Source organism: Polypterus senegalus, chromosome 10, assembly GCF_016835505.1.
Source record: "Polypterus senegalus isolate Bchr_013 chromosome 10, ASM1683550v1, whole genome shotgun sequence".
NCBI lineage: Eukaryota > Metazoa > Chordata > Cladistia > Polypteriformes > Polypteridae > Polypterus > Polypterus senegalus.
In genome coordinates, this window is record NC_053163.1 from 39,115,547 (window position 1) to 40,068,046 (window position 952,500).

Genomic DNA, 952,500 nt, shown 5'->3' on the forward strand with positions numbered 1-952,500 from the left:
ATGCTGTGATCTTTGTGGAGTCAATGGAGACTCTGATAGTGGTGCTCGAGAGACTGAGCGAGGAGTCTGAGTGTCTGGGCTTGCGAGTGTCCTGGATAAATCCAGGCCTTTAATGACCTCTTGGGCACAGCCATCAGCAGTGTGTCTGTTTGTGGAGAGAGTGTTGACCTTGTTGAGAAGTTTACTTACCTTGGCAATTACATTCATGTCTCTCGTGACTGTTCCTATGAAGTCAGTAGATGGATTGGGAGAGCATGGGGGTCATGAGGTCGATGGAAAGGGGTGTGGTGCTCCTGATATCTCTGCAAAAGGACAAAGGTCCAAGTCTTTACAGTCCTGTTGCTTCCTGTCTTGCTATATGGTTGCGAGATTTGGATGCTATTTTGTGACCTGAGATGAAGACTGGACTCCTTTGGTACTGTGTCTCTCCAGAAAATCCTTGGGTACCATTGGTTTGACTTTGTGTCGAAAGAGAGGTTGCTCATAGAGTCCCGAATGAGGCACATTACCTGCATTGTTAGGGAGCATCAGTTACTGCAGTACGGCCGCAGTACGGCCATGTGGTGTGTTTCCCCGAGGGTGTTCCAGCTCACAAGATCCTCATATGTTGGGGACCCGAGTGGCTGGAACAGGCCAAGGGGTCGCCCATGTAACACCTGGCTGTGGCAGATAGAGGGTCATTTCCAGAGTTAGTGGGACTGGACCGCGTGTCTGCCTTGGGGGGGCTGGCAACCGGGATCCTGAGTTGTTTCGTCATGTAGTGTGTGCGGCAACACACTGAACCAGTGCTTGCTCCCCAACTTGAATTGATGCTCTGTGTGGACCTCTTCTACCCATTCCAATGTAATAATTTTTGCCACCATCACTTAGGTAAATACTAACAAGTTATTGGTCAGTGTTTTCCTGCTTTGAAACATGAGAACATACACTGAAGCCCCTGTATGACCAGTCAAAGTCTTTTGAACCATCTGTTTCAATTTGTAAGCGTCAAAAATATTGCATTTACACATATTGACTAATGATTTGCACAAGTTAATTACATTCTGCTTTTTCTTTCATTTTCCTACTGGATACTCAAATCCACCGTAGGTAGGCAAAAAAAAAATGAAATCTATGAAAATCTTCTCCAATATTGGCAGTATAAGTAAAAATGGAGGAGATACCTATGTATTTGCCCAGAGCAAATGGCAGTGGCCTGTAGGATTAATGTGAGGGGACACAACAGCAAACATCCAGTAACAGTGATACTAGAAGACTTTTGGAAACACCACTGTAATAAGTAATTTTGCATTAAAATTTGCAGAAATGTCATATTTGAGTTCCTCATAGAGGTACTGTCAACTTATTTTCAGATGGAAAATCAACAAAACGTTTAATTTTGATATTGGGTGTCTAGAATTGTGTACATGACTATACCTACAATACAAGGTTCATGTATGATATAAAACATATTTACAGTTCAGTAAATTTGTTTTAGTTTTCATTACGGTTGGAGTTCACTATGTTTTTACATTTGTAATGGTTAAAGAAGTATTATTTTGGATATGCATGGTTTGTAATAGTGTTTCCCTTTTCTCTTTTAGGAAAAGCACAATTGTAAGGTTGCTTTTTCGGTTTTATGAACCCCAGAATGGAAATATCTACATAGCTGGTCAGAATATAAAAGATGTCAGTCTGGAAAGCCTAAGAAAAATAATTGGAGTTGTTCCACAGGTAAGTAAGATAAGAGAAGTATATTAGTTAAGATTTTCACCACCTAGGATAGATTAAAGAGCATATTTTGTATATATTGTATTTATAAAGTCCCAACAGTTCTGCATCTCTTTAAAGTGTATGAAAAGTGAAATAGGGGTAATAATGAAGTATTATTATTTTATTACCTTTCTCGTGAAGCATACACACTTTTTTGTGTAATTATTTCTTGACACCTAATTTTGTAGCACACCAGTTGCATTTACCTTTTTGCAGCATGAGTACACATAATTCCTGTTAAGTATGAGATAATTAAAACAAACATACTGCTGGTTGTAAAACAAGTCATTGAGAAGCTTGAAACAACAATGCAAGTAATTTGAGACATATTTTAAGCATTAATCATTTTGTAGGTTATACTACAGTTTAATTTGACTATCAAAAATAATAATACAAATGTGTCTTAATTGAAACATTTAGTACATGGTAATGGTGTGAGTGTATTATATTTTATCATTTTAGTTACATGTACCAGTTAAAAGATTTTAAAGAGATGACCAGTTAAGTTCTGGGCGAGTGGTTTAGTACAGTTTTTCTGTTTTGGGATATATTATGTTGTCTATTTATTTTGTCATGCTAATTTCTTAATCAAAATGTTCAACTATATCAGCAGTGACTGATGTACAGTCTAATACTAGCTCAACAATTCCATTTAATTGATCTCTTTGTTCCTGAATTGCAGGATTCTGTTCTGTTCCACAACACAATCTTTTACAACCTTCAATATGGAAACATTCATGCCTCCCCAGAAGAAGTGTATCAAGTGGCAAAATTAGCAGGAATTCATGATGCCATTTTAAGAATGCCTCATGGATATAATACACAAGTGGGAGAGAGAGGTCTGAAGTTATCAGGTTTGTAGAATGTAATTAAATTTTTTGGTTCATCAGCTGCAGTTGAAGCTGTACCTTAACTGAATATGATTGCAAGTAAGAAAACATTTTTTAACATATGCCGATTAATACTCTTTATTGTATATGATAATGCTACTGACAAGTGCAGATAATGATATACAGTGACATGCAAAAGTTTGGGTAACCTTGCTTAAAATATCCGTTATTGTAAATGGTTAAGTGAGCAGAAGATGAACTGATGAGCAAAAGACATAACATTAAAGATGTCACATTTCAAGATTAGTGTAAGATTAGTGTATTGTTTTTGTTTTGTACAATTGTACAGTGAGAAAAGGAAAGGGGCACCATGTAAATGTTTGTGCACCCCAAGATATTTGAGGTCTCTGAGAACTTTTACCAAGGTCTCAGACCTTAATTAGCTTCTTAGGACTATGGCTTATTCACAGTCATTGTAAGAAAACCCCAAGTAATGCAAATTGCAAAGCTGTATAAATTCCCTGACTCCTCAAACCTTGTCCCAACAATCAGCAGCCATGGGCTCCTCTAAGCAGCTGGCTAGCACTCTGAAAGTAAAATAATTGATGCTCACAAAGCAGGACAGGGCTGTAAGAAAATAGCAAAGCGTTTTCAGGTAGCTTCCTCAGTTTGTAATATTATTAAGAAATGACAGGTAACAGGTATGGTGGAGGTCAAGTTGAAGTCTGGAACACCAAGAAAACTTCTTGAAAGAACTGTTTGTTTGATTGCTAGAAATGCAAATAAAACCCCTGTTTGACTGCAATAAACCTTCAGAAAGATTTAACAGATACTGGAGTGGTTGTGCACCGTTTTATTGCAGCAACACCTGTACAAATATGACCTTCATGGTAGAGTCAGCAGAAAAAAAACCTTTCCTACATTCTAGCCATAAATGCTGGAAGCAAATATGATGCCATCTGTGAAGAAATTGAAGTTAAAAAGGGAATGGGTCCTACAACAAAGTAATGATCTGAAATATACCACAAAATCTACAACGGAATACCTCAAGAGGTGCAAACAGATGATTTTACCATGGAGGTCAGGGCCCCCCAACCTAAACATCATTGAACCTGTGGATAGATCTCAAAATGGCAGTGTATGCGAGACAGCCCAAGAATCTTGCAGAAGCCTTTGGCAAGGGTAAAAGGGCAAAAATACCCCAAGTTAGAATTTGAAAGACTCTTAGGTGGCATAACAAACGCTGCATAATTATTTATTGATGGTTGAACACTTCTGGAAAGACACAGGGACACCCCTTGCAAACTGTTCTACACGCCGCATACAGCGATTCACATCTGCGACAAACAAACTGTTTTACACACTGCATACAATGAATCACATCCGCAACATGATTTTTCCTAGATGGTCCTGTCGGCCCACCCTCGACTCGAAGCATACACACTGCCTGCTCATGTGCCCGGTCGCAGCCGCGTCCAGCCTCGTTCTCGAAGCATACACACCGCCTGGTCATGTGTCCGCTCGCAAGAGAAACTCACGCAGAGTTGCCTGTGTGTGTGCCTCTGTCTGTCTCTGGCGCGGCTTTCTCTTGCGCTACCTCTGTGTGAACCGGTCAGGCACAGAGAAGGTCAGCTGCGGACAGAGCGTCTCGACTGTTGCAGGGCCTGCATTGGTGAAGCAGGTGAGACGGTAATGAAACAGAGGCACAGGGCTTATTGGTTTTTAAAGACTGATTCCTTCATTGTGCTTTAACCTCAGTTTTAAAGGATTGTTTTAAGGATCCCATGGGATACCCCTCGCAAACCGTTTCATACGCTGCATATGGCGATTCACCTCCGCGAGAAACATGCCTCTATGAACAGTCAACGTAGCTCGGAGGTACATGACATTAACTTGACCTGCACTGCATGTGGCCTCTAAGACAGACGAACATAAATGACGCCATTTTTTCTGTGTCGTCACGTCCGAGTTCGATCCAGCACCACTCCGTTTTGAGAAGTAAACTGCTCTTAGTCTTACTATTTTAGAATAAAAACATACATTTGATTTCAGTCTGTAACAGCCGGTGTAATTTATACTTGTAAAGGTTAGCTTTGTTTTTTTTTTTTTATTATCTCAGCCGCGTTCACGAGCCCAAACACACCCCACACCCGCATCTGATACTGCTGCTTTCACATAGACACGCTGTAACAGAGGTAAACTCGGCTCCCATCTACTTCGGAGCAAGAATGCACATACCATTGCTTGCATACTAAAGTGTCAGCAGGCACTTTTCGTGGCATTACACACAGTTTTGAGCATGCCCTCTGCACACTACTTGTGATTTTAGGCTTTAGGAAGTAAGTAAATAAATAAAGGTAAATCGTGTCATAAAATGATTTCTTCAAAACATCGAATGTTATTTATTATATCTATAAATAAATGTATCTATCATTAGTAAACACCTCTAGGGTTCTGCAGTCATTAGGAAAAGGCCATTCAAAATCAGATAAGAGATACGTTTTAGGTACAACACTGAGGACCAATGTTGAAGTGCAGTAGAAAAAACTTTATTTTGATTAGCAAGGATTCAAAAACAGTGCTGCTGCAAATTTTTCTCAAGGAAACGATGTTTAATTCTTATACTTATGATTTATACTGGGCCAAATAATGGCCCATAATAGCTTGACTAAGCTGAGTTATCTATACTAATAAAAGGCAAGGCCCTCACTGACTCACTCACTCACTCACTCACCAACCACTAATTCACCAACTTCCCGTGTAGGTAGAAGGCTAAAATTTGGCAGGCTTATTCCTTACAGCCTACTTACAAAAGTTAAGCAGGTTTCATTTTGAAATTCTACGTGTAACGGTCGACCACGTCCGCCATGTTGAACTTTCTTATTTATGGCCCCATCTTCACAAAATTTTGTAGGCTTCTTCCCTGCACTAACCAAAACCAATGTATGTACTTATTTCGGTGGTATGATGCCACTGTCGGCCGCCATATTGAACTTTTCAACGGTCTTTGTTACTTATGGGCCTATCTTCAAGAAATTTGGTACGCGGGTTCCCAACGCTAACTGAATCCTACTTACGTACATATATACGTCCATAGCCTGCAGCTCGGTCACCGAGTGAGGTGGCTTTGGGTCCCGCATCCAAACACCTGCCACGTTGTTGGCTGCCTGCCTATATAAGGTCAGTCCGCTGCTCGGTCTCTACATTCCCTTAATTGCTTCGCCACGGGATTCACGTCTCCCTGCTGATAACTACAGCCTTTTTATTTAATCCACGGCTTCTCCGCTGTTTTATTGTTCGTTTATTATGATTATAGTTATTGTTTAGGTATTTTAGACTTTACATTGTTCAGGTACCCATTTCCTTTATCATTCCAACCGTACCCCCATTAACATGTCTATCGAGGTGATCACCATTGATCAAAGAACTGTCACTTACCGAGTGGTTTCCATGCCCGGAGATGGCACCTACCTTTTCCATTCTCTGTGTTACATATTGCAGGGCCATATCAGGCTCACTCTTGATATCCTGAGGAACATTGTGTCTTATGTATTGAATGACTGGGACAGGTTCAAGGTGTGGACTAATGATGGTACAGGAGATAATTATACTACACAGGAGCACTATAAGAGTGAAATGCTTAAGCCCTTCACCTATGGATCTGCATGCGAGTTGATGACTGCAGCTGAATTGTTCAGTTGTCACTTTCAAGTGTACCGAAATGGCCAAATATTTTACACCTTTCGACAACTGCCAGTGCCTCTTAAACATCTTAGACTCACAGGTGACGATTTCAGTAGTGGACACTTTGATGTTTATGAATGTTTAAACTCTCAAAAGCTGGATGTGAAGTTATCAATGAAACCGGTTGTATGCTTACAACGCTTGACAGATGCCGAATGTCACTTCAACACAAGTCCTGCAAATACTGTCGTAATTGAAACAAACCATGAAACTCAAACCGATTATGACAGCAGCAATCCAAGGTGTGAGATTTGAAACAAGATTACTGTTCACATGGCCAACTGTACGTTGCATGCTCAAGCGTAAGCTCAGCACACAGCCTGGTCATATTACTGTACAACCGGAGGGCCGAACTCAAAATGTGGTATACAAAGAGATCCTTAACAAATAATTATTGGTATATTTTCCCTAAGTTTAAAAAGGTTTAATTTTCTTCTTAATAAAAATTTTAAGGCAGTACTTTGCCGCTGCGAAGCGCGGGTGTTTTGCTAGTTACACATATAATCATGTTTTTATTTCCCCTTTTTATTAATGAAATTTGTGAAATGACCTATATCTTTTTTCAATAATTCAATTTAATTTTCAATAAAAGTTATTAAAATACTGATTATTTTTGTTTATTTATGTTCAAATTCACAATATAATTGGAACAAAAATATGTGTCCAGGATAGTGGGTTTCTGATGCTAGTTTCTAAAATCTGCTGTGTAAACATGGTATGACAACAAAAATATTGACTTCACCTTTATTAAAGTAAAGCATATTTATTCTCTTCCTCCATTTTCTTTTAAATGCTGGAACACTGACACACCGGAATCTTTGTCCTCATTGTCATTTCAGCTTTCATAACTCCTATGATATCTACATCATTACTGTCTCTGTCATTAGTGGCAATAGAATGTTGACTTCTCTGTATAAAAATACATATATTTGAATTTAGGAGTTTATTGTTTATTTTGCTAATTGATAGAAATAAAAAATTGTCATAATAGCCTGCTTTTCTCGGAAAGCTAAATTTTATCAAATACCGAGAACTTTACAGAGTTTTTCATCCTACATTTTCCAATTCTGTTTCACATTTCCTATTCTCATAAAAAGCTTTGAAGAAACAAATTTTAGGACACATTTTAATGTATTTGTATAGTGACTCTATATTGTGCTTCCTAATACAGTATCTTTCTTTACTTCAGGAGGAGAAAAACAGAGAGTTGCTATAGCCAGAGCTATTTTGAAAAATCCACCAATACTTCTGTATGATGAGGCCACATCTTCTCTCGATTCCATCACAGAAGAGGTATGTTTTTCATGTTTCCACCCAAATAGAAGCCACATCTACTTAAATGCGGCATGTCTTATGCGACAGTTAATAATTAATTTAACACTAGAATTACCACAGCCTACAAAAAACTCGTAGATCCGTCTCACCTTAAATCGCTTTGCACCTCTCCATCAGCGTCTTTTATCCTTTAAATGTGTTGATAAGCAGCAAGCAGCCTGCTATCACATCCCCCACCGGCGCACAGTTTTGTTAGCTCAAGTCTGTTTACCTACGTGTCAGTTGCTTGGAGTTGTATTGAGTAAGAAGTCAAGCAAAATCACACCTTTTATAAATTCTAGATCGTTATTTGGAACACATACATTTCATATGTGTTCCGTTTCTACAACAATCTATGTACAGCAAACAAATCTTCAAAACAGAAACTTTTTTCATGTTTTAGTAATAATTGACAAAATGTAGACATGAAGTGTATAATGTGTTATGCCTGATTTCCAAATATCAAATAAACACTTTCACAAAAGGTACAAATATAACAGAACAAGTGCACTTCTATTCAAGAATATAACTGCAGAAAAAGAACCTGCGTTAGGGTGTGACATTGACATGCATTTGCTACGACCGCTTCGGTGGCGCAACGGTATCAACTATTGGTTGGTAATCAAAACTTCACAGATTCGATCCCAGATGAGTCAGTTTTGAGAAGTGAACTGCTCTTATTCTTACTATTTTAGAATAAAAACATACATTTGATTTCAGTCTGTAACAGCCGATGTAAACGTATGATACTCGTTAAGGTTAGCTTTGTTTTTTATTTTTTTATTCAGTTTTATTCTCTCAGTCGCGTTCACGATCCCACTTACCCCCCTCACATTTGACACTGCTGTTTTCACATAAAGACGCGCTATAACAGAGGTGAACTCAGATCATGACAACTGTTCTACATCGGAGCAAGAATGCACTTTTGCCATCGCTGTACTTTGTATATGTACATGGGAAGCTCTGCACTCTACTTGTCACTTTACGCTGTAGGAAGTAAGTAAATAAACCAAGGTAAATAAGTAAATAACATTCGATCTGGCTCTTATATATCCACCTGCAGCTATAGACTCTTCAGTACGCAAGCGACTCTACACGCTAGTGTTTAGATCTGGACGGTGTATGTGCCCCCAAAAAAAGTCTAACTGCATTCTCGTACCATTGCTTGTGTACTAAAGTGTCAGCAGGTACTTTTCGTGACATTACACATTTTTTGAGTATGCCCTCTGCACTCTACTTCTCAATTTACGTTGTAGGAAGTAAGTAAATAACTCAAGGTAAATAAGATTCAATCTGGCTCTTACATACAAAGGACGGTGTATGTAAGGACGGTGCGTATGCCCAAAACATTAACATTTATATGTTACTTACATAAGAGCCAGATCGAATGTTATTTACCTATTTACCTTTATTTATTTACTTACTTCCTACAGCGTAAAGTCACAAGTAGTGTGCAGAGCTTCCCATGTACATATATAAAGTACAGCGATGGCAAAAGTGTATTCTTGCTCCGATGTAGAACAGTTGTCATAATCTGATTTCAGCTCTGTTATAATGCGTCATTATGTAAAAACAGCAGTGTCAAATGTGGGGGGGATAAGTGGGATCGTGAACGCGACTGAGAGAATAAAACTGAATTAAAAAAAACAAAGCTAAATTTTACGAGTATCATACATTTACACCGCCTGTTACAGACTGAAATCAAATGTATATTTTTATTCTAAAATAGTAAGAATAAGAGCAGTTCACTTCTCAAAACGGACTCGTCTAGGATCGAACCCATGAAGTTTTGACAATTGATACCGTTGCATCACCGAAGCAGTCATAGCAAATGCATGTCAATGTCGCACCCTAACGCAGGTTCTTTTTCTGCAGTTATATTCTTGAATAGCGCGCACTTGTTCTGTTATATTTGTACCTTTTGTGAAAGTGTTTATTTGATATTTGGAAATCAGGCTTAACACATTATACACTTCATGTCTACATTTTGTCAATTATTACTAAAACATGAAAAACGTTTCTGTTTTAACGATGTGTTTACTGTACATAGATTGTTGCAGACACGGAACACACATGAAATGCATGTGTTCCAAATAACGATATAGTATTTATAAAAGGTGTGATTTTGCTTGACTTCTCACTCTATACAACTCTAAGCAACTGACACGCAGGTAAACAGACTTGAGCTGAGAAAACTGTGCGTCGGTGGGGGATGTGATAGCAGGCTGCTTGCTGCTTATCAAAACATTTAAAGGACAAAAGATGCTGATGGAGAGGTGCGAAGCAAGTTAAGGTGGGACAGATCTACGAGTTTTTTCGTAGGCTCTGTTAATTCTAGTGTTAATAAAAAGTCAATTTCAATGTAAACTAATTAATTTCTTGTATTTTAAATTTCTGGTGATTTTTTTTTTTTTAATGGAGATCTCTTCCAGTTTTCCATTTTTATTTTCATGTACTGGTAAATTGTGATAAAGCATTTCAAGCCATGTGCTGTTGATTGCTAAATAAATCTCAATGGCTGATTTACATATTTATATGTAATCAGTACAGAAAGTACACCCCTTTTCAATTCTAAGGTTGTAAGTATCAGGACATAACAAAAAATAATCTGGTACTTAGCAGTTGTTAAAATTAGGTAAATACAGCCTCAGATGAACAGCAAAACGTGACAATATTGCACTGTCATTATTTATTTAGCAAAGACTAAGTCAGAATGCAGAAGCAGTGTGTGAAACATTAAGCATATCCTTACTGCTTCCAGGAATTAAGAGGGTAAGTAGCAGCAAGGTGCTGTTAATCAAATGCACCTGATTATATGGTCATCAGGAAGTGTGACCACCTCTATAAAAGCAGAAATGTTGGCAGTTTGCTGGTCTGGAGAATTCAGGTATGTGTTAATGTAGTGCCAAGGAGGAAAGGCATCAGCAATGATCACAGAGAAGTAATTGTGGTGTTCAATAATCTGGGAAGGGTTATAATGTCATTTCCGAACAATTTGAAGTTCATCATTCTACAGAGAAAAAGATCATTTACAAGTGGAAAGTATTCAAGACAGTTTTCTTCTAGAAAGTTGATTCTGTTTATCTGGACACAGATTTTTTTTTTCGATACGTTTCATCACTCATCCAAGTAACTTCCTCAGTCTCATTTGACTGCAGGTTTCTCCAACCTTATAAACAGTACCTTGGCCTAATGACTGAACTAGCACCATTGACTAACAATGGGCCGTTTGATCAATGATATGCAAATTATCCACTGATCAATGGCCAGGAGTACCATTCACAGAGAGTTGGGGAATGGCTGCAATCACCACATTGTAAGATGGTGAAAGATGTACTCTTAGGCCCCCTCCTCAGTTCAGTGATGGTCGTTCCTTTTTCACGTAAATGGCCTCCTTGACTCCTCGCTCAAACCAGCGTTCCTCCCTGTCCAGGATGTGCACATCTTCATCACTGAAAGAGTGACCACTGTCCTGTAGATGTAAATAGACAGCGGAGTCCTGGCCTGACGAGGTGGCTCCTCTGTGATGTGCCATCCACTTCGCCAGTGCTTGTTTGGTTTCCCCGCTGTATAATTCACAGCAATCCTCTTGGCACTTAACCGCGTAAACTATATTACTCTGTCTGTGCCAGGGCACCCGATCCTTGGGGTGAACCAATTTGTGCCGTATCGTGTTTTGGGGTTTGAAAGTCACCGGGACCTGGCATTTTGAAAAAATGTGTCTCTGTTCCGGTACTCCTGACACATAAGGGTTTACTAAAGGTTTTCGCTTAGGCAGCAGTTGTCCTTCCTCTCTCCTGGATTGTTTAGAGCATTTGCTTTGACAAATGTCCAGCTGGGATAGCCACATTTACTCAGGGCCTTTTTGATATGATGTTCTTCTGCTTCCCTGGCCGCTGTGTTTGTGGGTATGGTGTTTGCTCTGTGTTGTAGAGTCCTGATGACACCTATTTTGTGCTCTAGCGGATGTTGATTGTCAAACCTTAAATACTGGTCCGTATGCGTTGGTTTACGGTAAACATCAGCTTTCAAATGTCCCCCATTGCTGATGGAAATTTCACAATCTAAGAAAGCTAGCCTGTCACATTTCATGTCCTCCCTGATGAACTGGATGTGTTTGTCCTCTGAGTTGATGTGGTCAGTGAATTGTGGTACCTCCTGAGATTTGATTTTCACCCAGGTGTCGTCCACATACCTGAACTAATGGCTCGGTGGTGTTCCAGGATAGGATAATAGCGCCCTCTTTTCCACTTCTTCCATATACAGATTGGCCACAATAGGTGAAACTGAGGAACCCATGGCTCACCCATGTTTCTGCCTGTAGTACTGGCCTTTGTATATGAAATATGTGGATTGAAGACACAATTCCAAGAGCAGACACACTTGGTCGTTTCTGAGAGTGGTCCTTTTTCTGAGTGTGGGGTCATCCTGTAATCTCTTATGGACCACCTCCACTGCTTCCGTAACTGGAATGCAAGTGAATACAGATTTAACATCATACGAGACCATAGTGTCATCTTCCTCCATAATGACATTTCTCACCTTCTCCACAAAATCCAAAGTGTTCTGAATATGGTGCTTTGAGCTGCCTACCAACGCTTTGAGGACAGCGGCCAGGAACTTTGAGATGTTATATGTAACCGAATTGATCATGCAGACAATGGGTCTTAAAGGTGCATCCTGTTTATGTATCTTCGGTAAACCTTACAGACTTGGTGTAGCTTCCCCTGGCTATAATCTATCACCTTTTGCCAATCTTCCCAGGAGTGGATGTGCAGCAAATTTAAACCTAGGTCAGACCATATAATGCTCAGAGAAATTGCAAAAAAACCCGAGAGGCCTTCTCTACAGGCCTTATATTGACCGTTCAATTGGAAAAAGACTGAGCAAGTATGACTTGTTTGTAAGGGTTTCAGGAGAAAGCCTGTTTTCTCTTTAAAGAACATCACAGCATAGCTTAGGTTTGCAAAGTTGCATCTGAACATAACAAGATGTCTGGAACAATGTCCTTTGGACAGATGAGACCAAAGTAGAGATGTTTGGCCATAATTCACAGGACCACATTTGGCAAAAACCAAACCTGGCATATCAGCACAAACACTAAATACCAACTGTCAAGCATGGACGTAGAAGGGTGATGATTTGGGCTTGTTTTGCAGCAATAGGACCTGGGCACCTTGCAGTCATTGAGTTGACCATGCACTCCTTTGTAAACCAAAGTATTCTAGAGTCAAATGTGAGGCCATCTGTCCAACACCTAAAGATTAGCCAAAATTGGGTCATGGAATAGGACAATGGTCCCAAAGCATACCAGCAAATCTAAAAAAGGAATGGCTGAAAAAGAAAAATGCAGTGGCCCAGTTTAAGTCCAGACCTCTACCCGATTGAAATGCTGTGGCAGGACCCTAAGAGAGCTCTGTATTAATGAATGACCCCAAACATCAATGAATTAAAGCAACATTGTAAAGAAGAGTTGGCAAAATTCCTCCACAACAATGTGAGAGACTGATAAAGTCATATAGAAAACAATTAATTCAGGTTACTGCTGCAAAAGGAGGTTTTACAATCTATTGAATCATGGGGTTTACATAGTTTTTTACACAGGGATTCTCCATTTTGGCTTCAATTTTTGTTAAATAAATAATGACATGATGGAATCTGTAGTGTGGTGTTTTACACATGAGGTTAAATTCATATTTTTTCTATTATGTCCTGATGCATAAAACCATAGGACTATAAAAAGGTCTACTTTCTTTTCCACATGACTGTATGTTAAAATATTTAGAAGCTAGTTTAAATCTTACTGCCTGTGGAGTGAAATTATAAGCTAGTGCACCTTCTTCCTAATATTTTGAACTTTGCCTTAAGTTAGTAAGCACATTTACTCATGCCTAAGTATGTAATAATTTTTTCCACATTTATATAATTGCATGTAATATTGACAAAATAAATCAAATAAACACAGAGCCAGCCTGGATTTCTACTGGCTCATATTAATGCTACAGGTTTTAGAAGCTCCAATAAACTTCTGTATTAACTTAGTATTGCTTCTGTGCAGCACAAACGTTCCTAGCCACTTGTAGAATTAGCCATTTTTAATACAGAGGCAATTTAGTGAGAGAAAAAAAATATTTGTACACCCTTTTCCAAAAAAAAAAAACACAGAAAAGGCTCGCTTCAACATGTTAATTGATCTGCTAAAGGAAGTGTAGATTCACTTACAATCAGATGGAGCAAACTAACACATATAGACGTTTTGAGGATTGAATCCCCTGCATTACCTGTGTTCAGACCTCGTAATCTTAAACCACAAAAGTGATGCAAAAAGGTTGTCGTTTTCTCAATGCAGTCACTCTTAGAGCATAATGTGGACACTGTTGGCATATTAACTTTGATACTATGAAGTAGATGTTAATTAAATATTCCAAAGTGAAAAAATATTTGCTGTGCTATAGGCATTAGACATGATTTGAGAAACCAAATAGAGTTGACATTAGGCTACTGGAAAATATGGCAGTGTCCACATGGACGTTTCAACTGATCGTTTTTCTGTCGACTGTATTGTCAGGTTAGCGTGGATTGAACGGCAAGTATTTTTCTGCTCATTGCAGTGAATTAGACAGTCCATATGGGCTTTCGACACTTGTGTTCGGTCAGATGTACGTTCACATGGCATCAAATAAAATGTTGCATGCAGCTTTTTCTTGGCACCAGTTTGTGCCATAATTCCGATGAGTACAAAGAAAATGTCTGTGTTGTGTTTACATGTCGTTCATTTTCCTGTTAGGGATTGCCACAGCGGATTATCTTTTTCCATATCTTCCTGTCTTTTGCATCTTGCTCTGTTACACCCATCACCTGCATGTCCTCTCTCACCACATCCATAAACCTTCTCTTAGGCCTTCCTCTTTTCCTCTTGCCTGGCAGCTCTATCTTTAACCTTCTTTTCCCAATATACCCAGGATCTCTCCTCTGCACATGTCCATACCAGCATAATCTTGCCTCTCTGACTTTGTCTCCCAACCTTCCAGCCTGAGCTGACCGTCTTAATTTACTTGTTTCTAATCCTGTCCATCCTGGTCACACCCATTGCAAATCTTAGCATCTTTAACTCTGCCGCCTCCAGCTCTGTTTCCTGCTTTCTGGTCAGTGCCTCCACCTCCAACCCATATACAGTGCATCCGGAAAGTATTCACAGCGCATCACTTTTTCTACATTTTGTTATGTTACAGCCTTATTCCAAAATGGATTAAATTAATTTTTTTCCTCAGAATTCTACACACAACACCCCATTATGACAACGTGAAAAATGTTTACTTGAGGTTTTTGCAAATTTATTAAAAATAAAAAAATTGAGAAATCACATGTACATAAGTATTCACAGCCTTTGCTCAATGCTTTGTCGATGCACCTTTGGCTGCAATTACAGGCTCAAGTCTTTTTGAATATGATGCCACAAGCTTGGCACACCTATCCTTGGCCAGTTTTGCCCATTCCTCTTTGCAGCATCTCTCAAGCTCCATCACGTTGGATGGGAAGCGTCTGTGCACAGCCATTTTAAGATCTCTCCAGAGATGTTCAATCAGATTCAAGTCTGAGCCACTCAAGGACATTCACAGAGTTGTCCTGAAGCCACTCCTTTGATATCTTGGCTGTGTGCTTAGGGTCGTTGTCCTGCTGAAAGATGAACCGTCGCCCCAGTCTGAGGTCAAGAGCGCTCTGGAGCAGGTTTTCATCCAGGATGTCTCTGTACATTGCTGCAGTCATCTTTCCCTTTATCCTGACTAGTCTCCCAGTTCCTTCCGCTGAAAAGCATTCCCACAGCATGATGCTGCCACCACCATGCTTCACTGTAGGGATAGTATTGGCCTGGTGATGAGCGGTGCCTGGTTTCCTCCAAACTTGACGCCTGGCATTCACAGCAAAGAGTTCAATCTTTGTCTCATTAGACCAGAGAATTTTGTTTCTCATTGTCTGAGAGTCCTTCAGGTGCCTTTTGGCAAACTCCAGGCGGCCTGCCATGTGCCTTTTACTAAGGAGTGACTTCTGTCTGGCCACTCTACCATACAGGCCTGATTGTTGGATTGCTGCAGAGATGGTTGTCCTTCTGGAAGGTTCTCCTCTCTCCACAGAGGACCTTTGGAGCTCTGACAGAGTGACCATCGGGTTTTTGGTCACCTCCCTGACTAAGGCCCTTCTCCCCCGATTGCTCAGTTTAGATGGCCGACCAGCTCTAGGAAGAGTCATGGTGGTTTCGAACTTCTTCCACTTTTCGAACTTCTTCCACTTACGGATGATGGAGGCCACTGTCCTCATTGGGACCTTCAAAGCAGCAGAGATTTTTCTGTATCCTTCCCCAGATTTGTGCCTTGAGACAATCCTGTCTCGGAGGTCTACAGACAATTCCTTTGACTTCATGCTTGGTTTGTGCTCTGACATGAACTGTCAACTGTGGAACCTTATATAGACAGGTGTGTGCCTTTCCAAATCATGTCCAATCAACTGAATTTACCACAGGTGGACTAAAATTAAGCTGCAGAAACATCTCAAGGATGATCAGAGGAAACGGGATGCACGTGAGCTCAATTTTGAGCTTCATGGCAAAGGCTGTGAATACTTATGTACATGTGCTTTCTCAATTTTTTAATTTTTAATAAATTTGCAAAAACCTCAAGTAAACATTTTTCACGTTGTCATTATGGGGTGTTGTGTGTAGAATTATGAGGAAAAAAATGAATTTAATCCATTTTGGAATAAGGCTGTAACATAACAAAATGTGGAAAAAGTGATGCGTTGTGAATACTTTCCAGATGCACTGTATATATATATATATATATATAGATAGATATATATATATATATATATATATATATATAGATATATATATATATATATATATATATATATAGATAGATATATATATATATATATATATATATATATATATATATATATATATAGATATATATATATATAGATATATATATATAGATATATATATAGATATATATATATATATATATATATATATATATATATATATATATATATATATATATATATAGATATATATATATATATATAGATATATATATATATATATTTTATATATATATATATAGATATATATAATTATTTTTTCCAAACTTAGTTTTCTAATTTCTATATTGTTCCCAAATCATAGAACTTGGGAAATAACACATCACTTAATTAGCCCAGGAGTCCAATTAAAAACAGAAGCTGGTTGGAACAAAAACCTGCAGGCCACAGGACCGAGGTTGGAAAACCCTGGGATAGAGGAACATTTAGTAACAGTGACTGCTGCAGGCACCATCTTTTCCTTTGTTTCTGCTGTAACTCCATCATCAAAATGGGATACACCTGTCAAATGTTCAGACATAAACTAGAGGTGCCTTGAAAATGCTGCATATACTGTACATTACTGGCAACAGCCTAGTTTAGGTAATCTTGAGAACTGATAAAAATGTGCTCATTCCACTGTCTGACATAAGACTGAAAGCAAAATCTTTGATAATCTTGGGTTCATGTTAAGCAACCAATTCTCTGTATCAGATCTTAAACTAGGTGAAGCTATATTAGTTTAAAACTACTGTATTAAAGTAACACACTGTTACTTTAAAAAATGTTATGTGTAAAGACTTATCGGTTGTGAAGTTTTTGACACTTTATATAGGCAATGGTCATTACCAAACACTTCTATAGATTTCTGTGTAGACTGCGAATAAACTAAAAATAAAATAGTAATTCCTATGTACTACTAGAATGTTCTGGAAACTTCTACTTATTACTAGAATTTTTTGGGAATTCCACCTTAGTACTACAATGTTCTTTGTTGAAATTTTTTTCATTATTTACTAATAACTTAGCCAGTTAGGAACTCTGTACAAAGGTACATAAGAAGTATTATGAATACAAAAAAATGTTCAGAATAATGTTTCACAATCAGCTTGAAATTTCACATTTGTGGACCACACCATTACAGATACAGCAAGTATAGATTACTGCTAGAATCCATAATATTGTAGATTTTATGCAGTAGCAAAGAGTTCCAGTTTGTATAAGGAAATTATTCAGGTTATTCTGTCTTTGTTCTGAGACTGAACAATTAACACTAGAATTACCAGAGCCTACGAAAAAACTTGTAAGTCCGTCCCACCTTAAACTGCTTCTTAAATCCCTTCACACCTCTCCGCCAGCGCCCTTTGTCTTCTAAATGTGCTGATAAAGAGAAGCTTGGAGCAGCCGGCTATTCCATCCCCCCACCAATTTAGAACGTGCACGAACTTCTCCCAGCTCATGCCTTGATTGAGTATCTGGGAGTGAAGTGGAGTTTTAGAGTGGAAATAATAGATCGTTATTTGGAACACACGCATTTCATGTCTGTTCCGTTTCTACAGTAATCTGTGTCAACACGTTGTTAAAACAGAAACTTTTTTTATATTCTAGTAGTAGAAGACAAAATGTAGGCATAAACTATATAATGTATGAAGCCTGAAGTCCAAATAGCAAAGAAACATTTTCACAAGAATAACACAATTGCGCTTTTATTCAAAAATATAACTGCAGAAACAAAAAGCCGCCTTAACATGCGACATTGACTGCAGCGTATCGTAACTGCCTCCGTGGTTCAATAGAATCACTTCCCGCTTGGGAATCAAAAGGTCACGAAGTTCGATCCTGCGCCACTCCGTTTTGAGAAGTAAACTGCTCTTAGTCTTACTGTTTTAGAATAAAAGCATACATTTGATTTCAGTCTGTAACAGCCGGTGCAATTTATGATCCTTGTAAAGGTTAGCTTTTTTTTTTTTTTAAATTAACTTTTCATTCTCTCAGTCGCGTTCAGAATCAATCCATACAACCCCATCTGACACGGCTGTTTTCACTAAAGACGCTATAGCTCTGCAGTGTACCACGATGCATACTAACGCCCCCCCCCCCTACCCACCTACCGGGTTCTGACACACAAATGCTGGCGAAGCTGCCTTCTTCGTATCTCACCGTCACTTGCTTTTCTTTTTATTCAGTTTTATTGAGTGTTCCTGCCAGTCCCCGCATGTTGCTGTATGCTGTTTCTTTTGTACTCCAGGACATGCAGAGGAAAGAATGGTAAAGAGCAGTAACTTTGGCACTATATGCAATAATCAGACACTCCTCATCTGCCCGTGTCGTTCAAACACAGTAACATATATTGGTGTAAAAGTATAACAAAAGTGCACTTTTTCCATCGCCTTTTCCTGTAAGAAGCAATGTACACACTTTTCTCTATGCTGTGGTTTCTATTACACACCTGAAAGAAAGAGACAATACATGTGAAAATATCCAGCATACAGCAACATGCGGGGACTGGCAGGAACACTCAATAAAACTGAATAAAAAGAAAATCAAGTGACGATGAGATACGAAGAAGGCAGCTTCGCCAACGTTTGTGTGTCAGAACCCTTTTGGGTGGGTGCTTTAGTATGCATCGTGGTACACTGCAGAGCTATAGCGCGTCTGTATTCTGTTTCTTTTGTACTCCAGGGCATGCAGAGGAGAGAATGGTAAAGAGCAGTAACTTCGGTGCTATATGCAATAATCAGACACTCCTCATCTGCCCGTGTCGTTCAAACACAGGAACATATATTGGTGTAAAAGTATAACAAAAGTGCACTTTTTCCATCGCCTTTTCCTGTAAGAAGCAATGTACACACTTCTCTCTATGCTGTGGTTTCTATTACACACCTGACAGTTCCCACACACCCAAGGACCGTCCTTCCTACATTTACGACACGTGTACTTGTTGCAGTGTACACACCTCTCTGTGCTATGGTTTCTATTACACTGAATGAGCACCTGACACTGTACTTTCTTCCCTGGGGGAAGGTCCTGCATCAGAGAATTTCCAGTTCCTGCATAAATTCACACCCGATCTGACGCTATTCGTTTTCAAATAATATTGCATTAGTGCGATTATATTTTCACATGTATTGTCTCTTTCTTTCAGGTGTGTAATAGAAACCACAGCATAGAGAGAAGTGTGTACATTGCTTCTTACAGGAAAAGGCGATGGAAAAAGTGCACTTTTGTTATACTTTTACACCAAGATATGTTCCTGTGTTTGAAACGACACGGGCAGATGGGGAGTGTCTGATTATTGCATATAGTGCCGAAGTTACTACTCTTTACCATTCTTTCCTCTGCATGTCCTGCAGTACAAAAAGAAACAGCATACAGCAACATGCGGGACTGGCAGGAACACTCAATAAAACTGAATAAAAAGAAAAGCAAGTGACGGTGAGATACGAAGAAGGCAGCTTCGCCAGCGTTTGTGTGTCAGAACCCGGTAGGTGGGTAGGGGGGGTGGCGTTAGTATGCATCGTTTTTACACTGCAGAGCTATAGCGCGTCTTTAGTGAAAACAGCCTTGTCAGATGGGGTTGTATGGATTGATTCTGAACGCGACTGAGAGAATGAAAAGTCAATTAAAAAAAAAAGCTAACCTTTACAAGGATCATAAATTGCACCGGCTGTTACAGACTGAAATCAAATGTATGCTTTTATTCTAAAACAGTAAGACTAAGAGCAGTTTACTTCTCAAAACGGAGTGGCGCAGGATCGAACTCGTGACCTTTTGATTCCCAAGCGGGAAGTGATTCTATTGAACCACGGAGACAGTTACGATAAGCTGCAGTCAATGTCGCATGTTAAGGCGCTTTTTGTTTCTGCAGTTATATTTTTGAATAAAAACGCAATTGTGTTATTCTTGTGAAAATGTTTCTTTGCTATTTGGACTTCAGGCTTCATACATTATATAGTTTATGCCTACATTTTGTCATCTACTACTAGAATATAAAAAACATTTCTGTTTTAACAATGTGTTGACACAGATTACTGTAGAAACGGAACAGACATTAAATGCGTGTGTTCCAAATAACGATCTATTATTTCCACTCTAAAACTCCACTTCACTCCCAGATACTCAATCAAGGCATGAGCTGGGAGAAGTTCGTGCACGTTCTAAATTGGTGGGGGGGATGGAATAGCCGGCTGCTCCAAGCTTCTCTTTATCAGCACATTTAGAAGACAAAGGGCGCTGGCGGAGAGGTGTGAAGGGATTTAAGAAGCAGTTTAAGGTGGGACAGAATTACAAGTTTTTTCGTAGGCTCTGGTAATTCTAGTGTTAAACAATGCAGAATGACCATGTCACACGAGCAAATCAACAACAGAAGTAGTTTAATATGAAGAAGATCTGCATTTCTTCTGGCTATGTCATAGTCCTCACCTTAGCCTGAAATGGTGTGGCATGATCTAAAAATATATGTTCATTCTAGACAGACCAACTGAAGGATTTATTTTGTTTACGTTATTGCTGCTAAAGCAGGTTGCAGTAGAAACTGAATCTACAGGTTCCACTAGTTACTAAATCAAAGGGGTGCATGTTTTGTCTATCCTTGATCTTAATATTTTGGACTCTGTGTTAGAAAATATAAGAAAACATGCAACTTTGTGTTTTAAATATGTTTAATTAGTTGGTTCATCTATTACCATGATTTTTAAGTTGTATAATGTGTATCGATATTTTATTTTCTCTAAAATACTTCCATATAAGTTTCATTTATAATCAGGACTATGTCAGAATGGACAATGGTTTTATTTGTCACATCAATATTTCTTTCTTTGAGCAGAGCACACACATACAGCATGCACAATATACCATTGACATATAAATTGCATAGCATATAAACATTTTGGTGTTTACGGTATTAGTAAACACTGAACTCTTCACTATTTTTAACGCATACACACCTAAATATCATAGTTCTCTATAATTTTAAAGTATATTTTTGGTATTATGTTATAGCTGTCAATTTATAGCCTCTCTCCTCCACACTTACAAAAGCATTATGTAAATGGTAATCAGTTAATCAAGTCTTGTATATTGTTACACATACTGTACCATCAAGTAAAATTCAGTCTTCAACTTTAACTAAGTAAAACACAATATGGCCTACTAACAAATGACGAGGTGATGCCTGTGCATGTCCAAAACACAGTCTGTCCATTAATTTAACCTTACTGATTTGATTACTTACTTTACTGCCATTATCTGTGGTAAGGCATACTTTTCAGTTTTCTTTTAAATTTCAAGATGTAAATGTATTTTGAAGGCCTTGTACAATTATCTTGTTGGTGTGATCTTCTGGAATATAGCTTGTTTGTATACACACATTTTTAATTCCCAGTTTTCTATTTAGTATACAGTGAAGCTCAGGCAGGGCTCACATGTTTTTTGCTAGACCTCATATTTGTGGTGGTTGTAAAGTATGCAACATGGAAGAGTTTGTTTTTTTGTAATTTTCTCTTAGGCTACAAGGTATAAAATTTGTAATGCAAAATTTACCCCTGGCCAACTCGTATTGAGGAGCCATCATTTTAAAAACCCTCTTATAACCTGCCTTTTCGACTATATTGATGGAGGGTCCGTGCCTTTGCCCTACTTTTCACTGTTTTTTTTTTTTTTATTGTAAAGTTCACAACGAGAAAATTAAGCTACTAATGTAGCTTATTTTAAGACGATGGGATGGTGTTCAGAAGCATGAGAGGAAAAATGTGCAGTTTCTCTCAACCAATGGGTCACAACATAGTCATAGTTTTCAGTCATGGGTTGCCATCTGTAGGTCACAACTCCCCCAACATCAAATCCCTCACTGTCTGGCAAAATGATCTACACCATTGTGTGATACTTTTTCTCTTTTCTAATCACCAAACACTTCTAATCAAGCTTGATTTACCAAAGGGACCCCAAATGCTATTCTAATTGTGCTTGTTTCACTCAGGGGGCAATTTTAAACTGTGGAGCAAATGGGTAAATCAATGAAATATGTGTATTTACCCCAAACGGTATTGAGGGCACTGTATATTGCATTTACTATTAAAAAGGCACTGAATGTTTTGAAAATGTGCACTGACTATACAGTTAAAAAGGAAGTAAGACTCTTAAGAGCTGTTTCCCCAATTCCTTTGGTTTCCCCATTGAACAAAAACTGACAAGTCTAACTGAAAAACATCTTTATAAACATTAAGACACATTATTTAAAGATAAACCAAAAAAGTTTAGATCTTGATTGAATACTGCCTCAACAGTTGATGTTGTTCGAGATTTTTTTTAAAAAGTCAAATTTGTATGAAACAAAACATCTCCTATTCTACTGCTTTCAAACTTTGAAGTTATGCAGCATTTCAGCATACATGGATGTAAAAATAATGTTTATTGATGCCTACTTCTATCTTTTTTTATACTAAGTGTTTTCTCCAACATTTTTTTTTTTTAAGTCTGTGCTGCTCCGTTTCTCTTCCTTGGTGACCCTAAGCAAGTGCTTATTTTACTTAATGGTTAATCCAGGGCTACTTTATCATCATGAACCGCTCTGTATTCTCCAAAGATGTGCCTGTAGCGGCTCGCTAAAGAGCACTGCAGTGTCCACCTTCTCTATGTTCTGTCTGTTTAGGACCCCTTTACTGAGCTGAGGAGGCATTTAAACTTACCAAGGCATGCCATCACCCCTGACTTGTGTGAAGTGAGCCGGTAAGCTATGCCACATTGCGAGGAGTATGAAAAAGCCGACAGAACAGGGAATACTGTGTGTGCCTAAAGACGTAACTTACTAAGCATGACATCTTTGAACTTTGGAGAACTATTCATATATCTCTTCACTACTGGTTGCAGCTTTTGTTTGAATACAACAACAGCCATACTTCTTCCTTCTCCAAACCCAGCAGAAGAAAGGATGCAGTCCCAAAGAATAGCCTACTTTTCACAGCATTATAATTGCCAAATTAAAAATGTCAGTTAATTTTCTTTTTTCTATGACATCACCAAGTTTCAGTCAGATCATTCAAAGCATTTTTGAGATTTTGGAATACTTAGTTTTTCTGTCATAAGGAGGGGAGTTTAACCCAAAATGCTGATATATTGAAATGTCCTTTCTTAGTTGATACCTAGTGCTCTAGATGTACCATCCTGCCAAATTTTGCCTTTTTAAATTTGAATAATTCTTTTATATTTCTATAATTTCAAATGTTAATTCTTCATTATAAATGGACATTTTTGTTTCTTATCAATAGTCCTTTAGACTCTTTAGCTTTATATAACATATAAAGCATATTAAAGAAAGAAACATCCTCTAACAGGACAAGTCGTTAATGTGGCATAAGAAAAGCTGTTCATTGTATCTTTTAATTACTCCTCGGCAAAATGTCTTAGAGCATTCTTCAAAAGCAGTCTGTTACAGCATGGTCAGAATAATTAGAGAAACAAAGAATAGGGGTTTACATACAGTGTCAATCAATGCATACAGTTTACTCTGGTTGGTTCGTTGGTTTACACTCAAATGACTTGTATAAAGTTAAAGTCTATTATATTCTGGTGGTTCTTATAACTTTGAGTTTACCCACTACCCTTGGAATTTCTGTGCATATAACAACTGTCTATTCTGGTTGTTCTACAGGACATCAGCTTATATCTTAGTCACCTTTCAGCACATTTTGTTGTTCACTTGACCTTTATCTGATTTCTTGATATGCCTGAAAAGGTTTCCAACATGTATTAACCCTTTATGCTATTTCTTTAAGATTATTGCTAAGTTACCCTAAAATTATTCTTCCACACTGGTCAAGTAATCTTTTTAAGAAGGAAAGTAATACATGTGCAGTTTCTGATAACACAATAACATGAAAATATTTTATTCATTCCTTTGCAGAATATTCTTACTGCAATGAAAGAGATGGTTAAAGATCGTACATCTATTTTCATCGCTCACAGACTCTCAACCATTGTAGATGCTGATGAAATTATTGTTTTGGATCAGGTAAATAATATATGTTTCTCTTGTTTACGTAGAGACCTTTAACTTAAAAACTGTGTTTTTTATTTTAATTTTATTTAATGGTTAATTTAGATGTTTGGACTTGCATGTATTCACTTCAGCATAAGTTTGTTATTTCTTCATTTTTTTATCCAAAATATGACTGTGATTACCTGCAAATATTGTTTTCAAGCTACAACTAAATTGTTCAATATTATTAAATAATGGCAATCAAACCTATAAACTTAAGAATAATTTTAATGGTAACAGACTATTTATCCCAATATAGCAGATCAGTCCCTAACTTTTGCAGAATAAAATTCCATCAGGTTTTAAAGGTCCTCAAAAAACTACTATGTACAACACTGCTTGGTTGTTTATTCTCCATGTCTGTGGTTCACTGTTTGAAAAAATATTTTCCAACATTTGTGTGAAGTTTTTCATTAACAGTTTTCCAGCTGTGTTCTTGTTGATGAACTCATTAGAAATTGATGTCCATTGCACAAACTCCCTTAATAATTTTAAAACTTTCTGTATATTCTCCTATTAATCTTAATTCACTTAAACTCAAGCTCATATCTTTCGATCTTTCCTCATAGTTCATACTGTGTAGTCCTGAAACAAATCTAGTTGCTCTTCAATGGAGTTCCTTTGAATCCTTCCTTGTAATACAAACACCAGATCTGCACACAATATAGCAGATTGGCCATTAGCTGTAGTATCCTTAAGAATGCTCCCCCTTGAGATAGATGTTGCAAAAATGTCCTTCAACTGTGGGAAGGGGTGAAGCTATGCTGAGAAGGCAATTTTTAAAGGAGACCATGCAGAGTGTGTGAGAGAGACAGAGAGAGCGAAATACTGACACACTTAAAGAATAACACTTACAAGACCCACTATTTAGCTTAAATCCATTGGCCTAGATGCATCGCTGGTGGCAAGTCTCTGGAAGTATTTCTAGATCAGCTGGTGAGTATAAGTGGTGTGAAGCGGAGCTGGCTGCATGAATATGCAGGCAGTGGATACAGCACAGTAAAGATCATTGGAGCCTGGAATATCACAGTGGTGGTGGTAGCATTACAGGGCAGTCAAGGAACGAAGCCTCCATTAAACCTCATGTACAGGAGAGACCTCTGTTCCACAATATATTAGTGTTGAAACAATACCAAAATTTCAAACTTGGATACCAAGAAAAGTACTGAAATTTAATACCATTTTCGATACTTAACACAGTATAATGTTACTCAAAAATATTTTTATTCCAAATTAAATATACAACCTTTTGTAAGTTTTGATGAGGTAGAAAATCTACACAATAAATACACAAACCCACACTAAGTAGACATTTAAATAAAATGAATAGTAATGCAAAACAGTCTATTGAGCAGGAGGTAACTTTAAGCAATAAATAAGTACATTAACAGTAGTGCAATTCTTTTGAAATACAACTAAAAACAGGCAAATCAATAGCACACTTTAATGCTATACATTGCAATGCAAACTGTGCAAGTTACAATCTTGTTGATCCTTCCAAATTTTTTGCAAGGAAGGCTAGAATGTGAACGTACTCAACCATGAAGCATGCCCTTTTTGGGCAGCAAGTTAGCCCAGACATACTAAAAACACACAGTGTACAAATACTTTCTTGCAAATTGAACAAGATGAGGTAAGTTTTTCTTGTTTGTTTTCTACTATGTCAGTGGATCTTCTTCTGCAGTAAGTGCAGGCATCTTCTCCGTTCAGATGATGCAGTGTGCTGAGATTGCTGAATTGTGCTCTTCTTTTCCCCCTGTATGTTTAACAGGCCTTTCAGGTCAGTTTTGCTTTTTTCTGATGGTTGTTTGGTGCTAGAAGAGGGTGTTTGCTCAAACTGAGTTTCCACTTCAAGCAAATTAACACTGTTATTTAGCATGTGTTTGACTTCCTGTTTTAAACCAACAAAACTGCCTTTAAACCTGGGGCAAGAAATGTGGACGTGTTGAGAAAAACTGACACCGTGCATTTCCTGAATGGTTATGTAGCATTGTTTGCATAAATTAACGAAGATACTACAAACTTGAACCATGGGTGGGGGTAATCATTACACTTCTGTTTCCTAGAATTTTGTCATTATACAGTATTAGCACGGTGAGCACTGTTAGCTGATGGCAGACTGTTGAGTTAAATACAGAGGTACTAGAGTCTTATTTTGGTATTGGTATTTAGCACTTTTGTGATTTTTATATTGATTTGATTTTCTTACAGAAACATGAAATAAAAAAGAGCATAATTTTTACCTTTGCAGCTTTTCACTATCATTGCACTAGGACTCCTATAAACCCCCTCTCCCTACTTTCTTTCCTCCCACTCCCCTGCACCTATGGCAGTATACATAAATTAAGAAAATGAACACCAGTGCTACGTATTGACATGTGGCGTATTGTTGTGAACCACTTAATACAAAATGTTGAATCTTTATATTATATTTTTTTTGATAACATTTTTAAAGGAAATCTATACTAATAAAAGGCAAAGCCCTCACTGACTGACTCACTCACTGACTCATCACTAATTCTCCAACTTCCCGTATAGGTAGAAGGCTGTGATTTGGCAGGCTCATTCCTTACAGCTACCTTACAAAAGTTGGGCAGGTTTCATTTCGAAATTCTACGCATAATGGTCATAACTAGAAGTTATTTTTCTCCATTTACTGTAATGGAGTTGAGCGCGAAAGCCGCGGGGCGGAGTTTCGTGTGACATCATCACACCTCCCACGTAATCACGCAGTACGTAGAAAACCAGGAAGAGCTCCAAAAAGCACTGAAGAAAACATGCATTATATAATTAAGAAGGCAGCGAAACAATTAGAAGCGAGCGAGTGACATATAAAACCATATTCAGCGGCTCACGTGAACTGACGCATTGCGCAGACAAGAAGCAACAGTTCCAAAGAGTGCTGAACAAAAACCGAATTACACTGCTACGCTCATATAGATAAACCACAGTGGCGCAATAGTAGAGGCTTCGCCTCTAGCGCCGACGTCCGAGGTTCGATTCCCGAGAGGGGATGCACTGAGTATGAACGCGCTTCCCGATTCATTTTGCCTCGCATCCCCTTGGTTTGAGACGTATGAAAAAAATATGCGGTTAACGAGAAAGACAGATCACCAATTGAAGCTTTATGAATAATGGATACTTTATTCGCGATCAATGATTGTTTTGGTAAAGCCATACTCAGTGTATTCATTAGATGAACGGTAAAAAAGTAAGAGCGAGGGGAGGGTAACTTATTGAGGCACGCAGGCAAAACCACAATAACACGCGGGCTCGATGTACTGTAGTGCGTGTCAATCTGAATTGCGCGATCACATTTGAAAAAATATATCTTTTCAAGTTCTATTTAGTCCATATGTGTCAAACTCAAGGCCCACGGGCCACATCCGCCCGCGTAATTATATCCGCCCGAGATCATTTTATATACTGTATTATTGTTATTAATGGCCCGGGATATGAAGCGCTGGTAACACAATAAACTACAGATCCCATAATGCAGCGCTTCAGCTGCCTTGCGACACTTACGCGTTAATCAAGTCTAGCTTATGATGCTGCAAGTTATTGTGAAGCTAGCCCACACGATGCCGAAGAGAAAAGGTGATTCTGAACATAGAGCCTTTAAAAACCGTTGGGAGGCTGAGTATATGTTTACTGACATTGCCGGTAAACCCGTGTGTCTCATTTGTGGAGCTAATGTGGCTGTAATTACAGAATTTAATCTAAGACGGCACTATGAGACAAAACATCAAGATAACCTGAAAGACCTGAATGCAATGCACAAGATACAGAAAGCAGAAGAGTTAAAGAAGAATCTGACACTTCAGCAGACGTTTTACCCGTGCAAAATCACAAAGTGATTTCAAGTGAAGCTACTTTTATGGGAGACACAAATGCACCAGTGCAACTTGCCCCACTTTCCCTGTTGCCAAGTAATGTTGAACCAAGTCGGCATTACGGTGTTCCCAAATACACATTTTGCTGATAAACTGAGCGTACTTAGTTCGCACGGCGCTTTGGTGACTTTGAAGAACAAAAAAAGAATTTTGAGTTGTTTCAATCCATTTGCCGTCGATGTGGAAACTGCACCTGTGCAGATTCAGATGGAGGTGATTGAGCTGCAGTGTAATGGCACACTGAAGGCAAAGTACGATACTGCACGGCCCGCACAGTTTATTCACTCCATTCTCGCACAAATGCTCCAGCTCCGTCTACATGTGGCTCAAACCTTGTGCATGTTTGGTAGCACACATCTGTGTGAGAAGCTCTTCTCAGTCATGAAGACTAACAAAACAGCACACAGGAGTCGCCCCACTGATGAGCACCTGCAGTCCATCCTGAGAATCTCCACAACACATAACCTCTCACCAAACATAAATGAACTTGTTGCCAAAAAAAGATGCCGTCCAGCTCTGATAAAATGACATATGAGCAAAGACAACTGAATGATTTGATTTGTTATTGCTGAAAAGAACAAATTTTATTTATATTTCCAGGTTTTGTTATGCACCATGTTCATATTTGAATTTGTATAATTTTGACAGGATATATTTTTATGGAGAGCAAAATCTTTTGGGATATTTAAAATTTAAGTTTATTTTTTATATAAAATTACATAAGAGTAAAGAAATTTGAATGTTTGTTCTTTTAACGTTTACTTTATTTCTAACTTGTATAATTTAGACAGGATATATTTTTATGGAGAGCAAAATATTATAAGTTATTTAAGGTTTGAGTTGATTTATTCCGGAATAATATTCTGTCGACTAAATAAAAATTCCTTCTATTTAAAATTTAAATACATCCTGAACAGAAACGATAGTTCATAATATCCACGCAGACTTGCATGTAAGAGCAGGAGTCATCTGTTTTAACAAGCAGCGTATTGCACTGATACGAAATAGCCTGCCCATTTAATTATTTAGGAATGGATAAATAAATTAAGATTTTGTACAAATAATGTTTTTCATTTTTCTTCCTTCATGGATTCTGGCACCCCCAGCAACAGTTGCTCGCACCCCAAATACTGTATATATGTGTGGATATGTATATATATATATATATATATATATATATATATGTATATGTATATGTATATGTATGTATATGTATATGTATGTATATGTGTTTATATGTGTGTGATATATATATGTATATATATGTATGTGTGTATATATATATATATATATGTATGTATATATATATATATATGTATGTATATATGACAGCAACACTCATCATTCACAACAGTGACAAAACAATTACATTGACAATCATGTTACGTTATTTTCAAAATGTTTCCTTTTCTTTTTCATTACTACTTTAACACACTACTTCTCCACTGCGAAGCGCGGGTATTTTGCTAGTATATTAATATGACATTAGACGTGTTTGTAATTCTTTATTTGTTTTATTGTTTTGTAATATTAAAAAAAATACATGAAAATGCCACCCTGAACAAAGCATTGCTTGAAACATTTGCCTCCTTGCTGGCCCTGGATGCAACAATATTTTTTAATGCATTAAACAGGCCATTGCTTTTTTTGCAAATTGGTAAGTGGATATTAATCAAAATTAATTGAAATGACAGTTTTTAATTAGTGTATCTGCAGACCGTTATGAAGCACATTGCACAGTATGTTCATCATCCTGATTATCAAAAATTGTTTAAAACATTCCTAAATTTTGCAGGAATGAGGTCCAAGGCTGTCACAATTGTGATTCTCTTTTTGTTTGTTTACAATTTAAAATATTAAGACAAATTAACATTTACAGGTGTCTGGAAGTAATTTTCAAGATATCTTCAACTCAATTATAATTACACTATATGAAGATACATCTGTTTCATATGGCAATCCAAATAAATTTCCGATATATTTTGTACTTTTAGACAAATATTATTCATTCATTCATTACTTCATATCTTAAAATGCATTTTTAGAATTTTAAAATGCAGTATCTCAAATATATTTCTATAGATAGCTTAAAACCGGAGATTAACAAAATATATATTCACAAAAACGTTTGTAAATTAGTAATTCAGCATGTCTCAAAAGTAACTTCCTGCAGATCATCTGTGTTTTCTATAGGACTTCTGTCATTTTGAGACAGCTTGGAATAGATATGAGATATTGAATGGTAGAGAAAGGTGTTTTAAGATATTTGGAAATGTAGTCAAGATATATTCATATTGATGTTTGCTGATATCCTAACTTCCTGATGTCTTAAAGTTAGTTTCTGCTCCATTTAAGGCAGGGGTTCTCAATGTCAGTCCTGGGGGACCCCCTGTCGCGGCAGGTTTTTGTTACAACCAGCTTCTGTTTTTAATTGAATTTAGGGAACAATATATTAATCAGAAAACTAAGTTTGCTAATATATATATATATATATATATATATATATATATATATATATATATATATATATATATATATATTAAAATGTACCAAGCAGTTCTATAGGAACAATGTGTTTTTTTTTTTCTTTTTAACAGTATTTTCATTTTAATTTTCATTCTACTTTTCAAGGTGTTCTAATTGTTTAATTAATCCATTATTTACTAATTAGTGGGTCTGACACTAAAGTAGTTGCAGCCTTTGACTATTCAGTTTTGTTTGCCAGCGAGTCTGATCTGTTTGTTTTAAGTTGTCATTATTAAGATACAATGAAGGGAGGATAAACTGCTCAGAGAAAGGGCAAAGTTGATGAAATCGACAAAAGAAAGTTAAGCATTTAAATCTATAGTAAAAGCAGAAATATTTATAAATGTCTTATAAATGTAAAAATCATGCTGCTATGCTTTTCTGAATGTCGAATAAAAGAAAAAAAAAAATACCAGCTAATTAACACTAGAATTACCAGAGCCTACGAAAAAACTCGTAATTCCGTCCCACCTTAAATCGCTTCTTAAATCCCTTCACACCTCTCCACCAGCGCCCTTTGTCTTCTAAATGTGCTGATAAAGAGAAGCTTGGAGCAGCCGGCTATTCCATCCCCCCACCAATTTAGAACGTGCACGAACTTCTCCCAGCTCATGCCTTGATTGAGTATCTGGGAGTGAAGTGGAGTTTTAGAGTGGAAATAATAGATCGTTATTTGGAACACACGCATTTCATGTCTGTTCCGTTTCTACAGTAATCTGTGTCAACACATTGTTAAAACAGAAACGTTTTTTTATATTCTAGTAGTAGATGACAAAATGTAGGCATAAACTATATAATGTATGAAGCTTGAAGTCCAAATAGCAAAGAAACATTTTCACAAGAATAACACAATTGCGCTTTTATTCAAAAATATAACTGCAGAAACAAAAAGCCGCCTTAACATGCGACATTGACAGTAGTTTATTGTAACTGCCTCCGTGGTTCAATAGAATCAGCCCCCGCTTGGGAATCAAGAGGTCACGAGTTCGATCCTGCGCCCCTCCGTTTTGAGAAGTAAACTGCTCTAAGTCTACTATTTTAGAATAAAAGCATATCTATCTATAGAAGAAGGCAGCACAGCATAAACCACAGCATAGAGAGAAGTGTGTACATTGCTTCTTACAGGAAAAGGCGATGGAAAAAGTGCACTTGAATAAAAGTGCACTTTTGTTATACTTTTACACCAATATATGTTCCTGTGTTTGAACGACACGGGCAGATGGGGAGTCTTTACCATTCTTTCCTCTGCATGTCCTGGAGTACAAAAGAAACAGCATACAGCAACATGCGGGGACTGGCAGGAACACTCAATAAAACTGAATAAAAAGAAAAGCAAGTGACGGTGAGATACGAAGAAGGCAGCTGCGCCAGCGTTTGTGTGTCAGAACCCGGGGATGGTTTGGCGTTAGTATGCATCGTGGTACACTGCAGAGCTATAGCGCGTCTTTAGTGAAAACAGCCGTGTCAGATGGGGTTGTATGGATTGATTTTGAACGCGACTGAGAGAATGAAAAGTGAATTAAAAAAAAAAGCTAACCTTTACAAGGATCATAAATTGCACCGGCTGTTACAGACTGAAATCAAATGTATGCTTTTATTCTAAAACAGTAAGACTAAGAGCAGTTTACTTCTCAAAACGGAGTGGCGCAGGATCGAACTCGTGACCTCTTGATTCCCAAGCGGGTTTTGAGTCTATTGAACCACAGAGGTAGTTACAATAAACTGCTGTCATTGTCGTATGTTAAGGCGGCTTTTTTTGTTTCTGCAGTTATATTTTTGAATAAAAGCGCAATTGTGTTATTCTTGTGAAAATGTTTCTTTGCTATTTGAACTTCAGGCTTCATACATTATATAGTTTATGCCTACATTTTGTCATCTACTACTGGAATATAAAAAAGTTTCTGTTTTAACAATGTGTTGACACAGATTACTGTAGAAACAGAACAGACATGAAATGCATGTGTTCCAAATAACAATCCATTATTTCCACTCTAAAACTCCACTTCACTCCCAGATACTCAATCAAACTGAAGTTCGTGCACGTTCTAAATTGGTGGGGGGATGGAATAGCCGGCTACTCCAAGCTTCTCTTTATCAGCACATTTAGAAGACAAAGGACGCTGGCGGAGAGGTGTGAAGGGGTTTAAGAAGCAGTTTAAGGTGGGACGGAATTACGAGTTTTTTCGTAGGCTCTGGTAATTCTAGTGTTAAATGAGCTCAGTGTTATCAGGTGTTGTCACTGATGAGGAATCTGGTTGGAACAAAAACCTGCAGCCACATGGGGGTCCCCAGGACCGTGTTTGGGAAACACTGATTAAAGGTATCATAAAATATATCTCATGATATCTAGATAAAATTCATTTTAAGATAAATTCCTGTCTCCTTAAAGATACTTCAAATACCTAGATATAATTCTCTGTTATTGGAAATTAAAATGAATTAAACAGAATTAATATGTATCAAATGCATTTCAGGATATTTTAAAATAACTTAATGACCAGTTTAAGATTTCAAATCCATTTTAAAATATTGTTAAATGAATTTCAGATGTCATAAAATGTATTCAAGTTCAGTTTGAGTTTCATCAAAATCACATTTTTCAGGGCATCATAGATCTTTCAAAATGTATTTCAGAGAAAATGATAAGCAACTTATCTTGAGATATCTTGAAATGCGATTGAACAATCTGAAAAGGTCAACTGCATATATGCTGTATCTGAAATTGAAATTGATTTTTCCGTATCAGTAAATGTTAATTAGGTTTGTTCTAGTGTATTGTATATTGGCTGAGTTATCATTTGGTTACATGGGCTATGTCTTAAGAATGCATTGAAAACTAAAGAAAAATCTTTATTTACAAAAAAACACATTCTGGTCCTAAAAATGTGTAAAGTTCTGAAAAATTCCTATCTTTGAAAATATAAATTTTTTCAATAAATGTCAGCAGACAAAAACTATGAAACATGAACAAAATATTAAATACCTTTAATATTAAGGTGTTCTCAATAACATTTTTTTGCAATAATTGATTAAATATATGAGTCATATCAATTTACCTGTCAACTTCAACGTATTCTTTAAAAATCATAAATCCTTTTGTCTGAGCATAATACACAGAAAACATGTTGAGGTCTCTGCAGATCTTTTGTATCTATAAAGAAGTACTAATTCATCAACATACTCAAAGTTCAATTTAATGGTCAATATGAATGTATCTTATAATTATAGGGGAGAGGTGAAATACGCTATACATCATTAAGATATTTTAATGTCACTTTTAGTAAACCTCCTTGTTTTTCAAACTGTGGCAGATTAATCTTTACTGGGGGCAGCCACACAGTGTGAAAACTGGTGAGAACAACACTCCCCATTGAAGACAAAGAGGATGAGCGGCAGACTAACACATTAACATAAGCATTTGTTTAATGGCCCTTGAAAGGACAGTTTATTGACTCTTTAAAAAAAGACACTGATCAGCTTTTCACATCGTGAAACACTGCTTGTCGTCTTTGCCAAGCTGTTCATTGCACTACTTTTTAAGCTTAAGATGTTTACGGGCCATGTTGAACTTGCTTTTACAAAAATACAGGAGCTACAAAATACAAAACAGAAGCATTAAGCTAGTGCCTGATACTGAGACTGGAAGCAAAATGTTATGCAGTACAGTGTTATTTTTTCTTAGTAAATAGAGAAATTACACATAATATATAATAATAGAGTACATACATACATACATACCGTAGCTGCGCTTGTCCAAAATTACCAAAGTTCTGCAGCTGTTAGCTTTCTTCATAGCACAGTTCAGGCAATAGTGTGATGCATGTTCTAATAAGTTTGCAAACCAAATACCATCATTTTAAAGTTTTAGTAAAGTTTAAAGCAGAATAGTTCACACAAGAGTAGAAAAAATTAATATTACAAAGAAAAAAGTTCTTGTTTAAAGAATGTTCTGTTTAAGGTTTATTTATCTTATTTCATTTCTCTCTAACTTTGATCATAGTCATATTGCGTGTAGATCTTTAAGCACGGTCAGAAAGCTGTATGCCGTTCTCCTGTTTGCAAACCTATCTAACACTCTATGCTAGAAGTAAGACTATTTCCTAACTGGCTTAATTAAAACTCAGTTTTATAGATATAGCAAAGAAAGTTTTATTTTGTGTTAACTTACAGGGTGTATAAGACTACCCTATTCTAAGTAACTATGAGAAACTGATATGCAGACCATTCCTACATCTCCTTAACTCCTATTAAAACATATTTGTACTGTAAAGTACCCAAGAAAGTGTGTAAATCTTAAGTGTACAAATGTTAATATTTGTATTTTTTCTTATAGATTTCTAGTGCTTTTTAACAATAAACTACTGAAAGTTATTTTTTATTCCCGTTGCTTTCTATCAGCTGATCCCGGTACAGTAGACTCACTTACCGCTAGCAAATGAACGTACATGACTGTCTTCAAATCCAATTTCGGCCACCAAACATAAAGTGAACAATTGGATGGCATCATCACTCAACACCTACTGACCCTCATTTAATATTGATGCCTGGTAAGTGTTCGCTATGAAGATTAATGAATGGTTTGAGTGTATCAAAATAAAAGACCTCGCTAAGCCCGTGGTACTCCTGGTGGAATGGTCATATTTGAAGATCATACATTAGAGTTGATTAAGTCAAGTCAACAAGAACAAGCTGTTCACAAGATCCGACCAAAGGTCACTATTTTACCTCACTCCACCCTATTACTTGGTTTCGTGTTGCATGTTAATGTGGCTCGCTGAGTGAAGAAGTTGTTACCCTTAAGAGTTCCTAGCTGTGTTCCCTGTGTTCTTGTTGAACATGCTTAATTCCAGACATCTTAGGGTTGAAATAAAACGTTAACTCAATGTAAACAGAGATCCAGCCAAAAGCACAACCGCTTGTAGAGGATGCACACACATGACTCAGAATGTAAACAATAATAGTGTGGATTTTGCGCTCCGCCTAGCACAAAACACTGTAACTAAATTACCTGCTGCTGCAAAACTTGATGTTACACTACAGTTTTTAATTTTTCACTGATTTAAAAAAAATGTATTTATTGGACATGCACATTAACTCTTTTAGGGCACTTTTTTTGTTTCTTTTCTTCCAGGACTGAATATTTTTCCAAAAATGTTAAAAATGAACACATTGATTAACTTATCAAATCAGCAAAAATATTTACTTTTGACAAATGTTACTGTCTTGCATGTTGTATGAGCCTGTATACTATATGATTTCACATATTATGATTTCACATACATGTTATACAGCAGAGTCCTGCAAAGTATGATATCGCTTAAAGCAGCCAACTGCATACATTGCCAAATTGCACTGCTTACAATATGTGTTACATTGTCTGTTGCTGCACTTTCTCACATATATCGTTAGTGTGTACTGTAGAGAGACAAATCACCCATTTGACATCGTGCCATGCCGATGCCACCAAGTTTTCCGCCTGCATGAAAACTGGATTGTCACCTCTTTTCATCTTCAGCGTGTCTGGCTTCAACTGTGAAGCCATGTGTCTCCTGTTCACCCTCACTGTGCCAAAAGCTCCAATTACCCTGCTCTGTAGCTACATGAACAATTCTGGGCATGTATAAAAATTGTCCATGTACACAACATGACCCAAATGTTCATAACCCTGAAGCAGCTCCAGCACAACCCGACTTGTCAAGGGACAGTTTTCTCTTTGAGAGAAATACTTTCCTGTATATGTGATTACCTTTCAGGCAGAAACCAGTGTTTGCTTCTGCCAGTACAAAATCCTTTATGCCATACTTTGTGGGCTTGTCTGGCATATACTGGCAGAAAAAAAAGTGTCCCTTTTATTTTATCATAGATTCATGCCCAGACAAATCATGGCCAGGCTGATAAAATTGTTTATGTTGGTTCCACAATGTCAAGCAGGGGCTGAACTTTATACATTGGGTTATAGCCTGGCTCACCCCTTGGGATTTGCTTCTAGTTATCACAGGAGTGAATAAAACTTTGCAGCAGCACATACCTATCACGCGGCATAACCTGTTCAAAGCCACCAAGGGACAAAGCACGTTTGGACCAATGCTCCCTGAAGTTATATCACCAGTCTAGTACCATCTCTATTTGTAATACCACAAAGCCCTTCATCTCGTCTTCTGTTGTGGGTTTCCATATTGAAAAATGAGAATGCGGTGCAAGCGCAGCCTGCGATTCAAAAAAATTCCTCTGCATACCTGTCTGTCTCGTCTGACAGTAGCTGAAAGGCAGCCTCAGGAGAGAGCAGCCTGAAGTAGTCCAGCGGCTGATAATCTGTCGTGTCTTGTGAAGTCCAGTAGCCAGTTTGGTTCCCACAGATCAATGTCTGGGTATTCCTCCCACACGGACCTTGCCGTAGGTGCATCGGCTGCACAATGTGCCCAGCTGGCACCCGATCAGCTGGTGGCATCGGCTGGTGTCAGATCAGCTGGTGCCAGTTCCTTACTCTCTTGCTTGATTTCCTGATCACTCTCAACAAAATCAGATTCTGAAAAATCAGAGTCTGAGTCAGCGATAATGCTCAAAACATCATCTGCTGAGTATTTTAATTTCTGCACTCGCTTCGCTCCCTCGTGAAATGTCAATGCCACCTTGCTGTTGTTTACATTTTGTAATTCACGCAAGGATTAGATGCCAAGTCAATGAGTTTAACATTCCTCCGAGCAGAGAGGGAATGCCTGTGACGTAACAGTGACTTATGTCGCTATTAACCGCTGAATGTCGCCCTCTACCACGGATGTCGACTTTTGTTGACATGCGCCCTCCACCCCTCCTGTTGACAAAAGTCGACATCTGCCCTAAAAGAGTTAACATCTTTGAAAGTTTGTAATTTGAAGGTTCATATGTAGGGGACTTTATTATATGTTAGATATGTACTATAACCATATCCGGCTGGCAGTGCAGTTGATTTTGTTTATAACACTGCCTTCAGGTAGATCTAAAATAAATAACCATTATGGAACTCGGACATAAGTACAATTGAATATTTAGATGGAACTTATGTTGATAGATGCCTGTACTACCACTGAATATGTTACACCAATTCCTATGCGCTCCACATGTCTTAATTTGTAAATACAGTAATCCCTTGCTATATCGCGCTTCAACTTTCGCGGCTTCACTCCATCGCGGATTTTAAATGTAAGCATGTCTAAATATATATCACGGATTTTTCGCTGGTTCGCGGATTTCTGCGGACAATGGGTCTTTTAATTTATGGTACACGCTTTCTCAGTTAGTTTGCCCAGTTGATTTCATACAAGGGACACTATTGTCGAATCGCTGAGAAGCTACCCAATCAGAGCATGCAGTTAAGTTCCTGTGTGCTGATTGGCTCAGCGACGGAGCGCCGAATTCGATTCCACTGAATTAACCAGGAAGTCTTGTCTCACTCATTCAGCATTAACATGTTTTGCTGTGTAAAGAGTTAACTTTTGTGCTCTTTTGTGTTTATCTTTGTGCATAGTCAAGCCCTTCGTTATGTCTCCAAAATGATCTGCTCCTGCTACTGCTTCAGGGGCCGTACCCAAGCACCATAGAAGATGCTAACGATTCCCCGAAAAGGTAAAAGTTTTGGATATGTTGAAGGAAGGGAACAGCTACACCGCTGCAGGGACGCCATTACGGCATCAATGAGTCCACGATTCTTTTTATTTAAAAAGGAGGAAAAGAATATAAGATCTACGGCTGCAGTGTTCTTTAACCAGGGCGCAAAACGAATTGTAAATGGATGTAATAAGGCGGTAGTCCGGATAGAATCAGCTTTAGGGATTTAGATTGAAAACTGCCGGAAAAAGAACAAGGGCGGTGCTACACAATCACCTGAAGAGGCTCCTTTAGAAGAGCTGTAACGCTGTCCTTTGTTGTGCAATAAAATTAAACTCATTGTTATGTGAGTAACCATAATTAATTTTCTACGTACAGTACTTATTACATGTACATACGTTTAGTGTCACTGTACACACATTTTACTATATACAATTTTTCTTGCATTGTACGTATTTATTGCTGGCGGCCTGTCTGTCATAATGGCTGTAGCATATGTGATATCAGAGACGCTCGGTATCTTTAAAATAATATTTAGGTTTTACTGTCTATAAACAGTATGTTTACATACATAATTTAAACAAATCTTACCTAATATCTAAGAGAATACAAAGGGTTTATGCTGTATAACTGTGCAGGAAATGTTTATAAGAGTGTGGGAGAGTTTATAAGGGCTTAAAATATATAAAAATAACCATATGAACATATGGTTTTTACTTTGCGGATTTTCACCTTTTTCAGGGGGTTCTGGAACGCAACCCCCGTGATCGAGGAAGGATTACTGTATTATTAGCCATGTGCTACAGCCACAATCCAAAACAAGCCTTAAAAGATTCCTCCTTCTCCTCAAGAAAGAAAACACATGTGGCTCTGTAAAATAATAATTACAAAGAAAGATATTTTCATTTTTACAAAGTGTTCCTATCTTCTGTGCAAAGCATCTGCACAGTAATCGGAAACAAAAAAGACCTTTCAGCTGCGCCTGGAGCCATGACTTCAAAAAGAGGAATGTCCAAAAATTAGAACTCTGTGAGTCCATTAAAATATATATATGGTAACAGATGTCCGGGGACATTGCCCCACCGGGATAACGGGAGACGGGAAGGACCAGGAAAGGGGCAGTATTTTCTCCAGAACATGAAAGGGCAGCCTTCCTGGGTAGCATGAGGGCCACGGAGCCGGGATGCTTAACCCTGTGGGAGGATGTGGCCACTGCCAGGGGGTGCCTGGACAGTTTCAGAACGGTAGTCAACAGCACTTCTGCCACAACAGGAAGTGCTGTCAGAAGAGGAGCTGAATCGACATGCAGCACTTACGCCACACCCGGAAGTGCTGCCGGATGTTAATCAAGAAACACCTGGAGCATTTCTGGGTGCTGTATAAAGGAGGCCACCACACTCCACTCGGGGCTAGAGTCGGGAGGGAGAAGACAGGAGCCTGAGCTAGAAGGAGGAGGAGGTGGCTGGAGAAAGGAAAAGAGAGAGAGATAGAAAAGGGACTGATAGCATTATTGTGGTTAATTGTGCACTGTGTTGTTGTGCTGAAATAAAGAGTGTGTATAATCGGGACATTCAGTGTTTGTCTGTCTGTGGCCTGGCTGGTTTCTCACAGTATATATTTGGAAGCGAAGGTCTGTGATACAGTTTGCATATTCGTAGCTAGAGATCCACAAAGGGAGAAAATGAGTCGCATATCTTAAAATACTTTTTTTTATTCCTAAGCCTTCGACAACCTACCAGGTGTCATTATTACAGGAAAATGATTAGACATACAGTACAGGAATCAAAGGCAATATATAGCAGGTGAGGCTGGAGTGGGAGGTTTTAAGGGGAGTCCTCCTTAACTTTAATCACAAAGATGCCTCTGATATGAACTTCTTATGCTCCTTGGAACACATCATACAAACTGAAAAGATACTGGCAGATAATGCACAGAAAACAAGGTGTGCCGCGGCTAGCCAGTTATACACAAGATATCTGACTGTCCGTATTTCAAAAAAACAAAAAAACAGAAGGCTTTAAGATCTCTATGGATTTACGACAGTGTTATTATACCAGCTGACAAAGAAGGAGCAACAGTTGTAGTGGACAAAGAGCAACACATCACGTGGCTGAAGTGTGCTTTGTGCTGACATGTGCTAGGCAAACGCTAGAGTCTGTTGAGAGTTGTTGGTTTGTTCAGTGGTGTGAGATTTAAATAAAAAAAAGTATACATTTTGCTCTAAGGCCGCAGCTGAATTCAAAGCAGTAAAAGTGGAAGGCTCAGCAGTGCGCAGGTAAGCGGCCAGCGTTAAGACGCCGATCAGGCACAAGAAGCTGTAAGAGCAAATAAGGTAGTAAAGTTTTAGTTATTGGTTTATTTTAGATTAAACTGCCCTTAGCGGTCCAGAGGTAGAACAGTTAAGTGGGCAACAGCGTATTGGTTCATTAATACGGGGGAATACAAACAGTGCGAGTGAAGAGCTTATAAGTAAGAGGAGCGCAAAGTTAGGTGAAGAGACAGAGAAAAGTAAAGTTAACCTCATAGAAAGACAAATAGCAGGCAGCTGAGAGGGAGAACAGTACAGGAGCTTAAGGGGAAAAGGTGTAAAATATCTGTATCAGATCTTAGTGTTACCATTTACAGTAAGTTAAGGAGCAGCTGAAAGAAGAAGAAATGTAACTTAATTTTAAGGCAAAAAAAAGTTAAGGCAGTTTAGTAATCCCAAATCAAATTTTAATAATGAGGCCAGTGCAATGCAAGTCCTTTTGGATGTTGGACTTTTTAGATGATGGTTTGGAAGAGCCAGTTGTCTATGAGGGCTACATCTGCAAGAGATGCCAGCTAATCCAGCACCTCGACCTCAGGTTCGCTGAACTGGAGGAGGAGTTGGCTGACCTGCGCTGTAATAGAGAATTGTTGGAATTGTCCTTTAGAGAGAGAGTGTGCAGCCCCAAGGTGGCGTGGGAGGAGATTCCAGACCAGACAGGTAGGAATAGGTGGGTCACGGTCACAAGACGTAAGGTAAAGGGTGGACACTGTCCGGGGGCATTAACCCCAGAATTAGAAGTGTCTAACCATTATCATGTCCTTGCGGAGTTGAACGGTGACTCTGATAATTCTGGGGTGGTAGGCAAGGTTGAGGAGCCCCATCGGGCCACCTCAAAACCAGTTCCCAAAAAGAGAGAGGTAGTGATAGTTACTCAATAATGATAGGGACTCAATCATTAGGGGGATTGAAGCGCAGGTGTGCTCTAGAGAGAGACAGTCTTGCATGGTGTGTTGCCTTCCGGGAGCACAGGTGGGAGACCTCCCTGGAAGGGTGGATAGGCTCTTGGCCAGAGCGGGGGGTGGATCCAGTTGTTATTGTCCATGTTGGGAAAAATGACATACATAAGGGTAGTCTGTCAGTTCTGCAATCCAAATTCAAAGAGTTAGGTGCCAAGCTGAGGAGCAGAACTAACAAGGTAGTCTTCTCCAAAGTTCTGCCTGTGCCACGCGCCAGTCCAGGTAAGACTGAGGAGATTAGAAGGCTTAACACGTGGCTCAAATCTTTGTGCAGGGTAGAAGGGTATAGGTTTATGGGGCATTGGGAATTCTTTTGGAGCAGATGGGACTTGTTCCGCCATGACGGGTTACATCTGAACTGGAGGGGCACCAATATATTGGGGAGGCATATGTGTAGGCTAGTCGAGGATTGTTTAAACTAGGGAATGGGGGTGCAGGGAGTTTAGGACAGGCCAGATTTAGATCTATACATGGAAGAACAAACAATGGTGTAGAAATAAAAATGCATAGTAATGTAAGTTTTAAGCAAACACGTAAATGTAGAAGGAGTAACATATTAAAAATAGCTTGCCTTAATGCTAGAAGTATCAAAAATAAGGTAAGTGAGTTGGAGTTGTATGTAGCAGAGCATAGTTATGATATTATAGCAATAACGGAAACCTGGCTAAATAACAAAGATGGGGATGAGTGTAACATAGAGGGATACAGTGATCCCTCGCTATATCACGCTTCGACTTTCGCGGTTTCACTCTATCGCGATTTTTTTCTCATACATGCTTACGCGCACGCGCATGCTTTCTGAGAACTTTTATCCAAGCCCTACAATGGCTCCTAAACGTGCTGCTTTTTCTAAGCCTTCTGACAATAAAACTAAGCGCCGGAGGAAGATGCTTGCTATCCTGGAGAAGGTGAAACTCTTGGATATGATCAAAGATGGCAATACCCTACAAAAGCCTCCTCACGCATATGAAAAGACAGCGCCAGCAACTGCCTATCAGTATTCTGCTTATCACCGACTTACTACTTGTGGCTTGAGGTACGAAGCGACGCGATGTGAGCAGAGTTCTGGTGCTCCCATCATCCCCTTGCTTTTGTGCGCGATGCGCTGGAAAAATAGACAAAATTATGTCTCTGGAAATAATTAATGTTGATGGAGTACAAATGCCTCACCGCGTAGTAAATATCAGGGGAGATGGTGCTTGCTTATTCTCATCTATAGCTTATTTAGTGCATGAAACTCCGTCTTTAGCGGTACAGATTGATGACTGACATTGTACGACTTTGGACAGGCACTTGAGGGGATAAAAACGTAGGTTTTCGGGAGATGTTATGAATGGGCACTTTGATGTTCTCATTCTCCACACTTACATGCCTGATGTACACATGGAGCGCACAAAAATTGAGGATAAAAGTCGGTCGCCTTAAAAGGCAAGTGCCTAGTAATATGATATTTGTAGCGTCTAATATGACTTTTTTTCTCTTATTTTGTCTAATATATTGGGTAATACGAGTGTAATGGTGACTAAAGGGTGTTATTTCATGTCTAGAGGCCTCTAATAATCCCTAAAACCCTAAAAAACGTATTTAGAAGGTTTTGAACAGGTTTTCTAAACTCTAACTGCGAAAATATTCGATTTATAAATAAAGAATCCTACTTCGCGAAAATTCATTTATTACGGTAGAGTCTGGAACGGATTAACCGTGATAAACGAGGGTTCATTATACACATTTTTAGGAAGGATAGACAGAACAGAAAAGGAGGTGGGGTTGCTGTTTATGCCAAACAGGGTTTAAATGTAAGACTTCTTCAGTTGGATGATGAGCCCCATCTTAGTGAGGACATGTGGCTTCGCCTGGAAAATATTAGGGAAAGAGGTCTTATTTTAGGAGTGTGTTATAGACCACCCAATTCAGACAGTAATTTCAACACACATCTTTTTAGTAATATCAAAAAGGCAAGTTTACAGGGGATATTATAGTCATGGGGACTTTAATTATCCAAATATTAACTGGGATAACCTTGCAGATGGAGGAGCACAAGAGCAGGAGTTTTTAGAAGTAATCAGTGACTGTTTTTTAACACAGCATGTTAAAGCACCAACAGGGGTGAAGCCTCTGCAGATTTAGCATTCTGTAATAATCAGGATAGAATTGAGGGTGTAGAGGTGATTGAACCACTAGGGTCAAGTGACCATAATGTAATACAATTCTCAGTATTTTGTAAGAGTACAGATGCAAAGACTAAAATTGTTAAGTTGAACTTTGGTAGGGCTAATTTTGAGCAGATGTGACAAAGTCTAAGTAGGATAGACTGGGATAAGCTTTTAAATGTGGAGACAGTCGAGGAGCAGTGGAACAGGTTTAAAATGTTTTACATGTAATGCAGGACAGATACATACCTAAATTTGGAATTAATAGGAAACTAAAAAAAACTCCACGGTGGATTAATAAAGATTTAAAAAAGAAGTTGCAAAGGAAAAAACTGCTGTATAAGGCATATAAGACTAATGACTGCAAAGTGAATCGTAGAGCGTATAAGAACATGAGGGCAACCATTAAGAAGGATATCAGGGAGGCTAAAAGACAGAGAGAAAAATAGCAGATAAGGCGAAAGAAGACCCCAAGAGATTCTTTCAGTATTTTAGTAGTAAAAGAACAGTTAAGGAGGAGGTCAAGTTCATCAGGAATAGTAAAGGGGAATTAAAAGATATACAGTGAAATAGCAGATGCCCTAAACTTACATTTTTCTGAGGTGTTTACAAGTGAGCAAGTGGACAACCTTCCAGAGGTAAATGCAACTACTAAGGAGGTACTGAGGGATTTAGAAATTGTAGAGGGAGAAGTGCTGCTCAGATTAAATAAGATGAAATCAAACAAATCACCAGGACCAGATAATATTTATCCTCGTGTTCTTAAGGAGGCTAGTGAGTACATATATAAACCCTTGACACATATTTTTAGGAAGTCACTGCAAACTGGAGAGATTCCGAAGGACTGGAAAATGGCAAATATCATCCCATTATATAAAAAGGGTGACAGGGCAGATCCAAGCAACTATAGGCCAGTAAGCTTAACATGCATCACAGGAAAATTAATGGAAGGAATTATTAAGGATAAGATTGAGCAACACATGGCAAGGACAGGAGTTATTCTGAACAGTCAGCATGGGTTCAGAAGAGGGAGGTCGTGTTTTACTAACATGTTGGAATTCTATGAGGAGGCAACAAAAGGATACGATCAAAGTGGAGCTTATGATATTATTTATCTGGACTTTCAGAAAGCATTTGATAAGGTGCCACATGAGAGGTTGGGCATCAAGTTAAAAGAAGTGGGAGTTCAGGGTGATGTTTTTAGATGGGTGCAGAATTGGCTCAGACACAGGAAGCAGAGGGTGATGGTACAAGGAACCTCATCAGAACTGGCCGATGTTAAGAGTGGTGTTCCACAGGGGTCAGTGCTAGGGCCACTGCTATTTTTAATATATATAAATGATTTAGATAGGAATATAAGTAACAAGCTGGTTAAGTTTGCAGATGATACCAAGATAGGTGGATTAGCAGATAATTTGGAATCTGTTATATCATTACAGAAGGACTTGGATAGCATACAGGCTTGGGCAGATTTGTGGCAGATGAAATTTAATGTCAGTAAATGTAAAGTATTACACATAGGAAGTAAAAATATTAGGTTTGAATACACAATGGGTGGTCGGAAAATCGAGAGTACACCTTATGAGAAGGATTTAGGAGTCATAGTGGACTCCAAGCTATCAACTTCCGACAGTGTTCAGAAGCCATTAAGAAGGCTAACAGAATGTTAGGTTATATAGCACGATCTGTGGAGTACAAGTCCAAGGAGGTTATGCTCAACCTTTATAATGCACTGGTGAGGCCTCATCTTGAGTACTGTGTGCAGTTTTGGTCTCCAGGCTACAAAAAGGACATAGCAGCACTAGAAAAGGTCCAGAGAAGAGCGACTAGGCTGATTCCAGGGCTACAGGGGTTGAATTATGAGGAAAGATTAAAAGAGCTGAGCCTTTACAGTTTAAGCAAAAGAAGATTAAGAGGTGATATGAAGGGAATTAGTACGGTGGATCGAGACTTGTATTTTAAAATGAGTTCATCAAGAACACGGGGACACAGTTGGAAACTTGTTAAGGGTAAATTTCTCACAAACATTAGAAAGTTTTTCTTTACACAAAGAACGATAGACACTTGGAATAAGCTACCAAGTAGTGTGGTAGACAGTAAGACGTTAGGGACTTTTAAAACTCGACTTGATGTTTTCTTGGAGGAAATAACTGGATTGGACTGGTGAGCTTTGTTGGGCTGAATGGCCTGTTCTCGTCTAGAGTGTTCAAATATGTCACCGCAATAGAGGAAATGGTCTCTAACACCATTACCTAATCAACCTGCGACCCTACAAAAACCAGCCTTTATAAAATCAACACCACCCTGCATAAACTCAAAAAAAACAACTGTTTAAACTTACAAGATTACAGTGATCCCTTGCTATATCACGCTTCGACTTTTGCGGCTTCACTCTATCGCGATTTTTTCTCATACACGCTTATGTCACTACGCATGCGCTTTCTGAGAACTTTTATCCAAGCCCTACAATGGCTCCTAAACGTGCTGCTTTTTCTAAGCCTTCTGACAATAAAACTAAGTGCCGGAAGAAGATGCTTGCTATCCAGGAGAAGGTGAAACTCTTGGATATGATCAAAGATGGCAATACCCTACAAAAGCCTCCTCACGCATATGAAAAGACAGCGCCAGCAACTGCCTATCAAAATGTTCTTCAGCCGCGCACCCAGATACCCACTGCCTACTCTTAGTACTCCTTCAGCGGAAGAAGACAACGATGCACCTGCTAAATATACTGCACCACCTGAAGACTCTCCTACTGAACTTGTGCCTTCATAGGTTAGTGGTTGTGTGTAAGAACTGTGTGTGTGTAATTAAATGTACAGTATAATAATCTACTATATAAAAGCGGTCGGGATTGTCTTTCTAGCCCGTGAGTGCAAAGCGTAGTGGTATTCTGCTAATCACAGACTTACTACTTGCGGCTTGCAGTACGAAACGACGCAATGTGAGCAGAGTTCTGCTGCTCCTATCATCCCCTTGCTTTTGTGCGCGATGCGCTGGAAAAATAGACAAAATTATGTCTCTGGAAATAATTAATGTTGATGGAGTACAAATGCCTCACCGCGTAGTAAATATCAGGGGAGATGGTGCTTGCTTATTCTCATCTATAGCTTATTTAGTGCATGAAACGTCTTTAGCGGTACAGATTCGGACTGACATTGTACGACTTTGGACAGGCACTCGAGGGGATAAAAAAACTTTTTTATGAGAGATGGGCACTTTAATGTTCTCATTCCCTACACTTACATGCCTGATGTACACATGGAGCGCACACAAACTGAGGATAAAAGTCAGTCGCCTTAAAAGACGGATGAGCCTAGTAATAATATATTTGTAACGTCTAATATGTCTTATTTTCTCTTATTTTGTCTAATATATTGGGTAATACGAGTGTAATGGTGACTAAAGTGTGTTATTTCATGTCTAGAGGGCTCTAATAATGTTAAAAAACGTATTTAGAAGGTCGTAAACAGGTTTTCTATACTCTAACTGCAAAAATATTCGATTTATAAATAAAGAATCCTACTTCGCGAAAATTCATTTATCACGGTAGAGTCTGGAACGGATTAACCGTGATAAACGAGGGTTCACTGTACTATTAAATGTAATCGAATGATGTTATCTGCGCAGAATTTTACAGCCTCCCAAAAATCCACAAAACCCCTTTAAAATTCAGACCTGTGGACCACAGGTGGGTCAGCTTACAACGTATCTAAAAGACATTTTCATATGCTGAAACAATTAACATATGACTCAGATTATTCTGTTAATAGAGCTGAGATGGCTTTACAGTACCTAAAGAATATATCCTTTGCTGTTGATGAGATCATGGTCTTTGCTTATTACATTTTTGGCCAAAATAATTGGTCCTGCATATTTGGCTGATCCCTAGCCCTTATGGACAATTAAAACAGCATTGCACCATTATAACCAACTCAAACCTAGTTCAGTTCCTTCTTCCCTATTGTATTTCCTGGAGCTCAGTAAAGTTTCTAACTATTTCCATAGCCAAACTTCCAGCGAAGCAAGCTCCATAGCTCATCACTATTCACTATGTGTGATGAAGAAAAAAAAAACCTCAAAGCTGTTGGCCCCCAGGCATTGCAGTTTTTTACACATTCTGTAGAATACAAAGTACACAGAAAGCATGACTTTGACGTGAAGAAGGGAGAACATTTGAAGTGGCACATAGTGGACAGAGTGGTTGAGCCAAGAGTGAAGATCTCAGTGGTGGACAGTGGTTCACTTAAAGACTTTTTTTTACAGACATGGTACACAGTGAATGCAAATTTGAGAATAATTTGTGAAAATGGAAGGACCTATGCAACATGTTAGGTGACTCTATATGATTTGATGGGAGACTTGTACACACGCAAAGAAAATCAACTGTTAATTCTCGTGTTTACATACATTGTCATGTCTGCCATATCTTTGAAAACATTACAAGTTCCTCCTATTGAACCAGCAGAGGTCATTTTGTTTTTTAATGTTATTAACATTGGTGAAGATTTAATTTCTCATTTGTTATTTTTATATGATTGCAATAAAAATGTAATAAAAAACTAGAGCAGTACATAGGAGGGAGAGGACAGGGAAACATAAAGTAAAAAAAATTATACTGGGGAGCATGTTCATTTTAATAATTCCCAGTATAGATTGAAACAGGGAATGCAGATTTTGTACCAAGTGGAAATAACTCTTTGAAATCCTTCAGAATGTGTCAAAACATGACAGCTGTAACATCCTGGACCAAGATAACTTCAGGTGTATGAAAGACGTCGTCTGAGGAATTAAACAGGGACATTAAACAAATGTCAAGAGGAATTCAATGGGAAAATACCATGTATAGACCAATTAGTCTTGTTGCGAGACAAACCTTTATAGGAATTAAACAGGTTGAAGACCTTGGGGTCAGGGTTATAAGTCATTGTTTGATATAATAGTTTCAAAATATTGTGGGTACCCTCCTACTTAATTCTAAATGCTAGTAGTATGAGTGTCATAAATATGTGTAGTACAGGCTGTACTGCCTGTATATCTCAGTTCCAAGAGGTACTCCATTACAGTCCTGGAGGTCAGTAGTGCCTGCAAGATTTTGCTTTAACCAGTTTCTTAATTAGAACCTGTTTATTTACTAAAAAAAGTATTGTTTTGGACTTTGTTTTAGTAAACTTACATGTTACAATTTAGATACAATTTAATTGCATATTTTAGTCTGCAATTTTAGTCTTGAACTGCTGCGTTTTGGGTTTAATTGTTGCCTGTTTTCTTAACCAGCTATCAGTTAGTAATGAAGTGCAAATGACAAAGACACCACCAGCAGCTCAGCTATCATGCTTCCATTTAAACCTGTGTATATACATCATGAAGTATCTGTATTTAAAAAAAAATTTAAATAAATGAGAAAGAAGGGAAAGACCACAAAACACAAGACTGACATTTTCAGAATAACAACAGTTGTTTATATAGCACATTTTCATACAAAAATGAAGCTGAAGGTGCTTTACAAGGTGTGAAAGGGAAAGTTACAAGAAAAGAAAAGCAATTAAGATTAGGCAATAATATTAAAGAATAAATAGCAGCAAAACAAGATAAGGTCAGATGGCTGGGAGGACAGAAATAAACAAAAAAAACAAAATATGCATGGGTTCCATGGCCAAAAGGCCACCCAACCCCCACTGGGCATTCTGCCTAACATAAAAGTTCCTAAATTGGTCTTTGTTTTCAGGCTTCCGATGATAAGATTTGATGAAGTTGGTCTTGTGGACAGCTGAGCACCTGCCTTCATTCCATCATCTCAAGGGGTGCTTTGATCAGGTAGTGGTGGTGCAGATCGCCAACACATAAGAACCGGAAAAGAGAGCAGAGAATAGTGGGGATTAGTCCAGATTGCGGATCCCTAAAGAATATGATGATTATATGTCCATAAAGTCTATTAGGAATGCAATTGAAATGTAGCTACAAAAAAGCCATATTAAAATATTGTGCTTTAAATTTTTTTTTAAATGTTCCACAGTATTAGCCTGGCAAATTTCTATAGGTAAAGTATTCCAGATTTTAGGTGTATAACAGTACCTACTCCTTTTAAGCTTGACTCTTGGAATTATAAGCAAACCTCCATTTGAAGATCTAAGGTTACGACTTGGAGTGTAGGGGAACAGGCATTACAAAATATAGAATGGAGCACGGTTATTTAACACTAGAATTCCTGAAGCCTATGAAAAAACTTGCAATCCTGGGCCACCTTAAATTCCTTCCTCTCCATCAGCATCTTTTGTTTTGCAAATGTGTCGATCAGCACAAGCAGCAAGAAGCCTGCTATCCTTTCCCTCCCAACGACGTAGCTGAGTCTGTCGCAAAATTCTCAGAGCGCATGTGTGTTTATCTTGGTGTGTGGTACCTGGAGTTGTATAGGGTAAATAATGTATCGTTATTTGGAATACATACATTTGATGTGTGTTCTTTGTCTACAACAATCTGTGTAAGTATAGGATGAAAGGAATTGCGAGGCAAGAAATGCTGAACACATACCTAAAAGTGAAACTTTTTCCATGTTAAACAAATAATGACGTGAAGTGTATAATGTGTGAAGACTTTGGTCCAAATAACAAATAAACACATGCACTTTTATTCAAGAATATAACCAAAGTAGAAAAAAAAATTTTATTTACCTGTTGCTGTCAATGAGTTAAAAACACAAGCTCACCTGCTACTAAAGCTAAAGTACAGTCAGCATGGCACTGCCTGATATAAACAGTAGCATGGCAAATTGCTCGTGTAATGAAGTGACTTTAGCTGTAGGTGATAGTCCCATTTTACTTACATTGCCAAGCAGAGTCGTGTTGCGGTGCAGCAGTCTGTTAGCCAATGAAAGCATTGTAAAGAAGTTGTCTGTTGTTACCGTTCTGCCTTTGTCCCGAAAAGGCTCCATAAGCTTTATGACCTGGGTTGAATCTCAAAACACAGCACTCCACAAAATGTTGGCAAATGTCCTAAATCGTAACAAACCTGTTGTTTTTTACACTTTCTGCACGGGTGTCATTGTTGTCAAAGTACAATGCCTCATGATAGTCTGATAATGGTCATGGGACATCGTATGTTTGATTTCTGGTGCAACAAATAGTTCTGAGCAGGTATCAATTTTCGGCGCCGCATCCGAGTGGCAGCCTTTCCAGCAGCTCCGTATATGACTTTATCTTTTTACCTTTTTATCTCTATTTTTCTCTATTTCACTGATCACTTCTACCACTTTCTTTTATGTGGAATTGCTCCCTGGACACTTTTTACTACATGACATGGATTTTTACACTCCGAGAATCGCCTATTCAAGTAGTCAGCTTAAAGCACTGAGAAGAAATGCTTATGCCGGTGTGGTTCCTTATTTACCTGACGAGGTAAGAGACGATATCGGGGTAGCTGAGCCAGCGCAAAGATAAAAGATAAGATTAAATTGAGACAACTTGAGAGAAAATGGCGTTATAAACCGTCGGTGCCTTCTGTGATCCTGGGAAATGTGAACTCACTACCAAATAAGATCGACGAACTAGCTATGCTGGTGAAAAATGTCAGAACCTACAGAGAATGCAGCTTGCTGTGTTTTAGTGAAACGTGGCTAACGGCTGCCATCCCAGATGCTAACGTGGAGCTACCTGGGTTTAGCACAGTTAGAGCGGACAGAGACGCAAGTACCTGTGGAAAGAAGAAAGGAGGAGGACTCGCTCTCTATGTCAATACAAAGTGGTGCAACTCAGGACATGTAAACGTTAAAATCTCCAATTGCTGCAGGGACATGAACTGTTGGCCGTAAGTCTGCCCTATTACTTGCCCAGAGAGTTTGGACACGTGATTGTTGTTATTGTTTACATCCCCCTCAAGCGAGCGAGATGGCGAGTGACATCATCCATTCCGCAGTTGCTAAGTTACAAACGCAGCACCCTGAGGCACTTGTGCTAATCGCTGGAGACTTTAACCATGTAACGCTGGACAAAACATTACCTGCCTTCTCCCAGTATGTGGATTGTAACACTCGGGGAAACAGGACTATTGACCTACTGTAAAAGTTAAAGACGCATACAGCACCACCCCGCTGCCTGCACTTGGGAAAGCAGATCATAACCTGGTTCTGCTTCAGCCTCAATACAAACCAAGAGTGAGGGCGCTACCTACAACTATACGCTCATTCAGGAAGTGGTCCCCTGTGGCAGAGCAGGCTCTGAGAGACTGCTTTGGAACTACAGACTGGAATATATTGCTTGGGTCACATAGTGAGAACATTGAAGAGGCTGTTGAATGCATAACTGATTACATCATCTTCTGTATCGACATTGTAGTTCCAGTAAGAACAGTACGCTGCTATGCTAACAACAAGCCATGGGCTACAAGTGACATCAAGGGCCTTTTAAACCAGAAGAAAAGGGCTTTTAAAGGTGGTGATCAGCATGAGCTCAAGCGTGTGCAGAAGGAACTCCGAGTCCAACTTAAGGTGGCGAAAGAGCAGTACAAGAGAAAGCTGGAGCAGAAGTTGCAGAACAACAGCATGAAGGAAGTGTGGGATGGGATGAAGATTATCACTGGCTGCAGCTCGGCGGGTGCCGCCATCGAGACAGGCGTGGAGAGAGCAAACCAAATGAACAACTTCTTTAATAGGTTTGATCACAGTAACCCACTCTCACCTCGGAGTACTGCATCCTCCAACCATTCTTCTACTGATACCAGCATAGGTGAGACATCCCCACCCACAATTACAGCAGCCCAGGTGAGCAGAGAGCTGAAAAGACTTCGTGCCAGCAAAGCAGCGGGTCCAGATGGAGTATCGCCACGACTGCTGAAGACCTGTGCGTTGGAACTGGGGAGTCCTCTACAGCGCATCTTCAACCTGAGCCTGGAACAGGGGAGAGTCCAAAGGCTTTGGAAAACATCTTGTATCACCCCTGTCCCAAAGGTATCACGTCCTAGTGAGCTGAATGACTTCCGGCCTGTTGCTCTGACGTCACATCTGATGAAGACCATGGATCGGCTGCTGCTTCACCACCTGAGGCCACAGGTCCGCCATGCCCTCGACCCTCTGCAGTTCGCATACCAGGAGAAGGTGGGAGCGGAGGATGCCATCATCTATATGCTACACCGATCCCTCTCCCACTTGGACAGAGGCAGTGGTACTGTAAGAATTATGTTTCTGGACTTCTCTAATGGGTTAAAGGGTGTTATTTCATGTCTAGAGGGCTCTAATAATGTTAAAAAAACGTATTTAGTAAGTCGTAAACAGGTTTTCTATGCTCTAACTGCGAAAATATTTATAAATAAAGATTTATAAATAAAGAATCCTACTTTGTGGAAATTCATTTATCTGTCTGGAGCCGATTAACCGCGATAAACAAGGGTTTACTGTATAACTGTGCGGAGAAAATTTATTAACAGAGTGGGAGAGTTTCTAAGGGCTTAAAATATATAAAAATAACCATACAAACATGGTTTCTACTTTCGCGGATTTTCACCTAGGAGGATTACTGTATTCCTTAAGTAAAAACCACAATCCTCGTAATCTGGTTAGTATAGGGTTTAAAGTTTAGGTCAGAATCGATGATTACCGCTAAATTTTTTTTACCTCCACCTTAACTTTTAAACCTAAGTGATCAAGTTTATTTCTAATACTCTCAATATTTTTATGTTGGCCAATCAGTAAGATTTCTGTTTTTTCTTTATTTAGTTTGAGGAAGTTACTATTCATCCTTTCGGAAATACTGCTAAGACATTGGATCAGAGAGCCAAGAGCATTAAGGTCATCAAGCACTATAGATTAACAAATCTTTGTGTCGTCTACATAGCTGTGGTAGCTCACCATGTGCTTTGAGATAATCTAACCTAATGGAAGCATGTAGATTGAAAAGAGCAGTGGACCCAGAATAGATCTGTTTGGTACAACATATACAATGTCATGTATATTTGAAGTACAATTACCACAATTAACAAATAACTTTCTATCTGTTAAGTGAGGTTGAAAACAATTTAAGTCATTGCCAGGGATGCCCACCCATTGTCTAAGGTGATTTATAAGAATACTGTGGTCTATGGTGTCAAATACTGCATTCAAATCTAAGAGAACAAGAACAGATATACAGCCTCTGTCCGCATTAACCAGCAAATCATTTACTTCTTTAACCAGCACAGTTTTTGTACTATGATTTGTTCTAAAACCTGACTGAAATTTCTCAAGAATATAATCCTTACTCAAGTAATTATTAAGCTGCTTAATTACTGCCTTCTCTGGAATTTTACTTAAGAAATGCAGGTTAGAAATTGGTGTAAAGTTTTCAATGAGCTAGAGGTCAAGATTCTTTTTCTTGAGCAGGGTTTTAACAGCTGCAGTCTTTAGACCGTCAGGGAAGACCCCTGCATCAAATGATGAGTTCACTATGCCAAGTACACTAACAATGAGCACATCAGAAACTTCTTTAAAAAAAAGCCTATTGGTATTGTGTCAAGGATGCAGATGGCTGGTTTCAGCTGAGAAATTATTCAATGTAGTTTGGGTTTATCTATTACAGTGAAAGGATTTAACTCACTTAAAAGTGCATACTGGGATTCAATTGCATTAACTTTGGGGGGGTAGTACTATGTTATTTCTAATATTTATTTTCTGTTTACAAAATATAGCAAAAGCCTCACAAGTTTCACTAGTAGTGTTTAGGAGGCATTCCTTTGAGTTACCTGGGTTTAAAAATACAAAATTAATAATTGAAAATAGAACTCTTGGGTTACTAGCTTTATCATTGTGGACTATCATTTTAATTTTTCTTCATTTACACTTAGCTCTCAGGCATGTTATCTTTAAAATCAGACACTATTTGGGTTATCCATGGTATTATCGTGCTGGAGAATTTAACTAACTCTCTTTTTAGGGGCCACTGTGTCAACTGCTGCTCTCAACTTAGCATTTAAATGTTCTACCTTACTTTTTACACTGTTAGCACTATTCAGTTAAGCACTACAATCGGACTGATTGTTTAGAATATTATCAAACATAAAAATACAGATTTTTTTGACTTCGAGGAATGAAAGCACTAACAAGGCATATAATTAAATTCCAAGGTTCATCATCTGTTAGGCCTTACTTCTCATTACAAAATTGGCTAGAATGAAAACCTGCAGCCACTGCAGACCTCCAGGACCAAAACTGAGTACCATGCCCAAGAACCTTACTATATTGTCTCAGAGTTTACATTCTAATTCCAGAGCTTTTAATTTTAGTGTAGATCTATAAGAATCACCCCTTTAACACCATTACCAAAGCTTACAAAAAAACTCATAAATCCAGCCCACCTTAAATCCGCTTGCACATCTCCATCAGTGTGTTTTGTCTTGTAAATGTGTCGATAAGCAAAAGCAGCAAGCAGCCTGCCATCCCATCCTCCCACCTCTAAAAAAGGACAAAAATCACTCTCTCAGCTCAAGCCTTGTTTATCAGGGAGTAAAGTAGTACCTAGAGCTGTATAGGCTAACAAAATATATTGTTATTTTGAACACATGCATTTCACATGTGTTCTGTGTCTACAAAGAGCTATGCAAGTGTAGGATGAAAGGAAATATTGAACACATACCTAAAAGACAAATTTTTTCTATGTTTTAGTACTAACGACAAAATGTAGACATGAAGTGTATAATGTGTGAAGACTGAAATCCAAATATCAAATAAGCACTTAAACAAACGGTACAAATATAACAGAACAAGTGCTCTTTTATTCGAGACTATAACCAAAGTAAAAGAAATTGGGTTAGTGAGGTGCATTGTAGTGACTTTTTTAGTAGTACAGCGGTAAGAACTGCTGACTCCTATTCAAAGGGTTGCCAGTTCGAGCCTCCCCACGTCTCAAAATAAACATTTTGAGTAGTGAGCTCATTATTGTTGCTATTATACAATAAAAACATAAATTTGATTTAAGTCTGTAACAGCCGCTGTAAATGTATGGTACTTGTAAAGGTTAACTGATGACACAGTACATGTGTACTGAAGTGACTTTAGCTGCAGGTGGAAGCTCCTGTCAAACCCTACGCAACTGTGTTTGATCTTATTCAGGAAAAGATCCCAGTCGCCCCACAAGAGAAAGACTTGCCGAGACTAAGGTCATAAAGCTTATAAACCGTTTTTGAACAAAGTCAGAAGCATAAAGACAGTTGCGTGGAGCTTCCACCTGCAGCTAAAGTCACTTCAGTACACATGTAATTTGTGAGCATGCCCATGTCAATCAAACACAGGAAGCTCTGCAGTCTACTTGTGACTTTACACTGTAGGAAGATAAGTAAATAAATTGAGGTAAATAACATTCGATCTGGCTTTTATACAAATAACATATAAATGTTTCTTATGTAAAGACCATCACAAAATATAATCACAAACAGGACTTTGCACGATATGTTGGCGAGCTCTGTAAGCCGTGCTGCTTTATTGGAGGACAGGTATGGGGCAGCCTGACTGCCAGGATGACGCCCAACCTCTTGGTGCATCCGAACGGTGCCATGTTTCGTTTTTAAGCCTGGTGCAACTGCATTGTTCTTATATGTGAGTGGATGTTTCTTGTGGGGGGTGCTTCTGTTCTCTTTCTCCGATGTAGAACCCTCTTCCTCATCCGAGTTCACCTCTATTATAGCACGTCTTTATTTGAAAACTAACAGTGTCAGATCGGGGCGAGCGTGAATGCGACTGAGAGAATAAAACTGAATAAAAAAAAAACACTAACCTTTACAAGTACCGTATATTTACACCAGCTGTTAAAGACATCAAATGTTTTTTATTGTATAATAGCAACAATAAGAGCAGCTCACTACTCAAAACGTTTATTTTGAAATGCGGGGAGGCTCAAATCGGCGACCCTTTGAATAGGAGTCAGCAATTCTTACTGCTGTACTACTAAAGAAGTCACTACAACGAACCACACTAACCCGATTTATTTTTCTTCGGTTATGGTCTTGAATAAAAGCGTACTTGTTCTGTTATATTTGTACCTTTTGTGAAAGTGCTTCTTTTATATTTGGACTTCAGTCTTCATACATTATACACTTCATGTCTACATTTTGTCGTTAGTACTAAAACATGGAAAAAGTTTGCCTTTTAAGTATGTGTTCAACATTTCTTACATTTCCTGTCATCCTGCACTTACATGGCTCTTTGTAGACATGGAACACACGTGAAATACATGTGTTCCAAGTAACGATATATATTTTTTTAGTCTATACAGTTCTAGTTACTACTTCACTCCCTGATGAACAAGGCTTGAGCTGGGAAAGCGATTTTTGCCCTTCCTGCAGCGGTGGGAGGATGGGATAGCAGGCTACTTGCTACTTTTGCTTATTGACACATTTACAAGACAAAAGATGCTGATGGAAAGGTGCAAGCAGATTTAAGGTGGGCCGGATTTACAAGTTTTTTCATAAGCTTTGGTAATTCTAGTGTTAATTTAGAAACTACTGTACAGTTTAATATCATGGAAAAATCTACTGCCCTTACAAGGATCATTTTACATATGCTTATGCTAAATGGTGCATTCGTATAAATCAAAGCTGTAAAAAGTACTCTGAAATGATAAGAAGTAGTAGTAGTTTGTTAAATTTGTACTTTCACTGAAGTAACAAGTATTTCAATTAAAAAAATATTTGAGTAAAAGTAAAAAAAGTACTCAAACAAGAAGTAAAGTACATTTTATAACATTAATAAAAAAAAAACATGTCTTCAATAAATACATAACAGCAGTCAGAGGAGATTTCAGTTTTACTCCAAAACATTTTATGCAGTTTCTAAACTGTAAAACTTTCTGTTTAGCTTAAGCAGTAGCTAATTTTCACAGTTGCAGCTGCCCAGCCATGTTTGTCTAAGACTTAAGTAAAATTCCTGCAGTGCTGAACATACTGTAAATTTTCAAACAGCCGTAGCCACTGGGCATAGCAAAAGGGTCTGCTCCCTTGCATCCTAACCAGTTTACCCCACATTCCACTCTATATATACTTAGTGTACAGACACCTGGTACTCACGGTTGTGGTGAGTGCCCTCTTCGACGCTGTGGTGTGCTGGGGTGGCAGCATAAAGATGAAAGACGCCTCACGCCTGGACAAACTTGTTATGATGGCAGGCTCTATTGTAGGATTAAAGTTGGACAGTTTAACATCTGTGGCAGAGCGACGGGCACTAAGCAAACTCCTGTCAATCATAAATAATCCACTGCATCCACTTAACAGTGTCATCTACAGGCAGAGGAGTAGCTTCAGTGACAGACTTTTGTCACTGTCCTGCTCCACTGAAAGACTGAGGAGATCGTTCCTCCCCCACACTATGCGACTCTTCAATTCCACCGGGGGAGTAAATGCTAACATTAATTTTATTTTTTTATTTATTTATTTATTTTATTTTTTTTCATTTTTTCATTTTTATTACTATTTAATTTAATATTGTTTCTTTGTATCAGTATACTGCTGCTGGATTATGTGAATTTCCCCTTGGGATTAATAAAGTATCTATCTACTCCAGGATTTGGTTAGTTTCACAGTGATGACCTAAAGTGTGGTACAAGTGATTGTGGACCTTACACTGTGCCTACTCTACTGGCATACTCAGTAACAGCAGATGAGTCACCCCTGCTCCAGAGAGAAGAAGAAAATAAAATACAAAAAAAGAAGAAAAATTGTATTGAATATCTCTCAACCTCATAGGGTTATTTATGTAAATGTTTTAAATTTCTCATAATCATAGAATATAGCATTTATGAGGCATTTTAGCCCAGATAGATGGATGGAAATATTAGCATGATCAGTTTGCACTATTATCTAGTTTTGTTGGTTAAATTGTAACATTGGCTAATGTAGGTTATAATGTAGGCTACAGTACGTAACATACAAAACTACAAGAAATAATAATGTCAGTGTTGGGGGAAGTGTGAGTGAAGTATATGGAATCAAGCGATTCCAATTTGTGTCATCTGCTTTTTAGCTGCTCAGACATGAGTAGCACCTACACTGTGCTCTTTCAGGTCAGATATCTCATCATGGACAACTGAAAAAGCTCCATGGCAAACGTATTTGTCACCAGGAACAGGGCTGACCCACTGACATTCTTTCTCCTACTCAGACCTATACTTTGCCACCTCTTATGTTTAAAGATCTTGTTCTGAAAATTTTTCTGTACTGTGCAAAGTAACCTTTTTTCCTTCAGTACCATTGATATGTGAATATCAGATTATGGCAAGGATGACACTGATGTGCAGTCTCACTCAGCATGCAGTGCTAGTCCATCTGCAGTTGTAGCGCAACATGAAAATTAAATTCATTCACTCCACTTGTATAACTGGTTTCATTTTAATGTTCTAAGGTATTCTCTGCACTTTGAAGAGCTATTGTATACATGAAATGATGTGTATGAAAATGAAGGTAAAATTGTTTCCCTTATTGATTCAGTACAGTACACTGTGTTTTATGTTCCAATACAAGATAATACCATATTACAAGGGATAAGTGGTATTAGTACTGGTGTGTGTGGATGAAAACCATTATCAAGAAACGATACAGGAAACGATCAAATGCTATTAATAGCAATCAGTATGGCGTTGCAATTTCATTGGTGCTGACTTTGATGGATGCTGTGCTGGATTAAGGTTTACTATGTAATCATGGACAATTTTTATATTAAGCCAGAGCTATTTGACATCTTGCTGCAAAGAAAGACCGACACATATGGAACAATGCATCCCAACCATCATGGCATGCCTGAAGACTTAGGCAGAGCTGAATTACAGCGAAGGTGCACTAGTAGCTTGGCAAAAGGGTAAATTGCTTAGCACTGTACGTAATGCAGCTAAGGTCACTGTACAGGCAAAAGGCAACAAGCAGGTTATGAAACTTTGTGCTTTGGTCGACTACAATAGCACGATGGGTGGCATAGATCGTGCGGATCAAGAATTGACTTTCTATCCTGTTATGCAGAGGCAACAAAAGAAATACTATAAAAAATATATTTCGTCATCTGGTGAAACAGTGCATTTGGAATGCATTTGTCTTATGCAAACAAAAAGCTGGCGAAACTGTATCTCATGCACAGTTTACATGCCTGCTTGTAGAACAAATGATTGCTGCACATCCACCGGCCACACTAATCCAGAGCATCTTATTGGTAGACATTTTATTGATTGTATATCTCTAGAAAAAAAAAAAAAGGAATCCAACTAGTACCTGTGCAGTGTGCTGTTCAAAAACTGATAAATCTAGAAAGAAAATTAAAAAAACACGCTATTATTGTCCAGACTGTGACGTTAGATTATGTCTTTCATCATGCTTTAAGATTTACCACACAAAGGACTCATTTTGAGATTATGTACTCTTTTGGCATCATTAGTAGTATTATTATTACTTTGTTGTTCATTTCATATTATTATTTCTAATCATCATTACTATTATTATTATTTGTATCATTATTTTACTTTTGAGATTTATTAAAAATGTAATTTTTCATGCCAAAAAAAATGCAACACTTTTAATGTGGTTTTTTTTTTTGGACTAAAATGGCAACACTGATGATGTTAAAGCATTTAGGGATTATAATAAAAAAATTTATATAAAAAGGGTGATCAGGCAGATTCCAATAACTATAGGCCGGTAAGCTTACCATGCATCACACATTTGTTTATGAAAGAATTTATTAAAGACAAGATTGAGCATTACTTGAGAATTATGGGAGAGTTAGTGCCTAGCAAACATTGGTTCAGACAGATTAAGTAGTTTTACTAATATCCTTTTATGAGGATATAATCAAGAAAGTGCACAGACATTATTCATCTTGATTCCTCAGAAAGCTTTTGATAAGGTCCCACATGAGAGACTAGGCAACAGATTAAAATATATAGGGATTCAGGGCACTCTGTGTAGATGGGTGCAGAATATATGTCAAGCACAGCAAGCAAAATGTTATGGTGTGGAACCTCATCAGATTTAAGTGATGTTAAAAGTTGTTTCAGTCAGGGTCAGTGGTGTGGCTACTACTGTTAATCCCTTGGGATTAATAAAGTACCTACCTACCTACCTACCTTCCTACCTACCTACCGTTTCTAATATATCTAAAATCTGGATAGGAGTATAAGTAGCAGACTGGTTATGTTTTCAGACGCTACCAAACTAGGTAGAAATAACTGACACACTATGATTCTGCCAAATCATTACACATGGACGTGGAAAAAATACAGACCTGGGCAAACTTGTGGCAAATGAAATTTAATGTAAGTAGATGTAATATACTGTATTACATGTAGTTATTGATGTCATATGAACCAACACTTTGGTACCAAGTTAATAACAAACTGAAAATGTAAAGGTACTATCTTTTCGATAGTATGAAAGTCTGTACTGCACTCATGCATGATTGTAAGTAGGTGAATTACTCTGGAAAGGCACAATAATAAGTGAGAAAAATCGTAGTAAAAAGTACATATAGTATGTAAATGGCTCATAGTGTCGAGAGGGATGATACAGCACCTTATCACATGTCGAAATAAAAAACAGCAGAAACCATGTCTACAAATGCTTTGTGCTTGAGGCAGGAGAATTATAGCTCGCAATTTTTGGAACTGTGCTATTTTTAAAAAACATCAAAACACCAGTTTTTGTTATTGACACTTTTACCCCGTTACAGAGTTAGTTCAGAAATCAATTCATGTTTGCTTTTAGAGTAAGATGTGACCAATCAGATGTGTGTTTTAACACTAGAATTACCAGAGCCGCCGAAAAAACTTGGCCCACCTTAAATCCCTTTGCACCTCTCTGTCAGCGTCTTTTGTCTTGTAAATCTATACTAATAAAAGGCAAAGCCCTCACTGACTCACTCATCACTAATTCTCCAACTTCCCGTGTAGGTAGAAGGCTGAAATTTGGCAGGCTTATTCCTTACAGCTTACTTACAAAATTTGTGCAGGTTTCATTTCGAAATTCTACGCGTAATGGTCATAACTGGAACCTATTTTTTCGTCCATATACTATAATAGACTTCTGCTCGATGCCCGTGGGAGGCGTAACTTAGTAACTAATTTAGTGCCTGCCCATATAAGGTCGTCTGTCAGCGGAAATCCAATAGAAACACTGGCGCTAAATATTCACGGGTGAAGGACTGTGCTTATGCAGAGGAAGATGAGATGGTCAGTGTGGTGTTTGGCACAAACTCAGCGAAACTGCGAGAGAAACTTTTAGCTAACATTAAATACAGCCGTGAACATCGCATGAGATGGCACCAGCACAGCTGGGAACCTTCGATGCATGTACACCGAGCGGCTCACATGAAATGACGCAATGCACAGACAAAAAGCAACAGTTCCAAAGAGAGCTGAACAAAAACCGAATTACACAATTGAGAAGGCAGCAAAAAAATATGAAGCGTGTGATACATACAAGCATATTCATAAGTGCAGCTACTGCGGAAACAAAGCACACGGTGGAAAAAGTCAGTGTCCCGCTAAAGGAAGACGGTGTAAAAAAACCCGTGCATGCAGTGTGTCACGTCTCAGATAAAGAGGAAGATGAGCTGTTTATTGATGCAGTAAGAAACGAATCGATGAATGAAACCTGTTATCTTTACAACGATAGACAAACACGGAATGTAACTTGAACACAACACATCCTACAAATACGAACCTGATTGAAAAAAATAATGATAATCAAATCCTTGATGACAGCAACACTCATAACACTCACAAAACAATTACTGTATATTGACAATCATGTTACGTTATTATTAAAATGTTCCCTTTTCTTTTTCATAACTTCTATAACACACTACTTCTCCGGTATATATGTATATATATATATCCCGATCTACATACTCTCAAATAGACAAACCACACGGTGTGGCGCAATGGTAGAGGCTTCGCCTCTAGCGCCGACGTCCGAGGTTCGATTCCCGAGAGGGTTGCATTGAGTATGTACGCTCGCTTCCCGATTCATTTTACCCTTGCATCCCTTTGGTTTGAGACGTATGAAAAAATATGCGGTTAACGCAGAAAGACAGATCACCAATTGAAGCTTTATGAATAATGGATACAAAGCGCGTTCCTAAGACTGATCGGAGGCAAATTTCATTTCAAAAGACTACCCGACAGAAGCCTTGATAAAAGCGTGGTTTTGTGCAAACTGTCCAAATACGAACCTGATTGAAAGAAATTCTAATCAAATCCTTGATGACAGCAACACTCATAACGGTCACAAAACTATTACATTCACAATCATGTTACGTTATTTTTAAAATGTTTCATTTTCTTAGCACAAGCTACTCCATATTGCGTTAAAAAAAATAACACATTTAATCACACTTTCAATTCCAAGCAAAGGGGAACTTTTGTCAATGCATGATTTCCTGGTACATCGATTACATTGATGCACACATCAGAGCTACAAAAATGTTAGAGTCGGAATAAAGCGCGTTCCTACGGCTGATCGGAGGAAAATTTCATTTCAAAAGACTACCCGGCGGAAGCCTTGATAAAAGCATGGTTTTGTGCACACTGAAAAGCAAGCAAAATTAGATGCATTACAGAAAGCGGACTTTTGTGGCTCTTACTGGGGATCATTGGACTTCTGTGACCGTTAGTAATTCTAATTACATCTAATTACAAAATGTTCAGTGATCACACTGTTTTAGCCTAATGTACAAAATATTTTTGGCTAAGGTTACTCAGAGTTTAATGGTGAAGCTGGTCAAATTACCTTTTATGTTTCTGCCTTATTTTTTTAAGAAGAAAAACTGCACTTCATGTTGAAATTTTTGTTATTATTATTTAAAGACAATACCATTCTGAAAATGTACTTAAAATACCACTTTATTTTTAAGTCTGCCCAATTTTAGCCAGGGATGATATTTTTGTTTCTGTTTTGAATTGAAATGCATTTTAAAAGCATTTTTTTTTTCAGAAATTAAGAGCTTGAGTTTACAATATTCATGTCCATGTCTATTATTTGATTCTGTCGCCCACTAAAACCCTTTTAAATTAAAAAAAACATTTGCGATTTGGGGCAAATTTTCATGTGTGATTACATACGATTAATCAAGATTAATTATTACACAGCCTCTAATTAATTAGATAAATTTTTTAAACAAGTCCCACCCCTAATATATATATGTAGATATATATATGTAGATTTGTGTGTATATATATATATGTATATACAGTATATGTGTAGATATGTATATATTTGTGTGTGTGTGTTTATATACATGTATATATGTATATGTATGTGTATATATATGTATGTATATGTATATATATATATATATATATGTATATGTATATGTATGTGTATTGTCACAAGAACGAGACATGAACAGATAAAGAGTTGGGGCAGCCACCCGTATATTATGGTATCCTGGCTGCAAAATCGTTTTTTCTTATAGAAATACAGCACTGAAGTGCTTACAACAGAGTCCAAAACAAGACTGACACAGAAGGGAAAAGGGAAGGCTTTTAAAGGGGAGACAGGAAGTGAGGTCATAAGGGTCGGGCACGTGTTCATGTTCATTGGTTTAGTCCCGGATGTGACATCAGGGGCGGAGCTGGCAAGGTCTGTCTCCATTGGCTCGGTCCCAGAAGTGACGTCCAGAGAGACAGGTGGAACCTCCCGGGTTAGGTCTACAGGGAAGTGAGAAAGAGAGTTAGTGCGCTCTGCCACATCCCGGCATGGCTCAGAACTGCCTTCACTCGAGCCCTTTAGCTGCCTCCCATGCGCGCGTGTGTGACAAGGCCCCCCCCTCAGCCCAGACCCGTCGGGTCGGGCGACCTAACCGAGAGGTCGTAAACCCGAGAGAGCATCGGCGTTGGCATGGAGAGCACCCGGCGATGAGCGGCGAAAACTTGTACGGCTGCAGGTCAAGAAACCACCGGGTGACCCGCGGATTCGACTCCTTGTGCAGGGCCATCCACTGTAGAGGTGCATGGTCCGTGACAAGGGTGAACTCACAGCCCAACAGGTAGTACCTCAGCTGAGTGATCGCCCATTTAATCGCCAGAGCCTCCCTCTCCACCGCCGCATACCTGGTCTCCTGGTCCAACAGTTTCCGGCTCAGGAACATGACGGGTGTTGACACCATCGACACTTTGGCTCAGCACGGCTCCCAGGCCTGTGTCCGGCGTCCGTCTGGAGGATGAAAGGCAAAGAAAAGTTAGGTGCCATCAAAATAGGTGCGGGCGTAAGGGCCTTCTTCAAGTCACCAAATGCAGTGTCTGTTTTGCAGTCCATACCACAATGTTGGGGCCCTCTTCTTTGTTAAATCAGTCAAGGCGCGCTTTCTCCGAAACCGGGTACAAACCGGCGGTAGTACCCGGCTAACCGAAAGGCTTGGACCTGCCGCTTGGTTGGGACGGGCCATTTCAGAATGGCATCAATTTTGGAGCACTGTGGCCTTACGGTACCCGACCCACCAGGTAGCCTAAATATTTGGCCTCGCTTAATCCAAAGAAACATTTCTTGGGATTAATCCGAGCCGGCCTCACCAAGTGTCCGTAATACCGCTTGGACATGCTGTAGGTGTTCCTTCCATGTGCTGGAATAGATGACCACGTCATCTAGGTAGGCAGCACTGTATGAGTTATGAGGCGAAGCACTTTGTCCACCAGGCGCTGAAAGGTTGCTGGAGCCCGTGTAACCCAAATGGAAGGACACGATACTGCCAGTGTCCGCTAGGGGTACTAAACGCGTTTTTCCTTCGGAGTCCGTTAAAGGAACCTGCCAGTACCCTTTGTCATGTCAAGTGTGGTCAGGTATTGAGCCTGTCCAAGCCTCTCGAGGAGGTCGTCCACGCGGCATTGGATAGGCATCAAATTGGGAGACTTGGTTAAGCCGGCGGAAGTCATTGCAGAACCTCCAACTCCGTCAGGCTTACCGACGAGCACAATGGGGCTGGACCAGGGACTATAACTCTCCTCAATTACACCTAGTTCCAGCATGCGCTTGATCTCAAGCTCCACTTCAGCCTTTTTTGCCTCGGGAAGGCGGTGCAGGCGTTCTCGGACAACAACCCGGGCTCTGTCACAATGTTGTGCTCAATCAGAGAGGTCCTTCCGGGTGTTCACTGACTACCTCTCGAGCGGTCCGGATAACTGTTTCCAGCTCCTGCCGTTGCCTGGGTCTCAAGTCTGCGCCAAAGTTAAGGTCGTGTGTGTGGCGAAGAGTGGCGGGGCTGGCGGAGGAGGGATCGGGTCCCTGTCCTTCCACGGTTTCAGCAGGTTCACATGATATACCGCTCCTTTGGCCGCGATTGGGTTGACTCACCAAATAGTCGACCAGTCCCTTCCTCTCCTTAACCGTAGGGGCCCTGCCAGTGGGCAAGCAACTTAGAGTGGGAGGTAGGCACTAGGACCATGACCCGATCTCCGGGTGGAACTCCCGAGAGAGCGTGCAGCGGTTGTAGTAGCGAACCTGTGCTGCTTGAGCCTCCTCCATGTGACTTTTAAGGACAGGCGAATCTTTCCAAATCTATCGCGTAACTGCGCGATATACTCCAGTATGTTAGTGGTGGGAAGAGCCTCTTCTTCCCAGCCTTCTTTCAAAATATCCAATATGCCCGAGGTTGTCGCCCATACAGTAGTTCAAAGGGGAGAACCCGTGGAGGCTTGTGGGACTTCCGATAGGCAAAAGGACGAGGGGAGGAGCTGATCCCAGTTCCTTCCATCCTCGCTGACCACCTTACGTAGCATTTGCTTGAGAGTTTGATTAAACCTCTCTACTAATCCGTCGGTTTGAGGATGATACACGAGGTTTTAAATGCTTTATTTTCAGTAATCTGGCAGTCTCCTTGAACGTCTCCGAGGTGAAGGGGTCCCCTGGTCTGTCAAGACTTCTTTGGGGATCCCCACGCGAATACCCTAGTAATTCCCGTGCGATGGCTTTAGAGGTAGCTGAGCCAACGGAACAGCTTCGGGTATCGTGTAGCATAATCCACGAGGACTAAAATGTACTTGTGTCCTCGGGCTGAGGGCTCTAGAGGTCCCACCAGGTCGACCCCGATTCTGTGGAAGGGAACGTCAATCAAGGGAATAGGAACAAGAGGAGCACGGTCCCTCCTAGGAATCTGTCGCAGTTGACACTCCGGGCAGGAAGCGCAAAGCGGCGAACCTCCTCATTAATTCCTGGCCAGTAAAACGGAGCTTGATCCGCTCCAGAGTTTTTCGGTGCCCAGGTGGCCACCTAGGAGGTGGGCGTGTGCTAGCTCGCAGACCTGCGCGGAAGGTACGCGGCACTAGCAGCAGCCTCGTCTCCTGCCCGTCATGCATTGCTACACGGTAAAGGAGGTCATTATCTAACACAAAGTAGGGGCCCTGTGGCATCGACTGACTAGGTCGCTGGCCATTGACAAGGACCACTGCATTTTTTACAAACTTCAGGGAGTCGTCATTCCATTGCTCCCTTTTGAAAGAAGCCGGCGTCTTTTTAAATTGAAACCGCAACACGGAGAGAGGGTCAGCGCCGACCTCAATGGGCGTGGTTTCCTCCCGCTCCGCCGGGCGTTGGTGGATGGCGTGTCAGCCTGCGGCGGCCGGGAGTTGCCACGTCAGCCAGGACGGCTGCTTCACCTCTCTGCCGGCTGATTACACGGCGTGGAGGCAGCTTGAGACGGTTCATCTCCGTCCATAACGAGGCCCAACTTAACCCGGGAGTGGTATGTGTCTCACCGCTTTTAATGTCAGACCAGTCCCGCCCTAGTATCACCGGGTGTGGAGGATCAGGAAGGATTGCCACGGTTACTTTCTGGACTGATCCTCCGTAGCTAATGACACAAGCGGCGGTGCTGTACCAGCGGTTTCCCGTGGACACAGGTTATACTGGTCTTGAATTTTAGCCATTGTCGCGGTAGCACAAAGCGGCGGGCAACAATGGAAATGTTGCTGCGGAATCGAGCAGAGCGGAAGTTTTAAACCGTTAACGATCACCACGTCTGTATGCGGGACCGTCAACGGGTTTGTCAGAGCACACCAAGCCCTCCTCCCCCTCCACCTGCATTCCTCCTCGCCTCCAAGCGGTTTGCGTGCCCGCGGCGCCGACGCCGATGCAAGCTCCGGGTTATACAGGGAGGGGCTAGGTCTTGGGACATACCCGGCTGAGTTTGGCAGAAGGGCGGTTCTGCTCTCCCAGAGTGTGAGGCCGCCCTCTGTGTTTCCAGAAGCTCTATGAGCCCTGACATGTTCAAACTGCACGCCCCAGACCGGCTGGGTGAAGCCCTGGGGAAGTGCTTTCAGGAGCAGATAGCACGCTACCTGCTCAATGACCTGGTAGGGCTTGTTTTCCAAGGGCCGTAGCCACTGCCATACTTTTGCCCATAAGGACCAGGCTTGTTTACTGGTCGGCCTCTCAGGGTCCAACCTCCACTTCGTTATTTTACTCACCTGCCAGTCTGGGGCACCCCAAGGTGGTAAAAGGGGCTGTGGTTTCACTGGGGGGCAGGCACTCTCCCCCAAGAGAGCATACTGAGTCCCTCTTGTCTCCCTCCAGGGCAGCCCAATTCGGTGAGCCCCACCCGCACACTCCCTGGCCTCTCTAGATGGCCTAGTTCTGCGTGCTGGGAGCGGAGCCCGCACCGGGTCTCGCCGAACCACGGGCACCCTCCCGCCTGAATACTCGGCCCGCATGCGCTCCCACCTGGGTGTTTTGCAGGTCCTGTCCCCTTCTCTTCTGGGACTTCTCCATCCTGCCGACTACGCCACTGTCACAAGAACGAGACATGACAGAAAAGGTTTGGGGCAGCCACCCGTATATTTGGTATCCTGGCTGCAAAATCGTTTTTCTTTAAAATACAGCACTGAAGTGCTTACAACAGAGTCCAAAACAAGACTGACACAGAAGGGAAAAGGGAAGGCTTTTAAAGGGGGAGACAGGAAGTGAGGTCATAAGGGTCGGGCACGTGTTCATCGTTCATTGGTTTAGTCCCGGATGTGACATCAGGGGGGCCGGAGCTGGCAAGGTCTGTCTCCATTGGCTCGGTCCCAGAAGTGACGTCCAGAGAGACAGGTGGAACCTCCCGGGTTAGGTCTACAGGGAAGTGAGAAAGAGAGTTAGTGCGCTCTGCCACATCCCGGCATGGCTCAGAACTGCCTTCACTCGAGCCCTTTAGCTGCCTCCCATGCGCGCGTGTGTGACAGTATATATATATATATATATATATATATATATATATATATATGTTTATATGTGTGTGTGTGTATATATATATATATATATATATATATATATTTTATATGTGTGTGTGTATGTATATATATATATATATATATATATATATATATATATATATATATATATATGCCAGCAACACAATTACATTGTCAATCATGTTATTATTAAAATGTTTCCTTTTCTTTTTCATTACTTCTTTAACACACTACTTCTCCGCTGCGAAGCGCGGGTATTTTGCTAGTGTGTCAATAAGCCCAAGCAGCCTGCTATACCATCCCCCCCACCGCCGCAGAACGGGCAAGAAGTTCTCCCAGTTCAAGCCTTGATTTTCTGGGAGTGAGCTACCTAGAATTGTGTAGAGTAAATAATTTCATGTATGTTCCATGTCTACAACAATTTATGTGTAAACATATCAAAACAGAAAAGTTTTTCATGTTTTAGTAATAAATGACAAAATGTAGGCATGAATTGTGTAATGTGTGACATCTGATGGCCAAATATCACATAAACCCTTTCACAGAAGGTACAAGTGCAATATGACAGCTTCTGTGGTGCAGTGGAGTTGCATATTTTACTGAGTTATAATCCAGAGGTCGTGAGTTTGAAACCAGTTTCCCCGCAAATTTACCATTTTTTTACTTTTATTCTCTAAATCATGCTACAACACCCACCCGCACCACCCCAGATCTGACGCTGTTAGTTTTTATCTGAAACTGGGAGTAACTGTTGATTTAAGTGGTGTCTTGAGACTATGGAACTAGAAATTCTCTGATTTGGAGGGATAAAAGCTGACACACAAACTCTGGTGAATCTGCCTTCTTCGTATCTTATTGTCACTGGAATTTTTTTATTCAGTTTTATTGAGCTGTATAGTACATTTCGGATAACATTGTGGCACTGGTGCAACATTATTCATATTATTTATATTCATTTGCATGCCTTCTTGCGGTTGTAATCTGTGACCACCGTTTTTTTTTTTATTCTCCCCGATCTTGCCCAATCTCCACATTTTGATGCATGGTGGTGTTTCTATTGTACTCTAGGACATGCAGAGGAAAGAATAGTACAGAGAGAGTGGTCAGCTCCGCATATATGCATTCATATACAAAGTACTGCAACTCCAGTTAAAAGGATGGTTGAAAAATATTTTTCATTTATTTCATTACTGAATATGAATATGCAAAGTCTAAATTTGTGTAATTCATTTGGTTTAATTCATTCATTCATTTGTTGACATTTTAAAATGTAATCAATTTAACTAATCAATTAAATATTACTCTACAGTAAGTTTTTTTATCCAGCTTATGCAATTATAAATATTAAAATATCAAATCTTATAAACATAATAGTGTAATTCTCTGACAAACTAGATTTTAAAGGTTTTATTACAAAAACAGCTTTAGAGAATTTTTTAAATTAAAATATTTTAACTGTCTTGGAATGCACTAATTCAACATTACAAATAATAATAATGTAATTTTTAATGTTATGCTACAAGGATAATAGTGTAATTCTCTGACAAACCAGATTTTAAAAGTGTTATTACAAAAACAGCTTTAAAGAGTTTTTTTTTATTAAAATATTATATAATAATAATTTAATTTGTGTCTTTAGTATTGCTTTTAAGCAGTGTTTTTCTGTTAAAGGGGAAAAGACTTCAAAGAATTAATTTTGAATGTGCACATAATAAGATAAAGGAGGTAGTTTTTGAAGGTATCATTTAAAAACTCTATGCTGACATCCCCCCAAAATTATAAAATTCTCCCCAATTTTTGTTAGACTGGACAAAGCCCCATGTCTATTGCAAATTAAAATTTAAGTCCTGCATTGTTATTTTGATATTCATGAATGCCAATACTAGTTTATTTAAATGATAGCTGGATAACTATTTGATGGACATACCACTGGTTTAAAGCTGCTGTTACAGTTAATATTTATATGCTGTATATTCTACTAGCAGTGTTCCCTGTCTTTGCCTGGGCCTTGGTTGTAGTGCCATTGGTTAATCTGATGTATCAGAAGTTCTATGTAACTGAGCTGAGCTGTATACAATATTTGTATATTTTTTTTTACAAGGGGCTAATGTTATTAGTTCACTTGTGCACGTTACTGTTGAATACACTATATACAATTGCCCATGAGTAAAACATTCCTGTTGTGGATCAGTTCTTGCTTTTTCTAGTGACTGACTTTTGTTGGTGAATCGTGACTTACTTCAACTTATTACATACTGTTGTAAAGTGTTGTCATTTACAGGCTTCAAATTTATGTGGCCCTTGCAATGAATGGAACATTTTAAGCATTGTGCAGAAAACAGGTGAAAGTAACAATATAGTGAATTATGTACAATGTCTAACTCATGTACTGTATGTTCTGGCCATTGGGTGACCCTTTATTGAATTGTACAAGCATTTAAACTGACCAAAGCATTCTACCTTGATATAGCAGGTCCATGGCTCAGAATAAAAGGCCAAGTTTTAAATAAATAATCACCACACTCGTGGCTTAATGAGGGGACATGGTAGTGTGGCTGGAGCGGTTCTCGTACGTGATGTGCTGAAGGCGTTTCCTCACTTATGTGCACAGGTGAGGAATCGTCCACATCCGTAATTGATGCTGGGATCTGCTAATCACCACACCTGTGCCACGTTCCCATTTTATATATATGTGTATATATATATATATATATATATATATATATATATATATATATATATATATATATATAGTAGGAGCGTGAGTGCAGTGGGAGAAGAGAAAAAAAGATCGAAAGAAAAGAATGTAGGTTAAAGGAGGGAGAAAAGGAGGCTGAAAGTGAAGAAGCCAGTGCGTGAGTGAGTGAGTTCGCTATAAGAAGGACAGGAAGCTGGGAGAAGTGAGTCCTAGCGGGGTGTTTGACCAGCAGCCGGGACAGTTTGATTGGGTCGTTCCTGCTGTGAGCGCTGGAGAGGAGCAGGAGTGACCAGAAGGTGGTTGGCTCACCGCAGAAAGGCAGTGGGAGTCAGAGATTTGGGATCAGAACCTCAGCATGAGTGCCCTGGCTGTTGGTGAAACTCATGCATCGATCTGGGTAGTGGTCCCATACGGAGCCAGAGGACGGAAGGCAACTAGACGTAGAGAAGGTCGGTTGCAGGTGGGGCAACTCCCCTGGTACGTAGCCCGGATGGGAGAAGCTGGGGAGCTGCCAGTTGAAGAAGGCACTAGGTTTTGTTTTCAAAGGACTGCTTCAAGCAATTGTTTTACCCTTGTTTTTATTGGAATTATTTTAACCTCTACACTTCACTTGCTTTTTATGGATTATTTATTTAATGAAGTTTGGAGCACAGCACTTTATTTGAACACTTTGTTTTGTTTTTTTTTGTTTTTTTTTAAATAAAAGCACTTTTGCACCTTTCCCCTTGCTTTGTTTGTTGTCCTCATTGACCAGCTGATCCGGTTACATTATCAACAGTTTTGGGTTCGAGAGGCTCCCTAAAGAGAAGCAGAACCAACATCGTCACATCTGTCACTTCTGGCTTGTGCTGTACCCTAGGCTAGAAATGGACCAGTACACACCAGTGTGCCATACCTGTAGTTCTCCGTTTCTGCTTTGTGAACCGTAGTGTAATGGCACATTGTGGTATGCCAACAGAACACCCCAGTTCTCGGCAGTATTACATGTATTTTACTATAAATGGAAGACCCAATTCTCCAAATAGGTTATATAGCGCAAAAATTGTATATATATATATAGAGTACTGGAGAGGCTTCACCTGGAGTACTGCATGTAGTTTTGGTCTCCAGCCTATAAAAAAAAAAAGGCAGTGCAACAAAAAAAAAAATTGCAAGTAGAGCAAGTTGTCTAATTCCGGGACTGCAAGGTATGAGTATTGAAGAACGATTGAAGGAATTTAAGCTTTTCAGTTTAAGTAAACAGGGATATATGTATATATGTATATGTGTGTATATATATATATATAAATATATACAGTGGGATGCAAAAGTTTGGGCAACCTTGTTAATAGTCATTGTTTTCCTGTATAAATTGTTGGTTGTTACGATAAAAAATGTCAGTTAAATATATCATATAGGAGACGCACACAGTGATATTTGAGAAGTGAAATGAAGTTTATTGGATTTGTAGAAAGTGTGGAATAATTGTTTAAACAAAATCAGGCAGGTGCATAAATTTGGGCACCACAAAAAAGAAATGAAATCAATATTTAGTAGATCCGCCTTTTGCAGAAATTACCGCCTCCAAACGCTTCCTGTAGGTTCCAATGAGAGTCTGGGTTGTGGTTGAAGGTATTTTGGACCATTCCTCTTTACAAAACATCTCTAGTTCATTCAGGTTTGATGGCTTCCGAGCATGGACAGCTCTCTTTAACTCACACCACAGATTTTCAATTATATTCAGGTCTGGGGACTGAGATGGCCATTCCAGAACGTTGTACTTGTTCCTCTGCATGAATGCCTTAGTGGATTTTTAGCAGTGTTTCGGGTTGTTGTCTCATTGAAAGATCCAGCCCCAGCACAGCTTCAGCTTTGTCACTGATTCTTGGACATTGGTCTCCAGAATCTGCTGATATTGAGTGGAATCCATGCATCCCTCAACTTTGACATGATTCCCAGTCCCTGCACTGACCACACAGCCCCACAGCATGATGGAACCACCACCATATTTTACTGTAGGTAGCAGGTGTTTTTCTTGGAATGCTGTGTTCTTTTTCCTCCATGCATAATGCCCCTTGTTATGCCCAAATAACTCAATTTTAGTTTCATCAGTCCACAACACCTTATTCCAAAATGAAGCTGGCTTGTCCAAATGTGCTTGAGCATACCTCAAGCGGCTCTGTTTGTGCTGTGGGCGGAGAAAAGGCTTCTTCTGCATCACTCTTGCATACAGCATCTCCTTGTGTAAAGTGCGCCGAATCGTTGAACGATGCACAGTGACTCCATCTGCTGCAAGATGATGTTGTAGGTCTTTGGTGCTGGTCTGTGGGTTGACTCTGACTGTTCTCACCATTCGTCGCTTCTGTCTATCCGAAATCATTCTTGGTCTGCCACTTTGAGCCTTAACTTGAACTGAGCCTGTGGTCTTCCATTTCCTCGATATGTTCCTAACTGTGGAAACAGACCGCTTAAATCTCTGAGACAGCTTTCTGTATCCTTCCCCTAAACCATGATGGTGAACAATCTTTGTCTTCAGGTCATTTGAGAGTTGTTTTGTGACCCCCATGTTGCTACTCTTCAGAGAAAATTAAAGGAGGAGGGAAACTTACAATTGACCCCCTTAAATACTCTCTCATTATAGGATTCACCTGTGTATGTAGGTCAGAGGTCACTGAGCTTACCAAGCCAATTTGAGTTCCAATAATTAGTTATAAAAGTTTTGGAATCAATAAAATGACAACGGTGCCCAAATTTATGCACCTGCCTGATTTTGTTTGAACAATTATTGGACACTTTCTGTAAATCCAATAAACTTCATTTCACTTCTCAAATATCACTGTGTGTGTCTCCTATATGATATATTTAACTGACACAACCAACGATTTATACAGGAAAATAATGACTATTAACAAGGTTGCCCAAACATTTGCATCCCACTGTATATACAGATGAAGTAAATATGATAGAGTCCAAAAAATTTAAAAGTGAGGAGTCATTTAATCATCACATCCAGTAAGAAATCCTTGTCTTGCTACCATAGATCTGTAAAAAATTAAAGCACTTGACACAGCAACACACGTAAGATGTTGGATCACCCAAGAAAGAAACATTGAAATAATTGTGATATCTTTCTTACTTATACTTGTGCTATCCAGAACACTCTAAATGTCACTTTCTTTTGACTATAGTGATGACCAGAGTTTAATGCAAAAAAGGATGCCTGAAGTACAGTATATGGGACTCTGTTCATCTCATTGTCTTTGCTACTCTCTATTGGATAAAGTCAAACCATACAAATTAAACACAGTTATTGATGCTTAGCAATGATTATAGCCTTCTAACCCTTGATACTGACTTTTGCCCACAACCATCTTAGAAGTTTCAGTAGTAGCATCAGCAGTTTTTGCTATTCAGTTTTTTTGGTAAATGTAATTTTAGAGCATGTACTGTTACAAAGGAGAGCGCTGTGCAGTGAAAAAAACTTTTTTTTTAGACTGAAATTCTGAGCTGTTACTATTATATCTTTCATTTGACTGTTATATTACATTGAGTAATACAGCTGGAGAAATATTTTTTGTGTGTGTCTTCATTTCAGGCTTCAAAGAAACAAAATGTGAAAATTTTGAAGGGGTGATTCTTTTCTATATACACTGTCCATGGCCCTTCACGGATAGGATCCTGCCCTTTACAATATTTCAATATATTAGTGATTGGTCACCCTTCACTGAAGAAAATCATATTCCAATGTAGCAGACATGGTGCTCATTGTGTTACTTACCTGTATGCATCTAAGTTTCATTCTGCACAGTTTGAATGCTGCATACATGCACTAAATACAAATAATTTACTGGTCACTGCAGTATTCCAATAAACTCCATGGCCTGTGCTGTAATCATTTCTTCACAGAAGACACTTCCCCTTCCTGTTTCTGCTGATGCGCACATGCCCAGTTTAGGCAAATGGCTACATCATATGCATTTTCAGTGGTTTTATTGTGGGCAGAGATAATTTTATTTAAAAAAGCCATCTGTATATCTAAAATTCTTTTCGCGTTTGAAACGGACATTATTTATGACCACACGATATGGAAATTACGTATGACCACAGAACATATAATACAGGAACTAATCACTTTGTTTGTTTTTATATCGTCTTTATGCATTGTTATTATTTGTGTGATAGTTATTTTACTGATATTGAAAAGAAGTAAACACAAACACACCGATCTATCCCATAGAAGTGCGCCCCGCGTCGCCCTCTCCCAGTCCTTCTCTCTGTGGACTACAGAGCTGGGCCATCCGCTGCCAGGCTCGTTCTGACAGCGAAGTTTTATTTATTCGTCCATGTGACTGTCACAGAAACTGCCACATTGTAACTTTTTTTTAGTTTACAGTACTTGATAGTAGAAGAGATGAGGAAAACAGCTTTGCGTCTTTCTACTTTTTAACTGAGCTGTAAACATTGTGAAGATGAGACCGCCTTCAGCGGCAATGGCTTATGAGAATAAAGTGGACGCTGGGAGGCGCGGAATGTTGGCCTGCTCCGCCGGGTCGAGAGCTTCGCAGTTTCGGGCAGCGTTCTGTCTTCTCGCATTGTTTGTGACACTTCAAGTGCCCCTTCGGCTCCTGGGAGAGTGGAAATCTTTGCGAATGAGTGTAATCGGCGCCATTGAAGCAAGACTTTGTTTGTAAATTGCCCTGCACGACTACTTACTTACTGTCCCTTAAGGTGAATTCAGGTCACAAAAACCCTGCAACATTCAAGGTTGCTTTTGTGATGAATTATTATAAGAAGTAAATTACAGGCACATAGTGCAAGGTTGTCAGGCAGAAATTTGGACAATCACATTGAAAATGTAATTTCTATACCACAGCGGTCGTGTAGCGCCTTTCACAAGGGATCTGCTACCGAGAGATGGTCCAAATACATTTTAGCTACAGTTAGTACTACTTATCTGTTGTGTTAGAGCACCTTGAAAATGCAGTTTACCCGAAACCACTCCACTGGTGCTCAATGTATCTTTACTTCTTAAATGGTAATGTTTTACTGTTTCATAACTTATAGACTAAATTTAATTTTTTTCCCTTGCACTCAGTGAGCAAAGCCACTGGGTAATCAGCTAGTTTTTAAATGAAGATGAAATAGTTTGGAAGTGGCCTCTGAGTTTTCACATGTTCAGACAGAGGCTTAATAACTATAGGGGTATAAATTACGTGAGAATGGTACAGGACATGTGTGAGGACAGTGTGACTGCGGTAGAAATGAAGGTGAAAGTGGGATTATATCAAGGATCAGCTCTGAGCCCTTTCTTTTTTACAGTTGTGATGGACAAATTGACAGATGAGGTCAGATGGACTATGATGTTTGCGGATGACATTGTAAGACCAGCTTTGTTGTATAGTTTGGAAATGGTGGCACTGTTGAAAAAATAGGAGGAAGAGCTGGAAGTGTCAGAGTTCAAAATTCTTCGATTTTCTCTCAGAGTAATGAGGGTAAACAGGATTAGAAATGAGTATATTAGAGGGACAACACAGGTATGACATTTTGGTGACCAAGTGAGAGAGGCTAGATCGAGATGGTGTGGGCATGTGCAGAGGAGGAATGTGGGGTACTTTGGGGAAAAAATGTGAATATGGAACTGCCAGGCAAGAGGAAAAGAGGAAGGCCAAAGAGGATGTTTGTGGATGTGGTTTTATGTAAAAGACGGGGATAAAATGGAGACTGAGGATCTGCTGTGGTGACCCCAAAATGGGAGCAGCTGAAAGAAGATGATCTGTAAGGAGAAATGGGGGAACAATACCTCCTAAATGCTATGTTGGTCTTATTTAACAACTTCAGGATTCATTTGGTTAAGTTATTTGCTTTTGAACAAGGTTCTTTCAGTCACTATATACAAACAATATGTTCAGTAAATATTTGACTTTGGTATTTGTTATATCAAACTGTATTTTTTTATGATTTAGATCAAGAGCATATTATTATATTGCATTCCTACAAGGAGACCAGGGCCAAAATAATTTCTTACAAGTGTGTAACCTATATTTAAAATAGTATGATCAGTTTAGCAATGCTCTACTCAAGCATTCAAATTTAATGTTTATATAGTTAAAAAAATTTGTAAGCATATCAGTCATTACTTGATAGTATTAAGACCTGTGCTGTTAAAAGAAACAACAAGCAAAAGCTGACAGATCCCTGGGTATTATATAAACTTCAAACAGAAGTCAACCAAAGTGTGATTACCTGGAAAACCTGCAGCAGTGTTTTATAGTATGTGTATTTGGTTACACATTGTGAAATGTAGTGGGAGAGCGGAGTGGTAGTATGGTATCGCCATTTGAAGGATTCAATAGAACAATTGCTATGGACCTGGCCCTGCTCAGGCCAAGAGGCTGGAAAATTACAAACTGAAGCTTTGTTTCACCCACAAAATCCAAACTTCCCTTAAGAATATTTTACTCTACATACACCATGTGACAAGTTAAAAAATATCAGTAACAAATCCCACTGGTACTGATTCTAAACAAGAGACTGATGAGTCTTTTTTTCTGAATGAAATGCATGATTCTTTTAAACTGTACAACCTGAAACGAGTCTGCAGACGAAGTAAATGCCACTTTCAGAAAAAGATCAACTACTGAGCCTGATGAAAGGTATTTTTTCAGATTTTTGCATAGAAAAATGTGTGAGCAGTAAAAGCACTTATAAAACAACACAATCACATTTTATATAGCCCTGCTACACATTTTAAATAATGAAGCAGAAGAAGGAGATGCAGTCTATGAAAAAAGATGATGTAACCTGCATGACCTTGCTCAATGCTGATTACAGTTTTCCTCATTGAACTGCACATGTTAACTTAATGGCAAAATAATAAGAAATAATATGCGTCTGGGTTTAATTTAGGAATTTTCTTAGTATGATGCGTGTCTGTTTATTGCCTTTGGTTGTTGAGATTCCAAATGAACTTATACTCAACACTTTTGGTATATGTTTTATTTTAGTGTTGTTTGTATCTCAAATGTAGTATACTTACTAGTATTTGCTTAACAATGTATAGGATTTATATTTGAAATTCATAAAATTAAATGATTAATTGAGTTTGCCTGTTATTTTTTAGTTGACAATCAAAAATTAAAAATTTTATTTAGAAGGAAGACCATTAAATGTGTTCTATGAAAATTCTCTGGTCAGATCCTCCTACTCACAATCTGCATTTTATGTTGTGTTTATCATTAATATGAAATATGTATGTGTGTTGGGGGATGGGGCTTGAGAACTAATTTGTTTTCGATCTACATTTTATCAGTATGACTGGCTTCATTGCAAGATCATATCTAATGTACATTCAATCATATTGGGTATTTTTTATTATTTTTATTCAATGGACAAGCATAATCAGTGCTAAATGTCTGTTTTCAACTCCACAAAAATATGAGGAATGGCATGACAAATATTTTGTGAAATTTAGTGCAATATGTAACTTGCTCTGCTGGTTATGTTTGTGATACTCTTTCGTTATATATATAGGGCTTTGTTTTGTCACTACAGGGTGTTAGCATTCGTCACATTCATAAATGAGAGTAAAGAGCTAAGTCAAAAATAACAATGAGGATATGATGAAGCAGTACTAGTCGTCATGCTGCTTTAGGGATTTCAAAAGCCATAGTTTAAAAGCATTATGTTCATCAAGCAATAAAAATACATATTGCTTACATAGTAGCATGACATTACAAATTTTGCAGTAGAAAAATAACTAAGAATCATATAAGAAGAAGTTTTCAAATATACAGTGCACTGTGAAAGTATTGAAACCCTGCTATTGTTTCAAAATGTTTCTGGGTTATGGTATTACTTGTGTTATTAAAATTTGCACTTTTATTACAAAGTAAACCCTCATCTTCTTCAGTAAGATCTTCAATTAAGTTAATTAATAGGTACTTGTGGATCACATGTTTTAATGATAATTCATATTCCTATTAAATACATATTTTTGAGATATATATTATTTGTTTTTTTTTTTTCCTACTAATATTTTCTGTCTTTAACTCCAGGGCAAAGTTGCAGAGCGAGGCACTCACTGGTCTCTATTGAGTAATCCCAATAGTCTGTACACTGAACTGTGGAACACACAGAACAGCAAGATACTTAAAAACAACAATCAGCCAAATGAGAACTTCGAGCGAATGTCAGTAAAGGAAGAAGAACGAAAAAAGTTGCAAGAAGAAATTTTGAACAGTGTAAAAGGCTGTGGAAACTGCTCTTGTTAAGCACTGGCATGAGAAAATTGGGACTCACAAAATTAAGAAAAATATTTGTTAGTTAAGTTCCAGTGTTTCCAGCTCCTTTGAAAATCTGTAAGAAAGTACTCGTATCATGAAAGATGTGATGATCATTGTATAATTATTTTGTCAAACAGCCCATTTTTCAGATGTGTATTTTGTTAAGTAACAAAATTATTTGGGTGTATTTTATTATATTGGTATAGAATCTATACAATAACATTTTTACATAATGAAATGATACATTGTTGAATATTCTTACCAAAAATTATGAAATTATATTCAGTAAATTAAGCAGCTTTTCTTTATTCATTATTTTACAGTTGACTAAAATACAAAGACAAGTTGTTTTGTTAGCCAATGTTAATTTAAATGTGTAGCAGTGCAAAATCAGTAACAGAAAACAGAGGAATCTTCCATTTTTATAAAGGCAAAGTTTGTAAGGTTTGTCTTATGATTGGTTATCTTTTGAAGGTGAGAAATGTTTAGTCATTTGAGAGTAAGCATCAAAATATCTTCTTAATGCTTACTGCAGTTACCCTGATGAGGGTCTCTGTGGTGACATAATGAACTTCACAAACCAGGCAACTCTGTCCTCAGTAACTTTGTCCATCTCCTATTTTGGCATTCCTTGATATTCCCTGATGAGTTGAGAGATAGACTCTGTCCAACATGACAAGGTTCTGCGTGTGGGTATAACTCTCAATGGACCAAGCATCTTAATTATCTGCTCAAACTTCCCCAACTGATTTCTGTCTTTCTGAAAAGGCAGTTCTGTGTGTAGGGACTCCTTATTTGATGATCTCTTCAACCTGTCATATACTGTAGAACAAGCCTAGCAACCAAAAAGATACCTCATTTTAGCCACTGTTCTGGCAATCTTGTTCTTTTGGTCAAGACCCCGATCTTGCGACTCTCACAAGATGAGGTTAATGATGAAGACACAGACTGGTAACTTGAAAGTTTTGTCCAAAGTTATATCTCCCTTTTCAACGTTATATTTTAGTACAGAATCAACAAAGCTGCCACTGCACCAATTTTTTGGTCAGTCATTTGATCATGTGTGCCTCCACTTTAAAACAATAACTTTGGTTACTTGAACTGCTCCAAATGGGGTAGCTACTCAATGCTTTGTCTTAAAAGGAATGGACACTCTTTTCTATGAGAGGGTAGTGACGACAGATATTAAGGTGCTAATTCTCATCACACGTAACTGCTAACTGTTTTCACTGTACTCTCAATATCGGTTTCATGAAACCAAAGGGAAGCATCTGCAAATAGCAGACATACAGCCTTTAGTGTCCCAAACTTGACAATCTGCTATCCTTGTCTGTGTATCGATGACCTGTTTGTGAAAAGATGAGCAGAAATGGAAATAAGACATTAATTTGGGGAAGTCCAGTGCCAATACTGAATGGACTTTGCTTAACTCAAAGTATGCAAACGTAACTTTCTCTTTATAAATACAAGGACTAAATGGCACACAACTGTGATACCACGACTACATACTTGCAAACTATGCTCTACAAGATACTAAGGTGTATATGTCATTATATCCTCAACGTGCATGAAGAAAAGATTGTTGTATTGCCAGGTCTCCTCAAGTACATGTGTAAGGATAAAGAATTAGTACAGTTTTACTTAGTTGGTATGAAATATGTTTTGCTTCTCCTGGATCTGAGATTCATCCAAAAATTAAGTCTCTTTCCAGTCTCCAATCAAGTGTAGAGTTTCCAGGAGTGGCAGAGTATAAATACTCGATATATGACACACCTCTTGTTCCTGGCCTCTTCTAAGATGTAGGAGAAGCTGCTCTGGAAGTGAAAAATGAATTCATTATAAACAGTGACATCAACTCCTTATTACCAGCACACTCTCACTACCTGTTATGGTCTTTCATGCCTGTCCAACAAGTGCTACATCTCTTTTTACGTAAGTGTCCTGAACATTCAGCATCAGATCTAAGGATACATTGTCCAAGTTGATCATTAATCTTTGTGCCAGCTACTCTGGTAACAGAAACCTTGTGAGAATTTCGTGTATTTGAACACGGTGATTCTTGTGGACAATCCCAGCATGACTATAAAGTCAACAGAGAGTACCATTCCAGCACTGAATTAAATATCTGTAAAAAGGCAGAATCCTCTGGGCAGTTATTTGATACATTCAAAATTTTGTTCTCTAACTGAATACATTGAAACAACCATCTTGTCAACTGGAACAAACTTTATGCACCCAGTCACCCACACACTCTGCAAATCCCTGCACCCATTGTTGGTGAATACCAGAGTAGAAAAGTAATTTCCCTCATTTGAAATGTCTGATTCCAGAGACAATTGTGCAAGTCCAGCTACAAATTTTTTAATCATCTGAATGACTTTGGATTTCTGCCCTACCAGAGATGATGTTTCATATCTTAAGAGCCAGTTTCCATTACTAAGGTCTACTGTGTCAGGATCAGTCCCATTCTTCCTGCCTCCCACTCTTCCATGCCATGCAATTGACATTTCAAAAGAAGTTCATCATTAACCTGATGAGTTGTATGTCCATATAGTGAATCCATGCTGCATTTTGGACTGAGGTTGACTGTAAACAGCATTCCCAGGCCTGACTTTGGATATGTTTGATTTAATTGGAATTGTCATGAGGATCCTTTATTGGTTGTTCTTTATCTGGCCCTTTCCATTGGAGAAATTTTAAAAAGCAGACATCTTTAGGCAGTGTAGAACACATGTCCCCCAACAACACCAAGGTCACAATCCTAGGAAGAGATTAGCTTAATGGTTTGGTGTTGGGGTACATTTTAGGTATAAGTGGAATTTTTCTATTGTGACGTTCCTCTGGTTTAAAACAAAGAGATGATGCTCTGATGGTGTGAGACACACAAAAATAATTACAACTGGGAATATTAAATGCAGTCTCTAGAGCAAAACAAATAATGCACATAAATATCTACTTCACACAAGCAGTATTTAAAATATGTTTTAACTTTTTATGAATATTGGTTTTCTCTTACACGGAATTCAAATGAAATTTTGTCACATACAAATTATAAATACAGTGCAATATATGGTAAAATGCTTAATTGCTCAACTCATATGATGGTGCCTTGAGACAAATATAAAGGGACAATAGCAATATATAACTATAAATTCAAAAGTCATTAATAAAATTATATATATTTAGTAATACTAAGTAATACTAATAAGTAAATTGATGACTTTAACAATATGAGCGAGTCAACAATAGGGCATTGTGTTTTTCTAGACCCGCTCCTTATTAGACTTGCAGGTGGACTGTGGGGGGGAAAAAAGCTCCTTCTCCGTCTCTCTGAACTGGGCTTTAGGCAGCAGTAGCACTTACCTGACTGCAGCGAAGAAAAGACCCCGTGGCTGGGTGGCTGGTGTTACGGATCATTTTCTTTGCTCTGGTTTGACATCAATTGGTGTAGACGTCCCGGAGGTTGGTGAGTGCACATTTTATTATTTGGTAAATTGTCTGTATGTAAAAAAAAAAAGTGCCTCGCTATTGCTCTGAATATATTAAAAGTTCAAAACTCCTTTAATCACATTAAAATACCATTACGTCCAGTTCTGACAGACCTTAAAGTCCTACTGTCTACTACACTACTTGGTAATCGATTTCATGTGTCTTTGGTTGTGTGCATGAAGAAAAACATCCTAATGTTTATATAACCAGAAAAATTAATAAAACATTATTTTGGCATATTAGTTGTCATATTTAATTATTCATATTCTCAAAGTGTGAACTTACAATGAAAAAAAAATAAGTTTCATTGTATTGTAGTGGCAAGGGTGCAAGTGTTGAAATCTATAATAATCTGACCCTCATGAGGTTTTCAGAAGAAGGTGATGCTGTGGATGGCTGGTGTTAGCGCAGCTGCCATGTGGCGACATCCAAAAAGTAAATAAAAAAAAGCTTTAACCATAAAAACGGGCAGTCTGTAGCACTGGGGGTAAGTATACTGTATATGTTTTTAGCTGCTGCTTGTCTTTGTCTCAAGTTTTTAAAGAAAATGAGTTTGTGCATGGCTGAATTTATTAGCTTTGGATTTGGTCAGGGACAGTTTGCTACTCTCCGTCATGAATTTCAGGGTTGATTTCAGAAGTTTGCAATTATTTTTTTATCTTTTTTTCTTTTAATGGGGAAAATGTTCTTGTATCTGAAAGTAACTGAACTCCACAACAACAGTGAACTTAACTTCCTTTGCTTACGTTTTACTTGCTGTACAGTGGAACCTTGGTTCACGACCATAATTCGTTCCAGAACTTTGGTCGTAAACCGAGTTGGTTGTGAACCGAAGCAGTTTCCCCCATAGGATTGTATGTAAATACAATTAATCCGTTCCAGACAGTACGAACTGTATGTAAATATGTAAAGATTAAGCACAAATATAGTTAATTACACCATAGAATGCACAGTGTAATAGTAAACTAATGTAAAAACATTGAATAACACTGACACAAAACACCCAGCAGGCTCCCTGCTCAGCTACAGGAGCTGGCTCGCTCTCTCTCTCTCTCTGTAGCACACACACACACACCACCCACCCCCTCCCCTCCCCTCTGTCAGCAGCACGTGGAGCACTTTTTTTAAAATGAGTTTTAAGCACATTGGAAAAAAAGGAACATTAGAACAAATCCGAAGTGTATTTAAAAACCAACCACAAGCAACCAAAAAAGTAACAAGATCACGCTATTTTAGCCTTACAGCCCGATCGCTGTAAACACTTTTTTTAAAATGAGTTTTAAGCATAGCGTAAAAAAAGGAACATTTGGAAAAAAGAGAAAAGTAACATTGCAACAATTCATGCTATGAACTGAAAAATTAACTTTTGAAAAATCCATAATACAAAAACCACCAAGAAAACTAACCTTGTATGAGTCGAGTTCTGGCATGAAGTGTTTTCCTTCAGGGGTTTTCTCTCTTGTGATTTCTTGGGTTTCTGGTGTTTTTAGCTGTTTAGCTGGTGGGAGTGAAAGCCTCATGCAGCCATTCCAAAAACAAAGTCCTTGTGACCCAACCCTTCGTGTTTGCCCTCCACATTACTGGCAGTCTGGCTTTGTTTACATTGTGCTGCTTGAAAGCATGAGGGTTCTCAAACTGGTAAATGAGTAAACTGGTAAACAGTTTTTCCACCTCGTCCAGCACTTGAAGCCTCTGCCTGGTTAACGCTGTAACTCCTTTTGCAATATCACCTGCTTTAATAGATTCTTTCTGCTTTAGAATAGTCGAAATCGTTGATTTTGACTTCTTGTACTCAGCGGCAAGATCAGTAACACGAACGCCACACTCAAAACTTTTCAATAATTTCTTTCTTTACTTCGATTTCACTTTTCTTCAAAACTTTCTTCTCACCACTCTTCACTTGCTTAGAAGCCATAGTTAACTGCAAAAGCACACAAAATACAGTAGAACACAAAGAGAGCTCAAGTAAAGCATGCACATCTGACTGAGAACAATGAACCAGCCAGGCAGGCACGCGGCTCTCTCTCTCTGCTGTACCCCCCTCCCCCCTGTCAGTAGCAGGCAGGCAGGCATGTGGCTAGCTCTATTTCTCTCTCTCTCTCTCTCTCTCTTAGCAGCAGGAAGGCACGTCTGACTGAGAACAATGCAACACGTGCAAAAATCATAGGCGCTCACAAACCAAAAGGGAAACTGACTTTGTTCGTATACCGAGTGTGTGGTCGTGAACCGAGGCAAAAGTTTGGCCAACTTTTTGGTCATGAACCGAGTTGTACGTGAATGGAGACGTTCGTGAACCGAAGTTCCACTGTACATTACTCGGCATTTGCTGTGCACACATGGTATCATTATGTGGTAGCACATACGGCTGTGAGCCGGTCTTTTCACAAACGAAAATTATTAAAAACAAGTGTAAAAGCATTTTACCAAATGTAAATTCTTGCCGTGATTTAACAGTTGAGACGTCCAGCATCTCAATTGATGTTAGTGTTTTGTGCAGAAGTTAGTAGCTTCATGATTGTGACTAGATCAGGGTTATGGCAAAATCAGGCTTCTATGGCAAGCTGTATGAACATATAAAGATACCTTAAAATGCATTTAAAATATCTCCAAAAATTATAAATGCCTAAAAATACTTTTTTTATTTCAAGATTTCCAAAATGCAATTCATGATATTGTTTCCTGAAATAAGTTCCTGTGCATTTTAAGATATCTTAAATTATGTCGGTGTTTTCAGATGTCTCCAAATCACTAACTGCACCTTTCATGATATCAATATACTGTACAACCTGCTGTGTGTATCAAAATCTCAAATGTTGTTTGAGATTTCTTGAAATCACTTCCTGTAAAATTTCCTACTCTTTCAATTGAACTTCTTGTTTATTTTAAGATATCTCAAAATGCACAGATGTTATTCAAAGATATCTCTAAATGCATTTCTGATATCTGAAAATTAATTTGAGAAATACCTTAACATGAGCAGGAAGTTATTTTCAGATATTGTGAAATAAAATTAAGATATCTTAAAAAAGCATTTAAAGCATTTTGAAATTCTTTTTTGCTTGAGATATCTAAAATACATTTTAGACTCATGATATCTTAAAATGGGTTTCTGCTCCATGTCATGTGTCTCAAATACATTTTAAGATTACTTTTAAAATTGCTTCAAGATCTTTGAATACTATTTTCAGACTCTGTTGTGTTGAATTGGCTCACGCAGAAGCTCTATGTATTGGCGTATCGCTACTTTTTTGTTGTCTGCAAGACCCCACTGAAACAATGGAGAACAGCAGTTGTGATCTTCTAAACAAAGATGAAGAACTGAAAGTTTTGGAAGAACAAATACTAAAGCTTCACACTCGCTGCAGGCATCTGAAAGCCCTGAAGCTCCAGCATGATGGAGCAGGGTGTTCTGAGCTGCTTCCTCCTTCTAGCAATTGTCCGGCTCTGCCTGAAGTCGGTGAGTATTGGTTTTACCCTTGCAGCCACTCAGGACGGAGTGTGGGAGCCCCAACAAAAAAGGGACCTCCACCTCAAGCACCCAGAGAAGCACCCATGTTGCAGTTTTGAAACTCTAAACTGTGGCCAGTTGCCCACAAAAGTGCTATTGTTATCTTGGGGAACTGCATCATACCAATCCTGGATTGTGCCCCTTCTGGTCAGAAAACTTCTGTGTTTCGCTTTTCTTGGGATGTTGATGCTGTGGTTTTTCACATGAGAAGAAACAATATTCACAGTTGCTGGTCAGAAGTGCTGAAAGAGGACCTCGATTCATTGCTGCACATCGCTCGCAATGGGACCCTGGAATTGGGTGCACAGATTGTCACTTCTTGACCACTTTATATGCTCAAACATTCAGGTGAGGTCTTTAGCCAGTGTTTTTCTCCTCCTCATCTGGTTGGTGACCTTCTGTGCTGAGTACGACCTTGCATTCGCCAATAATTTTGATTTTGTTCACTGAGTAGCAGTAGTTTTATCAGAAAAGAAGGGCTACATCCAAACTGGCAAGACCCCTAGGGCCTATCAAACAATACAGCTAACATCATCAGTTTTGACTATTTGAAATCAATATTATTACTAATGTGCATTATATTTAGAATCTAGCCAAGTCGGTTACTAAATTGTCTGAACATGTGTTTTATATTAAGCCACATGTTGTAGTGGTCTGGTACCACTAAGATTCACACCGTCAATATGACAGCGATTTATTTATTTTTGTAAAGGAGATCCCAGGGACGCCCCCAGCCTTGGCCCGACCCGCGCACACTCAAAAACAGAGACAAAATAAAGCACTCTGGGAACTAATGACAATTAAGAATATAATGAAATTAAATAATATAAATGAAGGCAACAAGTACAGTACCACCCCTGTACCCCTATGGCGATATTACATTAAACACAAAAGCGCAAACAACTCCACACAGCAAAGTCCATAGAAAACCACACCGGATGTAATGAGAGATGACGCGAGTAAGTCCAGAGATCTGTATGTTGTAAGGGAATGAAAAAACAGTCCTACCAGTAGGCACTGTAAAGGTGAAGACAGATGGATGGTTCAGGAGTGCTCCATGAATCCACAATCAGTCCTCGGCACACAGGTAGACAGACGATCCAGACCCCAACAACGAATACAATCCAGGACACAGCAACTAAATATGGCTTAATTGACATTAGACAGTCCAACAGGTAAACAAAACACAAAATACAACAACAACAAAAAAAAAACACTTTTTCCCTTGGACACCTGCCCTCCTTTTAAACCTCCCTAACCACCTTTGACCCCAACAGCCCCTGCAGGGACTGCTGGGAGATGCAGTTTTAACTCATAGTAGCACTGCTACAATGTAACCAGAAGTAAACATATTAAGAGCATGATGTGGAAAGGGATTAATGTCCACAATTTAATAAATATCTCTGTCATTAACTGTTTGATGAAATATTGACGAACTTCCTGACTTATAAAACAACCTTATGTAGCGTCAGTGCGCTAACTAGTAAGTCATTCTGTGTAAAGAATAATGATTTAAACTGTCTACATAGTCTAGTCCTGTAAACCAATGTTAGGATATGATCACACACACATGAATCGCTATAATGAAATAAAAAAAAATAAATAAAAAAGTCCAAGTCCCAGTGAGGCATTATGCAGGCATGTTGCTGTTGGTATAAAGGAGCCCCCACACTGTTTCTTGACACACTTCTGCTGAATGATTCATTGAGTTGAAGTCCTCAGTGTCAGTGTGTCACATAGTGTTCATATTGGCACTCAGGGGGAAGAGAAAAAAAGACAGGGCTGTTCCTTGTGGTGCTCCATTGTTGCTCACATCCATATCAGAAACACAGTCCTTGAGTCTCACAAACTGATCCAGGACACCCTACGCTCACCCACCTGCGTATCTCAGACTTTACCCCTTAACAGAGATGGCTGGATGGTACTGAAGTCGCTGGAGAAATCAAAAAGCATAATCCTCACCGTGCTGCCAGCTTTGTCCAGGTGAGAATAAGCCTTGTAGAGCAGATAGATAATCGCATCTTCCACTCCAGTCTTTGTCCAATAGGCAAACTACAGGGGATCTAGATGGTCAACCACAAGAGGGATCATATAGTTAAGGACTAGTCTCTCAAAGGTCTTCATGGTATGAGATCTAAGTACTACTGGTCTGTTGTCATTAAGTGAAGAAGCGCCTGCCTTCCTTACAACAGGAACAATGCAGGATGTTTTCCACAGCAGTGGTACTTTCTGAAGCCTTAGGGGCAGACTGAAGTGCTGACGGAGGACACCACAAAGATGGTTAGCACAATCCCTAAGAACTCGAGTGCTGACTCCATCAGGTCAAGTAGCTTTTCCTGTTTGTGGCATCCTCAGTTGTCTCCTTACTTGGTCTTCAGTTATAAACAGTCCACATTGGTGGTCAGAGGTGGATTGTCGCTGGCCGTTCCAGTTGAAGTGGTAGGAGTTGTTGATGTAGTGGGGATGAACTGGGAAGGCTGGTCATTGGAAGAGGTTTGAAGTGGGAAGGCAAATCTATTAAAGAATTGATTCAGGATATTACGTTTGTCCACATTCCCTTCTAGCACCTGAGCCCTGGACAACTTGAGTCTTGTAATTATGCCAAGTCCATTCCCAATATCCTTCATGTTATTCTGAGGGAATTTGTTTTCAGCACCAGCACCACCTGATCACAGTCCAGTGCAGCTGCCTGTGATGATTGAATGTTTAAATGAAATGAGACACCCAACCTGCCCTGAGACCCACTGAGTCGAATCTTCTAAGATGAAGCATTAAAATAACAATAAAGAACTTTCTAAGAACATTTATGTTTTGCAGAATGCTCACTGGGGTTTGGGGGTCTTTTGGCCTGAAATCCGTAAGATTTATTTTTTTTTTCCCCAGCTTAACTGGAGTTTTTGTTTTGTTTTTTTTTTTTTTCATGTCCACCTTGGCCATCTAACCAGGCATTTAGGGACCTAAAAATCAATTCTCTATTTAAGGGCTCTACTTCTCATAATTATATCTCTCTTATGTAAGTGTGCATTATTTGTTTTTGCATACTATTTATTCCTTTTTTTTTTATCTAATTTTAATTTGTTTGCTTTTCATAAAGTACTTGAGCTTCATCCTTTGTATGGAAATGTGCTCTAGAAATAAATGTTATTCAACTAAATGGTACTGAAATAATCTGATTCACATTGGGCAATCTATCATTAAGATCCTATCAATATCTCTGATGTACTTTATTAGTTGTGGACGCTGGCCCAGACACACACAGACGGACATCGTTGTTTCACCCAACACACGTTTATTTACAAATATTTACAATTTTACGTGCACGACACACCCAAGTGCCTCCTGCACCGATTCCCCCAATGTCCAGGCCTCACAGTCTCTGTGCCTCTCTCCTGGCCGCCTCCAGTCCTTTCTCCAGCTCTGTTTGCTTCCACCCGACATCCACCGATGACTGGAGGGAGTCGGCCCCTTAAATAGGAACCCGGATGGGCTCCAGCTGCTTCCCGGCATTCCTCCGTAGCCACGCCCAGTGTGGCGGAAGTGCCGGCTGCGCACCCGGAAGCTGTCCGGGTGTCCCCTGTCGTCTTCCCCCCAGCACTTCCTGGTGTGGCGGAAGTGCTGGGCTCCCGGGATATTCAGGCACTGGGGCGCCACCTGGCGGTGGCCACGGGTCCCTACAGGGCTGGGCTTCCAAGCCCTTTACCCGAGGCCCCCAACATAACCAGGCAGACGCCCCCTCGCGGTCTGGAGGAGGCACAAGCCCTCCTCCGGTCCTCCTGGGTATCCCGGCCGGGGTACCACATAGTTTTTTCCATATTAACCCCTACTTTCTCTTCTGTTCTTTTTCCGGTTTTCTGGGGTGGTGATCTGCGCCACCACCACCTGATCAAAGCACCGTGATGTCTCCTTACATTGATGGATTAAATGCCAGAAGTCCACGTGACCATCATCATCAAATTCCTCCATGAGAACCCTGAATACAATGAGGGCTGATTGAGATCATTTATTTTAGGTAGAATGCCCAGAGGTGGCTGGACAGTCTCGTGGCCTGGAATCCCTGCAGATTTTTATTTTCTCCAGCCATCTGGAATTTTTTTTTTGTTCTTTCTGTCCTCCCTGGCCATCGGACCTTACTTTTATTCTATGTTAATCAGTGTTCTCTTATTCTAATTTTTATTTGTTTTGTCTTTTTTCTCTTTCTTCATCATGTAAAGCACTTTGAGCTGCATAATATGTATGAAAATGTGCTATATAAATACATGTTGTTGTTGTTTTTTACATTTTGTGACATTTTAACTGGGTATCTTATAACAGGTATTGTTACTTATAAGACTGCATCAGGAATACAGAGCACCATTAATGTTTAAATATTGTAAGAATCAGAGAAAGGGCAGAGAAGAGGGGCTACACAGCATCTGAGCAATGTGGGAAAGATTGAAAGGATCAGGTATTTTCATCTAAGCAGATAAGATTTGAAATCTGACTAGCATATGTATAATGGATGTCAGCAGTTACTTTTAAATATGCACTTTAACAAGGGCGTGAAGGCCTAAGTGGAAGCTGATTTTGTCCAAATATTGGAAAATATTTCCTAAAGAACAATATGCACAATCAACCTACTGCTTGGTGTAAAGGACTCTTAAAGTCTCAGTGTGGTATTTTCATTCTAGTTTTTTTTCTTCTATATAATTATCATTTCTCTCAGTAAAAATAAAACAAAGTATGTTATGCAGATAATGTAGTACTAGGGTGTTGTACTTTGTTAGCCATTATGAATGTAGAGAAAAGCCAAGCAAAATGACACGTTTTATTAGCTAACTAAAAAGATTAAGATTAGCTAACTAAAAAGATCAAGATTACATCTCGCCTGAGAAGGGTCCTGAGTTGCCTCGAAAGCTTGCATAATGTAATCTTTTTAGTTAGCTAATAAAACGTGTCATTTTGCTTGGCTTTTATGCAGATAATGAAACACTAATGTAATATACAGAAATATACCAAAAAAGTATAATGTACAATGTAGTGCAAAAATGATGATATTTGACAGATGTAGTGTTAGACAAAAGCAAATGTAAAATTAGGTCGCAGGTACAGTTTGGTAATAAAAAGTGTTTTTTGAATCTCCTGTTAAAGGGTTCAGACCCAGAAAAGTCTGGACTTCTTCTTTTGGCTGCTCCTATTAGGGGTCGCCACAGTGGATCATCTTCTTCCATATCTTTCTGTCCTCTGCATCTTGTTCTGTTACACCCATCACCTGCATGTCCTCTCTCACCACATCCATAAACCTTCTCTTAGGCCTTCTTCTTTTTCTCTTCCCTAGCAGCTCTATCCTTAGCATCCTTCTCCCAATATACTCAGCATCTCTCCTTTGCACATGTCCAAACCAATGTAATCTCACCTCTCTGTCTTTGTCTCCCAAACAGCTAACCTAAGCCGACCCTCTAATGTCCTCATTTCTAACCCTGTCCATCCTCGTCATGCCCAATGCAAATCTTAACATCTTTAACTCTGCCACCTCCAGTTCTGTCTCCTGCTTTCTGGTCAGTGCCACCGTCTCCAACCCATACTGTATAACATAGCTGGTCTCACTACCGTCCTGTAGACCTTCCCTTTCACTCTTGCTGATAGCGTCTGTCACAAATCACTCCTGACACTCTTCTTCACCCATTTCACCCTATCAGCACTCTCTTCTTCACCTCTCTTCCACAATCCCCATTACTCTGTACTGTTGATCCCAAGTATTTAAACTCTTCCACCTTCGCCAACTCTACTCCTTGCATCCTCACCATTCGACTGACCTCCCTCTCATTTACACACACGTATTCTGTCTTGTTCCTACTGACCTTCATTCCTCTCCTCTCTAGATCATATCTCCACCTCTCAAGGGTCTCCTCAACCTGCTCCCTACTCTCGCTACAGATCACAATTTCATCAGCAAACATCATAGTCCATGGGGACTCCTGTCTAATCTCGTCTGTCAACCTGTCCATCACCATTGACAATAAGAAAAGGCTCAGAGCCGATCCCTGATGTAATCCCACCTCCACCTTCAATGTATCCATCACTCCTACCGCAGACCTTGCCACGGTCATACTGGACAAAGCTCTCTATTAAATAAAGGTTCTCTCTGTTCAGCTGCCATCTCTGCTCCCTCTTAATCCAGTCTCAAAATATGAAGGTCTGGAGCCTGTCCAAGCAGCATTATGCATAAGACTGGACCTCAGTCTGTACAGGACCCCAATCATTCACACATCCACACTCACACAGGACAAAGTTTGAATCGCCATTGATGCTAAAGCAGGGGTGTGGGAGGACAGACTATTCAGTTAAGAACTCATGCAGACACCACACACACCCACACATCGAGCAGGCATGGAAGTCAAACCCAGGATGCTGGCAAAGCAGGGGCAGCAGAGCATCTCCATGTCTAAGGCTTGACTTTGTTTTATTGCAGTGAGGTGTGCAGTCGTTACTGCCAGGTCCATTGTCCACTGTAGAATGCAGGTGTCCAGTTTTGAAGGTTAAAGCCGATGTGGCTGTTCATTTAGAGTTGTATTTTATCTGTGCCTTCCTCGCACTGTACAGAGTGTGATGTTCTTAATGGTGCCCTCTTCATAAAATGGATTGGGTCAGACTTAGAAAATGAGGCCGTGCCATGAAATGATACACCATTTAAAAAATGAGACACATGAGATTTCCTCTGGAAGATAACAAGATAGTTTACAGGATATGTTTTTTTTATTGGTTTTCATTTCTTTTCCATTGTGATGGGTAAGCTTTGGCGTTGATGAAGACAAAAATTTAGATGTGTGTTTTCATATTTACAAATGGCGATATAAAGAATATTTAAAGACTGCTTAGTGTCTGTGTGAACAGAGCTGCCATACTGAAGAAAATTCCTTTGGTGGCTACAATTAACCATGAGCTACTCAAGGTCAGTTTTGAATTATTTGGAAAGCAATACGAAGTCCCCGTGTCGCAGGTATTGAGCAGAAAGCAAAAGCCTTATTCTCCTTTGCAATGAAGGCAGTGCGCTGTGAACGCTGCCGACGAACATTTCATACCAAGGTCTGCGAAGTAGAGCACAGAGCCGTCTCTCATACGCCATTGCCAGAGCTTACATGCACAGTTGTTGTGATCGGAGTCATCAGAGTTCTTCTGGACACCAGGCAGATGACAGCTCTCTCTCTCTCTCTCTGTTCTTTTTTTTTTTTAAGATTAACCAACTTATTTAATAATTTTTACTGATAATGTTAAGATGTGGACTCTAGCTTGATACTGTTAATCTTAAATGAATTGTCAAATTGAAGATATGCTGCTGTCTTCGCAGACGCAGACCCGAGCGGTCAGCCCGTATCAACTACTCTTTGGATGTTTTGGGATCTTGAAAGTTACCACAGCGTACGCAAAGAGGTTCGAAAGAATCTGATAGCTCGGTAATAAATTTCTCTCATTATGATATTTTTAATAGTTAAAAAGCTTTAATTTTATATCTTAAAGTAATTAAGCATACTGTATTTAGCAAAATGTACTATCTAATGTGAGGGTGCTGTCAAGTAACCTAGGGCAGCTGAGACAGAACGCAAGCAGATTACCTGAAGCTCCTAGGCCAGGAAACCATATGTTTTATGTATGGAATGAGAAAGGAAGCTGCCTTCAGCTTCTATGCTGATAAAGAAAGGAGCTGAAAATGGCAAAGCTCACACGCAGTGCTGGAATTGAATGATCTTTCTATACCAGGTGTTGCCAGCTGCAGTCCTGGAGGACCACCGTAGCTGCAGGTTTTCATTCTAACCCTTTTCTCAATGAGTGACCTGTTTTTGCTGATAATTAACTTCTTTTTAATTAACTTATTCTTGAAGACTCCATCCATTCATCCATCCACTATCCAACCCGCTATATCCTAACTACAGGGTCACGGGGGTCTGCTGGAGCCAATCCCAGCCAACACAGGGCGCAAGGCAGGAAACAAACCCTGGGCAGGACGCCAGCCCACCACACTCTTGAAGACTCAGACCCCTTAATTGTTTATTTTTCCTTAATTCACACAATATCTGAAAATAAAGAACGATGAAGGTCTCAGGAATGCTGATCTGCTCAGGTCCACAAAACATTTTAACAGAAAAGAGAAAATCAACAATTGCAGAAATGTCTGCTAATGCACCACTAGAGCAGCAACAAGCCAAGGAATTAAAGAACGGGTTTAATTAACGGCAAGAATCGGCACCTACGACAATTATATGTGCTTGCTTATGATTTAGCATGGTTCATTTTGCCCTGTGCCCAGCTAGCAATTGGAAGCAGCCAGTGATGATAAGTTCTTATGATGGAAGTAATCTAATTTTGTACCTTTTATTTGTGTATAAAAAGACCTCAACTCAACTCTTCAAAGAGAGTAGAATGGTATATGATTTAAACTTACTCCTGCCTGTTTTCTCTTTTATGTTTTGGGTCAGCCAGGGGGTGATAGTCATTACTATCGCAATTGGCAGCTCTGCAATCACCGGACTGTTGCACCTTATGGCAGAAGCAGCTCGTTCAAAGATGGAAAGAATACAGAAAAAGGATAAAGCACAGCCATCTTAACATATGAGCACAATGGGCACTGGCCGGGAGCATATGTGCCCATGAAGTTTCTGATGCCTACGTGTGTTTCACTTTTGCTATCAAAACACGGGCCCCAGCACATTACTTTTCCTGGAGGCCTATGATGCTGGTAAGATGGCTCGGGGTAAAGGTAAGGTGGAAACGACCCAGAACTGGCCATCCATCCATCCATCCATCCATCCATCCTCTTCTGCTTATCCGAGGTCAGGTCGCGGGGGCAGCAGCTTGAGCAGAGAGGCCCAGACTTGCCTCTCCCCGGCCACTTCTTCTAGCTCTTCCAGGAGAATCCCAAGGCGTTCCCAGGCCAGCCAGGAGACATAGTCACTTCCCCGGAGCCTTCCCCCTGTTGGACGTGTGCGGAACACCTCACCAGGGAGGTGTCCAGGAGGCATCCTGATCAGATGCCCGAGCCACCTCATCTGACTCCTCTCGGTGCAGAACTAGCCTGTCTCCATAAATGTGGAATGTTTGATCGCCTTTAAATAAGCTGGATGAGCTTTTGTGTGTTCTGGTGAGTCACAGTCTTCATCTGATATGATCGGACAGAGTGGTAAAAGGAGGAGAGGCTCTGGACACTTAAGAAGGAGATGTGAACACATTTAAAGCCGATTGTGTGACCCTGACTTTGAAAGAGTGACTGAATTTGTCCACATTGCTGCCTAGGAGTGGTTGCATCATCTTGTTGATGTTTATTTTAAACTCTGACACAAAACGATGAGTAATTCTGAACCAACGCTCAGCGGCATATTCCATTTTTGGACACAACAAGCTACACCTGCTTTATTCAAATATTAACGCCTTCAAACAAACAACTGGACAGGTGTGACCTTCTTGCTGCCACCATGAGCTCTGTCATTGAATGCAGCAGTTCTCCAGTATCCAAGCCAGCAGTTCTTATGGGTGTTTGAGGAGTTGTTGTTTGTTTTATTATTTATATATTATTTACATATTTCTCTCTCTCTCTCTCAAGCTTCTGTAAAATTCTAACTTCCTCTAAGAGAAGGTTTATGGATGTGGTGAGCGAGGACATGCAGGTGATGAGTGTAACAGAACAAGATGCAGAGGACAGAAAGATATGAAAAAAGATGATCTGCTGTGGCAACCCCTAACGGGAGCAGTCGAAAGAAGAAGAAGTTTTACAGTGTTAACAAAATACGACCTGATAAGTTTTGCATTTGGGTTGAAATGTTACATGCACATTGATAATGTTTTGCATTTCTTTTTTCATGTTATAAAATAAACATTGATAATGATCTGTTAGTAAAGGTGTTGTTAAATAGCTAATATGCTGTGAGGCCAAGGAGGGACTCTTTAGTACATGTTATTTATGTGTATTTTATGTTGTTTTTGTTCAATCTGAACCATTATTTTCCATATGTTTTTGTGATTACTGTTGCTTTTGTTTATTTTTCTGTAATTACATACTGTCATTTTAAATACGTGTTGCGAAAAAGGCGCTATATAGGTGCCCAACCCAGCACAGATTCACACTGAGGCACGTGTGCAAATACAAGACTTTTATTTTTTCCTTCAGCTGTGGGGCACGTCTTCCCCGTGTCCCACCGGCCCAACACAGTCCCAAAGCACCTCAATATCAACACAGCAATCGTTTATCTGCCACCACCTCTCCTCTCAGGCAACGTCGTCCTCTTCCTCCTGATTCTAGCTCCCGTGTGGTGGATGCTGGCCTTTTTTATAGCCCACCCGGAAGTGTTCCAGGTGATTGATCACATTGCACTTATGGGCGAGGCTGTAGAGATGTCCATACAGGCTCCGGGATCCATGCAGCACCCTCTGGCAGCCACCCCAGATCCATCTCCCATGGAGCCCTGCGGGAAACAGGCACCAACGTCACCCAGGGAGGCTGCCACCAAGCGTCTAGGAATGAATCTCTTTCTTATTTATTTATTTATACTTATTTTTACGACAGAGTTTGGGGGAATTGCCTCAAACCAGTTTGGCTAATATTTCTCTGCTTAAGTCTTAGTCAACCCCCACAGGAAAGCCAGGCTGCCTATCTGCCAAGCTTCACCTTAACAAATGGTTTGGAGGGCAGGTGTGAAGGTATTCTGTCCCCCTATTGGTCTGAGGTATTGCTGTTTGGAATAGGCTTGTATCAGAAGCCTTTAAGTACCACGATGTCCTATTGGCTGTAGGAGTTTGACAGAAAACCTATAAATTTGCTTGCTTTACTCCTCTCTCTCTCTCTCTTACCAAACTGATGAAAGACCATCACACACCATGAACTGAAAAGGACAACACAATGAAGAGCACAGCTCGGCAGCCATATTGAGACAGGCATGCAGCCTGTTCTGAAGAAAGCTGACCACAAATGATGCCTCAACTAGAGACATTTTAAGTAACTTACAAGTCTGTGTGCCGCCTGAAACTACACATCACCATTTAATCAGGTTGTATGATTGCCAATATTCAAATGTACTTTGTATATTGTTATTATTTATGAATATTATCAATAATACATTATTTAAAGTGTCACTTAACTCCTGCTTGTCTTTTACTACACCTAACTACCTGAGATTATAAATGTAGACGGGAAGGAGAGGAGAAGTTATAAAGTACAATACCTTATAAACAGTGGTAAGTCTGTGAGACTTGAGGCATTCTGGCAGAGACTACATATTAATAATACAAAAGGGGACAGTGGAGTAAAATATTACTCTACCAAGACAGAACAGTTGATTTCTGCCTTTGTCTTTGGATTCGGAGTATTGGATTATGGATTGCACTTGTGGGTCTTTGTTGCTTTTTTTCAGAGTTTTTTCTCTTTTTATGTTTCCTTTCATGTATGTCCGTGATTCCTGATTATGTCAGGTTTTAATGTGTGCAAAACTAAACTCATGAAGACGGTTTTAATTGTGAATAGTTATTTTTATTTGCATTCATGAACACATTAGAAAAAATATATAATTAGAATGTTTTCATCCTGCAACATTTAAGTATAACATTGAAAAGATTACTTAAACTTTAAGAAATTATATAATTTATTCATGTATATAATGCTTTTATAAATCAATTTAATTTATTCATGTATACAATACTATTCTAAATCAATTTAACAAGAACGTATTTATTCAATCTAATTTGTTTAAACATGTATATAAAGAAACAATCATACATATTCATTGACTTACTGTATATAACTTCTTTAGTTTTTGTCACTTCTTCATTTTCTTAACTTCATTTGGTGGTCTGTTGTCTGGTGTGTCCCTATGAATCGTCCAGCAGTAGTCTGCCATCACACTGACATCAAATCGTCCCCAGTATTTTCGTTCCACGTCCTTGATATCCTGATAGAATCTTTAACCCTGCTCTTCACTCCCCACTCCAAGATTTTAAGGGAAAATTTCCAAATGCAAATCCATGAACTGTGTGACTCATATTGCAACTCTGAAACTTAACCAATATTTTTTTCACAATTTCTTTATAGTGTGCATATTTACTTCTGCCTAAAAACTTGAATGATACCCAAGCCTCTCTTTTGTGGTTATTCATAATGCCATCACATTCTGCATCAGAAACCAGTTTCCTAATGTCAGGTCTGGCACAAAGGCTCCTGTTCAATTTACCCCCAGACAAACCTGGAAATTCTTGGCACAAATTGTGACTGATGCTGCAGGGGGATGTGGCCGCCCTTCTGAAACCACCTCTTAAACAGTTTTGCAATGGGAAATAAACACACTGTTCTGCTCCTCTTTGTGGGATCAACTGCAGGCATGCTGGCTTGCCGCGTGATTTCCTCCTTACGTGGGGCTTTGAAAAATTTAAAAGACAGAGCCACAGTCATCCTGAGGTGTCACTCTCCTGTCTTACTTCCCCCAGACTCCCTCTGCTCTGGCAGATGCTTCCAAGCCACTGTACACCTTGATAAAGAAGACATTGTGTTCTCTTGAGTAGGAATTGTTGCCAATGCGTCAAGTTCGACAGCTGTTCCTTGCGAGAACAGATTGTCTCTGAACAGCAATAAAATATCTACTTCTTGGAAAACCTTCTGTACTCTCCAGCACAAATTTGTGACCCTTGCTTGACAAGTGGTACCAGGTGGGTGTTGCAGATATGGATCCTCAGTATGTTCCCCTATCTCCACACCTGGAGGATCTGCTGCCTCTTGCTGCTGTTCACCCCAGAGACTTGCTTGAGAAGATGGGCCCTACGGATAACCCAGAGGGTTTCCTCCTCGGCTTTGAGTACACGGCAATGTTGATGCGTTGGGACAGATGAAACTGTGTTGCCATCATCATCCCGTATTTATCTGGGGATGCCCAGTTGGTCTTGCAAAACCTCCTTCTTGAGAAAATTGGAGATTATGAGTTCTTGAAGAAGCAAATTCTTCTCTGTACAGCTATAAGCTCCCTTGCCAAGACGCATTCGGTCTGTCTTTGGCAGCTTGACCCTGATTGCCCTATCCATGCTCAGCTGCAGTTCGGCTTGGCTGAGGTGTGTTACTCCCAGGTCCCCTCTACGTCTCTGAAGAAAGACGGTTTCATGGTGTCTGTTGTGTTGGCTGGCTGCGATATCCCTGCTTTGTTGGACTCGGGTAGTGACCTCTGTGTGATCAGACATGACTGGCTGTGGGAGACTATGCTGCGTTCATGGTGATGTTAAGGACTATGAGACTGTGTTGCTTCCACTGAATTATAATGAATGAAACTTTAAAGTCTGGACTGCCAAATATGATTCCTTCCCTTGTGCCTTTCTGCTAGGGAAGAAAAACGCCTCATTTGCTAGGGTCTTGGCCAATTTCAAAGCACTAGTGCCGACTCTCCCAGAAGCTTTGGAGGGATGGGTAGAGACTGGTGGCTAATAGAATTGGCCAGGGTTTTGCCCTGGAAACTGAAAGTGGGGGAAACTCCTCAGATTTTCTCAAGTGGCTGCCTTGTCCTTCATCCTCTTCATCCTCCTCAGAGACGGTCGCTGCGCTGGCCCTCCTTGAGGCACCAGAACAAACAAACAGATTTTGTGCGCTTGCAGCAAGATGACAGCTCCTTGGATTTTGCATTTAAGGAGGCTTACGTCGCCGGTGACTCCAATTTTAAGGACCGTGAGACCTTTCATTAGAAGCGGCTTTCTTTATCGGGTGATCTCCAATCGTGTAGGTGGCAGCTGGTCATCCTGGATGAGCGAAGAGAGATAGTATCAACAATGGCCCACGTGCACATCTTGAGTGGTCACCTAGGCGCTGAGAAAAGTAGGGTGCGCATCTCTAAGCAGTTTTATTGGCTGAATATGGCCAGGGATGTCGAACAGTTCTTTAAGTCTTGCCCTGACTGTCAGGTGGCTTCTGCTCACAGATATCCTAGGGATCCTCTTTCCCCAATGCCTATTTTAGATGTTCCATTTCAACTGGTTTGGTTGGATATTATTGGCCCCCTCCCTAAGAGTAAAAATGGGTATCAGTGCTGGTTGATTACGCGACGTGGTATCCTGAAGTGGCCGCTCTGCAGAAAGCCAACTCCTCCTCTATAGCTAAGGCTGTGTGTGAGATCTTTGCTCGCATTGGGATTCTGCGTGAAATTTTAACTGACCAGGGAACACCCTTTACTTCCCACGTCATGAAACAGTTGTGTGACAGCCTTGCCATTAAAAATCTGAACGCCACTTTTTACCATCCACAGGCGAATGGCCTGATGGAGCGGTTTAACAAGACTTTAAAGGAGATGATCAGGCAGGTCGCTCATGATGACCCAACGTTCTGGGACTCTGTATTGCCTTTTCTGATGTTTGCGATTTAGGAATCCCCACAGGCTTCCACGGGCTTAAGTCTCTTTGATTTGCTGTTTGGCAGGCATCAGCGAGGCATCTTAGATGTTATTCGTGAGGAATGGACAGGAGTAGGTACTTATGCTCACAGCCCTAGCTTTGCAGTCCAAGTCGTTTTGCTGCGGGATCACATTTCTAAACTTTCTTCTATCTCTGTGGAGCACCAACAGCATGAACAGGACACCCAAAAATGCCATTATGATAAGCGGAGCAAACTCCTAGAATTCAAACCTGGCAATTGCGTACTGGTTTTGATTCCTTCTGATCCGCTTACGTTCCTTGTGAAATGGGGCCGGTGAATTACAAAGTCAGGATACCAGGCAGACGGAAGCCCGTTCAGGTGTTCAGTGTTAATCTCTTGAAAGAGTGGCATGAATCCCAGGAGGTTTTGACATCTGTGGCTGCTATGTCTCAGATGGATGTTGCTATTGGTGACAATCTGACTGACTCGCAAAAAGCGGAGTTGCTGTCTTTGATACATTGGAACACTGTTGTCTTTTCTGCCATGCTAGGCCTGACTGGGCTTACTGAACATAAGATTGTTATCAAGTTTGGTGTTAAGGGGCAGATGCAGCCTTTTCAGATACCGGAGATGAGAGGGAATGTAGTACGCACTTAAATCAGACAGACTTGCAGATGTTTGAATTGGGTGTTATTCACAAAGTAAAAGCAATTGGTGTAGCCCGATCATTTTAGTCCCAATACCTGATGGTTCGATTTGACTCTATATTGATTTTAGACGCTTAAATAAGGTTTCTAAATTTGATGCTTATCCTATGCCCTATGGTAATGAGTTATTGGAGAAGTTGGGTCAGATATAGTATATTTCACACATTATGTTACGAAAGGGTACTGGCAAGTTCCTTTTTGAAGCTTCCAGTTGTGAAAAAACAGCGTTTGCCACCCCTGACAAGTTGTATGAGCTTACTAGGCTCCCGTTTCGTCTGCATTGTGCCCCATTGCTTTCCAGTGTATGACAGATTGAATTTTGTGCCCCCAATCTGAATATTCCGAGGTGTGTCTTGATGATGTTGTCATTTTCAGTAATGATTTTAATGATTGGCACTCACATTTGGAGCGACTTCAGGCTGTACTTGACAGCTAACCCAAAGAAATGTAAGTTAGGTATATCTGAAACTTACTATTTGGGTTATTCTATGGGCAGGGGGTTGGTTAGGCCTCAGTTAAAGAAGGTGGATGAGGTGCTCACTTCCCCCCATCCAGAAACGCAGAAACAGGTTTGTGCCTTCCTTGGACTTGCCAATTATTATAGGAAATCCTAAATTTTGTGAATAGAGCTGCTCCTCTTACTTCTACCTCTTATGAATGGTAGAAAGTGCCGCTGCATTGTCTGGTCGGATGATTGTGAATGGTCCTTCAGTGATTTAAAATCTGCTTTGTCAATGTACCAGGTTTTGAGAATTATTTCATTGAACCAGGCTTCATATGAAGCAGTTGTAGCAGCACTTATTGTGGATCCACTAAGCTACAGCTAATTGGGCTGTAGGTTTGGGCACCAAGCTATAGCCTTTTTCTAGCTGGCCATTGGATCCATGCCAATCACAGAGAAAGCAGGGGCATTTAATGGCTTCATGTGTTGCTATAGCTCACCACCATTTGTAATTCTAGCTATATTCTGACCTTATTATTGAATAAAATCATTGTTTTGCCATAGATGTTAATATTATAAAATATTAAATTCAAACAAATTCTGAGTTAAAAAGTTGATATTTAATTAATTGTATAGTGTGTGGTGGATGGCTGGGCTCTTACCCGGCCAGGACCTTTGACAGTGGAAGGACCATGGGAGTGTTCCGGGCATCACCTCCCACCAAGTGTTAGGTGGCAGTGGTGCTTCAGACTCCCACAGTGCTTTGGATTTCCCACTCCCACACCTGGAAGTGCTTCCCGAAGAAGTTTGTTGGACACATGGAGTGCTTCCAGTTGTCCAATAAGAGGAGTCAGCCTCCTCTAGTCAGAGCCAGAGTTAGGAGGAAGAAAAACAAAGCTTGCCAGAAGAGGAGTAGAGGCAGAAGGACTGGAAAAAGGAAGGAAAGAAAGGACTGTGTTTGCATACTTTGGTGCTGTACTGTGCTGTGTTTCTGCGGATTAAGGAAAAAGCGATTTCCCAGCTCCGAATAAAGGATGTGCTGCACTTGTGTCTCTGCTTGTCTGTGTCAGGTTAGGGCAGCTATATACGCCCCTGGTTTCCAGAAGTGAAAACAATTAAAGGTATAACTGACATTTCATTTTTTTGTGAAAAAGATGTTACATGATGAAGCAAAATAGTTTTAATTTTAAAATGCTGAGGCATCACCAGATGGACACTCGGTGAGATTCTGGTCAAGGAGGAGGCCTTGGAATAATTAATTGTAACAAAACGCAATCACTTCTAAAAATGTAGGCAACTTCACATCCTTTAAAGCATTCACTTTAAATATTAAAACAGATTCCAGCACAATTATAGTGCTAGTCTACAGACCACCAGGGCCATATTCATTGTTCATGACTTAATTTAGCAGCCTTTTATCTGATTTGGCTATAAATTATGATCACGTAATACTAACGGTGGATTCTAATGTACACATTGATGTGAAAACTCTTAGCAAATGTTTTAATTATTTGTTAAATTCAGTAGGATTTTGTCAGATTCTCAAAGGTCCAACTCATAATCATAACCACACATTAGATTTAATTCTAACTTACAAAGTTGATATTCAGAATTTAGATATTACTCCATTAAATGAAGTTATTTCCGATCACTACTTAATTATGTTTGATTTAGTCCTTACCAATACACTCACAGATTAAAACAAAGACAGTGCAACATCTAGATTGTAATTCTGCTTCAAAATGTATAGATACTTTGAGTAAGTCAAGTGTAATTGTTGAAAACAATTTAGATCATCTAACATCACATTATAATGTGACCTTGACAGATGGTCTGGACACAGTGGCTCCCCTTAAAACAAAAGTGATCAAAGCTCATAGAAACTCTCCCTGGTTTAATGAAAACACTCAAGCTCTTAAATTAGAGTGTCGAAAAACTGGAGCTCAGATGGAGAACAACAAAGCTGCATGTCTTTCAAATTACATGAACAGAGAGAGTTAAAAAATATTAAAAAGCTCTCTTTAAAGCTCACTCGGACTACTATTCTACAATAATAGATAGCAATAATAAAAATCCTCGGGCACTGTTTAGAACAGTGGCTAAATTAACAAATGGGAATTCACATCTACAGTGCAAAATACCAACAGATATTAACAGTACAGACTTTATGAACTTCTTTAATGAGAGAATCTATACTAAAAAAAGGCAAAGCCCTCACTCACTCACTCACTCACTCACTGACTGACTCACTGACTCATCATTAATTCTCCAACTTCCCATGTGGGTGGAAGGCTGAAATTTGGCAGGCTCATTCCTTACAGCTTACTTACAAAAGTTGGGCAGGTTTCATTTCGAAATTCTACGTGTAATGGTCATAACTGGAACCTATTTTTTCGTCCATATACTATAATAGACTTCTGCTCGATGCCCGTGGGAGGCGGAGTTACGCCTCACGAGCTCTCACGTGCAAGTCTGCATGGATATTATGAACATCTGTTCCAAGTTCTATTTAAATTTTAAATAGAAGGAATTTTTATTTAGTCGATAGAAATGTCTTTGGTAGGAATGTAAGTTAAATGTAGGCATCTTTGCATAAAGTTTTGACTATCCAGCGCTTACATTATATATTCCGATATATTCCAAGACCGTCTTTATATACAGTACTCAGGTTTTGGGAAGCGCTGATCAATGTAATCGGTGTACCAGGAAATCATGCATTGACACAAGTTCCCCTTTGCTTGGAATTGAAACTGTGATTAAATGCATAATTTTTTTTAATGCGTTATGGAGCACATGCATCAAAGCTTCTCATCTGTGCGATTGTCAATGTAACCCTTTGTAAGTAGTGCCTGGAGGATTCAGTGTGGAGAAACTGTAGAGACAGCTTGTGTATTAACTTGTGGATTTTATTCCAGCACTTGCTCCTTACATTCTCACTTGCGCTATAACGCGTAATGCAAACCTCGCGCGATACTCCACTAACTTAAAAGCCTTGTGCAGCGCCTGTCAGTTGAAAATTGATGGTTTGCTTGCTTTTATCTGTCTCTCTCTGCTCCTAGCGGAACTGTCATCTCCGACTTGTCATGGAGCACGTTTAAGCTGATGTGTTTGCAGTCTGTGAATAAAAATCCTTCTTGTTTCTACGATCTCCTGTGTCTCTGTGCAAATCTGTGACCCAAGCGTGACAATATATTCCGACGCTGACTTTATATATTTAAGTTTTGACTATCCAGCGCTTATATTGTATATTCCGAAATATTCCAACACCGTCTTTATATACTCAGGTTTTGGGAAGCACTGATCAATGTAATCGGTGTACCAGGAAATCATGCATTGACACAAGTTCCCCTTTGCTTGGAATTGAAACTGTGATTAAATGCATTATTTTTTTTAATGCGTCATGGAGCACATGCATCAAAGCTTCTCATCTGTGCGATTGTCGAGGCGTGCTGAGTTGCGCAGCAGCCTTACTTATGAATATGCTAAGCACATTCCTTCAGCCGCCACACCTCCCACGGCGAACGAGCTGCCCGCTATGGCCGTATACAGTACTGTATAGGAAAGAAGGTTCTAGTTATGACTGTCAGGTTTTGGGAAGCGCTGATCAATGTAATCGGTGTACCAGGAAATCATGCATTGACACAAGTTCCCCAATGTAACCTTTTTTAATGCGTTATGGAGCACATGCATCGAAGCTTCTCATCTGTGCGATTGTCAATGTAACCTTTTGTAAGTAGAGCCTGGAGGATTCAGTGTATATGTCACTCGCTCGCTTCTTATTGTTTCGCTGCCTTCTCAATTATATACTGCATGTTTTCTTCAGCGCGTTTTGGAGCTCTTCCTGGTTTTCTACGTAGTGCGTTGACAGTCAGTTCACGTGATTACGTGGGAGGCGTGATGATGTCAGAAGAAACTCCGCCCCCCACGGCTTTCCAGCTGAACTCCATTACAGCGTATGCAGAAAAATAGCTTCCAGTTATGACCATTACGCGTAGAATTTCGAAATGAAACCTGCCCAACTTTTGTAAGTAAGCTGTAAGGAATGAGCCTGCCAAATTTCAGCCTTCTACCTACACGGGAAGTTGGAGAATTAGTGATGAGTCAGTGAGTCAGTCAGTGAGTCAGTGAGTCAGTCAGTCAGTGAGGGCTTTGCCTTTTATTAGTATAGATCATGTTACGTTATTTTTAAAATGTTCCCTTTTCTTTTTCATAACTTCTTTAACACACTACTTCTCCGCTGTGAAGCGCGGGTGTATATATATATATATATATATATATATATATATATATATATATATATGTATATGTATATATAATTATATATATGTGTATGTATATATATATATATATATATATATATATACCCCGATCCACATACTCTCAAATAGACAAGCCACACGCCGAGGTGCAATGGTAGAGGCTTCGCCTCTAGCACTGACATCTGAGGTTCGATTCCCGAGAGGGGATGCACTGAGTTTGTACGTGTGCTTCCTGATTCATTTTACCCTCGCATCCTCTTGGTTTGAGACGGATGAAAAAATATGCGGTTAACGCAGAATCATGTTACGTTATTTTTAAAATGTTTCCTTTTCTTAGCACAAGCACAGCTGAGAAGCTTCGATGCATGTACTCCATAACGCATTTAAAAAATAACGCATTTAATCACACTTTCAATTCCAAGCAAAGGGGAACTTTTGTCAATGCATGATTTCCTGGTACATCGACAGTACCACCACTCCCTATACGCAGAGTACGCAGTTTTTATATAAACTGCTCAAAAAAATTAAAGGAACACTTTGAAAACACATCAGATCTCAATGGGAAAAAGAAATCCTCCTGGATATCTATACTGATATAGACTGGGTAATGTGTTAGGAACGAAAGGATGCCACATCGTTTGATGGAAATGAAAATGATCAACCTACAGAGCCATGAATTCAAAGACGCCCCAAAAATCAGAGTGAAAAATTATGTGGCAGGCTAGTCCATTTTGCCAAAATTTAATTGCAGCAACTCAAAATTGTACGCAGCACTTTGTATGGCCCCTGTGTTCTTGTATACATGCCTGACAACATCGGTGCATGCTTCTAAGTAGATGACAGATGGTGTTGTGGGAGATCTCCTCCCAGATCTGGACCAGGGCATCACTGAGCTCCTGAACAGTCTGAGTTGCAACCTGGTGGCATTGGATGGACCAAAACATAATGTCCCAGAAGTGTTCTATTGGATTTAGGTCAAGAAAGTGTGGTGGCCAGTCAATGGTATCAATTCCTTCATCCTCCAGGAACTGCCTGCATACTCTCACCACATGAGGCCAGGAATTGTCGTGCACCAGGAGCCACTGTACCAGCATAGGGTCTGACAATGGGTCCAAGGATTTCATCCTGATACCTAATGGCAGCCAAGGTGCCTTTGTCAAGCCTGTAGCGGTCTGTGTGACCCTCCATGGATATGCCTCCCCAGACAATCATTAACCCACCACCAATCTGCTCATGCTGAATGATGTTACAGGCAGCATAATGTTCTCCATGGCTTCTCCAGACCCTTTCACTTCTGTCACGTGCTCAGGGTGAACCTGCTCTCATCTGTAAAAGCACAGGGCACCAGTGGTGCATCTGCCAATTCTGGTATTCTATGGCGAATGCCAATCGAGCTGCATGCTGCTGGGCAGTGAGCTCAGGGCCCATTAGAGGACATGGGGCCCTTGGGTCACCCTCATGAAGTCTTTCTGGTTGTTTGGTCAGACACATTCACACCAGTGGCCTGCTGGAGGTCATTTTGTAGGGCCCTGGCAGTGCTCATCCTGTTCCTCCTTGCCCAAAGGAGCAGATACTGGTCCTGCTGATGGGTTATGGACCTTCTATGGCCCTCTTCAGCTCTCCTAGAGTAACTGCTTGTCTCCTAGAATCTCCTCTATGCCCTTGAGACTGTGCAGGGAGACACAGCAAACCTTCTGGCAATGACACGTATTGATGTGCCATCCTGGAGAAGTTGGACTACCTGTGCAACCTCTGTAGGGTCCAGGTATCGTCTCATTCTACCAGTAGTAACACTGACTGTAGCCAAATGCAAAACTAGTGAAGAAACAGTCAGAAAAGATGAGGAGGGAAAAATGTCAGTGGCCTCCACCTGTTAAACCATTCCTGTTTTGGGGGTCATCTCATTGTTGCCCCTCTAGTGCATCTGTTGTTAATTTCATTAACACCACAGCAGCTGAAACTGATTAACAACCCCCTCTGCTACTTAACTGACCAGATTAATATCCCATAAGTTTCATTGACTTTATGCTATACTCTGATTAAAAAGTGTTCCTTTAATTCTTTTGAGCAGTATATTATAATAATAAATTAATATTAATAATATACATTGTGGTCATTGTGGGACGCCCAGGAGGACCAGAGGAGGGCTTGTGCCTCCTCCAGACCGCGAGAGGGCGTCCGTCCTGGTTATGTTGGGGGCCTCGGGTACAGGGCTTGGAAGCCCAGCCCTGTAGGGACCTGTGGCCACTGCCAGGCGGCACCCCGGTGCCGGAATATCCTGTGTGGTCCCCGGCCGCGGCTGGAGGCCGGCCGGGACGCCCAGGAGGACCGGAGGAGGGCTTGTGCCTCCTCCAGACCACGAGGGTGCGATCGCCCTGGTTGTATTGGGGGCCACGGGTAGATGGCTTGGAAGCCCAACCCTGTAGGGGCCCGTGACCACAGCCAGGCGGCGCCCAGGTGCCTGAGGAACCCTGAAGCCCAGCACTTCCGTAGTGCGTTAAAGAAGTAATGAAAAAGAAAAGGAAACATTTTAATAATAACATGATTGTATACCTGTAGTATACAAAGCATATAAAATGGTTCAAAACTGCACCCATCACAGACTGTCCCTCTCTAATTGATCTTCTCGGTGGATGCTACTTTATTTGTTTAGCTGAGAGTTTAATGTCATGCGGCCGCCTTTTGAACACAGACACATTATTTGCTCATTATACTGTATGAAATGGCTTTATTGTATCATACCACTAATGTGTTTAATGTTAAATTGCTAAGATTTTTACCAATTTATCTTTTAAAGATGCTTTTGTGCTTCTCAGTAAGAGTTTGTGACAATGTGGGTTTGACTCCATGCTCCCAGTGGCTGTTCGGGAGCCCTTGAACCCAACACCGTCGATAATGTCACCGAGATGAGCTAGACAGTGGAGGCAATAACAATTGAGCAAGGGGATGGTTCAAAAAGTGCAAAGTGCTTTTATTAAAATATTCAACAAAAACGGTGTTCAATAAAGCAGTGCAGTGATTTCAAAAAGAGTCATTAAATAAATAACCCATTAAAAGAAAAACGTGGAGGTTAAAAACACTACAAAAAAAACAATCCTTTTAAAACGAGGTTAAAACGTTCATATGGAAGCAGTCTTTAAAAACAAATGACAAGCCCGGTGCTCTTCTACGCTAGCGTCTCACCTGCTTATCCCGGTTGGCTTTACAGCAGGCGAGACGCTCTCTCAGCAGCTGACCTTCTTTGTTCCTGCTTCTGCCACTGCTGCTACTCTCAGTCGCCTTCCCGATCCTTGGCTCTGGTCGGCTCCCCCTGACAGTGACTTGGGAATCTCCTAACGGCCAAGGCTCTCACGTTGGGAACACCACGTCCCAAGTCCCGACTCCCGCTACCTTCCGCGGAGAGTACTGCACCTTCTGATCACTCCCGCCCTTCAAATCAAACTCTGCGGGAGCGACCACAACCACTACTTCTCCCAGGTGTTAGACAAACACCCAGGCTGCCTTTAGCTGCCTGTGAGCGTTCGCTCGCTCGCTCGTTTGCCCGCCCGCTTCCTGCTGCACCGACTTGCTCTCTCTCCTCACTGCTTCCTGCTACAACCTCCGTTTCCTTCTTTTCTTTTTCTGTCGCGATTTGTTCTTTCTCTGATCTTTCTGTTCTTTTCTCCCAACCGAGTCGCGCTTCTTTTATATTGCAAGGGGCCATAGCAACTGCAGCACATTAGCCACAGGAACAATCACGGATGTGGCAGTCCCTCATCTGTGCACTCGGTGAGAAACGCCCACACCGCAGATCGCCCCGTGGCTTGCTATGGCCACCACGCCCCTTCACTAAGCTGCGAGCGCAGTGATTAATTTAATGTAAAACTGAAACGGCCTTTGCTGAGCGAGCTGTGGACCCATAACACCACAGGGTTGTTGTGCAAAACAGTATAAAAAGAAAAACATCAACCTACCTGCTACTGTATTCATCTCTTCACTAGAGGTTATGTCAGCAACGATACTTGCAAGAACAGAGTTCTATTAAGATGGGATAGCAGTCCTTAAGAGCCCACTATCACTCTCACACACGCACACAAATCATTTTAAGAGTCAGCTGGACAGAACTCAATGAATGCTTTTAAACCTCAGGCACAAACAGAAGTCCTAACAAAAACACTCAAATAGCAGGGGAATATGCAATTGAGGATGTGTGTACTTCTGTAAAGAAATATAAAAAGCCAGTAATGGTGGACTGCATGATAACACGCAGTGAATACGCTTGGCTTGAGCATTCCTAGTTTTCATCCTCTTTCTCTGTACGTTTAGCATTTGTTTGCTCAGCGGTTGCTCTTTTCTCCACTCTACCGGGCCGCTTCTTCTATTCAGTCGTCAGCATCTTTTCACGTTAAAACTGATTAAGTTGTGTTGCAATTACTTAGTACGTTTTCTTTAATTTTTCACGTCATCCTGCACTTAAATATTCAATCTGCCTCAAGAATGATTTAAGATATGAAGAGGTAGGGGAAGTGACGGCAAAGGTGATAGGGATGAGAATGTCGCCCGTACGAATGTGCCGCATGGCCACCCTGCTGGCCGCTGCCGAGAGTTGTCTCGACAATAACATAAAATAAAAATATAAAGAGGAATAACCTTGGAGGTCAATCATCATCCCGAAAGCGGATAGTAGACGTCACGTAGTATATGTGTACCAGATTAAAGGTCAACAGGTCAAACAGTTTGCGAGCTACAGGTGATTTAAAATCCTGGACAGACAAACAGCCATGGTAGCATATTATATTAGAATATCTGTACCAATTTGAAAACATTTGGTTTAAACATGCAGCATCGTTCTTACCTAAAAGCAGCTTTCATGTACAACAGCACTCGAGTGAGTGTTTGAGTGTATGACTGACATCATTCTTTGACATTAGAAACCCTCACTGTCGTGCAGGTTAGCACAGTACACTGTAACGCTCTCAGATCCGGCACGATTATAAGACGTGCTGCCCTATTTGAGAGGCAGCAAAAAGAAAAAGAAAACAAATAATCCGGGGCGCGAGTGACCAACACTACTTTTCTACTTCACCACTTCAATTATAGAGACAAACCAGTGAAAGCAGGGTCAAGCAAAAATGATTATTGGAAGACAATATATAGGATCACTGTAACAACAACTAAAAACCTTATATACATAATATCGCGCTGCAGCTCTTCCCCTTCCTACACAAATCATGATACAAACACTTGAAAACATACATTACTAATAAAGACTTGAGTAAATGGAAACACAACAAAAAAAAAAAACAATGGATTTATAGTCTTTTAAATCTTATCTGTACGGAGCGTTGAGCTCAGTCTGTAGTGGGGAATGAGACGCCGACCATATCTCTTGTTCTGGGGAACGTACTGATTAACTGTTCCTTGTGTTGGCCCGTCAAGTCCTCTCCCATATTCCTTCCTCCTGGGGAAAAACAATTTAATTGGAAATGAACCCGGGTTCACCTGATGATATCCAAGAGGTGTTAATCCTTTCCCTCGTGCCTTTTTCTGTTATGGCCTCCTTCTCTCTCTCAGTTGACCGTTACACACTATGAATGCTTCTTTTTTTCTATCCCAGCAGTCCATGGATTATGTTTATGGTGCTCAGACAACACTCGGCGGAGTGGTGCCTCTGAGGCTAGGGATCTGCACTGGCAATCGGAAGGTCGCCGGTTTGAATCCCGTAAATGCCAGTAGGGACCCTGCACTGTTGGGCCCTTAACCTGTAATTGCTGAGTAGTGAGAAAAGCGCCATATAAATGCAAAGAATTATTAGCAATTCTGTTCAATTCTGCTGACTTGTCATTGGTGAGCTGTTCACCACGGAGGACAAAGTGCAAGACGCTAACAGCCTCAACACATAACAATGTGCTATGAAAAATGCAACTCTTGTCAGAAATTGGCTGTCATTGGTTCTACAATAAGTACATTTGTGTTTAGTTCACTCTGCTGTCAAGATCTGATTCTTGCCTTTCCATAGGGAGGATACAACATCTTTTAGGACTCGTTTTCGTGCCCTGGTGGAGTTGTATGCCTGGTACTGCCACACAAGAATAACAAAGGAAGCTAAAAAGATATTAATCCAGTAAAGATTTTTCAAAAGACGTCCAATTATAATCCCACACTTTAATTAAAAACACATCAATTTGCCTTATGTTCTTAGCTTTGACTGAACGTCCAACATTTGACTTTAAAATGGTGTCACCCTGAGAAAAATAATCCAACTAAATTTAAAGAATTGTGCTGTGTCACACAAACAGTATAGCTGGATAACTTTAACCTCAGCTATCAAAGGCTTTAATGCTGTGTTCCATTTGAAGTGGAAAGTTGGAAATTGATTTCCTAGTCAAAATTTTCAGCCAGGAGTCAGATTTTGAACTCGGAAACTTGGGCCTCCTCTGTCAAGTCCAAGTTTGTCCAACTTTAGATCATGATGTCAGTCCATAATGGTGATGTACACTGTGAACCTTAGTGAAAGCTGTCGTATTTTACTGTTTACTAACACTTCTGTTTCTTTGTGTCTCATTAGATCAGTCGTACGCACAGAACTGTCCAACTTCTGTCTGTGGACTAAATACTGCATAATGCATTGTTATCAAATGCTATTTACAGTATTCCGATGCAGCAAGCACAACAAAGGTTTTCCTGGACATGCCCATATTGGTTCTCCAAATGTTTTACTGGAATACAGTTGACTGGGGTGTGATGTCATTCCCAGCTCTGACACCCGACGTAAATGGAAGGCAGCATAAGCTGCAGTGTTGGCCGTATTCAGCATATCTGACTGGCAGCTTTTGGCTTTAACTATCTTCTTGATTAATAGAAAAAATTAAGTTTAGGCTGCTTTTTCACATCACGTTTCTGCATGTTATACGTTTATCGAGGCAAGTAACTTATCAATAGTAATACCTGATGAAAACTGAATAGCAGTCAATAATGTATTTACCGTATATACTCGCAGATAAGTTCTCCTGCGGATAAGTTGGGACTTGATTTTAATTGTAATGTAATTTTTGGTCTGTGGTGGGCTGGCGCCCTGTCTCGGGGTTTGTCTCCTGCCTTGTGCCCTGTGCTGGCTGGGATTGGCTCCAGCAGACCCCTGTGACCCTGTAGTTAGGATATAGTGGGTTGGGTAATGGATGGATTGATGGATGTAATTTCTGGTATTTTATAATGTTGGTCGTAGAAGTCGAATACGGAAAACTCGCGCTATTGGTACAAGAGATTATGACATGCTAACGCCCGCCACAGGGTAATACTTGAACTATTCCGAAGCAACGTTTGTGCTGTTTTGTGTTTTTTGTATCTCACACCCTCATACATCTTTATCGTAAGAGCATCCCTTTTCTAAGATGGAGCATTCAAACAAAAGAAAATATGAAGCTGGTTTTAAATTAAACATCATTGAAGTAGTGAAAGAAATTGGTAACTGCACTGCTGCAACAAAATTCGATGCGTCTGAGAAGATGTAAAAAAAAATTAAGTGTTGCATTTTTGAACAGGTGTATAAGTCGGGGTTTGATTTTATGATCGATTTTTCAGGTTTCAAAACTCGACTTATACATGAGTATATACGGTATTTTCCATTGATAAAGGGTAAACTCATTTTTAAAGACACTGTACATACCACATGTAAGTTTAATTGAGCAAGGGAGTCGGTCTTGTTGCAAAACTGTGAAAATTCAGGAGTCTCAGCATGATATCACCCTTTACAGTGCCCATTAAACGTCACAGTTAACGCAATTCAGTACACAACTGAGTGGGAATACTTTGCCAGTTTACTATCCCAGGAACTCAGGAACACAAGTACTTGTGTTGGCCGGGCAAAACTCAGCTACTTCTTAATAAAGGCATTTGTCTTTTCACAAAACTGTAAAAATTAAGGTAGCCCAATGTGATATAACTGAGTTATCCCCATGCGTTCAAAAATATTGAATATGTGTATTTTCAAATACTAGATTAATTTGTAATGATGCCAGCTGATATACATGTTCTAGAGTAATCTGCCTTATGTTAACATAGAATAAGGAATTGGTTTGCAAAAGCCGTGAGTGTAAGTAGCTGTCTCCAAATAAATATACAGCTAGGAGTGAATAAGGAACCAACCAGATATATCCCTCACTTCAGCCTTGTGTTTATTTCAGACTTAAGGGCAATTACCTTTAAATAGTAGTAATTAACACAAATTTATATTACAAAAAAGAAAATATTTAGCTGCAATGTTTTAACTCATATCTCCTACTTAGTGCCAGTGCTAGGGTTATTTTGCATCCTAGGCCAAACTTATTAGTGCTCCAACTGACTGTTCGGTAGCTAACCTGCACGGCTGGGTTTTTGCCTAATTCACCTTAATGGTGGTGCTGGTCCTGCTCCTACCTAATTTCTCTTCAAGCTCCTGAAATGACCAGCCCTTGAGTTCCCTTTTTTATCTCTCCCATTGCTGCTGAAGATCACGTGAACAACCAACGTGGTTTGTATTCAGACAGTTCACACACAAAGCTACGACAGGATGCGTATGTTAGCTATGTAGATAGACAGATAGATAGATACATTTTGTTAGATCCATCTGTCTCCAGGGGGAAATTTGGCATTTTACAGAAGCTCTTTAAATGAATAGTGTCAAAAAAAGCACGATGAGAAGGTTTGGGGCAGCCACCCTTATATTATATCCTGGCTGCAAAAAGGTAAATTGGTCAGAATTCTTTACTCATGCGAGTCCACAACAGAACTGAATTGCTGTCTTAAAATGGCGGCTTTTAAATACAAAGCGGAGGAAGTGATGTTATCAGGGCCTGAACCGGAAGTGGCGCCGTCAGTGGCGCAGGAACTGGGCAGGATTTCCCGAGAATGGTCTGTAAGGGATTGAGAGAGACAATTAGTGCACCTCGCCGCTCCCTGGTCAGGCATGGAATTACTGTTATTCAGGCCCTTTAGTTGTCGCCTAATCGCACGTGTGTGATAACAGATACATTAATAAGCAAATAAATATACATACATGTTTTGGTCTGAACACACACCAGAATGACAATAAAGCAAGGAAATTAAAAAGAAAGAAAAGTTCTGATTTGGCTGTCACAGTCACAGTGAGGCGTTCTGCAGATGTATTGCTGTTAGTGTAAAGGAGCCCCAGTAGAGTTTCTAGACACACTTCTGCTGAACAATTCATTGGCTGAAAGTATTCAGTGTTGGAGCGTCAGAGAGAGGATGTGTGCGTTGTTCATAATGGCACTCTGGTTAGTTTGAATTCTCTCCTTTGCTCCAGGGGGTCCAGAATGTGTCCCATAACTGAGCCTGCTCTTTTAATTAGCTTATTGATTCGGTGGGCCCCTCTTGAAGTGAAGTTACTAGCCCAGCACACCACAGTGTAGAATATTGCACTGGCCATCACAGAGTTATAGAAGATGTGAAGGATGTCACTTCCCACATTAAAGGAACACTTTCCTCTAAGGAAAGAGTCTGCTGTGCCCTTCTTATATAGTTCCTCTGAGTTCTGAGACCAGTGCCCCCTGCCATAGATTAGATTAGAAAAACTTTATTATTCCCAAGGATAAATTCATACGCATACAGCAGCAGAAACATAAAAAGCAAGGATACAGACTCACAGCACAAATAATACAGCCAATCCATCAATAAATAAATATTTGTCAGATATTTCAAAATACACTTAACAAGTACCCCAGGAGGAAGCAGTGGGCAGAAAAGACCCTCAGAGGCACTTCTTAGCACACTGTGGTGGGATGAGCTGTGGCTAAAATTACTCGAAGACAGCGCCTCCTTTAGGTGATGGAGGGAAATTTTCATGATGGAATCCAAGTTTGCCACCATCCTCTTTTCTACAACAGTTTCCAGTGAGTCCAGGGTTTGCCCTGTGATGGAGCAGGCTTTCCTGATAACATATTGTGTTTCTTTTGAGCTCAGGTTGCTTCCCCAGAAGACTGCAGCACAGAACACCACAGTGGCTACGATGGACTGATAGAACATTCCAGCAGCTTGCTGCACACATCAAAAGACCCGAGTCTCCTTAGTGAGTCCAGTCTGCTCTGGCCCTTCTTATACAGAGTACTGTGTTGTCAGACCAGTCCAGTTTGTTCTTTATATGGACCCCTAAGCACGTGTATCTCTGCACCACTGCCACGTCCTCCTCCTGGATGGTGACATGTCTCAGAGGCTCATTGGCACACCTAAAGTCCACCACAAGCTCTTTTGTCTTGCCGATGTTGAGTTCAGGTTTTTGCCCAAGCACCACAAGATGAAGTCCTCCACAACCTTCCTGTACTCCAACACATCTCCATTATTAATGCAGCCTATGATGGTTTAGTCATCTGAACATTTCTGTAGATGGAAAGCGCTGTTATTGTGTGTTTGGACCCCCAAGTACTTGCAGGAGTGCACCACCTCTACATACTGACCAGACATAGAGGCTCCTTGATGCTGTGAAACCCGATAACTAGTTCCCTGGGTTTACTGATGTTAAGATGCAGACAATTCTCTTTGCACCAAGAAACAAAGTTCTCCACCTGACTCCTCTCCTCTGTCTCATCATCTTTATCAATACACCCCATAAGTGGAGAATCATCTGAGAATTTCTGCAAGTGACATGACTTGGTGTTATATCTACAGTCTGAGGTGAACACAGTGAAGAGAAAATAAGACATGACTGTTCCTTGTGGCGCTCCAGTGTTGTTCACATCCATGTCAGAAACACAGTCCTTGAGCCTCGCAAACTGCACTCCATTATCCAGGACATCGTAGGCTCACCCACCTGCATATCTCTGAGTTTACCTCATAACAGGAATGACTGGATGGCACTGAAGGCTCTGGAGAAATCAAAAAACATAATCCTCACAGTACTGCCACCTTTGTCCAGTAAGCAAAAGTGTGTGGGCACAAACCTCCTCCCAGGTCCATTACAGACCTACAGTATATGTACTTACTACCTGCTGTAGCGTGAGGTCTGGGAAAACAAAACAAAAAACTGCAGGCCAGAGGAGCTTTGACTTTACAAAAGTATTTCTGACAAAGGCTTCTTAACGCATGCCAAGCTGGCAGCAGGCACTTTGGTTACAAACCCTTCCTCTAAATTTTCTCAAATCCACTCCCTAATTATAAGTTTCACATTAGAAATGTAACATTAGTTGCCAGTTTTTCTTTTTTATCACTTCATTTTTAAGTCTTGTCTTCTCTACTACTGTATGTCAGCTGCGACATAACAGATAACAGTTAAAATGAATAAACTGAAGAGGCAAACCACCCGTGAACATCTTGGGATAACTTAATGGAGGATTATATTATTTTACACGTTTCTAAAAAAGGTGATAGGATTTTGTTTAATATTCTAATCAAGAACTGAATTAGTAGGATATGTGATCTTTCAGCGTCCCTAGGGACATTGACATATTAAAATGTGTCACTCTGTAATATGAACCATGGGTTAAAGACAACATGGAACCTTCTTCTTTTTACTCACAACTGTTCTCTTGAGCTGTGCTCCACAGACTCTACACAAGCACCGTAACGTTTTGTGATTTCATGCTGTCTTAGATTAAAACAACTGCATTAAATATGGACGAGCGTTTCTTTTGCGCATCCTAAAAGATTACATATCAGGGTAAATGCGAGGCTGCGTCACTAAAAAGCAACTGATGTTTGTGTTAGTTCATGTGCAAAGCTGCATTTGTGTGTCTGTAGAAACGACACGGAGACCAGCATTGTAACCACTTCTCAGCCAACAATTATTAAGGTGCTAGCCAAGCTGAACTTTGTAGACACCAGGAACATAAACGTTAATGTGAATAAAGCTGCTTTCACTATTGGTACACGTATGTTGTGCTTGTTTAAATCAGTGAGTGCATTTACAAGGGCTTCAATAACCTGGTGATTCACAGAAACCCAATCTCCAAATTGCCATGTAAACCCTTAATCCAGTTAAAGAAATCGAGTTATTGGCCTGTGAGCAGCCTGATTAACTGAGGTACATTTCTTTGTGAACAACCAGATTACCTGGCCATGTAAACCCTTAATCCAGTGACTGTTAAGGATCATGTAGTCTACACATGTCCGTTGCACATATATTTACTTCACTCACGCTTTCAGAGGCAAATGTTCAGGCAATCACTTTATTCCTTCTCGTGGCTGAAATAATCTCAATATTTCAGAAATGGCTAAATTTATGTTAATGAGCAGCACAATCTCAAGTGCAGTAGGGTACTGTGTAAAAAATAACACCCGCTCCAGAGTCCATAGTTCTTTTAAAAGTAACTTAACGTATGATTTGTCCTTTTGCAGTGAAAATATCTGTGTTATTATCATTCCAGCAGGGATGAACACATACTGGTAAGACGGTGGTCCTTTGCAGTAGAAGTAAAAAAGAGTATGCAATCCAGTAACAGAAACCTAGAAAGAAAGCATCAGTTTCACTAAACATATTTGAAAAACACAAGAATATTATCACAGTCATCCTGATTTTTTTTCCGATCCTGGTGGCCGGTAATAACGTTTAACTCTTTTTTGCACAATTTATTTTAATGTTTTTCATTTTATTGAATTTTTAAAAATCAAATAACACTCCATACACATAACTCGAGTTTTACAAAAAGAAAAAAAAAGGAAAAGGTTTAACACAAATCAACCCCCCGAGAAAGAGAGTTAGGCCAGCAGAATAAAACTTTATGTTAGTAAAGATAAATGAATAAATAAAATAATAAATTAATAGAGATAAATGGAGTAAAAGAGGGGAGAGATTCTGCTTCCTCAATTTAAATGCTTATTCTAAAATGTTATTCATTAGATCCTGCTAGGTTTTGAAAAAGTTTTGTATAGATCCTCTTAATGGCAATTTGATTTTTTCCAGTTTCAGATAGTATATAACATCAGTTACCCACTGACTTAAAAGGGGAGAGTTAGGATTCTTCCAGTTGAGCAGAATAAGTTTGCGTGCCAATAGTGTAGTAAAGGCAATCACAGTTTGTTTGTCCGTCTCCACTTTAAGCCATTATGGTAGTACACAGCTGTTAGTGTGTTAGGAGGGATTGTGACTCCAAGGCTGTCTGAAAGGCATTTAAACATTTTGGTCCAGAATGATGTTAATTTGGTGCAGGCCCAGAACATGTGACCCAGTGAGGCTGGGACTTGATTGCAGTGTTCGCAGGTTGGATCTTGACCTGGAAACATTCTGGACAATTTTAAAACGAGACAGATGTGCTCGATATATAATTTTAAGTTGTATAATTCTATGCTTTGTGCATATGGAGCTCGAGTGAATTCTGTGCATTGCTACCTTCCACTCCTTTTCTAAAAAATGGAGTAATAGATAATTTTCCCATTTTTCTCTTGGATCTTTGAAAGGGAGAGACTGTAAAATGGTTTTATATATCGCAGAAATGCTGTTTGAGTCCTCGAGACTGAGAAATATTTTTTCCTGTATAGAGGAAGGTGGGAGGTGAGGAAAACTGGGCAGGTTCTGTTTAACAAACTTTCAAATTTGAAGATAGTGAAAGAAATGTGTTGCTGGAAAGTTAAATTTGGAATGTAATTGTTCATAGGATGCAAAAACGTTGTCTAAGTATCGACCTCTAAGTGATTTAATCCCAAATGTTTTCCAGGTATTAAAACCTGCGTATGTTTGAGAGGGTGGAAAAAAGTGGTTCTCCTGCAAAGGTGCCACAGATAAAAACTTCTCTGTCTTGAAGTACTTTCTACATTGGTTCCATATTCTTAGTGAGTGAAGCACAATTGGGATATTAGTATATTGGTGATAACTTTTATTTATAAGTGTACAAAGCAAGGAATATAAAGAAGTACTGCAGGATTTTATTTCTGTTGCGGACCAAGCCTGTGTATGTTCGTCTATTTCTGTCGATGTCCAGGTTTTTATAGTTTGTATTTTAGCTGCCCAGTAATAAAATTTAAAGTTAGGTAGAGCCATGCCGCCTTCCGCCTTAAGTCTTTGTAGGGTCACCCTTTCAATACGTGGATGTTCCAAATAAATGAGGTTATGATTGAATCTAACTTCTTAAAAATGATTTATTGATGTATATTAAAATGTTTTGAAATAAGAGAAGCTTAAGAAGGATATTCATCTTAACAACATTAATTCTTCCAGCTAAAGTGAGATGAAGGGTTGACTTTGTAAACCTGGAATGGAATATTTGGCCAGTCCAGTCTTTGTGCAGCCAAAACTGATCCTTGCTTAATAAGTGGGTCTCCTGTAAAAATACATTTTAGCGTTTAGACCAGTTAGGTGAGAGAATACTTTCTTTCTCTTTAATTCATGATTCAGGCCTTTAACAATCCAGCTCACAAAGTTAACTATCCTGTTTTTGAGACATTGCTTCTGAGCTTTATTGTCATTTTTTAGTCTTAACTGAAAATAAGACAGCTTTGACCTTATTTTTCAATTTTCCCAGGAGTTACTGCCCTGAAGGCTGTTGTTACGTTGGCACTTATAATTATAAGGATTAAAAAGATAGATTAGAGATAGCTTGCTCTCTTTCTTTCTCCCCCTAGTCCCCCCACTACGCAACTCCCTATTTTGCCTCCTTACATGAGGCTGGACCACACACAAAGACCCAGACCTCTGACAATACCTAGAGACAGAGCACGCCCAAAACGAACCAAGACCCCAGCAGCGGCGTATGAGGAATAAAATTGACATATCTATTGCCAATACAGCCCAGTTACTATAAGTATAAAATCTAATCTTCAGCAATTGTGAGGTAGTAAAATAGTAAGTCCAGGGAATGGTGTAAAAAGTGGCCCTGGATAAGCATAGTAAACCCTAATACGATAATAACAATAACAATAACAATAAACTATGGCTATGATGTTAAGCAGTCTCCTTTAGAAGAGTTAAAAAAAGAACAAGAAAAAAAAATAATTTCTTCCACATATACATTCATATACGCATATAATATGCTTATAACTGTAATTAAAGCATAAACAAAAAGTGTCAGAGAAGGGGAAAGGATGTATAGTTACAGCACCAGTATCATTGCAAGCGGATGAATCAACTGGCAAGATCTTCTTTGCCATACCATGACAGGATGTGACTCATGATCGTATTTCAAAAAAGTGCCGGAATCAGCTTTCTTAACTCTTTTTCTGCTTCCTCCTTAGTGGTAAAGGTATAATGCTTGTCTTGAATGTCCAGTTTCAGCTTGGCAGGATACAAGAGGCTGTATGTGATCTTGGCTTTCCGTAAGCGCTGTTTAATATTGTAAAAAGTTGCACACTTAGCAGCTGTTGAGGGTGAGAAATCCAGGAAAATGCCAATGCGGTTATTTTCAAATATAATCTCTTGTTTCTGTCTGAGAAGTGACCTTACATGTACTTTAAATTGTAATATCTCGAAGCGCACAATGAGACTCCTAGGTTTAGAGGTGTCAGATTTACAGTTCTTCTCTAATTATTTTAGAAAATAGCTCAGCTACGAATTTTACTGGGTTTGGATTTTCACAATTGTCTGGGAGACCTTCGATTCTAATATTATTCCTTCTGCATCCATCTTCCAGTGCAGCAAGTCTGTCTCCGAGTTTTTTGCATTCGAAATTTGTAGCCGTTGAATTTCCCATCCGCAGTAGATGCCAGATGTTCGGCTGTTTCAATTTGAGTCGTGAATGATTGCTTAACATCTTCCAACTAATCGCCAAGTGCTCTCAGTTTTTCTTTAAACTTAGATGCATTTTCTTGAATGTGTTTCTCAATTTTTTCCAGCATATTTTTAAAGGCTGCCTCAAAGTGATTATATACACGTTTCTCCAGGTCTTTAATTTCCTGCCGCAGCTTCTCATTTGTCTTGAGCATACCATTTCTTTCTTTCTTTCTTTCTTTCTTGAGCTCCTTTATGTCTTGAGCGGTGGCTGTGGTAGCCGTGGCTATTTAGGAATACAAAGGTAGTTTTTTATTGCTCATGATTTGATTCTATAATTGTTTTGAAATTCTTCACAAAATATGCAAAAAATTTCTCAGTTATTAAATTAACTCAAGATATTGAAGGAGAATGAAAATTAATAAAAACAAACAAATGATAGGAAAAGGTAGAACCAAGGAAAAGACACAAATGGAATTCTATTAAGGTTGTTCTATAATTCACTTTTTTAGTATCATTACATTTACTGGCTATACTTTAAGATATGACAGCCAGAAATCTATATGAGTTCTACTTCTGTCAGTAGAAAACAAGAAAGTCTGGTTGCAATGGACTAAGGGACATACAGTGCATCCAGAAAGTATTCACAGCACATCACTTTTTCCACATTTTGTTATGTTACAGCCTTATTCCAAAATGGATTAAATTCATTTTTTTCCTCAGAATTCTACACACAACACCCCATAATGACAACGTGAAAAAGTTTACTTGAGGTTTTTGCAAATTTATTAAAAATAAAAAAACTGAGAAATCACATGTACCTTTGGCAGCAATTACAGCCTCGTCTTTTTGAATATGATGACACAAGCTTGGCACACCTATCCTTGGCCAGTTTTGCCCATTCCTCTTTGCAGCACCTCTCAAGCTCCATCAGGTTGAATGGGAAGCGTCGGTGCACAGCCATTTTAAGATCTCTCCAGAGATGTTCAATCAGATTCAAGTCTGGGCTCTGGCTGAGCCACTCAAGGACATTCACAGAGTTGTGCTTTGATATCTTGGCTGTGTGCTTAGGGTTGTTGTCCTGCTGAAAGGTGAACCGTCGCCCCAGTCTGAGGTCAAGAGCGCTCTGGAGCAGGTTTATATCCAGGATGTCTCTGTACATTGCTGCAGTCATCTTTCCTTTTATCCTGACTAGTTTCCCAGTTCCTGCCGCTGAAAAACATCCCCACAGCATGATGCTGCCACCACCATGCTTCACTGTAGGAATGGTATTGGCTTGGTGATGAGCAGTGCCTGGTTTCCTCCAAACGTGACGCCTGGCATTCACACCAAAGAGTTCAATCTTTGTCTCATCAGACCAGAGAATTTTGTTTCTCATGGTCTGAGAGTCCTTCAGGTACCTTTTGGCAAACTCCAGGCAGGCTGCCATGTGCCTTTTACTAAGGAGTGGCTTCCATCTGGCCACTCTACCATACAGGCCTGATTGGTGGATTGCTGCAGAGATGGTTGTCCTTCTGGAAGGTTCTCCTCTCTTCACAGAGTGCCTCTGGAGCTCTGACAGAGTGACCATCGGGTTCTTGATCACCTCCCTGACTAAGGCCCTTCTCCCCCAATTGCTCAGTTTAGATGGCCGGCCAGCTCTAGGAAGAGTCCTGGTGATTTTGAACTTCTTCCACTCACGTGTGATGGAGGCCATTGTGCTCATTGGGACCTTCAAAGTATCAGAAATTTTTCTGTAACCTTCCCCAGATTTGTGCCTCGAGACAATCCTGTCTCGGAGGTCTACAGACAATTCCTTTGACTTCATGCCTGGTTTGTGCTCTGACATGAACTGTCGACTGTGGGACCTTATATAGACAGGTGTATGCCTTTCCAAATCATGTCCAATCAACTGAATTTACCACAGGTGGACTCCAATTAAGCTGCAGAAACATCTCAAGGATGATCAGGGGAAACAGGATGTACCTGAGATCAATTTTGAGCTTCATGGCAAAGGCTGTGAATACTTATGTACACGTGATTTCTCAATTTTTAATAAATTTGCAAAAACCTCAAGTAAACGTTTTTCACGTTGTCATTATGGGGTGTTGTGTGTAGAATTCTGAGGAAAAAAATGAATTTAATCCATTTTGGAATAAGACTGTAACATAAAAAACGTGGAAAAAGTGATGCGCTGTGAATACTTTCCGGATGCACTGTAAGTGGCATACATAAGAGGACTGTAAAAACATCAGTTGGTGTGACAAATCTAACAAGAAGTTCATAATTTGGTGAAAACCCAACAATGCCAACTGTAAGATGTGGGGCGTTTTTGTTTTGGCATACATTGGATCCCACAAATACAGTAATGTTTAAATGCCACTTAACATCAGGAATATCTCTTTATAGCAGCAGTGAATCTAGCCACAAATTGGCTGCTTCTAGAAAATAACTTTTTCAGTGTTACAAAGCTAGGAAAGGTCTGTAATAATTCCAGAAACATGATGTTTGTAAGAAGAGAAGGAACAAGTTAGTTTTACATACACATGGCTATTTTAGAACATTAGAACAATCTAGGCGAGAACAGGCCATTCAGCCCAACAAAGCCTGCCAGTCCTATCCACTTAATTCCTTTTAAAAAACATCAGGTCTAGTTTTGAAAGTCCCTAAAGTCTTATTGTCTACCACGCTACTTGGTAGCTTATTCCATGTGTCCCCAGCAGCCCTGGAATCAGCCTAGTCACTGTTTCCTGGACTTTTTCCAGTGCTGCTATGTCCTTTGTGTAGCCTGGAGACAAAAGCTGTACGCAGCACTTCAGATCATCACTAACCGGTGTGTTATAAAGCTTGAGGATAACCTCCTTGGACTTCTACTCCATACATTCTGCTATATAACTTAACATTCTGGTAGTCTTCTTAATGGCTTCTAAACATTGTCTGGTAGATGATAATGTTGAGTACACTACCTCTCTCAAATCCCTCTCATGTGGTGTACTTTCGATTTTCAGACACCAAATTGTGTATTCAAACGTAACATTTTTACTTCCTGCGCATAATTTACTTACATTAAATTTCTGCCTACCACAAATATGCCCAAGCCTGTGTGCTGTTCAAGTCCCTCTGTAATGATTCAACACAATCCAAATTACATGTCAATCCACCTAGCTTGGTATCAGACTTAACCAAACTTAACCAGCTTATCTATACTAATAAAAGGCAAAGCCCTCACTGACTGACTGACTGACTCACTGACTGACTGACTGACTCACTGACTGACTCACTACTAATTCTCCAACTTCCCGTATAGGTAGAAGGCTGTAATTTGGCAGGCTCATTCCTTACAAAAGTTGGGCAGGTTTCATTTCGAAATTCTACGCATAATGGTCATAACTAGAAGCTATTTTTCTCCATTTACTGTAATGGAGTTGAGCTCGAAAGCCGTGGGGGCGGAGTTTCATGCGACATCATCACGCCTCTCACGTAATCACACATTACGTAGAAAACCAGGAAGAGCTACAAAAAGCGCTGAACAAAACATGCATTATATAATTAAGAAGGCAGCGAAACAATTAGAAGCGAGCGAGTGACATATAAAACCATATTCAGCGGCTCATGTGAACTGATGCAGTGCGCAGACAAAAAGCAACAGTTCCAAAGAGTGCTGAACAAAAACCGAATTACACTGCTACGCTCATATAGACAAACCACACGCCGTGGCGCAATAGTAGAGGCTTAGCCTCTAGCGCTGATGTCCGAGGTTCGATTCCCGAGAGGGGATGCACTGAGTATGTAAGCGCACTTCCCGATTCATTTTAGCCTCGCATCCCCTTGGTTTGAGACGTATGAAAAAATATGCGGTTAACGCAGAAAGACAGATCACCAATTGAAGCTTTATGAATAATGGATACTTTATTCGCGATCAATGATTGTTTTGGTAAAGCCATACTCAGTGTATTCAGTAGATGAACGGTAAAAAAGTAAGAGCGAGGGGAGGGTAACTTATTGAGGCACGCAGGCAAAACCACAATAGCACGCGGGCTCGATGTACTGTAGTGGCGTCAACTCGATCTGAATTGCGATCACATTTGAAAAATATATCTTTTGAAGTTCTATTTAGTCCATATGTGTCAAACTCAAGTCCCGCAGGCCACATCCGGCCCGGCGTGTAATTGTATTCAGCCCGAGATCATTTTATATACTGTATTATTGTTATTAATGGCCCGGGATATGAAGCGCTGGTAACACAATAAACTACAGATCCCATAATGCAGCGCTTCAGCTGCCTTGCCAACACTTACTGCGTTAATCAAGTCTAGCTTATGATGCTGCAAGTTATTGCGAAGCTAGCCCACACGATGCCAAGAGAAAAGGTGATTCTGAACATAGAGCCTTTAAAACCGATGGGAGGCTGAGTATATGTTTACTGACATTGCGGTAAACCTGTGTGTCTCATTTGTGGAGCTAATGTGGCTGTAATTACAGAATTTAATTTAAGACGGCACTATGAGACAGAACATCAAGATAACCTGAAAGACCTGAATGCAATGCACAAGATACAGAAAGCAGAAGAGTTAAAGAAGAATCTGACACTTCAGCAGACGTTTTACCGTGCAAAATCACAAAGTGATTTCAAGTGAAGCTACTTTTATGGGAGACACAAATGCACCAGTGCAACTTGCCCCACTTTCCCTGTTGCCAAGTAATGTTGAACCAAGTCGGCACTACGGTGTTCCCAAATCGCACTTTGCTGATAAACTGAGCACACTGCGCACTGAGTTCACACGGCGCTTTGGTTTATTTGAAGAACAAAAAAGAATTTTGAGTTGTTTCACAACCCATTTGCAGTCGATGTGGAAACTGCACCTGTGCAGATTCAGATGGAGGTGATTGAGCTGCAGTGTAATGGCACACTGAAGGCAAAGTACGATACTGCGCGGCCCGCACAGTTTATTCACTCCATTCTCGCAGAAATGCTCCAGCTCCGTCTACATGCGGCTCGAACCTTGTGCATGTTTGGTAGCACATATCTGTGTGAGAAGCTCTTCTCAGTGATGAAGACTAACAAAACAGCACACAGGAGTCGCCTCACTGATGAGCTCCTGCAGTACATCCTGAGAATCTCCACAACACATAACCTCTCACCAAACATAAATGAACTTGTTGCCAAAAAAAGATGCCAGATGTCCAGCTCTGATAAAATGACATAAGAGCAAAGACAACTGAATGATTTGATTTGTTATTGCTGAAAAGAACACATTTTATTTATATTTCCAGGTTTTGTTATGCACCATGTTCATATTTGAATTTGTATAATTTTGACAGGATATATTTTTATGGAGAGCAAAATCTTTTGGGATATTTAAAATTTAAGTTTATTTTTATATAAAATTACATAAGAGTAAAGAAATTTGAATGTTTGTTCTTTTAACGTTTACTTTATTTCTAACTTGTATAATTTAGACAGGATATATTTTTATGGAGAGCAAAATATAGTTATATAGTTATTTAAGGTTTGAGTTGATTTATTCCGGAATAATATTCTGTCGACTAAATAAAAATTCCTTCTATTTAAAATTTAAATAGAACTTGAACAGAAACAATAGTTCATAATATCCAGGCAGACTTGCACGTAAAAGCAGGAGTCATCCGTTTTAACAAGCAGCGTATTGCACTGATACGAAATAGCCTGCCCATTTAATTATTTAGGAATGGATAAATAAATTAAGATTTTGTACAAATAATGTTTTTCATTTTTCTTCCTTCATGGATTCTGGCACCCCCAGCAACAGTTGCTCGCACCCCAAAGACTGTATATATGTATATATATATATATATATATATATATATATATGTGTGTGTGTGTGTGTGTATATATATATATATATATATATATATATATATATATATATATATATATATATATATATATATATATATGACAGCAACACTCATCACTCACAACAGTGACAAAACAATTACATTGACAATCAGGTTACGTTATTTTCAAAATGTTTCCTTTTCTTTTTCATTACTTCTTTAACACACTACTTCTCCGCTGCGAAGAGCAGGTATTTTGCTAGTTACTTATATTCCAAACCAAATCTCTCTATTATAAAAAAAAAAAAAATCTTGGCAGGGAGACCATGATCTTCTCGTGAGAGACACTTTAACGTCACGCGAGACAAGGCAGTGAGACAGAAGGACAGCTGCTGTACAGGATTTTAAATGATCAACACGCAGTGTGACAAGCAGAACACGCACCTCGGCAACAGGAGAACAAAGCCAGCAGCTGGTCCATCCATATCTCCTTTGCGTGTGTTCAGCTCCCCCACTTCACAACACGAGCGGGAGAGACGTTGAGCGAAGCAAACGAGACATGATCATCTTGGAGAGACTTTGACGACACACAATACTTGACATTACCACCAGCATCCGAGCGCATCTCCTTAGTGTGTGCTCAGCTAAATCCCCACTTCACAACGTGAGCAGCAGAGATGTGAAGTGGCAAAAGGACAGCTGCTGTACAGGCTTTTAAATGATCAATGCAAAGCACAACAAACAGAACACACAGCTCGCCAGCTGCAGCAGAAAGCCAGCAGTTGATCCGTCTGCATCTCCTTAGCGTTTGTTTACAGCCACCTCCCCTTCACAATGCGAGCAGTGTTATACGTCCCATGAGAAAGAGATTTAACCATGCCCGGGGCAGGAAATAAGGGACAAATATTGTTTTTGCAAACGTTTTAAAGTCAAAGTAAAAATAATGCATATGTAACAATTTCCATGAAAATAACAATCTCTTTAAATTGTATATCCGGTAAACCAAACCCAGGGGTGGGCGAGCGAAACAAGTCCCCTAGTCATTTATATTTACCAAAAATAGAAGCAGCCGTAGCACTGACCCCTGTGAAGCACCACTCTTAACGTTAGCCAGTTCTGATAGTTACCTGTCATATAGCAGGTCCGTGGCTCTGAAAAAGAGGGCTGTTTTAATAAATAAATAATTAATTGGCCAATTCGCTCTCCATGGGTGTGCGTGCTCTCACAGCTTCAGGGGGTTGGTTGAGTAATTGGGCCGAAATGCATCTGCATGTGAAGGTGCAGTCGATCTCAGTTCCTTCATCTGCTTCCTGCTGTGCGTGATTGAGGCACGTGCACCCACAGAGGCATATAAGAAAGAGCTAGCATGTGGAAAGGGGAGAAACAGATTGAGGGGAAAAAAAATAGAATCGAACAGAGAAGAATCAGGGAAAAAAGAAAGAAATGAGGAAAGGAGGTTAAAAGATGGAGAGAGAAGTCAAGAGCGAGACAGAAACAGTGAATGAGAGAGAGAGAAGGCAGACAGGAAGTCCTTCGAGAGAGTGTGCGGGTGACGCTAAGGGGCTGAAGGAGGTCAATCTGGCTGAGGGTCCTGGGAGTTGGAATGACTGATGGGGTGCTCAGATGTAGCAACTCCATGTAAAGCTGGGAGAGAGGCAACGCGGCTGCAGGGGAATTGAAAGGCTCAGTGAGGTGTTCTGCAGGGGAGCCATGGACTGCAGGGATGTGAACCTGGCAGTGGAGGTTGGTGGCTCAGAGATGGTGCCCTGCTACAGATATCTGCTATTTGTGGGGTGGCCACCCAGAAGAAAAGAAACAGTGAGGGGAATCCCCGAGAAGATGTATGGGTTTAATTATATGGGCAGATGGTTCTCCAGGTGCTCCCATTGGTCAGTCAAATAGCAAGAAAGCAGCCGTATCCACTTGTTGTGCTTTTTTTCACATCATTCAGCGAGAACTGTAAGACGGGATTCATCGTCATTTTAAACCAACTGTGCTTAATTATTCTCTTTCTTATTTTATTTTTATCCTTTGTACCATTTTTTGTGTGTGTATATCGGACCGGGGATTAAATGTTTGGCTCGGGGCAGGGTGCCCGTGGGAAATGGGATCACAAAAGGAGCACCCTTTTCTGTACATGTGTGAACACTGGATTCTTAATTGCAATACACCTTCATATTTAATCAGTTTGACCTATCATCAGGGTTTCTTTAGAGTATTGCCGGGTGCAGAGAAGGGGGGAGAGGGGTCAAGGACCAAATATTTTTAATGCTGGTATATCATCGCCTACTTCCCAAACTGGCGATGAAGAGTAACGATTGCACCTCTTATAAGGCGCAGTTTGTTACAGTTTGATTTCAGCCTATTAATCTGAGCAGTACTTTGTCTAGAATTTCCTTAGTAGTCCCTTTTACCAGAGGGAAGTTATCCACTTCCTACCCTTCTACCCTGAACCAAGATCTCCTCAGTCTTACCTGTATTGGTACATGGCACAGGCAGAACTTCAGAGAAGACCACCTTGTCAGTTCTGCTCCTCAGCCTGACACCAATTTGGATTGCAGAACTGAAAGATTACCCTTATGAATGTCATTTGTTCATGACATGTACAATGACCACACGATCCACACACCAAGAGCCTATCAACCATTCCAGGGAGGTCTCCCACCTGTGCACCTGGAAGGCAGTACACTGTGTAAGACTCTCCCTTAAAGTGCAAAACCAATCCCAGCTCATTGGAACACTGTATTAATCCCCAAGGGGAAATGATTTTTTGTGTGACATTTGGGGGGTCAGCACCCATGGAGCAATTTTCATATTAAGGGCCTAACAGAGTAGGATCTCTTCTTGTAGTAACAGGATTTGAACCAGCAACCTTCCGGATACTAGTGCAGATCCTTAGCCTCAGAGCGGCCACTGGTGGACAACCTTGGCTCAACATAAATAATATTTCTGTGCAGTACTTTTGACAAAATATTGAGCCAATGTACACTGTGTGCACAATTATTAGGCAAGTGAGTATTTTGACCATATCATCATTTTTAATGCGTATATTCCAACTCCAAGCTGTATTAACTTGAATGCTAATTGGATTTAAGCACGTCAGGTGATGTGTATTTGTGTAATGAGGGAGGGTGTGGCCTAAGGAGATCAACACCCTATATCAAGGTGTGCAGAATTATTAGGCAGCTAGTTTTCCTCAGGCAAAATGGGCCAAAAAGAGATTCAACTGACTCTGAAAAGTCAAAAATTGTAAAAGTCTTTCAGAGGGATGCAGCACTTTTGGAATTGCTAAGATATTGGTGTGTGATCACAGAACCATCAAACATTTTGTTGCAAATAGTCAACAGGGTTGCAAGAAACGTGTTGAGAACAAAAGACGCAAATTAGCTGCCAAAGATTTGAGAAGAATCAAACGTGAAGCTACCAGGAACCCATTATCCTCCAGTACTTTCATATTCCAGAGCTGCAACCTACCTGGAGTGCCCAGAAGTACAAGGTGTTCAGTGCTCAAAGACATGGCCAAGGTAAGGAGGACTGAAACCCAACCACCACTGAACAAGAAACATAAGTTGAAACGTCAAAACTGGGCCAAGAAATATCTGAAGACAGATTTTTTCAAAGGTTTTATGGACCGATGAGATGAGAGTGACTCTTGATGGACCAGATGGATGGACCTGTGGATCAGTAATGGGCACAGAGCTCCACTCCAACATGGAGGTGGGGTACTGGTATGAGCTGGTATTTTTAAAGATGAGCTAGTTGGACCTTTTTGCATTGAAGATGAACTCAAAATCAACTCCCAAACCTACTGCCAGTTTTTCGAAGACACTTTCTTCAAACAGTGATACAGGAAAAGACCATGATTTTTATGCAGGCCAATGCTCCATCACTTGCATCGAAGTTCTCCACTGCGTGGCCAGCCAGTAAAGGCCTTAAAGATGAAGGAATAATGACATGGCCCCCCTTCCTCATCTGACCTAAACCCTATCGAGAACTTGTGGGCACTTCTTAAACGCTAGATTTACGGGGGAGAAAAACAATACACCTCTCTGAAGAGTGTCTGGGAGGCTGTAGTCACTGCTCCACAAAAAGCTGATCGTCAACAGATCAAGAAACTGACAGACTCCATGAATGGACAGGCTTATGACTGTTATTGGAAAGAAGGGTGGCTATATTGGTCATTGATTGATTGATTTATTTTTTGAAATGTCAGAGATGTTTATTTGTAAATTTTGAGGTGTTTGTTTATTATTCTCACTATAACAGATGAAAATAAACAAGTGAGATGGGAAAAGTTTCATTTTTCCTTTAGTTGCATAATAAATCTGCACACTAATAGTTGCCTAATAATTGTGCGCACATATGTATTCCCCTGATGATGTTCACACTCACATTTCCGTTGTGAAACATTCAGGTTTCAGGTTTATTAACATTTTGGATTGACTGATAGCACTGTGTTTGTTCCATATTAAAATTAATCCTCAAAAATACAACTTGCCTAATAATTGTGCACACAGTGTATGAACAAATGCAGACTTCTGTGAGGGAGAAGGCCGGCTGTCATACTTGTAATTACATCAGTGTACCTACTAAAGTGATCATGAGTTGTAGTACGTTTACTAATTTAGAATTTGTACATTGTATATGTTAAGTGTTCAGAACAATTCACTTTTTTCACATTTTGTTTTTTTCCCCACATCTGGCAACACAAACAATTTCAAAGCAAAAACAGGATTTTAGAAACTTTTGCATATTTTCTTGAATCTAAAAATACTGAAATACAGTACAGAAATTAGTATTCAGTCCCTGCACTCAGCACTTATTTGAAGCACCTTTTTGCAACGATTACAGTCTGGAGTCTTCTTGGGTTTGACAAACACCACACACCTGGATTTGAGATTTTCTGCCATTCCACTCTGCAGATCCTCTCAAGCTCTGTCAGTTTACATGAAGAGCATCAGTGGACAGCTATTTTCACGTCTCAGGTCTCTATGTGTTGCTTGATATCCTTTATTAATGACAAACTTGAAAAACACTCTTGAACTCAACAGTGGCTCACAAACGACTGACAGTATCAAAGAAGTTGAAACTTGTCAAAAACTCAGCTCTAGGATCGACCCATCAGAACCTGCATTGAATTGTTTGTCGTTGCTCTTGGATGGTGCTCTGCATCAACATTCACCGTACTTTTTGATCACACCTCGTATTACAATTATGGAGCAGAATTTAACAGTCGATGATATCACATAATATGATTTGGATTTGTTAGAGTCCTCGAGACCTCATCCATCAAGCTGCCTTCCCCATTTGGCCATTCTACAGCTGAAACAGTGCTAATCCAATGAAAGGACCCCTCTACCCGACGATTCCTGTGCTCCTCCATCAGAGATGCCTTTACCTTAGGCAGGCAGAACAGCTTGGCAGGTTGTCAGTGGCACCGAGTGCCACATTTGAGCACCGAGAAGAGAAACAGAATAGGTGAGGGTTAGTATCAAATTATAACTATCATGATGTTACTTATGTTTCAGTGCTAATGACTAACAACAGCGATCCAGTCTGTACAGTTAATCAGCAGCTCTAGTCAGGGTGTGCTAAATTGAAGTAGTGAGTCTTCAGCAGGGATTTAAAAGCTGAGACCGAAGTGGCATCTCTTATAGAAGCAGGCAGACCATTCCACAGTTTAGGGGCCTTGTAACTAAAACCTCGACCTCCCACTGTTAGTTTATTAATCCTTAGAATCCTAAACAGACCAGCATCTTGAGATCTGAATGTGCGCTCTGGTTTGTAAGTCATGATAAGTTCAGACAAGTAAGCCGGACCTTGGCCATTTAATGCTTTATATGTTAAAAGGAGGATTTTGAAATCTGCCCTAAACTTAACCGGGAGCCAGTGTAAGGATTTAAGAAGTGGAGTTCATATTTTCTGGTTCTTTTAATAATTCTTGCAGCAGCATTTTAGATTAACTGGAAGCTGTATAAAGAACAGTTTGAACATCCAGTGATTGTAGTAGTCAAATCCTACTAGAAATAAATGCATGAATTAATTTCTTAAAATCCTGCTTATTTAGAAAACGCCTTAATTTCCAACATTTTTAAGATGGAACAAACATGATTTGGACAACTTTGTAATGTGTGCTTTAAATAACATGCCAGAGTCAAAGATAACTCCGAGATTGCAGGCTGATTCAGTAAAATTAATGGGGATTCGAACTGAGTTAAATGACGACAGAATATTGTGATCAGCATCATTCTCTCCAATTTGTGATTAGACATGTAAGTAAGATTTCTCTGTACTCTATTCATGTGATTTTAATCATAAACTTAATTATGTGATGATACTGCTTTATTTTCAGGTTTGTTACTAGAGCAGGGCTATTCAATTACAATTACAATCACACCAAGAAATTTAGCTGGGCCAGACATTTTCAGCAGGCGGTAAGCCAGCAGGTAATGAGAAATTTTAAATGTTTACAGAAATGAATGTATTTAAAAACAAGTCATGTTTATTCATTGCTTCCCTTTTAAATATCTGACACAGGCACATCAAAAATGTATTAAAAAAACAACAAAAAGCTATAACTGAACAGAATCTGAAGTAGTAGCAATACTTTTTTCCACACTTTTGAAATAAAAAAAACAAACATTTTGCTCACATCTCAAAGTGCATAAAATAAAAATAAAAGAATGCACAGTATTAGCAATTACATTTGTTTCCCTTTTGAAATATGAGACCCTCCCACAATTTAAAGGGGTGGTCATGACAGGCAAAGGACTTTTTTTGTCATGAAACTTAACTATTTTATTCACACGTTTCTAATCACTGATATGACAGAAGTTAAATTTGAGTTCCACAACGCCTTTCCTGTTGGATTTTTTTCCCCCAGAGGCTGAACGTATGGAGTGAAAATGGATTAGTAGATTTATTTTAAAATGTCCTTGTACAGAGTTGTTGGATGTCAAGTAATTAATCATTAATTATAATTATTACTATTATTTTTACTAAATCATTTTCCAGGTTTCTTTGTTGACGAGTTCCCGTTGAAGAATTTATTAGTAACAGAACATACAGTATTGTGCGCACACCAAAACGACTGAAGTAATAACTAACGAAGTGCAATTTTTCAATACCATTTTAACGTTTACTGTCTGCTGTCAATCACTGAGCACCCTAGTAAAATTACAATAATACACTTTCAACCTTAAAACGCAGACTTCATCACATCGCTGTGTATGATGAAACAGTGGGCAGGCGACTGCTCGCACATGTTTACTGACGGACAGGTCGGTATTTTGCATGGAGTATGCGTTAAATCAAAAGACAAACAGCATGCAAAGATGCACAAACACAAGGAGATCGGTGACAATCACACCTTAGGGCCGATTTATACTTCACGCTCAGAACGCGTACGCGCCCGCATCATGGCTGCCACGCGTTCCCAGCATTCATTTCACGCGTCCTCTGAGCAGGTCCTCAGAAATTAACGCGACGCGTGTGCGAGTTGCAGTACCAGCAAAAAGTCGGGGGGCGCAGTGTGCTAAAAGTCGGAACGTGACGTCAGAGTCTCTGTTTACTATCTACATGTGACAGCAAGTCTCTATGGAGATCCTTCAGGGATCGATGTGCGCGCTTTGCTGTTTTATGAATGGTTCAAAGTGGTGAAGCAAAATGCCGACATACAGATGCATTCGTGGTGCTTTTATATTCAAGCGTCGCATATTCCCGATCATAATGACACGATACATTTTAAAAGTCTCACATACCATCTTTTGTGCCGTCTATTTTTTATTTTTTTACTTTACCTGCTGTCAGGTCCAAGAAGCTCGTAGCGATTAAAAACTGGGATGACGTTTACGATGGTCTGCTTTAATAATAAAGTAAACTTAAAGTGAACATTTAAAGCCAAGATTAAAGCCAAAATTTCCACTTTAATCAAAAAATACACGTTTTCACCGTGTCTTTTATTTTTTTTTTCTCAGTGGCTCAAATACAGCGCTATACATTATGTTGCCGATGTGAAGTTGCAAAAAAAAAAAAAAATAGACGACACAAAAGATGGTATGTCAGACTTTTAAAATGTATCGTGTCATTATGATTGGGAATATGCAACGCTTTAAGTGTGTCTGCATGAAGTCAGAAGGAACAACTGAATTCCACGGAGCAAAGATATCTTCGTAACAGAGGACCTATATGATGAGCAGAGGAATTTAAAATGTTTTACATGCTTACGTTTTGTTTTGATGACCGGTTGCATAATATCCAGCCTCGCGTTGAAATTCAGCTGTCCCCTCAGCAGCGGCGTGTACTTAGAAATATTTTTCCGCACACATCTCCAACTCTGATGTCATTTTCACCGCGACTCCCTCACACCAAGCGCGGGATATAAAACAACCTTCCTGCAGCTCAGGGATATGCTAGGGGTGCCCGAACCGACACATATGTCAATGACAATTCGCCACTGGCAAACTAAGTAGAAATGATATTAGTCATACCTATTCTTATCGCATTTGTGATCATTTTAGTTGAAGTCTGGAGCCCTGGCGGGACCACGGGCTGGGCCACTCAGAGGTTGCTCCTGGGCCACATGTGGCCCATGGGCCGCCATTTGAGTAGGCCTGTACTAGAGAATATCTTCTTGTTATAGCTTTAAAATTCAATTAAAGTTTGTCTCAGTTGTTAAGTCTGGGTTCTCAGCAGGTTTTACAGAGACACCTCAACATAACATTAAAAACACATCAGAAAGAACATAAACTTATTACAAATAAATATAATGTAGCAGCAAGCACTTACTGTAAAATATTTGATCAGACATATCACACATACAAATTAAATCAATTTAGATTTGACTAATGATTGATTAAAATGATAACAGTTCACCCCCGAAATGTAAGTATATGGATGTTAATAGCAGTTGGAATGAAGGAGGATTTGAACGAGTGGCCTTTTATTCTTGACTCCTTCAGCCTGTGACCTGATTGAACAACTGGAACTGGGAACGGATTAAAAAACCTTAACAAGTGGGCAGTTACACTTTACACTGACATAGGAGACAGTCATTGCTATGTCCTGTAAACCGATATTACGTTGTTCTCCTTTCCTGAAAATCGTTAGTTGGTGGGTTACATTAGGTCTTGTAACCCAGATGCCTTTAAATAAACGACAATTTTACTAATAATAGTATAGACATAATAATAATAGTATAATAATTTTTTTCATTGTGTATTTGTCAGCTCCTTTTAGTTAGATCTTTTCCTAGACGTGAAGAATATAATTGGCAGAGATACCCCTTGAAAGTTGCTACATACTGTAGCATATCTGTTCTGATAATGTCTCCTTTAGCTCAGATGAACACTAGATTATTCAATTATTATAACAGCTAAATGTTATATACACAAGATGAGACTCTCCAGAAAGATGCCATCATTCATGTCTTTTGTACACACCAATTTATTTAATTATTCTACCACATTAATAGGTTTGGCTATTACTTTTGAATATGTAAACCATTTAATAAAAAAAAGCTACTTTCAAACAAACACAATTTGTCCATAGAGGGAGTTACAAGAATAGTTCAAAATGGAAAGGGGACATTATATAATTCATTACGTGTCTGGAAAAAATAAAAAAAGACTACAGAATTATATATGTATAATACCCATTTTATTTTTTTCAGCAATTCTTCTGTGTAAATTCTGCAGAACAACAAACTATCCATCCATTTTCCAACCCGCTGAATCCGAACACAGGGTCACGGGGGTCTGCTGGAGCCAATTCCAGTCAACACAGGGCACAGGGCAGGAACCAATCCTGGGCAGGGTGCCAACCCACCGCAGGACACACACACAAACACACCAAGCACAATTTAGAATCTCCAATCCACGTAACCTGCATGTCTTTGGACTGTGGGAGGAATCCGGAGCGCCCGGAGGAAACCCACGCAGACACGGAGAGAACATGCAAACTCCATGCAGGGAGGACCCGGGAAGCGAACCCAGGTCCCCTAACTGCGAGGCAGCAACGCTACCACTGCGCCACCGTGCCGCCCTACAACAAGCTATTTCCATAATATTCTCATTATGGTCAACTAATGTGGAACAGAAATTAAAATACAGTACTGCGAGTTGTAAATCGGCATGCGCACTTCAGATCGGGCCGTAAAGTGGAATGTTTACTTGTTTGTTTTCTTGATTAAGTGCATGCAGAGAGTGTCACGTTGGCTCAGTAATGACCTCATCACATATGCCACAAATCTGCCCGGTCTGTTTTACCAATGTGTGAACAATTTATGGCACTTAGGCTTTCAATGCTCATGTGTGCTGTGGTAAAAAAATAGGCAGAAGGCAGAAAAAGGTTTGGGAATGACCAACACATATACTGAAAATAAAGAAAACAGATCTTTACAAGGCAGAGTCCAAAACAGAACTAACTAACAGGATGAGTCTGGGCTATAACGATAGTAGATTAGAGGAAGAGGCGGAGTCAGGGAGGCCAGAACAGGAGCTGGTGTGGTAGGTAGATGGGTTCTGGGTATCTGAAGAGACGTCATCAATGGGTGGACCGGTGGTGATGACACTGACAGGCATGGTCTTCGGCTGGTCTGCAGAGGGAAAAAAGAAGCGAGGATCAGATGACAGCGCCAACCCCTGGTGGTCTGGCTGAGAAATAGCATTATTTAAGCCTGTAAACCGTCTCCCATGTACAAGTGTGTGACCACTGCCTTGCGGCTCACAGTTCTGCCCTAAGAAAAGCAGCAATGAGCAGCATACAAAAGACAGACAATACACAAAACAAAGCACACAGGTATAATATAAATATACTACAACACAATTTATGTTGTAGTGCTACATAATAACCTAGGCCCACTGTTAAAAAAAGATTTAACTGACATTGTAGGGTGGCAAGGTGGCGCAGTGGTAGTGTTGCTGCCTCGCAGTTAGGAGACCCGGGTGCTCCCTGCGTGGACTTTGCATGTTCTCCCTGTGTCTGTGTGGGTTTCCTCCTACAGTCCAAAGACATGCAGGTTAGGTGCAGTGACGATCCTAAATTGTCCCTAGTGTGTGCTTGGTGGATGGATGTGTGTGTGTGTTTGCTCTGCGGTGGGCTGGCACCCTGCCCAGGGTTTGTTTCCAGCCTTGCACCCTGTGCTGACTGGGATTGGCTCCAGCTGACCTCCGTGACCCTGTGTTTGGATAATGACTGACTGACACTGTATAGCATATCTCACATTGAGTTTATGAGGATCGTTAGAAGATCTCTGAAGATCTGGGTTGTTCGGTTGCTTTTCTTTCTCTCTTTAATTGCTTTTGTATTTTCAGTATATTTTAAAAGATGTCAGTACAATCAGAGTAGGACAATGTCTGTCTGAGTAATATGCCATGTGATGATAGGGTAACCAGTAGGCCACCACGTGACAATCAGAGCCAGTCCAGCTGTCCAAGGAGTGTCAAGTATGCTGCAGTCATTGTATTTTGATGAGCCACATGAACAGGAAGAGGAGTTCAGTGCAGTTTGCCTATTTGGACAGAGATGACAGAACAATACGTGGATCTCAGAGGGGGTGGAGAGCACAGCCTCATGTGAAGAATGGCTCCAGACATATATACAGTTGTGTGAAAAACTATTTGCCCCCTTCCTGATTTCTTATTCTTTTGCATGTTTGTCACACAAAATGTTTCTGATCATCAAACACATTTAACCATTAGTCAAATATAACACAATTAAACACAAAATGCAGTTTTTAAATGATGGTTTTATTATTTAGGGAGAAAAAATCCAAACCTACATGGCCCTGTGTGAAAAAGTAATTGCCCCTTGTTAAAAATAACCTAACTGTGGTGTATCACACCTGAGTTCAATTTCCGTAGCCACCCCCAGGCCTGATTACTGCCACACCTGTTTCAATCAAGAAATCACTTAAATAGGAGCTGCCTGACACAGAGAAGTAGACCAAAAGCACCTCAAAAGCTAGACATCATGCCAAGATCCAAAGAAATTCAGGAACAAATGAGAACAGAAGTAATTGAGATCTATCAGTCTGGTAAAGGTTATAAAGCCATTTCTAAAGCTTTGGGACTCCAGCAAACCACAGTGAGAGCCATTATCCACAAATGGCAAAAACATGGAACAGTGGTGAACCTTCCCAGGAGTGGCCGGCCGACCAAAATTACCCCAAGAGCGCAGAGACGACTCATCCGAGAGGTCACAAAAGACCCCAGGACAACGTCTAAAGAACTGCAGGCCTCACTTGCCTCAATTAAGGTCAGTGTTCACGACTTCACCATAAGAAAGAGACTAGGCAAAAACGGCCTGCATGGCAGATTTCCAAGACGCAAACCACTGTTAAGCAAAAGAACATTAGGGCTTGTCTCAATTTTGCTAAGAAACATCTCAATGATTGCCAAGACTTTTGGGAAAATACCTTGTGGACTGATGAGACAAAAGTTGAACTTTTGGAAGGCAAATGTCCCGTTACATCTGGCGTAAAGGAACACAGCATTTCAGAAAAAGAACATCATACCAACAGTAAAATATGGTGGTGGTAGTGTAATGGTCTGGGGTTGTTTTGCTGCTTCAGGACCTGGAAGGCTTGCTGTGATAGATGGAACCATGAATTCTACTGTCTACCAAAAAATCCTGAAGGAGAATGTACAGCCATCTGTTCGTCAACTCAAGCTGAAGCGATCTTGGGTGCTGCAACAGGACAATGACCCAAAACACACCAGCAAATCCACCTCTGAATGGCTGAAGAAAAACAAAATGAAGACTTTGGAGTGGCCTAGTCAAAGTCCTGACCTGAATCCAATTGAGATGCTATGGCATGACCTTAAAAAGGCGGTTCATGCTAGAAAACCCTCAAATAAAGCTGATTTACAACAATTCTGCAAAGATGAGTGGGCCAAAATTCCTCCAGAGCGCTGTAAAAGACTCATTGCAAGTTATCGCAAACGCTTGATTGCAGTTATTGCTGCTAAGGGTGGCCCAACCAGTTATTAGGTTCAGGGGGCAATTACTCTTTCACACAGGGCCATGTAGGTTTGGATTTTTTTTCTCCCTAAATAATAAAAAACCATCATTTAAAAACTGCATTTTGTGTTTACTTGTGTTATATTTGACTAATGGTTAAATGTGTTTGATGATCAGAAACATTTTGTGTGACAAACATGCAAAAGAATAAGAAATCAGGAAGGGGGCAAATAGTTTTTCACACCACTGTAGATACACCCAAAGAAGGAATAAAGGACTATTTGGACACCCAGATTGCCCTCCTGGGGTCACGATAGTACAGTATTTTCAGAAAGGAGACCATTTGTGACAGGAAGTGGTTTGTCGTGAGGAAAGAAGAAGTCTGCAGGGGATTAAGCCATCACTTGAGCATTTCACACCCTGTGAGGGGGAGTTGCTCCCATCATTCTTTTCCTCCACCATCCACACCAGTTGTTAGTGTCAGTTTCCCCAAATTAGGGGCACAGTATACATCTTTCACTCACTCCAGTGGGGCATGAGGAGCTCATGGGTGTTACAAATGCTTCTCTGGAAGGGTCTACAAAGAGCCGGTGGCAGGTTTGTTGGCAATCCATAAAGAATGGGACAAGTTTTCAGAAACTTTCCTAGAAGCTTGAAGTGGAGAAAAACTCCTGTCCATGGTCCAGCACCATCCCAGTCAATAATGGATTTAGCCTATGACGTTAGTGACGACCAGGGATGAAAGGAGAGGAAATAGTCTGCCATGTTTTAAATGCCTTGGCTTAGGGCCTTTGATTTGTGGTTAATTTGGAAGGCTAAGTTAACCATTAAGCAATGTTACTTCCTTTCAATCTATTTCCTCTTCCCAGCTAGCTGATATAATCCTGCATATGAAACCTTCCAATTATGTGCGAGATATCTAACCCTTATGCCTATTTAAAGATACTTTCAGAGCTATTAGTCAAATTATTTTGGCTGTTATTGAGAGCTTTCTAAAATCTGGTAGAATGCCAGAAAGCTTTAAACATGTCTCTGCTGAAGAAACCCACACTTGATCCCACAGCTCCTTCAAACTATAGGCCTATTTCTAAGCTCCCATTTCTGTCCAAAATTATGGAGAAATGGCTTCTTTGCAGTCACAGTAGAGTCTCGCTTATCCTACCTTCGCTTATCCAACATTCTGTATTATCCGACGTCCCACCACAAAAAAAAAACAAACCAAAAAAAAAAATACGCAGCAATCGGCAACAAGAACTGCTAGTTGCAAGCGTGAGCACAGTCTATTTTTTGTCGCTCCCGACTCTACCACAGCTAATTACAGTGGAACCTTGGTTTGCGAGCATAATTCATTTTGGAAATGTACTTGCAGTCCAAAGCACTTGTACAGTATATAAATGCTAATTTCCCCATAAGAAACAAAACTATCAATATCAAAATGATTAATAAAAATATAAAGTAAAAATACATAAAGCAAATTAACCTGCACTTTACATTTGAAAAGAATCATGGCTGGTGTGAGTGAGTTTCTAAACTCTTGTGGGTTTCCACCCAACGGGACGACACATGGAAGAGCGTCCCAAAGCAATCGCAGTCTCTCAGCGCTGTAACAGTTCACCATAAAAGCAAATCCAAAAAGATCGCGGACATGCTATAAGCGCCTGCAGTCAATGGGTAAGACTAGGAACAAGGAACATTATAAATGCGCAGGGCACAGTATTACTTTCCCCCCGACCCTGCCTGACTGCTGTGTCTGTGTATAGGAGAAAGGCAGATCCCACTACAATAAAAAAACACGCTGTTGCTGTTTCAAGCTGAATAAAGCTGGAGTTGCTAAAGTACTGAGACTCAGCTTCGTGTTTTCGGGTGCAAGACGGGGACTCGCGCGTCACCCCCCACACACACACACACACACACACACACACACACACACACACACACACACACACACACACACACACACACACACACACACACACACACACACACACACACACACACAATGCTGTAGTAAGCAGTATACGCTCGTACGAATGTTGACTATATAAGTGACAGAGTTAAGGCTCTAGAAACTGCAATTAATTACATTGAGCAACAAGAAGAAGCTACAGGAATTGACATAATGATGCTGCAAAGATGGCGAGACTTGACAGCGAAGAAACGGCACTCATCAGGAAAGCAGACTACGATCAAAAATGTCTTTAAATCATCACAGGACTGAACTTTTTAAGTACAGTACATACTGTATTTAACGTCAGACAATTCTGTAACTGTAAGTTCATTTTTTCAGTTAATTTATTCTGTTTTGTTGTGAAACATGATTATTAGGTTCGTAATGTATAAAATTATAACAGTTTGACATTTAATAGGTTTTTTCTTAACACCTGCCATTATCCAACATTAATACTGTACTTTCATATCTGGCGGATAACAAGGTATGTGATGTGTTTTAATCAGGTTTTAAAAAACTTCATATTACTGAATCTGCATTGCTGAAGGTGGCAAATGATATTCTATTAACTTTGGACTTGGGCTTTTCTGAAATCTTCGCTTTGGATCTCAGTGTGGTGGACCATGGGGTTCTGGATGGAGTAGGTGTTCAAGGCTGTGCATTGAAATGGTTTGAGTCCTACCTGAAAGGCAGAGCTACAGTATGTCTGTCTCTCAGCCAGCTCCTCTCGTGTTAGGCATCTTGCAAGGTTCTGTTGTGGCTCCTCTTCTATTTTTCCCTTTATCTGCTCCCCCTGAGGATCATCTTTCAAAAACATGATGTTGCATAAAATTGTTATGCTGATGATACACAGCTATACGTCCAAGTTAATCCTGACATCACTTCATCTGTAAAAAAGCTGTTGAAATACTTTGAGAGGATATAAAATATTGGATGACACACAAGTTCTTACAATTAAACAAAAATAAAACAGAGGTCGTTATCGTTGGCCCTACTACATCTGCAGTTGAAATCGACACTCAGTTAGGCTCCTTGGCAGCAATGATTCATAATGATGTCAGAAACCCCTTTGAATCTTCACTAAGTTTCAGTAAAGTCCAGTTTTTACCAAATTAATCAGATTTCTAAACTTATATCCTTTCTTTCACAAAAGGACTTGGAAACAGTTATTCATGCCTTTATTACATCTTGGCTAGATTATTATAATTCTTTTTATGTGGGACTGCCCAAATCTGCTCTGTCACGCCTTCAGCTGGTTCAAAATGTAGCAGCTAGATGTTTAATTGAGTCGATAAAAAGGGATCATATCTTCCCCATTTTAGCCCCTCTCTCCCCTGACTACCGGTGAGGTGTCACATTGCTTTTAAAATCTTGTTGTTTGTTTTTAAAGCCTTGCATTGTCTTTCTCTAAAATACATCTGCCATTTCCTTCACCCCTATGTGGCACCAAGAGCATTAAGGTCATCTGGACAACCTCCTTGTAGTTCCAAGATCTCAGCTGAAGTCTTTCTCAGTTATTGTTCGCAGGCTTTGGAATGACCTCCCTTTCCACATCAAGTCTTCATCCTCTATCGAGGATTTTAAAAGACGGCTTAAGACCTTCTTGTTTTCTTCTGTCTTTCACTGTGTATGATGGGGTTGTCGGGCATGATTGAATTGGTTGTTTTATAATCCGCTTCTGTATGAATGTTTGTATTGTGTCTTTATTTTAATGCTTCTTTGTGCTGCACTTTGGCACAAATTCTGTTATTTCAAATGTGCTTTTATAAATAAATAATCTAATTTAATCTAACCTTGGTTCCCAATTAAAGAGGGACAGAACAGCATCAAAGGGGTATTGCAACAAAGTCCAATACAGAAACAAAGAAAGTCAAGCTTAGAAGCCTTCCAAGGAGAAAAGCAACCAGGCCGAAGCTGATCTTTCTTTGATACTGGTGAAAACTGCACTGTTGGTTGTACCAGTCCAAGTGAGAGGGCGGGAAGTGGATGCAGTTGTGGACACTGGGAGTCACCATACGCTTAAGAAGAAGAGCTTATAGAAAAGTTGGCCCATACGGGAGAAGGTTTGATTTCAACTTCATCTGTCAAGTTTGTCTTGGTAGATGGGAGCGGACATCTTGCTTTAGCCAGGGTTCCTATTGAATACCAATTGCACTCCACTCCCTGGAAGATGGAAACTTATGTCATAGAAGAGCAACACCAGACCATGTCACTGCGTCTTGGGTTTGATTCTATTACTTCCTTCAAAATGAATACACGTCTACACCCACAGAAGTATTTCCTGTCTGGAGGTATAATACAATACTTTTTATCAAACGTCCATGAGGATCTCCATTGGGCCCACTTAGGCTTTTATGCTGCTGAACTTTTAACATCTGATGGCTCCATTATGAACAGCAATTGGAATCAGCCCCCTGCGGTGAGGTCTTTGTTGTGTCGATGGCCAGAGGTGTGAATGGAAAGCTTCATCATTTCATTACCCATGACATTCATACCAATGATGAGGTCTCTATCCGCCAACGTGCGTACAGAGTTCCTCCTACAGGAGAACATATGCACAAGATGCTAGCTGAGGAGATCACAGAACCTTCAGCATCACCATGGGCTGCTCCATTCGTGCTCACCAAAAAGCCAGGCTGCACCTACAGCTTTTGTGTGGACTTTTGAGGGCCGAATTCTAAAATCCACTTAAATGCATATCCCATGCCCCTTGTGCATTAAATACTGGAGTTACTACATGGGGCTGCCATTTTTAGTACATTGAACTTGTGTAGAGGGTATTGGCAGGTGCTTATGGGAGAAGGGAATAAAAAGTCATAACCTTGGAAGGGCTATATCATTTTAAGGTCATGGCTTTTGGTTTAAAGAATGTGGGCACAAGCTTTAAGTGCCTCGTGGAACAGGTCCTGAAGGGGTTAGTTGGTAAAATGTGTTTCGCCTAAATAGACAATATCATTATCTTCTCCCAATGTATAGAACAACATCTTAAGGACCTGAACGACATCTTCAGAAGGATGCAGCATGTTTAACTAACACTAAATGTAAAAAAGTGTCACTTCAGTCAGTCCCACATCTCCTCCCTTGGTGTCGGCTAAAGGGGTGGAAGGTGCTGCTATTCGGGACAACCCCACACCCATCAACCTTAAGAGTCTTCAGAGGTTTTGGGGACTTGTACGATGGTACTTTAAATTCATAACCCGCTTGGAAAACATTGCAGCATGTTTGAACCAGCTGAGAAAGAAGGACACTCCATAGGAATGGTCCACTGATTGCCAGGATCCATTTGAGCAGCTCAAGTCCATCTTACTATTTCCTACTATCCTGGCCCAACTGGATCCTCAGCTCAGCTTCCAAGTGCAGATCAATACCAAGAATGTAGGGCTTGGTGCTGTATTTACCCAAAGGAAAGATGGGGAAGAGTATGTAATTGTGTATGCCTCTCAGGCCTTGCATGGTGCTGAAAGCAACTACTCCACATCAGAAAAGGAGGGTCTGGATATTGTATGGGCTGTTAAAACATGCCCCTCCTTGAACCGTCACCTTATCGTGGTGGAGGGGTTTGCATACCTTCTGGGGATTCCCTCGTTTTGCTGGGAGACTTCAATGCTCACGTGGGCAATGACAGTGAGACCTGGAAGGGCGTGATTGGGAGGAATGCCCCCCCGATCTGAACCCGAGCGGTGTTTTGTTATTGGACTTCTGTGCTCGTCACGGATTGTCCATAACGAACACCATGTTCAAGCATAAGGGTGTTCATATGTGCACTTGGCACCAGGACACCCTAGGCCTCAGGTCGATGATCGACTTTGTGGTCGTGTCGCCGGACTTGCGGCCATATGTCTTGGACACTCGGGTGAAGAGAGGGGCTGAGCTGCAAACTGATCACCACCTGGTGGTGAGTTGGCTTCGATGGTGGGGGAAGATGCCGGTCAGACCTGGTAGGCCCAAACATGTTGTGAGGGTCTGCTGGGAACGGCTGGCAGAGCCCCTGTCAGAAGTAGCTTCAACTCCCACCTCCAGCAGAACTTCAACCACGTCCCGAGGGAGGTGGGGGACATTGAGTCTGAATGGGCCATGTTCCGTGCCTCTATTGTTGAGGCGGCTGACCGGAGCTGTGGACTTTTTTGTCCTGTGGGTCTCTGGAGGCAGGCCAAGCGGAACGCGGCTTCGGTTGTTGCTGAGGCAAAAACTCGGGCATGGGAGGAGTTTGGAGAGGCCATGGAGAACGACTTTCGGACGGCTTTGAGGAGATTCTGGTCCACCGTCCGGCGTCTCAGGAGGGAGAAGCAGTGCAGTGTCAACACCGTATATGGTGGGGATGGTGCGCTGCTGACCTCGACTTCGGGGCGTTTGGGTCGGTGGGAGGAGTACTTCGAAGACCTCCTCAATCCCACTAACATGCCTTCCAATGAGGAAGCAGAGCCTGGGGACTCTGAGGTGGGTTCTCCCATCACTGGGACTGAAGTCACCGAGGTGGTGAAAAAACTCCTTGGTGGCAGGGCCCCTGGGGGGTGGATGAGATACGCCCGGAGTTCCTTAAGGCTCTGGATGTTGTAGGACTGTCTTGGTTGACACGTCTCTGCAACATCGCATGGACATCGGGAACAGTGCCTCTGGATGGGCAGACTGGGGTGGTGGGCAGACTGGGGTGGTGGTCCCCCTCTTTAAAAAGGGGGAACAGAGGGTGTGTTCCAACTATAGGGGGATCACACTCCTCAGCCTCCCTGGAAAAGTCTATTCGGGGGCTCTGGAGAGGAGGGTCCGTCGGATAGTCGAACCTCGGATTCAGGAGGAACAGTGTGGTTTTCGTCCTGGTCGCGGAACAGTGGACCAGCTCTTCACCCTTAGCAGAGTCCTGGAGGGTGCATGGGAGTTTGCCCGACCGGTCTACATGTGTTTTGTGGACTTGGAAAAGGCGTTCGACTGTGTCCCTCGGGGAATCCTGTGGGGGGTGCTCCGGGAGTATGGGGTACGGACCCCCTGATAAGAGCTGTTCGGTCTCTGTACAACCGGTGTCAGAGCTTGGTCCGCATTGCCGGCAGTAAGTCGAGCCCGTTTCCAGTGAGAGTTGGACTCCGCCAGGGCTGCCCTTTGTCACCGATTCTGTTCATAACTTTTATGGACAGAATTTCTAGGCGCAGCCAGGGTGTTGAAGGGGTCCGGTTTGTTGGACTCAGAATTGGGTCACTGCTTTTTGCAGATGATGTTGTCCTGTTTGCTTCATCAGGCCGTGATCTTCAGCTCTCTCTGGATCGGTTCGCAGCTGAGTGTGAAGCGGCTGGGATGAGAATCAGCACCTCCAAATCCGAGAGCATGGTCCTCAGCCGGAAAAGGGTGGAGTGCCCTCTCAGGGTTGGGGGAGAGATCCTGCCCCAAGTGGAGGAGTTCAAGTATCTCGGGGTCTTGTTCACGAGTGAGGGAAGAATGGAGCGCGAGATCGACAAGCGGATCGGTGCGGCATCCGCAGTGATGCAGGCTCTGCATCGGTCTGTCGTGGTGAAAAAGGAGCTGAGCCATAAGGCAAAGCTCTCAATTTACCAGTCGATCTACGCTCCTACCCTCACCTATGGTCATGAGCTATGGGTAGTGACCGAAAGAACGAGATCGCGAATACAAGCGGCTGAAATGAGTTTCCTCCGCAGGGTGTCTGGGCTTTCCCTTAAAGATAGGGTGAGAAGCTCAGTCATCTGGGAGGGGCTCAGAGTAGAGCCGCTGCTCCTCCGCATCGAGAGGAGTCAGATGAGGTGGTTCGGGCATCTGATCAGGATGCCTCCTGGAGGATATCTACAATCTGCTATTGTAAAAGAAACTGGGGAAATGTTAGGTGTAAACTATTTCTCAAAATGGGTGTAGTTATTTGCTTTGAATGATGTCAGAACCACTGGAATATGTTAAAGAATGAGATTTTCACTCACTGGGGTATTCCTAAATTCATTGCATCTGAAGCAGACTGTGTGCTGTTGTGCTTAAGGTTTTGGACTTCAAACCCCGAGGTCGTGGGTTCAAATTCTATTACTGATACTGTGTGACTCTGAGCAAATCACTTCAACTGCGTGTGTTCCATTTGAAAAACCAAAAGAAATGTAACCGATTTAATCATAAATGTTGTAAGTTGCCTTGGATAAAGCCCATGTAAATAATCAGGGACCCTAATTCACCAGTTCTGTGTTGGAAGAATTATACATTACATGGGGAGTCAATCGGAAATTGACAACCACTTACCATCCACAGACAAACATAACTGAGAAAGTAAACAGAACACTGAAGTCTATAATGCCATCCTACGTTGGAGAGCGTCACCGGGATTGGGACAAGTGGCTTCTAGAGCTCCAGTTTTCTTTGAACATGGAGGTGCATTAAAGCTACTGGGGAGACCCTTCTCTGATTGCAGGTTGTGCAGCGCAGATTGTGCTGGGTAGGCAATTTAAGGGTCCACCAGATAGACTGATAGGCGCAGCTTCTTCCCCAGACTCCAGATCCTATAATACCATACATGTACTGGTGAGATCCCGAGATTCCACATATTATAATCCCCTTCACAAGGATGTGCACTTTGTGGCAGGAGTCCTGATCTGGGAGGGAGCTCGATATCTCTTTGATGCTACATGAGAATTCTCTGTCAAACGTTCGCCTAAGTGGACGTGAGAAGTAAAAGTTGTTAAGAAGCTCGGACTTGTAAAATATCAGATAGAGAAGGGATTAGCAACAAACTCTAAATTACATAGAGTCTGTTAAAAAAAAAAATACATGTGGCTATCATTAAACCCTATTTTATAGCCCCCTCCCCTCGTAGCTACATAGGGATTGTGTAGCACTCCCACATAAAAGGGAGAAGGAAGTAATCTAAGGAAGGAATGGCTGATCTTTGTCTGGAAATTATTTGCAGTTAAGGTCGCAGGGGGTGCTGGAGCCTCATTTCACATAGATAGACAGATAATACTTTATTTGTCCCTAGGGGAAATTTATCTTTTGTTGCATAAACTGAAATACTAGCACCTTGGCGCACGATGCTGCGCGTTGGATGACCACAGTTGAAGGACTCAATTGTAAAGACCTCTCATCGGGTGTCTCAATGGCACACTTTTGCCTCTCTCTTTCACGATCACGGCGTAATCTGTCTTCTCTCTCTGTAGGGGTTTCAGTTGCCTTTCGTTGTGCGGCAGAGACGCGTCATTGAAGCTAATCTGTGTGAATGCTGAGTGTCCGTTTCTTGCGAGCGACTACTACGCCTTTGCCTCTTTTACTTCGTGATCACGCTGTAATGTGTCCTCTCTCGCAGCAGCAGGTTTAGTTGCGTTTCGTTTCGGCATTGTTCCGTAAGGTCTCCTCCGTACAAGTGCACATGGGTAGCTGAAGACGGAAAGGCATAGTGGGCATAGTGAAACACACGAATTGGTGACCAGGGGAACCATCCGACTCAAGTGCACATGTTAGTTATAATTGAATTTATTTTTTTTTGTTATGAACTTCCCCAAAAGAGTTGATCCCTGTAAATAGTTAATAGTATATGAACAATATAATGTGTTGTAGTACGGGTGTTAATTAGCGTCACACCTCATAACCTGCATACACCACGTGTTTGGCTGTAACGCCAGAAGCGCGGTGGACGCTGTAAGGGTAGGTTGTGGTTTCTGTTTCTTTCGTGATTTTTTTATTTCATTTTATTGATTATTTAATAGGCAGAGGGGAGAAGACGTTAATGTGACGCTCTGTCTATTTCTTTACTTTTGTTTTGAAAAGATTTTCGGGAACAGGAAAAATAAAAGCAAAGGGGAAAGAACAGAGTGGGGTAAGCAGGAATTCTGAGAGGGGACGGACTGGGGCTTTTCTACAGGGCGGCTATACAGCCAAAAGGAACGCGGACCCGGACACGGACACCGCGCTGGGCTTTTATTATATAGAATACAACAAACAACAAGAAATTAACTAAAATACAAACTAAAATTAACACAACGAAGAAATCATTTTGGCCTGGCTAATGTTAGAGAGCAGTCACAGTGAGGCAACATCTGTCTATGTCAGGGGTGTCAAACTCTTTGGTTCAGGGGCCACATTCTGCCTAATTAGACGTCAGGCGGGTGGAGCAGTACAATCATAACATAATTACCTAGAAATAATAATAACTCCATGTTTTTTCCCTTTGTTTTCATGCAAAAAAGTACAAGTACATTAGAAAATCTTCATATTTAATGAAATATCCTTTACAAAACATATCAACATATCTAAACATATGAACAACCTCAGATTTCTTAAGACGAGTGTTTGCACAAATAGAAACAAAACTTTAAGTCAAAGGTATTTGGAACTGAAAAATATAGCATTGCACTTTAAAATTTATGGCATTGCATGAACAATAGGATTCCACCAAACCAAACTCTTTTGTAGTGAAGCTGTTGACTTACATTGAATTGAATATTTTTTAACTATTTCTACAGCAAGAATTCATTTTCACAGAACAGTATTCTTTAAGTGCAATCGGTGTCTGGAGCAACATTTTAAAGGAGTTAGTCACGTCTAGACTACTTTGTTTTGCTCATGAAACTTGGCATCCTTTGGTCCGCACAAGTGCATCAATATCAGGTGTCATGTCCTGACTAGCAGCCAATCTCAGAATGTCACCTAAGTGCTTGTGTGTGAGCCTTGAGCTGAGAAAACTTGTTCATAAAGGTAGGTTGTCCCAAACATGTACACAATTTTTGCAGCCAGGGCTGTTAATTTGGAGTACCCTGACAAGAGATACTGATAAAATGTGTCCAAGCCCACTGAGGCTAACTCGTCTTTCAAATCTGCATCACATTGCAAATCAATTATCTCTAGTTGGACGTCGACAGGCACATCAGAAGCTTTGACTGTGAAAGGTGAGAGAAAAACTGCAAATTCTGTCTCGAGTTCACCAAAGATCTGAAACCGTTTCTCAAACTCACACGGCAATCCTGCAATCTTGTCTTTATACTGTTTCATGTCAGAGTTAATGCCTGTTGCACATAACTCTCTTAGGCAAGGCAAATGTGCAGGGTCACCACTTGACAGCTGTGTCTCCCACAAAGTCAGCTTCAACTTGAATGCACGTATGCTGTCATAAAACTGTGTGACAACTATTTTGCGGCCTTGCAGCATTTTGTTCATAATATTCAAGTGCTCTGTAATATCCACCAGAAATGCAAGGTCCTGCAGCCATTCCTGACATTGTAATTCCATCACTGGATTTCCTTTTTTCTCCATGAATTGTCCGATTTCCTCACGTAGATCAAAGAAACACCTCAGCACAGCACCTCTGCCTAACCATCTTACTTCAGTGTGGTATGGCAGGGTATTATTAATGTGATTTGCACTGAGATGGCAGTCAAACGGACAATGATTCAAGCCTCTGGTTCAGGTGAAATTAACAGTTCGGACAACCACCTCCATGACGTGATCCATTTTTAACGACTTGCAACACAATGCCTCCTGGTGCAAAATACAGTGAAATGTCCAGAAACCATCTCCTCCATTAGCCGGCTTGTACTTCCTCTCTGAATTTTGTCACAACACCTGCTTTTCTTCCGATCATTGATGGCGCGCCATCTGTAGCCAGGCTGACAGCGCAGGACCAGTCCACCCTGACTCTGTCCAGCACGCCAACCACAGAGCCGAAAATGTCCTCAGCTGTTGTGATCTCACTCATAGGCACCAACTCAAGGAACTCCTCAGTGACGGTCAATGTCTCATCAACTCCACAAATAAATATGGCCAGTTTAGCAACGTCTGTAATGTCAGTACTCTCATCAATTGCAACAGAAAATGACTTGACCTTGTGTTTCAACTGCCTGTCTAAATCAGCTGATAGTTCCGATATCCTGTCTGCCATAGTATTTCTCGTCAGTATTTCTCTCGCTAATGTTGGCAAATGCTTGTCGCTTCTCAGGACACACGAGTTCTGCAGCCTTCATCGTGCATCTTTTAACAAACTCACCATCGGAATACGGCTTTGATGCTAATGCTATTTCATTAACAATTACGTAGGTGGCTTTTACTGCTACTTCACTGACCTCTCGGCTCCGGGTGAAAATTGACTGCTGTTTCCTCAGACCCACCAGCAATTCATTTACAGTATCTTCTCTCTCCTCAGTCGTCCTTGCAAGATGTCAAATTTTCCACCATGATGAGTCTCAAAGTGGCGCCGAATATTATATTCCTTGAGCACCGACACTTGTTGTTTACACACCAAGCACACAGGTTTCTCATTTATCTCTGTGAATAAATAGGAAGCGGTCCATTTCTCTTGGAAAACCCTACACTTGGTATCCACTTTTCTCCTTTTCGACAAAGACATTTTGGCTAATGAGGGTGTCAAGGTGAGTAGAAAATAAGGTAGCCTACACCATAATTAGCAGAGGGCGCATTGCTACCATCTGCTGTTCAGACTGCGTGGCAGAGATGCCGCTTCTTTTACTTTAATTAAAACAGTGCACCCCTCTCCTCTGAGTAACACCCTACAGGACGATTTAGGAATTGCATTTTATTACGAATTTCAAGTTTGTGTCTTTCAAAATTTCAAAATTCATCCATCGGGCCAGTTTGAACCCCCTAGCGGGCCGGTTTTGGCCCACGGGCCGTACGCTTGACACCCCTGATCTATGTATACTGTAAAAGTGTATTGCCATAGGTATGAAGAAGCCCCAGTAGCATTCCTTGACAAACGTCTATTGAATAATTTGTTGGTCAAAAGTAATCAATGTGAGGGTGTTCTTAAAGGCCATTAGTTTTGTCTTTATTCGCTCTTCCAGTGCACCCCATAATTCCGCCTGCTTTCTGAGTCAGCTTGTGGATTTAAATGAAGAGTTTTCAAACTCAGCAGCATGGCAAAGTATGCTGCTGCCTAATACTGCAGCTTCAGGAACCTGAGCATGAATCCCATCTTTATGGAGTTTGCATGTTCTCCTCATGTCTGCTTCAGGTCTTTCTCACTGCACCTTAGATATTAATAAGTAATATTAATTAGTAATATTGACTAGTGAATCCACCCTGGAGCTGCATGAATGACTGTCGTTGGTGCATGTGAATGTAATTGTCCATTGCAAGTGCTTGTCTTTCAACTGATGTTTCAAGGATGGGTTATGAAAATGGTGGATTATTTAAAATGGGGCTTTGCTCTCTTTGCCAGGTGGGATTTGAGTGCTGAGTTTCTTTGGATCTTTTTACTGCATATGTTATTTGGATTTGTTTGATTAGGTTGGGGTTTGCTACAGTAGCGTTCCTGCTGATGTGTACTGTATATTATGTAAATTAAAATCTGCTGCACCATTCTTCATATTCTGTTTGATTGTTACCTTTGTAGCTGTTACGGCTAGCACAATTTCTGCTTTTTCTGTATTTTTCATTCTCATTATGACATGGTAGTTATTTTTAGTACTGCAATTGAAACTCTTTTGTTAGATTACATTTTTTCTTCCTTTTTATCTGTTTTCAAAGTGGTAATTAGGGTCTTTTTGCTTCACATATTGATTTGTCTCTTGGCCAGCATTAATTAGTTTTGTGTTAATTAGCTTAGAAAGCTCCCTAATCAATGTTCAATTCTGATTTGCTAGGAGATTGTAAATGAATTGCGATTGTGTAAATTTATTAAGCAAATGTATAAAAATGGCTTTCTTGCATTCATAAGACATACATGTATAATATGAGGTCCCAATTGTGTTCTATTCCTCTGTAAAAACATTTGTGACTCTCACTTCTTTTATGTATCATGGAATCCAAAAGCACTAAAACCTTTGATTCAAGACAAGCCAATAATGACTTTCTGGCTTTCCTGCCTTATGCAAGTTTAAAAATGCTCCTAAAATTTGTCAGCAGTTTTAAAATGTTCTTGAAATGCAACAAAAACAGGGTATTCTGACATATGTCTTTCTTCTTGGAAAATGGATGCATTTTATTTGTGAGACATTAAGTGTTAGCTCTTTTAAACAATTTTATTTGTAATGATTAAACTACAGTAATACAAGATGAGTTACAACTTTTCAGGCAGTTTTCCAGCATTTAAAATAAATCTCCGTGCTTGGCTTCAGTTTTCTTAACAGATGGAATTCTAAGCGATTCATTCAGAGCCAGCCAAAAACAAACTCCATTTAGAAATTTGAGAAACATAGCTTTCTAAACAGCACCATGTATTATTTCATATCTGGGAGGCCATGATCAATGAATGCTGTTTTAGGACATAGGATATCTTTTCCGTTAATAGTTTTTAAAAAACTAAAATGAATCAGTATTTTGCTATTTTAATTTTGCAACCGTACCTGAAGAGTGAGGCTAGGGAATGTGAACAAGAACAACTGCTGCAGTTTCTTGGTTTCTCAAATCATCTTCCATCTCACACACTTATTTATCATTTTTAACAAACCTAATGAGAACTCTTCCTGTTCTTTTTACCCAAAACAATCAGATCACAGTGCCATCCAATATTTTATATCCTTTCAAAGTATTTCAACAGCTTTTTTTTACAGATGAAGTGATCGACTTGGACGTATAGCTGTGTATCATCAGCATAACAATTTTATGCAACATCATGTTTTTGAAAGATGGTCCTCAGGGGGAGCAGATGAAGGGAAAATAGAAGAGGAGCCACAGCAGAACCTTGTGGGACGCCTTGCGCGAGACAGACATACTGTAGCTCTGCCTTTCAGGTAGGACTCAAACCATTTCAATGCACAGCCTACAACACCTACTCCATCCAGAACCCCATGGTCCACCACACTGAGATCCAAAGCAAAGATTTCAGAAAAGCCCAAGTCCAAAGTTAATAGAATATCATTTTCCACCTTCAGCAATGCAGATTCAGTAATACGAAGTTTTTTAAAACCTGATTAATACACATCACACACATTGTTATCCGCCAGATATGAAAGTAACTGCAAAGATCACAAGCAGAAAGACGCTGGCTGGTTAATCTGTCAGAGGATTCACACTGAAGAAAGAGAGAAGGATTCATAAGAGAGAATGCTCCAGTATCAGCATGGCCAAAGCAAACTGAATCTCATTTATATTGCTCCTTTAGTGGTATGAAAGAAGTCACCCTCAGACACACAAAAAGATTTGGGGCAGCCATCCATATATAGGGTGGTCCAGATCTAATTATGCAATTTTCATTACGCTATAACTTGTTCAGTTTATTACATAGAAAATCACCTGAAAAATCCCGGACGATCGAGAAGTGTGTGAACTGACGACATGAAGAATTGTCTTCGCGCCGAACTGGAATCATCCCCGCATAAATGGTTGTGGCGAGTGCCCTCTTCTACGTGGTGGTGTGCTGGGGTGGCAACATAAAGATGAAAGACGCCTCACGCCTGGACAAACTTGTTAAGAAGGCAGGCTCTATTGTAGGAGTAAAGTTGGACAGTTTAACATCTGTGGCAGAGCGACGGGCACTAAACAAACTCCTGTCAATCATGAAGAATCCACTGCATCCACTGAACAGTGTCATCTCCAGGCAGAGTAGTAGCTTCAGTGACAGACTTTTGTCACTGTCCTGCTCCACTGACAGACTGAGGAGATCGTTCCTCCCCCACATTATGCGACTCTTCAATTCCACCCAGGGGAGTAAATGTTAGCATTATTCAAAGTTATTGTCTGCTTTTACATGCATTTTTATTACTATTTAATTTAATATTGTTATTTGTATCAGTATACTTCTGCTGGATTATGTGAATTTCCCCTTGGGATTAATAAAGTATCTATCTATCTAAATCAAAGTCATCCAGACTATCTAGATCTGCATAATTAGATCTGGACCACCCTGTATTGTACCTAGCTCCAAAGGTTAACTGAAATTACACAGATGTGCTCAGGACGAGTTCTCAACATGAACTGATGAGTAATGGCAAAGATGGCGGCTTTATAGGCCATTAAAGGAAGTGATATCATCTACGAGTATGTCAGAAGCTCTATGTCACTCTTGAGGCCGGAACCGGATATGATGTCTTGTATGAAAATCAGGCAGGAGAATAGAGAAAGGTTTAGTGCACCCCGCCACCCCCTGGCCTGGCGTGGAATTACCTTCTTTCGGTCCATTCAGCTCCCTCCTATTCGCACGTGTGTGACAATGGTAAAAGCTCTCCTAGCATCATTCATTTCATGGCGAGGCAGCAGATGGAAATCTTATTGATGACAACTTTTGACTACACTTCACTATGGTGGGGTACCATAGGAAGTCATCAGTAGTGTGCATAACTGATGTCCCACTCTCAATGAGGAAAGCCATACCCAACTCTCATGTCATCATAGGTTTGCGCTATTTCTTCTGTCTGTGCCTTGCCAACCTTTGCTTCGTGCACGGACAACTTTGGCTGAGAAATGTCTGCCCTGTAAGCCCTGGCTGCACTTGCACTATAGTCAGTGACATGCTGTCTACTCATTTTATATGGATTCCTGTGTGTCTATCCACTCTTAACTCTTTGCTGTTTATTACACATTAGGGCAGACTAACTCAGTTTTTGGTGGTGCATAACACTCCCCTTCATCTAAGGATATAGCATCTATCTTTGCCCTGTTGCCTTGGGAGCAACTGAATCTTTCTGTGGATGAATCTTACGGACATTTCCTTGCACCGTGGCGACTTAGTAGCTGGGGATGGTCTGTCTTCTTGATTATAATGGATATATTGGATTGCTCTCCATTCCTTCTATATGTGCTTAATAACTGTTATAAGTACAGTATGTGGCTGAATATTGGAACCTCCGAACTCGGGTATTTTCATGAGCATCTTGCAATATCTCCTACTATGCTTCTTCTGATGCTTGTTGTTGCTGCTCATCTGAACCACCCCACCCCACCCCACCTGTCTCACCTTCTCCGCTGTGCCTTGCTGTTTCTCTGCTATAACCAGATAAGCATTGCTATGTATTATGCTAAAATAATCTCATGACAAACTCCTTCATTTTAAACAGTTGGTCCAGAGCAAATGGTCAGATGTGTGTGTGTGATGCCCAAAATATTTGCATCATGGGTCAGGTAACTGCCACCACTGGGCTGAAAATGAAAAGTTCAACAGCAGCATTTGCCACGTATTTGTACATGAATACGTCATCCTATTCACAGCTTTGGAAATACTGTAGGAGTGTCATTGTGCCTAATATGCAATTTGCTAAAATAAACTCTGGTCATGGATCTGCGCACATTGAAACCATATCAGCTAATATTGCATTGTTTACATCAAGATATTTTAATGGCAAAGTGCTGGTGCTATCAAAATTCATTATAAGATAAGGTGGTGAAGTCGCAGTCATTGTTAGAACAGAACTAAACATCAAAGAATCCCAATTGACTGCCCATTGTCTTTCGAGTGTCTGGTTCTTAAGCTAATAACGAAAACAGGTCCTATCATATTCATTGTTCTCTACTGTCCCCCAAAATACAATGCATCTTTTTTATCTGATCTGACTGAATTATTAACCCACTTAAGTTCCCTTTTGAAGAGAGTCATTCTCTTTGGTGATTTCAACATCCATATTGACATTACTACATGCAAGTTGAGAAATGAATTCCTGTTCTTACTGGACTGTTTTGACGTGGTGTGACATATTGATTTTCCTACTCACTCTGGTGGTCATATATTGGACTTGATCTGTACATCAGGATTATCTGTCAGCAAAACTTACAACACTGGTTTGGGACTCTGATCATAAGGCAGTACTTTTTACTGTATCATTACCTCTCCCTCCTCTTACCTGTAAATGTCAAACATCTGTGCCTTTATTCTTGCTAGTTCCATTTCTGATCTTTTTCTGTCTTCACCTATTCCATCTACACTAGATAATCTTGTTGATCACTGTAACACAGTCCTTCTTTCAGCCCTAGACAAAACAGCTTGTTTAAAGTATACGGAGGTTTCCTTTAAGCGTTCATCTCCATGGTAAAATTCAGAGTTACGGTCTATGAAAGCAGCTGGCCGACGCCTTGAGAGAATGCCACGTAAGACTGGCCTCACTGTGCCCATCCAGGCTTTCTCTGAGCATCAAAGGGCTGCAGATGCACCAACTGCAGCAAGAACACACATTATGGGAGAATAATAGAAATCAGCCATGATAACCCAAGGGGTTCTTCTCTGTAGTCAATAAACTACTTCAACCTGTATCTAGCCCAATTACCTCCTTCACTAAAATCTGTAAAAAAAAATTCCTCCAATTTTTCTACAATAAAATTAAAGATCTAAATAATTCAACATAAATCCATCATCCATTTATATCTTTCCTTGACTTCCAAATCCATCCAGCTTTTTCTCTACATTTTCACCAGTCACATCTGCCTTTGTTAGTGACGTGCTTTGTAAGATGAAGCCCACTACCTGTGTAATGGATTCCATCCCCACCACATTGCTTAAATCCTGCCTTCATTCCATAATCTTGACTGTTACAACAATAATACCTCCCTTGACACTGGCTTTGTGCCAACCAACCACTTTTAAAATTACTTCTGTAACCCCAAAGTTAAAAACGTCTGGTCTTGATGTTGACAATCTTAACAATTTTCGGCCTATTTCTCAGTGTTTTGTAGCTTCCCAACTCACCAATTACTGAACTTTTTATAATCCAATAGAACCCTTTCTGTCTGGTTTCAGGGAGCAGCACAGCTGTGAAACTGCTCTGCTTCAGGTAACCAATGATTTGCTTATGGCAGAAGACTCTCGACAAACCAGCAAATTAGCTGTTAGATTTTAGTGCAGCATTTGACACTCAGGTCAGACAAAACATTCTACTGTTCAGAATGGAGAAAATGCTGGGTATCTCTGGCACTGCCCTCCAGTGGTTCAAGTCCTATCTGACCGACAGGCAAGAGTTTGTTAGTCTTGGCAACAGCAGATCCAGCTCAGTGCTGGTCACACAAGAGGTTCCTCAGGACTTCGTCCTCGGCTTTTTGCTCTTCTGTGTCAATAGGTTTCCCCTTGTCCTTATCATTTGTAGCTATGGACTGGGTTATAATTTTTATGCAGATGATACTCAACTCTATTTCAATGTTAAAAGTGAAACTTCATCAGGGCTTTCTCAGCTCACAACTTGCCTCAGTGAAATTAAAACATCTTTGTCACTACACTCCTGTTCGCCCACTAAGGTTCTCTGATTCTGTAAATCTTGTTGTGCCCCTCACTAACCTGCACTCTGTGGGTGACTGGGCCTTTAGCTGTAAAGCACCCAGACTTTGGAATGACCTCCCTAAATTAATTAGATCAGCTGACTCTATTCATTCTTTTAAAAAACAACTTAAAACTCTTTTGTTTAGGTTTAGGTTTAGGGTTAGGGCTTTTAACTTAACCTGACATTCTGCCTCTTCTTCAGTCTTCCTCTCTGTCCAGATGCTCGGTATAAATTGTGTGTGTGTTTTATATCACAAATGATGTTATTTGCTAGGCTTTTCATTTAGTATTGAATTTAGTATTTTACTCTGTTTTTTATCTATTATTCTAATTATTCTAATTCTAAATAATGCTTTGTCTATCCTGTTTCTGTTTTTGTGTTCTATTCAGGAAACACTTGAATCTAATGTTACATACACCTGCTATTTCTTTCTGAGACTCTGTGAAATGCCTCGAGCATGGGAAAGACGCTATATAAATGAAATGTAATATTAATTGAGTCCAAAAGCCTTTGGGTTTCAGTTTAGATTTTTATTAAAGATAATAAAAAGCTGTGTTCTGTCTTCAAACAGAGATGCTGTTACTGAGCAAAAGGACATTTTTATACAGTTTAACATAATAATTCTATACATTTATATAGCGTTTTTCTCGCTACTCAAAGCAGTTTCCATAGTGAGTGGGCAGCCACTTCAACCACAGCAAGCACCAGGATGATGTGATGGCATCCATCTTTGCACGAGTATGCTGACCATACATTAGCTATTAGGTGATGAAGAGGATGAGAGACAGTTAGCTTATAAGAGACAGGGGATTATTTAGTGGCCAGAATAACTAGGCCGTGATAGGCAATTTAGCCAGGACATCAGGATACACTCCACTCTTTATGAAGGATGCCCAGGAATCTCTAATGACCAGAGGGAGACAGGACCTTGGTTTTAAATCTCATCTGAAGGATGGTACCATTTTTACAGCACAGTGTCCCTGTCACTGCATTGGGTTATCTGCTTAGCTTCAGATGGATTAGCTGTTCTACAGTGCATGTGCTATGACTGCAGAGATAAGATACTAGACAGACAGATATACTTTGACTCGCTTGCTATGCTAATGGACAACACCTCATGGCATTTTGCCATCTTTGTGCGATCACTCTTCAGTTATGCACACTTCTCATTAATTTCTGTCCATCCCTGCCCTTTATTCATTATGCTAATGATTAGCACCCTTTGGCATTTAGTCAGCTTTGTCCAGTATGTTTTTCAACCATGTTTCCTAATTGCTAATCCTGGTATCAGCTGTCCTTTTACATTGGTGGAGTAGTTCCTTGTAATACTCGGTGCATATCAGTGCATTCTACTGTTTAAACCATATTGGTGAGATTACAATATACGTCAAAAATAACATCTTATAAGGTAGAGAATCACATAGTAAAATAAGTGCTTAATCATATTATACATTCTAATTTCTGTGCATACTGTATTCTAATTATGCAGTGTGATTGTATATAAAAATATCCTGTAAACATTCATGTTGATAAAGTTAAATAGTATTATTATTGCTTTGTGGTAGTAGTTCCGAAACTAATTATGTTTCAGGTTCATACAGCAGAAGAAACACTCGCAGGACACACAATACAGCCAATCAATTAATCACTCAATCAGTTAATTAATTATTGTATAATGTACAGATATTTCATAAGGAACTTAATGAGTATATTGGATGGAAGCTTAGCAGTGGGCAGAAAAGACTTCCAGAGACTCTTCATAGCACACCATGGTGGAATGAGCCTGTGGCTAAAAGTGCTCCAAGAGAGCGCCTCCTGGTGGCAAAGGAGGGGAGTTTCATGATGGCATACAATTTTGCCACCCTGCTCTTTTCCACAACAGCTCCATTGTGTCCAAGGTTCACCCTGTGATGGAGTAGGCTAAATATTATTGATATTACTTTGCTATAAAGAAAAGTTAGTTGTGTGACAAAAATAAAAAGGGTCAAATCAAAGTGGAGTTGCAGAGCTTTAACAGAAGTGTTTCAGTTTAACTGTACTGCTATACATGTTAACTAATTTAATAGAAACCTAACATTATATTCTAAGTAATCTAATGCATATCATAGGATCTCCTTATTGACTCTGTCGAGGTATGTAATGACCATCCGAGACAAGAGGGGGCGTTATCGTTAACATTGTCTTCTCCTTCTCTCCTCGCAATGTAGAAAAACTGACCGGTGAGGGCACCTGACCCATCACTTCTAGTTCCCCATTCATAAAAATCCATTTGTTACAAGGACAAACTGCTAGACGAAGCTTCTGTCACAAAGTGAACTTGTGTTATTCTGTTGTTTTTTTTGCCTAGAAATCACGGACTCACGCCAAAACAAGCACTTCGTTTGTTTATTTTCTTTAATATTAAAACAGGAGGACTCGGCTGATGCCCCCAAATTTTGATCCAGTAGTCGGTCATTTCTGCATCTGCCCACAATGCACAGTATCTTCCTTGATGTTAAATGGATCTAAAATACTGTACGATTCTTTAATAAAGATTTAAATGTTGTGCATTATTCTCTGTGTGCTTTTAATTGTAAATGTTGCGCAAAACATAGTTATTAAATCTTTATTATCTAGTTTGCCACTTAGGTCATTTCCATTTTTATTTCAACATCTGACTCTTCAGGGATGGAAAGGGTGAGGATTACTCATCTATCCAAACTAGGAGTCTCTTGATGAATAAAAATGCTTAAGACTTGTGACGGCTTCTTATGTTTCTCATCACAGGTGACTTGACAGCAGTTGCAACTTCTCCACTTATTCATGATGGACATACAGTGAGCCAAATTGGTTAAGTCTAAGTAAGTTAGACTAATTATTTCTAAACTTGGTCCTGGGGACCCCCTGTGGCTACAGGTTTTTGTTCCAGCCAGCTTCTGTGTTTAACTGGACACCTTGAATAATTAAGTGAACTGTTATTTCCCAGTTTCTTTGTTTTAGTTTTGTAATTTCTGTATTGAACCCAAATTTGGTAAATGTTTATAAAGCATTATGTTAATGTTATTTTTTTTTTTTTACTTTTTAACAATACTTTCATCCTAATTTTATTTTACTTTTCCAGGTGTTCTGGTTATTTAATCCATTATTTACTAATTAGTGCATCTGACACTGATGGAGTTGCAGCCTTTCATCATTCAGTGTTTGCCTGGTTGTCTGTGGTGCTTGTTTTTAAATGTCATTATTAGGATACAATAACAGGAGCAATCTACACAGAAAATGCTGAGTAAAGGAAAGGAAGCTCTCAAAGCTAAAATGGAAAATAAACTCACTCAGAATAGCATGAAAGATGTCTAGAAAGGACTGGGCATAATTACTGGACTCATGGAAACCAAGCTTCAGGTGCTAGAAAGGGATAAAGGACAAAGATAACCAATGAACCAATATTTTTTTTTGAAATTTTATTAATTTTATTACAATCATTCCATACAAAATCAATTTTTGCAAAAAGTAGGATTGAGGAAGTAGAAGTGAGATAGAGCAGATGAACCAATATTTTAAAGTTTTTCCCTCCCAGTGTCATCGTCTTCCAATGACCAATCTAACCTCAAAATCCCTAATATATTAACAACCCCTACCACATCAACTGAAATGGCCAGTGACAAGTCCACCTCTGACCATCGGTATGGACTGCCCATACTCTCCATTCAGACCGTATTGTGTGTGTGTGTGTATATATACTATATATATGTATTTATTTATTTAAAGAGCTTCTATAAAAAGCCATATTCCCCCCAGGGGACAAATAAAGTTCTATCTATCGATCTATCTATCTACCTCTATATGCTGACATTGACAATACTCTTCAGTTATAAAGTCCCATACAAGGTTTGTTTTTGTGTGTTTTTTTGGAGCACCAACTTACTCTTTCTGCATTCTCCTTGTATCTTACATTGGCTTCACAGAGTAGAATGGGGGCATAGAGATGGCTGGCTCTTTAATCAACATTCATACACAGAGAGTGGCCTAAATAATGCCATGCACAAGTCTTGGCGCCAGTACTGGAACTATTGGGTGTTAATGCAGATGCTAGCGCAACTCTAGGTGCACAGACACACACACACACACACACACGCACACACACACACGCACACACACACACACTCATATGGGCCCGTTTACAGTCGTCCATTTACTTAATACATGTCTTTTTCATGTGGGAGAAAAATCTGGTTGGTGCTGCTACATCAATGCTCCAGACGACCGAGTCCCAGCCAGTGTAGATTTTGCATCTCAAGCCCGTGTCAGCACAGATTTTAGTGCAGATAGGACTTAAATGAGTTTGTGCCACTGTATACGGCAATACTTGACTTAAATGGTCTGGCACAACTCTTTGCACTATCCAAGCTCATTGACCAGCTTTCTGACTAAAGACAATTTCTAACTTCAGATGCTATCATGGGAGGCATTTGGGAAAAACAAAAAACATTTTCGTTTCTGGGGAAGCCCAGTGGTTGCAGGTTATAGACTATGAAGTGTATAAGAATATACTTTTGTTGTGTAAACAGGGCCAAACACACAATACCAATTCACAGAAATGCAACACCTCGACCAGGGTATTAACACCCAACTTATCTGGTATTTCAGATCTTCATTTTCTCTAATTCTTAATATCTTTACTTTCAAACTGAAATAAGAGGTTCAATATCATTGATCAAATTTGGCCCTACAAATCCATCTGACGTATTTAGTCCCGTTTTCCTTGTCGGCTGTGCGTGCCAGTATTGTACTATTTTAGGTATGCTTCACATTATCAGTTGGATTGAATACTAAATCCTGCTTTACCTTTGCTATTTAATGACTTCTTTTAAATTGCTTTTTTTTTTGAGAAGTTGGTTTAATCCATATTTCAAACATGATCCTTAAAGTAATCATATAGAAATTATTGCAGCTGTTATGTATGTTTCTCTTCTTTTTGGTGTTTTCTTAGTAATATACACTATGCTGCCACCATAATACAGTGTGTATACACAGATACCATGTACCTCTGCCTTCTGTTTTATATGCAGTATAGAATACTAAAACATAATAACTATTTTGACGAGAATAGGCCATTCAGCCCAACAAACCTCATCCATCCTATTTAGCAAATTTCTTTAAAATAACATCAATTCGAGTTTTCAACGCTCCCAAAATAATATTATCTACCACACTACCTGGTAACTTGTTCCAAGTGTCTAAGATTACCTGCATGAAGAAAAACTTTGTTTGAAAAATTCTCTCTCTGCACTTGTGTTCTTGTTAAAGGGCACATTCTGAAGTAAAAGCCTGTATCCACCAATCAGCCGATAAGCATGAATACTTCAATCATGTCGCCTCTAAAACTTAAAGTATGAACTCTCAGTCCTTCTTCATTGCTCCTACTTCATGCCTAGTTGCTCTTCTCTGGTGCCAAAATAAAAATAATATAGTAAATAACAGCCAATATGGGTGTATGTGAGGAAGATCTTGTCAAACAAATCTTTTAGAGTTTTTTGAACTGGCAGCTAAAATTGTTGACAAAAGCAAAACATACAACATAATTTACTTAGACTTTCAAAACTGTGACTTCCAAAGGTCATGAGATAAGACAATTCCCCTTCAGGGATTAATAAAGTATATTAAATCAAATCAAAAGGCCTTTGATACATCTCCACACTGAAAAATAATTTGATAACTCGAAGCTGTAGGCATCATAGGTAGCCTACAAGACTGGATCTCAAGTTGGTTAACGAGCAGAAGACAAAGAGTGCAGACAAGAGGAAAAGTTCAACATGGAGTGAGGACAACAGTGGAGTCATTCAGGGCTCTGTTTGGGGACCTTTACTTTTTCTGTTTTATGTGAATGACATAGATTTCGATATAGTTAGTAAACTTGTTTTAAAATGCATTCCAAAGTAAAAGCCCGTGTCCACCAATCAATTCTTCATTTGCTAATTAATGCTAAAATTGTAGAAATGACAGAAACCAAGGAGGCAGTAAAAACAATTCAGAAAGACGCAACCAAGATTCAGAACTGGGCAAATACTTGGAAATGCAGTTTAATGAAGAAAAGTGCAAAGTGCTACATGTGGGGAAAAGGAACATCAATCATAAACACAAGATGGGAGACCTGAAGGAAGCAACCTGTGAAAAGTATTTAATGGTTTATGCTGACATTTTCATTATCTAAGCAATATGTCTAAGTGATTTAAAGGCAAATAAAATGCAGTTATATTGTACTAGATATAAACCAAGCAATGTTATGCTCAGACTATATAATGCATAACGCCGTGCGTAGAACTCGCACTATAACATGACGTAACCACAAAAGCCAAAATGTGCTTACGCACAGAAAAATCCAGATGCAGGAATCTGTGTGTTTGCCAAATTCCGCGATCTTCCGCTACATAAATCCCAGTCAGCGTGAAAAAGTAACACTCGTGCACGCGCCTGCTGTCCCGCCCCAACTCCTCCCAGAATTGCGCTCTTTGAATATGCAAATTAATATAAATAGCCCTTTAGCTCAGCATTCTGTGAAAAGACAATGGAAAAAGCAAGAAGGAAAAATGGAAGAATTTCAGCGAATACCAAGTGGAGGAAGGAAAAACTTACTGTTTGATGGTTTAAACAGTAGTATAAACAACAAAAAGAAGTTGATTGAGTGACATGGAGTGTCGGAGAAACTCAAAAGCTCAAGTTCACAAAGTCGCACACAGTGCACGAAATAAAAAAGAAGTTGTCAGATATCAAAGTTGCAGTGAAAAGGCGAGTTGTAGCCAACCGTCCGAGTGTCATATGAAAGCTTATTAGGGTACAGAGAAAGAAAAAATAGGCACATAGTGGGGAAAAGGCCCGAAATGTCAACTTCAATCACGTAGTTTATTTTGTCATTAAAGTAGAACATCATAAACTTCATCTTAAAATCGTTTAACTAGTTTCTCAAATCACATCGTAAGTAAAGTAGCACATTAAAAGCTTTGTTTTGTATGTGTTCTTCTTTGTGCGAATCACTAGTGCTTCTTAAACCGGATTTTTCCACCTCTGACAGGACACAGAATCCATTACATTTGTGATATTACAGCTCTCTGAATAACTAAAATACTGAGATATATAAGTGATATCATTTTCATGATGATAGGAGTTAAAGCATGTTATAGTTATGAGCATGAGGCAGTCCTGGGCAGAGAAAGAATCGGTGGCCCCTTCGCCCGCCAATGTCAATATGGTGTCTTATGCACGGCGGATGGCCACATCCGTTGCGGACACTGCATAGCTGCCTCATGCTCATGACACAAGCGTTTAACTTTTTTCGAAATTTGCCGCCTTGTTTTTAGCTGTGTCGTTATTTTCTTTTTCTGTTTTATATTCTACTAGCAAAATACCTGCGCTTCGCAGTGGAGAAGTAGTGTGTTAAGGAAGTAATGAAAAATTAAAGGAAACATTTTGAAAATAACGTAACATGATTGTCAATGTAATTGTTTTGTCACTGTTATGAGTGTTGCTGTCATATATATATATTATATACACATACATACACACACATTATATATACAGTATATATATAATATCCATATATATATCTCTCTCTCTCTCTCTCTCTATATATATATCTCTATATATATCTATACCTGGATATCTATATATATCTATATATATCTATATATATCTATCTATATATCTATATATCTATATATCTATATATATATATATATATATATATATATATATAATACATACATACATAACACACACACATTATATCTATATCTATATATATATAGCAAAATACCCGCGCTTTGCATCGGCGAAGTACTGCCTTAAAAGTTTTATTAAGAAGAAAATGAAACCTTTTTAAACTGAGGGAAAATATACCAATTATTATTTGTTAAGGATCTCTTTGTATACCACATTGTGAGTTCGGCACTCCGGTTGTAATATGACCAAGCTGTGCGCTAAGCTTACTCTTAAGCATGCAACGTACATTTGGCCTTGTGAACAGTAATCTTGTTTCAAATCTCACAGCTTGGATTGCTGCTGTGATAATCGGTTTGAGTTTCATGGTTTGTTTCAATTACGACAGCATTTGTAGGACTTGTGTTGAAGTGACATTCGGCATCTGTCAAGCGTTGTAAGTATACAACCAGTTTCATCGATAACTTCACATCCAGCTTTTGAGAGTTTAAACATTCATAAACTTCAAAGTGTCCACTACTGAAATCATCACCTGTGAATCTAAGATGTTTAAGAGGCATTGGCAGTTGTCCAAAGGTGTAAAATATTTGGCCATTTCGGTACACTTGAAAGTGACAACCGAACAATTCAGCGGCAGCCATTAACTCACATGCAGAACCTTAGGTGAAGGGCTTAAGCATTTCATTCTTCTAGTGCTCCTTTGTAGTATAATTATATCCTGTACCGTCATCAGTCCACACCTTGAACCTGTCCCAGTCATTCAATACATAAGACACAATGTTTCTCCAGATATCCAGAGTGACCCTGATATAGCCGTGCAATATGTAACACAGAGAATGGAAAAGATAGGTGCCATCTCCGGGCATGGAAACCACTCGGTAAGTGACAGTTCTTTGATCGATGGTGATCACCTCGATAGACATGTTAATGCAGGTACGGTTGGAATGATAAAGGAAATGGGTACCTGAACAATGTAAAGTAAGTCTAAAATACCTACACAATAACTATAATCGTAATAAATGAACAATAAAACAGCGGAGAAGCCGTGGATTAAATAAAAAGGCTGTAGTTATCAGCAGGGAGACGTGAATACCGTGGCGAAGCAAGGAAGGGAATGAAGAGACTGGAGCGACGGACGGCCTTATATAGGCAGGCAGCAAACAACGTGGGAGGCGTTGGGATGGGGGACCCAACGGCGCCTCACAAGGTGACTGAGCTGCAGGCTATGGACGTATATATGTATGTAAGTAGGATTCAGTTAGCGTTGGGAACCCGCGTACCAAATTTCTTGAAGATGGGCCCATAAGTAACAAAGACTGTTGAAAAGTTCAATATGGCGGCCGACAGTGGCATCATACCACTGAAATAAGTACCAAATTTCAGCCTTCTACCTACATGGGAAATTGGAAAATTAGTGACGTTGGAAAGTTCAATATGGCGGCCGACAGTGGCGTCATACCATCAAAATAAGTATGTACATCGGTTTCGGTTAGCGCAGGGAAGCCGCCTACCAAATTTCGTCAAGATGGGGCCATAAATAAGAAAGTTCAATATGGCGGATGTGGTCGACCGTTATGACCGTTACGCGTAGAATTTAAGTAAGCTGTAAGGAATAAGCCTGCCAAATTTCAGCCTTCTACCTACACGGGAAGTTGGAGAATTAGTGATGAGTCAGTGAGTGAGTGAGTGAGTGAGTCAGTGAGGGCTTTGCCTTTTGTTAGTATAGATATATATTGGTATGGCGGCCCCTGGGATTTGGTGGTCCTGTGCAGGTGCACAGTTTGCACATGCCTAAGGCTGACCCTGCAGTACTGTCTCTTTCAAACGTACTAACCCCCAATTCCTGTCCTTCCTTTTCTTTCTCCAAGTAACTGATCGCCGCACAATCAGCACTGTAATGGACGTTAAGCCATCTGTAAGCTTAGAACGCTGATTCTTCAAAACTTTTAAGGAACATTGAAATATCTTCGTAGTTTAATTATTCTATCCTTTACCCCAGTCCCAGTGAAGCATACAGTGCGAGGCAGGAACAATCGTGAGCACAGCGCCAGATCCTTGCTAGCGTAGCGACACCGTGTCCTTTAATTATTAATAATATAGATTATTTAAATAAAGTTAAAGTTTTATCTGTATAATATAATAAACATATTTTGCTGCATTTCATCTTAAAAATGATATCATCATCATATGTAAATACACTCTTTATAAAGTAGTGCAAGTTTACAGTGAGGTAACTGTACTAATAAGTACTAACAGTTCTACAAGGAGCACTTGATGGACTGATTGAGTGCATTTAGAGTTCTTGGGATGAAACTCTTTCTGTACCGTAAAGGTTTTGAAGCGTTTGCCATGTGAGAAGCAGTTCAAATAGGAAGCATGGCTGAGGCAGCGTGTGTTTGATGCTGTATGTCAGCATGAAGTGTCCTGAACATGAATAGAACATTGAGTGAAGATCATGAACAGTTCTTCTGAACATGGCATCTTTTGCCTACTCCTTGCTGCCAGAGACTTGACAGCGCTTCTTCTCACAAATCTGAACCACATTTGGCTTTAGAGAGGAAGCAGTTGAGACCCTCAGTATGGCTTGAAGATGATCATCATTAAGTCTAGACCTGTACTTTGACTTATTGAAGGTCAAGGTGGAGAATAACTTTTCACACAAATATGTGCTCCCAAAAAGGCACATGGTGCGCTTGAACATTCGGGAAAGCTCAGGGAAGCTGGGGGGCAATTCTCTCAAAAATTGCACATGCATGTCTGCTTTTCCACTTATCTCCCTGAACTTGGCTTTGATATCAGAGTTGAATTGCAGGTCAATGAGCTCCATTTGAAGCACAGGAGGGGCATCTTGCACATCAAAGGAAAAGGGGTCCACAAAAATTTGGAAAGTAGCTCTGTGCGTTTTGAAGTCTGCAAATCTGTGATCAAATTCCTTCTCTAGCTTAAAAATAGCATCAACATATTTCTCACCACTGAAGGGTATGCCTGCATCCCCAAGTTCCTTGCATGCTGGGAAATGGCAAAGGTTTGTCTGAGAGAGCTGGGATTTCCATAACACAAGTTTTGTGGAGAATGCTCTCACATTGTCATAGGCAGCGCTGACGAGCTGCCCTGGCCTTGTAACATCTTGTTTAGTACATTCAGCTTTTGTGTGATGTCAACAAGAAAAGCTAAGTCCATGAGCCATTTGTGATCACTCAACTCAGAAACAGCCTTCCCATCCTTCTCCATGAAGGCTTTCACTTCTTCTCTCAACTCAAAAAATCTTTTCAGGACATTTCCCCTGCTGAGCCAACGTACTTCGGTGAAATAGAGCACATCTCCATATTCTGACCCCATTTCCTCTAAAAAAGCACAGAACCTCCTGTGCGTTAAGCCCCTGGATCTGATTTGGTTGACGCATTACACAACAACAGACATCACATTATCACACGGCAGGCATTTGCTGCAAAGGGCCTGCTGATGGATAATGCAGTGAAGAGCAATGGCCTCCTCTACACCCTCCTCTTCAAGTTTTTTTTGAACAACTGCCACCAGTCCATTTTTCCTCCCTGTCATCAATGGCGCTCCGTCGGTTATTATTCCAACAAACCTCTTCCATGGCAAACCTGCATTCTCAATGGCATCACACAGATGATGAAATATCTCATTAGCGGTGGTCTGGCCATGCATTGGAATTATTGTGAGCAGCTCCTCCGTCAATTCAAAATTGCACTCAACACCACGGACATAAATTGTGAGCTGAGCAGTGCCTGTTATGTCTGTGCTCTCGTCAAGAGCAACTGAGTATGCATCAAAACATTTGGCTTTCTCACACAGTTGATGATAAATGTCACTTGACATGTCAGAAATGCGCTCTGCCACAGTGTTGGCAGAAAGGCTGATTTTGCTAAACTGACCGGACAGATAATACTTGCAGCCTGTAACATGCATTTTTTAACAAACTCTCCTTCTGTGAATGGTTTCCCTGCCTTAGCAATCATCTCACTAACCATGTAACTAGCTTGGACTGATGCAACATTCTCTTTGGTTGCTTTCTTGAAGAAATCTTGTTGCCTCATTAGACATGCTTTAAGACTGGCAACCCGCTTGGCTCTCTCATCCCCTTGATATTTTGCACATTCCTCAGCATGTTTAGCGGAATAATGGCATTTCAAGTTGTATTCCTTGTGCACTGCAACGGTCTCTGTGCAAATAAGACATGTGGGGATGTCCCTGTGCTCAACAAAGAAATACTGCGTCTCCCACTTTTCCTGAAATTGTCTGTGCTCGTCATCAATCTTTCTCTTCACTGCAGGCTTTGATGAAGTCATGATGAAGGTATGACAAAATCTAATTCTGTACTAAACTTCTCTCCCTTGTGTCTGTTCTAATTCTAATTGGCTTAGCAGCTAATTGTGCACACAGAACGTCTTCCCATAATAACTGTTATGATGGCATAACGTCATTTCCGCAATCAGCAGCTCCCGCCCGCCGTCCCTTGCATTATCCCTTGAATCGCAATAAAAATCGCGATCCATTCATTGCTTTTGCGAAGGCCGGCGTTGGTGCAGGCCACAAAATATTGTACCAAGGGCCGCGAGTTTGAGACCCCTGCTGTATGTCAAAGGAGGCTTTACAAGTGCTTTGTATAGTTTAAATATAACCTCCCTTGATTTGTATTCCACACATGAGGCTATATAACCTACTGTAACATCCTAGTAATCATCTTAATGCCCTCTGTACACTGCCTACCTTTAGCTGGTTAAATACTCTTGTTATAAAATTTACTAGTAACACTGAAATTGTGCTCCCACTAATAATTTAATTTTCAGTAACTTTCATTGTGTCTGTGCGCTTACTAAACTGTATTTAGGCTTATAATATATTATTATCAACACCCTTTCAATCGCCCTCTGCACTTATGTATTTACTCCCCATAACACACTTACCAGACTTCCATATGCAACAAAGTATTATAGGGTGACAAACATAACGCAGAAGAGGTTGGACGTCTTTTGTTCTTTTAGAGGATTATCCCAGCTTTTTTCATTAGCCTTTCACTTTTGGAATTTTTTGCGTGTTGTCACAGAGGTGGGTGAGACACAACTAATCTGCTTTGCTGCAACTCAAGACTTCTCTCCAAAATAGTTAAAGGTTTGTAACAGCTAGACTCAAGACTCACTAGAGGTTTTCATGACAGCTTCATATGCTTATTACACAGTGACAAACATAAGAAAAGATATCTGTAGTTGGCTGTTTGCTAGCCATTTGGAGTTCTAATTTATGTTTGCACAGATACAGTTTTATGATAGAGACTTTAATGAAATGTCTGATGCTGTATGAAGTTGTATGTCATGGCTGCAGGTTCAAGTGATGAACTTTGCTTGCAGTGGACTGAACTCATTGCCTTTTCCACATGGTCCTTTGTCACAGTCTGTGGTGTTGTGTTATATTCTTCATGTCACTTATAAGCATATTAACATTTCTTCTGCTAGGTCATTGGCAAAAATGGGTGTCTTTCTAGCAAAAAACTGCATGTGCTGAAATTCTCTTTAACCCCAACCCCGTGTATGGTTTCTTCTCAGTCTTTCGTCTCAATCACTGGCCTAGACCTTAAACCTGAAATAGTGCATCTCAGAATAAATGAATATCCCAAAGTGTTCAGAGGGATGCCAGAGTGCCCTGCTGCAAAGGGAAAGGGGCAGCCTCCTACTTTTTTTTTCATTTTGGATATAAGGTGCTAGGAAAGGAACTAATATTTTGCCCAATGTTTTGTTTGATAATTGCTGATAAATTCTGCCCATCAAGAGCAGCATAGGTTGAATTATGATCATCAGCATCTCTGACTTAGACTCATTTTGTCTGCAGGAGTTTCTGTATACATGTCAACTCTTCACTGCGTAATGCCTCTTATTATCAGATGAAAGTCAAACTAAACTGACCAAATATTGGTAGATATGCAATATCATTTATTCTGGAATGCAGGTCAGGACACTGCTACTGATTTTCTGTAAATCAGTTTTCACAGAGAAGGCCACTGTAAGCCTGACAAAATAGTCCAATGCCAACTTTGTCCTTTAATATATTCCCACCATTCTTAAATCAGACCATTTTTAATATTTGGAATGCAGTTTGCATTAGGACTTTTAGTCATTGATCTACTGTATTTGCATCCTTTGAAAAATTAATGAAATAGCACATTTATCTTTTCACTAATTAAATTAAATTAAATAAAGAATTTATTCAAAGTAGTGTTTTAGTTGTTGATTTTATTAATAAAATTTATAATAAATTAATCGGGAAGTTTAAAATAAAAATTTTTGTTTTGATTTACGACCAACATCTTGCGCGATTGTAAACAAACAACCGAGAGCGTTAGTAAGCGTCAGTAGGAGCCCAGATACATGTGTTTGTGGATGTAATTTCGGTCATTGCAGTGATTTATCTATATATATATATAAAATTCACTAAGACCATGCAAGCAAGACACATAATTGCTAAGGAAGGAAGAAAAGGTAAAGAAAGCGATCACAATCGAAACGAAGATGGAAATTGTGTGGAAATATGAGAGTGCTGTTCGTGTGACCGATCTCGCCAATATGTACAGCATGTCGAAATCCACCATCTCGACAATTTTACAAAGAAAAGATTTGCATAAGGAGGCTCCTTCTAAACAATAACCACCTTCCGTTTCATTCTCCTCCTTCTCCCTTCCTGCAGCCCAAAGATGTCAAATTATATGGCAAGTACAATATGAAATAGTTGTTTCTAGAATAGAATACCTTTTGTCACTATACACATCTACAATGAGATTAAAAGCAGCTCCTTCAGTACAGAACAAAAGTTCTGTATAGGGCTTGTATGGTTGTTGTTTTTAGCCTTAGCATAACGCCGGATCTGCGGCCCGCTTCTGCTTTCTTTCCCTCCTCCATCTGCATCGTCTCCTAGACCCGACAACAATCCATGGAGAACCCGCTGGTCTTGCTATGTTGTCTGAAATGTTGTGCATGTGATGAAAAGCACTCGAAACAAATGTCTGGCTCTGGACTCTGATGTCTATAAGGTTCTGTCGGGTGTAGCGGATGTTCGCCAAACCAATCGTGCACAAACAAGCAAAAAAAAAAAAAAGTGCACAGAAAAGGAGAGCCCCAGGCTGCTGCGACCACGTGCGCTGCCATGCTCCTAGCTTAATCTAGCCTACTTCTGGTAGGCTAGGCACTTTTTATAACTTTTTGGCTAGTACATTAGAAAAATTATTGGTGTTTTGGTAAATTATGCACATTATACAACCCTTTTTATTATGAAAAGGTTAAGTAAGTGTTTCGGTGGGAGGTTCGGAACGCATTAGGGTTAGCCTTCGCGAATGAATTAAAGGTCCACTGTATTGCGTATTTAAGTTAATCAAATTTGAAACGAGTCTCCGGAAATCCACCCACCGATGTACCGTATTTGTGTATATAGTTTCAACACAAAGCTTTTGATTTTACCAAACTTCTCCGCAATCACTTTTTGGTTTCCATTAAAAATGCCGGCAGTCTCAAATTCTCGCCAATAAACATGATAAATATACCTGAAGAGACACTTTTAAGGAATTTTAGAAAATTTTGCTTGGAGAAGACGGTCGGCTTAAATACCGGTCATCGGCAAATACATGTAATTTAGTAGGCAGAGAAGGGGGTCGGCTAATATACCGAGTCAGCTTATATTCCGGGATATACGGTATCTGAGCCCAAAAGACAAATCTACTACAGCTACCGCCAGGCACCTGTCAGTCACATGCTTTAAAAATATCACATACTAAAACTTGATTGGAGTAAAATTTCAATTTATTCTTCAGACAATCAGTAATGCTGGACCCTATTAACAGTACTCTTCACAGTAATTCCCAATAACTAATCTACTATAGTAACTTCCACTGCCTTGCTAGCATTTCTCCTTATCTTGCCGACCTGGCAGAATCCTACTTCTACTACTCTAGCAGAATGGGGAAAAAATGTACTATTTCATTGAATGCATTATATGTCTGATTGATATGTAATTATTTCACTGCATAAAAATCAAGCTCTTAAGAATTATTTAAAAATATATACTTTTTTGTAATTCTGAAGTCTGCCTGGGTTCTATTTCACTTTTAGTAATTTATGTCACTTAAAGCAGACTCTTCATTGTTTGCCTTTATCATCTCTGTCTGAGCTTTCTCACAAGACTCTTTCCCATTGTGGTATCTCATCTCATAAATACTGTGAGGCAGGAGACAATTTCCTTACCTGCCTTACACACTGTGTTCTGTTATCGAAGGTCTTGTTACTTATTGGTCATGTAGCTCTGACTTTTAGGTTCAACTAGGAAATGTAAAATTCTCATAGTCATTGTGGAAATCTGAATTTACAAGTAAACTAGTGTGCAGCAGTCCTGTAAGGCCTCTCAACATACAATATATTTACCTTTACAATGTACGGTGTCTCTTCATTATTTAAAAATAAGAAATTCTAATTTTCAGGCAACTCTTTATAAAAGTTACTCTCTACCCACTTCTCGTCTTACCAACTCCTTCTCAAAACCTCCAGTCCTTTATACAGGTGATTCAGAAAGTACTCAGAACTCATCATGTTCTCAACAATTTATGTTTCAGTCTTGTGTTAAAATCATTTAAATCCATTTTCCCCAAAATCAAGCAACAATTAAGACCCCAGAATGACAAAGTGAAAACGGGTTTTTAGAAATTTTGCAAATATATTAATAATAAAATCTGACGTCACATTGACACAAGTATTCGGACCTTTTACTATGACAACTGAAATTTGGCATCCCATTCTACTCATCATCGAGAGGTTTTTGCACCTTGTTTGGAGTCTTCCTGAACATGACTGGGACGGTCCCACAGTTGACAATGTGTATCAGATGTGGCATGCAGCTGGTGGTGGTACCTAGCCAGGACGCCCAGGAGAACCAGAGGAGGGCTTGTGCCTTCTCCAGACCATGAGGGGGTGACTGCCCTGGTTGCTTTGGGGGCCACGGGTGCAGAGCTTTGAAGCTCAACCTTGTAGGGGCCTGTGGTCACCACCAGGGGGTGCCCCAATGCCTGGAGAGCCCTGGACCTCAGCACTTCCGCAACACCAGGAAAAGAGGAGCAGGGACACCCAGAGTGCTTCTGAGGATACAGCCGGCACTTCCGCCACACTGGGGCATGTCGGTGGAAGATTGCTGGAGCACACCTGGGTGATTGGTGCTGCGGCACTGGGTTTGTGCTCTACTTTATTGTGTAAATAAATGTGTGTTGGACTTGAAATGATGTCCGTCTGTATGTATCCGGGCTGCATCCCACATAGAACAAACAAGTCGTGATATTGAAAGAATCACCTGCTTAGAACTGCTTGCTGGTGCTTAGAGATGGGACTGTGCTGATGCAGAGATACATCAATCAGAGAAAGTTTCCTGAAACATTCATGCAGCATTTAAGGTTCCCAAGAGCACAGTTGATTTCATAATTCATAAATATGAGAAGTTTGAAACAACCTTGTGGGAGAAAATTCATGGTAAGACAGCTGATCAATAACCTATTGGTCAATCCGATTATGCTCCAGAAAACGTGTGGAGATGGGAGAAACTTCTTGAAGGTCAACCATCACTACAACCTCCACAGATTTGCATTTTATAACAGAATTGCCAGATAGAAGCCTTTCCGCAGTAAAAGACATGTGGATGTCCACTTAAGAGTTTGCAATAAGACACCTAAAGGACCCTCAGACTGTAAGAAACAAGATTCCCTGATCTGATGAAACCAAACTGAGATTAGCGTCATGTCTAGAAGAAACCTGGCACAGCTCATCACCTGTGTAATTGCAATCCAATGGTGAAGCACGGTGATGGCAGCATGATGCTGTGGGGTTGTTTTCCATATCAGGTGTATGCCATCCTAATCATGTCCAATCAATTGAATTGATCACAGGTGGACTCCAAACAAGGTGTGGAAACATCTCAATGATGATCAATAGAATGGGATGTACCCGAGACAAATTTCAATTATCATACCAAAAGGGCTCAATACTTGTGTCACTGTGATATCAGTGTTTAATAGACTTGCAAAAGTCTCTAAAATCCTGTTTTTGTGTATTTATTCTGGGGTATTAAGTGTTGCCTAATGTTGGGAAAATACATCTAAATGGTTTTAGCACAAGGTAGCAACAGCAAAATGTGAAAACAATGAAGGGGTCTGAATACTTTCTGAATGCACTGTATATTCGTTTAAGCAATGCCATCTACTGTCTAGCATGAATTACTGTACAACACAATGCACAATGACAAATATTAATCGACTGATTGATTTATAAATTGATGGCTTAGAAGGAACCACAAATTAGAATATAATTCTTAGCAAATGCCTTATATAATTAGTCATCCACCAACTAGTTGTATTTACTCATTATTTGTATAAAAAAACCTATAATGATTTAACCCTTAATTGAAAGTAGTTGTAAAAATAATAGGGTGCTTTCAAGTATACATTTGAGCAGCTTATAATTAATTAAAACTAGGAAAAGAAAGAGACACCTAGTAAAAAGGGTGGGTAATTATTGCAGTCATAACAAAATAGAATTATATTTTTAAGAAAGTAATATTTTGAAGCATCCCAAAAGAAAAGGAAATTTCTCAATGTTCCTTTTAGTTTGCTAATAAGAAAAGTTATATTGTAAAAAAATATTAAGTCAAATGAGTTTCATCGAATAATTCACCACTTTGGTCTTAATTTAGATCATAGAATGGTTCAGAATATCTTAAGTCACCTGCAGCAATTGCACTTGGATCTTTCTGGCTACACACACGATGCACAGGCTTGCTTTCTTTTTGACGGCTGATTTGAATTTAGTCCAAAAATTATATGCACATGTCCATCTGTCTAAGGTTATGGCACAAGCTGTTTAAATGCAGTATGTCTCTACTTCTAAAAATCAAATAAGCAAATAAACCGTTTCTTGTCTCAGCAGCAGTTCTCTCATTAACCCTCTCATTTCAGTTGGCTTTGTATTTTTACTATTCTTGAAACTAAGTGTAGGTCTTACTTTCTGGCATAAATTCAAAATATTTCTAATTAAATTCTACAAGCAGTACAGAAAGTGAGTATTTTGTTACCTTTATTCATATCTGGCATTCTGATGTTTCCATAATTCCAAAGACATAATAGTAACAATATTCTGTAAAATTATATACTTTATGGATTACTTTGAAATTCCAAAAATAATGATGTACAGTGTACAATATACTGTACATCTAAGAAGTTCTAACCACAAATGGAGACTATTGAAAACTTAAATGATTTAATGAAAGTAAAAGGGAGAACTCTAACCAAAGCCACTTTCCTGAAAAAGAGGGCAGTGCTGCTAGGAGACATGTACTGTTTATGATCCTTAAATTATAGACCGTGTAGTAATGGTTCACAGTAATTGTCAAAAAAGGGTGAAATACAAAGATGAAGATGAAAAATGCAGCCTATGAATGCAGAAAATGTATGAAGCTTATGAAATGTTCATAAAAAACACCTTTATGTTAAGATAATTGAACACTAAGTGCTCCAATTTCAGCTAAATACTTCCATTAATAACTAATGAATCAGACAGAGTTTTATCTAGCTTCATCTAACATGACATTTTCTAACCTGCTTTATCCAATTTTAGGTCCTGGAGGGCCAGAGCCTGTCTTGGTAGTACTGGGAGCAAATCAGGACAATCCATCTTAGGACCAGTCATGCATACTCCCACATGAAGTCGACAAATTCAAATCCAAATCATATTACCTGATATCATCTACTGTTAAATTCTGCTGCATACTTCTAAATTTTTTATTTGTATACTGTATTGAGGATTTGTTCTGTGTATTGTATTGTAACTCAGGCCTCTTCTTCAGGCAAGATGTAGTACAGAAACTGGAGTTCCCTGTGTTTATATACACACACTAGGACAAGAAACAACATTGGTAAATCTTTAAATGAGAAATCTTCAGTGTAAAAAATTAATAGATTCATTCAGGCTAAAGTTAATTTAACAAGAGAGAGAAGAACAATGTATGGCCAAGATCTTTGGATAAGATAACTGTCCAGCAAAGTCTTTTGAAGTTTGTAATGAGTTTTTCAAAACAATATGGATCTGCAGACAGGTTGTCTGTGTCAGTCTGAGAGATGCAAACAGTCTTCATATCTGGCCATAAAACTTGTCTTTATTCAAGCCATGTTGTAATGTATTAAAGTTACAACAACCCCACCAATAAATCCACATGGACACCAGCAGCTGGCAGAAACTCCACCCTGGATAATTATATAGACTGCTTCCAACAGAGAGTGAAAACAGGGATCTTAAACAGGCAGCAAAATTGGATAGAAAACATTACTGGGGATGAGCGGAGAGCCATGCATTCACTAAGGGAAAATACAGAAATCATTATCAAACCAGCAGACAATGGGGGTGCTTCAGTCATCATGAACGCATCAGATTATATACAGGAGGCACAAAGACAATTGTCCAATACTATGCATTATTACAAACTGCAAGAAGACCCAACAGATCTCTACAAAAAGGAACTAAAAAGATAGCAAGTAGCTTTCCTCTTGACATCAGGGATCATGTAAACAGTTTAATTCCTGAGAACCCCAAAGTGGGTTACTTCTACATGCTTCCTAAAATCCACAAAGAAGCGAACCCAGGAAGGCATATAATCTCAGGAATTGGCTCCCTTACAGAAAATGTTTCAGGTTGGGTGGAGCACATCCTTAAACCCCTCGCCCGCAACACAACCAGCTACATTGAGGACAACACTGACTTCTTAAAAAAACTGTCTGCTTTAGGCCTCTTATCTGAGGGAACCTTACTGGCCACAATGGATGTTGAGACACTTTACACAAACATCCCCCATGATGATGGCATATTGGCATGTGAAACGTACCTCAGACAACATGACTTACCCACAAAGTCAGTAATAGAAATAATAAAATTCACTCTGACACATAATCTATTCTCTTTTGGACAAGATTGCTACTTGCAACAAATGGGGACTGCAATGGGCTGTTGGTTTGCACCTCACTATGCAAACATATTTGTGGCAAAATTGGAGGAAGATTTCATGTCAATGTGCATCATAAAACCAATGCTGCATCTCCGTTACATAGATGACATCTTCATAATCTGGACTGCCAGTGAGAAGGACCTCCTCCATTTTCATAATGAATATAATTCTTTTCACCCCAACATAAAGCTGAAGCTGAATTACTCAAAAACAGAAGTCAACTTCCTTGACACCACCGTTCACCTGAAAGACAACACCCTTGTAACTTCTGTTTTTCACAAACCAACAGACAGACGGACCTACCTAAGAAGTGATAGCTTCCACTTCAAGCATATAAGGTGCTCCATTATTTTCAGCCAAGCAATATGGTACAATCGTATCTGCTCAGACCTGACAGACCTTGATAAACAACTGCAGGAGCTCAGACAAGATTTCATCAGACAAGGTTATACCCCCAAAACAACAGACACTGAAATAAGAAGAGCTACTGGCATACCCAGAGACAACCTTCTGGAATATAAAAACAAAGACAACAAGAACCGCATTTGCCTTGTTGTCACCTACTGTACAACCCACATCTTGAAACACTTCGAAAAATTATAAAAGAACTTCAGCCAATGCTAAACAATGACCAAACACTGAAAAATGTATTTCCTGAACCTCCCCTCCTGGCATACAGAGTCCGAAGCTCCCTAAGTAAACCCTGCCTACAGAAAAGATGTAAAACGTGTGCCTACATCTACAATACAGACCTTATAGTTAACCACACTGCCAACCTGAACATCACATAAAGCGATCATTTTCCTGCAGATCATCTAATGTGGTCTACCTAATTCTCTGCATGAAATGTCCTGACACTGTACTCTGTGGGAGAAACTGGACAAACACTCCGCCAGAGAAGGAATTTACACAGATTCCACATTAAATGTGGCAACACAGATGTTCCTGTAGCGGGCCACTTCAACAGCCATGGGCACTGTGAGAGGGACTTTAAAGTCACAGTGCTTATGGGCAACTTCAAAATATAGCAAGAGAGAAAAGAATGGAAAGTTAAACTCATGCTAAAATTTAATACATTACAACATGGCTTGAATATAGAAAAGAGTTTTATGGCCAGGTATGAGGACTGTTTGCATCTCTCAGACTGACACAGACAACCTGACTACAGACCCACATTGTTTTGAAAACCTCATTACAAACTTCAAAGGACTCTGTTGGACACTTATCTTATCCAAAAGATGTTGACCATACGTTGTTCTTCTATCTCTTTTTAAATTAACCCTAGCCTGAATGAATCTATTAAATTTTTTACATACAAGATTTCTCATTTAAAGATTTACCAATGTTGTTTCTTGTCCTAATGTGTATATAAACACAGGGAACTTCAGTTTCTGTATTACATCTCGCCTGAAGGGGCCTGAGTTGACTCAAAAGTTTGCACATTGTAATCTTTTTAGTCAGCCAATAAAAGGTGTAATTTTTCTTGGCTTTTCTCTATATTCATAATGGCTAACATGGTACAACACCCTAGTAATAGGAGGTTTCAAGAAAGAGAGGGAAAAAAAAAAAAAAAAGATTTGCAGAGGCGACCAGATGCTTCTTTACTGGGGTTTGTTTAAAGGTTAAATTATGGTCTCATTCTTGATAACAGATTTTTTTTTAACTTTACTTTTTATTTAAGTTTGATTCTGCAGTAGATATAGACTATGAACATTATCATTGAATAATGACTAGTTGATAACAGATGAGAAGAGAACAAAGCTCTCGTCAGCAGAATTCCAGGAAAAAAAACATTTTGGGAGCCTCAGACAAAATCAGACACAGTCACAGTTCTGAAAAGCTATGCCAATCAGATCGTCAGTGGCCCGACTCATAGCCATAACCACACGTTGAATCTAATTACTACTTATGGAGTCGAGATTCAATATTTAAATATTACACCATTAAATTAAGTTATTTATGATCAACAAATAAATTATAATAAGACCTTGAAAGATGCTTTGGATACAGTAGCTCGCATTAAAACAAAAGTGATTAAAGCACATAGAAACTCACCCTGGTTTAATGAGAGCACTCAAGATCTGAAATTAGAATGTAGAAAACTGGAGAGTAGAAAGAGAGCAACAAAGCTGCAGGTCTTCCAAATTGCAGGGTCAGAGACTGTTACAAATATAAAAAGCAGTCTTTATAGCCCACTCAGAGTACTATTCTAGATTAACATATAATAGTAATAATCCATGTGTACTGTTTAGAACAGTGGCTAATCTCTCTATTATAAAAGAAAATCTTTTATAAGACTTTTTCCAAGAGATTTTGTTAAGTTCTGCCCTCCTCTCAACCATTTACAACCACGCCCATGGTCCACTCACCTCTCATTTGTAAGAATGCTTTTGTCAGACACAGTCCTGTGCTCTCAGCTTTTATACATTTTTACGTTTTCCTCACTTTAAGTTCCCAATAAAATAAGACTTATGTCCAAATATTGAAGAATTTCATCCCGAAGGGTTATCAACAGAAAAAATGAGTACACTGGCAATCTTAGCACCAAGAAACGATGAAGTCAAACCAATTAACACGAAAATTGTCAATCGGTTACATGGCAATGACATGTAACATTTTAACAGAAGACAAGAAAGGAAATGTAGTACATCTTCCGTGGATAACAGACATCAAAGGAGATCTTGATATGCCATTCGTATTAAAATGTTTACAGTTTCCTCGTTACAATAGCTTTTGCTGTGACAATTAACAAATCACAGAGACAAACATTCGAAAAAGTTGTTTAATTTATTAGAGACAAAGAAACAATATTTACTCATGGTCAGTTATACGTTGTGTTGTCACGATGGAAGTCCAAACACAGAATCAAAATTTTGTGAGATATTGCCGAAAAGTTAATTAAAAAATTGTTTTTACTCAGGTTTTACAGTAAAAGTGTAAGTTTAAAAAGTATTTGCTTGTTAATTTCAAAGCCAAACAGAGGTATTCATTGCATTATACTTTTTTGTTCTAACGTAACATGAAACACAATTTTCTTTCGATTTATTATGTTTTACTATTTTTTACTATGGTTAATTACTCACTGTAATGTAAAATAGTTAGGTATATTATGCATATGTAACAATTCCCATGAAAATAATCTGTTTAAATTGTACATCCACTTCCCCATACATGAGAGGAAGATCTGTGAAGTGGCTAGCATGTAGTGTGTAGCGCCCAAATGGGGGTTGGCGAGCGAAGCGAGCAGGGCAGAGCCCCTTAGTCTAACAAAAGGGAATTCTAAACTACAATGCAAATTACCTAGAGACATTAGCACTGTAGACTTTATGAACTTCTTTAAGGAGAAAACTGACAATACAAGGTTTCAGGTTTTAGTGTCACCTCGTTTAATACTATATTAGCAAACCCTGTCTCAACTTTCATGCACCACTTTAGCAATTTTAATTTGGTAAAAGAACAGGAAGTCATAACTTAATTCTAAATTTAAACCTACTACTACTTGTTACTTAGATATAGTACAACTAGACCAAAATAAAGCTTAAACAATGTTCTGGCAGCATACATTTTGCCACCAGTACTGTTAGCCAATATAGCTGGCGGAAATTGGGCTACTGTTGGAGAAGGAGAAGAAGAAGGGGGAACGGGGGATGTGTCTGGATGCAGGAGGAGAGGAAGAAAGTAAAAGAGAGTGGAACTGAGGGTAAGAATTTTGAATGTTGGCAGTATGACTGGTAAGGGGAGAGAAGGAAGGCGGATATATTGTGCGTGCCAGAGACTAAATGGAAGGGATTAAGGCCAGATGGATCTGAGGTGGATTCAAATTGTTCTATCATGGGGTGGATAGGAGGAGAAATGGAGTAGGAGTTATTCTGAAGGAACAGTATGTCAAGAGTGTTTCAGAGGTGAAGAGTGTCAGGCAGAGTTGATTATGAAGCTGGAAATTGGAGGTGTGATGACGAATGTTGTTAGTGCATATGCACTGCAGGTTGGGTGTGCAATGGGTGAGAAAGAAGATTTTTGGAGTGAGTTGTATGAAGTGATGGACAGTGTACCCAAGGGACAGAAAGTGGTGATTGGAGCGGATTTCAATGGGCATATTGGTGAAGGGAACAGTGGAGACGAGGAGGTGATGGGTAAGTATGGAGAGGAATGAAGAAGGTCAGAGGATAGTGCATTTTGCCAAAAGGATGGGCATGGCTGTGGTGAATACGTATTTTAAGAAGAGGGAGGAACATAGGTTTACGTACAAGATTGGAGGAAGATGCAAACAAGTAGATTACATCCTATGCAGATGAGTCGATCTGAAGGAGATTGAAGACTGCAAAGTTGTGACAGGGGAAAGTGTAGCTAAGCAGCATAGGATGGTGGTCTGTAGGATGACAATGGAGAACAAGAAGAGGAAGAGAGTAAAGGCAGAGCCAAGGATCAAATGGTGGAAGTTGAAAAAGGAAGACTGCAAGGTTGAGTTTAGGGAGGGGGTGAGGTTTGCTCTGAGGATGTTGATGGAGAAGTTTAGAGAAGGCCAAAAGGAGTTGCATTGCGTCTTTGTGGACCTGGAGAAAGCATTTGACATAGTGCCTCGAGAGGAGCTGTGGTATTGTATGAGGAAGTCAGGAGTGGCAGAGAAGTACATAAGAGTTGTACAGGATATGTACGAGGGAAGTGTGACAGTGGTGAGGTCTGCAGTAGGAGTGACGGATGCATTCAACGTGGAGGTGGGATTACATCAGGGATCAGCTCTGAGCCCTTTCTTATTTGCAATGGTGATGGACAGGTTGACAGACGAGATTAGACAGGACTCCCCATTGACTATGATGTTTGCTGATGACATTGTGATCTGTAGCGATAGTAGGGAGCAGGTTTAGGAGACCATGGAGAGGTGGAGATATGCTCTAGAGAGGAGAGGAATGAAGGTCAGTAGGAACAAGACAGAATACATGTGTGTAAAAGGGAGGTCAGTGGAATGGTGAGGATGCAGGGAGTAGAGTTGGCGAAGGTGGATGAGTTTAAATACTTGGGATCAACAGTACAGAGTAATGAGGATTTTGGAAGAGAGATGAAGAAGAGCGTGCTGGTAGGGTGGAATGGGTGGAGAAGAGTGTCAGGAGTGATTTGTGACAGACGGGTATCAGCAAGAGTGAAAGGGAAGGTCTACAGGACAGTAGTGAGACCAGCTATGTTATACAGTATGGGTTGGAGACTGTGGCACTGACCAGAAAGCAGGGAGACAGAGCTGGAGGTAGCACAGTTAAAGATGCTAAGATTTGCACTGAGTTGTGACAAGGATGGATAGGATTGGAAATGAGTACATTAGAGGGTCGGCTCAAGTTGGACAGTTGGGAGACAAAGTCAGAGAGGCGAGATTGCATTGGTTTGGACATGTGCAGAGGAGAGATGCTGAGTATATTGGGAGAAGGATGCTAAGGATGGAGCTGCCAGGCAAGAGAAAAAAAAGAAGGCCTAAGCGAAAGTGTATGCATGTGGTGAGGACATGCAGGGGACAGAAAGATATGGAAGATGATGATCCACTGTGACAACCCCTAATGGAAGCAGCCAAAAGAAGAAGATCCATAGATCATTTCTAAATGGTACAGCTTCTGATGAACTAAAATTGTCAATTATCTGACCATTACTTAAACAGCCAGAGCTACACCTAAAATGCTCATAGTACAAAAACAATTTGACACAACATTCTGATATCATCTGATGAAGGAAATTCTGCTGTAATTATGTTGTTAGACATAAGCACAGCATTTGACACCATTGACCATTCTATTTTACTACAGAATCTGGAAAATGATGCTGGCTCACTGGCACTGGGTTTGTCTGGTTTAGTTCACATTTTATCAAATTACTACCAGTACATACAGAAATGTGCTGACAGTACTCCATCATTATACTCAGAAGTTAAATATTGTTTTCAGTAGTGCTTAGTACTGTGACCTTTACTGTTTCACTTTACGTGTTTCTACTGGGAACAATCCTTAGAAAACATAATGTTAATTTTCACTCATATGCAGATGACACCCAATTATATCTTTCTTTGAGACCAGACTCCAGTTCTCAAGTCCTTACACTGGCTCCCATTTAATCTTGGGACCGATTTCAAAATCATCCTTTTAATTTATAAAGCGTTAAATGGCAAAAGCCCTGCTTACTTATCTGAGCTGATCATTACTTACAAATCAGAGCAAACACCGAGATTTCAAGATGCCTGTGTACATAAGATTCGAAGAATTAATAAAATAATTATGGGAGGTCAAACATTTAGTTAAAGGGCCCCGTAACTGTGAAATGATCTGCCTGTCAATATAAGTGACGCCCCTTCAATCTCAGGTTTTAAATCCAGAAAACTCACTTCTTTAGTCTAGCATATCCTGACAGGAGATGCCGATTAGTTGTGCATACTGCATTTCTGTTTGATAGTCATTTGTACATACAGTAAATACTTGAATAAGTATCGCAATTTTTTAAACCGTTAATAACGCCCCTTTGTTCGGTTTCTCTTCTCTGTATCTGGATGTGACACTTTGTACCACTGCCGTACTTACTGTTAGGCTGCTCTCCTGCATGTGAAAAAGTCATCGCAGAGAAGACATTGGAATAACTAGGTGGAAAGACTTTCTCATTATTATTGGATGGCCATCACAGACTCCACTACTGTATAGAAAACCAAGGAGGGGGGAGGTGGCCATTTCCCTGAGATCTCCAGAACTGTGACTTTATCTTTTACAATTTTAATTTCCACCATTGCCAACTGGCCATAGTTTTAATTAACTAATTATTTAATTATTGGAGAGATATTGTTGGCTTCAATTTATGTTGAATCAGTTTCTACCTTATTCTGTGAGTGTTTTAACAACTCTGCATTTTTATATATACCAGTTCTGTATTTAGTAATTAGTACAATCTAAACCTGCATTTGTACTAAAAATGGTTCACAGCGCCCTATGCCTGAACTCACTGAAGAACTCTTTACAAAAAAAAAGTAGTATAGCTGTAACTAATCAGCAGCTCTAATCAGAGTATGAGGGGCTAAAGTGCTGGACTTAAAGCACAGAACAAAAGGTCATCCTGGGAGCCCTATAGCTAAAAGCTTAGTCTCCTACTGTTATTTTATTAATACTTGGAATATTTAGTAGCTGGCATATTGAGATCCTAATGCACACTCTGGTTTGCAAGTAATGAGTCTGCTCTGTACTTGTAATATTTCTATTGCACTATTATATTGCATTGAGGATTACTTATGTTCTCTTCTGTGTATTGTATTTACCCCCTTTTTTTGACACTCACTGCACACCCAACATACCTGGAAAGGGGTCTCTCTTTGGACTGCCTTTCCCAAGGTTTCTTCCATTTTTTCCCTAAATGGGTATTTTTGGGAGTTTTTCCTTGTCTTCTTAGAGAGTCAAGGCTGGGGGGCTTTCCAAAGGCAGGGCCTGTTAAAGCCCTTTGTGGTACTCCTTGTGCGATTTTGAGATATACAAAAATAAATTGCATTGTATTGTATTGCAATGAGCAATGATACAGTACATTTAGAAAGGTGAACAGGGCCTTGGCCACTTAAAGAAGAAGGATTTTTAAATCAGCCTTGAACAGAGGGCAATAGGTGCACAAGCAAGTTGCACCACTTGCGGACTTAATAGGACATGGATTTATTTTTTTGTACATCTATGGTATGGCCTGGTTGGGTGTGAGAATTTGAATCCCAGTCTGGCCCTGCAATAAATCATAAGAAAAAATATTGTGTGTATTGTCATACATGCATGCTTGGGCATCTCATGAAGGGCTCGGGTAAGTTGAGTCCAACTACCATCAGCCTGGAGGTGGCGCTGCCACTAACTGTGTCTCTGGCTTCTCCTACCATGTGGAACTGTCACATGGATATGGCGTCTAGCCCCGTCCCTGCCAGGTGTCTGAAGTGCCACCACTTATGGGAATGGGCCGATATTGTCAAGCTTGGGTCACAAAGTTGCACAGGAGAGTTCAGCAGGTTTTCCAAAGAGCAGAAACCGTATTGCTGTTCTTCCAGTTACAAACACAAATCTTTTACAGACGTGATCCGTCCTCATAAGGAACAGCTGTCAAACTTGACGCATTGGCCCCGACTCCTGCTCATAAGAACACAGAGTCTTCATCATCAAGGGGATCCAGAGGGCCGGTATCAGTGGCTGGAGCAGAGGGAGTCTAGAGGAAGAGAGACAGGAGAGTGAGAGACCTTAGGATGGTCACAGCTTGATCTTTTAAATGTTTGTAGCCCCAAACCAGTAAGCCAACAGCTGCTCCTGCAAAGAGGTACTGAAAGAATGAGTTTCTCTTCCATTGAAAAACTGTTTAAGAGGGAGTTTCTGAAGGGCAGCAGTCACAACCCCTCCCTCAATTTTGTTCAATCAACTTCATGAACTAAGCAATCCACAAAACCAGGCTCTGCCAGGCGAGAGAGAACATCAGAATTAACTTGCACAGAGCCGGGACAATAATGGACAGTAAAATTAAACGGCTGCAAGCTTAAGAACCACCTCATAAGACAAAAGTTTGTATCCTTCTGTCTGTAGAGCCATTAAAGGGGAGTGTGATCAGTCACCAAGGTAAAGTTACACCCTCACAAATAATAACAGAGTGCTCCCATGGCCCATTTGATCGCCAAACACTTTACTATAGTGGAGTAATTATGTTCTTTGGATAGCAGCTTTCTGTTCAAAAACGTGATGGGGTGCTCTTTAGCTTCAAAAACATGAGACAGGACAGCTCCTAACCCGAACATACTAGATTCCGTCTGCAGGACGAATTCCTGAGAGAAGTCTGGGTTTCTCAAAACCAGGTACATAGACAAAGCAGACTTTAAATCATTGAAGGATCTTTCTCAATCGTCCAACCAGACCGGTTGTTTCTGTTCTTCGTAAGATCAGTAAGAGGAGCAGCTCTATTTGCAAAATTTGGGATGAATCGCCTATAATAACCAGCAAGACCAAGGAAGGCATGAACCTGTCTGTGCGTTTCCGGACATGGGCAAGCGAGCACCTCATCCACCTTCTTTAACTGAAGCCTAACCAAACCCCTGCCCATAGAATAACCTAAATAGTGCAGTTCAGACATACCCAACTTATATATCTTGGGGTTAACTATCAATCCAGCCTGTCTCAAGCGGTCTAATACAGTCTGAAACCACTCCAAATGTGAGTACCAATCATTACTGAAAATGACGACATCGAGATAATGCCCCAGAATATTTGGAATGGGGATGCAAAATCTGATCCATCATATGTTGAAAAGTAAGAGGGGCGCCATGCAGAAAAAAACGGGAACCTAGTAAACTCGTATAACCGTCAGGGATGGAAAATGCTATTTTTTCACAACTGGAAGCTTCAAGAGGCACCTGCCAGTACCCTTTTGTAAGACTGAGTGTAGAGATCTACAAAATCCCAGGACATCAGGTCATCATAAGTGATCCGCCTGATCACCTACTTTAAAGTCTTGTTAAACCGCTCCGTCAGGCCATTTGGCTGTGGATGGTAAACAGAGGTGCTCAGCCTTTTAATAGCAAGGCCATCACACAATTGTTTCATGACATGTGAAGTAAAGGCCCTGGTCAGTCAGAATCTCATGGTAAATTCCAATATGGGTAAAGATCTCACACAGAGCCTTTGCAACAGACGCAGAGTTGGCTTTCCGGAGAGTAGCCACATCAGCATACTGCGCCGCATATTCAATTAGCACAAAAATATATTGATACCCATTCTTACTCTTAGGGAGGGGCCAACGATATCCAACACAACCCACAGAAAGGGAATGTCTAAAATAGGCATCGGGAAAAGAGGAGCCCAATGGGGGTCTGTGAGCAGAGACCACCTGATAGTTGGGGCAAGACCTACAGAACTGTTTAACATCCCTGCCCATATTCAGCCAATAGAACCACCTTAAAATGTGCTCCCTAGTCTTTTCAGCACCCAGAAGACATGTGTGAGCGATCGACAATACTATTTCCCTACGTTCAGCCCGGACAACCAGCTGTTCAATCAGACAGCCCCCAATGCGATTGGAGATCAACCAATAAAGGAAGTCGCTTTTAACAAGAAAGTTTGGAGTTTTGAAGCCAGGGGGTCGCATGGTCCGCATAATAGGAGTCACTGGCAGCATAAGCCTGCTTGAATGCAAACTCCAAGGAGCGGATGGCTTGCCACTGGGGAGGACGGGGGAGTGGACTGCAGTGGAGAGAGTCTGGGGGCAGAGGGACAGAATAGTAAGAGACCTCAGGATGGCCATGGCTCGATCTTTTAAATGTTCATAGCCCTGCAAGAGAAGCACGTCTTGCAGCAAGCTGGCAGCTGCTCCCGCAATGAGGTACGGAAAGTGCGTTTCTTTTCTATTGAAAAACTGTTTAAGAGGGGGTTGCTGAAGGGCTACTGTGTCCCCCTACGGCAGCAGTCACAATATAAACAGGGAGCTCAGAGAAGGAGGTTGTCTTTTGGCCAACTGAAGACACTGAGGCAGAGATCTCAAACATTTGATTTGGCTGTTAAAGAAATGTAACAAACACAATGTACTTTGGCTTTGTCTGTGTCCTACTGCTATTAAGTGGGGCCTGGCTGGTTGACACCCCAATGATAACAACACTTCTATGATTCTTTGGTTCAGACTTGGCATACTTAGCATGATTGTCTGGAGAGGAATGGACAACCAGACAGACCTGTTTGACTCTGGGAGCAACATTTTCATTGTCACTTTGCAACAATATCATAAAAGATTATTAATCCCAAGGGGAAATTCACATAAAGTATCTATCTATTGTCACACACGTGCGCATGGGAGGCAGCTAAAGGGCTTGAGTGAAGGCAGTTCGGAGGCATGCCGGGGTGTGGCAGAGTGCACTGACTCTTTTTCTCCCTTGCCTGTAGACCATCCCCGGGGGATTTCACCTGGCTCTCCTGACATCACTTCCGGGAATGAGCCAATGGAAGTCAGCCACACCAGCTCCAGTCCCTCTGATGTCACCTCCGGCTACGAACCAATGGTGGAAGACCACGTGCCAGATCCATATGACCTCACTTCCTGTCTCCCCCTTTAAAACCTGCCCCTTTTCCTTTGTTTCCTCAGTCTTGTACTGGACTCGGTTGAATGCACTTCAGTGCTGATTATTTTGAGAAAACGACCTTTTGCAGCCAGGATACTATATTATACGGGTGGCTGCCCCAACTCTTTATCTGTCCATGTCTCGTTCTTGTGACACTATCTATGAAAGGCTAGTTTTACCTGCATACATGGGGAGATACATTAGTATCCTACACCTATCTGCAGGACGAACAAACAGGGAGTCACCCACAACTTCTGGGTGGTAGTCCTGATTTGACCACCATATACAGTGAGCCTGTGCAGGGATTGGCCACAAAGCACAAGAAACAAGGACCAGCCACTGCCTATCCATGTGGTGCACCAGAACCTCTCTATGGATGAATCACCATTGTCCTTGGGAAATTTCACCTTCATCACTGTGCTGCACTGCTTCTCTGCTATTGTCAGATAATTATTGCTCTAAACTATGCTAAAATACCCTCGTACTGAACTCCTTCACATTAAACAGTTTGTTTAGACCAAGTGGTCAGACTGGAATGTCCTAAAAGACACTGGCATTGTGCAGCACCCGAAATATTTACATTGCGGGTCAGGTCGTCTCTACCTCTGTTCTGTGAATGAAAAGTTCACTGGCAGAATACACCATCCTACTCATGGCTCTGGAAATAAGAATTTGGCACACTGACACTCTTAATATGCTCATCTGCTCATATTGCATTGTTTAACTCAAGATGGTAAAGCACTGGCGATATCAGAATTCATTACAGATTCCAACCTAGATGTAATATGCTTAACAGAAACCTGGCAAAAACCGAATGAATTTATGTCTCTCACATGAGCAACACCACCAACACGTTTACATCTTAGAGGTTTATAGCTCATCAAAAGAATTCAAATTGACTGCCCATTGTGTTTCGAGTGTCTGGCTCTTAAACTAATTACAAAATCTGGTCCTATCTTACTTACCGTTGTCTATCGTCCCCAAAAATACAATGGGTCTTTCTTAACTGATCTAAGTGAAATTTTATTTAAATTAAGATAAACTCCCCAAAGTGTCATTCTTCTTGGTGATTTTAACATTCATACTTTTCAAACTGACACTCTGACATGTAAACTGAGGAATTAATTCCTGTCCTTACTGGACTGTTTTGACACATATTGGATCTGATCTGTACAACTTATCTGCTATATATATTGTGACAGGTGGCCGGGTCCCATGCCCGGTTGGGAAGCCCCTTCAACACTAGATCCGGGGAAGCAGCCATGGGATGCACTCTATGTCCCCCGGGAATGCTTGGTGGCAGCCCTCCTGGGTTACATCGGGGCCACAGGTGTGGGACTTCAGGACTCAGACCTGTTGGGCTCCATGGCCACCACCTGGAGATGGAAAGCTTAACGAGCCTCTGTGGGCTGGAATGCAGCCACACCCGGAAGTGCAGCCTAATTAGGCTAATTACCACCTTGGAGCACTTCCGGGAGGGCTACAAAAAGAGCCGGCAGACACTACTCAGCAGCCAGAATCGGGAGGAAGAGGTTGCCTGGGAGGAGTGGTGCCACCAGAAGGGCGTATTTGTGGTGATTAGTTGTGCTTTATTTCAAGTGCTTTTGGGACCGTGTTGTGGCTGGAGGGATTACGGGGAAGACGTGCCCTCCAGCTGAAGAAAATAAAGTCTGTGTTATTTGTACATGTGCCTCTGGGTCAGTCTGTGCCGGGTCCATCCATCCATCCTTTATTTATTTATTATTAACTTGTAATCTATTATTGACTGCTGATCTGAGGAAACATGCAAGTAAGAACCTGTTCCTTTACACAAGAGTTTTAGTGGGTTGCCCAGGACCTCCATATCAATCAGATACTATATATGTTCTAGGCACTATCTTACTATTGCTTGATCTGCATTATTCACATTGCATCTTACATCACACCTCAATATACGTATTCATATAGAATGAGCACCATTCAAGCAAATGCCTTATATATGTCCATGCACTAAAGTGAACATCCTGGGTATGACGTTAAACTGCAGCCGGCTCCGAAAGCGGTCCTAAAACTTGCAGGGAAATCATGGGGGTTGGTGGCAGGATTGGCACACCAGCCACTGTTAAATAACTTCTCACAGTGGTGAGATGACAGAAAGGACTCCTTTTTGCTCCCTGTGGGAGTAGCTCTGCTGCAGCTACTCATAGGAAGGTTGCTCGCATTACGAAGGAGATGGGGGAAAGCCCTTGGGAGTCCCATCCCTGGAAGAGTCAAAACAGTCAAAGAGCTTGAGGATAAGAACTGGTGTAGTCCTTAGGCATCGTCCGCTGCACGGCAGCACTCAGAACCCAATTTGAGGCAGCCCATCCGGGTAGGCGCATGGAATGTTTTGTCTGAGGTGTGGAGACCGGGGACTGGCCAGATCGCTGTAGGCGGATACACCTTTTATTGGTCTGGTCGCTCTGATGGCTGTCATACTCAGGGAGTAGCTTTTGCTGTAGCGGATTGGCTTCTTCCGATGGTGTCAGTTGTCTCTCCTTTCAATGAGTGTATTAGGAGTGTATGCTCCGATCAAATTGAGTGATGTCTTGGTGAGAGACATTTTATTTGCAACTTCGCTCAGTGGTTGATGGAAGCCACACAATGTGACACTCCTCTGGTCATGGATGACTTCAGTGCAACCACTGGCACTGACAGGGCTGGCTATGAGGATTGTCTCAGGCTCCATAGGTCTGGTCACCGTGGTGAAAGTGGCTCCATGTTCCTTGACTTTGCAAAAGGTCAGGGGCTGCGAATCGCTGGTTTCAGCACCCTGAGCCGCATCGTTGGACTTGGTACTCTAATACTGGTGGTGCGGTGAAGGAGATCGATCACATCCTCTTGGGCAGATGCTGGAGGCTCTTACAAAACTGCAGGGTCTACAGAAGTGCCCAGTTTGTGAATTCTGACCACTGACTTTGTTGCTACTCTGAAGATCCAGTTTAGGTCCAGTAGGATACCACCTACTAGGAAAATGAGCCTGGGACTTGGGCAGACACCAAGACCAGGCTGTTTCCAATGAGTCTGCACGCAGTTTGTGTGAGGAACTTGCAGATTTGGGTGCGACTGTCAATCCTAATGTGATGTGGGAGACCTTCTGTGACAAGACCCTGAAGGTTGCTGAGGGTTGTGTTGGTGTTACCAGTGTTGCTAGAAGGAGGTGTTTCATCTCACAGGGCACCCTCGATATCAGTTGCAGCGCACTGCTCAATACCGCAAACTGAGGATGGCTGCGAGGGCAGATAAAGAGGTGTTTGTTAGAGGAATCTGTGAGCAAATGACACACCATCTGTGGTCTAGCGACCCACATCCTGCTTACTGAGGAACTGAAGCATTACACCACATCCAAATCTGTTCCTCAGAGAGTTGCATGCAGGGCGGCTGATGGAACGGTCCTTATGGATTGCACTGCAGTTGTGACCTGCTGGGCTGGCTACTTTAAGCAGTTGTTCAAAGCTGATCCTCCAGCTAGGATGTTGGATATCTCCGAGTGCATAGTCCTTGAGGTTGATCCTCCAATTAGCTGTGAACCACCCACCCAGGCTGGAGGTAAGGCTGTCCTCCTGCTTTTGCAAGTAATCTTTGCTTCTATTTGGGAGACTGGCATCATCCCAACTGACTGGAAAACAGGACTTGTCATTCATATTTGGAAAGAGAAGGATGATCTGCTTGGGATTGCAGCAACTACAGGGGGATAACACTGCTCTTGGTGCCAGTTAAGGTCTTTGCTGGGTTGTCCTCAATAGGTTCCTTGATCATTTGCTCACCTACAGTACCAGTAACCAGAGCAGTCTGGTTTTACACCTAGAACGACTACCATCGACCCCATCCTGGCACTGAGGGATTGCAAATGGGAATATCGACAGAGTTTCTTTGCAGCCTTTGTAGATTTTCATAAAGCATTAAACTCAGTTGATTCAGCTGCCTTGTCAGACATCCTGAAGGTTTATCGGATCCCCTCGAGGTTGCTGGATATCATGGCCGGCCTGTACACTGGTACTGTGAGAGCTGTGCAGAGTGGAGGCAGAACCTCTGTGTTTTTCCCAGTTGATTCTGGGGTTTGTCAGGAGTGTGTTCTTGCTCCTACTCTGTTCAATGCTTGTATGGACTGGGTGTTGGGCAAGGTCTTGGGGTCCAGCGGCTGTAGGGCACCTGTTGGTGAAGAAAGATTCACGGATCTTGACAATGCTGTGATCTTCAGAGTCAATGGAGGCTCTGATCGGTGCTCTTTAGGGACTGAGTGAGGAGTCCGAGTGTCTGGGCTTGCGAGTGTTCTGGATAAAACCAAGATCCAGGCCTTTAATGACCTCTTAGGCACAGCCATCAGCAGTGTGTCTGTCTGCGGAGAGAGTGTTGACCTTGCCGAGAGGTTTACTTACCTTGGCAGTGACATTCATGTCTTTGGTGACTCTTCCTATGAAGTCAAAGGTGTGTGTGGTGCTCCAGATATCTATGCAAAAAGGACAAAGGTCCAAGTCTTTAGAGTCCTGGTGCTTGCTGTTTTGCTATATGGCTGTGAGACATGGACGTTATCCAGTGACCAGAGACGAAGACTGAAGTTCTTTGGTACTGTTACTCTCTGAAAAATCCTTGGGTACTGTTGATTTGACTTTGTGTCGAATGAGTGGTTGCTCTGTGGAAGATGAATGTTCTCTTCGTTCCCTTGTACTAATTCATGTCTGAGAAGTAAGCTGTACGAAACCATACATTATGTAAAAGCATGCTTTGCTGAGCAAACAGAAAAATATTTGTCCAAAGGACTCAAGTTCTAAGCATTCCACACGAGTCTGCCTTATCACTTTTCCCTTAGTTTACATCTGAACGCCATAACAAAGGGGCCAAGAAATCAGGTTGCACAAGGGGCGGTGAAGGGGCTCAAGGATTGTGTATAATAAAAGTGTTGACTGTTGCATTTCATAATGATATTAAATCACGCATTCTAGGGGTATAAAAACTTTGCCCCACCCAACAGATGGGGTTCAGAAGAGCCCTGACACTGTCATGTATATTGATTGTCTGCTTTTCTGAAACTCTTCTCACTGTGACGCTGCAAAGTAAAACTGCTATATAACCACACCTGCTGTCTTGTCTGAAGTCTTCGTCCAGTTTTCTGGCGCCCAACGTGGAGCAGGAGACGGGCAGACGACTCCTCGAGCAGGATTGTCCAGAGGACCGTAGTGATGGACCGATTCCAGCCAGATCGGGGAGGACCAGCTCCGGTAAAAGTTAGGACTGGCCTGCCTTAGGCGTTTCCTACGTGGGGAGTCCCTGACCTCCTCCTAGCTGATACGAGGCACGACTTGACAGGCATTTCCAGGCAGGAGGACGGAGTCACGGGGAGTAGATCGGGGGAATTCCGCTGGTTTGACTGGTGTGCCGGAAATAGAAGTTTAAAAAGAGTAAAAGAGCATGCTGTATCATTACTGTAGGGGTGTTCTCGGGACTCACGGAACACAGTTCTTGGGACCCTCCGAAAATAGGCACAAGTTTGAATTTCAGCGAGTCATCCCTTGTGAAGTGGAGTAGAAAGGGGCAAGTGGCACGCCCCTATAAATAAAAAAAAGGAAATGTGTGTCTGAATATAAAGGGGGAGGTCGTGTTTCTCATTTGGCGTCTACTCATAATCTTGTTCGGACGGGTTGCTCAGGTGACGGAGACTATACCCAAGCAGTTTGACGCATACGAGGCGTTTGATGAAGGGATCGGGGTAAAAACCTCCATATCCCAGACTCCACGCCAAGTATGGAGGTAGGATTCTGCTGAACCCAATAAACGGACACAAAGTCACCTGAGCTGAAATCCGGGAGCAGGAGTGGACGACAAATGGGACGAGGAGAAAAAAAAAATAATTAAAAAAAAAATTAAAAAAAGGGGGCTGAGCTGTTTTCTGGGACATCCTGCCACCCACTATGGGGACACAAGTCAGCAAACCGGTCAAACCTATCCCCTTACGACACCAAAAGCCTCTGTTGGAGGGATTATTTTCAGAGAATCACCAGGCTCCCAGTACACAGTCGGGATCGAAAGGCAGGTCGCCTAGAAAGTTAGAGAAGAAGACTGGGTTAGATTTTAAAAAGGCATGTAGGAAGTGGAATAAGCACAGTGGGGGTAGATGGCCAGTGGAAGGAACCGGAGATATGAGCGAGATACAGGAAGTTAGAAAAATACTGTGCAGAAATACACAGGGTTGTTGTAATGTAGATCCTTATCAGATGGATATGTATGACAGATGGGATTTGGTTATTAAAGACCGTACGTTGTAAACAGCACAGAAACGGAATGAGCTTTTAGCTGCCGAAGTTAAGACTAGAGAGGAAAAGGAAGAGCTGCTTATAGCTTTACAGAAAGTGCAGGCTGATTCGGGACCCCAGTCTGAAGGAAGGAGGAAGAGGAGTGACAAAAAAAAGACCCTTTATATCCCGTGCTCTCTTCCCCAACACTTTACCCGCAACCCCTACCACTGCCTTTTTCACCCCCTGCTCCAACGGCTCCTGTGGTAACTGATGCCCCAGCTACTGAGGATTTCTTTTATGAACAATATCAGTGCGACCCCTTCTCACTTACGGATCCGGATGATGCTACTGATGGCCACTTGTTAGGGGCTATGGGAGGCTCTTCTAACTCACACAAAAAGCCCTCCATTTCACAATGTACTAGAAGCATGACCCTCCGAGATAAGTCCCCTGAAAACTTTACCCCATTTAAGTCCCCCAAACCTTTAGCACCCACATTTTCATGCCCTTTAATTGAGGTCCCTAACCCCCGACACGATCCCACACAACCCCCAAGAAATGATAACCCCACTACTGTAATGATACATCGTAACTGGGATATTCAAGAGCTGAAAGACGTAGTGTTCAAATTGCCTGATCCTAAGGTAAATCGGTGGGTTGAAGTTTGTGGAACAATTGCAGCAACTGGACGACATGTACAAACCCAGTGCGGCCGAGTGGACCCAGGTGCTACGCAGAAAGTTGGGCACCACTTGGGCTACTGTCAACCCTGGGCAGCATAATGGAGTATAGTGGCAGTGGAATGAGGCATTGCCTCGTGGACAAAATAATGAGGGTCCTTTCCTTGCCCAATGAAAACTGCAATAGCCACAAAATATAAAAAGGGCACCGACAGGTCCCTTATTTTGGCTGCCAAACAAAAGAAAGATGAGACGGTAGATGAATGGGCACACCGAATTCAGGACTTGATGACAAACCATTCTGACTTCGACAACCCAGACGACCGTGCCAAGGCAGCAGTTCCTCCTTGTGTGTCAGGACTCAGAAGTGATATCCAAAATAAGGTACGGACGTCCTGTATTGGATGGGAAAGTTCCACTTTTGAAGTTAAACGACATGCGGAACATACTGAACGACAGACTAAGCAAAATGAGTCAGATACTCAAACCAAGTTAATCACGGCACAAACAAATTATTATGCAGGTGGAGCCACCTCAGGCAGGGGTCGAGGACGTGGAGGATGTGGATTTTTCCCAAGGACAGGGGCGAGGCCAGGGAAGAGGTCGCGGATTTTTGCTTCCTAATCTGAATTCTTCATCTGCTCAGCCACCACTCCCCTCAGATCAAGCACCTACATCTTATGCCTGTTACGGGTGCGGCGAGACGGGACACTTCCGCCACAATTGCCCACATAAGCTTCCCCCCCCGCCGCCCTTGCCTGAACCTGAAGATATTTCTTGGTCCTAGGAATTCGCAGGGGCCCCCAGCCAATCTCTTCAGTTGCCTTTGCTCACTCGCCATACGGACACAGATCCTTTATTGACTTTGCTGGTGAATAGCACTGAAACTGCTTTTCTCGTTGACACTGGAGCTACTTGTTCCACCCTTTCGCTGAAGGAGGTCCCTGCCTCGAAAGATACAGTGACTGTGCTTACTGCTTCTGAACAACCACACGTTTTGCCTGTGTCTAAACCTCTTCGGGTTCAGCTTCATTCCAGTGGTTCCACTTTGACGCATCAGTTTTTGTTAAATCAGCTCTGCCCTGTTAATCTGTTAGGAAGGGATCTGATGACTAAACTCTCCCTCTCTATTTCTCTAACCGAAAAAGGGTTTTACTGTTCTATTCCTGAACTCCTGTGCCAAACCTCCCCCCACACTAAGCCCTCTTTTGCAGCCTGGACCCTGAACATCTCCTCACACACCATTCTCCTTAAAGCCCTACACTCTTTTCCTTCATGTCTTTTTCCCCACTTGCAAGTCCCCAACACCCTATACTGTACTGCCCAGTACTTCCCTGCTGAAGTGGACACACCGTGGTTAGAATCTTTTCTCTCTTCAGGTACTTGCCCAGAGACCCTTCATATCCCTTGCATTTTTTTTCTCATCCACCAAAGCCGCTGCTTCACTTCACCTCACATATTCACAAAGCGTATTCTATTTAGTAGGTTCGGTTCCCCATGTTTTTTTAGCCAAATCTAGCACCGTTCGCTGGGTCGAAATTGGGTAATGGGTGGAACAATGTCTCAATAGGAAGGACTGGCCGCACGTTGCTCCAGGTATTTTTGATACTTCAGATCATTTGATAACTAAGGTTTTACTTCGAGATGACCTTCCAGTAATCCGTTCGTTATGCCATCCCACCCTCTCCACATTTTCATTACAGACTTCATATCCCTCTTGGCTTTCCTCACTTCCCAATGCACTGTGGTCCCAGGGGAAAAATGATTATTTAAGGATAGCACACTGTGAGCCACTGGTGATTTACCCAAAATCCTCCTTCCGCCCGTATCGTGCCCAGTATCCTCTGTCTCCTGAGGCAGAGGCTGGGATCTCCACCGTACATTCAGATCTCGTAAAACAGGGAGCAATTATCCCAATTAAATACTCTCCAGTGAACTCTCCCATTTTACCTGTTCAAAAGGCTGACGGTTCATGGCAATTTGTCCAAGATCTTCGATAAGTTAATTCTGCAATTTTTCCTAGGGCACCCATTGTTCCTAATCCTTCCACTATTTTCTACAATACCCCTGTCCGCCCGTTATTTCTCTGTTATTGACCTTGCCAACGCTTTCTTTTCTATTCCTGTGCACCCCGACTCTCAATTCTGGTTTGCCTTTACTTTCCAAAGCCGCCATTGGACATGGACCGTTGTGCCTCAGGGATATACAGAGGCTCCTTGCGTGTATGGTCAAGCACTTGCTCAAAATTTAGAAGGATTCTGGCCAGATCAAGATAGTATATTGATACAGTATGTGGATGATATAATGGTGTGTAGTACTACTGAAGAAGCTTCTGCACATGATACTCATAAATTGTTATTGTTTTTAGCGGAAAATGGCCATAAAGTGTCGAAAACAAAACTGCAGTTAGTCCCAACTACCGTTAAATATTTAGATCATGACATTTCTTGCGGAACAAGAGCTCTCTCTAGCGACTGTATAAACACCATTCAAAATCTTCCTAGACCAGTTACAAAGCAACAGGTTATGTCTGTATTAGGCATTCTAGGATACTGCCGGCAATGGATTTTAAACTTCGCTAAAGTTTGCAAAGGCTGTGCTCTTTCAGTGAACACCCCTGATCTTCCCCTTTCTGGTCAGGTGGAATGGAATGAACAAGCTGAGAAGGCTCTGTGTGACTTAAAGTGCACTACTTTCTGCGCCAGCTTTAGGACTCCCTGACTATTCTCGTCCATTCACTCTGTTCGTGGATGAAAAGGGGGGGGAAATATAGGAATGCAGTTCTTACACAATTCCGTGGAGAAGGCCAGTAGCCTATTTTTCGAAAAAAATTGGATCCAGTGGCTGCGGGACTTCCAACCTGTCTCAGAGCTGTAGCAGCCACAACAGAGGCCGTGCTAGCCAGTACAGATATAGTACTCATGAGCCCCCTAGTGGTAAAAGTGCCTCATGCTGTACACTCCATTTTAGTACAGGCTAAAACCTCACATCTCACTACTGCTAGGGCAATACACTATCAAAATGTACTCTGTACATTGTCAAACGTTACCATAGAAATTGCTCCACCTTAAATCCAGCTACTCTTCTTCCAACTGAAGAGGAAGGGGAGCCCCACAACTGACATGATGAAATAACTAAGGTTATAAAACCTAGACCAGACCTACAGGAATCACCCTTAGGAACAGGGGAGATCATTTTTGTGGGTGGATGTTCTTTACGACTGGAAAATGGAACACCTTCAACCAGCTATGCAGTGGTCAAAAGGTGACCACCTGCTGAAAGCAAACTGAATTTCTTCAAGTTTGAGCATGCAGGCAGCTGAGTTGATAGCTCTCACCCAAGCTTGTCAGTTGTCAGAGGGAAAAATTGTAACTATCTATACTGATTCTAGATATGTTTTTGGAGTCTGACATAATCATGGGGTATTATAGAAACTAAGGGGATTCAAGACCAGTACTGGCAAGCCCATTCAGCATCAAAAACTAATAGAATCCCTCTTAGAAGCTATAACCAAGCCATCAAAATTGGCTATAGTTAAATGCCAAGCCCATACTGAAAAGCAAGATCCCATTAGTAAAGGAAATAAAACTGGCCAATCACTTCGTGAAACAAGCTGCTTATGAGAATACCCCAATTTCTTTATTCCAAACAGACAGATGACAGAGATTCCGGTAATTTAGTCATTTCTTTACAGAGTTCAACTTCAGAAAAAGAAAAAAAAACTGGTCTAAGGAAGGATCATTGGTCGATGAGATCTGGACCCATAAGCAAACTAATAAACCTTTCCTTCCTAAAGCTTCTTTTCCAGGTATGGCAAAACTTGCACATGGCCTGGATCATGCTGGAAAGGATGCAGTGGTTTAAGAGGTTTAGAGACATTGGGAAGCAGTAGGCTTCTCTAGATACGCAGAGCAATTCTGTAAACGCTGTGCAGTATGTCAGAAATTTAATGTAGGAAAGGGTATTCAGGCAAGTCCTGCCATTACACCTAACCCAATGGGTCCATTCGAACACCTTCAAATGGATTTCATTGAATTAACACCATCAAAGGGGTACCGATACTGTTTAGTAACTGTTGACATGTTATCCTGATGTGTGGAAGCTTTTCCTTCCAAACATGCAGATGCCAAAACTGTGGCAAAGCTTTGACAAAGGAAATCATTCCAAGATGAGGAATACCATACCATACCACAGAAATTGCAGACTGATAATGGTAGTCATTTTGTGAATTCTGTAATTAATTAATTGACTACTTGGCTCCAGATAAATGTACATCATTATTGCAAATACCATCCTCAAAATGGGGGTATAGTAGAGAGATGCAATGGTACCTTGAAATCTAAATTGGCTAAAATCTGTGAGCAAACAAATTTAACTTGGCCTGATGCTCTACCCCTGGCCTTGATGGGATTAAGGGGAAGAACACATCAGCAGTTAGGGTTGTCGCTATTCGAAATTCTAACCGGACAGCCCATGCCAGTCGGCATGGTCATAGGTAATCTTACACTGCATACTGTGGACAATGATTTTCTTTCCAGTCTTGCAGGTCTCCGAGCTTCTCTGAAGGAAGTCCATGAGCAGGTTAATCAGGCCTGGAGAACTAGTCCTCCATCAAAGGACTCCCCGATTCCTTTAGGAACCTGGATTCTGGTTAGAGATACTCGAAGGAAACATTGGCATCACCCTCGGTGGAGAGGACCATTCCAAGTTCTGCTGTCGACACCACACACTGTTAAAGTTTAGGGACTGCCTGCCTGGATTCAAGTCTCACATTGCAAAAGATGGCACCCTTGATTGTGGTACTACTAGGTCTTTCCTTTCCGTTGTCGACTGCCCTGGTCACCTTGACTTTCCCTTTCGGAATCACCACATCAGTTCAGGTTGATCTCTGTTCTATCATTGAATGTGGGACTGGTCGACAAATCCAGTGGACCTGGTCTGACAAATGTATGTGTAACTGTTACAAACTCTGGATTCGGAAGTAACTGTGATGAGTGGGAATGGGTTTTTGCTAACACTGTAACTGATGACTGGGGTTATCAACCCTAAGGCCCAGAAGTGTGGTCTGAAATATCGGTTTTCTATTATAAAAAGGACATGCCCCTCATGAATGTGCCGAAAACCATTGTAACCCCTTGATCATTACTCTGAAGAACCCCGCTTTACATGATTCAGGAACCTATATCTTAGGGGCGTATGTATCTGGAACAGATTCTTTAGGGATATTTCAAATTAAGGTTGAAAACCCTGTTACTAACACCTCCCATTTCCCCCCCACACACACACACACACACACACACACACCCCCATCTCCCCTACACCTGGTCCAGACCCGCCCCCTGTCAAGGTCATGAATATTTCCACCCTTTCTTCCACTTTTTCGATTGAAACTGGGTATGGCGATCAGAACCGTTGGCTGCAATGGGTATTATATTCGGCTAGACAAGTAAATCAAACTGATTGTTATGCATGTGCTACTGCTAGGTCACATTTGGCCACTGTCCCTTTTCCCCTTTCTAACATATCTGATCCTACTGGCCTTCCTTGCCTACTTGCCCTTTTTATCTCTTCCTCTATTCCAACCGACTCCAATTGCATTACACTTTCCCTTCTCTTGCCCCCCCACTCTTCATAGGACTCCCCCGATGTTAGCATCACGAAGGTAATTATACCGTTTTTTTAGAAACCTCACTTCCTCCCGTTGCACTAATGTTGGTAATATCCCATCATCGTTCCGTTTCCAAACTTTTCTGGTTAATTCTTCCTCTTTAGCTTCCAAATTATCAACTTTTCTGATTACTCCGAACACTCCACGAGCTGAGATTTGGTGGGTGTGCCGTAGGTCTAAATTGCTTGACATTCTTCCGCCTGACTGGACTGGCACTTGTGCTTTAATACAACTTATGCCTTTCCAACTTCTAACTGCCTCCTGTATGTCGACCACTTCTGGCCGACGTCGTCGACCTCGTTCTGTGGACCCTTCCCAGTTTTTCCCTACATTGTCCCTTGCCTTGAACTTATCAGGGACTCCACGAGGGACTCCAATGGAATCAAAATACACCCCAGGGCCAAGTTGCTGCTGGATTTGAGTCTAATTTTTCCTCAGGTTACTATAAACAAAAATGTAGATTGGATTAATTACCTCTATTGCAATCAACAACGATTCTTACATTTTACTAAAGAAGCTGTTGAAGGTATCCATGAGAAACTTGATAAAACATCCCTTACGATCTGGCAAAATCAACCGGCTTTAAATATGCTTCTGGCTGAGAAAGGAGGCGTTTGCGCCATGTTTGGTGATGCATGCTGTACCTATATCCCAAATGCAGCTCCCGATGAATCAGATCACTCGTGCTTTAGCCGATTTGACTGCTCTCTCTAATGAACTAGCTATTAATTCTGACATTTCTAATGCTTGGGACCAATGGTTATGTCCACTTTTGGGTCCTGGGGCCAATGGCTTAAGTCAGTTTTCATCTCTCTTGGTTGCTTTTATCGTTCTCCTGCTTGTAGTTTGGTGTATTGTTCCCTTGATAAGATACATTGTATCCAAGTATTTTACTGCCTCTATGGCAAAGGCTTACTTTTTACACAAAGAAAAAAATTCAGATCAGCACAGCCACCCCACACTCCTCCACCCACTCCACTCCATCCCCCTCTCCTACCCTTTCCCACTCAACTCTCCCCTGATCAAGTATCTTTTGTTTGCTCAAAAGGGGGGGGAAATGTGGAAGATGAATGTTCTCTTCGTTCCCTTTTACTAATTCATTTCGGAGAAGAAAGCTTTACAAAACCACACATTATGTAAAAGTAAGTTTTGCTGAGCAAACAGAAAAATATTTGTCCAAAGGACTCAAGGTCTAAGCATTCCACACATGAGTCTGCCTTATCACGTTTTCCCTTAGTTTACATCTGAACGCCATAACAAAGGGGCCAAGAAATCACGTTGCACATGGGGCATTGAAGGGGCTCAAGGATTGTGTATAATAAAAGTGTTGAGTATTGCATTTCATAATGATATTAAATCACGCATTCTAGTGGTATAAAAACTTTGCCCCACCAAACAGACGGGGTTCAGAAGAGCCCTGACACGTATATTGATTGTCTGCTTTTCTGAAACTCTTCACACAAGACAGCAGGTGTGGTTATATTTATTTTGCAGCGTCACAGTGAGAAGTCTTCATCCACAGCTCATGGAGTCCTGAAAGAGGCACATTACCTGCATTGTGAGGGAGCGTCAGTTACGGCACTTTGGACATATGGTGCGATTCCCAGAGGGTGATCCGGCTCACAGGATCCTCATTGTTGGAGGATCGCCCACGTAACACCTGACTGTGGCAGCAAGGGGTTCATTTCCGGAGGGTGGGACTGCCAACTGGGATCCCGAGCTGTTTCGTCATGTGGTGGGTGCAGCACCGCACTGTACCAGTGCATGCTGCCCAACTTGATTTGACTAAAGTGACCATCTGTGCGGAAAAATTTATTTGCATTAATTTAGCTTGGCTGCAGCTAGAAATGAGTATATTGTACAATATAAAATATATTTTGTGACACGTTATCTTAATTATATAGCCAATAACATGACTTCATAGTATTGGGCAGCAGTCTCTCTCATTTCACACTTACACACACCGGGCCAGTTTAAAATGAATAAACAGATTACAATTAACCTAATGCACATGTCATTGAAGATGTAACAGGGAGCAGCAGTACCTGAAGACATGATGAGAATGTACAAACTTCTGATTGGGCAAATCATTTGAACTAACACTGGATCTGTGAGACAATGCAACAACAGTAACTGCTGTGCCATTGTAACACTTTATTTCTTTGTCAGATTATTAATTCTGCTAATTAAGACTTTGCATCAAACAATCCACTCAACACTCTGAACTAGTATGTTATGAGTGCTAGTCTGCAATAAATAACTTGAAGTCACAAGAAAAAACACAAAAAAAAAAATATTCTGGTCAAAACTTAAGACTGATAAATAGCATGCGTTTGTCTCCTTTCCCTTTCACATAAGCTAGACACCACAGTAAGTTGTCTTTGAAGCCAATATTAAAACAGCGTCTCACTGTGATCACACAGCTATCCTAATTAAAACATGTCTCACCCCAGATTAAACTAAACTAATTAGTAACACCGTAAAGCAGAAAGGATGGTTTGTGCTTAACACACAGTTGTCTAGAAAAAATGATTTACATACACTTAGTCTCTCACATTTTCTTTTATTCAAAAACAATTAAGGCATAGTTATTTAATACTCTGTCATCATTAATCTATTAAAATTGCACAATTTGATAACAGACTGTGCATTAGCATAATTGCAGCTGCAAAACCATTTCAATATTCAATTAATTGCAAAATAAAATTCATAACTTATGAGTTGCATTCTATTCCAATAGATTTAAAAAAAAAAAAAACTGTGGTGCTTACTGATACAATCAAGAGGTGTAATTAATACTTCTTGATTAGACATCACGGGCTTTTCCCTTGACTGTTTGACTTTTACTCAAATGTTATTTTTGTGTAGCAAGGATCTGAAATTCTACATACACTACAGTAATGTAATTCTGTCAATGTTAATCTAAAATTCTGAGAATTGATCATAAAACGGAAATGCATTGCTCATTTCTTTTAGGAGGCGGCACAGTAGTAGTACTGCTGCCTTGCAGTAAGGACACCAGGGTTTGTATCCTGGGTCCTCCCTGCTTGGAGTTTGTATGTTCTTCCTGTGTCTGTGTAGGTGCTCTTTTTTCCTCCTAGACATGCAGTTTAGGTGGACTGACGATACTAAATTGGCCCTAGTGTGTTGCTGGTGTGTGTGTGTGTGTGTTCACCCTGCCATAAACTGGCACCCTGTTGTGGGTTTGTTCATGCCTTGTGCCCGATAATAGCTGGGATAGGCTCCAGCACTCCCTGCAACTGTTCAGGTCTAAGAAAATAACCGATTGACATTTATTTTGGTTCTTTCATTAGTGGTGAAAGTGTTTGAAAATTTCCTAATTTGCTTTAATGAATTTAATAATGGTCACAAACCAAAATAAGTCAGCCTTTTTGTTACAGTTTTTCTCCATGGTTTAAATGCAATGTTGCCAAATGTAGAGAGCTATTGCAAATGCAGCAATGCAGTTATGACCAACTATAAATACAATAACTTGAAATTTGTATGGATGTCTCATTTTCAGTTTTCATGGAACGCATGAAAACTACTACTTGCAAAATAATTTATACAAATGACAGCACAAAGTGCAGACTTCAGACAGTTGTGGTCACCTCATTATCTTCTGTCTAGATGAATCTGTTGCAGCTGTGCAAGCTCATTTACTCTGATCAAAGTGACCGACCTGTGTGGCCCTTTATGTGCGACTTCGTCAAATTGTGAATCAACAGCTGTGTGCCACAATTCTCAAACACAATGGAAGCGAGTAAGAAGTGTAGGTGGTACGCACAGACAGATGCGTGCAAATGGGAGGTGGGAGAGCTGAACAAAGTCTTCAAAGATGAGCTAGCTCTATATATTATAGATAGTAATTACATTATCATTAATTGTTGCCATAATATATATATATATATATATATATATATATATATATATATATATATATATATATATATATATATATATATATATATATATATATATATATATATATATATTATACATACATACACACTGCTCACAAGAATTAAAGGAACACTTTTTAATCAGAGTATAGCATAAAGTCAATGGGATATTAATCTGGTCAGTTAAGTAGCAGAGGGGGTTGTTAATCAGTTTCAGCTGCTGTGGTGTTAATGAAATTAACAACAGATGCACTAGAGGGGCAACAATGAGATGACCCCCAAAACAGGAATGGTTTAACAGGTGGAGGCCACTGACATTTTTCCCTCCTCATCTTTTCTGACTATTTCTTCACTAGTTTTGCATTTGGCTACAGTCAGTGTCACTACTGGTAGCATGAGGCGATACCTGGACCCTACAGAGGTTGCACAGGTAGTCCAACTTCTCCAGGATGGCACATCAATACGTGTCATTGCCAGAAGGTTTGCTGTGTCTCCCTGCACAGTCTTAAGGGCATGAAGGAGATTCTAGGAGACAAGCAGTTACTCTAGGAGAGCTGGAGAGGGCCATAGAAGGTCCATAACCCATCAGCAGGACCAGTATCTGCTCCTTTGGGCAAGGAGGAACAGGATGAGCACTGCCAGAACACTATGACCTCCAGCAGGCCACTGGTGTGAATGTCTCTGACCAAACAACCAGAAAGACTTCATGAGGGTGACCCAAGGGCCCCATGTCCTCTAATGGGCCCTGAGCACCTTGCCCAGCAGCATGCCGCTCGATTGGCATTCGCCATAGAATACCAGAATTGGCAGATGCACCACTGGTGCCCTGTGCTTTTTACAGATGAGAGCAGGTTCACCCTGAGCACGTGACAAAGTGAAAGGGTCTGGAGAAGCCATGGAGAACATTATGCTGCCTGTAACATCATTCAGCATGAGCAGTTTGGTGGTGGGTTAATGATTGTCTGGGGAGGCATATCCATGGAGCGTCACACAGACCGCTACAGGCTTGACAAAGGCACCTTGGCTGCCATTAGGTATCAGGATGAAATCCTTGGACCCATTGTCAGACCCTATGCTGGTACAGTGGCTCCTGGTGCACAACAATTCCTGGCCTCATGTGGTGAGAGTATGCAGGCAGTTCCTGGAGGATGAAGGAATTGATACCATTGACTGGCCACCACACTTTCCTGACCTAAATCCAATAGAACACCTCTGGGACATTATGTTTTGGTCCATCCAATGCCACCAGGTTGCACCTCAGACTGTCCAGGAGCTCAGTGATGCCCTGGTCCAGATCTGGGAGGAGATCCCCCACAACACCATCTGTCATCTCATTAGAAGCATGCACCGATGTTGTCAGGCATGTATACAAGAACACAGGGGCCATACAAAGTGCTGCATACAATTTTGAGTTGCTGCAATTAAATTATGGCAAAATGGACTAGCCTGCCACAATTTTTTCACTCTGATTTTTGGGGCGTCTTTGAATTCAGGGCTCTGTAGGTTGATCATTTTCATTTTCATCAAACGATGTGGCATCCTTTCGTTCCTAACACATTACCCAGTCTATATCAGTATTGATATCCAGGAGGATTTCTTTTTCCCCATTGAGATCTGATGTTTTTTCAAAGTGTTCCTTTAATTTTTTTTGAGCAGTGCGTGTGTGTATATATATATATATATATATATATATGCAACAATTTGATAATGTAATTACTGTAACCATTTGCTGTTCAGTTCTCAAAACATGCACAATTGTTTCTAAAATGTGTCACTGATGAACTACGTGCATGTGACCTTGTAATTTACCTCTATTTATATATAATTATAAATAATCAATACTTAAAAATGAGCAGTGCTACTGTTGAGAACTAATTGTGGTTTCTGCATTTAGAAAAGACCAATTAGTACATAGATTAAAATGTAAAAAAACTAGGGGGTTTCACCCCCTGCTCGCTTTGCTCACCAACCCCTTTCCCCCCGGCCAGCAGCCACTTCTCCAAAACCCCTCATAAATGGTGATACAATGGGAAATACATTTTTTGTTTAACTCCTCTTTGCTTGAACAGCTGTTGGCGTGCTGCTGCTGCCCTCAAGCATGATCTGCAAATCGCTTGCCTACCCCTCCGCCAATCCCAGCGGTATGTGCCATTGTGAAGAGGGAAGCTAAGTGTACCCCAAAGAGACATGGTCACTCCTCTGAAACCCCTCTTAAAAGGGAATACATTGGGGAAACAGGTTTTTTTTTAACCTCCACTTTGCTCGATCAACTGCTGGCTTGCTGCTGCTGCCATGCCATGTGATCTGCATTTTGTGTGCAGCTTCAAACGTTTAAAAGCCTGTACAGCACGTAAATATTCAAACTCTTTTCGCTGTTTTGTTATTTTGCCCTGAGTAATATTTTCAGTTTGTTTACGCTAATCCAATCTTTACTCTCATTTTTTGAGACTTTCGAATTTTGCTTCCATTATCTCTAACCTGCTCTGTATGTGTATCACAGGACTTGTGTCTGAAGGTTGTAAATATGATGCGACTTGTCCGTCTCACGGGAAGTGAAAGTGTCTCTCTCTCTTTCAAAAGATCACGTCTCTTCCCCAGGGAAAAAGTCGCATCTCATTGCGAGTTTTTTTTAAATAATCGAGAGATTAGAATTGCTGTTGACATTTTGTCTTTTGAATATTAATAAAGTGGGAAAGCCCTAGATGGGGATAAAGAGGCCACTTATGGTCATTACCCAAGTGACAAAAGTTAATTATATGATATGAAATAAACTTAATCACAAATGTTTAAGTGTGTATTGTAAGGCACATGAACATTATCAGCTTGGTAAAGTAATTATTTTTATTTCCATTATATTCACTACTGCTTTCTTCTGTAAACCAACATTTCTCAGTTAGATTGAGTTTTCTGTAACTGACACCTATTTTAAAAATGTGAAACAGGTGAATCGATTGTGTGAATTGTCTCTACTTAACTGGACAGATTAATGAAGGTCTTTCAAGGAGAACAAATATACTTCCTGAAGAGGTTGCACTGTGCAAACCTATAAACTAAGAAGATGACCTGCTGAAGTTCAAACCAAACATCAGAATAAGGAAGAAATGTGATTTAAGTGACTTTGAACTTGGCTAGGTTGTGGATGCCAGACAGCTGGTCGGAGTATTTCTGAAACTGCTTATCTACTGGAATTTTTATACACAACCATCCCTAGGCTTTACAGAAAATTGTCTGAAAAAGGGAAAATATACAGTGAGAAGCAGATCTCTAGGAAAAAATGCCTTGTTGATGCCAGAGGAGAACTGCCAGACTGGTTCAAGCTGATGGAAAGGCAATAGTAACTCAAATAACCACTCATTACAATCGAGTCAGAAGAGCAACTCTGAATGTACAACACATTGAACCTTGAAGCAGATGGGCTACAGGAGCAAGGAACCACACATGATGTTACTCCTGTCAGATAACAAACAAACAAGGTTACAATTCACACAGGCTTACCAAAATTGGACAACAACAGGAGACTGGTCTGAGGAGTCTCGATTGCTGCTGCAACATTCAGATAGTATGGTCAGAATTTGGTTTCAACAACATGAAAGCATGGATCCATCCTATGCTGCATCAACAGTTCAGGCTGGTGATAGTGGTGTAATGGTGAAGATTTTTTGACACACTTTGGGCTCTTTAGTACCAACTGAGCATTGACTAAATGCCAGAGCCTACCTGAGTATTGTTGCTGACCATCTCCATTCCTTTATGACAGCAGTGTACCCATCTTCTAATGACTACTTCCAGCAGGGTAAAGCACCATGTCACAAAGCTCAAATCATCTCACTCTGGTTTCTTGAACATGACAGTGAGTTCACTGTACTCAAAATGTCCTCCTTAGTTTAGTCAATCCAATAGAGCACATTTAGGAGGGGGTGGACTGGGAGTGGAAGTGCAGCTGACAAATATGAAGCAACTGTGTGATGCTGTCATGTCAATATGGACACTTATGTGATGGTGTCCCTGCCGGGATTGGCTCCAGGTTCCTTAACTGGCCAGGTGGAGGCTCAGCCTAAAAAAAAGCAGTATGCTCCCCTGACCCTGTCTGGTAGCACAACCTGCTGGGGTCTGTGGATGATGTTAGGCAGTGCTGCAGGGAGGTACACTCCCAACTGTTTGGGACTTCCATATGGCCTGGAAGTGCTTCCAATGGGCAGGGCCTTGTAACTGGAAGAACTCCCGGTCTTCAATGAAAAGGACCACACTACCTTTTCCAGGAAGAAGTAGCAGTGGAGAGGAGTGAATACTGATATATCACTACGTTAAAAAAAATACAATAGAAAAATGAAACAGTCTGGAGAACTTTGTTGGGCTGAGCTGCCTGTTCTCATCTAGATTGCTCTAAACACCCAAAAATCTCAAAAATAGTTTGACGGTTTAAATTGAAATTTGGTGATGTTAAAGAAAAAAGACAATTAGCCGATATGTTATTTTATTTGTTGATATTTAGCAATAATAATGCTATAGCAAGTGGGCGGTCATAAGGCACCCCGTCATTTTTCCACTAAGCACAGACTGGTCGCCGGTTGAATTTCACCAGCATCCCAGCTACACTCACCAATAGCGGATGAATGAATGAATGAGCGGAGGTGTTTTGGGAAGTGGGGGAAAAAAAAAACAAAAAAAAAAACACCCCAATATGTGTTGTAATTTCTGAAGCAGCAGCAGCAAGGATTACCAGCTGCATGGGATGGAGAGAGAAATACAGGAGGAACTGTATCCCTCGTGCCCAAAACAAGCCACAGTAGTGCAGATCAGAAGAGGGGATTCACAGTATGCAGAGGACATGCGTAACAGCAAAAAGGGCGCAGCCTCACTTTGATTTATTATACTCTAAACTGCAAATCCAGACAATAACACCTAACACCCCCCCCTCCTAAGTCTTGCATGCATGGAAAAATATCAATGTTTACACCTACACTTAGGGTACCAAAAATGCTAGAGCCTACAACTGTACATATACTTCAGGGGATTATGTCTTTCATAAGGCGCCATTTGAGACTTAATTCTTCAGAGTACATAAACCAAATACTGAAATGCTTACACTATCAATTGTGTTAATAAATAGCTATGTTAATTCACTTTGCCCATATTTTCATCCTCAGATTGCATCAACGCAAACACATTGATATTGTCTTGTACACTGTATAAAAACATTTTCTAACCTGACTGTAACAGACCTATAACAGTTAAAAAAAGAAAATCAAGAAGGTTGTAAATGTGTTTTATCCTGTCAACTTCCTGCCGAGAAGCATCAAGGTGTGAGCATTACTCTTAATATCACTGTGGTGAAATGTTGTGCTGAAAAATTTCAGGACAAAATATTCTCCTTGTAACACTGAAAAATCCATTCATTGGAAAATTCTGCTAAACAGATTTATTTTCCATTGTTTTTTATTTTATCAGTAATTGGTTTATCAAAATTGCCTGATCCAATTCCTGGCAAGTGTGCATGTTTTGGGGGGCATTTCAATATATAACAATTTTATTGCAGATGCTGCCTAAACGTGCAGCCCGAAAATATCATTGATTTCAGTAATAAGTTAAAATACTATAAAACAACTCAGAGTTACATTTTTGCCTGGCTAGAACTATGGCAAAAAAAAAAAAAAAAAAGGTTGAACATACACAGATGAAAAACATGTAAAATTAATGCTCGAGTATGAATTGTAAAATGAAAATGGTTAATAAAAACATCCATTTTATAAACCTGCTTTGTCATGAGCGGAGTTGCCGGGAAGCTGGAACCTATCCCAACAAGTGCGCAAGGCAGATGGATATAAATCCTCAAAATTCCCATTATTCAGGTTATTACCAGTTTAAATTCAAAAGAATAAAGTTTCCTGTAAAATTGCGTTTTGCATTGATTGAGGGCAGAAGTCCGTCACTAGAAAAAACATGACTTGATCTGCAGCAGGAATGATTTATTCTCGGCCAATTGTATGCATCATATTCAAGAGCAAGACCCTAATAATAAAATAAAAAAAAAAAAAAGTGTAATTGCCGCATCTGTGGAAAATAGCGTATTGGTTTCTGGTGCAACAGCAGACTCCCAGCGTTGCGACAGCTCGACACGAAAACAAATCCGTAAAGATGGTGGTCACACTTTGAGCACCTGCCATCAATGGGTGATGCAAGGAACATTATACCTGCAGGGAACAGGATTACTTGGCCATTAACCTGGGCACGATTCTGCCTGACTGCTGTCTGTGTACAGGGGAGCGATAGATCCCACTACAAATAACTGAGCTGTTCCCATTTCAAGCTGAATAAAGTTGGTTTTGCTAAAGCACCGAGACTCAGCCTTGTCTTTTGAGGTGCAAGACAGGGACTCGCACATTACAATATATTATACACATTAATTGATGTCTGTGATACAGTTTTCAAATTTGAAGCTAGAAATACACAAAGGGAGAAAATGAATCATGTATCTTAAAATTGCTTTTTATTCCTAAGCTTTTGACTCCTATCAGGAATCATAAGAGGAAAATGATTAGACGTAAAGGAATCCAAAGCAATATAGGCTATAGCAAATAAGGAGGCAAGACTAGGTGGATGGAGAAGAGGGGGGGATTGATGAGGGAGTTGGTCATAAAGTCTTAATTTATTACATGCCTGTTCTTTTCAAGCCTAGATATGTTGAGTTTATGTCCAAATGTCTGTTAATGGCATGTTCAGCCTTATGTGGTAAAATTTCTATCATGCACTCTTTGATAGTTCTTAACTATGGGAAATGGTGTATTCAACATCACTTGAACTGCACCCCCAAGTACCAAGACCATAGTCTTATAAAATACCCAGGTAAGTGATGGTACCGTCAGTCTGCAGAAAACACCAAAGTACAAGAAGGTTAAAGAAAAGTTAGTTGAAAAGGGAAAACATTAAAGGGTGGGGGTTTTAACATCAGGAGTTTTTGGCAATAAATGATTTGTGGCAGAAGCAGAATCCTAGTATTGTGACTTACTTGCATAAAGTTTTCAGTGTGTCAGTCCAATATATTAAATTAAAAGGGTCTTCCAACAAAGGAAAGTACTAGTTGAACAGGTATTTTCTCTTGTCAGATAATCTATAATCAGCCCTGTAAAAATGGTTCACATCACTCACGGCAGTAATGTGGCTGGCTATGGGAGACATGAAAGGCTTATTAATTGCAAAACGTTTTTATCCGCCAGTTGAGCAGTAGCACTATTTCAGTTGCATATCTTCAGCAATACCGGGAATATTACAAGGATTATGTGGAGTACAACAAGGTCCACAAGATGAACACATGCCAAAATTCATAATTAAGGACAGGCAGATCAAAACCTAAGGTAACCAAAACCAAAAGGGCAAAACGAAAATCAGAAGTCAATGCCAAAAACAGGATCAAAAGCAAATAGCAAAACTTTATGCTTACGGCCTACTTAAAGTAATGCTAGCTACGGCTAAAAGATTTGCATGATTAAAAGGTGTATGAAATGAGGGATAAAGAATAGACAATCCATATTTATATCATCACATCCTGTGACATAATAGGTTTGATGATCATGGTCATGAATAAATAACAAATGGGAAAACGCCTCTGTAGCATAGAGGGAAAAAAATCATCATCTTAATAATTAAAAAAAAAAGTGTTACAACTCCTTCCTGTAGGCCCATGCAAATCTTGCTGGGTTTTCACTGTATACAATTAACCCTAGGGTAGCGTTTTTTTTAAACTGCAAGGAATCTGTAAAATACTATGAAAACAAATTGTTAATGACATGGGGGAGTGCACAGCAATTTAAGACTCGGCAAGAAGAAAATAAATTGCAATAAATAAATCATGGGGGTCTGCTGGAGCCAATCCCAACCAACACAGGGCGCAAGGCAGGAAACAAACCCTGGGCAGGGCACCAGTCCACTTCAGAATTTTGTTTATTGAAATATAAAAATTACAAAAAAAAAATCTGCAGCAAAGATATTTTGATCATGGGTGGTTTCCAATTTAACACACGACTGTTGCAATGGCATAAGGAAAAACCGAAATGATAAATCTTTTCTAACTAAACCCAGTAAAAGGAAAAGGTAATTGACCCTCTGAACAACAACAATTTAGCCTCCTTAGCATTAGACTCAAGCATCACTCGGGCTGTGAAAACAGTGTTAAAACCATTAATCCAGTAATTACGGTCTGTAGGATGACATTGGAGAGAGTGAGAGCAGAGCAAAGCATCAAAGGGTGGAAACTGAAAAAGGAAGACTGAGCTGGAGTTCAGGGAGGAGGTAAGACCGGCACTGGTTGGCAGTGAAGAGTTACCAAATAGCTGGGCAACTACAGTAGAAGTGGTAAGGAAGACAGCTACAAGGGTGCTTGGTGTGACATCTGGACAGAAGGAGGGCAAAGAAACCTGGTGGTGGAATGGGGACGTACAAGAGAGTATACAGAGATAGAGGCTTGCAAAGTGTGATAGAGATGAAAATAATTCGACAGGAGTACAAGATGATGAGGTGTAAGGTGAAGATAGAGGTGGCAAAGGCTAAAGATAAAGCATATGAGGAGTTGAATAAAAGAGACAAATGGACCTGTACTGAATGGGTAGACAGAGGGACCAAACTGGGAAAGATAAGCAGCAGATTAGGGCAATAAAGTATAATGATGGAAACATACTCGAGAGGAAAGTATGTTGAGCAGATGGAAAAAGTACTTTGAGAGACTAATGAAAAGAATGAGAGAAAAGATTAGATGTGGAGACAATAAACCAGGCAAGGAGGAAGGACAGCTATGAAGAGGATAAAGAATGGCAGACCTGTTAGTCCAGATGACATACTGTACCTGTGGAAGTGTGGAGGTGTTTAGGAGAGATAGCAGGAAACTGACAGGATGCCTAAAGAGTGGAAAAGTAGTATATTGGTACCGATTTAAGAATAAGGGTGATGCTCTGGCTGCATCAATTTCATCCATCTGTAGTTATTGCAGTTCTGTGCATCAGTTATGGGAAACAGTAGGTTAAGTTAGGTTAAGAAGGGAGGTGTTGATTAGTGACCAGAAGTATAGTTTCGCGCTGGGAAAGAGTACTACAGATGGTTTTTACTCTGAGGATGAGAAGCATATGAGAAGGACAAAAGGAGTTACATTGCGTTTTTGTGGACTTAGAGAAAGCTTATGATGAGGTGCTAAATAGGAGCTGTGGCATTTTCTGAGGATGTTGGAGTGGCAGAGAAGTATGCAAGTGTGGTACAGGATATGTACAAGGGAAGTGTGACAGTGGAGAGGTCTGCGACAGAATGTGTGTGTGTGTGTGAGAGAGAGAGAATGAGATGGAAATCAAAAGGAATAGTGAGGATGCAGGGAGTAGAGTTGGAGAAGGTGGAGGTTTTTAGACACTTGGGTTCAACAGTACAGAGTAACAGAGTGTGGAACAGAGAGTGCAGGCAGGGTGGAGAAGAGTGGGAGTAATTGGGGACAGACAGGTACCAGCAAGAGTGAAAAGGAAGGTCTACAAAACAGTAGTGAGGACAGCTATGTTATATGGGTTGGAGATGGTGGCACTGGAAAAAAAAAAAAGACAAGGCAGACCTGGAGGTGGCATAGTTAAAGATGTTAAGAAATGCATTGGGTCTGACGATGATGGACAAGATTAGAAATGAGTAAAGGGTCAGCTCAGGCTGGACGGTTTGGAGACAAAGCCCGAGAGGCGAGATGGCGTTGGTTTGGACATGTGCAGAGCAGAGATGTTGGCTATATTGGGAGAAGAGTTTTAGAGAAGGGCTGCCATTCGTGAGGAAAAGAGAAAGTCCTAATAGGAGGTTTATAGATGTGGTGATAGGATATTCAGGTGATGGGTGTGACAGAGCAAGCTGACAAGGACAAGAAGTTATGGAAACAGATGATCTGCTGTGGCAACACCTGATGGGAGTTGCCGAAAGAAGTAGTATAATGCAGAGAAAAATCTAGTGGACAATGTATCTAGTGTAAAGTAAAATTCACAGGAAAGTTTTAAGTAACACAGAGGCAATATCTATTTGCACAAGTATAAATAATAAGTATCATTTTAATACAATTACACCAGGATTTTAAAAGGGTTTGGGAATGATTTTGTTTTATGGTTTCTAGCTTTTTGTACTATTTTTTTTTACTTTGGATTTTTTTTTAGAATATATACTTGTTTTATTAAAAAAAAAACTTTTGTAGCTCTTAATTTGTAAAAAGCATACTTGATATTGTGCTTAATGTGCTTCTGATTTGATTCCGAGGACAATTGTGTTTGTTTCTTTTTGTGTTTATGATTGCAAACGGTTTTACATTTATGACCAGCAGGTAGTCAAGTCCACTTCTTAGAAGTGTACTGCAGTATGATGGAGGAGCTATGGAAATATCTACATGAATATTTAATGGATATTTTTATGTATAGCCACACACTAGATAATTAGAATACAGAATGCACAGAAACGTATGATTAAAGCAGTTAGTAAAATAAGTACTTAATGTCTTATAAGGTGCTAAATAGCATATTCTAATTTTTTTTATTTTTTTATTTTTTTTTTTTTAAGTATATTGTAATCTCACCAATATAGTTTAAGCCCAGCCTATTCAATTGGTGACCCATGAACCACATGCGACCCAGAAGCAACCTCCAAGTGGCCCAGCCTGTAGTCCCACAAGAAACAGACAAAAACCAAGAAAAACACATTTCACAAGCCTTCATTAATTCCTACAGTAGTACAGACCATGAACAAACACTCCACATAGCCTAGCAAAATTCAATCCATAATCCACTCACGAGGTAAGCAGATTATGCTTTTGCATCCTGCGGTCTTCCCAGTGTAGAGAGTGCTTTGAGTAGAGGGAGTAGCGAGACATGTCACAATATTAAACATGTGTAACAATGCCATGCCTAATCATATGTGGCGATTTAAAACAAACCTATGTTCCTTCTGTGTGCAGTACACATTCATGTGTTACAGTTATCACTTTATGGGTTTATGAGCTTATAGCTTTGATAGCATTTAGTTTTTTTTTTTATTCTGTTAAATGCACTTTGTGCTATGACTGGGCCATATGACAAATATTTATATAAAATACAAAGGGCAAACAAGTGTTACTACTTATTGTGCAGTTTTCGATTTTATGCACTTTGAGATGGGCCTAGGTCGGATATAACCAAAGTGGTTTTTTTTTATTTCAAAAGTGGAAAAAAAGCATTGCTACTACCACAGATTCTGTTCAGTTACATTGTTTTTATGCACTTTTTGATGTGCCTTTGTCAGATGTGACCAGATTTACAAGAGAAACAATGAACAAACATTACTTGCTTTTCAATACATTCATTTGTGTTAGTTTAAAATTTCTCATTACCTGCTGCTTCTCAACTGCTGAAACTGTCTGGCCCAGCTAATTAGTTTGGTTTGAAAATTTGGCCCAATGAATTTGTAATTGAACAGCCCTGATTTAAGCATGGTGAAGCACTGAATTTCACTTAACCTTGGATAGTTAAACTGGAATGCACGGATATGCACAAAGTGTTACATGCAACCATCCCACCAATGTAAAAATAACCTGAAAGCTAACAAAATACTGGGCTGAGGATTAGCAATTAAGGAGGTGTAACTGACAGTTATTCTACGACAGAGCACAGCCATCATTAGGAGTATGTTGTCAGGGACATCCAATAAGACTTTGTGATGGTTTCCAGTAGATCCTAACAACGTGCAGAAATTACTCAGAGAAGCCAATTAAATGTGAAGGCATATATAGTTAAGATGAGTTAGACACTGCTGGGCATGTTCTGCGGGTCACTGCATTTCACTTTATAGGCAATATTTTCTATAAAGCCTGACCTTTCCCTCACATTAAGAACTTTGGCAGTGTGTGTTGTGGTTGGGCTCAGTTAGTTTCTTATATAGTAATGGTACCATTACCACAACACGTCAACTGGTTTCTGGTGACATTTCAGGAATCTTGTCGTGTGCCATCATTGATAAGCTACTTGTTAGTAATTGGTGCAAGCCAGGCACTGTCCAAGCTTAGATTCTTTCTTAATATTTACAGTATTTAATTATTGATCTAGGGAACAATCTGCCAACTGTTTCCGATTAGGATTTTGGTTTACTTGTGACCTACCATTTTTCACCTCTCAAGAGTACAATGGGGTCAGTTCCCAAATATGAACTGGGATATCTTAACAGCAGCGCACAAGAATAGGATTTCAAAGATGTAATCAGTAACATTTTAGCACAGTTCATACAAAGAAAAACAGGTAGTCTACCAGGCTACACTTTAGAGGGTACAACTGATTAAACCAGGAGTCGGCAGCCTATTTCACACACGTCAAGCGCGACACATGGAACGATTGATGGCACGCTGAGTGAATTGAAATACAGCAATTATGATCTCAAAAAGACTAACTTTTGGATTGGTCTCGTCCGATGCGAGAGATGGACGTCTTAAGTGGAGCTCCGCTAGCAGCGGTGTTATTTTTTTATATTATTTGCTTATTATCCTGAGATATCCTGTATTTATTCAACCCGAGAGGGACTGCTACAGTATATGTAAGCACATATAAAACATGGCCAACAAGAAAGGGGGTCTGGAAGAATCGAAAACTAAAGCTACACCCAAGCCAAGATCAGCAAGTCCTAGTTAAAGATACGGACTTTCAGAGACAGACCTGGATCAGATGGGCGAAAGTACAGAGTCCTCGGGACCACGGTCCACTACATCGTCGCCGGCTGAGAGCGAAAAAGGGAGCAAAGGTGCGATTGTGAGTGCAGATCTGGATAGCTCGCCGATCGGAGAAGATCACCTGAAACTGGAAAAGGCCTTGAAGTCCGCGGCTTCAATTACTTCACACGAGCCGGGAGAAGTGGGAACACCAGCTACAGTAGAGTCTACTGCTTCATCTACGGTGCAAGAAAGCACAATTGAACTGTCTGAACTGAAGGCGTTGCTCGCTGAGCTCATGCAAGATACAAAGAAAAGCAAGAAGGCTAATGAGAAAGCAAGAGCAAAGGCAAGTGAAAAAATGAGTCAGGAGGTGAGACAGGAGTTGAAACAGGCAAATGAATGGCTGTGACAGGAATTCCAACAGGCAAACGAAATGCAGCGGCTGGAATTGCAACAGGCAAATGAAAGGATGCTTCAAGAGATGCAACTTAAGCTGCGACAGGTGCTGGGTAAAATTGAAGAGTGCATTCAGGAAAACTCGGTTAAACTGAGCACACTTGCTGATCAACTGGAGGATCTCAAGGAGACATTCACAAATCGGATTGGAATAGCCGAAAATTTAGTTGCCAGTGCCGAGGAAAAAGCAGTAAAATGTCAGCTCCGAATGCAAAAAGCATTGGAGACAAACTGGCTACTTTGGAAGATGGAAGCAGAAGGTATAATGTCAGAATTGAAGGTCTGTCTGAGAATCGAGAAAGTTCAAACCCTGTGAAATTCGCAGCTTAACTTTTTTCTAAAATAATTGGGGACGACTTTAAAGCAGAATCTGAGATAGCAGCGGCTTACCGCGTATGCGGATCAAACACCGTTAGACCTTTTATAGTTCGTTTTGAACGATTATCATTTAAGCTAGAGGTGATGGCACTCCTCAGAAACAAGGAAGATTATATATGAAAATAACCACATTCGTATCTTCCCTGACTTCTCTCCAGCGACAGCTACTAAACGTGCAGCCTTCTACAACATTAAACAGCGGTTACAACAACAACTTTTATTTATATAGCACATTTTCATACAAGCAGTAGCTCAAAGTGCTTTACATAATAAAGAATAGAAAAATAAAAGACAATAAGAAAACAAAATAAATCAACATTAATTAACATCGAATAAGAGTAAGGTTCAATGGCCGGGGGGACAGAAAAACAAAAAACTCCAGGCGGCTGGAGAAAAATAAAATCTGTAGGGATTCCAGACCATGAGACCGCCCAGTCCCCTCTGGGCATTCTACCTAACATAAATGAAACAGTCCTCTTTGGATTTAGGGTTCTCATGGAAGGGCTTGATGAAGATGGTCACTTAGACTTCTGCCTTTTAATCCATCCATCATTGTTGGAGCATCATGAAGCTTTGAGTAGGTGGAGGTGGCGCAGGCCACCACCACAAAGAAACCGGAAAAAAACAGAAAAGAGAGTAGGGGTCAGTACCGATTTTAGAGCCACCATGAATAGTTATTATGATGAATTGAACATATAGAGTATCAGGATTAAATTAAATTGAAGTTATAGAAAGGCCATGTTAAAGATATGTTTTCAGCAGTGTTTTAAACTGCTCTACTGTACCAGCCTGGCGAAGCCAACGTCAAATACAGCCTCTTGTATCCGGCAAAACTAAAAATGGAATGGCAGGGTCAATTCTATGTCTTCACTAGCAAGGAAGAAGCAGAAAAGGAACTAAGAAAGCTGATACCGGAACTATTCTGATACATAGCGAGTCATGGCGGTTAATGATAAAGCAAGAATTAACAATCTACTGTCTGATTTGTTTTAAAATACAGGTTTTTAATCAGCATATATTCTCATTATTACTTAGTATTACTAGGGCGCTATCTGTTTATGTTTTATTGTGCTTAATTACATTTTCCTCCTTTTTTTTTTCTCTTATTATTTCATCTCTACCCTAAACGAGACTGTTCAATATCATACCCTTGGTTTATTGTTATTGCTATTACTGCATTAAGGACTTGTTATGCCAGGTTTATTAACTGGGTGTATCATCTTAATGCACTAAAATTGCTAAAGACTATATATATATATTTTAAGTGCAAAATTCTTTTTTTTTTTTTTGAAAAGACTATATTGGTAATAGATATCTATCTTTTAACCCTAAAATGCCACTGCATGGAGGCTTGTTGTGCTTTGGACATGCTCTGTCTCTGGGTATGTCAGAGGACTGGGACTGCGTGAAGTGGGCTTTAGCCTCACTTGGGAGGCAAAAAGGGAGGGTGGGGGTTAAGGGGGAGAGAGAAAGAGAGCAGGCTTGATCTATACCTAATCTATCCTCATAATCTTTATAATTATAACTACCAATGTAATAAGCTGCATGGCAACAACTCTAGGGGAAATACGAAATTAAGGTCGAAGCTGTCTAACTTCCAGTTAAGACTATAAAATGACATCAAAAACTCAGAATCAGTGTCTCCATGATGGGACAGTTAACTTCGTAAGCTGGAATGTTAAAGGCCTGAATCATGAATTAAAGAGAAAGTATTCTCTCACCTAACAGGTCTAAATGCTAAAATAGTATTTTTACAGGAACCCACTTACTAAGCAAGGATCAGTTCCGGCTGCAAAAGACTGGACTGGTCAAATGTTCCATTCTAGTTTTACGAAGAAAACTAGAGGTGTGGGAATTCTCATACATAGAACAGTACCATTTGTAGCATCAGATGTAGTATTGGATCCTGAAGGGAGATATGTAATGGTCATGGGAGACTTATCTAACTGTAAAATGATTTTGATAAATGTTTATGCACCTAATGTTGATGATAAGGAATTTATACAAAATTTATTTGCATCCATTCCCAATCTGAACACTCATAAAGTTATAATGGCTGGGGACTTTGTGTTCTAAATCCACTTTTAGATAGGACTTCCTCCACAGGGGGAACGGCATCTAACACCGCAAAGATAATTACAAAGTTTATAACTGATCACAACTTATCAGACCCTGGAGGTTTTAAACCCAAATTCAAGAACATATTCTTTCTACTCACCAGTACATCATTGCTACTCAAGGATTGATTACTTCTTTATAGACAATAACTTCTTGCCTATGATTAAATCTTGCAAATACGATGCTATTGTTATTTCTGACCATGCACCTATGATCTTGGAGCTAAAATTACTAAGCCCCATACACTCACCCAGAGATGGCCTCAACCGCTTCTATTAGCTGAGAGAATTGTATGGAATTTATATCCAAACAAATCAAATTCTTTCTAGAGACAAATACATCCCCCAAGATCTCTGCAGGAATACTCTGGGAAACTCTTAAGGCCTTCTTAAGAGGACAGATTATCTCATATCTTTCCCACAGAAATAAATCCGAAGCCAAGAAAGTAGCAGAGATAAAAGAAAATTACTAAAATAGATGAAGAACATGCCAGACTACCAAGCGAGACTCTACATAGGAGAGGCAGGCTCTACATTCGGAATTAAACCTCTTGACAACTAAAGAAACTGAACAACTAATCTACAAATCCAGACATCATTACTATGAACATGGAGAGAAAGCTAATAAGCTTTTAGCTCAACAAATTCACAAGCAAGAAGTGTGCAACGCAATCTCGGTAATCACCAACACGAACGGAGATAAAATCGAACACAAAATATAATGCACACTTTCAGAGACTACTATAAATCCCTATATACTACTGAGTTTAAAGAAGACAATACACAATCTAATGCATTTCTGGATACATTACAGATACCACAAATAGACACTTTTAGTGTGGAGGAACTTGATAAACCTCTGGCATTATCAGAATTACTAGATGCTATAAGGTCACTCCAAGGTGGGAAAGCAGCAGGCCCCGATGGCTACCCTGCAGAATTTTACAAGAAATTCTCCGCTCAGCTAGCTCCCCTCCTATTAGCAACATTTATAGAAGCCAGAGATAACCAATCTCTTCCTCAAACCTTTCGCCAAGCACTAATCACCGCTTTTCCAAAGCAAAATAAGGACTTATTACAATGTGCATCATACAGACCAATTTCACTTCTGAATAACGGCGTTAAAATACTCTCTAAAATCATAGCTAGAAGGATGGAGAAAGTGCTCCCCTCGGTAATATCACAAGACCAAACTGGATTTATTAGGGGCTTACACTTATCTTCAAATCTTCGATGCCTGTTTAATGTAATATACTCACCAACTAAATCAAACACCCCAGAAATATTATTATCATTGGATGCAGAAAAAGCATTCGACATGATTGAATGGAAATACCTTTTTAGTACATTGGAGAAGTTTGGGTTTGGCCCGAACATTTGTGCATGGATTAAATTACTGTATACTAACCCAGAAGCTTCAGTGAATTCTCAAGCATATAATATTAGGATTAGATACCCTACCTTTTATCATTGCAGAACAGTTTAAATACCTAGAGGTAAACATTACAAGTAAACAAAGCTCTTTATCAACAAAATTTCGCCGTCTGCATGGAAAAAATTAAAGACTTGCATAGTTGGTCAACCCTTCATCTTACACTAGCTGGAAGAATTAACACTGTTAAGATGAATATTCTTCCTAAGCTCCTTTTTTATTTCAAAACATTCCAATATACATTAATAAATCATTCTTTAGGCAAATAGATTCAACAATAACCTCATTTATTTGGAATTCAAAACATTTACGCATCAAAAGAGCGACCCTACAAAGACAAAAGGCAGAAGGTGGCATGGCTCTACCTAACTTCCAGTTTTATTACTGGACAGCAAATATACAGGCGATAAGAACCTGGACACAAATACAACATACACAGGCTTTGTCCGCAATAGAAGTAAAATCCTGCAGTACTTTGTATTCCTTGCTCTGTGCTCCAATAAACACACGTTATCGGCAATATACAAATAACCCAATTTTGCTCCACTCACTTAGAATCTGGAACCAATGTAGAAAGCATTTTAAGATGGAGAAACTTCTCTCTGTGGCACCTCTGCAAGAGAACCACCTCTTTCAACCTTCAAACATATGCAGTTTTTAATATCTGGAAAAAATGTGGAATTAACTTGCTTAGAGATCTTTATATAGACAACGTCTTTGCATCCTATGAACAATTACATTCCAAATTTAACATTCCAGCTACACATTTCTTTCACCATTTTCAAATCAGGAACTTTGTTAAACAGAACCTTCCAGATTTTCCTCATCTTGCACCCTCATCCATGCTGGAAAAAATATTGCTCAATCTCAAGGACTTAGACTCCATCTCTGCAATATATAAAATCATTTTACAATCCCTCCCTTCCAAAGATCCAAGAGGACACTGGGAAAAAGATCTCTCAATTAATATCAGAAACGGAGTGGAAAGTAGCAACAGAGAATTCACTCGAGCTCCATATGCGCAAAGCATACAATTATACAACTTAATTATATAATCGAGCACATCTGTCTCAGCGGCACGGTGGTGCAGTGGTAGCACTGCTGCCTCGCAGTTAGGAGACCCGGGTTCGCTTCCCGGGTCCTCCCTGCGTGGAGTTTGCACGTTCTCCCGTGTCTGCGTGGGTTTCCTCCGGGCACTCCGGTTTCCTCCCACAATCCAAAGACATGCAGGTTAGGTGGATTGGCTATTCTAAATTGGCCCTAGTGTGTGCTTGGTGTGTGGGTGCGTTTGTGTGTGTCCTGCGGTGGGTTGGCACCCTGCCCAGGGTTGGTTCCTGCCTTGTGTCCTGTGTTGGCTGGGATTGGCTCCAGCAGACCCCCCGTGACCCTGTATTCGGATTCAGTGGGTTAGAAAATGGATGGATCGACATCTGTCTCAACTAAAACTCTCCAAAATGTTTCCAGGGCATGATCCAACCAGCGAACGTTGCAATCAAGTCCCAGCCTCACTGGGTCACATGTTCTGGGCCTGCACCAAATTAACATCATTCTGGACCAAAATGTTTAATTACCTTTCAGATAGCCTTGGACTCACAGTCCCTCCTAACCCATTAACAGCGGTGTTTGGGGTTCTTCCAGAGGGGCTTAAAGTGGAGAAAGACAAACAAATTGTGATTGCATTCACTACACTTTTGGCACGCAGACTGATTGATAAACTGGAAGAACCCAAACTCTCCTTTTTTAAGTCAGTGGGAAAACGATGTGTTATACCATTTGAAATTGGAAAAAAATCAAATACTGAGACTTTTTTCAAAGCATAGCAGGATCTAACCAGTAATATTTTAAAATAAAGCTCATAAAGCACAGAGAATTTATTAATTTAGGTATGTTTACAAGCCTTAAATTTCACACCCTTTGGCTTGCTCTCTCTCTCTCTCTCTCTCTCTCTCTCTCTCAGGGGTGGGGATCGATCTGTTCTTAATTTTTCTTTTTGTAAAAACTTGGATTGCTTTGTATGGATTGCAATAAAATTAATAAAAAATAAAAATAAAAAAAAACTAACTTTTAATGAAATAAAACAGAAAAAAGAATATAAAATTAAGAGCATGTTTCTAACATCACTTCAAAATGAAAGTTGTTATGCACTGGAGTTAAGAATGTGTAATCTGGTCCAAACTGACCTAGTGAATGTGGAGCAACCATAATTAACCTTCACGGAGTTCTATTTCCATCCTATTCTTCCCCCCTCTTTTCCAATCATCCCCAGAGTTCTGAGTATTGCATACTCATGCCAGTGCAGTCTATGGTCCATAACACAAAAATGGGTGTTAAGTATTATGGTGCCCTTAAGACTGAAAAAGGCAAAAATCTGACACCCACTTGCTTCAAGACTTTTGGACAAATGAATACGCATTCATATACCAAAAGGATGGTGCGGTTTGTGGTTTATGGTGTGAAATCATTGTGTACCATACATTAAGCATACAAAGATACTATCAAACCAAACATCAGCCCACATTTAAAAACGGAGGTGAAAAGTGAAGTCAATAAAAAGGGCTGATCCTGGGTACAAATAATAAAACTAGTACATTTTTGTCAAGTAACTGGGACCAAAAATAAAGCTAATGTAGTTACAAAAGCAGTGCTGAAATTTTTTTATTAGTAGCTTACCAAATAAGGAAACAATACCATCTCAGATTTGAGAAATACTGACTTATGCAAGATCAGTCAAGAGACATAACTGATATGACTGAAAATGTAACAGTAAAACAGACAGCAGGTCACAACAAGCTTTTGTATTTAGTTTTGCTCTTGATGAAAGTGTCAATGTAAAGGACATTGTAACAATTCGTCCCGCGCACTAACACGAGCCGATTGCTACTGCTAATCTGTCCTAGGTAACGGCAGATAAAAGGCTAGGCCAATATCACGCCCCAAACAATTTCCAATAATGCCAATGCTTTATAGCCCCCAAAAAACCAAATAGTCAAGATCTATCATCAAATAACGAGTATATTATATACAATGAACAAAAGAATACAATCCCTTACATATGCATCACCCCCGCCACCATAAATAACCCTTATTCTGTAGCGCCACAAATATACATATATTTGCACAGTAACAATATTAAATTCCCCCAGTTCCCCTTTAAGAGATGATAAATAGCTCCACAAATGTCCAATGTTCTGTCCTGCAACTGCCGAGGTGTCCTGAAAATTCACCTCTTCGTCATAAGACATAGTCAGTCCTGCGCCATGATACAAATATAAGTCCTTTAAAATAGCTCACCCAAGTCCGAAGGAATTAGCAGAAACGTTTGATTCCCTTTTCAAAAGAATACCTTCCACCTTCTGCCAGGACTGTAGGAGCTGCTAGACTTGTATGGCCAGTGCAGTAACTGAACTGTTTTTTTTCTCTCCGATTCTCTTTTCTCCTCTTCTCTCTTAAAAACGGCGCGCTTTATCCAAATGACACCCGAAAGAAAACAGTCAAACCGGAAGTTCCACCTCTGGGGCACCACTGTCAATCTCCAGATGCAAGCATATTCCCTACAATACCCGATCGACAGCAGAACACATTACATTTATGTGGCAGCGCTACAACATGACAGGCCTATTGATAGCTGCATGATGTAATGACAATTACTGCATTCATGAAGAATTGTGCTGTTTGATACCTCTTAGTGGTACAGCCAAAGGGAAATGACATAACTGCATTTGTAAGCTATTTTGAAAATCAGAATATTAAACATAAATAAAATATTTTGTTACTACTTATGCTGCCCCTGCAATGGTTGGAAAGAACAAAGGATTTGTTAAACGTCTTCAGGATCATATTGGATGTCAAGTATTGAGCTTCCATTGCATTATACATACACCAGGAGAGTTTGTGTGTGAAGATGGTCACTGTGCTTGAACTCTGTAATGGAAACCGTTAGATTGTTAACTTCATTGTTTTTTACTGATCATTGATCCACTGGCAATTCAAGTCTCTTCTACGAGAAATGGAGAGAGCATATATGGACCTCCACTGTACAGCAAAGTTCATTGGCTTATTTGAGGTAATGATTTGAACAGATTTTGTATGAAGTCTAGAAGCAATCAATGTGTTTCTTGATGAAAAAGAATAATATTTCCTGGAATTGAATAATGATGATTGGCTGTGCAAGCGGAGGCTTCTGGCCAACATAATTAAACACCTGTAGGAATTAAACTTGTGTTTACAAGGACAGGGTCAAGCAGTACTTAATCTTTTTGAGCACTGGAATGAATTTGTGTCAAAATTAAATGCATTTTACCATGACATTACCAATAACAGCTACAAGTACTTTACATGCGTAAAGGCTCATTCAAATCGATTTGCTGTCAGAGATGAGCTTCAGAAGGTACATCGAAGCACAAAATGTATCCAGAACTTTAAAGTTTACAAAACAGTTTTTATATTTGCTCCTATTTACAATAAAAATGATCAAACAACAAATAGAATATTTGTTTAATGCATTGGTAATATGTTAATACAAGTTCACACGGATGCGTTAGCACACAGCCATTTTGCAACATTGTGACAACACTATTAAAAAGGTTGCCGACCCATGGATTAAACCTTTAGTCTTGTGTTACTGCACATTGGTAGATTTTTATGTTATCATAAACTTTTATTAATGGTCATTTCCCAGTTTAGTTTTTTGATGCACAATATGAGTTTTGCATTTATTTTTTAACATAGAATTATTAGTTATTATAAATTTTGCAGTATTTTCTCCATCATTTGGCTTTTTACAAGGTGCTGTCTTGTTGTGTTGCTGTTGTAATGATGGTTGGTATGGTATGTGGCCAAAAAAGGTTAAAGGTTATTCAGTTAATATCAATGCATCTCTACAAGAACGGGTGCACCATGTGTTACTGTTAGAGTCTGGGGATATTAAACAAAAACTTGTTATTTGTATGAAAATCTCATATATAAATAAAATGTTGTTGTTGGTTGTGCTGTTAGAATTTTCCAGTTCTGACATTTGGTTTGATATCTTACTACAACTATTGGGTTTAGACTTGAGTTTTGATGTAAGATAGGACTGATCTTTGGTTTCAGTTTTCCACTCGTTTATGCTTCATCTCTTGGTCAGCTCTTTAAACTTGGGAGTCTTTCCAGCACAAGACAATTAGGATTTAGTAACCATAATATACTGTAATACATGTCATTGTTTTGTTGCATATTCAAAAAAAGTTATTTTTAGTATGGACATTTTTGAGCAGATGTATCAAAGTCTGAAAAATAATAAACTGGGACAAACTTGTGTGGATATAGTGGAAGCGCAGTTTTTTTTAAAACAGTTTGGATAATGAAGCTTTTTCAAGTTCTTATACAAGGAATCTGTCCGATTTCAAACATAATGATGTAGAGTTCCTGGCTCTGTATTTGGACGGTGAACAGATTCCTGCCAAGTCTTTTCAACCAGACTTGGCGAATGGCAACAGTGCCAGAGAATACTGTAACCTGGTATTGGCCACTGGAAAGCATTTGAAGGATAAAGTTTGGGCTATCACCTGTTCACAGTTCTCACATGGATATATGCTTTATGCTTTTCAGCTATACCCTGATCAAGAATGAGGTGATAATTTTTCCATAGTTAAAACTGGAAACGTGCGATTTGAATTACACTCCCACAGACTGTCAATCTAATAGTATATGCGCCCATTGACAACATCATTAAAAATCAACCAGAGACATAATGTACCATATGGACTACTAATAAACATCATGAATACAAAACAAATTATCAGAAGTGCTGTACCAAGACCCGTACACCAAAAGATATTTCTGGAGGGTGCTGGTGTGTGATCAACTACCAGATAAAACTGCCAGTCGTGTTCGTAGTGAATACTCGCTATCAAATCCAACCTGAAGAACACTGGTTGGGGAGGAAAAGGATTATGTATGCCTCTGTAATAAAGAAATATACTGATGATGTAAACAATAATGCTGCTATGGTACCTAAATTTGTTTTTATCTGCACCCTTACATGCAAGAGCTGAGAACTATAAATATTTCAATAGATGGTTAAAGGACAACATGCACTTGATTTTAATAAAAACATTTTTACTAATAAGCAATCTATTCCAGTTTTTTTTTTTTCTTCGTTTCCATTGGTAGGGATTATCTTCAGGATGATGAGCAGGGAGGGGTGGTAGCGGGGGGCTTTAAACCTTCAATGAGTTCTCTAGTTTCATCATTAGGTACAACAGAAAATGGAATGTTCAAACCAGTCATGGCATTTACAAATTCCTTCCACTCATGTGACCTCCTTTGCTCAGGTATTGTATGAGAGGTGTCAGGATTACGTACTAAATCCATCATACTGGATCAGACCAAAGGTTTACCTGCTAACAGCAGCTGTCCATGGGTATTCCAAAATGTGATATTGGGGTTGATAAACAAATTCAGCATTTTTCTTGTTTTTGCACAAGTGCTTCTCAAAACCTCTTGCCAAACCCAGTCCTCAGACACGTTGACTGTTTTAACTTCCCCCCTCTACATTTCTTTTTTTGGTAACATGTCAGACTGTTAGTTTCTTTATTAGCTTTTTTTTTTTTTTTTTTAATAAAATGTTGGATAGCTCTGCAAAATATAGTAGTGTAAAGCTTCACCTTCTTGTCCACCCCATATCACAGCATTGCATGACGTTTCTCCTTTCCTTGTCTAGTTCAGTTTCAGCGGCGCTCAAGAGACATTTAATGCTGCAGTACCAAATACATTTTCTGAGTGTATTCCATGTTTATACTCTAGATGCTAATAAAACTAGTTATGAAGGGTAGTGTAGCCCCCAAAAAGCCCACGCTGGTGCAAAACAGCTTTCTTTAAACAATAGTTGTCTGTCACTTTTTTTAACAGACTTTTATGCTTCCAAGTTGCTTAAACTGCTTGGGTGAAAGTAGGATATTGCCATTTAAAAGTATTTGTAAATACTTTGAAAATATCTGAAACACATTTTCTGGTGACTTACCTGCTATTTCAGAGACAGGTGCAACAGAGTAAGGCCTTGAGAGGCTGTAGGTTTCGGCTTATTCTGGACCACATACCAACAGAATACAGAACTCTGAACCAGAATAGACTGCTTCTTAAGTTACAGGTCATCAGGAGTCTGAGCTTTCAGATCCAATAAGCTTCCAAAAGCTTTATGAATTATATAAGAATATTGACCAGATACCCAATCTGACACCTGATCATTACTTTTTGACCCGAAACCTCAAGAGCTCTTTTCAAGAGCTTTGCTCCAAACGCACCAGTATTTATAGGGTTATGAAACTTTGAGGTAACCCTCCATCGTGGACGGTGAAAGAAGGAGAGAAGAAAAAAAAAAAAAAAAAACGCATTTTAAAAATCGGTATTTTAACAATTTAAAAATGATTAAAATTCAGGGATGATATACAGGCCATTTCAAACATATTACAATGAAGCAGAAGGTTTAAAATAGACATAAATTTTATATCTCAGGAACATTCAGTTCAGACACTTCATCTGCTTTTTCCATATCATATTCCTTATAAAACCCCAAAGACGTATCAGACATCAGGTTCAGAGAAACGGTGTTTTGAGAAGGCATCAGCTGTATCACACATTGAGCAAGAGTTATCATCCATGTTATGCAAGGCATGTACAATAGCCTCACTGAGAATGTTAATTTTTGAAGAAATTAACAGCATTTTGTACAAACGCATGAAGAGGATGAAGCGAGGCATTGGACTAGGCCTGGACTAAAGGGCACTTGGTGCAGGGGCACTGGGTTGTGTGCGGTTTACTTTGGTTTCAAACCACACACACACACACACACACACATTTACAACAACAAAGATGTCTGCCTGTCTGTGTCCGGGCTGTTCCCCATCCATCTGTATTATAATAAAATTAAATTAAATTTATGACACAAGAGCATGGCCAGTGGTTTGCTTAATAAACTATAGGCCACAAATGAGGAACATTATCTGGCATATCGGTCAGAAATTTCATAATGAACTGTTAGGTTGACTTCCTAAGGTGGATTCTTTTCACACTTTGAAGCTCATAATTCTCATCCTGGAAGCAAAATGGAGGCAATACATGGTAGAGAAACAGATTACATAGTATTTATAGGCCAAGTTTATAAAAAAATTAAAAGGTCCATGCAAAATACTCAGGTGGAATTTTCACTTAGAATCCCTATCAAAAATAAACACACAGAATTTCATAACAGCTTATGCACTGCCTGTGTAATCCATTTTTTATGCTTTGCCATTTGCAATCTGTGCATCTAACAATCATACAAATATCCGCTAACACTGAACTCCTCCAGGTGTTGGCCCAGTCCAGTCTGCTGGAGAAAAGATTCAAACATCTGGTTTAGCAAACCCAACCAAGTCAGTGGCACCGACTGACACTTTACAACTGTGTGCAGCCCTAATACAATCATTAGCAAACATGTGCACAGACATCCCATGGTAAGTGTTTTTTTTTAATGCTAATATGTATTAGAAATACTACATGTGTTGTATAACTGCAACTATCACTCAAATAGAATCCCTGTCCTTCAATATCACTGTCATCATCATCCTCTATGGATAATTTGCAGGAACTTCTAGACTTCATGATAAAACCAAAAGGTTCTCATGCCACTGCAAACACCTCTATAAAAGTTAAAATGTGCCATATTAGTTTGTGCATAGGTCGACATGAAGGTCCACTTGAGCACTGGCAAAAATGCAACCATGTATCAAATGGTTATCACATTTGTACATACATTCAGCAAGTATATGTATTTGCTAGCAAGACTGGCGCTTGCAGACATGTTTAAAACGATTGAAGTTATAAGCAAAATAAAAGTTGTAATTATCCCAGCCCAACAGAACCAATCTTAAAATTAATGAAAATAAAAATAATTCTCTTTTGGATTCATACCAATCTTTCATTTACATAAGACCTTGAACTAACTCATTTAACTTTCCCCTACCTATTACAATGACACCAACTAAAGCAAGCACAAAAAAAAAAAGGGTTACCAGATACAGTACCTGCAAACCCAAAGGAGGACAACGCCAAGATAGAGGACAAAGGATATTGCGTCCCGTAACAGTGTGAACTGTGTGTTACAATGAAAACTTTAAACTAATTTGACAAGTCACAAAACCGGTCATCAAAATTATAGTAGAACTGTGCAGTTTCAGGTTTTTCAGATGAGGGGACTTTTTGCAGCAGTTCGTTCCAGCAACATAGGCATGGAATTCCAGACAAGAAACATTCTTAAAAATTGTACTCTAAGAAGAAATCCTCTGACAGAGTCAGTCTATTGCTCTTTTGTCCACAGTGCATGGATCAAGGAAAATGCTCTTAACACTGGCATTGTGCCCAGTAATACAAAAGAAAAAATTGTAGATTAAGTGCTCTGTGTAACTGGCTTTGTTTGCACAACTTTGAAAATATGAACAGTACTGTTCATGAAGGAGACTTTCAAAACTTGTAAATCATTCGCAGGAATGAAAGACAACAACAATGTTTCTTCTCTTTCAATAGCTGCAAGTTTCAGACAGACATCAGCAAATACAAAAACCACAAATATACTTCTGAAAAAACTGTTCAAAAAAAAAAAATTGCTAGAAATAGGCAGAGTAGCGTGTAGCCATGTTGTGTTTTATCAAACAGATTTATGTAAAACGGATAGCAGCGTGCAATTTCAGCTAACAGCGCTGTCAAGTCAGTGATTGATAAATGCTGGACATTCACCTTTTAGGCAATGCCTGTCGGACAGAGGACAACGCCGAAAAGACAGACATGTCCTCCTTTTGCTGGACATCTGGTAACCCTATACATTAAGCATAATATTCAAACTCCTGCAAAAAAACTTGCCAAATTTTTTTTACCCAGTCATTTTAGGAATTCACACTAAATCCTATTTTAGAGTTTTACAGTGCTAAACACTCCTAAACAGGTTTAAACTTGCCATTATTTCCAATGACATTATTCAAGTGTTTTAGCAGTGATCAGCTTAGAAAACCTTTGCATGCAGCGAGATCAACAGTAACGTTCATAAATCTCTGGTAAAGGAAAACAGAGCATTTTGGGAGCATTTGCAGAAAGTCAATGCCTCTTTTTGGATGCTGCAGCTGATTGAAACTGCTAAAAACACACACAGAATGATAGTTATTCAAATATCACCACTTGTGCGCTTGTCAACCACCATGTGTAATCCTGGATTTTTTTCAGGATGCTGCCTACTGTACAGAGTACATAATTGTCTTCTAGACCCCTTTACTGCAGAGCAGGGTGAGCCCAATATGTTAACTCATGTGGACAGTGGCAACACGGTACAGTGATCACCAGTATTAAAAGCACTAAAATCATAGACGACTCTGGAAACGTAATTACCTCACAACATCTCACAGCCTACAATAGCAAAAATCACATTTTCTCTGTAATGCATATTGAAAAACACTGCAAAAGGCTTGAAAAGCACTTCGTGCCAGAAAATGCCCAAAAAACTGAAAATGTTAGGGAGAGGAAAAAAGTGAAAAAATGCTAAACAAAACGTTGTGTTGCACATGAAAACACATTTTCTCCTTATTACAAAGACATTTGGTTATCAAGAAAACTTATTCCTTTTCTTCATACTGACAGTGCAGTGCATAACGTATACAATCGTAATAAATGGCAACATTCAAATTAAACTTTCCTCCTTTGGTCTCAATAAAAGAATGCATATACCAAGTGGCGTCAGCCAGCGACGGTAGGCAAACCAAGATCCTGCTCTCCCCACCATTACAATAGAACACTCATTACCGAAAATTACAAAACAAAATTATATGCAAACTGTTTAAAGCTGATCAAAAAAAAATTAAGTCTAGTTTTAGATGCAGTGCCACAGAGCCTCAATAATAATAAAACAATGATGAAAATAAGAAACTGGACATTCAAGTTATTGACAAGTCTTGTTTCACATTACTAGAGCTCTTGTTTGTAGCATGTTGCATTCTCCCTCTCAGCTTTAGTAATAAATATTTTTGCAGTTTTGATACCAAGGAGTAGAAAAGATCAGTGTGGTTTCAATCAGGATTTCTTCAGAGACTTTTGGGGTTAGTGTTTCACAGACAGTCACTGAGGTTTATTGCCAGACTATGTAATGTTAATACAGTACAAACAGCCAGATGTCGTCACTAGAGGGAGTCAAAGATTTAAAAACCTCAAAACAAGTTTAGCCCAGTTGCTGCTTGGCTTACAAAACTCAGACCACGGACCTCATGTACAAACAGTGCGTACACACAAAAATCTTGCACATGCCCATTTCTACGTTCACTTAGAGATGTATAAAAAAAAACCAAACATGGTGTAAAGCCACGCACCAGATCACACCAGCCTTGCGCATACAAAAGTTACCACTTTGTTTGCAAACTGGAAGCACCCAGTGTCAAAGCAGTGCAACTGTTCCTGTGAGGTTTGCCTCTTAGATTCACACCAATGACACAACTTTATCAAAGTTGCTGAAATCAACTACATATTGTTTATAGAATTTAAGGCATCTGATCGTAATTAAATTGTAAAAATGGTTCACTGAATGGCCAAATTATTCCAAATACCACAGCTGCTTTACTGTTACTCTTCATGCACCACTCAGTATTTTAACCCACTGTATCGGAGTGTGGAATCACAGCTGTAGAGCAGCCAATCGGAAAAGCTCAATGGCGGATTGGGTCGAGATCACAGAGGATCATCAAGATACAGCATCTTCTCAGGAGAACATTTATAGCACACAATGCCTCAGCCATGAACAGTCTATTTGAACTTCTGCCATTTGGCAAATGCTTCAGAGCCTTCCCTGCACAAACCTTGAGGCTCAGAAACTGTTTCATCCCAAGAGCTATAAATGCACTGTCAGTCAATCAAGTGTTCCTGGTAGAACTTTTTGCACTTCCAAGTACAATTACTTCACTGTAAACTTGCACTAGTTATATTACACAACCTTAGCTACTTTATGAACCATTTGCACTAACTGCATTATATGTACATGTATATTGTACATATGCTTTCATATTGTATATTTTCATTGTTTATTGTATTAGTTTATAGGAAAATAAGTTGAGGATTTGCTGTACCATACAACAAAGGAATTCAGTTCAATTGAACACAGCACATTTACAGATGGTGACTGGCTTTTAAGTCGATTTAGATTTCCAAGAGCTCTCTTCTTGGAGAGCTCTTGATATTTTAAGATGAAATACATTTAACTTCATTTAAATAACATACTCTTAAACATGTGGGCACAGTAGTAGCAATGAGCTGGTGCCCCATCAAGAGATTGGTCCTGCCTTGTGCTGTATGCTTGCTGGGATTGAATGGATAGATGGAACAAACAAACAAACAAACACGTACTAAGATATTTCAATGTTCCTTAAAAGTTTTGAAGAATCAGCATTCCAAGCTTACAGATTGTGTGACATTTATTAAAGAGCTTATTGTGTCACAAATGGTTATGTGGAGAAAGTAAAGGACAGGGCAAGAACTGGGGGTTGGTAAGTTGACAGTACTGCTGCAATAAATTTCATGGAGGGTCACGCACGTCCCAGCAAGCATCTTCCAGGAGGAATGCTTAATACATGCTTTAATTCATTTCATCATTAAAAACTGATCATCAAGTATACATCTTTGTATTTAAATTGTTCAGACAGCTGTAATATCATAAATGTAATGCAAGCAGTGTCCTGTTAGCATAAGAGAAAGCCTGTTTAAGAAGCACATCATGATTCAAACATACAATACAAACCATTTAATGTGCTACTTTAGTTACAATGGGATCTGAGAAACTAGTAAATTTAACATTGATAATTTTAATATTAAAGTTTACAACGTTCTGCTTTAATGACAAACTACGAGATTAAAGTTGACATTTCGACCAGTTTTCCCCCCGCTGTATCCTTATTACTCTCTGTACCTTAACACTTCTGTAAGAACGGTGGGCTACAACTCACCTTTTCAAGGAGACTGATATGACCACTTTATTTCGGCCACTGTGCAACTTTCTGAACTTGATCAAGGATACAGAGTGGTGGAGACACTCAAATTCCTTTTGTTGTTTATACCATTACTTAAGCCAACAAAATAGTACATTTTCCCTTACCTTCACTTCACATTTGCTGAAATTCTTTTCTCGTGCACTTGCCATTGTCTTTTAACCAAACACTGAACGAGGAAGGCGATTTATATTATTTGCATATTCAGTTATGCAAAATTCTGTAAGGAGCCAGGGAGAGGGCAGCAGGCACGTGCACCGGTTACTTTTCATGCTGACCAGGATTTATGGAGCTGAAATGCATGGAATTTGGCTAATGCACGTTTGTGTGTACTCACATTTCCACTTTTGTCTGTATGCCATGCTTTAGTGAGAGTTTTATGCACGAGGCCCCAGGTTTTGCCTAAAAAAAAAAAAAAGTTTCAGTGCTCTGATATGTCAAAGAAATTTGAATCAGTCTAGCCCAAAAATCATGGTCTTTACCATTTAGACAAAAAAAATTAAGCTGGTAAATCAAGATTAATCCATTAAAAACCTCTGGCAGACTTTTTTTTTTTTTTAAATCAAAGTATTTAAAAAGTTACCTAAAGGCAAACCAAAGAAAGTAAATCCAGTGCATGGCCTAGTTAAACTAATCCAAATAACGCCAAGGTTTAAAGATTAAAAATGAAAAAAGGATTCATACTCATGAAGGTCAAAATTCACAAAGTCAAGAGAGCCAAAACAGGAGCTTTTATAGGCCTGGTAGAAACAGCTGAAGTATCAGATAGCCCCACCCCTTAAGCTCAAGAAATAAATGACAAAGAGCAACTAACATGAGCCACATGATTAATAGGACAATATTACTTAATTACTACAAAACAGAAAAAGCAAAACCTATTCAATTACAAATTATATAAATTATTCAAAAGACTTAAAGGAAAACCCACTTGAAACAGGATGAAACACTGACTATAGCATCATACTAGCAAAGTTGCTTTGAATGTTTCCGCGTTCCCCTGGTCTCCATTATAAAAGCTGACATTTCATCTACTAGAACTCCTTGTTTAAACCCTCAGTGTCTGATGATAATGCTTGCGTTTGCTCTCTATATCACATGCAACTGCAACCCATTGTGGTGGCGCTCACACACACACACACGGCAACAGAGAACAAGTAATTCAATAAATGAAAAGTAATTGAAGCACTCAACTCCAGTAACACATTTTCATATTACATGTTTGGAAGGAGCAGCCTTGCTGCATGTACAGTATATACGGAGAGGGAGGTAGTTTTAAAATCACATTCTGAATCAAAAGGTAACATCTTAATGAGCTGGAAAGATTTGGCATGTTTTTTTAATACTAATTTGTTTCACATTAGATCTCTCAATTAATCTCTACCTCAGTAATTCAATAATTTAACTATGGCATTTCAGATTTTGCTATGAAACTTCATATTCGTTATCCATTTGTTAATAGTTTCTGTGAATTCTATTATCCTTTTAGTTTGTTATTTTTCTTTATGCACAGAGAACAGTTGTCAAAAACATACTTTAAGTTGATGCAGAAGCCTATGAAGTAGAATAGATTTCAATACAGAATCTAGTCTGTATAGAAGTGTTTAAGTAATAATCTGCTATTACAACTAAATAAGGTTATGTTATGATCTGGGCATGTAAGGAAATGAGCAATAAATAAAAATCTTTATGGCTTGCAGAATCATTAATGCCGTCTTCAGGTGCCAGATGTTATACATTCAAGTGCAACACAAAATTCTGTCAAAAACAAATGTGACATTTTCCAGAATCAGTTTGTGAGCACTCTGGAAGCAACTGAAACAAGAACCGAGCTACAGATGCCCCAGAGCCTTTTCCATCCTCTTTAGGAAAAGACCAGATGTACTTCACCGTGGACATGCTACAGAGGGGTAGTATGAAGGACCAGGGATAAAGTCTGGCCCAGGAATTTCAGAGATGCAAGTGAGGTGCCTGCTCATTTCAGTAACGTTTAGCAAAAAAAAAAAAAAAGGTATAGGTGAAGTTAGAACAGTTTGCTTACTGCAAAGAATAAAACTCCATCCCTGTTCTTGTGTTGTCTGCACAGACCACCCTGATGTAGTAGCTGCAGATTTAACTGTTCATCATTCAGGCAGAAGATGCAAGATTGTGGCTTTGAGTGACAGAGCCAAAAACAAACCACTTTCAGAAAGCATCTATCTTGGTTCCCAGACCTAGACTACCCTCCATGGACCAATCTACTACCTGCAAGACAATGCAAATAATTTCTGCAGGTCTTTTATCATCCATTAATCACTAGCCTTAATATGGAACAATGCTCAACCGCTTTCTGTACTTTTTCATCAAAGAGAGGTTATTGTGAAAATGCATAGTGAAGCTCTATGCCCAAAAAAGGCTGTTGATGTACAAGTGAGGAAATATAAGCAGACTGCCGATATCCCATTGTATAACATAAAAGCTAATAAGCCACCACTATTTTGGAGCAGTTCCATAAAAATAAGAAACTGGAAAGAGAAAGCCTGCCCACCAGAAAATACTGGAAGTTATGTTGCAAAAACATGCTGCAGTCTTTTCTACAGAACAATGAAGAGAAATGAGGGAAGAGTGTCACTTAAGTCTATGCAAAAACTCAAGTTCTGTCAGTCACAAGTTGTTTTATAGTACATGAGCTGCAGTCAAAAGCCAAGGCTGAATAAACCTCTCACCCCGATATTGAAGTGTTAGGACTTGTAAAATGGCAGGGCCACTCCAGTATTCCCAGAACTAAAGAAATGTAGGTCAGTGTGAATCTGTGGAGCACTATCCAGTATCATTCATTGAGGATTTGGAGTCCTTGGAAGGATGGCACGTCTTCCGCATATTTAACATACCCTATGCCTACATTCAAATGAAGGTTGATTGAAATTCTTTCAAAAGTTCCTGTCTCCCCACAGAAATGTGTGCTCTATTATAATTGCTTCCTGTTTGGGACTGCATCAATTTAAATATTTCAGAGGGTTTCCGTTTACTTTAATGACCTGCAGCCAGACTTGGTTGCCTTTGCAGCCTTAACCAAGCCAACACCCCTGTATTTGAACAAGAAATGGGCAGAGCAGAGTGGCATCAAGAACAGACCGGATTTGTCCAAGATGATTCACACCACTTTTCCTCCTATATCACCAAAGATGTGAATGTGAAGTTAATTGGCACCGTTTGTGTGTAGGTGGTGTTAGGTAATGTTCTTTTACATAACAGCTGATCACAACTGCAATGGTTCTAAAAGGACATCCTTTATTTCAGCAGATCTGATGGAGAATCAGACATATGAACCTCCTTAGTTCACAATGGCAAATGCTAACATATGGAACTGCATGAGCTTAAGGCAGCTAAAAATTTCATAACGTTGCTGTAAAATACACACTTTATAGCAATTAAAAAAAAAACAGAATATTACAGCTTATCTTTGTTTTGTCTAGATAGAAAGTCACCAGAATATCTGGGTAGATTAAAAGTCATTGGTAAAATGTCTTAAACAGGAAGGTCACATATATAAAATGTTAAAATTAATGAGAGTTACAGTATGATCTCATTATCTCCACAGTAGAAATGCAGGAAGTGAGGGGCACATGAAATCTTGGTTACTCAAAAAAAAAAAAAAAAAACAGAAAATTTACCTTACGTGTGCATTAGTTGGCCCTGCAATAAACCAAACTGAGGTTTAAGATTTCAGCTTTGCACCATATGTGGGCATGGTAGGCTGCATTATCCTGTGACCCAGAACTGGACCGAGCAGGTTTTAGAACATTAGAATTAGGCAGGGAGAGGGCAGCCGAGTGGCTTAATTCAGTAAGGACCAGGGCCTGCATGTCCTTTTGAGCACGAAGAGCATTCAAGTATTCAAATGGATCAGTGACATTTGTGGATTAAGAGCCGGGTGGGTGGCAGAACCCACACATATATCAAGGAAGCCTACATGTGCTCCTTCCAATTTGTAGAAAAGCGCGCGCGATAGAGCGAGCAATCAGCTACTTAGCAGAAAATAAAAGAAAATCTTATGGCTGAAGCTAGTTGTAACCCTGTTTTAGACATGCACCTTTGAACTGTGAATTGCAGAAGAATCCTGAGAGTCATTTCTGTTTTGTTTAAGTGAACATACTGAACAGTTAAAATTGTCAAAAATGGCAATTTTTTTTCCCCTTGCCTACATCAACTATCACACCGCAAGAGGTGTTTGATTATCATGCTTCCTACCTACAATTACAAGGTCACAGGGCTGGCTCTCCCATTTATTTATTGCAAAATACCCGTGCTTCACAGCAGAGAAGTAGTGTCTTAAAGAAGAAAGAGAAAACGTTTTAAAAATAACGTAACATGATTGTCAAAGTAATTGTTTTGTGTATTACATACAATGTGTCTATGTGTGTGTGTATAGCTTTGGTCACTGAGTGCAAGGGGAAAAAAATAAAATGTAGTCTGTAAGTTATTAAACAGTAAAACATTAACGTTTTAAGAAGTAAAGATACATTGAGCATCACTGGAGTGGTTTTGGGTAAGCTACATTTTAAAGCTGGTATAACAGGTAAGTAGTACTAACAGCAGCTAAAATGTATATGGATCATCTCTTGGTAGTTGATCCCTTTTGAAAAGGCGCTACACGACGGCTGTGGTATAGAAATAACATTTTCTATGTGAACGTCCAAATTTCTGCCTGTGGTAATGTGCCTTACCGGCATTACCAGCAATTAAAAGAATATCATTTTTGTGTCCTCTGCAGTGTTGAGAGAAAGGCTTTGGTTTGGGATAAAAGGTGTAAAGAAAGGAAACTTGCCTCTCATATCTATCTCTCTCTTATATTTATATCTCTCTCTCTCTCTCTCTCCAGTCTCGTGTAGACTGGAGAAACGGTCTCGGTCCTCCACTCCTGTGCGTGTCTTCATAATCCGACCAGACGACCCCATAATCGTATACTTGTAAAAGAAAGTGCGAAGAGCCTTAATATTAGTTTGCCACAGTCTAGAAATGGGATCCCGTGTTTACAGTTGTCTGGGCTATAGCTCATGGGAAGGTGTAAAAAAAATTAAGTGTTTACTTTCACTTAAGGCAGAAGCACAGTCAGCGTCTCAAAGGCCGGCACAGCTACGCTACGTAGTATTTTTGAAGTGCAGGAAACCGCGTTTTGCAGACACGTTCACGTGATCAAAAGTCTCCGCACTCTTTAGAGGTCTTGCTTGCTCTGCATACTGCATTCATAGTCCATTCACGTGAGCCGCTCGGAGTACATGCATAGAAGCTTCCGAGCTGTGCCTGAGCTATCTCGAGCGATCTTGCGATGTCCACGGCTTTATTTAATGTTAGCTAAGACCTGGCACTTAAAAGTTTCTCGCTACAGCAATTTTAACTCCGTTACAAAGTGATCCAAAGTCTTGTTTATACCTCGTGTCTTCTCATTAAACTTGTATCTCGCAAATAAAGTATTCAGCGTTTTTCTTCAGCGCTCTTTGGGAGCTCTTCCTTCTTTTCTACGTACTGCGGTCACAGTCAGTTCACGTGATTACATGGGAGGCGTGATGTCACACACAGCTCCGCCCCCCATGGCCATCGAGCTAACGCCCATTACAGTATATGGAGAAAAACAGTTTACAGTTATGACCATTACATGTAGAATTTCGAAATGTAAGCAATGAGCCTGCCAAATTTCAGCTTTCTACCTACATGGGATGTTGGAGAATTAGTGATGAGTGAGTGAGTACTTTGCCTTTTATTAGTATAGATTTATTTTAAATACTAGCCCCAACACTAATTCAATGCAATGGAGTGACTCCTATTAAACCAATTTTATTGTTTTAGGTTATTTTCATGCAATAGCGATGTTTGCTCTTAACATTCAATGCGCTATATATGCTCTTTGTGGGTAGTTTTCCAAATTTCAGGAAAGACAATAACTTTGCTTCACAGAGGCTCTATTTATGCCAAATTTATATAAAAAAAAAAGTGCAAATTTTACGTTTTTTTTAGTAAAACTACAGCAAGTTTTTTCTTATTTTCAATCCCTATTTTGACCGTGTTAATGCAGATTTGATACATACATAATTTAACATTTCAACCAAGTTGCCCTGCCCTACTGATAACTTGGTGTAGTACTAAAACTGCCTGCATGATGTATGCCAGCATTTAAACATTGACAGATGAAATATTTAGGGGGAGGCAACCTACAAAGCAGATGGTTTAAAAGGGGTGAAAGATGCGGAGCACATTCTGACTCTGTGGTAAGGAAGCCGTCTCCATGACAGCTGCAACAAGTGGTGCTTCTTTAAGAGTGGCAGAAAGTAGGAGGTAATTCTACACAAACCAAGGGTGTGCTCTGGGGCCAGAACACCAGAGCAAATTTTAAGGACAGAATTGGTTTGCTCCATGGCTGGGGACAACAAAACGGTTTATAAGGGTAGTCGTGGTGTGCTCCGAGGCCTTAAATCATGGAGGTGCTGCTCTGTGACTAAAGGATTTGGGGCTTCATTCACAACGCTGTGTGTAGCATTCACACTAAAACAGGGCATACAGACAAAATTAGAGAAGCAATCATGCTAGAGCGAGCCCTACAAGGTCAATACTTGCCGATTGTTTTAGGCGTACTTCCTTTTACTACCAAGTTTCAATTAACATGTTCCCTTTAACTGAATCATATACTTGTTTTTTCCTCTGCCTTGCATACTTGAGTGGTTTATGTTTTATCCATTTTTGATCTTAAATTCCGATTTTGTTTGATCATGATCTTTTGTATGCTTTTGCCATAATATTCATAAAGCCATGTTTTTGCTTCACAAGAAAACAAATGGTGCACAATCTAAAACCCTGGCAGTAGCTTTTATCTTGCATTACTGGTAAATGTCTTTACTGGATTACCACCACAATGCTCTACATAGGCGATTTCCAATGTGGGGCAATTTGAGAATTTAGGTACTTTAATTTACAAAATGAAAAAAAATTCACTGTTAAAAACAGAAAAAAAATTAGACATTCATATAAAACAGAAGGGATGGTGAAGAACCCTTTAACTTATGATTTTACAACCGGCTTGGGTTTTTCTACTTAGAAATCGATTTTACCATTAAAATAAATTGTAACAATGGATTATAAAATTTTGCAATGTAATATAAAATCAAAATATTCCAGAAAGAGCCGTCATTAAAGTCTATTTACATATATCACATTATAGGTTTTCAAAACTATTCTCATATATTATATACATATACATATACATTTTTTTTTTTTAATTTTAGCAATTTCTTTGTCAGTACTTCAACTATCCTTTCCTTTTGTTTGCATGTTCTTTGGAAGCTTGTTTAGACCAAATTAATGACATTATGGGCTTTCTCTATGTGAGTAGGAGTTCACTTTTTGAATAGGTAATAATAAGGTTAATGTTACAGTGGGGGACATCATGATTTTAGGGAGGCCTAGGTGGGGCAGGGCAAAAAAAAAAAATTAAAAAGTTGGTAACTACTGCTCTACATGAAGGACACAAACACTACCTCAGGTAAGGGGGGACTAGCCAAGATTCAAATGAAAGCAGCAACCAGATAGGCAAATATTTTCCCAGATGGGTAATACGTTGGCCCTGAGCCATAGTGGTGGTGTGTTCAATTTAAAATAGTATTTAACAAATCAAATGCAGAAGAATCCCAATCCGAGTAGTTTCTGTAGTGTATTTAGAAGTGCTTTAGTAATTATTTTCATTAAAATTGGAAGGAAAAAAAAAAAAAGGCCCACTGAATAAAAGATTTCCTATGACACAAGATCACATTTTACTGACTTAATTGTGGTTTATATACACAAGACTATCACTAACTGTATACAATCTGGCTCCGGTAACAAAGTTATTTTAAATATATTAACTATTTTGTAAGCCAGTTTGTTCACTTTACCATAACAGGATTTTCCAGAACTGAAAGAAATATTTCTGAAAATAACCAATCATGGAATACCGACATTCTCAGTTGGTTTGAGGACCAAATTATCAAATCGCTAACTTTTACAGCTTTAGAATTGTACATTTTTTTTTATTATAGGATCAATCTTATTGTTGATTATACCGACAGGTTGGCGTTTGTGTGAGTCATTCATCTCATTCCCATTAACTGCTTCATGAAGTTGTCAGATTTAACATTTAGTTACAATCAAAACAATCAATTAACCAATTAGAGTCAAGTACATAATAGGTATTTAATGGCAATTACATCTGATCCTATAAAATCTTTCAAACAAAACACAGAATTAAAAATACTAATTGATGTTAAAATGCACCCATCACCTCTGGAGCTGGCATCAGTGGCTAGACTGAAATTATAGTCTAGATGATTGAATGACTAAAAATTTAGTCAAGATTACACAAAGTCAGAACTGCAGTGAACAAAACTATTTGCTTTTAAGTGATATTACAGCCAAAAAGGACAGACTTGACATTAATAAAAAGTCACATCAAGTCAAACTTTATAGAGCACATTTAAGGCCACAGAAGTAGGTTCCAAAAATGGTGTACATCAAAGTCAAAGATTAAATAAAAGTTAAAGAAACTAAGTAAAATAAAAAGCAAAACAGTTGACAGACTGGACCTGATCTTATCTGAAATGGTAGGCTGTTCTAGAATCAAGGAGCAGTCACCACAAAAGGCTCATCACCCCATTTCTTTCATCTCGATTATGGCAAGGACAGTAAACACTGGTTAGATCTCAGGATCAAGAAGGAGGTCAAACCGGTAAGGCAAGTCCAGACCATTTAAATATTTAACAGTTTGCAAGAAAATTTTAAAATTCTACAACTGAACGGAAGCCAATGGAGTGAAGCCAAAACAGGAGATGTGATCACACTTGCGTGACCTCATTAAGAGCCTCGCAGCATAGCTTGGACCAACTACAGGCAAGACAGAAGAGTTTGACTGACACCAATGTACACTGAATTACAATAGTCAAGGCAGGATGAAAGAGCATGAACAACTTTTTCCAAAATCAGCAACACAAAAAAAGCTTTACCTTTTGAAATGATTCTTTACTGGAAAAAAACAGCATCCTACAATAGAGAGTCTGCTTATTCTGTTTAAGACTATTGAGGTTAAAATCCAACATTGCATACGTCTTGCAGAGTTCTGCTAGAGGGCCTAGGTTACACATCAGCACACTGGATGGACTAAACAGCACAATCTCAGTTTTACTTTGATTTAAGTTGAGAACATTTGACAACACCCAGGCAAGCCAAAAAGATCTCAGGGAGTTGTTTCTAAGAGATACATAAATTTGGATGTCATCTGCAAAACAGTGGAAAGATACATTATGCTTATGGAAAATGAAGCCAAGAGGAAGCACGTATAATGAAAACAGAACTGACCCGAATATGAAACCTTGTGGGATCCCATGCTGATTGAATGCAAGATACAGATACAAAGAAATTTAGAGCAGTACCTTGAATGCCAATAGCACTCCAAACAATATAGTTAAACGATCAATAGTTTCCAAAGCTGCAGTCAAATGTAAAGCACAAGTACAACAGGTGACCCAGAAACAGCTCATTAATTTATGAATTAAAAAAAAAAAAAAAAAAGATGTTCAAAACCATGTTGAAAAAAAAAACACACCATGCGATTATCCTCTAAAAATGCTTGCAATTGATCAAGTACAATCTTTTCCAGAATCTTTGACATAAAAAGGTAGCTGAAATATTGGTCTAAAATTTGACAGTACTGTCAGATCAAGTTTTTTTTTTTTTTTTGTTGAGAGAGCGCACTACAGCATGTTTAATAGGCCAGGACTGAGCCAGCTCTGAGGGAAGTATACATACTCATAATAAAAGGCCCAGGAGTTTCCAACACCTCCTTTAAAAACTGTACAGGAATTATATCAGGGACAGGTTGTGGACTTAAGATGGCTGATCAACTAAGACAAAGCAAATTCAATTTAAAAAAAAACCCTAATTGCCATAGCTTTTTTTCCCCCCATAGGAGATTGGTAAACTAGTTCTAATTGTATTGATTTTGTACACAAAGAAATTTAAATACTCCTTACACATGGACATTTATTGCAGCATGAAATTAAATAGTACTTAGGGTTTGATTTTTTGCTATTAATATTGATTTTGAATCTTTAACTGCCATCTGGTAATGGAAGTTGTCTTTCTTCCACTTATGTTCAGCCCTCTTACAGGCTGATCTAATGCACAAGTGGTGTAATTTAACCTAGGCTCCGTTAGGCTGGAGATGAGTTTAGTAGTACATAGACAGCAGCTGTCAAATGATTGATGACTTTAAGCCCCACCCCCAAATATGATTTATGAAAACAAAATATACCCCACCCCCTGGGGGGCTGGGCCACCATCATAATTGATCTCTAAACCCCGCCTTTTAGGGTGGGTCTTTCGTAAACCAGACACTTATCACTCCCCATTAACAATACTTACGCCCCCGAGGTACGCCTTTATCTCTCCATCAGCCTATAGGGTTAGGAAGAGGTGCATCACTCCACCCCTTCCCCAACCTCGACTGTGGGAGACAACGAAAGAGTTCTTGTATAAAATTCTAGGCACTTAGTGAAAACGCCACGACACACAAAAGCAAACAGAATGGACGGTCTTGTGAACGCTCCTAAGAAACTGAAAGCCAACAGGGCATCCAGTAGAACGTTACGGGAACCACACTTCACTCTGTCTGGTACGATTCTAACTGTGCTTTGTGCCGGGTAGAGGTAAAAAATGCCGAGGGACAGCTCACGATCGCCATTTCCAAGAAGCAGCCTATCCTTTCCCAATATAACGAGGCCGGGCACGAAGAGGAAGATAAAGAAAATGTGATAAAGGAGCGATGGGATCCGAGAGACTGTTTATGTGTTTGTGGAGGGATTGAGAGTCAAGGCGGGTGGGGGAGTCACATGATCATCTCCCCTCCCATTCACCCGATTTCATTTACTTCATTTCGCTCCGAGCTGAGCTCCACAGCTGACGCGGTCTTGCCGTTCTTTTTCCTTAGTGTTTAGTCCTTTCTCCTTTACTGATTTACTGTTTAGTAGACATGGTACTTACTGAATAGTATTTTTTTCCTTTAGTGTTTCTGCTTAGCGTTTCTTAGTGTTTAGTAGACGCGGTGTGACAGTGTACCCGGTGGTGTTGCGGTTTAGTGTTACTTTCTACTTCGTTTTTGTACTTTAGTGTTTAATAATAAATAATAATTCATTACATTTATATAGCGCTTTACTCAGTACTCAAAGTGCTAAAATAGTGAGTGATACTTAGCCGATAGCAGTGTAGAAGCAGCACAGCATAACGTAGCCGGTAGGACAGGTGGGTGTGGTAACGTAGGTGAGCGGCGAAAGAAAGCACAGGAGGAGGAAGCAGGATCTGGATGTTCCAATACACAGCCATAAACAGTAACGCTTGGTAATTTCAGGCGTGATCGCCCCAGAGCCATAAGCCAGGTTAGTATGAACATTAGATCAGTTCCCGTCATAGAGTACTGTAAGATGAAACGGGAGCAGATCAGCATAGTGAATATAATCACGGAGACAGATAATCCCGAGGTGCTAGATCGCCAGGTACAAAGAAATGTTCGTAGGTCTCGTCCCGTGATCCACAGACTCAGCTGTTCCCAGTAAAGTGGAGTCCATAAAATCTGCAATTAAGCCAAATCCATGCAATTCGAGTCAGCTGTATCCACGAACTATACGTACAATAAAGGAAATAAAACAAGTGTAAGAAAGTGCAGAATTAAGGCGAATTGTGCGAAAAGTGTTGCCAACAGGGAGGAGCGGCAACAGCAACAAGCGTGCACCAGCGTCCCCTCACCTGCTACAATAAAGCAGTTATAATAAAGTTTAGTAGACTTTTACTTTCTTATTTAGTGTTCTTCCTGGCGGTGCTGCAGTTTTTTAGTGTTAGTGTCTACTTAGTGTTTGTGTTATGGAAGGAGTGATCTTACCACTGTAAGATTTTGCAATGAATGAGTTGGTAAATAATGATTTATCAACAGATCACATGAGCAAATTCAACGAAATTTTAGCTGCGCATACAATTTTCCAACCTCAAGAGGTTTTGCTAATGTGGACTCCTGACATACCTATAATGCACATTCCACAAAATGCAAAAAACATATTCAAATGTTACCTTCTGCAGCTACTGAACGAGCGACTCACTGGTTGTGTACCTATTATGATGGTGCTGTAATTCATGTCTAGGACAGTTTAAACGCGGATTAAAAAAAATTCAACTTCACCGAAGAGCAGCTTCGTTTCCTTCATGCTTTGTTCCTTACAAACCTCCCACAGTTTATGAAGACACACAGCAACAATTAAATCATACAGATTCTGGTGTATTCTCAATTGCATTTGCTGTGTGTATTTCTTTAGGTATTGACCCAAGTGATCAAGTTTTTACTATTTCTTCAATGCGAAATCACTTACAAATAATTTGTGTTACTCGACAACTGCTTCCGTTTACTGTCAAAAGTAGCCAACGGGCGACATCAGTTACAAGTATTCAGTGCGTTCAAAGACCTGTACGAAGTACGGCCACTAACAGTCACTCAGAAAAGGGGAGATGACTCGGTGCAGGAAATGGGTATTGAAACTACCTTGGAAGACATGCAGTCAACGAGGCGATTAAAACGGATCTCAAGAGACGTCTTCTAGGTTGGAAAAAAGCGCTTGGCTGCCAAAACCTAAATAAATAAATAAATCTCTCTCTCTACACATATATATCTACACACATACATATACATCTATACTAATAAAAGGCAAAACACTCACTCACAATTCTCCAACTTCCTGTGTAGGTAGAAGGCTGAAATTTGGCATGCTCATTCCTTACAGCTTACTTACAAAAGTTAAGCAGGTTTCATTTCGAAATTCTACACGTTACGGTCGACAATGTCTGCCATTTTACTTTATTTATGGCCCCATCTTCACGAAATTTGGTAGGCGGCTTCCCTGCGCTAACCGAAACCGATGTATGTACTTATTTCGATGGTAAGACACCACTGTCGGCCGCCATATTGAACTTTCCAGCGGTCTGTTACTTAATGGGCCCATCTTCAAGAAATTTGGTACGCGAGTTCCCAATGTTAACTGAATCCTACTTACATACAGTACATATATACGTCCATAGCCTTCAGCTCAGTCCACACTCTGAATTCTCCAGGCACTCCTGACCATAATCTAATTTTGAAGGTTGGGGCACCAATAATGTTACTGAGAAACTTACAGCCACTGAAACTTTGTAATGGCACGAGGTCACATGCCTGCAAAAGAACCTATAATTGAGGCAACTATTTACTGGCGGTGGCTCAGGGGAGAGAGTTTTTATTCCTCGCATCCCCATTATACCCTTTGATCTCCCATTTCAATTCAAAACACCTTCAATTTCCAGTAAGGCTCTGCTTCGCGATGACAATTAATAAGTCTCAGGGACAGACCCTACAAAAGGTTGGCATTGATTTGAGGCAAGATTGCTTTTCACATGGCCAACTATACGTTGCATGCTCAAGAGTAAGCTCAGCGCACAGCTTGGTAATATTACAACCGGAGGGGCAAACTGACAATGTGGTATACAAAGAGATCCTTAAATTATTGGTACATTTTCCCTCAGTTTATTATTTAAAATTTTAGCGGCGCGGGTATTTTGCTAGTTTTCTATAAAAGACTGGAGTTTTTTTAAAGCTCTTATGCCAAATATTGATGAAGCTATTTATCAAGGAAAACTATCCGACCAGATGAAAAGAATTAAAAGAAAATTTGAGGAGGAGTTTAGCATGTTGAATAATTCATGCTCAGAAGAGGAGAAGGAAGAAAACTGGGAGTCAACCGCCTCCTAAGTGAGTGGAGATAAATAGAGGTCTTTTCCATAGTCTACATTAACCTAAAACCCTATCGAGATGTCTTCAACTAAACTACCCTTCCGAAGCTGGTGCTAGCTGGGCCGGTCGTCTCCCTGTTCCCAGCCTCTGAGGTGGCAGAAGTCTTCAACATTTTGATGCGCTCCGAAGAACCAAGCTCCAGGGGTATGGAACATAAGTCTGCCGCTGACTACCTGTTTTGGCCGGCTAACCTCCAAGCCAACACCGCCTACTCTACTCCCGACGATATGATCGACCCTAACCTACAGCCCGGCTACTCTGCGGTAGACCAGATGCTGACAGACAACGATGCGTTTTGGGCGGGTAACAACCAGCACCCCGCCGGCTACGTACCTGATCAGGCCCATTGGTCTATGGAACAGACAGCAGCAGTCAACGGACGACATCGTACCTAACTCCGGGTACTCTGCTCCGAACAACTCTCCTTCAGACCCACCGTCTTGGCCGAATCTTCCGATGCCCTCAAAATGACCAAATCTATTGGCCCGAACCTCAGTTACCCGACCCTGATCTGTATTGGTTGGACATTCTCCTGGAAAACTGTACAGTACCTGCCTTTTTTGTCCCTGCTGAGGATGCTCTGGGGAGCCTAACGGGCGCTGAGGAGATAGCCATGCAGACCATGCATCAAGAAGAGACTGTGGATGACTTGGTAGAGGCTCTGGCCACTTGGAAGCCATCGTCCCAGGATTCCGATTATGAGGGCATGGACATTGAACAAACTGATGGGCCCCTGGGTGAAACACTTCGAAAGACTCTGAAACTGATCCAGAGTTTGATTGTGGATCTGCTGGACATAGTCGATCGGAACCTAAAAAGCACCTGTCAAGGTTGTTTCATAGACCACCCCTGCCAGACGCAGCATAACTGTCTGAGCCGGACTCTTTATCGATCGGTTTGGCCAATTTCAAGAGGTTCTGACTGTTTTCCGCAAACCGTGGCTCAGGAGCCTGGTCATAAAGACTCTGGGATGCTTCAACATCTTTCTGCCTTTTCACAAGGTTCATTCATTTGTTTAAAATGCTGTAGATGAACTGGAAATTATAGCGAGGCTATTGTACAAGCCTTTCACAACATGGACGATCCATCTTATTCAAAAATACGTGAAATAGCCGAGGCTTTCTCTAAAAGGCATTTTTCTGTACCTGACATGACCGATGCACCTTTAGGGTTTTACGGGGAGTACGACATAGAAAAATCAGATGAAGTGTCTGAACTCAATGTGCCTGTGCTATGAAATGTTTTATTCATGTTTTTAATACTGCCGTTTTGAAATTTTAATAATGTTTTGAAAATCATCAATAAAGCCTCATTTGATTTTTAAATCATTGACATTTTTCTTTCACCGTCGGTGATGGAGGGTTACTTGAAAAAAGTTTTATAACCCAGCAAATCCTGCTAGCTTTTGGGGTTGGGGGGGAACTGAATAGAGCTCTTGAGGTTTCGGGTCAGAAAAGTAATGACCAACAGGTGTCGGATTGGTTATCTGGTCAATCTGCTTATACAATTCACAAACCCACTAGAAGGCATTTTAGGAGAAATAAGGTTTATGTATCCGATAGACTCGCAATGGCAGATGGATTTAGCGGACATGACAAGTGTGCGAGCATAATCTGGGTTATAAAATTTGTTAACATGTATCGACGTACTTTAAGTATGCGTGGGTACAACCCCTGAAGAACAAAATGGGTAAGGAAGTGACGAGTGCCTTTCAAGACATTCTGAGCGCCGGGCGTACTCCAAAGAAGCTCCAGACTGATAAGGGGAAAAGAGTTTTTCAACCGAGATTTTCAAAAGCTGTTTAAGATCGGAATAAAACATTTCACCACACGAAACGAATTAAAGGCCCCCGTGGTGGAGAGATTTAACCGGACACTAAAATCTAAAATGTGGAAATATTTCAGCGCTTATAACACGAGAACCTACATCGATAAATTGCCAGATCTAGTACACTCTTACAACAAAAGTTATCGAAGCATAAAAATGGCTCCTTCCGATGTAAACACGTTAAATTCCTGGAAAGTTTTCAAAAATTTATACGGCGTAGCCAACCCCCCAGGTCCGCCGTTGTTTAAATTCAAAGTAGGAGACACTGTTAGGGTGTCAAAACCAGACATCCTTTTGAGAAAGGTTATGAAACATTTTCAGATGAAATCTTTACCGTATCTGAACTTGTACCTAGGGAACCGGCAGCGTACAAACTGAAAGACTACGATGGTGAAGAGATTGTAGGATCCCTTTACGACCCTGAATTACAGAAAATTAAAGTCGGCTCCACAGACGTTTACAGGATTGAAAAATGGCTAGGAAAGTTAATAAAAACGACTCATTTTAGTCAAATGGCTCAGCTGGCCAGAAAAATTTAACAGCTGGATACCAAAGAGACAGGCCCTAGCTGTTCAATAAAATTAACAGTGCTCCTAATCGACTCTTCATTCTCTAGCGGTATACGATGGAGCGCTTCAGACATTTTTCCTAACAATTTCCAATTTCACGATGAAGCTTGCATAGAGAACCCATAGAATTAGAAGATTCTTGGGAAGTCGGTCTAGCTGAAATTCAGTACCCACATACGTGGAATACCATAGACAAACCGGATAACTAATTCTACGTTCCAGCTCCGGGGTAAAAAAAAAAACCATTACTACATTCCATGTGGATATTACGAAGGTATTCACGACCTACTGTCTTATGAATTTGACAACCTTAAGCCTGCCCACTTTGACAGATATTGCAGCTGGATTTGTCCCTTCTGAGAACCCTGCGAAATTCAGTTATAATGCTGTGGAAAGAAGTCTACCTGGTACAGGGTGAAAAGGATGAAACTATACACAAAAAAAAAAAATTTAGGAGCGCATCCTGATCAGACTCGGGGTGTAACTTAAGGCTCCATCAGGGCCGGCTTTTACACTGTACGTGTACAGGGATATGGTATCTCAGAGTCGGAGACAGCTACGTACCCCTTTTGAGTTGTGTTCATATAGAGGATCAGGCGAATAAAATTACAACCATCACATGACAAACCGCATTATGCGCCAGCCAGCATCATTTTGACACAGTGACAATTGAAATAAAGCCATTTCAGTTTGGTAAGGCGATAGTGAAGTTGCATTTTAGACCCGTCAGGCATTGTATGCACGACCAAAACAATGAGGTCTTACCAGGACCCGACACCTTACATTCATTATTATCAGACCCAAGCGGGTAACTGCTTACCGGGATGATTCTCTGGAGCCCCTGTAACGTATGGTGGGGGATTGGAGGTATATTTCGAGGACTGTTTAGAAGAGCTTTACCTCTCCTGAAAAAAGGCTTTGACATCACAGAGGAACAAGCAAAAAGGAGACATTTAAGAGAAAATGGCTTTCGTACACAGAATGTCTAAAGAGTGTCAAATCTGAACTGGATCGGTTTATGGTGCCTTTCACTCAAACGAGTGTAGATAAAAGCATATACGTTGAAGTCCCACCACTCTCAGCCCTGTCTGAAGTAGCTCCGCTAGAATTTCTCATAGCCGGAAATGAGAAAGATTACCTGGACTTGAATAACACTCTTCTACACCTAAGAGGAAAGATAGTGAATGCTGACGGGATTAACGTACCTGCCAGGGCAAAGGTCGTATTTGTCAGCTACCCTATAGCCAGTTTTCCCAAGTTGAGGTCACCCTGGGGGACCGTCTAATATTGCAGAGTTCAAATTATTATCCTTACCGAGCGGTCGTAGAAGGCCTACTAAATTACAGCCAAGAGACTCATTCTCAGTTTGCTACAGGACTTTTACAAAGATACACTTAAATTGGATGAGACAGACCGACGGAGAAAACATCGGTTTTAACAGAAGCGCCCATACAGCCGGTAGCAGGACTGTTGAACTTCTGGGGCACATGCATATCTTTTTCCAGGAAAAATATACTATTGAATGGCCTAGACGTGAAGATTAAAATGGTTCGGAACAAAGATGAATTCTGCTTAATGTCAGGTGATGCCGAACGTTAGAGTAATAACATCAGCCTCCCTGTTTTTATATAATATATATATAAAAAAAATGTGAAAGTTTCACTGGCCGTGAAATTAGGACACGCTCATGCCCTTACATCAGCCAATGCTAAATACCCTGTGGAAAGGGTGAATGTGAAAGTATTCAGTATGCCCGCAGGGATCCGAGTATGCAATCAAGAAAACCTGTTTCTGGGTCACTAGTATGTGGCAATTGGCATGGTGGATAATGAGGCCTTTTCGGGATCTTGTACACGGAACCCGTTCAATTTCAAACAACAATGTAGAGTTCCTGGCTCTGTACATGGATGGTGAACAGATTCCTGCCAAACCTTTTCAACCAGACTTTAAGCAGCAATAGTGCTAGAGAATATTATAACCTGGTATTGGCCACTGGTAAGCATTTGAAGGATCAAGCTCTGGCTATCAGCCGTTCAAAGTTCTCACAAGGATATACTCTTTTTGCTTTTGATCTAACCCCCGATCAAGAATGCGGCAATCATTTTTCATTAGTTAAAACTGGAAACAAGATTTGAATTACACTTCCGCATCCCTCTCCCTCAGACCGTCAATCTAATAGTATATGCGGTCTTTGACAACATCATTGAAATCAACCAGAGACGTAATGTTCTGTATGACTACTAATAAACACCATGAATACAAAACAATTAACAGAACTACTGTCCCAAGACCCCTACACCGAAAGATATTTCTGCAGTGTGTTGACATGTGATCAACTACCGGAGGGAAAAAAAAAAAACACACCACACACAACACCACAAAAACAGCTTGCCGGCCATGTTTGTAGTGAATACTCGCCGTCAAACCCAACCCGGAGAACACTGGCTGGGGATTTACCTCATAGAAGATGGAAATGGGGAGTTTGATTCCTATGGAAATCCTCCAGACTTTATCTGCTTCCCAAAAGACATTTACCATTTCTTAAGCAAAAACTGTAAACAAATCATTTACAATAACCGACAGCTTCAAAGTTGGTTCTCGGACAAATGCGGTCATCACTGCCTCTATCTGCATCAGAGAGGAAAAAGGTCTCCCGTACACCTCTAATAAAAAAGTATTCGAGGATGTGAACAGTAATGACTCTATGGTCTCTAGATTTGTTCGTTCCTGGCTTCTTTCACCGGGACTGTTTTTATCAGTACCTTTGCGTGCAAAATCAGAGACCTATAAATATTTCAATAGACTGTTAAAGGATGAACAATTTTACAAATTAATAAGCAATCCATTCCAGTCTATTTCTCGGTTTCAGTCGGTAGGGGCTAACTTCTGTTTGATGAGCAGGGAGGGGGGGGCGGCGTGTGGCTTAAAACTGGAGTTCTCTCATTTCATCATTAGGTACAACAGAAAATGGAATGTTCAAACTGGCCATGGCGTTTACAAATTCCTTCCAACCCTACGGTCTCCTATGTTCAGGTATTGTATGAGAAGCAGTCAGATTACCATGTTGGATCCGACCAAAGGTTTACCTTCTAACAGCTCTCCACGATTATTCCAAAAACGTGTGATGGGATTAACGGACATTTTATGTAAAACAAATTCAACACTTTGATTTTACAGACGTGCTTCTCAAGACCTCTTGCCAAACCTTGTCCTCAGACACCTTGACTGTTCCAGTGCTCCCCTCGCCATGTTCTTCTTTTGGCAATACAAGCGGTTCAGACTGCTAGTTTCTTTATTGGCCTTTTTAACTAGCATCAGATATCTCTGCAAGATAGAAGTGTAAAGCTTCACCTTCTCGTCTGCCGATATATAACAGCATTGCAGGACGTTTATTATTTTTTTGTCCAGTTCAGTTTCCGTGGCACTCGTGGAGATCGTTCGGGTTAGCACTCTTTTGCTGAAAGACATTTGTTGCTGCAGGACCAAATACATTTTTTGAGCGTATTTCATGTTTATGCTCTAGAAGCTAGTAAACTGGATATGAATGGCATGGCGACGCTTAAAAGAACTCCCAAAAAGCCTCCTTTCTGGTTCAGTATTACAGGCTATTTCGGACAAAGCATTAATGAAATCGCCAGAAGAGGCGTTTATAAGAATTTTACGGTGGCAACAAGAGCAACGGAGTAAGGCCTTGAGGTTTAGGTTTCTGCTTATTCTGGCCGACATGCTGACAGAATATGCAATTTTGACTCAGAACACCTTTTATCTTTTCACGGTGTACACAACCAGCCAGTTGGGCGGAAACAGACCTGTTCTTAAACGCAGTTAGTCGGGGTCTGTGCCTTTAAATCCACTAAGATAGCTGTATGGTAGTTTTGTAGCATCTTTGAAAGCCTCCAAAAAGAACTTAACACGCCTCGGATACATTTGGCGGGCCAAGGTAGTAATTTGCAATTTGTCCCTGGGGTTTTTAAAAAGAGTAATATAATTGGCGTTAATCGTTCGGCTTTTCTTTCCTTGAAATACATTTTGAACCAAGTAAATGATACAGATTCCGATGACGAGTATATTTTGTGAAAGCTTTTTCTATTTCCTGGCTTTCGCTAGCCGATTCCATCAGATCTATAAAGACCAAATTTTCTCAGGAGGGAGAAGTTCGTCATTGCATAAAGACTTTGGGAGCCCCTCAAATTTTAATTACTGAAATTTAGCCGACAGCTCATCGTACATTTTCAGCCAGCAACTATAAAACCAAATATTTTGAAAAGGGTGAGACAATGTGGTTTGAATGTTTCAATAATTTTTTCACATAAGGGGATTTACCGGAACAAGAGGGTCCCAAGAATTTTAGCGAAGGGGTGTTGAAGACAGGCGTCAAAATCTTAGTAACCATAAGGTCTTGTGTTGTAATCTTTTAGGAGAACCCTCTTGTTATACACCACTCTGAATTTCTTCCGAGTGGTCCGTTTTCTAAAGTGAAACGTTTATTTCGATGGATCTGCTTACCGTGAACCAGTAACTCTTGAGGAGGGGCTTCATGAGACGTCACTAACCAATCTAGTTCAGAATTTTGTGACTCAAGGTTTATAATTTTACCGGTTTTGTGATGGATGGCGATACCTTTTACCTTCATACACGTTCTGCCTTGTGCCGTTTTATACCTGTACGTCTTTGGACCGCATGAAGCAAATTCAGTAATATAAATCACCAGGGTTTAACTCACTGGTGAGCTCTCCTAAATAGTCACTTAGGAGGATTGTACTGACCAGGCTGAGAAGTAAAAAATGACCAAGTCGTGGTACAACACCCTTTCTCCCAGACTGTCCAGTAAATCGTACAACTCTAACCGGGCATAGGCACTGGTGAAAGCAGCAATGACAACATCAACGCTACCAGGTAGAGTATACGTTTCATCAGTGTACTTCCATTGTATTTGAGCAATCTCAACGCCGATAAATTCAAAAGAAACATACTGTTTGGAGAAAATATATTGCAAGAATTCCTCACCGTCCTTGACTAAGCTGGTACTGAGAGAGAGGTTTTTTGCCCAAATTTACCCCAAAGAGAATTTAAAAACAACTTTGAAATTTGTCTCTTAGCTGGATTTACGGTGATGTTATTGCGGTCCAATTGTACACCTTCCTTCGAATAATAAATCGAAAATATAACAGTCTCGGGAAGCATCATCCCTACACCAGGCAGGATAGCCCGATGCCTCCTGCTTGCCTTTTAGATGAAGCTTGATATAGTCTGAGAAAAACTAAGTACGTTCGGGGTAATGCCAAATCTCGTATACTTTTGAAACTTTATACCGTTTGTCAATGGCCTTTGCACTGCACCAAGTACCGGTTAAAGCTCTCTCATCCTCTGTGTGACAGTCCACAATCTGAGCTTCTGTCTCCGCACAGGTGCGACAGAGGGTGAACATTTTCCACAAAACCCGAGAGGCAGGACTGGAAAATTGAGACCACGTGGAGGCTGGACGGTGGCTTTAATTAATCCAAAATACTGCCCGAGATCGGCAAACTGCTGAAAAATGATAGAGTGACCGACTGGGTACATTTTTGTTTTATTCAAAACGGGTACAAGCTAGTGAAATCATAATAGTGAATCTGTTTGGGGCCCATGGTCTTGTGGTACAATTTTATGGCGTTGGTACGTCCGCTGAACAAAGAATCCCTTGGTTGTATACGTTGAAGGAAATCAGTGTTTTAAGAAAAAGTTTGTAGCCCGAGGTCTTGTTTTTTTCATCCTCTCCCAAGAATGCTCCTAGAGCACACGCACATCTAGATTAAATTTTGTCCTAAGTATTTCCAATTTTCTCAAACTTTTGATACATAACCGCACAAGTCATACCGGTTAAAGGATGGGTACTATTTAAATCATAACATTCTGGACAGCCGTGATAACAACCAGCAAATTCAAAGGCAGTCAGAATACCTTTAACTACGGCATAACCGTCAAGATAAAAGGAATCCTTTACTTCCAAGGTTTAGGGCGTGTCAAATGTTCTCTCTTTGTTACACAGAGATACAATAACCATTGAATAGATGCGTTCGAATAGTTTTTCTGACTACTACTGTAATGGTCAGAAGGAATTATACCGATAGACTTTAGGGGCATACAGTTTTTGCCTGTACATGGCCATACATAGAGATGCCAGGGTCATGCATTGAAATGGGTCAATATTGCCAATTTTGATGACATCGTCTGAATTTAATGCACGCTGTTCTAAGAATTGACATCATTTTTACAATAAAAATCCAGCTCCTCTTTAAAATTAAAAACGGCATGCTTGGCATGGTCGTACCAGGTAAAAAAAAAAATTTTCCTTTGGTCATCATGCTCTGAACACCGTAGCATTCAGGTTTAGGGTAGGGGCCAATATAATTCTGATTTTCAGCCGTATTGCAGAAATGGGGGAAATAACCTTTTGCGGCTTCAAACCCCATGGCTTCAGGCATGGCACTCAATTTCATTGTTAAAAAATTCAAAGAATTTATACAACGCAATTGATCAACCATCCTCTGTGAAACACATCAGCTTATTTTCTTGAGTAGTAACACTAGGGTTCACACCATTTTCAAGCAAATACATTAAAAAAAAAGTACCCATCATAACCTTTTGAATTGTGAGCTATGAAGGTATAGCCTTGATATTTGGGGCGACGGTATCTGGCAAAGAACTGCTGTACACAATCTTCACCCACCCAGAACCAGGATTTACCCAGCAAGTACTTACAGTATATGTAATTAGGAATGTGCACCCCCGTTTCTTGCAGACTTTCAAAATCATAAAAAAACGTATTTCTCACAACGATCCTCAGACTTCAAGGTTTCTATAAAGCACGGATGGTTTTCTGCATCATTTTCAATTTTTGCTTTACAAACACGGCATTCCTTGGGCCGACATTTATGGGGTTTTGAGGCAGCATTCACTGTGTAAGTTTTGTAACACAGGGGACACATTTTTGCAGTGTCACAGGCCGCTTCCATATCGTTGGTCTTGTAGTTCAATTTAGGAATCGTATGCTGAATAAAACAAAACTGGGACCGGCAGTAACTGTTGCAATCACCACACTTGACAAGTTCTTCAGAGATCGGACGGCAATCTGGGGAGAAACAGACGTTGCAGTGGCCTTCACAACGATGGCTAAGGATTGAGCGATAGCTTGTGTAACAGTATTTCACCCGCAGAAACCCCTTTAAATTCAAAATACCATTGTAATGGTTATCTTGTAAAAACAATGGGTTTTGAGGTTTCTACCTCGGGAGCTTTCAAATTTTAAAAATTTCTCATTTTAGACACCTGTACCAGACAACAATTTTAATACCCAGCAAGTTTTCAAATTTATGAACATCCGCAAAGGACACTTTCATGCTCAGATAATCCAGCCCTGCTCTGAAGGTTATACGCTTCACGCATGCATAACTGTGGATTTTGCATGTACCGATCCTCCATTAGGCTAAGCAGACAAAAGGCAAAACAGAGCCAATTCCCGTAATAAGAAATACTTAAATGCTTCATTTTCTTTCTAACTATTTCATGATTGAGTAGAGATACCTTGCGAGCGCCACCACTAGGTGACTGAACAATCTGAGTGACTAGCAATCTGAGAGACTCAGCCAGCACACTCGCATGACTCTGAAGATTCTCTATCTGCTGAAGAAAACCGTCTAAATTAATATTAGAGCCAGTCAACTGTATAAAAACGCTGATAGGTAATGAATCAGCACACAATTCTAGCTGTACAACATCTTGCGGATTTAAAGTTCCTGAAAAACTATCCAGAATTCTTTGCAACGTCTCATGAATACTGTTAAACACCTCCTCGTAAGACTGTAGTGCATAGGCATCGGCGAAATTTAAGGGGTGTCTTATTTCAGTGTGATTAAAAGCAGGTCTGTCAATCTGCTGAAAAACACCCTGACCATCATTACTAGAGACAGCAGAGGGCCCGGCAATGCCTAAAGTAGACGAGGGTGAAGGTTTAGATACCACAGAACATGACTGGCGCGATTGAAGAGGTTGAAGGGGTAGCTGCAAATGGCTGTGCAATAGGGGCCGACAAAGCCGTGACTGAAATAGGGGACAAGACTGAAGCAAGGGGAGTAGAAGTGGTAGCTATAGGGACTGGAACAGTGACTGGAACAGAGCGGGCACAGGGTCCTACTAAAGTAGACAGCTTGGCAACAGAAGGGATAGCTGAAAAAAAAGAGACTGAGGGGATAGAAACGGGGGGCAAGGCTGAAGGGGTGTTAGCAACTGATGCTGAAGCAGAGGGCCCAGAAGGGTTAGCTGAAGTAACAGAGACCGAGGAGACTTGAGCAGAAGGTACAGATGTAGCCAAGGGAGTAACCAAGACTGATGTGGCCATACTGTGAGAGGGGGCAGCATTTACAGAACCCGAAGTGTTTGTTAAACCATGGCTCGTTTGAGCATTCACATTTTCGTTCAAAGAACGCTGAACCCTTTCTAACAAGTTATTTAAATGTTTGCATTTCATTGGGGGTGGCTACTGGACGTAGGGCTTCTAAAAGGCAGTCAAGCTGGTTAAAGTCGATGGGAGTTGTAACAGGTGAAGGGACTCTCATGGCCGCTATTCATTTTGGATCATGTTTTGATTTTGCCAATTAATATATTCCAATTCGTTAAAATATCGGGGTGGTGGAGTAGGCATTTTTGGGGGCTGAATAGAATAACGAAGTTCATTTGCCATGTCATGCAATAAACCAGCATTTTGAGAACCGCTTCCAGCGTCCAAGTCTTCACTTGCACGCCTTTTGCCAGACATTTGGGGAACAAGTTTTCTAAAATTGCATACAATAAAATAACCTTTTTACGTATATCTGCAGACAGGGGTAAAAACGTCTGGTAATGCACTTTGAAAAATCAACAGCACTAGTTCAATTTTAGCCTTGAGCTCAGCAGCGGGATCAAATCTTTCAGGTTCACCGATTTGGGTGAGAAGTCTGGGTGATGATGCAAACGGCAGTGAACCCCCAGAGTATCTGAGTCAGTAAGCCTGGAGAGGCTGGTTCTGAAAAAAAGCAAGACTAAGTTTTCTTTTCGCACAAATAGTTCAACTTACCGGGCTGTGTGAAGGAGATGTTCAATAGTAGACTGTCCACGGGCCTTTGCGCCGATTCTAGATGCCGACTGGAAACTTTGGAACAACCACCGCTCTTTGGGGGCGTCAAGTATTCTGCTAAAAAGTACATATTTAACCTCAACGCCTTATTTTCCTCCCTCCACACACACTCACTCAGTTGAAAGGGATACTTTCTGGGGACTCTGAAGCAGGATTTTTATTCTCAAAAAGACAATCTGTGGCAGCTATTAAATCCTCCAATTGTGAACTAGTTAGATTTAAAGAATCAAAACAGTTCACCCTCCGATTCTAAAATATAAAAGACTAGGTTTGTATGTACTTAGACAATTGCATTAAAAAGTAATCAGCCGGAACGTTCTTATAAGGTTATGCATTTCCATTAAAAGTAATTAGTATGAGACGTACATTAAACATTAAAAAAATTTTGTACATACTTAGACATTAAAGTTTTAAATCGGCGCGGTCTTACAAACAATATTTCGATTTAAAAGTACAGCCGAAAGATCTGACTCACTTTTTGAACAGCCAACCGGCCAGAAACTACAGCCTTCTGAAATAAGAAAAATAATTCATTTATAAACTCTGGGCGTTACGACTAGATACAGTTTTTTCCATTTAAAAGCTGAAAATATACCTCTGATTGAGAGGCTGCTTTGAGATTGCTCTTCGTCGCTGGAACTATCCGATTTGAAAGCGGATTTATAAGAGAATATCATTTCAACAGTTTGATGAGACGGTCATTAACAACACATATTTCGATAATCTACACTTACCCTCAACCACAAGTATTTTTTGCCATGCCAGCCATTGCAGAAGAAAAAGCGAAAACGCCTACCTTATGGAAAGCTCTTGGAGACACTCGGAATGTTGAATAGTTATTGTAGTAACCGCGAAGCAGAACACTTTATGCATCGCATAGGGATCCGTACCGCCTTGGAAGGGCAGAGCGAAACACGTGGGACATTTGTGAGAAAGCTCATAGGTGCCGAGTTGTTGATGTTCCGCCTCTAAGGGGCGGTGACCCTTTCTAGCGGTAAAGAAGCCTCATTCAAAAACGCACACCGCTGTAAGGTTCACATCTAAGCAAATTGTTTTACCGAGAGATCGCCACATGTATTTTGAAGTTGATATACTGTAAATATGAAGTAGTCTATTTTGACATTTACATGATTAACACTGCTAAAATACAGTATCGGAAAGAGCCCTTTCTTAGATCGCCACGTGTATTTTTAGGTATATACAGTACTGTAAATGTGAAACGAGATCAATTTTGACATTTACCCAATTAACGCAGCTAAAATACCGGCGAAAGAGCTGGGTTTGTACTCGGTATATAGACCGTTAGACCCTTTAATAACTTTTCTTGCGAGCTTGTAAAGATCATTGTGAATATAAGAGAGTCGTTAGTGGAAAATTGAATAACTTTGTTCTTAAGCCATAGGAATGTAAAGTCTTGTGATTAAGTTCACAGAGCCAGTGCTGAAAAGCATGTTAAGAATTTTAGTAAAAATCAGGAGTGTATATATTCTTAATTGCTTTGATTCAGGGTGAGAATAAGTATTTTACTTTGATATAAAAAATAGAACACGTTTAAATTAGATTAAGACTTTTGTTAATTGATAACATGAAAGGCACCGACTCCCTGTGGGGACATAATTGTTGCAACGTCTGGCTGGGGCCTAAAACAGGTAAGCATTTTAGATTATCATCATGTAATCAGAAAGGCACTGCCTTGTTACGGCATGGTAATCAAATTAAAGAGACAGGCTGTGATAGAGCATATTTGGCACATTCCGATGCGGAAAGTAATTGAAAGTCTTTTAGCTTAATTGTTTTGAACCGGTGAAATTTACAAAGTGGCTATGTATTTTCTTCCTTTTGATTCTAGTGCAACAACATTTTTAGAAAATTGTATATTTATTTTCTTACTATTAGTTTATAACTTAGAGGGGAGAGTGAAAATCGGTTTTGAGTTATGGCTGTTGTGATCTTATAACTTAGTTTGGTTTGAGGGGGCTGGGGGTGAATATCATTTTAGTTATGGCTGTGCAGGAAAGATAAGTGTTTATCAGACAGACGTGTGCCGTGAACTTATACAATTTTCTAAAAACAATATGGACTCTCTGCTCCAAGTTATATTTATTTTCTTGCATGTGGGTTGGGTTTTTAGTAGGGTGCGTTTGTGGTTTTTCTTTGTCCCGACTACATTGTGGTTGTCAGCTTGTTGAAGTAAGGTGAATAAAAACCATTAATTAGTTTTTATTTGATAATTTACTACCACTTGCCCATCTGGGAAGGGATATTACAGTACAGTGGAACCTCGGTTTGCAAGCATAATTTGTTCCGGAAACATGCTCGCAATCCAAAGCACTCGTATATCAAAGTAAATTTCCCCATAAGAAATAATGGAAACTCAGGATTCGTTCCACAACCCAAAACTATTCATATAAAAATGATTAATACAAAATATAAAGTAAAATATAATACAAGTTAACCAGCACTTTACCTTTAAAAAGAATCATGGCTGGTGTGAGTTTCTAAACTCATGTGGGATTCCATCCAATGGGACGACACGCGGAAGAGCGTCCCAAAGCAAATCGCAGTCTCCCAGCACTGTAGCAGTTCACCGTATAAGTGCTTCCAAAACGTGCTATAAGCACCTGTCGTCAATGGGTCATACAAGGAACATTATAAAAGATCCCGCTACAATAAATAACGCTGTTGCTGTTTCAAGCTGGTGTTAAAGTACGGAGACTCAGCTTTGTGTTTTGGGGAGCAAGATGGGGACTCACTTCTCACACACACACACACACAATGCTGTAGGAAACAGTATACGCTCGTATGGATGTTGACTACGAGTGAGGCACACAGACTCAGGCGGAGACGATTGTCAGAGAGAAAAACTAACTATCAGCTCAGTTGTGATCACATGACGCTCAGCAGACAAAGTGTATCCATACTACTCGTATTGCAAGACATCACACGTTTATCAAGTCAAAATTTATTAAAAATGTTTGCTTGTCTTGTAAAACACTCGTAAACCAAGTTACTCATAAACCGAGGTTCCACTGTATATTTATTTTCTTACTATTAGTTTATAACTTAGAGCGGGTGTGTGAATATTTTATAGCGTTTATGTAGTCGAACATATGCGTGGCTTTGCATGCAGGATAAGTGTATATTTTATTAGTTTTGAATCTTGTTTATAAAATGAGGTTGTGAGTTTATAAGTGCAGGGGTGTGAATATTTTCAGAAAGTTACATAGGCATAGCTATGACTGCAAGATAAGTATATTTCTTATTAATTTTGAACCTAGTGTTTACAAAATAAACCCACGTGTCCCAAGTTTAACAAACACATTTTCACACTTTTATAGTTTCATATTTCCATAAATCATATTTGGGGCGGGCTTAAAGTCATCCATGATATTTGGGACGGGGCTTAAAGTCATCTATCATATTTGACAGTTGCTGTCTGTATGTACCACTGAGAGGAAAATCAGCAGGAGTGACTATGTAATATTTTAGTGCAAAAAGCATTAAAACAAGTAACTTATTGCACTATTGAGGGTGAATGAATTTTCTAATGTGGGTACAGCATCCCTAAATGCACTAGAAAATTGTTTGGCAGTAGTGTTTAATTATACGAGAACTGAGAAGTAATTCTACAAGTTTGACAAATAAGACATACCCATTTAACACTAGAATTACCAGAGCCTACGAAAACTCATAATTCCGTCCCACCTTAAATCGCTTCTTAAATCCCTTCACACCTCTCCGCCAGCGTCCTTTGTCCTCTAAATGTGCTGATAAAGAAGCTAGGAGCAGCCGGCTATTCAATCCCCCCACCAATTTAGAACGTGCACGAACTTCTTCCAGCTCATGCCTCGAGTATCTGGGAGTGAAGTGGAGTTTTAGAGTGGAAATAGATCGTTATTTGGAACACACACATTTCATGTCTGTTCCGTTTCTACAGTAATCTGTGTCAACACATTGTTAAAACAGAAACTTTTTTATATTCTAGTAGTAGATGACAAAATGTAGGCAGAATGAAACCTGAAGTCCAAATATCAAAGAAAAAGGTACAAACACCACAATTGCGCTTTTATTCAAAAATATAACTGCAGAAACAAAAAGCCGCCTTAACATGCGACATTGACAGCTGTTTATTATAAATTGCCTCTGTGGTTCAATAGAATCAGTTCCCGTTTGGGAATCAAAAGTTTGCGAGTTCAATCCTGCACCACTCCGTTTTGAGAAGTAAACTGCTTAGTCTTACTATTTTAGAATAAAAGCATACATTTGATTTTAGTCTGTAACAGCCGGTGCAATTTATGATCCTTGTAAAGGTTAGCCTTTTTTTTTTATTATTCACTTTTCATTCCCTCAGTCACGTTCAGAATCAATCCATAGAACCCCCATCTGACACGGCTGTTTTCACATAGATGCGCTATAGCTCTGCAGTGTACCACGATGCATACTAAAGCCTCCCCAGGTTGCTGACACACAAACGCTGGCGAAGCTGCCTTCTTCGTATCTCACCGTCACTTGATTCTTTTTTTTCAGTTTTATTGTGTTCCTGCCAGTCCCAGCATGTTGCTGTATGCTGTTTCTTTTGTACTCCAGGACATGCAGAGGAGAGAATGGTAAAGAGCAGTAATTTCAGCACTATATGCAATAATCAGACACTCCCCATCTGCCCGTTTTGTTATACTTTTACACCAACATATGTTCCAGTGTTTGAGCATGCTCAAAAAATTCCGGCAAAAAATTGCCGGAACGATGGACTCCAGACAAGAAACGTTCTTAAATGTACTCTAAGAAAATTTCTCCTTTGTCCACTGAGCGTCGATCAAGGAAAATACTCTTCAACTTTGGCATTGTGCCCAGGAATACAAAAGAAATGTGCAGATTAAGCAGCTCTGATTAACTGGCTTCATTTGCACAACTTTGTAAGTATGAACACCACTGTTCATGAAGGGGACTGTCAAACTTGTCAACTTTCTGTCCTGCGAATGATTTACGATTGCAGTACTCCGGCCCAATCCCCACCCGAGTACATGTGGGCCCCTCTGCCTTCCCCCGGGTCCCCACACGCCAAAACCTTCAAATACATATACAAAATGATCAAAATATAGTTTATCCGACAGGGACAATGCTGCATTTATGAATACCATACTTGAGTTAAGCCTTCTCGCACATCAAAGTTTGGCTGCGAGAAGGAAAGCCAGTGCTAACGGAAGCTAATAGCGGAATTCAAACAATACATTAATGATAGGCCCATGTATTATCTAACATGTAACGGTACAATTATACCAATGCAATGAATAGGAGGAACATCTGAACATTAATATATACACTAACGGTTAGGGTTATCTACATGGTGTAGAATCAGTATGGTAACTTGCTGTATCAAACTTTTCAAAAAATCCAGGTGATCCAGAATCTTTAGTGATGCACACAAAACCAACGCACACCTGTCACTGCTTTAAAAGCAACAACACACACCCAAGCGAATGAATTATCAAACTATGGAGACAGACTGCTACACCATACACGTCAACATCCACAACAGTATTGCTGTTGTCCGAGACAGAAGAGCATTTGTGTGTGAAACGGAAGTATTCAATTACAGCGGCGAAGTCAATCCATTATCCATGTACCCTGTACAACATACATACTATTCAACATTAAGCTCAAGAACGTCAGCATCAGCTCTCCTTTGTCTTTGAGAAGCATGGCGCTGCCGGCCCCCTTTGACAAGCGTGCTTCACACAACACGAGCACGATATCTACTTGCATGGAGCGTGCGGCTATTAAAACACTCACTTGTATTGTTGTAAGCTAAATGATTTAACTTTTCTATTACATGTAACTTGAATAATTGTCCAAATATATCTACGTGCACATCAGCATAAAAAAAAAAAAATCAAGCGTTAAGGGGCCCCCTTCCGTTGGGGCCCCGGACCGGAGTCCTGTTTGTCCCCCCCTGGCGGCGGGACTGCAGTACTGGTCAAACTGAACAGCGTCTACAACAAAACCCTTTTCACTCATATACTGTACCCATGGCAAGAGAGCGAACATACTCTTTCACTTTAAAATAATCCAACGCAAGCATTGAAATTCATCGAAGGGTGTCAACCACTTTTCCACATATGCAAAGCATCGTTGGGTCTTGCATTCTTCATGCTTTTTTCCAGAAGTTCACTCACTTTCAGGGAAATAAAGTTTCATTGTCTGCTATGCAAAGTTTGCGTTGTCGACTGTAAGATAATACAAAACTCCAAAGCCGAGGTTTCTTCCCTTTTAATAGCTGCATTTTTAGCCAGACAGACATCTGCGAATGCAAAAACCACAAATATACTTAAAAACTGTTCTTCTTGGAAATTATTGATCAGTACCGGTGGCGGATTTATGCTCTGAAAGTATGCTTTCAGCATGGGGAATAACTGCAATAGCCTTTCAATTGCCGGAAATAGGATGAGTAACGCGTAGCCTGGTTTTGTTTTTGATAAAAGAGGATTTATATGAAAGATGATAGCGTGAAATTTCAGCCAATAACCCTGTCAAGTCAGCGATTGCTTAAAAAGGTGAACATGTCCAGCTTTTATCAATGCCTGCCGGACGGAGGACATGTCCTCCTTTTGCCGGACGTCTAGTAACCCTGTGTAGCAAAAGTCCGGCATTTTAAACAAATGCTGATGCCCTTATCATAACTTATTACAAACAACAAGTAACTAGTTACAACACAACTCGTCAACGCTTCCATGACAAGAAATGAACTTCGTAACAGGAACTAAAACCCCCACAAACCAAAAAGCCACTAGTAAAATGAACAGAAAAAAAAAATCTATAAACAAACAGTGCGACAATAACACAAGGAAAGTCAATCTCTAACACTAAATTGTGAAAACAGTAAAGGAAAAACGTGACAAGCCCCCTGGAATCTAAAAACAAAACTTACAATTACAACATCTTGACTCTTAGAAAACACTTAAGCAGATTAAACACTTAAAAATCCCCATTCAAGTCCCTTTAATATAATATAACCCTATAGAAAAAAAAAAATAAAATGTTAAGGCACTGATTTCACTTCCTTACTGCAGAGCACCCGGTTCGCCGTTTCTCTCCTCACACACCTCCCTTACGACTGCGTCTGGGCCAATTTATACAGGTGGGTGAATTAGTCTCTTAAAGAGACCCTCGCCTATTCACAAACCAAACGTACTAGGTTAGGTTAGACCGTCCATCTTTATTAATCCTACACCTAGATTCGAACAGCTGTAGCTCAAAGCTTGAAAACACATCAAATGATACAGTCCGTGAAGAAAATGTATTTTTTTCTAAACAGTAGCAATACCTTCATCAAGGCCAGACAGCCTGGGAGAATTTAAAAGTAACCACCATGATGAAGAAGGTCAGTAAATGGGCTTAACCATTTTGCAGCCACATCTCCGTTAAAAATAAAAAGTCCAAACTTCTCTGTGTGAAGAAATCCCTTACAATAAAAGTCTTATTTTCCATCCTGATTGGTGCTGAAGTGCAAAGGCGTTGATCTGGGATGGCAGCGGTGCCCAGCGGACGGAGATGTAGCAAATTTACCCCTCTATGACGCAGGCTGGAGCGCAGGTAACAGGTAGCGCTGGCGGGCCGATCGTGTATGCCTGACAGAGAATACAGTAGCTGGGGCTTCATTGAGCCGGATCTTGCAGAGGTAGCGATGACAGGAGCGAATATCCTTCACTGGAATAAATGATAAAATATCCCTCAATTTCACAGCTGCGTCAGACCGTTTAACCGTCTCCGTCTTGGATGAGATTTCTTCACGATAAAAACAGAGTGAACACGGAGCCTACCCAAAGAAGTGTATACCAGAGGGGAATTATGAAAATCTCGGCTTCCAGTAATAATATTCGGGCTCAGAGGGGATAAGCGTAGTTTCAGTTGATTAAGTCGATCATAGAACAAAACAGAAGCTGTAATATGGACTAACAAAAGCCTCAACACAACAAAACCAGGGAAGACAGATAGCAGCTGATGGCTTGTCACCTACACCAGCGCCATTACAGAGCTATATATTATTACAGATACATCTAGTTGTGTTTATAAAATAAATGGGCACTTTATAATGACAGTTCTTGTAAATTCATATTTTTGTCTCTTCACAATATGTGCTATGATTATATATAAAATTAAAATCATTACAACTAAATGTACTTCATTTTTCAACGAGTTTCATTCAGAAGTGATTGCTCATGTGTCCAATGCTCTTGGCATATCTGGTGGCAACTTACATTAAACTAAGCAGGTTATTATTGTATTGATAAATAGATGAATGTATACTTGTATAATTATTTGTCTAATTTATGTTGTTATATTTACATTTTCAGCATAGTAGCACTGTGGGTAGCGATGCTGTTTCACAGTTTTTGGTTAGAATTCTGTCCGAGTTGCTACCTGTGTAAGGACTTCACAAAGATGTATGTGTATGCATGAGTGTGCTGCGAGAAAATATGGTTCCTGTGTTGCACCCAATTTTTATGTAATAGGATCTATCTGTCTGCAACCATCAGATGGATTGAATAATTTCAGAAAAGGATTGATGGATCACACCTGCATTTTAGGCATAGTCGCTGTCATGATAAGCACACATATGAAAATAATTTTCTGGTATTACAGTCTTGCTGAGTAGTCTGCACAGCAACAGTAACAATAAAAAAAAAACAAGTTGATAGGCCTTAACAACAGAAGCTTAAAACCAGAGATGTTACAATCAAATTTGCACATATGTAAATAAATGGGATTGCCGCTGTGACAAAAAAGTAATGCCCAACATGCCTGAATAGTAACATGATATTTAAAAAAAAAAACAAAGAAAGAGTTTCAACAAAGTGGACTCACGCATTCCAAACAAAATAAGAAGTGTTGCTTTTAAGCAGAAAGTGGCCAGCATGATACTATGTGCCAAGTTGAGTGTCCCGGCACCAATGATATCACAACATTGCACGTATCTTGGATTCTGAAAAAAATGAAATATCATCAGTCAAACAATACACAATGAAAAAGTACATAGAAAAGACAGGGAATGCACTTTATTCAACTGTAAAACTGACAATTTTAAAACAATAATGTTCTAATGTCCGTTTACATTAGTAGTTGTTATAACTTTTACAACGCTACAGGGTTTTTACTTTAACAAATAAGAAAAGGAAGTAAGACATAAACTGCAAAAATACTTGGAACCATACTGCACATTAATAATGAAGATAGTTTCATCATTTTAAAAAATAACAAGTAAGCACTTTTTATGTGTCTTGAAAAACAGAAAAAGTTATTAAGAGAGTAGCTAGTTGATTTTACCTTTATTCACTCCTTAAACTTTGAGGAGGATCTGATCAGTTTACAGACAACTACAGTTAACTAGCACATTCTAATGTTCTGTTAATGATTGCAGAATCTGTAATAATTTAGTTTTAAAGCTAAAATGAAAGGAAGCATATATAATATGTGACAGCCCTGTTACTTCATAACTGTTTTAACCTGTCAGGTCTGATGGCGATCCTGCTTTCCCTTTTAATACTCTTTTATTGTGTAGACCTTAATAGAATGTCTAAAATCTCTGTGAGCAGGTGTTTTAGCATTTCCTCTTCCCTCCCCTACTACATATGTAACCTCAGGCAATTAGACAGAGTAACACAGTCAGGAATTAACTTGCATACATTTAATTATGTATTATGACAAAACTACCAAAAATATTAAGGAAGCAGAATGCTGTTTGAATATTGGCAAAGCAAACCTTTTCAGCCTAAGTAGCAATGCATCCTGCGTCCATAAGAGCATCTTGGCTTATCTTCAGTCTACCTTGCTTTGCTAACACATGGCCCTTGAATGGAGTATTAAACCAGACCATATGCCTCTCTCAGTATGGTTGCCAAGATAGAGTTGTCTTCATCATGGTCTTCTCTCCATGGCCAGATGGTGAGAGAGAGAGCGGTAAAGGCAAGATGTCCAACTTTATACCATTCTTACCACAAAACACAAACCAACGGGGCATCATAGTACAGGATGGCATCTGATTCAAAACCAATCATAAACAGCCATACATTAGACCAACAGAATTAATTTTCCTGTCCCTTCCTGACCAGTTACCAATAAAAATGCTCATATATGACTCATCCCCTAGTTTCATTGTTTAGTCGTTTTTTTTGGCCTTCCTGCAGTGAATGGCTTATAGGATCATGCAAGTCCAAACACAGTCACCCTTTCTAAGATGGTCTGATAAAGACTTTGGGGTTGGTTAGGTAATCATCAAAGAAGTAAAACATGCCTCCTAAAACACTATCTAATGTTACATTTGCTTTGACTATCTTACAAATAAAGACATACAAGTATTTGTCAACTTATATGCTAGAAATCACTCCACGACAACAACAATACCAATGTATAATTTCCTGGATTATATACTGTATGTACATGAATTCCAGAAGATTAAAAGAAACCGTCATTTTTAGATGTGTTTTAAATTTCTGTGCAGATGTAATTTGGAGAAGAGAGGTGCATTATTTGCTGTACATTTATCCTGTTTGCCTTATTTAAGTTTTCTGTGCTAGGCCAGTGTCTTGTATCATATGCAAATGTCTTCTCCATGAGGTAATGAAGCTCTTAACTAGATAACATCTCTGATGTAGTGTTTACCAATTCTTATTTATATTCTGTTCATAGTATGGTTAAAAATTAATGAATGCATAAGTAATTCTGCATGTATTTTCTATTGTAACTATTTTGATCCTTCTTGCTGTGGCAGATTTATTATTATTCAAACTATTTTAACATATATTTTTAATCATGAAAAACTTTTAATAACTCTGAAAAAATATCTTTTAATGGTACTGCTTTGATTGGTTCCTTATACATTTCTGTATACTTAAAAAACACACTTCCGTCTATAAATATGCCTGCTCTTACTTTTATCTTGGTATGAGAGCTTCGGTAGCTTTTGACTGTTGTTAAAGTGCATTGTGTGTGCTACAGTAGCCTTCTTTAACCTGCTGTACACAATATTCAATCTATAAATATCAATAGGTATCTTAACATTAAAAGATGTCTATATTGATCCTTTGAACTATTATACTCTAAAATTAATCTCTGAGCAACACACTTTTTCTTCTAAACACATCTTTAATCAAAAGCAACCTTCCTAACCTGTAATCTTTCATCTATGGTATATTTACTCCTGGGTTGATACCAACTAGTTAGGGTGAAGATGCAGACAACACCTCAAAAGTACAGTATATCAAAATGGTTTGTGGAATTTATCTATTGATGACCTTAAGAAACAATGAGAAAGGGATGTTTCAATTAAAATTTCAACAAAGGAATGATACTCTGCATTGCATATATTACATTCTAGTTCAACATTAATAATATTGAATGCAAACCCATGAAAAGCTGCTAGACCAGACAACTTACCTGGTTGAGTGCTCAGGGAAACTGTATACCAGCTGACAGATATATTTAAAGACATCTTCATCATTTCACTGAGGCAGGCAATTGTTCCAAAATGCTTCAAATCCGTTACCATCATACCTGTTCTGAAGAAGTCTTCTGTCTCTTGTGTCAATGACTATCACCCTGTAGAACTCACATCAGTCAAGTGCTTGGACCACCTGAAAGATGGAGTTCACACATTACATGACCTTCTCCAATTTGCCTAAACCGTTTCATTGAAGATGCCATTTTATCTATTTTTCATCTGTCCCTGTCCCAAATGGACATACAGTAATAGACACTTATGCTAGCATCCTGTAAGTAGACTTCAGTTCAGAATTTAATACTATCATCCCTCAGAAGCTCACTGGGAAGATGAGTCTGCCAAGCTACAACACCCTCCTATGCAACTGGGGCCTAGACTTCCTGATAGAGAGACTCTAGAGAGTTCATGTTGGTTTAAGTGCAACAATTAGTCTTTTAATGTGGATAAATGAAGGAGGTGATTGTTGACTTCCATGCCCCATTGAATATTGAGGGCTTTATGGTAGAATTGGTCAAGAGTGTAAAATTCTTTGGCGTGCACCTAGTAGCTGATCTTACTAGATAAACTACCCCCACCTCCATAACCAAGAAAGCACAGCAGCATCTCTACTTCCTTCAGCAGCTGATAAATGCACGATGATATCCACCTTTTCTAACCACATTCTACATGGTTACCATCCATGATGTCCTGATCAGCTGCATCACCAACTGATTATGGGACTGCACTGACTTTGACTACAAGGTCTTTTAATGGATAGTATACACAGGAGAAAAAAACATCATTGGGATCTCTCTACCCCCCTTTAAAGATATCTTTATAAAGTGTTGCATCCAAAAAACCTACAGCATTGTGAAGGACTGCTCCCACCCCTCCCACAGTCTCTTTGCCTCACTTTCATCTATATATGTAGCATCTAAAGCAGTTTTGCCAGATTCTACTACAGCTTCCACCCTTCGGCTGTCTGGACTCTAAACTCTGAGCTGCCCTCCTGCCCTCAGATCTGTTGCTGGTAGTTTATTTACATGAAGTACATTTTTTACTTTTTCTACTATTGTTTTTTTTATTATTAGTTGTTGTCATCATTTATTTATTTTTACTGTGTATTTCAATTTATTACTGTCTATTAATTTGCCTGTTATGTATTTATTTATCTATCTATTATAGTATAGTACAGTTTGTTACTTGTCTCACATGTGTTCTGTGTTTATGTATATGTTACACTGCAGTGCTGTGGAGCAATATTTCATGCCACTCTGTGCTGCAAAACTATACATGGATGGTATGACAATAAAGCCAATTGACTTGAGCTGAAAATGTCCCAGGCATGCCATAATTCAATTAAAAATTGTTTGTCCTTCTCATGTATCTCATCTAAAATTGTCTAAAATGTACCCAGGGCAAGATCTAACCTGTGAGAAATATTATCAAGGGCATATAATTTAGGAATGTTCTGCATTCAAATAATTTTGGGCAAAATTGCTTAATATCTCTCATTTTACATTGTTTGATGTAAAAAGCACTCCTAATGCTTCAATGACATTTTTTTTTTGTTTGTTTGTTTTTTGATTTGAAATACACTGTGTCACACACACGTGTTTAGGAGACAACTAAAGGGCTTGAATGAATGTAACTCCATGCCAGATCAGGGGGTGACGAAGTGTACTAATTCTCTCTCTCAATCCCTTGCAGACAATTCTCTGGAAATCCCGCCTGTTTCTGGGGCAGCCAGCAACGTAACTTTCAGTTCCAGACCTGATGACATCACTTCCATTACTGCCATCTTGCCTTCAGTATATTAGTTCTGTTTTGGACTCAGTTGTGTCAACATGTTTATTCGTAATAAGCATTTTTGCAGCCAGGAAATATTATACGGGTGGCTGCCCCAAACCTTCGCAATGTCTTTTGTGTTCTTGTTATAACTGTTAATCCCAAGGGGATATTTGAAGTAATGTCTACATTTAGAGATGTTTCAAAATGCATATTAGGATCTTTTAAAATTGATTGTAGATATCTGAAAATACATCTATTTCAAGATTTTTTTAAATATCTCAAACAGATTTCTACTCAAGTTTCTGAAATCTACAGTGCTTCAACTTACACATTTGTTGAGTGTTAGATAGAATTTTAGGTACCATAATGCAATACATATGCCTGCTAAGCTGTATTTTGTAGTATGAACTCTATAAGTATCCAACAGCACCACTCCAGTAAAAATAGAGATATCTTTCTGGAAAGTGACTCAAGTGAATATAAAAACTACTCAAGTAGACACTTTAAATGTTTGCTATTAAGTGTACCTGAGTATCAAAAGTACAAGTAAATCTAGGATGTCAGCTTGTTTTTTATACAGTATAGTCAAAAAGAGTTCTTACAAGATTAAAATAAAACACACTACCATCTTTTTGCACGTGAGTCATATTACAATCACTAAAGCATGAACCAAATGACTGCAACTTGAAGCAGTGAGAGTCAGGTTGAGTGGACATCTTAATGATTATATCTTAGTTTAGTGCTGTGGGTGCTAATAGAAGATGCATGTAAGATCTCCTTGTTTTAAGAAGGAACTAATTAATTCCTGTGAACTGTTTTGTAAAGTGAGGTTTCATTATGTGAACACTCAAATACAATAAATTTATCCAGAAACAATTTTTCAGCATTTCCTGGCCCCTGAAATGATTCCATTTTTTTCCAATAACACCAAACTACATGAGGTCTGACAGAATTAGCTTACTAACAAGTCATTAGTCATCAACCTGAACCCTAATAATAACCCTTCATTTAATAATGTTTAATAAAGACCTTTATCTAGACTATCACTTCTAGTTTCACATATAATAGAATGGCCTTTCTAGGGCTTTTCCAACTTATTCAAAATATGTTTCAGAGCAGTGATGCCCAAGATAATGTGAGAAGACATGTGAGCAACACGTGATAAATTGAGTGAATGCATGAGTACACCTCACTGTAGCCTATTGATCAACCACAGCAGGCTGGCGTGAGAGCAGTGTTTGAATTCATTAGCATTAGTTGTGGAAAAAACAGGTAATGTGTATCAGCAATGTCCAGTCTTGGCCCTTGCTTGGGTTTGCAGCAAAGTGTAGTTGGAATTATGGGGTGCAAGGCAGTGTGTAAATGAGCAAATGTTAATGACACACTTTAGAAAATTATCCCAGTTTCTTTGCGCATGCAGATTTTCCTAAAGCAGAGGAAGCCTTTATTTTAGATAATTGACAGAGTAAGACATGGTGTATTTAAATAGCCATTTTGTTTTCTGGATTAATATTACAATAATGATTGTGTCTACAGTGGTGAATTATATCAGAGTAAAAGTAGCCATTTGCTTTTGAAAATGCAGTAAAAGTGAAAGCAGACAAAATTTTATACTTAAAGTAGAAATATTCTCAAAAAATACTCAGTACGTTGACAAAGTATTTTGAAGTTTTCATTGCCATACACCACAACATATACAACATGTTATAAGGCAATTACTGGCTATACTTACTTTCTAATCAATTCTGTTTAAACTGCAGTCAAAGATTGACAAAATAAAGGAAAAGAGTAATCTGTAAAGTTTAAGCTGCTTCCTTAATTTCAGATCATATTGTATGTTTGTACAGAATGGCACAATGTCCTGGATTCTAATTATATAGTTAAATGATCTCTGTGTGGAGTCTTCAAATTCCTCCATGTTTATAAGGGTTTTGCTAAACTTATTCTGATTTTCCTCCCACATCCACATCCAACAGATAAGCCTGTTAGGTTAACTGGTAACTCTAAATTGGCCCTGTGTGGATGTGTGTGAGTACAATCCCTCATTAGCATTCATGTAGAATAAACAGAGAAACGTTAAAGAAAAAAAAGTAACTGGAACAAGGTATCTGGAGATAATAGGCTGAAAAATAAATTCAGTGTGCAAAACCGCACAAGACTGTGCTCTACCTGCGAACTAAACCCATGTAATAATCATTTAAAATATTCATTTATCACAGAAGAGAAAAAAGAAACTCCCAAATGACGTCTCACATAAACTGTTGTAAAGATGTCCTTCACCCTTCCAGATAAGATGTATTGTGTATGGTTTATCAAGATGGACAGACAAGTAGTGCCTGTGTGAACCTTAGTTACCACTTCAACTTTCACATAAAAAGCACTAAGAATATCCTTAATACAATCGGTGAGATTGTAGAACATTATACAGTAACATTTTACAAAGCACAGGATATAAACGCTATAGTATCACCACAAATAAAAAGGCTCTGTTGATTTTGCTCAACCAGATGAACTGCCTACTGTGTTTTTATTTCTCCTGCATATAGTAAGCAGACTTTTGTCTGACTCTCCCTCTCCAAGATTTATATGCCTCTGTAAAACAGGTCACCCATTTGTGTGTGTTTTTTAATCTACATTTATGATTCTAAAACTGTTCTGCTAAAGAATGCTCTCCTGTTTCTCATATGCAGTTACCTTAAGTGCTATCTCCAAATTAAGAGTACTTTATGAGTGTAAGAGGCATTTGTTAGTTAGTTAGGTTATGTTAAAATGTTTGCCTATATATTAGTGCATAGTCTATGGGACCTCCTTTTTTAACCTGAACAAGCTAAATTGAAAATGGAATATTCTAATTATTTCTTATCATTCTTGCTACAGACTAGTTCAGTTAATGATCTGCATTGTAGTTGGGAAGGCATGGAGGGTAAACAGTTTCAAACCGTACGTACAGAACATACTGAATATATTAAGCAAAGCCTATGTAAGTTTTCCATTGATAAATAACACAAGCTTTAAGCACTGAAAGTAACTGACGTTTAACACGAGAAAGCTAAGATTGTCGAAGAAAACTTTTTTTCCTTTTTGCCCTTTATTCTGTGTGTGTAGTAACATTTTTCTGAATTTATATGATTTGTTCATTTTTAAATTTTCTTTTCTTTTTTTATTGAGTTGAAAAGCAAATGACATTCCATACAATCAAGTCAAACATAGAAACAAAAATTAACCCCCCTCCCAAAATAAAAGAGAATAGAGCTAAGCAACAAAGCAAATATTTAAAAGCAGCAAGGAAGGAAGAGTAATCTTTTCCCTGATATAGAAGCTTATTCTAACATGTTATCGATTAGATCATGTCACATTTTTAAAACAGTTTTAAACAGATCCTCTAAGTAAGAATTTGATTTCTTCAAATTTCAAATAGAATAGGACATCAGTTACTTTTAAGTCAGTTACCCACTGACTTAAAAGTGTTGTGGTGGGATTCCTCCAGTTAAACAAGATACATCTAGGTACATGCAGGTAGTGAGGTAAAGGTAATTATGATTTGTTTGTCCTTCTACACTTTAAACCCATGTGGGAGTCCACCAAACGCAGTTGTTAATGGGTTAGGAGTGATTGTGACACCAACGCTGTCTGATAAGCCTTCACCGATGTTCGTCCAAAATGTTAATTTGGTGCATGCACTAAACATGTGGCACAGTGAGGCTGGAGCTAGATTGCAATGTTCACAGGTTTAATCTTGCTCTGGAAACAGTTTGGATAATTTTAAATGAGATTAATGTGCTCAGTAGAAGATTTTAAGTTGAATGATTGAGTGCTTTGCACATATGGAGCAGGAGTGTATTCTGTGCATGGCTGCCTTTCACTCCTTTTCTGAAATAGTAAGTGAAAGATCCTTTCCCCATAGTACCCTGGGGTCTTTGAAAGGAGGGGACTTTAAAATGGTTTTATAATTTGTAGAGATACTATCTGAGTCTTCAAGACTAATCAATATTTCTAATGAAACAGAAATAGGTGGAAGGCGGGGAAAATTGGGCATGTTCCATTTAGCAAAGCTTCTAGCTTGATAGTAATGTAAAAAATGTGTTGATGAGAAGTTAAAGTTGATGCTTAATTGCTCATAGGATGCAAAGGCATTATTTATGTATAAGTCTCTAAATGTTTTAATCCCAGATATTTTCCAAACATTAAATACTGTGTATGTTTAAGAAGGTGGAAAAAAGTGGTTGTCGTGTAGAGGTACAACAGATAAGAGCTTTTCTGTCTTAAAGTGTTTCTTACATTGACTCCATATTCTGAGCGAATGAAGGGCAATTGGAATTTTAGTGTTTTGACGATAGTTTATTTTTATTGAAGCACAGAGCAGGGAATATAAAGAAGTAGTGCAAGATTTTAATTCTATTGCAGACCAGGCTTGTGTATATTCAGCAATCTATGTCAATATCCAGGTCTTTATGGTCTGTATATTTGCTGCCCAGTAATAAATGTGAAAGATAGGTAATGCCATGTCCCCTTCTGCTTTAGGTTGTTGTAGAATCACCCTTTGGGTGTTTGAATGTTTCAAAGTCCAAATAAATTAGGTTATGATTAAATCTAATTTCTTAAAAGCAGATTTGTTAATGATTATGGGGATGCTTTGAAATAGAAAAAGAGGCTTGGAAAGGATGTTCTTCTTAACAGTGCTGATTCTCCTTCTTAATGTGAGATGGACAGTAAACCATCTATTCATATCTTGTTTAATTTTTTTCATGTGGACATCAAAATTTTATTGAAAAATAGTGTTATATTTACTTGTAATATTTACCCCTAGATATTTAAACTGATCTGATGAGATAAATGGGAAGGTGTCCAATCGAATATTGTGTGCAAGAGAATTCACTGGAAAGAGCACACTTTTGTTCAAACTGATTTTGAGTCCAGATATCTTTTGAAAATCTGTTAGTGCTTTTAGGACTGCTGGCACAGAACTTTGTGGGTCAGATATATACAGTACCATGTGATCGGCATATATTGATATTTTCTGTTTCTGTCCTTTTCTGAAAATCCGATTTATCTCTGATGCATTTTGAAAGTATACAGCCAATGGCTCAATGGCAGTTGCAAAGAGCAATGGTGATAGGGGGTATCCTTGTTGAGCACCACATTAAAGTTTGAAGTAGTCTGAAATGGTGTTGTTATTACCAACTGAAGCTTCTGGACTAGTATGGAATAGTTTGATCCATGCATATATGTTGTTGGCCGAATACAAATTTGTGTGAAATGGTGAATAGATAGTCCTATTCAACCCTATTAAATGTTTTTTTCTGCATTCAAAGATAGCAAGATCTCTGGGGTGTTAGATTTAATGGATGAATATGTTATATTAAGCAGACGTCAAAGATTAGAAGTTAAGTGCCTGCCTTAAATAAATCTAGTTTGGTCTCGTGATATTACAGAAGGAAGCACTTTCTCAATTTTCTGGCTAGAACTTTGGAGAGTATCTTAACGTCACTATTCTGGAGTGAGATTAGTCTGTATGATGCACATTGTAGTAAGTCCTTATTTTTCTTATAAAAGATGGTTTTTAAAATTTCACTAAACCTTTAAAACAAACTTTATTGGATTGAGTAATTTGTTTTGTAAGGCATTTGACTCATGCTGGATCCTACCTTGCCAACTCAGTGGCTGCTCGAAATATGGGAACCTGGTAAAGGAATAGCTAAAATGAGTGTGCCCTATAATGGACCGTTGTCTGCCTTTGCTTTAACTCATTTATGCCTAAGTTTGTGCATGAAATTCACATATGTTGTGTAGAAAAATATAAGGACCAAGAATTTGAAGAAAAAAAAAATTACATTCCATTGTTGAGTTATGTGGCATTCCAAAATTGGAACACTAGGCAAATCCACTTCTTACATTATACATTACGTATAAAAATAACCTGACTGTCATTCCAATAATGGAACACAAGGCATTAATGGGTTAAACTCTAAATGATAGCAAATGCTTTCAGAATTATTGATGCCAAAAACAAAGTAAAGGGGTTCTTCAATAAATTAGTCAATAAACGTTCAATTAAACGGTTTTCTTGTGGAGGTTAAAGCAACAATAAATAATCCCATAAACAGTTAAAATCCATAGGTTAAAACATAGTCACAACCTGTCCGTAAAACTCAATATGACCCTTGGTGCATCAAACTGACAACTCCTCTGCTCACTCTGTAAGGTCTCCTCAGAAAGGGGAGATGTCCACCAGCAGCGCAGTCATCCTTCAGTCTAGCTCAAGTTCCTGCCATCATCCCTAGGAATTTAGTGAGGAAACCCACAAGACCTGATCCCTTCTCCTGCTGCCTTCCATTGGCATTCAACAATATTTGCTCTGAATGCCCCAGTTCTTTGGGCACTTTGCTGGAGTGACCTTGCTCTGTGAGCGCCATCTGCTTGCTCCATCCTTGGTTACTTGTTTTCTTCCTCACTACAGCATCCATTCTGCCATAATCCAGCCTCTTTCTTTCTTTCTTTCTTTCTTTCTTTCCCTCCTACCTATCCTCCTCTGGCACTTTTATGGAACTTTGGGCATAGGTGACTTGATTACAATCTCAGGATCACTAATGATTAAATCGGCTGAACCACACGCATCTATAACTAAATCTGTATTCTATCAAGTGCCCTATCAACACCCTGGGCCACTCATTCATGCTACCTTGTATGCCTACATCCAACCTCGAGCCTGAATACACTGTAAGTCCATCAACCCATTATCCAACCTACTATATCCTAACTACAGGATTACGGGGGTCTGCTGGAGCCAATCCCAGCCAACACAGGGCGCAAGGCAGGAAACATTTTAATAAAAACATGCAGACTGCCACTGATTCTTAAACATGCTTTACCACAGTCAGTTGAATTTATTCTTCATGTTTAATTAAACATGAGAAAGGACTGTGGGTATACTAAATGCTGATGCCTGAAATTAAGCCTCATCACACCCTTTTGTACCAGGCAGTATCCTAAATCAAAGAATTTGTACTGAAAACAATGTAAGAAGTGTTTTTTAATCATGAAATTTGGTGACATCACTGTAAGCATATGTTTTTATATTAAGCACAGGGGCTCACACAGAATTGCCAGGCAATCAGATGGATTAGGACTAATGGACAGCGTGCAGTCAGACTATGAGATGCTATAAGCTTGTGCTGTTTCTAACTGCTAAGTCAGCATGGAATTGTATCCTTGTTTAAGCATCGTTGCCTTGTTTGGAATTGCATGCTTTGTATTATCTGCAGTGTAAGCCAACATTAAAACAACGTTAAGTTATTGCTCCAATGTGATTTCTTACCGCCTTATCACTATGGAGGAGTATCGTCTTTTATGTTATATCTATATAGATTCGGGTTAAGTAACACACTACAATCTCAAAAAAGAACTTATTCCCAGGGAGCAAGTGCCCCCTGCTGGATGTAATCACTTTGAACCAAGTTTAAGCAGTAGTCAAAACAACGAAACATGATAAGGTTCCCATAATCAGTTAAAGTTCACAGCAATTTGCTTTAGCATTTGCAGTAGTCAGTCATGCAAAGCAGCAAGAAAAGTGTTTGACCATCACCCCTTCTGTATCAAAACAATGTCCCCTAGACTTTGCAAAGGCTTCTCTATTTTAAAGTTGCTTCAAGCCCATCCATTTATCCAGTCACTACCACCTGGGGCCTCATACATAACGCCGTGCATAGAATTCACACTATAACATGGCGCAAGCACAAAAGTGGAAATTTGCTTATGCACAAAAATCCAGATACATAAATCTGTGTGAAACCCAGCTTCCTCGTACTTCCGCTACATAAATCCCGGTCAGCATGAAAACTAACGCACGTGCACATACCTGCTGTCCTGCCTCGTCTCCTCCCAGAATTATGCCCCTTTGAATATGCAAATCAATATAAACAGCCCTTAAGCTCAACATCTGTGAAAAGGCAATGGCAAAAGCACGAGGGGAAATAGAAGAATTCCAGCGAATACCAAGTGGAGGCAAGGAAAGACGTACTATTTGTTGGTTTAAAAAGTGGTATAAACAACAAAAGGAAGTTGATCGAGTGACATAGTGTGTTCGGAAATATCAAAAGCTCAAGTTCACAAAGCCACACAGTGCCCGAAATAAAAAAGAAGTTGTCAGATATCAAAGTCGCCATGTAAAGACGAGTCATAGCCCACCATCTGAGTTTCATATGAAAACTTATTAGGGTACAGAGAAAAAAAAAATAGGCACACAGTGGGGAAAAAAGCACAAAATGTCAACTTTAGTCTTGAAATTTCCACTTCACATAGTTTATTTTGTCATTAAAGTAGAACATCGTAAACTTCATCTTAAAATCATTTAATTTACTAGTTTCTCAAATCCAATTGTAACTAAAGTAGCACGTTAAATGCTTTGTTTTGTATTTGATCTTCTATGTGCTCTATGTGTGTGAATCACTACGTGCTTCTGGGCTTTCTCTTTCTCCGACAGGACACAGAACCCATTACATTTGTAATATTATAGCTCTCTGAATAATTAAAATACTGAGATGTATACTTGATATAATTTTCATGATGATAGGAGTTAAAGCATGTTATTAAACATGGGAACACGGTGGCGCAGTGATTGTTCCTGCCTCAAGCAAGATGTTTGCTTTACCGTGCACGACCTTCAATGAAATAATTTATTGCAGCAGTACTGTCTCTTTCAAACGAACTAACCCCCAATTCCTGTCCTTACTTTTCTTTCTCCAAATACCCAATTGCCACACAATCAGCTCTGTAAGCTTAGAATGCTGATTCTTCAAAACATTTGAGGAATGTTGAAATATCTTCGTAGTACATGTTTAATTATTCAATTCTTCCAGTGTCATGCCAGTCTCAGCAAGCATAGAGTGTGAGCAGGAATAATCCAAGAACGGAGCGCCAGATCCTTGCTAGCACAGCAACACCGTGTCCTCACATGTTTAATTATTAACAATATAGATTATTTAAGTTATAGTTTTATCTGTATAATACAATAAACATATTTTGCTTCATTTCATCTTAAAAATAATATTGCCATCATATGTAAATACACGCTTTATAAAGTGGCTCAGGATGTGCAATATTATAACTATAGTGCAAGTTTACAGTGAGGTGATTGTACTAATAAGTACAAACAGTTCTACAAGGAGCACTTGATGGACTGATTGAGTGCATTTATAGTTCTTGGGATGAAACTGTTTCTGAACCGCGAGGTCCGTACAGGAAAGGTTTTGAAGCATTTGTCATGTGAGAGTAGTTCAAATAGGCAGCATGGCTTAGATAGATAGATAGATAGATAGATAGATAGATAGATAGATAGATAGATAGATAGATAGATAGATAGATAGATAGATAGATAGATAGATAGATAGATAGATAGAGAGGATACTTTATTAATCCCAAGGGGAAATTAAAATTAAATTAAAAGGTATGCTTGATGCTGTGATAATTCTCTTTCCGATCAGCTGCTCTGAGTGGTGCAGTGAGAGTAATATGTAAAAAGATGATCCGCTGTGGCAACCCCTAATGGGAGCAGCTGAAAGAAGAAGCAGTGAGAGTAACAACACTAAAGCAGCTATGGTATTTGGAATAGTTTGGTCATTCCGTGGGCCATTATATTGTTACAGGTTAATTACAATCAGATGCATTAAACTAATAAACAATATGTGCTGTGAACAGAACCCGGGCACAGACAGGCGGACATGTTGTTTTTCACCCACCACACGTTTATTCACAAATATATTTACAAGTTCAAAAGTGCTCACTCAACCCCCATAGTCTTGGCCACACACAATGCCTTTCTTAGGGCCGCCTCCACACTCGCTTCTCCTGCTTCGTCCTCTCCTCACCCGACTCCAGCCTCGAATGAAGGGAGGCGGCCCCTTTTAATATTCACCCGGATATGCTCCAGGTGCTCCCCGGCAATCAGCCACCGACACGCCCCCGTGTGGCGGAAGTGCTGGCTGTACTCCCGGAAGCACTCCGGGTGTCCCTGCTTCTCTTCCAAGGCATTGGGGCACCCCCTGGTGGTGACTACGGGCCCCTACAGGATTGGGCTTTCATGCCGTCATCCCGTGGCCCCCAAAGCAACCAGGGTGGTGGCCCCCACGTGATCCAAGGTGGGCGCACGCCCTCTTCCGGTCCCTCAAGGCGTACCAGCCGGGTCGTGGTTAATTTCAGTGTATTTATAAAACCGTGTCAGGGATGTGGATCTAAAAAAGAATTTAACCACACAGGAACAGTAACACTGCTTTGACGCTGGGTGCCGCCAGTCTACAAAACTGAGCACAGAACTTGCGTACGCCAGGGTATGAGCTACCGTGGAAATGTGAGTGGCTTTACGCCAAGTTTAGGTTTTATATATCGCAATTTGAACGTGGAAACAGGCTTACGCAACATTTTTGTGCGTACACACCGTTTATACATGAGGCTCCTCATCCTCAATTTAAAAGGCTACCGATGTTAGACATGCTATGCCAATAATCAAAACATCAATTCTGCTGTAGAAGAGTGGCTGCACAAGTAAGACAAAGTATTATATTTATAAAATGTATTAAAATGAAATTAATATTTGGTGTTAACACCCTCTGCCTTGCAAGAGCAGCAGATCTCTTAGATCCAGTTTGATGCAGTTTCTGAAGGTACTGACATGCTAGATTGTTTCAGGCCTCTAAACGCGACTGTTGCACTTTACATAACTGATCTTTTCCTAAATATGTAGTGGCATTGCACATGTACTTTGTCAGCATGGCCGTGTCGATCAAAAACAGGAAGCTCTGCAGTCTACTTCTGACTTTATGCTGTAGGAAGATAAGTAAATAAATATAGGTAAACAACATTTGATTTGTCTTTTATATAAGTAACATATAAATGTTTTTCATATAAAGACCATCACAAAATGTAATCACCAATGGAACTTTGCACGATTCCTTGACGAACTCCCTGCTGTTTTGTTGAAGGACATGCGTGTGGGGCAGATTCATAGGCAGGATGATGCCCAACTTGTTTCTGCATCCAAACGGTGCCATCTTTCGCCTTTACGCCTGGTGCAGCTGCGTTGTTCTTATGTGTGACTGGATGTTTCTGGCAGGGAGGGTTTCTGTTCTCTTTCTCTAAAGTAGAACACTTATTCTCATTTGAGTTCACCTCTGTTATAGCACATTTTTATTTGAAAACAGCAGTGTCAGATTGGGGGGGGAGTGTGAACGTGACTGAGAGAATAAAACTGAAATAAAAAAAATGCTAACATTTACAAGTACCATAAATTTACACCAGCTGTTACAGACTCAGATCAAGTGTATGTTTTGTGGTGTATGGCCGGCCGTTTATCCCGGCCAATACCCCCAAGCCACCAGGTGGAGCCCTCCCTGCAGTATGGAGGTTCCCCAAAGACCAGCAGGGCATCATGGACATTGCAGTTTTTATATGCAGCCCTGCTCGATGCCGTGGGGGCCACTAGGAGACGCTGCAGGGGGAAAAACGGGTATTTACCCTACGCCCCGGAAGTACGTCCAAGTCACATGGACAGGGGGAATGACGTGCTTCCGGGGTGAAGAAAAGGACTTTTTACCTGACCCAGAAGTGATACAAGATCATATGGACTGGGGAATGGGAACACTTCCGGGCCAGGGAATATAAAAGGACTGTGGGAGCTCCCAGACGGCGAGCTGAGCTGTGGTAGGAGGGCAACGCGTCTGGGAGTGGAGGAATTGTTTATTGTGATTGATTATTGTTTATTATATGAGTATAGTGAAGGAGAGGGTGCTTTGTGCACTGTGACGATTTAATAAAGTCAATCATTGGACTTTTACCTGGTGTCTGGAGTCGTGGACAGGGGTTCAAGGGAGCAATAGCATCCCCAATCTGTCACAGTTTTTATTCTATAACAGAAAACAATAACAGCAGTTCACTACTCAAAACGGTAAATCTAGAAAGAAGCTGGAATTGAACCCACAATCTCTTTGTTATGAGTCAGCAGTTTTTACTGCTGCACCAGCGAAGCAGTCATGTTACCATTGTACCCTTACACAATTTCTTTTTCTTTTGTTAAATTCTTGAATAAAAGCGCACTTGTTTTGTTATACTTACTTACTTCAGTCTTCACACATTATACACTTCATGTCAAAATTTTGTCATTAGTACTATAATATGAAAAAAGTTTCCATTTTAGTTATGTGTTCAACATTTCTTGCCTCACAGTTCCTGTCATGCTACATTTATATACATCGCTGTAGACACGGAACACACATGAAATGCATGTGTTACAAATAACGATATACTATTTACCCAATACAACTCAAGGCACCTCATGCCCAGATAAACTGACTTGAGCCGGGAGAACTTTTTGTCCAACTTGAGCAGGGTCGGTGGGGGGATGGGATAGCTTACTGCTTGTGCTGATCGACACTAGCAAAACAAAAGACACTAATGGAGAGGTACAAAGGAATTTAAGGTGGCCCGGGATTATGACTTTTTTCATAGGCTTCAGGGATTCAAGTGTTAAGACATTTTACACAGTGTATAAATATATAAACACTATCTATACACTGCATAAACATAAAAGTATGTACAAGGTTTGTCATGAAGGTGCTCAGTGACTTGAAAGTTTTTTTTAACACTTTAAAATAGGTGCTATAAGGGCTTACTATAGGTCATCTAATACTCGTATACGGCTAAGTAGCAACAACAAAGATTTTGTTACATTTTTTTATAAGGCGGTAAGTGAGTAATAGATGCTTCCATTGAAGTCCGCATTCTAAAGTGTTACAAAGATTCATTGTAGTTCTCTTTTCAAAAGGTGTAAATTTGTCTTCATCTAGTAATCACCCCTGACTTATATGCTGTTTAAATAACACCAACAATTTTTGATAGACACTTTGTTTTATTTTTCAGTGTGGTAAGAAGCCAGAGAATGCTTAATGCTCTCTTGATATACAGCTGACAATTAGCCAAATAACTCAATCACATCTCCATTAGGCTGTACCTATTGTGGAAAAAGAATTACATAAAAAATATGAGATTGATTGAAACATTCAAACAACATATTTATAAGATGAATTTGGAATCATTGAAAGGTTGCAACTTGATACATATTTAAAAAAAAAGTAGCCGTTATGAGACTTACTGTAAGTACTTCAAAATATATTGTGTGAAACTCTTGTAACGGTTTAAGACTATATTCCTCCTAAACAAAATAAACATATGTAATTGTTTCTACCCAGTTAATCTAATTCATGGTCACAGGGGCCAAAGTCTCTCCTAGGAGCACTGAGTGAAAGGCCATCACTAGGCTCACTCAAACACATACAAATACACAAGGCCAATTTGGAATCATCAGTCAGCAACACAGCACACTGAGAAAAACCCATGCAGAAAAGGAGGAAAACACACAAATTCCATTTGCACAATATTCATGCTTAGAACATTAACAGAGTATGTGAGACCCATAAAAAAGCAATACTAATCACAGTCCCACTAGTCCACACTGTTCTTATACTCTATGTCTAAGTCTTTTTCTCTCGATGTCTGCACTGGAAGTCTGAGTACTGAATGTGTTCTCTTTTTTTTAGAAGGAAAAGGTATCCATCCATCCATTATCCAACACACTATATCCTAACTACAGGGTCACGGGAGCCAATCACAGCCAACAAAGAGCGCAAGGCAGGAAACAAGCCCTGGGCACCAGCCCACCACAGGGCGCACGCACACACACACACACACACACACACACACACCAAGCATACACTAGGGACAATTTAGGATCGCCAATGCAACTAACCGGCAGGGAGGAAACCGGAGTACCCAGAGGAAGCCCACGCAAACATGGGGAGAAACTCCACACAGGGAGGACCCGGGAAGCGAACCCATACCGTCCCAGAAAAGGTATTCAATCTATATATAATTGGTCTCCTGTAACACTGTACACAAGACATCAGTCTGGGGTTTAAGGAACAAATGTGGAATTCCTCTGTATAATAAAAGTCAAAGACCTAAATAACCTAGAAACCTATAAAATATGAACATTAGAACTTTAGAGTAATGCTTATTAGACCCAACAAGTTTTGTAGCAGGGCCACATAAAATGTCAATTGCGTTTGTTAATTGTTTATAAGTGTTATGTTTGTCTGACCTTTTTTGTGTATACGATATATATACAGTATATATATATATATATATATATATATATATATATATATATATATATATATATATATATATATATATATATATATATATATATATAGTGACAGATAGCCAGGTGCCCCCCCCTCTCGAGTGGTAAATGGCAGCCCCTTTGGGTTGCAACTACACCTCGGATTCCTGCAGGGCTTCCATGGTACTTGTAATTTTTCACAGTCCTGTTGGTTTCAGTGGGGGCCGCCGGGAGGAGCTGCAGAGCCGAACTTTGGTCTTCTGCTACATCTTGGAGTGATTCCAGACATCTCTAACGAGCCACCTAAAATACTCCTGGGTGCGGATTAAAAGGAGATATCTCAGTTCACTTGGGGAACCAGAGTCTGGAGGAAGAGGTCGAAGCATGCCAGAGGAGGAGTGGTGGCAGAAAGAGAAAGAGAAAGAATGAAGAAAGAAGAAAAGAAAGTGCTGTTTGGCTTGTGGGAACGGTTTGGCAAGCGTTCCCACTGAAAATAAAGTGTGTTGTGCTTGAACTTGCGCCTTGTGTCTGCTTGTGTTGGGTTTGGGTGGCTGCAGCACCTCTGTGTGGTCACAATATTTACCCAAAGAACAGTTTCCCTTCTGCATCTGTAAAGATGTCACCAATCTCAGCACTTGACCTTTTTGAAGTGTGTGTTTCCTGTTCGCATCGCATATATTAAAAGATATATAATTTAGAGGGCTGTGCATTTGAAGAAGGAGAGGAGAAAAGGAGGCATTTAAAAAATTTAATTTTTTCATAATAAATGCTGCTATTATTCATCACTTTTCATTCAGTTACACACGGCAGTATGATGTTTTGGACTTCCATCATCCACTACCTCCGGCTGTCAAATTATTGTCGGGACTTGAGATTGTTTTGGTTCATATTTTGGAATATCCCCATTGATACTGTGTTTTGCTGTCATTTCATCATTTAGGACTTTGAAGGCTTCCATCCATTTCTCAGTCTCTCATTGTTTTCACATTAGACTTTATGTGTATATGGATGTTTGTTTTTCATTTTGTAAGTAATGTATGTTTCATAGATAAGGCAATGGAGGTCAGATACGTTTTGTGTTTTGTTCTACCACTGTAAATATTTACATCTGCTTCAGGATTGGAGAATGCAGGTTATGTGTGTTAAAGTTGAACCTTTTCATTTTACAGGTACTAATTTATCTGTCTGTGCCTGTCAATTGGGGAGCTTGAGTGTTGGGTGGGTAAGAAACTAAAGGGTAAGTACGGTTTGGCGTGGCCCAGTCCAGAATTTGCACCAGCACAGCCAGATTGTGTAATTTGGCGCTATCTAAGCGTGAGCCCAGTTGTTATAAGCTTATCAATCTTATTCACTTAAATTTTTCCAAAACGACATTAAATATAGTTTTGAAGATCCTCAACATACTACCACACAAATTATTAGAAAGTATATTTTCTGTACCTCTTAAAAAGTTTTCTGGATAATGTTGTATCATTATCTAACTATGCATACTGTACATTAGCAAGAAAGTCATTTGTTCTAATTGCAAAAAATATTGATTTAATACTGACTGATAATACACCTTATTATAGCGTTCAAGACAATAAAGAATTATAATATGTTGCTTGTAGTAGTATAATAAATATGTTTTGTTTTCAGGTATAGAAGACAGAAGCTTGAAGCTAAAGTAATTGTACTGACTAATCAAGGCCCTGGAGAGAGGTTTTGAGCTGTGCGTTGACTAGCACGTCCAAGTAAGAATTTCACTGTGCTCTGGACACAAGACATTAATGGTCCTATATATTATCTACCCCACTACTGCTAACTTATTCCATGTGCTTATGTTAGAATGGTACAATTAAAGGATAAAGGAAGCAGGAAGAAAAATAACAAGAAATGTATTAACTCCCAGGTAATAAAAGGGTAGAATGCATTAGCAATATTAGAACTGTTGTTAAAAATATTCACAGCTGTTATGGGAATGCTAATTCATACCACAGAGAAAAAATATGTAATTTTCCAAAAGACTACATTATTTTTCAGCTATAAAAACTATTTACATAATATAAAACCATTTGAATAATTGGCCAGTAATATTTATATTAATAAAGAGCAATATTGCAATTATTTTTCCAAGAGGGTTTTCTGATTTTCAGTCAGTTTGTGTGGTGCAAGAGGGACTATAATGTGATCAAGTGAATATATTTTATTCATTAGGTTATTATTTTATATTAGGTTATTTATTATGTTTCAGTTAATATTTTGTATTACACTTTAATTCAAAAGAAAAGGATCATGCTAGCAAAGACTTGATGAAAGTGTACAATAAACCAGGTATACTGTCTAGTAACAGGGTAATATCATTGCTAGACTAGTTAGGACATTTTTTGCAAACTCTTTGAAGTTTTCAGATATTAGCATACATTATTCTTAGCCTCCGTAAAATGTGCAGCTGTGCATAGTTCTAGTGAGGGTTTTCACCTTTTTTCCAATTGTATTTTTAATGTGCACAACAAATAAAATAGTAAACTTCTACAAGCTTCGATAATCTGCTTCATCGAGCAGTGAAGACACAACATACAATGAATCTAAACAGTGAATTATATTCATATTATTTTCATTCTGGTCAGCTAATTTCACCCTCAAATGAAAATGCAGCAGGGTGCAAATCCACCTGGAGTAGTGATCAGGCAGTGATATCACACATGTGCATGTCTTATATTATTTACACATGCATGAAACAGATCAGGTAGTGCCATATAACATGAGGTGAAATAAGCTTATAGTACCCATATGTGAAAGTTCTGCACGTGCACAATCAGATAGTGACATCCCCATCCTGCATGGCTGCTACAGCTCTGTGATGGCATGCAGGCCTCACAAAGTGTCATGGAGTGCTGGGAAAAAGGGTTCACCTAGGCTGACCACATATTGGATTTTTAGGAAATTAATTTGGTGAACAGGATTCCTGACAACCCAGCAAATTAGCTGTGAAAAATACCTTTGCTGATTAACCATAGTGACTCACAATTGTTTGAATTTTCAGAGATATCATTTAAAGGGTGTGTGAACTTGTGTATACTAATTATTAGTACATTTTCATTTCAATTCAGGAGGTTATGAGTATAGTGCTTTAAGTGAAATCAAAACTGGACCAGGTTATGGTCCTGCCTTCCAGTTCTTTATTTTCAAAAGAAAAAGCAAGGAATCTTCCTGGGAAATCTAGGAAACATTTATAGTCCCGACCAATGTTTCCATCCTTCTCCGTAGTTCCTCACACAATGGATACAAAATCTAATACCAATCACATATATTTTTTTACGGTGCTGCCCCATCAGTGTAAACTTTTATATTTTTGCAGCTGAACTGGCCATTACATACTATCCAAATGTATATGCTATACCTTAATTTGTTTGGTATATATATTTCTAAGTGAAAGGACAACACTTATGTTTTTGCTTTGCCATTTGATTTATTCACAACCAAAATTAGCAACCCAATTTACGCTTGTAAGTGGGTCTAATCAAGGTGCTTAATACACTTGTCTTATGTCTATGTTGGTCATCTCAAGGATGATCTTTTCTGTTTGAAAAATGCAAATGCACCTGAAGTCTTGCAGATAGAATATTTGGTAGGATCAACCATTTATGTTATATTTGCAGCACTGACCCTACCTTGAGACTCATAAGGAATTCTTTATTGGACATGAATGTTTCATCTTAGTGGCCAAAGTGATGTGGAAGTTTCATTTCCAAGGGAATGATTGACATCAGAGAAGGATGAAGCATAATCAGGATCTAAGACATCCTCCTCTGCGTCACTGTCAAAGAGATGTGAGAGAACCCCAGAGTCAATATATTTAGTGCTTATTTTGAAAGTATATACAGTTGAACCAGTCCACAAAAAGAAATGTTTCACTCATAATCTCCATGTCCCTTTTTACATATTTGCCTCTCCTTCAGTCGGTGGGAATCACATATCATGCTATTAAAGAAATATGTGCAAAGTCTGGTTAATAACCAAGCTGCAAGAACCTTTCATAGGCACAAAGGAATAAAAAAAGTCTTAAAGGTGTGTTACAGCCTACCGAAAGGCCTAGGGGTATTTAAATAGGCCACACACAAGTGAAAGAGAGAGCCTGAGACAAAACAAAAAAAGCTAAACCAGCTAAATACAAACAGACTATTTATTGTCAAATAGAAACTTGCAAAATATGGAGAAAATTACACAAACAGGAACAAGGCAGGAGGACAATACTAACTTAGCTATCAAGTTATACAAAGTTTACACAGCTAGATACCTACTATTCACATTTGTCACATACATGACTAGCTTACAACAATTACATTTCTTTAATAAGGAATCAGAAACAAAAACCCAACACCAGACCATCCAACCCTAACACTGTGTTTTTCTCAACTCACTCACTCACTCACTCACTCACTCACTCACTCACTCACTCACTCTCTAACCTAAAACCCAAAGAAACTTCTTTAATAATCTACACCCCATCCACAACCCAGGTGATTTATTAACAATGGGCATCTCAATAGGTGGGACTCAATTAAGTCATCAGCATGAAATTAGAGTAGAGTTTAACAAAAAGAGCAGAGTAGGTCATAACAGGTGGAAATTCGCATGAGAAACTGTCTTGAAGACCATTTAAAAAACAGCTAAAAGTTTTGTAAAAAATTATATATCTTAGCTTTTTATACTCCAAACATGCCTACATCAAAATATAGGATTTTGGAACACAGTGCTCTGTTTTTATAATATTTCATAAGGTTTTCTTAATAATTAAGTAACGTCATGCAGTATCAAGTCAAAAAATAGGTCAAATGAGTTTTTAGATACGGCAGACACAGAACAGCATTAAATTTACCCCAAGTATAGTGGGAGGGTTGCAATATATATTTTTAAATTAAAATTAGTGTTGCATAGTGGCTAGTGCTGTGGCAGGGTCTGCAATCCTCCTTTCCAGAATATGTGCAGGAAACTGATGGATGGACTTATAAATTAAGTAATCTTAGTAAGAAGAATTTTATAGAAACATTTCATTGAAATTAAAATACTCACAGAATTTAATAGTGAACTTGTGAGATTGGGTGGGTGTTGTCAGATGGAACATGCATAAGTATTAGCTTGTAGTCATGCAGTGTAAATAAGAGGGCAGTAATAGCTTGGACTCTGAAGTTTCAGATATTCTCTTTGTTGTAACCAGCTGAGGATGATAGACAAAATCTTTCATTAGCAGTATTTTAGTACTGTAATAGTATTATCACATTAACAGAACATACCAAACTTCCTACTTGCATGTATGCATTACAAATTTAGACCACAGAAAAGTAGAAGTATAATTGTACAGTTCTTGTTCAGCAGCTTGAACGAACCAGGGCTGTATTTCTTTGTACAAACTAAAAAGGTGCCTACACTTCTTTCATCTCTCAGTATTAGAAATTCCTTGTTCCTTTCATGATGAATGGGGCCCATCTGCTTAACGTCACCTGAAATCTATTTTGCACAAAATAACTCACCTACACAAATCTGCTGTGCTGTTGGTATGCATATAAATATATATATATAGTGGTAGATAGGGGGCGCTCTCGCTCCCTTGAACCCCTGTCCACGACTCCAAACACTAGGTAAAAGTCCAAGATTCGACTTTATTTAATCTCCACAGTGCACAAAGCACCCACTCCTCCACAATACTCATATACTAATCACTAATTACAATAATAAATCACAAATACAACCCTCCAGTTCCCAGACGCGTTGCCACCCTTCCACCCAGCTCAGCTCGCCGTCTAGGAGTTCCCATAGTCCTTTTATATCGCCTGACCTGGAAGTGTTCCTAATCCCCAGTCTATGTGACTCTTAATCACTTCCGGGTCAGGTACAAGTTCTTTTCTTCACCCCGGAAGCATGTCATTCCTCTTGTCCATGTGTGCTTCCGGGGCGTAGGGAAAATATCGATTGCTCCTCCCTGCAGCGTCCCCTAGTGGCCCCCATGGCATCCAGCAGGGCTGCGCATAAAAACTACATTGTCAATGATGCCCTGCTGGTCTTCTGGGGACCTCCATGCTGCAAGGAGGGCTCCACCTGGTGGCTTGGGGGCATTGGCCGGGATAAACGGCCGGCCATCCTCCACAATATATATATATACTAGCAAAATACCCGCGCTTCACAGCGGCAAAGTACTGCATTAAAATTTTTATTAAGAAGAAAATTAAACCTTTTTAAACTGAGGGAAAATATGCCAATAATTATTTGTTAAGGATCTCTTTGTATACCACATTGTGAGTTCGGCCCTCCGGTTGTAATATGACCAAGCTGTGCGCTGAGCTTACTCTTGAGCATGTAACTTACAGTTGGACATGTGAACCGTAATCTTGTCTCAAATCTCACAACTTGGATTGCTGCTGTCATAATTGGTTTGAGTTTCATGGTTTGTTTCAATTACGACAGTATTTGTAGGACTTGTGTTGAAGAGACATTCAGCATCTGTCAAGCGTTGTAAGCACACAACCGGTTTCATCGATAAAATCACATCCAGCTTTTGAAAGTTTAAACATTCATAAACATCAAAGTGTCCACTACTGAAATCTTCACCTGTCAATCTAAGATGTTTAAGAGGCATTGGCAGTTTCGAAAGGTGTAAAATATTTGGCCATTTCGGTACACTTGAAAGCGACAACCAAACAATTCAGCGGCAGCCATCAACTCACATGCAGAACCATAGGTGAAGGGCTTAAGCATTTCACTCTTATAGTGCTCCTGTGTAGTATAATTATCTCCTGTACCGTCATCAGTCCACACCTTGAACCTGTCCCAGTCATTCAATACATAAGACACAATGTTCCTCCGGATATCAAGAGTGATCCTGATATGGCCGTGCAATATGTAACAAAGAGAATGGAAAAGGTAGGTGCCATCTCCGGGCATGGAAACCACTCGGTAAGTGACAGTTCTTTGATCGATAGTGATCACCTCGATAGACATGGTAATGGGGGTTGGAACGATAAAGGAAATGGGTACCTGAGCAATGTAAAGTAAGTCTAAAATACCTACACAATAACTATAATTGTAATAAACAAACAATAAAACAGCGGAGAAGCCGTGGATTAAACAAAAAGGCCGTAGTTATCAGTAGGGAGACGTGAATCCCGTGGCGAAGCAAGGAAGGGAATGTAGAGACCAGAGCGACGGACGGCCTTATATAGGCAGGCAGCCAACAACGTGGGAGGCGTTGGGATGGGGGACCCAACGCCACCTCACACGGTGACTGAGGTACGGGCTATGGATGTATATATGTACGTAAGTAGGATTCAGTTAGCATTGGGAACCCGTGTACCAAGTTTCTTGAATATGGGCCCATAAGTAACAAAGACTGTTGAAAAGTTCAATATGGCGGCCGACAGTGGCAACATACCACCGAAACAAGTACATACATTGGTTTTGGTTAGTTAGGAAGCCGCCTACCAAATTTTGTGAAGATGGGGCCATAAATAAGAAAGTTCAACATGGCGGATGTTGTTGACCGTTATGACCATTACGCGTGGAATTTCAAAATGAAACCTGCTTAACTTTTGTAAGTAAGCTGTAAGGAATGAGCCTGCCAAATTTCAGCCTTCTACCTACACGGGAAGTTGGAGAATTAGTAACGTTGGAAAGTTCAATATGGCGGCTGACAGTGGCGTCATACCACCGAAATAAGTACGTACATTGGTTTCGGTTAGCTCAGGGAAGCCACCTACCAAATTTCGTGAAGATGGGGCCATAAATAAGAAAGTTCAACATGGCGGATGTTGTTGACCGTTATGACTGTTACGCATAGAATTTCGAAATGAAACCTGCTAAACATTTGTAAGTAAGCTGTAAGGAATGAGCCTACCAAATTTCAGCCTTCTACCTACACGGGAAGTTGGAGAATTAGTGACATTTGGAAAATTCAATATGGCGGCCGACAGTGGCGTCATACCAACGAAATAAGTACATACATCGGTTTCCATTAAAACTTCAATATGGCGGCCGACAGTGGCATCATACCACCAAAATAAGTACCAAATTTCAGCCTTCTAGCTACACGGAAAGTTGGAGAATTAGTGATGTTGAAAAGTTCAATATGGCGGCTGACAGTGGCGTCATACCACCGAAATAAGTATGTACATTGGTTTCGGTTAGTGCAGGGAAGCCACCTACCAAATTTCGTGAAGATGGGACCATGAATAAGAAAGTTCAATATGGCAGATGTTGTTGCCCGTTATGACCGTTACGCATAGAATTTCGAAATGAAACCTGCTTAACTTTTGTAAGTAAGCTGTAAGGAATGGGCCTGCCAAATTTCAGCCTTCTACCTACACGTGAAGTTGGAGAATTAGTGACGTTTGGAAAATTCAATATGGCAGCCGACAGTGGCGTCATACCACCGAAATAAGTACGAACATCAGTTTCGGTTAGCGCAGGGAAGCCACCTACCAAATTTCGTGAAGATGGGGCCATAAATAAGAAAGTTCAACATGGCAGACGTTGTCAACCGTTATCGACCGTTATGACCGTTACGTGTAGAATTTCAAAATGAAACATGCTTAACTTTTGTAAGTAAGCTGTAAGGAATAGGCCTGCCAAATTTCAGCCTTCTACCTACACGGGAAGCTGGAGAATTAGTGATGAGTCAGTGAGTCAGTCAGTCAGTCAGTCAGTGAGGGCTTTGCCTTTTATTATTATAGATATATATAAAACTCTTACTGTCATGTTAAAAATTAACATGTTAATTTTTTTACAGTGCTGTAGCAGTTTAACAGGAGAAAAACACTATATTCCAAACTGCATGGTGCCTACTGTAAAGTTTTGTGGAGAGGGGATAATGGTCTGCGGTGGGTTGGCACCCTGCCCAGGATTGGTTCCTGCCTTGTGCCCTGTGTTGGCTGGGATTGGCTCCAGCAGACCCCCGTGACCCTGTATTCGGATTCAGCGGGTTAGAAAATGGATGGATGGATGGATGGATGGGGATAATGGTGTGAGGGAGTTTTTCTGGGTTTGGTCTAGGCCCCCTGGTTTCAGTCAAGGGTACTGGTAATACTACAACATTAAAATACATTCTAGACTCCCAACTAGTAGCAACAGTTTAGGGAAGGCCTTTTTCTGTTCTAGCATGACTGTGTCCTTATGTGCAAAGCCAGGTTTATAAGAACATGGAGGGGCTCCAGACCTCTGACCTCAACTCCACTGAGTACCTTTGGGATGAACTGGCATGTCGAATGCCAGCTAGGTCTTCTTGCTCAATATCAGTACCTGACCTCACAAATGGTCTTTTAGCTGAATGGAAAATATTTGCACAGTCGCAACCCAAACTCTTGTGGAAAGCCTTCCTAGAATAGTGGATGCTCTTAGAGCTGCAAAGGTGGGTGGAAAGTAGTAGGAGTAACTCCATTACAATACCCTTGATTGTGGGTGGGATCTCCAACAAGTTTATATAAGTGTGATAGTCAGGTGTCCACAAACTTTTAGCCATAAGCTGTAGTATATATTAAAAAGAGCATTGGCCCCTAGCACTGTTCCATGAGGAAAACCACTTTTAACACATAATTCTGAAAAAGTTCCTCATATCATAACCTTTACTTCCTGTACTTAAGCCACTTTTGCACCCATCTACACACTAAGCCTTGAACTCATACTTCCTTTATCTTAATCTCAGGCCTTTCTTGTGGTACCTTATCAAAGGCATTCTGAAATTTAAAGTAAATGATAACACAAGCACCTCCCTGATCATACACTTTTATTACTCCCAGAATATTACTGAAACATGATCTTTTGTTTAAACGAATGCTTTCTGTTCCTTTATACACTTGTTTTTTTCCATGTGATGCGCAACAATTCCTAATAACAATTTCAATGAATCTACCCATTATACAGTATATGTTACTATAACTGGCCTATAGTTACATGTATCATCCCAAACACATTTTGTGTAATGCAGTGTTTCCCAACCTGAGTCTACTAGGCATGGCATAAAAAAATCAGTAATGATAGAATTTAAACCTTAATTCTAAAAATTATATGCTAGCATATGTCAATAGCTAAAGCACAAAATACACATTATTTAATCAGAAGAGAAAATTAATTATCTTAAAATAAAATTTTACAAAATGTATAAAATTCCAACACCATCTTTTGTTTTTGTTGTAGTTGTATAACCCATCTATAAGTTTTAGAACTTCTGAAGTTTGTTTACTTCATAGAAGTGATGCAGTTTTCTATGAAAACATATAATTAAACATAGAAACCTGGTTGAAAGCAAAGTAGATGTTGTGAAGAAAAGTCTGACAGAGTCACCTATTTGATTGTGGGGAGGCTAGAAACATCTTTATCGAAGTGAGCAGTGAAGAGGGATAGAATGGTGCATATGAGAAAGAAGCAAATGGAATGTTGGAGCATATACTGAGTTGGAGCAATGTGGACATGAAAAATCAGAAAATAGCAGCTGCCCTCTGCTAAAAATACAGAGAGAATTATAGTAACACATTTAAAGAAACAAATATGATAGCAGTTATGGATTGACAATATTGAAAGTCCAGTTCCTCAGAGAGTGATTTGTGGCAATGTTATAGCTACCAGCTGTCACAAAACCTTCTTACTTAAAGTAAATAATCTAAAAGATAGGCCTGTTAGTTTTTCCAGTAAACATTGAAATAAAATGAGAAGAAGCAAGCTATCTAATGCAGGACCGTTCAGGCATTAGATCTTGTAAAGTGTCACACACGTGCGCATGAGAGGCAGCTAAAGGACTTGAGTAAGGGCAGTTCCGAAGCATGCCGGGATGTGCCGGCACTGACTCTTTTTCTCCCTTTCCTGTAGGCCAGGCATGTCAAACTCACTACCATTGGTGAGCCGCTTCGACTGCCATACGTACGTCAGCAGGCCGCACTGTAACAAATACTATTATACTATTATACAAAGTTAATGTAGCTTTCTTTCCAATACTGAAAACTTTAAAAAATGTAACACTTAAAGTTTAAAGTTTAAAGAAAAGCAATTTATTTCCATACAATCTCCGTACAACAGCGTACAATTAGAGTCCTAGCCTCTTAGCTAGGTCCTTATATTATTATATTATATTCATTATATTATATTTATTGCTTATATAGAAGTCTTAAAGTGTGAGATCTATTTCTTTTGTCCTGACACTTGGCATCTCTTGTTAGTAACCAGTTTGTCAATATCAGGCTTGAAATCTTGTGCAGCTGCAACTTTTATGAGGGATGAAAGGTGCTCGACAGTAAGTCTTGAGCGATGTGGGGTTTTGGTAGCTTTCATTAGTGAAAACAATTGCTCACAAAGGTAAGTGCTTCCAAACATTGACAGTACTGTCGATGCCAACTTACGGATCTGCACATACGAGGGTGGGAGGTAAGCATACAAGTCTGGCACACCAACTTTGTTGTATTTTGCCTTCAGAACAGAATCTGACTGCAGTTTAATCAATCATTAATTCTCAGGCGCATTCACAACATTGTAAGAGTTCGGTGACGTAAACAGCACAAAATCCTGTTCGTGTGAACTGAAATCGTAAAAACGCTCACTCAATTCATTGCTCACTAAGTTTACTTAGGTTTATATTGTAAAACTAGCAAAATAACTGCGCTTCGCAGCGGCAAAGTACTGCCTTAAAATTTTTATTAAGAAGAAAATTAAACCTTTTTAAACTGAGGGAAAATATACCAATAATTATTTGTTAAGGATCGCTTTGTATACCACATTGTGAGTTTGGCACTCCGGTTGTAATATGACCAAGCTGTGTGCTGAGCTTACTCTTGAGCATGCAACGTACAGTTGGCCATGTGAACAGTAATCTTGTTTCAAATCTCACAGCTTGGATTTCTGCTGTCATAATCGGTTTGAGTTTCATGAGTATGACAGTGGCGTCATACCATCGAAATAAGTACGTACGTCGGTTTCGATTAGCGCAGGGAAGCCGCCTACCAAATTTCGTGAAGATGGGGCCATAGATAAGAGAGTTCAACATGGCGGATGTTGTCGACCGTTATCGACCGTTATGACCGTTACTTGTAGAATTTCGAAATGAAACCTGCTTAACTTTTGTAAGTGAGCTGTAAGGAATAAGCCTGCCAAATTTCAGCCTTCTACCTACACGGGAAGTTGAAGAATTAGTGATGAGTGAGTCAGTCAGTCAGTGAGTGAGTGAGTGAGTCAGTGAGGGCTTTGCCTTTTATTAGTATAGATAAGCCGATATGCACAAAAAACCCTGACCTACACTAATTATACAAACTCAAAATCACAAAAATCTGTTAATAAACAACTCACCAACCTCTCGCATCCACTGTTCGTTACAATATTAGCACAAAATTACATAAAACTAGAGCAAAAAAAATGTGAAAATATGCGAGCTATTACTACTCGTGGTGGTCAATTCTGCTCAGTGGCCAGTCTCAGCAGCCCAGCCAGTAGTGTAGCCCGTTTGACACCAAGGACCGCTTTACTAGAAGCTAATTTTTCCAGGGACCGGTGGGTTGTTGGAGGTTGGAGTTTGTGGGGTGATTATGGGCGGGTTCGTAGGGCAGTTTTACACACAATTTACATTACATTTCTATTAGTATTAAGTTATAATTTAGTAATAGAAATTATACAGCTTACCATAATGCAGAATCAGTGAGAGCCCTGAGCTTGTTTTCCTGCAAACAGATGATCCCACCTGGGGAGGATGGAAGACAGTGACACACGAAGTGTGTTGCTTATGTTCAGTATACTCCGTAATCTCGTTTTGGTTGCTGTCACTGCAGAAAACGTGCATCACAAAGATAGGATGTTGGAAATGGAAGCAGCTTCAATAGCTTCTTTCGCATTATTTTAATCTTCTCCTGTCTACAAGTTATGCTGACGAAAATTTTTCTCAGCATTTCCTTGCGATGATACATTTTCAGGGTGCGAATGATGCCCAAATCCAATGGCTGAAGCACTGCCGTGCAATTGGGTGAGAGGAATTCAACGTGAACATTATATAATTGCGGAAGCATGTTGTGGTAGGCACCATTATCAATCCGAAGCCAAATTATCCTTTTCTTCTTCTTCATATTGTGAGGTTTCTGAACTCTTTTGGGATTTGGGATCCCCCCCACCCAACGGGAATGACACGCTGAAGTGCGTCCCGAAGCGCTATTGCCACGTGTGAGATTGTTTGTCCGGGTCCCAAGAGAGTTTAAAAACCTCTATTATATATTTTTGAATGAGTGCCGCATTAATATGAATGTTTCTTGAACAAGCATCAATGCAACCACATAAAAACGGCTTTTTCGGCGTCTTCAAATGCAGCAGTTCGCATACGTTTGCAACCCAAGATTGTTCTGCTTTTTTGCATATAACAAGTATGCCGTTTCTATAGAAGGGTGATAATGAGTTAAATTCTAATGGATGTTTTTCAAATATTGACGAGCAGTAAGGAAAAGGTATCACTTAAAACCACACAAAACAAAAACAGCAAAAAAACAGTACGAGGGAAGTTCGAAGAAAGAACATTTTTTACAGTGTTTCTGCTTGGGGATCGTTGTGCAATTGCCCACAACTGAGCTGTGACCGCAGAACTAACTGCTCTGTGGATGATTCATTCAAGCATTTCAAGGTCACTTCGTAGTAACGAGATTTCTGTGGACTCGTGTCATATGGGGAAACTGTCAGAAACATAAAAATACTTTGTTGTAATACTCTCCCTTAGTGGTCTCCCTCCTCCTTCTGTGCCGCTGCAAAGTCCCGGCCGCCTAGCATTCTGAAAAGTGTCCTCAGTGAAGGGGCCAGCCTTTTTGCTGTAGCCCTTCACTGAGTGAGTCTCCGTTGCTGGCAGTTCTCTCGCGGCCCGGTAGTGCGCCGCGGACCGCAGCCTAGCACTTCAGTTGCAACTTCGCGGCTGCAACTATACTGGCAGATGACGTTTCCAGTACCGTAATGCCATGGGAAAACGTGCTTTTGTTCAGAAGGCAGAAGTAAGAAAAGTCACTAAGTAACGCTGAAGATGCAGAATGATTCAATCACAAACGATAGTAATAATTTTGTACAAGTTTAGTGCTAACTAGTATCTGTCATGCGGGCCGCGTGTTTGACATGCCTGCTGTAGATCATTCACGGGAGATCCCACCTGGCTCTTTTGACGTCACTTCCGGGACCGAGCCTATGAAAGAAGACCTTGCTGACCCCGGCCCCTGTGATGTCACGTCCGGACTTGAACCAATGTCTGAAGACCATGAGCCCGATCCATATGATCTCACTTCCTGTTTTCCCCTTTAAAAACCTGCACCTTTTCCCTAGTCCCTCAGTTCTGTTTTGGACTCAGTTTTGTGCACATCAGTGCTTTATTTACTAAAACATTACTTTTGCAGCCAGGATACCAGATTATATGGGTGGCTGCCCCAAAACTTTATATGACTCTGTCTCATATTTATGACAAAAGACATATGGATCATATCTAAAATTGCTGAAGTTGTGCTTGCCCATTGCAATGAGACAAGGTAAGCTTTACCCTTGGGAAAATGAAAATGGACACAATCCCTCATTGTAAAGTTACCCATAGCTTGACACAGAATATAAGAACACACATTCTGCCAGCTAGCTGATAGGAAATTTTACTCACTTTAAGTTGACGAGATGATAAATGTTACAAATCTGGCCAATCCTATGGTTTATGTTTGTTACCTATTTGAAGGTACAGTGGTATGGGATTTCATATTTTGCCGGTCCCTTGATACTCGTGCAAATGGGAAGGATATATTTATTTAAACAAATATATTTTTTAAACAGATAGAATTGACCAGGCTTCTTGAATGGGGTATGCAAGGATGAAATCAAATTAATGATAGGAAACATAAAGTTTGGGTGGCAATAAATAGATAAGTTGCATCAGTGTCATAGATGCACTGAAAAATGAGAGTTAACAATTTATATTTTTATTTGCTTATTTGTTTATGCACTTCAGATAAATATTATCTGGTCCAGTTGATTTATCTGCCATCAGTCTTTAGAATCTAAGTAGACATCTCATTTTATAATTTTCAAGTGACTGAATACCTCCTTAATAGGTCCAGTAAGTGCTGGGGGTTATTGATTTCTTCAGACATGGAAGCATTTCTGAAAAGTGTTTTACTAAGAGATATGTTTTATAAGAATACTAAACTGATGAATGCTTAATTATGTAATCTAAAGGTACCTCTGTTTCGAATAAAAACTAATTTGTAAAAATTCAAATATAACAGCTTTTACTGTTATCTATATTATCTACTAAATAACAAAACAGTACAGTACTTGGTCAACCTATAGTTTCCTGTTCACTTTTATGGACGATTATAAACTTACATCTTTCATCTCTTATCATTCCAGTTGACCAGCATTACTGGTATTTGGAGTACAGTATATTGCAGTTCCAAATTAGTGCATACCAATTCCAACCTAATGTATTCTTAGACAGGACAGTTAGGTCCATAAATATTGGACAGAGACAACTTTTTTCTAATTTTGGTTCTGTACATTACCACAATGAATTTTAAATGAAAAAACTCAGGTGTAGTTGAAGTGCAGACTTTCAGCTTTAATTCAGTGGGTTGAACAAAAAGATTGCATAAAAATGTGAGGCAACTACAACATTTTTTTAACACAATCCCTTCATTTCAGGGGCTCAAAAGTAATTGGACAAATTAAATAACTGGAAATAAAATGTTAATTTCTAATACTTGGTTGAAAACCCTTTGCTGGCAATGACAGCCTGAAGTCTTGAACTCATGGACATCACCAGATGCTGGGTTTCCTCCTTTTTAATGCTCTGCCAGGCCTTTACTGCAGCAGCTTTCAGTTGCTGTTTGTTTGTGGGCCTTTCTGTCCGAAGTTTAGTCTTCAACAAGTGAAATGCACACTCAATTGGGTTAAGATCAGGTGACTGACTTGGCCATTCAAGTATTTTCCACTTCTTTGCTTTAATAAACTCCTGGGTTGCTTTGGCTGTTTGTTTTGGGTCATTGTCCATCTGTATCATGAAACGCCGCCCAATCAATTTGACTGCATTTAGCTGGATTTGAGCAGACAGTATTCGACTGCTTCTGTCCTGTGTCACACCATCAATAAACACTAATGTCCCAGCGCCGCTGGCAGCCATGCACGCCCAAGCCATCACACTGCCTCCACCGTGTTTTACAGATGATGTGGTATGCTTTGGATAATAACCTGTTCCACGCCTTCTCCATACTTTTTTCTTGCCATCATTCTGGTAGAGGTTGATCTTGGTTTGATATGTCCAAAGAATGTTTTTCCAGAACTGTGCTGGCTTTTTTAGATGTTCTTTAGCAAAGTCCAATCTAGCCTTTCTATTCTTGTGGCTTATGAGTGGCTTGCACCTTGCAGTGCACCCTCTGTATTTACTTTCATGCTGTCATGCTTGGATATCGATACACCTCCCCACTGGAGAGTGTTGTTCACTTGGTTGACTGTTGTGAAAGGGTTTCTCTTCACCATTGAAATGTTTCTGCGATCATCCACCACTGTTGTCTTCCGTGGACGTCCAGGTCTTTTTGCGTTGCTGAGTTCACCAGTGCTTGCTTTCTTTCTCAGGATGTACCAAACTGTAGATTTTGCCACTCGTAATATTGTAGCAATTTCTCGGATGGGTTTTTTCTGTTTTCGCAACTTAAGGATGGCTTCTTTCACCTGCATGGAGAGCTCCTTTGACCGCATGTTGTCTGTTCACAACAAAATCTTCCACATGCAAGCACCACACCTCAAATCAACTCTAGGCCTTTTATCTGCTTAATTGATAATGACATAATGACGGACTTGCCCACACCTGCCCATGAAATAGCCTTTGAGTCAATTGTCCAATTACTTTTGAGCCGCTGAAATGAAGGGATTGTTTTAAAAAAATGCTTTAGTTGCCTCACATTTTTATGCAATCATTTTATTCAACCCACTGAATTAAAACTGAAAGTCTGCACTTCAACTACACCTGAGTTGTTTCATTTAAAATTCATTGTGGTAATGTACATAACCAAAATTAGAAAAAAGTTGTCTCTGTCCAAATATTTATGGACCTAACTGTAGCTGGATGTTCATAGAAGGATGGTTCACTGTTGCTGCATTTTTGCATCTTTGAAGTTGCTTATTTGCATGATGCCAGCTCATACTGTTAATGATGTGTATCCAACAGAGGGCGCTAGCTCCCTTCTTGGAATAAGTTATTTTCTAATTGCAGCATGTTACATAACCCAAATCAATATACTGTAAATATAATATAAAAAGGCTAAACCCCTCCCTTAGTGATACAGCGGTAAGAAATCACATAGGAGAAATAACTTAGCTTTCTTTAATGACAGATTACATGGCATAACAGATGAAGGAAGCCATGACAAGACCATCACTGAAGTGGGGGTCCGATGTATAGAGTCTGCCATTTTCCTTGCTGTGTTGGAAGGATTTTCTGGATCAGATGATGTTATCTCCCATCCGTCTATTGGCTTTAAAGGTGTGATGGGCAATGTTCCAAGGCTTTATACCCTTTCTTCGTGTGCAGGCCCCCACTTAGGTGAATAATACAATTCCAAACAAGGCACAGAGGATGCAATTTCATGCTGACTCTGACAGATGAAAAATAGTGCATGTTGCCCATTTCACAGTTGTTCCTGTCTTGTCTTCTAATTCTTGCCTAGCAGTTCTAAATGATGAGCCCCTGTGCTAAATCTGGCTTTGTATTTGCTGCGCATGTAAGTAGAAAGAAAAGTAGATTTATAAAATATTTGAACAGAACACAGTGACATATTAAACATATACACTTATTACAGACCACCCTTTGTTACTGTGTCTGGGACAAAAAAAATCCCTGAGGGTCTTGTCCACAAACCAAAAGGTAACTCGATCCCCCCTCACAGTGTAGACAGCTCCTTAAGAACTTTTGTAGAAATGTGGGGTGTAGTGCCGATGTAGCTCCTGTTTCATTCATCTAATATACAAGTGTAAATAAGTATTTACAATAGTAAAACTGATAACAATGATAAGTTACACTACAATTGGACGAACAATTACATTTAACACTGTGTTACTAAATAGTGATCATTAAATCCCACCGGTGGTATAGGTGGAAATCTACTTAATTTCTTCTGCAGAGGTGAATATATTCTTTCTCTGGTTGTGTCTTATATTACTTACATAGTCAGTGTTGCAATTGAATATCACTGGGCCCGTGCATTGGGTACCATAGCCTCAGATTACATTACGAATCTATAGTATATAGCACCTTGGTGGACTTTACTATCCTTTGGCACTTATAACATTTCTAAATTGTAAACTGAAAGGGAATAGAACATCCCATAGTGAAGTTGGGAAGGATAAAAGCTTGTGTACAAATTATGCAATAATACTGGTAAAGAACAATTGGAATTGTATTATTCACCTAAGTGGGGGCCTGCACATGAAGAAAGGGTATAAAACCTTGGAACATTGCCTGGCACACCTTTGAAGCAGACAGACGGATGGGAGATAATGTCATCCAATCCGGAAAATCCTTCCAATGCAGCAACAAAAATGGCAGACTCTATACATCAGGCCCCCATTCCCAAAGGTCTTGTCATGGCTTCCTTCATGTGTTATGCCACGTAATCCATCATTAAAGAAAGCTACGTTATTTCTCCTATATGATATCTTACCGCCATATCGCCTTTTTATATTATATCTACAGTACATAGTTTCAGGTTATTTAACATGCCGCAATTAAAAAAGAACCTATTCTAACAAGGGAGCTAGCACCCCCTGCTGGGTACATGATGTCAAGTCCAGGCAGATGAAAGTTATCAGCACTGTTACTACACACACATATATATTATAATGTATGTGTGTTAGGGGACCTCCTCACAGGCTCACTCAAGGTATGTAATTACCCGCTGAAATCAGAGAGGGTACTGCCACTAGCAATGTCATCTCCTTCTTTTTCCACGGTGCCAAGTAGCAGCCTAAGGAAAGCTCTTAAGCCTGGCACTTCTGGTTATTGCTGGCCTGGGCAACAACCTAGATAGAACTCCACTAGATGCGACAACCCTTTGTTCTCTTTTTCTGATGATGCTGTTGAAGGGACAAACTCTGATGAGCAACTTTTTTGCTTGTCTTTTGTTTGAATTGCTGTACATTAAATGCTTTTTATTAATACAGTACAATACATACAGCTCTTCGAGCTCCTCACAAGTATGAGGTTCTGTTGGGTCAAGCCTTCCTCAATAGTCATCCATTACAGTCCTTTGTGTCTGCTGGTGTGCTTACTTGAGGCAACATTCAGCCAAACAAATTCAACTGTGTTGTCAGTGTGTGCTCCAACAGTTCCCCACAGAGCCAAACTAAGTGCTGTAGATGCAGTTACAAGCAAACAAAGCTCTGATCATGGTGGTGGTGTCAAAAAGGCATTGTTTTCTTTTTGAAGCTCTTAATTAATGACTGGACTGTCCACTTAACTCTGTCTATCCTTCAACCTCCCACAAAATAAAAAATTGTCCTTATGATAGCCAAGTAGACTGTAGCAAGCAGGGGCTGTGCCACATACTGCAGAACTTGGACAATTTTGTTGCAAAGCCTCAGTGCTTTCTCCTTGACTGTTAGGTTCTGAGAATACATGGTCTACACCTCATATTACCCAGTCTCTCATCCCAGTACTTCAAACTGTTCCATAATGTCTTGTCTGACTCTGGAGAGGATGGTTTTCCATCCATTTCTCAGCCCTGTGCTAGAAATGTCAAAGTACAGTATGATGTAATTTACTGAATCCCTGATCAAAGTCAGACTGCCTCTGATCTCAGATCTTGTCTTGGTGGTAGATCCTTCTGATGACTGTCTTTGGCAGCCTGTGTTAGATGTTAGTGTTAGATCCTTGACAAGGATATTCTTTTTATGAGCACCAAATAAAATGACCTTCAAGAAGTGTTTTAATCTTCTGAGAGAAGACCAGGATGACCAGGAAATGGAGACACTTTAAGGAGAATGAAATAATGCAATCATTAAATGGGCTAGATCCATATTATTCCTTTCACAAACTGAATCAATTACTTCCTTTATTATATTTGAGACTTCTGACAAGGATATAGCTCCTATCAATCTTTCAATTGGAATAATTGTTTCTGGCTCCTGCAAACTTTTAAAGTCAGAATGGCATCTTCTTTTGTGTTCCAACCCAGTAAGACATTTCAAAACTAAGTCAGCTAAAAAATAATAGATTGCCTGGCAAGGATTAATTCTTTTAGTCATCTCTGCATAAATCAAATTTTAATGGTCAACAAATGTGAGGAATTGTTATTCAGTCCCTTATATCTAGTGGTGACAATCTTCAAGAAAGTTTTTATGGCTAATAAGTCTACACCCCCTACATCATAATTCTGCTCAGGAGCAGTCAGGTTTTTTCAGAAAAAAACACAGGAGTGTTTTTTCCCAACATTAGGAATATTTAGGACAGTATAATACCTTCCAATAATGGAAGCATCAATCTCTAATTAAAAATTGTCTAAATGATGTAGTATTAGAGTTATAACAAGTAATTCTTTAAATTGAGTTGTGCTTGAGCCTCAAAGGTCCAAATAAAATGCTTGTTTGATTTTTTTTCATAAGAGATATAATAAAGGTAATAGCAGAACTAAAATTATTTTTCTCATCATTAATAATAGGCAAACTCAAAGAATCTATGTACTTGTTTAACTGAAATGGGTGATTCAAAATCCTGAACTTTACAATCAAACTTTAGTTTGATCCTATTTTAACTCTAATTCTGAAATATCATATTCCCCAAAATTCACCAAAGATTTTTGATTTTTTTTTTAAATTTGGTAATGAAGATTTTCCTTTCAAAGACTGTTCAATATGAGGAAAAATATTTAAACATCAGTAAAATACACTAATGTTTATACTTTATGCTTAAAATGTCATTGTATCATTAACAAAGGCCCCACGTGCTGCCAGGATGTTGACTAATCCATAGGACATTATGAAGTATTTGTAATGTACAGTAGCAGTAAAGGTTGTCTTCCAGTATGCCCATCTCAGAGGTGAACCAGATTATAAGTAATGCATAGATCTAATTTAGGGAAAAGTGCAGATTCAGTAACTGGGTTAAGTAAAAATGAGATCAGGTGTGGTGGATACTTGTTTTTTACTGTAATTTTATTCAATTCTTGTAGTCAACACTGGGTTGCAATAATTTATCTCTTTTCTCTAAAAAAAAAAAACAGCTCCAATAGGACTATATGATGTTATAATGTAACTGTTAGTGTTATCTTCTTCAGTATAGCCACCGATTGCTTTGGCTTCAGGGTATGAGAAAGCATAAATCTTACCTTTGGGAATGTATACATTGGGCAATAATTCAGTCATAACAATCATATGTACAATGTGGGGGCAAAACTAGCAATCTTTGCTTATTAAACACATAGTGGCGTAGCTAGGGGCAGGCAGAGGGGGAGGACCGCCCGGGCAGCACATTTTTGGGGGCGGCATTATTGGCCAAAAGGCTCAGTACAATTCGTGTGTAAGCAGCAGGGTTCGGAGAAATATCACTCATGAATGAAAAAAGTAAAATTCTTTGATTTTTATCTACAAATGCTTCAAAAATAGTTTTCAGACTGTCCTTCTGTGACGGTATCAGACACAGTAGTTGAAATTTATGAGGCAATAACAAAAATAAACAAAAACATTACACAGATGATAATTTCTAGGAATATAAACAACTAATTTACATTTCATTTCGTTATCAATCCAATTGCGTTCTTGCCCTGCACAGAAAACATCCCCACCTATCACTTATACACTACACTGGTTCTGGTTTTTGCAGCATAATTATATTAAACTAATAATAAGAATATGGCTTATCAGTGTGTCTATACTATATTCTTGTCTAGTTGATGTTTATAAATATTTACAGTATATGTGAAATATTATTGCTGTTTCTCTATATATGAATAAATCTATGCCAAAATTATCTTAACTTTTCTCTTTATGTCATTTTAATTTTCTATTTAAATAGGTTAACATATCTAGATATGTTGGAGGGCAGCAAATTTAAACACTGCCTCGAACGGCATGAACTGTAAACACGTGGACAAATGACTGTACTTTTGTGGAAGCAAAACAGAAAACCAGCATTATATTGTTGAAGGTTGTACTGCATAAAGGAGTGAATTCCAACATTCCTTCCCTCATGATCCTAGTTCTTTAAAGGACAAATAGTAGTACTAGGGTGTTGTACCGTGTTAGCCATTATGAATGTAGAGAAAAGCCAAGCAAAATGACACCTTTTATTGGCTAACTAAAAAGATTACAATATGCAAGCTTTCGAGACAACTCAGGCCCCTTCTTCAGGCAACATGTTACATCTTGATTACAAGATGTTACATCTGGCCAGAAGAAGGGGCCTGAGTTGCCTCGAAAGCTTGCATATTATAATCTTTTTAGTTAGCCAATAAAAGGTATCATTTTGCTAGGACAAACAGATAATTGGGGAGTATTTCTGCATCCACAGGAATTTTAAAATAACCCTGGTGTTCCCATCTAAAAGAAATAATTTTTTTGTGGTGTAGGCACTCACTTTGCAAACAAATGACTAGAAAAATGATTAACCCCATTCCAATCAAACTCCTGTCTAGTAAAAAAATGCATAATTTTACTTTCAAGGGATACAAGAACTGCTGACTGCTGGAGAAATCATATACTATTAAAGCTTCCTGCAGAGCCTAAATTACTAAAGGGTTAACCGTTAATATAAAGATTGATTCTGACGAGTACTGTGAGACTGTGATTTAGGCACTGACTTTCTATTAGTGCCTGCTACTCCTCACACTCACACAGTTGTGTGGTGTACTTGTATGTGTGTATATTAACATCTCATAATACCTGTTCACTCAACCAGACCCTCTCTTACAAAGACTGAGAACACAGAGGAAACACCCAAGATGGCAACAAGTCAAAGCAACTAGAGAACACGCTGTCTCAGAAGGGAACATAGAGTACTACACTGCCCATCTAACAAAGCAGTAGTTTAGGAAGCTGCTTGGAGACCTGATTCTGGAAAATAGTAAAGACTAACATAAGGTTAGGAAAGAGTGCAACAGCATAATCCTTATTGCTGAGATTCTTTCCTGACTTTTGAGGTTTATATTTGTAGAAGTTTTTTTATTTATTTGTTCACTCAATCACTGAAAATCCTTTTCATAGTAGAAGACAAAAATAAATACCATTAAAATGAGATCAAACGATGAATGAAACCATTCCTTGGTTCTCTTGACAACTGTCATCAAATACTTATCTAGTTAGGAAACTAAGCTCACACAGACTTCAGTAAATGAACACAGATATTTTATCCAGTTAAACCCCATAAATTATGCAACATTTTATCACTGCTCAAGGTTATTACCTAAAAAAGTATCACAGTTAATGTTTAATAAGAAATGGCAAAATGTATGCATATTTTAATTCAACAGCACTACAATTTCTTTGGAAATCTTTTTATCTAGTTTTGCTTTAATCCAACTAATCTGGATTTTTTAAAGAACCATGACACAAATGAGGTGATACAAAGTGCATTATGATCAAAAGTTTACACTTGTAAATATATTTTATAATATTGCTATGTCATTATTCAGATTCAAGTTTAATAATGACTAATATGGAGCAATTAATATGTATAATTCAAAGCAAACCATGGAAGTGTGTTGTCATCCATATTAGTATATTAGAAAGATTTAGATGAGAACAGGGGCGGCACGGTGGTGCAGTGGTAGTGCTGCTGCCTTGCAGTTAGGAGACCTGGGTTTGCTTCCCGGGTCCTCCCTGCGTAGAGTTTGCATGTTCTCCCAGTGTTTGCGTGGGTTTCCTCCCAAAGACATGGAGGTTAGGTGGATTGGCGATTCTAAATTGGCCCTAGTGTGTGCTTGGTGTGTGTCCTGTGGTGGGTTGGCACCCTGCCCGGGATTGGTTCCTGCCTTGTTGGCTGGGATTGGCTCCAGCAGACCCCCGTGACCCTGTGTTTGGATTCAGCGGGTTGGAAAATGGATGGATGGATAGATGAGAACATTTAGCCCTTCAAAGCTATCTAAATTCCCCCAAAATAACATCAAGTTGACTTTTGAAGGTCCTTAAAGTCCTACTGTCTACCACATTACTTGATAACTTATTCCATGTGTTTATAGTTCTCTGTGTGAAGAAAAACGTCCTAATGTTTGTAAAAATGTACCCTTAACAAGTTTCCAATTGTACAACTGTTTCCCTTTGTACTTGTTGAACTCATTTTAAAATAACAGTTTCGATCCACTGTACTAATTCCCTTCATGATTTTAAACAATTCAGTCATGTCACCTCTTAATCTTCTTTTGCTTAAATGAAAAAGGCTCAGCTTTTCTACTCTCTCCTCATTGCTTATCCCCTGTAGTCCTGGTATCAGCTTAGTCGCTGTTCCCTGGACTTTTTCTAGTGCTGTCTTTTTGTATTATTTAGATAAAAAAAGCACACACTACTCCAGATTAGGCCTTACCAGTGTGTTATAGATTTTGAGAAAAACCTCCTTGGACTAGTACTGTATACAACGTGCTTCTGAACACGGCCTGGAAGATGAAAGTAATGAATCCACTATGATTTCTACATCCTTCTCATAAGGTGTACTTTCAATTTCATATTTTACCATTGTGTGTTTTCAGTTCTCATATTTTTTCTTCCTACATGTAATAATTCACATTTACTTATGTTAAATTTCAACTGTTGCAAATCTGCCCTGTATGCTGCCCAAGTCCCACTGTAATGATTCAAAAGATTCTACATTATTTGCCAATCCGCCTAGTTTTGGCATCTTCTACAAACTTAACCATCTTGTTATTTATATTCCTGTTCTAATCATCTATATCAGGGGTGTCCAACTCCGGTCCTAGTGGGCCGCAGTGGCTGCAGGTTTTCATTCTAACCCTTTTCCTAATCAGTGAGAAGTTTTTACTGCTAATTAACTCCTTTTCCCTTTATTTTAATAGCCCTGTTTTTAAGGATTCAGTCCTCTGAATTGATTCGCTTCTTCATAAAATGGCAGCCAAACAGAAATGAGATGTGAAACAAGCCAAAAGATGACCAGCTAAATTGGAATGTCAAACTCCAGCCAATTTCACTCTCATTCTACCACAGCAGACTGTTGATTTTCTGTTTTTTCTAAGACCACCATCAAGATGTTTTGGTGAACTGAGCAGACCAACATGACTGAGACCTTCACCTTTCTTTATTTTCAGGTTAGCTCGTCATGTGGTGGCTTGTTTTGTGTCTCATTATATGTTTGGCTGCTCATTAAGGAGAAAGAAATAACTAAGGGGTCTGAGTCACATCAATTAAAACTAAGGCAAAACAAGTTAATCAGCAGCAAAATGGTTCACTAATTAAGAAGATAGTTAGAATGAAAACCTGTAGCCACTGAGGCCCACCAAAGCTGAAGTTGGACACCCCTGATTTATATATATTAAAATTAGCAGAGGCCCTAATACTGTCCCCTGTAGGACACCACTCTTAACTTTACCAGATTCTGATTCTGATTCTAGCCCCTCACACTATCACCCTCTGTTTTCTGTGTTTTACCTAGTTCTTCACTCATTTACAGATTACACCCATAATTCCCACCTCATAGTTTCGTTCCCTGCCTCTCATATGGTACCATTTCAAATGCTTTCTGAAAGTCAAGATACATACTTTCATATACACCACTGTTATTGTATGGTTTTGTTTCTTCCTCACAGAATTTCCAGCATGTTACTAAAACATACAGGTATGTATGTAACACTGCCACTAATATTCAAGAGTATACAATGCCAATAATTTCTTTCCACAAACAACATAAAATAAAACACATGCAATACCATACATACCATCTCATACAGTAGCATAAATTGTCAGCACTTCCTGCTAGGGGAGGTCTTTCTGCTATTGCTTTGTAAAGATAAATGCCAAATTGTAATGTCTAAAGATGATGCTGCTTGATAAACTGATTAGTTGGTAAACAGCAGCATAATAATTCTGATAGACTGTAGTGACATTTTTGTCTTTGAGAAAATAAGAGTGTTTTCATTTTCTGCCTGTGACCGAGACTTAAGTGTTTATAACTAAGGCTACGTCCATAGAAAATACACAGCAGGTAACTCCTTCTTTTTGATAGATATAGGAAGTAAAATTACTCCAAATGATTTATTCAGTAATAAATTGACACAATTATATTTGATGAAAAACAAATACAGACAGAGTAGGATGGGATAGGATAGGATAGATATACTTTATTTATCTCCAAGTAGAAACTAACAGTTCACAGAATCTCAAGAGAAAACAAACAGACAAACAAACAAATAAATAACTTAATATAATATTGATTACAAACTACTACCTTCCTAAACATTAATAGGAAATCCAAGGTTATCCCTGGGAAGCATGACACAGGTGTAATGCAAAATATGAATCCATACAGGACATATTAAAAATATGCAATATTTATTGACTAAATGCATGCATGTGGCACCTTCTTTGCAAAATTATTAGTTAAAAATGCATAAAGGTTAGGAGGCTGTGTTATATATAAAAACAGAATGCAATCATTTAAATCCATATTTAATTGTGTATTATACAATATATTGTTGTATGTGTGATTGTGTATGTATATTGCTGTCCATTGTGGACAATCTCAGGGTCCTGTACAGATTTTTGAAAAAAAAAATAGCAACAGTAAAGCACAATGGAAAGCATAAATGTGTTTTTATAAACATAAAACTTTAACTTTATTTCTGGCGTAGGACTTGTGAAGGGTTAGGGATGTGTTGATATGTTCATGTTGGAATTCCCCAAGCCACTAGAGGGTCCTACTGTGACCTCACTAGGTTCCTAAGGAGAACAGCCAATCTAGTTCTCCCCAGTATATATCTGTTGTGAAGGGAACACACAGAATTGTTCGTGGTTACCAGCTGGCCTGAAAACACTTCTCACAGGTTGTCAGCAAGTGGTTCTGGGACTGGGTTTAAAGGACTTTCAGATTGCATGCATGTTGTAGTCAAAGCTGGAAGGTATTGTGCAATGGAACGAAAGAGCAGAGACAAAATAGCAATTATCAAAAGTCAATGTTCAGAATAACTGCAAGATAAGTTTTTAAGATTTATCATAATATAGGATATATACATAATAGCACCACCATGTTTATAGGTAGAACATGATGATATCACGTGTTATGTGGGGAAACAAACTAGACAGAGACAGTCTGAAAAGAGGGGGCTCAGCATTACAAACTTGTTTAAAAATTTAAAAAAGGAATGGAAATCAAAAAATAAAAGCACATAAGGGTACAAAACGATGGCTTAAGCTGTTTTGGTAATGAATGGAGTTTCCTCCAGAGTAAAATAGGAGTGAGGCTTCTAAAATAAGCTACAAATCAGGCCAGAAACCTACCTGGTGTATCTAGCAGCGGCAACCTGAACATCGACTGAGCCCCAAGGCAACCTGCTGGCTTCAGCTGCAGCATGTCCAAAAATGAAGAGCTGGAAAAACAATTCAAAATCTAAAATTAAAACCCCAGAAGGAGAAGGGGAACTGTGAATCTTTTGCTTGTATAAACAAAGCAAGCAAAGAATCTTTATAAAAATAAGATTTAATAATAAAAACATTTTCAAAAATACAAAGAGCAGCTTAAAAGAGCAAATGAAGTAGAAATGAGTTGCCTAAAAGGCAATCCACTACAAACAAAGTCTCGAATCATAGTCCAGTGATCAGAATCCATTAAAAGAAAGACAGAGATCAACAATAACAATAAATATCCAACCATAAACAGCAACATGTACAAAACTCCAACATTACACAACAATGAATAACTGCTTGAGCTCCAATTAGTTTGGCTTAAATAATCTGAGGGAGGACTTAGGATTTGTAATGTCAGGCTGGCCCTGCCTCTTGGGGAACCACCCACAACGTACATGGAATATATGCAGACATAAAGAGAAAGTATATAATTGACCAATATTAAACAAAATCAATAGAAATAATATACAAATAAGAAACCAATTCAAAATGAACAAAAACAACAATAAATCATAACATATGAATTGTTGTTGTAATGAAAATGTTTCAAAAATCAAAAAGAGTTTCCAAAGAAAAATATTGTTTCCAAGAGTTTTGTTGTCCTCCTCAGATGTGGGTTCTTTAATGAACAAAAACCTTCAGTTTGGTGATGAGTTTACATACTAATTCACAGAGGAGGGATTTATTGGGATGGAGAAGTCAGTCCACACCTGGTTGGTGTCCCCCTGAAATGTGGATGAGAAAGGAGACTGTGTTTATGGCAATGCCTCCTCTCAACTCAAAATAGTATTGCTAACCTTCTCTGAGCGCTGACAATGCTTTCTAAGTACAATGTCAGGGCTCTTGACACAGATCACATGGGCCACATGTTTAGTGAACAGCATTGCAACCTGAAAACGCAGAAGGGAAAATGGTGACACTAATAGCAGTTAAAATGGCACTGCAATAAAACAAAATTAAATAAAAAAATGAAAATATACAATATTACAAGGAATAAATATGTAAAAACAATCTGTAAATTCGTGACAAGAGGTCAGAGTTAGACAAGGGCTAAACTTAGAGGATAAATCCAGAATGAAGGGAATGTGAGCAGAAAGGAAGGATTACTGTTTAGGAACCTAGGCTTTTCTTATTTTCTCATTGTATGTACTATACATTGCATTCATTTTAGGAAACAACAGCTTTGTACTATACATGTTTTAATAAAACTTATTCATGTTGTTTTGGTGCCCTTTGTCTTTTTTGTCATCAATTTTTGTGATAATAAAAATTTTCCTTAGTCTAAAGATATCATAAGGTATCATTAGGTAACAAAAATTAAGGACAACTTTTAACAAAGGAATGAAAAAACAATCACTGCATGATACCATTTCACTAGAAACGACCTTCCTGAGAGACCTTGAAACAGGTAACAGTAAGAACATTGTCACTTTTATGGAATATCATGAATTTATTACTTGCATGCCAAACCAAAATGCAACACACTTCTAATTCACATTGCTGTAATAAACAAAAATATACCAAAATATCTCATTTGTACCATTGTAAACAGAAATGTTTTAAAATACGTAACTGTATTTTATTTAATACAAAAACACAAATCAGCTTAAGTGTTGTACTACTGTTTCCTGTTTCTGCAGGACACGCTTAGTTATGCTACCAATTCTGGAAACCTTGTGGTGAAAAAACTAAAAAAAAACAAAACACCAGTATAGTTAGCTAGTCCTACAGGTCAAGTCCCTGTGTAAAGTCTAAGTCTAGCTTTAGGTCAGGTCAGGTCAGGTTGGGGAGCATGTATTGGCACAGCGTGTTGCTGCACCCACCACACGATGAAACACCTCAGGATTCCGGTTGGCAACCCTCCAGAAATGAGTATTTATCTGCTGCAGCCAAGTGTTACGTGGAGGTCCCATTGGCCTGGTCCAGCTGCTGAGGTCCTCAGCAAAGAGGATCCCTTGAGCCAGATTAGCCTTGGGGAATCATGCCACACAGCCATAGTGCCGTAACTGATGCTCTCTGACAATGCAGTTAATACGGCTCATTTGGGACTCCATGAGTTGGCACTCGTTTAACACAAAGTCAAACTAACGGTACCCAAGATAGACTTCAGGAAGGTTATGAAAATAAATTGATGGATGAAGGAATGTCAATGCCAAAGATTAATCAATTTTTCATGTGCTGACTTTTCTTAACTGCTTTTTCTATTAAATTTTACATGAATCTGAACTTCTTTTTTCATTCATCATCATAAAGCACTTTACAAAGCAAGCAAGTTTACAAAATAATAACAAAATCCTGAAACCGATGAGTATAATTTTATAATTACCTAAAGTTTAATCAAGAATGAAAAAGTAACACTAAAAAGCAGTTGGAATAGATAACAATGCACTGTAGTAAGAGAATTAAATTGAAACAGGAGTTGATACAATATAATAATGTTAATGAAAACTGGAGTATGCTTTAAAAAGTTAGTGCAGGTAAAACATTTTTAAAAAGCAAAAGAGAAGAGGTGGTTCATTACCCTCTGTCTAACCCTAAGGATAGATGGAGTCTTGTCTTAAAAACTAACTTGATCAAAAAGTTTAATTAAGTTAAGAGTCAGAGAACTGCACAAGATGATTCTAAAGGGTTGTGCAGCAGGTCTTTGAGGAAGTAAATAGCCTATTTTCTGAAGATCAAGATTTATACAGGAAAACATATTAGCCAGTTATTCTGCAGCATTTATTGTGGCAGTTTTTATGTCTTTAGAAAAGGCTTATATTTGATTTTTGTATCTTATAAAATGCTAAAATAGTTTATCCAAGTGAGGTGTAAAGACATTTTTGTCTGGTCTGACTCATTATTCTAGCAGTTCCTTTTCTTAAGTTTTCATTTTTTCTGTGATCAATTTTTTATTGCAGGTTTGACCAAACATGTAAATGGAAGAAATCTAATTACCTAGACCAAATAGAAATAAAAAACAACATGGAGAAAAAAAGTAAAAATACATTAATATAATAGTCAAGATATACTAAAATAATTTGAGTACTATAGTCAGTTTGATAATTTGTATAGTTCTTTAGGCAAGTAGAAGGAAGTGATCTATGTTAGAATTATTTAATTCACTTTTTCTGGATTTTTCTTCAGCGTTCAAAGCTAATCAGTCACACATACATTGATATGAGTTAAAACTTATTTTTTGTATTGTACTCTTGAGAAAATACAGGTGCATACAGATACAAACACACGTAAATCCCATTATACAAACCTACTTATAACCTGTAAACTATTTGATGGGCAAACATTTGTATAACAAGCCTAACAGTGAATCTATTGCAACTAAACTGAGTTTATCTTGTTTTTATGTCTAACTGTACTTGAATTTTCATTGGTTTTTTTTTTACACAAGGTTTCAGGAACTGGGAGTATACTGTGTAACTGAACAAATTATTTGGAGATAGGAGAAAATTGAAAATAATATTAAGACCTTCATTGAACCCTATACATGTAACAGTACTACTACTACTACTAAATTGATTTTCTAGTTTTCTTGTGACCCGGGCCTGCATTGCAATAAGTAAACTAGTAAGTGTCTTCAGAATCAGGAGCTGAATCATGTCACTTAAGCAGAGACACAGATGACTTCTTAAAAAAAGTGTCAGTTTGGAGCAACTTGGGGACTAGGTAAATACAGTAAATGAGCCTGATGGACTGCATTGGTGTTCTCTCATTTGTAAAAGTGAGTTTAGCTTTTTTACTATTTGCTTTGCTTCTCAAATAATGTGCACTCCATGCCCATTTTCACCTGATCAAAAACACTCATTTAGGGTGATTGTTGACTTTTAATCTGAAGACTGTCAAATGTTACCACTGGCTGAATTTCTGTTTAATTGGTCTTTCCCTTTTGTGTGAGTTGCTGCTATTAGGGTGAAATAATAAAGTTTATTTAATCTAATCTAATTCTTAGTTTCCATGTGTCTTATAAACTATTTTAAGCTGTAACATACAAAATCACAGTAATAGTCTAGGCTTTGTAATAGAAATATTCTATTTTGCATTAAAGAACACCATTCAAACGGAATATGTTGGGTTCTGAACACTTCCTATTTGCTTTGAGAGAAAATACTTTAAGATTGCAAACTTTATTTTTCAAAAAAAGTTTTAAGGGGATTTGCACCAATTTTACTTTTGATAATCCAACAACAACAACAACATTTATTTATATAGCACATTTTCATACAAAAAGTAGCTCAAAGATGTGGCCAGTGTTAATGACTGGAAGCAGCAGTGACAAGGTCTTCCCTCCCTGGATGATAGGTATCACCACGGGACAGGCTACATAGACCCTATTTTTAATGGCTGAATTGGCCTCTTCCTCTCTGGAAATGTTAAGAACGTTATTTCTAGTTTGTACTTCTATGGAAAACCCTACGTACCTCAACTTTTTTGTGAAAATACTGGTAATGCAACTTTAAATCCAAAAACGCTCTTAACGCGTGCTGTACAAGCCCTTGTGGCACCTGTTATGGAAAGAGCGTGCGCGACCAAAAGCGCGTTTCCGTCACTAGTCCGTGGGCGCGCTCTTTATGACAGGTCGGAGCGCGCGTCTGAAAGGGGCCCAGCTGCAAAAAAAAAAAAAAAAAAAGAAAAAAGAAAAAAATCACTGTAACAATGGCAGCATCCAGCACCTTTAGGATGGCAGATTAGTGAAGGGATCGCAATATAAATAAGCACACTGGAGGCTAAAAAGGCATTACGGAAGCTAAACACAAAGAAATCGATCTCCGTACGGAAATGTTATAAGTCGTTGTTTCTTTCGTGGTACAAGAGGAAAGCAGTAAAATAAAATGGAGTTGCAGCAGAGGAGAAATGCGCTGGCTCCATCATCGTTAGGAGGCGCGTCCACCTGCTGATACTAGAGGTCCAGGCTGAAATAATCATGGAGAAGTGGCTGGACTGAGGAAAATATATTTTTGTCATTCTGCAAAGGAGGAGGGGGGTAATTCAGGGCGAAGGGGAAGACGAGCGAGGTTTGGGTGCTATCAGAGGTGAGTACATGCATTTTCGTTTGGAGCGTGTGTTTTATCCTTAGGGGGAATTGCACATACACCACCACACATGCACAGCAAGGCCTTTTCATTCATTTTTACAGGGAATGTGATGAAATACGTTATAGGCAACTTTCCTATTATTGCATCACTTGCTTCTAACCTGTCACTTTCACTAACATTCCGGTGTTGTTTATTGCATTTTCTAATGATTTTAAAGCTACACGTTCGGAAACGTAGCACGTAGAACGCTGAACGTGTGAAGACACGAAAAACACGTTATCTGGCTACAACGTTTTATTAAGAGCGTTATTAAAACAGTAATGACATTTTGTACTAAACCATTGGTAGAGGTATTATTCACTGAAGTGTATTGCTAATTTGACATTATGATGTACATGTGTTTAATTTATGTTCAGTGTCAGTTTTGTTTTGTGGCGTCTAAGCGAGTAAGAAATAGTCGATTTAAGTATTTTTGCTACAGTTAGATTTAAGTGAAAATATGCCATATTATCCACATTGTAGTAAACAGTCATTTTCTTGGCGTCCCTGGATTATCTAAGAGTGCAGTTGCATAGCATTGCATACGTCCATAAAGAGCTGTAGCCATTAAAATAGTAATATCTGTAATTAGATGCGGATCGAGAGAAAATATTTGCTTTGACAGCTGACAGGATGCAGCACAATGCAGTGTTATTAGTGCACGAGAATGCAAATTTCACAAAATAAAAAATGACTATATAAACGTGTAAATAAATGTAATAATTTATCAGAATATCAGAAAAATGTTTTCATGCAGATCGCACACACACACACACACACACACACACATATATATATATATATATATATATATTTGGACCCTCAACATAAAGCTAAATAGGCCACATGGAGACGGGGAAAAAAAAACTAATCCAAATATGAAGCAGTCTGTTTAGTTTTTAGGCTTGCCAGCTTGAATAAAGTCATTTTTTTCTGCTATAAACTGAGTTTTAGAATATATAAATCGTTTATATATATATATATATATATATATATATATATATATATATATATATAATTTGAATATGTTTAATATATATACTATTATAATATGTTGATTTATTGGCATTGTTTCAGAAATAATTGAGAAGGGTTTCTTGCATATTACTGCTTGATTTTTCTAAAGATATAGTTTTAAATAAAGGATATAAAATTGACCAGAAAAATTCAAAAACACATTTTCTGAAAACTTTACACAGCTCTCAAAGAGGAAAACACATGCTGGACTTCAGAACTTTTTACGTTCTTCAATGAGGCCTAGTCATTTTTGCACTCTTTGTAACTAGGCATTTGTTTTTGCTTTCAGGTGCAATGATGTTAAAATGTTATAAAGATTTGTATTTTAACACATTTTACAGTGATGCTTGGTAATGCATCATGGAGTTTCATCTTATATGTGGTACATTTATATGGTTTTAAGAGAGTTATTTTCTAATGATTCTTGTGTAGGTGACATGCAGTTATTGGTATTTATTCAAATAAATAACTGAAAATAACAGTTTAATTTGTCTAAAGTTACTGCATACTACAATACTGAACATGTGTGGATATGGAAATGAATCAATTACAAATCACTCTAATAACAAAAAAGTTATAGTTGAAAAGTTTTTGTGCTGATGTATGCAAAGGTGATCTCTGCTGTTGTAATCAATGCATATACAGTTAACAGTATAGGTTTAATCTTGTTGTTCCTTATTGTGCAATAGTTATTAAATGTTTAAAATGTATGGTATTATAAAATTAGATGTAACATTTTTGTAATTCTCATATTTCCTGCTGTCTTTCATGTCCAGACTGTACTGGAGTAATATCAGGAGGGTTATCACTGGCTGACATTTCAGCCTGGGCTGCCCTGGAAACTTTTGTTATTCTCCCAGTGCTTCTGAAGTCTGTTTTCCAGCATGGTGCTGTTAGGATGTATACAAGTATTTTAAATTTTTATCTATTTCATTGAAATGATTTTTAAAGTTGCATAATATCATTAGTTAAATGTTTGCATTTCAGTTTTGGTAAAGTTTTTTTTTTTTTAATCTTTGAAAATCCTAGAATCCAATACTTCAACTTATACATTTTTTGTTTTTCAGATTTAGTAAATTAGTTTAATTAAGCAGACAAGTTGTGGATCTCATGACTAATTTTTTCATATATGTTGAGGAAAATGTTTGCCTCATCAAAATTCATATTTTGTGACTTTTAAAGAAGCAGTTCATAAAAATAGCTGATGTGACTCACAGTTCCTAATAGTTTTTTTTATTTTTATAAAAGCAACAGCACCCATTTCAGCACCCTTTAGTCAATAGTAGAGAAGGTTTGGAAAAAAGCTGATTGTAAAGTAAAGTGGAGGAGAAATGGCACTGAACTGTTTGAGCAGTGTCACAGTTTGGGGGAGGGGATGCCTGAACTGGAAAAGCATGTATTGAAATAGGACAAAGGACTGCACTAGAATTACTTAACTGAATAACTTCTAACTGATCGACATTCTTAAAGCTGCAGTAGTGCAACCCTTTGTGGAACCAAAACCTCTGAGAATTTAGTAAAAACGATTTTGGTCTAACCAGGCATTGTAGTTAATTTTTAACTTGCTGGATGCTATTAAATTACGCAACACAATACATTAAAGCAAGCAGATTGAATATCCCCAAATACTCAGCTATGCAAGAAGAGCAGTTTTCTTTAATTTAAATACCTTTAAGTTTTACAACATTCTTTATCTCATTTTTAGGAAAATTTAATCTTAATCGATAAGTGTTATTCTTTCTTATAGTTATAATCCGAATCCTTAAGGCTTGCTGTATGGCATTTAACTGCAAAATGTATACTAAAAGTTATCCTGTAATAATTTATAGCACATACCTTTTGTACACAGTCATATGAAAAAGTTTGGGAACCCCTCTCAGCCTGCATAATAATTTACTCTACTTTCAACAAAAAACATACCAGTGGTATGTCTTTCATCTCCTAGGAACATCTGAGTACTAGGGTGTTTTCTGAACAAAGATTTTTAGTGAAGCAGTATTTAGTTATATGAAGTTAAATCAAATGTGAAAAACTGGCTGTGCAAAAATGTGGGTCCCCTTGTAATTTTACTGATTTGAATGCATGTAACTGCTCAATAGTGATTACTTGCAACACCAAATTGGTTGGATTAGCTCATTAAGCCTTGAACTTCATAGACAGGTGTGTCCAATCATGAGAAAAGGTATTTAAGGTGGCCAATTGCAAGTTGTGCTTCCCTTTGATTCTCCTCTGAAGAGTGACAGCATGAGATCCTCAAAGCAACACTCAAAAGATCTGAAAACAAAGATTGATCAGTGTCATGGTTTAGGGGAAGGCTACAAAAAGCTATCTCAGAGGTTTAAACTGTCAGTTACAACTGTAAGGAATGGGATCAAGAAATGGAAGGCCACAGGCACAGCAGCTGTTAAACCCAGCAGGTCTGGCAGGCCAAGAAAAATACAGGAGCGGCATACACGCAGGATTGTGAGAAAGGTTACAGACCACCCACAGATCACCTCCAAAGACCTGCAAGAACATCTTACTGCAGATGGTGTATCTTTACATTGTTCTACAATTCGGCGCAATTTGCACAAAGAATATCTGTATGGCAGGGTGATGGTAAAGAAGCCCTTTCTGCACTCACACCACAAACAGAGTCGCTTGTTGTATTCAAATGCTCATTTAGACAAGCCAAATTCATTTTGGAACAAAGTGCTTTGGACTGATGAGACAAAAATTGAGTTATTTAGTCTTAACAAAAAGCGCTTTGCATGGCGGAAGAAAAACACCGCATTCTAAGAAAAACTACTGTTACCTACTGTCAAATTTGGTGGAGGTTCCATCATGCTGTGTGTCTGTGTGGCTAGTTCAGGGACTGCGGCCCTTGTTAAATTCGAGGGTCGGATGAATTCAACCCAATATCAACCAATTCTTCAGGATAATGTTCAAGCATCAGTCACAAAGTTGAAGTTACGCAGCGGTTGGATATTCCAACAAGACAATGACCCAAAACGATAACCTACAAAGGCATTCATGCAGAGGGAGAAGTACAATGTTCTGGAACAGTCCCCTGACTTGAATATCATCGAAAAATCTATGAAATGATTTGAAGCAAACTGTCCATGCTCGGCAGCCATCAAATTAAACTGAACTGGAGAGATTTTGTATGGAAGAATGGTCAAGGATACCTCCATCCAGAATCCAGACACTCATCAAAGGCTATAGGAGGCGTCTAGAGGCTGTCATATTTGCAAAAGGGGGTGCAACTAAGTATCTACAGTCAGCAAAAAAGAAACGTCCTCTGACTTTCAACTGTTTTTACTTTCAGTAAACTTAATGTGTAAATATTTGTATGAACACTAAAAGAGTCAACACCATAAGACATAAACTAAAAATGTTTCACAATGTGTCCCTGAATGAAGGGAGGCTCAAAATCAAAAGTACCAGTCAGTATCTGGTGTGGCCACCAGCTGCTTGAAGTACTGCAGTGCATCTCCTCCTCATGGACTGGACCAGATTTGTCAGTTCTTGCTGTGAGATGTTACCCCACTCTTCCACCAAGGCACCTGCAAGTTCCTGGACATTTCTGGGGGGAATGGCCCTAGCCCTCACCCTGTGATCCAACAGGTCCCAGACGTGCTCAATTCCTTCGACGATAAACACGAATCCGTCCATCACCCCTGGTGAGACAAAACCGTGACTCATCAGTGAAGAGCACTTTTTGCCACTCCTGTCTGTTCCAGCGAAGGTGGGTTTGTGCCCATAGGCGGCGTTGTTGCTGGTGATGTCTGGTAAGGACCTGCCTTACAACAGGCCTACAAGCCCTCAGTCCAGCCTCTCTCAGCCTATTGCGGACAGTCTGAGCACTGATGGAGGGATTGTGTGTTCCTGGTGTGACTCGAGCAGTTGTTGTGGCCATCCTGTACCTGTCACCCAGGTGTGATATTCGGATGTACCGATCCTGTGCAGGTGGTGTTACACGTGGTCTTCCACTGCGAGGATGATCAGCTGTCCTTCCTGTCTCCCTGTAGCGCTGTCTTAGGCGTCTCACAGTGTGGACATGGCAATTTATTGCCCTAGCCACATCAGCAGTCCTCATGCCTCCCTGCAGCATGCCTAATGCACGCTCACGCAGATGAGCAGGGACCCTGGGCTTTCTGTAAGCTGTTAAGGTCTTAACAACCATTCCACAGGTGCATGTTAATTAATTGATTATGGTTAATTGAACATGCATGGAAAACATTGTTTAAACCCTTTACAATGAAGATCTGTAAAGTTATTTGGATTTTTAAAACATTATTGTTGAAATACACAGTCGTGACATTTCTTTTTTTGCTGAGTATATATATATGTATATATATATATATATATATATATATATATATATATATATATATTCACTAAGGCAAGACAACCATGGAAAGCACGCCGGAAGGGGTGTGGATTCACTAAGCCGCCGACAAGTGAGACACCTATGGCGCACACAGGGAGGAGCCACACCCACCAACTCCAAGACCATTGGATACGACGACAACTCGCAGGGCCACACCAACCAACTCAGACGCGATGACACAGAAAAAATGGCGTCATTTATATTCATCTGTCGTAGAGGCCACATGCAGTGCAGGTCAGGTTAATGTCATGTGCGTGTCATGCACCTCCGAGCTACGTTGACTTTTCATAGAGGCATGTTTCTCGCGGAGGTGAATCGCCATATGCAGCGTCTGAAACGGTTTGCGAGGGGTATCCCATGGGATCCTTAAAACAATCCTTTACAACTGAGGTTAAAGCACAATGAAGTAAGCAGTCTTTAAAAACCGACTTTTCGGTTACGATGCACGACCGCGTGCACCATAGCAAACTGTTTTACACGCTATATACGGCAATTCGCATCCGCGACAAGCATGCGTCTTCTTAGATGCTCCTGCACTTTGTTCACACCCCCCTCCCACCTCGCTACTACCGTGGTCGGGTGTCTTGGTGGATTATATATAGAAACACAGAGCACAGAGCAATGAAAAGTCTAGAGTTCCATCTTTTCATTCACTTTCTGTTGTATCCTCAAACCCTCCCATTTTAGACAACTGTGTCTTTCCAGAAGTGTTCAACCATCAATAAATAATTATGCGGCGTTTGTTATGCCGCGGGTTCACTATTGTGTTGTATTTTGCTCTCTCCAGAGTTCCATCTTTTCATTCGCTTACTGTTGTATTCTCACACCAACCTGTTTTAGACAACCGTGTCTTTCCAGAAGTGTTTAGCATTCAATAAATAATTATGCATGACATTGAGCGTGTGTCTACCCGGCGCAGAGAGGCGTGGGTAAGCCGCTGAACCCCATTTGGGCTGCAAACCGTGGAATTCCCACTAGTTGCGACTCATAAGCTCCCACTGTTTGCATCCTAACCTTTTGTACACACCCCTCTCCCACCTTGCTACTACCGTGGTCAGGTGGATTATATATAGAAAAGCAGCCAAAACAGCACAGAGCAATGAAAAGTCTATGTCAATCACAGGTACATCTGGACTGTGTAAAGACGACGACTCAAGTGACGAGTTGGAGGTGGGCACATGAGCGGGCAGTGTATACTGAACGAGAAATCGGCAGACTAGCATGACGGACGGAGCTGAATGGACGTCCTTCTCCTCTCCTCCCGTTCCAGACTCCGCGCCGTGCACCCCCATCCCTCTGTCTGGATGGAGAAGGTGTGAGGATGGTCCGCCAGTTTTCGGTCACGGACGATTGTGTGTTGGTTCGTTCCGGAAAAATTGTTACAATGTTGCTTTTCTTGCTGATTTATTACGTTACCGATTTTTCAAATGTTAATTTTCTCCCTGTACTTAAAAATCATTAAAAATCGGCCTGATTATGCGGTGTATGGTACGCCGCGGGTTGGCTAGTTGATGTCATATCTCTGTTGGGGTGCCCAAATTTATGCACCCGTCTAATTTTGTTATGATGAATATTGCATATTTTCTGTTGATCCAATAAATGTAATGTCACTGTTGAAATCCTACTGTTTCCATAAGTCATGTCATATATTAAAAGGAAGTTGCTACTTTGAAAGCTCAGCCAATGATAAACAAAAATCCAAAGAATTAAGAGGGGTTCCCAAACTTTTTTATATGACTGTATAATAATGTATACATTTTATACAGTATTTCAAAGCAGCAATGTGCTTGAACACTCAAAAATATGAAAACATTCTATCAAGTTATTCTAATTTTGATAAAGGAATCCATTCATCCTTTACCAAATCTTGTTTATTCTGTTCTTAAAACACCACTGTGTGTTTCAGCATTTTGATAACTCTCCAACCATTTCCTAAACCCACTTTTCCCTTTAGATTTTTAAGGCATCTGAATCCATCTTTGCATTAAAAGGCAGTAGGTAATAATCTCTCTGGATGGGATAGCTGGCCATATTTTACACTTGTGTAATTACTTTTTGTAGTAAACTCTGCATACATTGGACTGTGCATATTGTTGTACCCAATGCCTACCTGTAATAACTGATTGTATATTTTCATTTTCAAAACACGCAAGATCTGACTAATCAGATGCCTTGTGCTTGTGAAGCTCCAAGGATGGAAACAGCACTAGGCCTATGTTGGTGTGCTTCTAAACCATATAGCTTGCTTTAGCCATATATATATATATACCTTGAAAAAGATTATACAGTGGGATGTAAAAGTTTGGGCAACCTTGTTAATAGTCATTATTTTCCTGTATAAATCGTTGGTTGTTACGATAAAAAATGTCAGTTAAATATATCATATAGGAGACACACACAGTGATATTTAAGAAGTGAAATGATGTTTATTGGATTTAAAGAAAGTGTGCAATAATTGTTCAAACAAAATCAGGCAGGTGCATAAATTTGGGCACCACAAAAAAGAAATGAAATCAATATTTAGTAGATCCGCCTTTTGCAGAAATTACAGCCTCTAAACGCTTCCTGTAGGTTCCAATGAGAATCTGGATTGTGGTTGAAGGTATTTTGGACCATTCCTCTTTACAAAACATCTCTAGTTCATTCAGGTTTGATGGCTTCCGAGCATGGACAGCTCTCTTTAACTCACACCACAGATTTTCAATTATATTCAGGTCTGGGGACTGAGATGGCCATTCCAGAACGTTGTACTTGTTCCTCTGCATGAATGCCTTAGTGGATTTTGAGCAGTGTTTCGGGTCGTTGTCTTGTTGAAAGATCCAGCCCCGGCGCAGCTTCAGCTTTGTCACTGATTCCTGGACATTGGTCTCCAGAATCTGCTGATACTTAGTGGAATCCATGCATCCCTCAACTTTGACAAGATTCCCAGTCCCTGCACTGGCCACACAGCCCCACAGCATGATGGAACCACCACCATATTTTACTGTAGGTAGCAGTATACCCAAATAACTCAGTTTTAGTTTTATCAGTCCACAGCACCTTATTCGAAAATGAAGCTGGCTTGTCCAAATGTGCTTGAGCATACCTCAAGCGGCGAAAAGGCTTCCTCTGCATCACTCTCGCATAGAGCATCTCCTTGTGTAAAGTGCGCCGAATGGTTGAACGATGCACAGTGACTCCATCTGCTGCAAGATGATGTTGAAGGTCTTTGGTGCTGGTCTGTGGGTTGACTCTGACTGTTCTCACCATTCGTCGCTTCTGTCTATCTGAAATCTTTCTTAGTCTGCCACTTCGAGCCTTAACTTGAACTGAGCCTGTGGTCTTCCATTTCCTCAATATATTCCTAACTGTGGAAACAGACAGCTTAAATCTCTGGGACAGCTTTCTGTATCCTTCCCCTAAACCATGACGGTGAACAATCTTTGTCTTCAGGTCATTTGAGAGTTGTTTTGTGACCCCCATGTTGCTACTCTTCAGAGAAAATTAAAGGAGGAGGGAAACTTACAATTGACCCCCTTAAATACTCTTTCTCATTATAGGATTCACCTGTGTATGTAGGTCAGGGGTCACTGAGCTTACCAAGCCAATTTGAGTTCCAATAATTAGTTATAAAAGTTTTGGTATCAATAAATGACAACGGTGCCCAAATTTATGCACCTGCCTGATTTTGTTTGAACAATTATTGCACACTTTCTGTAAATCCAATAAACTTCATTTCACTTCTCAAATATCACTGTGTGTGTCTCCTATATGATATATTTAACTGTCATTTTTTATCGTAACAACCAACGATTTATACAGGAAAATAATGACTATTAACAAGGTTGCCCAAACTTTTGCATCCCACTGTAATTCCAAGTGAAAAACACCAGAGTCAGATTGCCAGTATTCTCTATGCCTGGTATTGCTGCCACCCAGTCCATGGATTTCACGGTGATGTAGTAGAACTTATGACTGTATCATACCACCTTCAAGTGTAGCATTTACCAGTTTTATCTTGTTTTTTTAGCTAGTGTAATTGAATTCATATAATAAACATAAAAGTTCATTAAAAGATTCAGTTCTCTCTTTAAATCGTTCATTCACACCTTCTTTAATTCTTACTTACAAACACTGTAATGGGACAATTTAGAGATGGTAGTCCACTTAACCTGTGCATCTTTGACTTGAGGAAGTAACCAGGGTGTCTGGAGGAAAACAGACCGTGTATGCACACTGAACCAAGACAGGGCTTTAGCCAAAAATGGAGCCAATATTCCATAGAGTGAAAATACTAATGCTAAAAAAAAAAGGCGCTACTATTCAGTTCTCCCGTACTAATAATGTAATAAATAACAAATTAATATAATCAATAAATATGTTTTTGCAATTTTTTTTATATTTTAATAAAGTTCTTTACAAATGCTTCAAATATGTGGAAAATGCTGAATATTCTGAAGGAATGATACTGTATCATTGTATAATAATGTATAGTTTTTAGTGTATATTATGATAAAATGTAGCTGTGCCAAGAGGTGCTTAGAACTTGTACAAAAAGAACACAGCTGTCGTTTGAAATGTGTGTCAATGTAGGTAGAGAAGAGGCTATATTAGTATTGACAATAATAGTTTTCTCATCATTTATTAGTGTGGTTGACTACCTTGTAAGGTCTGTTTAGCAACATGAGTTTCATTATTTTTGATCTTATCTAGTACTTCATATTTTGAATGCCGTGCTAAAAGCATTATCACCACACTGATGAGAAAATGTTAAAAATACAGGTAACTCTAGGTTTCCTTCCCCAAATAAGCTAAAACAGATTACGTAGACAGATTTTTTTTTGTTGATGATACATGTATGGTAAGATGGATCTTAATAAAAAAACACTCTGTAAAGTTAATTTTAATAATACAGTCATTCATTCTTAAAACAGGTAGTGAAAACATAATCCAAATGTAGAACTGATAGAGAAGAAAGCAAACTTTCAAAAGTAGTGTGGTAATGTTGCAAACTAACATTTAAATCGCTAGTAAATACAGATTTTTTTTTTTTTACATTCAGGGCTCAAGAGTGCACATAGTAAGAACTATAAACACATGCAGGCAGAAAACATAGTGCACATAAACATGAGAAGAATTCCCAAATTGTACACAAGAAACTTTACCATCCCAGATGTGATCTGGAACCAAGGCTAAAATAATTTATTTTAAGAGCATTTTAAGTTGTTTTTTTTTTTTTTTGTCCCGTTTATTATATCTGTTAAGTTTATATTTAAGGTTTGTCCATCCATCGACTTATTTATATTTGTAATTTTCTTTATCTTGTGAGGATAGTAAAAGAATACGTTAATTCATCCATCCAACCATTCATCATTTTACTGAACCATCTTTTTCCTTTTACAGAGCTTTGGGGAGGTGATATAGATTGTTGAATGTAGGGCAAAGTGTAAGACAGGAACATACACTAAATGAAACAACGTTCAGAAGCTTGCAGAAAGTTACCCAAACTTAAAATCAGTTTATTGTTTTTTTTAACCTTATGTTATATTTGTTTAAAAATACAGTAAATCTTCTTGTATACAGCAGCTTTTTTGTATTGAACCCTCTCTAAAAAGGTCTGACTCAGAGTATTAAAGTTAAAAAAAAAAATGATCATACAATACAGAAATGAAATTGAAAAGAGAGAACTGCAAAGCTCCAGCATAAGAATTCTATCAAAAAAGACCATTAAGGATTAGCATCTAGTAATTTTGGCCTGTGGATATTTTTAATGAAAGCTGTACTAGACAATACACAATAGGAGAAGATCCAGGGGCATACCCTCGCATTCTGGAGTTACTTAGTGTTTCAGCTGCCCTTAAAATTCCCGAGGACCAACAAAGAAACATTGGTGGGAATAAGTAACCTGGCTTGCTTTGCTTAGCCTTTTACCAGCACTGTTCTTGCCTGGGCAAAGGGATAAAGAAAATTACATATGAGAGAATGTTATTACACGTTATGGATTTTTTGTTATTATTTGATCCGTATATTTGTAGTGTAATCTTTGGGATTTGTTGGATAAAAGGTCTCCAGGTTTTTTTGTAAATAGCAAAATCTTTCATTTTTTTTACCCTGTTTGATTTTTATTTGCCTGTATTGTTTTCATCTCCCACTTTATGCTTGGTACATCATCTTTACAAACATTAATGTTTCGTTACTTGTACAGTATCTGCATTTCCTTGATTTCACTGTGTAGTTAGGTTTTGATTTTGTTTTTGGATTTAGTCTTGAAGTCGTGATATTTACATTGCTTTCTTTTCTTGATTGATCGAAGTGAAATTTCTTAGAATTTCAGAATATAATATGATATACAGAATTAACTTTTATAAATAAGTCTTTGACTAAAGAATTACTTGTGTGTCAAGATAAAAATGGCATAAAGGAAGCAGACATTGTAATTTTTTTTCCCTTGTACTCTTATAAATGATAAAACTCTTTTGCACATTTTCTTTCATAATGTACTTGACTCCTGATCAGTAGAGTATCCATGGTCTGTGGGTATGCATATTTGACATCAAAAGTTCGGAAAGCACTGAAACAAACAGACTGTAGCAGGACAGCATCCCCATATACAGTATAGGAAAGAAGCAAGCACTGTTGAAATTTTTCACAGTACTAGCACCATAAAAGTATGACGTTATGATTATAAATACAGGGAAAGGTTTAAATAATCTGGAATTCTGTGACAGACTAGCATCATTTGCAGTGTAGCTCCTCCTTTGCGCAGAATGCTTCTGAAATAGACTGGGTATTCTCCGCATAACCCTGATATTGTGTTAAGAAGTTTAATGAGATGAATAGATGAATGGACTGCTTATTTAAAGTTCATTACATGAGGTCCTGCAGTGGACTGACCACCTGTCCTGGATTGTTTTCAACTTTGCTGCTGGACATATTGCATCTCCTCAGCGATGCCCATTAATTGGATTAAGCAGGTTATAGGATATTTTGTTTGTTTATGTTTATATAAAGTGGCTAGCAACCCCCAGTTGTGGCCAGTCTGCAGGTCGTGTTGTGAAGAGGGGCTGAACGCACCCCAAGGAGACGCAGTCGCTCCTCGAAACACCCTCTTAAACGGTGATACAATGGCAAACAAATACAGTTTTTTCTTTTGTTTTTTTTTTACCTTGATCAACTGCTGGATTGCTGCTGCTGCCATCTTGCGTGGCACTTTGAACATTTAAAAGCTTGTACAACAGCTGTCCTACTCTTTGTCTTTTATTTCCAGCCCGGGTGTGGTTAAATCTCTTGGCACTCTTAGGTTTTAAAATAAGCCAGATTTAAAGTGTGGCAAAAAAGTTACATAAAAACGTCACATAAAATCGTTGCACAAAATCCTTGTACTTTTTGGCTTAGGAGTTTATATTAGAACATTAGAACACTCTAGACGAGAACAGGCCATTCAGCCCAACAAAGCTCGCCAGTCCTATCCACTTATTTCCTCCAAGAAAACATCAAGTCGAGTTTTGAAAGTCCCTAACGTCTTACTGTCTACCACACTACTTGGTAGCTTATTCCAAGTGTCTATCGTTCTTTGTGTAAAGAAAAACTTCCTAATGTTTGTGAAAAATTTACCCTTAACAAGTTTCCAACTGTGTCCCCGTGTTCTTGATGAGCTCATTTTAAAATACAAGTCTCGATCCACTGTACTAATTCCCTTCATAATTTTAAACACTTCAATCATGTCACCTCTTAATCTTCTTTTGCTTAAACTGTAAAGGCTCAGCTCTTTTAATCTTTCCTCATAATTCAACCCCTGTAGACCTGGAATCAGCCTAGTCGCTCTTCTCTGGACCTTTTCTAGTGCTGCTATGTCCTTTTGTAGCCTGGAGACCAAAACTGCACACAGATGACTCACCAGTGCATTATAAAGGTTGAGCATAACCTCCTTGGACTTGTACTCCACAGATCGTGCTATATAACCTAACATTCTGTTAGCCTTCTTAATGGCTTCTGAACACTGTTTGGAAGTTGATAGCTTAGAGTCCACTATGACTCCTAAATTCTTCTCATAAGGTGCACTCTCGATTTTTTTGACCGCCCATTGTGTATTCAAACCTAACATTTTTACTTCCTATGTGTAATACTTTACATTTACTGACATTAAATTTCATCTGCCACAAATCTGCCCAAGCCTGTATGCTATCCAAGTCCTTCTGTAATGATATAACGGATTCCAAATTATCTGCTAATCCACCTATCTTGGTATCATCTGCAAACTTAACCAGCTTGTTACTTATATTCCTATCTAAATCATTTATATATATTAAAAATAGCAGCCCCTAGCACTGACCCCTGTGGAACACCACTCTTAACATCGCCAGTTCTGATGAGGTTCCTCGCACCATCACCCTCTGCTTCCTGTGTCTGAGCCAATTCTGCACCCATCTAAAAACATCACCCTGAACTCCCACTTCTTTTAACTTGATGCCCAACCTCTCATGTGGCACCTTATCAAATGCTTTCTGAAAGTCCAGATAAATAATATCATAAGCTCCACTTTGATCGTATCCTTTTGTTGCCTCCTCATAGAATTCCAACATGTTAGTAAAACACGACCTCCCTCTTCTGAACCCATGCTGACTGTTCAGAATAACTCCTGTCCTTGTTTGTGCTCAATCTTATCCTTAATAATTCCTTCCATTAATTTTCCTGTGATGCTTGTTAAGCTTACTGGCCTATAGTTGCTTGGATCTGCCCTGTCACCCTTTTTATATAATGGGATGATATTTGCCATTTTCCAGTCCTTTGGAATCTCTCCAGTGCACAGTGACTTCCTAAAAATATGTGTCAAGGGTTTATATATGTACTCACTAGCCTCCTTAAGAACACGAGGATAAATATTATCTGGGCCTGGTGATTTGTTTGATTTCATCTTATTTAATCTGAGCAGCACTTCTCCCTCTACAATTTCCAAATCCCTCAGTACCTCCTTAGTAGTTGCGTTTACCTCTGGCAGGTTATCCACTTGCTCACTTGTAAACACCTCAGAAAAATGTAAGTTTAGGGCATCTGCTATTTCATTGTCTGTATCTTTTAATTCCCTTTACTATTCCTGATGAACTTGACCTCCTCCTTAACTGTTCTTTTACTACTAAAATACTGAAAGAATCTCTTGGGGTCTTCTTTGCCTTATCTGCTATATTCCTCTCCAACTGTCTTTTAGCCTCTCTGATATCCTTCTTAATGGTTGCCCTCATGTTCTCATATGCTCTATGTTCTCTTTGCAGTCATTAGTCTTATATGCCTTATACAGCAGTTTTTCCTTTGCAACTTCTTTTTAAATCTTTATTAATCCATCGTGGAGATTTTTTAGTTTCCTATTACTTCCAAATTTAGGTATGTATCTGTCCTGCATTACATGTAAAACATTTTAAACCTGTTCCACTGCTCCTCGACTGTCTCCACATTTAAAAGCTTATCCCAGTCTATCCTACTTAGACTTTGTGCATCTGCTCAAAATTAGCCCTACTAAAGTTCAACTTAACAATTTTAGTCTTTGCATCTGTACTCTTACAAAATACTGAGAATTGTATTACATTATGGTCACTTGACCCTAGTGGTTCAATCACCTCTACACCCTCAATTCTATCCTGATTATTACAGAATACTAAATCCAGATAGGCTTCACCCCTTGTTGGTGCTTTAACATGCTGTGTTAAAAAACAGTCACTGATTACTTCTAAAACTCCTGCTCTTGTGCTCCTCCATCTGTAAGGTTATCCCAGTTAATATTTGGATAATTAAAGTCCCCATGACTATAATATCCCCTGTAAACTTGCCTTTTGATATTACTAAAAAGATGTGTGTTGAAATTACTGTCTGAATTGGGTGGTCTATAACACACTCCTAAAATGAGACCTTTTTCCCTAATATTTTCCAGGCGAAGCCACATGTCCTCACTAAGATGGGGCTCATCATCCAACTGAAGATGACTTACATTTAATTCCTGTTTGGCATAAACAGCAACCCCACCTCCTTTTCTGTTCTGTCTATCCTTCCTAAAAATGTGTATCCCTCTATGTTACACTCATCCCCATCTTTGTTATTTAGCCAGGTTTCCGTTATTGCTATAATATCATAATTATGCTCTGCTACATACAACTCCAACTCACTTACCTTATTTTTGATACTTCTAGCATTAAGGCAAGCTATTTTTAATGTGTTAATCCTTCTATCTTTACGTGTTTGCTTAAAATTTACATTACTATGCATTTTTATTTCTACACCATTGTTTGTTCTTCCATGTATAGATCTAAATCTGGCCTGTCCTAAACTCCCTGCCCCCCCATTCCCTAGTTTAAACAATCCTCGACTAGCCTACACATACACCTCCCCAATACATTGGTGCCCCTCCGTTCAGATGTAACCCGTCACGGAACAGGTCCCATCTGTTCCAAAAGGAGTCCCAATGCCCCATAAACCTATACCCTTCTACCCTGCACCAAGATTTGAGCCACTGTTAAGCCTTCTAATCTCCTCAATCTTACCTGGACTGGCACATGGCACAGGCAGAACTTCGGAGAAGACTACCTTGTCAGTTCTGCTCCTCAGCTTGGTACCTAACTCTTTGAATTTGGATCGCAGAACTGACAGACTACCCTTATGTATGTCATTTGTTCCAACGTGGACAATGACAACTGGATCCACCCCGCTCTGGCCAAGAGCCTATCCACCCTTCCAGGAGGTCTCCCACCTGTGCTCCCGGAAGGCAACACACGTGCGAGACTCTCTCTCTCTGGAGCACACCTGCGCTTCAATCCCCCTAATGATTGAGTCCCCAACTATCACTACCTCTCTCTTTTTGGGAACTGGTTTTGAGGTGGCCCTTGGGCTCCTCAACCCTGCCTACCACCTCAGAATTATCAGAGTCACCGTCCAGCTCCGCTAGGACATGATAACGGTTAGACACTTCTAATTCTGGGGTTGATGCCCCCTGACAGTGTGCACCCTTTACCTTACGCCTTCTGACTGTGACCCACCTATTCCTACCTGTCTGGTCTGGAATCTCCTCCCGCGACACCTTGGGGGTGCACACTATCTCTCTAAAGGACCCCTGTGCCAAGTCTGCCAATTCTCTATTACAATGCAGGTCAGACAACTCCTCCTCCAGTTCAGTGACCCTGAGCTCGAGGTGCTGGATCAGCTGGCATCTCTTGCAGATGTAGCCCTCATAGACAACTGGCTCTTCCAAACCATCATCTAAAAGTCCAACATCCAACAGGACTTGCATTGCGCTGGCCTCATTATTAAAATTTGATTTGGGATTACTAAGCTGCCTTAACTTTTTTTTTTCTTAAAATTTCTTCTTCTTTCAGCTGCTCCTTAACTTAAATGGTAACACTAAGATCTGCTACAGATATTTTACACCTTTTCCCCTTAAGCTCCTGTACTGTTCTCCTTCTCTGCTGCCTGCTATTTGTCTTTCTATGATGATTTATATACAGGTATGTGTATATGTATATGTATATGTATATGTATATATATATATATATATATATATAATTGCACTTCTGACACACTGGACCTTCTTGTGTGGACTAAAACAGAAAAGTACGCTTTAATGTTGTCTGTACACCCTGTTTAATTTAATGCATGCATGAATTAGTGAATGAATTTGTGGCTCTGAGGCTAAGGATCTGCGCTGCTATCCTGAAGGCTGCCAGTTATATTAATATATATATATATATATATATATATATATATATATATATATATATATATATATATATATATATATATATATATATATATATATATATATATATATATATATTTTATAGATTATTAAATCTGAATGGCAGCAATGTGTACATAAAAATTAAGATTATATTTAGGTAAGAACTTATCAAATGTTCACAGTTGCAAAACTTCAAGACTCCATACTCAATCTAAATCATTATCTTCATTGAAAAAAGTAAATAATTTTTAACTAGATTAAATCTGTATGTCAATTTTCCCATAACATCGAAGTGGTGGACATGAACTTTTCAAACTTTACTTTTGACAGTATACAGTGTAAACCTGTCCCAGATAACCCTGGATGAGGTGCCAAGCGCAGGGCACAACAAAATGAGCACTCTTGGTAAAACTCAAAAGAAGAATAGAAAGATTCTATCCTGGAGGGAATCTCTAAAGATTATGCAGCAAAAATGTAACTGAATCATCAAGAGAAAACTCAGCTGGGGAGGTTGGGATTGCACAGCCTTGGCTATTAAGTGACCCTTTACTCTGGAGACTGTAAAGCATGAACATAACTTACTTCTCAAAGTGCTTTGCAAGTTAGATTTGGCATACTTATGTAGTTCAGAAGTTTTTATTCAATCATTTAGCAACTGTTTTTGTAATATTAAGTACAATAACTGGATTTGAAAATTCTCAAGTACTCTGCTAAATTGCAGTACTGTATTTTTTTTATAATGGGTCTAGTTCTAAGTACAATGGCTCTTGCAAATTTAATTATATGACACTAGATTAACATTCTGAAGTGTATTATTTTAAAGCTGTTATATTTAGTCTTTTGATATGTCAACATTTTACAAAATTACCATATTGCATGTAAATGTAGTATGGATAATGTTGAGCAATGCTGTATAAATGTGTAAACATGACTAAATAAAGAAACCTTAAACCTGTTTAAATTTATGAAGGGAATTAGTACAGTGGATCGAGACTGTTATTTTAAAATGAGTTCATCAAGAACACGGGGACACAGTTGGAAACTTGTTAAGGGTAAATTTTGCACAAACATTAGGAAGTTTTTCTTTACACAAAGAAGATAGACACTTGGAATAAGCTATCAAGTAGTGTGATAGACAGTAAGACGTTAGGGACTTTCAAAACTCGACTTGATGTTTTCTTGGAAGAAATAAGTGGATATGACTGGCGAGTTTTGTTGGGCTGAATGGCCTGTTCTCGTCTAGAGTGTTCTGATGTGTTAAAACCTTAAATTCTGATCGCTCATTTATTTACCTTATTGTAACTGACAACATAGGGGTGCATCTGCAAAGGCTGGTAAGTTATAGAATATGAAAAAATCTGAGCAGAAATTAATGTTTACATTTGAAGTGGAAAAAAATATGGATTTATTTTTCATCAGGACAAATCTGTATATGGCAAGTGCCCAGGTAAATAGTTAGGGGTTTGCAAAAGAAGCTTTACAAGTAAGAAGCACTCATCCTGAAAGTATGTGCTGTTTAAAACATGTGGCTTTTTCAAATTAATATGTAACTCATTAACTGCAATTCAACCTAATTTCTAAATTGTTTTTCTTACTCTGAAGTTTTTCTTCCTTTAAATTTAAAAGGAAGGGGGTATTTTGGAGACCAACTTACCAAGAATAACACCAAATAGGCTAAAATAAACAAAAATGTATGAAATAACTAAACAGAAGGGAATTAACGAAGGTGGAAGTAAATGTTGCAAATAAAGTGACCAAACAACATAACCTGCAACCTCTTTGGGCCTATTTATGTGGTCTGTTGATCTTGTCTACTTGTGTGAAGTTGCTTGACAAGAAAACACATCACTAAGCACTACCTTTCTGACATCCCATATCTCTTTCTCTCTTTCCCTCTCTCCCTATGCCCCCCACCATACCCCCCATCTTTTATGTAACTTGACCTTTACCTTTTTGTTACTAATGGAGTCTTTTACTCTGATTCATTTTTTGAATGTGGACCTAATATGCCCTTGGGCTCAAGCCAGCTTTTAACCATACTTTCATTCTCCTTTGGTCAGGCCCCAGAATCATATCTGAGTTCTGTGTCAGTCTTCCTTTTATAACAGGGACATCTGTTTGGAATTTCTTCCAGCCTCCTATGGTATCTCTGACCCTCTGAGCCATCATTTGATTTTAAAAAGCCATTTCTTATAGGTGAATTGCTTAATGTTTGCCCTATCAAAGGGGACCGCCTTAAATCATGTTCTGTTGTATGTTGGTATGGATGCCTTTTTATACTCACACAAGCTCTCCATGACCTCACTGCTATTTTGTAAAGTGGATCCCCCTACTTTTTTCTCAGGAAGTGTCAAGGCAAATGGTAACTTTTAATAATAGCAAACTAAAGTCACCCTTTCAATGTATTCTCAGTGGCATAAAGGACAGGGTCATGTGTTGAAATTTGAGGTTCTGTTTTGAAAATTAACATTTTTTAGGTCAATACTAGACTGTAGAAGTGAACTATGAACTACCAAATTTGTCACAAGAATTGAAAAAAAGAAAGAGGAGTCTGTGCCAGGCAGCATTTTGACTCCAGGCTATATAACGGTGATCATAGTATGGTTTTGGAGTGTAGTTGCTTGGCTTTAAGGATGAGATGGTGACGGGTGTTAACAGATGTGATTGCTTGTTGCAAGGTCTCTGACAGAAAACACTATAGTTAAACAACTCGCCAAAGTAACTCTTCACCTGCTTGTTTCAGTTGGTGGAGATAACAGTTAATCAAGGACCAAGGCTATCCTATAAGGTGTGTTGCTGTAAGTTTAGCCTATTTTGTAGAAATTCAGAGTTCTATTGCAATAAAATAAAATGTATATTGATAAAAAGTTCTTAGATGATAAGGCAACTACAGTGATACTTAGCAAAACTCTGACTCCACACAATGATATAATTTTACCCTTTGCCTAATGAGTTATATAATTGTTTGTGGGTGATTTTCATTTTGGGTGTCACTTTAGTTAAGGTACTGCAACAATGTATCTATTACTCATTTACTATTATGTAACAAGACCTTAAAATACATCAGTAAAGTGTTTATTCATTTCTGCAATGTGACCTACTGGTTGGCTTAGCTGAGACTTTGTCTTGATATTGCACATTTATTCTAAGACCTGTGAATCTTCCATACTAACAAGTACTTTTACCGTCGGTCAATATGCCACACTGCACAGAAAAGAACAATCCGTCTGCTGATTTTTTTTTTTTGTAAGTATTATGAAGACCAAAAGAAGGCTCAGTTAAGGTCTTGTTTCAAAAGAGTAAATGAGTAATAGATGCATTTTTTCAGTGCCTAAACTAAAGTGTTACCTCATTTATACCTTGCTGTTTATAGAAATTGTTTAATGTGAATATTCTGTGGTAACATGGTGCTTGAGAGTGTAATTTGTTTCACCCTTTTATTGAATTTTAAAAGTAATCCAGTAGAAATAATTATTCAACTTCTTCATTCTTTAGTCTTGAATTTAGAAACAAAACAAATGTCACAATACTTGCTTTACTACACGTCAACTGCTGTGGCCGTACACAAAGCCAGGTACATAATGATGGAGATTTTTATAAAGAAAAATTCACTTACTGTCTTCTTGGAGATAGCAAAGAAAATATAGTTTTTTAATTTTGGATGTTGAAAGTCTGTTAGTTTATCTGGAGGCCTTTCGGGCTCACTGAAAAAATATGCTTTGCTGTTTGGCAGTTTTTTACCAATTCAAATGAAATTTTGGATTTTTGTTTCATATCGTCTGGAGTATAAATAGTTACCTTCTTTTATTTTAACAGTTAGGGTTTGTGGTATGCAGTCCATACAATCCTGTTTCTGGACATTTATAATTAAGTTATGTTGATGCCAAAGACATTTAGAAAATTCACACACACAATGAGTAACAATATGGATACATGTATTGCAAAACCAAAATTACCAATAAATGGCATTATTGTACAGTTGTGACCAAATAATTTTGAGAATCACACAAGTATTAGTTTTCAGAAAGTTTGCTGCTTCAGTGTTTTAGATCTTTTTGCCAGAAGTTTCTATAGTATACTGAAGTATAATTATAAACATTTCATAAGTTTCAAAGGCTTTTATTGACAATTACATTAAGTTTATGCAAAGAGTCAATTTTTGCAGTGTTGGCCCTTCTTGCCCAAGACCTCTGCAGTTCGCCCTGGCATGCTGTCAATCAACTTCTAGGCAAGATTTTGACTGATGGCATCCCATTCTTGCATAACCAATGCTTGAAATTTTTCAGAATTTGTGCTTTTTTGTTTGTCCACTCGCATCTTGAGGATTGACAACAAGTTCTCAATTGGATTAAGGTCTGGGGAGTTTCCTGGCCTTGGACCCAAAATTTCAATGTTTTGTTCCCTGAATCATTTAGTTATCACTTTTGCATTATAGCACTGTACTCCAGCATCCTGGAAAGGGCAGCGTTCGTCATTAAACTGTTCTTGGATGGTTGGGAGAAGTTGTTCTCTGAGGATGTTTGGGTACCATTTTTTAAATCATGGCAAAACTGTGAGTGAGCCCACTCCCTCCCAGGAAGCTCCTCAGACCGTAATCCCTTTGAGAATGTGTGGCCAGTCTGAGATCTCTTTTCTTCAAACAAACTGGTCATCCTGCACGCACGATGAAACGCACGAGCTACTGCAAAACTCCGGCTATCTAAGTGATCTACAGTAGTTGGCCTTCAATTTTATATCGACTAAAGAAGGGATTTAAAATTGTTGTTTATGGACTGGATGTGGAATTGGAAGAGGATTTTTTTCTCTCACAATGTCACAATTGAAGTGCGTTTGTCTGATCTGTCAATCTATCATTGCTATTCCAAAGAATGGAAATGTGGAAAGGCAGTTTTGAACTGTTCATAAAAACTACGAAACTGACTTCCTTTCGAAAAGTGATTTGAGAAAGGAGAGGGAACTAAAATCACAGTTAATCGGACAGCCATCATTTTTAATTTGGCTGAATTCAAAAGCAAAGGCAGACACAACAAAGCATCGTTCTGGGTTAGTCACTCGATCATTAAGCATAAGAAGTCCTTCCAAGATGGAGAGATGATAAAAGATGCCTTCGTTGAGACAGATGGCTAGGGAGAAATTCCTGCTGAGATTTCAAGACCCCTGGCCATGGAAAAAGGAGTTTCACCTTGTCATTAAACATGCAGAATACAAGCAACTTAATAATGATCAATGGCCGCTAGACTAGGCATTTTTTTCCGATCTGACCAACATGTTGAATGAGCTTAATTTACAGCTGCAAGGAAAAGAGAAAACCATGGTCAAAGTGAAACGTAAGAGCCATTCTTTACAATTTGTGGAACCTTCTTTAACATTGTGAACATCCTGCTTTGGTTTTCTTGTAACTTCTCACTGTAGTTCATTCAGTTCCAAAAGAGTAGAGAGAAAATAATTTAAAATAGTTCTGTACATGATATACAGTTGTTAACATTGCAGAATATTAGACTGCCTGATCCTAATACATTTTGATTAATTGCCTTCTGTATTTTGTGATCAGTGAATTGTATTGAGAAGTGTATGGTCCAATCTTAGAAAGTTAATGTTTGATGTTAAATTCCTATGATGTTTGCCTAATTTCTATAGAATTTCAGTTTTCAGAATATGGTACAAACTTTACCCCCTGCAAGTTGACATGAGAGAGAACTTTCTTAGCTATATCTGTAAAACAGAGCATTATTTAAGTCAATTTGGAATTAGTCTCATTGCCAGTGTGGACTGATTAGACCCATTTTCTGTTTGTAAATGGATAGGCATTCAGCTTTCTGACCGTTTTAGAAATGGTTCAACTGTATGAGTAAACTTCAAGATTGAAACAAGATTTATACACTTTAGTCAGAAATGTTCTTTTCTTTGCTATATCAATTTTTCTCTAATTTTGTGTGAACTGTTTTACCTTGAATTTTTACTGAATCGTTTAAAAATAAAGATATGTTGTCTATGTAATCATTTCAACACGTCAAGCTATTGCCAGAATCCCATTAAGCAAACTAAAGCTGCAGGACTTTGGTCATTTTGGGTAAACACCGCTACAAGAGGGTTTGAGAAAATTGTTATTTGTTACCATTTTGTGGTTCAAAACCAGAGATTTAAACACAAAAGCATGAGAATATTTCTTTGGTTATCAGCTGCAAATCTTACAATACCTGCTATTGCAGAAAGATAACAAATGCTGGATAGTGTTATACAGAGCAAGTCATTGTCTCTCATATACAAAATATTTAAACCAATAGGGCTTCATTTCAGCACAATGAATCTTAAAAAGGATAGGATTGTATGTCATATAAACATTTGACTATGTTTAGGAATCTATATGTTCAAGTTAATAATTTATTTAAAAAAATTCATATAACTGGTTTGCTTAGTCTTTGAAAAACCGCTGGTACGAAATAAAACGTGATAGCAAATTGCTTGTTTAATCTCTTGTGAGAAGCAAATTTTACACTTGAAAACATCATAAAAATTAATATGAGGTTAATTTTTACTGTTTTTGCCTCAAATTTTTGATTTTGAATCTTCTTAAATAATAATGAAACGGTCAGCCTTTTGCACAAAATAAGACAGTGTACCTTTCCTGGTACATGTGCTTAAAGGATACATTTTATATTTTTTAGGTTGAAGTTATTGCTTCACAAGCATGGTATATGTTAATTTGCCACAGGAAATTGCATTCTAAAATAAAACATTTTGTATACATTTAAAAAAAATACCTATCTTGCTCTTGTGCTGTATATTGGAGATAAGTGAGGTACCAGTTAGCCAAATTTCAAAGGCTGCATATTAACCTAATTGTGTCATATGCCGTTCTGCTTATTTAATGGTTATGGCCTGCCGCAACAGATAAATGCCCTCTCAAATCATATGATTTTTTTTTCCTAAATGGAGCCTAATATTCCCTGTTACACTCCGTATTATTATTTTACATAGCCTAGTAAGAGTCATGCTAAATGGCAGGATTTCTAATAATAAACCCGAACTGAACTGATAACACTGCACTACATTTTGTTTAAAGCCTTAGATTTTTGAAAAAGCCAAGCCACCTCCATGTCGATACCATCTTGGGGTTCTCTGACACAATCAACACTTACTATTAGTTCCTGTGGTATTTTGTACACCTGCCCAATAGAAAATTAAGTGAGAAAATTAAAGGTCTGAGGTCGCAATAGACTTTAACCACAATGAAACAGATTGAGGCACTACAAACCAATTATTGAATTTTATACATCATGCTAAGTTGCTCTTTGTGAGGATATGGTAATAAAAGAACTGAGGAAAACCTTTCTGAGTGAATACTCTTACTGATACTAATCAATCTGCTAGGGGAGAATGTGGAAACTACATGTAGATCCAGGAGGGCTGAGGCAAGAATGATAGCTCTGTGCTACTACTCTGTCTATGTTATAGCATTTGTACTAAACTTACTAAACTTCAACCTGATCAAAACTAAATGTATGTTTATCAGTTCTTGTCACTTGAATGCATGCTATGTAGATGCGTAACCTTTCTCTCTCCAGAACACTCATGCACATGCTTGTATGATGACAGCAATAGCACTACGTAATATGTTTCTGAAGGAAAGCAATAAACATTTTTTCGAATGGGAGTAATAAGTGAAAGACTGTGTGTAAAGGTGTGACTATTTTCAGCGATTTATTGTCTAGTTCTCTGCAGATATGACACAGCTGACAACTTCTGAGCATCAACATCCAGTAATATAAATAACAGTGCTTGGAGATGACTTTTTACAGTGAAACCATACCCCTGGCCTTAATGAATCCCAAGATGAGCTGGGAGGTAGAGCACATAACCAATCTCCTTTTAAAATAGATGCTTCTCACAATAATGTTTTGCTTCTCACTTTTTTTCCTTTCTAAAATGACATGGATACACTGGTTTTGAAATACGTGTGCAATCACAAGACACAGACCATTATTCAATAACACTCTTGGCTTTGAAAAATGAACACATTATTTTCATGTCACCTTGGACATCTTTGGACACCTTGGAGTGTCTTTTACCTCTGTTTTAATCCACAAAAGTATACTAGGTATTTTTTAAAATTATAAAAATACTTCACTTTATAATACAATTTAATTTGGAAAATTAGCATATACCATATAAGACTTATACCAAACTTATCCTTAAAGAATAGTTTATTGACTAAAGGAATATTACTTTGGCAGAATATGCAAAATTGTATGCTTTTTCACTCCATTTCTAAGATGATCATTAGGTAGTTGCACTTACACTGGGGTTAGTTGCATTTTACCTTTGATTGAGAGAATACCTGCATTATTTATAGATCCTATTGCATTACATGATGTACAGACATACAGTAACAGCCTCCCACTATTTGGGAATTTCTATAGGATTGTAGAGTACAGAAATATATGAGTTCAATGGCTTATGTCAAGATTTTGACTTGCTTAAAGTTACAGCTTTCAGTCAATAAGACTAAAGCCAGTTTAGAGATTTTTTTTTGTCCAGAGATTGATGTTATGTATTTGAGATAAATCTTTTTTTTATAATGTATTTATTCATGTTGCCTGTTTGGAGGTCACACACACACACACACACACACAACTTACAAATGTAGCAGTTATTGCTCTTCTCAGTATATTCTTATACCATATTTAGTTAGCTCTCTTGGTAATGAGAGTGGGTTAGGTAATCACAAGACAATTGTATCAGGCAAAAAGTCCCAAAAAGAGAATATCACATGGGATATCCTCATAATCCACAGTGGTAATGTCAGCAGTTAGTGACAGGTAAAGACACTGCACTTAAAGTTGTGTACAGTTTTGGGTTAATTTTCAGCAGTGCTTAAACGTAACTGGAATAGCTTGGAACACAGTTCTGGTGTTGAAGAATGTGGTCAGTTTCTTATTGATGTAAATTAAGTAAACTTTTTAACATGAAACAATTAAATTTTTTGCAGAATAATTTGGGGCATGGTGCATTTACAGAATATTTAATCATTTGGTTCAAATTCTCTGCAAAGGAATGTCCATCGGCACCGTAAGTAATCGATCATCCATTGCCACTAATACCAGCTATTGGTACAAGACTACTAACAAAGAAACACTTAGAAGTCACCATTACGCTACCAAATTTCAACAAGGTCCTTTTTCTTCATCAACCATATCCTAGATATGCTACTTATTTTTTCTTTTTTTCTTGAGCCTGTGCATTTGCCAATCATCATCACAAAGCAAAAATACTATAAGACAGATTGATAAATGCATCCTCCACTCCAATCTTTGTCCGATAGGCCCCCAGGATCCACTGCAATTTGCCTATCACAAGAAGAGATAGTGCAGGACCTTTCCAGGACTGCTTAGTCTGTAGCTTATAGGTGAAGAAGTCATTTTGTGGGTCAAGGCTACAAATATCGCCATGAAAATATTGCCATATAGCCCCAGGTTAGAAGGCACCAGGCAGTTGATGACAGTTTTATTTTGACAGAAGATGTTTAAAAACAGCATTTCAGCATCAAAAAAGTATTCACTCCAAAGGTAGACCAAATGCTACCACAGATACTAAGACGGAATAAAACAGAAAAGACATAATAATAGCAAAAAAGAAAGAATTACTACAGTTAATGAAAAAGTAATGTAAGAGTGACACAACACAATTCTAGCATGAGTATGCTTTGACAAAATAGCTCCAGCAGAACCCCGTGACCCTGTAGTTAGGATATAGCGGATTGGATAATGGATGGATGGATGACTCTTCAACTTTGATTGAAATGCTGAGGCTGATGGGGTTTCCTGTAATATCGGTCGGTAAATAGATCATTGCAAAGTTTTACTGCCCTATAGTCGAATGCTACGTCTCGTACTTGAGTTTTATTTATTCTCATAATTTTAAGAGGCATGATGAGATTGTAATTCATGTCCTTGAGTATAGTCACAGAAAAGTTTTCTAAGGTAAAGGACGGGGTCAAACATTTTAAGACTTTATATAGCGTCTACTTAAATAGAAGACAGTAAGGTGTTTTAAGAACAGGGGTATGTGGTCATACGTCTTACTTGTAGTTCTCATCCTTGATGCAGTATTACAATACAATACAATACAGTTTATTTTTGTATAGCCCAAAATCACACAGGAAGTGCCGCAATGGGCTTTAACAGGCCCTGCCTTTTGACAGCCCCCCAGCCTTGACTCTCTGAGAAGACAAGGAAAAACTCCCAAAAAAACCTTTTAGGGAAAAATGGAAGAAACCTCGGGAAAGGCAGTTCAAAGAGAGACAGACCCCTTTCCAGGTAGGTTGGGCGTGCAGTGGGTGTCAAAAGTAGGGGGTCAATTCCTTAATACAGCATAATAATAAAAATTTTAGAAGTACGGTTTAACAGTAGATGATATGACATAATTAGGTTTGGATATTTTTAGAGTCCTGGAGACCTCATCCATCTAGCTGCCTCCCCATTTGGCCATGCCACGGCTGAAACATTGCTCCGATGAAAGGACCCCTCTTTCCCACGATTCCTGTGATCCTCCATCAGGGATGACTTTACCATAGGCAGGCAAACAACTTGGCAAGTGGGCCGTGGCACCAATTGCCACATTTGGGTACCGAGAAAAGAAACAGAATAGGTGAGGGTTAGTATTCAAATATAATTATCATGTTACTTATGTTATAGTGCTAATGACTAACAACAGAGATGCAGTATGTACAGTTAATCAGCAGCTCTAGTCAGGATATGCTAAACTGAAGTAGTGAGTCTTCAGCTGAGACTGAAGGGGCATCTCTTATGGAAGTAGGAAGACCATTCCACAGTTTAGGGGCCCTGTAACTAAAAGCTCGACCTCCCACTGTTATTTTATTAATCCTTGGAATCCTAAACAGGCCGGCATCTTGAGATCTTAATGTGCGCTCAGGTTTGTAAGTCATGATAAGTTCAGAAAAGTAAGCCGGACCTTGGCCATTTAATGCTTTATATGTTAAAAGGAGGATTTTGAAATCTGCCCTAAACTTAACTGGGAGCCAGTGTAAAGATTTAAGAACTGGGGTTATGTGTTCATATTTTCTTGTTCTTGTAATAATTCTTGCAGCGGCATTTTGGATTAACTGGAGGCTGTATAGAGAACAGTTTGAACAGCCAGTGAACACCGCATTGCAGTAGTTAATCCTACTAGAGATAAATGCATGAATTTATTAGGCATCGGTTACACCAAAATGATTAACATGAAGCTACTGTGACGGTGTGGTTCAGCTCCTTGCACCCTCTTCCATAATGGGAGCCTCTTGAACCCAACATCGTCAGTACCGTAACTGAGATGAGCATGACAGATGACAACAAAACGTGACTAGCAAGGGGATGATGAAAACTGCAGTACTCAAAAATTAACAATTAATCTGTAAAAACGTCCAAGTGTTCGTGGAGGTTAAAATGATCAAATAAATAAATCCATTATAAAAGGTTAAAATTCAGGCAGGAGTCTTCCTTAAAATTTTCAATCCCCGGTGCTTCCCTTTAAAAACCAATGCCTTCCAGCTTATCCTACTCAGGCCTCGCAGCATGGAGAGACATCCTCCAACAGATGCAGATATTCTTCAGCCCTGACTCGTTTCACCTGATGAGAGGATACTTGTAAGTGTAACGATCACTCCTGCTTCCTTCTTACTCAACAGGAGTGATCCACATCCCCCCTCCTGAACGCTGGCCACACGCTACTTCCTGGGCCACCATTCCTGGTGCTTCTCTCTATAAGCACCGGCTCACCACTGCTCCTGCCTTTCTCTCCATCTCACTAACCTCCAGTGTTCTTTCATTTTGTTTTGTTTCTCTTCTCTTTCTCTTATGCTGGCTCATTTTTAAGGCACTGTGGGTGCAGAATTTCAATCACATACCGCAAGAAGCTGATGAAGCATTTGAGAAAGACTGCCCCTTCACATGCAAGTGCATCTCTATCTATCTATCTATCTATCTATCTATCTATCTATCTATCTATCTATCTATCTCGCCCCAATTATTTGACCAACTTTCCGCAGATGCCTGAGCGCGACCATGGAGAATGAGCCAGCCAATGGATTATTTTATTAAAACGACCCCCTTTTCTTTCTTTTGAGCCACAGACTTGCTATACCACAGCTACTGAAAATGAGTAGTATGAAGGTAACAAGTTACCAAATATAGTTTTAAAGTTGAATACAAGAATTTTAGGACTGCAGTGTGTGTAGATGATTATTAGTCTAACAACACTACAGTGGTGTGAAAAACTATTTGCCCCCTTCCTGATTTCTTATTCTTTTGCATGTTTGTCACACAAAATGTTTCTGATCATCAAACACATTTAACCATTAGTCAAATATAACACAAGTAAACACAAAATGCAGTTTTTAAATGATGGTTTTATTATTTAGGGAGAAAAAAAATCCAAACCTACATGGCCCTGTGTGAAAAAGTAATTGCCCCCTGAACCTAATAACTGATTGGGCCACCCTTAGCGGCAATAACTGCAATCAAGCATTTGCGATAACTTGCAATAAGTCTTTTACAGTACTCTGGAGGAATTTTGGCCCACTCATCTGTGCAGAATTGTTGTAATTCAGCTTTATTTGAGAGTTTTCTAGCATGAACCGCCTTTTTAAGGTAATGCCATAGCATCTCAATTTGATTCAGGTCAGGACTTTGACTAGGCCACTCCAAAGTCTTCATTTTGTTTTTCTTCAGCCATTCAGAGGTGGATTTGCTGGTGTGTTTTGATTCATTGTCCTGTTGCAGCACCCAAGATGGCTTCAGCTTGAGTTGACGAACAGATGGCCGGACATTCTCCTTCAGGATTTTTTGATAGACAGTAGAATTCATGGTTCCATCTACCACAGCAAGCCTTCCTGGTCCTGAAGCAGCAAAACAACCCCAGACCTTCACACTACCACCACCATATTTTACTGTTGGTATGATGTTCTTTTTCTGAAATGCTGTGTTCCTTTTACGCCAGATGTAACGGACATTTGCCTTCCAAAAAGTTCAACTTTTGTCTCATCAGTCCACAAGGTATTTTCCCAAAAGTCTTGGCAATCATTGAGATATTTCTTAGCAAAATTGAGACAAGCCCTAATGTTCTTTTTGCTTAACAGTGGTTTGCGTCTTGGAAATCTGCCATGCAGGCCTTTTTTGCCCTGTCTCTTTCTTATGGTGGAGTCGTGAACACTGACCTTAATTGAGGCAAGTGAGGCCTGCAGTTCTTTAGACGTTGTCCTGGGGTCTTTTGTGACCTCTCGGATGAGTCGTCTCTGCGCTCTTGGGGTAATTTTGGTCGGCCGGCCACTCCTGGGAAGGTTCACCACTGTTCCATGTTTTTGGCATTCGTGGATAATCACTGTCACTGTGGTTCGCTGGAGTCCCAAAGCTTTAGAAATGGCTTTATAACCTTTACCATACTGATAGATCTCAATTACTTCTGTTCTCATTTATTCCTGAATTTCTTTGGATCTTGGCATGATGTCTAGCTTTTGAGGTGCTTTTGGTCTACTTCTCTGTGTCAGGCAGCTCCTATTTAAGTGATTTCTTGATTGAAACAGGTGAGGCAGTAATCAGGCCTGGGGGTGGCTACGGAAATTGAACTCAGGTGTGATACACCGCAGTTAGGTTATTTTTTAACAAGGGGGCAATTACTTTTTCACACAGGGCTATGTAGGTTTGGATTTTTTTTCCCCTAAATAATAAAAACCATCATTTAAAAACTGCATTTTGTGTTTACTTGTGTTATATTTGACTAATGGTTAAATGTGTTTGATGATCAGAAACATTTTGTGTGACAAACATGCAAAAGAATAAGAAATTAGGAAGGGGGCAAATAGTTTTTCACACCACTGTATAACTTATTCAGAGTTATAGGAAAAGAGGTTGAGTAGATCACTCAATTAATCATCAGTTTTGCCTTTGGCAGTGCTGGTAATTAATTAAAGTAATTAATAGGACATCCAACATGGGACACTCAATTATTGTAGGTTGAGTGAGGGATCTCTGTATCACTTTCCATCTGGGATATCAGTAATATGAAGAGATCTATACAATTTTTGAATGAGGTTCATAAATCGACCAAAGTCTACATTAAATAGTTTCACAGTTTTTTGTCCAGACATGACGATAGACTTACTTTACTGTAATTAACAAAATAATACATTTACTTGTAGACATTTACAGTGTATATATAGACAAATGAAGATAACAAACAACATAAAAAAATAAAATTATAGTTTAGTTGAACTTTGTCTCTCATAGAAAAAGGCACGTAACTTATTATTTCTATCTCTTGGCTTCGATGGATCTTTTCCTCTCCTATGGAAAAAGGCACATAAATGGAGTCCTGACTTTTCAATTCATGGGGTTAAGATGGATGAGTTCTTTATCTGGTTATTAAATTTGTAGTGCCTGCACTGTGGCATTGATTTTCTTACAACTGGCATACGCTGGCATACCTGTCCCCACACAGATTTTCTGTGAGTGTGTGTGAGATGCTGCTCTGCACTTTCTTATTGGATTTAGAAGGAAACTTATAACAGCTAGAACTTACTGTATCCTTCACAAGCTGGCTTTATCCTAACTTCTAAGTTATAATTAATAATTCTTGAAATCAAAGCAGGTGTACTTATGGTTTGATGTGACACTTTGTTGCTTTTTTTGGGCGGTTTAGCATCTTTTTCCTTGTATGTTCAGTAGCTCTTCTCCTTCATCGCCATGGTTTGACCTTCTGGTCGAGAGTGGAACTAGAGTTTCTTTTTGTGGTTAAGCGTGGTACTGTAGTTTCTTTTTCAAAATCACCGTGTTGGTCGTATTGTTTCTAGCAAAATCATGTCTGCTGGGAAACTGGTGGTCAATCAGTTATTGTTTTCAGCAATATGAACACATGGCTCTACATACGGTCTCACTTGTGCAACTGCTTACCATAGGAAGGTTTAGACTCAAGTCCCTCATCATCTAACTCTAGTACAGACATGTCTTCCACAGTTCTAGTCTTGCACTGGTTATTCTTCTGAGTAAAAGGTGATTTCTCTAAGCTTTGTTATGGCCATACCCAGTAGGCTATGGGGTTTTGCTTTAGAGAGCAGAAATTATGGCTAGGTTGAGAGCATTAAGTTTGATAGAATTAACCTAGATTTGGGGTTTGCAAGGGTTTTAATGGAAGGAATAAATAACTTGCCATTGGTTTCTTGGATTTATTTTGATATTAACTTATGCACTTGTGACATATGTTTATGTACTATGCACATCTTGATTTTATAACTTATCATTTGTGACTATATTAACTCTTTGAGGGCTGAATATTTTTTCCAAAGAACTCAGTTTTCTGAAAAGCACACAAAGCAATGGTTTCACACATAAATCAACATAAAAGTCTGTTGCTACGTCTCGTGACTACTTTTGGCGCATGTTTGGCATCTCTGGCAGCAGTGTCTGCATTGGGGACACCTCAGTGGTCAGCAGGAATGCATAGTGGGCCAGCTGCCTGGCTGTCTTCGCACTGCAGGTGGGTGGTAGTGGCAGTCGCAGTGTGACGCAATCTGGTTTGTACCTCTTGTCAACATAATTGGTGGTCCTCACAGGCAAACACTGCTGTAGGTGCATCAGCTACATGAAAGTGTTGAGCACCACGATCACCTAGGGCCCGATCAGATGATGCTGGCGCCTTACTTTGGTTTTTGATCTCTATCTCCAGATCACTTGCATCAAACTCGGACTCTGACGAGTCCTAATTCAATGAAACTACGTAATACATCCTGGAGTATTTTGCTTTGCACATTTGCTTTGGTCTCTCGCCAGATGTTGGTGCCATTTCAGAGGTTGCTCTTCACTACTCGTGCATGCGTAGGGAATCGAGGTTAAATCAACAAAGCTATGTAACTTTCCTTCTGGCAAAAAGAGTCAAACTAAAACGTAAAGGTTAGTTTTATTGCACTTTACAGCTGATTACCGTCCTCTACCCCTGAATTTTGACAAATGATGACATTAGCACTGAAAGAGTTAATAATGTACCTGATTGAGTAACTGGATATTAATATCTATGCAATCAGTTTAAAAGCATAATAACATAAAAAAAATCGCAAGTCAGAAGAAATTATTTTTCACTAATAGTTTCAAATTAAATGTGTTTTTATGTGTTTTAAGTTATGAATTATTTTCATTTTACTTACTTTGTCACAAAATCTTTTTGACTAACAAGTAAGCAATGAAATGGCAATAAAGATGAAAAGCATTGCATCACTATTTCATGTTTGTATGAATGCATGTATATATGCATATATTTATTTAACTACAAGAGCTGTGTAATTAGGACAAGCTTTTTTACAAGTTTTACATGTGGAATAGGCCAGTTCACTGGGTCCTAAACACAGTCCTGGGGACCCACTATGGCAGCGGGTTTTTGTTACAATCAGCTACTGTCTTTTAATTTGACTCCTAACTTAATTAAGTGAACTGTTATTTCTTAGTTTCTGTGTTTTGGGGTCAATTTAGTGATTACAAAACTAAGTTTGGTAAATTTTATAGGGATAGTTTAAGTATAGTTTGTTTTTCTTTTTTTTTAACCAGTATTTTCATCCTGATTTTCACTCTGGTTTTCCAGTTGTTCTGGTTTTTTAAATCATTATTTACTAATCAGTGGGTCTGATGCAGAAGTAGTTTCAGCTTTTCATCATTCAGTGTTGTTTGCCTGAGTGTCTGCTGTGCTTGTTTTTTATTGTAACTATTAGGATACAATGAAGAGTAGAAACTACACAGAAAAAGGGCAGATTGACAGAAAAACAACAAACGAGAATTAAGTATTAAAGCTGTAGCAAAAATAGAAATAATTCTAAATGTCTTATAAAAGTAAAAATCATACTACAGTACTTTTCTGAATATACGCAGAATAAGAGAAGAGGAAAAAAGACCAACTAATTAAATGAGAATAATTTTTCTAAAACATTATCACTGATTCTAAAGCTGGTGTGAACAAAATCTGCAACCACAGTGGGTCCCCAGGACTAAGTTTGGGAACCAATGGGCCTATGTTATTACCTGAATTTAAAATTAAAAATGCGGTATATTTTTATTTTATTTTCAGGCAGAGACTGAGTTATTTACAAGTGATAAACAAATAAGGATGACTTTTTAAACTCAACTGTGAATAAATAAAGGCAAACTATAGATTTGGGAGTGTGGGACACTGCTTTTTATTGACTTTTTTCATTTGATAATGGAGGAGATTTAAAATTGTTGAATATGATGATCAACAATGTTGTAGATAGGTGGGCCCCTGTGGCAGCCTGATTAGACAAAGAGCCTTATGGGGAGTGTGTCTGTTTGTGTTTAATATTGTATGACTTAGAAAATACTCAGATTTTTTTTTTTCATTTGTAGAAGCATGCTGGATTATGTAGGAGATGAATTCTGAATTTTTTAGGCTTAAATTTTTTTTTCTGTTCACTGTGATGTATCTCAGTGATGGCCCGTGTAGTTTTCTATGCTGTGGTGTGATGGCTGGTGGCATCACTTCAAGAGAGGCCCACTGAATTAACAAGCTAATTAAAAGGCCAAAATTAGTTATAGGATGCACTTTGGACATCCTGGAGGTTGTAGCAAAGGAGGCAGTTAAATCAAAACTGAATGCCATTATGACAAATGCTGAACATCCTCTCTCTCACACACTAACACTGAGTACTTTCTGCTAACAAATTATTCAGCAGAAGTGTATCAAGAAACACTACTGGGGATCCTTTATATCAACAGCAATATGTCTTTGTAATGCCTTACTGTGACTGTGTCAGCCAAGTTAAAACATTTTGTTTTAATTTTCTTCTTTTTTCTGACCAAAGTTTGTATGTGTGTGTTTATTTATTAGCATATGTATTTATTTATTTATTTATTTATTTAAAGAGCTCCTGTAAAAAGCCAAGTTTCCCCCTGGCAATAAATAATGTTTTATCTATTGTGATGGATACCGGGGACATCAGCGAGCCCAAAACCTCTAACATGAACACACAGTGAGTCCCAGGTTCAAATGATGAAAGGTTTATTAAATTCTCCTCCACAAAGTAACAAAAGCACAAAGACAGGTTATGCCTCTCCACAAAATACAATATCCAATGCCCTCCACCAGTCGAATGTTACTAACAGCCTCCCGGCTCTGACTTGTCTGGATAAGGGAGTGTGGTCCCTTTTATTAAGGACCTGGGAGTACTTCAGGTGTCAAGGCTCCTGCCCAATGGAGTACTTCCTGGTCATACAAAAGTCCCATATTTTGGGGATTATATCTCCCTGCAGCGCCCCCTTGCAGCATCCCTGGACTCCAGCAGGGCTGTGCTATCGAACTATAATTCCTGGCATTCCCTGCTGGATCCTGAATTGGCACCGATGTGGAGGGCTGCTGCCGTCTAGCGCCTGGGGGGATTGGATGTTCTCAAGGGACAGTCCTTCCTTGTCCTCTTCTTTCATGGTGAGGGAAGGTGTTAAATCCAACCGGGTTACCTCCCATCCAGGTAAGGAATGTTCCTCATTCCTGGTCGGGATGCCCATCCGTCCTGTGTGCGTCCTACTCTGTCTGTCTGTCTGTCTACAGGAAAAACATTACAGAATATAATAGCAGCACTGGTGAAATGTAAAACTGAAAAGGTGGGTCTCATGGATAATTTAAGCATTTAAAATGATGATACACGGCATATGGTTTTCTCAAATTTATGTCAAGAAAACAATGGCAGATAAAAAAAAAATTAGAACAATGTTGACAAGGAGAAGTCATTTACTTCATCCTATGTAACTAGTTTTTGTAGAATTGCATCAAGTTGTGTTTTGATTTATTCCTTGTCTCTTTTGTTCTCTGTGTGAAGTAAAACCTCCTTTTATTTTGGTGAAAGTTACTCTTCAAACAGTTAAATGATGCCACATCTTAGTCTCATTTTGATTATACTAAAAAAGTTCAAGCTCATATCTTGCTGTCCTGAAATCAGCCTAGTTTCTGCTGTGCACTTTCTCTAGCACTCCTGTTTGTAGAGATTGCATCTCCAGGGATTATTGTAAGAAAGAAATGTAAGACCAACAGATGCAATGCCCAGGAGAAATTGTTGTGTGGGACATGTTAAGTTTGGAACTGGTTTTAAAACAGGTACCAAAATTCAAGGGCAACCTGAGAGACAAAGTAAGGAGCAGAATTAGTTCTTTACCAATAATGAAACCTCAATCTTAACCTCCTTGGAAAAATAAGATAACTGCTTTAGAGTTTTTTTTTTTACAGGATTCATCCACTGTGGGATGAAGCTATGTGGTGGTGTTTACATGTTTATATTGGACTTCTGCTTTATGTCACTGAAGCACTGCTAACAGTCATATGAAACATTTTAGTGCATTGTGCAAACAAAACAGAGCAAAACAAAATAAAAATGAAACTTTGTTTCAAATAACTAAAATATTTCAAAACCCCTAAAATAGCTTCTTCCTAGTAAAAGTCTATAAACTAGTGCAAAAAATTACACTATTTTTTTGCAATATGGAGATCAAAACTGCATATAGTATGCTAGATGAGTCCTCAGAATTGCATTACTACATAAAACTTACAGTAGTTATGAACTCCTCTTGTATTTTACACCACACTTTGTGCTATATAACCCAGCCTCTTGTTACCCTCCTCATCACTTTTGTACTTTGTCTGGATCTAAACCGTGAAGAATCCATATGACTAATAGGTGCTTCTCATCAGCTGTACTTTCAATTTTCAAACTTTTCATTGTGTATCTAAATGTAACATTTTTACTTCCTACATTTAATATTTGACCTTTATATATATATAAAGGAGAGTTGAGATCCGAGAGACTGTGTTTGTGGAGGGATTGAGAGTTAAGGCGGGTGGGGGAGTCACGTGATAATCTCCCCTCCCATTCACGTCATTTCATTCACTTCATTTCGCTCCGAGCTGAGCTCCGCAGCTGACGTGGTCTTGCCGCTCTTTTTCCTTAGTGCTTAGTCATTTCTCCTTTACAGACTTGCTGTTTAGTACACGCAGTACTTACACAATCACTCATAAAAGGGGAGAAGACTCCATGCAAGAAATGGGTATTGAAACTACCTTGGAAGACATGCAATCAACGAGCCCATTAAACGGATCTCGAGAGGTCTTCTAGGTTGAAAAAAAAGCGCTTGGCTGCCAAAACCAGGTGATTAGACGAATCTCAACAAGAAACGACTTCTACGTTAGAAAAAAAAACGATTTGCTGCCAAAATCAGGCGGTTAAACGAATCTAAAAAAGACAGGATTTCTAGATTGGGAAAAGGGCGATTGACTGCCGAAACCAGGCGGTTAAAAGAATCTGAAAAAGACAGGACGTCTAGATCGGAAAAACCACGATCCGCTGCCGAAACTAGCCGGTTAAACGTGCAGCAAAGCGTGCCAGGTCTGCTAGTTTAAATTAAATTTCATCTGACACAAATTTGCCCAAGACTGTTTTCTCTCCAGATGGGGAGCCATCTCAGTATTAAGGTGAGATGGTGGTCCACAAAATTTTGGCCATGTAATGTATAATAGGATAACATTTGTTAACTTCCAGTTTTATGCATTTTCCTAGTGTGCAGTGAATTTTGAAAAATACACATCACTGAATTTTGAAAAATAATGCATCAAAGGTTTAAGAATATACTCATTAACCTCCTTAAGAACTCTAGGAAAAATGCTATCTGGCCCTAGCAACTCAATTATCTTCGGACTTTTCAATCTAGGCAGCACTTCTCAATTCCTAAATCCGTAAGTATGTCCTTGGTAGTCCTGCTGGGACGTTATTGACTTGTTCACATTTGAAAACCAGGGAAAAATTTGAGCATTCCTTGTTCAGAAAAATGGAAAATCATCATACAAGTTGCTTAATTTGACGTGTCCAGTGATATTTAGTTGTGCAAATTAATATGCTTCAGTGACGAACCAAGTCTGACATGCCCTCCGACTAGAAGTCACGTAATGTGGCATTAGCTTGAATATTTTGAAGTTGTCTTTTATATTTGATCTAGCTGTGCGGCCCGGCTTTACCTAGGACATTTCATAAGATGATGGAATTCAGTTAGAGTGCTGTTGGTTAATCGGGTGTATTATAAGTACTATGTAACTAAGTGCAGGTAGTTTAGGTTGTGGGTTCAAATCCTACTGCTGACACTTGAGTGAGTCACATCACTTGCCTGTGCTCCAATTGTAGAAACAAAAGAATTGTAACCTATTGAATCTCAAATGTTGTAAGTCGCTTTGGATAAAGGCATCAGTCAAGTAATGAGTAGTAATAATGTTATTCGGTCACTGGAGCTGCTTACTCTTTAACATGCTATACACAATTGTCCATGAGTAAAACATTCCTGCATTAGATGAATTCCTGCTTTTCCTAGTGACTTAGCTTTGTTGATGGCTATTGCAAAACACAATTTTACAGAAAATTATATCCTTTTGAATTAAAATATCTAATCGGTAGGAACAATGTTAAATTTTAGTATATATTATTATCATTATTAGATGCTTCCGATTTTCATTTGTGTCATTCACTAAGTACGGTATTTCTTTTCTTGTTTTTTATCAGTTTTTTTTTACTTTCCCCCCCTTTAAAGCCCATAGATGCAAATGCACATGCAAAACAGTACTTGAAGTGAATATACTTAAGTGTCAGTACCCTGTATGTTACAATGATGTATTAACATGAAGTGTGAGGAATGTGCAGCAGTAGGTTCAAGTGCTGAAACATAATTTCTGTGGCATCTCTATTAGAAATTCAAGTGCCACTATCTAAGACCAACGCCGAGATATTGCATGAATTAAGAGACGTGATCAAAGGGAGATTCGAGACCGAAGGTCTTCCTTGGAGTTTGCAGCACTGCAATCAAAGAGCAGGGGTTTGGCTTTGGGGTATGTTAGGCATTAGGGGCTGAAGGTTGACAGACCAGAAGGGATAACAAAAATAGGGTCTGGAATGCATCTGTGAGTAGTGGTGGTCAACAGCTGGAAAACACTTGCTAACCATTGAGCATTGCATCTGTCTTCCTTTCCATTACACAATGTGGTCACATCTCTTTTTTTCCTGTCTAGGACACTGCCCTGTCCTCAGTTATCCGTCCACCCTATTGGTTAGTGGTGCTGACTCATTCTGTCCTTTGCCCTGCCTCATATAACCCTAGTTTAAACAATCATAGACAAATCTAATCATATACTTCCCCAATACATTGATCACCCTTTGGATTAAATGATGACTGTCACCATGTTACAGATCTCACATTTACCAGAAGGCATCCTGGTGTTCCTTAAAGCCATGTCCCTCTATTATACACCAAGTTTTGGGCCATTCATTAAACCTACAGATAGAATTTAGGAAAAGACTATGTTGTAGTTCTGCTCCTCACTTTACTACCTAAGTCTGGACTACAGAATTTGTAGACTGTGCTTATCTATGTCTTTAGTTATAATATGGACAGTAACAAAAAGGTCAAACCCTGCTCTGGCCAGGAACTGTAAAAGTAGTGCCAATTAGTGAAAACAAAAAAACAACAGTTTAGGAGCCAGTGCTGTAATTTCATTAAATGTGCACCAGAAACCATACAAAAATGACGATGTCAACAGTCTGTGATATGTGCCATCCCGGAGAAGTTGGACTACCTGTGCAAACTCTGTAGGGTCCTGGTATCGCCTCATGCTATTAGTATTGGCACTGACCGTAGCCAAATACAAAACTAGTGAAAAAGTAAGAAAAGATGAGGAGTTAAGCCATTCCTGTTTTGGGGGTCATCTCATTGTTGCCCTTCTAGTGTACCTGTTGTTAATTTCATTTACACCAAAGCAGCTGAAAGTAATTGACAACCCCCACTGTTACTTAACCGACCAGATCAATAGCCCAGAAATTTCATTGTCTTGATACTAATGCTCTGATTCAAAAGTGTTCCTTTAATTTTTTTGAGCAGTATATAATACATACACACACAATATATCGCTCTGATGCAACCAGTAAAAAACCGTTAATTATGTACATGTTGTTATTTACTCATTCATACCTTTTCTTTCAAAGTTTATTTTTTATGCCTGTCCTTGAAACAGTTTCTGTTTACCACTAGACATACATTACATTTTGTACACTACATTGGAGTTTTTGTGTTACAGTTCATACATGTTCTGTAGACTGCTGTTGCAGTTGCCCCACAAAAGTTTACTATCAATTTATTAAGTTTTTTGTTGGTGTTGTTGCTTCCTCCTTTCACACTGGAATAAACTAAGTACATGCATATGTTTATTTTTGTACTACCTTCTTCCTGGTCTGGGTCATGAAGTGGAGGCAGTGCATTTCCCTTGGACACTGGGTACAAGTCAGGAAAAAGCTTGGAAAAGTCCTCAGAGCAGTGTAGTCATGCATACAAACACCTAAACAATTCACATGGGGGCCAATAAAGAGTCTCCAGCCAGTCTAAACAGCACTTTTTTGGCATACAAGTTGAAAACTGGCATACTTGGAACAGTGGAGTAGAACAGTAACAATCAATTGATTTGGGGAAAGAGGGGAGTTTCTACATGTAATCAGAGAGTGGAGTGATGTGGCATGGCGCAGTACAAGTACATTAATTTGAAGAGTGGTCCCCCATGAAAGTTTAAATGTGTGATTCAGTAACATTTGATGGGAGAGAAGGGAAAGAAGGAGTGTCCCCATGTGAAACTATAAGTTGGTACATTGCCTGTACTATATGTTTAAACTGGAAGAGCACTGCTCAGAAAAGTAGCAGAGGTAGTTGAACCCATGACGCTTGAACTGTTAAAAACTGCCCTCTGTGACACTTCACAGTTATGCTATAAGCAATATTTACAAATCAAGTGTATAATTGAGTTCTTCAGCAAATGCGTTGTTTCAGTACACCGAAAGTTGTGATCAGAATTTGACTCAAGGTCATATTCCTAATCACTAGAATTTGAGTGTCTTGACCAGGCCAAGGGGATGCCCATGTAACACCTGGCTGTGGTTGATTTTGCGACTTCTCTTATAGCGCTATGCATTGTAGTTATAGTATAGATTTATTTGCGCGAATCAGAGACAGAGGCTGCGGGCCAAGTGGAGGGGGAGGTGGGACCTCAGGAGTAGGGAGCTGTGTGGGGCCATCCTCACTAATGTGCCAGCCTCCGTTCGAGTCACTCTACCTCTTGCCACGTGTTGGAGCATACCTTGCCTCTGCTTAGCTAGCGATACCTGTTTGTTCTGCAGACATTATCATCTAGAGATTGTTAAAGAGTAACATTTGACATTTTTGAGAGACAGATCACAGCTACGTGTGTTTTAGAGGGTGCCTGCTCATCGGCAGAGATATTACGGCCGCGGGCTCTTCTCCTCACGTGGGGGACACTCTCCCATCAGAGCTGAACTCGATCAAATACAGTGGCGTTGGAGTGACCTATCTTCCGCTTGGCCAGAGATACCTTTTTAACTTTTTGAATTTTTAGCAAAGAGATCACAGCTACATTCTTCCCCTTGATAGCAAAACCATAAAATATTGTATATCAAGAGGCCTTCAGATATGAAAGCTATCAATATAAATTCTTCTCAATGCAAATTATTATATTTTTTATTTTTTTTATTGATTTTTAAAGTTTGTCTTGTTTCTCTACTACGTGGGTGGAGCCGCAGATAAGTTATTTTGTATAATGTTCAATTTTCCATGTTAAATATAAGTTGTGTGTATATACATACATTGGGAGTGACACAAATAACCAAGTATTTGAGTTTTGTTACTCATGATTTCTCCTCAAATGTTTACAATCGAAAGATACTTTTTGATGCGAGAAAGCACTGCATTATTACGGCAGCCAGTACATAACTACACAGCATGGACTTAAATATGTCTATAATCTAATTAAAATTAACATTAAAATGAGCTTGTGCTGCAGCCATTTTAGGTTGTTGTTTGCCATGTCAGTCTAACAGTTACAATAATTTTTTCCCTGATAAAGCTCTGTGCCTGCATTAGCATTTTGTTCTGAGTCAGTCTTGCTGCATGATGAAATCCTAACCAATAGGCCTAGAGCCATGTTCTTGTACTTAAGCAGAAATAATGCTTGCATGCATTTCTGATGCTACAGTTTACATTATCAGTAAAGCTAAGTAAGCCAGTTCAAGAGCTACCCAGACATGCTCCAGCCACAACACTGCATCTTTTTCTTCTTTTATATTTTCACCTACCCCTTTACCTTGGTAGAGTTTTAACATTGTCTTATCTAATCCTGATATTTTGCTCCAGAATTCTGCTGGGTAGATAATTGCAGTACTTTTTAGCAAATAATTATCTGGGCATTCTAACTACTTGAGGTTCAGTCCTTATAATTATGTTGCTCAGTCTTGTCAAAGCTGTAGATTGTTACACCACCAGCTATGAGCAGTCGATGTAAATTTGTAAGTTGTTTTAAATGCCTTGCTTGGTTTATGTTGATTGCTAAGTACATCAGTAGTTACTTTTGTTTGTATATATTTAGGTTTGTTCATTTTTATATCACCTATTTTCCTGCTGTGGTTCTGATGTAAATCTTATTTTTTTCTTCTTTCCATTTTTTTGCTTTTTTACTTCTCTATTTTGTAGTATTCATGTTGGTTTAAGAGCACTTTCTCAAGTGAAAAGAGCAAAGTCTAAATCTTACACTAAACATTGTAGGTCTTTTACATTTACACAGTGAGTGCAAGCAAAAATACATGGCAGCCAGTTATCTCAATAAAAATGCAAAAACTAGTGTTATTCTGTATGTAATTTTAAAACATAAGATAGATAGATAACTTTATTAATCCCAAGGGGAAACTGACAAGAAAATTTCCAAGGATCACAGAAGGCACCGACGGTTTATAACACCATTTTCTCGCAAGCTGCTTGGCTTTTATCTTATCTTTTATCTTTGTGCCGGCTCGGCTGCCCTGATATCGTCTTCTTACCTCGTCAGGTAAATAGGGAACCACACCGGCGTGGGCATTTCTTCTCAGTGCTTTAAGTTGACTACTTGAATAGGCGAGTCTCGGAGTGTAAAAATCCATGTCAAGTAGTAAAAATAGTAAAAAGTGTCCAGGGAGCGATTCCACATAAAAGAAAGTGGTAGAAGTGATCAGTGAAATAGAGAAAAATAAAGGAAAAAAAGGTAAAAAGATAAAGTCATATACGGAGCTGCTGGAAAGGCTGCCACTTGCACTGCGCCGGAAATGATATGGATAATTGCAAAAATATTGGGACATAAACATATAGAATGTGTTATTTTACCTAATACATAATTTTTCTTGTTGAACCTAAATTGTATGTAGACAGTGTGAATCGTACAAATAATCAAGCAGTTTAATGTTTTTTTCTTAAGCAGTACTTTAGTAAAAACATTAGAAGTCAAATATACATTTTTTGAAATAGAGCCAAAATTCGGAGTTTGTGGCAAAAGAGAGGTGAAACCTCAAACAGTGTGGTAAAAGTTATCATTCTTGTGAAACTAGTTGAGATATAAAAATAATGAAGGCTGTTGTCAGACATTATAGGCACATCACTTTCACTGTAACATTAAAAACATTTACATTCTAGGGAATCCACTACATCCCCAGTGAAGGTCTGGCATTGGCTCTGCTATTGATGATGACACATCCAATATAAGATTATACAGTTTTCCCATATACAGTGCATTTCAATTAGTTAATATTGAGGTCCCTTCATTTTCTGCAGACTTTGTTTTGTAGATTTAATTTTTAATGGACAAATTTGACATTTTTATCCACCAGTCTACACTCAATAACCCATAATGGCAAAGTAAAAATGTGTTTTCAGAAAGGTTTACAGATTTGTTAATAATATCTGATATCTCTTATTTATCTAAGTATTCAGGACATTAATTGAATACTTTATTAGAAGTCCCTTTGGCAGGAATTACAGCTTTGAGACTTGGACAGTTTATCCCATTCTTCCTGGCAGATCTCACAAGCTCTATTAAATTGGATGGGAAGTGTTTGTAAATTGCCATCTTTAGGTCTTTCCTAACATGTTCTATTAGGTTTAAGTCTGGGCTTTGGCTGGGCCACTAAAAGACAGTCAAGAGACTTGTCTCAAAGCCACTCCAGTTTATCCCATTCACAATAAAATGCAATAAAGTGTTCAGAACAGTGAAGTGGTAAGAATATTTCCTGGATCTACTGTATGTATAGCGTGTTGCATAGCATTTTGTGTCTCACTAATAGTGAATTGTATAGATAATTATTGTACTGGTGCTTCTCTTATTATTAGCTTATTATTCTTGGTATCCTTGAATTGAATATGTACAATGCTGTGAGCTGATCTACTAATAAATATGTTTCTTAATATTTTAACATTATACTGTGTAGGGATGCTCTGTTCAGGTTTTTTAAGGCCAATACTGATCACTGATTTCACATTACTTATTTTCATGATGCCTATTCCAATTTTGTTTTTCCTTTATCCCTATAAAAACATCTTTACACCAAATTCCTCCATAATTAGATGCATAGAAGCTGTGTATGTCCTATATTAAAGGGTATTTTTATAAGTAAACTATAGACTGCAAGAGTTAACTGTTCATTTTTATTAACAAAATGAAATTCTGTAGGCTTATTGTTCAGTGACCATAAAAATACTAAAATAAATAAACTTTCCTTAAAATGCATACTAATAAAATATGTACAAACATATGCATACAGCAAAAATGCTTCTCATTAATTCTTCAATTTTTTTCTGTAATATACCTATCTGAAGCAAAGCTTCATTTAAAAAAAAAAGTTATTTTCACCATTTCTCTCTTTCTTTCTATATATATATATTGTGGAAGTTGACCCGGACACAGACAGGCAGACACGTTCATGTCACCCACAAACACGTTTATTTACAATATATTTACAACAGTAAGTTCAATGGTCACACAGACCCAAATAATGGTCACTAAGACCCAGTTGTGCACAAACCCCAAAACACTCAGTCCTGACCTCACAATGCCTTTTCTTCGGGTCGCCTCCACAGCTCTCCTGAGCTTCGTCCTTCCCCCTCCCGACTCTAGCCTCGAATGAATGGAGACGGCCCCTTTTATTCAGTACCCGGATGAGCACCAGGTGTTCCCGGCAGTCCTCCCTTGGCCACGCCTCAGAGTGGCGGAAGTGCCGGCTGTCCTCCCGGCAGCTCTCCGGGTAACGTCCAAAGTCTTCCCCCCAGCACTTCCTGGTGTGGCAGAAGTGCTGGGGTAACAGGTCCCCAAGGCATTGGGGCGCCTCCTGGCGGTGACCACGGGCCCCTACAGGGTGGAGCTTCCATGCCCTGTACCCGTGGCCCCCAGAGCAACCCGGAAGGCAACCCCCACGTGATCCAGGGTGGGCACAGACCCACATCCGGTCCCTCATGACGTCCCATATATATATATTTTTTTTTTCACGCAGTCAATTAATTGACATTGGTAATTAAACACTGCTTAAATGTAAATATGCATGCACTTATAGGTTTTAATCACTTTAAACAAGTAGTTGCACTAAAGCTTTTTTTCTGTTAAAATATACATTTATTATATTTATCAGGTGTGTTTTTTTTCTTCTGTGTATCATCCAGACATTTGTAATTCTTGAGGTTTTATTATAAAAATGGATTACCATTTTAATTATGTAGTACTGGTTTCTTACCAAAATTTAAGAAATTTCAAATTCTTCTTTATCTAATTTGTTTTCCAATTTAAAATGTAAGCTGATACACTTAAAACAAGCACACAGTCCAAACTGAAACTAAAAAGGTCTGAATTCATTAAAGTGGCTTTTCTTGTCGTTTGTCTAACCGCACAGGAGGAGGTCTTCTCCGATTCCTTTTTCTCACTTAACTTTATTACTCCACTTTCTTTAACGTAAAGACTAATATTCCTATCGCCTCTCGCTCTCTGCTATATGGAAGAGTCTGTACTGATAAAACAAGCCTCAACTTGCTGCTCTTTGTTTATGCAGCAAGAAGTTTACTTTAAACAAAAAAACAAAAGACGGCACTGGCTGATCTACTGTAATACCTTACATAAAGGAAAACTACAATTAAATTACTTTAAAACTTAGGGCTGAAACGAATGGCTTTTGTGATGAGCCAATTTATAGATCACCAATCGAGTCTTTTTTTAGTGAAAATCAGCCCATTCAGATCAGTGGCAGATCGACTGGCTCATCCCTAAGCTGTGCTTCTTGACTTTTTTTGTCTTGCATACTTTCTTTTGTAGTTTTTTCCTTTCATTTCTTTTTTATTACACACATGAAATAGGGCCATTATATGAATATTAATATGACTGTGTAAGAAAGATATTAAGCAGATGTATGGCAGAAAAAAAGTGCTTATAATTCAGCAAAATAATTGGCCTTGTCGTTCTCTAATGATATTTTATAACTCTAGTCTGTTTCTTGTCTATTTCCCTGCTTTGTCTTAATCTGGGTCATTGTGAAAAATGATGCTTCATAATGTAAGTGGCTCCAGTGAGTAGTAGCTATTACAAAGCTGTATTTCCTTTTACACTGTTTGAAAATGCAGTACATCTTTTAAACTGTAGCTTCCAAAAGTGTTTCCCGAATATAGAAGGGAAGCTTGCATTGTTTCTGTCAGACAGGATAAATGGATTTCTTGTCCAATCCAGCTGTGCAGTTTTTTACTTAGCTTCATTTAAGGAAGGCTTAAAATCAGAATACAAATGCTAGCAACACCTATTTCCATTATTTAATTACCTAATGGTCACTCCACATTTTTAGAAGAAATGTATGCATCAAGCTAAGGAATAAATGTTACATCTCACCTTTCACACAGAAATTCAAAATACTAGTGTCATTACCTTGCTGAGCAAATTCAGTTCTCACACACACTTATAAATGCCACTATTTTACACATGTATCAAAACTGCTGTTTTAGCTCCTTTTCTTTCCTCTGTACCAAACCAAAATGTTTCACTTCCTTTCTACCTGGTGAGCCATTGCAACTCTCCGTATCCAACTTCAACCTATCAAGCCTATATTAGAACCTAGGAGAGACACTTACATGGTTGGCCCTGCCTCTGTTAAACTCCTGAGGCCATACTCTTGCAGCACTTCCTGGCAGCTCTGCATATTTCTGAAACCTTATTTGCCCTTTGGTCTCAAAAGAAGCAGGCACCCATGTGGGGCAAACATCTGGGACAAACAACATCTTGGTTTGGTACCAGAGGAAAGAAAAGAGACTTAAAAAGCAGTTTTGAAACGTATAAAATACTGGCATTGATAAGTGTGTGTGAGAGAGAGCCTGCCCCTAATTTATCTTAGTAGCCCACTATTAATGACAAGGCAATGGACCTCTTGTGCACTTATTCCTGTACAGTAAAAGGAACTTTTCATTGTTACCAAAGTATCAGTCTTCCAACATTCAGGGATCACTCATGAGTATTCCCATGAGTATAAGATCACACACCTTTTGTCCTCCCTGTTATTTATGCAGACTAGCACTAGAATCCCTGAAGCTTACTTTTTTTTTTGTTGTTGTCCCTGACCTCCTTAAATTTTACTGACATACGCAAAGAAACTCATAACTCCTTATCACTGCGCTAACAGCCTGCTTTTGTATTGCAAATGTGTGGAGTAGCAGAATGCAGCATGCTACACCCCCACCCCCATTTATTCAGATGAAGGCATTTCTCATAGTTCAAGTCTGTGTTGATGTGTTTATCTGGTGATGCATTTGTATGCAATTAAATAGGTAGTGAAATTTTGTGATTTGAAATACATACTTTTCATGTGTGTTCTGTGTCTACAACGATCTGTGTAAATATAGAATGACAGAAGAAATGCAAGGTAAGAAATACTGAACACACAGCTAAAACAGAAAATGTTTTCATATGTTATAGTAATAACGACATAATTTTGATATTAAGTGTAGGATGTGTGAAGACTGATGCCCAAATATCCAAGAAACACTTTCACAAAAGGTGTAACAAAACAATTATGCTTTAATTCAAGAGTTAAACTGAATAAAAAGAAATTGTTCAATTGACATGTTGCTGGAGCCCAACTATCAGTCGGTACAAAGTTAAAGATGTTCGCATATGTGTCTGTTTGCATGTTTCATTTTCAGACAGTTTTCTCAGTGGAAATGCTGGTTTGTACCTGATTTATGTAGATGGTGCAGTGGAAAAGCTACCGGTTCACAACCTCAAAGTCCTGGGATCGAATCTTGCGTCGTCCTTTCATTTAGGACTTTTGAGTGAAATCCCTTTACACCTCTCCATCAGTGTCTTTTGTTTTGTAAATGTGTCGAGCAGCACAAGCAGCAAGCTGCCTGCTGTCCCATCCCCCACCTTGATGGAGCTCTGCTCAGGCAAATAACTCTCCCAGCTCAAGCTAAGGCTTCTTATCTGCGTGTGAGGTGAGGTGCCTGGAGTTGTACAGGGTAAATAATACAGTATATCGCTATTTAGAATACATGCATTTCATGTGTGTTCCATGTCTACAAAGATCTGGGTAAGAACAGGATGAAAGGAAATGCGAGAAACGCAAGAAATAGTGAACACAGGTTGCTCCGTATTTTGAGTAATGAGTTGCAATTATTATTATTATTATTTCTACAGTACAGTGATCCCTCGCTACATCGCGCTTCGACTTTCACGGCTTCACTCCATCGCGGATTTTAAATGTAAGCATATCTAAAAATATATAACAGAGTTTTTCGCTGGTTCGCGGATTTCTGAGGACAGTGGGTGTTTTAATTTAAAGTACATGCTTCCTCAGTTTGTTTGCCCAGTTGATTTCATACAAGGGACGCTATTGGCGGATGGCTTAGAAGCTACCCAATCAGAGCATGTATTACATATTAACTAAAACTCCTTAATAAGATACGATGTGCTTCCCGAGCGGATTGTTTGCTTTTCTCGGTCTTTCTCTGACATTCTCTGCACCTGACGGAGGGGGAGTGAGCAGAGAGGCTGTTTGCCTAGACTGGATATGGACGCTCCTCTAAGAAATGCTGCTTTATCGCGTATTGATTTTTTGATTGTTTGCTTTAATCTCGCGCGCGTTCTCTCTCTCTCTCTCTGACGTTCTCTGCTCCTGACGGAGGGGGTGTGAGCAGAGGGGCTGTTTGTTTAGAAGATACGAAGGCTACTCTAAAAAAATGCTGAAAGACTACCTTCACATTGCTCCCTTCTTTGCGGCTGCTATATCGCGGCGCTCATACTTAAAAGCCCAACAGCACGCATTTATTTTTTGATTGTTTTTCTGTCACGCTCTCTCTATCTCTCTGACAATCTCTGCTCCTGACAGCGCTCGTTTGAAGAGAAGATATGTTTGCATTCTTTTAATTGTGAGAAAGAACTGTCATCTCTGTCTTGTCATGGAGCACAGTTTAAACTTTCGACTAAAGGGTGTTATTTCATGTCTAGAGGGCTCTAATAATGTTAACAATGTGGGAGAGTTTATAAGGGCTTAAAATATATAAAAATAACCATACAAACATATGGTTTCTACTTCGTGGATTTTCACCTATCGCAGGGGGGTCTGGAACGCAACCCCCGCGATCGAGGAGGGATTACTGTATAATAAATTCATGCATTTGATTTGAGTCTGTAACACGCGGTTTAAATTTTGCTACTTGTAAAAGTTAGTGCTTGTTTTTTTTATTATTCAGTTTTATTCTCTCAGTGACATTCATGTGGTACAACGAACTTGCCTCTCCCTCTTGAGTTGATGCCGTTTATCTCCATTCTTTTCACAAGAGCAGTGCTGTGGCTGATGTCTGCTTAGAACTATTTGTTGTACCGGCAATCAACGAAACAATGTCCCTGACCCGTATCAGACTGGACAAAGGCAGAACCGTAACAACAGACAACTTCTTCACAGCACTTTCGCCTGCTAATAGACAGCTACGCTCTGCTTGGCACCATAAAGTAAAATGTGAATTCGCCACTCTAGTGTTTAGATCTGACAGCGCTGTGCTGACGGTGTATGCCCCAAACTTTACACTGGCTGTTACATTTGGCTGTTACAGACTGAAATCAAAGGCTTCTTCTTTTTTTCTTTTTCATAGCATACACCATCAGCACGGCAACTTTGAAATGTAATACCTGATAGATAGGTAGTGGCAAGTGTTTACCAACTAAGAGAAGGTGGTATGATAAGATATAAAGCGCAAACACTTAGGATGACTGGGCTGGATTATTATCTATGTGTAGTTGCAAACTTTTAAATCTATTTGTTAGGTAATCCACATGAGGTTATTTCATTAGATAATGGAATATTCCACAAGCAGTGTGTCACTTCTATTAACAAATAAACAATGGGAAAGGCAAGGACTGTTTATAGTTGTTTCTCATTAATACTAGAATCCCTGAAGCTTACGAAAAAAGTTGTAATCCTGGGCCACGTTAAATTCCTTCGCACCTCTCCATTAGCGTCTTTTTTTTTTGCAGATATGTCGATCAGCACAGGCAGCAAGCAGCCTGCTATCCCATCCCACCCACTGCCGCACCTCAAGTCCAACATAAAGTTCTCCCAGCTCAAGTCTGTTTATCTGGGTGTGGGGTGCCTGGAGTTGTATAGGGTAAATAATATATCATTATTTGGAACACATACATTTCATGTGTGTTCTGTGTCTACAACGATCTGGGTAAATGTAGGATGGCAGGAAATGTGAGGCAAGAAATGTTGAACACATAGCTAAAACAGAAACTTTTTTCATGTTATAGTACTAATGACAAAAATTTGACATGAAGTGTATAATATGTGAAGAGTGAAGTCCAAATATCCAATAAACACTTTCACAAAAGTTATAACAAAACAAGTGTGCCTTTATTCAAGAATATAACTGAAGAAAAAGAAATTATTCAATTAACATGTTGCTGTCAATATGTAAAAATTGAACCCCAAATATCAATTGCATGGCTGTTGTAGAAGTAAGAATGGCTGCTGCGAACTTAAGAGGTTGCGGGTTTGATCCTCGGTCTTCGCTACTTTTACCGCTATGATTACTGAGCTGCTGTTATTACTATTATACTGTATATTACTAGACATTAAGCCCGTTACAATAACGGGCGATAGAACAGTAGTGCATAAACATTAGTAGGAACAGTTTATATTAAATGGCAAGGGACCTTGACCTCATTCCGTTTGTTGTCTTAATTTTTTTTTGTCAAAAATATTTTTGCAAGAAGCCTAAAGTAAAATAATAAAATAAAATAGAAACATATATGACAATACAGTAAGTATAATTAATATTGCCTTAGTGTAAAAATTTGTAACAATCTGTAATACACAATATCTGAAGAAGATATTTAGGAAAAAATTTCTATTTTTTTACCTCATGAAATGTTTCTATAAAATTTCATTATAGACAACATTTCTTGTAAATATTCTGTCTGAGTTTGGCAACAGTTTGCCTTGTTCAGGACCATCTACAACCTTGACAACAACATCTGGGAAATGTCTAACTCTTGATAATGCAACATATAACTGACCGTGGCTGGTTCTGTCAAGTAAATGCCAACTTTTTCTAAGGTTTGCTCTTCTGTGTCTTTCTCTTTTAGCGTTTTTGTGATGCCCATTTTCTTTTTCTTCAATCGATCTATTTGCTCGTATTTTTCTCTGTCTTTCAGCCTTTCTTTGGTTGATGTTTACTTGTTGAGCTGACCGTTCTTCCAGGAGATGTTGCTTCCAGTGTGTGTGCTTTATTTGCTTATCATGCGTGGCTGGAGCTACACCGTTCACTGTATGCCCAGCTTCCAGTGTGTGTGCGTCCATGGTGCCGTGCGCATGGGCGGGGCACAGTGCGATGCGCGGCGTGGCCCCGCGCATGTGCACTTCACCAGAAAACACACACACACGAACACCTGGACGCACACAGGGGTTTTATTAAAGAGGATATTATATAATAAAAACATACATTTGATTTGAGTCTGTAGCAGCCAGTGTAAAGTTTTGCTTCTTGTAAAAGATCGCTGAAGGGATATAAGCAGATATGCACATGCTGGTGAATCATATCTTCTTGGTATCTTGTTGTTACTTGAATTTTTTTATTCAGTTTGATTCTTGAATAAAAGCACACTTGTTTTGTTATACCTTTGTGAAAGTGTTTAGTTTATATTCCAGTAACCACTTGAATGATATCACATCTGTCTCTACCTCTCTCAATCATGAAAATGTAATTATTTGAAAATGCTATGTCATTTGAACATTTTTTTTGTTTTGATCATGCCCAATCTCCGCATCATGGTGCATGGTACTGGGAATGCAGACAGACTTCTTCTTTTTGGGCACATACACCGTCAGCATGGCAGTGCCAGATCTAAATACTAGTGTGGAGAATTACACACATACTGAAGTGACTTTCGCTGTAGGTGGAAGTTCCTATCCCCCTTTATAGTGCCAAGCAGAGTTGTATTGCAGTACAGCAGTGTATTAGCCAGTGAAATTGACGTGAAGATGTTGTCTGTTGTTATGGTTTTGCCTTTGCCCAGAAACGGCTTTATGACCACAGTCTCAGAAAGTCTTTCTCTCATGAAATGAGTGGAATCTTTTCCTAAATAAAGAGTAGCATTGTGCATGCATATGCAAATCTGTCATTTTTCACACGTTCTGCACGGGTGCCTTTGTTGTCAACACGCAAATGCCGCATGATAGTCTGATAGCAGTCACCGTATTTTTGATTGCTGGTACAACAAATAGTTCTGACCAGGCATCGGCCACAGCACCAATTGTAGTCATTGTTGATTTTGTGAAAAGAATGGAGATAAACACCATGAACTCAGAGAGGGAGAGGCAAGTTGACTGAGAGAACAAAACTGAAAAAAAAAAAATTTCAATGAGTGTTACAGACTCAAATCAAATGTATATTTGTATTATATAATAGTAATAATAATAACAGCTCACTACTAAAAACAGAAAATACAGGGAAAACCTGGGATCGAACCTGCAACCTCTTGATTTAGAAATGGCCATTCTTACTTCAAACCCACCCAGGCAGTTGATAAATGGGCTTCGGTTTTTACATATCGACAGCAACATGTGAATTGAATTATTTCTTTTTCTTCGGTTATATTCTTGATTAAAGGCACACTTGTTTTGTTACATCTTTTGTGAAAGTATTTGATATTTGAACTTAAGTCTTCACACATTATATGAGGGGGAGTCAAGCTAAAGTTAGAAAATGGGATTTATTAGAAAATGGAATGAACCTTAACAAAACTGATAATGTAATTTCTCAATGTAGTCTCCACCCTTCTCAATGTACTTGTGCCACCTGCCTGGAAGTGCCTGGATTCCAGCAGAATAAAAGGTTTTGTGTGAAGTTAGAAGGTAATTGAGCATATAGTTAGTGACATAAAGCAGTCCAAATATTACTGCATTTTTCTGGATTGCACGCCAGATGTTAGCCATGAGGAGCAACAAGATTAGGGAGCACTTTATGAGATTTCTTCCAGCATCAGAGAAAACAGAATAAATGTTTTTTTTCTCTTGCCTGGACAGACTTAAAGAAGTAAATATTCTTTTTGATGATTGGGCAATCATATGATAGTGGTGCCAACATGAAGTGGAAGGAGAAAAGTGTATAGGCCAGACTGCTGAAAAAAATTCTAGAGCCGCCTTTGTGTCATATGCTGCCCACACCATCAATTTAGTGGTAGCAAATGTAGCTAGGCACTCAAGAGATGCCATTGCCTTCTTTGGACATCTATAAAAGCTTTGTCTTCCTTCCTGGAGCATCTAAAATGAGTACTATCTTGATGAAATCCGTAAATGTCACAATGCATGTTTGCATTGTGCTAGTCAAGGACCCAAAATGGTTAGGATCAGCCCTGCCCCTTAGTTATAGTAGAGGAAAAAGGCTGGCTGGTGTGATCTGCAAGCTAAACTGTTTTTTTGAAGAAAAAAGAAAGAAGAAGAAAAGTAAGGTACCAAAGATATATAAGGGAGAGCAGTGAGGCTGTTGATCAGGCCTAAAATACTGGTGTCATCAGAAAACTTGATGGATTTGGAGCCCCATCATTAGAGTACAGTTCTAGGTGAACAAGAAGTACAGCAGTGGACTTCTCATTATCAGTTTTCCAGTGTTGAGAAATAGAGTGGAGGAAGTGATGCTGCTAGTCTGCACATGTTGGGGTCTGTCAGCTGAGAAATCCAAAATCCAGTTGCAGCACTAAGCCCCAGGTTTAGGATCTGGCTGATCAACTTTGTTGTTACAACAGTGTTAAATGCTAAGCTTTAGTCTATAAACAATATATTTTCATATAAGCTTTATGTGTACCATGATGACATTGGTTGCAAGAGATATTGGATATTCTGAGTATTAGTCTTAGAATATTATTATTACCATTTTTGCTCCAGTAGAGGCTCCTGGCATTTATTTGCAAAACTAGCTCTCGGCTCCCGCCGTTTAATAGAGACCGGCTGCTATTAGAGACCGGGCATTATTAACAAAAACCTTCAGAACGCAATATCTTTTTGCACGTGTCGGTACAGGTTGGTACACAAAAATATCGTCTAATATTACAAACAGCTACTTTATTTGAATTTCACATGCTGCTTAAGACTGTTAAAGATAAATGGCAATGTCTTGCTGTACCTTTTGCTGCTATTCATTGTCCGAATCTGCAATGACGGCTTTGTTGTTGTCCAGTTCATTAGCGTCTTCCTCTTCTTCCAGGTTTGTCACGACGCTTTGAATTCTTGCTTTCTCTCTTCCTTCAAAACACGGCTGATTTTCTTTGAGGCAATGAATTAATGAATCCTCACTGCCGTCAGTAGAATTGGTGATGCCTCAATTTTTGAAAGATTCACGAATCATTTCATTTGAGATTTCATCCCATGCAGACATGATCCATGTCACCATCAGATACCGTGAAGGTGCGCGCAAATTTCCACGTCGTGGTTAACCCGGCACGAAAATGAAGCAGTTTTAGAAACCGGTATATCCGTATTTCTTATATATGCAACGTGCTGACATGCACATGTATTACACACATCTATAAAGATACAGACGCTTACAATGTACGCTAGTAGGCAAATATCAAAGACCCGGCTACTGTTAGAGACTGGCTACTATTTGTTTGCGTCCCCTCTGGAGACCGGCGACAATAAGAGACTTGCCATTTATTGGAGCATATACAGTAATACAATACATTACAACTTATTATTTGTATAGTGGTCTTCACTGAGTAAAGGTGCAGAGTGATGTGAACAATTCTCAGTTAAAATACAAGAATAGATTATAGTAATTACTAAATACAAAACAGATTTGTTAAAACACACAGAGAACAAGGTAGAATTTGGTTAAACGTAAATACAAACCAGCAATATTTGTCCATCAATTAATTGATGCACTATGATTAGTTGAAAACTTTAAAACTGTAAAAAACAAAGTCGTAGTCCAGCAGACCTTGGCCAACTGGCCGTCTAACACCTCCTGGGTTTTCTTTAGTGGACTCTGTGCTGAGTGAGTCCATCACTCCTTTATCTGATATGAATTTTCCATAATCAGAAAAACAGCAGCCTGGCAGAAGTGCAGTGGAAAGGATGTTTACTAATGGTTTAAAAATATTGTATTGCTTAAATTTCTATGCAAACGACTAACCAACAGATGTTCAGAAAGTAAACATGTACAGCTAATCAGCAGCTCTAGTCAGGGTATACTAGACTAAAATAGTAAGTCTTCAGCGTGAATTTAAACTGTGAGAATAATAGACATCTCTTATATCAGCAGGCCGATCATTCAACAGCATTAGGGGCCTGTAACTAAAAGCTGAACCTCCCATTGTTATTTTATTAATCCTTGGGTTCTTAAGTAGGCTGTCATCTTGATTATCATGTGATGTCAGTCGTACTAGAAATAAATGCATGAATACTTTTCTCAGTATCTTGAATATTTAGAAAACATCTTAATCTTCCAACATTTTTAAAGTGGATAAAGCATGTTTTGGATAGTTTTGTAATATGTGTTTTAAATGACAAGTGATATCAACAGTGACAGAATGTTTTTGCAGTCAGAGTCATTCACTCAGGTAACATTATGTTACTAAAAATTTTACATTTTTCAATGCATCCCATTACTAATATCTCAAACCACATCACAATTAGTCTGTAATCATTTTGTTCCCTTTGGTGCAGGAATAATTAGTGTTTTTTAAAGTAGGTGGGGACCATGCGTTACCTCAGTGATTTGTTAAACATGTCGGTGAAATCACTATCTGATTGCTTAAGGATTTTAAAATGAATCCTGAAATTCCATCCAGATTGGATTCATTATGAAAGGCGATGTGTTTAAGAATTAAGAATAATTCTTGTGATATACACAAGGAACAGAAAATAATGATTCATACAGGATTGTAGGAATTTACATGGGAGGGACTTTGTTAATGTGATCCAAACAGGTGTTCTAGTCATTAAGTTCATCCAGGTGAGAAAATGTAGATATGATTGGATCCAGCTTTATTTTGTAATCTGTAAGCATTTCAGTACCTTGCCAAATAACATGTGCTGCTACACTTCGTTTACAGATTATCCCAGTTCTGACATTTAGTATCTAATTGCCTGCTTGAGCTCTACCTACATTTCTTGTTTTTTTTCAATTATCACCATCCTGAAATTCTTTATTGTGAGCTATCAGTATATTTTAAATGTCAACAAGTACACAGTTGTTCACATATGTCTTTACTCATGTCATGACTAACAGAATTGAAACAATTCAGCAGTTTTTTTTTTGTTTAATCCAGAAATAAACTACTTTTCTTAATCACTCCAAAACTTTCACTTTCTGTTTATAAGATGGAAGCAGGCATACTAAGATGTGGCTTGACTGTCCAAGGCGAGCTTGAGGTAGCAGATTTTTAATTTCTTTTGTTGGGATATAATCTAAAACCACTGAGTATTAGCTCCCCTGGAGGAGCATGAGACAGGCTGATGACATTTTGGGTAATTATTTAGCAGCAATAAATAATTATAATGTGATATAGGTACTGTGGGAAATTTGGGTGTTTTCTTGCAGTGGTGTGCATGCAGCAACAGAAAAACACTTGGAAAAACCATTGATAAGTAAAATGGATGGCACTTAATTATTAAATGTTTCAGCAGAGCACTTTTTGGGGACAATTTCATCAATCACATTACACATTGTTTAATTTTTTATGGTGATTTTTCTTTTTTGGTCATGGCTGTAGGCTGAATTTTTTTAGAAAGCTCCCTTGTGGTAAAAAATGTCAAAGCTCTTTTTATTATTCAAACTAGCAAAATACCCGCGCTTCGCAGCGGAGAAGTAGTGTGTTAAAGAAGTTATGAAAAAGAAAAGGAAACATTTTAAAAATAACGTAACTTGATTGTCAATGTAATTGTTTTGTGACTGTTATGAGTGTTGCTGTCATGAAGGATTTGATTATCATTATTTCTTTCAATCAGGTTCGTATTTGGAGGATGTGTTGTGTTCAAGTTACATTCCATGTTTGTCTAGTCTATCCCTGACCATCTCATCTTCGTTGTCAACTGTTGTAAAGATAACAGGTTTCATTCATCGAAGTGATCACTACCCAAATCAGTAGTCATGAATCTAAGATGTTTAACAGGCATTCCCGGTATTAAGTTGAGGATTTGCCTGCGAATATTTAGCGGCAGCGTGTCTATGAACGTAATTTAAACTTAATCTTTACACCTTGCTTTCCTATTGATATGTGTACAAAGGCTTGTTCAGCGTCAGAGGGTTGATCCTTTCCTACTGCATCAATAAGCAGCTTGTCTTCCTCTTTATCTGAGACATCACACACTGCATGTACGGGTTTACTTTTCCCAGTCCTGCAAAGTCAGTTCACGTGAGCTGCTCGGAGTACATGCATCGAAGGTTCTCAGCTGTGCTTGTGCTATCTCGTGCGATCTTGCGATGTCCACAGCTTTATTGAATGTTAGCTCAGACCCAGAACTTAAAAGTTTCTCTCGCACTTTTGCTGAGTTTGTGCCAAACACTATTCTATCCCTGACCATCTCATCTTCGTTTGCACAAGCACAGTCCTTCACCAGCAATTTTAACTCTGTTACAAAGTGATCAAAATTCTCGTTTATACCCTGCGTCTTCTCATTAAACTTGTATCTCGCGAATATAGTATTCGTCGTAGGCATGACAAACGCCAGTGGCAGCGTGTCTATGAACTTAATTTAAACTTAAGGTTTACACCGTGCTTTGTTTCCGCAGTAGTTGCATTTATAAATATGCTTGTATGCGTCACTTGCTTCATATTCTTTTTCTGCCTTCTCAATTGTGTAATGCGTTTTTTGTTCAGCGCTCTTTGGAGTTCTTGCTTTTTCTCTGCGTACTGCATTCACAGTCATTCCACTTGAGATGCTCGGAGTACATGCATCGAAGGTTCTGAGCTGTGCTTGTGCTATCTTGTGTGATCTTGCGATCTCCATGGCTTTATTTAATGTCAGCTAAGACCCGGCACTTAAAAGTTTCTCTCGCACTTTTGCTGAGTTTGTGCCAAACACTAGTCCATCCCTGACCATCTCATCTTCGTTTGCATAAGCACAGTCCTTCACCTGCGAATATTTAGCGGCAGGGTGTCTATTGGATTGCTGCTGACGGACGGCCTTATATAGGCAGGCATTCAATTACGTGGGAGGCGTGACAATGAGGGACGCAACCTCGCCTCACACAGCGACCGAGCTGCAGGCTATGGCCGTAAATATGTATGTAAGTAGGTTCCAGTTATGACCGTTACGCTTAGAATTTTGTAATGAAACCTGCCTAACTTTTGTAAGTAAGCTGTAAGGAATGAGCCTGCCAAATTTCAGTCTTCTACCTACCAGGGAAGTTGGAGAATTAGTGATGAGTGAGTGAGTGAGTCAGTCAGTGAGGGCTTTGCCTTTTATTAGTATAGAATATGGAAAGCGTTCAATACAATATACAAATATATGAGTCTGTGTATAGTAATTTTGAAACTTATGATACCCTGCAAAGCAACCAGTTGAATTAATTACTAAGTTACACTGCTTGCAATATGTTTTTCACCAATGGTGCTATTTTTCAGCAGCCCTTTCATTGTGACTTTGTGCTTACAGCTCAAAATCCCCATATGGTAGTGCACAGTCCGAGTCATCAGCTATACAAAAAACATCTTCTGAAGAGTATTTTTTGACAGGTGTGACTACTGTTGTTTGATGCACTTGTCTCTGTTTATTTCATGTTCTTTGCTTTCATCAAGTGAATTAAACTAAATAATAAAGTCTACGCAGCTCTTCTCAATTTCGGCTTTTATCACTTGATGTTGACATCATATTTCTACTTCAACCCACTTTCAACTCACTTTTCTACAAAGTGGGTTGTTGAAAATCACTTTGAAAGAGTTAATATAAAAACACTCCACTCATTGTGCTTTTACACAATGGTCCCTATGGTAGACACCAAAAATATCCAACTTTGTTGAAGCATCTGGTGTCTTCAGAGTCACCCATGTATCCGAGAAATTGAAAATGCAGCCTAGTTTCAAATTTTTTTTATGTAATTTGCTTTGTTACTGAACTTTGTCAAGAAACATGTTGTACAGAGGAGGTGTCTGGAGTGTTTTGTCCTCAGTTAGACGCCCCACCCTTCCATTCTAGTTTTCTAGTTCTCTTTATCTTGTTGGTTGTGTTGAGTGCATCAGCTCCATATTTAAATTCAGTGGCGTTTCAACTCTGTTGTAAAATTGTTTGGTGATCATAGTAACAACCATGGAAACAGAAACAGAAGGATTATATGCTGAAAGAACATAAGTCTCCAAGATCAACATGCAACATTTTGACACACTCCAGCGTTGTGAAGGAAGTATAATTTTGTATTAGAAACACAAAACATTTCTACTTAATGGATATGTTCAGCATTTCTCAAGTTGAGCACTTTTATCTTCACAAACTTGAACATATGCATTTATTACATGAAATTATGTTCTAAGCATTTTCTGTAAATTTAAAAAAATACATAGTACTGGCATATTTAATGTAATTTGTGGGGCATGGAACACCCCAGAAAATGGAAGCATAACACTTGCTAAATACGCGCGCTTTGAAGTGTTAGAAATTTCGATATGAGAAAACATACCTTCCAGGCATGTTTATGACAACAAAAGGGATCTGGAAATAATCATTTTATTGCATATTCCTGGTACTATTTTTCTTGTGGTAAGGATACATTTTCTATTCACTTTTGTGATATAAGTAGCCTTCCTGGGATGAGTTCTTCCATAAATACAGAATTAAATCAACATGACAACAAGCATGTGGCATGAACAGTTTATTGTAATTTTGTTGTTTGAGGGGTGAAGAAATAACTGACTTATTAATTTCTTCATTTAAAGATTTACCAGTGTTGTTTCTTGTCCTAGTATGTGGATATAAACTCATGGAACTTCAGTTTCTGTATTACATCTTGCCTGAAGAAGGGGCCTGAGTTGCCTCGAAAGCTTGCATATTGTAATCTTTTGAGTTAGCCAATAAAAGGTGTCATTTTGCTTGGCTTATCTCTACATTTATAATGGCTAACACGGTACAACACCCTAGTACTATATACTTTAATCACAAAATAGACCTTTTCACCATGTCCTTAATTTTTTTCTCTATGGCTCAAATACACTGCCGTACATTTTGATGTTGTTGTGCAGGTGCAAAAAAAAAAAAAAGACGTCACAGAAGATGGTATGTGATACTTTTAAAATGTTTTGTGTCATTACATTTTGGAATATGCAACGCTTGAATATAAAAGCACCATGAATGCATTTGTATGCTGGCATTTTGGCTCACCACATCAAACCATTCATGAAACATCGAAGCACACACATCAATCCCAGAGAGTCTGATGTCACATTCCGACTTTTATCACACTGCGTTTCCCCAAACCCACCTTTTTGCTGGTACTGCAACTCATGTTTGCATCGCGTTAATTTCTGAGGACGTGCTCAGAGGACATGATGCGTGTGCATACACGTTCTGAGCGTGAAGTTTAAATGAGCCCTTATGAGTACTGCCACCTGAAATGAGACCCTGTGAAATAATAATAATAATATAATAATAACAATAATGAAAGATGTATTACTATTTATTTCCAACTTCTTAGTGGAATTAAAAATGCCAATGTTTGTTCCAAGACTGGAATTCTGTGAGTGTAGTGATATCTTCTCTATATATAATCTTCATTTGGATCTTGATCTTTGTTTGTCCGCGAATGAATTAGAAGAAGTAGCACTAGGTGGCAGTAGAGAGACAGCTAAAACATAGCATTGCATTAAGAATCTCCTCCAGGCTTATACAATTGAAGACTGTAGTACTCTAGTCACACCTCAAAACACAGACATTCAAACTAAACAAATTGTTGTGCTTTAAATTAACTAAAGAGATCTTCATTTAGATCTTGATCTTTGTCCGCGAATTCCACGCATGCGTAGACCACCTTCCAGTTTAGTACGTTGTTGTTATTCACGGATGTCAACAATGTGCCGGACTAACGAAAGGGGTGGTGGACAGTGTTATGCTGGTTAGCTTCTAAAGCCTGGTTATTGAATGAGATTGCCGAAGATAAAAGGTACGTGCCTATGTAACATATGAATGAAACAAAGACAGTGGGTAAAATGAATGACAACGTAACATCACGTTCCGGAAATTATTATTGTTACATTGTAGGCGGCGAGTGCTACGCGTTTAACAGTTGTACTGTGGCTTATATATAAATAGTGATCCCTATTTATGCTTTAAAGAGCCTGGATACCTATGTGTCCCCCTTTTATAACCATTGCTCTGTGTATATTGCCTTACTCTTTGGATTGCTACAAAGCAACCTGCAAGATTGGAGAAAGGTTGAGAAGACATCGTGAGAGGAAATGATAGCGTTGTGAAAAAGAGACAGACTGTGAACGGACAGAAGCAGAAATGCTCCCACACCACCATATACAGTAATTACGAATTGGACAGTGATTCTGAGTAGGCCGTTCCTGTCGAATCAATGTCCAAGGGTTTTCTTTTGTAATTTTGTTTCCCTTATAAAAAATCATAATGCTGTGCAACGAAGGGCCCAGTTCACAACTGGCAGCCGCGTTTAAACAGGGAGCCCTTCACACACAACTTTAACACGTGCAACGTAGTTGGCCGCATATGGCTTGTGTGTGTGTGTGTATGTATGTGTATATATATATATATATATATATATAGTTTTTACCGTCAAATAATGCAAAGAGTACGCGACATGTGTTTCGCCCTAATTCTGTGCTCATCGGGCGTACACACTCACTGCACTCCCTCTCGGGAATCGAACATCAGGCGTCAGCATCAGAGGCAAAGCCTCTTACGTTGCACCATGCCATGTGGTTCGTTTATTTGATAGTATGTAGATCGGGGTTATTACATTCAAGGCATCGTTTGTATGGGTGGTTACCTACCAGGTAACGATTGTGGTTGGTCAGCAAGTCGGCCACGGTGCCCTCTTTCAGTTGTGAGAAGCAGATCATAGAATGGTTGAAATTGTTTTTAGGAGTGCAGTGAGTGTGTATGCCCGATGAGCCCAGAATTAGGGCAAAACACGTGTCGCGTACTCTTTGCATTATTTGACAGTAAAAACTATTTCAACTAATTTCATTGCGATTCAGACTATGAATGCCTTGAATATATATATATATATATCTTATTGCTAGTTTGTGGCCATTTATTGTACTTTGCTTGTGGTTATCTGTCTATCTGCGTCTTTTTCTTTGAGGCAGAGTGATTCAGTGATTAGCCACAATTATAGGTCCCGCATTGTTGGCAGACAATTCTCTTGGACTCTGGGACACTTCAAAGACCATTGCATCATGATAATCCACTCAAAACTAATTCAGTTCCTCCTTACACATTGAGTTCAGTGCATTTCAAAGAGTTCTTATGGAGATGAGAACTCTTAAGTGTTTACTGATCCCTACTGCTAGCACAATTATAACAAACAAAAACATTAATTCTGGAATCCCATCAGCATTAGTTTTTTTTTCTGAAAAAAAGTCAAGGGAGACCTCCACTCCTCTCTGTTCTTATTATAAATTTTCCATTAAAAAGTATTTTTGAACATTTTAAATATAACTTGTTAGCAGCATTGGCATATCCACACTAATGTGCATTCATGGTTTTTAAAGAGCCAATCAACAAAACCTGCACAACTTTCATAACTGGAATTTCCAAAGAAAAAAATACACAAGAAGAGGATCAACTTGAAAATTACCTACAGACAATGATAAGGCCAAATCCATTCTTCTGGAGATGCACTGACATGCTGCACATAACTCCACTTTGTCATATAGTTATTGGTGATTAACTGTTTGTGGATCAAGATACCAAATAGCTCATTCAGTTTCATTCAGATGTTTCTTTGGTACTGAGACTTCATTAAGTTGAATTCATTGTCTGTAGCATAAAGCATTTTCCTGCAGAAAAAATATAAAGCAGACGGATGTAGATTTTAGACGGTCAGTTCCTTCTCTAAAAATATATATAAATAATCAACATCAGAAATAATTGTTAGCAGTTGTTTATTGTTGACATTATTGATAATGTCAAATAATCATTTCAGTACTAGTATAAATTAATGGTGTTTTGTTTTTTGCAAAGATTTTCAAAATGATCTGGAATATATAAAAGAGGTACTATCTAGGCTGTGAGAAAATCAAGTAGAACTTTAGAAAGATTTAGACAAGGACGGGCCATTCAGCTCAAAAAGCTTTTCATCTACTCAATTCCTCCAAAGAAACGTCAAGTTTTGAAAGTCAACCACACTGCCTGGTATCTTATTCCACGTGTCTGTGGTTCTCTGTATGAAGAAAACCATCATATTGTTTGTGCGAAGTTTACTTTCCACAAGTTTCCACCTGTGTCTCCATGTTTCGGTTGAACTAATTTATATTTTAAAGAAACAGTCTTGATCCACTATATGAATTCCCCTTGTAATTGTGAACACTTCAGTCATGTCACCTCCTGATCTTCTTTTGTTTAAACAGAAATGGCTCAGCTGTTTTAATCTTTCCTCATAATTCATCCCCCGTAGTCCTGGAATCAGCCTACTTGCTCTTCTCTGATCTTTGTCTAGTGTTTCTGTGTCTTTTTTGTAGCCTTTAGTCCAAAACTGTACACATTATTTCAGATGAGGTCAAACCAGTGTGTAATAAAGCTTGAACATAATCTCATTGGACTTGTACTCCTCATATCGTGCTATATAACCTAACATTCTGTTATCCTTATTAATGGCTTCTCAGCACTGTCTGGAACATATAGTGATGTATCCACTTCTAAATCCTTCTCATAATGTGTTTTTTCAGTTTTCAAACCTCCCATTGTGTATTCAATCTAACATTTTTTATGTTCCACATGTAATACTTTACTTTTACTTTTATTAAATTTCATCTACCACAAACTACCCAAGCCTGTATGCTGTCTAAGTTCCCCTGTAATAATTAACAGATTTCAGAATATCAACCAGTTCTACTAGCTTAGTATCATTTGCAAAATTTAAACAGCTTTTTATTTAAATTCCAATCCAAATAATTTATATAAATTTGCAATAGTAGCGGCCTTAGCACTGACACCTGTGGGACACCGCTCAACTTCGCCCCATTCTGAAAAGGTTCTTTGCACCATAACCCTTTGTCTCCTGTGTTTTATCCAACTGCACCCATCTACGCAGTACACCCTGAACTCCCACCTCTTTTAGTTTGATACCCCACCTCTTCTGCAGCATCTTATGAAATGTTTTCTGAAAGTCAAGATATATAATATCATATGCACCATTCTGATCATGTACCTTTGTTACTTTCTCATAGAAGTCAGCCTGTTAGTAAAATGCGACCTCCCTCATTTGAACCCATGCTGACTGTTCATTAAAACTCTTGCTCTTGCCATGTGTTGCATAACCTTTTCCTTAATAATTCCTTCCATTAATTTACCTGTGATTTACATTATGTTTACTGGCCTGTAGTTGCTTGCTTTTCATATAAGAGAGTAATATTTGCCATTTTACAGTCCTTAGGAATCTCCCCAGTGCGCAGTGACTTTCTAAAAAATATGTTGCTTAGATCTGTCTGTATACCCTTTTTATAGAATTCAATAATGGTTGCCATTCTCAAGTCCTTCAGAATTTCTTTAGTGTGCAGTGACACCCTGAAAATAAACATCAAGAGTTTATATATGTACTCACTAAGTTCTTAAAGATAAATATCTGGTCCTTGTGATCTGTTTGATTTCAGCCTATTTACTTTGAGCAGTACCGTACTTCTTCCTCTGCAATTTCCCAATCACTCAGTACCTCCAACTGGGAGGTTATCCTCTTCCTTACATATGAAGATCTCAGAAAGATACAAGTTTAGAAAATCTGCTGTTTCACTGTTTGTATATTTTAATTTCTTTTTACTATTCCTGATACACTTCACCTCTTCCTTGACTGTTCTTTTTCTAATAAAATACTGAAATTATCGCTTTGGGTCATTTTTCACCTTATCTGCAATATTCCTTGCCCTACCTGCCTTTTAACTTTCCTAATATTGTAAAATTGCCCTCTTGCTCTCATATGTTATATGAGTTACTAGTGCTATATGCTTATAGAGCTGTTTTTGCAACTTCCTTTTTATTTCTGTACCTAGTCACTGCATAGTTTTTTTTTTATTCCTTACTAATTTGTCCTGAATTATGTGTAAAACATTTTAAACATGTTCCAATGCTCCTTAACTTTATTCTCATCAAAAAAGCTTATCCCAGTTTATTCATTTTAGACTTTGCTGCATCTATTCAAACTTTGCCCAACCAAAATAAAACTTAACAGATTTAGTCTTTGCATCCACGCTCTGCCAAAACACTGAGAATCATATCATGTTAAGGTCACTTGACCCTAGTGGTTTAATCACTTCTACACCCTTGCACTATCCTGGTTATTATAAAATACTAAATCTAGAGAGGCTACCAAAACAATTAAGCTTTAACATACTGTGTTTAAAAACAGTCACTGATTACATCTATAAAGTCGTGCTCCTGTACTCCATTATTTGCAAAGTTAGCCCAATTAATATTCAGGTAGTTAAAATCTGCCATGACTCTAATATAGCCCTGTAAAGTTTCCTTTTTAATATTATTAAAATGGTGTGTATTGCAGTTAATGTCTACGCTGGGGGTCTATAGCATACTCCAAAAGTAAGGCTTCTTTCTTTAATGCATTCCCGATGAATCCAGATGTCCTCATAAAGATATGGTTCATCATCTAACTAATGAAAATGTGCATTTAAATTCTACTTTATGTAAATAGCAATCCCTCCTCCTTTTCTGTTCTGTCTATGCTTCCTAATATTGTGTACTCATCTATATTATACCCTTCCCCTTTTTTGCTATTTAGCTAGGTTTCTGTTATTGCATTAATATAATTATTTTTAGCTATGTATAACACCAGCTTACTTGTTTTATTTTTGATACTATTAGCCTTAATGCAAATTATTTTTAACATGTTAATTTATTGTACTTTTGCACTTTAACTTTGGTTTAGAATTTGTTACCATACTTATTTGTTTAACACTACTGTTCATCTCGTCATGTACAGTTCTAAACCTGTCCAGTCCTAAACTGCGTAAAAAAAGACTCTGGTAAAAGTACAAGTACTCATTCAACTTTTTTACTTAAATAAAAGTAAAAAAGTACAGGCTCTGAAATATACTCAAAATATAAAAGTATAAAGTAGCCTCTTCAATAGCGATTGTACAAGCAATTTCTGTTCAGCGCTGACTGAAAACTCACAGTATATTAATACAGCTTGAAAAATATCAAATCACTGTAACTTCAAATTACCAACAAAACAAAAACAGTATACAGATAATGAACATTCACATTGCTCCAGTGCTCACTTTGAAATGTCAGCATGCCAATTTTGTTTACAAAACTACCAAAATCTTTTATTCAACTTCAGCAGAAGCTGGTTCTCAAAGTTCTCTGAATCAAGGTGTGCCCTTTTGGGTGTAAAAATCAGTCCTGCATGCTGAAAAGCCTCTCATAGGCAGCTGAGGCAGGTAATGGAGTGTTGAGCTTCAGAGACAACTTGCATATTGCTGGGAAAGACATCAAGATATCCATAGTATTAGCTGGACAGGCCAGATAGGACTGTAGCTGCTCAGTGTTTTCTTGAGCATTACACTGCTTGATGGAGGAAAAGAAGTCATCCTCCTCTGAAGAATGGGAATTGTTCCCTGGATACACCACAGGTTGCTCTTTCAGATGGCTTTTGATGTAGTTAAGGCCTAAGAAATATGAAAACAAAGAGTTTTCTACAGTAAATATAAAATTTATACTACAGATTTTAAAAATAGAGTACAACAGTAACACAAAAATTTTGATATTAAAATATTTTGTAAACTGTTTTTTGATACACAAAGTTTGCACAGGTGAACATGACTTTTACCTAGTGATAAATAAAATTGCTTAGTATTTTATAGATACTTCAAATGGAAATTTTTCTTTATTTAATTTTCTTATATTCATTAAATATAAATCATAAAGCAAAAGGTGCAACACTTACCAAGTTTTAGGGTTCCTTCATTACTTGTCCAGCCTATCTTGAACTTGGGAACAAGAATGGCAGCTCCAATTAGCTCTGGATCAGCAAGCGTGTGTGCAAAACGCTTTCAAGTCTTGCCTGAAGAGCATCCACCATAGGCCCACAGAACTTGGAGGAAATGCAAAGGTGCTGGAGTTTGGTCTTGAGTAGTGTCACTGTAGATATCAGCAGTCCCATCTACACATAGGCATCTCCCTGAAGAACATCGATTGCCTTTGCAAATGGACTCATGGTTTTCACATATTCTGCAAGGAATCCAAGGTCAGCTGAGGTAAACCTGTCAGAAAACTAAAACATTTTAAGCAAAACAATGGCTAGAAAAAGTCAAATATATTTACATTGGGTGCCAAAAGTCTGAATTCACTTGATGTTTTAATAACTAAATCAAAATACCTATTCCCTTCCTATTTAATTGTTTCTCACAATTATGTGTTAACTATAACAGATACAAAACCAACATTTGATCAATATATAGTATGTCCCGCACATGCTACTATCACTCAATCAAGAATTTTCACCTTTGTTAATGCAAGTGCAGAAGAAAAAAAACTGTTGATGTAATCAAATACATAATTAAGAGATTATGAACTTTGAAAAGAACAACTGGTATTTTGACACAGTTGTTTAATTAAGTGCATGTGTATTCATACTTTTGTTTTGTAATGTTAATTACCCCATGATAATCTATCCTTAACTGTGTCATGTATTAATAAACACTACCTCATACAGCAGTCAATACGTTTTAAAAAGAAAGTGGTAGGTACATAAATACAAGTTTTTAGTGTACTGCACACTGCAGCAATAACTCATTCTCCTTGCTCTCTTGTGATCCTTACAATCCTCTCCACAGCCAAAAAAAGAGAATTCCACCTTGTGTCATTTGTCCTTAGCAGTTGGAGTTTGCATTTCTGTTCAATAATTTCTTCAGCTGTAGTAGATCTACTGCTCTTGTTCCAGAGAGTCTAGCACTTTGAAAATGCTGAACGAGAGAGCCTTTTATAGACTCTGTTGGCATTTGCTTTCGAGACATCAACTGTTGTTACCAAGTTGAGAAGGTGGCAGGCACAGCGATTGTGCTTTGGCAGTTGATATTCAAGGCCATCATCTTCATCCAACATGGGTCCAGCTTGAATGAACTCAACGCTCATACTGCTTTCCTCCTCCTGTTCTTCCTCTGCTTCACTGTGCTCTCTTTCTCCTTTTTGCCTTGCCCCATCAAGCAGTTCTGCATTGTAGTTTTCATCCAGCTCACCATACACTCAAAATGCTTTTATAAAATTGGAGCCATTATCAGTTGTGCATCTGATCTTGTGACGAATGTTGAACTCTGAATGTATGCCATTCAGGGCACCAGCAAGAGCAGTAAAGGTATGTGGTCCTTTCAGTTGTTTACAAGCTGGAGCAGCACAGCACCTCTCCAGGGTTTTTCAGGCTCTATCCAGTGTGCTGTGACACCAAGGAAACTATACCTGTGTGCTGTCCAGCAATCAGTTGTGGTAGAGATGAACTCAATCTCACTCATAGCAGCCTTTAGATTTTCCTTCATTTCTGGTGTTGCTTTCTTCACTTTGTTTTTCACTATACCATGAGACATTACACCAACATCTGGTTGCAGATGATGCGCAAGAGTTTTAAAACCCTGCAGTTCAACAATACTGAAAGGATGCAGACCTTGAATGACAAAGTTAATTTTGGCATCATCAAGACTTTTCTGTGACACTTTCTTGGTTTGCCACAATTTCAGTTGCTTTGATGACGGGCCTCCTCTAATGTTGATCTCCTTTTTACAGAAGGTGAAGTGAGATTTGTGTACCTCTCCAGGTGATCTACGTGCTTTCTCTATGAATAAAAATATGCACATGAAAACATGCAAATACACTGAAATTGGAAAAGAATTCTGCTAACATAACTGTAATTATTTTATTTTGTAAAAGCATCTATATTGAGGTGTAATAGCTGTAGATGACAATCATCTGTAATGAAGGAAAACTTTTTTAACGGCAAAACAAAGCAAGAAAACGTTCCTTAATACTAATGCTATCGATGCTACGTTTACAAATTGACATAAATAAATAATAATAATATTATAATATAATAATAAAATAATTAATTAATTAGCTCAAGATAACATAAAAGTTTATTTACCTCGATGTGTTTTTTCAGATTTGATGGAGAATTCTTGAATGCCAGAAGCTTGTGACTTTTAGGTTTGCACATACAACACAACGCTTTCGCCAAGAATCATTTTTAGGGCCGACAATTTCAAACATTTCTCTTATAGTGTTATTTGGTTCACTTTCATCCATGTATCTACAACTTCACTGTGTCATGGAAATCACTTTCGATAGACACATACCCACCTTGTTTTCACAGTCGAGTCCCCACTCCGTTCTTGTTTCTTGTTACGTCATTTCCGTCTTGTTTCTTCCGTCATGTCTGCTTCGCTCTGATTGATATTCTATAGCAATTGTCTTTCCAATATACCACTGGCCCCTTCAATTAAGTTGAAATCTGTCTTTATGCTGAGAAAGTGAAAGCATTAAAAATAGAAAAATACTTAATTCCCCACAAATGCATTAACTCTTTTAGGGCGGATGTCGACTTTTGTCGACAGGAGGGGTTAAGGGCGCATGTTGACTAAAGTCGACATCCAGGGATAGAGGGCGATAATCAGCTGTTAATGGCGACAAATCTCAATGTCATGTCACAGGCATTCCCTCTGTGCTTGGAGGAATGCTAGACTCGTTGACTCAGCAACTAATCCTAGCGTGTGCATGAGTTGCGAAATGTAAACAATGGCAAGATGGCATCGACATGTGACAAGGGAGCGAAGTGAGTGCAGAAAAGTTTTGCGCATTATCGCGGAGTCTGACTCTGATTTTTCAGAATCGGATTTTATTGACAGTGATCAGGAGATCGAGCAAGAGAGTGAGAAGCCGGCATCAGCTGATCAAACATCAGCCGATGCCGCGGCAGCGGATCTGCTGCCAGTTGAGTGCCTTCAAGCAGCCGATGCATCTACGGCAAGGTTCGCGTGAGATAAATACACAGTCATTGATCCGTTGAGAGACGATCTGGCTGCTGGACTTCACAAGACGGCATGGCTTGCTGTAGGACACAACAGACCACCAGCTGCTGTACTTCAGGCTGCTCTCTCCTGATGCTGCTTTTCAGCTACCGTCAGACGAGATAAACAGGTAGGCAGAGAAATTTTTTGAATCGCGGGCTGCGTTTGCAATGCATTCTCATTTTTCAAAGTGAAAACCCACAACAAAAGACGAGATGAAGCATGCTGTGGTATTACAAATAGAGATGGGACAGAACTGGTGATATAACTTCAGGGAGCATTGGTCCAAACGTGCTTTGTCCCCTGGTGGCTTTGGACAGGTTATGCAGCATGGTGATAGGTACGTGCTGCTGCAAAGTTTTATTCACTTCTGTAATAAACAGAAGCAAATCCCGTGGGGTGAGCCAGGCTATAATGCCATGCATAAAGTTCATAAAGTTTCAGAAGATGAAAAGAGGTGACAATACAGTTTTCATGCGGGCAGAAAACTTGAGGGCAGTGGAATGGCACAATGGCAAAAGGGTGACTTGTCTCTCTACAGTACACACTAACAATATATGTGAGAACGTGCAGCAACAGACAGTTGAAAAGTAGGCACCAAAGCAACACGTATTGTAAGCAGTGCAATGTGGCAATGACTGAAATTGGCTGCTTTGAGCGAGATCAGACTTTGCAGGACTTTGCTGTGTAAAATGTATGTGATATCATAGAGTATGCAGGCTCATACAACATGCAAAACAGTAACATTTGTCAAAAGTAAATATTTTTTGTTGGTTTGATATGTTAAACAATTGCTTTGTGTTCTTTTTTAAAAAATGTTAGTTTTTGGAAAAATATTCAGCCCTGGGAGATAAGAAACAAAAAAAAAAATTAGCCCTAAAAGAGTTAAAACTAAAGTAACAGGCTTGTTTTTAAAATGTAAGGAGTAAAATTAAAAAGTTATCTGAAAAATAAATACTCAAGTAAAATACAGATACCTCAAAATTCTACAGTACTTAAATACAGTAACAAAGTACAGTAATCCTCCTCGATCGCGGGGGTTGCGTTCCAGAACCCCCCGCGATAGGTGAAAATCCGCGAAGTAGAAACCATATGTTTGTATGATTATTTTTATATATTTTAAGCCCTTAGAAACTCTACCACACTGTTTATAAATATTCTCCGCACAGTTGTACAGTAAACCCTTGTTTATCGCGGTTAATCCGCTCCAGACAGATAAATGAATTTCCACGAAGTAGGATTCTTTATTTATAAATCTAATATTTTCGCAGTTAGAGCATAGAAAACCTGTTTACGACCTTCTAAATACGTTTTTTTAACATTATTAGAGCCCTCTAGACATGAAATAACACCCTTTAGTCAAAAGTTTAAACTGTGCTCCATGACAAGACAGAGATGACAGTTCTTTCTCACAATTAAAAGAATGCAAACATATCTTCCTCTTCAAAGTGCGCGTAAGGAGCGGAGAATGTCAGAGAGAGAGTAAAGTAAACAATGAAAAATCAATAGGACTGTTGCGCTTTTAAGTATGCAAGCACCGCGATAAAGCAGCGGCAATGAAGGGATCAATGCGAAGGTAGCCTTTCAGCATTTTTTACAGGAGCGTCCCTATCTTCTAAGCAAACAGCCTCTGTGCAAAAAGCCCCTCTGCTCACATCTCCTCCGTCAGGCGCAGAGAACGTCAGAGAGAGAGTGAGAGAGCGCGAGATTAAAGCAAACAATCAAAAAATCAATAAGTGTGCTTTTGGACGCACCTCGATAAAGCGGCATTTCTTAGAGGAGCGTCCATATCCACTAGGCAAACAGCACCTCTGCTCACACCCCCTCCGTCAGGCGCAGAGAATGTCAGAGAGGGTGAGATAAAGGCAGAGACAAGCAAACAATCGAGCACCGCGCAGGAGGCATATCTTATAGCATTGAGGAGTTTTAGTTAATATGTAATACGTGCTCTGATTGGGTAGCTTCTAAGCCATCCGCCAATAGCGTCCCTTGTATGAAATCAACTGGTCAAACAAACTGAGGAAGCATGTACCATAAATTAAAAGACCCATTGTCCGCAGAAGTCCGCGAATCAGCGAAAAATCCGCAATATACATTTACATATGCTTACATATAAAATCCGCGATAGAGCAAAACCGCGAAAGTCAAAGCGCGATACAGCAAGGGATCACTGTATTTGTAATTCATTACTTCCAGCCTCTGCCTAGTTCAAGCAATCCCCAACTATTCTGTTCTTATTTCTCTTATTAATTATTGGTGCCCCACTATTTAAAATATAACCCATTGTGTGGAACAGGTCCCATTTGCTTCAAAAGGAGTCCCAGTGCCACATAAACCTATACCCTTTTACTCTCTGCCAAGATTTGAGCCACAGGTAACCCTTCTAATCTCCTCAATCTTACCTGGACCGGCATGTGGCACAGGCAGAACTTTGGAGAAGACTACATTGTCTTTTCTGCTCCTCAGCCTGGCCATTCACGGTGAACCCACCCCTCTCTGGCCAAGAGCCTATGTCATACTGTCCTTCTCGACTGCTGGCTGTGCGTCTTTCTTTGAAGTTATTGACTTTACTTTTTCTTTGTCTGTTTTCTTAACCTTGTTCCCCTCTTATTACTTACTTACTTTGTAGCTCACTTACACCATTTAATATTCCTTCCTATTAATTAACCCTTATGCTGTCGCCCTCACAATTGTGGCTTTTCCTGACCACTAAAAACTTATTTTACTTTCGGCTGCTCCCGTTAGGGGTTGCCACAGCCAATCATCTTTTTCAATCTTCTCTTGCTCTTTTACACCCATCACCTGCATGTCCTATCTCACCAAAAACCTTTTCTTAGGCATTCCTCTTTTTCTCCTGCCTGGCAGCTCCATCCTTAGCATCCTTTTCCCAATATACCCAGCATCTCTCCTCTGCACATGTCCAAACCAACGCAATCTTGCCTCTCTGACTTTGTCTCCCAACCGTCCAACTTGAGTTGACCCTCTAATGTACTAATTTCTAATCCTGTCCATCCTTATCACACCCAATGCAAATCTTAACATCTTTAACTCTGCCACCTCCCACTCTGTCTCCCGCTTTCTTGTCAGTGCCACTGTCTCCAGCCCATATACTGTAACATAGCTGGTCTCACTACTGTCCTGTAGACCTTCCCTTTCTCTCTTGCTGATACCCGTCTGTCACAAATCACTCCTGACACTCGTCTCCACCCATTCCACCCTGCCTGTACTCTTTTTTTCACTTCTCTTCCACAATCCCCGTTAGTCTGTACTGTTGATCTCAAGTATTTAAATTCCTCCATCTTCGTCAGCTCTACTCCCTGCATTCTCACCATTCCATTGACCTCCCTCTTGTTCTCACACATATTTTTTATTGTTCCTACTGACCTTCATTCCTCTCCTTTCTAGAGCATATCTCCACCTCTCAATGGTTTCCTCAACCTGCTCCCTACTCTCATTATACAGTATGCTTAGTTTTAATAGGTCATTAAGTACTGATGTTTCAACATGGGTAGGGCTGCAGAGCAAGTTCCTGTCACACAGCTCCTTGATTACTAGCCTAGCCAAGTTTACATATTCTTCCCATATGTGATTATATTTATAAATAACTGCAGAAGATTACCTGTTTTACAGGTAATTGTAAATGTGTTATTAAGAACTCTCAATTGCCAAATTATGTTTATCCCTACATGTATTGTGGAAGTTACATGTACATAGTTTATTGTCACAAGGAGCTGCCCAGGAAGATAGAATGCCAGTCCTTTGTAGGGCTAAATCACACACATATACCAAAGTAGAAAAGAGATTTAGCAAAGACACTGCCTTCAGTCCAGGAGTAGAAACCTATATACTGAGGACTTCCGGGTATGGCGGCAAGGTGAGCAGACGCGTTTTCCTCGTGCTTAATTGCTTTTCAATAAATCCTGCATAATATTCCAGAGAGAGGTCATATAAAGAGACAAAATTGTAAGCACAAGAGTAAACTACTTCAAACATGCCAAAAAAAGCGGCTAAGGAGAAGAAAACGATGGAGAGCTGCGAGGATGCAGGTCAGGAGCTAGCTGAAGGGGAGCCATGCTCAACGGAGCAGGCACACACTGACGTGTCCGTGGACGCTGAACAAGTCATAAACATGGAAAATCCATCAATAAAGGACCTCATGCTTGCCATAACCTCATTCAAACAAGACTTTAACACAAAAATTGACGGTGTACTGACGGAAATAAGAATTGTCCAAAAGGACGTGAAAGACTGTAGTGGGCGTATCATGGAGGCCGAAAGGCGAATATCTACGGCAGAAGACGAGTTACAAAACCTGAAAGTAACTATCGAAAAACTTGAAAACAAGACAGAAAACCTCAATAACAAAGTCGAAGACTTAGAAGGGAGGAGTAGACGTAATAACCTGCGTGTACTGGGCATACCCGAGAAAGTAGAAGGCAATGATACCTGTTCCTTTATGGAAAAATGGATAGCGGATACTCTGAAGATAACGCCGCCGGTTTTGGAGAGAGCGCACCGGATAACAGCGAACCAAAGTTCCACTACGTACCCGAGAACTATTATCATCAAGTGCTTAAACTACAAGGACAGAGAAAATATCTTGAAAGCTGCGCGGATACAGAAAGAGGTGATGTACCAAAACAACAAAATAAGATTTCTTCCTGACCTGCCAACGGAGGTGTATAAGCGACAGAGGAGTTACGACGGAGTGAGGAAGCGGTTACGGGAACTCGGTCTGGACAAGCACCGGGTAATATACCCCGCACGGCTCCTGCTGACCAACGATGACCGTACTGTCGTCTTTAATACGCCAACGGACGTGAATAAGTACATCAAGAAACTGGAGCCAGTGACTGAGGATGATTAAATTAAGTGTGACTTGATGAGAACTTTTGTTGAACTTATTTATTGAACTTAAAATCTTGTCAGATGAGGCTGCTGGAAACTAAGAGGTATGTAGGGCCTAAATTTGCTGGAAACATGACATCGTACTACTTACAGACTTGAGTCTCTTAGAATACTAATATAAAGCGTTAAATAAGTACTGTTTAAAGATATACTTTATTTAGTTTTCTCCTTTGTTTTCTTCCTAAAGTGCAATTAGGTGCTTCATATGTGAGAGCTGAAAAATACGTGCATGTAGTATAACATATTTTATTTTCAGCTGATAGATAAAATATCTTATCTGGATTTTTTTTTTTTTTTACCATAGACAAGTAATTGAGCTGAGTTTTGGCTTACAGGAGAATAGTTCCTCAGTATAGTGTGGACCTATTCCTGATAATGGAGGGAAGTTACTTAGGGTTTTGGGGAGCCTGTATGTTCTAGGAATCAGGCCTGGGTTCTGGGTGGGTTGCTCTCTTCCTTTTCGTTTTGGGTTTTATTTCAAATGGTACCCTTTATAGGTTCTTATTGTTATTCTTGCACTAAGGTAATTTACCTTTATTTATGTTAATTATGACATTATAAAAATGACAGACATTTTGGTTGAATGTGTATCTTGGAATTGTAGAGGCCTACGTAAACTAACTAAAATAAAACAAGTAATGGATAGAATAAAACAGATAAGAGCCAAAATTGTGTTCCTGCAGAAAACACACATGTTAGATCATGAGATAATCAAAATTAAGCGTAGATGGCCGGGTCATGTATTGTCTTCAGCGTACTGTTCGAATTCCAGAGGAGTTATAATTATGATTCATAAGTCTATTCCTTTGCATTGATAAAATAACTAAAGACCCCAAAGGTAGATTTTTGATTGTACAGGGAAACATTCTATCAACTCGGATTAATCTGATTAATGTATATGGACCTAATGATGATAACGCAGATTTTTATAATGATTTATTTTTGAGAATCTCCACAATGCCCGGAAAACACATTATGGCAGGTGATTTCAATTGTGTTTTGCAACCCAATAAGGACCGGTCAACTGGTAAGGATCATACCCATGTAAGGTCTAGAAAAGCTTTACAATATTTTATAAAGGAACTTAACTTGGTGGATATTTGGAGGGCTCAAAACCCAATAAAAAGGGAATATTCATGTTGGTCGAGTACTTCTAAAGGGTACTCAAGAATAGATTACTTTCTGATTTCAGCTGAACTAATTTCATGTATCAGAAATTGTCAATATAGTAGTATTCTTATTTCGGACCATGCTCTTGTATCTTTGACATACGTTGTACCAAAGTTTTTTTATAATCGTACTAAATGGAGATTTCAAATACAATGGATGCAAGACAAAAGATTTCTTGAATTCTTTGGGGATCAAATTGATTACTATTTTGAACATAACACTACCCAAACATCAGCTATAATCAGATGGGAAGCCTTTAAAGCCTTTATACGAGGACAAATTATAAGTTATACGAGTAGGAAGACAAAAGAGAAACAGGAGAAATATAAAACACTTGAAACAAAAATTCGCTTACTCGAGGAAAAAAGTTTACAAGCAGGCCAAAATACTGATGATGTTTTAAAAGAATTGCTATTGTTAAGAACCCAATATAATGAAAAAACACATGAAAAAGCAGCAGCTAATTTAGTAAGATTAAAGCAGCAATTTTATGATCATGGAGAAAAACCAGGCAGACTTCTTGCTTGGCGTATAAAACAACAGGAATTAGAGAGAGCAATTATCAGTATTGAAGATGAAAATGGAAATATGACTGTAGACCCGTTGGAAATTAATAAAGCGTTTAGAAATTTCTACGAAAAACTATATTGCTCTGAATGTAAGGCCACGACTGATGCTCACTCCGCGTTTCTTGATAACCTCAACATTCCTAAAATATCTGAGGAATTTAAAATTAAATTTGATGGTGAGATTACGACAGTTGAAATTACGGAGGCTATAAAGAGATTAAAAGGTGGTAAAACAGCAGGACCTGATGGCCTGCCCATCGACTTATATAAATATTTCAGTGATAAAATGGTTAAGCCACTCTATGATATGTATATAGAATGTTATAATAATGTCTGTCTTCCTAAGTCTATGAGAGAGGCTTTAATCATTCTTTTACCAAAACCAGGAAAACCGAATACAAAGTGTGGAAATATGCGTCCTATTAGTCTGATAAACACAGATACCAAAATAATATGTAAAATCTTGGCAAAAAGGCTAGAGACTGTACTCCCGGGCATTGTGGGTGATGATCAGAACGGGTTCATTAAGAATAGACAGGGATTTCACAACGTAAGACGTGTTTTAAATATTTTGCATAGCCAAAAAGAGGAAAAGGATACTGCTCTTCTATCGCTCGACGCGGAGAAGGCTTTTGATAGGATCGAATGGGCTTATCTCTTTGACGCTCTCGTAAAATTCGGATTTGGAAAATCATTTTTACATTGGATCAAATTATTACACTCCAACCCAATGGCTGAAGTTTTAACCAATGAGATGATTTCTGAGCCTTTTAATATTACAAGAGGTTGCCCTCAAGGCTCACCATTGTCCCCACTTTTATTCATTTTGGCTATAGAACCGCTAGCAATAGCCGTAAGAGCAAACAACCACATACAAGGGATTAAACTAGGTGGCAAGGAACATAAAAATAGCTTTATTTGCTGATGATGTAGTGTTATTCCTAAAACAATTAAACGCCTCTCTTCCAGCACTTTTAGATCTGATTGATCAATTCGGAAATATATCGGGTTATAAAGTGAACACATCAAAATCATCGTTAATGCTGCTGAATAAAGATAGCTGTCCAAATACATCGCATTTATTTACCTTGAAAATATCACCCAGCTTTACATATTTGGGTATCAAAATTGTTCCCCAATTAGAAAATATAATTTCTACAAATTATAATGTTATAATGGAATCAACATTTAAAGATCTGGAGAGATGGTTATCTTTACCAATTTCATTGATAGGAAGGATAAATATATTGAAGATGAACATTTTGCCTAAATTCATGTATTTATTCCAAAATATCCCCTTGGCGCCACCAGCTGGAATGTTCTCAAAGATTAATTCATTAATCAGGAAATTTATTTGGAACAAGAAATGCCCTCGAGTTCGCTCTCTCTCTCTATCTTCCATTTGACACTGGAGGGTTAAAATGTCCCAACCTGTACTGGTATTATTTAGCTGCACAATTAAGAACAATAATGTTTTATTTTTCCTCTGGAAATAAACCATCCTGGGTGGATATGGAGTCCTCTGGTTTTATGCGTTACCTTTAAACTTGTATATATATTCAGATAAGATTTAACAACTGAAAACAGTCACCAAGCATCCCATAGTTTGTAATATGATTGGAGTATGGTGTGAAGTTAGAGAATACATGAAAATAGATGACTCTTTATCCCAGTATAGTCCCATTTGGGGCAACACATTATTCAAACCAGGCACGAAGGACTCAGGATTCCGGTTGTGGGCTGAAAAGGGATTAAGCAAAATTAGTGATCTTTTTGAGGAGGGAACGTTGATGTCGTTTGAGCAGATATCTAATAAGTATAATATTCCAAGAAAACATTTCTTTAAATATTTACAGATAAGGAGCTTTGTTCTTTCTAGGCAGAATCAAGCACTAAACTTGCCAGTACTTTCTTCTTTGGAGGAATTAATTACTAAGAAATGCAACAATAAAGGATTAATATCAGTTTTTTACAACTGGCTTGTATCAGGGTCTACTGAATCAACAACACTGAAACTTGAATTATGGAAGACGGGATTGAACGAGGATATATCCGAGGATGAATGGAGACAAGTTTGTAAAAATTCTCAGAAACAGTTAGGGAGCGTTAGCTTAAAACTACTTCAATATAACTGGTTGATGCAGACTTATATAACTCCTGTCAAAATAAACAGGTTTAATAAAAATATTCCTGATACATGTTTCAAATGTAGAGAGGCACAGGGTTCATTTGTGCATTGTGCTTGGGAATGTAACATTATTAGAGACTTTTGGGTGGAAGTGATTAATATTACAAAGATAATTGTACCCTTGAATATTCCCTTAGATGCAAAAATGATTTTGCTACATTTATATCCAAAGAACCTTAAACTAAATCTTCAGCAGCGCAAATTCATAGACTATGCTATATTACAAGCTAAAAAAACGATAGCTCTTAACTGGAAAAGGCCTGATCCGCCATCTATTGGAACTTGGATTAATGCCATGGCACAGTGTATGGTCATGGAAAATCTAACATATTTTATTAAAAACAAAATGGATGTATATGAAGAAATATGGAAGCCGTTTAAGTACTACATTAACAACAATAATATTGGTCATTTATTACAAGAGGTGTAACTATGTATAATTTTTTATTATTTTTTTTTTTCGAAAAGGTAACTTTTATGTGTAAAGTACAGTAATGTATATTTGGTTTTTGGGTACCTTGCAATATTTGTTTTGCATTTAAATTGTCTCGTGTAAAAGAATTCTTTGTATATCTATAGGGGAGAAGAGAGTGATGTTCTCTTGTTGGGGTGGGAAATAATTGTGACGAAATGGAAATTTGTTTCTATGCTACCTGTTTTGTATAATTAAAAACAATAAACACATTGTTAAAAAAAAAAGAAACCTATATACTGTAAATAACCAGTTTCTTTTTAATTCTGTCATTTACTATATATAATATTTTGAAACATGGTGACCTAAGGGTGTAGTGCTTAGCATTCTCACCTCACAGCATCAGGTGATTAGGCTTATTTTGTTGCCTTCTGACAGTTGGATTGTTTGTGTGACTGCTCTGCATGAATGTGTCCAGTGAAATACTGAGTCTCCTGACAGGATTCATTCTATCCCCGAACCCCATGCTAAAGACATTGGCATTACATTTTTTCCAAAACATTTTTGTGAGCAAAGATGCTTGCATGCATGCCACCAGTAGAATAGCACATGAGAAGACAACATGTAGCAGTGACACACATGTAGCAGTGAGACACTAGCAACAAGAGACAATAAAAAATTAAAAGAAATGAAAAACTAAGATGAAGAAAATGTTAAATAACTAAAATTAAATAAAAAAAAAACTAGAATGACAAGCTATATGAAAACTAAAACAAGAAAACATCTTTAAACTAGAAAAACACTGGTTGGAAATCAACCATCCTGCCTGTTTTTGACATACTGTATGAGTCTCTCCCACAACCTGTTTTTGGAGGCTCCTCTATGTCTGATCTCATCCCCTGTCTTACTGTGCTTTACTAATCTAGGAATGTAGATATTTTAAGATTTTTACCTTTAAAAAGAATGAACATAACAAAGAGAGCTACAGTATATTACATTCAAGTAACAAACATATACAACAAGAAGAAATCTCAGTATTCTAAGAACACCCCAACATGCCTTAAACCACGATACCCTGACATGCAACAAGTTTATAAAATACTCTGCAATTACCACATTGTAAATTCCTTTGTTCCTATGATTTCTATTACAATTGCTGCAGCCTGACCATGAAGAGTACATCTCTATTACATATGAGCTAAATTAACTAATCTGCACAATAAAGTAATCAGTAAAATCTACAGAAAACTGTATTTAAGATTAAACAAATGGAGTAAAAACACAGCACATAATAAATGAAACAATAATAGTTTTTAGAATACAACATTGGAGTCATACTTCTTACTTAAGTTATAAACACTGTTGTTACTCTAATTAAACTATTTGATTATAATTATATTACTGTATACAATAATAACTTATTACAAGTAACTTTTAAAAATAGGTTGAAACACAATGTCTTAAAATGATCATAATTTGCTCATTCCTGAAAGCAAAGCCAGATTTTTTCTGCTCTGAGACCAACATTTTTATCCTAATCTAATCAATGCTATCTACAGTTTCACAGGTGAAGTGTGTTGTAAACATATTGATGGAACCCAGCTGGAATATCATTCTGTTAGTAAATAAACTAGGATGCATATAAACTTTTTCAGTTAGGTGACCCTAATATTTTTTAATCTAAGTAAAGAAATATAATACAGCATTTTTATTAATAAATGTAAATTACATGTTTCAAGATGATAAAAAATGTTTTTAATTACAAGAGTGTTGAATTTTATGTGGATAGAGCAGATTTCAACTTTATTAAACAATGGTTTGAAAACCTATGATAAAAAGCAATGACTCAAGGGTAGGCTGAAGACTCAGAAAACGCCTAGGGGGCTTTTATTAATTGCTTCCTTAAGTTAAATAATTTGTGTGCTTCTATTTTCAGCTGAGTTCAGCTTTCTCTTCTCAAACCTGATCCCATCAGTCTGCTTGTTTTTTTAAGTTATCTACACTGATGAAACAGCTTCTTCACATTAACCAGAGAAAACTGAAAACTTGCAACTATTACTATAACCCCAATGACTGGGTTTAAACAAAAATCTTGAAACACATCCAAAACTTAATCCAGCCTTGAATCCTTCTGAAAAACTACACAATTGGTCTGAGACCATCCTACTCCATTTTGCATATGAAGACAGAATTTAATTTTAACCATGACCTTCACCAGGAAAAGCTGATGGGAAGACGAGATGAGAATTTAATTTTATCACTTATCATTTATGAAACATTGTCAGACTGCAACTTAACCCCTGCTGGGTATCATTTTCAGGAACATAGGTATAAGAGCCATTAATGCCTAAGAATGATAAAACGTGCAATGCCATGATCATTTTTATTTGATTCAAAGGGCTAATACTGTATTGAAGGAGCTGATACAGATTTTTTTTAAACTAGGGAACCACAGGCACAGCAGGGAATTTAACATGGGCTATATTTACCAAATGTATCATTTAATAACACAAAAACAAAAGCATGAGGAATTACAGAAGAAATAGAAATTACTAAATAGCAGAGAACTAGAAAGGATTAAAATAAGAACATACTATAATTTGCTTCTTATAATCCAAAATGTATTAAATAATACATAAACAGACCAATGCAAAAAACGAATATCTATCTGTAAATACCATATTACAACAATTTTAGACACATGGCTAAAGATTAGAGATTGAGATGAATAAACATTCTGTAAATATCTTTCATTTTGAAAAAACTAACAAATTCCAAAGGGTGGAAAGATGGCAATATACATAAGAGAATTTTTAAAAACAAGGATACTTCCAACTAAAGATGTGACATATCTTTGTGAGAATCTATGAGTTACAAAAGGAAGAAAAAAACAAGTAATTTGTTAGAGAAATAAAGGACTTTAATTACCTAAATATAAAGTTGAAAATTTTGAAAAGGTTAAATCTGATATATGAAATTCAAAAAAGAAAGCCATAACACCATTAAGAAAAGCCACAGCATAGGATGGTAGATGGAGGGAGCAGAACTTTTTTTCTTATTAAGCAAGCATGCGTTAACTGATGACATGCAAAAATTTTAAATAAAAAAAGTGAATAGAGGCACAGAACTAAATTTTGTTAAGATGAAATTTCATACAAAATGTTAGGATATATTTCTTTAGACAGAGAAAAATAGATAAGCAAAATAAATTAAGTACTATAGTTCAATGGCATCATAATTTTATTATGGAAATATTATGGTACGAGAAAATTACATCCCTTGTTTGGCAAATGGCCTGTTGTTATCAAAACTGTCCTTTACAGGGTTAAGTTTATATAGTGGTGTTATATCACCTTTCAATTAGACTACAAAAAGTCTCTTAATAATGGTCTTGCAGCATCATGTAGTTATCAGTGACAAAAATATCAGAATTCTGAGCCCTTATTTTAAAAGTCAATGCTAATATATTATTGTTGCTGGCTGACGTATACTCATATCGGATATTGAATTATTTTCAAACCCTGAAATTGAATTATACAGCTTTTTTATCAAGAATAATCAAGAACAGTCAATACGGAGTAACAGTTTGAGCCCTCAATGTTTTATCTAGAAAATATTAACTACAGATTTGCATTGGTTGTGGACCTTTTGGGTCGACGAGGGGTCCCAATTAGAGTGTGTGGCACTGATTGAAAATTGAACCACCTTCATAAAAGGAATGCCATCAAAAAAGGCACACAAATTTTTTATTTCATCATAATTAAAATAGGTATACCATGAACGGACATCAATTAAATTACCTCTAATTGAGCTCAGATAAAGTTTTGGCTGTTCTTGTACGATTATTCTGATATTGTTTTGATTGCAACATACAAGCCATGGTCTGCAAAAAGCTTTTAAAACATGAGTGGAATCTCATCATTGAAAAGTATCAATCAGGATAGGCCAGGGAGCATGAACTGGTACAGCCAGTTGCCGTACTCCCCACACAACAAAACAACTCAGAATCCTGGTTGGCAACCCCTTAGGCAGAAATGCGATCCAGTACCACCCTCCAGCAATGACCCTCTATCTGCTGCAGCCAGGTGTTACATGGGCATCCCCTTGGCCTGGTCCAACCACTTCGGTCCTGAACAATGAGGATCCTGTGAGCCAGTTTACCCTCGGGGAATTGCACCACATGGCCGTCGTCAATTAACTGACGCTCCCTAACAATGCAGGTAATGTGCCTCATTTGGGATTCCATGAGCAACCACTCATTTGACACAAAGTCAAATAAGCGGTACCCAAGGATTCTCCGAAGAGACATAGTACCAACGGAGTCCAGTCTTCATCTCCAGTCACTCTGTAGCATCCATGTCTTGCAATCATATAGCATGATAGGAAGCACCAGGACTCTAAAGACTTGGTCTTTCGTCCTTTTGCATAGATATTGGTAGCGCCACACACCCCTTTCCAGCAACCTCATGACCCCTCACGCTCTCCCAATCCGTCTATTGACTTCATAGGAAGAGTCACCGGAGAAATGAATGTCACTGCCGAGGTAAACAAACCTCTCGACAAGGTCAACACTCTATCCACAAACAGACACACTACTGATGGCTGTGCCCAAGAGGTCATTAAAGGCCTGGATCTTGTTTTTCATCCAGGACACTCGCAAGCCCAAACACTCAGACTTCTCGCTCAGTCTCTCGAGGGCACCGATCAGAGCCTCCATTGACTCCATGAAGATCCTTGCATCGTGTGCAAAGTCAAGATCAGTGACTCTCTCTTAACCAACAGTTGTCCCATAGCCGATGGACACCACAACCTTGCCCAACATCCAGTCCATGCAAGCACTGAAAACAGTAAGAGCTAGAACACACCCCTGAAGAACCCTAGAATCATGTGGGGAATAACTCTAAGGTTCTGCCTCCACTCTGCACAGCACTCACAGTACCAGTGTACAGGCCGGCTAGGATATCCAGCATCCTTGAGGGGATCCTGCAAAGTCTTAGGATGTGCCACAGAGCAGCTTGATCAACTGAGTCGAACACTTTATGAAAATCGACAAAGTCTCCAAAGAAACTCTGCAGATATTCTCATTTGTGTTCCATGAGAGCCCTCAGTGCCAGGATGCGGTTGATGGCAGCCTTCTTAGGTGTAAAACCAGACTGCTCTGGCCACTAGTAGGTGAGCAAGTGATCAAGGATCCTATTGAGGACATCCCTAGCAAGGACCTTACCCGGCACCGATAGCAGTATTATCCCCCTGAAGGTGTCGCAATCACGCTTCCCTTTCCAGATAGGGACAGCAAGTCCCGTTTTCCAGTCAGTTGGGATGACGCCAGTCTCCCAAATGGAAGCAAGGATTGCTTGCAATGCCAGGAGGACACAGCCTTACCACCGGCCTGGAGAAGTTCAACCCGGATACCACAGATCCTGCAGACTTTCCTAACCTTTGCTGGTTCACCATCTGTGCAATTTCAGTGAGATTGGGTGGTTCATAGCTAATTGCAGGGTCAGCCTCATGAACCATGGACCCAGAGATATCCAACTTCCTAGCCAGAGGATCAGCTCAAAACAGCTGCTCAAACTAGTCAGCTCAGCGGGTCACAACTACAGAGTAATCCATAAGGACTGTTCCATCAGCCACCCTGACTGCGACTCACCAGAAACAAAGTCAAATAAACATTGAAAAACATTTCTAACTAACTAGTTTTATTTACCCTTAACTAATCTGAAAAAGTCAACAATTTGTCTTGTGTTGTGTTGTTGGGTAAAACTAGGACAAGATACTGTGCTTACTCATTTTACATAGGCCAAGTATAAGGACACAATATGACCTCTGTGTTACATGACTGGTAACAGGCATAGCAAGTATAAAACACTTAACACTTAAGTAGAAGTGAACATTCATAACACAAAATGGCACAGTTTGAACAACAATAACATTAACAATGAACAAGTTCAAATAAATATTACAAATTCCTGAACTGAAACAATAGGTCACAACCATGCCGCAGATTATAAATGGATACATCTCCATTATTTAATTATTTAATTATTAATTCAACAGTAAACAGTTTTCTTTTCTGCATAGCATAATTTTGCATTCTTAAAGAATCTATATCATCTTCTAAAAGTAGGGATAACAAAGAATGGGCACACAAGTTATAGGAAAGCTACTTTGCCATTAGATGTGCCCCGGATCCTAGTAATCAGTTATTTAGAGTAGTTATAGGTTATGGAAAGCATACCCCCGGACACAGACAGACCAACACCAGAATGTCCAAAACACACTTCTTTATTTATATAGCACCACAATGCCTTCATACACCAACTCTTCTTCTCTCTCTTCTTCTTTATCTTCTTCTCTCGAACTCCTCTCCCATCCTCACAAGCTTCGTCTCCTTTCTCCCAACTCTGGCTCGTGTACTGGAGGGAGACGGCTCCTTTTATTATGACCCGGATGAGCTCCAGGTGCTCCCCCTGACGTCACTTCCTGGATTCCCTAACTGTCCGGGTGCCCCCTGGCGGTGGCCATGTCCTCCCATAGTGGCGAGCGTCCCAGTTCCGTTTCATGGCCCCCAAATAGCCCCGGGTGGCTGCCCTCTCGTGGCCAAGGAGATGTATCGTCCAACTTGGGGACTGTCCAGGCATCCCGGCTGGGCAGAGTCCCCGTTCATCTGTGACAAGGTGCTATATCTGCAATAAAATTACTGTTAAATCATTTATGGTAGATTGCAAAAGCCATAAAACATTGTATCTGTTACAAATACAAATACCCAAGGAGCAGTATGGAGATTTATAAAATACACATTATTATTGTTTGCTGAACAGCAAGAGACTTAGACGTGTTGATGTGCAGACGTCATTTTTACAAGTTAAAGAAGCACTGATTGAGTTGTGTTACTACTGTGTGAAGGTTAATTAAAAAATATATGTTGCTCCTAAATACTTTGTTTTTTAAATACCACTAAAGGGCCATGTTCGAATTTAATACTTTTTCTTGGTAACACTTTAGTTTAGGTACTGACAAAATGCATGCATTACTCATTTACTCTTATGTAGCAAGACTTTAAGGGCTCATTTATACTTCACGCTCAGAACGCTGCAGCCCAAGATCATGGCTGCAACGCTGCTTCCCAGCGTTCATTTCACGCGTCCTCTGAGCAGGTCCTCAGAAATTAACACGACGCGGGCGCAAGTTGCAGTACCAGCAAAAAGTTGGGGGGCGCAGTGTAATAAAAGTCAGAACGTGACATCAGAGTCTCTGTTTACTATCTACATGTGACAGCAAGCCTCTATGGAGATCCTTCGGGGATCGATGTGCGCACTTTGCTGTTTGATGAATGGCACAAATACAGCACAAATGTAGTGTGTCATTTATATATGTCTTTTTTATTTTTACATTTTTGCAACTTAACAACAGCAACATAATGTATAGCGTTATATTTAAGCCACTGAGAAAAAAATAAAGGACAGGGTGAAAACGTGTATTTTGTGATTAAAGTGGAAATTTCGGCTTTAATCTCGAAATGTCCACTTTAACCTCGTAGTTTACTTTATAATTAAAGCAGACGGGCGTAAACGTCATCCCAGTTTTTAATCGCTACGAGCTTCTTGGACCTGACAGCAGGTAAAGTAAAATAATAAAAAATAGATGGCACAAAAGATCGTATGTGAGAATTTTAAAATGTATCGTGTCATTACGATGAGGAATATGCGACACTTGAATATAAAAGCACCACGAATGCATGTGTATGTCGGCATTTTGCTTCAGCAGCGGAAAGCAGCAATAGATCGCCAAACAGAACAAATTAAATGTATGATATTCCAACTCTCTGCACATTTAAAATCTTTAGATTTATACTTGATATCACTTTCATGATGAAATGCATTAAAATGTGTATGTTACATTTTACATATAATTTCGTTTAAATAATTAATAATGTTAATAAATACACACATGGGGGAATAATTACACACATGGGGGTGTCACGGTGGTGGAGCGATAGCACTGCTGTCTTGCAGGGAGTTATGTTGCTGGTATTCTACACTGTGCTCCGGTTTCCTTCCAAAGATATGCAGATTTGGGGATTTGGTGCTGCTAAAATGACACTAGTGTATGTGTGTGCATGTATTCACCTTGCGATGAGCTGAGGCCTCGTCAAGGGACTGTTTCTCACTCGTGCCCAATGCTTCCTGGAATGGACACATACATCCCATCAATTTATGGATTTAATCAATAAACATCCTTTTCAGAGATATTGCGGTATGGTGTTATCGGAATTTAATAGGTGTTTTAGGCAATTCACAACACAGAGAAGCCAAACATGTTCTCACCGCGATAATATCTCGCACTGCCACCTGGTGGATTCCTCCAGATTTACGTAAAGTACGCGCGCAAGTATAAACACTACAACGCTTGCGTAGCAGGAGCGTCCGCTGCAGCATGCGTCGCGTCGCGTGAAGTATAACTCCAGCCTAACAAAGGCTTCTTTTCATCTTATTTATGGTTATAAGGCATCAGTAGATAAACTATTTTTCTCTTTGCAGAGTGACTAATTGGTATGATGGTAAAATGACTTGTCAATATGAAGCATTCTCAAGTCTTATACTAAATATCTATATATATAATTCACTAAGGCAAGACACCCATGGAAAACACGCCAGAAGGGGCGTGGATTCACTAAGCCGCCGAAAAGTAAGACACCTATGGCGCACGCAGGGAGGAGCCACGCCCACCAACTCCAAGACCATTGGATACGACGACAACTCGCAGAGCCACGCCCACCAATTCGGATGCGACGACACAGAAAGAACCACCTTGACTGCTCATAGAGGCATGTTTCTCGTGAAGGTGAGTCGCCATATGCAGCGTGTAAAACGGTTTGCGAGGAATATCCCATGGGATCCTTAAAACAATCTTTTACAACTGAGGCTAAAACACAATGAAGTAAGCAGACTTTAAAAACCGAGTTTTCGGTTACGACGCACGACCTCGTGCACCATAGCAAACTGTTTTACACGCTACATACAGCAATTCGCATCTGAGACAAACATGTTCACTTACGGACAATTATATGTTGCTCTCTCCAGAGTTCCATCTTTTCATTCATTTTCTGTTCTATCCTCAAACCCTCCCTTTTTAGACAACTGTGTCTTTCCAGAAGTGTTCAACCATCAATAAATAATTATGCGGCGTTTGTTATGCTGCGGGTTCACTGTTGTGTTGTATTTTTCTCTCTCCAGAGTTCCATCTTTTCATTCGCTTACTGTTGTATTCTCACACCAACCCGTTTTAGACAACAGTGTCTTTCCAGAAGTGTTAAGCATTCAATAAATAATTATGCATGAGATTGAGCGTGTGTCTACCCGGCGCAGAGAGGCGTGGGTAAGCCGTTAAACCCCATTCGGGCTGCAAACCGTAGAATTCACACTTAAGTGCCTAATCTAAAAGGGCTTGTTTAGTTTTTTGGGGGTTTTTTTTGTACTTGAGTGTTTGGAATATGACTCATTACTTGTACTTCTTCTTACTTATGTTCAAAACAAGCTTCGGTTAGGCAAGGCAGGCCAGAAATTGATAGATGAAGCCGGCAAGTCAGTAAGCAAATGAATGAATGAATGAATGAATGAATGAATGAATGAATTAGTGACTTGTGCTTGTCTGATTTTCTTATATTTGTTGAAAGCAGGGGAAAGTGAAGAGAGTGCAGAGGGGAATATCTTTTTAGAATTTCAGTGCACATGCCTGTTACACAAGGCAAGACGAGCTGTTCCACAGCCGTGTGAGCTATCATAAATTTGTCATTTCATGCTTAACAAAACAATGCCTGGAGTAGCAGCTAGCTGGGTTGTCATACAGATATGCTAGAATGTGTTTTGTGAAGCCTCAAGATTGTAATTTGTTCTTTTAAAAAAGTTGAATAATTAACTTCTGTAAGTAGCATGCTTTGTTTTCACATGTCTTTATAGTTTGGAAATCTTTATGCTTTTGTTTGGTAGTGCCACATTGTGGATAATTGCATATTGCTCTCTATGCTCAAATCTAAAAATCTTTACCCCAATAAATCGGAGGTTGTGTTTTCTTTTAACATTCCCGTTTAGTTCAAGTTTTTGAGATTAATCTTGTGAGGCTGATATGGAATTGGAAGAATTTGGAATAAGTGATTCTGCAGTTCATTTGACAAACTTAATCATGTTCTTTGGCTTTCTTAATGACGCATGTGGTGCGGAGTATGTGAGTGGTTGTTAAATCATAACTAGACTTATGTTATTCGTTTCAGTTTCTCAGTACTTAGAAGCAAAATCTTTCTTTGACTGAGTACAGGACTGAAGCCTGCAATCAGGTGCTTCCTAAAACTTTAAAGCAATGGTTAATTTGATTTTTTTTAAACAAGCTGATGAGTAATGATCCATCTAGAGTGTCCCACATTTGGGGTGTAACTCGAGGGTTGAGAAACACTGACCTTGTATATGCCTTTGGAATAACGCTGTGTAATGAACTGCAAACTGCTTTTAAAAACGTAGGTGTATGTACGTTCTTTGAGGTACTCATGTTAGATATTAAAACAGAATACAGAACAATTGTAGTACTAATTTACAGATCACGTTTGCCATATTATTATTGAATTTGACAGCCTTTTATCTGACATACACTGGACTTAATCATTACTTATGGAATTGAGATTCAAAATATTAGTAATACTCCACTAAAAGTATTTGAGAAGTTCAGGTCTAGCTTTTGCACCAGTCATAGTACAGAAACGGCACTCACTTGTGTTGCAAATTGGATTTAATGTCTTCTGATTAAGGAATTAGCCAGTATTTATGTGTAGCAATTATGATGTTAGATTTAAGTGCAACATTCACACAATAAGCACTCCTATTCATTTACGCAGGCATAAATTGTTTGCTTTCAGACACTCCCTTGCGTGGTTTAGTTCTCATTTATGAAATCAATTTTAGTATGCAAAAAATGTGCTAACTACAGTACTTTGTCATTACCTTTATAAGTAAGCTATTGTGTCCTGGTGAGCTCAGTGGTCTTCTTCTAATGGGAAACATCATTACTGTTACAGTCCAAATTCAAGGCACGCAACAGTTAGAATCTGGGCTGGCAGTTTGCTAGGGGTGGCCTTTTCATACAACAGCATTTTTTTAACATTATAAAATAAAGTTACAGGTAACGTTAAATGGATCAATAAGCATTGAGTCCCTTGTTTATAATACTACTTTTAAAAACTGAAAAATATTTTGAAATTAAAGGTTTCAGATTTTGCATGGCACAGTTCACAATGGCTTGCCTCCCTGTGAGGATCTGAAAATCAAAATATCACATGGCATTTCAAAACTTCATGTCAGTACATGGTATTGGCATTCATTCTCCTGATTTTCCAATTTCATTTTATATATACTGCACATGTCATTTTGTAACATTTCTGGTATTATATTACAAATGACTGTTAAAAGTGTCTGAAAAGTAGAAAGGGCAGGTATTTTTTAAGCTTGCAGGACAGAGTTTGAAAATGTGAAGGTGTTTAGAGAAGCAGATAGGAGCAGAGTTTTTTTTCTTAATTTCTTAGAGTGTCAAGGCTGGGGGGCTGTCAAAAAAACAGGTCCTGTTAAAGCCCATTGAGACATTCCTTGTGTGATTTTGAGCTATACAAGAAATAAATTATTGTTGTTTTGCATTCAATTTCGTATTATATGCTTTTATTATTTTAATGCCTATTTTGTGCATTTTATTGTCTAGGAGCTTATCTTTTTCATTGTTTCCAATTTTTTCCAAATATATTGTTACGAAACAGTGGTTGGAAGGACTGCCACAGTGACACCAGCAATTGTTTACAGCTGTTTTATTGTATTTCTTACTTATTGAATATCCAACTGTAGATGCTAATGTACCTCCTCTTTTCTTCTGCTATATAGCCACAGAGACATGCTTAGTCCAGCAGTGACATAGATAGATAGATAGATAGATAGATAGATAGATAGATACTTTATTAATCCCAAGGGGAAATTCACATAATCCAGCAGCAGTATACTGATACAAAGAAACAATATTAAATTAAATAGTAATAAAAATGAAAAGAATTAAAATAAAATTAATGTTCGCATTTACTCCCCCGGGTGGAATTGAAGAGTCGCATAGTGTGGGGGTGGAACGATCTCTTTAGTCTGTCAGTGGAACAGGACAGTGACAAAAGTCTGTCACTGAAGCTACTCCTCTGTCTGGAGATGACACTGTTAAGTGGATGCAGTGGATTCTTCATGATTGACAGGAGTTTGCTTAGTGCCCGTCGCTCTGCCACAGATGTTAAACTGTCCAACTTTAATCCTACAATGGAGCCTGCCTTCTTAACAAGTTTGTCCAGGCGTGAGGCGTCTTTCATCTTTATGCTGCCACCCCAGCACACCACCGCGTAGAAGAGGGCACTCGCCACAACCGTCTGGTAGAACATCTGCAGCATCTTACTGCAGATGTTGAAGGATGCCAACCTTCTCAGAAAGTATATTCTGCTCTGAGCTTTCTTACATAGAGCATCAGTATTGGCAGTCCAGTCCAATTTGTCATCCAGCTGCACTCCCAGATATTTATAGGTCTGCACCCTCTGCACACAGTCACCTCTGATGATCACAGGGTCCATGAGGGGCCTGGGCCTCCTAAAATCCACCACCAGCTCCTTGGTCTTGCTGGTGTTAAGGTGTAAGTGGTTTGAGTCGCACCATTTAACAAAGTCTTTGATTAACTTTCTGTACTCCTCCTCCTGCCCACTCCTGATGCAGCCCACAATAGCAGTGTCATCAGCGAACTTTTGCACGTGGCAGGACTCGAGTCATATTGGAAGTCTGATGTATATAGACTGAACAGGACCGAGAAAGTACAGTCCCCTGCGGCGCCCTGTATTGCTGCACACAATGTCAGACCTGCAGTTCCCAAGACGCACATATTGAGGTCTGTCTGTAAGATAGTCCACAATCCATGCCACAAGGTGTGAATCTACTCCCATCTCAGTCAGCTTATCCCTAAGGAGCAGAGGTTGGATGGTGTTGAAGGCGCTAGAGAAGTCCAAAACATAATTCTTACAGCACCACTGCCTCTGTCCAGGTGGGAGAGGGATCGATGAAGCATATAGATGATGGCATCCTCCGCTCCCACCTTCTCCTGGTATGCGAACTGCAGAGGGTCTAGGGCGTGACGGACCTGTGGCCTCAGGTGGTGAAGCAGCAGCCGCTCCATGGTCTTCATCAGATGTGACGTCAGAGCAACAGGCCGGAAGTCATTCAGCTCACTAGGACGTGATACCTTTGGGACAGGAGTGATACAAGATGTTTTCCAAAGCCTGGGACTCTCCCTGTTCCAGGCTCAGGTTGAAGATGCGCTGTAGAGGACTCCCCAGTTCCAACGCACAGGCCTTCAGCAATCGTGGCGATACACCATCTGGACCCGCTGCTTTGCTGGCACAAAGTCTTTTCAGCTCTCTGCTCACCTGGGCTGCTGTAATTGTGGGTGGGGATGTCTCACCTATGCTGGTATCAGCAGAAGGATGGTTGGAGGATGCAGTACTCGAGGTGAGAGTGGGTTACTGTGATCAAACCTATTAAAGAAGTTGTTCATTTGGTTTGCTCTCTCCACGCCTGTCTCGATGCGGCACCCGCTTGAGCTGCAGCCAGTGATAATCTTCATCCCATCCCACACTTCCTTCATACTGTTTTTCTGCAACTTCTGCTCCAGCTTTCTCCTGTACTGCTCTTTCGCCCTGAGCTGGACTCGGAGTTCCTTCTGCACGCACTTCAGCTCATGCTTATCACCACCTTTAAAAGCCCTTTTCTTCTGGTTCAAAAGGCCCTTGATGTCACTTGTAATCCATGGCTTGTTGTTAGCATAGCAGCGTACTGTTCTTACTGGAACTACAATGTCCATACAGAAGTTGATGTAATCAGTTGTGCATTCAACAGCCTCTTCAATGTTCTCACTATGTGATCTCAGCAATATATCCCAGTCTGTAGTTCCAAAGCAGTCTCTCAGAGCCTGCTCTGCCTCAGGGGACCACTTCCTGAATGAGCGTGTGGTTGTAGGTAGCGCCCTCACTCTTGGTTTGTATTGAGGCTGAAGCAGAACCAGGTTATGATCTGCTTTCCCAAGCGCAGGCAGTGGGGTGGCGCTGTATGCGTCTTTAACGTTTGCATATAGTAGGTCAATAGTCCTGTTTCCCCGAGTTTTACAATCCACATACTGGAAGAAGGCAGGTAATGTTTTATCCAGCGTTACATGGTTAAAGTCTCCAGCGATTAGCACAAGTGCCTCAGGGTGCTGCGTTTGTAACTTAGCAACTGCGGAATGGATGATGTCACACGCTATCTCCGTGTTCGCTTGAGGGGGGATGTAAACAATAACAGCAATCACGTGTCCAAACTCTCTGGGCAAGTAATAGGGGCGCAGACTTACGGCCAACAGTTCAATGTCCCTGCAGCAAGTGGAGATTTTAACGTTTACATGTCCTGAGTTGCACCACTTTGTATTGACATAGAGAGCGAGTCCTCCTCCTTTTTTCTTTCCACAGGTACTTGCTTCTCTGTCCGCTCTAACTGTGCTAAACCCGGGTAGCTCCACGTTAGCATCTGGGATGATAGACGTTAGCCATGTTTCACTAAAACACAGCAAGCTGCATCTGTAGTTATTGGTCTTCTTGATAATCATTGTAGCCACAGTTCAAGGATATTCTGCTATCCTTACCCCTTTTTAAAATCACTCATTTGTCATGGCTTCTTTTCAGCTGCTGCATGGACCATTCATGTGTGGTTTTGTCCAGGATTGCTCTATATTTTTTGTTCTTAGAATGCATTGTATTTCAACATACATTATATGAGGATTTAGTGCTACATCTCATACTTAATATTTTGGACTTGGAGGGTGGCAGAAAAAATGTGACTTACTACATGTCATTTTTTTTATGTGCTGGCAATGATTAGAATACATGCATACCTGCATAGTTCTTTACTCAACAAAGTATCAAAAACGTTAAAAATAAAATTGCAGGCAGGCCCAAGGCAAGAAAGAAGAGCATGAAGGTTAGCTTTTTAAATAACAAGGTGGTATTGCTCCGATTATAAATCTTAAAAACCAATGACCTAATACCAGAGATTATCTTAAGTGACACTGAGCTCTAAACGATCTAGAAGTAGGTGCAGGCGAGTGCCCAGGATGGGAATCTAGCAAGGCCTTATGGGGTACTCAGACTTAAACAAGGCAGTCCGTGTCCACTGTAGTATCTCTTTCTGCACTGACTGTTGTGGCATTGTGATCTGTAACTTGCAGTCATGATGGTGGAAAATATCCATAACCCAGTCAAGAGCTTTGAGGTTTGTAACCCTCACCCAGTGCCACTTGAAGTCCATGTGGAGCCCTAGATGAGGTTCTTCCCTGAACCCCCTAAATATCATAGCAAAATAAAAACACAAACAATGATGCATTTATCTAATACAAAAGACCAAACTAATGGCAAAGTAAATATGTGCAAGTACACACATGGCAATTATAAATAAGTACTACTACTAATAATTAATACCTTAAAACAGTACAGCTTATTTTTGTGTAGCTTTCTTCCCTGATTGTAGGCGAAGAGCACTGTGGACAATTCTCAGTTAAATTAAAGTGTAACCATTACAAGTATAGTGTAACCAGTAAGCGGTGCTACCGAGACCCAAACCCCAGTTACAGTCACACCCAACCCAGTTATGTTTTTTTGTGAGTGAAAAGGGATTTTGAAATTAGCCCTAAACTTAAATGGGAGCTAGTGTAAGGACTTGAGATCTGGAATTGCTTTCTGGTTTGTGGATTATATCTTACAGCAACATGTTGAATTAACTGAAAGCTGCATAAAAATTGATTTAAGCAGCCATTGAATAAGACATTGCAGTAGTCAATCATACTAGAAATGAATGCATGAAATAATTTCTCAATATCTTGCATTTTTAAAAACTGTCTTAAACTTCCAGCATTTTTAAGATGAAAAAACCATGTTTTGGATTGTTTTAAATGAAATACTAGTGTTAAGAATAACACCTAAATCACATGCTTATTGAGTAAAAATATGGTGATTCCAACTGAGTTAAAGAGTGACAGAATGTTGTGGTCCACATCATTCCCTCCAATAACTTGCATTTCTGTTTTTTCTGTATTCACAAACAAATAGTTCTCATCCATCCTTTAACTCACTTCTTCTTCTTTCGGCTTCTCCCATTAGGGGTCGCCACAGCGGATCATCTTCTTCCATATCTTTCTGTCCTCTGTATCTTGTTCTGTTACACCCATCCATCCTTTAACTCACTGACACAATTAATTAAGGACAGCGCCGGAGAAACCTCGTTTGGTCTAAAAGAAAGGTATAACTGGGTGTCATCTGCATACGAGTGAAAATTAACATTTTGTTTCTTAATGATAGATCCCAGTAGAAGCATGTAAAGTGAAAATAGGAAAGATCCAAGTACTGAGCCCTGCGGGACACCATATCTCACTTCTGTGTATAATGATGGAGTACTGTCAGCAAATTTCTGTACATATTGGAATCGATTTGAATAATAAGAACTAAAGCAAGCGAGCACAGTGCCTGGAAGGCCAACATTATTTTCTAGCCTGTGCAGTAAAATAGAATGGTCTGTGGTGTCAAATGCTGCACTTAAGTCTAACAACATAATTACAGTGGAGTTTCCTTAATCAGAGGATATCAGAATGTCGTTTACAACCCGTGTTAGTGCCGTTTCTGTACTATGACCAGTGCGGAAACCAGACTGGAATTTCTCAAATAAATTGTAATGCATAGGGTGTTACTGAAGCTGATTGGCGTCTGCTTTTCCTAGTATTTTAGAGAGAAAGGCTAAATTTGAAATAGGCCTATAATTGTTTAGTATGTGTGGGTCTAGGTCTGACTTTTTAAGTAATGGTTTAATGACTGACACTTTTAGTGCATCAGGTATTGTGCTACATTGATGAACTATTAATAATGTTTAGAATAGGCACTGCAAGAACATCCATTGCACTTTTTGCTAGTTTTGTTGGCACTGGATCTAGGGAACAAGTAGTGGGCTTCATTTTAGAAATTAAAGTTAAGACTTCCTTCTCAGTTACGGGATTACAATTACTAAAGTGCTGAATGCAATGTGAGACAGGGTCTCCTAAGCTAGTAATTGGTTTGTACTGTGCTACTGAGATCTGGGATCTTATATTTTTAATTTTTGATTGGAAGTAATTTCATTTAATGGAGTAATATTTAAATTTTGAATTTCAACTTTGTAAGTTATAATTAAATCTCATGTGTGGTTATGATTACGAGTTGAAAATTTGACAATCTGACAAAATCCTACTGAATTTAACAAATAAGTAAAACATTTGCTAAAAGTGTCAGTTTCCACATCAATGTGTACATCAAAATCCCCCATCAGTACTACGTGATCATAATTTTTAGCCAAATCAGGTAAAAGGTTGCTAAATTCAGTCATGAACAATGAATATGGCCCTGGAAGTCTGTAGCACTATAATTGTGTTGGAATCTGTTTTAATATTAACAATGAATGCCTAAAAGGATGTAAAGTCGCCTACATTTTTAGACTTGATTTGCATTTTGTTACAATGAATTATTCCAAGGCCTCCTCCTCGACCAGAATCTCTAGACTTATGAAGGAACGAGTATCCATCTGGTGAAGCCTCGGCTAGGAGAACAGTGTCACATTTACTAAGCCAGGTTTCAGTGAGAAGACACAGATCAGATTTTGTACTTAATATGATATCATTTACCAAAACAGCTGTACTGCCAAGAGAGTGAATGTTCAATAAGCAGCATTTAAAACTGCATGCTTCTTTCTGAACTGGTGATATATTTTTTTTTAATTTAAAGTAAATTTCAGATGCCCCTGGTGGAGGGTCTGGTTTTATCCCTTGGTCTAATTATACACCTTATTTTTTGGTTATCAAGCAATTTAAGGTTTGCATCAAGACTAAATTTACTGGATGCCCCACAACAGGGATTATGGGTAACAGCTTCAGGATAGTAACAGGTGGGATAAACAACAGCCTCTGATTTAAGATCACATGACTGCAGCCTGGATGGTGCTCTAATCAGTCAACCAGGCAGTTTTGCTGCCATATTTTGGGATAATACAGAAGATCCCCTCCAGTTAGGATGAAGACCATCTCTCTTGAAAAATCCAGGCCTTTCTGAAAAATCATCCCAATTGTTCACAAATGCTATGCTTTTATTTGCACACTAGGTTTCTAGCCAGCACTGAAGGGAATGCAATCTGCTATAAATCACATCCCCTCTATATAATCTTGGTAAGGGGCCAGATACAACTAAATTCCGACATTTTCTTTTAGCTTTGGTGCATAGAGAGACGAAGTTCCTCTTTAATACCTCAGATTGCTGTAAATAAATATCATTAGTGCCGACATGCAGCAATAAGTTAGATACCTTATGGTTGGTGACATGGTCCAATGGTCCTCTTTGTCAGAAATCTTTGCCCCTGCGAGGCATTTAACTTTTACTGCTTGTTTAACATAGTTTGGAATTCTAACATTACCCACTATGGAATCAACAATTATGAGCACTTTCTTATTCTCAGTTTCCACAGGCACGCTGCGTAGTGCTGAGAATCTGTTCTGGGTCGAATTGGTGACCTGGGTGCCGAGGGACTAAATTTTGGCTTCTTAGACCCCCTTCTTACTGTTACCCACTCACCCTGTGGCTGAATTGGGGATACTGACTTCGGCCGCGCACTGACTACAGTGGGACTTGGAGAGACTGAAGCCGAATCAGCAGTAGCCGAATTGTCTAAACAAACCGAGTCGATACAATTTTCTTTTTGCCTAATTGCTATCAGGTTCCTAACGCGGTCCTCCAATTCGCGTATTTTCCTGACCAAGTCTAAATTAACTAAACACTTCTGGTAGGTGAAACTGTTTACAGTGTCGGCCAGAAAACCTGAACTGTACATGCTGTAGGACACACAACATATAAATGTGCCTTCAACGGGCAGGGAGTAGATAGAACTTAAGTTTAGTGTTGATATCATCTTCTCCATTTTTGTAGTAACTTCGGTGCTTCTGCACTTTCCGCATTCAGCTGAATCACTAAGAGACCAGCGGCTTTAAGTTTCCACCACCTGTTGAGCGATCAACTTTGATTTCTCACTGCTGGTTATTTCTCATGGTCAACAGTCAGCTTTACTTCAGGTGAACTTACTTGAGTGTTTGCGAAGGGCTATGTGCCTGCAGGAGATGCCGCTGCTCTTTGCTTCCTCTTGCTGCTATTCTGAACAGGTATTGATGATTTGATAAATAAGAAGTAAACTGTGCAAGCACGGTGCCTATAAGCCCAGTGTAATTTTGCAGCTTTTTTAATACTGTAGAATGGTGAATGATGTCAAACTCTGCACTTAAATCTAACAGCTTAGTTTCAGTGGAATTTTCTTCATCAGATATCAGAATGTCATTTACAACATGAGTTCATGCTGTTTCTGTATTATCAGCATTTTGGAATCCAGACTGGAATTTCTCCAATAAATTGTGATGTTTAGGTTGAGACTGAAACTGCATGGTGACTACTTTGTCATGTGTTTTGTAGAGAAATGGTAAATTTGAAATGGGTCTATAATTATAAAGTGTATGTGGGTCTATCTGTGGCTTTATAAGTAATGGTGTGATAACTAGTTCATCAGGAACTGTGACATTCAGTAAGGAACTTTTGATAATGCTTAGAATGCTGCCAGAACATCTTTTGAGTGTTTTATTAGTTTAGTTGGGTCTAAGGAACAAGTAATAGGTTTCATTTTAGAAACTGAAATTCTTACTTCTTGTTCTGTTATAATACATTATTTAAATTACTAAAGTGGTGCATGCAAGGTTAGACAGGGTTTGCTAATCTAGCACTAAGTTTACAGTGTGAAGCGGAAATCTGGGATCTTTTATTATCATTTTTATCATTAAAGAAGGTCATAAAATCTGCACAGCTAATGTCTGTAAGTATTTTGCATTGTAGTTCAAATTAGCCATTTGTTAAAATTAGTAGTGACTGTTCTAAATAGTGCACAGAAGTTATTATTGTTGATATCTATTGTGGAAAGCCAGCCCCCGGACACAGACAGACAGAAACCAGAATGTCCAAAACACACACTTTTATTTTCTTCACAGCACCACAATGCCTTGTCACCAACAACTGCCTCTCTTTCTTTCTTTTTCTTTCTTTGTCTTCCTCTGACCTCCTCTCCCCTCCTCACAAGCTCCGTCTCCTTCCTCCCAACTCCGGCTAGTCTACTGGAGGTAGGGCGGTCCCTTTTATAATGACTCTGACGAGACTTCCTGGTGTGGCGGAAGTGTCAGGAGAGCTCCTGGAAGCACTCCGGGTGCCTCTGGGATTCCTTCCAGCAGCACTTCCTGGTGTGGCGGAAGTGCCGCCATCCAGGGTTCCATAACGTCGGGGCACCCCCTGACAGTGGCCACGTCCTCCCATAGGGATGAGCTTCCCAACTCCGTTCCAGTGGACCCCAAGCAGACCCGGGTGACTGCCCTCTTGTGGCCCAAGGGAGGTTTCGTCCCTCTTGTGGACCATCCAGGCGTCCCATCTGGGTAGAGTCCCCAGCCGTCTGGTACACTATTAATCTAGAGAGCTTTTTCATACTTTTTAACACTGTTTTTTCAAACAGTTCAGAAGACCTACAGCTTTGTTGCTCCCCGTCTACTTTCCAGTTTTCTACATTTTAATTTAAGAGCTTGAGTATTCTCATTAAACCAGGGTGAGTTTCTCTGTGCTTTAATCACTTTTATTTTGATTGGAATTACTGTATCCAAAGCATCTTTCAAAGTATCAATATAATTTGTTATCAGCCAAATTGATCCAATTTTTTTTCAACAGTTATGCTTGAGTTTCTCAAAATATCTATGAATTTTGTTGCAGAGTTATAATCTAGACATCTCACTGTCCTTGTTTTAATGTGCAAGTATGCTGGTAAGGTCGTGACCAAGTCAAATGTAATTAAGTAGTGATCAGAACTAACTTCATTTAAAGGTGTAATATTTAAATTTTGAGTCTTAACTCCATAAGTAGTAATTAGATCTGATATGTGCTTATGACTATGTGTTGAGCCATTGACAATATGGCATAACACAAATCTGGAATTTAACAAATAAGTAAAACATTTACTGAAGCTGTCCGTTTCTACATCATTGTATACATTAAATTCCCTCATCAATAATAAACAATCATAATTTATAGCTAAATCAGATAAAAGGTTGCCAAATTCAGTCATGAACAATGAATGTAACCCTACGTGTCTGTAGAATACCACTGCAATTGTGCTGGAATCAGTTTTAAGATTTAAAATGAGTGCCTCAAAGGATGTGAATTTGCCTACATTTTTAGAAATGGTTTGCATTTTGTCACACTGAATTATCCCAAGGCCTCCTCCTCAACCAGTATGTCTAGATTTATGAAGGAATGTGCATCCATCTGGTGATGCCTTAGCTAGAGGAACAGTTCCAGATTTACTAAACCAGGTTTCAGTGAGAAGACACAAATCATGTTTTGTACAGTTCTTAATATGATATCATTTACCAAAACAGCTTTACTTCAAAGATAGTGAATATTTAGTAAGCAGCATTTAAAACTGCAAATTGGTTTCTGAACTTGTGATATGTGCTTTGTTTTAATTTGAATTAAGATACTATTCAGGTGCCCCTGATGGAGGATCTGGTTTTATCTTTTAATAATAATAACTCTATGTATATAGCACCATATCATACATTTACTTGCAATTCAAGGTGCTATCCAAACAGTCATCAACAAAAACAATAAAGATACACCATAGTTACTTGGATGTTATTAATGACTAATATTACAATAATTTCTAATAAATGTAAGTATACTAAGGAGAATATCAATCTGGGCATTGTTAAACAAAATTTAAACACTAAAGAGCAAAATAAACCTTCACTCCTATTGGAAACAGGTTCCTATTGTTTTCTAATTATAAGCCTTATACTGTACATAAAGATGGCAAAAGAACAACCAGAACGAATTTACATATATATGAAAATATGTACAGTATATATCTACATTTGACTTAGGCATGTGTACATGGCAACACATTAAGTGGAGACAGTTAGATGTTGTTAAATTCAGTGAACAGACACAAAAGCAAATAAAATAATCCATATAGCAGTTGAAATAATCCAATAGCAGTTTTTCAGTTGATTAATAATGTAGATGGAATTCTTGATTTCTGATTGTGATTAGTTGACCAGCTGACATGGAGGAGAGGAAAATAAAAAAAAAACTCCAAAGACTGGGGCAATAGATAAAACGTAAACCTTTAGAGGGCCCTGGAATCGAGCAATCAAATAGTTCAGTCTGGTGGTATTCAGTCTCGGCATCATAGAAATCAGAATGACCTATGCCAGCTGGGTACAGTTGATACAGTCTATAAAGGTTTCCAAGGTCTCCTCATTTCTTCTAGTACCCCAGGTGACTGCAGAGTAGAGTGATTTGAGCAAGTATAGGTGGTGCACAGCACCACCAAACAGGATGGGAGAAGATGGATTATTGCTCAGTACTTATTTATACTTTAAAGTGCTAAACTTGTTGTCAGATTGCTATGTTATGCTTTAATTACTAGAAATCCAGATTTTAAACAATGGGTTTTTAGAAGTTTTTTTTTTAAATATTCCACATATTTAACTATTGTGTATATCTGTTGGTAAATTATTCCAAATTTTAATTGCATAAGAACAGAAAGCTACCTCACTAGTTCTTTTATGCCTAGCTCTTGGAATAACGAACAAGCCAGTATTTGCAGATCTAAGATCTGTCTATTCGGTACGTAAGGTAATGGGCATTCTGAAATTTAGGGAGGGGCAAAATTAAGAGGCTTATATACAAGTAGAAATTTTAAAAAATTGATTCTAAAGGACACTGGTAGCCTATGTAAAGATTAATATTGGGGATAGATGCTCATAGTTTTTGTTTTTGGTTATAATTCTCTGATGCATTCTGGACAAGATGTAGCCAATTTATGTCCTTCTTGGGTAGTCCTGATAGGTGAGCACTGCAGTAATCTAGTCAGCTAAATACAAACACATGTATTCATTTTTCAGCATCAATGTTCCTTAAATGGAAGAAAGTAGTCTTGGTAATATTATTAACGTGATCTGAAATTAAGGTCAGAGTCAATATCACCTAAATTTGATTTGCAGGGCCAGATGATTATTTGTGTTTCAAAGAATCTCACTTTGTTTATTGATGCCAATAACTAACCATAATGTTTTCTACTTGTTTAATTTAAGGAATTTCATACTCATCTATTCTGTTATACCGGAAAAGCACTGGAGTAAAGGGTTTAGATCCACAGTGTCATCAGATGTAATGAATAAATACAACTGTGTGTCATTAGCATAGCTATGGCAGTTTACATTGTATTGTATTGTAGTAATCTGGCCTAACGGAAGCACGTAGAGTGAAAATAATAATGGTCTCAAAACTGATCCCTGCGATATACCTTATAGAATATCATGTATTTTTGTTTCACAACTGACATAACTGACAAAAAATTTCCTTCCTGTTATATAAGTCTTAAACCAGCCTAAGGCAGTACTCGAAAGCCAAACCCACTGGCTAAGGCGGTTAATAAGAATATTGTGATCTATAATATTGAATGCTACACTTAAGTCTAGTAAAACAAGTACAGATATTTTATTTGGATCAGCATTAATTCACCGATCATTTACTAATTTAACTAATACTGTTTCAGTACTGTGATTTGATCTAAAACCTGACTGATACTTATCTAGAATAACATTTTTATTCAAATAATCAGTTAACTGTCGAAAAAACTATGTTTTCTAGAATTTTACTGAGAAGGCAAATTGAAGATTGGCCAGTTGTCTAAGATAGAGCAATCAAGGTTATTTCTCTTGAGCAGAGGTTAATTACAGCTGTTTTGAAAGAATCAGGGAAAATGCCAGCATCCAATGAACAATTTACTATGTCAAGAACGTTGTTAAGTAGATCAGAAACTTCTTTAAAAAAACTTGTAGGAACTGGGTCTAATACACAAGTGGACTGTTTTAACTGAGTAATTATTATATGAAGCTCATATAAACTAACTAGCAAAATACCCGCGATTCACAGCGAAGAAGTAGTGTGTTAAAGAAGTAATGAAAAAGAAAAGAAAACATTTTGAAAATAACGTAACATGATTGACAATGTAATTGTTTTGTCATTGTCATGTCATATTGCTGGCACACACACATATATATATATATATATATATATATCTATATATATATATATATATATATTGGGGTTGGACTCAATTAAAAAAAATCTAATTAATTAGAGGCTTTGTAATTAATTAATCTTGATTAATCGCATGTAATCGCACAAGTAAATTTGCCCCAAAGCGCAAAGGTTTTTTTTTAATGTAAAAGGGTTTTAGTGGGCGACAGAATCAAATAATAGACATGGACATGAATATTGTAAACTCAAGCTCTTTTAAGTTCTGAAAAAAAAAATGCATTTAAACTGCGTTTCAATTCAAAACAGAAACAAAAATATCATCCCTGGCTAAAATTGGGCAGACTTAAAAATAAAGTGGTATTCTAAGTACTTTAAGTACGTGTTCAGAATGGTATTGTCTTTAAATAATGAGAAAAATTTCAACATAAAGTGCAGTTTTTCTTCTTAAAAAAATAAGGCAGAAACATAAAAGGTAATTTGACCATGTTCACCTTTAAACTCTGAGTAACCTTAGCCAAAATTATTTTGTACATTAGGCTAAATCATTGAACATTTTGTAATTAGATGTAAGTAAAATTACTAATGGTCACGGAAGTCCAGTGATTCTAAGTAAGAGCCACAAAGTCCGATTTCTGTAATGCATCTAAATTTGCTTGCTTTTCAGTGTCATAAAGCTGTTGAATTTTACTTGAAATAGTCTCTTGGCACGGTAGTTGGAAAGTTGGATCACCTGACGCTAATTGTAGCACATTTTCTAACCCCCTATCTTCCACCACTGTGAGTGGTCTACAGTCCAAAGCAATCCATTTTGCGAGAGAATTTGTATGTTTGACCGATGTTGACTTACTAATTTTGGTCCTGAAGCCAGTCATTTCATCAGGTTTGGGCTGCCGACACCTTTTGTTGGTACTCGAACTCGCACTGCTAGTGCTAACAGCATACACAGTTTCTGTGCTCGCTGTAACATGTTTTGCATTTAGATGGTACCGAAGTGCTTCGGTGGTCTGCAAACTGCTTTTTTCTCCGAGCTGAGAGTCACGTGTGCTTTGTGCTGACGTGTGCTTTGCAAACGCTAGAGTCTGTTGAGAGGTTGGTTTGTTCTGTGGTGTGAGATTTACATTAAAAAAATACATTTTGCTCTTAAAAACTTGGGTTTTGGTTGCCTCTAAGGAACCGTGTGGGAATTTTAAAGCTTTTTCCCTTTAGAAGGGTTTTTGCTTTTTTCGCCCGCACAAGAGCAAAAGTAGCTGGGTGTTTGGAAGTGCGCTTGGAAAAGTTATTTGTACTTGTTCTTTTTCTTGTTATCTGTATTTGAATTAGCATCGAGGCGGCAGGGTAGAAAGCAGCAGTAACTGATATCGGCATTTGTAAATAAATAACCGCGTCGTCGTAACAGCGATTCCTTAGTTTAAAGGAAAAGAAAAAAAGGCCGCGGCTGACTTCAAAGCAGTAAAAGGTGGAAACTCAGTAGTGCGCAGGTAAGCGGTCTGCGTTAAGACACCGTTCAGGCACAAGGAGCAGTAGGAGCAAATAAGGTAGTAAAGTTTTATTTATTTGTTTATTTTAGATTAAACAGTCCTTAGCGGTCCAGAGGCAGAACAGTTAAGTGGGCGACAGCGTATTGGTTCATTAATACGGGGGAATACAAACAGTGCGAGTGAAGAGCTTATAAGTAAGAAGAGCGCAAAGCTAGAAGAGACAGAGAAAAGTAAAGTTAACCTCATAGAAAGGCAAACAGCAGGCAGCTGAGAGGGAGAACAGTACAGGAGCTTAAGGGGAAAAGGTGTAAAATATCTGTAGCAGATCTTAGTGTTACCATTTAAGTTAAGGAGCAGCTGAAAGAAGAAGAAATTTAATTTTAAGAAAGAAAAAAATATATAGTTAAGGCAGCTTAGTAATCCCAAATCAAATTTTAATAATGAGGCCAGTGCAATGCAAGTCCTGTTGGATGTTGGACTTTTTAGATGATGGTTTGGAAGAGCCAGTTGTCTATGAGGGCTACATCTGCAAGAGATGCCAGCTGATCCAGCACCTCGAGCTCAGGGTCGCTGAACTGGAGGAGGAGTTGGCTGACCTGCGTTGTAATAGAGAATTGGCGGACTTGGCCCAGGTGTCCTTTAGAGATAGTGTGCACCCCTAAGGTGGCGCTGGAGGAGATTCCAGACCAGACAGGTAGGAATAGGTGGGTCACGGTCGCAAGGCGTAAGGTAAAGGGTGCACACTGTCCGGGGCATCAACCCCAGAATTAGAAGTGTCTAACCGTTATCATGTCCTGGCGGAGCTGGACGGTGACTCTGATAATTCTGAGGTGGTAGGCAGGGTTGAGGAGCCCCAACGGGCCACCTCAAAACCAGTTCCCAAAAAGAGAGAGGTAGTGATAGTTGGGGACTCAATCATTAGGGGGATTGAAGCGCAGGTGTGCTCCAGAGAGAGAGAGTCTCAACGGTGTGTTGCCTTCCGGGAGCACAGGTGGGAGACCTCCTGGAAGGGTGGATAGGCTCTTGGCCAGAGCGGGTGGATCCAGTTGTCATTGTCCACGTTGGAACAAATGACATACATAAGGGTAGTCTGTCAGTTCTGCGATCCAAATTCAAAGAGTTAGGTACCAAGCTGAGGAGCAGAACTGACAAGGTAGTCTTCTCCGAAGTTCTGCCTGTGCCACGCCCAGTCCAGGTAAGATTGAGGAGATTAGAAGGCTTAACGTGGCTCAAATCTTGGTGCAGGGTAGAAGGGTATAGGTTTATGGGGCATTGGGACTCCTTTTGGAACAGATGGGACCTGTTCCGCCGTGACGGGTTACATCTGAACCGGAGGGGCACCAATGTATTGGGGAGGCGTATGTGTAGGCTAGTCGAGGATTGTTTAAACTAGGGAATGGGGGGGGGGCAGGGAGTTTAGGACAGGCCAGATTTAGATCTATACATGGAAGAACAAACAATGGTGTAGAAATAAAAATGCATAGTAATGTAAATTTTAAGCAAACACGTAAAGATAGAAGGATTAACACATTAAAAATAGCTTGCCTTAATGCTAGAAGTATCAAAAATAAGGTAAGTGAGTTGGAGTTGTATGTAGCAGAGCACAATTATGATATTATAGCAATAACGGAAACCTGGCTAAATAACAAAGATGGGGATGAGTGTAACATAGAGGGATACACATTTTTAGGAAGGATAGACAGAACAGAAAAGGAGGTGGGGTTGCTGTTTATGCCAAACAGGAATTAAATGTAAGTCATCTTCAGTTGGATGATGAGCCCCATCTTAGTGAGGACATGTGGCTTCGCCTGGAAAATATTAGGGAAAAGGTCTCATTTTAGGAGTGTGTTATAGACCACCCAATTCAGACAGTAATTTCAACACACATCTTTTAGTAATATCAAAAGGCAAGTTTACAGGGAGATATTATAGTCATGGGGGACTTTAATTATCCAAATATTAACTGGGATAACCTTACAGATGGAGGAGCACAAGAGCAGGAGTTTTAGAAGTAATCGCGACTGTTTTTAACACAGCATGTTAAAGCACCAACAAGGGGTGAAGCCTATCTGGATTTAGTATTCTGTAATAATCAGGATAGAATTGAGGGTGTAGAGGTGATTGAACCACTAGGGTCAAGTGACCATAATGTAATACAATTCTCAGTATTTTGTAAGAGTACAGATGCAAAGACTAAAATTGTTAAGTTGAACTTTAGTAGGGCTAATTTTGAGCAGATGCGACAAAGTCTAAGTAGGATAGACTGGGATAAGCTTTTAAATGTGGAGACAGTCGAGGAGCAGTGGAACAGGTTTAAAATGTTTTACATGTAATGCAGGACAGATACATACCTAAATTTGGAAGTAATAGGAAACTAAAAAATCTCCACGATGGATTAATAAAGATTTAAAAAGAAGTTGCAAAGGAAAAACTGCTGTATAAGGCATATAAGACTAATGACTGCAAAGAGAACCGTAGCGTATGAGAAAATGAGGGCAACCATTAAGAAGGATATCAGAGAGGCTAAAAGACAGTTGGAGAGGAATATAGCAGATAAGGCGAAAGAAGACCCCAAGAGATTCTTTCAGTATTTTAGTAGTAAAAGAACAGTTAAGGAGGAGGTCAAGTTCATCAGGAATAGTAAAGGGAATTAAAAGATACAGACAATGAAATAGCAGATGCCCTAAACTTACATTTTTCTGAGGTGTTTACAAGTGAGCAAGTGGATAACCTGCCAGAGGTAAACACAACTACTAAGGAGGTACTGAGGGATTTGGAAATTGTAGAGGGAGAAGTGCTGCTCAGATTAAATAAGATGAAATCAAACAAATCACCAGGCCCAGATAATATTTATCCTCGTGTTCTTAAGGAGGCTAGTGAGTACATATATAAACCCTTGACACATATTTTTAGGAAGTCACTGTGCACTGGAGAGATTCCAAAGGACTGGAAAATGGCAAATATCATCCCATTATATAAAAAGGGTGACAGGGCAGATCCAAGCAACTATAGGCCAGTAAGCTTAACAAGCATCACAGGAAAATTAATGGAAGGAATTATTAAGGATAAGATTGAGCAACACATGACAAGGACAGGAGTTATTCTGAACAGTCAGCATGGGTTCAGAAGGGGGAGGTCGTGTTTTACTAACATGTTGGAATTCTATGAGGAGGCAACAAAAGGATACGATCAAAGTGGAGCTTATGATATTATTTATCTGGACTTTCAGAAAGCATTTGATAAGGTGCCACATGAGAGGTTGGGCATCAAGTTAAAAGAAGTGGGAATTCAGGGTGATGTTTTTAGATGGGTGCAGAATTGGCTCAGACACAGGAAGCAGAGGGTGATGGTGCGAGGAACCTCATCAGAACTGGCGATGTTAAGAGTGGTGTTCCACAGGGGTCAGTGCTAGGGCCGCTGCTATTTTTAATATATATAAATGATTTAGATAGGAATATAAGTAACAAGCTGGTTAAGTTTGCAGATGATACCAAGATAGGTGGATTAGCAGATAATTTGGAATCCGTTATATCATTACAGAAGGACTTGGATAGCATACAGGCTTGGGCAGATTTGTGGCAGATGAAATTTAATGTCAGTAAATGTAAAGTATTACACATAGGAAGTAAAAATATTAGGTTTGAATACACAATGGGCGGTCGAAAAATCGAGAGTACACCTTATGAGAAGGATTTAGGAGTCATAGTGGACTCCAAGCTATCAACTTCCAAACAGTGTTCAGAAGCCATTAAGAAGGCTAACAGAATGTTAGGTTATATAGCACGATCTGTGGAGTACAAGTCCAAGGAGGTTATGCTCAACCTTTATAATGCACTGGTGAGGCCTCATCTTGAGTACTGTGTGCAGTTTTGGTCTCCAGGCTACAAAAAGGACATAGCAGCACTAGAAAAGGTCTAGAGAAGAGCGACTAGGCTGATTCCAGGTCTACAGGGGTTGAATTATGAGGAAAGATTAAAAGAGCTGGGCCTTTACAGTTTAAGCAAAAGAAGATTAAGAGGTGACATGATTGAAGTGTTTAAAATTATGAAGGGAATTAGTACAGTGGATCGAGACTTGTATTTTAAAATGAGCTCATCAAGAACACGGGGACACAGTTGGAAACTTGTTAAGGGTAAATTTCGCACAAACATTAGGAAGTTTTTCTTTACACAAAGAACGATAGACACTTGGAATAAGTTACCAAGTAGTGTGGTAGACAGTAAGACGTTAGGGACTTTCAAAACTCGACTTGCACAGTTTGCACAAAACCACGCTTTTATCAAGGCTTCCGTCGTGTAGTCTTTTGAAATGAAATTTGCCTCCGATCAGTCCTAGCAACACGCTTTCTTCAGACTCTTCCATTTTTGTAGCTCTGATGTGTGCATCAATGTAATCGATGTACCAGGAAAACATGCATTGACAAAAATTCCCCTTTGCTTGGAATGCAAAGTGTGATTAAATGCGTTATTTTTTTAACGCGTTATGGAGCACATGCATCAAAGCTTCTCAGCTGTGTATGTGCTAAGAAAAGGAAACATTTTAAAAATAACGTAACATGATTGTCAATGTAACCTTTTTTAGGGTCTTAGACTTATTAATTGTCATCGCGAAGCAGAGCCTTACTGGAAATTGGAGGCATTTGAATTGAAATGGGAGATCAGAGAGTATAATGGGGATGCAAGGAATACAAACTTTCTCCCCTGAGCAACTGCCAGTAAAAATAGTTGCCTCAATTAGGTTATTTTGCAGATACGTGACCTGAAGTCTCGTGCCGTTACAAAGTCTCGGTGGCTGTAAGGTTTTCAGTAATATTAGGGGTGTCCCAACCCTCAAAATTAGATTATGCTCAGTAGTGCCTGGAGGATTCAGAGTGTGGAGAAACCCTAGAGACAGCGTGTGTATTAATTTGTGGATTTTTCTGTGAGTATTTGGTGGCAGCGTCACAAATTTGCTTCCGCAAGACCGCGTTAGCTGCGGAGCTCAGCTCAGAGCGAAATGAAGGTGAATGAGAGGGGAGATGATGACGTCAATCCCCCCACAAACACAGTCTCTCGGAATTTGCATAAGCACAGTCCTTCACCAGCAATTTTAACTTAGTTACAAAGTGATCAAAACTCTCGTTTATACTCTGCGTCCTCTCATTAAACTTGTATCCCGCAAATATTGTATTAGTAGCGTGCATGACAAACGCCAGTGGCAGCCTATCTATAAACTCAATTTAAACTTACGGTTTACACCGTGCTTTGTTTCCGCAGTAGCTGCACTTATGAATATGCTTGTATGCGTCACTCGCTCGCTTCTTATTGTTTCGCTTTCTTCTCAATTGTATAATGTCACCCAAATCATCTGTATGAAGATTAAAACTGCCCAGTATTGCAAACCTATCATAAGCCATTATTATAGATAATAGATTTGAAAATTCATCAATAAGGGATGCGTTATATTTTGGCAGACAATAAATGGTAAGTTGTAGAGAATATGAAACTCCTTGAATAACTAGAGATACTCAAAAGATGTGAAATTACCAACTGGCTATCAACTGGCTAAAAAAAAAATATTTGCAAGGCCAACCCCCCCTTTTATTGGCAAACAGAATGAAAGAAATTATAACATGGAGAAGCAGCTTCTAAAAGGACAATAGCAACATTTACAGTTAATTATGTTTCACATGAAATTAAACAATTGTGACAGATATGGAGCACTCTTGCACCCTTGAACCCTTGTCCAAGACGCCAGACACCAGATAAAAGTCCAAAAGTAGACTATATTTATTCTGCACAATGCACCCTTCTCTCCACAATACTCATTAAATTACACAAATACACAATAATAAACTCTCCACCACTCCCAGATGTGTTGCCACCCTTCCACCCAGCTCAGCTCGTCGTCTGGAGTTCCCAGAGTCCTTTTATATTCCCTGTCCCAGAAGTGTTCCCAATCCCCAGTCCATGTGATTCATTATCACTTCCAGGTCAGATGAAAAGTCTTCTTCACCCTGGAAGCACGTTACTAACACTGTCGCTTTGCCTATGATGCACTGTTGGGTTATAGGGCCCATGTGACTCTCTGGGCCTCCGTGCAGCGTCCTCTGTTGGCCCCTGGGATATCCAGCAGGTTTGTAGGGGAAAACCCCATAATCCATGATTCCCTGCTGGTATCCGGGGCACCTCCATGCTGCCGGGAGAGGTCCATCTGGTGGCCTGGGGGTATTGACTGGGATGACAAGCTGGCCATAGACCACACAATCTATTTTCCTATCTGTGATAAAGTCATTTATGTAAAATGTTTTACTAGTAAAGCCCTACTATTAAAGAAGGCCATATTAAAGGCTGTGTTAGCACAAGGCTTTACAGAAGCTTTGGGTTGACTAGGGATACACATTAAATTGTTTATATTTACACCAGGCCACCTATACTTCCTAGCAGATGTACTGTATATTCCGTTAGAATAGGTTTGATGCAATGTATTTCTTTACAAAAAGCTTCTATGCCTTCATGATATTTTAATACATATTCATGTTTATCATTAAACATATTATTCGATAATCAAGAGTGTGGTCAAGAGTACCTTAAATATGTTTTCGGAGAGGACCCGAGCTCCGAATCTACCTGGGCGTAGGCCATGTTGGTCTAATTATACACCTTATTTTTTGGTTATTTAGTGTTTAAATCAAGATTAAATTTATAAGATGCCTGAGAGCATGGATTACCAAAGAGAACCCCAATGAATAGAAGTAATCAAAATGGAGAACTCATCAAACCACCAGGTGTATTTAATGAATGTTAAGGGACTGCATTTCCTAGAGGCCTGGGAGAAGTCTCTCAATAGTGATGGACAGGTGACCTTGTCTCTTTGGTGGAACTGCCCTCAAAATACAAGGCACATCAGAGAGCAAATCTAAATGCATAGAAACTAAATAATAAACAAAACTGATATTAAATATATTATTTGACAAATAATAAAAGTAATAACAATATTAATATAAACAGTAATAAAGAATCATAAATGAACAAAAAGGACATAAAAAAGGAATTTATGTGTAAGCTAGGGGAATTACTCTAGCTTACACGTTAAATTGACTGTGTTCTTTGCTTTTCTTTTCTCTGTTGTCAACTGGTAACATTTCAATCATAAATATAATTGGCAAAGAGTATATTTTTAGAATCCTTCTAGGTTAATTACTTTAGCAAATTTTACTGTGTGCTTTAACTTGCCCATATTCTTATGCAAATGCATTATGCTGTTTATAAAGTTTGTAATTTGTTTTTTATCTGTTTACTTGTGTACAGTGCTCTGAGCCACTGTGACAGTGTAGTGCTCTATACAAATATAAATTGAATAGAATTGCATTGAATTTGTCAGTGATAATCCATGACAAAAAGGTTTCACCCTCAGAAAAGCTGAGCAGATGTTTCTTTGCACTTTTGTGATTAATAGTTAGGCTTCATTAAACCAAGCAGAATACACCTTTGAACAAAACTTCCTAAAACATTAGTTACATTTTATACATTTCCCTTGGATACTCAGAGCTCGGTTGCAAGCTTTCTAGTCATAGTCTGTCAGATCAATGACCTTTACATAGCCTTTCACATAAACGGCCATCTAAGAAGCTTAGTGACTAACAATACTTTTAGTTACAGCATTCATTCTACATAGTTTTTAAACTCCTTTGTTTATGAGTGATTTCTTTTCCACCACAAGAAAAGGACAGTTTCTTAAACTCCACATCACTTCAGTGAGCCATTTAAAGGGTCAAACATATACCTGTACAGTGTGTGTTAGGGAATTAGATCCAAAAGGCATTTTTCTGTACAGTATGTCTTGAAATGTTCTTAGGATACCTTATAGATTGACGATCAGCACCATTTAGACATATATATACTGTCCAAAACCTGTTACATTTTTTCACAATAATAATAAGCTGGTGTCTGTGCCTGTGAGTCAGTAAAACATTACTATTTCTCTTTGTTTTAAGAAAAGACTGTTTGTCATTCATTACTGCTCTAATACATGCACATTTGTATATTATACATATATTGTTTTACAATTTACTTAATTTGTAATGGTTTCAAAGTATTTATCTGCATGTACTGTATGTGCTTTTTCTTGTCTCTATCTGTCTATAGGATTCATGTATTATTTAATAATATCAACCAGCAAAGCAAGTACTATATTTGCAGTTGGGCAATTTGTATTTTAAATCCAGGATTTTCAACAGCTTCTTGAATCCCTTTTTCTCTGCAATACAGATAGGTACAAGTAGCAAGGAAGAATCTGTGAGAGGGCGGTGATATTTTGGTGGAAGCAGTGCTTTTTATAACTACCTAGTGAAACTTTAGTTTCCCTTTCAAATGTAATAAACAGTGAAGTAACATACCCCTTTAAAAATTTGGCATTATTGAATCACACAGATGTTTATTTCATTAATTGATATTTTCTTACCTTATTGCTAACCTCTTCTCCCAGTGTAATATGGTTGTATATCTGACATCTTCTAAAGATCACCAGGATAATGTATTTATAAATGTTAATGCAAGATGGATGGAATATATATTGAACATTCATTATTGTAATTAGGGAGCTCAGTTCACCTGTCAAGTTATAAATTCAAAAATAAAATGTCCAGTAATGCAGTTTACTTCATAATTTATACAAAAATAATGAGTAATTCACACAAATGAAACAACTAAGACTGAAGAAGTTTTTTCCCAACTTGTAGCATTTCAGTATAGAGTGGTGATGATGTGAATTGCATGGATGAGCACTTATGCTGTATGTCTGTCTTACTTTTGTTGTTGTGAATTAGTGGTTAGTGTGGTTATATGACCATTGACAAATAATGAGAATTGTTAGGGTGCCAGTTAAGTATGAAAAAGCGTATTTTACAATACAGTAAGTTAGTGCAGCTGTTACCTCTTTCCAGTGCAGCTTGTCCACTCATGGTAAGCAGTGTAACAGTGAACATTTTATTGAAGTTTGCCTAGCAGAGACATGAAGGCAGGTGAGCATGCTGCAGTCGCCGCATTTGCCTGGATGGATTCTTCATGTACAGTAATGTTTTATCTTTAGATATTGCAAACAGCAGAGCTAATTTAACCTGTTCTAAACCGTTCCTCCTGTGATCCTTCCACAATTCTTTTCATCAAAATCCTCTATGCCAGGTAACATGGAAAGAGTTGACACTGTCATGTCTACAAAGAGTGTATGAGAAGTAGGAATTACTGCTATTAAAGATAAATGATATATTCCAGTGACTGAAAAACTGAGAAGGTTTTCTCAGATATTTGTTGATCCTATGAGTGACACAATAGTTTCAGAAAAACTGTGAAGATTATTAGCTGCCTTTTGTCATATGACACTCCATTTTTTGTTTTGTTTTGAAGAGGAAATTTTACTTTCAGTTTTTCTTTTTTGAGAGGTTTTGTTGCATGCTAGCCCATAATTCCTTTCTTCATCTAAAGGAAGTGATCAATATAGTCAATAGGCTTCTCCCTGCCATAGCTAATTCTCAAGCATACTGCCTGCTTATAGCAACGTGGTTAGGCATATCAATGGCACAAAGTTTCTTGCCATGCTGTTACAGTAGTGCATAAATTATGTGTGTATAAATTGAACATTTAGAATATTTAATTTAATATTACCTTGAATACACTTCAAAGAGCTGATTCTGACATTGATATCTTTTTCTTCAGGAATTCCTTTTTACATTTGTATTTGCCATCTTCTGGCCATATTACAGCATGCACTCACATATTTTTTGATAGTTCATATGCTTTATTTCACATGTCATCCTGATGCTGCACCAGTAACTATAAATGTGGGTTCAGAAAAATGGATTACAAGAGGTTTGTTTTTGATCAACTTTTTAGAGGTTACTGTTACTGCTTCATAGTTCCAGGGACATAGGGATGAATCGTATTTCCTTGACTTTTTATGTGGACACACTCCTTTTGCCTGTATGGGTTTTGTACAATTAATTTCACTGGGTGAGAGGAGCAGATGGGAGGTGGGTGGGTGATACTGTTGTTATCACAATGCCATACTTCGAAAGTGCCATAAATTCCAGTAAAATTTTATGATATTTAGCATTTCTTCTTCTTCTCCAAACCTCTGATGATGAGCATTCTGATTGAAAATGATTAAAAAATTTAAAAATATCAGAAAAGGAAATATTAAGTTTTAATTTAAATTTATCCAAAAGATAATTTATACAAATAAAATTATTATAGAAAAATAATAATAATAATAATAATAATAATAATAATAATAATAGAAAACATAATAAATGGGTGGTGCTCTAAAATGTTAAGGTGGCATGTTTGTCTATTGTGTATGAGTAAATGAGCATGTCTGAAAATGGTTAACGTGGATAGGTGGTTCAGAATGCAGTATACTGTACATGTGGTAATTTTCATTAGGAAACTGATGTTTTCAGCTAAGTAGGCCCCTGCCTGGGTCTCATTTTTATGAATCACATCTAACTAACTGAAATGCCTTGGTGCATGGGACTAACCTTATTTCCTCTGATTTTAATCTTATATAAGAAAACATATGGTACACCAGTATAAATGTATTGCTTTTGTGAATGCTGCAATTTGATACATTTATTCATGTGTAGTATACGTCATTGAGTATAGGTGTGTCATACATAAACATTTTCATCACGGTAAACAATGAAACATGAATCAATCTAAACGGTTAAATATAAAAAGCTGTGATAATATAAATTTCTGTTAATATAAAGAAGAACAATTGACAACAAACGAGAGCTGCACAAAGCTTAAAGTAACAACATTAAAGGAAAAAATAAAACTGGGTGGGCCGCGGTTGTTTACAATAAACAGTGTTCATTTTGCTGACTTAGGCCAACTAGCCATTTTTACTCTTTCATGAAGTTTGAAATTTTATGAGCACATATGGCAGCACACCACTGTATAAAATTAAGGAAAAATAATCTTTTATGCTTTTAAGAATACAGCATACAGATACAGCTATGTTTCATGCAGAATGATAATTATCACTTTAGGTCGTGCTTTGTGGACACACAATTGTTTCAGTGAGCAGGGGGAGAAGGTCTCCCTTAGTGATTTTGGCGAATGGATATTCAAGCGTTTCAGTGAGGGAGGTTTGTGCAGAGTTTCAATCATTACATCAATCAGGAAGGCGGTGTTGTGTCTGATAAAAGTGCCCCATGCCGACAAGAGCCCCTGTTCATGCATCCAAAGAGCTTTGATGGTACATCAGCCTCTGCTGATTTGTAACATTTGAAGATTTTTTAAATGCAAACGAAGAAATAACTGTTCATTCGACAAGTCCAAGTAAATTCATTGCCAACAAAGCATTTTGGGAAGGCTTCTTATTTTCATATAAGAAAAGTCAGAGTACATGTACAACTCCTCAGAAACAACTGCCAGTTTTGAGTGTTTAGTTAACAGCAAACATTGTAGGTTGGTGTGCATTTATTGCCAAATATATTTCTTACCAAACAAATGCTACATTTTACTGAGGCAATTCTAAATTCTTCGGAAAGCCAAACCTCTGCCCTTTCCAAACCTGACAGACTGGGTGTTCCATATATCAGACTGAGCAACAACCTGCAAGTCACTTAGATAAGAAAACAGACAACAGGATTGTTCTGAATGCTTCTCTGCAGACTATCAAAGTGTAAATGGTCTGTCAACCAATTGCTGTTCAAATTCATTACCATTTGAAAGTGAAACTTTTGTTTTTTTTGTTTTTTTTTTTTTTTAACAAGATACACATTGAAAAACCTTGTGCAAAAATTCAGCAGGCTGTGCAGTGGCCATTTTGGCAGGGGTTAAGTCAGTGGGGAAACTTTGAAAAACATGCAATACCGCATTTTAACTGTGAACATCAAATATAACAGTAAGTAAACGAATGCCTTTATGCATCCTTTATAAAAATTTTCCTTAGCACTAGAATTCCTGAAGCTTACGATTTTTTTGTTGTTCCTCACCTAGTGGTGCTGAGGTGTCACCCACTGCACTTGGGTCCCAATCCAGGTGGTTCAGCATGTGGTGGGTGTGGCAATGCGCTATCAGTTCCTGAACTCCTTAAATTTTCCTGAAAGACGGCAAGAAGCTTATAGCACCTAATCACTGCACTAATAGCCCGCTTTTGTTTTGCAATTGTGTGGATTAGATGAACGGAGCCTGCTACACCCCCCCACACCCCATTCAGTCAGATAAAGGCATCACCCTTCTGTAGTCCTCCAACTGAAGTCTGTGTTTAAGTGTTTATTTGGCAAGGTTTTTTTAAGGAATATAGGTAATGAAATAATAAGCTTCTGAGATTCTAGTGTTAATGTCAGTCTTGGAGATGGTGAATGCAAAGTTTAACAATCTGAAACATGTTCAATTGTTTAGCATTTACATTGCTAACATTCAGTGTTTTGATATCATTGTGCATATTAGTCAAGGGGAGTGGTTTTTCATACTGAGGTCTTTTATATGAGAAAAATAACCTAACAAGCATGTTTGATTGGAAGAGTTTCAGCATTATAATGTCAGTCCGGGGTCAAGCAATACCAATGCACATATTGAAACCAAATATCGGCCTGATATATTGGTGCCTAATACTTATCTTTTGAGTAAATTAGCGAATATAAGGGTTTGGTAAGTGGAGAAGGGCAAAGAAACTGTAATTGCCTTTACTTCACTATTGGCAGATAGACTTATATTGCTCAACTGGAAGAATCCTAACTCGCCTCTTTTAAGTCAGTTGGTAAAAATTGAAATCGGAAAAAATCTAATTCTCACTTAGAGGATCCATGCAAAACTTTTTTAAAACATGGCAGGGTCTAATCAATAACATTTTAGAATAAGCATTTAAATTGGGGAAAAGGATTACACCCCACCCCCCCTTTTTCTGCTCTTAACGTTTTACTCTGTCTGTTGGCCTAGTTCTCTTTCTCATGGGGGGTTTGGGGGTGATTTGAACTTAGCTTTGTCAAGTTTGACATGCTTATATAGAATGTTACTTGCTTTTAATGAATTCAATACAATGCTTAAAAAAATAAGGGTATGATAATACATACTGTCAATGTTGTGTCAATGGGTGATAGGGCCTTTTCTTCGGTGGTGCCAAGGCTGTGGAATTCTCTCCCTGACTACCTGAGAGCCCCACAGTCGACTGATGCTTTCAAATGAAACCTAAAAACGTATCTTTTTAGAAAGGCATTTTGTTAAATTATTTCTATAGATTATCTTGTTTGTTAATTTATTCTTATTTTGTAGCACTTTGAGATTGTTAAATATAAAGCGCAATATGAATAAAATGTATTATTATTATATTATTATGTTAGTATGAATATTTATATAAAATTATTTTTAAGCCTGTTTTCTCATTATACTTGCATATAAGGAGAAGCCAGTAGAAAGCAAAAAATGAACTTAAAAGCATAAACTTTTCTTTTAAACATTGTAAAATAAGATGAAAGCAAACAAAAACAAATATGGCATTAATACTGTACAAATAAATACAAACTGACAACACTGTGGACTCCAATTTTTGGTTAGCTACATTTCCTTTTCTACCTTTTGCAAATAGTTCATTGTTATAAAAATGCTGAATAAGCTGTTTAGAAATTTGTTTTGGTTTTTGATTGTCATACTAGCAACCTAACAGGCTATTTTGCTTAACATTACAGACAAGCAAATGATACATTTTGGAATACTGGCATAGCACCTAAATCTATGTGCAAGTGTGTCAACTAATTGAAATGAATTAATTTGAGTGTAAATGCAGGTCACAGTATCTATGCCATCACTCATAGATAATCTCTCAAGGACATCATTCTCAACATGCCAATTCGAAAAAGTTTGTTATGTGTACTAATAAAATCCATTGCATTTTTAATTCCAACAGATGGTGTATGCAGTCAACACTGTAACATAATGGTGGAAATGTTAAATAAAAAAAATATTGGAAATAAAAAATACTGATCAAGAAAGTAATAATCCCACTGCAGCCCATTAACTGTCACACAGAGGGAAGTAGCTGATGCCTGGTGGTTTGACTGCAGGAGTCTTAGACTTAGGTCTTGGAAGGCCCAGGTAGCTGTTAATTAAATTTTTTATTTATTTAAACAATTTATTTTTGGTCTCATTTTACTACTTTAATGAGGTCAGGTCACTAGAATCTTTAATGGACTTCAGTGAGTTTCATACTGTATCATTCTTTTTAATTTCCTATATTTTCCTATTTAGGTTTTCCTTTATTAAGTTATAGTGTCAGTTTGTTTGTTGCTTCATCGATACAGCATTTTGTATAGCATTCTCAACAGCAATGCAGATGCTTTTGATGCACCATCTACTATAATAAAATATGCAACACATTTTATTACTAAATGCATTACCAAATACGCTCCAATAGATGGTGGTGCATCACAAACGTTAATGCTGAACATGCCCAACAGCATGTTACTGTTGGACAGATAGAAATCAATCTATGTTATATAAATGTCCTGCCTTCAAACTTTTTTATAGATGGTCATATTGCAAACAGTTATAGGAGGCAGTAACTTTCCAGTAACATTTAAAATGCACCTGTCTCTGTGAATCTTTGGCTCATTAACAATAATAGAGATGAGTTTCCACATATTTTTTTTCACAACAGTGGCTATCTGCTGCTCAGACAGTGGCTGTATGTTGCTAAATAGAGTCATCGATTAAACTAACATGAGTGTTGCTCGAATGGGTTTGGTGGAAATGTCAAAACACTGTGTAAAAAAAAAAAAAAAAGGAGGACATTTGGATTCCACACACACAGTTGACTGAGGATGTGATTTGAACCTAGGATGCTGCATCTATGAGGCAGGAGTGCTGTGTGCTTCTCACTTTGATTGTGTCCTTTCATCGATGTTTCAAGAGGTAGATTAAAAAAGCTTGGTTGGAGGTTCTTTTACTTGCGTAGTTTAAATTCACTGGAAAATAGTGAATGCTTGGAGAAGTGGGGAAATGGGGTACAATTTTGTTGAAGCAGATTGTTTATTCAGAATGCTTGTCAAGAAACATGAACAGTTGGAAAGCGGAACACATACTTTACGCAGATTGACTCAGCAGTCTGCTTCAGCCAATTTAGCTCTGTTTGAAGATGCAGTGCTTAAACTTGCACAGTTCCAAGAAACTTTGTTCTAAATCTATTTAGGCCATAAATGCAATATTCAGGGTCTTTTATCCTTCAGCTAAAAAAATCAAAAAAGTCAGTCAGCTTTAGGTTAAAATAGCAATTTCTATGGAATTAAAAGTTGTAATATAGGTGGTAATATAAGTTAGGTAGAATGCCTAGATGGGGCTGGGCAGTCTTGTGGCCTGGAACCCCTGCAGATTTTATTTTTTTTTTCTCCAGCCGTCTGGAGTTTTTTTCTGTCCTCCCTGGCCATCGGACCTTACTTTTACTCTATGTTAATTAGTGTTCCCAAATTTTAATTATTTATTTTGTCTTTTTTCTCCTTCTTCATCATGTAAAGCACTTTGAGCTACACTGTTTGTATGAAAATGTGCTATAGAAATAAATTTTGTTGTTGTAATATAAATCTTAATATGACAAAATATTCACCAGCTTCTCAGCTCTTATGAAATGTACTGTGTATTACGCTAAATCTGTGAGAATTGAGAGGGTTTTGGGGGGAGGTGAGGCGTGATGTTTGCAGGGTATATTGCAGCAGCCTTTTTCATTGTTAAAAGAAAGGTCAATTGGTTCATTGAATGTGGGAGTGGAGCACATACACTGTAACATTATATGGGGGGCAGGGATGCGCAATACAACATGTCTGTCTCAAGGCATCTAAAACTTCCAAATGTATAATAAATTCTTTTTTATACTTTATGAATTTTACAGAAAAAACTGTAGAAATGTAGCTATCTCTACCAAATATTATTTATATAAACCTTTTTATGCAATGGTTTGTAGATCAGGTGTTTTTTGAGCATATAGTGTACTCTTTATAAGTTTTGTGCAACTCTAGGTACGGTTGTGTCACAGTGGTTAGTACCCATCAATGTTCTCCTAAAGATTGACCTGGGGAGTGCAAACATTTTTTTGTGTGAGCAGTAAGTTCTGAAAGCCAACAATTTTTGAGCACTGCTAGTAGCAATGCTTTTCTCTATATAGCACAAAAAACAATCATACCTTTGATTATTTAGTTTACTTCATATTAATTTGAAATATTAAAAAAATAAGAGAAACTGATATAACAAACCTTTTTTAATTTATTTCTACTCAGAATTTCACTGAATATTCAAAAAGTTTCTCTTTGTATCTTTTCCGTCTTCCATAAATTATAAACATTATGAACATTTTGTCCAGAATCTAAAAAGTGTTTTATTGTGATAGTTTTCCATATTCTTGGCAAATAAATGATTTCTTGATTTTGTTTTTGTTGTTTATTAGACTAAATCCTCCCTCAGAGCACCACTTGAGGCCTGGAATTTGCCACAAATGTCCAAAAGTGAAAATAACTCCTTGAAGTTATCCTTGTGGTTTAGGAGTAATGTAACTTTATCTCAAAATGTATTTACAGTTCCAGTTTCTAATTTTTCCTTCATCAGTATCTTAGACATCATTCACTGGTTTAAATACAATGACATCTGCTTCTGTATCCTTGTCAAGTCCTTCAACTTGTGCCTACTTAAAAGGTTGTCTGCAGAAAATTGTATAAATAGTTGTTAGCAAAGTCTCAATATGTCTCATCAGGTGAATGGCATCCCAAGGATCTTTACCCCGGTCCTCACGATGTGCGACACAGTGTCGCTCTGATAAGTGTGGAGTGAATTGCCAGAAAAGTGAAGCTATACCTTTTTCATTTGTCGTGCATGACTGATGTGCTGTCTGAGATAAATATTACCATCTGGATTAAATTTAACATGTTTTCATATAAAACTGTTAAATAGCCCTAAGAATAGATAAACCGTTACATGCTATTAATGTTATTATACTATTGAACAAAGTTTTATGAATGGAATTGTTTTCATTTTTCACTTTAATGCATAAAATTAACATTTTTGAAACTGATATGTGAGTTGATTCATTGACTATCAAAAGCATGAAAGACAAATTTTCTTATTTCACACGTTGGATATGATTTTTGAATTTATGCACTCAAAGGAATAATTCTTACTTTGCCAACTATGTGATATTTTCACGTATTTGGCAATATGATCATGAATCTCCGGGTGCGTCAATATGGAAGAATTTATTTTCAAAGCCAACAAAGCAGATATGTACTGTATATACTGAATATCTGGGAATTGATTAACAAAATTAAGCAAGTAGTTACATAATTGTATAGAACTAATCGTGATTATTCTTATCTAACATTCAAACATGCAATAATAAAATAAATACATACATTTTTATTTATTTTTTTCTTATTTTCTCCTTTTGGCTGCTCCCGTTAGGGGTCGCCACAGCAGATCATCTTCTTCCATATCTTTCTGTCCTCTGTATCTTGTTCTGTTACACCCATCACCTGCATTTCCTCACCACCTCCATAAACCTTCTCTTAGGCCTTCCTCTTTTTCTCTTACCTGACAGCTCTATCCTTAGCATCATTATTCCAATATACTCGGCATCTCTTCTCTGCATATGTCCAAACCAACATAATCTCGCCTCTCTCACTTTGTCTCCCCACCGTCCAACTTGAGCTGATCCTCTAATGTACTCATTTCTAATCCTATCCATCCTCGTCACACCCAATGCAAATCTTATCACCTTTAACTCTGCTACCTCCAGCTCTGTCTCCTGCTTTCTGGTTAGTGCCACCGTCTCCAACCCATATAACATAGCTGGTCTCACTACCGTCCTGTAGACCTTCCCTTTCACTCTTGCTGATATCCGTCTGTCACAAATCACTCCTGACACTCTTCTTCACCCATTCCACCCTTCCTGCACTCTCTTTTTCACCTATCTTCCACAATCCCCATTACTCTGTACTGTTGAGCCCAAGTATTTAACACTAGAATTACCAGAGCCTACGAAAAAACTCGTAGATCCGTCCCACCTTAAAATGCTTCACACCTCTCCGTCCCTCCGTGGGTGGGTTTCGGGGTGGAATGTGCTGATTAACACATTTGCAAAACAAAGGTGCTTATGACAAAGTGGCTCGGCATTACAAATATTTTCGTAGGCTTCAGGAATTCTAGTGTTAATGTATAATAAAATTGACCAGAAGCCCAAAATTATTACTTTTTAAACAACTAACTCTATCTTAATGTGATGTTCTTGGCAACTGATCACACTATTTAGAGTGCTTACACTGAATTAAAAGCTTAAAGAAGTAAGACAAAAAATAATAATCTATGAATCATATAAATGCAGATGCCAATTTAGATAGAAAGTAATAATCTTATAAATAATGTATTCACTTTGTATCAACTGTTACTAAAAGAGAAATGTAGGAGATATTAATCTAGAAAACAGAAACAAATGTTGAAAAAATTAATCTAACAGAAGATATGAGTAGTTGGGAATGTACGAGCAGAAAACATCAGCCTAGTTGTGTTCCTGAAGAAAATTCTTTCAAGCTCATAGTTTTTTGGAAAAGGTAAAGTCAATGTCTAGTTGACTTAAGTCAACTGTATACCCAGTACTCGCTGAGGTGTCTTTAAAATTGTATTCTATTCTATTTAATAGTGACAATAATAGTGGAATGGTTATATGCTTGTCTGATACTGTGCCTTTCACTAGTAATTATCAATAAACACCAAAAAATTACATTTGATTTCTAGCAACAGGATTGCTTCCTAATTTTGAAAAATGTCCTTTCCCTTAAAGCTAAAGTACTATATTATCTGTTTATAGCTGCTTACAACTCTGTGCTCTGTAATGTCTCCAGTTAAAATGCTGGTTTATTTTAAAATTCATATGAAATCATTTGAAAGTACTTCTTGAACTGATATTCTGTCCTTGTTGCAGTGTTTTGACCTATTGCAGCTGGTTAATTTCCCACTCATATCAAAGGCATATTTTATATTTAGTTTGTGCTTTAGACCAGAATGTGGCAAACTTACTCAGCATTTTCAATCACAAGAACATTTTCTTTGATGCTTATTTTGCCCAGTGTCTGATTATATATAAAATAGCAAAATACCAGCGCTTCGCAGCGGAGAAGTAGTGTGTTAAAGAAGTAATGAAAAAGAAAAGGAAACATTTTGAAAATAGCGTAGAGTGATGAGTGTTGCTGTCATATATATATATATATATATATATATATATATATATATATATATATATACACACATACATATATATACATACATATGTATATATATACATACATATATACACATACATCCACATATATATACATATATACTGTATATATACATATCTACATATACACACATACATATACATACACACACATATACACACAAATACATATATATATATATATGGCCAGTTGAAGTCAGATAAAGTCATATTCAATTTCAGGCACTACCACAGTTGTGGTGGAATATGCTAAGAGGCTGTCCACCACATTCTGGACATTCTACAGAATTACACAAGTTTGTGCTTTGATATCTAATAAGATTGAATATTATCATCTGTGGATTCCAAGGCTTCCAACACTGGTGTCATTTCTGTGAGCAGGAGTAGCATGGCACCAAATGCCACAGCAGGATTTTGAGAAGAGAAACAGATCGAGAAGGGTCAGTAACAATTCATAGTTACTTTCATGCTTATTTTTTATCTATTTATTTTTGTGAAAGTGCCTAACTAAGATGTACAGTAATAAGAATATTTACTTGCATTTAACTGTTGAAGCTGATTTATAAGCATTTCTTATAGAAGTTTGAAGCCCTGTAGCTAAAAAGTGTGACCTCACACTGTTGATTTATTAGTTCTTGAATTCCTCAACTCTCTAAGCTCTGCACTATTTATTTGAATTTGCTGTCACACAATTGAGATAAGGTAGATTAAAAAATAAACCTCATTAAATTATTTGTTTAACTGTTATGTATTCCATGGTTTTCTATAACTCTCCATTATCTAAATAGCCTGTGAAAATGACTGCTGTTCAGCTGATTGTGTTCTTCTAGAAGATGGTAGTAGGCAGGCCATTAGGCTTTTATTAAACTTGGCAAAAATGTAAACCAGTAAACATTCAAGACTAAAAACCAGAAGGATGTTTCTCTTTTCTCTAAAAAAAGAAAACACTAACAGAATTATTTTCCAAAGTAATTGGTCTCTAAACACATAAAAAAAAAAGTTTTGTAACAAGTATCCACAATTGTGGATGGCAACAGATGTGCTGTGCCAGCTTAAAAAGTGTTATGCGTGTGTATTGTCACAAGCTCAAATTCTGGCAGCCCACACCTATTAGTAATGGACTGTAGAATCATGGTGGCAAAGCCACAAATTTGCAGTGCTGTTGAAAAACAAAATATTGATTTTGTAATTACAAAAGTTCACTGTATAGACGAGTGCCTATAAAAAGTATTCAACCCTTGGAAGGTTTCACATTTTACTGCTGTACAATGTTAAATCACATTATATTTAATTTGGCTGTATTGACACTAATAAATAATACTCTTTAATGTTAAAGTTAAAAAAAAAATCTCTAAAAAGTGATCTAAATTAATTACAAGTATCAGTGTCAAAAAAGCAAAATGAAATCCACTTTGATTCAATGCAGTATAACAATAAAATTTCCAAGGGGTTAATTACTTTTTAAAGGAACTGGTTTGAAGGAATTAATCATCCAATTTGATTCTCTGTGTTTCAAGGCTCCTAGTGAGTCATACAGTAAATATAGATAAGCAAATTTTTTTGTAAAAGCAGAAAATAATCTTAAAATATGCCAAATCACAACAGACTTGTTATTGATAGCAGGTTTGGGTGTATGAGTGTCAGTAAAAAGAATTTTAAATGTAGCAGTTTTTAAATGGATGTAAACTTATCTCTGATTGATTAAAAGGTCATTTGCTATGGGACCTTTGCAGATCTGCGTTCGTATATTTCTTATTTGAACACCTGTTTTCTTATCAAAGCTTGTGATTGCTTTTATGTTCAGACCCACAAGCACCCTGCCTTTCAGCTTTTGGAAAAGCCATTGCATATTATTCTAGTGTGAGCCAATTATTTATTATAGGTCACAAACTTCTTTGCGTTTTACTTGACTACCATTAACTACTTATTCATTATTGTGTAGACTCTCAAACCAAGTGATTTGTTCACATAAATATCCTGAATGTGTTTTGAACAGTGACTGAATACTTTCTCCCTTATGCAGTATGCTTTTTTTCCCTCGCTCTCTTTCTCCTTCTTTGTTCATGCATGTGTTCCCACACATACCATCATGTAACTACACAGGTTCCACAGGTTGACGATCTCTGATCTAAACAAAATGAGTCAATTCAGTTGTAAACGTGCCCTTAACAGGTATAGCATCGATAGAATTAATATTTAGTGTGAAGTTAAGTTAAGTTTATGGATACTGGTGGTGTGCTCCAAGACATTTAGTCAATTCAGGCTTTCTGGATTTTGCAGTGTGCAAATTTCTTAACACAGAGTTGGGTGTCAACTTACTGTGACTTTCTAATCTTACCAATTTCCCAGTATGCTTAGTCTAATAATCTGGTTTTAGTAAATTTTCTCTGATGTTCTGGTAAGTTAATTAAATGTTCACTGATTAGTCGCTAAGTGCTGACAATTAATTGCTCGATCAGTCAAGAGAATTTCCTTTGCTTTCACTCTGATTCTACAATGAATTGCAGAAATGCACAATTAATAGGACTGTTACATATATACTGTAATTAATTGCCTAAAAATAATTAGCAAAAACTAAATTTAGGACTCACATTTGATTTTATTCAGTCAGTGCAGAATTCCTTAGTGCATCATGTAAAAGCTGACAAACAACAGTGATAATATTTGAGTAAATGCTAGTATCACTGGGATGTAAGAGGTCTGTGCAGTACTGATTTTTCAGCCCCATTCTTGACCATTCCTGTCAAAGTTTCATTCTGATCCCAGCTGCTCCAGATAAAATTCCATCCCATTTCCAACTTTTTTTCCTGCTCCCGCCAATAGGTTCCATTCTGTTCTAGACTGCATTACCGCTTTCCCCTCTAAAAAGCACTTGAAATGGACACATAGCCTAAGTGGATTGTTTTAATAGAATTATAAAATACAATACAATACAATACAATACAGTTTATTTTTGTATAGCCCAAAATCACACAGGAAGTGCCGCAATGGGCTTTAACAGGCCCTGCCTTTTGACAGCCCCCCAGCCTTGACTCTCTGAGAAGACAAGGAAAAACTCCCAATAAAAACCTTGTAGGGAAAATGGAAGAAACCTCGGGAAAGGCAGTTCAAAGAGAGACCCCTTTCCAGGTAGGTTGGGCGTGCAGTGGGTGTCAAAAGTAGGGGGTCAATACAATACAATATACAGAACAGAACAATTCCTTAAGACAGCATAATAATAAAAATTTTAGAATTACGGTTTAACAGTAGATGATATGACATAATTAGGTTTGGATATTTTTAGAGTCCTGGAGACCTCATCACACAGATGTCAGTAAATCTATGATGACTGTTTTTCTTATCACAATACAATCTGAGCTCTATTCTTATCATTTTCTTAAAAGATAATAAGTAGATATATGCATGTATAGACTCAGGGTTGAGTAGACATCCTTCTTGTTAAAGATAAAAAAGAACACCAGTGTTTTCAACTAGGACATAATGTGTAGGAAGTCAAATGTGTAATCACTAGAGCTGACATGTGAGACTTAAACCTCATGTTCACTCTGAGAAACATAGAACTGCTTTCAAGGAAGAAAGCTCCTCAGCAGAAGTGACAGACTATTTGGTGAGGCTAGTTTCATTATGTTTCAAAATGTTCCATTAAAATGGATTATTTTTAAAGCAAAAGAGAACTTATCCTAAATTATTATGCATGTAGCTGTCTTCGTTTCTACTTTAGATGCTAAGACGTCTGTTGTGCTTAAAAAAATAATACTTGTTTTAAAATAGAATGTTTTTATGTTTTTGCTTCTTTGCAGTTATGGAAGAGAAATAGCAACCTTGCAAGTTCTTAAAATGATTACTAACAGTTAAATATAAACTATAAATTGATTGTATTATTTGATTAGAAAAATTAATAAAGATCCAGGGCAGCACGGTGGCGCAGTGGTAGCGCTGCTGCCTAGCTGTTAGGAGACCCGGGTTCGCTTCCCGGGTCCTCCCTGTGTGGAGTTTGCATGTTCTCCCGTGTCTGCGTGGGTTTCCTCCGGGCGCTCCGGTTTCCTTCCACAGTCCAAAGACATGCAGGTTAGGTGGATTGGCGATTCTAAATTGGCTCTAGTGTGTGCTTGGTGTGTAAGTGTGTTTGTGTGTGTCCTGCGGTGGGTTGGCACCCTGCCCAGGATTAGTTCCTGCCTTGTGCCCTGTGTTGGCTGGGATTGGCTCCAGCAGACCCCCGTGACCCTTTGTTCAGATTCAGCGGGTTGGATAATGGATGGATAAAGATCCATTTTACATAAAGACATGTTTTGATTATATCCTCCCTCAGCTGCTTCTTTGAAAAATAAAATCTGTTTGACCAACTAAATATAGGTAGATATGCCTGTTTGGTGTGCATACAGCTAAAGCATACATTAAAATATTTGTTACTCATACATGCAACAAGCACAATGTGAGCTAGCCTAGTAAGTGGCCTAGTAAGTTGATACATATCTCTATATTATAAAAGAAAATCCTGCGACGAGACATGATCTTGAAGAGAGACAGAGAGACACTTCAGAGAGGCAGAGACACTTTCACTTCCTGCGACACGGTCAAGTCATGGTCAAGGCACGTCATACTGGAAGTATTTTCCCGTGAGACAGTGACTTGTCAAACAAGACCACGGTCATGTAACCTCTCAGCTGTTGCCCTGCCCTGCTTACAACCATTTGCCCGACATAACAGCCATTTTCAAACAAGATTGCGGTCATCTAAAAAGCAGAGAAGAAAGAGCAGCTCTAAAACAATTGATAAGTTGAAGATGACACAACCACGACTAAGCGAAGAAGAAAGAGCAGCGCGTCGAAAAAAGACCCAAAAGTGCTGGAGACACGGTAGAACTTCATAAAGATGTTCAAAAACGGTGGCGCCATACACATGCAGAACAAGTTCAAAAATATGACAGTACTAAAATTCGAAAGTGTCAAAAATAAAAAACACAGTACAGATCGCATTCGTGCTAACAAACGGAAATTATTACTCAGTGAAATAATGGAACAGCAAACACTGATTGAATATATGGACATAGGTGATATGTCAGAAGTGTGTAGATATTGTAAGGCTTTAAAGTTTAAGTTGAGACTCGTACATCGGTGAATTTGTGTTGCCATCAGGGAAAAGTACTGCTGCTTCCCAATTAAGAGGTGTTTCTGTGACAATTAAAAGATTTGTTGTTTGGCAAACGGGAAATCCACAAACACTACAGGCAAAATATATGTGTTTACAATAATCTTTTTGCGTTAGCATCATTCAATGCACAAAACGTTGATTTACACAATAATGGACCATACGCTATGAGGGTCTGTGTTCCCACAACAATTAAAGCTACAACACATGGGCAAAGACATTTTCTTGGATTTCTATATTAATCTGAAAGATCACAGTCGCATCTATACTAATAAAAGGCAAAGCCCTCACTGACTCACTGACTGACTCATCACTAATTCTCCAACTTCCCGTGTAGGCAGAAGACTGAAATTTGGCAGGCTCATTCCTTACAGGTTACTTACTACTTACAAAAGTTAAGCAGGTTTCATTTTGAAATTCTACGCGTAATGGTCATAACGGTTGACAATGTCCGCCATGTTAAACTTTCTTATTTATGGCCCCATCTTCATGAAATTTGGTAGGCGTCTTCCCTGCGCTAACCAAAAACTGCTGTAGGTACTTATTTTGGTGGTATGACGCCACTGTTGGCTGCCATATTGAACTTTCCAATGGTCTTTGTTGCCCTCACTGATCACTAATTCTCCAACTTCCCGTGTAGGTAGAAGGCTGAAATATAGCAGGCTTATTCTTTACAGCTTACTTACAAAAGTTAAGCAAGTTTCATTTTGAAATTCTACGCGTAACGGTCGACAACGTCCGCCATGTTAAACTTTCTTATTTATGGCCCCATCTTCACGAAATTTGGTAGGCGGCTTCCCTGCGCTAACCGAAACCGATGTATGTACTTATTTTGATGGTATTACGCCAGTGTCGGCCGCCATATTGAACTTTCCAACGTCACTAACTCTCCAACTTCCCATGTATATAGAAGGCTGACATTTGGCAGGCTCATTCCTTACAGCTTACTTACAAAAGTTAAGCAGGTTTCATTTAGAAATTATACGCATAACGGTCGACAACGTCTGCCATGTTAAACTTTCTTATTTATGGCCCCATCTTCATTAAATTTGGTAGGCGGCTTCCCTGTGCTAACCGAAACTGATGCCACTGTCGGCCGCCATATTGAACGTTCCAAAGGTCTTTGTTACCTATGGGCCCATCTGTAAGAAATTTGGTGCGCAGGTTCCCAACGCTAACTGAATCCTAGTCACGTACATATATACGTCCAAAGCCTGCAGCTCGGTCGCCGTGTGAGGCGGCGTTGGGTCCCCCATCCCCACGCCTCCCATGTTGTTGGCTGCCTGCCTATATGAGGTTGTCCGCCGCTCCAGTCTCTTCATTCCCTTCCTAGCTTCGCCACGGTATTTATGTCTCCCTGCTGATAACTGCAGCCTTTTAATTTAATCCACGGCTTCTCCACTGTTTTATTGTTCGTTTATTACGAGTATAGGTATTGTATAGGTATTTTAGACTTAGTTTACATTGTTCAGGTACCCATTTCCTTTATCGTTCCAACCGTACCGAATGCCATACCGTATCATCAATCAAAGAATTGTCACTTACCAAGTGGTTTCCATGCGCCTGCCTTTTCCATTTTCTGTGTTACATATTGCACAGCCATATCAGGCTCACTCTTGATATCCGGAGGAACATTGTGTCTTATGTATTGAATGACTGGGACTGGTTCAAGGTTTGGGCTGATGACGGTACAGGAGATAATTATACTATACAGGAGCACTATAAGAGTGAGATGCTTAAGCCCTTCACCTATGGATCTGCATGTGGGTTAATGGCTGCCGCTGAATTGTTCAGTTGTCGCTTTCAAGTGTACAGAAATGGCCAAATATGTTACACCTTTGGACAACCGCCAATGCCTCTTAAACATCTTAGATTCACAGGTGATGATTTGAGTAGTGGACACTTTGATGTTTATGAATGTTTAAACTCTCAAAAGTTGGATGCGAAGTTATCGATGAAACCGGTTGTATGCTTACAACGCTTGACAGATGCCGAATGTCACTTCAACACAACAAGTCCTGCAAATACTAACATAATTGAAACAAACAATGAAACTCAAACCGATTATAACAGCAGCAATCCAAGCTGTGAGATTTGAGGTAAGATTGCTTTTTTTCATAGCCAACTGTATTTTGCATGCTCAAGAGTAAGCTCATCGCACAGCTTGGCCATAATTCAACTGGAGGGCCGAACTGAAAACGTGGCATACAAAGAGATCCTTAACAAATAATTATTGGTATATTTTCCCTCAGTTTACAAAAGTTTATTTTTCTTCTTAATTAAAATTTTAAGGCAGTGCTTTGCCGCTGTGAAGCGTGGGTATTTTGCTAGTTTATAATAAACCAACATGTGATGAATTGTCAGCGATTATAATTTCTAAAGATGGAGATATCAGAGACAGGGTAGATTTTCGTGTATATCCAGAGGCAAAGCATGATTTGCCATTTCTGTCAAATACATTGCCATATGCCGACCCTTTAGTCTTTCCTTTGCTTTTCCCAGATAGTGAAACAGGATGGTCATACAATTTGAAATAAACGCATTCAGAAAAACGTATAACACCCACACAATATTTTGGTTCCAAATTAACGATACGTTCCCATGTATTTAACCCACTTGGATCATCTCAACGTCTATCACAACATTACATTATTAATGTGTATGTAAAGGTCGAAGCTAATTGTCTCTTCATATGTAAGAACATATGTAAGGGCTCATTTTTCATGTTTAAAATTCAAATATCAATAGTTCAGACAAATTCAAAATAGGTAAAGCAGTAATATTACCTTCGTCATATCAAAGTAGTCCAAGAGCATTGCAGCAGTCGTATCTTGATACAGTGGCAATATCCTGAACTGTCGGTCGGCCAGATTTATTTCTTACAATGACATGCAATCCGCAATGGTCAGAAATCAGCAGATTCTTGACAAAAATGCTACTATCTACATCCGCTCTGGATATTCCCACTTTCGTAAGTAGATTGTTTTATCTGAAAGTCTTATTTTTATTGAATGAACTCGAAACGGTGTTCAGGCAAATCAGAGCATACATTTACACCATCGAATTTCAAAAATGGGGTTTGCCTCACATGCATTTATTGGTTACTTTCCATCCACCCATCCATTTTACAACCCGCTATATCCTAACACAGGGTCACGGGGGTCCAGGGTGCAAGGCAGGAGCAAATTCCAGGCAGGGCACCAGCCCCACCGCAGGGCACGCACACACACCCACACACAAAGCACACACTAGGGACAATGCACCGTTTACTTTGCAAAATAAATTATTAACTGCAGATGATGTAGATCGATTTGTCTGTGCTGAGATTCCAAACAAAGAAACCTTTCCTGAATTATGGTACAAAGTCATTAAGCGCATGTCTCACGGACCACATTTAAAAGATTCAGTATGTTGGAACTCAAAAGAACAAAAGTGTTTAAATGACATTTTACAGAAGTTTTAAAATGAAAAGTGCACATAATGCATATGCAACAATTCCCATGAAAACAAAATGGTGGTTGGCGAGCAAAGCAAGCAGTTGGTGGAGCCCCCTAGTGTGAAATAAGGAAAAAAACAGTAACAGCTGTGAAATGAATAGACCTTGACATCATACGGAGGTTTGGGGCAGCCACCCGTATACTTAAATAAGGCAGCAAATATGAAGATTAGGTAACACAGAAGTATACAGGTTGAGTCCAACAACAGAAATTAGTAAAAATGGAGGATGACTGGCTTTTAAAACAGGTTGGTGGAAGTGACATCATATGGGGGTTTGGAACTGGAAGTCATGTTCTTGGGGCCGTAACCGGAAGTGGTGTCATCGGGGCAGAACTGGAAGTGACATTGTTGAATTCAGACAGAATTTCCCATGTCTGATCTGCAGAGATGAAAAGGAAAGGTTTACTGCACCCCAGCCACCCCCTGGCCTGGTGTGGAATTACCTTCTTTTGGTCCTTCTAGCTGCCTCCCATGCGCACGTGTGTGACACTACTTATAGTGTATCTGCTTTACAAGCTGCTAAGATTGTGCACTACTATGCTGAAATCGTTTATTTGAAAACTCACTTAAAAAAACACTTTTACAATGAAAAAGTATTAACATTGATGATGAAGTATAATAGTAATATAATTATTCTACATATTAGGGATGCTTCGATTAGGTATTTTTTTAGGGCTGATACTGACCCTTTAAAAAATTTCATACACTAAACTCCTGCATAACCAAATGTCTAAAGCCTTATGTTTAATATTAAAGTGTGGCATTTTTATAGTTAGACTATAGATCATGTTTGTTACCGGTTCATTTTTTATTAAAAAAATGAAATTCTGTAATCTTTTTGTTCGTTGACCATAAAAATACTAAAATAAATAAAATTCCCTTAAAATACATACATACTTTATTTGACTAATGAAATATGTGCAGAAAATAATTATCGATAATACATATGGCATTCAAGAAAATTACATTTTTCACATAATTATAAGCTGTCATTGTTTAATTTCCACCTTAAAATAATAACCCCAAACACAACTTAATTTAAAAAAATAGTTTTCATTATCTAATACAACTGCAGAGGGCTGGTACCCTGCCCGTTGTTTCTTTCCTGCCTTGCGCCCTGTGTTAGCTGGGATTGGCTCCAGCAGACCATGTCCCTGTAGTTAGGATATAGTGGGTTGGATAATGGATGGATCTAATACAAATATATTTGTACACACATTAATTCAATTAATTGATATTGGTGGTTAAACACTACGTATACATACACTTACAGGTCTTAGTCATTTTTAGTCATTAATTACGCTATTGCTTTTTCCTGTTAAAATGTACATTTACTGTATTTATACAGATTTGTTCCAATGTATCATCTAGACATTACTAATTCTTGACGTATAATCATAAATATGGACTACCATTTTAATAATGTATCACTTGCTTACTACCATAACCTAGCTTGTTAACCATTCAAACTCAGACAAGCAATGTCCATTTTAATTAAGGATAAAATATGATGTCAAAAAAAAGGGTAAATATAATACAGTGCATAGAACAGAGCACAAGTAATCCTCTTCACAAATCTAGATGACCAGTCTATCATTGCCACCTGAGAAATACAATACAATAGTATATTAGTAATAGTTTAAGTACAGCGTAAAATGCAAGAGTAGATTATATCACATAAAAGGATTCTGAGACCTCGGCCAATAACCTTCCTCCCCCACTACTGGCCATTCCACAGCTGGGTCAGTGCTGAGCCGGGCAGTGTGATGAAAGGACCCTACTACCTGATGATTCCAGTGCTGCAGTTTTCAGTATGCACAGCTAATCAGCAGCTCTAGTCTGGGTATACTAAACTGAAGTAGTTAGTCTTCAGCCGGGATTTAAAAACAGAGACTGAAGGGTCATCTCTTGTATTAGCAGGCAGAACATTTTACAGCTTTGGGGCCCTTTAACTAACAGTTCAATCTCACATTTTTATTGTGTTAATCTTTGGAATTGTAAGCAAATCCGCATCTTGAGATCTTAATGTGTGCTATGATTTGTAAGGAATTTTATGTTCAGATAAGTATGCCGAACCTTTAAGCCTTTGGCCGTTTAAGGCTTTATTTGTTAAAGGGGGAATTTTGAAATATGCCCTCAACTTAACAAGGAGCCAGTGTAAGGATTTAAGAATTGGGGTTATGCGTTTGTATTTTCTTGTTCTTGTAATAATTCTTGCAAACGTATTTTGGATTAACTGAAAGCTGTATTAAGAACAGTTTGAACATCCAGTGAACATCACATTGCAGTAGTCAAGACAAGAAATTAATTAAGCTATTCAAAAAATGTGTTTGATTTTAAAATGTCCAAAGCACACTATCTTTTTCTTCTTTCGGCTGCTCCCGTCAGGGGTCGCCACAGCAGATCATCTTCTTCGATATCTTTCTGTCCTCTGCATCTTGTTCTGTTACACCCATCACCTGCATGTCCTCTTTCACCACATCCATAAATCTTCTCTTAGGCCTTCCTCTTTTCCTCTTCCCTGGCAGCTCTATCCTTAGCATCCTTCTCTCAATATACTCAGCATCTCTCCTCTCCACATGTCCAAACCAATGCAATCTTGCCTCTCTGACTTTGTCTCCCAAACGTCCAACTTGAGCCGACCCGCTAATGTAGTCATTTCTAATCCTGTCCATCCTTGTCACACCCAATGCATATCTTAGCATCTTTAACTCTGCTACCTCCAGCTCTGTCTCCAGCTTTCTGGTCAGTGCCACCGTCTTCAACCCATATAACATGGTCTGGTCTCACTACCATCCTGTAGACTTTCCCTTTCACTCTTGCTGATATTCGTCTGTCACAAATCACTCCTGACACTCTTCTTCACCCATTCCACCCTGCCTGTACTCTCTTCTTCACCTCTCTTCCACAATCCTCATTATTCTATATTGTTGATTCCAAATATTTAAACTCATCCACCTTCGCCAGCTCTACTCCCTGCATCCTTACCATTCCACTGACCTCCCTCTCATTTACACACATGTATTCTGTCTTGTTCCTACTGACCTTCATTCCTCTCCTCTCTAGAGCATATCTGCACCTCTCCTCCAGGGTCTCCTCAACTTGCTCCCTACTATCGCTACAGATCACAAAGTCATCAGCAAACATCATAGTCCACAGGGACTCCTGTCTAATCTTGTCTGTCGACCTGTCCATCTCCATTGCAAATAAGAAAGGGTTCAGAGCTAATCCCTGATGTAATCCCTACCGCAGACCTCGCCACAGTCACACTTCCCTCGTATATATCTTGTACAAATCTTACATACTTCTCTGCCACTCCCGAATTCTTCATACAATACCACAACTCCTCTCGAGGCATCCTGTCATTTGCTTTCTCCAGATCCACAAAGACGCAATGCAACTCCTTCTAGCCTTCTCTAAACTTCTCCATCAACATCCTCACAGCAAACATTGCATCTGTGGTGCTCTTTCTTGGCATGAAACCATACTGCTGCTCACTAATCATCACCTCACTTCTTAACCTAGCTTCCACTACTCTTTCCCATAACTTCATGCTGTGGCAAATCAATTTTGTCCCCCTGTAGTTACTACAGTCCTGCACATCCATCCCCCTTATTCTTATCGGCACCAGTACACTTCTTCTCCACTCAGGCATCCTCTCAGTTTACAAGATTCCATTAATCAATCTGGTTAAAAACGCCACAGCCATCTCTCCTAAACACCTACATGCTTCCATAGGTATGTCATCTGGACCAAAGGCATTTACATTCTTCATCCTCTTCATAGCTGTCCTTACTTCCTCCTTGGTAATCTTTTGCACTTCCTGATTCACTATCTCCACATCATCCAATCTCTTCTCTATCTCGTTCTCTTCATTCATCAGCCTCTCAAAGTACTCTTTCCATCTGCTCAACACACTCTCCTCGCTTGTGAGTATGTTTCTATCTTTATCCTTTATTATTCTAACCTGCTACACATCTTTCCCAGCTCGGCCCCTCTGTCTAGCCAATCGGTACAGGTCCTTTTCTCCCTCCTTAGTGTCCAACCTCTCATACAACTCATCATACATCTTTTCTTTAGCCTTCACCACCTCTTTCTTCTCTTTGTGCCTTATCTCCTTGTACTCTTGTCTACTTTCCACTTCTTCTTTGCCATCCTCTTCCTCTGTATACTCTTCTGTACTTCCCCATTCCACCACCAGATTTCCTTTTCCTCTTTCCTCTGTCCAGATGTCACGCCAAGTACCTTTCTTGCTGTCACCCTTACTACATCTGCTGTAATTTCCCAACTGTTTGGTAATTCTTCACTACCACCCAGTGCCTGTCTCACCTTCTTCCTAAACTCAACCTTGCAGTTTTCCTTTTTCAAATTCCACAATTTGATCATTGGCTCTGCCCTCACTCTCTTCCTCTTCTAGATCTCCAACATCATCCTACAGACCACCATCCTATACTGCTTAACTACACTTTCCTCTTCCCCCACTTTGCAGTCTTCAATCTCCTTCAGCTTGACTCTTCTGCATAGGATGTCATCTACCTGTGTGCATCTTCCTCCACTCTTGTACGTCACCCTATGTTCCTCCCTCTTCTTAAAATACGTATTTACCACAGCCATGTCCATCCTTTTGGCAAAATCTGCTATCCTCTGACCTTAATCATTCCTCTCCTTGACACCGTACCTACCCATCACCTCCTCGTCTCCTCTGTTCCCTTCACCAACATGTCCATTGCAATCCGCTCCAATTAGCACTTTCTGTCCCTTAAGTGCACTTCATCACTTCACCCAACTCACTCCAAAAATCTTCTTTCTCACCCACTGCACACCCAATTTGTGGTGCATATGCACTAACAACATTCATCATCACACCTCCAATTTCCAGCTTCATAATCAATACTCTGTCTGACATTCTTTTCACGTCCAAAACACTCTTGACATACTGTTCCTTCAGAATAACCCCTATTCCATTTCTCCTCCCATCCACACTATGATAGAACAATTTGAACCCACCTCCAATCCACCTGGCCTTACTCCCCTTCCATTTAGTCTCTTGCCCGCACAACATATCAACCTTCCTTCTCTCCATCATATCTAACTCTCTCCCCTTACCAGTCATACTGCCAACATTCAAAGTTCCTACACTCAGTTTCACTCTCTTTACTTTCCTTCTCTCCTCCTGCCTCTGCACACGTTTCCCCCCTCTTCTTCTCCTTTTTCTTCTTTGGCCAACATTAGCCCAATTTCCACCAGCACCCTGTTGACTAACAGTACTGTTGGTGGTTGTTGTTAACCCGGGGCTCAAACGATATTAATTTGGTAAAATTTTACACTGGATGCCCTTTCTGACGTAACCCTCCCCATTTATCCGGGCTTGGGACTGGCACAAAGAAACACACTGGTTTGTGCATCCCCTGTGACTGGGTTGTCCAAAGTACACTATAATTCAACAATGGTTTAGTATTCACATATATTGTCTAAGATTGTCTAAACCCTCTTTTGTGTCAGTTGCTGCCACTGGTGGGTTGTTAATTGCTGTTGTTTATATGGGTAGTGGATTAAAGTGGGTCAAGGGGATACCAACTGTAATATCCTATACCACACTACTTTCATTAAGACTTATTTTGTTCATCTAGAAGAATTGCAATCTAACTTTTATAACATAGTGGAAAATTGATGTTCTTTATTATCTGAAATTGCAAAAAAATGTTTGCAAGAATCTATTTAGAATGTGGAAATAACTAATTAATGAAATTGTAAAATTGTTTTGCTCTTTCATTCTATATTATAGTCTTGGAGGTTTCCTGGTGCCAGAGAGTGGTCACATGTTGTATATTAATTGGCACATGCAAGTAAGAATTTCACTGAACTTTGTACATGTGACAATATGGTTACTTTTGAATGATCAAAGTTACCGTTTCATTCTTGACTTTTGTTGTCAGCTAGTATTAGGCTGACACTTGTGTGGAATTTTTTTGACATAGTGTAATTTTTAACATTTTATCAATAGAATACCAGGGAACTCATGAATGTTAAAATATGGTTCAAGATCATTTATGTTGTTTATTTGTAGACATGATCAATCCTATTATTGTTGCTCCTGCTTCTCCTATTATTAAAATGGCTAATAATAATGCTTGAGTGAAGCCTTTTCCATTTATTTAGCATCAATAATAACACAACCTTTGGAACTTTGTAGAAATGGCTCACACTGAGTATGAAAATGAATGAAAATTTGTCAGTATTTTCTTTAATATGATCTTCTCGGAGTAACACCAACCATAATATTTTTGATATTGTTTAGTGTTGTATTGCATTACCTTTAATGGAATAAAAAAATATCCTTGATGCTGATTTGTGGCTTTTTATACACAATGAGGCATATTTTCTAAGCAAAATATTTCTGTCTTGGTAACTTATACCAAGATCATCTCTTGTTATTCACCTTAGCAGTGGACTGAGGGATTGTATCATTATCGCATTATACAAATTACACTTTACGTATAAGGTGAAAGAAACCCTTGAAGAAAGAATATTCGACACTTTTGCTGAATGTATTGAGTGATTCATCAGGGATTTTTTTCTAGTTTCATTTCTGTAACTGATAGAATTGTCCCAAAAACCAATTAAGCTGCAGTTGCCTTCTTTCTTTTTGATTACATAAGTTGCATGCACGTAGAATCTGAAATTCACTTTCTTTTTAGATGAACCTTCAAGCAATCCTTGTGCCTTGAGGTGCTCCTGAAGTTGAAAAGAAGGATAAAAGCAAGCCTGTTGATTCTCATCAAACTGAAAATAGTTTGTTTCATTTAATGTTAAGAGAAGAAATCCCACAAAAAAGTACAAATAGGCCTTTCCCAAAAGTGATGTGAGAAGACAGGATTGTGTTTAAAACATTTAGAAATTAATATTGCATCCAGTATATTCAAACTGTATACATACATTATGCCAGGTTGCTTGATTTTCATATAACATGTTTATTTTTTTTCTGGACAGAGTATTTCCACTTAAATTTCAGCAGCCATGTGAATGGTTTTCAGACTCTCTACCACAAATACAAAATATTAATTTTCATTGACAATTTCTGTTTTTACAAGAGATGAGAACAAATTTTAGCAGGTCATCAAAAAAAGAAAAAGAAAAGATCATAGTCTGTCATATACAGTAAGTACCATATCAGATAAAAAAATGAATGTTGTTATTGAAAAAAATTATGAAGTAAAATATTTATTGCCACAGTCTTTTAAAATAGATTTACTAAATTTTGCATTATTCAGTTTCAACTCTGTTAAATTCTAGCTACCTCTGTATCAAGGTTATTATAGTTTTGACTTTTTATATTAGTTTTTATTTCTATATGTTTTCTGACCTTGGAAATTCAGCTTAGTTTTAGTTTTCCTTCATTATATATTTTTAGTTTTAGTTTTGTTTTTATTTTACAAAGACATTTCTATTTTATTTTTTATATATATTAGTTTCAGTTTTAGTAATTATAGTATAGCTAAAGAGCTACTATGAAGTTTAGGTTTTGTGTCACAATGAGACAAAACTATACATTTAACGGGTTTGGATATAATATGAATTTAATGTTAGTGGAAGCTTGCAACACACACAACACACTTTACTATTTGTTTTTGTTTTTGTCTGATAAAAACAAGCATAATCAAAGCCAGGTTCTGAATATAAACAATTTGACACAATTCTATAATTTTAAAAATATTTTCTATGTCATTCGTGCTGAACAAATCTGCGCTGACTGTTGGCACTTTTTTCTTTTCCTTTTATTACCCAGAATGGGCCAATTTGTAATGAAAACTAGGTGAATTTTAAGGTGTGAGGGTTTTTTACTCTAAATGTCTACAACACACAACATAGCCTGCTCCAACGACAATGTGCTTATAATATTTCATTCAAAACTCGTTGTTTTCTACCAGCTGTACTGATTTCTGATTCAGTCTCATGCACAAACAATTTATAGATAGAATTTTGCACCTGCAGGCCTGGAAAGATATAAAAAAATAAGAAAAGAGATTCTGCTCTGTTCTGACAGGTGTGACCATGAGGATCGCAGGGGTTAAGGAAGAACAGGGCTCTTAGGCTTGAATAAGTGTGCTGACCCCACTTAGCTGTATTGAGGGAAACAATGAAAAACAAGCATGTAGTATGAAAGGTGAAGAGTATGGCCAGGCACAAAATGACAGAGACTGCATCTGAGATTAAGAGTAATTTATATATTATCTAAACCTGTTTATCCAGAGCAGGATCATAGGAACCTGGAGCCTACCCAGGCAGGTTTGGATGCAATGCAGGAAAATCCCTGGTATGCAATATGTATGATATGGCTGATGTTAAGAACAAAAAGAATATTATATTTCAACTATCTGATTTGAGAGAGAGAGAAAACATTGAAAAAATGGGGACAGATATTTTAAAGAATAATTCTACTACTGGATTATTTTCACAATATCAGGTATTTTGAGCTGTGAATATGAACTAAAAAAGATAAATTAATAAATATACAATAAATACAAAAACAAATTAGTTGTTTAGCTTATCACCACTTGGCAGACTCTCTTTCCCCACCTACCTTTAGTTCAGTAGAGACATTGCCAACTCAGGAATTTTACAAGGTTTGTATCACTTCGTTGTTAAAAGACATTTTTAAAGCAAAAGTGATTGGTCTGCAAGAATATGCTGATCTTGTATGATGACCTTGTCAGTTTCTCGATAGAGTGCTGTTTTATTTTCAAAAATCGGGAGTGGTCTCCCCTAGACTTTCTCATGTATTCAGATATGGGGATGGATATTTGAAGAGTAAAACACAAGACAATGATTATATAATGTACATTAAAGAACCATCAACAACATCCATCCATTATCCAACCCACTATATCCTAACTGCAGGGTCACGGGAGTCTGCTGGAGCCAATCCCAGCCAACACAGAGCGCAAGGAAAGGAAAAACTCCCGGGCAGGGCGCTTACCCACCACACGCGCGCGCACACACACGCGCACACACACACACACACACACACACACACACACACACTAGGGACAATTTAGAATCGCCAGTGCACCTAACCTGCATGTCTTTGGACTGCGGGAGGAAACCGGAGCACCCGGAGGAAACCCATGCAGACATGGGGGAACATGCAAACTCCACGCAGGGAGGACCCGGGAAGCAAACCCTATACTGTGAGGCAGCAGCGCTACCCACTACGCCACCCATCAACAACAAATCAAATCAAATTAATAATATATTGAACAATTATTATAAAAGTAAAGTTGAATAAATCGGACTCTGCAGCTGCATGGATGAAAAAAAATTGAGTATGTGTTCAGGTAAGTACCACTTATAGTTGATGGATCTGGCCCAAAAGTTAATACAGATCTACAGTTTTGGTGTAACAACCACATGCCAAATTTCATCCATCTATCTAGTCGCGTTTTTGAGATATTGTGTTTATATATACACACACACAAACACACAGACATACTGTAATTTCAAAAAAACGTATTTTCGGACTCGGGAAGTTATATTACGTCAAGATTCATCAAAATGTCGAGGTCAAATTTTTTTTCATGATTACTATACTTTCTCTATAATTTGTATACTTCGAGTGTGAAGTGGCAGGTGAATTACTGTCAACAAAAAGCATGCACCTGAGAAATAAACTGAATTACGTTACTCACTCGTGATTTTTCTTTTCATACGGTAAAGTTTTTGTTGAGCAGCACATTCCCGATTTCAGGCGTTTTGAATTACATCTTGATATACAGCAAGTGCAAAGAAAGGCGGCACGTAAATCACTTTGTTATTCCACACACTTTACATGCATATTTGGCTTGCTCTGTCACCGCAATTGCTGTGTAAACAGTTGCCCTCCATCATCGGCCACCGATCACTGGATGAATATGCGAGAGCGGCTTGTTGTGGATGGCTTTCAGTTTTAGAGTTAAATGTTATAAGGGTTAAAAACTAACAGCAAGATAATTAATTTAAAAAAAAACTAAAATTATATTTAGTAAATTATTATTTTACTAGACATTAAGCCCGTTACAATAACAGGCGCTAGAACAGTAGTGCATAAACATTAATAGAAACAGTCTATATTAAATGGCAAGGGACTTTGGCCTCATTCTGTTTCTTGTCTTAATTTTTTTTTTTTTTGTCAAAAATATTTTTGCAAGAAGCCTAAAGTAAAATAATAATGAAAATAAAATATAAACGTATATGACAACACAGCAAGTATAATTAATATTGTCTTAGTGTAAAACTTTGTAACAATCTGTAAGACACTATATCTGAAGAAGATATTTAGGTAAAATGTTCTATTTTTTTACCTCATGAAATTTTTCTATACAATTTCATTATAGACAACATTTCTTGTAAATATTCTGTCTGAGTTTGGCAACAGTTTGCCTTGTTCAGGACCATCTACAACCTTGACAACAACATCTGGAAAACTTCTAACTCTTGATAATGCAACATATAACTGACCGTGGCTGAATACTGGTTCTGTCAAGTAAATGCCAACTATTTCTAAGGTATGCTCTTGTGAGTCTTTCTCTTTTAGCATTTTCTGACGCTCATTTTCATTTTCTTCAATCGATCTATTTGCTCGTACTTTTTCTTTGTCTTTCAGTCTTTCTTTTGTTGATGTTTACTTGTTGAGATGACAGTTCTTCCAGGAGATATTGCTTATATAGGATTTGATTGTATGTGTCTTTTGTCCTATTTGATGTGTCCTTTTTTTTGGGTGGCATGTTGTTAGTAGATACGTCCGTAATATTTTCTCTTACAGTAATATTGGCTTGTGTGTGGCTATAATATGCGTCACTGTATTGTGTGTCTTTAATTTTCTCTCGCGGTAATACTGGTTTGTATTTCCGTAAACTGCCTGTAATTTTCTCTGACAGTAATACTGGCTTTGTTGACCGTAATATGACTTTAATTTTCTGTCACAACATTGGGCAATCAGCAGAGTGTCCCCAGCAACTGATTTAATGTGTGGCATGTAGCTGATAATTGTGCCCGTGGCGTCTCCCCAGCAAGTACTGTTTAGTTCCCTAGCAAGTATTTTAATCTGTGCTGGCATGCAGCTGATTATTGTATGTGCGGCGTCTCCCCAGCAACGGATTTTATGTGCGCGGCCGCGACTACCCAATCAGCACTCTCCCCAGCAATGTTGTCCTTTATTTCTTATCATGCACGGCCATGGCAAGGCCATTCACTGTGTGCCCAGCGTCCAGTGTGTGTGCGCCCACGGTGCCGTGCACATAGGAGGGGCATGGTGCGATGCGTGGCACGGCCCGCGCATACGCACTTCACCAGAAGACACACACACACGGACACCTGCACGCACACAGGGGTTTTATTAAAGAGGATTTCAGTTAGTCTTTCCAGGTATTTTAATAGTTTTGTTTAGTTTAGTTTTAGTTTTTCATTACAGTTTTGTTAATTATTTTATTTCAGTTTACGAAAATATTTTTTTAATAATAGTTTCAGTTTTGATTTTAGTTTTCGTCAATTATAATAACCTGGCTCTGTATATCGGAAAATCCCAAAGTACAAACAAGAGCTTTCAACACTGCCCGGCTCTGGATTTCTATTTTTCATGCTAATTTCATGCAGGTTAGCAATACAAAATTAAATGTACATTACTGCTGCAACTATTATAAATGAAATTAAGGACTGTTGAAGAAAAGTTAAAATTAAACTGAATATATCAATAGTGTATAATGCCAATGTTATTATCAATTATATCATAAACAACGGTATATTTTAAAATGTGAATTTAGCAGATTCCTTTCAGAATGTGTTTACTCTTGTCGGGAGACCTTCTCTGTTTATTTTTTCAGGCACCATTTCATATATTAAACATAGTGTTTACAAATTACTTAGTACTGATGAGCTGTTCTAAGCTAGGGCTGTGCCCTATCATATTGTCCACGATAACACAGGTATAAATATTTACTTGAAAAAATTGTCATCTTGCAAATTCTAAGATATACATTCTCTATTGCACACAACAACGTCACAAGTCCAATCATATCTGAAAGTGAGAGCAGCATGTGAACCTCTGATGACAATTTGGTACCTTATAAAGGTGACTACCTCGAATAGTATGGAAGTGATTTGGCTACAAGATTTCAGACCTCCAGCAAAGCACAATAGAGAAGACTGTTACTGCTAATGGTGGAGACACAAAGAAATTGTTTCACCACTTGATGCAAAAAGGCACATGATGAGATGCTAGCAGCTGGTGATGTGTGGCCAAAAAGTGAACAAATGACTTAACTGAGTATCGCTGGAGAATTAGCTAGTTGCACTTCATATGATAGGTAGAGCAAACGTTGGATGGAAATGACTAATGCAGTTACATATTGTTTGGCAAAGAATATGATGCAAATCTAAACGGTGGAAAAGGAGGGCTTTAAGCAGATGGTTAAAAACCTTGACCCAAGATACAACATCCCAGGTAGAAAATATATTTTTTTCAAAGACATCCTTGCCTGCGATGTATGAAGCATATCACAACAAAATTTAGCTTAATTTTAATAAACTGTAAAAAGAAAAAAAAAATTTTTAGAATCACTATTTGAGAAGTACCCGGTTAACATGCTGAGCACATCCCATCTTGATAGTATCTCTGTTGTAATTGGTTGAGTGAGGATCTCTATTTTGTTCATGCAAAGGGATGGCCAAAATGAGCAAATAGGGAAGAACCGAAAAATGAACAGAGAGACTAAAATTGTATGTGTGGGGTGGTCTTCTTCCCAAATCCAGCTCCTTTATTGCTTTGAAATGGGAAATGAGAGACAGAGGAAAAACACTCAAAACATAAAAACATTGAAAGGAAAAAAATTAATGATAAAGTACAAAAGCATGACCACTAGTATCATACATGGTAGTGCAGCAGCTACGACTGATGGCAGGAGGATTTTAGCGTGCCAGCAAGTTGCCATCTGGATGGTATTACAATCGCAAAGAATAAAAAAAAACAGTTTTTAATGCCTCTTGTGTAAGTGTGCATATCAAACTAGCCATCATACAAACATTTAACTCCATGAATTATGTAAAACATCTGTAAAAGTACTTCACAACAGTATTACCAAGAATATTATGTGCAAGCATACTGAAAGTTTCAAATGTATTCTCTACTTTTTATTTTCCAATTTAAAAGGGAGATAAATAGTTCACTTTGTTCCTCATCAGTATTTTTATGGTGATGGAGTAACACAGCTTGAACTTATCAGAGCACATAATAGCAGACATGGATGATCAATTGTATATCAAAGACAATGTAAGACTTTGTAAGCCAATAATAGACTTAGTGGTCTAGTAAAAGTATACCTTGCCTACAGATTATTAGCAACTGTTTTAACTAAGCACATTTTTGTGTTTTTAGAATAATGGCTGTTGTTCCAAACATGAAATGATTCTCAACTTTAAATATGATATTTGTGCTGTATCATAAATTATTTATAAAACTATATTTATCAGAACTAAATTACATACATTTCAACTCTGTCACACATATAGTGAATTAAACAAAGTATCTGCCTTAAATAAATCCAGCTTAATTTTGTGATATTTTAGAAGGGAACAGTTTTGCATTCATTTCTGCTAAAGCCTTCATCAAAACCTTGATATAATTGTTCATTAAATGAATAGACTAGTGTATAAAAGACACAAACTAAAAGCTTTCTGCTGTTCTTTAATTCTTTTGTAAATTTGCAGAGTTATAGCATAAAATTTTTTATTGAACGTTTGTTAAGCTTGTGGCTTTCCCATTTTGCAAAGAACAACTAGTATCTTGAATTTTGAAGTGCCTCAGTAACCTATGCAGCTTCCCTTTGTTGATGTTATGAATACCAAACGAAATGGGGATTGAGAAGAGATGTTTAATTGTTTGTGTACCCACCAAAAAAAACAGGATATGGATAAAACAGTAATGTACTCGAGAATCAGGCTAAGGTCAGGAAACCATAAGAACAACACCCGAATCTGAACATCAAGACATAATACGCAAAACAAAAGTCGAAGTCAAGCGAAAAGAGTAAAAAGGTCTTTAAACTAAGTTGTTTTGCTCATAACTATCACTAAAATTCTTTGAGGTTTTTCTTTTTAGTATTTATCCAATGTTTAGGTAGCATGCAATGTGCAGCACCAATTTAAATAGAGTAATGCAAGGATATACTATGACGATGATTGAAGTTGAGGTTAAAAATGATATTGAGGTCATCACAGGATCATTCATTTGCAAAAAGATATTTTTTTTTACTCTGGATTGATCTATCTAAAGAAGACCAAATAATGCCTTTTAAACTTAAAAAATAATAAAGCTTAAGGACAAACATAGTCGGACTGTTTTTGGATTTGCCTGTTGTTTCTAAGACAATTTGTAAATATCACAGTGTTGTGTTTTTTTTTATTTAACTTGCATATTTTTGTTTCTGCTACTTTGTTTATTTTGCTACTTATTTTAAGTGACCCAAAGTGCGTGTATTAATGTTTTGTTTTTGTTATTTATATTTGAATTAGCACAGACAAGGCAGGGCAGAAAGCTTTAGCTTTCCTGGTATCTATAAGTAAATAAGTAAAAAAAGTAACAAGTGTGGTTGCGTGAAGCATGACGGACAGAGGATCAGTGGCTGCCACATGCAGTAGAGAGTGTGGAGTCAACCTGTACCATCACACTGTCATCAAAGTAATAATGGGGAAGGTTCAGCGGTGTGTAGGTAGGCGGCCAGCATTAAGACGCCTGATCACGCACAATGGGCTGTTAAAGCAGATAAGAAAGGAATTTAACTAGCAGTAGATATTCACTAAGCAAAAATTTTTTTTGGATTGAACAGTTCTTAGCAGCCAGGAAGTAGAGAAGCTCAGGAGGGCGACATCATAGCGGTTCAGTAATATGAAGAAGTACAAATGGTACGAGTGGAGAATGTTTAACACTAGAATTACCAGAGCCTACGAAAAAACTTGTAAATCCGTCCCACCTTAAATCGCTTCTTAAAATTGTTCACAGCTTTCCACCAGCGTCTTTTGTCATCTAAATGTGCTGATAAAAATCAGGTTGCAAGCAGCCGTCTATTCCATCCCCCCACCAATTTAGAACGTGCACAAACTTCTCCCAGCTCATGCCTTGATTGAGTATCTGGGAGTGAAGTGGAGTTTTAGAGTGGAAATAATAGATCGTTTTTTGGAACATACGCATTTCATGTCTGTTCCGTTTCTACAGTAATCTGTGTAAACACATTGTTAAAACAGAAACGTTTTTTATATTCTAGTAGTAGATGACAAAATGTAGGCATAAACTATATAATATATGAAGCCTGAAGTCTAAATATCAAAGAAATATTTTCACAGAAGGTACAAATCTAACACAACAATTGCGCTTTTATTCAAAAATATAACTGCAGAAACAAAAAGCCGCCTTAATATGCGACATTGACACTTGTTTATTATGACTTCCTCCGTGGTGCAATAGAATCAGCTGCCGACTGGGAATCAAAAGGTCGTGAGTTCGATCCTGCACCACTCTGTTTTGAGAAGTAAACTGCTCTTAGTCTTACTATTTTAGAATAAAAACATACATTTGATTTCAGTCTGTAACAGCCGGTGTAATTTATGATACTTGTAAAGGTTAGCTTTTTTATTTTTATTTTTTATTAGTCAGTTTTATTATCTCGGCCGTGTTCACGAGCCCAAACACACCCACATAAGTGCAGCTACTGCGGAAACAAAGCACACGGTGGAAAAAGTGAATGTCCCGCTAAAGGAAGACAGTGTAAAAAAAAAAAAATCCGTGCATGCAGTTTGTCACATCTCAGATAAAGAGGAAGACGAGCTGTTTATTGATGCAGTAAGAAACTAATCGATGAATGAAACCTCTTATCTTTACAACGATTGACAAACACGGCATGTAACTTGAACACAACACATCGTACAAATACGACCCTGATTGAAACAAATAATGATAATCAAATCCTTGATGACAGCAACATTCAATAACACTCACAAAACAATTACTGTATATTGACAATCATGTTACGTTATTTTTAAAATGTTCCCTTTTTCATAACTTCTACTTCTCCACTGCGATACGCGGGTATATATATAAATGTATATATATACCCGATCTACAGTACATACTCTCGCATAGACAAGCCACACACTGTGGCGCAATTGTAGAGTCTTCGCCTCTAATGCCGACATTCGAGGTTCGATTCCCGAGAGGGGATGCACTGAGTATGTACGCGCGCTACCCGATTCATTTTACCTTCGCATCTCCTTGGTTTGGGACGTATGAAAAATATTCGGTTAACGCAGAATCATGTTACGTTATTTTTAAAATGTTTCCCTTTATTAGCACAAGCACAGCTGAGAAGCTTCGATGCATGTACTCCATAACGCGTTAAAAAAATAACGCATTTAATCACACTTTCAATTTCAAGCAAAGGGAACTTTTGTCAATGCATGATTTCCTGGTACATCCATTACACTGATGCACACATCACAGCTACAAAAATGTTAGAGTCGGAATAAAGCGCGTTCTTACGACTGATCATTTCGACTTCCGAAGCCCTTGATAAAAGCATGGTTTTGTGCACACTGAAAAGCAAGCAAAATTAGATGCATTACAGAAAGCGGACTTTGTGGCTCTTACTGGGGATCATTGGATTTCCGTGACCGTTAGTAATTCTGATTACATCTAATTACAAAATGTTCAATGAACACACTGTTTTAGCCTAATGTACAAAATAATTTTGGCTAATGTTACTCAGAGTTTAAAGAGTAAGCTGGTCAAATTACCTTTTATGTTTCTGACTTATTTTTTTAAGAAGAAAAACTGCACTTTATGTTGAAATTTTGGTTATTATTATTTAAAGACAATACTATTCTGAAAATCTACTTAAAGTACTTAAACTACCACTTTATTTTTAAGTCTGCCCAATTTTAACCAGGGATGATATTTTTGTTTCTGTTTTGAATTCAAATGCAGTTTAAAGGCTTTTTTTTTCAGAAATTAAAACAGCTTCAGTTTACAATATTCATGTACATGTCTATTATTTGATTCTGTCGCCCACTAAAACACTTTTAAATTAAAAAAAAACATTTGCGATTTGGGGCAAATTTACGTGTGCGATTACATACGATTAATCAAGATTAATTCTTACACAGCCTCTAATTAATTGGATTAATTTTTTAATCGAGTCCCACCCCTAATATATATATATGTGGATATATATATGTAGATTTGTATATATATGTGTATATACAGTATATATGTAGATATGTATATGTGTATATACAGTATGTGTGTATATATATATATGTGTATAGATGTGTGTATATATATATATATATATATATATATATATATATATATATATATATATATGTTTATATATGTGTCTGTGTGTGTGTATATATATATATATATATATATATGACAAAACAATTACATTGTCAATCATGTTACGTTATTATTAAAATGTTCCTTTTCTTTTTACTTCTCACTGCCAATCACAGGTATTTTGCTATATATATATATATATATATATATATATATATATATATATATATATATATATATAGATATATATATAAATAGATATATATATATATAGATATATATATAAATAGATATATAGATATATAGATATATATATAAATAGATAGATATGACAACAACACTCATATCAATAACAAAACAATTACATTAACAATCATCTTACGTTATTTTTAAAATGTTTGCTTTTCTTTTTCATAACTTCTTTAACACACTACTTCTCCGCTGCGAAGCGCGGGTATTCTGTTAGTACATTATATAGTGTATGCCTACATTTTGTCATCTACTACTAGAATATAAAAAACGTTTCTGTTTTAACAATGTGTTTACACAGATTACTGTAGAAACGGAACAGACATGAAATGCGTGTGTTCCAAACAACAATCTATTATTTCCACTCTAAAACTCTATTTCACTCCCAGAAAATCAATCAAGGCATGAGCTGGGAGAAGTTTGTGCACATTCTAAGTCAGTGGGAGGATGGAATAGACGGCTGCTTGCAGCTTTTCTTTTATCAGCTCAGACGCTGGCGGAGAGGTGAGAACGGTTTTAAGAAGCGATTTAAGGTGGGACGGATTTACGAGTTTTTTCATAGGCTCTGGTAATTCTAGTGTTAAGTAAGGAATAATAGGACCACTAAGTTAGGAGAACAGACAGACAAAAGTAAAGTAACCTCACAGAAAAATAAACAACAGGCAGCTAAGAGAGAGAGAGAGATTACAGGATTACAGGAGTTTAGGGGGCCAGAGGGTGTAAAATAACTATTGGCTTAATTTTTGTTAGTTTTACCATCTAAGTTAAATCATTTAATTTTAATTAAAAAAAAAAAGTTAAGGGAGTTTTAGTAATCCTAACTCAAATTTTAATAATGAGGTCAGTGCAATGCTGTTGGATGTTGAACTTTTCAGATGACGGCTTGGAGAAGCCAGACTTCTATGAGGACTACATCTGCAGGAGATGCCAGCTGATCCAGCATCTCTAGCTCAGGGTCGCTGAACTAGAGGAGGAGTTGGCTGGCCTGTGTTGTAGTGGATAATTGGCAGACCTGGCCAAGGTGTCCTCTAGAGAGATACTGTGCACCCCTAAGGTGATGCTGGAGGAGATTCCAGACCAGACAGGTAGAGATAGGTAGTTCACGGTCACAAGGCCTAAGGTAAAGGATCATCAACCCCAGAATTGAAAGTGTCAAACCGTTTTCAGGTGCTTGTGGAGCTGGATGGGATCTCTTAAGATTATGAGGTGCTAGGCGGGGATGAGGAGCCCCCAACGGGCCACCTCAAAACCAACTGCCAGAAAGTGGGAGGTAGTGATAACTGGGGACTCAATCATTAGGGGGATTGAAGCACAGGTTTGCTCCAGAGACAGAGAGTCTTGCACAGCATGCTACTTTCTGGGTGCACAGGTGGGAGACCTCACTGGATGTGTGGATAGGCTTTTGAAAAGAGTTCAGTGTTTAATGGACTGGGTGTTGGGCACAATCATGGTGTCTAGCAGCTGTGGGGCATTTTTTGGTAAAGAAAGATTTCGTGATGATGCTGTGATCTTTGCAGAATCAATGAGGCTCTGATTGGGGCTCTTGAAAGACTGAGCGAGTATTCTGAGTGTCTGGGCTTGCGAGTGTCCTGGATAAAAACCAAGATCCAGGCCTTTAATTACTTCTTGGGCATAGCCATCAGTAGTGGGTCTGTTTGCGGATAGAATGTCAACCTTGTCGAGAGCAGCTACATTCATGTCTCTTGTGACTATTCCTATGAAATCAATAGATGGATTGGGAGAGCATGGGAGTCATGAGGTAGCTGGAAAGGGGTGTGTAGCACTCTGGATATCTTTACAAATGGATAAAGGTCCAGGTCTGTAGAGTCCTGGTGCTTCTTGTTTTGCTATATGGTTGCGAGATATGGATGCTATCCATTGACCTGAGATGAAGGCTGGACTCCTTTGGTATTGTGTCTCTTCTGAGAATCCTTGGCATCGCTGGTTTGACTTATGAGGAACGAGTGGCAGCTCACGGAGTCCCGAATCAGATGTATTACCTGCATTGTGAGAGAGCGTTAGTTACTGCAATATGGCCATGTGGCTTGATACCCCAAAGGTGATACAGCTCACATTGCTCATTGTTGAGGACCAGGCCAAGGGGACACCCACGTAACACCTGGCTGTGTCTGCCTTGGGGGTTGCTAACCAGGATCCAAAGCTGTTTTGTCGTGTGGTGGGTGCAGCAACGTGCTGTACCAGTGCATGCTTCTCAACCTGACCTGACCTGAGGATAAAATTGGGTCAAGTAACCATAGTGTTTTATAAGAGTTTAATTGCAAAGACAAAAACTGTTAAGTGCAACTTTGGCAGGGCAAATTTTGAGGAAATGCTGTAATGTCTAAGGAGGATAGACTGGCATAAGCTTTTAAGTATAGAGAAGTAGAGGAGCAATGGAACATTTAGAATCAATAGGAAATTAAAAAAGAAACTCTGCAGTGGGTTAATTAAAAAGTTTAAAAAGAAGCTTGCAAAGGAAAAAAACAGCCGTATAAAGTATATGAGACTAATAACTCCAATGTGAATCGAAGGACATATGAGAACACGAGGGCAACCCATTAAGAAGAATATTAGGTAGGCTAAAGGACAGTTGGAGAGAAATATAGCAGATAAGGTGAAAAATGAACCAAAGAGATTTTTACGGTTTTTCAATGTTTAAAAGATCAGTCAAGGAGGAATAGTAAAGGGAATTAATAAATATAGACAGTGAAATAGCAGATGCTATAAACAAGCATTTTTCTGATGTCTTCACAAATGAGGAAGTAGATAACTTCCAAGTGGTAAATGGGACTATGAAAGAGATGCTGATTGATTTGGTCGAGGGAGAAGTATTACTCAGATTAAATATGCTGAAATCAAACAAATCTCCAGGACCAGATAATATTTATCCTCGAGTTCTTTAGGAGCTTAGCAAATACATATTGAAACCTTTGACACATACAGTAATTTTAGAAGTCACTGCAGACTAGGGAAATTTTGAAGGACTGGAAAGTCCAAATATTATTCTGTTATATAAAAAGGGTGACCGTTCCAAGCAACTATAGGCCAGTAAGCTTAATGTGTATTACAGAAAATTAATGGTAGAAACTATTAAGGATAAGATAAGATTGAGCAGCACATGGCACATACATGGGTTTTTCTGAACAGTCAGCATAGATTCAGAAGAAGGAGGTCATATTTTACTAACATGCTAGAATTCAAGAGTATGATGAAAGTGGAGCTTATGATATTATTTATCTAGACTTTCAGAAAGCATTTGATAAGGTGCCACATGTGAGTTGGGCATCAAACTAAAAGAAGTGGGAGTTTACGGTGATGTTTTTAGATGGGTGCAGAATTGGCTCAGACACAGGAAGCAGAGGATGATGGTTTGAAGAACCTTATCAGAATTGGCTAATGTTAAGAGTGGTGTTCCAGAGGGGTCAATGCTAAGGCCGCTGCTATGTTTAATATATGTAAATGATTTGGATAGGAATATAAGCTGGTTAAGTTTGCATCTGATACCAAGATAGGTGGATTGGCAGATAACCTGGAATCTGTTAAATCATTACAGAAGGACTTGTACAGCATTCAGACTTGGGCAGATTTGTGACAGATGAAATTTAATGTCAGTAAATTGTAAAGTATTACACATAGGAAGTAAAAATGTTACATTCAGTACACAATGGGAGGTCTGAAAATGAAGAGTACAGGCAGTCCCCAGGTTATGTATGATATAGGGACTGTAGGTTTGTACTTAAGTTGAATTTTTTATGTACATTAAGTCGGAACAGGTACATTATTTTAATAAATGCTATTGTTGACCGACTGTAACCAAGTGATCTGCCAATGAATGATGGAGTTTCATCCCTCTCTGACCTTTTTATTTTTTCTACTTTATTTTCAATGGTGATGGTTTTTCTCTTCTTTACTATATCACCAGCACTTGCATCAGATTTGTGTTTCAGAGACATTCTTAAAGGGTGAAGACAAAAGGTTAAGATGAGCTCTTCTGCACAGCACTGTCCACGTTATCACAGCAGGAAGGCACCCGTCAACACGTCTGATGTACTGACAAGAGACAACTTCCTGCTATGTGCGTAACAGTACAAGCAGGCTTGCTATTGATAATTACTTGAGGCGGTGAGGGGGGTTCATCACTCGTCCACCACACAGTCACCTCCACTACAGTATGCTGCCTGCAGCGTCCGCCCACCAAGAAAGAACACAGTGCGGCCAAAGGCGTGTAGTGCATCGCCCAACCCCAATTCAACAGGCAGCCATCCGAGGCACACTACAATGCTAAACCTTGCCTCCCCGTTCACCCTCAATGGCCTCCGTTCAGCTACAATCGGGTTAGCGCTTGCAGCATTACTAGCCGAGTGTGCTGAGTGTCCAGTCTTGAGCAGTAGCTGTGGTGGTGTAGTGGGTGGGCAGCGAACTATCGTCCTTCACACGAGCGTTAGCTGTGGCCCCAGTGACTATGGACCACGGATCACTGCTTGCTGCAAGGAGCCGCCCGAGGGACACTACACTGTACGAGCAGCTACCTGTATACATTATGAGAAGGATTTAGGAGTCGTAGTGGACATTACGCTATCAGCTTCCCGACAGTGTTCATAAGCCATTAAGAAGGCTAACAGAATGTTAGGTTAAATAGCACGGTTTATAGAGTACAAGTCCAAGGATGCTATGTTCAAGCTTTGTAATGCACTGGTGAGGCCTCATCTGGAGTACTGTCTTCAGTTTCAAAATCCTTATTAACATTATAATCCACTAACTAAATTGCAGATTTGTCTCTTTAAGAATCCAGAGTCATGGACAGTGTAAAATAGGACTCCATTGTCTTACATAGCCATAATCTGCTTACATCACACAATGCAACTTGTTGTTGTGAAATGATTAGCATCCATGGTGATCTCAAAGGTGAAAACATATTAGCACCAGAATGATGAAGTAAAATAATGATGCAACATTTTTACAGCTTCAATCAGCAAAATGAACTGAAAATTAATAAAACATTCATAACAGAGCTTAGCATGCTGTGCCCAAGCTTTTGGATTTAAATAGCTCTTCTATGAGTGATCAAGATGTTTAATTAGTTACTGTTAATCTACCATGACTTTTTTTACTTTGATTAGCTTCTTGATTTTGTTATCTGGCTTGTTTTAATTTTATGGTATAGACCCTTGTTTGCTTTAATGACTACTTTATAGTAATGCTCCGATTGATTGTTTGCTGATCTAAATAGGCTGATTTTCATTTAAAATACTCGATCGATGATCAGTAAAAAGGCTTCTAAGATTTACGGTCATTTAATTGAAGTGCTCCTTTACTCTGGTATTAAGGTAGTTGAGTTTTTCTCTTCCAGCAAACTTAATGCAGTATAAACAAAGATCAGCGAGTAGAGGCAACGACAAGAAAAGCTACTTTAAGGAATTCAAACCTTTTTATTTTGTCCTTTAAATTCAAACGTACACCTCTTGAATTTGGATAGAGGGCTTGTTTAAAATGCATTAGCTTACACTATTAATTAGGAAAAGGAAAGATAAAAGTGAATTTGAAATTGTTGCTCAGTAAGCAATAGGCATTTTACAAGATTTGTACTGTTTATTATTTGTTGTTGTGTGTCATACAGCATTTGTTTTGGTAAGAAACAGGTACTATGAAATTAAATCTGTAATCCAGATTTTTAACTACTCCTCAAGAATTACAAATGTCTCACTGATACAATGAAGAAAAAATCACACCTGTATAAATATAGTGACAAAAAGCTGTAGTGCAGTTAATGATTGAAAAAGATTAAAACCTATAAGTGCACGTATATTGACATTTAAGAAATGCTTAAATGCTAACATCAGTTGATTGTGTGAGAATATAGATCTTCCACTAACATATCTGAGTTTACTTAACAACATTTTAAACATTTTAAGCTTCTGTATGCCACTGTGATATATGTATGTATGTATGTATGTATGTATGTATGTATGTATGTATGTATGTGTACATGATGTAAGTGACATCATAAGTAGCGCCGGCACCTAGTGGGATTTCCTGTGAATAGTCTGCAGAGGATGACAAGGGAAAGTTAGTGCAACTTGCCACCCCCTGGTCTGGTATGGTACTACTATTATTTAGGCCCTCTAGCTGCCTCCCAATCACCTGTGAGTGACTATATACATATATATGTATGTGTGTGTGTGCGTGTACAGTATGTGTATATATAATGTTGTAACAATAGCGCCTTCTTGTGCCCGACCTGGCACAGACTCACATGGAGGCACATATAAAAATAACACAAAAGTTTATTTTTCTTCACGTGTGGTGCACGTTTTCCCCGTGAACCCCACAGGCACAAGACAGTCCCAAATAAAGCACAAAAGTAACACAAACATGGCCTTCTGGCACCACCACTCCTCACTTAAAGCTTCGTCCTCTCCTCCCAACTCTGGCCACTGAGTGGTGGTGGCTGGCCCCTTTTATAGCCCACCCGGGTGGGGCTGAAGATTTGTCCAGTGGGACTCCAGGACCCAGGCAATTCCCCCTGGCGGCCACCCCAGATCCCAACAGAGCTCTGGAGAACTCCCATGGAGCACTGCGGGAAAGTGAGGCATTATCGTCAGCCAGGGAGGCCACAACAAGCGTCCTGACGGGAGGTTTTGGGTGGTCCATGGTTGCTTCCCCGGAACATAAGTAGAAGGGGCATCCTGGCCGGTCATGGGACCCGGCCATCTACCCCAAAGTGTAAAGTGAGGTAATTGTAATAATACTGTAATAAGTACAAACAGTTCTACCTGGAGCACTTGATGGACTGTAGGTACAGACAGGAAAGGCTCTGAAGCATGTGCTGTATGGGAACAGATCAAATAGCCTCAGCCATATGCACAGTCTATGTGTGCTAGATGCTGTATCCCGATAACTATCTTTCCAATCAGCTGCTGTAGAGCTGTGATTCCACACTGAGATACAGTGAGTTTAAATATTCTGAGTGGTGCACCAAGATTAACGACGCAAAAGCAGCAATAGTATTTGCAATAGTTGGCAATTCCGTGCACCATTATATTGCTACAGGTTGATTACAATCAGATGCTTTAAACTAATAAATGATATGCTGTTAATTTCAGTGTATTTGATCAAGCCACGTCAGGGATGTGAATCTTAAAAAATAGAGGGAAACCACACAGGAACAGTAGCACTGCTTTAACGATGGATGCCGCTAGTTTGCAAAGCCAAGCCAAAAACTTGTGTATGCACAGGTTAAGGCTGGCGTGAGAATGTGCGTGGCTTTACTCCAAGTTTAATTTTTATACATCGTGATGTGAGCGTGGAAATGGGCATATGCAACATTTTTGTGCATACGCACAGTTTATTCAGTAAATGAGGCCTTGGTGTTATAGGTGTACAAGGTGAAGAGAAAAGGCGATAGGACTGTTTCTTGTGGTGCACCAGTGTCTAGTACCAGAAACACAGTCTTTGAGTCTCAAAACATATGGTCTGCCCAACAGATAGTACATTATCCAGGACACCATAGATTCATCCACCTGCATATCTTGGAGTTTACTGCTTAACAGGGCTGGCTGGATGGTATTGAAGGCACTGGAGAAATCAAAAACCATAATCCTCATAGTACTGCCAACGTTGTCTTAAGTGAGAAGAAGCCTTGTGGAGCACATAGAAAATTGCATCCTACACTATAATCTTTGTCGGATAGGCAGACTGCAGTGGGTCCATGTGGTCTACCACAAGACGACTCATATAATCCAGGAGCAATCTCTTTCAGGAGTTCATGATATGAGCTACTGGCACTTTTTAAAGCCTTAGAGACAAGCTGAACAGGTGACAGAGGGCACACAGAGTTGATCAGCACAGACCTTTAGAACTCAAGAACTGACCTCATCTGACAGCTTTTCCTATGTGTAACGTCTTCTGTTGTCTCTTTAGCTGATCAGTTATGAACAATCCACATTGGTGGTTAGAGGTGGTCTTGTCACTGGCCAGTCCAATTGAAATGGTAGGAGTTGTTAATGTGTTAGGGATGGTGGGGGAAAACTGGTCATTGGACAAAGGTGGTAGTGGGGAAAAAAATTATGAAAAAATCGCTTAATTAATTTGCTTTGCCCACATACTCTTCTAGTACCTGAGTTCTGGATTGCAGTCCATTCCAGACTTCATTCATGTTATTGTAAGTGAGTTTGTTTTCTGTTTTAGCTTTAAGTGTGTGATATGTTTTATGACCATGATGAATGTTGTTTTCAATAGCAACAATAATAATCAAAACGTGCAAATTGTTGCAGCACTGCAAGCCAACTTTTATGCATCCTTCTAAAATTCAACCAAACTGTTCCATTTGGAAAGTGCATAAAGTGCTGTTAGGTCTGCGACACAGATAATTATCTGTTTACACTATAATGTAGGTACATTTATAGCATGCAATCAAAAGCAAATTTCAATAAAAGAAGCCATCATATTTTATTTGTCAGAATATAAAGCTCTGATTAAAACCATGAGCAATGAAGGTTAGAAAAACACCTAGCTCAACAGATACATCATCACCTTCTGTAATTATTTTTCTGAAGTCACGTTGCCTTTACTTTATTTCAAATTGAAATGGATCTGACACAAGTGTTGCTTTATGCAGCACAACTAACTTTTGATTAAGTAGCACTATGGAAGCATGTGTGAGCATAATGTTTAATTATACTGATTAGTAATTTATGCTGAAAAGCAGATGCTTGCAATGCTGCTTTCTTTAAGTGAGTGTGCCTTTCCTTACAATGTTTACAATACAATGCAATTCTTTCCTCAAGAACGAAAACCCAGCTGCTCAAAGGCTAAGTCTGGACAAGACACCAGAGCTTTGGCAGCAAAAGCAATAGTGTCTTACTGTCTAAATACTTCTTTGCTATATATTAATGCATATACAGTTAGGTCCATAGGTATTTGTACAGTGACATAATTTTCAGTTTTCATTATTTTATACATACCTGTAATTAACTGGTTGTTTTTACGTCCACTTCTTAATTTTGTATTATTGCTATTTAAGATTTTATTTGGTACTTTCCTTTTTACATACATACACATGCAACATTTTTCCTTTAATACAGCAGAACCTCACTGCAACATTTCAATGTTTAATATTTATCCACATTTTTCATTTATGAGTGGTGGTGATGGCTGCTTTTATAGAAGTAATTCATGTTTTTGTAATACTTAATGTTTATTTTATAATTATTTGAATATGATTTACTGTATTACAAAAACAGTGACAGAAATGTATTTAATTATTGTGCTGTATCTTTCTAGTAAAAATAAAAAAATCAATATTAAACACATTTTTAATTTTTCAACTAGTTAACCACTTAAAAATTTCTTAATGTGAAATTGTTAAGTGACACCCTGCAAAATTAAGGTTCTGCTCTACTGTATGTATACAAAGTACAGTATATGCAGATGGTAAGACAAAGTACATATTTATTGTAGTGCTGTTCATTGAAATTAATAATCACAATTACAATATGAAAGGTAACAATCACCAATTGTTAATTTTGTCATGATTGTGCACCCCTAAAGGGGATTGAATAAATGATGGCATATAAACCATAACAAACACAAGAATGGCATGTTTGCTACCTTGATACCCATGTCTGATATATACAGTATATGTACAGTATATATACAGTATATCACTTAAGTGAGGTAGCTCCAAAAAACACAACAGATGCTGTTTTGTCAGAATTCTGAAATCGACAAGTTTGAATTCACAAAGGTAGCCTTAAAGTTTGGACAAACCGGAAAAAGAATGGAACAGTTTGGAAAATGAAAGCATCAGCTGTTGAAATCTGAATTAATTAGACTTTTCCATTAAATATTACTAATCATAAGTGTTGATAACTAATTTCTCCTCCATATAGTGATGTAAATGTAAACCTCATATTAGCAAATGTCACACACCTGACAAAGTCATTTTTATAACAAACTTGGTGTATAAAGTCTACTGTTACAGAAGGATTTATGCAAATAAAACCATCCTGAATTGTCTTGGTATTCAGTAATTCATGTGAAAGTGATATACATTCATAATTGAATTTAAGCAGTACTGTGTTTTGTTCAATTACTAGAGAAATATCAGTGAATAAATTTAGTACATTTAGTACCTTTAGCACATACTAAGATAAATTATGTAGCCCATTACCATTACATCATTCTTAATAAATCCAGTAAAAGCCAACAGACCCCCTTCTATATGTTGTTACACTGTAGAGAAGCCACTTTCTCTGTCACAAAATATTCAAGACTTACCTTTTGCTGTGTGTGAGCTTTCCACATAATAGGATCCCATCAATTTCCTCAACTTCAATTGCTGCAGAAAAGTTGTAAGATGTTAAGTCATTACCTGTTCCCTGAAAAATGCCTCTTTGTATAACCTTAAAAACTATTTTTCAGTTTCTGGTAACCTAAACTTTTTTTAAGCTCTGACAGTTTGCCACTTGCCATTGTACCATTTCAGGTTATACACTGGATCTGAACTGCTTCACTGCCAAGTGTACACTGTATATACTGTATACTTTGTGTGTCATTTCCTAAGTCAATTGGCCTTGGTAATAGTGCTAAGAGTTAATCTGCTATATCAGATGTACTATGTATGTAGAATTTCCCATGAGTAAAACATTCCTGCTGTAGATCAATTCCTACTTTTCTTAGTCGTTTGGCTTTTGTTGATGGTCATCGCAAAACACAATTTTAGAGAAAACAGTATTCTACTAAATTTAAACAAATAATTAGTAAGAATAGTTTGCATTTTCTGTATAAATATAATTTCACCTTGTAGCACATCCCATAAAAGTGGTCATTTCAATCATAATTGAAAGTAACTCTATAATGCAGTGGTCTCAAACTCCGATCCTGGAGGGCTGCAGTGGCTTCAGGTTTTCATTCTAACCCTTTTCTTAATTAGTGATTAGTTTTTGCTGTCTAACTTCTTTTGAATTAATTTTAATTGATTTGTTCTTGACAACTCTGACACCTCAATTGTTTCTTTTTCCTTAATTAGCAGTCAAACAATAATGAGATATAAAATGAGCCAAAACATGACCTGCCTTAAGCATCTGTCTGGTCGCTCCCGGTGGCTGCCTGGTGGGATCTGGTTCCCTGGGCTCTGTTGGATCCTCGGCGGGGTGGGTCGCCCTCGGGTCCCGGGCTGCTGGGTTCCGGGCCCGGCCGACTCGGGGGAGAGCGGCTGCGGGCGGGCCTGAGGGCTTGCCGTTGATATCTCCGGGACTCTGCCGGCTGCTGGTTGTGACCCCCAGGGTGATCCTCTGCGCCTCTCGGGTGGGGGTTGGGGCTTCTCTGGTGACGGCCTCCCTGGGGTCTCCGCTCTGGGGTGACCTCTGGATCTCTGGGCTTGGAACTTCCTCCATCTTCCGCACGTTTTGGGGGCAGGTCTGTGGCCCTTCACACTCACTATTGGATGCTCCTATAGAGAAACCTTACACATACAAGCGTGCGTACACACACAGGTGCTCACATGGTGATTTCATAAGTATGACTTGGACATCTTCAGCACATGATCTAAGGTTGTGGTGGCCTTAAATGCCTCAGTAATAATTACTGTATGATTGTCAGCAAACATTTTTATATATCTTCATGTAGCTGATGCAGCAATGTTTTTGTCTTGTGGTTTGTTTGTTTTCCACCCCTCTCTTTCTGCAGGTCTAGAAGCGGATTCTGGTTCATTTATTGTTTATTCTATACGAAACCCCCCCTCCCCTTTACCTCCATCTCTTCCTTCTCTCTCTTCTTTTTCTTTCACTTTTGTCTCCGTGTCCGGTTCGAATCTTAAAAACATCTAAAAATATTTTTTAATAAAGTTTTGGTATCAGGCGTGACGTCAGCAGAAGCTGTAACGCTCCACCTGAGAGAAAAACTGTAAGGCTAGTCGCCAGCATTCAGACATCAATTCTGATTGCTTCACAGCCGAACAGGACACGGTAAAAAAAAAAAAAAAAAACATGACCAGCAAACTTTGTCCATCACACAATATCTGAAAATAAAAAAGATGAAGGTCTCAGGAATGCTGATCTGCTCAGGTTCACAAAATATTTTAGTGGTGCTCTTAGAAAAGAGAAAATCAATAAGTTTGGAAATGTACTCCGTTGCACAATGAGTGCAGCAACAAGTCATGGAATTAAAGAATGGGTTTGGGTCCTAATTAAGCATCTGGTTAGAATTAAATTGGTTGGAGTTTGAGACCTTGACTTAGTTGGTCTTCTGTTGGCTCACTCACTTCACGTTTCATTTCTGTTTGGGTGCCATTTAAGGAAAGAAATGAAGCAATTCAAAAGAACGATGAAGACATTCAGGGGAACATATCTTAAAGAACAGGTCAATTAAAATGAAAGTAAAAGGAATTAATTAGCAGCAAAAACTGGTCACCAATTGAAAAAAGGGTTAGAATGAAAACCTGCAGCCACTATTGCTTATCAGGCCTGGATCTGAGACCACTGCTTTAATGTATTATCTCATGATGTTACAAAGGTTTGGAGGATTTACATCAAAATAAGTTTACATTGAATTGTGGTTCAATTAATTACATACAACATTTACTTTTACAGGCTCTATGTTTATGTGTCTCATGGGATGAGTTCAAAGTTTTAAGCATTGTACAGAAAAGATCAGGTGAAAAGAAGTAACATTATGAACTATATACAGTGTCCACCTCTTCTGTGTCCTGTCTGTGGGGGACCCCTTTACTCAACCATGCAAGTGTTTAAACTGAGTGAGTCATGCCGTCGCCCCTAGCTTGTGTTGTACATAGAGCTTCAAATGGTACACTACACCGGCATTTCTTCTACTGTTTCTACTTTGCAAACCAGAGCATAACAGCAAATCACAGTAAATGACAGTGTGACCTCCAAAAGGACACCCCAGTTCTCTGCAATATTGCACTTATTTCCTTCCAAGCACCCCCACCTATCCTGTTCTTTGAAGTATATAAATTTAAGGGTGCTTATATATACTCTCCGTCTTAAATTTATATGTATTTTATACTGCATCATAAGAAGTAACCAGAAGTCTTTGTTATGATGGGCGAGTTTAGTTTCTGTATGCTCTTATCATTTTTCTTTTATTTTGTAGAGTCTTTGGAAAACCCTGTTGAGTTTAACATATAAGTAACATTTTTGCTAAAATGATAAGTTTCCGTTTCATTGTATATGATAAAATCCCCCATTAGCACTACATGGTCAAATTTTATGGATACACCAGATAAATGGCTGCCATGTTTTGGGATGAAACAAAAGATCTCCTCCAGTTAGGATGAAGACCATCTCTCTGGAAAAATCCAAGTCATTTTCAAAAATCATTCTAAAGGGTGTGCTTTTATTTACATATTATTTGTCTAACCAGAATTAAAGGGAATACAATCTGCTATAAATAAAATCTCCTTTGTATAATCGTGGTAAGGGGCCAGAAACAGTTACATTTCATCTAGGAATTTGATTCAAACATAGGATGCTGAATCCATGATGGATCAGTTGTAACCACTGCCACATCATGCCACCAGTATTTACTTATGCTCAAAACAACTGCTTTTTAACTTTTCTTTTTCTCCTTCTTTTCTCTTCTGTTTTCTTCATTTCACCATTAATGGAGTTAACATTTGCCTATTTCCATAAAGTGGACACTTGTTGTAAATCTTAACGAAATGTCAAACATGGAGTGGAATATTGGAAAGAGTTGCTTTGCACAGGAGTGAAGCCGACATCTAATTACTGTATACTGTCAGGGCTTGAACTTTTTAAAATTTTACTTTGCTGAAGTACCTTTCCGACGTCATTCTGGTCAAAGAACGGCTTACTCCCGGCTCCAATCATGAGTCTGTTCTTTTGCTGACTATTTTTTATAAAAATTAGTTTTTCTGTTTCTTTAGTTGTAAAGAGTTTGAGTTCTGTATGCAGAGCCTGTCTTTTCCTATAAAGTGTCTTATTTGCAAACGTACTGATTAGCTCTGATAGCTTTTTGGTTTCTGGATTATTTTTGTGGGAAAGATATGTAATAATCTGTTATTTTAAGAAAGTCTTCAAAGTTTCCCAGAGTATTCCTGCAGAGACCTCTGAAGATAAGTTTGTCTTTTAATAAAAAATGTATTTGCTTGGCTATAAATTCTGTATAGTTCTTATCTGCTAATAAAAGTAGTTTAAGGTGGCAGTTGCGAGGTGAGTATATGGAGCATAGTGATTTAAGCTCCATGATCAAAGAGGCATGATTGGAGATAACAATAGCGTCATATTTACAAAATTTAATCGTAGGCAAGAAATTGTTATCTGTAAAGAAATAATGAATTCTTGAGTAACAGTGATACATTGGTGAGTAGAAGGAATATGCTCTTCAGTATGGGTTTAGAAATCTCCAGGGATCTGATAAGTTGTGCTTGGTTACAAATTGTGTAATTGTTTTTGCAGTGTTAGATATCATCGCCCCTGTGGCAGAAGTCCTATCAAGGTCTGGATTTAAAATACAATTAAAGTCACCAGCCATTATAATTTTATGAGTGTTGACATTGGGAATGTATGCAAATACGTTTTGGACAAAGTTCCTGTTATCCACATTGGGTGCATGGATATTTATCAGAATCACTTTACAATTAAATAAATTACCCATGACGATCATATATCGCCCATCAAGATCAGATACTACAAATGAGATTGTTCTACATATAAGAATTCCCACAGCTCTAGTTTTCTTTATAAAGCTGGAATGGAGTATTTTGCCAGTCCAATCTCTATGCAGTGGAAACTGATCTTTGCTTAATAAGTGGATCCCCTGTGAAAATGCTTTTTTAGCATTTAAACTTGTTAGGTGAGAGAATACTTTCTTTCTTTTTAATTCGTAATTGAGACCTTTAACATTCCAGCTCACAAAGTTAACTGTTTGGTCATGGAGACATTGTCTTCTGAAATTCTGTTGACATTTTGTAGTCTTAATTTAAGATAGTACATTATTACATAAGACAACTTTGACCTTGATTTCCAGTTTTTACAGGAGTTATTATCATGAAGCCTATTGTTACATTAGTTCTTACAGTTATATTGATTAAAAGGATAGATTAGAAATAGCTTGCTCTCTTTCTCTCCCAACCTAGGCCCCCCGCATCCCTCTTGTTTTGCCCCCTAACGTGAGCCTAGGCCGCTCTTCACAAAATCCCAGTCATCTGACATACCTAGAGACAGAGCACACCCTAAACAAACAAGCCCCCCAGCAGTGACATATGAGGATTAAAATAGAGGTATCTATTTACAGTCGCATTTTCCTTTATTTTTTTTACTCTGTTTTTTCTAGCATACCTTTAAGGGTTGCCTCAAAGCAATTACTTAAACATTTTTCCTGGTCTTTAAAATCTTGCAGCTGCTTCTTGTTTGTCTTGTGTGTCCTTTATTTCTTTTCTTATATCAGTTATATCACTTTTACTTATATAATTTATTTCTTTATATCATTTATATCCTTCTTTATATTATTCTTAAGCTTCTTTATGTCTGGCAGTAGCCATTGCTGCGATCGTTGCCTTCAGCTCAGACAGATCGTTTTGGTCTTCTCTGTGCTCTACGGGTGAAGTAGCAAGTCCAGTCGGAGTTGGTACTGCTGGCTTGCGGGGGATAGCTGACAGCGCAGAAGGTAAGGCCATTTTCAGTTTCACTGAACCTTCTGAAATCAGCGAGTACTTCTGGCCCGACTTGCTTGAACATTCACTCCAACTTTTGCTCTCAGCTAGAGACGATGCAGTGTCCCCGGAAATCTATACCTTCGCCTGTCTGTTCCAGGTCAGTCTCTGGCAGGCCGTACTTTGAACTTAAACATGATGCCTGTTTAGGCTTTCCATTTCTTTCTGAGCCTTTTTTCTGCCACTCATGGTTTTTGTGCTATATATACTATAATTGAACCCCCTTGGGTTGAGTAAATACAGGATACCTTGGGATGCTAAAAAAAAAAATAGAGAAAAAATAATCCCGCTGCTAACGGAGTTCTGCATCAGACATCCATCTCCCATAACAGACGAGACCAACAATTCTGATGAAGGTAATTTAGTTTACCAAGTAATCACTTTCTGTCTACATAAAAAGATGATACACAGCAGCTAATTATCCAAAACTGGATAAATTCTCCAGGAAAAAAAATCTGTAGCAATAGTTAAAGGGAAATAATTCTAGTTTTATGTTATTACCTTTTGCTTGTTTATTTGACTGAATTTTTTTTGGATTTGTTTTTTTCTGATCAGCTTTTGTTTGCTTCTTTTTGTTTCCTGACCATCTTTTACTTACACTACTTTTTACTTGCCAGCTCCTTGTGCAACCACCACTTCCCTTGTATCTTTTTATCAAATTACTACTCAAAAACACTTCTTTGCCAGGTGTTCACAGTGCACTTAAAGGTGGCTAAGAACTACCATCAATTCATATTTTTTAAAATGGTATGATGAGGGCCAAATATTTGTCATGAATACATAGTTTGAACAAATGACAAATATGACCATGTTTTGGATTGAAAATGTAGAGTTGAATCCTTGCATACTGTACCTGGAAAAATGGCCTTTAGCCAGAAGTATGTTTGGTGTATTTTTTTCTGATTTGCAGATATGTTTGTCATCCATCATTATTAATCCAGATGAATTCAGTCAGAATAGATTTTCATAATGATGTGTTTTGTTAAGTGTAATATTTTTTATCTTCTGATGCTACTAAAACATGTAGCTAATATTTGAAATTGTATTTATTATCTATATTATATTTATGTTTAACAAAATTGCTCATTGAGTACAGGTATTCATCTACTAAGAATAATTTGTCAGGTGTTATGATCTAGTAAATACAAACAGTGAGTTGACAAAGGCAGGAAGGAATACAACAACAACAATTTGAATCGTGAACGCGACTGATAGAATAAAACAATAAAAGACAAAGCTAACCTTTACAAGTATCATAAATTTACACCGGCTGTTACAGACCGGAATCAAATGTATGTTTTTATTCTAAAATAGTAAGAATAAGAGCAGCTCACTTCTTAAAACGGACTTGTCCGGGGTCAAACCCATGAAGTTTTGATTACCAGTCAACAGCTGATACCGTTGTGCCACCAAAGCGGTTGCAGCAAATGTGTGTCAATGTCGCACCCTAATGTGGGTTCTTTTTATATTCTTGAATAGAAGCACACTTGTTCTGTTATATTTGTACCTTTTGTGAAAGTGTTTCTTTGATATTTGGAATTCAGGCTTCACACATTATACACTTCATTTCTACATTTTGTCAATTATTACTAAAACATGAAAAACGTTTCTGTTTTAACTATGTGTTTACATAAAGTAGATCGTTGTAAACATGGAACACACATGAAATGCAAGTACTCCAAATAACGATACAGTATTTATAAAAGGTGTCATTTTGATTGACTTCTCACTCAATACAACTCTAAGCAATTGACATGCAGGTAAACAGACTTGAGCCGAGAAAACTGTGTGGGGTGGGGGGATGTGATAGCAAGCTGCTTGCTGTTTGCTGCTTATCGACACATTTACAGGACAAAAGATGCTGACGGAGAGGTGCGAAGCGATTTAAGGTGTGACAGATCTACGAGTTTTTTTCATTGGCTCTGGTAATTCCAGTGTTAATTCATTTTCCCACATAAAACCATTGTTGTGCGTATTGGACCATACCAATACATGATGAAACATTTTCTATGTAGGTGGGCATATTTGATAAAATCACCTTACAATAAAAAATGCTTTGCCAGTTACAGAAAATAATTGCAAATATTGTGTAAATATTTTTTCCTTTAAAATTCAAAGAATGAGTAAGTTCAGATGAGTACGTTTTGTTAAACTTTATATTTCTAAATCTTGAAGGCACTACTCCACATTTGACTGTCATTTTTGTGTTCTTGCCTGCCAAATTATGTAAATCCTATTCTATTGACTAGAAGAAAGCATTATTCTGCATAGCAATCCCAGAACCAGCCTCCAGGTTTCCTCTAGCAAATTAAGAGTTTCACGCATATTTTAAACCATGGGCACTGCTGGTTATTCCACGCGTCACTGCCAAAGCCTTTTTCCTACTATTGAACAAAGATTGAGTTTGGAGTGAATATTTTTCATCTTGTGGTTTCTATAACCTACTTGTTTATTAGCATATTTGCCTATTGTTTGATTGTGATAAATGAGCACAAGTGCTCTCTCAAAAGATAAAATTTTCTCTAACCTACCCCTGTCCCAGCAACATCAGCCACAAGGCAGGACAGGAAACAGCCTTGGACTAGGTTGCAGTTGATTGCAGGGCCTATTTATACATACTTCAAAACTCAAACTCTGCATTTTTCTTGGTTTAAGATATTTTTTAGTTTTTGATTTTAATCTTTAGTTTTTACTGTCAGTAAAATTTCAGTTTTACACCATTTTCTAATTTTAGTTTTATTTCATTTTTCATTCTTTATTTAGTTTAATATTTTTTTTGCCATTTTCCAATTTTAGTTTTTCATTCTTTTTTATTTTTATTTAGTTTTAGTTTTTCAGCAATTAACTTCTATTTTGTTGCATTTTATTTAGTTTAGTTTTGTATTGCTCACCAATACATTTCCATATGAACATACTGTAGTTTTACAAGTGTAAAAACAGTTTTCTTTATGTTTGTCAAATTGTATTTTATTTATGTTGTGCATATCAATTTAATAATTACAATTTTGCTGTCAATTTTCTTCTGATAATGTGACAAATAATCAAAAATGCAGAATCAAGTAATAAATTTGCTCTTATGTCATTTGTTACCTTAATGTGCAAGAAGTTAATTCAAAAACACTTTAATTTTTGAGATTTGCGGTGGGTTTGGCGCCCTGCTCAGGATTGATTCCTGCCTTGCACATTGTGTTGGCTGGGATTGGCTCTAGCAGACTCCTGTGGCCCTGTGTTAGAATTCAGTGGGTTGGAAAATGAATGGCTGGATGGATGGGAACAGTAAGACCACCACACACATATTTTATATTTATTTTTGATATTTTCTGATGCAGACCATCTACCCATTTTGAAACTTTAAAAATGTAATTTTTCAGGAAATTCTTATTTTGCTTATTTTATGAAATACCATTGAAGTCACTCCTTGAACTGTGTTAATAACATTAATAGCAGAAATAAAGATGTAAGTTTTTCCATGTATATACTGAATTTCTATAAACATACCATTTACATTAAATACTGAATATCTGTTATAGAAACATATAGATATTTCACTTAATAAGCATCATGCAACTCGTGGGTAGTTCCTTTTCAGCCCAAACTAAGAGGATATAATTTAACAACACATAAACGAATCAATATATTCTGCTGATTAAATGGTACTTTAATGTCACACTTCTAATATCCAGCTATTAAACGATATCTGACATTGCGCACACTCAGTCCACATACACATGGGCAGAACATGCAAACTACAAATAGCCACTGACCAGGTCAGCAATAGTGTCGTTTGAATGTTCAAAGCATCTCACAAATAGTTGAAGGAATACAATAGAAATTAAAGGACATTAACAGCACACAACACAAACTAATATAGCAATAATAAGTATTATACATGACATTTCAAAATTGCAGTCTGCAATGAATTAGATAGTTATAATGCTTTACCACTGAGAAGGTGTACAGTATGTTAAGAATGTCAATGTTAGATGCAGAAAGTTTGCAGCACACATAGTTATTATCATTATCAGTATACTGTAATTCAATACAAAACAGATTTGGTGCATTACTCAGTGTTAAAATAAACCAAGCAGGATGGCTTACTTCAAAAGTAACAGTGCTGATGAGCTCCTAAGCATACAGTAACATAGCATTCTCCTCTGTTAAAAACTTTGCAGTACTGCAGCATTCTAAATATACTATGACTGTTGCAGCCCATCCATCTGCAATTGATGGAGTATTTAACCTTGACATCCGAAAATCTGTGATTGGCAGTGAAATATGGAGAATGCAGTCCGCAGAGTAAGCCATTGAGAAGTAATGAGGCTTTGGTATTCACTTGCAGTACTGAATGATGGATGACATGACCAATGAAATTTACAGGTTCAGACACCAGCAGGAAGAAATATTTGCAGATGTGCATGAATCAATACTTATTCTAATGAACGTTTTGACTGTGTGGTTTTAAATAATATTTAACAAATATATCGGTAACTGCACACTCACCAAGTACATTATACATAAAGACTATTGTGGTGAAAATCAAAATTAAAATCACAAAATTACAAACTCCCTAACAATTACCAAAGTTCAGCAGCTCTAGTTTGCAAAATGGGATTCAGCAATAGCTTGACGCATTGAAATGATTCCACAGACAAAATATTGTTGTTTAAAAACTTCAATAACAATTCACGTTAAAGCAGTTCACACAAAATAGAGAAAAATTGATATAGCAAAGAAAAGAGAAGTTCTTGTTTAAGAAAATTTCGGTTTAAAGCTTAAAACTCTTGTTTCATTTCTAAGTTTGCTTATACAGTTGAACCATTTCTAAATAGTCAGAAAACTGTATGCCTATCCCATTTACAAACTGTAAATGGGTCTTTCAGTCCGTGTTAGCTGTATCCTAAAACACACTGTCTTAATTAACACACTGTATTACAGATATAGCTAAGAAGGTTCTATCTCGTGTTAATTTACACGGGGGTGAAAGGCTATATCATAATCTATAGCTATGAAAGAAAATTGTATTCTACTTAAGCAAAACACTAATATAAGTTTAACTTAAAGCTTTAACTTTCTAAGACTGGCTCTTACAGGGACAATTCAGAATTGCCAGATCGTCTAATACTCATATTTTGGGGAATGTGGATTTTGGTTTTAAACCAGAGTACCCAGAGGAAAGCCCACAGAGACATGGGTAGAATGTGCAAACTCGACATGGGAAAGACAATGGCTGACTCCTACCTAGAATGCTGGATCCCTGATTTTTTTTGTTTCAAATTCTCTTATACTCTTTTGTCGTTTTCCTCTATAGTAATTTAATTGATTTAATATATATCAAAAAGAAAGTTTCTCTTCTCAAAACCCTTGCTGAATTAAATGTTTTTACCTGCAAGTATACTTTTTATAAAGTTTTGGAGTAATGAATTATTGACTCATCATCCTAATTACTGTTAATTAAAAGGAAAACAGTTCTTGGTAAAACATCAAGTTATTATATCACTAAAACATCAAGTTATTAAATCACTAAAACCCAAATCCAGCCATCAATATGTATCTGTCAGTATTTGCTTATTTGTTTCTTTGTAGTCTACCTCAAATTTCAAGGAGTTTTATATGTGGAGACATTAATTTGGATGGTGACTTTACTGACTTTATCTGAGAATGCCTAAATAATTTCTCTCTGACTGTCATGATTGATTATAAAGGCCCCCATATTCTTCTCCCTATTTAATGTAAACACACTCATCATTAAAAAATCATAGTTTTACACATAACAAAAAGCCTAGGGTTATGGCTTTTGTATTTTCTTCATAGCAACTCATAAAATGAAACTTGACTTTTTTCATGGTTAGCACAGTAACAAAATGCTATAAAATGTTGCTTCTGTGTTTCTGTAGAAATTGTTTACTTATCTTTCTAATGTAAATTTTTTTGCCATTTGCCAGCTTTTTAATTATGAGATGTGGGAAGATAAAAAGCATAGAGCCATGTGAACATAATATAATTTTTGGTCATACATTTGATTACATGTCAGATGCCATTATGAGTAACTCAAACTAAGTATGCTTAATTGTCTGTAGTTAGCATGAAACTCATGCAAGTGAAGACTTGGCTAAAACTAGCACAGAACATCTTTAAAAACAATTAAGCAAAAACATAAAATCTTGAACACATTTGATTGCCTTAGCTGCTTAGATTCCAACTTAATTACCACATTAATATCCTTTAGTTTTTCTTTTGTGAAACTTGAATAATTAGATGAATGCATATGGTTTATTTTGTACAGTTTATATTAAAACTATGTCTTCTAGCCTGCACAATTTAATTTAATTTATTCTGATATTGTGTACTCCCCATTAGACATCCTCAGAGTGCTGTACACATTTACAGATATAATACATTTCAAGTAAATTACATAATAACATTCAATACATGCATATAAAAATCCATATTTACGAGAGACGGAGAGAGAGAGAGAACCAAAATTTTTTCTATATTGATGCAGACAAAAATAAACCTCTGGCAAATAAGCTGTTGTTACAGAAAATAAGTAAGTAAACCTGCAAAACATATTTAAGTGTAAGAGTTTTAGGAAAGTTGTGTGCATTTATTCAAGTCTTACATTTTCCCCCATTGGGATTAACTTTCTCTTTGAGTCAGGTACCCTAAGAGATTCCGTCCTCGTCCCCCCCTTTGAAGTTGCAGAGGCAACCAGCAAGAATTCATTTATGGGCAATAGAAATTTGAAGCACAGTTTTTATTCCTGGACCGGAAGATGCAAGAAACTTTTAAGAAAAAAAATACTTCATTTAGGAAATAGAAGACTTTTTTCATAAGCTACAAAACCCTTTCATTATAGGCTGTATAGCCAGATGATCACACTATATCACTTAGTAAGCAAAGTGCATTTATTTCTCTTAATATTTTAGAAACTGTGTAAACACATAGAAAGGGAGAGTGGGAGGGAAGCACAACTTGCCTGGATATGTTGTCCCATATGTCAGAAATGGCGCTGTGCTTTAAATCTGTCCCCTTTTGTTTACATGGTGTTGTAACCTTGACCCTGAAAGTTAGCTGGGATATGTTGCTTGGCAACACCAACTATACCATCGACCCAGAGTCACCTGATGGAAACAGTTCTTTGCCTTCTTATTTTTGTAAAAGCTGTAGTATTTTGGATTAAAATTATGTTTTGGATATATGGATTTTATGTATTTGTTGGATGTGCCTCTACCTAGTATTTTTGGATATTTTTTTCCTGTTTGTCTACATTCTCCTGTTTAACCTCCAGCCTAAGTTCAAGTGGAGTATCTCCCCCTTCCTCATACTTTGTAGGTCTTATTAATGCCTACAGTTCATCCAGAATATACACTGCAGTATCAGGCTTAAATATAAGGGATAAAATACAGTAAAACTAGTCCAAAACACACATGTATTATCTATGGGGTCCCAAAATCTGAAATGTTATAGCTAACTTAGAAATAGACAGGCTAACATTTTAATCAATCAACAGTGATGATTCCTATTTTAACATTGAATACAATTGTTGGAACTGCTGCTGAGGCTCTCTATATTGTTTGTTCATATTACTCCTTAGTAAATGTAAACATTTATTTTATATTCTTTTTTGGCAGATGTTAAGTCTCTTCAGTTTCTGTATATTTCTGCTGAAGTACTAGGTTCATCTTGGAGTGGATATGTCCCTACCATTGGATAACTCATTGTCGGACTGTGGTATTCTGTTGTTATCATTGTCATTTACATTTGCCAAAATCCATCTTAGAGTGTGGCTGACTCTGCACTGCTAAAATCTGAAAGTAAAAACCTTATGTTTCTATCAAAAACAGTTGTGATGAGTTGAAGGCTAGGGGCTGTTTTACGTAATTGGTTGATTTATCTTAATACAACCCGTTTAGCTTGTGCTAGTGCACAGCTCACATGTGAAAGTGTGTGAGGGTTAAATACAATGAATACTACCCAGTGTGCTAATCAACAGGCACCAGCTACAGGTTGACTTGAATAAAAGAGAGCAGGTTAGCACAGGGAAAGGAAGGAAGGAAGTACAGTAGTTTGAGAAATGGTGCTGTTTGGAGTAGAGAAAACAGTCACTATCTTTGGAGAAGTAATGGAAGAGGACGATTTAGGCAGCATCTGTTAGGCTGGGTGAGCTCCGCTAGATGGATGTACTTTTTTCAGCTGAACAGCTGAAATGTGGAGCTGGCGAGAGGAATAGAGGCCACAAGATCTGATGAAAGGAGGCAGGATCTATTGCAGAGATTATTTATTTATTGAACTATTTATTTATTTAGGGAATGCACTATTTTGGACATTGGCGCGTGTTTTCCTCTGTTTTAAAATAAACTGTCAATTTTCTTGCTTGTCTGCCTCATCATCCTTGGTCTGTCCCAGTCATGACTATTGATGTCCCAGAAAAATAGGAAAATGCCAAGGCTCTGGGTTTTTAGCATCACAACAATATATTATTATTTTGGGGCAGCATAATGGCACAGTGGAACATCCTGTGTACTGGGCTTAAATCTTGTGCTCAGCAGTTACGTGTTATTTTGCATTTTCTCCCTATGTCTGCACAGGTGTCCTCAATATAAACTGTATTTCTTTTCTACATCCCCAAAGACCTGCATTCCAGTTTGATTGGTAATTTTAGATTAGATGTAGAGTGTAGGTGTGTGCCTTAGTGATCCATGCGGCAGACTGGAACACCATTCACCCTTTATTCGTGTCTTGCACTTGATATTTCTGGGGTACAGTCGACCCTCCCACAGCTCTGAATTGGACTATTCAAGTCAGAGAGTGTTATATTTCTATGTACTTATTTAATGGTGTTATTCTGATGGTGTTGTATTTTGTTTTGTACTTGCCGTACTACATGTCTAAGACAGGTTGAAATCTAAGTAATCAAATGTAGACCTCATGTTTTTTTTTTGTCTGTTTGATCAAGTATAATACTACACCTAATCCATTTCCAATGTGGCAACCTTTTTCTCTTAAGATAGGTACCCCTGTTTTTGTTGCTTCCTCTAGGCATTGTTTGTCGAATTGACCACTCTTATAGTCAAAATGTTGTATGTGCTAATTTATCATTATTTTCATTCATTGCCCACCACATGTAATTATCAGTCATTAGTATTACAGTTATAAACCTTGTTCACGTGGCCTGAGCATGTGCAAGTGTCACTCACTACCATGCTACTGTTGCTGGAATATAACAGCAGAAAACACAATAGGCCGATAAGACCAATTTTCTTATTTTTAGACTCTATTTTTTATTATCCCTTTTGATTTGTTTGACCCTTCCACTTGTACATGTTTTGCCTGTTTATAAATTTTCCTTCCTGACCCTAGCAACCACATACATACACAGACACACAAACAGATAATTGTACATCTATTAAGGTTGATTTTTGTTGTATAACATGTTATTTTTTAATTTACTACCAAGGCTTGTAAAGTGAAGTGGTTAAAATTAAAAAAAATTATTACAAACATTAATTCATGTATTGGCTAGTTTTCCTAATATGTACATTCATTAAACAATTCATTTTATACAATGCATAACAGCACCTCAAATAAAATAAAAATGTAAACAGTAATAACTGGATGCCTTTCAAAAATACAAAAAAATTAAAAGCCACAATATGATAAATAAATCCTGCTGAGTATTATCATAAGTTTTAGAATTTATATTTTAATCTTACATTCATTTAGGCATAAAAGGTTTAACAGAAGTGTACATTTATTTTATTGTATCACCTGTAGCATATTGTTTGTAGAACAAGTAATAGTGAATAGTAAAAAAAACTTAAATGTGAGTCATCCTTTCCTCCTGTGTGAGGAACAAAAGCTACATTACTTAGCTTGTTAGAAGAAAGAAGTAATCAATGTTGTTATGTGTGCTCTCTCCATTGCTCATGTGCCAATAAGCATATCAATAAGAGTTCTGCATTCTCGCAAAAGCTGATGAAAAATAAAGTGTTCAGTATTGATTTATCTGGACATTTGTTAATGGTGTAAAGCAGGATTAACCTCGTTCATTACAGATAATAAATTACCGTAACGGCAGGTGAGAGTATAGGACAAAAGGCAAAGGAGTATATAATTGACAAATGTAATGTCCTCTTACAAAATTATGTACTGTATAGAAGGAATTAGTTTGTGCTGTTTATATTTGACAAAATGTTAACATATAATACTAGATATAATCCAGAGTTTTTGATTCACAAGTGATGGTGGGGGGAGGGATGCCTTAAAATGATTATGGGGGGAAGAAACAAAAAGTAACAAACACTCCAGTCTATTTATTTGCGCAAAGTTCACATTTTTTGGAAATCTTTGCAATGTATTTTTAGATGACTTTATATTTTTTTAAGCTAAATGAGCTAACCGGATCATTGACAAACTGTGGACAGTTTTACATACAATTTCATCATGCTGCTGGCACTGTACTGTGGGTGTAATTTTTTTTACTTACAATGCTTGCTTAAGTACTGTCTTTACTTAATACTTTATATTCCTTTTTACTTCATTTATTATTTATCATAAATGCTTCCTAGTAAGACCTTAGTTGCCACGGTTTGCAAATCTTTATTCCATGCTTGTAGCAAAAGATTTTCTTCTCTGCAAGGGACTGACATTCTATCCAAGGATTCCTGCCTTGTGCACAATTTATCTGGAATAGGCTCTGACTTTCTTTTGACCCTGTTCTGGATTTGCGTTTCAAGTGCCAGTGTGTGCAAGGTCTTTTACTTCTTAAACAGCACAGTGGGTGCTTCCTCATCCCTTGGTTAATCATTAAGCAAGCTGGTGCAAGAAGTACAGCATAAAAGTGTGAAAAGCCCTTTGTTTCTTCAGGTCTCTGTATGTTGTTGCATACATGGTGCAATAGTATACTGGACACTGATGCACAGATTTGGACACAGCAGCCTTGCTGAGAAATGAAGAATGAAAACCACACAGAAGCCACACAGTGGGACTAGGCAAAATTCCAAGTTTCTCTTTCCATTTTCTGCTACACTAGATCAAGGAGGATCATTATTTCACCTCTATACTATGTATACGAGAAAGTAAAAAAAAACAGGGAGGACCTCAAAATATAAGCTGAGGTAAAAGCATCAAAATCATTTAGCAAGATGTAATAAAGATTACTGTTTAATATTTTAATAATTGATTGTTATTTGCCATTTAAGAATGAACTGGATATTCCTAAGTAAGGAACAGCTTTTGGTTAAGTAAGCATATATTCTGAAGGGAAAATTATAAAAAAAAAGTATTAAAAAAGGCATTGTTTTCAGTAAGATAAGTTTTACTGATGAGAAAAGCTATACTATATCTTACAAAAGTTAAATGCAACTTCTCAAACAGTACTGGGTTCTGCCTATTGCTATAAGGTCAGATAATCATCATCTTCGCATAACCCTGGGCTTGCTAAAGCAAATTTGTAAAAAAAATAGATTAGTTTCTGAATGATCAGTAAGCACAGTGACAGGGTGACTTGCAAAATACAGTAGTCTGTAATTGGAAGTACCCAATTATAGGAAGCTATCAGAAAAGAGCAAAAGATTATTTAAGCAAAAAGATTAAGAGGAGACATGATTGAATGGTTTAAAATTATGAAGGGAATTAGTACAGTGAATTGAGACTGTTATTTTAAAATGAGTTCATCAAGTATACGGGGACAAAGTTGGAAATTTTGGGAAACATTTGGAATTTTTTCTTTACAGAGAGCACCATTGACACTTGGAATACAGTAAGTTACCAGGTAGTGTGGTAGACAGTAGGACTTTAGGGACTTTCAAAACCAGACTTTTTGAAAGAAGTAAGTGGATTGACCTGGTGAGTTTTGTTGGGCTGAATGGCCTATTCTCAGCTAGATTGTTATAATGTTCTAATAAATTTAACAATAAAAGGAAAAAGTTTATGTTGAGTATAGCACATCTTTACTTCTCTAACATTATATCTGTTTGACAAACTGTAAAACATTTTTCTTTTTTAAAATATCTGTTTGCCTTTAAATGCTGATAAATATGTTTTCTTGAGCAAATTAAATAAGGTTTTGAGCTGTTTATGTTTTGTTCGTAGGGCTCCAACTAAAAACTGATTATTTTGGTAGTTGACTAATCGTTCAATTTATTTTTCGATTAGTCACGATTATTTCATGCCTGACTATTTTGATGCCTGTGACCTGTGGTTTCACATCATGTTCTGGACTCCAGTGCATGTCTTACTTCATCTACTCACGTCTGTCAACCTGTGAATGTCACCCTGATGTCTCTGTATTAACACGATTAAAATTAATAATAATCAAATTAAAATAACCAGTGAAACATATGAATTTGAAAATAATCAGATGTTTTTATATTAGTGTGACCATCACAATAAAAAAGAAATACATTAAACAATACATACCAAAGTTACACGTAGTCTTTAAACAAAAAAGGTGCATTTAACTTAACCAAAAAATACATTGTTAAAACTGAAACATTTTTCATATTTTAGTAATAAATGACAAAATGTAGTTACGTATAATGTGTAAAGCCTGAAGTGCAAAGATTAAATAAACGACGATACAATAGCTTCCGTGGTGCAACGGTAGGAATTGCTGACTTATAATCAAGAGTCCCCCGGTTCGATCCTGACTGCCTCGTATATTTACTGTTTTGAGTAGTGAGTTGCTCTTATTGTTAATATAAACACATACATTTGATTTGTGTCTGTAACAGCCACTGTATTAAATGTGCAGTACTTGTAAAAGTTACCGTTTTTTTTTTTTTTACTTTTACTCTGTCAGTTATGATCACATACATATTTTTCCCTCGATCTTGCCCAGTCTGCACAGGACTCCAGGACATACAGAGGAAAGAATGTTTCTCTGCAAGGTGTGCCATGAACGCTCTTCTTTTCTCATTGGACCCCGTACATGCCTTGCACAGTACGTGTGCTTTGATCGCTGCTGCTAGCACTGAATAAGCTCACGCCTTTTGGTGTAAGTGCGCAGCACTGGGGGGAAAAAAAAAGAAAGAGACAAATATATGTGGCATTTTGAAGAAATCATTGCATGAACTGAATACTGTAGTACCAATCAGAAACCATCATCACACTAATGTAATATTATTTGAAAATCAACAGATTGGGTGTAAATTTGTTACTTGTAAAAGTTAGCTTTTTTTTTTACTTTTATTTTCTCAGTCTCCTTCATGCTGCCCCTCCCCTCCTGATCTGACCCTAACTAACTAACTAACAGTGCCAGCATAAATTCTCAAGAGACGGCGGCATCACATCTCCAGGATGCTTCCATTTCAGATGCTCATGCATTCTGATGGTCGCTTCTGTGAAAAGAAAGCTCCGCTTTGCATAATCTGCATTCAGATTCACCTTTTTCGGTGAAGTGCTCTCACACTTTAAAAAGTTTCTGTCTCCTCTTTCCGACATACCATTGCAACCACGTTTATTTTCCTTTACATTCTTCTTCTCCTCAGAAGTTCTTCTGTGTTGGTAGGACTGTGTGCAGTCTTGACAAACAATAAAAAACGATACTGCCCCCAGTCGTTTATGTAGTGCATTGCAGTTACAAAAACCAATGTGGTTCTTTGTGACAGGAGCCTCTATTGAAGGTTCTGTTTATGACGTGTTGACGATTTTTTGTTGTCGACGTCGTCGATTACGTCAAATAATCGTTGCAGCCCTATTTGTTAGTTGACTCTATCATTGTGAATGTGAAACTGATAAGTTTTGTGAGAGGATGGAAAATTAGAATGTTGCCATTCATGTAGTGATAAGGTAGCAATGTAGAGGACATTTCACATTAAAAAATTTAGAGAAAGTCCAAATATTAATGTGATTTAAATCGTTATAAGCAGAGGGCTATCTGCTGTTGAAGCATACTGTGCATTATCATGGAACACTGAAGTGTTTTTACATTTTAAGCAACTAACTTTATACTCGTGTGTTTGTGATAACAGCAGCATAACAAGTGACTTTTATATGATTACCTGAATCTATGTGTTTTAAAAAATGCAGTATGTGAAAAACAGACATGTTTAATCCTAAAGCTATATGCAAAATACTGATATAAGCTAATCTGTTGTAATGAAATTAGTTGTCCCATATTTAAATTTAATGCAACAATACTGGGACTAATTTTTTATTGTATGTTTTTATGTTTGTTGCTTAATGCTAAAGTGATACTGTGAATTATGAGTTTCAGCTGTTCTTGCATGTGCAGCTTAATTTTTGTTTGCATACTTTTTATACTTTCCAAATAAATACTAAGTCCCAACACATTTATGTATTTTTTGTTAGGTTTGGCACATTTTCGTTTTGCTTTAATTGTGAATTGGTCAAAGGACAGATACACTAGCAATCAAAATTAGTGAATAGTTTATGAAAAACTGCTTTGTGCAAATTTTGATGACTATCACTGCTCAAAAGTAGTACCGTACCTACAAAAGTAGCTGTAGGTATGATTAGTGTTCTGCTAGAATGTTTAAAAAAAAAAAAGACAAAAAAATAATTCAACAAAAACATTTAATTTTGGAAAACTAAAGTGATCAAAATTAGAGAACTGTACACTCACCTAAAGGATTATTAGGAACACCATACTAATACGGTGTTTGACCCCCTTTCGCCTTCAGAACTGCATTGATTCAACAAGGTGCTGAAAGCATTCTTTAGAAATGTTGGCCCATATTGATAGGATAGCATCTTGCAGTTGATGGAGATTTGTGGGATGCACATCCAGGGCACGAAGCGCCCGTTCCACCACATCCCAAATATGCTCTATTGGGTTGAGATCTGGTGACTGAGGGGGCCATTTTAGTACAGTGAACTCATTGTCATGTTCAAGAAACCAATTTGAAATGATTCGAGCTTTGTGACATGGTGCATTATCCTGCTGGAAGTAGCCATCAGAGGATGGGTACATGGTGATCATGAAGGGATGGACATGGTCAGAAACAATGCTCAGGTAGCCCGTGGCATTTAAACGATGCCCAATTGGCACTAAGGGGCCTAAAGTGTGCCAAGAAAACATCCCCCACACCATTACACCACCACCACCAGCCTGCACAGTGGTAACAAGGCATGATGGATCCATGTTCTCATTCTGTTTACGCCAAATTCTGACTCTACCATTTGAATGTCTCAACAGAAATCGAGACTCATCAGACCAGGCAACATTTTTCCAGTCTTCAACTGTCCAATTTTGGTGAGCTCATGCAAATTGTAGCCTCTTTTTCCTTTTTGTAGTGGTACCTGGTGGGGTCTTCTGCTGTTGTAGCCCATCGGCCTCAAGGTTGTGTGTGCTGTGGCTTCACAAATGCTTTGATGCATACCTCGGTTGTAACGAGTGGTTATTTCAGTCAAAGTTGCTCTTCTATCAGCTTGAATCAGTCGGCCCATTCTCCTCTGACCTCTAGCATCAACAAGGCATTTTCACCCACCGGACTGCCGCATACTGGATGTTTTTCCCTTTTCACACCATTCTTTGTAAACCCTAGAAATGGTTGTGTGTGAAAATCCCAGTAACTGAGCAGATTGTGAAATACTCAGACCGGCCCGTCTGGCACCAACAACCATGCCACGCTCAAAATTGCTTAAATCACCTTTATTTCCCATTCTGACATTCAGTTTGGAGTTCAGGAGATTGTCTTGACCAGGACCACACCCCTAAATGCATTGAAGCAACTGCCATGTGATTGGTTGATTAGATAATTGCATTAATGAGAAATTGAACAGGTGTTCCTAATAATCCTTTACGTGAGTGTATAAATACTGTAAGATAAGCCTTCAAATTAATTTTGTCAGTTGTTTTTGATGATTACAACTGTCAGTAAGGAGTACGTGTTAGTAAGGAAGTGTAGTAGCCCTTACATTCCATGAGTTCGGCTCATCTGCACCCACAGGACATGATGAATTTCTTACACTGCTCTGGCTTGAATTTTGTTCACTTGTCTACCAGCTTTTTCTACAATTTGTTAACTATAGCGGCTGTCTTTGCTATAAGTTTGTTGAATGTTATCTTCCAAAGATTCTCAGTCTGGTTCAGATCAGGACTCTGGGCCGGCCAATTCATCACTTCGATATTCTCTGTTTCCAACAATTGCTTCATCTATTTTACAGTGTAGGAAGGGGCATTGTCATGAATAAAAATGGCTGCATAATTTGGTGATGCTTACAGGGAATGAACCGCATGTTGCTGAAGGAGGTTCTAATACACATTAGCATTCACCTTGACATGTTGCTGTATTAGAGGAGCAACTCCAGCTGCAGAGAACATCCTTCACACCATGATGTTTCTTCTTTCAAACTTTAGGTTCAGCCTTCAATGTCGAACATAATGTTTCCTCTGAACCAACTAAATTAGACTTGCTTTTGTCACTGATATGAACTTTGCACCAGCTCTGAGTCCATACAATATGGTCCTCTGCAAAGTCTATTCTACCTTCTTTGTTTCTTGCCAATGAGAGGCTTGATAACTGCAGAGTGGGCTTTCAGTCCCTATTCTCTCAAATGATGAGACACTGTATGTCGAGACAAACCTTTGTTCTATTCAGTGTGGAATTGTTGAGCAATCCCACCTGCGTTGTTGAACTTATCCCTCACTGAGAGTCTCTGCATCATCCTGTTTTCTCTTGCACTTTTCTTATTTGGGCAACCAATCTTTTTTTGGGACTTGAATGACTTTGTTTGTTTGTACAGCTTCAGTTTTTGAGAAATTACACTCTTGGAAGGACCAACTTCTCCTGTGGCTGATAGGGTTATCCCATCAGCCTTCATCTGAACAACCAGATGTTGTAGCACTTCAGTTACCCTACAGGAGCTCACCATCTTCCAAAATGCCTACCAGTGTTGACTAATTGTTTGATGTTGCCTGGTATTTGAAGACATTTCCAGATTAGAACCAGCTGTTAACTAGTGTAAGAGGTGTAAGATGACAGTTGATTAGTTAGTCGTATATAACAGGTGGGAATAAATTTTTTAACACACTTTTTGTCACCACATGCTCCAACTGTAGTAGCAGTGATTCTTGCTCACTTGTAAGTGTGATTATTTACAACTGTTAGCTTTGGATTTCAAGTCCAAGAACAGACTGTGAGGTGGTCAGACTTTGGAATATAACAGAAAAGGAGAGGAGGTTGGCCAACTGGTTTTGAATGATCATTTTTAAGTGTCATGTTTTAAAAGATCTTGAATGACTTATTTCTGTGTTGAACATGTTAAATGGTGTTAGCTGTGTTGATTGATTGACTTTAAATACAGGTAGACCCCAGGTTACAGACACCCGACCTACAACATACGAACAAGGCCGCAGCTGCGACGCATGCGCCTCAGAAACTACCGCTCCGTCATCTTCGGCCCGAGGACACTGCAAGCGGTGGCTGGACGGAGGCTGGAGAGGGTTGATTTTGCTGCTCACGCAGTGTAGTGTCCGTCAGGCGGCTCCCGGTGGCAAGTGGTTTCACTGCCCGCCCCCCACTGCAAGTGGTGACCCTGTTGTGGCTGAACGGAGGCCACTGGAGGTGAATGGGGAGGCGGGGGGTAGCATTGTAGTGTGCCTAAGATGGCTGCGTGTTGAATGGGGGCGGTGGTGCGGCGGGACACTGCAGGCAGCATACTGTAGTGGAGGTGACTGTGATGTGGGCTGGTGATAAACCGCCCCTTGCTGCCCCCATTCATTCTCAATAGCAAGCTTGCTTGTACTGTTACGCACATAGCAGGAAGTTGTCTCTTGTCAGTGCAGAGTGGTCCAGATCTAATTCTGCAGATCCAGATCGTCTGGATGACTTTGATTTTTGCGGGGACGATTCCAGTTCGGCGTGAACACGATTCTTCGTGTCGTCAGTTCACACACTTCTCGATGGTCCGGGATTTTTCGGGAGATTTTCTATGTAATAAACTAAATAAGTAATAGCGTAATTAAAATTGCATAATTAGATCTGGATCACCCTATACATCAGACGTGTTGACAAATGGTGCCTAATCTGCTGTGATAGTGTGTACAGTGCTGTACAGAAGAGCTCATCTTAACCTTTTGTCTTCACCCTTCAAGAATGTCTCTGAAACACAAATCTGATGCAAGTGCTGGTGCTACAGTAAATAAGAGATAAACCATCACCATTGAAAATAAAGTAGAAATAATAAGATCAGAAAGAGGTGAAACTCCATCATTCATTGGCAGAGCACTTGGTTACAGTTGGTCAACACTAAAATTTACTAAAATAATGTACCTGTTCCGACTTATATACAAATTCAACTTAAGTACAAACCTACAGTCCCTATCTCGTACGTAACCCGGGGACTGCCTGTATTTAATTCATTATGGGTTAAGTTGAACTGGTTATGCTTGCATGCTGTTACAGTTTAGTGTTAGGACAACTCCCGATAAACACTGAATCAAAATTCAGTACAAGGATTTATTGATATTTCTTTTTACTAACTTAGTATAATAGAGTGTGATGGTTATTCTTTTGTATTGATGTGCTTGGTATCTGCCATTACACCTACTGTAGTTTAAGGTCTTCTCCACATTTAGTGAGGTTGAAAGTTACATTTGTATCTAAATGTGTGTATAAATTAAAAAGGGTAACAGCCCCTGCACTTATCCTAGAGTGACCACTTTTTAAACTCCTAATTCAGAAGAAGTCCCCACAACATAGTATGATGCAGTTTGACTTTGTGCCAGTTTTGTGCCTATTTGTAAATTGTACTGTGATCTCTTACTTCTTGTACTTAAATAATATATACATATATATTTTTTTTCTTTGTGCAGTTTGTGTTGTTCTGCCGGTGCTGCGTACCAGTGGATTCTTTGCAGTTTTTGATGCTCAATAACCTTAGAAAGACATCTCTGTTTATGTAGGCTCCCAATCAGCTGGCTCTGAAGCTGCTCATTTGCATGATGGGGTGCCAGCTCACACTGTTGGTGACTCATTCCCAGACTGGTGCAACTTGTCAGTGCTGTTACGTAGCCCTCTCTTTGAAATTGCTGTTTCCAGCAACCACTTCCAACTCCTTGAAACAGTGCATTAGCTCATTAAAACAGCCACATGGTCTTTGTTTATGTTGTGGTTATGTAGCTAGTGACAAAGAAACATCAACAGGGGCCTTGAACTTTTTTTCGGGTGGCATAGCAAAGATTTTAAGAGTGGTGTTATAAGATGGCACATCAGATATGTTAAATGCTGCACTGTTAATGCGTTACAGCATAGGTGTTAAACACTACACTTCTATGTGGTTATCTGTTCATTATATGTGAGCAGACAAAAATCCTTGTATGCTGCAGATTTAGTACTCTCTCTGTGGTGTTCTCATTAACTAAACCAACACAGCAAATGGTGTTCTAGGTCTGGATTTCAGCTTTGAGACTTTTTCTGCTCTGTAATGCCCCTATGATCTGCTTTATCCGTTGCAGTTTTTCCACCAGCCATACTTCACAGTGCTCTCCTGGGGTTAGTTGCAACTCAGTTAGGCCCATAGACCTTAGCAGATGCAAAAATAGTAGTGGAGCTACAGAGGTAGCAGTTTCTCTACTGTCTTCTTTCCTGTACTGATGCTGTGAACAGCATTCCAGATCACTGAACTCAGCATTTGGAGACTCCAGTAACTACTACTGAGTGTAGCTGTGGTTTTAGCTACACTCTGTGCTTTGCTAAATCAGACAGTAGATGTTATCCTTCTTACACCAATGTAGCACCAGCACAGAGTGCCAATGGATTCTTTATTCTTTACATTTCACTTTTAGGTAACTCACTAACTTTAGAAGGACAGCTCAGTATTGCCGCGCTAGCTGGAATTCTTATGCAAATTAACAGCAGGCTTGCCATTTATATAGACTCTGTTGCAGCTGGTTTTGAAGTGTGGAAGAACATTTTTAATAGACAACCCCCACTGGAATGCCCCGGTTTAAGCAATAAAATACAGGCAGGAGAACATGTCAATCATTTTTCTTTATCTATATCTTGCAAGAGGCAACAGCATATCTTATTAGCAAGTGTTGCAAAAAAAAGTGTCCTCTACGCCATATTTATACAATTCATTGATTAGATCACTACTCAAAAAAGGAATTCATTACGTAATCAGAAAATTTTTAACATGACTGGTTATACCAAGTTGCTAATAGGACATGACAAACATTAATACTTTAAATAACCTCAATTAACCCCGTCCACTAGGTTGATTTGAAAGTCCTGTTAGCTTAGGATGTATGTGACTTTTTTAATGTGTTAGTGCAGGGGTGTCAAACTCAAATACACTGTGTGCCAAAATTAAAAACTTGGACAAAGTCATGGGCCAACTGTGATATTTATTGAAAAAATGTCTACAATTGAGGAGGTTTTTCCTTCTCATCAGATATAATGATAAACCTTTTCATATGGAAACAAACATTGAATCTGGAACATTAATACTATAAACACATGTGAAATCAAATGTCAAATAAAAGACACATCTGTGGCATTCATTTGTTAAATAAAATTAAAAAAAAATCTTATGCCTCTATTTGCCTTCTGAGTAAATTTCAATGGTAACCTTTTTTTCACAGGCTAACCATAATAATAATAATTTCAATTAAAATCCAACCATTCAAGTCCACGACTTGGAGTAGCAAGGAAAAGTGCATAAAGATAACATTAATTCAAGCTCAGTTTGCTACACTCTGATCTACTCTGATGCACACTGGTCCAATCCAGATAACTAGCATCTCTTTTTGGATGTTTGGGGTCAGGCTCTAAGCTGAGGAAAACCTCAGGATTGAGTGAAGGTGTTCATCAGTGAGATGACTCCTGTGTGATGTTTTGTTCATCTTCATCGAGGAGAATAGTTGCTCACACAGATATGTGCTGCCAAACACAGAGAGCATTTGAGCAGCTTGGGTATGGAGCTGGGGCATTGTGTCAGGGATGTAACAGTGAAACTGTGCAGCGCCCCCAGTGTCATACTTTGACTTCAGTGTGTCACTACACTTAAGTTCAGTCAGCTCCATTTGGAGGTTAGGTGGTGTGCGTGCACGTCAACTGAAAATGGATTACTAACCTACATTTCTGGGCATCAGTTTCGGCAAATCGCTTTTCAGCAAACTGTGCACTTGGGGACATGGTGGTAGAGATCTGTGATTTTATGGTTTGGCAGCAAGGAAAATGGCCTAGGTTTCCTTGTAGCATCTGAGTCTCCCACAGGCACAATTTTGTTTTAAATGCCCTCACTGTGGCGTACATGTCTGTGATGACATGGCGCCACCCCTGAAGCTGCAGTTTCATCACATCAAGATGGCTCGTGATGTCACCGAGAAATGCCAGCTCAGACAGAAACTCTTTATCCCAGAGCTCTGCTGTCTCTTTCCATTTGCTTTCTAGAAACGGACAAATTTCCTCACGCAGCTCGAAACATCTGTTCAGTACTTTTCCTCTGCTTAACCATCTCACCTCTGTGTGATACGGCACATCTGTGTATTCCAAACAACACTCCTCCAGAAAAAACTTGAACTGGCAGTGATTCAAACCTTTAGCTCTTATAAAGTTAACTACTTGTGTTATGGTGGTCATAACGTGTTCCATCTTCAGGGCTTTGCCACACAATGATTCCTGATGTATGATGCAATGATAAACAGTTGGCTCACCTGCACAGTTCTATCCCCGAATCTTCTCCCAAATCCTGGCCACCAATCCACTCTTTTGACCCCACATCGCGGGCGCACCATCTGTCGTTAGTCCCACAAGTTTATCCCAGCCTAGCCTCATTTGAGTTATACATTTGGAAGCCTCTTCAGAGATTTCTTTTGCAGTGGTTGTGCCATGCATTGATTTTAATCCCAGAAGTTCCTCTGTAACGCACAGATTTAAGTCTACTCCAGAGATGAAGACTGACAGCTGGGCAGTATCAGATATGTCGCAGCTCTCATCCATAGCAAGGGAGAATGCAATGAAATCTTTTCCCTTTTCCATCAGCTGTTCCTGCAGATTTGTGGCAAGATCACATGCACGATCAGCTACTGTGTTTCTGCTAAGGCTCACATTTAAAAATGCTTACCTTTTATCTGGGCACACAGTGTCGCAAACTTTGATCATGCACTTTTAGACAAACTAGCCCTCATTGAAGGGCTGGGCTGATTTTGCAATCTCTGCTGTCACAATAAAACTAGCCTTTACAGCAGCCTCACTTTGTGATATGGCTTTTGTGAGCATAGTCTGTTGTGAAACCAACCTTCTTTTCATCTCCTCTATTTTTTGGCGCTTTTGCGCTACATCGAGGTCCTTGTACTTGTCGTGGTGTTTCATTTCTTCTTATGTTCTTTGGTTACAGCCACGTTGGCTCCAGGGTTCAAATTAGATATGTAAATGTGTATACATACACATAAATAAATAAATTAAATTGATATAATTAGATATGTGATGTGTTTACATACTTTCTGAAACGCACCTACTTCAGTCCATTAATATGAGCAGATTGAATATATTCTGGTAGCGTAAGAGGTTCACTTTTATTAAACTACTGTTACCTTGCAAAAATATTCTTAACAATTTAAACTCGACTGTATTCAAATGCAATATATTTACCAAAAACTGCTTTAGTACATTTTATATGTTGTAACAGAATATCAATACTTTATTTTATATTTATCTTATTTGGTTTTCTACTTAAATATGTTTTCTCGTGTTGTGTGCCTTTGTGCACTTGCAATTCAGTTTTTTACTCATCAGATAATTTAATGCTAAATCTTCATATATTTCTTCTAATAATTTACTGTGAAAAAGCTCTACATATAATAAAGAATTCTGAATGATAAAATGCACGCAAAGGGTAATAGTCTAGGAAACTTTAAAAGGACCTCCAAAGAAAGCCTTTCACTAGTGTAATCCTATAAATGACCAGACCATGTATGAATGCAACTCCATATGTGGTCCATAAATCAACAATGGAGCTCACATCCAGACAAACCTCATAGGATGGTGTTCTTCTAACAGACAAGATTTGAATCTATTTGGAAAACGGTGGTATTAACAATAACCAATTGCAAATTATATTTGCATTGATTGCCTATTAATATACTATTTGTAAATCTTTTATAACCACTAAGGGCCACCCCCCAGAGCTTCGAACAACTCTCCCAACTCCAGACACAATTCCAGGTTCAAACAAAGTACTTTTTTTTATTTACGATAGGCTTTACTCAGTCCAGCACAAAATACACTGGCTGTTTACTGGTTATTTAGAATTCTAATTTATCTTGCCACTGATAAATAGTTTTATGATACCAAGTCTTTAAAGATGATGTCCGACGTTATATGTTGTTGTAGCTGTTGTTACTGTTCAAGGTTCAAGTGGAGGATTCAACTTGTGTATGAGTGTACTCTTTCTCCTTGCTCCGTGATCCATTATCTATAGTCTTTTATGCCTTTCTTCATTAGGCTTTTTTTCTGTGTATCTGCAACTTCATAGGGAAAAGAATTACTGTCTCAGCCACAGGAGTTTAGATACTGAAGTTCCTTTCTTGAAGTAAGAACTGCTTCTCAATCTTCTGAGACCACTGGCACAGTGCTTGAATTGGCAGGCTGAATCTCAACTTTCTAGTCCACAAAGAGAAGAGACTATCAGAGCGTTCAGCTTCCCAAAGAAAGAATGGCTCATCAAATTTTTAAATTCATAGAGAAGTTTCTGAGATTTTCAATCATTTTGGAGGTTATGCTCAAGAGTGCCACAGGGAATCCCCTGAGTTGCCACAGAATTCTACAGAGAATCTTATGCGTGTGCTCAGGTGTGAGGGTGCAGCTAGTTTTTAAGAAGGAATTATAATTTCTCCTGACTGGATTAAAGTCACTTCCAGTTACAAAATATGGCCTGCTCATAGGTAAGTTGTTCTGTCCATCCCAGTTGCTATTCCTTGAATTATAGGTCTTTGTTTTAGCTTAAGTCCATTTTGTTCCTTCTGCCTCAAGAAGTTTGCAGAGGGACCCCTGCAAAGATGTCATTTTAACTCTGATTTGTACTCTTGTTATCAGATGAAGTACAGGCTGGTCCTGGTAAGAGTTCAGTCTCTGGAATTTAGGTGGGGGACGCCACAGTTAGATGTCTGTTAAATCAGCTGCCTGAACAGGCCAAGTGTGCTACTAAAGCCTGGCAAAATGGACAATTCCCACATTCTCCTACAATGTTTGGATTGTAATTTTACCTTATGTTTCTTATTGGAGATTAGATTCATATGTATTGATGCACCGACCAGACATCAGTATCATCCTTTTTTCCTTTTTAGATGCAATTTGCAGTTGGATTATAATGAGCAGTACTTTACCAATGTTATTGTTAAGCCACATGATGTATTGAGACAAACTTTTTGATCTGATGATGAGTACGTTTAAAAGAGCAAGGTATTGTGAGATGCACTTAAGTTTGAGTTTGTATGATTTGGTAACAGTCTTCTTTTCTTCTGTTCCTCTTATTAAATAGAATTATCATTTAGTAAGGTTTGTGAGAAAAATGCTTTTTTCTGAAAAGTCAACAACTGACATTCTTTTTAAAGACTTTTGAGCATTAGTGGAGTAGACAGCTCATCAATGTCCAGTAAATTGCTCCAGGAGTTTAAATTAAACTTATCACTAATAGAGAGCCATGAATAGTGGGAGTTTTTAGCTTAATTTCATTTAAGCAGTGTTGTTGTTTGTTCCTGAATGTTTAAAGTACATTTGTACATCACTAAAAAGTGCCTCATTTTTTAAATATTTTCTATTCAGGTCTGTATTACTTCATGACAGATGTATTTATTTTTGCTGTTCTAAATCCACTAAACATACTATACCTACTTTCTCTCAACTTCACTGGCTCCCTGTTAACTACAGAATACAATACTAAATACTGCTCTGAACATTTAAAGCTCTCCACAACCTCACTGATCTCCTATAGACTTGCACTCCTCTCGCTCACTCAGATCCTCATCTGCAACTCTACTTTCTGTACCATACATTAGACTCAGTGCTATGGAAGCTCGAGCGTCTCTCCTAGTGCTTCTCAACTCGGGAATTCTCTTCTCTCTCATATACATCAGCTTGATTCAATAACACATTTTAAAACTGCCCTCAAAACTTATCTTTTCAAACTGGCATACCAATTGTGAATTTTGCACTGTTACTGCCAGTTATCTTTGTTTGTTTGCTAATTATTGCTCTTTGATTTATCATTCTCTTGTTTTAATTTTACTAATGTTTAATTTTATTGTAAGGTGACCTTGAGTGATAAGATTATAAAATGGGATTTTTTAATGGCCAAATATAGCCAAAACAATTGATCAGCTTTACCTATAAAATGTAATCCCCCGGGATCTGGTTTAGAGCGTACAGCGGTTTGTACAATGCCAAGAAGCACATTCGTGAGGCATCTTTATCCATTACTTCACTCCACAGCAGTGCCAGTCGCAGTATGGCGGCGACGTTGATGTACGATGCTGCTGGTCATGCGGCGACTAGTAATTATATGTCTATGGGTGTGGGGGTGTATGGGAGGCCACAGGCAGCATTAGGAAAGGTTTGGAAGAGGACAAATAGGAATTGAGAAATGCCCTTTCGGCAGCGTGTGGGTGGGACTGGTTTTGAAGAGGAAGCAATACGAACCAGAAGAGAAATATATATAAGAGATAAAAAAAAGGCAATATGAAAAGTGCATATCCGGACTTAGAAGGTTTCGCTGGTCCCCTACCATTACCATTTGTTTTTGATAATCTAATCAGAATTTGGTAGAATTTGGATTGGGTCACCCAGACCACATTTGGAGGTGGTCAGAAAACAGCCACTATATTTAAAACAAGTATAAATGCGTACATTCCATGTATGCAGAAGTTAATTTGGATTTTGTATAAGGAATCAATCAATCAATCAATCAATCAACATTTATTTATATAGCACATATTCATACAAAAAAGTGTAGCTCAAAGTGCTTTACAAAATGAATAGAAAAATAGAAGACACAATAAAAAATAAACATAAGTCAACATTAATTAACATAGAATAAGTAAGGTCCGATGGCCAGGGTTGACAGAAAAACAAAAAAAACTCCAAGAGCTGGAGAAAAAATAAAATCTGTAGGGTTCCAGACCACGAGACCGCCCAGTCCCCTCTGGGCAATCTACCTAACATAAGTCAAACAGTCCTCTTTGTATTTAGGGTTTTCATGGAAGGACCTGATGATGATGGTCACCTAGACTTCTGGCTTTCAGTCCATCAATGTTGGTGCATCATGATGCTTTGAGTAGGTGGTGGTGGCGCAGGCCGCCACCACAAAGAAACCGGAAAAAGAAACAGATGAGAGAGTAGGGGTCAGTATGGATTTTAGAGCCACTATGAGTAGTTATTGTGATGAATTGAACATACAGAGTATCAGTATTAAGTTAAAGTGAAATTATGAGAAGGCCATGTTAAAGTAATGTGTTTTCAGCAGTTTTTTAAAGTGCTCTACTGTATCAGCCTGGCGAATTCCTATTGGCAGGCTATTCCAGATTTTAGGTGCATAACAGCAGAAGGCCGCCTCACCACTTCTTTTAAGTTTAGCTTTTGGAATTATAAGGAGACACTCATTTGAAGATCTAAGGTTACGATTTGGAATATAATGTGTCAGGCATTCCGATATATAAGATGGAGCGAGATTATTTAAGACTTTATAAACCATAAGCAGTATTTTAAAGTCAATCCTGAATGACACAGGCAACCAGTGTAGTGACATCAAAACTGGAGAAATGTGTTCGGATTTTCTTTTCCCAGTTAGGATTCTAGCAGCTGCATTCTGCACTCGTTGTAAGTGATTTATGTCTTTTTTGGGTAGTCCTGAGAGGAGTGCGTTACAGTAATCTAGTCTACTGAAAACAAAAGCGTGAATTAATTTCTCAGCATCTTTCAATGATATAAGAGGTCTGACTTTTGCTATGTTTCTTAAGTGAAAAAATGCTGTCCTTGGTCAATGTGTCATTGGTGTCTGTCACACGTGATGTTGACACTGGTGACCTATTCAAATACCAGATGTAAATGTAATCTGGTTAAATTATATCTCGATGCAATCTGGATAAAAAAAATCAAGTCAAAGTATATTTATAAAGCACATTTACAACAACCAAAACTGAACCAAAGTGCTGTATAAGAAAGGGTAAAAGAAGCAATTAAAACTGTATTTACACATCACAAAACTGCAAACATAACCAACCATTAAATAAAAGATAAAATATGCAAACCCATACATAAATATTTATAATCATTAATGTACATGAGCCAACATATATAATGTTAACCTCTTGTAGGGTCAAATGCCAGCGAGAAGAGGTAAGTCTTTAATGATGATTTAGAAATAGCCTGTGTTTGGGCAGACCTAATATAGTAAGGCAAGCCATTCCAGAGAAGAGGAGCAGCTACCACAAAAGCCTGATCCCCCCCTTGCTTCAGTTTTGACCTTGGAATAACTAAGAGCACCTGGCTAGTAGACTGCAGTGCTCTTGTTGTCATATACGGTACAAGTGAAGAAATTCTGAGAAGTAAGACAAACCTGTTCCATTCAAACATTTAAAAACAAGCAATAGAATTTTAAAAGTTATTCTGAAGCGGACTGGAAGCCAGTGGAGCGAGGTCAGTATTGATGAAATATGGTCATGCTTACAAGAGAGCCAGTCAATAAGCAAACAGCAGCATTCTGAACTAGTTGTAGGTATAGTAGCAAGGCTTGGTCAACACCTACTTGCAGTAGTCTAAATGAGATGTTATAAAAGCATGGATAGTCTATTCAAGGTTACTAAAAGAAAGAAAAGCCTTTACCATAGCTAAGAGTCTTAGCTGGAGAAATTTGCATTTAACCACAGAATTTATCTGTCAAGCTGTCAAAAATCAAATGCATGTTAGGAATAAAGAAGGCTATAGATGTACTAATCTCAACATTTGTGCCTATGAACCAATATTCCAGAAAACTATTGTTTTTTTTCTGTCTCTCTTGTAAAATTAAGTTATTAAGTTAATGACTAATAAACCGTCAAGGGACTAGCATGAATACACATGGAAAAAAACATAGATATAAACAGTGTGTTTGTACGGTAAGACATGAAATGCCATGATAAGCACTGTAAACAACTTGTGAGGCTCCACCACATTTTAATAAATTTAAAAAGCTTCACAATGTCTGTTTTCCAGGTTATAATAATCCTATAGCTTTAAGAAAGCATTGTTTACTTGTTGCATTTGTCTGCAGCTGATTAATGTTCAATTCTTTGAGGAAGGGGGATTTCAAATGTGTAAGTTGTGTTTTCTCCATTTTTCTCCATTCTGGTCCTGCTGATTTTTGTTTGTTTTCAGGTGAGTAGAAATCAGTCATCATTCTACATGTTCACAATGGTATTTCCATTACTTTATATGTGGTATGTTTTAATGAGAAGTAGTTAAATTGTTAAAGCTTTATAATGAAAAATAGAGTGTATGTAAAGAGATTTGCAGCACATTGCAAATTACGTGCCTACAAGGTCATTATTATCATGTGTACAGAGTGCAGTGGAATTCTTACCTGTTGTGTGAGGCAATTGATTTATGTATTTCTGTTGTTTTCAGTGTCCCTTTAGTTTCATTGAACCTTATAAATGAGAAAAAAGCAAATAAATTACATGGGGGCCTTTTCCTTAAATAGATCCATGTTTTGCACAGTATTGAATATACTCTTTGTTGGTTTGGATCCAGTTGTACATATTCCAGTCTAACACCGGGAGGATTTATGGCTTGCGTAAGTGATGGTTACACATCCATGAACAAAAAAGTATTGCGTTGGAAATGAGCAGTTTGAAACCAGAGAAGAAAAATCTACCTGACTGAGTGAGGGAAATGGTCCGTTGTGGCCATTTTAGCTTGATATTTGAAATGAAAATGCAAAGTTCCAATCAGGGCTGGAGGAAAATTCAGGAGAGTGAACCCATAAATTATAAATTAAATAAACAAGGTTTAAATAATGCATGATGACATGCATATTCTAAAATGAACAAAACATATGACACCGAATTAATGCAGGAGTTTTGCAAAGGTCGCTACCTTGCGTTGTATACTGCCTGGATTGGCTCTAGAACCCTGCAACTGTGAGTCGGGCTTATCAGGAAAGGAAATAGACAAAAAAAATTCCTGTTTACAGTTTGCCACTGCTGGACTACACACACTTTTCCATGTTTTAATCATAGTGTGAAATGCTAAATTTTAGTGCTGCTTTATTAATCTAAAGTTCCCATGTGAAGCTTGCAGAGAGCATTGCACCTTGAAAACGATAAGTTGATTCAGAATCTGAAACTAAAATCAGCCAAATCAGGATTGGTGCCATTTTTAAATGTATTATCATTTACTTAGGTAGCATACTAAACATTTTGAAATGTAAATGAGAAAAGTATGTTTTACTGCTTTAAAGTACAAATCTGAGCGGACATTTAATTAATTTAATTAAGTATAATGAATGTTCTTTTGTACTAACCATTATTTGTTAGATTTCCACCTCCTAAAACACAGGTAACTCAGCTCCTTAGTAACAAAAGCAAAAAAAAAATCAAAAACAATGTAGTAAAAACTGCACTATTTCGCAAGAAAAAAATAGTTTGAGTTCCATTACACATTCAAAATACTAATTGACATTAACAGGGGATGGAAAAGCCAGATCTCATTGGGATTATATCTACCACATTTCTGCTTGAAGGGAAATTGCCATTCCCCTCTCACAGATTATTTATGAAAATTTTAATTAAAATCTTTACGCAAGAAATGCTGATTAAAATTTAAAAAGTCACCTGACTATTGCCTTACTGCATGAATTCTTGATTACTGTTACTAAATGATCAATTTTTTTAAACTGCATTAAATTGGAAACTTAACTGTACTTTCTTTCAGTAGTTCGGTTTTTACAAGATAGGTGACAAACAGATAACAAGTCATTTAGATTTTAAACTGTTACCTTCAGAATATATCCATGATCTTTTATTTTAATATAATTCACCATTAGAGACATCATTTAACTCCTTCAAGTGTTTTGTGTTTATATTGGGAATAGACCCATCTTGCCTCCCATTTTTTCTTTAAAATCTTGGTAAAGCCTTACTATCAAAACTCCAGTTATTTATCAATTTCTATAATCAGCATTTAATTTTCAGTTTGTCCTTGTAACTTTATTTGCTATTATTAACAATACATTGATGTCTCCTGTTGTAGGAAATGCAGCTAGAGACAAGTCCCACTAACTATGCTATTCTGCTCACAGACAAGGAACTGATGAAGTCCTGTCAAGCCCCATTTCTGGTTGTAACTGCAGTATAGTTTGTAGATGCATTCACACCTATTGTGATAGGCCATGTCTGTCTGTCTGTCTGTTTGTTCGTTCAATTGTCTGTCCACATGAAAAAAATTGACCCCGCCCATGGAACAATTTTGTTCAAATGAGGCACGGCTATTCTTCAAGAAAATTTGCCAAGGTGGTACTTTTTTATTGAGATATATCAAACAGATCTTGCTGTGCAAAGTTTTTAAATTTCTAAATTTCCAATTGAAAAGCATTGGTGAATTTGCAAACTTGAAAGCATGAAATGTTCTGTGTAACTTAAACTACTAATTACTTTACTGTTTTAATTTTACCTTAAGAATGGTTCCTTGAACTTTTTGCACATTATATTTTGTACATTTTCCTCATTTACTTGTCTGCCTGGTGCTCAAATTTCCAGTGCAAGTGAATTAGATGCCAGGCAGGGTGAATGTGTGTGCAAGCAGTTCACACAGCAGCCCTCTTTTCCTGATGCTTTAAATAAAGTAATTTCTCTGGAAATAAATGGAAATGGAAAGGGAAAATTTAATGTAAACATACAGTGGGTACCTTCAATTTTTCACTCTTTGTTATATTGCAGCCATTTGCTAAAATCGTTTAAATTAATTTTTTCCTCATTAATGTACACACAGCACCCCATAATGACAGACAAAAACAAGATTTTTTGAAATTGTTATAGATTTATTAAAAAAGAAAAACTGAAATATCACATGGTCCTAAGTATTCAGACCCTTTGCTTAGTATTTGGTAGAAGCCCCCTTTTTAGCTAATACAGCCATGAGTCTTCTTGGGAAAGATGCAACAAGTTTTTCACATTCCTCCTTGCAGATCCTCTCCAGTTCTGTCATGTTGGATGGTAAACGTTGGTGGACAGCCATTTTTAGGTCTCTCCAGAGATGCTCAATTGGGTTTAAGTCAGGGCTCTGGCTGGGCCATTCAAGAACAGTCACAGAGTTGTTGTGAAGCCACTCCTTCGTTATTTTAGCTGTGTGCTTAGGGTCATTGTCTTGTTGGAAGGTAAACCTTCGGCCCAGTCTGAGGTCCTTAGCACTCTGGAGAAGGTTTTTGTCCAGGATATCCCTGTACTTGGCCGCATTCATCTTTCCCTCGATTGCAACCAGTCGTCCTGTCCCTGCAGCTGAAAAACATCCCAACAGCATGATGCTGCCAACGCCATGCTTCACTGTGGGGACTGTATTGGACAAGTGATGAGCAGTGCCTGGCTGTTTCCACATATACCGCTTAGAATTAAGGCCAAAAAGTTCTATCTTGGTCTCATCAGACCAGAGAATCTTATTTCTCACCATCTCAGAGTCCATCAGGTGTCTTTTAGCAAACTCCATGCTGGCTGTCATGTGTCTTGCCTCTCCTCAGTGTGTGGAGACGTCCAAAGCACTTTGTTCCAAAATGAATCTGGCTTGTCTAAATGAGCATTTGCATACAACAAGCGATTCTGTTTGTGGTGTGAGTGCAGAAAGGGCTTCTTTCTCATCACTCTGCCATATAGATGTTCTTTGTGCAAATTGTACTGAATTTTTGCACAGCCAGTTTTTCACATTTGATTTAATTTCATACAACTGAATACTGCTTCACTAAAAATCTTTGTTCAGAAAACACCCCAGTACTTAGATGTTCCTAGGAAATGAAAGACATACCACTGTTATCTTTTTTTGTTGAAAGTACAGTAGAGTAAATTATTATGCAGGCTGAGAGGGGTTCCTAAACTTTTTCATAAGACTGTAAAATCTTTTAAGGTAATTGTTCACCTTTTGTATTCCCATTATACAATAAATCAGTTCTTTTGTAAACTTCTTACTTATTAGTAAAATTCTAATGAATTACTGTGTTTTAACTAATATTAATAGCTGGATGGGGAACTGTTTTGTTTTTCTTCTTTTCAAATGGTAATATTGATAATGATTTTACACCAGTATCGGTCACTTGTTTATTAATAGTTATTTTCATTTAGTAATTATTGGGTACTAGTCTATTGGGTATAGTTTCAAAAATATTATACTTATAAAAACTGAACAAGAAATCACAGATCTTCCAACACTTCAAATCTTTCAACTCAATTGATGCTATTTTTACATCACTTGAATTACAATCTGCTGTCTATAAAAGCTATTGAACCACGAAAAGCCTGTTTGTGCTCCATTTTTAACTCCATTATAAAGTACTGTTAAAAAGAATGTATTTAGTGTACTCTAATAACACATGTAATTACATTCTGTTATCACTGTTATTTTTGAATATGACTCATTGCTACACAATATTTAATAAACTAAATTTTTTTTTTTTTAACCGTGTCCTGTTCGGCTGTGAAGCAATCAGAATTGATGTCTGAATGCTGGCGACTAGCCTTACAGTTTTTCTCTCAGGTGGAGCGTTACAGCTTCTGCTGACGTCACGCCTGATACCAAAACTTTATTAAAAATATTTTTAGATGTTTTTAAGATTCGAACCGGACACGGAGACAAAAGTGAAAGAAAAAGAAGAGAGAGAAGGAAGAGATGGAGGTAAAGGGGGAGAGGGGGTTTTTCGTATAGAATAAACAATAAATGAACCAGAATCCGCTTCTAGACCTGCAGAAAGAGGGGGGGCGGGGGAAACCACAAGACAAAAACATTGCTGCATCAGCTACATGAAGATATATAAAAGTAAAAATGTTTGCTGACAATCACACAGTAATTATTACTGAGGCATTTAAGGCCACCACAACCTTAGATCATGTGCTGAAGATGTCCAAGTCATACTTATGAAATCACCATGTGAGCACCTGTGTGCGTACGCACGCTTGTATGTGTAAGGTTTCTCTATAGGAGCATCCAATAGTGAGTGTGAAGGGCCACAAACCTGCTCCCAAAAACGTGCGGAAGATGGAGGGAGTTCCAAGCCCAGAGATCCAGAGGTCACCCCAGAGCGCGGAGGCCGTCACCAGAGAAGCCCCAACCCCCACCCGAGAGGCGCAGAGGATCACCCTGGGGGTCACAACCAGCAGCCGGCAGAGTCCCGGGAGACATCAACGGCAAGCCCTCAGGCCCGCCCGCAGCCGCTCTCCCCCGAGTCGGCCGGGCCCGGAACCCAGCAGCCCGGGACCCAAGGGCGACCCACCCCGCCGAGGATCCAACAGAGCCCAGGGAACCAGATCCCACCAGGCAGCCACCGTGAGCGACCAGACAGATGCTTAAGGCAGGGGGAGGGTAGGCAAAGATGTTGTAGAATTGCCAGATGTCCTAGGAGAGTGGAGGAGTCCAAAACCCCACCTGACCTATACAGTCACACACAAACACAGTCATACACTCCCTCCCTCATGCTCTCACATACACATACAACCCAAGACTTACAAGGATGTACGCCAGACACCCATTCACACTCCCCACACACACCCTACCTAACTCTGGTCCCGGTGCTGCCGTACCTGAGGTACAGCCATTCCTGGACGTCAGAGTTAGCCCCGTTCCGCAGGGGTAATAGTGAGCAGGCACCCCCGTCCAACATAGAGCAAAGCAACCCACCACTCCAGACCACAGGCAGACGGCCAGCTCCCACTCCTAGCCTCCAGCCCCGGGCAGCTAACTGAGAACAGAGGTGTAATAAGACCTCTAGTCTCCCTCCGCCTGCTCTAATGTAGTGTTGGTGTGTGTTGATAAACTAAAATTTAATAACTGACTCTCTGGTGAAGTAAACAAAAATGTGAAATGCTCCAAGTTTCATATTAGTTATTTTAGTTGCTGAACTCACCTGAATATTACGCCATGTGTATACAGTATTTTCTAACTTGTTTGTATGTGGTGTATACAGTAATCCCTCCTCGATCGCGGGGGTTTCATATCAGAACCCTCTGTGATAGGTGAAAATCCGCGAAGTAGAAACCATATGTTTATATGGTTATTTTTATATATTTTAAGCCCTTAGAAACTCTCCCTCACTGTTTAAACTTTGCTCCATGACAAGACAGAGATGACAGTTCTTTATCACAATTAAAAGAATGCAAACATATCTTCCTCTTCAAAGGAGTGCTGTCAGGAGCAGAGAATGTCAGAGAGAGAGAGAGTGAAAAGTAAACAATCATAAATCAATAGGGCTGTTGGGCTTTTAAGTATACGAAGCACCGCGATAAAGCGGCCGCATTGAAGGGATCAATGAGAAGGTAGTCTTTCAGCATTTTTTAGAGGAGCATCCGTATCTTCTAAGCAAACAGCCTCTGTGCAAACAGCCCCTCTGCTCACACCCCCTCCGTCAGGAGCAGAGAATGTCCGAGAGAGTGAGAGAGACAGAGAAAAGCAAACAATCAAAAATCAATACAGGCTGTTAGAGCTTTGAAGTGTGCGAAGCACCGCGCGGGAAGCATATCGTATATCATTGAGGAGTTTTATTTAATACATAATACGTGCTCTGATTGGGTAGCTTCTCAGCCATCCGCTAATAGTGTCCCTTGTATGAAATCAACTGGGCAAACAAACTGAGGAAGCAAGTACCATAAATTAAAAGACCCATTGTCCGCAGAAATCCGCGAACCAGCGAAAAATCTGTGATATATATTTAGATATGCTTACATTTAAAATCCGCGATGGAGTGAAGCCGCGAAAGTCGAAGCGCGATTTAGCGAGGGATCACTGTAGACCACTTTTCACCCTAGTGCTTCAATTCAAATTTTAACTTGCCATTCTTTAACCTAAGTTCTTTTGTTTAATTTAAAATTATATTTTATCCATGTGTTTATGCAGTAAGAATATATATTCAGGCACCATACAACTAGTAGGCTGTATTTAAGAAACAGTATTTAACTATATAGAAAATGGATTTCAAAATAAACGTTTGTTAGTTGTTGTTAATACATTTTCAGTCTTCATTCCATATGTAGGCAAAACATTTCACAAAAATACTGAATAATCAAGAAAACTAACCTATAAAGATGGAAGAAAATTAAATAATAATAAAAGACATATTTAAAACAGTGAAGCTAAATACATCTTTTTTTCTTTTTATTTAATTTTCCTCAATTTTTTTGGTTAATATTCTTGCTTATTCAATGTTTTTGTGAGTATTTCAGCAGTGAATTTTTTTTTTTTTTTAAGTAGTCTTCAGTAAAGTAGGAGTATTAGCAAAAGAAAATACTGCTGTTGAAAGCCTAGCTACATCCATGTATTTTTAAAATTTTAGAGAACTAGTACAGCAGGTGAGTCTCAGCAAACCACTACAGAATGTTAGATGATTTTGATATCTCATTAAAGGTAATAGTTGATTTGGGGATTTTTGTAAACTTTTATTAGTAAGTGCTTTTTGTTTTTATTTGCTGAAGTATAGTATACAGTATTATACTTCTTGCAGAGCCACTTCTTACTGTTATTTACTACTTTTTTATGGATAACATGGATAACTGAAAATGTAATGAAGGACTCGCACTCATATGCAACAGCAACTGCAGGACATGTGCCCTTTGGCTACTAGAGCATCGGATTTAATCGCCAAATTACAGCCTAAATATTGGGGGGAAAAAGAATCATTAATGAAAAGATTATCAATGGAAATGTAACATTGATGGTGAATAAAATGGATGAGCTGTTAATCACTGGTCAGCAGCCAAAGGGAATATAAACTCAGAAGTCTTGTGTGCTTCACTGAGATACTGCTTAGAGCTGAAACTTCAGGCTCCACAGTTGCACTAGATCGGTTAAAAACCGTGTCAGCGGGCAGAAGCAGGGGAAAAGCAGCAAGAAAAAAGGAGGCGGACTTGCCGTGTTTGCGAATGAAAAATGGTGCAACACTGTACACTGTCACATAAACCAGACACAGACTCATAAAATGGTTTGGGCCAGCCACCCGTATAATATTCTATGGCTGCAAACAAGGCACCCCCCTCAGCCCAAACCCATCGTGTTAGGTATTCCTGACCAAAAGGTCATGAATTCGAGAAAGAGGATCGGCGTTGGCTTGAAGAGAACCCTGACAAGGAACAAGCGAAAACTTGTAAAGCTGTAGGTCAAGAAACCACCTGGGGCTTCATGCATAATGCCTTGTGTAGAATTCACACTAAAACATGGCATATGGACAAAAGCGGAAATGTGCGTACGCACAAAAAATCCAGATGCATAAATCTGTGCGTATGGCAACTTCCACGTTCTTCCCCTACATAAATCCCGGTCTGCATGAAATGTAATGCTCATGCACGCAGCTGTTGCCCCTCCCAGACTCCTCCCAGAATTACGCCTCTTTGAATATGCAAATCAATTTAAATAGCCTCTTATGTTTTGCGTTCTGTGAAAACACAGTGTCAAAAGCACAGAGGAAAAAGTCCACCGTGTCCTCACACGTTTTATTGTTAACAAAATACATTATTTTAATGAAGTTTAAAACGTATCTGTATAATGTAATAAACATGCTTTACTGCATTTCATCTTAGAAATGATACCAAGAGCTCCAAGAAGATAGCGCTTGGTAATCTAAATCAACTTAGAAGCCAGTCGTCTTCATATGTAAATACATGCTTTATAAAGTAACTTAGGTTGTGCTATATTATAACTGTAGTGCAAGTTTACATTGAGGTGTAAATCCTTCCTCTCTTCTTTCATCGGCATCTTCATGTTAAAACTGATTAAATCAGTTTCTATTGCAATTACTTAGTATGTTTTCCTTAATTTTTCACTTAAGTTGGCACTTAAGTCTTCAATCTGCCTCAAGAATGATTTAAGATATAAAGAGGTAGGGGAAATAATGGCGAAGGTGGTAGGGATGAGAACAGCACCCGTACGCATGCGCCGCACGGCTACCCTGCTGGCTGCTGCCAAGAGTTGATTCTACAGTAAAATAAAAATAAAAAGAGGAATAACCTTGGAGGTCAATCATCACCCCGAAAACAGATAGTAAACATCATGTAGTATATGTGTACCAAATTTCAGGTCAATAGGTCAAATGGTTTGCAAGCTACAGGTGATTTAAAATTTTAGACAAACGAACATCCATGGTAGTGTATTATACAGGGTGGTCCAGATCTAATTATGCAGATCCAGATTGTCTGGATCACATTGATTTATGCAGGGACGATTCCAGTTCGGCACAAAGACGATTCTTCATGTCATCAGTTCGCACACTTCTCGATGGTCTGGGATTTTTCGGGTGATTTTCTATGTAATAAACTTAAGTTATAGCGTAATGAAAATTGCATAATTAGATCTGGACCAGCCTATATATAAAATGCCCCAGGGTTTTCATCAGTATAATAATTCAAAAGGTGAGAACCCCGTTGGAGCTTGTGGTCCATTCTCGATATGCAAAAAGAACGAGTGAGAGGAGCTGATCCCAGTTCCTTCCATCCTCAATGACCACCTTGCGTAGCATTTGCTTGAGAGTCTGATTAAACCTCTTTACGAGACCGCCGGTTTGAAGATGATCTTTAGATGCTTTATTTTAAGTAATTTGGCCATTTTTTTTTTTATCGTTCCTGAGGTGAATGGTGTACCTTGGTCCGTCAGCACTTCTTTTGGGATGCTGCCTCACGCAGTAACCACTACAAATTCCTGTGCGATGGCTTTGGAAGTAGCTGAATGCAAGGGAACAGCCTCCGGATATCGAGTAGCATAATCCATGAGGCCCAGAATATATTTGTGTCCTCGGGTTGAGGGCTCTAGGTGTCCTACTAAGTCGACACCAATTCTTTAAAATGGGACATTAGTCAGGGGAATGGGAACTAGAGGATGTGACGATGTGGGTTCTGGCTCCACGCTCCCTTTGATGTTTGGGAACCCTTGAACCCAACACCGTTGATAATGAAACCGAGTGAGCTAGTCAGTGGAGGCAAATAATTCCATCAAGGGGAAGGTAAAAAGTGCAAAACAGTGCTTTTATTAAAACAGTCAACAAAATAAACAGTGTTCATAAATAGTGCAGTCCATCAATAAATAAATAATCCATTAAAAGAACATGTGGAGGTTAAAACAATAAGAAAAACAATCCTTTAAAACCAGAGGTTAGAATCTTCTCATGGAAGCTGTCTTTAAAAACAACAACAAATCCGGTGCATCGTTTATTAGCGTTTCTGATAGCGTCTCACCTGCTTATCCCGTTTGGGCTTAGCAGCAGGCAAGACGCTCTCTGCAGCTGCCCTCCTCTACACTTTCGCGAGACTGGAGACCTCCCGATCCCTGGCTTCGGTATGGCACTCATCCCAGTCCCCGAGACTTGATGTCCACCAATGACCAGGACACACACATTGGGGACTCCACCACCAAGCCTCCCGACTTCCGCTGCCTTTCCGCGGCCTTCTTCGGCTCGTCGCTTTCCTCTAGGCACTCCCGCTACCTGGTCACTCAGCGGGAGCAACCTCAACTCAAACGCCTGGGTGTCGGCCTAACACCCAGCTTCCTCGCAGCTGCCCACGGCCGATCGCGCGCTCACCACACTCACGCACCGCCTGCTTCCTCGCTCCCTGTAACCTCCGTCCTCTTTCCTCATCTCCTTTTTTTTACCCCCCTTTTCATCCTCTCTCCATTTTTTCTCTCTGATCGTTTCTTTTCACACCTTTCTTTCCTTTTTCTTTTTAAAACGTGAGGGGCCATCACAGCTGTAGCATTAGCCACGGGAGCAATCACAAATGTGGGCAGTTCCTCACCTGTGCACACGGTGAGAAACGCCCACATCGACGACTGCCCCGCGGCTCGCTACAACAACGCCCCACGAAGCCGCCTCGGGTGCGGTGATTATTTATTTAAAATGAATGGCCTTTTCTCAACGAGCTGTGGACCCATAACACCACAGAGGAGCACGGTCCCTTCTAGGAATTTGTCACAATTTACGCTGCGGGCAAGAAGTGCAAAAGCGACGAACCTCCTCATTAATTCCCGGCCAGTTAAACCGGAGCTCAATCCTCTCCAAAATCTTTTCAGTGTCCAAATGGCCTCCTCTATCTTAAGGAAACTTTCTACTGAACATCACAGTGCTTTCTTCAAAATTTCTGGAGATTTTAATCATGTTTCACTTTCCTCCACCCAATGTTTACCTGTTTGTGGACTGCACAAGACCCTAGACCTGTTATATGCTAATGGTAAAAAGGCATTTAACTCTGCATTGCCACCTTTAGGCTGATTGAACCATAATTTGGTACAGCCCATACCTGCATATAAACCAATTGCCTAGAGGTTACCAGCCACCACTAGGACACTGAGAACATTGACTGGGATGTGCTTTGTGAGTCACACGGCCAGGACATTGAGGATCTCAGCCACGTTACCGCAGACTACATCAAGTTTTGTGTGGATAACACAGTCTCCAGAAAGACTGCGATATTTTATATTATATACAAAAAGCCATGGCATATAAAAGCATTGAAAGCCATATTGAATATGAAGAAGAGAACCTTCAGGTGTGGAGAAAGGGATAAAATCTGGTGGGTGCAGTCAGAATTTAAGAAGCAGTTCCATGCAGGGAAAGCCCACTACACAGATAGACTTGAGCAAAAGTTACAACAAAGCAACATGAAGGAAGTGTGGAATGGGACAAGGACTATCACTAGCTACAAGCAGGTTGTTAAATCAGTGGCGTAGCGTAGGTGTCAGCTGCCCGGGGCGGAGGATAATTTCGCTGCCCCCTTATTTAGGTATTTCAATTTAAAAGACTAAAATATACAGTAATTCTAAAGAATTTTTCGGCTAGAACAATCATCATTATTGTGTATTGTACAGGTTACAAATAAAAAAGTCATATATATGTTTATATATATATGTTTTACAATATAATAATCACATTTATTACAAAAAATCTTACACGGATGCCACTTACATTGATATAACAGGTATAGAACACTTATGATTGTACCTTGACGATCGACAAGATGAAGTTATTAGCGAATTGAATATAAAACACAAATCGACTTCCAATTAGAACTAGAACAATACTGTTACTATGTATATTTTTATTGAAAAATAATAGAATTGTTAAAATTAAAAACAAAACTTCTGTCTTTAACTACAACTTTATTCGTCTACTTTTTTTAAGAGCAAAGTCTTTTATTGCACTATCAATGTCTATAGCATCACATACCTCTTGCTCAATAGACAAGATAGCCAGATTGGTTAGCCTTAAAGTACTCATTGTTGATCTTCAATAATTTTTGATCAATTTCAATTTTGAAAAACTCCTCTCACTGCTGGCATTGCTTATGGCAATTGTGAGGAATATTCGGAGCATTATTATAATATTGGGCAGAGTATCTTTCAGCTTGGATTTCACAATAAATTTTAATAATTCAAGTGGGTCCGCATTAATTAATTTATTTTCGTTGCCTGTGGCAGTAATAAAAGTCCGCAGTCGTAGTCGTTCCAGCTTGAAGTCCTGTTCGTCAATTTCGGCAGATGCGTAGTCTAGATGACATTTAGTATCGTCTGAATCTATACTAATAAAAGGCAAATCACTCACTCACTCACTCATTCTCCAACTTCCCGTGTAGGTAGAAGGCTGAAATTTGGTAGGCTCATTCCTTACAGCTGACTTACAAAAGTTGTGCAGGTTTCATTTCAAAATTCTACACGTAACAGTCATAATGGTCGACAACGTCCGCCATGTTGAACTTTCTTATCTATAGCCCCATCTTCACGAAATTTGGTAGCTGGCTTCCCTGCACTAACCGAAACCGATGTACGTACTTATTTCGATGGTATGATGCCACTGTCAGCCTCCATATTAAACTTTCCAACGTCACTAATTCTCCAACTTCCCGTGTAGGTAGAAGGCTGAAATTTGGTACTTATTTCGGTGGTATGTTACCACTGTCGGCCGCCATATGACATGGTCAGAAACAGTGCTCAGGTAGCCCGTGGCATTTAAACGATGCCCAATTGGCACTAAAGGGCCTAAAGTGTGCCAAGAAAACATCCCCCACACTATTACACCACCACCACCACCAGCCTGCACAGTGATAACAAGGCATGATGGATCCATGTTCTCATTCTGTTTATGCCAAATTCTGGCTCAACCATTTGAATGTCTCAACAGAAAGCGAGACTTATTAGACCAGGCAACATTTTTCCAGTCTTCAACTGTCCAATTTTGGTGAGCTTGTGCAAATTGTAGCCTCTTTTTCCTATTTGTAGTGGAGATGAGTGGTACCAGGTGGGGTCTTCTGCTGTTGTAGCCCATCCGCCTCAAGGTTGTTCGTGTTGTGGCTTCACAAATGCTTTGCTGCATACCTCGGTTGTAATGAGTGGTTATTTCAGTCAAAGTTGCTCTTCTATCAGCTTGAATCAGTCGGCCCATTCTCCTCTGACCTCTAGCATCAACAAGGCATTTCCGCCCACAGGACTGCCGCATACTGGATGTTTTTCCCATTTCACATCATTCTTTGTAAACCCTAGAAATGGTTGTGCGTGAAAATCCCAGTAACTGAGCAGATTGTGAAATACTCAGACCGGCCCGTCTGGCACCAATAACCATGCCACGCTCAAAATTGCTTAAATCACCTTTCTTTCCCATTCTGACATTTAGTTTGGAGTTCAGGAGATTGTCTTGACCAGGACTACACCCCTAAATGCATTGAAGCAACTGCCATGTGATTGGTTGATTAGATAATTGCATTAATGAGAAATTAAACAGGTGTTCCTAATAATCCTTTAGGTGAGTGTATATACATCCATAGCCTGCAAATCGGTCATCGTGTGAGGCAGCGTTGGGTTCCCCATCCCAACGCCTCCCACGTTGTTGGCTGCCTACCTATATAAGGCCGTCCGTCGCTCCAGTCTCTACATTCCTTTCCATGCTTCGCCATGGGATTCACGTCTCCCTGCTGATAACAACAGCCTTTTTATTTAATCCACGGCTTCTCCGCTGTTTTATTGTTCATTTATTACAATTATAGTTATTGTGTAGGTATTTTAGACTTACTTTACGTTGTTCAGGTACCCATTTCCTTTATCATTCTAACCGTACCCCCATTAACATGTCTATCGAGGTGATCACCATCGATTAAAGAACTGTCACTTACCGAGTGGTTTCCATGCCCGGAGATGGCACCTACCTTTTCCATTCTCTTTGTTACATATTGCACGGCCATATCAGGCTCATGCGTGATATCCGGAGGAACATTGTGTCTTATGTATTGAATGACTGGGACAGGTTCAAGTTGTGGACTGATGACAGTACAGGAGATAATTATACTACACAGGAGCACTATAAGAGTGAAATGCTTAAGCCCTTCACCTATGCATCTGCATGTGAGTTGATGGCTGCCGGTGAATTGTTCGGTTGTCTCTTTCAAGTGTACCGAAATGGCCAAATATTTTACACCTTTTGACAAACGCCAATGCCTCTTAAACATCTTGGATTGACAGGTGACGATTTCAGTAGTGGACACTTTGATGTTTATGAATGTTTAAACTCTCAAAAGCTGGATGTGAAGTTATCGATGAAACCGGTTGTATACTTACAAGTCCTACAAATACCGTCGTAATTGAAACAAGCCATGAAACTCAAACTGATTATGACAGCAGCAATCCAAGCTGTGAGATTTGAAACAAGATTACTGTTCACATGGCCAACTGTACGTTGCATGCTCAAGAGTAAGCTCAGCGCACAGCTTGGTCATATTACAACCGGAGGGCCGAACTCACAATGTGGTATGCAAAGAGATCCTTAACAAATAATTATTGGTATATTTTCACTCAGTTTAAAAAGGTTTAATTTTCTTCTTAATAAAATTTCAAGGCAGTACTTCGCCGCTGCGAAGCACGGGTATTTTGCTAGTCTAGTAATATAGCTGGCGTTAGATAAGCAAACTTATCCGCCAAATTCTGTAGCTGCTGAAAACGCTCCAGAATTTCTACAATTATTCAATCTAACGGAGAAAACAGCTTCCGTCTTAACTCATTTTCACAAGACAAGTTGACATCTCTAGTTCCATCATCAAAAATGTGCGTTATTATACAATATTGAACACTATTCTTTATATGATAGAAGTCATTCTCGCTGAATATTAGTCATAAACAATCCAAGCACAAAATAAAATACGGGGAATCCCTACAAGTCAGTACAGACGGTGTTGCCAGTCGCTACAATGAGCAAGATGTCATTATTATACATTCATTTAAAGAAAGGGGATTCCCCAGTTTCGTCACAGAATAAGTAATGAAAAATTCCGTGCTCATTTCAATCCATCCGAATCGTAGGAGCGACAAAAGTCTGAAATGAAATGGTTCAAATTTTTACAAGATATTATTATTATTTATTGTGAAATTTTGCCACCCCCTAAAAGTTCCGCCCTGGGAGGGCCACCCCCACTACGCTATGCCACTGTGTTAAATATGCAGAGGATGGAAATAAGAACTAGGCTAATTAACTGAATCAGTTTTTCAACAGGTTTGACTCATTTTTGTCCGTCCAGCTCTCCATAACCCCAAACCACCCCTGTCTTAACCCCACAACCAACATTGCTAGTCTCTGTGTGCAAATGGAGGGAGTTCTGGAATCCCAGCTGCCAATTTTATGATTCAGTTACATTTTGTTCTTAGGATTAAGTAGTGTTAGGTTCAATAGGTGGTTGGGAGTATTATAGCACTGTTCTTAGTATGTAGATATCGCAGCCACACTTTTGTACAAAATAAAGCTCAGTGAAATGGGAAACTGTGAACTTTAGTAATCTGATTTAAAAAGACTGAAGTCTTATTAATGGCATTTTCTCTAGTTGCTGTGGTTAAACATTTTGCTTTTTGTTTCTTGTAGACATCATCTTTTTACACACCAATTATTTACAGGCACGTTAATTGTTGTTGTATTTCATTTTGCTCCTCTGTTATTTTTAGAATTCAGGAATTATTTTTGTGCTTAAGGGAAGTAGTAGTATTAAGGCAGGTGCTTGCTTATGATCACAAAGACACAAATGAGTTAAGGAAGTCTTTGCAGTATCCTCAGTAAGAACTGAAATAGAGGCATTATGCAGAATAAAAAAACAAGGCATTGATATTGTGATATAATGCTTGCATCTTGCCTGTAGTTTAACAAACTTTATCGCCCTGGACAATACTTTTCAGTAAGAATTCTATTAAAATGTGTAAAGGACTATAGATAACTATACTATAGTGTTACTGTATTTAGGGCAGTTCGCCAGACTACCCCAGAAATTAACATTGAAATACTAATTTGAAAATATATTTTATATTACATTGAAGTAAATATGAATTGGCTCGTGACACTTTTATTCATTTTTGGAATTCTGAATTTAAAAAACATATCAGTCTGTAGTGAGATTTCTCCAGCAAATTTCTGTTACTGCTATACTGTGCCTGTTGTAGGCATTTAGAAATTAATTTATTTATTATTTAATTTAATTCAAGATATTTTTCAGTTGTAAGTTTATGACTCAGTTTCTTTTTGTATTACTTAATATGTGTACTGTATATGCTATATGATATCTGAGGGAATACTTAAATTTAAGATTATTATATAGCGTTAGAAATGATCTGATGAGTGAATTTTAAATTAAGTTTTATGGGTAAATCCTGTTTGCTTCCTTAAGGAGTCAGATAAATCTACTTTACTGTATGTGTCTCAGACCCAAACTTATTACTAGGAGTGCACAAGTATATTTTTTGGCATCTGATATCAATAAAAAGTACAATGTTAACTGTATAGGCCTATACCAATTACTTATGCTAGTCATTGTCATTTAAATGAAAAGTAACATTAAATGAAAAATGATCTGTGACTCTTAACTTATTTCTGTGTACTGATCCAAAAGGGGCTTAACTGCAGTTACTGTGTGTGTCATCCTCAGTTAATTCACAGCTGTAGACTGCATCTTGGTCTTTACTGTTATCATCAAATATGTGCCATAAAGTGTTGGTTTTTTTTATTAAACTTTAGATGTTGTGCAGATGCACCCACTGTTGTCAAGAAACGCCCAACAAAATGCCACAAATGTAATGTCTCCTAGTTCATTTTTTGCGAATAAATAAAAATAGGCTATTTTTAGCGGACATATTAACTGTGCATCTTGGTAATTGCTCTACCACTTACACATTCCAAATAGTGTCTTTAGTGTAGCCTGCCTGGTGTTTCTCTTTCAAAGCAGCATCATAAACTGAAATGGCAACTTATGAATTTTTATATTGAAATTAACATAACATTAAGAGCAGCTGGTTTTGTCACCATTGCAGACCAGCCATGAATAGAGGGAGCCACTTGTTTTGTTTTTTTTCTTCATTTTTTCTAGTTTTTATTATATCATAGGTAACTAGCTAGTAGAGGAAATGTGTTGCCTTATGTTTATGATGTAGGTGCTTACTGAGTTGGAGTGTGATTGGAATGATGTGTTAGAGATTAAAACAACAGATAAGGTTAACCTACCTTACAATGAAAAATATGCCTTTGTATACTTCTGGACATGAATCTGATTTGTGTTATCTATTAAAGACCGTTAAATTCTCTGTTTTATTGCATTCTTGTTAATCGTGGCCCTGTATGCATGTTTTTTTTTTTTAACGCTAAGCTTATGTATAACCACACGCGTAGAAGCCATATGTTACAAATTAATGTGTTACCTTTGGTATTTTAATAATTGAACTATAGACCTCAGGTGTTAACTTTTCATTTTTTATTAACAAAACTACAGCAAGTAAATTTATTATTTAGTGGCTGAAAAAATACAAAAATAAATAAAAGATCTTTAAAATACATATTTTGTTAATTAAAAAAATATTTACTGAAAATATCCATAATACATCTATTTCTCTCTCTCTCTCTCTCTCTATATATATATATATATATATATATATATATATATATATATATATATATATATATATATATATATATATATATATATATATATATAATCCAACATCTGTCTGTCTGTATGTTTGTCTGCTTTTCATGAGAGAACTGCTTAACGGGTTTAGATCAGGTTTTTTTCTATAATTTGCTTGAACATTTCGGCTGATAGTTGATCATTCGCTTGCAGGAGTGATTTATTCACACTAATCCGAGACAGCGGGTCGAGGGGAGGGGGAAGCATGACGTCAGGAGTAGGGAGCCAGTTGGGTCCTTCCTTACTCATGCGCCAGTACCTGTTCAAGTCTGTCTCCCTCTTGCCACATTTTGGAATGTGTCTTGCCTCTGCTTAGCTAGCGATACCTGTTTGTTTATTGATTTTTAAAGTTTGTCCTGTTTCACTACTACGTGGCAGGAGCTGCAGGGGACAACTAGTATGGAATAAAAGATACTAAAATGCTTAACGTAATTACAAGCTGTCAGATTTTTTTGTTCAGTTTCTTCAGATTTAATCAAGAAATATAATGAATGCCCTAAAATGAAGAAAGGTAAACAGTAAACTGTCAGTTGTTTAATTTTAAGTTTAGGTTACCAAAAACTGAAAACAATGGAAATATCAAAATATTACAAATGGGCCTTCTTCAGGAAACAACTAATAGGTTACAACCCACAGATGTTAAGCAGTAATTAAAGTAAAAACCTAATCAGAAGACATTTCTGAGGATCACCAGCTTAAATGTCATATAGCTTACATGATAGGTGCCCCTCAGTACAGACGCTTTAAGCCCAGCTTAACAGTGGTCAGAAAAAGTTTGTCTTGTCTGTTGTTGGAGCAAACAAAAGGCTCAAAGGAAAAGGATAAGGCAGCAAAAACCCCATCAATGTCTAAACTAGGAGCGAAACTTGAGTGTGAGGCGGGCAAGGAGCATTCATCAACTCCAGGAGGATCATTGGAGACAAGCATGGCCTTTTCATCCCCACTGTCAGCTTCAGCCAATCCACCCTGAAACCCTGCAGCATCATCTCCTATTGAACTTGCAACTCCACCTACAGAAATGGGGAAGACTGAAAAGCACTTTTTTTTTTTTTTATTGATTTTAATGAAATCACACAACATTACATACAAATAGATAAATTTTACAAGAATAGGATTGAAAACAAATCAACCCCCACCCCTGAGAAAGAGAGCATGGGCAGCAGAATAAAACTTAAACCTAGTAAAAATAAGTAAATAGATCAATTAATAAGAGAATATAGATGAATGGAGACTATAAAGAAAAAAAAAGAATAGGGAGAGAATCTGCTTACTCAGTGCTTTAAAAGGTTATTCTAAAATGTTATTGATTAGATCTTGCCAGGTTTTTAAAAATTTCTGCACAGATCCTCTAAGTGAGAATTAGATTTTTTCCAATTTCAAATAGTATATAACATCAGTTACCCACTGACTTAAAAGTGGAGAGTTAGGATTCTTCCAGTTGAGCAAGATAAGTCTGCGTGCCAGTAGTGTAGTAAAGACAATTACAGTTTGTTTGTCCTTCTCCACTTTAAGCCCATCTGGAAGAACACCAAACGCAGCTGTTAATGGGTTAGGAGGGATTATGACACCAAGGCAGTCTGAAAAGCACTTAAAAATTTTGGTCCAGAATGATAATTTGGTGCAGGTCCAAAACATGTGACCCAGTGAGGCTGGAACTTGATTGCAGTGTTTGCAGGTTGGATCTTGCCTTGGAAACATTTTGGACAATTTCAAGTGAGACAGATGTGCTCAGTATATAATTATGAGTTGAATAATTGTATGCTTTGCACATATGGAGCTTGAGTAAATTCTCTGCATTGCTACCTTCCACTCCTTTTCTGATATGTTGAGGTAGAGATCCTTTTCTCATTGTCCTCTTGGATCTTTGAAAGGGAGGGAATGTAAAATGTTTTAATATATTGCAGAGGTGCTGTCTAAGTCCTTGAAACTGATCAATATATTTTCCAGCATAGAGAGAGGTGGGATGTGAGGAAAATTGGGCAGGTTCTGTTTAACAAAGTTTCTAATTTGAAGATAGTAAAAGAAATGTGTTGCTGGAACGTTAAATTTAGAGTGTAATTGTTTGTAGGATGCAAAGACGTTGTCTATATAAAGATCTCTTAGTGATGTAATCCGAAATGTTTTCCAGACATTAAAAACTGCATAAGGTGGTTCTCGTGCAGAGGTGCCACCGATAAAAGATTCTCTATCTTAAAATGCTTCCTACATTGCTTCCATGTTCTCAGTGAGTGAAACACTGCTGGGTTATTAGTGTACTGGTTATAATTTTTATTTATTGGGGCGCAAAGCAAGGAATATAAAGCGGAACTGCAGGATTTTATTTCTATTGCAGACCAAGCCGGTATATGTTCATCTATTTGTGTCAATGTCCAGGTTTTTATATGTTGATGTTTGCTGCCCAGTAGTAAAATTGAAAGTTAGGTAGAGCCATGCCTTCTACCTTTGGCCTTTGTAGGATCGCTCTTTTAAATGTGGTTATCGTTAAATCTACTTTTTTAAAGGACGATTTATTAATGTATATTGGAATATTTTGAAATAAAAAGAGACTGATCCTTGACTAAGAATTGTTTTTAAAAAAAGCACTAATCACTTTTACACCATCCCCTTGCTCCAAGTGTGGTTTGTCCTCACCTGCCAAGCTCGGTTACGGTACTGACAGTGTCAGGTTCAAGAGGCTCCCATTTTAGAAGAGAGAGCAAGGAGCCAACCCGCACTGTTGCAGCACTATAAATCGCTTAGTGAGGGTGTCAGGCTCTGTGTCTGTAAGCATAGATGATGTGTCACTAGAAGCAAAGAGGCAGTGAGAGAGAAGTAGACGCAAAAGTGGTGTTATCAGATCCTATACGCACCAAAACTGACTGTGTAAGTGTAAACATAGTGAGTTTAGTCACAAGGTAAAGTATGTGCACTGTTTTTGGGCATCAACCCCAGAATTGGAACTGTCAAACCATTTTCAGGTCCATGTGGAGCTAGATGGTGTCACCAAACATTCTGAAGTGGTTGACAGGCATGAGGATCCCCAAAGGGCCATCTCAAAACCAGTTTCCAGAAAGAACGATGTATTAGGAGGACTGAAGTGCAGGTTTGCTCTAGTGATAGAGAGACTTGCATGGTGTGTTGCCTCCTGGGTGAACAGGTGGAAGACCTCCCTAGAAAAGGGTTGATAGGCTCATGTCCAGAGAGACTGTGAATCCAGTTGTCATTGTTTATATTGGAACATATATCTAAGGGTAGTCTGTCAGTTCTGCATTCCAAATTTAAAGAGTTAGGTGCCAGGTTGAGGAGAAGAACTGACAAGGTTCTCCAAAATTCTGCCTGTGCCTTGCACCAGTCCACATAAGACTGAGGAGTTTAGTAAGCTAAACGCATGGCTCAAATAATGGTGTACAATAGAAGGGTATACTGTAGATTTATGTGGCGTTGGAACACGTTTTAAAACAGATGGGACCTGTTCCGCCGTGATGGGTTACATCTGAACCAGAGGGGCACCAATGCATTGGGGAGGTGTATGAGTTGGTTGTTTAAACTAGGGCATAGGAGAGACAGAGGATTTAGTACAGGTCTGGATTAGAAATGTACATGAGGGAATGAACAACAGTGTAAAAATAAAAATACATAATAATGTAAATTGTAACCCAAAATTTAAGTGCAAAAGTAAAATGAATAACCCATTACAAATAGCTTGTCTTAAGGCTAGAAGTATTATTTATAGTTATATGAAGTACAGTAATCCCTCGCTATATCGCGCTTTGACTTTCGCGTTTTCGCTCTATCGCGGATTTTATATGAAAGCATAACTAAATATAGAACGCGGATTTTTCGCTGCTTCGCGGTTCTCGGACAATGTGTCTTTTACTTCCTGTACATGCTTCCTCAGTTGGTTTGCCCAGTTGATTTCATACAAGGGACGCTATTGGCGGATGACTGAGAAGCTAACCAATCAGAGCACGCAGTTAAGTTCTCCTGACTGAGAAGCTAACCAATCAGTGCACGCAGTTAAGTTCCTGCGTGCTGAATGCAGTGTTAACCAGGAAGTCTCGTCTCGCTCATTCAGCATCAACGTGTTTCGCTGTGTAAAGAGTTGTGCTCTTTTTTGTTTATCTTTGTGCATAGTCAAGCCCTTCATTATGGCTCCAAAACGATCTGCTACTGCTTCAGGGGCCGTGTCCAAGCGCAAACGGAAGATGTTAACGATTGCCGAAAAGGTAAACGTTTTGGATTTGTTGAAGGCTACGATTCTTTTTATTTAAAAAGTAGGAAAGGAATATAAGATCTACGGCCTCAGTGTCCTTTTAACCAGGGTGCAAAACAAGTTGTAAGTGGATGTAATAAGGCAGTAGTCTGGATGGAATCTGCTTTAGGGATTTGGATTGAAGACTGCCAGAAGAAGAACAACGGCAGTGCTACACAATCACCTGAAGTGGCTCCTTTAAGGGTTGTGACACTCTCCTTTGTTGTGCAGTAAAATAAAACTCATTGTTATCGGACAAGTCATCGTGTCATTGTTGGTGAGTAACCATAATTAATTTTCTACTTACAGTACTTTTACAGTACGTTTAGTGTCACTGTACACACACATTTACTGTATACTATTTTTGTTGCATTGTACGTATTTATTGCTGGAGGCATGTCTATCGTAATGGCTGTAACATATGTGATATCGGAGACACTCAATATCTTTAAAATAATATTTAGGTTTTACTGTATATAAACAGTGTGTTTATATACATAATTTCAATGAATCTTACCTAATATCTAAGAGAATACAAAGGGATTATGCTGTATAACTCTGCGGGGAATATTTATAAACAGTGTGGGAGAGTTTATAAGGGCTTAAAATATATAAAAATAACCATAGAAACATATGGTTTCTACTTCGCGGATTTTCACCTATCGCGGCGGGGTCTGGAACGCAACCCCCGCGATCGAGGAGGGATTACTGTATTATGTATAGTTGTATGAAACTGAGCATAATTATGATACTAGAGCAATAATAAGAAACTGACTAAATAACAAAGATGGGGATAAATATATCAAAGAGGGATACACATTTTTATGAAGGATACACAGAACAGAAAAGGTGGTGGGGTTGCTGTTTGTCAAACAGAATTTAAATGCAAGTCCACTTCATCTGGACGTTAAGCCCAGTCTTAATGAGGACATCTGGCTTCATCTGGAAAACATTAGGGATAGAGGCCTTTCTTTAGGAGTGTGCAATGAAGTTGACCTTGGAATACAAGACCAATGAGGAAGAATTTATCCTTTCATGAAATAACATTTACAGTTGTTCCTGGGCTTAACCATATATTCTGTAAGCCCTGCTATAGTTTTACCTGCAATAAGAACCCTGTAAGGCTTCCAGGATATGGTCCAAGAAGAGTAACCTAGTGATAGGACATTGTTAAACAAAATAATACTAGTTCAGTGCCCACAATATTAACTATTTGACCCCAATGATTTATTAATATCAATAGTTGCTCATTAGATAAATAGTGTATAAATAAGCAGAAAATATATGTAGCAAACATATTATTTATGCTTTTCTGATTTTGCTAAAGGTCACATTTTTAGAGAGAGATGTACAAGTGTAATAGACTTATTTACTTGCATGGGTAGATTGTCACTCACATATACAGTACACAGGCAAACACATTCAGAAATATGTATGTTTATATGAGCAATTGTTTTATCACCCACACACACAAAACTGTAACATCTTACATCTTTGCAGTGGTTTGCCCTTTTTACCAACATATTTACAGTCTCTCAGAAATTTAAGCACCTCTAATCTGAGGCAGTGGCCAGGCCAACAATAAGCAAATCACCCACTCAGTAAGCTATTATATTATAGGAGAAAAACAGCACAGCAAGAAAAGAATTCCTGCAGGCAGCCTCCTGCTTAAAGATGAAGTTTTTTAAGGGCAACATGCATCTGTACAATGATTCCAAACCCTCTCTTAGTTCATACGTCGTGGGTGGCGATTATGAAATAAATCCAAAGAAGTGCATTGCTATGCATTTTTTTCATGGAGAATGTGTCAAGAGAAGCATCACTAATGAGTGACTAGTTTTGTATTTCATTTTTTCTCTTCCGTAGTAAACCTGGAACTGAATTTAAGAAATGCATTTTGCTACTATGTCATGTCTCATCTATAAATATAGAAAACTTAACAGTAACAATGCACATTGGAAAAGTATTCTCTGCCTCAAAGGTAGTGCAGTTTTACAGACGTTAATACATTTTTCAAATGTGAATAATTGGATTTTTAATGTAACAAATTGGAAATAATATTCTGTTTTTAAATAGGAAAAATATTAAAATAAGTTGTACAGTAATCCCTCCTCGATTGCGGGGGATGCGTTCCAGAACCCCCCGCGATAGATGAAAATCCGTACAGTAGAAACCATATGTTTGTATAGTTAATTTTTATATATTTTAAGCCCTTATAAACTCTCCCACACTGTTAACATAATTAGAGCCCTCTAGACATGACATAACACCCTTTAGTCAAAAGTTTAAACTGTGCTCCATGACAAGACAGAGATGACAGTTCTTTCTCACAATTAAAAGAATGCAAATATAAGTTTTCTTCAAAGGAGTGTCTGCATCAGGAGCAGAGAATTTAAGAGAGAGAGCGAGCGCTCGCAAAGAAAAGCAAACAATCAAAAAATCAATACGTGTGCTTTTAAGTTTGCCTGAAGCGCCGCAATAAAGCGGCATTTTTCAGAGGAGTGTCAGTATCTTCTAAGCAAACAGCCTCTGTGCAAACAGCCCCTCTGCTCACATCTCCTCTGTCAGGCGCAGAGAACGTCAGAGAGAGAGAGAGCGAGATTAAAGCAAACAATCAAAAAATCAATACGTGTGCTTTTGTGCTTTTAAATATGCCGAGCACCGCAATAAAGCGGCATTTTTTAGAGGAGTGTCAGTATCTTTTAAGCAAACAGCCTCTGTGCAAACAGCACCTCTGCTCACACCTCCTCCGTCAGGCGCAGAGAATGTCAGAGAGGGTGAGATAGAGGCAGAGACAAGCAAACAATCAAGCACCGCGAGGGAAGCATATCTTATAGCATTGAGGAGTTTTAGTTAATATGTAATACATGCTCTCATTGGGTAGCTTCTAAGCCATCCGCCAATAGTGTCCCTTGTATGAAATCAACTGGGCAAACAAACTGAGGAAGCATGTAACCTAAATTAAAAGACGCATTGTCCGCAGAAATCCGCGAACCAGCGAAAAATTCGTGATATGTATTTAGATATGTTTACATTTAAAATCCGCGATGTAGTGAAGCCGCGAAAGTCGAAGCGCGATATAGCGAGGGATTACTGTATTATCAAAAAATAAGTTAGTGTCTTTGAAAACTGGGTTTAAAAATATCCTCAATTATTACTTTAGCTTGATGATCTCTGGCCTATATCACCCATGTCCTTACGTATTTGGTGCAAATGTATATTCCTCCACATGAGAAAATCTACCATAATTCTTCAAACATGTAATATTTTAATAGTCTGTTTTTGTGCTATTTCTGTTTCTATTACTGTACAAGTAATCTTGTCTATAATTTAAAAGTTCCAAAAGATCAGTTAAGTCATTTGACAGATATTCTTTCCATTAGCAAATTATTTTTTAAAACTGTTCTTATTGGAAATGCAATGTTATCAGAAAAAATAATATTTCATTCAATAATGAACATTAAACATGATGCTTTGTGTGGTAAGTTTAATTTGTGCAGAACTTGTTTTACAAAATTCAAATTGTTATGTGGTATCCATTATTGGCAAAAATGCATCACTATGTTCTGTTGAAAAATCCAGTGTACTTTATCTTGAAGAAGGTTATTATTGCCCTCTTGAGCTTCAAAAGATTTAATCTACGAAAGTAGATTGGAATAGAGGTGTGCCAGTGTGTATTTGTTATACCTTAACTAAAATGGCAACATGCCTAAAGAATTAAAAAATTGTGTTTAATTTTACATACAACTAGGGGGCTCTGCCCCCTGCTCGCTTCTCCCGCCACCCCTGGCCCAGCCACTTCACGGCTCTGCCGCTCATGTATGGGGAAGCGGATGTACAATTTAAACAGATTGTTATTTTCATGGGAACTGTTGCATATGCATAATAGAACAAACTATTTTGCATTACATTGAGTAATTAACCATATTAAAAAATAGTAAAACATAATAAATTGAAAGAAAACGTATATGCTTTTGCATTTACGTCATTTTTATTAAGTTCAAAATAAGTCTTTTTTTTTTCTGCTACCAGTAAAGCTTGTGCTTCCTTGCTTTTTTAAAATTGAATCATATTCTGACCCGGTAAATGAATTGGTAATAATTCAACAGAATGACTTCGACCGTTCATTGGCAGTTTCATTAAATGCCACCGGCTTTCCACTACACTGATGTACCGAATACCTTGAACTTCATCCTGAGACTGTTCTCTGGATACATTCACGCGTGCTCTATCGTGCCCTTTATGAATGTACTTGTAGATGTACTTGATACTCATAACCGATGCACAATACTCGACATTAATGTAACCATCGAATCATTTGAGCAAATACAGTTTATACGGTACAATCTTTGAATTATCGATCATCACAATTTTAACAGCTTTCTTTCCGAGGTAACTTTGTTGTTCGTGATGATTATCTCGGCTTTGATAATCAGGAAAGCCAGCCTTAGTCATATCTGTTGAATTAACGAACGTTTTAAGAAATTTCTTTAAACACTTTTTTCTTTCGAGTCCCAATATACTGAATCTTTTAAATTAGGACCGTGAGACATTTGTTTAATGACTATGTACCATAATTCAAGATAGGTTTATCTGTTTGGAATTTCATCACAGACAAAACGATCTACATCATCAGGAGGTAATAATTTATTTTGCAAAGTAACCAATAAATGCATGTGAGGGTTTTGCAGATAAATTTTGTGTAAAATGTGATACTTTTGGACATATGGATTTGTATCCATTATTGGCTGTAGAATTTCTAATACATCGAATCGTTTAACTATTTCAATTCTATTTTGCATTGCTTCTCTGTGATCATAAAAATAAACCTGACCAAATGGTGGTTTCTTTGAAATTAAAGTTGTAGTAGCTTTAATTGTTATGGGACCACAGATTATCATAGTGTATGGTCCTGAATGGTGTAAATCTACATTTTGAGCATGGTATGATGCGCACGCAAACAGATTATTGTAGATTTGGATATTTTGCCTGTAGTGTTTGTGGATTTTCATTTCACCAAGTAACAAATGTTTTAATTCTCACAGATACACTTCCTCATTGGGAAGAATTAGTACTTTTCCCTGATGGCAACATGAATTAGACGATCTACAAGTCTCCGACTTAAACTTTAAAGCCAAGCAATATCTACATATTTCTGTCAGATCACCTATATTCGATCTCTTTTCGCTGTTCCGTTATTTTACAGAGTAATAATTTCTGAGTGTAGCAGTAATGTGATCTTTACTATCAGTTTTTTGAGACTTTCAATTTTTTTACTACTTTCATAATCTCTATCCTGCTCTGTATGTGTATTGCGCCAATGTTTTTTAATCTATTTACAATGTTCTACTTTGTGAGATTACTGTGTGTGTGGTTGAAAATGGTTGAAAGGAGGGCGTGACTTAAAAAAATCTCATGGCCAAGGTCTCAACTTGCGGGACTTGAAAAAATCTTCCAAAATGTCTTGTCTTCCAAAAAGTCTCATCTCGTCGCAGGATTTTTTTTATTATAATAGAGACATATACAACGGAGAACAGGGTTTTCAAAATAAAAAGTAACATAAGTGCTGCCCCAGGGCAGTCTCTTACAGCTGGGATAGCTTATTTCCTCACTTTTAGATGCCTGTCTTTTTCAACCCTTTCACAACCAGTCAAACCCTTACTGAGAGCCTAAGCTGTTTGCTTTGCTGGGTTTTTGTTTTCCTCTCTTTTCTTGCTATCTGACCTTGAGTTAGCTGAAATCCCCTTGGGCCTCAATTTACTTTTGTTATCTAAATTAATGTTTCTTAAACTGTACCTTTGGAAGTAGTTAACACAAAATATGTACAGATCTTTTATACTACTTTATTAATATATACAGTGGTACCTTGGTATACGTCTTTAATCCGTTCCAGATCCTTGGACTTAGACCAAACAGGACTTATACCAAACAAATTTTTCCCATAAGAAATAATGGGAAAATGATTAATTCGTTCCCATGAAAAAAAAATCCTATTGTTATTGACATATTATACATTTATGGGGTTGTATAAAATAATTTAAACACTGCTTAATACTAAAATACATAAATACAAAAGCAATTAGATGAAATAAATGAAAATGACTTGTCCGATAACAATGAGTTTAATTTTACTGCACAACAAAGGAGAGCGTTATAGCTCTTCCAAAGGAGCCTCTTCAGGCGATTGTGTAGCACCGCCGTTGTTCTTCTTCTGGCAGTCTTCAATCCAAATCCCTAAAGCAGATTCCATCCAGACTACTGCCTTATTACATCCACTTACAACTCGTTTTGCACCCTGGTTAAAAGAACACTGCGGCCGTAGATCTTATATTCCTTTCCTACTTTTTAAATAAAAAGAATCGTAGCCTTCAACAAATCCAAAACGTTTACCTTTTCGGCAATCATTAACATCTTCCGTTTGCACTTGGGCACGGCCCCTGAAGCAGTAGCAGATCATTTTGGAGCCATAATGAAGGGCTTCACTATGCACAAAGATAAACACAAAAGAGCACAGAAGTTAACTCTTTACACAGCGAAACATGTTGATGCTGAATGAGCGAGACGAGACTTCCTGGTTAACACTGCATTCAGCACGCAGGAACTTAACTGCGTGCACTGATTGGTTGGCTTCTCAGTCATCCGCCAATAGCGTCCCTTGTATGAAATCAACTGGGCAAACCAACTGAGGAAGCATGTACAGGAAGTAAAAAGACACATTGTCCACAGAACCTGCGAAGCAGCGAAAAATCCGTGTTATATATTTAGTTATGCTTTCTTATAAAATCCACAATAGAGTGAAGCTGCGAAAGTCGAAGTGCGATATAGCGAGGGATTACTGTACAGGTTAAAACTTCGCCCTTTTTTTTTTGAAGGACCGCGCCCGGTATACCACACGTGTTGTTTTAGCACACGAGTCGTATTCCAAACAAAGGTCGTATACCAAGCAAAATATTTCGCCTCTAAACAGGACATATACCAAGTTGGACTTATTCCAAAGCAGACGTATACCGAGGTACCACTGTATTTAAATTTGTATGTTTTTACCTGTGTAATTATTTCCTGATTTTACATTTTCCATCACTTTTCTACATTTCTTGTTTACAAGAAAATAATTTATATTACAGATTGCCTTTATTATTTAGAATTCCGGCATTAAATATTTTATTTGTGTTTATTTATTTTTACTTCTTTCATTTCATAGTGGTAATGTCATGAGCCTTTTTGTTTAAGAGTAGCTATGACATGAAATGCTGCTAGGCATGTAAGACATACATTGCTCAACATATGACATCATGGTGGCCAGCTTTTTATGGACAAACCATATATTTAAGGGCATCCTTATTTTGTTTATAATAAAGCAGAGACTGTTCAAAAATCCCTTTCAAAAGCATTACAAATGTTAACAAAATTTTCTTAAGATTCAACCATGCATTTGTCGATGACTGTGGGTTTGTCTAGACCCAAGAGCAACTTTGCCTTCCTCTGATCTTAGTGTATTGATTCTGTACTGGTTTGTGGTGGTGAAGCAGTAACCGAGTCTAGAGACAAAGCTCTTGGTTTACCAGTCGATGTACATCCCCTCACCAATTGTCATGAACTGTGTGTAATATCCAAAAGAATGACACCATGAGTACAAGAAATGAGGTTTCTTTTCAGAGTGGCTGGGCTGACACACTGTCAAAGGATGAGAAGTTCAGTGGTTTGAGAGAGCCTCAGAGTAGAGTCTCTGCTCCTCTGTATCAAGAATAGCCAGTTGAATTTGTTTGGAAATGTCGTAAAAATACCACTTGGGTGGCTCCTCTTAGAGATACTCCCGCCATTTCCCATTAGGCAGAGGCCCTACAGCAGCCCCATGACACGGTGGAGGGATTATACGTCTCTGTTGGCTTGGGATCATCAGGTAGAGTTGAAATTTGTATCTTGGAAAAGGGAAGCCTTAGTTGTCCTGTTTATCAGGCTGTTACCCTGACCCTTGCCAGGAAAAAGTGGATGAGAAGATAAAATGAGATTATGATCACAATTATTTTTTTTTGTTTGTTTTACATTCTCTGTACGAAAAGCATAATTTCTCAATGTGTAGTGTGAGTAAAGTGGGCTCTGTTCTCCTTAAAACGCATAAGACTGGGCTTTTTGTTGTTTATTTTAATTCAAGGAATCTAAAAATGAAGAGAATCCTTCTTTAGCAATTCCAGTTTTCAGCTTGGTGAACACAATTTAATAACAGAGTAAAAGAGAGATTTCATAGCAGCATTCCCTCTGGATGCAAAGTACAATCAGTAGTGCTCGTCTGCTGCTTCAGCCTTAGCTGTCTCTGGGATAAACCTCTAGCATATATTATAGAGATCTTCAGAGAAATGTGTACTAATTATGCATAGTGAAGAAACAGCTCAGGATGCAGTGGAGCATCTTTTAAAGATATTTCTAGCTTGACCCTGAGGGTGGTAAAGATCCACTTTTTGCACCTAAGTAAATCATACTTAGTAGAGTGTAGAGTAGATATAGACCTTAACTACAGATATGTGATCTAATTGTTGTGCCATATATCTGAAGCTGCTCATGTGACAACAACATTTATTTATATAGCACATTTTCATACAAAAAATATAGCCCAAAGTGCTTTATGTAATAAAATAAAATAATAATGCTAAAATAAAATGTGACCAGCATAACAGGCAGCAAATCCTCTGAGCATTTACCTTTGTTGACTAAAAACTATTCATACGACAGTTTTGCCACCTGCAACTAGTGAATATAGTACTACAGGGCTGTTTGAATATGGCAGTGTGTAGAATGCCTCATGAGACAAGGTTGGAGGGATCTTCTTATAAGACTTGTAGTGGATGGGAAGAAGGTAATAGTCTAGAAGTATACATTTCAAGTGTAGAATGACCATGATTGATTTGAAAGTTGAATCTAAAATGACCACAATGTAATTTAAAATTAAGGAAATTAGTGTACAGCTTGATGATATGAAATGTATGCAAATGCACTGAACTGAACACCTGAACCTATTGGCTGTCATAGTTATCCATTTTATTTATGTAGAAATCTTTTTTCAGAAAATTATTTAGCCTGAGTACTTTTAAATTATTAATAAAATTATTTTATTTACATTATTGTGATGACATTTTGTCACCATTTTTATAGCTGCAATTTTGTATTGTTTTCTTATGGCCACAGTTGTCTTGTATTCTGTTTTGTGTATTGTATTTACCACACATTTTGAGACACATTCCACGCCCAACCTTTCTGCAAGGAGTCCCTCTCTGAATTTACTTTCCCAAAATTTCCTTTTTTTTTTCTAGATTAATTTTTTCTTGTCTTCTTAGATTCCTAATCAGTGACAACACCTGATAGCACTGATCTCATTTAATTAGCTGGTATTATTTTTTATAATGTCACCGAGATGAGCTGACAAATAGGGACAAATTTCTCAAGGGCAGGGGATATATTCCATAAAGTGCTTTTATTTAAAACAATAATCAAATCAAAAAATGCAAAAGTGCACTGTCAAAGTTCAGTAAATAAATCCATAAAAACAGGTGCCCAGTGGGGTTAAAACCTTCAACAATAAATAAATCCTTTAAAATCCGAGTTTAAAAATGTAGAAGTTAAAAATGCAATCTCTCCGTCCTTTGTTGTTCTCTGGCCCACCTCCATCACACTCTCTCCGTCTCACCATTACTCGCAGCCGTGGAGACCCAACAGTCACGAGCTCCTTCTGTCAGCCTCCGACAAGGTTGGCTCTCCTCCCGTGATCTTTCGCGCACCCGTAGTCACTCCTCAGATCCGACGGGATGACGCCTCTCCTGCTCACCCCACTCGCTAATTGTCAGTGGGGCGAACTAGCCCCCAAGAGTGCCTCCATCTAACACTCCTTTGCGGGGCCCCCGCTCGTTCTGTGTCTCTCTTTTAAGGTAGCCAGATCATCCAGCCTAGACTGCCATTGCCGTCCTTTAACCTCCTTCCATTTCTCTCCCACAATCTCTTTTTTTTCCACGATTTCCCCCCTCTCTGGTGTACCTTCGTTTATATATTCACATATACCCTTCTGCCTCCGTGGGAACAGCATCTTAATTACACACCACAGGAAGCCAATGAGGTAAACAAGAACGACCGCACCCACACGTGCAGGTGCGACTCGCTTCAATCACCTCATTAACTCCCCGCGGTCGTGCAATCGCGCCCACGGAGAACAACATGGCTATAAGGATTTTAAAAAACCTGACTTTTTTTCCAAGCTGCGGACCTGCTATACCACATGTACAAGAAATAAATTGTTGTTGGGTTGTTGTCTTGTTTATTTTCTCTTTGGCCAATGCCAGTCATGTGATCAATGTCAAGCTGCCAATGATAGAACTAGATATTCATGTTTTTGAATTAAATAAACAAACCAAAAGTGACTTGATCCCTTTCAGTACCTTTTGATCCATGTCTGGTCTTTGGATTCCATTTCATATCCATTTCCTGGTCCCCAGTCCTTTAAAATTTTGGTACATTGTTTTGCATCATAACACAGGTAGTGCTGTCCTTTGTTCCCAGTTCTGTTTGCCATTAATATTGAAAATCTTGTGATCTCTTAATGCAGATGTCATACTACGTATTCTTCATTGCCAGGTATGTAATGTAGACTGGAATAATTTCATTGAGTTTTAGGGTTTTATCATTGAAATTAGAAAGGAAAAAGAAAATGTGCAGTGCAGTACCAAAGGTAAGAGATTGATGCTGTATGAGAACAATCTCTCTCTCTTTCTCTCTCTCATATATATATATATATATATATATATATATATATATATATATATATATATATAAAGATATATATATATATCTATACTAATAAAAGGCAAAGCCCTCACTGACTCACTGACTGACTGACTCACTCATCAATAATTTTCCAACTTCCCGTGTAGGTGGAAGACTGAAATTTGGCAGGCTCATTCCTTACAGCTTACTTACAAAAGTTGGGCAGGTTTCATTTCGAAATTCTACGCGTAATGGTCATAACTGGAACCTATTTTTCTCCATATAATATAATGGAGTTGAGTTCGATGGCCGTGGGGGGCGGAGTTTCATGTGACATCATCACGCCTCCCACGTAATCACGTGAACTGACTGTCAACGCAATACGTAGAAAACAAGGAAGAGCTCCAAAAAGCGCTGAAGAAAACATGCATTATACAATTGAGAAGGCAGCGAAACAATAAGAAGCGAGCGAGTCACACATAGAACCATATTCATGAGTGCAGCTACTTCGGAAACAAAGCACGGTGTAAACCTAAAGTTTAAATTAAGTTCATAGACAGGCTGCCGGTGGCGTTTCTCATGCCCACAGCTAATGCGGGATACAAGTTTAATGAGAGGACGCAGGATATAAACGAGAGTTTTGATCACTTTGTAACTAAGTTAAAATTACTGGTGAAGGGCTGTGCTTATGCAAATTCCGAGAGACTGTCTTTATGGGGGTCATTCCCGAATATATAAAGTCAAACCTTGATTATATAAAGTCACTGTCGGAATAAAGTCAAAACTTGAATATATAAAGACAGCGTTGAAATATATAAAGTCAAAACTTGAATGTATAAAGTCATTCCGAAATATATAAAGTCAAAACCTGAGTATATAAAGACGGCGTTGGAATATTTCTGAATATATAAAGTAAGCACTGGAATATATGAAGTCAAAACTTCAATACATAAAGTCAGCGTCGGAATATATAAAGTCAGCGCTGGAATATATAAAGTAAACGCTGCAATATATAATGTCAAAACTTCAATATATAAAGTCAGAGTCGGAATATACAAAGTCAACGCTGGAATATCCATCCATTTCCCAACCCATTGAATCCGACCACAGGGTCACGGAGGTCTGCTGGAGCCAATCCCAGCCAACACTGGGCGCAAGGCAGGAAACAATCCTGGGCAGGGCACATGCATCATTTTCAAAACATTAACCGAACAGTGTTTTTTTAATTTATTTTTCTGAATACGTTTTTGTTAACTTAGTTCAGTTCAGAGTCGTTTCAATCAATAGATTTTGACTTTCACTTTATATAATCAGGCATGACTTTATAAATTCCGACGCTGACTTTATATATTCCGACTCTGACTTTATATATTCCAGCAATGACTTTATATTTTCAACTTTTGACTTTATATATTCGGGAATGACTTTATATATTCAAGTTCTGACTTTATATATTCTGACGCCGACTTTATATATTCACAAAATCAATGTATTTGCCTGTTTGCCACCCCATAGTATATGTGTGTGTCTATATATGTACACATGTATGTCTATATATATATATATCTATATATAGATATATATATATCTATATATAGATATATATATATATATATATATATATATAGATATATATATAGATAGATAGATAGATATACAGGTAAAATTCCGTTACAACGAATTGCCATGGACCTAAAAAATATTTTGGTGTAACGAAAATTTTGTTGTAATGAGAATTTGTATTTGTTACTGTAGTGCTTTCTTTAACTTGCATCCAGGCGTTTGCAATCATTTCAGTAGCTTCTTTTGTGTTAATCTTAATCTCCTCCTGCCTTCAAGTTATGCTGGCGAGAATGTTTCTCAGCATTTCCTTGCTATAATACACTTTCAGTGTGCGAATGATGCCCAAATCCAATGGCTGCAGCACTGCTGTGCAATTGGGTGGGAGGAATTCAACGCGAACATTATCTAAATTTAGAAGCATGTTGTGGGTAGCACAGTTATCAATCAGGAGCTGAATCATCCTTTTATTCTTCATATTGTGAGGTCCCTGTCTTGCACCCCAAAACATGTTTAGTCTCAGTACTTTAGCAAAACCAGCTTTATTCAGCTTGGAACAGGAACGGCACACTTATTTATTGTAGCCTGATCTGCCACTCTGCTCTACACAGACACAACAGTCAGACAGGGTCGTGGCCAGATTAGCGACCAAGTAAACCTGTTATCTGCATTGACAATGTACCTTACATCACCCACCGATATCTTTTCTGATTGCTTCAGCGGAGATACGCAGCATAGCTGTGAGCCTGCTGTTGCCCCAGCAACAGATAAACAGTCTTCCATAGACGCAGAGATTGGACTTCGGGACGCTCTTCGGCATGCTGTCTAGTTGGGAGAGGTCCTAAGAGAGTTTACAAACCTCACATTTTCTTGAATGAGTGCCGCATTAATAGGAATGTTTCTTGAACGAGCATCACTGAACCACATAAAAACGGCTTTTTTGACGTCTTCAATTTCAGCAATTCACATACGTTTGCAACCCAAGATTTTTCTTCTCTTTTTGCTTGGTCTTTGAAGAAAGTTGACAGCATCGATGGCGAAATTTTGAATTCACTGACAAAGTCTTTTTTCTTTTTGCTGCAAAAATGTAAGGTTTTTTTTTTCTAATATGAACTGTTATTGTTTTTTCGTGTCGTTACTATAGGAGGGTGACAGTGAGTTAAATTCCAATGGATGCTTTTCAAATGTTGATGAGCAATATGCAAAAGGTATCACTGAAAGCTGCAGGAAACAAAAAAGACAAAAAAAAAAAAGTAGGAGGAAAGTTCGAAGAAAGAAAAAAAAAATTACAATGTTTCTGTTTGGGGGATCGTAGTGCCCAAATGAGTTGTGGCCACAGAACTAGCTGCTCCAACGATTCACTCAGGCATTTCAAGGTGTTTTGGGCAGTTCGTTTTAATGAAAGTATCTGCTGAATGTATTTCGTAGTAACAAGATTTCTATAGACTCGCGTCATATGGGGACACTGTCGGGACCATAAAAATACTTTATTGTAATGAAAATTTTTTTGTAAAGAGATATATATATATATATATATATATATATATATATATATATATATATATATATATATATATATAGGTACTTCCTAACTTTCAGTTCTGCTACTCCCTTGTGAATATACAGTACCTATTCTAAGACTTTTGAGAGTGGTAGAAAGTAGTGAAACTGTGTTGGCTCAGTTAGATATGGAAATGTAATCCAGTTCCAGCTCCTTTTCATATATTTTGCCTTGTGCACCTACTAATACAAGAAATTATCAGTTAAACAGTTATCTTATGGTTCAGCACTTGCTCAGGAAATTATACATGGCAGAACACAGATCAGGTCTGAGATTCTACTGCAATTTGCACCCATGTGTGACAATCATCTTTTCCAACCAACTTATGAAGTTTTTAACACAAGGAAGATTTTCAGAATGTTGACCTTTAGAGATTTTTATGTTGACAGTATGTTTGCATCCTTTCAGACATTAATGCCTTAAATTGCACTGTACAGAATGTATCCAATGGGATAAAATGTTATTCATCAATGTAAGAAACTGGTAAAAAGATGTCCTATTTTAAAGTACAAAAAAAATTCCTTCAAGGAATTGTCCAGAGCTCTTTAGAAACTGACAAACATGAATAGTTTCCTTAAGTATGTGTTCTGGGCCTTGGTTAACCTATTAAATGCTTCAGTATCAATAAATGATATCTACCTGTATATATAGGGTTATCGAATTGCATAGCTCTACAGATTGATTGGGGGTGGTTTTGATATGAAAAATTACATTATTTATTGTATGGTTAATTGTTATGTGTCATATATATCCATCCATCCATCCATTTTCTAACCCGCTGAATCTGAACATAGGGTTACTTTTACTCTCAAGATTTAAGGAAGACGAATATAAAATAGTTAATATTTTGTCTTTTTTTTTTTCTTAACTATGTACCATGCTAATTTAATTCAGAACCACAGATATTCACACAAACTTCAAAACAAATGTGAAAGGAATAATTCTTGTTCTGGTCATTTTTAATTCAGTAATTTTTTTTTCAGTGACAGAATCACACATTGTCACATCCATATGTTATTAATAGATGTTATTAATAGATGGCTTATAGTTTTTATTTAAGGCTTTATTTAATGACTAATGATTATTTGTTTAAGCCAATGCTATTCTCAGGCATCAACAAAACTAATCAAATATTCATCCATCCATCTACTTAGCCTTCCATTTTCATATCTGCTTGATTGATTTCAGAATAAGACAGAAAAAATTGAATGTACATTTATAAACATTGCTTGTAATAAAAATGCTGTGAATCTCAGGAATGTTCTTTGCAATATAAATATATCAAAGGTGTGATCAATTATGGTCTCAGCCAATAGATTTCAATGGAAATGATTACTAGGAATAGTCAAGGATATAACTGAGTAGTTAATCTGAAATGTACTTTCTGATCTATGCTCAACCAGTACGTTACAAATAATCCAGATATTCTTTTTTTAACATGCCCATTGAAATTACGGGGTTATGGGACAGTTGGGTCATACCACTACAACCAGTCATGAGCTATGAATGTCAGTCATTCACAAGACACATTCATGCACACCCATACTTGATCAGTCTATATATATATACTAGCAGAATACCCGCGCTTCGCAGCGGAGAAGTAGTGTGTTAAAGAAGGTACGAAAAAGAAAAGGAAAAATTTGAAAAACAACGTAACTTGATTGTTAATGTAATTGTTTTGTCATTAATATGAGTGTTGTTCTCATATCTATCTATCTATCTATATATATATATATATATATATGTTGTTTTCATATCTATCTATATATATATATATCTCTATCTATCTATATATCTATATATATATATATATATATATATATATATATATATATATATATATACCGGAGAAAGTAGTGTGTTAAAGAAGGAAAGAGAAAGAAAAGGAAACATTTTGAAAATAACGTAACATGATTGTCAATGTAATTGTTTTGTCACTGTTATGAGTGTCGCTGTGATATATATATATATATATATATATAGCAAAATACCAGCTTACTGCGATGTCATGTGTTAAAGAAGTTATGAAAAGAAAAGGAAACATTTTAAAAATAATGTAACATGATTGTCAAAGTAATTGTTTTGTGTATTTGGCGGCAGCGTCACAAAGTTTTTTTCGTCTAGCTGCATCAGAAAATGTACCACAACGTCTGACACGCCTCCTTTTTAGTGTTTTCTCACAGCTTGGATTGCTGCTGTCATATATATACACACACACACACACACACACACACACACACACATACATACATATATATACACATACATATCTTCATATCTACATATCTATATACATATCTACATATACACATATATATATATATATATATACCTATCTACATCATATATACACATACATACATACATACACACACACAAATTATATATATGTATGTATGTGTGTGTGTGTGTGTGTGTGTGTATATATGTGTGTATATATATATATATATATATATATATATATATAATGTAGATAGGGGTGTGTGTGTGTTTATATATATATATATATATATATATATATATATATACACATACATATATACACATACATACATATATATACACATACATATACTTGTGTGTATGTTTGTATGTGTCTATATGTGTGTGTATAGCTTTGGTCACTGAGTGCAAGGGAAAAATAATAAAATATAGTCTATAAGTTATTAAACAGTAAAACATTAACGTTTTAAGAAGTACAGGTACATTGAGCACTACTGGAGTGGTTTCAGGTAAACTACATTTTAAAGACTGTGTAACACAACAGGTAAGTAACTAACAGCAGCTAAAATATATATGGATCATCTCTCGGTAGTAGATCCCTTTTGAAAGGCGCTACACGACGGCTGTGGTATAGAAATTACATTTTCTATGTGAGCGTTCAAATTTGTGCCTCTGGTAATGTGCCTTACCGGCATTTAAAGAAAATTAGTTTTGTGTCCTCTGCAGTGTTAAGAGAGAAAGGCTTTGGTTTGGGATAAAAGGAAAAAAGGTGTAAAGAAAGGAAAGTTGCCTTTTTCTTTTATATAGTATAGAGAGATGTGTTCGCTGACGTTATGATCGCCTTGTGTAGACTGGTGAGACGTCCCTGCCATTAATCAGCTGTGATGTCACTGTCAGTCCTCCACTCGTGTGCGTTTTTTCATAATCCGAGGTGAGGACCTCATAATCATATACGTGCAAAAGAAAGTGTGAATCGCCTTAATATTATTTTGCCGTGGTGTAGAAAAGGGGTCCCGTGTTTGCACTTGTCTGGGCTATAGCGCAGGGGGAGGATGAAAAAAATTAAAAGTGCTCACTTTGACTTAAGGCAGAAGCGCAGTCAGCGTCTCAAAGGCCGGCACAGCTATGCGCGCTGGCTGCTCGACTTTTGCTGGGCAGGAGACCACAGTTTTGCAGACACGCTTCATGATATCAAAAGTCTCAGCGCTCTTTGGAGGTCATTCATATATTATATATATAGCAAAATCCCGCGCTCGCGGAGAAGTAGTGTGTTAAAGAAGTAATGAAAAGAAAAGGAAACATTTTAATAATAACGTAACATGATTGACATTGTCATGAGTGTTGCTGTCATATATATGCCTGCCTAAATAAGTCACCCTCGCTTTGCTCTTACTTTATTTACCGTTCATTTAATCATGGCTATTGGCGGAAAAATTATAAAATGGAAGGAGGATGGCTTTACCAAAACAATTATTGATGGCGAATCGATTATTCATAAAGCTTGAATTGGTGATGTTTTTCTGTGTTAACCTCATATTTTTCATACTTCTTCTCAAACTAAGGTGGTGCGAGGGTAAAATGAATCGGGATGCACTGATCAATGTAATCGTGTACCAGGAAATCATGCATTGACAAAAGCTCCCTTTGCTTGTAATGCAAAGTGTGATTAAATGCATTATTTTTAACGTTATGGAGCACATGCATCGAAGCTTCTCAGCTGTGCTTGTGCTAAGAAAAGGAAAGATTTTAAAAATAACGTAACACGATTTTCAATGTGACCTTTTGTAAGTAGTGCCTGGAGGATTCAGTTTGTAGAAACTTTAGAGACAGTGTGTGTATTAACTTGTGGATTTTTCTGTGAGTATTTGGTGGCAGTCTGACGAAGTTGCTTCGGAAGACAGCGTTAGCCGCGGAGCTCAGCTCAGAGCAAAATGAGGTGGGGGAGATGATGACGTGACTCCCCACCGCCTTAACTGTCAATCCCCACAAACACAGTCTCGGAATTTGCATAAGCACACCCCTTCACCTACAATTTTAACTTAGTTACAAAGTGATCAAAACTCTCGTTTATATCCTGCGTCCTCTTATTAAACTTGTATCCCGCATTACCTGTGGGTATGTGAAACGCCAGCAGTAGCCTGTCTATGAACTTAATTTAAAGTTTAGGTTTACACCTTGCTTTCTTTCCGAGCTGGCAACACTCATGAATATGGCAGTATATGTCACTCGCTCACTTCTTATTGTTTCGCTGCCTTCTCAATTATAAAATGCATGTTTTCTTAAGCGCTTTTTGGAGGTCTTCCTGGTTTTCTACGCACGCGTTGACAGTCAGTTCACGTGATTACGTGGGAGGCGTGATGATGTCACACAAAACTCCGCCCCCCCACGTCATTCCAGCTCAACTCCATTACAGTTAATGGAGAAAAATACCTTCCAGTTATGACCATTAGGCGTAGAATTTCGAAATGAAACCTGCCCAACTTTTGTAAGTAAGCTGTAAGGAATGAGCCTGCCAAATTTCAGCCTTCTACCTACACGGGAAGTTGGAGAATTAGTGATGAGTGAGTGAGTGAGTGAGTGAGTGAGTGAGGGCTTTGCCTTTTATTAGTATTGATATATATATATATATATACCTGTGCATGCAGTGTGTGATGTCTCAGATAAAGAGGAAGATGAGCTGTTTATTGATGCAGTAAGAAAGAAACAACCCTCTCAATCTGAACAAGCCTTTGTAGACATATCAGTAGGAAAGCAAGGTGTGAAGCTTAAGTTTAAATTACGTTCATAGACACGCTGCCGCTAAATATTCGCAGGCAAATCCACAACTTAATACCGGGAATGCCTGTTAAACATCTTAGATTCACGTGTACCGATTTGGGTAGTGAACACTTCGATGAATGAAACCTGTTATCTTTGCTACGGTTGACAAACACGGAATGTAACTTGAACACAACACATTCTCCAAATACGAACCTGATTGAATGAAATAATGATAATAATATCCTTGATGACAGCAACACTCATAACAGTCACAAAACAATTACATTGACAATCATGTTACATTATTATTAAAATTTTTCCTTTTCTTTTTCATAACTTCTTTAACACACTACTTCTCTGCCGCGAAGCGCGGGTATTTTGCTAGTTGTAGATAAAGGTAATTCTAACACTAATTCATAATGGAACATATTGTTGTGCCATCTTGTTATGAGCTTTATTTTCACTTGATTTACTTAAATATACAGGGTGAATCACCCTGACTTCTTAAAAGGTTTGAAAAAAGTTAAACACACCACGTCATTGCTTTTCTGTTATTGTAACAGTGTAACTAACATCCATTAGCAGCCTACAGTTAATGCCTATATGACCCCCTGACTGAATTACTGCAATTTTCTTGTCAGAGTTCTTCATGTATGGTGTATCACAATATTATTGCATGATCAAAATAGTGCAGACAGAATTCGAACATTGACCAAATGTAATGGAAACATCTCAACATAATTGGTCAGTACACTTTCATGGAATTGTATTATCATCAAGAGTCCTGCTACTGATTTACAAATTCAATTGTAACAATTCAAATTGCTTGCTATTGTTGTTTGTTTCATACCATCATAAAAGTTGGTAGAATACATAGGCAACTGTTTCTTAATCTCCCTAAGAAATTAAATGAAAGTGTCAGTGGATATACATTCAGCTTTATGGATTCCTACTCTCTTGAACACCCTTGTTTAACATGTTGTCAATAGTATTAAGATGATTTTGTGGTGGATCACCAAAAAGAGGTTGCCTGAGGAAGGGTAACTGCCAAAGTGTCAAAATAAGTTCCATCCTTAGACAAACTCAGTTAATGAACAACCTACTTTGGGCAAATAGTGTGGCAGTCTGGAAAAGAAACATTCAGTTATCAGAACACCAGTTGAAAAAAAAATAATTTGCACTCTGGATGAAGACTTTCAATATTTTCCAAAAACAGAGATGATACAGTAAATCCTAGGGTGCTTAACCCTTTGCTGAAAAAAGAGAGAATATACAAGATGTGAATGGGGCTGAGGGTGAGACCATGTTGTCTCGATGCATGCCCAATAAGTCAGGTAAGGAAATTCTAGAAAGTTGATTCTGTTCATCTGGACATAGTTTTTTTCTGATATGTATCATCACTCATCCAAGTGACTTCCTCAGTCTCAGTTGACTGCAAGTCTCTCCAACCTTATAAACAGTAGCTTGGCCTAATGACTGAACTAGCACCATTGGCTAGCAATGGGCCGTGTGATCAATGATATGCAAATTGTCCATTAATCAATGGCCATGAGTACCATTCACAGAGATTTGGGGAATGGCTGCAATCACCGCATTGTAAGATGGTGAAAGATGTACCCTTAGGCCTCCTCCTCCTCGGTTCAGAGATGGTCTTTCCTTTTTCACATAAATGGCCTCTTTGACTCCTCGCTCAAACCAGCGTTCCTCCCTGTCCAGGATGTGCACATCTTCGTCACTGAAAGAGTGACCACTGTCCTGTAGATGTAAATAGACTGCGGAGTCCTGGCCTGACGAGGTAACTCTTCTGTGTTGTGCTATCCACTTCGCCAGTGGTTGTTTTGTTTCCTCAATGTTGCTTTATAAGAATAAGGACACACTATGCAAACACTAGGGTACACTATCATGTGACTTGCTGGCTTGTGTGTCATATGTTAATAGCAAATGATTGTTCTGTTTCTGTTACTCAGAAATTTGTGATGTCGGTTTATATACTTATTGAAAAGTCCACAGGCCTGTCACAGTTTAATCCTGGCATTCTTTCATCGTTTTCAACTAAATAAAAGTGCCTGTTAGCTTGCATATGTTTTGAAAAGTTAAATAAATCTTATATTGGAAAACCATTATAATTTCTGCTTTTTGATTTTATTTGTTTAATCTGCTCTGATGTCATAGGTGAAAATGTAAATCAGCTTGAAGCACGAAAAGCATTGCACACTAAGAATTCAAGAGTTATTCTCAACTGCATTGCTAATACTTAAGACATAGAGTCTTATGAGTGAGACATGTCTTTGGTCAAACTGTTATTCCCTCACAGGAAAGTACATGTGTTTCTCTACACCTTGATCAAGAGTGTGTTTGCTGTGTAAGCTGGAGGAATGTAAGAACTGATATACAGAAAAGAAGTAAGATATCAACAGTAGCAAGAAAAGATAATAATGGATGTCTCACAGCTCTACTGTCTTGAATAGGAATTCCTGTGAGGGTGCTGTTTATGTGGAATCTGCTGGTTCTCCTTATGGTTGTCATTTTTTTCCCATGTATGCTTTGATTTACTGTTCAAATCTAAAATTTCCTGTGTATTAGGCCATTTGTCAACACTGAAGTGCTGTGCATAATAGAATGTGAATGAGTGTGCCCTGTGATGGACTGACACCCCATCCTGGGTTAGTTCCATTCCTGAGTGTAAAGCTGCAGGAATACTTGGTGGCCTCCTTGATTGCAAACTGGATTTTAAAGGTTTGAAATTGGAGCAATGGATGGATAAATAAAGAATTAATACTTCAACAAATATATGTGTATACTGTATGTGTGTGTGTGTGTATGTGTATATATATATATATATATATATATATATATATATATATACAGTATATACTGTATATACACACACACACTGTATGTGTGTATCAGGTTTGTGTGGCATACCACATCTGAATATGTAATGAAAAAGCCAGTTTTTATAATGATGTGGAACCAGCATTTTGTCATTTCTGTTATCGGACGTAATTGGTAGCTTTAAAGCACATTGTGCTCAGTCATTTCTAAGGGCGACCGTTTGCTATTAGATTTTGCATATTAAATTATCTTGAATCACCAATGAGCCCAGACCACACCTTGAGCATATATATATGTAAACGAGCCCAGACACAAAGGAAAGCATCATGTTTACTACTGATCAGAGCTGTAAAGTTGTTTGAAAATGTAGTTGTGAATATACACCTGACTTTAGACTTGTAAAACAAGTGTGTAGTATTCAGTTCAAAATATTAGTTGGTTGTCGCTTTGGACTTTCAGTGTCATAGTGCCTAAACTGATACAGGTACAACTCACTGTATCTCACACTGGATTATTCGCCTTATGATTGTTTATTCTGATACAACATATAGATCTGAAATTCTGTCATGCTTTTAAGCTACATTAAAGAAAGTGTACTCAGCTGTAATGTCAAAGGATGGACAGGGAACTTCGTCTCCTGAACTGGCACGTAGCCTAGTCTGTTGCTTCAGTTTGTCAATATTTTAAAAAAATAGTTTAATTGATAATTGACTAGATATCATAGTCTAAAAAGGCTGCCAACATTGTATTTTCTTCTGATAAATCTTCAGTTTTCTCTCTGAAATAAACTTCGGCAAAATCCATTTCATCATCAGTAGTAAGCATTTTTGTAAATAATTTTTGTGCTATCTCCTCTCACTACCTCAATCTCCCATTCTAACAAATTGGATTAGGCATGAGCAATCTATAGAAGACACTTCACCAATCAAAACACAGTATGCTTTAGAGCCCACCCACTCAACTTTGACCAATGAAAGTGACAATTCTATTTCAAATCGTATTGCATGATGCATTTGGAGGAAGATTACAGACAACATTAAATAAATAAGAAACAAAAACACATTTCATCACACATTTATACTTGCATTTTATGGCACATTCATTTATTTTTGCCCACATTTCACAGTACTTTTATTTATTTGCACTTTATTTATTTATTTATTTAATTTTGTCCAAAATTTTCCTCCATAGGCATGAGTCAGGAATACTAGCTCTACACTGCCACTCTGCTTATGTTAAAACATCTGTGTCAAATTTATTAAAGTTTAATCTGATTAAAATTAAATGTATGCCTATAACTTTTGCTCAGCTAGTGCCCATTGATTGTCTTCCTGCTCATGCCAGATATTACCAACGGCAGCAGGATGCTGCTTGCCTTACACCGAGTGCTGCTGTGATAAACACTGACTCCCCTCTTACCCTAAACTGTGTGGATTAAATTTATTGCTCCGCACAATCAGAATTAAATACAGTATATACCTATGACTACTGTTCACTTCTTCTCACTTGACTGCACATATACACATGCTTAATCAATCCCTCACTAGCTGTCACAGGATGTCCAGATTATGCACATGCATGGTGATACCAATCACACCAGGCAATATCTTTGGCATAGTATTGCCATAATTATAGTGAAATTATGCAATACTATGTAATAATGCAATACATTTGATAAATAATGCAATAATTATTTCAAAATAAGGCAATACCTTTGAAAAATACAACAGTTCTTTTGTGAAATGATGCATTACTGTTGCAAAATAAATAGTTTTTTTGTTTAAGTGGTGGGAATAAGCTTCTGTACTATACACTGAGGGTGACAAGAACCATACAAATAAGGTGAATTTTGCAAGATGAGTATTCAGTGAACCAGATGTTACTATGCCTGCAAAATTATTCAGTTAAAGATGGAATGAAAATATTAAAACATTGTTTAACTTTGCATTAAATGACAGGAAAATTTATTAGAAATAAAGAATGGAGCAGACATATGTCACCTCTCTGAAGAAACAGACTCACTCAGCTTAACAATAAGGGTAAAATAAACAAAGCTGCCGCCAGAGAATATGGAATATGGATCTACCTGCCAATAAAAGTGATGCCCCAGATTTGAACCAAGGCTAGCTTGTATGTCATACTCTTTTTGGAGCTCCTGGGGAAGCTGTTAATATTTCTTTTTTTAATAATAATGGATGTGTTTTTGTGTGGTTGTCCCCAAGTCTATTCCATTCTTTTTTTATCTCTTGTAGTTAAGTTTAGTGTCACTGCCATTTTAATCTGGTTATACTTTCTGGCTGTTTTAACAGGATTCTAGAGTTAAAGTGTAATGACAAATCAGTCATTAAAACATTTTCATATCTTACTATCAATGTTTGCCTGCACTTTCGTGCTTTGTTGAAGTAGTCATTCATTTCCTAGATGACGAGGTGGATAAAGGCTTATGGATAATAGAGACTGTAGTTTTGTTTTGGAATTATACCCATTTCCATTTAAATATTAAAACTAAATAAGTTAAGACTCTAAAAGAGGCTTGATATGACATTAGCACGATTTGAATCTAGTGTTGGATCATTACTGTGTCAGTGTAGCAGCATTCATGCCTTACAGCTATACTTTCAGACATATAGTATATGCCTTTTATTGGTTTCATCCATTGTTTGTTTTCCCCGATTTTCAAATTGTTGATATGAGTTGTTGTCCTGCTGCTGTGGTTTTTTGTCAAAAAGATTTTGTTTAAAGAGCAACATAGTTATTCAGCTGGTGTGACATTTCCATTGTAAAGCCGAAAATGTAACTAGTTCTACAGCCTTGGGGTATAGTCTTGAATACTTCTCAATTGCATCAGACTCTGGGTTTGGATGTATTTTAGATACCTCTTCAGGTATTCTACCAAATTTAGTCCAATCAGCATTTCTTAGGTTTTACCTGCTGTCGAATTTTACAGTATGTGGTCATATTGCTGCTGTAAATTTGAGGGCGATAGGGTGATGTTAGTTATTATGTATGGAGGTACATACCGTCTTGAAGCAATGATGGAAAAGATGTTTGATAACAAATACTAGGTCTAGGTTGTACTCAAATTGCCAGAGTGGCTACGGAAATCACCAACCATAGAAAAGTTCGTTTGTTTGTTAAAAATTAAAGGTGATCTGAATGAAAAAGGGCACATTTGGGGCTTACATAATTGTTTTTTAACAGTTATGTAAATTTATATTGTTCCTGAATAATTGTCATCATAGATCATATTCAAGTGAATTGTCATATTGGATTTAACGAAAATTGCATTTCCGTATTGTTTATGTGGCTTTTCGGCAGCCATCTTCAAGCCATCAAGTTTTGATACTCGTCCATTGGTATCTTGTGTGTTTCCTGGATACACAAGATGTCACAGTGTTTAGATGTGCGTAATTGTTGGATAATATGCTCTTTTGTTGTGGATAGGCCATCTGTATATTAATAGAGATTATTGTCAGTATTGGTCTTGACAAGTTATTGTCTGGTGGCATAGACACCGCCATTATCAGGTTTGAAGCTCTTTATGTTTCTCTGGGCTGGTGCTTTTTGGAAACGAACAATAAACTGACAGAGAATCTGCCATTGCCCAGGGAACAGCCAAATGTAATGACTACTATTAATCACACTCAACATAGAGGCTCCTTTTTTGGCAAATGAAAGTATGCAGAGCCCCAAGGAAGGATCCATGGAAGGTCAGGGCAACAGTGGCAGCCGAGGAAGGAGATGGCAATTTAGGATTTCACTTTGACACAACATTCAGATTGTCCAGGCAGAGTGCACAAGCAGGTATAAAGGCAAAGAAATATTAGGCTGTATAGTAAAAACCTTTGAATATTGTTATTTTTTAGCCAGGGTTCCTTTCCTGGCTGGGGTTCAAATGCTATTTTTGTTGATTTTGTTCATATTTTATATTAACCGTGTTGACTACTTAGTTTCTTTATGTAAGTGTTTATTCTGTTGTGCTTTTTTGTGTTTTGTATGTGGTCCCTCAAGAGGCGGAGCCGCTTGTATACCACCACAGGGGATACCCTCAGCCCAAGAAAGCCTGAGGAAAAATCATGGTCCCTTGCAATTCTTTAAATATGCTTATGATGGTACCTATGGGAATTCATATTAGAACAGTGATTGCTTTGGACTGACTGTTTTAAAGGCTTCGTCATCTGTGTTTTTTGAACTCTTTGGAGCTTTTTGTTAAACAGAGCCCAAAGATTCTATGTTGCACTTTGTGTGACTAGCCAGATTTTGACAGTTTTACCCCCACTAGCGAGCATTTTGAGTATTTTTGGGAGTCCTGTGTGCATAGGAGCTCTCTAGTTCTTACCAAACATAAATCAAGAGATGTTATGCCTAGTCTGTATAATCCACATGTGAAACGTCATTTGCAGAGCTATGTACTGTACAGCTATGTTTTCTATGCTTCAGAAATTACATAGATGCCCTAGAAACTGGGCAGAAAAAAACATCCAAACGAGTCTAATATACAAAGTATATAACCCCAAATCAGAAAAAGTTGGGTCGGTATGGAAAATACAAATGAAAAAAACTTAGTGATTCTTAAATTTAATTTGACTTTTACTTCATTGCAGACATTATGAATCCTAGATATTTCATGCTTTGTCTGGTCAACTTCATTTCATTTGTTAATATGGCTTCATTCCTACATTTTCAGTCTGTGACACATTCTAGCCACTTCTGGGATTGTTAACATGAGGCTTCTTTTTTGCACAGTAAAGTTTAAGTAGCATTTGTGAATGTAATTCCATATTGTAGTGCTTGACAATGGTTTGCCAAAATAATTCCTTGCCCGTGTGGTTATATCAGCTATTGATTAGTGATGATTGTTGATGCAGTGCTGTCTGAGGGATCGGAGATCAAGCGTTTTCCTTGAATTATTAAATGATATTACGCACTGTAGAGGGAGAAATATGCAAATCCCTTCCAATCTTTCTTTGGGGAACATTGTTTTTGAATATTTCAATATATTTTCTCATGCATTTGTTGACAAGCTGGAGATTCTTTGCCCATCTTTGCTCCCCAAAGATTCAGCCTTTTGTGGATACTGCTTTTGTACCAAATCATGATTTCAATCACCTGTTGACATCACCTATTTGAAATCACATCATTATTTAATGTGTTTACCTCATTACTGGTCCTAATTAGCCCCCTTACCAACTTTTCTTGGAATGTGTTGCAGGCCATGTATTAACAAATGAAATGAACTTGACCAGATAAAACATGAAATATCATAATGTCTGCAATGAAATAACAGTCAAAGTAAAATTTTGTTACACGGTAGGATCCCTGTCTCTGCCACACATTACAATTCAGGCCTTGCACTGAATTTTTATATTTATAAATATCAATACTAGTTTACTTAGGTGATAATTGGGTAACTTCTTGTTGGATATAATAGTATTTAAAAGTGGTTGTTACTGTTAGTTTTTGTATATTTTACACTGTATTACAGAAAGTGGCACAATATTGTTCACTTCAATAAATAAAAGTTCTTTAAGAAAAAGCCATTGAATGGGAGTTCTGTTTTTGTTGTAGTATCGAAAGGTATTGAGTATCATAAATTTTCACAGGTACTGGTGTCAAATACAAAAATTCTGGTATTGTGACATCCCTACTTAAAAGTGGACAGTATTTCCCCCTCTTAGACAGAAATAATCAATTAATAATTGTTCACACTTAGACATTAAAAGTCTATTTTGCATTGTTATAGTAATGAGGAGAAAATAGCACAGATCATTACAATAGTGTGCTATTATGAGTAAACACTAACAATACCTTAGTGCAGGGGTGCCCAAGACGTTGATCGCGATCGACTGGTAGATCACAAAGGTAGTGCAGGTAGATCGTGTTGCATTCAAAAAAACATTTTTAAACGTTACTCTTATCATATATCCTCCCCATGGCATTTGCCACTTTATTGACATACAGGGTGGCCAGTCTGACATCTCTTTTCTTTTAACACACTGGTCATCCTGCACACACGATCAAACGCGCAAGCTGCTGCAAAACTCCGGCTGTAATTTAGTTAGCCTTCCAATTTATATCGACTAAGGAAGGGATTTAAAAAAAAAATTGTTTGGGGAGGGTATAGGCTGGATGTGGAATTGGAAGAGGATTTTTTTTCTCACAATATCACAATTGAAATGTGTTTGTCTGATCTGTCAATCTATCATTGCTATTCCAAAGAGGCAAAATGTGGAAAGGCACTTTCGAACTGTTCATAAAAACTACGAAACTGACTTCCTTCCAAAAAGCGATCTGAGAAACAGAAAGGAGAGGGAACTAAAATCTCAGTTAATCGGACAGCCGTCATTTTTCACTCGGCTAAATTCAAAAGCAAAGGCACACACACCAAAGCATCGTTCCGGGTGAGTCACTCGATCATTAAACATAAGAAGTCCTTCCATGAGCTACCTCCTTGACTGCATTATTAGGCTCTGCTTATTTATGCGAGTCAGCCTTATCCCACATGAAGATTGTTAAATCCAAATACTGTAGTGACCATAAATGTATTGAATTATTGTGCCATAAAGGTTATTCAGTTATGCAAGGTACGACAACATGTATTTTATATATAAAGTATACACACATATATATATATATATATATATATATATATACAGTATATCATCCTCTTTAATAAAACCCTTGTGTGCGTCCAGTGTCCGTGTGTGTGTCTTCTGGTGAAGTGCGCATGCGCGGGCCGTGCCACACGTTGTACCGTGCCCCGCCGATGCGCTCGGCATGTGGACGCACACACACTGGAAGCTGGGCACACAGTGAATGGCCGCGCATACAAGATATAAAGGACACCATTGCTGGGGAGAGTGCTGATTGGGTAGTCGCGGCAGCGCACATAAAATCCGTTGTTGGGGAGACACCCCATAAAATAATCAGTTGCATGCCCCACAGACGGACGAGCAAAAAATACAAAGATACTGATAAGAAAACTATATATAAAAGCATGCAATGCAAACATATTATATAGGTAGAGACTGGAATAATTTAACTACATCATAATGTTCTGTAACCTGCAGATAGACAGAATACCATCCATAATGTAACAAAAGCTTTGTTGTTAACAGGTTTTGTAAATTAAATTTTGTAGACGTGAATATAATAAAAATGTTTTCATGTTTCTCTGTTGATGTAATGTCTGTCTCCATGAAACAACATGGCTCCCACTGGATCACTTTTTAATGAGTTATGAGTTGTACCTTACACTTTATTTTTCAATGATGAAAACATGCATGAGCGCAGCGTCCAGTTGTAGGACAGATCTCACGTACTTCTCTCCAATCCTGCCAGTGGTTATGGCAGCTGGAACTTTGAGCAGTACCATGCTGTGTCCAAGGGATTAAAACAATATCTCAGCAATGGAAAGAAACTCTACTGATAAAAGTGAACAAGTTGCAGAATGACATGCTTTTAATGAATTAGTTACATGAATCACCAGTGTTAACTTAACAATTACACTGTTAAATGGAAATGTAGATTGTAAAAGGGATTGTTGTTTTCATATCATCTACACTTTAAATGCTAATTTAACATTGGTGTTTTGGCTGTGCTCAACAAACAAAGAGCTCTTTAACCTATCTGATGCATTCACAGCGGTTTGTATTTGTACACACACATCCAATTTAAAGTGATTGCTTTCCACATCCTGAACTCGCTACACCATGTCTTAGGAGAAAAAGTTAATGGGATATCTTTAAACACATTTTTTACATTTACATAATATGTATTATGGGGATCACCACAAATTGGTAGAAGCAATTATCACAAATGATCGTTTTGATGGCATTTCTGTTTTTTAAAAAAGCATTTCATTTTCAGTCAATTACAAGATTTGTGTGTATTACCAGTATTATAATTTTGATTGTAATTATTTATTAGCATATTGTAAGACATGTAAAACATTTCAGAAGAGGCTGCAGCCAACCTATTCAATTGATAAAAATTGCCAATAAAAGTAATCATTGGAAACATTTCCCGGTCGTTGATGTTTGAAAAGGCATTAATGTGAAGTCTATAGACAGAGGAAACAAAAAATCAGTTTAATTTTCAAAGCTTTTCTGATTTGGAGTTATAGATAACAGGTTATGGCCCTATATAGTATATAAACAAAGTCTTGTATACATCATCTGCTAATCTTTCTTTACAGAGAGAATGAGGAGTGTGTTTACAAATATTTAGATAATCCATGTCCTTGTGTAACATACATAACCCTCCCATTTATTTCAAAAACATGTATAACACTTAGGATTAAATTATGGAAATAATGGTAACATAGATTTCTTTAAACACACAGACAACGTGTAGAAACTGAATAACATACTGTCACAATAAATGACTGCAGACATCGCAAGAAGGTTTGGGGCAGCCACCCGTATATTGTAATCCGGGCTACAAAAAGGTAGTTGCAGAAATAGCACAGGGTAGTTTACAGTACTGAGTCCAAGACAGAACTGATGACCAGAGGAAGGGGAGCGGCTTTTATGGCGAGTTGACCGGAAGTGATGTCACCCTCGGGGCGGGGACCGGAAGTGTCTTCCTCTGGGCTTCGGCACCTGATGGGATTTCCCAGGAACAGTCTGTAGGGAACTGAGAAAGGGAATCGGTGCACCCCTCTGCCCCCTGGTCGGACAAGTTGTTACAATTATATAAGCCCTTTAGCTGCCTCCCACTCACACATGTGTGACAATACATAGAAACCAACAATATATGTCTATTGATTAATTGTTAAACTATGGCCAGTTGACAACGCAGGAGAGAAAAACATAAAATCCAGTCAGCAGTCTCCCTGGGGAAAATAAGCCTCTGGCAAGTCCACGATCAATTGCAAGTGAGAAAATTAAAGAGAAACTCACATGCAGATGTGGATACCTAGGCCAAATAGTTGCCCTGCCCCTACTGGGAATTTTGCAGTCTGTGCCAGGCGGTTCAGTCTGATGAAGGAACGATGATGGATGATTCTAATGCCCATCGTATCTAGACAACTGTTCCATTAGCAGGAGAACAGCTTGGCAGGTAAACAGTGGCACCAAGTGCCACAACAGAATTTTCAGAGTAGGAACAGAATGCTAAGACTGGGTGCTGTCAGAACATTCATTGAGCTTTTCACTAGTTTTGTTGGGACTGGGTTTAAGGAACGGATAGTGGGTTCTTTCCCTCTTCTGCTATCTCATTAACATTATTAACATAGTGTGTGCAAGTTGAGGCAGGGTTTGCCAATATAGTGTTCGGTCTGTGAGGTGATGCAGAGGTCTGCGATATTTTTTTTCTTCTTATAGAAGTTCATGAAGTCTGCACTGCTAGTTTGTAGGTATTTTGCATTGTAGTTCAGAAATCCCTTTAGTTTTTCACTGAAATTATCCACTTTTCTAAACATCAGATTAGAATTGTTTTCAAGTAATCTAGAATAGCAGTCCAAGTAGGCCATGAAGAGAGCTTTTTTTTTCCATACCCTTTGTCCAGGCAGCTTTTTTGCTTTCCATCTACACTCTGTTTGTATTGTTCCATGTTTATCTGAGAACCTTTTTTTATTTTATTTTTTCTTTTTCTTTTCCAGGTTATCACTGATCTGCCCTGCTACTAATTATCAGCAAACACTGAATCACAACAGCCTTTAACACTTTCATGAAGGATAACTAGGAAATAATGACTTAATCAGTAGATATCTACGGATCTTCACACCTCATTGTAGGTAAGTGTGTCATAAGTGAATTTTGTTATTTCTTCACTTTTTTTTCAATCAAGACACAATCTAAGAACTTTGTTTATATTCCTTAAAACATTATATTTGTTGTTTTAGTCTGTATTCTGTACATCAAACTTGTGCTTCTGAATTAAAATGAACTGTGTTATTATGGCACTGTATTTTATAGTAGATGTCATCCTTTTTGGTTAGCCCAGTGTATTTTAAAATGTTGGTATTATTTTACTGGCAATTATCAGGAAAACTGACTTGTTGCTGGGCAATACCATATAAATCTCTGCTCTGGCTAAATAAATGAGTCCAAATGGAATCACATTTCCCAAGGCACTGTTGGTTTTCTGCTCTTTAAAATTTCATGTGTCGCTTTAGAAGCAGAGGGAAAGATTGTGAAGTTTTTTTATTTTAGTGTTGGCTTTCCATTGGGAGTATTTAAACAGTGGGACTGATGCAGTGCATGAAAATGTAGAGACCAGTGTTTACTTGTGTGTCAACATTGTTCTGCTTGATAGTTTAGGAATAAATCCAAAATATATGAGCAATGAACTATTTTCATTTAGAAACAGTGTTATGATAAATGAAATGTCTCCAGCTAAAATGGCAAAATCATTTGGAGTTTCATGAACTTTTGCTTATTTATATTTTATTTTTTATTATTGGTGCCTTATCTGCTCTACTTTTTATTTTAAGATAATCATTTAGGTTTAGCTTTTAATTAAGCTTAAAAAGCCCATTTAATGGAGATTAAGAAATGCATGCTGTGTCCCCATAGTGCATGGATTGTGTTAGCAATAAAAGACACAGTCTAACAGACACAGCCTGTTAGCATTTTAAAAAAATGTTATTAAAGGAAGAAGTTTACACAGTAACCTGCTAGACATGCCTAAATCAATAAATACCTGTACCTACACATTCTCTTTTTGAATTTGATCAACTCAGGTGAACAAACTAAAACTTTGTGCAGACAACAAGTAAAATGTTACTGACCTTCTTTAGAAGGTTTGTATTTTTTCAGTGTGTTGCAGTTCTCAGACTCTTTGTGAAAGAAGTTTCAGTGTATTTTTACATTCATTGGGGTTCTTTTCATTTAATTGAGCTCCACATACCTGACTGTTTTTTTCTGGGTGTCCAAATGTTACACTCTTTAAGATCATAGTTGTGGAGTTTGTTGCCAGGGGGTGTTGTCAAAAGTGAGCTACTAGCAATTGGTTTATTTAAAAACAGAAGAAATATTTTTGTTTCCACTCATTTTAATTTTTTCTCAGTTTTAATATTTAAAAATGCTAAATACTTAATCTTTGCTCTTCATTCAGCTTTTAGTTTAACTTTTGTTTAAAATAAATGTTGCTTTATCTGTCTTAGTCATTGTTTTTGATAAGTGTAAAACCTTGGTACTAATTCACAGTTATAGGTTGTAAGTGTTTTTATTCCAAGATTTTCATTCCAGGCTGATTTATGCTTCTGTGAACATTGTGACAATTACGGGTTGGAACTGTATATTGTTATGTTATCTAAATCATCTCCAAGGAGTCCTTAAGAGGTGACCTTTTGTTTGCAATTGGGCTGCTAACCAATAATTAAGATTAGGCCAGATAAAGCCTCACATTCAGACCATTTTTTGCAAAAATGTTTTCAATAATTTTATATTTACAATCACTTTTGATTCCATAATATTATTGTTTGGAGTAATACTAGATGGGATAAGTATCTATTTTCAGCTCCAATACCTTTTGCTTTCCTTTCATCCTTTTTTGGTTGACTAGAAGAATTCGTATTCACCATCTATAACTCAGTAGGTAAGCAATGTCTTATCCATCCATCCATTCAACCCGCTATATCCTAACTACAGGGTCACGGGGGTCTGCTGGAGTCAATACCAGCCAACACAGGGCACAAGACAGGAAACAAAGCCTGGGCAGGGCACCAGCCCCCCGCAGGCAATGTCTTATGTTAACTAAAAAAAACTCTTTTTGAGTTAAAACTGATTAAGTCAGTAATTGTGTTGCAATTACTTAGTATGTTTTCCTTACTTATTCACTTAACCTGGCACTTAAGTCTTCAATCTGCCTCAAGAATGATTTAAGATATGAAGAGGTAGGGGAAGTGACAGCGAAGGTGGTAGGGATGAGAATAGCGCCCTTAGGCATGCGCCGCACAGCCGCCCTGCAGGCCGCTGCAGAGAGTTGATTCTACAATAAAATAAAAATAAAAAGAGGAATACAGTAATCCCTCCTCGATCGCGGGGGTTGTGTTCCAGAACCCCCATAGATAAAATCATGAAGTACAAACCATATGTTTGTATGGTTATTTTTATATATTTTAAGCCCTTATAAACTCTCCCACACTGATAACATTTATTAGAGCCCTCTAGACATGAAATAACACCCTTTAGTCATTAATCTGTGTTCCATGACAAGACAGAGATGACAGTTCTTTCTCACAATTAAAAGAATGCACACATATCTTCCTCTTCAAAGAATGCGTGTCAGGAGCAGAGAATGTCAGAGAGAGAGAGCGAGAGAAAAGCAAACAATCAAAAAATCAATACATGCTTTTGGGCTTTTAAGTATGTCGAAGCACCGCGATAAAGCGGCATTTTGTAGAGGAGCGTCTGTATCATCTAGGCAAACAGCCCCTCTGCTCACACCCCCTCCGTCAGGCAGAGAGAGTGAGAGAGACAGAGAAAAGCAAACAATCAAGCACCGCGCGGGAAGCATATCGTATATCATTGAGGAGTTTTATTTAATATGTAATACATGCTCTTATTGGGTAGCTTCTAAGCCATCTGCCAATAGCGTCCCTTGTATGAAATCAACTGGGCAAACAAACTGAGGAAGCATGTACCATAAATTAAGACCCATTGTCCGCAGAAATCCGCGAACCAGCGAAAAATCTGTGATATATATTTAGATATGCTTACATTTAAAATCCGCGATGGAGTGAAGCCACGAAAGTCGAAGCGCGATATAGCGAGGGATCACTGTAACGTTGGAGGTCAATCATCACCCCGAAAGCAAATAGTAGATGTCACGTAGTATATGTGTACCAAATTTCAGATCAATAGTTCAAACAGTTTGTGAGCTACAGGTGATTTAAAATCCTGGACAGACAAATGGACAGCCATGGTAGTGTATAATATATAAAGATATATATAAACTGCTCAAAATATCAGATTTCAATGGGAAAAAAGTCATGCTGGATATCTATACTGATATGGACTGGGTAATGTGTTAGGAACAAAAGAATAAGATTCAGATTTATAGGGCACTAGCTGAAGTACCCGCCAATGCTTGTGTATGTTTGTAGACTGGGTTAAGGAAAGAAGCAAAAGTTTGTGTTTTTTAAATGGTGATCCTATTGTTATTGCTAGCTGTCCCACCCATCATGCATAGTGCCTCTCTATCAATGTCTCTGCTCTTGTGAGTTAAGTATTTGATCTTTTTTGGTCTGACTGGATTCCAGAATTGCGATAACTCCTTGCTGGACTGTAACCATGAAAACTGTTCTGTCTAACTCATCCTCTTATTTGAAGTTGGACAGTTTGTTGTGCTTGAATTTAAAAGCCGACAAAGCAAAGTTAAACAATAACCCTTTGATTTTCCATATTTTGTTGCACTGCACTTCCACTCTTCATCAAGCCTCGCCCAACACCCTCTGCAAAAATACAAGATACTCCTTTTTATATTGCAGTAGATAAAACCAGCATGCTGTGAAAAATTTGGTTACCAAAATAGTCTCTCTTGTCAGTATGATCCTATTATAGAGCAGCTATGCAAAATTTGATCCCAATCGGTCAAAGGGTGTAGGATTGTATAGGGCACATACATTCTATTTCATGTATAGCAGGCCGGGACGCCCCTGCAGCATATGTTCCGTGGGAGCAGGCATAGGAGACCCAATACCTCTCCCTGGATGCTAGATGGCAGCCTCCCTGGGTTCCAGCGGTGCCTTGGAATCCAGCAGGGCTTCATGGGAGTTGGAGTTTGGTGCAGCCCTGTTGGGTTCCGCAGGTGCCACCAGAGGGTGCTGCAGCGGGAGCTGCTGGGCCCTTTTGGGCAGTAGTTTCGTCACACCCGGAAGTGCAGCTGGGTGTTGGCAATCAAACACCTGGAGCAGTTACGGGTGCCTAATAAAAGGAGCTAGCAACCACTACTCAGGAGCCAGAGTCGGGAGGAAGAGGACGAAACTGCCTAGGAGGAGTGGAGGATAATACTTTAGTTAATTGGTGTTTTGGTGTATGCTGTGCTTGGGACAGGTGAAGAAAAATAAACCATTTTCTTTTATTTATACACGTGCCTCCAGTGTCAGTCTGTGTTGGGTCGGCGCTGGTGAAGCGCCTATTTCACTATTATATATATATATATATATATATATATATATATACTAATAAAAGGCAATGCCCTCACTAACTCATCACTAATTCTCCAACTTCCCGTATAGGTAGAAGGCTGAAATTTGGCAGGCTCATTCCTTACAGCTTACTTACAAAAGTTGGGCAGGTTTCATTTCGAAATTCTACACGTAATGGTCATAACTGGAACGTATTTTTGTCCATATACTGTAATAGAATGCAGCTCGATAGCCGTGGGAGGCAGAGTTTCATATTAAAATGTTTAACCAATCACATTTCAGCCGTCATTGTTGCCAGGCAGAGAGGCTTTCACAATCTGTTGTGGAGGCACTCTTAACACAGAATAAATGTCAATTAACCTGTTGCTTCAACCAGTCAGATTTTGAGTTGGTGTCAGTAGGGCCCTCTAGCAGGCGTACGGCAACGTCACCGTATTCAGACCCATTGATTGGATAGAAGCCGATATGAGGAACTCTCAGAGGCCACTGAACGCACCGCAAATGCTCCGAGCGAAAGATCGTCGCATTCACTAAGGCCAACTACATGGCAGGATTCTGGACATTATTTGCCAGACACAGAACAGATTTCAAGACCAAGAAAACCTGATGTTTGTCACACTCCTCGAGCCCCAGAAGTTTCGGAAATACAAGAAAAATTTCCTGCATGCAGCCTTCTCCACTTTAACACAAGAGCCACGGAGTGCTTTTTGACCTGTCTTGGCTAAAAACAGAACTGACTGTAATGTACGCCATGGATGATTTTGCAGGAAAATCTCCCACTGATCTCCTTGACTTCCTTCATCAGAAAAATCTGAATGAGAGCATGGGGCAGCTGTTCACATTGGTATATGTGGCGGTGAGCAATCCTGTGTACATTGCTTCTGTCGAGCGGACATTTTCAGCCTTAAAGCGAATTGAAACTTATGGCAGAAATACTATAGGGCGGGTTCGCCTTTCAGCATTAGCTTCGATGGCGATAGAAAGTGAGGTTTTGATGGAACTGAAGCGCACGGATAATCCGTACGAAAGAGTAATTGAACTGTTTTTGAGGAAAGAGAGGACGATGGATTTTGTTTACAAATAATCTGAATTTTTGGTGAGTAAAATGTTGCGATTTTCCTAAATAATATTGCAAGTTTATGAGTTATTATTGATGTTTTTTATGTGTGTCATGGCTGTGGCTGCAGTAGAAAGGAACTTGTTCATCCCTGGTTTGTCTATTCAATAAAGGCATTTAGTGTGGCTACAGGAGTTATCTTTTATATTTATATATATATATATATATATATATATATACTGTATATACATACCCGATCTACATACTGTTAAATAAACGAACCACACGCGGGGCTAACATGAGAGGCTTCGCTCTACGGCTGACGCCCAAGGTTCAATTCCGAGAGGGGTGCAGTGAGTGTGTACTCCTGATGAGCCCAGAATTAGGCTAAACACGTGCGCGTACTGTTTGCATTATTTGACAGTAAAACTATTTCAATATATTATATATATATATATATATATATATATATATATATATATATATATATATATATATATATATATATCAGCACTTCCGATTCATTTTACCTCGCACCCCATGGTTTGAGAAGAAGTATGAAAAAATATGAGGTTAACGCAGAAAAACAGATCACCAATTGAAGCTTTATGAATAATGGATACTCTATTCGCCATCAATAATTGTTTTGGTAAAGCCATACTCCGTGTAATCCTCCTTCCATTTTGTAATTTTTCCGCAACTAGCCATGATTAAATGAACGGTAAAAAAGTAAGAGCGAAGCTAGGGTGACTTATACAGGCAGGCAGGCGACAGCTCAATAGCTCGAATTTAGATAGGTTCTATTTAGTCGCCAGAAATATCTTTAGTAGGAATGGAAGTTGAATTTAGTCTTTAAATTTCTATGGTGAAGAAAAATTTATGCAATGATGACTACATTTAACTTACATTCCTACTTAACATATTTCTGTCGACTAAATAAAAATTACTTATATTTAAAATTTAAATAGAACTTGAACAGATACGTTCATAATACCCACGCAGCACTAAGTGTGCGCACGTAAGAGCAGTAGTCATCCGTTTTAACAAGTAGCATATTGCACTGATACGAAATAGCCTGCCCATTTAATTATTTAGGAATGGATAGATAAATTATGATATTGTACAAATAATTTTTCTTCCTCGATGGATTCTGGCACCCCCAGCAACAGCTGCTCGCACCCCAAAGGAGATATATATATATATATATATATATATATATATATATATATATATATATATATATATATATATATATATATATAGATAGATACAGTCATGTGAAAACATTAGGACACCCTTTGAAAGCATGTGGTTTTTTGTAACATTTTTAATAAATGGTTATTTCATCTCCGTTTCAACAATACAGAGAGATTAAAGTAATCCAACTAAACAAAGAAAACTGAAGAAAAGTCTTTTCAAGATCTTCTGTAAATGTCATTCTACAAAAATGCCTATTCTAACTGAGGAAAAGATAGGACACCCTTGCCCCTAATAGCGAGTGTTACCTCCTTTGGCTGAAATAACTGCAGTGAGACGGTTCTTGTAGCCATCTACCAGTCTTCGACATCGGTCTGAGGAAATTTTACCCCACTCCTCAATGCAGAACTTTTTCAGCTGTGAGATGTTTGAGGGTTTCTTGCACGTACAGCCCTTTTCAAGTCACCCCACAGCATCTCAATGGGATTCAAATCTGGACTTTGACTTGGCCATTCCAGGACTCTCCATTTCTTCTTTTTCAGCCAATCTTTGGTTGATTTACTAGTATGTTTTGGGTCATTGTCATGTTGCATGGTCCAGTTCCGCTTCAGCTTTAATTTTCTAACTGATGGTCTCACATGTTCTTCAAGCACCTTCTGATACACAGTAGAATTCATCGTGGATTCTATGATGGTGAGCTGACCAGGTCCTGCTGCAGCAAAGCAGCCCCAAACCATGACACTTCCACCTCCATGCTTCACAGTTGGTATGAGGTTCTTTTCTTGGAATGCTGTGTTTGGTTTACGCCAAACATGTCCTCTGCTGTTGTGTCCAAATAATTCAATTTTGGACTCATCTGTCCAAAGAACATTATTCCAGAAGTCCTGGTCTTTGTCAACTTTATCTCTGGCAAATGTCAGTCTGGCCTCGATGTTTCTCTTGGAAAGCAAAGGTTTCCTCCTTGCACACCTCCCATGCAAGTTAAACTTGTACAGTCTCTTTCTGATTGTAGAGGCATGTACTTCTACATCAACAGTAGCCAGAGCCTGCTGTAGTTCTCGAGATGACACTTTAGGGTTTTGGAGACCTCTTTTAGCATCTTGCGGTCTGCTCTTGGGGTGAACTTGCTGGGGCGACCAGTCCTGGGCATGTTGGCAGTTGTTTTGAAAGCCCTCCACTTGTAGACTATCTTCCGGACAGTGGAATGGCTGATTTCAAAATCTTTTGAGATCTTTTAAATCCCTTCCCAGACTCATAGGCTGCTACAATCTTTTTTCTGAAGTCCTCTGACAGCTCTTTTGTTCTCACCATGGTGCTCACTCTCACTTCAACAGTCAGGAGCACACCAAACTAAATGTCTGAGGTTTAAATAGGGCAAGCCTCATTCAACATGCAGAGTAACGATCTACTAATTATGTGCACCTGGTGTGATATACCTGTGTGAGATCTGAGCCAATTTAAGAGGGAATACATGTGAGGGTGTCCTATCTTTTCCTCAGTTAGAATAGGCATTTTTGTAGAATGACATTTACAGAAGATCTTGAAAAGACTTTTCTTCAGTTTTCTTTGTTTAGTTGGGTTACTTTAATCTCTGTATTGTTGAAACGGAGATGAAATAACCATTTATTAAAAATGTTACAAAAAACCACATGCTTTCAAAGGGTGTCCTAATGTTTTCACATGACTGTATGTGTGTGTATATATATATATATATATATATATATATATATATATATATATATATATATATATATATATATATATATATATATATATATATATATATAACACTCATAACAGTGACAAAACAATTACATTGTCAATCATGTTACGTTATTATTAAAATGTTTCCTTTTCTTTTTCATTACTTCTTTAACACACTACTTCTCCGCTGTGAAGCGCAGGTATTTTGCTAGTATGTATCTATGTATGTATATGTATATAGATATAGATTCTTTGGCTGCATCCCATCTTCCTGTATAATGGTCTGGTTTAGCATTGCATCTACTCCCTTGAGATACAAACTGAACCATAATGTTTGGATAATAGAAAAGATTTTAGGCTTGCTACTGCACTCTGTTAAGGATCTGTATTCAACAAATAATTGTAGAAACATTGATCATTTCAAGTCAGACTCTCCTTTATTTGCATTTAAAGAATGCTTGAAATAGTTTCAAAATTCCTATTTAACGAATGGTTTCGTTTTGCCTATCTTTATTAAGTGACAACTACAGTATTGTGTTCGAAAGTGATTCATGCAAAAATCATTGTTACATGTTTCACTTTAAATAGTGTGCAAAACTGTAGTCCATATTTTATTCATGAGTTCAAAACCAAGTGCCCTTTTCAAATGGAGACATCAAAATGAAGAGCAAACCAAACTCTTTATCAAAAATACGAAAGTCATATTCCAAATTTTTCTTTCTGTTTTTTCCACTCTAAAATTTTACTGTAATATGTACAACTTCACCTTCCTTTAGCTTAGCTAAATGTAGACAAGCAATGTGCATAACTCAGATGACAGTGAATATGTTAGAGCAGGTAGAATATCAATTTAATTCCCCAAGACGGCTTTTACAAGAATGGCTGGGAGATAAGGAGATCAGAAAGAGAATATAGTAATTATATTTTTATCAAATAATACAATTAATATAAGTCTTAATATAATTAATAGTTACATTTTTGTTATTTTGGTCTTTTATTTAAATTATGTTTGAAAGAATAACCAAAATAACTGATGCAAATCTAAAGATTGTTTTAAGAATGTTGCGACCTCAGATAGCTTGATTTTCTTTTCCTAAATGAAATCTTCTGATTCTTTATTAAACTTTTTCCAAATGCTGACATCAAGACTTATTCTTGCCATTTAGACTTAGATGGCAGTATTTATAATAAAAAAAAAAGATATTCTTTTTTGAGGCTCATTTAAAGTGCTTCCAATATAACTTTTCTTTAAGAGGAGAAAGCTAATCACAATACACATTGTTACTGTAGACAGCAGTCACCCAGTCTGAAGTGCCAATGGACAATAAAGAAATAATTTACACCACTTTTGGTCTTTGTGTGGGAAAGTAGGAAGGTTGTAATGCTATAACAATAGTGTGGGAAACTGCATGAGAGAGTAATGATGTTTTCTGACCTCACCCTTAGACCTGTTAAGAGTGGCAATTTTAGACTCTAAACGTATAAGTTTGAACGGCATTAGATTCAAATAAAGGAGCTATTAGACACAAAGCAAGACACTAGAAAAGCAATTACAAAGCTGATAGAGGTAGAGCACAGAAATTTAAAGTAAACTATAAAATAAATGACGGAGAAAAGTTACCAAAATCTCAAAGCAGATAGTGAAAATGCAGGATATTGTGGGTGTGAATAGCTAGTACAATACTTAAAGAAACTGTAGTCAATAGAAATCATAATAAACACACGTAAGAAAATACATAAATAAATGGGGAGTCTTAAAGGGATTATAATTCATAATTTGTGAGAAAACTGAAGAACCTGGGTTGAAAGAACTGAAGAAGATGAGTTATAAAGCCATGCTACCACATGGAGCTTGAATGGCTGAAGGTCTTGAAGTTAGGACCTGTCAAATGTGATTGTTTGGACAAATAAGGATGGTGACAGTTTAGTATGCATTTTCATTTCAGTGTATGAAAAAAGGCTAATACATTATAATGTTGTCCCGTCATCAGACTAACAGCAAGGGTTAAAGACTAACAGCAAGAATATTTATTCAAAAAACAAATATGAAATTCTTATTAATATATTTTGATTTCGGGACCACTGCAAGTACAGTTGTAATAAAAGCTAATAAAAATGGCGACATGAACCAAGAGATTGTTAAAATGAGAAAGGATGTAGGCATTGGCATGCTGGGAGCCCTGATGATTCTGAATTGTAAACTTACAGTATATGGCTTGAGGTCCAAGAACCAGCAGGTTACCCAAGGATTTGAACCCTTGTGCAATGCCATCTACTGTAAAGGTGCATGGTCTGTAGTAAGTAAAGATTCATGGCCCAGCAAGTTTTTTACCTCAGCTGCATACTTGGTCTCACGTTTGAGCAGTTTCTGCCTCAGATACATTACAGGATGATCACTACTGATGCATTGGCTCAGCACAATTTCCAAGCTTGTGTTCAAAGCATCAGTCTGTAGGAAAAAAGGCAAAGAACAGTCAGGTCAGATTAAAGTAGGTGCTGATGAAAGGGCCTGCTTCAGGTCAATGGATAAAGCCTCAGCCTGGACATTAAATACCACAAACTAAATATGAATGCATGGAAAATATGGATAGTTTTATTTTAAGGCATTAAGAAAAATGCAGGCTAGAATGCTGAGGATAGTCACAACAGTCGTCAAGTAGGAAAATTTGCATTGTTGGTCTAGAGATGATTATAATGACAGTTCAATGGGGGCTGGGTAATGTTTCACTGCTACAGTTAAACTGTAAATCAAGCTGATGGTGTTTTTTCACAAATTCTGCACAACTTCTGTTCAAGCCACAACTGCATAAACCCATATAAAATTCTGTTTTACAATATTTATAAGAGATTGGATTTTTTTTTTCTGTTGGACAATGTTGCTTGGTGATGTTCTACAATATTCAGAATTCAGAAGCAAATGTATTATGATGAGCCTTTCATTAAAGTGTCAGTGCTTTTATGAAATGAGAAAACTACTAAACAAACTTGAATTACTCTATTCATATTCTATCTGCATGCCCAAATCATGCATTATTTGTTTCTGATTCCTCTTCTTTTATATTTTTGATTTTTTATTAAATGCAAAGAGTTAATTTACAATACAGCCTAATTATATATGAATGTAGGATAATCCTTTTGGTGTTTTGATATTGCATGAATGAGATTAAATCTTATGAAAGCACAGAGACATTTTGTTGATTATCTGTGAGCAATCAGACATTACAGATTATGCAGATTATAAACATGAAACTACAAAAGGACATGATGCATTTTTAGTTTAATTCAGAAGAGGCAACATGCAAACTGAAATTAATCAACTGGCAGGCAGAACATATCAGTATTGAAATACGTTGGCATTTGGACAAAAAGAACTTAAGTTTGAAAGCTTCATAGACTAATTAGGGGTCACTTTTTCTGCAGTTTTCCCATTTTCATCAAGATCTAGGGAAAAAGGTTAGAGTCTGCAAAGCATTCTTAACATTTGCCAATGGAAAGGTAAAAAATAAGTAGCATAAATAAGAGGGAAAGGATCTGGAGAAGGTGAGCAGAGTAAAAAATAACAGAAGTTGTGAAAAGCACCCATTAGAGATGATAAAGGAAAATGTTAAAAAGTTAGTTGGTCATTTTGTCCAAGAGAAATGTGTGATTCAAGCCTGAAAAGATTAGTTATCTTATTCTCGTTTTCTATGAACATTTACAGCTTGAGGATGCTCTGTGATATGATCTATTAGCTGTCTCCTTTTTTAACTGTATAGATAGCTGAGCACTATCTACCAGAAATGAACTAATAAGATTTTTTTGAAGTGGCATGAGCCTAATTGCTTAATGTTAAATTATCCAGAGGGGCCAAATAAGATTGCATTGTCAAAGATACATTTGCGAGTGGTGCAGTGACTAATGTTACTACGTAAATTGCCCAGCTGGAAGGGTGGCTGGCTTGGCTTTGTGAGGTGATGTGTGGAGAACAAGTTAAATCATGTTCGGTGGGCAACAGAAGGACATCAGAGTGGTTTCTGCAAAAATCTAGTAGAGATACCTTTAAATAAAATGAGGATATTTTGTTTAGTTAACTTTGGAATATAGATAAATAGAGTGTTAGTTTGGAAAGGGTTATCACATAGCTTCATTTGTGATGTTCCTATTTATTCAGTATTCAGTATTCAGTGAGTGCAGGCTCAATGCGCTGTAACAGGTTCACATGTCAAATGCCATTACAGTTTTACAAATTACTAATTACATTAATAAAAATAAAGGTACACATTTCTTTAAACACACAATGAAACAAAAGCGTATATCCTAATAAAAATAGCCAACAAAGATGCAATTACAGTAGCTATTTAGCAGCTCTTAGGAGGTTATGCTAGCCTAAAGTAGTTAGTCTTCAGTCTAGATTTAAAAGCTTAGAACAAAGTGATCTTTTTATATAAGTAGGCAAATTTTTCCACAGCTTTGGGGCGCTGAAACCCTTGCAATATGAGAAGAGTATGCTTTGTCACCCCACAAGGTAATATGGAAAGCCATCTGCTTTGCTGCTTTTTCACCTTTAACTGATGACCAGACAAGGCTCCAACACCATCATTACATTAGCTAATAACACTACAATCATAGACTTGATTGCCAAGAATGACGAGACAGCTTACATAGAAGAGATTAGCCTTCTAACATGGTGGTGCCAAGACAACAATATCTCTCTTAATATGAGTAAAACCAAGATATTGGCAATAGGCTTCATAATCCATGAGGCAGACACATTCCCATCTTCATTAGAAGAGATATTGTAGAGAGGATCAGAAGCTGTAAATTTCTTTCTGTTGCTATCACTGTGGGCAGGTCCATTTTTTTTGTCAAAAACTCTCAAAAATGCTTCTTCAGACGTTAACTGAAAATCTAGATGTCTTCATCTATAATCACTCTATAGACTGTGGACTTGAACCCGGACACAGACAGGCGGACATCTTATTTCACCCAACACACGTTTATTTACAGTTATATTCAGTCCAGTCACACCCCAGTGCCTCCAGCACCGATCCTCCAATGTCCAGGCCACACAGTCCTTCGTGCCTCTCTCTCCTGGCCGCCTCCAGTCCTCTCTCCAGCTCTGTCCACTTCCGCCCGACTTCCGCTATCGACTGAAGGGAGGCGGCCCCTTAAATAGGAACCCGAATGGGCTCCAGCTGCTTCCCGGCACTCCCCCGCAGACACGCCCCAGTGTGGCGGAAGTGCCGGCTGTGCACCCAGAAGCCGTCCGGGTGTCCCCTGTCGTCTTCCCCCCAGCACTTCCTGGTGTGGCGGAAGTGCTGGGCTCCAGGGATATTCAGGCACCTGGGCGCCACCTGGCGGTGGCCATGGGTCCCTACAGGGCTGGGCTTGCAAGCCCTTTACCCGAGGCCCCCAACATAACTAGGGCGGACGCCCCCTCGCGGTCTGCAGGAGGCACAAGACCTCCTCCGGTCCTCCTGGGCATCCCGGCCGGGCTCCAGCCCCAGGCAGATGCCACAAGACACATAGTGGAATTCGTCCTTATTGGCTGTACTGTATAACATCCTGGTATTGCATATGCTCAGCTGAAGACCACAAAGGACTATGGAGAGTGGTTGTTAGCTCAGCATATTACTGCCAACTAGCTCCCTTTAGTTCGGGACGTGCATTCGAAAATTTAGATGAGAACAGGCCATTCACTACAACAATGCTTGCTAGTCCTGTCCACAAAAATTCCCCAAAATAACATCAAGTCTAGTTTTGAAAGTCACTAAAGGCCTACTGTCTACCATACCACTTGATAACTTTTTCAATGTGACTATGATTCTGTGTGAGGAAAAACTTCCTAAAGTTTCTGTTACACCTAAAAAGTTTCCAACTATGTTTTTGTTGAATTAATTTTAAAGTAACATTCTTGATCCATTGCACTATTTTTTAAACACTTCAGTCATGTCACCTCTTAATTTCTTTTTGCTTAAACTGTAAAAGCTCAGCTGTTTTCATTTTTTCTAATAAGTCATTAATTGCAGTGTTGAAATCAGCATTGTCACTCCCCTGTGAACTTTTTATATTACTTCTGTGTTTTTTTGTAGCCTGGGGACCAAAACTGTTCACAGTACTTCAGATGAGGCCTTAGCAGTGTGTTAAAAAGCTTAAGCATAACCTGTTTTGACTTGTACATTGTGCTATGTAACCTAACAGTCTGTAAGTCTTCCTAATGGCTTCTGAATACTGTCTGAAAGATGATGATGACAAATCCATGACGACTCATAAATCCTTCTCATAAGATGTACTTTCAATTTTCAGACCGCCCATTGTGTATTAAAATGTAACAATTTTTACTTCATATTTGTAATACTTTACATTTACTTAAATGTCATCTGCAACACATCTGTACAAACCAATTTGCTGTTCAAGACCCTTTGTAATGATTTGACTGATTATTGATTATTTGCCAGTCCACCTAGCTTAGTATCATCTGCATTCTTAATCAGCTTGTTAATTATAGTCCTATCAAAGTTATTTATATATAGTAAAATTAGCATCAGTCCCAGGAGTGATCCTCAAGGGACACTACTCATAACATCACACAATTCTAATAAGGATTGTCACAGCATAACACTCTGCTTCCTGTGTTTTAGCCAGTTTAGCTTTAGGTATGTGTTCAGCATTTCTTGCCTCGCATTTCCTTTCATCCTACACTTACCCAGATCTTTGTAGACATGGAATACACATGAAATGCATGTATTCCAAATAACGATATACTGTATTATTTACCCTATACAACTCTAGGAACCTCACACGCAAATAAAGAGCTTATCCCTTGAGCTGGGAAAACTTTTTGCCTGAGTTGAGCTCCATCAAGGTGGAGAATGGGACAGCAGGCTGCTTGCTACTTGTGCTAATAGACACATTTACAAAACAAAAGACGCCGATGGAGAGGTGCAAAGGGATTTAAGGTGGCCCGGAATTAAGAGTCTTTTCGTAGGCTTCAGGGATTCTAGTGTTAAAATACTGAAAGAATCTCTTTGGGTCCTTTTTCACCTTTTCTGATATATTCCGCTCTAATTGCCTTTGAGCTTCTCTAAAATCCTTCTTAATGGTTGCTCTCATGCTCTCATACACCCTACGAATCACATTAGATTTATTAGTCTTATACCCCTTATACAGCTTTTTTTCCTTTGCAGCTTCTTTATTTCCTTAACCAAAGCAAAGTTTTTTTGTTTTTTTTTATAATTTACTACATATTCCTATTTTTCAAATGTATCGCTCCTTTATTATATGTAAAATGTTGTTTAACTTGTGCCACTGTTCTTTTACTGTTTCTACACTTAAAAGCTTAAAACCAGTTTATCTTTTTTAGACTTTGTCACATCTGTTCAAATTTTGCCTTACCAAAGTTAAACGTAACAATTTTAGTCTTTAAAGTTTGTGCCCTTACAGTTTGTGTATTAAACGCATTGATGGTGAGATCAGAGAGACACAGACATAAACTTATAAAAGTGAAGAAAAACAAGTGTTCTTTATTTACAAGTACTGCAAACAAAAGTGATGGGAAAAGAAAAAAGAATCAAAACCAAAATGGTGTAGTGTTATTAAATAAAAACCCGGTCCTAACAACAAACACACACCAAAAATGATGAAAATCAACAAAAGCAAATATTTAAGAAAATACTTTCCTCTTGTGCCACTCAAAAGTCAAGAAAGGAAAAGAAAAAGAAAAACAAATTACGATTGTATTCAAAACTAAAAAGAAATGTATCTTCTTCCTCCTACCAATAAGCAATAATCAAGATGAAAGAAAAACTATATACAAAAACAAATGTTCCTTCTCCTCCACTGAACATTTAAGAAAAATAAATCATATACTATTCACATTAAAGAACTGAGAAAAAAAACACTGTTTAAGTTCCCCTATCTATATGCACAGGCTTTAACTCGCTCACCATTCTTCCCTCACTCTGTGATTTGGTCTGAAGGTTTGTCCGAAACACAACCCAGTCAAAAGACAACCTCTAGTGTCTATTCTTTGGTTTTATAGGTCAACATCCGAGATCCTCTCCCAATCAGGAAGCACGCATTGATACTGCTCACATTGCACTCCAATAACTCTCCTATTTACTGAGGCAAATGCCAGCACACGCTAAGTAAAGGAGCTTCCTCTCTTCCAATCTCATGCATACCGTTGCACCCTCTGTTGTAAATATAACTGGCTTTCCTTTTAAACGTTTGCCCAGGACTTCACTGAACTTTATTTATATACAGTGGGATGCAAAAGTTTGGGTAACCTTGTTAATAGTCATTATTTTCCTGTATAAATTGTTGGTTGTTACAATAAAAAATGTCAGTTAAATATATCATATAGGAGACACACACAGTGATATTTGAGAAGTGAAATGAAGTTTATTGGATTTACAGAAAGTGTGCAATAATTGTTCAAACAAAATCAGGCAGGTGCATAAATTTGGGCACTGTTGTCATTTTATTGAGTCCAAATTCTTTAGAACTAATTATTGGAACTCAAATTGGCTTGGTAAGCTCAGTGACCCCTGAACTACATACACAGGTGAATCCTATAATGAGAAAGAGTATTTAAGGGGGTCAATTGTAAGTTTCCCTCCTCCTTTAATTTTCTCTGAGGAGTAGCAACATGGGGGTCACAAAACAACTCTCAAATGACCTGAAGACAAAGATTGTTCACCATCATGGTTTAGGGGAAGGATACAGAAAGCTGTCCCAGAGATTTAAGCTGTCTGTTTCCACAGTTAGGAACATATTGAGGAAATGGAAGACCACAGGCTCATTTCAAGTTAAGGCTCGAAGTGGCAGACCAAGAAAGATTTCGGATAGACAGAAGCGACAAATAGTGAGAACAGTCAGAGTCCACCTACAGACCAGCACCAAAGACCTACAACATCATCTTGCAGCAGATGGAGTCACTGTGCAACGTTCAACCATTCAGCACACTTTACACAAGGAGATGCTGTATGCGATGCAGAGGAAGCCTCTTCTCCGCCCACAGCACAAACAGTGCTGCTTGAGGTATGCTCAAGCACATTTGGACAAGCCAGCTTAATTTTGGAATAAGGTGCTGTGGACTGATGAAACTAAAATTGAGTTATTTGGGCATAACAAGGGGCGTTATGCATGGAGGAAAAAGAATACAGCATTCCAAGAAAAACACCTGCTACCTACAGTAAAATATGGTGGTGGTTCCATCATGCTGTGTGGCCAGTGCAGGGACTGGGAATCTTGTCAAAGTTGAGGGATGCATGGATTCCACTCAGTATCAGCAGATTCTGGAGACCAATGTCCAGGAATCAGTGACAAAGCTGAAGCTGCGCCGGGGCTGGATCTTTCAACAAGACAACAACCCGAAACACTGCTCAAAATCCACTAAGGCATTCATGCAGAGGAACAAGTACAACGTTCTGGAATGGCTATCTCAGTCCCCAGACCTGAATATAATTGAAAATCTGTGGTGTGAGTTAAAGAGAGCTGTCCATGCTCGGAAGCCATCAAACCTAAATGAACTAGAGATGTTTTGTAAAGAGGAATGGTCCAAAATACCTTCAACCACATATCCAGACTCTCATTGGAATCTACAGGAAGCGTTTAGAGGCTGTAATTTCTGCAAAAGGCGGATCTACTAAATATTGATTTCATTTCTTTTTTGTGGTGCCCAAATTTATGCACCTGCCTGATTTTGTTTGAACAATTATTGCACACTTTCTGTAAATCCAATAAACTACATTATACACAATATGACCTTAAAAATTTAAACCCTGGTCAGAATATATTAGTACAGTTACACCAAATTTAACAAACCACTCGTTCAAAAGAACCATGGCTACAGTTACAGCCTGCTGATCCCTAGTAGGCACAACTTGGGTATGTTTGGAAAAGACATCAGTCATTATCAAAATATTTTCTCTACCATTGCTAGATGGTTCTAAGCATGTAAAGTCATAGGAGAAGTTTCTAGTGGCCATGAAGCCAACAAGTGACCCATATAATTCCATACTGTGGGACACACCTCCGTTGCCAATATACAACACTGACAATGCTGACACCATTCCTTAACACTAGAATCCCTGAAGCCTACAAAAAAAAGTTCATAATGCCAGACCACCTTAAATTCCCTCACGCCTCTTCATCAGCAACTTTGTTTTGCAAATGTATCAGTCAGTGCAAGGAGCCTGCTGTCTCATCCCACATCAACGCAGCTAAAGAGAGAAGCAAAATTCTAAGAACTTAAGTCTTGTTTATCTGGGTGTGAGGTGTCTGGAGTTGTATAGGGTAAATAATATATCGTTATTTGGAATACATACAGTACATGTGTGTTCCGTGTCTACAACAATCTGAGTAAATGTAGGTTGAGAGGAAATGCGAGGCAAGAAATGTTGAACACATAACTAAAACAGAAACTTTTTTCATGTACTACTAATAATTGGCAAAATGCTGACATGAAGTGTATAATATGTGAAGACTGAAGTCCAAATATCAAATAAACACTTTCACAACAGGTATATAAAAACAAGTGCGCTTTAGAATATAATCAAAGAAAAATAAATTATTCAATTTACTTGTTGCTTTTAATGAGTAAAAACTAAAGTTCAAATATCAATTGACAGAAAATCGAATGCTTGACTGGTAGAGGTAGAGGTAAGAGCTGCTGCCACGTAAGCAAAAGGTTGCGGGTTCAAGCCTGAGCTATTCTTGTTTCGAGTAGTGAGGTGCTGTAATTATTATTAATATAATAAAAATGTGAATTTGATTTGAGTCTTTAACACCTGTGGTAAATTTTTGCTACCTGTAAAACACATCACTGAAGGGATATAAGGAGACACACAAACGCTGGTGAATGATAATTGTAGACATGGAACACACATGAAATGTATGTATTCCAAATAACAATATATTATTTACCCTAAACAATTCAAGGCACCTCACACCCAGATGACTTCAGCGGAGTCGGTGGGGGATGAGATAACGTGCTGCTTGCTGCCTCTGCTGATTAACACATTTGCAAAACAATGACGCTGATGAAGAGGTGCGAGGGAATTTAAGGTGGCCCAGCATTCTGACTTTTTTTGTAGGCTTCAAAGAATTCTAGTGTTAATATCATTATACATTCCTTGGCCAATAGCGTTGATTTCAAATAAATTGTGATGTGCTCAATGCCTTGATGGCCGTGTCCATCATGCAACTGCTGAAACACATATTGCTGGAATAATTTTGAGAGTAACATTAGATAGTTTTCCTGCACTCCTTCTGATATCATTTTCAGCTACAGGAACTTGATCAAAACAACTTGCTAAATCCACTGATACCCTGATAAAGCATCAAGGGATTAGGCATCCTTATGAGTTTTACTATTTAATTACAGGTATTGCATGCAGATTCATATGGTGCCATCCTTGTTATAAACAAGCACAAACTGGGATGCATAGGGACTACTGCTCTCCATAATAATTTGATTTTCTAGCAATTGTTGAATATGAGCTTTGGCAGCATCATATTGCAATGGTGGAATTCATCTATATTTCATGTCTTACTGGAGTTTCATCAAGCAAAAGAATTTCATGTGTCACCAGATCTGTACAACCCAGATTCCTCCTTATCAGTTACAAACACTTACTTATACTTTTCAATTAGGGCTTCAACCTCTCTTTTCTCTTCACCAGATTTTCACCCAGTATTGTCACGTCATGCTCCAGATAACCAGTGTATGGGATCTGCAACCCATTTCCAGCATGAAACTGCAAACACCCATAATTATGCAACTTATTTTCACTCCAAAGCTTAAAATGTTGCAGAAAAAAAAGCTTGAGTTATTGTTGTTACCACAGAACCTGTATAGAAACTACTGTATAGAACCATAGAAACTATAACTGTTGGGCATTGACCAACTAGGTTTAGGACAGTACCTGAATTTATCTGCATTTTATTTGAACCAGAACTAGACCCTACTAGGCTAGAGACCTCTAGTTTTCCGACTGCCCATCCTGTTTTGGACCCTTACAACCAGTTGACTGAAATGGTGCCTGGTCATTCCTACAAAATCTAGCCTTATGACCTTTTTGCTTACATAGTCTACAATCGTGGCCAAAAGTTTTCATAATGACACAAGTATTGGTTTTTCCAAAGTTTGCTGCTTCAGTGTTTTTTAGATCTTTTTGTCAGATGCTTCTATGATATACTGAAGTGTAATTTCAAGCATTTCAAAAGTTTTAAAGGCTTTTATTGACAATTACATTATGTTTAAGCAAAGAGTCAATATTTGCAGTGTTGGCCCTTCTTTTTCAAGACCTCTGCAATTCGCTCTGGCATGCTGTCAGTTAACATCTGGGCCAAATCCTGACTGATGGCTACCCATTCTTGCATAATCAATGCTTGGAGTTTGTCAGAATGTGTGGGTTTTTGTTTGTTCACGTGCCTCTTGAGGATTAACCACAAGTTCTCAATGGGATTAAGGTCTGGGGAGTTTCCTGGCCATTGACCCAAAATTGCAATGTTTTGTTCCCTGAGCCACTTAGTTATCATTTTTGCCTTATGGCACAGTGCTCCATCATGCTGGAAAAGGCTGTTCTTGGATGGTTGGGATTAGTTTCTCTCGGAAGATGTTTTGGTACCATTCTTTATTCATGGCTATGTTCTTAGGCAAAATTGTGAGTGAGCCTACTTCCTTGGCTGAGAAGCAACCCCCACACATGAATGGTCTCAAATTGCTTTACTGTTGGCGTGACACAGGACTGATGGTAGCGCTAACCATTTCTTCACAATTGAAGTAAGTAGTATTTTACCGATCAAAATAGCTCTACAGCTACAAAGGACAAAGAATTGTGGTAAATTGAGGTGCAAAGCTTCACCCATTGACATGTGCTATTTGCATGCTGAGAACTTGAAAATGAAAAGTGGAAAATGAAAATTCAATGAGCAGCATGAGGTGGCACCAGTGCTTATTTCCATTTTTCTTTTCATTTTTGCAGCTTCATTGCAGGAAATTAAATTGCAAATGATATTTAATCAAACAAATTTATTTAACTTGACTCCTCTGTCTGTCTGTTTGTCTGGGTCAAATCTTCCTACTGATTTAAAACCTACTTTTGGCAATGCGAATTTCTTCATATTTTGCATACGTGTTCAGTATCAATGACAATACAATCATCCGTCAAAACCAATGCAATTATGTAACAAATTCTGCTGTAATCAATGGTTATGCGATTCCAATTAACGCATACTCAACAAAGACAGACACAGAATATAGTGAGATATAGGAGCATACAAGTGAGAGACCCATCAGATTGCCCCACTTGCCTCTTCTACTGAGTGGAATGGGTAAATATGCGTGCCAACTTTACTTGTTTATTTTTGTGAAGGAGTAGCCTTGATGATCACTGTGAGGAAGTACTGCCGTAAGATTGCTGTTCTGTCATCGATATTTTTTTTTTTGCAGTGACCGAGCGCTAATCTCATAAGAACCCAAACAAAAAAATAGAGACCAAAATATAATTCTTTTTAGTATTTAAATAATTCTGCAAAAAAGATAAATTATTTAATACTTTTTTTAAAGAAGGTTCGTGTTCTTGAAAAACAATTTAAAGAAAAATCATTTGCAAAATACTCAAAAAGTAAAAAATGAAATATATAAAAAAAAATTTTAAGTAAAACAATTTTATTTACTTTAGTTATAAATGCACTAAAAAGTAAGAAATACATTTTCTTTAACCACAATTTTCGTGGTTATATGTGACTAAGTAAAATTGTGGGGTGCACATAAATTAATTAATCCAATCAATTCATAGAATAGCTACTTTCATCATAAAATATAAAAAAACAATATTTTAATTCCCCACCGTGCTAAACAAGTTTCAAAAATTATTTTTCATTTTTGCAACATTCTTGCATGTAGACTTTGAAAATGAAATTGCAAATGGTTGTTTGTTTTTATTTTTAATTCTTGCAGCATTCTTGTATGTAGATATTGAAAATCAATTTGCAAAAGAGACATTGCATTTTCATTTTCTTTTTTGCAGAAAATACCTCCCAAAATACTTCAAGTAGTGCAAACTGGTCACACTTTCTTTTATTAAAAAACAAACACTTGTATTGAGGTAGTAAATTGAAATGTTACAGAAGTCATTAAATGTTAATAGAATATATTTTTTGTAAACAATATAAAAGCAAATTTTTTAAATTTAAAAATTAAGTCAACATTTAAGAAAAAAGAACATTAACATGGTCTTTTGTAGACAGTAGTTCAGTTATTAAATTTTTTTGCATAAATACAAACAGTGCATAATCTGTGATTTCTTTGTAATTTATCCATTTTTGCAAGAAAGATTAGCATGTCATCATGCTCTTCTTTTGAGGTGTACTTTTGTTGGGTTGCAAATGAGCCCTGTGTAACAAAGGCTATATTTAGGCGCCTGACCCGACACAGATGGACATAGAGGCATGTATAAAAATAAACAAACTTTTATTTATCTTCAGCTGTGGGACACGTCTTCCCCGTGCCACACAGCTCAACACAGTCTCAAAACACAACTGCAACACAACACACTCTTTTCTCTTTTACCACCACTCCTCCTCAAGCTTAGTCCTCCTCCTCCCGACTCTGGCCCTTGAGTGGTGGTGGCTGGCCCTTTTTATAGCTAACCCAGAAGCGTTCCAGGTGCTTGACCACCTGGTCCTAATTGCACTTCTGGGTGGGACTGAAGATTTGTCCAGCCGTGCTGCTGACCCCATGTGGCTCCCCCTAGCGGCCCTCCATGCCCCCAACCAGGCTGTGGAGGACTCCATATCCTATGGAGCCATGCGACAGGCTGGGCGATCACCGTCCACCAGGAAGGGCTGCCACCAAGCGTCCCGGGGGAGGTATTGAGCTGCCCATGGCTGCTCCCCCGGAGCAGATGCAGCAGGGGCGTCCCTGCCGGGCATGGGACCCGGCTGTCCGTCACACCTGATGTAGCAAATACACAAGCTGAAGCACAGCTGGAAGTAAATGAGCACATGGAGGAGTTACACTACTATTTATGCAACTGAGCACTGAAAAGTAACAGCACCTTGAATCATATAGTAAATGTGATGAAATGTCATGTTAAAATTGCACAAAATAAAAGAAAAGAAAGTAAGAAACAAGATACCTCTTGAAATTCTTTGTATTGACTTGTGACAGTCTTTAATTAGAGTTGTTCAACCCAACAAGCAACACAGGTGGCCACCTTGGTTGCCGTAATCAGAGTGGAGCCCTTTAGATAAGTTAAAGGGGCCACACTCTAGTCATCCAGGAGTGCAACATGGACATTGACTGTCACTGCATTTAAGAGGTTGACTAAACTGACTGTGTTATCTATCCCCTTTAGCTGGTATTGTGCGGTAGCAAATCTTGCATGCAGGCTTGCATGTCATCTTGTGGTTTTCTGCTCTCATTTACAACAAAGCCAAAGTAATCCCAGATGCCACTCTGGCTGCCCTCTTTGTCGCCTAAGCATTCTAGTAAAGGCTTCGAAACTGCTAGGAAACAGAGCTGCGACATGGTAAACCGGAAGTGCATTAGTAATGTAGGCTGCAGAATCAATACCATGAAAATTGAGTATTGATTAATGTTAAAATGTTAAAATCGATACTTATTGATATTTCAATACGTTTTACAACCTTACTTATAGTGATGTTGACAAAATGTGTTTGTTAAAGACTGATAATTATGACTGAAAATGTGATGTGAGCTGTGAAGAAACAGTGCTAACCGCATTGCCACCCTACTTCAAACAACAAAAAATGCAAATGAAATGATAACTACAAATAAAAATCAGAAAATGGCTACAAACTAATGATATGCAAAATTATATATATTTATATACAATGCATCATTGTGCTCATAGATTACAGGTCTTGGGGAATACATTAGAAGTGGAGACTTGTTCAGTTGTTTGTTGCTTGAATGTCATTTTTTGTTTCTGATCTCAATGCAGATGCTTTGCTCTTTTTTGTTCTATGAAGAAGCTACTGCTTTGTAAACTGTAATACATTTTTCAATTTTGTTATTTCATAGGTTTGCATACCTTTTCTTTCTTGGGAAAGAGAAGTCGGGGACTCTTAAGGTTTGTTTTGAGATGTTAGTTGAACACCTGGATGTTACTGCAAGTTATTTATTTATTTAAACAAATGCAGATTGGAAGGTTGGAGTACTGATGTGGTGGTGACGTCACACATGCCTGCCTGATCTAACAGTAAGCATGCATGAATGTTCTGTGTAAGGCTGCTACAGCTCTGTGATGTCACACTGGCCTCACAAAGCATCATGGGTCACTTGGAAAAATAAATGTTCGCCTAAGCCAGCAGCAGATTAAACATCCAAGAAAAAGGTCACCAGCAAATACAGCATATTCACTGCAAAACATAGTAATCGTGACATACCTGTATCTAGTGTACTGTCTCAGAGACACTATATAAAACATCAGTTGATAGGATCTTACTCTCATTGTCAGAACTTTAAGTTTAACAGCATCTCAAGCATCCGCTTTCTAATTTTCAAAGGTTCTGTATATTTTTTCTTTGCCCAGCTCCATGCCATTATAAAGTAGTTGGAAAAACTCGCTCATAATGAACCACTATGTAGTTGTTAATCTCGGTCTAATGGCATTCAGGAGCAGCTACTCCACCATCGTGCCACCCTGCTATTTGTTAATGCAAACAATGCATTTAAAAATATGGAGTTATTTTATGTTCAGGTAAAGGAGGACAAATTGTTATCTGTTCCAAAATCAGTATCAGTTATAAGTGATAATTTCATTTATTCGGATATACAACATATGGCAAATTTGGACATCTGCTGAATAGAATTATTTTTAGTGCCTTTAATAATGATGTCTCTTTTGAAATTAAAATGTTATGTTTTAAAATCATCGTGTGTTTCTTCAAAAGTTATAAAACCACTAGAAATATTAAAAGTGCAGTTTATATTTCTCATTTTTTACATTTCATATGGGGTGCGTATCTTGTTCCTTTCAAAGTGTTTGTGTTATTTTCTTGTATTATTTATTTATTTAGAGTCTTTAAACTCTAAATCCATCAAAACAAAAGGTAACACTAAGGTATGAAATTTGGCAGAAAAATATGTTGCCCATGTCAGAAATTAAGCATGCTTCTATTCTCTGTTTAGATTTTCTCTAAAGGGTGTATAGTCAATATTGATTAGCTACACTAATCCAAGTTTAAGTGTTTAAGGCATCTTTGTTGCCACTATTGCGCTTGTATTTTCACTTAGTGATACTATTGATGTTCACTTCCTTCTCCCACCATTTTTTGGTTTAAATTGTACGGTATTTATTTTTGCTTTGCATCCTTTTTAGTGGCATCTGTGGTTTTTGAAGTGTTATATATAGAATATAGCCTTCTATTTTAGTCAGTATTTTTTAAAATCTTTAACTGGACAATTGGATTGATCGGCAGCTGTGACATTGTGGTTGCTCTACACGAATGATACTACTGTTTAAATCCCTATTGTAATATGGCTTCTTTAGAAAAAAAGAAACAGAAACACCAATGAACAGCTTCACTGGTTATGGGAGTTGACATGTCTCTGTCCTCCATTTCTATCTGGAAGCAGGTATATTCATTGGGAGTTGCTGATGCAGATTATTTTGCATGCCCAGATCAGCAAATATACATACATTGATATTTAAATCACCAAGGAATATGTAAGACACGTGTCTTGTACATAAGTGTAAAATTTATGTATATGTAAAATTTACACTTCTTAGAATGATACAGCAATTTTGATGTGAGCAGGCCGTTTGGTATACTCCCAGCTGGAGCTAAAGTGCATAGGGGTAAATGAATTGTAATATCCTATACCACATTGCTAGTAGGAAGACTCATTTTGCTCAACCGGAAGACTTCCAACCCACCTCCTATAAATCAGGTGGTATTATCTGAAATTGAACAAAATCAGATTCTTATTTAGAGAATACATAATTACGAAATGTTTTTAAAACATGGCAAAAATTGATTAATGTAATTTTAGAAAAGGCTTTCTGGGCCTATGATTGACTCTCTTGTGTTCTGAATTGTTCTTTTATATTTGAAAAGTTGGATTGTTTTTTTTTACTCATGTTTTTCTTCTTTGTGTGTTTCTGCTTCCAGTAGATAGATAGGTAGGGTAACTTTCTTGAGTGTTAAACTTTAAGAAGGGTGCTAAGGTGGCATCTTCAGGACTGGTAAATTGTGGTAAGCCACTAACACAGAAGTTTTCATCACTTGCTGCATGTTCATCTGTCCCATTATTATACTTTTCATCTGTCATTCTGATTTCTGTACTATTTTCACAGCCCTTAAATAAGGTAATTTCTCTCTCTCTCTCTCTCTCTCTCTCACTGTCCTGCACTCTTTCTGTCACTCTCCTCCACTCTTCATCACTTTGCTCTTCTTCTTAATGCACTTTGTCTTGTGGCAATGTGATACATTGGAACCTCGGTTCACGAACGTCTCGGTACATGTACAACTTGGTTTACGACCAAAAAGTTCGCCAAACTTTTGCCTTGGTTCACGACCACACACTCGGTATACGAACAAGGCAGTTTCACTTTCGGTTTGTGCGCGCCGATGATTTCCGCACGTGTTGCATTGTTCTCGGTCAGACGTGCATGCTTTCGTTGTGAACTCTGTGCTCTATTTCATTTCCCTTCCGGTTCGTACGCAGCGATTACTGTATTTAAGCATGTGTTCTGCCTCTCCCTGTTCATTGTTCAGATGTGCGTGCTTTACTTGTGAACTCTTTGTGCGCAACAATGATAAATGGATTAAAAGGCAGAAGTCTACGTGACCATCATCATCAAGTCCTTCCGTGAGAACCTTAAATCCAAAGAGGACTGTTTCATTTATGTTAGGTAGAATGCCTAAGAATGCCTAATGAGAGGGGACTGGGCAGTCTAATGGTCTGGAATCCCTACAGATTTTATTTTTTCCTCCAGCCGTCTGGAGTATTTTTTTGTTTTTTCTGTCCACCCTGGCCATTGGACCTTACTCTTATTCTATGTTAATTAATGTTGACTTATTTTATTTTCTTATTGTGTCTTTTATTTTTCTATTCTTTATTATGTAAAGCACTTTGAGCTACTGTTTGTATGAAAATGTGCTATATAAATAAATGTTGTTGTTGTTGTTGTACAGTATTTTGTGTGCTTTTGCAGTTAACCATGGCTTCTAAGCAAGTGAAGAGTGGTGAGAAGAAAGTTTTGAAAAAAATTGAAATCGAAGTAAAGAAAGAAATTATTGAAAAGTTTGAGTGTGGCGTTCGTGTTACTGATCTTGCCGCCAAGTACAAGAAGTCAAAATCTATGATTTCGACTATTCTAAAGCAGAAAGAATCTATGAAAGCAGCTGATGTTGCAAAAGGAGTTACAGCGTTAACCAAGCAGAGGCCTCAAGTGCTGGAAGAGGTGGAAACACTGTTGCTAGTGTGGCTGAACGAGAAGCAACTTGCAGAGGATAGCGTAAGCGAGGCGATGTTATGAGAGAAAGCCAGAAAGATTCATGGTGATTTGCTACAAAACTATTCTTCTACGAGTGGCGAAAGTGAGGAATTTAAAGCCAGTAGAGGATTGTTTGAAAAGTTTTGCAAGAGAAGTGGCATTCATAGTGTGGTAAGGCATGGAGAGGCTGCTAGTTCTGACACTGTAGCTGCAAAAGAATTTGTGAAACATTTCATAAAATTAGTGGAGGACGAAGGCTACATCCCGCAACAAGTCTTCAACTGTGACGAGACCGGATTGTTCTGGAAGAGGGTGCCGAAGAGGACCTACATTACCCAGGAAGAGATGGCTATGCCCGACCATAAACCAATGAAGGACAGGTTAACCATTTTGCTGTGTGCTAACGCTAGTGGCGACGTAAAAATCAAGCCGCTACTCGTTTACCAATTTAAGAACCCTCGTGCTTTCAAGCAGCACAGTGTAAACAAATCCAGACTGTCCGTGATGTGGAGGGCAAACACGAAGGGTTGGGTCACAAGGACCTTGTTTTTGGAATGGCTGCACAAGGCTTTCGCTCCCGCTATGAAGCGATATCTCGAAGAGAATAACCTGTCTAAAAAATGCCTTCTTCTAATGGACAATGCACCGGCACACCCTCCAAGTCTGATCCACCAGCTAAAAAGCTAAAACAAACAGAAACCCAAGTTTGTACATTTAGCTTACTATTACGATGTGCATTCTATGGTATTATTAACTATATTTGTGCTTAAAAATCTTTAAAAAAAATATATTTCCATACGGTTCGTACGGTGTGGAACGGATTAATTGTATTTACATACAGTCCTATGGGGGAAATTACTTAGGTTCACGACCAAATCGGTTTACGACCAGAGTTTTGGAACGAATTATGGTCGTGAACTGAGATTCCACTGTATGTGATATTTCCACAAAGAACATGTGCCCTTTTAAAAAAATTAATTCTGTATATATATGTGTACCGGTCAAATTCCATTACAATGAATATCGTGGCACCGAACTTTGCATTACAACAAAGTATTTTTATGGTTCCCAGAGTTTCCCCATAAGACAGAGTCTATAGAAATCTCATTACTATGAAATACATTCCGCAGATACTTTCATTACCACAAACTTGAAATGCCTAAATGATTCATCCACAGAGCAGTCAAAAGAATAACAGCTCAGTTGTACGCAACGATCTCCGAACAGAAACATTGTAACTATTTCTCTTTCTTCGAGCTTTCCTCGTACTGTTTTTCTGCTGTGTTTGTTTTGTGTGGTTTTCAGTGATACCTTTTGCTTATTGCTCGTCAACATTTGAAAAATATCCATTGAAATTTAAATCATTGTCACCCTCCTATAGAAATGGCAGACACAGAAAAATAACAACAGTTCACATTAGAAAGAAAACTTAAAATTTTTGTACCTCTTGATTCTGGCAAAAAGAAAAAAGACGCTGCCAGGGAATTTGGAATTATGCCATTGACACTGTCGACTTTCTTGAAAAACAGAGCAAAAATAGAAGAAAAATCTCAGGTTTCAAACACTGGGCCTCAGCACAAACTTATGCGAACTGCTGCATTTGAAGACATTGAAAATGTAGTTTTTATGTGGTTCGCTGATGCTCATTCATAGGTCCCCCTACATAAATAACTGTGCCCGCTTCCTGTTTCAAGGTGGATAAAGCTGGTTTTGCCAGAGTATTGAGCCTCGTTTTTTGGGGTGCAAGACAGGGACTCACGTGTCACACTGTCTATCTCCTTGGGTCACAAAGTTTTTCCTGACAGCTGGGGTTGGCTAGTTCGCTTTTGGGATCGTTTTGCAATTGCAGTCAAAGCAATCTGTAGAGAACAATCTGCAGTTCCAATTGAAAAAGTAAACGAATGCTGTGCAGATGAACTCTGGAAAATCAATTCAGCTTATGAGACTAAAGACATTGACAATGCTGAAGAGACTGGAATCTTCTACCAGCTGCTACCACATCACACTTTAGCACTCAAAGGTGATCCAGGCCAAGAAGGAAAAAAATCTAAACAAAGGTTGACAGCTCTACTTTGCTGCAATTCAAGTGACAGCCACAAAGTTACTCCTCTCATCATTCGCAAATCGACCAGTTCTCAGTGTTTTAAGCATGTTACATTCTTTACATGCGAGTATAAATCAAACCATTGAGCTTGGATGACTCAAAGCATTTTGGGAAACTGGCTGAGATAACTTAACAAGAATATTGTGACACGTGAGTCACTGTCTTACACCCCAAAACACAAGGCTGAGTCTCAGTACTTAAGCAAAACCAACTTTATTCTGCTTTAAACAGGAACAGCTCAGTTATTTACTGTAGCAGGATCTACCACTGTCCTATACACAGACACAGCAGTCAGGCAGGGTCGTGGCCAGGTTAGTGGCCAAGTAATACTGTTCTTTGCTTTTATAATGTTCCTTGAATCACCCATCGACGACAGGCGATTATAGCGCGACCATGATCAGCTCGGATTTGCTTCGTATACGCAGCCCTGCTGGATGCCATGGGGGCCACTAAGGGATGCTGCAGGGAGGAATAACGGGTATTTTCCCTACGCCCCGGAAGCACACGTGGACAAGTGGAATGACGTGCTTCCGTGGTGAAGAAAAGGACTTGTACCTGACCCGGAAGTAATTGAGAGTCACATGGACTGGGGATTGGGAACACTTCTGGGTCAGGCTATATAAAAGGACTACGGGTGCTCCCAGACGGCGAGCTGAGCTGGGTGGAAGGGTGGCAACGCATCTGGGAGTGGAGGAATTGTTTATTGTAGTTATTGTGTTTATTTTTTGAGTATTGTGGTGGTGTGTGTGCTTTGTGCACTGTGGCAATTTAATAAAGTCAAGGATTGGACTTTTACCTGGTGTCTGGAGTCATGGACAGGAGTTCAAGGGAGTGAGAGCGCCTCCTATCTGTCACAATATATATATATATATATATATATATATATATATATATATATATATATATATATATATATATATATATATATATATATATATATATATATATATATATATATATATATATATATATATATATATATATATATATATATATATATATACTAGGGGCCTCCGCCCCCTACTCGCTTCACTCGCCAACCCCTGGGTTTGGTCCTGTGGAAATGCATTTAAAAGTGTTTTTTTTGGTATGGGAATTGTTACGTATGCATTATGTTAACTTTTTATTTTAAAACTTCAGTAAAACAATATTTGGAATGAACTTTTCTTTAAGATCGCATTGAATTTTTATTCTGGTGAAACATTCAGAAGATAGATTAAAATAAATAAATAAATCTTTCCTGCTAGGAAATGAGATCAATAATATGAAATGCTTTTGCTTTATGAACTACACAATGAATGAATCATTGCAGAGAGGTTGTAAAAAATTAACAAATTCACTAAGGCTTTCCAACATACTAACTACATAACATACTTTGAAAAGCACTTTGGTGCAGGTCATGTTTTGCCAATAGTAATAAATGGTAATGCAGATGCTGCACAGTAGGCTAGATTACAAGTATGATGTTGCTTTGATTTTCATGGCAACTTTTATTAAGTATGTCTATAGGGATTAACAGGAAGTGCCATTCACTGCTCCACAGTGCCTATTTCATGTGATGTCTCTGTTTCACTTTACTGAATGGCTTTTGTGTAGGGTGGTTGGGTGGGAGCAACACATGTCCAACATTCTTAAAGAGCGAACAAAGTAAGTAAGTGAGGAAGAAGTTGAACTTTTAATCCATTTGAGTAGTGAATACAATTGTAGAATAAAACAATTCACTTTTTGCAAGATATGGTGATTACTCTTTTTGTGCAGATTATAGAAAAGTTTAGGCAACATAAGGGGGACGTACACGTTGTAACGCAGGTGGTTTTAATATTGTGGATGTGGATATACTATATATTTGTAAAATCTCTAATAAACCTTTGTGTACTGTTTTCATTAACCCATTTGTTAAAAATGTATTTAAAAGTATGATTTAGTCTAAAAATTACATTCAGAATCATTATACTGGTATCTATGATTGTTAATTGTACAGTGACAGGCTTTTTAGTGCACCCCTAATTGAACTTATTCATAGGTAGTGTTTTGGGCTGTATTTCCTCTTGCAATGGATTTGGTCTCCCAACTGGGACATTTTGGTTAAAAAGGAATACTTTATGAATTGGGAATGCACTGTTAAACTTCTTTGTAACATTTACAGGCTAATAACTCTTGCTATTTAAAAAATGTGTTATGTTAACAGGTAGTTTTGATGTGGAATCAGTTCATTGTACATTTCCTGCTTTGACAATTATCTGTTTACAGATAGCATGCTATATTACAATCAACATGTGCATAAAAAAAACTTAAGTCATTTTATGTGTAAATGTAGGTGCCTCTAGCTGAAGGCTAATATAACCACTGATCATTTAAAAAAAACTATTAAAAACCCCACCTTTTCAAATTAGCCTTTTTTTATTTGCATTTCTGTTCCACTTCTAATAGATTATATATGCATTACAATATCATATACTTCATGGATGCGCTATCATTATTAATCCCTACTTTTCTCTGTTTTCTTTTCTGGTCTCTCTCTGGTCGTGTTTTATGCCTCCGCCACCACCTTATCAAAGTACTGTGCAGCCACTTGTGATGATGGAATGACACTGACATTAGCATTATGTTAGGTGGAATGCACAGCTGGGGCTGTGCAGTCTTTTGGCCTGAAACCCCTGCAGATTTTGTTAAAGATTCCTTAACTTATTTTTGCATTTGCCATTGTTTATTTGTTCTATGTCTATGTAATATTGTTCAAGTTGTACTTCAGAGGGTATAGTAACACAGTCTGTTCCAACTCTGATTTAAGACAGACAGAGGGTTTTTAAGTAATCAACAGACGTTTGGACACCTGTGCAAATTGCAACTTGGAAGGCTTAATTTACTAACTGCTGTGGAACATCTGTATTATGTAACCCATTAGTTGCTATCTAAAGAAGGCCTATTTCTAATATTCTGAAATTTCCTTTTTCAGTTTTTGCTACCCTAAACTTTTAATTTAAACCTCTGGTGGTTTACTGCTTACCTTTTCACCATTTTATGTTATTCATTGCATTTCAACTGATTATATTTGAAGAATAACTGGGAAATTGATGTGTTTTTGACTGGTTGGGAATATAACTACATATTTCTAACTTGCTGTTTTGTTTTTCTCTTGTTAACTCTTTTATACTCTGTAAAGAGCATTTAGCTGCATCGTTTGAAAAAGCATTTTTAGTCCATTATTTTTAAAAGTACTATTTTTGGTATGACCTGAAGAAGTGGTCCTTTTCATTCGGTCTGACCTGTTTTAGGTTGGTTTGAACTCCTGGATTTTTGGTTGTTCTTTTAAGGCATATGTTGGACTCCTTTGTGTTTTGCTTCTCCCATAAGAGAAACTCTTTTATGCACTTAGGAGAGTTAAATTCTTGTCTTTAGTTTGTTTGTGATCCTACAGATTCTAGCAGGTGTAAGTGGACAGAACAGAAACAGTAAAGAACATATAAAAAAGAAGGACACCCAGCTGACAAGGGATTGCTAGGGGTAAAGTGTACTGCAGCATGGCAAGGACCGTGGCCAGTTCCAAAAGTGATCTTTCTAAGGGAGGGAGGAACTTTGTTCAACAGTTGAAAACCTTGCAACGCAATGTTTTTCAGCAGTCTTGTGTAAAATGATAATGTTTTTGTTTTTGACCATATTTTTATTTATGAATTTTGACCTAATAAATGATCCTTTGACTTATGCTTTGACAAAGGCAACCTTCTGCAACCTCACAAAAAGTCTCTGCCACAAAATTTTGTGAATTGGTCCATCAGGACGTATTGGAAAAATTAATATGAACTTGATACTTAGTTTATGAAAATGTGTTTAGCATTCAGCTTTTCTTTGAGAAATGATGCATAAGTTATCTTCCTTCTGCCAGCAAAACAGCAGCAACAGATCTGATTTAGTACTGTATATGAAGATGAAGCCTGTATGAGAGCACTTTTGAATCTGGACTTGTTTTGTCCGAGTCTCTGTCCATGACAAGTAACTGATTAGCATTATCCACTTGCTCCCAAAGTGAACAATGAATATAAAATGATAAATAATATAGAGTAGATTGCTAATTTGCAACAACAACAACATTTATTTATATACCACAGTTTCATACAAATAATGTAGCTCAAAATGTTTTACATGATGAAGAAAAGAGAAATAAAAGACAAAGTAGGAATTAAAATACACTAATTAACATAGAATAAGAGTAAGGTCCGATGGCCAGGGAGGACAGAAAAAACAACAACAACATTTATTAATATAGCAATTTTCATACAAAAAAATGTAGCTCAAAGTGCTTTAAAAAATGAAGAATAGAAAAAAAAGAAAACACAGTAAGAAAATAAAATAAGTCAACATTAATTAACATAGAATAAGTAAGGTCTGATGGCCAGGGTGGACAGAGAAAAAAAACTCCAGACAGCTGGAGAAAAAAAATTAAATCTGCAGGGATTCCAGACCATGAGACCACCCAGTCCCCTCTGGGCATTCTACCTAACATAAATGAAACAGTCCTCTTTGTATTTAGTGTTCTCATGGAAGGATTTGATGATGATGCAAGGGAATACCTTGTTTAATTGTACTATGGGATTGACTCTTCATGTAAACTAGATGGATATTTCTGTTATAAAATTGTAGTTGAATTAATATCTTCTTACATTGTTGAGAGGGTTATTTAACATGCATCTTTATGATGAAATAATTAGAACATTTGAACAATCTAGTTGAGAGCAAGCTCACCAGTCCTATCTACTCAATGGTTCTAAACAAACATGAAGTCTAGTTTTAAAAGTCCTACTGACTACCACACTACTTGGTATCTTATTCCATATGTCCTTGGTTCTCTAGATTAATACAAACTTCCTAGTATTTCTGCAAAATTTACCCTTAACAGGTTTCCAACAGCTTCCCATTGTTCTTGATGAACTCATTTTAAAATAACAGTCTCAATCCACTGTACTAATTCCCTTAATATCTTCTCTTAATCTTCTTTTGCTTAAACTGAAAAGGTTTACCTCTTTTAATCTTTCCTCGTAATTCATCTCCTGTAGCTGTGCAGTCAGCCTCCAGATGTCCTTTTCGTAACCTGGAGACCAAAATTGTACACAGTATTCCAGATGAGGTCTTACCAGTGCATTATAAAATATGAACATAACTTCCTTAGACTTGTACTTTACACATCGTACTATATAACCTAACATTCTGTGTCAAGTCCACTATGACTCCTAATTCCTTCTTATAAGGTATACTTTCAGTTTCCAAACCTCACATTGTGAATTTAATCCTAACATTTTTATTTAATACATTTAATACTTTACATTTACTAGAATTATACTTCATCTACCCAAGCCTGTATCCCATCCAAGTCCTTCTGTAATGATCGAACAGATTCCAGATTATCTGCCAATCCACTTATTTTGGTATCGTCTGAAAAATTCAGTGTTCTGCAAAAATATTCAATCACCTTGAACATCATCATAATTTTCTGCATCACAAACGATTTAAAAACATTTTATCCATTCAGTGTTTTTAATGTGAATTCTTATGCTGTAACAATATATTTCTAAAGTCAAAATTAAGTTCTTTCTATAGATAGAAACTGAAGAAGAAAAACCCACCCGTGCACCTGGAAGGCATACACCAAGTGAGACTCTCTGTCTTTATAGCAAAGCTGTGCTTCATTCCCCCTAATGATTGAGTCCCCAACTATCGCTACCTCTCTCTTTCTGGGAACTGGATGTGAGGTGGTTCATTGGTAATCCTCAAGGCTGTCTACCATGTCAGAATCTTCAGAGACATCCATCCAGCTCCGCAAGGACCTGAAAATGGTTGGACACTTCCAGTTCAGGGGTTGGTTGATGCTCCCGGACATTGTGCACCCATTACCTTGCACTTTGTGACTGTGACCCATCTATCTCTAGCTGTTTGGTCTGGATTCTCCTCCCTCACCACCTTAGGGGTGCACACTATCTCTCTACAGGACAACTGGGCCAGGTCAGCCAATTCTGTGCTATAACACAGACCTGCCAGCTCCTCCTTCAGTTCAGCGACCCTGAGCTCAAGGTGCTTAATTAGCTGGAATCTCCTGCAGATGTAGCACTCATCAATTAATCAATCAATCAACATTTATTTATATAAAACATTTTCGTACAAAAAAAATGTAGCTCAAAGTGCTTTACAAAATGAAGAATAGAAAAGTAAAAGACACAATAAAAAATAAACATAAGTCAACATTAATTAACATAGAATAAGTACGGTCCGATGGCCAAGGTGGACAGAAAAAACAAAAAAAACTCCAAAGGCTGGAGAAAAAAAAAAAATCTGTAGGGGTTCCAGACCAAGAGACCGCCCAGTCCCCTCTGGACAATCTACCTAACATAAGTCAAACAGTCCTCTTTGTATTTAGGGTTTTCATGGAAGGACCTGATGATGATGGTCACGTAGACTTCTGGCTTTCAGTCTATCAATGTTGGTGCATCATGATGCTTTGAGTAGGTGGTGGTGGCGCAGGCCGCCACCACAAAGAAACCGGAAAAAGAAACAGAAGAGAGAGTAGGGGTCAGTACGGATTTTAGAGCCACCATAAATAGTTATTATGATGAATTGAACATACAGAGTATCAGGATTAAGTTAAAGTGAAGTTATAAAAAGGCCATGTTAAAGTAATGTGTTTTCAGCAGTTTTTTAAAGTGCTCTACTGTATTAGCCTGGCGAATTCCTATTGGCAGGCTATTCCAGATTTTAGGTGCATAACCGCAGAAGGACCGCCTCCCCACTTCTTTTAAGTTTAGCTTTTGGAATTATAAGGAGACACTCATTTGAAGAGCTAAGGTTACGATTTGGAATATAACGTCTCAGACATTCCGATATATAAGATGGAGCGCGATTATTTAAGGCTTTATAAACCATAAGCAGTTTTTTAAAGTCAATCCTGAATGACACAGGCAACCAGTGTAGTGACATCAAAACTGGAGAAATGTGTTCGGATTTTCTTTTCCTAGTTAGGATTCTAGCAGCTGCCTTCTGTACTCGTTGCAAATGATTTATGTCTTTTTTGGGTAGTCCTGAGAGGAGTGCGTTACAGTAATCTAGTCGACTGAAAACAAAAGTGTGAATTAATTTCTCAGCATCTTTCAATGATATAAGAGGTCTAACTTTTGCTATGTTTCTTAAGTGAAAAAATGCTGTCCTAGTGGTCTGATGAATATGCGATTTAAAATTCAGATTACAGTCAACAGTTACCCCTAAGTTTTTTACTTCCGTCTTAACTTCTAATCCTAATGCATCAAGGTTTTTTTTCTGATAACCTCATTGAATCCATTATTGGCAATTACTACAATTTCAGTTTTCTCTTTATTTAGTTTGAGAAAATTACTATTCATCCATTCAGAAATACCAGTAAGACATTGTGTTAGTGAATCGAAAGAGTCGGAGTCATCAGGTGCTATTGATAAGTACAGCTGTGTGTCATCAGCATAGCTGTGGTAGCTCACGTTGTAACCTGAGATAATCTGACCTAACGGAAGCATGTAGATTGAGAAGAGCAGCAGACCCAGGATAGACCCTTGTGGAACACCATATAGAATATCATGTGTCTTTGAGTTGTGATTACCACAACTAACAAAGAATTTTCTCCCTGCCAGGTAGGATTCAAACCAATTTAAGACTGTGCCAGAGAGGCCCACCCATTGACTAAGGCGATTTCTAAGAATATTGTGATCAATGGTGTCAAATACGGCACTCAGATCTAAGAGGATGAGAACAGATAAATGGCCACTGTCTGCATTTACCCGCAAGTCATTTACTACTTTAACGAGTGCAGTTTCTGTGCTGTGATTTGTTCTGAAGCCTGACTGAAATTTATCAAGAATAGCATGTTTATTGAGGTGGTCATTTAATTGCAAAATGACTGCCTTCTCTAGAATTTTACTTAAGAAGGGCAGGTTAGAAATGGGTCTAAAATTTTCAAAGGCAGAGGGGTCAAGATTATTTTTCTTGAGCAGGGGTTTAACTATACATAGACAACTAGCTCCTCCAAGCCATCCTCTAAAAAGTCCAACATCCGACTGGACTTACATTGAACTGACTTTGTTATTATAATTTGATTTTAATTACTGAAACTTCTCAACTTTTTTATTAAAATTAAATGATTTAACTTAATTAAACTTTAATGGTTAAACAAAAAATTAAGCCAAAAAATAGATTAATGACCCCTTAAGCTTCTCCTAACTTTGTGCTTCTCTTATTCCTTACTCCACTACATTGGGCAACACTCAAATCATTACTTTTTTCCATTAGATATGCTATATTTTTGCGAGAGAGAAGCCGCCAGTGATCTGCTGCATGATTGTTTCACCAATTAGACATAGCAATAATAATCACAAGACTCCGTTTCACCAATCAGACATAGCCATGCAGTCACATGACCACACACAAACTGTGGTGGTGTGGAAGTAACAAACTACCCCGAGGAAGACAGGACGAGTTCTATCAATTAGATTTTTATTCAGTCACAGATGAGTATGTGGATTCTACGTTGCAAGGCAGAAGAGCAGTTACATTTTTTTTCTATTGGCTTGTTATAATTTCTTCTTTCTCCCCCCTTCCCCTTATTTAGCAAAAACAAAAAATAAACATAATATTGTTTACTTAAGCATTTTGTTTTAGTACGCTAATGGGACATCTGTTCTTATTTTTCACTGATCAGATAGACCCTAAAGAAGGAAAGGTCATCTTTCCTGTGTCAAATAAATGTGATCCTAAGAAACTGGAAATTGTCTTTGGTCAGCTTACTGCACCCTGTCTTATGACAGACGTCTGTGTGAATAACCTGCCGTTATAGCAAAACTGCTCTGTCAGCTATTAATCTTTACTAGCTTGCAAGCAGTTAATTTTTGTTTCACAGCAGCATAGTGGCACAAACTCCTCAAAGACAGTGGACAGGGAAAGAAAGAATACAAGTGGAATCTTGGTTTGTGAGCATAATTCGTTCCGGAAACTCATATATCAAAGCGAATTTCTCCATTAGAAATAAAGGAAACTTAGATGATTTGCTCCACAACCCAAAACTATCCACATAAAAATGATTAATACAAAATATAAAGTAAACATACATAAAACAAATGAACCTGCACTTTACCTTTGAAAAGAATCATGGCTGGTGTGAGTGAGTTTCTAAACTCTGGTGGGATTTCTCCCAACGGAACCACGTGTGGAAGAGAGTCCCGAAGCAACTGCAGGCACCAGCGCTGTAGCAGTTCGCCATAAAAGCGAATCCAAAAATATTGTGGTCATGCTATAAGCACCTGCCGTTGATGGGTGATACAAGGAACATTATAAATGCGCAGTGCACAGTATTTCTTGGCCACTAACCTGGGCATGACCCTGCCTGATTGCTGTGTCTGTGTATAGGAGAGTGGCAGATCCCACTACAATAAATAACCACGCTGTTCCTGTTTCAAGCTGAATAAAGATTTTTAAAGTATTGAGACTCAGCTTCGTGTTTTGGGGTGCAAGACAGGGACTCACACGTCACAGCACACACATGCGGTCACAGTGCTGTAGTAAGCAGTATACGCTTTTACGGATGTTGACTATGTGAGTGAGGCATGCCGACTGATGATTGCCCACGATCCCGCAGAACCATCAGCTCATTTGTGATCACGTGACACTCAGCAGGCAAAGTGTATACGTTGTGAAGGACAGCCGGGTCCCATGCCCAGCAGGGACGCCCCTGCTGCTTATGTTCCGGGGGAGCCGCCATGGACAGTCCAGTACCTCCCCCGGGACGCTTGGTGGCAGCCTCCCTGGCCGACGGTGTTTTCCCAACCACCCGCAGGGCTCCATGGGAGATGGAGTCCTCCACAGCTTGGTTGGGGCCCGGCGTGGCCGCTAGGGGAGCTGCCTGCTTCCCACAGCCCGGCTGGACGAGCCTGCAGCCCCACCCGGAAGTGCAATTAGGACCAGGTGGTTAATCACCTGGAACGCTTCCGGGTGGGCTATAAAAGGGCCCAGCCACCACCACTCGGTGAGCCAGAGTTGGGAGGAAGGAGACGAAGCTTGTCTGGGAGGAGTGGTGGAGCAAGGTTGAGAATTGTGGTTTGTTTTGTGCTTTGTTTTGTGCTTTGGGACTGTGTTTGGGCTGTGTGGCACGGGTGGTCTGTGCCGGGTCGGCCGCTATATAGCGCCTTTTACAACGTACTACTCGTATTGCAAGATCTCGCTCGTTTATCAAGTCAAAATTTTTAAAAAATTTTAGCTTGTCTTGCAAAACACTCGCAAACCAAGTTACTCGCAATCCAAGGTTTCACTGTACATGAAAAATGAGAGCCAACCTCTGCTGAAGCTTAACCATCACTTCGCTGAGTGAAGAACAAGCACATTTTAACCAAACATGCGCAGACACAGACAGTCAAGGTAAAGTGAGACTTCTTGCATGTGCACAAGCTACCTTGTTCTAATGTTATTTTCTATCAGCTTTGCTATTTTGAGGGCAAATGCATATGCAGTATTATACTGTCACTGTACAGTATATCTTGTCACTGTAAGTAGTTTGAACTGTTCAAAGATACATTATCTACTGTAGGTATTGGCTTCAAAAGCTTTGTTGTGAAAAACTGAGATTTGGAACTTTGTGTTATTTGTGCATCTTTATTTTGTAAAAATGTTATTTATTTTTACACATTTTTTATTTTATTATTTGGAAATAGCAGAATTTGCACATTATATTATATTTTTGTCTGTCTTAAACAACATTTCTAAAAAATAAATTATTTATTATGAAACAGTTACTCAGTACTTTTCACCAAATACATTTTTACTCTTACTTGAGTAATTTTTTGGATGACTACTGTTTATTTCTACTTGAGTAATATTATTTTGAAGCAACGCTACTCTTACTTGAGTACAATTTTTGGCTACTCTACCCACCTCTGACTGCCTCGCCGATGCTAATTTGAATAGAAATAACAATAATAATTAACAGTAACATAACTTTTCCAAACACTCTCCCAGACTCCTCAAACATAGCTATTGCTCCTGTGTGGGTGATAAAAAGCAAAAAAACTCTTCTAAAGGGATAAAATAAGCTTTATAAATTCCTACACGGCAAACAAAACGTTTTTAGGAACAAAATGTATTTTTTATTGAACTCTCTCGAAACACAAAAAGTCTCAGCCGCTTCTCTTTTGCTTTTAAGGATGGCGTCAACACCTCAATAGGTCTCAGTTTCCAATCAGTACCAGTCAGTACTTCCTTCTCAGTTGGTATGAACATGATGTGATTTGCCTGAAATACTTTTTATTTGCTCATTCTAGTTTGGTCAGAGCACTCCTTGTGTAAACACATGTATCAGATGGGCAGTGGCATAGGAAGGTGGGTGCAGCCCACACCGGGTACCAGCTCTGAGGGGGTGACAAAAAATTGCCGGTTTTGTATTAATGCGCCTTTTTGTTACATAAAATAACATGTCAAATAACTTACATGAGCTTTAACAATCCCTAATTGCAGAAAAATGCGTGTGAATGATGTGATGCTGTAATGATTTAGTATTATTGTGTGGTGCGTGGGGGGAGGGGTATTTTGTCTCATTTCTTTTGAACTGTGCTGGTGCTCAAGTAAACAAACAACCGGTCCTGTGACTCATTGTCTCATCCCTGCCACAAATATATCATCGCCCCAAGTCGTTCTGTGCAACAAGATGATATTTTTAACCTGAACATCATAATAATATAGTCGTCGCGAAACGTTTTAGACCATGAATTCTAAAATGGAGCACAGCAAAGAAAAAAACAAAAGGCCAAAGTTTTGGAAGTCCAGTTGCTGGCCTACTCGATGCTGAAATGAGTTAAACCTCCGACATCAACATCAAGTGTGGAAGAAGACGTTGCAACATTATCTCAATCCGAGAGTGAAGTTGGAGTTAATGAAAAACCTGATAGAAGTCACTAAAGTGAAGAACAAATTAGAGAGGACATTCACAAAGAAACTGAAGAGCTCAAAGAAAATGATAACTTCGGAGATAAGCATAATGAAGAAGAAAATAAATCAGAAGACAGCGCATCAGACAAAGAGGAAGAAGGAGCAGATGACGAAGAAACTAATAGTAATATTTTGTTTTCTGACATCTCTGACTGGCCTTCCCCTGTTCCAGATAATCTAAGAGTTGAAGCGTTTCAGAACAAAGACAGACCATTTGTTTCAGTTAAGAGACAAGGGGATAAGACGAAGGGTGCTAACCGACAGTTGACGTCTGATTGGTTCTATATCAGTCAGCCAAATGGTGAGAAAATTCTGAGAACCTGGATGGCATACTTAACTAAAAACCAAAGCTTGTACTGTTTTTGTTGTAGGCTCTTTGGCACAAATGCAAGTTTTGTAATACATCTAAATTTGTAACTGGTTTTCAAGCTTGGTGGAAACTTAATCCGAAAGTTCACAACCATGAAACCTCAGAACAACATGAAGCTTGTTTTGAAAAATTGAAAACTTTAAAAACAAGTCTAATTGCCAATAGAACAATTGATCAAGTTAGCCAGACAGCTGCTGAAACAGAAAAAAGGAAATGGAGAGATCTTTTAAAAAGACTCCTAGACGTCACTATGTTTTTGGCTAAACAAAATCTTCCATTCCGTGGCCACAGAGAGCATATGTTGGCGGAGAACAAAGGAAATTTTGTTGAGCTGATTGAACTTCTATCAAAATATGATCCTGTACTAAGAGAGCACCTAATCAAGCTAGAACAGTCAACTCAGTCACAGTCGGGTAAGATATTAATAAGCTATTTGTTTCCCACCACACACAATGAGTTTATCTTACTTCTGGCTGGAATTGTTAAGGAAAAGATTTTGACTGATATTAAAAATGCGAAGTATTTTAGAATCATGTTTGGCAGCATGTTTGACATCTCGCACATAGATCAAATGAGTGAAATCATTCGTTACGTTCACATAGAGAACAAACAAGTTGAAATAAAGGAGTCATTTCTAGGTTTTTTTCAGCTAACTGGGAAGAAAGTCGTTGACATAACGGAAGTTATTTTAAAGGTTATTGAACAGGATGGTCTAGATATAACAATGTGCTGAGGACAAGGATACGACAATGCTTCTACAATTGTCTGGAGTGCATTCAGGAGTTCAAGCAAGGATTTGTCAACTTAATCCTAAAGATTAATCCTATCGATTTTGATGACGCAATTTAAAAATTTGCAGAAAAGTTAGAAAGAAGAGATTCTAAGTATCGTGTTAAAGTACAGTTTGTTGGATTAGAGCCTAGAGAACAAAACTTGTAAACATTTGAGTTTTTATTAAATTGTATTATAATAATAATAAAGTTATGCACTAGGTGCAATCACTATGAAAAAAGATTTCTTACATTGTACATTAAACTGGCTTATTAATAAAAAGGCATTTTACTTTTTTTTATTCATAAAAAATTGTTTACAACATAATTAACATTATGCCCTCTTTACTTAACCAATTGAATAAAAAAATTGCTTTCTCAATAAATTTCATTTTATATTGTGGTGACAAGTTTAAACTCTGCACCGGGTGCCACCAGACCTTGCTACGCCACTGCAGATAGGTCAGTCTACTGTATCTATGTACAGTCAGAAAATTGATTGGATTTAAGAAAAAAAGTACTGTATAAACACTGGTTTCATTCTTGCAGTATAAAGGTACCCATAATTTACTTCAATGTAAGTTGTAAGAGCAAATTATGTACAAACTGTTTTAATGAAGGATATGATATATTTTACATCGAGCCTGTTTGTTTAGCTAATAGCTAAGCTGTCCCAATATCTCATCCAGAGTCTTGTTAAAGGTTGTCAAGGTTTCTGCTTCATGTGCGTGTCTTGGTAGTTTGTTCCAGATTCCCACAACTCTTTGCATAAAGAATGGCTTTCTGACTGTAGTCTCAAATGCACTTCCCCTTAATTTCCTTGAGAACATGATTCATTGTTAAGCTGAAAGAAGTCTGTTGGATCTACGTTATCAAAGCCTATAGGCTTCGATGCCTATAGATTCTAGTTCCAGAATTTGTCTTTGGTGTGAGACTTTATCAAAGGCTTTTTGGAAGTAAATTATGTCATATGCTGCTGTCGTGTGGTGGATGTGGCAAAGTGCTATCAGCACATGCTCCTTCTCTTTCTTTTTGTCAACCATTCTAGTATAGAATAGTTTGGCAGAATCTTCCTCTCATAAACCAATACATGCTATTGTTTAATATATTATTTTAATTTAGGTACTTTTCTAACTTATTTCTTATTATGGTTTCTGTTTTTTTGCATGGCACAGAAGTAAGAATTGTTGGTCTTTAAATACCAGGATCCATTTTCGCTCCCCTCTTGAAGACAGAAATCTCATTTGCAAGTTTTCAGTCTTCAGGTACTTCTTTCTCAAGTGCCTACTCAGATATGCCTAATGAGATTTTGTAAGTGACGTCTTTCATTTCTTACAATAAAATTGGTAAAATCTCTTCAGGTGCAGGGATTTTCAATATAATGCTTATTTGAACAACAACAACAACAACAACATTTATTTATATAGCACATTTTCATACAAACAGTAGCTCAAAGTGCTTTACATAATAAAGAATAGAAAAATGAAAGACACAATTATAAAACAAAATAAATCAACATTAATTAACATCGAATAAGAGTAAGGTTCAATGGCCAGGGGACAGAAAAACAAAAACTCCAGGCGGCTGGAGAAAAATAAAATCTGTAGGGATTCCAGACCATGAGACCGCCCAGTCCCCTCTGGGCATTCTACCTAACATAAATGAAACAGTCCTCTTTGGATTTAGGGTTCTCACGGAAGGGCTTGATGATGATGGTCACGTAGACTTCTGCCTTTTAATCCGTCCATCATTGTTGGAGCATCATGAAGCTTTGAGTAGATGGTGGTGACGCAGGCCACCACCACAAAGAAACGGAAAAAGAAACAGAAAGAGAGTAGGGGTCAGTACCATTTTAGAGCCACCATGAATAGTTATTATGATGAATTGAACATACAGAGTATCAGGATTAAGTTAAATTAAGATTAAAATGAAGTTATAAAAGGCCATGTTAAAGTAATGTGTTTTCAGCAGTGTTTTAAAGTGCTCTACTGTATCAGCCTGGCGAATTCCTATTGGCAGGCTATTCCAGATTTTAGGTGCATAGCAGCAGAAGGCCGCCTCACCACTTCTTTTAAGTTTTGTTCTTGGAATTCTAAGGAGACACTCATTTGAGGATCTGAGGTTACGATTTGGAATATAAGGTGTCAGACATTCCGATATATAAGATGGGGCGAGATTATTTAAGGCTTTATAAACCATAAGCAGAATTTTAAAGTCAATTCTGAATGACACAGGTAACCAGTGTAGTGACATTAAAACTGGAGAAATGTGTTCGATTTTCTTTTCCTAGTTAGGATTCTAGCAGCTGCATTCTGCACTAGTTGCAAACGATTTATATCTTTTTGGGTAGTCCTGAGAGGAGTGCGTTACAGTAATCTAGTCGACTGAAAACAAGCGCGTGAACTAATTTCTCAGCATCTTTCAGTGATATAAGAGGTCTAACTTTACTTATGTTTCTTAAGTGAAAAATGCTGTCCTAATGATCTGATTAATATGTGATTTAAAATTCAGATTACAGTCAACAATCACCCCTAAGCTTTTTACCTCCGTCTTGACTTTTAATCCTAATGTATCCAGTTTATTTCTAATAGCCTCATTGTATCCATTATTGCTGATCACTAAAATTTCAGTTTTCTCTTTATTTAACTTGAGAAAATTACTATTCATCCATTCTGAGATACAGTCAGACATTGTGTTAGTGAATCAATAGAATCAGGGTCATCAGGTGCTATTGATAAGTACAGCTGTGTGTCATCAGCATAGCTGTGGTAGCTCACGTTGTGCCCTGAGATAATCTGACCTAACGGAAGCATGTAGATTGAGAATAACAGCGGACCCAGGATAGAGCCTTGTGGAACACCATATTGGATATCATGTGTCTTGAGTTGTAATTCCCACAACTAACAAAAATTTTCTCCCTGTCAGGTAGGATTCAAACCAATTTAAGACACTGCCAGAGAGGCCCACCCATTGACTAAGGCGATTTCTAAGAATGTTGTGATCAATGGTGTCAAATGCAGCACTCAGATCTAAGAGGATGAGAACAGATAAATGGCCTCTGTCTGCATTTACCCAAATCATTTACTACTTTAACGAGTGCAGTTTCTGTGCTGTGATTTGTTCTAAAACCGACTGAAATTTATCAAGAATAGCATGTTTATTTAGGTGGTCATTTAACTGCATAATGACTGCCTTCTCCAGAACTTTACTTAAGAAGGCAGGTTAGAGATGGGTCTAAAATTTTCAAGAGCTGAGGGTCAAGATTATGTTTCTTAAGTAGGGGTTTAACTACAGCAGTCTTAAGACAGTCTGGGAAGACCCCAGTATCTAGTGACAATTTACTATGTCAGAACATTATCAATTAGCACGCCTGATACTTCTTTGAAAAACCTTGTTGGTATCGGGTCAAGGGCGCAGGTGGAGGTTTTAATTGAGAGATTATTTTTTTAAATCAGGTAAATCTATCCTAGTGAAAGAGTTTAATTTGTTTATAACAGGATGCTGGGGTTTAGGAGGATCCTTAGTGTTGGAGGGATATACTATGTTATTTCTAATATCATTAATTTTTGATTGAAAATACAGCGACAGCCTCACAGGTTTCACTGGAAGCACTTAGGAGGCATTCCTTTGAGCTACCTGGGTTTAGTAGGCGATCAATTGTAGAAAATAAGACTCTGGGATTACTAGCATTGTTATTTATAATCTTGGAGAAATAGCAGCGTCTCTCAAGACGGACAGTGTTATTGTATTCTGTTATTTTGACTTTTAATATTTCATGGTGGATAGTAAGTTTAGTCTTCCTCCATTGACGCTCAGCTCTACGGCATGTTCTCTTTAAATCAGACACTCTTTGGGTCTTCCATGGTATAACAATGCTAGAAGATTTTTTCACTGTCTTTTCAGGTGCAACTATGTCAACAGCAGCTCTCACTTTAGAATTAAATCTTTCCACCTTACTATTTACATTATCCTCGCTATTATAGCTGGCACTATAAACGGACTGATTGCTTAAAATGTTTGTAAGTTTTAAAGCTGCTGCGAGTCAAAGAAGCGTTTTTAACAATATGCTTCTCATGAGTGTTTTTATCATTATTTCTATATTAAAAAGTAGAAGAAAATGGTCTGATAGACCAATATCAATGATCTGTTTTATATCAACTTTCAGTCCTTTAGTAATCACTAAGTCTAATGTATGACCTGCTTTATGTGTAGGCTGATTTATGAGTTGTCTCAAATCAAAAGAATCCAGGAGGTTCATAAATTCTTTTACTTTTAGATCACACTGATTATCTATATGAAAATTAAAGTCGCCAACTATTAGGAGTGTGTCATAGTTAGTAATTAAAATTGACATTAAGTCAGAGAATTCCTCAAAAAGCGCGTTATATTTAGGAGGTCTATATACGGATAGTACTAGAACTTGAGAATCTCCATGGATAACAACGGCGAGATACTCAAAGGACTTGAACTTACCAAAACTGATATCTTTACATTTTAATTGGCTCGAGTAAATGTTAGCCAATCCGCCCCCTTTTTCCCTGGCGGTCTGCACGAGTAAAACTGTAATCCGGAGGCGCAGATTCGATTAAAACTGCCGCGCCATCTGAACTAAGCCACGTTTCATTTAGTGCAATAAAATCTATTTTTATCACTAATAAGATCGTTGATAAAAAACGTTTTGTTAGTTAAAGCTCTAACATTCAATAATGCCATATTTAATGTTGCGGAGGTGCAAAGATGAGTACTATGTGCGTTATTGATATTTGGAATAGGAACTAAATTATTATTATTGAAGCACAGCTGACTCTTCTATTGAGATCCTGTGGTACCTTGTTCCTCTTTTGACTACCCGAGTTCATGCTTGACCTGTTGTAGTCTGGAACTGATTGCTGTTCTGTTTAAGTTGTATCTGAAATTGTTGGTTTGCATGGGGTCTTCAGCCTGGTGGAGATTAAGTCTCTTGCTATACAAGAGCAGAAACCTTTGTTGTGAGGTTTGCTGTTTTCACACACTTATCAAATATGTAATCTAACTTGGTGGAATCTTGGATAATAGGTATTTTAAAATAATTACATGAACTGCAATTTATACAAATCTATCCTCCATTTGAGGAGCTAGCATCATACAATCTTGTAATCATGGATCTATGTTGGGATATAGCCTGAAACCCTACTGCATCAGGTGTAAACTGCAAACAGTTGGAACTGGGTCCAGATCCATCATAATTTACACTCTAGATCAAAATTTCAATGAAGTGCTTATCCTTGGGGTGCCATATCAAAATGGAATTGATTTGCAGGTAAGTCACACTTAAGTGTGAAATGTAAAAAAAAATGCAATTGAATGAAAGTTGCATATGAAAAGCTTCTCCTTAAATCATTGAAAAATAATAAATCAAGTGGTAGGGAGGGTGGCACGGTGGCGCAGTGGTAGCGTTACTGCCTCGCAGTTAGGGGACCTGGGTTCGCTTCCCGGGTCTTCCCTGCGTGGAGTTTGCATGTTCTCCCCGTGTCTGCGTGGTTTCCTCTGGGCGCTCCGGTTTCCTCCCACAGTCCAAAAACGTGCCGGTTAGGTGGATTGGCGATTGTAAATTGGCCCTAGTGTGTGCTTGGTGTGTGGGTGTGTTTGTGTGTGTCCTGCGGTGGGTTGGCACCCTGCCCAGGATTGGTTCCTGCCGTGTGCCCTGTGTTGGATGGATGGTAGGGATTACCTTGTAATTTAAAGAGAAATCATACTAAAGTAGATGCAGATGTGTGTGATTTTTGCTTGAATATTAGTATATGCACAGTTTTAGGAGACAACATTATCCTCAAAGATAATGAGGTGATTCATTTTATATGGCACCCTATACACGGTCCATTGTTTAAAATTTGATCTAGGGTGTGTCTTGAATATCATCTTGATGCTAAGTGGCCTCTTTTTGATATTTCCAAAAATGCGGTTATTTTTTAGAATTAATGCCAACCTTTTTCCTAAGTAACACCATCCTGAGGTGTAACCTATTATAAAATTACCATTACAAAATCACTGAAAAAATTATATTCTGTTATCAGTTCTTCTTGACATTATATTTTTTTCATTGCAGTAGATTGCTATTTTCCCCAAAGTGTACATACTTCTCTGATTGTTATTCTAGGTACCACAGGTAATTTAAATAATACAGTAATCCCTCCTCGATCGCGGGGGTTGCGTTCCAGAACCCCCCGCGATAGATGAAAATCCGCGAAGTAGAAACCATATGTTTGTATGGTTATTTTTATATATTTTAAGCCCTTATAAACTCTCCCACACTGTTAACATTATTAGAGCCCTCTAGACATGAAATAACACCCTTTAGTCAAAAGTTTAAACTGCGCTCCATGACAAGACAGAGATGACAGTTCTTTCTCACAATTAAAAGAATGCAAATATATCTTCTTCTCTTCAGGAGCAGAGAATTTAAGAGAGAGAGCGAGCGCTCGCAAAGAAAAGCAAACAATCAAAAAAATCAATACGTGTGCTTTTAAGTTTCCCGCGGCATTTTTAGAGGAGCGTCAGTATCTTCTAAGCAAACAGCCTCTGTGCAAACAGCCCCTCTGCTCACATCTCCTCCATCAGGCGCAGAGAACATCAGAGAGAGAGCGAGATTAAAGCAAACCATCAAAAAATCAATAAGTGTTCTTTTGGAAGCACCGCGATAAAGCGGCATTCCTTAGAGGTGCGTCAGTATCCACTAGGCAAACAGCTTCTGTGCAAACAGCACCTCTGCTCACAGCCCCTCCGTCAGGCGCAGAGAATGTCAGAGAGGGTGAGAGAGAGGCAGAGACAAGCAAACAATCAAGCTCCGCGCGGGATGCATATCTTATAGCATTGAGGAGTTTTAGTTAATATGTAATACATGCTCTGATTGGGTAGCTTCTAAGCCATCCGCCAATAGCGTCCCTTGTATGAAATCAACAGGGCAAACAAACTGAGGAAGCATGTAGCATAAATTAAAAGACCCATTGGCCCCAGAAATCCGCGAACCAACGAAAAACCTGTGATATATATTTAGATGTGCTTACATTTAAAATCCGCGATAGAGTGAAGCCGCGAAAGTCGAAGCGCGATATAGCGAGGGATTACTGTACTATATTGGCAATTCATTGAGAAACAGTTGAATGAATAAGAGGTGTATGTGAAATTCATAACTTTTTTCATTTAATGCCATTGTCATTCTACAAAACAAAAATATACTGAATTTAGCTGATTACCACACAAACCTCACACATCCACTATTTGTCATGTTAGAGTCCACGGTTAATCTAGCATGCATATTTTTTGAATGTTGGGAAGGAAATAAAAGTTTCCAGAGAACAATCCACAAGGATGTGAAAAGAATGTACACACCCCAAATAGACAGTATACTTTCAAGCTGTGGGTATAAACTCAAGTCTCTGGGATAAACCAATGTAAACTTTGCACAGAAGGTGCCCCAACTAAGATCTGATCCACCATAAATTCTACTGGCACAAAGTACAATAAAGTAAAATATATATAATTTTTTAACATCTTTAAACCACTGTCTATTAATTGTTTAATTGTTTTTAAAGATTATAAAAATTCAATTCCTCACCCAGTCACTGTCAAGAGTTGTCCATTACCCTAGTGGTTGTGTTTTCTGGAAATTTGCAGTTCTCACATTAAAAGACAAAAATGTTAGGATAACTGGCAATTGTAATCATATAAGTTATTGTGGCTATGTGTCTAAATGTGTAATGCAATGTGACTGCAGACTAGGACAGGATCCTACCTTCTATGCCTATATTTCTACATTAAACTTGTCCTTTAAAAATGATTATATTTTTTACAGTATGTAATATGTTTTTCAGAAATAATATATAGGTAAAAATTATATTACAATGAATATCATTACAATGAAGTGTTTTTTACGGTCCTGACAGTTTCCCCATAAGACAGAGTCTATAAAAATCGTGTCACTACGAAATACATTCAGCAGCATACATTTCATTACAACAAAGTTCCCAAAAGAAAAACTCCTATGGAAATGGCAGACACAAAAAAAATGACAACAATTCACATTAGAAAAATTTTGTTTACATTTTTCCAGCTCTCGATTGCAGCAATAAGAAAAAAGATGTTGCCAGTGATTTCAGAATTTCGCCATCTACACTATTTCTGGAAAGACAGAGCAGAAATAAAAGAAAAATCTCAGGTTTCAAACCTTGGGCCTCAGTAAAAAATAAATGCAAACTGCTGCATTTGAAGACATCGAAAAAACAGTTTTTATGTAGTTGAGTGATGTTCGTTCAAGAAAGATGCCTATTAGTTGGCCACTCATTCAAGGAAAAGCAAAGTCACTGTCTTTCTCCTTGAGCCACAAAGATTTTACTGCCAGTTGTGGTTGGCTATTTCGCTTTCAGGATTGTTTTGGAATTGCAGCCAAAGCAATGTGTAGAGAAGAATCTGCAGTTCCAATTGAAAAATGAATGGTGTTCAGGTGAAATCAGCTTATGAGCCTGACGACATCTACAATGCTGAAGAGACCGGAATCTTCTACCAGCTGCTACCACATCGCACTTTAGCACTCAAAGGTGATCCTTGCCAAGGAGGAAGCAAATCTAAACAGCTCTACTTTGCTGCAATTCAACTGACAGCCACAAAGTTATTCCTCTCATTGTTGACAAGTTGACCAATCCTCTGTGTTTTACACATGCTGCATCCCTTCCCTCAAGTATACGGCAAACCAGCGAGCTTGGATGACTCAAGACATTTTGGAAAACTGACTACGACAACTTGACAAGGATATTGTGACACGTGAGTCACGGTCTTGCTTCCCAAAACACAAGGCTGAGTCTTAGTACTTTAGCAAAACCAGCTTTATTCAGCTTGAATCGAGAACAGCACAGTTATTTATTGTAGCAGCATCTACCGCTCTCCTATACACAGACATAGCAGTCAGGCAGGGTCGTGGCCAGGTTAGTGGCCAAGTAATACTGTTCCCTGCATTTATAATGTTCCTTGCATCACCCATCAACGACAGGCACTTATAGCATGACTGCGATCAGCTCATTTGTTTCCACTGCACTCCACTGCAGCACTGTGAGTCTGTGGTTGCCCCAGCAACAGACAAGCAATTTTCCACAGATGCGGAAATCAAGCTTCAGGATGCACTTCGGCATGCCATCACGTTGGCGGGTGGGGTCCCAAAAGAGTTCAGAAACCTCACAATATGAAGAAGAAGAAATGGAAGATTCTGCTTCTGATTGATAACTGTGGTGCCCACAGCATGTTCATCCCACCTAATCGCACGGTAGTACTTCACCCATTGGATTTGGGCATCAGTCCCACCCTAAAAGTATGTTATTGCAAGGAAATGCTGAGAATAATTCTTGTGCGCATAACTTGTAGACAGGCAGAGATGAAAATTAACGTGAAAGAAACTATCAGAATAATTACAAACGTCTAGACACAAGTTAAAGAAACCACAATAGTGAGAAATACAGAATTTCTTTACTATGAAATTTTCATTACCACAAAATATTTTTTAGGTCCCTGGTACTTCGTTGTAACGGAATTTGACCTGTATACCAATTCTGAATTTTTGTGAACCAGATGTACTACATAGTTACTTTATTAATCCCAAGGGGAAATTCACAGTAAGTATGTCAACACTTTAAAGTATTACATGTGTTTATACAACATCTATATGTATGCTTTTTATTATATAGCATATATATATTTTATAAAATCTCCCCTTTTATTTTTGTTTGAAACCAACAGGGCATTCATTCATCCATTTTCTAATTAATAGAGCTTTGTCTTCAGATGTCCCTTACATGCGATAATGATTTTTTTCTGTAGAAAAATCTGGAATTGCACTCTAGTATTTGTAGAGTAAATGGCGGTTAATAATTAAATTATGCATCCTTGATTACACTGCTGTTGCTAAAAGAAATGTTCACGTGCAATGTCATCACCTTGGTGGTTCTGTGTCCCTTTTATTCAGTTTTATATGTAACAATAGAACATATGGTAAATTTCTGTGCTTATAAAAAATAAGCAGAAATCTTATGATTATGTTCTAATGGATATCTGGATATCTTTTTGCCCAGTTGTCCAGTAAAGCAGACTCAAACTAATCATCCCTTTTATTAAAGTAAGAATATCAGAATGATGTTAGCAATAGCATTTACAGAATGAAAAAGGAGAAACGAAAAGAGAGAGTCTGGAGGTTAAATGAAAAAGAAAAGAAAAGCAGGATCATGGCTGAGTTGGTGCTGTAGTGTGTAGGCAAGCAGTGAAGGAGTGGCTCCAGATGGAGCAAGCAGACAGTTCTCATGGGTCAGGGTCACTCCTGCTGAGCACCCAAGGAGCAGAAGCAACCAATCTCTTTTAGGAATGGGGTCGGGAGAAGGGAGCAGTAGTTGTGGGGTTTCCTACTGAATGCTTGACATCTCCACTTCCTGAGGAGACCATACAGGGTGAGCAGAGGAGACGTTTGGAGCGATACTCTCCAGCTCAGGATGGTTTTTATGGACAGATCCTGACAATATTTTAACCTGTGGATTTTAACTGTTATGGATCATTTATTCCTTGTTGATTTTAACCTTCATCTTGGATGCTGTTTTTATTTGGATTATTTTTTTATTTGGTGAAGGACTACACTGCACTATATTTGATTGGTGGACACTTGTTTATCGGAAATAAAGGCACTGCACCCATTTACACCTATTCTTGTGTGTGTGTGTGTGTGTGTCCTCATTGCCCAGTCCATCATCAGTTTACGTCTATTCATGTCTGAAGTTCAAGAATGATGCAAGCAACCCAGAAATCTCGGAATGAAGGAGCCCCAGTAGCTTTCTTTGACACACTTCTACAGAGTAATTCATTGGGTGAAAATATGGCCAATAGTTTGTCTTTATTCCCTCCTCCACTACTACCTCCAGGAGATCAAAAGTGGGTCCCATAACGGAGCCTGCCTTCTTAGTTAGATTTTTGATTCAGTGGGCCTCTCTTAAAGAGATCTCCTCAACCTAACTCGCAACAGCATGGAAAATTGCACTGGCTATATTGTAGTTATAGAATATGTAAAGAACATCACAACCCACATTAAAGAAATGAAGTCTGCTAAGAAAAAAAAGTCTCTTCTGCCCTTTCTTTTACAGCTTCTCTGTGTTACTCGACCAGTCTAGCCTATCATTGATGTGGACCCCCTAGTACTTATAGCAGTACACCACCTCCACATCCACTCCCTGAATAATTACCAGACATAAAGGCCATTTGTTACGTGTTAAGTCGATAACAGTTCCTTGGTTTTGCTTATTAGATCAACTTTAGATGGCAAAGCCAAATGAATGGTTATGGTGGGGTGGTGGCTCCAAAACTAAGAATTTGTGCTGGTATTTGGAAGGCTGCCGGTTCAAATCCCTTTACTGCCAGAAGAGGTCCTACTCCATTGTGCCCTTGAGTAAGGCCCATAATCAGAAAATTGCTCCAGGGGCACTGTAAAATGGCTGACCCTGTGCTCTGACCCCCCAAATATCAAAAAATGTATGATTAGACAAAAATGTAAAAAAAACTGGAAACTAAATCTCCCAGCTTGTCCAGAGTTAAAAAATCACAATTTCTGGGAACATTTGACAGCAGTGGTATTTATTCACTTTGTACCAAAACACAAGTGGAAACTGAAACAGGACAGACTAAGGATACATAAAACTCAGAACAGTGAAGCCTTTGCAGAGTTGCAGGAGTGCTTCCCCTGCATTACTGCGGTTATGTCCTCACAGAAGATGGATGAGACTGCTTAAACATGGTGATCTTGTGCATAAATGTCTGCAAGCCAATGATCAATAAGGAGAAAGATAGAAAATTATCAAAATACTGTAGTAAGCTGTGGATAACCAAAGGTTGTAAAGCACTTCTTTGAGAAAACAACATGATCTCCTAGAAAGTGAGGCAAAAGAAAAAAGCAGAGTAGGATAAATAAGTCTATTATATAAATCAATGAATTATAAAAAAATCAAGAGCTGGTTCAATGGTAACAACTAATAACAGGTCTGGAAATGTATGAAAATTATTACAGGGTGTTGTATCATCACATTCCAACTATTTAATATACCAGTACACAGCTTCTGGTACCTTTGGACTCACTAAATAAAAAACTACAAAGAATAATGGATTTACATGCAAATAATACAAGTGAGGTTAGTATGGCGTTATTTCAGTGCCACTATTCTGAGCACACGTAAAAAATATTGGCGACGTAAAAAAAGATTGCAAGTGCAAGTGTTGCATTTTGAAGAGAAATTTATTTTGAGCGTACAAAAGCTGAATTTGAGTGAACAAAATTCATTGCTGCGTGCAAAAAATGTATTTCAGTGTTTGCGCTTATCCATATACACACACACAATAGCACCCCCTCTCGCTCAGTTTTTTCATTTGCGCTTGCTCGCAATGTGTTGCTTGCGCTCACAACATTCTCTGCTGCGAGCGCTCAACTCTCTGTACACCGTTATAAGTGTGCCACAAAACCAACCAATCACAGACTTGGTTTCAAAAATTCTGATTGGCTCTTACGATCTCCAATCAGCTCGCTAGCTGCTGCATTCGGACACGGAAACACTGTCCACTCAGCCTCGCTTCTTGCAGATAGAGGGAGTTTTGATTTACTCTGCAGCCAAAGAAGAGATGGCAGATGTAATAATAATGTACATAATGATTTTATATTACTTACATGTGGCCGGGACATGTTGTTTTCGTGCTGCTGTTCAGTATTCGACGACATAAAAGAGCTACTCAAATATAATTTGGAGAGTCAGTTGGCATGGTTGTATAATGCAACTACATTATACTACACCAACGATAGTCTTAACAAATAATATATTTTAAAATAAAATAATTAAAGATATTATCCAAATTGGGGTTTAATTGAGTTTAGCTGGATTTAGCTACATTTCGGACTGTTTCCGGAATGCAGCAGCTAGCGAGCTGATTGGAGACCGTAAGAGCCAATCAGAATTTTTGAAACCAAGTCTGTGATTGGTTGGTTTTGTGGCACACTTATAACGGTGTACAGAGAGTTGAGCGCTTGCAGCAGAGAATGTTGTGAGCTAAGCAACACATGCGAGCAAGCGCAAATGAAAACTGAGCGAGAGGGGGTGCTATTGTGTGTGTGTATATGGATAAGTGCAAACACTGAAATACATTTTTTGCACGCAGCAATGAATTTTGTTCACTCAAATTCAGCTTTTGTACGCTCGAAATAAATTTCTCCTTAAAATGCAACACTTGCACTTGCAATATTTTTTTACGTGCGCTCAGAATAGTGGCACTGAAATAACGACATAGGTTAGGGTGATTAGTAACATTTGTCTGACTACAGCTTTGGTTTTGTGTTTCTGCTTTGACAGTTGGTTCAGTCTGTAGCAAATAATCCATACCTCTTCTAGCTCCGATTGCTCATTTCATGCCCTTTTGTGTTTTGTCTTATATAATATAGGTAGAGCCCTATATTATTCTACTTTCCCCTTTTGTACTCTTTATTGTGTACACTTTATCAGAATGCCTCAATTCCCATAGTTTTACCACTGTTTATAAGGTATTGTACTTTATAATTCTGCTTACCTTCCCTTCTACAACTATAACCTCAGGTAATTAGAAGGGGTAAAATGACAAGCAGGACTTAAATTACAAATGCTAATAATGTATTATTGATAATATTAATAAAATAGTAAAAATGAAGCAAAGTACATATTAATATTGGCAACCATACAGACTGACAAATGCAAGATGTGTAGTTTCAGGTGGCAAACAGACTTGTAGTTACTCAAATGTCTTTGGTCAAGTCATCATTTCTAGTCAGCTTTCTTTAGGACAGACTGCATGTCTGTCTCAATATGGCTGCTGAGTTGTGCTCCTCATTGTATTCTCTTCATAGCCATGGTGTGATGGAATGAGAGATAGGGGAAAAGCAACCAACTTTATGTCCAAAATTTTGGGCCAATAGGGCATCATGGTACAGAATAAACAGTCGTTCTTCAGACAAATGGGTGCACACACTGCCTTTTCACAGCCGCCCTCAGAAGAATGATAGATAAGAATGTCCTGGACTGAATTACTCTTGAGAAACCGGTTTGAGGTATAACCCCCAACCTTGCAATAAATTTCACGTCCTGAGTCAGTTCTAAAGACTCGGTGGTTGGTTAGTTAGACATGAAAGCATTGCTGTTCTCATCAACGAAATTAAACATTCCTCCCGAAACATTAATTTTACATTTGCTTTGTCTGACTTACAAATAAAGACATGCAAAGTATCACTCCACCACATTGTGCTTCTGTCTTCTCTTTCACTTTCTCCATGCACATCATTTTCTGTTAAGATGTCCAAAACACATTCTTTTTTCTAGGGATTGTTTCTGTTGTATCCTCGACACTGTGCATATTTTTTGTTGCGTTAATCCACACCCCATGGTCTTAAATGATATGATAAAATGCCCCTCACAAAGGGAAGACACCCCCTAGCAAAAGATTTAAATTTATTAAGAATTGCAGGTTCCTAACTAAAGGTCTTACAGCCACTAGAGTGTCCTTCAAGAATAGCTCACCCAGTTGTTCAAATCCTAATTGTCTTAAAGTTGTTTAGAAAAGACAGGCAACATTGAGAAAAGCGAGAAGCCATTTACATGAGAGAAAGGGAGAGAGTGTACATGCAAGTCTTCAAGTGGTAGATGAACTACAGCTTAATAAGGAACTTTTTGTTTAAGTAAAAAACTTCAGGAATAGGGGCAAAACAGTAAAGTGCTGTTATCTTTGACAAATGTCAGTGATAAATGTTTTTTAGGATGGAATTTAAAAAAGAAAAATTCCTAGATGTGGATCAGACTATTCACTCTCTGTATGCTTTTCCTCACTGCTACTCTCTAAAGTCTTCCCTTTCTTTTGTCAAAGAAGCTATGGCATAGTTCACATATATACAGTATATATATAGTAATTTTCCTATTTATTCTTGCCTTTTCAATTTTGCCTTTTGACTTAAAAAGATCTTCCTTATCTTGATTAAGCATGTTTACTGTTCTTCAACTTACCTTGTATTAAAATAAAATATGCACAGACTATCTAAGGTGTTAATCCTTGTGGATGCTTCATGGCTGTGATACAAGGGATGAGCCCTGTGAACACTGTATAGCTAAAGCTACTGCATGATTAAACAACATTTAAAATTAACTTAATATAATTTTAATATTGCTTTATGATATAGTTTTCTTAATAGGTTTTAGTATATGATTAATATAAAAAAAATGCTTTTATGTCTTTCATCCTTGGTTTTTCTGTGAAGCATTAGTCTAGAATAGTCGCTTCAGATGATATTCTTGACACATTTTTTGTCATGGTTTTGTATACAGGTATCAATTTAATACGTAATGCAGATAAATGATAATTTACTTTGCCATAAATATTATGATGTTTCATTATGCATTAAATATTATAATTTTTATTATAAATAATCATAGCATCTGAAAAGAAAACTTTATATTCCATTCTCCACTTACAGGACAAATTTACACTAAAGGGTGAGAAAAATTTTGAAATGGCCACATATTGTGTATGTAAATGAGTCTTTAGTATAACAAAGAGTTGCCTTGGCAACCTAGTAGCCAGGTTTTATCAGTCCCTTAGCATGTTATAGATCCTGCTTCTGACAAATTTGTCTTGTTCATGTATTTTACTCTTTTCATGTTAGTTTTTGAACTGAGTGATGTTTGTGACACATTTTATTTCTGTCAGAATCAATGGTATTAGATGACAGCTTTATAAATGTAATACTGTATCTGCAAATTTACATGAGTTTAGTATATACTCTAGAGATAAAGAGTCAGTTTCCAAGAACAATTAGAAATGCTGCGTAAAAATATCTTAATTCAGAAAAGCTGAATCCATCCTTCCATTTTCTGAAGCTATTTATCCATTTAAATGTTTTAGGGGGCCTGTGCTTATCCTGGCATTCCTGGCTATAAGGCTAGAACCAGCTCAGCTCAGGACAGGACATTAATCGATTGCCGGACTCAGACTTATTTATACTTGGCATATGCAGAGTTGCTAGTTAATCTAATATTTTTATCTTTGGGGAGTGGAATGAACAATCACAAGGTAACATAGGGAGATGATGCAAATACCACTTGGGAAATGTATTTGAACCCAGTCTGCAAGAGCTATGCATTAATCATTTTTAAAATGTATTCAGACACAATCACTTTTTGTCATTGTGTTATATTGTAGCTTTATGCTAAAAAATTAAAATTTGTCTCATGTACATTCCATTCTATTGATCATCATTTTGATGTTTCTACGCCTTATTTGAAGTCCACCTGTAGTAAACGTAATTGATTGGACTGCATTAGGATAGAAACACAAGGGCCACAATTTGTATCAGAACAAAGGCCAAGAATTATGTTGAGGCACAGAGGAAGGTTCCCAAGCACAATGGCATCATAATTCTTACATGGAAAAAGTTTGGAAGAACCACAACTCTTCCTAGAGATGGTCTTCTGGCCAGACTGAGCAACTTGGGAAGAAGGGCCTTTGTAGGAAGGGGACGAAGTTGGTTACTCTGGCTGTGATCCAGAAGGGCGGCCATCACTGCAACATTCTACCAATCTGGGCTTTATGGCAGAGTGGACAGGCAGAAACATTTCTTAAGTTAAAGGCACATAAAAGCCAGCTTGGAGTTTGTAAAAAAGTACCTAAAGAACTCTGACTGTAAGAAACATGATTCTCTGGTCTGTTGAAACCAAGATTGAACTGTTTGGTCTCAGTTCTAAGCATCATATCTGGAGGGAACCCACACCACTAATCATTTGTGCAATACCATAACATTATGTTTGTTTTTCATCAGCAAAGTCAAGGGAAAGCTGAAATGTGCAAAGTACAGAGATAACCTTAATGAAAACCTACTTGATAGTACTCTCACTGGGCTGAAAGTTCACTTTCCAACAGGATAGTGACCCAGAGCAAAAAACAAAGACATCATTGGAGTGGCATAGGGACAACTCTGTAAATGTCCTTGAGTTGCTCGGCTTTGAACCCAGCTGAACATTTCTGGAGAGACCTGAAAATAACTCTTCACCAACAATCTTGCTCCAACCTGACAGAGGTTGAGACGATCTGCACAGTAGAATGGCAGAAAATCCCTAAATCCAGATATGCAAAGCTGGTTGTGTTATTATTAAGAAAACTACAAAACAGCCAGGTTTCATTCATTTTTCAAAACTAAATAAATATGTTGGGGGATCAAAGAGAAACAGTGAAGAATTTACATATTTTTATTTTTAAAGGAATATGTACCGTGCTTTTTTTATGCTTTAAAACTGATCTTTTTCAATTTTTTAAACAAATAATATGTAACACTAATTTATTATTTTATTCATTGTTACAAAGATACTCTGTATAATGAAAATACCATATTATGAAGTCTGTATCACAGTTTGTATTATATGTAGATTAATGGATAAACTTAGTATTTTTAAAATTGGTTATTTTTAATAATCATGGTATATATATTTTCCCAAATGAAGCACATTTTATATATTAAAAAACTGATCCTCTATTTAATAATGGAACTAATGTATACTGGCGTTCCAACATGAAAAAAGCATTAAAACTTTTTCTTTTTTGTGGGAACTTTAGAACAATCTAGATGAGAATAGGCCATTTAGCCCAACAAAGCTTGTCAGTCCTAGCCACTTAATTCTTCCAAAATAACATCTAGCTTTGAAGGTCTATATATTCTTATTGTCTACCACACTACTTGGCTGTGTATTCCATGTGTCTTTTGTCCTCTTTGTAAAGAAAAATGTCCTAGTGTTAGAGATTTGCCCTTAACAAGTTTCCAACTGTGTCTGTGTTCTTGCTGAACTACTTTTAAAAAAACTGCCTCAATCCACTGTGCTAATTCCCTTCAAAATTTTAAACACTTCATTCATGTCTCCTCTTAATCTCCTTTTGTATAAATTGTGAAGGTTTAGCTCCTTTAATCCTTCCTCATAACCCAGCAGTCCTGGAGTCAGCTTATTGTCGTTACGTCTTTTTTATAGGCTGGAGACCAAAACTGTACACAGTATTCCAGATGATGCCTCACGAGTGTGTTAAGGGCTTGAAAGCCTGAGCATACCCTTCTTTGACTTGTACCCTACACATCATGCTATATCACCTAACATTCTCTGAGCATTGTCTGGCAGTTGATAGTGACAAGTCCATTATGACTCCTAAACCCTTCTCATAAGGTATACTTTCAATTTTCAGACCTCCCATTGTATATTCAAACATAACATGTTTTCTTCCTACGTGTAATCATCTATATATATAACTAGCAAAATACCCGCGCTTCGCAGCGGAGAAGTAGTGTGTTAAAGAAGCAATGAAAAAGAAAAGGAAACATTTTGAAAATAACGTAACCTGATTGTCAATGTAATTGTTTTGTCACTGTTGTGAGTGATGAGTGTTGTTGTCACATATATATATATATATATATATATATATATATATATATATATATATATATATATACATACATATACACATATATACATATATATATATATATACATATATACACACACATACATACATACACACACATATATACACACAAATACATATATATATACATATACATACATATCTACATATATACACATACAGCTATTTCGTATCAGTGCAATACGCTGTTTGTTAAAACGGTTGACTCCCGCTCTTACGTGCAATAACAAATCAAATCATTCAGTTGTCTTTGCTCATGTGTCATTTTAAAGCTGGACGCCTGGCATCTTTTTTTGGCCACAAGTTCGTTTCTGTTTGGTGTGAGGTTCTGTGTTGTGGAGATTCTCAGGATGGATTGCAGGTGCTCATCAGTGAGGCGACTCCTGTGTGCTGTTTCGTTAGTCTTTATCACTGAGAAGAGCTTCTCACACAGATATGTGCTACCAAACATGCACAAGGTTCGAGCCGCATGTAGACGGACTTTTTGTTCTTCAAAGTCACCAAAGCGCCGTGCAAACTCAGTGCGCATAACTATACTTAACGCAATAACTTGCAGCATCATAAGGTAGACTTGATTAATGCGGTAAGTGTTGGCAAGGCAGCTGAAGCGCTGCATTATGGGATCTGTAGTTTATTGTGTTACCAGCGCTTCATATACCGGGCCATTAATAACAATAATACAGTATATAAAATGATCTCGGGCGGATATAATTACTCGCCGGGCGGATGTGGCCATGACCCTTGAATTTGACACATATGGACTAAATAGAACTTGAAAAGATATATTTTTTCAAATGTGATCGCGCAATTCAGATAGAGTTGACGCCCACTACAGCCTGCATGCCTCAATGAGTCATCCTCCCCTCGCTCTTACTTTTTTACCGTTCATCTAATGAATACACTGAGTATGGCTTTACCAAAACAATCATTGATGGCGAATAAAGTATCCATTATTCAAGTATGTAGAGCGGGATATATATATATACATATATATATACCCGCGTATAGCAGCGGAGAAGTAGTGTGTTAAAAAGATAGAAAAAGAAAAGGGAACATTTTAAAAATAACGTAACATGACTGTCAATATACAGTATTTGTTTTGTGTTACTGAGTGTTGCTGTCATCAAGGATTTGATTATCATTATTTCTTTCAATCAGGTTCGTATTTGTAGGATGTGTTGTGTTCAAGTTACATTCCGTGTTTGTCAATCGTTGTAAAGATGACAGGTTTCATTCATCGATTCGTTTTTACTGCATCAATAAACAGCTCGTCTTCTTCTTTATCTGAGACCTGACACACTGCATGCACGGGTTTTTTTTACACTGTCTTCCTTTAGCGGGACATTGACTTTTTCCACCGTGTGCTTTGTTTCCACAGTAGCTGCATTTATGAATATGCTTATCAGGCGCTTCATATTTTTGCTGCCTTTTCAATTGTGTAATTCGGTTTTGTTCAGCTCTTTGGAACTGTTGCTTTTTATCTGTGCACTGCGTCAGTTCACGTGAGCCACTCGGTGTACTTGCATGGAAGGTTCCCAGCTGTGCTGGTGCCATCTCCTGCTATGTCCATAGCTGTATTTAATGTTACCTTAGTCCTGGCACTTAAAACTTTCTCTCGCAGTTTCGCTGAGTTTGTGTCAAACACCACCCTGACCATCTCATCTTCCTCTCCATAAGCACAGTCCTTCACCCGTGAATATTTACCCGTGGCAGTTTGCTATTGGATTGCCGCTGACGGACGGCCTTATATGGGCAGGCACTAAATTACAAACGCCAGCGGTAGCCTGTCTATGAACTTAATTTAAAGTGTAGGTTTACATCGTGCTTTGTTTCCGAGTAGCAGAACTCATGAATATGGTTGTATATGTCACTCGCTCGCTTCTTATTGTTTCGCTGCCTTCTCAATTATATAATGCATGTTTTCTTCAGCGCTTTTTTGAGGTCTTCCTGGTTTTCTATGTACTGCGTGATTACGTGGAAGGCGTGATGATGTCACACGAAACTCCGCCCCCACGGCGTTGAAGCTCATCTTCATTACAGTAAATGTAGAAAAACTGCTTCCAGTTATGACCATTACGCGTAGAATTTCGATATAAAACCTGCCCAACTTTTGTAAGGAAGCTGTAAGGAATGAACCTGCCAAATTTCAGCCTTCCACCCACACGGGAAGTTGGAGAATTAGTGAGTGAGTGAGTGAGTGAGTGAATGAGTGAGTGAGTGAGGGCTTTGCCTTTTTTTAGTATAGATTCACTAAGGCCAAGACACCCATGGAAAACACGCCGGAAGGGGCGTGGATTCACTAAGCTGCCGACAAGTAAGACACCTATGGCGCACCCAGGGAGGAGCCACGCCCACCAACTCCAAGACCATTGGATACGACGACAACTCACAGGGCCACGCCCACGAATTCGGACGCGACGACACAGAAAGAACAGTGTCATTTATATTCGTCTGTCGTGGAGGCCTCATGTACTTCCGAGCCACCTTGACTGTTCATAGAGCCATGTTTCTCGTGGAGGTGAGTCACCATATGCAGCGTGTGAAACGATTTGCGAAGGGTATATCATGGAATCCTTAAAACAATCCTTTACAACTGAGGTTAAAACACAATGAAGTAAGCAGTCTTTAAAAACTGACTTTTCGGTTACGACGCACGACCTCGTGCACCATAGCAAACTGTTTTACGCTACATACAGCAATTCGCATCTGCGACAAACATGCGTCTTCTTCACTCACGGACAATTATATGTTGCTCTCTCCAGAGTTCCATCTTTTCATTCACTTTCTGTTGTATCCTCAAACCCTCCCTTTTTAGACAACTGTGTCTTTCCAGAAGTGTTCAACCATCAATAAATAATTATGCGGCGTTTGTTATGCCGCGGGTTCACTATTCTGTTGTATTTTGCTCTCTCCAGAGTTCCATCTTTTCATTCACTTACTGTTGTATTCTCGCACCAACCCGTTTTAGACAACCGTGTCTTTCCAGAAGTGTTTAGCATTCAATAAATAATTATGCATGAGATTGAGCGTGTGTCTAGGCATGGGTAAGCCGTTGAACCCCATTCGGGCTGCAAACTGTGGAATTCCCACTAAGTGCGACTCATACGTTCCCACTGTTTTTGTCCCTACCCTTTGTACACACCCCCCTCCAACCTCGCTACTACCGTGGTCGGGTGTCTTGGTGGGTTATATATAGAAAAGCAGCCAAAACCGCACAGAGCAATGAAACGTCTACGTGAGTCACAGGTGCTTCTGGACTGTACAAAGATGACAACGACTCAAGTGACGAGTTGGAGGTGGGCACATGAGCGGGCAGTGCATACTGAACGAGAAATCAGCAGACTAGCATGACGGAGGGAGCTGAATGGACGTCCTTTTCTCCTCCCGTTCCACACTCTGCGACTGAGTGCCGTGCACCCCCATCCTGCCGTCTGTCAGGAGAAGGCATGAAGGCGGTCTGACAGTTTTCAGTCACGGATGATTGTGTGTTGGTTCGTTCCGTGCATTGTTAACAATGTTGCTTTTCTTGCTGATTTATTACATTACCGATTTTTCAAATGTTAATTTTCTCCCTGTGCTTAAAAATCATTAAAAAACTGGCCTGATTATGCGGCGTATGGTACGCTGCGGGTTGGCTAGTTATTTATATTTACTTAACCAAGGCCTGCCCCGAATCTGCTCAAGCCTGCATTCCATCTGTAATGATACAATGGATTCTAGATTATCTGCCAGTCTACCTAGTTTGGTTTCACCTGCAAACATAGACAGACTGTTATTTATATTCCTATCCAAAATAATTTATATATATATTGAAAATAGGAACTGCCCTAGCACTGTCCCCTGTGTGACACCACTGTTAACTTCACTTAGTTCTGATTAAGGTCCTCACGCTATAACCCTCTTCTTCCGGTGTTTGAGCTAATTTTGCACCCATCTACACATTACGCCATGAATTCCCACTTTTAGTTTGATGTCCGACCTCTCATGTGTCACCTGAAAGTTAAGAAGATAATAATTTTTATTGTATTCTTTTGTTGCTTCCCCATAGAATTATAGCTTGTTAGTAAAACATAACCTCCCTCTTAGGAACCCATACTGACTGTTCTTGCCATTTATTGCTCAATCTTTTCCTTAATAATTCCTTTATTTAACATACCTGTGATGCACATTAAGCTTACTGGCCTTTAGTTGTTTGAATTTGCCAGGTCGCCCTTTTTATATGATGGGATAATATTTGCCAGTTTCCAGTCCTTCAAAATCTCATAGTGTGCCATGAGTTTCAAAAATATGCATTATGGATTTAAATAAGTACTTTCTAAACTCCTTAACAACCTAAGGGTAAATATTTTCTGGTCCTGGTAAGTTGTTTAATTTCAGCCTATTTAATCTAAGCAGTACTTCTCCTTAGTAGCCCCTGCTACCTTTGGGAGGTTATTCACTTCCTCACATGTGAAGAAATATGCAAGCTTAGAGTTTCTGCTATTTCAGTTTCTGTATTTTTTAATTCCTCTTTATATTCCTGATGCACTTCATCTTCTCCTTCACTGTTCACAGCTCGTCCTTGATTGACCAAAAGCATCCATTTTGCAAGCCAAAAATGTTATCACATATTGATCCGCTTCTTGAGATTGCATAACTCTGCCCAAGATGCCCGCTGCAAACGACAAGTGAGCAAGAAACATACCTTTACCTTCAGAAAATATTGCCAAAAATATGTGATGAAATTTATTATTCTGAATTTACTTTGGTCAAGCCTGCATGCTCAGAAACACAAAAGGCACATTTTCTTAAATCAAAACTCTTGCTACTTTAAAATAGGCGCATTTGGTAAGCAAAATTTTTTTTTTTTTTTTTTTTATAACATTGGCATCCTCAAACCCCTGAGCTCCAATTTAAAATGCAAGAGTAGGCTAATCAGTTTTTTAATTTATAAAGCATGCTTTACTTTAGAACACAATTTCATGTTTGTTTAATATAAATCTTGCTTGTGAAGAAATAATTTTGACTTAAAAAATACCAAATTGATCTTTTAAGTACTAGGGGACTCCGTCCCCTGTTCGCTTCACTCGCCAACCCATTTGGTTAATCGGATATACAATTTTAAAAGCTTTTTTTTTTTTTTCTTTGGAATTGTTTCAATTTCATTATTTGCACTTTTACTTTAAAGCTCCATTAAAAACAATATTTGGAATTACCTTTTCTTCAAGACCGCATTGAATTTTGATTCCATTTTTGGAGATACATCATGACAACGCAACGTATAACTGCCCTTGAGTGAATATTGTTTCTTTTTTTCTGATAAGTAATCTGACTTTTTCTAATGTTTCTCCCTGTGATTTGTTAATTGTCATAGCAATAGCTATTCTCACAGGAAACTGTAAACATTTTAATACGAATGGCATATCAAGATCTCGTTTGGTGTGTAATGTTATTCGCAGAATATATACTACATTACCTTTCTTGTCGCCTGTTAAAATTTGCATCGCTTCTCCGTGATCATAAATACACACCTGACCGAATTGTGTTTTCTTTGAAATTAAACTTGCTTTCACTGTTGCGGGACCACAGATTCTCATAGTATATGGTCCATTATTTTGTAAATCTACGTTTTGTGCATTGAATGATGAGAAGGCGAATTATTATTGTAGACTCGAATATTTTGCCTGTAGTGTTTGTGGATTCTGCAGTGGGCTGACGCCCTGCCTGGGGTTTGCTCCTGCCTTGCGCCCTGTGCTGGCTGGGATTGGCTCCTGCAGACCCCCCTGACTCTGTTTTTGGATATAGCGGTTTGGGAAATGACAGACTTGACTGACTGTGGATTTCACTTTCCCCAAACATCAAATCTTTTAATTCTCTTGATTACGCCTCCTCATTGTGTAGAAACACTACTTTTCCCTGATGGCAACACGAATTAGATGATCTACAAGTCTCTGATTTAAACTTCAAAGCCTTACAATATTTTCATACTTCTGACATATCACCTATGTCCATATATTCGATCTCTATTTGCCTTTCCGTTATTTTACTGAGTAATAATTTCTCTTTTTTAGCGCTAATGCGATCTTTATCTTTTTTTGGTATTTTCAAATTTTTCTGCTTTTATATTCTGTAACTTGCTCTGTATATCGCACCTACGTTTTTTTGTGTCTTTTAAATTCCACTGTTTTCATTATCTCTAATCTGCTTCATGTGTTTCGCCCCCTCGTTTTTGAACCTCTTTATGACGTTTTACTTTGTTTTCTACTCTTTGCCTTTTATTTCTGACCTCACTTTATCCTGCTATTTTTTCTGTTATACCTGGTCATGATGATTAATTTCCTTTTGTTTGCGCTAGTATGATCTTTACTATCTTTTTTTGATACTGTAGCGACCTCCGCGTCCGGCTTGAAAAGAGAAGAAGTAAAAAATATGGACTGACTTAATAAAGCCTCACAAAAGTTTTACTTGAACAGTCGCCGTCTTTGTAAGCCCAAACACAACTTTCTAGAACTGTCTCCAACCCCTCCTCCCCCGGCTCTGGCCCCGCCCCATACCACATCAATCAATACCCCTCTGTACTCTGCCCTCTCTCAATTGGACCTAACAGTCACTTAAAAAAAAAAAAGTCTTCAACCTGGCTGGGACACTACAATACTTTCGAATTGTACTGCTTTCATATTCTTTACCTTTCTCTGCATGTGTATCCCGCCATTGTTTTTTTGAGCCTTTCGAATTCCACTGCTTTCATAATCTCTTATCTGCATTTTTTTCTCTCCAACGCTTTTGAGTCTCTTTTCTCCGCACTGCTCTTTCTTCTTTGCTTAGTCGTTGACGTTTCATCTAGAATGTATTGTCCTTATACGCTTTATATGAGCTGAGAGCACAGGATCTGTGTGTGCTACGTGCCATTACACGACTGAGTGTTTTGCTGGCTGTGGTTTTATTTGATATCGGTTGTAAGTAAGGCATGTCTTGCAAGAATCTCATGTTCCACGTCCCTGTGAGACGGTCCTGGGACAATCTCTTGGCACCAAGTCTCATGTTTACGGTCCCCGCGAGACACTCCGTGGCCAAACTCTTTCGTCTCACGAATCTTTTAAGTGTCTTCCGAGAACTTCCGAGAAGATCACATCTTGTCGCCCTGGTTTTCCTTTCCAAGATTTTTTTTCATACTAGAGAGATATTACGTCATGCCTAGTAAAATATATATACTTGGGTGAGGGGGCCTCAGAAATGCACTTTGCCTCAGGCAGCATTATTTAAAGCACCAGCCCTTTTTATTTTTCCTTGTTTCTGTTATTGCTCGCTCCTGTGTGTTTATCTTAGTAGGTGTGTTTAATTTATTATAAAAAAATTTCTTTAAAAAAACTTTCCTAGATTTCTTTTTACATCCTATTTATATTTCACGAATGATGCAGGAGCTCCTCCTTCTGGCCATAAATGCCATAGTCAGAAGGTCTTTTAACTGTTTGTCAATGAGTGACCTGTGTATTGTTTTTGTTTTTGTATAATTTTATTTTTATTATTATGTCTAGGGTGCTCCGCCCCTGCTTGCTTTGTTCGCCCACCCCCGGGTTTGGTTTACCAGATATACAATTTAAAGAGATTGTTATTTTCATGGAAATTGTTACATATGCATTATTTTCACTTTTACTTTAAAACTTTTGTAAAAAGAATATTTGTCCTTTATTTCCTGCTCTGGGCATGGTTAAATCTCTTTCTCGTAGGATGTATAACGCTGCTTGCATTGTGAAGGGGGGGCTGAACACATGCTAAGGAGATGCAGATGGATCAACTGCTGGCTTTCTGCTGCAGCTGCCGAGCTGTGTGTTCTGCTTGTCGCTTGTTGTTGTTTTAAGAGCTGGGAGCACTTAAAGGCCTGTACAGCAGTATTTAGTTAAACAATTCACTTTTTTTCGACGTTTGTAGATTGATTCTGGCTGGCTGCAGGGATAGAAGAGAGAGGGCCTATGTTTTGTCAGGCCCAGAGGCCCTTGGACTTGGAATCCATCCCTTTTTTATATCTGCCAAAGGAATGGGCAAATTTTTTTAAATAATATAGGTGAATGAGAAAAGAGACTTCAAAAAGTTCAAGTCAATAGGTCATAACCTAGAATCTGTCCTATCTTAATGCCGATCCTAACTGCTAAACCGTAAATCATAGTTAAACCCAGAAAAAGAGTGTAAAGGACCTACAATGAAGAATAATAATCACACACAGAGGTCTTTAGGTTTATCCATAAACTCAAATGACTGGGAAGTGCACAATGCTGACCTTTTATTCTGTGGCAACAATACGTCAGAACTCCATATCTCCGAGGTTTGTTGCATAGCAACGCCATAGCAACTGATGCTGAGAATAGCAACATCCAAAAAAACAAAGATGACATTGGAAAGAGATTTTAAAAATATGCAATTATTAGAAAATTGTTTTTAATCAGAAAACTGAAACCAAAGTTGGGTTGTATGAAGCCAAAATCTTACATTTTGGTACAAAATATTACTAATAGAGTTTAGTAATTTAAAATATTTTTGAAGAAAAATTAAAATGAATCCACAATTTGAACACCAGTCAATAAGGTACAATTTTTAATAGCTAAGTTTGAACATAACAATTAGTGACTTATAATTGCCCAATATCACCAGAAGTGGTCAGTGATGGTCCTGGGTTCCATCCAGTATTAATTTGTACTGTGTGCCAGATGCTGCCATAATAGACACTGGATCCCAGTGACCTTGTTTTGGAAAAAATGAACTGACACAATAGACTTTTTAAGTAAAGAAAAATGTGAAGAAATTTTGTGGTGAAAGAACATGTTTTCAAATGCAGTATCATGGCGGACAAGCGCAAAAAAACTTTACCTTTTTTGCATTTTTTTTAATCTATTTTTTTATGTCTTCAGACTTATGGACTATACATGAACATGTTATATAGAATTAAAATCTTGAAGGGGTTCTCTTGTTGTATTGCTGTCTTGAGTTGAGTGTAGACTGCAGAGTTTTCAGAACATACCATTGAACTTGCTATTTTTTTATTGGGTTGTGTTTTATTATTGTGTTTTAAAGAAATATTTCAGATTCATTGTCATGTGTACATGTTTTAGTGCATTTTACTTTTACAAACATCTCCTTTGTGACCGTGATGCAGTATCAACTAAAAGATGCATACACGGTAATGCAAAAAACGGTATACATACTGTACAGTATATGCAGTTATACATATACAATGGATACGGCACTGGCAGAATGTACATATAGTATTTGTTGCTGCAACTTTTAGTAATATTAGTTATAGACAGGAACTCTAACTGAGTCTACTGGTACAAGTGCTGGAGTTTCTGTAGTGCCATGCTTCTCTTGTTCGTATCACCATGAATTTCTCATCTAAGCCACTGAATGGAAGTTGTAGGTTGTTGGACGACCCATACAGGGCAGTGCTGCCCAAACTCTGTGCCAGGCCAAGCCACCTTTGCAGGTAGCTATCTACTACTGGAGAAACAAAGGCAACTATTTGAATATACCAGTTGAAGTGCAGCTCAAGCACACCTGCAGTGCAATGACAAATGACAAAACATTAATTCAATAATTTATATTTATGCATGATAGCAACAGGATAATTACTATTTTTTGTTGCAGTAAATTAAAAAGTCCAATAAGAGGGATTCTTCTGTTGATTTGTTTACAAGTATCATAATAATGAGGACTAGATTTAGAATGCATGTTTTTAAAACACAAATAATAATGTAATTAGTGTAGTTGCACTTTGTCTTAGCATTTCAGATCAATAAAAAATATTAATTATAATGTAATTGAAATGAAAACATATGGGTAGTTGGACATATGAACTGGAAATGAATTGAGAAAAATGTCTTAATGCATGGATAGCTGAGTATACTGAAACTAGAGTATATTAAAGCAAATCTTCCTAAAAACAAAATAACTTTATTTAAAGAACTAGCTGTGCTATCTGTCTAAGACAGGTTGAAATCTAAGTAATCAACATTGACATTCAGCCTTAACATTTGCAGTGCACTGGGTGTTGTGGTATAAAACTTTCCTCCATCTTCAAAAGAAGGCAGTTAGAGGGCCCAGATGAGAATACAGAACATTTCTTTATTTGCAGAGAGTTATTCACAAATATCTCAGTCCATAGAGTGAGAAATCAATTAAATAATTCATCATCTTTTACACTTTTCTATTAAAGTTACCTCATCTGATACATCACATCATCTGAATCTTAATACGCAGAACTTTATCACCTGATCTAATCAACTAAAGCCACAAGTAATGTCTGAGGTAAAAATTGTATTACCTAAAGAAAATCTTATGATGATATGGAAAAAACAAACACAATCCACACAAACAAGAACCATGAGTTGAATTCAAACCCAGGATGTTTGCACCTTCACGCAACCCATAACAGTTTATATGTTTTGTTTACAATTCATTTCAATCATACTGTATATGCAAAACTAATGATAAAATTAGGAAGCAATTGTTTTCATCTAATATTTTCACAACATTCTTTTGCTTACCTTTATGGGAATATATTGAGTATAACTACCGGTAGTAAATATGCCAATACTATTGAAATAATATTTTATATAGATTTTCTTGGTAAATAAATCAATGTATCACACAATATGTTTAGATTTCCTGTGTAATTTTAATACATTTATCATTCTTTGTTTTAGTCTTTATTTGCTTAGACTTGTAAGGTTAAACTCTATCAGGTAATGTGGCGCAGGCGTGCAATATATTTAGTAGCTGTTCACTGGAGTATTTGGTGTCCTTCTACAGGTGAAACTGACTAAACAGGATTAACATGGTTTCTTGATCTGAATAGCCTGTTCACATCAAGATTGTTCTTATAATATGGAGATTAAATTTGCATGCAGAAATATGACCTGGTACTGCGGTGGGCTGGCGCCCTGCCTGGGGTTTGTTTACTGCCTTGTGCCCTGTGTTTGCTGGGATTGGCTCCAGCAGACCCCCATGACCCTCTAGTTAGGATATAGCGGGTTGGATAATGGATGGATGGAATATGACCTTATAAATTATATTCTGGAGGTAAAGTTTAATCTGTTTAGTTTACTCTTCCATTACTAAAAACAAGGTACAGCATATACAAGAAGATCCTGTTAACAGCTAATTAATAGACATTGTCTAGAAGGCAACATTTTAACTAATGGACTTTTCTGTAAACTGTTTACATTTAAATTCTTAAAGAAATTCTATTGTGTCTGAATTAGCAGAAGTTCTCAACAGGGGGACTGAGGCCCACTAGGAGGCCTTAGCAACATTTCAGAAGATAAATGAAAGCATTTATAAAATAGCTTCAAAATAATCAAATCACTAAAAATCATGCTACAGTAGGGCTGTCAAACTTAGTATTTTAAAGTGGATTGTTTCATCAGTATTCTAAATATTGTAGCATCTTGGCTGGGATGTATGTGTTGCGACTGTGAGACATTTTTAATGTGGTGAGGGAGGCAGAGGGCACCATGGAGAGTTACGTGTCATGTAAATCAGAGAAATGTGAAAAGACTGACACTGAGAGAAAATAAGGGTGGTACTGTGATTGGGTGATCATTAAAAAGAAGGGCTGGGCTGTAGTGAGAGGCACTGCTTTTGTAAGGGCAGCAGGTGTGGTGCTGAGCACTACAATTGAATTTAAATGACATTGCAGTGTGGGTGATTTGTATTTGTGGAGATAAAGTCAGGGTTGATGTTGACTTTGTAGTGGAAACCATGGAGAGTTTAAAAGTGGAGAGTGAACAGCTTAGTAGCAGAGTAACCTGGGCCAGACACCAGGCAGAAAAGCAAGCTATGAATCAGATGGAATCCCACACAATTAGGAAAGTGAGGGGGTTATAGTTACATGAAAATAGTTCCCAATTATATACTCATTTCTTTTTGCTATTGTTAAGTAAACTGCTTTCTGCAACCACTATATCCTGTGAATAAATTAGGAGGGTTTTTCAAACTAGTGCAGCAAAAGGCAAGCAGTCCTTTTAAGGATAGCAAGCCACCTCAAAGATGTAAACGCCATTGCGTTACAAAAATACAAAGCATTTAAGTGCAAATAAATGTAAACTATGGTATAATAAAGGGTAATTTCTGTCATATTAAATATTGTAATTAAATTGCACGTTAAATTCTTCAGAACTACAATTATGTGGTCTTTGGATTTTGTGTGACAGTTTTGTTTTGAAGCTCTCAGTATGGGGGTAAAAAGATCAAAATCACATGAATTAAACATAGTCAACGTGTAAAGTATTCTGTTGATTGAAGTGGCTGTACAGCTACGAAGGACAACATTTTTTGGAAAATTGCCAAGCCCTGTCCATTGACCCTCGCTAATTGCATGATGAGAACTTGAAAATAAAACACAAAGTGGAAAATGAGAATTCAATGAGCAGCAGGTGGCGCCAGTATTTATTTGTGTTTTACTTATCATTTTTGCAGCTTTCTTTGTGGTTCAGGCTAAAAATGAAATTGCAAATGGGGTTGTCTGATTTTTTTCTAATTTCAAATAATGTATGATATCAGTTACCCACTGTCTTAAAAGAGGTGAGTTAGGACTCTTTCAGTTGAGCAAGATAAGTCTACGTGCCAATAGTGTAGTAAAGGCAATTATAGTTTGTTTGTCCTTTTCCACTTTAAGCTCATCTGGAAGAACACCAAACACAGCTGTTAGTGGATTAGGAGGCTGTCTGAAAGGCATTTAAAGATTTTGGTCTAAAATGATGTTAATTTGTACACACTCAGAATATGTGGCCCAATGAGGCTGGAACTTGATGGCAACTTTTGCAGGTTGGATCTTGCCCTGGAAACATTTTGGACAATTTTAAACGAGACAGATGTACTTGATAGATGATTTTAAGTTAAATAATTGTATGCTTTGCGCATATGGAGCTCGAGTGAATTCAGTGCATCGCTGCCTTCCACTCCTTTTCTGAAATGTTGAGTGAGAGATCCTTTTCCCACTGTACTCTGGGATCCCAAATGGGATTATTTCACTCTTATTTTTTGCAGCAGTTTTGCATGCAGACTTTGAAAATGAAATTGCATTGTCATTTTAGAATTTTCATTTTCATTTTTGCAGAAAATACCTCCCACAAGAAACCAAGTATTTCAATAACTCTTCAAGTATTGCTCACATTTTCAGTCCAGAAACATAACAGTAGCTGAAGATTTTCTTTCAAATTAATTCCTACTTTAAAATTAATGTATATTTGAATTAAAGTTTCTGTTTTAAGTTTTCTTCTTTTATTGACAACAGGCTTTATTCATTTTTATAGCAATTGGGTGGTTTATATAGGAGGATCAGCAAGTCATACTGATTAAGACTGTTAAGATTTTGCACTGATTAGCCTTCTAATTGGAGTTAAAATCTGCTGCCACAGGGTCCCTTGGAATGAGCATGAGAGTCGCTGCAATATGTAAAAACAGCATTCAGTTACTTGAAACACTACCTGCATGCATGATGACAAATTTGTCATAGCATTATCGAGTGAAGTTGAATATCTGATACTCAGAAAAACTGTAATAAATGCAAAAGGAAAGTGAGATAACAAATTGTATTTGCTTATTTTCATTATTGTACTGGAACTGGAAAGAATATTGTATTGATCTCTTTATTTTCTTGGCTAAAGTTTTAACTGGATCAGTTGATTGGGATTGTTAACTATCAGTGTCTAGCTAGTATGTGAGTAATGAGTTTAGTCATTTATTTACTCATTTATTTTTTGTAGCTGATTATTGCCGTACAGTGTGGTGAATATGTTTTCACCTATTCCTAAACTGGCAACTGGACTTAATTATGACAATCCAATTTTAATGTTTAAATTAATTGAAATATTTCATTCATTTATAGGTGCTTGTAATTAGTGGATTGCACACTTATTTAGCTATCTTCCAGTTATGAATTTTGTAGCATAAGTTAATGAAGTAAAAATGATTTTTACACTTGGAAAGATTCTATGGACGAACAGTTATAAAAACAACATATCAACCCTTAAGATTTTTTCCTGCTCCATATTTTTGGATTGTATTTTTTTGGGGTTTTGTATTTTTTTATTTAATAAAATTGTATGCTTGCTCTTTATGAAGCATAAATATTTTTGTCTAATAAAAAACAAAAACACATGATAAAAACTCATGCACAGGATGCCAGTTAACCACATTGCACTCTCATATTTACAGTCATTTCATTGGGGGGAATTTTAATTTATGGCCGTACATCAAAGCCAGTCCTATTAGTATTGTTCCTGACGCATTGAGATCCTGTCACCTGCATCCAAGAGTATCAGGCTGCAACACCGCATCTGACAGCACAAGACCATGCGTGGCATTATAGTGCCTCTCCTCTGCATTCTGGGGGTCATGGAAAGGCTTAAGGCACCAGCATCTGAGCAGGATGTTGCTGATACCTAGCACTTGTAATGACATGGTTGATGTTACAATGAATATTATATGCCATATGAAAAACCAAGGATTCAGCCAATTATTTTACCAACAAGCCAGCAATCACGTACAGCACCATCATATCTGTCTAAGATACTTCCTTTCAAAATAAATGAATTAAAGGCTGACCGAGGTCATGAAGACACATCTTGACATTACAGGTGACTTCTGCATTAATGAAATGAAACTGTTCAGTTATTAAAAGCAGCTTCATTCTTTCTAGTTGCCATTATGGCAATATGAGAGCAGCAGAGTGCTCCGATTATGTCAGGAGAACCAAACACTGCTGCAAATTGCCTTTTTTTTTGTTGGCATAAGCATGTTATGTTTTATGTGTGTGCACCCAGGCCATATGAAAACTGGGTGTATTGCTTTGCTGATCAGTTAATGCCTTCTAAAACAGCAGGCATGATGGACCAAAACTTGGTTGAGAGATTTCTGACCTGTCAGCAAGTTCTCTGTGAAGTGAAAACAGGTAGTTGGCACGAAATAAAAGGTTCTAGAATACAAATACTATGTTTGTCACATCAAAGCACATTATAAGAACAGTTCGGTGATATGAATTATTATGCATGTGAGTCGTCATTTTGCTGGTTTGGCTGCAATCCTCAGCTTGATTCATGGATCACAGTTGCTGTAAATATACATGTTCCACCCGTCACGTTATCTTTTATAAATCCTGACGTTTGTGTAGAAAGTTGCGTATGCACATTTCAAGCCTCATTTTGTGCATACGTAAGCTTTATAAATAAGGCCTCAGGACATCATATAATTTGTTTTGGGTGAAAAAAGTTAAAGAACACCAAAGGAAAATAAAAAAAAAAAACATTTGTTTTTGGATTACTGTTTTGATGTTTTTCAGTCTGTGAATTTTAAATGTTTTCATTTTAAATGATTTGTCAGTTTGACTCAGTTATAATTTATGTATTCCTTTTTTGTGCAACAATGTTGCAACATAACTCTGCATAGGAGAGTAAAGAGCCCTTTATGAGCAGGATGTGACAATCTTATTCTGATTTGGACGAATGACAACTGTTCTTCCAAGAACGCATTCCACCTCGGTTTGTATTAGGCATGTAATTAATACAATTTTAAAAAGTGTTGTCTAAATGTAGGCAATGCAGAATATTCGTAGTGTTTGTCTTATCCTTTTAAAGAAATAATCACGGACCCTCTTTCCACATCCTTTGGTTCTGGTCACATCATGCATCTGCTTGGGTTTCTAGTTTTACTCTTCTCTCCAGTGGTTATATGTTATCTTCCCCACTTATATTTGTTTTTGGAGTTGAACCTTCTTGCTTCACATATCAATCTTGCATTTTCACCTCTTTTGAAGTTTGCTCACCTAAAAGAATTCAGCCCTACTTTTCTTCTCCCTCCAGCTCAGGAACATATGGTAGTACTTTAAAATCGAGAATACATATTTGATTCAAAATATGACAGCCTCATGGAAACATCCCTATGCCTTGAGCTTTCAGAAAATGATTTCTGGTGATTTACAAACTAAATAGTACATAATTCATATAACTACGGTAGACTGCGTTGCGTATATTTATATATATATATATATATATATATATAAACATCTGTCTGTCTGTATGTCCGCCTCATGAGCGAACTACTTGGCAGATTTAGATCAGGTTTTTTTCTATAATTTGCTTGAACATTCCCATTGATTTTGTGACCTCTTTCATTGCGCTAAGTATCATAGTTTGCTTTCGGTACCAATTTATTTGCATGAATCCGAGAGAGACGCAGTGGCCCAAGGGGATTGGGACGGGGTCCTTCTTATTCAAACGCCAGCCTTGGGGCATATCTTACATCCACTTAGCTAGTGAACAAGAGAACTACTTATGGATTCAGATTGGGTTTTTTTCTAGAATTTGCTTGAACATTCCGGTTGTTTTTGCGACTTCTTTCATAACATTAAGAATTATAGTTCGATTGCAGGAGCGACATATCCGTGCTAATCCGAGACAGAGGCTGCGGGCTGAAGGGAGGGCGAAGTGTGACTTCAGGAGTGGGGTGTCAGTCTACCTCCGTGTTTTGGAGCATAACTTGCATCTGCTTAGCTAGCGATGCCTTTTTGTTTGATTTTTAACTTTGTCCTGTTTCACCACTACACGGGTGGAGCTGCAGGAAATGGCTAGTATTATTATATAAGTAAATGTTTTATTACTGTATGTATGGTAATTTGTACATTTTCCTGATGCCATTGTAGGTTTTTTTGGGAACATTGTAAAGAGGTTTAGCAAATACACTCTGGTTATTAACATACAGAGATATACAATATTTCTCCTTCCTGACACTTTGAACTGTAAAGGCCTACATTTCATTATATTCATAATTATCTGTCTGTTAGAGTTAGCATTTCTCTCAGTGTGAATTAAAGTGGGTTTCTCAGGGAACTGTATCCAAATGCATGCCAGTTAGGTTAATTAGTCATGCCATGGTGTCCTCTGGGGTTTCTAATTAACCTGAATTTTTTACTTGGTGTCTGCCAAGTTGAGATTTGGCTCACTTGAGCATGTTAATACTAAGTGTTTGTTGACAATAAATGGTGCAGTGTAGTTCTGTTCTATTCTATTAGTAGTTACTCAGAAGCCATTATGCTCGAATATTTGCTGTTTGCAAGATTATGTAAGCAAAATATGTAATACTCCCTGACTTTGGTAGTGTGTTTTATGCTGCCTTTTGATGTAATGTAAAATATTAATAAACTTTTAATAACAAAGTTTATATAATAACTATCTATAATGGGCATGAACATTTTTCAAAGCATCTAGTTTTGTATTTTACATTACTAAAGCATTTTATACAGTATATTTATTGTCTAGTGTTTGAGAAGTGAATTTCATAAAACAATGATGACAGGCCAGAAGCAATCTGAGGTAAAAGGAAGGGCTAGAGACAGACTGCAAGCACATTTATTTATTTGATTGTTTAATTTGTTTGTTATTTTTCTTCTCTGTGTGCTACTGGAGATCTTAACATGGAATATCATTGCCAAGCTCTCTCTTACAGTATGTCCCAGGGCACAGTAGGTCTGTGTACATTTTATATATGGAGAAACTGAGTATAGTAAACCATCATATTGCAATTACCAGTTTTACTTTATCAAAAAGATTTAGTACCCAATTCTGTTGTCTGCCTCAAGGTATATGCATATTTCTATCAAGTGAAGAAAAATAAATTGTGTATAAATTGTAATTATTTGGCTTCACTCAGACCAGCTAAAATTTACTGACGGATAAATGCAGCCTGGCCTAAGCCAAAGTAATACTCCCTTAGAAAAAGTAAAATGGCAAAATAAAAAGAGATTTGCACATACCTTATTCCTTTGCCAACATGCTTGAAGTGTGTAAGCATATTTGCTCCTAGCTCCTATATCCTTTTATATTGTCCAAAGACTTGATAGAAAAAATATAGAGAGAGGATATAGCATGACAAGAATCTAGATAAAAAACACACACACAATGTAATGGGTGGACACACATTGCCTAAAGTAAGTTACAAAAGATCATAGCTAGGAAACAGTGTTCCTATAAGACCACGGGTGGGCATTCTTTTCGGCTCAAGGGCCACATTGGGATTTAAGATTTGATAGGTGGGACAGTCCAGTAGCGAAGGAACCAAAATAAATTAAAGTACATGTGACACTTATTACCTAAAAGGTAAAGGTTACCTGCCTACGTTATTCAGTTCCAATGGGAACAGCGTTGTTGATCCCCCTTTCTTGTCAGCGTATCACAGCTTGGTGTCAGTTTAGTTGTGGCAATTCTCAGGACAGATCTCAGGTATTCATCAGTTAAATTGGGTCTGCGGCGTGGTTTGTTGATGATCATCACGCTGAACGTCTGCTCAAATAAGTAACCAAACAACACCAGCATTATCTGTACCATCTTCCGGATGTTTGGAAACTTTATTTCTTTTAGTGACGCATAAAAATTATGCAGTTTCAGCGATTTAAACTTCTCATTTAAGACAGAGTCATGATGAAGATCTATCAATTCCAATTGTAACTCCTGTGGTGCTGTTTCCGAGTCCACTGACAGGGGACATGACACCAGCTGAAGTGATGTCTAAATTTTTTCGAAATCGGAGAATCAACGGCAGAATTCTCCGTACAGATCGTCCAGTGATTTGTTATATTTCTTCGCATATTGAGGGGTCCCTTTCAGCGTCACTAGTGTGGGGAAATGAGCGAATAAATTTCATGCACAAATTGATCTTTCCCTTGTAGCTTCATGTTCAGCACAATCATGTGTCAGTACTGTATATCCACAGCAAGTGCAAAATCACAAAGCCAGTCTGTGTCGCTCAGCTCTGGAAAATCAATGCCTCCTAAAATGATTTTTTTTCCCCTTTGAGCTCCCACATTTGCTGAAATACTTTCCCCAGACTTAACCAGTGGGCATTAGAGTGCTAAAGTAAGTTGTGGTGATCATTCTTCATGGAATTGAATAAAATTACTATAGTTAAGTCCCTTTGCTTGTATAAAGTTAACAAACTTTATGACTAACTTTATTACATGATGAAGCTGCAACACAGACTTGCACAGGGCTTCCTGGTGGATTATGCAGTGTAGAAAATTTACATCCAACTCAGGGTTTTCCTCTTTCACCTTATTCCGGTTTCTTTTCAGCAGCCCAACGTTTTTTGCTTGTCAAGTGCGGCGATACATCTGTGGTGACATTTGCAAGTTTACACCATGGCAGATTCAGCCTCTCGATGACACCAGACAACCTGTCATATAAGTCTGCTCCTTGTGTTGTCCTCTTTATGGACTCTATGGCCAAAAACTCCTCCGTGATATTAAAATTGTCATTAATCCCTCTAATAAAAATTAAGAGCTGCACGCTGTCTTTTATGCTGTTACGTTTGTCCAATGCTAAATAACAGAAAATTCTCAGCTTTTATGTTTAACTGGCTGGCCAAGTCTTCATCGATTAGTTCTAAATGGTGAGTCACAGTTCTGCATGATAAACTAATTTGCTCAAATTTGTTTTTGCTCTCCGGGCTCAAGAGACTTGCTGCCTCTACCATGCATTCTTTCAAAATCTCGCCTTCAGAGAAAAGTTTGCTGGCTTTTTTGCTAATTTGAATGACAGCAAATAACTTGTCTTGGTGCTTGACTCCTGAATAGTAGTTTGTCAAAAAAAATATTTTGTTGTGACTTGACCACTAACCGCTGAGCAGTTGAAGTCCTTTGACTTATTGACTTATTGCTAGCGTACCTAGCATGCTTGATGGAAAAGTGGCTGCTGATGATGTATTCTTTGAAAGCCACAACGGTTTCTTGGCAAATAAGACATATGGGCTTTAATCAGACTTCAGTAAAAAAATATTTAGCTGCTGACTCCTTATTAAAAACTCGTCACTTATTGTTGAATTTTCTTTTCTTTGGTCCATTCATTGTTAAAGTAGGGGTCAATGCAATGGCAAACATAAAGAATGAATATGTGTGTGTAGAGAGGATAGACTAGTGCCATCTAATGGAATCCGCAAGAAAATGCAGGAAAATGGTGAAACGAATGCGGTCTTTATTTTTTTTAATATTTGGTGGGCCAGATTAAACAGTCTGGCAGACTGGATATGGCCCACCAGCCAAAGATTGCCCATCCCTGCTATAGACAGTCTTAACAGAATATAAAAAAACGCTGTACAGAAAGCACATCCAGTACATTAACATATTAAGAGATAATTTGATATGTCAGATGCCTTAGTCAAAACCTGTCCATGCCTGCCTAAAAAGGAAACTTTCACTCCGTGTGAGAATATCTCACCCCAAAATCATAGAAAATGATTGTTTACTGTGTAAAACACAGATGGTGTTCCACAACAACACTATCTCAATGCATGAACATCTGAAGAGGAAGGACCAAAGAAATATAGCACAGGGCAAAGCAACAATAAAATAAGTAACCCACTTACACTTGCTTAGCTGTTTATCAATTGTTCATTTAGTGTTGTGTAGTTGCCTAACTTGAGAAATGTATGCTAGTGACAAACTTGGGAGTTGGTGGCAGAATTGGCACACCAGCTTCCATAAAAAAATGCACACAGTTTCATTCTATCTGAACTAGTGTGGTGCTAAGGTGTCACCCATTGCATGGCTGCATTCGGGTCCTAATTTGGGATGCTGAGGTGGTTTGTGATGTGGTGGGTACGGCAACGTGCTGTATCAATGTATGCTGCTAACCTCCTCCTCCTAGTGCTGGGATAAGAGTTAGAGTCCCGATATTTCTTCGGACACATCAGATACATGCTCTGTATACAATTACACATGAGTAAAACATTCCTGCCATATCAATTCTTTTATTTCCTTGTGACTTATTTTTTGATTATAGTCATTGCAAAACACAATTTTATATTATTTTCAATTCAAACAGGTAACTAGTAGGAATAATAGCAATTTGGGTGTAAATACAGTTTCACCCTATTGCACAGCCTGTAAAAACTGTAGCTTCAATTATTGAATGTAATGCTTTGATCTGTAGTCTTGCCCTCTAACATAGTTTTGGGCAGTTTAGATGAAAAAGAGTATGCACTCAATTGTGGTTTACTTTAACTTACTACATTCAACATTGATATTTACAGGCTGATAATTTACATGGAACATAAAATTAACTGAATGTTGTTAGCATTGTTCAAAAAAGAACAAGTGAAAAGAAATAATATTGTACAATGTCAGCCTCATCTGTGTTCTGTTTTAGGGTGACCCCTTTACTGACCTGCACAAACATTTAAACCGATTGTGGCAAGCTGCCGCTACTGGCTTGTGTTGTACCCAGTGCTTGATCTAGGCTGGTACACAATACCAGCATGCCCCTATTTCTGCATTGCAAAGGAAAGAGTAGAGACACTTGCGGTCTGAACTCTAAGGGGATACCCCAGTTCTCTGCAGTATTCCACGTATTTTACCACCCAGGCCCAACAACCTCCCCTCCATTCAATGAATTATATGTATATAAGCATGCTCTATAGTCAGGTCCAGCATAAACTTGCATGTATTTTACACCACATCGTGAGGAATAAGAAGAAGTAATTTTTTAAATCATGGCAACTAAACTCCACCTCTTGATGTCAGTAGTACTATATATGTAGTCTATTAGCACCTGAATTGAATTTCTCTTTGAAAAACATGAATGCAGATCTAACGTATTGTAAAACGAATCCGTTGCACAGAATTTCAACCCTTATTTAAACAATTTAGCATTTTTTATTCTCTCATTAGTTTACAGGAATAATTGTATTTAAATGATTAGTATTTTCCGAATACAGTAAAATCTTGATTATCCGACACTCGATTAACTTTCAGTCTCTGCTAACCAGGCCAAAAACCAGGCCAAAAAAAAAAAAATAATAATATTGCATACTGCAAGCTATGCACATCAGAACAACTCTCCCATGTGCTACCACATCGTGTTCTTCCCCAGCACCACGTGTCATGCTGCATTTTGAAATCACAGTGTCAGTTACATACCTTCAGTTTTAATAGATTTTCATAGCTTTTCTCTTTTGTTATAATTAATCTACTATACATTGTTATGCTCAATAAACGTGTGCATGTGTTGATAGAATTGTCACAAAAAATTAAAATTATTAAACATTTACAAAACTGTTAAAGTGCTTCAAGTATTGCTTAAGTTTATGTAGTAGTAGGAAGTGTAGGATGACATGAAATGCGAGGCAAGAAATGCTGAACACATACCTAAATAGAAACTTTTTCATGTTATACTAAGTGTATAATGTGTGAAGACTTTAGCCCAAATATCACATAAACCACCTGTGCTTTTATTCGGGAATATAACCAAAGGAAAAAAAAATCACTAAATTTACATGCTGCTGTCAATGAGTTTAAAATCCAAGCTCAAATATCAATCGACAGAAAGTTGATATGTATTCTTGGATGGAGCAGAGGTAAGAACTGCTGTCTTATAACCAAAAAGTTCCGGGTTAGAGTTAGGGTGCTCCATATTTTGAGTATTCAGCTACTATTATTACTACTATAATATAATAAAAACAAACTTTTGATTTTAGTCTGTAAGTTAGCGCTTTTTATTATTCAGTTTTATTCTGTCAGTGACGTTCACGTGGTACAACAAACTTGCCTCCTCTCCCTCTCTGAGTTGATGGCGTTTATCTCCGTTCTTTTAACAAGAGTAGCAATGACCACCATAACAACAGATAGCTTCTTCACAGCGCTTTCGTTGGCTAATAAACTGCTGCACCGCAATACAACTCTGCTTGGCACCATAAATAAAATGGGACTTCCACCTGCAGCTAACCATCCATCCAGTATCCAACCCGCTACATCCCAACTACATAGTCAAGGGGGTTTGCTGGAGCCAATCCCAGCCAACACAGGGCGCAAGGCAGGAAACAAACCCCGGGCAGGGTGCCAGCCCACCGCAGCACCTTTAGCTAAAGTCACTTTAGTATGCGCGTAATACCATAATTCTTGAAATATTCTATTCTAATTACTGATTGTGAAGGGTGACATAATGGTACAGTTATTGTTGCTTCTTCCACACATATCCATAAAATTGGGATGAAATTCATGACCTGGCAAATTTTTGTGTGGATTCTGCATACTCTAAACACATCCTTATAGGTGTTCCTCTAGGTGCTCACTCCAATTTTCCTCCCACATCCAAAAGGCAGCTAAAGTTAGGTTTATTGGTAGATGTAAGTGGCCTGGTAAGGGAGAGTGTGTGTGAGTGTGTGTGCAAGTGCTGGTATGGGGTTGATTTTTCCTTTTCTACTCATATCTTCAAATTATGCTAAGGCCTCGTTCAACTATGAATTAGATTTAGCAGGCTGAAAATAAATAAATGAATGATTGAAGATTATATAAAATAATAATGTATAAAACAAATAATCTCAGCAGTAACAAATGGAAATTATTACTTGGTGAAATAATGGAAAAGCGAAAAGAGATTAAATATATGGACATAGGTGATATGACAGAGCTACTACAAGTTTAATTTCAAAGAAACCACAATTCAGTCAGGTTTATATTTATGATCACGGAGAAGCGATGCAACATAGAATCGAAAGAGTTAAACAGTCGGACGTATTCGAAATTCTACAATAATGGATACAAATCCATATGTCCAAAAGTATCACACTTTACACAAAATTTATCTGAAAAACACAGACAAAGAAGTTTTCTTGGATTTCTATATGAATCTGAAAGATCACGGTCGCATATATAATAAGCCGACATGTGACAAATTGACAGCGATAAAGTTTTGAAAGACAGAGATATCAAAGACAGAGTTGATATTCATGTTTATCCAAAAGCACAGAACGATTCGTCACAAGCAGCAGATACGGGAAATGACTAGCGTGCAGGGCCTGCACAGGGGTTGGCGAGCAAAGCGAGCAGGCGACCAAGCCCCCTAGTGTACTATTAAAAAATAAGTAAATGCTATAAAATTTATAGTGCAGACAGTAAGTACAGTGGATAAGATTGATAGAAATCAAGGGATTGGCACTAGCTAACTTAACTTGTACACACAAATTCAATTACTTTTTGCTGTAAGGATTAAGAACCAGGCCAGCATATAAGGACTATCACTATTATACAAAAAGACCTAATCAGTGTTTATACAATATAAATGATTATTTACTGTGCATGTAGTGATATGAGATTTATAATGAAAGCACATTTATTTGGTCTAAATTGTAATTGTTGTAATTGCTTAGTTATGTTGCTTAGATACAGTACCTGTGATAATTAAGCCCTATTAAATTCTAAAATCTTAAGAAATCTAAAAAAAAGCTTTGCATATGCAAGGAAGTGCAAGAAGAATGAAACTGAATTGTGTATAAGCAATTATTATTCAGGTTAAAATAGCTTGAAATTACAAGCCATTGCAAACTGTACTACAAATAACAAAACAGAATCATTGCAAACTAACATAACTTTTTAAATGGCTTGATACCATAAATATTTGGTCCATTGTGGTGCAACGTGAATTTTTCGCATTCATTAATTACTAACTGTATGACCTCTTTACCTAAATTACCACCATCCAGTGCTGCTTTACATATACAGTATAAACCAGACAAATAGTCATATTTACCCTGCATAATTCACTTATTTTAATGTTGGGAATGCTCAGGATATTGCTACTCATTTATCAGAAATGTTTCTTATTGAATGTTGCCTCCCCTCTTTCACCTGTAGCAGCACAGCCCAAACCCAATCATGAGTGCCACTGTGACTGCTGCTTTAATTGAAATGGCTGTATTAATCTTGGGCCACGTCCTGCATGTAATTAGACTGCTGGTTCAAATGAGCATGTTTTTATTTTGTCGTTTCTGTGTTTAATGTACCAGTGTAAAAATGATGTGAGGGATTTCAATATACTGTATGTTTGTGTGATGCTCAGCAAAGTCTTTTTTGTGATGTTGTATTCACATAAAAGTTTTACTATTCCATGGTTACTTGTTTTTATTTTTCTCTTACTCTTTAAAACCATTTGTTGATGAGAAACAAGGTTAGTTGTCAATATAACAAAAGCATTGATTTAGCCACATCGTTGCATGCATATTTTCCTGATAAACAGTTACCAGTGGCCAGGACCTGAATTGGAATAAAATAGAGCAGAGACCAATGCTGCCCTCTCCTGATTGGGATGCCAGAGGGTTGCCTAGCCTTTTTATTATACATGAAACAAGAAGCTGATAATAATAATTGTAGCCATCACAGAAAGATCTGTAAAGAAGACCACAGGATTTTAATAGAGCTGACTCTGGCCCAGATGAACTTCATATATGGCACTTGAAATGACCTGCGACTAAATCTGAAAGAGAGCATGGATTTAACCCTGCCAAGCTTAAAATATGAAAAGGACTAAGAGGCGTGGGCTCATTTGATGAGAACAGGAAAGGTCAGTTCTCGTTGAGATAGATGTAAGGGATGATGGAAGTAGCATATTGTTTGGTTCTTAAAGTGGAAATGTAGACCAGCCTCTCCACAGATTAGTTAGTGATGTTTATTTGTGATATTCAGGCCCTAAAAGTCCTTAAGTATTTTTTCCACACTGTATGTTCTGTTACTCCTTTTATTGTACCTAAGCTTGTTTATTTAATTTTCTTTTAAATATCTTGCCTTATTTAAATTTTACTTGGCTTCCTTAGTGTCATTCATGAGCAGCTTGAGGGAATTTTCATTGATTTTAGAAAAACCTGTGACAATCTATATTAATGTTTATATTGTTTTCACAGTTTATTAAAAAGTGCTATTGTTTTCAGTTTATTTCATTTTATGTTTAGTAGTTCAGTTCACTGCAAACACAGTAGTTATATTAAAAAAAAAAAAAAGTATTTTGTGATATAGTTATTGTGAGGGAGTCCAGGGGGCAAAGCAGGACCTGGATGTTCAAGGCATGGAGAAATTCCTGCAGACAACCAAAAGGAGAAAGTGAGAGCCACACTGTCTGACAGAAAAAAAAGACTGACAGCTTAGCTTCTTTATGTGGGAATGATAAAGATAATAATAGTTTTTTTTGTTTTTTTTTACCTGTTGCACAGAGATGGGTAAACTGGGCTGCCATCTGTGCTCACCCATATTTACAGTATGCAGTCATATGAAAAAATTAAGCATACAATTTTTCATTTGTGTGGTTTTTCATATCAGAGGATGACCATTGTTCATCTCCTTCTCTCAGAGTCATTAAATTACAAGAAATCTACCGTTGTGTTGAAAGCATCATATAGATTAAAAAATCATCATTAATAAAGAAGCTCATTAGACCTAGGTATTGCCAACTAAATTCATGTAAATAACTGATAACCCTAATGTGCTACCATCACTATATAAAAGCAGAAAATTTGTTCAGATCTCACAGAAATAGTTGTTGCTGAAAACCATTTGAACTCCATCTTTCTGCAATGGGAAGAATTTTTTGCAACTCAAAAATATTGTTTTTCAAGATTTTTCATAATTCCCAGTAAATTCAGTACATGAATACTGTATATTACGTGATGCTCTGAGAAATGACAAAGAAACTAGACACCACAACCATGGATCTGCAGGCCTCTGCCAATATACTGTAGTAACTGCATTAATAAGTACAGATTTCATGGAAGGGCAGCCATGAGAAATCTGCAGATAAAGAATGGCAGCTATCGTTTACAATGTTGCAAATTAACTTACTACAAGACTTCTTGATAGACAAGACCAAAGTGGTATTATTTAATCATTATACACCATATGATATTTCTTACAAATCGCAAACAGTGATACTTCTTACTACCTTCATACTCTCAGAATCCTTTCAGTCTCATAAATGTGCCAGACTAGTAAGTCACATATCAGTCTGTCTTTATATTCTGTCATTTGAGTCTCCTGCCTTTTGCCATAACTCTTCATAATGTTTATTTGACTTCTGTTCCTGAAAATGTGATACAAGCTAAGGATAAGAAATTCAGGATAAGCAAATGACAACAGTTTCCTATAAATGACCAGTACAATACACAACAATCCATTCCATGAAGTAATGTTAAAACAGTAGTTATTTTATACAGTTATATGAAACTATTTACAAACTCACCCAATGCATAGCAACTCTTTCCTAAAAGATCCAGCAATATAAACATCAAATAGGAGTAACATATAAAACCATTTTTACGTACTTTCACACAAACATCTCAATCCATATGTGCAATATTAAGTCCTTTCTTAAAAAGTGGGCAGTCATAAAGAGTGCTAGAATCTCCGGAAAAAACTGACAGTCCTACCTGTGTTGTATTCATATTTGTGAGGACCTCTCAATTTATGCCTTTCAAAATGCATCTCCCTGTGTATTGTAAACAAGATTTTGAAAAAATATAATGGACATGCAGCTCCTGATCTGACATTCTGCATCTTCTGTTACTTGTTTTTTTTTTTCTTTTCTTTTAAATAATGCTATTCCTCTTAATGTGAATTGCTTCTACAATATTTATGATTGGTCCATTCCCCCATCCAATATTCTCTTGAACATGCAAGTCAAGGTAAGCCTGGCCCTACTAGTCATTATTTCTCTGTTCTTTGCGGCACGTGCTACATGCATACGTCTCCCATCAAAAAAAGCCTCTGTATGCAGATATCATCTTGCCCCCCTCACATTCCTATGTAATTCTGCTCTTCTGACACCCAACCAGGCCACATAATTAACTGGTCTATGTCAGTCTTCCTTCTGTTAAGTTCCATTTTTTGTTAGTCTGTTTTTTCTCTGTGTGTCCAGGTAGTCAATTCAATAAATACCTGGGCATTGACATTTTTGCAAGACATTGTTGATTTAGACATTATAGTGAGAGAAAGAGAAAGAAGTGCTGCTATAATTAAAAGGGCTTAAAATGATTACTTCCTGGTTGCTACAGTAAGCTGCAGCCTTTTGCAGAACCTCCATATTTCTCACTGTTTTTCTTTTTTTCTGAACTTGTTTTACTAGTTACTAGTCTTCCTTGGCTTCTGGTATGTCACTGACAGTAGCCACTAGAAATTGGATAAATGAATTTTAAATGGATTTTAATTCAGTAATGTTCTACACTGTTTCATGATACATCATTTAATGCATGTTCCTTTACACATCATTAGTGATAGAACTTGGTGCCACTGGGTGTTTTGGGTCTTTCAAACTATCATACAACCTCTTCCAGATGACCCAACTGATGTTGATCAGACCTCACGCAGTGTCCAAGTGACTTACTACAGTCTCACAGTTCTCCTCTTTTCAGCCAGGGCCACTGGGCGGTTTTCTGTGCAACTTCCGTGTTATTCCTGATGGCTCTTGCCCTGTTTGCCCCGATGATGTCAAGGCATCTGTAGGCCTTCCACAGGGATTGCCCTGCAATCCCCCTGCAGCCCACTTCTAGAGGCAAGCACCTTGAACGCCACCCTTGCTGCCTACAGCCCTCAACTAGCTCCAGGTATTTTCCTTTCTTCCTCTCTTGGGCCTCCTCCATTCTCTCTTCCCATGGAACCGTGAGCTCAACCAGGGTGAGCTTTTTTGTGCCTTCCAAACAAACTGATAATGATGCCAGGTCTCAGTGTGGTCTGGATGATGTGAGATGGTATTTTAAGTTGCTTTTCCAGGTCAACTGACATCACCTAGTCCCATGCTATATGTAGAAGACCAGTTTCACTGTGTTTCAGTTGCTGCCTTGGCTTCTCTCCCTCCTTGATAAATGTCACCACTTTGGTGGACGTGAAGACACATCTGCTGGCATAAGTCCCTTTGCTGATCTCTTCTGCCACTGACCTGAGCACTTGATCATGTTGCCACCAATATCATCCCTCTCCCAGAGCCTTAGGACAGCAGCTTAATATATACTCCAACATTCCCTGGATAATGGACTATCTGTCAGGCAGAATGCAGTTTGTGAGACTCAAGGACTGTGTTTCTGATATGGATGTGAACAACACTGGAGCACCACAAGGAACTCTTCACTCTATATACTCCCAACTATAAATATAACACCAGGCCATGTCACTTGTTTTAGATGATTCTGCACTTCTGGGGTGTATTGATAAATGGGATGAGATAGAGTATAGGAGTCTGGTGGAAAACTTTGTTTCTTGGTGCAGAAAGAATTGTCTGCAACTTAACATCAGTAAAACCAAGGAATGAGTTATTGACTTTCACAGCAAAAAGCAGCTTCTATGTCCAGGCACTATTTAGGGAGTGGATCTGGAGGTAATGCTCTCCTATAAACACTTGGGGGTCCACATCAGTGACAGGTTGTAACTGTCTTCGTGACACAGAGGATTTATAAATGTTCTTCAACAAGAACATGAACATATGTAAATGTGTACATGAACATTAGTAAGTATTCCTTCACAATGAGAATAATAAGTACATGGAATAAATTATCACTCTTTGTGGTGTTTTAGACACCTTCAGGTTTTTTCTTCATGGTATTTTGAAAGAGTTAAGTCAATAGACAGTAAATGGGTTATTTCTTCCCTTTCAAACATTAATTATGTTATTCAGTACCTATTTAGTATACTTTAACTTTTTTCTATTTCTGTTTTATTGTAATCTATTTCAATTGAGTGATTTTTAAAATCCTGTAAGAGTGATAAATCACCTCAGACTGTGGTATTCCGGCTAATGGCTAGTCAGGGCATTCACTCTCATCAGTTCTGGCTGCCCCTTCATGTTAAATTGCTTAGCAACATAACCCTGCCTTTTTGATCTCGTTCTTTGTGATCTGCCCTTAAGTTCTCTTTTCACCCGACTTTCCCCATTTAGAATGTGCTGAGGCAATTTCTTCTGTCACTCAATAATGATATTCTGAATCTTTCTGTTTTCATTCACTATTGTCATTGATTGTATGGCCTTGCCTCCTGTTTCTCGTCTCGTTCACATTTCAAAGTGATTTAACTTGCTCCTTTGTTTCTCCTTTCCTCAGTATCCATGTTTCTGATCAAAGTACTACTGTGCTCTGCTCTGTTATCATGGCCTTTATATTAAGATCTTTTTTTTACAGTACATGCACTGTATCTGCTGTGTCTTTTTTGTTCAATGCATCTTTGCCTGTTGCAATTCCTTTTCAGAAAGTTAAATGTCCCAATTCATTTGCAAGGATGCCTGGAAACTACTCTTTCAAAATGGACTGTTAATCATTTGATTTAAAAAATAAAATCATTCTCCAATATCTTTATATTAATCATTAACTGTGACACTAGAATGTCCACATTTTCTCAATGTATCTTTTAAAGTGTAGCCCTATAATTTGTGAAGAAAGCTCATAACATAGTTTGCAGGATTGTTGTCAAGTAAATGATACAGGCATTAATGTTCCAATAGAAAAAGTAGCATCAGATCATGTTACCAAGTATTCAGATTGTTTATACAATGATGTTTAAGAGTTTTCTGATTTTCTAATTGTATTGCAATTACTGTAATCTTTTTAGTTAGCCAATAAAAGCTGTCATTTTGCTTGGCTTATTGCAATTACTGTTACGTTTTTCAGGTGCTAATTATGACATCTGATTAGCAACTCGGTGGATCTTTTCTTAGAACTGTTTTGAAAGTTTGAATTGAGATACTATTTGCATCGACAGAAAACCTTATGGATAATTGTCGTTGATATTACCATCTTCAGTAACTGGAAAATTAGAAAAATTTAAAATGTGCCATTTAGCCCAACAAAGCTCACCAGACCCAGTCAGTAAATACCACCAACATAACATGAAGTTGAGTTTTGAACATACCTAAAGTCTTAATGTCTACCACACTTCTTGGTAACTTATTCCTTGTGTCTGTGGTTTCCTGTGTGACAAAAAATCTCCTTGTGCGAAGTTTCCAACTGTGTCCCAGCGTTCTTGTTGAACTTATTTTAAAATAACAGCCTCAACCCACTGTACTAATTCCTTTAATAGTTTTAAACACTTTAAGCAAGTAACTGCTTAGCCTCCTTTTACTTAAACTGAAAAGGCTCCGCTCTTTTATTCTTTCCTCATAACTCATCTCCTGTAGTCCTGGAATCGGCTCAGTTGCTTTTCTGTGGATTTTTTCTAGTGCTTCTGTGTCATTTTTACAACCTGGAGACCAAAACTGTCCACAGTACTCCAAATGAGGCCTTACCAGTGAATTATAAAGCTTCAGCACAAGTTCCTTTGACTTGTACTTTACACATCATGCTATATAACCTAACAAAACAATAGTCATTCTTAAAGTCTTGTTATGCATTATTCTGCGGTTTATAAACCAAGTACTAGAGTTACTAATGTCTAAGTGACAAATGTAGATTAAGTAAGATTTTATTGCTAAAAAGCTCACTTAAAAAGAAAAAACATAATATCTCTATAAACTTCCATGCTCATATTGGAATTAATAGACAAGACTAAGAAAAAATATGTGCAATTGGAGGATGTTACATTAATTCTAAAACAACCATCTCTAGGTTTTTCTAAAAAAAAATGTTAAATTCTTAAATACAAGTTAATGAAGGAGTAGATTTTAACATACACAGCAAAAAAAATAAATAAAATAAAGGGTGACATCCTACTTGCTAATAGTATTAGTGGACAACATATTTTAAAAGTGTATATTTTAGGTGGTACATATTTTTAGGTGGTGATCAGTTGACAGCTCCGCCTCTCTCTTCACCCGAGTGTCCAAGACATGTGGCCGCAAGTCCGATGACACGACCACAAAGTCGATCATCGAACTAGGCCTAGGGTGTCCTGGTGCCAAGTGCACATATGAACACCCCTATGCTTGAACGTGGTGTTCATTATGGACAATCCGTGACAAGCACAGAAGTCCAATAACAAAACACCGCTCGTTTTCAGATTGGGGGGGCCATTCTTCCCAATCTCGCCCTTCCAGGTCTCACTGTCATTGCCCACGTGAGCATTGAAGTCTCCCAGCAGTACGAGGGAGTCCCCAGAAGGTATGCCCTCTAGCATCCCCTCCAGGGACTCCAAAAAGGGTGGGTACTCCAAAATGCTGTTCGGCGCATACGCACAAACAACAGTTAGGACCCGACCCCCCTACCCAAAGGCAGAGGGAGGCTACCCTCTCTTCCACCGGGGTAAACCCCAATGTACAGGCTCCAAGTTGGGGGGCAATAAGTATGCCCACACCTGCTCGGCGCCTCTCACCTGTGGCAACTCCAAAGTGGTAGAGAGTCCAGCCCCTCTCAAGGAGATTGGTTCCAGAGTCCAAGCTGTGTGTTGAGGTGAGCCAGACTATATCTAGCCAGAACCTCTCGACTTCGCGCACTAGTTCAGGCTCCTTCCCTTTCAGAGAGGTGACATTCCACGTCCCAAGAGCCATCTTCTGTAGCTGAGGATCGGACCACCAAGGTACCCGCCTTCGGCCACCACCCAACTCACACTGCACCCGACCTCCTTGGCCCCTCCCATAGGTGGTGAGCCCATGAGAAGGAGGACCCACGTTGCCTCTTCGAGCTGTGCCCGGCCACCAGGCGTTCGCCATCGAGCCCCACCTCCTATGCCTGGCTCCAGAGAGGGGCCCCGATGACCTGTGTCCAGGCGAGGGAAAACGGCATCCAAATTTTTCATTTATCATAGAAGGTCTATTGAACCGCTCTTTGTCTCATCCCTCACCTAGGACCAGTTTGCCTTGGGTGGCCCTACCAGGGGCATAAAGCCCTGGACAACAGAGCTCCTAGGATCACTGGGACACGCAAACCCCTCCACCACAATAAGGTGGCGGTTTGAGGAGGGGTTTAAAATCGCCACCTGGTGGTGAGTTGGCTTCGATGGTGGAGGAGGATGCCGGTTAGTCCTGGTAGGCCCAAACATGTTGTAAGGGTCTGCTGGGAACGTCTGGCAGAGTCCCCTGTCAGAAGTAGCTTCAACTCCCACCTCCGGCAGAACTTCAACCACGTCCCGAGGGAGGTGGGGGACATTGAGTCCGAATGGGCCATGTTCTGTGCCTCTATTGTTAAGGCGGCTGACTGGAGCTGTGGCGGTAAGATGGTCGGTGCCTGTCGTGGCGGCAATCCCCGAACCCGTCGGTGGACACCGACGGTGTGGGATGCCGTCAAGCTGAAGAAGGAGTCCTACCGGACCCATTTGTCCTGTGGGACTCTGGAGGCAGCTAATAGGTACCGACAGGCCAAGCAAAATGCGGCTTTGGGGGTTGCTGAGGCAAAAACTCGGGCATGGCAGGAGTTTGGGGAGGCCATGGAGAACGACTTTCGGATGGCTTCGAGGAGATTCTGGTCCACCGTCCGGCGTCTCAGGAGGGGTAAGTAGTGCAGTGTCAACACCGTATATGGTGGGGATGGTGCGCTGCTGACCTCGACTCGGGACGTTGTGGGTCAGTGGGGGGAGTACTTTAAAGACCTCCTCAATCCCACTAACATGCCTTCCAGTGAGGAAGCAGATCCTTGGGACTCCAAGGTGGGCTCCCCCATTTTTGGGGCTGAGGTCACTGAGGTGGTTAAAAAAACTCCTTGGTGGCAGGGTCCCGGGGGTGGATGAGATACGCCTGGAGTTCCTCAAGGCTCTGGATGTTGTAGGACTGTCTTGCTTGACACGTCTCTGGAACATCGCATGGACATTGGGGACAGTGCCTCTGGATTGGCAGACTGGGGTGGTGGTCCCCCTCTTTAGAAAGGAGGACGGGAGGGTGTGTTCCAACTACAGAGGGATCACACTCCTCAGCCTCCCTGGAAAAGTCTATTCGGGGGTCCTGGAGAAGAGGGTCCGTCGGATAGTCGAACCTCGGATTCAGGAGGAACAGTGTGGTTTTCATCCTAGTCGTGGAACAGTGGACCAGCTCTACACCCTTAGCAGAATCCTGGAGGGTGCATGGGAGTTTGCCCAACCAGTCTACATGTGTTTTGTGGACTTGGAAAAGACGTTCGACCATGTCCCTCGGGGAATCCTGTTGGGGGTGCTCCGGGAGTATGGGGTACCGGACCCCCTGATAAGAGCTGTTCAGTCCCTGTACAACAGGTGTCAGAGCTTGGTCCGCATTGCCGGCAGTAAGTTGACCCCATTTCCAGTGAGAGTTGGACTCCGCCAGGGCTGCCCTTTGTCACTGATTCTGTTAATAACTTTTATGGACAGAATTTCTAGGCACAGCCAGGATGTTGAGGGGGTCCGGTTTGGTGGACTCAGGATTGGGTCACTGCTTTTTGCAGATGATGTTGTCCTGTTTGCTTCATCAGGCCATGATCTTCAGCTCTCTCTGAATCGGTTCGCAGCTGAGTGTGAAGCGGCTGGGATTGGAATCAACTCCAAATCCGAGACCATGGTCCTCAGCCGGAATAGGGTGGAGTGCCCTCTCAGGGTTGGGGGAGAGATCCTGCCTCAAGTGGAGGAGTTCAAGTATCTTGGGGTCTTGTTCACGTATGAGGGAAGAATGGAGCGTGAGATCAACAGGCGGATCGGTGCAGCGTCTGCAGTGATGCGGGCTCTGCATCGGTCTATCATAGTGAAAAAGGAGCTGAGCCGTAAGGCCGTAGTTATACTTCACGCAACGCAACGCATGCTGCAGCGGATGCTCCTGCTACGCAAATCGTTGTAGTGTTCATACTTGCGTGCGTACTTTACGTAAATCTGGAGGAATCCATCAGGTGGCAGTGCGAGATATTATCACGGTGAGAACATGTTCGGCTTCTCTGTGTTGTGAATTGCCTAGAACACCTATTAAATTCTGATGACACCTTACCGCAATATCTCTGAAAAGGATGTTTATTGATTAAATCCATCAATCCAGGGATGTTTCCATTCCAGCAAGCATTGGGCACGAGTGAGAAACAGTCCCTTGACGAGGCCTCAGCTCATCGCAAGGTGAATACAAGCACACACATACACTAGCGTCATTTTAGCGGCACCAGATCCCCAAATCTGCATATCTTTGGAAGGAAACCTGAGCACAGTGTGGAATACAAGCAGGAAATACCAGCAACATAACTCCCTGCGAGACAGCAGTGCTATCGCTCCACCACCGTGACACCCCCATGTGTGTAATTAACAGTATTCATTATTTAAACGAAATTATATGGAAAATGTAACATACACACTTTAATGCATTTCATCATGAAAGTGATATCAAGTATAAATCTAAAGATTCTAAATGTGCAGAGAGTTGGAATATCATACATTTAATTTGTTCTGTGTGGTGATCTATTGCTGCTTTCCGCTGCTGTCAGGTCCAAGAAGCTCGTAGCGATTAAAAACTGGGATGACGTTTACGACGGTCTGCTTTAATGATAAAGTAAACTACGAGGTTAAAGTGGACAATTCGAGATTAAAACCGAAATTTCCACTTTAATCACAAAATACACGTTTTCACCGTGTCCTTTATTTTTTTCTCAGTGGTTCAAATATAATGCTATACATTATGTTGCTGTTGTTAAGTTGCAAAAAAAAAATAAATAAATAAAAAAGACGACACAAAAGATGGTATGTGAGACTTTTAAAATGTATCGTGTCATTACGTTCAGGTACTATCTACATGTGACAGAAAGCCTCTATGCCGATCCTACGGGATGGATGCTTCGATGTGGTGAAGCAAAATGCCGACATACAGATGCATTCGTGGTGGTTTTATATTCAAGCGTTGCATATTCCCGATCGTAACGACACGATACATTTTAAAAGTCTCACATACTATCTTTTGTGCCGTGTATTTTTTTTTCTTTTCAACTTCACATCGGCAACATAATGTATAGCGCTGTATTTGAGCCACTGAGAAAAAAATAAAAGACATGGTGAAAACGTGTATTTTGTGATTAAAGTGTAAATTTCGTCTTTAATCTCGAAATGTCCACTTTAACCTCGTAGTTTACTTTATTATTAAAGCAGACCATCGTAAACGTCATCCCAGTTTTTAATCGCTATGAGTTTCTTGGACCTGACAGCAGGTAAAGTAAAAAAAAAAAAAAATAGACGGCACAAAAGATGGTATGTGAGACTTTTAAAATGAATCGTGTAATTACGATCGGGAATATGCAACGCTTGAATATAAAAGCACCACAAATGCATCTGTATGTTGGCATTTTGTTTCACCACTTTGAACTATTCATCAAACAGCAAAGCGTGCACATCAATCCCCGAAGGATCTCTATAGAGGCTTGCTGTCACATGTAGATAGTAAACAGAGACTCTGACGTCACGTTCCGACTTTTAGCACACTGCACCCTCCGACTTTTTGCTGGTACTGCAACTCGCGCACGCGTCGCGGTAATTTCTGAGGACCTGCTCAGAGGACGTGTGAAATGAACGCTGGGAACGCGTGGCAGTCATGATGCGGGCGCGTACGCGTTCTGAGCGTGAAGAATAAATCGGCCCTAAGGCAAAGCTCTCAATTTACCAGTCGATCTACGTTCCTACCCTCACTTATGGTCATGAGCTATGGGTAGTGACTGAAAGAACGAGATCGCAAATACAAGCGGCTGAAATGAGTTTACTCCGCAGGGTGTCTGGGCTTTCCCTTCAAGACAGGGTGAGAAGCTCAGTCATCCGGGAGGGGCTCAGAGTAGAGCCGCTGCTCCTCCACATCGAGAGGAGTCAGATGAGGTGGCTCGGGCATCTGATCTGGTGAGGTGTCCTGGGCACGTCCAACCGGGAGGAGGCCCTGGGGAAGACCCAGGACACACTGGATAGACTATGTCTCCTGGCTGGCCTGGGAACTCCTTGGGATTCCCCCGGAAGAGCTAGAAGAAGTGGACAGGGAGAGGGAAGTCTGGGCCTCTCTGCTCAAGCTGCTGCCCCCACGACCCGACTTCGGATAAACGGAAGAGGATGGATGGATGGACGGACATATTTTAAAGAAAATGGGCAATAAGATAGGAAAGAAGCTACTTCCCAAAGTTACAATATTGATGAGTTCAGTTTGCAAAGTATTTTATATAATATTGCAGCATCTCATTTATAGTAAGCATTTGGAGATCAATTAAATTAGCTTGATCAGATTAACACATTTAATTAGGGAAAGTGCTAAAGATACCACGTCCCAGTTTCACTGTAGCACAGTGTCTGCTTAATTTGCTGTACGTTTAACTAAGTTTTGTCGTTTTTAATGTTTACATTACCCATTTTTTATTTCAGATGCCAACTCAGACTTTATGAAGCTGAAAAATCCAAGAATGTATTTGAAATGAAACCAGCGTGTGTAAGTTAATCTTTTTTATTGTGGTCTATTTTAAAATAATAAGTAGCCATTCTTTATTTTATTTTATAGTACTAGATGAGGATAACTTTGAAATGTTTGCTTTTTTAATGAACTGTGATACTGTCACCATACTCTATTAACAGGATAAAAGTAAACTTTATCTTGTCTATAGGTTGCCCATAGATTGAACTTTTCCATTAGGACATGTAAGAATTATAACTTTTATAGTGTTTATGCACATGCATAATCGTTTGTACAAGCACAATAAAACATGAATAAATGTCTATATAAAAAGGTTGAGTGGGCTATTTATTGCCCTTCACCTTATGTTACCTAATTTAAATTTTTTCATTAGAAACTTGAAAAGAAAATTGAAAGGAAATCTTGCAACTGAACGGAACACCATACATTAACTAAAATTAAAAAGAGTAAAAAATTTTTAAAAAATGTGTTTGAAAGAACTATCTTTATACTTAATGAATTGCTGAAACTAAATAACTATTTAATCATATTATGTAATATCTACTGTTGAATTCTGTTCTGTACTTGTAATATTTCTATTGCACTATTATACACTTGTATTGAGGATTACTTGTGTTCTGTTCTGTGTATTTTATTGTAATTACCCCTTTTTTTGACACTCACTGCATGCCCATCCTACCTGGAAAGGGATCTTTCCTTGAACTGCCTTTCCCAAGGTTTCTTCTATTTTTTCCCTACAACAGTTTTTTGAGAGTTTTCCTTGTCTTCTTAGAGAGTCAAGGCTGGGGGGCTATCAAAAGGCAGGGCCTGTTAAAGCCCTTTGTGTGACTCCTTGTGTGATTTTTGGCTATTAAAAAATAAATTGTATTGTATTTAAACTCTTGAGAAAAATATATTTGATATCAACAAATAATGACATCTTGCATGGCAGCATTGTATTTTTGTAGCTTGTAATTTGTGTTCTTTTTAACAAAATGACATTAATTTGTATTAATTTAAGGTTTTCATTAGAGTGAAAAAATTACAAATTAGTAAGACAAAAAATAATACTTTTTACTCAGATATATATGGACTTACCAATCTAAAGGGCACAGAATTAATTTAAAACAAGCAATCAAAACACTGAAATATCCAGTGAAGTTAGCATAGATTCAGCATGTTCAATTAAAGCAGTAAAACATTCGTAAATGACTGCCAGGTTCTGTAAAGCTGTTCTTTGTAAAGCTTTTTTTTGTTTCAGATTTTAAGTAAAATACTGTATAACATTGTTTTCCCAGTATGTTATCATAGGTGGATGTTCTGTTCTATATCAGTGTTCAGTTCACTAGAGACGAGGTTAAATCGGCCATTTTTTTTTTACTAAGAAAGACTTGGTCAGTGATTATGGCAGTTGATCCAGCACACGTCTTTTTTTTTTTTGTGGCTGACTTCTTGCAGTGTAAACAAAGAGTAGCAGTTGAGTCTTGTTTTATCAGAAAGCTTAACCTTTACATTAAAGAAACTGGAGTAATAAACTGAGGAAAAGGAATTTTCCTGTGCAAATAAAAAAAAAAAAAAACAAGAAAAGCTATTTGAATTCAGAACTTTTTATTGTATTCTTTAATTAAAATTGACACTATTTTAGTGTGGACAGCGAGTTTGTTTTAAGTGTAGTACCTTACATGAATTTGAAATTGCTGCTTAGTAAACAAAGGCTTGTTAACTTAACAGCAAAACGTATCATTTACTTATAAACCTGTTAAGCCTGTTAGTTTTGTGTCTTCTTGATAAACAATTTATGAACATTTGATACATTTGAACTTTTTAACTGTGTATCATACAGCATACGTTTTGGTAAGAAACAAGTACTACATAATCAAAATGGTAATCCATATTTATAATTACACCTCAAGATTTACACTGAAGAAAAAAATGCCTGTATAAATATAGTAAATGTTTATTTTAAGAGCAAAAAAACAGAAGGGTAATTAATGATTTAAAATGATTAAAACCTATAAGTACATGCATACTTACATTTATATAGTTTTTAATTGCCAATATCAATTAATTGATGGTGTGAGAAAATATATCTCTCTATTATAAAAAAAATCTTGTGACAAGACGTGATCTTCTGAAGAGAGACAGAGAGACACTACAGAGTTGCAGAGACACTTTCACTTCCCGCAACACGGTCAAGTCACGTCATACTGGCATCCATTGGAGCCTGTTCCCATGAGATGGTGACCTAGGCAAGGAAAGTAGTAATCAGCTCGGAACAAATGGATCTGAAAACCTTGCAGGTCCAAATGGGGTCAGAAATGAAAGACAAAGAGTAAAAGACCCTTCATACAGACGTTCATAAAAGTTGCCGCCATACACATGCAGAGCAGGTTACAGATTATGAAAGCAGTGGAAATCGAAAGGCTCAAAACAATCCTTGGCACGATACATACACAGAGCAAGTTCAAAAATATGACCGTACCAAAATTTGAAAGTGAGAATAGCTTTTGCAATGACAATTAACAAATCGCAAGGACAAACATTTGAAAAGTCAGTTTATTTATAAGAGACAAAGAAATGATATTCACTTACGGCCAGTTATATATTGCATTATCACACTGTAAGACCAAACAAGGAATCAAAATTCAATGTGATCTTGAAGAAAAGTTCATTCCAAATATTGTTTTAACTGAAGTTTTGAAATAAAAAGTGAACATAATGCATATGTTACAATTCTCATGAAAAAAACACTTTAAATTGTATTTCCACAGGACCAAACCCGGGGATTGGTGAGCGAAGTGAGCAGGGGACAGAGTCCCCTAGTAATTGTTACAGAAATGATGAAAACTACTTTTTTTTTTTTTATATATATATATATATATAGTTAAGCCTTGTTTCAGATAGGTACATTACAAACTGTCATATTGTTTATTTTTTACTGTAATTATAAGATGCATTTTATTTTCTTTTATGCTAAATGCATTATTGATACATTTTTTGTGCAAAGTTTATTAAAGTATGTATTTTAAGGAATACGTATTTATTTTAGTATTTTATGGCCACTGAACAATAAGCCTACTTATTTGTAAACAACTTTGGGTAAACAACTTGCGGTAACAAGGCATCATTTTGTCCCATCAGCAGTACATTAGATGTGACTTATTGGGGTCAGGAACATCTGAGGATACATACCCCAAAGGTTTTGAATTAAGCTTCTCTTTTATTTCAGTTAGAACAATATATAGCACTGGCTCAGTTGCTGTTTGTTCACCTAGCACTACCATTAAGGCATTTTTCACTGACTTTATTTCTTCTCCCGATGTTCCACCAAAGTGAGAAGCACTGGGAGGTTTGAAAGGAAGTGCTTCGTTTTGCTTTGCAAGTGGGTCCCAAAGGGATGGTTCCATGGCAGCAGACCTTTCTCTCAATTCTACTTCCCCTCTATGAAAAATTGGTGCCTCTGTCTGAATGAACCTCAAATGGCTTACCTCCACAGGCCACAAACCTTCTAAAGGCCATCAAAAATGCATCAGTCTCCATGCTCTCTATTACATCCAAGTGGACACATTGAGTTATCAGGCACTTAAAAGATACTGTAATTCCTCAACATGTCTCTGATCGGCACCCAATCTTGCTAGTAAATGGCCCAGAACAATCAACACCTGTAGACCAAAATGGATGTTTGTAAAGGCACAGTCACACAGAAGGCAGATCTGCCATTTTTGGTAATTCTGGATTTGCTCACCACTTACGATAGTGCTCACAGTGACTTTGGTGTTTGTATAGTCTCTCAACCCCGTAAAAATTTAGTATTTGCCTCAGATTTCTGCAAATACTAAGTCTGGACCTGGATGAAAGAGACGGTTGTCACAGTCTTTTATCAGGAGTTTGGTAGTTGGATGGGCTGGAACAAGGACAATGGGATATATTATCTCCGGCTCTAAACCTTCAGCATGGCGCGGCCTAGTGCCAACTCAAATTAAGGCTGAGTCCTTATCATATTCAGGGCATAGGGATCTCAAACAGCTTTGGTGTGAAATTACTCTGTTTGATGTATGTGCTCTGACCTCTTCACCAAAGCTCTCTAACTGAGCTTGCCGAAAAAGAAGTTAACCTGTGTCTCTTCTTTGTTCTACTTTAGCACAGCTGTCTGATTCAGTACTGGCCAGCCCATGTAGGGATTAGGTAATTGTTACCAGCTCATCCCAAGTACTGCATTTATTTGGTTTTGGATAAATGTCATTAGGCCTTGAAGCTGATATGTTCCCATAGAACGCAGACTTTTTCAGTTCTATCAGGCTGTCTTCTTGTGGAGGTGGTAACGTGTTCAGCCAACTTCCTGGCACTTGTGAAAATAAAAAACGACCATCCTTCCACCTACCAGGCTGATTATGTTCACTCAATGTTTTTCCTCATGTAATGACATCTGCAGGATTGTTAGTTGTATCCACATAATGCCATGTCTGTGTTTCGGTCAGATTTTGGATTTCAGGAACTCTAGTGCCTACAAACACTTTATACTAGCATGAATCAGACATTAGCCAGTTATGTACTGTCATGGAATCACTGCATAGGCATACTTTTCTAATATGCAGAGTTAGTTCAGACAATAGCAGGTGGGAAAGCTAAGCTCAAGTGAGTGCTGCACAAAGCTCTAGTCTTGGTATGGAAACTCTAGACTGTCCACGGTGTGAAGATATGCCCGACCCATAAATGCACTCTGATACATCATAAAAAGCATGAAGTTACCTCATAGTTTCTGACTCATCAGCACAATAAGGTGTGTAGCATCTTGGCAACATTATACGCTCCAAATCATTTAGTTCTATGCCCCATGTACTCAATGATGCCCCAATGATGGTAACCCATTCTAAGTTAGCTTTCCACAAGTCTTGAATGAGTACTATTGCTATTGCAGTGTATGGAGCAAGGAATCCAAGAGGGTCATATTGACTAGCAAGGACTTTATAAATATGTCTCATAGTTGAAAAGGTAGACTGAGTAGCGTGATGTTTGTAAACTATAACATTACAATTCAAGTGTGGATTTCTGGGGGGTCTACTTTATCTTGAGACAGCCATAATTCACAGTGAAGTCAGCTCCTCAATCAAATCTGGACAATTAAAAGTTCATTGTCTTGTTTCAGATCTGCCTTAAGCATGCATTTTCCTTAATCTAAAAATTAATTGCTTGGCTGCAGACTTGGATGGCAAACTCTGTAAGGTGTTGTCTACATAGACAATTCTAATGGAGTCAAACACACCTTCTTTATAGTCCTGTCCATGTTTCTGCAATGCAAATGTGGCACAACAAGGTAATATCTGCCATTCCTAAACCTCTGGTGGTTTGTCTTTGTTAATATTTCTCCAAATTAATCTGAACAGATTCCTCAAAGAAAAGATCAACTTGATGGGCCATTGCTTTAATGTTCCCACAGATAGCTACTTAATGCTCCTGAAACACTCCCAACAAAGATGGGCCAAGAGTGGGCACTGGCAAGAAAATAATAATTTAGCACCAACACTAGATGCTGAAATTAAATTAAATTAATTAAAGGCAAGCCTATATTTGTTACTATAAAAAATACCAAATACCAGGACTCTTCAGTGGCTTGAATTTCTGCTTCAGTTAAAACTCTTACATACACAGAATCTATCAGTTAGCTAGTTCTGGGTTCCTAGAAAGATGACATTTAGTGCACCATAGGCTGGATAATATGCCTCTTTGTGGCTTTAAATTGGGTCCCATCTTGCTTACGCAATAATGGGGTTGCATAGCATTGCATCCCTTTGATACCCACTGTCATAGTTTTTGCTTGCAACATCTCATCTTTATAGCTTGTATGTCCTACTTTGATTGAATAGCACATTTCTCATTCATGTAGGGAAATGTGTCCATCTGCCATAGGCGCTCTACATTTCTCATAAAGTTCAGATACTGGTGCACTAGCAGATGTCAGCATGCATGAGTGGTCATTTAATTGCAGGTTTTGCAGACCTCTGGGATCTTATAATGTCCAGCCTAAATTAGAATGTATGGTTAAAGGTGTGTCCTGAGGTCATTGTATCACTGGGTGGATTGGCACAATCAGATGTGCAAAGTCTAATGAGAAGCATAGGGTGGACCTTATTGATTCGTGGCGATGGAAGACCCTGTAGGTGATGGTAACACTTCTGAGACTGGGAAATTGCACGCTTGGATATGAAGCTGGCTGCAAAATTTGTTGTCTCTGTCGTCCTTCTCTGTCTGCTGCTTAATATCCTCCAGTTTGGCACGTTTCTTTTCCTCGCATATTATTGCTGATTGTGAACGTCAAAGGGAAATGGAGACTCAAGCTTTAAGCTGTACACTGGATCTGTTGCTGCCATGATTCAATTTAACCGATTGGTTACTTTTACATGAAAGTATGCTAATGGCACATCTCAGTTTGCTACTCTCTCTTTGCTTAGAGTTCATGATGGAGGCCACATTACATCTGGAAGGATAGCATCCCACATCATAGTCTGAAAGGTGAGCTGGAATTCTCGTCTCTTGGTGTCCTTGGCTGCATATTGCGAGCATACTGAGTGCTTATTAGCTGAAAGGCTGTCGCGGTTCCCGCAGACTGGTCGTCTGCAATGTGTGAGCTTGGCATAGCAGAAATAGTTTGGCTGAATGCAGGGATGTCAGTTCGGGTGTTCTTTTCTGCATCAATGTTCAGGTTAAGCTCGTCCATACACACTGTCTTGTCCATTTTGCTCTCAGTTGTTCTGTTTAGTTACCAGCTCGAAGGACCATGTAAAAGAAGGGTTTCAGGGATCTCTGAAAAATGTGCTAATTGGCAGGATTTAGCAAACTGAAGGTCAAGTATAGGAGTCACAGTCAGATGACAGGCGATGAGAGACTGGTGAATTCCAGTACAGTAATCCCTCGCTATATCGCACTTCGACTATCGCGGCTTCACTCTATCACGAATTTTAAATGTAAGCACATCTAAATATATATCACAGATTTTTCGCTGGTTCGCGGATTTCTGCAGCCAATGGGTCTTTTAATTTATGCTACACGCTTCCTCAGTTTGTTTGCCCTGTTGATTTCATACAAGGGACGCTATTGGCGGATGGCTTAGAAGCTCCCCAATCAGAGCATGTATTACATATTAACTAAAACTCCTCAATGCTATAAGATATGCTTCCCGTGAGGCGTTCGATTGTTTGCTTGTCTCTGCCTCTATCTCACCCTCTCTGACATTCTCTGCGCCTGACGGAGGGGCTGTGAGCAGAGGTGCTGTTTGCACAGAAGCTGTTTGCCTAGTGGATACAGACGCACCTCTAAGAAATGCCGCTTTATGGCGGTGCTTCCAAAAGAACACTTATTGATTTTTTGATTGTTTGCTTTAATCTCGCTCTCTCTCTCTCTATGACGTTCTCTGCGCCTGACGGAGGAGATGTGAGCAGAGGGGCTGTTTGCACAGAGGCTGTTTGCTTAGAAGATACTGGCGCTCCTCTAAAAAATGCTGCGGCAAACTTAAAAGCACAGTATTGATTTTTTGATTGTTTGCTTTTCTTTGAGCGCTCTCTCTCTCTGAAATTATCTGCTCTGAAGAGAAGAAGATCTATTTGCATTCTTTTAATTGTGAGAAAGAACTGCCATCTCTGTCTTGTCATGGAGCACAGTTTAAACTTTTGACTGAAGGGTGTTATTTCATGTCTAGAGGGCTCTAATAATGTTAACAGTGTGGGAGAGTTTATAAGGGCTTAAAATATATAAAAATAACTACACAAACATATGGTTTCTACTTCGCGGATTTTCATCTATCGCTGGGGGTTCTGGAACGCAACCCCCGCGGTCGAGGAGGGATTACTGTATTTTGTATTTCATTCAAAGCAATAAACAATTTACAGAAACAGCAGATAACCATGCTATAGGTAAACCAAGATGGAAGAATGAAAAGTTTCTCTGGAACAGAAATCACTTCCAGGTGAGGGTGAGACTTTACTAAACTTTCTTATAGCTTCTATACATCTGGTTTTGCAGGAGCTTAGTGTAAAATGGTTTTTTAAAGGGATAATGAAAGCAAAATCGAAATTGGTAAAAGAATCATCCGATCAAGTAACATGAAATCGGTGATCAGTATCTGCCTTAAAAAAAAAGTGCTTGGAGCATCCCTAGTTATCACAGTAGATTTTTTATATATCAGTAATGTTTTATCAGGTATTTAGCCAGGCAGTGCTGTTAGAGATTTATTACCCAGCTTCTTCTGGGAAATTCCGTAAGACGATGGGCCACTGTTAGTGTTGTCATTTAATTAGGTGTATCAGATGTACTGTGTAACAAAGTATTTTTCTGTATACTATTGAAGCAACCAAGGGCTAATATTACTGGCAGATAGTGTGGTGTTTTTGGTTAAAGGATAAATATGTTCAGCATTTTTCAGGTTGAAATTATTTCTTCACAATCAAGCTATATATTAATTTGCCACATAAAATTGTGTCCTAAAGTGAAACATTTTTTGTTTAAATTTTAAAAATACCTTGTCTGTTCTTGCATCTTACAATCTGACTAATAGGGAAATAGGTCTATTGATCGAAAAAGTCTTAAAACTTACTGAACATGTCTATTTTTCAAGCCAAAAATGTTATTGCATATTTATCTGTGTCTTGGGATTATATACATATTACAAACAGCATATCCATGTTGTTTTAGGAAGGATAAAAAACATAAAACAAAACATTGTTTTGATATTTAGGTGTTTTAAAAACATTACTTTGTCTTATTCCACGTCAGACTTTCAGTCCAAGGGGTGTGGATTCACCTCAAAAGGTAATCATCAAGCACTGTTATTGATCATTAAATGTTGATGTCCAGACAGCTCTGTTCTGTAGACAAATAGGAAATAATAACGGAAAAAGTCATACGTAAGATTGCTTATATTCTTTCATTATATGGAAGCTTATCATCCATTCATCCGTCTATGTTTATTATTTTGCTAGTATATACTGCCACTGGATTGATCATTTTTGTGTGTGCTACAGTGAGACAGAATATTGATAAATAATACTAAATTGAATAATAATACTGGATGATAAATTGAACTGGACTGCCAATACTGATGCTCTGTGTAAGAAAGGTCAGAGCCGACTATACTTCCTTAGAAGGCTGGCATCCTTCAACATCTGCAGTAAGATGCTGCAGATGTTCTACCAGACGTTTGTGGCGAGTGCCCTCTTCTACGCAGTGGTGTGCTAGGGAGGCAGCATAAAGAAGAAGGACACCTCACACCTGGACAAACTTGTGAGGAAGGCAGGCTCTATTGTAGGAATGAAGCTGGACAGTTTAATGTCCGTGACAGAGCGACAGGCGCTGAGCAGGCTCCTGTCAATCATGGAGAATCCACTGCATCCACTACACTGCAACAGGATCATCTCCAGACAGAGGAGCAGCTTCAGCGACAGACTTTTGTCACTGTCCTGCTCCACTGACAGATTGAGGAGATCATTCCTCCCCCACACTATGTGACTCTTCAGTTCCACTTGGGGTGGTAAACTTTAACATTATTTAAAGTTATTGTCTGGAGTATGCTGCTGCTGGATTATGTGAATTTCCCCTTGGGATTAATAAAGTATCTATCTATCGATCGATCAGGCCTGTAACATGCAATAAGAACTGAACAAATGTAATGGATTTAGCTTGAAGTGGAACCAAATTACTGGTGGAACTCTGTGCTGTTGGTGCCTTGGTCATCCTTGCACTGCAATATTAGTTTTACATGACTTCACTTTCAAAAATCTAAGACTTTTATTAAAAACACAGTACAGTGTAATCAGTTCAGATTTATTGTTATTAGTAAAAAGTACAATGAAACTAATATGTGATCCTTTCATCATGCTGCCTATTGGCATTATTCTTGCATTTTAGGCTATGTAAACTAAAACCATTTAGGAAAAAATAATCGCTCCTTTATCTGTTTTGTTTCAAGCCGTGGCAGAACATAACCACTTGAGGAAAAAGAATTGCAGAAGCAAAAGTAGGACAGAAACCGTAGTATAGCTTGGCAAATGGGTGGTGAGGAGGTGGGGGCTAGTCGGACTGTCATAACTGCACTCATGATGGCGGATGTGGGCAGATGAGCAAGCAGGAAGTGTATTCTTACCTTGAGAAAAATAGTTCCAAGAATCTGCGCTAAAATAATTATTTCTAATGTCCTTTTGTTATCGCAAGGATACCTCATAAATGTGGAAAACATGTTTTCTTAAATAGAAATCTTCTCTGCTTCAAAGTTTATGTATCTAGTAAGTTTTAAGGCTTTTTCATTTAGCTATGGACCCGAGTCCCTATTACCCCTATTGTAAGCTGCAAGAATAGACAAGGTGTTTTTAAAACGTATAAGGAATGCTTTGCTTTAGGACAATTTTATGTAGCAAATTAATGTATAATGTATACCATGTTTGTGAATAAATAACAGACTTGAAAAACACTGAGCTTATCCATTAAGGCTTTGGGCCTAGGACTTTAAATGGATATATAGTACATATGTGCTAATATCCTATGTATTACACTGATGTATTAATGTGAAGTGTGGAGCAGTAGCTTTGAGTGTTACAACACAAATTTCTGCGACTTACACATTAGAAATTCAAGCACCACAATGTAATACCAGCATTGAGGTATTGTGTGATTTAAGCTCTACAATTGAAGAATGGGTGTGGGGGAGTTTTGAAGGGATTGGGCTGATTATTGGGGAGTCCCCTTTGTAGTTTGCAGTGCTGCATCTGGTGGCTGGAGGTAGACATAGCCAAATAAATAACCATGAGGAGAGCTGGTACATTAGAAAACAATGCAGTTATATATTTAAGAGTGCCAGTAATTAAAGCAAAAAATTGACTAGTACCAACCCACGTTTACCATCGATGAAAAGAGTTTTAAAGAGTGGGTGAGTGGAGTATCTCTGTTCAAACTAAGCAGATGCACATGTAATTTTAAATGATTTTGGGGGTATGGGGTGGGGTTCCCCTTTCAAAGACTGTAGGTGTGTATTGTAATAAAGTAGTTTGTGGGGGATGCTTAGTTTAAACTGACACCATCAATCCAGAGGTGTTCCTAGTATTTGCAGGTATCAGAGTCTTAGCCCATTCTATGATTGTTGCGTATGGTCTTACATGTATTTAAAATCAAAGAGCAGAGGGGTGTGGAAGTAGTTTATTTGGGCTTCAGCGCACATTCATTTAATGGTGCAACATTAATAAGGTGCTTTATTATATATAATGGGCAAAAGGATTAGGGGCTTACCGTGTTGTCATGTACAGTATGTAATTGAGAAAAAGTTAGCCCTTAAGCCTCTTGTAAATGAAATATAGAATAAAGCTCCTGATCTTTTTCTAGATTATACATTTTTTCAGATTTTCCTGAAGACTGGACTTGCACAGTGTTAGTAGCACAGCATAGACGTGCTTTATGTTTTCTCCCAGGTGCCAAAATAGATAATAATGTCATCCCTGTAGATGACACTGTATGTATTGCGGGACCCTAGCAGTTTATCTATCAGACTCTGGACGTTGGCTGGCACCCCATGCAATCCAAATGGAAAGAAATAGGTGTCCACTGAGGGTGCTAAACTCGGTCTCTCCTTGGTGGACTTTGTTAAAGGAATTTGCCAGTACCCTTTTATCATGTCAAACGTGGTCAGACACCGGACCTTTCTGAGTTGCTTGAGGAGTTCATCTACATGTGTGGACTTGTTTTGTTATACTTGTGTAACCCCCTTGCATACCGATAAAGGATCTATCTTCTGATCTCTTTATAATGGTGTCACCACCTCTTTTGTTGGCAGGTTCACTATAGCCCACCTTCAGCCCTTTAATACATAATCAAATCACTGTTACTCAGATATTACTACAACAAAACTCTCTTAAGTGAAACATTAACAGTTTTCCATACTTGAGATATTTACAAGTATATACACTATACATAAAACACAAACACTAAATTATTTATAACTATACAAATATCATGGGTCCGAAACTACTGGTGAGCTCACCTGGACTTATTTACACAGTCAGTAAATATTACTCACTCCGTTGGGGGCCCCAAACATAGCTCGGGTGTGTAGTGGCCGAACAAACCAAAACAGAAACTGGCCCTTTCACTTGAAAGTTTACTCAAGCCGCTTTAAAACAAACAAAAAAAAATACACCAACCTTGTTTTATTTATTCCACTTTATACTCGGGTACCTCCTTTAGGCCTCTCATCTCCCTCTTTCTCAAACACTCTCTTTACTTGCTGATCGCCATTTCTGCACTTGCGTCCTGCCGTCTTTCCCTTTATCAACCAGCCTCTTTTATGTTTTATCCGTTCCTCCTTTTTTCTTTACGTCTTGTTTTGGCGTTTTACCTCAACAGCGCCTCTCTTTCTTGTTCTTTTCTTTCCATCCAGTTTTGGCGTGCTGCCTCAACTATGACTCTCTTTCTTCGACTCCCCCACCCAATCAGGCGACACTTATATATATACTAAACTTTACCCAACCCCCACAACTGGTACCCCATTTCACTCAAAAAACTTTATTTACACAAACTTGCAGTTATATATTCCTTTTGAAAACCTGAACCAGGTTACACTTGTACCATTTGTGAAAGTGTTTATTTGATATTTGGACTTCAGTCTTCACACATTGTACACTTCAAGGCTACATTTTGTCAATTATTACTAAAACATGAAAAACGTTTCTGTTTTAACAATGTGTTTACATAGCTTGTTGTAGACACAGAACACACATGAAATGCATGTATTCCAAATAACAATATATTATTTACCCTCTACAACTCCAGGCAACTCATATGCAGGTAAACAGACTTGAGCTGAGAGAACTTTCTGCCCTTTTGCGTTGGTGGGGGATGGGATAGCAGGCTGCTTGCTGCTTTTGCTGATCGGCACATTTATAACAAAAGATGCTGACAGAGAGGTACGAAGGGATTTAAGGTGGGCCGGGATTACGAGTTTTTTTAGTAGGCATTGTAATTCTAGTGTTAAGCTGGCGGAAGTCATTGCAAAACAACAAACACAATGGGGCTAGACCAGGGACTAAAACTTTCCTTGATCACTCCTAGTTCTACCATCCATTTGATCTCAAGCTCCAATCTATTCTTTTTGCTTCTGGGAGTCAGCATGTACACTGTCAGACAATAACCCTGGGTTCAGTAATTATGCTGTCCGAAAGCACAAAAATTCAAAAGGGGCTTCTCATCCACTACTTGTTGGACAAGCAGGATGGCTGCTACCAGCTCCCGTAATTGGGGTTTAGTCAAACTAGGGCTGAAACTGAGTGGTTGCTGGAAAGCAAAGAGAGAATGGGGCTTGCCAGAGTTGGGATTGGGCTCCCTGTCCTCTTACAACTTCAGCAGATTGACATAGTAGATCTGCTTTGCTGGTCAACAATTTGGTTGTTTCAGCACAGAATCTACCAAGCCTTCTCTCTCTTTGATCTTGTAAGGTCCTTGCCAGTGAACCAATAATTCAGAATTAGTGGTAGGGAGGAGAACCATGACACTATCTCTAGGATTGGACCTCATAGATTGTTGCGCCCCAGTTATAGATATGGGCCTGAGATTCTGTCGCACACTCCATACTCTCTTTTTGAATGGGACAAATTTGACTAAATCTATCTCCTATATTCTAATAGGTTTGTGGAGAGTGACTCATTCTCCTCAACCTTCAGTCGACATGGTCATGCTGACAAAGTGCATATGCAATGCCACTCCTTATTTAGGAAAGGAACAGCAGCTTCCATTTGCAGCTAAAGTCACTTCAGTACCCAAGCAATTCTCCATACTAGTGTTTTGATCTGGCAGAGCCATGCTAACAGTGTATGTGCCCAAAAAGAGGTGAAGAAGTTGCTGTTGTTATGATTCTGCCTTTGTCCAAAAACAGCTCCATAAGCTTTATGACCACAGTCTCAGAAAGTCTTTCTCCCGTGGGACAACTGTGAAACTGTGATCTTTTCCTAAATAAGGAGTGGCATTGCACATGTACTTTGTCAGCATGCCATAGTCGATCAAGCACAGGAAGCTCTGCAGTCTACTTGTGACTTTATGCTGTAGGAAGATAAATAAATAAATAAATGTAGATAAACAACATTCGATGTGACTATTATATAAGTAACATATAAATGTTTTTCATATAAAGACCATCAAAACATAATCGCAAACAGAACTTTGCATGATACCTTGGCAAACTCTGTAGGCCCTGCAGTTTCGTTGAAGGATCTGTGTGTGTCAAATTTACTGGCAGGATAATGCCCGACCTCTTGCTGCATCCAAATGGTGCCATCTTTCACCTTTATGCCTGGTGCAGCTGCGTTGTTCTTATGTGTGAGTGGACGTTTCTTGTGGGGAGAGCTTCTGTTCTCTTTCTTCAATATAGAACCCTTATATCAGTTCATCTCTGTTATAGCACATCTTTATTTGAAAACTGACAGTGTAAGATCTGGGGGAGTGTGAACATGATTGATGGAATAAAACTGAATAATAAAATAAAAAACCTAACCTTTACAAGTACCATAAATTTACACTTGCTGTTACAAACTCACTCAAATGTATGTTTTTATTCTATAATAGTAACACTAAGAGTAGCTCATTATTCAAAGCAGTAAATGCAGGTAGGACCTGGAATCAAACCCGCAACCTCTCGATTATGAGACAGCTGGTCTCACCTCTGCACCAGCCAAGCGGATGTGTCAGCCTCGTCCTATAACCCAATTTCTTTTTCTTAGGTTATATTTTTGAACAAAATTGCACATGTTTTGTTTTACTTGTACATTTTGTGAAAGTGTTTATTTGATATTTGGACTTCAGTCTTCACACATTATACACTTCATGTCAACATTTTGTCACTAGTACTATATAACATGCAAAAACTGTTAACTTTTCGTTATGTGTTCAACATTTCTTGCCTCACATTTCCTGTCACTATACACGGAACATATATGAAATGCATGTATTCCAAATAACAATATATTATTTACCATATACAACTCCAGGCACCTCACACCAAGATAAAGAGCCTTTAGCTGGGAGTAATTCAGCTGGGTCGGTGGGGGGTGGGATGCCAGGCTGTTTGCTGCCAGTTCTGATTGACACATTTGCAAAGCAAAGACACTGATGAGGAGTTGTGAAGGAATTTAAGGTGGCTCTGTGGAAACAACATTCAGTGTAGGTTTATAATCCACTGCCAGGCCCATTAGATTACCAGGTGGGTGTTGTGCTCATCCAATATTTCTCCTGGACCAGTCCCACCCTAATTTAATCAGATATGGAGGACTCAACATCATGGCCACAATCATCACTCTGTTTTCCCTTTGAAAAGTGATACCATGGTTGTCAGACCTGTACCACTGACTTTTCCTTTGAATACAAGTTAGACTGGTCTTCCTGAAAGTGCATTTTTGCAGAAGTACAAACTGGTGAACAGCAATAGAAATGTTACTGCTGAAATCAATTATTGCGGTTATTTTGTGTCTTTTAATTAACACCAGATCTGAAAACAGTAACACCAAAGGGTTGTAACTATCCCAGGCACAACACATATCTCCTCTGACCCATCTGCAGCCCTTGGGCTTCCTGAAACAGGAACTGATCAGGACAGCTGGCTTTGCCTTGCAGTGGCTGGGTTTGGGTGGAGCTCCAGTTTCCCTCAGTGCATCCCGGTGTCACTTCAGGTTGTCTAGTGTATATGCCAGGATAGCCTGCGAACCTGTCGGACGAAAGCATTGGGGAAAAAGTTGATGAGGTATTTGCTAGCGACTATATCTGCTAATTTGTTAGTGTCATTTGACTCAGATATCAACCGTCATCCAAAATCTCCCCCCAAACTCGAACACCTAGGAACACGCTGGCCACTCTGGGTCAAAGTGTCACTTCCAAATGTACCTAAACCGCTGGTCAGTGTCATTATTGGGACTGAAATTTGAAGTCTTAATAGCTTTTTCCTGTTATGGAAGCCATTTTTGTGTACAGTTCTCAGGGGCATGTCCCATGTTTCTAGGAGCATGGTCTCTGGGTTCATGACCTCGAATTAAGCAGCAGATGGGATAAAAGAAAGAAACAAGTAGGAGAGTTGCAGGCATCTGTGCAACAACTGCCAGGGGCAATGAATCAGTTAACAATAACGGTCTATGCCTCGTGTTATCCAGCTCAAACTCAGAGTTACAGCCGCCATCATAAGCATCCGATCCTGCATCTCATTCATTTTATGGGAGACCATAATAATGAGTGTAGGGGTTTCCTAAATCAGTGTTGCATGGTTTTTGAAGCCCAACCTAAAATGTTTCTGGACAATTGGATATGTATATTGTTTATAATGTCTTTGCAGGATTAACACTAGAATTACCAGAGCCAACGAAAAAACTCGTAAATCCGGACCACCTATATCCCTTCGCACCTCTCCGTCAGAGTCTTTTTTCTTTCTCAGACCTTTTGCAGCATATGGAAATTTTGAATAATTTTGAATAAATTACTTAATTGTGTAGCTAAAATAGATACCTTAACAACTTTTAAAAAGTACCTGAATGAGATATTTGAACAACTTAACTATCAGCCAGCCATGCAAGCTTGATGCACTTATTGCTCCCCCATAATTTATATTACATTTTTGGATTTGAAAAATGCTTTATATGAATATGTTGTAGTTATAAGTCATTAAATTTCCTCCTCTGTCATTTCATTTGTGAAGGAGTAACAGTAATCCAGTAGTATTAGATCTGGAACTGATAGCTCAATCTGTTATTGTATGTTATTCAGTTTGTTATTAAGAAATCGATAAAGTAATTTCTAATAATGTGTGGAACTGTGACAGACAGCACTCATTTTTTTGTTATTTTAGCTCATCTGTTAATTAGAGTTTTACTCACAGTATACTTTGTGGAGGGCTTTCTTACACTAAAGACCAAAATTTGGCTTTACAGTATTTTAAACCATGGTGATTGTGTTACTTCAGGCTTGATTGTGTAACAGAAGCCTCGACGGGTATATAGAAAATCCTGAGATATACATTTATGATTTCTGAATTGACACTTTACTTTTGAGGTGTTTAGTTGTTTTTCATGTCCTTGTAACACTAAACTCAGATCTAATTTCAAATGCAATTGAGCAAAGGTTGTGTGTCATATTCATTTTTTTCTTAGTTTGTGGTCCTGGTGATATTTGGCAGTAAAGGAAATCATTGTAACCGAAGAGGACCATGCAATTTTCTAAAACCTTCCCTGGTGTGATACAAAGTATTTCTGTATTTTATAAATAGATTCCAAAAAGTTTCAGCAACCGTCCTCCCATCATGGTAGTGTAAGAACAGATTGAAATTTTGACAATGAGTTTATTTAGATGTTTGCAGAAATAAAAAGTGTCCAGTTTTTTGCAATTGTGACTGTTTGCACAATAAAGGTATAAAGATCTTCAGGTTTATGTCTTCAAGTAGAAATAATTCCTGAGTGCGAATTTTTTATTGGCGAATTATACTGTAAAGTACCAAATTTTCATCAGAAAGTTTTGCTGTTACACATCTATATCTCTGTCATCCCTAGTACACCATCAGGAGCTGCCAACGTCATGATACTTGTGTTGAATACTTTTAACTTAGAAACACCTTCTTTCTAAAAATAACCTTACATCCATTGTGTTTGCTCTACGCTCAGGGATAATTATATAATCTCTTTCAGGATATTCTTTAAAAACATTTGCTGGTGGAGCTGGACAATCTGTGTTATGTCAGATTGTTATAGTACTGTAATAGAACTATGTTATAGTTCTATTAAGATCCACACTTCCAGACTGTTGAAAAGCTTCTACCCGAGCACTATCAGAGAAGTAAATTTTCTTAAATAACTGTTCACTGCATCTAAGTCCAAGGTTTTGATCTTATGTTTTTCACTGTCACCAATGGCATCAATGGGACAAAAGTGCAATATCTTAGAGACTCTTTGCAATTTCTGTAAAATGGAACTACTGTACTATTTACTGTTTATATTATTTCACCTTGTGTATATGTGTACATATATATATATATGTATATATATATATATATATATATATATATATATATATATATATATATATATATATATATATATATATATATATATGTATATATATATATATATATATATATATATATATGTATATATATATATATGTATATATATATGTATATATATATATGTATATATATATATATGTGTATATGTATATGTATATATATATGTATATGTATATGTATATGTGTATATGTATGTATATATATGTATATATATATATATGTGTATATATATGTATATATGTATATATATATATATATATGTATATATACAGAGGCACGCAATGTTTTATTGGTTTATATTAATGCATGTGTGTAGCTTTAAAATTCAGAGCATATGTTGAATCTGTTGGAGATTTTGTTTTATTACATTGTGTGTATTCAGGGGACACACTAACATTTTGTTGTACTTTTGTGTAATGACAATAAAAGTCAGTCTATTCTGTTCTGTTCTAAAATGTCAAGTGACTTCATGTATTTAGTTTTGCTGTCCTTGAACTAAAACATATATAAATGTTTAAATGTAATATGAATATGTAACATTATAAAACAATTGACAAGAATTTTACATGCCTCTCACTATATGGTTAAACCAAGTTTCTACACTCAGTGATATTAAAGCAGATAGCATTTTTGATCTGATGTTATTCTGTGATATTTGAATCAATTGGGAATCCTTTCTTGTCATTCCAGAAGTAGATATAATTATAATAAATGAAATTGTGCACAGTAGATTACCAGGTGATTTCCCATGATACAAGAGTGCATGTCACTCAATACTAATCCTCTGTCTGCTCTCGTTTTTTTTCTCATGGAAACATTCATAATCAGTGTGCAGACGAAGAATGTCTGGAGAGATGATATTATTGGAGAGGGAGATCAAAATGGAAGAAAAAAAGATTCTTCTGTGTTTAAAGTAAATGAGGTCTTTATTGCCAGAAATTTATTGCACTTGAGAATGATGAATTCTTTTAAATATCTGTAGATAATGTTAGATGACGCTCACAACTTGGAATTTAGCTATTGGGTAACAAATAAAATAAAAGCTTGCTTAAGATGAGCTGTTTGTAAATCTTTTCAAATGTATTGTTAAATGTTCTTTTGTTTAAAAAAATAAAGGATTGTTTATCTGACTATATTCAGTTTTTCAATAATGTAAAATATTCTTTTATCAATCATAAAAATTTAAAGAGATATCTGCTTCCTTAGCTACAGTGAAACTGGCATTCATAGTAAAAGACACTGCAATAATAAAAGTGATAATTTATTATCCATTTCAGGGTCATAAGAGTCTGGGGCATACAGTATTTTAGCAGCATCAAATGTGTGGCCCAAACCCAGCTCTGCATAGGATATTAATTAATCTCTCAGGTAATTTACATGATGTGATAGTAATAAAAGACATTTGACCATAAGTGGTACTTTATGGCTGATTTTTGCAGTAAAGCTCCAAAAGTATCTTTGAGGTGTATGACTTAAGATCCCAGGTAGCCTGGTTTCAGTTTCAGGCTAGATAATTTACTGTACAAAGCATATGTATTTTTCTCCAGGTTCTCCATGATGACATCCCACTATTAAGTTGGCCAGGTATGTGTGAATGAAGGTGTGAGTGTTGCCGGCTATAGACTGGCAGTCCTATTTAGGATTAGTTTATAATCTGCCCTTAATGTCATCTCTTACTTCAATGCACTATGTAAAGAGGTTTAGTTAATTAATTGTCGGATGGCTTTAGATCAGGTTCTTGTTTCTTACTTAGGTCAGAGTAAGCAATGCATATACACCACAGCATAAAACCATATTACACTTTTTCCTTGGTCATTGAAATTCCAGTGTGTAAATGGTCAAACAGACAGACCCCTAGCTAAGATAAAGTCAAATTTAATTAGGAAGTATATAAATTGGAATACACTGCAAAATAAAATGGAAAACATGATGCTTAAGCTATTGATTATGTATTTTGTTAATTATTATATTGGATTCATTTATTTTCTATATCTTCCTATTCTAGTATAGGTTAATAGGGCCCTAGATGCCAAGCTGGCAGCATCAGGTAGAATCAGTGACTAACCCTGGCTGTGTAGCATGGTCTGGCATGGGCATTTCTACGAACACACCTACACTCAGGGCCAATTTAGAGTTATCAAAGAGTCTTGTAAAAGGCAAGTTGAGAAAATCCATACAGATGAGAATGTAAATAATGCACATAAGCTGCTCCACAGTGCCACTTTTTATTTAATTATTATTTCATTTTTATTTAATTAAACTCTGTAATAAACTACCAATGAATATAAGAGGTGCCCAAGTGGCATTGTACTGTATCAAAGTAATGAGCAAAATTTACTTAAATTAGTACTATTGGGAGCTTTTAAAATGTAATTTTAAATGAAAGTCTGCAGACGTACACATTACTTTTTAGTGTTGTATTGTGATTTTGTGCCACGCAAGCAGTTTTCTGTTTTTAGAAGCTGAATGTAGTTTTGCTGCATAAAAGCACTGTGTGATGTAATACTATGTAAATGGTGCTAAATAAAATAAAATGTATTTGATTTTTTTTAAATCTATATTTGCAAATGTGTATAATGGCTAAATAAGAATGGATTTAATTAAATTTTTCTGATCACTACACAATATGATCCGTGATGACTTGTTCAACTCCCAGCAACCAGAGCAGACTGGTTTGACCCCTAAGAAGTCTACCATCGACCGTATCCTGACACTGAGAGTTTTCATGGAGTGCAGATGTGAATATTGGCAGAGTTTCTTTGTAGCCTTTTTCGACTCAGTTGATCAGGTTACCCTGTGGGACATCTTGAGACTCTGCGGGATCCCTCCAGAGGAGGCTGGTCTATACTCTGGTACTATGAATGCTATGCAGAGTTGAGGCAGAACGTCTGCATTTTCCCGGTTGGTTCTAGAGTTTGTCACGGGTGTGTTCTTGCTGCTACTCTTTTCAGTGGTTGCATGGACTAGGTGTCTGGGTCCAGCAGCTGTGGGGCATCTGTTGATGAAGAATGAGTCACTGATCTTGACTTTGCTGGTGATGTTGTGATCATCGCTGGGTCAATGGAGGCTCTTGAGAGACTTAGAGAGGAGCCTGAGTGTCTGGGCTTGCGAGTGTACTAAAAACCAAAATCCAGGCCTTTAATGACCTCTTGGGCCATCAGCAGTGTATCTGTCTGCGAAGAGAATGCCAACCTTGTCAAGAGGTTCACTTACCTCAGCAGTCTTTGATGACTCTTCCTATAAAGTCAGTAGATGAATTGGAAGAGCATTGGGGTCATGAGATTGCTGGAAAGGGGTATGTGGCACTACCAATATCTTTGCAGAAGGACGAAGGTCCAAGTCTTTACAGTCTTGGTGCTTCCTGTTTTGGCATATGGTTGCGAGACATGAATGTTATCAAGTGACCTTAGATGAAGACTGGACTCCTTCAGTACTGTGTCTCTTTGGAGAATCCTTGGGTATCGCTGGTTTGACTTTGTGTTGAACGAGTGGTTGCTCACAGAGTCCCAAATGAGGTACATTACCTGCATTGTGAGGGAACATCAGTTATGGCATTATGGCCATGTGATGCGATTCCCGGGGTGATCCAGTTCACAGGTTCCTCATTGTTGAGGACCCGAGTGGCTGGACCAGGCCAAGGAGATGCCCAAGTAAGACCTGACTGAGGCAGATAGAGGGTCATTTCCTGATGGTGGGACTGGACCACATGTTTGACTGGTGGATTGCCAACCGGGATCCCAAGCTGTTTCATCATGTGTTGGGTGTAGCAACGCGCTGTACCAGTGCATGCTCCCCAACCTGACCTGATCTGACTATGTACAAAAATAAAATAGCCTAAAATTATATTACTGAATTAAATCTAATAGTCTCCTAATAGAAGTTGCTTTTATGATGCAGAAAGTTTTTATTTTACATTTTGAATAATATTAATTGTCATTTTTGTTTCAAAAGATTAATTTATAATTACCATTGAAAGCTTAATTTGTGCTTAACCATTTGAAAACTAAACTACTGAAATTATGACTTCTTCCATATTTGTCTGTATCTAGAATGTAGCTGTCAGGAGCCTATCTTTGACTTAAAAAATAGGTAATGTTAACCTAGTGCTTACATTATTCTTCTTATTTTTGAATATATGTAAATTTTTACATGGATTTAAACATTATACAACATAGTTCTACACCTCTACCTGCATACAATATTGATGTATTACGTCACAAAGAATTTACTTAAAACATTCAAAAAAGCTAAACAGATAATGGTACACACTTAAACTATGCTTCTAAATTGTGAAATAATCTACCAGCACAAATCAAAGAAGCCATACTTACTTCAAAGTCAATATAAGTTGAAGACATATATCTTGGCATATTATGCTTCACAAAGGTTAATTTGTTTGGATTAAATGATCTAAAAATTACATCATAAAGACTAGTGATGCATAAATGAGACTCTTAAACCCAAACACCCCAAAAATGAAAACATACAGAATAATTTCAGGCGAATCTAAATGAACACATGTTCATGGTTTAGCAGCTTGTCATGGAGGTCAGGGTTCTGTAGCAACATCTTGAAGTTTTTTTAGCACCCTTTCCATCAGAACAAATTAGTGAAACTTAGATTCCCAACCCAGAATATTATTCAGGGGATCCAAATAACTATATGGGTTTTGAAATCATTGTTGGATAACAGTCCACCTACACAAGAGGTATAGTTGAATTGACTTTTATTATCTCAGTAGTGGTAAGCAAAACTGTCTCAAACAGTGTTTTCCCAACACAGCAGCTTTGTTTTCAGGAACCAATGAGTTCCTGTACTGTGTTTGTAGCATGCAATAATAAATTTTCTTGGTAGTCATTCAGTAGAATTCGTACTAACTTTGGACGCATTGACTTAGCGTGTGAAGGATTTGCACTGTGCTTTAGAGGTACAATTGCAACACTATATCTATCTATCTATCTATCTATCTATCTATCTATCTATCTATCTATCTATCTATCTATCTATCTATCTATCTATCTATCTATCTATCTAGTGATATTTTAAGCAAAACAATGAAAATATGCAACAATTACACTGGGAGCTCCTTACATGAGTAGAGTGAACAAGATCGGTGAAGTGCCTAGTAGGATATTAGTCGCTCCCAAAACACGTATGCATTGCGCCTCTATGTTTTTTTGTTTTTTTTTGGGATATAGTTGCGAACCCCACAAATGTGCAAGGTTGTCAATGTAAAAGTTAAAAAGTGCTTAAAAATTAAATTGCCCAAATGCTTGAAGTCAAAAAACTTAAACACATGATTGTTGAGGACTGACAGTATGTGACACACAAATAAGAATGATATGGTGTAAAGTGAGACGTGTTCAAAAGTTCACAGGGGATAGCCACACCTTTTTCCTTTAAACCGATTGCAACGTCACAGTGGAGATTATTGCTTTGATGAGGTGCATTGCATGGTACAGCAGGGAGGAGGCTGTGAAGAGTGATTCTGTGTAAAATGTGCAGAGAGATTGGGAGTTAACAGGCAACCCCCGCAACTTATTGCTTCGAAACAATCACAAATTTTTGGGAGCGATTTCTGCTTTGATGTGGTACATAGCACTAGGAAGCCAGCTATGAAGAGAACTCTCCCTCAATACCAAACTATTAACAGATTTGTGAGATGGCACCAATAGTTTTGGTAAACCAATCAGCAGAACCCATCACCCATGCCCCACCCACATGGTTCCTTGTTGAATGAAAAGTATGTAGCCTGTAGTATGAGCTATAAAAAAGGTACCAGGAACCACCTGCCAGGAACTTCACATAGCCCAAATGCCTGTGATGGGAATGGTACAAAAATTCCTGAGTTTTTAAAAGTTCCTGGTTCCTGAAAAAAGTGCCTGTGGTGGAAAAGTGCTTTATGATTCTAATTATTCATGTTTCCTACATGAGTTTAGATTCACATTTGGTGCTCCAGAATGAAAAAGTGTTGTGATTAGCCACTTGCTAAATGTCAAAAAAGGTTAAAAAACCTGTGTCATTTACAACGTAAACAGTGGAAAATGAGTAGAAAGGGACATTATTATTTCAGTCTATTCTAACAGGCTTTCTGAAGAACTCAAAAAACAAAATGGACAGTCATGATATTGGAAACAATTTATAGAATTATAGGTGTATTAATCGCTATTAATGTGCTAATCGATACGTTTAGTGAAGGTTGTCAGCAGATATATCTTTGCATTTGCTTGTGGAAAGCTTGTAGAAACATAACCAACTGGATTTGGGCAGTCTATCTCATTCTTTCTAGCAGAATGCCTCAAGCTCTCTCACATTAGATGAAGAACATCTGTAAACCCCCATCTTCAGTTCTATCCATATACAGTATATTGTATGGAGTTTAAGTATGGGCATCAGCTGGGTCACCCAAGTACAGTCAGAATTGTCCCCAAAGCCACTTGAGTGTTGTCTCTATTGTATACTTTGGGTCATTGTGAAAGGTAAATTGTTGCCCCAGTCTGAGGACGGGTGCATTCTAGAGCCCATGAGAAGCACCCCTACCACCATGCTTTACCATAAAAATGGTATTAGACTGGTGATGAGCCATGTCTTGCCTTCTCCAGACACAGTGCTTGGAGAAGGCAAAGTGCAATTTCTTTTCTCATCAGACCAGAGAATATTTTTCCTCAAGCTAGCCACACTACCATAAGCACCTAATTGATGGAGTGCTGCTGAGATGGTTGTCCTTCGGACTGGTTCTCCCATATCACAGATACTCGACCAGCACTAGGAAGAGTCCTAGTGGTTCCAAACTTCTTTCATTTCACTATTATTATGGTTACTGTGCTCCTGGGGACATTCAAAGGTTTTGAAATGGTTTTATATCTATGCTCTGATCTATTCCTCACCTCAGTTTAATTGTAAAGGTCTCCAGAGAGTTCCTTGGACTTCATGGCTTTGTTTTAATCCTGACATGCAATGTGAATTGTGAGACCTTATATACTCAAGTGTGTGCCTTTCGAAGACTATGTGCAGTCAATTCAATTTGTCACAGGTGGTCTCCAATTAAGTTGTACATAAATCCTAAAGATAATTAAGTTAGCCCAGTAAGCTTAACATGTATCACAGGTAAAATAATGGAAGGAGTTAAGGAGTTATTAAGGATAAGATTGAGCAACACATGGCAAAAACAGGACTTTTACTGAACAGTCAGCCTGGGTTCAGAAGAGGGAGGTCATGTTCTACCAACATGTTGGAATTCTATTAGGAAGCAACAAAAGGGTATAATCAAAGTGGACCATGTGATATTTATCATGACTTTCAGAAAGCATTTGATAAGGTGCCACATAAGAGGTTGGGCATCAAACTAAAAGGTGTGGATGTTTAGGATGATGTTTTTAGATGGATGCAAATTGACTCAGACATAGGAAGAAGAAAGTTATTTTGCAACGAACGCTATCAGAATTGGGTGATGTTAAGAGTGGTATTTCACAAGGGTCATTGTTAAGGCCAATGCTATTTTTAATATAAATAAATGATTTAGATTGTAATATACATTACAATACAATACAGTTTATTTTTGTATAGCCCAAAATCATACAAGAAGTGCTGCAATGGGCTTTAACGGGCCCTACCTCTTGACAAACCCCCAGCCTTGACTCTATAAGAAGACAAGGAAAAACTCCCAAAAAACCCTTGTAGGGAAAAAATGGAAGAAACCTTGGGAAAGGCAGTTCAAAGAGAGACCCCTTTCCAGGTAGGTTGGTAACAAGCTGGTTAATTTTGCAGATGATACCAAGATAGGTGGATTGGCAGATAATCTGGAATCCTTTGAATCATTACAGTGGGATCTAGATAGCAGGCTTGGCAGATTTGTGGCAGATGAAGTTTAATGTCAGTAAATATGAAGTATTACAAGTTAGAAGTAAAAATGTTAGGTTGAATACACAATGAGAGGTCTAAAAATTGAAAGTACACCTTTTGAGAAGGATTTAGTAGTCACAGTGGACTCAACACTATCAACTTCCAGACAGTGTTCAGAAGCCATCAAGAAGGCTTCAAACCCCCCTGACCACGATGAGGTGGCAATCCCTCAGGAGGAAAACTGAGAAATAAAACAACAAAAAATAAAATAAAATATTTCTCATCAGATTATAACAACTAAAAACATGACATTTACCTTGATTGGATGTCCTATATCAAATATATTCAAACCCAACAATAACACTTCTCACTATTGCCAATATTAACAAAACTAAAAAGGGTAGGCCAAGTTATAAAAAAAAATCAATTCACCAAGTCTTGAAAAATAATACTGAAAAATATATTTAAAAAAATAAAATAAAGAATAAAATATCCATCCAGATCTTTACAACCAACCACATAAAATTTATCTTAATTGGATGGCCTAATTCTCAAATAAATTTGCAAAATAAAGTAAGAATAAAATAAGACCTCTCAATATAGCCCATATTTACAAAACTAAAAAGGGTTGGCATAGTAATTAAAAAAAAACAATTCACCATGTCTTTTCCTACAATTCTCAAACTAATTTGTAGAACACAACAGATTTAGAAGAGAACATTTGAACTTTTTTCTTCTTCTTTTTTTGTCTTTTTGTCTTGTTTTAAGCTTGTTTGTTTTGTAAGCAACTGAACTCTCTGTTTGCAACTGAATAGCTCCACTCTCCTTTCTCGTCAATCCACTCTACAACAACAGTCTCCTGTTTCCCTCTACAAAAACTCTTCCAAATTCATCCATATTCAAGTTATTTGTTATGGACTTCTCATTGGCCAAGATCACCAAATTCCTCTTTCTTTTATGTAACATGGTGCGACGATAAGGGGTTAGGACCTGTGACAAAGTGGAGAAGGAAATCTCACACGATGCTGAAGACACACCAATTACCAGGGCTGTTACATACAATTTATGCAACTCAGGAAAGGCTTCCTTGTACTCCTGCAGGAGTTTACACACAGTGGACAGGTCTGTTTCCTTTGAACATTTTTGAGCAGCATCTGTTTTGCCACAAGAACTTCATTTTTCAGACTTACAACATCTGCTACAGTGCCAGCCATCACAGCCAGAGGGTGCAACAGGGTGGGATCTAGAAATGCAAGATTTGGGTGCAAGACTAGATATGGCTCTCATCATGTCAATATTCTTGTGTGAAAATCTAGTTTCCATTTCTGAAATGGCCCTGTCAAGGATGTTGAGCATGGATCTTTTCAGAGACTGATGGGGGCAAATGGTAGGGTCACCAGAGTCTGTATGGCCCAAAGTTGAGAGCACAACACTTTGACCCAGGTGTTTGCTCATTGTTCTCCTTCTCTTTGTTGGATGTGACTCATCCTCAGCAGGAGATGACACTCCCAACAGTCATCCTCACGGATGTTTTTAAGAGTCCAGTGCTGCACTAACAACCTCAGAAGCACTGCACAGATCAACTGACTGAGACTGTAGAATAGCATTTGCTGGTTTCAAGACACCAAGCACCCGCACTGGGAACTTTCCAATCTCAAAGAAGTGATGCCTCTTAATTTGGCATAGCAGGCCTGATGCCTCGTGCACAGGTCAACTGCAGCATCATCATCCTCTGTCATCTCAGATAGGATACTAAGGATTTGTTCTTGATTGTCCACAGTGCACCTTGTCACCTCATAGTGGCTTGTCCATCTGATCTCAAGCAGCCTTTTTAGACAAGGTGCATCATGTTTATTGAGCACATAGTGGTGGTGAAAAAGTTGTAGAGTGAACTAGATAGGCTAAAAATCTTTTTGCACACGGCTCACTCTGCATGGCATGCACAAGCACTAAGTGCAGTTGGTGGTTGTAGCAGTGGATGTATGGGACATATCTGTCAAGCCTCTTTGGAGCAGAGCTTGTACACCCCCTCTAACCCCTCATCACAGAAGCCCCATCATAACACTGGCTAAGTATACTGTCAGCACTGTAGCCAGCATCAGAAAGGTGTAACAGTATCTCAGAGGTGATGTACTCTGCATCAAGTTGTTGCAAGTCAAGCAACCCAATAAGATGCTCCTCTGGCATGGAATTTCTGACAAACCGTATTATCACAGACAATTTTCCACATTGCACCTATCCCTGGTCCCATCACTTTTGAGGCAAAACCCTGCAGAATCAGCACTTTCATATTTTTCCTGACCTCTCCAAGCACCATGTCAGCCAGTGTTTGGATAATTTCATTTTGGATATCCTTAGATGTGTATTTTGCATTATTTGGGATACCCTTAGCAATGCTTGCTAGCTTCTCATCCTTCTCTAAGGTATATTCCATCAGTTTTAGAAAAATACCCGAAGCAATGTCATCATCATTACTCGCTGCATCATGTCTCAAGGTTTCTGCAGTCCCATGGAGCCCCAACTCATTTACACAGAGAAACCTTATAGCACTACCAATACTCTTGACATAGTAATGTTTTTTTTCAAGTTGTGTTTTACCAACCAACATTGAATCCACAGTCCCCCTGTGGCCTCTCTGCTTTTATGCTCAGTCCAGATGGTTGAAGCATGCACATGGTTGTGGCTGGACACATGCCTCTGTAGCCCCTTGTCTCAATCAAGTGCTGCTTTCCAGTTGTTAAAACCAGTTAAGGTAAAAACTACATCCCTCTCATTAACAGTGCTGCTATATTTCCGACAGGGGAAACAGAAGCATGCGTCTCACACAACAGAGTACTCCAGCCATGGTCGTGCGGTACCAGGCAGGATTGAATAATCTTAATGTTGTACCACCTAATACACGTTTGGGGTAACTACCCAGTGTTGGCTGGGATGGTGTATTGCCATTTAAGTCACTGGGTAGCTGAGCGGGTTGCTTTGGGGCAACAATTATTGGCAGAGGTACAGGAGAAGCAGTGCCTGATGATGCCACAGGAGTAGACTTGCTAGCTGCTGTCTCTGATGTACCAGCAGCTGCATCATTGCTACTGCAATTGGTACAGGCAGGAGCAGCACCACACTTTTTAAAAGCTTGGAAAAAAGGATGCATCTCACAGCATTAACTTTCCCATTGTGAGCTGCTGGGGTGGAAAGTGAATAAGCTTTACTAAAATCGCTGTGATTACATCAGTATATGAAACAAGAAAACTGTTGAGTGCAAAGTTGAAAGCTGGAGCGGGGCTTTGTGTCAGGGTCTGACAGACAGACACAGGTCCTTCAGTCGGTTCTATGTAGCAGACAGGCTCACAGTGGTGCTTGTGGGATCGAGAAAGAAACACTTCGCTACCAGACTGAAACTGTGAGAAGAACAATGGGTTAGTCCCCCATTGACTGTACAAATATAGATGTAGTTTTAATAGTTTCCCGCTATTGACAAGCTCATTTTGCTCTGCCCTGCCTACTGAGAAACCTGACACCGGCTCATTTGCATACTGACAATGATTGGATGTTTAGCTGGGGGGAAGGTGAGGTGGGGATCTCTGCCGAGTGCTATGTGAGCTGCGCACAAAGAGAGCACGGAGGGAAGGAGTGAGCAAAAGGTGAAACCTATCATCTCATTTGTGCCTCTTCCAGTGGATTTTTCAGCTACTTTAGTAAATCTTGTCCATATTTAGTTTGTGGGTAATCTATTATTTTCTTTCTCAACTTCTAAAAGTTTGATTTAAGGAGGCAGGACATTTGTTTAAGGGGGCAGTGCCCCCTCTTGCCCCAGCATACAGCCGGCCATGAGCAAAAGTGGCAAATATCTATCTACTGTATTTGTTAAATTCTACTAACAGCATACCTGATGGAGACTAATTATACAGTGATTAGCAGAAACAGATGGCTGCATTTTAACAAATGCATTAGTGTTTTGGATGATATCCATAAATACTAGTTTGTCCAAAAAACGGTTTAGAGATGGGTAAGCAACCACTTTGACAGATAATAATGTTATAGTCAGAAAGCTGCAGCATACCAAATCGGATTCTCAAAATGTGGCGTTCAAGCTTTCCTAAAGAAAAAAAAAATCGATTGTTGCATTGAGCAGGGAGTTCGTCCCTCTTTGTTATTTAAGCCTGTGTACATTTGATCATTTCCGCCCCAAACACTGCACAGTAATTTTAATGGAAGTCATTTTGGTGTCACCCAGTGCAGTCAAATCCCCCTAGTGATACCATTAAGTGACAGAAAGTCTTATTGGGCAATAAGTTCAAATATAAAATTTTTACTTCACAGCTTTGCCACTGTTCTCAAATGTTACATGAGGTACACTGACTAGCGCAGCAGCAGCTGTGTCAAGACAGTGGATTTCAGTCAATGGTATATGGGATTTAGTCAAAAATTGATGAAACAATGACTGCTAAGAAATTCAAACAGATGTTCCTTTGTTAATGCTGGACCTTCGGGAAAACTACTTACTTCCAAAAATATTTCTATGATGATAAAATCCCAAACAAACTGGAAACATGATTAAGACCTACCTTAAGCCAAAGCGTAGAGATGAAACACTGCTGACTTCAAAAAAAAATTTAAACTGTGTGGGATCACTTGGAGAGGAAAAGAACAAAAAGCACCCAAAGTTGAAAGAAAGGTTATAGAAAATTTTGTAAACAGCTTAGAAGAACAGAATACTGTACCAAAGCAACTACTTTGAGTTTGCATTTTATTTGGAACCACACAAAATATTGGTTTATTTTTAAAACAGTAGACTTTCTTGTTACTATTTATTGTATCATTGTTTATTTGTGTTTATTCTAATATCATATGGTGTTTTCTCTAGCAAATAAACGCTAGTTTCTCTGATAACTACCTTTAAGAATAACTTTCTTTGGTAGTCTAAGATTTTTTCATAGTAAGCTATGCCCATGACAGTATGTTGTATGTAATGTTATAGATAAACATATTGGCAGTGATTTTAAGAGTTCTTACTTCAACGGAAGTACTTTTAAGTATTTTTTAGAACTTTTATTAATGCAAATGAAAAACAGAAGGCAACATTTAGAAGGTTAGTCTTACCCTGGAGCCCGATGATGCCTTACCCCCGGTATCTTCTTGCCAAACATTTCACTTCTATCACCATGGCTGTGTATCCTTGAATCAAAAGGAAGCCACTAAGGGGGTGGCTGTTTTGCTTTTTTCAGGAGGTTCCCAGAATTGTGTTAGATGGGACATGCTTAAGAAGTTCAAAAATGTAAAGTAGGAAAAATTAATGTAATGTTTAAAATTAGACATGATCCTGATCCACCTGATGGTAAGGTATGTTTGCATATTCTTCATTCGCCACATAAGGAAACTTAGTATAGACAGATTATGCAGGTACATGAAAGATAAAATATACAACATGTATTTCAGACCTGCTCTTTTGAGAATTCTGCTGGAAAGCAAACAACATGCAAGTCATAATGAAAATGAACCAACATCTGAAATCAATTACATTGGTTCATTTTAAATTGTTTTAAGGACTCTAAATATGCTACATAATCTTATTGCTTCTGCCTTTCTAGAGATCTGACCTATGCTCTCATTAATAAGTATAATTGCTTGTACCTGGCATATTTAGTCACAGTTCTGAGTTAATATGCAGTTCTCTGTGCTTTGTGTGGGATAAGAATAGGGAAATAAAAGATTATTTTGGCTGAATACAAGAGAAGTAAGTGGCCTAAAAATACAGTATTTCTGTTACATTTCTTCTTCCTTTTCCATACATTTTTACTCTTAGCTGCCCTAGTATACTTAATATTTGGACTTGTTAATACAGAATGCTTCCCTTAGGTATCATTGTTATTCTCTATTTATTATTGTTTATTAATTCATTGAAAAATCAATATATATAATAAATGGATCTATACACAGTATACATAATACTAAAAGATATTGCCATTTAATACAATATATTTATAATAGAACTGTCAAATATTTTAAGCTTTTTCACCTTTGGTAGTCTCTTCTACCAAAAACAAAATCTTAAATTTGGGGAATTTACTGCAATATTACAGTAGTTATCAATTTTATTTTTTAAGTACCCTATTTTTGCTTACATGGTTAGAGGTAAAAATTATTTTAGCTTAATTTTTTAAATGCAACATCCTTAAGCATTTATTGTTGTAATTTTTTTATCTTAATGTCAGGCAGAGGTAACTTTTTATCACTGAGTAATAATTTCGACTGTAATAATACATATTCTGTATTGCTATTTTTTTCTGTTAACTGATCTGGAAATACATTTTGCTAACAAATTAATAAAGGAAAAAAAAGGGTAAAGGTTAATTGACCACTGAAGAAAATGGAAAAGAAGTTTAGGGATACATTATTTCATCTCTATAGCCTATAGCATAAGGTGCCAGTGAAAACATGTCCATTAATTTGAGATTATATATATATATATATATATATATATATATATATATATATATATATATATATATATAAACTGCTCAAAAGAACACTTTGAAAACACATCAGATCTCAATGGGAAAAAGAAATCCTCCTGGATATCTATACTGATATAGACTGGGTAATGTGTTAGGAACGAAAGGATGCCACATTGTTTGATGGAAATGAAAATGATCAACCTACAGAGCCCTGAATTCAAAGACGCCCAAAAATCAGAGTGAAAAATTATGTGGCAGGCTAGTCCATTTTGCCAAAATTTAATTGCAGCAACTCAAAATTGTACGCAGCACTTTGTATGGCCCCTGTGTTCTTGTATACATGCCTGACAACATCGGTGCATGCTTCTAATGAGATGACAGATGGTGTTGTGGGGGATCTCCTCCCAGATCTGGACCAGGGCATCACTGAGCTCCTGGATAGTCTGAGGTGCAACCTGGTGGCATTGGATGGACCAAAACATAATGTCCCAGAGGTGTTCTATTGGATTTAGGTCAGGAAAGTGTGGTGGCCAGTCAATGGTATCAATTCCTTCATCCTCCAGGAACTGCCTGCATACTCTCACCACATGAGGCCAGGAATTGTCGTGCACCAGGAGCCACTGTACCAGCATAGGGTCTGACAATGGGTTCAAGGATTTCATCCTGATATCTAATGGCAGCCAAGGTGCCTTTGTCAAGCCTGTAGCGGTCTGTGTGACCCTCCATGGATATGCCTCCCCAGACAATCATTAACCCACCACCAAACTGCTCATGCTGAATGATGTTACAGGCAGCATAATGTTCTCCATGGCTTCTCCAGACCCTTTCATTTCTGTCACGTGCTCAGGGTGAACCTGCTCTCATCTGTAAAAAGCACAGGGCACCAGTGGTGCATCTGCCAATTCTGGTATTCTATGCTGAATGCCAATCGAGCTGCATGCTGCTGGGCAGTGAGCTCAGGGCCCATTAGAGGACATAGGGCCCTTGGGTCACCCTCATGAAGTCTTTCTGGTTGTTTGGTCAGAGACATTCACACCAGTGGCCTGCTGGAGGTCATAGTGTTCTGGCAGTGCTCATCCTGTTCCTCCTTGCCCAAAGGAGCAGATACTGGTCCTGCTGATGGGTTATGGACCTTCTATGGCCCTCTCCAGCTCTCCTAGAGTAACTGCTTGTCTCCTAGAATCTCCTCCATGCCCTTGAGACTGTGCAGGGAGACACAGCAAACCTTCTGGCAAAGACATGTATTGATGTGCCATCCTGGAGAAGTTGGACTAACTGTGCAACCTCTGTAGGGTCCAGGTATCACCTCATGCTACCAGTAGTGACACTGACTGTAGCCAAATGCAAAACTAGTGAAGAAACAGTCAGAAAAGATGAGGATGGAAAAATGTCAGTGGCCTCCACCTGTTAAACCATTCCTGTTTTAGGGGTCATCTCATTGTTGCCCCTCTAGTGCATCTGTTGTTAATTTCATTAACACCACAGCAGCTGAAACTGATTAACAACCCCCTCTGCTACTTAACTGACCAGATTAATATCCCATAAGTTTCATTGACTTTATGCTATACTCTGATTAGTGTTCCTTTAATTCTTTTTAGCAGTATATATATATATATATATATATATATATATATATATATATATATATATATATATATATATAAAATAAACTGCTCAAAAAAATTAAAGGAACACTTTGAAAACACATCATCAACAACAACAATAACCTTTACAATAATGTAGCTCAAAGTGCTTTACAAAGAGAAAAAAAAGACAAAGTAAGAATTAAAATAAGAGAATGCTAATTAACATAGAATAAAAGTAAGGTCCGATGCCAGGCAGGACAGAAAAAAACAAAAATACTCCAGATGGCTGGAAAAAAATAAAATCTGCAGGGGTTCCAGGCCATGAGACTGCCCTGCCCCCTCTAGGCATTCTACCTAACATAAATGATCAGCCTTCATTGTATTGAGGGTTCTCATGGAAGGACTTGATGATGACGGTCACATGGACCTCTGGCCTTTAATCCATCAATGTAGGAACATCATGGTGCTTTGATTAGGCAGATCACCACCACAAAAAACCTGGAAAAAGAACAGAAGAGAGATTAGGGGTTAGTACGGATTTTGGAGCCACCATGAATAGTAATGATAATTAATTGAATATACAGAGCATCAGGATTAAATTAAAATTAAGTTATGAGAAAGCCATGTTAAAGTAATGTGTTTTCAGAAGTTTTTTAAAGTGCTTCACTGTATTAGCCTGGCGAATTCCTATTGGCAAGCTTGTATTTAAGATTGTAGGTGCATAACAGCAGAAGGCCGCCTCACCACTTCTTTTAAGTTTAGCTCTTGGAATTCTAAGCAGACACTCATTTGAAGATCTAAGGTTATAATTTGGAATGTAAGGTGTAAGACATTCTGAAATATAAGATGGAACGAAATTATTTAAGGCTTCAAATCTCAATGGGAAAAAATCATGCTAGATACCTATACTTATATGGACTGGGCAATGTGTTAGGAATGAAAAGATGCCACATCGTTTGATAGAAATGAAAATTATCAACCTACAGAGGGCTGAATTCAAAGACACCCTGAAAATCCACATGAAAAAATGATGCGGCAGGCTAGTCCACTTTGCCGAAATTTCATTGCAGCAACTCAAAATCGTACTCAGTGGTTTGTATGGTCCCCCAACAGGCTTGTATGCATGCCTGACAATGTCGGGGCATGCTCCTAATGAGACGACAGATGGTGTCCTGGGGGATCTCCTCCTAGATCTGGACTAGGGCATCACTGAGCTCCTGGACATTCTAAAGTGCAACCTGGTGGCGGCGGATGGACCGAAACATAATGTCTCAGAGGTATTCTGTTGAATTTAGGTTAGGCAACTGTGGAGGCCAGTCAATGGTATCAATTCCTTCATCCTCCAGGAACTGCCTACATACTCTCCCCACATGAGGCCAGTCATTGTTGTGCACCAGGAGAAACCCAGGACCCACTGCACCAGCATAGTGTCTGACAATGGGCCCAAGGATTTCATCTCGATACCTAATGGCAGTCAAGGTGCTGTTGTCTAGCCTGTAGAGGTCTGTGCGTCCCTCCATGGATATACCTTCCCAGACCATCACTGACCCACCACCAAACTGGTCATGCTGAACGATGTTACAGGCAGCATAACGTTCTCCACGGCTTCTCCAGACCCTTTCATGTCTGTCACATGTGCTCAGGGTGAACTTGGTCTCATCTGTGAAAAGCACAGGGCGCCAGTGGTGGACCTGCCAATTCTGGTATTCTATGGCAAATGCCAGTCGAGCTCCACAGTGCTGGGCAGTAATATATATTACAAACTCCTGACAAGTTCATAAAAAAATTCAATAAATCAGGATACTTTCTTTTTTGCATGTGAGTTGTATTACAAAAGTATAAGCTAAGTAAATGCAACTGAAAACAGTGACATTCAGTGTGAGCAAGCATCTTAGCAATTGTATCCTCATTTAGAGCAATGCGCTGTAACAGTAGAGACATACAGGCATCCTCCACTTTAAGAACTAGCTAATCAGTTCCTGAAATCCTCTTCGTAAAGTACATTTTTTAACACAAACACCTAATTAAAATTAATTTATAAGAAAAACATGTTAAAGAATTGATAGCCCCAAACATGACCCCCATTCTTGTTAAAATATCACCAAACTACATGTAAGTTGGCAGTATTAGTATAATTATTACATTACAAATCAAAATATTGTTTTTGTTAAAATAATGTTTAATTAAGTGCTTTACCTAGACTTTATTACTTCTAGTTTCACATTAAAAGGAATGGCCTTTAAGTTTTTCTTTGGCTTTTCCAAGTAGTTTACAATCTGTTTTGGAACTATGGTGTCCACTATAATGGGAGAAGACATGTGAGCAACACATGTGACAAGTAAGTGGAATGAGCCACACCACATGAACACATAAGCTCACCATGTCGCAGCCTGCAGATCAGCCTCACCCCATTCGGACGCTGCTGTGAAGACAGGCATCTGGTATGATAAAGACTGAGACTGTTTGCACATTTCCGGTGTCCAGCCCCGTCCCAAACATCTCACATGTTCTGCAGCCTACAGCAAGGATACTTGTAATGAATGTGTAAATGATCAGTGGTGCACTTTTGAAAATTTCCCTTATTCTTTGCATAAGCAAATTTTCCTAAAGCAGTTGTCCCTAAAGTAGAGAAATACAGTATTTTAGATAACTGGCAAAGCATTACATGTATTTTCATAGCCCATTTGTTTTTTGGTTTAATGTTATGGTAATGAATGTGTATAGCAAAATATATATTTGAATTTAAACTAGCCATTTGCATGTGGAAAAAAATGAAGTAAAAGTCTAAAAAAAATTTACACTCAATTGAAACAGAAATACTCTCAAGACATACTTAGGGATAGTAACCAAGTATTTCTAATTTAGTGCTATACAACACTGATAAAGAGTGAGTTTCAACCCATATGGACATTTAAAATTCTCTGTAGCCAATAAGGTATTTCTGGAAAACTCTGCAAATGGAACAACAAGGGCCAATGGGAGACACCATTGTCTGCTGTGCACCTTAAAAATCTATCCAGTTTCTGGTCCACTCATTAACTTAGTAGATGTGTAACTAGAATTTAAAAATAACTGTTTGATACTATTATTTGTGAGCCTAGTCATGTTTTGCATAAATGCATTTTTCAGCAGAAGCAAGAACAGTTCTTTCAGGCAGGGATCTTGAGTGATTAGAGCAGATGCACTGATCACAGACAGTGAAAGAATGTGATATATTAGGGTCTTAGAGAGCCTAATCCATGCATAGTATTGGTGACAAATAGCTCACTGAATATGCTAAAAGTCTAGGTATTTAAGGGTTATCAGAGTGCCTCAAGCCAGAAGCCCATCAACAAAGATGCAACATCAACCCTGTGCCAAATATCATGCCTCCGCACTCTGCCAAAAAGGAACTTCACTTGTCAAGTCCCTCACTGACTGAAGAACTGAACGACAATTACGCTGTTCCAACGGCTTTTCTTTTTTTATGTATAAATGATCATACTGCATTGTATATTAGGAGAGAAAGCTGCATTTTAAAGCAAGTTAAATATATTGTTCTTTTGTACAATATTTCTCTTGTCTTAATATTTCTGCCAAGGTTGCTAAAAAGAGGGGTATATACAGGTTCAAATGTGAGCTGCATTTCTAAAAGAACACATTCCCAGGGAGCATGCGCAAGGTCGACTTGTTACAGATATTTTTATAAAACTGTTATTTAAATTATCTACAATTACTGTCCTATGGAATCCACGTAGTTGGTAATATTCCTTCATAAAGATTTTAGTTATATATCTGTGCTGAAGACAATTTCTTGAGTGGAAGGAATTGTGCAGCTTTTGAGAACCCATCAGCTATTATCAAAATTAGTTACAATTGCCGGAGGGTGGAAGGTCAATAAAACAAATCTATGGAACTATTACTCCATGGTCTAACAGGGTCTATCTGCAATTGTTTTGGATCTGTTACACATTTTGTAATCTCGTACATAACTTTTGAAGTATTTTTCCGATTAAGGGCCAAAGAAAATATCTTTTAAATGATTTCTGAGTTTAGGAATTATGGAATGCCCAGCTAACAATAAATCTTAGGGTGAGTGTTCTCAGATATAAATTTCAGTTCTGCATGACTTAGCTCTGGTACTGGTTAATCCACACTTAAATTATTGTGTTTCCTTGACTAAAATTTGTGGCAGCTCCCACAAATCTGACAAGTTAATTGATGAGTTCTGACTTATTACCATAGATACTCATGTATAAGTCGAAAAATGTATGCCTTAAAATTCATTCAAAAACACAAAGTCGACTTATCCACGGGGCAACACTAATTTCATTAAATAATTCTTTAAACTGTGAAATACCGCACTTGAATTTAAGCATTAGCTTTTGCAGGTTTTGGATAACAAACATACCATTAGCTGCCAGTAGATGGCGATAACCAGAAACATACAGTATTTCGGACCATAAGGTGCACCGGATTTTAAAGCACAACATCAATGAATGGGTCTCGATCCCGCTGTCATAAGTATCTTCGTTTGTTACATACGAAATAAACGGATTGGTACCGGAGGTGTGCGGTTGAATCGCAGAGTAATACTCTTCACAAAACAGTTCAGGCTTAATAGCGACCGAGTCCGCATGTTCTCGGAGTTCGGTCCACACTGTCTGTACGAAAGGGTTACAATGGCGCTCACGTTCGCGTCCGACAATCCCATCCTCGACACTTTTCTCCCAGTTTACTAGTGGAAAACGGTGGGACATAGTTTCCTCTTGCGTGGGCGATGTCCTAAAGGGGTTGGTGCTAATTGCGGTGGCTTTGGAAAACTCTGCTTCCAGGTCAGCGTCTACCCCTAGTTTTGTTGCCATTCACAGTTTCCTAGTTACACACTCCACCGAGAGAATGCACCAATTTTCTTTCAGTTTTGCAAGCTTCGTGTCACTCACTAGTGCTGGCAGGAATAATCCCAGACGAGCCCCCAGTGTTACCTTTCCTGCCTGTCTCCGGACCGTGGTCGGGGTGACGCAGGGGAGCTTCTCCTTCTTCATGTCCAATGGTGTGAAGCTCCAGGGCCAGAGCAACGTGCTCTGGGGTAAAACCCTGTCCCTGAGTTCCCTTCTCCTAATTTACAGCAGGGAGTGACACACAAGGCTTGACTGCTCAATGGTTGACTTTATTATCTCCTTCTTTTTAAGGTGCCTGTTTTAGCTTAACAGAGACCAAAAACACAAGAGCCCCACCACCGTCAACAAATACTCAATCCCAAAACTCCACCCCCCAAAACCCCGACAACTCCACCCACATCCCACATTCAGTATAATTGGGATGTCAGGCTGCTATTTTAAGCTCTGATCCCAACAAGAGTCAGACTTTGAAAGATTTGAAGAATACACTTAGGGCCACTTTATTATATGCGAGGGATTTGAATACAAATTTAATTGAAATATTCTAACTGTAAGTAAATGAATAAAAATGTTTTTGGAGTTTTAATTTTGGCTTACTAAAATTCTTCAAAGATTAAAATGTTGAAAGTCTGGGCCCAGGTACATTGGGTATAATTATGAAATTCAAAGAATTTGATAGGCTGTCAAGCTTTACCCTCGACTTATATGCGGGTCATAACAAATTTCATACTTTTCGGCTTAAACAATACACTCGACTTATCTGCGAGGTCGACTAATAGGCGAGTATCTACGGTTCAGTCCTTATATTTAAACTGCCAAGACAATGTGTAAGCATTTACGGTGTTTTCCTAGTATAGTATGAACTTAAGAAAATGAATTGATGGTAAAATAAAGACCAGTGCACCTGATAAGCATTCATTCTGTTAGCAGTCTTTAAATATGCTTGGGTTTTATAGTAAGTACTCAGTTCCTTCCAGCCAGTATTGCTATTATTCTGAGGTTAAATTATTGGCCAATAATTCCTAATTCCAAACTTATGCATTGTGGTGAATCAATAGTCCCATTCGACTCTCTCAAAGACTTTTTCTGTGTCCAAAAATAGTAAGATCTCTGGTGCGTTAGATTTCGAGGGTGAGTATATTACTTTAGAAGACACAAAGGGCTTGAAGCTGAATGTCTGCCTTTTAATGAAACCTGTTTGGTCTTATGATATTACAGAAGAAAGCAAAAGCTTTGGAGAGCATCTTAATATCATTATTTAGAAGTGAAATTGGCCTGTATGATGCACATTGTAATAAGTTCTTATTTTTTCTTTGGAAAATGGTAAATAAAGCTTGGCAAAAAAGTACAATTTTATTTTCTCCACCATCTATGAATGTTAATAATAATGGAGCTAATTTAGTTTAATTTTTTTTTATATTACTTTGTCAAAAAACTTCTTAGATTGTACCTAATCTTCTTTAAACTGAGTGGAATGAAATGACTTAATAGTAATCATTAAATGTGTATTTTATATTTTTATGGTCTAGGACTTTATCTCCAGTTGCATTGGTAATTTATCTTATTGCATTGTGAACTTCCTGCTTCGGGATTTGTTGAGCTAAAATCGTGTTAGCCTTTGTGGACGAAGGTTCAAACAAATAGCAGGCAGACACCAATTCTAATAAGCAGAATCTTTTATTTCTGACTTGTTGGTGAGCAGAGCGGCTTTTCCTTACAGAGAGAAATGCAAGGAAGGCCCCCCTCAAGGGGGTTCAGCTGCATTTATAACAAAATCTTCAAAGAGAATGGTTAGAAAAAAAATAGATCAGTTCCATCCAAGGTCACAGAACATTCTTTACAAAATTTGTTGATTACAATGGAAAACATAAATTCTAGTCTTATATTTGGAATGAAGCTTATCAGAAAATTTGTCATATGTTTGGCATCTTATTTGGACGATAATCTAGACACTGCTGAAGCAGCTGGGAAGAGTCAAAAACTGCATTCCAGACCGGCAGCTCTACCCTAATAAGCACACTTATTTTATCTGTTATAATAATACCAAGGCATACAGAGAACATGCAGATTTTCATACAGAAGCTAGCAATAGATTTTAACTTCCATTCCACATTCCCCCTTTTTTAAACTTAAAAGTTTAAATAATAAGAGAGTTTAAGCTAAACAGTCCAGATCGAAAGAAGACTGGGAAGAGAATTGGGCCTGGGAAAGAAGATGCATGCGTTCTGTGAGGAGGAAATAAGCTTTAGTTATTTAGGCAGTGAAAAACTTCTGGATAAAATAACGGATTAACGGAATAAGACAACAGCAAATCAAAAGAATAACAGTTAAAGCAACTAAAAGGGAAACAAAAATGGATTTGAACCATTGGCCCCAAGAGCCAAAAGTGAATATAAACCATTCATCAAGAGGGGTATCGATGCCTGAGTTTTCAGCCAATTCTAGGGAGAGAGTGGTCAGACCAGCGAGGGCACGGGTAATGGAACCATCAGGGGTAGTATTATTCGGAATGTACGTACAGCAAGCATCTCTAAACATAGCACAAACACCACCTTTTTCAGCTAGAAGCATATCTAGTGCTAGGCGATTTTGCCAGGTCATAAGGGAGGTTTTATCTAATTGCTCATGTATTCCTTCAACAACTTCTTTAGTAAAATTCAGGAAACGCTGTTGATTGTAATATAAATAATTTATCCAATCCACATTTTTATTGATAGTGATGGGAAAATGAGATTCAATACCAGCAGCTACTTGATCTCTTGCTTTAAATTTGTTAGGGACACCTCTAGGCACACCTATTGAGTCAATATACACACCTGAACCATGTAATGAGAAATTTGCAACAGATGCTAAAGATCTACGAACACGATGTAAATGGGGAGAGGATGGAGGTTGTTGGCCATGAAGGGGAAGGAGACGGAAAGGCATGACCAATTGTACAAGGGCACAGGTACCAGTCCATTCAGGTGGGAGTATGTCCAGTAATTTAGATCTTCGGCACATCCACCAGACATCCGCACGGGCGGTGGCGTGGGAGGTGAACCAACTAAGGGAAATGTTATTGGTAAAAAGGTAGAGGCATTGATAGAGTTGCTGTAAGTAAAGGAGCACCAGGGGGAGGGAATTGAGCGAAGGAAAACGGCATTCTTCTTAGGGGCGGCTCGAGTGAAACAAGTGTAATTGCCAATATAGAGATGGAACATAGGGGGAGTCATAGGTTGAATTGGGGGAAAAAGGGTATGCAAGGTATGACATTTGGGATTCATTGGAGGGATAGTGGTAGTAAATAGATAAAGCAAGCAAAGAAGGCCAGTGGGGTTTGAGGGATCAGTTAAGGGAAATGGGGTAGTGGCAAGGTGAGGGCGTGCAGTGGCACATGCATAACAGTTGGATTGGTTTATCTGTCGCAGAATAGAGGACCCACTGCAGCCATCGGTTCTGGTCACCGTATCCAGTTTCTATGGAGAATGTAGAGGAAAGGGTGGTGATATTTAGAGAAATAATCGGTTGTGTGGGTAAGTCGTCAGGAGGAGGTGTAGCAGAGATATTTGAGCTAAGTGAGATAAAAGCTGGTTGTGTCTCTGTTACCTGTATAATAAATTTTCCAAGGGTATCTGTGCCAGAAACATGGGCCCCTAATATATAGATTCCTTTACAATGATATGAGGGGTCTTTTTTAGTGATAATCAAAGGATTACAAGTTTCTACCTTACATTCATGAATTGGAGTAAACCTTGATTTAATTATAGAAAACCTTGTTTTTAAATCATGTTCCTGGGCTTCCCGCGGATTATACCCCCAGTCCTGGTCGCCAGTGTTTGCAAACACATCACTCCAGCTTGAACATTCAGATAGACTGGAGGAGTAATTCAAATCAGTTTTGTACCTGGGTCGGGTCACACAAACATATTTTTCAGACAATCTCCATTTGTCTTGTCCAGTGGACTCACAGGGAACAATGGAACAAAAGTCAATCTGGAACGAGGCAGTCTTCCCTATTTGGAAAGTTAACGTGGAAAAGTCCCCATATATTTGCTTCAATTGGTGAGTCCGATGGTCACCACCTGTTTGTCCTTGTCCTAAAGTCAGATGGATAAAACAGATTAGGACTAGCAAAGCTATGAATGCCATTTTTTGCAATGCGACACGTGAATCCAGGCGGGAAGTTCTTCGACTTTAACGGTGTGAGGTGTGGATAGCAGCACTTGGAATGGTCCCCTCTAGCGAGGTTGATGCCAGTGCTTCCTTCGGGTGTCTCTGACCAGTATCCAGGTTCCTAAGGGAATCTGTGACTCTGTTGGTGGAGGACTAGTTCGCCAAGCCTGGTTAACCTGCTCGTGGACCTCCGTCAGGGATGCTCGGAGACCTGTAAGACTGGAAAGAAGATCATTGTCCACAGTGTGCAGAATGACATTGCCAATGACCATGCCAACAGGCATGGGTCGTCCGGTCAGAATTTCAAACGGCGACAGTCCCAACTGCCGGTGTGTCCTCCCTCTCAATCCCATTAAGGCCAGAGGTAAAGCGTCAGGCCAGGTTAAATTCGGCTGCTCACAGATCTTAGCCAATTTAGATTTCAGGGTGCCATTGCACCTTTCTACTATACCTCCGCTTTGAGGGTGGTACTTGCAATAGTGATGCACATTTATCTGGAGCCAAGTGGTCAATTCATTTATTACAGAGTTCACAAAATGGGTACCATTATCAGTCTGCAATTTTTGTGGTATTCCCCATCTTGGAATGAAAACTTTTATCAAGGCTTTTGCCACAGTTTTTGCATCTGCATGTTTGGAAGGGAAAGCTTCCACCCATCGGGAGAACACATCGACAATTACTTAACAGTATCGGTACCCTTTAGATGGTGTTAGTTCAATGAAGTCCATTTGAAGATGTTCGAATGGACCCATTGGGTTAGGTGTGACAGCGGGACTTACCGGGGTACCTTTACTTACGTTAAATTTTTGACATAGTGCACAGCGTCTGCAGAATTGCTCTGCATACGTAGAGAAGCCTACGGCTTCCCAATGTCTCTCGACATCTTGAAACATGGCCTCCTTTCCGGTGTGGTCCAGGCCATGTGCGATTTTTGCCATACCTGGAAAAGAACCTTTTGGAAGGAGAGGTTTGTTATTTTGCTTGTGAGTCCAGACCCCATCAGAGAGGGATCCTTCTTCGGACCATTTTCTCTTTTCTCTGTCCGTGGCTGCACTCTGTAAAGAGATTATTTGATTATTAGCGTCTTTGTCATCTTTCTGTTGAAATAAAAAAATTGGTGTGTTATTGTAGGCAGCCTATTTAGCAAAGTAATCAGCCAGGTCGTTTCTTTTGCTGACAGGATCTTGTTTCCCAGTTTGGGCCTGGCATTTAACTATTGCCAGTCTTGATGGTTTTATTATATCTTCGAGGAGGGATTCGACTAATTTCTGATGTTGGATGGGCTTACCAGTACTGGTTTTAAATCCCCTTAATTTCCACAATGCTCTATGATCATGGCAGACTCCAAAAGCATACCTGGAATCTGTATAAATGGTTACTGCTTTCCCTTCTGACAGCTGACAGGCTTGGGCGAGAGCAATTAATTCAGCTGCCTGCGCGCTTAAACTTGACGAAATTCGGTTTGCCTCCAGCAAGTGGTCACCTTTGACCACTGCATAGCTGGTTGAGGGTGTTCCATTACCCAATCGCAAGGAACATCCATCTACGTAGAGTACTTCTCCAATTTCTAGTGGAGTTTTCTGCAGGTCTGGTCTGGGTTTTATGACCTTAATTATTTTGTCATGACAGCTGTGTGGCTCCCCTTCTTCTTCACTTGGAAGAAGAGTGGCTGGATTGAGAGTGGAGCATCTTTCAATTGTGACATTTGACAGAGTACAGAGTACGTTTTGATAGTGTATTGCCCTAGCAGTAGTGAGATGTGAAGTTTTGGCCTGTACTAAAATGGAGTGTACAGCGTGAGGCACCTTTACTGTTAGGGGGCTCATGAGCACTATATCTGTACTGGCTAGCACAGCTTCTGTTGTGGCTGCTACTGCTCTGAGGCAGGTTGGAAGTCCCTTAGCCACTGGATCCAATTTTTTCGAAAAATCGGCTATTGGCCTTTGTTTTTCTCCATGGAGCTGTGTTAGTACTGCATTCATATATGCCCCCTTTTCATCCACAAACAAAGTGAACGGACGAGAATAGTCAGGGAGCCCTAACGATGGCGCAGAGAGTAATGCACTTTTTAAATCACACAGAGCCTTCTCAACCTGCTCATTCCACTGTATGCGGCCAGAAAGAGGAAGGTCAGCAGTGTTAGCTAGACTTTGCAAAGGCTGTGCTCTTTCAGAAAAATTTAAAATCCATCGTCGACAGTAACCTAAAATGCCCAATACAGACATAACCTGTTGTTTTGTGACCGGTCTGGGCAGGTTTTGAATAGTGGTTATGCGGTCATTTGACAGAGCTCTGGTACCACAAGTGATGTCATGCCCCAAATATTTGACAGTGGTTTGAACTAGCTGCAGCTTGGCCTTAGAAACCTTGTGCCCATTTTCTGTAAGATACTTGAGCAATAATTCCGTATCTTGTGTGCATGCTTTCTCTGTTTCACTAGAGTAATAAATCGTCGACGTACTGTATCAATGCACTTCCCCTGTCAGGCCAGAAGCCTTCCAGGTTTTGAGCAAGCGCTTGGCCGTATACACAAGGTGCCTCAGTATAACCTTGTGGCATAACGGTCCATGTCCAACGGCGGTTTTGAAAACTAAAAGCAAACCAAAACTGAGAATCAGAATGTACAAGAATAGAAAAGAAAGCATTTGCTAAGTCAATAACTGAGAAATAACGTGCAGATGGAGGGATTGTAGACAGAATAGTGGAAGGATTAGGCACAATCAGTGGTCTAGGAAAGATAGCAGAATTGACTTATCTGAGGTCTTGGACAAAGTGCCAAGAGCCATCAGCTTTCTTTACTGGCAAGATAGGAGAGTTTACAGGAGAATATTTAATAGGAATTATACCTCCCCTTTTAACGAGATCTTTATGTACAGCAGAAATTCCGAGTTCAGCCTTGGGAGAGAGAGGATATTGCGCACGGCGAGGACGGAAAGAGGATTTTGGAAAGATTACTAGAGGTTCACAATTTGCTATTCTGCCAAAATCATTTTTCCCTTGAGACCACAGTGTATCAGGAATCGAAGAGAGCCATGGAATGCTATCAGTTTGCAGTGAACATAAAGAGAGAGACGGGTGACACAGGGAACGAACGACTGGCAGATCAATCTGAATTACTACTTTAGTAACTAGATGGTCTGAGGTGTCAAAAATACCTGCCGCAACGTACAGTCAATCAGTTCTATTTAGACATTTTTCAACCCAGTCCCCAATTTCAACCCAGCGAATGGTGTTAGATTTAGCCAGAGAGACATGGGGCACTGAACCACCTAGATAGAAAATACTTTGTGAACATGTGAGGTGAACTGACGCAGCAGCTTTAGTAGATGAAACAAAAATACATGGAATGTACAAACTAGTAGCGTGTGTGGTTGTCCTGAAGCAGTGAGAACCTTCACAGTGTCTTTCGAGGCAGGGAACTCCAACAGCGATAAAGTGGAGTGCGTGGCTCCTGTGTCCACAAGAAAGACAGTTTCTTTGCCGTTTACTATTAAAGTCAATAAAGGATCAGTATCAGCATGACGAGTAAGCAAAGGAAACTGGAAAAAGTGGCTGGTGGTCCCTGCTAATACCTAGGATCAAAGAATGTCATTGGGCTCAGGGAAAGGGGGTGGCGGAAGGGGCTTGTGTGGGCAGTTGCGTCTGAAATGTCCAAGTTCAAGCATATGACACTGGCGTCTGCTCCGAAGGGTCAGGCATCTGAGTGAAAGGATTATTAGGGCTTGATAATTGGTACCCTCGTCCTCTCCCGCGCCCTCACCTTCCAAAGAAATTTCTGCGTCCTCTCCCCCTAGCCGGATCAGTTCCACCAGTATAGTGATTTATTTGTGCAGCCAACAGTTTGGTCTGTGTGTCTGACTCTTTTAATTTAGTCTGTCTCTCAGCATGCTCTGCATGACGCTTGACTTCCTCGAACGTAGCTCTTTTCCAGCCTATGCAAGACATGCGAACTTTGCTTTGAATATCACTTCTCAGTCCCAAGAAAAAAAGGAGGCACTGCAGCACGAGTTCTATCATTTTCATTTTCTAGCCCAGAGTGATTAGCCATCAGATCTTGCATCCGGTGAGCCCATTGATCCACTGTCTCATCTTTTTTTCTGCTTAGCGGCTGAAATTAGTGACCAGTCTGTGCCCTTTTTATATTTTTCTGCCAGGGCTCCTTTCAAAGGCTCCCACTGGCCGAGGAAAGGACCTTCATTCCCGGGGCCTCGGGAAAGAGCTTCATTCCAACGCCAAGGGGCACCGTTAAGATCACCGTGATTTACAGTTGCCCATGTGGTGCCCAGCTTTCGGCGGAGCACCTGTGTCCACTCTGCAGCATTTGGTTTATACATGTCATCAAGCTGCTGTAACTGTTGCACAAATTTCAGTCCACCGACCGCTTTGGGGTCGGGCAGTTCAGACACCACATCCTTTAATTCTTGAATGTCCCAATTTTGGTGAATCATTATGGTAGTGGGATTATTATTGCCTGGGGGTTGTGCGGGATCATGTCGGGGGTTGGGGACTTCAATGAGGGGGCAAGAGAATGTTGGGTCAGAAGGTTTAGGGGAGTCGAAGGGGGAAGTAAAACCACCCATAGGTTTAGAGCGGAGGGTCTGACTTCTCGTGCGCTGGGAGACAGATGACTCTTTTGGTTTCTGCCATTGCAACTCAGTAGCACCTTGTGAATGATCTGAATCATTTACCTCAGGGTCAATATGTGAGGACGGGTCATAATGATATTGTTCATCATAAAAACTTGCTCCAGACGGTTCGTCTGTTAACTGGGGTGCAGCTGGAGGAGGGGGTGCAGAAGGTGGAATCGGGGGAGTTTGGTAAGGAGGGGGTGGACAGATTACGGGTATAGGGGTCTTTCTTTTCGGTCTTCTTTCTTTTACTTTCAGGCTTGGGCTCTGTCTCTACCTTCGTTTTCTGCAACGCTAGCAATAACTTTTCCTTTTTTTTCTGTGTTTTGACCTCAGCAGCCAGCAGCTCGTTACGCTTCTGCGCCGCTTGCAAGGTCCTATCCTTTATCACCAATTCCCATCTATCAAACATGTCTATTCGATACGGACCTTTGTTACAACATCCTTGTGCATTTCTACATTTCCTTATTTCTTGTATTTCTGATATGTCCACAGTCCCGTCTATCGGCCATCTGCCACCACTCTGTGTATTCCATTTTTTACATGCTTTCTTAAAGTCTAATCCGGTTTTCTTTTCTATTAATTTCCTAGGTGAACCCCCTTTCGGACCCGAGTGAAAGCTCGTATCCGAGACACTTTCCAAAAATAATCCTTCTAACAGACTTTTGATTTCTCAAAGGAGTCTCTTTGACCGGTTTACTATTATGCTTTCCCATAATGAATGGCACTGGACCACAGTAGAACAATTCAGCCCTCGCGGCGTTCTGCTCCCAGTCCTGTCCCACTCTCGGATTAGTACTCAAGTGGTTTCGTGTCCGTTGTTTAGCAGAATTGTACAACAATATTCAGCGTGGAGTCCAGAATACAAGATGTGCTTAACACCAATTCCTTCGTCAGACGCCTCCTATGTGCCAAACTGCTAGTGCATGTCTCCACCACAGAGCAACCCGTAGAAGCAGGATTATGACCAGACGTTAGGAACAGAAAACTCGTCCACCCACTCAGTGTTATTCCCAGACACTCAATTCATATACTATGCTTTTCTTACTCCCATTACCCTATTTAATAGGAGTGTGCCACTCACCCCTTTCTGTTACGCTTCCTATGGAGTAACTTACTAACGTACTTGTAGTATCTTACACTGTCCCCCGAGGGACCCAAGTATTATTCCCTATTTTCCAGTTACCATCCACTACGTTAGTGATACAGTATTTATTTTCCTTAACTTCCCATAAACCGGTCAAATCCCTGAGCTACTTCATTCACTCAATCGGACTCCATCGTTCTACTCACCAAGAAATTCGTGACCTTCTAGGGAAATCCCAGTTGGTTCGACCTTCGTATTCGGTCAGAGGAGGCCAGGGACTTCTCACGCAGGATACGCCCGAGGCAGGCCAGTCCTAACTTTTGCCGGAGCTGGTCCTTCCAACTCAGCTGGAGTCGGTCCTTTTACCGGTCCTCTGGACGATCCCGCTCGAGGAGTCACCTGTCCGTCTCCGCCCCACGTTCGGGCGCCAGAAAACTGTGGATGAAGGTTCAAACAATTAGCAGGCAGACACCAATTCTAATAAGCAGAATATTTTATTTCTGACTTGTTGGTGAGCAGAGCGGCTTTTCCTTACAGAGAGAAAATGCAAGGAAGGCCCCCCTGAAGGGGGGTTCAGCTGCATTTATAACAAAATCTTCAAAGAGAATGGTTAGAAAAAAAATAGATCAGTTCCATCCAAGGTCACAGAACATTCTTTACAAAATTTGTTGATTACAACGGAAAGCATAAATTCTAGTCTTATATTTGGAATGAAGCTTATCAGAAAACTTGTCATATGTTTGGCATCTTACTTGGACGATAATCTAGACACTGCTGAAGCAGCTGGGAAGAGTCAAAAACTGCATTCCACACCGGCAGCTCTACCCTAATAAGCACACTTATTTTTATCTGTTATAATAATACCAAGGCATACAGAGAACATGCAGATTTTCATACAGAAGCTAGCAATAGATTTTAACTTCCATTCCACACCTTATCTCCATGTTCATAATAATATTGAGTTTTTAAAGATGAGTTTTTCAGTTTCTTTTGTTGTCAAGAGATTAAATTCTGATTGTAGACCCTGCCTTTTCCTATAAAGTGCCTCACTTGGAGACATGGCACATTCATGATCTATTCTGGAAATCTCACTGATTAACTGTGATGCCTTCTTTGTCTTCAATTTATTTTTATGAGAGAGACATGAAATGACGGATGCCTATAAGGATGCGTTAGTCTCTTAAAAAATAATTGATTCACATCTGCTAATGGCAGGTGGTTAGGATGGTAGTTACGAGATGAGTATGTAGGGCATGATCAGAGATAACAAGAGTGTTGTATTTACAAGATTTTATAGTGGGCAATAGATAATTATTGATGAAGAAATAATCAATTCTTTAGTAGCTATAATGTGCTGTTGAGAATAAGGAATATGCTCTTGAATTTGGATATAAGAATCTTCATGGGTCTGATAAATTATGATCAATTCCAAACTCTGTGATTGTCGGTGCTGTATTATGTTATTGTCACTGTAGTTGAAAATCTGTCCAAGTTTTTATTTAAATTGCAGGTAAAATCTGCATTAAAATTTTATGAGTGCTTATATTGGGAATGCATGAAAATATATTTTTGGATAAAATCTTAATCGTCCACATTAGGTGCATAAATATTTATAAAAATTAATTAAAAATCGAATAAATTACCCATTACGAAGACATAGCACTCTTGAGGGTCAGATACTACATCTGATGCTCTAAATGGAATTGCCTTATGTATTTAAATTCCCACACATCTGGTTTTTCTTATACTGTGTAGCTGAAATAAAAAAAATGTGGCAGATCCAGTCTCTTTGCAGCCAAAACTGGTCCTTACTTATTAAGTGACTCTCCTATAAAAATACTACCTTAGTGTGTAGGTCTGTGAGGTGAGAGAATATTTTTTTCCCCTTTAGATCATGATTGAGGCCTTTGACATTCCAGCTTACAATTGGTCAGAGAGATACTGCTCCTAAATGTCTGGGAACAATTTATAATCTTAAGTAAAAGCAGTGCATTATTTCTGAATTTTGCTTTAATGACACGCTTATTAGCCATACTACCCGGCAATAGCGAGGCGAGATTAGTGTTAACACTAGAATTCCTGAAGCCTACGAAAAAACTCGTAATCCCGGCTCACCTTTAATCTGTATATCTGGGTATCAATGCCCTGGTTATATTCCATATGTTTTTTTTTTTTATTTTTATGAAGACCTGGTGTTTGCCCTAATTATTAACTGTGGTTTTTGGAAGTGCTATTAGAAGTTTTTAGCACCTGGTACTCCTAGTCCACCAAAGATGCAAGTCATAAACATTTGATTAACTTCTTCCAATTGAACCCTAAGTACTTTCATTTTAGTCTCAATTTTGCTCATTTTTCTTGTATATTCCATTTTTGCTAGATTTTTGTTTAACTTAACATCATTTGGTAGGCTGTATCTTGAAGTTGAACTTGAGCCCGGACACACATAAACCAGCCTCACGTCACATGCTGTCTTATCATGATAGCAGTGGGTGCCCAGGCAGTGACAGCATATGCTTGTGTAAGGCTCTTCTTGGCTGTTTTGAGAAATCCATCACTGCATCGCAAAACGGTTTTGGAGAACAGGACATTGAATCAAAGGCCAGCTGGCAAAAGACACAAACACCAGAAAAAAAAGGAAAACACAAAAAACCACCATGTACCTTCACCCTGAACAGCCCAGACCTGCCCAGATGGTACACTTGGGTAACCTGGGCCACCACAGATGAGGCCTTTAGGGTGAGTTTACTGTTGAACTGTTGTCACTTACCTGCCTCTAAATCCATGCTGGCTGACAGCAGCACATCATCAGGAATCTGCCTCAAGGAGACTAGCACAGAGAATGAGGTGGTGGGGGGCATTGGTGGTGTGGGTCCTGACTCTGGACATGGTGTCTGCCTTTGCTTTGTCTCTCTGTCATACATAGAACTGGAGCTTTGGGTTTTCTGATGCCAAATCCATTTTATGTAAGTGTCATGGCACAAAAGCTGCATGGGTTACAGGTGTACAAACAGTAGAAGGATCCCACTCACTAACTCACCCCTTCCCTTCACACAACAAATGCCACACACCTTCTTGCTTCTCAATCTTCCAAGTCATAAAGGACCTTGAACGTCAGGTCTCCATAGTTACCAAAGCCAACAAGTCTCTTACTCTCATTCTGAGTCTTGGCAAACCCATCTCTAATATGTTGCTGACAAATGGCTGTCTGTACCTTCAGGGCATTTTTTTGTTTTGTTCCTTGTCACTGGGCTATTAAAGACCTGGCCATTCACACACTCCCTTTGGTAGGTTGTCAACACCATGGTGGCATAGCCAACGTCACCGGTCAGCAGCCATTTAAAGGCTTATTCCTAGTACTGGCCAAACTGGAGCTCAATGCACACCAGCATGAAGTCCTTGGGTTCGCCATCTGCTGCTTGCACACGATCTCTGGTCCGTTCCCTGACCCTCTCTAGTGCCTTCATCCTGATTAGCCCAGAACTGCCCAGATGGTATGCTTGGGCAACCTGGGCCGCCACAGACAAGGCTTTCAGGGTCAGTTCACAGGTGGGATTTTGGCAAAACTTTAGCATGTGATCCATGCTGGATAAATTAGACATATGAAGAGTCTGTTATGCTGGGTGCATAACCAGACATATTTAAAAAAGAAAGTGCATTTTGCCCTGGTCTAAAATGAACTACATGGGGAAATGATGTTTTGTACATTTCTTATTTCATTAATTATTATTGTTATTGAGCTGGGCGTGTTCATTGACATAAACAAGACATTTCCACTATAAACAAGACATTACCAGTTTAAGGTACTAAGGGGGCTAATACAGCTTGGAGAAAATTAAATGCACCAATCAAACCTTGGAAGAATTGCTCCAAGTGAAAGTGAAACACCAATGCTTATTTTTGTAGCAACCAATAACAGCATGATAGAAAATGAAGCACAATGAAACAAACTGAAGCCGAACACTGGGGCTCTTCATGTGCAAAGGGGGGACAATTATGTTTTGTATTGTCACACCTTCTGCTTCTACCTGGTAGACGCAGCAGCTTGGGTTTGCAGTGTCCAAGATGCTAATGCCATTAAATACTCTTTTATTGAATGCCCATATTCAGTATATTGATAATTATGAAGAATGTAAGCATGGGCATTCTGAATTAGCAAAATGAAAATTTCAAATGAAGTATGCAAACTGAATAGTTGTGTGAGAGACAGAGAAAGTATATGTACAGTTCATCTGCCACCATTATATGCAATCCAAAAACTGAGATCCCAAAACCTTTCCACAGTTTTGTCTGACTATGCAGGGAATAGTAACTCCTAAAAAGCACATTTTTTGTCATTATAAATTTTGATGACTGTAAACTGTCTGCTTTTACAACGTTAACAACTAGCAATAAAATAAGAGGCATATATTCTCAAATCCACTGCTGGGATAGGGTCTGACTCCCTAGCAACCCTGAATATCATTGAGTAGATTTCAGAATGTAAATAGTAATAAAATAAGCCTTTTGTTTTACAGTAATTATATATAAATAATTAAGCAGTATTAGTTATATATCTAAAAATGTACACATTCTTATTAAAATTATCACTGTGTAATAATTTTGCTATATTATTATAAAAAAAAAATATTGCCTACTTGGCTTAAGATTCATACTTTAGTAAGATGTGTAGAATTTAAAATAAACATAGAAATAAGAAATGATGACATCAAATTCAGTAAATATTTTGTACAGGTATTTACTCTTTTAGTAATACAGGGTATAATTATTTTATTCTAATTATTGATTATAACCTAATTTATCAGATATATACTTGGTTTAGTATGATATACATTTTATTATTATGTCAAATTTGTTTATTCTTTAATCATGGATATAGATTCAATTAATAAAAAGCTGAACTACTGGTATTATGCAAAATTTACATGAAGTATAAGTAGAGAAAGTATCATCATCATCATCATCATTTGTGCTCTGGTTTTTCTGGTGAGGGTTGTGGTAGCAAACACTAAACTAAGCTGATAAGGCAAATTTCCCAGCAATTTTCTCCAGCCCTTTCTGGGGAATTCCCAGATAATCAGGACATAAAGTATATCATTTCCAAAGAGCATAGATAGTACCCTTCACTTTCCAAACTGGATACCCAATAGAAACTGGCTATACCTTCTATCCACAAAAATCATTTAAAAAGATCTGATTTAACTTTTTATCAAAATTAAGTGATGTAATTAACTATTTTTGTATCCAAAAGTATTTGTGATTATTATCATTATGAGATTCACATTATAAGAATTGCTTGTAAAAATGCATATACCTATTTATACATCCAACAGGTTTTTTTTTCTTTCACTTCATTTTACAAAATGTGAATATAAGTAAACAATGTGTAACTCTTTTTTTGTATAGGTTGAATAGCCATAATGATGAATGAAAGAGGAAGAACCGAGCAAAATTGATGGATGTTCTGCAAGATAACTCCTCGGCACAAGAACAGAGTCCAGTATTGATTAATGGGGTGAATGAAAATGGTGAGAATTTTTTAAATAATGTGAAACAAAACACATTTTAAAAGCAGCACTTTTTTCCTTTTCTGATTATTTGCATGTATTTAAAGTATGCAGTTCCTCACAATAAAAGTAAAAACATTCAATAACCTAATGTACCTGGTAAGTCTGATATTCTATTTTACTACTGTATATCTTTGGCATCTAGAATCTTTCAAGTGCTGTAACCCTGTGACAGTATGGGGCCGCTCCACACTCCCAGTTAATCTAGGGAGCTTTTTAAACCCGCCACTGTCACATTTAGTGGTGGTTGTGGGATGAGCCGAGGCGGTGAGGACTGAAGAACGGACAGAAAAACGGAAAGAAGGAAAGGTGCCTGACTTTTCAAAAGAACCCACGGACCTAAGCCAGAAGTGGATACTTTTAAGAATTGAAATTTTCATGGGACATTTATTTATTGATTGTTTTAGTTGTCATTAATAGGTTGTTATTCTTTTAATTATCCAGATTTTACAAGGGGGCTTGGGTTTTGTTTTATGAACAGGTTTGTTTTAGTGATTTTATTATTCATTGGTTTTAGTGCAGTAACAGGGCCAAGCCGTGGACCTGGCCCACCAGTTTCCTTGAGTTGATTGAGACCTGGAGCCTTCCTGTGCAACTGGAAGCTTAAGGGGGGAGGTATGTGGAATAATGGGCCCCGGTCAGAAAAAGGTGCCAGATTTTTAAATAAATAATCGCGCCTGAATGTGCAGGCTTCAGTCTGGTGTGGGTGGAAATGTGAATGAGAGTGCAAGTGTTTGTGTCAGTCAGGTGCCTCATAAATTCCTCAGAGGACATGGCACGTTCACACCTGTGTGCTAGAATAAAAGGAGCCTGTATTGGACAGAAGGGGGACAGAAAAAGATATAGATACAAAAGTTAGAATAAAATAAGAGAGTGGAGGTTAAAGAGATGAACTGAGAGAAACGGGCAGGAGTGAGTGAGAGCCGGCGCAAAATGGGAGAAAGCAGGTGGATGGGAAGATGAGCCTCAGGAAGGAGCGTGTGGCCAGCGCTTATGAGGGGGCTGAGTCAGGGGCGGCCAGTTTGCTTAGTGTATGCTCTCACCGGGAGGAGCCAGCTATTGGCAGCAGTGGAAGGACAGCACTCGCTCACCTGCAGGAGCCTGATTTCAGCAGCAGTGCAAATGGAGCAGAGCTCGGTGGCTCCATGTGGAACGCAGTGGGATTGGCAGAAATGGGCACGGGCCTGGATAAAAAGGAAGGCACCAGGACAAATTTTAACCCAGTTTTAATCGATTTTTATTTATTTGATTTTAACCTCCACTTTTACACCATTTTTATTAGATTGTCTATTTATTAAGGATTTTGAACACTGCACTGTTTTGGACACTGTTTTTGATTGTTTTAATAAAAGCACTGGTGCTATTTCATCTATCCATTGCTATATGTGTGTGTCCTCATCTGCCTGGCTCATCCCGGTTACGCTACAGTTGGTAGCAAGTACAAGAGGCTCCCCAGAGCTCCTGGGAGTGTGGAGCTTACCCGCATCATCACAAACCCCTTTAAAAGCTTGCATATTAGATTTATTTTCTTCAGTGAAATAGACTATGTGATTGCTCCAATACGGAATAAAGTGGTCCGTAACCTTTACAGAATGTTCACTGTCCTCAGCCTCTGCATGAAAACATATGTCAAGATGCTGGGAAATGGACCCTGATTTAGAGATCACAATCACTGAGGGTCCACGGGAATTTGCTAGTCCTACCTTTCATGGTATCTTGAGAGTGGAACTGTAAGAGACTGGCATTCCAAGGCAGTGGCATACAGTTCAGCTGAAGTATTTGCAGAATAGGATATGTTTCCATATTGTTTGTGTTGAGTTAAATCCTTTTTTGAATTAGGTATATTGATTCTGTTTGAAATTGGTACTCCAAGGCATTGGCATACCATTCAGCCAAAGTATTTGCAGAAGAGGAAATGTTTCCACATTGTGCTGAGTTAAATCCTCTTTGATATAGGTATATTGATTCTGTCTTGTTAGCAATTTTCTTAAACAGGATACTGTTTAGTTTTATACAGCCCATCTCATTGAGAATCCTAGAATAAGTGCATCGTCTCTTATTTGTGAACACAGTTAAAATAAAATGTAAACAGCACAGATCAATAATGTAAATTACCTGTATGCAAATACTGTATTATATTGGCACTGTCAAGCATTTAGTTTATAGCATGCATTACCATGACAAATCCTAGTTTTTGGGTTTGCTCTAGTTAAATGTGAAACATGAAAAAAGTCAAAATCTTTAAGCAAGAATGCTGCCACGCAAATTGATCAATTCCTCCAAGAATTGTTTAATTCCTAGGCTTTGATGAAAATGAACAATCACTGAGTATTTGTATCAACACTATATGCATGTGAGTCAACCTACAAATAAAACCACTTTGGGGAAAAACACTTGTAGTTTGAAACACCTTTGTAGCTGTACCACAAAAATGAACTTTTTAGCAAAAATAACATTATTCTGCTTATCAGATCATGACTACAGTGTAATCCAGAGACAGAAAATGTACAACCTGACGGGATCTAACTAAGCAGTTTGTAGGTGAGAAAATACAGTAATCCCTCCTCGATCGCGGGGGTTGTGTTCCAGAACCCCCCGCGATAGATGAAAATCCGCGAAGTAGAAACCATATGTTTGTATGGTTATTTTTATATATTTTAAGCCCTTATAAACTCTCCCACACTGTTAACATTATTAGAGCCCTCTAGACATGAAATAACATCCTTTAGTCAAAAGTTTAAACTGTGCTCCATGACAAGACAGAGATGACAGTTCTTTCTTACAATTAAAAGAATGCAAACATATCTTCTCTGCAAAGGAATGCGTGTCAGGAGCAGAGAATATCAGAGAGCGAGAGAGCGAGAGAAAAGCAAACAATCAAAAAATCAGTATGTGCTTTTGTCCTTTTAAATATGCCGAAGCACCGCGATAAAGCGGCATTTTTTATCTATCGCGGGGGGTTCTGGAACACAACCCCCGCAATCGAGGTGAGATTACTGTATTTTTAATCTGCCCTTCATCTCCAAAATTCTTGAAAAAATAGTAGCTATCCAACTTCACTCCCACTTATCTCATTACAATTTATATGAAGAGTTCCAGCCTGGTTTTCGTCCTCTCCACAGTACAGAAACGGTTAAAATTACTAACGACCTCCTTATGGTTGCTGACTCTGGTTTAATTACTAATCTCATCCTCCTTGATCTGTGTGCAGCCTTTGATACTATTTGTCATATCACTCTCCTTAATAAGTTATCTTTGATTGGCACTATCACACTCCACTAGATTGGTTCAGATCCTACCTCACAGGCCGCACTCAGTTCATTCAGCTTAAAACGTTCACATCCCAACCCCAACACTGTTACTTCTCTTCTTTTTATTATTTACCTTCTTCCTCTTGGCAGTATCTTTCATAGGTATAGCATTAATTTTCACTATTATGCTGATGTCACCCATCTCTACCTTGCTAGTAAACCCACCTCTTCTTTTCCAGCATCTTCGCTTATTGACTGCATCGCTGAAATTTAAATCCTGGTTTTCTTCAAATTTTCTTAAATTAAACAGCGACAAAACTGAGGTTCACCTCATTGGTATAAAAATCAACATTATCCAAAGCCAATAAACTTTCACTTGCTATTGATAACTCCTTTGTTTCCCCTCAGGTCAAGAGTCTAGGTGTCATCCTTGACAGTACTCTATCTTTCCAATCTCACATTAATAACATCACCCGGTCTGCTTACTTCCACCTACGTAATATTAATCACATCCGCTCCTCCCTCACGCCCCATACCACTGCCATGCTTGTTCACAGTCTTGTTACTTCTTGTCTGGACTATTGCAATTTGCTCCTCTTTGCAATTTGGTCTCTCTGATAAATCTCTCTATAAGAATTCTGCTGCCCTCATCATTACTTGAACCCCGTCTATACACCATATTATTCCAGTCTTGCAGCAGTTTCACTGGCTCCCGATTAAGTTTCAAACTGATTTTAAAATTTTTCTGTTATTTAAGGCCATTCATAACCTCGCCCCTCCATACCTGTCCAATCTGTTTCATGTTGCCATTCCTTCCAGTAATCTTAGATCCTCTTCCTCCATCCATATCCACCTGACCATCCCTCTCGCCTGTCTAACTACCATTGGGAGCTCTCAAGCTCTGGAACTCATTACCTTCTGAGCTTAGAATTACTGAATCATTCTCAACTTTCAAATGTAAACTGTAAACTCATCTGTTCTAAATGGTGTTTCTCTATGATTACAATGGCTTTGTTTGGTTTTAACTTCTTATATTTTCTGTATTTTGTGGTACTTTTAGTTCTGTTTATAATGTGTTTGTTTATTTGGTGTCCTTGAGTGCTTCAGAAGGCACTTTTGTATAAATAAAATGTATTATTATTATTACTATTACTAGGGGGTTTGCCCCCTGCTCGCTTTGCTCACCAACCCCCCTGACCTGCACTACACACCAGCCACTTCACATCTCTGCTTCTTGCATTGTGAAGAGGGGAGCAGAAAGCACCCAAAGGAGATGCGGTCGCTCCTCCGAAACCCCCTCTTAAACGGTGATACAATGGGAAACAAATACAGTTTTTTTTTACCTCTTCGTTGCTCGATCAGCTGCTGGCTTGCTACTGCTGTCGTGCTGCGTTATCTGCATCTTGCATGGCACTTTGAACATTTAAAAGTCTATACAGCTGCTGTTCTACTCTTTGCCTTTTATTTCCGGCCCCGGGCATAGTTAAATCTCTTGGCATAAAGTCTCGTCTTGCAGGATGTGAGTTCTTGATATTTTTTAGTTTAAAATTTATAAACTAAATTTTTAATTTAAAAACGGAATAAGAATCTGAAAATCTAACAACACCATATTAAAGTTCAATAATTTCTGAAAAGAATGATACCAAACATATATACAGTGGAACCTCGGTTCACAACCATAATTCGTTCCAGAACTTTGGTCGTAAACCGAGTTGGTCGTGAACCCCGAAGCAGTTTCCCCCCATAGGATTGTATGTAAATACAATTAATCCGTTCCAGACCGTACAAACTGTATGTAAATATGTAAAAATATGTAAAGATTAAGCACAAATATAGTTAATTACACCATAGAATCCACAGTGTAATAGTAAACTAATGTAAAAACATTGAATAACACTGACACAAAACACCCAGGCTCCCTGATCAGCTACACGAGCTGGCTTGCTCGCGCTCTCTCTCTCTCTCTCTCTCTCTGTAGCACACACACCACCAAAGCCCCCCACTTCCTACCTCAGCTACAGGAGCAGGCTGGCTCACGCGCTCTCTCTCTCTCTGTGTAGCGCTCGCGCACACACACACACCTATCCTCCCCCCATCCCTTCCCTGTCAGCTGCCTGTTCTCTCTCTGCGCTTGCGCAAGCACTTTCTAATCTCTCTGTAGCACGTGCTCGCGCAAGAATTTTTTTAAAATGAGTTTTAAGCACAGCGGAAAAAAAGGAACAACAAATCCGAAGCGCTTGCAAAAACCAACTCACAAGCAAACAAAAAAGTAAGATTGCAGGAGATCACGCTATTAAACCTAAAGCCTGATCGCTGTAAACAATGTTTCTAAAATGAGTTTTAAGCACAGCAGAAAAAAAAGGAACAACAAATCCGAAGCGCTTGCAAAAACCAACTCACATGCAAACAAAAAAGTAACATTGCAACAAATCACACGATGAAGTCCTCCATGTAAACAATTTTTTAATGAGTTTTAAGCACAGGGAAAACCACGAACATTTGGAAAAAAAAGACAAATCACAGCATGATCTAAAAAATGAACTTTTGAAAAATCAGTAAAACAAAACCTACTGTACAGTACATACAATACCACCAGGAAAACTAACCTTGCATGAGTAAATGGGTGGAGAGGAGGTTACAGTTTTGAGGGAGAGTCCGGCTCCGCGATGGAGGGATGTTTTCTTTCCGGCGTTTTCTCTGTTGTGCTTTCTTGGGTTTCTGGTGTTTTTAGCCATTTAGCTGGTGGATCAGACTTACTGAAATAGCGGTCTAATGTGACTTGCCTTTTCCTACGCATTAAAATTTTTCGGAAATGCGAGACGACATTGTCGTTCATCATGTTTATCACTCTGTTCGTAACCGCTTTGTCAGGGTGGTTCTTTTCAAAAAAATCCTGGCACTCATTCCATTTTTCCATGATGGCTTTTATCGCATCACTTTTTATAACTGTCCTTTCCACTTCTTCCCCGGAGGACTGCTCCTCGGTGAGCAACCTAAACTGCTCCTGCTGGAGTGCAGCGAGTTCCTCCGTCGTCAGCTCCTCCTTGTGATCCAGGACCAGCTCCTCGATGTCCTCATTGTCCACTTCAAGACCCATGCTCTTGCCCATGGACACAATCTCATCCACAACAGGAGGCTCAAAGCTTTCTAAAACCTGTTCAGGAACGCATTCAGGCCAAAGTTTCTTCCAGGCAGAGATCAATGTGTGGTGTGTGACGTCTTCCCAGGCTTTATCAATGAGGCCGATGCAATGAACGATATTAAAATGGTTCTTCCAGAACTCTTTCAGGGTCAAAGACGTCTCCTCGGTCACATTAAAACACCTGGTGAATAGTCCTTTGGTGTACAGTTTCTTGAAATTTGAAATAACCTGCTGGTCCATGGGCTGCAGAAGAGGAGTCGTGTTGGGGGGAAGGAACACGACCTTAATAAATTCGTACTCCTCGACCATATCGTCAACCAAATTTGGAGGGTGTGCCGGTGCATTGTCCATTAGAATAAGGCATTTTTTAGGCAGGTTATTCTCTTCGAGATATCGTTTCACGGCGGAAGCGAAAGCCTAGTGCAGCCATTTCAAAAACAAAGTCCTTGTGACCCACCCTTTTGTGTTTGCCCTCCACATCAAAGGCAGTCTGGCTTTATTTACATAGTGCTGTTTGAAAGCACGAGGGTTCTCAAATTGGTAAACGAGTAGTGGCTTGATTTTTACGTCGCCACTAGCGTTAGCACACAGCAAAACAGTTAACCTGTCCTTCATTGGTTTATGGCCGGGCATAGCCTTCTCTTCCTGGGTAATGTAGGTCGTCTTTGGCATCCTTTTCCAGAACAATCCGGTCTTGTCACAGTTGAAGACTTGTTGCGGGATGTAGTCTTCGTCCTCCACTAAGTTTGTGAAAATTTTCACAAATTCTTTCGCAGCTTTAGCATCGGAACTAGCAGCCTCTCCATGCCTTACCACACTATGAATGCCACTTCTTTTGCAAAACTTTTCAAACCATCCTCTACTGGCTTTAAATTCCTCACTTCCGGCACTCGTAGAAGGATAGTTTTGCAGCAAATCACCATGAATCTTCCTGGCTTTCTCGCATAACATCGCCTCACTTACGCTGTCCCCTGCTTCTCGTTCAGCCACACTAGCAACAGTTTTTCCACCTATTCCAGCACTTGAGGCCTCTGCCTGGTTAACGCTGTAACGCCTTTTGCAACATCAGCTGCTTTTATAGATTCTTTTTGCTTTAGAATAGTCGAAATCGTAGATTTTGACTTCTTGTACTCGGCGGCAAGATCAGTAACACGAACGCCACGCTCAAACTTTTCAATAATTTCTTTCTTCACTTCGATTTCAAATTTCTTTAAAAGTTTTTTCTCACCACTCTTCACTTGCTTAGAAGCCATGGTTAACTGCAAAATCCCACAAAATAGAGCGCAAAGATATCACAGGTAAAGCACGCACGTCTGAACAATGAACAAGGCGCGGCTCAACACGTGCTTAAGTAATCGGCACGCACGTGCAAGCAGGCAGGCACGCACATGCAGGAAGGCAGGTAGGCACGTGCAGGAAGGCAGGTAGGCACGTGCAGGAAGGCAGGTAGGCAAGCACGCACGTGCAGGAATGAAGGTAGGCAAGCATGCACGTGCAGGAATGAAGGTAGGCAAGCACGCACGTGCAGGAATGAAGGTAGGCAAGCACGCACGTGCAGGATGGAGGGCAGGCAAGCACGCACGCACGCACGCACGTGCAGGAAGGAAGGAAGGCAGGCAAGCACGCATGTGCAGGAAGGCACGTCTGACTGAGAACAATGCAACACGTGCGGAAATCATCGGCGCACACAAACCGAAAGGGAAACTGGCTTGTTCGTATACCGAGTGTGTGGTTGTGAACCGAGGCAAAAGTTTGCCGAACTTTTTGGTCGTGAACCGGGACGTTCGTGAACCGAGGTTCCACTGTATGTAGGTTTTAAAATAAGCCTGATTTAAAGCATGCCATAAAATCTTTGCCCAAAATCGTTTTAAGCTTAGGATTTTATATATTTATATATAGTAGATTATTATTATTAATACTTTCTCAGCCGTACATCATTCTCAGTTTATATCTTATTTTTACAAATAATTTGTGAAAAGGCAAAAATATGTTTAGTACTAGATAAGGATTTTTTCTGTTCTATTTGCTGTAAAAAAAAAAAAAACAAAACAAAAAACATTAAATAAATATAGAGATGCTAGATAGCAGCCCTCTCCTGGTTGCAGTGGGGCCTCTGACTCCCACAGGACTTCATGAGAGTTGGAGTTTGGTACAGCCCTGTTGGGATCTGCGGGCGCAGCTAGGGAGTGCTGAGCCCTTTTAAGCAGTTCTTCCGCCACACTAGGGTGCAGTATAAAAGGAGCTAGCTGCCACTACTCATAGTGCTTGTGCTGGGGACTGTGCTGTACTTGTGGGAAATGGGGGAAGGTGTTTCCCATGAGGTAAAAAAGAAAATAAAAAACTCAGTGTGTGCCTTGAACTTGTGTCCCACATTTTTCTGTGTTGGGTTGAGGCAGCGGTGCCTGCCTGGTGGTCCACAAGGTCATGTAATACAATAAATATTAAAGATTACATAATATAAAGCAATGAACAAATGTGTACCTTTTCAGTAGCTTTAATGTGAAGTTGCTGTTGTAAGTCACTAAAGAGCTTTGGGTCATCAAAAGGCTTGCATTTTTCCAAAATGCATAACACAAATCTCAGGAATTAGAAACTGAAGACTGTCTTCAACTTGTGACTTTCCGAGGTGTACAACATTGTTCTATATTCTGATGTACTTGCTTGGGCCATTACAGTAGGTCTGAATACAATCTGACATGCCAGCCAGAAAGCATTTTCACGCTAAAAAGATCCCTCACAGACAAACTACAGTATGTTCTCAAATGGGGACTGATATCCTGCATGTTCCCTTTAAACCAAACCACTTCTGAGGCTAGCTGGCCATAGCTGAATACTCTTGAACCTGCCAAGATACATTTTTGCATTTATTACAGAACAAACAAGGTGGAAGGTACAAGCAGTTTCTTTTGCTTCTATCTTTTCTGTTGTCTAATGCTTTTGGCATTTAGTGGACACTGTTTTAATTTGAAAGCAAAATACAAGCAAAGGCTTTTTTTACTATGTTTTCAGTTCATCGTCCTAGAGAAATACACAAAATTTTGTTTAATTTAGAAACATCTTACTGAATTTAACCTTAGATTAAAGTGGGTTTTTAGGGCTAGAAATACAGTGGAACCTCAGGTCACGACCGGAATTCGTTCCAAAACTCTGTTCGCAACCCGATTTGGTCATGACTCGAAGTAATTTCCCCCATAGGACTATGTAAATACAATTAATCTGTTCCGGGGCCGTACGAGCTGTATGTAAATATATATTTTTTAAAGATTTTTAAGCACAAAAATAGTTAATTATACCACAGAATGCACAGTGTAATAGTAAACTAAATGTAAAGACATTGAATAACACTGAGAAAACCTTGAACAGAGAAAACTAACAATGCAGGAGTTCACGCTATAGCCTTACGAACAGATCGCTGTACTTTTTTTTTAATGAGTGTTAAGCACAGGGAAAAAAGTGAACATTTGAAAAATCCGTAATTTATCCAAAAAACTAACCATAAACAACCAAGAAAACTAACCTTGCATGAGTCAAGTTCTGGCATGAAGGAAGTGAGAAAGGAACTGGGTGGAGAGGAGATTACAGTTTTGAGGTATAGTCCCTCTGCGCAATGCATGTCTGACCGAGAACAATGTACTGTACAGGGAGAGACTGAACACATGCATAAATCACCAGTGCGTACGAACCGGAAGGGAAATGAAATAGAGTACAAAGAGTTCACATCAAATGCACAGGGAGAGACTGAACACGTGCGGAAATCATCTGCGTGTACAAACCGGAAGGGAAACTGGCTTGTTCGTCACCTGAGTGTGTGGTCGTGAACAGATGCAAAAGTTTGGCAAACTTTTTGGTCGTAACCCGATTTGTACGTGTTCTGAGACGTTCGTGACCCGAGGTTCCACTGTATGCAAAAACCTACAGATGATCTAGAAGTCATACACGTAGTGAGTAAGCACATTGATGTGCACAAAAATAGATTAAATTATTGCAAAACTGTCACATCTAGAGGGCTAGCAAAGAACAGTTTACTCCCTGTGTAAACAATTGTCAAAAACTGACTAAAGACTTGCTGGTATGAGCTATATGGAAGATTGTAACATTGGATTGTACAATCTGTATTATATTAACAGTATACGTGTCAGGACTTGCCAAGACCAATGCTCACCTAATTGGAACAGACTGGCAGGATATTGAGGAATTATTGGAAGTACCTGTAACAGAACAACAATGTAAGGGTTGAAACCTTCCAAAGAAAATGAGATAACTAGCTGAACATCAAGGATATCAGAATGTACTGGAGTAGTGAACCAAAATTAAATGGCAACAATAGAGTTGGGTCAAGATTACAGTAACAATTGTATAAAATTTCACAAGATATCTTTGTTGATGTGAGTCTAATAGTCAGACTGCTAAATGGAAGTGGTACTGGCCTTTTAAATAGTTTCCGAACTAAAGAGATAGGATTAAGAGAGGAACCAGAAGTGACACATGGATCCTAGACTTTCAGAGATTTTGGTGTGCAGAAGAAAAAGGAGAAAATGTGAATGACAGAGCTCCATCACTGCACCAGACCTGAGAGTGTCCCCTAGTCACACCTGTGTGACAGTTGTCTGAAAAATTATGAGTGTTAACAGTATTAAACATTAATAGTGTTAAATTACTTATTTATGTAAGAATGTAACTCAATTTAAAAAGAGTCAATCCCTGTTCACCTATATTTTTAAAAATGTTCTCATCAAGATGTGAAGGCCTCTATTGTTAATATCTATTTACTAAATGCTTGAAAACCTTTTCGAAAATACTATATATATATATATATATATATAAAATTCTTTTTGCATTTGAAACGGAAATTACGTATGACCATGCGAAACGAAATTACGTATGACCACAGAACATATACAGGAACTAATAACTTCGTTTGTGGATGCCATTTTTATATCGTCTTTATGAATTCTTATTATTTGTGTGAGAGTTACTTTACTGATATTGAAAAGAAGTAAATACAAACACGCCGATCTATCCCATAGAAGTGCGCCCCGCGTCGCCCTCTCCCAGCTCTCCTCTCTGGACTCCAGCGCTGAGCCGCTCGCCGCCAGGCGCGTTCTGACAGAGAAGTTTTATTTATTCATCCACGTGACTGTCGCAGAAACTGCCACATTATAACTTTTTTTTAATTGGCAGTACTTGATAGTAGAAGAGATGAGGAAAACAGCTTTGCGTCTTTCTACTTTTTAACTGCGCTGAGCTGTAAACAATGTGAAGACGACACCGCCTTCAGCGGCGAGGGGTCGTGAGAACAAAGTGGACTCTCGGAGGCGCGGAATGTCGGGCTGCTCTGCCGGGTTGAGAGCTTCGCAGTTTCGGCCACCGTCCTCTTTTCTCTCACTGTTTGTGACACTTCGAGTGCCCCGTTGGCTCCTGGGAGAGTGGAAATCATTGTGAATGAGTGTGATCGCCACCATCGAAGCAAAACTCTCTTTGTAAGTTGCACTTCACGACTACTTACTGTCCCTTAAGGTGAGTTCAGGTCACTAAAACCCCGCAACATTCAAGGTTGCTTTTGTGACAAATTCTTTTAAGAAAATGGAGGGTTTACATCTAAGAAGATGTACCCACCTCTTCATGTTATGTTTTGGACGTGGGAATTGTTTGGACCTTCTGTCCGCTAAGCACGGAAGGGCAGCGTCCCCATTTCTCAGAATAATGTTTCTCTTAAATCACCGGAACGTAGTGCAAGGTTGTCAGGCAGAAATTTGCAGGATCGCATAGAAAATGTAATTTCTATACCACAGTGGTCGTGTAGCGCCTTTCACAAGCGATCTGCTACCGAGAGATGATCCAAATGAATTTAAGCTGCTGTTAGTGCTACTTACCTGTTGTGTTATAGCGCCTTTAAAATGTACTTTACCTGAAAGCACTCCAGTACTGCTCAATGTATCTTTAATTCTTACATGTTAATGTTTTACTGTTTAATAATTTATATACTACATTTTATTTTTTTCCCTTGCACTCAGTGAGCGAAGCCACTGGGTAATCAGCTAGTATGCAATAAAAAAAAGAGAGAGAAAACTAAAAGAGTAATTATTGTATTTGGAACAAGATGAAGATTGGCACAGTGAATGATGCAGCTTCTTAGTATAATGCACACAGCCTCATACCCAGCAGATACAGAAGCTAGAGCTATACAGAAAGGAACATGTCTTTGTGGCTTTTCTAATCCAAAACCTATTTTCTTTTCTTGTCTGGTTATCAGATAGTTTATGAAAGAATTACAGTCTGCCCTTATCAATCTGTACCTTCTATGAAAAAATAGTTAAATTACTCTTCATCAATGAACAATATATCTCCACCTTTTCATCCAATGTATATGTCCATCCAGATGAAGTTGATATAGAAATGGCATTGCTTTCAGCAACATGGAAAATTCCATTACAGAGTCTATCATCACCGTTCTGAAGTGTATCCAGTCTTAATGCTGCAGACAATATTTTCCCCTGACAGCACTCACACAACAACTTCTATTTTAAAAGCACAAATATCAAAAAGCATGTACACAGATCATAACAATATTATATTTATATGGTGCCACTACATAAGCATTTCTCAGACTCCCATTGGGCCCAACAAAGTTTTTTGATGTCTGTATATATGTGTGTTGTATATGTGTTTTTGAGTAAGAATATGTACTCCAGTGGATATGATATTTAATGTATTTGTATCAGGTAAGGTACTTATTTTAGCCTGACCTAACCATTTAGGCCAGGGGTATTCAGCTCTAGTCCTAGGTCCACAGTGGCTGCAGGGTTTCATTTCCTCCAGCTTTATTGCTTGCAAATGCATTTATTCTTCCAAGACAAATCTTTATCATATAGTAGATTTTTAATTTTCTGACTTGGACCTCTTGGTATTTGCTTTTTTTTCCCCCAAAGCTTTGTATTAACACAAAACCGTGCAGCAACTGCCTATCTCCCGAACCAAAGTTGAATACCCCTGATTTAGCTGATAGGTTAAATATGAATGGTTTATACGGGTTTGATAATCGGATAGGTCCTTATTTAAAACCAGTAGGCTGTGTTACTTTGACATGAGTTCATTTCATCCTTTCCTGCAAAGGTTTTTGAAACTCTTCAAGAAACTATGTGTTGAGGCAATGATATATATTATAAAAAGGAGATAAGAAATCCAGTCACTTAAGTGGACCATTATATTGTCTGCCTGGGAATACCAATGTAAGGAATGCTGTTATCAATTCCTGCTGCACACTTTGCATAAAGATGTTATATTCCTGAGTTTGTGATATCCTATTTACAGAATGTGCTGTGGCACTTCCCCCAGTCACCCAGCCACTATGGGTGAAGATTTCATTCTTAAGAGTGCAGTATCCTGTAATTCCTGGCCCTAGGAACAGCACATAGCTTCACAAACTTTGTGAATTAATTAACCACCACCATTATATAGGTCTTTCTAGTCTTGTTGGATGTTTGAGTTCTTTCCTGGTTCATTAACCATTGTAGATTCAACTAGTTTTAAAAACTCACCAGATGTATCTTATATTGTTGACAGTACAGTATTGCAGAACAGGTTTTCATGTGTGAACATGGGCAATGTTGCCATCTACAGGATCATCAGCTTAGTCTTATATGGCCAGAGTATCCTCTGAAAGGTCTGTCACTTAATGAATGCAGAAAGGGATGTCTTGGCAACCACTGCTTGGTATTTGTCATCTTCCCCAATCCCATACAGCATGCAGTCATATAGCATAACCTCAAATTTTCAGTAAAAATATTTTTGTTTGTCCCCAGAGCCATCATGTAACTCCAAACACAGAGGTTTAGTGAGTTGGGCCTGAGTTAGTTCCTGCAAGAGAAGAGGAAGATCAGGCAACTGGTCCTTTACTAAGACTAAATAAAGTTCCAGATTCCCCTAGAAATTACTCTGGTTTGACCTAAATGAAAGCTTAAGCACAGGCAGACTATATTAAGGTCACACAATTAGTCATTAGTGAGGACCTATTTGAAAAAATGTTTATATTGTGATTAAATAAAAAAGTAAAGTACATTTGGTTTTCTTCCTTGTGTTTAGTAAAATACATTTAATTTTCTTAACACTGTACTAGAGGGAATAGGTGACATGTCTAAATGGACTTTGTTGTAGTTTTCAATGACCTTTGGCAGCATGAAACCCTTTCATTAATAGCTCTGATTCTGTATGAATTTCTAGCAAGGGGTTTTACTTTGTCTTACACCCAGATGATTTCGAAAAAAATCTGTAATATATAGTCAATTTAAATTCAAAAATGATTAAAAAAGAAGTACATAAATATTTTTATATATTTTTGCAAACTAAGCATTGTGGGATAACTACAAGATAATTTATGCAAATATGAAATCTAAGAATTATGGGTTAATTCACCGAAAGTGTGGTAGGAGATTGTTGTATAGTAATTAGAGTATCTGCTGGGTGAATAATGCATTTTAGGGCTCACTGCCAGTCTGGTTCAGTTTACTGTTCATATTCTGGAGAGTCAATATTTAATACCGCTGTTAGGGAAAGCAGCTGTTTAGGTCAGGATTAGGTGTGATTTGTCAAAATGGTATAACTTTCCTTTCACAACAATCTAAATAAATGTGTCTAACACTTGGAAGTTAAAATCACAAAAATGACATGATTTCAAGAAGGAAGACTTTTAATGTGAAAGGTAAGATATGATTTAGTGCTATAGAATATGTTTACAAGGCATAGTCAAATGGGGTAAATGCTGTATATTCAGTATACAGTATAAAGTTGGCCTTTCATAACCATATTCATTCACTGTTTTTCCCTTATTCCCAGCATTTCCATAACTAATCATTGTGATTCATATAATACCCTGAGTGTGCCCATAATATCGAAAAAAATATATACCAAAGAATGGACAGTAAATAGATGTAAAATGTGTTTACACTGTACTCAACTGAGTATCAATGTATTAGTCTTTATTTTTAGGTAAGATATAGTTGTAAATTATTTTATTGTTTTTGTACTACAGAGAATAAATATGTTAATAAATACTAATTTAAGAAGTAGCTCATAAAGCTAACCAAAGTGGTAAGAAATCCACACTTGTGCACAGTCATGTTTTTGACATCAGTAGTTACAGTAATCCATTTTGTAATAATACAGTGATCCTGGATGATAGCTGCCCCAGTACCTTTTTTTTAAAGGAAAGTGCTCAAAATGAATGTTCAGAATACCCGAGTGGCTGTCCATGTCATGCTACCTTCTAAACACAGAAAATTGAAACTATGTCCATGTAGGGCTTTAGGCCCTCCTAAAATATGGTCATACAAACAAGTTTTGTTCTCCAATTTTCCTTTCTAAATCCAAAAAATGTTTTTAAATGTGCCAACATAGTAAACAATTCATTATATACAGCAACATATATGCTACACATTATTTTAGTATTATAGTGTTTCTACTGTTAAAGTTGTAACTACATTAGGTACAAAATGTAAATGATGAAAGCTATAAGCTTGTAAATATTTGTGAAAAATGGCAACACTGGCTACCAAAGGAGAAAATAAATGTTTAAAGGAATGACAAAGGGACACTAGCAAGAGTCTTAATATTTCACCTTATTACGATTTTATTGTACATAATGTTTGATGTTGCATGTACAGTATGGAGCTGTATTTATTGGCTGATGTTTGTATTAAAATGCTGCCATTAGTCTGTGGGAGTCAGAATTAAATTATACACATAATAATAGCTTTCACATTGACATTGAACCTAATCATTTATCAGTATAACAAAGTATATTAATATTTTAGCATTTTGAGAACCAAAACAGGTCATTCAACACAATTTAGGTTGTCAGTCCCATTTTACCTAACTTTTTCAGAATATCCCAGACCTAAATGTGAGCCATGCATTAAATCATTTCATCTATATGACTGGTCAGGCAGAACTTTTATGAATACACTTTACCAGTTCTGCTTCTAAGCTTAGCACCTAATTCTTTCAATGTATGTTTTGGAATTTGTGTGTACTCACACCTGTTCTGGCCAGGAGCCTATCTGTACCCAGGAAGTACCTCATCACCAGTGGGCACAGCAGTGTATGAGATGCCTTATCACTGGAAAAAACGTTGTCTTTCTCCCTGTGAAACGGAAAAGGACATGCTCTAATAGCAGTTGTAATTATGTTGTCAGTGATGATGTAATTTGCAGGAGAAGAGTACAAGAAAGTTACTTTGTATTTTGTACTGTTTAAATAAAATGTATTTTAATAAAAAAAAAAAGTTCTGTACTATCACTGCTTGCCTCTTATGAAGGCTTGAAGGTGCATAGCTAGTGCTTCATTATTCTGACTACTAGGACACCAAATTTATTAGTTATGGCTGGACAGTTTTAACTTTGGGGCTAATGCATCTTGGCAAAGTACACCTCTTACTATGCAGTGTTTCTGACTCTCTGGACTTGAATCTCTTTTTATAGCCATTTACAGATATATTTCTCTAAAGGGTATCTGGTTCACTACCTCCACTTGTCTATTAGAATATAGATTTAAGCACCTAATGCTTTAATTATGCAATCATATTTAATGGGATTAAAAGGCATTTCTCAAAGTTCCCTGAAATCTCAGCTCAATGCAGACACATTTTATACATTTCTCTCATTGCATAAGCCTCATTTGTACAATTTGTTAAAAAGAAGCTTTAATACCCCCTTTTTAATGTTAAATAAAGCTTGTATTTGTTATATGTCTATTACATGTCTTCTGCTAATTAGATTTTATTTTTTTTATGCTTATCTTATGCTAATTATTTCACATTAGCAGATTAAATTTATACTCTGCTTTAAACCTTCTGCTAGAATTTTCCAGGTTATTGCTCTTTTACAGATTGCTTTAGGCTTCAGTTGTTCCTGCTTTTTATGTACCTTTAGTTCATACTTGACCCTCTTATTGATAATTTTGTTATGATGTACTATGTGTTTCTTTTTGTAGCAGATTTTTGTTGACTGTGTCACAGTTCAACCATTTCCATTTTCCAGCTTACTCAAATTTTTGATAAAATAAAAAGCTTTCCCATATCTTAGGTACTCTTAATAACATCACAGATCAATTTGAGCTGAGAATTATAAGTATTAAATGTTTAGTTATCAAGTTTGTTAGGTAATGTTCCCATTTGACTTCTGTTGTTTTTACTTCTCCTGATTATCCCAGTTTCTTCCAATAGCGGAAACATTCAATTAACTTATGTTTTACAGCTTACTAGGTTTGTACCTTAAAAATACAGTTGTGCTACAGTTATTTGAAAATGAAAACTAAATTGAAACATCCTGATATGCACATAAGTTTGTGTCTTGTTTTATGTTGGTGGTTCACTACTTACATGTTTTGAAGAAAATCATAGTCTACTTCAATATGTCAAGCACTGTAAGTAATTCAGTTAGATAAACTTTATTATTGTCACTCCAGTCACTCGACCTAGAAACTGCAGGAAGTTGCCATATTGTGTTAGACAAAATAATTTCACCATACAGCCTTTGGAGTTTTCACGCATGTCGTCTTTGATAGAATTAATGCTTTAGTCAGAACTAATAATTACCATTTATTCTGCCTCTGTGATTATGCAGTATGCCTTCAAATGTAAAATTTTATTTTAGTTTCCCATGTTTGCTTCTTTCACAAATACACCATTGGCCAAGTTCTTGCTCCCATTAAACATGAACCCTTATCATTTCTCCATAAATGTCAGTCCCCTAGCCCACATTCAGATGTTCTAATAGCCCTGCATTACTCAGGACAAGTAGATGCATGGAATTAATATTTACTGTAGCACTGGCTAGCATATGCCACTCTTTTTCACTTCTAATTCAATTGGTATCAGCTCAGATGTATTGAGATTTCAATACTGCAAACCATCCATCCATTTACCAACCCGCTGAATCCTAACTACAGGGTCGCGGGGGTCTGCTGGAGCCAATCCCAGCCAACACAGGGTGCAAGGCAGGAATCAATCCCGAGCAGGGCGCCAACCCGCCACAGGGACATACACACGCACACCCACACACCAAGCACACACTAGGGACAATTTAGAATCGCCAATCCACCTAACCTGCATGTCTTTGGACTGTGGGAGGAAACCAGAGCACTCGGAGGAAACCCACGCAGACACGGGGAGAACATGCAAACTCCACGCAGGGATGACCCGGGAAGCAAACCTGGGGTCTCCTAACTGCGAGGCAGCAGCGCTACCACTGTGCCACCGTGCCACCCATATACTGCAAACCATAATGATCAAATAGCCTTAAAATGAGAGGCAGAGAGAAATATTTGTATCATGCTTACAGTGATGCTAATTTTACAGTATACCTGAAAGTGCTTCAGTGTGATACACAGGAGAGGATCTGTAGGTCATTTAAATATACAGTGGATTTAAAAAGTATCCAGGGCCCTTCACTTTTTTCACATGTTGTTATATTGCAGCCTCGTGCTAAAACCATTTAAATAATTTTAATTATCAATACTCCAGAATAGCAAAGCAAAAACAGGAAATGTTTACAAATGTATTAAAATTAAAAAACTGAAATATCCCATTGACATAGCCATTCAGACCTTTTTCTCTGTTCTTAGTTGAAGCAACTTTGGCAGTGATGAGTCTTTTTGGGTTTGATGTGACAAGCTTCACAGAATGTCTGTATTTAGGGATTTTCTCACATTCTTCTCTGCAGATCCTTGCAGCTCTGTCAGGCTGGATTGAGTCCGCCAGTGGACAGCTGTTTTCAGGCTCCTTCAGAGATGTTGAATTTGGTTTAATCTGAACTCTGGCTGGACAACTCCGGGACATTCCCAGAGCTCTGCCTAAGGCACTTCTTTGTTGTCTATGTTTGTGATAAGGATCGCTACCCTGTAAGAAGGGGACATTTTGGAGCAGGCTTTCATTAAGGATATCTCTGTACTTTGCTCCTTTCAACTTTCTTTCACCCCTGCCTATTCTCCCCGGATCCGCCAGTGAAAAACTATACCACAGCAGGATGTTGCCACCACCATTCTTCACCATTGGAATGATATGGCACAGGCGATGAGCAGTGCCTGGTTTCCTTCAGACAGAATTCTAGTCTTTGTTTCTTCAGACCAGAGAATCTTGTCTCTCATAGTGTGAGTGTCCTTTAGGCACTCTTCTGCAAACTCCAAGCAGGCTTTCGTGTTTTTTTTGTTTTTTTTTTTTACTGAGTAGAGGCTTCTGTCTGGTCATACTCTCATAAAGCCCAGATCAGTAAATTGTTGGCACTGATTCTTGTCCTTTTGGAATTTTCTCTCATCTCATCACAGCTTCTCTGGAGCTGAACCAGAGTGACCATTGGAGTTCGTGTTTATTCTTCCTCAGTTGGGAGAGGTGGCCAAAACTGGAAAGACCTGTAAATGTTCTAGTCTTCTTAAAAAGTATGAATGGAAGTGTGCTCTTGGAAATAATGGTGTCACAAGAACCAATATGTCGATACTAACTTGCCATCAGAGTCCTGAAAATATGATGTTATTACTAGCTTTTTTACAGTATTGGTAGCACCGAGAAAGTCAGCACTGCCCTCATGCAACACATGAAAATAAAAATAGAAGAGGCCATGTCCTGAAATATTTTTTTGTACACACAAGAAAATTTTAGCATGTCATTGCAGAACTGTTATTCGTTATTTTAAAATAGAAAAGCAAAACACACACACTTGTAGTATTGATACTTTTATCCCATTATGGAAATTAATTAGAAACAGATTTGTGTGTGCTTTGAAATACTTTTAGAATTTTTTCTCGCTATTCACCAAAGAGGGATCTAGTCGCCCATTCCTCTGCCACACATACACACATTGTGAATTTCCCCTTGGGATTAATAAAGTATCTATCTATCTATCTATCTATCTATCTATCTATCTATCTATCTATCTATCTATCTATCTATCTATCTATCTATCTATCTATCTATCTATCTATCTATCTATCTATCTATCTATCTATCTATCTATCTATCATTCCGTTATACAAATGAGCTCATCTTTTACCCCTGTATGCTCACTTTCTCCAAGACAGCAGCAGTGTGAGCACACAAACATCTCCTTCGAAAATGGTGCAAAAACATATTTTTCGCCGGGCTTTCCCTTCTTGATGCTTTTCATCTAGCGCCAGCAAGTGAGCAACTCTAAAAGAAATGGACAGATGGCAGACGACACCCTAGCACCATTCAAGGAGAGACAGCTATAAAACTAAACTGCTCTTAAGTGTGTTGCATCCCCTTTGCCTCTTTTCACCTTCTGGAGCTGTAACATGGTGCACACAGATGTTCCAGTTGTCTGATGACAGCCAGTGAACCAGAGGCTAAGCATATGAAAAGAACTGAGCAAACGTTATAGACATGCAGTTAAATCCTGCATATGCTGAGGTGTACATTTATTCTGCCCAGTTTAGTGACACGGGAGCCAGTGATCACAGCATTAGCACTGATTTATGTTTATTATCCTGACCTAGAATGGACTAGTAATGATTATTATTTTTTTCTCTTTTTTCAAGGAAACAGATTTATTTTGATTCAGTATAGGTATTATATCACTATTAGAAGGAAAAGTTACACACCATTTATAATGGATCACATTTTATAACAAGTAACTGTATTACATATTTAGTTTTTGTATACATTTTGTAAGTAATGAGTAATGTAACTAAAATAATTTTAAAAGTAATGTTTGCCATCACAAGTCTCTTGCTTTTTGTATCTGGAGATGTTGATAATTAAAAAAAAAAACTAACACCTTGAATGACTATTGTAAATAAACTGGAGTGCTTAAGCAGGGTCAGTAAGTAGTCAAAAAATCAATATTGTCTTATTTTGTACCTTCATATCTTTTTAAGACAGCATTATCGACAGAACCAAGCAAAGTGCTACGCTAATTTGCATTGTGATGTGGCTTAAAATTAAGAAAAACAACTTGCTGTTGACTCATTAATGTTTCACTGTTTATTCAATAGTTTCTGTTACACAAAGCTTTTCAATAAACTAATCTAATATGCCTAGGCAAGTGTTTATTAAACTGTTTTGTATAAGAAAGTAATCAATTATTTCTGCTTTACAGAAAAAAATATATGTTAGAAGAAATTACAAATACATTTTTGATTAATATGCAGTTCATTTGGATTACAAATTGTAATTGTGTGATCAATAACAATTGCTTTTTAACTGAACAGCAGCCCTAATAAAAAGCCATTGAGGGGTTTTTCTGTGTCTGCCATGGTATTGAGTAGAATTTTGAAATTTGCCTTAATTAACTTGCCATCTTTTATGCCACCAAATTGAGAGGTCAGCAGCAATGCTTCAGGAGGGTGTCCATAGCAACCACCATAAAGCCGACAATGGTTGATGTCATGAAACCTGCAACAATTGATTGTAAAATATAAAAATAATTTCAAAAATCAGTGGATGAAAAATATTCTGAACACTTCCAAAATAATCTAAAGTGACTGTTAACCAATACTGACTAGACTGAGGATGTAGTCTGGCAATGGAAGGAACACTTTGAGGTGCTTCTAACCCCAACTGACAAGCCCTCTTTGGAGGAGGCAGAGCCAGAAGCTGATGGGGGATCAGTGTGTGTATCTCTGCTCAATGTGACAGTTTTTTTTATTTTTTAACCATCAATGTGTGAATGTAGCATAATTCCATAGATGACACTGATGCACAACTTAGTGTGTAGTTCTTGTCAGTCTTTAGTGTTAGTGCAACATTTAAACTCAAATGTTCCTAAGTTATCCTCTGCATTTTAAAGAGCTAGTATATACTGTATATGAAATGATGGGAACGAAAACACAGGGCAAATCATTCCCTTTATTGGTTCAATACAAAACGCACCTTTTTATGTTCCAATACGGGATGATCCAGATGCAAAGGGATGGGTGGCAATCCTACTGGTGTGTGTGGGTGAAGCTCTTTTGGAGAAACAGAATAGGAAACAATCAAGCACCAGTGACCCACAACTACTGTTAATAGACATGGAATCATTTGGTGCTGCTTCATTATTAATGTAGTCAGATTAACCAGACTAAATCAATGCATTTTAGGCCTGTGTTAAAAACTTTAATCCCAGAAAATTTTAATGTGTTAATTGCACGCTTTAATGTGATTAATTAGCAGCTCTATTATATATATTTTCCTTCCAGTGTAGATGAAAGTGATCTTCCTTCTGCTGTCTGTCTCTGTCAGGCTTCTTGGTTTTGTTAACATTAAAGGTGAGGTTGCTATCAAGGCTCCACTGAATCAATACATAGACCTCATCTCTGTAAGCCGTTTCATCATTGTTGGTGACCAAGCCTATTATAGTTGTGTCATCCAGCAAATGTAATGGTGAAGTGGGAGCTGTGTCTCCCCACGCAGTCAGAAGTAAATAAGGAGTTCAGGAGGGGTTTCAAGTCACTGTCCTGTGGAGTGCCTGGGTTAAGGATCAGTGTGGAGGATGGGATGCTGCCAGTCTGCATATGCTGAGGTCTGTTGGTTATGACGTCTAAAATCCAATTGCAGCGATTTGCACTATGTCCTAAATTGTAGAGTGTGGTGGTCTGTAGTGCTGGTATGACAGTGTTAAATTTTGAGCTGTAATCTTTCAAAAGGATTCAGGCATATCAGTTTGTGTTATCCAGGTATGCCAGAATGGTATGAGGTGTACAGGATACGGCATCTTCTGTGTCCTGGTTCCGATGATGTGCATACTGGAGGTAATCATGACTATCTGGAATATTCATTGTAATGAGTTCCATCACCAGTCCCTCAGAGTACTTCACTGTGATTGGAGTGAGTAGTCCACCTTTGTTTTCTTAGTCACATGCATAATTGTTTCCCTTTCAAAACAGGGGGATTACTGATTCTCACTCAGTGAAATATTAATACATAAGTTTTAAGAAGTTAAATAACCATTTGCTTAAACTTGTTGCAGGTTAAATGACATCAGAGCACACTTATTATTTACTTTTTACATTTTTTAATTATATTGGGAGCCTCAAACTATCATATTATCCTGAAAAAATAAGTTCTGTCACAGCAAATTTGTATGTACTGGGCTGATAAGTACAATGTGTTAGATATACAATTTAACAACTATAAAGAAAACTGTGTTTTAGACTTGCAAAATTATGTCCGTTTGGACATTTTTGGTGTGACAAAACTAAAAGTTATTTGCCAAAACTAAATAAAACAAAAAATGAACATTTATAAAAATGACAAAAATAAAACTAAATACAATAATTGAAAAAATAAAATTAAAAAATGGCAAAAAAAAAAAACTAAAACTAAATAAAAATTAAAAAATACATAAACTGTTTTTTTTTCTTGTGGGGGGAGCTGTTTTCTTCAGGGTAGAGTTCAAGCACTATTCATCTGTACGCTTCCTTCACTTACCTCTGGTCTGTTCATCACATTGGCCATTCTGGACTTGTTTAGGACCCTGTTTGTGTTTGTCTATGCTTTGTTCGTTCATGGGGTGTTATAAATATTGTAAATAGTTTCTGTTAAAATGTGATAATACAGCTGGGTTTATGCAATTTTTCTTTTGTAGTTATTGGTTTTTTTTGCACAGGTGGTTGAGTGATAAGTATATACTATATTGGATTAATCTTTGCCTTTGATCTCTCTCATTTTATATTAAACATAGCATTCTCTAGTACGCAAATCTGTGGCAGCCTCAGTGCTTCTAGAATTTTGAGGCCTGTTACATTTTTTTAAATTCTTTATTATTATGTTAAAACAAAAAAATTGCCATTTTTTTCTTTAAGCTACATTGCATTCTTCCCAAGCTTTCCTTCAGCTTTACATTGAAGCTACTGTTTAAATGTTCTCCATGGTCTTTCATATCCTGGCCCAATTTGTCCATTCTACCATTCATTTTCTTCATATCCATCCTAGGCTTAATTAGCAGTATTTTCACATAGAAGGCTTATTGTTAACGATATTTGGTGCTGTGCACTTTTAGGTCTGATGTGCTCTGCATCCAGTTCAAATAGATGCTGCAGTGACTTATCTGATTATAATTTCTTTCTCTGAATTGTGTTTTTTTTTTGTCATAGTTTGCCAGTTGCACCAAGATTATTAAAATACAGGATATTTTGAATATGATAAAGCAAAAAGAAAAATAAACATGACTGCCAGCAAAGCACTATTTCAAATAGCCATCCTCAACAAAACACAAAACCAACTCACAGTTTTAAATGGTAAATTTTAGAAAAGTAACATATTAAATCAACAACATTTATCCACTAATAAAGTTAACTTGTTTTAAATGTATATTTTTATAATTAACATTTTAAACTGCTTTGGTCAGTAGGGAGGGGATGTATTAGTCCCTCAGTGTTCACAAAAAGAATATCTTCTGTATTGTACCCCCTGTAGTGCCAAGTTTGACAGCAGAATTAATGTTAAAGCTCTGCAGTAACACAATAAAGAGTTCAACATTTTCTGTTAAATGATTAGATTCATATTTTTAAACTTGAAAGTATTTCATCACAATCGTGGTATATATTGCAATCAAAGAATAAATGTGAAGCCTCTGTTTCTTTTTCAGGACTGTGTAAGACAAGGTATTAAAAAGTGATTCATCTTACAGTCATGTTGACTCCACTTGTAACTCATCGTGCCACTACAAGTGTAACGACATCATTTTGTCATTTCATCTATTTTTGAACTTACTCCTTAATGGGAATAAAGAGCAATGTTAGTGGTTAGACTTTTTTTTTTTTTTAATAATAACTAGCTTTTGCCCCCTGCTTGCTACGCTCACCAACCCTCCATGCCTGTGCTACGCGCTAGCCTCTTTGCGGTTCTGTCACTCATGTATGGGAATGCGGATGTACAATTTAAACAGATTGTTATTTTCATGGGAATTGTTACATATGCATAATAGAACTATTTTACATTACAGCAAGTAGTTAACCATATTAAAAAATAGTAAAATGTAATAATTTGAAAGTAAATTATGTTTCATGTTGCATTAGTTATTAGTTGTTTAATACGATTTTGTTCTGTTTGGCTTTAAAATTAACATCGCAAATACTTTTTAAGCTTACACTTTTACTGAAATTAATTAAATTTTCATCAATACCACATTGAATTTTGATTCTGTGTTTGGACTTTTATTGTGACAACACAACATATAACTGCCCATGATTGAATTTAGTTTCTTTCTCTCTATTAAATAAAACGATTTTTTCAAATGTTTGGCTCTGACATTTGTTAATTGTCTTTGCAAAAGCTATTCTAACAGGAGACTGTTAATGTTTTAATACAAATGGCATATCAAAATCTCATTTGTTGTCTAATGTTATTCATGGAAGATTTACTACATTACCTTTCTTGGATACATCCTTTCTACAGTAATTCATGTGGTGGAAGCATTCACATGAATGAGAGGTGAGAGTACCGTGTTCATGGTTAAATAATAATAATAATACATTTTATTTATTTGTAGGCGCCTTTCTAAACACTCAAGGACACTGAACAATAGACAAAACACAGATTATAAACAAAAGTAAAATACAAAGTTAAAATCAGACAGAGCAATTGTAATCAAAGAGAAAAAGCAGTCTTAAACAAATGAGTTTTAAGTTTAAATTTGGAAAAGTGAAAATGATTCAATATTTCTAAGCTCAGGTGGTAGTGAGTTCCAAAGCTGGGGAGCAAAGCAACTGAATGGTAAGTGGTAAGATGGACAAAAGGGACAGTCAAGTGGATGGAGGAAGAGGATCTAAGGGTATGAGAGGGAATGGCAACATGGAGGAGATCAGACAGATATGCCTTAAAAGTTAGTAGGAGAATTTTGAATTGAATTTGGAACTGAACTGGAAGCCAATGAAGCTACTGCAAAATGGGAGTGATATGGTGAATAAGAGGGATTCTAGTAATGATGCGGGCAGCTGAATTCTGGACCAGTTGAAGCTTATGAAGAGATTTGTGAGAAAGACCAAAGAAAAGGGAATTGCAATAATCCAGACAAGAAGTGACAAAGCTATGAACAAGGATAGCAGTGGTGTGGGGAGTGAGGGAGGGGCGAATACGATTGTTATGCAAGTGGAAATATGCAGACCGGGAGATGTCATTGATGTGGGACTGAAAGGATAAAGTACTGTCAAGGATGACACCCAGACTCTTGACCTGTGGGGAAGGGGGAGACAGAGGAATTAATTATCAATAACAAATGAAAAATAATCAGCTTTGGATAATGTTGATTTTGTACCAATGAGGAGAACCTCAGTTTTTCCACTATTTAATTTAAGAAAATTTGAAGAAATCCAGGATTTGATTTATGCTATGCAATCAAATCAGTAAGTGAGGAGGGTGGAAAGGAAGCAGTAGGTTTGTTAGTGAGATAGAGCTGGGTGTCATCAGCATAACAGTGGAAGCTAATCTATACTAATAAAAGGCAAAGCCCTCACTCACTCACTCATTCACTCACTCACTCACTCACTCACTCACTCACTCACTCACTCACTCACTCATCACTAATTCTCCAACTTCCCGTGTAGGTAGAAGGCTGAAATTTGGCAGGCTCATTCCTTACAGCTTACTTAAAAAAGTTGGGCAGGTTTCATTTCGAAATTCTACGCCTAATGGTCATAACTGGAAGGTATTTTTCTCCATTAACTGTAATGGAGTTGAGCTGGAATGATGTGGGGGGGCGGAGTTTCGTGTGACATCATCACGCCTCTCACGTAATCACGTGAACTGACTGTCAACGCAGTGCGTAGAAAACCAGGAAGACCTCAAAAAAGCGCTTAAGAAAACATGCATTATATAATTGAGAAGGCAGCGAAACAATAAGAAGCGAGCGAGGGACATATACTACCATATTCATGACTGCTGCTACCTCGGAAAGAAAGCAAGGTGTAAACCTAAACTTTAAATTAAGTTCATAGACAGGCTACGCATGCTTTCACATGCCCACAGGTAATGCGGGATACAAGTTTAATGAGAGGACGCAGGATATAAAGGAGAGTTTTGATCACTTTGTAACTAAGTTAAAATTGTAGGTGAAGGGGTGTGCTTATGCAAATTCCGAGAGACTTGTGTTTGTGGGGGATTGACAGTTAAGGCGGGTGGGGGAGTCACGTCATCATCTCCCTCCCATTCATCTCATTTGGCTCTGAGCTGAGCTCCGCAGCTAACGCCGTCTTCCGAAGCAACTTAGTCACACTGCCACCAAATACTCACAGAAAAATCCACAAGTTAATACACACGCTGTCTCTATAGAGTTTCTCCACACTGAATCCTCCAGGCACTACTTACAAAAGGTTACATTGACAATCGTGTTACGTTATTTTTAAAATCTTTCCTTTTCTTAGCACAAGCACAGCTGAGAAGCTTCATGCATGTGCTCCATAACGCTAAAAATAATGCATTTAATCACACTTTGCATTACAAGCAAAGGGAGCTTTTGTCAATGCATGATTTCCTGGTACACCGATTACTTTGATCAGCGATCCCGATTCATTTTACCCTCGCACCACCTTAGTTTGAGAAGAAGTATGAAAAATATGAGGTTAACACAGAAAACAGATCACCAATTCAAGCTTTATGAATAATCGATTCGCCATCAATAATTGTTTTGGTAAAGCCATCCTCCTTCCATTTTATAATTTTTCCGCCACTAGCCGTGATTAAATGAACGGTAAATGAAGTAAGAGCAAAGCTAGGGTGACTTATTTAGGCAGGCATATATATGACAGCAACACTCATGACAATGTCAATCATGTTACGTTATTATTAAAATGTTTCCTTTTCTTTTTCATTACTTCTTTAACACACTACTTCTCCGCTGCAGGTAGCGGGTATTTTGATATATATATATGAATGACCTCCAAAGAGCGCTGAGACTTTTGATATCATGAACGTGTCTGCAAAAACTGTGGTCTCCTGCCCTGCAAAAGTCGAGCAGCCAGCGCGCGTGCATAGCTGTGCCGGCCTTTGAGACGCTGACTGCGCTTCTGCCTTAAGTCAAAGTGAGCACTTTTAATTTTTTTCATCCTCCCCCTGCGCTATATCCCAGACAAGTGCAAACACGGACCCCTTTTCTACACCACGACAAAATAATATTAAGGCGATTCACACTTTCTTTTGCACGTATACGATTATGAGGTTCTCACCCCGGATTATGAAGACACGCACACGAGTAGAGGACTGACAGTGCCATCACAGCCGATTAATGGCGAGGACGTCTCACCAGTCTACACAAGACCCAACGCGACTGTCCTCAAAAGGCGATCATAACGCCAGCGAACACATCTCTATACTATATAAAAGAAAAAGGCAACTTTCCTTTCTTTACACCTTTTTTCCTTTTATCCCAAACCAAAGCCTTTCTCGCTTAACACTGCAGAGGACACAAAACTAATTTTCTTTAAATGCCGGTAAGGCACATTACCAGAGGCACAAATTTGAACGTTCACATAGAAAATGTAATTTCTATACCACAGCCGTCGTAGCGCCTTTCAAAAGGGATCTACTACCGAGAGATGATCCATATATATTTTAGCTGCTGTTATTTACTTACCTGTTGTGTTACACAGTCTTTAAAATGTAGTTTACCCGCAACCACTCCAGTACACACACACACACATACATACATACATACATACATACATACACACATATATATAATTTGTGTGTGTGTATGTATGTATGTATGTGTGTGTATATATGATGTAGATAGGTATGTATATATATATATATGTGTATATGTAGATATGTATATAGATATGTAGATATGAAGATATGTGTATATATATATGTATGTGTGTGTGTGTTTATATATGACAGCAGCAATCCAAGCTGTGAGAAAACAGTAAAAAGGAGGCATGTCAGACGTTGTGGTACATTTTCTGATGCAGCTACCGAAAACAACTTCGTGACGCTGCCGCCAAATACACAAAACAATTACTTTGACAATCATGTTATATTATTTTTAAAATGTTTCCTTTTCTTTTTCATAACTTTTTTAACACACTACTTCTCCGCCAAGCTGGTATATATATATATATATATATATATATATATAGATAGAGAGATATATATATATATAGATAGATATGAGAACAACATATATATATATATATATATACGTATAGATAGATATGAGAACAACACTCATATCAATGACAAAACAATTACATTAACAATCATGTTACGTTATTTTTAAAATGTATCCTTTTCTTTTTCATAACTTCTTTTACACACTACTTCTCCGCTGCGAAGCGCGGGTATTCTGCTAGTGTTATATATTTGAATGAAATTTCCAAGGCGAAGGAGGTAAATAATGAAAAGGAGGGCCCTGGGGCACACCTGAAGTAACAGCGGTGGGTTGGGATGTGAAAGTTTTAAGATGAACAAAGTGAGTGCGACCTGAGAGATAGGATCTGAACCAATCTAGTGGAATGTGGGTAATGCCAATCGAAGATAGTCTATTGAGAAGAGTATTGTGACAAATAATGTCAAAGGCTGCACTCAGATCAAGAAGGATGAAAATAGTGATTAAACCAGAATCAGCTGCCATAAGGAGGTTGTTAGTAAGTTTTATAAGTGCCGTTTCTGAAATGTGGAGGGGACGAAAACCAAACTTGAGATAAATAAGAATGAAGTTGAATAGCCACTATTTTTTCAAGAATTTTGGAAATGAAGGTTAGATTAGAAATAGGATGAAAATTACTTAAATTAGTCGGATCGGCACCAGGTTTTTTCAGCATTGGGGTTGTTGCAGCAGTTTTAAAAGTTGAAGGAACAGTACCAGTAGTGAGAGAAGAGTGGATTATAGCAGAAATAAGAGGGACCAGAGAGGGGAGGCAGGTTTTGACCAGAACTGTAGGGAGGGGGTGCAGTTGACAGGTGGATGACTTAGACTTACAGACAAGATCTGAGATTTCTGAGAAAGTAGGAAGCTGAAAAGAGGAAAATGAGTGAGTTGGTGGGTGAAATTCAAATGAAGTACTGGAGGAATCCATACAGAGAGACTGATGAATCTTCTGAATTTTTTCATTAAAAAAGGACATAATGGAATTGCAAAATTCAGTTGAGTAAAGGTCAGAAGGTAAAGAATCCGGGGGTTGTGTGATATTGTTAAGTAGTGAAAACAATAACTTGGTGTTTCCTTTATTGGAAGAAATAATGGAAGTATAGTAGTTAGATTTAGTTTGGGCAATACAGTCGTTGTAATAAAGTATATGGTTTTTATACATCTCTTTGTGAATAAAGAGTCCAGTCCAGAGCCGGAAATAAAACAAAGAGTAGATGACAAAGTAGAATGTCGTAAAGGATTCAAAAATGTTGCTGTGGTACACATGTAGAGCAGGTTAGAGATAATGGAAGTACGAAAATTCGAAAGTCTCAAAAAAGGGATAGTAAGGATCGCATTAGCGCAAACAAACGGAATTTAATTACTTGGTGAAATAACATAACAGCAAAAAGAGAATGAATATATTGTTCAGATTTAAACTTTAAGTTGGAGACTTGTAGATCGTATTATTCGTGTTGCCATCAGGGGAAAAAAAAGTAGTGTTTCTTCCCAATGAAGAGGGTATCCGTGAGAATTTAAAGATATATTGTTTGGTGAAAGTGAAATCCTGTGAGAGAAATAATTTGTCATTTGTGTGAATGCTATTGTCAGACACATTTCTTGTAGAGAGATATTCACTCACGGGCAGTTATACGTTGCGTTGTCACGGTACAGTTCCAAAAACGGAATCAAAATTCAATGTGATATTGATGAAAAGGTAAAAGCGAAGAGAGATCAAATATATGGACATAGGTGATATGACAATGATATGACAGAAGTGCGCTGCGTGAGATTAAGCAACGAGTAGGTAAACAAACAAAAAAAAAATTTGTTTCCCAAGAGTGGGTTTTGGAGAAGCGACTGCGTCGCCTTGGGGTGCGTTCAGCCCCACTCTTCACAACACGAGCAGCAGAGACGCGGGGGTTGGCAGGTGAAGCGAGCAGGGGACAAAGCCCCCTATTAATAATAATATATTTTATTTACCTGGGCATTTCAATTAATTCATGGGCACATTACAAGATATAGCCATAAAATGGTGTCAACATCCTCTTTAATAAAACCCCTGTGTGCGTCCAGGTATCCGTGTGTGTGTGTGTCTTCTGGTGAAGTGTGCATGCGCGGGGCTTCACGTGTTCAGTCCCTCCCTGTGCAGAGAGAGAGAGAGAGAGACACACACACACACACACAGGTGTGCGACACACACACACACACACAGGTGCGCGAGAGAGACACACACACACACACACACACACACACACACAGGTGCGCGAGAGAGAGACACACACACACACACACACAGGTGTGCGAGAGAGACACACACACACAGGCGTGCGTGTGCATTGTTGCGATGTTACTTTTCTTGGTTGTTTATTAAATTACGGATTTTTCAAATGTTCATTTTTTCCCTATGCTTAAAACTCATTTAAAAAAGTGTTTTTAGCGAGTGATTCGTAGCGCTATAGCGCAAACTCTTGCAGTGTTAGTTTTCTGTTGTTCAAGGTTTTCTCAGTGTTATTTAATGTTTTTACATTTAGTTTACTATTACACAGTGCATTCTATAGTATAATTAACTATATTTGTACTTAAAAACTTTAAAAAATAAATATTTACAGTTCATACGGTCTGGAACGGATTAATTGTATTTACATACAATCCTATGGGGGAAATTACTTCAGTTCCCGACCAAATCGGGTTTCGACAAGCAGAATTCCAACTTTTTCATAGTTTATGCATCAGTATTTTGCTGTATAATGTTTTATCCGTTATACATACTGTACAGTAATTGGAACATGCACTATTAATGATAAAGAAATTCTCTGATTAATTCAACTTAATACTAATGTCTGTTTGTCTGTCATGTGGATTACTCATGAACTAAAGGGGCTAGAACCTTGATCTTGGCCTTAATAGAATCTTGTGACCTGAAAATGATGTGGAAGTTGTGATAATCCCTAAGTCACAGTACACATGTGTTCACAATTCATAGTCAAGGATAAGTTGTTACTTTTGTAAACAATAGGTGGAGAGTTTACGGTTTACATCTAGCCTTTTGGAGCATTTTATCCTAGGACAGTAGGTCCACATGTTTCACTATTGCTAATATAAATTTGAAACTAAAATATAACACAAGCTGTTATTTTGGAAACATTTTGATATTGTTTTTTCTTTTAAGTACTTTAATGTCCTTACAGTTGTAGTGGACAATGGACTAATATGACATGTTGCATTCAGGTGGTTCAAAAACTGATCAATGGATTACCTTTTGTTTTATTTCATACATACTTGCAAATCATCTACACAACAGATATAATAGAAGTTAAAACAGATGTTGATTAGCACTGCTGAATTTGAAGCCCAAGCTCCCTAATGGGCATGTGACAGTGCGGGTCCCACTCCATGCTCCCTCATCCAGATTTGGGAGCTTCTTGAACCCGGCACCGTTAATAAAGTAACTGGACGAACTGGCAGATCGGGACAAATCACACTTGTAGCAAGGGGATGGTGTAAAAGTGCTTTTATTAAAACAAGCCAAATACAAAACCAAAATAGTGTCCACTGTTCAGTGCTTCAAGTGTTAATAAATAATCACATTAAAACAGTGAAGTGGAGGTTAACATGTCAATAAATAATTCCTTTAAAAATGAGTACTGGCAGGAGTATTTAAAATCTTCCATTCCCCAGTGTTTCCCACTTCAAACTGAGGCCTTTCTGGCTTATCCTACCTAGGCACTGCAGCATGGAGAGACGTACACCGACAGGCACAGACATTCCTTATAACTGGCCCATGTCCCCGCCCTCCGATCTACGGCATTCCACCGGACCCTGCTTCTGCTCCCACTGCTGCCAGTCCTGGCTGCACCAAGCGAGAAGACATACCAGAGCACAGCGATCACTCCTGCTCCAGACCATCACCTTCGGCCTGCTTCTTCCTAATTAAGCGCTGGCTTACTCCAACTCCTGCCTTTCCACCTGTCCATTAACCTCCGTTCTATGTGTCTTTTTTCTGTTAGTTTTTTTCTTCTCTTCTTGATCTCCTATGCTGGCCCAAGCTTGTATGGCTCCATGGGCTCGGTGGCTCAATCACGCACTGCAGGAAGCTGATGAAGCAATTGAGAACGATTGCACCCTTATGTGCGGGTGCGACCCGCCCCAAATACTTGCACGAACACACCCATGGCTAAATGGAATTATTAAAAAATTAACTGGCCATTCATTTAGAACCATGGACCTGCTATACCACAGGGCACTATGTATAGTTTATTTAACTATAAGATGTTTATCATTTTTTTTTTCATGGACCACACAATTTGATTTTCAGGCTTTCGGGGATGTCCACAGTACTTATTTGGAGATCCTAAGGCAACCTGAAATTTGCACCTTTTCTCCAGAATGCAAGGCAGATTTATCAGATCCTATACCATATTTCAGTCTGTTCATAAGTCATGTGATGACATGTTAAATATAATTGTAAGTATGCTAAATGTGTACGCACTGCAAAAGAATTCCAGGTTGCACATGTGAACTGATCCCAGTTTTGACAAACAGTAGATTGCCTTTGTATTTATTGAATGTAATTCAAAATCCTAATGTTAAAATACTCTGGTTACCAAAACCTTTACTTGAAACACCTTCTGGACAGCATGTCATGAGTAAAATATGTTTCAGTTGTTTGCATTTGCTTGATCAAAACAAACCTTTCACTTCACATCGGAAGTGAGAAATTGTTTTTGAAAATAAAACCTTTCTTTGAAGCACCACTAAGAGATTCTATATAGTGTAAACATTAGAATAGAGCACTGTTTATTGATGAATAACTTATGCTTTCTCATACTTGCTGCTCTTGTGCACTGCCTGCTGAAGTCTTGGCTGTTTGTAAACTTTGACATTACATTTTAGTTTTCTGTGGTTTGCTCAGTTCCAGATGAAGCCCAAAGAATGGTTCAAGCACAGGCCTCTTCCCTTTAAGTCCTCCATCTGTGAAGTGTTATTACTACCTCTCTGAAGTAAAGGGAATTCTCCAAAAACTCCCCCAGCTCCACCCCACTTGCAACACTTACAGCAGCGTTTCACATTTTGGTGCCATAGCCCACTTATTTCCATATTAGTGTCTTTGTGTCCCCACTGGTGAATTCTTTCTTGGTGAATAAGAGCACAAGCACAAACTTTGAGTGGAGATCCACTACCATTATAAACTATAGCATCTCACAACCCACCAGCAGTAGCTCGAACCCTAACCCAGAAACAATGTCTTATACTATATATACAGTATACAATATAGTATATGCTAACTCCTTAACACACACACACACATTCACAGTAGAACAATTCCAAACTGCAGTTTTTTGTGTTTTTATTTTGTTGTTTTTCATATTTCACTAAGAAGATGTGTTACATGAGAGGAAAAAAGGTAAACTGATATTTTTTGCAAACATTAGTTAGGAGTTGTGGTCTATTTAGACCACTAGCTAATGATGTAGTTTATGGTGATGGTGACAATACAATTGTAATTGTGCCAAGACAGCTCCATAAAACTATCAGTTTAATTTAGATCCCCGACATGTATTGACTGCCGTCATATAACCAAAAAATTCATTCCTCTTGATTATGTTCTTTGAAACCTGTGCAAGTAATGCGGTATCAACGTCCAATCAAAGCACAGTTTCTGGCTGTGGGGAGCTTCATAACAAGCCAATAATGAATGTGAAGTGTTTCATTAATCAAGCACACAAGCATCTAAGAGATTCTTTCAGTATTTTAGTAGTAAAAGAACAGTCAAGGAGGAGGTCAAGTGCATCAGAAATAGTAAAGGGGAATTAAAAGAATACAGACAGTGAAATAGCAGACGCTCTAAACTTGCATTTTTCTGAGGTCTTCACAAGTGAGGAAGTGGATAACCTCCCAATGGTAAATGGGACTATTAAGGAGATATTGAGGGATTTGGAAATTGTAGAGGGAGAAGTACTGCTCAGATTAAATAGGCTGAAATCAAATTAATCACCAGGACCTGGTAATATTTATCCTTGAGTTCTTAAGGAGGCTACCGAGTTCATATATAAACCTTTGACACATTTTTAGGAAGTCACTTCACACTGGGGAGATTCCAAAGGACTTGAAAATGGCATATATTATCCCATTATATAAAAAGGGTGACCAGGCAGATGCAAGCAACACTAGGCCAGTAAGCTTAATGTGCATCACAGGAAAATTAATAGAAGGAATTGTTAAGGATAAGATCGAGCAGCATATAACAAGTACAGGGTTTTTTCTGAATAGCCAAGAAGGGTTCATAAGAGGAAGGTTGTGTTTTTTACCAACAAGCTGGAATTTTAATAGGAAGCAGTAAAAGGATCAAAGTGGAGGATATATTATTATTTATCTTGGCTTTCAGAAAGCATTTGATAAGGTGCCACATCAGAGGATGGCATCAAACTAAAAGAAGTGGGAGTTCAGGGTGATGTTTGTAGATGGGTGTAGAACTAGCTTCGACACAAGAAGTAGAGCGTTATGGCATGAGGAACTTTATCAGAATTGGCTGATGTTAAGAGTGGTGGTCCACAGTGGTCAGTGCTAGGCCTACTGCTATTTTTAGTATACAGGTCAAATTCTGTTACAACAAATATCATTACAACTAAATTTTCATTGCAACAAAGTATTTTTATGGTTCCAATAGTTTCCCCATTAGACAGAGTCTAAATAAATCTTGTTTACTATGAAATCCATTCAGATGATACTTTCATTACAATTAAGTGGCCAAAAGACCTTGAAATGCCTGAATAAATGATCCACAGAGCAGTTAGTTCTGTGGTTGCAGCTCAGTTGTGACCAACAATCCCGAACAGAAACATTGTAGGTTTTTCTCTTTCTTTGAACTTTCCTCATTTTTTTTTTTTTGTGTTTGTTTTCTGTGATTTTCAGTGATACCTTTTTCTTATTACTCGTCAACATTTGATAAACATCCACTGGAATTTAACTCATTGTCACCCTCCTATAGAAATGGCAGACATGAAAAAACGACAACAGTTTCTCAATTCCGGCAAAAAGAAGAAAGTTGCCAGTGAATTCGACACTGTCAACTTTCTTGAAAGACTGAGCAAAAATAGAAAACCTTGGGCCTCAGTGCAAACCCATACAAGCTGTTGCATTTAAAGATGTTGAAAAAGCAGTGTTTATGTGGTTCAGTGATGCTCGTTCAAGAAACATTCCTATTAGTGGGCCACTCATTCAAGAATAAATAAAGTCACTGTCTGTCTCCTTGGGCCACAAAGATTTAACTGCCAGCTGGGGTTGGGTAATGCGCTGTGAGCCTGCGGTTCCCTAGCAATCGACAAGCAATCTTCCACAGATGCAGCAATCACAATTCAGGAAGCACTTCTGCATTACCGCCCCTTGGGGGGGAGGGGGCATACGGGGGGGGGTTCCCAAAAGAGTTCAGAAACCTCAAAATATGAAGAGGAAGAAAAGGAAGATTCTGCTTCTGATTGATAACTGTGCTGCACACAGCATGCTTCCGCATTTAGATAATGTTCGAGTTCCTCCCACCCAGTTGTACAGCAGTGCTTCAGCCATTGAATTTGGGCATCATTCACACCCTGAAAGTGTATTATCACAAGTAAAAGCTGAGAAAAATTCTCATCAGCTTAACTTATTGACAGGAGGAGATGAAAATTGACGTGAAAGAAGCTATTGAAATGATTGCAAACGCCTGGACACAAGTTAAAGAAAGCACTATAGTGACAAATACAGAATCTCATTACTACAAAATTTTCATTGCAATAAAATATTTTTTAGGTCCCTGGTACTACTTTGTAATGGAATTTGACCTTGTGATAAGGACGCTGTATAGCGCCCAACCTGACACCGACTCACACTGAGGCACGTGTAAAAAAACACAAAAAGATTTTATTTTCTTCAGCTGGAGGGCACGTCTTCCCCGTGAACCCCCCAGCCACAACACAGTCCAAGTAAGCACAGTAAATCACCACAGATACACCCTTCTGGCACCACCAGTCCTCCCCTGAAGCTTCATCCTCTCCTCCCGACTCTGGCCGCTGAGTGGTGGTTGCTGGCCCACCCGGAAGTGCTCTAGGTACTTGATCACCTGCCTCTGATTGCACTTCCAAGTGGGGCTGTAGAGTTGTCCAGGCTGGCTCAGGGAACCATGCAACACCCCCTGGTGGCAACCCCAGATCCCCAACAAGGCTGTGGAGAATTCAATCTCCCATTAAGCCCTGCGGAAAACTGAGGCACCATCTTCAGCCACGGAGGCTGCCACCAAGTATCCCTGTGGGAGTTACTGAGATGCCCATGGTTGCTCCCCCGGAACGTATCTAGAAGGGGTGACCTGGCCGCCCGCCACAACCTGCATATTAATGATTTAGATCAGAGTCGGTGCTAGGACCTCTAGTCCTGCTACTACACCTAGCGAGTTCCACCTTGAGGAGGATCAACACCAACATAGCTGCAGGACCAGATAAGGTTACTTCAGTAAGACACTGAAACTATGTGCTGATCAATTGGCAGGAGTCTTTCTGGACATTTTCAACCTTTCTCTACAACTTGCAATGGTCCCTGTCTGCCTCAAACCCTCACTATTGTGCCAGTGCCTTAAAAATCAGCAGTCATCTGCCTTAATGATTACCGCCCTGTGGCTTTGACCCCTGTAATAATGAAGTGCTTTGAGAGAATCCTCCTAAAGTACATCAAGGATGCCATCCCTGCTGGATTTGACAACCATCAGTTCACCTACAGGAGGAACAGATATACAGAGAATGCCGCCTCAATAGCACTTCACACAGCCCTGACTCATTTGCAGTGCCCTAACACTTATGTTAGGATGCTATTCTTCGATTTTAGTTCAGTGTTTAACACCGTAATCCCAGACAAGCTGGTACAAAAGCTTCATAATCTGGGTCTGGCCTCAGGTGGTTAGAATTAGAGATGGTACATCATCCACATTGGTTCTGAACACAGGCACGCCACAGGGTTGTGTGCTCAGCTCAGCACTCTTCATGTTATTCATTGCTCTGCCATCCATGTCACAAATATGGTTGTGAAGTTTGCCGATGATACGACCATGGTATGTCTCATATCAGACAATGATGAGACTCGCTACAAAGATGAGATACAACACCTTGCACCTCATCTTGCACACCAGCAAGACCAAAGAGTTCATTGTGGACTATAGGATGTCCAGAAGAACAGAACATGCTCCTATATTCATACATGAGGAGGCTGTAATGTGTGTGGACAATGTCAAGTTCTTGGGTATCCACATCACATCGGTTCTGACCTGGTCTTTGAACACATTTCACCTGGTAAAGAAGGCCCAACAAAGATTCTTCTTCCTCAGGAAGATGAGACGTGCTGGATTCTCCTCTCGGCTGCTCACAAACTTCTACAGATCCTCTATAGAAAGCACTCTCTGTCACCGTATGACAGTGTGGTATGGCAGCTGCACAGCACAGGACACGAAGGACTTGGCATGGATGGTGAGAACAGCACAGGGGATCGTGGGAAGTCCTCTTCTAGACGGACTCTGTATATGCTGGAAGGGTGCAGAAAAGGGAAAAATGTATAGCTGCAGATCTCACCCATCCGGGAAATGAACTGTTTGTACCACTTCCTTCAGGAAAGCAGTACAGAAACATAAAAACATGTACCAGCAGACTGAAAGACAGCTTTTTCCCCAGAGCTGTGAAGTCCATCTGTCCCTGCTGATACACACACATACATCTAACCCCAACTTGCCCCCTTGTAGGTATGCACATGCACTTTCTCTCGTAATCAAACACACACACTCTTATTCCTCCCCTGCAGACCCACGCACACAGATCACTGGTCTCTTCAAGCGTACTACCTCAGGAAAAGTCTGGACTTGATGTCTATAGTTATAGTGTATTGTGTATTTTAAGTATTCTGCCTTGAAGCCGAGTCCTACCATCTATCTATCTATCTATCTATCTATCTATCTATCTATCTATCTATCTATCTATCTATCTATCTATCTATCTATCTATCTATCTATCTAGGGCTGCTATGGTTTTTAATACATATAAATGATTTGGATAAGAATATAAATAACAAGCTGGTTAAGTTTGCAGATGATACCAAGATAGGTGGATTTGCAGATAATCTGGAATTCCATGTATCATTACAGAAGGACAGCGACAGCATACAAGCTTGGGCAGAATAGTGGCAGATGGAAATTTAATGTATACAGTAATCCCTCCTTGATCGCGGGGGTTGCGTTCCAGACCCCAGCGATAGGTGAAAATCGAAGTAGAAACCATATGTTTCTATGGTTATTTTTATATATTTTAAGCCCTTATAAACTCTCCCACACTGTTTATAAATATTCCCCGCAGAGTTATACAGCATAATCCCTTTGTATTCTCTTAGATATTAGGTAAGATTCATTGAAATTATGTATATAAACACACTGTTTATATACAGTAAAACCTAAATATTATTTTAAAGATATTGAGTGTCTCCGATATCACATATGTTACAGCCATTACGATAGACATGCCACCAGCAATAAATACGTACAATGCAACAAAAATAGTATACAGTAAATGTGTGTGTACAGTGACACTAAGCGTCGCATACATGTACTAAGTACTGTAAGTAGAAAATGAATTATGGTTACTCACCAACAATGACACGATGACTTGTCCGATAACAATGAGTTTTATTTTACTGCACAACAAAGGAGAGCGTTACAGCCCTTAAAGGAGCCACTTCAGGCGATTGTGTAGCACTGCCGTTGTTCTTCTTCTGGCAGTCTTCAATGCAAATCCCTAAAGCAGATTCCATCCAGACTACTGCCTTATTACATCCACTTACAACTTGTTTTGCACCCTGGTTAAAAGGACACTGCGGCCGTAGATCTTATATTCCTTTCCTACTTTTTAAATAAAAAGAATCGTAGCCTTCAACAAATCCAAAACGTTTACCTTTTCGGCAATCGTTAACATCTTCCGTTTGTGCTTGGGCACGGCCCCTGAAGCAGTAGCAGATCGTTTTGTAGCTATAATGAAGGGCTTGACTATACACAAAGATAAACACAAAAGAGCACAACTCTTTACACAGCGAAACACGTTGATGCTGAATGAGCGAGACGAGACTTCCTGGTTAACACTGCATTCAGCAGGCAGGAACTTAACTGCGTGCTCTGATTGGTTAGCTTCTCAGTCAGGAGAACTTAACTGCGTGCTCTGAATGGTTAGCTTCTCAGTCATCCGCCAATAGCGTCCCTTGTATGAAATCAACTGGGCAAACCAACTGAGGAAGCATGTACAGGAAGTAAAAGACACATTGTCCAGAGAACCCAGCGAAGCAGCGAAAAATCCGCGTTATATATTTAGTTATGCTTTCATATAAAATCCGCGATAGAGCGAAACCGCGAAAGTCAAAGCGCGATATAGCGAGGGATTACTGTACAGGTAGAAAGTAAAAATGTTAGGTTTAACTTCACAATGTGAGGTCTGAAACCAAAAGAACACCTTATCAGAAGGATTTAGGACTCGTAGTGAACTGGACTCCCCATGCTTTGGCGATTCTAAATTGTCCCTAGAGTGTTAAAAAGTGTGTGTGTGCGCGCCCTGTGGTGGGCTGGTGCCTTGCCCATTGTTTGTTTCCTGCCTTGCGCCCTGTGTTGGCTGGGATTGGCTCCTGCAGACCCCTGTGACCCTGTAGTTAGAATTTAGCGGGTTGGATAATGGATGGATTGAGACTGTTACTATAAAATGAGTTTAGCAAGAACAGAAGGACACAATTGGAAGCTTGTTAAGGGGTAATTTAACACAATCATTAGGACGTTTTTCATTGCACAGAGAACCCCAGAGACGGAACACATTGTCAATTTGTGTGGTAGAAAGTAGAATTTTAGGTACCTTCAAAACTAATGTTTGTTATTTTGGAAGAATTTCGGGGATAGGTCTGGTGAGCTTTGTTGGGCTGAATGGCCTGTTCTAGTGTAGATTGTTCTAATGTTTCCATTATTACGAGTATCAATAGTACCGGTAAGCACTGGTACACATGCCTTGCTGATAACTCTTAAGTCCAGAAAGGAAAATGCCCACTTTAAGCAGGAAATTGATGTAAAAATATTTTCAGCATTAGATTTTCTGACATTTCTTGTTGAAAGTCTCATAAGTCACATCATCAGTCACACTGTGTTTCCCTGGCAATCAAATGTGATCGTTTTCCAAATAGGTAATAGTATGCAGTATGTATATAGCTGATGTGTATGTGTATGTATGTATGTATGTATATATATACTAGCAAAATACCCGCGCTTCGCAGCGGAGAAGTAGTGTGTTAAAGAAGCAATGAAAAAGAAAAGGAAACATTTTGAAAATAACGTAACATGATTGTCAATGTAATTGTTTTGTCACTGTTGTGAGTGATGAGTGTTGTTGTCATATATATATATATATATATATATATATATATATATATATATATATATATATATATATTTACACACACACACACATAAATACATACACACATACATACATACATACACACACATATATACACACAAATACATATATATATACATACACACACACATATATATACATATACATACATATCTACATATATACACACACAGCTATTTCGTATCAGTGCAATACGCTGCTTGTTAAAACGGATGACTCCCGCTCTTACGTGCAAGTCTGCGTGGATATTATGAACTATCGTATTTGTTCAAGTTCTATTTAAATTTTAAATAGAAGGAATTTTTATTTAGTCGACAGAAATATCTTTGGTAGGAATGGTAAAACAGACAGGAATATTATTCTGAATAAATCAACTCAAACCTTAAACAACTTATAATATTTTGCTCTCCATAAAAAATATCCGGTCTAAATTATACAAGTTAGAAATAAAGTAAACGTTAAAAGAACAAACATTCTAATTTCTTTACTCTTATGTAATTTTATATAAAAAATAAACTTAGATTTTTAATATCCCAAAAGATTTTGCTCTCCATAAAAATATATCCTGTCAAAATTATACAAATTCAAATATGAACATGCTGCATAACAAAACCTGGAAATATAAATAAAATGTGTTCCTTTCAGCAATAACAAATCAAATCATTCAGTTGTCTTTGCTCATATGTCATTTTAGAGCTGGACGCCTGGCATCTTTTTGGCCACAGGTTCGTTTATGTTTGGTGTGAGGTTCTGTGTTGTGGAGATTCTCAGGATGGATTGCAGGTGCTCATCAGTGAGGCGACTCCTGTGTGCTGTTTTGTTAGTCTTTATCACTGAGAAGAGCTTCTCACACAGATATGTGCTACCAAACATGCACAAGGTTCGAGCCGCATGTAGACGGACTTTTTGTTCTTCAAAGTCACCAAAGCGCCGTGCAAACTCAGTGCGCTCAGTTTATCAGCAAAGTGCGATTTGGGAACACCGTAGTGACGACTTGGTTTAACATTACTTGGCAACAGGGAAAGTGGGGCAAGGTGACTGGTGCATTTGTGTCTCCCATAAAAGCAGCTTCACTTGAAATCACTTTGTGATTGTGCACGGGTTAAAACGTCCGCTGAAGTGTCAGATTCTTATTTAATTATGCTGTTTTCTGTATCTCTTTCAGGTTACCCTGATGTTTTGTCTTGTAGTGCCGTCTTAGATTAAATTCTGTAATTACAGCCACATTAGCTCCACAAATGAGACACACGGGTTCAGTAAACATATACTCAGCCTCCCATCGGTTTTAAAGGCTCTATTTTCAGAATCAACTTTTCTCTTCAGCATCGTGTGAGCTAGCTTCGCAATAACTTGCAGCATCATAAGGTAGACTTGATTAACGCGTAAGTGTTGCAAGGCAGCTGAAGCGCTGCATTATGGGATCTGTAGTTTATTGTGTTACCAGCGCTTCATATACCCGGCTTTAATAACAATAATACAGTATATAAAATGATCTCGGGGCGGATATAATTACGCCGGGCGGATGTGGCCCGCCCCTTGAGTTTGACACATATGGACTAAATAGAACTTGAAAAGATATATTTTTCAAATGTGATCGCAATTCAGATAGAGTTGACGCAAGACTACAGCCTGCATGCCTCAATAAGTCATCCTCCCTGCTCTTACTTTTTACCGCTCATCTAATGAATACACTGAGTATGGCTTTACCAAAACAATCATTGATGGCGAATAAAGTATCCATTATTCGAGTATGTAGATCGGGATATATATATATATATATATACATATATATATACCCGCGTATCGCAGCGGAGAAGTAGTGTGTTAAAAAAGCTAGAAAAAGAAAAGGGAACATTTTAAAAATAACGTAACATGACTGTCAATATACAGTATTTGTTTTGTGAGTGTTACTGAGTGTTGCTGTCATCAAGGATTTGATTATCATTATTTCTTTCAATCAGGTTCGTATTTGTAGGATGTGTTGTGTTCAAGTTACATTCCGTGTTTGTCAATCGCTGTAAAGATGACAGGTTTCATTCATCGATTCGTTTCTTACTGCATCAATAAACAGCTCGTCTTCTTCTTTATCTGAGACCTGACACACTGCATGCACGGGTTTTTTTTACACTGTCTTCCTTTAGCGGGACATTGACTTTTTCCAACGTGTGCTTTGTTTCCGCAGTAGTTGGATTTATGAATATGCTTATATGTATCAGACGCTTCATATTTTTTGCTGCCTTTTCAATTGTGTAATTCGGTTTTGTTCAGCCTTTGGAACTGTTGCTTTTATCTGTGCACTGCGTCTGTTCACGTGAGGCACTCGGTGTACATGCATCGAAGGTTCCCAGCTGTGCTGGTGCCATCTCGTGCTATGTCCATGGCTGTATTTAATGTTACCTTAGTCCTGGCACTTAAAACTTTCTCTCGCAGTTTCGCTGAGTTTGTGTCAAACACCACCCTGACCATCTCATCTTCCTCTCCATAAGCACAGTCCTTCACCCGTGAATATTTACCCGTGGCAGTTTGCTATTGGATTGCCGCTGACGGACGGCCTTATATGGGCAGGCACTAAATTACAAACGCCAGCGCAGCCTGTCTATGAACTTAATTTAAAGTGTAGGTTTACATCGTGCTTTGTTTCAAGTAGCAGAACTCATGAATATGGTTGTATATGTCACTCGCCGCTTCTTATTGTTTCGCTGCCTTCTCAATTATATAATGCATGTTTTCTTCAGCGCTTTTTGAGGTCTTCCTGGTTTTCTATGTACTGCGTGATTACGTGGGAGGCGTGATGATGTCACACGAAACTCCCCACGGCGTTGAAGCTCATCTCCATTACAGTAAATGGAGAAAACTGCTTCCAGTTATGACCATTACGCGTAGAATTTCGATATAAAACCTGCCCAACTTTTGTAAGGAAGCTGTAAGGAATGAACCTGCCAAATTTCAGCCTTCCACCCACACGGGAAGTTGGAGAATTAGTGATGAGTCAGTGAGTGAGTGAGTGAGGGCTTTGCCTTTTATTAGTATATATATATATATATATATATATATATATATATATATATATATATATAAAATGTTCCTTACATCAGTTGTCCAAAATTTGATTTCAGACTTATCAGGCTTGTTCAACTGTATGAACTGGCAAAACATTTTAACAGCTACAACATATGTAATTTTGTGGGAGGTGTCAAAAGCTGTCTGTATATTGTAAGGCTTCTAAACTCTTTTGGGGTGCGTCTATGGAAGATAGCCTGTCGGCTGCCGGGGCAACCACGGCCTCCCACCACAGTAGCAGCTCACCGCAAAAACAAATCTGCCATCAATTCGTGATGCAAGGAACATTATAACTGCAGGGAACAGTATTACTTGGCCATTAACCTGGTCACGACCCAGCCTCATTGCTGTCTGTGTATAGAAGAGTGGTAGATCCCCCTACAATAAATAACCGTGCTGTTCCTGTTTCAAGCAGAATAAAGTTGGTTTTGCTAAAGTACTAAGACTTAGCCTCGTATTTTGGGGTGCAGGACAGGGGCTCATGTCACAATATAAAGTGTCTATCATCAGATTTACATGAGGAAAAGAGAACACGTCAAAATGGCACTGGGTGTAGAGATCCAAGAGTAAATGCAGCTCACTTGCAAATACAAGAATAAACAGTTGGCTTTCTTTGCATGTGTACACATCTGTCATCAGATTATGTATGTGATTTTAATACATGCAACTATGTGTGTATGTAATTCAAAATGTGCAGCAGCATTTAAATATTGCTGTACTCAAATCATATTTTTTATCCTAAAAGATGCCTCATTTATGGTCAAGTACCACATTGCATCAGTCCTTCCATTTTTACAAAGGAAGTCCACCATTTAGTCTCACATTTGCGTTTATTGTCAGTCTGAAGTGTCCGACAACTTTGTACTTGTGCCGCAGTTTGCATCTGTTCTTGTCATTTGCAGTTCCATTGCTCCATCCACTACGTTCCTTTTTACATGTTCTCCTGTCCCCATGTCAAATTTATACTGGCTATGTACTTCTTAATCAACAGTGTATAAAAAACATTGTGATGTAATTTCAAGTGAGTTCATAGTTGTTTTTTTATCTAACTGAAGTAATTGGAACACTGACAATTTTCAGAATTTTATTTTCTTCATCACGTGTCGTGAAACAATATGAGTGAATATTTTATAGTTGTCTGCTGAAAACATACAGTAGTTCACAACTGGGAAACATTGTTCAGTAATATTGACAACAACTGTAGGGAACGATATGCAAATGCAGTTGAGTGTGAGTCCAAGGAGAGAGACAGAGATTCACAGCGGAATACCAATGTTTAATGGAATTGTTTATGGCAATAAATGGGGTTATTTTGTGGGAAAAAAAAAAAAAATCTATATATATAGGTTAAATTCCGTTATAACGGATATCTTTACTAAATTTTCATTACAACAAAATATTTTTATGGTCCCGACAGTTTCCCCTTATGACGTAAGTTTATAGAAATGTTGTTACTATGAAGTACTTCCAGCAGATACTTTCATTATAACGAAGTGCTCAAAAGACCTTGAAATGCCTGAATGAATCATCCGCAGAGCAGCTAGTTCTGTGGCCGCAGCTAAGTTGTGCACATCGAACTTTCCTTGTACTGTTTTTTTTTTTGCCCTTTTTGTTTCCTGCAGTTTCCAGTGATACCTTTTGCTTATTGCTTGTCAACATTTAAAAAACATCCATTGGAATTTAACTCATTGTCACCCTCCTATAGAAAAAGCAGACACAAAAAAAACGATAACCGTTATTATTAGAAAAAAAAGTCACATTTTTGCAGCTCTCAATAGTGGTAAAAAAAAAAGGTGTTGCCAGTGAATTCGAAATTTCGCCATCAACGCTGTCAACTTACTCTCGGCTATGCTGCGTCTCTGCGCCAAAGCAATCAGAAAAGATATCAATGGGTGATGCAGCCTGACTGCTGTGTCTGTGTATAGCAGAGTGGCAGATCACGCTACAATAAATAAGTGTGCCATTCCTGTTTCAAGTTGAATAAAGTACTGAGACTCCGCCTCGTGTTTTGGGGTGCAAGACAGAGACTTATAGTGCAAGCCCGATCTTTTATGATTTGCTTCTGTGTCACTTCACTGCAGCACTATGAGCCTGTTTTTGCCCTGCCCCAGCAATGGACAAACAATCTTCCACAGACGCTGCAATCGCGCTTCGGGAAAGTGTATTATCGCAAGGAAATGCTGAGAAAAATTCTCGTCAACATAACTTGTAGGCAGGAGGAGATTAAAATTAACACAAAAGAAGCAACCGCCTGGGCGCATGTTAAAGGAAGCACTATATTAACAAATACAGAATCTTATTACAACAAAATATTTTTTTAGGTCCCTGGGAGTGCGTTGTATATATATATATATATATATATATATATATCCTTATTTTAATTCTTATTTATAATATTTTCTAAATAGTCTCGAGAGTATCAACAACATGTGCATTTGAAGTGCTGCAATTTAGGAAACATCAAGGAAGGAAGGAATGTGACATACATGCTGATAAAGTGAAGATTTAAAAACACAAGGTCAATTGGAGTCAGCTATAGCGATTCTAACTTACAGATCTGTTCGGTTCCAAAGACCATCTAATATAGATAGGCAAACAACCAGGCAAACAAAATCTTGGCTTCCATGAAATCCAGCCCTAATGAAAGACAAGCAGCAATCCAATGATGTCACTGTAATAACAATAAAATATAATAAAATGTAAACAAACATAAATAAAAGTTTAACATGTTATAACAACAGATAAATAAATTATTAATGACTTTCTAACATCAAGGCTCCAAGACGAATAGGTTAATACTGTTTTTACTCCATCTGCAGAATTTAAGTTGGACTTGATTGTGTTTGCAATGTATTTGCAGTCATTATTATGCTACAATATTTTGTTTTTCCAAATTATTCATTCAGTCAAAGGCAGAGCATCTTTTTCTAATTCTTCTTCTCATTTCAGCTGCTCCCATTAGGGGTTGGCACAGTGGATCATCTTTTTCCATATCTTCCTCTCCTTTTGCCTCTTGCTCTTTTACACTCATCACTTGCATGTCCTCTCTCACCACCTCCATAATCCTTAGGCCTTCCTCTTTTCCTCTTGCCTGGCTACTCTATCCTTAGCATCTTTTTCCCAATATACCCAGCATCTCTCCTCTGCATATGTCCAAACCAACATAATCTCGCTTGTCTGACTTTGTCTTTAAACCATCCAACCTGACCTGTCCATCCTCGTCACACCCAATGCAAATCTTAACATCTTTATTTCTGCCACCTCCAGCTCTGTCTCCTGTTTTATGATCAGTGCCACCGTCTCCAATCCATATAACATAACTGGTCTCACTACCATCCTGTAGACCTTCCCTTTCACTCTTGCTGATACCCATCTGTCATAAATTACTCCTGACACTTTTCTTCACCCACTCCACCCTGCCTGCACTTTCCTTTTCACCTCTCTTCCACAATCCCTGTTACTCTGTACTTTTGAGCCCAAGTATTTAAGCTCATCCACCTTTGCCAGCTCTACTCCATCCAGCCTCACCATTCATCTGACATCCCTCTCATTCACACACGTCTTGTTCCTACTGACCTTCATTCTTCTCCTCTCTAGAGCATATCTCCACCTTTCCAGGGTCTCATCAACCTGCTTCCTGCTCTCACTACAGATCACAATGTCATCAGCAAACATCATAGTCCATGAAGACTCCTGTCTAATCTTGTCTGTCAACCTGTCCATCACCACTGCAAATAAGAAACGTCTCAGAGCTGATCTAATGCTGATGTAATCCCATCTCCACATTGAATGCATATGTCACTCCTACCGCAAACCTCACCACTGTCACAGTTCGATCAAACTATCCTGTACAACTCTTACATACTTCTTTGCCACTCCTGACTTCCTCATACAATACCAAAACTCCTCTCGATGAACCCTGTCATATGCTTTCTCCAAGTCCACAAAGATGCAATGTAACTCCTTTTGTCCTTCTCTATACTTCTCCATTAACACCCTCAGTGCACTTTCCTGGCATTAAATCATACTGCTACTCACTAATCATCACCTCCCTTCTTAAACTAGCTTCCACTACTCTTTCCCATAACTTCATGCTGTGGCTCGTCAATTTTATCCCCCTGCAGTTACTACAGCTCTGCACATCACCCTTATTCTTAAAATCAGTACCAGTGCACTTCTTCTCCACTATACTGGCATCCTCTCACTTTCCATGATTCCATTAAGCAATCTGGTTAAAAACACCACTGCCATCTCTCCTAAACATCTCCATGCTTCAACAGGTATGCCATCTATCTATTCTTCATTCTCTTCATAGCTGTCCTTACTTCCTCCTTGCTAATCCATGCACTTTCTGATTCACTATCACCACATCATCCAACCTTCTCTCTCCCTCATTCTCTTCATTCATCAGCATCTAAAAGTTCTCTTATCGGTCTGCTCAACACACCCTCCTCGCTTGAAAGTATGTTTCCATCTTTATCCTTTATCACCCTAACCTGCTGCACATCCTTCTGTCTAGCCAATCGGTACAGGTCCTTTTCTCCCTCCTTAGTGTCCACCTGCTCATAAAACTCATCATATGCCTTTTCTTTAGCCTTTGCCACCTCTTTCTTCACCTTACACAAGGTAATTCATCTCTCTTGACTGTCTATTTTTACTCCTAACCCTTTCTGTAATGCTTAGCTAGGACACGATAATTCTTTAACAAAGTCTTCCGCAAAGTGTACTGCATTACTACTATGATAACTAATCTCAATGCATGTAAAAAAATCTGGGCAGGGCGGCATTAACACGAATAATTTAATTACAACTAGCCGAAGCCAGCCGTAGCATATGGCGGTGTAAGAATAGGAACGGAAAACGGTGAGAAAGGAATTCAGTATAACAAAGGCTTAGGAAACCACCGTCGCAGTATAACGAAAATAGCAAGAAGTGAAACCAATGCCAATGGTCGAGAGAGTACCTTCCCATAGCAGGCTACGTAAAACAGACTTATATAGATAGACGCTGCATTCACTGTGTTGCCCAGTCGACACGATAAGTCAGCGCGTCCGCACTATTGCGAGTGGTAAAAGTGCCATTTAAACTAATACAGGTAGACGTGGAAACCGGGTTTTCTGATGAAAAAACAATAACATTTTAAACAGTATCGTTTACATACAACAGATTTTGGTGAATCGTTCACATGCAATTATTTATATCCATTTACACACTAATAACGGCAATTATTAAATAATAATAATAATAATATTATTATTATTATTAAATAGTTCCTCCCGTATAAGTAACATTTCTCAGACTGCTTTCTTCCATCTCCGAAACATTTCTAGACTTCGTCCTGTTCTTACGCAACACAGTACTAAAATACTGGTTAATCCCCGAGTCACCTCACGTATAGATTACTGTAATGGTATTCTGTCATCCCACAAAAATGCATCCATCGCTTACAATTTATTCAAAATTCTGCTGCCAGGATAACAACCTGCTGTTCTAAATCCACTAAACATACTACACCTATTCTCTCTCAACTTCACTGGTTCCCTGTTAACTACAGAATACAATACCAAATACCGCTCTTAACATTTAAAGCTCTCCATAACCTCACTGATCTCCTACAGACTGACACTCATCTCACTCACTCTGATTCTCATCAGCAGCTGTACTTTCTGTACCACACATCAAACTCTGTCCTATGGGAGCTCGAGCGTCTCTCATAGTGCTCCTCAACTCGGGAATTCTCTTATCTCTCATATACATCAGCTCGATTCAATAACACATTTTAAAACTACCCTCAAAACTTATTTTTTTAACTGGCATACCAACTGTGAATTTTGCACTGTGCAAGTTATCTTTCTTTGTTTGCTAATTATTGCTGTTTGATCGAGAGCGACAGTGGACGCGGAAGTAGGATTAGAGATGGCAGGCGGGGCTCTATGGTGTGTATCCCATGGTCTTAGAGTTGGTGGACGGGGCTTTGTGAGTTGTCGGGTGTGGGTCTCTGTCTTGCGTGAGCTCTCTGTCTTGCTTGCCTTTCGAGTTGGCGGGCATGGCTCTCTGTCTTGCGTGCGCGCTCTGTCTTGCTTGCCCTTATTTAGAGTTGATGGGTGGGGCTCTGTCTAGCGTATGTCATGGTCTTAGAGTTGGCGGGCGTGGCTCTCTGTCTTGCGTGCGCTCACTGTCTTGCGTGCCCTTTGTGAATTATATATATAGATTACACCTTTAAATGAACAATGTATTAAATCTATAAAAACAGATTATAGATTAAATAAAAAATACGCACAGAGCACCGCTAATAAAAATAACTTAATTTCTATTTCAAGTACCCATAACGCACATAAAATTCAGCGCTGCTCCTCCGAAATATTAAATATGGCTTCATTAAATGTTAAAGCTTTACCCAACAAGACATTTTTCATCAACGATCTTATTAGTGATAGGAAAATTGATTTTATTACACGGCTTAGCTCAGATGGTATGGCTGTTTTAATCGAAGCTGCGCCTCTGAATTACAGCTGTACTCATGCGGATCGCCAAGAAAAGAGAGGCGACAGTTTAGCAAGCATTTTCTCGAGCTGGTTAAAGTGTAAAGATGTCATTTTTGGTAAATTTGGTAAAGTCTTTTGAGTATCTTGCCGTTGTTATTCATGGAGTTTCTTAGTTTCTAGTATTATCCGTGTATAGACCTCCTAAATACAATGCGTCTTACTTTGAAAAATTTTCAGACTTGATGTCAATTATAATTACGAACTATGATGCGCTCCTAGTAGTCGGTGACTTTAACTTTCATATTGTTAATCAGTGTGACCCAAAAGTAAAAGAATTCATGAACCTCCTGGACTCTTTTGATTTGAGACAGCTCGTTAGTAAACCTACACATAAAGCAGGTCATACATTAGACTTAGTAATTACCAAATTACTAAAAGTTGATGGTGAAGCAGATCATTGATATTGGTTTATCAGACCATTTTCTTTTACTATTTAATATAGAAATAATGATAGAAAACATTCACGAGAAATATATTGTTAAAAAATGCTTCTTTGATTCATCAGCAGCTTCAAAATTTACAAACATTCTAAGCAGCCAGTCCGTTTATAGTGCTAACTACAATAGCAAGGATAATGTAAATATTAAGGTAGAAAAATGTAATACTAAGTTGAGATCTGCTGCTGACATAGTCGCACCTAAAAAGACAGTTAGAAAATCTTCTAGCATTGTTATACCATGGAAGACCCAAAGAGTGTCTGTTTTAAAGAGAACGTGCAGGAGAGCTGAGCGTAAATGGAGAAAAACGAAACTAACTATCCACTATGAGATATTTATGGTTAAAATAACAGAATACAATAACACGGTCCAACTTGAGAGGCACTGCTATTTCTCTAGAATTATAAATAACAATGCTAGTAATCCCAGAGTCTTATTCTCTATGATTGATCGTCTGCTAAACCCAGGTAACTTCAAGGAATGCCTCCAAAATACTTCCAGTGAAACTTGTGAGGCTATTGCTGTATTGTTCATTCAAAAAATTAATGATATTAGAAATAATATAGTATATCTCCCTAACACTCTTAAGCCCCAGTACTCCGTTATAAACAAATTAAACTCTTTCACCAGGATAGGTTTACCTTATTTATATAAAATAATTTCTCAACTAAGACCCTCCACCTGCGTCCTTGACCCAATACCAACAAGTTTTTTCAAAGAAGTATCAGGCGTGCTAATTGATAATATTCTTGACATAGTAAACTCGTCATTAGATACAGGGGTCTTCCCAGACTGTCATAAGACTGCTGTAATTAAACCCCTACTCAAGATAAATAATCTTGACCCCTCTGCTTTTGAAAATTTTAGACCCATCTCTAACCTGCCTTTCTTAAGTAAAATTCTAGAGAAGGCAGTCATTATGCAGCTAAATGACCACCTCAATAAACATGCTATTCTTGATAAGTTTCAGTTGGGTTTCAGGACAAATCACAGCACAGAAACTACACTCGTTAAAGTAGTAAATGACCATTTATCTGTTCTCATCCTCTTAGATCTGAGTGCCACATTTGATACCATTGATCACAGTATTCTTAGAAATCACCTTAGTCAATGGTTGGGCCTCTCTGGTAGTGTCTTAAATTGGTTTAAATCCTACCTGGCAGGTAGAAAATTCTTTGTGAATTGTGGTAATTATAACTCAAAGACACATGATATTCTATATGGTGTTCCACAAGGCTCTATCTTGGGTCCACTGCTCTTTTCAATTTACATGCTTCCGTTAGGTTAGATTAAACACAGTTGTATTTGTCAATAGCCCCTGATGACCCCGACTCTGTTGTTTCACAAACACAATGTCTTACTTGTGTTTCTGAATGGATGAATAGTAATTTTCTCAAGCTATTGTAAATAAAGAGAAAACAGAAATTTTAGTGATTGGCAATAATGGATATAATGAGGTTTAGAAATAAACTTGATGCATTAGGATTAAAAGTCAAGACGGAGGTAAAGAATTTAGGGGTAACTATTGACTGGGACCTGAATTTTAAATCAGATCACTAGGGCAGCATTTTTTAACTTCAGAAATATAGCAAATGTTAGACCTCTTATATCATTGAAAAATGCTTAGAAACTAGCTCACACTTTTGTTTTCAGTCGACTAGATTACTGTAACGCACTCCTCTCAGGACTACTCAAAAAAGACATGCATCGTTTGCAGCTAGTGTAGAATGCAGCTTAAAAATCCTAACTAGGAAAAGAAAATCTGAGCACATTTTTCCAGTTTTGATGTCAGTACACTGGTTACCTGTGTCATTCACAATTGACTTTAAAATACTGCTTATGGTTTACAAAGCCTTAAATAATCTTGCTCCGTCTTATATATCAGAATGTCTGACACCTTATATTCCAAATCGTAACCTTAGATCCTCAAATGAGTGTCTGCTTAGAATTCCAAGAGCTAAACTTAAAAGAAGTGGTGAGGCGGCCCTCTGCTGTAATGCACCTAAAATCTGGAATAGCCTGCCAATACAATACAGTGGAGCACTTTAAAAAAACTGCTAAAAACACATTACTTTAACATGGCTTTCTCATAACTTAATTTCAGTTTAATTCTGATGCTCTGTATATTGAATTAATTATCATAATTATTCATGGTGGCTCCAAAATCTGTACTAATCCCTACTCTGTTTTCTGTTCTTTTCCCGGTTTTCTGTGGTGGCGACCTGCGCCACCACCACCTAATCAAAGCACCATGATGTTCCTACATTGATGGATTAAAGGCCAGAAGTCCACATGACCATCATCATCAAGTCCTTCCATGAGAACCCTAAATACAATGAGGACTGATCATTTATGTTAGGTAGAATGTCTAGAGGGGACTGGGCAGTCTCATGGTCTGGAACCCCTGCAGATTTTATTTTTTCTCCAGTCTTCTGGAGTTTTTTTTTTGTTTTTTCTGTCCTCCCTGGCCATCGGACCTTATTTTTTTTTCTATGTTAATGAGTTTCGTCTTATTTTTCTTATTTATTTATTTTGTCTTTTTTCTCTTTCTTCATCATGTAAAGCACTTTGAGCTACATTATTTGTATGAAAATGTGCTATATAAATAAATGTTGTTGTTGTTGTTGTTACACCTTATCTCTTGTACTCTTCTCTACTTTCTACATCTGACTATCCCACTTCTTCTTCACCCCCTCTTCCTCTGTATATTCTCCTGTATTTCCCCATTACACTACTAGGTTTTTTGCCCTCGTTTCTCTGTCCAGATGTCACACCAGTCACCCATCTTGCTTGTCACCCTTAATACTTCTGCTGTAGTTGCCCAGCTGTCTGTTAATTCTGCCACCTAGTGTCTGTTTTACCAACTCCCTGAACTCAACCTTGCAGTCTTCCTTTTTCAGCTTCCACCATTTGATCCTTGGCTCTGCCCTCACAGACCACCATCCTATGCTGCCTAACTACACTTTCCCTTGCTCCCCTCCTGCCTCCGGACACATCTCCTCCCTCTTCTTCTCCTTCATTGGCCAACAGTAGCCCCATTTCCGCCAGCACCCTGTTGTCTAACAGTACTGGTGGCGGCCGTTGTTAACCTGGGCCTCAGCTGATCCAGTAGAATCTGTATTGTTTTCCACATATTGATGTTTCAAAATGGTACACTGGATGCCCTTCTTGACGTAACTCTCCCCATTTATCTGGGCTTGGAATTGACACAAAAAAACACACTGTTTGTGTTTCTCAGCAGTCATCATTCTGTCAATTTTGAGGAGATGTCTTACTCCTTTAAAATGTATCATGACAGAGCCACCACACTGCAAGCAAGACTGCAGACAGGTGTCAATGCTAACTATTATTGTGACAAATGTAACTTACTACCATGGTTTCTTGGTTGCTACACACTCTGCAAGTTTTTTTTTTTCAAGCTAATGTGTACCTGAAAACCCCAAACACCTAGTCCTAAAATTTATTTAAATTTTGCATTGAAATGAAAATACATGTTGTGATGAAATTTCAGACATGGGTGCAAAGTTAGGGGAGCCAAGCCAGCTGTACTCTATTTAATTTAAGTTTTTTTTTAACAAAAGTCGAAATGAATGCAAAAGACTGTACATGCTCTTGTGCTTTTGTTATTTTATTTATTTTAATCCTTTATTCACCACATATAATTTCTTGTATTAGGAATTTGTCATATTTTGCATACCTCAACTTACTCTCCAGAGACACACACAGAGGTTTTGGGGTCAGAGCACAGGGTCTGCTATTTGTACAGTGCCCCTGGTGCAATTGCAGATTAAGGTCCTTGCTCAAGGGCCCGGTGAAGTAGCATTCGTTCTGTTACTGCCTGGATTTGAACCGGTAACCTTCAAGTTACCATCCCAGATTCTTCAGCCAGAGAATTACCACTCTGCCTGCCCATAGCCACCACTCTTTCCTCATATATCTGCCCTTTTGTCCAGCCATCATTTTTTATAGGCCTTGGCCTCCCTTGGAGTAGTATCAGTGTACTTAGTAAATTAGTTTGTTAATAACATCAGGCATCAAAAAACTCTGAAGACACTACTACCTTTTATTGAGTACTGTTCAATAAAGCTGTTTAAAGACTCTTTTGAACTTTCCTGGGCTTTTCCAACTGTTTTTGGAGCCATGACACTTCTGATAATTTAAGAAGATATGTAAACAACACATGTGACATGCTGAGTGAGTCGTAGCACTTGAAAGCACAAATCCATCTTGCTGTAGGCTGTGAGTCCAGGTCTGTCCCATTTGGCTGTCACTGTCACAAGGACAGTGCACACAACATCAGCTATGAGAACTAACCACTACCACAATTATCCTGCCATGCTCCATTCCGCAGGCTGTAGTGTGGTGCACTTGGAATGACTGCAAAGATGATTTGGTGTTAGTGCTTGTGGAGTGATTCTGAAAATCATCCCAGACTCATCTTTGTAACTGTGCAAAATGAGCTTCTTTGTGGTGCATACAAAGTGGAAGGATATTAAAAGGCTTTCTTTGTGTAAACAGATTTTTGTAAAGATGTTATTAGTACTTCAGGGAAAGTAGGAAATTTGTACTGTTTATCAAATAAAGGCAGTTTTTTTGTCTTTTACTGCTTTTTTTGACTCACTGAAGCCTTGCTGATACAAAACTGATTATTTCTTTCAAAGTGTATTAATATAGCAATTTCTAAACCCCTCTTTGTGGCACTATGCTACTTGTGGTTACCATCCAATACATTTATATATTTATTTGCATTTGTTAGATGTTATTTATGCATTTCATGTAAGAAATCATATATTTGTAAATACATACAATATCTTGAGTTTTGTGAAATAAATTGGACTGTATAAAACTAAACTGAATAAAAATGACATGTTAGCCTGACTACCAGCCTTACGTGAAACTTGGAAATGTGGAAGGCAGATATACTGGTGTTATGTAGTGACAGTGCAAGAATCCAGAAAACACCTGCTTATTGTCTTTTTATAGACAGTTCACTTACTAAATTGTTAAACTCAGTACCTTGTTATATTTGTCAATGTTAATACGAATGCATCTCTGAATAGGTCATCATCTTCCACATTATTAGAAGGCTTGTGTGCTTACATAATGTTTTTAAAGCCTATTTGTAGCGAAGCAGAGATAGTATCTTATTGAATATTTTAGAAATAATGGGTTTTTGGCTCTGAAAAAAAGGCAAAATTCAAATTTCAAAAAAGGTCAGTTTTCAAAGATGCTATCTTCTGCATGCATTGTTACAATGTACATTATTTTAAATAATTACAAAAGTTTGTGTTAACAAGAACTGTTCCAAAAATTGTAAAGCTATTCAGTAATTAAGTCATAAATTTTAATTGTGAATTTCTCTTTTTCAGTGTTATACTATATGTGATAGATAAAAATGAATGACTAAACACTTGGGATAACCTGTACATTTTTTCTTTTTCCTTAGAATCACTTGAAGTGGGGAATGATGTGAGGCCGTTGGCTTCCACAGAAGTTGCAGTTATAGTTTCCTCTCCATCTGCAGAATCTAATTGCTCCCAAAAAGCAAATCATTTGTATCACAGAAACTTACCACTGCTGACTTCGAAGGAACCCTGCATGCTAAGTCCTCCATCTCCTTTAAGATTGACTGATGTACCAGAACAGAATTCAAATGACTCCTCTACTCAAACAATCTCACTTACATCTTGTGCTACAAAGGTTGTGAGTCCCTGGTCCTTGCCAGAGGATTGTGAAAGAACTTCATTTACAATAATGGAACCCGGAGGTATATCAACTTTATCTAATGACTGTCTAATGCAGCAGAGCCGAACTTGCTTGGGTTGTTTTATTGAATCAAAAGATGGTGTTGACCCAGAGCCAGGAATTAGTCTGAAAGTGGGTGAAATAAACAGGGATTATGACACTTGTTCCATTTCAGATATTCAATGCATGAGCACAGGAGAAGGTGCAAGATACGGTGAACAGTTGCTTTCAGATCAGCTATTAAGCTTTCCTTTGCATAAATCAAGGACAATGGATAAAAAAGATTTGGAAAAGTCAGACAGTGATTCTGAAGATGCCACACCAAAAAATTACTATGAGGGATTATTGTTAGACAAATGTAGTGGAGATGAGGGTCTGTTGTCAAATACCAATCAAGACTGGGGTTATTTTGAGTCTTTTATTAGTGAAAGTAAGATTGAGCTCCTTGACCTTTGCTCCAGGAATGAGCTGTCAGTGAACCTGTTTTCAGAAGAGGATGTAGATAATTACATGTTTGATGATGATGATTCCACACTTAGCAGTGATGTTTGCTCCCTAAAAATTAGATACGAGTCCTTCCAAGACAACATTCGAGAGAAAAGCAGTGCACTTCAGGAGGAGACACAGTTTAATTTTTTCCCCAATGTCCTAGTAAATTGTACAAAAAAAGAAAATAACAGTGTTAAGAAGAATATTGAAACTATACAGTTTAAAACAGATGAGATCAGTCTTTGGACTAATGAAGAAAAAGCAGATAGTCCTGCTGAGCCAGCATCGTATTTGACCCCAAAAAGAAGTTTTTTCTTTGATTCAAACAATTCTGCAGAGGATTCAGGTGAATATAGTGATGACAGTTCTTGCACTGGCTCTTCTTATGATACCTTTAGAGAAGTCAAGGACTGTGGCCAGCTGCTATCCAGAGAAAATTCAAGTTCATCTAGCCAACTCAACTATGGCTTGCGAGCTAAGCGGAAAGTCAGATATAGTGATGATTATCTGTATGATGTGGATTCCATTGATAGTGAAAAGAATGTAGAAAAAAGAGAAGCACAACCTTTTGGACCTAAAGAGGAAGATGATGATGACTGGTGTCCAAAAAAGAGAAGAAAATCTTCACGCAAAGAGCCCCCTGTTATCATTAAATATATCATTATTAACCGGTTCAAAGGAGAGAAACATATGCTAGTAAAACTGAGTAAAATAGATCCCACTCACATCACGGTGAACTTGAATGCTGAACTCCTGAGTCAATATGAAAAAATGGCTCCTTTGAAGGACTTTTGGGAAAAACAACAGCGTGATAGAAATGAGTTACTCAGCAGGGCTCATATGAACTTGAACAGCTCCAACCGTCTTTCTGGTTCCATTCCACCAAAAAGAAAACATAAAATTGCCAGTAGACTCAGAATTCAGCGAATTCAAGCTGTTGAGCATTCATTGAGTAAGCAGGGATCTTTTTCATTTGAGCACAAACAAAGTATCATTGGTAAAAGTGATGCCACCCTAACTGGCATGTCTTTAACAATTGCTACAGCCAACCATGCAAGCAGATTAGAGGCTACTGACATCAGGCATATTGGCTCTGTCAAAAGCATAACACAAGAAAGGGATGAGAGGGGAACTGAAAATAAAATTATAAGATTAAAAAAATTCAAAAGTGAAGCTAGGCTGAAAAGCAAAAAGTTAAAAATTTTGCAAGACACTGAAAATGTGAAAAATCTAGCTGAACCTTCCTCTGGGACAGAAAATGGTGACAATGAGAACTGTGTGAAGAACGTGGGTAGTGAAATAGCTACACAAAGCCCCCAGATGGATGAAAACCTCCCACAAGATAATTCTACCATAGGAGAAAAAATAGTTTTCATGCCAGCCACTTGCTCTGACAGTGAACCTGCACCACCTACTGAAATTGCTGGAAATGTCCCGGTTGTTCCTGGAGGCTATCTGCAAACGTTGTTAGATGCTTCTGATTCTTCAAGTAGTTCTGGTATTTCCTATTTCCCCCAGCACTCTTCTGGACAACCACCTGATGACATATCCCAAACTGAAAAGCAGTTCACCTCTTTACAACTTGCACAGAGCTGTGTTCTCTCCCCACCCTCTGAATCAGAGCTACAGCAGTCGCCTCACCATTTGGAAATGGAGCAAAATTTCTCACATATTTGGCAGCCTGGTTCCAGCCAAGCATTTGGGCCCCATGTTGCTGACAATTCTTTGCAACCTAACAACTTTAATGGACCCTTATCTGTCCAAATGCCAGACAGCTTGTCTGTTTCAGAATATACGCAACTAAGCTTGAACAGTAGCCGGCTTCCTTATCATAAGAGTTATTTGCATGATCAACCATTGCCATCTGATAATGATTATCAGACTTGTCAGTTACCCTGCGGTGAGCCACATTTCCAATTTCAACCTGCATCTCTTAGTTCAGATGATGGCAGAGTGGTCACTTTTGATTCAGGGGGTTCCATGGCTGGCTCTTCTAGCAACTATAACACTTTAACTCTGAAGCCATGCGATAAAGATGGAGAAGATGACATTAATGATAACTTTTTAGCTCACTGCAGTCCAAAACTTGTTATTCAACAGAGTGTAGATGAAATTGTGCCCCTGAAGGAGTCTGCAGATCTACTGGACATCTCAAATTTTACTCCTGATAAGTTTAGACATTCATCCCTGTCGGAAATGTCACCTCCTGACACTCCCAATTTGTCTCCTCAGGCAGGTGGGTTAGAAAACAAATCTACTGGCAAGTCTAAAGATTTCCAAGAAACATCTGAAGGCATTCTGAGTAGTTCACAAGAGATTAAATGGAACTGCAGTGTCCCACAGCAGAATCAGCATACCGATTCTTTCCTCGTGAACAGTCATCAATTTCAGTTTCACATGTTCAATGATGATGATCCTGTTGGCCTGGTGGAAAAGCCTTCTTGCCAGGAGGCTTTTGACAAGCAGTTATGTCAAAACAGCAGCTCCCCAAGACTGTCAAAATCTAAGAAAAAATCATCCCCAAAGCAAAATATAGGAATGGATCAGAAAATTACAAAGAGAGCAAAAGTGCCGAAAGCTTCCAAGTCAACTGAGAAAAATAAAAATCCCCGCCAAGGTTCCAGATCAACAAAGAAACAAAAAAATTCTACGGATGCAAAGAATGGTAAAGCACAGGGAACAAATGAAAAACCACAAGGGAAATTTCGAAATAACATTGCACCACCAACACAGATGCTTAAAGATGGTATTACTGTTCATAATCCAGCCTCTAGTGTCTCTGGTTTACCTGGAGAATGGCCTTTAAGTAAAGAAGCAAATGCATGTTGGTCGGAAACGAATGCAGCACACAACAAAAACCTCCTTGATGACGATCAGAGAGAGTTTGAAGAGCCCTGTAACATCCTGTCCAACATTGCATCTGGAATGGCTGAGGTTCAGAGATTCATGATGGCTTCTATTGAACCCCTCTGGGGCCCTGCCTCTGGTGTCTGCCATCCTCCTGAAGCCAACAGCCTCAAGCTGAAAACCCTAAAAATCCTTGCCAGCACACCCCCAGACTCCAAAAAAAAGGGCAGCAATACTGGTGTAACTCCAGGTCTGTCTAAAACTCGCAAGCCATCCAGCAAGGGAAGTAAAAATCAGGGTAAAACAAGCATTTCTAACCCCAGTGTCCCAAACACTCCAGGGGAATGTGGTCCTAATGCGGCAAGGAGTTTGTTTGATAAAAGTGGCCATAATCTAACCTGTTCAGCCAGTAATGGTCCTGCGCATAAAAAGATGTACCGCCACAAAACAAGTGCAAAATTCCCAAGGGATGAGAATGGTAAGGGAAAACGAGCTGATCGAGACCAGAATAAGGATTTAGCAGTGATGACCTCTTTTGAAAAACTGAGGTAATATTCCGTTCCTCTGGCTGCAGTGCACCCCTTCAAACTTTCCTTCCACCTGCTAAGCCCCTCTGACCCTCGTTTTACCCTCTAGACTCAACTATGAGTTGCATGGCAAAGACATTCCCCTTTTTTTCAGAGAGAAAACAACTTGCATGAAAATTCTTGTACTTGCAAACTACCTATTGACTAATTGTTTCCAGCATGGCTGGGTTTTATCTGCCATGTCTGCAATTTTTGCTATGTTGCTGCTTCAGATTTTTATGTTTTTTTTTTTTGTTTTGGTTTTATGTTTGTTTATGCTTTTTTAATGAAAAGCCTTGATATTTTTATTGAAAATACTAAGCCTTTTTGTGAAATGTAATTTTGTGTGGCATTTGCTGCCCCTCCCAAACAGTTCTCTCTTTAAATATGTATCTGTATACAGACACTTAAAAACGTAAGCACCTGTCTTTTATATGCAGAAACGGGATAACCCTACTCCTCCACCTGCATTTTCACTGCCTGAAAGCATCACAAGGCACAATGATTTTATCACTCTGTTCAATAGAACATAGTTCATCCTCAGAACATGGAACATTTTGATTTTGCTAAAAGAAAGCGGACTTCATTTTTCTTAACTCAAAAAGGGGCCTTTTTTCTATTGCATATAGTGTCTGAAGAGATTCTTGGAATGGTATTATTTACGTTACTGTCAGAAATACTTTGTGGATTTTTGCTTTTCCTTTTTTTTATTATTAAAAGGGATGTCCTTAAGAATCATTTCTTAGTAAGCCCGGACAATTAATGATAGAGATTTCAGTTTGATGTTTCAAAAAGTGGAATTTTTGCTAATGCAGTTGTACAGAAAAACATATGCACTACTTGCAAAAATTAAATACACGTGCCAAACAATGTGACTGTACAGACAATTTTCTACGTGAACACTTCATTTTTTTCTTTGTTTTTCAGTCTTGTGCAGAAAAAGAAAAACATTCCAGAACTTTTTTCTTCCCTTTTTTTTTTTATTTTTTTTTTATTTTTTAAACTCAATCCCATTGAGAAGCACCTGCAGCTGACAGTGGTACAACACTTTGACCAAAACCTAAAGACTGATGTCTCTTTTTTTTTAACAAATTTAAATTACCTCGACATTACCCAGAAATTCAATTCTGTGGATTATCAAAATCCTATTGAAAGCTGACAAAACATTTTTCTATTCAGGATGAGGAAATTGTTGACATTAATACCACTTGTGTTTTATTGGATTCTAAAGGAAACCTGAAAGGCATCAGAAGGTATGTACTGTATATACACCTTTTTTGTATCTGTCAAACCTTGACTGCTGAGGTGTTGTGTATTATTATTATTGATATATCTTTTCAGATTTACGGTTTAGCACTTTCAATGTGCACAGGTTGAAGCATTTGTAAATAACAAAGCTTATCATTCAAAAAGTCATTATGGTATTTCATGTCCACAGTAAGGGAACAAAGGAGTAACATTTTAAATTCCTGAACTGTGTGATTCTTGGAAATATTAAAATGCAACCATTGTAATTTAGCAATTGAAACTTTTGTTCTCTTATTGTTGTATATATTTTAACAATATCTGCATACTGTATTAAAGATAAGTATTTTTATATTTTTACAATAGTTAAATATGCTCCATCCACTTTAGTACCTATTTATTCAACTTGAAGTTGCAATCAATTTGATGAAATCTACCATTATGGAATAGTAGTTTTTCTAAGGAAACACATAAGCATAGTCGCATATACATGTGGAAATTTGCACACACCATGTAAAAAGTCTGTGTAGCAGGGAAATTAAATCTCTGTTGAAACAGCCAAGATACAAGAAGTATGCTAAATAGATACTACATAACAGAAATTATGAAAAACCAAGCCCAGAATGAACTATGGGAAAATAATGCAATCCGCTTTTTCACCATGCCACTTTACACCTGAAATTATTTTTCGTGTGCAACTGCTTTAAATATTGACTGAAGCTGCTGACTGTTTGTTTATATGCCATCCATTATAAGTTTTATACTACACATTGTGCATATAGTAATGTGCGATGGCATTTGAGAGTAAATATATAAATCAGAAAAATGCTGCATTCAAAATGCCAATCTCATCTTTCTAGAAATTAATAACTTTATGCAAAACATGATCAGTTGATCACTTTTCTGTGTATTTAATGTGAAAGGACATTTCACATTATGTATATTTTAAAAGCAAATGTTACATACTGTAATGTGAAAAAAGTGAACCAAAACAGATATGCTCTCCTTTCATGCTACCTTAGGATTTATTGGATAAAAAGTAATACTGACATTTCCTTAGAATAGCAGTCTTTTATAAAAGTACCACCAGTTCAGTTTAATCATATATAACTCATTTTTCACTAGTTAGACACAGGCCAATGCCACACATTTACATCAGAGGAAAATGATTAGCCATATAGGAATCAAAATATAGCAAATGAGGAATTAGGTGGGTGTGATGGGGTGGATTAGTAAGGTAAGGTGATGTTCGGAGGGTGTTGGTCTTAAGGCCCGTTTATATTTGATGGGTCCTATGAGCAAGTCCTCAGAAATTAACTCAACGCGTGAACGAGTTGCAGTACCAGCAAAACGTCAGGGAGCGCAGTGTGATAAAAATCGGAATGTGACGTCAGAGTCTCTGTTTACTATCTACATGTGATAGAGAGACACTTTGCAGATCCTACAGGATTGATGTGCGGGCTTCGATGTTTGATGAATGGTTCGATGTGAAAGCGATGTAAAGCAAAATGCAGACATACAAATGCATTCATGATGCTTTTATATTCAAGCGTAGCATATTCCCCAACACAATACATTTTAAAAGTCTCATATACCATCTTCTGTGCCGTCTTTTTTCACAACACCATCAGAATGTATGGCAGCGTATTTGAGCCACAGAGAAAAAAATTAAGGACATATGAAAAGGTCTATTTTGTGAAATTTTGGCTTTAATCTTGAAATGTCCACTTTAACGTTGTAGTTTAATTTATCATTAAAGCAGACCGTCCTAAACGTCATCTTAAAACAGACCCAGTTGTTAATCGCTACATGCTTCTGGGGCTTCTTCCTGACCTGACAGCAGCAATTGCCACACAGAACACATTAAATTTATGATATTCCAGCTCTCTGCACTTTTAGAATCCTTAGATTTATACTTGATATAACTTTCATTATGAAATGCATTAAAGCATGTAGCATTTATGTTACATTTTACAGATAAGTCGTTAATTTAAATAATGAAAACTGATAATAATTGCAAATGTTGTGGTGGCACGGTGGCAGAACAGTAGCACTGCTGCCTCGCAGTAGGGAGTCATGTCCCTTGTGTTCCCTGCCTGGAGTTTGCATGTTTTCCTGGTGGGTTTCCACATTGTGCTCCGGTTTCCTTCCAAAGACATGAAGGTTTGAGGATTTGGTGATGCAAAAATGCCGCTAGTGTATGTGTGTACTTGTCTTGACCTTAGATGAGCTGATGCTCCGTCCAGGGATTGATTCTGCCTCATGCCCAATGATGGCTGGAATGGGCTCATCCCTGGATTGATGGATTTAATCATTAAACATCTATGCTTTTCAGAGATATTGTGGCAAGGTGTCCTCAGAATTTAATGGGTGTTTCAGGTGATTCACAACACTGCAAAGCCAAACCTGTTCTCACCGTGATGATATCTTGCACTATACTTGGTGGAATCTTCCAGATTTACGCAAAGCACATACAAAAGTATAAACAGAATAATGCCTGGGTAGCAGTAGCGTCCGCTGGAACACGCGTCGTCTTACATGAAGTATAAACCTGGCCTTAGTCTTTTTTATTATTTGGATGTTCTTCTATTTAAGCTAATTCTGCATATGCTGGTTTCATGTCCAAGTGTCTGTTAATGACATTTTCACTTGATAGCCACAATTCAGCCAGCTCTGTGGCAATCTTAGCATTTGTCCTGAATCTTACTTGCATTGTGTCCCAGTTAAACATATGTCTGGTTGATTTGGTATGTGTATATATGAGACCACAGGACCTTCCTTCTGACAGCATTGTGATGTTCTTATATATGTTTTGCAAGTGTTTTACTGTAGATGTTTGTCCCACATATACAGCTGAGCATGCATTGCATAGTATACTGTAAACTGCATTTTGTGTCTTTGCTGCAGCTTTCCTGATTTTGACATTAAAAAGAACTGTCCACAAAGTGTTTCCCAGTTTATGCGCTACTTTATTGCCTGATCTGGAAAGGATGCACGCTGTTGTTTCTGATAGGTCACAATGATAAGGAAGACTGTACCGGGTAGAATGTATATCCTTTTGAACAATGTCTTAACACAACTCCATTTATGCTATAACAACAAAAACATTTATTTATATAGCACATTTTCATACAAAAAGTATCTCAAAGTGCTTTACATAACGAAGAAAAGAAAAATTAAAGACAAAATAAGAGCTTAAAATAAAACAACATTGGTTAACATAGACAAGGAGTAAGGTCCGATGGCCAGGGTGGACAGAAAAAACAAAAAAAAACTGGAGAAAAAAAATAAAATCTGCAGGGGTTCCAGGCCACGGGACCGCCCAGTCCCCTCTGGGCATTCTACCTAACATAAATGAAATAGTCCTCTTTGTAGTTAGGGTTCTCACGGAGTCACTTGATGTTGATGGTCATACAGACTTCTGGCTTTTAATCCATCCATCATTGTTGAAACATCACGGTGCTTTGAGTAACTTTGAGTAGCACGGTGCTTGCGCCACCACCAAAAGGATACCGGAAAAGGAAACAGAAGAGAGAGTAGGGGTTAGTACAGATTTAAGAGCCACCATGAATAGTTATTATAATTAGTTGGATATACAGAGTATCAGGATTTTAATTTACAGTGAAGTTATGAGAAGGCCTTGTTAAAGTAATGTGTTTTCAGCAGTTTTTTAAAGTGCTCCACTGTATTAGCCTGGCGAATTCCTATTGGCAGGCTATTCCAGATTTTAGGTGCATAACAACAGAAGGCCGCCTCACCACTTTTAAGTTTTGTTCTTGGAATTCTAATTCTAATTATTCTAATTCTAAGGGGTGGTTGCTACCAAAGTGTCATATTATTTCCGCCTAACATTCTTTGCGATAAACACTTGTAATCAAAGTAGCGTTGTTAACTTTTTTCAATAGAGATATCCAGGAAGATGACGTGTCCATTCATTTCTATTTCCATGGTGAACTCAATTGCAGGGAATACTGATTTCATGTGGCTGTGGAATTAATTTAGCTGTTTGCTTTTTAATATGACAACTGTATTGTCAGTGTCATGTTTCCAAGGTTTACTTCTGAAGTGAGCTAGAGTCACGCTTTTAAATCCTTGCATAACCAGTTTGGCTAAGACAAAACAAAATGTTCCCATCTGACGATTGAAGATAAATCATAAAGACACCTCTGATGTGAACTTCCTGGGCACCCTGGAACATATTATAAAAACTGAAAAGATATCAGCAGACGACGCACAGAAAATAAGGTGTGCCATGGCCATCCAGTTACATTCAAGACATCCAACGGTATATATCTCTAAAAAAGAGCAGAAGGCATTAAGAAAGCTACGAAATGACAAAAGTATTGTTATTACACCAACCGTCAAAAGAGGTGCAACAGTCATAGTGGACAAAGAGCAATATGTAACTACATTAGAGGAAATGCTGTCTGACACCACTACTTATGAGCAACTAGCCATCGACACAACAAAAACCACCTTGAATAGACTTAACACCACTCGGAATAAGCTCTGTAACAACAACTGTTTAAACACACAGGATTATTATAGAATGAAATGCAAAGATACAAACTGCCTGGAATTCTATGGGCTTCCAAAACTCCATAAAACCCCTTTGAAATTCAAACCTTTGGTTAGCCTAACAGGTGGACCAACAGGTGTATCCAAAAGACTTTTTCAAATCAAATATTTAATGTTAGATTAAGATTATTCAGTTACAAGTGCTGAGATGGCATTGCAGTGCCTGAAGAATATATACATCAATGATGATGAAATCATGTTCTCATTTGGTGTTACGGGTATGTCACTATATGACTCCAATTCATCTGGCCACAGAAACGTTACTCTCAAAACTGAGTAACAACCCAACCAAAATGGCACGAACAAAGCTGACCACAAAGGAAATAATGCTGTTCACATCACTTTGCCAGAAAACTAACTTCCAACAACAACATTTATTTAATATAGCACATTTTCATATAAACAATGTAGCTGAAGTGCTTTACAAGATGACAAAAAAAGTTACATGAAATAAAAAACAAATAAGATAAGGCAATAATATTAAATAGTAAGTAACAAAGAAAAAGGTAAAGTCAGATGGCCGGGAAGACAGGATAAACGAAAAAAATCCATTTAGGCTGGAGAAAAAACATAAGATATATAAATACATAATAAATGTTCTTAAGTCATTCCTTTTGGTTTTCAGGCTCCCATTTTAATGGGAAATATTACAGACAGAAAAATGATGCGCCAGTGGGATCTCTGTTATAAGGACTCTTAACAGAACTGGTAATGTAACAATTTGAAAACGTGCCTCTAACTTAGTTTAGACCTAAACTATGGATATGCTACATCAATGATACAGAGCCATATTAAAAAGCAACCAGCTACAGTTGTACTTGAAAGTTTGTGAACCCTTTAGAATTTTCTATATTTCTGCATAAATATGACCTAAAACATCATCCTGTTTTCACTCAAGTCCTAAAAGTAGATAAAGAGAAACCAGTTAAACAAATTAGACAAAAATATTATACTTGGTCATTTATTTATTAAGGAAAATGATCGAATATTACATATTTGTGAGTGGCAAAAGTATGTGAACCTTTGCTTTCAGTATCTGGTGTGACCCCCCCTTTGCAGCAATAACTGCAACTAAATGTTTCCGGTAACTTTTGATCATTCCTGCACACCGGCTTGGAGGAATTTTAGCCCATTCCTCCGTACAGAACAGCTTCAACTCCGGGATGTTGGTGGGTTTTCCTCACATTAACTGCTCGTTGCAGGTCCTTCTACAACATTTCGGTTGGATTAAGGTCAGGACTTTGACTTGGCCATTCCAAAACATTAACTTTATTCTTCTTTAACCATTCTTCGGTAGAGCGAATTGTTTGGTTAGGGCCGTTGTCTTGCTGCATGACCCACCTTCTCTTGAGATTCAGTTCATGGACAGATGTCCTGACATTTTCCTTTAGAATTCTCTGATATAATTCAGAATTCATTGTTCCATCGATGAAGGCAAGCCATCGTGGCCCAGATGCAGCAAAACAGGCCCAAACCATGATACTACCACCACCATGTTTCACAGATGGGATAAGGTTCTTATGCTGGAATGCAGTGTTTTCCTTTCTCCAAACATAACACTTTTCATTTAAACCAAAAAGTTCTATTTTGGTCTCATCTGTCCACAAAACATTCTTCCAATAGCCTTCTGGTTTGTCAACGTGATCTTTAGCAAACTGTAGATGAGCAGCAATGTTTTTTGGGAGAGCAGTGGCTTTCTCCTTACAACCCTGCCATACACACCATTGTTGTTCAGTGTTCTCCTGATGGTGGACTCATGAACATGAACATTAGCCAACGTGAGAGAGGCCTTCAGTTGCTTAGAAGTTACCCTGGGGTCCTTTGTGACCTCGCCGACTATTACACGTCTTGCACTTGGAGTGATCTTTGTTGGTCAACCACTCCTGGGGAGGGTAACAATGGTCTTATATTTCCTCCATTTGTACACAATCTGTCTAACTGTGGATTGGTGGAGTCCAAAGTCGTTAGAGATGGTTTTGTAACCTTTTCCAGCCTGATGAGTATCAACAGCTCTTTTTCTGAGGTCCTAAGAAATCTCCTTTTGTTCGTGCCATGATACACTTCCACAATCATGTGTTGTGAAGAGCAGACTTTGATAGATCCTGTTCTTTAAATAACACAGGGTGCCCACTCACACCTGATTGTCATCCCATTGATTAAAAACACCTGACTCGAATTTCACCTTCAGACTAACTGCTAATCCTAGAGGTTCACATACTTTTGCCACTCACAAATATGTAATATTCAATCATTTTCCTCAATAAATAAACGACCAAGTATAATATTTTTGTCTCATTTGTTTAACTGGTTTCTCTTTATCTACTTTTAGGACTTGAGTGAAAATCTGATGATGTATTAGGTCGTATTTATGCAGAAATATAGAAAATTCTAAAGGGTTCACAAACTTTCAAGCACAACTGTAAATATATTCCACAGCCACATCAACTCATTTTTCCAGCAGTTCAGTTCACCATAGAAAGATAAATAAATGGACGCATCAACTTCCTGGACATCTCCATTGAAAGAGGTAAAAACTCCACTTACAAGGAATGTTATATCTTATATTGTACATACAAATATCAATAAACAGTATACTGTATTAATGCAATTTTTTGCTGATATTAATGAAGTGGTGTGTTTGGTTTTATTGAGATGTATGAAGTGTTTTACTGAGAAATTAAAGCATTAAAGTACAACACATGAGATAAAGGGACAGGAGATGTCACAATACCAGAATTTTTGTATTTGATACCAATACTAGTGAAATTTCAAGATACTCCATACCTTTCTATACCACAGCAAAAAACTTTAGTTTGTGGCAGAGATGCGGGAAACCATCTCCACTCCTTGTGTTAGAAGAAATGGTTTTATAATTGTTAGTGGAATTTCAGCGTAGAGTTTGTAAAAATAGTGATATTTCACAAACTACCCAATTCTGTCTTGGAATGGAGTCTCAAACATAAGACTGGACTCCTACATGGAAAAGGTTGAAACCCAGCAAGCTTCATCGCAGAAGAAAATCCAAAAGGGATTTTAGCCTTAAAATAAACTAAAAAATGTCCCAAAAATATACCAGAAGCCCCACAAGAGGGGAATAACTGAAAACATCAGCTTATACACTAATTGTTAACAGAAAAACCTTTATAAATTAAGTTTATTTTCAGGAATTTCAAAATAGATAGAAAAGCCCACAAAAGCATAAAAGAGGTGCAGAGGAGTTACCAAAACACAATCGAAAGACAAACAAGTCCCAATATTCAAATCCAGTAACACAAACAAGATCAAAAACCTCAAAGACCCAGCAAAAAACAAAGAAACGACAATGCTCACAAACACACACTCCAAACGACTTCAGTGAAAATGCTGCTGAGGCCTCTTCTCTAGCACAATAAATAGTTAAGGTGAGGTATCAGCAAAATTGACGTCTTGATGGCCCCACCTTTTGGGGAACCTCCCTCAATGCAAAAGGAACATTACTACATTTATGGACATGGCACATAATAAACAGAATAGATTGAAGTAACATAAAAATATGAAACATCTTAAAATTCAAAAATTACAAAAAGAACCTTGTCACAAAAAACACATGCTGATGCATAACAGGTTTATCTTAGCATGTGCACATTTTTCATATGTTCTGTGTTTTTTTTTTTCCAGTAACTACCAAAGGGTAGAAACAAGCCTAGGCAGCTTATGCGTGCACGAATAAAGCAATGAAACACAACTGAGTAAACACAAGCACCTGGAATGCCAATTGTCCCAAACACTATGGTTCCCTGAAATGAGAGGACCATGTATAAAAAATGTCATTTTCCACACGTTGTGACCGAACTTTATGCAATGCCCTTAAATTAAAATCTGCAATGTGTAGTTTAATCACATCTGATTTGCTTGATTTGTAACTTTAAACTGTGGAGCACTGTGTCTTTATCCTAAACATTATGAAAGGCACTCTAGGTATTAAAATCTTATTGAAACACGGTCCACGTGACATTGTGAATATTGATAGCACTTGTTTGCTGTGTAATCAGAAACACCTGTGACGCCAATTATTCCAAACATTATGGTGCCCAGATATCGAGTTACCATGTATAAATAGTGTTGTAATTTCTACAACACCTCATGACCAAAATGTATGCAAATACCCATGAATTAAAGTCTGCAATCTGCACTTTTATTTTTAAAGTGTGTAACAGAAGGGTTAATCAAGGAAAAATGTGGCTTTGTCCCAAACATTATGGAGGGCACGGTATATGAGGTGCTTTCACTTATGGGTTAAACTAATGATATTAGATTGCTTTCATAAACAAAATGAATAACACAAAGTCAGTGTTTGCAATTGTTAATTTGGCAATGAAGTACCGGTATGTTGTTTTGCTTTTCCTGCTTGTGTGTTTCAACGATTATGCATTTCTGATAACACAGTACATGTCATATTAATAGAGAGTTGTTCCTAATCCTTTGAAATATTGACAAATAATTTTAAATTATTTTGGTATTAACACATGGAGCTGCTCGTGTTATTACCAGAATAGGTAAGCCTAATACCACTAAATTTGAATCTTGCCTTGATGGTTTCTTGCTACACTTTTATTAGTGTTTCCATTCCTCTCTAATCCCACAGTCCTATTTGCATAGCTGTAGATGTGCATGAAGTATCCTCTGTGACATTGAACTGTGTACGTCAGTTAGAAAATGGATGGATATTTGGACTATTGGAAATCTGTAGAAGTGCTCATTACAATCACAGAATGATTGTGAACCCTACTTTAATTTATCAGGACTGCATATTATTAAATAACAATTCATTTCATTATTTTTTTATCTCCACTTACAGAGGCATGACAAGATATCAATTGCATACCATCTGATCGGTAACGTTATTATATTCTCAAAGCACACATAAATGTTTTTCTGAACTAACTTCATAAAGGGATAAAAGTGACAATAACACAAGCCTGTGTTTGCGTCTTGCTTATTTTTTATAACAAGTACAATTCCTTGCAATCACATGCTAAAATTCTCCTTCCTCAAACTTAATGCCCTTGACTTGAGACTTGACACCAGGTTTGACTTCTGCTGTTTTTTTTTCAATATGTTTTAATACAGTCCTGTATTATCACAACTGTGAGTCATTTTCACTTGTCAAGTTTTCCACAAAATTTCTTACATTATTATGCCTTCCGAACTAATTCATCTACTTCCAATAATGCAGTCGTGTATGGTACCGAATTTCTCAGTACTGATATACTATAAATAAAACCTAGTGACATTATGTTTTTTGAACTTTAGTATCAACTTTATACCAGAAATAACCTTTTATGACATCTCTCCTGTATAACAGTTATAGGTTTTAGATTTAATACAAATATTTGGATTCAGAGTACTGTGTATGCCATGTTAAATATGATCTACATGATGGCATCATCTGTTACATGAGTTCATTGTCATATGACTGGAAATGGGTGCTAGTGCTCTGCAAGACATGAAAATCAAACAGCTTGTCTCAGGGTGCAGAGTGTGCTGATGAGCACAATGGAATAACTGACATTATTATTAGACATTGTCCCACATACTGTAGTCATTATGCCAGATCTGTGCATTCAGACTCTTAAAATATTACAAAAAGCATTTAAGCAGAGTTCATCCTCATAGAAATGTTGTTGACACCCTACTTGGAACAGAAAATACATACTGTAAGTACGCACAAATTTGAACAAAACATTGGATAAAATCAGAAAACGTACCCCCATCCAATATACACACCTAGATCTGAGCATGTGCTTTACTCAACACTGGAATCCTGTGGCTTATAGTTATGCCTAAGGTTAAGACTCTGCATGGTCTGTGACAGATAAGAGTGCAAGAAATAATTGTCTAGAATTGCTGCTGGAAGCAAATACTTTAACTCAAGACACTTTGAATTCATCATCCTCTCGGGAGTCTGCATCTGAAGTGTTTGTAAAATGTATTTGATAGCTGAATATTTACGTCCATTCTGCTGGCTATTGACCAATCAAAAAACAGAACTTCCTAAAGCCCACCCTCTCAGCTTTGATGGGTGAGAATTGCAGTGTTCATATTGTGAAATACGTAAATGAAGAAATAAATACATAAACAAATTAACAACACAAAAACATTTTGCAACCCATTTAATTATTTATTGTCACATATCATTTTGTTATTTATTAATCATCATATTTCACAATACATTTTTTAATTTTGGTATTTTTTATTTTGTCCAAAATACTCCTGCATTATTTCCAGTGAAGTGCTTGCTTAAATGTAAATGTGTGAGTTTATATGAATAAAGTCATCACACCTTTCCTTTAAATGAGAGAAACTACCATATAGTACCATATCCTGTATGCTACTGTTGGTAGTAAAGTAATTTGCACTCTTTAAATTACAAAAAAAAACAGTTTTGAAACAAAAACACATGAAACTGTTTAAATGAAAAGTAAAATCCACTGCAACACTATATTATGCTACTTTCCCCTTCTCTATTCCCCTCAACAACATTAACTATTCAAATTCAATAAATGGCTTACTGGCACAGCCTTACTATTTGTACAGTTTTTTGAAAATTGTTCTTTGTAGCATCACATGGCCACAGGAGAGGCACGGAAGTAAAAACTAGTTGGACTACACTGGGCTCACAATGATAGGATTTGAAAACAGTGTTTTTCTTTAGGAGTCAATGGCTGTCTTGTTCATGTTTGGGAGTCTTATCTCATGCTGTCGGTCTGCATTGGTCTAACCTTGAAAACAGACAGTGCAGTATGAACATGAACAATCTTTGTTCTGAAAGGTCTTTCTTGTCATTTAAGTTAGACCACTGCTTAGCCTAAATTGTTTTTAAAATAATTTAGGTTTTATATTTTGGGCTTCTGCAAACAAGATCCATGCACATAGTTTTTACTGTTGTCATATTAATGTTGTTTAGTATCATCATTACTTGCTCCTATTCAGTTCAGCTGTTTGAGATTGAAGAGCAACAGTCACATTTTTCTGTTTTTTCAATATTGAAAAGTACTCCTTCATGTGGCAGCTTTGAAATAATTGTGTGATGAAACAATAAAGCCGCTTTAGTGTAAATAACCAGAAGAGAATGGACCAGTGGTCCCAAGAATAAACCTGACAGCTTAACTCTTGTATTGATTTATTTTTGAGTTGATTTTTTGTCAGAATAATTTTGCAGCTGATATTGAATTATAGATGACTTTAAACCTTCAGCGATTATTCTTCTTGCTGGCAAATGTAATTTTCGAAATAAAGAACTTTAGTTAGCTTAGCAGCAGTGTAGAGTAATTTGTTTAGACTTTATTCTGCTACATGCTTGTATAATGTGTTTGAACTTAAAAAAAATATATATGTGTCAGCATAGAAGCATTCAGTCTTAAAGCTTAAGGTTGCTGGCTCAGTCCTTGACTGTCCTCACTGACCTGGAGCACACAATGCTGAGCTCCATTCATAAAAAATACCTCAAACAGCTGGAATGCACCCTGAAACTGCAGATTGACTTGAATTAAAGGTATCCGCCATATATGATGTCAATCAACCAACTTACTATGTTTAATTTTTTTTAAACACCATTAATATTTGCGCTTGAGATAGATTTGGAATGTCATAGCATAGGGAAAAATTCTTACCATGTTAAAATTGAAAATAAAAGATAAAAACCTACTTCCTTTCTCTTGAAGGGAAAAGCAAAAAAAGAAAGAAAATCATCACAAACAATAATTATAGTAGCTTTGGAGGTGGAATCAGAAAGGCATTGTGAAAATTAACTTTTCTTTATTTAATTACATTTTATAGCAGATTTATAGTAAATCAGAAGGTTAATTGTATTCTTTATTTAGGTGCTATTTTTAGGCAGTAGACAAATGCATTGTATTTTATAGACAATGTTGACTACAGCAATAAAACACCAAATCTTTTCTAAGCTGAAGACATGTTTTTAATATACTGCTATAGAAGAACGGATGCAGCATGTAATGTCTAGTCTAATTTACATTCACACACTTTACTTAATTATTGTTTAATAAAATAGTAAGAGATGTTGCATTACTTATTTAGTGTTCAAATGTTCAAAGTTTGTATGGCAGGGACCCATTTTGCCAGGGAGGCAGAAGAGCACATTACCAGTGCTGCACACACCAGAGTGTCCTTTTAATATGCAGTAGTAACATGCTTTCTCTTTAGACGCTGTACTGCTTCAACTGTAATCCTGGGACAGTTAAAACGATTTCCAGACGGCAGATCAAGACTGCCATGGTGGAGGAGACTAAGGCCTTGTTCACACGGGCGTTAAGTTTTTGGATAAACGAACTTGCTCTGAACGTCCTAGACGTTTATGTTGCATTTTGTGGTGGCGATCGATTGACTTCTACACCGCGTTCGTTTGTCTCTGTCTAACGCCAGCCTGCAGCCCAAATTGTAGTTTGTGTGTTAACCTGTGGAGGCAGTGTCGGGAACTGGATATGAAAGCCCTTGTCGTTTTATTTGAGGTGCCTCCTTTCAATATGGACCATTTTGCTATGTTAGATATTAATCTTCTTGTTTTAAAAATACTCGTAATACGGCGTAGGGAGAGAAAAAATCGCCGCCGCTACTGGGTTCATCCTCTGACTGCACAACGTCGGGTTAAAGGAAGTTTTTTGGTGCTTTATGAAGAAATGCGAAAATTTCCGCGCAAGTTTTTTAATTACTGTCGGATGTCGGTTTCCACTTTTGATTGTCTGCTGCAGCTGGTGCAATGCCACATTGCACGCCGATCAACCAATATGCGACTTGGTGTTAGCCCCGATGAGAGACTACTTGTCACTTTGAGGTAAGGAAACAGTAGTCGAGTGTGCGCTTACACTGGTGTTATGCACTGAAATGCCTCCCCCGCTCCTCCGAAGCGTAAAATAAACGCGCAGAAAACGAACTAGAAGCGGTTTCCTTGCGTTTGTTGGGTTTTGAACGCCAAGAAAAAGCTGCATGCAATGTTTTTTTGATGCTGTATAAACGCGCAGCCGGACAAACGCACGTCACCAAAGCCCGTGTGAACACTCTCATTGACTCCTACGTGTAGGAAACACTCGGCGCTTGATCCGCGCTCACCGGACACTACGAACGCAAAAAAAACGCTCGATTTTAACGCCCGTGTGAACAAGGCTTTAGAGACACTTAGAAAGAGCATTGAAGACTTTGTAGACTTTATTTAACATTCAGATAAGGTTCTAGACTAAACATTGCGATTTGGGGTTTGCATATTAACTTATATTAAATATTGAATCAAATCAAAAATTCAATATGTTGCCCAACCCTATTTGAGATCCTGAAATTCATTAACATCAACCTCATTACTGATCCTAAAATTGTATTTGCTAAAAAACAAGGATCTCTGAATTTATATGTACATTTTTCTTTGATTTAAAGTTATATTTTCACTTATATAGCCAGTGTGCTTTAAACTTTTATAAATCGAGTTTTCTAGTATTAAAACAGAAAATGATAAATGACGAACAACAAAAGAATACCTACAAAATGCTGAGCACAAAACACCTTGCAGTGTACCTGATATTTACATGTGCACAGTATAAGTGAAGTGAGAAAAGCGCTATGTAAAGAATTATTGTTTTCAATGATATAATAATAATCTGTATGTTTTGTTATACTGTATATTAATAATTTTTAGGTGCATTTGCATATAATTTGCAAAGTACCTATTGCAATAGACATGTCTGTCTATCTTTCCATATGAAACAACTTGGCTCCCAGTTGACCATTTTTGTTGAAATGTGGCAAACTTATTCTTCAAGGAAGTTTTTGTTGACAGTTCAATTTTCATTGAGAAATGTCAAAAAGATTGTGCTGTACAAAGTTTGAAAATCTCCCATAGAAAAGCATTGGTGAATCCACAAACTCGTATGCCTTATAACAGACCATTTTGTTTCAGTTTTACCTTAACAGCAGTTACACCAATTTATATATTCCTTTCTTTAATCTACTGTAGCCACTACTGATGACAAACAGATCCCAAATACAAGGTAATGAAACACCAGTAGACTATACGCATGGGTAGAAAGTTGCTCGCTGTCATGAGCTGCCTTCTTGGGCATATGTGCAGGTGGCTACATCTGCAAGTCCAGCTTGTGTGCACATGGAATCCTCTTCATCAGCAAATTGCTTCTGCTTTATGAAGTCCTCCCACCTTCTTGGGTGCAAACGCTCTGGAAGAGAACCAGAGCAACAGCTTTTAACTCTTGATTTAAGTTGTAACAGGTAAAAATAAATGATCTTCCTAACCATAAAAGTATAAAATGCAAGAAAGCAAAACCAAAGGTTTTCTAGACATGAAGGACCCTGTGTGTTATGCACAGACTAAGTAAACATTTACTCAGTATTAACCTTACACTAAGCCAGCCTCACAGCTGGATTAATTCCCGTTTATAGTGACTCACTATTTCACTGACAAAATAATTAACTAGGGTGACCAGAAGTTCAGGTGACAGGAACAGTCCTGATTTCAGGAGCTGCACCATGACAAATAAATGAAGAATATTGAAATGTCCCAGTTTTAACAAACAAACATCAACAATATATTTACAAAAGCATGCACTAAAACTCCAAGCTTGATTAGACAGCATCATGAGAAGAGACAAAAAGCAGACTAAAACAGAGAGTACTGCCATTTGTTTGTTTCCCCTTCAGGCACTGTTTAGAATCATGTGTTTAGTTGTGCACATGTTTTCATCCCATGCCCTGATCCCTCTCCAATGATGATGAGATAAAGCAGGTGTTTTGTCTTGGTAGAGTAATATTTTACACTACGTTCCCCTTTTGTATTATTAATATGTAGCCTTTGTCAGAATGCCTCAAATCTCACAGACTTACCACTGTTTATAAGGTACTTCTATATAACTTCTCCCCTCCTTCCCTTCTACATTTATAACCTCAGGCAATTAGGTGTAGTAAAAGACAAGCAGGAGTTAAATTACAATTTAAACAGTGTATTATTGATAATATTCATAGATAATAACAATATGCAAAGTACTTTTGAATATTGGTAAACCTGATAAATGCTGATGCAGGGGTGTCGAACTCCAATCCTGGAGGGCCGCAGTGGCTGCAGGTTTTCATTCTAACCTTCTTCTTAATTAGTGACCAGTTTTTGATGCTAATAAACTTCTTTAACCTTAGTTTTAATTAGCTTGACTCCGGCCCCTTAGTTGTTTTTTCCTTAATTAGCAGTCGGACAGTAATGAGACATAAAACAAGCAGGACATGACCAGCTCTCCTTTACCCATCAAACAAAATCTGAAAATAAAGATGAAGGTCTCAGTAAGGTTGATCCCTCAGGTTACCAAAACATTTTAGGAGTTCTTAGAAAAAAACAGAATATCAACAGTTTTGGAAATGTCTGCTGTGGCAGAAAGAGAGCAGCAACAAACCATGGAATTGAATAACGGGTTTAATTAACAGCAAGAATCAACTTATCATTAAGGAACTGGTTGGAGTTTGAAGCGCCAGTTTAGCAGGTCATCTGTTGGCTCGTTTCATGTCTCATTTCTGTTTGGCTGTCATTTAATGAAGAAAATAATTAATTCAGAAGATTTAATCCTTAAAAACAGGGCTATTAAAATAGAGGGAAAAGAAGTTAATTAGCAGTGAAAACTGGACACTGATTAGGAAAAGGGTTAGAAAGAAAACCTGCACCCACTGCGGCCCTCCAGGCCTGGAGTTTGACACCTGTGTGCTGATGTGTAGTTGCAGGCGGCACACAGACTTGTAGATAGATAGATAGATAGATAGATAGATAGATAGATACTTTATTAATTCCAATGGGAAATTCACATACTCCAGCAACAGCATACTGATAACAAAAAATATTAAATTAAAGAGTGATAAAAATGCAGGTAAAAAATAATACTTACTTAAAATGTCTCTAGTTTAGGCATCATTTGTGGTCAGTTTTCTTCAGAACAGGCCACACAACTGTCTCAATATGGCTGCCGAGCTGTGCTCTTCATTGTGTTGTCCTTTTCAGTTCATGGTGTGAGATGCTCTTTCATCAGTTTGGTAAGAGAGAGACAGAGGGTGAGGTAAAGCAAGCAAATGTATAGGTTTTCTGTCCAACCCCTAAAGCCAATAGGGCATCATGGTACGTAAAGGCTTTTGATACAAGCCAGGTCCAAACAGCCATACTTCAGACCAATGATGGAATAGAACACCTTCACACCTACCCCCAAAACGATATTTTAAGGCAAAGCTTGGCAGTTAGGCAGCCTGGCTTTCCTGTAGGGGTTGAGAGAGAGCAGAGAAACTCTTGCCAAACTGGTTTGAGGCACTGACTAGCCCTGTCGTAAAAATTACCCAAAAAGGGGGGTAGGGGTTCTTAAACCATCAAACCATTGCTGTGATTATCAATAATGTAACACTAATATTACATTGCTTTGTCTAAGTTAAAAATAAAGACATACACAATAATTTATCAACTTGCATGCAAAATTTCACATCACATCAGCAGGTATTAAACAATTGATCATGGGCTTTATGCCACAGCATACATGCTACACAAGTTTCTCAGTTTGGGACTTAAAATCTGGTCACCATATAATTTAAAATCAGAGTGCCACATTCACCTTATATACACAATTGTTACTAAAATTAAGCAAATGCTATGTTTAAGATAAAAGTGAATATGACACTATTAAACAAAAGAAAAAAATCATGAGTTGCAAACCAAAGACACATCTATTGATTTGTAATGTGTAGTCTAGCATTCATACTCCTGCTAATTCTACAGTTAAAAATAAATAGTAATACGGCAGACAAAACCAAAGGCATCTTTATCAGAACAGTAAATTATGTAATGGTTTATAAAGGTAAGGGAGAAGAAGAATCTTCATCTTGCATGTTCATTCATTTTTATATGATTCTTCCTACTGTAGAATCTTTATAACTCTTCTGAGACAAAATGAGACATAATTGCTCATCTGACAGCACTGAAGATGTCCCTTGTCTTTGGTATGTTCTGTTTACAAGTTCAGACACTCCATATCCTAACAATGTTTTTGCTTTCATATAGAGCTGACAGTACTTAAGACACTTGTACTCAAAGGAAGGTTGCCTGAAACTAAAGTTATTTTGGGACTAGCCAGTAGTAATCCCAATAGGAGGGTTAAACCCACCTTAGATCAGGAGGCTCATCGTTGGGCAAACTGTTTACTGATTTAAGGTTCCAGCCATGTCCCATTAACAAATTTAGAGGCACTCACCATTAAAGCATACCCTTTTAGCGGCAGCTTTCCTTATTAACAAGCTTTAAATGATAAATGCTTTCCCATGGTGAAAAAGCAGAATTGGGCAATCTGACATGATAAACAGCATGACAAGCAGGTAAAATCCACCTGATGTTTATAAAGCCAGTAATCCAAAAAAGAGTTAACAAGAATCAGACAAAAAGTCCATATGAGGTGAATCTAAATTATATTTAGTGATGTACAGTCCATGAGCAAACAACTTATTTTGAAGAATCTTTTTGATATAATATAGAAATATTCCACACTATCTGCCTTTAACAAAGTTAATTTTTTTCATTGTTGATTGATGACCACTTATGTGCTTCAAGTCAGTACTTATTAACAACTTTATCAACTATACAGGGTGGGCCATTTATACGGATACACCTTAATAAAATGGGAATGGTTGGTGATATTACCTTCCTGTTTGTGGCACATTAGTATATGTGAGGAGGAAAACTTTTCAAGATGGGTGGTGACCATGGTGGCCATTTTGAATCCAACTTTTGTTTTTTCAATAGGAAGAGGGTCATGTGACACATCAAACTTATTGGGAATTTCACAAGAAAAACAATGGTGTGCTTGGTTTTAACGTAACTTTATTCTTTCATGAGTTATTTACAAGTTTCTGACCACTTATAAAATGTGTTCAATGTGCTGCCCATTGTGTTGGATTGTCAATGCAACCCTCTTCTCCCACTCTTCACACACTGATAGCAACACCGCAGGAGAAATGCTAGCACAGGCTTCCAGTATCCGTAGTTTCAGGTGCTGCACATCTCGTATCTTCACAGCATAGACAATTGCCTTCAGATGACCCCAAAGATAAAAGTCTAAGGGGTCAGATCAGGAGACCTTGGGGCCATTCAACTGGCCCACGGGGACCAATCCACTTTCCAGGAAACTGTTCATCTAGGAATGCTCGGACCTGACACCCATAATGTGGTGGTGCACCATCTTGCTGGAAAAACTCAGGGAATGTGCCAGCTTCAGTGCATAAAGAGGGAAACACATCATCATGTAGCAATTTCGCATATCCAGTGGCCTTGAGGTTTCCATTGATGAAGAATGGCCCCACTATCTTTGTACCCCATATACCACACCATACCATCAATTTTTTGTTCCAACAGTCTTGGAGGGATCTATCCAATGTGGGTTAGTGTCAGACCAATAGCGGTGGTTTTGTTTGTTAACTTCACCATTCACATAAAAGTTTGCCTCATCACTGAACAAAATCTTCTGCATAAACTGAGGGTCCTGTTCCAATTTTTGTTTTGCCCATTCTGCAAATTCAGTGCGCCGATCTGGGTCATCCTCATTGAGATGCTGCAGTAGCTGGAGTTTGTAAGGGTGCCATTTGTGAGTAGCTAATATCCGCCGAAGGGATGTTCGACTAATGCCACTCTCCAGTGACATGCGGCGAGTGCTACGCTGTGGGCTCTTGCTGAATGAAGCTAGGACAGCCACTGATGTTTCTTCATTAGTGACAGTTTTCATGCGTCCACATTTTGGCAAATCCAACACTGAACCAGTTTCACAAAACTTAGCAAGCAGTTTGCTAACTGTAGCATGGGAGATGGGTGGTCTCGTAGGGTGTCTTGCATTGAAATCTGCTGCAATGACCCGGTTACTGCGTTCACCAGACATCAACACAATTTCTATCCGCTCCTCATGTGTTAACCTCTGCGACATGTCAATGGCTGTAAACAAAGAGAAACTTGTAAATAACTCATGAAAGAATAAAGTTACGTTAAAACCAAGCACACCATTGTTTTTCTTGTGAAATTCCCAATAAGTTTGATGTGTCACATGACCCTCTTCCTATTGAAAAAACAAAAGTTGGATCCAAAATGGCCGACTTCAAATGGCCACCATGGTCACCACCCATCTTGAAAAGTTTTCCCTCACATATACTAATGTGCCACAAACAGGAAGTTAATATCACCAACCATTCCCATTTTATTAAGGTGTATCCATATAAATGGCCCACCCTGTAGATCATTTTCATATATTTTGTGTCTAATATGGAGGTAATATGACACTAAACGGGGGGCATAAATGTGTTGGAGAGGTGTATGTGTAGGTTAGTCAAGGCTTGTTTGAACTAGGGTGTGGGGGGCAGGGAATTTAGGACAGGCCAGGTTTAGAACTGAACAACAACATTTATTTATATAGCACATTTTCATACAAATGGTTTAGCTCAAAGTGCTTTACAAGATGAAGAAAGAAAAGTTTATATGAAACAAAAATAAGATTAGGCAATACTAAGCAACAAAGAATAAAGTAAGATCAAATGGTCAGGAGGACAGAAAAAAGACAAAAACAAAAAAAAAACTCCAGACTGGCTGGAGAAAAAAGCAAAATCTGCAGGGGTTCCAAGTCCAAGAGACTACCCAGCCTCCACTGGGCATTGTACCTAACTTAAATGATGTAAATCAGTCCTCATGGCTTTCAGGCTTCATTTGAAAGAATTTGAAGATGATGGTCATGTGGACATCTGGGGTACTGCCTCTGTCAATGTAGGGACTGCATGGTGCCTTGAGCAGGTGGTGGTGGCACAGAAAAACCATAAAAAGAACATCAGAGAATAGTGGGGATTAGTACACATTGTCGATCCTTGATGAAAATGATAATTCAATGTATATACAGCTTAACAGGGATACACTAAAATGTAGCTATGAGAAAGCCATCTTAAAATAATGGGTTTTTAGCAGTTTTTTAAAATGTTCCACCATATTAACCTGGCAAATTTCTGTCGGTAAACTATTCCAGATTTTAGGTGCATAACACCTGTACATGAAGGAATAAACAGTAGTGCAAAAAATAAAAATGCATAATAATGTAAATTCTAACCCAACATTTATATGCAAAAGTAAAATGAGTAGCACATTAAAAATAGCTTGCCTTAGACGTATCAAAAACAAAACAAGCGAGTTGCAGTTATATGTAGCAGGGCACAATTATGTTATTATGACAATAACAGAAACCTAGCTAAATAAAAAAGATGGGAATATGTAGAAAACAGAGGGACACACATTTTTAGAACGACAGACAGAACAGAAAAGGAGGTGGAGTTGCTGTTTAAATATAATTTATATTTACAATTATAATTTAAACACAAGGCTTCTTCAATTAGATGATGAGCCCCATCTTAGTGAGGAAGTCTGGCTTTGTCTGGAAAGCATTAGGGAAAGAGGCCTTATTTTAGGAGTATGTTACGCCCAATGCCGACAGTAATTTTAATGCACATCTTTTTAGTAATATTAAAAAGGCAAATTTACTGAGGGAACTTTAACTACCCAAATATTAACTGGGATAGCATAGGAGGTTATGCTCAAGGTTTATAATGCACTGGTGAGGCCTCAAGTGAAGTACTGTGTGCAGTTTTGGTCTCCAGACTACCAATAGAAAAAGTGCTAGAAAAGAGCATCTAGGCTGATTGCAGGGCTACAGGGGATGAGTTATGAGGAAAGGTTAAAGGAGGTAAGCCTTTTTAGTTTTAAGCAAAAGGATATTTAGAGGTTACATGATTGAATTGTTTAAAATTTGAAAGTAATTAGTATAGTGGATCAAGACTGTTACTTTAAATGAGTTCAGCAAGAACATGGGGGGCAGAGTTGAAAACTCGTCAAGGGTAAATTTTGCACAAACATTAGGAAGGTCACACAGAGAACCATAGACATAAAGAATAAGTTACCAAATAGTGTGGTAGACAGTAGGACTTTCAAAGTTCAAAGACCTTCAAAGCTGGACTTGATGTTATATTGGAAGAATTAAGTGGATAGGACTGATGCTTTGTTGGACAGAATGGCCTGCTCTCATACAGACTGTTGCAATATTCATCCGGTGTCTGTGTGGTTTTCCTCTACAAGCTCTGGTTTCCTTCAGCTGTCCAAAGATATAGAGGTTTGGTGATTTGCCAACGCTAAACTGCCCATAGTATGTGGGTGTTCATCCTGCAGTGGACTGGACACCTGTCAAGTCCTGGTCTGGATTAAGCATGTTACAAAATGACATAATACCTGTATTAAGAAAGTCATGTTTACATCTATCTATGTATCTGTAGATGTATTAACAATTTTATCTTTTGCACAAACTGTAACCTTGTCGTTGTTGATAGGCTAAGACCAGATTTATTAGTATGTGCTGCGTTTTTATAAAACAAAGAATATCTTTAGTGGTAATTATTACTGTTCCAGTTTGGGGTATTATTGCAAATCAACTAGATGAATAACCAGTCTAGTATAAAAGTCAAGTATGTTCAAAAGTATGCTATATATGTATCTGCATCACTATTTTTATTGCATCCAGAACACTATAATTTCCAGGCTAATGAGATATCATCACTGCTTTATGACACCTCCGGAAGAGCAGCTTTGAATCTGGACCATGTCACTGTCTGTGTAGGGTTCATTACAGTATTCCAAGGAATTACATGTTAGGCTAATCAGTTTAGTATACCCTAAGATGGACTGATGCGTCTTCCAGGGTTGGTGCCTGTATTATTATCAGTGCTGCTAGGATAGATTTCAGTCCTCCATAATCCCAGGGTATATTAAACTGTTTCTGAAAATGGATAGACAAATGAAAGGTATATTAGGAGCAAAATAACTGGGAATCTGGTATAAAACGTTTTTTTCCATTTTGTATATATTGTTAGAAATCTGATATTCATTTCATTTCTTAAGAAAGGTGGCATGATAGTGCCTTATGCGTTTTCGCTGTCTCGACTGGTATACCTTGAGTCTGAAATTTGCAAGGTCTCCCAGTGTTTGTCTGGATTGCTTTACACAGTGTAAATGATTGCTGTCAGAAAAATATATGCCTCTAAATTGGCCCAGTATGGAACATCATGCTATACAGTGAATTGGCTATGGTGTCTCAAAATATAGCCAAGTTTCTGCCTCAACTATGGTAACAATTTAATGTTTAATGTGATGCTTGATCTAAATGTTGGAATGTGTACATTTATAGACATTTTACCCTACTCTCATCTATGACATCAAGCTAGATCAGGGGTCCTCAATCACGGTCCTGGAGAGCCGCAGTGGCTGCAGGTTTTTACTCCAACCTAATTGCTTAATAAGAAGCACTTATTGATCAAGTAAAACTTCTGCTTCACTTTAGTTGTCTCGCTCGTTAAGATTTTGAACGCATATTGCTTATTTTAGTCTTAATCAGCTGTATTCTTGGTTTTTAATTGCTCCTAACTAGCAATAACATGGAAATGACAAAAGAGACCAGCATTTCTCCATTTAGTTTGCTACCATTTACACCTGTGTGCATTTATCATGCACTATTGAGTTTAATTAAATACTTGGAAGGAAAGTAAAGAAAAAAAAGTGAAGGACTGAGAATTACTCATCCATTTTAGCCTTCAAATCATTTGGATGATATCCTTAGAAAGGGAAAGAAACTCTAGGATATGAGTATTACCTGGCATAGCAGAGATAAAGCAATAACAAGCCATCTTTCTAATTAAACAACCAGGTTTAGAACAAAAACTTGCAGCCACCAGAACTGTGATTGAGGACCCCTGACCTAGACAATCATATTAAAACTTGGAATCTTGTAGTCTTGTGACCACAAGCAGTATTTTGTGACACTCATATCAACTTTGCATTACTTAGTGCCACTTGTTTTTCTTAATCTTTTATTACCTCATCTATAAGCACACTTTTAAAAGAGCAAAGAGTAGTCATCTCAGTGTGCTGTTATATGCAACACCTCGTCTACATACAGTATTTTTGAATAGATAGATAGATAGATAGATGGAATATTACAATAATCAGTAAATTCAACATTCTAATTAGGTGTCTCTTGCACAACAAATATCCAATCCATTTAGTTCTTTTTTGTTACAATATAGCATATAGTATCATCGTACCATTGTTTTTTTTTATTAAACTGTATTTTCAGATGACAACTTAAAACATGAAGATTATATTAAACATTTGTTTGTTTCTTAGTGATTACCCACCCTTTATTACTTTTATAACGGTAACAAAAATACCATTTTAAGTCTAGCGCAAAGTAGGATCTGCTGTTGCTGTGGAGGCTGAAAGGTCACATTTTGAAACATGAAAAATTCAATAATGCAGGAAAATTCTAAATCAGTGTTAGGTTATATTCTTCTTGATGAGAAATTAGAAGGCGAAGCACCAAAAGAACAACCATGACCCCAGTGCTGGTGTGATCATTGAGCAAGTGGATTTTATCCAGCACATCTCAAAAAAGACATAAGAGTTTTGATATGTCAGAAATACCAGACACATGGGTGCAGTCAGAAGTGCAGTGTTATAGGAGGCATGTGTACCAATATCATTTCTGAATCTGCAAAATTAATAAAATTTTATTTATCAAACAAAACATGTAAATGCTGACATCAGATTGTTTACAGTGCAGACATCTGCAAATTCATCAGCTCATGATGGCAAGTGCTCAGATATGCTTTGAGTAGACTCATCACCACCGGCTCTGTACGTAGACACCTGTGGATACACAAGAGAAGAGACAGAACTGGTGGGAACAAGAAAGGTTGACACAAAATCAGTGCTTGACAATCTCAGAATGCTGAGAATGACATTCGGTTACTTATGCAAGACTCCCAGACAAATGTGTAGTTGAGGAGTGACATTACAAAAAACATATAGGAATTGGGCTAAATTGGCAGGCTTTCTCTCTTTTTTATTTGTACATTTCATATTTCTCTAAAAAGACTGAATCTGTGTCACGTGAGTGAGAATAAGAAATAACTATTACGCCTGGCAGTATAAGCAAATTAAAAAATCTCAGTTTAACCCACCAGCATAACGGGCAGCTTACAGTAATGATCACAGCAAAATCAAAATCTTACAATGCAGTCTTATGCACAAATACATTACCTTTTGTTACTTGAACTAAACTGACTAACCTAATATACTGTAATTACATCCTTCATTGAAATTGAAATATAATGACTGTCTTTAAATATTTACCAATGATTTCAGTTTACTGTGTCCACACCAATATTTGTAAAGAGCACGGTAACACCACCCAATCAGTGCATACCATCAGAGGGTTCAATGTGAAGTTTGACATTAAACAAGTAATAGATGCTGACAAACAATGAGGAATGTTTTAACACAAACTTTAATGTAAGTCCATTTTTGAGATGCTTATAATTTTAAATTAAATCAGCCAAAGCTGGCAGCAGGTCTAGGTATGAAGTATTAATCACTGTTGTCCCCCCGAAAGAAGAAATGCCTGTATATCACAGAATCCATTGACCTTTAGTAAATGACATTCGTAATCAGGGGTTGAATGCAGATGTTCCGTGCCCTAGAGAGGCACATTATAGCAATTCCATTTACCTTTTAATTGAACCATTGCTTCATCACTGAAAATCAGGCAAAGTTCATTTTCCGTTTCCCTTTGCATTATTGCACAGAAACCTGTGCATTATTATAACAGAATCTTCATTACCCATGAGGACTGGCTGATGATGCCCTCCTGGGCATTCTAAAAAATTGTAAGTACATACCAAATTGTGTAAAAAGATGATTACTAATCATTTTACCTTTATGGTTGCTAAGGCATCTAATAGGTCTAGTGTAACTTCACCAGTGCAGATCCAGTGGTAACAAGTGCCACAGCAGGATAGAAGAGAGTAACACTTCATAATGATTTCCAAGCTTATTTTATTGAGAAAATGACTAACAATCAGCCGATGTAATGAGCGTATGCTAGACTAAAATAATGAGTCTTCAGCTTGGATTTAAATGCTGAGCGATATGGAGCATCTCTTACACAAACAGGCATATGACACCACTGATTTGGGGTACTGTAAAGACTGCCAAAGTGGATTTATTTACCCTTAAAGCTCTTAGAAAACCAGCAACTTGAGATTGTAATGTACATCATGCTCCAACATGTCTGCATTGATAAATTCTTTTATGTAAATAGGGCCATGCAATTTAAAGATTTACAGTATACAGGTAAAATTCCGTTACAGCGAATTCCCAGGGACCTAAAAAATATTTAGTTGTAACGAAAATTTTGTTGTAACGAGATTCTGTATTTGTTACTATAGTGCTTTCTTTAACTTGTATCCAGGCGTTTGCAATCATTTCAATAGCTTATTTCGCGTAAATTTTAATCTCCTCTTGCCTACAAGTTATGCTGATGAGAATTTGAAGCACTGCTGTGCAATTGGGTGGGAGGAATTCAACGCGAATATTATCTAAATGTGGAAGCATGTTGTGGGCAGCACAGTTATCAGTCATGAGACGAATCATCCTTTTCTTCTTCATATTGTGAGATTTCTGAACTCTTTTGAGACCCCTGAACCACGTATAAAGTGCTTTTTCAACGTCTTTTGTCTTTTTGCTGCAATCGAGAGCTGCAAAAATGTAAAGTTTTTTCGTGTCCGCCGTTTTTATAGGAGGGTGACAGTGAGTTAAATTTCAATGGATGGTTTTTAGATGTTGACGAGTAATAAGTAAAAGGTATCATTGAAAACCGCAGGAAACAAAAAAGGCAAAAAAAAAAAAAACAGTACTAGGAAAGTTCGAAGAAAGAAAAAAAAAATACAGTGTTTCTGTTTGAGGATTGTTGTGCACAACTGAGCTGCGGCCACAGAACTAACTGCTCTGTGGAAGATTCATTCAGGCATTTCAAGGTCTTTTGGGCACTTCGTTTTAATGAAAGTATCTACTGAATGTACTTCATAGTAACAAGATTTCTATAGACTCGCGTCATATGGGGAAGCTGTCGGGACCATAAAAATATTCGTTGTAATGGAATTTTACCTGTATATGTAAAAGGTTTTTTAAAATCAACCCCAAACTTACATCAACGTCTCACATTTGCTGTGTGTAGTTATTCCTTTCCACTTCTTAATGGTAGAAGTCGTCCCCTCCAGATTCTCATAATCTTCCTTCCATTAAGTGGCAGATCTCTCAACATGCTAGAAGATGTCAAGGTCATTCATGAAAGAAAACTTTAGAACTTTATTGCCAGGAAACATATAACAAGGACAAGGAATAACAAGGAACATAGAATTAAACAACAAAACATGCAATAAATAACACCATCACAACATTATATAGAGTAAACACAAAGATATGAAACCATATAGCAAACAATAATTGCTATCTTGCCCAGTAATATACAGTATACAGTATCACAGTAAGCAAGTTGTATCTATACTAATAAAAGGCAAAGCCCTCACTGACTCACTCACTCACTGACTGACTGACTCACCGACTCACTCACTCATCACTAATTCTCCAACTTCCCGTGTAAGTAGAAGGCTGAAATTTGGCAGGCTCGTTCCTTACAGCTTACTTACAAAAGTTGGGCAGGTTTCATTTCGAAATTCTACGCGTAATGGTCATAACTGGAACCTATTTTTCTCCATATACTGTAATGGACATTAGCCCGATGGCTGTGGGGGGGCGGAGCTGCGTGTGACATCATCACGCCTCCCACGTAATCACGTGAACTGACTATGACCACAGTACGTAGAAAAGAAGGAAGAGCCCCCAACAATAAAACGGCGGAGAACCCGTGGATTAAATAAAAAGGCTGCTTAGTTGGCGAAGCAAGGAAAAACATATATATATATATATATATATATATATATATATATATATATATATAGATATGACAACAACACTCATATCAATGACAAAACAATTACATTAACAATCATGTTACGTTATTTTTAAAATTTTTCCTTTTCTTTTTCATAACTTCTTTAACACACTAGTTCTCCACTGCAAAGCGCGGGTATTCTGCTAGTATACATGCGGAAGACACGGACAGAATCAAAGAATTAACACATAAAATTGGATTTTAGATGTAAAAATATGTAGAATTTAGAGACTGAAGAGGTGATTGTTAGAAAACTTCCCAATAAATTAAATGATTGTATAATCTGTAGTTGTTTTTCAAGTAAACACAATTCTGCGTAGAAATTCAGTCGTGCTTCTGTTTGTGCGTGTGTTTCCTATATGTTTTCTCATTAAAGGCATGCGAATTAGCCAGCTGCATGAGACAGAAATGTTAAAGCGAGCAGTATCAGATAGCCTAACTACATAGAAAAAACTAAGAAATATGAGTTTAACTTCAAAATTGAAGGCATGGCAATATCCTGGTGACTTTTACGAATCTGGACAAAGACTTTTCTTCAAGTTTTGGCCGCATGCCATAAACTGGACACGAAAAAAGACTTGCAGTGATCATGTGAAATCTAAAATCCATTTCAAGAATCAGAAGAAATTATGATCAAAAAGTGTTCCCCTTCAGGTAACAATAGATAAACAACAAAATAGTCTGACGCAAGAAGCCACTTTGTGGCCTTGTAAGTCAGATATACCGCTCGAAATATGACGAAGATGCATCCTTTCTCTATTAAGCATTGTAAACAAGGAGTCATACTGCTAGAAAATGAGAGCAGTCTACGTCAAACTCTTTTGCCCCATGTCTTTGAACAACATATGGACACAAGAAAATTTAGGTTGTAGTTAACGAAAACAAAGCTGGCCGTGGCTAACATAGTGATAGGTGAGTAAACGTTTGGCGGTATGGTAATTCTTTTATGTATGTAGTTCTAATTGTACATGATATATTTACTGTAAATCATTTAACAGATTAAATTATATTTAACCGGTATTAAGTCTTTCCCATGGAAAAATGTTATTAGTGAACGGCTCTGGTTGTTAACGGGTTCCCTCTTAAAAAGTAACAACGATGTTTCTGGATTTAATGAATGTTTTGCCTGGCGGTGACGAGGCACACAACGTCCACTTTTGACCCTTCCATTATAAACTCTGCATCTACAAACCTAGGCAGAAAAGCAGGCTTCTCCTCCGTTGAAAGGAGCCCTTAAAAGCGGGTCTTGCTTTCTTTTTTTCTAATTCCCAAATTTAGCGTCATCCAGATTAGTTAGCTTTTGCCTTGTAATTAATTATTTTAAGATATACAATAGATGAAGTTACTGATGTAATGATGCACGTTTTCAATCTGTAAACATTTAAGGTTTAAGAATCATTACAAATAATTTACATGATTACAGTTGCAGGTATTGAAGTCCAGTACTTTTTGGCAGATCTTATCTTTATGGAGAGCTGCAACTTTTCCACCTTTTCACAGGCGGCACTTCAGTCCCTTTACAACAACCAGCTGAATCTTGATGACATTTTAGCAGTGGTTACCGACAATGCATCATACTGTCTGAAAGCATTCCAGGAAGTTTTTAAAGGGGTTATGCCTAACAGTGTACATTCAACCTGCTTGTGTCATGTCATCAGTTTGGTGGGAGAGACCTGGGAGATGAATAACCTTCTTGTCACTGAACAAGACTACCTGATGAATGGAACTGCAAAATAAGGTACAGTTGTGCTAGTGTCCTTTTCCTTTAAAGTAATGTAAAGTGCCATTTCAATATTGTTTGTTTTTTTGTAGCTGTTGCTACTTACTTACAGTTAAAAAAATATATATCTAAATCAAGAAAAAATAAAATGGTGAAAACCGAAAATAAAAAAAAAAATAAAACAGAATTTGTGAAAAAATTAAACTGATTCCATAGAGCCCTATGAATGGAGAAGAAAAAAAATCAGGAAATCGACATAACCACTGTAGGAAAAATTGTTTATATGTCTAGTAGTTTTTGACTTTATAGTTCTGTGACGTTTTCTCAATGGTAATAACTAATAGAGATGGTTGCCCATGCAATTATAGGCTTTCTTTATATTTCCAGTACATTTCCTGACCCTTGATGTGTACAGGATCTAAATGGAGTCAAGCTTACAGCCTTTGATCTTTTTTTGCTTTCCAAGAGGCATACTGCAGTTTATGATTTGAGTGAGCAAATGCATTGCCATACCAGACTATTATGGAGTAAATGAGGATGGTATCAATGACAGCTCTATAAAACTGTACCAGCACAGAAAAACCATCTACTCCTGAGATTTTTGATTAGACCAGCTATGTTTTCATTACAATTCAGATTGTAATAGGTGTGACATCATTTTTAATTAGGAAAGTAGGAGGTGAGGTGTATCTTCGAAAATCCAGGATCATTTAGACTGTTTTCGGGGAATTTTAAGTTAAGATTGTTGAGGGTACACCAACTAGCCGGAGATCAGGGCAGTGTTCTCAGCAAATTTTGGCAGTTTAACAGATGGGTCACAGGAGATGCAACCATTGGTGTAGAAAGAGAAAAGGAGAGGTGACAAATCACAGACCTATGAGGACCATATTATCAGGGTTAGGGGCCCTAACTGATATTTTACACTCTGACTTCTGTTACTTAGAAAGTCAGAGATCCAGAGACATGTGGCATAGTCCATATTTATGGTGAGAAGTTTGCTATGCAGAAGCATTGGAATGATTGTATTAAATGCAGAACTGAAACCCACAAGTAAGATCCTGACACAAGTAGCTGGAGAGTTTAAATCCTGCAAGATATAGTGAAGAGCCATGTTCACTGCATCCTCATCTGATATGCTGGTGCGGTAAGCAAACTGTAGTGGGTCAAGTAGAGAATGGTCTACAGTTTATAGACATTCAAATGACTTCACTATTACAGAGATTATTGCTATAGGTTTATAAACATATAGACTATAAGCAAGGGATGATTGTGGATTCTTTGATATAGGCAAGGACTTTGCATTGAGCCCAAGACTGAGTAAAAATTTCTATAAAAACTGGGGCTTACTGATCAGAACAATTCTTTGGTATAGATGAAGTAGTCTTGCTGTAGCCAGACATATAATATATACATCTGGAGACAACCGTGAGTGAATTTTACCTTAAATTACAATTAGACAGCCCACTGAGTCTTAACATTTCTGGATCAATCCAATACCTAATGAAGGTGGCACTCAAAATAGAGGCAGTGATTTTCAATTGCAAAGATCAGAGTTGTTCCCATTAACCTGGTCGAACAGAGAGCAAGCTTTTGCTTATGATGAACCATCTACAGTCAAAAAGTCTCCTATTAAGACCCTGTTAGATATATAAATGTGTGTCTCATGACCAAGAGCTTATTACATGACTTAAAAATAAACATAACCTATTTTAAAAATAAACATACTATGCATGAGATAAACCTTTCTGTAGCATCAGATTATACATTGGCCTTCTGCGGCATCAATATACAAATAGTAAATGTGATTAATATGATATCGCAGGTGCTGTGTGTGCTTAATTTTGTTCAGAATTCTAATGATAGCGCAGGAGTCAATGTAAGCTTGAAAGAATAGGCAGCTATATTCATGAAAATATGAAGTGCAAAATATGCATTTGAAGTAAATGGTGTGTCATGCTCTAACAAAAGGACTGCCATTACGAATGCTAACAATGAAAAGCTACAGGAGATGCAGATTTCAATACTCTGAACACCCGAATCAACAAATCTGCCTAACAACACCAGCAGATGCACAGATGAGGCTGCACAATGTCCACCTTCTGATCACACAGCTAAGCATAGAAATTTAACATTACTGTCTAATTGGGGATATAAATATGCAATAACAAAATAGCCTTGGTGTTTTACCATGTTGTTAATCCATAGACAACAGTGCTCTTCTAAACTCTATTTGCTGTTTTTATGTGATAGTGATGCAATTGTTAAAATGACAGAAAGATATCATAGCAAACAGAGGCACTTCTCAAATGTGAGCAGGCAAATAGCTATGGTAGTCTTCATCTGTCTGTCAGTCTGTCTTCACTGCCACAATGCTCATTTAAACAGGCACATTAATAATAAATCTTCAGTTACTTTGTGCTACTGAGCATCTGAATGGAGACAGCAATTTTAGAGTTTTATTTTCTCTCAGCATCAGGTCGTTTGTTTAGTATCTTTTGTTCTCTTCCTGAAAGCCCAGCGGCAGATTAAAATGCTTGAACTGGAGACATTGGGGGCAGGTGTTTTAGGAAGAAGCCCTGTGTGTGTAGCATTTGCAGTGCAGGATGTTTCTGCTGTTCATCACATACTTTTTAACTTGTTGTCCCTAGATGTGTATTTTTGTTTGAGAATCACATCTGGCCCCACAAGATTATGAATGGAAAGATGTTGTCTGGACCCAGGAGCTTTACAACATTTCTATATCCAGAAGAGCAAATGGATTCCATGCTCAGAAATGCATAAAGGGGAGAGGGACTGTAGGAGAGATATGTCAGGTCATTTGATGTTCTCAGTAGAGGTGGGGGCTTCTCAAACCTGTAATAAAAACTGTTCTACTGCTAAGGTAGAGAAGGATTAGTTCATGTCAGGGGAGCTTGCATTTGTAACCAGTGGTCACTTTTAAAGCATCCCAGACGGACAATCATTTGTGAAGAAGCTCTTTTCTGGTCTGGCCTTATGTTTGCCTTTGGGATCCTTAATGGCTTTATCTTTTTGATAATAATAATAATACATTTTATTTAATAGGTGCCTTTCTTAGCATTCAAGGTCACCTTATAATAAAATTAAACAACATTAGTAAAATAAAAGCAAAGAATGATAAATCAAAAAGCAATAATTAACAAACAAACAAAGATAACAGGCAGTAACTGTGCAAAATTCACAAATTGGTATGCCAGTTTGAAAAGATAAGTTTTGAGGACAGTTTTAAAATGTGATATTGAATCGAGCTGACAAATATGAGAGGGAAGAGAATTCCAGAGTTCACCAGGGCAGAGATGTTTGTGTTAATATTGTTAATTAAAATAGAAGACTGGTTAACCTTAGCAAGTGTAGACTTAGAACCAATGAGGAGCACCTCAGTTTTATTGCTGTTTAGTTGGAGAAAATTGAGAGTCATCCGTGACTTTATGTCTTGGAGACATGCCATAAGAGTATCTGAAGGGAAAACAGAAGTGGATTTAGTGGATAGATATAGCTGTGTGTCGTCAGTGTAACAATGAAATTTAATACCATGGTGCCAGATGATATTACCTATTGAGAAGATATAAATGAGAAAAAGAAGTGGCCCCAAAACAGAACCCTGCGGGACTCCCTGAGTAACGACTGCATTCTCAGATTTAAAGCCCTTTATTTGAACAGATCGCCTCCTATCAGTGAGATAGGAAGAAAACCATTGGAGGACAAGGCCACAAACTCCAAAACTAGCTAGTCGTTTCAAAAGTATCTGATGGAATATGGTGTCAAATGCGGAGCGCAAGAATTGATAAAAGTCCCATATCAGCTGCCCAGAGAAGATCATTTGTGATTTTGACCAGGGCAGTTTCTTTGCTGTGTTTAGAACGAAACCCAGTTTGAAACATGTATGTTAAAATCACCCATGAGGATGACATTAGTATACATTGCACACAAAGTTGTTAAAACAGTAAAATGTTCTGCAATAAAAACACTTGATAGTTTAGGAGGTCTATATAAAACAGCAATTATAATAGGTGAAGATCCGCAGAGTTTGCCAGCTAACAGTTCAAAGAATAGATACGCTGGAAGAGGTATCTGTGATAATTTTAGGTCTTTGCGGTGTATTATTGTGAGACCACCTCCCCTCCCTGAAGAATGGGATGTGGAGATGCAGATAAACTCTGGAGGGAGTGCTTGATTTAGATGAAAATAATCACCTGGTTGCTGCCAAGTTTTCGGAAGACATAAACAATCCTGTTTAGTGTCTATAATAAAATCACTAATCAGTAGAGCTTTGTTAGTGATAGATCGAGTATTAAATAATCCAAACTTCAAAGCGTCTATGTACATATATTCTGGTAATTTTACCAGAGGATTCAGCACGTTATGATCAGCACGTCGCTCAAAAATACGTGGACAAATGCGTCCTTCAGACCAAAGTGAAGGAAAAGACCCGCTGCTACTCCTGCTGTGACAAAAACGATGATGAGAGCCCCAGTGAACGTACTTTGGTTGTCAGAGAATGCCGCGGTGCAGCAGGAGATCAGCAGGCCATTCATAGTTTGCTCGAAGTCGATACAATTCATATGGTGAATATTTTAGTTCTCCATGACAACCAGTTGAGGTTTATCATAGTAGATTTCCAGATATCACCCAAGCAAATTCCAGATTGGAAGCAAAGCAATGTACCCCTTGTTACCTACTCGGCCCAATTAAAATAACACATTAGACAGTACTCTATCACCACTGGGATTTCCACAAGTACCCAGCAGTTGACAAGGGACAGTTTTGGCCACCTATTCATCAAAGCCAGTTACTTGAGCAGAGAATCAGTGAGAAAGTTTCCTCTTACCCATACAGGTTGCAGCCAGCAAAGAACAGTTTTACGAGGGCTCATGTTAAGGCCGAAGGAGGCAAGGGATGCAGTTTTTAATCCAATGCAAAGGTGAATGAAGATCCAATGCAAAAGGCAAAAAAATGAGTAAAAAAACAACAAGTAAAAGTACACAAACAGAGCACCGGCACGCAGCAGCAGACAGAAACGCCAGAGTTCCCTTCCGATTCACATTGCTGTTATTTAGCTTCTTCGTGAAAATGTTTGCCTCTATATCTATAGGCTTCCTCTTTAGTTTTTCATAACTTTTTCAGATTTTTAGAAAACCATTCTTTGTCTTTGCTGTATTATATAATAGTTTTCATTGGAATACAAATTTTCTGACAAAAGCATACAATAAGGAAGTAGAATCCAGTCCACTCCATAGACTTCCCACAGCATCACCGGCCCATTTATGCTCTGTCCTTACTTCTAGTTTAGTAGATTTCAGTTTATGTTTAGGTGAAAAGAAATAGCATGGCTTGGTCATATTTACCCAAAAGGACCCGTGAAATGGCATCACAAACTGTTTCTATTTGGGAATTCCAAAGTGGAAGTATTAAAGTCACTTAAGATAATGATTAAGGAAACTGGGTATTTGTTCTCAGCAGCTAAGACTTCCATCAACTAAAAGCTACATTGCAGTAGTGCTGTTTTATTGAGGCTGCATATAAAATCCAAATAAAATGAGAGATGAAAACATTTTAATTGAGTGGTCTCATTTCGATTATTCCCTACTACAGTAATCCCTCCTCGATCGTGGGGGTTGCATTCCAGAACCCCCCGCGATAGGTGAAAATCCGCGAAGTAGAAACCATATGTTTGTATGGTTATCTATACTAATAAAAGGCAAAGCCCTCACTCACTCATCACTAATTCTCCAACTTCCCGTGTAGGTAGAAGGCTGAAATTTGACAGGCTCATTCCTTACAGCTTCCTTACAAAAGTTGGGCAGGTTTCATTTTGAAATTCTACGCGTAATGGTCATAACTTGAACCTATTTTTCTCCATATACTGTAATGGACTTTAGCTCGATGGCCATGGGGGGCGGAGCTGCGTGTGACATCATCACGCCTGCCATGTAATCATGTGAACTGACTGTAACCGCAGTACGTAGAAAAGAAGGAAGAGCTCCCAAAGAGCGCTGAAGAAAAACGCTGAATACTTTATTCGCGAGATACAAGTTTAATGAGAAGAAACGAGGTATAAACGAGACTTTGGATCACTTTGTAACGGAGTTAAAATTGCTGTAGCGAGAAACTTTTAAGTGCCAGGTCTTAGCTAACATTAAATAAAGCCGTGGACATCTCAACATTACACAAGAGAGCAGCTCACAAGAACTGACTGAGCATGATGCAGTGATCACTTCCATGCATCAAACCTGTTCAAAAAACGCATTACACAATTGACAAGGTAGGAAAAGAATATGCTCCAAGCTGAGCTCCACAGCTAACGCGGTCTTGGAAGCAACTTCGTCACGCTGCCACCAAATACTCACAGAAAAATCCACAAGTTACCACACTCTATGTATTCCTCCCATTCCCTTTATACCCTCTGATCTCCCATTTCAATTCAGATGCCTCCAATTTCCAGTAAGGCTCTGCTGCGCGATGACAAGTAATAAGCCTCAGGGACAGACCCTACAAAAGGTTGCCATTGATTTCAGGCAAGATTGCTTTTCTCCTGGACAACTATACGTTGCATTCTCAAGAGTGAGCTTGCGCAGCTTCGTCATATTACAACCGGAGTGCAGCCAGAAACTTTTAAGTGCCGGGTCTTAGCTAACATTAAATAAAGCCGTGGACATCGCAACATCACACAAGAGAGCAGCTCACGTGAACTGACTGAACGCAGTACGAGTGATCACTTCCATGCATCAAACCTGTTCAAAAAACACATTACACAATTGACAAGGTGGGAAAAGAATATGCTCCGAGCTGAGCTCCACAGCTAACGCGGTCTTACGGAAGCAACTTCATCACGCTGCCACCAAATACTCACAGAAAAATCCACAAGTTAATACACACACTGTCTCTAGAGTTTCTCCACACTCAGTGTATTGTGAATTTCCCCTTGGGATTAATAAAGTATCTATCTATCTATTCCTCGCATCCCCGTTACACCCTCTGATCTCCCATTTCAATTCAGATGCCTCCAATTTCCAGTAAGGCTCTGCTTTGTGATGACAAGTAATAAGTCTCAGACCCTACAAAAGGTTGCCATTGATTTCAGGCAAGAACTGTCATAGTATTCATGCTGACCACTGTCCACCACCAAAAGCACCTGCGGTGGGTATGTGAGTGTCAGAACTTGACCATGGAGCAATGAAAGAAGGTGGCCTGGTCTGTTGAATCACTTTTTCCTTTAGATCATGTGGACAATTGGGTGCTTGTATTTCAGTTACCTTGGGAGGAGATGGCAGCAGGACGCACTGTGAGATGAAGGCAAGCCGACAGAGGCAGTGTGATACTGTTTGAAGTGTTCTGCTGGCATTCATGTGGATAGTTCTTTGATACGCAGCACTTACCTTAAAGATTGTTGCAGACCACGTTCACCCCTTCATGGCAACGGTATTACCTGATAACAGTGGTCTCTTTCAGCAGGATCACGTGTTCTGCCACACTGCAAAAATTGTTCAGGAATGTGAACAAGAGGAACGAGGAACATGGCAAACAGTTGAAAGTGTTGAGTTGGCCTCCAAATTTTCCAGATCTCAAACCGATTAAGTATTTGTGGGATGTGTTGGAAACACAAGTCCAATCCATGAAGGCCCCACCTGAAAGCAACTTACCGGACTTAAGGACCTACTGCTAATGTCTTGGTGCCAGATACCATATGACACTGTCAGAGGTCTTTGTTTTTTTTATAAAATTACACAGGATAGCTGCCCGGGCCTGCAGTTTTTCCAGGTTCCCTGAGCACGGGAAAGGCACTATATAAATATAATGTATTATTGTTTTGCAGTGTGATTATATGTTGAAGTTCAAAGAACCAATGCCATTCATGAAGCTCTTCTGCACAGAGAATGTCAAGCTCTGGAATTGGTACTTGATAAGAAGTCCTTAATTTGAACCTCATCTTCTTTACATGCTGTGGAATATAAGGACTTTTAAAATTCCTTAAATATATTATTTGTTCGTGCTCCCTAATGTTATATCCAGATGCATTCTTAATTTTTGTAACTGCTTTGCACACATCCAGTTAATGCATAGCCAGTATAAGCAGTTACATAAGGCCCCCTGGCCACTTGGGGAGTCCCCATCTGACGATCTTGTCATGAATAATGGGAAAGTGAAAGCTGAGAAATGACAACTACATTCTAGAGAAGATTAGCACCAGCTCACCACTGTTTGATCATAATACTTATGCTGAAGGGGACCCTTCCTCTCAATCTTATCTTTGATTGTGGGTATTACTGCAAGAGGAACCCTACCCCCTTTTCCCCAGTCTTTGTGAGATCTTCCAGTGTAACTTGTTAGCAAGGGGCCTCTAACCTGGCACTGTATTCGCTGTGCTAATATATTAATTAGCCTTTTCTCCATGTTTATAATGATAGCAATATATATATTAAAAGATAATTTATTCAGATTTGTATATTCAAAATTTTCAGAATTATGAACGTAGAGCCAAATGTTCCTGTAGAATGTCTTATTTGGTGGTCTATTCTTAATTAGTTGTGGAAACCTCAGTAATTGGCTTTAATGCTCTTCTAGTCACTATTTATTTTTTAAGTGAATCGTAGGAGACAGTTTGCCTTCTTAAAACTACTTTTAGTTTTCACCAGTGTTCTCACAGACCTCTCTTGTTAAAAGTTGATCCCATAAGAAAATAACTGGGTTAATGGGACACAGTGATTTGATATTATATATTAATAGAGAGCTATTATTGAGTATGGATAATCAGTTCTTGAGTATCTGTGATGTACAGATGAAAAGAATGGATATTCTTTTGAATTTGGATACAGAAAATTCAGTGGGTCAGAGATATATTATACTTACTGCCACTTTTTTTTGGTTTTGTAATTGCAGTTTGTAAGGACCAAAGTTTGTATTTCATATAAAGTTAAAGTCTCCAGCCATTATGGGTTAATGAGTGGCCATACTGGGAAATAATACAAGTATCTTAAAAGGATGCCCCACCCAAAAATGATATTGTATTTATATGTTACACATCCCATGTAGTTTGTAATGATGGCCAAGAAAAAAATGTAATCTAATTTTTTTAAGCAGAGTACAATTAAGCAAAAGTTGCTGATATAACAGGGGTCTATGGTGACTAAAGCTGGACAACAGCAAACAATATCAAGGAGTTCAGAAAAAGCTCAAGTTACTTGTATCACATAATCTACATGTCAGGTCATCCAGTTGGTTACAAATGAAATTGCTTTATGATTTAAAATTACCATACCTCTTATTTACTCATATATAACAAAAAGTTGTTGAAACTGATCCCTATTTATTAAATAGGTCTCCCGGAAAAATACTGTCTCTGTCCTTGTTTTATCATGTTATTAGATCACCTGTGATGTGTACCTAACATCAAAGATATCAATTCACCTCTTCTGTTAGTTGGATAAGAATAATGAATAAATAGTATGCAAAACATGAATAAATAATGCACACTTAAATAAGAAAGATATATAATTAAGAGAAGTAGAGTCCTTAATTAGAGAATCGGTTTTTAAGTTTATAAATAACAGTCAGATGATAAGGTCAGATGGCCAGGGTGGACAGAATTATAAAAAAAAACTGCAGGTAAGCTGGAGGAAAAAAAAAAAACAAAATATATAGGTGTGCCAGGCCAAACGCGTGTGTCGTCCATTATGTGTAGGATGGCTGATGCTCTAAGATTAAACAAGTGCAACAAGTAAATAAATGCTCTTGTTTAAGGGTCGTACTGAGTATCCATGTGAATACTGAACTCCCCTACAATTAGTAATCTAATGTGATTAGCTATTATTATGGATACTAAGTCTGAGAAATCCTTGATAAAATATGCATTATATTTTGGGGGTCTTTAAACAGTAAATATGTGCACCTAGGAAAGTGTCCAGCAGCTAAACAGATAGCAAGCACCATTTAACTGTCCATAACTCCTCTCAAAATGTAAGAAAGGCAGCAACCAAACATTTTATTTTGCAACAGAGCACCAACTAAAGTAAAATGAACTCTAATAAAAGGCAACCGTTCTCTTTCTCTGCCCTTCTTTCCCAAATTAAGCACACACACCTGCCTTACCACTAGCAAAGAGGCGAACACTTTTACAGTTTATCAAAATGCAAGAAAGTTGTTACACTGACTCAAGGTTGATTCCCATGGGAATGAAAAGTTGCAGTAAGTTGCAAATAGACTGGCTATACATAACATTGTAACACCCTATATTTAGCCTTTTGAGCTTTCCCAGAATATGCTTCTTATTCACTGTTCAAGTTTTTGAGGCCTCGGCCAGTTACTTGAAATCTGTCAGTTGAAAAGGCTAAGACATCCTCCATATAGCCATTAAACTCTTTATGCACTAAGGGGGTTTGATATTATTGCACTTAAATTACATACCCAAATATAAATGGCTATTATTCTACTTATGTAATAAAGAAGCTGCAAATGGATCAAGAGTAATGAGCAAAAAACCTTCACAATTTTAAAAGAAATTCTATGATTTAATATCTTTGTTTACACCAATATCTCTCTATTATAAAAAGAAATCAAAAAGCAAGGTGACAATACAAGATCTTCTCGGAAGTTCTCAGTATACATTTAAAAGACCCGCGAGACAAAAGAAAGCGTCTCGCGGAGACCGTAAAAATGAGACTTGGTGCCAAGAGATTGTCCCAGGGCCATCTCTCAGGGGCGTGGAACATGAGATTCTTGAAAGACACTCCCTATTTACAGAAGATATCATATAAGACCACACCCATCAAAAAACAATCGGTCGCAGTAAAAGCACATAGTGCACACAGATCATGTGCTCTCAACACATATAAAGCCTATAAGGACAATACGGAGAATAGAGACCCAAAGGCGTTGGAGAGGAAAAAAAGGCAAATAAGAGATTATGAAAGCAGTGGAATTTAAAAGGCTCAAACAAACGGTGGCGTAATACACATGCACAGAAAGGTACAGAATATGAAAGCAGTAAAATTAGAAAGTATTGTAGCGTCCCAGCCAGGTTGAGGCCTTTTTGGTTTTAAGTGGCTGTTCGGTCCGATTGAGGGAGGGCAGAGTACAGCACGGAAGACCGATGGCGGGGTATTGATTGATGCGGTAAGGGGCGAGACGCAGGGGATGAGGGATTGGAGAGGGTGCTAGAAAGTTGTGTTTGGGGTTACGAAGTCAGCGATTGTTCAAGTAAAACTTTTGTGACACTTTATCATGTCAGTCGGTACAGTATCAAAGAAAAGATTGAAAAGATCGCATTACCGAAAAACAAAAGGTGATTAATCATCAGAACCAGGTGTAATTGAAAAAAGAGCAGGACAAATTGAGGTCAGAAATAAAAGGCAAAGAGTGGACAACAAAGTCATTTCACATTCACATCATTCAGTGCACAAAACGTGAATTTACACAATAATAGACCATACGCTATGAGGATCTGTGGTCCCGGAACAGTTAAAGCAACAACAAGTTGAATTTCAAAGAGTACACAATTTGGTCAGGTGTATATTTATGATCACAGAGAAGCGATGCAAATTTTAACAGGCAAAAAGAAACGTAATGTATATATTCCAAGAATATCATTACACATCAAAGGAGATCGTAATATGCCATTCATATTTAAATGTTTACAGTTTACCATGAGAATAGCTTTTACTATGACAATCAATAAATCACAGGGAAAAACATTAGAAAAAGTCGGATTATTTATTAGAAAAACAGAAACAATATTCACTCACGGCAGTTATACGTTGCATTGTCACAATGTGTCTCCAAAAAATATTGTTTTTAATAAAGCTTTTAAGTAAAAGTGTAAATAATGAAATTGAAACAATTCCAAAGAAAAAAGAAAACTAAAATTGTATATCCGATTAACCAAACACAGGGGTTGGTGAATGAAGCGAGCAGGGGGCAAAGCCCCCTAGTGAAATAGAACACAAACAATTTCAGCTTTTAGGGATTTCTTTTCAGAAAACTAGATTTTACAGTATGTACTGTAACTCAAGATAATTTTCATTACAGTTAGGTCCATAAGTATTTGGACAATAACACAATTTTCATAAGTTTGGCTCTGTAGACCCTGTGGACCACCAGGGGGCATACCAGACACAGACAGGCAGACACAAGTTCAAGTCCAGTATACACTTTTATTCACGCGGGGCAGCATTTTTACTTCACTCTCCACAGCACAGCACAACCAAGCACCAAATCAATAGCACAGTCCTTTTTTTTCTTTACTTCTCTTCCACCTCAACTCCTCTCCCAGCAAGCTGCATCCACCTCCTCGCGACTCTGGCTCTCTGTATGAAGGGAGGTGGCCCCATTTATGTTGCTCCTGAGAGTGCTCCAGATCATAGACATATATAGAAAGACGCCACATTCACTGTGTTGCCCAGTCAACACGATGCATCAGCGCGTCCGCCATATTGCGAGTGGCAAAAGTGCCATTTAAAATAATACATGTAGACGTGGAAACCGGGTTTTCTGATGAAGCAACAATAACGTTTAAAACAGTATCGTTTACATACAACAGATTTTGGCAAATCGTTTAATTGCAATTATTTATATCCATTTATACACTAATAATGGCAATTATTAAATAATAATAATATTATTAAATAATTCCTCCCATATAAGTAACATTTCTTGGACTGCCTTCTTCCATCTCCGAAACATTTCTAGACTTCGTCCTGTTCTTACACAACACAGTACTAAAGTATTGGTTAATGCCCTAGTCATGTCACGTATAGATTACTGTAATGCTATTCTGTCTGGCATCCCACATAAACATCCATCATTTACAACTGCTTCAAAATTCTGCTGCCAGGATAATAACCTGTTCTTAATCTACTGAACATATTGCACCTATTATCTCTCAACTTGACTGGCTCCCTGTTAACTACAGAATACAATACTAAATGCTGGTCTGAACATTTAAAGCACTCCACAACCTCACTGATCTCCTACAGACTGACACTCGTCTCGCTCACTCTGATTCTCATCTGCAGCTCCTCTTTCTGTTCCACACATCAGACTCAGTGATCTAGGAGCTCAAGCATCTCTCCTAGTGCTCCTCAACTCTGGAATTCTCTTCCCTCTCATATACGTCAGCTTGATTCAATAACACATTTTAAAACTACCCTCAAAACTTATCTTTTCAGATTGGCATACCAATTGTGAATTTTGCACTGTTACTGCCAGTTATCTTTGTTTGTTTGCTAATTATTGCTTTTTTATTTATCATTCTCTTGTTTTAATTTTACTAATGTTGTTTAATTTTATTGTAAGGTGACCTTGAGTGCTAAGATTATAAAATGGGATTTTCTAAAGGCCAAATATAACCAAAACAATGGTTCAGCTTTACCTATGAAATGTAATCCCCCAGGATCTGGTTTGGAGCGTACAGTGGTTTGTACAATCCCAAGCAGCACATGCGTGCGGCATCTTTATCCATTACTTCACTCCACAGCAGTGCCACTCGCAATATGGCGGCGACGTTGACGTATGATGCTGCTGGTCATGCACGTCTAGTAATTCTATGTCTGTGCTACAGATGGTTCATTAGCTTTACCTGGAATTACTCCCAGGTGTGATGGAAGTTCAAGAAAAGGCTCTGCAGCTCCCCCCGGCAGCCCCCACAGAACTCAACAGGGCTGCACCAAACTCCGACTGCCATCATGTCCTGTGGGAATCCGTGGTGCCACAGCTGCCCAGGAGGGCTGCCCTCTAGTGCAGGTAGTACCTCACAAATGCTGTCTCCCCTGGTCCTTCTATCAGAGGGGCATCACGCCACAACCCCCACACAGTGGATTTGAAGTGAAGGAATCATTACATGATTGAGGTGTAGACTTTCAGCTTTAATTTAAGGGGTTACCAAAAATATCTTATGAGCTGTTTAGGAATGACAGTCATTTTTCTGCATAGCCCCCTAATTAGCAGGGACTTAAAAGTAATTGGACAAACTAACATAATCATTTATATAATGATCATTTTCAATATTTGATTGAAAATCCTTTACAGTCAATGTCTGGCTGCATTCTGGAACCCATGGCCATCTCCAAATGCTGGGTTTCCACCCTAGTGACACTTTGCCAGACCTTTACTGCAGCTGTCTTGAGGTAATGCTGATTGACTTGGCCACTAAAGAATATTCCACTTCTTTGCTTTGAAAAGCACTTGGACAATGAGCCAAACCATACTGCAAAAGCAAACAATCTGTACTGTGAAGCATTATCCTATCACCTTTGCAGAATTTGGTTGAATCTGAGCAGACGGTATAGCCGTGTACACTTCAGAATTCATCCTGCTACTTCTGCCAGCAGTCATATCATCAAGAAACACTAGTGACCATCTTCCATTGGCAGTCACCCATGCTCATGTCATAACATTGCCTCCAGCATGTTTCACAGATGATGTGCTATTCATCAGATCATGAGCCATTTCTTCTCTTCTCCAGACTCTTCTCTTTCCAACATTCTGGTATATGTTGATCTTAGTCTCTTTTGTCCACAGAAAATTGTTCCAGAACTGGACAGGGTTTTAAAAAATGTTCTCTGGCAAATCTGCCCTTCCTATGCTTGAGGTTTACCATTAGTTTGCACCTTGTGGTGAGCCCTCTGTCTTTACTTTCATGAAGTCTTTTTTGATTGGCAATGATAGGTCTACCTCTAAGAAGTTGTTCTTGGTTTGGCTAAATGTCACGAAGGGGGTTTTCCTCATTAAGGACAGAATTCTGCAGTCATCCAGCACAGTTGTCTTTTGTGGTTTCCCAGACCTTCTGGTGTTGCTGAGTTCACCAGTGTGTTTGTTTTTTTTAAGAATCTACCATATGGTTGATTTGACCACTCCTCGGGTTTCTCTTCTCTCTCTCTAATGGACAGTTTTTACTTGCATGGACAGCTCTTTGGACCTCATATTGAAAGTTCACAGTGACCGCTTGCAAATGCAAATTCCACACTTGAAATATATTCAAGACCTTTTATCTGCTTAATAGTTCATGAGTCTAGAGATGGAACAGCTTGTCCATCTAAAGAAAATTATTTATATTGTTGTTATTATTTTTGATTGTCCAAATACCTTTGAGCCCTTGAAATGTGGGGCTATGCAAAAGAATAATTGTCATTCCTAAACGGCTCATATGATATTTTTGTTGAACCCCTTAAATTATAGCTTAAAGTCTACACTTGAATCACATAATGATTGCTTTATTTGAAATCCATTGTGGTGGTGTATAGAGCTAAAATTATGAAAATTGTGTCACTGTCCAAAAACGTATGGACTTAACTGTATAAACAGAAGTCTTAAAACTTACCAAATAATCCATTTTGTAAGTGAAAAATGCTACTGAATATTGATCCACTTCTTGATATCTCACATATTGCAAAACAGCTTATCTATGCTGTTTCAAAAGGTAAATGAGCAAAAAGAAAGCCATTGTGAGATTCAGCTATTTTACAAGCAGACCGGCTATGCACTTCTCTTAGCCAGCTCTATCTTCCACCATGGTACCGTTTCAGAATCGGTGAGACTTTCCTCATTACAACCTGCAGAAAGTGGGGAGGTGCCTGGCCCCAGGTACATGGATTCACCTTGGAAAATCATCGCCAAGCTGTTATTGGCACTATTGACTGTTGATTTCCAGATATGAATTGCTATCTCTATTTTTTAGACAACTAAAGAATAATTATCTGAAAAAGCCACACTTATGATTGCTTATATTCCTTCACTATACAGAAGCTTATTTCTTTCACAAAGATACTGTCTGCTGTTGCTGAACTCATTTTTAGAGAGAGAGTACACACAGGTAGCATACAAAGAAGTGACAAGAACATTATAGGCATCCATTCATTCATCTTCCTAGCCTGCCTACTCAGGACAAGGTAGCGAAGTAGCTGGAGAATATCCCGGCAAGCATCTGACATTCCAAAACACCCACAGGCCACTTTAGCAATGCCAGTCCACTTAAACTGTTTGTGTTTGGACTGTGGGAGGTAACGTGAGCGTGTGGGGAGAACATGCAAACACGACGCAGAAGTGAACCCCAGCCGCCTTCACTGCAAGGGTGAACACACACACACACACACACTTGCTTTGGTCATTTTACATTAACAATTCACTAAAGTGTAATCAGGTTGAAGTTTAATAAGATCAATACAGATGTTTTAACGTTGGCAGAGTAGTAAAGCAGCGCTGTCTTTCCTGCCTCACAGCTGTTCACTTTATTTGTTAATAACTTAAGATGCAGTTTGAAAATATAACACTCATTTTGCATTAAAAAACTGATTTGCGTTGGTTCTGTAACACAATCTGCTTTTTGCATTCTCTAAGGTTTTCCTTTTTTATTTTAATTGAGCGTGTGCAAGATAACACCATGGAAACTTAGGATTGGCTCCTTCAGAAATCTAAGGTTTTATTTAAAAATATAATGCAGTGTAATCAGTTCAACTCAGATTTATGGTTATGGTTACAAAGAGAATTTAAACTCTTAAGTGCTTATTTCAATACGTTTCCACTTAGCCTGCAACTTTTCATGTAAGATGTAGTCTTGCGGGGCCAGACAGGATTCCCAAATGAAAATACACGTCTGGGAACAATTTGTTAAAAAGTGTGTAGTGAATAGTGGTGAAATCCTGCGCTGCAAAGGCTACACCCAAATGCATTCTTCCTAAAACACCTGCTCCCACTTTTTCCAGTCTATGCATCTTGAACCAGCGCCGGGGACATTTCAGGGAGAGAGTAAAAGATACTGAACAAAACACTTGATGCTGAGATCAGCAACAAACGGTAACTGAAGTTTAATAATTAATTTACTCATTGTAATTAATAGTGCTGCTACAGTGGAGACAAACAGACAGACAGACAGACAGACACACACATAGACCACCACAGCTGCTGAGCTCCAGGCGTGCTTCTGTCTGCTGCAATATCTTTCGGTTGTTTTAACAATTGCATCTCTATATGACATAACAGCAGCAGAGTTTAGATTCACACTGTGGTCTGTGGATATGCAATGTGTTAAAACACTGTGGCCATTTTGTCATGGCATGTTTGCATTTCCAATTACATAGTAATGGTAAATTTCTTTATTAATTTGTTTAGAAGTTCAGTCAAATGGTGGATGTTGTGCAGCCTAATGTGTGCATTTACTGGTGTTCTGCATACTGAAATCTGCATCTTCTGTGTCTCCATCTTCTGTTGTTATCACCTCTTTTAACGGAATGTGACACACCATTTACTTCAAATGCACATTTTACAGTTCATATTTCCACAAGCAAAGCTGCCAGTTCTTTCAAACTCACATCTGTTCCTACACCACTGTACTGCTGAACAACAGAGAGCAGCACAGCATATGCAACGATATTTTATTCACATTTACCATTCGTCCATCGATGTCTTTGAATGCCAATGTATAATCTGTTGCTACAGAAAGGTTTTTCCTTTGCATCAAGTTATGTTTATTTTTAAAATGTGCAATATGCTTTTTGCACATGAAACACACATGTACAGTATATGTTGTCAGAGGTGCCAGGGGCGATGCCCCACACGGGACGCCATGAAGGACCGGAAGAGGGCGTGCGCCCGCCTTGGATCACGTGAGGGCCGCCACCCTGGATGCTTTGGGGGCCATGGGCACAGAGCTTGGAAGCTCCACCCTGTAGGGGCCCGTGGTCAACGCCAGGGGGCGCCCCCATGCCTTTGGAGCCCTGGACCTCAGCACTTCCGCCACACCAGGAAGTGCTGGGGGGAAGAAGAGCAGGGACACCTGGAGTTCCTCCGGGGATGCAGCCGGCACTTCCGCCACACAGGGGCGTGTCGGCGGGTGATTGCCGGAACCCACCTGGAGCACATCTGGGTGATAATAAAAGGGGCCGCCTCCCTTCATTCGAGGCAAGAGTCGGAAGTGGAGTGGACTGAGCTGAAGGAGTCAAGGAGGCGGTCTGAAGAGAAAGGCATTGTTGTGAGGCCGGGTCTTTGGGGGTTTGTGGTGCACTTGGACTTTGTACATAGTGTAAATAAACGTGTTTGTGGGTGACATGAACGTGTCTGCCTGTCTGTGTCTGGGCCAGCTTCCACAATGTCTAATAAGGTTTTTATTTTGGAGACCTTTTGACTGTAGATGGTTCATCATAAACAGAAGATTGCTATCTGTTGGACCAGGTTAACAAGAGCACTTCTGATATTTGCAGTTCAAAATCACCGCCCCTACTTTGAGTGTTTCCTTCACGAGGTTTTGGATTGGTCTAGAAATATGACGCTCAGTGAGCCGTCCTAATTATTCCCACCCAGGTTTAAGCAAAATTCACTCATGTTTGTCTTATACATCTGGCTTCAGGGCAACTAAGTAAAAATGTAATAAGCAAGGTGAAGTAGTAACTGTGAGGCTGTTACTTCAAGTATCTAAAAAGAAAAGCTATATTTAAAAATTGGTAATTATAAAGCATATTTAGGTTAACTTTTTTACATGGTAGTCTAACAATCAGCACTTTTAACAAATGATAAACTGTGCCACTCAGTTAAGATCTGTCCATTTTTTTTTTTTAACAACAACAAAATATTCCTTGCATAGCCCAAAATCATACGAGGAATGCCACAATGGGCTTTAGTAGCCCCGTAGCCTTGACTGAATAAGAAGACAACAAAAAAATAACCTAAAAGCTGTGTAAAAAAGAATTTTAGCAGCCAGTGAACACCACATTGCAGTAGTCAATCCTACTGGAAATAAATGTATGAATCAATTCTCAGTATCCTGCATATTTAGAAAATGCTTAATTTTACAACATTTTTAGGTGGGAAAATACATTTTAGATAGTTTTGTAACGTGTGCTTTAAATAATACGGTAGTGTCAAAAATAATGCCTAGATTGTGGGCTGATTCAGTAAAGCTACGTAATGGCGATTCCAACTGAGTTACATAATACTAAAATAGTATTGCGATCGGCATCATTCTCTCCATCCATCCATCCATTATCCAACCCGCTATATCCTCCAATAATTAACGTTTCTGTTTCATCTATGTTCAAAGACAAGTAGTTCTTATCCACCCATTCCTTTAACTCACCAACACATTTAATTTAGGACAATATTGGAGAAACATCACTTGGTCTAAAAGAAAGTTATAACTGGATAACATCTGCAAATGAGCAGGAATTAATGTTACGCTTTCTAATGATAGATCCCAGTGGAAGCATGTAAAGTGAAAATAGTAAAGGCCCTGTTACTGATTTCTGCAGGACACCATATTTAACTTCTGCGTATAATAATGGAGTACTGTCAGCACATTTCTGTACATTGCCAGTAAGCCCAATGTTAGTTTCCAGCTTGTGTAGTAAAATAGAGTGGTCAATTGTATCAAACGTTGCTCTTAAATCGAACAACATAATTACAGTGGAATTTCCTTTATCAGCAGATATCAGAATATCGTTTACAACATGTGTTAGTGCTCCTGCTGTACTATGACCTATGCAGAAACCAAACTGGAATTTCTCAAATAATTTGATGTGTAAGGTGAGACTGAAGCTGACTGGCAAGTACTTTTTCAAGTGTTTTAGAGAGAAAGGGTCAATAATAAGTGTATGTGGGTCAAGTCTAGCTTTTTCAGTAATGGTTTGATTACCATTACCATATTGGAACTACACAATACAATAATAAGCTATTGATAATGCTAAGAATGAGTGCTGCATGAACATCCATTGCGCTTTTTACTCCTGACCAACTCTAAATTAACTAAGCATTTTTGGCGGGTGAACCTGACTGTATTGTTGGCCGGAAAACCTGAACTGTGGATACTGCAGGACTCACAACATATACATGTGCCCTCAATGGGCAGGGAACAGACAGAACTTACATTCAGCACCAAGTTCATCTTTATCCCTTTGTGCATTGGCTTTGATGCTTTCTGCATTCAGCTGAATCGCTAGGAGACTGTCAGCTTTAAGCTTTCACCACTTGCTGGGTGATCGACTTCACACTGGTGGTTACTTATCCCCGTGGGATGTTAGCATTTACTCCAGTTGAACTTTGCTGAGGGTTTTGATTCTTATTTCAGTTGTTCTTTTCTGGTGCTTGTAAAACACTATGTGCGTATGTGAGGTGCTTCAGTTGTGCTTCTGCTGCTATAATAGTGGTTGAGCTTTTTACTTGTTTTTTGGAACAAGGTCTAACAAATTAATGTTATCTCTTGGTCTGTTATTAAGTTAAAATTACTAAGGTGGTTTGCAAATAGAAAAATAAGATTTTGACACTCCAGTACTCTTTCTGAGAGATGACTTTGAAATCTGGGCTTTTGTATATTTAATCATTAACAACAACAACATTTATTTGTATAGCACGTTTTCATGCAAATGATGCAGCTCAAAGTGCTTTACAAGATGAAGAAAGAAAACATCTAAAAATTAGGCAATACTAATTAACAAAGAATAAAGTAAGGTCTGATGGCCAGGAGGACAGGATAAAAAAAAAAACAAAATCTGCAGCAGTTCCAAGGCCATGAGACCGCCCAGCCACCTCTAGGCATTCTCCCTAACATAAATGATCTCAATCAGTCCTCATGGTTTTTAGGCTTCACATGGAAGTATTAGATGACAATAGTCATGTGGACCTCTGGCCTTCAATCCATCAATGTAGGGGCAGCATGGTGCTTTGATCAGGTGGTGGTGGCGGAGATCACCACCACAGAAAACTGGAAATAGAAGAGCAGAGAAAGTATGGGTTGGTACGGATTTTGGAACCAGGGTAAAAAAAAATTATAATTAAATGCATGTACAGAATATCAGTGTTACACTAAGATGAAGCTATGAGAAGGCCATGTTAAAATAATAGGCTTTTAGCAGTTTTTTTTAAAGTGCTCCGCTGTATTAGCCTGGTGAATTTCTATTGGTAAGCTATTCCAGATTTTAGGTGCATAACAGCAGAAGGCCGCCTCAGCACTTCTTTTAATTTTAGCTCTTGGAATTATAAGCAGACACTCATTTGAAGATCTAAGGTTACGATTTGGAGTGTAAGGTGTAAGACATTCCAATATATAAGATGGAGCGAGATTATTTAAGGCTTTGTAAAACATAAGCAGTATTTTAAAGTCAATTCTAAATGATACGGGTAACCAATTTAGTGACATCAAAACTGGAGAGATGTGCTTGGGTTTTCTTTTCCTAGTTAAGATTCTAGCAGCTGCATTCTGCACTAGTTGCAATTGATTGATGTCTTTTTTGGGTGGTCCTGAGAGGAGTGCGTTACAGTAATCTAGTCGACTAAAAACAAAAACGTGAACTAATTTTTCAGCATCTTGCAAAGTTATAAGAGGTCTAATTTTTGCTACATTTCTTAAGTGAAAAAATGCTGTCCTAGTAATGTGATTAATACATGATTTAAAAGTTAGGTCAGAGTCAATAGTTACCCAAAAATTCTTTACTTCTGTCTGTGTGAAACTTTCAAGACTAATGGATCAAGTTTATTTCTAATACCCTCATTATATCCATTTTTTCCAGTCATTAAGATTTCCGATTTCTCCTTGTTTAGTTTGAGAAAATTACTACTCATCCATTCAGAAACACAAGTAAGACATTGTGTCAGTGAATCAAGAGAGTTGGGGTCATCAGGCACTATTGATAAATACAGTTGCGTGTCATCAGCATAGCTGTGGTAGTTCACGTTATGCCCTGGGATAATCTGACCTAACGGAAGCATGTAAATCAAAAAGAGCAGCAGACCCAATAGATCCTTGTAGAACACCATATAGAATATCATGTGTCTCTGGAGTACTACTTGCCAAGTAGGACTCAAACCAATTTAAGACACTGCCAGAGAGGCCCACCCACTGACTAATGCGAGTTATAAGAATATTGTGATCAGCGGCATCTAAGAGGATAAGAACAGATAAATGGCCTCTGTCAGCATTAACCCACAAGTCATTTACTACTTTAACAAGTGCAGTTTCTGTGCTGTGATTTGTTGTGAAACTTGTCAAGAATAGAATGTTTATTCAAGTGATCATTTAGCTGCATAATGACAGCCTTTTCTAGGATTTTACTTAAGAAAGGCAGGTTAGAAGTAACTTAATCTGTGCTGCTAATGTTCCAGGGGATTTTGCATGGCTATTTACATTTCCCATGAGTGAGTGTCACATCTGTTTTAAACAGTATTCCAGTGTCATTTCTGTCTGTGTGTATTAATGTGGAGTACTATTCAAAGCAGGACAGAAAATGAGCTGTGTTTGTATTTAACATTGTCAGTCTACGCTGCCTGCAGGACACACAACATATACATGCGCCCTCAATGGGCAGGGAACAGATAGAACTTACACTCAGCACCAAGTTCATCTGTAATTTCATTGATATACATCTGTGCTGTAGTTTTCTAATTTAAAAATATTGCACTTTAATTAAAAAGGAAGCTTTTTGTGCTTATATATATAGTTTTCCAATATTAAATGTGGGTTTTTCACAACATCTATACATTTTATGTAGTGTTGTACAATAGATGTCACACCTTTATAGATTTAATAATAACGTGTTTCCCCAAAAATAAGACCGGGTCTTGTATTAATTTTTGCTCCAAAAGATGCACTAGGGCTTATTTTCAAGTGATACCTTATGTTTATTCATGTACAACTATATACATTCATCCACATACAGTCGTGTCATCATCTTCTGTAATATCATCATAACTCCCCACATTCAAACCCTGAATTCCAGCCACTTTTAGGACCCTCCAGGATCAATGTGCGCGCTTCGATTTTTGATGGCTGGCTCAATGTGGTGAAGCAAAATGCCAACAAAATTCGTGGTGCTTTTATATTCAAGTGGCACATATTCCCCAAAGTAATGATGCGATACATTTTAAAAGTCTCTCATACCATCTTCTATGCCATCTTTTTTTTTTTTTTGCACCATTACAATACCATCAGAATGTACAGCGGCGTATTTGAGCCACAGAGAAAAAAATAATATGTCTACTTTGTGATTAAAGTGGAAATTTTGGCTTTGGACTCGAAACGTCCACTTTAACCTCGTAGTTTATTAAAGCAGATCGTCGCTACGTGCTTCTGGGGTTTCCTCCTGAACCGAGAGCAGCAGCTATACTGTAGATCGCCACACAGAAAACATTACATTTATGATATTCCAGCTTTCTGCACAGTTAAAGTATTATTCTAAGAATTCTATCACTTTCATGGTGAAATTTATTAAAATATTTGTGTTACACTTTACAGATAAATCGTTAACTTTGTTTAAATAATGAATACTGTCAAGAGTTACACAAATTGGGTGGCACGGTGGCAGAGCGGTAGCACTGCTGTCTTGCAGGGAGTCATGTCCCTTGTGATCCCTGCCTGGAGTTTGCATGTTTTCCTGGTGGGTTTCCACAGTGTGCTCAGTTTTCCATCCAAAGACTTGAAGGTTTGGGGATTTGGTGAAGCTACAATGACGCCAGTGTATGTGTGTGCTTGTGTTCACCTTGCGATGAGTTGATGCCCAGTCCAGGGATTTTGTTTCTGTCTTGCGCCGATGCTGCTGGAATGGGCGCATCCCCGAATTGATGGATGTAATCATTAAAAAAAGGATGTGTAAGTCATAATTCAGTCGTAATTAATTTGGACATTTCAGAATTATATGTAGTTGAAAAATTCAGAGATATTGTGGCAAGGTGTCCTCGGAATTTAATGGATGTTTCAGGCACATGTGTCACATCGTGTGAAGTATAAACCTGGCCTTAGACGCCTTACTTTTCAGCTGACGATCTTGACTAGGGCTTATTTTCAGGGTAACACGGTAGCTGTAATTTCTACGTGATTGTGAGAATGAGTTTGAACTTTAACTGCTTAGTAAAACCCTACTTGTGGTGTGTTAAAGAACATTTGCTACAGGTGACTGTTTCCAGTTCAGTGTGTTTGTTAAAATCACCTGTTAACAATATGGTCATGTTAGCTATAACAGATAAACATGTCAGATAAACATTTGCTGAATTTAGTCATGAGATGTGTATACGTCCTGTGTGATCAGTAAATTAATACAGTTGTTCTCGATTCAGTCGTAATATTTAATTTGAACCTTTCAGAATTATATGTACTTGAAAAATTACTAATGGCAGTGTTGTGGTTCAACGAGTCAGGGGTCCGTAGTGGGACATGATTTTTATTGAAACAGAGCAGCTCTGGATTTGTAGGTATTGAGTGCATGCCAATCAATGGGGAAATTGCCCATATTCATTAATGCTCCACGAAACATGAAGGAAAACACCTACACCCATAAAGTATAAAAGAAATCTGAGTAGTCCTGATCTGTGCTTCACCACAGCAAAGGGTATGAGTAGTTATATAAAGGAAAGGGTTCAGACTGTGATTTTTAATAAATTTACACATATTTCTGAAGACATGTTTTCACTTTGTTAGTAGATTAAATTAGCAAAAAAAAAAAGGCAAAGGTATCCATTAAAGTTAAATTTGCAACACAAACGTTTGCAGAAAGTGAAAGGATTTGAATCCGGATAGATAATTGGACCGCATGTTTGCCTGGGGGGTTGCCAATCTTGAGCTTTTTTGTAGTTTGGTGGGTGCAGCCATGCGGTGTACCAGTGCATGCCCCCCAATCTGACCTGAGAAGCAGCACAATTTTGAAAATGTAATTCTTAAGCTATGTATTATACTTATGTGAAGCAATATAGAATTGGCATAAATGTTTCTTCTCTTTATCCATGCTGTGGCTCAGTTCCAACGGAGGCAGAACAGAAGCCAGTTTGTTATTATGGTCTTTTTGTAAAGCATATCAACGAAGCAACAACATGAGGTAGGTTTGGTGAGCAGCTTTGATCTGTTAGTTTCAGTTCTTGGGATGGATTCTTTTCTGGAATTTGCTTTTTGTTAATATGTCTTCTCAGATGTCCTTACGATGATGTTTCTTCATTCCTTCTTTAAACTAGCAAACTGTTTATATTTCCTTTTTTGTTTTCTTTTTTTTAGTTCCCTTACGAGTGGACGTTTGTGGCATCGGTAATGGCCAGTGTTTGCCTTGGAGACTCCTGCCTTCACAGATCTGAATGTATCTCATCATGAACTTACAGAAACACAGGGGTACCATTGTTGAGCTGCTGTTTTTTTATGGTGCTAAGGGAATCTGCTTGTCCTAGAGACATTGTCTGTGCCCTTTTTTAAGAATGTATTCGATAATGTCATGTTTGATGTTCTTATACCATGGTTTTGACATTAATTAGATTAAATTTGCCTTTTTCCTCTCAAATAATAAATAAATATAAACTATCAAGCTTTATAAATATTATCCAGAAGTGTTTCCCATGGGATTCATAAGGAACTCCAACATCTTAACAAAATCTTGTATATTTTTCAGTGTGCCAATTTGTAAAATATTTTGTAAGTGTATATTTTTCTTAGAAAGTGCTGTGAAGTATTTGTGTGCGTGTGTGTGCGTGGGCACCCTTTATGACACCGGATGGATGGTGTTAATAAAAGGATGTATAATGACAACAAGTTTCTGGTTTTAAAAACCAAATTCAAGTGAAAATGGAAAAAAAAATTTCTTTTGTTGGGGAATTTTCTAATAAGACAAATCTTGTGTTGAGAGTGTAGTGCTATGGTGTTAAAATTAATGCAAAAAAGTGACAAAAAAGTAAAACACTAATTTGTGAACTCTTTGCTGTTTTATAGATTTCATGTAAATTATACTGGTATTTTTTTGTTTTGTTGTAATTGTTGCAAAGGTTTTAAATATTTGTGAAGCCTGTATGGTGACAATGTAATATTGTTAACTTGCTGAGTTTTGTAATAATGTTTATGGAATAAATATGAAAATGAGCTTTTGAAAGCTGCTTTGAAAATAAGTTTAATTCTTTCTGCATATTTGTTTTTAAAAGTTGTAATGTAACAGTAAAATCATTTATTCATGATAAATTTCCAATTAAAACATTATTTGCATTTTAAAGTTGTATCACTTTAATATAATACTTTTATATTAATTTTTAGGTATTATGGTTTGCTGTTTTCACCTTCAAAAGCAAAAATGATCTCTTCCTGTGCTTTTGAGGATAAGTAACTTACTCGCTGCACTGCCTTGTTTGTCATAATAATGAGAAAATCAGTTCACCAGGGAGTACTGCAAGTGGATTAAACCCGAGTTACGTTGACTACGCTAATGTGACGCGAGCCGATCTCTAATGAAAAACTCACAACGGTAAGTAAGTGGGTGAGGATGTTTTGTGGCGGAAAACTCAACGGCTATCTGGTATTCTGCCATTCTGCCAACCATGAGCTTAACTCTTATTGTATGAAATGTAAAGCAGAAGAACTCACTAAGAAAGAGATTTGTTGTTCTGGGATACTATGGGAGAGTCAGCCAAGTTTATATTGGAAAAGAAAAATCCTCTTTCACAAATGTGATGAAATTGTACGAGGAAAAAACCAAAACCGAACTGGACAGGAGAGGACAGTGCTGTCCTCTTCAGGAGAGCAGGCGCCAATGCAGAAGTGTGAAATATCTGATCATGAAAATGTCTTGCTACCAGCACTCTGGGTTGATAATTGATGGAGGAAATAATAATGATACATGTAATGTTTTGTTAATGATACTTAAATAAATATGGTTGTCAGAAAATGTTATACTTGTTAAATGAAGAAGCAAAGATTGCTTGACAAGTTCATAGTTAATGATCCTTACCCGTTTCCTAAATCACACATCTTAAGTTCATCAAAACAAATAAACCAAACTCATTAAAACTAAAAAGCAAAAAAATCTTGGCGGAAGACACTTAGAAAATTCTCTGTGTTTTCTTTTGATTTCCTAAAAAGGGATTTACTCAGGAGGCAACCTTTTGGCTTCACCTATATATTCAAGTTTAGGCAGAGAAAAAATGTAATTGTCAAGTTTAAATAGAAATGTCTTCATCTGATATCATCTTCTTTCTCTTCATCTTTTCCCACCTCGATGTGGGGGGCGATGTGCTTGATCAACATCCTCCAAACAGATCAGCCCTCCTCCTCCTCCTCCTCCAAGCCCTTTTCCTTCAGACCGTCTTTTAATTTATCCATCCATCTCCGCTTTGGCCTCTCTCGTTTTCTCTCCGCCTGTACTTCCATTCCCATCACTGTTCTACCTGCATATTCATTGTCTCTCCTCATCACATGGCCGTAGCACTTCAACCTATTTTCCTGTACTTTCTTAGAGATCTCCCTTAAGTTTTTGTACCTCTAATTGTCTCACTTCTTATTCTATCCTTTTTTTTTTTTTTTTTAACTCCACACATCTATCTCAACACCACGTTAGCAGCTCTGTTAAGAGTAAATTAATAAGTGCTTTAATTCAAAGGTTGTGGCATATTGTTGAGGTGTCATTCTATTCAGGACTCTCTGCGTGTATTTCAGGAGGGAGTACAGTCGTGTGTGCAAAGGGCAGTGAAGGTTTTACTTGCAGGTCTTGACACTCGAGTTCCATGATTAGTGAATATAAAGAACTTAAACTGGTCGTCTTTACCTGAAGAATCTCAAAACATATCATTAAAAATTACACATAAAAGATATTGCAGAAATATTAAGAAATTAATAGTCATTGTATTTATTCATTCATGAAAGTTTTAAGGTTTTCATTTATTCTAAGTCACACTTAACACATTAATAGTTCTGCCTGTCGTCTCCTCCTCATACACACTTAATGGCGCACAGTGCAGCAGGACGAAGTCTTGGGACTTTAACTGTTAGAGTACTTTTGATGATAACAGAATCCATTCAGCCCAAGAATGGGCATCGGTCCTATTCGCCTAATTTTTCCAAAAATACATTGTCAGTTTTGAAAGGCCCTAAAGTCATGTGCCAAAAAAATGGCATTTATTTGTATATTATACACAGTAAGGTTTAATCTCAAAATATTATAACTAATACCATAAACAGAAAGCAAATAGAATTTGGCTTTGTAAAGCATGCAACCTAATAGTGCTGGATGAATATTTTCAGCTTGAACTTACACTAAATATTCACAAGTCAATCCACAAGCAAGAAGTTCACAATGCAATCACCAACACAAACAGAGACAAAATCATTAACCATAAAAATATAAAGCACACATTTAGAGACTACTACAATCCTTATATTCTACTGAGTTTAAAGAAGACAAGACACAACATAACGCATTTCTGCATGCTTTACAGACACCACAAGTAGATACTCAGTGCAGAGGAATTGGAAAAACCTCAGAATCACAGTACTACAAGTAGATGCTATTTAAGATAAAAAAGCTTTTATCTCTGGCACCTCTGCATGAGAACCACCTTTTTCCACCCTCTCAAACATATGCAGTTTTTAATATCTGGAAAACATTTGGGATTAAATCTATACTAATAAAAGGCAAAGCCCTCACTCACTCACTCACTCACTCACTCACTCATCACTAATTCTCCAACTTCCCGTGTGGGTGGAAGGCTGAAATTTGGCAGGTTGATTCCTTACAGCTTCTTTACAAAAGTTGGACAGGTTTTATATCGAAATTCTACGCGTAATGGTCATAACTGGAAGCAGTTTTTCTCCATTTACTGTAATGGAGATGAGCTTCAACGCCGTGGGGGCGGAGTTTCGTGTGACATCATCACGCCTCCCACGTAATCACGCAGTACATAGAAAACCAGGAAGACCTCAAAAAACCGCTCAAGAAAACATGCATTATATAATTGAGAAGGCAGTGAAACAATAAGAAGCGAGTGACATATACAACCATATTCATGAGTTCTGCTACTTCGGAACCAAAGCACGATGTAAACCTACACTTTAAATTAAGTTCATAGACAGGCTGCCGCTGGCGTTTGTAATTTAGTGCCTGCCCATATAAGGCCATCCGTCAGCGGCAATCCAATAGCAAACTGCCACGGGTAAATATTCACGGGTGAAGGACTGTGCTTATGGAGAGGAAGATGAGATGGTCAGGGTGGTGTTTGACACAAACTCAGCGAAACTGCCAGAGAAAGTTTTAAGTGCCAGGACTAAGGTAACATTAAATAAAGCTATGGACATAGCACGAGATGGCACCAGCACAGCTGGGAACCTTCGATGCAAGTACACCGAGTGGCTCACGTGAACTGATGCAGTGCACAGATAAAAGCAACAGTTCCAAAGAGCTGAACAAAACCGAATTACACAATTGAAAAGGCAGCAAAAAATATGAAGCGTCTGATAAGCATATTCATAAATGCAGCTACTGTGGAAACAAAGCACACGGTGGAAAAAGTGAATGTCCCGCTAAAGGAAGACAGCGTAAAAAAAACCCGTGCATGCAGTTTGTCACATCACAGATAAAAAGGAAGACGAGCTGTTTATTGATGCAGTAAGGAACTAATCGATGAATGAAACCTCTTATCTTTACAACGATTGACAAACACGGAATGTAACTTGAACACATCCTACAAATACGAGCCTGATTGAAAGAAATAATGATAATCAAATCCTTGATGACAGCAACATTCAATAACACTCACAAAACAATTACTGTATATTGACAATCATGTTACGTTATTTTTAAAATGTTCCCTTTTCTTTTTCATAACTTCTACTTCTCCACTGCGATACACGGGTATATATATAAATGTATATCTATAGCCCGATCTACAATACATACTTTAGCATAGACAAGCGGTGGCGCAATTGTAGAGTCTTAAGCCTCTAACGCCGACATTCGAGGTTCGATTCCCGAGAGGGATGTACTGACTATGTACGCGCGCTACCTGATTCATTTTACCTTCCCATCTCCTTGGTTTGGGACGTATGAAAAATATTCGGTTAACGCAGAATCATGTTACGTTATTTTAAAATTTTCCCTTTCTTAGCACAAGCACAGTTGAGAAGCTTCGATGCATGTAGTCCATAATGCGTTAAAAAATAACACATTTAATCACACTTTCAATTCCAAGCAAACGGGAACTTTTGTCAATGCATGATTTCCTGGTACATCCATTACACTGATGCACACATCACAGCTACAAAAATGTTAGAGTCGGAATAAAGCGCGTTCCTACGACTGATCATTTCGACTACCCGAAAGCCTTGATAAAAGCATGGTTTTGTGCACACTGAAAAGCAAGCAAAATTAAATGCATTACAGAAAGCGGACTTTGTGGCTCTTACTGGGGATCATTGGACTTCCGTGACCGTTAGTAATTCTAAATACATCTAATTACAAAATGTTCAATGATCACACTGTTTTAGCCTAATGTACAAAATAATTTTGGCTAATGTTACTCAGAGTTTAAAGAGTAAGCTGGTCAAATTACCTTTTATGTTTCTGACTTATTTTTTTAAGAAGAAAAACTGCACTTTATGGTGAAATTTTGGTTATTATTATTTAAAGACAATACTATTCTGAAAATGTACTTAAAGTACTTAAACTACCACTTTATTTTTAAGTCTGCCCAATTTTAACCAGGGATGATATTTTTGTTTCTGTTTTGAATTCAAATGCAGTTTAAAGGCTTTTTTTTCAGTGTGTGTGTGTATATATATATATATATATATATATGCCAGCAACACTCATGACAATGACAAAACAATTACATTGTCAATCATGTTACGTTATTATTAAAATGTTTCCTTTTCTTTTTACTTCTCCGCTGCCAATCGCAGCTATTTTGATATATATATATATATATATATATATATATATATATATAAATAGATAGATATGACAACAACACTCATATCAATGACAAAACAATTACATTAACAATCATCTTACGTTATTTTTAAAATGTTTGGTTTTCTTTTTCATAACTTCTTTAACACACTACTTCTCCGCTGCGAAGCGCGGGTATTCTGCTAGTCACGTATATAAAGACAACATCTTTGCATCCTATGAACAATTACATTCCAAATTTTAAACTTTCCAGCTACACATTTCTTTCACTATCTTCAAATCAGGAACTTTGATAAACAGAACCTGCCCAGTTTTCCTCACGTCCCACCTACCTCTATACAGGAAAAAATATTTCTCAGTTTCGAGGACTCAGACACCATCTCTGCAATATATAAAATTATTTTACAGTCCGTCCCTTTCAAAGATCCAAGAGGACACTGGGAAAAAGATCTCTTAATCAATATATCAGAATAGGAGTGGAAAGTAGCAATGCAGAGAATTCACTCGAGCTCCATATGCGCAAAGCATACAATTATACAACTCAAAATTATATATCGAGCACATCTGTCTCGACTAAAACTCTCCAAAATGTTTCCTGCCTAAAACTCTCCAAAATGTTTCCAGGGCAGGATCCAACCTGCGAATGTTGCAATCAAGTTCTGGCCTCACTGGGTCACATGTTCTGGTCCTGCACCAAATTTAACGTCATGTTGGACCAAAAGTTTTAAGTGCCTCTCAGACAGCCTTGGTGTCAGTCACCTCCTAACCCACTAACTGCTGTGTTTTTTGTACTTCGACGTGGGCTTAAAGTGGAGAAGGACAAACAAACTGTGATCGCCTTCACTACGCTACTGGCACGCAGACTTATTTTGCTAAACTGGAAGAATCCAAAGTCTCCTATTTTAAGTCAGTGGTGTTTTATATTATCTGAAATTGGAAAAAATCAAGTTTGCACTTAGAGGATCTGTGCAGAACTTTTTCAAAACATGGCAGCATCTAATCAATAATATTTTAGAATGAGCTTTTAAAGCACTGAGGAAGCAGATTCTCTCCCCTGTTTTTTACACCATTTATCTTTATTCATTTATTAATTTTTCTATTTACTTATTTTTACTAGCTTATACTGTAGTTTTACTCTTCTGGCCATGCTCTCTTTCTCAGGGGTGGGAGTCGATTTGTTTTGAATCTTTGTTTTTTTGTAAAACATGAGCTATTTCTTTGGAATGTTATTTGATTTTAATAAATACTCACCGGTGAGCTCATCGCAGGTCATTGTCTGGTCTGCTCAGGGCCTCTCTAAAGATGGTCTCCTCTGGAGGGGAACTGGAAGAGAGTGGGCCTGCAGCCTACAGTCTCCTCTTAACCCCTGACTTGACACACCAGTGAAACCGCTCAAGCACAATCCCCTCTCCACTTCAGCTTTGCCAGCATTTTTCCCATTTCAAAGGATATATAAATGTAGCTTCAAACAAATAAAGAAAGGATAGGGAATAAAGTCATAAACTGGAGCAGATGGTGCTCATCTTATCACTGTAACTCTGAAAGTAACAAGAACTTGCTTATCCAGCTTTCTTACACTTTATAATTAGGCAATTGTTTACACAGTTATACAGTACATTAATAATAATAAATATATCAAGCTGTATTCTAAATACAGTAGGACCTCGGTTCACGACCATAATTCGTTCCAAAACTCTGGTCGTAAACCAATTTGGTCATGAACCGAAGCAACTTCCCCCCATAGGACTGTATGTAAATATATATATATTTAAGTTTTTAAGCACAAATATAGTTACAGCATTATAGTAAACTAAATGTAAAAACATTGAATAACACTGAGAAAACTAACACTGCAATAGTTTGCGCTATAGCGCTACCAACCGCCGGCTTTAAATGAGTTTTAAGCACAGGGGAAAAAAATGAACATTTGAAAAAATCCGTAATTTAATAAACCACCAATAAAAATAACATTGCAACAATGCACGCTACGAACAGATCGCTGGAAACAGAAGTGAAAACAAAATCAAGCCCAGTGCATTCTTTAACTGCCTTCCTACCTTAATGCGTCCAGCTCTCTCTCGCGCTGCCTGTGTGTGCATCTCGGGCTGCCTGTGTATGTGTGTGTGTGCGCCCCTCTCGCACTTCCTGTTTGTGTGTGCGCCCCTCTCGCACTTCCTGTTTGTGTGTGCATGTGCGCCTCTCTGCGATGCCTGTGTGTGTGTGTGCTCTCTTGTTCTCTCGCTCGCTCGCTCGCTCGCTGCACAGGGAGAGACTGAACATGTAGAAAACCGAAAGGGAAACTGGCTTGTTCGTATACCGAGTGTGTGGTCGTGAACGGAGGCAAAAGTTTGGCGAACGTTTTGGTCGTTAACAGAGTTGTACGTGAACCGAGACGTTCGGGAACCGAGGTTCCACTGTATTATTTTCTGTTGCATGTGTTTATTTACTCCCAAGTGTGTACTATTCCCAGTGATTTTATATATTGTTTTACCCCAATTAAAATAATGAACCACTAAGATTAAGGAGTGCGCGGATTGCGGCAAAGGCTGTTATTCTGCGTTATTATTTTACGCAGCACACATTTGCAGACTAACCACTGTGCCTGTGTGTGATTAAATATGTGTGAACAGTCCAAATGAGAACAGGCCATTCAGCCCAATAAGGCTCGCCAGTCCGAGCCACTCAGAAGAACTAAAATAACATCGAGTCGAGTTTTGAAAGTCTCTGAAGTCCTACACTCTAATACGCTACTTAGTAACTTCTTCATTTGTATGTGGTCCTCTGTGTCAAGAAAAACTTCCTAATGTTTGTACAAAATTTACCCTTAACAACCGCCCCAACTGTGTCCCTGTGTTCTTGATGAACTCATTTTAAAATAACAGTCTTGATCCACTGTACATAATTTTAAACTCTTCAATCATGTCTCCTCTTAATCTCTTTTGTTTAAACTGTAAAGGCTCAGCTCTTTTAATCTTTCCTCATAATTCATCCCGTTTCTTACTTCTGCCTTCTGAACAAAAGCACGTTTTTCCATGGCATTACGGTACCGGAAACATCATCTGCTAGTATAGTTGCAGCCGCGAAGTCGCAACTGAAGTGCTAGGCTGCGGTCCGCGGCACACTACCAGGCCGCGAGAGAACTGCCAGCAACGGAGACTCACTCAGTGAAGGGCTACAGCAAAAAGGCTGCCCCCTTCACTGAGGACACTTTTCAGAATGCTAGGCGGCCAGGGCTTTGCAGCGGCGCAGAAGGAGGAGGGAGACCGCTAAGGGAGAGTATTACAACAAAGTATTTTTATGTTTCTGACAGTTTCCCCATATGACACGAGTCCACAGAAATCTCGTTACTACGAAGAACATTCAGCAGAAGATACTTTCATTACAACGAAGTAACCTTGAAATGCTTGAATGAATCATCCACAGAGCAGTTAGTTCTGCGGTCACAGCTCAGTTGTGGACATTTGCACAACGATCCCCAAAAAGAAACACTGTAAACAATGTTCTTTCTTTGAACTTTCCTTGTACTGTTTTTTTTGATGTTTTTGTTTTGTGTGGTTTTAAGTGATACGTTTTCCTTACTGCTCCTCAATATTTGAAAAAAATCCATTAGAATTTAACTCATTATCACCCTTCTATAGAAACGGCATACTTGTTATATGCAAAAAAGCAGAAATCTCTCGGGTTGCCAATGTATGCGAACTGCTGCATTTGAAGACGCAGAAAAAGCCGTTTTTATGTGGTTGCATTGATGCTCGTTCAAGAAACATTCCAACTAATGCGGCACTCTTTCAAGAAATATGAGGTTTTTAAACTCTTGGGACCCGGACAAACAATCTCACAAGCAGCAATAGCGCTTCGGGACGCACTTCAGCGTGTCGTTCCCGTTGGGTGGAGGGGATCCCAAATCCGAGAAGAGTTCAGAAACCTCACAATATGAAGAAGAAGAAGAAAAGGATAACTGTGTTGACCACAACATGCTCCCACATTCAGATAATGTTCACGTTGAATTCCTCCCAGCCAATTGCACGGCAGTGCTTCAGCCATTGGATTTGGGCATCACTCGCACCCTAAAAATGTATCATCGCAAGGCAATGCTGAGAAAAATTCGTCAGCATAACTTGTAGACAGGAGAAGATTAAAATAACGCGAAAGAAGCTATTGAAGCTGCTTCCATTTCCAACATCCTATCTTTGTGATGCACGTTTTCTGCAGTGACAGCAACCAAAACGAGATTACGGAGTAGACTGAACATAAGCAACACACTTCGTGTGTCACTGTCTTCCATCCTCCTCAGATGGGATTGTCTGGTTGCAGGAAAACAAGCTCAGGGCTCTCACTGATTCTGCATTATGGTAAGCTGTATAATTTCTATTACTAAATTATAACTTAATAATAATAATAAAAATGTAATGTAAATTGTGTATAAAACTGCCTTATGAACCCGCCCATAATCACCCCATAAACTCCAACAACCCACCGGTCCCTGAAAAAATTTGCTTCTAGTAAAGCGGTCCTTGGTGTCAAACAGGTTGCGGACCGCTGGGTTACACTACTGGCTGGGCTGCTTGTAGCGGTCAGAAGCCGCTAAGATTCACACCTTCGTGAGTGACGGTGATTTATTTATTTTACTCGAGGGTTACCAGGGACAACCCCAGCCTTGGCACGACACACACACACACTACAGAGACAACAAAGAAAAAAACACTGGGAATTTAAACGATAAAAAAGTATAATGAAATTAAATTAACTAAATGAAAGCAATAATACCACCCCTGATCCCTTTGGCGATATTACATTTAACAGATAAACACGACAAACACACAGTAAAGTCCATGGATGAAATGAGCGGCGGTGAAGTTAAGTCCAACGATTTGCATGAAGGAGGGAAATGAAAAAACACAGTCCTACCGGTAATTGTTGAAGTATGACGACAGATGAATGGTTCAGGAGCGCTCCTCCTTCCGGGTAAGCCAATGAATCCAGACACCGTCCTCAGTAAACAGTAGACAGGCAGACAAATGATTCCAGACCCCAAAAATACAATACAATCCAGGACACGAAGATGTATGGCAGAAAAACGGCAGGCAATTCAACAGATAAATACAAGCACCAAACAAACAAAACAAACTTTTTTTTCCCTCTCTCTTCGACCCCTGCCCTCCTTTTAAACCCCTCTGGCCACCTTTGACCCTAACAGCCCCTGAAAGGACTGCTGGGAGATGCAGTTCTAATTAATGGTAGCACTGCTACAATTCCCACAACCCCCCCCCGGGCCGCGGTGTACGGCCGAACCAAGGCTTGAGGTTAGCGATGTTAACAGTTTCTGCTTTCTTAGTCCCCGGCAATCCCCACTCCACCGCATAAGTTACTGGTCCTTTCTTTTTGACAACAGTTGCCGGGCCGAACCACTTCGGAGCCAGTTTAGCTGTGAATTTATCGGAGGCTTTGGACAGGGGATGAGTCCTGATCCAGAGACTCTCCCCAACTGAGAATCGCACAGGCTTATGTCTCCGGTTGTACGACTGAGATTGTCTGGACTGGGACCTCACCATCCTCTCCTTTACCTGTTGTGTGATTAGTTGTAGAGTTTGCAAATGATCATGTATTGAGGTGTCTGGATTGGGTGGTTTATGATTAATTATCCTCTCTAGTGGACCATTTAGCTGTCTGCCTAAAGCTAACAATGCAGGGGTCTCACAGTAACCTTGTGCACTGCCGTGTTCAATGCGAACCGCAGCTCAGGCAGCCACTTGGTCCAATCCTGATGATGGTCTCCGACGAAGGATGCAATCATTGTCTTCAGGGTCCGGTTCACCCGCTCAGTGCGATTAGATTGGGGATGGTACGCTGTTGTCTTCAGGTGAACCACTCCCCATTGCTTCCATAATTCTTCTAACATCGCTAACCTCAAGCCTTGGTTCGGCCGTACACCGTGGCCTGGGGGGGGATTGTAGCAGTGCTACCATGCGGAGACTGGCCACTGGGCAGAACTGACCATCACAAGCAGTAATAGCTCGCATATTTTCACGTTTTTTTGCTCTAGTTTTATGTAATTTTGTGATAGTATTGTAACGAACAGTTAGTGCAGACTGCAGATGAAGATCTGAAGTGGACACTAGAAGTTGGTGAGTTGTTTATTAACGGATTTTTGTGATTTTGAGTTTGTAAAATTAGTGTAGGTCAGGGGGCTTTTTACATATCGGCTTATTTTACAATATAAACTTTGAAGTAAACTTAGTAAAGTAAAATTAGATTTTTGGAGGATTTGTTTTCCAACTTGTATTACTGAGCAATGAATTCAGTGAGCGTTTTCGCGATTTCAGTTCACACGAAAAGGACTTTGTGCTGTTTACGTCACCATACTCTTACAATGTTGAGAATGCGCCTGAGAAAATCCAAATGGAATTGATTGAACTGCAGTCAGATTCTACTCTGATGGCAAAATACAACGAAGTTGGTGTGCCAGACTTGTATGCTTACCTCCCACCCTCGTATGTGCAGATCCGTAAGTTGGCATCGACAGTACTGTCAATGTTTGGAAGCACTTACCTTTGTGAGCAATTGTTTTCGTCAATGAAAGCTACCAAAACCCCACATCGCTCAAGACTTACTGTCGAGCACATTTCATCCCTCATAAAAGTTGCAACTGCACAAGATTTCAAGCCTGATATTGATGAACTGGTTACTAACAAGAGATGCCAAGTGTCGGGACAAAAGAAATAAATCTCACACTGTAAGACTTCTATATAAGCAATGAATATAATATAATGAATATAATATAATAATATAAGGACCTAGCTAAGAGGCTAAGACTCTAATTTTACGCTGTTGTACGGAGATTGTATGGAAATAAATTGCTTTTCTTTAAACTTTAAGTGTTACATTTTTTAAAGTTTTCAGTATTGGAAAGAAAGCTAGTTACTTTGTATAATAGTATTTGTTACAGTGCGGCCCGCTGACACACGTATGGCAGTCGAAGCGGCCCACCAATGGTAGTGAGTTTGACATGCCTGATCTAATGGACACCTGGATGAGGTCCACCAATTCTCTACAACGCAGGTCAGCAGACTTCTCCTCCAATTCAGCGACCCTGAGCTCAAGGTGCTGGATCAACTGGCATCTCCAGCAGATGGAGGAGACTCTAGTCCAAGAGAGCTACAAAACATCACCTAAAAAGTCCAACATCCAACAGGACTTGCATTGCATTGGCCTCATTATTAAAATTTGAGTTAGAATTACTAAAACTGCTAAACTTTTTTATTGTTGCAATGAAATGATTCCACAAAATTAAAGAACTGCTACAGTTGTTTTACTCCTTCTGACCCCTTAAGCTCCTGCGATATTCTCCCTCTGCTATTTGTTCTTTCTACGAGGCTAACTTTACTTTCCTTTGTCTGCCCTCCTAACGTAGTGCTGCTCTATTTTCTCACTTAAAGTTCTCTACTCGCATTGTTTGTATTTTTTCATGTAAATGGAAGCCTTGTGCTGTTCCCTCAACTGCTCTACTTTTCTGATGACAAAGAACTGTTTAATCTCGAAAAGCTCACTTACTGAATATCTGCTGCTAATTCATTTCCTGCTGTCTTGTTGGCTCCTACAGCAGCTCTTGCACGATCGCCATCTTAATGCTAGTTGTGTACCGCAGAGCTCATCTCTTTACTGGTGTGAAGTCAGTCGCTGCCTTTTTATTCTCATTAAGGAACTGTTTCTGTTTCAAGTATTCGTAGCCATGTCGCTGATTACTTACTTACAGAGATGTCCATGTCAGCTACTGCTGCTAACTGCCCTGCATTGCTAACGTTAGTTTGAATACAAATAACAAGAACAAGTACAAGTAACTTTTCAAAATGCTGCTGGTGTTCACAGGTAAAACCAAGCAAAAAACCTAAAGGGAAAAAAGCTTTAAAATGTTCCCACGTGGCTCCTCAATGGGAACCAAAACACAAAGGTGGATAAAAATACATTGTAGGTGATTGGACTGATTCTTTGTTTATGAACTTTCACTTAATTTAAACTTGCATTTCTTCTTCTGAAAAATATTTCTGCTTTTACTACTACTTTGGTATTTAGATTGATACCTAATACACACCATTTTAAATTTAAAAAAACAGACATTATACATTTTAAAATTTATAAAAAATGCTTTACTTATGAACAAATCTTAATCTGGCAAATTAATATAGGCAATAATTGTGAAGAAATAACTTCAACTTGGAAAAAACTGAACTTATCCTGTAAGTTTTCATCGGTGTCTTGGTGTTCTTGGTGAAGAACTTAATTTAAAGTGAGAACTTGGACCCACCACACTAATTCCTTTAAATTTCAATCACATCAGCTCCTTCAGCTTTCCTCAAAGATCCAACCTTCTAACCCTGGACTCTGCTTAGTTGCTGTTTTCTGGACCTTCTGTAGGATTTCCAGTATTTTTTTTATATAATATGGAGACCAAAGCCTTACTTGTGTGTTATAAAGTTTAAGCATAAGTTCCCATGATTTGCACTCTTCATGCCATACTCTGCACTTAACCACATCCCAGCGTTTTCTCTTTTATTATTTCACAGATCCACATTGGGTTCATCAATAGCAGATATATTTATCTCTCTATTATAAAAAAAAATCCTGGAGAGAAACAGGTTGGGCGACGAGACGTGATATTCACGTTAAGATCAAGGAAAAGACACTTAAGACCCGCGAGACTAAAGAGATTGGTCACAGATTGTCTCATGGGGACCTTAAACATGAGACTTTGGGCCAGGACTGTCTCACGATGACGTAGAACATGAGATTCTTGCAAGACACGCCGTACTTACAACCAAATAACAGCACGGGGAGGAACACACGCAGTCGTGTGAAGGATTTGAGCACACCCCGATTCAGGGCCTCAGCGCATATAAAGCGTATAAGGACAAAACGTTATAAATGAAATGTTGATGACTAAGCGAAGAAGAAAGCAGCGCGCAGAAAACAGACTCAAAAGCGTTGGAGAGAAAAAAGAGCAAAAAAGAAAAAGAATGATCGAGGTGCAAATTCAGAAAATAAGGAAAGTAATTATCAGCCCAGAACAAGTGGAACTGAAAGAAGAAAAAAAAAAAGCATGTCCAGCCTGGACGTTGACGCTATACACATGCAGAGCAAGTTAGAGATTACGAAAGCAGTGGAATTCAAAAGGCTCAAAAAAAAAAAAAAAAAGGAAAGTAAAGATAGCAGTAGCGCAAACAAACGGAAATTCTTACTCGAAAAAGGGAAAATAATCACCACAGACCAGATATCACTGGAAAAAAAAGCAGGATAAAGTGAGGTCAGAAATAAAAGACAAAGTAGAAAACAAAGTAAAACGTCATAAAGAGGGGGCCAAACACATGCAGAGCAGGTTAGAGATAATGAAAACTGGAATTCAAAAGACTCAAAAACGTAGGTGCGAAACACATGCAGAGCAAGATACAGAATATGTAAGCAGAAAAAAACGACAGTGTCAAAAAAAAAGAAAGTAAACATCGCATTAGCACAAAAAAAGAGAAATTATTACTCGGAGAAAAAACAAAAAGGCAAACAGAGATCGAATATATGGACAAAGGTGATATGTCAGAAGTATGAAAATATTGTAAGGCTCTGAAGTTTAAGTCAGAGAATTTCAAAAACAGTTTACCTCACATGCATTTACACTGTGTGCACAATTATTAGGCAAGTTGTATTTTTGAGGATTCATTTTAATATGGAACAAACACAGTGCTATCAGTCAATCCAAAATGTTAATAAACCTGAAACCTGAATGTTTCACAACGGAAATGTGAGTGTGAACATCATCAGGGGAATACATATGTGCGCAAAATTATTAGGCAACTATTAGTGTGCAGATTTATTATGCAACTAAAGGAAAAATGAAAATTTTCCCATCTGACTTGTTTATTTTCATCTGTTATAGTGAGAATAATAAACAAACACCTCAAAATTTACAAATAAACATCTCTGACATTTCAAAAAAAATCAATCAATCAATCAATGACCAATATAGCCACCCTTCTTTCCAATAACAGTCATAAGCCTGTCCATTCATGGAGTCTGTCAGTTTCTTGATCTGTTGACGATCAGCTTTTTGTGGAGCAGTGACTACAGCCTCCCAGACACTCTTCAGAGAGGTGTATTGTTTTTCTCCCCCGTAAATCTAGCGTTTAAGAAGTGCCCACAAGTTCTCGATAGGGTTTAGGTCAGATGAGGAAGGGGGGCCATGTCATTATTCCTTCATCTTTAAGGCCTTTACTGGCTGGCCACGCAGTGGAGAACTTCGATGCAAGTGATGGAGCATTGGCCTGCATAAAAATCATGGTCTTTTTCCTGTATCACTGTTTGAAGAAAGTCTCTTCGAAAAACTGGCAGTAGGTTTGGGAGTTGATTTTGAGTTCATCTTCAATGCAAAAAGGTCCAACTAGCTCATCTTTAAAAATACCAGCTCATACCAGTACCCCACCTCCACGTTGGAGTGGAGCTCTGTGCCATTACTGATCCACAGGTCCATCCATCTGGTCCATCAAGAGTCACTCTCATCTCATCGGTCCATAAAACCTTTGAAAAAATCTGTCTTCAGATATTTCTTGGCCCAGTTTTGACATTTCAACTTATGTTTCTTGTTCAGTGGTGGTTGGGTTTCAGCCCTCCTTACCTTGGCCATGTCTTTGAGCACTGAACACCTTGTACTTCTGGGCACTCCAGGTAGGTTGCAGCTCTGGAATATGAAAGTACTGGAGGATAATGGGTTCCTGGTAGCTTCACGTTTGATTCTTCTCAAATCTTTGGCAGCTAATTTGCGTCTTTTGTTCTCAACACGTTTCTTGCGACCCTGTTGACTATTTGCAACAAAATGTTTGATGGTTCTGTGATCACACACCAATATCTTAGCAATTCCAAAAGTGCTGCATCCCTCTGAAAGACTTTTACAATTTTTGACTTTTCAGAGTCAGTTGAATCTCTTTTTTGGCCCATTTTGCCTGAGGAAAACTAGCTGCCTAATAATTCTGCACACCTTGATACAGGGTGTTGATCTCCTTAGGCCACACCCTCCCTCATTACACAAATACACATCACCTGACGTGCATAAATCCAATTAGCATTCAATATAATACAGCTTGGAGTTGGAATATACGCATTAAAAATGATGATATGGTCAAAATACTCACTTGCCTAATAATTGTGCACACAGTGTATTGGTTACTTTACAAAAAAAATTATCAACTGCTAATGATGAAGATCGTTTTGTCTGTGCTAAAATTCCAAACAGAGAAACGTATCCTGAATTATGGTACAAAGTCATTAAACACAAGTGTCACTGACCTCATTTAAAAGATTCAGCACATTGAGACTCCAAAGATTCCAAATATTGTTTTTACAGAAGTTCTGAAATAAAAGTGAAATGAACGAAATAGCAACAATTCAAAGAAAAAAAAAAAATCTAAAAATGTGTATCCAGAAAACCAAACACGGGGGTTGACGAGTGAAGCAAGCAGGGGGCGAAGCCCCCTAGTATATATATATTTTTTTAAATATTTGCTGCGTATTGTCCCATTCACTTCACTTGTAGCAGGACAGCAACACGCTAACAGAACATTCTTTACTCATCTTGATTATGGCCAAGCTTAATTTTATTTCTTGCAAAATCAGGGCCTTGAACTCTCACCACAAGGGTGGTAGAATTTTTTCACCAGCATCGTATTGATATTTCCCCAATTCAGAAATTGCACTTAATTTGCTGCTTGTTCATTGATGTCAAAGCAAATATTATTGTGTCGCATACTATTGCACTGCAGCATCTTCGTCGGCTTCCTGCTGAAAATGTGGTGAGCTCATTCACTTCTGGAGAAGCTTGCAGATCAGCATCATCGAAGTAGGTAGTGATAATTTTGTTATTAACAGTTTATTACATTTCAGCAGAGATGGAGACTTGCATATGTTTATACTGCTCACCATTCCTTTTATTTTTCTGATCTTAAATTCAATGGCTATGAGCCGTTAGCTGGACTTGACGTAATGCAGTAATTCCCTGTTGGTCATAGTCCTCTCCTGTTATTTCGGCACACTTCCCATTCCGTGGTTTGTTTATGTAAACTTTGTGCCAATTTTAACTTATTTCTTAGTTTTTCCCTACTAAACTCCTCAGTTAAACAGTTCTCTCCCCTCACCACCAATAAGTAACATCTCACATCAATTACGTACTCGTCTCCTGCTTTCTGGCCGTCATCAAGATTAAAACATGCCTTTCGTTTCCTTGTATCTTTCAGATCATTGAGTCTCTTGTGGAGCTGCGCCAATCTAATTCTCCATTACGTGTGCCATGCTGCTTATTCAACATGTCTCTAAAATAACATGACTTTTTGTGAGCAGATTGGAAACTCAACTGAAAGGATTTCTGGGTTCTAACCAGGGTTCAGTAGATGATCTAAGTGCAGTTTGGGAGGCAGTAAAACTGCTTATCCAGGACTTCATTATTGTGTTCTCATTTCCCCAATCCCATGTTAAATGGTAGTCAATCTCTAATGTGGAATCCAGATTTTCAGTATTGGAAGGAATGTGTTGGTCAATAAGAGTCATGAGCTAGAGCTTCTTAAGACTAGCCCTGAATGAAATGCTCAGCTGATTCAGAGAGCAGAGTTTCCGATTCACCTATTATTACACTTCGGGTGTTAACCCAGTCAGTTATTTGTGAAAGTGCAACACATTTGTCACAATCCCTTCTATTAAAACTAAAATCAGGTTTAACATCTGCTGATCCTCAAATTATGATTATTTTAGCAATTTGTTTTCTGACCTGGCTTGAAAGCTTTTCCTGACAGTTGATGAAGCACCTCTCTCTCTTGGTTAGCGCCATCCTCAGAGGAGGGTTAGGGTTACTCGAGGGTAATTGCCTTCTTTTGACATCATAAAACTGAAGAGAGTTAATATGGCTGTCATTACATTGGAATTAAAACAAAGTAAGGATCCAATGCTAAGTCAGAGTTTCAGGCCAATTGCACTTAGGAATTAAAACCCATCCGTTACAGAAGGTTGTTCACAGATTGTTTCACTCCACTCAAATGGACTTCACGGGCTCCCGTGCCACTTCAGGTTATGATCAGAAGATTCGACAGGTTATTAACTCCATTCAGTCTTGTGTTCTGAGCCTCTCACTGGATGCCAAGAAGGCTTTTTAAAAGGTATTTCTCTTTCTTTTGACAAGTGAAGGAGAGAATGGGTTTCAATAATGGATTTATAGATTTTAATTAAATGTTTTATTCCTCCACCACAGCAGTTGTCCACAAAAATCCTTGAACCTGACATCTTTTTGGCTGTCCACAGTGGTGTTCACTTTCCTCTATTCCCTTTAATCTATCTATCCCTTGAACCATTGTCACTAGTGATCCATAACCTTTAGCTGTTCATGCCTGTTTTTTGTCGGAGTTCCTCACTGTATTTTCCTCTGTACTGTTAGTTTTCCTTTACCCAGGTAATGTCTCTTATTAAGACCTGTTTAAAACCTATAAGAACTTCACCAGGTACAAAATTAACTGGACAAAATCCAGCCTTTTGCCTTTTAGTAATTTATCGCAGCCAGCTTGTTTACCTTCATTAGGTCCATCTACTAACTGCTTTAGATACTAAGGGTTGGACATTTCTGCATCAGTTAATGCAATAGCCTTCTCCAATTATTATCCAATAAACAGCATACTGTAGTCAGTGCTTCTTTCCTGGACAGCATAACCTTTCAATCTCAACTGGCTCTGATTAAAATGAATTTCATTTTATGAGCTCCGTAATTCCACTTTCTCCCCTGTCAAATTACTTGTAGGAATTTAGATTCCTTATTGCCACATTTTAAGGAAAGACAAAACAGCCAATCTTAAATGTGCAAAATGAATTCAAAGTAAGTTTGATGAGAGGTGTCTCTTCCCAATATGGAATCCTACCGATAGGCCTTAACTTTTTGACCTATGTGGACACAGCTGTCCCTTCACTCGCAAACTGAATCCTCTATTCCTGTTCTTCACTGCCTGGTGGGAACTGTCTTTTCACTTTCCTACCGGCTTGCTTTTGGTTCTATCATTTCCTATACCTTCCATATTTGGCATCACGTGGAGGCACACATTGGTGCAGCAGTGAAATGGCTTATTCACAGGCCTATTCTTCATAACCGTCCCCTTAACATTGGTGGCCAGCCATGTGTTTACCCTGTTTTGCAGAATGTGCGAATTACTGAACTTGGTGACCTATTTACTGATACTGGGCTCCTGCCATTTCAATTTCTTGTTTAATTTTTCTCTCCCTTCATCATCTTTTTTTTCTTTCACCGTTAAGGTCTCTTTCCTCAGCTCTGTCTGCTCATTCTTTTGACTCCATATTTCTCCCGTTCTAACCGTTCAGTCTCCAGCCCCTATACTTTCTAACGCAGCTTATAAACCTCTCCCCTTAATTGCAGTTAGGCTCAGAGACTTCTCACCATTCCCGAAATCCTGGTTTATCAACAAATCTGTTTAATGTTCATTCATAGTTTTTCCCCTGTTGGACCTATCTATATCTCACTCCTTGTTTTCTTTCCTCTCTTTTGATATTCTACAAGTCAAGTTGGGGAGCATACACTGGTACAGTGTGTTGCCACACCCACTAGACAACGAAACAACTCTGGATCCCGGTTGGCAACCCCCCAGGCAGTTCTCCCTCCAGAAATGACCCTCTATCTGCCGCAGCCAGGTGTTACGTGGGTGTCCCCTTGGCCTGGTTCAGACACTTGGGTCCCCAACAATGAGGATCTTACGAGCCGGATCACCCTCGGGGAAACGCGCAACATGGCCGTAGTGCCGTAACTGATGCTCCCTCACAATGCAGGTAATGTGCCTCATTCGGGACTCCATGAGCAACCACTCATTCGACACAAAGTCAAACCAATGGTACTCAAGGATTTTCCAGAGAGACACAGTACCAAAGGAGTCCAGTCTTCATCTCAGGTCACTGGATAGCGTTCATGTCTCAAAACCATATAGCAAGACAAGAAGCAGCAGGACTCTAAAGACTTGGACCTTCGTCCTTTTGCATAGATATCGGGAGCGTCACACACTCTTTCCAGCGAACTCATGATCCCCCATGCTCTCCAAATCCATCTACTGACTTCACAAGAACAGTCACCAGACACATGAATGTCACTGCCAAGGTAAGTAAACCTCTCAACAAGGTCAACACTGTGTCTGCAAACAGACACACTGCTGATGGCTGTGCCCAAGAGGTCATTAAAGGCCTGGATCTTGGTTTTCATCCAGGGCACTCGCAAGCCAAGACACTCAGACTCCTCACTCAGTCTCTCGAGAGCACCAATCAGAGCCTCCATTGACTCCACGAAGATCACAGCATCATCAGCAATGTCAAAATCTGTGAGTCTTTCTTCAACAACGGATGCCCCACAGCCACTGGACCCCACAACCTGACCCAACTCCCAGTCCATACAAGCACTTAACAGAGTAGGAACAAGAACACACCCCTGACGAACCCCAGAATCAACTGGGGAAAAATGCAGAGGTTCTGCCTCCACTCTGCACAGCACTCACAGTACCAGTGTACAGGCCAGCCATGATATTCAGCAACCTCGAGGGTATCCCGTGAACCTTCAGGGTGTCCCACAGAGTTGCTCGATCAACTGGGTTGAATGCATTACGAAAATCGACAAAGGCTGCAAAGAAACTCTGCCGATATTCGCGTTTGTGCTCTATGAGAACCCTCAGTGCCAAGAAGCAATCGATAGTAGACTTCTTAGGTGTAAAACCAGACTGTTCCAGTCACTGGTAGGTGAGCAGGTGATCATAGATTCTATTGAGGATGCCCCTAGCAAGGACCTTACCCAGCACTGAGAGCAGTGTTATCCCCCTGTAGATGCTGCAATTCAGGCGATCACCCTTCCCTTTCCAGATAGGGGCAACAAGTACTGTTTTCCAGTCAGTTGGGTTGATGCCAGTCTCCCAAATGGAAGCAAAGATTGCTTGAAATGACAGGAGGACAGCCTTACCACCAGCCTGGAGAAGTTCACCCCAGATCCCTGAAGCCTTTACCCCCCTCAGCTGGTTCACCAAATGTGCAATCTCAGCGAGATTGGGTGGTTCACAGCTAATTGGAGGATCAGCCTCAAGAACTGTGGACCTGAGATATCCAACGTCCTAGCCGGAGGATCAGCTTTGAACAACTGCTCAAAGTAGCCAGACCCGCGGGTCACAACTGCAGTGTCATCCGTAAGGACCGTTCCATCAGCTGCCCTGACTGCGACTCTCCGAGGAACAGATTCAGATGTGCGTATGGCTTTGACTCCACTGTAAGCAGGACGTGGGTCACCAGACCACAGATGGTGTGTCACTTGCTCACAGATTCCTCTTAACAAACGCCTCTTTATCTGCCCTCAGAGCCCACGCAGCCGTTCTTCTCAGTTCCTGGTACAGACCAGAGCTGCCATTGAGACTTGCGCTGCAGCTCCTCTCGATGATATCCAGGGTTCCCTGCAAGATGAAACATCTCCTTCTGGGATCACATGTAACACCAACATAGCCCTCAGCAACCTTCAGGGTCTTGTCATAAGGTCTCCCACATCACATTTGGATTGGCAGTCGTACCCAAATCTGAAAGATCCTCACACAAACCGTGCAAACTCATTAGAAACAGCCTTTTCTTGGAGTCTGGCCAAGTCCAAGTTGGTGGTAACCTACTGGACCGAAGCTGGATCCAAAAAGTAGCAACAAAAAGTCTATGGTCAGAATTCACAAACTGGGACTTCTGTAGACCCTGCAATATTGCAAGAGCCTCAAGCGTCTGCCCACGAGGATGTGATTGATCTCCTTCAGCCCACCAACAGTATTGGAGTACCAAGTCCAGCGATGTGGTTCTGTGCACCGGAATTAATATCTAGCGATTGACAGTCCCTGACCTTTTGCAAAGTCAAGGAACATGGAGCCACTTTCACCACAGTCACCATACCCATGGGGACTGAGACAATCCTCATAGCCAACCCTGTCAGTGCCAGTGGCTGCATTGAAGTCGCCCATGACAAGAGGAGTGTCACCTTGTGGGCAGCCATCATTCACAGAGCGAAGCTGAGAATAAATTGTCTCTCTTGCTGAGACATCAGTCACCGCGGTCGGAGCATATGAGACAACAGACAAGGCACCCAGGGAGTGTTGTAATCTGAGCCCCATAATACGCTTGTTGAAAGGAGTGACATTGGACACCATCGGAAGAAGCCAATCCGCTACAGCAACAGCTACTCCCCGAGTATGACAGCCATCAGAGTGACCAGACTAATAAAAAGTGTATCCACCCACAGAAATCTGGCTAGTCCCCGGTCTGCGCACCTCAGAGAGTGCCGCCACTGAAATGCGGAGTTTACGTAGCTCCTCTGACAGCAGAGGAAGATGATCACCTTGCCGGAGAGACAAGACGTTCCATACTATAGATATTCTACCATTGCCCAAAACTCTGATCCTTTCAGATCTTTCCTCCCTACACCTCACCTTTTACCAGAATAACATTATCTGTTTAGGGAGTCTTTAACTGCCAAGGTTTTCCTTGCTTCACAGTGGATATCCCCTGATACCCAATTATCATTAGTGAAAGTATCTGATTTTTATAGTTTATGACATATGGAGTTATCTGCATCTCAAATTAATAAAGCATTCAGCTGAACTTACTATTATGGGTACACCGAGACACTGAAGTGTAAGAGAGTTTTTTGTCAAGGGTGATCTCAGATACAGTTAGGAAAAGCTACACCTTACCTTAAAGTTAGATGTTCATCACTCTCAGGCCTGCAGAAAACTCTGTCTGATCGCGTTGGTGATTCATGAACACTTAAACTCTCAGGAAATGTGTAGGCTTTGTGCCAATAAATGGCACTGGGACTTGGGAGAATAAACCCGACTTTAAAAAAGAAATCTCAACAACTCTAGCTTGGAAAACAGCTATATCCCAAATTAGTTGGGAGCAAGAAATAGTCCTGTTTTTTTCTTGCGCAGCCAAAAAAGTAGAATCCAAGGTGAGTTGAGGAAGATCCTACCACACACAGGGAAAGGACATCACTCAAGCAAATGAGTGTTTTCAACTACATGCAAAGTTGCTCATTGGGACCTGAAAAGTCTACAGGATATCTTCTAGAAGTCTTAATATCATTAAATCAAATTTATCTGGGTCAAATATATCTAAATAGCAAGTAAATAAATATCCAAAGTATGGCTCTAACATGGTTAACTATTACTGCTCAACAGGTTCACTTAGTCAATGAGAGACCTACCAAAATTTAAATTCATAACGGCTGAGTGACACATTTTCATGTATCTATTTGTATGATCGAATGTAATTCAGTTTTAGAACAATACTGTATGTCACTCCAGGCAACACTGGGTGCTGGACAGGGGTCAGGCTTGGACCAGCTGCCACTCCGAAGGGGAGACTCTTTCCAGGGGTCTGTTTCATGAAGAGAGATTAGATAATCCTGGATCTCAAACCTAATCCTGGTTTGCTTTAACTTGATTTTACAGCATCAGAGTAGCTGGTGCCAGAATGCAGGATTTCAACCAGCTCACACAGCCCTAAAAACATTGATCCAGATTAGCACGCGTTCGTGGCATTATTTACAAACCCTGACAGTGTAAGTCAAGCACTGGACTACAAGTCTGAAAAACGGGGGATAACAACCAACCTTTATGTAGGCAGAGCACAAGGTGCTGGTGGTTGGGATGAAGATTACCGGTTAGCATGGTGAGATGGTGCAGAGGAATATCACTGACTGAGCGAATGTGCAGTTAATCAGTGAGGTTTGAGTAAACTGATGAGATTTGTCAAGTTATCTGGGTTTACTGTATCAACGTTTCCCCAAACTTGAAAAAAGTCTTTAGCTGATTAAAAAGTATGCATTGAACAACAACTATTTCTTTCATCATCGGATGCTTTTTTAATGATAAACAAATTGCAAGATTAAAAGTGAAAACAGGAACAGGTGTAGGCTGGTAACCTTAAATAAGCAAACAAAATACAAGAAAACACATTTGCATTCAAACTACTAGCATTTTGTTATACATATATACACCTCCATTGTTTCCAATATGCACTAGTGACTATAAATAGCCATGTTTACGCAATATTGTTAATTAACTTTAACTCCTGACGTTTGTATATAAATATTTCGCCATCACTCATCATAAATGCGCGTCACACCAAATAGAGTTTTTAATATAACAGTGACGCCACTGAAATCAAGTAAAACATTGAGCTTAAATCTGCGACACTCTTTTCTTTCTTTCAACTACTAAGTGTCTCTTCTGCGTATGTTGGCATGTCGTTTACGAATCCCCGAAGCAGTTATCAGCTTTTTCACCTTTTGTTCTTAGTGCTCAATCTTTAAACATCCACCAGCTCTGTCACTTGTCACTTTCTAATATACGAAATTAAATATTAACAAACGTAAGACTTGTTTAACAATATTACCTTCCATGAAATAGTAAATGCCCTGAAGTAAGCATTGTATTCAGTTTTTGCAAATGCCCAAAAAGTGTGAGATGCAGGTCATTAAGTGTTCAGCATATACAGTACATATAGTTATGTTCTAGTCGTTACTGCGAGAGATGCGATGAACTTTATCCTGCCTGCACCAAACCCCATTTTGTCCTGTAATTATAAACTAAAAGAAACAAAAAAGTTACTTTCATGTAGAAATCTATAAAAGAAGACTTTAAACAGCACCCACTTTTTGAATGGTATGCAGCCTTGACTCTACTAATATTTGGCTTCAACATTTGTAATATCTCAAGGCGTTTATCTAAAACAATTTGCAAGGCAATTAAATCTATTTGAGCAGCCATCTATCAGGATTATCATAGCAACATGTGAAATACAGCAAGATACCTAAATAAGTAAAGGCAATTGGGAGAACTGGTGCTAAAGAGTGATACACAACTGCTATAAAGAATAGTAATGTCATCTACAATTCAGCACCCTCAAGTCATGTTGTTGCCTCATTCCATTACAAAACTCAGAAACAAAGCGACATTAATAAACATACAGTTAGGTCCATAAATATTTGGACAGAGACAACTTTTCTCTAATTTTGGTTCTGTACATTACCACAATGAATTTTAAATGAAACAACTCAGATGCAGTTGAAGTACAGACTTTCAGCTTTAATTCAGTGAGTTGAACAAAAAGATTTCATAAAAATGTGTGGCAATTAAAGCATTTCTGGGTCATTGTCCATCTGTATCATGAAACGCCGCCCAATCAATTTGACTGCATTTAGCTGGATTTGTGCAGACAGTATGTCTCTGAACACCTCAGAATTCATTCGGCTGCTTCTGTCCTCTGTCACATCATCAATAAACACTAGTGTCCCAGTGCCACTGGCAGCCATGCACGCCCAAGCCATCACACTGCCTCCACCGTGTTTTACAGATGATGTGGTATGCTTTGGATAATGAGCTGTTCCATGCCTTCTCCATACTTTTTTCTTGCCATCATTCTGGTAGAGGTTGATCTTGGTTTCATCTGTCCAAAGAATGTTTTTCCAGAACTGTGCTGGCTTTTTTAGATGTTCTTTAGCAAAGTCCAGTCTAGCCTTTCTATTCTTGAGGCTTATGAGTGGCTTGAACCTTGCAGTGCACCTTTTGTATTTACTTTCATGCAGTCTTCTCTTTATAGTAGACTTGGATATCGATACGCCTCCCCCCAGGAGAGTGTTGTTCACTTGGTTGACTGTTGTGAAGGGGTTTCTCTTCACCATGGAAATGATTCTGCGATCATCCACCACTGTTGTCTTCCGTGGACGTCCAGGTCTTTTTGCGTTGCTGAGTTCACCAGTGCTTGCTTTCTTTCTCAGGATGTACCAAACTGTACATTTTCCACTTGTAATATTGTAGCAATTTCTCAGATGTTTTTTTCTGTTTTTGCAGCTTAAGGTTGACTTCTTTCACCTGCATGGAGAGCTCCTTTGACTGCATGTTGTCTGTTCACAACAAAATCTTCCACATGCAAGCACCACACCTCAAATCAACTCCAGGCCTTTTATCTTTTTAATTGATAATGACATAATGACGGACTTGCCCACACCTGGCGTGAAATAGCCTTTGAGTCAATTGTCCAATTACTTTTGAGCCCCTGAAATGAAGGGACTGTGTTCAAAAAATACTTTAGTTGCCTCACATTTTTATGCAATCGTTTTGTTCAACCCACTGAATTAAAGCTGAAAGTCTGCACTTCAACTGCATCTGAGTTGTTTCATTTAAAATTCATTGTGCTAATGTAGAGAACCAAAATTAGAAAAAAGTTGTCTCTGTTCAAATATTTATGGACCTAACTGTATTAGGTCTTTGCAGCAGAGGGGAATCCTCAAAGGTTTTTCTTTAAAGGGCCAGTTTCTACCAGTGAGTCTGTTCTCGATTATTATTGCTCAGAAAATGCTGCTGTTGTTTAAATTTGACTGCCCTGCCTACGATTCTGTGAAATTCTCCTTCAATGGTGGTTATTTATCTCAGTCCATGTGTTGCTGCAGACACTGCTTCAAAAGCTTGGCCCACCTTTCTGATCACTTTGCCAATATGTGTGGCAGCTTCAGTTTTATGCTGTCATAAAGGGGAGAAAAAGAAAAAAAAAATGCTTGGACATTTGGAAGTAAAACTTGTAACATTAATACAAACATTTTTCGGTCTGACTATGTTCCTCTGGGCAGAATTTGGAGTTGCGCTTCTGTGTCGATTGTTCATTCAGGAAATGACACAACATTTCATCTGCTGTTTCTGCTTCTTAAATAGTGCTGCTGCAATCAACATTTCTGACAAGACATCTACAACCTTTGATTTTATGATTGGATGGCCTGCTCCTTAATTAAAGGCGTTAAACTTGCTCTTTTACAGGTCAGTTAGTTTCAGGGCATTGGCTGTCCCAGCTACTAAGGTAGCTTTCATCAGATCTTAATTTCTGGAACCGGCAAAGCCTGAGCCCATAAGAGCAGACTTAACAAGTGATCTACGTCTTTGGCATCACAAATCAGGTTTACTCTGTTCTAGAAAGGCAGGTTTGGCTAAATTCAGGTATTCTGCAATAGTTACCCCAATTTCCGTGAAGCCAGATTTACTGTTACTGAATTTTGAAACATACTCCAGGTCAGCTAATATCACCAAATACGAGAAATTGGGTTAATTCATTAGAGTGTTTTATCATAGGAAAAAGCACATCATGTATATTAAATGTGTTTTACTTGTCACAATTAAGTTTCACACAGTAAATACACCACAGAATCCTTAGATATTACTTACCTGTCTGAGAGGTAAACACCTATGAATCAAAGGGCGTATATTTTAACTTGCATCAGACTCCTTTATCTCAGAATGAATATTTTATCTACCTGGAGTCCATATTCTCTAAACAAAAACAGACACATTTTAGACATGTAGCTGACATGTAAACATTCACAGAAGATATTAAACCGTACTTATAGCACTGGGAAAAATAAGTACTTCATTGATAACATAAGAGACATGTTACAGTAAATTAAGCCTTGTGCCAAGTTGAGGTCTGTTTCATTGCCTATGCCGATAGCTACAGCACAAACTCCGCAAAGGGAGGACCCAGGAAGCGAACCCGGGTCTCCTAACTGCGAGGCAGCAGCGCTACCACTGCGCCACCGTGCCGCCCGGTGTATGTAAATATATATTATTATAATAAAGGCAGGTGACAACAGAAGGGTTAAAAATAAAACTGCACTCTCTCTGTAGTTAGTCAAAGACGTAATGTTAAAAAGTAGCTCTACTTTAAATTTACTCAGCACTCCGGCTGTCCTGAGCATTCAAGGGACTGATGTTGGAATTCGCACTGGTGATCTGAGCCACAATGTCAGCAGGGTTACTTGATCAAAATCACTGTCAGAATGGGGAAAAAAAAAAAATGTGGGGAGTCAAGGCAGATTTACAGAGCAGCGTATGATTGTTGTATATATTCTGTAGAATTGACGTTAATATGCTCTGAAAGGAACTTAAAATATTTAAAATTTTCTTTATAAAAGGAAGGATTTTAAAATTAACTCTAAAGGTTAAATGAAAATGAAAGTCACAGCTTAATAACTCAGGTTACATGTTTAGAATTCTAATATTTATTGTCAACTAGCAAAATACCCGCGCTTCGCAGAGGCGAAGTACTGCCTTAAATTTTTTATTAAGAAGAAAATTAAACCTTTTTAAACTGAGGGAAAATATACCAATTATTATTTGTTAAGGATCTCTTTGCATACCACATTGTGAGTTCGGCCCTCCGGTTGTAATATGACCAAGCTGTGCGCTGAGCTTACTCTTGAGCATGTAACGTACAGTTGGCCATGTGAACAGTAATCTTGTTTCAAATCTCACAGCTTGGATTGCTGCTGTCATAATCGGTTTGAGTTTCATGGTTTGTTTCAATTACGTTAGTATTTGTAGGACTTGTGTTGAAGAGACATTCGGCATCTGTCAAGCGTTGTAAGCACACAACCGGTTTCATCGATAACTTCACATCCAGCTTTTGAGAGCTTAAACATTCATAAACATCAAAGTGTCCACTACTGAAATCATCACCTGTGAATCTAAGATGTTTAAGAGGCATTGGCGGTTGTCGAAAGGTGTAAAATATTTGGCTATTTCGGTACACTTGAAAGCAACAACCGAACAATTCACCGGCAGCCATCAACTCACATGCAGATCCATAGGTGAAGGGCTTAAGCATTTCACTCTTCTAGTGCTCCTGTGTAGTATAATTATCTCCTGTACTGTCATCAGTCCACACCTTGAACCTGTCCCAGTCATTCAATACATAAGACACAATGTTCCTCCGGATATCAAGAGTGATCCTGATACGGCCGTGCAATATGTAACACAGAGAATGGAAAAGATAGGTGCCATCTCCGGGCATGGAAACCACTCGGTAAGTGACAGTTCTTTGATTGATGGTGATCACCTCGATAGACCTGTTAATGGGGAATGCGGTTGGAATGATAAAGGAAATGGGTACCTGAACAATGTAAAGTAAGTCTAAAATACCTACACAATAACTATAATCGTAATAAACGAACAATAAAATAGCGGAGAAGACGTGGATTAAATAAAAAGGCTGTAGTTATCAGCAGGGAGACGTGAATCCCGTGGTGAAGCAAGGAAGGGAATGTAGAGACTAGAGTGACGGACGGCCTTAAATAGGCAGGCAGCCAACAATGTGAGAGGCATTGGGATGGAGGACCCAACGCCGCCTCACACGGTGACCGAGCTGCAGGCTATGGACGTATATATGTACGTAAGTAGGATTCAGTTAGCGTTGGGAACACGCATACCAAATTTCTTGAAAATGGGCCCATAAGTAACAAAGACCGTTGGAAAGTTCAATATGGCGGCTGACAGTGGCATCATACCACCGAAATAAGTACATACATCAGTTTCGGTTAGCGCAGAGAAGCCGCCTACCAAATTTCGTAAAGATGGGGCCATAAATAAGAAAGTTCAACATGGAGGACGTTGTCAACTGTTATGTGTAGAATTTCGAAATGAAACCTGCTTAACTTTTGAAAGTAAGCTGTAAGGAATGAGCCTGCCAAATTGTAGCCTTCTACCTACACAGGAAGTTGGAGAATTAGTGATGAGTGAGTGAGTCAGTGAGGGCTTTGCCTTTGATTAGTACAGTAATCCCTCCTCGATCGTGGGGGTTGCATTCCAGAACCCCCCATGATAGGTGAAAAACTGTGTAGAAACCATATGTTTGTATGGTTATTTTTACATATTTTAAGCCCTTATAAACTCTCCCACACTGTTAACATTATTAGAGCCCTCTAGACATGAAATAACACCCTTTAGTCAAAAGTTTAAACTGTGCTCCATGACAAGACAGAGATGACAGTTCTTTCTCACAATTAAAAGAAAGCAAACATATCTTATCTTTAAAGGAGCAGAGAATGTCAGAGAGAGAGAGCGAGAGAAAAGAAAACAATCAAAAAATCAATACGTGCTTTTAAGTTTGCCGAAGCACCGCGATAAAGCGGCATTTTTTAGAGGAGCGTCCGTATCTTATAAGCAAACAGCCCCTCTGCTCACAACCCCTCCGTCAGGCGCAGAGAATGTCAAAGAGAGAGTGAGAGAGAGACAGAGAAAGGCAAACAATCAAGCTCCGCGCGGGATGCATATCATATATCATTGAGGAGTTTTAGTTAATATGTAATACATGCTCTGATTGGGTAGCTTCTAAGCCATCTGCCAATAGCGTCCCTTGTATGAAATCAACTGGGCAAACAAACTGAGGAAGCATGTATCATAAATTAAAAGACCCACTGTCCGCAGAAATCCACTAACCAGTGAAAAATCTGTGATGGACTAAAGCCGTGAAAGTCTAAGCGCGATATAGCAAGGGATTACTGTATAAATGATTTGAACTAATTATATTAGTACCAATGGGTAAGGCCAGGGCAGACCTGTTACATAATTTCACCTCAGATACATGTTTGCCTCTCCTAAACTTTACTCATCCACATATAAATGTGTATTTCAATACAGGCTTCACAACACAGTGTGCCTTTGATACTCCACTTCATTTAAACAGATAACAAAATAAGGATTAGCTTTAAAAATAGAACACACAATACACATGTTACAATACAAAAGTAAAAATGTTTTCATTATTCATTTGTTTTATTTGATCCTCCTGAAAAGAACTGCTTTTGTTGAATTTTTGGATTGCAAAATTGACTGCAAAATAAAACTCATGTGTTTTACTTGTAACGGCCGACTCGCTCTCCGAAACTGGCAGCTACACCACCAAGTTGAGGACGTTAGACCTGACAAGCCATACTTCTTCCAATTAAACTTCCTCCAACCGACGATCAAAAATAAGCCAAAAAACAAACAGTATGTAAAATAATAAAGTGAGTATATATCGATACAGAACACCAAACAATATATATTATATATATATATATATATATATATATATATATATACACTAAAAAATACCAGCTTAGCGGAGAAGTAGTGTGTTAAAGAAGCAATGAAAAGAAAAGGAAACATTTTGAAAATAGCGTAACATGATTGTCAATGTAATTGTTTTGTCACTGTTGTGAGTGATGAGTGTTGTTGTCATATATATATATATATATATATATATATATATATATATATATATATATATATATATATATATAGCAGAATACCAGCTGCAGCGGAGAAGTAGTGTGTTAAAGAAGTTATGAAAAGAAAAGCAAACATTTTAAAAATAACGTAAGATGATTGTTAATGTAATTGTTTTGTCATTGATATGAGTGTTGTTGTCATCTCTCTCTCTCTCTCTCTATATATATATATAAAAAACCTGCATTGGCAGCGAGAAGTAAAAAGAAAAGGAAACATTTTAATAATAACGTAACATGATTGACAATGTAATTGTTTTGTAATTGTCATGAGTGTTGCTGGCATATATATATATATATATATATATATATATATATATATATATATATACATATACACACATACATATATATACATATACATATATACACATACTGTATATACAACATATACATATCTACATATATACTGTATATACACATATATATACAAATCTACATATATATATATCTACATATATATATATTAGGGGTGGGACTCGATTAAAAAAATTAATCCAATTAATTAGAGGCTGTGTAAGAATTAATCTTGATTAATCGTATGTAATCGCACACGTAAATTTGCCCCAAATCGCAAATGTTTTTTTTTATTTAAAACGGTTTTAGTGGGCTTACAGAATCAAATAATAGACATGGACATGAATATTGTAAACTGAAGCTGTTTTAATTTCTGAAAAAAGCTTTAAACTGCATTTGAATTCAAAACAGAAACAAAAATATCATCCCTGGTTAAAATTGGGCAGACTTAAAAATAAAGTGGTAGTTTAAGTACTTTAAGTACATTTTCAGAATAGTATTGTCTTTAAATAATAATAACCAAAATTTCACCATAAAGTGCAGTTTTTCTTCTTAAAAAAATAAGTCAGAAACATAAAAGGTAATTTGACCAGCTTACTCTTTAAACTCTGAGTAACATTAGCCAAAATTATTTTGTACATTAGGCTAAAACAGTGTGATCATTGAACATTTTGTAATTAGATGTATTTAGAATTACTAACGGTCACGGAAGTCCAATGATCCCCAGTAAGAGCCACAAAGTCCGCTTTCTGTAATGCATCTAATTTTGCTTGCTTTTCAGTGTGCACAAAACCATGCTTTTATCAAGGCTTCGGGAGTCGAAATGATCAGTCGTAGGAACGCGCTTTATTCCGACTCTAACATTTTTGTAGCTGTGATGTGTGCATCAGTGTAATGGATGTACCAGGAAATCATGCATTGACAAAAGTTCCGTTTGCTTGGAATTGAAAGTGTGATTAAATGCGTTAATTTTTAACGCGTTATGGAGTACATGCATCGAAGCTTCTCAGCTGTGCTTGTGCTAAGAAAGGGAAAATTTTAAAATAGCGTAACATGATTCTGCGTTAACCTAATATTTTTCATACGTCCCAAACCAAGGAGATCGAAGGTAAAATGAATCGGTAGCGCACATACATAGTCAGTACACCCCTCTCGGGAATCGAACCTCGAATGTCGGCGTTAGAGGCTTAAGACTCTACAATTAGCCACAGCGTGTGGCTTGTCTATGCTAAAGTATGTATTGTAGATCGGGTATATATATACATTTATATATATATACCCGTGTATGCAGTGGAGAAGTAGAAGTTATGAAAAGAAAAGGGAACATTTTAAAAATAACGTAACATGATTGTCAATATACAGTAATTGTTTTGTGAGTGTTATTGAATGTTGCTGTCATCAAGGATTTGATTATCATTATTTCTTTCAATCAGGCTCGTATTTGTAGGATGTGTTCAAGTTACATTCCGTGTTTGTCAATCGTTGTAAAGATAAGAGGTTTCATTCATCGATTAGTTCCTTACTGCATCAATAAACAGCTCGTCTTCCTTTTATCTGTGATGTGACAAACTGCATGCACGGGTTTTTTTTACACTGTCTTCCTTTAGCAGGACATTCACTTTTTCCACCGTGTGCTTTGTTTCGCAGTAGCTGCACTTATGAATATGATTCTATGTATAAGACGCTTCATATTTTTTTGCTGCCTTCTCAATTGTGTAATTCGGTTTTTGTTCAGCACTCTTTGGAACTGTTGCTTTTGTCTGCGCATGCGTCAGTTCCGTGAGCCGCTTGGTGTTCTTGCATCGAAGGTTCCCAGCTGTACTGGTGCCATCTCGTGTAATGTCAGCTAAGACCCGCACTTAAAAGTTTCTCTCGCAGTTTCAATGAGTTTGTGCCAAACACCACCCTGACCATCTCATCTTCCTCTGCATAAGCACAGTCCTTCACCGTGAATATTTACCGGCAGTGTTTGTATTGGATTGCCGCTGATGGACGGCCTTATATGGGCAGGCACTAAATTACAAACGCTAGTGGCAGCCTGTCTATGAACTTAATTTAATATAAACTTACGGTTCACGCCGTGCTTTGTTTCCGCAGTAGCTGTACTTATGAATATGCTTGTATGCATCATTTGCTTCATAATGTTTTTCTGCCTTCTCAATTGTGAAATGGCGTTTTGTGCTCATCGCTGTTTGGAGTTCTTCCTTGTGCTCTACGTACTTACGTAGGAGGCGTGATGATGTCACACGAAACTCCCCCCGCCATCTCCAACTCAAGACTCCATTACATTATATGGGAAAAATAGCTTCCAGTTATGACCCTTATGTGTAGAATTTCGAAATGAAACCTGCCCAACTTTTGTAAGTAAGCTGTAAGGAATAAGCCTGCCAAATTTCAGCCTTCTACCTACACGGAAGTTGGAGAATTAGTGATGAGTCAGTGAGTGAGTGAGTGGGGGCTTTGCCTTTATTAGTATAGATTATATATATATATATATATATATATATATATATATATATATATATATATATAGTAAAAGGCGCTATATAGCGCCCAACCCGGCACAGACTTAAGCAGAGGCACGTGTAAAATAAACAGGCTTTTTATTTTTCTCTTCAGCCGTGGGGCACGTCTTCCCCGAGTCCCACAGGCCCAACACAGTCCCAAAAGCACAAAACAACATCTAAACAACCCTTCCTGGCACCACCACTCCTCCCAGGCAACCTCGTCCTCTTCCTCCCGATTCTGGCCCCTCAGTGGTGGAGGCTGGCTCATTTTATACCCCACCCGGAAGTGTTCCAGGTGCTTGACCACCTGGTCCTAATTGCACCTCCGGGTGGGGCTGAAGATTCGTACAGCCAGGCTCTTGAGTCATGGCAGCGCCCCCTAGCGGCCCCCCCTCTCCCAACCAGGCTGTAGAGGACTCCATGTCCCATGGAGCCACGTGGGAGAGTGGGAAATGAACATTGGCCAGGGAGGCTGATGGGGAGGTAATGAGCTGTCCATGATGGCTCCCCTGTAACATATGCAGCAGGGGCGTCCCGACCGGGCAGGGGACCCTGCTGTCCGTCACAAAATATATTTTATATATATTTTATATATATATATATATATATATATATATATATATATATATATATATATATATATATATATACATACACACGCTAACCAACCCCAACATAATATTCAACCCCAAAAGTGTCTGCCAGAAAGTAATAATAAGAAGAAAAAACAGTGCATCACAAAGTTAATATACAATGCAAACCGTCCCTTGACCCCACACTGAACACGAACTCAATAAGACACACAGAAAGTATGAAATGCACATAAAAGTCCAGAAATAGTCCTATGGAAAGTACACAGATGAAAATGGCTTGCTCCTCTCCCCAAACAGCAAGAAACAGTATCACCGTGCGTATCCTCGGTCCGTGCCATAATCCAGAATCCCGGGGTTTTGCGGTGCAAAGCTGTTGTTGTCGGCTGTTGAAAGTGGCAGGTAGACAAAGGTGTGAATGATTTGAATCGGTGCTTTCTCCTGTCTCTGTAGAATGGGATTTTTTTGTGTGTTTTTTCTTCTTTCCGTCCTTCCGTTTAAATAGCAAAAGATCAGATGATGGAATTGACAGGACCAATTATCGTGAGGGGCCACGGTTCCACAGTGTTATCCGTCCCCCCTCCCATTGTTTCCAGGGGAACATATTTATATAGAAACACACACCATGTAAACACTATGAAAGACGGGACTTGGCACAAAATACATTTACGACGGCATTAATCATGTAGGACTTTTCTTGCATGTTTCTCTAAATACCTTGTACCTGCACTTTTTAACTAAATGTGTGTGTTGAAACTTAAAAGGCATTTAACAAACATTTTAAATGTGATTGATAGCTTAACAACATTTGACAAAATTTTACAAGATGACAATCAATATACAGTATATACAATATGTGAAAAGAAAAAAAAAATCAGTGTATGACATTGTTGTTCATCGCCCTGACATGACGCTCCAAAGTGCACTTGTGCCGATTTGATTCTTCGAATTTCATGATGCAGGGAAACTGCAGAGTTAGAGATGCATGAAATCTAAAACTTTTAAAAGGTGCAATATTTTATTGTGTGTGTATGTAATTCTTAAAGTTTATAATTAACGTTCATTAACATCTCATTTTTTTTGTATTATTTCTTCTACTCAGAGGAGAATGATCCCATTCTGGACGAGTGACCTCAGTTCTGGTGTGTCTTCTGATCGGCACTGAATAAAGAAGAGTGTGTTCTTTTCCCCTATTGAACCAACATCTGCAGGATATACACTTGCCTGCAGAAACCTGCTAGATGGCCTAGCTAAGATGTCAAGCACTATTTATTTTATCTTTTTGGTCATTTTTTTTTAGGACAAGTGCTATTAATGTGGATGCTCACAGAAGACCACAACAAAACGTGATCTATCTTGAATTTTGTTTTCCATTGAGAAGTTAATCATATATTAAAGATAGCTGGTCACATAAATAAGTTAATTATGTAAATTTAATGTGAATAGATTCATGTGCGATGATTTTACATGTCAGAAAATGTGATGGTACAACCTCGGCTCCAAAGATGTTTTGTCACTATCAATGAATTCCTACCTTTAATTAAAGCAATCACCCAGATGCTTATAGCAGCAGCAGTTACACGTCCATTTGTGGCCTTCAATGCTAAGCAGTGCTCAGTCCTGGGGCACACAATGTTTAGCATATTAAAACTCTGGGCAGAGTACTACCAGGAATTTTATGTCATATTTCTCCAATACTTGTGTTTACTTAATTTTACATACTTGATTGTGCTCTAAATGTCAACTTATATTAAAAACTGGACATTCATCATTTTTGGAATATACTACAAATTTAAATCAAAACCCTTCAGTGAATTCAATTTTTATATCTTTTTTTTTTTTTAACCAGGTCAATATCTAGAAGGAAAAACCTTTTATTTTCTCCTAAGGTGACAACATTTGGTAACAGCAAGTCCTTAGGAATTCTGGAAGAAAGCAGGTACTAGCATCTTCGAGCACTTCTGGTTTGGCCACAGACTTTACTGTATATTTTATTTTATTATGACCTCCATCTTTACTGCCAGATAAAGTCATCATGGAATCACTTTCCCATGTTATTGTTCTTTACCTTCCTTTGGCCATTTCTGAAGTTCTTTTAAAATGCTGTTCTTTTATGTTCTGAATTGCATACTATGCATATCTTAGGCAAATTTAAATTCTTTGTTTAATATTAGATATTAAAACAAATTCTATCACAATTGCTGTCCTAGTGTATACACTACCAAGGGCATACGCATTGTTGAATAACACTTTTAACAAATGTTTTCCTCTCCTGTTAAACACAGTAGGATTTTGGCAGATTTTCAAAGGTCCGACTCGTTGTCATAATCACACATTACGTTGTAAATCAAAATATTACACACGGAGTCAAGATTCAAATTTTATATAATACAGTACACCACTAAATGGAATTATCATGAAGTTTGCCCGTACCAATATATTCACAGCTTAAAACAAAGACAGTATGACGTTTAGATCGCACACAAAATTTGCAGATATTTTAAGAAAGTCTAACATAATTATAGAAAACAATCTAGATAAAATGACATGAAAATATAATGTATGAAATGTGATTAAAGCACATAGAAACTCACCTTAAAACCTGACCATTAGGTGGAGTGCAGGAAATTTGAACCACATACAATACAGTTTACAATACAGTTTATTTTTGTATAGCCCAAAATCACACAGGAAGTGCCGCAATGGGCTTTAACAGGCCCTGCCTTTTGACAGCCCCCCAGCCTTGACTCTCTGAGAAGACAAGGAAAACTCCCAAAAAAACCTTGTCGGGAAAATGGGAGAAACCTCGGGAAAGGCAGTTCAAAGAGAGACCCCTTTCCAGGTAGGTTGGGCGTGCAGTAGGTGTCAAAAGTAGGGGGTCAATACAATATAATATACAGATATATTATATCTGTGCAGACAGAGTTAAAAAGTACAACAATGCTCTGTTTATTACCACTTTAACTAATATTCTGGATTAATATCTGATAACAGAAATACGAGAGATAATCTCCATTTACTGTTTGGAACAGATGCTAATAGATGGATAAACAGATAGACAAACACACACCAGAGAAACTAAAAAGAAAGAATACTTCTGACTTGGCTGTCACAGTAAGGTATTTTACAGATCTGTTGCTGTTGGTATCAAGGAGCCGCAGTACTGTTTCTTGACACATTTCTACTGAGTAAGTCGTTGTCTGAAAGTATTCAGTGTCAGTGTCAGAGAGCAGATGTGCAGCATGGTTCATAACAGCACTCTACTGTTTTTTCTCTCTCCTTTGCTTCTGCCGTTTAACATAGAATTCCTTTGTCTTAGGAGGCCAGTCCAACCTGTCATTGATGTGGACCCCCAAGTACTTGTAGTAGTGCACCACCTCTACATCCACACCCTAAATAGTGGCCAGACATAGAGGCTCTTTGGTGTGGTGAAAGTCAACAACCAGTTATTTGGTTTTGTTGAGGATTCTTTTTGCACCAAGAAACAAAGATCTCCACCTCACCCCATACTCTGTCTCTTCTTCCTTATCAAAACAGAGTGCGCTGAGCGAAGAGACGAGGAGACAGGACTGTTCCTTGTGGTGCTCCAGTGATGCTTACATTCATATCAGAGACGCAGTACTTGAGTGTCACAAATTTTTGTCTGAAGAACAGGTAGTCCATTATCCAGAATACCATAGGTTCATGTACCTGCGTATCTCTGAGTTTACTCCTTAACAGAGTTGGCAGGATGGTACTGAATGCACTAGAGTAATCAAAATACAATCTTTACAGTGCTGCCAGCTTTGTTCAGGTCAGCTTGGTCTATCAGATAGGTAACTGCATCCTCTACTCCAAGGAGGAATTCCGAACTGCAGTGCTAAATACTTGCAATCATTACATTTACATTTATTTGCTTAGCAGATGCTTTTATCCAAATCAACCTACTGAAGAGGTCAACATAATCAAGTAAACATCAGTCAGGGGGACTGTTTAAGAACAAGTTTTACAGGACAAGGGTACAAAATTGATCACCACAAGTGAAGAGCTCAAAACTCCCTCAACATGTTTAAGATGCATCTGAAGACTCTTTTGTTTGATGAATTTCTGTCAGACTGATAATAGTTTTTAGGTCTTGTAATCTAGGAATAGTAACGAGCTTGTATTTTGCTAGTTACCATGTCTAGATTACAAGATCTAAAAACTATTATCAGTCTGACAGAAATTCATCAAACAAAAGAGTCTTCAGATGCATCTTAAACACATTGAGGGAGTCAGCCATTTGAATGGAGGTGGGCAGCTCATTCCACCAGCCAGGAGCTCACATGGAAAAGTCTACTGAGATTTGATACCATGCAGAGGTGGCACCATCAGATGGAGTTCACCAGCAGACCCGAAAGTCGAGAAAAGTATCTTTAAGTAAATCGGCGTAGATCCACCAACTACACTGTAGGGAAACATCAAGGATTTGAACTTAATACATGCCGCTACAAGAGACAATGCGGTGATCTGAAAAGAGAGGCAACATGTGTCAACATTGACCTGCTGAACACCAGACATGCGGCTGCATTTTAAATTGTTGACACATGACATTGCTCCTGTAGCCAGACAGCTGCAGTAGTCCAGACTACAACAGTCGCAACAAGACCAAAGCCTGGACCAAGAGTTGTGCTGCATGTTCTTTTTGTCAGATACAATCTGACCTTGCAGAAATTGTACAGAGCGAATCTGCAATACAGGGTGACTGCAGCAACATGGCCAATATGCAATATCAGTGAGACATGCAGAGATTGTAGCTCATACTGTGTAGTCCCCTAGCAGTGCATTTCAGGTACGGCTGCATATTGATAACACAGCACTGATAGGGGGAAAAAAAAATCCTTGAGAGGATATGTAGAGAGAAAAGAATCTGCACCACTCCTTAGTGTGCCCCTTGACATCTCTCCAGGCCTGGACCGTGATAGGCCACATCACCGGACATTGGGAGTCAATGTAATTAACTATAGCAGTTTTACTTTTGTATAGTTTAGCTATAAAAAGTGCACCTAGCTGCAGGGTAGGTAGGAAGGCTTCAGGAGCAAATGGCTGCGATGGAGGTATGGAGGCACACCACAGGTGGAAATGCTATTGGCAGTTAACGGGCCTGTCTCACACTTTTCACTATCCTAGTTCAAGGCTGCCAGGGTGAAAGGTCATAAGCAGAGTCACTGACTGGACTGTGTTAGGCTGCTCTTAATGATTGGCCAGGTACATCAGCCCTGCATATAAAACCAAGGGACTCCCAGCAGGGATTGTCTTTTGACCGTCTCGCATAGGAGAAAGATTAGCTGAGCAAACTAGAGAGTGAGCCCTATTGAGCATCATGTATATAGAGCGATTTATTTTTCTCCAATTTTCCTGTATTTTTGTGCTTGTTCCATTTTCTTCCCATTTGGAGAACTGTTTTTTTCTGTCTTCTTGATTTTTGACCTGGGAAAAGGAGGAAGAAGAAGAGTTGTCTGCTTTCCTTCCATCCATCCTCTTCCGCTTATCCGAGATTGAGTTGCAGGGGCAGCAGCTTGAGCAAAGATGCCCAGAATTCCCTCTCCCCGGGCACCACTTCTAGCTTTTCCGGGGGAATCCCAAGGGTTCCCAGGCCAGCCAGGAGACATAGTCTCTCCAGTGTGTCCTGGGACTTCCCCGGGGCCTCCTCCTGGTTGGATGTGCCCAGAACACCTCACCAGGGAGGCATCCAGATCAGATGCCCGAGCCACCTCATCGGACTCCTCTTGATGCGGAGGAGCAGCGGCTCTACTCTGAGCCCCTCCCGGATGACTGAGCTTCTCACCCTGTCTTTAAGGGAAAGCCCAGACACACTGCGGAGTATTTCAGTCGCTTGTATTTGCGATCTCGTTCTTTTGGTCACTACCCATAGCTCATGCCCATAGGTGAGGGTAGGAACATAGACCGACTGGTAAATTGAGAGCTTTGCCTTACGACTCCTTTTTCACCACGACAGACCGATGCAGAATCTGCATTACTGCGGACTCCGCACTGATCCACCCGTCGATCTCATGCTCCATTCTTCATTCACTCGTGAACAAGACCCCGAGATACTTGTACTCCTCCACTGCGCGCAGGATCTCGCTCCCAACCTTGAGAGGGCACTCCATCCGTTTCCGGCTGAGGACCATGGTCTCGGATTTGAAGGGTACCAATTCCCATCCCAGCCGTTTTACACTCAGCTGCAAACCGATCCAGAGAGAGCTGAAGATCACGGCCTGATGAAGCAAACAGCACATCATCTGCAAAAAGCAGTGACCCAATCCTGAGCCCACCAAACCGGACACCCTCAACACCCTGGCTGCACCTAGAAATTCTGTCCATAAAAGTTATGAACAGAATCGGTGACAAAGGGCAGACCTGGCCGAGTCCAACTCACTGGAAACGGGTTTGACTTACTGCCGGCAATTCGGACCAAGCTCTGACACCGGTTGTAAAGGGACCGAACAGCCCTAATCAGGGGGTCCGGTACCTCATACTCCCACCACACCCCCCACATGATTCCCAAAGGGATATGGTCAAACGCCTTTTCCAAGTTCACAAAACACATGTAGACTGGTTGGGCAAACTCCCATGCATCCTCCAGGTCCCTGCTAAGGGTGTAGAGCTGGTCCACTGTTCCGCAACCAGGACGAAAACCACACTGTTCCTCCTGAATCCGAGGTTTGACTATCCGATGGACCCTCCTCTCCAGGACCCCCGAATTGACTTTTCCAGGGAGGCTGAGGAGTGTGATCCCTCTGTAGTTGGAACACACCCTCTAGTCCCCCTTCTCAAAGAGGGGGACCACCACCCTGGTCTGCCAAACCAGAGGCACTGTCCCCGATGTCCATGCGATGTTGCAGAGACGTGTCAACCAAGGCAGTCCTACAACATCCAGAGCCTTGAGGAACTCCGGGCATATCTCATCCACCCTTGGGGCCCTGACACCAAGGAGTTTTTTGACCACCTTGGTGACCTCAGTCCCAGAAATGGGGGAGCCCACCTCAGAGTCCCCAGGCTCTGCTACCTCATTGGAGGCCAACCTGCATCCCAGTAGTGATCCACAGATCAGCCCTCTTTATCTAAAGCCACCTTGAGGCTTTCTCTGCAGCTTCACTTGCGGATTTAATGGCCCTCTTTTTGGCCGCTCCTGTTATGCCCAGCCATGTGAGGACTCTGCAAAATGAGCGTCCTGCAAATCCTATGCAGCCAACTTCTTTAGGCTCATAGAGTACCCTCCAGCCTCTGTCCCTGAACTCCTCTACCAGCTCCTGGTACTTGGCACGTTTCCTCTCATTAGCTTCCTCGATACGCTCTTTCCAGGGCGCTGTCAGTTCCAGCATGATCAGCTGTTTTGAAGCCTCAGAGGTAATGATCATGTCTGGCCGGAGTGATGTTGTTACGATTTGCTGCAGGAACTTTAGCTGCTTTCTCAAGTCAGCCTACAGCTGCCAGTCAGAGGCTGTGTGGAAGAGGCCTGTTATTACTACCTTTGCCTGGGATTGCTCTCCCCCTTTAACTAAGGTAACTGCCTTCTTTGAGCCGTGGAGGAGTTTGCTTGTGTTGATAGCTGAAGCCAACCTTTCAGGAACTGCCTTGAGCACCTTGTCATGGCGCCACCGGTAGCGGCCATCTGCTGGAGCCTTAAGGCAGCTGCTGAGTTGATGTTCAAGAGAGCCGCTTCCTGAACAAAGTGGACATGAGGGTGTCTCGCTCTTCCTCCAGACGTGGAGGTTTGCTGGGCTAGGCAGGGCATCTTGAGTAGAGGTGTTATACAGGATCTTATAATTTATGAAATGTTCTTGTGTTAAGCGAGATGTTAACGACTTGCGTAATTAATGAAATAAGTGAGGGAGAAGCAGTGGAAACTACTTTAATGACAAAATTCGCAATTTAACACCCCAGATTTCAGTATTACCTGACAAACTAAATATTACATTGGCAAATCCTGTCTTCTTGCACAGAAGGTCGTTATTTTTTACTTAATAACAGAACAAGCAGCCCTAACATTAATTTCTAAAATGAAAAATACTACCTGTCCGGTAAACCCAGTCTCATCAAAAACAATGAAAAGCTCAATTGCTGTTCTCGGTGCACACATTCTTACAATTCTCACCATTGTATTGTTGACAGGAACGGTTCCTAAAGCACAACATTTTTCAATAATTCTATCTTTTGTGAAACAAATAAAAAAATTAGACCCATACACACTTAAAAATTGTACACCTATTTCAAATGTAGTGTATTTATTTTTTTATAAATACTTTTTGTCACTCAGTCTCACCTTACACATCACAATTTCCAGACTGCATTGGTCACAGTAAAGAAACTGACCTGTAAACAACATTAAAAATCTCCTTTGATGAAATTCAACAGCAATGATGCCAGATTTATATGCAGCCTTTGCCACCATTGACTACTCTATTTATATTACATTGGCCAAAAATTTTGTTGAGTTCTCAGACACTCTACTTGCATGGTTTACTTCATATTTATCAAACCAACAGTACACCACCAACATATTAAGAAGTTAAACAATGCATCCCTCAGGGTTCAGTTTGTGAACCTTTTCATTTTACCATTTCCATTTGGAACTATCATTAGAAAACAATCACTTTACTCAAATGTACACCATACCCAGCTATACATTTTGTTTCAGATGAAGTATTTGTTCAATGGTGTTATTAATCAATTAATCAATCGTGTCAGTGAGCTTAAAGAATAAATGGATAAGAACTACAGTGTACTTGTCTCTGAATACAAAGACAAAATGTTTTGTTGTTTTTTTTTGGGTGAATAATGCAAACTGCAAAAATATTGTCACTTTTAAACTATATTTAACTAAATCAGTATGCAACTTCAAGTATATCTTTTAAATTGTATACAGTATTACAAAATTATCTAAAATCTGTTTTTTTTCCCCTTAAGTTAAACACACTTGAAAATGAAGATGGTTTCTAAATATGGAAAACACAACTGAATGCATTTTTTCTAGTAGGATTGGCTTACTGTAATACATTGTTCACAGCCTTTTAAAACCATTCTTTGGGCAGCGGTTATTAATTCAAAATGCTGAAAAAACAGTTATTATGTGTTTTACACAGTTTCATGTATCAAATGTTTAAAATGCTGATAGGCACATTTGGTAGTGACGATTCCAATGAAAGAATCTTTGAGCACTGGCCATTGCGTGTGACCAGTTTGCAGACGTGCTGGGATGTAAGCAGTTTAAGCGTAAAAGTAAAATGTTTAATGCATTAAAAATAGGTTGCCTTAATTCTAGAAGTATCAAAAATAAAATAAGTGAATTGGAATTGTATGGTGCGGAGCACAATATAGGATAGTACAGCGATAAAGATGGGGATGAGTACGGTATAACAGAGGCCGACATTTTTTAGGAAGGATAGACAGAACAGAAAAGGATCGGTGTTGCTATTTTTGTCAAACAGAATTTAAATGCAAGTCTTCTTCAGTCTGAATGAGGATGTTTGGTTTAGTCTGGAAAGCATTAGGGAAAAAGGCCTTATTTAGGAGTGCGTTTATAGAGCACCTAATGCAGTAATTACAATGCACATCTCTTTAGTAATATTAAAAATGCAAGTTTAACGGAGGATATACAGTCATGGGGGACTTTAACTACCCAAATATTGACTGGGAGATCCTTGCAAATAGTGGAGCACAAGAGCAGTTTTTAGAAGTAATTAGTGACTGTTTTTTAAAAAACAGTATGTTAAAGAATCAACACGGGGGGAAGCGTGTCAAGAGTTAATAAACTTGTATTAATCAGGGCAGAATTGATGGTGCAGAGGTCACTAGGGTCAAGTGATCATAACATGTCTCTCAGTGTTTTGGAAGAGCGAGGATACAAAAGACCAGAACGGTTATTTTAAACTTTGGTAGAAGAACTTTTGAGTCGATGCAGCGAAGTCTAAATATAAATAAATAAATATATTTATTACACACACACATACATATTAGGGGGCTCTTCCCTCTGCTTGTTTTGCTTGCCAACCCAGCGTGGGTGCTACACACTAGCCACTTCACGGATCTGCCACTTGCATATCAGAAAGCGGATGTACAATTTAAACAGATTATTATTTTCATGGGAATTGTTACATATGCATAATAGAACTATTTTACATCACAGCAAGTAACCATATTAAAAAATAGTAAAAACGTAATAAAGTGAAAGAAAATGATGTTTCATGTTGTGTTAGAGGTATTTGTTGTGTTATACGTTTTCATTCTGTTTGACTTTGTAATTAACATGCAGATACTTTTTAAACTTACACTTTTACTGTAAAACAATTTTGAATTAACTTTTCGTCAATATTGCATTGAATTTTGATTCCATGTTTGGGCTTACATCATGACAATGCAACGTATAACTCTCCGTGAGTGACTATTGTTTCTTTCTCTCTAATAAATAAACCGACTTTTTTGAATGTTTGTCGCTGTGATTTGTAAATTGTCACAGCAAAAGCTATTCTAACGGGAAACTTTAAACATTTTAATACAAATGGCATATCAAGTTCTCCTTTGGTGTGTAATATAAATCGCAGAAGATGTACTACCTTATCTTTCTTGTTGCCTGTTAAAATTTTACATGTCAGAATTGTTTGACCAATTTTGAATACAACTAATTTTGCATAGCCCATCTCTCAGACATAAATTACGCAGTAACATTACAAAACATCCTTCTTTCAACAGTAACTCAGCCAGTGGAAGACCGGACGGTTTTAACAGTTGTAGATCTTCTATGGGATATTGTAAGTTGATGTTTCATCTTCCACACGATCACCACCAACTATTTCAGCATAGTCTATTGATACACTTTTAACCAATTTGCCGTGTAACCGATCAACAGTTTTCACGTTAATTCATTTGACTTTGTTTCTCTGTGCTAGGATCGCCAGTGTACTCATTTCTTCTGTTGGTAACCCTTCGGGATGCAATTCTTCAATAAGATTTGGACATAATAAGTCTTTTATTGGGAACTGAAAGTGAGGAAAACATAAAAATTTATAAGAGCTGAGAGCGCAAGAACTGTGTCTGACATGAACATCCACACAAATGAGCGGTGAGAGGACCGTGGGCACGGTTGAAAAATGGTTGAGAGGAGGGCGGGACTTGACAAAGTCTCTTGGCAATAGTCTCATCCTAAGATTTTCTTTTATAATAGATTATATATATATATATATATATATGAATGATATGGATAAGAATATAAATAATATGGAGTTTTCAATCGGGGGAAATTGCAGATATATTTGATGGTTGACAAGAGGAATCAATTATTATTACTATTCATTTTATTCTACCGTTTGCAAAGCAACTCCTAATATTGTAGTTTGAATAGATGGACTTATTTTTAAGGGTCCTAAGGTGGATTACCTAGTTAAAATAGCTTAGGTGCAAGATGATGAGACAAACAAACTTTGAATTGACACATCAAATTTAGATGTTTGAAATTTAGACAGTACAGCTTCCATCCTGTTTTCAACATTCCAATTACTTGGAAGAAATTAAATGACAAGAGTTTCAGAAGTGATATGAGAGTTACAAGATCAAACTGGAGTCAAGAAACCAAGGAGTGCAGGATGCTTATGGACTCGTTATGATATAGTAAGGGCAAATTGTGCATAGTATCTGATGCTATTCTAGTGGAAGAACTACATCTACCTGATAAAATATTTTCTTTTTTATTTTGTTTTATTATAGGAGCTGTGAAGAACCTCAAATGACCTTGTTATTCCAAATCTTCAGGGAATTGATTACCTGGCAGCAGAGATAACTTCAGGTGTATGGAAACATACTTCTTACCTGCTTTGAAGGCTCACAATTCACCTTTAGTTCATCTGAACAAAATGGGATAGACTTTCCTGGAGTGTAAAATCTTTAATTTTGAAAACTGCAGACTACTTATATTAAGTTTTAATTTTTTGCTCAAATTAATCATGATGAACTGAATTTACAGGACTTTAACTACAGGGATAATTAACATTGCAGACATCTGTTCTTGTACATTCTTCCTGTATTGCAACAGTATTTAGAACTTTAATCCATCTGTTTCAGTTGGCTTATAACTTAATGGGAGAGGGAAAGATGGGCACCATGGGACCAGAAGCCATATTCAATTAGTTTATACACTGGGAATGGAAATCAGTACACTGGTGCATAAAAAGATCAAAGTACATTGTGCAGAGCCATTAATCATAAGGACAGCCAAATGTATGCAAGTCACATGTCCTGAAACCCCATGTGAAATTTTAACATACTGGCTCATTCAAGGGATCAGTGCATAACGGCATAAGAAGTGATGTCAAATAGCACAAGATTGTCTGATTTGAATGTCAGAGAGCATAACCTATGGATAACGCCGATTACTGAATGAAAAACCTGCCCAGCACTACATCCACCCTTGATGATGTTAATTTTTCAATAACCTTTTCTAAGACTATATACATCCAGATTTTGCTGTTTTATTTTCTGTTATATTTCTTTTGTTTGGTATTTCTCCATACTCCAATAAATATCATGTTGCTTTTACATTTCTATACTTTGTCTTTATATCTTGAGTGGCTGAAGTCAACATTTGAGCACCTGATGTGGGAAGATCGCTGCCTTCTTGTCCACAAGGTTATCAAGGTTGAGAGGTGGTACCTCAATATGAAGAACAACTGTGGTAGAAGACAGACATTGTTTGGTGGGAAAGTGGCATAGAACCAAAAAAATAATTGAACCTTCTTACGTGAAGAGGACATTTGTATATTTGTTAGTGCTTGAGATAGTGAGTTCAAATGCATAATAGGCATTTGGCATCACTACTATACATACTAATGTGGAGGGGGTCATATGTGAAACATTATAGGCTGACCCGTAATTGGGCATCACTTAAGTCATTGTCTGGGTAAGATCTCTATGTGTGTGTACAACTTAAGGCATGGGAGTAGACAAACCCAAACTCCCAGGGTAATATATTCACTAATTCAACTGTCACTAACTGCATAAAATATATCCAATCACTTTCTCATTCAGTACTCCCTGCACTTCCCTCTTTTTCCATTGCCGTTCCTCAAAATGTGTTCTGCTGTCACCTCCACTGACCCCCGTCTCATCTATTTCTTTTCATTAGTCTCTTCTTCTCTCTTGATACCATAGCAATGCTGTGTCTGTTTTCTCTCTCTCTCTCTCAGCCTGCACACAAAAGATACTCCTGTCCTTGGAGCTTTATAGACCCAGAGGTTAGGACAACTGAAAGGAAATTGATTTCCTCCAAGGCCCAGGCTGACTTGGACAAGTATCGCTCTCTTCTGCTACTACCAATGCTAAGGAGAGTCTCTTTCACAACAGGATTAGCAATACTCCTAATACTCCTAGCTTGTTCCCTATTTTTACTGCTCTCCTTAACCCATCACGTCTCAACTGATGACCATTGATGACTTTACAACCTTTTTTTTTTTTTTTTAAAAAAAAAAGGAAACGGTGGCTGTCATCAGCAATCAATTCTCATCACCACCTCTGGTCAGTCTGCTCCTTCATGAACACACCACAACATTCTCCTCTTTCTACCACCAATATTTCCAGCATCCTCTGTTCAAGCCCTTTACATGTCCATTTGACCTTATCTGACTCTCTCTCCCTCGTTCATTTCTACTGTTACACGTCTTCAAAACCTCACTTAGGACAAGGAATTTCTTCCATTGTTCAATCAGGCTGTAATAAATCCATTTCATGTAGGTCATAGCAGACCAATCAAATGTGCAGTCTTTTAGTCTCTTCCTTGAAATAAAACTTAACAGTCTGGTTCTGGCAGGAAATCTGAATACTGTAATTTTACACTTTAGCTTAAAAAAAAAGAAGGTTGTGTGATAGTCCTTTCCCCATTCAGGTGACACACAATCTCAGCTGAGATTTTCCAGTAGTTTGTTGTATCTGATTGGAGAAACTGCTTTATTTTGTTTTTTGCTCACCTTTCTTGATAATACTTATTTGTAAAATGATGACAGACAGTCCAAGTAAGGAGCATTGAAACAAAACACTGATGACTAGGAGGGGGGTGAATTATCAATTTTTCCCTTTGGATAATTAGTGTTGTGTGGACGCATGAGAACAGCATTTGAAAATATTTAACTGTCAGCAAAGTGCAAGTAGCATTTTAAATACCAGAGCAGATTTGACGATTTTTCTAATGAGTGTTTCAATTTTACTGGCATGTATATATTACAAAATATTAATATAATATATTACAAAATATATTAATATATTACAAAATATTTTATTATTAATTATGTAATAATTGAAAAAAAGATTATAATAAAAAGAGAGGTCATGTCCATTTTAATATTGAAGTATGCAACTTAACCTATTTAATGTTATTCTTTATTATTTATGTACATACAAACACTGTAATGACCCTATGTTAAAAATGACAATTGGCTTTCTTTCTATTCATTGTTTTGGCTGATGGTTTATAAGCTGTTTGCAGTATGGCAGGACAGGTGCATGACAAGAATGATCCCAGAAGTTCTTCAAGTGTGGCTTTTTTTCCTGTACATTAAATTATTCTAAACATCTTTGCACTACTTTAGTGTTAAAAGTTAACATCTTAGAATAGGAACAATTACAACTAATTTTATCATTATGGAATTAACCCCTTATTAACTTATTTTTTATTACTATATCTTCTCATTTTGTCTCTTGCAGACAAAAAAGCAATGGGGATGGAACAAGAATTTAAATCTTATGTATTATAGTTGTTTTCAAAAAATTAAGTTTAATAAAAAAAATTTAAAAAAAAAATCCCTGAAACCTCCCTCCTTGAATTTGCCTTTTATCATCAGGTGGGAACTTCATCAACTCTAAATCCAAAACACTCTGCTAACCTTTATCTATAGTCATATACTGTATGAATTGAGTTAAGACATGACACAGTTACAAAGCGCAACTTGTCATAATCTTCACTAGTGGAACAAAAACTGACTTGGGTAAGTCCAGCATCTCAATTTAGGCAAGGAAAATAAAACCCTGTCTTCTGGATTCTTTCAACAAACAACTTTGTGCATCAGTAACAGTTTTAAATGTATATCTTCGTGAATTAGTAACAGTTTTAAGTGTATGTAATATCTGATAGACAAGCCAACAGGAGGGTAAGGTAGATGCCAGGTGTTGTTCAGGTCAAGTCAAAGGCAGCTGAATTTTAAAATTTTTTCAAGGTATTCATACTTTGTTCAGAAAGGGAAATGAACAGAACTCCAACAGTCCAGCAAAAATGTTATACACATGGCGCATTAATTCAGCATCTAATTTACAGTTGTGCAATTAATCACTGGTATTTTTTTTAGATATTATACTTAGCAGAGGTGTCAGGTTTATGGGTCAGTAAACTGAAAGGTACTTGAATAGGTGATTACAGATGGCAAACAGATTTTGCATGAAAAGGACAAGTTATGTGTTAAGTAGAAAAACATTACAGGCATTTACTTTTCATGATAATAAAGACAGAAAGACTTTACATGTTGGATGTGCTATCAGGAGTGTTTAAGTAACTCTTATATTGTAAATAGAAGAGTAAAAGAGAGTTAATCTAGCCACTCATTGGAATTCCAAAGAAACCATTCAATTTTACCCACCAATCAGAAAATAACTTCAAACAGAACAATTAAAGCAAAAAAAATGTATTCATATTCGTGCATAAAACCCCAAACCACACAATTTAACCTTAACTCCCCTACTTCTTAATAACAAAATACAGGCACTAACATAAAACCCACATAAATATTTTCTGTTCAGACTGAAACAGATTAATGGAGATAATTGCAAATGTTCATGAGGTAAGAGCTTAAGAAATAAAACTTACGAGGCCTGCCTTACACCCAGTGAAAACAGCTGTATTCAAAGGCAGGGCTTATCTGGTGAATGTGAGCTTCCGACTTTGTGTCAACTTCACATTCCTGAAAAGATTTAAACACAACAATTTGTCCCCCACCACCTGACAGTTTTAAACATCCCCAGTTATCACTGATATAACTCAGAGCGCCATCTTTTGCTTTTGAATTTCAGTTTTTTTTATTCCCTACAGTGTTGTAATCTTTGTGATAGTGTGAGCCATTAAGGTACGAAGTCTGAAAGTTTTTTTTCTTTAGCCATAGCTTCTAATCCTTTTTATACTAACAATTCTAAAGTCTTCAGTCAAGTGTATAATAATGTTGGTATTGCTTTCTTTTCTTTTCATAGTAAACAACACAATCACTTCAGGTAAAGGGCTAACATCACATCAATCCTCATCACAGCCTTAAAAAACTAAAAATTACTTTCTATCTAGGTATCTGGTAGAATTCACTTCATCAGCCTAAGTTCACATTAACTTAAAGGATTAGAAGGTAAGAACTTGTATAACAAAGGAACTTATCTTTACAAATTTTACTGTGGAAACAATTGCTATTTTTAAAGTAATTTTCACAATTGTGGAATGCCTTGAATTGCTCTGGAAATAGCCAGCATTTATAAACTGGCAAGATAACGATACTCCCAGACCAGTTTTATTTTTTTTTTGTTTTTAAAAGCATTTGAACTAATGACAGTATACCAATTATTAAAACATTATTTTCTTCAGACTATTTCACCAAAGTTCTCCTTTTTACAAATGAAATCATTTTACTGCAGGATTAATGAATGTTGGTTCAGTTGCAGCTGTGCAATGTGGTTTAAAATTTCAGCCAACACATTTTCTAAGCATTCAGACAAATAAGCAAATCACCTGATACCAGTAATATTTGAAACTACAAAAGCAATGAACTTTGAGATAGTGAAAATTACCTTTATGAAGCAGGATACACCAACATAGAACTGCAACAGAATGAAAGTAAGAGAAAATGAGGAAAATTTAAGAGGCTGTTGCTAAAGTGAGCCTCTGGAACAGAGACAAAATGGTGGGGCATAATGGAATAATATACTATAAATAATACTTATCAAATACAAATGCCTTTTTCCTGCAAAGAGTGGCCTTTGTTGCTACTGCAGTAAATTGCAGATATGCTCTTGTCCAAATTATTTTAGCAAAATGGTGATGTTGTGTCGAACAGATAGAGCAGTGTTATACTTGGGGTTTGAGATAATCAAGTTCATAGCATCTGGGTACTGTAGCATATTTTATAAAGGAAGGGGATTACATTAAGTATTTATAAAGAATATGAATCTCTATCCCTTATCCTTCGCTAAAGATGCCCTTTATCTAATCTTACATTTTGCATAAAGATCTAAAAACTCTGTCAAAAAAGTACATTAGGTAATTTCACAAGGGGCTATTGTGGCACTATACCACCAATATATCGGAAAATATTTTCTGAAGCCAAGAACATTGCCATTTCCAAGTTAATTTAAGCCAGTAAGATTTTTTTATTTTTTTTGTTTTCACATTTATTCTCGTCTTCCAAAGCGAGGGGGTGGAGGGGGTTTAGGGTGCAGGAAGCAATGGAAAGTCTTGATGCTATTTAAATAAAAGGCAGTTTTGCCTAATAATCTTAATATGTTATTGAAATTTGCTGCACTTCACCAAGCTGTTACTGACTTTGAATTGCCAACCTCAGGCTCAGCTGGCAACTTCTTCACTAATAAATGTTTTTAAGAGTTCTTCCCTATTCTCTTAGTATGTTAATTTTAGATAGCTGTTATTACTAGTGTTTCCAGTAATAAACAAAATAAAAACAACCATATTGCCCTCAGTAACAGACAGCTTGGTTTCAAAAGATGTTTCTATAGCTGTCCTTTAATGGGATCCTTGAACCATTCCCATTAAGCGAAAATAAAATGATTAGCACATGCCATAACTGCCATATTTATTTTTTTCACCCACTGGAACCATGATTGTGTAAAATTAACTTCACTGTTCCACTTACACTGGATTAACGGGTTAAGATGGATGGATACAAACATAAATCAGTGATGTGAATGGCCTATAAATGTGCTTCTTTTAATTAAATAACAATGTGAAAAACCTGGGGTATGTTCTAGGAAGACAGATGAGATATTCCAGGATTTCAGGACAAATTCTTAACTTGCTTTAAAGTGATTTTGCAAAAAAGTGGATTAGCTGATTCCAGAACACAATGTTTCAAATCAGCTCATGCAATCCCTGATAGGTGAATCAGATTAATGTGTGTTCACAAATAAATTTAAAAGCATTATTTTTTGAAAAATAACCTGCTGATGAATCATGGACTACAAGTATGAGAAACAGAGTAAGCAAGCTTTATGTCAGCAGAGCAACAGGTGTTGGTGGTAGTGCATGGAGATGACCAGCACAGAAAAACAGGAGCAACACAGAAGAAACTGCAGCTAAGGAAAGGGGGCTATTGCAAAGGAATATCACTGAAAGAATGAATGCACAAGATAGTTAATCACTGAAATCCTTGTAAACTATGTGTGCTAAATTGTTGCATTATGGAAAATGTGCCTGTGACACATATTTCACTAATTGAGACATTATATGCCCTCAAAGTTAGTATTGTATTTTGTTTCTGCAATTTTAACAAATTTCAAAGTAAGACCAACACATGATATTGTTCATCACACACAGATTTGTTATACTCATTACTCCAAGAGATATCAGACGTTATCCTGATTGCACTTCATCCTGCATTGCATGGTAATTACATGACAAAGTAAACTAAAGGTTATTTACTTACATGCACAAATCGGCAACAGTAAACACACAGTGCCTACACATTAAATTGTAACTAATCCTGTTCAAAGCCAAGACATTGGATATTTGGTCTCAACAATTGTACAGTACTGTACTTCTGTGCATGGCATCTTGTAATATTTTAAGAATGGATAAGAAAACACATTAATAGTTGTACTGATCATTTAATATACATACTTGCGCATCACTCATTAAAAGCCATCAACCAAATATGAAATAAAATTCAAAAATAAGTAGGGGGCTTCATCCCCTGCTCGCTTCTCTCACCAGCCACTTCGCATTTCTGCTGCTCACATATGTGGATTTCACTTTCACCAAACAACCGATCTTTGAATTCTCGCAGATATGCCTTTTCATTCGGAAGACACACTACTTTTTCCTGACAAAGTTTAAATCCGAACAATATATTAGATCTCTTTTCGTCGTTCCGTTATTTCCCCCAAGTAATAATTCCCGTTTGTTTGCGCTGTGATCTTTACTAATCATTTTTTTGAGACTTTCGAATTTTAGTACTTTAACCTATTCTGCATGTGTATCACGCTAACGATTTTGAACCTCTTTACGACGTTCTACTTTGTCATCTATTGTTTGTCTTTTATTTCCAGCCCCAGGCATGGTTAAATCTCTTGGCACAGTCTTGTCTCGCAAGACTTGAAAGTATCTCTCTGAAAAAGTCTTGTCTCGCCGCAGGATTATTTTTTATATAAAGAGAGATATTGTTGCCTTAGTCAATTACAGGACTCCAAATCAAAATGCTTAATTAGAATATTAGGTATAAGTATTTGATGAACAGGAGAGTTTTCAGACGAGTTTCTTTCAAAATGTGTGGGACTACCCAGATCAGATGAAGGAGGGGAGCATAATAATTGGTCATTATTGCTAAATATTGTTTCAATTTTTTAGATTCAATTGCCCTATCTGTGAGACTATAGAATTCCACTTTGATGGTCGTTATATATTTGTGTGCATGAGTGTTTGACCAGATGCTCCTTCAAAGTTAAGTGCACTTTTCCTGCATCTCCAATGTTGTGAAGGAGATACCCATTACCAAAAATAAAAGACAGGAAATGGCCATAATTTGCATTAATATTGACTCAAAGCAATCAACTGTCAAAAAATGTGTGACATTTACCATGTCATGATTTATAAAGATCCTCATATACTTTAAGGTCTCAAATGTAAAATGGTAACATTCAAGCAGACCCTTTTCTTGCCATGGACAGAACGTCGGATTAAGGTCAGATTAAAATTTTCGGGGGGCAATTAATTGTGCATCTGGGATCAGCATTTCTGACAGGACATTTGTGGACTTTGATTTAATGATTAGAATCTCTGATTTTAAGATTAGGGGGCATTCTCCTTAATTACTGAGGCTGCAAACCATTAATCCTTGACATTAAGCATGCTCTTTTGGAAGTTAGCTTCAAAGTATTGGTTACCCCAGTTTCTGAGCTGGATTTCATTAATTCTTTCTTTTTTATCCTCATCTTTGGCTTCATGGATCACATAATTCTGGCTTAATCTGTGTCAGAAACACAGGTTTGGCATAATCCTGAATGAGCCAGACTTCCATTACTCATGATTTACTTTAACTTTATTTTGCCCAAATCCTGTTTTTTGCAACAGACCCCTGATTGCATTGATTTGTTTTCTTTACTTACATTTACACTATTTTAGCGTGTTATCAATTTCTTTAATAATTTGCTATATGTGTTATTATGACTGCTCATATATACTGATAGATTAAGCATACATGGAAACTTTCTTGATGCTTTACTTACTGTATGTATTAATGACTTCTTGCAAGTGCAATTTTTCAAACTCTCTTGGGTCATTTATGTGGTAAATAAATAGGAGTCCTTTTTATAGTTTTTTTTTCCCATTATTCAGTAGATGCATTTATGTTAGGAAAATCAGTGTATTTCACGCAGATCACCAAAATCCTCGACGTAACGTAATCATTACTAAAATACCTCACCAAATTACATTTGATTTCATTTTCCAGCTAAGTTAATGTTAATAAAGACATAAACATCGTTCATAATATATTAACAGGAATATCGTTCCTGTTAATATTAACATTTTTATTTTGCGGTGGGCAATGGTTAAGTCTTTGGGACTTGCAAGGAAAGTTACAGCACAGCCATGGCCACCTTCGGTTCAGAAGACCTCAAAAATGACTGAATGATTTGAAGCCAAGTCCAGCGAGATGACTCCTGTACTTTAAGCCAAATGTGCTGCACTGTCCAAGTACAAGCACTCTCCAACAGGCAGAAGCCTACATATAATTGTGCTAACAAGTACTGGATGCAGCTCAGTGAAGACAAAGTGATCACAGGCAGCAGAGGAATGTATGACAGCATCAAAAAACAATAGACCCCACTCAGAGTAAGACAGTAGCCCTGAGGTTCAGCATCAGGGAGGTGATTACAGACAGAAGGTGGCAAATGGAGTGTTGGGGTGGAACATTACTCCAATATGTATTCCAGAAAGTACTAGTCACCACAAAGCTCTTGAGACCACTGAGTGCTTGCTGACCAGGGAGAAGTTGGATGCTGAACCCTCTTTGGCAGAACTAAGTTAGGCCACTAACAGCCCGATTCCCAGCAGAGAGGGGATCCCCTCTATATAAACAGTGAAAGTTCAGCTTAATACAGCCACTGCATGAGGTCCTGTGCCAGTGCAGGAAAGAAGGAGCTGTATCACAGGACATGAGATGCCAGAATTGTCACCCTGTACCACAACAAAGGGGACAGAAGTGACTGCAACAACTACAGTGACATCTCCCTGCTGAGCACTGTCAGCAAGGTCTTCGCCCATGTCCTCCTGACACATCTATAGAAGTTGGCCTAGTGCATCTAACCAGAGTCACATTTTGGCTTCCATGCGTCTGATCAACTGCAGACATGATACCATGGTAAAAATTCCAGGAGAAGTGCAGAGAACAGAAGATGCGCCACTACTTCGCCTTCATAGACCTGACAAAAGTATTCAACCTTGAAAGCAGACAAGGACAGTTCCAGGTCCACATCAATATAGCTTGCCCACCAAAACTGTAAAGTATGACAGAATCCTTCCACATTAATACGATGGGCACAGTGCAATACGACGGAAGTACCTCTGAGCCTTTGTGGTCCGCAGTGGAGTGAAGCAAGGCAGTGTCCTTCCTCTGACACTATTTAGCATTTTCTTCACTGTGCTCCTTGAGTGCACCTTTGGCTCCTTGAGGGAAGGGATCTACCTACACACCAGATCAGATGTCAGGCTATTTAGTCTAGGCTGCCTTAGATCCAAAAACAAAGTGTGTGAGTCCATCATCAAAGACATGCTGTTCACCGATGCCGCAACAGTTGAAACCCACTAACGGCGGCATCTCCAGAGCCTGATGGATCAGTTTGCCCAGGTCTGACCATCGGTGTGAAAAAGACCAATGTAATGGGGCAGCATGTTGAGGCACCGCTAGTCATCAACAACTGCATATAGGTCATTCACCAGCTCATCTACCTGGGCTCCATCATCAGCAAAGACCTCTCTGTGGATGATGAAACCAAAAAATGCATTGAGAAGACAACAACTCTTCTTGCTTGCCTTGCTACATGCATCTTGGAGAACAAACAAACTGAAAACCAAGACCAAGATGGCGCTTGAGTGACTAGCACACTCCTTTATGGCAGTGAGACCTGGTTAGCATATGCCAGGTAATAGAATCTATTTAACTCCTTCCACCTGTGATGCCTCCACCGCATCATGGGCATCTCCTGAGAGGACAAAGTCACCAACACTGAGTTTCTGTTACATGCTGGCTTACCCAGCAGGTACACCCTGCTCAGACAACACAGACTGCACTGGCATAGTCACATCCGCCACATGGATGGCAGTTGCATCCCCAAAGACATCCTCCAAGGCCAGCTGGCATCAACCAATAGAAAAGCAGGGCACAGAGTCTTGGAAAGGCCTTGCAGCTGATCGTGCTAGGTGGAGAAGCATCTTGAAGCAGTACTTCAAGTCTGGAGAAGAAACACTCCAGAAAGCAGTTACAGACTAGCGACCCCACAGAAAGCAACACTGCTCCACAGACAAAACTGAGACCACTCAGAGTTGTGACCTTTGTAGCAGAGATTCCCACTCCCACTGCATCAAAACAAAAAAAACAAAAAAAAAACAAACAGTAAGTGAAATGAGAGCACATCTTTCCAAAGTCACCTTCCACTGAAGAAGGCTTTACATTTTTGCAGGTAAAACTAAGCAACATTTCTGGGCAAGTAAAAGTTTTCATATATGGATAGCAAGCGTGGGGGTAGCAAGTTTCAGTTGCCTTCAAATGTGGACAAGCATCACATAAGTGTACCTTAGTGTTAGATGACTGGTTGTTTCTCCAGCTCATTAGGCAGTTAATGTAGGCTTTATGTCCACTGCTCAACAAATTTGTTACAGATAGATCTCTGCAATGTTTCTCTTAAATTGTAGAACTGCATGCAAAACAGTGTCATTGAATGCCAGATGGTCAGTACAAAGCCAGTAATGAACTACTAGCTAATTCAAACTATATTTAAGTTTTAGTAATCTAAAGAATGTCTGGGTGAAACCCAACCAGTCTGTATGAGGAATGGGCCAGACTAAGAACATAACTGTATCCATCACACTATTCAAAATGTAAGTATATGCAATTATCCAGCATCTTTTTTTATTATTAAATATATGGCAGACACCCATTTCCAAAACAACATGAAAAATAATTATTACAATTAACTGTTTTTCCCCTTTAAGACAGCAATGAATCATAATCTTAAAGCGTTACAAAGAGTCTGAGGTGGAAAAACAGAAAAAGCAAACCTAGTGTTTCAAAGTATGGAACTGCAGCTAATAATACTGGTATAACTGTGACACCACATTGCCAGTCCTCTGGCTTTTTTGTGACTACAATTAAGAATTTAGATTCCAAGTTAGTTACAATTTAAACAAAAACCCTAGCAATGCTGCAAAAGCAATCAGTACTTAGTAAACACTCTTTTTGCTTAAACAACCAATGCCATCAAAAACATACCAGCTTAACTGAAGAAAATGGAAAATAGCTATTTCTGACTGGTCATTCTGAGGTAACACAACATGCTTTGTTTGCAGTAAAACCAAAGTTATATAATGCTGTCACTTTTTTTTTTTTACAAGCAGCCAGTTACTCATCAAAAGGCCCAAAATAAAAGCCAATACATTAAACAGAAGATTAGTTTGCTCTGAAAAACAGTGTAGTGGAAACAAAACAGTTAATTTTTGCAGTTTGTATTTTTCTATTGAAGCAACTGGAAAGAGATGCGTCTTTCTGGAAGTAATCCTTCAAAAGCAACACAAGCATAATTAGCTTATCTGCTCATTTACATACAAAGCATGTATAGCCTCCACTATATTACCACCATACCTGGTGTTGTATGTTGTAACACAGGCCACCCACACAAGTAGAGGGGGAATCTAAATACTTAGGTATCCAATAAAATCTAACAATTATCTTAGGTACCTACACTCTCACAGCAAACTCTGCAGTAGGCAGACATGCATGCTGGGTTCTTCAATATAAACAGATCAGAGCTACTATCAATATAAAACTTATCCTCTGCATTTGAATTAAGTCTTTTTGTTGATGTGGCACAAATGAGGTTTAGCTAGTTTTCTTTTCAACTATTCATAGGGAATATATGATACAGAAAGAGGAACAAGTGATCAAGAAATCTTCAATGTGTAACAATGTGATATTCTCCATTTTTATGAAACTGTCATGCTAGAACATTAAAATAAATGAAATGTCCCCCAATAATTTATAAACATCTCTAAAGGCACGTAATACCTGAAACAAAATAACACAACATTGTAACATTTACAGTGTTAAATATTTACATTGTTTATACTTATTTACTCTTAATGCCATAGTTTTCAACTAAATAAAATTTAACATCTATAACTTTCCCAAGTTCTTCTACAGTTACAGTAGGTCCAGAAGTATTTGGACACCATTTGTTAATTTTGGCTCTGTACACTACCACAATAGATTTGGAATTAAGCAATCATTATGTGACTGAAATATAGACATTCAGCTTTAAATTTAAGGAGTTTACCAAAAATATCATTTGAGCCGTTTAGGAATGACAGCTAATTTTATGCATAGTCACAATAATACCCAGGGGCTCAAAATGTTTTAGACAACAATCATAAATATAACGATCATTTTCAGTACATGACTGAAAACCCTTTATAGTCAATGACTGCCTGAAGTCTGGAACCCATGGCCATATCCAAATGCTTAACTTCCACCCTAGTGATACTTCGCAGCAACTGAAGACAACTGCAGTAAATGTCTGACCTTTTCATTAGACTGTCATCAGTTGTGTCTTCAGCAAGTAAAATGCATGTCCAGTTGGGTTGAGGTCAGTTGATTGACTTGGTCTTGGAAGAATATTTTGGTGCACTGTATTGAAAAGCACTTGGTTTGCTTTCACAGTATGTTTTACCTCATTGTTCATCTGTACTGTGAAGCATTGTCCTATCAGTTTTGCAGCATTTGGTTGAATCTGTAGCGATAGTGTAACCCTACACACTTCAGGATTCATCCTGCTACATCTGCCAGCAGTTGTACTGCCAATAAACACTAGTGATTTACTTCCATTCGAATCCATGCACAATCATGCCATAAAACTGCCTCAACCACATTTCACCAATTATGTGGTATTTACTGGATTATTTGGCATTTCTTGCTTCTGCATGCTCTTCTTTAACCAATATTCTGTATATAGTGATCTTAGTATCCTTTGTCCAAAGAAAATTGCTCCATAACTGGACAAGCTTTTAAAAATGTTTTCAAGCAAAGTCTAATCCATCCTTCTAATGCTTGGGGTTTACCAGTGGTTTGCACCTTGTGGTAAACCCCCTTGTCTTTACTGTCATGACGTCTTCTCTGGATTGTAGACTTTGGCATTGATTGGTCTACTTCCCTTAAAGTGTTCTTGGTTTGGCTAAATAATATGAAGGGGTTCTTCTTCACCAAGGACAGAATTCTACAATCATCCAGGACAGCGGTCTTCTGTGGTTTTCCAGACCTTCTGGTGTTGTTAAGAATACACAAAATGATTGATTTAACCACTCCTCGTGTTTCAGCTACCTCTCTAAAGGGTTTGTTTAAATTTTCTCTGCCTAATGATGGACTGCTTTTACATTCATGGACATGTCTTTGGACTTCACTTTGCGAGTTCACATTGACAGGTTCCAAATGCAAATTCCACATTTGGAATCAATTCCAAACCTTTTACCTGCTTAATAATTAAAGAAATATTAAGGGAACTGCTCCATCCTTGCTATGGATCAGTTTGTCAGTCAAATATCCAAATAAATTTGAGCCCCTGTAAATGTGGGGTCGGGGTGATTATGCAGAAAAATGGCTGTCATTACTAAACTGCTCATACAATATTTTTGTTACCCCCTTAAATTAAAGATGAAAGCCTACACTTCAATCGGATAATGACTACTTTATTTCAAATCCATTTTAGTGGTGTCCAGACCAATGTATGAAAATTGTGTCACTGTCCAAATACGTATGGACCTAACTATAAACCTTTCTTGTAATGCAACTTTTTTTACTTTGATGCCCATGGATTTGTTTCCAAGCTACTTAACTCACAGGGCCAAGTAATTCACATATAAAAATAAAAACAAAAGACAAAACACATTTGCTTAGTGAAACAATGACTAGGAATTACATGAATTTACATAAAAAGTCACCATCCCCTTTTTAAATGTTAATTTTTTGTTGCCCTTAAAGCAGAAGAAAAAAATGAAGACAATTTCCAGTTTTATTTACAAACGATTTCTAAAATCCAAGTGAAAAAACCAAAAGAAAATGCTGTGTTGTAGGAACATAAAAAGTTGAATAACTTGTGGGTAAGTGTTCACTTATCCAACAAGTTAATAAAGCACCTTCTCTTAGATTTACAAGCTTGAGTCAGTCTGGAATTATTGAATTTACATATGAAGAGGTAGTAATATTTTCCTATTTCCTTTTACACAATTATTCAAACTCAATCAAACTGCATGTTGACGAATCGTTGTGCTACCCCTCTTTAAGGCATCCTACAGAATTTTTAGAGAACTTTGTTCAGGACACTGACCAAATAATCACACGTCTGTGCTTAAGTCACTGTATAATAAGTTTTGTTAATGTGGTTTGAGTCACTGTCAGATCAGATATTTTGAATTTCCTGGCTGATGGCTGCACATTTTCTTCAAAAATTTGCCTGTATTCTGCACCACCCATCTTCCTTTCTATCCTGACAAGTGAACAAAATGGGTTGCTGACACCACCATTCTTTACTTTAGAAACAGTGTTCACTGGATAGTTGGATGCATTTGTTTTTGACTGACATACTGGTTAGCATTGCTGTAGTTCTAATCTCATCTAACTGCAGCATGTTTTGTCACTTGGTCATAGAATCTTCACGGTAAGCAAGTAGGCCTTTTTTTTTTTTTTTAATGAGTGTCTCTTTTCTTGCAATCCTTCCTATACAGGTCAGGTTAAGTGTTGTGATGCAGTCCCCCACACACAATGACTAGAGTCTCTGCTAAAAAGTTCTGCAGATCCTTTATAGCTGCCACTGTTTTCTTGGTGGCCTCTCTTGAAAAGCAATTAGTGGTGTCATATTTTCTACTTCTTAATGATGGTCTTTACTATGCTCTGTGAGAGGCCCAGAGCCTTTGAAATGCCTTAATCAAGTTCTTTTGAAAGCACCTTTCAGCTCATAGTGGATTCTTGTCTTAGAAATATACTGCAAATAAAAATGAAAAAAGCCTGTTTTTTCAGAGTGTTATAAAGAGGTACCAATAAAGGGGGTGGTAACTTTCTATACCTAATGCAAAGCAAAAAAGTGACATTTAGTGCAAAGAAAAAACAATTATTTTAATGCAGCAGAACAAAAGTACAAGTTAAGATGCTTTTTAGCACTATCCAGTCTTATAAAGATATTAAAAAGATGTTAAAAAGTATAGTCATATTTTTTTTATTTCTCAGTATGATTATAAAAATGATCAACAATGAATGATACAAGGGAGTTAAGTTCCCCTATTCATGATAAATAACTTGGTCTTCCAAGATGAGTAAGAGCAATCCATTGGAAACATACATACAGCATTTTCTATTTTTCAACAGTGAAAACAAAGATCATTTAAGAGTGAGTCAAGCAATCCCCTAGTAGAACTGGAATAAAATCATAGTGACTCTGCTGTTCCTTCAATAGCTAACTCTATTGCACAGAAACTCCAGGAGCTAAAAAAAAAAAACAAAAAAAAAAAAAAAAAACAAAACAAAAAAAACAACAAAAAAACAAACTGCTAGACGACACTCTCTCGGTTGCCTGAAACCAGTACTGCCCTACGGCAAATGGGACAAGTGGAATTTTCAGAAAGCCAACGATCAATGCAGTGAACATGGTATTCATGAGAACATGGAAGCTTGCGAAGCTTATTTCCTTCTGCATACTCTGTAATACACACACTACATGTTTTAAGACCATCACTTTCCCCAAAACTTCGGGTAGAAAGATTGTCAATTTGTTCTTTAGTAAGTCCCCTAGGATGGTCTTCATCATCATCATTTAAAAGAAAGAAGTGTGCTAGCCTAAGAAAAGGCAAGGACCCAGCATCCTCAGCACTATTTGGAACTCTGCTTTCACGGCTCTCTCCTCCAGCCCCAGACTGTAAACTTGCGTCATTCCTCCGATCTTCCTGGGTTTGCAATTCAACATTTTCAGGACTTAAACTGCCACCAACATTTGGTAAATCAATGTTGGGTCCTCTGTTTGAATCTGAGTCACTGTCACTGTCCATAAAGTAGCTAAGTTCCCCAAATCCAGTCATTATTTGCCTGATCATAGTTTGCAATGCCATTGAGGTAGCTTCACTTAGTCCTGCATCAGATATCCGTCTGATTGGAATACGAATGGTGCTAACGTAAGTGCGTACACCGGCTCTCTCAGATCGTGAGAAAGTACGCCGGAAACCACCTTGTTCACTTTCATATGTAAAGGTATTGTTGGCAGTTTGAGACCGGGACCTGGTTCTGCTAGCTATGCTATCTCTCTGTCTGTATTCTCCAGGCCGTACTCTCCGTACTTGAAGATCCAGCATGATAGTAGGTGGTCTCCTCCCTGCAGCATTAGTATCACCACTTGCCTGAATGCCAGAATTATTTTCTTGAGATGGTTCAGAAAGAACAGAGGAGTCCTGTCTTGTAGAATTTTGTAAATCAGCATCAGATTCAGTTAGACTTGGCCTTGAATGCAAATTCTGTGCTACAGAGCTGGATTCTTCAGTATGTGGTTCGACAAGGTTTTCTAGATTCTGACTTTCAACTGAACTGGTCTGGGGAGAACTATGCAGTTGATCATTATCCCGAGATGATGGTGAGCAACTCCTGTCATTTCTTGGTCTTGTTACTCTTTGCTCTGGACTACGGCTTCTTGCCCGTCTGACACCTCTTTGAGTAGTTTGGTCATGGGGAGTTTGTGGTTCTGAGACTTCCTGTACTCTGTCAGCATCTGAAGGGCCAGGACTTTCAGAATCTACATCAGCATTTTCTACATTTGTTGTCTCAGTAAGATGTGTAGAAACCTCCATAGGTTGCTCAGTTTCTGACCTCTCTGTCATTTCTCCTTCTGCTCTCATTTGCTGCTCTGCAATATTACGGTTTACATTGATTTCCAAACTAAATCTAAAATCTCCACTGTTGGGATTAGTGCGGCTCACTGCCCGCCATGACTGGTTTCCTCGTTGGCCACTTCTTGTTGTGTTTCCAGTTTGTCTCACAGAGTTCAACCAATCAAGAATCGAATCACCATTTGAACCATCATCTGGGGTTTCAGGACCTAGTAAATAAAAAGGAAAAAAAAAATTGTTAAATAAGATGTATTAAGGATCAGTTTGGTATTTTCCAAGTTGAAGTTATTCTTTGCAATCAAGGAACACGTTTTCCCCACATTAAACTGTGTCATAAGGTCAAACATTTTTTTTATACATTTTAAAAAATATGAAGCCTACTCTTGCATTTTATAATTGAAGTAAAAGGTACTGATGTGCTAATGTGAAAACAAAAGCATTAAAACTTGAATGCACCGAAGCAAAAAGAATTCAAGCAAAACGTGTCACCAAGTATTGAGTTGCATCTTGAGATTGTGCGCACATTTGAAGAAGAAAAAAAAAAAAAAAACATATCCATGTCACTTTAGGAAGGAAAAAGCAAAATGCAAGCCACTACTCTAAGATTGAGCAAATATAAAACGAGACTGGGAGTGAGCTTCACCTCACTATTAGTCTTCCTCCACAACAACCTTTTAGCCCCAAGGTTGTGGTTTCCTCCAGCATATGCTGTTCAACTCAAAAAGTTCTTAAGCACTGTTATAAAATCCAGATGGTAATTGCCGTTTGTTCTGTATACAACTAGACAATTACTGAGAAAGTGAAATGAAATAAATAAATAAAAATGTGTCCTAAGATATTGCCTGCTGCCACCCAGTATCATCGTGCTTATGCTTCGATGGTCAAGCGACAGCAACATTGAGCATGCACGCAACGTATCAAGTCACAAGAACTGAGTAGATGTTATAGGTATACATTAAGTTTTAACCAAATTGTACGTTCTGAATGCTTAGTTAGATGTTTTAGCATAAGCAGAGGTGTAGCACAGAACTGTCATTCCTGACTTACAGTGCTAGAGTCTTTATTGAGTTTACATGTTTCCCCCCCCATATATTTATAGATTGATTGGTATCAATGAGTGTCAGTGAGTTTTTCACTTTCTCAGTTTTTTCAATCATACCTGCACACAATACACCATGGAAATTGCATAATGGTCAGTGTTGAATGGGCCTGTGAGTTTAGTACTGACAAGCTCACAGAATTTAATAGGTGAAAATGTGAACAATAAGTGCTGCTTATGATAAAAATAAGCATATGATTAGTGCATTCAACTGTCTGTTACAAGCCATGGCAGAACATAACCATTTAAAAAACAGTTGTGGTGACAAAGCTTAGAAAAAAATCTCGTGAATGGAGGAGGGTTACAGACACCCACCAAGAACAAACAAAATATGAAACCCCTACCTCAAGAAAATAGTTTAAAAAAAATCTGTCATAAAACTTATTTCCAGTTTGCGATTGCTTTTAAAAGCATGCTCAGAAACTCAGAAACACAGAAGGCACCTTTTCTAGAATGAAAACATTTGATGTTTCAAATTGGGCACTTTCACTAAGTTCTGCAGGAAGTTAATATAAAACATGATTTGGAAAAATACTAAATTCATTATTTAATTCTTTTAGGGATAATTTTTTTTTTTTTTTCTCCCAGGGCTGAATCTTTTTCCAAAAAAAAAAAAAAAAAAAAAAAAAAAAAAACCACAAAACAATGGTTTAACATATCAAATGAACAAAAATATTTTTTGACAAGTGTTACGGTCTTGCATGTTGTATGAGCCTACAAACCATATGATATCCCATACATATCACATATAGTCAAAGTAAAAATTATGTAAAACCCTAGCAAATTTATATTTATGTCTAATTCCCATATAAACATTGGTCGTATCTTCATGTCAGTCACAATAATGAACCAACATGGTCTCCTATAACTAAAGATACACAGGTTTTCAGAGAATTTTTGACCTTATTGAATAAATCATTCAAACTGTGAAACTGAAGGTTGGAAAAAGTAAACCCTAAGCTCATGACTTTTTAAAAAGCTCATTGCAGTCAGAATTTAGCACACCTGGAGTCCATTTAATGAAATGAGTTCAGAGGTGTGGTCTAGAATTACTTTGATTGATAAAAAAAAAACACTACAGGTTTGAGTTTTTGACAAGAACCATATCCAGATGGGAATCGTGTCTCACACAAAAGAACTGTCTGAAGAGCTACAATCGAGAATTGTTAATCTAAATAGGGCTGGAAAGGGTTACAAAGTCATCTCAAAGATTTTAGATATTCAACAGTCTACTGTTAGGTAAGCAGTCTATAAATGGAGACAATTTGGTATTGTGGCTACTCTACCTAGAAGTGGACACCCTGCTAAGATGACCCCAAGAGCACAACACAAAGTCAGCAATGAGGTAAAGAAGAACCCTAGAGTGACAGCAAAGGACTTGAAGAAGTCATTAGAACTGGCTAACATCTCTGTTCATGAATCAGCTATACGCAAAACATTGAACAAGAAAGGAGTCCATAGCAGGACACCAAGAAGGAAGCCACTGCTATAAAAAAAAACCAAAAAAAAAACCAAAAACATTGCTGAACGCCTGAAGATTGCATAAGAGCACTTGGACACTCCACAACCGTACTGGGAAAATGTTTTGTGGAGTGATTAAACCAAAACTGAACTATTTGAGAGAAACAAGCAGAACTTCATTTGGCATAAAATGTGCACTGCGTATCAACATCAAAACATCATACCTACAGCAAAGTATGGAGGAGGGAACATCATGATTTGCTGCATCAGAGCCAGGCCAGTTTACCATTATTGAGGGGAAAATTAATTTATCAACAAATTCTCCAGGATGATGGGAGGGTGTCTGTCCATCAACTCAGAAGAGGCTGGGTGATGCAACAGGACAATGACCTCAAACATCGCAGCACAATGGCTTCAGAAGAACAAACTCCACCTTTTGCAGTGGCCCAGTCAGACCACAGATCTCAATCCTATTGAGATGATGTGGAATGACTTAGACAGAAGACAACCAAAGAATATGGAAGAGTTAAGGTAGTTCTGCAGGGAAGAATAGGCTAAAATTCCCCCTGCACAATGTGCAGGTCTGATCTACAGTTACAGGAAGCACCTGGTTGAGGTCACTGCTGCCAAAGGAGGGTCAACCAGCTATTAAATCCCAAGGTTCACTTACCTTTTCCACTACCACTGTGAACATTGAATGCGTTTGTAAAATAATGCCATGAACGAGAAGAATTTTTTGAGTTACTGGCTTAAGCTCATTGTGTAACCTGTGACTTAGATGAAGATCAGATCACTTTTTATGACCAATTCATGCAGTAAACCAGATAATTCCAAAGGGTTCACATACTTTTTACTTTGACCGTACATGTTACACAGCAAAGTCGTGTAAAGTATGATATCGCTCAAAGCAGCCAATTGCATGCATTGCCACGTTGCACTGCTTACAAATGTGTTGCACTGGTGCCTCCTTTTCAATTGTATGTTGCTACAAACAGTCAGGTTTGTATTTTGATATAATTGATAAGGAGGGCATGTCTTGCAAGACTCTTATGTTCCACGTCCCCGCGAGACTGCCTTGGGACAATCTCTTGGCACCAAATCTCATGTTTACGGTCCCCGCGAGACACTCCGTGGCCCATCTTTGTTGTCTCGTGGGTCTTTAAAATGTCTTTCGAGAACTTCCGAGAAGATCACGTCTCGTCGCCTTGCTTTTACATTCCAGGATTTTTTATTTATATATATACACATACATACATACAGTATACTGTACAGTATACTGTATGTATGTATGTATACATATATATACATATACATATATACATACATACATACATACATATATATATATATATATATATATGAGAGAGAGAGAGAGAGAGATTAAAGAACCTTTAACAATAAATCAAATTAATAATATATTGAACATTAGAATAAAAAATAAATTGTAAAAAAAAAAAAATCTGCCACTGCAGCTGAAAAATAAAGTGAGTGTGTGTCCAGGTAAAGTACCACTTCCAATTGATGGATTTAGCCCAAAAATGAATAAAGATCTACAATTTTGGTGTAACAACAACATGCCAAATTTCATCCATCTATCTCGTTGCATTTTTAGTTATCGTGCTTACCCACACACAGACATAATTCAAAAAAATTGTATTTTTGGACTCAGGGAGGTCTAAAGCGTCAAGATTCATCTAAAACTTTAGGTCAAATTTCTTCATGATTACTATACTTTCTTCTGTACTGTACTTCATATAAAAGTAAAAATATTTTTTCTTGTGTGAAGTGGCTTATTAATTACTGTCAACAAAATGCAGGCACCTAAGAAATAAACTGAAATGTTACTCATTTGTGATTTTTCTGTCCATACGGCAAAGGTTTTGTTGGCCTCATTCCAATTTTAGGCATTTGAATTACATCTTGATATACAAGAAGCGCACAGAAAGGCGGCACAGTAAATCACTTTCTATTTCCCACGCTTCATGTGCACAAATTCAGCTCCCTCTGTCACTGCAAATGCTGTGTGAACCCCTGCCCTCAATCACTAGCTGCCATTCACTGGGTGAATATACAGTAGAGTCTCGCTTATCTTACCTTCGCTTATCCAACATTCCGTATTATCCAACGTCCCACCACACAAAAAAAACAAAAAAAAAAAAAACGCAGCAATTGGCAACAAGAACGGCTAGTTGCAAGCGTGAGCACAGTCTATTTTTTGACGCTCCCGACTCTACCAACGCTAATTACAGTGGAACCTTGGTTTGCGAGCATAATTCATTCTGGAAATGTGCTCGTAGTCCAAAGCACTTGTACAGTATATCAATGCGAATTTCCCCATAAGAAATAATGGAAACTCAGATGATTTGTTCCACAAACCAAAACTATTCATATAAAAATGATTAATACAAAATATAAAGTAAAAATACATAAAGCAAATTAACATGCACTTTACCTTTGAAAAGAATCATGGCTGGTGTGAGTGAGTTTCTAAACTCTTGTGGGATTCCACCCAACGGGACAACACGCGGAAGAGCTTCCCAAAGCAATCACAGTCTCCCAGCGCTGTAGCAGTTCGCCATAAAGGCCAATCCAAAAAGATTGCGGACATGCTATAAGCGCCTGCCATCGATGATACAAGGTGATACAAGGAACATTATAAATGCGCAGGGCACAGTGTTACTTTCCCCCGACCCTGCCTGACTGCTGTGTCTGTGTATAGGAGAAAGGCAGATCCCGCTAAAATAAATAACCGCGCTGTTGCTGTTTCAAGCTTAATAAAGCTGGTGTTGCTAAAAGTACAGACACTTTGCTTCGAGTTTCTGGGTGCAAGACTGGGACTCGCACGTCACAGCACAAACACATACACACATGCAGTCACAATGCTGTAGTAAATAGTATACGCTTGTACAGATGTTGACTATATGAGTGACAGAGTTAAGGCTCTAGAAACTGCAATTAATTATATTGAGCAACAAGAAGCAGCTACAGGAATCGACATGATGCTGCAAAGATGGCGATACTTGACAGCAAAGAAACGGCACTTGTCAGGAAAGCAGACTACGATCAAAAATGTCTTTACATCACTGAACGTTTTAAGTACAGTACATACTATATTTAACTTCAGACAATTCTGTAACTGTAAGTTCATTTTTTCAGTGAATTTATTCTGTTTTGTTGTTAAACATGATTATTAGAGTTGTAATGTGTACAATTATAACATAGTTTGACGTTTAATAGGCTTTTTCTTAGCACCTGTCATTATCCAACATTTAAAATAGAAAACAACATCAGCTACTCACTGACTTAAAAGAGGTGGGTTAGGATTCCTCCAGTTCAGCAAGACAACTCTACATGCTTATAGTGAAGTAAAGGCAATTACAGTTTGTTTGTTCTTCTCCACTTTAAGCCCAATCTGGGAATACACCAAACACAGCTATTAATGGGTCAGGAGTGACTGTGACATCAAGGCTGTATGATAGGTATTTAAAGATTTTTATCCAAAATGATGTTAACCTGGTACATGCCCAAAACATGTGGCCTAGTGAAGCTACAGCTTGATTGCAACAATTGCAGGTTGGATCTTGCCAAGGAAACATTTTGGAAATTTTAAACGAGATACATGTGCTCAACCAAAAAAGTTTTAAGTTGAAATGAATGAGTGGCTACTACTAAGTTTCTGAAATGTTGAGCAAGAGATCCTTTTCCCACTGTAACCTGGGATCTTTAAAAGGAAAGGACTTTAAAAAGTTTTTATATATTATAGAAATGCTATCTGAATCCCCCAGACTGATCAATCTCTTTTCTGGAATAGAAATAGGTGGGACATGAGGAAAAGTTGGCAGATTTCATTTAGTAAAGTTTCTAATTTTGAGATAGTGGGAAAATTGTGTTGATGGGAGATTACATTTGGAGTGTAAAAAATTTGTTCATAGGATGCAAAGACATTATTTATATACATATCTCTAAATGATTTAATCCCATATGTTTTCCAAACATTAAAAACTGTGCAAGTTCAAGAGGTGGTTATTATGTAAAGGTGCCACAGATAAAATATTCTCTATCCTGAAGCGCTTCCTACACTGGTTCCATATTCTGAGTGTATGAAGGACAATTGGGTTGTTAGTATATTGACGATATCTTGTATTTACTGGTGTAAAAATCAAGGAATATAAAGAAGTACTACAGGATTTAATTACTATTGCAGACTAAGCTAGTGTGTGTTCATCTATTTGTATTAATGTCCAGGTTTAAACAGCTTGTATTTTTGTCGTTCAATAGGAAAACTGAAAATAAAGTAGAGCCATGTCACCTACTGATTTAGGTCATTGTATGGTCGCCTTTTGAATGCATGGATTTTTCAAATTCCAAACAAATGAGGTTATGATTAACAAATCTTTTTTTAAGAAATTAGATTCAATGTTTATGGGGATGTTTTGAAATGGGAACAGAAGCTTAGGGGGGATATTCACCTTGACAATGTTAATTCTCCCTGCTAAAGTAAGATGGAGGGTAGACCACCTATGCACGTCTTGTTTAATTTTGTCCATGCTTTTAGGACTTTTGTCCAAGTGCTGTAGACACAGAATGTTGTGGGGGTAATATATACTATATCTGCACATAGTGATATTTTCTGTTTAACTCCTTCTCTGAAAATCCCGTCTGATGTATTTTGAAAGTAAACTTCCAATGGCTCAATGGCAATTTCAAACAGCAGTGGTGACAAAGGGCATCTTTGTCTAGTACTGCATTCTAGTTTGTAGTAGTCTGAAACAATGCTGTTAATACAAACAGAAGCTTCTGGATTGGTATATAGTAGTTTGATCCAAGCACATATGTTCAGGCCAAATTCAAATTTATGCAAAGTGGTGAACAGGTTTAATATCTTGAAAATATCTTGAAGCACAGTGAAATTCACAATCCACTGTCACAGTCAGGACAATAATGCTATCCCTTGCGGATTTTCTTTCCACACTGGTCAGCTTTTGCACAGCACACTGCACATATGTGATTGACACAATGTTTGTTCTGAGGGTGTTGATAGAGAAGTACAGAGAAGGTCAGAAGGAGTTGCATTGTGCCTTTGTGGACTTAGAGAAAGCATATACAGTATGACAGAGTACCGTGAGAGGAGTTATGGTATTGTATGAGGAAGTCTGCAGAGGCAGAAAAATAAGAGTGGTACAGGATAAGTATGAGAAAAGTGTGACAGTGGTGAGGTCTGCGGTAGGAGTGACAGATGCATTCAAGGTAGAGGTGGGATTACATCAGGGATCAGCTCTGAGCCCTCTCTTATTTGCAGTGGTGATGGACAGGTTGACAAGTACAAGTAGAAGACAAAGAAGAATGGATTAAGACAGTGATAGTGACACCAAGGCTCTCTGAGAAGATTTTTATTCAAAATTATTTTAATCCAATGCATTCCCAAATCATATGACCCAATGATGCTGGAGCTAGATGGCAATCCTGGCAGTTTGGGTCTTGCCCTGGGTACAACTGAGAGATATTTTAGACTTTTACTTAACCTATGGAATGCTTAGTACATACAGAACTACACTGTAATTCTGGCAAAGTTCCACACCTTTTCTGAGATTCTAACTGAAAAGTCCCTTTCCTACCAATCCTTTGAGGCCAAGGGTCTGCCTTTAATAAACCTATTTAAGTTTTGTGTTATTACTACGGGAAGCAGTTACCTCAATGCTTCAAGCAAAGACTTTTGCTAGTATCTTATTATTCAGGGCTGAAACTGGTTTATATGATGCAAATTTTGTCTGTTAATGACAGGGGGTTAAAGCCCCAGTTGCGAGCAGAGTATCTAAGGCAGGGGTCCCCAACTCCGGTCCAGGAGGGCACCAGTGGCTGCAGGTTTTCATTATAACCCTCTTAGACCCTTTTTTTTTTTTTTTTACTGCTAATTAAATTCTTTTGAATTAATTTTGATCTAAGGCATAGCGATATAAGTTCCCCAATAAAAGCATGGTCTGAGATGACAATATCATTGTGCATTCAACATGTTACATACAGTAACTATGATGTACAAGGGAGAAGTCATACTCTCTTGAATTTGTATATACAGTAAAAATCTCCTAAAACGCTTCATGGGTTTGATAGATTGTGATCTGCAGAGAATTGTGGAATTATATTTGCAGTTTTAGATGTTATAGTTACCATAGCTGAGGACCTATAAATTGCTGGTGATTTTAATTGGGTTTTAAATACATTTTATATAAGTAACATAAATGTTTCTTATGTAAAGACCATCACAAAACATAAAACAGAACTTTGCACGATATGTTGGCGAGCTCTGTAAGCCGTGCTGCTTCGTTGGAGGACAGGTGTGGGGCAGACTGACTGGCAGGATGACGTCCGAGCTCATGGTGCATCCAAACGGTGCCATCTTTCGCCTGGTGGTGCTGCTGCATTTTTCTTATATGTGAATGGATGTTTCTTGTCGGGGGTTTCTGTTCCCTTTCTCTGATGTTGAACCCTCATGCTCATCTGAGTTCACCTCTGATATAGCACGTCTTTATTTGACAACTAACAGTGTCCGATAATGGTGAGCGCGTGAACGTGACAGAGAATAAAAATGAATTAAAAAAAAAATGCAAACCTTTACAAGTACCATACATTTACACTGGCTGTTATAGACTCAAATCAATGTTTTTATTGTATAATAGTAACAATAAGAGCAGCTCACTACTCAAAAAGTTTATTTTGGGACGTGGGAAGGCTTGAACCTGCGACCTTTTGAATAGAAGTCAGCAGTTCTTACTGCTGTACTACTAAAGAAGTCACGACAACAAACCACACTAACCACATCTCTTTTTCTTTGGTTATAGTCTTGAATAAAGCGCACTTGTTCTGTTATATTTGTACCTTTTGTGAAAGTGCTTATTTGATATTTGGACTTCAGTCTACACACTTCATGTCAATTTTTTGTCGTTACTACTAAAACATGAAAAAAGTTTGTCTTTTAGGTACGTGTTCAACATTTCTTGATTTCCTGTCATCCAACACTTACATAGATCTTTGTTGACACAGAACACACATGAAATGCATCTGTTCCAAATAACAATATTTTTTTTAGCCTATACAGTTCTAGGTACCAGACTCCCCGATAAACAAGGCTTGAGCTGGGAGAGGTTTTTGCACTTTCTGCGGCAGTGGGAGGATGGGATAGTAGGCTGCTTGGGCTTATCGACACATTTACAAGACAAAAGACGCTGACAGAGATGTGCGAGCAGATTTAAGGTGGGGCGAATTTACGAGTTTTTTTTGTAAGCTTTGGTAATTCTAGTGTTAATTGAGTAAAACAGATGAGTCACCTCCAGAGCCGTTACCTGGATTGGAGGAGTTATTACACAAAGTGAGTACAGATTAGGCAAAAATACTAGAAAAAGCTTCTAAATATGTTCCTGATAAGTGAAGGAGATTTTAAATTGCATATTGTAATATGATGCATCATTTATGAATTATATGCAAGTCTATTTTAACCATCAGTTCAACTAGAGGAACAATTTGCCCTGATTATTGACTAGTTTTCTTGGTTACAGTATAATATAGGCTAAAGTAGGCTACAATTATTTAAACGCACCACATCTGCTTTGGGAAAAGTCTGAGTGAAATCAAGCGATTCCACTCTGTGCCATCTGCGCACACATGCACCGTGCTGTTTCAGGTCAGATGTCCCTCCATGGGTGCCAAAAATGCTCAACTGCAAGTATATTTGGCACAAGGGACAGGGCTAACCTACTTATGATTCAGTATCCCATTCAGACCTATACCATGACAGCTACTTTTATGGGCAGACCTAGCTTAGCACAAAACATCACAGTAATGTTTACACTGCATCCACCCTGTTCTTAATGTTACACTATACAACGTGTCACTTTTTATTTACTGTCGCTGTGTGAACACATCATAATGGTAAGGATGACTCAGACTCACAGTCTCACTAAGCACACATTTGTTCGTCTGCAACGTTAGCACGACAAAAAAATGAAACTCATTCATTCCATGTGTTTAACTAGATTAATTTTAATTGTTCTCAAGCTATTCTCTTTACTTTGATGGGCTAGTGTATATATCAAACAATGTGTATGAAAATGTGATAAGAACTGTGTCCTTTAATGATTCAATACAGTATACAGCATTTAATAATCCAATATGGTATGATCCAGTATTATTGGGGATGGCTGTAAGCATTACAGGTTTGTGTGGATGAAGATTATTGCCTAGCAATAACACAGGAAACAATCCAGCGACAATGACCCGCTACTACAATAAATTGACTTGAATTAATTTGGTGCTGCTTCATAATGTGTGAAGCACAGTCAAATGAAGTGGATAAATGCCTTTAGGGGTTGCATTAAATTTAATTGCAGAAAAAAAAAAAAAATATATATATATATATATATATATATATATATATATATATATATATATATATATATATATATATATATATATATATATATATATATATATATAGATATATATATATATATATATATATATATATATATATATATATATATATATATATATATATATATATAGATATATATATATATATATATATATATATATATATATATATATATATATAGAATATATATATATATAGATATATATATATATATATATATATATAGAATATATATATATATATATATATATATATATATATATATATATATATATAGATATATATATATATATATATATATAGATATATATATATATATATATATATATATATATATATATATATATATATATATATATATATATATAGATAGAATATATATATATATATATATATAGATAGAATATATATATATATATATATAGATAGAATATATATAAATAAACACACACACATTACACTTTAATTGTGGGTGTGTTTTTCTTGTTGAACTGATTGCGTCTACTGTGAATTTTTCAATGAACCACCTATCTTTTCAGCTCAAACATTTCTACATTTGTGACATGAGAAAAAACGCATGCTTCCCAAAAACAAAGGGCATTTGACTGTTAGAACATTCTCCATTACAGTAATGCATTAGTATGGTGATCCTACCACGATTTTCTTCTGCCCCGATTTCACTCTGATTAACCTGTTCTGGCCCCTCCTTCACCTGCAGAAGGCGACGAAGTAACTCTTCTTTGGTAACTTCACCTAACAGAGAGGACAAACATCAGTGGCGATTGTCAAATCCAACTTACAAATTAAAATGTACAACCTATCAGTAGAAACATTTTTAAAAATACTAGACAATCAATTTAATGTATCCTTATGCTTCAGCCCAATATACTATAACAGGTTTCAGCAGTGCTAATGCAATTAGAAAGGTTTCTCTGATAACACAATTACCTACCCTTTTTGCTCCAAAGTGGCTTTTTAAAAAATCTTTTTGAACTACCAGTATTTATTTATGATACTCTGTAATAGCAAAATGCCCAAAATGATCAGGTGCCTTTACTTATGAGCAGGTGTCACAGTTGTAACGCTGCTTCCTTACAGTAACGCAATCACGGGTTTGTGCCCCGGTTCCTTGTGCCATGTCCTTCCTGTGTGGTTTTTGCAAAGCGCTTTGAGTAGTGAGAAAAATGCTATATAAATGTAAAGAATTATTATTACTTGTGTGTATGAGTGATCAAATTCAGCCACGGCATAGTGGGGGGGATAAACAGGGACACTAGATTCGCTCGACAGTAAGAGGAGTTCATTGGAATAATTACACAGCATGGTGCACATGCAACATGAATGTGTATATTATTGAAGTAAATGTTCATACAAACTAAACAAAAATAATTAAGTTGAGACATGTACACTGGTTATAAATGCATGAAATAAATAGATGTATTCATTTATATTTCACAAATAGTATAGGTATAATATTACAATATATAAATCATATAAAATGGTATAAATTTTGCATCATAAGATTTCCTTTATTTATTTGAAAAAAATCTTGCAGCACACCTATGGACATCTCCACCGACTAAAAACCGCTGCCCTGTAAAAGTTTGGGTTTGAAACCTGTAGAAATGTCTTTGTGGCTTTTTTATATTTATTAAAGATTTTTTATCAAAAGGCTGGAAGAAAAATTTATCTGAATAAGTACATGTGAAATTGGAAATTAACACACATCACAGACAACGTTTTGGTGGGATTTGATATCAGTACATTTCTACTGGCTCCAGTAACCCAATAAATGCTTCTGACACCACAGTCCTGGGGGCAGCTGCAAATTATAGAAAAGAAAGCAAAAATAAAAATTGTCACAGTACTAGAGGTCATGGCTTTCTTCTCACATGGTACAAACAGCAGCCAGGTACACTCCCATTCTCTTGCTCTGTCCTTCTCACTGACTTTATCTTCTCATTTCAATATACTACTGCTCTATTATGAGAATCAATTTTTGCTTCTACTGAAAATAATACTCTTCAGGACAAAATGGCTATAGCCTCATTACACCTTCCTCTCCTGTCGCCTCACACATAGAACCTACACCAACCTGAAAAATAGCATTACTGAAGGCAACCCTGGGTCCTGGAGCACTACTGTGACTGCAGGTTTTCATTCTATTCATTTTCCTAATTAGCAACCAGATTATGATGCTAATCAACTTTTGCCTTAATTTCAAATGTATTGATATTTCAGACTCACTTTTCAATTATTACTTTTTTCATTAATTAGCAGTCAACAATTATGCCTTACAAAACGAACCAACACATGACCAGCAACCCGTGTCCACCATACAATATCTGAAAATAAAGAACAATGAAGTTCTTAGTAATGCTGATCTGCTCATTCCCACAAAACATTTTCTAAGAACACCATAAAAAGAAACAGAATTGAACAGGTCTGTTGTGGCAGAAAAGAGCAATAACAAGCCATGAAATGAAATAGTGGGTTTAACTGACAACAAGAATAAGCTTCAAATTAAGAAAGTGGCTGCAGTTTGAAGACCCGACTCAGTCAGTCATCAGTTGCCTCACTTAATATTTCATTTCTATTTGGTTGCGGTTTAAAAAGCAAGTTAATTAAAATGAGGGGAAAACTTAATTAGCAAAAACTGGTCGCTAATTAAGAAAAGGCTTGTAATGTAAATGCAGCTACATCAGTGTTTCAGAACAAGAGCTGGAGACCCATGGCATATAGGAAAGTTGTACAGTCAATCCTAAACATGTGTGATAAGACATTTGTGACTTCAATTATTTACTTGCATTTGTTGCATAATTTTCATTGTTTTGTTTAAAAAACAAAAAAAGTTTTCTGTTGCAGTTAATGCCTTCAAATCAAAGTTCAAGTCCTTCAGGCTTTAAGCCCAAACATGCAAAGTCAGTGACTTTGCTTAGTTTGAAAATAAAAGTGTTACGTAAACTTTGTGCTGACTGGTGTTAACAAATTGACTATATATTATATCCATAAATAGGAGGAAAGCAGATGATTGGCTAGGGACATTGAGGCTGCTAATCCAAATACTGATTGAAGCCACGTGGTTAAACGTTGATTAGCTTCTGCTATGCTCCCATAATTCAGGACCCTTAATGATCTCAAACAGCACACAAAGTAGACATCGCTAGCAGATTTCTTCTAAGGACATCATTCACAATCTCCAATCCCATCCTCCAGGTGTGAAAGACAGAGTATTGAATGTGATGTCAATACCTCACCAGTCTCAGCGTCATCCTATATAAGTCATCCTATATAAGTCAACTAATGAGCGCCACAGGAGATCCTTTCTCCCAACGGCCATAAAAGTTTACAACTCTTCTCTGTAACCCATACAAACATGTATGTGGCTTTTTGCACTGACTGGTATACAATAGGACATTAATACTTACCCATACTAATAATATGACAACTGCAATACTACCTCCCTATAATATATGTAATATAAGAGTGCACACAATAATACTATACTACTGTACACTATTGTTTTGTTTTTTTTTTTTTTTTTTCTTTTCCTTTCCTTAGTCAACAACTGTGAGCACCTGTAACCGAGCACAAGTAATTTCCCTCTGGGATTAATAAAGTTCTTTGAATTGAATTGAAGTTTCTTTGAGATGTTGGCACAAATGATCACAGTATTCTAGGAAACAGGTTACCCATTTTATTTTGTATACTGTACTTTATGGGTTATTTCATGGTTACTATGCTATGAAAAATGCAGGTCATGAGAAATGTTTGGTTTTTTTCTATGCAGAAATGAATACTTTGAGCAATTGCTAGCAAAAGATTAGTTTTTGGTGATCACAGATACCTAACCCCCTACAGTGGGTACGAAAAGTATTCAGACCCCCTTCAATTTTTCACTCTTTGTTATATTGCAGCCATTTTCTAAAATCATTTAAATTAATTTTTTCCCTCATTAATGTACACACAGCACCCCATATTGACAGAAAAAAAAAAGAATTTTTGAAATTGTTGCAGATTTATTAAAAAAGAAAAACTGAAATATCACATGGTCCTAAGTATTCAGACCCTTTGCTCAGTATTTAGTAGAAGCACCCTTTTGAGCTAATACAGCCATGAGTCTTCTTGGGAAAGATGCAACAAGTTTTTCACACCTGGATTTGGGGATCCTCTGCCATTCCTCCTTGTAGATCCTCTCCAGTTCTGTCAGGTTGGATGGTAAACGTTGGTGGACAGCCATTTTTAGGTCTCTCAGAGATGCTCAATTGGGTTTAAGTCAGGGCTCTGGCTGGGCCATTCAAGAACAGTCAGAGAGTTGTTGTGAAGCCACTCTGTTATTTTAGCTGTGTGCTTAGGGTCATTGTCTTGTTGGGAGGTAAACCTTCGGCCCAGTCTGAGGTCCTTAGCACTCTGGAGAAGGTTTTTGTCCAGGATATCCCTGTATTTGGCCGCATTCATCTTTCCCTCGATTGCAACCAGTCATCCTATCCTTGCAGCTGAAAACCACCCCCACAGCATGATGCTGTCACCGCCACGCTTCACTGTGGAGACTGTATTGGACAAGTGATGAGCAGTGCCTGGTTGTCTCCACACATACCGCTTAGAATTAAGGCCAAAAGTTCTATCTTGGTCTCATCAGACCAGAGAATCTTATTTCTCACCATCTCAGAGTCCTTCAGGTGTCTTTTAGCAAACTCCATGTGGGCTGTCATGTGTCTTGCACTGAGGAGAGGCTTCCGACAGGCCACTCTGCCATAAAGCCCTGACTGGTGGAGGGCTGCAGTGATGGTTGACTTTCTACAACTTTCTCCCATCTCCTGACTGCATCTCTGGAGCTCAGCCAAAGTGATCTTTGGGTTCTTCTTTACCTCTCTCACCAAGGCTCTTCTCCCCCGGTAGCTCAGCTTGGCCGGACGGCCAGCTCTAGGAAGGGTTCTGGTCGTCCCAAACGTCTTCCATTTAAGGTTTATGGAGGCCACTGCGCTCTTGGGAACCTTAAGTGCAGCAGAAAGTTTTTTCTAACCTTGGCCAGATCTGTGCCTTGCCACAATTCTGTCTCTGAGCTCTTCAGGCAGTTCCTTTGACCTCATGATTCTCATTTGCTCTGAAATGCATTGTGAGCTGTAAGGTCTTATATAGACAGGTGTGTGGCTTTCCTAATCAAGTCCAATCAGTATAATCAAACACAGCTGGACTCAAATGAAGGTTATCTCAAGGATGATCAGAAGAAATGGAAAGCACCTGCGTTAAATATGAGTGTCACAGCAAAGGGTCTGAATACTTAGGACCATGTGATATTTCAGTTTTTCTTTTTTAATAAATCTGCAACAATTTCAAAAATTCTTTTTTTTGTCTGTCAATATGGGGTGCTGTTTGTACATTAATAAGGAAAAAGATTAATTTAAATGATTTTAGCAAATGGCTGCAATATAACAAAGAGTGAAAAATTGAAGGCGGTCTGAATACTTTCCGTACCTACTGTATATCCCATAGGTTCAGCTTATTAACTTTCACACTGTTTCCTAGCAATGATACTCCCATGAAAGCAGAGCATTTCAAACTACTGAAATTGGCAATACTCATGCATATACATGCTACAGAATTACTGGGTAGAGACAAACCAAGCTGAACTATAGGAACAACGTAAGGGGGAGGTCTATGAACAAATAAACAATAACACTATTTACAAATAGCATTGATTTGGCAAATAAAACGTTAAGCAATATAAACAAGGGAACAAAAAGGTTTTTTTTTTGTTTAATTTTTACATTCTGCTGCAAAATGCATTCAAACACTAGTTTTTCAATTAAAAAAATTGAAAACTAAACTTATGTTAGGTAAATAACTTGTATTAGATTTAACAAATACCAAAAATAAAATACTTAAGAATTAGTGCCGGGTCTATTCCTTTTAATAAATATAAACCAGTTTCAATCCACCTCATTCCAAATAATCCCCTGATGACTAGCAGGAAACTTAACCCCTATACTCATCCTCCCAATCAACAACCCCATGTCATCCGTGAATCTCCAAGGCGACCAAATTCTGATGATTAATCTCGAAGACACAGGGAAGGGCATGAGAAAGTAAGTTTAAGAAAACATGGATATAAATTATCAGAGTTTTGTTAGATTTACAAAAGTTATTATAAAAGCATTCAGAAACAGTAAAGCACATGCAGTTAAGGTCACTATTATTGCCCTCCCTCCCCCCATGAGAAATGGGGTATTTTCCTACATTTACCTCCAATTTAAACAACATTTTTCAAAACTTTACAAAGTAAAACATTCATCATTGTAAAAAAAAAAAACAAAAAAAAAAAAAACAACTAGTACATTTACTTTAAACAACCAACTATACTGTTGAATAGAAACTTGAAACATTGAAAATTTGGGTGGTCAAAATTAGCAGCCCCATGTGAATTTGAATTATACCAAAAACAATTAAATAAGTATGGACCTCAGAGAAAAGACAGTGGATGCTCATTTTAAGGGGGGTAGCTACTTGACCATTTCCAAGTGTTTCATTGTGTCCAGAACTGCTACATGTTGCATTATTGCAAAATACAAAGTGACCCATTCTGTCAGAAACTAACATAGGTGTGGTCGCAACATGCGACTTGCAAGCACAAGATTTTAAAGATTGTGTACAGGAAAAGAATAAGTCACCAACAACAAACCCTGGATCACTGCAAAGGTCAATGTCACCGAACTAGCTTCTTCTGAACTTTGAAGTTCCAAAAAATAATAAATAAATAAAATAAACTGTTTTAAGGGCTTTTTATCGTGGGAGGCTTCAAAGCTTCGAAGTCTGTCCTTTGGTGTGATGAGACAGAATTGGAGCCGTTTGGGCATGAGGATACAGGTTTTGTTTGGTGAAGGAAGGAAAAGACCTTCATCCCTAAAAACACAGTTACCATCTTAGTGGTAATATAATTGTGTGGGGGGCTGTTTTGCTGTTTCAGGCACAGGAAACCTGTGATTGCATGTTAAAGGATAATTTGAAGAAATCTGCTGCCAGTCTGGCTTTGGGTTGTCACTGGGTATTTCAGCAACATAATGACCCAAATGCACACATGACAGATGGTTCAGACCTTTGTGAGGACCACTAAAATCAAGGTCTTGGAGTGGCTAATTCAAAGCCCAGATCAATCTTATTGAGAATCTTTGGTAAGAGCTAAATTTTAAGCTCCATGCTCAAATACCACCTAATTTGCATGAGCTACAGTAATTTGCCATGGGGGAATAGTCTAAGATCCCTCATGAGACTTGTGCAAAACATGAGAATCTATACTAAGAGGTTGCTATCAGTTGTTGAGTCAGAAGGGGTACACTATTGACTATTAATTGTCAGATGGTTAAATTTAGCCATGCTTTTTTGTGTACTTGTTTCAATTAAGTGCATCATCAAAATGTTTTCATCAAACTTCTTGGAAAGTGTGTTTGCTCTTTTGGAAGCACTTTAAATATATTGCTCAAAAAAATTAAAGAAACACCTTAATCAGGAGTACAGAATCAAGTCAATGAAACCTCTTGGATATTGAACTGGTCAGTTAAGTAGCACAAAGGGGGGTTGTTAATCAGTTTCAGCTGCTTTGATGTTAATGAAATTAACAGGTGCACTAAAGGGGCAACGACGAGACGACCCCCAAAACAGGAATGGTTTAACAGGTGGAGGCCACGGATATATTTCTCCCTCCTCATCTTTTTGAACCGTTTTTTCACTAGTTTTGCATTTGGCTACAGTCAGTGCACGAGGCAATACCAGCTCCCTACAGAGATTGCACAGGAAGTCCAACTTCTCCAGGATGGTATATCAATATGTGCCAGTGCCAGAAGGTTTGCTGTGTCTCCCAGCACAGTCTCAAGGGCACAGAGGAGATTCCAGGAGAAAGGCAGTTACTCTAGGAGAGCTGGACAGGGCCGTAGAAGGTCCTCAACCAATCGGCAGGACTGCTATCTGCTCCTTTGGGCAAGGAGGAACAGCATGAGCACTGACAGAGCCCTACAAAATGACCTCCAGCAGGACACTGGTGTGAATCTCTCTGACCAAACAATCAGAAACAGACTTCGTGAGGGTGGCCTGACGTCCTCTAGTGGGCCCTGTGTTCACTGCCTGGCACTGTGGAGCTCGGCTGGCATTTGCCATAGAGTACCTGAATTGGCAGGTCCACCACTGGCACCCTGTGCTTTTCACAGATGAGAGCATGTTCACCCTGAGCACAAGTGACAGACGTGAAAGGGTCTGGAGAACGTTATGCTGCCTTTAACATATTTCAGCATGACTGTTTGGTGTTCGGTCAGTGATGGCCTGTGAAGGCATATCCATGGAAGGACACACAGACCTCTACAGGCTAGACAATGGCACCTTGACTGCCATTAAGTAATCGGGATGAAATCCTTGGACCCACTGTCAGTCCCTATGCAGGTGCGAGTATGCAGGCAGTTCCCGGAGGATGAAGGAATTGATACCATTGACTGGCTCCCATGCTCACCTGACCTAAATCCAATACAACACCTTTGGGACAATATGTTTCGGTCCATCCAACACTGCCAGGTTGCAACTCAGACTGTCCAATAGCTCAGTGATGCCCTGGTCCAGATCTGAAAGGAGCGCACCCTGGACACCATCCATCGTCGGGGCATGCATACAAGAACATGGGGGCCAAACAAACTACCGAGTATGATTTTGAGTTACTGCAATGAAACTTTGGCAAAATGGACTAGCCTTCCGCATCTTTTTTTCACTTTGATTTTTGGGGTGTCTTTGAATTCAGCCCTCTGTAGGTGGATAATTTTCATTTACATCAAAAGATTTGCATCTATTCGTTATCCATATAGACATCCGGCATGATTTTATTCCCCCATTGAGATCTGATGTGTTTTCAAAGTGTTCCTTTAATTTTTTTGAGCAGTTTACATATACATACTTTTTTTTTTTTTTTAAGAAAATCTCTATACTTGTTTAGGGCTGCAACTAATGATTATTTTGGTAGTCGACAAATCGTTCAATTTTTTTTAACGATTAGTCACGATTATTTCATGTTTGACTATTTTGATGCCTGCGACCTGTGGTTGCACATTCTGTTCTGGGCTCCAGTGCATGTCTTACCTCATCTGCTCATGTCTGTCCACCTGTGAATGTCACCCTGATGCCTCTGCATTAACATGATTAAAATTAATAATAATCAAATTAAAATAACAAGCATTGAAACATATGAATTTGAAAATAATCAGATGTTTTATATTAGTGTGATGATCACAATAAAAAAAATACATTAAACAATACAAACTAAAGTGCAGTCTTTAAACAAAAAAAAAAAGTGCATTTAACTTAACCAAAAATGGCCACTGGTGTGTCTTAAAGTCCAAACATTTAAATAAAGCTTCAATACAAATAAAATAAAACAATGTACAATTTATAAAAGATTCAGTTCGTATACTCCCGATTGCAGTGCAGGAATGTGAGCATTTTGACATGCTCTGGTGTGAGGCTGGCTCTCTTCTTTGAGACAGTGTTCCTAGTTGCTGAGTAGAGATGCTCAGAGGGAGTAGAGGTCTCAGGAATACACAAGAATAATTTTGCAGACAGAGGAAAAGTGTTGTAGTTCACAGCATGAATTATATTATGCCAGAATAAAAAAACGGACTAAAATATGTAACAAGCTAAATTACTAATATATTCCAAAACACAGATTACCTAATGTTAGTTAGAGATGGTTTACTATTCATATGAACTCAAATATTATATGAAAAAAAACTAGGATGGCTCAGCTACTCCTATTCATTCGTTTACTATATCTCCAAACACGTTAGCAAACATAACTGAAATTATATTCACTTAACCCTTAAACCACCACAACTGGCTAGAGTCAGTTTCCCACCAAAGTCGAGTATATGCAGCAACGTACATTCATTGAACTCCGCAACCAGTTAAAGTTGTTTCTCAGTGCAGTTTGCCAGCATGCCAGAGTTGAGTATATTCGGCGATGTATATTCATTGAATGCTGCAATGGGCTGTAGTTGCGTCTCAGTGCAATTTGCCAGGACGTAGGGGGCAAGTATATTTGGCGACGTACATTCATTGAACCCCGCAACTGGCTATACTTGCTTCACAGAGCAATCTGGCAGCACGCCGGAGCTGATCAGTCAGTGCTGTACATTAGTTGAGCAGCCAGCTCTTGACCACTGCAGTCCCTGGTAAAATTGCAGCAGCACTGTCTCTGGGATTCAGCTGCTGCACTAGACGAGTCTGCAATCATCAGTGTTTACCTCTGTGTGTTTGCATGCAGCCAGTTCAAGCGCAGTTGGCTCAGTCATTTGATGAATTTCATCAATGACTTCAGTTGCACCTTGAACATAAAATAGACTAGGGGGCTCCGTCCCCTGCTCGCCCACCGCTGTGTTTGGTTTACTGGATATACAATACAATTTATTTTTTATATAGCTCAACATCACACAAGAAGCGCCGCAATGGGCTTTAACAGGCCCTGCCTTCTGACAGCCCCGACCCTATAAGACGACCAGAAAAAACTCCCCAAAAAAAACCCTTGTAGGGGGAAAAAAAAAAAAAAAAAAAAATCTAAGACACCTTGGGAAAGGCAGTTCAAAGAGAGACCCCTTTCCAAGTAGGTTGGGCGTGCAGTGGGTGTCAAAAAGAAGGGGGTCAATATAATACAATACACAGAACAGAATAAATCCTCAATACAGTTAAAAATTCAAGAAGTACTGAGTAGAATTTCACCAGATGATATAACATAATATGATTTGGATTTGTTTTAAGTCCTGGAGATCTCATTCATCAAGCTGCCTACCCTATTTTGCCATTCCACATCTGAAACAGTGCTAATTCGATGAAAGGACCCCTCTTTCCCACGATTCCTGCGATCCTCCATCAGGGATGACTTTACCTTAGGCAGGCAATATACAATTTAAAGAGACTTATTTTCTTGGGAATTGTTACATATGCATTATTTTCACTTTTACTTTAAAAACTTTTGTAAAAACAATACTTGTCCTTTATTTCCAGCCCCATTCGTGGTTACATCTCTTTCTCGCCAGACGTATAATGCTGCTCGTGTTGTGAAAGGGGTTTGGCGGCTGAACGCACGCGAAGGACATGTCTTTGGATCATTTGCTGTCTTTTTGCTGCTTACGAGCTGCCGGTTCTGCTTGTCGCATGTCGTTGTTTTAAGAGCTGGGAGCACATGATGCTTGTCTGGCAAAAGCAATCCCACAACTGTTAGGTTAGATGTGTGTGGACTTGTTTTAAATGATGGCTCATTGCCTGGTCTCATGTGACGTTGTAAAAACAATACTTCTCCTTTATTTCCGGCCCTGGTTAAATTCTTTCTTGCACGACGTATAACACTGCTCGCATTGGGGGGGGGGTTGGTAGGATGGGATTATGTGGGGGGTTTAATGGTTGCTGTTGTGATGCCCTTCGATCTTTTTAAAGCCTGTCCCAGCCACTGTCCTTTTTCCTACTTTGTGTCTCTGCTGCTTGCGTTGTGATCGCTTCTCCGTGATCATAAATATACACCTGACCGAATTGTATTTTCTTTGAAATTAAACTTGTCATTGCTTTAACTGTTGCAGGTCCACAGATTGTCATAGCAGATGTTCCATTATTGTGTAAATCTACGTTTTGTGCACAGAATGATGCGAATGCGAAAATACTTTATTTTCTGCTCCTTTCCTTTTATTTCTGACCTCGCTTTGTCCCATTATTTTTCAATTACACCTGGCCCTGATGATTAATTTCCTTTTTTTTTGCGCTAATGTGATCTTTTATTAGTCTACGTTTCATTTATAACTATTGTTCTTTATACGCTTTATATGCACTAAGACACCTGTGTCTGCGGCTTCCCTCTACACTGATTTTTTTTTTTGCCCATTCTCTTTCATCTCGCTGTTCTTTTATTTGTCTTTTGTGATTTTTTTTTTTTTTAATAATTGAGAGATTGTTGCAGTAGTGTTTTTTTTTTTTATAGTTTTTACAGTTCATTTGCAGTGTGTAAAATGATCAGTGTTGCAGTAATTGTGATGCTTTGCATTAAAAAAAATGTGTTCCATTAAAATTTCACATTTTCTTTGTGAATTGTGACATTTACTTAAAAAGTGCAGCTAAGAAGTCCAGGGGTGTATTAATCTCCAAGTACGTGTCAGTTTAAGGGTTAACGATCATTGTTGAAACCTTGATATACACATTATAGTACAAACATTAACACGCGACACTAACTTTACTAGCTAAAACTTACCTCTCAAGACACGGCAGCATTACAGCTCCAAGATGCTTGCGTTTCAGATGCTCATGTATCACGCTGGTGGTGAAGTGAAAAGAAAGCTGCGCTTTGCATAATCTGCATTCAACTTTTTTCCTTTTTCTGTGAAGTGCTCCCACACTTTAGAAAGTTTGTGTCTAAATTTTTTTCCATCTCCTTCTCACTCCTCTGACTTGCCATTGCAAACACGTTTATTTTCCTCTACATACTACTTCTCCTCAGACGTTCTTCTTCATTGTGTGCAGTCTTGACAAACAAACGATACAGCCCCCAGACATTAATGTAGTGCATTGCAGTTACAAAAACCAATGCGGTTCTTTGTGACTGGAGCGTCTATTGAAGTTTCTGTTTATGACGCGTCAACAAAAAAAAAAAAATCTGTCTCGACGATTTTTTGTAGTTGACATCGATTACGTTGACTAATCATTGCAGCCCTATACTTGTTTATATTAGGTAAAGTGGTTGGGTTGGGGGGAATGGAACCAGAAGTAAGATTACTCATTGCTGCAATAGGTTTTTACAGTAGTGTATTGAATTGATCTCAGCATGGTGTAAGGCTATATTGTAGTGCAGGTGTTTCAGAGGGCTTTTGTGTAATGTCTGAAGGCAAAGTTTGGTTTTGATATAAGATTATATGGTTGTTGACCTAGAAATTTTAACTTTGGGAAATTGTGTGCAGTTATGACATTGTGTTTAGAGTTTTGGGAAATGGAGCTTATTTTCAAGAATTGTGTCAAAGCATTTGAGAAAAACTAATACAACATGTTATAAAGCATTTCCCTATCCCAGACAATATGACAACAAGTCAACCTTCTTTTGTTGATGTATTTAATTTGGATAGCAAGTCAACACTAAACTGCCCCCGGGCCCCTTTCTGTGATAATCACATTAAATAAGATGATTAATATAAAGAAAAATAACCCTGAGCAACAGACAAAGAGGATAACAAATGTAATGAATCAATTATACACAGGTTACAAAACATAAATGGCAATAACCGGGTTGGTACAAAAGCTCAAAAATTCAACACACTTGTTAATCATTAATAATTTTGTAGGTGTTTCATATAAGCATTACAGGCATGTAAAGGGTTCTAATATTCTCTTTGATCATGCCACTTTTCATTCACAGAAAATCTCATTTTTGCGAAGGGGACAGGCTTTCCAAGTACAAGCTCCATCCTTGCATAACTCAAGTACTAAATGCTTGGGAGACCCACACCATCAAAAATAATAATGAGGCAAAGGTGTGTTAAGAATGCACATGTAATAGTAATATATTCAAATGTTGGTTGTTATTTCCTTGGTTTTAATAGGAGTCTTCAGACCATAGTTTGTATATAAATTGACAGATATAACACTGTGTGAATGGGCTTCCCGTTTGTGGACTACTTTCATTTTGTGGAGGCATTTAACAATATTTTACCTAAAAAGTCTGTATTTTGTATGTTGTAAGTACACGACTAAATGACTTAACATGTTGCATAATACACCTAATTAACATAACATTTTCTCCTGAATGTTTTTGACAGTGCTGTTATGCTGTGTTGGTCACCATAGACTCCGAATTCTATCTCCACTCTGCAAAAAAAAAAAAACATACAAAAAGTAACATATACAAAAATTATATTTTTGGGTGGAGAATTCCTTTAAGATTCATTTCTAGCTAATTTAATTATTTTGTGGTTACTTCACTAATTTATTACTTTATAGTGTTTTACTGGCTATCAAATCAAGTATTCAGGTTTTTTTTTTGACAGTTTATTAAAACAGATCCTTCTCCCTCGCAGTAAGGGGTCTCCAGGTGTACGCTCAGTGTAGAGAACTTTATGGTAGGTGTGACAAGTCTTCAAAAAACTGGATGTATGAATGGGTATCGCACAGATTTAGCTTAAATATTGTGTAAATGTTGGGTTCATGATCTGGTAGTCGGAGCATGAATGCTGTCTCTATCTGACGTACCAAACCCCCAGGTCCTATCCTTACTTTTTCTTTCTCCACATAACCAATCACCACACGATAAACGTTTTTGTGAAATTAAAACTAGTTATAAAAACTTAGAACACGGAGTGTTCAGAATTTAAAAAAAAAAATTCAATATACACGTTTAAATATGCCATCCATTCAGGATTGCACCCATCCCAGAAAGCATTGTGTACAAGGCAGGAGCAAATCCTGAACGAGGCGCCAGCACATCGCAGGGTGAATATGAGCAACACATACACTAGCAGGGCTAATATAGCATAACAAAACACCACATCCTACATGACTTTGAAATGAAACTGAAGCACACCGAGTAAACCCACCAGAAAAACATGCCAATTCAAGGCAGGGAACACCCGGGACTCCCTTGCTGCGAGGCAGCAGTGCAACCTCCATGCCACTGTGCCCCCACATGATTACTACATGCTTAACACTAGAATTACCAGAGCCTACAACAAAACTCGTAAATCTGGCCCACTTTAAATCCGTTCGCACCTCTAGCGTGTCTTGTCCTGTAAATGTGCCGATTAAGACAAGCAACCTGCTATTACATCCCCCACCGTTGCAGAACGTTCACGAAGTTCTCCCAGCTCATGCCTTGTTCTATTATCTGGGAATGAACTGCTGGAGTTTTACAGTGGAAATAATACGTAGACCGTTATTTGGAACACATGCATTTCATGTGTGTTCTGTTTCTACAGTAATCTGTGTAAACACATTGTTAAAACAGAGACTTTTTCATATTTTAGTAATAAATGTTACAAAATGTAGGCATAAACTATAGAATGTGTGAAGCCTGAAGTCCAAAGATCAAAATAAACACTTTCATAAAAGGTTCAAGGATGATACAACTTCCATGGCATAGCGTTAAGATTTGCTGACTTGTAATCAAGGGGCCACCGATTCGATCCCCATTGCCTCCTATATTTGCCGTTTTCAGTAGTGAGCTGTTCTTATTGTTATTATACAGTACACACCAACATTTGGTTTGCATCTGTAACAGACCGTGTACATTTAAAGTACTGTACTTGTAAAAGTTACCTTTTTTTTCCACTTATTCTCTCACTCACGATCACGATCCATACTACCGCCCTAGTGATCTGACGCTGTTAGGTTTTATTTGAAACAGGGAACAACCGTAGATATGAGTAGTGTTTTGAGGCAATGGAACTGGACATTCTCTGATCTGGAGGGATAAAAGCTGACAAACAAATGCAGGCGAATCTGCCTTCTTCGTATCTCACCGTCACTTGATTTTTTTTTTAAATTCGGTTATTGTAAATTTGCCACCCAGTAATAAAATTGAAAGTTAGGTAGAGCCATCCTGCCTTAGGTCTTTGTAGTGTCACCTTTTGGATACGTGGATGTTTTGAATTCCAAATGAATGAGGTTATGAATTAATCTAACTTCATAAAAAAATATATATGGATGTATATTGGAATATTATGAAATAGAAAAAGCAGCTTAGGAAAGGTATTCATCTTGACAGTTTTAATTCTTCCAGCTAAAGTGAGATGAAGAGTAGACCATCCATGTAAGTCTTACTTAATTTTTTCCATGCAGACAGCAAAATTTTGTCGATAAAGAGACGTGTTTACTTGTGATGTTTACCCCTAGGTATTTAAACTGATCAGCATTGATAAAAGGGAAGGTGTCCAATCTAAAAGTGTGCTTGAGTGTTCACTGGAAAAGAGTACGCTTTTATTCAAATTAATTCCGAGACCAGAAACCTTTTTAAATTCTGTTAGTGCCGTTAGGACTACAGGCACAGTATTTTGTGGATCTGACATATGTAATACAATATCATCTGCATATAGTGAAATTTTCTGTTCCAAGTTCTTCTCTGATAATCCCCTTTATCCCATAAGCATTTTGACAGTGAACAGCCAGTGGCTCAATAGCGATTACAAAAAGCAGTGGTGACAAGAGGCATCCTTGTCTAGTACCATGTTCTAGTTTGAAGTAATCTGAAATAATGTTGTTACTACAAACTGAAGCTTCTGGACTAGTATAAAGTAGTTTGATCCATGCACAAATGTTCAGGCCAAACCCAAATTTCTCCAATGTAGTGAAAAGGTAATAGCATTCAACCATATCAAATGCTTTTTCTGCATCTAACAATCTCATTATTGTTCATTGGGGTGTTAAGACTTTATAGGTGATTACATTACATTAAATAGGTGTCGAAGATTGGGAGCCAAGTGTCTGCCTTTAATAAATCCAGTATGGTCTTGTGATATTACTAAAGGAAGCACTTTCTCAATCCTTCTAGCTAGGACTTCGGAGAGTATCTTTACTTCATTATTCTGAAGTGAGATTGGTCTGTATGATGCATATTGTAATACGTCCTTATTTTGCTTAGGAAAGACGGTAATTAATGCCTGGTGAAAAGTCGAAGGTAGAATTATACGGTCCCTAACTTCTGTAAATATTGCTATTAAAAAGGGAGCTAACTTGATTTTTTTTTTTTTATATAAAATTTGGCCTGCTGCTTTCCCACTCTGAAGTGAGTTTGTAGCATTTAGTAATTCTGCTAGTGCCAGAAGTTTATCCAATTCCTCTGCACTGGGAGTATCTAGTTGTGGTATCTGTAATGCATCCCAAAATGCATTAGGTTGTATCTTGTCTTCTTTAAACTGAGTAGAATACAAGGACTTGTAGTAGTCTCTAAATGTGTGCATTATACTTTTATGGTCAACGATTGTGTCTCCGTTTGTGTTGGTGATTGCATTGTGAACTTACAGCTTGTGAACTTGTTGAGCTATTAGCTTTCTGTCCATGTTCATAGTAATGATGTTGCAATTTAAAAATGAGTTGCTCTGTTTCTTTAGTTGTCAAGAGGTTGAGTTCTGAATGCAGAGCCCATTTTTTCCTATGAAGTGTCTCAGTTGGACACATTGCATGTTTTTGATCTATTATGGTAATTTCACTGATTAGCTCGGATACCTTCTAGGTTTCCAATTTATTTTTGTGGGGAAAATATGAGATAATCTGTCCTCTTAAGAAAGCCTTCAGAGTTTCCCCAGAGTATTCCCGCAGAAACCTCTGAGGCTGTACTTGTCTCTTAAGAAAATTGATTTGTTTGGATATAAATTCTGCACAGAACTTGCAGGTGGCATTTTAATTCATTTTTATTAGCAGATGAGAAGAGTATATGGGACAATGATTAGAGCTCCATGATCAACGGGGTGTAGTTGGAGATAACAATAGTGTCATACTTACAAGATTTAATCGTAGGCAAAAAATTCTTATCTTTAAAGAAACAATCAATTCTTGAGTGGCCGTGATGCACTGGTGTGTAGAAGGAATATCATCTTGAGTTTGGGTTTAGAAATCTCCAGGGATCTGATAAATTGTGATCAGTTAGAAATTGCTTGTCTTTGCAATGTTAGATGTCATCACCCATGTGGCAGGAGACCTACCTAGGTCTGGATTTAAAACACAATAAAGTCCCCAGCTTTTATAATTTTATGAGTGTTCATATTGGAAACGGATGCAAATACGTTTTGGATTAAGTCCCTATCATCCACACTGGGTGCTTAAATATTTATCAGAATCACTTTACAGTTAAATAAATTGTCCATGAAGATAACATATCTCCCTTTAGGATCAGATACTACATCTGGTACTACAAATGAGATTATTCTGTGGATAAGAATTCCCACACCTCTAGTTTTATTTGTAAATCTAGAATGGAATATTTAGGCAGTCCAGTCTCTGTGCAGCCGAAACTGATCCTTGCTTGTGGGTCTGTAAAAATACTATTTTAGCATTTAGACCTGTTAGGTGAGGCATTTAGACCTGTTAGGTGAGAATATTTTCTCTTTAAAATTTGTGATTGAGACCTTTAACATTCCAGCTCAAAATGTTAACTATTCATGGAAACATTTCTTCTGAACTTTTGTCGTCATTTTATAGTCTTAAGATAAGACAGCTTTGACCTCAAGTTCCAATTTTCCCAGGAGTTATTGCCATGAAGCCTATTGTTACATTGGCACTTATAAAGGATTAAAAGGACAGATTACAAATAGCTTGCTCTCTTTCTCTCCAGAACCAGTCCCCCTGCCCCCATATTTCCACTTCACAAGATCCCAGTCCTCTCACATACCTAGAGAAACAGCCAGTCCAAAATAAAACAAGTCACCCAGCAGTGGCGTATAAGGATTAAAATGGAGATATCTATAGTTGAAAAAAGTTCAAATACTGTAAACATAAAATATAATCTTAAACAGTCTTGAGAGAGTAAACCCAGGGAATGATGTTAAACAGTAATCCTGCAAAGGCATAGTAAGCCCTAATACAATAAACCAAGAGTATGATGTTAAACAGTCCCCAAAAAAAAAACCAAACACACATGCATATATACATACATACCACATTCATTGCTTTTAATGGCTCCTTATTAGCAATAAGATGCAAATGAAAAATGAACTAACAGTTCTCTGTCTAACCTCTTTCCATTTACAATTGTGTGAATGCAATAAGCACTATTTGGTTTAATAATACACTTAGGAGAATAAAACACTTAAGAGAAAAGCATGACAGACTGAAAATTCTGTTTTAGGCTTCAAATTATTTGGATATCATCTTTGGGAAAAAAAAAAAAAAAAAGACATAAGAACCTAACACTGCGGACTAAAAACCCATAAAATTAAATAAGGTTTAAGACTGGTTTCTAATTAAGCAACTGGGTTAGAATGAAAACCTGCAGCCACTGCAGACCTTCAGGACTGATGTTTCCCAGGCCTGTTCTCATAGCGTCCCTAAAACCATATCAGGGGATGGGCTGCCTCACGTGAAAGTCCTATGGATACCGCCTTAGTTTACAGACAGGGGGGCTACATGGATATGCAAAACAGCCTACATGATACCATTCTCATTTTGCCATAGCCGGTGCAGTATTGAGAGGGCTGAATCAAGACATGTGGGTATGAGTGAGGTGGCATAGGTGAGGATAGCATTAGAAAAGTTTTCACATGACAGTTTAGTGCAGGTTACAGCAGGGTTGTGTGGATGTGGTGCGAGTAAAGAAAGTGTGTGACTTTTTGACTGTATAAATCTTATTTAGTTTTGAGCATAGGGTTGAATGTCTCTATTACAGGTAGAATAAAGCTTTATATAGGTGTATATAATGGCCAAATGAGTTGTGCATAACACAAAGATTTCTTATAGGAGCATTTTTCAGGGTGTGGAATAATGAGTCACGGTGTAAAAAGAGCAGCAACATCGAAGAGTTAGAATCACGTCAGAGAGCAGTGTGAATTTCCAGTCGTGGAAAATTTGGCTGGATGAAGTAAGTTTGCGGTCTACACACCCACATGCTTATATTTTGATGCTGCAAATGGTTTAATGTGTTAAAACAAATGCTCCTTGTTTTAAAAGGTCATACTATGCCTAAGAAATGGTGTTTGAATGAGACAAGCAATTGATGTAAATATATTGTGCACACAAATGTTGAAGTATCTGATATAAATTACAGAGCTAGCAGTCAATTTGGGTTAAAATATGAGCTTTGAATATTGTGCTGTAATACTGGAAAAATGTCTTCATTTTTGCTTATAAAAATGCAAAATCTTTTAAGAATAAAAAAGTTATTGGCGTGTGTTTGTGACGCTGAGTAATACTACTGTGTGTCCGTTAGTGGCAGGTATAGGATATAGATAAAAACTATTTCTGAGGAGTAATATTGTGGCACAGTTGGCAGGCAATAGGAAGTGAAGTTTTAAGCTTTTATGTTCTCAATGTAGCATTTGTTTGTTCAATGTAGCATTTGTTCTCTCTATGGCTATGCTCCTTGCTTAAAGCTCACAGCACCACTTGGGAATTGGGTCATCAGAGGCCATTAGGTATATGTTTGTTCTAATCAGCAAAGTGAGTTAGAGCAGAGTGTAAAGGTAAAAGCAGTTTATTTGTTCTTTAGAATTCATTTGTTTCTTCTGCTGCTACTTCTCGGTCACTGAAGCAACCGCAGGTTTGCAGTGGCGTGGAAACAGCTACAAGCTGATCGCACTCACACTATAGACACCTGATACTGATGGGTGATGCAAGGAACATTATAAATGCAGGAAACAGTAAAACTTGGCCACTGACCTGGCCCTACCTGTTTGCTGTGTCTGCATATAGGAAAGTGGTAGATCCCACTACAATAAATAACTGTGCTATTCCCGTTTCAACTTTGAATAAAGCTGGTTTTGCTAAAGTACCGAGACTCAGCTTCGTTTCTTAGGATGCAAGACAACGACTCACATGTCACCCGGTTCCAGGCGTGGGGTCTTGCGCCAATGGAACCCCAAGAGGCATATAGTATCCTAATACCAGCTGAGCAAAATGAGGCTCTGGCAGGCACTCCAGTCATCACACTCCCCAGGGATGTACTAGTGAAGACGGTTCCCTCGGACGACCCAGAGTGTTTCCTATTCTTCTTCAAACACACGGCAACACTGATATGCTAGGACAAGTGAGCCTGGTCAACTATCGTGGCCTGATTTGTAACTGGGGAGGTCCTACAGGTCATGCAAAAAATCCCTCCCAAAAGGCTCAATGATTATGACTTCCAGAGGCAACAGATCCTCCCCAGTACTGCTGTGAGCCCGATGGCCAAGGGGCACCAGTTTAATCTGTGGCATATTGATCTGGAGCACCCTATACGAGAACAGATCCAGGACTTAGTGGACCCGATTCAAACCTGGATCTACAGAGACACTTTTGAGAGCACTGTGGAGAAGCTCGTTATTGACAAGTCCTGTCAGGGATAGACGAGAGCCTTTGTGATGGATGAATTGGTATGGAACAATGTCCACTCGCTGCCAGATCTTACCTGCAGGCTGAAGGGTGCACAAGCCACTTGGAAACAACAGGGCTACCCAGGCTTAACCCCGACTTAAATCCAGCCAGCAGGGACTTCCTGGGTTGCTGGCACCATGGATTGAAGATGACATAGTGTGGACTACATACACATATACATATACATACACACATATACACATACATATATATATATATATATATATACACATATACATATATATACATATATATACACACATATACATATATATACACATACATATACACATATACATATATATACACATATATATACACATATACATATACATATATATACATATACATATATATAGATTCTGACTGATCAAGGCACGCCCTTTATGTCTCACATGAGGCAACTATGTGAAAGTTTTTCAATTAAGTAGTTACACTCCACAGTTCATCATTCGCAGACAAATGGCCTGACTGAATGATTTAATAAAATCCTAAAACAGACGACTCTGTGGGAGGCCCACAACGACCCGACCTCCTGGGATAAAGTAGTGCCTTTCCTCCTTTTTGCTGTCCGACAGTCCCCGCAATCATCCACTGGGTTGAGTACTTTCAAACTATTATTTGGTCGTCAACCACATGGGGTGTTGACATTTTTCAGGAAGAATGGATGGGCGCTCATGAGACACCCCATGGAGGGGAGAGATTTGTTCAGAGTCGTTTTGCTGCAAGAACAGACTGCCAGATTGTCTTCTATTGCGGTGGAACATCAGCAGTGTCAGCAGGAAACACAAAAACATACATATGACAAGACAAATAAACTCTGCAAATTTGAGAAGGGGGACCATGTGCTGGTGTTGATCCTGTCCAATCCACATTAGTGCTGGGCGGTATACCGGTTCATATCGAAAACCGTTTTTTATGATATGGATTTTTCTTATACCGCAACACCGGTTTAAATTGCCTAAACGATGTTCAGAACGTGGCGCAGCGGGAAACTGTTCAAGTGGGGACCTTTTTCACTGCTACACCGCTAAACACAGATTTGTTGCACTAGGGCTCTTTTTCACTGCTACACAGGGCTCTAGAGTGCGACCAATTTGGTCCCACGTGCGACCTAATTTCTCAATGGTGCGACTAAAAAAAAAAAAATCAAAGGTTGCCACATGAGCCACATACGATCGAATCCGAGCCCACTGAAATTAAAAGGGGTAAAGTGTATACATTTCGAAAAGAGTGGCTTGACCAGTTTCCCTGGCTAAGATACAGTAAAGCCGATAATATAATGCACTGTATTTACTGTAAAGAGTGTGGGAAGACCATGGCCGGCAGTAGTGCATTTGTGACTGGTTCTAATACATTTAGAATTGAAACACTGAAAAAGCACAATGCATCTATAAAACACATTACATGCCGCGATAAATGCACTGCTCAAGTGTCCACTCTCCCCGCTGCCTTTCAGCGGCAGGCAGCTGCAAACAGATCATCAGATGAGGCCGAGATGATAAGTTTAACGTTGCCTACAATATTGCAAAAGAAAAACTTCCCTTCACTAAATTCAAGTCCAAAATAATTCTTATGAAGAAAAATGGCATGAACGTAAACCCGACTTACAGCAATGATGTCGCGTGCGCCCAATTTATAGGAGTCATCGCAGATACATTGAAAAAAAAGATGTCTGTGCAAATTGCGAACAGTGCGTACATGGCATTCCTGATCGACGGAGACACAGATATCGCCACAAAGGAATGCGTCATTGTGTACAGTCGCATCTTGCGGAGAGGAAGACCGGTGAATATACTTATTGGACACATTGAGGTCGAGCATGCTCATGCCCAAGTCTGGAAGATTTTGATGCTAGAGAGTGTGGCCAGCTGGTTTAGTCAAGGCCAAAGATCAAGAAGGCCAAACTACAGGAGTTGGCCATCCGAGGGGCATGTGACTGCAATGGAGGATAGTCCATAAGACATTGAGCCATGAGATGTTCAGTTTGAAGCCCTTAAAACACTTAATTTAGATATTCTTTTTAGTTAATTTATCTTGAGATTTTTTAAGTTCAAATTTCAGCTCAGTAAAGCACTTTAAGCACCAACACTTTTTCAGTAAGTTACCTTTCTTGTAGAATTGTGCTTGCCTTCAAATAAAGAACTTTATATTGACCAGAGTGTTAGTTAATCATTTACAAGTCAATATTGCCTATATGGACAGAGATTAAAAAAAATAAATAAATAAATAAATAAAGTGAACGTGTAAAACTGTGTTGTTAAATGTGATACGGTTGAAAATGTGGGTGCACCTAACTTTTGTGCTGGTGCACCTAAGAAAAAAAGTTAGGCGCACCAGTGCAAAAAGTTAGTCTAGAGCCCTGCTACACCACCAAATAGTGGGCGGTAGCATGCTGCGCGGTGAAAATGGACAGAGAGCATTCCGAAACTGAACTAAAAGTAAAGTTGAACATGATGAACAGAAGAACTTTTGCCGAAAAAAAGGAGTCATGTCCGTCGCCTGGAGATAACTTTAGTTTTAAAAGGTCAGATGTGTAAATACTGTTTCTATACTACTGGATAATACTAAAAGCCAAGTATTTGTTTTAAATACAGTGTAATGTACCTGGGTACTGTGTAATAGTGTGACGACATGTTTTCTTTATTCTCATAATTTGTCATTAAAGTAGACCATCGTAAACTAAACTTCATCGTAAAACAAATATTTAATTTACTAGATTTTCTCAAACCCCGTCATAAGTTATATAGCACATTAAATTCTTTGTGTTAAGTGATTCTTAAACTGACTTCTTCTTGCACTAAAAGGAGGCGCCGGCAGCAATCGCCGCACAGAATACATTTACTTCATGATCTTCCTGCTCTCTGAAAATTTAGAATGCTAAGATAAATACTTAATATAATTTTCATGGTGAAATGCATTAAAGCATACATTAATCATATGGGGGCATGGCGGCGTGCCTGCCTTGCATTTGCATGTTTTTCTGGTGGGTTTACTCAGTGTGCTTCAGTTTCCTTTCAAAGTCATGTAGGATGTGGCACAACCCCCACGCAGTCCTGGTCGCGTCTGCAGTGGTCCCTAAGACCAAAGTCGCTATTGGAGACAATCTAACGGACACTCAGAAAGCAGAACCTGCTGTCTCTTGTTGAGAGAAATTCTGACATCTTTTCTTTCACGCCTGGCCTGACAGATATTGCGGAACACAAGATCAGAACTCTGCCCGGTGTTACTGTACAGGTGCCCCCGTATCGCCTGCCAGAGGCAATGAGGAAGGTTTTACATAAAGAAGTGCAGCAGATGCTCCAGTTAGGCAAGATTAGTCCAAGCAAAAGCGAGTGGTGGAGTACAACTGTACTTGTCTCAAAGCCCAATGGTTCAGTATTGATTTTTAGGCGTTTGAATAAGATTTTCAAGTTTGATGCATACCTGATGCAGAGTATGGGGGGTGATCCTTTATTAATCTCAGTATTTGTTTATTTTTTAAAATTATTCTGAACTGTAGCTGTGATATCTTTCAATTGGATGTTATAGATTGCATTGAGTAAGTAAAGCTGGGAAAAATTTTGGTTTTTGTGTTTTAATTTAAGGCTGTAAAGCAAAAAAAGAAATATTTCAAAGAGGGGGATTCTTTTCTATACCAACTGTATATTTCCACCCTGGATCTCATGAAGGGTTATTGGCAGGTGCTCTTGGAGGAGTCCAGTTGCGAGAAGATAGCATTCGCCACTCTGGATGGGCTGTTTGAATTTACGGTGCTTCCTTTTGGTCTCCATGGTGCACTGTGGACCTTTCAGCAGATGATGGACCAGATCCTACATCCCCATTCTGTATACACAGGCGCCTATCTTGACGATGTGGTCATTTTCAACAATTCAGACTTTCATCTTGTTCACCTTTGGACGATGCTTGGCAGCTAACCCTAAGAAGTGCCAGCTGGGTATGTCGGAAGCCCACTATCTGGGATGTTCCATGGGGAAGGGTTTGCTCAAGGCTCAAATGGACAAGGTGTGAGAGGTACTTGCATATTCCCGTTCCGAAAAACAGAGGCAGGTTCGTGCCTTACTCGGGCTCACAGGATGCTACAAGGTGGTTCATCCCCAATTTTATGCATCGAACCACCCCCCCTCACTGACTTGACAAAGGGCAGAAAGAATCGTAATTTTGCCTGGGTCGATGCCTGTGACAGAGCTTTCTCTGAACCTAAAAGCCACTTTATCCTCATTACTGGTTCTGTGAAATCCAGAATTTTTGATCATATTTATTCTGCAAACTGATTAAAGTGCTTTCAGTTTAGGAGCGGTGCTCTCAGTGTTTTGAGGGGGAAGAACACCCCATCACGTTTCTCAGCTGGAACTGCTGCCCAGGGAACATAATTATTCAACCATTGGAACCATGTGTTTAGCGATTAAGTGGGCGGTGGAGGCCCTCCGCTACTTCTTCTGGGGATGGCAGATTACCCTGGTGACTGATCACGCCCTGCTTCAGTGGCTGTACAAACAGAGGGATATGAACGCCCGGCTCATTTTGTGGTCTGTTAGTTTGCAGGCTTTTGCTTTTAACGTTCGTTGCACACACAATGCTGATATTCTCTCCCATCTAGCCAAGCTCAACTAAGACTGTTGCTTTGACCACACCAGTGTGGACAAAGCTAAGGAGGGGAATGTGAGGTTTCTGAACTCTTTTGGGACCCTAACTCTTTTGGGACCCTTGGGATGCTAAAAGGTCACCGTGTGCCCTGAATCGTAGAGGAAACCCTGCATGGCATCCGGACCATTCATCAGAAAGAGATCCAGATTTTCATATTCTCTGCAGACTTGCTTAGTAGCAAGAAACATTTAATATCACAGCATTCGGAAAAAAAATATCCAGTTGGCACCTTTGGACTTGTTCAGAAATTTGCGATCATCACAGTATCAAGTCAGGGGCATATAACCCATCTACTTTTTCTTCTTCAGTATATTCAGATGTGAATTTATTTTTTACATCACTAGTAAAGCATTTAGATAAACTACCTTGAGTACACTTGTAGCAGACACAGCATCCACACCAAATTTTAAGACAAGCCTTTGCATTTCTGTGGGTGAGCCCTAGTCAATATGATTTTAAATATAGTGAATCCCTTTGCACTTTAACAAAGCACTGATTTCGGGGAAAAAAAAGAAACAGCAGAGATACTGATGTGTTAATCAGTCAAGTGTTAATTTAAAGAAATGACTTGTAATGAGAAGTTGGTGCTACTTTGAGCAGCAGATGGGCTTACATCACCAGAGTAGACATCTCTCTCAGCTGCCAATCAACTGAGTTAACCGAAGAACAGCATTAAGTTGATGCCTCCAAAATAATAAATCCAGTAAATAAATGCAATGCAGTTTTCAGAATGTTAAATCAAAGGCAACAGACTGTATTAATAACACTCAACATCACAACAGTGCATGACCAAGCCAGGCAATATGTAGGTATAAGGCAAAAGAGTTAAAGCGATATTGCACAACACACACCCACACACATGCACAGAAAGAAATCAAAGTTAAAACTTGCCCCATTTGGAGGTCCCTCGTTACAACTTGGTTAGACCTGTACATGTCTAGATCATCTACGAATTTGACACATAATTCAGTCTAACTCTATTCGATACCTTCACTCATAATGTTTGATAGCGGACTCCTGCTGGCAATATAAGGATCTTCCAGGGAAACATCAGGTAGATAGTAAAATAATTATAAAGCAGGGGCAATGTTTGGCATTTTGCAATATATATAATGTAATGGTTTGAAATTGTTGCACTATGCTTTGTAATTATTAACAGTCCACATTGATGTATTTGGACACATGCTGAACCTCCTGCCGAAGGTAGTGCAGATTTACTGTCTGTACTGATTAACCAGTTTGGGTATGAGATCATACTCACTAGAAGGGCGCGTTTCAATTAAAAAAAAAAAAAGCTATCCAATTCATTGTGAATATATTCTATTTTCCCTCATAAAAAATACTTAATGGATGGGCCTAGCTATCTATTTGGACAGTTAATCGCCCAGAGTTAAACATTCAAAATTATAAAAAGGCTGATTATGGAAGTGAAGTGCAAAAACAGATCTGCAAAATACTGCCGCTTTGCATAGCGAGTCTAGAGTAACAATGCAAAAATTAGTGTGGGTAAAATTTAACCACCATTTTAAAATCAAATTTCAGCTTTTGCTTTCAAATAAAAGCATTTTTTTTTTAAATAAATTCAAATTACAGTTGAATAGTAAGGTTAAATCTAACAGCCCTATTTGTCACTCTGCAAATTGAGATTTCAATTTGAAATCAATTAAATTGTTCAGCCTTACCACTAGGAGGTGTTAAATCATACGACTGTAGTTTACATGGGACAACTGATTACATAATTCCCTTACAACTATTAATGGTTAAAAATTTTGTGTTGCTCTTTGAATGTGCCATGATACTTCCTTGTTTTGGCAGCCAAGCAACACTGAGCATGCGAGAATAAGCTACAATCTCCATTTATCTAAATCTCCTCACTTTAATTTGGTATGACAAACATCAAAAATACATCTGAACTGGTGCTAAAGTTTGAAGAGCGTCTCCATTTGCAAAGTTCAAATGTAGAACTCTCAGATCCTTCTTTCTTTGCAGCTGCAAATGTCTTTCACTGTTTGTGGTCATTGTATGCATTCTAATTGCAGATGGATGTTCAGTGGAAATACAAAAAACTATAGCATCACAGACTGTTAACACTTTCAAATAAAACAGCCCATCATACAAACAGCAACTCATAAATGATTACAATCTAACCAATTTTGTTCTCATCAATGTAATGAAATGCAAAGCATGACAGAAAAAAGGAATTGTACATTTCTGTGTATTATATACTGCATCTCAAACCATACAGTGTTAAGCTACAGACTTACAAAGGCAATGTTATCAACAGTCAAAAAATATTTTTTGAATGAGCTATGCTGTATTAGGTTTGGGAGATACAGATTTAAATTAAAAGTGTGATTATTTTGACCCAAAATGCAGCATTTGGTCTGTAAACACCCCACATATTGAAGATCAGCTCCACACAGACTTGTATATACACATTTTCTACACAAATTCCAAAATCCGATATATTTTTTCACAGTAATAAAATGAAATTAGAGAAAGAATTTCTTTCAAAATTTAACAATTTCATGAATAGCTGGGCCTAAAAGAAACAGCTCAGAAAACATTTCTTCTAACCATTTTTATTTTAAATCTCCTCCACTCATTTGAGTTTCCTTTGTTTGTATTGCATTTAAAGCATAGCCTGCCACGTAGGCATGTCGGACAGTCAGTAAAGATTAATCTCTCTCTCTCCGTTTAAAAATAAATAAATAAAATACATACAAAGCTTGTGATTCAATACTATGCTAATCACAAATCTTAAACTATACATATATATATTAGAGATGCTCCGATAAAGATATATATATTTTTTTTTAAAGGTCATTACTGATTACTGATATCATGTTGCTGGCTCAACAGATTCTGATTTTTTTATCTCTAAAATACATCTGTAATTATGAGATTTTCTTAAATGCCAATCTGTCTGTAATGTATTTATCTGAAACAAAAACACAAACAGATTAAAAACAGACAATTTTGAATTATTAACTGCAGATTTTTTGCTGTTAAAGTATAAATTTACTATGTTAATACAGTACAAATCACCAGAGACATCTCCTGCAATTAGACCTTATTACTTTGTCCTGTCCATACGAGTTTGAAAGGTGAGCAAATGTGTTACCTAAAACAGCTTGCATTTTCACTGAGAAAAAAAAGAAATAAGATTTTGAAATTGCCGCTTAGTAAATAGGCAGCAGTTGCTTGTAAACTTGTTAAGCATGTTTGTTTTATATTTTCTTAATAAACATCTTGAACATTTTATAGATTTGCAGCTTGTTTAAAAGTTTGTACTGTATTTATTATTTGTGTGTCATACAGTACAACTTTTGTTAAGTACTGCATAATTTAAATGGTAATCCATAAATTATGCCTCAAGAATAAGAAATGGCAAGCTGACACACTGGTGGGTAAAAAAAACCTGCAAAAATAGTTTTTGCAAACTAAGCTCTGTTTACACCACTGTTTGTCTCATCATTTACAGTTGTAAACCACACATATCCTAAATTCACTGTTTCATAACCCAAAATCCCCCAAATTTAAACAATTCTTGATTAACCTACTCATACGCCTCCACAACACATTGTTGCTCCTCAGGTTTAAATAAAACCGCCATAAACCTGAACGTTTCTATCCTACACCAAAGTTTGAGACACTTGTTCAGCATGCTATTCTCCCCAGTCTTACCTGGACTCGCACATGGCACAGGTAGAACTTTGGAGAGAACATTATCACTTGTTTCTCAACCTAACACCCAAGTCTTTAAATCTGGAATGCAGCCCTGACAGCCTACCCATATGTATGTCACTTGTTCCAACATGGACAATAACTGGATCCACCCCTGCTCCGGTTAAGAGCCTATCCACCCTTCCAGGGGTCTCCTACTTGTGCACCCACTAAGCAACTCGCTATAGGAGAGTCCATCTCTAGAGCAAACCCTTGCTTTAATCTCCTTACCTTAACCTCTCACTTTCTGGGGACTGGTTTTGAGGTGGCTTGTTGAGCCCCCATGTTTGTGTACCACTCCAAGAGTTTTCAGAGACAGCAGTCAGGCTCCACAATGACCTGAAAACTACCTGACACTTCCAATTCTGGGGTCACTACCATGTACAATGTGCACACTTGCGACTATGACCCACCTATCTGTACATTTGTGGTCTTGAATCTCCTCCCATGCCACGCCAGCAGTGATCACTAACTCTCTAAAGGACATTTGGACCGGGTTTGCCAATTCTGCACTACAACACAGGCCAGCCAAATCCTCTTCCAGTTCAGTTCAGAGCTTGAAGTGCTGAGTCAGCTGGTATATCCTGTACACATAGCCTTCAAGTAGGGCTAATTCCTCCAAACCATCTTCCAGAAATTCCAATACTGAAAAGGATTTGCATTGCACTGACCTCATTTTTAAAGTTTGGCTTTGGACTATAAACTTTTTATTTTACTTAAATAATTTTATATTAAACTAAAAAAAAAAAAACTACAGCAGTTATTTATTTTATCAATTAATTTATTAAACACCTTCTGTCCCCTTAAGGTCCTGTAATACTCTCCTCCTTGACTGCCTGATGTGTCTAAGTTATCAATCTAGATTTTCCCTGTCTGTTTTTCTGACTGCGCGCCTCAATACTTTACACTGCAGCTCCGTTTATATTGTTTGTATTCCTTTGTATTATTTGTACCAACTTTCCTGGCTGTTCTATAAACTTTATATACTACTTCCTCCTTTCTAAAAACAAATAAATATTATTCACTTGCCTGTTTCTACCACCAACAAGGTATTTACCTAACATTTATTTATGCACTGCCACACTGATGTTAGTTTTGAATACAAGTAACAAGTCATTTTTCCCACACATGCTTCTCCAAAAACTTAACCTTTGCTCCTGTGCATTTTGAAAAAAGAAAAAACCCTTCCATAAAAGAAAAAAGCTTTAAAAATTTCCTCACAGCATTTTAGCGGCAACAAAAAACTTTACATGCAAAAATATGCATTTTGATTAACTGTCATTTAGCAGTACTACAAAACAATCAGCACTTCCTCCAAATGCACTTGTAAGGATGATATCAGCAAATCAGTTTTTTCACAGGTTCTATGGTGTGCATTACCTTAGAGCACATGTGACTAAAATAGTATACTGCAGAAAGAAAAAGGTTTGTACAGGTGTAAATATGTATGTACTCAATGAATAAATGTCACCTATACCTGAAAACAACTCATTATGTAATGCATCTGTAATAGCTGATGGCAGTCTGATTTAAGTGTGAAAATACAGCTGTACATAACATTTTGCAATCTCCTAAGATACATGGTAATATATTTGTGATTTTTTTTTGTTTTCTAATGCCAGTATTAGCCTATAGTTAAGGAATGATGAAACCTTCTGCTTGCTGCAAATGGCACTTAATCCCAAGTTTTGATGCTTACAGCAGCACAAACAAAAAAAAAACCCTAAATCAAATATAATCAATCAATAAATAATAAGTGTATTGCGTTGAAATTGCATTTAGTTAGAGATGTCGGGAGGAAGCACTAAATTGCCCACTGACAGCAGTGGGCACAATAGTGCCCCACAGTTGTTGCTTGGCACAGCATGGAGGAAAGAGACCATGGCTAAAAGTGCTCCAACAGAGGTACTCCCGTGGAGATTTATTATGATTTCATCCTTTTTTGTTATTGTTGAAAATGAATGTGGTGCAGATGTGCAATTGTAACTTTGATTGTTCTTCTGAGGGTTAAGTAGTAATCATTATCATAACTCCTTTAACATGCAATGCCAAGATGCACTAGAGTGATTTAAACTTTCTGAACACGTATAACAAGGGGTGGGGGGACGACAAAAAAAACCTTAATTCCTTACCAGGGGTGCCCAGCAAATTATTGTCTCTCATCAGCCTGTAATCCTCTTCACTCAAGTTGTTGACAAAGTGATAGAAGTCCTCTTCACGATCCAAGCGATCATTCTGATGCTGTCGCTGAACTTCCGACTGTTCATTGCTTCCTTGTTCAGTACTGTCTCCATTATCAGCTGTGTTCTCCATTATCAGATGAGGAACTTGAACCCTTCTCTTTGAATGAATTGGGAAGTGCTGTAATAAAGCTTTGAGTAAGAATGAATGAATAAAACAAAAAATAAAGTGATCTTAGTTACAAGCTGTAACACTATTACATATATTAAAAAAAAAACAAAACAATTACATGACTTCCCAAAATTCTACAACATTTTAGGCAAACGGGAATACAAATATAAACACTTGATTCTTTAACAAGTAACTGAATCAATTAAATGTATCTTTCAAGCAAACCAGAATGCATAGCAAATTCAAGTTTTTGTTTGAGCACTTTTTATAATGACACTTAATACTTAATGAATTTTATTTATATAGTTGAAAAACAAATTATTATTTTATTTAAATGTAGTATCAACCATAAGCTTTTTTTTTTTTAAACTAAATTTAAATCAATTAAATTTGAATCAAAGTTCTAGCATTGCAGGATCAGGTTAGTAATGTCCATCATAAGAACTCCAAAATGTGTAGAGAGGAAGAAAAAAAAATCAATTTTACAATACTAATATCAAAAAATAGTATTGAAACTAACAAAGATAATTTAAAAATCAGATAAGCTACTCCTGTCCTATTTGATATCATAAAACAGTGCAGACCAGTACAAGGTCTTCACACAAGTCCTGGAATAGAATTTCTTTTTCTTCTTTAAATTACTACTGGAAGACAATTTCCAAGAATGCACACCATAGCATTACAGGTAAAATTCCATTATAACGAATATCTTTACAATGAAATATTCATTACAACGAAGTATTTTTATGGTCCCGACAGCTTCCCAGTATGACATGAGTCTACAGAAATTTCGTTACTACGAAGTACATTCAGCAGATATTTTCATTACAACGAAGTGCACAGAAGACCATGAAATGCCTGAATGAATCATCCACAGAGCAGTTAGTACTGTGGCCAAAGCTCAGAAGTGTACAACGATCCCCAAACAGAATCACTGTAATTTTTTTTCTTTCTTTGAACTTTCCTCGTACTGTTTTTTTTGCCTTTTTTCATTCCTGCGGTTTTCAGTGATACCTTTTACTTATTGCTGGTCAACATTTGAAAAACATCCATTGGAATTTAACTCATTGTCACCCTCCTACAGAAACGGCAGACAAGGAAAAAAGATAACGGTTCATATTAGAAATATTTTTTTTTTTTTTTAAAACACAGCTCTTGATTGTTGCAAAAAAAAAAACGTTGCCAGTGAATTTGGAATTTTGCCATCAACACTGTTAACTTTCATGAAAGACACAGCAAAAAAAGTAGAACATTTCTCGGGTTGCCAATGTATGTGAACTGCTGCATTTGAAGACGTCGAAAAGGCTGTTTTTATGTGGTTAAGTGATGCTCGTTCAAGAAACATTCTTATTAATGCAGGACTCAATTAAGAAAATGTGAGGTTTGTAAACTCTCTTGGGACCTCCCCCAACTAGACAGCAAGTTGAAGGGTGTCCCGAAGTGTTATCTCCGCGTCTGTACGGGGCAATAGCAAGCTCATAGATATGCTGTGTCTCTCTGCCAAAGTAAACAGAAAAGATCTCAATGGGTGATGCAAGGTTAGGAGCACGTAAATTGTAAATGCAGATAACAGGATTACTTGATCACTGACCTGGCCACGATCCTGTCTAACTGTTATGTCTGTGTATAGCAGAGTGGCAGATCACTCTACAATAAGTAACTGTGCTGTTCCTGTTTCAAGCTGAATAAAGCTGGTTTTGCTAAAGTCCTAAGACTAAGCCTCATGTTTTGGGGTGCAAGACAGGGACATATAGCGTGACCCAGATCTTTTATGATTTGCTTCTGTGGCGCTTCACTGCAATGATGTGAGCCTCCTATTGCCCTGCCCCAGCAATGGACAATCTTCCACAGACGCTGCCAATTGCACTTCAGGATGCACTTCAGCGTGTCGTTCCCGTTGGGTGGGGATTGGGGGGGTCTCAAGAGTTCAGAAACCTCACAATATGAAGAAATAATGATTTGGCTCCTGACTGATAACTGTGCTGCCCACAGCATGCTTCCACATTCAGATAATGTTCGCTTTGAATACCTCCCACCCAATTGCACAGCAGCACTTCAGCCATTGGATTTGGGTATCATTCACACCCTGAAAGTGTATTATAGCAAGGAAATGCTGAGAAAAATTCTCATCAGCATAACTTGTAGGCATGAGGAGATTAAAATTAACGCAAAGGAAGCTATTGAAATGATTGCAAATGCATGGATCCAAGTTAAAGAAAGCACTATAGTAACAAATACAGAATCTCGTTACAACAAAATATTTTTTAGGTCCCTGGCACTTGATTATAACAGAATTTTATCTGTATCATGTATTTATCAAACATTTATTGCACATATTCAGTGGATACATAACAGAAGATATGTGGTGAATGTTAACTAAGGAAACAAAAAAAAAAAAAGATAGAAATCAAGCAGTTAGCCAGAACATAAAGGAAGACTAAAGCACAATGAAAAGCGGAAGGAAACTACAGTAGGCCTGTTCAAGTTATAAGTTCACATTGCCATTTCTAAACACAATGTACAATATTATCTGTGCAGGCGAGGAAGGGGTAAAGAGATGCCTGTTGATTATGAAAACTTAGCTGTTCAACCCACAAAACCATATAGTTTCTAAATAGGT

The 952,500-nt window shown here is 38.5% G+C and overlaps 3 protein-coding genes across 7 annotated transcripts in view; 2 read left to right on the plus strand and 1 right to left on the minus strand.

Annotated features, from left to right (window-relative positions):
• The window catches only part of LOC120538159 (ATP-binding cassette sub-family B member 7, mitochondrial-like), a 122,746-nt gene extending 38,953 nt beyond the window's left edge, over positions 1-83,793 (plus strand). Inside the window, exons 4-9 of the mRNA XM_039767597.1 lie at positions 1,090-1,208; positions 1,584-1,713; positions 2,435-2,606; positions 7,516-7,619; positions 24,400-24,507; positions 79,840-83,793. Coding sequence (XP_039623531.1) covers positions 1,090-1,208; positions 1,584-1,713; positions 2,435-2,606; positions 7,516-7,619; positions 24,400-24,507; positions 79,840-80,055 — 849 coding nt within the window. The 3' untranslated portion in view covers positions 80,056-83,793. The remainder of the gene's footprint in view (positions 1-1,089; positions 1,209-1,583; positions 1,714-2,434; positions 2,607-7,515; positions 7,620-24,399; positions 24,508-79,839) is intronic.
• A 239,798-nt stretch (positions 83,794-323,591) lies between these two features.
• On the plus strand, positions 323,592-843,078 carry LOC120537097 (neurite extension and migration factor-like). 3 transcript variants are annotated; one of them, XM_039765751.1, is made up of 7 exons: positions 323,592-324,024; positions 572,569-572,703; positions 671,208-671,271; positions 725,327-725,448; positions 782,869-788,322; positions 817,244-817,558; positions 842,508-843,078. In XM_039765751.1, the coding sequence occupies exons 4-5, from the start codon at positions 725,376-725,378 to the stop codon at positions 787,053-787,055; spliced, it is 4,260 nt and encodes a 1,419-aa protein (XP_039621685.1). In that variant the 5' UTR covers positions 323,592-324,024; positions 572,569-572,703; positions 671,208-671,271; positions 725,327-725,375; the 3' UTR covers positions 787,056-788,322; positions 817,244-817,558; positions 842,508-843,078. The 3 variants fall into 3 exon arrangements, with proteins under 3 accessions (XP_039621685.1, XP_039621686.1, XP_039621684.1); XM_039765752.1 differs by having other exon boundaries at positions 817,321-817,558; XM_039765750.1 differs by lacking the exon at positions 817,244-817,558.
• Positions 843,079-904,928: 61,850 nt separating this feature from the next.
• rlim (ring finger protein, LIM domain interacting) overlaps positions 904,929-952,500 on the minus strand; it is a 74,623-nt gene continuing 27,051 nt past the window's right edge. Inside the window, exons 2-4 of one of the 3 annotated variants that reach the window (XM_039765754.1) lie at positions 949,661-949,900; positions 918,762-918,860; positions 904,929-907,331 (exon numbers count right to left, since the gene is read on the minus strand). In XM_039765754.1, coding sequence (XP_039621688.1) covers positions 905,800-907,331; positions 918,762-918,860; positions 949,661-949,841 — 1,812 coding nt within the window. In that variant the 5' untranslated portion in view covers positions 949,842-949,900 and the 3' untranslated portion in view covers positions 904,929-905,799. The remainder of the gene's footprint in view (positions 907,332-918,761; positions 918,861-949,660; positions 949,901-952,500) is intronic. The other 2 variants (XM_039765753.1, XM_039765755.1) reach the window with 2 other exon arrangements.

Excerpts from the sequence above, each read along its gene's own strand:
- LOC120537097 (XM_039765751.1), top strand. The coding sequence starts at position 725,376 with ATGGATGTTCTGCAAGATAACTCCTCGGCACAAGAACAGAGTCCAGTA. Across the intron at positions 725,449-782,868 it reads TAATGGGGTGAATGAAAATG|AATCACTTGAAGTGGGGAAT; the intron begins GTGAGAATTTTT and ends CTTTTTCCTTAG.